Here is a 1,153,433-nt window from a genome sequence, read left to right as displayed (position 1 = left end):
ACACGGATTACTGGGTGTACACCCTTCTTGACCCATTGTATAAGGAGAACCTTTCCATTCTCATTCCCGAAGAGGAAAGGGGTGGAAGAGTGATGCAATACCACAGGGCCCTGGTGGAAAAACTGATGCTAAAATTCCCATCTAACAGCGCTAGTGGTAGAAGACGTAGTTCAGAAGGCCAACTAGCAGGGGAGGTGCCTGGATCAGGCAGCATGTGCAGCGCAGGCAGGGGAACACTCTCCAAGGGCTTTGCCAGTTTTATGGCTCCCCAGCCAAACTGTGTCACCACTCCCCAGTCAAGGCTGAGTCGGAGTAAAAGAGATGAAAAAGGAGGGTGAAGCAAGACCCAGTGAGGGTAATGGAATATTTCTGGAGTACAAAGTGTTTCCAATGATGGAGTATTTCAAATGATGGAGGTGCTGCAAACCAGATGACGCTTCACCAGGGTCGGTGTGAGTGTAGCGAAAAGAATGTGGAAAAATACTGGTATGGGGGAGCAACCCTCTAAGCTACTAGAAGATAAAAGGTCCAATATGTGATAGTGAAAGCACTTCTTTTTTATTATTTCACAAAATAAAAAACAGAAATTGAAAACGCATTTCGGGGACGAGCCCCTTCGTCAGTTTGGCTGGATTGGACACAACAGGATGCATGGGGGTGACACAATTCCAAAGGCTGAGTCGGAGGGAGCACTGTAAAAAGATGGTGAGGAAGTACATAGCCGATCGTACCACCATCCTCCGTGATCCCTCTGCTCCATACAACTATTGGGTGTCAAAGCTGAACATGTGACACGAACTTGCGCTGTACGCCCTGGAGGTGCTGCCCTGCCCTGCCGCTAGCGTCTTATCAGAGAGGGTGTTTAGTGCTGCTGGGGGAATCATCACGGATAAGCATACCCACCTGTCAACTGACAGCGCCGACATGCTTACACTCATTAAGATGAACAAATGCTAGATTTCCCCAGACTTCTTTTCTCCACCGGTGGAAAGCAGCAGATCCTAAAGATTCTTTTAGCTGCAACAGGAGAAATATGCATCCCTCCCCCCCCCCCAAAAAAAAAGGGAGAAGTAGCTTGGTCTATCCCTCTCGGATCATACTCCTCCTCCTCCTAAAACAGCATGTCAAAAGGCTCTGTTAAAACCAATTTTATCAGAGGGCTGCCTCCAGGCTCTTTTAAAAATTAAGCAACAACAACCTTTGTTGTTGCTTAACAAATTAAGCAACAAACATCTTTAAAAATGTTTATGGGTGGGGGGCGGAGCCTGGCCGCTGAGGTGAATGGCTGTGTGAGAGTGTAGCTCCCGCGGCAGGACTCCGTTACAGGACCTTCTATAGCTTCCAGCAGCACGGAAATGAGGAGAGTCGGCAGGGAGAAGGGACCGGAGCCTTCAGGGACACCGCGGGTGAGCAGAGGACAGTCCGACATGCAGCGCTACTTGAAAGAGAAACCTTCCCGCTCTCCGCTGTTCCCTGTAAAGATGGCGCCGGCCCAGCTATCGGCTGCAGCTCACAGTAAGGAGGGGGAGGAGGGGGCTGCCTCAGACAGCGAGGACGATGAAACAGTGTCTAAAGGCTTCATGAAAGACCTTATAACGAAAGCCCTAAGCCCTGTCATGCTAGAGCTGGGGGAAATTAAAGAGGACATTAAGCTTCTGGGCAGACGAGTGGAAGACCTGGAGACTTCCTCCTCCGCCATTATCACACATGCCACGGAAGTAGAGCGCACCCTGCGTGAGCATCACAACCATATTAATAAAACACTCTTGATGCAGGAAGATCTGGAGAATCGCAACAGACGATCTAATGTACGCATCAGGGGGCTCCCAGAGTCATGGGCTGCAGAATCCCTCCAAAAGGTAACCAAAGAGATTTTTTCACTTCTTCTAGGGGCGGAGAGAGCAGCCCCCATCTTGATTGAAAGGGTACACAGAGCCCTCAAACCCCCCCCCAGCAAATTCAGAGCCCCCACGGGATGTTATTTGTAAAGTGCTTGCATTCCAGGACGCTTTCGCTGTCCTAAGGGCAGCCAGAAACCACAAGGACTTAAAATATGCGGAGGCTTCGATAAAGATCTATCAGGATTTGGCCCCGTCTACGTTGGCTAAACGCCGCCTTCTCCGTCCACTACTTGATGCGCTGAGAGAGAGGGGGATCAGGTACGCGTGGCTGTTCCCCTTCGGTCTGGGCGTATCTTACCAGGGTCGCAGGCTGAGCATCCGTGACCCGGAGGACCTTCAGGCCTGCTGGCAGTTCCTCGAGATGGAACCCCTAGATGTACCATGTTGGCTCCCTTTACCAGAGATGCCAAAATTCACAAATCTACCCTCTACAGCTGCCTGGAACCTGGCACCTCCGGCTAAATCACCGAAGAATAAAAAGAAAAAGAGCCGTGACCCCACTCCAGCAGGAGAATGAGGATTTAGCTTAGCCCGGGTGCTGCTCGGGTGAAATTTCACTTTTGTTTGACCTAGGTTTGCATGGATGAGACTCCTGCCTGACAGCCGGTCTGAATGGGCTGCGACTATCAAGAATTCGGGCAGGACTTTGGGATCATCCCCTGCGTCCATACCATTGCTGGGAAGAATTTCTACATCGCGATTGAGGCCCCAAAGGCCTCACACACATGTCAGCCGATGGTCACTTTGCCGTTACTTTACTATTTTACTGGTGTTACTTTCAATTGCTCTCTACCTCTCTTTTCTTTCCTTATCTGCATTCTTTGTCCTCCCTCCCACCCCCCCCTCCCCTCCCCCCCCCCCCCCGACATCCATTCCCTGCCCCCCCCCCCCCTCCTCCCTTCTCATTTCTCGTTCCACCACAAATATTTTTGCATTGCTGGTTTTAAGAGGTCTGCTACAAATGGTCCTAAGGAGTCGTCCAGGGCAGGCTTGGTACACTTCGGTCTTCGTCTGACCGGTTGGGAACCCTAATCCCTGCTGTTGTTGCGGACACCGTTCTGTACCCACCCCCCACTGACCGTCCTGGGACGAATCGGTCTTGTTCTTTCTAATTTTGTGTATTTCATTGCAGTACTACCCCTCCCTTCTGTGTCCTATACTTCCCTTTTGTGTGTGTCCCTTACCTCCCTCCACAGACACCTCCCCCTATTGATAATTTGCTTGAAGTCTCACTGTGTTTTGTGATCCTTCTCCTAACAACAGCATGTCTCCGGGCTCCACGTTGCCTCCTCCGTTGCCTGCTGCCGACGGCCGCTTCCGCCTCTCCTCGTTTAATGTGAGGGGGTTGAATTCGCCTTTCAAAAGACACAATGTAGCACAGCTTCTGCGAAAGTATGGTACTAAGATCGCCTTTCTACAAGAAACCCACTACAAGGAGGGTAAGTGCCTTTCATTGCCGGGTAGGCAGTTCCCACAGGGCTTTCACAACCCCCACCCAACATCCGCCTCCAAGGGAGTCTCTATCCTGTTTCACAGGTCCACCACATTTAAGTGCGAGGCACAACACACTGACGGAGAGGGCAGGACCATCTTCTTGAGAGGACGCCTTGATAATTTCCAGATTACCCTGGCCAATCTCTACACTCCAAATTCTAATCAAGTGGCGTGGTTGGTGGGACAACTGGAGACTCTCAAAGAATTTGCAGTAGGGCCTATCATCCTGGGCGGGGACTTGAACCTCACTTTGAACCCCCTGCTCGACTCGTCAGTCGGGCGTTCCCAAATATCCCACCCCAAGCTGAGACGCCTACAGAGATGCATCTCGGAATTGGGTTTAACTGATGCTTGGCGCCAATGCTCACCCTCTACTAAGGACTACACCTACTTTTCACACGTCCATGCCTCGTACCAGAGGCTGGATTATTTTCTCATAGCATCCTCCCTTCTCCCTATGCTGATAGACTCCTCTATCGCCGCCACCACTGTGTCCGACCATGCCCCGCTACACGTAGATCTGAGTCAGCTATGCAACTCCCCCCGGGAGTGGAGGTGGAGGCTGAACGCCTCCCTTCTTGACTCCGAGGAGGATAAAGCCGAAATTTCCACACAATTAAAAGAGTTCTTTGAGCTGAACGGTGGCGGGGACCAGTCGGTCCCGGTGGTGTGGGAAACGCATAAAGCGTTTGTCAGAGGGGTCCTGATAGCTCTTGGGGCCAAGAAAAAGAAAATCCAACAAAAAGAAATAGATGACCTCCTGAAGCGTATAGCCAAGTTGGAATATACCTCTAAACTCTCGGCCAGCAAAGAAAATCTTTCCAAACTATCTGACACCAGAAAAGAGTTAAACCTCTGCCTGGAAAGACGATTCAACAAAAAGTGTTTATATTTTAAACACATTGCCTTTTCCCAAGGCAACAGAGGCAGTAAATATACGACGACTATGATTAAGAAAGCCCGTACTAAGAACCAAATTGATTCAATAAAAACCCATTTAGGTTCCCAAGTTACATCATCTCAGGATATTGCAGCTGAGTTTCAGCACTTTTACTCCCAACTCTATAATTTACGTCCGCAACTAGATCAAAGCGAGTTGGACGTAACTGATAAACAAATAAAGGGCTATCTGAAACAGCTTTCTCTCCCTAAGCTTGACCCAGAAACAGCTGATCAACTCCTGGTCCCTGCTACGGAAACGGAGGTTGATAAAATCTTGAACTCTTCACCACCGGGCAAAAGCCCTGGCCCTGACGGCCTCCCCCTCACCTATTATAAGTCCTTCCGTACCACATTAGTACCACGTCTCACAGAACTATTCAATGCCCTGCTGGTAGGTGGATCCCTCCCGAGGCAAACTCAGGAGGCCCACATCACGTTGATTCTGAAGGAAGGCAAAGACTCGGAGATGTGCGGCAGCTACCGTCCCATCTCTCTCATTAACCTAGACGCTAAATTATGGGCCAAACTCCTAGCGAAGCGTATGGAGGCCCTTATACCTATCTTAGTGGACAGGGAGCAGGCCGGATTCGTGAAGGGGAGGGAGGGGAGGGACAACTGCTTCCGCATCCTTCATGCAATGCATTACGCCCACATAAATAAAATCCCACTCGCCTTAGTAAGCACCGATGCCGAAAAGGCATTCGACAGAGTCGACTGGCAGTACATGAGAACGGTTCTTCTGCACTTTAACTTCCCACCGGCCTTTGTCGCAGCCATTTTCTCTTTGTACGCTGAACCCTTCGCCAGACTGAAAATAAACAACATCCTCTCACCACCATTTGATATAAAAAATGGCACGCGCCAGGGCTGCCCCCTTTCCCCTTCCCTGTTCGTACTGGCATTGGAGCCCTTGCTCCAGTGTATCAGACTGGACCAGGAGATACGGGGACTCAAGGTGGGAGACCAATCTCTGTCTGCAGCCGCGTTTGCGGATGATATCATCTTCCTAGTAACCAACCCAGAAACGGGCCTCACCAAACTTACCTCACGTCTGGAGCAGTTTGGGAACCTCTCAAACTTTAAAATAAACTTTAATAAATCAACGGCCCTAAACGTCTCGATCCCAAGAGCGCGCTGTGCGAACTTGATGTCTGGCTCCCCGTTCTCCTGGTCCAATACTGAAATTGCCTTCCTGGGTGTAAGGTTAACAAGAAGGACAGAGGACCTCTTCGAGGCAAACTTCCCCCCACTGATTTCTAAAATTAAAGCTCTTTTGCATAACTATGACCTCCCTTACATTTCTTGGTTCGGGAGGAGAAATATAATAAAATCATACATATTTCCAATCATCTTGTATCAGATCCGGTCTCTCCCTGTCCACCTACCCGCACATTTTTTTAACAGCCTCCGCAAGATGTTCACTAAATACATTTGGAGGCAAAGAGGCTCCAGATTGCCCTATAGCCTCTTGACAAGGAGAAGGGAGGAGGGTGGGATGGAGCTGCCGAACATCTCTGACTTCTACGTCGCATCTCACATTAGCTATTGGCTGAGATTGACCAGGCCAACAGGGGACCCGCTCCTGTTCCGGATGATTACGGCCATGTACGGCCCCTCGCTGCTGGAGAACCTGTGGTTCCCTAAAAAAGCCATATATAGAAATAAGAACTATAACACGCTCCTGAGGGGCCCTAGTGAAGCGTGGGCTTCCCGAATCGATGTATTAGCGCCCACCCCCTCTCCAATCTCCCCACTTTGTTCTCTCCCCTCCCTGATGGGTCTCCCCCGTGACCCTTGCTCGGCCAGACTCTGGCAAAGATTCAATAACAAGTCCCTGGGAGAGCTCCAGTCCCTGAGACACTTGGACCCTGGGGAGATAGTGGGGTCATTGCTACCCGACCAGTCCCTACCTTTCCTTCAAAGAGCTCAATTTGAAGGTGTTATTAAGGACTTCAAGAAATCCTTCACTTCCACTAGACCCCTCACAGCCTTCGAGAGGGCAGTAGAAGCTGACAGCACGTCTGCCGGAAAGATTGCGCGCTTGCGCAGACTTTGTTTCCCGCCCCCTCCACCTGGCAAACCCGCGTTTATCTCCTCCTGGGAGAAGGAGCTAAATATCACCTTATCCTCATCAGACATACAATTAATTCTAAGGTTCGCCTACGGAGTCTCCGCTTGCATCATCAACCAAGAAGCCCACTACAAGTTACTAGTCCGTTGGTATAGGACCCCACAGTGGTTGGCCGACCACAAACTTACCTCTAACAGCAAATGCTGGAGGTGTGAGAAAGACTTGGGCTCATACCTCCATATTTGGTGGTCCTGTCCTCTCCTAGGGACCTTTTGGCATAAGATAGCTGATGCACTAAAAATAATACTACCCAACTTTACCTTGACCCCGGAGGCGATGTTTCTGTGGAGGCCCTCTGGTGACTTTAACCCTCTGAGGCATAGACTATTGGCGCACGCAATTGACGGTGCCAAGGCGCTTATCCCCCCCCTGTGGTTGCAGAAGACTCCACCTGTTTTCTCCCAGTGGAGGGACAGAATGGACCGGACTTACAATTTAGAGGAATTATCTAGTTGGTCCAACGGCTCTCATGAAAAATTCATTGAAATTTGGGGCCCATGGCAAAGAATACGCTCAGAGCTCTCGTGCTGACACCCTTTGGGTGGGGAGATGGCGGCGGTAGGCCTTGGTTTGCTGGCGCACGGGAGAGGCTCCCGTCAGGAGACGTGATTACCAGCACAGATCACACGTTAATGTCCCTCCCCCCCTTACCCCCCCTCCGACCTCCCTCCCCCCCCCCCCTCCCCTGTGTTGTAAGTCTTTGTCTGTCCACTCGTTTTGCCGAGATATGTTCTTGCATAAGTGGAATCGTCGGCCCAGGTCTGTGATGTTTGATGCAAACCCTCCCGCTGGATTTACCAGGGACCTTTGATTCCCGACATTTTCATTGTTACCGGTTTGTTGTACCTTTTATTAAAACTCAATAAAACTTGGATTTGAAAAAAAAAAAAAATGTTTATGGGTTTCACCTGCCCTCGGGGTAAACAAATTTTTCAGGAGTACACTTGTACTCTTCATACACCAATTTTTCAGGCCTTCGCCTATACTCTTAGCAAACTAATTTTTCTGGGCTTCGCCTATACACTTGGTAAACACATTTTTTCAGGTGTTCACCTATACTCTTGCTACAGAAATGGTTCAGGGGTCCGACTATACTCTTGCTACAGAAATGGTTAACGGGTCCGCCTATACTATTGCTACAGAAAGGTTTGAGGCGTTCGCCTATACTCTTGTTACAGAAATGTTTCTGGGATTCGTCTATACTCTTGCTACAGAAATGTTTTAGGGGTCTGCCTCTACTCTTGCTACAGAAATGTTTCAGGGGTTCGCCTATACTGTGGGTGCACAAATGCTTTCCCATTGCGGTGTTCAGCTATCTGACACATACACAAAATGAATTGGGCAGAAGTGTGAACAGATGCCGAGGTCGTGGGCGGCGTGAAACTCTGCCATGTTTGGGCACTCTCATTTCTTCATGAATAATACTGTCCTTGGGTTTTATGGGCGCGCCTATGCTGTGGGTGCACAAAGGTTTACCATAGCGGTGTTTAGCTATCTGGCACAAATACACTGAATGACTTGGGTACGGTGCAAAAGGCTTTCCCATTGCAGTGTTCAGCTATCTGACACATGCACAAAATGAAGTGTGTGGGTACCCATGGGTTTCCCATAGCTATGTAACTCACGGCACTTTGGGTCACACAAGGTGGAGGCTGGGACCGAGCCTGACCCTCGGCCCACTTACATGCTTCCAACACAGAGGATTGCGGGCCATACCTTGGTCACGGTTTCTTGGGCTTATGATGCCACCTTCTCCTCCTGCTTGGGGTCTGGGGATCAGCACTGGTCAACATGTATTTGCTCTCGTGTTACCACAGTTATATGAGACACTGGTTGGGACCAATCAAAAGAAGTGTAACTGAATTAATGAGATGTTCACAGCAGTACTTGCATCCGAGTCCGCTTTATGCCCACGATTGCTGAGGGTGTGGGCAGAGGCCGAGGTCCTGGGGGGATGCAACTGCGCCAGGTTTGGCCTGTCGAATTTCTTCGTGGTTCATCCAGTCTTTGGAGCGATGAAAGGAACTGTAACTGACAGCACATTGGGTCAACCAGGTGAAGGCTGGGACCGAGTCTGACCCTGTGCTCGCTCACTTGCTTCCCACACAGAGTATTGCAGGTCCTACCTCGGTCACAGTTTCTTATTATGCCACCTCCTCCTCCTTGGGGTCTGGGGATCAGCGCTGTATTATCTCTCATGTTACAACTTACCTCAGTTATTTGAGATGCTGGATTGGAGCGTTCACAGGATTGAATGAGCGTAACTGATTTAATGAGACTTTCACAGGGTCACTGTACACCTGTGGTGGCTGCTTTTGCGACACCTCCTGCTTCAAACCAATCTTTGGTGTTAGTATGCGCTGCTGCATTGTGGAGATGTGTAGAAGTACTGGCATCTGAGTCCCCTTTATGCCCACATTTGCGGCTCCTGACAATTTTGTGATGGAGTTGGCACAGGATTGGAATTATGTTCGTATGTCAATTTATCATCAATTCTCATCAGCATTGTGGGCTATCGCCCACACTTTCAAAGAGGATCGTTGCCAGGCCCTGCCAACCCTCTGCAGTGTGTGTCTCCGGTTCCTCCTCATCTAAGATGCACTTATAAATAGACATGAGGATAGTGTGGCTATCAAGCCAGCGTGTAGCGTGAAGCCAGCTGAACGCTGCGCAGGGAAAATTTTGTGTTCGCTGTGGACGCAGGCTCGTGCGGGGGGTTGGACAGCAATGCCAACATGTAACACAGGAGAAGAGGCAGTGGTGTCACCTACAGGCGGTGATGGGCCTTGGTTGCAGCTAGTGTGGTGCTTAGCTAAGATGTGCCAGCGCGTGTGCCTTGCTGCTTATGGTCTGTCCCAAGTAAATTGTTAGGGGGGTGACCACCAGGCTTTTGCGCCCAATTTGGCTTAATAGTGGGACCTGGGAGCCTCAGATGCACCCATGCATGCTGCCCCTGCCATTCCCTATCCGTTTCTGTGGTGTTTCCATGACTTTCTGATGTTTTCAGGTGTTACACAACCTCCCCTATGCAGAGCATCGATCAGCTTGAAAGATGCTTGAGTCTTCCATTGACTTCAATGGGGTTCGTTACTCGAAATGACTTCAACTCAAGTAACAAGCACCCGAGCATTTTGGTACTCGCTCATCTCTATTACTCCATAATTTCCATGTGTTAATACATACATAAGAATATTATACATAAGACATATCATTACTTCACCCAAACAATGCAATTAAACATATTCAAATTTAAATACATTATAACCACTCCCCATCCCCGATCACGGCTATTAACCTTTTAAATGCCCCTGTCAATTTCCCCTGAACGATGTTCAGGGGTCCTGTTCAGTCGCCTCGTGGTGAGATCGTGGGAGCCGTACAGGTGTCATGGCAGCCAGAGGCCTTCTGAAAGGCCCCAGGGCTGCCTTAGCAGACTGCCTATCGAGCCATCCCCAAGGTGGCTTGATACACTGCCTGTCAAATGGCAGTATGACGTAATGCTATAGCATTCCAAAGCATCCCATGTTGTAGTCCCCCAGGGGGGCTTAAAAGAAAAGTAAAAATAAGATCAATAAAGTTTTATTAATTGTAAAAAAAAAGTTTTAAAAGTTTAAATCACCCTTTTGCCATATCTATAAGTACAAAATCTAAATCACAAAATAAAAATACATATTTGGTATCGCTGCGTCCGTAAAAATCTGATCTATCAAAGTAGTGCATTATTTTTCACGCACGGTTAACGTCGTCCAAAAAAAAGAACGCCAGAAATGCACTTTTTCAGTTACCCTATCTCCCAGAAAAACTGCAATAAAAAGCAATTAAAAAGTTAGACGTATTCCAATGTAATGTAAACTACAGGACATCCCACAAAAAATGAGCCCTCACACAACTACGTTGACGGAAAAATAAAAAAGTTATTACGCGCAGAAGATGGCAGCAGAAAATAATTGAAAAAAATTAAATGTTTTTGAAAAAAAACAAACAGTAGTGCAATAAAAAAAAAACTATACAAGTTTGGTATCGTAGTAATTGTACTGACACATAGAATAAAGATATCATGTCATTTTTGTTGCAGTTTGTGTGCCATATAAACAAGACGTACTGAAAGATGGCGGAATGTCGTTTTTTTAAAAATTATTTTACTCCACTTACAAGTTTTTAAACGTTTTTCAGTACATTATATGGTACAGTAAATGGCATAATTTAAAAACACAACTCGTCCCGCAAAAAACAAGCCCTCAGGGCGCCTACCCACTTGCGTTGCCGATTTTCGCGCGTGAAAAACGCTGCATTTTCGCGCGTTTTTTGCAGCCCTTCATTGACAATCATGGGTGCATTAAGAGAAAAATAAGGAGACATATGCAACTGACAGTTCCTATGTGAAAAAACCCCACGAAACGGAACAAAAAAACCCCAGATGGACAAGAACACATTCTATACTAATTGCTCTTGAGAAAAAACGCAAAACATCATAGGAAAAAAAATCGCAAGTGGGTAGGCACCCTCATACAGCAACGTTGATGGATAAAGAAGTTACGATTTTTTTGAAGGGGGAGAAAAAACGAAAATGGAAAAAGAAAAAGGGTCCGCGTCATTAAAGGGTTAAATACATACATACAAAAAAAAAAAAAGACAGAGAAAAACAACATCAAAGACTAAGGCTATTTACACACGGATGAGAAAATCTCACGACACTTGTACGTTGTGAGACACACAAATCTCGCACAAATATGAGCCCCATTCTTTTGAATAGGGTCATACACATGAGCGATTATTTTTTCACCCCATCGCATTGCAGGTAAAAATCGTGGCATATCCTATCTTTGGGGCATGCTCCCGCATCACCCATTGCTTTCAACAGGGCTGGCGGCAGCATCACACCGCGTGCTGGATGCACGCGATTGCAATGTGAGGTCTCCCATTGAAAACAATGGCAGCTGCGGTAGAGGATCGTTACTTCACCGAAGTGATGCAAGGTGGTTTTGATACAAAAATACCTCATATCTGCGACAAAATTGCATGTTGTCGACCGAGATATTGGGCTGTGATTCACGACCGATATCGTACTCATTCATGTGAAATTAGCCTAACTCTTCTTCACATTATTACTTCTTCCACTCATCTATTTTAAATCCCATGAACTTTTCTACAATACCTCAATTAACTATCCATTATATATATCAGACCATTATCCCCAAATTTCCTCAAACTTAGTCAAACAACCTCTTTTGGTATATCCCTCTTTACAAAGATACAACTTCTTTCATCTTTGCAATAAAATGTCCCACTGTCAGGCAGACAGGCGGCATTCAGGTGGGAAGTAATCAGCTTCTGTGATTGATACTAAATTTTCTTATTTCCCAATCAGCAATGCCCAATATACAAAATCTGGGATTAATATCAATAACGACAAGATATATTTTCTTAATTATCGCTAATACTCCATTACAAAAATTCACATTATTTTACACAATCCCAGACCATTTGCATTAAATTTGCACTGTCCATATTGTATTGTGGGCAATCGGAGTTTAATCTAATACCAATATTAAACAACTTCAATGGAGTATGACAAACTCGGTGCACTAAATTTAATTGCCATACCTGTTGATGTTGAGATAAAGTTATCATTGGAATTATTCACAACACTGCGGCCCATTTGTCATCACTAATTTGGCTCATTTTTCTTTTATCTTTATTGGGAATTATTGTAAATAATAATGAAAGCATTTGTCTATATAAATAAGATGTTACATCCTTCGTATCTCCAGAACACACAAGAAAATTAGACAAAGTGTTGTACCGCAAGCACAGATACTGACCAGGCCAGCAAACTTATGTTGTAGTTGAAGGAACTGGAAAAAAGTAGCTATGGAAAACATCATAGAGCTCTCAAAGTTGTTCAAAACTATAAGAAAGACCTCCTGTTGCAGAAAGATTACCCCTCTCCTTTCCCATGGTGAAAACCACTCCAACTTGAAAGCTCTGGCAATATAGGGTTTTTCCAAAGAACAGTGCACATAGTAAATCTATCTAGTTGCACAATTTGCTTAAAGGAGATGTCTCGAGGAAGCAGTTAATTTTTTTTTTTGCCCAGTCCCCCTTATTCAGCATACAAAACTAAGCACCCGTTTAAATGACTTTTAAAGCCGGTTTCTACTCACTGTTCCAGCGTTTCAGCAACTTTTAAAAACTTTTCCAAAGATGGCCGCCGGTTCTTCTCCCAAAGTGTACAGCCCTTGCTTCAGCCCGACGTGCGCGCTCCCGAGACGCCGCCAGCTGTGTCTCCATGGCAACCGGACGCATCGCAGCCGCCGACCAGACGCCCACCGCCAGGCAGCAGGTAAGCGGCGCTAGCCCCCGGCTCCCCAGCGCTAGTTCCCCCGGCGCAGCGACAGCCCCCCCGGCCTAGCGACAGCCCCCCCGGCCTAGCGCTAGCTCCCCCGGCGCAGCGGCAGCTCCCCCGGCGCAGCGGCAGCCCCCCCGGCCTAGCGACAGCCCCCCCGGCCTAGCGCTAGCTCCCCCGGCGCAGCGGCAGCCCCCCCGGCCTAGCGACAGCCCCCCCGGCCTAGCGCTAGCTCCCCCGGCGCAGCGGCAGCCCCCCCGGCCTAGCGACAGCCCCCCCGGCCTAGCGCTAGCTCCCCCGGCCTAGCGACAGCCCCCCCGGCCTAGCGGCAGCCCCCCCCGGCGCAGCGGCAGCCCCCCCCCCGACCCATCACTTACCTGGGAGGCTTCTCGGGGCGGCTGGGCTGGGCTGGGCTGGTCTTCTCCGCTGGGCAGCTCCAGTTTCTGCACCTTCCTCTAACAGAGGATGGTGCAGAATGGCCGCTTCAGCGCGCTCCCGAGCAGTGACAGCTCGTCTGCGCATGCGCAGAAGAGCTGTAGCGGGGAGCACACTGAAGCGGCTCGTGCTGAATGGAGAAGACCGGACTGCGCAAGCGCGTCTAAAAAAGCAAGCTGCCAGCGAATTTAGACGGAACCATGGAGACGAGGACGCTAGCAACGGAGCAGGTAAGTGGAATAACTTCTGTATGGCTCATATTTAATGCACAATGTACATTACAAAGTGCATTAATATGGCCATACGGAAGTGTATAACCCCACTTGGTTTCGCGAGACCACCCCTTTAAGTTTATTCCAATATTTAATCATAAAGTGACCGTTTTTTTCTTCTTTTCATCCCTCTCTCCTATACCATTATAGGGGGAACTACAACCTGTCTGTTACAAACCAATCTGCCATTTAACTCACACCATTTTTTTCTTCCCAATCCTTCAACTGTTGTAGCTGAGGTGCCAAAAAATATACCCAAACCCTCCGGATTGCTTTTTCCTTTGAAGGGTCCCCAATCTAATTATAGCAAATTTCTGGTTCCTCAATAGGCTCCTAAAATTTGTATTAACTCTAAAAAAAAGTATTCTGATGGAATCCAAACCAGAGAGTTTTGAAGTATATTAGGGAGCTGTGGAATCAAAACATTTTAATAAGTTTCCCCCGCCATTTATCAACAAAGGGAGGCGAGTCCAAACCTTAAAGGGGTTGTCCCGCGCCGAAACGGGTTTTTTTTTTTCAATAGCCCCCCCGTTCGGCGCGAGACAAACCCGATGCAGGGGTTTAAAAAAAAAAAACGGATAGTACTTACCCGAATCCCCGCGCTCCGGTGACTTCTTACTTACCTTGCGAAGATGGCCGCCGGGATCTTCACCCACGGTGGACCGCAGGTCTTCTCCCATGGTGCACCGTGGGCTCTGTGCGTTCCATTGCCGATTCCAGCCTCCTGATTGGCTGGAATCGGCACACGTGACGGGGTGGAGCTACGAGGAGCAGCTCTCCGGCACGAGCGGCCCCATTCAGAAGGGAGAAGACCGGACTGCGCAAGCGCGTCTAATCGGGCGATTAGATGCTGAAATTAGACGGCTCCATGGAGACGAGGACGCTAGCAACGGAACAGGTAAGTGAATAACTTCTGTATGGCTCATAATTAATGCACGATGTACATTACAAAGTGCATTAATATGGCCATATAGAAGTGCTGAACCCCACTTGCTTTCGCGGGACAACCCCTTTAACCTTCTCTTCGAACTTTCGTATGTTTTATCGAAAAATCCATCAGCAAGGGATCTAAGGGAAGAATTACAGATTTCTCCCAATTAATAGTAAGACCTGACATCTTACCAAATATATCAAAAATGGACATAATGGTATTCATAGATTTACTCATCCCTACCGTCCCCTGTATTCAGGAACAAATCATCTGCATATAGGGAGACACATTACTCAATTTCTCTAAATTGCAATCTGGTTATATCGGGCAATTGCTTTATCAAACTAGCCAGGGTCTCGATTGCCAAGGAAAAGAGAAGAGAGAACACACCTGCATTGTTCCTCTCTCTAACACCATCCGTCCAGAAATACAACCATTTAACATCACTCTTTTTCACAATAAAGCAGTTGAACCCATGTCCGATTCTTCTTCCACTAGTGACATAGCGTACATTGCCCTGCAGGAAGGAGACTGCAGAGAATGGACGCTTTGTCACCAGAAGAAGAATCGGTCGGCTGGAGGTGAGGTCATCTGGGGGAATACAGGAGATAGGAGAAAATCGGCGGAGAGAAGATGTGGTAAGAAGACTGACGGGGGAGGAATAGGTAAGTTTAGAATTTTTGTTTTCTAATGACAGAACCCCTTTAAGTTTATAGTGGTTGATTTGTTCGGCATAAAGCCTCATGTATCAAATGAGTCATTACTGAAATAATGTATTGGCAAGTACCTTTGACAAAATTTTTACATCAATGCTCAACATAGATATTGGATGATAAGAATCAGGAAAAGGCAAGCCTTTTTCTGGTTTAAAAATTAAAACAATTATAGCATCTCTCATTGAATATGAGTGATTCATTAAAAACCATTAATAAATGTGTCAAAAGCATGTTTTGATAGAATTTTAAAAATTTAATTTAGAAGACATGAAACCCAAGTGTTCTTTCATTAGGGAGTGTTGCTACTTCATCCTTTAATTCATTCAATGCCAAAGGAGCCTCTAACATTACTCTTTGATCATCAGACAAAATTAGTAATTCCACCTGTACTAAATATTTATAAAAATCTTCACGATCCACACTTAACCTAGCGGTATACAGATTTTTAAAATAGGAAAAAAATCTCCAAAATTTCATCCTTCCTTATAACCAATAATCATCAGACCTTCTCAATGCTGCCACAAAAGATGATTTGATTTGGTTTATTAATTATACTTTAATTATAGAGGCCAAAAACAACCATCAGCTTCTTCCTCAAAAATTTTCTACTTCATAGAAAGACTTCTGCTTTTTGCAACACCTCTCACATATTTTTAAACATATTTTCAAAGATTTCTTGTTTTTTTTTTGTTTTACTTTTAAATTTCCAAGTTACTATCTGCAAAAAAAAAAAATATACTTGGGGCTGTAGCTAGAGATGAGCGAACACGAAAATGCTCGGGTGCTTGTTGCTTCAGTCAAGCTTTTTTGAATGCTCGAGAGCTCATTTTGAGTGACGAACCCCATTGAGGTCAATGGGAGACTCCAGCATTTTTCAATCTGACCCATGCTTCGCATAGGAGAGAGTGTGTGAATCACCTAAAAACATCAGAAAGTGATGGAAACACCACAGAATGGATAGGGAACAGCAGGGGCATCATGCATGAATGCATCTGAGGCTACTAGGTCGCACTATTAAGCCAAATTGTGGGCAAGAGCCTGGTGGTCACCCCCCTAACAATTTGCTTGGGACAGACCATAATCAGCAAGGCACACGCGCTGGCACATCTTAGCTAAGCACCACATTAGGTGCAACAAAGGCCAATCACCGCCTGCGGGTGACACATCTGCCTCTTCTCCTGTGTTACATGCTGGCATTGCTGCTCAATCCCCCCCAGGACACAGGCACGAGCCTGCGTCCACAGCGTACTCAAATTTTTCCCTGCGCAGGGTTCAGCCATCCTCATGCCACACGGTAGCTTGATAGCCACACCACCCTTATGTCTATTTATAAGTGCACCTGCGATGAGGAGGAACAGAAGACACACACTGCAGAGGGTTGGCAGGGCCTGGCAGCGACACCCTTTGAAATTGTGGGCGATATCCCACAATGCTGATGAGAATTGATGATAAATTAATGTATGATCAAAAGTCCAATGCCCATGCCACCTCTGTCACAAAATTGCCAGGAGCCACAAACGTGGCCCAAAAGGGGACTGAGACACCAGTACTTCTACCCATCTCCACAATTCAGTAACGCATTCTAAAACCAAAGATTGGTTTGAAGCAGGAGGTGTCGCAAAAGTACCTACCACAGATATACAGTGACCCTGTGAAATCGGTTACACTTCCTGTGAATGCTCCAATCCAGTATATGAGATAACTGTGGTAAAACGAGAGCTAATACGTGCTGACCAGCGCTGACCCCCAGGGATGCGTGCGTTTATCAAACCCAAACCAAACCGTCTGCTTACCACTCAGGGTATTTTATGTCTGCTTAAATCCAAAAATAGACAGTGTACAATGAGTTCTGTCTTGCTATACAGTGCTGATCAGAATTCCAATGCCCATGCCACCTCCATCACAAAAATGTCAGGAGCCACAAACGTGGCCATAAAGGGGAGTCAGATGCCAGTACTTCTAACCATCTACACAATTCAACAACGCATTCTAAAACAAAACATTTGTTGTAAACAGGAGGTGTCACAAAAGTAGCCACCACAAGTATACAGTGAAACTGTCAATGTCTCATGAAATCAGTTATGCTTCCTTTGATCGCTACAAGGACAGTGGGACACATGAAGAAATTTGAGTGGCCAAAGCAGGACAATTCATTCTGTCTAGGTTTCAGATAGCTGAATACTGCGCTGGGATACATTTGTGGACTCTGTGGGTGTATGATACTGAAACCAGCCCGTTGTTGAACTCTAGTGGTGAACCTCTTCAAAATTGGTGACAAGAACCTGGAGGAGGCCCTCCGAAAAAAATTGTTTTGACAGAGGCTCGAGGCAGCCCTGGTAAAAAATTGTTTTTAAAGAGCCTATGGGGCCCTCTGAAGTACTGGCTGTTCAGCATGCTGACATGCTGGTTTAGGATGAGGAGGAAGATGAAGATCAGAGAAGGATAGACCAAGCTACTTCTATCAACGGTACACACACTTGGGCCTATTATGAAGATGCTTTTAGCAAAAAACAAATAAAAGAATGAAAAATGAGAGGTGTTTTGTTAGTTCCTATATAGTCTGTGTACACCAGTAGCAGTATACTGTATAGAACAGATAATAGTATGCAGTATACAGCCGGGATACTTGTAAATGCTTTGTGCGCAGTACTGGTCCCAGCCAGCCAAACTGATGGTGCACAAAAGTTGAGTTGTAGTCCTAAAAAGGACTGTTGGGTTCCAATAATTCCAATCCCATGCCACCTCCATCACAAAATTTCATGAGCCACAAACGTGGGCATAAAGAGGACTCAGATGCCAGTACTTCTACACATCTGCACAATTCAACAATACATTCTACAACCAAAGATTTTTATACCCAGAGTGCAGGTCAACCCTTGAAACATTTGTTTACCAAGAGTATAGGTGAACCCTTGAAAGATTTGTGTACCAAGACTATATAGGCAAACCCCTGAAACATTTGTGTACCAAGACTATATAGGCGAACCCCTGAAAAATTTGTTGGCCAAGAGGATAGGCGAACCCATGAAACATTTGTTGACCAATAGTATAGGCTAACCCCTGATAGATTTGTTGACCAAGAGTATAGGCGTACCCCTGAAAAATTGGTTGACCAAGAGTATAGGCGAACCCCTGAAAAATTTGATTACCAAGAGTATAGGCGAACCCATTAAAAATTTGTAAAACCAATCACAGACAATGTCCATATACTTACTGACTTATCAGAGGGTCTGCCACTTTTGTATCCACTCTGTGTGGGATTATACACCAAGCAGCTACCCCCTCTATATGAAGAGGCTGTGTGAGTGACTGTCTCATCGGTGTTCCTTACAGGTGCAATTAGTTCCCTCAATTGGTAGTCTGCTGCCTGCATGGTGAGAGGATGCAGCTACATGCACTACTTAGTCTGTAAGTATATGGCTGTTTTCTGTGATTGTTTTTATGTTTTTATATTTCCTCTTCTGTGATGTGCTTAAAAACTTGTGTACCAAGAGTATAGGTGAACCCCTTAAAAATTTGTTGACCAAGAGTATAGGTGAACCCCTTAAAAATTTGTGTACCAAGAGTATAGGCGAACCCCATGAAAAGTTTGTGTTCCAAGAGTATAGGCGAACCCAAGAAATTTGTTGCCCAAGAGTATAGGCGCACCCCAGAAACAATTGCTTTACCAAGAGTATAGGCGAGCCCCTGAAAAATTTGTATACCAAGAGTATAGGCGAACCCCTTAAAAATTTGTGTACCAAGAGTATAGGCGAACCCCGGAAACATTTGTGTTCCAAGAGTATAGGCGAACCCTTTAAAAATTTGTATACCAAGCGTATAGGCGAACGCCATGAAAAGTTTGTGTACCAAGAGTATAGGTGAACCCCTGACAAATTTGTGTACCAAGAGTATAGTAGCACCCCAGAAACAATTGCTTTACCAAGAGTATAGGCGAGCCCCTGAAAAATTTGTATACCAAGAGTATAGGCGAACCCCTTAAAAATGTATGTACCAAGAGTATAGGCGAACCCCTGAAAAATTGGTTTACTAAGAGTATATGCGAACCCCTGAAAAATTTGTTTACTAAGAGTATATGTGAACACCGGAAAAATTTGTGTACCAAGAGTATAGGTGTACCACTGAAAAATTTGTTTACCCAGAGTGCAGGTGAAACCCAGCAAATTTTTTTAACAGAGCTCGTACTTGCTTAATTTGCTAACAGAGCCTGGAGGCAGCCCTCTGAAAAAATTATTTTTTACAGAGCCTTTTGGTCCTCTGAAGAATTGGCTGTTCCGCTTGCTGACATGCTGGTTTAGGAGGAGGAGGAGGAAGATCAGAGAAGGATAGACCAAGCTACTTCTCCCCTTTTTTGGTGCATGGTTCTCCTGTTCCAGCTTATACAAATACAAAAATACAAATTTAAACTGTGCATACTGTTGTTAGATAGCGTAGATTGGGTTTTGAGGGGGGGGGGAGTGGCCTAGGGCATGAGGAGATAGGCCGCACAGGCTGAAGGCTCCCGCTAAACCCCGGCTAAACAGCGCTACAACCGGCATCCACGGACAACAAATACCTTTAATGGGCCATCTGAAGAGGTCAGGAGACAAGGGGGCGCCCGCAGGAGAAGATACATGGCCTCTGGACGCTTTTTTAGACCATATCCCACGGCGGCCGGTGGCTCAGGAGGCATCCAAGATAGCGCCGCCACTCCGGAAAGGGGGAAGAGCTTCATCCCCGCTCGGTGCCGGAACTACAGGAGCGACCGCTCGGCAGTCCAGCTCACCTCAGGCCACCCACAGCAGCACGGAAGACACCAGGGACTGGAGGTACTCAGCCCCACAGCCACAAAGGCAGCCTAAACCAGGCCAGAAGCCAGCCGAGGCAGGCCCCACCCACTGTTGCAGGAGCCATATCAAAGAATAAGCTCCCCACCAGGAGCATTAGAGGCAACTGCAAAGACCCAACAGGACAGAAAGCGGCCCGCAGCATGGCTGACAAAGGGACAGGGATGGCTACCAGGCTACAGGGGGCACTCCAGCAGCCAGCAAGTGTAGACACAGAGAGGGGAGACAAGTGCACGATCTCAAAGGTGGGGGAGGGGAAAGAGCATACACCTCACGAAATGCAGGACCCAGAAGATGATGTTCACCCCCGATCCCCATCACAAGCGGGCCGTCAAGGGGAGACCCCAAAAGAACCCCTACCCAGCGACGGCCGAAGAGTTACCCCGCGCGGGAGCCCTAGAAACTCCTTGAGCTAGGTCGCAACAAAAACTGCAAAGGGGCATAACTAGAGATGAGCGAACGTACTCGTCCGAGCTTGATACTCGTTCGAGTATTAGCATGTTCGAGATGCTCGTTACTCGTGACGAGTTACTTTCACTTTCATCTCTGAGACGTTAGCGCGCTTTTCTGGCCAATAGAAAGACAGGGAAGGCATTACAACTTCCCCCTGCGACGTTCAAGCCCTATACCACCCCCCTGCAGTGAGTGGCTGGCGAGATCAGGTGTCACCCGAGTATAAAAATCGGCCCCTCCCGCGGCTCGCCACAGATTTGTTCTGACATAGTTTAGGGAGAGTGCTGTTGGTGCCGGAGCTGCTATAGGGAGAGCGTTAGGAGTATTTTAGGCTTCAAGAACCCCAACGGTCCTTCTTAGGGCCACATCTAACAGTGTGCAGTACTGTGGAGGCTGCTTTTTGCAGTGTTGCACATTTTTTTTTGTATATCGGCCGTGCAGAGCATTGCGCCCTGCAGTAATTAGACATAGTGCAGGGCCAGTAGTGGTGAGGCAGGGACAGAAGACATATATTGTGAGGCAGGGACAGAACACATATATTGTGAGGCAGGGACAGAAGACATATTAATTGAATATAGGCAGTGGGCCTTTGGGGAAAAAAATCTATTTGGGCTGCCTGTGACTGTCCTCAGTGTTCTGGGTCTGTGCTGGGTGTAGTAGTCCTCCTAATTCATACGCAGCCAGCTAAGTGTTACAGCAGGCTTGCACAAAATTATTTGCTGGCTCTGTGTTGGCTGTTAAATCACCGCTGTATTCCAGTCCACAGTGCAACACTCTGCAGTTATTTGACATACTCCAGGGCCAGTAGCGGTGACGCAGAGAGAGAAGACATATATTGATTGAATATAGGCAGTGGGCCTTTGCAAAAACATTTGGGGAAAAAAATCTATTTGGGCTGCCTGTGACTGTCCTCAGTGTACTGGGTCTGTGCTGGGTGCAGTTGTCCTCCTAATTCATACGCAGCCAGCTAAGTGTTACAGAAGGCTTGCGCAAAATTATTTCCTGGCGTTCCGTAAGTGAAGTCAGCCTCCAACCACAGGCCAATAAGCGGCACATTTAATTACAGCATTCTGTTTCTGCACTACTGGTAATACACCATGCTGAGGGGTAGGGGTAGGCCTATAGGACGTGGACGCGGGCGAGGACGCGGAGGCCCAAGTCAGGGTGTGGGCACAGGCCGAGCCAGTGCGGTGGCCAGGGGTAGAGGCTGGGCCAGACCGAATAATCTGCCAACTGTTTCCCAAAGCGCCCCCTCGCGCCATGCCACCCTGCAGAGGTCAAGGTGCTCTACGGTGTGGCAGTTTTTCACAGAGACGCCTGACGACCGACGAACAGTGGTGTGCAACCTTTGTCGCGCCAAGATCAGCTGGGGAGCCACCACCACCAGCATGCGCAGGCATATGATGGCCAAGCACCCCACAAGGTGGGACGAAGGCCGTTCACCGCCTCCGGTTTGCACCACTGCCTCTCCCCCTGTGCCCCAACCTGCCACTGAGATCCAACCCCCCTCTGAGGACACAGGCACTACCGTCTCCTGGCCTGCACCCACACCCTCACCTCCGCTGTCCTCGGCCCCATCCAGCAATGTCTCTCAGCGCAGCGTCCAGACGTCGCTAGCGCCACTGTTTGAGCGCAAGCGCAAGTATGCCGCTACGCACCCGCACGCTCAAGCGTTAAACGTGCACATTGCCAAATTGATCAGCCTGGAGATGCTGCCGTATAGGCTTGTGGAAACGGAGGCTTTCAAAAGCATGATGGCGGCAGCGGCCCCGCGCTACTCGGTTCCCAGTTGCCACTACTTTTCCCGATGTGCCGTCCCAGGCCTGCACGACCACGTCTCCCGCAACATTTTACGCGCCCTCACCAACGCGGTTACTGCCAAGGTCCACTTAACAACAGACACGTGGACAAGCACAGGCGGGCAGAGCCACTATATCTCCCTGACGGCACATTGGGTGAATTTAGTGGAGGCTGGGACAGAGTCAGAGCCTGGGACCGCTCACGTCCTACCCACCCCCCGAATTGCGTGCCCCAGCTCGGTGGTGATATCTGCGGCAGTGTATGCTTCCTCCACTAAACCACCCTCCTCCTCCTCCTCCTACGCAACCTCTGTCTCGCAATCAAGATGTGTCAGCAGCAGCAGCACGTCGCCAGCAGTCGGTGTCGCGCGGCGTGGCAGCACAGCGGTGGGCAAGCGTCAGCAGGCCGTGCTGAAACTACTCAGCTTAGGAGAGAAGAGGCACATGGCCCACGAACTGCTGCAGGGTCTGACAGAGCAGACCGACCGCTGGCTTGCGCCGCTGAGCCTCCAACCGGGCATGGTCGTGTGTGACAATGGCCGTAACCTGGTGGAGGCTCTGCAGCTCGGCAGCCTCACGCACGTGCCATGCCTGGCCCATGTGTTTAATTTGGTGGTTCAGCACTTTCTGAAAAGCTACCCACACTTGTCAGACCTGCTCGGAAAGGTGTGCCGGGTCAACGCACATTTCCGCAACTCCAACACGGACACTGCCACCCTGCGGACCCTGCAACATCGGTTTCATCTGCCAGTGCACCGATTGCTGTGCGACGTGCCCACACAGTGGATTTCTACGCTCCACATGTTGGCCAGGCTCTATGAGCAGCGTAGAGCTATTGCGGAATACCAACTCCAACATGGGCGGCGTAGTGGGAGTCAGCCTCCTCAATTATTTACAGAAGAGTGGGCCTGGTTGGCAGACATCTGCCAGGTCCTTCGAAACTTTGAGGAGTCTACCCAGATACTGAGCGGGAATGCTGCAATCATTAGCGTCACCATTCCTCTGCTATGCCTCTTGAGAAGTTCCCTGCAAAGCATAAAGGCAGACGCTTTGCACTCGGAAACGGAGGCGGGGGAAGACAGTATGTCGCTGGATAGTCAGAGCACCCTCATGTCTATATCTCAGCGCGTTGAGGAGGAGGAGCATGAGGAGGATGAGGAGGAGGGGGAAGAGACAGCTTGGCCCACTGCTGAGGGTACACATGCTGCTTGCCTGTCATCCTTTCAGCGTGTATGGCCAGAGGAGGAGGAGGAGGGGGGGGGAGCATGAGGAGGAGGGGGAAGAGACAGCTTGGCCCACTGCTGAGGGTACACATGCTGATTGCCTGTCATCCTTTCAGCGTCTATGGCCAGAGGAGGAGGAGGAGGAGGAGGAGGAGGAGGATCCTGAAAGTAATCTTCCTAGTGAGGACAGCCATGTTTTGCGTACAGGTACCCTGGCACACATGGCTGACTTCATGTTAGGATGCCTTTCTCGTGACCCTCGCGTTACACGCATTCTGGCCACTACGGATTACTGGATGTACACACTGCTCGACCCACGGTATAAGGAGAACCTTTCCACTCTCATTTCCGAAGAGGAAAGGGGTTCCAGAATGATGCTATACCACAGGGCGCTGGTGGACAAACTGATGGTAAACTTCCCATCCGACAGCGCTAGTGGCAGAAGGCGCAGTTCCGAGGGCCAGGTAGCAGGGGAGGCGCAGAGATCAGGCAGCATGTACAGCGCAGGCAGGGGACCATTATCCAAGGCCTTTGCCAGCTTTCTGGCTCCCCAGCAAGACTGTGTCACTGCTCCCCAGTCAAGGCTGAGTTGGCGGGAGCACTGTAAAAGGATGGTGAGGGGTACGTAGCCGATCACACGACCGTCCTCGGTGACGCCTCTGCCCCCTACAACTACTGGGTGTCGAAGCTGGACACGTGGCCTGAACTCGCGCTGTATGCCCTGGAGGTGCTTGCTTGTCCTGCGGCTAGCGTCTTGTCAGAGAGTGTGTTAAGTGCGGCTGGGGGAATCATCACGGATAAGCGTACCCACCTGTCAACCGACAGTGCCGACAGGCTTACACTCATCAAGATGAACAAAGCCTGGATTTCCCCAGACTTCTCTTCTCTATCACCATCAAAAACGGGGACATTTTTGCTTCATCAATCTGTGTATAATATTTCTCCTCCTCCTCCTCCTCCTCCTCCTGCTCCTCCTCCTGAAACCTCACGCCGAACAGGCAATTTTTCTTAGGCCCACAAGGCTCAGTCATATAATTTTTCTAAACAATTTTTATACGTTTTAATGCTCATTAAAGCGTTGAAACTTTCACCTCAACCAATTTTTATTTTAACTGGGCTGCCTCCAGGCCTAGTTACCAATTAAGCCACATTAACCAAAGCGATTAATGGGTTTCACCTGCCCTCTTGGTTGGGCATGGGCAATTTTTCTGAGGTACATTAGTACTGTTGGTACAACAATTTTTGGGGCCCCTCGCCTACAGTGTAATCAAATTAATTTTTAGCCCACCTGCATTATAGCTGACGTTACATCAGCTGTGCTGGGCACACTGCAATGGGATATATTTATGTACCGCCGGTGGCTTCCTGGCACCCACCCATGCTGTCGGTCCACACGGAGTTGTAACTGCACGTGTCCACTTCTAAAGAACCCCAGTCTGACTGGGGCATGCAGTGTGGGCCGAAGCCCACCTGCATTAAGCACGACATTACTTCAGCTGTGATGGGCACTGCAATGGGATATATTTATGTACCGCCGGTGGGTTCCAGGGAGCCACCCATGCTGTCGGTCCACACGGTGTTGTAACTGCATGTGTCCACTTCTAAAGAACCCCAGTCTGACTGGGGCATGCAGTGTGGGCCGAAGCCCACCTGCATTAAGCACGACATTACCTCAGCTGTGATGGGCAATGCAATGGGATATATTTATGTACCGCTGGTGGGTTCCAGGGAGCCACCCATGCTGTGGGTGCACACGGAATTCCCATTGCGGAGTTGTACCTGCCTGTGACTATTTATAAAAAACCGCGGTCTGACTGGGGCATGCAGACACCTTGACAGAATGAATAGTGTGTGGCACATAGGTTCCCCATTGCTATGCCCACGTGTGCAGCTCCAGATGGAGGTGGCACAGGATTGGATTTCTCATTGCTTCTGTACAGCATTGTGGGCTATCGCCCCGCCCCTTTTAAAGAGCGTCGCTGCCTAGCCGTGCCAACCCTCTACAGTGTGTGCCTGCGGTTCCTCCTCATGGCAGACACACTTATAAATAGACATGAGTGTGGCGTGGCATGAGGGCAGCTGAAGGCTGGGCAGGGACAGTTTTGTGCGTGCTGGGGACACTGGGTCGTGCGGGGGGGGGGGGGGGTTGGTCAGCATGTAACCCAGGAGAAGTGGCAGCGGAGTGTCATGCAGGCAGTGATTGTGCTTTGTTGGAGGTAGTGTGGTGCTTAGCTAAGGTATGCATTGCTAATGAGGGCTTTTCAGAGGTAAAAATTGTTGGGAGGGGGGGCCCCTCTCTTGCCGCTATTGTGGCTTAATAGTGGGACCTGGGAACTTGAGATGCAGCCCAACATGTAGCCCCTCGCCTGCCCTATCCGCTGCTGTGTCGTTCCCATCACTTTCTTGAATTGCCCAGATTTTCACAAATGAAAACCTTAGCGAGCATCGGCGAAATACAAAAATGCTCGGGTCGCCCATTGACTTCAATGGGGTTCGTGACTCGAAACGAACCCTCGAGCATCGCGAAAAGTTCGTCTCGAGTAACGAGCACCCGAGCATTTTGGTGCTCGCTCATCTCTAGGCATAACCCACAAGCATATACATGTCCCACCCCCACATCGGGCACAGATGAGGACGACGAGGAAGATAATGATACTTGGGATTGGAAAGCCCACCTAAAAAGCATTCCCACTAGAAGTGAAATAGACGCCTTACTTACAAAAGCGACGAGTTCATAAATGCAAGCCATAGAAACACTACAAACTGAAATAAAGCATATTGGCCATAGGGTCGCTGACACAGAAGAAGCTCAGACCGAACTCCAGTCGCAGCTCACCGAACATCATAACATCCTGCTAGACCATTCCTCGCAGATTGCCAGCATACTTACTCATCTGGACGACATAGAAAATCGTAATAGAAGAAATAGCATCCGTGTTCGCGGCTTAAGTGAGGAAGTGGAACTGGCACGCCTAGAACAGTGGGCAACCAAAAGCTTCGGCGATAAAGTCAACAGACAAGAAGGTAACCCGGTTGAGTTAGATAGGATCCACAGAGCCCTAGGCCCTAAAATTGCAGACCCGGCTAGGCCACGGGACGTCATATGTAGGATCCACTTCTACAAAGAGAAGGAAGAACTCCTACGGAAAATCAGGGAGACGGGCTCAATTACTTACAAAGACAGCCCTCTCCTGGTACTTCAGGACTTGTCAAGAAGGACACTTCAACTAAGGAGAGCCCTGCGACCAGTGCTGATTGCCCTTAAAGAGAAAAACATCCCATACCGTTGGGGATATCCCTTTTAGCTGCAAGCAGGAAGGGACGGAAACACAGCTATCTTCAGGGGCCTCGGGAACCTTCCGAGGTTCCTAGCCAAATTTGAACTCCCTGATTGCTTTACCCAACTGGCCAAAAGTTTGGAGCTCCGGACCCGCTGCCCCCAAAAGAAGCCTGGCACCTGATTGGCCCCTCAGGGAAACATTGACTAGAGGATAGGGGATTCCTAATGAGAAGGATACATATATATCCTTGTAGGTAGAAAAGAAAACACTGGAATATATACATTTATATAGATATAGTTATGTGCCTTTCTTTTTATATGTATACTAACTTTATTCTCATATATACTAACTCTATGAAAAACTTAATACTTCGCCTTATACCAGATATTCCAAAGGCCTTGCAAGGCGAAGACAAAATGTATTTTAAACACAGCAAAGAAGAATCGGACGAAGGCCGCGTACTTGGCTGTTTTCCCAGAAGCGCCATATCTAGATAACGACTGTTCAACTACGTATATAACTTGCACTGTCTCAGGCCGGAAATCCGGACTTCCCAAATATGGTTATGTGGTGAATTTGAGCCAATGAGCCCATCACCCATTCCTAGTGATGAGACCAAAGGGTATAAGATCCCATGTAATCTGTAATAAAGTGCGCAGTTTTTTCCCGTGTGAGGAGCTATACCAGACTTCCATGTGTGGTGTTTTCTTCTTTACGGTCGACAGCGGGGCATTGGGGTGGGCCTGATTGGTGCTGTACGCAGAATTTTCTCTGACAATTGGCGCCCGAACAGGGACGGTAAAACCGGAGCCGTACAGCGCAGTCCACCCGGATCCACGCCACGGGGAAGCCGTCCTGCTGAAAACCGAGCCTGATCAACTCACAGAACTCCAGGTAAGACCAGCATATATTTATGTTGTGTTTTACACTGCGAGTCTTGCTGCGGGAGGGACTATCTGTGTTTTGTGACCAGACGGGTTGGGTTAAGAGTTCTACACAGTAACTCGTGTGGGCTTCGGGTTTGCCGTCACGGACCACTGACCGTGATATGCGCACCAATCGCTCACCCAGGAACTAGTCTGTAGTCTATTTGTACTTTGAAGTCCGTAGCGTTTTAACGATAGTGAAGGTCGTTTGTTGTATCTGCAGAATTTTTTTTCTCTTACTTTTCATTTTGTCTCATAGAAGAAGGGACCCTTGATTTTAGTTTAGTTAGTTAATGGTTTAGCTGAGGAGGAGATGCACTCTATGAGATAGGTCTCATAGAAGAAGGGACCCTCGATTTTAGTTTAGTTAGTTAAAGGAGATGTCTCGAGGAAGCAGTTAATTTTTTTTTTGCCCAGTCCCCCCCATTAAGTACACATTACTAAGCCCCCCTGTAAATGACATTTCTAGCTGGTTTGTACTTACCGTTCCAGCGTTTCAGCAAGTTATAAAAGTTTCCTCAAGATGGCCGCCGGCTCTTTCCCCGTCGCTCGCTGCAGCCCGACGTGCGCGCTCCCGAGACGCCGCCAGCTGTGTCTCCATGGCAACCGGACGCATCGCAGCCGCCGACCAGACGCCCCGCAGCCGCCGACCAGACAGCAGGTAACCGGCGCTAGCCCCCGGCTCCCCAGCGCTAGCTCCCCCGGCGCAGCGACAGCCCCCCCCATCGCAGCGACAGCCCCCCCGGCCTAGCGCTAGCTCCCCCGGCGCAGCGACAGCCCCCCCGGCCTAGCGCTAGCTCCCCCGGCCTAGCGACAGCCCCCCCGGCCTAGCGCTAGCTCCCCCGGCGCAGCGACAGCCCCCCCGGCCTAGCGACAGCCCCCCCCATCGCAGCGACAGCCCCCCCGGCCTAGCGCTAGCTCCCCCGGTGCAGCGACAGCCCCCCCGGCCTAGCGCTAGCTCCCCCGGCCTAGCGACAGCCCCCCCGGCCTAGCGCTAGCCCCCCCGGCCTAGCGACAGCCCCCCCCATCGCAGCGACAGCCCCCCCGGCCTAGCGCTAGCTCCCCCGGCGCAGCGACAGCCCCCCCGGCCTAGCGACAGCCCCCCCCATCGCAGCGACAGCCCCCCCGGCCTAGCGCTAGCTCCCCCGGCGCAGCGACAGCCCCCCCGGCCTAGCGCTAGCTCCCCCGGCCTAGCGACAGCCCCCCCGGCCTAGCGCTAGCTCCCCCGGCGCAGCGACAGCCCCCCCGGCCTAGCGACAGCCCCCCCCATCGCAGCGACAGCCCCCCCGGCCTAGCGCTAGCTCCCCCGGCGCAGCGACAGCCCCCCCGGCCCATCACTTACCTGGGAGGCTGCTGGGCTGGGCTGGTCTTCTCCGCTGGGCAGCTCCAGTTTCTGCACCTTCCTCTAACAGAGGATGGTGCAGAATGGCCGCTTCAGCGCGCTCCCGAGCAGTGACAGCTCGTCTGCGCATGCGCAGAAGAGCTGTAGCGGGGAGCACACTGAAGCGGCTCGTGCTGAATGGAGAAGACCGGACTGCGCAAGCGCGTCTAAAAAAGCAAGCTGCCAGCGAATTTAGACGGAACCATGGAGACGAGGACGCTAGCAACGGAGCAGGTAAGTGGAATAACTTCTGTATGGCTCATATTTAATGCACAATGTACATTACAAAGTGCATTAATATGGCCATACGGAAGTGTATAACCCCACTTGGTTTCGCGAGACCACCCCTTTAATAGTTTAGCTGAGGAGGAGACGCACTCTATGGGACTGGTTCCATAGAAGAAGATGCCTTCGGTTGTTTTGCCAGTATATAATGGGCTAGCAATTCGGGTCAGAAGGATGCACTCTATGGAGCGTGTTATTATTATTGTTGTTGTTGTTCTAATATACGTAAGACCTTATTAAAGAAGACAGAGCCCCTCAAGGGCTGCCGCCGTGCGGATCAATTGGTGGAGGAGAGACGAGTTCCAATCTGTAAAATGTAAGAAAACTCTTATGAAAATGTGTAACAAGGACCCGCATGGTAGATTACAATATGGTGTCTGGGAGGAGGTCTTTAGGACCAAGAAGGGCGCCTTGAAAGACCAAGGTTTGCTAGAAAGTGCTGAAGTAACAAGCAAAGTCGAGAGGAAAGTTACAAAGCATGTGATTTGTTGGCAAAGAGAGAGGAAAAGGTGTATAATGCTAGATAGATAATAGATATAGATGTATGTGTATGTGTGTATATATGTATATACTGTATGTGCAAATGGTTAACTGAGCTTGCTTTTAGAGGAGAAGGGTTGTTTACTTGAAGCTGCAGTGTCTTAGTCTAGCTTCTCAAGGCTTATTTTGCAAAGGTGGGGGCTTTCAGACTTGACTCTCAGCTCAGGGTCAAATACAGAGAAAGAAAGACAAGGGGGGCTGAAAGATACCCACGCATTCTAAAATACTTCAGCGTTTAATATAGCATATAATAGCTTCAGTAGATAAGAAAGATAGAATGTCTCAGCAAACTTTTTCCCATAATTTGTCAAAAATAGCGCTCATTCACAATCTCATCTCAATAGAATCATGTACTTTATAACATTATAGCACTTACCTCAATGTTTTTCAACTGATGTATGTTTGTTTGCCCCACTTTTTTTCTGTGTATCTGTATGTACTGGTACACCTTCAATGGGGGGTGACGGGGCAGACTTGAGCACATGGATGGATGAGAGTTAGTGCCCAGTGTTCAGGCTGTGGTGAATGTAACATGTGTGATGCAGGTATTGACTGGGGATAAAAGTCCCCCCAATGCATAAGACTTTACTTGGTTGTGATGTGGATGCTTAGACTGTTAAGCTTAAATGAAGGTGAAAAAAAGACGCAAGCGACCAGTATCGAGGGGGTGGAGCTAGATGATGTAAAGGATGTAATGTTTCATCCCTCTTGTCCACAAGGGAGGGGGTGAGGATCTTAAGCAGCTAGTAAACTTTTTTTTTTTGTTTTTTTTTCTCTCTCAAATTTGACATTGCAGGCAGGAATAGTTTAATAATGAATTTGCTTAAAGGATATCACATTTCCAATATTAATAGGTGTTTGTAGATTATTCTGCCCTGATGTAACTCATGTCTCTGTTATTGGTGCTAACATCTTACAGGCCTTATCTGCATCCATCAAATCTTTGTACAATGTTGTACTAACTTGAACCCGGCTACTATTCTTCCAATTGAGTACCCTGGTTCAAAGGGGGGGAGGAGAAGGCATAGGTGATCTAGGTATTGTAAATCAGCCATTTTTAAATTTATTTTTTTTGCAACAAGATTCTGATCTTTTTGAAATAGAATACCAGCCTGATTGTCTAGCAGTGATGCAACAAGAACATTTAAGTTTTAAAAAGTTACTGAAAGCCCTTGTTAACAATGCATATTTTGAGTGGTTTTTATAGATGGTACCAGGGGTGATTGACGACTCCACACTGGATATGCAGTGGTCACACAACAAGATGTCCTAAAAGCAGAATGCCTCCGCATGTCGCAGTACAAGAAGCGGAACTAAAAAGGCCATCGCTGAGGTGAGTAGAGTGGTAGAAGGTAAGACGGCAAACATTTACACTGACTCCCGGTATGCATTTGGCATAGCTCATGATTACGGCCCAACATGGAAGGCCAGACAGTTTTTTACCTCAGCAGGACAGCCAATTAAGAATGGTGCAGCGGTGCAGTCTCATGGAGACCCTGCTTCTACCTGACAAAGTGGACAGCTCACACCAATTCCTACACCGGAGAAACAAGAGGCAACGCCATCACAGACCACACAGCAAAGGCAGCGGCCCTGAAGCCGTGGAAGAAAGAAGAAAAGAAGAATTTGATAAAAATTTGGACTTTGACAAAAGTTTGGACTTTGATAAAAATTTGGACTTTGACAAAACTTTGGACTTTGATATACTAAGGACTTTACAGTTACAAGCCAGCAAGGAAGAAAAGGAAAAATGGACTAAAAAGGGACGGCATATGGTGAACAGTCAATAGCACTTGCCTACCACAGTTCCTGTGCCCCATGATGGCCCAGCTGACGCATGGAAAGACGCACCTCTCAAAGCAGCAATGATGTCGACGCTTGAACGAGGACATGTGGCTCCTGGGGTTTCTGTAGCTGCTGCATCATTTGTCCAATTTTGCATGATCTTTGCCGTAAGCAACAGGGCAGAAGTAAATTTGCCACATAGCACTTGCCGAGGCCACTCTACCCATTTCAGGGATTGCAAATTGGCTACACTCAGCTCCCACTTGTTGGGAAGCATGAATATGTGCTTGTTGTTGTTGATTTCTTTTCAGGTTGGAAAGACCTACTCTGTTACCAAAGTAAATAAGCAGGTAATCGCACAGAAGCTCATGACTGAGGTAATCCGCAGATACGGGGTACCGGAAGTGATTGAGTCAAACAAAGGTACACACTGCACAGGTGAAATAATGCAATACATCATGTCTGCTTTAGGTATATTCCAGGCTTTTCACACACCCTACCATCCGCGGAGTAGTGGGAAAATAGATACAAAAGACAATAGAGGAAATGGGCAAATCTTGAATTGAGTGTCTCCCATTCGTTTTTCTTTTTCTCCGGAGGGTACATGCCACAGTATCAGAGTTTGGGGAATGGTTCTCTTGTTAATTTTGTCATAGGCCTCTCCAAGGAATTGTCAGTAATGCATTTTGCAGTCTCTGCTTTTCTCCCAGGTCCTACAGATGAGTGTCACAATCTGAAACCAGGTGACGGGGTCTATGTGAAAAAGTTTGAGAGAGAAACCCTGTTTGAATGTCCCTACCAGATGTTGCTCACCACCCCAACTGCAGTCAAGCTCGAAGGAAAGCCCACTTGGATCCACACCTCACACTGCAAAACGGCCCTGTATATCCTTTACATGCTATGATGTGGTACAATTCCTCTAACACACACCTTTGACTACTGTACACTAGCCCCGTGTTTCAGGGATCAGAACAAATTAATACAATCAAATGTGCAATATGAAGCCTACACTGAGGGTGAGAATCCAACACCGCATCATGCTAAGAGAGAAGTTGACGCTCCAGGTGGTAATTTTGATCCACATGTATACATAGATGCAAGAGGAGTGCCAAGGGGGGTGCGAGATTAATTTAATTCTAGAGATCAGGTTAAAGCAGGTTTTGAGTCCTTATTTGCTATTGTCACTGTTAATAATAATGTAGATTGGATGAATTATATCTATTACAATCAGCAGAGGTTTGTAAACTACACCAGGGATGCTTTGCAAGGGTTAGCTGACCAGTTAGGGCCCACTGCATCCATGGCGTTCTAAAATAGAGTGGCCCTGGATATGATTTTAGCAGAAAGAGGTGGGGTATGTAACTTCCTGTACGTGTATTATCCCTTTGATCAAAAAGAGTATGAGTAAGGGACTGGACAATATGACACCAACATTTCCCTTGTTTGAAAAAGATGAAGAGCTAGTTCCGATAATGCCAACCACGTACGATACCAGAAGAATGGAGAAATGTACTAGTACTGCGCCTGCCTCGGTCTCATAAGATGAATTGTCAGTGGAATTCCCATTTGCCTAGGGATAGTGCAGAAGACCTTAGGTTCCGGCGAGGGCACACTCTGCGGGGTGTTAACTTGTACAGATAGAGGGTATGGATGCCCAGAAATGAGCCCAGGGAATCCATGGCCTCCTTCTGAGGTGAGGTAGGGATCCCCCCTCTTAGGAGTAGGGACTTACGGGCACTGGGGAAACCCTGACGCAAGGGAGAGGCGACCAAGGGAGAGTGCGAGGCATGGTGCTTGATCTCCGTATTAAGTTTTTAGGGGGGTTTGATAAGGATACATATATATCCTTGTAGGTAGAAAAGAAAACACTGGAATATATACATTTATATAGATATAGTTATGTGCCTTTCTTTTTATATGTATACTAACTGTATTCTCATATGTACTAACTCTATGAAAAACTTAATACTTCGCCTTATACCAGATATTCCAAAGACCTTGCAAGGCGAAGACAAAATGTATTTTAAACACAGCAAAGAAGAATCGGACGAAGGCCGCGTACTTGGCTGTTTTCCCAGAAGCGCCATATCTAGATAACGACTGTTCAACTACGTATATAACTTTCACTGTCTCAGGCCGGAAATCCGCACTTCCCATATATGGTTATGTGGTGAATTTGATCCAATGAGCCCATCACCCATTCCTAGTGATGAGACCAAAGGGTATAAGATCCCATGTAATCTGTAATAAAGTGCGCAGTTTTTTCCCGTGTGAGGAGCTATACCAGACTTCTGTGTGTGGTGTTTTCTTCTTTACGGTCGACAGCGGGGCATTGGGGTGGGCCTGATTGGTGCTGTACGCAGAATTTTCTCTGACACTAATATCGTGAGGGCCCTACCTTTTACACCCTCTGCCTGACTGCTTTTGACGGAATTATCTTCGTCGTTGTCCGTCGATGCCATATTGAAACAATACCCTAAGACAGGTTCAGACTTAGAAGTCGGGGTTTGGGGGGCGCTGTAAGCCAAGCCCTGGTACAGGCTCCCCCAACCTAGGCCAGCAGCACGAGTTGCTGCACTAAAAATAGCTATATCCGTAGCCCTACTTGCTACGTGAATTTACACAGGAGGCAGGGCCTTCTTGGCCTAAGACCTCGGCTCAACATGTTGCATTTGTTTTGCCTAACTTTTTTCTCTCTCACCCTCCATGTCTCCCCTCTCTTCCTCTCTCCCCCCCCCCCCTGTCCTCTATCCGCTCATGGTCTTCCTCCACCAACCTCAGGGGTCTACTACCTGTGGGTCCCAGCGATGTCCCCCCTAATCCCGCAAGATGGCGTCACTAACAGTGAGTTCCTACAACGCTAGAGGCCTAAACAGCCCTAGTAAGAGAAATCAAATTCTATATAGCCTCCATAAGAAAAGAGTAATGATAATTTTCTTTCAGGAAACCCACTTCACTACCGCAAATACCGCCAGTTGCCACAACCGATACTACCCATACTGGTACCATGCCCTTCACCCAGACCGCAAAGTAGGAGGGGTCTCCATAGCATTCCATAGATCATTAAAACCTCAAGCCCTAGAAATAGAAAAAGACGACGAAGGGAGATACATATTCCTGAAACTAAAACTGCTAAACGACATGTACACCTTAACAAATTTTTATTTTCCTAACCAGGGGCAGGTGTCCTTCGGCTCTAGAGGTCTTCGGAGACTGTCAGACTTTGCAGAGAACTCGATGATCGTGGCCGGTGGCGACTTCAATGGGCCCTTGGATCTACTCCTGGATACCTCCTCAGGACGTTCCTCGGTTTCCCACTTGGCTATCCGCAGACTTAAGAGGATGCGGGTGAGTCTACACCTAGTCGACCTGTGGAGATCTCTCCACCCGGCCGACAGGGATTATAGTTGTCACTCACAAGTACAGCAAAATCGACTATATCTTTGTATCGCATAAGCTCCTAGATGGGTCCCTTAAACGTTCTATAGGACATTTCATATGGTCAGATCACGCCCCTATACTACCCACTAGACAGGACTATAGAGGTTTTTAATTGGAAACTTAATGACAACCTTCTGAAGGATCCCTCATGCCTAGCTGACATAAAAAAGACAATAGAGGTTTTTCTGGAGACCCATGCAACCAACCTGACCCCAGCACCAATTAAGTGGGAGGCCCTAAAATGTACCCTGAGAGGGGTGTTCATGGCCCACGGAGCGAGGCTTAAAAAAGAAATATCTTACAATCTTAGGGTGCGTTCAGACGAGCGTGTTTTGGTGCGTACTTAGCTGCGTACATACGTCTGCACCTAGGTACGAGCAAAAGCACGCGTGAACACAGCTGCGTGCCACAGACCACTGTCTTCAATGGAGCCGCCGCCAGCAAAAGCGGCTCCATTGAAGAGAATGCCTGCATTTTTATTTTTTTTTACACTAAAATCTTTCTTTTTCAGGGAAGGGCTTATATGTAAAGTCCTTCCCTGAAAAGGAATGCAGGGAGCCAGCAGGTCATTGTTTTCAATGGAGCCCCAGGCAGCAGCCGCGGCTCCATTGAAAACAATGCGTGCATTCCCTATGGTGCACGCATGTCCTATCTTTGCAGGCACGCACCTGCAAAGATAGGACATGTGCACACACCATAGGGAATGCAGTGTTGTAAATACAAGTGTATTTTTGTGCGTGCGTATGCACGCACCAAAACACGCTCGTCTGAACGCACCCTTAGGGCGCCCACCCACTGGCGTTTTTTTTCCCTGCGAAATTCGCAGCATTTTTTTCTCTGCAGGGGTCTACGGGACTTGTAATGTTAAAATCGCGATCGCGCGAAATCGCGATTTTGCGCGATCGCGATTTTAACATTACAAGTCCCATAGACCCCTGCAGAGAAAAAAATGCTGCGAATTTCGCAGGGAAAAAAAAACGCCAGTGGGTGGGCGCCCTTAAGCAGTTGTTTCTGGAACTAGAGACTCGCGAGACGGCCAATAAAACCCAGAAGTCAGAGACACTGTTAGCAGAAATTATAGACATTAGACATAAAATCCTAGCCATACTAGACCAGAACACCCTTCACATCAGAGACAGATTCAGGGTGGGCTGCTATGAGTATGGTAACAAGAGCGGGAGGTGGCTTGCAAGGGCTCTACGCCCTCGAGTTCCCCAGACGAATGTCATGTCCATCTGGGACTCCTCCGGGAGTGAGGTCCACGCACCGAGCACGATATTGGAAGTTTTCAGGGCTTATTACTCAGATCTTTACAATATCCCTAGTCCGGAAGAATCGGAGGAGCCCACCCACAGGGAACAAACAGCTCAATATCTACTACAAAACATACACAGAACTATTTCACAAGCAGAGGCGGAATCCCTCGAGGCAGACCTCTCTCCAGGGGAACTATCCCAGGTCATACAAGACCTGAAACTGGGGAAAAGCCCTGGGCCTGACGGCTTCACGCCGAGATTCTATAAAACCTTCAGGGACCAGTTAGCAGAAAGCATGCTGGCCGTATTTAATGCAGTATCTCAGGGGTGCCCATTCCCTCCCCAGGCCTTGCAGGCCAATATTGCGGTAATTTTGAAGCCAGGGAAGGACCCTCGGTCATGCAAAAGCTACAGACCCATCTCCCTCATAAACAGTGACCTAAAAAACTTTTCAAAAATCTTGGCAAACAGATTAAATCCCTCATCCTGTCCCTTATATACGTAGACCAAGTAGGGTTTGTCCCTGGCTGGGAAGCCAGTGACAATACTATCAAAACTATCTCCTTAATCAATAAAGCACAGAACTCCGAAACCCCACTATGCCTTCTAGCGTTGGACGCGGAGAAGGCCTTTGATAGGGTGAAATGGACCTTCTTGGAATCAGTATTAGAGGGGGTGGGTCTGGGCCCGAGTGTCCTTTCCTGGATAGTGTCCCTTTACAGCTCTCCCTCAGCACGGATCAGGGTCAACGGCCTCCTGTTAGCACCCCTCGAGATACTGAACGGCACTAGGCAGGGCTGTCCCCTCTTCCCTCTCTTATACATGCTTGCGATGGAGCCTTTGGCGGAGGCCCTGAGGAAAAACCCAGATATCCGGGGGATAGTGGGGCAATCCCCAAAAATCAGAAATCCTAAACGTGTCTTAGTCAACTTCTGAGGCTAATCAGATGAGCTTGTCTCTCCCATACACTTGGAGGAACGACGCAATAAAATACCTGGGCATATACATTCTGGTTGACCCACAAAACATCTTTAATCCAAATTATAGACCGCTACTATCATTATTCGAGACAGAACTCGAAGGCTAGTCTAAATTGTACTTATCCTGGTTTGGAAGGATCAGCTCCCTTGTTGCCCAGGATCTTGTACGTCTTCCAAACTGTGCCATATGATATCCCCAGGAGCTTCTTTAACATACTACAAAAGGCGTTAGTAAAATTTGTATGGAAGAACCTAAAACCCAGAATTAGCTATAAGACCTTAACCCGCTCTAGGTCATCCGGGGGAGCGGGTCTATCGGATCTCGAACTCTATCATAAGGCAGCGATAGGAAAATGCATATTAGACATATTTCACCATTCAGAGAAAAAAACATGGGTGGCACTGGAACTAGAACAAAATAACCTGAACTTGGGGGGTTCCTTCTGGATCCCAGGGAAAGTAGATTGGAGGGCTTGGGGAGCGTCCTTCCTGGCATTACATCTAATTAGAGCGTGGAGGCGAGTCACCAGAAACAGTAAGATAGTGGGTGTATCCGGCCCCCTGACGCCTCTAACGGGAAATCCCCAACTCACGGTTACACTAACGGCAAAGACACTGTCCATTCTCCCGGACAATCCTAAACCTCTTACTCGAGAGGTGTGGGGACCGGGAGGCATGCGCCCACTGAACGATATCATAGGAAGTCATAGAGTTAAACCGGGAGCATGGATGCAATATTTACAAATCAGGAATTACTTGAGCTTGCCTGGGGATCCCAGGCAGCTAACCTCAAACCTATCCCCCCACGCGGTATCTCTGCTGTATGGATTGTTGCTCGATGGTTGGCAGAAGGAGTCACGCCCGCAGTGGGAGACGAGGTGGGAGGAGATGATCGGGAAGCAGTTCTCCGAAGAGCTCTGGAGCAAAGCATATAAGCTCTCCCACAAGATGTCCATATCATCCAAGGCCCAGGAACTTAACTGTAAGATTATCTTGCAATGGTACAGGACACCAGAGAGACTCCATAGAATCTTTCCTGATGTGCCGGAAGAATGCTGGAGATGCGGTCTGGAGGTGGGTTACATGTTACACATTTGATGGTCCTGTCCATTGATCGCCTCACTTTGGGGGGACATCGCTGGGTTGTACAATAAAATATGCAGGTCTAACCTTGTCTTGACCCCCAAAATAGCCCTTCTCTCCATGTTGCCAGGCACTATATCAAGAATCAAAAAAGGTCTCTTAAGACATTTTATTGTAGCTATGCGCCTCATCATCTCACAGCACTGGAGACAAAGGGGCGAGCTCTGCAGATCGACCTGGATAGAGGCAATGGAACATACTAAACACATGGAAGAACTTAAGAGTTCAGACTCAGAGCTTGGCATCACACAAGCGACCACAGGCGATATTTGGAGTGTCTGGATAGACTTTAAGGTATCTCCCTCCTTCCGTACATGGCTGATTAATGGCTCATTATGAACACTAATATACTGGGGGACCTGAGGTAGAAGCGAGAACCTAGCTCAGGCACCATCCGCCTATGGGCCTGAACCCCTGTTGCGCTTGCATGCAAAACATTGTAAAGAGGTGGTAGAAGACCATATCCACTCTATCCTCCACCCTACTCTCCCTTCCCCCCCTCTACTCCCCCCTTCATTTCTACACCCCCTTCTTGCTCTTCCCCTTACCATGCCCCTGTCTGTTCCCGTTCCCCCCCCCCCCCCCCGTTTTTCCTGGTATTTTTCCCAGGACTATAATCTCAGTTAATATTTGTATTTGATAGTACATACGTAAAGCCTGCATTGCTATTATCTTACAATTGGGAAATGTTTAAATAGTTTCACTGGAGACGGTGGGAGCGTGGGGGACACCGGAAATCCCAGCTACAACCAACCGTGATGGCAGAAAAGGGGATAATCCCCCAGAGTATTGGAAGGCGGGGAATTGGAGTTGTGTGGACCACACCCCGAGGTTAGTAGTTTTCACATGAATTATGTGCTCCATATCCCCTGATTAATATCTACAGCTGGGTTCCTTCCGGTGGCATTTCGCGCCTCCTGCCGGTTCCACGTTAGTCAAAGTATTCCACTTCCTTGGTTATAGTCAACAATGCAATGTTGTCTCAGTTTCTGAAAACTAATAAACATATTTTGAAAGATAGCGTAGATTAACAGCACCCACACACGGGTATATAGCGTACGCTTTGAACCCCAAAAATACAAACTTAATCCATGTATACTGTTAGATAGCGTAGATTTATGGACTGTATTAGAAAATACAAAAGTTGCTTTCAAATTATGTCCTTTGGAGCCAACAAATTGTATAAAATGGTTTATGCCCACTTTTAAAGTGCAAGGACAAATGTACCACTTAGTTGGTAGTCTGCTGCCTTTGCCGCAACAAAAACCTAGATTTTTACAGATTTATTTAGTTGGTAAAGATGAACGAGAAGCAAGCTTGAAATACAGTAATTTACCTGGCATGAAACACAATTTGGTTAAACAGTTGTAAGTGATGCTGCACAATAAAAATCTGTACATTAAGGACTTAAAAACTGCTCTAGAGAAGTAGTTATCAAGAAAATTGTGAAAAGTTTTAAAGTTGTTATCCATGCCGATAGAAAACCAGCCAATGTTCATAGAGGATGCTTTAATGCACCTACAGCAAAGCAAAGTGGCACTGGTCATTGTTGGACAGCAGTTCAAACACCGAGATATTGTGTTACAAAGCCATAATAATATATTGCAACATATCAGTAAGTTGCACCGTTTGTACAATGCCTTACAGATTCCACTGCTTTTCTGTTTTGTGAGGATGGTTGTTCTATTGATATTCCCCTGTGTCACCCTAAAACAAAGTTGCTCCTTAAAAAAACAGTATCTGCATTAAATTTTCATTCCTACCACATCATGACCAGAGAAACTGTTACTAACCGTTTGCTTTACTATCGATCTCTTTTCAGTCAATATTTAGTTTATATGTATACAAAAACAGAGACCAAGCGATTAAATTATATTAGAAACAACCAAGCACAACTCAGAGCAGACAGCTATATACATCATAAAGATACTATAGGAAGGCAGGATATCAATGCCGCTCAGCTTGGGCAAATGGTGGTGCTCCCGTCGTCATTCACTGATTCTCCTTGATATATGCATGAAAAAACTCAAGACTCCATGACGTATGTCTGTTATTATTGTCGTCCTGACTTTTTCATCACATTTACATGTAATCCTCGATGGAAGGAAATTGCAGAGGTATTTCTGCCTGGTAAAAAGCCCCACGTTCGTCATGACATCATAGCCAGAGTATTTTACTTAAAAGTTAAAGCATAAATAGTATTGTTAACAAAAGGGCATTTGTCTGGAAAAGTGCATTGTTTTATGTATTCTGTTGAATGGCAAAAGAGTGGTCTTCCTCATATTTACATTTTGTTGTGGCTAGAGCAACGCATTTCAAAATAGATGATGTTATCTGTGCAGAGATACCAAAGCCTGAAAAAGATCCTCTCCCACATGAAATTATCATGGCCAATATGATCCATGGGTCTTGCGGTAATTTAAACACCAATGCACCCTGTATGAAAGAAGGTCGCTGCAGCAAAAAGAATCCTCCACCCCCTTCTAAAAGAAACTCAAACAGGCGACAAAGATACTCCCAGTACCAGTAAAGACCCCTGAAGGACAGTGGTTTCACAATTGAAATCAATGGTGTAACCCTGGATATCCGCTGGTTGGTGCCTTATAATCTTGTTCTTTCACGTAATTTGGTGCCCATATTAACATAGAGTTTGCAGTTATGTATTTAATAGATTTTACAGATGGAAATATGTTAATAAAAGCAGCGACCAGGCTTCATTTGGTCCTGAAAATGATAGTGACAGTCCCGAGGCCGTCTGGAGAATTCTGGCGTTTCCCATACACAAGGTTTCCAGCAGTTGTTCATCTCGCTGTGCATTTGGAAAATGGCCAGCGTATCTATTTTAATCTAAATGACAACAATTATATTGCCATAGGTTAACGGCCCTCAGAAAACTACACTTTTAGCATTTTTGACCTATGCAAAACAGATGATTTTGCAAAACCTCTTCTTATGTGGAAGTTCCTTCCTACTATGTATGGAAAAGTAACAGATTTCAGTGGAGAAAACGTGGAAATGATGTTGATGGCTGGTCAGAAGTAAGAAGGGATAAAACTTTGGGCAAAGTGCACACCGTCCACCCTAATAACGCTGAGTGCCATTATCTTCGTCTTCTACGTCATGAAACTAGAGGTCCAACGTCATTCTTGCATTTGAAGACTGTTAATAGTACTGTTCACCCAACATATCAATCAGTCTGTAAGGCTCTAGGCTTGCCAGAGGATAAGAAGCACTGAAATGATACTATGGAAGAAGCTTCTCTTTGTGATTCTACATTCAGACTATGGGGATTTTTTTCTGTATTGTTGGTATTTTGTCAACTATCAGATGCTTTATGTCTTTGGTAAAAATACAAGCATAGTATGTCTGAGGACATAAAGCATCATATAGTGTCAGAATAGCAAGAAAATGTTCACCACATTATGGATGAAATTTATAATAAATGCCTGATTTGTACTGAAGAAGCAGTGTTGTCTTTGGGAGGATATTGTTTAGGACACCATGGCTTACCTCAACTTACAAGATGTGATACAGTCTTAGAAAAAAGAGATTACCTTAGAGAGATCAGTTGCAACACAATTTTCTTGGCACAAGTAGTGTCTAATAACAAAAGTTTGTTAACTGAAGAACAGTTTCAAGTTTACAACTAGAGATGAGCGAGCACCAAAATGCTCGGGTGCTTGTTGCTCGAGTCAAGCTTTCTGCGATGCTCGAGAGTTTGTTTCGAGTAACGAACCCTATTGAAGTCAATGGGCGACTCGAGCATTTTTGTATAAGACTGATGCTCCGCTAAGGTTTTCATTTGTGAAAATCGGGAAAACCTATGAAAGTGATGGAAATGACTCAGAAATGGATAGGGTAGGCGAGGGGCAACATGCAGGGCTGCATCTCAGGTTCCCAGGACTCACTATTAAGCCACAATAGTGCCAAGAGTGCCCCCCCCCCCTAACAATTTTTACTTTGGACAAACCCTCATTAGCAAGGCACACCTTAGCTAAGCACGACACTACCCCCAACCAAGCACAATCACTGCCTACGGGACACACCGCTGCCTCTTCTCCTGGGTTACATGCTGCCCAACCCCCCCGCACGACCCTGCGTCCGCAGCGCACACAAAAGTGTCCCTGCTCAGCCTTCAGCTGCCCTCATGCCACACGCTAGCTTCATAGCCACACCATCCTCATGTCTATTTATAAGTGCATCTGCCATGAGGAGGAACCGGAGGAACACACTGCAGAGGGTTGGCAGGGCCAGGCAGTGACCCTCTTTGAAAGTGTGGGCGATAGCCCACAATGCTGTACAGAAGCAATGAGACATCCAATCCTGTGCCACCTACGTCAGGAGCTGCAAACGTGGACATAAAGGGGACTCCGCTGCTAGCCCAGCACTTCTACACATCTCCACAATGCAGCAATACTCGGTGTGGGAAGTATGTGAGCGGGCCCTGGGTCAGCCTTTGTCCCAGCAAACACCTTGTGTGGCCCAAGGTGATGCGAGTGACTTAGCAATGGGGACTCCATGTGTCCACACACTACTCATTCTGTTTGGGTGTCAGATACCTCATCGACAATGCAAGGGGTAAACCATCTGCACTCTGCACCCTACCCAAGTCTGTCAGTGTTTTGGGGACAGACAGGTACAACTCCGCTATGGCAAGTCTGTGTGCACCCACAGCATGGGTGGCTCCCAGGAACCCACAGATGGTACATAAAAAAATCCCATTGCAGTGCCCCGGATAGCTGAGGTTACATGAGAGAAAATACATGTTGGCTTCCGCCCACACTCCATGCCCTAGTCAGTCTGGGTTTTTTTTAAAGTGCCAGGCAGGTACAATTCCGCTATGGGAAGTCTGTGTGCACCCACAGCATGGGTGGCAAGCAGGAACCCACAGACGGTACATAAAGAAATCCCATTGCAGTGCCCCGGATAGCTGTGGTAACGTGAGAGAAAATACATGTTGGCCTCGGCCCACATTCCATGCCCTAGTCAATCTGTTTTGTTTTTTTTAAAGTGCCAGGCAGGTACAACTCCGCTATGGCAAGTCTGTGTGCACCCACAGCATGGGTCCCTAGCAGGAACCCACAGACGGTACATAAAGAAATCCCATTGCAGTGCCCCGGATAGCTGTGGTAACGAGAGAAAAAATACATGTTGGCCTCAGCCCACAATCCATGCCCTAATCAGTCTGGGTTTTTTTTTTAAAGTGCCAGGCGGTTATGTAACGCTAACTCCAGGCAAAAACAAAGAATAAGGAAGGCTGAAAACAGGTCTAGCCATGCAATAGTGATTCGCTACAACTCCCAGCAACCAGGCAGTAAAATGCACACGGTCACAGGTAGCCCAACGAAGGAGCTTTTATTTAAATGTTTTTGAAAAAGAATACAGGCTATATAGCATGTATATTTCTTTCCCTCTAACAGTGGCTGTCGCTGCACGCTGTGTGTGAAGTTGACGGCAGACACAGAGCCGTGTAAAAATTTATGCAATTATTGGCATCCAGTTGGAGGCTGACAGCGGTTATGTAACGCAAACTGCAGTCCGAAAAAAATTATACGCAAGGCTGCAAAAAGGCCTAGCTGGGTAATAGTGATTCACTACAACTCCCAGCAGCCAGGCAGTAAAATGCACACGGTCACAGGTAGCCCTAAGAAGGAGCTTTTTTAAAAAATATTTTTTGAAAAAGAATACAGCCTATATAGCGTGTATATGACTTTCCCTCTATCAGGAGCTGTCGCCGCACGCTGTGCGTGAAGTTGACGGCACACACAGAGCGGAGTAAAAAATTATGCAATTATTGGCGTCCAGTTGGAGGCTGACAGCGGTTATGTAACGCAAACTGCAGTCTGAAAAAAATTATACGCAAGGCTGCAAAAAGACCTAGCTGGGTAATAGTGAGGCACTACAACTCCCAGCAGCCAGGCAGTAAAATGCACACAGTCACAGGTAGCCCTAAGAAGGACCGTTGAGGTTCATGTAGACAGGATTCTACACTACCACTGTCCCTGCCTCACCAGTACTGCCCCTATACTCTGTAAAATAGACTGCAGACTAAGAACGCTATAGCCTGCACAGCCCAAGATGAAAAAAAAAGAATTGAGCAAAACTGCTCCCAGCAGCCACAGCAGTAATGCACACAGTCAGATGTGGCCCTAAGAAGGACCATTGAGGTTCTTGAAGACTATTGCAGCAGTAGCACTCTCCCTGACCTCTCTCAGTGTGTGTCTGAGGCGAGCCGCAGGTGGGACCGCTTTAAATACTCGGCGGTCACTTGATCTCACCAGCCACTCACTGCAGGGGGGTGGGATAGGGCTGGAACATCACAGGAGGAAGTTGTAATGCCTTCCCTGTGTTTCTATTGGCCAGAAAATGGCGCTAAACATGCAGGGAAGGAAATGGAATTGACTTGAGTACCGCGTGGTGCTCATCTCGAGTAACGAGCATCTCAAGTACCCTTATACTCGAACGAGCATCAAGCTCGGACGAGTACATTCGCTCATCTCTATTTACAACCAAATTTTAGAAATTATTGAGAAGGGCACTGGTCAAATATTATTCCTGGATGCTTCTGGGGGAACCAGCAAAACATTTCTCCTAAATCTACTACTAGCTAGAATACCAAAAGATCGTGGGATAGCCTTGGTTGTCGCCTCTTCTGGCATTGCTGCCACATTACTAGATGGAGGTAATACAGCTGATTCCCGTTTTTAAACTGCCCTTAAATCTGATGCATGTAGAGACACCTCTGTGCAACATATCAAAGCAGAGTAATTGAAACAGGCGCTGAAAGAGACTAAGCTAATAGTATGGGATGAATGCACTATGGCTCATAAAGGTGGGGTTGAAGAGCTCAGTAGAACACTGAAAGACATAAGAACAAATGATGGCTTAATGGGGGTATTACGGCTCTCTTAGTTGGAGACTTTCAGCAAACTTTTGCAAGTCTTGCCCACTGGAACACAAGCTGATGAAGTAAAGTCATGTTTTTTTTTTCAAAGGAACGTTTATTGGGCATTTTATAAATTACCATACAAAAAGATAATAAAGGGAGATTTTTTTTTTTTTTTTTTAATCAATTTTTTGTTGAATTTTTATACATAAATTCCATGTTATATGAAAATGCGAGAATAAACCGAAACAAGATTATTTGTCTTTTCACATAAAGGTACTAATTTCAATTTGTTGGTTACATAACTGTAAGTTGCAAAACTGTAAGTTGCAGGCTATCAATCGCGACTCAAAAAGGACACTCTCCGTTGACCATAAAGGGAGATTTAGCAGTAATATTTCACAGTGATGGATCATCATATTTTCGTCAATCCCTTAAGATTTATGATACCCTCTTATTTTTATTAAAATAAAAGTACAAAAAAAGACATTTAAAAAACAAACATACTAGAACTCTAACGTTACCCACAACATGATTGCCAGAACAACGGACATTCAGTTTTGTACAAGTCTTAAAAGATCAAGGAGAAAAGGAAAAAACTTTTAACTTTCCCTAAAGGAATCAGTCAGATATGTTGGATGCAGTGGTAAGGCATTCAATTCCCGGGTCTCATATCTTAAGAAATTTGGCAGGGCAGCTCCTAGCCATGTGTGTTAGTTTATATAGAGGGTAACACTTATTTATTTCCTTCATCAAGCAGCCCTTGTGGGTTTTTTGGGTTCTTCCAGTTGAGCAATATTACTGTTTTAGCATAGAACAGCAATAATTTGTACAGTGTGCGTGTTCCCGCATCAACCAGGATGTCCTCCATAAGGCCAAAGAGGCAGATTTTAGGGTGTAGGATACATGGGGTTCCAAACTTTGTTTCTATAAATTCAAAAATATCTTGCCACTAAGTCTGTAAGACATCATACTCCCAGAATATGTGCATGATTGTGCCCGCATCTGTCAGGCATCTTGGACAGACCGCATCAGGGGAAATGCCCATAGCATGCAGCCACTTAGGGGTGTAATAGATTCTATGAATAAATTTAACCTGTATGAGTCTGTCTTTAGAACTAATCAGATCCAGAGGGGGCCAAGAGGCCTCTCCAGTCATCCATGTCCAGGTCTGGCATATCCGAGCACCATTTCTCAAGATTTCTATCCTTCAGTGGGGTAAGGCTACATGTCAAGTGCCTATAAAAAATGGAAAATGGCTTCAGAAGCTTGGCCATCTGCACCAGGTGTCCCAACCTGATCAAGGCAAGGGGGATGCTCAGGCCCCAAATTGGGCTCTAAGGGTAAGTCAGAGTTGGAAGTATCTAAAGAGGGAACTATTGGCAAGGCCAAAATGTATCTGCAGTTGTAGAAAGGTACAGAGATCGCCCCCCCCCCCTCCACTACATCTGAAAACGTAGTGATTCCATGCTGCCTCCAGAAGACGATGTCTGGAATGCACTGTAAGTGCGGGAGATTGGGATTGTTCCATAGCGTAGTGTAGGGGACCACTTGGCTGCTTCATCGGGTATCAGGTGGAGGGCAATATTCCAAACCTTGAGAGTCACCCACATAGGTGCAGGCAGAGTACTTATACCAGAGTACTTATACATGAGGTTGGGCCCCTTAGCAGTAAGCCTCTCAAGCTCTTTTCAGGACCTACTACCCTTTGTTCAAGTCTTTATCACTGGGTTATCGTCAGTAGATGACAGCCACCACCCCACACACACCAACTGACTAGCTAAGTAGTAACAGCGAAAGTGGACAAAGGCCAGCCCCCCCCTCCTCCTCAGTGGACAAGCAAAGGACCTCCAGCTTAATTCTCGGAGTGGAGCCACGCCACAATATGTGAAGGAGTATCTTGTATAGTGCTGTGAAAAAACCTTTAGAGATTAAGATGGTGTTTGGAATATACACAAGAATTTAGGCAGTAGCTTCATCTTAAATAGATTTATACAACCCACTAGTGTCAGTGGGAGTGAATCCCAACATGTTGCCATATCTCTCGCCCATCCCAAAAGTGGAGCAAGGTTGTCATAAAAATAGTCAGTGGACCTCTGTATCCTTATGCTAAAGTAGGTGACACTGTCTGTCTATCCCAGGGGAGCAGGGAGAGCTAGGGAGGCCACAGGGCTATCAACTGCCAGCAGTCCAGTCTTGTCCCAATTGACCTTCACTCTGGACTATATTCCAAAGCTGTCGAAAATACAAAGGACTGAGGTCACGGATGACTCCAGATCTTGTAGAAATAGCAGGGAATCATCTGAATATAATGCCACGTGTTCTTCATAGGTTCTCAATTGGAACCCTACAACCTTTGTAGATGCCCGAATTTGGATTGTGAGTTATTCAATTGCGATAGCAAAAAGTGCTGGGGACAGAGGGCAGCTCTGGCGCATCCCGTAGCAAGGAAAAACTGCTCAGATACATGGGTGTTTATCTGTATTTGGGCTACCAGAGAGTACTATAATGCTTGTACCCATTTAATAAAGTTGTCTCAATCACCTGCCATAAATATTTCCACTCCACTGAATGAAAGGCCTTAGTTTGATCAATAAAGACCAAAGTACATTTTCCCCAGTTGGAGTGTGACAATGCTAGGTTTGTAAAAAGTCGCCTGATATTCATGGCTGTAGTTTTACCCGGCATAAATCCCGACTGATCGGCATGTATGATGTGACTAAGGGCCTTATTAATACGTATTTCCAATACTTTGGCTAGGATTTTAATATCATTGTTAGGGAGAGAGGTAGGGTGATACAAGCCACAGTTCTCTATGTGTTCCCTGGGCTTGGGAATTAAGACTATCAGGGTCTCTTGCATAGTCCCTTACAGGATCCCCTCCTCAAAGATGCTATTGTATAGAACAAGGAGATTCAGGGCTATGAATTCCATATTTTTCTTGTACCATTTCATTGGAAGCCCGTCGCATCCCGGGGATTTTCTGTTTGGGAAGGACTGAGTAGCCTCCTCTATCTCCTCTTGCTCCAAATCTCCATCTAACATATTCACACTACATTGGGGCAACTTTGGGAAGATAATATTGACCAGATAGGCAGTTAGAACTTCCTCGGGACAGCTGGGTTTAGAAGTATATAGAATCATGTAAAAATTGGCAAACGCTTATTAATTAGCTTGGGCTCAGTAACTGTAGCTCCAGTTGTATCTCTAACTGATAAAATTGGGGGTATATCACTGTCTTCACTAGCAAGATAAGCCAGTAATCAACTGTTTTAATCTCCTTGGTCGGAAATTCTATGTTGGGAGTGCAGGAGCTTCTTCCTAGTATAATCGAGTAGTAATAGTTTATACTCCCTCCGTAAGCTGTTAAGAGCAGTGTGCTTAGCTTCAGTGGGATTTGTGGTATAGCAGACTTCCGCTTCAGAGAAGTAGCACTCTAGATCAAGTCTATCCTGTTGTAGGGACTTTCTATAGGTCGAAATGGCTACAGTATAAGAGCCTCTAGTGCAGGCTTTGAAAGCCTCCCAGACCATAGACTCAGATGCCGAAGCAGCATTGACCCCCCAGTAAATCTCTGCCTCCTGACCAGCATAGGCGCAGACCTGTTGTTGATAAAGTCTTAAAGGATTAAGTCTCCCCAGGTGTTGTGTACCACCTCTCAAATTGAGTCAGCTGCAGTGGTGAGTGATCAGAGATACCCCTAGGTAAATAATGGATGTCACAAACTAAGGGGAGACACTCCCAAAAGATAAATCTATTCTAGAGAAGGACCCATGCGATAATGAGTAGCAAGAGTATGCCGTATCATGTGGATGCATATCTCCTTCAGCAAATAGGAGGAGGCCCATGTAGGTAATTGGGAACTCATCGGGTTCGTCTAGCGAAAATGGTCCTGTATTGGGTCCATTAATATCAGAGGATTTGCATCTAGGAGAATCACTTTGGCCATAATATCGATATTAGCTGGAAGTGGTATATATACATTAACTATAGCATAACTAGAATAAATTGTGTGGTAGTCCGACCCAACAAACTGCCGTTTAAGTGTCATCACTTTGGAGCCATACAGATGTGTATCTTGCAGTAGAAGAATATTGGGTAAGTAGTTTTGAGGAAATTAAACACCAATGCTCTCTTAACTTTAGAGTTAAGGACTCTGACATTCCATGAAATCAATTTAGGTTTGTCAACCATTGGGAGTCAAGGGAATATTTGAAAAAATCACAGTGGCATATGGCACTTGCATAATCATATACAGACATTCACACCATAGGTTTAACCTGAGAAAGGTCACATTTAAAACCTTCCTATTTGTGGCCTTATATTCATATGTTTGCCGTAATAACAAATATGAGAGTTCTCTTAAGAGCTGATGCTTCCAATGGGCATTTTTCAGAGATGTTACTTAAAATAGGAAACAGAGAAAACTCAGAGATCATCATAACACCAAGCTTAGCCATAGTGGTGACATCTCTTACATAATTAAAGGGGTTGTCTCGCGCCGAAACGTTTTTTTTTTTTTTCCATAGGCCCCCCGTTCGGCACAGGACAACCACAAGGGATGTGTTAAAAAAAACCAAAACATATTACTTACCCGAATCCCCGCTCTGCAACGTCTTCCTTCTTCTTTCTTCTTCCTTAACCAAGATGGCTGCCGGGATCTTCACCCACGATGCACCGCGGGTCCTTTCCCATGGTGCACCGTGGGCTCTGTGCGGTCCATTGCCGATTCCAGCCTCCTGATTGGCTGGAATCGGCACACGTGATGGGGCGGAGCTACGCGATGACGCGTAGAAGGGGGCAGAGCCAGAACGCCGCTCGTGCCTGGACCTAGGAGAAGAGGAGAAGACCGCACAGCGCAAGCGCGTCTAAAAAAGCAAGAAGACATCAGAATTAGACGGATCCATGGAGACAGGGACGCTAGCAACGGAGCAGGTAAGTGAATAACTTCTGTATGGCTCATATTTAATGCACGATGTACATTACAAAGTGCATTAATATGGCCATACAGAAGTGTATAACCCCACTTGCTGCCGCGAGACAACCCCTTTAACTGCTAAGGTGTACCCCGACATCTCTGACATCAAAGCAAAGCCCATAAATTGCTTTTGCGAGAGTGCGATTATAATTTCCAAAAATAAAAAAGCAGATGCTATTAATGATCTTTTGTTGCAATCATTCGAAGGAGAATAAATGCAAAATAAGTCTATAGATTCAGTACTACAAACTAATGATGCAGTAAACTATCCCATGGAACTCCTAAACACCTTCAACCCAGCCGGTTCAACTCTGCTTGACTCACACATGTAGGTGTCGGAATCTGTTTTTCTTAATGCAAATGTTAAGTAACAGGTTTTGAATTTCAAATTGCATATTTTTGTAATCATGTCTTATTACCGTATTTATGTCAGTCATAATGATTTAGTATGACTTTCTTGCAGTCAATAGTTAAACTGCAATATACCAGTCCTCCACAGGATGGCAGCATAGGACCATTATTACAGTTTACAGCTTCCTTCCTACTATACGGTACATTGTCTAGTGAGACTAGTTGTCATGTTGGATAAAATGTTAGTCTGGGATCACAACAGCATCATGATTTCTGTTGTCCAACTCTGTCCTCAGTGCTGAAAAACATAAAATTGAAAGTGCTGGATCTGGCATATGCTATTCCCGAATATTACTGGATGGACCCTGACCGGCTTCCGGCATGTTAGCAGAAATGTTCCTAGACAAAATAGCAGAGCATTCTTGATTTCATGCTAGATCTGTGCCGGAGGCTCTGAAAGGAGCCTCTGACACAGATATGAACATAGCCCTAATGTTATGTAAGCAATAAAAGTATACCCTAATTAGATTTGATATGTACATTATGTGCTAGACTAGTAAAGCAGAAACACAGTTTTTTTTTTTAAATTGGGTTACTACTTTGTAAAAATAATAGTAAAAGATATTAGAATAGTATAGCAGAGTATAAAACAGATTTCCAAATAAATTCATTTGCATTGTACACCTCAAGGAAGATGTGTGACATATGTGGCAACTTGTGTGCAGCGCTATAGTGTTATTCACCAGTTTTAGATGTTCAGAAGAACTTCTGGTTTGAGCTAATTTGGACCGAACCAAATTCTTTGCAAAAAGTTTGCAAGCCTGCCGAACTGAACTAGTATTTGGGTTTGCTCTGTTATGGAGGTACAAATGCAGGTTTCCTTTAGTTATTTAAACTTTACTAAGGAAATGCCATTGAGATCATAAAGTGACCCAATTTAGTTAATATGGAGATCTCCTTGAGCAATGGTGTTTTTGCATAGAGGCAGAGCGAAAGGCAGTAATTGCATTTCTTCTAAACAAAAAATGAAACTAGAACAGGTTAGTCAATAGCACTTTAATGTTGCCATAGATGCATGGATTATCAGCACAGTACTTGATTTTTGTTTTTCATGGGAGCTTTTAAGCCATGTTTAGATGTAAAATACATTTTTCCCAAATTAGCTTTCTAACATTTAACAAGAACTTTAACACTATGGTTTCTCAACCTGCGAGGCACAACACAGGTCAAGGAGAACCTGTAGAGCCCAGAAGCCTTATTTCTGTTGTAGACTCATTTGCTCTCTTGCAGGCTGCCTCCGTTATCCTGACACTGTTATGGCTTTTACCCACTAGCGTTTTTTGTATCACTGTGATATCGCAGCATTTTTTTTCCATGGGACTTTCTAATGTTAAAATCGCATCGTACAAAAATCGCAACTGCACAAACTTGCGATTTTTGTGCGATGCGATTTTAACATTGGAAAGTCCCATTGAAAAAAATGCAGCGATATCGCAGCGATAAAAAAAACGCTAGTGGGTAGAAGCCCTTATAGGCTAGATCTGTTAAGGGAACAAGTTTATAGGTTGACTCTTTTATAGGAGTTATGTCAGTGGTATTGTAGGACTGCTGCTAACATTTTACTAGATGAAGTAGCAGAACGCTATTGGCCCCAGCACAGTATAATACCATGTCATTTACTAGTGACTTTGTTCACAATTATAATTGATTGTAGTCTCTGAGCTATCTGGAAAAAATCCCTTTCAGTTTAGGGTATTTGGACTTGACATTTTGGTAAATACTACTCCGAAGAAGAAATTGCTTCTTTCAATTTTAGAAATTGTTTTTAGAGTAGCTTGGAAGATCAAAACTTTCTTGTTACCTTGGTAAAGTATGCATGCATTAATCACTTGGAAATCCTTCATCCTTTCACTTAATAAGTAGAATTATTTGTCATTCTGTATCCTCCTCAGGTCCTGGAATGGCATATCTTGGTAAGTATTCTTGAGGGCCTATATACTGGCCAGGTTTGCCACTACATATATGTTTATAGATATCAAATAAGGATATTGCCAGTGTTGAGCAAACAAACCAATAGAATACTTGGGTCAAACTTTGCTAAAAGTTTAGTTCATTGAGAAAACAAACCTTATGCGGTTTGTTTTGGCTGAAGCGGAAGTTCCTAAAACCCCTAAAATTAGTATTAAACATTGTCTAAGAGCCCTGAAACAACGGCGGTCCTTCAATGGATGAAGCTCAGTGGTTAGCACTGGGGGCCCTAGATTAAAATCTAACCAAGGACAAGATCTGCATAAACTTTGTAATACTCTATGCAGATGTTTCCCTTGGTCATATTTGAATCTAGAAACCCAGGCAACAGTGCTAACCACTAAACTACCATGCTGCTTCTACCATCTTCATCGAAGGAGTACAAGGAACAGAAAATTAAATGCAAGGAGAATATACAAACTTCAGGCAGATGTTGTTCTTAGTCAAATTTGAACCTAGAATTCCAGAACTTCAAGGCAACAGTGCTAACCACTGAGCCACCATGCTTTTTCTTTTTTCTCTAGAGGAGGAGAAGAAGGAGAAGTAAGAAAAAACACAAAGAGGGCAAACACACTCAATGCAGATGTTGCCCTTGGTTAGCTTAGTACCTAGGTCTCCAGCACTACAAGGAAACAGTGATAACCACTCAGCCACCATGCTTCCTGCTCCTTCTTCCTCCTTCCACCATAGCAGGAGAAGGTGAAGCAGAAGAAAAAGAAGATGATGTAGAAGAATAGGGAGGATGAGGAGAAGAAGGAAAAAAGTAAAGAGAGAAGAAGGAAAAGAATAAAGAGAGGAGGGTCTAATAAATTGCATCTATGGAACTTCCTGTGTCCATTCCAAACCGAGGAGCGACGGTGTGCGAGGTCCCGCAGTCGGTTGCCAGGGGCGCGGGTGCCTGGCCGGCGTGGGCGGCATGGTGCTGGTGGCACGCGGCGCCGTGCGCACACGCACCTGTGAGTGCAGCTATCATGCACAAGCTTCCTTTTGTTGTATTCTGTTGGGAGTTGGCTCTCTCTCTCTCCGCCCCTGGGCGGAGGCTTTTGTATAAGGTCGGGCAGAGACTTGCAATCACTGCCAGTTATTGGTTTCCCTCAGTGTGCTAGCTAGTCTGCCTCTGTTGGTGTCCTGCTTCTGTCATTTTGTCTGCTATACTTTGCTATTATCCACCAGGTTTTTCCATCTGCCTCAGTTCTGCTTAGTATTGTTCATGTTGGTTATTTACATCTGCCTTTTCTTTTGGTATTCTACCCTTTTCTATGCAGGTACGCCAGCGTCCCTTTTTCGGTCCCTAATGAGAGTAGGGACCGCGGCCAAGTTACCAACCTGGGGTTAGGCAGGAGTGGAGGCAAGTAGGCAGGGACAGGGGTTGTAGGTGAGATCTAGGGCACCCAGGCTGGCGTATCAAGGGTAGTATACCCTAACATAATAACTGGCACTTAAAATTGCTCTCCAATGGAGGTCATGAGTACCCTCACAAGACAGTTGCAGGATTTTGTGGTCGTATTCCAAGACCTGTCCGATCGTATGGTGGCCCAGGAGCAGCAGGAGTTAGTGCATGTTTCTACCTCCCCTTCTATTCCTGAGCCCAAGTGTCTGCTTCCTGAGGTATTTTCAGGGGAGAAGAGCAAGTTTTTTGTTTTTCAGCATGAAGATTGTATTTTCGGATGTGGCCTCGTTCCTCTGGCTCAGAATCACAGAAAGCTGGATCGATTATGTCCTTATTTCGAGGGCCCTCCCAGACATGGGCCTACTCCTTACCCGAGAGTTCAGCTTGCCTGCAGTCAGTGGATTCGTTTTTTCGGGAACTTGGAGGTATTTTTGATAAGCCCGACCGTGCGGGGTTGGCGGTACCTCATCTCATGTCTCTACATCAGGGGCAGCAGTGGGTAGAGGACTATTGCTCTAAATTTAGACTGTATGCAGGTGAAAACTCTTGGAACGATAGCGCCCTTAAAGATGTGCTTTTGTTGGGTCTTTCTGACGCTGTCAAGGATCCACTCATTTCTCATCCCGCTCCCATGACACTCAATGATGCGATAGAATTGGTGGTTAAGGCTGACAGGAGGCTGAGATATAGAAAAAAGGAACGTCAGGCCAGTAAGGCTAGGGAATCCATCAGACCCGCTCCCACTTCTCCCATGCCAACTTCTGGTGCCGAGCCTAAGGAAGTGGACCAGTTAAGTCCCAAGGAACGGCGACGGTTCCGGATGATTTATCGTCTCTGCCTCTATTGTGGGAAAGCCAGACATCGTGTAGCGATCTGTCCTCAGAAGTGTCTACAACATCAGTCCGAACCGGCGGAAAACTTCAGATCTTAGGCAATTTTTGGAAGGATCGCCTAGGATCACAGGTACTCCCTACGTTGTTGGTGCCTTGTCAGATTGGCTTCCGGAATTTCACTCGGTCCGGTCAAGCTTTTATTGATTTGGGTGATGCCGCCAATTTTATTTGTTTAAGTTTTGTCAGACCTCTGATGACTGAATTCTTGGCGTTAAAGATTCCCATACGCTTCACTAGAATTGATTCTACCCCTCTGTCTGCAGGTATTGTACAATGGAGGACTCCCATTTTACAGTTCACTGTGGGTGTTCTCCATTCTGAGAATCTGTCGTGCTTGGTAATGGAAAGTATGTCCATTTATGTAGTGCTTAGTATGCCCTGGTTGGCACTGCACAATCCCCGATTTGATTGGTCCAGCTACTATATCCATGTGTTTAGCAGATACCATACTTATTCCTGAGTATTTGTCTGATTTTCATGACATATTTTCCAAGAAACTGTCTGAGACTTTGCCTCTCCATAGGGAGTGGAACTGTGGTATCGATTTGATCCCCAACAGTCCCATCCCTAAGGGAGCCATTTTCAATTTGTCTGGGCGTGAGCACGAAGCCCTTAACTCCTATATTTCAGAGTCTCTGGCCAAACGACATATCAGTCCGTCCAAGTCCCCTGCCGGGGCAGGTCTTTTCTTTGTAGAGAAGAAGGATGGCACATTGAGGCCTTGTGTGGATTATCAGGCTTTGAATAAAATTACAGTGAAGAACCAGTGCTCCTTGCCCCTGATTCCTGATTTATTGAATCAGGTGGTAGGGGCTCACTGGTTTTCCAAATTGGACTTGAGGGGAGCTTACAATTTAATTCGCATCCGAAAGGGAGATGAGTGGAAGACCTTGTTCAACACCTCATTTGGACATTTTGAATGTCTAGTCATGCCCTTTGGACTTTTTAATGCCCCCGCTGTGTTCCAGTGGTTTATGAACGCGGTCTTCCACGACTTCCTGGGGGTATTTTTGGTCATATAGCTCGATGACATTCTGGTGTATTCCCCAGAGTGGGATTTACATGTGCGGTACCTGAGGATGGTTCTGACCCGTTTGCGCGAGTACCAACTTTTTGTCAAGTTGGAGAAATGCATCTTTGGTACTAAACAAGTGTCTTTCCTTGGTTATCTGATTTCACCCATGGAGATTCAAATGGAGCCTGATAAAGTGACAGCAATCTTCCAATGGGTCAGACCAGATAACCTGAAAGCTCCCCAGAGGTTTTTAGGTTTCGCAAATTTTTACCGTAATTTCATTAAGAATTATTCTGTTATTGCTCAACCCCTGACCGATCTTACCAAGAAGGGTGCCGACTTGGTAAGATGGTCGCCAGAGGCCCTAAAGGCTTTAAGTCGTCACAAAAGGGCATTTATTGCTGCCCAGGTGCTAGTACAGCCTGACTGTTCTTTATTGAGGTCGATGCGTCTGAGGTGGGGGCGGGGGCTGTATTGTCTCAGGAAGTCAGTGGGAGATCTGGGTAAAATCCATGTGCGTTCTTCTTGTGGACGTTCAGTTCAGCGGAACATAACTACGACGTGGGTAATCATGAGTTATTGGCGATTAAGTGGTCTCTAGAAGAGTGGCATCACCATCCTGAGGGGGCAAGGCATCCCATTACCGTGTATACTGATCATAAAAACTTGGTGTATCTCACCAATGCTAAGAGTCTAAGAGACTCACAGCTTGTCTGGTCAGGTGGGCATTGTTTTCCGCCAGGTTTAACCTTGTCGTTACACATAATCCAGGGGAGAAGAACGTTAAGTCAGAGGCCCTCTCACGGAGTTTCGGTTCACGGGAAAGTGAGACAGTGGCTCCCTAGAATATCTTGGCACCTGGGATGGTGGTGGCAGCTGTAGAATCTGATCTTGTTCCTCATCTACAAAATTGTCAGCAGGACGCTCCCTTGGGGGTGCCGGAGGGCAGATGGTTTATTCCATAGACCTTGCGTCTTAGAGTCATTGAAGAGTCTCCTTCATCTGTTCTTGCAGGTCATCCAGGGGTTCAGGGGACTCTGGCCATCCGGGAGTTCAGGGAACGCGACTTTGTTAAGGGATGCTCTGTCTGTGCACACAGTAAAAATCATCATCGTCACCTGGAGGGGCCTCTGAGACCGTTACCGGTGCCTTCTCATCCATGGTCGCATTTATCGGTAGATTTTATCACCGATCTACCTGAGTCTCAGAAGTTCACCACTATCCTAGTTGTTGTAGACCGTTTCTCAAAAATGGCACATTTCGTGGCGTTAAAGAAGCAACCTTCTGCAATAGAATTTTCCAAGATTTTTGTAAAAGAAATCATTCGTCTACATGGGGTTCTCGAGAACATTGTATCTGATCGCAGTGTTCATTTTGTTGCACAATTTTGCTGAGCCTTCTGTAGAAACTTGGGAACCTCACTTTCCTTCTCGTTAGCATTCCACCCGCAAACTAATGGTCAGACTGAGCGGAAGAACCAGGATTTAGTGCAATATTTATGATTGTTTTCTAGCGAAAAGGCTCATCAGTGGGCAGAATTCCTGCCGTTGGCAGAGTTTGCGCAAAACAACCGTACTTGTTCTTCCACTGGGTATCTCCATTCCTTTGCATATATGGTCAGCATCCTCACTTCCTTACAGCTATTTCTGCGCCGTTTGCCTGTCCTGCAGCTGATATCGCCATAGATGTGCTGCTGGGGGTATGGAAAGAAGCACAGAAGAACCTGGAAGCAATTGGGGCTCGTATACAGTTGCGTAGTTTCATTGTCACTGGACACTCTGACAGCATTGTCACAGTGTCTAGTGAAAATGGGACTCCCCGCTGAGATGAAGAAATCATCTGCCACAGCTGTCACAGCTGTGGTAGAGGAGAGCGATGTTCTCCTATTGAATTCAATGGAACTGACAATACAGCAGGCTTCATTGAAAGCAATGGGCTGCCAGCTAGCGCTGCAGTGATTTTTGGTGAAAGGCTTTAAATATAAGCCCTTCCCTGAAAACCATCCTAAAAATCTGTAAAAAATAAAAAAAAATCTATACTCCCCTCTCTGCAGCTGCTGGGGCTCAGCCGCGCCCAGCCGACTCTTCTCCTGCACTGCTCTGAGGAGTATATCGCAGCATGCTCTATTTCTAGGTGAAATCCGTGTGGACGGCTTCTACTGAAGTAAAGGGAAGCTGTCCAACCCGTGGCCATTCTGCAATCATCATTTTGAAAAGATCGTGGGATCTGCGTCATCGCTTATCGATGGCATGCCAAAATCTGTACTTAGCACAAAAAATACTCTTGACAGGTATGCAGGGATCACCGACCAGGCACAGGGTCGGATTCCGCTGCGCGATCCCGCATTTGGATTCTGACTCATCCGTGTGCAGGCGGCCTTATTGGTTATATTATGAATTTCTCTTTATACTGTACATGTGTTTATTCTATTTATATATCTTTAGTATTGTATTTAAAATACAGCTTTGGTCAACACTGTTGGCACCCTTTATTCTTTTCTCTATAAAAGATAATATTCACATATTTGTAAGTTTGTATTCACATTTATGTTCAAGGTTTTGCTGCAAATACCGTCAGTTTTGACAGAAAGAATAGTCTGTTATGTGTCTGTTCAATACAACATATGCAACAATAATACTGCCAACAAGCAATGAGGAATACAACAAAGCTGCATTCATGATTGGCATATAACTTTATTATTTTCATTTAAAAATAAGAAAAATAAACTCTTTGCCACATGCAACAATTATAGCAGGACTGTGTGTGTGTGTGTGTCGGTGGGGGGGGGGGGCACATTATACACTGAACCCACTGAAGGATTTTCAGCAGACAACAGGAGCCTTCTGCAGTCGCAGAAAGAAGGCAACACATTGTTTGTCATTCGTAAGTTCATGTTAGTTGTGAGGGAGGCCTTCAAGTCCCCCCTAGTTTATGGGCCCAACAATTGCGACTCCTATCGCTATGCCACTGCTCAGGGAGAGTGCAGTATCTGTCCACTTGCACATTGGCAAGTCCAGTCAGTGGCTCAGATTGCCTGGGAACCCCTTGGTGCAAACATATCATTTTAAAGACAGTTTTTTTTTCTATAGTGCACATGAAAAGGATTTTGCGGCCCAAAATGGATACCCCTGTTTTTCCTGTGTTCAGAAACATACCCATTGTGGGTAATTCTGTATGCATAACGGAGCCCAAAACTAAAGGAGCAGCGAGTGGCTTTCAGCACAGAAATTTGATGAAGGTGTTTCTGGCCCCATTGCCCACTTGTAGAGCCTTTGAGCGACCAAAACAATGGAGTATTTCCACAAATGACACCATTTTGGAAACAAGACAAAATATCAAATTTATCTAGGGGTGCACTGAATATTTTGACCCCACAGCAGAGAAAAAAATACAATTTTAATTTGTTTGGCAATTGTGTCACATTTTAGCTTTTAGGGCACAACTGAATAAATTCCAGACCCCATTGTTCACTTGTAGAGCCTTCAAGCTGCCAAAATGACAGAACGCCACCTACAAGTGACCCCATTTTCAAATCTAGACCCCTTAGCCCACTTATCTAGGAGTGTACTAAACATTCCGACCCTACAGTATTTTGCAAAAATTATTATAAAGCAGGTGAAAAATTAATAAAATGTAATTGTTTTCATAAATGTCACTTTCATGACAGTTTTCTTTGTTACAAGCAGGAAAAACTGGGGAGACACTCCCCAAATTGTATATCACTAATTCTACTGTGTTCAGCAATACCCCCATTGTATATCTACTTATAGGACACATGGCTAGGCCTATAATGGAGAGAACACCCATTGGCTTTTAGGGCAAAACTGAATAAATTTGGAGGATCTGATCCGTAAGGGAAGATTAAACTTTTTTTCTAAACCTTTTTTAACTTTTACACGATCACCGTTATCTATTGGATAACGGTGATCATGTGACTGGGGACCGCATGCCTTTGGTAGCCGGGAGCATGCGTAGAAGCTGGTGATAGATCCTTGCAGGATGAGATTGTCGCGGAGGCCAGAGCTGAGTATTTCTATCTCTCCTCATGGATCGAATCGGTGAGGGAAGATGAGACTTTATCATTTTTAAAACTTTTATGTGATTCCAATGGATAACGGCTATCACATGACTGGGGACCACACACCGCAGCCCTTAATGACAGCTCCAGGCTTTCCGGTAGCCGATAGCAGGGAGCTGTCACACTCCCAGACCCTGGGACTTTTTTCTACAGGGCTAGCGTGTTTTTACAGCCCTGTAGAACAAAACGCAGACACCCAGGTCGTGAAAACACGTAGCGGTGCTCACTAAGGTATTAAGAAAGTACCAAAAAAATAACAATCATAAATGGTTTCAAATAATGTTGCTCATCTTGGCCAGACAATAAAATTGTCCCGATTTCGGCAAAATCGAATTGAGTTCGCCTGCACCGATTTTTGGCAAAAGTTGTAGGAATATCAAATTTCTCATAATGCCTACTGCAGAAATCAGCATGCAGCCAATAAGTAGCCAGGGTGCCTTGCTGATGTCACCAAATGTGTTCTCTATCTTGCATATGGGCAGCAGTTTCAGTTTCATTGCATGACCTAGCCATATATAGCATAGGCACAGTATAACTAGCAGCCATTTCACAGTTGAGCGCAGGACAGAGAAGCTGCATCACATTTATATGCCTATATAACATGTGGTCTGTTGTAAATAGTAATAGATATTTTACAGAGGATAAATTGCTGCTGGGAATGAAAGCTTGTATACTGGGGTTATATTGGAAGGAAGAGAAAAAGAAGCTGCATCATGTTTATATGCCTATATAACACGTGGTCTGTGGTTAATATGAAAAGATATTCTACAGAGGATATATTGCTGTTGGGTGTGAAAGCTTTCATACCAGCAAAGAACTTAAATGGCATCCTGTTGGAGGAAACAGAGAAAGCTGCTGCATCATGTTTATATCCCTAGAAGAATTGTGGTTTGTATTTTTGCTGCTGTCAACATATATAACAGCAAAGCAGACAGACAAAATATGCTTTGGCATGGGCAATATTGCAATTCTCTGTTTGTGGTCTCAGACATTGTTCAAAGTCACTAGTCTGGCCAGTCTAAATTATTTGCAGGCGTTACGTAGCTAGCAGTGGGATTTGAAGAATTGAATTACACTATGCCAAACAAGGACAGTTCATAAAGATACAAGCTATACTCTGGCCTTCTGTTCTCACAGAATGTGCTTCCCAAGGGACTGAGGCTTATTTAGTTGGTGGTGCTTTTTTCGTAAATCCAATAAAAAACTAGACAAGGAAACAGCAAATACACACAGTGCGTGTCAGTTTTGTGTAGAGACAATAGCATGCCTACTCCGGCCTCTTCTCCATAATTTAAGATCAGGCTGCAGCCTTTAGAACCAGGAGTGGGAAATGGAGAGCACAAAATGAGCCGCCACCATCACCACCCCCTTCAACAACATCTACCCAATATTCTAGCATGTCCCAGGTCAGCAGCCAGCGCTCCATCCCCCAGCATAAAATAGATACCACCCAACCATCCACGAGCACAAAGCCTGAATGCAAGCCCCGAACAGCTACTTTTAATGGAAATGCTGCCCTTTAGGCTAGTGGACAGAGACGCCTTGCACCCTTGCACAATGTGATGTTCCTTGCTAACCCACAGTATCAGAAGCCCATCTGCCATTTCTTTGCCTAAAAAAATGTCCCTGTCTTGTACCGAAATGGGATTAATAACATGTTCCTCCAACATCATTGAAAAACGCTGTGCAGTGGCAGGGTGCACCTGACTGCGGACACGTGGTCAATGAAGCATGGCCGGGGCATGGTTTGTCCTTAACAGCACACTGGCTCAATTTCCTGCAGGTGGGGCATGAAGCTGAAAGTTGTGGTCTACGTTTCATGGTACTCCCAAGAGTTGCAGGACATTCATCCTTGCCTGTCCTCTCCACACTCCACTCCTCCTTCTCATCCTCTACCTCTTCATACCACCTTTAGGCATGCTAGGATGTGATAACTGACAGATGCATCCATAAAATCAAGATCACCTGATGCTTATAAAAATGAACCAGGCATGGATTTCACTTGACATCTGCACCCTTATGACAGATTCTACTCATTAGTTAGCACACTGGCAACTCACATATGACTGAGCATAGATTTATATCAAACACCACACTTTTCCCTCAAGGTGCTGTTACTGCTGATGGTGGCAGTGGTGGTGCTGCTCTACTTCACCCGCTTCTGCTATGTTTTCTTCTCCTACTTCCCCTAAAATGAAAAACATTAATATAAAAATATGTAGTTCCAGCTCTCATTTTTCCATGAGGAGCACACTGTTGCTGCAGGTGGTGGTAGAACTGTTGCTGCTCTCCTTCTCCCGCTTCCACCATGTTTCCTCCTCCTGCTTCCCCCCCCCCCCCAAATTAAAAATTTGGAAATATGGAGCTACGGCTTCCATATTTCCCTGAGGAGTACTCTCTGCCCTCAAACTGCTGTTAATGGTGCTGCTGTTCTCCTTCTCCTGCTTCCGCCATGTTTCCTCCTCCTCCTTTTCACAAAGCAAAAATTGTTTACGCACAAGGAACAGCTGAAGCTCTACAGCTTTTCCTTGGAGGAGGCCAGAGCTTGGCTGTTCTGTTCAACTGGTAGAACTTTTCCCTTGCAAACTTTATGACATTGCTTTTAAAATAAGCAGCACATCTGTTGTTTTCCTTGATGCAATTTTTATTTAGGAGACCCTATGTGGGCCTTTTGTTTTCAGTGACACCCTTATGCTACGATTGACGCCTACACCCCTGTACATGATTTTGACCAATTTGTGGGAGGACCACAGTGTTCACCAGATGTGTGGCTGTGTTCCCATACAATTTCGAGGGCTCTGGCTGCATTTTGGACCTTCTGGAGGGTAAAAATTAGTGAACCTAACTGTTACTTCGTTTGACTTTAATAGGAGTCAGACTCGACAGTCCCAATTCATGATGATTTTTTTAAAATCAGTCTGATACCGACACAAATCGATTATTCCATTAACTGCTCATCACTCTTTTCAAATATACCTGTTTCTGGAAAGCCAAGCTCTCAAGAAATGAAAGTGTTAAAACAAGTTTCTATTCAAACTACGTTTTGTATTGTTATATTGATCATGTCATTCCCACAGCAGCCGGAGGCATTCTCCAGAGCATGCAAAATCTGTGCCAGTAAAATCTATTTTATATCATTCTAACTAAAAGCGTAGAATAAAAAAAAACAGGAAAAACAGGCACCTGCATATAACCTCCAACTCACTTCAGAGCATGCCATCAATACCATTCTATTTGTAAATCAAATGCTATGGAAAGACATCTGATCAGTGTTACTTAAACAAATATAATTATATTCTAGATGCATCATTAATGTTTGTAATGAAGAACATATTTTTCAAGATAGAAGCTATGCAGGTATTTGAAAGTCCATGAAAATTCTGGCATAACTGGTGATGATCAATGACCCAATCAAAACAGTTGCTCTGTGCTCAATCTGTGTTGGCAACATCTAATATTGTGCAAATAGCAATACAAAAATGTCTTAAATGGCTATATGAACCCAACAATGCAATGAAAGGACTTTTATGTTTTACAACTTAATAGCAGCCATGTGTTGCATGGATGAGTGGGCAATAATGTGTCCAAAAAGGGTAAGAGATAAAAGAGTTGTAGACGAGTAATGGGATAATGTCCTGTAGTATTAATGCTAGCAAATTTAGACATTGTTCTGTCTATAGCCTGTGTGAAGCCAAGTGGCTAGGGCTGATGTGAAAAGGTTCCGGATTGGTCTGTGGTAAGTCTAGTGGGGCTGCATAATGGCTCAGGAACAGGGGCCTACTTTACATATTCGGCTTGTCCCTTGGTCTAGTCGCTCTTCGACTGGTGTTCATTTGGCAGCACCAGTGCGGTGCGAAGGATCAGTAAGCAAGTCCTCGGTATAACCCTTCAAAAAAAATCCAGGCTCTCCATGATGCTTGCAACATGTCGAACTTTATTTGAACAAAAGCACAGCTTCTGGTTCTCCTGGTGTTCTGGGTAATTACATGTCTGCACAGCCTGTGCAATTTCCCTGGTCTCTGTCATGCTTGAGGAATGAATCAACTTTTCTAAAGCATACCTGTGCTCCAGTAGCACACTCTTATTTCATCTCCTAGCTTTACGGCTTTCCTGCTGTTTCTGGAGCTTAGCTTATGTGCCCTCATGTTTCCTTTCACTTTCCCTACTGCTCTATTAGCAGGGAAAACTGCCCTCCATTTATCTACCCTGCTTTCTAGGCAACCAGGGACCAGCGCATAGCACATGGCAGCAAACACTTCCCCAGGAACCAACGGCAAATAGCTTGAACAGTGTACAATACAATGAATGCAACATTTGTGTAGAAACAGTATACATTCCTATGAGACTTATATTGTCCATGCTCCTCTGGGAAATATGCAAATATAAAGATGGAACAATGCCTCTACAGCACCACCCATTGGAAGGCAGCATTCCTACAAGTCAATGTCACATGTAATGAGCTAAATCCAGCATTTTCTCCACAAAGAAAAGATAACCAAACAGACAACCTGTTTCAGGGCGATTGTCCTTCATCAGCAGTAAGTTTCTGGCTTGGTTAGTGAGAGGCCTATAGACGTGAGCCAGGAAGGGTATTGTTTCTCTTTAGAGAGAGCACCTTAGAAGGTGTGAAGAGACTTATAAAAGGCCCATTTAGACACAACGAGTGTCGCTCAAAATTCGCTCAAAAGCCATCTTTTGAGCAATAATCATTGTGTTTAAACGTGTGCTCAACGTGCACTTTCCGTGCACTATTCGTTCATCGCTGACTTCCAGCCAGCCTGAAGTCAGCGATGTATCTTATCGGGACCGCACACTGACTTCTCAGCGAGATAGTGCTGATAGTATTCTTTCAGCTGCAGTCCCGCTCGAGAACAAAGCAGCTGAATGCTGATAACAGACCTCCAGCTGTTATCTGCATTCAGCAAAAGGCTTCATTTGCACGCTAATAAACTCTTAAGTAGCTGAGTAGCCACTTAAGAGTTTATGCAAAATGATCGCTCAAAACTGTTACTCAAACTGATGTTTTAGCGAATTTTGAGCGATCATTATTGCATCTAAATAGGCTTTAAGGCTAAAGGTCTGATAATGACTTAGATAAGAATGCTGCCTTCTAATAGATGGTGCAGGAGCGGCATTGTTCCATCTGGCACTTAAATATTTTTCAGAGGAGCATGGATAGCCTTATACATTTCCTCACACCTTCTAGGTGCTCTCCATAAGAAGAAATGATACCCTTCCCAACCCACATCTATTAGCCTTTCACTAGCCAAGCCAGAAACCTATTGTACATTGAGGAGGGGCAATCACCCCAAAACAGATTGTGTAGGCATTGTTCCATCAAAGCTATTAGGCATGTTTTTTGCCCTGCTACTGTGTTTCAGATGTTTAGTCAAGTGGAGAAGAGGAGCAAAAAGGTAGACATAAATTGTCCTAAGTGCAAGTACCTTTGCCTGATAATTTTGTGCTGTCTGTACATCTGTCATAAATGATTCATCTATGCAATCTGAAGCTAAGCATTTGTTTTCATGGTTTAAAACATGGCTAGCTGAAGCATTTTAGCAAGTTTCACAATCACATAAAACAAAATACAGAAAGCTGGATCAGCCTTGCTCGAAGTCCTGCTCAGCCTTTTCCCTTAATATACATAATGTAGCTGAAGGAAAAGTTTTCTTCAGAGAATTTCTCTACAAATGAAATTGATGATTAACAGGGGAAAATTAAACTGGCTAAAGCTGTTAAAGAAACAGTAACATAGTGCGTTAGGCTGAAAAAAAGACATATGCCAATCTAGATCAGATTATAATTAGAGATGAGCGAACGCGTTCGTCCGAGCTTGATATTCGTGCGAATATTAGGGTGTTCGGGATGTTCGTTATTCGTAACGAACACCATGCGGTGTTCTGGTTACTTTCACTTCCTTCCCTGAGACGTTAGCGCGCTTTTCTGGCCAATTGAAAGACAGGGAAGGCATTACAACTTCCCCCTGCAACGTTTAAGCCCTATACCACCCCCCTGCTGTGAGTGGCTGGCGAGATCAGGTGTTCGCCTAATATAAAAGTCGGCCCCTCCCGCGGCTCGCCTCAGATGCCTGGTGAGTTAGATGAGGGACAGTGCTGTTTATACCGGAGCTGCTGTAGGGAAAGAATTGGTAGTTAGTGTAGGCTTCAAGACCCCCCAAAGGTCCTTATTAGGGCCACTGATAGCTGTGTGTTGGCTGCTGTTAGCAGTGGCATTTTTTTTTCCTCAAAATCGGCTCTGCAGAGCGTTGCACCTGGCATTAGGGACAGAAGTGCTGCATAGGCAGGGAGAGTGTTAGGAGTGAGTGTAGCCTTCAAGAACCTCAACGGTCCTTTCTAGGGCCATATTTATCCGTGTGCAGTACTGTCCAGGCTGCTGTTAGCTGTGCTGCATTTTTTTTGGGCTTCTCAAAATCGCCTCTACAGAGCATTCCACCCTCCATTGATACTGCAGGGAAAGAATTGTATAGGCAGGGCCACAACACAGTTATTATTCATTGAATATACGCAGTGCTGCCTTTTGGTGGAAAAACAAGTGAAAACAAATCTATTTGTCCAGCCTCTGTCCGTCCTTACGGGCGGTGGACACGTGTGAGCTGCGTGAAAAACATTGCTAAATCATACGCACCCAGCTACGCTTTACTGCTGGCTTCGCCATTTGCTTTCCTTAATTGGGAAAAAAAATACCTGCTCTGCCAGAGTTATAATAACTCTGCTACCCTCACGTTCTGTGACACATTAGCAGGGACACAGCACAGTTATTAAACTTCTCATGTTCATTGAATATACGCAGTGCTGCCTTTTGGTGGAAAAACAAGTGAAAACAAATCTATTTGTCCAGCCTCTGTCCGTCCTTACGGGCGGTGGACACGTGTGAGCTGCGTGAAAAACATTGCTAAATCATACGCACCCAGCTACGCTTTACTGCTGGCTTCGCCATTTGCTTTCCTTAATTGGGAAAAAAAATACCTGCTCTGCCAGAGTTATAATAACTCTGCTACCCTCACGTTCTGTGACACATTAGCAGGGACACAGCACAGTTATTAAACTTCTCATGTTCATTGAATATACGCAGTGCTGCCTTTTGGTGGAAAAACAAGTGAAAACAAATCTATTTGTCCAGCCTCTGTCCGTCCTTACGGGCGGTGGACACGTGTGAGCTGCGTGAAAAACATTGCTAAATCATACGCACCCAGCTACGCTTTACTGCTGGCTTCGCCATTTGCTTTCCTTAATTGGGAAAAAAAATACCTGCTCTGCCAGAGTTATAATAACTCTGCTACCCTCACGTTCTGTGACACATTAGCAGGGACACAGCACAGTTATTAAACTTCTCATGTTCATTGAATATACGCAGTGCTGCCTTTTGGTGGAAAAACAAGTGAAAACAAATCTATTTGTCCAGCCTCTGTCCGTCCTTACGGGCGGTGGACACGTGTGAGCTGCGTGAAAAACATTGCTAAATCATACGCACCCAGCTACGCTTTACTGCTGGCTTCGCCATTTGCTTTCCTTAATTGGGAAAAAAAATACCTGCTCTGCCAGAGTTATAATAACTCTGCTACCCTCACGTTCTGTGACACATTAGCAGGGACACAGCACAGTTATTAAACTTAGATTATTCATTCACTAGAGGCAGTGGGGCCTTTCGTTTTCCAAAAAGGGAAAAAATTATATTTGGCCTGCAGTCTTGCGCCAATTTATTTCCTGCCTGTGAAATCAAATCACTGGTAATACAGCATGCTGAGGGGTAGGGGTAGGCCTAGAGGACGTGGACGCGGCCGAGGACGCGGAGGGCCAAGTCAGGGTGTGGGCACAGGCCGAGCTCCTGATCCCGGTGTGTCGCAGCCGACTGCTGCGCGATTAGGAGAGAGGCACGTTTCTGGCGTCCCCACATTCATCGCCCAATTAATGGGTCCACGCGGGAGACGGTTATTAGAAAATGAGCAGTGTGAGCAGGTCCTGTCCTGGATGGCAGAAAGTGCTTCGAGCAACCTATCGTCAACACGCAGTTCTGCGCCGTCCACTGCTGCAAATCCGAATCCTCTGTCTGCTGCTCCTCCTTCCTCCCAGCCTCCTCACTCCACTACAATGACACCTGCTCAGGAGCGGGAACACTCCCAGGAACTGTTCTCGGGCCCCTGCTTAGATTGGGCAGCAGCGGTTCCTCTCCCACCAGAGGAGTTTATCGTCACTGATGCCCAACCATTCGAAAGTTCCCGGGGTCCGAGGGAAGAGGCTGGGGACTTCCGCCAACTGTCTCAACAATTTTCTGTGGGTGAGGAGGACGATGACGATCAGACACAGTTGTCTTGCAGTGAGGTAGTAGTAAGGGCAGTAAGTCCAAGGGAGCAGCGCACAGAGGATTCGGAGGAAGAGCAGCAGGACGATGAGGTGACTGACCCCACCTGGTGTGCAACGCTTACTCAGGAGGACAGGTCTTCAGAGGGGGAGTCAAGGGCATCAGCAGGGCAGGTTGCAAGAGGCAGTGCGGTGGCCAGGGCCAGGGGTAGAGGCAGGGCCAGACCGAATAATCCACCAAGTGTTTCCCAAAGCGCCCCCTCGCGCCATGCCACCCTGCAGAGGCCGAGGTGCTCTAAGGTCTGGCAGTTTTTCACAGAGACGCCTGACGACCGACGAACAGTGGTGTGCAACCTTTGTTGCGCAAAGCTCAGCCGGGGAGCCAACACCAACAGCCTCACCACCACCACCATGCGCAGACATATGATGGCCAAGCACCCCACAAGGTGGGACGAAGGCCGTTCACCGCCTCCGGTTTGCACCCCTGCCTCTCCCCCTGTGCCCCAACCTGCCACTGAGATGCAACCCCCCTCTCAGGACACAGGCACTACCGCCTCATGGCCTGCACCCACACCCTCATCTCCGCTGTCCTCGGCCCCATCCAGCAGTGTAGTTCAGCGCACCGTTCAGCCGTCGCTTGCGCAAGTGTTCGAGCGCAAGCGCAAGTACGCCGCCACGCACCCGCACGCTCAAACGTTAACCGTCCGCATAGCAAAATTCATCAGCCTTGAGATGCTGCCGTATAGGGTTGTGGAAACTGAGTCCTTCAAAAGTATCATGGAGGCGGCGGCCCCGTGCTACTCAGTTCCCAGTCGCCACTACTTTTCCCGATGTGCCGTCCCAGCCCTGCACGACCACGTCTCCCGCAACATTGTGCGCGCCCTCACCAACGCGGTTACTGCCACGGTCCACTTAACTACGGACACGTGGACAAGCACAGGCGGGCAGGGCCACTACATCTCCCTGACGGCACATTGGGTGAATTTAGTGGAGGCTGGGACAGAGTCAGAGCCTGGGACCGCTCACGTCCTACCCACCCCCAGAATTGCGGGCCCCAGCTCGGTGCTGGTATCTGCGGAGGTGTATGCTTCCTCCACTAAAGCACCCTCCTCCTCCTCCTCCTCCTCTGTCTCGCAATCAAGATGTGTTAGCAGCAGCATGTCGCCAGCAGTCGGTGTCGCGCGGTGTGGCAGCACAGCGGTGGGCAAGCGTCAGCAGGCCGTGCTGAAACTACTCAGCTTAGGCGATAAGAGGCACACGGCCCACGAACTGCTGCAGGGTCTGACAGAGCAGACCGACCGCTGGCTTGCGCCGCTGAGCCTCCAACCGGGCATGGTCGTGTGTGACAACGGCCGTAACCTGGTGGCGGCTCTGCAGCTTGGCAGCCTCACGCACGTGCCATGCCTGGCCCACGTCTTTAATTTGGTGGTTCAGCGCTTTCTGAAAAGCTACCCACGCTTGTCAGACCTGCTCGTAAAGGCGCGCCGGCTCTGCGCACATTTCCGCAAGTCCCACACGGACGCTGCCACCCTGCGCACCCTGCAACATCACTTTAAGCTGCCAGTGCACCGACTGCTGTGCGATGTGCCCACACGGTGGAACTCTACGCTCCACATGTTGGCCAGGCTCTATGAACAACGTAGAGCTATAGTCGAATACCAACTCCAACATGGGCGGCGCAGTGGGAGTCAGCCTCCTCAATTCCTTTCAGAAGAGTGGGCCTGGTTGGCAGACATCTGCCATGTCCTTGGTAATTTTGAGGAGTCTACCCAGGTGGTGAGCGGCGATGCTACAATCATTAGCGTCACCATTCCTCTGCTATGCATCTTGAGAAATTCCCTGCAAACCATAAAGGCAGCTGCTTTGCGCTCGGAAACGGGGGCGGGGGAAGACAGTATGCCGCTGGATAGTCAGGGCACCCTCCTGTCTATTTCTCAGCGCGTACAGGAGGAGGAGGAGGAGCATGAGGAGGATGAGGAGGAGGGGGAAGAGACAGCTTGGGTCGCTGCTGACGGTACACCGGCTGATTGCCTGTCATCCTTTCAGCGTGTATGGCCTGAGGAGGAGGAGGAGGAGGAGGAGGAGGATCCTGAAAGTGATCTTCCTAGTGAAGACAGCCATGTGTTGCGTACAGGTACCCTGGCACACATGGCTGACTTCATGTTAGGATGCCTTTCTCGTGACCCTCGCGTTGCACGCATTCTGGCCACTACGGATTACTGGGTGTACACACTGCTCGATCCACGGTATAAGGAGAACCTGCCCACTCTGATTCCCGAAGAGGAAAGGGGTTCGAGAGTGTTGCTATACCACAGGACCCTTGCGGACAAGCTGATGGTAAAATTCCCAGCCGACAGCGCTAGTGGCAGAAGGCGCAGTACCGAGGGCAAGGTAGCAGGGGATGTGCGTAGATCGAGCAGCATGTACATCCCAGGCAGTGCAACAGTCTTTAAGGGCCTGGCCAGCTTTATGGCTCCCCACCAAGACTGTGTCACCGCTCCCCAGTCACGGCTAAGTCGGCGGGAGCAGTGTAAAAGGATGGTGAGGGAGTACGTAGCGGATCGCACGACCATCCTTGGTGACGCCTCTGCCCCCTACAACTACTGGGTGTCGAAGCTGGACATGTGGCCTGAACTAGCGCTGTATGCCCTGGAGGTGCTTGCTTGTCCTGCGGCTAGCGTGTTGTCGGAGAGGGTGTTTAGTGCGGCTGGGGGAATCATCACAGATAAGCGTAGCCGCTTGTCAACCGACAGTGCCGACAGGCTAACACTCATCAAGATGAACAAAGGCTGGATTTCCCCAGACTTCTGTTCTCCACCAGCGGACAGCAGCGATACGTAAGCAATACGTAGGCTGCACCCGCGGATGGAAGCTACGTTCTCTCTCACCATCCAAAACGGGGACATTTCTGCTTCATCAATCTGTGTCTAATATTCCTCCTCCTCCTCCTCCTGCTCCTCCTCCTGAAACCTCACGTAATCACGCTGAACGGGCAATTTTTCTTAGGGCCACAAGGCTCACTCAAATAATTTTTCAGAACAATTTTTATAAGTTTCAATGTGCTTAAAAGCATTGGAACTTTAACTTGAACCAATTTTTCGTTAAACTGGGCTGCCTCCAGGCCTAGTTACCACTTAAGCCACATTAACCAAAGCGATTAATGGGTTTCACCTGCCCTCTTGGCTGGCCATGGCCAATTTTTGGGATGTACATTAGTACTGTTGATACAGCAATTTTTGTGGGCCCTCGCCTACAGTGTAATCAAATTAATTTTTAGGCCACCTGCATTACAGCTGACGTTACCTCAGCTGTGTTGGGCAATGCAATGGGATATTTTTATGTACCGCCGGTGGGTTCCAGGGAGCCACCCATGCTGTAGGTGCACACTGAGTTTTTAATACATCTGTACACTTCTAAAGAACCCGTCTGACTGGGGCATGCAGTGTGGGCCGAAGCCCACCTGTATTACGCACGACATTACTACCTCAGCTGTGTTGGGCAATGCAATGGGATATTTCTATGTACCGCCGGTGGCTTCCTGGCACCCACCCAGGCAGTGGGTCCACAGGGAGTTTAACCTACATGTGTCCACTTGTAAAGAACCCCAGTCTGACTGGGGCATGCAGTGTGGGCCGAAGCCCACCTGCATTAAGCACGACATTACTACCTCAGCTGTGTTGGGCAATGCAATGGGATATTTTTGTGTACCGCCGGTGGGTTCCAGGGAACCACCCATGCTGTAGGTGCACACTGAGTTTTTAATACATCTGTACACTTCTAAAGAACCCGTCTGACTGGGGCATGCAGTGTGGGCCGAAGCCCACCTGTATTACGCACGACATTACTACCTCAGCTGTGTTGGGCAATGCAATGGGATATTTCTATGTACCGCCGGTGGCTTCCTGGCACCCACCCAGGCAGTGGGTCCACAGGGAGTTTAACCTACATGTGTCCACTTGTAAAGAACCCCAGTCTGACTGGGGCATGCAGTGTGGGCCGAAACCCACCTGCATTAACCCTTTCCAGTCCACTGTGTGACCTGTGAAGACATTAGGGTTTAAGGCTGTACAGCTCCGTTGTTGGTAGACGTCCGTCGGGGTTCTCTTACTGTATATTGCCAGCCTCTCTGCTGTCGGAGCCTATCCTACGTGTCAGCTCATGCAGTACTGGCTTTAGCCAGCATATAGCGCCGTTGTATAACAGCAGAAAAAGAGTAAGCCCCCTAGGAAAACCATATACAAATTGGATTGGAAAGGGTTAAGCACAACATTACTACCTCAGCTGTGTTGGGCAATGCAATGGGATATTTCTGTGTACCGCCGGTGGGTTCCAGGGAGCCACCCATGCTGTGGGTCGACAGGGACTTCACAATAGGGAGTTGTACCTGCCTGTGTCTATGAATTAAAAAGCCCGGTCTGACTGGGGCATGCAGACACCTTGACAGAATGAATAGTGTGTGGCACATAGGTTCCCCATTGCTATGCCCACGTGTGCAGCTCCTGATGGCGGTGGCACAGGATTCTATTTCTCATTGCTTCTGTACAGCATTGTGGGCTATCGCTCCGCCACTTTTAAAGAGGGTCGCTGCCTAGCCGTGCCAACCTCTGCAGTGTGTGCCTGCGGTCCCTCGTCATGGCAGACGCAATTCTAAATAGACATGAGCGTGGTGTGGCATGAGGGCAGCTGAAGGCTGCCCAGGGACACTTTGGTGTGCGCTGTGGGGGGGGAGGGGGGGGGGGCGGTTGGGCAGCATGTAACCCAGGAGAAGTGTCAGTGGAGTGTCATGCAGGCAGTGATTGTGCTTTGTTGGAGGTAGTGTGGTGCTTAGCAAAGGTATGCCATGCTAATGAGGGCTTTTCAGAAGTAAAAGTTGTTGGGAGGGGGGGGGGGGGCCACTCTTGCCGGTATTGTGGCTTAATAGTGGGACCTGTGAACTTGAGATGCAGCCCAACACGTAGCCCCTCGCCTGCCCTATCCGTCACTGTGTCATTCCCATCACATTCCTGAATTGCCCAGATTTTCACACATGAAAACCTTAGCGAGCATCGGCGAAATACAAAAATGTTCTGGTCGCCCATTGACTTCAATGGGGTTCGTTGTTCGAAACGAACCCTCGATCATCACGGCAAGTTCGTTCCGAATAACGAACACCCGAACATTTTGGTGTTCGCTCATTTCTAATTATAATCCCACCCCCCCACCCCCCCATCACCAAATGTTGAATAGAAACTAGTAAGCATAGAGAAGCAGTTTAGAGACTAGGTAGCCCAACAGTTAACCTATTAGTGACCACCCCATTGCCTTTTTATGCCCTGGCTTGCTGGGTTTGAATCCCCAGGCATGTAAAAACATGCTCCCTGCGGTGACGCTGGATGCCCCGGTCACATGATTGCTGGCATTTACCAAATGACGGCGATCATATGAAAGTCAATGGAAAGTAAATAACAGTTAAATATTCAGCTGCTCTGATGAATTTCATGCAGCTTAAGATCCTGAACGATGATGGTTCAGTGTAAACAGCAGCTTTTCAGTACTGAATGGCCGCTGTGTTAAGTGAATGAAGAGGGGAGAGCAAGGAGTGAAATCTCTTCAAGCCATCCTGGCCCTCCTGCTGAGCGATACTAGCTCTTGTGCCGTAGCATGGGGGTGAGTATGTGCGGGGACGAGTGTCAGGCATCGTTTGCCCGACATTCTTCCCGTGTAAATGGGTCTTTAAGGGCTACCTAGCTACATATTCCAATCCCTCAAGCTCACATAAAATTTCTTTTCCTAGTCTTCTTTCAGACAATATTTCACCCTTTTAATTTAATCTGTATTCCTCTTGGGTTAATTTCAGCTCCAAGGGTCTTCACGAAAATAGCAGTTCTAAAAGCAGCTTTCAGATTTTGGGGGATATACATCTGTCTCTATTTAGTCGACTGGCTAGTCAGGTAGACTTGGTGGTTGTCTGCTATTCTTACCTAGAAATAACTTTTTAGATCCTGAAAGACCATGAGCATTCTTGATAAACAGAGAGAAATTCTACCTGGCTCTATCTACAGAATGTAAATTCCTGGGAATCATCATTAACATGTCTCAGATGATCCTTGGTCTCTCTCAAGACAGAATTATCAATCTCAGGACAGTTGTCTAATATCACCGGAAGGAACCACTAATTATAAAATATAACCTTTATTGATTTTTCATTAAAAATAGTGCATCCACGTATATTTTTCCAAATTTGTATGTAACTGGAAATCGCCACAAATTAATATAAACAAATTGGTTGAATGACAGTATAATAGTCAACAGCAAGACACTTGGTCCACTCTATACCATCCCTACATGGATAAGTATCTATATCGTCATATTGGGTAGATTCCAATTCTCACTAGACCTCTAATACTTTGGGAGATTTTATTCATTCAACCAAGAAATAGTGCATCAATTATCATTCCCTGATAGATAGATTTATTCACTTAGATCTGTCCTAGGTAGCTCAGACTATCCTATCTTAGAAACACATCACCATCATTGATAACGTATCTATTCTTTTACATTTTCAAAATTATATGTTTTTGTAAACTTTCTTTTTTATATATAGAGCTTTATATCTCCATTCATTTAAACAATACATCACACATGTATATGTAGACCCACAACTTCATAAGATCTAAAACTGATAACAATTCAGTTCACCTGCACAGAGTTCTTCACTATATCCTGACCTTGCTTGGTAGTTCTTATTGATAACTATTTAAACCACCAGCACAGGATCTAATAGTTATTTCTGACTGTGCTCATTGCCCCTCTCAAAGAACAACAACTTCACAGATCTCTCTCTCTCTCTCTTTACCCCCCACTAACACCCGCCCCCCCCCCCCCCCCCCCCCGCCGCCCCCCCAAGCCTGCTCGGACCAGTAAGCAGTTACTTGAGAAGAGCGATGCTCGCTGGAGTAACTGCTTTATCCGAGTGTGCTTGCTCATCTCTACACAATGGAGAAAACGGGTGATTCATTTTTTACCCTTTTGATAGGACAATACTAGTATCAACCTCTCTGAAAGAATTTGATGCCATAGACCAGGTTCCTTCATGCAGATCCATTCCATCTACATCTTATGACCTGTAAGCTGAAAGGAAAGGTGCATTTAGACTGAAAGATGATCTCTCAAAAATTGCTCAAACTACAGTTTGAGTGACAGTTTTGAGCGATCATCTTTGCATAACTCTTTGGTAGCTAATTAGCTACTTAAAGAGCTATGCAGGTGGAGCAGGACACCGCTATTAACGCGGAGAACAATGCAGCTGTATTGTATATACAAACAGCTGCTTTGTTCTCGCGGTGTCCCGCTGAGTTGCCAGCTCCGATAAACAGTAGGAGCATTGACAGTTCCCTTGTTTTTAGAGCTTTCAGCTGGTATCCCACTGGACAGTCCCAGCGGGATACCAGCTGAAAAAATGCTATCAGTGCTGCCTGCTGAGAAAATCAGCATGCGGCACTGATAACAGTTATCGCTGATTTCTAGCTTGCTAGAAATGAGTGATGAATGAATAGTGCATGAACAGTACACAATGTCAGTGCATTTAGACAGAACGATTATCGCTCAAAAGATGGCTTTTGATCGAATTTTGAGCGATTATCATTATGTCTAAATAGGCCTTAAGAAGGGGTTTTATTACAGATTAAGTCATTATCACTTTGTGAAGTGCAAGAACACCCAACACCATTAGCACCTAAAGTTGTCTCTGGAAGATATGAGCCAAGTTGTGTTTAGCTAAGAATTTTCTTCCTGTTTCAGTTCCACTTCTCTTGCATTTTAAGTAGGTCTTCAAAAAGTTTAAAGTTTAACACCCTCAAATATGGTTTACTGCCATGAACTCTTAGAAAGCAGGTTGTCCAATAATTTTCTCAACAAGTTTTTTTTAAGAACATCAGACCTCTGATCTATTTTCCTTTTCCAACTTTGGACTTGTCAGTTATGCCTAACTATTTTTGAGCCACTTCAGGACATCTGTCTACAGTACCTTTCTTGAAGGCACTCTTCTTGGTTACAAATGCTCTTGCTCATAGTGAGATCCAAACCTTGTATCGCAGAGAGTCATACCTTAGATCTGTCTGACTGTATAGCACTCAGGACAATGCCTAGGTACCTTTTTAAAAGCAGCTTGTTAGTCATAAACTAAGAAATATTTTTCCTTGTTCTTTGCTAAAACCCTGAAAATGAAGAACAAGAGAAACATCACTTCCTGGATGATGTGAAGTCTGTGCTCTGTTATTCTAACAGAGTCAAGGATATCTGGAAACCCAAAGCCTTATTTCTACAATTTCAGAGATGCATCAATATGGGAATAAACCAAATAAGTCTATTCTAGCTAGTTGAATCAGATACAGTATCTTGTAAACTTATCAACTTGAAGGCCTAGCTTCTTCAGTGAGAAGCAAAATGCACTGGATTAGATACACCTCTGCATGGCCCAGTTTGCTAATATATTCTTAGATCAGATTTCCAGACCAGATATCTTCATGAAGCACTATTATCCTGATGTTAATTCTGCAACAGACTTGGCCTTTGGCAAAGTGTTTAAAAGACAAACTTTCCTACCCTTGGGTGTTGCTTATCAAATCCCATTTGTTTTCTGCTGTCTAAGGAATCCAGGAAAGTGAAAATTTGCTTACAAAATTTTTTGTTTCCTGTAGTCCGAATACATCACAACTTATTCCCCTTGAATAAATCTACTAGCCATTTGGGGGGGTGTGGCCTGGCCGAGAGAGAAGATGGCGGCGTAATCTGAAAGCTCCGCTAAGTTCAACCACCAATCACTACTACACAGCTTCCCCGGGGACCCTTTCTGCTCCGAAACAGCTCCTCTACCTTCCCTGCATGTCACGCCGCAGACCGTCCCGCTCGCAGCCGCGGCGCCTGGAGGAGTTCTTCTCGGCGTCCGAAATCCCGTGCGCCCATAGCCCGACCGACTCTGCTACAACCGCGGAGGAAGAAGATCTCGCCAACGCTCTTCCAGAGCTGGCTGCTGGCTCACCTCCGGAGAAGGGAGAAGAGGAAGGGGTGAGTGTACAATTTAACACCCATATACACAGCCCCACAGAAGGACTTTCCCGCAGCATACACTCACCTAGTGTAAGCCCCAAGATGGCGACTCCTGCAGACCCTCGTGGCGAGAAAATCAGCTCCCCATCTAAAAATAGAGCAGAGGAGAGGGCTGATGGTCACTCTGATGTCCCATCACAGGGTTTCATAGGAGGGAAACGCTATAATACACGCTCACCCTCAGCAATTCCCAAACTGGCTCCCTCCTGCAATAGGAGTGCTCCCTCTCCATCAGACAGCCCTCTCAAACAAAAATCCAGAAAGGGAGAGACAAATTACTCACCCCCTCATACTCCATTTATGAAGGACTATATCAAAACACTACCTTCTTCAACCCAGCCGGCTTCTGAAGCCTTCATAAAGGAAATGATGGTGGCTCTAAGCGAATAAATCTACACTAGCTTTACCACACTGAACTCCTCTCTCACAGCCTCAATAGAGTCTATTGGAAAAAGAGTGGCTCATACAGAAAATAAAATGGGCGAACTCACTCATTCTCATAACTCCCTCATAGATGCCCACTATGATTTGGCAGATGAAGTCACCCAACTTAAATCTAAACTGGCAGACCTAGAAGATAGAAGCAGGTGTAACAACATAAAGTTTCGTGGTATCCCAGAATCTATCACAACACCTGAAATCCCCAAATACTTAAACCAACTAATGTGCACACTTCTGCCAGAAGCTCCTTTACAAGATCTTATCACCGACAGGGCACACAGACTTCCGAGACCTAAATTTATTGCCGAGACGACTCCAAGGGATATAATAGTCCGAATCCATTTCTACCATACCAAAGAAGCGCTCATGACCGCTGCCAGAAAATTAAAACAACTTCCATCTCCCTATTCAGACATATGTCTATATGCAGACTTATCCCAAGCTACCATGTCTGAAAGAAGAAAATTTTCAGAAATTACTTCTGCATTGAGACAAGCCAATATCCCATATAGATGGGGATTTCCTATCAAACTCCTGATTCATAAAGATGGTTCTACCCATGCTTTACTTAAACCAGAAGACACAACTCATCTACTAAAAACATGGGGTATCGGTATGCCTCCTGTTCCCCGCACTCAGAGGACCTCCAAAACTCCAAGAAAACAACCCAAAGATTGAAGGCAGAAAGGAACTGTATCCCCGGAATCACTCTCAAATGATAAAGTATATGGGTGATTGAGAGGACTTCCTCACAGGCGAACTTTTCGTTTCCCCCCCTTTGTTTAGAAAAAACAGGTCTGACAATCCGTCACTCCTTTTGTTTCTATACCTCATGGTTCTATCAATAACCACATTACAGTTTCTAAGTATTAACTGTTTATACCCCCCCCCCCTCGCTCCAAGACTGAGATCCAAGAAAAATTTAAGTCTACTGCAAGAGATAAACCTCAGTCCGCCTCTTGTCTTGGAGCAAAACCTCCTGAAATCCAACCAAATTATTTCTTGTTAACCCGGCATTCTCCACATATCCGTATTTCTAAGAACAAATACCAGAATGACGACCAAGATACTGTCTTTGAACACCAACGGACTAAACTCACCTTATAAGAGAGCCTCTTTATGGAAGGAAGCCATGAGATCCAGAGCGGACATTGTATGTGTTCAGGAGACCCACTTCGCATCTTCAGCCACCCCAAAACTTACCCACAAAAATTTTCCAAAAATCTTTCTAGCTTCTTCAACAAAAAAACAAGCAGGAGTACTAATCGCTATTAAAGATTCAGTACAATTTGATATCAAATACCAAGAGACAGACCCGAAAGGCAGATACCTGATATTGACTGGCCTTTTGAATCAAAAACCAATTACACTAGTAAACCTCTACACCCCTAATAGGGGCCAAATACGGTTCCTGAACAAAATTATCAAAAAGATTAGAAGATGCGAGGTGGGTAACCTTATTGTATGTGGGGACTTCAATAGTACTCCTGACAACTTGCTAGACTCCACAAGAGGTTCCCTGAGATCGACCCCTCCCCTAGCGCCATGGCTACACAGAGAGGCACTACTAGACTCTTTCAGATGTCTTAACGCCTCCTCTAAAGAATTCTCTTTTTACTCACACAGATATAGGTCATTCTCCAGAATATACTTAATTCTGGTCAATAAACCCACAATTCCCTTGGTCAGATCAGCCCAGATTGGCAAAATCACATGGTCTGACCATGCACCAGTTGAGATCACCATTTCACTAACTAAAACGCCACAACAACCCAAAAAATGGAAAAACAACGTTTTTCTCCTGAAAACCCCTAAATATTCCAACATTATATCAGTAGCTTTGGAAGACTACTTTAAAAACAACTGCACTACTGATGTCTCTCCTTTAACCATTTGGAATGCCCATAAGGCATTATTATAAGGTTATTAGAGGAACCCTAATCAAAATAAGTGTCCAACAAAAAAGAAAAAACTCAACTCACCAACGAACTGATAAATAAAATAGCCACCACAGAAGCTCAGATCATGGCAAACCCCTCTGACTCCTTACACAAACAACTATTTAACCTTAGACAATTTCTAAGACACACCCTAATAGATAACTACGACAACGAGTTGAGTTCCTCTCGAGCTACATTCTACGCCTCCAATAACAAACCATCCCGCATGTTGGCCAAAATGACAAAAAAAGAGTGCAAAAATCCAAAATTCCTTACATCCTAGACCCTCAAAACCCCTCAATTAAAATATCTCACCCCACGCAGATCGTAGACTCTTTTCGACAATATTATGAAAAACTATACAATCTGAAAAATGATGAGTCAACCCCCCAACCTTCCACCGCCTCTATTGAAAACTTCTTAAAAGATATAGAACTCCCAACTCTTTCCCAAACCCACTTGAATTCCTTAAACTCCCCAATACTTCACTCTGAAGTCATAAAAACCATCAAAACCCTAAAGCCACAAAAAGCCCCTGGACCTGATGGTTTTTCGAATGACTATTATAAAATATTTTCTACCTTACTTGCCCCCCATATGGCCCACACATTTAATCAAGGAATTACAGGAGGCTTCTTCCCTAAAGAAACACTGGAAGCAACAATTGTAACAATACCCAAACCAGGGAAAGAACCCACTACCCCATTCAATTTTAGACCCATTTCTCTTTTAAATTGCGACATAAAAATTTACGCCAAAACCCTAGCACAAAGGCTTTTAGAAATCTTACCAGAAATAATTCATTCTGACCAAGTCGGATTTACGAGGGGTAGGCAAGCCTCTGACGCAACCAGAAGAATTTTAAATCTTCTATATAAACTCGAGCACGATAGAAACCCAGCAGTTTTGGTCACACTTGATGCTGAAAAAGCATTTGACCGCTTGCACTGGGAGTATGGATTTGCCACCCTCCGTAAATTTGGATTCTCAGGTAACATTCTTAATGCAATCAAAGCGCTCTACACCAATCCAACGGCAAGGGTCTTAGTGGATGGCATGCTCTCTAACCCCTTTCCAATAACGAACGGAACTTGGCAAGGGAGTCCACTTACCCCCCTATTATTTACATTAATAATGGAACCTCTAGCAGAAAAGATAAGAACTGAATCAAACATATATGGCATCCCAGCAGCATATAGACAACACAAGATCAGTCTATTTGCTGATGATGTTCTACTCATACTAACTAAACCACTCCACTCACTAAGATCTGCCCACAGGATTCTGACCAAATTTATGCAAATCTCATATTATAAACTAAACACAAGCAAATCCCAAATTCTTGGAATACATTTGAACGAAAACTTAAAAAAAGACATACAAACTGAATTCCCATTCCAATGGCAAACAAAAACCATTCCCTACCTAGGAATTAACCTCTCCTTTCCAACCTCAGAATTGATACAAGCTAACGTCCCCCAACTCCTTGCCGATATCCAAAAAGACCTAGATCAATACCAGTCCTACCCGCTATCCTGGCTAGGTAGAGTCGCATTATATAAGAAGATAATTTTACCAAAGATTCTCCACTACTTTCGCACACTCCCTATACCCATACCAAAACAAACTCTATATAACTTCCAGTAGCAATTGTCAAAATACATTTGGCAAGACAAAAGACCTAGATTAGCTCTATCTATATTGACTTTAAACAGACATCAAGGAGGCCTGGGACTCCCCAATAAAGAATCTAACTATAAATCCACTATACTAAGCCATCTGCTCCCATGGACAAGCCAAAATTCAAAACTCAGTTGGCTATCAATAGAAACGGAATTGAATAAACAAAAACCACTGAGGTCCCTTCTGGTGGCAGCTACTATTGGTACCTTTATACCTTCTTTATCAAGATCTCTGAAGACCTTATCTATCTCACCGCCAATGAAGGCCTCGATAGAGGCATGGACAGACTTAATACGAAACGCGAATCAAGACCCACAAAATACCTCTTTAAACATCCCTCTGGAGACTTTGGAATATTTTATTCCTAATTTGAACCTAAATTCATGGTTAAAAAACAACATAAATTACATTTCTGACCTGTACTCAAAAAAAGAACTTCATACCTTTAATTCACTTGCGACACAATTCCAAATACCAAAAAACGAACTCTACAGATTCACCCAAGTGTCCTCTTTTCTACGCACTCAAAATTTCTTAAACTTTAAACTTCCTGGAATGATTCATTCATTCTTAAATCCCTCCAACAAAAAATTCCCAACTAGATTGTTTTACGACAACTTCTCGGGCAACTTAAAAACTCCGGGAAAATGTCACCTTATCAGCTGGGAGAAAGACTTAAAACAAAAAAATCCCTATTGTAAACTGGCTACAAGCTTTCAGGTGGGTGGGACGTGCATCACAGGGAGTCTCACTGATAGAAACGCATATAAAAACTCTGACATGTTGGTACTACACCCCAACGACCCTAGCTAGAAGAGGCCTATCAACTAACGACCTTTGCTGGAGGGGATGTGGAATGACAGGTTCCATACTTCACATATTCTGGTCATGCTCAATGATCCACCCATTCTGGACAGATACATACAATCTCATCCACAAATTATCAGGAGTTAAACTACCGTTCACACCAAAACTAGCCCTTCTGCTATTGGATCCAGGGGAAATATACCCACCTCTTAAAAAGCTTGTAGGACACATATTACTAGGAGCTAAAAATCTAATCGCCAGAAGGTGGAAATCAACCACAATCCCGACTCTAACAGAACTGACCCAATTAATATCTGAACACAGTATGTTTGAAAAGATTCTGGCGCTTCGAAATAATGATATCCAACATTACTATGATGTGTGGAGCCCGTGGTTAAACAGTTTTCCATGTTAATACTTACTCGGCAAATATATAAAGTTGATGGACCTCGTTAGGGTCCTATAGTTTAGACTTTCCTTTGTAGAATTTGCACCCCCCCCCCCTTCTCTCTTACCCTATCCTCTTCCAAAACTTTACCCCCCCCAATCCCTACCAACCCCTTCCTTCCCTTCATAACTTTCCCTATCCCAATATTCCTTACGTTCTGCTCAGCTTAAAGCAAAAAACAATGATATGTGCTTTAAGTTATAGTGTACTTCCTTCAACCAAATCTCAGTTTATAAACCAGAATGTTAAAAATCTACTTTCTTTGGAAATGTACCTTGTTGTTGATATTGTATGTACCTCAGCACATTTTCAATAAAAAAATCTGATGATTAAAAAAAAAAAAAATCTACTAGCCTTTTAACTAGTTGGGAGTTGAGTGCACCATGTCTTCCTGCTTGTTTTCCTTCTCTGGAACATCACAATCACAGGGCCTGAGATTGATTACCGAGTTCTGTTATTGGCTGTAGCCCTTGTGCTGCTCGTAAACTGGGCAGTAATGCAGCTGTAAACATAGACCAGATCGGGGGGAGAAACCGCCAAAGCATAACAAAGTGGCAGCAGGGAGAGGTGAGTACATCACTATTTGTTATGTTACTCAATGTAGAAAGGGTTGTACTGAGATGCTACAATTCAGACAATGCCTTTAAAACTCTTAACTTAAGCTAAGATTACCTTTCTGAGGTGGTCTTACTTCCTGGTCCTAAAGTTACTGGAAAGCGCATTACTCTCATCTCTATTATTAGCTGCTGCTAGGTTATTTATATACTTCCACTAAAAAAGGGATGCTCTTTTAATTGACCATTGGATTACTACTAGAGATGAGCGAGCACCAAAATGCTCGGGTGCTCGTTACTCGGGACGAAATTTTCGCGATGCTCGAGGGTTCATTTCGAGTAACGAACCCCATTGAAGTCAATGGGCGACCCGAGCATTTTTGTATTTCGCCGATGCTCGCTAAGGTTTTCATGTGTGAAAATCTGGGCAATTCAAGAAAGTGATGGGAACGACACAGCAACGGATAGGGCAGGCGAGGGGCTACATGTTGGGCTGCATCTCAAGTTCACAGGTCCCACTATTAAGCCACAATACCGGCAAGAGTGCCCCCCCCCCAACAACTTTTACCTCTGAAAAGCCCTCATTAGCAATGCATACCTTAGCTAAGCACCACACTACCTCCAACAAAGCACAATCACTGCCTGCATGACACTCCGCTGCCACTTCTCCTGGTTTACATGCTGACCAACCACCCCCCCCCCCCACGACCCAGTGTCCATAGCGCACACCAAACTGCCCCTGCCCAGCCTTCAGCTGCCCTCATGCCACGCCACACTCATGTCTATTTATAAGTGCGTCTGCCAGAGGAAAAGCAGGCACACACTGCAGAGGGTTGGCACGGCTAGGCAGCGACCCTCTTTAAAAGGGGCGGGGCGATAGCCCACAATGCTGTACAGAAGCAATGAGAAATATAATCCTGTGCCACCGCCATCAGGAGCTGCACACGTGGGCATAGCAATGGGGAACCTATGTGCCACACACTATTCATTCTGTCAAGGTGTCTGCATGCCCCAGTCAGACCACGGTTTTTAATTCATAGACACAGGCAGGTACAACTCCCTATTGTGAAGTCCCTGTGGACCGACAGCATGGGTGGCTCCCTGGAACCCACCGGCGGTACATAAAAATATCCCATTGCATTGCCCAACACAGCTGAGGTAGTAATGTCGTGCTTAATGCAGGTGGGCTTCGGCCCACACTGCATGCCCCAGTCTGACTGGGGTTCTTTAGAAGTGGAAACAGATGCATTTATAATTCTCTGTGGACCCACAGCATGGGTGGGTGCCAGGAAGCCACCGGCGGTACATAAATATATCCCATTGCATTGCCCAACACAGCGGATGTAACGTCAGCTGTAATGCAGGTGGGCTAAAAATTCATTTGATTACACTGTAGGCGAGGGCCCACAAAAATTGCTGTATCAACAGTACTAATGTACATCCAAAAAATTGGCCATGGCCAACCAAGAGGGCAGGTGAAACCCATTAATCGCTTTGGTTAATGTGGCTTAAGTGATAACTAGGCCTGGAGGCAGCCCAGTTTAACGAAAAATTGGTTCAAGTTAAAGTTTCAACGCTTTTAAGAGCATTGAAACGTATAAAAATTGTTTAGAAAAATTATATGAGTGAGCCTTGTGGGCCTAAGAAAAATTGCCCGTTCGGCGTGATTACGTGAGGTTTCAGGAGGAGGAGCAGGAGGAGGAGGAGGAGGAATATTATACACAGATTGATGAAGCAGAAATGTCCCCGTTTTGGATGGTGAGAGAGAACGATGCTTCCATCCGCGGGTGCAGCCTACGTATTGCTTAGGTATCGCTGCTGTCCGCTGGTGGAGAAGAGAAGTCTGGGGAAATCCAGGCTTTGTTCATCTTGATGAGTGTAAGCCTGTCGGCACTGTCGGTTGACAGGTGGGTACGCTTATCCGTGATGATTCCCCCAGCCACACTAAACACCCTCTCTGACAAGACGCTAGCCGCAGGACAAGCAAGCACCTCCAGGGCATACAGCGCGAGTTCAGGCCACGTGTCCAGCTTCGACACCCAGTAGTTGTAGGTGGCAGAGGCGTCACGGAGGACGGTCGTGCGATCGGCTACGTACTCCCTCACCATCCTTTTACAGTGCTCCCGCCGACTCAGCCTTGACTGGGGAGCGGTGACACAGTCTTGCTGGGGAGCCATAAAGTTGGCAAAGGCCTTGGAGAATGTTCCCCTGCCTGCGCTGTACATGCTGCCTGATCTCTGCGCCTCCCCTGCTACCTGGCCCTCGGAACTGCGCCTTCTGCCACTAGCGCTGTCGGATGGGAAGTTTACCATCATTTTGTCCACCAGCGCCCTGTGGTATAGCATCATTCTCGAACCCCTTTCCTCTTCGGGAATGAGAGTGCAAAGGCTCTCCTTATACCGTGGATCGAGCAGTGTGTACACCCAGTAATCCGTAGTGGCCATAATGCGTGTAACGCGAGGGTCACGAGAAAGGCATCCTAACATGAAGTCAGCCATGTGTGCCAGGGTACCTGTACGCAACACATGGCTGTCTTCACTAGGAAGATCACTTTCAGGATCCTCCTCCTCCTCCTCTTCCTCCTCCTCAGGCCATACACGCTGAAAGGATGACAGGCAAGCAGCATGGGTACCGTCAGCAGTGGGCCAAGCTGTCTCTTCCCCCTCCTCCTCATCCTCCTCATGCTCCTCCTCCTCCTCCTGAACGCGCTGAGATATAGACAGGAGGGTGCTCTGACTATCCAGCGACATACTGTCTTCCCCCGGCTCTGTTTCCGAGCGCAAAGCGTCTGCCTTTATGCTTTGCAGGGAACTTCTCAAGATGCATAGCAGAGGAATGGTGACGCTAATGATTGCAGCATCGCCGCTCACCACCTGGGTAGACTCCTCAAATTTTCCAAGGACCTGGCAGATGGCTGTCAACCAGGCCCACTCTTCTGTAAATAATTGAGGAGGCTGACTCCCACTGCGCCGCGCAAGTTGGAGTTGGTATTTCACTATAGCTCTACGCTGCTCATAGAGTCTGGCCAACATGTGGAGCGTAGAGTTCCACTGTGTGGGCACGTCGCACAGCAGTCGGTGCACTGGCAGATTAAACCGATGTTGCAGGGTCCACAGGGTGGCAGCGTGCGTGTGTGATTTGCGGAAATGTGAGCAGAGTCGGCGCACCTTTCCGAGCAGGTATGACAAGTGGGGGTAGCTTTTCAGAAAGCGCTGAACCACCAAATTAAACACATGGGCCAGGCATGGCACGTGCGTGAGGCTGCCGAGCTGCAGAGCCGCCACCAGCTTACGGCCGTTGTCACACAACCATGCCCGGTTGGAGGCTCAGCGGCGCAAGCCAGCGGTCGGTCTGCTCTGTCAGACCCTGCAGCAGTTCGTGGGCCGTGTGCCTCTTCTCTCCTAAGCTGAGTAGTTTCAGCACGGCCTGCTGACGCTTGCCCACCGCTGTGCTGCCACGCCGCGTGACACCGACTGCTGGCGACGTGCTGCTGCTGACGCATCTTGATTGCGAGACAGAGGTTGCGTAGGAGGAGGAGGAGGGTGTTTTAGTGGAGGAAGCATACACCCCCGCAGATACCACCACCGAGCTGGGGCACGCAATTCGGGGGGTGGGTAGGACGTGAGCGGTCCCAGGCTCTGACTCGGTCCCAGCCTCCACTAAATTCACCCAATGTGCCGTCAGGGAGATATAGTGGCCCTGCCCGCCTGTGCTTGTCCACGAGTCTGTTGGTAAGTGGACCTTGGCAGTAACCGCGTTGGTGAGGGCGCGTACAACGTTGCGGGAGACGTGGTCGTGCAGGCCTGGGACGGCACATCGGGAAAAGTAGTGGCGACTGGGAACCGAGTAGCGCGGGGCCGCCGCTGCCATCATGCTTTTGAAAGCCTCCGTTTCCACAAGCGTATACGGCAGCATCTCTAGGCTGATCAATTTTGCAATGTGCACGTTTAACGCTTGAGCGTGCGGGTGCGTGGCGTTGTACTTGCGCTTGCGCTCAAACTGTGGCGCTAGCGACGTCTGGACGCTACGCTGAGAGACATTGCTGGATGGGGCCGAGGACAGCGGAGGTGAGGGTGTGGGTGCAGGCCAGGAGACGGTAGTGCCTGTGTCCTCAGAGGGGGGTTGGATCTCAGTGGCAGGTTGGGGCACAGGGGGAGAGGCAGTGGTGCAAACCGGAGGCGGTGAACGGGCATCGTCCCACCTTGTGGGGTGCTTGGCCATCATATGCCTGCGCATGCTGTTGGTGGTGCCTCCCCAGCTGATCTTGGCGCGACAAAGGTTGCACACCACTGTTCGTCGGTCGTCAGGCGTCTCTGTGAAAAACTGCCACACCGTAGAGCACCTTGACCTGTGCAGGGTGGCATGGCGCGAGGGGGCGCTTTGGGAAACAGTTGGTGGATTATTCGGTCTGGCCCTGCCTCTACCCCTGGCCACCGCACTGGCTCGGCCTGTGCCCACACCCTGACTTGGGCCTCCGCGTCCTCGCCCGCGTCCACGTCCTATAGGCCTACCCCTACCCCTCAGCATGGTGTATTAGCAGTGATTTGATTTCCCAGGCAGGAAATAAATTGGCGCAAGCCTGCTGTTAAACGTAGCTGGCTGCGTATGATTTGTTTACTATCTCCATCCACCACACACGTACACAGAACGCTGAGGACTGACAGAGGCAGGGCACATAGAATGTTTCCCTTTTTTTAAAAAGAAAAGGCCCACTGACTATATTCAATCAGATAAGATATGTGTTGCACAGAAATGCAGTTATATGAAGTGCAGCACAGCGGTTACTTTTCACAGGCAGCAAATAAATTGGCGCAAGCCTGCAGAACAAATTGAATGTTTCCCTTTTTGGGAAACGGAGGGCCCACTGACTATATTCAATCAGATAAGATATGTGTTGCACAGAAATGCAGTTATATGAAGTGCAGCACAGCGGTTACTTTTCCCAGGCAGTAAATAAATTGGCGCAAGCCTGCAGGACAAATTGAATGTTTCCCTTTTTGGGAAACGGAGGGCCCACTGACTATATTCAATCAGATAAGATATGTGTTGCACAGAAATGCAGTTATATGAAGTGCAGCACAGCGGTTACTTTTCCCAGGCAGCAAATAAATTGGCGCAAGCCTGCAGGACAAATAGAATGTTTCCCTTTTTGGGAAACGGAGGGCCCACTGACTATATTCAATCAGATAAGATATGTGTTGCACAGAAATGCAGTTATATGAAGTGCAGCACAGCGGTTACTTTTCCAGGCAGCAAATAAATTGGCGCAAGCCTGCAGGACAAATACAATTTTTCCTTTTTTTGGAAACGGAGGGCCCACTGACTATATTCAATCAATAATATATGTCTTCTGGCCCTGCCTACACAATTCTCTCCCTGTAGTATTACTGCAAGGCGCAATGCTCTGCAGACAGCCGATTTTGAAAAGAAAAAAATATGCAACACTGCTAACAGCAGCCTGCACAGTACTGCACACGGATAGATGTGGCCCTAAGAAGGACCGTTGGGGTTCTTGAAGCCTACACTCACTAACACTCTCCCTGCCTAACCACCACTTCTATCCCTGGACTATTACTGCAAGGTGCAATGCTCTGCAGACTGCCGATTTTGAAAAAAAAAAATTTGTGCAACACTGCTAACAGCACCCTCCACAGTACTGCACATGGATAGATGTGGCCCTGAGAAGGACCGTTGGGGTTCTTGAAGCCTACACTAACTCCTAACACTCTCCCTATAGCAGCTCCGGCACCAACAGCACTTTCCCTCAGCTAACTCACAAGACATCTGAGGCGAGCCGCGGGAGGGCCTGACTTTTATACTCGGGTGACATCTGATCGCCCCAGCCACTCACAGCAGGGGGGTGGTATAGGGCTTGAACGTCACAGGGGGAAGTTGTAATGCCTTCCCTGTCTTTCAATTGGCCAGAAAAGCGCGCTAACGTCTCAGAGAGGAAACTGAAAGTAACCGGAACACCTTGTGGTACTCGTTACGAGTAACGAGCATCCCGAACACCCTAATATTCGCACGAATATCAAGCTCGGACGAGTACGTTCGCTCATCTCTAATTACTACATGTGATCAAACCTATACTATAGAATTGAAGAACTGACCCTCTGGGAGATACATACAAGCAACTCTTGTCCATAACTGGAAATCCTGACAATTTTATTTCAAGTTTTTGATTCTTTAGTCATCCACTTCTTTTGACCTGAACTGTACTTTTCTGATTTAACTTTGATATTTTCCGTTTTTGTTACTTTCAGTGTTAGAATTTTTATTTGCCATAAACATATAGGCAGTGCAACTATACCAATGGAAATGTTAACCTAATCCCTAATAAACCCCTCACTTTCCTTACTGCTCCTGTTTCTCTTCCCATATCTGTTTCTATGACAATTTGGACTGCAGTAACACTTTTGTATATATCATTCATTTGTACAGATTTTTTGTACTGCTTTTGTTATGTAGAACATGATGTTCTTTCATTATATGTTATTTATACCTTTTAAAAAAATAATAAACATTTTCTGCAGTATATACACAGCAGGAATGTCAGGCTGCAATATCTCTTAAAAAAAATGAAGAACTGACTAATGAAGTAAATTGAGGTCTCAACTATTAGGTGTTATTCCATTACAAACAGAACATACAATTTAAATAAAAGATCCTTGAACTGATAATTATGATGCCTATGCTTATTCTCTTTAAGACAATGGATCTGAGCTTGCTGAAGAACCGAGCTTGGCATTACTGGACATAACACTGGAAAATAAGATGTTATAGAGAAGATCAAAAATATGTGGTTTATGAAATCAGATTATACTTCAAAAATGGGTTAATCCTCAAAGATTACATCACAAATGCCTAAGTAATCTCCGGTAGAGTTAAGAATGAAGTTCTATAGTTCAGACGTCATTCAAAATTCTCATTCTCAGCCTATTTTAATGCATCTGTCATTGTTACATAACAAAAGGAAGGAATAATTTACTTGCAGTCTGATGACTCAAACTTTACCATTTGTTACTGTAAGAATGTAGCATCTACAGACAAATCTGCAATATCAATTATGTATGACCACTGAAACTAACTTAAACCTACCTGCTAACTACTAAACCTAATTGCCCTTTCTTTATATTAGCATGTCTGGATGTTACATTAGTTTCCCCAGTTCTGAATGTGGGTATAGCAATCTCCACTACCTCAGAATCTCTTTTCAATGCTCTACTCTTGGTGTGGTCACAAAGGGTTAACCATTAGTCCCCTCATTTACGTACTGTGTGTACGCCTATCACCAACTCATCATTTGATTTAGCATACATTGTCATTTATATGATAGCTAGAGATGTGCATTAGGTAAAGGGGTTTTTCAGGTCATAAAAAAAGGTTATATGGCCTTAAAATAAGGTGGTGACAAGATCTCTGCAGCATCCTGTGGCGTGCTCTTCCAGAGATGCCAGGACATCATCGACAAACACAATCTGCTGCAAGACCTGCACTTTTGGGACACTGCCGGGAAGCAGAGCTCTGTCAGTGAGTTCCTGGGAAGAGATCCTCTCCTCCCTTCCCCAGAGATTAGCTTTTTGCCACTTGGCAGTCCTGCTCTGGAAGTGCCAAGAAAGCCAAGATGGTAGTCTGTACAGTTTTCCTATACCATCAAAAGGCACTTGGAAACTGGAGGAAACTTTGATAGTAAGAGGTCTGGCAAAACAGAGGCCATTGTAAAAGTTTGTGTGATTGGGGCCTCACAAAACAAAATGTTTAAGCACAGGTTAATGTAGCAAAAAATGAACAAGTTTCCATTTCAACTATGAAAAGAAGACTTCCATCTTCAGGTTTGAGAGGGGGAGTATCAGTAAGAAAGCGACCGCTAATTTGCAAAATAAAAAAAGACCTGCTTGAGCCAAGCAGCACCTCCAGTGGACTATTGAAGAGTGGAAGAAAGTCTTACGGACTGATGAATGAAAATTTGACATCTTTGGTACATCATTCAGGGTTTTTGTGTATCTTCAAGTTGGTGAAAGGATGATTTATGAGTGTGTGACTCAACTGTCAAACATGGAGGAAGAAGCATGATGGTTTGGGGCTCCTATGCTGGATCCAGAGTTGGCACTTGTACTGGGTGACTGGCACACTGGACAAAAAGTGCTACAACAGCCATGCAATACCTTCTGGTGTACGCCTCGTTAGTCAGAGGTTTATATTACAGCAAGACAATGATGCAAAACATACTTCTAGATTATATCAGAGCTACTTAAGATGACAATAATAAGCTGGGAGGCTTCAAAGAATATAATGGAATACACAGTCTCCAGATTTATCCCAAGCAAGGTCAATGAGGTTTGAACTGGACAGAAGGGTGAAGGCAAAGCATCCTACAAGTGCAGCACATTTGTGGGAACTTCTGCAATAAGGTTGGGAGGGAATTTCTGAATAATATCTGAATGACATTGTAGAAGGAATGCCTTGATCGTGTAAGGACTTTGACAAACAAACGTATGCACAAATACGCTTCTAGATTGAAATATGGGTCTAAAGACTTTTTCTCCTGATCATAACAACTTCTTTCAACATGAAAAAATGGATGTGAGCAAAAACATTTATAGGAGCAGATTCAGCAATGTAATTTGGTTTAGGCAGCCTATGTACTCTATCTATAAGGTCTTGAGTCGAGCTCTCTGGAAGTATAGCTTTAATCGGTTTTTGTAGGTGTTCCTCCAATTCTTTGTTAGAGATACTTTCTGAAATTCCTCTAATTTTGACATTATTTCTTTTAGTTTGGTCTTTCAAAACTACTGTTTTGACTACAAGTTGTTTCACTCTATTGTCTAAATCACACAAGGCCATCAAGCCTTATCTGGCCTGCCACTTCATTTTATGTGGCCCTCCGACTGTACAGCAACTCAACAGGCATTCAAATCACCCAGGCTGCAGCAGCAGTCTGGCCGTGGCCACTATAGGAATGCTATAACTACTGGGGTCACTATTACTATTAGGGCCACTATAGGGGACCCTATTACTACTGGAGCCACTATGGTGGCACCATTAGAATTGGGGCCAATATGGGAGCACTATTACTACTTGGGCAACTAAGGGGGTCCCTATAACTGCTGGTGCCACTATGGGGGATACTATTACTACTGCAGCCAATATAAGGGTCACTATTGCTATACAGTCTTAGGGCTCACACTCACTTGTGATAACGTTTTTGCGAGAAAAAAATATCGAGGCAATATTGCAGGTGCAAACTTGCATTTTTGTGCGATTGCAATGCGTTTTTGTTCTCTGAAAACTCGCATCGCATGGTAGGAGTATTTAATGCCTCTCTTTTTCATTTTTTTAATGGTCTTATGGCCATGCGCTTGCGATGCGATATTACAGCACTCCATTGACTTTGAGCAAGAAGAAAATAGCACATCGCAAAGAAATAGGACCATAGCACCCGAGAAAAAAACGCAACTGCGCAGATGTGAAAACATCGCAAATGAGCACAGCTACAGACTCAATGCATTTCAATGTCATACAAAAAAACGCAGACTCGCAACATTGCAAAAACGCAAAAACGCTATCGCAAGTGAGTGTGAGCCCTTACAATTACAATTGGCCCTTTGAAGGCAACCATAAGGCTGATGTGGCTTTCGGTGAAAAGAAGTTTGACACCCATTGTCTAAATCATTGTTTGCATCCAATACTTTATTGTCAACTGTAGAAAAATTGCCTATTTTGTTTTCAATATGTGACACTCTCTCCCCTATGCCTTGCACCTCTTTTCGATAAGGTAGCAGTAACATTGTGAAGTCATACCCTGAACGCTTCTAGCATATTTTTAAAAAGTATCAGAAACTGCTTTTTTTAGAGGTTTGAAAGGTTGCAAATGAGGCAGCATGATTAGAGTTATCTGAAGGAGAAATAATAAAAGGTACATCTGGTTGTATAGCTTGCTTCATTTTTGTTTTTGCTTTACTGGACTAATAGAAGGTAAGGCTTCTGGTGAGAAGTTAGATGCCACTGAAATTTCAGGTGACACTGAATCTCCAACTCGTGAGAGATGTAACTGGGGTTTAGTAGTTGGTTGGAGCAGTGTTCCAAGGACATTGTCTGCTATATCAGGGTCTACCAAAGATTAGGGAGACTAATTGCCTTTTGAACTGGAGGATTTGTTAATATCACCTGGGGCCTTCTCCAGACATAGAGTGGACTGTTAGGAGAGCTGTCCATCAAGTTTTAGCTTTCTCTGCTGTTTTCAATGTCTACAGCAAAAAAGTGATCTAAAATTGTGCTTGGTTTAATAGATTTTTTTATGCTTTCTGGTTGTATTTATAGTATCAATGGCTTCTTAAGACTGCCAAACTCTACGTTGAGCTCCAGGAACTTTGGGATCTTGCTTTAAACCTTGCTTACTTTTATTTTATTTGCTTTACAATATTATGTCATGGTGTTAAAATTCTATAATTAGCTTTATCTAGCCATGCCTTATAAATAAGCAAGGATCAAGCATTTAGCTTCAAGTGGACATAGCATGCATCATACTTTGGTGTGTTGTGCAAGAAATATCCACTAGATGTCAGTAAGGGGTAGTTTCACAAGATGCCTTGCAGTTATAAAATGTCAAATATTTAAGCACTCTTAAGAAAAAGTGTAGAAACAAATGACAAAGTCCAATTATCTATAAAACATTTTACTGTTTGAGATTTAAGAAAGGTGTTTTAACACTTTATTTGGATCCAAAATAAAGGTACTTGGCTGGTGCAGAGAGGAACACAGCACTGGTCCCCCAGACTAACAACCAACTCCAAAGCCACCACTTTTCTCCAAGATCGGCTTTCAGGATTACCCTGCATCTCAAGACCTCTGTAGTCCTGGACTTAGGGTGTGCAGTTTGCAGGGCACTCCTGACCACCATCCCAGGATCATCCATGGGTGGAAAGGCTCAGCGGAATCCGCACACTTCAAGCTAAATGCATGCCAGACCAGGTGCACAGGAAAATCCAAGGATGCAGGTGCTGAAACCCTGCTCCAGGCCTCAAGGTATAGTCAGAGAAAAGGGCAACCAATCCATACTGGAAGCCTCTCAAAATGCTCCAATCTTACTTGCCTCCCTTTGCAGTGGAACCTTCGATTCCTGCAAGATCGGAGTAGATTTCAGTGATTTCTACAGAGCTCCTTTACTGAACATTTATCCACATTGCAGGCTAAGCCAAGCTCCCTGTAAAGTCATTTAGTAACTATTTTGTGTGTTAGGAGTATCTGTCTTGCAAGCAGGAAAAATCAAAGTTTGAAAATTGCAAATTTTTCTTCATTTTCTATAAATTTTGGATTTTTTTCGTAAACAGCACAAGACATTTTGTACAAAATGTACCACTAAAATAAAACGAAACATGTCATAAATAACAATCTCAGATAAGTAAAAGCACTCCAAAGGTATTACCAGATAAAATAACACATATCAGATTTGAAAAATGGGCTCGGTCAAGAAGGTTAAAAGTGACTGCGGTGGGAAAGAGTTAACTTTACAAGCAAAATTGTTTCTTAGTATTATAACTAGAGATGAGCGAGCACCAAAATGCTCGGGTGCTCGTTACTCGAGACAAACTTTTCGCGATGCTCGAGGGTTCGTTTTGAGTAACGAACCCCATTGAAGTCAATGGGCGACCCGAGCATTTTTGTATATCGCTGATGCTCGCTAAGGTTTTCATTTGTGAAAATCGGGGCAATTCAAGAAAGTGATGGGAACGACACAGCAACGGATAGGGCAGGCGAGGGGCTACATGTTGGGCTGCATCTCAAGTTCCCAGGTCCCACTATTAAGCCACAATAGCGGCAAGAGTGCCCCCCCTCCTAACAACTTTTACTTCTGAAAAGCCCTCATTAGCAATGCATACCTTAGCTAAGCACCACACTACCTCCAACAAAGCACAATCACTGCCTGCATGACACTCCGCTGCCACTTCTCCTGGGTTACATGCTGACCAACCACCCCCCCCCCCCCCGCACGACCCAGTGTCCACAGCGCACACCAAACTGTCCCTGCCCAGCCTTCAGCTGCCCTCATGCCACGCCACACTCATGTCTATCTATAAGTGCGTCTGCCATGAGGAGGAACCGCAGGCACACACTGCAGAGGGTTGGCACGGCTAGGCAGCGACCCTCTTTAAAAGGGGCGGGGCGATAGTCCACAATGCTGTACAGAAGCAATGAGAAATCCAATCCTGTGCCACCTCCATCTGGAGCTGCACACATGGGCATAGCAATGGGGAACCTATGTGCCACACACTATTCATTCTGTCAAGGTGTCTGCATGCCCCAGTCAGACCGCGGTTTTTTGTAAATAGTCACAGGCAGGTACAACTCCGCAATGGGAATTCCGTGTGCACCCACAGCATGGGTGGATCCCTGGAACCCACCGGCGGTACATAAATGTATCCCATTGCATTGCCCATCACAGCTGAGGTAATGTCGTGCTTAATGCAGGTGGGCTTCGGCCCACACTGCATGCCCCAGTCAGACTGGGGTTCTTTAGAAGTGGACACATGCAGTTACAACTCCGTGTGGACCGACAGCATGGGTGGGTGCCAGGAAGCCACCGGCGGTACATAAATATATCCCATTGCAGTGCCCAACCCAGCTGATGTAACGTCAGCTGTAATGCAGGTGGGCTAAAAATTAATTTGATTACACTGTAGCCGAGGGCCCCCAAAAATTGGTGTACCAACAGTACTAATGTACCTCAGAAAAATTGCCCATGCCCAACCAAGAGGGCAGGTGAAACCCATTAATCGCTTTGGTTAATGTGGCTTAATTTGTAACTAGGCCTGGAGGCAGCCTAGTTAAAATAAAAATTGGTTCAGGCGCAAGTTTCAACGATTTAATGAGCATAAATGTACATAAATGTATCCCATTGCAGTGCCCTGGACAGCAGAGCTAACGTCAGATTAAATGCAGGTGGGCTTCGGCCCACACTGCATGCCCCAGTCAGACTGGGGTTTTTAATTCATAGACACAGGCAGGTACAACTCCCTATTGTGAAGTCAGTGTGGACCGACAGCATGGGTGGGTGCCAGGAAGCCACCGGCGGTACATAAATATATCCCATTGCATTGCCCATCACAGCTGAGGTAATGTCATGTTTAATGCAGGTGGGCTTCGGCCCACACTGCATGCCCCAGTCAGACTGGGGTTCTTTAGAAGTGAACACATGCAGTTACAACTCCGTGTGGACCGACAGCATGGGTGGGTGCCAGGAAGCCACCGGCGGTACATAAATATATCCCATTGCAGTGCCCAGCACAGCTGAGGTAATGTCATGTTTAATGCAGGTGGGCTTCGGCCCACACTGCATGCCCCAGTCAGAATGGGGTTCTTTAGAAGTGGACACTTGCAGTTACAACTCCGTGTGGACCGACAGCATGGGTGGCTCCCTGGAACCCACCGGCGGTACATAAATATATCCCATTGCATTGCCCATCACAGCTGAGGTAATGTCATGTTTAATGCAGGTGGGCAAAAAATTAATTGGATTACACTGTAGGCGAGGGCCCCAAAAAATTGGTGTACCAAAAGTACTAATGTACCTCAGAAAAATTGCCCATGCCCAACCAAGAGGGCAGGTGAAAGCCATTAATCGCTTTGGTTAATGTGGCTTAATTTGTAACTAGGTCTGGAGGCAGCCCAGTTAAAATAAAAATTGGTTCAGGCGCAAGTTTCAATGCTTTAATGAGTATTGAAACATATAAAAATTGTTTACAAAAATTATATGACTGAGCCTTGTGGGCCTAAGAAAAATTGCCCGTTCGGCGTAATTACGTGAGGTTTCAGGAGGAGGAGCAGGAGGAGGAGGATGAATATAATACACAGATTGATGAAGCTAAAAGGTCCCCGTTTTTGATGGTGATAGAGAACGATGCTTCCATCCGTGGGTGCAGCCTACGTATTGTTTAGGTACCGCTGCTGTCCGCTGGTGGAGAAGAAAAGTCTGGGGAAATCCAGGCTTTGTTCATCTTTATGAGTGTAAGCCTGTCTGCACTGTCGGTTGACAGGCGGGTACGCTTATCAGTGATGATTCCCCCAGCCGCACTAAACACCCTCTCTGACAAGACGCTAGCCGCAGGACAAGCAAGCACCTCCAGGGCATAGAGCGTGAGTTCAGGCCACGTGTCCAGCTTCGACACCCAGTAGTTGTAGGGGGCAGAGGCGTCACGGAGGACGGTCGTGCGATCGGCTACGTACTCCCTCACCATCCTTTTACAGTGCTCCCGCCGACTCAGCCTTGACTGGGGAGTGGTGACACAGTCTTGCTGGGGAGCCAGAAAGCTGTCAAAGGCCTTAGAGAGTGTTCCCCTGCCTGTGCTGTACATGCTGCGTGATCTCTGCGCCTCCCCTGCTACCTGGCCCTCGGAACTGCGCCTTCGGCCACTAGCGCTGTCGGATGGGAATTTTACCATCAGCTTGCCCGCCAGGGTCCTGTGGTATAGCATCACTCTCGAACCCCTTTCCTCTTCGGGTATCAGAGTGGAAAGGTTCTCCTTATTCCGTGGGTCGAGCAGTGTGTACACCCAGTAATCCGTAGTGGCCAGAATGCGTGTAACGCGAGGGTCATGAGAAAGGCATCCTAACATGAAGTCAGCCATGTGTGCCAGGATACCTGTACGCAACACATGGCTGTCCGCACTAGGAAGATCACTTTCAGGATCCTCCTCCTCCTCAGGCCATACACGCTGAAAGGATGACAGGCAAGCAGCATGGGTACCCTCAGCATTGGGCCAAGCTGTCTCTTCCCCCTCCTCCTCATCCTCCTCATGCTCCTCCTCCTCCTCAACGCGCTGAGATATAGACAGGAGGTTGCTCTGACTATCCAGCAACATACTGTCTTCCCCCGCCTCTGTTTCCGAGCGCAGAGCGTCTGCCTTTATGGTTTGCAGGGAACTTCTCAAGAGGCATAGCAGAGGAATGGTGATGGTAATGATTGCAGCATCGCCGCTCACCATCTAGGTAGACTCCTCAAAGTTTCCAAGGACCTGGCAGATGTCTGCCAACCAGGCCCACTCTTCTGTAAAGAATTGAGGAGGCTGACTCCCACTGCGCCGCCCATGTTGGAGTTGGTATTCCACTATAGCTCAACGCTGCTCATAGAGCCTGGCCAACATGTGGAGCGTAGAGTTCCACCGTGTGGGCACGTCGCACAGCAGTCGGTGCACTGGCAGATGAAACCGATGTTGCAGGGTGTGCAGGGTGGCAGCGTCCGTGTGGGACTTGCGGAAAAGTGCGCAGAGCCGGCGCACCTTTCCGAGCAGGTCTGACAAGCGTGGGTAGCTTTTCAGAAAGCGCTGAACCACCAAATTAAAGACGTGGGCCAGGCATGGCACGTGCGTGAGGCTGCCGAGCTGCAGAGCCACCACCAGGTTACGGCCGTTGTCACACACGACCATGCCCGGTTGGAGGCTCAGCGGCGCAAGCCAGCGGTCGGTCTGCTCTGTCAGACCCTGCAGCAGTACGTGGGCCGTGTGCCTCTTCTCTCCTAAGCTGAGTAGTTTCAGCACGGCCTGCTGACGCTTGACCACCGCTGTGCTGCCACGCCGCGCGACACCGACGGCTGGCGACGTGCTGCTGCTGACACATCTTGATTGCGAGACAGAGGTTGCGTAGGAGGAGGAGGAGGAGGGTGGTTTAGTGGAGGAAGCATACACCGCTGCAGATACCACCACCGAGCTGGGGCCCGCAATTCTGGGGGTGGGTAGGACGTGAGCGGTCCCAGGCTCTGACTCGGTCCCAGCCTCCACTAAATTCACCCAATATGCCGCCAGGGAGATATAGTGGCCCTGCCCGCCTGTGCTTGTCCACGTGTCCGTTGCTAAGTGGACCTTGGCAGTAACCGCGTTGGTGAGGGCGCGTACAATGTTGCGGGAGACGTGGTCATGCAGGGCTGGGACGGCACATCGGGAAAAGTAGTGGCGACTGGGAACTGAGCAGTGCGGGGCCGCCGCCGCCATCATACCTTTGAAAGCCTCCGTTTCCACAAGCCTATACGGCAGCATCTCCAGGCTGATAAATTTGGCTATGTGCACGTTTAACGCTTGAGCATGCGAGTTCGTGGCGGCGTACTTGCGCTCCAACACTTGCGCTAGCGACGGCTAGATGGTGCGCTGAGAGACATTGGTGGATGGGGCCGAGCACAGCGGAGGTGAGGGTGTGGGTGCAGGCCAGGAGACGGTAGTGCCTGTGTCCTGAGAGGGGGGTTGGATCTCAGTGGCAGGTTGGGGCACAGGGGGAGAGGCAGCGGTGCAAACCGGAGGCGGTGAACGGCCTTCGTCCCACCTTGTGGGGTGCTTGGCCATCATATGCCTGCGCATGCTGGTGGTGGTGAGGCTGGTGGTGGTGGCTCCCCGGCTGATCTTGGTGCGACAAAGGTTGCACACCACTGTTCGTTGGTCGTCTGCACTCTCAGTGAAAAACTGCCACACCTTTGAGCACCTCGGCCTCTGCAGGGTGGCATGGTGCGAGGGGGCGCTTTGGGAAACAGTTGGTGAATTATTCGGTCTGGCCCTGCCTCTACCCCTGGCCACCGCACTGCCCCTTCCAACCTGCCCTGCTGCTGCACTTGCCTCCCCCTCTGAAGACCTGTCCTCAGTAGGCGTAGCAAACCAGGTGGGGTCAGTCACCTCATCGTCCTGCTGCTCTTCCTCCGAATCCTCTGTGCGCTCCTCCCTCGGACTTACTCCAATTACTACTACCTGAGTGATAGACAACTGTGTCTCATCGTCATCGTCCTCCTCACCCACTGAAAGCTCTTGAGACAGTTGCTGGAAGTCCTCAGCCTCATCCCCCGGACCCCGGGAACTTTCCAAAGGTTGGGCTTCGGTCATGACAAACTCCTCCGGTGGGAGAGGAACCATTGCTGGCCATTCAGGGCAGCGGCCCGGGAACAGTTCCTGGCAGTCTGCCTGCTCCTCAGAATGTGTCATTGTAATGGAGTGAGGAGGCTGGGAGGAAGGAGGAGCAGCAGCCAGAGGATTCAGAGTTGCAGCAGTGGACGGCGCAGAACTCTGGGTGGTCGATAGATTGCTGGATGCACTTTCTGCCATCCACGACAGGACCTGCTCACACTGCTCATTTTCTAATAAAGGTCTACCGCGTGGACCCATTAATTGTGAGATGAATGTGGGGACGCCAGAAACGTGCCTCTCTCCTAATCCCGCAGCAGTCGGCTGCGATACACCTGGATCAGGAGCTCGGCCTGTACCCACACCCTGACTTGGGCTTCCGCGTCCTCGCCCGCGTCCACGTCCTCTAGGCCTACTCCTATCCCTCAGCATGGTGTATTACCAGTAGTGCAGAAACAGAACGCTGTAATTAAATGTGCCGCTTATTGGCCTGTGGTTGGAGGCTGACTTCGCTTACGGAACGCACAGCAGAGACAGGAAAGAATTTTGCGCAAGCCTGCTGTAACACTTAGCTGGCTGCGTATGAATTAGGACAACTACCCCCAGCAGACACCCAGTACACTTGTGGACAGGAATACAGCGGTGATGTAAGAGGCAATACAGAGGCAGGAAAGAATTTTGCGCAAGCCTGCTGTAACACTTAGCTGGCTGTGTATGAATTAGGACAACTACCCCCAGCAGAGACCCAGTACACAGAGGACGGTCACAGGCAGCCCAAATAGAATTTTTTTCCCAAATGTTTTTGGAAAGGCCCACTGCCTATATACGCTAAATATGTCTTCTGTCCCTGCCTCACCACTACTGGCCCTGGACAATGTAAAATTACTGCAGACTGTTTTACTGTGGACAGGAATACAGCCGTGATGTAAGAGGCAACACAGAGGCAGGAAAGAATTTTGCGCAAGCCTGCTGTAACACTTAGCTGGCTGCGTATGAATTAGGACAACTACCCCCAGCAGAGACCCAGTACACTTGTGGACAGGAATACAGCGGTGATGTAAGAGGCAACACAGAGGCAGGAAAGAATTTTGCGCAAGCCTGCTGTAACACTTAGCTGGCTGCGTATGAATTAGGACAACTACCCCCAGCAGAGACCCAGTACACTTGTGGACAGGAATACAGCGGTGATGTAAGAGGCAACACAGAGGCAGGAAAGAATTTTGCGCAAGCCTGCTGTAACACTTAGCTGGCTGCGTATGAATTAGGACAACTACCCCCAGCAGACACCCAGTACACTTGTGGACAGGAATACAGCGGTGATGCAAGAGGCAACACAGAGGCAGGAAAGAATTTTGCGCAAGTCTGCTGTAACACTTAGCTGGCTGCGTATGAATTAGGACAACTACCCCCAGCAGACACCCAGTACACTTGTGGACAGGAATACAGCGGTGATGTAAGAGGCAACACAGAGGCAGGAAAGAATTTTGTCGCAAGCCTGCTGTAACACTTAGCTGGCTGCGTATGAATTAGGACAACTACCCCCAGCAGAGACCCAGTACACAGAGGACGGTCACAGGCAGCCCAAATAGATTTTTTTTCCCAAATGTTTTTGGAAAGGCCCACTGCCTATATACACTAAATATGTCTTCTGTCCCTGCCTCACCACTACTGGCCCTGGACAATGTAAAATTACTGCAGGACGCAATGCTCTGCACGGCCGATATACAAAAAAAAACAAAAAGTGCAGCACTGCAAAAAGCAGCCTCCACACTACTGCACACGGTTAGATGTGGCCCTAAGAAGGACCGTTTGTGTTCTTGAAGCCTAAAATAACTCCTAACGCTCTCCCTATAGCAGCTCCAGCACCAGCAGCACTGTCCCTGAACTATGTCAGAATGCATCTGTGGCGAGCCGTGGAAGGGGGCGATTTACCTACTCGGGTGACACCTGATCTCGCCAGCCACTCACTGCAGGGGGGTGGTATAGGGCTTGAACGTCGCAGGGGGGAGTTGTAATGCCTTCCCTGTCTTTCTGTTGGCCAGAAAAGCGCCCTAACGTCTCAGAGATGAAAGTGAAAGTAACTCAAACATCGTGTGGTACTCGTCTCGAGTAACGAGCATCTCGAACACGCTAATACTCGAATGAGCAACAAGCTCGGACGAGTACGTTCGCTCATCTCTATTCGTTTCGAGTAACGAACCCCATTGACGTCAATGGGCGACTCGAGCATTTTTGTACATCGCCGATGCTCACTAAGGTTTTCATATGTGAAAATCTGGGAAATTCAAGAAAGTGATGGGAACGACACAGAAACGGATAGGGCAGGCGAGGGGCTACATGTTGGACTGCATCTCAAGTTCCCAGGTCCCACTATTAAGCCACAATAGGGGCAAGAGTGCCCCCCCCCCAACAATTTTTACTTCTGAAAAACCCTCATTAGCAAGGCATACCTTAGCTAAGCACCACACTACCTCCAACAAAGCACAATCACTGCCTGCATGACACTCCGCTGCCACTTCTCCTGGGTAACATGCTGCCCAACCCCCCCCCCCCCCCCCCCCCCCGCACGACCCAGTGTCCACAGCGCGAACCAAAGTGTCCCTGCGCAGCCTTCAGCTGCCCTCATGCCACACGCTGGCCTCATAGCCACACCACCCTCATGTCTATTAATAAGTGTGTCTGCCATGAGGAGGAACCGGATACACCTGGATCAGGAGCTCGGCCTGTACCCACACCCTGACTTGGGCTTCCGCGTCCTCGCCCGCGTCCACGTCCTCTAGGCCTACTCCTATCCCTCAGCATGGTGTATTACCAGTAGTGCAGAAACAGAACGCTGTAATTAAATGTGCCGCTTATTGGCCTGTGGTTGGAGGCTGACTTCGCTTACGGAACGCACAGCAGAGACAGGAAAGAATTTTGCGCAAGCCTGCTGTAACACTTAGCTGGCTGCGTATGAATTAGGACAACTACCCCCAGCAGACACCCAGTACACTTGTGGACAGGAATACAGCGGTGATGTAAGAGGCAATACAGAGGCAGGAAAGAATTTTGCGCAAGCCTGCTGTAACACTTAGCTGGCTGTGTATGAATTAGGACAACTACCCCCAGCAGAGACCCAGTACACAGAGGACGGTCACAGGCAGCCCAAATAGAATTTTTTTCCCAAATGTTTTTGGAAAGGCCCACTGCCTATATACGCTAAATATGTCTTCTGTCCCTGCCTCACCACTACTGGCCCTGGACAATGTAAAATTACTGCAGACTGTTTTACTGTGGACAGGAATACAGCCGTGATGTAAGAGGCAACACAGAGGCAGGAAAGAATTTTGCGCAAGCCTGCTGTAACACTTAGCTGGCTGCGTATGAATTAGGACAACTACCCCCAGCAGAGACCCAGTACACTTGTGGACAGGAATACAGCGGTGATGTAAGAGGCAACACAGAGGCAGGAAAGAATTTTGCGCAAGCCTGCTGTAACACTTAGCTGGCTGCGTATGAATTAGGACAACTACCCCCAGCAGAGACCCAGTACACTTGTGGACAGGAATACAGCGGTGATGTAAGAGGCAACACAGAGGCAGGAAAGAATTTTGCGCAAGCCTGCTGTAACACTTAGCTGGCTGCGTATGAATTAGGACAACTACCCCCAGCAGACACCCAGTACACTTGTGGACAGGAATACAGCGGTGATGCAAGAGGCAACACAGAGGCAGGAAAGAATTTTGCGCAAGTCTGCTGTAACACTTAGCTGGCTGCGTATGAATTAGGACAACTACCCCCAGCAGACACCCAGTACACTTGTGGACAGGAATACAGCGGTGATGTAAGAGGCAACACAGAGGCAGGAAAGAATTTTGTCGCAAGCCTGCTGTAACACTTAGCTGGCTGCGTATGAATTAGGACAACTACCCCCAGCAGAGACCCAGTACACAGAGGACGGTCACAGGCAGCCCAAATAGATTTTTTTTCCCAAATGTTTTTGGAAAGGCCCACTGCCTATATACACTAAATATGTCTTCTGTCCCTGCCTCACCACTACTGGCCCTGGACAATGTAAAATTACTGCAGGACGCAATGCTCTGCACGGCCGATATACAAAAAAAAACAAAAAGTGCAGCACTGCAAAAAGCAGCCTCCACACTACTGCACACGGTTAGATGTGGCCCTAAGAAGGACCGTTTGTGTTCTTGAAGCCTAAAATAACTCCTAACGCTCTCCCTATAGCAGCTCCAGCACCAGCAGCACTGTCCCTGAACTATGTCAGAATGCATCTGTGGCGAGCCGTGGAAGGGGGCGATTTACCTACTCGGGTGACACCTGATCTCGCCAGCCACTCACTGCAGGGGGGTGGTATAGGGCTTGAACGTCGCAGGGGGGAGTTGTAATGCCTTCCCTGTCTTTCTGTTGGCCAGAAAAGCGCCCTAACGTCTCAGAGATGAAAGTGAAAGTAACTCAAACATCGTGTGGTACTCGTCTCGAGTAACGAGCATCTCGAACACGCTAATACTCGAATGAGCAACAAGCTCGGACGAGTACGTTCGCTCATCTCTATTCGTTTCGAGTAACGAACCCCATTGACGTCAATGGGCGACTCGAGCATTTTTGTACATCGCCGATGCTCACTAAGGTTTTCATATGTGAAAATCTGGGAAATTCAAGAAAGTGATGGGAACGACACAGAAACGGATAGGGCAGGCGAGGGGCTACATGTTGGACTGCATCTCAAGTTCCCAGGTCCCACTATTAAGCCACAATAGGGGCAAGAGTGCCCCCCCCCCAACAATTTTTACTTCTGAAAAACCCTCATTAGCAAGGCATACCTTAGCTAAGCACCACACTACCTCCAACAAAGCACAATCACTGCCTGCATGACACTCCGCTGCCACTTCTCCTGGGTAACATGCTGCCCAACCCCCCCCCCCCCCCCCGCACGACCCAGTGTCCACAGCGCGAACCAAAGTGTCCCTGCGCAGCCTTCAGCTGCCCTCATGCCACACGCTGGCCTCATAGCCACACCACCCTCATGTCTATTAATAAGTGTGTCTGCCATGAGGAGGAACCGGAGGCACACACTGCAGAGGGTTGGCAGGGCCAGGCAGCGACCCTCTTTAAAAGGGGCGGGGCGATAGCCCACAATGCTGTACAGAAGCAATGAGAACTCCAATCCTGTGCCACCTCCGTCAGGAGCTGCAAACTTGGGCACAGCAATGGGCAATCCATGTGCCACACAGTATTCATTCTGTCAAGGTGTCGCATAGCTCAATCCACACTGCAAGGGGAAAGCCGTCAGCGCTCTGCCCTCTACCCAAGTCAGTCAGTGTCTTTGTGCCAGACAGGTCAAACACCGCGATGGGAACTAAGTTTGCACCAACAGCATAGGTGGGTGCTAGGAAGCCCAAGACATGAACAAAAAATTGATCTGAGCAGCCAAACATGGCAGACTTGCACCGCGCCCACGACATAGGCCTCGGCCCACAACTTCAGCAATCCTAGGCAGGAAGCGGACTTTCACTGCACCCAAGACATAGGCCTCTGCACAAACCCTCAGCAATCGCATGCCTACAGCGGACTCCAATTCTAGCGTAGCTGTGCACGTCTCATTAGCGCTGTATTGCTCCTGTAGTTTGTCCCAATGCAGTGCCCCGGATAGTAGAGCTAACGTCAGATTAAATACAGGTGGGCTTTGGCCCACACTGCATGCCCCAGTCAGACTGGGGTTCTTTATAAGTAGACACAGGCAGGTACAACTCCGTGTGGACCGACCGACTACATAAATAAATCCCATTGCATTGCCCAGCACAGCTGAGGTAACGTCAGATTAAACGCAGGTGGGCTTCAGCCCACACTGCATGCCCCAGTCAGACTGGGGTTTTTTTATAAGTAGACACAGGCAGGTACAACTCCCTAATGTGAAGTCCGTGTGGACCCAAAGCATGGGTGGCTCCCTGGAACCCACCGGCGGTACATAAACAAATCCCATTGCAGTGCCCAGCACAGCTGAGGTGACGTCAGATTAAATGCAGGTGGGCTTCGGCCCACACTGCATGCCCCAGTCTGACTGGGGTTTTTAATACATAGACACTGGCAGGTACAAATCCGTAAAGTGAAGTCCCTGTGGACCCACAGCATGGGTGGCTCCCTGGAACCCATCGGCGGTACATAAATGTATCCCATTGCAGTGCCCTGCTCAGCAGAGCTAACGTCAGATACAATACAGGTGGGCTTTGGCCCACAGTGCATGCCCCAGTCAGACTGGTAATATGTACCTTAACAGTAACCGTGTTGGTGTGAATGTGGTCGCGACTGCGGACCTAGTAGCGCGGTTTTATTTAGTTGGTTTTCGGAATGTGGCCAGGATTAAGTTGGCCGTGGCGGGGGGATGGTGGGGGGGCTCTCTTGTTGTGTCGTTAAAGGTGAAATTCTTGGACTGCCACCAGGCGGACCGATGCAAAGGTATTTGCCAAGAATGTTTTCATTGTTGGAGGCGGGGGATGTTTTTGAGGCACTACGTGTCCTCTCCACGTGTCCGTGGTTATATGCACCTTAACAGTAACCGTGTTGGTGGGAAATGGTCTCGCCGCCATCATGTCTTTGGGAAGCCTCCGTTTCCACACCCCAGTGACATAGCATTAGCAGCGGTATAGGCAGAGCCCAGAATTAGTAACATTTCAGCGGTAGCATTAGGGACAGGCCCCAGTAACATATCACTAGCAGCATTATAGGGGGAGCACAGTATTAGTTCCATTTCAGTAGTAGTAGCACTCAAGACAGATCCCAGTAACAATTCCAAAGCAGCAGTATAGGGGGAGCACAGTATTAGTTCCATTTCAGTAGTAGTAGCACTCAAGACAGGCCCCAGTAACAATTCCAAAGCAGCAGTATAGGGGGAGCACAGTATTAGTTCCATTTCAGTAGTAGTAGCGGTCAAGACAGGCCACAGTAACATTCCCGTTGCAGCAGTTTAGGGAGATAACAGTCTCTTGCACATTTCAGTAGTTGCAGTATAGACAAGGCCACAGTTACATTTATGTAGCAAAAGTGCAGGCCAAGCCCACACACCTTGCTGTACCATGAGTGCAGGCGAAGCCCTTAAAAATGACTAGGATTACACTGTAGGCGAGGGCCCCCAAAAATTGGTGTACCAACAGTACTAATGTACCTCAGAAGAATTGCCCATGCCCAACCAAGAGGGCAGGTGAAACCCAATAATCGCTTTGCTTGCTGTGGCTTAAAGGGGTTGTCCCGCGGCAGCAAGTGGGTCTATACACTTCTGTATGGCCATATTAATGCACTTTGTACTGTACATTGTGCATTAATTATGAGCCATACAGAAGTTATAAAAAGTTTTTTACTTACCTGCTCCGTTGCTAGCGTCCTCGTTTCCATGGAGCCGACTAATTTTCGCCGTCTTAGGGCGCCCACCCACTGGCGTTTTTTTACCTGCGTTTTGCGTTTTTCCTGCACAGGCATAGAGATAACATGTGTTCCTGTCCACTGGCGTTTTTTTTGCGTTGCGTTTGCGTTTTTAACATAGGAACTGTCAGTTGCATATGTGTCCTTATTTTTCTCCTAATGCACCCATGAATGTCAATGGAAATTAACGGAAAAGCCGCGAAAACGCCGCGAAAACGCCGCGAAAAACGCGCGGAAAAATCACGGAAAACGCTGCGTTTTTTCCCGCGGAAAACGTAAACGCCAGTGGGTGGGCGCCCTAATGGCCAAATTAGCCGCGCTTGCGCAGTCCCGGTCTTCTTCTTTTTTCAATGGGGCTGCTCGTGCTGGATGCCGGCTCCGTGTAGCTCCGCCCCGTCACGTGCCGATTCCAGCCAATCAGGAGGCTGGAATCGGCAATGGACCGCACAGAAGCCCTGCGGTCCACCGAGTGAGAAGATCCCCGCGGCCATCTTCATCAGGTAAGTAAGAAGTCACCGGAGCGCGGGGATTCAGGTAAGCACTCTCCGGTGTTCTTTTTTAACCCCTGCATCGGGGTTGTCTCGCGGCGAACGGGGGGGAGGGGTTGAAAAAAAAAAAACCGTTTCGGCGCGGGACAACCCCTTTAATTTGTAACTAGGCCTGGAGGCAGCACAGTTAAAATAAAAATTGGTTCAGGCGCAAGTTTCAATGCTTTAATGAGTATTGAAACATATAAAAATTGTTTACAAAAATTATATGACTGAGCCTTGTGGGCCTAAGAAAAATTGCCCGTTCGGCGTGATTACGTGAGGTTTCAGGAGGAGGAGCAGGAGGAGGAGGATGAATATAATACACAGATTGATGAAGCTAAAAGGTCCCCGTTTTTGATGGTGATAGAGAACAATGCTTCCATCCGCGGGTGCAGCCTACATATTGTTTAGGTACCGCTGCTGTCCGCTGGTGGAGAAGAGAAGTCTGGGGAAATCCAGGCTTTGTTCATCTTTATGAGTGTAAGCCTGTCGACACTGTCAGTTGACAGGCGGGTATGCTTATCCGTGATGATTCCCCTAGTCGCACTAAACATCCGCTCTGACAAGACGCTAGCCGCAGGACAAGCAAGCACCTCCAGTGCATACAGCGCGAGTTCAGGCCACGTGTCCAGCTTCGACACCCAGTAGTTGTAGGGAGCAGAGGCGTCACGGAGGACGGTCGTGCGATCGGCTACGTTCTCCCTCACCATCCTTATACAGTACTCCCGCCGACTTAGCCTTGACTGGGGAGCGGTGACACAGTCTTGCTGGGGAGCCATAAAGCTGGCAAAGGCCTTGGAGAGTGTTCCCCTGCCTGCGCTGTACATGCTGCCTGATCTCCGCGCCTCCCCTGCTACCTGGCCCTCGGAACTGCGCCTTCTGCCACTAGCGCTGTCGGATGGGAATTTTACCATCAGTTTGTCCGCCAGGGTCCTGTGGTATAGCATCACTCTCGAAACCCCTTTCCTCTTTGGGTATGAGAGTGGAAAGGTTCTCCTTATACCGTGGGTCGAGCAGTGTGTACACCCAGTAATCTGTAGTGGGCAGAATGCATGTAACGCAAGGGACATCAAGAAAGGCATCCTAACATGAAGTCAGCCATGTGTGCCAAGGTACCTGTACACAACACATGGCTGTCCTCACTAGGAAGATCACATTCAGGATCCTCCTCCTCCTCCTCCTCAGGCCATACACGCTGAAAGGATGACAGGCAAGCAGCATGGGAACCCTCAGAAGTGGGCCAAGCTGTCTCTTCCCCCTCCTCCTCATGCTCCTCCCCCCCCTCCTCCTAAACGCGCTGAGATATAGACATGAGTGTGCTCTGACTATTCAGCGACATACTGTCTTCCCCCGCCTCCGTTTCCGAGTGCAAAGCATCTGCCTTTATGCTTTGCAGGGAACTTCTCAAGAGGCATAGCAGAGGAATGGTGACGCTAATGATTGCAGCATCGCCGCTCACCATCTGGGTTGACTCCTCAAAGTTTCCAAGGACCTGGTAGATGTCTGCCGACCAGGCCCACTCTTCTGTAAAGCATTGAGGAGGCTGACTCCCACTACGCCGCCCATGTTGGAGTTGGTATTCCACTATAGCTCTACGCTGCTCATAGAGCCTGGCCAACATGTGGAGTGTAGAGTTCCCCCATGTGGGCATGTCGCACAGCAGTCAGTGCACTGGCAGATAAAACCAATGTTGCAGGGTCCGCAGGGTGGCAGCGTTCGTGTTGGACTTGCGGAAATGTGCGCTGAGCTGGCGCACCTTTCCGAGCAGGTTTGACAAGCGTGGGTAGCTTTTCAGAAAGCGCTGAACCACCAAATTAAAGACGTGGGCCAGGCATGGCACGTGCGTGAGGCTGCCGAGCTGCAGAGCCGCCACCAGGTTACGGCCGTTGTCACACACGACCATGCCCGGTTGTAGGCTCAGCGGCGAAAGCCAGCGGTCGGTCTGCTCTGTCAGACCCTGCAGCAGTTTGTGGGCCGTGTGCCTCTTCTCTCCTAAGCTGAGTAGTTTCAGCACGGCCTGCTGACGCTTGCCCACCGCTGTGCTGCCACGCCGCGTGACACCGACTGCTGGCGACGTGCTGCTGCTGACACATCTTGATTGTGAGACAGAGGTTGCGTAGGAGGAGGAGGACGAGGGTGGTTTAGTGGAGGAAGCATACACCGCCGCAGATACCACCACCGAGCTGGGGCCCACAATTCTGGGGGTGGGTAGGACGTGAGCGGTTCCAGGCTCTGACTCGGTCCCAGCCTCCACTAAATTCACCCAATGTGCCGTCAGGGAGATATAGTGGCCCTGCCCGCCTGTGCTTGTCCACGTGTTTGTTGCTAAGTGGACCTTGGCAGTAACCGCGTTGGTGAGGGAGCGTGCAATGTTGCGGGAGACGTGGTCGTGCAGGGCTGGGACGTCACATCGGGAAAAGTAGTGGCGACTGGGAACCGAGTAGCGCGGGGCCGCCGCCGCCATCATGTTTTTGAAAGCCTCCGTTTCCACAAGCCTATACGGCAGCATCTCCAGGCTGATCAATTTGGCTGTGTGCACGTTTAATGCTTGAGCGTGCGGGTGCGTGGCGGTGTACTTGCACTTGCGCTCTAACAGTTGCGCTAGCGACGGCTGGACGCTGCGCTGAGAGACATTGCTGGATGGGGCCGAGGACAGCGGAGGTGAGTGTGTGGGTGCAGGCCGGGAGACGGTCGTGCCTGTGTCCTGAGAGGGGGGTTGTATCTCAGTGGCAGGTTGGGGCACAGAGGGAGAGGCAGTGGTGCAAACCGGAGGCGGTGAACGGCCTTCATCCCACCTTGTGGGGTGCTTGGCCATCATATGCCTGCGCATGCTGGTGGTGGTGAGGCTGGTGGTGGCTCCCCGGCTGATCTTGGCGCGACAAACCTTGCACACCACAGTGCGTCGGTCGTCTGCACTCTCAGTGAAAAACTGCCACACCTTTGAGAACCCCGGCCTCTGCAGGGTGGCATGGCGCGATGGGGCGCTTTGGGAAACAGTTGGTGGATTATTGGGTCTGGTCCCACCTCTACCCCTGGCCACCGCACTGCCTCTTCCAACCTGCCCTGCTGCTGCCCTTGCCTCCCCCTCTGAAGACCTGTCCTCAGTAGGCTTAGCAAACCAGGTGGGGTCAGTCACCTCATCCTCCAGCTGCTCTTCCTCCGAATTCTCTGTGCGCTCCTCCCTCGGACTTACTGCCCTTACTACTACCTCACTGATAGACAACTGTGTCTCATCGTCATCGTCCTCCTCACCCACTGAAAGCTCTTGAGACAGTTGCCGCAAGTCCCCAGCCTCATCCCCCGGACCCCGGGAACTTTCCAAAGTTTGGGCATCGGTCACGACAAACTCCTCCGGTGGGAGAGGAACCATTGCTGCCCAATCTGGGCAGGGGCCCGAGAACAGTTCCTGGGAGTCTGCCTGCTCCTCAGAATGTGTCATTGTAATGGAGTGAGGAGGCTGGGAGGAAGGAGGAGCAGCAGCCAGAGGATTCAGAGTTGCAGCTGTGGACGGCGTAGAAGGCTGGGTGGTCGATAGATTGCTGGATGCACTTTCTACCATACACGACAGGACCTGCTCACACTGCTCATTTTCTAATAAAGGTCTACCGCGTGGACCCATTAATTGTGAGATGAATCTGGACACCCCAGAAACTTGCCTCTCTCCTAATCTCGCAGCAGTCGGCTGCGATACACCTGGACCAGGAGCTCGGCCTGTGCCCACACCCTGACTTGGGCCTCCGCGTCCTCGCCCCCGTCCATGTCCTCTAGGCCTACCCCTACCCCTCAGTATGGTGTATTACGAGTATAGCAGAAACAGAATGCTGTAATTAAATGTGCCGCTTATTGGCCTGTGGTTGGAGGCTGACTTCGCTTACGGAACGCACAGCAGAGCCAGGAAACAATAATGCGCAAGCCTGTAGTGAGCCCTAGGTGCATATGACTGAGCTACTGGAATTCACAGCGCAGAACCAGTCAAGTGGCCAAAGGCCAGTGGTAGGCCTTAAAGGGGTTGTCTCGCGAAAGCAAGTGGGGTTAAGTACTTCTGTATGACCATATTAATGCACTTTGTAATATACATCGTGCATTAAATATGAGCCATACAGAAGTTGTTCACTTACCTGCTCCGTTGCTGGCGTCCCCGTCTCCATGGCTCCGTCTAATTTCGGTGTCTTCTCGCTTTTTTAGACGTGCTTGCGCAGATGGGTCTTCTCCCTTGGGCTGGGCAGCAGTGGTGTTTTGGCTCCGCCCCTTGAACGCATCATCGCGTAGCTCCGCCCCCGTCACATGTGCCGATTCCAGCCAATCAGGAGGCTGGAATCGGCACATGTTACGGGGGCGGAGCTACGTGATGACGCGTACAAGGGGGCAGAGCCAAAACACTGCCGCTTCCGAGCCGAAGGGAGAAGACCCATCTGCGCAAGCGCGTCTAAAAAAGCGAGAAGACACCGAAATTAGACGGAGCCATGGAGACGGGGACGCCAGCAACGGAGCAGGTAAGTGAATAACTTCTGTATGGCTCATATTTAATGCACGATGTATATTACAATGTGCATTAATATGGCCATACAGAAGTACTTAACCCCACTTGCTTTCGCGAGACAACCCCTTTAAGTATTTTGCTTCTTTTTTTTTTAAATGGTGAGGTGAAAAACCAGACAGACACTGTATGCAGCGTATATTATGTATACTGTTTCCCTCTGGCGGGATGACGGCGGTCATGTAACGGGCACAGCAGAGCCAGGAAACAATTATGCGCAAGCCTGTAGTGAGACCTAGGTGCGTATGACTGAGCTAGTGGAATTCACAGCGCAGAAGCAGTCAAGTGGCCAAAGGCCAGTGGTAGGACTTAAGTATTTTGCTTCTATTTTTTTAAATGGTGAGGTGAAAAACCAGACAGACACTGTATGCAGCGTATATTATGTATACTGTTTCCCTCTGGCGGGATGACGGCGGTCATGTAATGAGCACAGCAGAGCCAGGAAACAATTATGCGCAAGCCTGCTGTAATGCTTAGCTGGGTATTAATTAGCGACTACTACCCCCAGCAGACACGCAGTAAACTGAAGACGGTCACAGGCAGCCCAAATATAATATTTTTCCCCAAATTTTTTGAAAAAGCCCACTGCCTATATAGCCAGTATACCTCTTTCCCTGCCTCACCAGTATTGCCCCTATACTCTGTAAAATGACTGCAGACTAAGGACGCTATGGTCTGCACGCCCGATATACAAAAAAAAAAAATTGTGCAATACTGCTAAAAGCAGCCTCAACAGTACTGCACACGGTCAGATGTGGCCCAAAGAAGGACCGTTGGGGTTCTTGAAGACGAATATAACACCTAACACTCTCCCTATAGCAGCTACAGCAAGGCAGCACTTTCCCTGATCTCTCTCAGCATGCATCTGTGACGAACCGCAGGCGGGACAGATTTAAATACTCGGGGGTCACTTGATCTCGCCAGCCACTCACTGCAGGGGGGTGGAATAGGGCTGGCACATTACAGGAGGAAGTTGTAATGCCTTCCCTGTGCTTCTATTGGCCAGAAAAGCGCGCACATTTCTCAGGGAAGGAAATGTAATGGAGTCGAGCACCACGTGGTGCTCGTCTCGAGTAACAAGCATCTCGAACACCCTAATACTCGAACGAGCATCAAGCTCGGACAAATATGCTCGCTCATCTCTATTTATGAACCATACAAATCCAAGTACACACCACAATTCCCAGTTACAGAAAAATATATCACAATACTTTTAACTATATACATTTTTTTTCAGCAAACAGAGATTCAGGTAAAATTGTGTGTCAGCAGAAGGGTTGCTTGAAGCTCCTGGGTCATGATGTACCCCCACACCGTCACGTGTATTTTGTTGCCTTCCCATCTTATCTTACTCCTACCCAACATTCAGGGTCTAATTTCACCCATATATATAGTGTGCGCATTTGCACAAGGATTGCTAGTTCACATGGACAGGGGAATCACCCCACCTTGATTTAAATAGCTATTAAGCCAAAATAGGTGCTGGTGCGCATGGCATTTTGCACATACCTATGCATATATATACGTGCACATTTGCGCACCTCCCACAGAACTCTATGGAGCTCTTTGGTGCCCAAATGCGCACAACATAGGGTGGGTCCTATCTTCTTGTGCTCGTAGGAACTGCGCACGCAAAAATAAAGAAATGAAAATACACCCATTCTAATCAATGGGTTCTATTCTCTGCGTATTGCGCATAGCATTTTTCCCCGTGCAAAAACGCACACAAATGTGTACGATTGTGTAAAGAAGCGCTTAAACTGATTTTATCCTTTATACTTCAATAAAAGAAAAACTTTTAGCCAGTGCTGCTAGACTTCTTCTCTATTTGTATGTAGGTAACGTAGTACTTGGAAAAAAACAAGAATTGCTAATTTTAATACTAATGACATGCATTGGAAGAAACGAAAGAACATAAACCTGTCATTACTCATTGCTGATTATTCGCAGACACTTTGGTGATAAGCGGTGATAATGTTATAATCTCTGGGGGAAAAGTTTTCAATCGGCAACAATTTTCATAGTTAGGGCTGCTTCACAAGGACGTATTTCTGCACATTTTTGAAATATGCAGTGAATAGAATCCATTGATTTCTCTTGTGCGCAAAAAATATGACCTGCTCTATCGTTCTGTGCATTTGCACATCAAAGGTCCCCATAGGAGTCTACAGGAGGTGTGCAAATGTGCGTGCAATTGCCAACAGGATGTGCAATACGCTGCGTAATTTTGTGAAAAAAAATACACAAACGGAACTCATAGGTTAAATAGCCATTTAAATTGGGATGTGTCTGTGTACATGAAGTTTCCATTTTTCTCTAAGGTCTAAACAGACGGGCGTGTTTAAGTCCCATTATGCGCCGTAAAAATCACGACCACATAACAGGACGAAACTAAACAATTGATTTCGCTTACACTATCGTGGATCTCGCATGGTAATACTACACACGAGAAAAGATAGTACTTGCACTAGGTTTCGGACGTAGTTTTTCTACATATGAGAAAGATCAGGGAGGGACTATCTTCACGCTTTTTTTTTCTTTTAAACTCATGCACTATAGCACAGAGTTTAAATAGTCCAAATCCCCACCCCCCAGTTCATGCGCTAAAACACTCCGTAGCAGCGAGCATATTAGCGCATGTTCACATGGGCGTATTTGCAATGCAAAATCTGTGCGCGCAGTGTGCAGAGGATAGAGACCATTGTTTTCAATTGGTTCATTCTCATTTCAGCTTTTGTGCGCACGCAAAAAATATAACGTAGCATGCTCTATTTAAGGGCGGCTGCAAGGGGTGTGCTTTCTCACTTGTTTGTGTGCGCAATACGCAGCCAATAGAGCCCATTTATTTCAATGGCTTCATTCTCACAGTTCTTTTTTGCACCCGCGAAAAATAATGCAACATACTTTAGTTTTGTGTGCATTTGGCACCAAAGGTCCTCATAGGAGTCTATGTGGGTGTGCAAATGTACATGCGGATATGCACAAAACACTGAGCATACCTGCGAGCGCCTTTTAAATCAGGGTGGAGGTCATTCCCCTGCCTGTGTGAATAAGCAGTTCCTGCGCAAATATGCTCAGTATTTACGCAGGCACTAGCGCAAGAAACACTTTCACTGCGGACATATGTTGAGCAGGAGCAAGCGTTTTTGCGCTTATGCTTGTCTGTGGCCGCCCTTACTGCACATTTGCGCACCAAAGCCCTATGGAAGCCTATGGAGGGTGCGCACCTGAGTCCTGTGTGATTGCTCAATACACTGTGCAATTTTGCAGGGAAAGTAATACACTGGGAATACATGGGGTGTGGCTGTGTTCCGTATGCTGGTCAGTGTGAAAAGTGCAGTAAAACGCGTAGATATGTGCGCATTGTTCATGGTGCAAAAATATCACACTATCACATGTGTTTTGCGCATATGCTTGTGGGAAGCTGCCCTAGGACCTCTTTCATATGTCCACGTTTTTGCGCATGTAAATTTAGCACTCGCTAAACACAGAGAATAGAACCCATTGGTTTAAATAAGAATTTCTTTTTTCCTGTGTTTTTCGCAGTGAGACTGACATAGAATTCTATGGCAGGTGTGAAATGATGCAAGAGGTAGGGTGTTTCACTGCGCAAAAATAAGGCAGCAGGACCTTATTAGGGCAGCTTCACGTGAACGCACTTGCACACGTTTTTACGTAAGTATTGCACAGATAATAGAACTCAAAAGCAAAATGCTCTATTTGTGTGCGCATTTTCGCACCTAATGCACCATAACCATCTATGGGGGTGCGCATCCGATCCACGCGCAATATCACAGGGAAATAGCACAGGGGACTGTCTTTTAAATCATGGCGCATGTGTCCCATGCTGATCAGTCCCTGGTAGCACAGAAGGAACAATAAAATGCACTAAATCATGCGCAGTAGTGCGACCTTCACAGTGCAAAAAGTCATGCTATCGTTGCTGTTTATACGCTTATGCCTGTGTGAAGCCGTCCTTACACTTTAAATAGCCATTAAATTCCACAGAAAGGGGGTGTTTTGCGTGTCTGTCAACTGGCCCTGAGCACGAAAAGATGACAGTAATATGCGCAGACACGTGTGCAACAGGCTGAACACATTGCTCTTCAAACCTTGTTCATCCGTAAATACGCTGCAGCGAACGTATTTGCGCTAACGCTTGTGTGTCTCTGCCCTAGTAGTCATCTTAAAGGGGTTGTCCCGCGCCGAAACTGTTTTTTTTTTCAATAGGCCCCCCGTTCGGCGCGAGACAAACCCAATGCATGTGTTAAAAAAAAAAAACCGTTTAGTACTTACCCGAATCCCCACGCTGCGGCGACTTCTTCCTTACCTTAGCAAGAGGGCCGCCGGGATCTTCACCCACGAAGCACCGCGGGTCTTCTCCCATGGTGCACCGTGGGCTCTGTGCGGTCCATTGCCGATTCCAGCCTCCTGATTGGCTGGAATCGGCACACGTGATGGGGCGGAGCTACGAGGACCAGCTCTCCGGCACGAGCGGCCCCATTCACCAGGGAGAAGACCGGACTGCGCAAGCGCGACTAATCGGGCGATTAGACGCTGAAATTAGACGGCACCATGGAGACGAGGACGCTAGCAACGGAACAGGTAAGTGAATAACTTCTGTATGGCTCATAATTAATGCACGATGTACATTACAAAGTGCATTAATATGGCCATACAGAAGTGTATAACCCCACTTGCTGCCGCGGGACAACCCCTTTAAGCCAAGGGCTCATTCAGAAGAGTGTATGGTGCCTGCGTATTACATGCCTATTTTTTATGGGCGTTATACGCCGTGCTAAACTCCCATTGATTTCTATTGGGCCACTCACATCTGTGTTTTTTTCATGCGCGTAATACCTGCGTGAAAACAAATACCACATATGCTATTTTGGTGTAAATTACGCCCCAATATAGTTTATGGGGATTTAACATACGCAGCAAATACGCCTGTACATGTGTATTTTATATATGAAAAAATGCGCAGGACACATATTCCTGCGTGAGTGTGCCCTTACGGCTCCTTCAGATGACCGTACTTGCGCACATTTTTGCGTTTGTAATAGATATGTGCGCAATAAGCAGGGAATAGAGCCCGTTAATATCAATGGCTTTGTTCCCATTAACGTGTTTTGCAAGAAAAAAATAGGATTGGCTCTACTTTTGTGCACATTTGCATACCGAGGTTCCGATAGAAGCCTCAAATGTGTAATACGCTGCGCAATTCTGTAAAAAAAGAACACATTTGGATCTCATTAGGCTAAATAGCCTTTTATATCACAGTGCGGGGGGAGGGGTCGTGCTTGTATGTTAACAGATCCTACGTGCGCAAAAAGAATACTACTATGTGCCGATACACGTGCAAATCTACTTCATCAACCCTCATTTATGGTGGAAATATGTTGCGCTGAAGTGTGCGCTATTTCTGCATATAGTTGTCTGGAAGAGCCCTTGGAGCCAATGTTTTCGGCTCAATTTAATAGAAAAAAGTTGTGCGTTTTCTTCCAGTTTATATAGAACATGTAAAGTTCATTCTGTAGAAAGGAGGAAACTTGTCTTCAGCAGCAATGGTTTTCTCTCCGCAGTAAATATATAGTTTCACCAAACTCGCAGTTGTTCCCAGGAACGGAGGACTGATGTGCACATCCTCTTTATGGCCCATCAGTGCTACATGAGTTGTGGAATTATAGAATCGGGCATTAATTTTGCTAAAGCAATTCATGTTCAATCTCTGAGAAATGTTGGCCATATTATTTCTTTCTTTCTTATGAGAAACTATATGGGATTTCGATCTTGTAGCTGTCAGTCTCAGCTGCTGAACGCTTCCAGAACACAGGCTGCATTTCAAATCCCAGGCTGATATTCTTGGGATCGCATCATATGGAGATACATACCCGCCTGGGGTTTGAATGCAGAATATATAGAAGATTTAGAGAGCAATATTCATTTGAATTTATGAAGGTTGCCCATTAGAATATAATACTTTAGTTAATACAGACCAACATTTTCCACAGATCTGTACAGTAAGTTACAACTCAGTAGAATGCTTCAGTACAAACATAAGGAGAAAAGACACCATCACGGCCAAAAATCGCATGCACGACAGAGTGCCATGGCCAAGTCACGGCTGCATTTCCCGTTTTAGTGCCCATTCAGTATACACGCAGCAGCATGGAATACCATCTGTCGGGTAGAGAGTTTAGCTCTGCTAAACTGCCTCCCCCTCTCTGCCCCTTACCGGCTGCTGACAAAGGGAGGGGATGGGCCGGGAGCTAGTGTGTTAAACTACCGCCCCTCTCCGGCTGCCGGCAAGGGTAGGGGGGGTGGGAGCTTAGCAGAGTTAGTGTGCTAATCTCCTGCCTCATCCTGCCCCCTCCCTTTAGCCGCTGCTAAACATCCCCCACCTCCCTTTTCCAACAGTTCTCATAGGCTCCCATAGGAGTCTATGGGACCAGTTGGCATATTCCGGCAAAAGATAGATCCAGACCTATCTTTTTCCAGTCAGCGTAACAGCGTCCAACCAGAATGCGCACTCTGTGCGCTATCTTTTTCGGCTGGCCAATTTTATGCATAAAAAAATCGCCCATGTGAGCAAATGCATTGGAATCCAATACTTCAGATGGTCGCAATTTTTGGCCGAGGTTTTATCGCAACAAAATAGCCAAGATAAAACTGTGTGAAGGAGCCCCAGCAATGTTTTCCTGCATGGCACCACGATGCTATGCAGGAGACAAATTGCAGCATGTCCTATCTTTTTGAGAAATTGGTCATTGTTGTCAATGGGGCCAGTGGCAAAAGCAATCAGAGAACTCTGCGATGCCGTGCCATGGCTGTCAATTTAAACAAAACATTAATTTATACACTGAGTGCTGACACGTTTCTATGGAACAATACGATATTTAGATATTGACTGTACAACGAGAGAGAGAGAGAGAGAGAGAGAGAGAGAGAGAGAGAGAACTCCTTTATCCACTTTTAGGTCCAATTAGTCCCCCCAATATATAGCAATCACTTCATAAACTATATGGCAATCTTGATCTACAGATTTTCTAAGTGTTGCTTGTGCTCACCTGAGCATGCTCCTGGTCTTGGCCATTTTTCACTATACTGATACTTTTCTAAGCCATGCAGTATTTTCTAAGTGTCCTTTTTGCTTCACTGAGCATGCTCATGGTGTTTTTTTACTGATGGAGATTGGTTCTGTTCTGTGATGTCAATCATATACACAACCTATTGGATGTTGGTTCGTGGAATGTTTTATTGGCTGACTGAGTCCCACCCCTATCCCATAAAAGAGTTTCAGTCCTGCACTGCCTTACTATAGCCCCACATTCCCCCTGATGAAGCCAGTCATGGCAAAACATGCTGGAGAAGGCAATATGTTCATGTTTTTAGTTCAGGAGTTTTGTTTGGTCCATTAGATTCTACTCTACTGGGATAGAATGCTTGATATGGAGGTGGATTAATTTACCACTCTCCTATTACTTAGCCAGACAGGCTTGCTTAGCTTTAGCCAGTTTGGTCTGACTACGGTACCACCTGCAATACACGTCTTAAAGGAACACATTGCCCTAGTGTATTTAAACCACTTGCTCCTGTATTTTTAATTGTCTTTGAGCACTTTTGCATGGATGTAGTAAAAATTTATTATTTTATTTTCATTTTGCGAAGTTATGACAAATAGGACATGTTCAATTCTCCTTAAATATTAAATTGTCAGAGGCAAAATAAATGACCTTTTTTTGTGCATGTGCAAAAAGGAGAAAATTGTAAGAACCCACTTATATTCTCTGCCTATTGTGCGCACAAATTTTGCATACGCAAACAGGCTCATGTTACGAAGCCCGCAGGGAGGCTGCACACGGGTGTGTTTCTGCAGACAAAAGCAACATGCTCCTTTTCTCTTTCTGCCTGCGCATTTGCGCACCAAAGGTCCCCACAGGAGCTTATAGGGTATGCAAATTTACGCTCTGGTATTTGCAAGACACTGTGGATACCTGTGAACACTGGCACCTCATTAGGCTAATTAGCCTATACATGACTGGTGCCTGTGCAAATACACAGGTGCAAAAAACACTCCACTGTGCAAATACGCTTTTGTGCAGCCAATTGTAATTGTATAGTAATTGCATAGTAAGGTCTCATTCGCATTAGCATATTTGCGCAAGTAAAATGCAGTGAATAGAAGCCATTGATTTCAATTGGCTCTTTCACATGACTGTATTTTTTCACGCGATGTGCGATCATGTGAAAAAATGTGGCATAAAAAATGCTGCATATTATGCAATGCAATAGGCCATTGAAGTGAATGGGCGTATTCACTGAGTATATGCACACCATTTCAATGACCCAGTCTGCATTTTTTTTGCATGCACAAATATGCAGTGTATTTGCACGCACAAAAACACATTGGAGCCTCTGAAAAATGAGGGCGTAAACGATTTGCATGACCAAAATGCACTTAGGCTTATGTAAACAAGCTCTAACAGTGACCCCATAGCGGCCCCAGTAGTAAGTAACCCTCTATAGTGGCCCCAGTAATAAGTGACCCCCATAGCGGCCCCAGTAGTAATATTGTCCCCCATAGTGGCCGCAATAGTAATAGTGACCCTCATAGTGGTCACAGCAGTAACCGTGACCACCATAGTAGCACCAGTAGTAAATAATGGTATCCCCTATATTGGCTCCAGTAGTAATAGTGACCCACATAGTAGTTTCAGTAGTAATAGTGACCACCCTATTGGCCTGTGGCCGGATAGCATTCCATAGGTTTTTGACTTACCCAGACATTAGATCTGGTCCTGGGGGGGGTGGGGGTGGTAGAGGTCAGTGATCACAGACTGCACTGCTGCTGTAAGCTAGTTGAGCAGTATTCCTGTTAAGTTTGATGCACGGGCCACATAAAATGAGACAGTGGGCGGGATTTGGCATGTATGCCATAGACAATGTGCCTAGCCCACTTTACTAATAGCCTTATATTGTATTATATACTAATTTATATTGATATTTGTGCTTAAAGTTAAACGTCAAGGAAAAAAGAAAAAATAGCTTCTGCCAACAAGTGAGATGCCTTACGTGTAATCCCAAAGTCTTTACTGATGACTTGTTTTGCCTTGTTGGCAGTTGCCTTGCATCACCGGAGAAGGGAATCTGTATAGAGTACTTTTATATTTTATAAATGTTTAATTTATTTACATAATATACATTTGTTTCTCATTTTTGAAATCAGAGCTCATGGGTGTGATAGAGTGCTGCAGATTTATTAATTTTTTTGCCATTTTTTTTGCATAGATATAGTACTCTGATGAAATATATCCCTGTATATAGTGATATGGAGCATGCTGGTGTAACCTTTGTATCTTCTGTATATAATTATATATGTACTACTGGTATAAGTTATATATCTCCTGTATATAGTGACTAGCTGATATACCTGGCTTCACCCGAGTTAATTTAATACAGGAAAATTTAATGAAGTCAAGGTTACTTTAGAGGAACTGAGGAATAAAATATGTATACACATGGAGGAGCGTTAGATTCTCCTCAGACTGCATGTACCGATGTCCCTCTGCACAATGTGCCGCACCTCCTACTCTCCTCATTTAGGACCTAAAAATGCTTGCGCCAAATTTCACACTTGTATGATACCAAAAAGTTACATTACATAGGGGTGTACTTACTTTCACAATTAGCATTGAATAATCGAATTGTGACCCCTTTATTTTTTCTATTTAGGACCTAAAGAGTGCTGGTGCCAAATTTCATGCTTGTATGATACTGAAAACTTACATTACATAGGGGTGCACTTACTTTTGCAATTAGCATTGAATAATCGAGTTGCGACCCCTTTACCTTTCCTATTTAGGATGTAAATAATGGTCGTGCCAAGTTTCATGTTTGTACGACATCGAGAAGTTAGGGAACTAGTAGTGAGTCAGTCAGTGAGGGCTTTCTCCTATAGATAGATAGATAGATAGATAGATAGATAGATAGATAGATAGATAGATAGATAGATAGATAGATAGATATAGACCATGCTGGTATAACTTGTGTATCTCCTATATAATTATATATGTACAGCTGGTATAAGTTATACATCTCCTGTATATCTGTTATATGGTGACTCCATTATTTTGAGGTATCTTAGATCTTAGAGCTGAGCCGGTGGATCTAAATAAGCTGTTATAAAAGTTATCTTGTAAAAATAGTGATAGATGAATGGATAGATAGACTTTAGCAACATCCCTGGTTGCTAGTGTCCCATGCTTAGGCTTCCTAAGAGACCCAGTGATGTTGCAGAAAGCTCTGAGCAGACCACGCTAGCAGTCATGAAGTGCAGTAAAGGTGGAAGCCTGACCTGAACCTGAACTTGAGTCTTAAGCTACGCCTTATTAAGAGCAGTTATGTTTTATTGTGTAATTACTCAATAAATGCAGTTATAGCTGTTGCTGTGGCCAATATAAGTAACTAAATGTACCTATACTTCCTCATTGCTCTTTTAGTATATACAAAATATCAACAAATCATGTTAAGAATAATTTATAGTCGATGCCACTCTCCTCTAATCATGTCTTGTGTTTGCCATATGATTAATTATCAACACAATACAAAACAAGGGTTTCTGACAAAGAGCACAGTGAGAGGTCAGCTTTAATGGGTAAACCAGACGATTGGCATGGGATTTGCAAGAACAATTCATTTTTCTATTCTGTAGACATGACACATTCATCACAAACACAGCATTTATTAAGCTATTTGTTTCTGAATACCTTACTTACAAGTACAAACAAAAGGATTTTCTATTACAAGAGAAACACAGCAATGGACTGAATCAACTCTTTCACCACTTGGTCCCTGGAGATTTTTCAGAGTTCTTAAATCTATTCAATAATTGTCTTTTTTCCGAAGCTAAAGCAAGCAGTAAAGACCTGGCTCAATAAGATAATACGAAGAACCAAAATGAAATAACCACAGGTTTTTTTTTTCTGATGAGCTTACATTAAATGGAACCTGTCACCTCCGAACAGCATCACAAACTTTATAGTTCCGTTTGGGGAGGTGACAGGGAGCAGGGAGATGTATTTTTTTTATACTTACCCACTCCCCTGTTCCTGCACTGACCTCTGGTAAGGTCTGCACCTGGTCTGAAAATTTTAATTATTTCAGACCGCCGTGCACACACACCCCTCCTATAGAAGTCTTAGTTCATGGTGCTGTTTGGAGGTGACAGGCTCCTTTTACGATTTTGCTTGAATATACAGGATATATGAAATATGACAGATGTAAAATTTGAGGAAATGGAATTTAAGTATTACAATTAGAGATGAGCGAGCACCAAAATGCTCGGGTGCTCGTTACTCGGGACGAAATTTTCGCGATGCTCGAGGGTTCGTTTCGAGTAACGAACCCCATTGAAGTCAATGGGCGACCCGAGCATTTTTGTATATCGCCGATGCTCGCTAAGGTTTTCATTTGTGAAAATCGGGGCAATTCAAGAAAGTGATGGGAACGACACAGCAACGGATAGGGCAGGCGAGGGGCTACATGTTGGGCTGCATCTCAAGTTCCCAGGTCCCACTATTAAGCCACAATAGCGGCAAGAGTGCCCCCCCCCCCCCGCACTGTCAGCATAAAGATCCTTCTCCTCTGCCACAGCAGTAACAGCTGTGGCAGAGAAGAACGATGTTAGCCCATTGAATTCAATGGAGCCGGCAATACAGCAGGTTCCACTGAAAGCAATGGGCTGCCGGCGTGCGCTGGATGAATTGTCGGGAAGGGCTTAAATATAGAAGCCCTTCCCTGCAATTCATCCAGAAATGTGTAAAAATAAAAAATATATACCGTATATACCGGCGTATAAGGCGACGGGGGGTGTAAGACGACCCCCCAACTGTCACCTTATACGCCGGGAATACAGCGGAGCAAAAAATAAAAATCATTACTCACTTCCCCCGGCGTTCTGCGGCGCTGCTGCAGGATGTCGCTCCCTCCTGGTCCCCGGCAGAGCATTGCTTTCTGGACGCAGGGCTTGAAATCCCCGCCTCCAGAAAACACACGTGCCTTCAGCCAATCACAGCCAATGACAATGATGTCATTGAATGGCTGTGATTGGCTGACGGCGTGTGTTAGCTAATCACAGTAGCTTTCTGGAGGCGGGGATTTCAAGCCCTGCGTCCAGAAAGCAATGCTCTGCCAGGGACCAGGAGGGAGCGACAGCCTGCAGCAGCGCCGCAGAACGCCGGGGGAAGTGAGTAATGAATTTTTTTTTTGACACTTTCTTTTTTTTTGTATTACCGGCATATAAGACGACCCCCGACTTCAGAGCAGATTTTTCGGGGTTCAAAAGTCGTCTTATACGCCAGTATATACGGTATATACTTACCTTGTCCCGGCAGACGGAGTTCAGCGCGGCCGGCCTACAGTGGGTGTGAAGGGGGTGTGAGTCAGACCTGCCCCCTGATTGGCTCAGCGCTGAGTCTGACTCACACCCCCTTCACACCCACTGCCGGCCGCCGCGGCTGAACTCCGTCTGCTGGGACAAGGTAAGTAATAGTATATATATATATGTATATTTTTATTTTAACACATTTCTGGATGAATTGCAGGGAAGGGTTTATATATTTAAGCCCTTCCCGACAATTCATCCCACGCACTCCGGCAGCCCATTGCTTTCAGTGGAACCTGCTGTATTGCCGGCTCCATTGAATTCAATGGGCAAACATTGTTCTTCTCTGCCACAGCTGTTACAGCTGTGGCAGAGAAGAATGATTTGTCTTCTATATGTTCTCAATGGGGTCGGCGCTGCTGCCGCCGGCCCCATTGAGCGCATGTAGAGAAGAGAACAGGAATCGCAGATAGGTGCGATCTGCGATTTCTATGGCCTAAGAAGGACCGTTGGGGTTCTTGAAGCCTAAAATCACTCCTAACGCTCTCCCTATAGCAGCTCCGGCATCAACAGCACTTTCCCTGAACTATGTCAGAATGCATCTGTGGCGAGCCGCGGGCGGGCAGATTTTAATACTCGGGTGACACCTGATCTCGCCAGCCACTCACTGCAGGGGGGTGGTATAGGGCTTGAACGTCGCAGGGGGAAGTTGTAATGCCTTCCCTGTCTTTCTATTGGCCAGAAAAGCGCGCTAACGTCTCAGAGATGAAAGTGGAAGTAACTCGAACATCGCGTGGTGCTCGTCACGAGTAACGAGCATCTCGAACACGCTAATACTCGGACGAGTACGCTCGCTCATCTCTAGTTACAATGTTGATTAAATAACTTCATTTCTTGAGCCTGGTTAAAGGGCTTTTCCCATGATTCATTCTGATAAAGTAGTTTGCTGAGATTTTAGAATAAAATACAATTTTCATCATTTTCTTGCTTCTACAACACTTAAATTTTTTTCCATAATACAGAATGCCTGTAGCAAAAAAGAAATCTGACAAGAACAGCTTATTCTAACCAAATCTAATGACAACTGAGATGTAAGGTTTACAACCCTCTCCTCACAGTAAGGAACCACAGTGGATGAGTATTTTCTAGAAAACAGTCGGAAATGAGATTGTCACAGAAATTGAGAACCGAACAGCAGTTCAATATGGAGATAACCAGAAGCAAATAAATTAGGAACCTCAAAAAGGGTAAGAGGAGTTCGGAAAAAGGAGCAGAAAGAAAAGTAAAGTAGTAAGAAGGGTAAAGATAGATGCCAAAAAAAAGGAGGGGGGGTGAGTGAGGAAGGGAACAAACTAATTAGAGCAACCCAGAATAGCCCTGGATGCTGACAAGCCATGAAACATAATTCAAAGTGTCCAGGAGGAAATGAAAGAGCATTGTATCCACTTTAGGGGTGTGTTGAGTTCCTCATGGTCATTGTCTCATCTACTTTGCGTATCCAGAGAGAAATCAAAGGGACTGTACTTGACTTACAGAGAATGGTTATACATGCCTTGGTGACATCTAATATTAATAAGCCTACATGCTTTTTCTTGCTCCACACTTTGACCCCTTTGCTTTAACTTTGGTGTATGATATTGGTGACATTAGATGACACACATGCTCACCGGTGCCGTAAAATCATCAAACGTGAGTTTAATACATTCAGGGACGTGTCAGGCGGGTTGAAAATTACAATGTTAACTCTATGGGCAGCGCTGTTGTGCTTCAGGCATGCGCTGGAATGAGTGAAGCATTGCTAAGCAACACAGCATACACTGCTAAGCTGCACCATACACTGCTCAACCAAGAGCGACAGAGAGACAGCAATAGAGAGCCAGTGAGAGAGAGAGAGAGCCAGTGAGAGAGAGAGAGAGAGAGCGATAGAGAGAGACAGTGAGAGATAGAGCGATAGTGATAGACATATGATAGAGAGACAGACACAGAAAGAGAGAGATAGAGAGCCATAGACAGAGACAATCAGAGAGACAGACAAACAGAGAGAAAGACAAAGAGACCGGTAGACTTTTTTATATTAGATATCTGCTCCAAATACCAAGTGACACTCTAAATAATAACTAGAGATGAGCGAACGTACTCGTCCGAGCTTGATGCTCGGGCGAATATTAGGGTGTTCGGGATGTTCGTTATTCGTAACGAACACCACACGATGTTCGGATGTTCGGGTTACTTTAACTTTCTTCCCTGAGAAATCTTTTCTATATGCGCTCAATGGGGCCGGCGGCAGCGCCAACCCCATTGAGAACATATAGAAGACAAATCCTTCTTCTCTGCCACAGCTGTAACAGCTGTGACAGAGAAGAACGATGTTTGCCCATTGAATTCAATGGAACCGGCAATACAGCCGACTCCACTGAATGCAATGGGCTGCCGGCGATCGCGGGATGAATTGTCGGAAAGGGGTTAAATATATAAGCCCTTCCCTGCAATTCATCCAGAAATGTGTAAAAATAAAAAATATATATATACTCACCTGGTGCCGGCAGACGGAGTTCAGCGCGGCAGGCTGCAGTTCTCCTGAACTGCTCTGAACAGCTGTGAGTAGTATTCAGCAGCCGGGGATTTAAAATCCCCGCCTGCTGAATAAGATGCCTCTGAATGGTCACAGCCTGACCAATTAGAGGCCAGCCCTCACTCACACCCATTCATGAAATCAGAGGCAGCCCTCACTCACCCATTCATGAATTCATGATTGGGTGTGAGTGAGGGCTGGCCTCTGATTGGTCAGGCTGTGACCAATCAGAGGCATCTTATTCAGCAGGCGGGGATTTTAAATCCCCGGCTGCTGAATACTACTCACAGCTGTTCAGAGCAGTTCAGGAGAACTGCAGCCTGCCGCGCTGAACTCCGTCTGCCGGCACCAGGTGAGTATATATATATTTTTTATTTTTACACATTTCTGGATGAATTGCAGGGAAGGGCTTATATATTTAACCCCTTTCCGACAATTCATCCCGCGATCGCCGGCAGCCCATTGCATTCAGTGGAGTCGGCTGTATTGACGGCTCCATTGAATTCAATGGGCTAACATCGTTCTTCTCTGCCACAGCTGTCACAGCTGTGGCAGAGGAGAACGATCGTTATGCTGACAGTGCGGGGGGGGGGGGGTCTCACTCTTGCCGCTATTGTGGCTTAATAGTGGGACCTGTGAACTTGAGATGCAGCCCAACATGTAGCCCCTCGCCTGCCCTATCCGTTGCTGTGTCGTTCCCATCATTTTCTTGAATTGCCAAGATTTTCACACATGAAAACCTTAGCGAGCATCGGCGAAATACAAAAATGTTCCGGTCGCCCATTGACTTCAATGGGGTTCGTTATTCGAAACGAACACCCGAACATCGCGGGAAGTTCGTTTCGAATAACGCGAACCCGAACATTTTGGTGTTCGCTCATCTTTAATAATAACCTAACCAAGCAGATTTAGAAGTTCACAACCACCACTTTTGAAACATTTTATGTTCACTTAGTGAATTTTGGGTCAATCTAATTAATTAAATGCTTTAGGATGGATTTCCGATAAATCTTTAGAGGCAAGTTCGAGAGGTTCAAAAGGCAAACAAAGGAGATTTGGAAGGATGGAGGTAAAGAACTTCACAGACCTCAAAGACCCTCTTCCAGAAATCATCTAGCTTCGGGTTATCCCAGAAGACATGGAGTAAGGAATCTCTTGCACCCTGACACCATCAGCAGTTATTGAAGATAGAAGAGAACATTTTGTAAAGCCAGGAGGACACGTGATACCACCTGGTGAGCAGTTTATAGCCGGCTTCCTGGAACTTATTCACGATAAAGGATTTACAGGTAAATTCTAAATTTCTTCTAATCTGAGGGACAAAGAACGTATAACCAAAATCATCTTGCCATTTTACAAAACTACAAGCAGTTATTTTTTAGGACCTCAATAATGAATATAATATTTAAGTTGGGACAGCCCCTTTAACACGAAGGCATGACATGCAGTGTAATTGAGAATGACTTCATATCTTAATGATATTTTCTGATGAAAGCAACAAGATTTCTTCATTGTATGTGCTATGTCACCAATAGAACTTCTAAAATGGTAAATGCCCACTGATTTGCTCTTCAAGTGTAGACAAATCATTCATCTTCCAAAATGCAGTCTTTAATTTCACTTCTTTTCAGTATTGTTAATGTAGTATATTATCATTGAGCCCTTCATATTAAATACGAAACCTAAAGTTGATTGTGTTACTGATTTTATAGCTATTTGCTTGACTATGCCTTACTTGAAAATAAATCGAAGACCTAAAACGATGAGTTTGCATTTCTAGCTCCCAGTGCATACATAATTGCTGTCATTTTTGCATTCTCTGTGCAGTGTAGAAGGCAATAATTCAGTTAAGCACAGATGAGAGACTATGAGAGTAATCTACATTACACAAGAGTAGCAGGCATAGAGACAAGAAAGGGGGAGGGAGAAAGGAAGAGACTGTAACTGGGTGAGCAGAAGAATCAACTCCAAAATTGGTAATATCAGTTATTTTAGGAACTACAGAAAATTTGTATGATCTATCTACTCAAAAAAGGTGAATTAGAAAAAATAGAGGCAGATTGAATAAAAATGATGAAACTAATGCAAGAGAAAAATAGAGTTGTCTTTAACAACGAATCAGATTGATTCTTATAGTTATGGCTGCTGTGGATAACGCCTCAACTTTTCTTCTACATTAATTTTCATAACTCTGCTGCCCAATATCTCTTAAAGGGCCACTCCAGCAAAAACACATTTTTCTATGCCTGCCTCCTGTACCTGATTACCTTGCACACTCTGGAGGTCTCCCTTGTGCATACCAGCCACTTTCATACTTGCTTTATGCTTATCAGACTCTATCTTGATGGTGAGATCTTTTGCTTTCACTTTCAATCAATCCCATGATGCATCAGCCCAGCTTAAGTTAAGGCTATACCAGTTTGCCTGCAGGAATGGACAATTTAATTATCATTACTTTCTATATACACCTAAATAAGCTACAGCTCAAAGTATACAGTCAGAAGGATGAGCTGGGATCTCCTCTGTTATAATTGTGTGACAGGAGCTGTGTGATCATAATCGGTAACTTTGTAAGCTGTTTTAGTGGTAAATCCCATGTAACAATATCACAGACTGAGAATTCAACTAATGAATACATAACCCCAAATCTGAGCTGGTCAGAATTGAGATCGCATGATCATTTGAGCGAAAAGAGCCTGGGAGATTCAGACAGAAAGAAATAACTAACACTAACTGACATATATATTGTGGGGGAATAGCTACATAAGGAATCAATTAAAAAAATCACTGGAGTGGCCCTTTAATTATGTAGGCATATACGATATTAAAGGGGTTGTCCCGCGCCGAAACGGGTTTTTTTTTTTTTTTAAACCCCCCCCCCCCCCCCCGTTCGGCGCGAGACAACCCCGATGCAGGGGTTAAAAAAACAACCCCCACAGCGCTTACCTGAATCCCGGCGGTCCGGCGTCTTCATACTCACCTGCTGAAGATGGCCGCCGGGATCCTCTGTCTTCATGGACCGCAGGGCTTCTGTGCGGTCCATTGCCGATTCCAGCCTCCTGATTGGCTGGAATCGGCACGTGACGGGGCGGAGCTACACGGAGCCCCATAGAGAAGAGGAGAAGACCCGGACTGCGCAAGCGCGGCTAATTTGGCCATCGGAGGGCGAAAATTAGTCGGCACCATGGAGACGAGGACGCCAGCAACGGAGCAGGTAAGTATAAAACTTTTTATAACTTCTGCATGGCTCATAATTAATGCACAATGTACATTACAAAGTGCATTATTATGGCCATGCAGAAGTGTATAGACCCACTTGCTGCCTCGGGACAACCCCTTTAAGACTTTCTTTTACATTTGTATAAGTTTATGTAGTCATTTGCAGCATGAATTGTTGGCTCAGAGTCTGCAGTTGTCTTAATTCCCATAAAATAGAAATGTAAATGACTATGACTTTTTGTGTAACGGGGATTGTTCCAGGATTTATAGGGCAGCCAGTTCCTCATTCATAAATGACTGTACTGCTAAAAGCACTCTTGAGACTTCTACCAGTACTCGGTGACTATTACAAGTTCATAGGAGTAAGTGCGGTTTTTTCCATCCATGTGGTTAAATGTGTCCCAAGGGTGCAGAGAAAATTGCAAGAACATTTTTTGCCAAGAACAGCAGCGAGCATCTTTAATATCTTGCTCTATTTAAAATGTAATATTACTAACAATAAGACTCTTCACTTTTTCATCTTATCACACTAAGGATATTCAGAACGTATTTCTGCACTTTCAAGCTCCTTCACTGGGGTTTAGTTCACATTTTATTCTTTTTGCATACAGTTGCAGTAAAAAGTATACACTGAAGAAGTTTTACAAAAAAAAGTATGCGTTTTTAACATCGGTTTTTGGTTGTTTAACGTATATATCACATCTGTTTCTCCATGTTTGAGTCCGTTTTTAAAATAAAGAGAATGTATACTCTTTATTACATTAATTAATGATCAAAAAAGTTAGAACTGTTTAAGCAAATGACACAGATGATTTCTCAAATAAGACATGAATGTATAGTTTTTTATTGTACATTAATATTTTATTGAAATCAAAGCACAGTGCATGCCATCGGTAGTTATCATATATTGCTGACGACAAACACTAGTACATAAGTAAAGGTCCGTTTACTTGAGACGACTAAACGGACGCTGTTTAAACTGAACCATGAGTGATGAGCTGATTGTCTATCATTTATGCTGCATAAACAATCGACAATCAGCTGATCGCTCATCGTTCAGTTAGTGAACGGCCGCTGTGTTATCTCAATGGAGAGGGATGGGGGAGCGAGAGGAGAGAAATCTCCTGCACTGCCTCGCCCCCCTTCTGGCCACTCTGTGAGCGAGCCAGCACCAGTAGCTCCCGTGTGACAGCACAGGAGTGTGGACACACAGGGATGAGTGTCGGACATTGTTTGGCTGACAGTCGTCCCGTGTAAATGGACCTTAACTTGCTTGTTCTTCTCCACAAACATTTATCACTGTAAAACGTCTGTCTAGATCTTTGTGTACCATTATGCCTAATCAACAAGTTTTCTTACTTCAATTAATTAGCATATTGCCGTTTGTTACTTTCTTTATACTTGCATGAATAGTACTTGAGTATACTCTATTAGATTGAAGGCAAATTAAAAGAACAATAACTATATAACTTTGGCATCAATTAGAGATGAGCGAGCACCAAAATGCTCGAGTGCTCGTTACTCGAGTCGAACTTTCAGTGATGCTCAAGAGTTCGTTTCGAGTAACGAACCCCATTGAAGTCAATGGGCGACTCGAGCATTTTTGTATATGTCTGGTGCTCCGCTAAGGTTTTCATTTGTGAAAATCTTAGCAAATCACCAAAGTCATGTACAAAACACAGAAATGGATGGGGCAGGCGAGGAGCAACATGCAGGGCTGCATTTCGGGCTCCGAGGTCTCACTATTAAGCCACAATAGTGGCAAGAGTGAGACCCCCCCCCCCCCCACTGTCAGCATAACGATCGTTCTCCTCTTCCACAGCTGTAACAGCTATGGCAGAGAAGAACGATGTTAGCCCATTGAATTCAATGGAGCCGGCAATACAGCCGGCTCCATTGAAAGCAATAGGCTGCCAGCGAGCGTGGGATGAATTTTCGGGAAGGGCTTAAAAATATAAGCCCTTACCTGAAAAAGAAAGATTTTAGTGTAAAAAAGAATAAAAATGCAGGCATTCTCTTCAATAGAGCCGCTGCTGCTGCCGGCGACTCCATTGAAGACAATGGTCCACTGGCACACCTGAATTATTTTTCAGGGAAGGGCTTTACATATAAGCCATTCCCTGGAAATGAATTAAAAGTGATTTAAAAAACAAAAAAAATAGATACTCACCTCCCTTCAGCTGCCGGGGCACAGCCGCGTGTTCTCCTGCTGTCCCCAGCACTGTGGTGCTGAACTGCTGTCATTCAGCTGAGAGCTGCGCTGAGCCAATGAGAGGCAGCAGTCACTCACCCATTCATGAATTCATGAATGGGTGTGAGTGAGACCTGCCTCTGATTGGTCAGGCTGTGACCAATCAGAGGGAGCTCATTCAGCAGGTGGGGATTTTAAATCCCCGGCTGCTGAATACTACAGAGAGCAGTTCAGGAGAACTGCCAGCTGGCCGCAGCTGAACTCCGTCTGCCGGGACCAGGTGAGTATATATATATATTTTTATTTTTACACATTTCTGGATGAATTGCAGGGAAGGGCTTATATATTTAAGCCCTTCCCGAAAATTCATTGTGCGATCGCCGGCAGCCCATTGCTTTCAATGGAGCCGGCTGTATTGCCGGCTCCATTGAATTCAATGAGCTAACATCGTTCTGCCGGGACAAGGTGAGTATATATTTTTTTTTACTTTTTACACATTTTAGGATGATTTTCAGGTAAGGGCTTATATTTTTAAGCCCTTCCTGAAAATTCATCCCGCGCTAGCCGGCAGCCCATTGCTTTCAATGGAGCCGGCTGTATTGCCGGCTCCATTGAATTCAATGGTCAGTGCTCGTTTAATCGAGACGAGCACCGCGTGGTGCTCATCTCGAGTAACGAGCATCTCGAGCACCCTAATACTCGAACGAGCATCAAGCTCGGACGAGTATGCTCGCTCATCTCTAGCATCAATACATTGTGCACTAATATCAAGTATTATTGAAATTCACCCATATGTCCCATGTCTCTATATATTTTTGCATAGAATTGTTACGATAAGGGCTCCCACACACTTGTGTTTTTTAACGCTGCGTTTTTCGTTAATGCGATTGTCAATGGGACTTTCTAATGTTAAAAACGCAACACACCAAAAACGCAAGTTGCGTTGTGTTTTTAACATTAGAAAGTCCCATTGACAATCGCGTTAACAAAAAATGCAGCGTTAAATAAACGCAAGTGTGTGGGAATATGCAATGTTGGCTATTCGGTTTTTGAACTCTTCCATATCCAGGGGAGCGGACGATTTCCAGTGTTTTGCAATAATTGTTTTAGCTGTCATTAGCGAATGTCCTATCAAATATCAACAGCATAGTGGAAACTTGTCTAAGTTTATCAATAGTAATACCAGTTTAGCATCTTTGGGGATGTAGGTCTGTGTCATACAGTGTTGGAGGCTAAGTACTCCTTCCCAGAAGTCTTTTAATTTAAGACATGACCAAAATATGTGTGATAGAGATCCCTTCTGACCGCAAAAGGCCATCTCCACTATAGAGTCGGCTGGCGAGCAGAGGGGAATAGTACTATCTCATTTGAAGTTTAATTTCTAATATGGCCAAGCCTCTAGTGGATTTAACTGCTGCTCTATATGAATTTTGCGAGTTTTCTATAGATATCTTCTCTCCCAGTTCTTTTTCCCAACTAAGCATGTGAGATTTTTTCGACAAGTTTCAACAGATTCTGATAAGATCATCTTAATAATTCCACTAGAAAGTTATATTTTATAAATAGACTTCTGTAAGAAAGATCTGATCCGGAGATAGTTGAATATTTCCCCATGTGGAAGCTCGAATTTAGACCTAATTTCTTCAAAGGATTTAATTAGAGATGAGCGAACGTAGTCGTCCGAGCTTGATACTCGTTCGAGTATTAGCGTGTTCGAGATGCTCGTTACTCGAGACGAGTACCACGCGATGTTCGAGTTACTTTCACTTTCATCTCTGAGACGTTAGCGCGCTTTTCTGGCCAATAGAAAGACTGGGAAGGCATTACAACTTCCCCCTGCGACGTTCAAGCCCTATACCACCCCCCTGCAGTGAGTGGCTGGGGAGATCAGGTGTCACCCGAGTATATAAATCGCCCCCTCCCGCGGCTCGCCACAGATGCATTCTGACATAGTTCAGGGAAAGTGCTGTCTTGCTGGAGTTGCTATAGGGAGAATGTTAGGAGTTCTTTAAGGCTTCAAGAACCCCAACGGTCCTTCTTAGGGCCACATCTGACCGTGTGCAGTACTGTTGAGGCTGCTTTTTGCAGTGTTGCACTTTTTTTTTTTTTTTTGTATATCGGCCGTGCAGAGCAGTGCGTCCTCAGTCTGCAGTAATTTTACATAGTATAGGGCCAGTAGTGCTGAGGCAGGGACAGTGAAAAAGGTGAAAGACGTATACTGTCTATATAGGCAGTGGGCTTTTCCAAAAAAATTTGGGAAAAAACATTCTATTTGGGCTGCCTGTGACCGTCCTGAGTGTACTGCGTCTCTGCTGGGGGTAGTAGTCCTAATTAATACGCAGCCAGCTAAGTGTTACAGCAGGCTTGCGCAAAATTCTTTCCTGGCTCTGCGTTGGCCGTTACATCACCGCTGTCATCCTGTCCAGAGGAAAACAGTCTGCAGTAATTTTACATAGTCCAGGGCCAGTAGTGGTGAGGCAGGGACAGTAAAAGAGATATACTGTCTATATAGGCAGTGGGCTTTTCAAAAAAAATGTGGGAAAAAAACATTCTATTTGGGCTGCCTGTGACCGTCCTGAGTGTACTGCGTCTCTGCTGGGGGTAGTAGTCCTAATTAATACGCAGCCAGCTAAGTGTTACAGCAGGCTTGCACAAAATTCTTTCCTGGCTCTGCGTTGGCCATTACATCACTGCTGTCATCCTGTTCAGAGGGAAACAGTCTGCAGTAATTTTACATAGTCCAAGGCCAGTAGTGGTGAGGCAGGGACAGTGAAAAAGATATACTGTCTATATAGGCAGTGGGCTTTTCCAAAAAAATTTGGGACAAAAAAATATATTTGGGCTGTCTGTGACCGTCCTGACTGTACTGCGTCTCTGCTGGGGGTAGTAGTCCTAATTAATACGCAGCCAGCTAAGTGTTACAGCAGGCTTGCGCAAAATTCTTTCCTGGCTCTGCTGTGCGTTCCGTAAGCGAAGTCAGCCTGCAACCACAGGCCAATAAGCGGTACATTTAATTACAGCGTTCTGTTTCTGCACTACTGGTAATGCACAATGCTGAGGGGTAGGGGTAGGCCTAGAGGACGTGGACGCGGACGAGGAGGCCCAAATCAGGGTGTGGGCACAGGCCGAGCTCCTGATCCAGGTGTATCGCAGCCGACTGCTGCGGGATTAGGAGAGAGGCACGTTTCTGGCGTCCCCAGATTAATCTCACAATTAATGGGTCTACGCGGTAGACCTTTATTAGAAAATGAGCAGTGTGAGCAGGTCCTGTCGTGGATGGCAGAAAGTGCATCCAGCAATCTATCGACCAAGCAGAGTTCAGCGCCGTCCACTGCTGCAACTCTGAATCCTCTGGCTGCTGCTCCTCCTTCCTCCCAGCCTCCTCACTCCATTACAATTACACATTCTGAGGAGCAGGCAGACTCCCAGGAACTGTTCTCGGGCCCCTGCCCAGAATGGGCAGCAATGGTACCGAATCCTCTCCCACTGGAGGAGTTTGTCATGACCGATGCCCAACCTTTGGAAAGTTCCCGGGGTCCGGGGGATGAGGCTGGGGACTTCAGGCAACTGTCTCAAGAGCTTTCAGTGGGTGAGGAGGACGATGACGATGAGACACAGTTGTCTATCACTCAGGTAGTAGTAATTGGAGTAAGTCCGAGGGAGGAGCGCACAGAGGATTCGGAGGAAGAGCAGCAGGACGATGAGGTGACTGACCCCACCTGGTTTGCTACGCCTACTGAGGACAGGTCTTCAGAGTGGGAGGCAAATGCAGCAGCAGGGCAGGTTGGAAGAGCCAGTGCGGTGGCCAGGGGTAGAGGCAGGGCCAGACCGAATAATCCACCAACTGTTTCCCAAAGCGCCCCCTCGCGCCATGCCACCCTGCAGAGGCCGAGGTGCTCAAAGGTCTGGCAGTTTTTCACTGAGAGTGCAGACGACCGACGAATAGTGGTGTGCAACCTTTGTCGCGCCAAGATCAGCCGGGGAGCCACCACCACTAGCCTCACCACCACCAGCATGCGCAGACATATGATGGCCAAGCACCCCACAAGGTGGGATGAAGGCCGTTCACCGCCTCCGGTTAGCATCACTGCCTCTTTCCCTGTGCCCCAACCTGCCACTGAGATCCAACCCCCCTCTCAGGACACAGGCACTACCGTATCCTGGCCTGCACCCACACCCTCACCTCCGCTGTCCTCGGCCCCATCCACCAATGTCTGTCAGCGCACCGTCCAGCCGTCGCTAGCGTAAGTGTTGGAGCGCAAGCGCAAGTACGCCGCCACGCACCCGCATGCTCAAGCGTTAAACGTGCACATAGCCAAATTTATCAGCCTGGAGATGCTGCCGTATAGGCTTGTGGAAACGGAGGCTTTCAAAAGCATGATGGCGGCGGCCCCGCGCTTCTTGGTTCCCAGTCGCCACTACTTTTCCCGATGTGCCGTCCCAGCCCTGCACGGCCACGTCTCCCGCAACATTGTATGCGCCCTCACCAACGCGGTTACTGCCAAGGTCCACTTAACAACGGACACGTGGACAAGCACAGGCGGGCAGGGCCACTATATCTCCCTGACGGCACATTGGGTGAATTTAGTGGAGGCTGGGACAGAGTCAGACCCTGGGACCGCTCACATCCTACCCACCCCAGAATTGCGGGCCCCAGCTCGGTGGTGGTATCTGTGGCGGTGTATGCTTCCTCCACTAAACCACCCTCCTCCTCCTCCTCCTCCTACGCAACCTCTGTCTCGCAATCAAGATGTGTCAGCAGCAGCACGTCGCTAGCAGTCCCTGTCACGCAGCGTGGCAGCACAGCGGTGGGCAAGCGTCAGCAGGCCGTGCTGAAACTACTCAGCTTAGGAGAGAAGAGGCACATGGCCCACAAACTGCTCCAGCGTCTGACAGAGCAGACCGACTGCTGGCTTGCGCCGCTGAGCCAACCGGGCATGGTCGGGTGTGACAACGGCCGTAACCTGCTGGCGGCTCTGCAGCTTGGCAGCCTCATGCACGTGCCATGCCTGGCCCACGTCTTTAATTTGATGGTTCAGCGGTTTCTGAAAAGCTACCCACGCTTGTCAGACCTGCTCGGATAGGTGCGCCAGCTCTGCGCACATTTACGCAAGTCCCACACGGACGCTGCCACCCTGCGCACCCTGCAACATCGGTTTAATCTGCCAGTGCACTGACTGCTGTGCGACGTGCCCACACAGTGGAACTCTACGCTCCACATGTTGGCCAGGCTCTATGAGCAGCGTAGAGCTATAGTGGAATACCAACTCCAACATGGGCGGCGTAGTGGGAGTCAGCCTCCTCAATTCTTTACAGAAGAGTGGGCTTGGTTGGCAGACATCTGCCAGGTCCTTAGAAACTTTGAGGAGTCTACCCAGATGGTGAGCAGCGATGCTGCAATCATTAGCGTCACCATTCCTCTGCTATGCCTCTTGAGAAGTTCCCTGCAAAGCATAAAGGCAGACGCTTTGCGCTCGGAAACGGAAGCGGGGGAAGACAGTATGACACTGTATAGTCAGAGCACCCTCCTGTCTATATCTCAGCGCATTGAGGAGGAGGAGGAGGTGGAGGAGCATGAGGAGGAGGGGGAAGAGAAAGCTTGGCCCACTGCTGAGGGTACCCATGCTGCTTGCCTGTCATCCTTTCAGCGTGTATGGCCTGAGGAGGAGGAGGAGGATCCTGAAAGTGATCTTCCTAGTGAGGACAGCCATGTGTTGCGTACAGGTACCCTGGCACATATGGCTGACTTCATGTTAGGATGCCTTTCTCGTGACCCTCGCGTTACACGCATTCTGGCCACTATGGATTACTGGGTGTACACACTGCTCGACCCACAGAATAAGGAGAAGCTTTCCACTCTCATACCCGAAGAGGAAAGGGGTTCGAGAGTGATGCTATACCACAGGACCCTGGTGGACAAGCTGATGGTAAAATTCCCATCCGACAGCACTAGTGGCAGAAGGCGCAGTTCCGAGGGCCAGGTAGCAGGGGAGGCGCGGAGATCAGGCAGCATGTACAGCACAGGCAGGGGAACACTCTCTAAGGCCTTTGACAGCTTTCTGTCTCCCCAGCAAGACTGTGTCACCGCTCCCCAGTCAAGGCTGAGTCGGCGGGAGCACTGTAAAAGGATGGTGAGGGAGCACGTAGCCGATCGCACGACCGTTCTCCGTGACGCCTCTGCCCCCTACAACTACTGGGTGTCGAAGCTGGACACGTGGCCTGAACTCGCGCTCTATGCCCTGGAGGTGCTTGCTTGTCCTGCGGCTAGCGTCTTGTCAGAGAGGATGTTTAGTGCGGCTGGGGGAATCATCACGGATAAGCGTACCCGCCTGTCAACCGACAGTGCCGACAGGCTTACACTCATAAAGATGAACAAAGCCTGGATTTCCCCAGACTTTTCTTTTCCACCAGCGGACAGCAGCGATACCTAAACAATAAGTAGGCTGCACCCGCGGATGGAAGTATCGTTCTCTATCACCATCAAAAACGGGGACCTTTTAGCTTCATCAATCTGTGTATAATATTCCTCCTCCTGCTCCTCCTCCTGAAACCTCACATAATCACGCCGAACGGGCAATTTTTCTTAGGCCCACAAGGCTCAGTCATATAATTTTTCTAAACAATTTTTATACGTTTCAATGCTCATTAAAGCGTTGAAACTTGCACCTGAACCAATTTTTATTTTAACTGGGCTGCCTCCAGGCCTAGTTACCAATTAAGCCACATAAACCAAAGCGATTAATGGGTTTCACCTGCCCTCTTGGTTGGGCATGGGCAATTTTTCTGAGGTACATTAGTACTGTTGGTACACCAATTTTTTGGGGCCCTCGCCTACAGTGTAATCCAATTAATTTTTTGCCCACCTGCATTAAAGCTGACGTTACATTAGCTGTACTGGGCACTGCAATGGGATATATTTATGTACCGCCGGTGGGTTCCAGGGAGCCACCCATGCTGTCGGGCCACACGGAGTTGTAACTGCATGTGTCCACTTCTAAAGAACCCCAGTCTGACTGGGGCATGCAGTGTGGGCCGAAGCCCACCTGCATTAAACATGACATTACCTCAGCTGTGCTGGGCACTGCAATGGGATAACCTGCCAAGCTGCTCACGAATCTGTTGGGCACTCCTCAAGGATTCTTAAGAACACTTCATAGTTAAAATTATATCGTCTGCAAACAAACCTATTTTTATCCACCAGACACAAGTCAATATGGGAGAAAGTCTTGTGAAGAGGGAAATAGTATGAATAATCTTTCACAGACACCTTAAGGCAGCGGAATGTATCGTATTATGCTACCGTACTCTACGAATCCAATCTCCAAAAGTAGCTCCTCTTCTCACCCTCTGGTTAGTGGTATCTGCGAACCTATACGGTACCAGATTGAAATCCCCACTTATTATCACAGGACCTCTTGCTGCACGATTTTTTTTTTTTTACAGTTTAAAAAGCCAATTTGCTTTGAGTTAGGGACATATACATTAACCAGTGTCACTGGTGTAGTTCTCAAGCAACCCACTAATATTTTGAAGCTGCCCTTAGGGTCACAGATTTTTATATCTGTGATAAATGTTGCATTATCCCTAAATGCGACGATCACTCCTGCATGTTTCAGTGAATTTATAGCAATAATCGTTGTCTAAACGGGCCTAAAGTTGGGCAGACACTACTTCTTATAACATCTGTGGGACAATGGAGATAATTTGGTGAAAAGTTCATCTACTTATTTCAGGGTACTTGTTTTACTGTGACCTTGATCTTGTTGTTTCTTAGATTTGGAGCTTGTTTGAGATGGCCATTGCTCTTGCAAGGGTATATTCCAAGATTTCAGTGCATCCACTGCTACCTCTGGTTTGTGGAAAAAGTAAGACTTAGTCTTTAGATACAATGATTTTAGTGGGGAAGCCCCATCTTTATCGAATACCTGCCTTTCTCAAGGCCAGTGTAACTCCTGCAAAGCCTCTTCTCGCCGCCATTGTGTCCTGTGAAAGATCAGTAAAGAGGCGAATATCTGCATAAGGGCTAGGGAGTACTTGCATTCTCTTTGCCATGATCATTAGAGCTTCTTTAGTTTGATAAAAATGAATATGTACGATAATGTCCCTAGGACTGCTTTCACTCAGAAATTTAGAACGGGGAAATCTATACCCCCTGTCTATCTTCAAATCTTGTTCAGGGATATTTGGAAGGAATTTTCAAATAAAGCGCAATATATAATCAGGAATATTTGTAATTTTTTCAGGAACGCCACGCAGCTTAACCTTATTTTGTCTGCTCCTATCTTCCAAATCTGTAAGCTTCCTTTGTAACTTGGCTACTATGCCTTCCAATTAATAGTGTGCGTCTATTAGTTTGTTATGGGATTTGACTATCTCTTTCATTTTGCTTTCTGTTTTTTCCACTCTGCAATTAACCTCAAAGACAGACTTGTTAACCTTTGAGGACAAATCTTTAAGGTCTACATGGATAGTAAATCGATAATGAATCTTAGGGAAATTATAGCTTCCTTAATGTAGGATTCAGATGCCGGCCTGTCTGATTAGGAGAGATTGTCTATACCTCCTTCCTCTTCCCTCACAGAGATGACAGCCTGTCGTGTGTCTAATGCACTGGATAGCCTAGGCCTCTGTTTCTCTGGGCTACTAGTGGGTGAGGTGCTGCCCTGTGACAACGTGGTTGGCGTCATTTTGTATTTCATGTACCTTGTAAAGATAGCAACAGATGCTGCCAACCTCTCTCCTTCTGATGTTTCCTCAGTCTGCTGATCACTGTCACTTGTTACTCTGGGTCTGCTGGAGTCACTCATTCCTCTCCCCTCCTTAGGAGATGAGTCCATGCTGCCGCAATTTCTCTCTGCTGGGGAGCCAGAAGTGGGCATGTCTCCTGTGGCCATTACTGGAGGAGATTCACGCTCCCCACAGAAAGCCTCCTGTCTTTTAGGTTTGTCTTTGGAAACCTTCCTTCATGTCATTTCTGCTGCCCTGGATGATTCTTGAAGCCCATGGGCTAATTTTCTCTCCTGTTCAGTGCTGTGAGTAGCTGCTGAGTGTCTTTGTCAAGCAGAGCTCACACTGCAGTTGCCGTCTCTGTGACTCCCCAAGCCACGCCCCAAGAATGTATAGGTTTGATGTAAAATATAGGGACAATGTTTGCATACATCATGCATTGACTTTAGTATAAAAAAGTATACATTTGGGATACAACTTTGCAGAGTTCAGAAAAGCATAGTAGCATATGCACTTCTCAACTTTGAAAAAGAAAAGTAAGTACACTATTTGTGCATCCGTCTTGTCTATAGAAATCAATGTATGCATTGTTGTGCATGTTTGGATATTTTTTCCTGTAAAAACATGCAATGCTAAATGTTCATTGCATATGAGAGCCTTATATGGCTTCTTGTACATGGTGTTATATATTCTTTTAATATTTTTTAAATAATATAATGATATTAGTTATGTTTAAGCAAAAAGAGCAGAATTTTAAAACCATTTTACCTAAATTACTAAACTTTTTCAGATAAGCCTTAGAGTCAGCATTCATTCAGCCATATGTGAGTTGTGCGAGAGAAACTTGGACCAGACAGAACACCAACACTCATCCGTGTGTTATCTGATATATATAGGACATTGTATGTGTTATTCCCATTCATGAAAACGTCTGTAAAAAGTTAACCATTGAATAGTCTCATAGGCTATTGTAGGGCCGTGTGCTGTCCATGGAATACACAGACAGCTCAGGGCCCCAACATAAAGCCAAGTGAATAGTCCTTAATTCATACCTTACTGTTGAAATAGAGAGTTTAATACTGACATCATGAAAGTGAATCGTTTTGGAAAACACAGCAATATTTTGGTCAATAGTTGTAAGCCAGATGTGGATCCCATCCACAGAAGAGGTGCAAATCTTTCAATTACTTTTTCTATATAGGTTTAATTCTTACTTTTGGCTGACAAATACTGACCAAAATACTGTCTTGTGAAAGTGGCTTAAGGGTCCTTTAAGACACAGCTGCAGTTTTTGATGAAGTTTATTAAGCCAAAGCCAGAAGTGGATCCCGCAGGAAAGAGAAGTATAAAACCTCCTTTTATATTTCTAATAGCTTTTGAATTTGGCCTTGGTTCAAAAACCTGCTGCAATAATCACTACAAAAACTCTGTCCTTTAAAAATAAACTACATGTGAAGCTACTCTAAGTCAGTTCAGCATTTTCTCACTTTTGTACTTCGTTCCCCATGTTTCTTTACACAAGAGCGTAGCTACAGGGGATTCAGAGGTAGCTGAAGACCCCTTTGCTACATTAAAGCAGATGCAGAATTTTTATTTTTACAGACACTGGAAAAAGTGTCCTATTTGTATATAATGGAAAGACATTTGGTAACAAATAGGAAATACAGGAAAGGTTGACAAATATAGAAAATGTCAAATTTAACTTTGAACCTAAGATGCTTTTAAAGCATTTTTTTGTGTACACTTCATAGGTTGTACACAAGCTGTAAATACAAACTCAATACTAAATATAATTACATTCCACCAGACTCTAAAATATATTACTGAATCATCCAAGTATGTAGAGTCTGTGACTAAGAGCTGGAACAATGAACAAAGCAATCAGAATAAGAGCAAACATAAACAGTTTGCTTCAGATTCAGTTTGTGACTTTGAAAAACATATGGATGGGTATGGAAATGTGATGGGCTTATTGACAAGCATTTAATTTTGTTTAACCTTTACTACATATGTGAAAACCAATGTTGATGGAAATGTCCAACTTTTTAATATAAGTTGAAATATACATGGTTATATATATACAGGGTGGAGCGCGGTAAATTGCTTTTTTGAGTTGCAGGTTGTGGCAGCGCTGTTGGTCGAAGAGAGGGGAGAGTGGGCGTTGCTTATAGTGGCTGACGGGAAGTTTGTCTGCAGCTGCTTTTCAGTTGCCATCATGCAGTGGACACGTGAGGAGCGTTCATTTTGTGTTGAAGCGTATTTTTCAAATAACCACTCGATCATTGCAATGCAACGTGCTTTTCGTTTGCGATTCGCTGTTCCCCCACGCGGACGTGTTCCTGGACGGCTATCAGTTGTAAATTGGGTAAATGCATTCAGAACAGCAGGGAATGTGTCATCTGTACGAAGAGGCCCTTTGAGAAGTGTTACAACACCACAAAACATCGAACGAGTTAGAGCAGCAGTATTGCAATCTCCGAAACGCTCTGCTCGGAAGCAAGCACTTGCTCTTGGCATTTCAAGACGTTCTCTCCACCGGATTCTTCATAGTGAGCTGAATTTTCACCCGTATAAAATGTGCGTGGTCCAACAATTGTCAGCACGGGATTATGTTACACGACGAACATCTTGTGAAGACATGCTTGCAACCATACCTCGTGACGCAATTGTGTTCTTTTCTGATGAGGCACATTTTCACCTCAGTGGGTGTGTAAACAAACAAAACATGCGGTACTGGAGCGATACAAACCCCAGAGAAGTTCACCAGAGACCTCTGCATTCTATTCACAGAGAGGGCAGCACAAGTCAAACTGAAAAATTGAAAAAGCCCTATTCACAGACGTGACTTGGTTAAAAATAATAAATTTTATTAAATTTTATCTAAAAAAAACCACACAATTGGGCACAACAAAAGACACAACACAAATTCCAAGTTGTAATGAGAAACGTTAGCCCACCCAATGGTTAATTGGGGATGGGTTGGTGAGTTTCAATAATACAACTTGGTGTTTCTTCTGATACTCCGTATTTTTTGATGTCGCACATCTGTTAGGAATACAAACTACAAAGGAGCTGTTCATGGAATTTTCAAAAAACAAGCCCCCAATTGGATATCTGTAGTTTTATTAAAGGGGTTGTCCCGAGGCAGCAAGTGGGTCTATACACTTCTGCATGGCCATAATAATGCACTTTGTAATGTACATTGTGCATTAATTATGAGCCATACAGAAGTTATAAAAAGTTTTATACTTACCTGCTCCGTTGCTGGCGTCCTCGTTCCCATGGTGCCGACTAATTTTCGCCCTCCGATGGCCAAATTAGCCGCGCTTGCGCAGTCCGGGTCTTCTCCTCTTCTCTATGGGGCTCCGTGTAGCTCCGTGTAGCTCCGCCCCGTCACGTGCCGATTCCAGCCAATCAGGAGGCTGGAATCGGCAATGGACCGCACAGAAGCCCTGCGGTCCATGGAGACAGAGGATCCCGGCGGCCATCTTCAGCAGGTGAGTATGAAGACGCCGGACCGCCGGGATTCAGGTAAGCGCTGTGGGGGTTGTTTTTTTAACCCCTGCATCGGGGTTGTCTCGCGCCGAACGGGGGGGGGGGTTTAAAAAAAAAAAAAACCCGTTTCGGCGCGGGACAACCCCTTTAATGTAATGACAATATTTGAACAGAAATTCTCAGGTTACGGAGAAGTTGATATTCAACCTGAAGAAGTGAATATCTTTGTCAAAATTTCTGCCTAGTGGGATGAAAAGTTTTTAACAGCTCAAAGACGCAGTGTGTCAAAGATTTTGATTTTAGTCAATATTTTTACTCTTTATGAACAGTACTCCTACTCATAGCGACAATGTTTGAGCAGAGACTCTCAGGTTGCAAGAAAGTAATATTCAACCTGGGAAAATGATTATCTCTGTCAAAACTTACTGCCTAGTGAGCTGAGAAGTGTAAACGGCTCAAATAGGCAGAGTGTCAGAGATTTTGATTGTCGATGTTTTTACTCATTATGGACAGTACTCCTACTCTACGCGTTTCACCACTGAGTATACGTGGATCCTCAGGAGACTTAGTACTTCGAGAGTAATAATAATAATAGTGTTTCCAGAATTATGATGGTAAATAGTTAGAGTATCACTAAATAATTAGAGTATCACTAAAGTGTTTAATCCTCAATCAGGGAGTGAGCTCTTAGTGTTCAATTAGAGCTAGTAGGGTTTGACCTCGATAAAGAGATAGATAAAGGTTGTAGGTACGAGGTTATTTATTTCAGATATTAAACCCTTCTTCTCTATCGATCTCACTTTCAATTATCCTATGCCAGATGTTATGGTCAAAAGGATTTCTTTCCAGTGAGAGTAGGGATAGAGAGTACTTCGTACATGAGATTCCTGGGTTTGGAGTTTTGTCTGGAGGTGATAATACCTCTAACAGATCCAAATTCATATAGTTAGGTGAAGGAGGTTTAAAGTCCTAAAGTCCCTGACCACTCATGCAAATACATGCAATGAAAAAATTAGCGTGGCAGGACAAGGAGTCAATCCTCCCTAGACTTAGAAGAATATTTTTCCCCTACACCCTCCTTTCTTTTTTTCTCCCCCAGTAAGCTCAAGAATAGTGCATAGACTGCAATCCCTACAGAGAGATAGAGAGCTCAAGAGGTCAGAGCATGACATAAGGTAGTTCCCATCGCCTTGATGGTAGGCTAGGGAGTGAGGGCCGCCAGGTAAAGTGGTGCTTAAATAGCTCATAGCCACACCTCATAGTGGGTTGGCCCATTCTCGGTAGCCAATCATATTCTACCAGGAAGTAAATAAAGACCATGTGGAATGGTCTCATGTTGATCTCAGTTTATTCAAAAAGCGTGGAAGGCCGAGCAATAACAACCTTGCATCTAGACGGATATATATTACGCTGACATACCTGTCGATCAGTATATATGCATGTGAATGAGATGTTACATACACTATGCGATCGTGGAGGCGCGCCGAAGAGGCGTTATCATTGCGCTGACGTCACGTCGTTATACGTGCGCCGACGTGATGAGGTATAAACGTCTGACGTCATGGCGCACCTGGTCTCGGGAAAACCCGAGGGAATAGTATTGAGTTGCGCGACGTCACGACGCTAGGCGTCCTACGTCAGCACGTTACTTGTCTCCAGGACAACTGAGTAAGCAACATACTTCCTTGCATCGCGCGCCATGGTGACGTATAAGGGGGCGGTAATCTGCGATGCCGGGGTGTGACCCGGGTCTGTGACCCTCCGCCTTGGAGCCAATGAAGAAGGTGGTTTAGGCTAAACCGAGGGCGTATATTGATCCCACATTGATAGTGGAATATAGTCATGTCTGAAAGCATCAAAACCGCTGTTCAGGTCAACATGGATATGGGACAGCCTATTGATGCTATATTAACAATTCTAAGAGAATCTCAATTATGTTTTAGGTCGTTTGTTGTAAATGATAGTCTCTCATACGGAATCTAGTTTATTGGTCACATTTATATCACATAGATTAAAAGGAAATTTGGCCATGTTATTGGATTAAGTCAGATGATAATAAAGCTGATAGTATAGATGCGTTTACAGGTTATTTCATCGCCAGGACCATGGGTCCTAGGTAGAGATGAGCGAGCATACTCGTCCGAGCTTGATGCTCGTTCGAGTATTAGGGTGCTCGAGATGCTCGTTACTCGAGACGAGCACCACGCGGTACTTGGCTCGATTAAACGAGCACTGACCATTGAATTCAATGGAGCCGGCAATACAGCCGGCTCTATTGAAAGCAATGGGCTGCCGGCGTACGCGGGATGAATTGTCGGGAAGGGCTTAAATATATAAGCCCTTTCCTACAATTCATCCAGAAATGTGTAAAAATAAAATATATATATATACTTACCTGGTCCCGGCAGAACGATGTTAGCCCATTGAATTCAATGGAGCCGGCAATACAGCCGACTCCATTGAAAGCAATGGGCTGCCGGCGATCGCGGGATGAATTGTGGGGAAGGGGTTAAATATATAAGCCCTTCCCTGCAATTCATCCAGAAATGTGTAAAAATAAAAAATATATATATACTTACCGGGTCCCGGCAGACGGAGTTCAGCGCGGCAGGCTGCAGTTCTCCTGAACTGCTCTGAACAGCTGTGAGTAGTATTCAGCAGCCGGGGATTTAAAATCCCCGCCTGCTGAATGAGATGCCTCTGATTGGTCAAAGCCTGACCAATCAGAGGCATCCCTCACTCACACCCATTCATGAATTCATGAATAGGTGAGTGAGGGCTGCCTCTGATTGGCTATGGGGCAGCTCTCAGCTGTCCCTGCGCTAAGCCATTTAGAGGCAGCCCTCACTCACCCATTCATGAATTCATGAATGGGTGTGAGTGAGGGATGCCTCTGATTGGTCAGGCTGTGACCAATCAGAGGCATCTCATTCAGCAGGCGGGGATTTTAAATCCCCGGCTGCTGAATACTACTCACAGCTGTTCAGAGCAGTTCAGGAGAACTGCAGCCTGCCGCGCTGAACTCCGTCTGCCGGGACCAGGTAAGTATATATATATTTTTTATTTTTACACATTTCTGGATGAATTGCAGGGAAGGGCTTATATATTTAACCCCTTCCCCACAATTCATCCCGCGATCGCCGGCAGCCCATTGCTTTCAATGGAGTCGGCTGTATTGCCGGCTCCATTGAATTCAATGGGCTACCATCGTTCTGCCGGGACCAGGTAAGTATATATATATTTTTTATTTTTACACATTTCTGGATGAATTGTAGGGAAGGGCTTATATATTTAAGCCCTTCCCGACAATTCATCCCACGTACGCCGGCAGCCCATTGCTTTCAATAGAGCCGGCTGTATTGCCGGCTCCATTGAATTCAATGGGCTAACATCGTTCTTCTCTGCCACAGCTGTTACAGCTGTGGCAGAGGAGAACGATCTTTACGCTGACAGTGGGGGGGGGGGTCTCACTCTTGCCGCTATTGTGGCTTAATAGTGGGACCTGGGAACTTGAGATACAGCCCAAAATGTAGCTCCTCGCCTGCCCTATTCGTTTCTATGTCGTTTCCATCACTTTCTTGTGTTTTGCAGATTTTCACAAATGAAAACCTTAGCGAGCATCGGCGATATACAAAAATGCTCGAGTCACCCATTGACTTCAATGGGATTCGTTACTCGAAACGAACTCTCGAGCATCACTGAAAGTTCGACTCGAGTAACGAGCACCCGAGCATTTTGGTGCTCGCTCATCTCTAGTCCTAGGGGATAATGGCCAAGAAAAGGTAAGTAAATCTTTATAAGCTAGGTGACCCTAGCTATCAGAGGGTAGAGGCGGTTGACAAATACCTGATGTTTCCCTATAAAAAGCATGATTGGCTACCGAGAATGGGCCAACCCACTATGAGGTGTGGCTATGAGCTATTTAAGCACCACTTTACCTGGCGGCCCTCACTCCCTAGCCTACCATCAAGGCGATAGGAACTACCTTATGTCATGCTCTGACCTCTTGAGCTCTCTATCTCTCTGTAGGGATTGCAGTCTATGCACTATTCTTGAGCTTACTGGGGGAGAAAAAAAGAAAGGAGGGTGTAGGGGAAAAATATTCTTCTAAGTCTACGGAGGATTGACTCCTTGTCCTGCCACGCTAATTTTTTCATTGCATGTATTTGCATGAGTGGTCAGGGACTTTAGGACTTTAAACCTGCTTCACCTAACTATATGAATTTGGATCTGTTAAGGTATGATGATAGTCAAACCTTATCTCCTCCACATATACTGTACAGTATACACCTTATGAAATGTACAGGCCCAGGTTAAAGATTATTAGATAGATCTGAATGACTAATACATTTGGTCACACACCTTCTTTGGCTGTCAGCTATTTCTTCTGACTCCACCATAAATATGAAAGCTCAGCCAGGCATACATGTAAAAGATGATTTGTCAGTTCTCCTGATATGTGTTTTTTAGTCAATCTTTGCATTTTCCATGGTCTGGTAGTGGCTAGTTCCCTTTCCATTTAATAACAATGAAACTTTTTTTTCTGTGTTGGGCAGTTTGTTAATGTTTATGAATGAATTGGAAACTGGGTGTTACCATTCCTTTACTATTAGGGAGGATCTGTACACAGCCTGATACTGCCCAATCAGTACTGAAAAACTGTTTAGAGACAACCAATTCACAAGGAGAATGATAACAGCTAGAGCTGAGCGAGCGTACTTGGTAAGGACAAATACTCGAGCGAGTATCGTTCTTACCGAGTACCTGCCTGCTCGCCCGCAAACATTCGGGGGCGGCGGGGGAGAGCGGAGAGGAACAGGGGGGGGGGGGAGATCTCTCTCTCTCTCTCTCCCCCTGCTCCCTCCTGCTAACTCCTGCAACACAGCGCTCACCCCCGCCGGAACCCGAATCTTTGCGGGCGAGCAGGCAGGTACTTGGTAAGAATGATACGCTCAAGTATCTGTCCTTACCGAGTACGCTCGCTCATCTCTAATAACAGCCAATGTATTCATACATTCCCTGGACAAAGAGTACCACACAGAGTTTTAAGAAAGGATACTCCAAAATTGTTGTTTAATGGAGACTATACGTATTTACTAAAACTGAAATGCCAGAGCTGGTGTGAAGGATTCTCTCTAAGAAAATGAGAGAGAGTTATACCAATGCCAGACTGCTTTGGCAGTAACTTATGACTTAGCAGAACTAAACACTGAGCATGTTGAAATGCAGCATGCCCATTCCTTGTTTCCCCTGTTAGAGAATATATTTCTCAAAGTATCTTTATAATTGCAATAGAATAGATAAATCAATAATTAATATTATAGTTGATTTAAGTATTCACATTATGTTGGTATAACATATTAGAGTAAAGAAAATATGTTTATGCCAAATGATTATTGAGGCGTAATTAGATAACAGCACAGAAGCTTGTCTATACTAGAGATAAACCTAAGCAAGTTGACGTCCTAGAGTGTTATCAAGCTCTTGAAGAGTGGGACATGGGACACGATAAGAAGACCACCCTTGTTTTTTTGCATCTGATTGGAAGATAAGAAGAACATGTTTGGATAGATACGACACACCCGGCAAATCTTCTATTTTTCTATTGGTTGATATGAAGCCGTACCTGGCAAACCCATGCTTAATGTTATGTATAAATGCCCGCTATTTGATGTAATAAAACAGGAATCATCAGATTACATCAATTAGATTGTGATTTGTCTTGATTTCCAGGGCGGCTCCTGAATACATATTCTCGCTAATTTCCAACAAGCAAGATGTACCAGTTTTCACAGCTTTATTATTGCAATAGTACCACCAAAATATGCTATCAGGGAACATTTTGGAGACTTCATACATATTAGATCTTCAGCGGGTTCAGTCATCCATAAGCTGTCCTTCCAAGCTAATTAAGCCCCATTTTGATAATTTTTGAATACTACTGTCCACCCATTCTTTGTATTACTTTGCTTGAAATCCCATTGGATCTGAATAGAATATATTAAATATCTCCCAATGTTTTTAATACATTTTGTAGATGTATTTGTTGTCTTGATGCAACTAATCCAATACTCAATCTGAGGACTTCTTTTCCCTAAGTGCATTATTTTACATTTGGAAACATTATACAACAGTTTCCATTGTTTTGACCATTCATCCAATAATTGTTGATTTTTAAGTGGTCAAATATCCTCTTCTTCAGGAGAGTTTTCATTAGTTTAACTACTACAGATGTCAAACTAACTGGTCTGTAGTTCCTGGCTTCTTCACTACTACCCTTCTCATGGATGGGTATAACTTTGACTATTCTCCAGTTAAAGGAACTGCTTAAAAGAAACCAGTTAAAGGTGCGGCAATCACAGATTTGAGTTCTTTAAGAACCCTGAGGTGGACGCCATCTGGACCCATAGTGTTATTCAACTTTAAGGCTGCCTGTCCACGGGCGATTCTTCACTGCATTTCCCACAGTGATAATCTGTCCGCAGGAAATGCAATAAACGCTTTCCATAGACTACTATGGCAAGCACAGCCTTGCTGTCCACGAGTGGAGAATCATAGTGATTCTCCGCTCATGGGTTTTAAATCGCAGCATGCTGCGATTAGCTGTGATTCTCCGTGGTGAGCCTGTCTGTCAGATAGGCTCAGCACGGAGAACCGACAGCTCTCCCCTGTGGCGGAGATCCGCCGCGGGATATCGCTATGCCCGTGGACAGAAGCCCTTAATGTGTAAGTTCACCTACAACATCAGCCTCTAAAAAAATAGATCTGAGCTTTTACAACTAGAAATACAAAGAGGCCCAAATATATTATCATTCTGAAAACTAGCTTCTGAAAATACTGAACAAAGGTAGCTATTCAAATCCTGAAAAGTATGAAGGTTTGATCCAGCACCAGTGGGTTTTTTTAAATACAAAAATCACTTCTTTATTGGGTACATATTTTAAAAATTCCCATGCGCACAGGGATTAAAAGACAAGCTGACGCGTTTCGGCTATTATACAACCTTAATCATAACATGCTTTGATTATCTCTCTGTCACTGATATACCTGAAAAATGTCTTATCTCCCTCCTTAATGGATTTAGACATTCGCGTATTTGCGCTCGCATGAGCATAGCATTTTTGTGGAACAAACATTGCTTTCTGCATCGGCATATTTTTCTGTACTTTTTGTGTGCGTAATTCGTGCACAATTGCATGTGCAAAAAAATACATGCACTAGAGATGAGCGAGCATACTCGCTAAGGACAGTTGCTCGAGCGAGCATTGTCCTTAGCGAGTACCTGCCCGCTCGGAAGAAAAGGTTCGGGTGCCGGCGCGGGTGAGCGGTGAGTTGCGGGAGTGAGCAGGGGAGAGTGGGGGGGGGGGGGGGAGAGAGAGAGATCTCCCCTCCATTTCCCCCTGCTCTCCCCCGCCGCTCTCCGCCCCCCACCGCCACTCGAACCTTTTCTTCTGAGCGGGCAGGTACTCGCTAAGGACAATGCTCGCTCGAGCAATTGTCCTTAGCAAGTATGCTCGCTCATCTCTAATATGCACTGATGCTCCTAGCCATAATTTGTTTGAAGAGTTCAAGATGTCTTCTTCTTTCTGTGTAATTACTAGGGTGGTCACAAGACATGGGGTGGGAGGTGTTTTATTATTATTATTAATAATAATAATTGTGTTTTTACTATTTTTAAAATACTTTTTGACTTTTTATATTTGTTCCACTAAGGGACATAAACATCTGCATCTTTTGTATTCTTCTAATACACTGCTATACATTGGTATAGCAGTGCATTAGAAAGCCTATGAGGTCAGCCAGAGACTGAGACTCACAGGCCACCATATCTGGCAGACCCGGAGGCTATAGTCAAGCCTCCGAGTGCCACGGCAAATCCATTGGAAGTGATCGTGGAGGACCGATGGGTGAAAGAGGGAGCCCTCTACCTCTGTCTGCCTTTTTAATGCAGCGAGACAGAAGTACAGTTTCAAAAACTGCAATAGTTTAAAAACAACAGAAGTTTTTTGTTGTGAGTACATACAGGTTTTTACTGATTATAGATGTCTGGGCTTGTACAGTGCAATACTTTGTATTGTCTGCTGTCTTCTGCAGTACCCTTTGGAGTTTGGGATGTTGTCCAATGTGTATGAAGTTGTCTGGTTTATAAGGTGATCTTTCTAGGCAGTTGGCTTTAGGTTTCTTCAGTCTAAGGTTATAAGTCTATCCCAGACAGGGAGGACTGTGAAACAGCCATATAATCAGCCACCTCTCCCTCAAAGACCTCAGAGGAGAAGGGGTACACTAGAAGATATAAAGGCATATTCTTTGGAGATTTTGGAAAGCCGTTTTAAAGCTATCATTAGTCTCATCAAAGCACTGCATTCAGACTAAAATCTGTTTTATTGAACATGACTGCTGCAGTTAATCCTTCTCCCAATGCAACCTTTATTCGCAAATATTTTAGCCTTTTTACTTTGTATGGCATTGAAAATACATTTTGATAATGTTTATGCAATTGTATACACAAACATGGGGTGAAGGTTGAAGTAAACGCTGAAGTACTACAAAAATGTTTTTTTAAAAGTTTCAAACAAAGCTGTTTCTTTTTATCAGGTTGAAACAGGTTGCTAGGGACGGCGTGGACCCAGAAGCTATCAAAAGGTGATGCTAGTAGGGAGGAGCAAGGTGTAATGTTGGTATGCCGTGTCACAATACCTAGAGGAGTTGTGACAGTGGATATAAATTTGAGTTCTTGGCATCATTGGGTGTGTGTGTGGTGACTAAAGAGTCTGTATTTGGGTAGGCAAGACCTGACCGCAATATGGAAGATATGTGGGACTGGAGTTGCTGCTTGTAGTGGAACACCTGTAGGCAGTAAGATGGAGAGAGTAAAGCTAGGTCTGTATCAAAGCTTCAGTAGGGTCAACCGTGTATTTTGGGGATCCAGTGTCAAGAAGTCTACCTAGCAAGTACTGTAGTGTCTCATGATAGATGAAGATGAGCTGACCTGCTTGGTCCACTTTTTGGTTAGGAGTGAAAGGTCTAAGCAGCAAAAGTGGATAGTTTGTAGGATATGATGCTGCTGTAGACAAGATGCTGGAGGATGAGCTGAGGTGAGTGTTAATGGGGTCTAAACAGGCAGTGATGGCTAGCTAGTCATGGAGGTAGATGTCCCGTGATGTGAGTACTGCAAGCGGGTTGACCGTGTAAGTGTGGATCAAAACTAAGTTGATGTGGAGGGGGCTGTATGCAGTAGAGTATAGAGGGTACACTTTTGTTTGGTAACGGCCCTATCACTGTTTTACTTCATCTGGATATGGGAGTCAGTTAGGTGGAGTTCACTTAGTTGTAGGTTATGAATTTGGGACACAGTGAAGCTGTCATTACTTTGAAGGTATGATCTTACTGACTTGGTGTAATTGATAACTATTAGAGATGAGCGAGCACCAAAATGCTCAGGTGCTCGTTACTCGGGACAAAATTTCCGCGATGCTCGAGGGTTCATTTCGAGTAACGAACCCCATTGAAGTCAATGGGCGACCCGAGCATTTTTGTATATCGCCGATGCTCGCTAAGGTTTTCATTTGTGAAAATCGGGGCAATTCAAGAAAGTGATGGGAACGACACAGCAACGGATAGGGCAGGCGAGGGGCTACATGTTGGGCTGCATCTCAAGTTCACAGGTCCCACTATTAAGCCACAATAGCGGCAAGAGTGGGCCCCCCCCCGCACTGTCAGCATAAAGATCGTTCTTCTCTGCCGCAGCAGTAACAGCTGTGGCAGAGAAGAACGATGTTAGCCCATTGAATTCAATGGAGCCAGCAATACAGCCGACTCCATTGAAAGCAATGGGCTGCTGATGATCGCGGGATGAATTGCAGGGAAGGGCTTATATATTTAAGCCCTTCCGGACAATTCATCCCGCGATCGTCGGCAGCCCATTGCTTTCAATGGAGTCGGCTGTATTGCTGGCTCCATTGAATTCAATGGGCTAACATCGTTCTTCTCTGCCACAGCTGTTACAGCTGTGGCAGAGAAGAATGATTTCTCTTCTATATGTTCTCAATGGGGTCGGCGCTGCTGCCGCCGGCCCCATTGAGCGCATATAGAGAAGAGAACAGGAATCGCAGATCGCAGATAGGTGCAATCTGCGATCTCTGTTCTATAATTTATCGGACGAGCGCATAAAAAGCGCTCATGTGTCCGATAAAAATTCGCCGGACGCATGCGCAAATCGCGCGAAAAACGCCCGTCTGACTAAGGCCTTAGTCAGACGAGCGTTTTTTCGCGCGATTTGCGGATCGCATGACGGATGCGCATCCGCAAATCGCGTGACCGGTGCCCGAAAATCGGGCGGAGCTGTCCAGCGCATTGCATTCAATGGAGCCAGCAATACAGCCCGCTCCATTGAAAGCAATGCGCTGCGGGTGAGTGTGGGATGAATTGTCGGGAAGGGCTTAAATATATAAGCCCTTCCCTGCAATTCATCCAGAAAAGTGTTAAACTAAAAAATATATATATACTGACCTGCTCCCGGCAGCCGGAGTTCCACGTGGCCGACCTGCAGTGGGTGTGAAGGGGGTGTGAGTCAGACCTATATTTTTTAGTTTAACACTTTTCTGGATGAATTGCAGGGAAGGGCTTATATACTTAAGCCCTTCCCGACAATTCATCCCGCGATCGTCGGCAGCCCATTGATTTCAATGGAGTCGGCTGTATTGCCGGCTCCATTGAATTCAATGGGCAAACATGGTTCTTCTCTGCCACAGCTGTAACAGCTGTGGCAGAGAAGAATGATTTGTCTTCTATATGTTCTCAATGGGGTCGGCGCTGCTGCCGCCGGCCCCATTGAGCGCATATAGAGAAGAAGGACCGTTGGGGTTCTTGAAGCCTAAAATCACTCCTAACACTCTCCCTATAGCAGCCCCAGCATCAACAGCACTTTCCCTCAGCTAAGTGAGAACGCATCTGTGGCGAGCCGCGGGCCGGCAGATTTTAATACTCGGGTGACACCTAATCTCGTCAGCCACTCACTGCAGGGGGGTGGTATAGGGCTTGAACGTTGCAGGGGGAAGTTGTAATGCCTTCCCTGTCTTTCTATTGGCCAGAAAAGTGCGCAAATTTCTCAGGGAAGAAAATGAAAGTGACTCGAACATCGCGTGGTACTCGTTACGAGTAACGAGCATCTCGAACACCCTAATACTCGAACGAGTATCAAGCTCGGACGAGTATGCTCGCTCATCTCTAATAACTGTTAATTATTGCTCTAGATGTTGAAACCATAATGCCACCTAGTGCGTTGTAAGAAATCATGAAAAAGTTTTGGACATGGAAGTGCAATTCTTATGAAATGGTATTTAAGTAGGGATTTTGACCTGGTTCTTCTTTATTAAGTGTTTAAAAAAAATAAACAGCCAATATTTAATGCATTTAGGGGAAATTATTGTAATGGGTACTATATGTGCATAACAGATGGTGTTAGGATCAGAAAAAATAGAGAAATAAAAAAGATGAATACAAAAAAGAAATAAATGTATTTTCACCAGAATTAGAGCGAATGCTTGAATTCAACATTGTGCATAATATAGCTTATATTCCAAAAACTTTGTAGAAAATTAATGAAACTATTGCCCATCAAAATGAATTGCTAGTTGAATATTTGAATAAATAATTAGATAGTTAATATAAATTATATAGAATGTCATGAAATATTTTAAATATATAGCACCCATTACAGTCATTTCTGAGAAAGGGTCTACGTCCGTAATAAGCGTAAAATATTGTTTTTTAAACCTTTAATAAAGAATAACTGAGTAAAACAACCTACTTGAATACCATTTCATGAGCGTTATACCTCCATGTTCACAAATTTTCAATCTAATTGTTAATCTCTGTTACAAACGGTTTGGCGTTAGTGGACTGGCAGCACCTTAGCTTATTTCACTTATTTTTTTCCTATAAAGAAAGCTATCTTTCCTGCACAAGAGCAGCAAAAGGTACTCCGCCCCTCTCTTTTTATTTACTCCCTTTGGATTACCTAGTGTGTTATAGTTGTCCATTGCATGTATTTAAATGGGCAAATGTAGCATGCTGGGTCAGCCCTTTGGCCAGGGAGACAACGGGGAAATAAACGGCTGTTATATCATGGGTGGCTTTACCGTCTCTACCCAGTGCATCCAAAGTGGCGGCTTGTCCAACCGCGTACAGGACCCAAGATTTGTAGCCTTCTTAAATGAGTTCTTTACCTGTATGTCATGTGACACCAGTGCCTCTTACCAAATGAACAACTGCTGGCACAGAATAAGAGTCCACAGTCAAAGGTTAGGTTTCAAAACTGGAGGCATATGGTTTACTTTTACTCACGTTTTCAACTTTGACTTTCCAAGAACAAAACATGGTGACAATCTTAGGCATAATACTTCTTGCAAATTTCCCACAGATGCACTACTCCAACCCACATGTTTCTAGGAGTTACTTTTCTCTCCCAACACTCTAGGCATCCTCAGTCTCAGTTATCCTCAGTCCCTAGGGATACACCCCTGGTATAGAGGGGAAAACACACCACTTGTTCTTCTTTCTTACTTGTTATTGTCCTTTGTTTTGATAACTCCAACCACACTCTGTGAAGTCCCTGGTTATGCTCAAACTTGTCCATTGGCACAGTAGTTAAGTAGAGAAATGTGCAATCATAACCACCAACTCCTCCAGATGGCTCAGCACTCCTAGCTCCAGCCCCCCGAGGGGACACATCCCATCGCAAATGGGATCGTCAGAGGCTCTGCTCAGGCAGAATCACCAGAGCTTTGGTCTCCTGCTCACACATCCTCCACTGACTACATCTTTCTTCTCCTTCCTTTAACTCTGCCCCTAACTTAGTTAAAGGAGACAGACTTGCCACCACAAAGATTGGTAACACCAACACGGAGCACAAACCAACACCGATACACACACAGATATACACAAAGCAAGATCACACACTACAAAGGTACCCCCAGCTCCGGGCCACTACACAAACTTACTGCACCAGTTCTGATAAAGTACAGGAATATCCACATATGCTTATAGTTGTGTTTTCATTTAAAGAGGGAGCACTTGGAACTTTCCTACAAGTTATACTGCTGCTTCCATTAGTATAGTTCAATTTTCAGTCAAGGTGGGCACCAATTCCTGACTTTGCAATTGGACTCCAGGAATTATATTTATATAATTCTAAACATAAGTATTACAAGTAAAATTATTATATGCAATCGGATTCCTCATGTGATAAGGATTAAATTAATGCCCAGTGTAGAGCATGTGTTGTATGTGAAAACTTAGTTCTGAGCTAGAAATGTGCAATAGTATTAATGGGTGCCATGAGACACTCATGAACTTGGAAGAACTGTTTTTTAGGCTGTGCTGACTTTTCAATTGATTCCAGCAAGATATGGAAGCAAAGGCGTTATCAATCAGCCATTATTTATTTTGCCTTCATAAATATTTACATGCATTTGGGCAACCAAATATACTCATTAGTTCAAACATGCTGGGACATTTGTATCATTCTTCTTGCTACAGAATTGTGGCCCCAAAAAGTCGCAATATTGGTGCATGTACCAAAATTTTGATTTCATGAATGTGCAGCTGGCCCTTTCACTTTTTAAAAAAGTGAAAGGGGCCTAGTGCTAAGGGGTGTGGCTGCAAGAGGCCCACCAAATTTTCTATACTTTACACCAGAAACTTGCATAAAGTGTAGCTGAAACCTACACCAACTTGTAATGCATGTAAATTTCAGTCTGGCACACAGAGGTGCTGTGAGATGCGACAAATATATTTAAAGGCTTATGTGCCTTAATATATTTATCCCACTGATGTTGACACATAGCTTACTTAGAATGGCATGAAATGCCAGTTTAAATCAATATGCTCCACTCTATTTAATGTCAATGGTTACCTTTGAGGGTGCAAAATTCTTTGAAAATATTGCATTGCTGTTGTCTATCTATGTAATGTGTGCATTCACCCTTTAATCTATTTAAGGGTGAATGCACACAGGCGGGTTAGAATTTCCCACCCATTCCGGATTTCGCAGCAAATACCGCCTATAGCATGCAATGCAAAGTAATTCTTCATGCACACGAGTGGAAACCAATTACGGTTTCCGCTCGCGGATGAAAAATTGTAGCATGCTCCATTTTCCTGTGGATTCCGCATGGACATCTTCCATTTAAGCCAATTGAAGCCATACGACACGCGGCCTGTCCACAATGGACATTGCAAACGGGCTGCGGATTCCGCGGGAAAATTGGGAGTTAAAAACAAATCTGTGCAGCGCATATCCGATGGCGAGCCATGCGGACCATCCACAGTACACAAAAGAAGAAGAAAATACAGGTACTTGCGTATGCCGGGTGGGTACAGGGTCGGATTCTGCTGTGGGCTACCGTATGCAAAATCCGACCCGCCCGTGTGCATGCGGCCAAAAGGACTGTGTGATTTTTTTTTATAATGACCCACAGGTCATCAACAGATGATTGGCAGGGCCCCACTGCCCAGATCTCCACCAATCAGCTGATTCCCCAGGGTCACAATCAACGTGGTTGGTGTAGGAAGCAGAAAGCGCTGAGCATAGGACAGTGGTAAATTGCAGTAATTTGAGAATGGGTACAGCATTAAAGTTTTTGTTATATATTTTATAGAACAAGGCAATATAGATGTTCCAATATTTCACATGCATAAGGGAGGGATGAATATTGAGGATAACAAAAGTGACGGAACAGTGCAAGGGAAGTATTTAATATTGATTCCTATCTCTTTCCCAGGGGTAAATTTAGCGAAGCAGAACAATGAACCAGAGGCAGCAGCATATGAATGGGCTGCAGGACATTGGTCTAATTTTCCCTTCATATTGATTATTATCTGTGTATCTATAATGTGATAGAATTTCACTGCTTCTTCCCAGGAACATAAAGGAGAAAACAAAACACAAAGCACATAAATTATACAGACGGTTTACTTAATGCATTTTCCTTTTTTTTAAATGACTTCAGAGTAGAAATGCAATGTTACATCTATAAAGAGCACAGAAAATACATAATGTATTTATGGATATGTTGTCTTTCACTATGGGCAGAAAAACAGCAATACACAGATTGACTGGTTGATGTTTCTTTCTCTCATTTATTTGTATTGCTTTTAAGAAAGTTGGCAGATTGTACACTGCTATTACTAAATGAATATTTATTGGTGCTTCATTTATAGATCCAGTACCACAATTTATTTCTGTCCAACCTATTAGGAAAATATATTTAACCTACCTTTACAGTAAAATGCTTACATTAAAGTCAGGAATTCTAGCCTCTCACTGTCCTGCCAACATTGAACAAAATCTATACGCTGTCTGAATTAAGGGGTACCACTAGGAATCTAACGCAATGTGGGATCATAATACACAGGGTTTGTTTGTAGTCTATAGTCACCTTGAAAGGAGTTGTTCCGCAATGGACTTTAACCATCTATTCGCAGGATAATAAAAAAGTGTCTCACCTTCTTAGTTGCTTGTTAGTGTGTCTGTTTGCAGGCGCAATGAAACTATACTCACGTCCATTATACCATCCGGTCCAATGGTCTTCATAAATTACTGATAGTAGATATGTGGGAATATGGACACAAAGAGTATTTTTCCTTGCTTTATTAGACATTCATACTTGTACAGCCGAAACGCGTTCTTCTTTTCATGTACCTGACTGTACAAGTATGAATGTCTAATAAAGCAAAGAAAAATACTCTGTGTCCATATTCCCACGTATCTACTATCAGTATTCACAGGATAGGTACTAAAAGTCTGAGTGGTGGCAGTCTTGATATTGGGACCTCCACCAATCCTGAAAATGGGGTCCCGCATTAGTCTTTTTTCCTTGTAGCACCCCCACTTAAATAGAGAGGGGACCGTGCATGAGCACTAAGGCTGTAGAACAACTCTTTAGCAGGCCTGTATTTAGCACTAGGCATTGGATGCCCAGTGCTTAAGTCATCCTGGTGGGGTGTGGGTGGGGGCAGCCTCAGGAGAGGACAGTTTTTTTTCAGTCCCCCGACCTAATCCAGAACTTTGTCTCTAGTCGCAGATGTGTACATGTCTTATCTGCCTGCCTCACCTCTGTCATTGCTCACACCAACTACACTGCCCAGCACTCATTCAGAAGAGGGGGGGCAGAGACCATTCTCAGGATCACAACTACATTTATCCAATCTCCTCCCTTCTCTGTTCTACTCTGGCTAGAATTTTTTTTTTCCTTAATCAGATCATTTTATTAAAGTTATATTTGTGAATAAAATTACCCCTTAATTTCTACACATTTATACATGCATAAACATGATATACAAAATACATATACACTATATTTAAACAAATCATAATCTCCCTCATCTCCAACAAAAAAAAAAGAAAAACCTAACTCTAATCCACCTTCTTACCTCTTTCCCTCACCTTTTCTAAATATCATCCACTTTTCTACAATACCTCACTGCAACCAGCACTCAATATGAGCTCAAGGATATGGTCCTTTTACACAGGATGAGCTGTCAGGCAAACAAGGCCTGACAGCTCATCCCAGTGATACTCGCTCCTGTGCTTTTACATGGTATTGAGTATCATTGACATTGCTCACATTGCTGCTAGAATGGAGGTGGAGCGCATCGGGGAGCATTGACCACCTACATTCACAGTATACAGACAGTCATTTAAAAGTGAATTACCGCTGTTTACACTGAACAGCATGTCGTTCATTTTTCTACATATGTTTATGCAGGAGCATGGGAATCTGAATGATTCTGAACAATAATCATCCCGTGTAAAAGGGTCAAAACTAGTCAAACAGCTTCTTTTTTTATATATACCCCTTTCTAAACACATAACATCTGTTATCTTTGCAATAAAATCCCCTACTGTCAGGTGGGCAGGTTGCATCCAACAGCAGTAATCAGCTTCCACGCTTGATACAAAGTTCTCTGAATTTCCAAAAGAGCATGCTTATTAAGCCCATCAACAATGCCCTATAAAGAAATTTTGGGATTGCGACCAATTCCGAAAAGATATACATTTTTAATTATTTCTGGAACCAGCTTCCAAAATTCATTCATATTACACAATCCCAAACCATCTGCATTAAATCTGCACCATCCATATAACATTTCGGGAAGTCTGAGTTTAATCTAATACCTATGTTAAACAATAACAATATGATATTACACCCTTCATAGCTTCAGAACATCCAAGAAAATGCACCAAAGTGTGTTGAACTGTAAGCACAGATAATGACTGGGCCTAAGCAGCAAACAAATGTTATAACTGAAATAACTGGAAAAACAACTATCTCGTTGCAAAATCTGCTTAAATTTATTCCATAATTTTATCAGTAAAATAACTGTCAGATACAGTTCCTGTTCCCCTCCTTTTGTCGTTCTCTCATAGGCCGTTATGAAGGGACTACAACCTGCCTTTAGAAACTAATCAGCCATTCAACCCACACCATTTCTTTCTCTCCACCCCTTCAACTGTTGCAAATGAGATGCCAAAAGATATAGCCAACATTTGGAATTGCAAACCCTCCAGACTGTTTATCCCTTTGAAGGGTCTACAATTTTATTCTAGACGATTTCTTATTCCATAATAGACTCCTAAATATCGTATGAAGTTTAAAAGAATATTGTCATGGAATCCAAACCAGAAAGTTTTGGAGTATATGAAGGAGTTGTGGCATCAAAACCAATTCAATAAGATTTTCCCTCCAATTATCGACAATGTGAGGCAATTCCAGACCTTGACCATATCTTTACACTTTCATACCAATTTAACCAAATTGGCAGAAATAGTCTTGAGGCTTAAGGCCGCCTGCACACAGGCGGAAATCCCGCGGCGGGATTTCCACCACTGAAAGCCTGCATAGGAGTGCATTACAATACGCACTCCTATGCAGACGGCCACGGTTTGGCCACGCGAAATCTCGCGCCGTAAACAAACCGCGGCATGTCCTATTTCTGTGCGGGGCTCGCAGAGCCTCGCATAGAAACGTCACTCACCCGGCCGCCGGCTCCGGTCTGCGCATGCGCCGGCTGCCCGGCAGCCGGCACATGAAAGAGCCGGGGCCGCCGGGCACGGGTGAGTACGCGCTCGTCTCTGCAGGCACTCGGGTCGGGTCCTGCGGCGAGAATTCTCGCCGCCAGATCCGACCCGCTCGTCTGCAGGCAGCCTAAAAGATACTACAACTCACAAATGTTTGAATTATTTCCCTATTTGTAATTGCATATGTTCCAATGAATAGTAGACTGGCAAAGGATCTAAAAAAAGAATTACAGATTTTCCCCAATACTTTACCAAATATATATAAAAATGTACTTAATAGGACTCATTGATCTACTTACTTCCCCCCCCCCCCCCCCCACAGCAACAGATCATGCTGCAATTAAACTAGATCAGGTGCTTGTCCTATCAAACAAGCCAGGGGGTTTATTGCCAAGGCAAAGAGAAGAAAGGACAGGGGACACATCTACCTTGTTTCCTTCTCTAACACCATCCATACCAAGATATGATCATTTATGACCTCTCGACCCAAAAATTCTCACTGAAACTCATCCTATGAAGTACAGTCCAGGAATAATTCCACTTGATACTATCAAAAGCTTTGGCAGCATCAAGTGAAAAAACAGCTCTGCTCCCACAAACTCGATGATCCGCCTGAAGATTCAGACATAACCTCCTTAAATTAATAGCATTTGATTTATTCAACATAAAGCCAAACTGATCCTCATGTATAAAATGAGTTATTAATACAAGCTATCTGTTCGCAAGTACCTTTGCCAAGATTTTAACACCAGTGGTCAATAGACATATTGGACTGTAATAATCAGAAAGAGATAAATCCTTTCCCAATTTAGGAATCAAACAAATTATAGCATTTCTCATTGATGGTAGAGGTATGTTTTCATACAATAATTCAGTAAACACCATTAATAAAATGTGGCAAAATAATATCCTGGTAGTGCCTAAAAAATTCATTTGGAAGGCCATGGAATCCAGGCATCTTTTCATTGAGGAGTGTTTCTACTGCATCCCTTAACTCATTCAGTGTTAAAGGTGCCTCTGACATTACTCTCTATTTATCAGACAAAATTGGCAATTGTACTTCAGCTAAATATTCATGAATATCTTCATAATCTACACTTACCTTAAAACACACAGGTTTTTACAATAGGAAAAAAAATGTTGCCAAAATGTTATCCTCCTTTTATAACTGAAGAATCAGGCCTTTTCAATGCTTCCACATAAAATTATAATCCCTGTGCCTTAATTGTAGAGGCCAAAAAATAACTGCCTGTTTTTCCTACCCCAAAGATCTTCTGCTTCATAAAAAGCCACCCACCATTTATACATGAGCAAAATGGAGAATGATTAGACAGTTTGTGGCAGATATTCCACTCTACGAACATAAGGAAGGATAGATTTAGTAACAATCAGATTATCTATTCTAGAAAGTGTATTATGTGAACTGGAATAACAAATGTATTAAACTTCTGGATTTCTCAATCTCCATACATCAAATGAACCAAATTCAATTAAAAAGTTGTGCAAAAGCAGTTGGGGAAGGAAAAGGCACTGTAGGGCTTATAGTTAATCTATTCAAACAAGGATCCAAACAATTGTTGAAATTAGCTAAAATTAATGTAGAAACAGCAAAGGCTATAGCCACAAATTCTATCACCTTCTTAATACATTCGCTGAAATGTAGCGAATGGGGGACATATTGTTACGGTGTACTACCCTGGACACGCCAGCCCGGGTTGCCCTGGATCTTATCTGCAACCCCTGTCCCTGTCTACTTGCCTCCACTCCTGGCTAACCCCAGATGGGCAACTGGGCGGCGGTCCCTACTCTATCTAGGGGCTGAGGAAGGGATGCTGGCGTACCTGGTTGGAATGGGTAGAATACCCACAGGAAAGCCAGATGATAATACCAACACGAAACAACACTGATAAAACTGAGGCATATGGAAAAAAACTGGCAGATAGTAACAAGAAAGCAGACAAGCTGACAAAGGCAGGAGACCTACAGAAGCAGATTAACTCACTCTCTGAAGGAAACCAATAACTGCCAGTGATTGCAGTCACTGCCAGACTTTAAAAACAAAGCCTCCACCCAAAGGTGGAGAGAGGGAGGCAGCTAACTCCCAACTGCACATAAAAGGGAGCTTATGCACGACAGCTGCACTCACCGGTGCGCGCGCAAGATGCCGCGAGCCACCAGCACACTGCCAGCCAGGCACCTGCGCCCCCGTCAGCTGGACCACAAGCCAGGGGGATGCGCCCCGCCGGCCCAGGAGGAGCCACAACCTCTGCATAGTAGCACATATATTGTGATTAAAAAATATTTATTTTGTGCAATAACACATCTAATACAAGCAAACCTCCCCATGGAATCCATAAAAGTTGCATTCTCTTTTATATAGGGACATCAGACATTTGGAAGTCTTCAGCATGTCATCTAGCACGGCTCTCATAGCACTATTTTTTTTTTATATATATAATTCCCTGCTAAACCTGTTTTATTAGGATGGGGAAAGCGCATCAGGATTGAATGTTTTCTTCGACCACTCTGCATGAACACTAGTAGCACTTTTACACATGGTAGGGTAAAATTAGGACATTTGTATTGATCTGTTTCCAGGACACTGTGGATGCTCATTTCAGGATGACCACCCCGCTGTGAGGGGCATTGCAAGGGCATATGTTACTCTTGCTACCTGTTCTTGAATGTCCCTCTGTGAACCCATCTAAACACAATAGAAGAAAGTCTCGGAGCATGTTTATTCCTTTGGTGATCTGTACGTACCATATAGTGGGGCACGTTTGTTCTCTAAAATTGTATCTACGAACATCATTTCATGTGTGAGGTATGATATGCTATGAGGCTCTGAGATTTAATCTATGTGGTCCAACTATCTATTTATCCACATGTGTTACTATGGTGGGTTAGAGATTTTAATTAGATATTAATAAAAGTATTTTAAAGGTGGGTTTGTTATCAGAATTGGTTTTAATTTGTGTGATCCCAATAAAACCATTGATTAGTGGCTTGTATTTTCCATATCCACACCACTAGCTAGTGCTGAAATGGCCCACATAATAGTGTTCGCAGAGGCAGATGAAGCATATAAAAGAGGGCCATGTTTACCCTTCCCAATTGAAGAGTGAGAGAACAAGGAAGCAAATAGAACTGTAAATGTTTCTCGAGCATTTCCTAATGGGGTTGCAGGAGTTAAACAAGCAAATTCTGACAACCTGTTTGCCGTATCATGGCATTAAAGGGGTTGTCCCGCGCCGAAACGGGTTTTTTTTTTTTCAACCCCCCCCCCCCCCCCCCCCGCGCTCGGCGCGAGACAACCCCGATGCAGGGACTGAAAAAAAGAACAGCACAGCGCTTACCTGAATCCCGGCGCTCCGGTGACTTCTATACTTACCGGTGAAGATGGCCGCCGGGATCCTCTACCTCCGTGGACCGCAGCTCTTCTGTGCGGTCCATTGCCGATTCCAGCCTCCTGATTGGCTGGAATCGGCACGTGACGGGGCGGAGCTACACGGAGCTACACGGAGCCCCATAGAGAACAGCAGAAGACCCGGACTGCGCAAGCGCGGCTAATTTGGCCATCGGAGGGCGAAAATTAGTCGGCTCCATGGGAACGAGGACGCCAGCAACGGAGCAGGTAAGTAAAAAACTTTTTATAACTTCTGTATGGCTCATAATTAATGCACAATGTATATTACAAAGTGCATTAATATGGCCATACAGAAGTGTATAGACCCACTTGCTGCCGCGGGACAACCCCTTTAATGTCAATGTAGGCATATGACCCGCCGCCCATACGCAATTAACATTGCGTATGGGCTGCGGGTACCCATGTCATCACTAAGCGACAGCACGGGAAATATAAAACAAACAAAATAAATTGTACTGTGCATGACTGCCTGCGAGCTTCTGCTGTCATATGCAATACAGTAAAGTGCCATACACAGGGTCATCAACAGGGCTCACAGCTGGAATCTGCTACAGGCCTCCCGCATGCAGATTCCAACCCCCCATGTGAACCCAGCATAAAAAATGTCATGGGTCTCCTAAAAAACAAGGCCTTATATAGCTATGTTAATGAAAAAAATTGAAATATTATTTTTCTTGGAGCGCAATGATGTAAAATTTGAAAAAAAAAACAACCTGGTCATTAGGATGCAAAGTAGGCTGCTAACTGAAAGGTTAATCTTGAAGTACAGTCCATTCATTGATACATGTTGACCAGTTGCCCAATGCATTGCAGCACTTATCTCCGAATTTAACAAGAGAACATGCATATTAAAGTCCACAAGACAAACCCTCTTCCGTCAACCCAGAAACTGGAGAACAGTGTGGCTTCACTACACATTAGACTGTCATCAGATCCTGTTGACTTGAGGAAAACTAGCAGATATCATGTCATCTGCTCCAGGATGTACATTTACGTCCTGCAGTGTCGGGGTATGTATGAAGAGAGATTGCGGGGCGACCTCTCTTCATGCAGCACGGGTGTCAGCTGTTTATTACAGCAGACACCCATGGGCAATAGCTGCAATCGAGTGTGCGGCCGTTTGCGGCTATTAACCCATTAAATGCCACTGTCAATTCTGACAGCAGCATTTTAATCCCCCAAATGATGTTCGGGGGTCGTGTATGGCTCCCCTGCATGACTTCACAGGGAGCTGTACAGGTGTCAAGGCAGCCAGGGTCCTTTTGAATGGCCCCAGGGCTGCCTTAGCAGACTGCCTATCAAGCCATCCCCGTGGGGTGGCGTGAAAGACTGCCTGTCAAATCGCAGTATGACATAATGCTATAGCATTACGTCATACTGCAGGAGCAAACAAAGCATCGCTAGTTGTGGTCCCACAAAGGGGCTTAAAAGTGAAAATAAGATCAATAAAGTTTTATTAATTATAAAAAAAAAGCAATAAAAGTTTAAATCACCTCCCTTTTGCCAGATCTATAATTAAAAAAATGTAAATCATAAAAGAAAAATACATGTTTGGTATTGTTGTGTCCATAAAAGTCCGATCTATTAAAGTAGTGCATTATTTACTCCACACGGTAAACGTTGTCCAGAAAAAAAAAAGAATGCCAGGAGTGCACTTTTTCAGTCACCCTGTCTCCCAGAAAAAAATGCAATAAAAAGAGATCAAAAAGTCTTACATATTCCGAATTAGTACCAACGGAAACTATAGGACATTCTGCAAAAAAATGAGCTCATGCATAACTACGTCAACAGAAAAATAAAGTTATTGCATGCAGAAGATGGCGTCAAGTAGCGTAAATTTAAAAAAATTAAATGTTTGAAAAAAAGTAGTACAGCAAAAAAACTATACAAATTTGGTATCGTAGTAAGCATACTGACTAGAGATGAGCGAATGTACTCGGTAAGGGCGATTTCGCAATCGAGCACCGCGATTTTCGAGTACTTCACTACTCGGGTGAAAAGTACTCGGGTGCGCTGTGGGGCGGGGGGTTGCAGAGGGGAGTGGGGGGTAGCAGCGCGGAACAGGGGGGAGCACTCTCTCTCTCCCTCTCCCCCCACTCCCCTCTGCAACCCCCCGCTCACCCACAGCGCCCCCCGAGTACTTTTCACCCGAGTAGTGAAGTACTCGAAAATCGCGGTGCTCGATTGCGAAATTGCCCTTACCGAGTACGTTCGCTCATCTCTAGTACTGACCAATAGAATAAGGTTATGTTATTTTTGTTGCAGTTTGTGCGCTGTAGAAACAAAACGCACTGAAAGATGGCAGAATGTCGTTTTTTTTTTATTTTACTCCACTTGGGATTTTTTAAAAGTTTTTCAGTACATTATATGGTACATTAAATAGCAGCAATGAGAATACAACTTGGCCCACAAAAAAACAAGTCCCCATACAGCGACGTCGATGTATAAATAAAGGAGTTACAATTTTTTAAAAAGGGGGGAGGAAAAAACGAAAATGGAAAAAAAGGGGGGCCGCATCATTCAGGGGCTAAATATGTATTATTGACAACTATAAATGAAAATCTCCACGGCTTTTTAGTTTTGACCTGCAAATGCGAGGATTTCAAGGACTTGTGCTACTGATCTCCAACACAAATACTGATGTGTTATTTAGATCTGGTAATGCAGTGATTGAACATAGCTAATACTGCATTTTCAAAAAGTATCACTGATTCCCCTGCTAATACATGCCAAATATGGCCTTTCATCTACTAGCAAAGTATTTTTTTCCATAAACTTGCATATTAAATGCTAAATAAATAATAAAATTACATTTTCTATGTCGCTAACTGCAGATCTGGTGTTGAAAATAAAGTGAATTCAACGTAATAATTTTATTATAACTGCTCTCACGCTGCAGCCCTCTCTATATTATACTATGTGTTTCTCCTATCCCAAATTCACAAATAAATTGCAAGAGCTTTAACAAAGCTACTATGTGTCTGATGAAACCATCATTAACTATGCTATGCCATTCCATAGCTACAGAATCATACATCACCTCTACAGCCTGTTATAATTAGTGCTTAACATCTGGCACATTAATATTTCATTGCTTAGTTAGTTACAAGTTATTATCCTTTACGTTTTATGCAATTTACAGCACAGTCATCTGTAATTGTAACACACGTAATGAATGACCATGGAAGCTGGAATCTGGGAAATGATACATATGTGTGGAAGCCCAGACTTTTCATTTACAGTAAATTATATACCTATCATTTCTTTCAGCTTCTTACAAAACACGTATTATCAGACTGTAGGCATTAGTGGCTGGCATAGAAACAAAAGAGCAAAAGTCATCTGACAAACATTTCATCCATTAAAAAGATGCATTGCAGCTATTATTGTATTACAAGAAGCTCAAATATCACACATTACAATATATGGTATGTATTTGACTTAGTAAAGGACTAATGACAGTGAGTCAGTGACCAGCATTACAGACTTTATAACACTGGAGTCTTGTACTCGGTGGCACACTATCAATAGAAGCAGACCAACTAACTTTTATAGGAGCCATGGTGCTTAGAGGCCACCCACCAACAGTATCCTCAACACAATCAATTATATCCATACTCTCAAGAAGTGGATACAATTGAATAATAAAAGCTAAGATGCTTGCTGCTAGGATGGAGGAAAAAAATGACATGTGAATACCTGCACAAAGTCATCTTTTCCTGGATTTGGGTACAGCAAATACCATGCTACGCAAGGGCAGTAACAATAGGGCAGCAGCCAAAATACATGGGGCACATCAAGCAAAGTACAAGAGGACACAAAAGGTGCAATATTAGAGGGCACGTGGAATAGCACAGTAAGAGTATGTTAGAGTCAACTGGGGCAGAAAATTGGGGCAGACATAATATTGGGAGTAGCAGACGAGTTTTAGCAAGAAGTCGTCTTGATGAAGATCTGCCAGGGTTGCAGAGGAAAGATAAAGCAACCAGAAATATAAACAGAGATTCTCTGACTGAGGCAAATCTTGCTATGTTATGGTACCTCGTGATTTCTATGTATGCCTTGTCTGTATTCAAATGATTATTTATTCTAAAGAGCCGTTAATTCCAGGGTGTTGTACAAATAAGAGCAGGGGATTAAATACTACTAACAAACTGATGCAGAAGGAGAGAGGGCCCTGCCCATGAGGGGATGGAAGCAGTAGATATGGGTAAAAGGTGATCATGGTATGGTAGCAGCAGGAAAACATTCTGCTTGAGATAATGCCATCAATTACATCGCCTGTACAGAAGAGAAATCACTGTTTTAACATAAAAATGAATAAAGTTACAGCAACATGGTTTCTCTACCAGTTTGATGGGTCACACATCTACCTTCTCATTTGAAAAAACAAAGTTTATTCCAAGAGGCCACATTGTTGGTGACATGGCTCAACAGGTTTCTCCCTTCTATCACAGCATGTCTAAAATTGGCTCCATCCTCCAAACTATTTTATTTTACATGGATGTTTCCTTACTTTAAGACAGCCTTGTATAGTGAGTTCATTATAAGTTTGTAGAATGATTTTGTTATATAATCACTTTTCCTGTTCAAAATTTCTCATGCCAAAGCTGAACATTTACATTTTTTCCCTTAGAAGACATTGAAAAAAGACCAAGATGGGTCAAACAATGGCACTGCCCTGCAAATGCAGAGTGTAGATTTGTTTTGCATATTGGATCTATGAAACTACCCCAGCACCTGCTACTTTAAACTGAGTTCTATGACCTTTTACTTTGTATATCAATAACAGTTATAGACTATTATAGCAATGCTTTTTTGAAGTATAATTTATCAATGAAGGCAGCACTAAACTGACTGCTGCCATCTGTTTTACTAGTCTTGGAATATTTTTTGTTTATTGTTTTGCACCTAGACACAACATTTACCATGATCATGTGTGTGTTAGGCCCAACGTCCATGGGCGGGTTTGATTTCCGGGGCACCCACGCGGAAGATCCTCAAATCAAGCCACCAGTAGGTAAACATGGGCATCCGCAAATGAAATAAAGCATGCAGATTTGATTTGTGGACCTTTTGGTTCAAAAAACAAATTGCAGCATGCTCCATTTCAGTGCGGATCCCACATGGATAGCTTCAGTTGAACTGCAGCTTGTCCGCAATTGAATTGCGGATGGGCTGCGGATTCCACAGGAAAGCAGGAGTTTTTAAAAAAAACACTGTGCATGTGCGGCGCTTCCGCACACATCCGCAGTGAAGAAGATAGAAGACCCGGATGGGTTAGCAAAAGACCTGCAGTGCCCTCGGCTGTGGGCAGGGTCAGATTCCGCTGCGGCCTCCCACATGTGGAATCTGATCTGACGTGGACATGAAGCCTTGGGGTGGTTTCACATCTGCGGCATGGTTTCCCTCTTTCCTGCTCCATTTTGGATGGAAGAAAAAGCGCTGCATGTAGTGCTCTTTGTTTTGGTATTTTCAGCCTAATCTGCGACAGAATCTTCAGACGGAGGTTCTGACACAGATGTCAAACCAGCCTTATTCATTATCTAGTTTTAGTGCTAATAATACTATGTGAAAATTGCGTAGAAAATATTTAGATTAAAAAATATTGACTATTATTTGATTGGATTTTTTCCAATCTTTGAAAATCTAGTTCAACTGGGATAAAAAGGTAAAAATGATACACATCTTTCAAATTTCTGCATCACTGGTCTGGGAGGTCCTCTGGTGCTCTCACATGTCATCGCAGAGCGATGATGTGTTGTCCTTATACACTTGACCACAGGCAGCCAAGCTTTACAATAAAATGTGTTGAATAGTTACTTTATTGCAGTAATTGTCTGCTGTAGTCATGCAAGGAAGGATGACATGTCATTACTCTGCAGTGACAAAAAGTAGTGGCTGGGGATCCAGGTGACCATAGAGGTAGAAACGAAGCCAAATTTGGTATGCATATTAATTTTTTTACTTATCTTGCATTGAATTTTGTAGGACTAGAAAAACTACTGTATGCATTCAAAATAAAATTGCAAGGCTTACTAGGTGACACACAATGCAGTGTTTCAGTTTGATTTCTAACAAAAAAAAAACATTACTTTAAAGTGCAAACCAAATTCAGTGGTACCTCGGGATGCGAGTGCCTCAGCTTGCGAGTTTTTTTACTTGCGAGTAGGCTCTCTCCTGACTTTTTGCTCTGATTTACGAGTATTTAAGCCCCACATCCAAAAGCAATGCTATGTCGGTGTGGAGGAGGGAGCGACAGACACCAGCAGCACCGCAGATCATTAGGGAATGCTGGGGGTAGGTGAGTATTGATTTTTTTTTTTTTACTTGTAGTTAGTTTCCTCATTGAAATGCATTAATGGCGTATCAATGCATTTCAATGCGGAAAAGTGCTTTGATATACGAGTTTTTCAGCTTAAGGGTGCCCACCCACTGGCGTTTGCGATTTTTGTGCGGGAAAAACGCAGCATTTTCCGCGCGTTTTTGGCGCGTTTTTCGCGGCTTTTTCGCGCCTTTTCCGTTAATTTCCATTGACATTCATGGGTGCATTAAGAGAAAAATAAGGACACATATGCAACTGACAGTTCCTATGTTAAAAATTGCAACGGACTGAAAAAAAAAACGCAAGTGGACAGGAACACATTCAATTCTAATTGCTCTTGAGAAAAAACGCATAACGCAAAGGAAAAAAATCGCCAGTGGGTGGGCGCCCTTAGAGCTCCATCTCGGAACGGATTAAACTCTTATGTCAAGGCACAACTGTACTACGGTATGTCGTAAACTGGGTACCAATAGAATACATACCATAGGGATAGCCATTGGGGCTGTTATGGTGACCCTGGAGTGCAAGTGAGTCAGCTGCAACCTAGTTTCACAATAAGTAATGAGAAACTGTGCAGTACTCCCAATTCCATAAATCAAGTTTCACATAGAAAATAATAGTAATAAATGCGAACATGGAGGCAGTCCAAAAGTAACGAATGCTGGATTTTTAAAACAGGGCAGTGAAAAATACAACCATGTAAATAGATACATACATTTAATTTAGCTTCAGATTATAATCTGCAGAACATGGACCAAATACAGAGAAACTACACTTATCTGAAAGCATCGTAAGCATGGAAGCATTAGCAAACAAAGAATGAAGGATTCAGTGCAAGGGTCATGGCAATAGGGATGCCGAGGTAGTAGATGCACCTGTGCCTGAGAACAACAAAAGGTCCCTCTTCTACATAAGAAGTCACCAGTATTCTAAATATTTCATAGTTGATGGAGGGCTCTATTACAGATTTTGCATTAGAACCCAGGTGTTTCAAGATACCCCTCTGGGTCATAGAAAAAGTGAGGTAGCAAATAAGTACTGTCTGGTTTTGAAAGGTAAAGGGTAGTGGGGAGTTGAAGAAGCACCAGAAGTCTCTACACACATTGAACCTTGTCAAGCTATAAAAATAACCTTAAAGTATAATTTTACTTTTTATTAGCATCCATGAGTTTCATTTCTGCATTATTATTTTAATGAGCAGTCTTTATGGATAAGGAAAAATCCACACTTTTGTGTCAATAGTCCTCTAACATTCACACTGATGTAGCGTGCTGCCACTGTGTTATTCATTTTTGCTCCATCACCTATTGTAATTTGCAAGTTATGATCAGAGTTTTTTTTCTGTATCAGTGCAGATTCTACAACTCATTGTGTGGTCATCAGAAGTAAGGATCTGTTATTCATAGCAGTCATGCATAATACATAACTATTCAGCTCGCACAGTACACTAAAGTCTTTTCCATCAAGCCTGTCTTCATTGTTCTTATCTGAAAAGAAATCAAAGCAGATCAGACTGAAAATGACATGTTTTTTTGTTATCTCTGGTATCCCATTACGGACATTTACTTTATAGTAAAATATCTAGTACAAAAACAACTCTTCTTACTAAATGTCTTTCATAAGTAATTTTGAGAACCATTACCACATCTATGCTGCTTGCTGCATTCAACTCTTAAATGAACCATTTCAGAACCAAACATCCATAGTAAAATTTTTGATTTTGAAGTGCATATTATAAATGTTAAGTTTTATGTTGGGGAAATGGGCAAAATTGGAAGAACATTCTTTTTTATTCTTTTTGAATTCACTAACTTATATAACTATATATATATATATATATATATATATATATATATATATACTGTATATATATATATATATATATATATATATATATATATATATTATAATCCTCTATACCTTATAAAACAATAAGAAATTCATTTTTTATGTACAGATTCACTATAACCTCCAAGAAGAAAGGTTCTCATTTTACATTCTTCTTTTTCCTATTAGTAAGTACGATTTGAAAACCGGTATAGAGCAGAAAATTGTGGTGTAGACATTAGAGCAGACTGGCTTGGGGCTGGTTAGGCAAAAGCTAGTAATAACAATAATTTTTGGTGGATTTAGGTAAGTTCTTGGAAACTTTCTTATTATTCATGGTTAAATGACAACCACATGAAAGGTACCTGACAACACAAAAACTGAAGAGTTCTTACTTTGCTCAAAGTGTGGCATTAAAAGGTTAACATTTAGAGATGAGCGAGCACAGTCGTCCGAGCTTGATGCTCGTTACTTGAGTCGAACATCACATGGTACTCGAGTCAATTGCATTTCCTTCCCTGCATGTTTAGCACCATTTTCTAGCCAATAAACATGCGGGGAAGGCATTACCACTTCCTGCTGTGACGTGCCAGCCCTCTCCCCTTCCTTCCCCCCCCCCAAAGTAGAGAGTGGCTGGGCCGATCAGGTCACCGCCGAGTACTTAAACTGGTCCCGCCCACGGTTCGCCTCAGACGCATGCTGGCAGAGGTTAGGGATAGTGCTGCTGCTGATATAGGGACAGTGTTAGAGTAGGATCCTGTCGTCAAGAACCCCAACAGTGCTTCTTAGGGCTACTCCACATTGTGTGCATTACTGTTGTGGCTGGCTGGGAGCAGTAGTGCAGCAATTTTTTTTTGAAGCATCTAGGGCTGTGCAGGCCATTTCAGCTATACTGTTCTGTGTGTGCAGTGCATAAGGCAGAGTGTAGGGACACAGCTACTTATATAGGGAAAGTTATACAGTCCTCCTAATCCTCTGTACAAGAACCCCAACGGTCCTTCTTAGGGCTACATCTCACCGTGTTCATTATAGTTGTGGCTGGCTGGGAGCAGTAGTGCATGAAATTTTGTATTACGCATCTAGGGCTGTTCCCAGCCTTTCAGTAAAAGCATTCTTAGCCAGCAGTGCCATACAAACAGCTCTCACCGTGAAACTGCACTCTAACATTTCCTAACCTACTGCAAACTACTTCAGTTATAACGTTCTGTGTCTGCAGTGCATTAGAGAGAGGTCTCACTGCTAAACAGATCTGTAATATTTCCTGGGCCACTGCAAAGTATTTCAGCTATGCCGCTGTGCAGAGCGTCTCACAATACCCTTTCCTTGGCGGGGTTGAGATAGCCGCAGTTACCAGCACTATCCAGTGGCTTTAGAGTCTTCTCCCACTCCATACAGCCTCTCTTATCTACAAGTCTCTGCGAGCGGTAAATTACCCCTAGGTATCAGCACAAGACAGCGGGTTAATTTTTTCAAGTCACAGCATAGAGCCTCCACTATCTACAAGTCTCTGTGCGGTGAATTAAGCCACAGTTGTCAGTGCTATACAGTGGGGTAATTTATTTAGGCCCTGCTCTATTCTTAATCCGCCATGATGAGGAGTCGGGGTATAGGTCGAGGACGCGGATGCGGACGTCCAAGTGAGGGTGTGGGCACAGGCCGAGTTCCTGGTCCAGGTGAATCACAGCCGGCTGCTGCGGGATTAGGAGGGAGGCAAGTTTCTGGGCTCCCCAGCTTCATATCACAATTTATGGGTCTGCGTGGTAGACCTTTATTACAAACAGAGCAGTGCGAGCAGGTCCTGTCGTGGATGGCAGAAAACATGTCCAGCAATGTATCGACCACCCAGTCTTCTACGCAGTCCACTACTCCCGGCCTACGGACTGCAACTCTGAATCCACTGGCTGCCCCTCCTTCCTCCCAGCCTCCTCACTCCATGAAAATGACATATTCTGAGCAGACAGACTCCCATGAACTGTTCTCGGGTCCCTGCCATGAGTGGGAAAAAACGGTTCCTCTCTCACCTGAGGAGTTTGTTGTGACCAATGCCCAACCGTTGGAAAGTTCCCGGAGTCCAGGTGATGAGGCTGAGTAACTTCCGGCAACTGTCTCAAGAGCTTTTTGTGGATGAGGATGATGAGACACAGTTGTCTGTCAGTGAGGTAGTAGTAAGGGCAGTAAGTCCGAGGGAGGAGCGCACAGAGGATTCAGAGGAGGAGCAGCTGGACGATGAGTTGACTGACCCCACCTGGTTTGCTAAGCCTACTGAGGACAGGGCTTCAGAGGGGGAGGCAAGTGCAGCAGCAGGACAGGTTGGAAGAGGCAGTGGAGTGGCCAGGGGTAGAGGCAGGGCCAGAGCAAAGAATCCCCCAGCTGTTTCCCAAAGCACCTCCTCACGGCAAGCCTCCGTGCAGAGGGCTAGTTGTTCAAAGGTGTGAATGTGTTTCAGTGAGAGCGCGGATGACCGACAAACAGTGGTGTGCAATCTGTGTCACACCAAGATCAGCCGGGGAGCCACCACTACCAGCCTCACCAACACCAGCATGCGCAGGCATAAGATGGCCAAGCACCCCACAAGGTGGGACGAAGGCCACTCACCGCCTCCAGGTCACACCACTGCCTCTTCCCTTGTGCCCCAACCTGCCACTCAGATCCAATCCCCCTCCCAGGACACAGGCACGAGCGCCTCCTGGCCAGCACCCACACCCTCACCTCCACCGTCCTCCACTCCATCCAGCAATGTCTCTCAGTGCAGCATTCAGCATTCAAATGTGCACATCCCAAATTAATCAGATGCTGCTGTACAGGCTTGTGGAAATGGAGGCTTTCAAAAACATAATGGCGGCGGCGGTCCCATGCTACTCGGTCCCCAGTTACCACTATTTTTCCTGGTGTGCCGTTCCAGCCCTACACCAGCACGTTTCCCGCAACATAAATTGTGCCCTCACCAATGCGGTTACTGGGAAGATCCACTTAACCACGGACACGTGAACAAGTACTGGCGGGCAGGGCCACTATATCTCCCTGAAGGCACATTGGGTGAACTTGGTGGAGGCTGGGAACGAGTCAGAGCCTGGGACCGCTCATGTCCTACGCACACCCAGAATAGCGGGTCCTACCTTGGTGCTGGTATCTGCAGCATTTTATGCTACCTGCTCCAAACCCTCCCCCTCCTCCGCCACCTCTACCTCTCAATTAAGAAGTGTGAGCACGTCGCCAGCAGTCGGTATCGCGCGGCGGGCAGCACAGCGGTGGGCAAGCATCAGCAAGCCATGCTGAAACTAATCAGCTTAGGTGACAAGAGGCACATGGCCCCCGAGCTGCTACAGGGTCTGATAGAGCAGAACGACCTCTGGCTTTCACCTCTGAGCCTCCAACCGGGAATGTTTGTGTGTGACAATGGCCATGACCTGGTGGCAGCTCTGCAGCTCGGCAGCCTCACACACGTGCTATGCCTGGCCCACGTCTTCAATCTCGTGGTTCAGCAGTTTCTGAAAAACTGCCCCTACTTGTCTGACCTGCTCGGCAAGGTGCGCTGCGTCTGCGCACATTTCCGCAAGTCCACCACGGACGCTGCCACCCTGAGAACCCTGCAACGTCGGTTTCAGCTGCCAGAGCACTGACTGCTGTGCGACGTGCCCACACGCTGGAATTCTACCCTGCACATGTTTGCCAGGCTGTACGAGCAGCGTAGACCAATAGTGGAATACCAGCCTCAACATGGGTGGCAGAGTGGTAGTCAACCTCCCCAATTATTTACTGAGGAGTGGGCATCGATGGCAGATATCTGCCATGTCCTCGGAAACTTTGAGGAGTCTACCCAGATGGTGAGCGGTGATGCAGCAATCATTAACGTTACCATCCCGCTACTTTGCCTGCTGAGAAGTTCACTGCTAAGCATAAAGGCCGGCGCTTTGTGGTTGGAACAGGAGACGGGGGATGACAGTATGTCGCTTGATAGTCAGACCACCCTCATGTCTATATCTCAGCATGTTTTGGAGGAGGAGGAGGAGGGGGAGGAGCAGGAGGAGGAGGGGGAAGAGACAGCTGGGCACACTGCAGAGGGTACCCATGCTGCTTGCCTGTCATCTGTTCAGTGTGTATGGGCTGAAGAGGAAGAGGATATTGAAAGTCATCTTCCTAGTGAGGACAGCGATGTATTGCGTACTGGGACCCTGGCACACATGGCTGACTTCATGTTAGGCTCCCCTTCGCGTGACCCTCGTGTTAGACGCATTCTGGCCAACATGGATTGCTGGGTCTACACCCCTCTAGACAAACGGTATAAGGAGAACCTTTCCACTCTCATTCTGGAAGAGGAAAGGGGTATGAGAGTGATGCAATACCACTGGGCCCTGGTGGAAAAAGGGATGCTAAAGTTCCCATCTGACAGCGCTAGTGGCAGAAGACGCAGTTCCGAGGGCCAAGTAGCAGGGGAGGCGTGGGGATCAGGCAGCATGAGGAACCAAGGCCTTTGCCAGCTTTATGACTCCCCAGTCAAGGCTGAGTCGGAGGGAGCACTGTAAAAAGATGATGAAGGAGTACATAGCCAATCGTACCACCGTCCTCTTTGTGATGCCTCTGCTCCATACAACTATTGGGTGTCAAAGCTGGACACGTGGCACGAACTTGCGCTGTACGCCCTGGAGGTGCTGGCCTGCCCTGCCGCTAGCATCTTGTTAGAGAGGGTGTTTAGTGCAGCTGGGGGAATCATCATGGATAAGCGTACCGGCCTGTCAACTGACAGCGCCGACATGCTTACCCTCATTAAGTTGAACAAAGGCTCGATTTCCCCAGACTTCTCTTCTCCACCGGTGGAAAGCAGCGGATCCTAAAGAATCTTTTCGCTGCAACAGGAGAAAAATCATCGTCTATCACCCCAAAAAAGGGGAGAATTAGCTTTGTGTATCCCTCTCGGATATTATTACTTCTGCTCCTCCTCCTAAAACAGCATGTCATCACGCTGAACTACCAATTTCTTTGCGGCCCAAAATGCTCTGTTTAAAATTTTTTAAAGTTTTATCAGTTTTTAAAGTTTTAATAGTTAAACTTAAAACAAGTTTTGTGGAGGGCTGCCTCCAGGATCTGTTACAAATTAACCAAAAAATGTTCCGGGTTTCACCTGCCCTCGCGGTTGAGCAATTTTTTAGGGGTACATTTGTACTCTTGGTACACCAATTTTTCAGGCCATTGCCAATACTGTTAGCAAACTAATTTTTCCTGGCTTCGCCTATACTCTTGGTAACCAATGTTACTGGGGTTCGCCCATACTATAGCTTCAAAAATGTTACAGGGGTTTGCCTATACTTTTGCTATAAAAATGTTGCTGGGGTCCCCCTTTACTCTTGCTACAGAAATGTTACTGGGGTCTGCCTATACCCTTTCTACTAAATGGTTTGAGGGGTTCGCCTAAACTCTTGCTACAGAAATGTTACAGGGGATTGACTATATTTTTGCTACAGAAATGTTACTGGAGTCTGCCTATACCTTGGCTACAGAAATGTTATTGGGGTCTGCCTATACTTTTGCTACAGAAATGTTACTGGGGTCCACCTATACTCTTGCTACAGAAATGTTACTGTGGTCGGCCTTTACTTTGGCTACAGAAATGTTACTGGGGTCTGCCTGTACCTTTTCTACTGAATGGTTTGATGGGTTCGCCTATACTTTTGCTACAGAAATGTTACTCGGGTCCACCTATACTCCTGCTACAGAAATGTTACAGGGGTTCGCCTCTACTTTTGCCACAGAAATGTTACTGGGGTCTGCCTATACTCTTTCTACAGAAATGTTACTGGTGTCCGCCTATACTCTTGCTACAGAAATGTTACAGGGGTCTGCCTATACTTTGGCTACAGAAATGTTACTGGGGTCTGCCTATACTTTTGCTACAGAAATGTTACTGGGGTCCGCCTATACACTTGCTAAAGAAATGTTACAGGGGTCTGCCTATACTTTTGCTACAGAAATGTTACTGGGGTCCACCTATACTCTTGCTACTGAAATGTTACTGGGGTCCACCTATACTCCTGCTGCAGAAGTGTTACTGGGGTCCGCCTATATCTTGCTACAGAAATGTTACAGGGGTCCGCCTATACTCTAGCTACAGAAATGTTACAGGGGTCTGCCTATACTTTTGCTACAGAAATGTTACTGGGATCTGCCTATACTTTTGCTAAAGAAATGTTACTGGGGTCTGCCTATACTGTTGCTACAGAAATGTTACTGGGGTCTGCTTATACCTTTTCTATTGAATGGTTTGAGGGGTTCGCCTATACTTTTGCAACAGAAATGTTACTGGGGTCCGCCTATACTTTTGCTACAGAAATGTTACTGGGGTCCGCCTATACTCTTGCTGCAGAAATGTTACAGGGGTTCGCTTATACTTTTGCTACAGAACTGTTACTGAGGTCCGCCTATACTCTTGCTACTGAAATGTTAGTGGTCTGCCTATACTTTTGCTACATAAAATGTTACTGGGGTCCGCCTATACTCTTGCTACTGAAATGTTACTGGGGTCCACCTATACTCTAGCTACAGAAATGTTAGAAGGGTTCGCCTATACTCTTGCTACAGAAATGTTAGAGGGGTTCGCCTATCGTCTTGCTACAGAAATGTTACAGGGGTCTGCTTATGCTGTGGGTGCACAAAGTCTTCCCATTGCATTGTTTTACCCGTCTGGCACAAATACACTGACTGACTAGGGCAGAAATGTGGGCTGAGGTCGAGGCCCTTAGCAGGGTGAAACTCTGCCATGTTTGCGCCCTCTGATTTCCTCATGTGTAATACCATGTTTGAGTTCCTTGTGCTCGCCTGTACTGTGGGTGCATAAAGGCTTCCCCATTGCATTGTTTAGCTATCTGAAATATACAAAGAATGAATTGGGCAGAAGGCGGAGGTCCTTGGCGGGGTTAAACTCTGCCATTTTTGGGCACTCTGATTTCTTCCTGTATAATACCATCTTTGTGCACCGACAGCATAGATGAGCCCAAGGAACTCAAAGACTTCCCATTCCGGTGTTGAGCTATCTAACACCTACACAGAATGAATTGTGTGGGGACACATGGCTATGTAACTCTTGGCACCTTGGGTCACACAAGGTGGATGCTGGGACCAAGCCTGACCCTGGGCCCGCTCACGTGCTTCCCACACAGAGTATTGCTCCATTGTGGAGATGTGTAGAAGTGCTGGCACCTGAGCCTGCTTTATGCCCACGTTTACGGTTCCTGACAATTTTGTGACGGAGGTGGCACAGGATTGGAATTCTGATTGTATGTCAATTTATCATTAATTCTCGAAAGCATTGTGGGCTATCGCCCACACTTTCAAAGAGGGTCGCTGCCTGACCCTGCCAACCATCTGCAGCGTGTGCCTCCGGTTCCTCCTCATCCAGTACGCGCTTATAAATAGACATGAGGGTGGTGTGGCTATGAAGCTAGTGTGCGCAATGAGGGCAGCTGAACGCTGTGCAGGGAAACTTTTGTGTGCGCTGTGGATGCGGGGTCGTGTGGGGAAAGGGGGGGGGGGGTTGGACCGCAATGCCAGCATGTAACCCAGGAGAAGAGGCAGCGGTGTCACCCGCGGGCAGTGATTGTCCTTGGTTGCAGGTAGTGTAGTTCTTAGTTAAGATGTGCCAGCGTGTGTGCCTTGCTAATGTGGGTTTGTCCAAAGTAAATTGTTATGGGGGGGTGACGCCAGACTCTTGCCCCCATTTTGGCTTAAAGGGGTTGTCCCGCGCCGAAACGGGTTTTTTTTTTTCAACCCCCCCCCGTTCGGCGCGAGACAACCCCGATGCAGGGACTTAAAAAAAAAACAGCACAGCGCTTACCTGAATCCCCGCGCTCCGGTGACTTCTATACTTACCGGTGAAGATGGCCGCCGGGATCTTCTTCCTCCGTGGACCGCAGCTCTTCTGATTGGCTGGAATCGGCACGTGACGGGGCGGAGCTACACAGAGCCGGCATCCTGCACGAGAGGCTCCATTGAAGAAAGCAGAAGACCCGGACTGCGCAAGCGCGGCTAATTTGGCCATCGGAGGCCGAAAATTAGTCGGCACCATGGAGACGAGGACACCAGCAACGGAGCAGGTAAGTATAAAACTTTTGATAACTTCTGTATGGCTCATAATTAATGCACAATGTACATTACAAAGTGCATTAATATGGCCATACAGAAGTGTATAGACCCACTTGCTGCCGCGGGACAACCCCTTTAATAATTAATAGTGGGACCTGGAAGCCTCAGATGCAGCCATGCATGCTGCCCCTGCCCTTCCCTATCCATTTCTGTGGTGTTTCCATGACTTTCTGATGTTTTCTGGTGTTTGACAAGTCATCACCTATGCAGAGCATCAGTCCCATACAAAAATGCTTGAGTTGCCCATTGACTTCAATGGGGTTTGTTACTCGAAACGAGCTCTCAAGCATTACGAAAAGTTTGACTCGAGCAACGAGCACCTGAACATGTTAGTGCTCGCTCATCTCTACTGCACACAAACATCAGCAGTCAGGCAACATGCCATGATTATACACAGAGACATCAACAATATACAAAGTTCCATTCTGGATCCAGGCAAACACAGATTGAACACTTAGTCTAGACTCAAACACCAACAGTCAGGCTATATCCATCTGATTCATCACTGAGTCTATTCTGTATAATGAAAAAGTTTGGTACCATGTTAGCCAGTAAAGCAAAATGTGATTGTTCCCAGCAAGAGTAACCATGTAATCTTAAGCCTGAAGAAGAACCCTGTGTAGGTTCGGAAGCTCACATTAATATCATGTATTTTTGTTAGCCATTAAAAGGTATCATATCTACAAGGTTATGTGGTTTCTCTTACTAGGAACAATCACAATTTGAGTTTATTCTCACACATCAATAATACTCCAAGTTTCAAACGGGATCCAGACAAAAAGGCAGAGCTGCACTGTATCCATTCATTCTCAAACCAACAAGTAGACAGCCAAATAACCAGCACCCTTATATGGTCATGATTAGATTAAATACATTCATGCCATGGCTGATTGGCCAGACAGGGGACACACCTCCCTATCGATCAATCAGTTCATAGGTGATGCAACAGCAGTGGGGAAAGAGAGCCCCCATTGAGGAATTTCCAACATATGTCACCAAAGGGACATTGCAGCAGGGACAGTAAACCTAAAGGGATTTCCGATATATGATCTGCAATAACAAGTAAGAGGCAAACAGCCGTGCTCAAATGTGTGGCCATGTGGACCTGGATAGTGCCCTGATTCCATCTCCTATTGTGGAAGGCACAGCACAACAGCTGGACCTCGTGGATTTTGCTGTATTGAGGGCTCTGTGGTTGTCACTGTACTGGAGACCCTGCCATTGTCACTATATAAGGGGTCCTTGTGGTATTGTTTGCTGTTGACACTGTATTAGATTATCACTACTAGCCTCGACAAGATGGATATCAGAATATACAGAGTATACTTCCGAACAAAAGTGTTTACATGTGCCCTGTCGAGTTGATACAAAAGGTGGAAAATAATTGTATAATTTTAGTGTAGGAATATATAAAAGTATCTGCATTGTCAGAATTACTTGATTCTATTTCCAACTTCTAAAGCTAGTGCTGCATTTCCACAAATTTATCATTCTTTGCCATATCTAATAGTTGTATATTTCCCATGCATACACTTTTTTGCCAATTTTATGCTCTAATTGTAAGTATTGTAGGCTACATTTATATGCAGTCTTTGAGATAAATGTTGTGCCTATTTAATTTTTAATTGGCTCTTGCAGCCTTGAGAATTTGATATACAGACAGGAGACTGGACTGAAAAAGACTTGAATGTTCAATGCCCAAGCCAGCACATCAACAATAGTGTAGTTTTCTATTGCATTCCTATATTGTGCAATGACTGCAGGTTACAGGGGAAAAGCAGTTGTGTACAGTGAAGATTTGTTTCACCTTTGACAATATCTTGTGATTAAGTGTTTTCCATTAATTGGCTATGCAGCAATTTAATCATGTAAATATTTAATTTCCTAGCTCTGTCACCATTCTGCTTTGAGCAAAGACATATATCTTATTGTTTTGTACTTATTTAATTTTCCCTCCTTCTTATATTCCAATCTTTCACTAAAGTCATTCTACTGAAAAGTAGAAATCCTATAGTCCAGAGAACTACTTCTACAAATGCTTTGCAGTATATAACATTCACAGCTTTGAACTTCAGATCCCCGAGAGCAGTATAAACTAATCTTGGTGAACAGCAGAGTTGCACTCCTTGGACAGATGTTCACACTATTGTAAACTTCTTTAAAAGATATGATTTTTAGATTTTCCCCTATTTTTAACCCCTTCCCTCCATATGACGTAAGGGTACGTTATGGCAGCAGGGTGCTTCCCGCAACTGAACGTACCCTTACGTCATGTGGATAGCGTGAGATCTCTTATAATCTTGCGCTATCCGGTAGTGGCAGCTGGCTGTCACTGATAGCAGGCCTCCTGCTGCAGCAGCGGGGGTGCATCGGAGATGCGCACTACACTGTTAACCCCTTCCCTGCCCCGATCTATGTAGATCACGGCATGGAAAGGGTTTACACAGGGAGCGTGCTCCCTCTGATGTTATTGGGCTCTCGTGATATAATCGCAGAGAGCCCGGTTGGTTGCCATGGTAACAGTACGCCACCTACAGGCATCCTGTATTACGATTGCCTATGATTGCTGTAATAAGTGATAAGACATTGCAGGAGAGAAGACCTGCAATGCCTTATCATAGCGAGCTTTGGTGCTATGCTGTAAATCCCCCAGAGGGACACAAATGGTGTAAAAATAAATAAATTTTAAAAAATGTACAAAACAATGTACTAAAAAACCTTTTTTTGGGCTTTATCTCATATTAGCATAAAAACCCTCAAAACAAACACATATTTAATATCGTTGTGTCCATAACGACACGTACAATAAGTTGGAGAGAGAGAGAGAGAAAGAAAGAAAAAAAAAAACTTGACGCACGGCAGGTCCATTGAAAAATGCTTGAGTCTCCCATTGACTTCAATGAGGTTCGTTACTCGAACAGAGCTCTCGAACATGTACCCAAAAATGGCACCAATAAAAACTACAGTTAGCCACGCAAAAAAACTAGCTCTTATTCGGCTGTGTTGACGGAAAAATAAAAAAGTTATGGCTTTTGAAAAATGGAGATTGAAATCTGCCAAAAATTGTTACCTCCTTAAAGGGGTTCTGTCAGGAAAAAAAAACAAAAAACATATCCACCTGTGCTGTACGGGGCCGGTCACCAGGAGTCTGCTGCTCCTCTTCTTTCCCTCCTGTAGCTGTCCAATTGCAGGGCAGAAGCTGGCAAACTTCCAGCTTCCGCCCCTGCTCCGACCATGCCGGGCGGCAAGTACTGCCTGGGGTCCGTGGTCGGCACGTCTCAAGTGGCGCGTCGCCCACTGACTGGCCTGGCCGCATCTAACCTCTGCCGTCCTCGGAGAATCAACGGCGAGTGCGCATGCGTCCCCCTTCGCCGTCAACTCTCCGTGAACGACAGAGGCTAGATGCGGCCAGGATGACGGGAGCGAGCATGCGCGCGCAGGAGCAGCTAGGAGATGACCCCTCACACGATACGTAAACAACGGAGGGAAGAACAACAACGGGATTAGGTGAGTTCGTTTTTTTTTTTCTTCACTCTTTTCTTTTTACAGGTTAGACTCTACAGGGATGAACGGCAGGATCCAGGTGAGTATACATTTTTTTATTTTACTGACAGAACCCCTTTAAGCCCAAAGTAGGCCATGTCCTTAAGGGGTTAAATGGTTCCTAATATCAACATGAGAACGTGAGATGTTAAACAAATATGTCAAAAGAAAAACATGCGTCAGACTAATGCCTCGACAGATGCTACCTGTCAGCCATCCATCACCCAAACGCTCTCACGTTAAAAAATGTACACATTTAATTTATACGGTTTCTAATTGATGGCTGTGATGGACACCTCTGACAGATGCCATCTGTTGGACATCCCTCACCCAGAGGCTTCCATATAGAACAGTATACATTTTTATTAGATGGCATGAACTTGTATTGAATTGGTGTCATGACACCAGTTGTATAATTTACTGAAATTCAAACTAAGTTGAGAGTAAACACATCTGTACATAACAAAGTCCTTAACTGAGATGGGAAATGTGGGAGGGGTAATCAGGGGATGGAGACTGGAGTTAAAAGGTTGAAGATGCTCTTAAAAATCTTCCATTTAGGGTCTGTATCTCTTATCTTTCAGGACATTTCTTCAGTTAATGCGGTTAAGGGTATCTCTAAGACCTATGTCACACAAGCGTATGCGTATTTGTGTGTGCATTTGCTCATAGGACGTTGCGTATTTGTGCACGCAGAAGTCTTGTTTACTGTGCTTTCTGGACGCACAAGTCCTGCGCAATTGCAAGCACAAAAAAAACACAACAATGATTTCAGCCTTTGAAATAGCCAATTAGTTTAATGAGTTCAAGATGTGTTCTTTACTTTCCCAAATGGACAGGAAAATAGAGCATGCTGCACATTTTTTGGCAACCAAATTACACACACAAAATACATGTATATGAACTAACCCATTGTAATCAATTGGTTCTATTCTCTGCACATTGTGTTCACAAATAGTTGTGTGACATAGGCCTAAGGGTGGCTTTACATGGACTAACTATCAACCAGAATATTGCTTAAATGAACCATTTTTAAAAAACATACTTTATTTATTGAAGAAAATAAAACAGAACATATATAAGAAGATAAAGCAGAATAAGTGGCAAAGTCAACATGGCATATGTTTTGGACTCACAGGTCCTATAATGAATATGTAATACTGAAGAGAACCATAATGATTTATGTCATCAAGTAAATTAATATCAGGCCTTACAAATATAGCTTCAACTAGTCCTAGATGAAGTGGTAACTGTGATTATATAATCTTACCCGGTGTAGCGTGATGCTCTTTAATTATACTTAAAGGGGTTGTCCCGCGCCGAAACGGTTTTTTTTTTTTTTCAAACCCCGACCCCCCCCCCCCCCCCCCGTTCGGCGCAAGACAACCCCGATGCAGGGGTTAAAAAAGAACACCGCACAGCGCTTACCTGAATCCCCACGCTCCGGTGACTTCTCACTTACCGGCTGAAGATGGCCGCCGGCATCTTCTCCCTCGGTGGACCGCAGGGCTTCTGTGCGGTCCATTGCCGATTCCAGCCTCCTGATTGGCTGGAATCGGCATGTGACGGGGCGGAGCTACACGGAGCCGGCATCCTGCACGAGCGGCCCCATTGAGAAAAGAAGAAGACCCGGACTGCGCAAGCGTGTCTAATTTGGCCATTAGACGCCGAAAATTAGACGGGCTCCATGGAAACGAGGACGCTAGCAACGGAGCAGGTAAGTGAAAAACTTCTTATAACTTCTGTATGGCTCATAATTAATGCACAATGTACATTACAAAGTGCATTAATATGGCCATACAGAAGTGTATAGACCCACTTGCTGCCGCGGGAAAACCCCTTTAAATGAGCAATTTTTAATGTTCCATGTAAACACGGGACCCGGCAGGGTACTGAGCAGGAAATCGCTTATTAGTTGTAAGTACTTTGTTTCAGCTCACTGAAACAAAACAACTAATGGGTGATTTTTTGCTCAGTGTAAACAGGCAGTTGCTCATCTTTCAATGATTGCCTTTTCACTGTGATTGGAGCTGAGCAGCTGAAAGATCTCGGTGCACTCCACCTCCATTCACTGAATGACTGTAGCTCTTGTGTGAAAGCACAGGAGAGATAGTCATTGGCATGACTGTTAAGTGCTTATGTGCCCAACTGTCACCCTGTGTAAAGCCAGCCTAGGGGTATATTCACACATAGAGAAATTAGTGATGATTTTCTGCAATGAAAAATCTGTACCAAAATTGGCTTCAATTTCTGCACCAGGAACGATGTCAAAATCTGTACCACTGGTGCAGATTTTGGTGTGGATCGCCAGCATAATTAATCTCTTCACTTGAAAGAGTAAAATCTGCTGCAGACCTGCAACTGAAATTACATAAAAATCCACACCAAACAATTCAGATTTTAACTTAGATATTGGTGAGAATCCAAGCATGTCGCCACTGGCAGTTGACAGGCGGGTACGCTTATCAGTGATGATTCCTCCAGCTGCACTAAACACCCTCTCTGACAAGACGGTAGCGACAGAGCAGGCCAGCACCTCCAGGGTGTACACCGCAAGTTCGTGCCACGTGTCCAGCTTTGATACCCAATAGTTGTATGGAGGCATCACAGAGGATGGTGGTACAATTGGCTATGTACTCCCTCACCAACTTTTTACAGTGCTCCCTCTGACTCAGTCTTGCTGGGGAGCCATAAAACTGGCAAAGGCCTTGAACAGTGTTCCCCTGCCTGCGCTGGACATACTGCCTGATCCCCGTGCCTCCCCTGCTACTTAGCCCTCTGAACTGCGTCTTTTGTCACTAGCACTGTCAGATGGGAACTTTAGCATCACTTTTTCCTCCAGGGCCCTGGGGTATTACATCACTCTTGTACCCCTTTCCTCTTCGGGAATGAGAGTGGAAAGGTTCTCCTTATACCGTGGGTCTAGAAGGGTCTAGAAGGGTTTACACCCAGTAATCCGTGTTGGCCAAAATGCGTCTAACGTAAGGGTCACGGGAAAGGCAGCCTAACATGAAGTCAGCCATGTGTGCCAGGGTCCCCGTACGCAACACATCGCTGTCCTCACTAGAAAGATGACTTTCAGGATCCTCTTCCTCTTCAGCCTATACAGCCTATTCACACTGAACAGATGAGAGGCAAGCAGCATGGGTACCCTCTACAGTGTGGCCAGCTCTCTTCCCTCTCCTCCTCCTCCTTCTCTTCCCCCTCCCCCTCCTCCTCCAAAACGCGCACCAGTGCTGACAAGTTTCGGGAGGAATGACAGACCCAATATGACATCACAATGTCTACACTGGACCATGTGATGTGCCTGCCAGCACATGTACAATGACATTCGACACTGGATGCAGAGGAAGAAACGTCTCCCATCTTTCTGTTGGTTGATTGGCTGGCTGGGCTGTCTTTCATCGCAAACAGCCTATCAGTAACTTGTTTAAAGTGTTTATTGATCTGAGAGGATGCCAGTTATAGTTTTGTTTTCGCTGATATACTGGGTCCTGTGTGAGTTGGTGTGACTTAGCCCTGGATCTCTGTTATACTTCTTTGTGCATTCTGTATTGTACTTTGAATTCTGAATTATCACGTCTTTATTTACTTTTGATTAGTTTTGTCTACCATGCTATTTATTTCTTTGTATCTGTCTTTTCTTCTCATTACATCTAGGGGCAGTTTGGTATTCTAGTCACATTTCAGCCATGGGGTCACCCTTTTCAGAGAGGGTGCTCTGCTGTTTTGGCTGATACAGGGGAAGAACTTAGGTTTTGTTTCTGTTTGTCTATTGTCAAATAAACGGTCCTGCACCCCTGCCATCTCTGTTCTCTCTTCACATGCCATTTTCTGCCTATCCCTGCACTTAGTCTTAGTGTGTTTAGCGGTATTGCCGATAGGACTGCATGGACGTGACAACAATATTGTAACTTGAACAATTGTGCTATTGTTAAAAATAAGAAGTGAAAAATATTGCAACAAAATCAAGAAGCAAAGAAAAACACTTTGTTTTCATGTTAGTTTTTTGCTTCATGATTAGGTATTTATGATGTGGACATCTGTGACTTCCTGCACTTTCCTTCTGGCCAGGGCCTGTCACTGCTGTCATGGGCTATTACATTACTTAGAACAATTTAGGGAACACAAAAATCAAATTGCCCCAAAAGAGCAGCTCCATTATCTTGAAAGCAGCAAGTTCTTGGACATGCTCCAGTTCACAGGAGTGATGATGACTTTGAGCCATTCCATCTGCAGAAAGGTAGATCATGCTGTATTATAAATCAGTCTAAAATCTAATCAATTGAAATAGCTTCTGAGACAGCAAGTTAACCAGCAGAAGAAATGAGTTAGGAAAACACAAACTAAACTCCAAAATAGGCCTAGACAACAATGATGTTATATGCATGCATGATAGTATTTGCAGGGAACATAAAGTTGTCAGAATGAAAGAAGCGGCACATTAAATGTGTCTCACTAAAACAGCATAAAGTGACCAGTAGAAACATACTGTATAATGCTGCTTCATAAAGTTCAATAGAAAAAATTTATAGAATTAGAATCCACTGGTAGAAGAGTGTAGGATTTATTTCTTGCTTATGCTACAGTAAAATAGAATAGTATTCTCTTTAAAGCTAGGACCACATTCAGGTGACAATGGCAGAGCAATACTGTCACCTGGCATCTGCTGTGTTAGCCTCAGCTGAGCTACATGGCAGACCTTGGCCTAGCTAACAGATGGGGACACAGCTTGTTTCATCTTCATCTGACAGTCACATCCTGGACAATCTAATAGGAGGTAGTTCTCATGCTCTGATCTAGTCTGTATTCCTTTATACTTTATTCTTTATACTGTGGTCTCAGATTTTTGTTTTTACCATTTTTTTTACTGGAACAGAAATAGACAATATCATGTGAACAAATCTAAAACGATAAGTAAGAAATATTTTCTTTAATTCCTTTGTTTTTGGTAGCAAAAAAACTTAATGAGGGGTAATGCAGGTCATTGTACTAAAACTATAAAAACAATCTATGGCTTATTCATAATAACATATTAAAAAAACAGGTTGCATTAATATATTCTAACATTTTTACAACATAAAAGCACTCTCATGTAGCTCTTTGCCTGTATATAATAAAATAGTGGGAAAATTAGATGCTGGCTATAAGCATTCATCAATACTTTGGAACAGTGTTGTATACGGATGGTGGTGTTATAGGGTTTAAACTTTCCCCCTTGATTATTTAGACAGTCTATATGGTCTGTAATTTATTCTGCCATCTGCTTGTAGAGGAGAAACTTTAAGGCACTTTTACACGTAACAATTATCATTCTAAAAGTCGTTTAAATGAATGAAAATAAACGATAATCATTCAGTGCAAATGCAGTCAAAGATCTAATGATAAATAGTTCGTTTTTCGTTCATGGTTCATTTTATGCAGTCATAAAAGTCATCGTTGGCTCGTTCACCAATTGTTCTGTTTAAATACCGATTGTTCAGTCATTCTTATTCACTTATATTTTGTGTGAATGACTGCAGACCATTCCATAGGAGTCATTGACCTTTCACCAGCAAATGACAGTCAGCATTACAAGCAGCAGTCCATTCTGAAAGGAGAGGGAAAAATTTATGGCACCAGCATGTATGAATCTCTGCTGGTTGGTGTATCCTGTTCTGCTGTGCCCAAGAGTAAAATAATTAATTAGTACATAAACAACCCCGATAGCACAGCACCCCGTGATATCATGTCGCATTGAGTCAAGCTAAAGTAAATCCCATATCTATCTGCCTGCAGCGGGCTAAACCAAGTGCAGATCCACGACATAGGGTTGAGCAGGGGGGGAATAAGATGGTAATCACGGTGGCGCTGCTGCTACCCTAAGACATAGAAATCGTGATCTGGTGTGGTACACCGCATGCATTGGTAAATTTGGCAGTTCTTATTGCAAGCTGCTCGCAGGGATGGGCAAGGTGAGATGATGGAACCCTAGTGGGATGCTACCCATACAGTCAGGTAGGGAAAGATGATGTTTGGTGTGACGCCAGTCCGTATATGGGTAGGGACCCATTCAAAACAAAAATAATAAATACAAAAAGTGGAGAAATAAACAAAAATGGTGGTAGTAGTCCTTGCCTTTGGAGTGTGGTTCCTCAGTGCAGATATTGTAGATGGTGGTAATGTACTCCAGGAAGTAGGATTAGCTGGTAAAACACATTAACACTTCATTGGCAGGGAGAGCAAGAATTATTTACTTGGCTGCAGTTACACAACTTGAATTACATTTACTTGATGTAGATGAAGACAACTTGACATTTTAAAAACACTTTGATTAGACTTTAGAGGTGAGGGTTGAATTTCTCCTTCTTGTCCTCCTGACTTTACACTCCAGCTTTACTTCTCTGGCTGGGACTATGAAGAGCAGACTTGTTTCTGGCTTGATTGTTTGTACTAGCTTGCTGCTGTTCCCTCCTGGCCAAACTCCTTTTATTATTTCTCTCTCCTCTGCTAACTCTCCAGAATAACGTCTTTGGTTACTCACACTTTTGATGTTCTCCTTCCTACCACACTAGCTTTCATCTTCTTCCCGATCTCCTTCAGTCTCCACTGATCTGGCTAGAATAAAAAGACTGACTATACTTCACCCACTCCCTTCCTTTATACTGTCACTAACCCAGCCTATTTGGGGAACTCTACCAATCACAGGCCCTCTTCACCTGGCTTACTTCTCCCCTGACTGTTGCTAGGTGACATGTACACACCAGGGCCTGGAGAATGTTACCAGAACACTTAAATTAGTGTCAAATCTGAACACATAACATCATAACTTTCCACACTTTTCATTCATCACATTAAACCTGATTTAACACCATAAACATCTCATAAAGTGCTGGAGTACCCAACTATGGGGTACTACAGTTCCCCTTTACTTAAAAGGAAGCTGACCTCTGTGCTCATTAGACCTGAGGGGTGAAACTTGCGTAAAGATATTTTACAGTATTTTTATCCCATTGTGCACCTCATTACCAGGTTTCCTTATTGTGTAGTGCCCAATATTTTATGGTTGTTAGAGGCAGATTTTCTTATATCCATTAAACAAGTTTTAAATATAACTTAAAATTTTTTTATGCAAAAAAAGGGAAGAGCGATGGTGACCTGGTTTGCTCCAAGCCACGTAAATCTGTACATGGGAGCATTTTAAGAAGTGTACATGCAAGACTCCCATATTACATTTAATGGTACATTTATTGATGGCTTGTTTATAATCTGGGATGTGTTACGATCGTTTGGGCAAATTAAGCATGGGGCCCACACGATCGTGACAAAGAGACGGGACGGATACACACGCAAGGGTTTCAGGCAAACTGGCCTTGTGCTACAGGGAGGGATGACGTGGCCCTACCTGAGCGGGGACATCGCCCCAATAAAGGGCAGCCCAATGGTCTTCAAATCTGGGCCCTAGTTGACCACTAGCAACCACTAGTAACATATAATAAGCTATATTTAAATACCAGGTATTAGTTGACATTTTGATCAAAACATGGAAGCTAGCGGGCCACTACACGGCTCCTGGCTATACCACTAGTCCCTACACTAACCAGGAGTCCAGCAGCACAAACTGACACAAAACTGAAAGAAAATAAACATACAAATGGACATGAACCAGCAAGACACCAAACACACAGCAAGCTGCAAAAGACAAGGCTTCATGACTGCTCACCCTGAACACCAAACACACAGCAAGCTGTAATGGACATGGATACATGACTGCTCACTCTCGACACTAGCCAGACACTGGCAGGAGCAGGGTTTATATGTGAGCAAAGACCCAGGAGATTGGCTAGCAGGAAGTCACCTCACCCAGCCAGCTCAATCATTCACCACCTGTGGAGATATGCTGCTAGAAACCATAGTACTATATGTCTCAGCAGTACACGTAACAGGGTGTTTCAGAAGAGGATATGGGTAAATGTAGAAACCATTAACAACAATGACTGGAGACTAGATTTTACTAGCCATATCCATAAGTAGGATGTTACCTTTTTTAAATTTGTGTGTTTTTATTCAAGATAACAATAAACACACTTGGACTTTTTGAATTGTCATTTAAAAGCCTGGAAAACAAATATACCATGCAGTCAGTTTAAGAGAATACATAAAAACTGTATATCAGCTAAGATTTACATTAAACAATCTGGGGATTTGAAATGTAGGTTCTTGAAAAAAAGGCTACCCTAGAGAATTAATCCAGTTGACCTTTGATAAAACTAACATGTTAAACCAGGAGTCACTTCCTAATAAAGGTAATAAAAAAGACAGAAAAGATTAGGACTGGAAATCTGAGATTTCCTTCACAACCTGGTGCAATATGCAACACTGTGATATCAAAAATGTCTTACCGAGACATTGCAGTGTCCTACAAGTTGATGCTATCTTGCGAGATTTGATCCTGACTAAACCAGTAATTGTTTTTTGAAAAGGGAGATCCTTAAAAAAAACTTGGCTGTATCTTGCTCAGAAAAAAAAGGAAAGAGTATTGTTCAAGACATCATTAGGAGATAAACTGATATTACCTAACGGCTCTTTCAAATGTTGTGTCCTCATGTGTAAATGTTCACATTTTGTCCATAATAGACAAAAATATCTATTGAAGGTGAGGATGAACTATATCATCAAGAATTATTTGAACTGTTCTTCTAATTATATTATTTTTTTTATATGAGTGCCCATTCGAGAGGAGCGAGCACCAAAATGCTCGAGTGCTCGTTACTCGAGTCGAACTTCCCGCGATGCTCGAGGGTTCGTTTCGAGTAAAGAACCCCATTAAAGTCAATGGGCGACTCGAGCATTTTTGTATATTGCCGATGCTCGCTAAGGTTTTCATTTGTGAAAATCTGGGAAATTCACAAAAGTGATGGGAACGACACAGAAACGGATAGGGCAGGCGAGGGGCTACATGTTGGGCTGCATCTGAAGTTCCCAGGTCCCTCTATTAAGCCACAATAGCGGCAAGAGCCCCCCCCCCCCCCCCGCACTGTGAGCATAAAGATCGTTCTCCTCTGCCACAGCTGTAACAGCTGTGGCAGAGAAGAACGATGTTAGCCCATTGAATTCAATGGAGCCGGCAATATATATATATTTTTTTTACACATTTCAGGATGAATTGCAGGGAAGGGCTTATATATTTAACCCCTTCCCGACAATTCATCCCGCGCTCGCCGGCAGCCCATTGCTTTCAATGGAGCCGGCTGTATTGCCGGCTCCATTGAATTCAATGGGCTAACATCGTTCTTCTCTGCCACAGCTGTCACAGCTGTGGCAGAGGAGAACGATCTTTATGCTGACATATTTTTATTTCTTAATTTTACACATTTAAGGATGAATTGCAGGGAAGGGCTTATATTTTTAAGCCCTTCCCGAAAATTCATCCTGAGATTGCCGGCAGCCCATTGCTTTCAATGGAGCCGGCTGTATTGCCGGCTCCATTGAATTCAATGGTCAGTGCTCGTTTAATCGAGATGAGTACCGCGTGGTGCTCGTCTCGAGTAACGAGCATCTCGAGCACCCTAATACGCGAACGAGCATCAAGCTCGGATGAGTATGCTTGCTCATCTCTAGTGCCCATGTAAATTAAGATATGTTTGAAGAACAAATATCAGTCCAATATAAGTAATGGGTACTCCAAACATACACTGTATGGACAAAAGAATTTGAAAACTGCATGTGTTTCAGAAAAAGTGCTTTATTCTTCTATTTAGTAATGCGTTGGCTCCCCTTTTGCTTGTATTACAGCGGCAACACGTCGAGACATGCTTTCCACAAGTTCTCTAAGTCTGAGCAGGAATAGCTCCCAATTTCTCATACAAGGCTGTAAGAAGAGATTGTTGTGGAGGATGGGCGTGGGTGGCGGTGTCGTACCCGTTGCTCTAGTTCGTCCTATAAGTGCTTGATTGGATGAATAAATAGTTATTACAAAATGAGTAGCTTTTTTATTTTACCCATGCCCTTCGCAGCATACTGTTTGGCAACCTTAGTATTTGCATATTTGCTCATAAAGACCACACTTTTGATGGTTTTAACTCCTATTAAAAAATCTCTGCAGGGCAAGTTCCAGAAATTACGGACCAAAGAAATGCATGGGATTTTTAGCACTTTGATTCACTATGGCCTTAATGAAATGTTGGGACATATTTACATTTTTTTCATATTTAATATGCATTATCTCACTAGAACCTCATATTTTTTAATGCATTTCTGCCAATATTTTTCCTGATATCATACATTTACTTTTTTACTATTGGAAATGTCAACATTGCACTCTTATTTTTTTTTGTCATGGGATTCAATGTGTTTTAAGATTTGAATCTTGATAGCCCATATCTTTCCCTGCTTTTAAGATTGAAGTGTATTTTATCTATTGTCAATTTAATTATATTTACAAAACTATTTTACTTATTTTTAAATGTTTTTTTATATTAGTTTAAACATGATCAATAGATGACTTGCGACCAATTCCACTAATATGGTAATTTATGCAACACAATCCTTGGACCATATTTTTTCTTTTTTGTTTATTGCCGAAAGGTAGAGATGAGCGAGCACCAAAATGCTCGGGTGCTCGTTACTCGGGACGAAATTATTGCGATGCTCGAGGGTTCGTTTCGAGTAACGAACCCCATTGAAGTCAATGGGCGACTCGAGCATTTTTGTATATCGCCGATGCTCGCTAAGGTTTCCATTTATGAAAATCTGGGCAATTCAAGAAAGTGATGGGAACGACACAGCAACGGATAGGGCAGGCGAGGGGCTACATGTTGGGCTGCATCTCAAGTTCCCAGGTCCCGCTATTAAGCCACAATAGCGGCAAGAGTCGGCCCACCACCCCCCAACAACTTTTACTTCTGAAAAGCTCTCATTAGCAATGCATACCTTATCTAAGCACCACACTACCTCCAACAAAGCACAATCACTGCCTGCATGACACTCTGCTGCCACTTCTCCTGGGTTACATGCTGCCCAACCCCCCCCCCCCCGCCCCCTCGCGCACGACCCAGTGTCCACAGCGCACACCAAACTGTCCCTGCGCAGCCTTCAGCTGCCCTCATGCCACGCCACACTCATGTCTATTTATAAGTGCGTCTGCCATGAGGAGGAACCGCAGGCACACACTGCAGAGGGTTGGCATGGCTAGGCAGCGACCCTCTTTAAAAGGGGCGGGGCGATAGCCCACAATGCTGTACAGAAGCAATGAGAAATATAATCCTGTGCCACCGCCATCAGGAGCTGCACACATGGGCATAGCAATGGGGAACCTATGTGCCACACACTATTCATTCTGTCAAGGTGTCTGCATGCCCCAGACCATGTTTTTTTATAAATAGTCACAGGCAGGTGACTCCGCAATGGGAATTCCGTGTGCACCGACAGCATGGGTGGCTCCCTGGAACCCACCGGCTGTACATAAATGTATCCCATTGCAGTGCCAATCACAGCTGAGGTAACGTCCGATTAAATGCAGGTGGGCTTCGGCCCACACTGCATGCCCCAGTCAGACTGGGGTTCTTTAGAAGTGGACACATGCAGTTACAACTCCGTGTGGACCCACAGCATGGCTGGGTGCCAGGAAGCCACCGGCGGTACATAAATATATCCCATTGCATTGCCCAGCACAGCTGAGGTAATGTTATGTTTAATGCAAGTGGGCTTCGGCCCACACTGCATGCCCCAGTCAGACTGGGGCTCTTTAGAAGTGGACACATGTAGTTACAACTCCTTGTGGACCCACGGCATGGGTGGCTCCCTGGAACCCACCGGCGGTACATAAATATATCCCATTGCAGTGCCCAACACAGCTGATGTAACGTCAGCTTTTATGCAGGTGGGCAAAAAATTAATTGGATTACACTGTAGGCGAGGGTCCCAAATAATTGGTGTACCAACAGTACTAGTGTACGTCAGAAAAATTGCCCATGCCCAACCAAGAGGGCAGGTGAAACCCATTAATCGCTTTGGTTAATGTGGCTTAATTTGTAACTAGGCCTGGAGGCAGCCCAGTTAAAATAAAAATTGGTTCAGGTGAAAGTTTCAACGCTTTAATGAGCATTGAAACGTATAAAAATTGTTTACAAAAATTATATGACTGAGCCTTGTGGGCCTAAGAAAAATTGCCCGTTCGGGATTACGTCAGGTTTCAGGAGGAGGAGCAGGAGGAGGAGGATGAATATTATACACAGATTGATGAAGCTAAAAGGTCCACGTTTTTGATGGTGATAGAGAACAATGCTTCCTTCCGCAGGTGCAGCCTACGTATTGTTTAGGTATCGCTGCTGTCCGCCTTGACTGGGGAGCCGTGACACAGTCTTGCTGGGGAGCCAGAAAGCTGTCAAAGGCCTTAGAGAGTGTTCCCCTGCCTGTGCTGTACATGCTGCCTGATCTCTGCGCCTCCCCTGCTACCTGGCCCTCGGAACTGCGCCTTCGGCCACTAGCGCTGTCGGATGGGAATTTTACCATCAGTTTGTCCGCCAGGGTCCTGTGGTATAGCATCACTCTCGAACCCCTTTCCTCTTCAGGTATGAGAGTGGAAAGGTTCTTCTTATACCGTGGGTCGAGCAGTGTGTACACCCAGTAATCCGCAGTGGCCAGAATGCGTGTAACGCGAGGGTCACGAGAAAGGCATCCTAACATGAAGTCAGCCATGTGTGCCAGGGTACCTGTACGCAACACATGGCTGTCCTCACTAGGAAGATCACTTTCAGGATCCTCCTCCTCCTCCTCAGGCCATACACGCTGAAAGGATGACAGGCAAGCAGCATGGGTACCCTCAGCAGTGGGCCAAGCTGTCTTTCCCCCTCCTCCTCATCCTCCTCATGCTCCTCCTCCTCCTCCTGAACGCGCTGAGATATAGACAGGAGGGTGCTCTGACTATCCAGCGACATACTGTCTTCCCCCGCCTCTGTTTCCGAGCGCAAAGCGTCTGCCTTTATGCTTTGCAGGGAACTTCTCAAGATGCATAGCAGAGGAATGGTGACGCTAATGATTGCAGCATCGCCGCTCACCATCTGGGTAGACTCCTCAAAGTTTCCAAGGACCTGGCAGATGTCTGCCAACCAGGCCCACTCTTCTGTAAAGAATTGAGGAGGCTGACTCCCACTGCACCGCCCATGTTGGAGTTGGTATTCCACTATAGCTCTACGCTGCTCATAGAGCCTGGCCAACATGTGGAGCGTAGAGATCCACCGTGTGGGCACGTGGCACAGCAGTCGGTGCACTGGCAGATGAAACCGATGTTGCAGGGTGCGCAGGGTGGCAGCGTCCGTGTGGGACTTGCGGAAATGTGCGCAGAGCCGGCGCACCTTTCCGAGCAGGTCTGACAAGCGTGGGTAGCTTTTCAGAAAGCGCTGAACCACCAAATTAAAGACGTGGGCCAGGCATGGCACGTGCGTGAGGCTGCCGAGCTGCAGAGCCGCCACCAGGTTACGTCCGTTGTCACACACGACCATGCCCGGTTGGAGGCTCAGCGGCGCAAGCCAGCGGTCGGTCTGCTCTGTCAGACCCTGCAGCAGTTCGTGGGCCGTGTGCCTCTTATCTCCTAAGCTGAGTAGTTTCAGCACGGCCTGCTGCCACGCCGCGCGACACCGACTGCTGCCGACGTGCTGCTGCTGACACATCTTGATTGCGAGACAGAGGTTGCGGAGGAGGAGGGTGGTTTAGTGGAGGAAGCATACACCACCGCAGATACCACCACTGAGCTGGGGTCCGCAATTCTGGGGGTGGGTAGGACGTGAGCGGTCCCAGGCTCTGACTCTGTCCCAGCCTCCACTAAATTCACCGAATGTGCAGTCAGGGAGATATAGTGGCCCTGCCCGCCTGTGCTTGTCCACGTGTCTGGTGTTAAGTGGACCTTGGCAGTAACCGCGTTGGAGAGGGCGCGTACAATGTTGCGGGAGACGTGGTCGTGCAGGGCTGGGACGGCACATCGGGAAAAGTAGTGGCGACTGTGAACTGAGCAGCGTTGGGCCGCCGCCGCCATCATACTTTTGAAAGCCTCCGTTTCCACAACCCTATACAGCAGCATCTCCAGGCTGATAAATTTGGCTATGTGCACGTTTAACGCTTGAGCGTGTGGGTGCGTGGCGGCGTACTTACGCTTGCGCTCCAACACTTGCGCTAGCAACAGCTGGACGGTGCGCTGACAGACATTGGTGGATGGGGCCAAGGACAGCGGAGGTGAGGGTGTGGGTGCAGGCCAGGAGACGGTAGTGCATGTGTCCTGAGAGGGGGGTTGGATCTCAGTGGCAGGTTGGGGCACAGGGGGAGAGGCAGCGGTGCAAACCGGAGGCGGTGAACGGCCTTCGTCCCACCTTGTGGGGTGCTTGGCCATCATATGTCTGCGCATGCTGGTGGTGGTGAGGCTGGTGGTGGTGGCTCCCCGGCTGATCTTGGCGCGACACAGGTTGCACACCACTGTCCGTCGGTCGTCTGCACTCTCAGTGAAAAACTGCCAGACCTTTGAGCACCTCGGCCTCTGCAGGGTGGCATGGCGCGAGGGGGCGCTTTGGGAAACAAATGGTGGATTATTCGGTCTGGCTCTGCCTCTACCCCTGGACGCCGCACTGCCTCTTGCAACCTGCCCTGCTGCTGCCCTTGCCTCCCCCTCTGAAGACCTGTCCTGAGTAGGCGTAGCAAACCAGGTGGGGTCAGTCACCTCATCGTCCTGCTGCTCTTCCTCCGAATCCTCTGTGCGCTCCTCCCTCGTTCTTACTGCCCTTACTACTACCTCACTGATAGACAACTGTGTCTCATCGTCATCGTCCTCCTCACCCACTGAAAGGTCTTGAGACAGTTGCCGGAAGTCCCCAGCCTCATCCCCCGGACCCCGGGAACTTTCCAAAGGTTGGGCATCGGTCACAACAAACTCCTCGAGTGGGAGAGGATTCGGAACCCTTGCTGCCCATTCTGGGCGGGGCCTGGGAACAGTTCCTGGGAGTCTGCCTGCTCCTCAGAATGTGTCATTGTAATGGAGTGAGGAGGCTAGGAGGAAGGAGGAGCAGCAGCCAGAGGATTCAGAGTTGCAGCAGTGGACGGCGCAGAACTCTGGGTGTTCGATAGATTGCTGGATGCACTTTCTGCCATCCACGACAGGACCTGCTCACACTGCTCATTTTCTAATAAAGGTCTACCGCGTGGACCCATTAATTGTGAGATGAATGTGGGGACGCCAGAAACGTGCCTCTCTCCTAATCCCGCAGCAGTCGGCTGCGATACACCTGGATCAGGAGCTCGGCCTGTGCCCACACCCTGATTTGGGCCTCCGCGTCCTCGCCCGCGTCCACGTCCTCTAGGCCTACCCCTACCCCTCAGCATGGTGTATTACCAGTAGTGCAGAAACAGAACGCTGTAATTAAATGTGCCGCTGATTGGCCTGTGGTTGGAGGCTGACTTCGCTTACGGAACGCCAGGAAATAATTTTGCGCAAGCCTGCTGTAACACTTAGCTGACTGCGTATGAATTAGGAGGACAACTACACCCAGCACAGACCCAGAACACTGAGGACAGTCACAGGCAGCCCAAATAGATTTTTTTTCCCAAATGTTTTTGGAAAGGCCCACTGCCTATATTCAATAAATATATGTCTTCTGTCCCTGCCTCACCACTACTGGCCCTGGAGTATGTAAAATAACTGCAGACTGTTGCACTGTGGACAGGAATACAGCGGTGATGTAACAGCCAACACAGAGCCAGGAAATAATTTTGCGCAAGCCTGCTGTAACACTTAGCTGGCTGCGTATGAATTAGGAGGACAACTACACCCAGCACAGACCCAGTACATTGAGGACAGTCACAGGCAGCCCAAATAGATTTTTTTTCCCAAATGTTTTTGGAAAGGCCCACTGCCTATATTCAATAAATATATGTCTTCTGTCCCTGCCTCACCACCACTACTGGCCCTGGAGTATGTATAATTACTGCAGGGCGCAATGCTCTGCACGGCCGATATACAAAAAAAAAAAAAGTGCAACACTGCAAAAAGCAGCCTCCACACTACTGCACACGGTTAGATGTGGCCCTAAGAATGACCGTTGGGGTTCTTGAAGCCTAAAATACTCCTAACACTCTCCCTATAGCAGCTCCCGCACCAACAGCACTTTCCCTCCTCTATGTCAGAATAAATCTGTGGCGAGCCGCGGGAGGGGCCGATTTTTATACTCGGGTGACACCTGATCTCGCCAGCCACTCACTGCAGGGGGGTGGTATAGGGCTTGAACGTCGCAGGGGGAAGTTGTAATGCCTTCCCTGTCTTTCTATTGGCCAGAAAAGCGCGCTAATGTCTCAGAGATGAAAGTGAAAGTAACTCGAACATCGCGTGGTACTCGTCACGAGTAACGAGCATCTCGAACACGCTAATACTCGAACGAGTATCAAGCTCGGACGAGTACGTTCGCTCATCTCTACCGAAAGGTAGATCACTTCTGGCCTTTGGACTGCATGTTCCTTCTGGCTTACCATTATTTTTGGAATCTGGAACTCACACTAACCAGCATCCGGAGACCTGTGTGTACTGCGCACTGTCATAAATGCGAATGGGTAGATATATGTGGACTGTGTACACGTTTCTTTCTTATTTTTCTCTGAAACGCATTGCATCCTTTACATCATGATCACCAATAAACAGGCTGTTTGAAGCTTTCTACATATGGTTGCTGGCTTGGAAGATCCTAAGTGGTCCTGGAAAAAGTTTTCATCTGAATTTATCTTTTTTACTTTGGCCTTCTGAACATTTTCTAGAGCCCTGGGATTTTCTTGTCTATTTATTGCCACAAAACCAGACCCACTGTCCATTCGGGACATCTACAGGGTTCTCTTGTTGGATGCCCTAGTTGGACTGTGGATATTTGAGGAGTACAAAGTGTTGTAGATTATTTGAACTCACATTTCCCTGATAAGAGTAGCAGTGTGTCTTTCATAACACTACTGACACACCAGGATGAGTCATTGTTACTTTAATATTCTTTATAATACAGCATTGTCTCTTTTTTGATTGTTTTTTTATATGTCTAATCAGATGGATTTGAACAGTGTTCCAAAGGTAAAATTAACATTTTATAAGGAAGAGGGGGTGGTGAGAAAGCAGCCTGATAAGTGGAGGAAGACACATTTTCTGTGATTAAGATTTACTGTGTTACAAAGTTTCTTAATTTAGCCTATACTATTGATTTATGCAGTGTTTGTTGAAAGCTCAGTGACTTGCCTGTAGTCACATAAACTTATAGATGTTGGTATGATGGTTCATGGAGGTATTCAGTGAGTTTTAGGATTGTAAATCACACAAGCGAAATTTAATTGAATATTACACAGGGACTGTAGGTAAAGGTAAAGTCCCCTGCTGCAAGCACTGAGTCACGACTGACTCCTTGGCAGTGGTGTAGCAAGGTCAGGTGGTACAGGTGCGGAAAAATTTTGTAATTTACACCCTCCCTTTCATTTTGAAATTATTAAAAATCGGAAAAACAACATACTTATAGTTGCAAGTGTAATTTGGTTAAGTAAATATCTGGTTTAATTACTTAACATTGTGGGCATAAACACTTAAAACCTTCGTCTCCTAACTTTGTTTTTTAAAAATTTTGAAATCGCATCATCAAAATCAAGTCCTTTCGCTGCTTTGTTTTCAATTGACAAGATGGCTAAGCCAGAGAGCCGAGCCTGATTCCTAGTGGACCTAAGAGCTCTTGACTAATTTTAGTTTTGAAAAACTCCTCTCACACGATGCTACTGAACACATAACGTTAACAAGAATCTTAAGGCTAAAGTGATAGTCACAGCTCACCTGCTCCCCCTCCCTGCACAGTTCACAGTGCTGCTGGAATAGTCTCCTGTTGAAATTATTATGTCAGCTTCTGCCCACTGTGTGAAAGGCCCATGAGTTCTGCAGTAAAGCATCTCTCTAAATGCTGTGAACTGCAGTGAACTGGTGATTATTTGTTTACTTATGTTTAGCCGTCTAAGCAAAAACCGCAAAAAAAGCGCCAAAAAATTGACACTGATCTAAAAATCGCAAGTGAAAAATGTGCTATTTGTATCGTTTACGGTTTCTCTGCTGACTTGCAGCTAAGCTTTCGATCCTCTGCTGCAGCTGTGACAGCTGTGGTGGGGATTCCCTCCATCCCTGCAGTGATGCGAGGCTGTTTTCACATGAAAACTGCTCACACCCATGGGGATGTCACATGGTGGGGAGCGCGATATCGGGCCGTGATTCACATATCACGCTTGTCCTTGTGAAGGAGCCCTAACCTGGGTATCTCCGGTATATTATTATGGCATGGTCCACATCACTATATACAGGAAATGTCGTCTAGCTCATACCAGTAGTACATATATAATTATATACAGGTTAATAGACTGAGTAAAATGTTTATTTTACTATATACGCTTTGTTATAAAACACACTAGCTAAAATGGCCACGAACTTGCTACCCACTCCCCCTCCCATCATGCTTGAAGCAATGTGTTCAAGATGGTGCCTCTAGGACTACACCCAAGATGATGACATCGAGGCATATAAGGCAACGGCTGATCAGCAATGGCTCATGTTATGCCCCATGACATATGAGCTATGCAACGGCTCTGCACACGGCACAAACACAGTGTATATAAACTCGCATGACTGGTTAATAAACAGGAAGTATCATTCAGCTGAACAGTGTGTCAGAGTGGTTCTTCTCGTTCATGCACCGCTCTTGAGCTTTCAATCTGGAAGGGGGGCAGATTTTCATTTGGTACTCTTCAGTTCCAATCCATAACACAGGAGATACCCAGGTTACCCCAGCATGCTCCATATTAGGAGATATACATCCACTGTATATCTGATGCTGATGTAACCTGGTAACATAATTATATAACGTATGCCACTTAAACATACAAGATTACTAGTTGTACTGCTCCCATCCTCCAAACACTGTCACTGCAGAGCTGGCTGGACATTAATCCTGACCCCCACACTACAGGAGCTTCACTACACATCTACAGCTCCGCTACATCCATCCTGACCCCACATATCACACACACAGCTCCACTTACTCCATCCTGACACCACACATCACGCACACAGCTCCACTTACTCCTGACCCCCACAGCACCCTCATTTTACTGATGTCGCCCTCATGTGATCCCACACAGGGCATCACATGAGGGTGACATCATCGCAGGTCCTCATGCCAGTGCCAGGGGCTTCTGCCACAGCGAGTCAGTCACACATGGCCCTGTAGAGCGCAGCCAGAGCAGCCAGCAGGCACTTGGTCTCCTGCAGCAATAGTAGCTCCTCCTCCCGCCGCGTCCAAGTTGTTGTCCGTCACCCAGAGACGGCCGCACCTTGCTGTCACTGTCCTCGGGTGGTTTGCTGTTGCTTTCTCCAGCAAGCTGGGTACTCCTCTTACTGACCTCGGAAGGTTAAAGGGGTTGTCTCGCGGCAGCAAGTGTGGTTATACACTTCTGTATGGCCATATTAATGCACTTTGTAATATACATCGTGCATTAAATGTGAGCCATATAGAAGTTATTCACTTACCTGCTCCGTTGCTAGCGTCCCCGTCGCCATGGCTCCGTCTAATTTCGCTGTCTTCTGGCGTTTTTAGACGCGCTTGCGCTGTGCGGTCTTCTGCCTGGTGAATGGGGCCGCTCATGCTGCAGAGCTGGTCACCGTGTCGTCATCGTAGCTCCGCCTCCATCACGTGGTGCCGATCAACCAATGAGGTGGCTGTATCGGCAGTGGAACGCGGAAGACAGAAGAAGAAACTCCACGGTGCACCATGGGAAGACCCGCGGTGCACCGTGGGAGAAGACCAGCGGCGCCATCTTTAAAAGAAGAAATGAAGAAGCTGCAGAACGCTGATGCAGGTAAGTGCAATGTGCTTGTTAAAAACTAACACATGCTTTCTTTTTCACAGGGCATAATGCAGGGGTCCATTTTAAAAAAAAAATCGCTTTCGCTGTGAGACAACCCCTTTAAGTTAACCTTGAGTCTGCTATCTGAAGCAAGCAGGTATTGAACCTGCAACCTTCAGATTGTGATCGAGAACTTAGGACTGCATTTCTGCTGCCTTAACACTCTGCGCCACACGAAGCTATGTATGTGAGCATAATACGTGATGAATGAAGTCAATGAAAGGACATCGATTTTCATTGATCTATTCATGCTTGCCTATATTCATTGCATATAATAGGTGCATAAAAAATGAACACAGCGCGTTCTATATTACCGTGTATTGCTCTCAATAGAGCCCTATTGTTCTCTATAGGTGTGTACAAAAACACTATACATACGCATTTACATGGCGTATGTATGGCAATTTTATGCAATGCTGCTAAGAGACAATTGAAGGAAAGATTTTAAAAAAAGGAGGCACCAGGAAGCCAGTGCATGACAGCATGCTTGAGGCACACGGTCATGCACAGGCATACGCGATCACAAGCGCAGTGATACACAGCTTTACACACTAGTAAAATGCTGCCATCTAGTTTGAGCCCAGCCTTAGTAGTAGCAGTGGCAGTCACATCCCTTAAAATGTGTTCCTGAAAATAAAATGTCTATACATTTTTAAAACTTTTTAAATTCTGCCATGCAGAATGATGCTGCTACAGCTCTTTCTCAGTTAAAAATATAATCACAGCAAAAGATTTTCTCTTTCATTTTTTTTCACTTTGATAATTCAAATGAACACAAATGCAAATTTAGACAGATATTCAGCGAGGGATATGAAATTTGTCAGATGTGTGATGTTTGGTAATTGTATTAGTTGGCTCCCCTGTAGCTTGTGCATTCTAAAATGTTTCAAAGCACTCGCCAGTCAATCCAAAAAATATACATTAAATTGTAAAGTGTTTCCCAGAATATCCTGGCATTTTTTCTACTTTGTGACATGTGAAATATAAAATAACATGTTATGTCTCTAGATGTCATTAAGAGCCACTTGAGGCATTCAGAGTTACAGCAAATAGGTTGCATGGAGGTGTCTCTTGCCATTAAGCCAAGGCTGACTTGTTGGATCATATAGTAAAAGGATTGATGGGAGATTAATTTGCATTTTAAAAGTTCTTACAAAAAAATGGTAACCATTATATAAGAGCATTATAACATCAATTTGAATATGGCATACTGAAACTGCATAGCAAGCTGTGAAAAGTTGAAACTCTTCAAAGACAAACAGATAAATTGGCCAACATGACCAATAATGAAAGCTTATACTTGGCTCCCCAGGTGTCACAGTCTACATGATCTATTTTAGTGCTGCTGACTGGCTGAGAGGGATCATGTGGTGCACCATGTGAACTAGTTGCCGTGTTTGTCATTTTTAGGAATATTGGGTTTTATTGTACCCACTAGTATAACTCAAGCTGGATAGCAACCAAAAGTAGATATGAAAAGCAGCTTCTATATTGCGTTTAAATTTGAATCCTACTTGAAATGCTTGAAAAAAGCTTTGACAAGCCGTAATGTTGCATCTGTGGATTCAAATTTAACCACAAAATAGAAGCTGCTTCTCGTTTCTGGTTCTGGTTAAGTTTCATATTATGGGATTACTTCCACTTAATAAGCAGAGACTTTTTAAACTGGGACCTGGGAGTGGTGGTCATCATTTTTCTGTTGGCCAGTAAAGATGCATTTACACACACAGATGATCGCCCAAAATTTGTCAGAAGCTAACAGTTTTGAGCGATCATTTTGCATAGGTACTAATGGTCTAAATCAGCCCTTTAGTACTTTATTGCATGTATTTAGAGAACAGCGTGTGGTCTGTTCTCTAAATACATTGCTATTGTTCTCCAGGAGGACAGCGGGTGTTAACAGCTGTTAAAGAATATTATCAGCTGTCCCTGAAGAACACAGCGTACGGTTCATCTTAACTTATTGTCCTGAGGGTCGAGGATTTCATACGGACCTGAAGTCAACAATGGACGAAAAGTCAACGCTAAGTGCACAATGGGCGCACATTAACACACAACGATTATCACTCAAAAGATGGCTTTTGAGCGAATTTTGAGCAATAATCGTTGTGTTTAAAAGGGCCTTTACTCAAGTCATCAGGAGTGTCCTTATATCAGTATGTTAATTGTATTGTATTGAATAAAATGAAACTACTGTAGAATATATTTTTAGGATAATGTCATCAATTAATCAATAGATTACATGACAAACTGAAAAATATAAGAAAGATAAATAATGAATCCCATCGAGGTATTATATTACATTTTCACATACCTAATTATTTAGCCAAATGAACAGTATGCAATTTCAAAATGTAAGAGACTGATGTGTGCTAATTGCCCACCTGATGATTACATTGATGGATTTAATTACACACAGTTATTTACCTGGGCCCATGATTTAATTTCTAATAAACGTAAAATCTAGTAATGTAATTAACACAGAATTGAGAATTCCTTGCTGACACTAAATACAAACAATTCTAATATTGCATTCTGTGATCTTTTTCTTCATTTTGGCACACACCGCCCATTTAAATTGGATTCCATTCTCATTTCTCCTAGAAACCTATTATCTCTTGTGTGAATAAATCTAAAAATGAATCATGACACATTAAGTAAACACGGGAAGTACAACAGTATTCCAAAACACTCATTACAACTCACTAAAGGATGCCTCCTCTTGCCAACACAGAATTATTTGACAAACTCGTGGTATACTTAAAACAGAAATTGGATCTCTTGTATTAAAGGATATGCTATAACATTTAATGCCTATCAATCAACCAAAAGGTATTTGTCTAACAGCACTAGCTAATTTGTCTTTTTTAATGCCTTCCGATTTCACTCTTAGCAATGGGGAATATACATAAGTTTAACAGACTGTAATACCAGTGTGTGTAAATAAATTAAAATCTAGAAATGTACTTTTTCTAAGTACTAGTCCACATTGACCCTGTATTTTTCTATATAGTATTTTGTCTGTCTGTAATAAGAAAAATTGCTGAGCTGTATATAACCATGAAAAATCTTCTAAAGACTGAAAGGAAAAATCTTCCTGTGATGACCATAATTTTCCTTATGGAACAGGTGAGTTATAATCTCTGATGCCACTGCTGTCATTTGGAAGCTTTTGAATAATAAGATATCTGACGAGTGTGCCTGGTCCAATGTATAGCAAAAATACACTGTTTTTCAACTTCAAATACTCTAAACTTACGTTGTGTATTCTGCTATGGTCATTGAATCTTGTTCACGCTGTTTCCTATAGATGATGTAAGCCTATAGTGTTACTGTCTTGATTTATTGATATAACTGCATTAATATATCATCAAACGTATTATGTGTTGTTCTACATGTAATGTCATTTATTGTAGCAAACATTATTGCTCTTTCTAACTAGGGAGAGTCAGGGTTGCCCCACATTTCTGACATGGGGTTACCCTTATCAAGGCGAGTGCTCTGCTTTTAGGTGGGGTCTCATTGCATTAGTAGGTTAGGGTCAGATTTCCCTGTTGCCCTACTTTTTATTTCATTATATATATTTTATATTCTCTGCATTAATATATTGTGCATATAGGACATTAAATAACATTTGAGCTGGACAAGGTGTATTGCATCCATCTTGGATATAACATACAGTAAATCAGGTTTGTTTCTACTTTTAACTCTGTAGTTTACTAGAATTGGCACACTGCCAATGAAATAAATGTTGCTACACAGACACAGTCTGCAGCCTCTCCTGTACAGTATTCTAGATAGAACTAGCTCTCATAATTTCGGATACTTTAGTAGACATCATTTTACATTAGCTGCTGTCTGCAGGCAATGATTTCTACAAAAAACAAAATAAAGGCTGTACAATGTAACATTGGGGACTAGTGTAGGGTGCATAATCATGCAAGTCTGCTGCACATCTTTGAGTATCTTAAAGAGGACCATTATAAAGTCAGCAGTGTGACTGCATAGCTCTACAGTCATGGTCCTGCCGACGCTATCACCATTTGTTTTCATACACTCCTCCATTCACCTGTATGTGCTTTTCTTGGATCTATCTCCAATCCTAGTCATATAAACCGCCCACTTTACATACTTAAACTGCTAGGAGCCAGATTCAAGAAGAGCCCACACAGTCAAATGGAGGTGAATATGAAAAAAAAAGAGTGCCTGTAGAGTCAACAGGGCAATGGGTACAGGACTATGTAGCCAGTCTGCTGATTTTACAACAGGACAAGTTCTCTTTAACTACAAAGAAAAACATAGATTCTCAATAGAGAACTTATTATTAGTACTCATAACAGAAGTAATTTTGATAGGACAGTTTGGTTATGTAAAATCTAACTCACCAAATCTGCTTAGACAGTGAAACCTGTTAACATGAATGAAAGGCAGACACGATTCCATCGTAGTAAGAGACGTTATGGCAAAATATTGTATTATATCTCTGAGAAAAGTTATTCAACATATTGACAAAATATACTCTAAGAGTAAAAAGGACAATTACAAATAGATGTTTCAGAAAACCATAAATGTATTGCAGTGTTAATAACACACCATCACATACAATCTGCTAAAACCACGAGTAACTAGCAAAATTCCAGAATACTTTCTTATTATGGCTATGACTGAAAATGACATCAACTTTTGACATATATATATATATAGAAATGAAAAAAATGTGTCATGTTTTAATTGCCCAATGTTTGATGACAAGTGTGATAAATTAGGCTATACTTGAGGTAAACTATTGTGTCCATGTCTGTAAGTGGACATAGGCATAATCTAGTTTGACAAAGCATGTCATTTCAATCCATATTCTTTCAATCTAAAAAACAGTTTAATACCTTATGAGTGTCAAATGATGACATGTGATGTTTTTCTGGGTGCCATTAAATGCATTAGGATTTTAAAGAGCTCTGACACTGAGGTGAGCTCATGCTGATCCGTCTACTGATCTAATGTAAAATTTTCTAATCAATGTCTTCCACAAATACCACTTTCTGCATAGCTGGTGTTCATTTTTGTTCATTGTTCTCAATGCTTGGCATTTAATCACAGCTGCCATCAAAGTTATTTAGTTTAAAAATAGATTTTTTTTCTCTCACAGACCTATTCTCCGCTACTTGCGGAAACTTTCTGAAGAGAATATTTTACAATGTTATTGTTCAAGAGTACTTACTGAAATGTTTTCAGAATGTATTCAGACTTTACTGACCCTCTTAAAGGGGTGCTATTCTACTTAATGACCATAGAGACTTTAATACCAGCTTGTCAGATACCCTAACAAATAAAAGAAGCTTATCAAAAAGACACAATATTTCCCTTTTTCATGACAGATATGACTTACCCCCTTCAGTGGCAGGTTTATTATTATATAATAGAGCCTCAAAGGAGATTTTTCAGGCATGCCACTAAAGGGGTTAAAGGTGTTTTTCCACGAAAATACTATTGGTGACCTATGGTCAGGATAGGTCACCAACAGTTGATTGGCCATGGCCGGCCACTCGGAACCTGCGCTATGAATAGGAACACGATCAGCTGATTGGTCATGGTCCTGAGCAATGGACCCTGACCGATTAACTAAGGTTAGGTCATCAATAGTATTTTTGTAGAAAACCCCTTTAAATTATGTACCAATCTATATAATAAGCCTTTGAGTTTTGGATTTAGGGCTAAAACATGAAAGAAACATATATAAAAAAATACAAATCAGATTTTAGTCATTTTAAAAATGTCAATGTATTAGCTCTGTCAAGGATGTATGTAACTACACCAGTCTTCGTATTTCGTTAGATTGTTGTTACTTTGTACAAATTGTTGTTTAGAGATGAGCGAGCACCAAAATGCTCGGGTGCTCGTTATTCGAGTCAAACTTTTCATAATGCTCGAGAGCTTGTTTCGAGTAATGAATCCCATTGAAGTCAATGGGAGACTCAAGCATTTTTCAGGCTGACCCATGCTCTGCATAGGGGGGGGGGGGGGGGTGTGATTCACCTGAAAACATCAGAAAGTCATGAAAACACCACGGAAACGGATAGGGAACAGCAGGGACAGTATCTGAGGCTCCCAGGTCACACTATTAAGCCAAATTGTGGGCAAGAGCCTGGTGGTCACCCCCCTTAAAATTTACTTGGGACAGACCATAAGCAGCAAGGCACACACACTGGCACATGCTAGCTAAGCATCACACTAGGTGCAACCAAGGACAATCACGGCCTGTGGGTGACACCACTTACTCTTCTCCTGTGTTACACGCTGGCATTGCTGTCCAAACCCCCACACGAGCCTGCGTCCACAGCGCACACAATTTTCCCTGCGCAACGTTCAGCTGTCCTCATGCCACACTCAGGCTCAGGGTCAGACTCGGTCCCAGCCTCCACCTGGTCGGCCCAATGTGCCATCAGTTACGGTTGCTTTTATCGCTCCAAAGACTGGATAAACTACGAAGACGTTTCACAGGCAAACCTGGCACAGTTGCACCCCCCCCCCACCCCTTAGAAACTCGGCCTTTGCCCACACCCTCAGCAATCGTGGGCATAAAGCGGACTCGAATGATAGTTCTGCTGTGAACATCTCATTAAATCAGTTGCGGTTGCTTTCATGGCTCCAAAGACTGGATGACCCATTAAGAAGTTCCACAGGCCAAACCTGGTGCAGTTGCATCCCCCCCCCAAGACCTCGGCCTCTGCCTACACCCTCAGCAATCATGGGCATAAAGCGGACTCGGATGCTAGTACTGCTGTGAACATCTCAGTATAGGCGAAGCCCAGAAAAATTAGTTTGCTAACAGTATAGACAAATCCCAGAAAAATTAGTTTGCTAACAGTATAAGCTAGGGCCTGAAAAATTGGTGCACCAATAGTACAAGTGTACTCCTGAAAAATTGCTTTACCCCGATGGTAGTTGAATCCCATAAACATTTTTTAAAGATACAGCTCGCTGTTGCTTAATTTGTAACAGAGCCTGGAGGCAGCCCTCTGAAAAAAATTGGTTTTAACAGAGCCTTTTGGCCAGCAGAAAAATTGGCAGTTCAGCGTGATGACATGCTGTTTTAGGAGGAGGAGGAGGAGTAAGATCCGAGAGGGATAGACCAAGCTACTTCTCCTCTTTTTGGGGTGAGAGAGGATGCATATTTCTCCTGTTGCAGCGAAAAGAATCTTTATGATTTGCTGCTTTCCACAGGTGGAGAAGAGAAGTCTGGGGAAATCCAGCCTTTGTTCATCTTAATGAGTGTAAGCATGTTGGCGCTGTCAGTTGACAGGTGAGTATGCTTATCTGTGATGATCCCCCCAGCAGCACTAAACACCCTCTCTGACAAGATTCTAGCGGCAGGGCAGGCCAGCACCTCCAGGGCGTACAGCACAAGTTCATGCCACGTGTCCAGCTTTGACACCCAATAGTTGTATGGAGCAGTGGGATCATGGAGGATGGTGGTATGATTGGCTATGTACTCCCTCACCATCTTTTTACAGTGCTCCCTCCGAGTTAGCCTTGACTGGCGAGTGGTGACACAGTCTTGCTGGAGAGCCATAAAACTAGCAAAGGCATTGGAGAGTGTTCCCCTGCCTGCACTGAACATGCTGCCTGATCCCTGCGCCTCCCATGCTAGTTGGCCCTCTGAACTGCGTCTTCTAGAGCTGTCAGATGGGAACTTTAGCATCACTTTTTCCACCAGGGCCCTGTGGTATTGCATCATGCTGGTACCCCTTTCCTCTTCGGGAATAAGAGTGGAAAGGTTCTCCTTATACCGTGGGTTGAGAAGGGTGTACACCCAGTAATCTGTGTTGGCCAGAATTCATCTAACGCGAGGGTCATGGGAAAGACAGCCTAACATGAAGTCAGCCATGTGTGCCAGAGTCCCAGTATGCAACACATCGCTGTCCTCACTAGGAGGATGCTCCTCCTCTTCAGCCCATACACGCTGAACAGATGAGAAGGAAACAGCATGGGTACCCTCTGCAGTGTGGGCAGCAGTCTCTTCCCCCTCCTCCCCCTCCTCCAAAACGCGCTTAGATACAGACGTGAGGGTGGTCTAGCTATCAAGCAACATATTGTCATCGCCCATCTTCTGTTCTAACTGCAAAGTTTCGGCCTTTATGCTTAGCAACGAACTTCTCAGCAGGCAAAGCAGCGAGATGGTAACACTAATTATGGCCACATCGCCACTCACCATTTGGGTAGACTCCTCAAAGTTTTCAAGGACCTGACAGATGTCTGCCATCCATGCCCACTCCTCTGCAAAGAACTGAGGAGGCTGACTACCACTCCGCCGGCCATGTTGCAGCTGGTATTCCACAATTTCTCTACGCTTCTGGTAAAGCCTGGCCAACATGTGCAGCATAGAATTCCACCACGTGGGCACGTAGCACAGCAGTCGGTGCTCTGGCAGCTGGAACCGATGTTGCAGTGTCCTGAGGGTGGCAGCATCCATTGTGGACTTGCGGAAATGTGCGCACACGCGGCGCACCTTGCCGAGTAGGTCAGACAAGTGGGTGTAGTTTTTCAGAAACCGCTGAACCACCATATTGAACACGTGGGTCAGGCATGGCACGTGTGTGAGGCTGCAAAGCTGCAGAGCCGCCACCAGGTTACGTCCGTTGTCACACACGACCATGCCCGGTTGGAGGCTCAGCAGCGAAAGCCAGAGGTTGGTCTGCTCCGTCAGACCCTGTAACAGCTCGGGGGCCATGTGCCTCTTGTGACCTAAGCTGATTAGTTTTAGCACAGCTTGCTAACACTTCCCCACCGCTGTGCTGCTGCACCGCGTGCTACCGACTGCTGGAGACATGCTCACACTTCTTAATTGAGAGGTGGAGGTGGCGGAGGAAGAGTGGGTTTTGAGGAGGTGGCATAGTACGCCGCAGAAACCATCACCAAGGTAGGCCCCCTATCCTCGGTGTGGGTAGGACGTGAGCGGTCCCAGGCTCTGACTCAGTCCCAGCCTCCACCAAGTTCACCCAATGTGCCGACAGGGAAATATAGTGTTCCTGCCCGCTAGTACTTGTCCACGTGTCCGTCGTTATGTGGACCTTCCCAGTAACCGCCTTGGTAAGGGCATGGTTTATGCTGCGGGAGACGTGCTGGTGTAGAGCGGGGACGGCGCATTGGGAAAAATAGTGGCGACTGGGGACCAAGTAGCGCGGACCGCTGACACCATCATGTTTTTGAAAGTCTCCGTTTTGACAAGCTTGTATGGCAGCATCTCCAGGCTGATTAATTTGGCAATGTGCACGTTTAAAGCTTGTGCATGCGGGTGGGTTGCGGTGCATTTCCGCTTTCACTCCAACACTTGTGTTAGCAACACCTGAACGCTACGCTGGGAGACATTGCTAGAGGCCATGGAGGGCCATGGAGGCGTGGGTGTGGGTGCAGGCCGGGAGGCATCCTGAGAGGGGGATTGGATCTGTGAGGCAGGTTTTGGCACAGGGGAAGAGGCAGTGGTGTGACCCGGAGGCGGTGAATGGCCTTCGTCCCACCTTGTGGGGTGCTTGGCTATCATATGCCTGCGCATGCTGGTGGTGGTGAGGCTGGTAGTGGTGGCTCCCCAGCTGATCTTGGTGCAACACAGGTTGCACACCACTGTTCATCAGTCGTCCGCGCTCTCACTAAAAAAATCTCCACACCTTTGAACACCTAGCCCTCTGCATGTAGGCTTGCAGCGAGGGGGTGCTGTGGGAAACAGTTGGGGGATTATTGCCTCTGGCCCTGCCCATACCCCTGGCCACCCCACTGCCTCTTCCAACCTGTCCTGCTGCTGCAATTACCTCCCCCTCTGAAGCCCTGTCTTCAGAAGGCTTAGCAAGCCAGGTGGGGTCAGTCACCTCATCATCCAGCAGCTCTTCCTCTGAATCCTCTGTGCACTCCTCCCTCGGACTTACTGCCCCTACTACTACCTCACTGAGAGACAACTGTGTATCATCATCCTCATCCACAAAAAGCTCTTGAGACAGTTGCCGGAAGTCCCCAGCCTCATTAACCGGACTCAGGGAACTTTCCAAAGTTGGGCATCAGTCACGACAAACTCCTCAGGTGGTTGTGGAACCGTTTTTTCCCACTCAGGGCTGGGACCCAAGACAGTTCCTGGGAGTCCGCCTGATCAGAATATGTCATTTTCCTGGAGTGATGAGGCTGGGAGGAGGAAGGAAGAGCAGCCAGAGGATTCAGAGGTGCAGTCCCTAGCCCGGTAGTGGTGGACTGCGTGGAAGACTGGGGGTTCGATACATTGCTGGATGCGTTATCCGCGATCCACGACAGGACCTGCTCACACTGCTGTGCTTGTAATAAAGGTCTGCCAGGCGGACCCGCAAATTGTGATATGAAGCTGGGGAGCAGAGAGATGCAGCGTTCTCCTAATCCCTCAGCAGCCGGCTGTGATTCACCCCGCCCAGGACCTCGGCCTGTGCCAACACCCTCACTTGGACGCTCGCATCCGCATCCTCCACCCTTACCCCTACTCCTCATCATGTTGGATAAAGGATGGAGCAGGGCCCAAATATATTAACCCACTATATAGCGCTGAGAACTGGGGCAAATTCACCGCACACAGAGACTTGTAGATACTGCTGGCTCTATGCTGTGACTGAAAAAATTAAACCGCTGTCTTGCGCTGATACCTAGGGATAATTTACTGCTCACAGAGACTTGTAGATAAGAGAGGCTATATGGAGTGGCAGAAAAAAGTAACCCAGTGGATAGTACTAATAACTGCGGCTACTTCACCGCACACAAGGAAAGGGTATTGTGAGATGCTCTGCATAGGGGCAGAAAACTATTAACCCAGTGGATAGTGCTGATAACTGCGGCTACTTCACCGCACACAAGGAAAGGATATTGTGAGATGCTCTGCACAGGGGCAGAAAACAATTAACCCAGTGGATAGTGCTGATAACTGCAGCTACTTCACCCAACACAGTGAATGGTAGATGTCAGATACTCTGCACTGCCCCAGGAAAAATTAGCGGACTCTTTAGCGATGAGAACTCTGGCTAATTGACCGCACACAGCAAATGCGAGATGTGAGATGCTTTGCACAGCCCCAGAAAAAATTAGCGGACTGTTTAGCAATGAGAACTCCAGCTACTTCACCGCACACAGGGAATGGGATATGTGAGATACTCTGCACAGGGGCAGAAAAATTAACCAAGTGGATAGTGCTGATAACTGTGGCTAATTCACCCCACACAGAGAATGGTAGATGTGAGATACTCTGCACAGGCCTATATGCTTGAAAAAAAGAATGGTGCACTACTGCTCCCAGCCAGCCAAAAAAGTAATGCACACGATTAGGAGTAGCCCTAAGAAGGACCGTTGGGTTCTGGAAGAGAGGATCCCTACTCTAATACTTTCCCTATGTCAGCTGCAGCTCTTTCCCTAACCTCTGCCAGTATGCATCTTAGGCGAGCCGCAGGCGGCACCAGTTTAAGTACTCAGCGATCACCTGATCCCCTCAGCCACTCACTGCTGTAGACGTGCGGAGGGCTGGCACATCTCTGCAGGAAGTGGTAATGCTTTCCCTGCATGTTTATTGGCTAATAAATGTGGCTAAACATGCGGGGAAAGGAAATGAAATTGACTCGAGTACAGCGTGGTGTTCGACTCGAGTACCAAGCATCTCGAGTAGCCTAATACTCAAACGAGCATCAAGCTCGGACGAGTGTGCTCGCTCATCTCTATTGTTGATCTTTTTGGATTACATATTGGTGTATTACTCATGCTGGTATATTTCACTTATATTCTGCTATAATATTTAAAACTGGAACCTGATAAATGCTATTTTATTTATTAGTCTATTATCAAGCTTAGTGGCCAGAGTGAAAACTACAAATTTTCACATTCTTTTTTAAGATATAACATACAGATGGTAATATGAAAAATAATAGAAAACATCACCAAAAATTATTTTTTACCATACAAAATGTATTTACATAGAGTAGATTATTTTCTGATGACACAGTTCTTTTAATTACTTGTGGAAGTGGTTTATTCCTAAAGAGACAGAGCATCATTCCCCAGTTGACTGCATCATTGTGGAACAAACCACTTTACACAGGTAAAAGGGGTGCGTATGCGTTTGGAGAGTTAATTTTGGAAATTGTCTTGGGAAGTTACAATAAATGATTGTTTAGATTAGAAAAGTTCAGAATCATGCTCTTCAATTCATGTTATGACCTTACATGCACTGTAGACTATTACAGTGTTAGGCCTCGGTCACACGGGCGTTTTTTTCCCGCGATTTGCGGATTGCATGACGGATGCGCATCCGCAAATCGCGTGACCGGGGCCGAAAAATCTGCTCCTAGCCACGTTTCATTAGAAACAGGCCGGAGCAGTGCAGCGCTGTCCATCGCATTGAATTCAATGGAGCCGGCAATATAGCCGGCTCCATTGAAAGCAATGGGCTGTGGGCGATCTCACGATGAATTTTCGGGAAGGGCTTAAAAATATAAGCCCTTCCCTGAAATTCATCCAGAAATGTGTAAAAAGTAAAAAAATATATATACTCACCTTGTCCTGACAGACGGAGTTCAGCCACGGCCGGCCGGCAGTTCTCCTCAACTGCTATGAGTAGTATTCAGCAGCTGGGGATTTAAAATCCCCGCCTGCTGAATGAGCTGCCTCTGATTGGTCACAGCCCTCACCAATCAGAGGCAGCTCTCACTCACCCATTCATGAATTCATGAATAGGTGAGTGAGTGCTGCCTCTGATTGGCTCAGCGCAGGGACCAATCAGGGGCAGCTCTCAGCTGTCATTTGCCTTTAACTTTTGAACATTGATGCTACGTCTTAGATGGATATAATAAAGGAATAAAGACCATTACGACTACTACAATTATTGAAGCAAACCTGGAATGGGGGGAAATGGTGTTGTTCAGCTCTCCCCAGTGAAGTAAGTTTATTTCATCTTACTTCTATGCAATATCTGTAGGTGTTTCTATTAGCGAAAGGGGGTAAAGTTTTTTTCCTCTTGTTTTTTCATGTTCTATCTTTGACCATTTTTAACCCTGCATTGCCCAATGAAAAATGGATGGGAAGCGGTTTCAGCGCTGCTGAAAACGTGGCACAACTTGGTACCATGCTCTTGGCAGCACTAAATGCACTACGTAAAAAAAATAATAATACTCACCCAGCTGCCACCGTCCGGGACTCTCTGGAGCTACGTGCAGGCTCCTTGCCACTTGGCAAGCCAACAGAGGATCTTCTGCTAGTGACAGGGATTGAATTACCTGCCTTCAGCAAGAGATTGCTCTGATTGGCTCAGGCCAGCTGGCTCCGCTAATCACAGCCAGCGCGGGATGCATAAATCACAGCCATTCATTCAGCACTGGCTGTGATTAGCAGAGCCAGCTGACACTCAGGGGCCTCAGCCAATCAGAGCAATCTCTTGCTGGAGGCAGGGATTTCATTCCCTGTCACTGGCAGAAGATCCTCTGTTGGCTTGACAATTGCCTAGCAGCCTGCACGGAGCTCCAGAGAACAGTTGGAAAGCCCCAGATGGTGGCCGCTAGGTGAGTATTGATTTTTTTCCAGCATCCTTGACTGCGTTGTCAAAAACGCATGACAGCGCTGCTGAAACCGCAGTAAACGCAGCTTTGAAAAACACTGCGTTTCTGCAAACGCCTGTGTGAGGGAGACATGACAAGAGTATTGATGTATTTTGCAGTTAATGCCTTGGGATTCCTAAGCAAACAGAACCATGTATAATATTGATTTTGAAATTTTAGGAATTTGACTATGTAAGTGATTTAATTTTATTCTAATTCCAGCCTTTCAGTAATACCTCCTTTATTAACACCTAATGACTTTTATATGAAATGGTAGTAGAAATGACATATTAGAACGGCATTGCTTTTTATTAACATGATGCAAGAAATTCTGGGGGTATCCCCAATAGCTGTCTGAAATATTTTTGGTTTCTGTTTTGTCCTTTGCCTATTTTATGTTTAGTTTGTAAAAAAAAAAAAAAACATTTGTGTTTTGAAGAGCACTTATTGAAAATGGTAATAACTGCAGCCAGCATGCTAAAGGCCTTAGAAGAAGCGGTATTATCAAACTATATAATTCCCCAAAGCATTAAATGAAGGAGAGAAACCTCTACAGATGGCAGCAAGGTTTTCCGCTGATTGCACTCTTTGTGCTAATATGCTCTAAACTAATGGTGTCTAATGATATATTCCTCTAAATGCAACATCTGGACAAAGTTACAGTTCAGTTTTTATAGTTTCATAACCTTAACATGCGACTTATGTGGCTTTTTTTTGCAGGGATAATTAACATGTTTTCATAAGAAGCAGTGGAGCTGTAATTCCCCATTAAATAAAACCCAATCACCCATTATCTGATTTTTTTAAAATGTAACACTTATCTTAATTATTAATATACTGAAGAACAATCATAGGAGCTGAAGGATAAACATGGTTTCCAGTGTCAGAAGAAACAAGGTAGCCACGAAGTATCAGTTAACCACTATGCTTTACTGTAGTCAGGATGCTCTTTTCAGTATATGCTTCATTCTTTCTCCTCCAGACATATTGCTGATCCTTAGGCCTAAAAAGTTCCAGTTTTGTTTCATTACTCCACAGAACAGAACCCCAAAATATTTATGACTTATTTGTATGGTTTGGAGCTTATCGGAGCCAATTCGTCTTGTGCTTTTGGGTCAGTAGATGTTTACATCTTGGAGTTTGTGCATGGCGATCTTCAGCATTTAGTATGTATCTAAGGGTGCATTCAGACGACCATATATCGGCTGGGTTTTCACGCCCAGCCGATATACGGCATTTCTCTCTGCAGGGGGAGGAGGCTGGAAGAGCCGGGAGCAGTGCTCTGAGCTCCCGCCCCTTCTCTGTCTCCTCTCCACCCCCTCTCCGCCCCTCTGCACTATTTGCAATGAGAGGAGGCGGAACAGGGGTGGGGCTAAGTTCTGGGAATAAGCTCCACCCCCGACCCGGCTCCTCTCATTGCAAATAGTGCAGAGAGGCGGAGACGGGTGGAGAGGAGGCAGAGAGGGGGCAGGAGCTCAGAGCTCTGCTCCCGGCTATTCCAACCTCCTCCCTCTGCAGAGAGACGCCGTATTTCAGCTAGGCGTGAAAACCTAGCCGATATACGGTCGTCTGAATGAACCCTTATTTGCAAACAGAAACCTCAGTGCCTGCTGCCACCAAATCTTGCTGCAGGTCTTTTGCCGTCACTGGAGAGTTTTTGACCTCATGCATACTCTGCAATCTTGAGGCACCTAGTGATAGCTTCCTCCTTCTGCCATGTCTAGGTAGGGAAGCCAGTGTTTCTTTAACTTTTAACTTGCAAACTATGCTTCCAACTGTATCTCTAGGCACATTCAGTGCCTTTGATATATTTTTGTATCCTTTTTCTTGTTTGTGCAAGGCAGTGATCTCTTCTTTTAACTTTTTTTGAACACTCTCTTGACTTAGTTATATTTCTTACATGCAATCAAATTTCACAGTTAACAAATCCCTAGCTGCTTTAGGTGTTTGATATATTTTATCTCAAGCACGCCTGATGCAAGTAATGAACCCCTTGATTAGTTTATCAGGTTTGCTTAAAACACCTGATTTGCAAAAGTGTGTTCTTATAAGGGATTCTGAGACTGCATCAGTCATTAAAAGTGGCATCTTGTGTTAAATTTGGAGAAACCATTTGTTACATTAGTTGTATTGACATATTTAAATTGTTTTTGTTTGATTGGTTTGCTGTGAACAGCTGAAAGTTTGTAAATTTGGCAAATAATTCAGACTCTATCTAGATATAAGTATACTGTGTGTGTGTGTGTGTGTGTGTATATATGTGTGTGTGTATATATATATATATATATATATATATATATTTATTTATATATATATTTTAAAAAATGGCACAGCAATCAATAAATGTAAAGAAAAGTGACGAAATGGTGTGCCAGAATAATATGTATACTCCTGATTCAAGATTCAATGTATACAGCCCAAGAGAGATATGGAACACTTGCAGTAGAAATAAAATGCATCAATTGTTCTTACAGAAAAGCTTGAAGAAAGTCCTAGTAAGACAACTGAAATGGTGCACTGGGTAAATAAAATCTGATGCAAGTATATTTGCTGGGAGTGTTACATATCTTTTTTGAACTGTGTGTGTGTGTGCATATTGTGATGAAATGTGTGTTGGGGATTTAAGGTTTATGAATTATCACAGCCCAATATTTATTCCTATACAATGACCATATAATGGTAGATGCCGGTTTTACACAGGCCCTTTGCAGACCTTATAAGTGACTACAGTGCAGTTATGTCCACTGATCACAGGTTACATCTCCTCTGATTGAAGTTGTTTAGTTTCCCTTTTCTTCATCTGGTCCAGACCACCATGACTTCTCCTGGCAACAATTTCTCTCTGAGGAATCTGACACACAGACATCTTGGGTTCCTCAATTTTCTAGCAACACACCCATATAGTAATAATGGCACCTTTGGTGCTCTATGAGTAATAGTATCTGCTGTTTTATGCCCCATACAGGAAGTGTTGATATTAGTAACCCCACAAAGTACAATTGTCTCCTTTAAGTATTCATTCCATAAAAATCCACCCTTTTATGTCTCCACAAGCCTTCCCTCAGTAATAATACTCTCTTAATGCCCCTACTTAGTATTAATGCCTCAAATTAGCAGTAATCCCCAATTCATGTCCCTGCAGAGTAATAATGACTTCTTTAGAGATGAGCGAGCACCAAAATGCTCGGGTGCTCGTTGCTCGAGTCAAACTTTTTGTAATGCTTGAGAGCTCATTTCAAGTAACGAACCCCATTGAAGTCAATGGGCAACTCGAGCATTTTTGTATGGGACCGATGCTCCGTATAGGTGATGACTTGTCAAACACCAGAAAAAATCAGAAAGTCATGGAAACCCCACAGAAACGGATAGAGAAAGGCAGGGGCAGCATTCATGGCTGCATATGAGGCTCCCAGGTCCCACTACTAAGCCAAAATGGGGGCAAGAGCCTGTCGGACACCCCTCTAACAATTTACTTCAGACAAACCTTCATTACCAAGGCACAAGCGCTAGTACATCTTAGCTAAGCACCACACTACCTGCAACCAAGGACAATCACTGCCTGCGGGTGACACAGCTGCCTCTTTTCCTGGGTTACATGCTGGCATTGCTGTCCAACCCTACGCACGACCCTGCGTCCACAGCGCACACAAAATTACCCCTCCGCAGTGTTCAGCTGGACTTATGCCACATGCTCGCTTCATAGCCACAGCACCCTCATGTCTATTTATAAGTGCGTACTGGATGAGGAGGAACTGGAGGCACACACTGCAGAGGGTTGGCAGGGCCAGGCAGCGACCCTCTTTGAAAGTGTGGGTGATAGCCCACAATGTTGTTGAGAATTGATGATAAATTGACGCACGATCATAATTCCAATCCCGTGCCACCTCCGTCACAAAATTGTCAGGAGCCGCAAACATGGGCATAAAGCTGACTCAGGTGCCAGCACTTCTACACATATCCCCAATGCAGCAATACTCTGTGTGGGAAGCTAGTGAGTGGGCCCAGGGTCAGGCTCAGTCCCAGCCTCCACCTTGTGTGACCCAAGGTGCCGCGAGTTACATAACAATGGGAAATTCATGTGTCCCCACACAATTCATTCTGTATGGGTGTCTGATAGCTCAACACTGCAATGGGAAATTTTTGAGTTCCTTGGGCTCACCTATGCTGTCGGTGCACAAAGATGGTATTACACAGGAGGAAATCACAGTGCCCAAACATGGCAGAGCTTCACCCCGCCAAGGACCTCGGCCCACATTTCTACTCTAGTCAGTCAGTGTATTTGTGCCAGACAGGTAAAACATGGCAATGGGAAGTCTTTGTGCACCCACAGCATAGGCAAGCCCCTAGAACCCAAGGAAAGTATTACACATAAAGAAATCAGAGTACCCAAACAAGGCAGTTTCACCCCACCACCAACGACCTCGGCCTTGGCTCACACCCTTAGTAATCGTGGGCATAAAGCAGACCCGGATGCTAGTACAGCTGTGAAGGTCTCATTAATGCAGTAACGCTCCTTTTGTTTGGCCCAAACCACTGTCTCTCGGTCACAGCCTCCACCTTGTGTGACTCAAGGTGCCGTGAGTTAAATAGCTATGGGAAATCCATGTGTCTCCACACACTTCATTCTGTGTATGTATCAGGCAGCTAAACACCTCAATGGGAAACCTTTGTGAACTCACAGTATAGGCGGACCCCAGTAACATTTCTGTAGCAAGAGTATAGGTGAAGCCCTCAAACCTTTCAGTAGCAAGTGTATAGGTGAATTGCAGTAACATTTCTGTAGCAAGGGTGTAGGCGGACCCCAGTAACATTTATGTAGCAAGATTATAGGCGGACTCCTGTAACATTTCTGTAGCAAGAGTATAGGCGGACCCCAGTAACATTTCTTTAGCAAGAGTATAGGCGGACCTCAGTAACATTTCTTTAGCAAGAGTATAGGTGAACCCCTTAAACCTTTCAGTAACAAGTGTATAGGCGGACCCCAGTAATATTTTTGTAGCAAGAGTATAGGCGGACCCCAATATCATTTATGTAGCGAGAGTATAGGCGGACCCCTGTAACATTTTTGTAGCAAGAGTATAGGCGGACCCCAATATCATTTCTGTAGCAAGAGTATAGGCGGACCCTAGTAACATTTCTGTAGCAAGAGTATAGGCGGACCCTAGTAACATTTCTGTAGCAAGAGTATTGGCGGACCCCAGTAACATTTCTGTAGCAAGAGTATAGGCTGACCCCAGTAACAATTCTGTAGCAAGAGTATAGGCGGACCACAGTAACATTTCTGTAGCGAGAGTCTAGGCGGACCCCTGTAACATTTTTGTAGTAAGAGTCTAGGCGGACCCCAATATCATTTATGTAGCAAGAGTATAGGCGGACCCCTGTAACATTTTTGTAGCAAGAGTATAGGTGGAACCCAGTAACATTTCTGTAGCAAGAGTATAGGTGAACCCCTCAAACCTTTCAGTACCCAGTGTATAGGCGGACCCCAGTAACATTTTTGTAGTAAGAGTCTAGGCGGACCCCAATATCATTTATGTAGCAAGAGTATAGGCGGACCCCTGTAACATTTTTGTAGCAAGTGTATAGGCGGACCCCTATAACATTTTGTAGGTGCATTCCCGACCTGCACCTACACCCTCACCTCCACCGCCCTCCACTCCATCCAGTAATGTCTCTCAGCGCAGCGTTCAGCTGTTGCTAACACAAGTGTTGGAGCAAAAGCGAAAATACTCCACCACCCACCCGCATACACAAGCTTTAAACGTGCACATTGCCAAATTAATCAGCCTGGAGATGCTGCCATACAGGCTTGTGCAAACGGAGACTTTCAAAAACGAGATGGCGGTGACGGTCCGCGCTACTTGGTCCCCAGTCGCCACTATTTTTTTCGGTGTGCCATCCCCGCCCTACACCAGCATGTCTCCCGCAACATAAATCGTGCCCTCACCAACACGGTTACTAGGAAGGTCCACTTAACCGTGGACAAGTACTGGCGGGCAGGGCCACTATATCTCCCTGACGGCACATTGGGTGAACTTGGTGGAGGCTGGGACAGAGTCAGAACCTGGGACCGCTCATGTCCTACCCACACCCAGAATAGCAGGTCTTACCTCGATGCTGGTATTTGCGGCGTTTTATGCCACCTCCACAAAACCCTCCCCCTCCTCCTCCTCAGCCACCTCCACCTCTCAATTGAGAAGTGTGAGCACGTCGCCAGCAGTCTATAGCGCGCGGCAGCACAGCGGTTGGCAAGCCGTGCTGAAACTACTCAGCCTAGGTGACAAGAGGCACGCGGCCCCCGAGCTGTTGCAGGGTCTGACTGAGCAGACCGACCACTGGCTTTCGCCGCTGAGCCTCCAACCGGGCATGGTCTTGTGTGACAATGGCTGTAACCTGGTGGCGGCTCTGCAGCTCGGAAGCCTCACACACATGCCATGCCTGCCCCACGTCTTCAATCTGGTGGTTCAGCGGTTTCTGAAAAACTATCCGCACTTGTCAGACCTGCTCAGCAAGGTGCGCCACGTCTGCGCACATTTCCGCAAGTCCACCACGGACGCTGCCAACCTGCGGACTCTGCAACATCGGTTTAATCTGCCAGAGCACCAGCTGCTGTGCAACGTGCCCACACGGTGGATTTCTACGCTCCACATGTTGGCCAGGCTGTATGAGCAGTGTAGAGCAATAGTGGAATACAAACTCCAACATGGGCGGCGTAGTGGGAGTCAGCCTCCCCAATTCTTTACCAAGGAGTGGGCCTGGATGGCAGACATCTGCCAGGTCCTCGGAAACTTTGAGGAGTCTACCCAGATGGTGAGCAGCGATGCTGCAATCATTAGCGTCACCATTCTTCTGCTATGCCTGCTGAGCAGTTCGCTGCAAAGCATAAAGGCTGACTCTTTGCGGTCGGAACAGGAGACGGGGGAAGAGAGTATGATGCTTGATAGTCAGAGCACCCTCATGTCTATATCTCAGCGCATTTTGGAGGAGGAGGGGGAGGAACAGGAGGAGGAGGGGGAAGAGACAGCTGGGCCCACTGCAGAGGGTACCCATGCTGCTTGTCTCCCATCTATTCAGCGTGTATGGCCTGTGGACGAGGAGGAGGATCCTGAAAGTGATCTTCCTAGTGAGGACAGCCATGTCTTGCGTACTGGCACCCTGGCACACATGGCTGACTGCATGTTAGGCTGCCTTTCTCGTGACCCTCGCATTAGATGCATTCTGGTCACTACGGATTATTGGGTGTACACCCTTCTCGACCCCCGGTATAAGGAGAACCTTTCCACTTTCATTCCCGAAGAGGAAAGGGGTTCGAGAGTGATGCAATACCACAGGGCCCTGGTGGAAAAACTGATGGTAAACTATCCATCTTACAGTGCTAGCGGCAGAAGGCGCAGTTCCGAGGGCCAAGTAGCAGGGGAGGCGCGGAGATCAGGCAGCATGTTCAGCGCAGGCAGGGGAACACTCTCCAAGGCGTTTGCCAGCTTTATGGCTCCCCAGCAAGACTGTGTCACCACTCCCCAGTCAAGGCTAAGTCGGATGGAGCACTGTAAAAAGATGGTGAGGGAGAAGGTAGCCAATCGTACCACTGTCCTACATGATGCCTCAGCTTCATACAACTATTGGGTGTCAAAGCTGGACACGTGGCACGAACTTGCGCTGTATGCCCTGGAGTTGCTGGCTTGCCCTGCCGCTAGCATCTTGTCAGAGAGGGTGTATAGTGCAGCTGGGTGAATCATCATGGACAAGCGTACCCGCCTGTCAACTGCTAGTGCCGACATGCTTACACTCATAAAGATGAACAAAGCCCGGGTTTCCGGGTCTGTGTATACTATGGGTGCACTGAGTCTTCCCATCACGGTGTTCTACCTATCTGGCCCGAAAAACAACCCAGACTGACTAGGGCATGGCGTGTGGGCCAAAGCCAACATGTATTTCCTTTCACGTAACCGCAGCTATCCGGGGCACTGCAATGGGATTTCTTTATGTACCGTCTGTGTGTTCCTGCTAGCCACCCATGCTGCGGGTGCACACAGACTTGCCATAGCGGAGTTGTACCTGCCTGGCACTTTAAAAAAAAACCAGAATGTCTAGGGCAGGGCGTGTGGGCCGCAGCCAACATGTATTTCCTCTCATGCAACCGCAGCTATCCGGGGCATTGCAATGGGATTTCTTTATGTACCGTCTGTGTGTTCCTGCTAGCCACCCATGCTGCGAGTGCACACAGACTTGCCATAGCGGAGTTGTACCTGCCTGGCACTTTTAAAGAAACCATGAATGTCTAGGGCATGTCATGTGGGCCAAAGCCAACATGTATTTTCTATCACGTAACCTCAGCTATCCGGGGCACTGCAATGGGATTTCTTTCTGTACTGTCTGTGTGTTCCTGCTAGCCACCCATGCTGCGGGTGCACACAGACTTGCCATAGCGGAGTTGTACCAGTCTGTCCCCAAAACACTTGCAGACTTGGGTAGGGTGCAGAGTGCGGATGGTTTACCCCTTGCATTGTCGATGAGTTATCCGACACCCAAACAGAATGAGTAGTATGTGGACACATGGAGTCCCCATTGGACGCAGGGTCATGTGGGGGGGTTGGACAGCATGTAACCCAGGAGAAGAAGCAGCGGTGTGTCCCGCAGGCAGGGATTGTACGTAGTGTGAGGTAGTGTGATGCTTAGCTAAGGTGTGCCTTGCTAATGAGGGTTTGTCCGAAGTAAAAATTGTTGGGGGGGGAGGGCACTCTTGCCGCTATTGTGGCTTAATAGTGAGACTAGTCGCCCCTTGACTTCAATGGGGTTCGTTACTCGAAACGAACCCTCGAGCATCGCGGAAAGCTCGACTCGAGCAACGAGCACCCGAGCATTTTGGTGCTCGCTCATCTCTAACAGTGACCTTTTTTTATATTCTCCAATTTTTTTTAAAAAAACAAGTGTTGGACTGGATCTATGAAGCCCTTGGAGATGGGATTCCTGGGCAATTGTACATTTTGACACACCCAACACTTGTCCTGCATATTATGGATGTGTTCCCACTCTTAGAGGCACTGTGAAGCTACAGCATAGGCCCATAGCCTTCTATGAATGTTTATTCAAACTCTGTACAGCAATATTGTTGGTTTCTTTATCTTTCCTTTTAACTAGGTAATCGTAGTCATGGCTTTTTTGCAAGGCTTCAATTATTTTGTGTACCAAAAAGTGTTTAATGTCAATACATCCAAAAGAAATTAGCCCCAACAACCAATCATGAATTTAGTAGCTAGGAAAAGGGTTAGATTTGTATACTCCTACATTTAGCACTGTACTGAGTTTAACAGATTATGTAGATGAAATAGATAAACAAGCAATCATTATCTTCGCTTTTGTCAACTCAAGACATTGTAGAATACTGTATGTTCCAAAATGCTTTCGCTTTTTGTGTTTCATTCAGTTGATACATTTTGGTAAAAAATAGAGCTTTATTCGTCATATGCTATTTTGTGGTTTTAGAAATAATGCTATGTATTTGCTGACTGATACTGTGCAAACATACAGTAACTAATTTGCTTAATTAAGATTATTGTTAGTTATACAGGAAAATCATAGCTTCCAAAATCCCTTTTACCTAAGCCCATTATGAAATTTACAGCCTTGTGTTTATATCAATTTGCTAATTGCGTAAATAAGTCAACTTATCCCTAATTCAGAAATGTTGGCATTAGCAAAAGGATTTATAGAATTGAATACCAAGCTAAAAATCACAATATTCACAGGTACCATTCAAAATCAGATTACATTATCAAAACATTTCAGAAAAATGAAATGCTAATGGATTTTTCCAGCTAAAATTTAAAAAAAATGGTTCACCTATTGTTGGATTGGTATAATAAAACCAACACTTAGTTGACTGTTGTGTTTGTCTCAATTCATCTAAAGGAGCCTTCAAAACTGTGCAAATGTTTTGGATGGAATTGGCATATTATTATTGCAGGCCAGAACTGTAAGATTATATTTATAAAAATATACCTCCAGTTTGCTCTGTAGAATCGTGGCTTGGGATTTGTTAACATTATCACTGGGTGACGACAACGGCGTAATCAGCTCCACTATTGTTTTTTTGTAAAAAAAACACACACATAGGAAACGTTAATGAACCTATCATAGGTCACAATTCATTTCCTACGTTAGGACTAGAGATGAGCGAACGTACTTGTCCGAGCTTGATACTCGTTCGAGTATTAGCGTGTTCGAGATGCTCGTTACTCGAGACGAGTACCACGCGATGTTCGAGTTACTTTCACTTTCATCTCTGAGACGTTAGCGCGCTTTTCTGGCCAATAGAAAGACAGGGAAGGCATTACAACTTCCCCCTGCAACGTTCAAGCCCTATACCAACCCCCTGCAGTGAGTGGCTGGCGAGATCAGGTGTCACCCGAGTATAAAAATCGGCCCCTCCCGCGGCTCGCCACAGATGCATTCTGACATAGTTCAGGGAAAGTGCTGCTGGTGCCGGAGCTGCTATAGGGAGAGCGTTAGGAGTTATTTTAGGCTTCAAGAACCCCAACGGTCCTTCTTAGGGCCACATCTAACCGTGTGCAGTAGTGTGGAGGCTGCTTTTTGCAGTGTTGCACATTTTTTTTTTTTTTGTATATCGGCCGTGCAGAGCATTGCGTCCTGCAGTGATTTTACATTGTCCAGGGCCAGTAGTGGTGAGGCAGGGACAGAAGACATATTTAGTGTATATAGGCAGTGGGCCTTTCCAAAAACATTTGGGGAAAAAAAATCTATTTGGGCTGCCTGTGACCGTCCTCTGTGTACTGGGTCTCTGCTGGGGGTAGTTGTCCTAATTCATACGCAGCCAGCTAAGTGTTACAGCAGGCTTGCGCAAAATTCTTTCCTGCCTCTGTGTTGCCTGTAACATCACCGCTGTATTCCTGTCCACAGTGAAACAGTCTGCAGTAATTTTACATTGTCCAGGGCCAAGAGTGGTGAGGCAGGGACAGAAGACATATTTAGTGTATATAGGCAGTGGACCTTTCCAAAAACATTTGGGAAAAAAAATCTATTTGGGCTGCCTGTGACCGTCCTCTGTGTACTGGGTCTCTGCTGGGGGTAGTTGTCCTAATTCATACGCAGCCAGCTAAGTGTTACAGCAGGCTTGCGCAAAATTCTTTCCTGCCTCTGTGTTGCCTCTTACATTACCGCTGTATTCCTGTCCACAGTGAAACAGTCTGCAGTAATTTTACATTGTCCAGGGCCAGTAGTGGTGAGGCAGGGACAGAAGACATATTTAGTGTATATAGGCAGTGGGCCTTTCCAAAAACATTTGGGAAAAAAAAATCTATTTGGGCTGCCTGTGACCGTCCTCTGTGTACTGGGTCTCTGCTGGGGGTAGTTGTCCTAATTCATACGCAGCCAGCTAAGTGTTACAGCAGGCTTGCGCAAAATTCTTTCCTGCCTCTGCTGTGCGTTCCGTAAGCGAAGTCAGCCTCCAACCACAGGCCAATAAGCGGCACATTTAATTACAGCGTTCTGTTTCTGCACTACTGGTAATACACCATGCTGAGGGGTAGGGGTAGGCCTAGAGGACGTGGACGCGGCCGAGGATGCGGAGGCCCAAGTCAGGGTGTGGGCACAGGCCGAGCTCCTGATCCAGGTGTATCGCAGCTGACTGCTGCTGGATTAGGAGAGAGGCACGTTTCTGGCGTCCCCACATTCATCTCACAATTAATGGGTCCACGCGGTAGACCTTTATTAGAAAATGAGCAGTGTGAGCAGGTCCTGTCGTGGATGGCAGAAAGTGCATCCAGCAATCTATCGACCACCCAGAGTTCTGCGCTGTCCACTGCTGCAACTCTGAATCCTCTGGCTGCTGCTCCTCCTTCCTCCCAGCCTCCTCACTCCATTACAATGACACATTCTGAGGAGCAGGCAGACTCCCAGGAACTGTTCCCGGGCCCCTGCCCAGAATGGCCAGCAATGGTTCCTCTCCCACCGGAGGAGTTTGTCGTGACCGATGCCTAACCTTTGGAAAGTTCCCGGGGTCCGGAGGATGAGGCTGGGGACTTCCGGCAACTGTCTCAAGAGCTTTCAGTGGGTGAGGAGGACGATGATGAGATGATGAGACACAGTTATCTATCACTCAGGTAGTAGTAATTGGAGTAAGTCCGAGGGAGGAGCGCACAGAGGATTCGGAGGAAGAGCAGCAGGACGATGAGGTGACTGACCCCACCTGGTTTGCTACGCCTACTGAGGACAGGTCTTCAGAGGGGGAGGCAAGTGCAGCAGCAGGGCAGGTTAGAAGAGGCAGTGCGGTGGCCAGGGGTAGAGGCAGGGCCAGACCGAATAATCCACCAACTGTTTCCCAAAGCGCCCCCTCGCGCCATGCCACCCTGCAGAGGCCGAGGTGCTCAAAGGTCTGGCAGTTTTTCACTGAGAGTGCAGACGACCGACGAACAGTGGTGTGCAACCTTTGTCGCGCCAAGATCAGCCGGGGAGCCACCACCACCAGCCTCACCACCACCAGCATGCGCAGACATATGATGGCCAAGCACCCCACAAGGTGGGACGAAGGCCGTTCACCGCCTCCGGTTAGCACCGCTGCCTCTCCCCCTGTGCCCCAACATGCCACTGAGATCCAACCCCCCTCTCAGGAGACAGGCACTACCGTCTCCTGGCCTGCACCCACACCCTCACCTCCGCTGTGCTCGGCCCCATCCACCAATGTCTCTCAGCGCACCGTCCAGCCGTCGCTAGCGCAAGTGTTGGAGCGCAAGCGCAACTACACCGCCACGCACCCGCACGCTCAAGCGTTAAACGTCCACATAGCCAAATTTATCAGCCTGGAGATGCTGCCGTATAGGGTTGTGGAAACGGAGGCTTTCAAAGGTATGATGGCGGCGGCGGCCCCGCGCTTATCAGTTCCCAGTCGCCACTACTTTTCCCGATGTGCCGTCCCAGCCCTGCATGACCACGTCTCCCGCAACATTGTACGCGCCCTCACCAACGCGGTTACTGCCAAGGTCCACTTAACAATGGACACGTGGACAAGCACAGGCGGGCAGGGCCACTATATCTCCCTGACGGCACATTGGGTGAATTTAGTGGAGGCTGGGACAGAGTCAGAGCCTGGGACCGCTCACGTCCTACCCACCCCCAGAATTGCGGGCCCCAGCTCGGTGGTGGTATCTGCAGTGGTGTATGCTTCCTCCACTAAAACACCCTCCTCCTCCTCCTCCTATGCAACCTCTGTCTCGCAATCAAGATGTGTCAGCAGCAGCACGTTGCCAGCAGTCGGTGTCGCGCGGCGTGGCAGCACAACGGTGGGCAAGCATCAGCAGGCCGTGCTGAAACTACTCAGCTTAGGAGAGAAGAAGTACACGGCCCACGAACTGCTGCAGGGTCTGACAGAGCAGACCGACCGCTGTCTTGCGCCGCCGAGCCTCCAACCGGGCATGGTCGTGTGTGACAACGGCCGTAACCTGGTGGCGGCTCTGCAGCTCGGCAGCCTCACGCACGTGCCATGCCTGGCCCACGTCTTTAATTTGGTGGTTCAGCGCTTTCTGAAAAGCTACCCACACTTGTCAGACGTGCACGGAAAGGTGCGCCGGCTCTGCGCACATTTCCACAAGTCCCACACGGACGCTGCCACCCTGCGCACCCTGCAACATCGGTTTCATCTGCCAGTGCACCGCCTGCTGTGCGACGTGCCCACACGGTGGAACTCTACGCTCCACATGTTGGCCAGGCTCTTTGAGCAGCGTAGAGCTATAGTGGAATACCAACTCCAACATGGGTGGCGCAGTGGGAGTCAGCCTCCTCAATTCTTTACAGAAGAGTGGGCCTGGTTGGCAGACATCTGCCAGGTCCTTGGAAACTTTGAGGAGTCTACCCAGATGGTGAGCAGCGATGCTGCAATCATTAGCGTCACCATTCCTCTGCTATGCCTCTTGAGAAGTTCCCTGCAAAGCATAAAGGCAGAGGCTTTGCGCTCAGAAACAGAGCCGGGGGAAGACAGTATGTCACTGGATAGTCAGAGCACCCTCCTGTCTATATCTCAGCGCATTGAGGAGGAGGAGGAGGAGCATGAGGAGGATGAGGAGGAGGGGGAAGAGACAGCTTGGCCCAATGCTGAGGGTACCCATGCTGCTTGCCTGTCATCCTTTCAGCGTGTATGGCCTGAGGAGGAGGAGGATCCTGAAAGTGATCTTCCTAGTGTGGACAGCCATGTGTTGCGTATAGGTACCCTGGCACACATGACTGACTTCATGTTAGGATGCCTTTCTCGTGACCCTCGCGTTACACGCATTCTGGCCACTACAGATTACTGGGTGTACACACTGCTCGACCCACGGTATAAGGAGAACCTTTCCACTCTCATACCCGAAGAGGAAAGGGGTTCGAGAGTGATGCTATACCACAGGACCCTGGCGGACAAGCTGATGGTAAAATTCCCATCCGACAGCGCTAGTGGCCGAAGGCGCAGTTCCGAGGGCCAGGTAGCAGGGGAGGCGCGGAGATCAGGCAGCATGTACAGCATAGGCAGGGGAACACTCTCTAGGGCCTTGACAGCTTTCTGGCTCCCCAGCAAGACTGTGTCACCGCTCCCCAGTCGAAGCTGAGTCGGCGGGAGCACTGTAAAAGGATGGTGAGGGAGTACGTAGCTGATCGCACGACCGTCTACCGTGACGCCTCTGCCCCCTACAACTACTGGGTGTCGAAGCTGGACACGTGGCCTGAACTCGCGCTGTATGCCCTGGAGGTGCTTGCTTGTCCTGCGGCTAGCATCTTGTCAGAGAGGGTGTTTAGTGCGGCTGGGGGAATCATCACGGATAAGCGTACCCGCCTGTCAACCGACAGTGCCGACAGGCTTACACTCATCAAGATGAACAAAGCCTGGATTTCCCCAGACTTCTCTTCTCCACCAGCGGACAGCAGCGATACCTAAGCAATACGTAGGCTGCACCCGCGGATGGAAGCATTGTTCTCTATCACCATCAAAAACGTGGACCTTTTAGCTTCATCAATCTGTGTATAATATTCATCCTCCTCCTCCTGCTCCTCCTCCTGAAACCTGACGTAATCACGCCGAACGGGCAATTTTTCTTAGGCCCACAAGGCTCAGTCATATAATTTTTGTAAACAATTTTTATACGTTTCAATGCTCATTAAAGCGTTGAAACTTTCACCTCAACCAATTTTTATTTTAACTGGGCTGCCTCCAGGCCTAGTTACAAATTAAGCCACATTAACCAAAGCGATTAATGGGTTTCACCTGCCCTCTTGGTTGGGCATGGGCAATTTTTCTGAGTTACATTAGTACCGTTGGTACACCAATTTTTTGGAGCCCTCGCCTACAGTGTAATCCAATTAATTTTTTGCCCACCTGCATTAAAGCTGACGTTACATCAGCTGTGCTGGGCACTGCAATGGGATATATTTATGTACCGCCGGTGGGTTCCAGGGAGCCACCCATGCTGTGGGTTCACAGGGAGTTGTAACTGCATGTGTCTACTTCTAAAGAACCCCAGTCTGACTGGGGCATGCAGTGTGGGCCAAAGCCCACCTGCATTAAACATGACATTACCTCAGCTGTGATGGGCATTGCAATGGGATATATTTATGTACCGCTGGTGGCTTCCTGGCACCCACCCATGCTGTGGGTCCGCAGGGAGTTGTGACTGCATGTGTCCACTTCTCAAGAACCCCACCTGCATTTAATCGGACGTTATCTCAGCTGTGATGGGCACTGCAATGGGATACATTTATGTACAGCCGGTGGGTTCCAGGGAGCCACCCATGCTGTGGGTGCACACGGAATCCCATTGCAGAGTTGTACCTGCCTGTGACTATTTATAAAAAACCGCGGTCTGACTGGGGCATGCAGACACCTTGACAGAATGAATAGTGTGTGGCACATAGGTTCCCCATTGCTATGCCCACGTGTGCAGCTCCTGATGGCGGTGGCACAGGATTCTATTTCTCATTGCTTCTGTACAGCATTGTGGGCTATCGCCCCGCCCCTTTTAAAGAGGGTCGCTGCCTAGCCATGCCAACCCTCTGCAGTGTGTGCCTGCAGTTCCTCCTCATGGCAGACGCACTTATAAATAGACATGAGGGTGGTGTGGCATGAGTGCAGCTGAAGGCTGCGCAGGGACACTTTGGTGTGCGCTGTGGACACTGGGTCGTGCGGGGGGGTTAGGTAGCATGTAACCCAGGAGAAGTGGCAGCGGAGTGTCATGCAGGCAGTGATTGTGCTTTGTTGGAGGTAGTGTGGTGCTTAGCTAAGGTATGCATTGCTAATGAGGGCTTTTCAGAAGTAAAAGTTGTTGGGAGGGGGGGGGGCACTCTTGCCGCTACTGTGGCTTAATAGTGGGACCTGGGAACTTGAGATGCAGCCCAACATGTAGCCCCTCGCCTGCCCTATCCGTTGCTGTGTCGTTCCCATCACTTTCTTGAATTGCCCAGATTTTCACTAATGAACACCTTAGCGAGCATCGGCGATATACAAAAATGCTCGGGTCGCCCATTGACTTCAATGGGGTTCGTTACTCGAAACGAACCCTCGAGCATCGCGATAATTTTGTCCCGAGTAACGAGCACCCGAGCATTTTGGTGCTCGCTCATCTCTAGTTAGGACCTTAGTGTCAACAGAGACTAACCTATTCTTTTCCAAATGTGTCCTGTAAATAGTTGGCAAAATATTCACTTTTAATCCAATATTTTGGAAAATCTCTGTGTGTAATAAGTAAAAGTCTCTGATTATCCTCAGTGGATGTAGTATGTTTCAGAGTTGACAGCAGTTCAAAAAGATTTCTATGTCTATCTTTTGTACAGCCATTTGGGACATGTGTTCCTCATATCTAGGGATAGCGCCACCCACTATCTATCTTGCTCTTTCTCCACTCTGTAGCCCATGATGGAGAACCTGGCCTCACTGCTAAATCTCCAACTGCAGGGAGAGCAAGAGGTTAAATTCCTTAGTACAGACCTACACCTACAGCCTTCCCTTCCAACTCTGCATGGGAGCTCACAGGCATACATCATTACTACTCTCCCTCGCACTCACTACACTTCAAGTAGTGGAGCCGTGAGGTGGTAGGAATCATGGTGATGATGTGCTACCATGCGCCTGTGAGCTCTTGTGCAGAGACAGAAGGACAAACGGTGAGTGTAGGTGTCTTGTAAGGGATTAAACCCCTTCCTCTCGCTGTGACCAGAGGTTTAACAGTGCAGGTTATAATAGGAGGGTCTGGGACAGCTGCCATTATATTTAGCTTAACCTTTCTTTAGCTTGTCTCTCCTAACTACTCACTAGGAAAAACCTGTCCAGAAATTCTTGTATATATTACAGACAATGTGTAAAAAAACAGGCATTGCATAGAATGTCTAGGCAATCTATAGAATGTGTGAGGTTTTTTAGGTAAAATACGAAATGTGTGTTTCATTTAAATATGCTATATACTGTATTTTTGGGACTATAAGACGCATTTTTAGCAAGAAGAAATCTTGCAAAAAATCTCCTGTGTCTTGCACACCAGAGACAGTAGTGTGGGGAACTACTAGACCCACCCTCCATGACTGCCTCCCTAATGATCTGACAAAGCAATGATAAAGGACTCTGCTAGCTCATTGAGAGAACTATGCAGCCACACATATTGCAGCTGCACAGTTCTGCTCCGACACTGATCTGGGCAGGAGAGAGAGAAACATTGAGCAGAAGCTTTAGTGAAAAAGTGGAGGAAAGAAATACTATTAAAAACACAAGGACCTCCATGTTTTGCAGTTCCTTTCTTCAGAATTCAGTAGGCACGGAGCCCAAATCAGCAATAGAAAACATGAAAGGTCTTACAGTAGTACTGATATAACTGAAAAGCATTTTTAATAGCATTGCTTAGTGTCCATATTGGCTGCACTCCTTTCATTTTTGGTGATAAAGATTCCTCTTTAATTTGATTATATACACTGAGCAATTATTTTTTTTCTACCATATAGTGACTAATGTCAAGACAAGTTGACGTATGGCCCGGGACCAGTACTAGCATGAAATTGGCTCCCAACTAGAGACTTCACTAAAAGGCCGAATAGATATACTCGACTGTTGCAGTTTCTCAAAAAGGTGGAGAAATTGTCCTGTTAGTTTTTAACATATTTATTTTCATTTTCTGGGTTTTAATTGTAAATTTTAAAGTTTACTTTATTGATTGATCACTATGTGCCATAATTTGTCATAGAAAAACGCAACATTTGCCCATTACTTATATTGTCTCACTAGTGAAATCTCCCATTGGTATAGTTTGCCTTTTGCTGTAGAAAAATTATGAATATTATGTGAAGCAAGTGACATTAGGCTGGTCCATGTGTTCCATAAATTACCACAGAAACATGATGTAACTGCCCTCCAGACTTTGGAAAATTGCATGGAGTAGTTGAGCTTTATATCCACCAGGTTTGCTACATAAAGAGCAGACTGATACTTACCTGTGTTTCATAACTGTATAGAATTATATCTGTGACTAGTGTAGAACTTTGCTAATGCAACAAACACTCTAAAAACCTGTTTGATTACAGTTTGTTTTTCTTCTATTAGATCTTCAGATACGTTCCTGAATGATAACATTGAGGAAGGTGAGGAACCTAACCTTTTGGCCTCTCCTGTCTGAGGGCTCTAACTTGTGAAACCCAGAAAGCAGCCGAGGATCTGGACCAGCCCTTGACCTCTGCTGCAATGCCCTGCCTTGAAGCACCAAAGCAGCAAGGACGAGCTGCAACTTTGAGTCCTGGATTGTAAGTAGGCCAAAATTTCCTGGCCTACTTGCAATCCCAAAGAAAGAAATGTGCCGACCTGTACTGCCACAGTTTGACCCCTGACTTCAGAGAGTTGCCTTGACACAAGATGCAACCCACAAAGGCCATAATAACAATATTATTTTAGACCTGTCAACCAACAAATGAAAGTGATGATTGTTTTGTTGTCCTAGAGAGTTGTAAGCACAAACACACAAGACATTTCCAAGCTCTAGCTGAATTCTTCCCTGGACCTCTACCACCTCCCAACCCCAGTACCATCACTACATGTCCTATGAAACTGACTATGGTTCTCAGACTTCCTCAGATGGAACCTATGGTCAGTTTCATAGGCATGAATCCTAGTATGCCCCCCACTGGGACCCTCCTTTCCTGAATCTCACTCCAAGCCTAGCCCTAGCACAATGGCCGGAACCCAACGGCCTGAGCCTTTGGAGCCACAGGCCACAGAACAGTGTTTTAGGGAGCAGTAAAAGGGTTATTTAATTTATACCTTTCTGTTTCCTTTTTGTGCACTTTTAATTTAAAAACATGCAAAGTAATGTACAATTTATTTTTATTTCTCATAAAAAATATTTTGGTTGAGCAATCTGTGTTGTGGTACTTTATTCATCTTATGTGGTTAGCAGGTACATGTTAACAGTTCAGTAATTGTCAAATGTCAATCTTTGTGGTAGTTATGCAGTAGCATTGTTATGAGCCTCTGTATGCTTACTGACCATTTAGACACACCAATGCATGGATGATAGAGGCTATTACGTTGCTCTTATACAGTGTGTTACCACTTAGTGTCCTGCAATGTATAAAAGCAAGAGTGCACATGCAAACAGTAAGATGGAGCATTTTTACTCCAACTCATTTTGGCACAAAGCGCATGGTTTTCTTCAAAAGAAAAAACAGCCTTGTTTCAAGTTTTTTTATTGTAATTTTTTTGGGAGGTGGACAAATTCATAACGAGGTATTGGGTAATAATTTGGCAAAGTTCTACGCAGTGAAATATAAATATAATGTGTATTCATTTTGCAAAATAATTTTCAGCCCACAATTCACATCAAGGGCCCTCGTCCTGTGCGTCCCTCAGTAAACATGTGCCAAAAAGTAACTAGCTAAACAAAAAAATGAAAGCATGGCTGGCTTAAAAAATATGCCATTTGAAGAGATCAGTTCATCCGGTAGCTCGAACATAATTGATCTTCCACAGAACTGCTCTTTGCAGACTCAGAAAGCAGTCTGTAACGATGTCCCTGGCACAGCGATTTTATGTATAGCAGTCCTGGAATATACAAAGTGGGCTACAACAATGAGCCGAGCACTGCACTATTATGAAAGCTGTTGCCCATAGCAAGCAATCACAGCGCAGCTTTTATTTTACCTCAGAAGTATAAGAAATGAAAACTGCGCTGTGATTGGTTGCTGTTGGCAATAAAAATTACAGGGGAAGTCTGTCAGTTTTTGATTTTTAGTTGCACCAGTATTTGTCATCTGGTGCCGAAGAACGCTCATGCAGAATGTCACTCAAATTGGACCAGAAATGTGGATTTGTATATGACACAAACATACTGTGCGGGTGGATGGATGGATAGATAGCCTGGGTACCTTATATAGAACGTGTGCAGTAAAAAACGGGACATTTTAAATAAGAAAAAAGGATATCAGAATGTCTGTATAAATACACGGAAGCACACCGATGCTGATTAATGCTATGTGAATGTATTAGCCATATATTATACTGCTGAGGTAAAATGAAAGCTGCGCTGTGATTGGTTGCTATGGCCAACAGTTTGCAATCATCGGTTGCTCCGTGTATTCCTGTCTGGGGACATATCATTTACTCAAACACAAATTGTCAACGCCCAATATGGCTCTTCTGGAGATTTCGTGATATTTTCCGCTTGCAAGACGTTCCTTGTCAGGCTGTTTGGCGAAGGCATGGAGGAAAGGCACAGCTTGGAAGGATTTCAGGTCTTGAAGACAAGCACAGGCTTTACTCAACAACCATGGATGATTGATCAGCTGCACAAAGGGCTCTTGAAGTTGTAAGAAAGTTTCTCTAATTACAGGACAGGGGGAAAGCCCTTCCTCTCTGCCTCATTCTCCTCACTGACCTGTTTCCCCGCTACTCAACACTTTTATAATTATCTAGTGTGACACAGATCTGGGGAGAGGAGAAAACTCCACTTTACTCCACTCAGGGCTTTTGTTTCCGTTCAACTGTGGTTATCCTCACCCCTCGACCAATCAATGAGCTTCTTTCTTCTGCTAGGTCACATGATCTATGACAGTGGAAGGTCTTCACAGGTTCTTCATCAATTGTAGTGAAGTAAAAATGACTAAGCTAACTTATCTATTTAGTTCTCTATCCTGACTCTATCTTCTTATTAAATTAATTCCAACATTACTACCCTTTGCTAAACGATCTGTAGTTAGGACAGTTGCTCTTGACTTGCAGTTAAGTACTTTTATACTACAGTGCCACACTCCAGATCACTACAGCATCATCACATTAATAGAAAGCCAGACCTGTCCAGCCATACATGCAGCCTGTAAGTGCTATGATATCTGGAATCTGAACTGTCAATGTGAGTGCAGTGGAGGTGCAGAACAGCAAGGGCCCAGGCTGGGTCTGTCAGTGGTGACTGACTGCAACACTGTAGTAGTGCACTTTGAAGAAGGATGAGGGTTGATTGGGGACATTGGAAGAAGATGATGGGGGTTGATATTGTGAAGGGCGGAATCATATCATTTAGTGCAGGGAAAAAATGGTGTGCCTAGGTAAAGAGTGAGCCCATTCGATATAATGACTCGTTTCCTGTAATATAAACTCATTGTCAAAAAAAAAATCAAGCACCTAGAAGGAGTTGTCGGAATCAAATGAAACTTTATATGTGTGATTGTAATGTTGATATAAGTAAGTGATTACAATTATCAGAGCAAAAGAATACTTTATTGTGGAAAACTAAACACTTGAAGGGAGGCTCTAGTACCTTGCTAGGCTACCTCTAGTGTAGATGAAGATATGATATGGGAGGGTATGGAGGCATACGGGTTCTGTATTGTATCTTGCAACATAATTGTCCACATTTCCTGTAACTGAGCCTCTAAATCATGCAAACTCATAGGCTTTCAAAGTTGGAATTCTGGTAATCAGGCAAGCCACAGACGTTTGGCAATGTTATGGAAGCATTCCTGTGACACCCTTGCTTTGTACGGCTGAACAATTATTCTGCAGGAAAATGCCTCTTGGAAGCCCTCCCATGAGAGGCAACACATGTGGATGCAGGATGTCTTGAATATATTGCTGACCTGCCATATGTGATGACCCCCCAGACCATCATATCAGCAGTGGGGGCAGTGTGCAACTCCATAGCAAAGGCAGGATTGAGGAATTCACCTCTAGGTCTCCAGACACAAACACAGCTGTCATTTGTGCCCAAACTAAACCTAGATTCATTGCTGAACAGAACTGGACACCAATGCAAACAGAGGTGACTGTGGGTGTCAAAGACAGTACATGTAATTGCTGCTGTGAGACCAAATGTCCTTCAGCAAGTGCTTGGAAATGGTTCTGACAGACACAGGAGCCTGTAATGATAGTGCAATCTTTCTCTGGTTGGCAACAACAAAACAGTTGGAGCTGCTCATGCTTGTCAAATGATCAGACAATCTTCTCTACTTGTGGTCTGTCGAGGGTGTCCTGAGCTTGGTTACCTTGTATGTGTAACCTTAATCATCCAACAGTCCCAGTACCTCCTAACAGTCTGGTCAGAACAGCCCAAAGGGCAGGCGATTCATCAATACAACCATCCAGGTTCTGGCATTCAAATAATGCACCCCCTCTCAAACTCAAATTAGATGCATACCTACTTGTCAACAAGCTCTACACAAGTGTAACACCCCAATACACTTCCTGTGCGTATGGCTTGAGGCCTAGTCCTTGTCACAGTGACGCCACACTCTAATTGGACTCTCCAGATGATATGCCACAGAAATAACATAAATTAGTAATCCGAGAGTGAGCAGATTTAATAATTGGAGTAATTTGCAATGAACACATTGGATTACAGTACTTGGTGAAAATACAGTTGTAATGATACTTGAACTTCAATGCTCTCTCTATAGTATTTACTGTAGATAGACGACTTAGACAATTTCCGCACTAATAGATTTGACTGAAAAATTGGTTTAGATAACTGAAGGATTGTTTTAGATAAGCTGATGAATAACTGAAGCAGAAGGATAAGTAGCTAGAAGACTGATCACGCCTTTGACTTCACCAAAAAGCTATGACTCATTATTTTCGTAGAAGTGGATCTCGGAGAGATGCTTCTCTTCCTCTGCTGTGGGATGCCAAGGGAATGGGTGTTAACCGCATTCAACCTTGGGGCAAAATGTGCTGCACTCCTTGCTCTCACTGTCTCACATCCTCCTCCTTCCTGACTCTGATGATGACAGACTAACTGCGCTGACTCTCTTCTATTTATCACCTTCCTCTTTCCTTCCCGCACTTTCTCAACTCCTCCCCCTGCATAGGGACCAATAAAGCTGATTGCTTGTCCTTGTGCTCTGCACTAGTAAGATTAAACCTGACTGTCAGCCAATTAGGAACCAGCGACATGAGGGATGGGCTCATTGCTCGAGAAGAAGGGGGAGACACAGGGTCTTTTCCACAGACGCCACCTTCTGTATCCAAGGATGGCATACAGACAGGTAAGACAGGACAGTGTGCTGTGTGCATTTTTGTAGTGCTTGCTGAGACACTACACAAGCAGAAAAAGAGCTCCACTACACACAAGTAGCCTCTGAGGGCCTTTTTATAGGCCATGGGTGAAACCATCTTTAGGTACTCAGGTGGCAAGATCTTTTATCTAATCACAACACAACTCTAATCACTTTCATATCTGCCTGAGGTGTAACTACGTGGTGAGTTTTGCAGGAAAACAAACTCTTTTTCAAAAAGAAGAAAAAAATAGTGTATATACTACACTATAAACTTATCACCAACGTGGTACAGCTGGCTTTCATTAATTCTTTTCCAGCATGTAAGCATACTTGCAATGCATCCACAACTTGTTTGTTCATAGATGGGTCAGCAAGCTAGCGTGTTTGTCTGCTAATATAGAAATTCCATGACAAGCAAAGGCGAATAGTTTATTGATAGATTTGTGCTTGAAAAAACAACTATTGTCCAATGCTACTATGCCATTGAAACATGCCTACTCACCTGCAGTGTGATTTTAACCAATCGAATACTGTTCACCCTACGGCAATGGATTGTGGAAAAAAATAAACTGAAATACCTACTGCAAACAGCATTCTTTTAAGGCTACTACTTAAATCCTTTCCCTCACTATTTAATAGTTTAAAGGGGTTGTCTCGAGGAAGCAGTGACATTTTTTTTTTGCCCAGTCCCCCTTATTAAGCATACATTACTAAGCACCCGTGTAAATGACTTTTCTAGCCGGTTTCTACTTACAGTTCCAGCGTTTCAGCAACTTATAAAAAGTTTCCCCAAGATGGCCGCCGGCTCTTTTCCCGTCGCTTGCTGTAGCCCGACGTGCGCGCTCCCGAGACTCTACCAGCTGTGTCTCCCTGACAACCAGACGCACCGCAGCCGCCGACCGGACCCACCGCGGCCGCCGACCTTGGCACACGCTCTTGGGCCACAGTCACCCACCGCCAGGCAGCAGGTAACCGGCGCTAGGCCCCGGCTTCCCCGCGCTAGGCCCCGGATCCCCAGCGCTAGGCCCCGGCTCCCCAGCGCTAGGCCCCGGCTCCCCCACGCTAGGCCCCGGCTCCCCCGTGCTAGGCCCCGGGGCCCAGCGGTAGGCTCCGGGGCCACAGCGGTAGGCCCCGGGGCCCAGCGGTAGGCTCCGGGGCCACAGTGGTAGGCCCCGGGGCCCAGCGGTAGGCTCCGGGGCCACAGCGGCAGTCCGTCACTCGTCACCCCCATCAGTCCGTCACCCATCACTTACCTGGGCGGCTGGGCGGCACGGCTGGGCGGCTCAAGTTTCTGCACCTTCCTCTAAGAGAGGATGGTAGCAGAATGGCCGCTCCAGCACGCTCCCGAGAAGTTACAGCTCGTCTGCGCATGCGCAGGTGAGCTGTAGTGGCGAGCACACTGAAGCGGCTCGTGCTCAGAGCAGAAGACCGGACTGCGCAAGCGCGTCTAAAAAAGCAAGCCGCCAGCGAAATTAGACGGAACCATGGAGACGAGGACGCTAGCAACGGAGCAGGTAAGTGAATAACTTCTGTATGGCTCATATTTAATGCACGATGTATATTACAAAGTGCATTAATATGGCCATACAGAAGTGTATAACCCCACTTGATTTCACGAGACAACCCCTTTAAGTGTTGCCCTGCCAGTTTTGCTGCTAAATTGTTTTACGTTAAACAATACTTCAAAATGGTTTACTGGAGAGTAGAGGGTTTTGTAATTCACTGTAGCTTTTACTTTATTACTGTAAATTGTAGTTTCCTCAATTTTTATTAAAGTGAAATTCAATTTTGATTTTGAGATTTTCTGTTGCTTTTAAAATTCTTCTGGTTGCTTCTTATAAACAAACCATAAAAGTAACTTTTTGCATGAAAACTGTATTGCCCATGCTAACATTTCATTTTTTCAATGCAATTTAAAATATTCAAGGAATATGAGCACACAAAGGTATAGCTGAACTGAAACAGGTGCAAAGAAGAGCAACAAAAGTATTAGAAACAGTATATTAGGCTGAAGAAAGACATATGTACATATAGTTCAGCCTATTACCACCCCTTCCCCTAATGTTGATCCAGAGGTAGACAAAAAACCCCATGAGGTAGAAGCCAATTTTCCTCATTTAAGGGGGAAAGATTCCTTACCGACTCCAAGTCTGGCAATCGGAATAATTGATCCCTGGATCAAGAACTCTACTGAAGCATTTAGTGACTATAACACGTAATATTGTAATGCTCAAGAAAGGCATCCAGGCCCCTCAAACACATCAAACTTGTCATTATCACGTCCTCAAACAGAGAGTTCCATAGTCTCACTGCACTTACAGAAAAGAGCCCCCTTCTATGTTGGTGTAGAAACCTTCTTTCTTTTAGATGTAGAGGATGCCCCCTTGTTACAGTCACAGTCCTGGCTATAAATAGATGATAGGAGAGATCTCTGTATTGACCCCTGATATATGTATACATGGTTATTAGGTCGGCCCTTAGCTGTCTTTTTTCTAAACTAAGTGCCCTTAATTTTAATAACCTCTCTGGGTATTGTAGTCTTTGCATTCTATTTATTACTTTGGTTGCCTGCCTTTAAATCCCCTCAAACTCTGATATAATCTTCTTGAGCACCGGTGCCCAAACCTATACACAATGTTGCATGTCTTGTGTGACCAGTGACTTGTAAAGAGGAAAAACAATGTTCTAGTCATGTGCCCTAGACCTCTTTTGATGCACCCATGATCCTATTTTTCTTGGCCGCAGCTGCCTGACACTGGTTACTCCAGTTAAGCTTAAAGGGGTTGTCCCGCGCCGAAAGAGGTTTTTTTTTTTTTCAACAGCCCCCCCGTTCGGCGCGAGACAAACCCGATGCAGGGACCTAAAAAAAATCTGCACAGCGCTTACCTGAATCCCCGCGCTCCGGTGACTTCTTACTTACCGGTTGAAGATGGCCGCCGGGATCTTCTCCCTCGGTGGACCGCAGCTCTTCTGTGCGGTCCATTGCCGATTCCAGCCTCCTGATTGGCTGGAATCGGCACGTGACGGGGCGGAGCTACACGGAGCCGGCATCCAGCACGAGCGGCCCCATTGAGAAAAGAAGAAGACCCGGACTGCGCAAGCGCGTCTAATTTGGCCATTAGACGCTGAAAATTAGGCGGCTCCATGGAAACGAGGGAGCTAGCAACGGAGCAGGTAAGTGAATAACTTCTTATAACTTCTGTATGGCTCATAATTAATGCACAATGTACATTACAAAGTGCATTAATATGGCCATACAGAAGTGTATAGACCCACTTGCTTTCGCGGGACAACCCCTTTAATTAAAAACCCCAAGTCATTTTCCTATTTTTGCCCAAGCCTCCAACTTATTCAGATCCATTTGCAACCACATTCTGTCCTCTCTTGTGTTAATTGCTTTACGTAGTTTTGTATCATCTGAAAATATATTTGATATTTTGATTTGCAATCCTTCTACCAGGTCATTAATTAATATATTAAAAATAATAGGGCCTAGTACTGACCCCTGTGGTACCCCACCAGTAATAGTGACTCAAGCAGAGTATTACCATAAATAACCACTCACTACTTTTAATCATTAAGCCAGTTACTTACCCATTTACACACATTCTCACCCAGATCAAGCATTCTCATTTTATATACCAACCTTTTATATGGCAGAGTATCAAACGCTTTGGAAAAGTCAAGATCTACAAGATCCAATAACACTCCTCTAGAACTTACCCCCTCGTAGAGGCTGATCAGATTGCCTTGACAGGAGCAACCTCTCATAAACCAATAGTGATATAGAGTTGTACAGCTATTTTCATTGAAGCACTCCAGTAAAGGATATCTTAGAAAACGTTCATACATTTTACTCACAATAGGAGTAAAACTTACCAGCCTCTATTTCCAGGTTGACTTTTTGACCCCTTTTTGAATATTGGTGCCATATTGGCAATGTACCAATCCAGTGGAACAGACCACATGACTATTGAGTCTTTAAATATAAGAATTACGGCCTACATATCACATCACTTAATTCCCTTAGAACTGGGGGTGTATGCCTTCGGTACCTGGCGATTTGCGTATTTTAATCTTTTCAGGGCAGGTCTGCACTTTTTCCTGGGCTAAACTGGTGACATTTAGTGTTGAGTTTACTTTATCTCTCTGACATTTCCTTTTTATTTAGTTAATACACTGGAGAAAAAAAAAATTAATATATTTTCTTTTTCCTCATCACCCTCTACAATTTTTCCAACATTATTTATTAAAGAGCCAACACTTTTAGTATTAATCTTTTTACTATTTATTTAATTGAAGAACATTTTAGTTAGTTTTACTCTCTTTGGCAATGCGTATCTCCGCCTTTGCTGCTTTTCTTTTATCTGCTTTTACATAGTTCATTTTCTTCCTTATAGGTTTTAGATGCTTCTTCGCTGTCTTCCTATTTTAGTAGTTTGAATGCTTTATTTTTATTGTTTATTGCCCCCTAAACATCCTTATTGAGCCACATTGTAAATAAAAATTAGAACGACATCCCTGGACTTTGCACCCCAGCTCCTATGAACTTATAACTTATCTTATGAGGCTTATATCATTTGACAGAGTCCTTTTAAATGTGCTGTATGCTTATATTGTCTGGGATTTCCCTGATGTGTGTCCATTTCTACTGAAATTACATTTATTGCTAATAGCAAAACGTGGCTAAAATTTGGAGGTAGATAATAATTTAATAATGCTGATGTTTAGTTTGAAGGAAATACATTACTTACAGTATGTGGTTACTTATATTTAAAAAAAAAAAACATCTCCATCCCTGTTGACTATGTCACTAGTTTTTCTTTTGTTTCTCCCCACATTTGCCTTGAGCTCCTTTTAAGCCTATTGCTAGTATTTAGTCAAGTGGGCAGTTTCCACCAAGTAAGAGTGAGCATCACCACTATAGACTGAGTGTTGTGTATGATATTGCAGCCAGATAACACTGAGTGCCAGATGAGTGAACATTCCTCTGTGCCACAGGCCTATGAGGGTATTGTAGGCCACTCAAGCCCTTAGTACTGAAGCCTGTTTGCACCTTAATGACCAACTAATTATTATTATTTTTTTATTTCTTGCATTTCTAGAGCCATAACTTTTTCATTTTTTAATTGACATAGCCATATGAGGGCTTGTTTTTATCAGGACAAGTTGTATTTTTAATTACATCATGTTTGGTACATATAATATCCTTTACAACTATTGTTTTATAGGGAATTGCAAAAAAAAAAAAATTCCCCATTGTTCTTTGGATTTGTATGGTGTTCAGCATGAAGAATAAATTATGGGATAAAATTATTCTCCGTGTCGGCAGAATTCCAGCAATAATAAGTTTATATAGTTTTTTTAACGTTTTACTATTTTTGTACAGAAAAAACACTTTTTAAAGATTTGCTTTTGCGTTGCCACAGTTCGCGAACCATAAGATTTTTATTTTTCCTTAGAAAGAGCTCTATAAGGGTTTCCTTTTTGCAGTATGAACTCTAGTTTTTATTTATCCAGTATTTGGGAACGCAACATTTTATTCACCCTTTATTCCATTTTTTTTTCCAGAAGAAAGATTAACAAAATCCATAGCTTTAGCATGTTTTTTTAATTTTATGAGAGTTCACCATGCACTATAAATAATATGTTGAATTTAACCTATGGGTCAGTATGATTATATCAATACCAAATTTATATAGTTTTTTTTTTTTTTTTAATTCTTCACACTTTAAAAAAAATGTAGAAAAATATTGGTTATGTGTATAGCGTTGAGTTCCAACATTTACAACCATGCCTGCTGTCAGGTTATTTGTGGTGCACTCAAATTTTTACCAGGGCCATACTACCTTTTTCTTAAGCAATTATAAGTCGTATAATTAAACACTTACTTTCAGTGCACTATTGTGGAGTTTTTATGCCACTACATCTCCTGCTCATCCTGCTACACACTGTGTAAATCTTCATAGAACATCTTCTCTGACTGTTGCACACAGCAGTATTTTGGTCAGTATTTTGCATCAGTGTTGGCTAGCCAAAACTAGGAGGGGATTTAAAGAAAATATGATGTCCAAATCTTTCCAGCATAGTTTTTTTTAGTTGATGTTCCCCTTCTGGTTCTGGGCTATAAATAATGATGCAATAAACCAACCAAAAATTGCCTTAGTGCAAGATCTGCCTGATTTTAGATTTTATTTGAAGAGGAGGCATAAAGGACCCTATTTTGGCCTTTTATTTATACATCCTTTAGGTCTTGTCCACATACTGCATTAGTTCTTTAAATAGTATTCAAATATTGTAGACATGAAAATGTTTTATTGGTTTGCAGGCTGCCAAACAGTTAATATGGCCAGATGGATTGTTTCTCATTTGGCATAAGCAAAAGAGATTAATACTGCTGACACATGGATAAATGATGAATGACTGATAAGAACAGAGGCCTGAATAAATCGAATCCAAATAACATGAAGCAGTGTAGAATTTAATATGACTTTGTTTTTAGGTTAGTAGGCTGAGACAATGCATTATGCAAACTTACATCAGATGTTCCCGGAAGTACGTCTTTTGATGACACTTCCCAGTTTATGTAATCTTGCCCTTACCACAAATCTGGATATTTATTTTAAGAGCACATCAAAGAAGATTATTTAACAAATACAACATGACAGTAACTTTGTTTCTAGAGCTTAGAGACTATAACATCTGACATTTCTATTGCTATCAAAATAAAATAAATGTTTCCGAAGATCTCTGTATAGAATTAAACTTGAACTATTCACAACTCATGTAGAAAAACTGGGAAACACTTTGAAATATGCAAAGTCGGTCAACAGTTTTCCTAAAGCGGTTTGTTCTTTAGGCATAGGACATTTGAGGCTACATTTTTTATTATATTATTTCGTTCAAGACATGAAGGAATAAAATTGTAATGGGTGTTTTTAGGCATAAATGAAAGTTTTGGGTATCAGTAACTTTCAGCAATTTCTTAACAGCCACCTTAAAATGGGAAATAAAACTAAAATGTAAATTTTATTTTAGATTTTATATTTGTCTCAAGAAAATATAGTTGGTATGTGCATGTTAAGTCCTCAGTGATTTAACTAGTTTTAGCCTTCAAGGACCAGTAAAATGTTTTGCAGAAGTCAGAGTTTTGTTTTTTAACAGAGTTGTATTAGATGGGGTACATATAATGCATTGAATAACTTTATTTTTGACATTCATCAGGTTTATTCTATGGGTACCATTACATGAATACCACGTTTATAATGTTTTTAATGTTTTACTTTACTATGAACAATAAAACACTTCTTTTTACTAAATAAATTGCTTTGTGTGGCCATATTCCAAGACCCGCAGCAGTACCTGTGGCTTATCTGTTACCACTTTTCTAATTAATTTCACAAATGTTTCACCAATACATGTGTAAAAAAACACTATTTATATCATAAACTCTTTCTTTCTTCAAAACATAAATATTTATATTATTATTCAGGTGGTGTAAACTCAGCAATAGCCTGCAAGATAGCATTGGATGGTAAATATTAAAAAAGTGGGGAAAGAGAACCAACAGGTACCGACACAGCATTTTTTGTGTGTGTGTGAGTATTGCTATCAGTTTTCATTTGTAACATTTTGGGGTACATGTGACTCTTTGATTACCTTTCATTCCTCTTTTTATGTAATATGTTTATTCTCTTTTTATTTATCAGCAATTCTCAACAGCATTGTGGGCTATCACCCACAATCTCAAAGAGGGTCGCTGCCAGGCCCTGCCAACCCTCTGCAATGTGTGTGTCTTCTATGCCTCCTCATCCAATACACACTTATAAATAGACATGAGGGTAGTGTGGCTATCAAGCGGCCGTGTGGCATGAGGACAGCTGAATGCTGCACTGGGAAAAAATTCAGTACGCTGTGGATGCAGGCTCCAGCCTGCGCCCTGGGGGGGATTGGACAGCAATGCCAGCATGTAACACAGGAGAAGAGGCAGTGGTGTCACCCGCAGGCAGTAATTGGCCTTTGTTGCTCCTAGTGTGGTGCTTAGCTAAGATGTGCCAGCGCGTGTGCCTTGCTGATAATGGTCTGTCCCAAGTAAATTGTTAGGGGGGGTGACAACCAGGCTCTTGCCCACAATTTAGCCTAATAGTGCAACCTGGGAGCCTCAGATGCATCCATGCATGCTGCCCCTGCTGTTCCCTATCCATTTCTGTGGTGTTTCAATCACTTTCAGATGTTTTCAGGTGAATCACACACCCTCCCCTATGCAGAGCATGGGTCACCTTGAAAAATGCTAAAGTCTCCCATTGACTTCAATTGGGTTTGTTACTCAAAACGAGCTCTCGAGCATTACAAAAAGTTTGGCTCGAGTAACGAGCACCCGAGCATTTTGGTGCTCGCTCATCTTTAATAATGAACAGAAAACAGCTACTCTGGCTTTGTTTTTTATAGTGTTTGCTGTGCAGGATAACTAATGTATTACTTTTATTATATATTTGCATAGAACTAGAGAATGCTTTCAAGTATTCCTAACATTTCATGCTTTCTGAAGTTTTTCAGTATTATGTCATGATTAGAGATGAGCGAACGCGTTCGTCCGAGCTTGATATTCGTGCGAATATTAGGGTGTTCGGGATGTTCGTTATTCGTAACGAACACCATGCGGTGTTCTGGTTACTTTCACTTCCTTCCCTGAGACGTTAGCGCGCTTTTCTGGCCAATTGAAAGACAGGGAAGGCATTACAACTTCCCCCTGCAACGTTTAAGCCCTATACCACCCCCCTGCTGTGAGTGGCTGGCGAGATCAGGTGTTCGCCTAATATAAAAGTCGGCCCCTCCCGCGGCTCGCCTCAGATGCGGTGTGAGTTAGATGAGGGACAGTGCTGTTTATACCGGAGCTGCTGTAGGGAAAGAATTGGTAGTTAGTGTAGGCTTCAAGACCCCCCAAAGGTCCTTATTAGGGCCACTGATAGCTGTGTGTTGGCTGCTGTTAGCAGTGGGATTTTTTTTTTTCTCAAAATCGCCTCTGCAGACCGTTGCACCTGGCATTAGGGACAGAAGTGCTGCATAGGCAGGGAGAGTGTTAGGAGTGAGTGTAGCCTTCAAGAACCTCAACGGTCCTTTCTAGGGCCATATTTATCCGTGTGCAGTACTGTCCAGGCTGCTGTTAGCTGTGCTGCATTTTTTTTGGGCTTCTCAAAATCGCCTCTGCAGAGCATTCCACCCTCCATTGATACTGCAGGGAAAGAATTGTATAGGCAGGGCCACAACACAGTTATTATTCATAGAATATACGCAGTGCTGCCTGTTGGTGGGAAAAAACTGAAAACAAATCTATTTGTCCAGCCTCTGTCCGTCCTAACGCCTGTGGACACGTGTGAGCTGCGTGAAAAACATTGCTAAATCATACGCACCCAGCTACGCTTTACTGCTGGCTTCGCCATTTGCTTTCCTTAATTGGGAAAAAAATACCTGCTCTGCCAGAGTTATAATAACTCTGCTACCCTCACGTTCTGTGACACATAAGCAGGGACACAGCACAGTTATTAAACTTCTCATGTTCATTGAATATACGCAGTGCTGCCTGTTGGTGGGAAAAAACTGAAAACAAATCTATTTGTCCAGCCTCTGTCCGTCCTTACGGGCGGTGGAGACGTGTGAGCTGCGTGAAGAACAGTGCTAAATCATACGCACCCAGCTACGCTTTACTGCTGGCTTCGCCATTTGCTTTCCTTAATTGGGAAAAAAATACCTGCTCTGCCAGAGTTATAATAACTCTGCTACCCTCACGTTCTGTGACACATAAGCAGGGACACAGCACAGTTATTAAACTTCTCATGTTCATTGAATATACGCAGTGCTGCCTGTTGGTGGGAAAAAACTGAAAACAAATCTATTTGTCCAGCCTCTGTCCGTCCTTACGGGCGGTGGAAACGTGTGAGCTGCGTGAAGAACAGTGCTAAATCATACGCACCCAGCTACGCTTTACTGCTGGCTTCGCCATTTGCTTTCCTTAATTGGGAAAAAAATACCTGCTCTCCAAGAGTTATAATAACTCTGCTACCCTCACGTTCTGTGACACATAAGCAGGGACACAGCACAGTTATTAAACTTAGATAATTCATTCACTAGAGGCAGTGGGGCCTTTCGTTTTCCAAAAAGGGCAAAAATTATATTTGGCCTGCAGTCTTGCGCCAATTTATTTCCTGCCTGTGAAATCAAATCACTGGTAATACAGCATGCTGAGGGGTAGGGGTAGGCCTAGAGGACGTGGACGCGGCCGAGGACGCGGAGGGCCAAGTCAGGGTGTGGGCACAGGCCAAGCTCCTGATCCAGGTGTGTCGCAGCCGACTACTGCGCGATTAGGAGAGAGGCACGTTTCTGGCGTCCCCACATTCATCGCCCAATTAATGGGTCCACGCGGGAGACGGTTATTAGAAAATGAGCAGTGTGAGCAGGTCCTGTCCTGGATGGCAGAAAGTGCTTCGAGCAACCTATCGTCTACCCGCAGTTCTGCGCCGTCCACTGCTGCCAATCCGAATCCTCTGTCTGCTGCTCCTCCTTCCTCCCAGCCTCCTCACTCCACTACAATAACACCTGCTCAGGAGCGGGAGCACTCCCAGGAACTGTTCTCGGGCCCCTGCTTAGATTGGGCAGCAGCGGTTCCTCTCCCACCAGAGGAGTTTATCGTCACTGATGCCCAACCATTCGAAAGTTCCCGGGGTCCGGGGGAAGAGGCTGGGGACTTCCGCCAACTGTCTCAACAACTTTCTGTGGGTCAGGAGGACGATGACGATCAGACACAGTTGTCTTGCAGTGAGGTAGTAGTAAGGGCAGTAAGTCCCAGGGAGCAGCGCACAGAGGATTCGGAGGAAGAGCAGCAGGACGATGAGGTGACTGACCCCACCTGGTGTGCAACGCTTACTCAGGAGGACAGGTCTTCAGAGGGGGAGTCAAGGGCATCAGCAGGGCAGGTTGCAAGAGGCAGTGCGGTGTCCAGGGCCAGGGGTAGAGGCAGGGCCAGACCGAATAATCCACCAAGTGTTTCCCAAAGCGCCCCCTCGCGCCATGCCACCCTGCGGAGGCCGAGGTGCTCTAAGGTCTGGCAGTTTTTCACAGAGACGCCTGACGACCGACGAACAGTGGTGTGCAACCTTTGTCGCGCAAAGCTCAGCCGGGGAGCCAACACCAACAGCCTCACCACCACCACCATGCGCAGACATATGATGGCCAAGCACCCCGCAAGGTGGGACAAAGGCCGTTCACCGCCTCCGGTTTGCACCCCTGCCTCTCCCCCTGTGCCCCAACCTGCCACTGAGATGCAACCCCCCTCTCAGGACACAGGCACTACCGCCTCATGGCCTGCACCCACACCCTCATCTCCGCTGTCCTCGGCCCCATCCAGCAGTGTAGTTCAGCGCACCGTTCAGCCGTCGCTTGCGCAAGTGTTCGAGCGCAAGCGCAAGTACGCCGCCACGCACCCGCACGCTCAAACGTTAACCGTCCGCATAGCAAAATTCATCAGCCTTGAGATGCTGCCGTATAGGGTTGTGGAAACTGAGTCCTTCAAAAGTATCATGGAGGCGGCGGCCCCGCGCTACTCAGTTCCCAGTCGCCACTACTTTTCCCGATGTGCCGTCCCAGCCCTGCACGACCACGTCTCCCGCAACATTGTGCGCGCCCTCACCAACGCGGTTACTGCCACGGTCCACTTAACTACGGACACGTGGACAAGCACAGGCGGGCAGGGCCACTACATCTCCCTGACGGCACATTGGGTGAATTTAGTGGAGGCTGGGACAGAGTCAGAGCCTGGGACCGCTCACGTCCTACCCACCCCCAGAATTGCGGGCCCCAGCTCGGTGCTGGTATCTGCGGAGGTGTATGCTTCCTCCACTAAAGCACCCTCCTCCTCCTCCTCCTCCTCTGTCTCACAATCAAGATGTGTTAGCAGCAGCATGTCGCCAGCAGTCGGTGTCGCGCGGTGTGGCAGCACAGCGGTGGGCAAGCGTCAGCAGGCCGTGCTGAAACTACTCAGCTTAGGCGATAAGAGGCACACGGCCCACGAACTGCTGCAGGGTCTGACACAGCAGACCGACCGCTGGCTTGCGCCGCTGAGCCTCCAACCGGGCATGGTCGTGTGTGACAACGGGCGTAACCTGGTGGCGGCTCTGCAGCTCGGCAGCCTCACGCACGTGCCATGCCTGGCCCACGTCTTTAATTTGGTGGTTCAGCGCTTTCTGAAAAGCTACCCACGCTTGTCAGACCTGCTCGTAAAGGCGCGCCGGCTCTGCGCACATTTCCGCAAGTCCCACACGGACGCTGCCACCCTGCGCACCCTGCAACATCACTTTAAGCTGCCAGTGCACCGACTGCTGTGCGACGTGCCCACACGGTGGAACTCTACGCTCCACATGTTGGCCAGGCTCTATGAACAACGTAGAGCTATAGTCGAATACCAACTCCAACATGGGCGGCGCAGTGGGAGTCAGCCTCCTCAATTCCTTTCAGAAGAGTGGGCCTGGTTGGCAGACATCTGCCATGTCCTTGGTAATTTTGAGGAGTCTACCCAGGTGGTGAGCGGCGATGCTACAATCATTAGCGTCACCATTCCTCTGCTATGCATCTTGAGAAATTCCCTGCAAACCATAAAGGCAGCTGCTTTGCGCTCGGAAACGGGGGCGGGGGAAGACAGTATGCCGCTGGATAGTCAGGGCACCCTCCTGTCTATTTCTCAGCGCGTACAGGAGGAGGAGGAGGAGCATGAGGAGGATGAGGAGGAGGGGGAAGAGACAGCTTGGGCCGCTGCTGACGGTACACCGGCTGATTGCCTGTCATCCTTTCAGCGTGTATGGCCTGAGGAGGAGGAGGAGGAGGAGGAGGATCCTGATAGTGATCTTCCTAGTGAAGACAGCCATGTGTTGCGTACAGGTACCCTGGCACACATGGCTGACTTCATGTTAGGATGCCTTTCTCGTGACCCTCGCGTTGCACGCATTCTGGCCACGACGGATTACTGGGTGTACACACTGCTCGATCCACGGTATAAGGAGAACCTGCCCACTCTGATTCCCGAAGAGGAAAGGGGTTCGAGAGTGTTGCTATACCACAGGACCCTTGCGGACAAGCTGATGGTAAAATTCCCAGCCGACAGCGCTAGTGGCAGAAGGCGCAGTTCCGAGGGCCATGTTGCAGGGGATGTGCGTAGATCGAGCAGCATGTACATCCCAGGCAGTGCAACAGTCTTTAAGGGCCTGGCCAGCTTTATGGCTCCCCACCAAGACTGTGTCACCGCTCCCCAGTCACGGCTGAGTCGGCGGGAGCACTGCAAAAGGATGGTGAGGGAGTACGTAGCGGATCGCACGACCATCCTTGGTGACGCCTCTGCCCCCTACAACTACTGGGTGTCGAAGCTGGACACGTGGCCTGAACTAGCCCTGTATGCCCTTGAGGTGCTTGCTTGTCCTGCGGCTAGCGTCTTGTCGGAAAGGGTGTTTAGTGCGGCTGGGGGAATCATCACAGATAAGCGTAGCCGCTTGTCAACCGACAGTGCCGACAGGCTAACACTCATCAAGATGAACAAAGGCTGGATTTCCCCAGACTTCTGTTCTCCACCAGCGGACAGCAGCGATACGTAAGCAATACGTAGGCTGCACCCGCGGATGGAAGCTACGTTCTCTCTCACCATCCAAAACGGGGACATTTCTGCTTCATCAATCTGTGTCTAATATTCCTCCTCCTCCTCCTCCTGCTCCTCCTCCTGAAACCTCACGTAATCACGCTGAACGGGCAATTTTTCTTAGGGCCACAAGGCTCACTCAAATAATTTTTCAGAACAATTTTTATAAGTTTCAATTAGCTTAAAAGCGTTGGAACTTTAACTTGAACCAATTTTTCGTTACACTGGGCTGCCTCCAAGCCTAGTTACCACTTAAGCCACATTAACCAAAGCGATTCACCTGCCATCTTGGTTGGGCATGGCCAATTTTTACTGAGGTACATTTGTACTGTTGGTACACCAATTTTTTGGGGCCCTCACCTACAGTGTAATCATAGTAATTTCTATGTTCTTCGCCTGCACTCATGGTACAGAAAGGTGTGTGGGGTTGGCCTACACTTTAGCTACATAAATGTCACTTGTGCCTTGGCTATACTAAGGCTACTGAAATGGAACTAAGACTGCGCTCCCGCTATACTGCTGCTTCAGAATTGTTACTGGGGCCTGTCTTGAGTGCTACTATTGCTTACATGGAACGAAGACTGCGCTCCCGCTATACTGCTGCTTCAGAATTGTTACTGGGGCCTGTCTTGAGTGCTACTATTGCTTACATGGAACGAAGACTGCGCTCCCGCTATACTGCTGCTTCAGAATTGTTACTGGGGCCTGTCTTGAGTGCTACTATTGCTTACATGGAACGAAGACTGCGCTCCCGCTATACTGCTGCTTCAGAATTGTTACTGGGGCCTGTCTTGAGTGCTACTATTGCTTACATGGAACGGACACGTGGAGAGGACACGTAGTGCCTCAAAAACATCCCCCTCCTCCTCCAACAGGGAAAACATTGTTGGCAAATGCCTTTGCATTGGTTCGTCTGGTGGCAGTCCAAGAATTTCACCTTTACCGACACTACAAGACAGCCCCCCCACCATCCCCCCGCCACGGCCCACTTAATCCTGGCCACATTCCGAAAACCAACAAAATACAACCGTGGTACTAGGTCCGCAGTCACCACCACATTACCACCAACGCGGTTACTGTTAAGGTGCATATAACCACGGACACGTGGAGAGGACACGTAGTGCCTCAAAAACATCCCCCTCCTCCTCCAACAGGGAAAACATTGTTGGCAAATGCCTTTGCATTGGTTCGTCTGGTGGCAGTCCAAGAATTTCACCTTTACCGACACTACAAGACAGCCCCCCCACCATCCCCCCGCCACGGCCCACTTAATCCTGGCCACATTCCGAAAACCAACAAAATACAACCGTGGTACTAGGTCCGCAGTCACCACCACATTACCACCAACGCGGTTACTGTTAAGGTGCATATAACCACGGACACGTGGAGAGGACACGTAGTGCCTCAAAAACATCCCCCTCCTCCTCCAACAGGGAAAACATTGTTGGCAAATGCCTTTGCATTGGTTCGTCTGGTGGCAGTCCAAGAATTTCACCTTTACCGACACTACAAGAGAGCCCCCCCACCATCCCCCCCGCCACGGCCCACTTAATCCTGGCCACATTCTGAAAACCAACAAAATACAACCGTGGTACTAGGTCCGCAGTCACCACCACATTACCACCAACGCGGTTACTGTTAAGGTGCATATAACCACGGACACGTGGAGAGGACACGTAGTGCCTCAAAAACATCCCCCTCCTCCTCCAACAGGGAAAACATTGTTGGCAAATGCCTTTGCATTGGTTCGTCTGGTGGCAGTCCAAGAATTTCACCTTTACCGACACTACAAGAGAGCCCCCCCACCATCCCCCCGCCACGGCCCACTTAATCCTGGCCACATTCCGAAAACCAACAAAATACAACCGTGGTACTAGGTCCGCAGTCACCACCACATTACCACCAACGCGGTTACTGTTAAGGTGCATATAACCAGTCTGACTGGGGCATGCAGACACCTTGACAGAATGAATAGTGTGTGGCACATAGGTTCCCCATTGCTATGCCCACGTGTGCAGCTCCTGATGGCGGTGGCACAGGATTGTATTTCTCATTGCTTCTGTACAGCATTGTGGGCTATCGCCCCGCCCCTATTAAAGAGGGTCGCTACCTAGCCGTGCCAACCCTGTGCAGTGTGTGCCTGCGGTCCCTCGTCGTGGCAGACGCACTTCTAAATAGACATGAGGGTGGTGTGGCATAAGGGCAGCTGAAGGCTGCGCAGGGACAGTTTGGTGTGCGCTGTGGGGGGGAGGGGGTGCGGTTGGGCAGCATGTAACTCAGGAGAAGTGTCAGTGGAGTGTCATGCAGGCAGTGATTGTGCTTTGTTGGAGGTAGTGTGGTGCTTAGCAAAGGTATGCCATGCTAATGAGCGCTTTTCAGAAGTAAAAGTTGTTGGGAGGGGGGGGGGGGCCCACTCTTGCCGCTATTGTGGCTTAATAGTGGGACCTGTGAACTTAGGATGCAGCCCAACATGTAGCCCCTCGCCTGCCCTATCCGTCACTGTGTCATTCCCATCACTTTCCTGAATTGCCCAGATTTTCACACATGAAAACCTTAGCGAGCATCGGCGAAATACAAAAATGTTCTGGTCGCCCATTGACTTCAATGGGGTTCGTTGTTCGAAACGAACCCTCGAGCATCACGGGAAGTTCGTTACGAATAACGAACACCCGAACATTTTGGTGTTCGCTCATCTCTAGTCATGATATAAAAAAAATAGTGCATCTGGAATCACCACAGCTGCTTTCTCTATGGGGTATCCTCAAATTAAATGTTGCAGAATTTCCACTAGCTGGATTAGGGCTCAGTCAGACGGGAGCTTATTGCCGCGATTTGAGCATGCGCATGCGTCCGGCGATTTTATAAAACCATTGCTTTGCAATGGTATCGGACACATGAGCGCTTTTTATGCGCTCGTCCGATAAATTAGAGAACAAAAAATCGCAGATCGCACCTATCTGCGATCTGCGATTCCTGTTCTCTTCTGTATATGCGCTCAATGGGGCCGGCGGCAGCAGCGCTGACCCCATTGAGAACATATAGAAGACAAATCATTCTTCTCTGCCACAGCTGTAACAGCTGTGGCAGAGAAGAACGATGTTTGCCCATTGAATTCAATGGAGCGGCAATACAGCCGCTCCATTAAAAGCAATGGGCTGCCGGCGTGCGCGGGGTGAATTGTCGGGAAGGGGTTAAATATATAAACCCTTCCCTGCAATTCATCCTAAAATGTGTTAAAATAAAAAAAATTTGTATACTCACCTTTCCACTGCAGCCGGAGTCCAGCCGCGGCCGCTGTCAGTTCTCCTGAACTGCTTCTCGGCACTATTCAGCCGGCGGGGCTTTAAAATCCCTGCCTGCTGAATGATCTGCCTCTGATTGGTCACAGCCTGACCAATCAGAGGCTGAAAACACTCACACACCCATTCATGAATTCATGAATGGGTGAGTGACTGCTGCCTCTCAGCGCTGAGCCAATCAGGGGCAGGTCTGACTCACATCCATTCATAAATTCATGAATGGGTGTGAGTGAGGCATGCCTCTGATTGGCTCAGCGCTGAGCCAATCAGGGGGCAGGTCTGACTCACACCCCCTTCACACCCACTGCAGGACGGCCGCTCGGAGCTCCGGCTGCAGGCAGGTGAGCATACAATTTTTTTTTATTTTTACACATTTTAGGATGAATTGCAGGGAAGGGCTTATATATTTAAGCCCTTACCGACAATTCATCCCGGGCTCGCCCGCAGCGCATTGCTTTCAATGGAGACGGCTGTATTGCCGTCTCCATTGAATGCAATGCGCTGGACAGCTCCGGCCCGTTTCTAATGAAACGCGGCTAGGAGCACATTTTCGGGCGATTTGCGGGCGACTTGCGCGCACCGGTCATGCGATTTGCGGATGCGCATCCGTCATGCGATCCGCAAATCGCGCGAAAAAACGCCCGTCTGACTAAGGCCTTACTGAGGAAATTCCACAGTGTTTACAACACAAGCATGTGAAGGAGGTTTCAGAATTCTCCTTCATATGGTGCAGACATTTTTGTGCAATGAATTCGCAGCATTTTTAAAAAATGCTGAGGATTCTAAATCTGCAGCATGTCTATTTATGCTGCAAGTCACTGTTGTGGAATTCAACCCTTGAAATACAGGATTGACTTCCATATCTGTTTATCTTGGTATTCGTGGAGGGAATATAGGTAAGACATTGGCACAATTAGAATGCAATGGTTTGAGTGATGTCTTGGTTATTTAGTCAATTTCTGTGATTGCTTCATGCAAGGGATTGTAATTGATTTTTAATTTATTTAATTGATCTAATTTTTATTTTTTTATCAGTTTTTCATAGAAATGACATTTGTTTGTAGGATTGGATGCAAATCAATGGATGTTTTGTCATATTACATGGGTTAATGGACTTTCTATATCTTACACAGCAGTAAAATATTATTGTTTGTATATAATTGTGGTATTTATATTGTTTCTTTTTTTATTAATAAATTGATTCCTTGGACATATAAGCTTTATTAATAGTTTATATTTTTGTTTAAATATTAAGTGACTTTGTTGGCATTTTACTTGTCTTTTTTGTTTAGCACTTCCATGGTATTTCATATGTATCAATATTTTAATTTAAACCTTTTTCTTATATAATGAGCTCAGATTTTTACCTACTTTTTGATATGTTACTCACTTTTTAAGTACTTTATTTTCATTATGAATTCCGTGCAATATTTGACTGCTTAGTGCGATTCATGTGTTAGCATGTGCTTAAAAAGGAAAACGTTTGGTACCGTGTCAGCCAGTAGAGCAAAATATGATTGTTCTCAGTAAGATGGTGGATGGTTGTATGGGATAGCAGATGAACAGGCAGCTAGCTGGGTGACAGAACAATTAAAAGGAATAGAGGGAAGGGATCCAGGGAGGTTAGTCCTAAACTGGCCCAACAACTTTACAAAGTTGGTAGATGAGGAGGATGCCATTATAGGATTAGCACTGCAGTGTTCTGACCACCAGCGAGATGTCTGCTCCAGCAAGAAGGGGAATAGGATCACAGGGCAAACTAGACAGGTCCTATAGTGGGAGACTGAATTATCGGGGGAATAGACAGGGCAATCTGCCGCAAAGACGGATCAACGAACAGTGTGTTGTGTTCCTGGCATTCAAGTTCGACACATTGCGAAACAGGTTGACAGATTACTGGGAGGGACTGGTAAGGAATAGAGATGAGCGAGCATACTCGTCCGAGCTTGATGCTAGTTCGAGTATTAGGGTGCTCGAGATGCTCGTTACTCGAGACGAGCACCACGCGGTACTCGTCTCGATTAAACGAGCACTGACCATTGAATTCAATGGAGCCGGCAATACAGCTGGCTCCATTGAAAGCAATGGCCTGCCGGCGAGCGTGGGATGAATTGTCGGGAAGGGGTTAAATATATAAGCCCTTCCCTGCAATTCATCCAGAAATGTGTAAAAAAAAAAATATATATACTCACCTTGTCCCGGCAGAACGATGATAGCTCATTGAATTCAATGGAGCCGGCAATACAGCCGGCTCCATTAAAAGCAATGGGCTGCCGGCGATCACAGGATGAATTGTTGGGAAGGGGTTAAATATATAAGCCCTTCCCTGCAATTCATCAAGAAATGTGTAAAAAAAATTTATATATATACTCACCTGGTCCCGGCAGACGGAGTTCAGCGCGGCCAGCGGCAGTCCTCCTGAACTGCTCTGAACAGCTGTGAGTAGTATTCAGCAGCCTGGGATTTAAAATCCCCACCTGCTGAATGAGCTGCCTCTAATTGGTCACAGCCTGACCAATCAGAGGCAGATTCCACTCACACACCCATTCATGAATTTATGAATGGGTGTGTGACTGCTGCCTCTGATTGGCTCAGCGGGACCACCAAAGGACCTCCAAAGTAGTATTTTCTGAAATACTACCTGTGCAACATACCACACAAAGGCAGTGAGAGATTAGGAAGGTGAGTAAGTGGCTTGAGGGTTGATGTAGGAACGAGGGATTTGGGTTCCTGGAAAACTGGATTTCTTTTGGCTACAGGTTTTACCGTAGGGATGTATCTCAATGGGGAGGGTGCAGCTATGCTAGAGGAGAATATGGCTAGAAGGTTGGAAGTGTGTTTAAATTAGGGACTGGAAGGGAGAGCACTCAGAGAAATAAAGGGGAAGATAGTGTAGACTGTGACCTGGGACTAAGTAATAGAAATGGGGGTGTAGCGGGAAAAGGGGTTAGTACAGCAGAAAAGTTTACTGGGATACACTTAAAATAAAAAAATAACCAAAACCTTCTAAAATGTAGGGTGACTGATGCTAGAACACTTACCAATAAAGTAGACAAGCTAAGAGTAATAATGTCTGAAAAAAATTACAACATAGTGCGAATAACAGAGACCTAGTTGTGAATTACAGAGACCTAGTTTTATTAATGACCTGGTAGAAGGATTGCATGGTAAAATATCAATATTTACAGATGATGCAAAACTATGTAAAGAAATTAACACAGATGAGTACAGAATGCTGTTGCAAGAGTATCTGGATAAGTTGACTACATGGGCAGAAAAGTGGCAAATGAGGTGTAACACTGATAAATGTAAGGTTATGCACATGGGCAGGGATATATATTTCACAATTACATGCTAAATGGGAAAAAACTGGGTAACACTGACATGGAAAAGGACTTGGGGATTTTAGTTAACTGTACACTTAACTGGAACAACCAGTGTCAGGCAGCTGCTGACAAGGCAAATAGGATCATGGGTGCATCAAAAGAGAGATAGGGGCACATTACGAGAGCATTGTTCTTCCTATTTACAAGTCACTGGTGACACCAACCATAGAATACTGTGTAAAGTTTTGGGCACTGGTGCTCAAGGAGCTTGAGCAGGTTCAAAGGTGGGTAACCAAAGTAATAAATGGAATGGGTGAACTACAATACCTAGAGAGGTTTTCAAAATTGGGGTTATTTAGTTTAGAAAAAAGACAGCTGAGGGGTGACCTAATAACTATGTATAAATATATTGGGGGGGGACACAGAAAGAGTTCAAGAGAGTCCTGGATGCCTTTCTTGAGCAATACAATAATATGTTATAAATAGAGATGAGCGAGCATACTCGTCCAAGCTTGATGCTCGTTCGAGTATTAGGGTGCTCGAGATGCTCGTTACTCGAGATGAGCACCACGCGGTACTCGTCTCGATTAAACGAGCACTGACCATTGAATTCAATGGAGCCGGCAATACAGCCGGCTCCATTGAAAGCAATGGGCTGCCGATGATCGCGGGATGAATTGTCGGGAAGGGCTTAAACATATAAGCCCTTCCCTGCAATTCATCCAGAAATGTGTAAAAATAAAAAAATATATATATATACTCACCTGGTCCCGGCAGACGGATGAATTGCAGGGAAGGGCTTATATATTTAGGCCCTTCCCAACAATTCATCCCGCGATCGCCAGCAGCCCATTGCTTTCAATGCAGCCGGCTGTATTGCCGGCTCCATTGAATTCAATGGACTAACATCGTTCTGCCGGGACAAGGTGAGTATATTTTTTTTTATTTTTACACATTTCTGGATGAATTGCAGGGAAGGGCTTATATATTTAAGCCCTTCCCGACAATTCATCCCGCGATCGCCGGCAGCCCATTGCTTTCAATGGAGCCAGCTGTATTGCCGACTCCATTGAATTCAATGGGCTAACATCGTTCTGCCGGGACAAGGTGAGTATATATTTTTTTTATTTTTACACATTTCTGGATGAATTGCAGGGAAGGGCTTCTATATTTAAGCCCTTCCCGACAATTCATCCCGCGATCGCCGGCAGCCCATTGCTTTCAATGGAGCCAGCTGTATTGCCGGCTCCATTGAATTCAATGGGCTAACATCGTTCTTCTCTGCCACAGCTGTTACAGCTGTGGCAGAGGAGAATGATCTTTACGCTGACAGTGCTGGGGGGGGGGGTCTCACTCTTGCCACTATTGTGGTTTAATAGTGGGACCTGGGAACTTGAGATGCAGCCCAACATGTAGCCCCTCGCCTGCCGTATCCGTTTCTGTGTCACTCCCATCACTTTCTTGAATTTCCCAGGTTTTCACAAATGAAAACCTTAGCGAGCATCGGCAATATACAAAAATGCTCGAGTCGCCCATTGACTTCAATGGGGTTCGTTACTCGAAACGAACTCTCGAGCATCACTGAAAGTTCGACTCGAGTAACGAGCACTCGAGCATTTTGGTGCTCGCTCATCTCTAGTTATAAACACTTATGACTTCAGAAGGGTTGTTGATCCAGGGATTATTCCAATTGCCAGATTGGAGTCAGGAAGTATTTTTTTAGGTCGGGGGAGGTAATAGGCTGAACTGTATGGATTTATGTCTTTTCCTGGCCTTACATAATATGTTACTATGAGAAACAAAATAATCTTGTAGATATGCCATTTAATGGCTAACTAAAAGAGATGATGTTATAGCAAGCAATCAAACCTACTTATCCTACCTAGTCTGAGGAAGAACCCTAAGCTGATTTGAAAACTTGCTGTAACATCATCTCTTTTTGTTAGCCATTAAAAGGTATTATATCTACAAGATTACTTTGTTTCTCTTACTGGGAACAATCACATTTAGCATGTGCTTCTGCTGCAGTTTTCTGGCATCCCTTATAAGGTGAGTTTCCTTACGTATTTTGGACGTTTGTTTATACTAATTGTCAAAATATATTCTATGAATATGAAAAGAATGTACTGGCATGTACTCATATTCAGCTTTAATAATGTGCCAATGAGCGTGATGACTAAATTCAAAGTTAGGGCTTATTCAGATGGACGCTTTTTTGAAAAAAGTCACAAAATGAAACCATTGATTTCAATGGTTTCGTTTTGACTAGTGGGATTCTAGCACAATATTACTACGTGTAAGAAAAGAAAGGACCCGCCTTATCTTTTTTCACACGCAGAAAAACTACGTGCGAGAAAAGATAGGGCAGGTCCTATCTTCCTGCTTTTTTTAAATCTAGTGCGCAATAGCACAGAGTTTGATTAGTCAAAAAAAAACAAATATGCTCCATAGAGGTGAGTGCATAGTGTGAGTCCTGTAAAATGCCAGCTGGTTAGCAACTGCATATATAACATCAGAGTCAATGAGATGCATTCCATGTCATTCGCTTCTATCAAAAGACAGATCTGCTCAGCCAGGGGTTGCTGAATGCAGCAGGAAAATAGAAATGCCTAGCTCTGATGTGAACAAGTCCTAAAACATCTGATTTCAAAATCTGGATTTAGATGTTTATATGGCAGGTTTTTTTTATCTCTCTCTTAGGTGTGTATATGCTTCCTGACTCTCATTTTTCAAATTCTGCTCTTGGAGACCATGAGTGGCATTGTTTCTGGAGTTAAAAAAGACACCTTCTCTAATTCCCGTCAACCCTAGTCAACTTCAGATTAAATGGGCCCTGGTTTTTAAAAGTGAATGTTACCTTTAAAATTAAGTTTTAATGAAAATAAAAATGAACTTAAAGCTAGAATAATAAAAGGTGCATTTTGCGCATAGGCTAGAAACATTGTATCATTGTAAATTATAGATCTTCCTTTATGGAATATTGAATTTCCGATAACTTGATCACTTTCTATTCTTACCACTGTATAGTGGAAGGGAAGTGACAGCTACCCTGAGAACATATACCTCACAAGGCTGCAGTTGCCATTATTTTATTTTTTTCCATTTGTTACTAAGGAGAAAAGGTCTGATCCTTTCTGCAGGCAAAGTTTCAGTAAAATCTTCACCAGCACATACTGTACTTTAAACAGCTGCAATTGCTTAAATTATACCCATTAGGTGATTCCAAAAGCAAAGGAAGTCGACAGCATAGAGGATTACTAATATTTTTTTACTTAAATGATCTCTTTGCTTAGAAATTTTAAAAATTTTGATTAAATGCTCGCCTGTGTGCTTATTCTTTGGCTTTCGCAAGGCTCTCTATCACAAAATCAATTTAAAGTTTTGTGCAATTTTTTACAGGAATTTATTGGAAGAAGTGTTTCAGATTTAAGATTAAAATATACTTAGAAAGTGAGCATATCCATACAATTGATGAACAATGGAACTGCAGTGGGTCAGTGTTCATGCACTAATGGGAAGAGTGCTTTATTTATTTAAAAGTTCAACAATTATACAAAACTTATAAACGCAACTAATATATAAGCAGTGGTTGTCAACTTTTTTACCATGATGAAATGCATAAAAAAAACTTCACCACCCAGGTGAACCTTTTCACTATTACTTCTAATTTAAAAAAGCTCATTTTTGGGAATAGCAAATCATTCTATAATTATTGGTTTATTACTACATTCTAGCCAGCTGAGTTTAGTTGACTTCTTTGCCTGGCACCACACATGTAAAAATAGGCAGAAATCAATTTGTCACATCTACTTTAAGGCTTCTTTCACATAGAATGCTTTTTACTGTGATTATACAGTGAGGGTGATCAATGAGTGGAACAGGTTGCCACGGGAGGTGGTGAGTTCTCCTTCAATGGAAATGTTCAAACAAAGGCTGGACAAATATCTGTCTGGGATGATTTAGTAAATCCTGCACTAAGCAGGGGGTTGGACACGATGACCCTGGAGGTCCTTTCCAACTCTACGATTCTATGATACATAAACTCCATGCGGCCCCTTGCACTGTCTGCCTCCATTTAACCAGTCTCTGCAGAGACTCTTTAAGCAATGCTTTCTGACCTGTGTGCTATGTTACAAAAGGACATTAAATCTGCCTTTAAAAGTTGAATTTGCTGCTTTAGGGGATCATACCTCACATATTGAAACAAAAATGCCAGAGTTCTTACCAGCCTATCACGATTTGATGGAATCATATACTACATTGAAGAAAGACATTAATAAGTTAACACTGAAAATCGTGGACCTAGAGGATTTGTCTAGCTGCAACAATGCCCACTTTCATGGTATTCCCAAACCTGTTAAGATAAATCAGTTGCTGATATCAACAGAGCCCATAGTATACCCAAACCTAAATTACTACCATCGACCACTCCACAAGATTTTATTGCACGTCTGAATTTTTACCATTTCATTTATAAACCTATGTGGGTAGCCAGAAATGTTTGAAATATTGCAGAGGGATTCAGGGACATATCTTTGTATGCTTATTGGTTTGCTGCAACTTTAGCAAGACGCTGTGAATTTACAAATGTTATAAAGATTCTCTGTACCAATAATATCCCCAATGAATGGGGATTTTCAGTTAAGTTGGTGGTAATGAGGCAGGAAACGGACCATGCACTTTGATGCCAAACTACTGTGCCTCATCCAGTAATAAAGGATTGACATGGCAACCCCTTCACCTGGAAACCGCTCTTTGCGCCTGGCAGAGGAGTGGCCTACAAATCTTCTAACTGTGTCCCATTGCATGTGACTTAAGTGTAGCTTTCTATAGCTTTATAGTTGTTGGGTTTGTGTAATATTTGTAACTATAATCTATACTGCATAATTACTTTACAGAGTTATACTCATGGCTTTTTCTTTGGTAGTAAGCCCTGCATCGGTTTATGTGTATTTTCAACTTAGAGTTTTATTTCTAACTCCCCCATCATCAAAATACAGCTTTACAAATTTTTTCCTATATGTTCCTCATACTTGAAGCCTTGTGGGTGCTATTTGATGTACTCTCTGTATTACTAAGTTTTTTAATTGTGTTTATTTTTATTGTGGCTCTGCGATAGGTTTACTATTAACCATTGGTCTTACTCACAAGATGCTGTACTCTCACAATTTGGATGTGGTATTTCAAATAACCTTGATTAATGTTAAGGGACTTACGAGCCCCATTTCACGACTCATAGGTTTGAAAAGAAGCTAAATCTTCCCATGCAGACATCTTGTGTATCCAAGCAATTCATCTTAACCAGGCAGATATTTTTAAGACATAAACACAGGCAAATTACATATAACTTTGTTGCTCCAAACTTTAAGAAAAAAGGAAGAGTGGCTATTGCAATTAAAAATTCTTCAGCCTTCTCTCCTCTTCAAATCTTTACTGGTCCACTAGGCAGATATGTTGTTCTTACTTGCCTGATAAATAATATTGAATATACTATGGGATTCATCTATGCTCCTAACAGGACACCACACAAATTCCATCAGAATTTTTTTAAACAAATATTTCAGGTTAAAAAAGGATCACTCCAGATTGTTTGTGATTTCAATAATGTTATGTGGCCGTCATTAGTTTCCATTACCTCTACCACTTTTGATAAACCCTCAGAATTATATCATATAACTCAAAAAGAAAATCTTTTAGATATTTGTAGATTACAAGACTTCCTAAAAAGGACCTCACCTATTTTGCACACCCACACAATATGTGCTCTTGCATAGACATGTTGTTTTACAGACAGCTTGTTATATCAAAGAGTTCTATGATCTTCCGTGAAATCACATGGTCAGACCATGCCCCAATCTCCTTAATTGTTTCCGAAGCATATAATAACCCTCCTACATTCCATTGGAAATTAAATAATTATCTACTTTGATCCACTGCAAATCTCACAAAAATTTCTTCTGTGCTCGGTGAATATTTTAAAGATAACTATAAACCTTATATCAACATTTCTATTATATGGTGTGCTAATAAAGCATACATTAAAGGTTACTCTATCAGTTTGGCAGTGGCTATCAAAAGCAAAAAAGGCAAAATTGAGACTGCACCTTGCTAAAATTATGCATTTGAGCTAATGGAACAAAATAAAATATTGCCCTGCTAGAGCTACTATGCAAAACCGATTGCACCAACTAGAATTATGCAAGTACAACCATGCTCTTTGAAAGCTAAAAGCTCAATATTATGGCTTTGGCAATAAAGCAAGCACATTACTCGCCTCCTCTTTCAAATCTCATTCAACTCATTCAAAAGTGGGCTGTATCTATAATGTTTAAAATGAGAAAGTTTTTAACCCACAAGGCATTGCGGGTACCATAGCTGTTATGCTAATCTATAAAATCTTTGTGACGACTCAACTTCTTCACAACTATTTTAGGGATTTGGGATTTTTTGAGCTTGGTGTCTCTGCCTCAAGTGTCTGCTCAACAAATAGAACTTCTATGTGCCCCTATAGTACCCTATGAAATCCCTTGTGCCATTAAATCATTCAAACCGAACAAGGCTCCTGACCCTGATGGCCTTATTTATGACTATTATAAAACTTTCTGTACTGATATAGCAGACACTCTCTTCATTTTATTTAACAATATTCAATAAACAGGCTAAATTGCAAAAGAGATGTTAAAATTAGAGATGAGCGAGCATACTCGATAAGGCAAACTACTCGAGCGAGTAGTGCCTTATTCGAGTACCTGCTCGCTCGTCTCTAAAGATTCGGTTGCCGGCGCGGGTGAGGGGTGAGTTGCAGGGGTGAGCGGAGGGGGGGGGGGAGAGAGAGAGAGATCTGACCTCCGTTCCCCCCCTCTCTCCCCCGCCCCCTGCCGACACTCGAGTCTTTAGAGACGAGCGGGAAGGTACTCAAATAAGGCACTACTCGCTCGAGTAGTTTGCCTTATCGAGTATGCTCGCTCATCTCTAGTTAAAATCCATTATTCCAGAAAAACCCCAAATAGACCAACGAATTGTCACCCCATTTTAGTATTAAATACAGATCTAAAACTCTACTCAAAAATCTTAGCAACAAGAGTAGTGGCTATTTTAACATTTCTGTTAATGCGAATCAGATATGATTTGTGTAAGGTACTTACAGAATTGTAAACATTATAAACTATGTTAAGAAAACTTGGACGCTTCTCTACTTTTCTCCTTTGATGTGAAGAAGGTGTTTGGACCACGGGGGTTACATAGGTGTGGTATTTCCTCAATTTGGCTTATCAGGAGGTGCTTATGATTCCATAATGGCACTTTATTCCTCTCTATCATCCACAGTTTTAATATCAGGATACACTTCCCGAACCTTCAACATATCCAATGGCACCCGCCGAGGATGTCCATTATCACCTCTAATTTTTACTTTGGTTATGGAGTCTTTAGGGAATGGATGAGGTTGACAAAAGCATGAACATAGAATTGGCCTATTTGCTGACGATGTCATTAATACGGTACTGCATTATCCAGCCCAGAACTCTCATTACCAGAAGTTGTAAATACAAGGCATGTATCTATCAGAGCAGGTTATAGATAATTTGAGAAATACATTTTCCATCACATGGGTTGAAGATTATCTCCAATATTTAGATATCAAATTATACTTGCCTCCTCCCACCTTTTTCACTAACAATTACAATTCTCTTCTTCATGACCTAGAATATGAATTGTCCTTATCCCTTAAATTTGAAGTTTCTTGGATTAGCAGAATTTCATCAATTAAGATCATAATAACCCCTAAACCATTTACTTATTTTGTCATCTCCCCAATCCAATACCTGCTGGGTATCTTCATTCACTAAGAAGATTATTAACAGGAACATTTGGAAAGGTAAATGCCCCCATTTAACAGCTAACATTTTGTGTCTTCCTACTCACATAGTAGGCTTTGGCCTTTTGCAGATTTCATATTATTATGCCACTATAATAGATTTAGCTAGGCAGTGGAAAAATATAAGTTCTTTAAAACACTGGGTAGTTATGGAGATATCAATTCCCAATATGTTACCCATTAATGCTATTTTATGGCTGTATTCCATAGGTTACCTTCTAGTTGCAATTTCCTACTTGACTGTTCAAGCAGGTTTAACAGCTTGGAGATGTACAATTGTTTCTAATAATTTCAATCCTCTAAGGATCTCTGAATTGCCTATCCAAGTGATACCACTGTCAGGGAAATTCTGCATACACCACCAATCAGGCCCACCTCATAGCCCCATTCCTGGCGGTAAAAAAAAAAACACCACACACGGAGGTCTGGTATAGTTCCTCACACGGGGAGTAACTGTGCACTTTATTGCAGATTACATGGGGCTTTATACTCCTTATCGCATCACTGTGTAACTGTTCTTATTGGCCCAAATCCACTGCATAACCATATATGTGATGTTCACAGTTCCGCCTGAGGCAGTGTTAGTCATATAAGCAGTCGTTATCTAGATAAGCTAATTCTGGGAAAACAGCCAAGCATGCGGCCTTCGTATCCGGTTCTGTATCACCTCTGGATTTCTGGACATATCTCTCTCAGCCTTGCAAAGCCTTGGCATATCTGATATAATTTTTAAGGCTACATATTAAGTTTTTTTCATTTTAGCATTGCATAGAACCTGCATACAGGTATAAAAGCATAAAAAACATATGGCAATATATACATATACCCTCACACAATATTTAATTCCCGACATTGTGATTAGCAATTGGATAAATGCAGACATAACTTGGATTTCCTATATATGAGAAAACAGCCACTTAATGGCTTTTAGCGATATCACTAGAAAATATCATATCTCTTCAAAAGACTTTTTGCAGCCCTTGAACCCTTCCTACGGAGAGTCAGGCAGGACCCGGCGATAACTGGCTTAAAGGTCGGGAATAAACGTCTTGATACGGCAGCATATGCCGATGATATAGTGTTCCTGGTCACAAACCCAGAAGAGGGCTTGACAAGGCTCGCGGAACAATTAGAGGAGTTTGGTCACATATCTAATTTTAAGGTCAATTTCTCGAAATCGGTAATTCTGAACGTCTCCATTCCCTCGGCCCGTTATGACACCTTGAGAGCAAATTCCCCCTTTTCATGGTCCAATACCTCAATTGACTATTTGGGTGTGAAGCTCACTAAAAAAGCAGAGGACCTTTACAGAGCTAACTTCGCTCCCCTGTTAGTTCAGGTGAAGAATCTGCTAGGATCTTATGACGTTCCACTGACCTCATGGTTTGGTAGGAAGAATATAATAAAATCGTACATCTTGCCAATAATATTATATAAGATACGTATGTTACCTATCTTCCTACCGAGATCCTTTTTTAAGTGCCTTAATTCTGCCTTCTCGGGATTTGTGTGGAGGGGGAGGAGACCACGGCTGGCCGGCAGTTTACTGATGAGGAGAGGCGCGGAAGGAGGGATCGGTCTTCCTAACCTTCATGATTTTTATCAGGCGTCTCAACTGGGATACTGGGTAACTCTGGCCCACCCTCATAAAGATGATCTACCCCAGATCCTTGCCGGGGGCTGTGCGGACGAACCCCTGATGGGGGATCTCTGGTTGCCAGCGAGGTCACGCATCGGTAGTCGCAGCTTTAACCCCCTCCTGAGGGGCCCATGTGCAATGTGGGACAAACTGAGACACTCGCTGGCGCCGGACCCATCTCCCAGCCTGCCACTCCGATTGATCGGCAGACTAATGAGATACCCGTCAGACTCTTGCTCCGAGTCGATATGGAGGAGATCAGGTTCATTGACAATCGCCAATCTATATTCCCTAGCTCACCTCTCCCCTGAATCTAGGGTTCAATCATTGGGTTTCACCGAAAACCTCTCCTTCTTACACAGAGCTCAGATCAAAAATACCATAGAAGAGTTCCTCAAGTTACACCAGACACTCAGACCGACTTTGCTTTTTGAACAAACGTTGGCCGGAAACGGAGTCGGACTGAAAAAGATCGCCTTTCTCCGCAGGGCCTTCATCACCCCGCCGGTTGAATATAAGCCGGCCTTCCTTTCCTCATGGGAGAGGGAGTTGAACATTACTCTCACATCTGAGGAGTCTAATTTGATTCTTAAAACCTCCTTTGGCCTATCGCCTTGTATTCTAGCTCAAGAATCTCATTACAAATTGCTAGCCAGGTGGTATAGGACGCCTCAGTGGCTATTCGACCACCATCTGACCCCGCAGAACCTATGCTGGAGATGCGGGGGGGACGTTGGCTCCTACCTCCACATTTGGTGGACATGCCCGATCCTGGCGCCCTTCTGGAGGGGGGTGGAGGAGACCCTGCGGAGACTTTCCCCCACATTCATTCTTACCCCGGACATTATCTTTTTGTGGAGACCCTCTGGCTCTTTTCACCCACTAAAGAACAAACTCCTAGCGGCACTAATAGACTCAGCCAAGGCCCTAATTCCCCCCTTATGGCAACAAAACACACCGCCTTCACTGAGACAGTGGAAGGAGAGGGTGGACCTCCTCTACAATCTGGAGGAAATGCACAGCTGGTCCAGAAACACATATGACAAATTCTTACAGATATGGTTCCCATGGAGGGCCATTAGCGACTCTGACATATGGACCCGGTGAGCGGAGGCCCCCCCCCCACCATCCTGGCACCCGGCCGGTAAGTGACTTCTACATATGCTACTTCCTTTGGTTTTTCTGTTCCTCGTTTATCTCTCTGTTTGGCGCCTTCGGTGCCTGACAACGATTAACTATGCGACTTTTGTGACACTCACAAACTCCCCCCCCCCCCCCCACCACTGCTTCCCTCACCCACTTTCCTCAATTGTTCCCACCTATCCCTTACCCCCCCCCCCTTTTGTACTTGCTCTTTGGCATATCTTGCCGTTGCAATGAGCTATGGATTAAGACCTAGGTCTTCTTGAGGTGTAGTTATTAGCACAATTTTGAGATATTGTGTGCACTCTCAGCGAAATAACTAGGTTCTCTCAGCACTATTGTTAGCGATCCTGGCTATATTCTATATTCTAACAAGTTGTTGATACAGACTCAGAGGCTAACGATTGTTAGACATTTTTCTCGATGTAATCATATGGCTTCTACTGTATGTTTATGTTCATTTATTGTTAAAAACCTGAATAAAATTTGATTTATAAAAAAAAAAAAAAAAAAAAAAAAAAAAGACTTTTTGCAAATATCTTAGGATATGTCATTTTTTTTTTACCTGAATCCCTAACACTAACTTTATACCTAAAGCTTCTTTCAAGTTATCAATCTCAAATTTGAATAAATTAGCCAAAGGTACTTCAAGAGCACTAACTATTATCTATACTGCTTTCTTGAAACCTTCGAGTCTCTCTCATTAGGAGAAAGACTTAGGCCGCCTGCATACGAGCGGGTCGGATCCAGCAGCGAGGATTCTCACCGCGGGACCCGACCCGAGAGCCTGCAGGGATGAGCGCGTACTCACCCGCGCCTGGCGGCCCCGGCTCTTTCATGTGCCGGCTGCGGCGCAGCCGGCGCATGCGCAGACCGGAGCCGGCGGCCGGGTGAGTGCGTGCCCCGCACAAAAATAGGACATGCCGCGGTTTGTTTGCCGCGCGAGATTTCGCGCGGCCAAACCGCGGCCGTCTGCATAGGAGTGCGTTTTGTAATACACTCCTATGCAAACTTTCAGTGGCGGAAATTCCGCGGGAAATACCGCCGCGGGATTTCCGCCCGTGTGCAGGCGGCCTTAGAGATCATTATTACTGAAGAACAGTGGAATGAAACATTTGTGCTAGTACAATTGCTTTTTTTGCTGTACCTCACATCTAGAAATATCAAGGAAACATTTATACTGCTGGTATCCAACCCCTAGCCGTTCAGCTTTGTTGTACCCTACATCCTCTGCAATATGCTGGAGATGTTCCATGGGTAAGGGAATTTTGAAACATATTTTGGGAATGTCGCTTTACTGGAGAATTCTGGAATCAAATTGTTATCTTACTTGAAGAGATCTTACACATTAAGGTAGAATGGACCTATGCATTAGTTCCCCTACAAATTAATGTTGCAGCTCTCCCATTGGAATATAAAAGATTCGTGTTCCATATCCTTGTAACTGCCAAATTCCTAATTGCAAAGCATTGGAAGTCTACAAAGGTACCTAGTCTTTTGGAGCTCATTTCTTGTGTCAACAATAACTGTATGATGGAAGGCTCCCTGGCAAGCATAACAGGTTGTTATACGAAATTTACGCACGACTGGGAAAAAAGTGGATTAATTTGCCTTTATATTGAAGAGGTCACTATGAAATCTGCAGTCATATATGAACTTCAACATATTTTTGTCTTTTAAAACATCTTGTATAAAAGTATATTCCCATTATTCTATATCATTTTCATTATCTCTGTTTCATTATTAGTTCTTAGATTTGCTTATATAGCATTGACTAAGTAGCAGGTACTGTACCAGCATTTTGGAAGCATCAAATTTCTCAAAGACGGTCAGTAACTGAAATAGAAATGTTCAATCAGTCTTTGTATTAGCCATAAACATATTGAAGAGTATAAATAAGGTCACAATTTGAATGCCCTAATGATTTACTTCTCCTGATTAAAATATAATTAGCATGAATCAATAGTACACAATTTATGCAGTTGCAAACATCCTACCAATTAAGGTAAAACATCTTGAATATGTCAAAAAAGCCTATGATAGATTTACCCATCAAATAACCTTAAGGTTACTTTGGGAATAGCTGGCAGGGAACTGCATGGGACTTTCTTATTGATTTATTTAATAGAATGAACAGCATGAAAAACAATGGTGAATGAATGAGCTGAAGAACTGGTGTGACTAATATAGTTGAACTCAGCTATTGTTCTAAAATCATTTATCGGAGAGAAAGTAGTTTATTGCAGGTTTCAGGGAGTTTTTCTTGTAATCACTTGTGATCCATGTTGAGCCAATAGCTTTTTAAATGCTTTTGCTACTTTAAAAAGTATCATTCTGTTATACAGCTCCTCACACCGTATGGTGAAGTCTACAATTTCACACAACATATTATTAGCTATTTGTTTCCTGTAAAGCGTTCTCAAAAGAAACTCAATACTAATAGATACATGTAGCGCTGTATAAAAACATGAACTTGCAAGAAATTGCACACCACTCACACGGCTCTGATCTCCTGCTGACTTCTGGGTGTTTTGAGTATCATGAACATGTATCAAACACACATATAACTGCAGCCAATCATCGGCCTCAGTGGTGGTGAGGCTAGGGATGGCCCACAGTGATCACTGGTGCTGTGTGGCTTGACCTTCTCTAGTCATCTATCTATCTATCTTGGTATAAATATTTTTAGAATTTGCAATGTCTTATTGCTTACACTTGTAACAAGTAGTCCCATATAGCAGATGTAAACACAATCTTTCCTGCACATACAATTTTTGCCTACACTTCAGTAATTACATAACCGAGATTTCAAGAAGCGGTGTGTTTTAACATATGCTTGCCCATTTAACATATGCCTGCCTATCGGATTTTGCTGACTTTTCTGTTATGTGTATGAGTCCCTTAATTAGTTGTCATTTCCAAACAACATGCAGGCAAACTGGAATTTAAATTGTTAATTCAATATAATTTAGCATAACAACAAGTACAGATGTATATAAGCAAATTAGCTGTAAATAATGACAATGTTTTCAATATAAATGATATTCATTCATAATACTTCCTTACATTCACTTTTCACTGTTTGGTTTTCATAGGATTGGTGCATGTGAGAATTTCACAAAGACTGTATTGCACATATGACGGTAAAAAACTGACCTCTGTCAAAAAGAATAATAAACTGCAAACTTACATAGTAGAAAACAATCCAATAACGGGTAGTGAGCACAGATGAAGTATTTGTTGTATCTAAATAGCATACTGCATTTTAGTGAGGATGCAAAAAGTAACTTGCAATTTGCTGGTAATGTGATACATTTGGATTTTGCAAAATTGAACATTGTAATACAGATGCTCAAGATGCAGAGAGTAGAGGAATATATACAGTATGTTTAGAGATAAAACACTGGAAAAGTGAAAGAATGCAAAAAAGCTGTTGTTAATGGTATAGCCTGAAATCTCAAGTTGGGGAAATAAGTCGGACTTGGGTATGCTTGTTTCCAGTAAGCTAATCAGCACTCAATACCAAAGAGCAGACATGAAAGCAAATCAAATATTAGTGTCCATAGAAACTGGAATTAAAAGGCTTAATCTTAACCCCTTAGGGGTGCTTTCACACTTGCGAGAAAATTGCACGAAAATGTAGAATTATGAAACCAATGATTTTCAATGGATTGTTTTCCGCCCTGCAATGTTAAAGGAGATGTCCCGCGCCGAAACGGGTTTTTTTTTTTTTAACCCCCCCCCCCGTTCGGCGCGAGACAACCCCGATGCAGGGGTTAAAAAAACCACCCGCACAGCGCTTACCTGAATCCCGGCGGTCCGGCGTCTTCATACTCACCTGCTGAAGATGGCCGCCGGGATCTTCTACCTTCGTGGACCGCAGCTCTTCTGTGCGGTCCACTGCCGATTCCAGCCTCCTGATTGGCTGGAATCGGCACGTGACGGGGCGGAGCTACACGGAGCCGCTCTCTGGCACGAGCGGCTCCATAGAAGACTGCTGAAGACCCGGACTGCGCAAGCGCGGCTAATTTGGCCATCGGAGGCCAAAAATTAGTCGGCTCCATGGAGACGAGGACGCTAGCAACGGAGCAGGTAAGTATAAAACTTTTTATAACTTCTGTATGGCTCATAATTAATGCACAATGTACATTACAAAGTGCATTATTATGGCCATGCAGAAGTGTATAGACCCACTTGCTGCCTCGGGACATCTCCTTTAAGGGATTTGAAAATCTATGTCCTATCTTTCTTCGTTTTGCTTTTTTTTTTACTTAACCATGTTTTCCTATTGAGTCTCCATTTAATCGCATCACAACCCACAAACGCGATATGAGCTTATTGTCATGAAAAAGCATCGCTGACGCTTAAAAATTACCTGAACATAGATGCAATTTTGCCGCAATTTTCCTGCAGCGATAATGCGATCGCTAGTGTAAAGGAGCTCTGTGTACTTGTCCATTTTTTTTAAGGCTCTTTAGACACTTGTTTTAACCCCTTAGTGACCAGGCCTGTTTGCACCTTAATGACCAGGCCAAATTTTAGAAATCTGACGGGCCAATTTAACATAGAATAACTCCACGGAAGTGTTGTATATCCAAGTAATTCTGACGTTGTTTTTTCATCATGTATTGAACTTCATTTAGGTGGTATAAAAAGACCAATAAAAGTTGTATATTTTTATTAAAAATGCCAAAATTGGGAGAAATTTTTTTTTTATGTCATTTTTTTCATATTTTCAACTGCAATATGTCAAATATGGGCAAACATACTGTACAAATTTTGGATGACATATATTTCCATCTGTTTACTTTATTCTTGAAGCACAATTGAAAAACTTTGGGGTTTTTTAAAGCAATTTAGGTGATGTACTAATATAACAAAACTTTTGAGCAACATTTTGTTTTCCTACACTAAGCCAAGATTGCAAAGGCACATAGTGTCAGAATGATAGATACCCCCCCAAATTACCCAATTTTGAAAACTGGACTCCTTAATTAATTTATCTATGGGTGTTCTGCCTACTTTGACCCCACAGTTTTTGAATGTATGGACGGAAATGCAGTGGACCCTCCACATGGAGATTCTGTGGTGTGTGCAGTGCCCTGCAGAGTGGACATAATCTATACAGATCCCATCCACATCCTGTGGACATTCCGTGGCACCTGAAATGCCTTGACATGTGGATGGGATTTCTGCAAATCCTGTCCACAGGGAGCGAAAAGCTGCCACTGAATTTCTGCCTTGACTCATTGCTGTGGCACAGATTTCTGAGCCACAGCATGTCAATTTGTATGACAACTCCACTACAGAATTCCCTCCTATCAATGCTCTGGCATTGAGGGGGAGGTAATTCCACCACAGTCTTCCATGCCTCTACTTCTGAACCACATGGTGCAGACTCAGAGGCAGGGACAACGCTGCAGATTTTTGACAGAATGTCCGCGGCGTATATTCTGACGAAAATTTGCCCAGTGTGGCTCTACCCTTACTGCACCTGCGCCTGCCATTTTACCAGTACAGTGGTGGAGGGAGGTACACATCAGCAGTGAGGGAGATGAAGCTTTTCACTTTTGAAACTTTTTTTACATTTTGCATGAGATTGCTATTATCGCTGATAATAGCGATCTCGTGCCTGGGGACTGCAAACCAAAGCTCTCAGTGTCTTCTCCCTGCTACTGTGTAAGTGAATGCACCCACCATTTTGCCTGGGGGTGGGGAAGTCAGCAAGGGATCTGGGGGAGATACGGTAGGAGAGGTCAGGGGGGGACATCAAGGAATGTTCCATCTCCCATCACCATTCTTTTCAGTGAGGGGAGATGGAACTGTACACTTTTTAAACATTTATTTAACTTTTTTTTTTTAACTTTGCATAAGGTCGCCATTATTGTAGACAAGCAAAGCAGACGAGAGAAAATAGTCTTCCTCATTGATTTCCTCAGCCGGGTTCATCTTCAAACGATAAGAAACTGACCGCCGGTACAATCTTAGGTTCTCCATTGTGGCAAAAACAAAAAGACGGTCCTTGTCCTGTACATCAGAATCATAAAAAAGAAATCTCTCATCATTTAACGTTATTTGATATTATTCTGGTATCTCAACGCCACCCAAACTTGTGAAAATACGAAGCCAGGCAGTGTTCTGCCATTTATTGACTTGCCTCCGTAAACTATTCCTCTTCGGCTATATAAGTAATACTTCATCTTGCTGAACTTGTCCTATAACCGTACGCATAACGTGTGAGGGTTGACCATGCATATTATCTTTTGCCCTTCTCTTTAGGTTATTTCTAACTTTCCTAACCTCCCCATCCACGCCTGATTCACGTTGGTGATCATCCTTGCCGTCTTTATACACCACAATCTTGTCTAAACTAGCAGCTGTAATGTACCTAGCGTTGCAACTGTCATGGTCTTCGCATCACCAATGCCATCTAGACTTATTCTAGATAATTTTGTAGATAAAGCATTGGTTTACCCCTGTCACTCATCACAATTTCTGCCATATTCAACACTGCCAAATTTTAAGGATAAGATTGCTGTCAGATGTGGTCACAAACACCAGGCCGTAAAGATGTTTCTTGCTATCTCCACATTCATAGTGAAAACTACTCTGTCTGCTCTCTGGCCCCTCCCACATTCCGGGGACCATGCTAGGCTCTGCTTTGCAAACTGAAATAATTCTGCAAGATCTGCGGAAGGCAGGTCTGTTAAACAAAATCACACCTCATCTGTACAATTTAACTCTTATATCTCTGCATAGATTTAGCTTATGTATGGTATTGCTAGTATAAGGCAGGGCAATGCAAAGTATAAATAATATATATTATTATGCAAATGAAAAATATGTTTTATGCAATTAAATGACAACTTTGCACTGGCTTGTGACAGGAACTCTAGTTCTGGCATACTACTGGTGTTCATGAGAATCGAATATCACAGATGTACAGTACATCAGTTACTCAGTGAACTTTGTTGTGGCTGGGCCTCTTTATTTTTGCTTATTTCTTTATTTAAAATGTCTATTGATCTGTGTATATTTGACATCATCCCAGGCCCTTTAGCGCTTGCACTACAGGACCTATCATGAGGTCACCATCACGTGATCATATCTATATGTTAGAGAGGAGAACACACGTCTCTTTTCTTAAGTATGGCATAAAGTATCAATGTTGAAATCTCCCACTGGACGAGAAAAGCAATTTTAAGAAATCTGAATTGGACGAAATTTGTTACTGGACGAGGAAATCAATTGGACAAAATGTGGATTGGATAAAAGAAATTGGACAAAATGTCCTAGTGGATGAGGAAAGCAATGGACAAAATCTGTGGATTGGATAAAATGTCCTGAAACCGTGTTGCGTTTTTTTTGTGTGTGATTAGCTATAGTTTTTACTGTTCCTATTTTGCGGTGCATATGACTGTTTTATCACTTTTATTGCATTTTTTTAGGATGCAAAATAGGAGTTTGGCTCAGTTTTTTGCTTTTTTGCAGCATTTGCTGTGCAGTATAAATAGTGTGTTCAATTTATTGTATAGGTTGTTACAGATGCAGTAACAGCAACATCTTTTTTTAATTCATTTTTTCTTAACAAAAGAAAAAGTATGCGAAAATTTTTTCTTATTTTGTTAATTTTTTTTATATTCATTTGTTTTTAATGATTTTTTAAAAAGTTTTTTTATGTCTCTATAGGGGACTTGAACCTCTACTCTTAGGAGCGTTTAGTGCATTATTTGTATATTTATTATTGGAATCCATGGCAGACCTGTATGCCATTGACTGGCATTTGGTTGCTTAGGTAACCCATCAGCACTTCACAACTTCCCTTGTGGCGGGCTGATGGTATCACAGAGGATCAACATTGGTTGCGGCATGCAAAGAATTAATGGACAGGGAAGTCATTGTTCTCACTGATCTGGTCCAGGATGCCGGCTGTCAGTTTCAGCCAACTTCCCCTGCTAATGCACTAGCCTAAGGCTGCTTTCTCACAGGCTACAAAAGTGCGCGATTTTTTCACGATGTGACAGTGCTACAAGTCGCATGTATGTGAAGCTCATGCTTTCCTTTTGGTTCCTTCATATTCACAATGCGATGATGCAAGCTTAAAAAAAAGCAGGATGCTCTTTATACTGTCACGATTTGCAATGTTTTGCAGCCCATGTTTCCCTATGGAACCACCTTGTTTATCGCATATCATAAACTAGCGATTTTCATGACATGTGATGCCCTTACCTACCCCTAAAATAAGCCTAGCTGCATTCCCAGAAAAAAAAGAAATGCTTACCTAGCAGCCTCGGTCCGGGTCCTCCTGCTACTGTCTGGAGCCCCGCCATGTGTCCTGCAGTCTTTGTTCGCCCACAGAAGATCACTTCCTGGTTGCAGGATTCAAAAATGCTGCCTCCAAGAAGCAATAGCTCTGATTGGTTGAGTAGTGCTGAATGAACCAATCAATGCAGCGCTTGATGAAACAATGTGAGGGCTGTGATTGGTTCATCCAGCTCTGCATTGATTGGCTGAACAAAGTTTGAAGGACAAATCACGTTGTAGAGGCAGGATTTATGAATTAGCCAATCAATGCCATGGCTCAGCCAATTCATAAATCCCGCCTCCACAACATGATTGGTGCTTCAAACTCTGCTCAGCCCATAAATGCAAAGCTGGATGAGCCAATCACAGCCCTCACATCGGTTTATCGAGCGCTGCATTGATTAGTCCCTATTCCTTTATTGCACCTGCTCAGGAACTGCAGCCCACCATCACTCAAGCTGTAGGCCACGAGAAGAGCGCAAATAATCGCCCCCAAAAAGCTCTATATTCCTTGCTTTTCTTTTTGTCTCCCAAGCTATCAAATTTCTCCCTGGCTCTTATGGCGGAGCTGTCACCGAGTCAGACTATCAGTGTCCCCACATATAGTATTCCCTTTTTTCAAATTTCATATGGTGTTTATAGTATAGTACTCGACATGTGGTCCTAGCTTCACATTGCTACATAGAGTCAAACCCAAATACTATTCAGCTGAAGGAAAGAGAATCTGCAAGTTATTGTAAACAGTGTAAGCACACCACTACACAGTCGCATTAATCTGAGCAACCATAGTTAGCCTTCATCTATATCAAAGATCCTATTAAAGGGAAGATATTATGCTTATTGTTATTAATGTCATTGATGATTTTACGTGCCCTGCTTCTGATCCGAAACACCCACACATACAAGTAACTCATAACCAAAGCTGTAATGTTTACACTCTCCCTTCTTTTGTTATCTTCCCCTTCTATTGTTCGAAGGGGAGCACCCCTTATTATTATTTATTATAGAAGTGGTTATTTCTAACCCTAAAAAAAGGAAAATAAAGACCAACCAAATCAATCGACTAAGCTGTTCATATACATAATTTAAAGATAAATCTCCATTTGTCAAGTCAGTTCTAATGACAATGAAGGCATAATCCTTCTTTAAAGAGTTTGACCAAAGCTCAACCTCTATAAGACCACTTACTTAATACAGTCCTGTATATCAGTCTCAATGGTGTGGATTGTCCCCAGTAAGCGAGCGCCCCACAAGTTCCAATTGCAAGATGGTAACCCAGGTTTTTCTGTTCCCTTGTAGGCTACACAATTTCCCAAAGTGCAATCCCTATAAAAGACAAAAAAAAGGGAACAATTTATTTAGAATTAGGGAAAATTATTTAAATATATTAGTATGATGAATCGGTAAAGAAGATGGAGTATAATCTCGATAGTTTCTTTTTCTGATGTGCTCTACATTCCAGGGACAATGTACATGCTGAAATGCATTATTGTCTTTAAAAACCTGTGAAGAACAGATCTTCATTAAGTCCTTTGGAAGCCTACGAATCAAGCTGCTATAAATCCATTTGGATTCTTCCTGAAGAAAGAGGGAGGGAGAGATTGCTCCCCATATATTCGTGCGCACTACCTCCAATCCTACCACTCAAAAATGGTCCACCTTACCTTCATTTGTATTCAGGAAATGGATAGCCACCGTAGTGAGGGTTTTGCCTTTGAGTAGGTCCCTTCTTGCCCGTACTATGGAAGATACATGCTGTTGCACTCATCGGTTTAGCTCTTGGGCTGTCTGTTCCGTATAAACCTGTGGGCAAGAGAAAACAAGGGCATAGATAACCCCTTGGTATGACAGTTCACATAATATCGAAGGGTGATTTTTTTTTCTGGTCCAGGTGATTCGTAAACTACTTGATGGAATACATATATTGGCATACTGAACAGCAGCCACAAGAGTAAGTTCCAAACAATATAATGCCCTTCCACAGTGTATGTACTTTACACATGGGCATATTTGTGAATATATTTGCAAATGCAAAATTTGCGCACGCAATACGCAGACAATAGAGCCCATTAATTTAAAGGTTTCATTTACTTGCAGGTATTTTTCCTGCATTTGTTAGTCACAGCAGGCTTTATTTTCACGCACATTTGTGCACCCAAAGTCACCATAGAAGTCAATGGTGATGTGCAAAAAAATGTTGAATGTGAAGCACTGAGCGTCAAGTCAGTGACGATCTGCCTATCTAAACACTCTGCGTGAGAGCTAGCAGCCTAGCTGTGACGTCAGTGCTTATGCAGATATTTAGCTAGCAGTCGTCCCGTGTAAATAAAGCATTACTGTATGGTCACTATCTTTTTATCTCTTGTTGAGTGGCTGTTATCTTTAGCTCCCCTATCTCCACTTTTGTATTATGATATTTTATCCACGTGCTTGTATATTAAATTGGCTATTTAAAAAGATTGACACTTATTTTTATATACCTTGTGAGTGTTACACATATTTCACTCCAGGTACCTGAATGTTATCTCTGCCTAGTGTTGTCTTCTAAAAATGTCCTGTTTATACAGTGTTTAAACATATAGTTGCATGATAGTGACTAAGTGCTGACATAATGTTTATAAATGGTTCATTTAAATGTTGTCAGCTTACTACGTTTCTTCTTATCAAGTTTATTGTTTGAATATTAGCATTGCATTATTATTGCAGCACAGGTAGTGTGACATTCATTTATATGAGTTATGAACTGCATCACTAGAGGTCAGTAAAACACTGTGATCAGAATGCATTAAATGGCGTGACATGCCTTACAATAACCTATGCAAGGTTGTTGAGAACACAGATGAGTTGATTTTCATTGTATGTTAAGTAGTTGTGTATACATACATATTGATGAGTCCTAACATTAAAACCACTGACAGGTGATGGGGGCAACAATGATTATCTTGTTACAATGGGAACTGTCAAGAAAAGGGATATAATGTTGCATGAAGTGGGATAGATAAGTGAACAGTTAGTTCTTGAAGATGATGTCTTGGAAGCAAAAAAAAAAAAAAACAAGTGTAAGGATCTGAGTGATTCTGACAAGGGCTAAAGCGTGATGGCTAGATGACTGGATCAGAGCATCTAGTAAACCACAGATCTTTTGGGGTACTGCCAGGATGCAGTGGTTAGTAGTCAAGGAAGGACAATCGGCGACAGGGTTATGGGCACTTATACACATAGGGAGCAAAGGTACAAGTTACATAGGGAGAAGAGCTATTATAGCACGGATTGATAAAAAACTGCTAGCTATGATAGAAGGGCATCAGAATACACAGCGCATGGAGTGTCCATCCTGACCTCAGTCCACTGCTAAAATTGTCTACAATACATTGGTGAGTATCCGTACTAGACCATAAAGCAATGGAAGAATGTGGTCTAGTCTCATGAATTATGTTTTCTTTTATATCATGTAGATTCATGTGCCTTCTTAACCTAAGGAAGAGGTGGCACCATGATGCATTATGGCAAATGTTCTGCTGGGAAGCCTTAGATCCTAGCATTCATATGGATATTACTATGACACCTATCACTTACCTAAACTTTCTTGCAGAACAAGTACACCCTTTCATGGAACAATACTTCCTATTGGCAGGGGTCTCTTTCAGCAGGATAATGTGCCCTGCTATATTACAAAACATATTCAGGAATGGTGAGAGGAAGATGACAATGCAATACAACAGTGACTACTTCATTTACAATAAAAATCAACTCATCTGCATTCTCCTGTGTTCTCTGTAACATTGCACTGCTTAGTCTAAGGCATGTCACTCCATTAAATGCATTCTGATCACAGTGTCTTACTGAATTTTAGTGATACATTTCATAAGGAATATAAATGAATGCCACACCACTTGTGATGCTATAATACTGCAATGTTAACATTCAAATAAAAAATTGATGTGCAGAAATGCAGTTTAGTGACAAAAAAAACATCCATTTTATACATATACACATATATATATGACAGATTTATTAATGAGAATGCGCCAAGACCTTCTCCTGAAATGCACCAAAACTTGGCACATAATGTTGCACAAAGTTTCAGACCTATTTATGAAGCAAACGCATAAAAAAGAATAATCCACTGGGCCTCACTTGACAAAGGGGTGTGGCTTAACAGGAAGGGGAACATGCCTAAATACTACAACATGCACCAAAATTTACCTGGTATAAAGTTAGACAGAAGTTTCTAAAAATGCTGTTAATTTATCTTCCAACATTAGCCACTATTTTTGCACGGGTAAAAAAGCTCAGTGTGAGTGCTTCCATAACAACCCATTGGTTGCTATGAAAGCGTGGTTTACATGCTGCTGTAGTAGCGTGTAACCCATGCTCATCTGAACAAGGCCTAATATTGCTTCTGATTTTCCACTAATTTCATATGGTGTGCCCTTGACCTTGTGTTTACTTTCTTATTGGTATAAGAACATTTTAATGTCTTCGAATGTTTTTTTTTCTTTCTAAAAAAAGACAATCCAAAAAAAGCTGAAAGTATTGTCACTTCGCAACAGAATTTCTCTCTTGACATTCACATTTTTCACAATGTCAACACCATAATTGCATAGCCTGGAAATGCTTCTGTCGGCCGAGGTCAAACGAGCGTTTTTTTGCGTGCGTCTATGCACACAACAAAAAACACATCTATTAGAACCATTGGTTTCCTATGATGTGTTCATGTCTGTTTTTTACAGGCGCAAAATATTTGCACCTACAAAAGATCTGACATGCATGCACCACTAAGATCCGTGCTGCGTGCAAAGAATCCCCTCTAGGAGTCCCTTTATCACTGAACACAGGGATGAAAGAATCCAATGAATGGCTGAGCGCTGCCTCTGATGGCTGAGCACTGTTACCAATCAGAGGAAGCACTCAGCTGTCATTTAATGAATGGCTGAGGGCTGCCTGTGATTGGTCACAGCACCCAGCCAATCAGACTTTCAGGGGGCAGAAATTTTTAAATCCTCAGCGAGGAAAAAATGCTTTAGAAGGATGCCAGGGAGCCAGGAAGAAGATGCACTAGAGCTGGACAGTACAGTGATGTATATATTTTTTTTCAAGCAGCTAGGGCTTATTTTTAGGGATGGGATTATATTTTAAGCCCTTCCCCGAAAATCCATGCAGGGCCTGCCTTCATTTCATTGCCTTCAATGGGGCGGCCCTAATATGGCTATGTCGAAGGAAAAGTTAAAAAGTTATGGCTCTAGGAATGCAATGGGCTCTAGGAATGCAATGATGAAAATGGGAAAAAATCAGTTGGCCATTAAGGCAACAGGCTTCGAGACTAAGGGGTTAAGTATTTAAAACAATTCCAAGTTCAGCCACTGACACGTCGGTTCTGTGCACTGGACAAGGCTACTATCTGTCTCATTCATCCCAGAAGAATGCCCACATCTTCTAAAATGTGTTCCATGTTTCTACATACTCCTATTCTCAAGAAAAGAATTAGGAAGCCTTAGAACTTGAATGCAACATATACTGTATATAATTTTTAGTGGGGAAGCAACAGATATAAGGATTTTACAAAACCTGATAAATCTCCTTATCCAAACTGCAGAGTCATGTGTTAGTCCAGCATTATCAAAGCTGTCACAAAGGAGCTATTCCTTCAGCAGTACCTGCAACTCAACAGCATAACAATGTCCATGAAAGTGTCATGCAAGTTAAGGAAACTGAATATGAATGTGTTCTACTGGTCATTGCTTTAGAGGCCAAGGGTAATAAATAAAGATGAGCGAACACCAAAATGTTCGGGTTCGCGTTATTCGAAAAGAACTTCCCGCGATGTTCGGGTGTTCGTTTCGAATAACGAACCCCATTGAAGTCAATGGGCGACCGGAACATTTTTGTATTTCGCCGATGCTCGCTAAGGTTTTCATGTGTGAAAATCTTGGCAATTCAAGAAAATGATGGGAACGACACAGCAAGTTCTCCTCTGCCACAGCTATAACAGCTGTGACAGAGAAGAACGATGTTAGCCCATTGAATTCAATGGAGCCGTCAATACAGCCGACTCCACTGAATGCAATGGGCTGCCGGCGATCGCGGGATGAATTGTCGGAAAGGGGTTAAATATATAAGCCCTTTCCTGCAATTCATCCAGAAATGTGTAAAAATAAAAAATATATATATACTCACCTGGTGCCGGCAGACTGAGTTCAGCGCGGCTGGCTGCAGTTCTCCTGAACTGCTCTGAACAGCTGTGAGTAGTATTCAGCAGCCGGGGATTTAAAATCCCCGCCTGCTGAATAAGATGCCTCTGAATGGTCACAGCCTGACCAATCAGAGGCCAGCCCTCACTCACACCCATTCATGAATTCATGAATGGGTGAGTGAGGGCTGCCTCTGATTGGCTCAGGGGCAGGAGAGCCAATCAGAGGCAGCCCTCACTCACCCATTCATGAATTCATGAATGGGTGTGAGTGAGGGCTGGCCTCTGATTGGTCAGGCTGTGACCATTCAGAGGCATCTTATTCAGCAGGCGGGGATTTTAAATCCCCGGCTGCTGAATACTACTCACAGCTGTTCAGAGCAGTTCAGGAGAACTGCAGCCTGCCGCGCTGAACTCAGTCTGCCGGCACCAGGTGAGTATATATATATTTTTTATTTTTACACATTTCTGGATGAATTGCAGGAAAGGGCTTATATATTTAACCCCTTTCCGACAATTCATCCCGCGATCGCCGGCAGCCCATTGCATTCAGTGGAGTCGGCTGTATTGCCGGTTCCATTGAATTCAATGGGCAAACATCGTTCTTCTCTGTCACAGCTGTTACAGCTGTGGCAGAGAAGAAGGATTTGTCTTCTATATGTTCTCAATGGGGTTGGCGCTGCTGCCGCCGGCCCCATTGAGCGCATATAGAAAAGATTTCTCAGGGAAGAAAGTTAAAGTAACCCGAACATCGTGTGGTGTTCGTTACGAATAACGAACATCCCGAACACCCTAATATTCGCCCGAGCATCAAGCTCGGACGAGTACGTTCGCTCATCTCTAGTAATAAACTATTTCTTCTTTCATGTGAGACCTTGACTGCTGACTGTATGAATCACAATATAAAGGCATAAACATTTACAATTCTAAGCAAACAATTACATTATAGGCTCATTTGGGCTGGTTTCTTCTTATTCTATTTGTTATTATAATTTCTGTATGACTTGTGTGTAAAACTCACATTCTACATTGCAGAGAAAGATGTCAGTGCTATAATTTATTTATAATCTCCTTTCTCTTCACTCTGAAAGAGATGAAGTTGAGCAGTTAAGAGGTTACACAGATATAGGTAATGTCAACATTATTCTTCGGAATTAATTGGGTTGCAAGCACTCTTAAAATGATTGGTGGCTTCCAATTACTAAATAAAAAACAAGGAGCATTTTAGACTGATGTACACAGCTTATTTGAGAGCACACACAGACTAGCTGCCATCAGTGTCCAATTAACAAAAGCAACAAGCCATCATATATAGACTTTTTGTGATATGATTATTAATGGCTTTGATGCATAAGATCCAATAGCATACTTCTCATAGATAATTAACTCTTGTAAAGAATAAAGAATGACTTTTGTTCCTACCCCTGGTAGGACAACTAGCAACCCTTCAATGTGTTGTTATCCATTGAAAATGAGAAATACGAAGATTCAGTCCAGCACCAGCATTCTTAAAAAAAGTCATTCCTTTAGTGAAAATATATTAAAAATTACCATGTGCACAGGAATAAAAAACAATCTTATGTATTTTGGCTGTCATGCACCATGGCATCCCATTGTTAATCAAGGCTTTAAATAATTCAAAAGGATATGACATGGTATGATTGTCAACCCCTCCCCCACACCCACCAATCATAGACACTGAAGCTGGTTCCCAGACTATACCAATAAATGAGTATCAGCTGGTAAACACATTCCACAAAAGGTGGTAGCTAGAGATGAGTGAGTATACTCGCTAAGGCACTACTCGCTCGAGTAATGTGCCTTAGCCGAGTATCTCCCCGCTCGTCCATAAAGATTCGGGGGCCGCCGCAGCTGACAGGTGAGTTGCGGCGGGGAGCGGGGCAGAGCGGGCGGGAGAGAGAAAGAGAAAGATCTCCCCTCCGTTCCTCCCTGTTCTCCCCCGCAGCTCCCCGCCCCGCGGCGGCACCCGAATCTTTCGGGACGAGCGGGGAGATACTCGGCTAAGGCACATTACTCGAGCGAGTAGTGCCTTAGTGAGTATACTCGCTCATCCCTAGTGGTAGCTAAAGAGCACACACTTGTGGTATAAAGCACATACTAATAAAGAAGTTAGCATATATCATGAAAAATGCTCATGGCGATGTGTCTAGCAATGCCAGCAACCCAAATAACAAAAAAAAAACGGTTTGCAAGAACATTTGGTTTCCATGTGTGAACATCTAACGGTGAGCTGTATCTTTTTTGCTTCTTTTTCATCCATTGAAGATGCCCAGAAGTGCTGTAATTATATGTTAACATACAGTAGTTACCTAGTATGGATAAAAATAAATGGGAAAGAAGTAGCTGAAGGATAGGGGTATATTTTTTAGAATACATGAATCTCAAAAAACAGAATTATAAAAAATTATCCACTGTGTGTGCTTATTTAGATGAACAGTTGTTTTTCACTTAGCTAACAAGCCAAAAATATTTATCAGATCTATGCACAGTCATCATGAACAGTCATTTGAGCCCACAAATTCACCCAACCTCGTACCATTTTAATCTAAATTGTTCCTTGCATGGGTATCTAATAACATTTTAAATGCACAAAAATGTTGTCATAGAGTTGGCTGGCTTTTATTTTTTGAATAACCCTAAAGTGATGCCGTTGGAGAAGCTCAACTCCAGTTGGATCCTGTATGTTTAGTATTAGAGATGAGCGAGTATACTCGTTTCGAGTAATTACTCAATTGAGCACCACGATTTTCGAGTACTTCTGTACTCGGGTGAAAAGATTCGGGGGGCGCTGGGGGGCGGGGGGAGGCGTGGCGGAGCGGGGGGTAGCAGCGGGGAACAGGGGGGAGCCCTCTCTCTCTCCCTCTCCCCCCCCCACTCCCCGCTGCAACCCCCCCACTCACCCACGGCGCCCCCCGAATCTTTTCAACCGAGTACGGAAGTACTCGAAAATCGCGGCGCTCGGGCAAAAAAGGGGCGTGGCCGAGTAGGCTCGCTCATCTCTATTTAGTATGTAAAATCACCATATATACCAGGATGTCACCGGAATTTCTTGGCAGTATTTCCTAAGTAGACAGATTTTACTGGACATTTAAAAATTATCTGAGCATACAATCTAGTAGAGAACCCATATATGTAAACGTTCATGTACTGAGTTAGTTAAATCTGAAAGAACAGGTTTGATTTATTACAAATTTTCTCACATTGACTTATTATCTATCATTAGGATACTTTATTTAATGACAGTAGTGGTTAATTATACATTATGTGTTAACTGTGAAATTAAACAATAGCGTAAGCTTCATAGGCTAGACTCCTTTAATCAGAACATTAATTTCCCAATGATCCTTTAACTTATCATGTATACATGCTCAAGTTTCAATTACATACAGTAAATGAAGCATATCTAATAAAAAATGTATACTTAAGTTATTAAAATATTTTAATATAACAGCTTTGAAATTACCAACAGAAGATTACCATAGATGCACATGACTGTATTATGAATTCCAGTTGTACAGTTTCATAATATGGCACTGCAGAGATCTGTGGGTCCATAGTAAACCTCGGCATGCCTCAAAAACTGGGAGAAACAAAATTGTGTTATAGAGGTAAAAGAGTATGCAGTCTCAAGTAAGCACTCTGAAGTACAAAATTGTAGACTGTGTACACTCTATATTAACCCAATAGAAATAATCTGGTGTACCTCTTCAAAAGGTGTTCAATAGCAAAACAAGTAAAGTAGTTGCATCACTTCACTGCCAAAACGAATCTGCAGGATGCTCAAGATTCAAGTGGAATGCGCAGAGATAATGAAGCACTGCGCCAGATTCCAGGTAACGCACAGGACATGTAGAAAAGGTTACTCCAGCATCTACTTTATTAAAAAGTTTTAAAATTTATTCATGTTTCAAAAGAATTTATTGAAGGTAATTATAAACTGTTGGCAACATTCCTGTCGCATAGACCCCATGCAAGGGGGAAAAAAAATTGGCATCACAACAGGGATTCTTGGCATATTTAGAATCAATTGGTTCCAAGAAACAGTTATCAACTTGTATAAACTTGTACAGCTATATAACCAACAATGTATAGGGATGGGGGGCAGGATATAACAGTACAACACAATACAGGCACTTTGGTATTTCACAGTAAGTCGTGATGGTGGAATTTATAAAAACATATATACACATATATATTTTTCCCCCATTTTCTTAAATTATGCAATCATTTATCTCTCTCATTGATGATACACTTTAGGTTCAAATAGTCGATGAAGAAAGAAGCTAGAGTTGAAGGTGATAATGTAGATTAGGGATATTGACAAAAGTGATCCATGGTTCCCATACTGACTCAAATTGTGCTATCTGGTCCTGGCGTATGGCAATCAACCTCTCATTCACAAGAGTCCTGTTAATTCGGGTGATAAGGGGATTAAAGGGTAGATGAGATTGTCTCCAATTATAAGCAATGTGTGTACGAGCTGCCATAGTTATAAATTGCATAAGCTTAAAGGAGGCATTACGTATCTTTTTGGGTTTATTACCCAATAGCAATATGTACGGATCTAATGCAAGAAAACATCCTGTGACTGAGGAAATAAGATGAGTAACATTTTTCCAGAAGGCCTGCGCTATGGGGCATGTCCACCAGATGTGTAGATGCGATCCAATGACCTCGGGATAAATAGCATGTATGCAAGATGGCACCAAATAAGCTCTGTGCAACACCTTTAAAGATGTTTCAGTACGACTAACTTGCCAACTGTTTTTGCTTAGGCTTTCACTGCAGTGTGGCAATTTTGCTATGATAAGGAAGCATTTAAGTCTGATTCCCATTGGGTCATGTAAGGCAATTTATCTTGTTGCATTTTATTTAATGCACCATAGAGATGTGACAACGTGCCTGGATAAATTGGACAATAGTTGCAGAGTGCTTCTAGCGGATTCATTTCTACCTTAGACTCTGGAGAGACCAGGGAGGACCAGAAGTGGAATACCTGAATTATTCTCCACCATTCTGTTTGGGGTGGCTGGAAATGGTTTCTGAAAGAGGATAGTGAGGTTAGCCTACCATGAAGCAGAAAGTCATTTAGGGTATTAAAAATTTATTTAATAAAGAAGTTAAAATCTTCAGTGTGTTTAACCTGATAAAATGTACCCTGATTGGACATTTTGAACTTAAAATAAGCATTTGCAGCATAATAGCAAATGTCACAGGATTTCATTATATAGTGCCAACAGAAAAGAATAACATTTTCAACATTATAACCAAGAGTAGCATATCATGAGATCAGTAAAATACATAAAATCTGTTTTGAAGTTCACATGGAAAAAACGTATTGCCTCCATGTTTTCAAGCAAATGTCTAGATCCGTTAGACAAGTGATGATTCGACATAGACTGCTCCAGCAACATGCTCTACTATCCTGACTTTTAGTTCCCTTGCCTGTGCAACCAATATACTGAATACAGCAGGTATTAAACTCAGACGGATGTTCTATTACAATTAATGTATGACTTAATCCAATAAGTTGTGTAACAAGTAAAAGTAGCAGTGTTGTTGATACATCTAAAAACCACTAATTTACAGCCCCCCCCCCAATTGTAGGTACAATTATGACGTAACCATTGCCTAGTAAGTTTAAAATAAAGACTGATCAGTATAATGTTACCAACTGATAATGTACACATAGCTATACACTAATGGCCATTTTCAAGAATATTTTGCAAGATATTTTCCTAGTATAATATAGCCATTAACAATATCCAATATATCTATACAATTTGTACTATACAGCATGGAAAAGATAACCCCGTTTCTCTGCTTGCATTTACTTAGTCATAATGATGAAAGATAATAATCTCTACTCTACTAGAATCCTCACTATTATATCTCAATTTTTAGATGCCATTAGGATAACCCTGGTGATGTAATCATTTGTCAGTACTGGCACACATCTAATAGTAGAAGAATAAGTTCTTTTAGCTTGAACATATAGGTAAGTTTTAAATAGTATGGGGAGAGTGGCAACTGGTTGCAAGTACATTTTTTATTAACCGCAAAAGGTTTTCTGAAAAGCAATGTAACAATTTTACTTGTATTAGTATCCCCAACTAGGTAAATATTCAAGAAGGAAATACTAGTTTTATCATGTGACCTGTAAAGGCTAAATTACAATCATTATAATTGATGTAAATTTAAAAAGCTCTTCCAATCCCCAGGAATCAGACCTCCATATTAGGAGTAGGTCATCTATACAATGATGATAGCAGACAATAAAGATAGAAAATGGATTGATGGCCACATATAGATGTGTCTACTCCCATCAAACCATGTATAAAATTAGCCAATGAGGGGGAAAATTTCTCTCCATTAGACAACCAGAGACCTACAAATATGCACAGCAATGATCAAAATGGTTATCACTAAGCAAAAAATTCCAAAACCATTATAAAGAGTTGGAGAGTGTCAAAATAAGTACTGCATGTTCAAAAGTGATAAGGCAAAGCAATTACAGCTTTGTCACGAGGAATGCTCATTTATAAAGACTAAATGTCACATGTCATCTATCACAAAGAATCAATCCAAGTAGTATTTTTCATACATCTTAGAAGTTCATTGGAGTCTTTAATAAACCGCAGTACGCTCGGTACAAGTGGCTACAAGATATCATCCAGCCAGGATCCCAATTATACAAGTAAACAACCAATATATGAAAAGATAGGTTTAAATTTTAGAGGAAACACATTTTTATGTGTCTTGGGTAGTGCCTGAAGTATGGGACGTACTATATATTGCGCTAAATAAATATTCTATCTGATTAGGATCTACAACATTCAAAGACATACCCTCATTTAGAAAAGATATTTTGGCCTAAAGAATTAGTACTTCATGGAGGATCCAAATGATCAGAGAAGATACCTACTACATTGGTTGTTTAATAAAAGTGTTATTTAACAGAGAGTATTCTGACAATGTTATTAACATCCCTGAGAGCGTGGTAAAAGTCAGTCAGTGGACAGCACATAATATAGATAAGAAGGCAATCTGATCATTATTTATAATAATTTTACAGATTGAATCAAAAATGTTTGCAAGTGCTGAATAGTGCTGTTTCGTGCAATTTTCAGAAGACGTAAGTATGTCTAAATTATGTCTATATTTAGAGTATTCAGCAGACAGATGGCAGTGAGCTGATGATTCTTGATTGACAGAATTACAGGGGACATCACCTTCAGGGCCTTTTCACACAAGTACATAAACAGCGCGTTTTTACGGGCGACCAATATATGCAACCATCTGTTGCATTGGTTTCCAATGAACTTGTACACACGGGCGAATATACGATGCGTAAAAAGGCAAACCGTGAAAAATGGAACATACGCAACCGAAATACGCCCCAACACATATACATTGGGCAAAAAGATAGTTCTGGAACTATGCTTTGGCCATTATACGCCGGTGGGTCCCATAGAGCAGGGGGAAAAAAAGAGAGGGAGGCTGCGAAAAGCTTACAGGTGCCCCTATGTAAGCATTAGAAATCATTCAGAGGACTAAAGCCGAACGAGGGTTTTCTGAGGTGCACCGTATATTTTTTTTTGCTAAAAACCACACTCAACACTCATATGAACGGGTGAGAAAATGCTAATAACCCTGGTGGAAAAACGTCCTTTCACATGATTTTACGGCGCTGGCGAGAAAATGTAAAAATGCATACGCTCGTGTGAAAGAGTCCTCAGAATGATCAGTGTAATTGCCAGATGACCTGGGCTCAGAAGAACTAAAGCTAACATGTGTAGACAACTTCTTGCCATTCTTCTTAGATTTTAAAATAGGTTTAGGTGAAGTCCGCTCCTTTTTATGGGCATGCCACATATAGATCAAGTTTGAATTGTAGTCCCTTAGGTCTATAATTAAGAAACAACTAAGTAGGTTGTTTTGTATCAGATCGTAGACCCTGAATATTTTAACTTTTTACTAAATAACGTTTTGCAGTTTTTAATTAAATGGATGCTGGAGTAACATTTCCTGTATGTCTTCAACAATGGGAGTTTTATATTCTGTTATGTATAGCATTTTTTTAAATTGCCAACTTCATTATCTAAATAATGTGCAGCATCTGTATCCTGGCAATTGTGTTAAGCTGTGAGCTCTACAAGTTCTAAAATCTTTGTCTTCTGGAGAATTAACAGAAAATATTTTTAAAAGCTCCGCTCATCTCCAAACACTGTCTACTACCATCATCTATGGCCAGATTAATTACATCTATATATTGGCGTTACACATGTCCGAAAACCTTTTTAGAAAGATGTTATGAAAAACATAGCTTATAAAAATGTAAATTCTATTAGACACCTCTATTTTTGTTTCTCTATTATAGTAATATTAGATACATAAAATACAGTACATGAGTGATGATGTTCTCCCTTGCCATATATTCTCATAGCATCATAGCATGATATGACAATAAATCTGACAACAGATGGGAATACTTGTTATCTGGATCATGTACAATGCTAGGCTAGACTGTGACCTTCATAAATACATTTGTCATTGAACTTGGTAATCCTCCCATTCACTCTAATAGCAACTTTAACATTTTGCCATTGTTTTTGTTTACTGAAACAACTCCTATTTGATAAATGTGTTTGGTAGTTGCAATGATACACCGAGGCTCATGCAGGAAAATAATGCAAATTAATTCTATTGGTTTTCTTCATAACAACCAGTCATGAACTGAATTTTCAAACTGACCAATTGCATATATCTATAGTTTAGTTTCAGTACTAAATGTAGTTCTTCTTTCTACAGGCTCCTTCTGTGCATGCACCATACATAAGCCTCCTTAGTAACAAAATGACATCTACGGCAATAGTTAACAGAAAATATGGGGGAAAGGAAGTAGTGTGCAGTTCCTTCCTCTCTTCCTTTGCTTGCTGTCAGAGAGAGGGGATTAGCAGGAGGAGACATCTGATTGGCTCAGAGCACCTGGCATGGTTTTTAAATCAAATTAGAGGAATATGGCTCAGGAAAACCAGCAGGGAAGTAGAAAATACCCACAATATGCAAGTTAGAGAACGCACTACATCTAATCTACATCTACACATAGTTTTTTTTTCATTATAAAAAGTATGTTTTACGATATAGATGCTTTTTCATTATATTTAATGCACTTATGTGTATACAATGTACTGACATTAATTTAAGATGACTGCCACTTTATTGTCAGTGAATAGCGTTTTGCATTTCTATTTTACTCAAAGTAAACTCCAATATGATAATGTGCCTATGCCACAGCAACCCATATGTGCATGCTAATGGATAATGAATGCTAATAAATTATAAGTGCACTAGGAGTTTTTTTGTTTTTTTCTGTCCTCTGTTTCAACGTGGAAGCTAGAAGCATAAATAGTTTTTACAAACTGCTTAACTATGAGTTAAGTCAGATAATCTTATTGTTAATTGTATAACTTTATATGAAAAATTACGATTAGAGAACTCATATTTTCCATTTATACCTCATTACCCTCTTTGATGTACAGTCTATGTCATTGCTCCATTTCATAAGGAGCACATGCTACTATATAATAAATAAAACATGCATTCATAGATACAACATTAATTTCTTTCTTCCCCCTCCCACAATTGTTTAAGTGGGTTGAAGTAATAAAAAGGTAAATAAATGTGATTGCAACTTTTTTTTGCGGGTGGGAGGGTAAGGGGGTTGAGTGTTTACAGCAATTACAATGTGATGACACTTAAATAGTAATTAAATATTCATTTTGCTCTGCAGGTCAGTATAATTATGGCAAATGCCAGATTTATATAGCTTTTTAAGTTTTAATACTTTAAAGAAAAATAGAAAACCTTTTTTCCTACATAACAATTACTTTTGTTGCCATATTCTGATAACCATTTTATTTTTGCATTGATTGAGCAGGGTGGGGGCCTGTTTTTTCATGGGTAGAGCTCTAGTTTTTACTGGTAGGATTTGGACTTCATAAATCATTTTGATTACTTTTTATTCCTCCTTTTAGTAGATGTGGTGACAAAAAAAAAAAATTCTGAAATTCTGTCATTGTGTGTGTTTTTTTTTTCATTTTTGATGGCATTCACTATGCAGGATAAATATTTCAATATCTTAACAGTTCGGACTTTTGCAAACATAGTGATACAAAGTCTGCTATTCCATAGCTTAGATTTTTTAGGGGGAAAATAGGAAATGTTTTTTTAATGTTGAATTTTTTAAATAATTTTGTAACATTCTTTTTTTTTCACACTTTTTTTTGTCCCATTAAGGCCCGGTGTCCAAGGGCGCATTTAATTTGTGGAATCCGCCCTTGGACACTGGGCCTTAACACCTGCAGATTTGTTTTTATTTGATTTGTGGATGCCACACACAGATAATAAATTGCAGCATTTTTCATTTTACGGCGGATCACGCACAGATGTGCTCCATTCATCTCTATGGGAGCTTTTGATCCGCAGTGCATCCGCAAATACATTTGCAGATGCACTGCGGATTTGAAGGTTAAAATCAATTAGGGAGGTGAGGTTGTGGTTTTTTTCTGCATGGATGATCCACAGTACAACCGCTCAGAAAAAAATGCAATCCGCAATCTCCCGCAAGCAATGAAAAATCAATTTAATGATGACTCACAGTGCATCAGCTCAGGAAATCCACATGAAAAATCCGCACATGCCATGGACTTGAGGCCTAAGGCACTTCAACTTGCAATCATTTGCTTGACAGATTCCCTGCATATTCTACAGTACTGCTGTATTGTAAAATGTACATTGTTGCTATAAAATAAAATGGACACTTTCAATGTTTTATAGAAATTAAAGTATTAATGATATAACCAAAATACTTACTGTATATACTCGAGTATAAGCCTAGTTTTTCAGCACATTTTTTTGTGCTGAAAAAGCACCCCCTCGGCTTATACTCGAGTCAGGGAAAGGTTAAGAAAAACCCTCCATGCTCACCTCCCAGCCGGCATCTGTGTCTCCGGCGGTGGTGTGGCAGGCTGCTTGAATTCTCTCCGCTGTCATCCCCTGCCATCCTTTCTGCTCGGCTCTGTCATCCCCCGCCGTGAGCGCTGTGTAAGTAAGAGCTGTGATTGGATCGAGCGCCAGCCAATCACAGCCGCCACTCAATCATTCACAGCCAATCAAGCTGTTTTAGAATTCTCCCCACTGTCATCTCCCTCCTCAGCTTTCAAATTCCCTGCTGTCAGCGTTGTAAGTAAGCGCTGTGATTGGATCGAGTGCCAGCTGTGATTGGCTGGCGCTCAATCCAATCACAGCGCTTACTCACACAGCGCTGACAGAGCCAAGCAGAGAGGACGGTGGGGAATGACAGCGGGGAGAATTAAAGCAGCTTGTTGCACAGACAGGGAGGTGAGTATTTTTTTACCCAGTATATACTCGAGTATAGCTCAGCTTATACTCGAGTCAATAAGTTTTCCCAGTTTTTTGTGGTGAAACTTATTGTCTCGGGCTATATTCGGGTCAGCTAATACTCGAGTATATACGGTACTTTTTTTTAGTATGTCTTTAAGTTTATATGACTAATTTTTATGTGTGAAACTTTTCACAAACGTTATCCACTTGTTCTTATGCTACAGGTGTAATATGTGTTTTTTCAGTAGCTTCACTTTCTTACTAATAGTCAACTGTCAGCAAAATAACATTTATTTACAAGTGTCCCAACATATTTTGAGTGGATTGACAAAGCTGATGAGAAATATATGTAAGTACAAAAAATTAGAGCAATTTCTGCAACTATGTTCACCTATTCTTCCTGAATATGAATACAGTAAAATAAAGTGTATTTGTATACATTTCTACTGCGGAAATTACACCGCATGAAACAGTGCCATATATAAGGCAAATACTTCAGTTTTAGCTAAACATTAAATGAGTGTGATTAGCTTTAACTCTTTTAGGACCAGGCACTGTAAATATATGGTGCCTAGTACCGGGCTTTAAGCCCAGCTGTATGTACAATTATGGCGGGGATTAAAGCCTCCTGCTTCTGTAATCAAGCAAAAGCAGGATGCGTTGTCAACTATTAGTGACAGCTGATAACCCGGAGGAGAAGGCAGGAGGGATTTTTAAGCCTTTCTGCCTTCTCTTTTCCTGAGTACACAGTGCTCAATAATCACTGTGTACTAAAAAGTGAAACTGGAAGTATAACTTCCATTATGGTAGCCGGGGGTCATGTGACTGCCAGGGTTCCCTGCTATAGCAGAGCTGTAGGGTCCCAGAAGACCCTGATCACCTCTGCCAGTGACTAATGTCACTACAAGGAATGTTTTTCCCTGTAACTGAGGCTCCTATGGATGCCTCAGCTACAATGGGAAAGTGTCAAATAAAAAAAAAAACATATGAATGTCCCCCAGAGGTCTTATATGACGTCATAGGGGACATAGATAGTAAAAAGAATAGTTACATAAATAAAACAAAATAGAACAAAACAACAATATATATAGCTGAAAAAGAAAATATCTCAAAGCCGACGCCAACCAAAACAGTCGCTATATGCGCCCTGTAATCCCAAACCATACATATTATATATCAAAACATCCAAAACGAGGAACCCGTTCCCATACTTTATTTTAGTGTAAATATACAAATTAAAAAACCAACAACTAGAAATGTTAAAAAAAACTTTTTTTTTTTTTAGCTTTTTACCCCCAATAAAACTAAGAAACAGAAAAAAAAGTCAGTGAAAAAGATATTAAAAAAATAACCCTCTATGTCACGGGAAAAAAATGATGGCAACAATAATTTTGGTAACTAAAGGAACAAAAATAGGACAGTTAAACCACCACATGGGTAAAATCCCTAAAAGTGTCTGGTCCTTAAGTTACAAAACAGCCTGGTCATTAAGGGGTTAATGTAAGTTGTCTTCAGAAAATGTTACAAATTAGCACAATTTAGGAATCTAAAATATCTCTCAAGAATATTGAAAATGCGCGTTTGCACTCATGCAATACCCATTGCGCAGATATTTTTTTGCGCAGCCATGGGTGAGGATTGTATAGTGTACTTGATTGTAATTGTACTCATCTTTTGCAGCACTTGGATTGCTTGAGCTGAGGAGCACAGAAAATGGAAAACACAACTACAGTATAACATCTTAGAAGAACAGTAAACTGTATCTATCTAGTCATTCATTTATCTTAACTATTTTGTTATGGGTAAATACAGTTTAGCGAATACTTACATCACTTTCATAGTGAAGTCAGAGTTGGCATGCATGTTTTTTTCTAATATATAGAAATACAAAATGTAAAACATTTTAATTTAAGCAAATTATTCTGTCTGCTTATGTCAAGTAGTTTGAGTTCTATTTTGGGAGCCACCAAACACTTATTGTAAATACTGCAAACAACTTAAAATGGCATTCAAATGGCAAAGTAAAAGCATTGTATGAGGGCAACATGATGAACCATTTCAGATACACAAAGCAATAAATTATATGCACTATGAATTATTCCAAGCAAAATAATATATATTTTTTTATATTTTGTCCTATATATGAAATAACTGTGACATATACTACAAAATGTTTTGAAAGAGCATGGTATAAAATTATAGTCCAAGGTTTTGAGAATTATCCTTGGATGTTTGAAAGGTTTTGTTAAATATATCTCTTGTTAGATAAGGCTAATGAGCAATTCTTCAATTCCTTCAGATTTTTATGAAATGCCTAATGAAGTCATCTTGCAAGTTTACATACTAAGAAATTCAACTTGAAAGCAATGGATAAATCATTACAGCTTCTTATTCGCATTTCAACACAGTGAAAAGTAACACTTTGTGATAATATCACTATTATATACTTGTCCCTTGTCAGAACTTAGATTAAAATTAAGAAGAAACTCACTACTTACTCCCACATTCAGAAATGTGGGTATGATTCATACGTAATAAAAATCAAAAAACGGGAGAATGCTTATGTGAACTAAAATCTCTATTATTTATAATGTGTGTGTGTATATATATATATATATATATATATATATATATATATATATATATACACACATTATATACACACACACATATATATATATATATAGTTGGAAGGGACCTCCTGGGTTATCTGGTTCAACCCCCTTCTCAGTGCAGGATTTACTAAATCATCCCAGACAGATGTCTGTCCAGTAGAGATGAGGGAACATACTCGGTAAGGGCAATTTCGCAATCGAGCACCGCGATTTTCGAGTACTTCACTACTCGGGTGAAAAGTACTCGGGGTCGCTGGTGGGCGGGGGGAGGCGCGGCGGAGCGGGGGGTAGCAGTGGGGAACAGGGGGGAGCCCTCTCTCTCTCCCTCTCCCCCCCCACTCCCCTCTGCAACCCCCCGCTCACCCAAAGCGCACCCGAGTAGTGAAGTACTCGAAAATCGCGGTGCTCGATTGCGAAATCGCCCTTACCGAGTACGTTCGCTCATCTCTACTGTCCAGCCTTTGTTTGAAGTCTTCCACTGAGGGAAAGCTCACCACCTCCCATGGCAACCTGTTATACTCATTGATTACCCTCACTGTCAGAAAGTTTTTTCTAATGTCTAATTTGTGTCTCCTCCCTTTCAGTTTCATCCCATTGTTTCTAATTTTTCCTTGTGTAAATGAGAATAGGGCAGATCCCTCTGCAATGGGACAGCCCTTCAGATATTTGTAGACAGCTATTAAAGGGGTTCTGACATGAAAAAAAAAAATTGTACTCACCTTGCCTGGCCTGGCCCGATCGCCAGGCATGTCCCCTCCAGCCGGCATCTTCTTCTGTGCCTTTAAAGCAGAGCAGGAGCGGTCAAAAAGACCGCTTCCTGTTCTGGTCCGTCCGTCAGGCACTTCCGAGGTCAACGGACGGACCGCCACAGCAAGCACGTCACAAGCAGTGCTTGCTGTGGGCGGCCCGTCCGTCCGGCTGAACTCCGGAGTGCTGCGCATGCGCAGTGGAGACGCAGCCCGTCCTGACTCCTGTCAGAGGGCACCTCTCCACTGCGCATGCGCGCGATCCCGGAGCGGCGCGGCTGCTGGAGGAAGAAGACTGCCTGCCGGGAGCCATACTAGCACTTTCTGCTTAGGTTAAGCAGCGCTGCTGATTAGAGCCACCTGATTGGCTCTTCGGCACCACGTGACTGCACAGCGTGCACCAATCAGGTGGCTCTAGTCAGGCTGCTTAACCTAAGCAGAAAGTGCTAATATGCTGCCGGGAGATGACCCCCCGATGTCAACAACAACAGGAGACAAGGTAAATATAAGATTTTTATGCTTTAGCAGCCATTAACCCATGGGTTCCCTGGGTCCATTAGGCAGACCAGGGAACAATGCCTGCTAAAGCATAAAAAAATTATTCATGTCAGAACCCCTTTAAGGCTCCTTTCAGTCTTCTATTTTGCAAGCTAAACATTCCCAGATCCTTTAACCGTTCTTCATAGGACCTGGTTTGCAGACTGCTCACCATCTTGGTAACTCTTCTCTGAACTCGCTCCAGTCTGTCTCTCTTCTCTTAATTGGGGTGGACACAATATTCCAGATGAGGTCTGACTAAGGAAAAGTAGAGGGGGGTAATTACCCCAAGTGATCTTGACTCTATGCTTCTATTAATACAGAATTGTGTTTGCCTTTTTGGCTGCTGCATCACAGTGTTGACTCATGTTCAGTCTATGATCTATTAATATACCCAAGTCTTTTTCACATGTGCTGCTGCTTAGCCCAATTCCTCCCATTCTGTATGTGCTTTTTTCATTTTTTCCCCCAGATGTAGGACTTTGCGTTTCTCCTTGTTAAATACCATTCTGTTAGTTGCCGCCCACGTTCAAGCTTTTCTAGATCTTTATGAATAATCTCTCTCTCTTCCTTAGCGTTAACTATCCGTCCTAGCTTTGTGTTGTCAGCAAAGTTGATCAGTTTCCCACCAATTCTCACCTCCAGATCACTTATAAAAATGTTGAACAACACTGGGTCCAGGAGAGAACATTGTGTTACCCCACTTGACACATTCTTTCAATTGGATGTGCCATTTATGACCACTCTTTGAGTATGATCACTCAGCCAGCTGTGAATCCACCTAACAGCTGCCTTTTCAATCCCATATTTGGTCAATTATTCAATAAGTATAGTATGAGATACTTTGTCAAATGCTTTACTAAAGTCAAGATATACTATATCTACTCCATTTTCCTGATCAAACCAGTTGGTGATTCTGTCATAGATGGAAATTAGATTCATTTGGCATGACTTGTTGGTTACAAAACCATGCTCGCTCTCGTTAATTACTCCATTCTCACCCAAGTACTTGTATATATGCTGTTAATTAGTTTGTTCAAAGATCATTCCTGGTATAGAAGTCAGGCTCACATGCCTGTAGTTTCCTGGATCCACCTTCTTCCCTTTTTTTGAAGATAGGGACAACATTTGCACTTCTCCAATCTTCTGGGACTTCTCCTGTTCTCCATGAATTTTCAAAGATTGTGGCGAGAGGTTCAACAATTACCTCTACTGCTTCCTTTAGTACCGTAGGATGTAATTCATCTGGACCTTGACACTGGAATTCATTTAAATTAGCCAAGTGTTCTCCTTATCATTTCTCTGCTTATAGATAGCCTGCATTCTTTAATTCTCGCAGTAGCACAGGGAAGATCAGTTGATGTTCCATCTACTTTTTGAGAGAAAACAGATACAAAATAGGAATACAACAGTTCGGTCTTCTCAACGTCATTCTTAACCCATTCATCATTTTCATTCTGCAAACATCTGATTGCATCTTTGACTTTCCTTTTGCTTTTGACATACCCACAAAGCTGTCAACCCAGGGAGGTATGGGAACTTCATTTAAAGAATCTCAGGATGAGTAGAAGGTGTCTTCAAACCACTGGTGAGAAATACAACCAGCTACTTGCAGAACACCACTGACCTACTGAACAAACTGTCAACCATAAGTCTCTTCCCCAATGGCACCAACCTAGCCACCATGGATTTGGAATCATTATATTTCAACATCCCACATAAAGATGGACTGATCGCCTGCCAAGGTACACCTTGGGGCCAATGGGGTTGCCTTTGAATCAGTGTTACAACTCATTAGATTCATCCTCACACACAACTATTTCACCTTTGGCATAGAGAGATACCTGCAACTTGCAGAAACTGCCATGGGCAGTAAAATGGCACCACAATATGCCAAGCTTTTACTGGTGAAACTGGAGAGTAACTTTCTGGCATCTGGCTCCATCAAATTAGTGGCCTATTTCCACTATATTGATGACATCATAATCATCTGGAAGTATATCACCGAGGCAGCCAAGTTCCCGTTGAAGAAATATATTTCACCGTAGGGAACCACAAGAAATTTAAAATATAACTTTTATTAGTTAGATAAAAAGAAAAAGAAAATATTGTGCGATATAAAATGATAGAATAGATCTATGCTGATATAATGATAAGACTAGGAGGTCTCATATGTATACTGATTGCTTTCTTAAAGTCCAGATATTCCCTTTAAGAAAGAAATCTTATATGACCCATTGGGAACTCTATGTGATACATAAACTCTCTCTCCCCTCTAAGTTGGTGGGAATTGGTTTAAATCAATTCTCCTATTATCCAGTGTATCAGATAATATAGTCGAAGGGGAGATGTGTAGATGTTGACAGGGATTACTAAGTGCCCCAATCACAGATGGAAGTGTCAACTGGGATCCTATATCCCCAAATTCAATGGAGTATGTATTCACTTTGAGATATATAGAATCCTAGGGTCATATATCAGGCTGGAACAAATGAATAAGTCACCACAATAGATGATTTGTAAATCCTGGGTTCCTATTTTATGGTAACCCACATATACCTACAATCATCAAGGGATGGATACACATCCCAAAGTCCAATGGTGCATATTCAAAAGGATGGCTTATGAATTTATAGAGCGATGCGCGGTATGCCCTAGATGACAGGAATAGCCAAAAGGCAAAGTTCTGGCCATCCAAAGTCTATGTAACAAAGATCAAAGAATGAGCATTCTTTCCACAGCCACCGTGCTGTGCAGATCTTTCATCAGCCACGATGCTGTGTGGCTTTAATATCCTGTCTCTAGCATAAAATCCATCCTGATGATGCTGCCAGATAGTCTCTGACAGCAGAAACGCGTAGATGGAGAAAGAGCTTTCTGCCTAAAGTGATTATTATCAGTGGTTGGCTTTGTGCCAAACTAATCACTTAGGGACTCTGCTGCTGTGCACATATAAAAATCTTAAAGTGCACCCCAGCAGTGATTTGATGCAAAAGGTTTTTGCCTAATGTGATTAATATCAGTAGTTGGCTTTTTGCCACAATAATCACATAGGTATTTTACTGCTTGGTACACATAAAAAACTTAAAGTGTACCCCTGCAGTAATATGACAGAAGTCACTTATACTAACAGCAAATTGATCTGAAGTTATATCTCAGAGTAATATATATGATCTGTAGTTATATCTCAGATCAGTATATATTTTTCCTCTGGAAGGAGTTCTCTATATGAATCAAAGAAAAAACCTTTGATCTTTGTTACATAGACTTTGGATGGCCAGAACTTTGCCTTTTGGCTATTCCTGTCATCTAGGGCATACCGCGCATCGCTCTATAAATTCATAAGCCATCCTTTTGAATATGCACCATTGGACTTTGGGATGTGTATCCATCCCTTGATGATTGTAGGTATATGTGGGTTACCATAAAATAGGAACCCAGGATTTACAAATCATCTATTGTGGTGACTTATTCATTTGTTCCAGCCTGATATATGACCCTAGGATTCTATATATCTCAAAGTGAATACATACTCCATTGAATTTGGGGATATAGGATCCCAGCTGACACTTCCATCTGTGATTGGGGCACTTAGTAATCCCTGTCAACATCTACACATCTCCCCTTCGACTATATTATCTGATACACTGGATAATAGGAGAATTGATTTAAACCAATTCCCACCAACTTAGAGGGGAGAGAGAGTTTATGTATCACATAGAGTTCCCAATGGGTCATATAAGATTTCTTTCTTAAAGGGAATATCTGGACTTTAAGAAAGCAATCAGTATACATATGAGACCTCCTAGTCTTATCATTATATCAGCATAGATCTATTCTATCATTTTATATTGCACAATATTTTCTTTTTCTTTTTATCTAACTAATAAAAGTTATATTTTATATTTCTTGTGGTTCCCTACGGTGAAATATAATCATCTGGAACAATTACAAACAAGAACTAATTAAATTCCATGAGAGATTCAATGCATTTCACGCCACCCTAAACTTGAATTAAGCTACGCGTATATAGAAATCAACTTTTTGGACACCACCATAAAGATTTTCAAACAATTCAATACAGACATCTCTGTACCAAAAACCGTTTGATCATCCCACATACGTCAGATGGGACAGCTTCGATCCCAAACACATCAAAAATCCCATCGTTTACAGCCAGGTCATCTGAAATAACCAGATCTGCTCTAACCCAACAGGCAGAAATGAACATTTATAGCATCTGAAAAGGACATTTTTAAATCAGGGCTACCATCCCACCTTGATTGATAACCAAATCACCAAAGCCACCAGGATACCCAGAAATCAACTATTCCAACACACAGAGGAGGAAGGAAACGATTGTGTACCTCTAGTTGTGACCTACAATTCACAGCTAGAGGTACTACGGAAAACCGCTAAGAAACTCTATTACACCCTACACAAAGATTATATAATAATTAATTTTTTTTGCAGAATTCCTGACAATGTTATTGACCGAGTCGTGCAGCATGTGGTGTCGCGATATCTGTGCAGCGCTCCCATTTAAAAGTTATTCCATTCCACATTATGGGCGATATGGCTAGTAACTCTTTACCTGTTTTGGCATATCACCAATAAATTTAAGATTTGCATCAAAAAATCTTCTGATTCATCAATATAGTTTATTTTATAATAAAATGACCCTTGATTTAGTACCTCTAGGAAGGTGGTGACCGCTCCCCAGGGTAGGTGTTATACCACCATTGTGGGTGATAGTGGGACAGTTTGAGCTGATGCGGAAGTGTTTATGTGCCAGTATATGCATGTTATTGCAATCAGACCTAGCCAAAATTGTGGCGCCCTATGTGTGGTTTTGGCTATCGAGCTACTCTTGTGTGATGCTGGAAGATCCCGCACATGTGCAGTAGCATGCCTGGGATGCGGGGATTAAGGTGGGTTCCATGGCTACTGAGAGACACTGCATGCTGACACTATGGAGTCTGCATTGGTCCAAGGATCCTTGCTAAGTAGATACACCCAGGTGAGATTTTAAATGGCATTAATTAATAAAGTTTATTGGTGGGGGTTGTATATAAAAGTGTCCATATGCACAGTGTTAAGCATTTTGATAAAGGCTAAGGAATCAGCTGAAACGTAACTCATGTTATGTGGAAATTGGATTGAAAATAAAGCCATCCACTGCTTTATGAAGATATGAAGCTCTTTTATGCACCACAGTTTGCGGCTTCTGTTTATATATTTGGACCCTACACAAAGATGATCGTCTGAAAAACATATTCTCGGAAAACCCCTTCCCCCTTCCCTCCTATGTTACTGGCAAGCTCCAAACTTAAGGAACTTTATAGTGATTGCCCTCTGACACACAAAAAGGAACTTATTCCTGTAATGTAAGGAGCTGCAAGACCTGCTTGCATGTACTGACCACGGACGGGATAAAAATCCCCAATACACAACAGGACTATAAGATCATTGGGACATTCACATGTCCACATCCAATGTTGTGTACCTGATTCTGTGCAGTAAATGTCCTTTTGGGGGTCTTTATGTTTGACGAACAGGACAAAAACTAAAAGCTAGGATGAGGTCCCATCGCCACACAATTAAAGAAAGAAAGATCAAATTACCTACAGCTGAGCAGTTTTCTAGTGATGGACACAACATAGAACATATGAAAGCTACTATATTAAAAGGCAACTTCAAATCTTAATGTCATAGAAGAATTTGGGAGTACAAATTTATAACCATCTTTGGCACTCAAGATCGGAATGAATATTGAATGTGGATTCATGCATCAGTGGAGAATATGATAAGTCTATAGCACCGATAACACACAGACCTGGTGACCCCCTAACACCAATTTAGAGGCCATAAAACTTTCACATCCCTTACCATTGGACTAATTAAGTATTTACCCCTCTAGGCATCCTGTTCTAGTATTGTTTTAAGTGCAAATTAATCACACCATGTCTGTGCCTTTTCATATATAATGTATGCATATATAAATATGTATGCATCTTTGGATCGATTCCATTAAGCCTGAAGAAAAACCCTAACTAGGTTCAAAAGCTCACTATAACATCATGTCTTTCTGTTGGCCATTAAAAAGTATCATATCTACAAGACCACTTGGCTTCTCTTGCTGAGAACATTCATGTTTTACCTAAATGAGATGACTGCTGCACATTTTTCTCTATAGCACAGGAACTGTTAGAATATTATTAGGCTCTGTGATCACAGTGAAAAATGTAGGATTTTAGGACTTTTCTAAATATGTATTATGACCCAAAATAAAAAGAAAATCACCAAATATTGTTAAAAAATATGTTTAACACACAAATGTGATTTATCTGACAAGTCTTTTTCTGATGACACACTCCCTGTAATGCTAATGTGCACATTTGCTAGAATGCAGAGAGTTTAAACTCCATGACAATATGAAATTTAAGATAGGAATACAAGAAGTTTAAGTCCATGGAAGCAGAAGCTGAAGGTTAATTCATAAAGTCAGAGATGTTTCATGAAGCCATTTACATGAATAGAAATTCCTTCTAAAAATAAGATATAACAGCTTGGACTACCCACCAAAAACCAGAAGATACTCAAGTTACCCAAATAAGGGAGATGGAATAAATCCTCCACAGTGCCACCTATGGAAAGGCAGCATTCCTTCAAGCCAAAGTCAGACTTTTTATACAAGCCTTGTTACGATGACCTGGAATTAAAAGCAAAGCCAGACCCCATGTACATACAGGTGTTTCAGGGTTTTTGCCCTTCATCAGTGTACAGTAGGAGTCTGGTTTTGCTAGTGAGAGGCCTGGGACGGGGGTCAGAAACTCTATCTTTTCTCCTTAGGAGAGGAGCTATATACGGTGAGTGAGGAGACTCAAATGGCCCTGCACGCTCCTCTGAGTAATATGCAAATAAGGGAGATGGAATAAATCCTCCACAGTGCCACCTATTGAAAGGCAGCGTTCCTTCAAGTTCCTACTGTACACTAATGAAGGGCAAAAACAATGAAACAGCTGTATGTACATGGAGTCTGGCTTTGCTTTTAATTCCTGGTCATTGTAACAAGGCTTGTATAAAAAGTCTGACTTTGGCTTATAATAGGTGGCACTTTGGAGGATTTATTACATCTCCATTATTTGCATATTATCCACAGGAGCATGCAGGGCCATTTGAGTCTCCTCGCTCACTGTATATAGTTCCTCTCCCTAAGGAAAAAATATAGCGTTTCTGACTCAAGTTACCCAGACATGCAGTAGGACTCAGTCTGTGATTCTCAGGCACACGTAGTCCATACCTTTCTTCATGATTTTAGATATTTTACAAATAAGTAGAGATGAGCGAGCACCAAAATGCTCGGGTGCTCGTTACTCGGGACGAAATTATCGCGATGCTCGAGGGTTCGTTTCGAGTAACGAACCCCATTGAAGTCAATGGGCGACCCGAGCATTTTTGTATATCGCCGATGCTCGCTAAGGTTTTCATTTGTGAAAATCGGGGCAATTCAAGAAAGTGATGGGAACGACACAGCAACGGATAGGGCAGGCGAGGGGCTACATGTTGGGCTGCATCTCAAGTTCCAAGGTCCCACTATTAAGCCACAATAGCGGCAAGAGTGGGCCCCCCCCCCCAACAATTTTTACTTCTGAAAAGCCCTCATTAGCAATGCATACCTTAGCTAAGCACCACACTACCTCCAACAAAGCACAATCACTGCCTGCATGACACTCCACTGCCACTTCTCCTGGGTTACATGCTGACCAACCCCCCCCCCCCCCCCGCACGACCCAGTGTCCACAGCGCACACCAAACTGTCCTTGCCCAGCCTTCAGCTGCCCTCATGCCACGCCACACTCATGTCTATTTATAAGTGTGTCTGCCATGAGGAGGAACCGCAGGTACACACTGCAGAGGGTTGGCACGGCTAGGCAGCGACCCTCTTTAAAAGGGGCGGGGCGATAGTCCACAATGCTGTACAGAAGCAATGAGAAATCCAATCCTGTGCCACCTCCATGTGGAGCTGCACACGTGGGCATAGCAATGGGGAACCTATGTGCCACACACTATTCATTCTGTCAAGGTGTCTGCATGCCCCAGTCAGAGCGCGGTTTTTTATAAATAGTCACAGGCAGGTACAACTCCGCAATGGGGATTCCGTGTGCACCCACAGCATGGGTGGCTCCCTGGAACCCACCGGCGGTACATAAATATATCCCATTGCAGTGCCCATCACAGCTGAGGTAATGTCGTGCTTAATGCAGGTGGGCTTCGGCCCACACTGCATGCCCCAGTCAGACTGGGGTTCTTTAGAAGTGGACACATGCAGTTACAACTCCGTGTGGACCGACAGCATGGGTGGGTGCCAGGAAGCCACCGGTGGTACATAAATATATCCCATTGCAGTGCCCAGCACAGCTGATGTAACGTCAGCTGTAATGCAGGTGGGCTAAAAATTAATTTGATTACACTGTAGCCGAGGGCCCCCAAAAATTGGTGTACCAACAGTACTAATGTACCTCAGAAAAATTGCCCATGCCCAACCAAGAGGGCAGGTGAAACCCATTAATCGCTTTGGTTAATGTGGCTTAATTGGTAACTAGGCCTGGAGGCAGCCCAGTTAAAATAAAAATTGGTTCAGGCGCAAGTTTCAACGCTTTAATGAGCATTGAAACGTATAAAAATTGTTTACAAAAATTATATGACTGAGCCTTGTGGGCCTAAGAAAAATTGCCTGTTCGGCGTGATTACGTCAGGTTTCAGGAGGAGGAGCAGGAGGAGGAGGATGAATATTATACACAGATTGATGAGGCTAAAAGGTCCACGTTTTTGATGGTGATAGAGAACAATGCTTCCATCCGCGGGTGCAGCCTACATATTGTTTAGGTATCGCTGCTGTCCGCTGGTGGAGAAGAGAAGTCTGGTGAAATCCAGGCTTTGTTCATCTTGATGAGTGTAAGCCTGTCGGTACTGTCGGTTGACAGGCGGGTACGCTTATCTGTGATGATTCCCCCAGCCGCACTAAACACCCTCTCTGACAAGACGCTAGCCGCAGGACAAACAAGCACCTCCAGGGCATACAGCGCGAGTTCAGGCCACATGTCCAGCTTCGACACCCAGTAGTTGTAGGGGGCAGAGGCGTCACGGAGGACGGTCGTGCGATCGGCTACGTACTCCCTCACCATCCTTTTACAGTGCTCCCGCCGACTCAGCCTTGACTGGGGAGCGGTGACACAGTCTTGCTGGGGAGCCATAAAGCTGTCAAGGGCCTTAGAGAGTGTTCCCCTGCCTGTGCTGTACATGCTGCCTGATCTCCGCGCCTCCCCTGCTACCTGGCCCTCGGAACTTCGCCTTCTGCCACTAGCGCTGTCGGATGGGAATTTTACCATCAGTTTGTCCGCCAGGGTCCTGTGGTATAGCATCACTCTCGAACCCCTTTCCTCTTCGGGTATGAGAGTGGAAAGGTTCTCCTTATACCGTGGGTCGAGCAGTGTGTACACCCAGTAATCCGTATTGGCCAGAATGCGTGTAACGCGAGGGTCACGAGAAAGGCATCCTAACATGAAGTCCACCATGTGTGCCAGGGTACCTGTACGCAACACATGGCTGTCCTCACTAGGAAGATCACTTTTAGGATCCTCCTCCTCCTCAGGCCATACACGCTGAAAGGATGACAGGCAAGCAGCATGTGTACCCTCAGCAGTGGGCCAAGCTGTCTCTTCCCCCTCCTCCTCATCCTCCTCATGCTCCTCCTCCTCCTCCTCAACGCGCTGAGATATAGACAGGAGGGTGCTCTGACTATCCAGCGACATACTGTCTTCCCCCGGCTCTGTTTCCGAGCGCAAAGCGTCTGCCTTTATGCTTTGCAGGGAACTTCTCAAGAGGCATAGCAGAGGAATGGTGACACTAATGGTTGCAGCATCGCCGCTCACCATCTGGGTAGACTCCTCAAAGTTTCCAAGGACCTGGCAGATGTCTGCCAACCAGGCCCACTCTTCTGTAAAGAATTGAGGAGGCTGACTCCCACTGCGCCGCCCATGTTGGAGTTGGTATTCCACAATAGCTCTACGCTGCTCATAGAGCCTGGCCAACATGTGGAGTGTAGAGTTCCACCGTGTGGGCACGTCGCACAGCAGTCGGTGCACTGGCAGATGAAACCGATGTTGCAGGGTGCGCAGGGTGGCAGCGTCTGTGTGGGACTTGCGGAAATGTGCACAGAGCCGGCGCACCTTTCCGAGCAGGTCTGACAAGCATGGGTAGCTTTTCAGAAACCGCTGAACCACCAAATTAAAGACGTGGGCCAGGCATGGCACGTGCGTGAGGCTGCCGAGCTGCAGAGCCGCCACCATGTTACGGCCGTTGTCACACACGACCATGCCCGGTTGGAGGCTCAGCGGCGCAAGCCAGCGGTCGGTCTGCTCTGTCAGACCCTGCAGCAGTTCGTGGGCCGTGTGCCTCTTATCTCCTAAGCTGAGTAGTTTCAGCACGGCCTGCTGACGCTTGCCCACCGCTGTGCTGCCACGCCGCGCGACACCGACTGCTGGCGACGTGCTGCTGCTGCTGACACATCTTGATTGCGAGACAGAGGTTGCGTTGGAGGAGGAGGAGGGTGCTTTAGTGGAGGAAGCATCCACCGCCGCAGATACCACCACCGAGCTGTGGCCCGCAATTCTGGGGGTGGGTAGGACGTGAGCAGTCCCAGGCTCTGACTCTGTCCCAGCCTCCACTAAATTCACCCAATGTGCCGTCAGGGAGATATAGTGGCCCTGCCCGCCTGTGCTTGTCCACGTGTCCGTTGTTAAGTGGACCTTGGCAGTAACCGCGTTGGTGAGGGCGCGTACAATGTTGCGGGAGACGTGGTCGTGCAGGGCTGGGATAGTACATCGGGAAAAGTAGTGGCGACTGGGAACTGAGTAGCGCGGGGCCGCCGCCATCATACTTTTGAAAGACTCCGTTTCCACAACCCTATACGGCAGCATCTCCAGGCTGATAAATTTGGCTATGTGCACGTTTAACGCTTGAGCGTGCGGGTGCGTGGCGGCGTACTTGCGCTTGCGCTCTAACACTTGCGCTAGAGACGGCTGGACGGTGCGCTGACAGACATTGGTGGATGGGGCCGAGGACAGCGGAGGTGAGGGTGTGGGTGCAGGCCAGGAGACGGTAGTGCCTGTGCCCTGAGAGGGGGGTTGGATCTCAGTGGCAGGTTGGGGCACAGGGGGAGAGGCAGCGGTGCAAACCGGAGGTGGTGAACGGCCTTCGTCCCACCTTGTGGGGTGCTTGGCCATCATATGTCTGCGCATGCTGGTGGTGGTGAGGCTGGTGGTGGTGGCTCCCCGGCTGATCTTGGTGCGACAAAGGTTGCACACCACTGTTCGTCGGTCGTCTGCACTCTCAGTGAAAAACTGCCAGACCTTTGAGCACCTCGGCCTCTGCAGGGTGGCATGGCACGAGGGGGTGCTTTGGGAAACAGTTGGTGGATTATTCGGTCTGGCCCTGCCTCTACCCCTGGACACCGCACTGCCTCTTGCAACCTGCCCTGCTGCTGCCCTTGCCTCCCCCTCTGAAGACCTGTCCTCAGTAGGCGTAGCAAACCAGGTGGGGTCAGTCACCTCATTGTCCTGCTGCTCTTCCTCCGAATCCTCTATGCGCTCCTCCCTCGGACTTACTGCCCTTACTACTACCTCACTGATAGACAACTGTGTCTCATCGTCATCGGCCTCCTCACCCACTGAAAGGTCTTGAGACAGTTGCCGGAAGTCCCCAGCCTCATCCCCCGGACCCCGGAAACTTTCCAAAGGTTGGGCATCAGTCACGATAAACTCCTCTGGTGGGAGAGGAACCACTGCTGCCCAATCTGAGCAGGGGCCCGAGAACAGTTCCTGGGAGTCTGCCCGCTCCTCAGAATGTGTCATTGTAATGGAGTGAGGAGGCTGGGAGGAAGGAGGAGCAGCAGCCAGAGGATTCAGAGTTGCAGCAGTGGACGGCGCAGAACTCTGGGTGGACAATAGATTGCTGGATGCACTTTCTGCCATCCACGACAGGACCTGCTCACACTGCTCATTTTCTAATAAAGGTCTACCGCGTGGACCCATTAATTGTGAGATGAATGTGGGGATGCCAGAAACGTGCCTCTCTCCTAATCCTGCAGAAGTCGGCTGCGATACACCTGGATCAGGAGCTCGGCCTGTGCCCACACCCTGACTTGGGCCTCCGCGCCCTCACCCGCGTCCATGTCCTCTAGGCCTACCCCTACCCCTCAGCATGGTGTATTACCAGTAGTGCAGAAACAGAACACTGTAATTAAATGTGCCGCTTATTGGCCTGTGGTTGGAGGCTGACTTCGCTTACGGAACGCCAGGAAATAATTTTGCGCAAGCCTGCTGTAACACTTATCTGGCTGTTTATGAATGAGGAGGACTACTACACCCAGCAGAGACCCAGAACACTGAGGACAGTCACAGGCAGCCCAAATAGATTTTTTTCCCCAAATGTTTTTGCAAAGGCCCACTGCCTATATTCAATAAATATATCTCTTCTCCCTCTGCGTCACCGCTACTGGCCCTGGAGTATGTCAAATAACTGCAGAGTGTTGCACTGTGGACTGGAATACAGCGGTGATTTAACAGCCAACACAGAGCCAGGAAATAAGTTTGCGCAAGCCTGCTGTAACACTTAGCTGGCTGCGTATGAATTAGGAAGACTACTACACCCAGCAGAGACCCAGAATACTGAGGACAGTCACAGGCAGCCCAAATAGATTTTTTTCCCCAAATGTTTTTGCAAAGGCCCACTGCCTATATTCAATAAATATATCTCTTCTCTCTCTGCGTCACCGCTACTGGCCCTGGAGTATGTCAAATACCTGCAGAGTGTTGCACTGTGGACTGGAATACAGCGGTGATTTAACAGCCAACACAGAGCCAGGAAATAATTTTGCGCAAGCCTGCTGTAGCACTTAGCTGGCTGCGTATTAATTAGGAGAACTACTACACCCAGCAGAGACCCAGAACACTGAGGACAGTCACAGGCAGCCCAAATAGATTTTTTTCCCCAAATGTTTTTGCAAAGGCCCACTGCCTATATTCAATAAATATATCTCTTCTCTCTCTGCGTCACTGCTACTGGCCCTGGAGTATGTCAAATAACTGCAGAGTGTTGCACTGTGGACTGGAATACAGCGGTGATTTAACAGCCAACACAGAGCCAGGAAATAATTCTGCGCAAGCCTGCTGTAACACTTAGCTGGCTGCGTATGAATTAGGAGGACTACTACACCCAGCAGAGACCCAGAACACTGAGGACAGTCACAGGCAGCCCAAATAGATTTTTTTCCCCAAATGTTTTGGCAAAGGCCCACTGCCTATATTCAATAAATATATCTCTTCTCTCTCTGCGTCACCGCTACTGGCCCTGGAGTATGTCAAATAACTGCAGAGTGTTGCACTGTGGACTGGAATACAGCGGTGATTTAACAGCCAACACACAGCCAGGAAATAATTCTGAGCAAGCCTGCTGTAACACTTAGCTGGCTGCGTATGAATTAGGAGGACTACTACACCCAGCAGAGACCCAGAACACTGAGGACAGTCACAGGCAGCCCAAATAGATTTTTTTCCCCAAATGTTTTTGCAAAGGCCCACTGCCTATATTCAATAAATATATCTCTTCTCTCTCTGCGTCACCGCTACTGGCCCTGGAGTATGTCAAATAACTGCAGAGTGTTGCACTGTGGACTGGAATACAGCGGTGATTTAACAGCCAACACAGAGCCAGGAAATAATTTTGCGCAAGCCTGCTGTAGCACTTAGCTGGCTGCGTATGAATTAGGAGGACTACTACACCCAGCAGAGACCCAGAACACTGAGGACAGTCACAGGCAGTCCAAATAGATTTTTTTCCCCAAATGTTTTTGCAAAGGCCCACTGCCTATATTCAATAAATATATCTCTTCTCTCTCTGCGTCACCGCTACTGGCCCTGGAGTATGTCAAATAACTGCAGAGTGTTGCACTGTGGACTGGAATACAGCGGTGATTTAACAGCCAACACAGAGCCAGGAAATAATTCTGCGCAAGCCTGCTGTAACACTTAGCTGGCTGCGTATGAATTAGGAGGACTACTACACCCAGCAGAGACCCAGAACACTGAGGACAGTCACAGGCAGCCCAAATAGATTTTTTTCCCCAAATGTTTTTGCAAAGGCCCACTGCCTATATTCAATCAATATGTCTTCTGTCCCTTCCTCACAATATATGTGTTCTGTCCCTGCCTCACAATATATGTCTTCTGTACCTGCCTCACCACTACTGGCCCTGCACTATGTCTAATTACTGCAGGGCGCAATGCTCTGCATGGCCGATATACAACAAAAAAAAAGTGCAACACTGCAAAAAGCAGCCTCCATATTACTGCACACGATTAGATGTGGCCCTAAGAAGGACCGTTGGGGTTCTTGAAGCCTAAAATACTCCTAACGCTCTCCCTATAGCAGCTCCGGCACCAACAGCACTTTCCCTCCTCTATGTCAGAACGCATCTGTGGCGAGCCGCGGGAGGGGCCGATTTTTATACTCGGGTGACACCTGATCTCGCCAGCCACTCACTGCAGGGGCGTGGTATAGGGCTTGAACATCGCAGGGGGAAGTTGTAATGCCTTCCCTGTCTTTCTATTGGCCAGAAAAGCGCGCTAACGTCTCAGAGATGAAAATGAAAGTAACCCGAACATCGCGTGGTACTCGTCACGAGTAACGAGCATCTCGAACACGCTAATACTCGAACGAGTATCAAGCTCGGACGAGTACGTTCGCTCATCTCTACAAATAAGCTATTCAATGTCATTATTGGTAAAAAATAGCCTCACTGTGTAATTATAACATTATAGTTTATAATACAACTAAAGAGAGCATTGACATGCCCTGTATCACTGGAGTGTAGGCGCTCAGAAATATTTTCTCTGGCAAGCTAAAGGTACCCTAGTCAAATTATTTTATCAAACCTAATAAAAAATAATAGTTATTAGAATAACTAACTTTATTAGTCTTGAGATGTCAGAAAATATATTACAATGCAGCGGCTTTTTATTAAAAATAAGAACAAAACAGGTTGTTCCTAAATGCCAACATAGATATTGTAAAGGGGAATAAGTTGTAGTGATTGGTAAGGGCTAATTCCATTCCATTCTCATATAAACTTTAACGAAACTGATAAGGTCTGTCTCTTCAGGAAAGTAATTACTTAGAACCTGGCCAAAATGGCAGCAATTACACTGTATGTATATAATTTTCCCCAAAGCTGCACAAAAGGTTACTGTGTTCTGCAAATTTCATCTGCAAATGAACATGTATTTTAAGAGTTGCAACTGTAAAAAATACCTATGCTACTGTTTGCAGCTGACAACCCATACACAGTACTGGCATTTAAAAATGCCAATGTGTGTATTGTAATTCTAAATGCCTCAGAATGGGAAAGTGTGTTGTGCAATTTATGGTATCATTACAGTGTCACTAAACAGAAGGGAGTCTTATCTGAAAACACACTAGCAACGGAATACATCTCCTCTTTATTAAATTCTCATCAACAAGAACTCGGCATTCCAAACAAGATATTCTGAGCTCCGAATATCTCACAGAGTATGTATAAACAGTTTTAAAATGTTCACATAGAATACATTTACAATACATAGAGATACAATCCTCATCTTTTTATTAAAAAATATGGTAGTGTAGTGATAGTAAAAGTCTATACCTAATGCTTTCTCATGGTCCTAGATTACAACCTGGTTGAATACCACCATGCATATTATAGATAAGTCCCTAAATCAGAGTGAGAGGGGATGAACAAACAGGGCCCCGGTACCCCCGGCAGCAGCGGACAGGTGAGCATATATATATATATTATTTTTTTTTACACCAGATTGGAATCATTTTCAGGGAAGGGCTTATATTTAAACTCTTCACTGAAAATTACTACAGGGGTTGCTGGCAGACAATTGCTTTCAATGAGGCCACCAGCAGCACATACACAGTGCAGTGGAGAAAACATAAGAATCTCTGTTAAAGGGGTTGTCCCGCGCCGAAACGTTTTTTTTTTTTAACCCCCCTCCCCCCCCCGTTCGGCGCGAGACAACCCCGATGCAGGGGTTAAAAAAACAAACCGGGTAGTACTTACCCGAATCCCGGCGGTCCGGCGTCTTCATACTCACCTGCTGAAGATGGCCGCCGGGATCCTCTCTCTCTGTGGACCGCAGGGCTTCTGTGCGGTCCATTGCCGATTCCAGCCTCCTGATTGGCTGGAATTGGCACGTGACGGGGCGGAGCTACACGGAGCCGCCATTCTGCACGAGCGGCCCCATTGAAGACAGCAGAAGACCCGGACTGCGCAAGCGCGGCTAATTTGGCCATTAGAGGCCGAAAATTAGTCGGCTCCATGGGAACGAGGACGCCAGCAACGGAGCAGGTAAGTATAAAACTTTTGATAACTTCTGTATGGCTCATAATTAATGCACAATGTACATTACAAAGTGCATTAATATGGCCATACAGAAGTGTATAGACCCACTTGCTGCCGCGGGACAACCCCTTTAATGACCTCTCCAAAAGCTGATCAGCAAAAAGTGTTTAATTAAGGAGATTAGATTGTAAGCGTGGGTTTCATAGTGCTTTACCCATTAAATGAAGACATGCTCAGCTTGGTTACTGACAAATCTGTTCCACCCAAGAAAGATTGGTTGATGTGGCAATGTCCAATGGCTGCACTCACCTTTTGGATGGTAAAAGCTTGTCTTTCTGCTTGAGAGTTCAGGACTCCACTGCCCAAGGACCTTCAGTAATGTCAAATATAGAAAAAAATAAACAAATTCAGGACTTTTTTTGGATATACACAGTCAACTTTTATTTGTCATCAGGGTTTCATGGAGAATTTTTATGTAGCAACATTTCAGACAGACTTCTTCTCCAGGCTTGTTACAAGATTACAGTGACATGATAAGAAAAGCAATGAATGGCTGCACTGCGTATGAATAGCTAAGTCCATGCTACGACGGAATCCAGGAATGAAGAGGGTGAATATCCAGAAATGACTGATTGTATAACCTTAAAATTCTTTAAAAAACTCAGCATATTACTCCATAAGTAAGAGACTTTGGAAACCCTCATAGCTATATCAATATTGTTAGCGCAAAGGAGCCCTATAGGTATATTCTTACTTTCCGAATTCAAAGAGAGTTGAGTTATGAGCTATTGACTGGCCACACAGAACTTGTGTAATCAAGATGAGTTCTCCTTTATTTTGAGAACAGGAAGTAATATTTATAGGTTTTAGACAAATAAATGGCTAAGATACACCTTGATTATGAATAAATATATAGCATATTACAATTCATTTGTTATCATTGGTCCTTAAAACTCAGTATTTGCAGTGATGTTGGCCTGAAGGCAGAACTTTCCTCCAGGTTGTTGTTTGATTAGTATATAAGCTCTCCAAAGTTAAGTCTTCTCTGGCCATACTTGCATGTTACCTATTTCATTAACCCTTTCCCGCTGCAGGATGTACATTTACATCCTGGAATGTCGGGGTATGTATGAAGAGAGGTCGCGGGGCGACCTCTCTTCATACAGTGCAGGTGTCAGCTGTTTATTACAGTTGACACCCGCGGGCAATAGCCGCGATCGGCCGAATGGTCGATCGCGGCTAACAACCCTTTAAATGCCGCTGTCAGTTTTGACAGCGGCATTTAAATCCCCCGAATGATGTTCGGGGTGAGATTGGGGGAGCCATGCAGGTGTCATGGCAGCCAGGGGCCTTCTGAAAGACCCCAGGCCTGCCTTGAGAGACTGCCTATCAAGCCATCCCCGTGGGGTGGCTTGATAGGCTGCTGTCAAATTGCAGTATGACGTAATGCTGTAGCATTACATCATGCTGCAGGAGTGATCAAAGCATCACATATTGTAGTCCCCTAGGGGGACTTGAATGTAAAGTTTAAAAAAATCAATTAAGTTTTTTTAGTTGTAAAAAAAAAAACTGATAAAAGTTTAAATCACCCCCCTTTTGCCATATCTATAATTTAAAAAATTAAATATTAAAATAAAAATATATATCTGGTATCGCCATATCCGTAAAAGTCCGATCTATCAAAGTAGCACATTATTTACTCCGCACGGTGAACATCGTCCGAAAAAAAAAATAAAGAACGCCAGAAATGCACTTTTTCAGTCACCCTGTCTCTCAGAAAAAACGCAATAAACAGCGATCAAAAAGTTGTATGTATTCCAAATAAGTACTTTCTGAAACTACAGGACATCCCGCAAAAAATGAGCCCTTGCTTAACTATGTCGACTGAAAAATTAAGAAGTTATTGCGCGCACAAGATGACCGCAGAAAATAATTGAAAAAAATTAAATGTCTTCGAAAAAAAAAAGAGTAGTATAGTAGAAAACAAACTATACAAGTTTCGTATCGTAGTAATCATACCGACCCATAAAATAAAGTTATCATGTCATTTTTGTTGCAATTTGTGTGCCATAGAAACAAGATGCACTGAAAGATAGCGGAATGTTGTTTTGTTTTTTTCATTTTACTCCACTTAGAATTTTTTAAAAGTTTTGTAGTACATTATATGGCACATTAAATAGCACTATTGAAAACTACAACTCGTCCTGCAAAAAACAAGCCCTAAAACAGCTACGTCGATGGATAAATAAAGAAGTTACGATTTTTTTAAAGGGGGGAGGAGAAAACGAAAATGGAAAAAAAAAAGGGCAGCGTCATGAAGGAGTTAATTAGTTATCACATATACCAGAGGAGCAACTGAAGTGCTAAAGCTAAGTGCTATTTCAATCCATCTTTAAGTGACCATGCGAGCTGAGTAAGTATACAAGTGTACTGTGTCACAAGTGTGACTTAGGATTAGTGAGTTTGGAGACAGGGACTTCAAAAACGTCACTTGCACTTAATTACTGCTTATTTATTAGAACATTTGCATACACTATTTTCATTTAATGCATCCATATAGTCACCATTTAGAATGTGCTCCATGATTGACAATGCTGTCCAGTGTACATTTTCTGCCATGTATGAAGTCCTTGAACAGCCATTCAAGGGTGTATACTGCTGTATAAGATGGGAGCATGTTGCACATTTGGAAGCCCAGATCCTGGATCTAAATGTGCATCTTGCAACACTGAGATCCATTGGTGCTATGGAAAGGAGTTTACTACTCACTAAGGAGGCACTTGCTAGGGTAAATGTGGGGGTGGATGGTAGTTTGGGAGAGCAGTATGAGCAGGCAGTTAGTTTGGTGACAGTTAGAACGAGGGGTAGAGGGAGGAGATGCAGGGAGGGTAGTCCTCAACTAGCACACCCTAAGGCTGGGTTCACATGGGGCGGATTCCCAATGGAAATTTAGCGGTTTGGCCGCAGCGAAAAACCGCGAGATTTCCACCGGGAGAACCGCTGCTTCAAAACCCGTGGCGGGTTTTAGTCAGAGTCAGAGATATTCCCAAGTATGGTATGCTTTTTTTCCTCCACCCGAAAGGGAACTCCCTCTGAATTGCGGCTTTTAAGGACTGTGAAACATTTATCCCCAAGATAAGTGACTTATCGACGTTTAGCTTGTACAGAGAAACTGAGCTAAAATACTTCAAAATCTCATAAGCAGATCTCAGGGATTCCAATGGGCGAGACATTGGCAAAATTATATAGTCGGCGAAGAGGCCTATTTCATATTGTCTAGAATTCATTGGAATGCCACTCAGATCCAAAGAAGATCGAATCCTCTCTGCCAATGGTTCAACAGTTAATATATATAAAATCAGAGAGAGGACAGCCTTGTCTAGTGCCATTTGTTATCGCCAATGGATCTGATAGAACCCCATCCACCAACACACTAGCAGTAGGAAGTGAGTACAGGGCCCGGATGGCACGGATCATCCCTTCCCCTAGCCCAAATTTGTTTAATGTTGCAAATGCATATTCCCAGTGGACTCTATCAAATGCTTTTTCAGCATCTAGGGCTAACATAATTGTTGGCATCTGAGAGGTCTCTACCAAATGTAATAGGTTTAGGATTTTCCGTGTACCATCCGAGGCCTACCTGCCTCTAACGAATCCAATTTGGTCAGAATGGATTATTTCCGGGAGTATTTTCAACAATCTATGGGCAAGAATTTTGGCATATATTTTCACGTCTGTATTGAGTAGTGAAATCCGTCTAAAGTTAGCAGGAGTGTTCGGGTCTTTACCGGGTTTGGGCAAGACTACTATTGTTGCCTGAAGCATCTCCTCAGGAAACTTTCCCCTTTGCATAGCCTTGTTAAATGTGTTAGTTATATATTGGGAAAGTACTGTCAGAAAGGATTTATAATATTCTGCAGAATAGCTGTCAGGGCTGGGTGCTTTGTAATTTTTTTTAGGGAAGCTATTGTTTCCGCCAATTCGGGGGTTGTTATTGGTGTGTCTAGTGATGCAACTTGTGAGGGATCTACTAATGGTAGATTTACCTTATGTAGGAATTCCTGTATCGATGCACTGTTTGGTTGTTCTATTTGGTTGTCATTTTTTAAATTGTAAAGATTACTATAATAGGATCTGAATGCATCCGCTATTTGCTTTGGGTGTGTTAATTTGTATTCTTTTTTTTTGTGAGTTCCATATGTACGGTATATTGGCTTTAATAGTTTTCTTTTTTAATAGAGTGGCTATCCACTTTGAAGGTTTATTTAGGGATGAATAAAGATTAGCGCATTGGGCATTCACCTCTCTATCAAAATCTGCCAACAATAATTTCCGTAGTTCTAATCTCAGTTTATATAATTCCTCATGAAGCCTTGAAGACGGGGAGTTGTGTAGTTCCAATTCTTTAAGATGAATTTGAGATAAAATGACATCTGTTTTTTTTACATTTTTCTTTTTTATAATTAGCACCCATTTTTATGAGAATACCCCTCATATAAGCTTTGTGTGCATTCCAAAGACTCATGGGATCTATGTCTGGGGTGTTGTTGAATTTAAAATATTCTGTCAAGGCTTTCTGGATTTCTTTTTTATAACCGGGGAGGCTCATCAAATAAGTGTTATTCCTCCAGGTTTTGTTTGAATGACAAATTCCTTCAAGATTTATTGATGTTACGACCGGGGCGTGGTCAGACCATGTAACAGTGCCTACTTCTGCCCCTGTTAACATGGCAAGGAGGTTTTTTTCCACCAAGCACAAATCTATATGGGAAAATGTCTTATGTCTAGGGGAGTAGAAGGAGTATTCTTTTGCTGAGGCATTGAGGCAGCAAAATGTATCATGTAATGCTGCGTTGTGCATCCAAGCCACCAATGTAGTCCCCCTTTTTATTTTCTGGTTAGTGGCGTCTATTGTTCTATCAGGGACTACGTTGAAGTCTCCGCATATTAACACTGGGCCCTGTGCTAAGCGGATTACTTTTTTTTGTAACCTATTCAAGAAATTAATTTGTTTTTTGTTTGGAACGTACAGTATGTGTTAACTAGTGTTAGTTTTTTGTTTTTTAGGGAGCCAATTAAAATTATGTAGCGCCCCTTGGGGTTGCATATTTGTTTGTCTATGGTAAACAAGGCATTTCCCTAAACGCGATCATTACCCCTGCATGTTTTTTCTCTGCACAAGCAAATATCATTTGTGGGAATTTTTTGTGAAACATCCTTTTACTATCTGCATCTAATAAGTGAGTTTCTTGGATACATACAACATCGACGTTTTGGGTTATTGCTTCCTTCCAGGTGGAGCGCCTCTTAAATGGAGAGTTCAAGCCGTTGACATTCAAAGAGAGAATTTTCGTAGCCATCTCAGTAACAGTTGTAGATATTTCAGAAGACACAGGAAGCCCCGGGAAATAATGATGCCTGTAAAAACATAAAAACATTGAAACACAACAAAAGCCTCCTTCAATGCTACCTTCTAAGGTGGGAAGGAGCCAGCTGAAGAAACTATATTAAGAAGGAGGAAGTCAATATTGAACATGTGAAGAACATAGCAAGCTTCTGCTTGCATAATCGGCGGGGGTAAAGGTCCGACTTTGACAGGCGGGCACTCCGTCAAATAATGTTCTTAAACAGCAGATGTGAGGTTTGTAGATTCAATTCATTTCACAGCAGAAGTATTGCGCGATTCCTTTTGTTGCCGACTCTTAGGACCAGTGTTCACGTGGGGATAGGTGGTCTCTTGGGTTGGTATACCCCATAGGTCCAGAGTATTTGTTGTGTCGGCAGGATTAAGGAACATATGTTGTTTGCTGTTTTTTGTGTAGATTATCTTGGTGGGGAATCCCCATCTATATGGGATATTTGCTTGTCTCAGAGCTGCAGTTACCCCTGCAAAGCCTCTTATTGCCTTTAGAGTTGCTTGCGAGAGATCCACGAAAAGGCGAATATCGCTGTATGGACTTGGTAGGGGTTGTGATTTTCTGGCCATATTCATTAGAGCCTCTTTGGTACGGTAATAATGAATGCGTACGATTATGTCTCTCGGGCTGTCTTCTTTGAGAAACTTTGGTCGTGGCAGCCTGTGTGCTCTGTCGATTTTTAGCTCTGATTCAGGGATATTAGGAAGAAGTTTTTTCAAAAAACATGTTACATAGTTATAGATTTCAGTGTTAGAGATTTTTTCGGGAACCCCGCGTATTTTAACGTTATTACACCTGTTTCGATCCTCCAAATCTGTGAGCTTGTTTTGTAGTTTGGGGACTTTTTCTTCCAAGTCATAATGCGCATCAATTAGAGAATTATGTGATTTGACTACCTCTTCCATCTTATTTTCTGTTTTATCCATTCTGTTGCTGACTGCAAGGATAGAGGAGTTTACTTTTGATGTTACTACGGTAATATCGGCTTGTATGGTGTCTCTCAGAGCCATAACCGCTTATTTTATATACAGTTCAGTAACTGGCTTATTGGAAGCAGCTAGGTTGTCTAAGCCTCCTTTAACAACTCTCTCGGGTGCAGAATTAGAATATCTTGTGAAGAAGACCTCTTCTGCCTTTGTTTTTCTGGGCTACAGGTTGGGGACATGCTGTCTTTAGAAAATGTGACTGGCGCCATTTTGAGTGACAGGAGCCCCGTATCAGCGTCTCCCTTCTACACTAACCTTTTATTACATAAACACAGCATCCTGCTCTGTTCTTTCGCTGGCTTTGAGGGCTCCGGTGGTATCTCTTTTCTCCTTCACTACCCCATGTGCAGGATGAGCGCTGTCACTGAGGACTTTATCCGGGGTGTCGTAGGTATGCACATCTCCCACGGCCATTTCAGAGGGGGACCCTCGCGCCGTGAAGAATGTCCCCAGCCTCGTCGGAGCGGGTCTAGAAGCTCTTCTCCTTGACATGTTCGCACTCCTGAAAGTCTCCCAGAGCCTTAGGTACGCTTTAACCTCTCTGGTGAGTAATTTGTCGGCTACAGAGTGCCCTTACCGAGCGGAGCTTAGGATTCTGCTACCGCCTCGGCGTCTCTCCAAGTACACCCCAGTGTTTGTTTCTTAATAAAGAGATCACTACACTTGAAATCTTTAGGCCCTTTAACACTCAACGATTATCACTCAAAATTCACTTAAGGCCATCTTTTGAGCTTTAATCATTGTGTGTAAATGTGTGCCTATTGCACACTTACTGTGCACTTAGGGTGGCTTCACACAAACGTGTTTCTGTGTGTGCATGTGCGCACACAAAAACATGCATCTATTAGAACCACTGCATTCCCTATGGTGTGTTCACATGTCCATGCCTTACAGGCATGCACCTGCAAAGATAGGACATGCGTGCACCATAGGGAATGCACACATTGTCTTCAATGGAGCCGTGGCTGCTGCCGGCAGCTCCATTGAAGACAATGGTCTGCCGGCGCCCCTGAATTGTTTTTCAGGGAAGAGCTTTAAATATAAGCCCTTCCCTGAAAAACAACAATTTAGTGTAAAAAAAATAAAAATAAATGAAAATATACTTACCTGTCCACCGCTGCCGTGTCCCCCATGGGGATGAAGAACCCAGCCGGGAAAAAGAATTCCCTGCTGCACCTGCCGCAGATGCGGCAAAGGAATTCTTGATCCCTGCGGGGAATAAAGAATTCCCTACCACAGCTGTCACAGATGACAGCTGCCGTAAAGGATCCAGCTGCCGGCATCCTGTAATTGTTTTTCAGGGAAGGGCTTTAAATATAGACCTTCCCTGAAAAACAAGGCAAAGTATTGATAAAAATAAAAAAAATAAATACTCACATTCCTTCAGCTGCCGGGGCTCAGCGGGGTCCTCTCTGCACTGTCCCCGACTTTGCTATGCAGTTCTTTGAGCCTGCTGAAAGAGCTGCTTCTGATTGGCTGAGGCACTCAGCCAATCACAGGCAGCTCTCGCTTGTCATTCATTCAGCGAGAGCTACCTGTGATTGGCTGAGGTGCTCTCAACGTCCGAAACAACATGAGGAACCCATTTCCATACTTTATTTTAGCGTAAATGTACTAATTTAAAAAAAAACAAACTGTAAATTTAAAAAAATAATCATTTTTTTAAGCTTTTTACTAGGGATGAGCGAGTATACTCGCTAAGGCACTACTCGCTCGAATAATGTGCCTTAGCCGAGTATCTCCCTGCTCGTCCCTAAAGATTCGGAGGCCGCCACAGCTGACAGGTGAGTTGCGGTGGGGAGCGGGGCAGAGTGGGCGGGAGAGAGGGAGAAAGAGATCTCCGTTCCTCCCTGCTCTCCCCCGCAGCTCCCCGCCCCGCGACGGCACCCGAATCTTTCGGGACGAGCGGGGAGATACTCGGCTAAGGCACATTACTCGAGCGAGTAGTGCCTTAGCGAGTATACAGTGAAGAAGAAATTTTAAAAATAGCCTTATACGTCACAGAAAAAAAACGCTGCAAAAATAATTTTGGTAGCTGAAGGAAAAAAAATAGGGCAGTTAAAACACCAGATAGGTAAAATCCCTAAAAAGTGTCCGGTCCTTAAGGTACAAAACAGTTTGGTCCTTAAGGGGTTAAATCAGTCAGCAATAATTGTTGGTATGAAGGCATGCATTTAAGTGCTTTCAGCAGAAAAGAGAAGTTCAGTCATGAATGGCCGATGTGACTCCAGAGCTCTTATTGCTAATACTCTAACAATAACCAATTTACCGTTGCCTCACTATCCCAGTTGCTCTACCTTATTACATTTGACAGTAAAAACTACAACTTGACCAGTTGACTTCTTCATATTTTTTATTTAAAAAATGCTTGATTTGCTACAAGTCTAAGCAATGAATCTCATGACTTTCCTAGCCTATTTGTCCACATGAACATTGTGCTTTGATTTTATGTTATTATTATAACATAAAGTCTCACCATCTGGGTAGACTCCTCAAAGTTTCCAAGGACCTGGCAGATGTCTGCCAACCAGGCCCACTCTTCTGTAAAGAATTGAGGAGGCTGACTCCCGCTACGCCGCCCATGTTGGAGTTGGTATTCCACTATAGCTCTACGCTGCTCATAGAGCCTGGCCAACATGTGGAGCGTAGAGTTCCACCGTGTGGGCACGTCGCACAGCAGTCGGTGCACTGGCAGATTAAACCGATGTTGCAGGGTCCGCAGGGTGGCAGCGTCCGTCTTGGACTTGCGGAAATGTGTGCAGAGCCGGCGCACCTTTCCGAGCAGGTCTGACAAGCGTGGGTAGCTTTTCAGAAACCGCTGAACCACCAAATGAAAGACGTGGGCCAGGCATGGCACATGCGCGAGGCTGCCGAGCTGCAGAGCCGGCACCAGGTTACGGCCGTTGTCACACACGACCATGCCCGGTTGGAGGTCTGCTCTATCAGACCCCGCAGCAGTTCATGGGCCGTGTGCCTCTTCTCTCCTAAGCTGAGTAGTTTCAGCACGGCCTGCTGACGCTTGCCCACCGCTGTGCTGCCACGCCGCGCGACACCGACTGCTGGCGACGTGCTGCTGCTGACACATCTTGATTGCGATACAGAGGTTGCGTAGGAGGAGGAGGAGGAGGAGGAGGAGGGTGGTTTAGTGGAGGAAGCATACACCACCGCAGATACCAGCACCGAGCTGGGGCCCGCAATTCTGGGGGTGGGTAGGACGTGAGCGGTCTCAGGCTCTGACTCTGTCCCAGCCTCCACTAAATTCACCCAATGTGCCGTCAGGGAGATATAGTGGCCCTGCCCGCCTGTGCTTGTCCACATGTCCGTTGTTAAGTGGACCTTGGCAGTAACCGCGTTGGTGAGGGCGCGTACAATGTTGCGGGAGACGTGGTCGTGCAGGGCTGGGACTGCACATCGGGAAAAGTAGTGGCGACTGGGAACCGAGTAGCGCGGGGCCGCCGCCGCCATCATGTTTTTGAAAGCCTCCGTTTCCACAAGCCTATACGGCAGCATCTCCAGGCTAATCAATTTGGCTATGTGCACGTTTAACGCTTGTGCGTGGCGGCGTACTAGCGCTTGCGCTCAAACAGTTGGATGCTGCGCTGAGAGACATTGCTGGATGGGGTGAGGGTGTGGGTGCAGGCCGGGAGACGGTCGTGCCTGTGACCTGAGAGGGGGGTTGGATCTCAGTGGCAGGTTGGGGCACAGGGGGAGAGGCAGTGGTGCAAACCGGAGGCGGTGAACGGCCTTCGTCCCACCTTGTGGGGTGCTTGGCCATCATATGCCTGCGCATGCTGGTGGTGGTGAGGCTGGTGGTGGTGGCTCCCCGGCTGATCTTGGCGCGACAAACCTTGCACACCACATTTCGCCGGTCGTCTGCACTCTCAGTGAAAAACTGCCACACCTTTGAGCACCTCGGCCTCTGCAGGGTGGCATGGCGCGAGGGGGCGCTTTGGGAAACAGTTGGTGGATTATTCGGTCTGGCCCTGCCTCTACCCCTGGCCACTGCACTGCCTCTTCCAACCTGCCCTGCTGCTGCACTTGCCTCCCCCTCTGAAAACCTGTCCTCAGTAGGCTTAGCAAACCAGGTGGGGTCAGTCACCTCATCGTCCTGCTGCTCTTCCTCCAAATCCTCTGTGCGCTCCTCCCTCGGACTTACTGCCCTTACTACTACCTCACTGATATACAACTGTGTCACATCGTCATCGTCCTCCTCACCCACTGAAAGCTCTTGAGACAGTTGCCGGAAGTCCCCAGCCTCATCCCCCGGACCCCGGGAACTTTCCAAAGGTTGGGCATCGGTCATGACAAACTCCTCCGGTGGGAGAGGAACCATTGCTGCCCAATCTAGGCAGGGGCCCGAGAACAGTTCCTGGGAGTCTGCCTGCTCCTCAGAATGTGTCATTTTAATGGAGTGAGGAGGCTGGGAGGAAAGAGGAGCAGCAGCCAGAAGATTCAGAGTTACAGCTGTGGATGGCGTAGAAGACTATGTGGTCGATAGATTGCTGGATGCACTTTCTGCCATCCACGACAGGACCTGCTCACACTGCTCATTTTCTAATAAAGGTCTACCGCGTGGACCCATTAATTGCGAGATGAATCTGGGGACCCCAGAAAGTTGCCTCTCTCCTAATCCCGCAGCAGTCGGCTGCGATACACCTGGATCAGGAGCTCGGCCTGTGCCCACACCCTGACTTGGGCCTCCGCGTCCTTGCCCCCGTCCACGTCCTCTAGGCCTACCCCTACCCCTCAGCATGGTGTATTACGAGATTAGCAGAAACAGAACGCTGTAATTAAATGTGCCGCTTATTGGCCTGTGGTGGGAGGCTGACTTCACGTACGTAACGCACAGCAGAGGTAGGAAACAATTATGCGCCAGGCTGGGTATTAATTCACCAACTACTACCCCCAGCAGAGACGCAGTAAATTGAAGGCATTGACAGGCAGGCCAAATATTGTATATTTTTGAACTTTTTGGGAACAACCACACTGCCTGTGATATACACTGTATTTCGATTTCCCTGTTGGAGGCTGACTTCGCCTACGTAACGCACTGCAGAGGCAGGAAACAATTATGCGCAAGGCTGGGTATTAATTCCCCAACTACTACCCCAAGCTGAGACGCAGTAAACTGAAGGCCGTGACAGGCAGGCCAAATATTGTATATTTTTGACATTTTTGGGAACAACCACACTGCCTGTGATATACACTGTATTTCAATTTCCCTGTTGGAGGCTGACTTCGCGTACGTAACGCACAGCAGAGGCAGGAAACAATTATGCGCAAGGCTGGGTATTAATTCACCAACTACTACCCCCAGCAGAGACACAGTAAACTGAAGGTAGTGACAGGCAGGCCAAATATTGTATATTTTTAACTTTTTGGGAACAACCACACTGCCTATATAGCCAGTATATCTCTTTCACCTTTCCCACCGTCCCTGCCTCACCAGTACTGCCCCTATACTCTGTAAAATGACTGCAGACTGAGGATGCTATGGTCTGCACGCCCGATATACAAAAAAAAAAAATTGTGCAACACTGCAAAAAGCAGCCTCCACACTACTGCACACGGTCAGATGTGGCCCTAAGAAGGACCGTTGGGGTTCTTGAAGACTAAAATAACACCTAACACTCTCCCTATAGCAGCTACAGCAAGACAGCCCTTTCCCTGATCTCTGTCAGCGTGCATCTGTGGCGAGCCACGGGCGGGGCAGATTTTAATACTCGGGTGTCACCTGATCTCCCCAGCCACTCACTGCAGGGGGGTGGTATAGGGCTGGAACGTCACAGGAGGAAGTTGTAATGCCTTCCCTGTCTTTCTATTGGCCAGAAAAGCGCGCTAATTTCTCAGGGAAGAAAGTGAAAGTAACTCGAACATCGCGTGGTGCTCGTCTCGAGTAACGAGCATCTCGAACACCCTAATACTTGAACGAGCATCAAGTTCGGACGAGTATGCTCGCTCATTTCTAATAATAATCAATACTGTCAAAATCAATAAAAATTGTTTACAGAAAGCCCTACACTACAAACAAGAATATCCCCATGCAGAAAATATGAATACCTTCATATAGTATACTGTATAATAACAGAGTAAATAATTTTGCTCTACAGTGGCCATATTCTATTAAAGAGGCACCTTATTATGCAGGGGAAAGACTACATTTGCATGAAAATATAAGCTGGCTGTCAGATCCCGAGCAGCGGGTATAAAATCTGGAACATGTGCCTTGCACCTTGGATTCTTTTATAAATATAGCAAGATTGGATATGTTTTCTGTATGTTACTGTTCAGGAAATAAATCCAATTCAGCATTAATGGCACATATTTTACAAATATAACACTCACCATTTTTAAATGTTTCAATTTGTCAATTGATGAATAAATTATATTGAGCATGGATGACATAGATGAAAAACCTTTCCAACTGCAGTTTAAAGGGGTTGTCTCGCGCCGAAACATTTTTTTTTTTGCATAGGCCCCCCGTTCGGCACAGGACAAACCCAAGGGATGTGTTAAAAAAAAAATATATATATTACTTACCCGAATCCTCGCTCTGCGACTTCTTTCTTCTTCCTACTTCTTCCTTCTCCAAGATGGCCGCCGGGATCTTCACCCACGATGCACCGCGCGTCTTCTCCCATGGTGCACCGTGGGCTCTGTGCGGTCCATTGCCAATTCCAGCCTCCTGATTGGCTGGAATCGGCACACGTGACGGGGCGGAGCTACGCGATGACGCGTAGAAGGGGGCGGAGCCAGAACACCGCTTGTGGCCGGACCGAGCAGATGAGAAAAGACCCTTCTGCGCAAGCGCGTCTCAAAACGCCAGAAGACATCAGAATTAGATGGATCCATGGCGACGGGGACGCTAGCAACGGAGCAGGTAAGTGAATAACTTCTGTATGGCTCATATTTAATGCACGATGTATATTACAAAGTGCATTAATATGGCCATACAGAAGTGCTTAACCCCCTTGCTGCCGCGAGACAACCCCTTTAATGTTGTCCTTGTACATACTTTCTTCTTATCTATGCTATATATTTATTTTTCATTTTTATTTTTTATGTGTCAAAATTAAAACATATATATATTTTTTTTTTTCACTGATGAGTGGATTTTCTTGTGCATTATTATGGGCTACCTTTTTGCTTTGCACTACTTACTAAACCAAACTTACCCTAATAAGCACATTTATGAGATAATGACAGTCACATTTTTCTGCCTTTGGAACATGCTGTAAATAAATACATTATATTTAGATTTATCAGCAATTTTTTAAGGAGACTTAGACTTTAATGTTATGCAGGCTTTGGGATCATTAATTCTGGTGTTGGCATGGCTCTGCTCTTCAGATGAAGGAAGCCTGAGGTCTACTGAAATGTCAGATTATTTTGCTCACTCTTTATTCTGATCTTTGGGATTGATTGTACATTTTTGATTGAAGAATATAAAATAAGGCTAAAGTAATTGACATATTGAATGCTGTAAACTTGATTGTTTCAGCATTTTACAAAAAGTCCTAAGAAGTTTTCACTAAATATTTTTTGTGTATCTCACTTGATTTTACTTATGTTTAGTAAAATGCAAATTAGAATGTGTGTTCTAATATATTCTGATCCTCATGTAGAAATGTAACACTTTGCCTCGTGAGCTAAACATAACAATGACAAATATCTCACTCGGGACAAATCTCACTATGAGTGAATGGTACAGGGCTATGGATTTACGTAATGCAGTAAATGTGAGTTGCAGTGGGCATTTATCTTCTTAAATAAAATAATAAAATGTGTCATCAGAAAATGAATCAGGGTTTTTTGTTAACTTTTTCTATAATTTTTAGTTATTTTTTTAATTGTTCCCATGTCACTATCTATATATCAACATTCTGAAATCATGCAGTTTTCAGTCTGGCCACGAAAGGTGAACAGACACATGAGTTAGAAGTAGGTTGACGACTAAACAACCACTGAACACATGATCATTTGCTGACACAGTCATGCATATTTTAGTACATTTTGGTGATTACAGTGTTTCAAATTGTTCATATATTTTCAATGGCAACAGGTAAATGAGGAACAATTCATGGATAAAAGATTATCAGGCAGAAATGTCAAAGTTTTTTCGCAGATGATGGTGTGTTATTAACAGATGAAAGTGACTGTTTGTTGAAAAATGTCAGCCGACAACCAATCATTTTGGTGGAAATCGTCCATTTTTATCAACTTTTTTATTAACTTGTTCTATTTTTATTAAACAAACCACAAGGTACAAGATTATCACAAAGAAGTACAGAAACAATACTGAGGCATTTCTCCCACACTCCCCTGCCGGTCAGATAGTAAAAAAAAAGAAACATACACTAGTTTAGTCTAAAGGAGTGGTTCCCAAACTGTGCTTCGCAGAGCCCTTGGGGTTCTGCAAGTGACAGTCAGGGGCTCTGACAGAGGGTCTAGGTCCGTGGTGGCGAATGTAAGGAGAATTTATGTGTTTATCAAAGAGAAGACGATCCCAGATCCCGTGCAGAAGTCTGGGCCCAGGAGAAACACATCACACTGGCCTGAGCTATATCAGATGATTTCTAATTTATTCTAAGGTGGTCAGAGCATATATAGCATAAATGACATCACAGCAAAAGTGTATACCTCCAATACATAATAGGCTGAAATAAAAATGATTAACATAAGTTACACCTCTTAAGGCGCTACTATAACATACAATGAGACCGTTATGAATTCAGTGAAAAGGAATGCAAGGGAGGCAGTCTGGAGATTCTTATCTTGTCTGTCTACCCCGTAATGGTATAGAAAAGTTTTCGTTTAACCCTTTAACTACTCATACTAGCAACAGGCTATATCTTTCTTAGTTTACAATCCAATAAAAGAACAATTAACTGATACATTGATCTACAATTTTCTTAACATTCCCCACTTTAGATCAATACATCAGCACAGTATAATAGTAAATACACATATAAAATGACTCTACCACAGACCCCCTGGCTACGGCCCGAAGCTTTATTACCAGGACGCCTGGGTTCACACTTCAAGACTAAGTATGTAATTATTTCATATAAAAATATTTCATTGATGCAAATATATCTTTATAAAGTTCTTCCCCCAATTGTACCCACAATTAGGCCCGCCCCCAAGAGAAGCTTGGCCTTGATTTATTATGAGATTGATGCTTCTTTCTTCATATATAAATCATTGTCCATCATGATATAAAGTCTTACTTATCGAAGTGTCCATCAGTTATTTAGAGCGATCCTCCGGTACAATCAGAACGCACTGGAATCAGAATGTCACACTTCAAAATCATCAAAGTAAAATGGCGCTTCCTTCGTAGAACTTTTAACCATCACTTGTCATACAGAGGTGGTCACCTGACCCAGTAAGTGATCTTGTTCTTCGTCATCTTGTATATTTTGAAACATAGTTTTGGTGATGGAAGTATTAATAATAATAAGGTTTTGTAACAGTCCTCGGATACAGCAGCAACCGCAGAGTACTAGAATGGAGGCAAATACTGACATAGAGACTAGTGTGGAGTATATGACTTGTGACCAGTGTCCGAACAAGTTTTCCAACCAGTCTGTGAATGGATCGTCTATGCCAGAGTTATCAGCTAGTTCATTTGATAATGCATTTAACCCTTCCAGTGCTCGAGTAACACTACCATCAGGTGCTGTGTTATTAGGAATGAAAGTACAGCAATATCCTCCAATCATTTTACAAACTCCTCCTTTTTCTGCTAGTAACATAACAAGAGCCATTCTATTTTGCCATGCAATAAGTGTAAGGTGTGTCCTAGTTGTTCCTCTAGGCCCTTGATTGCATCTCTTGTATAATTAACAAATCTCTGTTGGTTATAATATATATATATCCAGTCTACATTTTTATTCACTGTTACCCACCATGCAAGAAGAGACTCAAACCCCCCTGCAGCCATCCGATTTCTCGTCCCATACTCGTCCGGTACCCCCCTTGGGACCCCGATGGGTCAGAGGAACCTTTGGGAGAGGTGTCCCTAGTTCTCCAGATACGGCCCTTGCTGTTGCCCTCGGAGGTCATGAGGTACATAGGCATTATCAGTTGTACCAAGCACAATCCCGTTAGGGGCTGTACCTGGCACCTGTTCTAGGCCCGGTCACCACACAACCATCACACGTCTGTGCGTGCCCTCTGTAGCTCAGGCCATATCCCAGAGACAGCGTGCCCTTACGGTTCTCCTCTCCGCACAGCATCCCTCAGGCAGTCTCCCGTAGTCTGCCTCAGTCCCATTACCAGGTAGCGCGAAGCAAGTATAACCCCAGGATCAGAGGCAACAGCAGGTATTTGGTCCCTGCTCACAGGTGGAAACAGCAAACTCAATGTATAACATGGATCACTTATCTGTGGGGTGTAGGTACAGTGAAGAAGCTTAATCACACATTTTACGTTCATCACAGCGTGAGGACTTGTCATTAACTTTTATCTATCGTGGGATCAAGTCTTTCTATCTCCTATAATTATTAACATTCTCTATACACAATATTTACTGCATAACATTAAGATTCACACAAGTACTACTACTCCAATCATCTGCAGTCGCTTGATCCTCCAACGTTAACAACCCCCCCCTCAGGAATTTCTCTTATCAGGGAGAGGTGATGGAGTAAGATAAACAGAGCTTTAACTGTGGCTGGACTCCTACAGATAACTGCAGCATCCTTGTGCTATCCTTCCCGTAATAGGGACACTCAGCTCTCACATTATCAACAACTTCATTATTATTATATCTTACATGACATTATCACATTGAGAACACCATTTAACAATCAAAATCACTGCAAACCAATCACAGAACTGACATGTACACAAATAACAGCAAGAATGGACGTTCCCTATTCACACAGGTTTATACTAAACTTCATTCCTGATCATCTTCATTACAGGTCTATTCATATCAAGCAAGCAGAGCATGGCTAGAGTCAGTCACATACCCCCTCCCTCCCTCACTGAACTCTAAAGCTGAAAGGTGGGGGCGAGGGTGAAAGAAGCATTCCCATGTAACAGATGATTTAACCATTTGTGAGCTGACCCCATCTTATAGCACACACTTAATAAGATAGACAACATATCATCAACACACAGAGGACAGTGATGGAGGCTTCTGACTATTCCTATGCAGTTCAGAGAAGGCACTAATCACTGGTGTTGTGTACTACAAGTGCAAGCATTGGGATGCCAGGTAGAAGGTACAGCTATGGGATGTAAGGAGCCAAGATGGCGTCTGGGCGGCGGCCGAAGGTATGACAGCAGGTACTAAAATGGCCGCAGGCCATGACTAGCACTAAGATGGCCACCAGGGACGTGGCCTGACTAGGAGTACTATCAAGCCAGGCAAGCATCTAGCCACGCCTTACCCCTTTGTGTGCAATGCCAACAAGTCCCTCATCTGACACACATCTATAATAATCTTTGTGTATAGCGCCAACATATTCCGCAGCGCTTACATAGACAAGGGATACAGAAAGACAGAAGTACAAACATTACAGAACCACGGTTACATAGTAATCAGCTGATGGAAACAATAGGGGTGCGGGTCCTGCTCCAACCAGCTTACATACTACAGGTAATGGGGTGATACAGAAGGTAAAGGGCTGGAGATGTGCACAGTATGGCGAGGTGGAGATGTGCCCGGTATGGCGGGGTGGAGATGTGCACGGTATGGTGGGGTGGAGATGTGCACGGTATGGCGGGGTGGAGAGTGAGGGATGCTATACACATAGACAATGGTCAGACATTTAGCCGTGTGACGGCAGAAACGGTGTGACTGCAGGGCTGGTTTATGACGGCTAGCAGGGATTGCAGTCAGTAGGTCAGGGAGCAGATCTACCAGTATGGCGCTCGTCACTCCTTCTATAGAAGTTACACTCAGAGCTCTCCCAGCATCCCCCATGTGTCGGACGGCGCCCCCTCCTGGTCTTATACTCCCTTCTGCATTGTTTAGCACAAATAATACAAGACAAAAAAAATTTTTTTTAGAGTAGTTTGTAAACCCCTAGGCTGTGAACACTGTCCATATGAGTGCTACCATCCCCCCTGTTGAGACATGACACAGGCCATGGCTCAAAACTGCTGCACATCTGAAGAACAATTTAGGTAAGATAGCTTTTTTTTTTTTTTTTTTAACGGAGATGTACAGCCCATCTACAAAGAGTGTATTCAGCATCTACAAGAGATACATCCTGCAGATCTGGTCTGAGTAACACCTCATGTGCCATCTCTCCTAGACAGTTGTATGGGGGACCGTCTGAAGAAATAGGCAGTAAGGTGGATGGATGGAGCGTAGTACATCCCTAGGTTGTCAGGTGTGGCTGTGAGCAGTAGTGTCATGCAGGAGGGATATCTAGAAGGACTAAGATATGAGTATAACTAACTGCGTGCAGTACTCAGTGTGTGGGGGGACAGCACTATAGTGGCAGAAGGTCTGACTACCACTTGTACACAGGGTGGGAGCGCTCGGCCACTGGATCTAGTCTGCAAGAGTAGTATGCCAGCAGTCTGTTTTCCACCGTGTTCCTGAGTTAACACAGAGGTGATATATCCTTCTCCTGAGTCAACAGTTAGCACAAAGGGCTTGCTGTAGTTCAGCAGCCCCCCAGACTGATGTGCCCACCAGAGTCTGTTTTAACCTGACAAAGGCTTCCTCAGAGGCCCATCTCACTGGATCCTGCCGGCTGCAGCCAGAGGGTCATCATAGATGATTCTGGTAAGAAGCGCTGTCAGAGATGCAGAATTTGAGATCCAGGAGCTATAGAAGTTTGTCTGTTACGATCGTGTGGGCAAGCAAAGCACGGAACCCACATGATCATGACCAAAGGGGACGCACACGGGTATCACCAGGGTCACACGGGACTCACACCGGTTTCAGGCAACTGACCCTGTGCTACAAGGGAGGATGACAGTGGCCCTACCTAAGCGGGGACATTGCCCTAATAAGGGCAGCCCAGCGGTCTTCGGATCTGGGCCCTAGCTGATCCTAGGAGCCACACACCAGAACAGGATGCATTCACATGCCACATGACAGACCCAGAATACACTGCATACAACATACAACCACTAGTAACAGATTGGAAGCTGAATATAAATACCAGGTATTAGTTGACATGTTGTACAAGATGTTGAAAGCTAGCAGGCCACTTCACGGCTCCTGGTTATACTGCTAGTCCCTACACTAACCAGGAGTCCAGCAGAACCGGACACCGTTCACACCGTACGCAGCAACAGGACAGGACACCGATAGCAGGACACACAGCAAGCTAACACAAAACTGACAGAATATAAACGTACAAACGGACATGAACCAAGTCACACTGCAAACCTCACCGGACAAGCATTCATGACTGCTCGCCTGAGGGGTCATGCAGTGACTGACCAGGGGATTGGCTAGCAGACAGTACCACACCCAGCCAGCTCAATCATTAACCCTGTGAGTGCTGTGCTGCTGGAAGCACAATAGAACAACAAATCCCAGCAGCACACGTAACATTCTCATTCCCAAAAAGGAGATCATTTGCTCATAGTTTTGGGACCTCCAGAATTGCTTGCCTACCTTCATCTGACAGGTTATACCCCAAATATTTAACCGTTTGCTGACCGTATTGGAGTTTCTACATGTTTACTTTATGGCCTTGCTCATAAAGAAACCTCAAGAGTACGACTGTGTCCCCCCACAATTCTCTCCACTGTCTGCTGCTGACTACCAACATGCAGTAGTCGCTGACTACCTCTAAGAGGCTGGAACTGGGCTAAGTGTACTGACATAGCCTGGGAGACAATTGTTGGAGATTCACAGCAGCCCTGAGGTACTCTGGTGAAGGTATACCTAATTTTATCATAATATCTCATTACAACACATTTACTGGACATATTCGGGACTATATAATCTGACATTTCACAGGCTTATTTGTCTCTAGGTCTGTTATAACTGGTTCAGAGAGGGATTCCCTGTGGGTCCGGCCATTAACCCCTCTTACCAGGATATGACTATTACTACATTTAACATTGGCTACATATTGGGATGTATTAATGTCCTGGTCGCTCCTTAGCCCACCAGGAAAGTAATCATCCGCCCATTCACCTGGAGATCTATCTCAGGCAGTGGAGATTGCCATGAGATCCTCCAAGTGTTGTACATCGACCCCTCCTAGTCATTTTTCCCCAAGGTCGCTGAGAACATTGTTTCTCAGGGCACTCTCAGGCAAAATCACTAGACTTCCATTATTCAAACACACATTTAAATCCCCGAGCTGCATCCCACCTCTGCTTCTTCCTCTGTCTCTACTTTCACATCCTCTCGCTGTCCAATGACCTCTCTTACTTTCTTGAACCATCATATCACATTCCTCTCCCTGTATAAAAAAAACCACTTTCTGACCCTTTTCTTTGTAACACTTTTCTGCATGTTTTGCATATTGCAAAACATCCTGCAACGATCCCGTTCTCAGGGTAACTATGTATCTCATTATATAACCTCCTATTTCCTTCTTTACTGCACTTACTAACGTGTTCCTTAATGGCTGATTATATGCAGCATTAGGATCATCTCTCATGCCCCCTGATTATACTATGGAAGGGGTCTACCATCTCCTCCCTTCCCATTCTAATTTCCTTCTACAGAACTCCAATCTGGCCATAGAATTATTCTATCTGCTCTCTCTATTTTTCATTCAATTGGAACTCCCCATTAACCCTTTGAATTGTTCATCAGACTGTCGGGCGTCTATTTTTATATGGGCGTGACAGTTTGGGGCTTCTTTTAACCAGACTTCAGCAGCGGATAATCCGTATTTCTGCTGATCTTTTAGCTGATTTTGTCCGTATTTTATCACATAATTCTTTACAACTAGGAACTCTTAATTTATTTATTTATTCCACTCATCTCAATCACTCACACATTCGCTTCATGCAATATAAGACAGCAATACAAATAGTACATTATGTTAGTAGGCGGCCGCCCTCTTCATATTCTTAGTTACTCTATAACACAATATCAAAGAGAAAGTAATAGAAAGATAAGAAGTAAAGTTCCTGGACACCCCTGTGTCCCATGACGTCATCTAACCACTTTTTACGTGTCGCACGGAGTTAATTCTTTCCTGTAGCCTTCTCACAATGGCTATGGTCTCACATAGACTACTGCTATTGCCCCTTTGGCAACCCATTCGTCTATACTTCTCATTTACCTTACACATTTCACATAGACTACTGCTATTGTCCCTTCGTCTATGATTGCCTCTCATTTACAATACACATTGTAAATTCTACTAACACTAAAGTATACAGAAGAAGAAGAAGAGAGAAGAAAAGTTTAACCATTGTTATACTTACTACACGTTATCTGGGAGGCTTCCAAATTCTCCGGCTAGTTCGGAAAAACGTCACTGTTTCAGACAGGATGCCCGACTGGCCTCTAATTACGTCTAAGCAAGACGGAGGTCTTTTAATGATCGGAGAGTACTTCAGACCCACCTTTTCACAGCCAGGCTGTCCTCTCCCTCTGCAGTGAGTGATTCCGGCTCGAAGGACCAAAAATGTAAGGAGAATTTATGTGTTTATCAAAGAGAAGACGATCCCAGATCCCGTGCAGAAGTCTGGGCCCAGGAGAAACACATCACACTGGCCTGAGCTATATCAGATGATTTCTAATTTATTCTAAGGTGGTCAGAGCATATATAGCATAAATGACATCACAGCAAAAGTGTATACCTCCAATACATAATAGGCTGAAATAAAAATGATTAACATAAGTTACACCTCTTAAGGCGCTACTATAACATACAATGAGACCGTTATGAATTCAGTGAAAAGGAATGCAAGGGAGGCAGTCTGGAGATTCTTATCTTGTCTGTCTACCCCGTAATGGTATAGAAAAGTTTTCGTTTAACCCTTTAACTACTCATACTAGCAACAGGCTATATCTTTCTTAGTTTACAATCCAATAAAAGAACAATTAACTGATACATTGATCTACAATTTTCTTAACAGCGAACCTATGGCACACGTGTGGAAGAGGGCACACAGAGCCCTCTCTGCTGGCACATGCGCTGACAGCTGTTCACCCCTGTAGTGATTACCGGCCAGGGTGTCACTCAGCGCTACTGATCCTGGAGCACACTCTGATGGCAGGAAAGGCAGGAAATTTACCCGGCTTACACACTGCCGTCAGTATGCACCCAGGATCAGCGCCAAGAAGGGGAGGAGTGGCTCAGACTTTAAAGAGAAGGTAATTATATGGGTTGCGGAAACTATTATTAGTGGGTCTACAGAGCGGTTAATATTACTACTGGAGCTACTGAAGGGGTTAACCCCACAGTAGCCCCAGTAATAATATTAACCTCTCAGTAGCCCCTGTAGTAATATTAACCCCACATTAGCCCCAGTAGTAATATTAACCCCACAGTAGCCCCAGTAATATTACTACTGGGGATAATGTAGGGTTAATATTATTACAGGGGCTACTGTGACGGTGATATTAATACTGGTGCCACTATAGGGGTCAATATTACTACTAGGTCTACTCTGGGGTTGCTATTACTACTGGAGCCAATGTAGGGGACACTATTACTACTGGAGCCACTGTTGGGGTCACCATTACAACCGAGGCCACTGTGGAGGACATTAGTACTACTGGGGCTGCAATAGGGGTCACTATTACTACACAAGGCCAATATAGGGGATGCTACTACTACTGGGGCCACCAATATAGGGGTTACTTTTACTACTGGGTCTGCAATAGGGGGCACTATTACTAGTGGGGCCACAATAATGGTCGCTAATGTTACACGGCGCCAATATAGGGGATGCTACTACTACTCGGGCCACAAATATATGGGATGCTATTATTACACGGGGTAGATTTACCCCAGAATTCACTATAGCTGTAGCAGCAAAGTGGATAAGATTTTGAAAATCTTATCGACATGCTGTGGAGAAAATCTGCACAAAAATCTTGTGGATTTTGACAATAAGTGTGGGATTGAATTCCACAGCATGGTAATTTTAAATATAATGTATATCAATAGCCCATCCAGTGCTCCAGCGTTCCTCCCTGTTTTTTTTTTTTTTTTAAACGGCCCTGTCGATTTTATAATGACAGCAAAAATCATATGCCGTGATAAGTCATGCCCCTGATCCCTCCACTGACCACACCCTCTGTCCCGCTTTGGGGCTCCACAAGAAACTTTTGCTTCAAAAAGGACTCCAAGGCTGAGAAAATTTGGGAACCACTGGTCTAAAGGATATGGGAACCTTACGCCTAATAATCAGTGGACTCTCAGTAGTCAGCTCATTATCATCACATACAAGTTTACAAGAAAGGTAAGAACTACAGTATATATAGATGACACAGGAGGCATCATTCACAGTAGGTGATGGTCATTGCTCACCTCTTTCTCTCCCTGTAAAATGACCTCTACATATGCCAAGAAGCATTCAATCTGGCATTAGGAATTCCATCAAAGGTCTATGTTCCTGATCTGTTTCCAGTATCTTTTTTCTGTTGTATCCCGATTCAAATTCTTATATAACCACTATTAGTTTTGTTTTATACTCTGTTTTGTCCTGTAACTATTTATTTTGAGGCTTTGTTATCCAGTTGATATTTAGTCAACACTACTTTGGGGTTTCCTCCTCACAAATGTGGACCAAAATTGTTTTTGGCAAGTTTTGTAAAACTTTCTGCTCCTAAACAGAGCTTTTCAAATTCATCCAGTTAACTTCTTGGTTTGCTTGCATGTATTTGTCACATCAATGGGGCACTAGAACACCACACCTCAGCATGGACTCAGGGCAGTATGCTCAAAGAACCACAAACGTACTCACAGTATTATACTGGGAAAGACTACACCACAGCAGACCATAGGAGATGGACATAATTTGCCCTTACTGCTCAGGAACATGGGTGGAAACCCCTGCCTAAATGTGGAATTAGCATCCTAAAATTAGTGTATCACTATGAAAACACCAGGAGGGATACACTAAATGCAGCAATGCAACTGTGCAAACACCAACACAGCAAGAGGAAAGTAAGCTAGCACTTAACTGTAAGTAGATGGCTTTCACCCAAAATAGCGGCTCCAACCAGTTCCAATCACCACCACCAATTGAACTGAATAAACAGCAATGGACTAGGGGAGAGGTAGGAATACAAAGTCTCTCCACCTGTTGATAGGTAGCACAGAGAAGGAACCACACCCTAAACCCTCTCTCAAAGGTAGGATTCTATGAGAGAATACTAGCATGCAGCATACAGATACTGATAGAAGCCCCAAACCCCCACACTATGTGTGTCAATCTGTGACTTGCATAGTGGCAGAGCGACTGGTCTATCCCCACATGGTGGCCAACATGCCACAACAATCTGCAACAGTACCTTCCCTCCAAGGAGGAGCCTCTGGACCCTTAGAACCTGGTCTATAGGATTTTATCTATGATAGTTTCTAACTAACCAATCTGAGTTGACATGAGCAGCTGGAACTCATGTCCTCTCTTCAGGACCATACCCCCACCAATGTACCAGATACTGTAATGAGTTCCTGACTCAACGAGAGTCAACGATATGGCTGATTTCGAATTGAAGATTCCCATCCACCTACACTGGAGTAGGAGGCGACGATCCAAATACTGGATTAACAATCTTCTTAACTAAAGATTTTTGGAATACATCAGTAATTTTTAATGATCTAGGAATCCCCAATCTGAAAGACACAAGGTTAATGCTTTCTTTGATCTGAAAAGGACTAATAAAACACGGACCCAGTTTTAAAGATGGTTGTTTAAGCTTGAAGTTTTTAGTAAACAACCAGACCAAAGTTTTCCATCTGGCAGGCCTGACGGAGCCAAATCCTGTTCCTTATTAATCTGCTCCTCCAGATCCAGTGGCACTGCTGACACCACCAACGCTTTGAACAGTATGGATGCAGGGGGTTTATCAGAGACCACCAGAACAAAAATCCCAGAGAGTGCATCTGCATTGACATTCTGATTACGAGGATGGTATGTGACCACAAAATCAAGGTGAGAGACAAAAAACGACCACCATTCCTGTCTCGGGTTAAGTCTCTTCGCCAATTCTAAATATATCAGATTTTTGTCTTCTGTAATAACCATCACATTGTGTTGAGCCCCTTCACGGAGATTACGCCACTCCAAGGCCTATTTATTGGCCAACAACTCTTTGTCATCAATGTCATAATTTTTTTTGGTCAAGATAAATGTCCATAAAAAGAAGGTACATGGACAAAGATTCTTTATTTTATCAGTGCCTTGAGACAGAACTGCCCCCATCCTGACCTCCGAGGAATCCACCTCAACAACAAATGACCTGGATGAATCTGGCTGTACAAGAATAGAAGCAGTTGCAAAACACCTCTTCAAAGTCTAAAATGCATGTAATGCTTTTGGAAACTATTTAGAAGGAAATATAGGAGAATTAGGAGAGCGTCCTGTCTGCGAGCCAAAACTTCTGTTATGATTAATAAAGATGAGGACACCCACCTGTCATGGTGGTCATCCAAACCACCACGTCACATGTAAGAACGCCTTGATACCACACTGTAATTCCTGAAATCCACGTGGAACCAGGAAGAGCACATTCGAGGAAGCCGACAGCCAAGACAGGTATCAGAAATGAATAGAAAAATAATGTGTGAAATAACCCCGATGCTCCTTTGCGTTTACTCAGTACAAATGATAATTGATGGAGAGTCACCTATTTTCACAGAGGGGCCTGTATGGGTGACAAGCCTCCTCTGTAGAAATCCGTGAAGACACGTCTCCACCTTGTGTTTAGTAGTCCAGAGACCAGAGAACAGCACCAAGATTGATGGCAGTGGGATTGTGGCACACAATTTTAACCACCAAAAACATGGGTGTCAGCTTAAAATATCCTTAATTTAATATAAAGGCAATATGCCACACATTGAAAATGAATGTACAATTGACAAGCACAAAAAATAGAATAAAAAATGCAACATATAAAAAAGCCTGTGGGGCTAATATGGCTACGCGTTTCAGGAGATATGTAATGTGTACTCCTTTTATCAAGCCTCAAAAAGGCTCGATAAGGTTTGATTAAGGGAGTACACATTATATATTTGGCGGTTAAAATTGTGTGCCACAATCCCACTGCCATCAATCTTGGTGCTGTTCTCTTGACTCTGGACTACTGAACACAAGGTGAAGATGTGTCTTCCTAGGTTTCTACAGAGGAGGCTCGTAACCCATACGGGCCCCTCTGTGCAAGAAAGTGCCTCCCCATCCATTATCATTCGTACTGAGTAAACGCATAGGAGCATCAGGGTTATTTCACACATTATTTTTGTACTTAGAAGTAAAGGCATCTTTCTTCGTCAAATCTGTCAAATTTTTAACCATCTCCAAAAATACACATAGAAAACTTTCGATAATAATTAATGAACTCCAAGAATCTTTGAAGTGCCTTCAAATTCTCTGGCTGAACCCAATGCAAAACAGCTTGGATTTTCTCTGGATCCATTTTAAAACCATCTGGGGTTATAACATGTCCCAGGAAAGTAATCACCTGTATGGAAAAAATATACTTCTCCCTTTTGGCAAAAAGGTAATTTACACGAAGAGTTTGCAGCACCTGTTGAATGTGGGAAATATGACAATTATAATCGAGAGAAAAAATAAAAATATAATCCAGATAAACTAACACAAAATGCCAAATGAACTGCCAAATCACTAGATTTTCAAAATGTCCTTTGACAGTGTTGAAAGCTGTTTTACATTTGGCGCTCTCTCTGATCTGTATTAAGTAGTATGCCCCACGCAAGTCCAACTTAGAGAACCAGCTGGCACCAATTAACTGGTTAAATAAATTAGGAATGAGTGGTAATGGATAAAGGTTGCGCTTAGTGATTTTATTAAGTTTTTAATCCAAGCATAGTCGAAGACCCCTATCCTTCTTCTTTACAAAGAAGGAGCTACCTGTGAATTGGATGGACGTATATGTCCCTTCCTTAGACTGTTGGCAATGTAATCCTTGAGGGGCTGTCTCTCCGGACCAGACAAGTTATACATGAGACTCTTTGGTAACTTGAAATCCGGAATGAGATCTCTACGAGATGGTAACTTATCAGCTCCTTCTTTTGAAAAGAAATCAGCAAACTCCTTGATAAATTCAGAAAATTCTTTAGTTTGTACAGCGGAAATATCTACTGCCATGCAATTATGTCTACAGGAATGGCTCCACTTAACATCTTCCATTCCCCAATCCACTACCAGGTTGTGCAACCTCAACCACGGCAATCCCAGCAGCACCTGTGTAAGGAAAAGCTCCATGGCAAACAAAACTATTTTCTCAGTATGAAATAATCCAATTCTTAAATATACATCAGAAAACAAAGAATTTTAAGAACTTTTGGGACAAGGAGTCCCCACATTGTGGCAAACATGCCCCAACGCCACCGCACCGACAAACTGTGACACAATTGTTCATAAATACTGTGTTTTCTTTCTACTTAAAACCAAATATCAAGTTGAAAAATAAACTATAGGTTGAGTGTAATACAATATCATTTGTATCAATGCCTGGAATCGTCTATTCTGATAAAAATATTGCAAAAGGCCTTGAAAACAGAGCAGCAGTTAGAAAAACTATTGTAGGAGGCATTATTCTTCAAATATTCCTTTTTTGTTATTGAACAAGACATTGAACAAGATCATATGACTATTCAGTAATGCCGACACTGTCTTTATTCATGGAGGAGAGTGACTATAACACTTCCAATACATAGAAAAGTCTGACTATTGTGTAAGCATTGTCTATCTCCTGATATTGGTATTATCAGCAGAATATCAAGAAAAATGCATATAGGTGTGTTATTTACCATGCCTCATAATGTATAAGATGCAGCAAATATTTAGGGCATATGGCATTAGACAAAATTAACATTTTGAGAAATCTACCATAGAGTTCTAACTTTGTTGTATGATACAATCCAAGAAGCAAAGGCTGTTTAGTGATTGTCTATAATACTCACTGTTGTTACCATATATCAGAATCCAATAAAGCCGTTGTCCTCATAGCATTCAAATTGTTTAAAGGGAATGTATCGGCAATATTTTTTACTAATCAAAACCAGAAACTGATAAATATTTTTTGTTGACCTGTTATTGTTTTCTGATTGCAGTTTTTTAAATTGTGTTTTCTGTATATGGGAGAAGCCTACTTGTCTGAGTTTTTAACAGCAATCAGATGTACTTTACAGCAGCCACAAGGAACCATGTTGATTTCTATGGCAACATCGTCCAGAAAAAAAAAAACAGCAAAAAGCACTTTTTTGCTCACCCTGTTTCCAATAAAAAAATTAACAAAAAGCAATTGAAAAGTCATATTTACTCCAAAATGGTACCAATATAAACTACAGGACATCCTGTAAAAAACAAGCCATCACACAAATAAAAAAGTTATAGCTGTCAGAAGATGGCAGCAGAAAATAATTCTAGATTTTTCCAAATTTATTTTCTTTAAAAGCAGTATAGCAAAAAAGTATGTATATATAATTTTCGTATAATCATAATTGTACTGACCCACAGTATAACGTTTTCATGTCATTTTTGCTGCAGTGTGCATGCCATACATTATTTTTCCCTCTCAGTCCACTTAGAAATTTTTAAAGGTTTTTCACTGCATCATATGGTACATTAAATTGTTCCGCTGAAAAATACAACTTGTCCTGCAAAATCAAGCCCTCACACAGCTATGTTGATGGATAAATAAAATAATTATGATTTTCTTGACAGTAGGGAGGAAAAAACAAAAAGAAAAAAGGGCCTCAGCATTAAGGGGTTGAAAGTGGCATTTTGTGTTAAATTTGAAGAAAAAATTGTTATTTTTAGCTATTTAAAGGGGTTGTCCCGCGCCGAAACGGGTTTTTTTTTTTTCAACCCCCCCCCCGTTCGGCGCGAGACAACCCCGATGCAGGGACCTAAAGAAAGCTTACCGGAGCGCTTACCTTAATCCCCGCGCTTCGGTGACTTCTATACTTACCGGTGAAGATGGCCACCGGGATCCTCTTCCTCCGTGGACCGCAGCTCTTCTGTGCGGTCCATTGCCGATTCCAGCCTCCTGATTGGCTGGAATCGGCACGTGACGGGGCGGAGCTACACGGAGCTACACGGAGCCCCATAGAGAACAGGAGAAGACCTGGACTGCGCAAGCGCGGCTAATTTGGCCATCGGAGGGCGAAAATTAGTCGGCTCCATGGGAACGAGGACGCTAGCAACGGAGCAGGTAAGTATAAAACTTTTTATAACTTCTGTATGGCTCATAATTAATGCACAATGTACATTACAAAGTGCATTATTATGGCCATACAGAAGTGTATAGACCCACTTGCTGCCGCGGGACAACCCCTTTAAGTTCTTAAGTTCTTGTTTGTTTTTTCAAACAGTTAAAAGTTTGTAAATTTGGTAAATAAACTAAATTTGCAATGTGGGTTGAATGATTTTCAATTGCAACTGTATGTATAATAAAAATATATAATATCCATATTATATGCCATAAATTTATGATAGATGCGGATCCCACCCTTGGGACCTACACGTTTGTCTAGAAAGGGGTCCCCTGATCTTGCCTTGTATAAATCTGTCCCTCTGACTGATGTATTCAAGTTGTGAGAGGTGGCAAGCATTTACAGAAACACCCAAGCTACCTGTAAGTTTTATACAAATGAGTGGAAGACACTTAAACAGGGTAGCCCAATGAGCTAGACTGTTTTCTCATCTCATGAGTTACTTGCTGTGCTAGGATGTTTATGTCAATGATGTAGCTAAAGCAAAGATTGGTGCAGCAGGAGTAAGTCCTGTTCAGCATATGATGATTTCTGTCAAAATTACTAAGGCAACTCATTGATATGGCAAGAGTGAAGCCTACTTCATATTTGTTTTTCTGGTAACATTTGTACTTCAACAAAAAAATGGATGAATTAATGTCAAGACAGTGCATGTGGACCTGTTGTGCCACAAATCAATTTGGCTTTGGGCTAATTCTGGGAATATCACCTAGAGTTCTTTGATATCCACACTTTAGCACCACCAATTGGGATATGGTCTTCATTATGGGGTCCTCCAGGCTATTACCCCAGAATTACTCTGAGAACTGATGTATACAGGTCACGATAACCATATCGTGGTACCAGAGGAGCATGCAAAGATGTGGTCATAGAAGAGAGTCAAGATCAGGGCAAGTGGAATTCTTTTGTACCAATTTAAGAGGTTGGCCAACCCCTTAAATGGCCAGTTCACACCCTTTGGGGACCAGGAAAGTGATAACAGATGCAGTGTATGCACAGAGAACATGACAAACATGGCCCTGGTCATAACTGATAGCAGGAGAAGGTAGGGAACACCATTGGGCATGACCAATGGCCATTACAGTATCTTTCGTACACCCCCTCTTCTTTGATCTAGACTGCAAATGGAACTGGCTAAGGGTCAGGGCATTGATGTTCTCATAATATATCTTTGGGACCATAACTATTCCAGTCCACCAAGTAGAAACATTTCCCTCTAATTATCTTTCTATCCAAGATTCCTCTCACATCAAATTCCTCAACACAATCTGCAGACTTAAGAGTCGAAACTAAGGATTAAGGCCATTTTTACAAAAGCGATAAAATTGTGCGATGTGAGAGTGAGTGAAAAAGCAGAATTATGAAACCCATGCTTTTCAACTATTTCATTCACATCAGCAATGTTTTCCCTTGCAGCACGTGCTATCTTGAAGCAATAAGCCATTTTTTATTGCCCATGTTTCCCTATGTCGCCTCCAAAATATCGCATTGCACTGCACAAACTTGCGGTGTTCGTGTGATGCATTTTTAACATTAGCAGCATTTGCCACATAGGTACATCAAGAACTTTGGAAGGTTTTAAACTGGGTTTCAGCTAGGACCTACCATTGCAACATATTCGTAAAAATTGGAATGTGGGAAAACGACCCTGAATCTGCAATTTTTAGAAATATACCACATATGATCCTAATGTGCAACAAGATTCAAAATCAGCCTTCATGAATGAAGGAGCACCTTGTAGATTTTGGAGCCGCTCCATTATTGGGCCATTTTTCAAACACTATTTTAGGTTTGCAGAAGTCTTGATGTGCAAAGAAATAAGAAACGCCCCTCAAAAAAACATTTTGAAGACTACACTCCTCAACTTCAAGAAGGGGAAGATTGAAGGTTTTGACCCCACAGGTGTCTAGAATATCCAAAAAATGGTGGTTGTGCCATACATTTTTTCACTTTCACAAGGACCAATAGAATAAATATCACCCGCACAATTTGTTACCCAATTTCTCCCAAGTATGGAGAGGTCCCATATGTGGCAGGACTCATAAGGAAACAAGCACAATTTTGCTTTTTAAGTGCAAATTTTGCTGGAATAATTTTTGGAATTCATGTTGCATTTGTAACCCCTGAAGTACTAAAACATTGGAACACCCAAAAGTGACTTCTATTTTGGAGACTAGAGCACTCCAAGAATTCAGCAAGTGGTGAAGTGGGTATTTTTAGCTCAACAGGTGTTTGGTAACAGTTTTAACATTGGGCAATAGAAATAAAAGATTGTAGATTTTTGGAAAAACATGTAGATTTAGCCCCAATGTTATTATTTTTATGAGGGGTTGCATGTGAAAAAGCACCAAAAAATTTGCTACCCAAATTCTCTGGGGTACAGAAATGGCCCCACATTTGGATATAAACATCTGTTTGGACACATGACAGGGCTCAGAAGGAACAGAGCAGATATTTTGCTGAAGTAATTTTTGGACTTCATGTTGCATTTTCAGAGCCCCTTGTACCCAGTACAGTGGAACCCGCCCCAAAGTGATCCCATTTTGGAACTTACACCCTTAAATGTATTCATCTAGGAATATAAAGAGTAGTCATTTTGGGGGGGAATGAGGGTCTTACTGGTATGTCTATAATATGAGGGCTTACACAAGTATATCAGGGTTTATTATTTTTTGGGGGAAATGTGGTGAAGGAATGGCAGAAGCAGTAATTCCATCATTGTACTGTTTTTTTTTGTTTTTTTTTAATTCAATTTTTATTGATTTTGATTATCTTACAAACAAATAATAAACAGACAAAACTGAAATGTCTCCGGAGCTAGAGTAGGTGGTTACATAGGCAATCCGGAAGCGAACCGAGAATGAGCAATGGAAAATGCAACCATATGAAAAACAGAGACATTTAATAACAACAGTGTGGGCAAGCCACCTAGGGAGGGTGATCCTGCTTCTGGGGCGGCAGACCCTTCGAGGATTCACCCTTAAACATTTAAAACAAACCTAAATGTTGGGGGGGGTAAGAACAGAAGGGGAATGACTAACAGAAGAAAAGGGGGGGGGGAAGTGAGGGGGGGGATAGGGGGGGCTTAATCTCGTACCTAGACTTCTTCTTTGTGTGGGCAAATACCCAGCCAGCAGAGAGCGGGTCCGTCGAGGGCGAGGGCCCAGAGATGGAAGATCTGTAAAGAGATATACCAAACATGTGGAGGGGAAAATCTCCCCCCCCACCGGACCAGGCAAGGGCCTCACTCCACCATCCAAGACAGAGGAGAGATGGCGAGGTGCTCAGCTCTCCCCCCGCCCCTCCGGGCGACCGCCCGACCCCTCCGACAGAGTTTCCCTTATAGAGCGCCATGGGCTCCAGGTTTTTAGGAATTCCTCATGGGATCCCCTGGAGTAGCTGGATAGTTCCTCCAGGTTTGAGAGGAGGTCTATCTTCACTCTCCACATGTCAAGGGAGGGAGGGTCCCCGCGGCGCCAGAGGAGAGGGACGAGAGATTTTGCTACATCCAATAACAGTGCTATAAGTTTGTGCTTCTGCGGGTGGAAGGTGGATGACGGCTTCCACAGGATGACCACCTCAGGGGAAAGTACCAGCCCCGGGGCAAGTCTACTCAACACGCCCCCGACATCCCTCCAGAAGGGCGTCAGTACCGGGCACTCCCACCATAGGTGAAGGTACGAACCGGTTGCGGCTTCACATCTCCAGCAGGAGTCCTGAGGAGATAATTTGTGATCTGAGAGCCACTGAGGAGTCCTATACCAGCGGGATAACAGTTTGTAATGTGACTCTTGTGCAGTGACACAGGGCGAGGCGCCAAAAGAATTCTTCAGTATGACTCTAATATCCCTCTCTGAAAGAGAGATCTTAAGCTCCTTCTCCCAGGAGGTGACGAACGCCGGTTTGATGTTATGTGGAGGGGAAATAAACTGTTTCCGAATGACAGACAATTTCCTCTTGGAGGCTGTATCGTTAGTCATGAATTTCTCGAAACTAGTTAGTGGTCTAGACGACTTGTGATGGGTCAGGAACTTTTTAATGACTTCTGTCATATGTGCTGACGTTAGAAAGGATAGATTATGGCAGGGCAGTAGGTCTTGAAGTATATTTGGAGGAGGCATGTGAGCCCTCGTCTGAATGTCACTTATTTTTTTGTCCGAGAGGAGCTGCCAACAGTCGGCGGAGCAGGGGTCTAAATGTAGCCCGACTATCTTATGAAGGGTATTTAGGGGGGTGAGAGGAGATGGAGGTGGTGCCAACCTGTTTCCTAGCTTCTGCCAGGTCTCCATGGCTCCCCTAAGGAGAGGGCAGACCTTCCTATGTTTCTTTATAATCTGCGCAGGGAACCATAAGTCTTGAAGGAGTGCGGGTCCGTATGAGGCTAGAGCAAGCTCCCGAACCAAATGGTCCTTAGAAGGAAGCGCCAGCTCCATCCAGTGCCCTAATTGGGTGGACAGATATAAATCTCTTGGATTAGGTAAGTCGATCCCCCCATCCATCCTCCCCCTTACTAGCAGACTGTGGGCTAATCTGGGTCTCCTACCTCTCCAAATATAGTTCAGTATGATCGAGTGCAGGGACTTAAAGAAAGAGTTGGGGATATGTATCGGGAGGAGTCGCAGTTTATACAAGACTAATGGGATCACATAAGACTGCAAAATGTTTTTTCTCCCCAACCACGAAAGGAAGGGGAGGTCATAAGATCTTAAGATATTCTTCAGCTTAGACAGGAGAGGGGAAAAATTGGCCGCGAACAGGCCTTCTACTCTTTTTGTGAGCTGTATGCCCAGAAAGTCAATATCTGTGTTAGTCCACGAAAAGGGGGAGTTTGTTTTCAGAGCTCGAAACCTATTAGTTGGAATCGACACGTTCAAAACTTTTGACTTAGAGTAATTTATTTTAAAGTTCGAGATGACCCCGAAATCTTCTAAGAGGGTGATAAGGCGAGGCAGTCCCTCCTCGGGGTTCGTGACTAGAAAGACAATATCGTCTGCATAGGCAGCCAACGAGAGGGTTTCCCGCCCTACCCTTAGACCCTGTATACTGGGATCAAGTCGGATCCTCTGGAGGAACGGCTCTAGGGCAAGAATAAATAACGAAGGGGACAGGGGACAACCCTGTTGGGTTCCATTGCTAATATTAAAGGGCGGTGAGAGGGTGTCATTTATCTTGTCTAGCGTATGGTGCGGTGTATAAAGAGAAGATGGCGGTGACAAAGGCCAAGGGTATTTTAAAATGGGAGTGAACCGAGCGCATGTATAGCCAATTCACTCGGTCAAAGGCTTTTTCGGCGTCTGAGCCTACTAGAGCCAGTGGAGTGTTTAGCGCTTGGGCATGCCATATTGCATGGAGAAGCCGGAAGCAGCTGTCTTTACCCTCTCTGCCCCTGACAAAGCCAGTCTGCTCCATGTTAATAAGTGATGGGATATATTTTTCTAGCCTTTTTGCGAGGAGTTTTGCCCATAGCTTAACGTCGAAATTGATAAGGGATATAGGCCTGTAACTTCCGCAGGCCTCTGGATCTTTATTTTCTTTGTGGACCAGCGTAATATGCGCTTCCTGCGCTTGTTTGGGTAGAGATTCTCCGCTAAGGAGGGAATTGAATAATTCTGTTAGCTGGGGGATCAGGCAAGATTTGAAAGCTTTATAATACGTGGCCGGAAGACCGTCTGGGCCTGGACTTTTGCCCGACGGGGAAGAGGTCAAGAGGTCCTCTATCTCCTGAGAGGAGACGGTTCCCGTTAGGGCCGCACCCGCCTCCTCGTCCAAACTAGGAAGATTTAACCCGGTCAGGAAATTTTGTATTTTTGTATGGGCAGCTTGTCCCTCGTCAGGGGAGAGGGGTTGATGGATATTATATAATTGGGAGTAAAAACTTTGGAACTCTGCAGCTATATCCGCGGACGATGTTACCTGGGAGCCATTGCTGGTTTTTATTGAGCTGATGAGGTTTCTTTTATGAGCTTTTTTGATGAGGGAGGAGGTCCATTTGCTGCCCCTATTGCCTTGGACATAGACAGTTTTTTGTAGGTGAAGATGTTTCTTGTTAAACCTCAAATCCAGGTCCCCTTTCAAGTCTTTCCTAAGGGAGGTTAGTTTGTCCAATGAGGCCTTGCAGTGTGAGCTCTTAACCGCTTGTTCTAGCTTAGTTATTTGCTGAAGTTTGTCGTCTATGCTTTTTTGTAATCTTTTTTTAACCCTGGAGCTCAGGGCGATTAAAAGGCCCCTTGCATAGGCCTTATGGGCTTCCCAAATCGTTGGGGTCGAGACCTCCTGTGACTTGTTAAAATGGAAAAATTCGTCTAGAAGGGAATTTAGCTGTTGTTTATCCTCTTCTGAGTCTAAAAGTGAGGGATTTAGCTTCCAACACCATTCCCGGGGAGGGGGAGGGGAAAGATCCAAATTAACGTGTAGTGGGGCATGGTCTGAGACCAGAATTGGGTCGATTTTGGTGCCGGTGCAGGATTTTAATAGGGACGATGAAATGAAAATATAATCAAGGCGCTGAAAGGAAAAGTGAACGTGGGAGTAGAAGGTGAAATCCTTCGTAGTCGGGTTGGAGAGTCTCCAGACGTCGACCAATTCCAATTCCGAAAGGGCCCGATGAAGCCTTCTAAGTTTGGTTTGGGATATATGGGACCTCCCGGTAGAGGAATCCAAGATGGGGTTAAGGGTTAGATTTAGGTCACCTCCCAGGAGAATTGGCCCCTCGGCAAATTGCCTAAGAGTTTCTAGCTGACTTATCAGCCATGGTACCTGCCCTATGTTAGGGGAATATAGGTTTGCAATAGTCACTTTCTGATTAAGGAGTTTGCCTCTCAGAAAGAGGGCCCTCCCCTCCAAGTCTGAGTGTTGAGCTTCGCATGTGAAGACTAAGGAGTGATGGAAGAGTATAGAGACTCCTCTGGTGGCGGATGTCGGGTGCGTGCTATGAAATGCCTGCGCATATTGCCTTCCCGGTAGGGATAAGCATCTATATCCCCTAAAGTGGGTCTCCTGCAAAAAAGCAATTTTCGTTCCATACCTTCTCAGCAGCAGTGCGATGTGATGTCTTTTGGATGGGGAGTTCAGCCCTTTGACGTTAAAAGTGGACCATCTCAAAGAGTCACCCATCTCGATAACAACTCGTTGCTTCTTAATTCTAGAGAACGTGAGGAGAGAAAAAAGAGTTACTCAAATGCAAATGAAAGCGCTGGTGAAAGGCCCCTACTTCTCCTGTATCCGGGTTTGCTTGGCTAGTGTACGAGATCAGCTGATGGGTAGGGAGAGTTAGGGAGGGGTAGGTCTCAGGATGGGCGAGAGAAAAGGGGGGGATCGACTACACAGGAACAGAAGGGAAGAAGGGGACACTATCTGCGTGTAGAAGAGGGAGCGCGGGACCGCTCTCTCCTTAAGGATAGAACTTCGGAGACCCGCGAAGACTAAGTCGTCTACCCACAGGGGACCGAAGTATAGAGAGGAGGAGGAGGGGGAAAAAACAAACAGACAAAAGGAAGGGGGTGTGAGGCGGATTGGTCGAACCTTATAAGGATAAGGGCCGAACAAATGAGGACAGCCTGAACCGCCAGGGGTCCCGCAGGGTCCCCTCCAGAAGGACGATCATAGGTGAGGTTTAGAGAGTTGAGTCCCAGCGAAGCTGGGTCCTGGAGGAGCAAGAACAATACGAAAGCTTTGACATTATAACAAGATAAAACATATCTTAGAGACAACAATCCACGGGGGTAACTATTATACACCCTTTCGGTGCATAAAGGACAGAGCAAAGTTCGCAACACGAATAAAACCTTTAGTGTCCTTATTTCAGAATACTTGAAAACGTAATTCCAGGCCTTACGCGAAGCCGCCTGGAGAAGAATAAACATAATCAGCGTCGTTCGGACACCTCAAGTGTCGCCACTATTGGGGGTCTCCTTTGCCTTCTTCTTCTTCCCCTTAGGCGATTTTGAGTTGGAGATCCGTTGCCAGGCGTCTGGCGGCGGGAGTTTAGGCAGATTAGGAAAACCCGGGAGTGGGAGCCAGCACGGCAGATCCAGAGGGGGGATATCCAGCAGGGGCCAAGCTTTATGTAGATCCTCTGGGGTTCTGATTGTGAGCCTGCGACCTCCCACTGAGACCCCCAGTCCAAAAGGGAACAGCCAGGAGTAACGCAGGTTCTTGGCCCTCAGAGCCTCCAGAAGTGGCCGCAAGAGTCTCCTTTTATAGAGTGTAGAGGGCGCTAGGTCTTGGTAAAATTGCAGGGCATGGTCTTTATATTTCCACCCGTTATGCACTCTTGCAGCGTTTAAAATGGCGATTGTGTCTTGATGTGAAAACATTTTACAAATAATGTCCCTGGGTGGGTCGTTTGTAGTGGGGGGGGGCCTGAGAGCCCTGTGGATGCGTTCAATGCCCATATGCAGAGTCCCCTCCGTTCCCAGCAACAGATCAAAAATTTCAGCTCCTACCTTATGGAGGGACTCTCCATCAAACGATTCGGGGAGCCCTTTTATACGGACGTTGCAGCGCCTGTTTCTGTTCTCCAAGTCCTCTTGAGAGATCAGGGCGCGATTAAGGTGCTCATGTTGTTCTTTGAGTATTTGGGCTACTGCACTGGCATGTGCTGTAATGGAGGAGGAGGACACCTCCAGTTCTTCAACTCTGCGCCCCAAGTGTCTGACATCCTCCTTAATCTCTGCAAGGTCTGAGATCAGGGGCCGCAGGGCATCCGCTGGCAGTTGCTTCATGAAGCCCTTAGAAATAACAGCGCTGTCCTCTTCTTCGTCCGATGAGGACTCCCCTCCCCTCTCCTTACTTTGAGCAGAGTCTGCAGCCTCGTGGATCGGCGCCATCTTGGACAGGGAGCGCGGGGACCGGGAGTCCCGTTCTTTTAGAAAGCGCTGCATCCCTACTTGATTTTTCAGCGCCCGGGGGGTGCCCAGCTGTTCTCCGCTCCTCTCCTTTCTGTCTTCGGCATGATCGCTGTAAATAGCTGAGATAGGACCCTGCAGGGACGTCTCACTGACGGAGCGCTGGTCTTAGGCAGCCATCGCGCTCGGAGGTCAGGCTCCGCCCCCCATTGTACTGGTTTTGTTGCATTAATTGCGTGGTATAACTGACAAGTTAACTTTATTCTGCAGGTCAGTATTTCATTGATACCCAATTTATACTGTTTTTTTGTGTTTTACTATTTTAGGTAAATAATAGAGATGAGCGAACGCGTTCGTCCGAGCTTGATATTCGTGTGAATATTAGGGTGTTCGAGATGTTCGTTATTCGTAACGAACACCATGCGGTGTTCTGGTTACTTTCACTTCCTTCCCTGAGACGTTAGCGCGCTTTTCTGGCCAATTGAAAGACAGGGAAGGCATTACAACTTCCCCCTGCAACGTTTAAGCCCTATACCACCCCCCTGCTGTGAGTGGCTGGCGAGATCAGGTGTTCGCCTAATATAAAAGTCGGCCCCTCCCGCGGCTCGCCTCAGATGCCTGGTGAGTTAGATGAGGGACAGTGCTGTTTATACCGGAGCTGCTGTAGGGAAAGAATTGGTAGTTAGTGTAGGCTTCAAGACCCCCCAAAGGTCCTTATTAGGGCCACTGATAGCTGTGTGTTGGCTGCTGTTAGCAGTGGCATTTTTTTTTCCTCAAAATCGGCTCTGCAGAGCGTTGCACCTGGCATTAGGGACAGAAGTGCTGCATAGGCAGGGAGAGTGTTAGGAGTGAGTGTAGCCTTCAAGAACCTCAACGGTCCTTTCTAGGGCCATATTTATCCGTGTGCAGTACTGTCCAGGCTGCTGTTAGCTGTGCTGCATTTTTTTTGGGCTTCTCAAAATCGCCTCTGCAGAGCATTCCACCCTCCATTGATACTGCAGGGAAAGAATTGTATAGGCAGGGCCACAACACAGTTATTATTCATAGAATATACGCAGTGCTGCCTTTTGGTGGAAAAACAAGTGAAAACAAATCTATTTGTCCAGCCTCTGTCCGTCCTTACGGGCGGTGGACATGTGTGAGCTGCGTGAAAAACATTGCTAAATCATACGCACCCAGCTACGCTTTACTGCTGGCTTCGCCATTTGCTTTCCTTAATTGGGAAAAAAAATACCTGCTCTGCCAGAGTTATAATAACTCTGCTACCCTCACGTTCTGTGACACATTAGCAGGGACACAGCACAGTTATTAAACTTCTCATGTTCATTGAATATACGCAGTGCTGCCTTTTGGTGGAAAAACAAGTGAAAACAAATCTATTTGTCCAGCCTCTGTCCGTCCTTACGGGCGGTGGACACGTGTGAGCTGCGTGAAAAACATTGCTAAATCATACGCACCCAGCTACGCTTTACTGCTGGCTTCGCCATTTGCTTTCCTTAATTGGGAAAAAAAATACCTGCTCTGCCAGAGTTATAATAACTCTGCTACCCTCACGTTCTGTGACACATTAGCAGGGACACAGCACAGTTATTAAACTTCTCATGTTCATTGAATATACGCAGTGCTGCCTTTTGGTGGAAAAACAAGTGAAAACAAATCTATTTGTCCAGCCTCTGTCCGTCCTTACGGGCGGTGGACACGTGTGAGCTGCGTGAAAAACATTGCTAAATCATACGCACCCAGCTACGCTTTACTGCTGGCTTCGCCATTTGCTTTCCTTAATTGGGAAAAAAAATACCTGCTCTGCCAGAGTTATAATAACTCTGCTACCCTCACGTTCTGTGACACATTAGCAGGGACACAGCACAGTTATTAAACTTCTCATGTTCATTGAATATACGCAGTGCTGCCTTTTGGTGGAAAAACAAGTGGAAACAAATCTATTTGTCCAGCCTCTGTCCGTCCTTACGGGCGGTGGACACGTGTGAGCTGCGTGAAAAACATTGCTAAATCATACGCACCCATCTACGCTTTACTGCTGGCTTCGCCATTTGCTTTCCTTAATTGGGAAAAAAAATACCTGCTCTGCCAGAGTTATAATAACTCTGCTACCCTCACGTTCTGTGACACATTAGCAGGGACACAGCACAGTTATTAAACTTCTCATGTTCATTGAATATACGCAGTGCTGCCTTTTGGTGGAAAAACAAGTGGAAACAAATCTATTTGTCCAGCCTCTGTCCGTCCTTACGGGCGGTGGACACGTGTGAGCTGCGTGAAAAACATTGCTAAATCATACGCACCCAGCTACGCTTTACTGCTGGATTCGCCATTTGCTTTCCTTAATTGGGAAAAAAAATACCTGCTCTGCCAGAGTTATAATAACTCTGCTACCCTCACGTTCTGTGACACATTAGCAGGGACACAGCACAGTTATTAAACTTAGATTATTCATTCACTAGAGGCAGTGGGGCCTTTCGTTTTCAAAAAAGGGAAAAAATTATATTTGGCCTGCAGTCTTGCGCCAATTTATTTCCTGCCTGTGAAATCAAATCACTGGTAATACAGCATGCTGAGGGGTAGGGGTAGGCCTAGAGGACGTGGACGCGGCCGAGGACGCGGAGGGCCAAGTCAGGGTGTGGGCACAGGCCGAGCTCCTGATCCCGGTGTGTCGCAGCCGACTGCTGCGCGATTAGGAGAGAGGCACGTTTCTGGCGTCCCCACATTCATCGCCCAATTAATGGGTCCACGCGGGAGACGGTTATTAGAAAATGAGCAGTGTGAGCAGGTCCTGTCCTGGATGGCAGAAAGTGCTTTGAGCAACCTATTGTCAACACGCAGTTCTGCGCCGTCCACTGCTGCAAATCCGAATCCTCTGTCTGCTGCTCCTCCTTCCTCCCAGCCTCCTCACTCCACTACAATGACACCTGCTCAGGAGCGGGAACACTCCCAGGAACTGTTCTCGGGCCCCTGCTTAGATTGGGCAGCAGCGGTTCCTCTCCCACCAGAGGAGTTTATCGTCACTGATGCCCAACCATTCGAAAGTTCCCGGGGTCCGAGGGAAGAGGCTGGGGACTTCCGCCAACTGTCTCAACAACTTTCTGTGGGTGAGGAGGACGATGACGATCAGACACAGTTGTCTTGCAGTGAGGTAGTAGTAAGGGCAGTAAGTCCAAGGGAGCAGCGCACAGAGGATTCGGAGGAAGAGCAGCAGGACGATGAGGTGACTGACCCCACCTGGTGTGCAACGCTTACTCAGGAGGACAGGTCTTCAGAGGGGGAGTCAAGGGCATCAGCAGGGCAGGTTGCAAGAGGCAGTGCGGTGGCCAGGGCCAGGGGTAGAGGCAGGGCCAGACCGAATAATCCACCAAGTGTTTCCCAAAGCGCCCCCTCGCGCCATGCCACCCTGCAGAGGCCGAGGTACTCTAAGGTCTGGCAGTTTTTCACAGAGACGCCTGACGACCGACGAACAGTGGTGTGCAAAGCTCAGCCGGGGAGCCAACACCAACAGCCTCACCACCACCACCATGCGCAGACATATGATGGCCAAGCACCCCACAAGGTGGGACGAAGGCCGTTCACCGCCTCCGGTTTGCACCCCTGCCTCTCCCCCTGTGCCCCAACCTGCCACTGAGATGCAACCCCCCTCTCAGGACACAGGCACTACCGCCTCATGGCCTGCACCCACACCCTCATCTCCGCTGTCCTCGGCCCCATCCAGCAGTGTAGTTCAGCGCACCGTTCAGCCGTCGCTTGCGCAAGTGTTCGAGCGCAAGCGCAAGTACGCCGCCACGCACCCGCACGCTCAAACGTTAACCGTCCGCATAGCAAAATTCATCAGCCTTGAGATGCTGCCGTATAGGGTTGTGGAAACTGAGTCCTTCAAAAGTATCATGGAGGCGGCGGCCCCGCGCTACTCAGTTCCCAGTCGCCACTACTTTTCCCGATGTGCCGTCCCAGCCCTGCACGACCACGTCTCCCGCAACATTGTGCGCGCCCTCACCAACGCGGTTACTGCCACGGTCCACTTAACTACGGACACGTGGACAAGCACAGGCGGGCAGGGCCACTACATCTCCCTGACGGCACATTGGGTGAATTTAGTGGAGGCTGGGACAGAGTCAGAGCCTGGGACCGCTCACGTCCTACCCACCCCCAGAATTGCGGGCCCCAGCTCGGTGCTGGTATCTGCGGAGGTGTATGCTTCCTCCACTAAAGCACCCTCCTCCTCCTCCTCCTCCTCCTCTGTCTCGCAATCAAGATGTGTTAGCAGCAGCATGTCGCCAGCAGTCGGTGTCGCGCGGTGTGGCAGCACAGCGGTGGGCAAGCGTCAGCAGGCCGTGCTGAAACTACTCAGCTTAGGCGATAAGAGGCACACGGCCCACGAACTGCTGCAGGGTCTGACAGAGCAGACCGACCGCTGGCTTGCGCCGCTGAGCCTCCAACCGGGCATGGTCGTGTGTGACAACGGGCGTAACCTGGTGGCGGCTCTGCAGCTTGGCAGCCTCACGCACGTGCCATGCCTGGCCCACGTCTTTAATTTGGTGGTTCAGCGCTTTCTGAAAAGCTACCCACGCTTGTCAGACCTGCTCGTAAAGGCGCGCCGGCTCTGCGCACATTTCCGCAAGTCCCACACGGACGCTGCCACCCTGCGCACCCTGCAACATCACTTTAAGCTGCCAGTGCACCGACTGCTGTGCGACGTGCCCACACGGTGGAACTCTACGCTCCACATGTTGGCCAGACTCTATGAACAACGTAGAGCTATAGTCGAATACCAACTCCAACATGGGCGGTGCAGTGGGAGTCAGCCTCCTCAATTCTTTTCAGAAGAGTGGGCCTGGTTGGCAGACATCTGCCATGTCCTTGGTAATTTTGAGGAGTCTACCCAGGTGGTGAGCGGCGATGCTACAATCATTAGCGTCACCATTCCTCTGCTATGCATCTTGAGAAATTCCCTGCAAACCATAAAGGCAGCTGCTTTGCGCTCGGAAACGGGGGCGGGGGAAGACAGTATGCCGCTGGATAGTCAGGGCACCCTCCTGTCTATTTCTCAGCGCGTACAGGAGGAGGAGGAGGAGCATGAGGAGGATGAGGAGGAGGGGGAAGAGACAGCTTGGGCCGCTGCTGACGGTACACCGGCTGATTGCCTGTCATCCTTTCAGCGTGTATGGCCTGAGGAGGAGGAGGAGGAGGAGGATCCTGAAAGTGATCTTCCTAGTGAAGACAGCCATGTGTTGCGTACAGGTACCCTGGCACACATGGCTGACTTCATGTTAGGATGCCTTTCTCGTGACCCTCGCGTTGCACGCATTCTGGCCACTACGGATTACTGGGTGTACACACTGCTCGATCCACGGTATAAGGAGAACCTGCCCACTCTGATTCCCGAAGAGGAAAGGGGTTCGAGAGTGTTGCTATACCACAGGACCCTTGCGGACAAGCTGATGGTAAAATTCCCAGCCGACAGCGCTAGTGGCAGAAGGCGCAGTACCGAGGGCAAGGTAGCAGGGGAGGTGCGTAGATCGAGCAGCATGTACATCCCAGGCAGTGCAACAGTCTTTAAGGGCCTGGCCAGCTTTATGGCTCCCCACCAAGACTGTGTCACCGCTCCCCAGTCACGGCTGAGTCGGCGGGAGCACTGTAAAAGGATGGTGAGGGAGTACGTAGCGGATCGCACGACCATCCTTGGTGACGCCTCTGCCCCCTACAACTACTGGGTGTCGAAGCTGGACATGTGGCCTGAACTAGCGCTGTATGCCCTGGAGGTGCTTGCTTGTCCTGCGGCTAGCGTGTTGTCGGAGAGGGTGTTTAGTGCGGCTGGGGGAATCATCACAGATAAGCGTAGCCGCTTGTCAACCGACAGTGCCGACAGGCTAACACTCATCAAGATGAACAAAGGCTGGATTTCCCCAGACTTCTGTTCTCCACCAGCGGACAGCAGCGATACGTAAGCAATACGTAGGCTGCACCCGCGGATGGAAGCTACGTTCTCTCTCACCATCCAAAACGGGGACATTTCTGCTTCATCAATCTGTGTCTAATATTCCTCCTCCTCCTCCTCCTGCTCCTCCTCCTGAAACCTCACGTAATCACGCTGAACGGGCAATTTTTCTTAGGGCCACAAGGCTCACTCAAATAATTTTTCAGAACAATTTTTATAAGTTTCAATGCGCTTAAAAGCATTGGAACTTTAACTTGAACCAATTTTTCGTTACACTGGGCTGCCTCCAGGCCTAGTTACCACTTAAGCCACATTAACCAAAGCGATTAATGGGTTTCACCTGCCCTCTTGGCTGGCCATGGCCAATTTTTGGGATGTACATTAGTACTGTTGATACAGCAATTTTTGTGGGCCCTCGCCTACAGTGTAATCAAATTAATTTTTAGCCCACCTGCATTACAGCTGACGTTACCTCAGCTGTGTTGGGCAATGCAATGGGATATTTTTATGTACAGCCGGTGGGTTCCAGGGAGCCACCCATGCTGTAGGTGAACACTGAGTTTTTAATACATCTGTACACTTCTAAAGAACCCGTCTGACTGGGGCATGCAGTGTGGGCCGAAGCCCACCTGTATTACGCACGACATTACTACCTCAGCTGTGTTGGGCAATGCAATGGGATATTTCTATGTACCGCCGGTGGCTTCCTGGCACCCACCCAGGCAGTGGGTCCACAGGGAGTTTAACCTACATGTGTCCACTTGTAAAGAACCCCAGTCTGACTGGGGCATGCAGTGTGGGCCGAAGCCCACCTGCATTAAGCACGACATTACTACCTCAGCTGTGTTGGGCAATGCAATGGGATATTTTTGTGTACCGCCGGTGGGTTCCAGGGAGCCACCCATGCTGTAGGTGCACACTGAGTTTTTAATACATCTGTACACTTCTAAAGAACCCGTCTGACTGGGGCATGCAGTGTGGGCCGAAGCCCACCTGTATTACGCACGACATTACTACCTCAGCTGTGTTGGGCAATGCAATGGGATATTTCTATGTACCGCCGGTGGCTTCCTGGCACCCACCCAGGCAGTGGGTCCACAGGGAGTTTAACCTACATGTGTCCACTTGTAAAGAACCCCAGTCTGACTGGGGCATGCAGTGTGGGCCGAAGCCCACCTGCATTAAGCACGACATTACTACCTCAGCTGTGTTGGGCAATGCAATGGGATATTTTTGTGTACCGCCGGTGGGTTCCAGGGAGCCACCCATGCTGTAGGTGCACACTGAGTTTTTAATACATCTGTACACTTCTAAAGAACCCGTCTGACTGGGGCATGCAGTGTGGGCCGAAGCCCACCTGTATTACGCACGACATTACTACCTCAGCTGTGTTGGGCAATGCAATGGGATATTTCTATGTACCGCCGGTGGCTTCCTGGCACCCACCCAGGCAGTGGGTCCACAGGGAGTTTAACCTACATGTGTCCACTTGTAAAGAACCCCAGTCTGACTGGGGCATGCAGTGTGGGCCGAAGCCCACCTGCATTAACCCTTTCCAGTCCACTGTGTGACCTGTGAAGACATTAGGGTTTAAGGCTGTACAGCTCCGTTGTTGGTAGACGTCCGTCGGGGTTCTCTTACTGTATATTGCCAGCCTCTCTGCTGTCGGAGCCTATCCTACGTGTCAGCTCATGCAGTACTGGCTTTAGCCAGCATATAGCGCCGTTGTATAACAGCAGAAAAAGAGTAAGCCCCCTAGGAAAACCATATACAAATTGGATTGGAAAGGGTTAAGCACAACATTACTACCTCAGCTGTGTTGGGCAATGCAATGGGATATTTCTATGTACCGCCGGTGGCTTCCTGGCACCCACCCATGCTGTAGGTGCATACGGAGTTTTTACTACATCTGTACACTTATAAAGAACCCCAGTCAGACTGGGGCATGCAGTGTGGGCCGAAGCCCACCTGCATTAAGCACGACATTACTACCTCAGCTGTGTTGGGCAATGCAATGGGATATTTCTGTGTACCGCCGGTGGGTTCCAGGGAGCCACCCATGCTGTGGGTTGACAGGGACTTCACAATAGGGAGTTGTACCTGCCTGTGTCTATGAATTAAAAAGCCCGGTCTGACTGGGGCATGCAGACACCTTGACAGAATGAATAGTGTGTGGCACATAGGTTCCCCATTGCTATGCCCACGTGTGCAGCTCCTGATGGCGGTGGCACAGGATTCTATTTCTCATTGCTTCTGTACAGCATTGTGGGCTATCGCTCCGCCACTTTTAAAGAGGGTCGCTGCCTAGCCGTGCCAACCTCTGCAGTGTGTGCCTGCGGTCCCTCGTCATGGCAGACGCAATTCTAAATAGACATGAGCGTGGTGTGGCATGAGGGCAGCTGAAGGCTGCCCAGGGACACTTTGGTGTGCGCTGTGGGGGGGGAGGGGGGGCGGTTGGGCAGCATGTAACCCAGGAGAAGTGTCAGTGGAGTGTCATGCAGGCAGTGATTGTGCTTTGTTGGAGGTAGTGTGGTGCTTAGCAAAGGTATGCCATGCTAATGAGGGCTTTTCAGAAGTAAAAGTTGTTGGGAGGGGGGGGGGCCCACTCTTGCCGGTATTGTGGCTTAATAGTGGGACCTGTGAACTTGAGATGCAGCCCAACACGTAGCCCCTCGCCTGCCCTATCCGTCACTGTGTCATTCCCATCACTTTCCTGAATTGCCCAGATTTTCACACATGAAAACCTTAGCGAGCATCGGCGAAATACAAAAATGTTCTGGTCGCCCATTGACTTCAATGGGGTTCGTTGTTCGAAACGAACCCTCGAGCATCACGGGAAGTTCGTTCCGAATAACGAACACCCGAACATTTTGGTGTTCGCTCATCTCTAGTAAATAACTTTTCATTGCCATATTCAAGGAACCACAATTTTTATAATTTTCCATCTGCAATGTTATGTAAAGGCTTGTTTTCTTAGCAGGATAATTTGATGTTTTCATTGGTACCTTTTTGGGGTGCAAACAAAGCTTGTGATGCCTTTTTATTTCAATTTTAGAAGATTTTTATTTTTGGAAGCCATTAACTGTACATTATACCTGATACATGACCCTTATTCTGCAGTTTCACGCAATTGCAGCAATACCAAATGTGTGTGTATATATATATATTAATGTTTTACTAGTTTAGCACAATAAAAGCATTTTTCATAGACCTTTTTTTTTCTTGTATCACCATATTTACAAACAACCTTTTTTATTTTTTTCCTCTACAGACCTGTGTGGGATGAGTTGAGATTTTCTTTAATACTGTTTTGGAGTGCATTTGACTTTTTGATATGTATTTATGTTGTTGTAGAGATCAAGAACAGCAATTCTAGAAATGCTTTTTCTAAATTTTGCAGTATTTATTATGTTATATAAATGACATGTTATTCTTTTTCTGTGTGTTGATACAATTCCAATAATACCTAATTTATATAGTTTTTGTATGTTTTATTACTTTTGCAGAAGAACAGATTTTTTTTCTCTAAAAGCCATAACTTTATTTTTCCATCTATGGAGATATTTCAGAGCTTGTTTTTTCGCATGTTTTGGGTGCCTTGGTGTACAAAAAAACTCCATAAATCTAATGTTTTTTTATTTTTTATTCGTGCAGAGGCAGAGGGAGATGAGGTTTGGGACTGTGTGCATATGAAGTTGAACCTGGCTGAGGAATGTGTGCAACTTGTGTTGAAGCTTGGATTGCAGCTTAAACTACTGCTTGGACTGCAACTTTGGAAATTGCAGCAGAATCCAGGCTATCCAAATGACCGGAAATGCCTTGCATGAACTAGAACATGCATTCATAACATGCATGTTGTGCTATTTCGTTGGGCAATTCCTCTTGCTCAGCCAGTGGAACATTAGTGGGGTCAGTGACCTAAGCAAACTCAATATAATGGACGTGACCCAGCTGTGCCACAAACTAATTTGGCTTTGGGCTAATTGTGGAGACAGTACCTTAGGTTTCCCGGTGAATCATAGAATGGTAAAGTTGGAAAGGACCTCCAGGATCATTGGGTCCAACCCCCTGCTCAGTGCAGGATTCAATATTCAATTAAATATACTATTCAATATTTGTCTAGCCTTTGTTTGAACACTTCCTGTTGAACACAACCTGTTTCACTCATTGATCACCCTCACTGTCAGAAAGTTTTTTTCTAATATCTTATTTGTGTCTCCTTCTTTTCATTTTCATCCCATTGCTTCTAGTCTTTCCTTGTGCAAATGAGAATAGGGCTGATCCCTCTGCAGTGTGACAACCCTTCAGATATTTGTAGAGAGCTATTAAGTCTCCACTCAGCCTTCTTTTTTGCAAGCTAAACATTCCAAGATCCTATAACCGTTCCTCGTAGGACTTGGCTTGCAGACTGCTCACATCATGGTAATAGAGATAAGCAAGCACCAAAATACTCAGGTGCTCGTTACTCGAGCCAAACTTTTTGTAATGCTCGAGAGCTCTTTTTGAGTAACAAACCCCATTGAAGTCAATGGGAGACTTGAGCATTTTTCAAGGTGACCCATGCTCTGCATAGAGTAGGGTGTGAAATTCACCTGAAAACATCAGAAAGTGATGGAAACACCACAGAAATGGATAGGGAACAGCAGGGGCAGCATGCATGGATGCATCTGAAGCTCCCAGGTTGCACTATTAAGCCAAATTGTGGGCAAGAGCCTAGTGGTCACCCCCCTAACAATTTAGTTGGGCCAGACCATAATCAGCAAGGCATACTTGCTGGCACATCTTAGCTAAGCACCACACTAGGTGAAATGAAGGCCAATCACTGCCTGCGGGTGACACCACTGCCTCTTCTCCCATGTTACATGCTAGCATTGCTGTCCAATCCGCTTCAGGATGCAGGCACGAGCCTGCGTTCACAGGGTACTGAAATTTTTCCCAGCGCAGCGGCCAGCTGTCACCATCCCAGATGGGGTAAGGCGCACCCCTTTGCCTACTCAGTAGTCCACAGCATACTGAAATTTTTCCCAACGCAGCGTCCAGCTGTCCGCATCCCAGACGGGGTAAGGCGCAGCCCTTCGCCTACTCAGTAGTCCACAGTGTACTGAAATTTTTCCCAGTACAGCGTTCAGCTGTCCTCATGCCACACGGTCGCTTGATAGCCACACCACCCTCATGTCTATTTGTAAGTGCGTATTGGATGAGGAGCAACAAGAAACACACACTGCAGAGGGTTGGCAGGGCCTGGCAGTGACCTTCTTTGAAATTGTGGGTGATAGCCCACAATACTGATGAGAATTGCTGATAAATTGATGTATGATCATAATTCCAATCCCATGCCAACTCCGTCACAAACTTTCATGAGCAACAAACGTGGGCATAAAGGGGACTCAGATGCCAGTACTTCTACACATCTCCACAATTCAACAACCCATTCTAAAACAAAAGATTTTTTTACCCAGAGTGCAGGTGAACCTCTCAAAGATTTGTTTACCAAGAGTATAGCTGAACCCTTGAAAGATTTGTTTATTAAGAGTGTAGTTGAACCCCTGAAAGATTTGTTTACCAAGAGTATAGGTGAACCCCTAAAAGGATTTGTTTACCAAGAGTATAGGTGCACCCTTGAAAGATTTGTTTACCAACAGTGCAGGTAAAAACCTGAAAATTTTTTTGAGCAACATCTCATACTTGCTGAATGGGATTCAGGTGGCGGTCCACCGACAGGCAAGCTACCGCCTGTCCCAGCCCCTGCCTCTCCCCGAGGGGCTTGTTAACCAGTGCCTCAGGGAAAGACAGCATGAACTGTAAAGAAATTAGTGGCCAAAGATGGACACCGCGCTGGTATACGTTTCCGTATGCCATGTGACCCATTTAAAATTGTGCTTTATAGCTGACAAATAGCAGACAAAATAATTGTATGATTGTGCCATTCCATGCCACCTCCGTTGCAGCATTTCATTAGCCACAAACGCAGCATAGGGGGGACTCAGAGGCCAGTACTTCTACATTTTTAATGAAGAAATCAACCCATTTTAAAAAGAATTTTTTTTTACCAAGATTGCAGGTGAGAACCTGAAAAATATTTTGAGAGAGAGTGCAGGGTATTTGTTTGCCACACTGTTCCCTGCTACTCAGCCTAGACTGGGGAGTGGTGACACAGTCTGGCTGGGGTGCCATAAAACTGGCAAAGGCCTTAGAAAGTGTTCCCCTGTCTGCGCTGGACATGCTGCCTGTTCCCCTCATCTCCCCTGCTAGTTGGCCCACTGAACTACGTCCTCTACCGCTAGCGTTGTCAGATGTGAAGTTTAGTATCAGCTTTTCCATCAGGGCCCTGTGGTATTGCATCACTCTCGTACTCCTTTCCTCTTCGGGAATGAGAGTGGAAAGGTTCTCCATATACCATGGGTTGAGAAGGGTGAACACCCAGTAATCCGTGTTGGCCAGAATGTGTCTAATGTGAGGGTCACGGGAAAGGCAGCTTAACATAAAGTTAGCTATGTGTGCCAGAGTCCTAGTACGCAACACATCGTTGTCCTCACTAGAACGATGACCCTCAGTCTCCTCCTCCTCTTCAGCCCATACACGCCAAACAGATGTGAAGGAAGAAGCATGGGTACCCACTGCAGTGTGGGCATCAGTCTCTTCCCCCTCCTTCTCCTCCAATACACGCTGAGAAACAGAGGGTGGTCTGGCTATCAAGCGACATATTGTCATCCCCCATCTCCTGTTCTTCCTGCAAAGCGTTGGCCTTAATGCTTGGCAGCGGTCTTCTCAGCAGGCAAAGCAGTGGGATGGTCACGCTGATAATGGCGGCATCTCCGCTCATCATTTGTGTTGACTCCTCAAAGTTTCCTAACACCTGGCAGATGTCAGACATCTATGCCCACTCCTCTGTGAAGAACTGCGGAGGCTGACTACTACTTGGGCGGGCATGTTGCAGCTGGTATTCAACAATGGCTCTACACTGCTCGTAAACCCTGGCCAACGTGTGCAAAGTTTAATTCCAGCATGTGGGCACGTTGCACAACAGTCGGTGAACTGTCTGCCGACACCGCTGTTGCAGTGTCCTGAGGGTGGCAGCATCTGTGGTGGACTTTCTGAAATGTGCGCACATGCGACGCACCTTGCTGAGCAGCTCAGACAAATTGGGGTAGTTTTTAAGAAAGCACTGAACCACCAGATTGAACAAGTGGGCCAGGCATGGCACGTGTGTTAGTCTGCCAAGCTGCAGAGCCGCCACCAGGTTACACCAATTAGCACACACGACCATGCCTGGTGGAGGTTCAGCTGAGAAAGCCACAGATCTGTCTGCTCCGTCAAACCCTGTAACAGCTCTTGGGCGGTGTGCCTCTTGTCACCCAAGCTCAGAAGTTTCAGCACGGCTTGTTGACGCTTCCCCATGGCAGTGCTGCAGCGCCTCGAGCTACCGACTGAAGGCGACGTGCTCACAGATGTTAATTGAGAGGTGGAGGAGGGAGGGGGGGTTAGAGGAAGTGGCATAATAAGCCGGAGAAACCATGACCGAGGTAGGACCCACAATCCTCAGTCTGTGTAGCACGTGAGGGGACCCAGGGTCAGATTCAGTCCCAGTCTCCACCAGGTTAACCCAATGTGCCAATGAGATATGGTGTCCCTGCCCGCGAGCACTTTTCCACGTGTCGGTGGACAAGTGCTGGCGGGCAGCACTTGTCCACTGACAAGTAACCGCGTTGGTGAGGGCATGGTTAATATTCTGTGACACAATCACAGAAAATGGCCGTTACTTACTGAATGAGGAGTGCATATAGATGCATCCTCTCACCATGCAGGTAGCTGACTACCCAGGGTGGCAGTACCAATGTGGTTCCCTGATGGAAATGCAGGGCAACCCGCCGAATTATCATGGCGTCATTAATAGGTTGCTGGTCTGCATGGTGAACTACATATATCAGAATGGTCTGGCACCCTGTATCCACTATGTATGGGAGTGTACGCCAAGCAGCCACCCCCCTCATTATCAAGAGGCAGTGTGAGTGGTTGTCTTATCGGTGTCCTGCACAGGTGCTTTTTGCTCCTCCATTTGGTAGTCAGCTACCTGCATGGTGAGAGGATGCATCTATATGCACTCCTCATTCAGTAAGTAACGGCCATTTTCTGTGATTTGTTTTTAATTTTTATTTTCCCTTCTGTGATGCATATTCTGTGACATGTGCTAGTGTAGGGTGGGGACAGCACAGTGGGAAAAATAGTGGCGACTGGGGACCGAGTAGCGAGGGACGGCTGCTGCCATGAGGTTGCGGAAAGCCTCAGTTTCTACCAGCCTATATGGCAGCATCTCCAGGCTCAGCAGTTTGGAGATATGCATGTTTAGTGATTGTGCATGCGGGTGGGAGGCTGCATATTTGCGCTTGCGCTCTAATGTTTGTGTTATGGACAGCTGAACGCTGCGCTGGGACATATTGGTGGAGGCAGTGGAGGACTGTGCAGGTGAAGGGGTGGGTGCAGGGCGGGAGACACTGATGCCTGCGTCCTGGGAGGGGGATTGCATCTCAGTGCCAGCATGTGACACTGGGGAAGAGGCAGTGGTGTGACCCGCCCGCGGTGAATGGCCTTCGTTCCACCTCATCGGGTGCTTAGCTATCATATGCCTGCGCATGCTGGTAGTGGTGGCTCCACTGCTGATCTTGGTTGCACACCACTGTTCGTCGGTCGTCCGCACTCTCAATAAAAAACCTCCAGACTTTCGAACACCTAGCCCTCTGCACAGGAGCTTGTCGCGAGGAGGTGCTGTGGGGAACAGTTGGGGTATAAATTGCTCTGGCCCTGCTTCTCCCTTTGGCCACCCCACTGCCTCTTCCAACCTGTTCTGGTGCTGCACTTGTCCTCCTCTTCTGAAGCGCTGTCTTCAGTAGGCTTACCAACCCAGGTTGGGTCAGTCACCTCATCATTCACCAGCTCTTTCTCTGAATCCTCGGTTTTCTCCTCCCTCAGACTTACTGCCCTAACAACAATCTCACTGACAGACAACTGTGTCTCATCATCATTATCACCAAATACCTCTTGAGACACTATTTGGAAGTCCCCACCCTCATCACCCTGAGACTGTGACAGGTCCAAATTTTGGGCATCGGTCACGACAAATTCCTCAGGTGGCCCATGAACCGTTGTTTGCGACTCAGGGAAGGGACCTGGGAACAGTTCCTGTGAGTGTGCCTGTTCTGAATCTCTCTTTTTCCTGGAATGAGCAGCACTTTTACTGGATTTTCAGGGAAGGGCTTATATTTAAAGCCCTTCCCTGAAATCAACTGACGGGGTGCCGGCAGCAGGAAATTCTTTTTACTAGCGGGGATGAAGGAAACATCTGCTGAATGTGGTAGATGTGTTCTTCATCCCCGTGGGGGACACAGCAGCGGCGGAGAGGTACGTTTATTTTTTAGTTTTGTTTTTTTTTTACACTAAATTGTTTGTTTTTCAGGGAAGGGCTTATATGTAAAGCCCTTCCCTAAAAAACAATGCAGGGGTGCTGGCAGATCATTGTTCTTAATGGAGCTGCCGGCAGCAGATGCGGCTCCATGGAAAACAATGCACAGACCTGCATTTACACGTGTTTAGCATGTACGTGGGTGCACACTTATATACACACCTATGTACGCACAGAGAACGCTCATGTGAAGCCACCCATAGGGTATTTTAAGTACGCTTTAAACAAAAAATAGACAGTGTAAATGTGTACAGTCTTGTTATAAAGTGTGGATCGACAGGACACGCACTAAGGGTATTTTACGTATGCTTTAGCTAAAAATAGACAGTGTAAAATGAGTACAGCCTTGTTATATAGCGCGGATTGACAGGACACAGACTAAGGGTATTTTGCGTACGCTTTAAGTCAAAAATAGACAGTGTAAAATGTGTACAGTCTTTTTATATAGTGCAGATCGAGAGGACACACACTAAGGGTATTTTATGTATGCTTTAAGCCAAAAATAGACAGTGTAAAATGAGTACAGTCTTGTTATATAGTGCGGATCGAGAGGACACAGACTAAGGGTATTTTACGTATGCTTTAAGCCAAAAATAGACAGTGTAAAATGAGTACAGTCTTGTTATATAGTGTGGGTCAACAGGACACACACTGGGGTATTTTGCGTACACTATAGCAAAAAATAGACAGTGAAAAATGAGTACAGTCTTGTTATATAAAATCACAGAGGTGAGGGAAAAAACAAAGACATTATTCACAGAAAAAGCCAAAAATACAATACCTGAAGGTCTGCAAAGCAGACACGGTTGCCATAGGCACGATCGCCATAAGCCAGGCACAATCGCCATTGGCACAATCACCGTAGGGCAGGCGCAATGGCCATAAGCCCTGGAGATATGCAGTCAGCCAGACAATAAAGACACCTTTAGCAAAAAATAGACAGTGTAAAATGTGTACAGTCTTGTTATATAGTTTGGATCAACAGGACACACACTTGGGCCTATTATGCAAATGCTTTCAGCCAAAAACAAATAAAAAAAATGAAAAATGAGTTTTGTTAGTTCCTATATAGTCTGTGTACACCAGTAGCAGTATACTGTATAGAACTAGTAACAGTTTGCAGTTTACAGCCGGGATGCTTGTGAATGCTTTGTGCGCACTACTGGTCCCAGGCAGCCAAACTGATGATGCACAAAAGTGAAGTTGTAGTCCTAAAAAGGACTGTTGGATTCTTTGAAGATGGATCCTTGCCTAAATGCTCCTTCTAACCTACACTAACGCTCTCCCTCATTCACAGCAGCTCTGTGCCTCAGCTAATCCAGCCACCGTGTGAGGCGAGCATCAGGTGACCTGAGTTTTTATGATCCTAGTTCACATGATCCAGCCAGCCAATCACTGCTATAGACATGCACAGGGTTGGCACATCATAGCAGGAGGTGCCAAAGCCTTCCCTGCATGTTCATTGGCTAAAAAAGCTGCTAAACATGTGGGGAGAGGAGGGTGAAATTTTCTCGAACACCGCGTGGTGCTCGCTCGGTTAACAAGTACTTTCAAGCATGCTAAGGCTTGAACAAGCATCACGCTCGGACAAGCATGCCCGCTCATCTCTACTTGGTAACTCTTCTCTGAACTTGCTCCAGTTTGTCTATGTCTTTTTTTAATTGGGGTGCCCAGAACTGGACACAATATTCCAGATGAGGCCTGACTAAGAAAAAGTAGAGGGGGGATAATTACCCCAAGTGATCTTGACTCTATGCTTCTATTAATACGGAATTGTGTTTGCCTTTTGGCTGCTGCATCACATTGTTGACTCATGTTCAGTTTATGATCTATTAGTATACTCAAGTCTTTTTCACATGTGCTGCTTAGCCTAATTCCTCCTATTCTGTGTGTGATTTTTTTATTTTTCTTGCCTAGATGTAGGACTTGCCATTTCTCCTTGTAAAATACCATTCTGTTGGTCGCCGCCTACTGTTCAAGCTTTTCTAGATCTTTTTGAATAATCTCTCTCTCTTCCTTAGTGTTAGCTATCCCTCCTAGCTTTGTGTCATCAGCAAATTTGATCAGTTTCCCATCAATTCCCTCCTCCAGATCATTTATAAAAATGTTGAATAACACTGGGCCGTGGACAGAGCCTTGTGGTACCCCACTTGATACATTCTTCCACTTGGATGTGCAGCCATTTATAACCACTCTTTGAGTATGATCACTCAACCAGTTGTGAATCCACCTAACAGTTGCCTTGTCAATACCATATTTGGTCATTTTTTTCAAAAAGTATGGTATGAGATACTTTGTCAAATGCTTTATTAAAGTCAAGATATACTATGTCCACCGCATTTTCCTGATCAACGCAGTCAGTGATTCTGTCATAGAAGAAAATTAGATGTGTCTAGCATGACTTGGCTCTGGTTAATTACTCTATTTTTATTCAAGTACTGGCATACATTATTTGCCAAAATTTGCCACTTTGCAATATTCTGGGACTTCTGCTGTTCTCCAGGAATTTTCAAAGTATGGCGAGTGATTCAGCAATTACCTCTGTTGCTTCCCTTAGTGTCCTAGGATGTAATTCATCTGGACCTTGAAACTTGAATTCATTTAAGTTAGTTAAGCGTTCCCCCACCATCTCTCTGCTTATAGATAGCTTGCATTCTTTTATTTCCCCAATAGCACAGGGAAGATCAGCTTGTGTTCCATCTACTTTCTGAGAAAAAACAGATGCAGAGTAGGAATTTGAACGTTCAGCCTTCTTAACATCGTTCTTAACCAATTCACCATTTTCATCTTGTAAGCATCCAGTAGTATCTTTGACTTTTCTTTTGCTTTTGACATACCCCCAAAATCCTTTTTTTTTTTTTTGCTTTTGGCCTCTGTTGCAAGCCTCAATTCATTATTAGTTTTAGCTTTTCTGACACTTGCCCTACAGTTTTCGCAGACCGCATTATATTCTTCTTTAGATATTCCCCCTCTTTCCATTTGATAAGCATATTTTTCTTCCTTTTTAACATGTGTGCAAGTTCTGTGTTCATCCATCCTGGTCTCTTTAAATGCTTCCCATTCTACCTTCTTTTAGGGATTGTTAACGACTGTGCTTTGAGAATCTCATTTTGCAATATTTCCCAAGCTTCTTGTAGATTTCTGTCCTTAAGAACATCCAGCTATTGGATTCTTCCTACCTTCTTTCTGAGTTCATTCAAATCTGCCTTTCTGAAATCCAACCTTGAGGTCTGAGTTTTCTTAGGTCTTCCTTCTATTTTTATCCAAAATTCAAGGATAGCATGATCACTGTCTCCTAAGGTCCCTGCCACTCTTACTTCCTCAACCATTTCCTCCCTGTTGGTAAGAATTAAGTCCAAGATAACAGATCCCTTTGTTTTCTCTTCTACCTTTTGTCAGCAAGAGCGAATAAGAATTTGTTGGATGCATTACTTTTACCTGAGAGAGATTCCCAACCAATGTCTGGATAGTTAAAATCTCCCATAATCACTATGTCTTGCTTTTTTGAGAGCTTGGTCATCTGATGTAGAAAAAGTTCATCAATATCTACCATATAATGTCCAGGTGGCCTATAGTAAATGCCTACAATGGTGTCCTTTCTGTTGTTTTTTCCTTGTATTCTTACCCAAACTGTTCTACAGAACTACCATGCTCTGAAGCTTGAATCTCAGTGGAGATTAATGTTTTCTTAAACTAACACACAACGCAATACCTCCTCCCCTTTTTTTAGGTCTCTTTCTTATAAATAATTTGTATCCTTTAAGCCTTGTATTTCAATCGTGTGTATCAATCCACTAAGTTTCTGTGATGCCTATGACATTATATTTCTCTTCCTGTGTTAGGAGCTCCAATTCTTCTTGTTTTTTTCCCATGCTCTGAACATTTGTGTAGAAACATTTTAGTTTGTGATCGATGTCTCTTGCTCCTCTACTTTCCTTCTGAATTTGTTGTCCTTGTTCTTTCTTTCCACTTCTAATAGCAAGGTTACTAAATGCATTAATTAGCAGTATATTTTACATGGCCTTTCACTTCCCTTCCCATAATGTTCACTTTTTAACCCTCCCAATTGGTCTTCACTGCAGAGTTCCCCAGGCCATTATCCCAGAACTAGTTTCAATATTGGGGAAGCCAATGTAAACTGGTTAGAGTAACTGTAGCATAATACTGGAAAAGCAGGCAGAGATGTAGTTGTAGAACAGAGCTCAGATCAGGACAGATGGAATTCTTGTCTAGTGATTTATCAGGCCAAGGGTCAAGGAACGTAGCATACGGAGATAGCATTGTCAAAAACAAGCCAAGATCAGGAAAGAACAAGACAGGAAAGCTGGATTGAATAAGCATAGGTCAAACCAGGAATCAGTCGGAACAAAAATATTGTAAACAAATATATTTAATTTTTTCATCTTTTTTATCATTTCAGTTAATGGACTGATGGATGGAAAAGTTCATACTGAACTCATAACACAGATGACAAACTGTTGACGCACACTGTTCTGTTGACTGGAATAAAATAAAATAAGGATAGCCTAGAGCAACTTGCTATATTATTCTGCATGGTAAAGTACAAACATATTTGCTGTCTGGAATCAACTCACTGCCTTTTGGGCATGCAGATATAGTTCCAGAAGTATCTCGTTGCAAGGAAATGAGCACAGAGCTGGTCATCAGGTAAACAAGAGAAGTGAAGAAAGTAAATGCAGTTTTTCCAGTCTGCAATAAGTTTATAGGGGTTTTCTTGTGACAATCCTTTTTAAAAGGCAGGTGGCCCCACGGTGATCAGCTGACCTGTGGAAAACAGCTTTTTTGACTGGGAAGCCATAGCCAGTCAAGCTCGTGTGGCTGTTACAGAGGAAATGTAGAATTACATGATAACCCTTAAAAGTAATGGCCATCCACATAATACAAAGATGACTCAAGTCTGTCAGAAAAACAGCTGCTAACGCAGAGCGTCTGTCTGTTCAGATTCATAGAGCGGATGATCCAAGCAAGAAATCCCCCTACATAATGTTCATTTGCTCTAAGAACAACACCTAAAATAATATCAAGTTATTTCAACATCTAATAAACACAATGTGCACATCTAAAAGAAGGCTCTACTTACACATTTCAAACCCAGTAAAGGTTATTCACAGCTGTCTAAAAGCTGTGTCAACTGAAGCTTTAAAATATGTAAGCAGAGCTATCCATTGGATGGTGAAGATCATGTTTTTATCAAATGTTGGGAAATACTTGATAGATTTTTGAACTTATTGGATGCTGAAGAACTACAAATACTTTCTTCACGTCTCATATTCTATTTGTACAATTTATAAAATAAAACTTTAGATGGAACAGATGGAATAGCAAAATTAGTACTTTGTCGTGTTAATTAAAATGATGGTACCCTTAATTTGCTCTCTTCAAAAAATGCAATTTTCTTCCATTATATAATTAATAGGATGGATTCTCTCAGTAACAATTGCACAACTTTATCAAACAATGTAAAGGTGTCCTGAGGAATATATAAATGTCTATGTGTGTGTGAGTTTGTCAATGTACAAGACCTGAGTTAAGGTGCCTTTACAGATAGAGTTTACACAGAGCAATTATGGTTCAGATAGTTGCTCAATAAAAGTTGTTGAAGTGTACAAACTACAGTCATTCGTTTGTTTTTACACAGAGCAATGATTGTTTACTACTTATTTGCCAAGATCTCTTTCCTAGAGGGAATTTCTATGAAAATTCAATTGCAAGTTGTCAAATATGAACGACTGTGACTTTACACCAAACAAATTTTGATCAACCAGTGACTATTTTTTTGGTAGTAACAATTAAATCCAGCAGCACTCCTTCCAATATCCCTCTATAGGGAGAGGTAATCCGTCATGCACAGCCACAGCCCAGGAATCATTGACCTCCAATTCCCAATGTAAACCAATTGGAGACAAATTTGTGGCAGCATCAAGGGTGTATACCAAAAAGTAAAAAAGACTTTTAGTGTTCCACGTTTAAAAAAGTCAACATTTCGACCGTAAGGAAAGCTGAAATGAAAAGAGTAGCGACGTATTACTTATCTCCCTGACGGTGGCCATGTTTACACTGCACTACTATCGTTTGAATTTGCTCTTTTAAGCTTTTATTTGACTGATGGTTGTCCCATGTAAAGTTACCTTTAGTCATCAGGCATTACTATCTTCGTATCATTATGGGTCAGTAGAGTAGTATAGTTAGTCAGAGAACTGCAAGCAGACAGAAGGGAAAACCGATGCAGAATTCTTCTCATCCAAGAATAATTTAGGGCTCATTCAGACGGGCATTTTTTGTTGCGCCTGTTTTTGCGTTTGCGATTCGCATCTATTAGAAGTAATGCTTTTCAAAGGTAGCGGTCACATGTCCAATTTTTACATGCGCAAAAAATTCGCAATGGTAAAAAATAGGACACTGAATCGCCAAACGCAAAACACAAGAAAAATTTGCACATAAAGTGCGGTGCCATCGCTATCCCCTGCTGCTGCTTTGACAGCTGCAGCAGGAGATTCATTGGATGTGCAACCCCTGGATGCTGTCACATGCAGGGGTTTCACCTTGTGGATAATGGGGCCGGCGGCAGCAGCGCCAACCCCATTGAGAACACACAGAGAAGATCGCGGTGACAGCTGTGGCAGAGGATTTCTTCATCTCCATAGCGAGTCCCCTCCTCACTGAACACTGTGACAGCACTGTCACAGTGTTCAGTGACAAGGGGACTTCCTGCGGAGATAAAGAATTCCCCTGCCACAGCTGTCACAGCTGTGGTACAGGAGCGCAATGTTTTCCTATTGCTTTCAATGGGGCCATCTGCTGAAAGGGCTGTGTCTGATTGGCTGAGCGCTCAGCCAATGATGGGCAGCGCTCTTCCATTCATTGAATGACAGCTGAGTGCTGCCTGTGATTGGTCACAGCCCTCAGCCAATAACAGGCAGCGCTCAGCCATTAATAATTCAATGTGGCAGACTATGCAAAAGAGTATGGTGCAACAAGCACCTGAAGAAAAGCATAAAGATCAATTGTATTGCCAACTCTTTTAGATGGCTCCGAGTTATGGGTCATCTATTATCTCCATCTACGAATCCTTGAGCACTTACGTTAGCTGCAGCTCAGCACCATTCTTACATTAATTGATACGACTTCATTACCAACATTTAAAGGGTTGTCCCGAGAAAGCAAGTGGGGGTAAGCACTTCTGTATGGCCATATTAATGCACTTTGTAATATACATCGTGCATTAAATATGAGCCATACAGAAGTTATTCACTTACCTGCTCCGTTGCTGGCGTCCCCGTCTCCATGGTGCCGTCTAATTTCAGCGTCTAATCTCCCGATTAGACGCGCTTGCGCAGAAGGGTCTTCTCCTTTCTCTTGGGTCTCGGCACGAGCGGCATTCTGGCTCCGCCCCCTTCTACGCATCATCACGTAGCTCCGCCCCGTTACGTGTGCCAATTCCAGCCAATCAGGAGGCTGGAATCGTCAATGGACCGCACAGAGCCCACGGTGCACCATGGGAGAAGACCCGCGGTGCATCATGGGTGAAGATCCCGGTGGCCATCTTGGTAAGGTAAGTAAGAAGTCGCCGCAGAGCGGGGATTCGGGTAAGTACTAAACTTTGTTTTTTTTTAACCCATCCCTTGTGTTTGTCTCGCGCTGAACGGGGGCCTATTGAAAAAAAAAAAAGCCGTTTCGGCGCGGGACAACCCCTTTAAGTTCTCAAACAGTGGAAATCACCAGTATTAAAGCCATGCTGTTGAAGGTGCATTTACACTGGATAGGACATATTTCCAGGATGGAAAATCACCGTTTGCCTAAGATAGCACTGTATATAGAGCTCAGAATCAGTCACTGAAACAGAGGGGCACCAAAGAAGAGGTATAAATGTTATCTGAAGAAGTCCTTTGAAGCCAGTCATATTGATCATAATGATTGGTTTACTTTAGCCTCCAATTGCAGTGCTTGAAGACACATCACATACCAAGTTGCTTCCTTTTTTGAGCTGTCCATGACAAAATGAGACTGAGAAAGGACCACAAAACCGAATTCAGGGCAAACTTTTCCATGCAGTCATTGTGGCCAGATCTGCCTCTCCAAAGTTGGACATATCAGCTATCAGCAAGCCTGTAGTGGACATGTGCAGCCCCTAACTTAAATTTTCATCTGTGAAGCCTAGCCATACATGCATGCATTACTAGATAACTGTATTACTAATAAATTTTTACTGCACCATGAACACCCTAAAAATACCCCCCAAATTTTGCAATTGTGCTTTTTTCCTATTTTGCCACACTCAGAAATCTTTAAAAGTCTTCAAATACATTATATGGTACATTATTTGGTACCATTGAAAAATCCAACTTATCCCACAAAAGAAAAGCCCTCATGCAGGACCTGGATGCAGACTCATCAATGACCCATGGTCATGCAAGGGAAAGAAAATAATATCTTACCACAGTTGCAAACCATACATAAATTTACATAGTTCACAAAAACGGAGTGTTTTTTCCCTGGTGTCCAAATGTTCCCTGTATGAGAGCTGAAAGCATGTGGTTCTGTCTGAATACCATTTTGGATACTCCATATGGAAATCAAGGGCATAAACCAGTGATGAAAGTTATAATGTTATGTAAATGCAGCTTTAGTGAGCTGAGTAGTTGGTGAGCAAGAGAAGCAAAGACGAGAACTTCTGGCTGGATAAACACAGTGCCATAGGCTGATAATTGAGGAGTTGTAACAAGCGCCAATCAACCAAGCTCACACACAGCAATCATTGGTCAGCTTCTCATCTCCTTATTCACATATGCAGTTAACCAGCAAACATTTTTATGCTTGCTACAAAGCCACAATCGGTCGACAAATGAGCACTTGCTCATTTATCATCTGATCATTGTCCCTTTCACGCGGCCTGATGATTGGGTGATCAAATATTCATGTCTGATAATTGGGCCGCATAAAAGGACCTTTAGTAGCGCACTCCAATGGTGTTCCTATGTACTTACAAAGTTGGTACTGGAGTGGCAGAAGATGTAACAGGAAATTTTTTTCATATCCCGTTTCCAGATTACGGTACTATTGGACAGCTACTTTAATTTTACATGCCTTCATGTACCTTCTTTGATCCCTGCCTATGCCCATCTATGTTGATTATTTGGCTCTCGATATTAATTTCTTGTTTTTCAGGCTTTCATAGAGAACCTTCACTCTACCTGTTATGTGCATCAGTAGTGGCCCCTTTGGTTACTATTTCTATTTATTCTCGGATAATGGGGGTACTTCTACCTCTATATTTGTTAATACATACATCAGATAGTACATTAAATTACGTAAGCTCTTCTGCCACATTTTTTGGACTGTGATTTTGTATCTGATGACTTTATGGTTACTTGGGTAGCATGTTAATGACAAAAAGCTTGTTGCTTTTTGAAAAAAAGAATAAATATGTATTGTCAGTAAAAAAAATGAGTCTCATTTACTTCTGAGTCTCTCAATTGCATTTTTGCCTAGTATGTACAGCTTGTATTTTTTTGTAATCTGTTTTCCTTGTTGTTAACACTGCCTAAAAACATCCCTGCTATTTTCTTTGCTGGAATCTAATGAATCTGTTGTGCGTCTGATGATGCGTGTGTATCTTCCATGGCTTTTAAGGGGTATTCTTGTTTGTATGGTGTACATAGTGTAAAAAACGACATGATAACTTCATTATGTGGCTCTATGGGTCACTACTAGAGATGAGCGAGCACCAAAATGCTCGGGTGCTCGTTACTCGAGTAGAACTTCCCGCAATGCTCGAGGGTTTGTTTCGAGTAACGAACCCCATTGAAGTCAATGGGCGACTCGAGCATTTTTGTATATCGCCGATGCTCGCTAAGGTTTTCATTTGTGGAAATCTGGGAAATTCCAGAAAGTGATGGGAACGACACAGAAACGGATAGGGCAGGTGAGGGGCTACATGTTGGGCTGCATCTCAAGTTCCCAAGTCCCACTATTAAGCCACAATAGCGGCAAGAGTGGGCCCCCCCCCCAACAATTTTTACTTCAGAAAAACCCTCATTAGCAAGGCATACCTTAGCTAAGCACCACACTACCTCCAACAAAGCACAATCACTGCCTGCATGACACTCCGCTGCCACTTCTCCTGGATTACATGCTGCCCAACCCCCCCCCCGCACGACCCAGTGTCCGCAGCGCACACCAAAGTGTCCCTGCGCAGCCTTCAGCTGCCCTCATGCCACACGCTGGCCTCATAGCCACACCACCCTCATGTCTATTTATAAGTGCGTCTGCCATGAGGAGGAACTAGAGGCACACACTGCAGAGGGTTGGCAGGGCCAGGCAGCGACCCTCTTTAAAAGGGGCGGGGAGATAGCCCATAATGCTGTACAGAAGCAATGAGAACTCCAATCCTGTGCCACCTCCATCTGGAGCTGCACACGTGGGCATAGCAATGGGGAATCCATGTGCCACACAGTATTCATTCTGTTAAGGTGTCGCATAGCTCAATCCACACTGCAAGGGGAAAGCCGTCAACGCTCTGCCCCCTACCCAAGTCAGTCAGTGCCTTTGTGCCAGACAGGTCAAACACCGCAATGGGAACTAAGTTTGCACCAACAGCATAGGTGGGTCCTGGGAAACCCAAGACATGAACAAAAAATTGATCTGAGCAGCCAAACATGGCAGACTTGCACCGCGTCCATGGCATAGGCCTCAGCCCACAGATTCAGCAATACTAGGCTGGAAGCGGACTTTCACTGCACCCAGGACATAGGCCTCTGCACAAACCCTCAGCAATCGAGTGCCTACAGCGGACTCCAATGCTAGCGTAGCTGTGCACGTCTCATTAGCGCTGTATTGATCCTGTAGTTTGTCCCAATGCAGTGCCCCGGATAGTAGAGCTAATGTCTGATGAAATACAGCTGGGCCTTGGCCCACACTGCATGCCCCAGTCAGATTGGGGTTCTTTATAAGTAGACACAGGCAGGTACAACTCCGTGTGGACCGACAACTCCCTATTGTGAAGTCCGTGTGGACCGACAGCATGGGTGGGTCCCAGGAAGCCAGCGGCGTTACATAAATAAATCCCATTGCATTGCCCAGCACAGCTGAGGTAAGGTCAGATTAAATGCTGGTGGGCTTCGGCCCACACTGCATGCCCCAGTCTGACCGGGGTTTTTAATACATAGACTCAGGCAGGTACAAATCCCTAATGTGAAGTCCGTGTGGACCCAAAGCATGGGTGGCTCCCTGGAACCCACCAGCGGTACATAACCAAATCCCATTGCAGTGCCCTGGACAGCAGAGCTAACGTCAGATACAATACAAGTGGGCTTCGGCCCACAGTGCATGCCCCAGTCAGACTGGTAATATGTACCTTAACAGTAACCGCGTTGGTGGGAATGTGGTGGCGACTGCGGACCTAGTAGCACGGTTTTATTTAGTTGGTTTTCGAAATGTGGCCAGGATTAAATGGGCCATGAGGGGGGGATGGTGGGGGGGCTCTCTTGTTGTGTCGTTAAAGGTGAAATTCTTGGACTGCCACCAGACGGACCAATGCAAAGGTATTTGCCAAGAATGTTTTCATTGTTGGAGGAGGAGGGGGATGTTTTTGAGGCTCCACGTGTCCGTGGTTATATGCACCTTAACAGTAACCGCGTTGGTGGGAAATGGCCTCGCCGCCATCATGTCTTTGGGAAGCCTCCGTTTCCACACCCCAGTGACATAGCATTAGCAGCGGTATAGGCAGAGCCCAGAATTAGTAACATTTCAGCGGTAGCATTAGGGACAGGCCCCACTAAGATATCACTAGCAGCATTATAGGGGGAGCACAGTATTAGTTCCATTTCAGTAGTAGTAGCAGTCCAGACAGGCCCCAGTAACAATTCTGAAGCAGCAGTATAGGGGGAGCACAGTCTTAGTTCCATTTCAGTAATAGTAGCAGTCTAGACAGGCCCCATTAACAATTCCGAAGCAGCAGTATAGGGGGAGCACAGTCTTAGTTCCATTTCAGTAATAGTAGCAGTCTAGACAGGCCCCAGTAACAATTCCGAAGCAGCAGTATAGGGGGAGCACAGTCTTAGTTCCATTTTAGCAATAGTAGCACTCAAGACAGGCCCCAGTAACAATTCCGAAGCAGCAGTATAGGGGGAGCACAGTCTTAGTTCCATTTCAGTAATAGTAGCAGTCTAGACAGGCCCCAGTAACAATTCCGAAGCAGCAGTATAGGGGGAGCAAAGTCTTAGTTCCATTTCAGTAGTAGTAGCAGTCAAGACAGGCCACAGTAACATTCCTGTTGCAGCAGTTTAGGGAGATAACAATCTCTTTCACATTTCAGTAGTTGCAGTACAGACAAGGCCCCAGTTACATTTATGTAGCAAAAGTGTAGGCCAACCCCACACACCTTGCTGTACCATGAGTGCAGGCGAAGCCCATAAAAATTAGGAGGATTACACTGTAGTCGAGGGCCAAAAAAAATTGGTGTACCAACAGTACTAATGTACCTCAGAAAAATTGCCCATGCCCAACCAAGAGGGCAGGTGAAACCCATTAATCGCTTAGCTTACTGTGGCTTAATTTGTAACTAGGCCTGGAGGCAGCCCAGTTAAAATAAAAATTGGTTCAGGTGCAAGTTTCAACGCTTTAATGAGAATTGAAACGTATAAACATTGTTTATAAAAGTAATATGACTGAGCCTTGTGGGCCTAAGAAAAATTGCCCATTCGGCGTGATTACATGAGGTTTCAGGAGGAGGAGCAGGAGGGGGAGGATGAATATAATACACAGATTGATGAAGCTAAAAGGTCCCAGTTTTTTATGGTGATAGAGAACGATGCTTCCATCCGCGGGTGCAGCCTACTTATTGTTTAGGTACCGCTGCTGTCCGCTGGTGGAGAAGAGAAGTCTGGGGAAATCCAGGCTTTGTTCATCTTTATGAGTGTAAGCCTGTCGGCACTGTCAGTTGACAGGCGGCTACGCTTATCCGTGATGATTTCCCCAGCCGCACTGACAAGACGCTAGCTGCAGGGCAAGCAAGCACCTCCAGGGCATACAGTGCGAGTTCAGGCCACGGACACCAAAAATCACCCTTTAGACAAAATATTCTTGCAATCACCATGACTTAACCATGTCTAGCTGTCCTTCACCTTACTTATTAAGGCATTAATGAAGCAAAAACTTTGAGGGTAGTTTCACACATCGCTTTATTAGGAAAAACACTACTTTTTGGAGTAAAAATGGTACAAACACATATAAGCTGTACACCAATAGGAAGTTATGAAATTCACTGCAAATAATATATTTGCGTGGATTTTTCCATTATTTTTGGTTTATGAAGTTTTTTAAAAAAGCAGCATGCTCTGGGGTTGGCGATTTTTTTTAGGTGTATTCCCATAGACTTCTCATTAGATAAAAAAACGCCTTAAAAATTCTTGTATGTATAAAAAATGCTACTAAAAACATTGCGGCATTTTGTACAAGATAAAGAAATAATGTATGAAAGAAGCCTATGTCACACAGGCTAGAAAATCTTGCTGCAAAATCATTGCTATAAATCGCATGTATGTGAAGCCCATGGTTTCCAAAGGGTTCTTTCACATGAGAGATGTTTTGTAGCCTGAAAGAATGCCATTGGAAACCATGGGGTTCACATACATGCGTTTTGTAGCAATGACTTTGTAGCAAGATTTTTTAGACCACGTGAAAGAGGCCTAAATGAGGTTACTTTATGTCAGTTCAGAAGACACAGTGTTGTTAATGTGAAAAAAAATTAACTAATAGCATATAATTGCATTGGCCTAAGTCAATGCACAATTAATATGCATCCTAAGTTATAACTGGAGTAATGCCTTAATGACTGGACAGGCTTGCTTCCTCACTTATGTTAAAACATGCTTCTATAGAACAAAATCGCCCAAACTGACCATAATTAGCCTTCCAATGGTATTGAATAATTGTGAATGTAAAGTCATGGTAAGAACAATCGATATAGTAATGCCGTCGATTATCATCCAATGATTAATGTTATGAACAGGCTATATCATTTATAAGCACATCTCAGTCATAGTTCACCCTGTCCAGCTTATTTTCCTGCAATGTTGATTCAGAAGAAGGAAAAAAAAACCCAATGAGGTAGAAGTCAATTTTCCTGATTTCAGGGGAAAAAAATTCCTTCCAAATTCCAAGTCATGCAATCAGAATAATTCCCTGGATCAACAACCCTTCTGAAGTAATTAGTGATTATAACTAGAGATGAGCGAGCACCAAAATGCTCGGGTGCTCGTTACTCGGGACGAAATTTTCGCAATGCTCGAGGGTTCGTTTCGAGTATCGAACCCCATTGAAGTCAATGGGCGACCCGAGCATTTTTGTATATCGCCGATGCTCGCTAAGGTTTTCGTTTGTGAAAATCTGGGCAATTCAAGAAAGTGATGGGAACGACACAGCAACGGATAGGGCAGGCGAGGGGCTACATGTTGGGCTGCATCTCAAGTTCCCAGGTCCCACTATTAAGCCACAATAGCAGCAAGAGTGCCCCCCCCCCCCGCACTGTCAGCGTAAAGATCGTTCTCCTCTGCCGTAGCTGTAACAGCTGTGGCAGAGAAGAACGATGTTTGCCCATTGAATTCAATGGAGCCAGCAATACAGCAGGTTCCACTGAAAGCAATGGGCTGCCGGCGATCGCAGGATGAATTGTTGGGAAGGGGTTAAATATATAAGCCCTTCCCTGCAATTCATCCAGAAATGTGTTACAATAAAAATATATACCGGCGTATAAGGCGACGGGGCGTATAAGACGACCCCCCAACTGTCACCTTATACGCCGGCAATACAGTGGAGCAAAGAATATTGCTTTCTGGACCCAGGGCTTGAAATCCCCGCCTCCAGAAACACAGCCAATCACAGCCATTCAATGACATCATTGTCATTGGCTGTGATTGGCTGAAGGCACGTGTGTTTCTGGAGGCGGGGATTTAAAGCCCTTCGTAGAGAAATCAATGCTCTGCCGGGAACCAGGAGGGAGCGACAGCCTGCAGCAGCGCCGCAGAACGTCAGAAGAAGTAAGTAATGATTTTTATTCTTTGCTCCACTGTATTGCCGGCGTATAAGGTGACAGTTGGGGGGTCGTCTTATACGCCCCGTCGCCTTATACGCCGGTATATATTTTTATTGTAACACATTTACAATATATTTAACCCCTTCCCGACAATTCATCCCGCGCTCGCCGGCAGCCCATTGCTTTCAGTAGAACCTGCTGTATTGCTGGCTCCATTGAATTCAATGGGCAAACATCGTTCTTCTCTGCCACAGCTGTTACAGCTGTGGCATAGAAGAAGGATTTGTCTTCTATATGTTCTCAATGGGGTCGGCGCTGCTGCCGCCGGCCCCATTGAGCGCATATAGAGATGATTTATGGCCTTAAGAAGGACCGTTGGGGTTCTTGAAACCTAAAATACTTCTAACACTCTCCCTATAGCAGCTCCACCAAGATACCACTTTCCCTGAACTAATGTCAGAATGCATCTGTGGCGAGCCGCGGGAGGGGCAGATTTTAATACTCGGGTGACACCTAATCTCGCCAGCCACTCACTGCAGGGGGGTGGTATAGGGCTTGAACGTTGCAGGGGGAAGTTGTAATGCCTTCCCTGTCTTTCTATTGGCCAGAAAAGCGCACAAATTTCTCAGGGAAGAAAATGAAAGTAACCCGAACACCGCGCGGTACTCGTTACGAGTAACGAGCATCTCAAACACCCTAATACTCGAACGAGTATCAAGCTCAGACGAGTATGCTCGCTCATCTCTAATTATAACATGTAACATTGACTATAACATGTAATATTGTTATGCTCAAAAAAGGAGTTCAGGCCCCTCTAACTCTTTTAGTGAGTTTGCCATCACCACATCCTTAGGCAAAGAGTTTCATAGTCTAACTGCTCTTACAGTAAAGAACCCCCTTCTATGTTGATGTAGAAACATTCTTTCCTCTAAATGCAGAGGATGCTCCCTTGTTACAGTCATAGTCTTTGGCATAAATAGATCATGGAACACATCTCTGTATTGACCCGTGTTATATTTAAACATAGTTATTATGTTGCCCCTTAGCTGTCTCTTTTCTAAATTAAATAACTCCAATTTTGATGACCTCTCTGGGCATTGTAATCCGCCCATTCTATTTATTACTTTAGTTGCCTGCCTTTGGAACCGCTTAAGCTCTAATAAGTCCTTCTTGAGAACCAGTGTCCAAAACTGTCCACAATATTTCATGTGTGGTCTAACCAGTGACTATTACATAGGCCCAGATCTTTGTGCCAGATTGCCATGTCTTTGCCCATAATAACTGAGTCCCCCACTACCAGGACCAGTCAGATGACATGTCATGCTGCAGCAGTTTTAATCCTGTAATGACATTCCCCTTATCTTCCAAATTTGCAAACTTGTTGGGGTGTGCCGGTTCAGGACAAGCCTCCTTGGCACTCTTCTCTCTACCCCTCTTTTTAATAGTCACCTAGCTAGCTGCCTGATCATCCTGCACTCCCATGCTATCATCCACCACCACATCTGCCCTAGCAAGTGCCTACTCAGTGAGCAGCAAACTTCTTTTCAAGTTGTCAATGGATCTCAGTTTTGCAAGCTGCACATTTAGATCCGGGGTTACTGTCCCCTAATCAGTTACTGTCCCCTAAAACGTATTAGCGACATACCTTTGGATGTACAGTGATGAAGTCAAAACAGTCCATTTTACTTGTAAAGAGCCTGGGTGATGGTACTCACAAATACACCCCCCTGAAATTTCAGATACTGGCTGCCGGTCTTTTTGCTCTTGCTGATGATCTCTCTCCCTGTGGTGGCTCAGCTCTTGCAGTAGGCAATTGAAGCTGATAGCACCATTTGCAATAGCTGGATAGCACCACTTCAGGAATCTGCGTTGTTCTCTCACTGCTGCAGGAAAACCCAGCTCTTCGGTAGGACTGAGGCAGCTCACTCCTCACAAGATTCTCTGCTCTCTGCAAAACTGCTGAGTCACAGCACAGGACTTGGCTTTTATACTCAGCTCATCAGCAGGCAGCTCAGGTCCTGTTGGTCCACAGCAGGAAATTTAGACAAAAAACCAGTCATCTGACCTCTATGAAGGTCATTAAGCTCACATACCAGTTCAATCATATAAAGGTATATTAAATGGGACTAACCCCTTACACTGATATTGAACAAAATGGGGACAAAGTTGGGGGAAGGTGCAAAATAAAATAAGCTCACTTGCCAGTTGAATTCCCTAAAGCTCCAGCACTGCCTCTTCAATACTCCCTGTTAGTTTTTTGCTTACAGGAATGCAATGCTGTTATCATGTTAATAACATGTGAGCACTGCAGCCAATCACTAACTTCAGTTGTGTCCCCCTTCTTTGCAATGTAAGCACATAAGGAATAAGACTATATTTGGCCATTATATGTCTTGTATACTGTATTTTTCCAGTTTTTTCTGTCTGCAGGGTATACATCTGATTACCACTCCTCTCAACTGGTGGGAGGAGCCTGGGTGTGCTGTGTATGCTATATCTTATATACTGAAGCACAGAGAACTATAGAGCCCTGTCTCTGTCTGTAAACCAAAAAATGTTTGGTACTGTGTTAGCCAGTAGAGCAAAATGTGATCTTTAGTAAGAGAAACAAAGTAATCTTGTAGATATTATACCTTTTAATGGCTAACAAAAACACGTGATGTTAAAGCGAGCTTTTGAACCTACGCAGGGTCTTCCTTAGGCTTAAATGGAATAGATCAGAAGATATATATATATATTGTGGGAGATATCCTATATGTATTTTCTGTATTTTTGTCAACTGTGAATATACTGTATTTTGTCTATAATGGTTTAAACCTCTGGGGGAAGAAACATCGCCCCCCCCCCCACCTCCACAAGAATTTAAGGAGCAGTGCCTATTGTCCCAAATACTGGTTAAACCAGTTCTGACTGGCCAAACCTATCTAGGAGTGCTTTGTCTTGGACAGCAGAGAGGAGAAACAGGATGCTCTCCTCATGAGACCAAATTCAAGAATGAACTGAGCGTGCTCACTGAAGTTCCTCCCAGATGGATGACATCACAAGCTACCTCACAAATACCTCCCTCTGAGAACGACCAATAGGCTTGCTAACTACTGTAACTGTATTCCTAAATTACTTCACTTCCTGTGTTGAAACTTATTTAAGTTTTACGCGCGCTTAATAAAGGGAGATTCTTTTGGGAACGCATGATGTAGGCCGTGTGGTCTTTGAAAGGCTCTCCAGGCCTGTACACATATTATCTTAATTTGGAAACGCACAGTATATCGAAATAGCGAATTTTGCGCTAACAAATTTGGAGGCACCGCTGGGATAATGAAGATACAGAGATATGAAGATATTTCATCGTTATCCGGACACAAGGGGACTTCGAAGCAGAGACGGACAGATAATGAGCTCAAACAAGGTAATAAGTTATTCTTGTACCTGTATCATCTCTCCCTCTCTGCTATGATCCGCCCCAGGCCGGGTGAGTTGAAATATGATAAGTCTGTATCAAAATAACAATCAAGTAGATATACTGTGTGGTTTTAATGTTGTCTGTGAAGTAATGTTCTGAGTGTAAGAAGGTGTGAGCTATGGGGGGGGGGGGTTTGTATTGTCTCTGTAGTAGTGAATGGTGTGAACAGACTGTTCAGGTTAATAAGGAACAAAGAAAGTAGAATAACTTGTTAAAAAGAAAGTAAAAAGGAAAGTTGATATAAGCAATTTTAGCTGAAGGTTATAGTAGTGATTAAAGTTGCTGGTGAAAAAAAAACAGTAGAGTGTCCATGCGGTCAGAGAGTTTTCCATTGTGCAACATGTGGCTGAAGAGGTCTCCCTTTGTTATGTGGGGGGAGGGGTGCACATGGAATGCTTGCATTTGCCATGTCTGCATACATCAACTCAAGGGAATTTGGGCTTGGAGTAAAGATGTGGGCTAGCCAGAGATTCTGCTCCGATTATGGCTTGGCCAAGCAGGCTGTTGAGGTTCCACAATGTGGTGCCAAAAGTACAGATCTGTGCCATGAGGTGCAGGAGTAGAGAATCTCAATTAATTAAGGATTTTTCCAATTACGACAAGATGGGCAGGGGTGAAATTGTAAGTGCTTATTAGTGGTAAGCCAGACCTGTGTCGTGAGGTGTGGGAAAAATTAAGTATGACTCGCAAGCAAATTCAATGAGATGATGTTTGTAAAAACAACTGGACACACAAAAATGGGTGAAGGAAAAAGCAAGTCAATGAGTTAAGGAAAGGGAGAAGGTTTAACAATGAACGGTGATAATGGTTGCTATCTGGAGTGGTGAATATAAGTATGTGGGTGGAAATGGGCATAAGTTGTATTGTGTTTGTCATTGGATAGCCTATTCTGAGCAAAATATGTAAAAACCGCGGTACATAAGAGTTTTCTTATATATATACTTTGTTCAATATGGGAAGTCCTATGTACAGTAAATACAATCCCAGTTTCTACTTCACATGAGATACTTATCAGTCTGTATATGAGTGAGTGAAAACCCCAGTGTGTGTGAATTTGTGGGTATAAATGAAGGGCCCATATGAGAGTTAGATTGTGTTATATGGTGTGTACTATCTGTAACCAGAAATGAAATGAGGCAAGAAAGACCAAACGCTGAGCCAGACCACAGGGGGTGGAGCTAGGTGATGTAAGGAGATGGGAGGGAAGAACAATAGGAAGAGGTCCTGCTCCACCCTCAACACAGACCAGCCTAGGAGAGAAGTGTGTCTCCATTTAAGTGGATGTTGGTATATAGATATGTATATTGTGGTAATGTATAGAGGGAAGGTCACTCTTAGACTCCATGTTAAGTCTCTCACTTGAACAAATGTAGGTGACCAAAGGAGGGGCATCTAATTTATTTCTGAGGGTTGTTGTGTGAGATAATAGTCCAGGATTACCACAGTATATTTATATATATATATATATATATATATATATATATATATATATATATATATATATATATATATATATATATATATATATATATATACATATAGGTTCTTGGAGTATGTGGAGAATTTAAAAATATTGAGTTGTATTTATTTTGAATATCATTGAATTAAGATACGAAAATGAGATAGTTGTGTACTTGAGACACCTGATAAGTACTTTAGTCAAATTAATAACAAAAGTTCTATTTTAGAGTGTATCTCATTTTCCATTAACAACAGTATTTTACATGAAAATCGTTACATTTGAAAAATAAGTAAATTTTTAATGACAGAATTTGAGTATATCCCGAATGGTATCAGGGATACTAGTCCCTTAGTAAACCAGTAGTTAACCATCATTGGTGCAGTTGTCATGGTTGCAGATTGTAATAACAATATTTCCTATCCTGTTTGCAGTACGTTTTTGTGCAGGTACTGGAGGTAGTGTGGGGCCCCGTAACATCATGCTCCCTCAAGGGGTCATAAAATACTGTATAGAGTGCAAACTAAACATCTTTCAGCTTCCAGACTAACCAAGTATGAGACTGCCCTGCTAGCACCCTCACATATCGCAATCAAGAGGGGTATAGTTCCAAATGCCGTTTCATGTCTTTTACTGAATTCAGAAGGTTGAGAGGAGGGGCAACAGGCGCAGACCATGACATTAAATAGCAAGCACATGATTGTATGATTGTTGGAAGATTAATGCAGAAGAAAGAGAAACTTGGGGTCCTAACAATAATGTTGTAACTGCCATGATTAATGTAAATCTTGAGTTTTACCCATAGATAGTTCCAAATATCGACGAAATGGACAAGTAAAACAGGCTATGCAGTGGTAACCGACAGAAAGAGGTAATTGTACAAAAACCACTCTTTCCCTCCTGAGACACTCAGTTACTCAGGAAATAGAGGTGATGGCGCTCACTGAAATATGTAAGCTGGCTGCAGGTAAGACTGTTTGTGTCTGCACCGACTTAAGGTACACATTGGGAATCGTACATGATTTCACATCTTATGGGGCACAGTGGCAGCTTCATGGGGTCCTTGAGCAAGCCAATCCAGAATGCAGAAGCAGTGTCTTTGTTCTACAAGTTTTTAGCTCTTTCCGCACAGGTGACTTATCATCAAGTCCAGGCTTATGCCACAGAGACAACCACTGAGGCTGGAAGGAACCAGAGAGTAGGCACCGCAGTAGCCTGACTTCCCTTGAATGAGGTAACGGCTGGTAACCTGCTTGCACCTGAAACAGGTGTAGATATTTCTCTGTTGCTTGAATTACAGGAACAGGCCTCAAAAGAAGAAAAAGGAGCAGTGGAAAAGCGAGCGGAATGCTACTGGGGTCTGGCAGAAAGGTAAAAGCCTTTGCCTCCCCTGCATGCTGTACTCCATGATGTCACACCTGATCCCTGAGCTAACCCATTCATCCAAGGAGGTAATGTGTGGTATGGTGTCTTCTGCTTGGCTTACCCCAGGGTTCAACACTGCTGCAATAGGGTTTGTACAGGGATGCACGATATGCGCCCGTTACAATCCAGGCCAATTGGTCAAGGTACCTTCTCGATGCGAGCCAGACTATCTGTATCAGTGACTGTAGGATGATAGCATACATCTACCAAAGGTAGGTGTTTGGAGTTGTTGGTTTGCATAGACCTCTTTTCATGTTATTTGGAGGCGTGGCTTGAGAAATAAAAAAAATAAATAAAAAAAATGAAAATAATTTTTAACACGCCAAAAATATGACCTAAGAATATGTTTTATGAAAGTAATTTTGAATATTTAGGTACACCAGAAGTAATAATAAATAATAAAGGTAAACATTTTATTAGTCATCTACTTGGTTAGAACCACGCCTAAATATAAGACTAAGTTGAGGCCCTATGAAGGTTTTGTTTGGTAATGCTGCTGTAATAGGCCTATGCTTATTCCAGGCCAAAAAGGAGGGCCTTACCTCCCAAGTGAGTGCCTTACATCAGGAGTTATATCATCTGTCACTCATAAATGTGTATTCTCCGTGTTTCCAGATCAAAATGCAAAGAATCCTTTCAAGTGCTGTTAACCACTACGGTCTCAGTGAAACTTCAAGAAAAGCTAATTTGGGTTCATGTCAGACATTGAATAAAGATAATCAAGGAAGGAGACAAATGTGGCCCATATCCTTCGTTATATGTAGGACCCTTGTGGTCATTGGGCTGTCATTTCTCTTCTTCCTCATAAGAGTAATAGAAGACGTACATCCTATGAAGAGGGTTATACTGTTTCATATGTAATGTGTAGAGGCGTAACTTGAAGCTCCCGGGCCCCCGATGAAAAACTTGGAACCGGACCCTGAACTATAATGCTTTACTCATAGTACTGGGTTCCCTATATGAAGAAGAGAGGCCTTATGGGCCCCTAAAAGGCTCCTGAGCCCGGGTGCAACCGCATCCCCTGCATCCTCTATAGTTATGCCCCTGGTAATGGGTCAAAGATCAGAAAAATGTCAACAGATGCAATAAGGTAGCAGTAAGTGTACCAATGTTTCAGCCATATTGTGTAATCAGACCAATGTTAACATGTAACAAACAATATAACCTGAGATCACACTTGGAAAGCCAGTCACTTTCAACATGTTGTATCATCTAAACTATGAACAAGATGGCTTATGAAGAAAACGTGGAATAAAGATCAATCTTTCAGGAGCCATCTACCTAGAATACCGTTGGGAAACTGTAACGTGTTGTGAGGTATTTTCCTTATCCTGGATATCACCCAGCAGTAGGAAGGGATAAGGCAGGAGGCATTTCCCATGGCGGAGGTGACAGCTAGGGTCCCCTGTAGGCGGTAGGGAAAGGCCCGAGAACACAAATAGGAAGGAAAAACCATCCAGGAGAATGAAAATACGCACAACAAAGGAGGGAATTGTGGGAGATATCCTATATGTATTTTCTGTATTTTTGTCAACTGTGAATATACTGTATTTTGTCTATAATGGTTTAAACCTCTGGGGGAAGAAACATCGCCCCCCCCCACCTCCACAAGAATTTAAGGAGCAGTGCCTATTGTCCCAAAAACTGGTTAAACCAGTTCTAACTGGCCAAACCTATCTAGGAGTGCTTTGTCTTGGACAGCAGAGAGGAGAAACAGGATGCTCTCCTCATGAGACCAAATTCAAGAATGAACTGCGCGTGCTCACTGAAGTTCCTCCCAGATGGATGACATCACAAGCTACCTCACAAATACCTCCCTCTGAGAACGACCAATAGGCTCGCTAACTACTGTAACTGTATTCCTAAATTACTTCACTTCCTGTGTTGAAACTTATTTAAGTTTTACGCGCGCTTAATAACAGGAGATTCTTTTGGGAACACATGATGTAGGCCGTGTGGTCTTTGAAAGGCTCTCCAGGCCTGTACACATATTATCTTAATTTGGAAACGCACAGTATATCGAAATAGCAAATTTTGCGCTAACAATATATATATATATATATATATATATATATAGAAAGACGAAAGCCCTCACTGACTCACTGACTGACTCGCCAAAAGTTCTCCAACTTCCCGATGTCGTAGAAACATGAATTTTGGCACAAGCATAGATTATTTCTAAAATAGGAAAAGTAATTGGGTCCCAACTCGATTATTTTATTCTAGCGCAAAAGAATTGGCGTCAAAATTTGACGTACATAATCTAAATCTCTCACTTCCCAATGTCATAGAAACTTAAAATTTGGCACGCGCATTGAATATGTCATAAATGGGAAAAGCTAATGGGTCCCAACTCGATTTTTAAATTCTATGCGCAAAAGAATTAGCGTCCAAATTTTACGTACGGAATCTAATTCTCTCACTTCCCGGTGTCATAGAATTCGAAATTTGGCACGAGCATTGATTATGTCATAAATAGGAAAAGCTAATGGGTCCCAACTCGATTATTCAATTCTATGCGTAAAAGAATTAGCGTACAAATTTTACATACGGAATCTAATTTTCTCACTTCAAATTTGGTACGGGCATTGATTATTATGTCATAAATAGGAAAAGCTAATGGGTCCCAACTCTATTATTCAGTTCTAAGCGCAAACAATTTAGCGTCCAAATTTTACGTACGGAATCTAATTCTCTCACTTCCCGGTGTCATAGAACTTGAAATTTGGCATGAGCATTGATTTCGTCATAAATATGAAAAGTTAATGGGTCCCAACTTGATTATTCAATTCTAAGCGCAAAAGAATTAGCATCCAAATTTTATGTACGGAATCTAATTCTCTCACTTCCTGATGTCATTTTATATAAAGGAAACGTCGCATGGTTGTCTCCATGTGGTGTTTCCTGGGTAACGCAAAGAACCATGCAAAACGGTGAACATATTTTTTTCCTCGGTATCTCTAAAGTAACCACGACTTCATAAGATTTTCCATGTGAACACCAGATAAACACCAGTACCAAATTAACTCGGGCGGAGCCGGGTATATCAGCTAGTATATATATATATATATATATATATATATATATATATATATATATATACACATAGATAGATATACATATGTATGAAAAAGCATAGACATGATGTGATTAATTTGCACTTAAAATAATACTGGAACGGGATGAGCAGAGTAATAAATACTTAATTAGTTTACTGATAAGGCATGTGCAAGTTTTATGGTCTCTAAATTGGTGTTAGGGGATCACCAGGCCAGCGTGTTATCTCTGCTCCAGATTTCTCATATTCTCCACTGATGCAAGAAGCTACCTCCGAGGTTCATTCCATTCTTAAGTGTATCAAATATGGTTATAAACATGTATTTCTAAATTCTTCTGTGACTTTGAGATTTGAAATTGCCTTTTAATATAGTAACCTTCATATGTTCTATGTTGTATCTGTAACACACACACACATATACTCAACATCGTTATATAGTAGTATACAGTATTACTGAGCAATACACATGTTAATAAAAAGCAGCAGATAACTCACCATTAGCTCCTGCTCCACAACTGTATGCGAGTTTCTCTCTCTCCTCCATCCCCTTCCTCTTTGCTGTCTATACAATTCAATGAGCAGATAATAATAATAATAATCTTTATTTGTATAGTGCCAACATATTCCGCAGCGCTTACATAGAGAGGGGGAATGGAGAAAGACAAAATATACAAAAATTATAGAACCACGGTTACATAGTAATCAGTTGATGAAAACAATAGGGGTGAGGGTCCTGCTCCACAGAGCTTACATTCTACAAGTAATATGGTGATACAGAAGCTAAAGGGCTGGAGATGTGCACGGTATGGCAAGGTGGAGAGTGAGGGATGCTATACACAGACAATGGTCAGACATTTAGCCGTGTGATGGCAGAATCGGTATGACTGCAGGGGCGGTGTATTATGGCTAGCAGGGATTGCAGTCAGTAGGTCAGGGAGCATGTTATCAGGTGGCATACAAGTTTGGAGTTTGTGTAGGGTATGCGGTATGCCTCCCTGAAGAGGTGCGTTTTTAGAGCACGCCTGAAGTTTTGCGAGTCCTGGATTGCCCGGGTAGCCTTTGGTAATGCATTCCAGAGGACCGGTGCTGCTGTGGAGAAGTCTTGGAGGCAGGAATGAAAAGTTTGAATTAGAGGGGTGTGCAGTCTAGTTTCATTAGCAAAGCGGAGAGCCTGGGCTGGGTGATGGATTGAGATGAGGGAGGCAATATAGGTGGGACGCTGCGCTGTGGAGGGCTTTGTGGATGAAGGTAGTGAGCTTGAATTGAATTTTGTATTTAACGGGCAGCCAGTGCAGTGACTGGCACAGGACAGAGGCGTCCGAGTAGTGGCTGGACATAAGGATGAGCCTGGCTGCTGCATTCAGGATGGATTGGGGGGGGGGTAGAGTCTTGAGCAGGGAAGGCCGATCAGCAACGAGTTGCAATAATCGAGCCATAAGTGGATAAGGGCAATAATAAGCGTTTTTATTGTGTCTACAGTGAGAAAAGAGCGGGTTATTGCGATGTTCTTAAGGTGCAGCTGACATGTTCGGGGGAGAGATTGAATGTAGAGGGTAAATGATAGATCACAGTCGAATATGACCCCAAGGCAGCTGGCATGCTGTGTGGGAGTTATGGTGCCACACACTGAGATGGAGATGTCAGGATGAGGTCGGTTAGTGGAGGGTGGAAATACAAATAAGTCAGTTTTAGAGAGGTTTAGTTTTAGGTAGAGAGAGGACATAGTGTTAGAGACAGCAGACAGACAGTCGGTGATGTTTTGGAGGAAAGGTGCAGAGATGTCACGGGAAGAGGTGTATAGCTGGGTGTTGTCAGCATAGAGGTGGTATTGGAGGGCAAATCTCCTGATGGTTTGTCCAACAGGGGCTGTGTAGATAGAGAAAAGGAGGGGGCCAAGCCCTGGGGGGCCCCAACAGCAAGGGGAAGAGTAGGGGAGGTAGAGCCAGCAAAGGAGACGCTGAAAGAGCCGTCAGATAGGTAGAAGGGGAACCAGGAGAGAGCAGTGTCCTTTAGGCCGATGGAGCAAAGCATACTGAGAAGGAGTTTGTGGTCAACAGTGTCAAATGCTGCAGAGAGTTTGAGAACGTTCAGTAGGGAGTAATCGCCCCTCGATTTGGCTGTCAGTTGGTCATTGGATACCCTTGTAAGGGCAGTTTCTGTCGAGTGTTGGCGTCGGAAGCCAGACTGTAGGGGGTCGAGGAGAGAGTTCTCTGATAGATAGCTTACAAGGTGGGAGTAAACTAGGTGTTCTAGTAGTTTGGAGATGAAGGGGAGATTAGAGATGGATCGGTAGTTGGCAGCATCAGTCGCGTCAAGAGTCGGCTTCTTTAGCAGTGGGGATATGATGGCATGTTGGAAAGAAGATGGAAAGATGCCAGAGGTCAGAGAGAGGTTGAATATAGTGGTGAGATGGGAGATGAACACTGGGGAGAGGGATAGGAGGAGGTGTGAGGGGAGAGGGTCGCTAGCGCAGGTTTTGGGGGGGCGAGCAGAGAAGAGCAATTTGGAGACTTCTTCCTCTGTCGTTGGTCTGAGTACAGGCAGTGAGCAAGAGCTAGATGCAGTGCTGACAAGACTAGGGTCAGGGATAGTCTGGGGTTGGAAAGTTATTTCCTGACGGATGTCGTCAATTTTCTTTTTGACGTAAGCAGTCAACTCTACAGCACTGAGATCCGTCACAGGGGGCTGCGGTTTAGGGCTGGGAAGGGAGTGAAAAGTATCAAAGAGCCGTTTAGGGTTGTGCGATAGTGAGGAGACGAGAGAGGTGAACTAGACTTGTTTAGCGTGGTGGAGGGTGAGGTTGTAGGTTCTGAGCATGAATTTGTAGTGGAGAAAGTCCGCAAACGTTTGTGACTTCCTCCACAGTTGTTCAGCACTTCTTGAGCACCGTCGAATGAAGCACGTTTGAGGCGTGAGCCAAGGTTGCCGCAGTCTGCATCCGATGGCTTGGGTCATGGGGGTGCTGCTTTATCCAGGGCATGTTTGAGAGCGGTGTTGTAGTGAGCGGCAGCCAGGTTGGGGCAGATGACTTATCCTCCTCCACTTTTTGTTCTCACCTGGTTGTTTCTCATTGTCAATTTTTTGATCGGAGGCAGTGAACAGCATGGTAAGAGTAAGGGACACCCCTAGTAGCCAGCATTTGAGGGTGTTTTTTATCAGTTCAAAAGCATTGTTAGGTAAATAAAATAAATAGCGTTTTTGCTAGCTATCATACTGACTATCATATAAACACAAGCTGTTTGAAAAGTTAGTGACCATTTATTTTGTATAGCCTGGAGGAAAGAAGGGAAAGGGAGGTCATGATTGCCCCTTTAAACATGTTAAGGGTATAAATAACATTTAAGAGAGATGTGTATTTATTAGGAAAGAGCCTCATTAGGCGCAGAGTGCTAGGGCAGCAGAAAGGCGGTCCTAAGCTCTCACTCATGACTTGAAGGTTGAAGCTTAAATCCCTGTTTGGTTCAGGGAGTCAGCTCAAGGTTGACTCAGCCTTCCATCCTTCCATGGTCGGTAAAATGAGTACCCAGCTAGTTGGGTGTTAAAAAGATAACTGGTGAAGGCAATGGCAAACTACCCCGCAAAAACAGTCTGCCTAGAAAATGTCACAATGTGACATTACCCAAGAAGTCAGTCATGACTCAATGCTTGCACCAGGGGACTTTACCTTACCTTTTTCACCAAACACCAGAACAAGGGGTCACAGTCTGGGATTAGTTGGGGGTGAATGGTGTGTGTGTGTGTGGGGTGGGGGGGGGGGACAATGCAAGAAAATATTTTACTGAAGAGTAGTAGATGCTTGGAACCAACTTGTAGTCATGGTTGGAAAATCAACAATAAGTGAAATTAAACATGTCTGGGATAAATATGCATATCCTAATAAAAAAAGGAAATAGTATACAGACTACATGGACCATGTGAAATTTTTCTGCTGGCTGTCTAATATGTCTCTATCACTTCTTCTTCTGCTTTTACTGTTGCTGGCTCACTTCACTTTACTTCTGGCTTTGGCTCAAAAACTACATCAAAAACTGCACCTGAAACTACATCAAAAACTGCATGTGTGTTTCCAGCCAGAAGGCTGCAGGACACTAATATAATAACAAGTCTTCCTGCTCTCTGATATCCTAAACCTTCATCCTCTCTGATCAGTGACAGGGCTTTGAGGGGCAGAAGCTGAGGATTGTCTAGTGAGTGGTGAAAAGACTGGGGTTTGCGGAGGCTCCTGTTTCTGCTGTTAGAATGCATTCTCCTCTTCTCCTCCTCCTCCTCATCATTTAACCCTTATAATAGGAGCAGATGGGGATGTGTGCTAGCCACTCTCCCTGCTAAATCAGAGCTGTGTTACAGTGCTATCTGGGGTTTAGTCTGGAGTAATAGCTAAGTATTGTAAGGCAAGATAACACACACTACAGTTGCTGTCATTATGGCCATATTTACACAGGTGAGAGCAATATCACACTCAGAAAACAGCGCCTTTTCCTGTAATTGCCATGCATGTTACTAGAAAAACACGCTGTATCGCTGCACGTGCGATTTTTACACATGAAAATCGCATGTTGTTTCCGTATTAAAAACATAAAAATCACATCCCATATACGAGTATGATGCAATTTTCTTCCTTCCCATAGGAACTTATTGGCGATTCCTGAACAGAATCGCCCCAAAATAGGACATTTTGCGATTTATCTATCTCAGACCATCGGTCCAGGAAAAAAGCAGCTCATGTAAATAAACACATTGAAATTAATGTCTTCTTTTCACGTGCAACTTCTGTCCATATCACTATCGGACAGAACGCGCGCATGAAACTTGCCTCTGTAAATACAGCCTATAGCTGCTGTAAATGTATCATTAGCAGTCAATAAGGGGTTAATGATTGCCACATGGTATAAAAGATGGATTTCAGTAACCAATTCGTTTTTTTCTTCATCTGTATGACTAAACAGTGGCCCTGGAAATTAGATTGTAAGCTCCTCTGGAGACAAGGGCTGATCTGGGGGCAAGTATGGGCAGTAGCTGAATATGTGTAACATTCTACTATGGCAAGAGTCTCCAGCGCAGCACGGGTTAATAAAGGGATTAAGGGGCCAGGCTAGACGATAATGATGGATTATAGTGTGTTTTATATAAACGTAACCAACGGAATCTAAGAAGAGTAATAAGAGCAGCAGCCAGATGAGTGCTGAGCTCACAGAGAAGGCACAGCGGCTCCACCGCCAGTAGGTTAGGACAGTAATCCCAGCGACATCGCCAGGCCAGCTGGCCAGGGGGACCGCCCCGGTGCCACCGTCCAAGTGACGCCCCTGCAGTGGGCAGATCCGGCTGCCCTGTCTTATGATGGGCTGCGCTCCAGAAGAGGAAACTTTCAGCGTGTGGCAGCGATTCCTGCACTCCTGGTGAGGATGGTGAGCGGGCACCCAGCGCTGTAGTCGGTGGCATCAAGACCCCAGCTGCTCCCTGTGCCTCCCGGATCTATCCTACCATCTCTTACCAATCAGCTCCAATGTGCAGCTTGTTGCGGAGTTGAGTTCTCCAGCCTGAGTCCAGGAGATGACAGAGCTCCGGCACAGCACACACAACACCTAATGGGACTTTGATGACTGCACTGGTGACATGGCTTTTAATGATTTCTTTGGCTGATTTCCTTAAAGTGTCAGGGGCAGCAAGAACTTGAGACAGAATCCAAGGATGCAGAGATCTGCTGGAGGGAATATGTTGCAGGTTTCATCTGTCCTCCTCATCAGTCTGGCAGCAGCAGCTTTATCTGGAGGTAAGGACTGAGGGAACTGTGCCTTCTGAGCAATTACTTGGTGATTACTGCAAACAGCCAGACAGATCCTCATTTAATTAACAAATACAATAGAGGGACTTAGGGAAATTAGACCGGCAAAATATTGTTAGATCCCATGGAAAGAACAAGTTGCAGAACATCCTCTCTTACTAGAAGTCAGCAGTTACTGCTAATACAGGAAGCATTGCTTATCTATCATATCTTGATCTATGTAATATCTATCTATTTATCTATCCTATATCTATCCATCCATCTTATATCTATCTATCTATCTATCTATCTATCTATCTATCTATCCGTCTTATATCTATCTATATCTATCATCTATCTATTTATCTATCTTATATCTATCCATCTATATCTATCTATCTATCTATCTATCTATCTATCTATCTATCTATCCATCTTATATCTATCTATCTATCCGTCTTATATCTATCTATCTATCCGTCTCTGTCTGTCTATATCTATCTATCCGTCTGTCTATATCTACAGTATCTATCTATAGATCTGTCTCTCTAGCAAACTGTGTATCTATTATCTATCTCTGCTGTATCTGTTTCTCTAGCAAACTATCTATCCATCTATCTAGTCTCTATTCATCAAAATGATCTATCTATCTATCTATCTATCTATCTATCTATCTATCTATCTATCTATCTATCTATCTATCTATCATCTTGTATCATTTATAGCATGCAATTCATTGTACTGTAAATAAGTTTTCTATAATCATAGCATTATTTCCACTCAGATCCCCTTGTATCATTCTTTTATGCTGTATAAGAGTTTAATTTTCTTTCAGAACTTTGCACATAGAATATTAGTTGCAGACACTACTAGCATTGATGGCATTCATAGGGATGCTGTATTACTGTGTAGGAAAATGTAGCACATGGCTTTACAATCAGGGCAGGATTATTATTTAGAATTGTTATAAACAAGGGGATTTGGCAGCTTTGCATTTCTAATGGTGACTTTGCAACAGAAAGTGTAGGATTTATGTGCAGGAATTCAGGTAATAAAGCAATGTATTACTAGACAGCAGACAGTGTGTCATGTGCAGGGAGAGTGGTGCATGCAGTGACCTGATCACTGATCTGCTATGTGAGATGCATTGCTAGGCTGCTGTCATTTATGTGACTATTTTACTGGGTGTCAGGATTTCAGGTGTGCTTTTTGCTCCATTCAGCTTGAATTTCCTATCTCCATCAGTACCCTCTCCACTCTTGTGCTGATTGTCAGTCTGTAGAACGTCACTACAGCTATACACAGGATTTGAAAGAGATTGATTTGTACTTGTGTCTGTGAAAAAATAACCTATACAAGGAATCAGGTCATTTATCATCAAATTATCTGATGAAACCTAATTTACGGTATATGTTCTTAAAGTGTGCAATGTCATCAGTCTTAGTGACCATAAAATAGATTATTGCAAAGTCCCAAACTGACCACAGACACACAATCCTGGCACTGATTAGCTGAATGTTTCCAGATTTGTTACTATTCGTCCTTTCCTAAATATATGCACAGTTATTTTCCTCTGATTGAATAATTCTCATAGGAAAAGAACTCTGCCCATAGCAACAATCAACACAGGTAATATTTGCATTACACCACATGGGAAATTCACAGCAGATTATTGTTAAACATTAAGCGCTTCATATTTTCTATGTTCATTATCAGTCATGTTGGCTGATTTACTGATAGGATGTACATTGTATTTTGTATAATAATGGTATTTCATAGCATATTCTCATCACTGTCATTATAAAATAGCTGCATTTGGCTCATACCATTACATACTTTACTTAGTCAGTTTTGAATAAAATATCGTGTACCTTCATTTTTAGCTTTTTTGCCTCAGGGTTGACTTGAGTAGATCTCAAACAATATTAATCTTGCTGTGATAGTTTCCTTTTCTTTTACATCTGCTGGAAGTTCCTTGCCAAAATCTGTTCCGCTTTCCCAAAGGTACAATTTTACAACATTTAATAAGTACTGTAGTGGATTGTGGCATCATAAAGTAGTTAAAAAATATAAGAGATCAACTCTTAAAGAGATACTAAGCCTAAAGTCTGAAGTTTGCCAAAGTGTAATATTTTAAAATGAGCTGCTAATATAATTCACACCTATGCATGTCATTGTTCTGGGGCATCTCAGAACTTGAGATATTTGAGACTAGCACTGATCATGGTGGCAGAGGTTTTATCGGAGCTCTTATTAGTAATCCCTTTGGTGAACACTATAGTCCAGTGTTGCCTAAACTCCAATCTTCGTTACCCCCCAACAGGTCAGGCTTTCAGGATTTCCATACTATTGCACTAGTGATACAACTATTGTCAGTGCCGTAGACATTGACACAGGTGTTTACTCTATAGGGTATCCCCAAATCATGATCTGTTGGGGGTTTTGAGGACTGAAGTTTGGGAAACACGACTATAGCCAAAGGCAAAGCAGTTACCAATGGCAAAAAATAAGACCGTCTTTCATTTTTTCAGAGGCTCTTTGGGTCATGAAAGCAACAACCTGATTGGTTACCATGAACAACTACTCCATGTTTCCTTTGTACCAGTGTTGATAAATCAAAACAAGTTTTACAGTTTAGGCCCTTGTAGACAGCCTGATTATAGAGTATGAGTGCTTGTAGGGATTTTAGTTTATCCGATCATTGGCCATGTGAATTTCTCCCACAAACAGCCGATGAATGGGCTCATCTCTCATCTGATTGGCTCATTTGTGCTGCAGTTAAAATCATCATTGGGGGTAGCGCATCTCCCTGTGTGAACAGCCGATTTGATGTCAGGTGCAATGAAACTATATGGGGGGCAAACGATCACATGAACAATTGTTCATTCTCCATGCAGTATGAATCGACTTGTGCGAGAGCTAACCAAACAAACTTTGATTTAGTTGACTGGCACTCATAAATTGGCTGGCATTGGCCTACTTGTGGATCACTTCAATGAAGACAACTGTATCAGTACTTTGAATAAACAACCATAATCTATTCATGTGTTTGAAATACTGTACTGAGACATGCTTGGTAAATGATAAGAAATTATTTCCAAGCACTGTTCATTTTTCTTCAAACAAAAGATTGATGATTCACATTTAATCATCTGTTCAGAAGAAGTGAAGGTAAATGTTGTGCTCAGTTAAAATGCAATAAAAGGTAAAAAATATAACATCTAACACTGGTGCCTGGATTTTTCATAGGGGAACTGCAAATGGATTGGTGTTTGTTATCTGAAATGAGAACTTTGAGAATATTCATTGACCCGGCGTGATCATGCATTACACAGACAGCCTGTTGAGTTAAATGAGAAATGTGTCATTTTTAATTACCCCTTTTGTGGGGCCATTAGGAAATTGTGCACTTGCAGACAGGATCTCTGCAGATTACAGCTGATCTCCAAGGGTCCCAGCAAGAACACTTTGTGCTAAATTTATTGTCAAAAGACATATGAAAATGGTATTGACCTAAGGCTACAATTGTATTAATACACAATTACATGAAAACTTCAGGAAAATCTGTATTTTTAAAATGAAATAATTCATTAGAACCCAAACAATCTTTTATCTATCATTTCCAAAGCAATTGCCACTAATATACTTGATCCACATTACTATGGAAATCCAAATACATGGCTAGCTATATCAGCCAAGGGCTAATAGTGTGCATTATTATTCACAACCGACACTTTTGGCTGCTGCTGGCCAGGAAATGAAATTGTCTCCAAACAGATGTAGCAAACGTAAATTTGACATTTTAGACGATATGATAACTCAACTACAATGTACTACTAATGCTGAAAATTAAGTTATCACAATGCACGAGTCAATTTAATGATCGCTACATCTGTAGATAGATGAATAAATAGATAATCCATAGGAATGCAACACTCCAAAGATATCCAAATTCAAAGTGTTTATTTACCCATCAACAATGTTTCAACTCCCACAATGGAGCCATTTTCAGGCAATGTGAAAGTGTCAGTGCATAACATATATAGGTGTTTTCATTAACTTCATGTCAACAGTCAGCAAAGACCAAAGTATAAAAATACAAAAATCATACAAAGTGCTCAAACATTTCTCAAGCATTTCATGCACGTGATTTAAAAATATTGATGCTAAAAAAAAGTGAAAATACTCAATAAATTAGTGGTAAGAGGAATGACGTAATAATTTATGTGGACGAGCAGAAAAGAGAGGGGGGGAGCAAAACCCGTACAGTTATGTTTGTTGTGAACAATGATACTCCATATACGTGGTGAAGAGAGTGGAAATTTCAGTAGTGGAGGTGCTGCCTGACCAGATGACGCACCACCTGGGTGGGCGTGATAGAGCAAGAGAATAGGACTAAAAACTGGCAGTGGAGAACGCGCAACACTCCAGGTAAAGCAAGTAGGAAGTGACCAGAGGTGTGGAAAACTTCTTGTATTTAATAAAGTACGTGATCAGCCTATGAAAACGCGTTTCGGGGATAACACCATCATCAGTTCAGCTGGTGTTTAAAATATACAAGCAATTGTTGGGTCCCAAAAAGGGTTAATAATGAGATCCTGTTTGCCTGTGTAGTGAGGGTCAGCCAGGGCAGGAGCAGGAGAAGTAATATAATTTAGGGACTATTTCACTTTTTTAGTATTAATCTTTTAATACTAATCCATCTGACTGATCCATCAAATCAGTTAAATGATGTTATTTTTCTAGAAATGTAGCATAAATGTGGTATATCTTGTTATCTGATTTGCAGCATGCATTGTGTTTGTCTAAAATTGTACTGCCGCAACAAAGATTGTACAACCAAGTATGCTATACATTTTGGAAGGGATGTTTCAAGTGGTAGTCATCCTAAGAAAGGTGTGTGTATACAGGATCCTTTTTCATGGCATATTTACAGAAGGTAAAGAGGTTGTATGTGTACCTTGCCTGATTAGATTCAGTACTAGAGACGAGCGAGCGTACTCGGATAAGCACTACTCGCTCGAGTAATTTGCTTTATCCGAGTATCGCTGTGCTCGTCCCTGAAGATTCGGGTGCCGCTGCGGCTGACAGGAGAGTCGCAGCGGGGAGCAGGGGAGAGCGGGCGGGAGAGAGGGAGAGAAAGATCTCCCCTCCGTTCCTCCCCGCTCTCCCCTGCAGCTCCCCGCTCCGTGCCGGCACCCGAATCTTCAGGGACGAGCACAGCGATACTCGGATAAAGCAAATTACTCGAGCGAGTAGTGCTTTTCCGAGTACGCTCGCTCATCCCTATTCAGTACCCTAAATCTTGGCAGTTTTGGCTTTTCTTTCTGCGGCCCCTATTTAAGTTATTGCACCAATTGTATCTGTTAGGAAACTGCACTCCATAGTTTCAGAAAGTGATGCAGCTTGATTGACAGGTAGGAACAGGAAGACAGTATTTATACCTGAAGGGGGCCTGCAAATGACAGCTTTAAGAGCAATAGACTATATCTGATACCAACATCACATGGCGATATACTTAAATATCTCACAAAATAACATTTCCTAAATTCCAACAAGGCAATGTGCTGACATGAAAATTTAAATGATTGTGGTTTAATGTTGTTCTGTTACCCTCAAAACTGAACACAAGAGTGAAGGTAGGTGAGTCATAAAACGTGTACACAATCACTTGTGTACATAGCAAAGTAAATACTGTATATTATAAATTATACAATAACAATTGAACTAAAACTAATTTTAAGGAGGTTTCACATCTTTATTTTCTGTTTATTAAAAAAAAACTGAAGCAAACTGGAACCATAGAGAGCAATACATTTTTTGGCTCTCAATTTGGGTTAAGTTTGACTCCGTTCCATTTGCTTTCAGTTGGAGGGGGAGGGGATGTTAAGAGAAGCAAAAGCATTAGAATAGGAGAGGGAGGGAGAAGCCCAAGAAGCTAGAGTAAGAGTAGTGGGAGGGAGAAGCCCAGCCACCACCCACCAGCCAGTAGTGTGTATTGTGTGAATTGCACTGGTTTGGAGGAAGAGCTTTGGTAGACCTCCCAGAGTGAAACTTGTAGGGTGTGCAATGACCTGCATATCCAGTAATCAGCTACTCTAACCCCCAAAAGGTGTTTCCATGCATGTATCAGTTCTGCTTCAGTTCGTAATCAGTCCACATTCAGTTAAAAACTGATCAGTTTTAACCCTTTCCAATCCACTGTCTGATGTCTAAAGACATTTTAATTGAAGGCTGTACACATCCAATGTCGGAAGATGTCCAGCTGGGTATTCTTACTGTAGATTACTGGCTGTTCTGTTGTTGGGGGGCCTCTCTTCAGCATGTCTCATACCGCAGTACTGGCTCTAGCCAGCAGATGGCGCCATTGTATAATGGCAGAAATAGAAAGCCCCTTAGGAAACCTTGAATCTAAAATTGGATTGCAAAGGGTTAAAACACAGTTTTTCAAACGCAGATGTGAAAACATCCTTACTTTAATGGAGTTGTTTTCAGTTTATAACTGCTGCAGTCATTCAAATTACAGTGAGTTTGTGTGTTGTACGTTCAACCTTTTTTTTTTTTTTTAAAGGAATAGTTATCTGTTTTTCTCTCTGTTTCTATGAGAGCTATTTTTACATACAACAACATTCACTATGATCTAACCATAAATGTTTCATAGAGATAATCACTACATATCATTATGATCTGATCCAATGGATCCATTTATACGGAGCGATGACAGTTTTGAGCGATCATCTTTGCATAATTCTAAGTAGCTAATTAGCTACTTAAGAGTTATGCAGGCGGAGCCGGATACCGCCACAAAAGCATAAGCAAACAGCTGCTTTGTTCTCACAGTGTCCTGCTGAGCTGTTATCTCCAAGAAACAGCAGGAGCACTGACAACTCCTTTTGTTTTACAGAGCTTTCAGCTGGAAGGATGTTATCAGTGGCGCCTGCTGATAAAATAAGAGTGCGGTACTGATAAGGCTCATCGCTCATTTCTAGCTGGCTAGAAATGAGCGATGAACGAAACGTACACAATGGCAGAGCATTTAGACAGAACGATTATCACTCAAAAGATGGCCTTTGAGCGAATTTTGAGTGATAATCGTTGTCTAAATAGGCCTCAATTGTTATCTGACCTGCATGAAATTTTGCATGATCCAAGCATGATTGTTGTGATAGTATTAGCAATCATATCAAAATATCTTTGGGTGGAAATAGAGAAATCCAAGCAAATTTTTGACACTTATCTGGCCATTCATTTGCTTCAAACAAGAAACATAGGTGAACCAGCTCACCAATCCATTCCAAGCTTTAATGAGAGAACAGACATGTTTAACATCCACATATACAAAATATTTGTAGAAAACTCCAGCTCATCTGGAAATTCAGAAAAATGTTAAAATACGATTTCATTTCATAAATATAAAAAAAAGTTGTGACTACCTCTTTAAAACTGACACGCTTGTGGCAAGTAACTGAAATTTTGAGTTTAACATTTTTCTGAGTTTCCGAATGAGCTGGAGTTTTCTACATTAATTTACTAAAGCTTTACTAAACTTCCAATATGAAAAAAGAACTTAAGTTGATTGTCAGCTACAAATGCCACAGGAGGTTTAAGAAACCGGCAAGTTCATAGCAAGTCTGTTACTTGATCTCCAGCCATTCAAACTGAGCTAGCTCTTCCTTTCTGAAATTCTGTTTAATAATTTATGGCATTTTTAATTGTAATACAAAATATATTAATTGTTGTTCGATCTTTAATATTTCCCAATCCCATGTTTAGGTGAAGATTTAGTACAGAAAGACCAGTCAAGGGTCAGTAATCACTTTTGTAATGTCACAGCTTTAATTAAATCTGACAAGCGAGGAAAAGAAAATTGTATTACCCTCTACATCCAAAAGTTCAACTCTATTTTAAAAAGCAGACACTGCTAGGCAGATGTAAGTGGTAACGTATAGTGTACAGTGGTACTGTGTTCTGCCATTTTTCTAAATTATACAGATGTAGGATCACATGTATAGTGGGAAAAAAAACGATGTCTGAATGCTGGGACATAGCTACAGGGGAGCAGAAATAGCAGTTACACCTGAGATCTGGAGCTTGAGGGATGCCAAAGGCCCTCTGCCACAGAATTATACAGCAAATCTTCTTGTTTTTATTTAACTATGTTTTTTATTGCAGATTGTTCACATATTAATAAAATGCAATGAAAGATAATACAAGAAGTGAAAAAAGTCAAGAATCTTCAAGTTAACAATGTAAATTATGGGCATTTCTTAAATAATAAAAAGGGGTGCAACCAGATGGGTACATCCAATAAAACTACATATCAACTAGAAACAACCCACCAATAAAGGGCACACACACAAATATATAAACACTGGTATAAGCTTTATTACAATAAGGCAAAAAGGGTCACAACTAGTGATGAGCGAGCATACTCACTAAGGCACTTTACTCAAGCGAGTAGTGCCTTAGCCGAGTATCTCCCCGCTCACCTCTAAAGATTCAGGGGTCAGCAGGGGAGAGCGGGGAGGAATGGAGGGGAGATCTCTCTCTCCCTCTCTCCCTCCCCCCCCCCACTCCTCCGTGCTCCCCGCCGCAACTCACCTGTCACCCGCGGCGGCCCCCGAATCTTTAGAGACGAGCGGGGAGATACTCGGCTAAGGCACTACTCGCTCGAGTAAAGTGCCTTAGCGAGTATACTCGCTCATCTCTAGTCACAACACATAGTTAAAACAATTAAAATACACGAAAACCTAGATCAGCTGGTGGTTAACCTATAGGTTACTCTAGTGTATAAATTAAAATTATACATTACAAGTGTATATGAATCTAAAACAATGTTTAATACTAGCATAATTCAATCCATTAAAGGTACCAGCCCTGTTATAATTCATACATGGAAAGTGCAAGTGCATTGAAAGGCAGGAGTAGCAATAATGCCAGTATCATAGCATGATCTCTCAAGTTCATAAAAGAGCAAAAGATGGCTTTGATACTAGGCTTCCTTAAATGATGTGGCATCAAGTAGCAAACACATCATGCATGTAAAAAATACATGAAAAGAATGGCGCTTTAATATCCTATATGCACAGGAGCGGAGGTAGTTAGAAAAACCCTACATGTACCACTGTTACAGTTGCACCTTTATCTGGAATGGTGTCCAACATTGACCCTGATGAAGCTGCAATTGTAGAGGTGATAAGCACGGGGTTTTATTTACTACCTAAGGTCCTTAATTGACCTGACAAATTTAAGTAGAAAAGGATCACTAATGTAAAGGTTTCAGCTGGGTTTTCTCTTTTATAGGCCTATAGGGCTATAACCTTCACCCTTCTGTTACCGCACAGCCCAGCCTGGGAACTCAAGATGTAGCTAACTGGATCAAACAATATGGAACAATGAAAATAACAGATCTTTAATTTTCAATAGCAAAACAATTTAGAACAATGAACAAGCATATGACTTTGAAGTGCATCAGGGTTAGTACAACAGGGACAGCCAAAGTTTTTGAGATTCCACATATACAATAGCTTACATGAATAATGCACCATATAGATAAAAATTTAGTTGATTTTTTAGAGGAATTTACTATGACTTTTGGAAAAGTTTGTAAAACTGATGACCATACTTTTTCATTACAAAACTACAAGTGATAGATTCTGAGAATGAATTAGTAATTGATACATTTTCCCAATAGCCCTTTAATGGTGCATTGGTAATATAGTCAATACATTCAGGGTGTTGGTGTACAAATGTAATTGCTTTATAATCATGAAGAAGCAACATAGTTGTCAGTAACCAAACAATAGTGTTGGTCCTTTGGCACACTAGCTTTTTTTCAATCTGTGTTCTGTGTGATTAAAAAAAGAGAACTAGGCTTGGACAACAAATGGATCTGTATTAGTCAATGCTTCAAGACAGACATCAGTTATTTTTACAAGGGACACATGTTTTGTTGGAAAAAACTCATGGTATGCACAATTCTGATGCAATTTGTGGACGAGACTCGCCCATTTAAGTCAATGGGGATAGGCGCCATCTATGTGTAATCCGAAAGCTGTCCGTGTACTGTTCATTTTATGAAGAGGTGTTGAACAATAGAATTGGGTCTGTCTCAGCATTTTTGGCAGACCACATAGAAATAGAAAAACTACTGTTTTTTACAGACACAATTAGAGATGAGCGAGCACCCAAATGCTCGAGTCTGCGTTATTCGAGTCGAGCTTTTCGTAAAATTCGAGAGCTCTACTCGAGTAAAGAACCCCACTGACTACAATGGGAGACTCGAGCATTTTTGGTATGTGGGACACCGGGTGCCGAGCTTTTTTTTTCCCCCTAGGTTCCTTTCTCTCTCTCTTTCTTTCTCTCTCTCTCTCTCCTGCCTGCCAGACAAAAAATTTGCCAATGACGCGCGCTGCGGCGGGAAGGGGCCAAAACAGGCACGTCACAGCAGGGAGGAGACAAAAACTGGGGCGGGGTTGAACACGGCTTAAGGCTCGTTCGAGTACCGAGCACCATCGAGTACGCTAATATTCAAACGAGCATCAAGCTCGGCAGAGTATGTTCGCTCAACTCTAGACACTATACATAAGAGTTCTTTATACTTGTGTGCACCTTAGACAAGCAAAATTAATTTTGCAATTATTCAAAAGATTTGCGAGTAGCATTTTTTAAATAACTGAGTTGTACAGAAGATATGATTTCACCACAAATGTTTATAATCTCCCAACTGATATGAGTAAAGATTTAATTGCCAGATAGGTAAGAACAAAAGTCAATGACCCCCCCCCCCCCAATAAATTTAACTTTATCCTAAATTACTTCTGCTATGTGTCCAATAATTGTATTATTTTTATTCTTATCAAAAGACCTGGCTCTAATACCGAATAGAATATGCAAGAATTGTGATAATGAATTTCTGCTTGCAGAAAGTGTGTCTCACAGTATCATACCCCCACCCAATTAATTGTTGTAATTGTTATGCATAATTATAATATTTAAAATTAGAAAGTACTCAACCACCTCAATCAGTAGGGAGCGTCAAAAGTAAACAGTAATAGTTGCGTTCCACAGATATAAGTAATACAGTCACGTAAAAGGGACATTTCTTTTCTCTCTCCTTGGTTGCTTAGAAATTCTTGATCTGTCGCAACTTTTCACCATAAAACTTTTTCTTATATGTGCATGCACTGTTTAAAAATAACAGGATAACACACTGCAATATTGCCAAAGAAAAAACGGAGGTATAGAATCGTTTCTTTATGATATTCACAAAACTACTATGACTACACAGGCATTTAAACAAAAGATGTAGAATAAAGCTCTTTGTGGCAAATTGGATCAAGCCCTACTCGAGGTTTGCCATTATGGGTACTTCTGGGGCATCTAACTTTATTCTGTGTTTTTCTCACCATAAAACATTTGTAATAATAGAATGAAAAGTGGAAAAGATTGAATTTGGAATAACTATAAGGGCAGTTTGAAAATAATAGAGAATTAAAGAAAGACATACCATTTTCAGTATGACAGACCTTGCCACTAGAGATAAAGGAAGTGATCTTCAATATGTCGCTCTAAGTTTTTTAATAAGTACCATGATTGTCGACCTGATGTAATCTGCGGGTTGTTTTAAGATAACTATTCAAACATAGTCAAATGTATCGAGTCAATTAGTGACATCTGATCACCTATTTCATTACCTACAGAGAATACTGCAGATTATGTTTCAAGATTTATTTTATTGGCAAAGTGTTTGCCGAATAGTTTTAGCAATTTCATGGCTTTTCAAAAACATAATTTGTTTTGTTTTAAAGCAACAAAATGCCATCAATATATAGAATAATATTAGATTTGATTGTCCCAAGTCTAAAAAGTATATTCAGTGATTATGAATGGCTGAAGCTACTGGCTCCATCATAACGGTAAATTGTAATAGAACTGCCCTGCCTTGCGCCCCTTTGTAGTTTACAAATTACAGACACAACACCATTTACTGGGTGTCAGATGTCTAACAAAAACATTACGAAGAAAGAAACCTGGGGTCAAATTTTTTTAACACATAAGGGATGTAGTTTCACTCAACAGAGTCAAATGCTTTCACTGTATCGGGTAAAACCATTCTCCGACCAGTCACTCCTGATTGGCATTGAAGACCACAGAATAATTTTTGTGTATTATCTTTTGTGTATTAAGTTGATTTTTCTGCTAGGACAACAGTTTGGGTCTGGGTAGCTGAAACTTTGGCAGACCTTTTGAAAGCCTCCCGTTGAACATTTTGGCTAATATGTTATGGTTAGAATTTAATAAAGAGATAATGTATGAGATGAGATCTACAGAATTATTTTTTAGGTTTTAAAAGTAGCTTAATTAGAGCTTTATTCAGAACGTGGCCCTTTAGAAGGAAGAAGTAAATACCCCCAAGAACTTTGATAACAATTGGGCCTCATACTTTGCATTTTTCTCTAATAGACAGTCATTGATTAGGGCCAAGGGATTTATTTTTTGGCATGTCCTGTACTGCAACACAAAATTCCTCTATAATTGCTCTATATATGGGGCACCCAAGGTTTCCCTTTGGGTATCTGTAGGTCTGGAAAGATGAACCTCGTCAAGCAAGGATTCAGTGTCTTTTTAGAAGCATTTTACCTCTTATCATCTTAAATTTAATAAAATAAAAGCATTCTTTTTGTGTATCGTTCAACATGTCTACCTATGCGTTTTTAATTGAAGTGATTAACTTTTCTTCCTTTTGTTTAAGAATCAAGAGTAATTGATCCATCTGACACTAAAGACAGCTAAGTCATTATTCACAAAGAGACAGTAGTGGTGTCATTCATAACTGAATCACAGTAGCAGAAAAGAAATCCTACTGATGAAAGTCCAAATGTCAAATCTTTTTTTAATTTCATAGATTATCTTTTTTTCATAAGAAACAGTAATTTATTGGAATTGGGCAGCCTTGGCATATGCACGAGACTATAGGCCTGGAAGGGAGCAATCTACTATATTCATTATATGCCAGATTAATTTCTAGTTCTCCTTCTGTGTAAATGTAAATGTATATACATACCTTTATATCATATATATAGACAGCATAAATGCAAATTAAAGTGTAGTCTGCTTTTAATTATCTTTGCAGAAAAAAACCTTTGTAATAATCTTCATTAACTGTTTTATTTATTTTACTAATTTATATAGCACATACAATACATATTCCATTACATTGGACTCAGTCCCCATGAGGTTTCACAATCTTTATTTGCCTATTAATATGTTTTTGGAGTCTTATAGGAGCATGTAAGGGGGTTTGAAGAGAACTATGCACCAATCAGATGTGTGTTTACTGGCTGAATCAACAGCCAGTCAAGTGATAAGGCTGAGGTAGGAGGGTGGAGATGGTTGGACACAACGATGACAGTTGGGAGCAGAGAGGATAAAGCTAATCAGGGGTGTAACTATAGAGGATGCAGGGCATGCGGGGGCACCCAGGCCCAGGAGCCTTAGAGGGCCCATAAGGCATCTCTTCTCCATATAGGGAACCCAGTACTATAAGTAAAGCATTATCGTTGGGGGCCATGTTACAGGTTTTGCATCGGGGCCCGGGAGCTTTAAGTTACGCCTCTGAAGCTAATAATACTGTGACTCTGACATGGGAGCCTGTTACAACTGATACAATCATTTAAAAGTAAGACGGCGCTCATAGATAAAAACTGAAAGATAAACCAGATAAAAGGAATGAACTCACATGATGTAGACAACCACACCTGTTAAAGCACTTCATTATGGGGCATCCAGAAAAGCGAGGTCTTAAATTGTAAACTTCTGCAACAATTAGAGGGAACTTACTGCAGCTTAATGTGTAAACACTATGCAGCAAGTGCCTAAGCTTCCTCTACTGATGACATTTTGGAACGATGAAGGCTAGGTTTTGCTGTGTGGGATCCATTGTAATATCACTGACCTCTGCTGTGAAGAATCCAGTTCCGTAGCTTGTCCCCTCCAGACTGTGGAATCTGCACCTTTCTATCAGCCTCCAGGTCACTTGACCAGCATTCTGACAACATGCTGTGCCATGCAGTTTATGGGCAGATTTATGATAACCATCTAAAGGGAAAACTGTCTTTCTTCTCCTTAGCATGTAACCAGCACATCTTTCCTTTTGCAGTCTGGTCTTGAAAAATGAAAACTGCATTGTGATTGGTTATCATGGGCAAGAAAGATAGTTTTTCTTTAAGATTTTTGTCATAAATCTGCTTCATGAACTTCAGAACACATAGCATTGTCAGAGTGCTGATCATGTGACCTAGAGGCTGGGAGAAAAGTGCAGAATACATGGACTAGAGAGATCAAGCTACAGAACTGGATTCTTCACTGCAGAGCTCATTGACATTTGGTGGAATCTCCTACCCGACTCAAACCACTCTCCTTCACCAGAGTGCTTTTTGACTCCATATCTATGAAAAGACATTGCCTTGTAACAGAAAAACATAGTTCCAACCACTTTTAAAATACACGCATAGTAAAAAAAAAAAAATCAAGTACCCATAAGGAGTTGTCGTTTTGCTTCAAAACTCAGCTTGCGGTTACATCTCAGGCAGATATGCAAATGATTAAAGTTGGGGCATGATTAGATGAACGGTCTTACCACCAGAAGTTATAAAAGTGGTTCTCCCCATGGCCTATAAAAAGGCTATCAGAGTCTACTTGTATGAAGAGAAACCTCTTCAAATTGCCTGCCACCTGGGCCATTCTAACCAGACTGTTAGGAGGGGTTAGGACCAGTAGATGTTTTTTGGGCATACACACATGGCGACCAGGCTCAGTATGTCCTTGACAAATGACCAGTAGAGAGGATCATCTGATCGTCTGACAAGCATGAACAGCTCCAACTGTTTCCTTATCCACCATGCAGAGACAGGTGGCACCATCATTGCAGGCCGATTTGTCTGTCAGAATCATTTGTAGATGCTTGGCTAAAGGACATTTGGTCTCACGGTGCCTATTACATGAATTGCCTTTGACCCCCACCCATCATTTCCCCCATTTGCAATGGTGGTGTGAATGAGTGGAACTAGGTTGAATTCAGTGACGAATCCAGGTATAGTTTAGGCGCTGACGACATTCATATCTGGAGACCTCTATGTGACAACTCCTTCTAGGTGCTTGATTTTTTTTTTACAATGAGTGTATATAGAAATTAATCAGCACAGAAATATCAGCCCTTTAATACATTCTTTCAGCACAAATCATTAATTCATGAATACTCAATGCAAATATTAGATATTGATAAGTTGAGCAGACCTTTTGGATGTTCACTAGAGATGAACGAGCATACTCACCCGAGCTTGCTGCTCGTTCGAGTATTAGGGTGCTCGAGATGCTCGTTACTGGAGACGAGCACCACGCGGTACTCGTCTCGATTAAACGAGCACTGACCATTGAATTCAATGGAGCCAGCAATACAGCCGGCTCCATTGAAAGCAATGGGCTGCCGGCGAGCGCGGGATGAATTTTCGGGAAGGGCTTAAAAATATAAGCCCTTACCTGAAAATCATCCTAAAATGTGTAAAAATAAAAAAAAAATTTATACTCACCTTTCCGCTGCAGCCGGAGTTCAGCCGCATCTGGCCGGCAGTTCTCCTGAACTGCTGTGAGTAGTATTCAGCAGCCGGTGAGTGAGTGCTGCCTCTGATTGGCTCAGCGCAGGGACCAATCAGAGGCAGCACTCACCCATTCATGAATTCATGAATGGGTGTGAGTGAGAGCTGCCTCTGATTGGTGAGGCTGTGACCAATCAGAGGCAGCTCATTCAGCAGGCGGGGATTTTAAATCCCCCGCTGCTGAATAATACTCACAGCAGTTCAGGAGAACTGCCGGACAGACGCGGCTGAACTCCGGCTGCAGCGGAAAGGTGAGTATAATTTTTTTTTCTTTTTTACACATTTTAGGATGATTTTCAGGTAAGGGCTTATATTTTTAAGCCCTTCCCGAAAATTCATCCCGCGCTCGCCGGCAGCCCATTGCTTTCAATGGAGCCGGCTGTATTGCCGGCTCCATTGAATTCAATGGGCTAACATCGTTCTTCTCTGCCACAGCTGTTACAGCTGTGGCAGAGGAGAACGATCATTATGCTGACAGTGGGGGGGGGGGGGGTCCTCACTCTTGCCACTATTGTGGCTTAATAGTTAGACCTTGGAGCCCGAAATGCAGCCCTGCATGTTGCTCCTCGCCTGCCCTATCCATTTCTGTGTTTTTTACATGACTTTGGTGATTTGCTAAGATTTTCACAAATGAAAACCTTAGCGGAGCACCAGTCATAAACAAAAATGCTCGAGTCGCCCATTGACTTCAATGGGGTTCGTTACTCGAAACGAACTCTCGAGCATCACTGAAAGTTCGACTCGAGTAACGAGCACTCGAGCATTTTGGTGCTCGCTCATCTCTAATGTTCACGTGTCAAGGTGTTACAGTGCAGGGTGAAAATAAAGCCACAATGAGACCAGTGATAAGAAGTACCAAGCCTTCTATTTCCGGCTCCAACAAAGTAGAATTTTTTTGCGATTCTAGATTTTCCATTTGTTGACAAAGTGGATCTTTTCTTTCTAATTGCACTGTATGTATTTACAGCTTTGTAAACCTGTAAAGAGCAGTGTGAAGGTAATAATTCTTTATGGATTTTAATGAGACAGAAATGAGAGTATTACAGAGGTTGAGACTGAACTTACAGCATTACCTTCTCTAGGGTTCTTTTAAGTCATTATCTCTCTCTGGTTGTATCATTTTCCAATATACATTTTGCTCCTTGAAAGTGTAAATGAGCAGATGAAAAAAACATTAAAGGCACCAGAGGAATCATGGCAATAGTGAGCCATGTATCTGGGATTTATCCGTATTTTGATTTTTGATAAATATGTTATTGTTCATACCATCAGTGCAGACCTAGAGCTGTGTTGATACTATATAAAAAAAATTAATAAAGAGATAAATAACACTTGGGACTCAGTAGGTGTACTTCCAAATCCATAGCCATTACCAAGCACTTTAAAGAGAGCCTCCAGTTAAGAACTCAACATTAATATATAAGTCAGTACCTGCAGTGGATGATTACCTAATATTTATTTTTCCTCCCATCTTGCTTCTAGGCTACTTTCTAGTTCAGTTCTATTATGATAGAGATGTGATCTGTGACTATAGTTTAGCTACAGTGTCTAGTTTGACATTGTCTGAGACACACCACCTGTCTATCAATGGTTCAGGCTGCATAGGAGCTAGATTCTGAGGGCAGTTTTAAAGGATTTGTTTAATGATGGAAAGGGTTGCTACCTACAGGAAACACTGCCACTCTTGTTTATGGGCTGTGTGTGGTATTGCAGCTCAGCTGAAACTTCTCTGCTGGAACGTAGCTGAAATACGAAATACATAGACACACCTCACCAACAAGGGTGGCACTATTTTTTGCAAGACATGTTTTTTAATGTTATACAGCCACTTTAATGAACTATTTGCGTTTAATTGTGTATGAGCGTGCATATATGTGTATCCATAGAGAACAATGGGATTTCTGCTGCGTTTTTTTTTGCGCTTACTTATTATGCAATTCCGGCACACTAATGTGATTGGGACTGGGTAAGCAAATGTAATTGATTGCCTGCGAGTTACCGCATATCACACGGGCGTACAGTGCACGCTTAATACATGGTGATCATATGCCCAGGTGAGCCTGGCCTTAGAGTAACTGTACAGGCATATACAGCTTCATTATCATCAGTAACATTTGCTTGTTTGTTGGTTGATCATCAGGACCTTCACTTGGGTCATTGTCCTAATCATCTACCTGTTTAAAAGTGCCTTAATTGTCAGTCAACCCATTGTTCAGAATATAGTTATCATCCCCTGCCAGCATTAAAATGCATATTGGGTTTGGCTTTGAAAGCCACATGCTCAGAGTCGTAAAATCGCAGGTAACCTTAAGGCCCTTTTACACACTCAAAATTAGCTTAAAAGCCATCTTTTGAGTGATTATCATTGTGTGTAAATACGTGCCCATTGTGCACTTACCATGCACGTTTTGTCCATCGCTGAGTTCAGCTCTGCTTAAAATCTGTAGTCCCTCATAAGAGGGACCACACGCTGAGTTCTCCTCAGACAGCTCTGATAACATTCTTTCAGCAGCTGTTCCACTGGAGAACAATAGTGATGTATTTAGAGAACAGACCCCCCCTGGTCTCTAAATACATGCAAATGAAGCTAGTTAGCTACTAATGGGCTGATTAGCCCATTAGTAGCTAATGCAAAATGATCAATCAAAAATGTCAGTTTTTAAAGAATTTTGAGTGATTATCTGTGTGTGTAAATGCACCTTAACAAGTCCAAGTCATGCATGTTTAACTGCTAATAATTGGTTATATCCCAGAGTGATAAGGGGAATGTGTAACATTTTGTGGGTATTGCTTTTTTATCTGGCAACAGGAATTATACCCATCAGCATATGTTAGCAACAAGTTATTATATAGACACATCTTGTCCCTGCATGAAGCAATGCTACTACACTTCAGGGTAGAATATTCCATCATGACTGTCTGAAGCCCCCTTGATGCACAATAATCAATCATTTTCCATGTACGTTTATACCAGCATGTTAGCTCACTGTACCAGTGACTACCAAGTCAGAAGTGGACCTGGGCTATTAATTAATGTATCATTATTGAATAAAGAAGGGATTGACTAAAGTTAATCGAATTTTATCAGAAACAATTAGCTTAAAATCAGTCACCAAAAACGGCCATGTACATCTAATATGATTACACTGGGAGATAGATATTTGCTGTCTGCTTGACACACCTGCTATATAGAGGTTTATACAGAAATGGAAAAATGATTTACTCGACTCTTAATAAAGAAACATATAGTAGGTAATACCAGAGATCACTGCATTCCTAATGAGCTATTTATGATGCTAAAATAAATTCACTTTTAGGTACTTTACGTTGGTTCTTTTCACATGCATTGTTTTAAATGGTAATAACTATAGAAACCATTATCATATGTGGATGAGTGGAAATATATGATTTTGTGATGGGTTAACAATAGATCTATGCTTAATTTTTTTGCTGCCATAAAAGTGAGATTTGCTGGCTGTACTTGAAGTACTTCTTTAGCCGGTGACTCACATTCTGGCTGCAAAAATCCAAAAGGATGCAAAAATATAATATTGTGGCTTCTGCATTCTCATGGGAATCGGTGTGTTAACTTGCACTTATATCAGTGAGTACAGACATTTTTCAGTTATATTTTGCAAAGCTGATCCCATTTTCAATTATTTGCTTTTGGTTTAACTGTTGGGACTTTCTGAACTTTTGCGAGATGTTCTGAACTTGAATATTTTGGCCAAAATATTATCTAATACCTCACGTCTGTCAGTTTTTTTTATTATGCAGTTTGGTATTTTGATATTGGGGTTAATGGGATGTCAGTACTTAGGGAGGGAGAGTACTCAACAGTCCTCCTAGTCTTATAGTATGAGTGTGACCAATAGGCTGCTGCACCCTATTTGTGTGCATTTGAAGTACTAGGCATAAACCCTCATAAATGATAGTTGTGTGAGTGGCTGTTCATCAGTATTTTCCACTTTGTGACCTTACTAATATAATTTTGTGGATTGTCTGCATGCTGCCGGGAGCTGATTATATAACCTGTCTTTAAATCAGTGATATTTTGTAAATTTGATCACATTATCGGTGGCTGGCAAAACTCCAAAGGAGTTTGAAGAAAATCTGTCACCAGGTTTATGCTGCCTGCACCACAGGTAGTATGCCCTTGGGATAGACATGGACATTGCAGGCACATTTAATTAATAATAGGGCTACATAACAACTTTGGTGATGGGAGTCGCATGACCAACAATCACTGTGTAGCACCATGACTTGCAACTTGCAACAACTTGCAACTAGCACTAAGACTCCATTGACTTCAATGGCAATGCGAGGACAGTGTGCTACACAGTGATCTTTGGTTGTGTGACTCCTGTCAGAACAGGAACTATGAGGTATCAGATGAGTTTTGTAATGATTTTTCAATTTTCTTTACAGCCTGATGAAAAGCTTGAAAAAAAAAATCTGTTTTCTGTTCTCAGATCCTTTAAGTTAATCTTAGTGGCTAATTGCCCCTTTTTTCAAACCCCATATCAAAAAAATGTTGTTTGACCCCAGAGCAGCCAACACAATTCTACCTTTATACATATCTACAAATTCAGTAGCAGAAGGTCAGTGACTATCGCTTCTTCCTTTTGGTCCCTGCACCACTGGTGCTGAAAAGAGGCTCTTGACCTGAGGTCTACCTTGTATGAAACCTGACAGTGGGAGCAGAGCCATTGGAAAGAATCACACCATTGAGTGGCATGGACCCAGTCCCAGTAAATCAGTTCACTTTCCTCCTTCACCACTTCATAGCTGACTCTGGTTGTGCTTTTTTAGCTGTGGCATTGACAAGGACAGGCAGTGCACCACCTTAACAGCCGTAGTGGCACTGAATGGAGGGGCGCCCTTTGCAGTTTGGGGTCCTGAGAAATTGCCCAGTTTGCCGCCCCCTTAAAGCTGGCCCTAAGTTTTAGATAATATGCAGAGGCAGAACCATATACATGGAGCCTGTATGCTTGCACATGGAAACCCTACGAGTCTGTATTAAGGAGTCATGGGCACTCTGTGCACATGTGTATTGTGTCTCCTCAAGGCAGTAGGTTTGGGGAGGACAGCTTTGCAGTACAGGATCAAAAGGACCATGCTGAAATCTTTATTCTGTTGAATGTTCTATGACAGTTTTTGTCCTGCTAATAAAAGTGAAGAATTTGAAACCTAGAATTAAAACTTTTGAATTCCAAGTTTGAACCGGATGGATTTTAAAAGTCTTCCACAAGTAATGTGGGATAATTAATTAACCTAACAAAATGTTCAACATAAACTAATTAGACATATAACCACAAAAAGTATTTTTAATTGATGTTAGCTTAGTAAGGCTAGGCCTACACTGAGGTATGAACATGAGTGGGATTTGTGTTAAATTGTAGTCGTGAATTAATTCTCATTGTTCCAGATGGTTAAAATATTTGCAAATGGGGGGCGTGGCCTAGATGCAGACCCAGGCAGACATGTTTCCTTGAGCTCTGCTCGTACCTGGCCTTAAAGCAACGTTAAAAGCATCCCCAGCGAAGCCAACCTGCTCAAATCTACTGCTGAAGTTCCCTACAGCGGTGGGGACATAGTTTGAACACTGAGTAGCGTGGAGGAGAGGAACAGTGACCTCCGTTACCCAGCGTATCCCAGAGAGGTAAAGTCATCTAAAGACATCTGGAGACATATCAAAGGTCTTACCCGTCGTCGAGGGCAATCCCCACAACGGAGGAGAAAGATCGGAGCCCCAGCACTGACAGCACGATACCAGCCGGTGAGTTGCTGCAGGAGGAAGCTAGGTGAAGAGCGGGAACGGGCGCCATCTTGGACTCCGGTGGCCTCGGCTGAGTGTGTAGTGCAGAGTATAGCAGCTGTCACAGCATCAGACAGCGTGCCGTAGCCCCAAGCCCTCCGAGATAACAAAGCTCACAGCTGCTGCTCAGATAAGCTGGAGGGCTGAGTACAGAGGAACTCTCTGCCCGAGCAGCGCTTTGCACTGATAACAGGGAGAATAGCTCTGTAGTGTCAGAGCGCTGGAGATAAGACCCTCAGGGACTGTGACTCCCCTGCACTGGGGCTTAAAAGAGTGAGATCTCCCAACAGTGAAAGCACTATAACTGACCATAAACTGGGTCAAATATAAGCACAAACACACCATAATCAAATCTAACAGAGAGCTCCCTTGGAGGGGGAGTGGTCTGAACGCAGGCAGGCACAACTTCACAACACAGAGATCTGACTGCCTCCGGTCCACACAAAGATTGAAAGGGATACTGCTCTCCTTTGAAACTTCTAAAAACAGACCAAAAGACCCTCTATAGTAAAAAAAAAAAAAAAATGCCCAAAAGAAGAAGCACCAGAACACTATTAAATAAAGTCTCGGACTTTTTTACCACTCGTGGCCCAAAAACACAGGGACCATTAAACAAAGATGGCTCCCCCCCCACCTGCGAGCCCCCAAAAAAGAACGTATCTCTCTCCTTCTCAATCACTCGGCGCCAGAAGCCAAAACTCCGACCAAGAATTACAAGGAGAGGAGACACTGAGGAGCACATCCAGACGTGGGGTGAGTGTTTCCCCTGAGGTAAAAGATGGTACCACCCCGCATGGCCAAAAAATGGCGCCGATGGGCTCCCGACCACTATCTACCCCCTCCACCCCTTTATCAAGCCCTGAAAAGCAACGTCCACGACTATCCCCATCCACCAATCAACTCCAGGGGGACCCCGCATTTGAGCCTGATCCCATCACAAGCGTTCCATCATCCAATATGCCTGCCACAGAGGATTTTATAAAACAAATGATCCTAGCTTTAAGAGGATCCTTACAAAAGGACATTAAGTCTCTGTCAAATTCTCTAAATACCTCTATACAAGAACTGGAAGAAAGGACTGATCATATTGAAACCAAAATGGGAGAAGTAACTGCATCCCACAATAAGCTAATTGATGCACACTACTCCCTGGAGGAGGAAGTAGAAGACATAAAGAAAAAACTCACAGATCTGGAGGATAGGAGCAGGAGATGCAACGTTAAATTCAGAGGCATCCCAGAGAGTGTTTCGCAGCATGAGCTAAAAAGTTTTCTCACCAAGCTAATCAAAAGCATCCTTCCAGAAGTCTCGGAACTGGATTGTACAATTGATAGAGCGCACAGATTGTTAAAGCCGAACTTTATCCCAGATTCTGTCCCAAGAGATGTAATCGCCAAATTCCATTTTTTCCATATAAAAGACGCCCTTATGACAGCTGTAAGAAAACAGTGCACCTTACCATCTCCGTTTACAAACATCAGCCTTTTCACCGATTTATCACAGAATACAATTCAAGCAAGAAAGGCTTTTTCTTTAATCACCTCTTCCCTAAGAGCTGCAAAAATCCCCTACAAATGGGGTTTCCCTGCTAAAATAATAATTCACAAGGATAATACAGTGCACGCTCTAAACTCTCCAGAAGATGGCACCAACATCCTCTCAAAGTGGAATATTCTACTCCCGGAAGAACCACAAACAAGCAAGTTCCAAAGGTCTTCCAAATCCTCCTACCGCTGCACGCTCCCCACCACCCCTCCGTGAGAACATCATGAATACCCTCAAGTGTTCTTCTTCATATGTCGCTGGTTACATCCTTTGTCGACCTTCAAAACCAGGCTGATGGTCTGCAAGCTGAACCCCCCCCCCCCCCCCCCCCCACAACAGGATTCAGGTTTTTATACCTGTTATTATCCAAAGTTTTATCTGTTTTGTTTTACAGGTCCGTTGCTTATTGCATAGAGGACTCATCCTAATGCTTTATTCAAATAATGCATTTCACATATCTTTAAATGTTAACAGGCATATTACTGTTTCCGCCTGTATTTCTGGATTAAGTTTGTATGTTTACTATGCTGCCAAAGTACCCCAAACACATACGCTCATAATTTACCTTTATAATGCATATAAAAATCTGCTCCCATAACCCTAGGGGATTAAACTCCCCATTTAAGCGCTCAATGGTCTAGAAGGACGCTAAAGCGTCCAATATAGACATTCTATGTTTACAGGAAACGCATTTTGCTCAGCAGTCTTGCCCTAAATTTTCAAATAAACAATACCCTCATGTTTTCTTTTCGAATGCCCACAAAAAGCACGCAGGAGTACTGATTGCTTTAAGGGATAACCTTCACTTCTCTCTCCACAAACAAATGTCAGATGACAAAGGCAGATATCTGATATTACAAGGTACTATTAATAATTCACCGATTACTCTAGTAAATATTTCCGCACCTAACAAATCCCAGGTCTCCTTCTTGAACAAAGTAATCAAGAAGATCAAAAAAACCCTCTCGGGAAAATTGATAATCTGTGGAGATTTTAATATAATAGTAGACAAAGAAATGGACTCCACAGTGCCCACCAGAAATATGTCGGTTCTCCCCTTTGGTTACATAAAGAGGGGCTATATGACACGTTTAGATGTCTCAATTCCTCCTCAAAGGAATACACTTTTTTCTCCCCAAGACACAAAACATATTCGAGGATAGACATGTTTTTGGTGGACAGAGAGACCTTCACATCAATTACCAACTCCACAATTGGAGTCTCTACTTGGTCAGACCATGAGCCGATACATATGGAATTGAATGTGGGCGCACCATGCACTCTAACAAAAATCTGGCGTAATGACACAAACCTATACAATATTCCCGAGAATCAAAAAATTATAAACAAAGCCCTAGAGGAATATTTCTCCTTCAACTCCACCCCGGATATAAGTAACGCCACACTCTGGAACGCCCACAAGGCAGTTATAAGAGGAGTGCTGATAAAACTCAAAATACAACAGAATAAAAACAAGCGAGAAAAGTTAGATCTCTTACTAGAAAAAATAAAAAAGCTGGAATCACTGCATCAAAAATCTTCACAAAGCATACATCTACTGGAACTGTCTTCCTTGAGAAGAGATTTAAAGAAAACGCTTCTAGATAATTTTAACAGAGGTCTAATGTATTCCAAAGCAAACTTTTATTCTTACATGGATAAGCCCTCAAAACTGATGGCCAACCTTGTAAAGAAAAAACAATTAAAAACAAAAATTCCATATATCACTAATATCAGTACCCCCCAAATAGAAATTTCCTACCCCAAGCAAATAGCTGAACAATTTAAAGACTATTACATGAATTTTTATAATCTCAAGGATAGCTCTAATACCTTGCAACCCACTCCGGAGATAATAAACAAATTCTTGGATGGAATAGCTCTCCCCACGCTAGACGACCAAGAAGATATCTTAAGCAAACCAATCTTGGATGCAGAAATCCACAAAGCCATACATGACCTGAAAAGTCACAAATCCCCTGGACCTGACGGTCTTTCAAACGAATACTACAAAAATTTCGCTCACATGCTGACTCCCCACCTAAACTCGCTATTTAATGAGACGATGGAACAAGGCATTATGCATGAAGAAATACTCCAAGCCACCATCGTCACTATACCCAAGCCAGGCAAATCCCCCACAACACCAGCAAATTTTAGGCCTATCTCCCTTCTAAATTCTGATTTAAAAATATATGCCAAAATATTGGCCTATAGGCTCCTAGAGGTCCTGCCCAAGGTCATACACAATGACCAAGTAGGTTTTACGAAAGGAAGAAGTGCCACGGACGGCACACGCAAAATCCAGAACTTGCTTTAACAGATAAACTCGAGTCAGACGCCTTCTCTCCTCCTTTCCCTGGATGCAGAGAAGGCGTTCGATAGAGTGCACTGGGGCTTTGCTTTTGAAGTGCTACGGAGATTTGGAGTGGGCAAGGGCTTTATACGGGCGGTCCAAGCTCTCTACACGAAACCCTCGGCCAGAGTACTAGCTGACGGGGTGTTGTCTTCATCCTTTTCAATATCAAATGGTACCCGACAGGGCTGCCCTCTGTCCCCATTATTATTTGTTATGACGATAGAGCCCCTTGCGGAAATGATTAGATCCTCCCCAGAAATAAGAGGCGTTTCTGTGGGATTAAGACAACACAAAATTGGTCTTTTTGCCGATGACATTATTGTCACCATGACAGACCCCCTAAACTCCCTAAGAGAAGTAAACAACTGTATCACCCAATATAGCAGAGCCTCATTATACAAGCTAAACTCTGACAAATTCCAGATATTGGGGATTAATATCGATTCTGATTTAAAATTAGATATGCAAAGGGAGTTTCCTTTCCAATGGAAAACCGAGATACCATACTTAGGCACCAACATATGCCAAAACCCATTGGAAACAATCTCTGCAAACTTTGACCCCCTATATGTTTCCCTCCAAACAGAGATGGAAGAGATGGGCAAAAAATAATTATCTTGGTTTGGCAGAATGGCACTTTCTAAAATGATATTACTCCCGAAAATCCTATATCTGTTCCGCACACTGGCATATCCAATTCCCCTATCCATGATTCAAAAATTCCAGAGACAACTACTCAACTTCATTTGGAGCGGCAAGAAACCGAGACTGGCAGCGTCCATACTATACTAACAAGGAGGCCTCGGTTTACCCAACCTCCAATCCTACTATAAAGCTTCCCTATTAAGCCAATCTAGTATATGGCTGAAGCCCCAACCATCTCCATCCTGGTGCCACATAGAGAAAAATAGAAATGGAGATAAACAGCTAAGCTGTTTAATTAAAGCCTCAATTCTGGGGGCTCTGATTCAGAAGATCCAACCATTAATAGATCTTCAAAATATCTCCTTATTAATGTCAAACACCCTACAGTATTGGAACCAATTGGCCCTTGGATATAAGATTGATTCAAAGGACTTACCAGCGGAGCTTTCATTTGAAATCCTCTCGTATTTTATACGAGACCTAAATCTAAACAGATGGCTGGCGAAGGGAGTAAAATCTATCTCTGACATACTAAATAATGGTAAACCTATACCTTTTCAAATAATCCAAAACAAATTCAATATACCCGACTCAGAAGCTTTCTCATATATAAAGATTATCTCCTTTCTCAAACACGCCGATATATAGCTTCTCCTTCCCAAAAGAACTGGAGATCATATTTCTCAGATGCAGAAAATCCCAAACTTCCCAAATTAAAATTTTTTACAACGCACTCACTCAAAATTTTAACAGATCAAAAAAGATTCACTTATTGAACTGGTAACACACAATAAAAGAAAACATACCACTCTCCAAATGGTTGAAAGCCTTTGAATGGGCAAACAAAGCTACTTTGTCGGCCAACATTCTCCAAACCCACTACAAGGTGTTAACCAACTGGTACTACACACCCTCAAAAATGGCAAGATTCTTTCCAGCTCACTCTAATTCATGCTGGAGAGGCTGCGGACAAGAGGGTACCCTATATCAGTTGTTCTGGGAGTGCCCCCAAATTCATGGTTACTGGAAAGAAGTATTCAATACCATTCAACTTATAACTGGCACACGTCTACAATGCCTACCCTAACTAGCACTTCTTCTCATCGATTGCCAAACAATACCAAAAAAGAAAAGAAAGTGGATATGCCATTTTCTACTAACGGCCAAAAACATCATAGCAAAAAAATGGAGACGTTTCCCCACCCTCAATGAGGGACCTCCTAGGCGCAGTTTCAGATCACTATTGCTATGAAAAAATATATGCAAAATTTAATAGCACTTGGAATAAATGGCAGCAATTTGAGTTAAAAAATAAGTTTTGACATGGTTAAAAACTGTTTTGTTGATCCTTTCAACTACTGATTAAACTTAAAGAGTATTTCATCATATTTAGAATTTATAACGCTGCATAAAATGTAGAATTTGAAACACTCAGTAACAAGAACTTTGTAACGATGTATACAATGTCTACTGCATATGTAATGTTTGTATATGTACTCTTGATCTATTATAAAACCCAATAAAAATTATTTGAGAAAAAAAAAAAATTGCAAATGACATGGTTGCAATTTTTTGGTGAGCAGCATGGTTACTTGTGATTTCCTTTCCAGTATAGAAAAATTGACAACTCTAATGAGTTTGGCTAAAAATGAAAGATACTGTATATTTGTGAGTGTTATACAGTATAAGGGCTTAGTCACACGGGCGTTTATTGCCGCGATTTGCGCATGCGCATGCGTCCGGCGACTTTTTAAAACCATTGCTTTGCAATGGTATCGGACACATGAGCGCTTTTTATGCGCTCGTCCGATAAATTAGAGAACAGAAATCGCAGATCGCACCTATCTGCGATCTGCGATTCCTGTTCTCTTCTCTATATGCGCTCAACGGGGCCGGCGGCAGCAGCGCCGACCCCATTGAGAACATATAGAAGACAAATCATTCTTCTCTGCCACAGCTGGAACAGCTGTGGCAGAGAAGAACGATGTTTGCCCATTGAATTCAATGGAGCGGCAATACAGCCGCTCCATTGAAAGCAATGGGCTGCCGGCGTGCGCGGGGTTAATTGTCGGGAAGGGGTTAAATATATAACCCCTTACCTGCAATGCATCCTTAAATGTGAAAAAATTAAAAAAAAGGATGTTCTCACCTGCTCCCGGCAGCTGGAGATCCCGGCGGTCGGCCTGCAGTGGGTGTGAAGGAGGTGTGACTCAGGCTTGCCCCTGATTGGCTCAGCCTGAGCCAATCAGAGGCTGAGCTCAGTCACACCCATTCATGAATTCATGAATGGGTGTGACTGAGACTTGCTTCTGATTGGCTCAGCGCTGAGCCAATCAGGGGCAAGCCTGAGTCACACCTCCACACCCACTGCAGGCCGACCGCCGGGATCTCCAGCTGCCGGGAGCAGGTGAGTACATCCTTTTTTTTTATTTTTTCACATTTAAGGATGCATTGCAGGTAAGGGGTTATATATTTAACCCCTTCCCGACAATTAACCCCGCGCACGCCCGCAGCGCTTGCATTCAATGGAGCCGCTGTATTGCCGTCTCCATTGAATGCAATGCGCTGGACAGCTCCGGCCCGTTTCTAATGAAACGCGGCTAGGAGCAGATTTTCGGGCGATTTTTGGGCCGATTTTTCGGCGCCGGTCACGCGATTTGCGCATGCGCATCCGTCATGCGATGCGCAAATCGCGTGAAAAAACGCCCGTGTGACTAAGGCCTAAGATTGTACATTGCTGGGTCTTTCAGAACAAATATATGTGTGTGTGTGTGTATATATATATATATATATATATATATATATATATATATATATATATATATATATAATATACAGTACATACACATGACAAAATAACAGCATTTTCATAATGATAGTAGTTGTTGTGATTTATTAAAATATTTCCACTTTGAAAAATATTTATACAAAGCTATAATTGAATTCCATGCAACAGAAGGCGTGATTGAAACAGCCCCTAAATACCTCATTCATTGTCCCTGTGATTAGCATCCATATTTCTTTTAATCTACGTATTATGGCCTTGTGGAAGTGACATGAACATGCAGCTTTTATTCATGTAAAGAGCTTTGAAATAGCTTTGAACTTTAAAAGTTGTGTCAGACGACAAACTGCTTTCTTGCATTGAGAAAACCTTGTTATAAATGTGTCTAAAAATTGATTCTTCTAATGTAGGCACTATAAGACTTCATTGTACTGTGCTTGATTGCGCAACTTATGCCGCCATACCCTGCTTTTATTTAAAAAAATGATTTGAGAGCATGAGAGGGCTTTGGCTGGAAAAGGTGATTAGGGACTTAGTAAATCTAGAGCATGGGTTTTAATATTTACATTTCCCATGGATTGTTTGGTCATCTGATGTAGCTGATGGATGCCTTCCCAGAATAATGTTTTTGACTTTGAAGAAATTTTTCATAATATATTATATTTTAAGAAACCTGCAAAAACTGTAATATAATATCCATGTTTGATGATAATGTCAAATTTCATTTAGATATTAGTAGAAGTATAATATTTTTAAAACCCATTATGTAGCTCTTGAAATTTACTGAAGGAGCTGTGGAAGACCCAAATGGCTTTAGCTAGAGAACTTCTTATTTATACACATGCTGCGACACGCTGGTTGTAGTCTGGGAGCTGGTTCAGGGTGGTACCACAGAGTCAGCCCAGGCCTGGGCAACAGCAGTGCCGACACATAGACCTGCTCATTCGGTGCTGAACACCAATGCATACACTTCTCCGTACTGTGTGTGTGGGCTTATTGGTTGGTGAGCTTGGTGGTGTGCCCAGCCAGACAATTACTCATCACTGTGATGCATTTATTCAGGCCCCTCCTTTCTCTGGTTGATGGTTATTACCCTGCCTGAGATGCTGGTGTGTCAGTGGCCACCTGTCAGCTACGGTAAGTACCAGTGTTATTTTTTCTTGTTGCTTATTATTATTCACCTGCACCTGTTGTATTGCTTTTTTCATCTGCTTAACTTTTATTTCCTATCCTCCATCTAGGAACAAACTAGGTGCCCTACATTCCTGATGTTGGGCCATCCCTATTGGGGTAATCACTAGAGATGAGCGAGCACCAAAATGCTCGAGTGCTCGTTACTCGAGTCGAACTTTCAGTGATGCTTGAGAGTTCGTTTCGAGTAACGAACTCCATTGAAGTCAATGGGCGACTCGAGCATTTTTGTATATGACTGGTGCTCCGCTAAGGTTTTCATTTGTGAAAATCTTAACAAATCACCAAAGTCATGTAAAAACCACAGAAATGGATAGGGCAGGCGAGGAGCAACATGCAGGGCTGCATTTTGGGCTCTGAGGTCTCACTATTAAGCCACAATAGTGGCAAGAGTGAGACCCCCCACTGTCAGCATAACGATCGTTCTCCTCTGCCACAGCTGTAACACGGTATCAGTGCCCTGTACGAACATAACAAGAAAATCTTTTCTTCTTTAATGAAGAGGTCAATCTTTGAAACGATTGAAAGATTGAAAGTTTTAGTGATTATTTTGCATAAAGTGTTAATGTCCATTAACACTTTACTATCTTCATTTGTGTGTAAAAGGACCTCCAGGAGTTGGTTGCAGAGCCCGGCATGTGGACTGGGCTCTGCACACAGCTGCATTATTCTTGTCAGTGCTGCAGGCAAAATACAATGTAATCTCCTGACTCCCACGAAGAACACGGCATGCGGTCTGATGAGAGATACTTTATCTCTCTGCGGCTGAACGATGGATTTTAAGCTCAGACAAAAAGTGCATGATGTGCACGTTTGCACGCAACGATTATCGCTCATCTGCGGTCGTTTGAACGAATTTTGAGTGATAATCGTTACATGTAACTGGGCTATAAAATACTGATGACCTATCCCCAGGATTAGTGGGGGCCCACTGCTCTGGACCCCGCTGATAAACTGAGTGCTGCAACCAATTTACTGTATACCAGGCACAGCGCCATACATTTTGCTTAGCGGTTGCACCTAGTATAGCAACTCAGTGCTATTCACTTGAATAAGACTGGAATGCTTTTAGGTCACATGATCAAGGAAAGTGATCTCACTCACCTGAGAAGTAGCTGTGGCGCTTGTGAGTGCTATAATGTCTTCAAGCAGCTAATAGGTAATCAATAGTGCCAGAAAGCCCCTTTAAATAATTCTTAAGCCGGTCACAAATCTACTAAATTTCTTTCTTTTGGCTCACCAGTCTCAGTGTTGATGGTCTTCTTCCTCTTCTTTAAAAACACTTGAGTATGTACTTTCCATTATTATGTAGATAGGGATCAATATTCCCTATTACAAACTCTATTAATTCTGTATTCAACAATCTTTGAACAAATCGCTATTCAATGAAGTAGTAAGTGGTGGGCTTCCTAAACACCAGAAAATAAATGGTAATTGTTTTATCCATCTCTGTTTCTTGGCTGAATACTGCAAAGTGTTTGTGCTAATTTCGATATATTGTTCTATGTATTCATCTCTGCTTATTGATTTCTTTTTCTGTAGAAAAAGCTTCTGCAGTATCTTATAGATTATCATTTGACTACTTTTATTGTCTGGAGTTGTGATTTACAACCTACTTGTCCTTCTAGGTGAACCCTTTGTCCGTTCACACATGGGCCTTTGTTTAACAGTGTTTCTTTCCTTCCCATGAGTCTTGTATCATTTCATTCCATTATTTATTTTTTTGACAAATGCACTAAAACAGTGCATATATCATTTTTACTTAAGATCCTATCACATCACCCTGTGTGTTTGATTCATTAACCAGTGAGATATTCTGGGCACTTCAATGGATTTCCCAGTTAGAATTACACCACACAATGTAACCATTTTTTGAAAATGTAATGTAGACCAGGGCATTTATCACACATTATCTGATACATTTATCTGTGCTCAGAAGAAGCTATATTTATCTACTTGTCAAGAAAAAAAGACTCTTTGCAAGAAAAAGTCTATCTTGTTCCTTGTCCTCCTGTATCCTTTATTTATAGACACTGCTTCAGATATTCACTGCCTTTATGAGAAAGAATGAGTTCAGAAATGAAATTATAAGCTTAAAGGAACACTTTGGCTAATAAATGAACTATTGGCACTTTCCTCAACCCTACACTTTTACAAGTTTTAAAAGCTCCATTCTTTTGTTCTAGCAGCACTGTTGGACTTCATGCTGCTTGATCTAACACCTTCTCTAGCAGGACTCAGGGCAGGCCTTAAGGAGGGTGAATTATGTGTTACCACCCTCATGCTTAATATTGTGCGTAATGTCCATGGATAAATCTACTTAGCAGGCCTCGGCACTTCACTTTATTTTATTGCCCTTTCATATATGGATTTATTTTTCTATTCTTATTTATTATTAGATCTACCTATATTTATACTCGTTAGTAGCTTCATTTCACAAAGGTAGGCTGATGGGACACGAACAGATTTGCATTGCAAATACCATTCTTTACATGCTATGTAAAAGCGTTTTTTTCTACACACTCGTGGAAACAAACCGCGATTTCCGCGTGTGGAGTCAAAATGTCAGCGTGCTCTATTTTTGTGTGGATTCGGCACGAATGGCTTCCATTCAAGCCAATGGAAGCTGTCCAACCCACAGCCCATCTGCAATTGACATTATGGATAGGTTGCGGGTACCCGCGTCATCACCAAGCGTCAGTGTGAAAAGAAAGATCTGTACTGTGCATGTCCGATGTGGTCTGGACCATCCGCAATGCAGAAAATACCAGATATATTCGGGGAGGCCAACCGGGCACAGGACTGGACTCCCGCATGCGGAATCTGACCCATTCCTGCGTTCGTTCGTGTGGTGGTAGAGTGCAATTCTTAGGCCATATGGGCATTTTTGTTTTTATTGATTACAGTTCATTTTTGATATTGTATCTGATTTTACATGTCTCCATCATAACTCTTTTTGATTTGTTTGATTTATTTTATTGACCTGTCACAGTCAAAATATATTTTTCTTACTAGCTGCCTACATATATTTTTACTTATTTTATTGTTGATGTAAATAGGCAATTTGTTTTTAATTTAATAAATGTGTTATCACACCACTTTTACATTTGTATTATGGTGGCGTGACACGAGCGTGTATTTTGTGCGTGCATATGCGCGCACAAAAACACGCTTCTTTTGAAACCAATGCATTCCCTATGGTGTGTTCACATGTCCGTGTTTTACAGGTGCGTGCCTGTAAAGATAGGACATGCCTGCACCATAGGGAATGCATGCATTGTCTTCAGTTGAGCCGCGGCTGCTGAATTCATGAATGGGTGAGTGCTGCCTCTGATTGGTTGAGCACTGTGACCAATCAGAGGCAGCTCTCAGCTGTCATTTAATAGCTGAGAGCTGCCTCTGATTGGACACAGTGCTCAGCCAATCAGAGGCAGCCTGCCAAATACTCCTCAGAGCAGTGCAGGAGAAGAGCCGGCTGGTCACGGGTGAGCCCTGGCAGGTGAAGAAAGGTGAGCGTTTACTTTTTTTTTTTTAATCACCATTTTTCTTGTTTTTCAGGGAAGGGCTTATATTTAAAGCCCTTCCCTGAAAAACAATTAGGGGATGCCGGCAGCAGGATCCCCTACCTCATCTGTGACAGCTGTGGTATGGAATTCTTTATTCCTCACAGGGAGGAAGAATTCCTTTGCTGCATCTGTCACAGATGTGGCAGGTGCTGCAGAGAATTCTTTTTCTTTGCGGGGATAAAGGAAACATCTGCCGCATGCGGCAGATGTGTTCTTCATCCCCACGGGGACACAGCAGCGGCGGGAAAGGTAATTTTTTTTTTTACACCAAAATTTTTGTTTTTCAGGGAAGAGCTTTGAAGGCATTGCATACACGCATGATTTTGCGCGTACATAGGTGCACCCCTATGTACGCACAAAAACCCGTTCGTGTGAAGCCACTCTCATGCACATGGCCGGGTCTGATTCCGCATGTGGGATCCCGCAGAGGAAACCGACCCTGTGCCCAGCCGGTGACCCCTGCGTACCTGTCCGCAGTCGTCTTTTCTGTATCGCAGATGTGCCAGCTAGCACACATGTGCAGTTCATAAAATGATGTGCTATCCCTAGATGATGACACAGAATCCATGACCCTTCTGCAATGTAATTGCAGAAGTGCCATGGATCGGATGTATTTCATTGATTTCAGTGGAAGCCGTCCACACGGAATCCATGCTGAAATAGGAAATGCTGCAATTTTTCCTCCGCTCACGAAAAATCGCACTTCAATTCCTCAAGTGTGCATGAAGAAGCGATTTTCCATAGCATGTAACAAACAGTATTTACTGTGAATCCACGATGCGGATGCCGACCGCGTATCCCGCAATGCAAATCCGTTCGTGTGCAGGCAGCCTTAGGCCGTTAGGGCTTCTGTCTCAGGTCTGTTTTTGCAGGAGAGAAACTGAAATAAAATAGAAAAAAAAGGATGTTTGAAATCAATGGGGTTTCAAAAAATAAGAAAGCAAATGGAAAGGCTTCAGTGGGCTTCCGTTCTTTTTCGGATTGAAAAATAACACTGTAGAAGTTTTTTTCCATTTTATTTCAGTTTCTCTCCTCAAAAATTGGAACAGGGAGACGGAAACCCTGGACTGAACCCTAAAGCTTTTGTGAAAGCAGCCTTAGGAACATGATCAAAGCTTTTAAATATGTTATAGGTATAAATAAGGTTCAGGAAGGCAAGTGTTTTTATTAGAAAGCTTAACACTATAACTGGGGGCATAGTCTGAGATAAGTTAGGGGCAAATGAGAAGCAATGTCAGGAAATAATATTAATGAAAAAGTAGTAGATGCTTGGAACAAATTCAAGCAGATGTGGCTGGAAAATTAACAAATGAATTCAGGCTGCCTGGGATAAGAGAAACATAAAAAGGAAAAAAATAATAGGCCAGACTAGATAGACCATGTGGTCTTATTCTGTTGTCAATTTTCAGTGTTTTTCCATGTGTCTATGTTTCTTAATTTTGTACTATTTTGAAGATAAATTTTGTACAATCAGAGGCACATTTAGCTGAATATGCTAGCTTTGTGAAAATTGGTGAACTTAAAAGAATTTTGTAGGATTTTATATCGAGGATCTATCTTAAGGGTAGGCCATTAATGCTTTATCTGTGAGGATTTGACCTCTGAGACTACGTCTGATCAACACCATGAATGGGAGAAGCTGCACTACCAGGCACATGTATAGATGAAATGTTGTATCTGTGTAGAAAATAACAGGCTCTCTTCATTGTGCTGATTGGCAGGGGTTCCAGAGGTTGAACTGCCACTGATTAAAAGTTGAGTCTGCTCTAAAGATAGGTCATCAATGTTAAAAGGGTCTTCTAGTTTAGAAAATCCAGTATCAGTTACCTCATTAGTGGCTGCAAAGATTTGAATGCCTGCTGTGTACTGCTTAAATGGTCCCTAACTTTTCAAAAAACTTGTTCTTATATTTTAGTTAGTGTGATAACTTGCAAAAGTGTGATATACTTTATCTAAAATGACATTTTTGTGTTGAAAAATCCCCCTAAAATGCTGACCACTAGGGGTTTCCTTTACTCCTAACTTGCTGTTTACTGTCTGTTGTCAAGTGATATTATCTTTGTTACTGGAGATGCCATGACCACAGAACAGAAAGCGAAGGGGAATGAGTCCTCCTGCTCATTGACGTCTACGAGAGCAGATGACAAGTACTATATAGGTATAGGACAGTAATTTATTAATTACAACAATTTTTTTAAAGTTATTTACTTAATTTTACTGCCTTTGAGGGCTGTTACAAAACTTGTATATAGAACGCTATTAGTGTTGGGTGAATCAATAGAACCCTATTTCAGGTCAACCTTTGATAAAAGTTTGGTTCGGTGAGAACCCAAATCTCAGATGGTTCATTTCAGGTGAACCAGAAGTTAATAAAAACCCCTAAAACTAGTATTGAACACTGTATATGAGTATTGAACCACCACCCTAAAATGATGGTGGTTCAATGGTTGTGGCTCATTGGTTAGCACTTTTACTTTACAACAGTATCTTTGAAAAAAACTCTATACAGATGTTCTTCTTGGTCAAATTTGAACCTATGACACCAGCAATGCAAGATAACAATGCTACCCACTGAGCCACCATGTTTCTTCCTGAGAAAGAAAAGAAAACCTGACCAAGGAAAACATCTGCATAGAGTTTGTTGTTCTCCTTCTGCAGAAAAGTAAGAGGCATCATGGTGGTTAGAACTGTTGCCTTGCAGCCAGGGGCGTAACTATAGGGGATGCAGAGGATGTGGTTGCACCTGGGCCCACGAGCCTTAGGGGGGGCCATTTGGCTTCTCTTTTCCAGTACTATGACTAAAGCATTATAGTTGGGGGCTCAGTTACATATTTTGCATTGGGGCCCAGGAGCCCCAATTTACGCCTCTGCTTGCAGCAATAAAGTGTTAAGTTCAAATAGCCTGGCAATTATTGGTAAAATAATGAGCGCTAGCTGTGGCTGCTGGCACTCCTGTACTAGCATTCTAAGTCCATTAATTTACTTTGCATTGGTGATTTTTTTTTTAAACCAAACATTTACACCTGCAACATGGTACAAAAATCTAGACATTTGATTCTCAGTTGTGAATTCTTTGAGAAAAATTGAATGAAAGGATCCCAATACACAGCATGAAAAGTGGTTAATACACATCTCTCTAATACAGAGCCTTTGGTAAAGATCTCACAGAATTTCCACTGATCTTTTTATCAACACTGTTTACTGCATCATCAAACAAGTATCCTTTTTTTCCTGAATATACAACTTGTCAGCTGTATCTGTATATAGGGTATGTAATTACTAGGCATATTATATTAGTCACTTGTGAAGAAAATGCTGAAACTGCACTTCTCTAAAATTAGGACATCCAAGTTATAATATTACACAAAAATGGAAGGTTTTATGAATTGCAAACCCATAACCACTTTCTTCTGTAAAGACCATAGTTGTTAATTGTCTTTAGACTCCTTGGATACATTCAGAGTTTATTCCCATACTATAAATTTGCTTATATCGCAATGCTGGCTGCATCTGCAAAATCTTTTTTCTATGTTTTATTTTTGTTTATTGCATATTATTATTTACATTATTAAAACACAGTTTTATTATAATTTCTGTGTACCTCAAGCAGTTTCTTAAGAGTTATCTTTGGCTCTTGACCTCTGCAAATACTTGTGTATACTTGTTACAAGCACTGAACTCATTAAAGTTGAGGCTTATTGCCTTACTATAGACTAAAGCTGCTTGCACACAAACAGGTCAGATTCCATATGTGGAAGCCCACAGCAGAATCCGACCCTGACACGCCGGTGTCCGTGCATACCTGACTTTTTTTCTTCTTTTCTCTGCACTGCGAATGGCTGCGGCGAGCTGCCATCAGACATGCGCAGTACAGATTTTTTTTAAAATGTTCATCTTCCCTGCTTTGTCACTAGGGAATGACACAGAATCTCCAACCTGTCTGCAGTGTCAATTGCAGATAGGCCGTGGTCGGACGTTTTCCATTGACTTCAATGGAAGCCGTCCGTGCGGAATCTGCACGAAAGTAGAGCATGCTGTGATTTTTCCTTCGCACATAGAAACTGCAATTGGTTTCCGCAAATGTGCAGGAAGAATCGATTTTGCATAACATGCAAGTATGCTATGAATGGCATTTTCTGCGGATCCATGATGCGGGCGCTGACCGCAGAATTCTGCAATGCAAATCCGTTCGTGTGCAGGCGGCCTTGGGGAAGAAATGTAAAAGTCTACGCACAATGACGATCATCGACACGGTCCTTGTAGATGTAATAAAATCTGTTACTAGGTGTTGTATTTTGAGGAAACTTAATTTACCCCATCCCACATACTAGTAAATGCATGTGTATGGTTTTCTGGCTTGTGGTCAATTCCCAATCATCGTTATAAAGACTTGTTTAAAGAGTCTGATATTGATTTGCAGGAATGCTGCCATTCAATAGGTGGCGCTGCAGAGGTATTGTTCCATCTTCCTTATTTGCATATATTTTCTAGAAGAGCTTGCATGGCCTTATAGAAAATGGGACCATGGGCAACAGCAAAGGATGCTCCTTGCCATTGTTAAACAGGTTGTATTCTTGTACTGTTAACCATCATATTATCACCATATAGTGTCAAGAAAATACTCATATACAGGGTGTCAAAAATTGTATACACACTTTAATAGCTTAAAACTTACTAACTCGCTGAGGCAGATAAAGAAAAATTGGTTGCTATGGGCAACTAAGCCAATCAGATTTCACCTCTGGAAAATGAACGCAGAGACTTCTTGGTTGCTATGGACAAATAAAGGCCCATTTACACAGAGCGATGATCGCTCAAAAATCGCTAAAAAGCGATCGTTTGAGTGATCATCGTTGCGTCTAAACTTTTCGTGCACTGCTAGCTGATCGTTAAATTCAGGCAAACCTAAAAATCATTTATCGGTCTTATCAGGAGTCCTCCACGGGGAGTGCTGATAGCATTGTTTCCTGTCGGAGAACAAAGGAACTGAGAGCAGATAAGAGCCCTTTGTCTATTAACTGCTTTCAGCTAAGGCTTCATTTGCACACTTATTTGCTATTAAGTAGCTGAGTAGCTACTTAATAGCTTATGCAAAATGATCGCTCAAAGCTGTCACTCAAACTGTCTTTTGAGCGATCTTTGAGCGATCATCGCTCTGTGTAAATGGGCCTTAAGTCAGTTTTCCTTTGCACAAGTTTTGATTTATCTCCCCCAGTGAATTAGTGAGTTTTATGCTGTTTTCGATTTATCTCCCCCACTTATTTTCCCTGCCTTTTCAGGTTTAACTGATTAGAAATTATAGGTGAAGGCAGACTTCACAGAAGATTTGAACAAAGGAAATGTATTCTAAAGATCTACTGGAAGTTTAAAAACACAGATGAAGTGCAAAGACAGTTTTGGACAAAATGTCAAATAAATCCACCTATGTGACTTACAATCACGCAAATTAGAGATAACTTTGAAGAAGTTGGAACTGTTTAGAATGTCCACAAGAAATGTTCCCAAAGACCGCAGACATCGAAGAACCTCACAAGGCGAGAAAGGTTGATGGAAAAGTATCCCCAGAGTCCTAGAAAATCAGTGCAGCAAGCGGGCTGTGAGACAGGAATTTCAAAATCAAGTGTCCATCACATTTTAAAGCGCTGTCATTTGGAAAAGTTACACTCCAAGTATAGTCCATGCTCTCAATGACGTTGATCCAGACTGGAGAGGGCAGTTTGCGAGTGGTACTTGTCAAAATGTGCAGAGGGCACAGTTTTCAAGAATGATTCTTTGGAGCTACAAGGTTACATTTAAATGAAATGACTCAATTAACTACCACAATTGCAGCTACTGTGGACTTGAGGATTCGCATATTATGGAAGGATATCATGTTAATCTACCAGGAGTTACAGTGTGATGCGGTTTATCAACAAAATGATTAATTGGACTATTCATTTTTGATGCTACCATGACTGTTGCCTTTTACCTGAACTTACTGCAACAATCTGCTGTACCATGTATTCAAGCACTTCAAGAATGAGCTTTATTTCCAACAAGATGGTCCCCCCCCCCCCCCCCCAGACTACCATCATGATGTAAGGGCCCACCTTAATGACAATTTGCTAAACAGATGGATTGGACGAAGAAGTTCACTAAAATACCCTACGTGTTCACTAAAAAAGGTAAAGTTACCAGCAAAAAAAAACAGCAACAGTCACCGAATTGAGGGCACACATTGAACATGAATGCACACAAATGCCAAGTGAAATTATTCTTGCTGTTTGCGATTCTATTGCTTCATGTTATCTGCAGTACCTGGACCAGAATGGTCATCAGTTTGAAAACAGGCTTTGACAAACAAGTCAAAAATAATAATAATAAAAAAATATATATATATTAATTTCTCTATGAATGAATGAATGAATTGTATATGTTAATAAACACTGACTTTATAATCATTCAAAGTGTGTATGCATTTTTGGGATACCCTGTATACATCACATATAGTATCACCAAATGGTGCGCATATAATATTGCAACTTAATTTTCAAATAATACCGTGGCCATAGTTTTTTCCTGGAGTTCCCATTCTTGAGTATCCCTTATCCAGCTCATCCCACTCCCCCTAAAACTGGCACTGATAAGTCTAGAGTTGCTTCTGAAGAAAGCCGCCATGTTTTGCTAATCTCTTGCAATCTTTTCTAGTCTTTTGAATAATGTCAGAGGACACTTTTACCCTGAAAGCAGTTTCTTTCAGATTACTCAAGTCTACAGTACACGGCAGAATTATCAGTTAACTGTAGACAAAGACGAGTCAATGAGGCTTGGCAGTCCATCAACCATGCCTTTTTTATATTTCTTACTGCTGTGTAGACCATATTTTAGTAAAATAAATTTGTCTGCCATGCTGTTATGGAATCACAGCTTGTATGAAAAAGTAACTTCCCTCGATATGGCTCGGAGAAGAGTAATATTGCTCAAATGAATAAGTAATTCTAAAGTATGATTTATGATCACAACACTGTTTAGTCTTTCGTAGATATATTGTATTGCTCAAATTATTGAGACACATCCTACCCAGATAACCCATGATCTTAATTCTTCGGGACATGCCTAATAGCTGTGTATGGTTTAGGATAAACAAAAAGACATAAAAGGGAAAGTAATAGATGTCAAATTTAGCATTTGTGAAAATGAATATTATTTAAAGGGATTACTGTCTTGATTTATTTAGTTATAAAATAGGAAAGCATTGACTTTTCTAATATACATGTATTTACAATTATTCTCACATATTTTTCTTATACCAGTGCAGTGTCTTCTATTTTCTTAGTAGAATGGTATAGTAAAGGACAGTAAGTCATATGACCCCTGGTATTCAGCTGACACTGATCAGAAATCTAATAGGTAAATTAGTTTATTGAGAAGCAGAACTCATATAGTATTACTACTTGCAGTCAGAGGCATAAGTTGAAGCTTTTGGGCCCCAATGCGAAATCTGGGCCCCCACCTATGCTTTATTCATAGTACTTGACTCCCTATATGGAGAAGAGAGGCCTTATGGCACCCTAAGGCTCCTAGGCGAGGGTGAAATGGCATTCTCTGCATCCCCTATAGTTACGCGCCTGTCTGCTGTGCCGTCATATCTGTCAGTGGACGAGGAGGAAAAAAGAGAGAGTGGTGGAGCAAAACTTGTATGGCCGTGTTAATTGTGAAGGATGGATCTACATATGAGGTGAAAAGAGTAGAATGGTAATTTCAATGGTGGAGGTGCTGCCTGACCAGATGACGCACCACCTGGGTGGGTGTAATAGAACAAGAGAATAGGACTAAAGGCTGGCAGTGGAGAAAGCGCAACACTCCAGGTTAAAGCATGTAGGAAGTGACTAAAGGTGTGGAAAACCTCTCCTTTTATTTAATTTTGAAGATGTGTTTCAGGGATAACTCCTTCATCAGTTAGGCTCATGTTTAAAACATACAAGCAATTTATAAGTCCCAAAAGGGTTAATAATGAGATCCTCTTTGCCTCTGTGGTGAGGGTCAGCCATGACAGGAGAAGTGAACTTTTGGGATCCACAAATTGCTTGTATGTTTTAAACACCAGTCGAACTGATGAAGGGGTTATCCCCGAAACACGTTTTCTTATACTGATCATGTATTTTATTAAATAAAAGGAGACGTTTTCCACACCTCTGGTCACTTCCTACCTGCTTTAACCTGGAGTGTTGCGCCTCCTCCAGTGCCAGCCTTTAGTCCTATTCTCTTTATTATATATGTCAGTGTCTGTGTAGTAGCGACACGTCTTCTCCCTTTCTTCTATGTGCTATCAGTCTACTTTTACCTCCTAGATAAAGCACAATATGTGAGATAAAAGCATGTCAGTACCTTTTATAGAGTTATTCTTTGGTAAAGTGACACATACCATATTTATTAAAAATTTGGCTTCATCATTAAGGTACAAATAGGTCATTAAGTGGTTAATAAACTTAACCTGAAAAAAACACACAGGGGAGGCAGAAAGAAGAATATAAGAGCTGCTACTACAGGGACACTGACAGACATGATGACGGTAGTAATACGGTATAATGTCTGTTCCTCAACAAACTACTCTTTAACTATTAAATGCCTGATCAGTGTCAGTGGAATACCAAGAATCACATGACATATTTACTGGGTCACCTGATGTCCATTACTATGGACAGATCAGTCCATGACCTATACCATTCTATTGTGCAAATAGTGATCAGTGCACTGGTATAAGAAAGGAGTGTAAGCAGAATTTTAAATTCATGCATATCAGAAAACAGAATAATTTCCTATTTTATAACCAGATAAATAAAACTGTAAATAGTGGACTACCCCTTTAATGCCTGACATACACTTCCACAATACTGTAACAGTGCTTTGAGGCTGCTTAGACTTTAGCATGTTGATTTAGATTTTCAAGCTGTGAATACCAATTTGCTGGGAATAGGAATTCACGGTAGGGTTTCTGTGTGTGGGGTGCTGACAGGCAACCCACGTTCAGTGCTTTCTGCAGTATTGGATAGTTTCCCCTAGAAACCAAATGGATATTTTCTTAATCATAAGCTGTTACAGTTATTGAGGTTGCAGGGAATGAGTAGTGAGCTATATGTATATATTATGGGAAATATACTGTATCTGAAGAAATAAAAGATTTGGGTGGAAATCTCTAGTTAGCTTTAAAAATGCCTCTCTCCTTGTCTTTATTATTAAATATCTCTACTAGCTGCTCTGGGATTGTGTAAGCTGAATTTCCCTGAAGTCTTTGAGAAACAGGCATTTAATCATTGTGTCTAATAGTGGGACCAGAGAGCAAGAGACATAAGTGAAGGAGCGAGAGAGTACTCTAAAGGAGAGAAAAAGTTACACTGTCACTTTAAAGCTAAATAATAGTAATGCATGTCATTCTTTTATGCTATTGTCCCTCAGCATCGGTAGCATGGTGTTGGTTAACAATGGTACATAGAAGATGTTTGCTAATGAGTGATTAAATGTATTTTGACTGATAAAAGATAACATCTGAATTACACATATCTATTAGTATGATGTATTTTGAATTTTAGGGAGAATGTGTGAAATTTTGACACACTAGTGAAGAGAGAATATTGTATAGTGAAAATAAGAAATGTTTCTTTAGCTCTAAACTAGTTTTTTTTACGATGATATCTAATGAATATAAATAGCTGGATAGTTAACGGAGGCATAACTCATAACACATATAGCCTACCATTGGTCAGAAACAATTGGTACTTTGACTCATCGGACCACACCACATGTTGCCAGTTCTTTAGGGTCCAGCTAGCAACTTCAGGAGCCCAGGTGAGGCGTTGTGTCTGATGTCATGTTGTTAGCAGAGGCACTTTGGTGGGTCTTCTGCTCCCATGGAAGCTAAAGAACGCTGCACTGACCTGCAGGATATACGTGTGGCGCCTCCTGCATTGAATATAGATATGATTTCTGCCACTTGTCTGTTCATATGAACAATTTTAGCCAGATGCTGCAGGTTGTGATCGTTAATCACACATGGGTGGCTGCTGCTGTACCGCTGTGAGTGGTAATGTTTTCTATGGCATCTTCCTAGTACATTGCAAATAAGAACAAATATGTTCTGCACTCATAGGAACCAATTCAGTATGCAAAGAGAGATTTATTTTTGTGGGAGGTGTCTGTCCTTGAGACCTCCCTAAGTGTAATAAGGCAGAGAAAGGTGAAGAGTATCCAAATTCTTCTAGCGAAAAGATTTAATTCTCCAAATACAAATAAACAAACTGACGTGCAGGGAACACAAGTGGATATAGAGACGCAACATGTTTCGGGGGTGTACCGTGGCCGTTTTATCAAACATACCTACTTTTGACCCTAAAACTACTTATATAATGAATGTCCATGGGCTTAGCGTTCTTCCTGGAACACCCACACCGTGACATCATCAGCAAGGACTACAATTCAATCAACAGGTTAAAATAATCGCTACATAAATAATATAGTTAGAAGTTCATGATATGTAGCAGAACGGGAGTGGATTACTAGGAAAATCCATATATATTTTATAGAAAATGGCCCGAGAATCCAGAGGGAGGTAAGACTGGAGTGAAGATGCTCTGACATCATGCTATGTGATGCTGCATTCCACAGAGCATTCCATGATGCGGAAAAGAGGAATTTTCATTGAACCCACAGATCGCAAAAGGTATTAGTAACGTGATGACTAATCTGTTTGTTTATGTGTATTTGGAAAATTAAATCTTTTTGCTGAAAGAATTTGGATACTCTTCTCCTTTCTTTGCCGTATTACACATAGGGAGCTCTCAAGGACAGAGACCTCCCACGAAAGTAAGTCTCTCACTTACTGCATTGGTTCCTATGGGCACAGGATGTAGTTTTTCTTATTTGCATTGTTTCTTCCCTGCATTACTGCTGTGGTCTGGAGTTATTTCCTGGCGGCTCTACACTCCTCATGGATGTATTTAGTATATAGGATTCTAAGACACTCTTTGGGCTTCTGGGACATTTCGTTGACTTTCAGTTCACTCTCCTTCTTGGGCGAGACCGCAAGCCTCTGGTGAGTCCATATAATTTGTGCTCACATTCTAGTATTTTGTATTCACCCAGAGCGCTGCTCCTAAACATTGTTCTACTTTCCTAGTACACATGTGACTTTGTGGATTGAGGAAAGTTTAACGAACACAACTTTGGAAATGGAACGTCCCATGCATCTGACACCAACTCTCATGCCTCATTCAAACTCTGATAATTTACATCACCTTGCCATGAATCCGCGGGCCAGTGTTCAACATTGCTCACAAGATGATGATTTATCCGTTGAGTCATTGCCGACTTTTCATAACTTTGTCAATCAGCATACGCCATGCTTCCCTGTCTTTGGCCACTTCCTTCAGATTTTCCACAGTCATGTTCGTGTCAACCTTGATTGTGTCTAGCCAGCGTGTTCACTGGCATCCTCTTCTTGGGGACTGTGCTGAGCATTAAAGGGGTTGTCCCGCGAAAGCAAGTGGGGTTCAGCACTTCTGTATGGCCATATTAATGCACTTTGTAATGTACATCGTGCATTAATTATGAGCCATACAGAAGTTATTCATTTACCTGTTCCGTTGCTAGCGTCCTCGTCTCCATGGTGCCGTCTAATTTCAGCGTCTAATCGCCCGATTAGACGCGCTTGCGCAGTCCGGTCTTCTCCCTTCTGAATGGGGCCGCTCGTGCCGGAGAGCTGCTCCTCGTAGCTCCGCCCCATCACGTGTGACGATTCCAGCCAATCAGGAGGCTGGAATCGGCAATGGAACGCACAGAGCCCACGGTGCACCATGGGAGAAGACCTGCGGTCCACCGTGGGTGAAGATCCCGGCGGCCATCTTCGCAAGGTAAGTAAGAAGTCACCGGAGCGCGGGGATTCGGGTAAGTACTATCCGTTTTTTTTTTAAACCCCTGCATCGGGTTTGTCTCGCGCCGAACGGGGGGGGCTATTGAAAAAAAAAAACCCAGTTTCGGCGCGGGACAACCCCTTTAATGTTGTTTCAAGAGAATTGTCTCGTATGACATGACCAAAGTATAAAAGCTGTTGTTTGGTGATTTTGCTTTCTAGTGACGCTTTTAGTCTGACACGGTCTAGGATCACCTTACTTGTGACCATCTCTGCCCATGGTATGCGCAGCATACGCCGCCAGCACCACAGCTCAAATGCCTCCATCCTTCTTTTGTCTACTTTCTTGAGTGTCCAGCTTTTGCATGCATATGTAGTTATTGGGAAAATGATTGCATTGATTATTTGGATCTTTGTTGTAATGCTGATGTCTTTGCTCTTCCATAACTTTGCCACTCCTTGCATTGCACTATGGCCAAGGTTGATTCTTCATTTGATTTCAGGCCCTGATTCACTACTGCAGTCGATCTTGGATCCAAGAAAACTAAAATCTTGGACTGATTCAATTTCTTCATTGTCGATGGTTATGCATGGTACAACACTGCTTGCTGTTGTCAGCAGCTTTGTTTTCTTAATATTGAGATACAGTACCATGTGTTTGCTTTCTTCTTTGACTCTTCTAATTAGGTATTCACGGTCATTTTTATTTTCAGCAAGTAGAGTTGTGTCGTCAGCATATCGAAGATTATTTGTTTCTTCCACCAGTTTTCACTCCAATTGGGGATTCATCCAGATTGCATCGCCTCATGATCATTTCGGCATACAAGTTGAACAGGGCTGGAGATAGAATGCAGCCATGTCGGACGCCTTTCCTGATTTCAAACCAGTCAGTGTTACTAAAGGCAGTCTTGACTGTGGCTTATTGGTTCTCATAAAGTGATTTTACCAATTCTTCCAGATTCTCTGATATTCCCATTTGCTTTTGGCATTTTTACAGAATGTCATGTTTGACACAGTCAAAAGCTTTGCTGTAGTCGATGAAGCTCGGGTATATGTCATTTTGGTGTTCACGCATCTTTGCCATGACCCAGCACAAGTTTGTGATTTGGTCTCTAGTTCCACACCCTCTGCAGTTCTGCTTCAATGAAGGCCATACGATTTTAAATGATCTTTGGCAGAATTTTGCTTGCATGTGTTATAAGATTGATGGTCCAAAAATTGCCACTCGTAAGCGTCACCTTTTTGTGAATTAGGAAAAAGATTGATCTTGTGCAGTCCTTCGGCTATTGCTTGGATTCGCAGATCTGTCTACAAAGGGTTGCTAGCATTCGAGTCAGTATTGGTTTGAGTAACTTGGCTTGTATGCAGTTGGTACCTGGGACTTTCTGTAATTATTTCAGCTCCCAGTCAACCTCCTCCTCAAGAATATCAATTTACATACTGTTATCCCATGACTTTGGCATGTCCATATATAACCCTACTTATATCAGCATGCACAAATTAAATAGGTGTTCCAAATTAATTCCAAAACAGCGAGTGACAGCATAGCAGTTTATAGAGTTTCATTTAATTTCTCATCTTTTAGAAATAGGGTTTTGTGGCCAAAAATATTACAATAAATGTTTTAAAGATACTGACCTTACCAAGTGTTAATGACACTAGTTTCTAGTTTCCTCTTCCTGCTGACAGGACTATAGGATTATATGTAATTCATATTGCAAAATGTTGTCACTGGTGTGAATTTAATCTAATTGAAAAGTTTAAAGCCTCACGCACAAGGTCGTTTTAAGCTCTGTTTTGTACCGATGGGTAAAAGGACTCCTATAGAGTTACACAGAGGCTGTAGTGTACCTCTGTACTTCTTTTTATACAGAACATACTGAAGTTTTCTTCTATCTGATTTTGCATGAATGCACTCACATCCTGGGCACCATGTTGTCAGGAGTTCCAAATATTGACACTGTGACCTTGGGCTGTCAGGCAGTGGTCATCTGACCTCTGCTGCCAACAGAGAGTGGGAGACCACTGGGGGTGCAGTGCTGAATCACCTTGAGCGAGGATGGGTGAGTAATGCTATTTTACCACATCTGCATCTGATATTTAAATTTGAAAAAGTAACCGGACAACCCCTTTGATGCACTGTCCTATAGGTGCTCTGGTGCTTGCACGAGCCTGTTATTTTACTAAGTTTGATCAACACAGTCTATGTGAAAATATAAATCAGTATTCTGACAAAAACAAATGACATTATAGTCTTGCCATGCATATACATAATTACTATGTATGATTTAACCAGTGCTCTTCACACCAGCCGTTAAACAACTTTATGTTGGAGCAAACGAATGTGACCGCATAGCTTAAGCTAAGGTACTGCAGATGACTTATGTCTGCTGACAACAGCAAGTGTTTTATTACAGTAAGGGCGGTTGGTCCTTGCATGAGGGCTAGCAGTTTTTAAAATGCTATTAGGCCTCGTGCTCTGTGTTTGACTGCGTATGCCCTCTTCTGATGGAATTCAGATAAATAATTTTGTTGTCTGAAAGGAGCATCATGCAGTCTCATTCTGAATTCTTATCAGTCTGTCAATGTGGAGCCAAAGGATGTTAGAGAAAGGTGCGTCTTCCAGGCAGCAGCCGTTCCTGTGAATTAGTCTTAACCTATCGGAAATGGAAAGGTTAAAGGATCAAAGATGGAACAGATTGAAGCAGCAGTTTTAGGTGAATTGAAAGGCCAGACTTAGAGGATAAATGGAATGGCAAGCAGCTTTGTGCATTCCATTAATCATCATTCTTTGTCCTAAAATATGTCATTTCTCCTCATCCACTTTACTATTAATTACTGTAGTAAATTTCCCAATATTCAGTGCCCTGTAGAAAATAATGAGCAACAATTGTTTCTGACAGAAGTTGTTAAATTATTCTTAGAACAGTATTTTCCGGTAAACATGTATAAACAAGTTCAAGAAAAAAAAAATGAGAAGAAAACAATTTTGAATGTGTGTTGGATAAAAGCTGAATACCCATATAGCCAGGATGACACAGGGCATTTTGTGGGTATGTTTAGTTTGTATTTTATTTGTTTTTTAAAACTGTGGTGGAAATGATTACTTGGTTTTAAGGCCGCCTGCAGACGAGCGGGTCGGATCCGGCGGCGAGAATTCTCGCCGCGGGACCCGACCCGAGCGCCTGCAGAGAGCAGCGCGTACTCACCCGTGCCTGGCGGCCCCGGCTCTTTCATGTGCCGGCTGCCGGGCAGCTGGCGCATGCGCAGACCGGAGCCGGCGGCCGGGTGAGTGACGTATCTGTGCGAGGCTCTGCGAGCCCCGCACAAAAATAGGACATGCCGCGGTTTGTTTGGCCGCGCAACATTTCGCGCGGCCAAACCGCGGCCGTCTGCATAGGAGTGCGTATTGTAATGCACTCCTATGCAGGCTTTGAGCGGCGGAAATCCCGCTGCGGGATTTCCGCCCGTGTGCAGGCGGCCTAAATGAAAGATACTGAATTTCTGTTTCATTACTGACTTTTTTGAAAAAAATGATTTTGCTTTCTTACTTAAGAATAATAAATGGCTGCAAGGATATCTTTTTTAATAGTTCAACAAAGATAGCTGAGAATTTCTATATAAACAATTATTAGAACATTTACAAAAATGTTTTTTTTAATTATAAATATCCTTGAATTTGCAGCAAATTGTATGTTATGAAATATTTCCTTTATGCATGGAGTAATCTTACTATAATAGACAGACAAAGATGCTGCTGAAAAAAGGCAACAAGTCAATAAATAGCTGCATACTGGATAGATGTTGAAGCTAACTGAAAGTGTATAGCGTAGCCGACGTTACGCAACCATTTTCATTAGCATATATGGGACACATTTGTCAAATATGTAACTTGGAGAGTAGGAGAATCCTCCTAGGCCATATAGAATGAAAACATGATGAGCTGCACTAGTAAAATGGAACTTCAAAGAGCAAGATACAAACCAGACATGCACAACATTTTCTGCCTTGATGGTCACATTGTCAAATTTCACCACTCCCAAGCACCACAAAATAAAACTTTTGTCACAATCACTTCTGTCTTGGAGGCTTTTTTCAGGCATTCTGTACAGATCTGGCATGAAATCTCAGAGGAAATAATGCAGCATGCTGCACTATGTTGTTTGGGAAGATTTCAGGAAGCATGCCAGAAGCCATTTGGGTATGGCATGTTCCAGATCCTGTACTTCTAGTATTTTCACTGCTCAACTCTGATGTTAAAGCTCAACAATAGTAATGAAAGTCCAAAGGTGAAAGGGGTGTCTTTGGAGTGTTTCTATCTGGAAAGAAATGACAAAAAGGAAGATTACAAGCTACTCCACAAACAATTGATCCGTTAGGCACTTATGTGGACTTTGAGAGTGTGGAGATGGTGGCTTCCTGAAACAGAGTGGTTTATTAATGGTGCAAAAATTACAAATCTTCTAACAGTCAAGGCATATCTATAACGAGTTAGAGTAGTTTTCAGAGGGCAAGAAGGCTTAAAGTTTCATGAAGGCTATGAGACAGACACACTTCTTTTTGGATTTTTTTTGTTCTTTATATATGTCATCCAACATGCAACTAACTAGTCTTAATTTTTAGACAAAATGTTGTGCAGCATAATAAAAAATAGTAATAAGTCAATAGGGTGAATGTTTTCTAATATGGAAGCTTTTGCGAAGTATGCTATACATCATAAATTACACAGTTATTGTTATACTATTGTTTATAGATTGAAATGGCCAATCAATAGGGACTATTACACACATGTCTAGGTCTATGTGATGAGTAAATCTTAGGAAAAACTTCTTAGGTGGAGTTTTCTGAGTGGCAAATTTCCTACTACCATATAAGGAGGCTGAAATACAATTGGAAATGTCAATATCTATTGACTTATTGGTGAAAAATAACAGAAAACGTGTCTGTCAGTGAATCACCAGCAAGTACAACTTTGCAAATTTGCTTAACTCTACCTATAACTGATTACATAGTTTCAGTGTAATTGCAGAGCCAGTTAAGTACAATATAAATGTTCTGCTTTTCAAACCCTCCACTTGTTTCTATCATTCCATTTTCACCAGTAACACATATAATATCTAGACATATCTCAATGTACTGGATATTGTGCTCTTTTTAAAATGTTTATAGGTTCAGTATTTACTAATGAGTAGTTCTGATGTACTTGCTGTGACTATGTATTGCTAGTATTTAGTAGGAAATTATACTACCAGCGTTTCTGGTGGCACAGCTGTGTTATATGGTACATCCATTATGATTCACAGACATCACACACACAGGTCTACTACATCCATCTTGATTCACACACATCACACAAACAGCTGTACTACATCCATCCTGATTCCCACACATGATACACACAGTTCCTGGATACAGTGATCAGCTCCTGGTCATGTGATCCCTGACTCCTCCCACACAGGTGATCACATGACTGTGATATCATCACAGGTCCTGGTGGCTACTTATTCAGTATACAGTACTTTCTGCCAAACTCAAGAATGGTTCCTCCTACAGTAGTAACATCACCGCAGGTCCTACAGCCTGCCAGATCTCTGTGGTGGCGGTAGGTCGGTGTCTCCTGTCAGGTCTGCTGAGTTGTGTCTGAGATAACAACAGCTTAGTTGTATTCTCATTTTGTTATTTTTGTTCTCCACTTCCAAGAACCCTAACTTTGTTCTTCTTCTGTCGGTCAGGCTCTGTGTTTTATATCTACTGTATCTACTGTACTGGAGCATGAGAAGCATCCACACACACACATACATACTCACAGACAAGTGGTCGTTACTAGTTTGATATGCTCACCCACTGATTTAAATGAGGTATATGCAATACTGCTTTTATGTTGCATATGAAATGTATAGTAGTCCACAATTTCCTTACCATACCATAACAACTGTTATGTTGGGTTTTAACATCTGATCACTAGTGAGTTTTTTGTTTTTTTTAAGAAAATTACAAAAAAAATTGTACAACCTTGGCACACTATGACTGTACTGTAAACTGCAGTGACTGGATTGTCAGGAATCACCCATTTAAACAGAGATTCTGGGGTGCAGAATGTACACAGTTTATGAATGTACGCAGCTTCCAGTAAACTAAATTATACATTTTTCAGAATTTCCCTTATTGATGGCTACAGTCAGAAATGTATCTATGGCTATGTTAAGAAAAGCAAGAAATCCAGAGCTTAAAAAGCATAAAAGCAAAGCTGTTATCCATACTAACATATGATAAGACACTATATACAACATCAGCAGTCATTTTTTTTTATCTACAGCCATGGCTGGTGGCAGACATATTCTGGCTATGTTTATCTGTCCACAGTAAGGTTTGGTGTCCTGGCTTGACCGCGGGTATCCTGAGCTGAACCATGAGCATTATAGATTCCTGTAATGGTCAGGCTTATGGTCAGGAGATCTATCCCTATTTCAGACACATAATTGTGGCTAACATACACTTGTCTGTCACCAGCCTACGTGTTGTAATAACCTTTTTATATTATGAAAACTGTTAGGTTGAAATAACTTTTTTCTTCTTATATTAAATTGTAGCCACTTTACATTAAAACATTCAAGCTTTTACCATAGACCATCATGAGTTATATGATACTCTTACAATATATCTATACAGTGTATAGAATTTTCTTTTGATGGTTACATTAATATAATTTTTCTATCCTTCAAGTATAATGCAATTTATTAAGAACTTCTTTCCAAAGCTTTATGGAGTCTATAATTCTTTACTGTTTTAACCTTGAACTTATTTATTCAGAATTTGATTTACATTCCATCAATGTTATTAACAACATGTAACAAAAAGAATAGAACTAAATAGTTAAATTGTTTAAAAAGACCTGTTACATTTATATAAACATTTTTTATAGTACCGTCTGTATAAACAGTTATACATAAGTAAATAGAAATTCCAAAGTAAATATCCTCTTAATATTGCTAGATATTTGCTTGCAAGCCTCTTTAGTCACTTAGATTATCAAAACACTAGACTAGACTTCTGAATCCATATAGGCGGTAAGTGGCAGTAGACTTTCTGCAAACATGGCTTTTGTACCTGAGATATCTGCTTTCCATTGTTGGGTCAGATACTAACTGTCTGGCCAGTTCTTCACCATATTGGCTTCCATGGGCTTGCTTTCTTATGACCCAATCATCCATAAGTTACTTCCTTCTCTTTCCCTCAGCTCTGTCAAACAATTAAACATCAGTAAAAGCACCTTTAAACTGGGAAAATATGTTTGCGAGTGGTTCAAATACAAATGGCTATGACTTTACACTAGACGACTTTTGATCAACCGTTATCTATTTTTTGGTAAGCTGAAATGTAAGTTAACATTTGTCAGTGGTCATGTTTATACAATGATTATTGTTTGAATTCGCTCTTTCGAGCGATTATTATCTAGCAATTATTCAGCCGATATACTTGTTCCTCATAAAGGTACCTGAAGAGACTCTTGTCCTCTATTCACTCATTCTTGCAAGTTTGGAAAGCAAAGAATACTGAAAAGTCTACAGAAGTTTAGTGGTGACATGAATAAAGTAGCTGGCAAGCTGGGATATACTATCATAAGACAGTTAATACAGCGGATGTTTAGTAAAGAAATGTAGCAGTTTAACTATACCTAGAAAATAGGGTTGTTCATGTCTATGGAACTGTGCTTTCATGTTCATTTGAACATATATAACATACACTGCCATGTGTACATAAATCATTAAAATTTATTTTTTCCTAAATAAACATGAAACGGCCAGGGTATATAATATAACTAAGCTTTTTACTGCATTTAGTATACAGTGATATAAAGAGAGAGTATGCAGAGAAATTTATTTCAGATCTGCAGAAACCATACTACCAAAAATCTAGTCTAGGTGATGCACTATTTGCAATTCAAATTCCTACAGCTGGAAGCAAATCTGTATTAGAATCCAACGTGCAAAGAAAAGGTTCCTTGATTTCAAGTGTAAGACAGATTTGCCATTTTAACAAATGGTTCTAGACTTAATCAGGTCAGAAAGTCTGATATGAGGCAACTTCTGAATCAATTATATTAATAGTAATTCCTTACCTATAAAGACATATGCAAATCAGTTATGTTCCAGACATTTGGCTTCCTTTTGTGTGTTAGCTATCTGAATGTGAGTAGAAGAGGGACAGCTTGAAGCTCTTTGTCTTGATCTAAAAGCTTTACATGGGCCAAAATGTTAACACAGGACAATTTGGGATTTTACTTTATACAATTATATCACACTGTTTAGGATCCATTTTAAGTATAAATATCACACCTACATGTATATCGGTATATACCGCTATGCAGTATGATTTTAGCACTATACTACTAGCATAAAATGCCTCTGTGCCAATTTAGCTCCGTCAATCCTTTTGGATCCTTATGTACACTGGTGGCAGAGTGATTCCTGCTATTGCGTAGGACAGCCAGTAAAAATGGGTGCACTGAAAGTCGATTCTCTTATCAGTTCCAAATACTTTTGGTGGGCATTGTGAAAAGGAAAGAAAAAGAACCAGGCGACATCATATCACGTACAGTACCTCATTGCTTTGTGGGATCTAACAGAGTAAAGTAATACTTCATCATTGGACAATCCTTTTGAATCTTTTCTTTACTCTTAGCTCATTAATAATGGGCATGACTATGAACAGGTTTTCACAGTGGTCTTTTAAACTTACTGTTCCACAAATAGTTCTTACTTGGACTTCAAGGGTCCTTTCACATGGGTGGAATTTTCTGCATTCCCAACTGCCAGTCTGTGTGGATTTTGATTCGGAAAGAAAATGGATTAAATTAGCCTGCAATTCCACACCAAAATCCACAGTTAGCCCTGCGGATGTTGATGTGGTATTCCGCCGCCGCAAATTCTGCTGCATCCTGGCAGAAATATTCTGCCCGTGTGAAAGGGTCCTAAAGAACAACTGCACCTGCGCTTAATTTTGCCACTTATGACCATTTTATCGATAACGGTATTTCTCTTAAAAATCGGAAGTTAAAATATCAACAATTCAACATGCATATCCAGTATTTCCTCACAATTAGCCTTCGGCCATTCTCTTCCTTTGAGAAAAATACGATGACAGATGCTTCATCTATGACAAATTACCTTGGTTTTTCAAAGTGACGCTGCTGGAATTCAGGGTTAGACTGTCCATGTAGCAATTTTGGCAAATGCCAGATGGCATGGTGTCTGCAGTTGGCCACTCTGGTGGTTATCCAAGACCCTTCTTTCCCCTCAGTTTTTCCTCAACATTCCATGCCCCAGCATGACCTCCCTTCCCTGAACCACATGCCATGTGTCAGTATGTATATCACCAAAAGTATCCCCTACTTTTTCCTTTGCTCCAGTTCCTCTTACTCTGTGGCACTAGAGCAGAGGAGAGAGGGGAGTATGATTGATTGATACACACAGCTGCACATCACATGGAGCAAGGAAAAAAGGATGGAAGATCATTAGTAAAAGCAAAACCGTAAATTTAGCATTACTTTAGCAAAGAAAATGTTAGGGGGCACTATTAACTTGAGGAAGCGCTAAGGGGGCACTATTTATTTGTGGGGATACAACTTGAAAAGCACTAAGGGAATACTATATACATGTAGGGGTACTATTAACTTGTGGATAAACTAAGGGGTCTATATTAACTTGAGTGGCACTAAGGTGACATGGTTTACTTGTGGGGGCACTGAGGTGACAGTACTAACTTGTAAGGACACTAAGGAGGCATTATTAACTTGTGGGATCACTAAGGAGGTTGTATTAATTGTGGAGCACTATTAGTTTATGCCACTGATCATTTAAGACTGTAGAAATGTTTCTGGCTGCTAGTATTGTATTGATGAGTCACTTGAGAGATCCAGCAATGCAGCACTCCAATCAACCATAATTTACAAGCACACTATTATGCTTCACATTGACTACGCAGCAAATTGGCCAGTGTACTTTCAAATGCCCGGACTGAATTTCAGTCCCAGTCTGGTCCTAATGGGATTGGACCAATGTGCCCTTTCAGACTTACACAGAAATATTGGGTAATGTAAAAATGTAAGTCTACATTCTCAAATAAAAACAATTGCTTTTAGACAGATATTCGGTCTGTCTAAATATATAAATCTAATATTTTCTATTTTCAAGCTAAAAATCACGAGTACCGAAGTATGTCAAAACTGTAATCTAAAAGAATAGAAATAAGGAAGGATTATATATGTGTATTGGAACATCCATATATACCGGTATATGAGGGTTTTTTTCATCAAGTTGTCCACCAGTATTACAATTCCAAAAAGGGCATAAAATAACACAGTTGTGGGCTAGATGAAACATATTGTGTATTCAAATAGATCTATATGGAAGAGTGAGTGTCAGAAGGCAGCCACATGTATAGAATATATTATTGGATATCTATTAAAATTGTACAAACTATAAGAATTGCACATCACCATAAGAGCCAGGACAGCATAAAAATCCAATTCTACACTGATGTGCAAAAAGTCATAGGATATCAGTCTGTAAATTAATCATGGAGTGGCATTACCTTAGGTGATAGCTTGGGAATGTCGATACATGTATAAGTCGTAAGGTATAATTTTTTGAGTGAGATAGAACACTGTCCAGCACACTCATGGCAAAGCCATATGAATTATCAGAGTTTAAATGAGACATGATAATTGGCGCCAGACAAGTGGGACATACCATTTCCGAAGTTGTGCAGTAATTTAGCATTTCTCAATCCACAGTGTCACTTGTGTATCAAGAATATATTATTGAAGACATTACCACCCACAGCGGACAGTGCAATGGCCACCCATGGGTGTTTTATGATCTCAATCAACGTATTCTGGCTAGAATTGCTTGTGCAAACATATAAGTGATTCTGTCAGAAATCACATCCACATTCAATGCAGGTGGTCACACACGCAGGTTAGTGTTGCATTCTTTAGGATATGGGAGCAGAAGACCCACTAGAGTCCTATGTGAACACCACAACCACGGACGCAGCACGTCACCTCGGCTCCTGAGGTTGCTAACTGGAGCCTAGAGGACTGGCAACATGTGACATGATCTGATGAGCCATAGTAACAATTGCTTTGGAATAATGGTAGAGTTCATGGGTGGCACAGACCCTGTGATGCCATGAACCACCGTTGTCAACAAGGCACCTTGCAGGTTGGTGGCGATTCCATACTGGTGTGGGATGTGTTTTCATGCCATGAGTTGGGTTCACTGGTGTACCTAAATGCACCATTGACCAAGCCTGCTCCTATGTTCCACTGCTTGCTGACCATTTGCAACCCTTCATGGACTTCAAGTACCTCCACAATTATGGGATTTTCCAGCAAGATAATGCACAATGCTACTGGGTCCAACCTATCCAGATTTTGTTCAAGGAACATTCTGGAAAGTTCCTATTAGTGGTATGACCTTACATTAATGGGATGTGATGGAGAGGTACTGAAGATACTGAACCTACAAATAACAGAAAACTGTGGGTGGTTATCCAAACGGCATGACTCAAAATCCCTCCAGACATTTTCAGTCCAATTGTGGAATCGATACCACATCAATTTGCTACACTTTGCCTGGCTAGAGGGGGTCCTGCACAATATTAGTTGATATTAGTGCTGTCTTATGACTTGGAGGCAATGGTGGGTGAGTGTCAAAGGCAGTACACATAATGGGTGCCATGAGACCAAATGTACTTCAGCCAAGCGCTTGGAAGTGGTTCTGACAGACACAGAGGCCTGTAACAATGGTGCCACCTGTCTCTGGTATCTCTATGGGACTTAAATTCCTTGCTTGTTGAAATTTGCACATTTTCAAAATTTCTGCGATGGAAAAGCCTTCTGCTGAGGAATTAACAATGTCTTGCACACTTTTTGTTGCATATTTCTAATATACAGGAGATATAATTCCACAACTAAAAGTCTGCGGAAAAAAACGCAAGAAATTCTGTAAGACATTCCACAGAATGCATTCTGAAGTTAAAAACAAAATCCACACTAATTGATAAAATCCGCATCTACGCTGCATCCTGTGGACAATTTCGCCCCGTGTGTAAAGCCCCTTGGCCATGTTAAGTGCAACAAACACTTACAGCTCCTAACACAGCCTCAAGCCTGTGCAATTGAAATACATTATGGAATTCGTAGTGTTTTTTTCTTCATTATTGTGGTGAAGTCTGATAGATTTGTCTCATGTCCTTTTAATCAGAGATGTTTGTTTATACAGTGACCAGCGCAGTCATCATGCCTTCTTTTGTAATCAATAATCTGTTAAAAAATAGACAATCATTTGAAAAGTGGTAAATTAAAGGAACATTAAGAACTCTGATTTTGCATTGCTTTGATTAAAAGCGAAATGCTGTGCCAAATGAGGCTAATCAGCCATTTCTGCTCTAGGACTTACAGCATTTCTGCCAGCTGTTGGCAATAATTGTGTTCAATAGACAAGACAACGAATCATATTTTGTCTTGCTGCTTCTATTGATAAATTCTGAATTAAGATCTTAATACAAGACAATTAAATTATAAAGACATTTTTATTTAGAGGCAAATAAAACGTTCAGCAGTGCTGAAAAATGGCCTTTGGGAGTTATGAATTACAAAGTAAAATGGCTACAAAGGTTTTTCATTGAATCACATGTTGACTGCAGATTGCTAAGAATCTCCGAAGACTGTAGGGAAACGTAAAAGAAGTGAGCCTTGGACCAGGTATACTACTGTCAAGCTACTTAATAGGATTGGCTAAAGGGCCAAGTGACCAATATAATTGAGCGGATGTGGATCCACCGTGTCACAGACTGGTTTGGTTTGGGCCAAATCCTGAGGCAACAGCTGAGGTGCCCCGGTCTTGATCCTTTAACCTCACTAATCGGCACGTGGGTTTTGCTGCGGGGTCCCCAGGCCATTAATCAGGAAGTGTTCTCAGTACTGTGGCAGTACTGCAGAAACACAGTCAGACAATCCGGCTCAAGGCCGGCAACATACTTCAGCATGAAACAAGAAACAAGTTAGAGGTCAGTAGCTGGAGAGCAGGTTCAGCATGATAAAGCAAGCCATACTTACGGCAAGCAGTGGACATTTGTAATACTTATCTTGTGCTGGTCCTGAGTGTGAGCATGTGTTGTACATTTTTGCTGGTTGTTTCAGGTACTCTTGCACAACTTATGTCATTTTATATTTCCCTGAAAATAAGACATACCCTGAAAATAAGACATAGCATGATTTTCCAGAATTTTTGAGGATGCAAAATTATTTTTCAGGCTTTTGGAGGATGAAATATAAGCCCTACTCCAAAATTAAGCCCTGCTAACAGTTAATTAACACGTCTATTTAAATAGTGTCCAGGCAGCTACACATGTAAAAAAGTGAAACCTTTTTGAACAAAAATTAATATAAGACACTGTCTTATTTTCGGGGAAACACGGCAGTATAAAAGAATGTTCAAAGGTCAATAAAATTTTCTTGAAGGCAGTGGTCTTCATCCTGTGACTCTCTAACCTCAAGCATTTTTGAAACCACCGTAAGTTCCCCACAGTCCTTAGTAACCAAAGCTTCTCATATTTGTTTTATGACTAAACTGTCTAAAGTTATGGTCACACTGCATTTCTACCTTTTCACAAGATGGTTCCATCAAGATTTTTATTACTTTTGAAAGTAAGAAGAGTATGCAGTGCTTTTTACACATACAATATTGGATTGCCTATGGGGAGGGTTTCACTTTTCATGGACTCAGACTTCTGTGTGTGCCTAAATGTTTTTAATAAAGATTATTTTTGATTATGTAATTTAATAGAAGTTGGATGCCTTCTTTTGCAGTGCCCTCCTTTTCACTTTTATTTCTTACTGTTGCATGCTTTTTGGGCTTGCCATCTTCTACCCCTCACAATGCTAATGGTATCATTCATTAAGTGGTGTCCACCAGCTCTTTTGCATATACACTGATGTCCAACTGGTAAAAACTTCAATGGAACTCCAACAGGCTGCATTATAGGTCAATACCATCTGTCTAGCGCTGTTTGAATTCATCATACAATGATTTAGCAAAATGATATGGCCAGTATGAACAGAACTTAAGTCTTTCCTTTGTACTTCCTATGTCCAATGCCAATATTTTTAATAAGTTGGTTTTCACAGAAATTCCATTTAAAATCAAAATCTATGCTGATGGCCAAAGACGCAGAACATTAACTAGAAACATGCTTTTGTTTTTCTACCATTTTCAGTCAAAGTATCGGAAAATAACTTTGTAAATATATGGTTTATCTGAAGGTAAAAAAAATGAACAATGGCGGTGAGTCATTCAAGTACTTTACATTAGCAAGGTTGGTTAGTTTGTACATCGTTACTTGTTAACATCTGATTTATCAAACTCACCTTGACCTTATCTTCAAAAAGAATATTGAAAGTTTAATATCCATTAATGTAGTGTAATATAGCAAACATATATCATAGTCAGTGCAGTTCACAAGATGTCCTTAAGGGGCCATGAAAACAGGCAGACTGATGATAATTAGCTGTATGGGTGTGGTTGGAGTAGTTAAAACCTCCATCCACATTGCTGCTGGGAGAGCTGAGTAAGGCTGCTGAGCCAGCCGCAGGAGATGCAAGCCCGTGGTCCGGTGAGGACCAAACACTGTTTCTCATGAGTCTGACAGGGGAGGATGCCCACTAGACATCCTGGTTGGTTATGGTGACAAGGACAGTGCGGGTTGTAAACCCAGAAGGTGAGTGAAGAAGCTTTCAGGACCTCAAACCCAGAGGGGTAAATGAACTGTGTTGAAATGAGAATGCTAATGCTATGGCACTAGGCCAATGTAGTGAGGAACGTACAATGCCTAGTCAGTCGTCAGCCAACCAGGTATTATTTTGTGTTCCGGTGTATGTGCTTTTTGGAAACACTGTGAACCATTGCTGTGTGTAATAAAGCTGTCAGATGCCAGAGATTTAAATAAATCCCCTTGTCCAGTGTCTCTGTGAGAGTGTCACAATCCATCTTGGCTGAAGAAGATGGCAATCCTATTTGATGACTAATCTCCAAGTTGCCACAGTACTTAAATAGGCACCATAAAGAAAACCTTGCACATTGCTATGTGTTTTTAACTAAAAATGCCATTTTGAAATGGAGCATTAAAAGATCACCGTGTCTTCCAATAATTACATTAATATTGTTAACGCTAAAGGAAAAAAAAGGGGAGACAAAGGCGCTCCTTATGTAATAATGGCTTAGAATGTCAGCTAAATGTACTGCACTCTCCTGCTTGGCATGATTCGCCCAAACACATTAAATAAGAATTTACCTAGGCACTGTAAACCTGATCTGGCACAGGTGACCTGCAATCCAATGTAGCTGAGAAGTAGAAAAGCAGGATCTATCTGCTACTGCGCTACTGGGAGTGAACCAGCAATCGACTTGCAGGAATTAAACACTAAGCTTTTATTTCCTCACTTCCGTAGATGCTTATTTATGACCTGATTAGTTTTAATGATACTATGTCTGTTATTTAATATTTTTAATATTTCTATTGTTTTTAGTCTATTTTCAAGGTCCATGTCTATGAATTCAATACCAGATATAGAAGCAATGTTACAATTATGTGCAGTATAATAAATACATAAGTAAAACATTTTCTGCCTAACTAATAGGATTGCATCTTAAAAATCAAAATTTAATAATGGAGGTCTCTCATGGTTTTAAAGATTGTTTCTTAACCTGTCATTAATGTCGCCCTTTGAATAGCAAATTACTGCCTGTGCCATCTGCTTTAGAGGGCCAATACCTCCTATGGACTTGACAAAGTGCTCTATCCTATCATGAAATGCGTTGTTCACTTGCACTGTGCTGTTACTACCTTCACCTTTGTTGCTTTATAGTAACATGAAAAAAAACTGTATTGTTTAATCTGTGCCAGTTGATCGCTGGTTCACCCCCAGTAGCTCAACACCAGGGGGATCCTGATTTTCTACTTCTCAGTTCCATTAATTAGCATTGAGAGAAATTCAAGATATTTACACAATTATATAGTTACAAAGAAAATATGCAGGTTTAAAAAGAAGAAAACATAATCCCTTCATCACTAAGGCCTTTGATTCCTAAATGTCCACATCAACATTTCATATTTTTAAAACAATACATTCTGAAGGTTAATATTTTTTTTATATTTGATGTAGTTTTTTTTGTGGTATAGATTCTGCTTTCTTATGGTACCAGAACAAGGTCCGTATCTTTTAATTTTACATTTTATATAGAGAAAAATTGGCGAAAATAGTATAAAATTCAAAATGTATTCATTTTTATCTGTTTCTAATTCTGTAGTGGCCCAGAACCAGTGGAGCCCCTCCATAATGTTAAATGAATGGCTGAGTGCTGCCTCTGATTGGCTGAGCTCTGAGACCAATCACAGGCAGTGCTCAGCTGTCATTCAATGAATGGCTGATCGCTGCCTGTGATTGGCTGAGAGCTCAGCCAACCAGACCAGCACTTTCTGGAGGCATGGATTTTTAAAACCTCGGCCACCAGAACGTGCTTCAGACCAGTGTCAGCATGAAAGAGAGAAGATGCGCTGAGCCCCGACAGCGGCAGAAGATGATGTATATATATTTTTAATGTTTTACACCAGCTAGGGATGATTTTCAGGGAAGGGCTTATACTTCAAGCCCTACCCCGAACATTACTGCGGAGGTTGCCTGCATCCCATTGCTTTCAATGGGGCTGGCTGCAGCATACTTTTTTTTCGCTTATAGGTGGGCACAAAAAAAAACGCTCGTCTGACTTCGCCCTAAGAGAAAAACACCAGAAGCGTGAGTCTTGACCGGTAGAAAGAGAAAGATAGTCGCCAGGAGTAGGATTAAGCATCTAATTAGGACTGTGGATTGTCTGGGTTACCCCAAGAAGTCCTCCCTGTCACACCACCTTCTAGAAGTGTACTTTGTGCCTGACAATTGTTGTACGTTAAAACTTTACTGAAGTTACAGTAAACAGACATTACCGACCATTCCTGGTTTGTTCAGAAAGTATCCCTGTGTGTGGACTAAGTTATAAATAACTGAAATTCCCCGCAGAAGATAAAACGATGGTGTCACGAGTGACATGAAGATTTCAGGTAACCTCCGGTTACACTTTCCCTGTGACCTTCCATAGCAGTAACTTGGATGGGTCCCGAGCTTCCCCAGGGGAGGAGATGGTAGCACCACCATGACAAGGCCCTTATCTACCCTGCCATCTCCTTGGCTGTGGGTCCGCTCCTCAGATGCTGCAATTCAATCTAATAAAATTGAAAAACAGATTTATTTTTAAAAATCTCACGTTCCTGTATACAACAATACCAAATTTGTGTACTCTGACTAGCCTATCACTGGAATAATGGGGATAAAGGTCCAGATTTTTATTTTTTGGTATCTCTTGTCAAAAGCTGGTAATTTGGCTCGCTTGGCCACTATGTTTATCACTTTTTGTTGCCAAGGACTCATCATTACAACTCTGTGTCACTTAATTAGAGCTGAACTGATAAAGTGTCTTTACCAGCAGAGTACTATACAGTGAGATTTGACATGTTTTTGCCATGTTAAAATAATCCAACAGGCAGCGCTCAGCCATTCATTGTATGACAGCTGAGCACTGCCTGTGATTGGTCGGAGTGTTCAGCCAATCACAGGTAGTGCTCAGCTGCTGTAGCATCGGCCCCATTGAAAGAATGGGCACGGAGCTTCGGTCACGCATATTTTGCACATCCGTGCAGTGTATTTTTTTGTGCAACACAGATGCGTCAAAATACATGAAAGACCAAGGCCTGAATGTTAGAAAAATCATTTTTTTGCTTTTTACCCCCAATAAAACTAAAAAATAGGAAAAAAAGGTAAGTGAAAAAGATATTAAAAAATTAGCCCTATATATTACAAAAAAAATGCAGCAAAAATAATTTTGGTAGCTTTTTAAACTCATGCTAAATAGTAGTCAGTACACAGCTTCCATTATTTAAATTAATTCATATATATATATATATATATATATATATATATATATGCTCTACCTACACAGTGCATCAACAATTAGGACAAAGTTATACAGATAGTGCATGCGAAGGGATTAAATAATGGTTTGGTATTAGTGTATCTTGACACCACTGGAAGCTAGGGTTTTGACAGGGGGAATGCCCCTTTCACACCCCCAGCTCCTGATAGGATCAAGCTTAGAAGGTCCTCTCAGCACAGTGTGCATTACAATTTTCTTTACCACTTAGTGTTACTATGTGAGCACTTAAAGGGGTTGTCCCGCGGCAGCAAGTGGGTCTATACACTTCTGCATGGCCATATTAATGCACTTTGTAATGTACATTGTGCATTAATTATGAGCCATACAGAAGTTATAAAAAGTTTTTCACTTACCTGCTCCGCTGCTGGCGTCCTCGTCTCCATGGAGCCCGCCTAATTTTCGCCGTCGAATAGCCAAATTAGACGCGCTTGCGCAGTCCGGGTCTTCTGCTTTCTTCAATGGGGCTCCGTGTAGCTCCGTGTAGCTCCGCCCCGTCACGTGCCGATTCCAGCCAATCAGGAGGCTGGAATCGGCAATGGACCGCACAGAAGAGCTGCGGTCCACGGAGGAAGAGGATCCCGGTGGCCATCTTCACCGGTAAGTATAGAAGTCACCGGAGCGCGGGGATTAAGGTAAGCGCTGAGCGGTTTTTTTTTTACGTCCCTGCATTGGGGTTGTCTCGCGCCGAACGGGGGGGGGGGGGGGGGGTTGAAAAAAAAAAAAACCCGTTTCGGCGCGGGACAACCCCTTTAAGAAAGTAAGGCTAAGAAGAAAATTAAGCCTGACGCCAAGGCAGCATGGGCGGAAAAAAGGCAATGAAGACGCTTCAGCATGGAGTCTCTGCGCTGGTTGCCGCAGCGCTTGTGAGGAATGCGTTCTGACGCCTCCGGCAGATGAGCCCTCCTTCCCTGCCACACAGTTTGTGTATCGTCTCGGCTGCGTGCTGTCTCCACAGCGGCACCTGTGACAGCGGCGCCGCATCACCCGTCCGTCCCAGACACAGGCTGTATCTTTCCTGCAGCCTGCCTCTTCATTGCACAGCGTCGGCTGTGGGCCCCGTATTGCTGGTGTGGTGCTGCACACAGTAGTGGCCACCTGTCACAGTCTCCCCCGATCTCTGTGCCCTTCATGCTGCCGGACAACATGGATAACTTACATGGGTGCGAGGGGGCGCGCCTTGTGTGCCTGCGCTGTGGAAGAGCGTTGCACAGGTGGAGGTATGTTTATTTCCCCCTGTATTTCGATTGCTGCCTTGCTTCCATGTGCACTTGTAGCTTAGTGTGCTGCCAGGACCTGCAGCCCACACCACTGTACAGTCAATCAGGTACAGGGTCGTGACCCCTGTCAATCTTGGCACCACCAGGACTTCCTGGTGGTGTCAAGATACACTAATACCTAATGGTTCTCCCAATCTATAGTAGACAGAGTAGCAGCATGATAAAAAAATATGGGGTATGTGTGGACATACATTTTCCTTAAAACTTGGAAGTCTGAATGTATTGAAGTGTTTGTTGCCGTTCTGGATTATACTGCCTTTCTTGCTTGAAATCCTCATGTAAAAAAGCATTAATTTCATTTAAACCACACTGTGAGGTAGGCAGATTTGACAGAAGGGATTACATGCTACAGAGGTCTTTTTATATTTGACTCGCTTAGTGTTTATTTCAGTGTTCTAATGTGTTTAGGAGACAAAGGTTAAGACAAATTAAGGCAATTTTTAATAATTTTGGCCACAGCAGAAAAAAAGATCGAGAAGTCATGGCTTAGGCCTTAGTCACACGGGCGTTTTTTCACGCGATTTGCGCATCGCATGACGGATGCGCATGCGCAAATCGCGTGACCGGCGCCGAAAAATCGGCCCAAAAATCGCCCGAAAATCTGCTCCTAGCCGCGTTTCATTAGAAACGGGCCAGAGCTGTCCAGCGCATTGCATTCAATGGAGCCGGCAATACAGCGGCTCCATTGAATGCAAGCGCTGCGGGCGTGCGCGGGGTTAATTGTCGGGAAGGGGTTAAATATATAACCCCTTACCTGCAATGCATCCTTAAATGTGAAAAAATAAAAAAAAAGGATGTACTCACCTGCTCCCGGCAGCTGGAGATCCCGGCGGTCGGCCTGCAGTGGGTGTGAAGGAGGTGTGACTCAGGCTTGCCCCTGATTGGCTCAGCGCTGAGCCAATCAGAAGCAAGTCTCAGTCACACCCATTCATGAATTCATGAATGGGTGTGACTGAGCTCAGCCTCTGATTGGCTCAGGCTGAGCCAATCAGGGGCAAGCCTGAGTCACACCTCCTTCACACCCACTGCAGGCCGACCGCCGGGATCTCCAGCTGCCGGGAGCAGGTGAGAACATCCTTTTTTTTTATTTTTTCACATTTAAGGATGCATTGCAGGTAAGGGGTTATATATTTAACCCCTTCCCGACAATTAACCCCGCGCACGCCGGCAGCCCATTGCTTTCAATGGAGCGGCTGTATTGCCGCTCCATTGAATTCAATGGGCAAACATCGTTCTTCTCTGCCACAGCTGTTCCAGCTGTTCCAGCTGTGGCAGAGAAGAATGATTTGTCTTCTATATGTTCTCAATGGGGTCGGCGCTGCTGCCGCCGGCCCCGTTGAGCGCATATAGAGAAGAGAACAGGAATCGCAGATCGCAGATAGGTGCGATCTGCGATTTCTGTTCTCTAATTTATCGGACGAGCGCATAAAAAGCGCTCATGTGTCCGATACCATTGCAAAGCAATGGTTTTAAAAAGTCGCCGGACGCATGCGCATGCGCAAATCGCGGCAATAAACGCCCGTGTGACTAAGCCCTTAAACTGATCTAATTACTAAATGTTTAGAATTTAATAAAGAGTTGTCTTGTTTAAAAAAAAAATCCTTTCAAATACACTATTAATGGTCAAGTAAATATAGGGAAATCTGCTACCAGGGAAACCTATCTATTAGCCTGACCAGAGAGTGACTAGAGTGTTTCCTACTGTGGGAGACCCAACTGATTTCAATAGACATCATGTAATGCTTTGTGTTAGCCTTATTTGCACTGCTTTGACTTGTGATGCTGATATGTATGAAAAAATACAAAAATGTTCTACTTGATACATTCAAACCTGTCAGAAAAAATGGCAGAACCATGAAGAACCTGAAAACAAGGAACGAAGAAAATTAATCACTTCATATAAAAATGTGTGAATGTCATGTCATGAAAAAATAGTAGTGATGACACAGAGTTTCAAGCTCATTATAAGACATCACAGGAAAATTGCAAAATGGCAAATTATTAGCTATTTTTACAGAAAATGAAGAAAAAAGTTTTCGGAAGAAGAAAAGAAGAACACATGACTCACTTTTGCTCTTTTAATCTATTCTTTTTTGGGATCTCTTGTAAGAGAAATTTCAATACAAAACTAGCGTTCAGAGAAATTCTTTTAATTTATAAATGTTCATTATATGCATCCATATTACTACAGTGATTTTCACCATTAAAAGATGACTTAGGGCTCATTTACATGGGCGCATATATGGGTGTAATATGCAATACTGAATCCATATTGATTTGCATTGGGGTATTCAAATCTGTGTTTTTCAAATATCACATTTTGGTCTATCCTTGGTCAATGGCAGCATGTGAATACACATGATACATGCATATTTACATCTAAAATCAATGGACCTGCTTGCATTTTTTTTTGCTTTTGTGAAAAACGCTGTTAATATGCACGCAAATATATGCAAGCAGGGCTATATATACGCAGGGAATATAAATCGTATAGGTCCTTGAAAGCATTGCCCCTTTACAGACCGAAAAGTGCATACGCTCGTGTGAATGAGCCCAAAATGATCTAATAGTCCACTAAATTATAAATGTGAATCTTCCAAATGTCTTACCTGGTTGTCGGAAAAACAATACTACAGGCATTACGATACACGATAGGAATCAGCTCACGTAGACTGCTCACATACTTCAAATCTCCCAGTCCAAAGTTGGATTGTGCTGGATGCCACAATCTATCACTACAATAGCACAAACATGAACACAGGAATGTGATGCGGAAGGAATTACCTTTTAAAGAGGTTTCCCGGTTTGTTAGGATAGGCTATCAATATTAGATCGGTAGTAGACCAACTCTCGTCCCACCAGCCGATCAAATATTGAAAGGCCTGTAATGCCCTGGTAAGCTGTGTCCCCTTCATTATTTTCAGCTCTCTGTAGACCACAGTTCCGTACTTTTAATAGCATCCTAGCTAGGTATTACATCAAAGTCCCAATCATGTGAGTGGGACAAAGCTGTAGCAAATTGTAATAACAGGCAAAGCCACTACCAAAATGATGGAACTGTACCCAATGAACAATGAAGAGGACTATGGGTGCTATGAAACCTTCAAACATTTGATCGGTGAGGGTATCAAGAGTTGGGCCGCCACACTCTAATATTGATGAACTATATGAAGGATACACTGTCAATTTTAAAGAATGAGAAAATGCTTTTAAGCCTGACCTGGAAATATTTGTGTTTTACTGGAGCATATAAGGTCCTAGGCAGGTGGAGAAAATAATGAATTCACAATATGTCTTGATATTTCTTACTGCTGTACCTTGGCTTTGGCTACATTATTATTAAATAGGAAAAGCAGCTCAGTTGTACTAAATTATTAGTGGCTTTGCAGAGTTATACTAATTTTGCAAAGGTCAAATCATGTTCACAAGACTGAACGCAGGTTGTACTGAATTTTTATCTACATCTATAATTTTATATAAAAGACTCGGGCTGATACCTTTTTGAGAACAATGAGTAGTTGTGCAGGCAACAAAATCCCATAGACTGTGACAAGGGTTTCCTTAATGTACATTATGACTGACAGCCAACTGCAGCACACAGACTGCCCATGGGTCCATAATGCAAATTCGTAACGCGAGAAAAGTAGTTCCCTTTTTGAAGTTATAGAGTAAATTTGTTATGTTGCAAGGCTACGGTTGCTAACTCTCCTCATCTCCATCTCCTAAAGAATGAGGCTCTTCATCTGCTCCTGCCATCTGTCGCATCTTGATGCTATCACAACAGCCCAAAGGGACTGTAAAGTTGGGTGCATGTGCTGATCGTTTAAAAGGTGAACCGAGTGTGTGCACCCAGCTTTCCAGTCCCAGGCCAATCCAGTCACCTGTCACAGTGACATCAATCATGAGACTGACTGATGGATAGTCCGATCAACCTATGGACTCTTTTTGGCGACACAAAGCAGTCTCGCACATGTGCATTAGCCTGAATGAGCACCATATTGATACACCTCTACATAGGATATACTATCCTTAATCAAAGTAGATTTTTTGATAGGGTGTATGGGTGGTTGCAAGGAGCTTGCTTTACTGATGTGTGTAATTACATGGGCACTATTTAAGGGGTGGAATGGTAGCACCCCTCTGAAGAAGGTTGGTAGGAAATGCGCGTTAGGGGCTATTCCCTAAACTATGGTGGGACTCGGAGGAGCTTTATACTCTGTACAGGTATTTTAAACCTCTTGTATTATGTATGACATGCACTTTGCCTTTTCCTCTTAGATAGTGGTTATATTATAAATGCATGGATGTCTATTGCCCTAAACTCACAACTAATGATGTACATTTACATGGACTTGAGTTATGCTCTCAGGGATTCCTACCATTATGTGGGGATTTTTTGATTTAATTCTTTTTATATGTGTATATTTTTGTGTCCATGTTTTCTGGATATATAACTTCCACATATTTAATAAATATATGTATTTTTACAAGTCCTGCACTCCAGTTTGTTTATATTGTTTGATACTGAGACTAGTTTGCCTCTCTAGTTTGCATTCCATATATGTATGTAAAACTAAACACAAGAACAATACAATCTTAACAGTAATAAACAAATTAAACTCGGCCAAGATAGATTTGTAAATATTAATCTAAATTATAAATATTCTCTAACTTCTCTAAGTACATCCGTTTTTTGAAACTACACACTTTGTTCTCGCACCACTTATGTCACAATGCACTTACAAGAAGTAAACTCACTGAATTCATTCTAAGATTGTTTTCTTTTCTAAAAGAAAACCACTCGAGCACTACATTACAAGCTTCTCTTACGTATTTTATTTTATTTTTCTATTCTTTACAGATAAGTAGCTGCAAATCCAAGGATGATTCTTATTGATTCAAATAAAATACAATATGTGATTCATTTTAATAATAAAAAAAGGATTGAGTTGTACAGACCTCATCAGGGGATTAGCTACGGAAGGAGAGGCGGGGCATGTGCCCTGGGTGCAGTTAAGACTGAGGAGGAGAGGGGTGACTAGCTTAACAATTTAACCCTCCTACAGTTAACCTGGAACAGAGCTGATTCTGCAGGAAAAGAACATTACAGTTTTGGACAAACTGAGCTTCTTCTAATTTAACGCCGGTTCTCTCATGGCTATCAAGATGTCTTTGGTATCATTTTAAAGGCAAGTTTCTTGGCTTTAAAATGCCAAGTAAAGAATGTCCATAGCATATAGATTTAGTGCTACAGCTGTTTGAATGTGGTCTGGAATATTCAGTTTACAGCTATCATGTCTGCTGCTGAACAGGGATGTGGGGGGAGCACCCTTTACCTGGAAGTGTAGACTGAAGTTTCTGGGAGGAGTAGGACAGCAAACTGATTATTTGCTCCAGGTAATGGAAAGCCTAGTTGCATCTCTGTCAACAAATATATTGAGATATTACAAAGAAGTATGCTATGCTTTGTTTTAAATATTTCAGTCATCTATCAGGAAACTTCAAACTACCTCTTCCCAAATTGTTATTTAGAAAGAACACTTTAGGCTATGCTTTTACCACATTCAGTGTCCATAGATTCCTATAGACTGAGCAGATTCCAAAAAGGTGTCTTCTTGGCATTCTCCCAGCAGGCTTATATTAGCATGCCTTTTCTTTTTACTGTATAGAACAGCTCTTCTATATAACTCGCCAATGCAAAAATTGTATGATGTGGTATACAGTGGCATAATTATGGAAGCTTCGTGTAGAAATAATACATTTTAATGTACAAAATACAAGGTCCAAAGAAACTATACATTTCAGGGAAACTTAGTCTCCTTTTCAAGTTATACAGACAGTAAATCTGTCATGTTGCAAGGCAATAGTTGCTGACTCTCCTTATCCCCCTCTCCTTGGTTGAGGCTCTTCTTGTACTCCTGTCAGCTGTTGTATTCTGACCTGGCTCAGTTCTGCTGTCACAACAGCCAAAAAGGACTGGAAAGTTAGGTGCATGTGATGATCCTTTAAAAGGTGAACCAAGTGTGTGCACCAAACTTTCCAGTCCCAGGCCAATCCAGATAGGCTGAAGTCTTTTTAAGGCACCCTCCCCCACTAGAAGGTGCCTCAGGAATTAGTTTACTAGTGTGCAGAGATGTTAGGGTGTTTCTTGTCTTCTCTTCTCCTGACCTTTGCAATTTTTTTTGCCAAGATTATTTTGTTTGCTCTGACCATTGGCCTGATTCTTTGCTTTGAAAGTTTTCTGCCTTCCCTAACCTTAGCTCTATTTCACAGCCTTCTCTCCATCTACACCCTCTGGTACTCCATCATGGTAACCTGATAAACTTATATAAGCTGCCTCTTAACCAAAACTTTTTCTGGAGTAATGGTCTGGGGTCCCCCATAGTAAAGGCCACATCCTGATTGGTGGGGTTAAAGGGTGAAAACTGGATAATCCAATTTGAGGCCCCTGAATCTGGCTCTAAGCCCTATTGGATTAGAGGCACAGCAGATCCACTTCACTTGTCGTGACAGAATCATTGAATGGGGCATCAGCCCATTTATAATGGTTATAAGTGTATTTTAAATCTGTATTTGATCTGTGTTTTGTGTACCAAAACATAGATCTAGTGAAAATCTATAAATCTATTTACATGGGTGTATAAAATATGCAGCATGCACAACTTCAGTCTGGTTTACTAATGTAATGTGTCCTTTGAAGTCTGTGGAAAGTGATTAAAATACAGATGTATCTGACGTATCTTTATTGCCTATTGTTATTATTCTCATTTTCATTATTACCTCCATTACTATTTTTGCTCTTATTCTTTTTGTATGGTTCTAAGCATATCTCTTGAGATAAATTTTGGCCCTTTCATAAGCCGCCTTTATTACCCACCTCTGAAAACTCTTAGCCCAGCATCTCTGCTTTAAAAATTTGCTTTGGGTAATGTAGATGTTGATCTTAGTACAATGCTTTTAAAAAAATCTAAATTGACTGAAATGAATATTATTAGAGATGAGCGAGCACCAAAATGCTCGGGTGCTCGTTACTCGAGTTGAACTTTCAGTGATGCTCAAGAGTTCGTTTCGAGTAACGAACCCCATTGAAGTCAATGGGCGGCTCGAGCATTTTTGTATATGACTGGTGCTCCGCTAAGGTTTTCATTTGTGAAAATCTTAGCAAATCACCAAAGTCATGTGAAAAACACAGAAATGGATAGGGCAGGCGAGGAGCAACATGCAGGGCTGCATTTCGGGCTCCGAGACCCCCCCCCCCCCCAGCTGTGGCAGAGAAGAACGATGTTAGCCCATTGAATTCAATGGAGCCGGCAATACAGCCAGCTCCATTGAAAGCAATGGGCTGCCGGTGAGCGCGGGATGAATTTTCGGGAAGGGCTTAAAAATATAAGATTTTAGTGTAAAAAAGAATAAAAATGCAGGCATTCTCTTCAATGGAGCCGCTGCTGCTGCCGGCGACTCCATTGAAGACAATGGTCCGCTGGCACACCTGAATTCTTTTTCAGGGAAGGGCTTTACATATAAGCCATTCCCTGGAAATGAATTAAAAGTGATTCAAAAAACAAAAAAAATAGATACTCACCTCCCTTCAGCTGGCGGGGTACAGCCGCATCTTCTCCTGCTGTCCCCTGCCCTGTGGTGCTGAACTGCTGTCATTCAGCTGAGAGCTGCGCTGAGCCAATCAGAGGCAACACTCACTCACCTATTCATGAATTCATGAATGGGTGTGAGTGAGATTTGCCTCTGATTGGCTCAGCGCTGAGCCAATCAGGGGCATGTCTGACTCACACCCCCTTCACACCCACTGCAGGCCGGCCATGCTGAACTCCGTCTGCCGGGACAAGGTGAGTATATATATATTTTTTATTTTTACACATTTCTGGATGAATTGCAGGGAAGGGCTTATATATTTAAGCCCTTCCTGACAATTCATCCCGCGATCGCCGGCAGCCCATTGCTTTCAATGGAGCCGGCTGTATTGCTGGCTCCATTGAATTCAATGGGCTAACATCGTTCTGCCGGGACAAGGTGAGTATATATATATTTTTTATTTTTACACATTTCTGGATGAATTGCAGGGAAGGGCTTATATATTTAAGCCCTTCCCGACAATTCATCCCGCGCTCGCCGGCAGCCCATTGCTTTCAATGGAGCCGGCTGTATTGCCGATTCCATTGAATTCAATGGTCAGTGCTCGTTTAATCGAGACGAGTACCGCGCGGTGCTCGTCTCGAGTAACGAGCATCTCGAGCACCCTAATACTCGAACGAGCATCAAGCTCGGACGAGTATGCTCGCTCATCTCTAAATATTATCCTTCCATGCTCCAAATAACTATTATTACCTACTTTTTTGAAAATTATTTTTGTTAAATTATTGCTTTATTCATGAGATATCAGATAGCAATAATCTAAATGACAGTCCCCAATCATTGTTCAGATATGTGACAGAATCCTGAAAACTGAGTACATAAAATAATTAGAATCCATATTAGACTAGTATACAAACAAACAGAAGTAGAATATCTGGGTTGGGAAGCCAGTGATGCCAATCTTCCACCGCTTTCTGAAGGTGCATAAGTGTCTTTTCAATCCTTCGTGGTGGCCAATTATAATCTGATCCCACATCTGTAATGTATAACTTATCCCATTATGTTGATGAATTGCTATAAAGATATGTTTTACAGTTTGAATCATATTTAAGAGATGCTACAGATCTCATAAGCTTGTTAAAAACATGTCATGGAGAGGGCTACCATTGGGTGACGAAAGACATGGCATCTTTATTTTCTAATATTAAGCATAAAAAGGATTGGAAACTGCAGCTCATTTCTTGTATTGTTCTACTTAGATGCCTTCAAGAAAAAAAGAATAATAATTCTCGTTACCATCAGTTACATTCTCACTTATATCTTTTTATTTGAGAGACAGTCGTACAGGCAAACTTGGGGCACAGTGATAGGCATGTGGATTACCTCGAGTTTTGCAAATTTAAATATGAGTCTCTAAGGATTTTTATATCTTCAAAGCTTCCAGTTGGTGTTCTTTTATAGACAATATATAAACAATTTGATTTGTATATGGTAGGGGTGACGCTCCACAAAAGTGTTCTGGATTTTTTTATATATCTGAGCAACAGTGATTGGGGACTGTTATTTACATGGTCTTCACAGTCACACATTGATTACCAAGACCTTGTGTTATTTTACAAAGAAAACAAAATTTTAACAAAAATGTTTTTCAAAAAGGTAGACGATAATAGTTACCTGGAGTATCATAATAGCCACAATAAGAAATGGAAAAATAATATTACTTTCAGTCAATTTAGTTACTTAAAAAGGAATTGTACTGAGATTGATGGCTACATTACACAAAGCAAACTTTTAAAGGAGAGCCTAAAATTTACCATGACAGCTTTGTTTAGAACCACACAAAGAGAATAAGAACTAAAATAGAAGTGAAGGTAGTGATGAAAATGAGAATACATAGAACATGAATTTCATAACATCTTTCAGTAGCAATCATAGCATGATTACTGACATTTTCACAAAATATTTGCCTATTCTTATGAATGATCCTTTCTTTTGTTAGCACTAGAGATGAGCGAGCATGTTCATCAGAGCTTGATGCTTGTTCGAGCATTAGCATACTCAAAAGTACTCATTACTTGAGCGAGCACCATGCGGTGCTCAGGTGCTCGAGAAAATTTCACACGCTCCTCTCCACATGTTTATTTTTAGCAAAAATAGACAGTGTAAAATGAGTACAGTCTTGTTATATAGTGCGGGTGGACAGGATACACACTAAATTGTTTTCAATGGAGCCGCGGCTGCTGCCGGCAGCTCCATTGAAAATAATGGTCTGCCGGCACCCCTGAATTGTTTTTCATGGAAGGGCTTTACATATAAGCCCTTCCTTGAAAAATAATAATTTTAGTGTAAAAAAAAAAAAACGTTCCTCTCCGCCGCTGCCGTGTCCCTGGTGCGGATGCAGAACACATCTGCCGCATGCGGCAGCTATTCCCTTTATCCCCGCTAATAAAAAAAGAATTTCCTGCTGCTACACCTGCCACATCTTTGACAGATGCAGCAGAGGAATTCTTCAATTCCCTACCGCAGCTGTCACACATGACAGCTGCGGCAGAGGATCATGCTGCTGGCTCCCTGTCATTGGATTTCAGGGAAGGGCTTTAAATATAAGCCCTTCCCTGAAAAAACAGTAAAAGTAGTGTAAAAAACAAAAAAATTACATACTCACCTCCCTTCAGCTGCCGGGGCTCAGCCGCATACTCTCTCCGCTGTCCCCGACTCTGTAGTGCTGATCAATCAGCAGGTGGGGATCTAAAATCTCCGTCTGCTGAAAGAGCTGACTGTGATTGGCTGAGGCGCTCACCCAATTACAGGCAGCTCTCGCCCGTCATTTATTCGGCATACCACTTGCACTCTAAGAGAACACATTAACAGAGCTGTATTTTCCACTAGGCATTGGAAGGCCAGTGCCCGGAGCATCCAGCTGCTGGGAGATGGCCCCAGAAGCAACAAAAAAATGCTTTAGGTTTTTTTAATCTTCTCAAGCTTACCATCCTAAGCCCCTGCCTCCCACTGAATGGTGGGAAAAAGGTGGGTGGAGGGGTTACGTGCAATGCTCGGCTCTGTAGGCTGTGATCAGATGACTGCTTCTAACAGGTCAGCTATCTGCAAGTGGGCCTATAGGGGCCAGAGGCTGCAGTAAGAGTATGAACCTCATTAGCCTAAATAGTCTTATAAATCACAGAGGGGGGGGGGGGTGTCTCGCACCCATGTGAATATGGCCTGTGTATACAAAAGGTACAGAAAAATACACCAATACGCATGCAAAAGAGCCTCGTTCATGATGCAAAAGCTTTGCGCTGAAGTGTGCACAGTTGCGCTTATGTCCATCTGAAGGAGCCCTAAATGTATGTCTATCTATGCCAGTGTGTATGTGTATGTTTGTATGTTTCAGTGTAAAAGCGTCTTTATGTGTGTCTTTGTATACTGGTATATTTACATGTCTGATATTCCTGCGTGAGTTCTGTCCAATTAGATATGGGGAGAATTTGCAAGGGAAAAGAACCCATTTATTTGAATAGGTTCATGTACAAAAGTAATTTTTTACTCAGACAGATGGTCCAAGTCTAAAAAATGGCTTGTATGTCCTAATTCTCTGCAAGTCTAGCATGAGAATAGGACATGTAATGTCCGGTGTCCCACACCACACCAACAGGGTTTCTGTGTGATGCACATTGCACTTGACATTCTCGGAAACAACTTACATCGCTCATGTAAATACAGCATACTACTGCCTATGTATGTATATATGGCTGTAAAAGACTTTGTTCACATTACCACGGCAGGAATCTGAACGATAATTGTTCCATGTAAAGGCTGCCAGCTACTGAACAATGAATAATTTGTTCACTTTTTGTTTACTTTGAGCAGGTATACAAGTCAAGTTATGATCGGTCTGTGTAAACAGGGAGTCGTTACCGTTTTCTCTGAATCTCCAGAACACTCCACCTCCATTCACGGAGCGATCATCGCTCCTGCGTAAAAGCACTGAATTAATTAGCAATGGGATGACTGTCACGTAATTTAGCACCCAAGAATCATTGGTGGAAAAGGACCTTTACTGTATGTCAATATGGACACATTGTTTTCATCGTAATATCTGCCGCAGATTTTTCAGCAATTCCACAGCACAGCCATCAAAAAATTGGTATTGAAATACATATGTCATAGGGACCTTTCACACTGGCAGAACTGATCTACTGGATACAGTGGAATTTGCTCTCCTGCAGAAAATTCCACGCCAAAATCCACATGGCAAATGGGAATTTTCATTCTGAGATGAAAATGGATTAATCCATGGATTTTGGTGTGCATTTGTGTAATGGCAAGTTCCGCTGTATCCTGCATTGCTATTTTTTTTTATAATAGTGGTGAATAGAGATGAGCGAACGTACTCGTCCGAGCTTGATGCTCGGGCGAATATTAGGGTGTTCGGGATGTTCGTTATTCGTAACGAACACCACACGATGTTCGGATGTTCGGGTTACTTTAACTTTCTTCCCTGAGAAATCTTTTCTATATGCGCTCAATGGGGCCGGCGGCAGCAGCGCCAACCCCATTGAGAACATATAGAAGACAAATCCTTCTTCTCTGCCACAGCTGTAACAGCTGTGGCAGAGAAGAACGATGTTAGCCCATTGAATTCAATGGAGCCGTCAATACAGCCGACTCCACTGAATGCAATGGGCTGCCGGCGATCGCGGGATGAATTGTCGGAAAGGGGTTAAATATATAAGCCCTTCCCTGCAATTCATCCAGAAATGTGTAAAAATAAAAAATATATATATACTCACCTTGTCCCGGCAGAAGGAGTTCAGCGCGGCAGGCTGCAGTTCTCCTGAACTGCTCTAAACAGCAGGAGAGCTGCCCCTGAGCCAATCAGAGGCAGCCCTCACTCACCCATTCATGAATTCATGAATGGGTGTGAGTGAGGGCTGGCCTCTGATTGGTCAGGCTGTGACCAATCAGAGGCATCTTATTCAGCAGGCGGGGATTTTAAATCCCCGGCTGCTGAATACTACTCACAGCTGTTCAGAGCAGTTCAGGAGAACTGCAGCCTGCCGCGCTGAACTCCTTCTGCCGGCACCAGGTGAGTATATATATATTTTTTATTTTTACACATTTCTGGATGAATTGCAGGAAAGGGCTTATATATTTAACCCCTTTCCGACAATTCATCCCGCGATCGCCGGCAGCCCATTGCATTCAGTGGAGTCGGCTGTATTGACGGCTCCATTGAATTCAATGGGCTAACATCGTTCTTCTCTGCCACAGCTGTTACAGCTGTGGCAGAGGAGAACTTGCTGTGTCGTTCCCATCATTTTCTTGAATTGCCAAGATTTTCACACATGAAAACCTTAGCGAGCATCGGCGAAATACAAAAATGTTCCGGTCGCCCATTGACTTCAATGGGGTTCGTTATTCGAAACGAACACCCGAACATCGCGGGAAGTTCGTTTCGAATAACGCGAACCCGAACATTTTGGTGTTCGCTCATCTTTAGTGGTGAATCCATGTTTTTGTTTTTTTATCTAGCAAGTTTGGTTTTGTTATTGTAGCTAGATAGTACGCTTGGTTCAGGTAACATAACTATGTATTAAGTTCAGTTCTGGTATTGCATCTACTTAGTAAGCTTGTGTCTCTTACCATATTTATACAGTAATCTCGGCTATGTGTTCATGTGTATGGTAGAATTAAGGTCGATAGCTGTCGTCCCAACAATTGTTTTGTCAACAGCTACCTAAACTGTGTGAGCAGCAGCTTTAACCTGACTTAGGGGGTTGTACCAGAATCACAAGTTATTCACTATCCACAGTATAGAGGATATCTTGCTGATTGGTGGGGGTCTCACTGCTGAGAACAGGGAGGGGTTCCATGTTCCCCTCCTGCTCACTGTGGGCTTACTGCACCCCCTGCACTGAGGAGGAGACTGTTACCATGCGGCAGCTGCGGGTCCTCCCAGGGCGAGGGGGTGCTGGGTCCCGGGGTCGGGGCACGTCCCTCCAGTTGGTTGTCCGGCTGCCGGGGGTGTGGGTGGCTGGTCGGCACGGTGCACGCACTCGTGGGTCCGGGCGGTGACGTGCACAAGTCCCTGTTTATGGGATTCTGCTGGGAGGTAGTCGCCTCCCTCTCTCCAACCCTGGGTGGAGGCTTCTGTTTATAAGGCTGGTAGTGAGGTCCATCCACTGCCAGTTATTGGTTTCTGTTCAGTGTGCTTGCATCTTGCCTCTGTCAGTCTCCTGTTCTTCAGCTTTTGCTATTTCTGCCAAGTTATCCCATTTGCCTCGGTCTGCGTTTATTTCCTGTTGGTTTTCTTCATCTGCCCTTCCTGTCGGTATTCTACCCTGTTCCATCTTGGTACGCCAGTCCCCCCTCTCGGTCCCTAGTGAGAGCAGAGACCGCCTCCCAGTTGTTCACCTAGGGTTAGCCAGGAGTGAGGCAAGTAGGCAGGGACAGAGGTTGCGGGTAAGTGCTAGGGCAACCCAGGCTGGTGTATCATTGGGTAGGATACCATAACAGAGACTGAATGGAGTAATGGTCACTTAAGCGCAGTGCCGATGCATTTATTTTCATTGAGACTGCTGTAGCCAGCTAATCGTCAACAAGTCACGCACCATACTTGTATTAAAGTACAGTCTATAATATAAAATAAAGAGCCAACAGAGCTGCAATTCCTCCAGCGAGTGGGATGTACTAAGTAGTTTGGTTGATGTGAAATATCATTTTAAGAGTGTATTGGTCATGGTTTCTGGATGTTTGAGCATCAAAAAATACTATGTAGTCCTAACACGGTATTTATGAAAGAGTATTAGCTCTTAGAAACAATGCCATACATAATATAACTCAATGTGGAATCCTATCTATCCGTCGTGTTGTCTTCATTCACGTTTTTCACCTGGTTAATTCCTCCCTGAATGTTTCCCACCCCTCCCCCTCCCCTCGGATTGCCAGGATAATTCAAAATCTCCCTTCTCCTGGCTACCATAAGTTGCCAAGATCCTGGAGATTTTATTGGGGGCCACAGTACGCAGTCCCTGGTCACGTGATCACCATTTTCCAATAGAAAACGTCAATCACATAAAAGTAAAAAAGTTAGTTTCACCTCCTATCACGGATCTGATCCATGAGGAGAGGTGAAATTACTTACCTTAGACCTCCGGCGATGTCCCCCTGATGGGATCTTTATCCACAGACCTTTTCCCAACTTCGGAGCATGCGCCCATTGGCAAAATGGCGGGCGGAAGCGCAGAAGCTGGGGAGGTCCCGGGAAATTTAAAGTCTCCTTGCTCCTGGCTACTAAAGGCCGCGGTCCCCAGTCACATCATTGCCGTTATGCAAAGGATAATGGCGATCACGTAAAAATTTTCGGTTTGAGCCCCGTTGTGCATACGGATGTAATATTAGGGCCACATTGGGTATGTTTCTGAACCCGAGACAAACAGGGGGATCCATTTTGGGGTTAAAGTCTTCATTCATGTGTGTGATGTACAAAAAAAAACAGTTTTTAAAATGAAACAATTGCCAAAAGAATGAAAATCTTAATTTTTTCCTTCTGCTTTGCTCAGATTCATTCAAAAACTGTGGAGTAAAAATATGCAGTACACCCCTAGATGAATTTGTTAGGGGGTCTAGTTTTCAAAATTGGGTCATTTGTGGGGGTTCTCCATCGTTTTGGCCACTCAAGGGCTCTACAAGTGTGCAATGGGGCCTAAAACACCTTCAGGGCTCAGTAGGTCGAGCAAATTTTTTCTTGCGCATGGATGTGCAAAATGAGCCTGACCGTAGTTCCGTGCCCATTGAATTCAATAAATGGCTACGCGCTGCCTGTGATTGGCTAAGCGCTCAGCCAATCAGACCCAGCACTTTTTGAAGGCGGGGATTTTTAAATCCCCAGCCAGCAGAAAGTGCTTCAGAGCAGTGGCGGAAGTGGTGTGTGTGTAAAGACGAAAGCCCTCACTGATTCACTGACTGACTCGCCACTAATTCTCCAACTTCCCGATGTCGTAGAAACATGAAATTTGGCACGGGCATTGATTATGTCTAGAGATGAGCGAACGTGTTCTTAACGAGCACTTACGCACCCGGACACCGGCTTTTCCGAGGACTTCAGTGTCCGCGCGTAAAGATTCGGGGGGCGCCGGCGGGCGGGGAGAGGCGCGGGCGGCAGCAGCGGGGAACAGGAGGGAGCCCTCTCTCTCTCCCTCTCCCCCCCACTCCCCGCCGCACCCCCCCACGCTGCCACGGCGACCCCCGAACTTTTTTCGCCCGAGCACGGAATTCCTCGCAAAGTTCGGTGTTCGGGCGAAAAGGGGCGGGGCCGAACACGTTCGCTCATCTCTAATTATGTCATAAATAGGAAAAGTTAATAGGTCCCAACTCGATTATTCAATTCTAAGCACAAAAGAATAAGCGTCCAAATTTTATGTACGGAATCTAATTTTCTCACTTCCCGATGTCATAGAAATGTGAAATTTGGCATGAGTATTGATTATGTCATGAATAGGAAAAGCTAATAGGTCCCAACAGGATTATTCAATTCTAAATGCAAAAGAATTAGCGTCAAAATTTTACGTACGGAATCTAATTCTCTCACTTCCGATGTCATAGAAACATGAAATTTGGCCTGAGCCTTGATTATGTCATAAATAGAAAAAAATTAATGGGTCCCAACTCAATTATTCAATTCTAAGCGCAAAAGAACTAGCGTCCAAATTTTATGTACGGAATCTAATTTTCTCACTTCCCGATGTCATAGAAATTTGAAATTTGGCATGAGTATTGATTATGTCATATATAGGAAAAGTTAATGGGTCCCAACTCGATTATTCAAGTCTAGCGCAAAACAATTAGCGTTCAAATTTTAGGTACGGAATCTAATTCTCTCACTTCCCGATTTCATAGAAACTTGAAATTTTGCACGAGCATTCATTATGTCATAAATAGGAAAAGTTCATAGTTCCCAACTCGAATATATAATTCTAAGCACAAAAGAATTAGCGTCCTAATTTTACGTACATAATCTAATTCTCTCACTTCCCGATGTTATAAAAACTTGAAATTTGGCACGAGCATTGATTATGTCATAAATAGGAAAAGCTAATGGGTCCCAACTCGATTATTCAATTCTAAGCGCAAAAGAATGAGCGTTCAAATTTTACATACGGAATCTAATTTTCTCACTTCCCGATGTCATAGAAATTTGGCACGAGTATTGATTATGTCATAAATAGGAAAAGTTGATGGGTCCCAACTTGATTATTCAATTCTAAGCGCAAAACAATTAATGTTCAAATTTTATGTACGTAATCTAATTCTCTCACTTCCCGAAGCAACAAATAATTACTCAAATTTTTATCGCACAAATGTGAAATTTGTCATGACCATTCTTGGCATACTAAATATTGGAAATTTAAAGGGTTGCAACTACTGTAATGTAACTAATAACACACATCTGTACTGCACAAACTTGAAATTTGGCATGACCATTCCTATGCTATGTAACTAATAACATATCTGTACCCCGCAATATTTGAGACAGTTATCTTCTCAGCAAAACAAAACGCATTTAGAAATATGAGTATATACTGACAGGAATAAAACTGACTGTCGTATGTATTGAAAGGCTGTGAAGTACAAAAGGAAGTGTATATCGACTGCTGGGATGGAGTATGCCTTTAAGTATAACAAGGGGCTGCAACCTTCAGTCTGGGTAGGAAATTTGAATAAAAAGGGGCGTTACCTTTCAGGGTAAAAATGAGGAGAGTGTGTGAGGGGGCACATTCTGTGGGGTGACATTTTCACATACAGTCTGAGATAAATCTCTCTCCTATCTGCCTATTCACTGAGAGGAATCTATCTGATCTGTGTGTTATGAGCAGCGTGTGTGAGGTGGCACATTCTGTGTAGTTTTCCGTGTGAACACCAGATAAACCCCAGCACCAAACTAACTCGGGCGAAGCCGGGAATATCAGCTAGTATATCTATATATATAAAGACGAAAGCCCTCACTGACTGACTGACTGACTGACTGACTCACCACTAATTCTCCAACTTCCCAATGTCATAGAAACATGAAATTTGGCACAAGCATAGATTAAGTAAATCCCAACTCGATTATTCAATTCTAGCACAAAATATTCAGCGTCCAAATTTTGCATACATAATCTAATTCTCTCACTTCCCGATGTCATAGAAACTTGAAATTTGGCACAAGTATTGATTATGTCATAAATAGGAAAAATGTATAAGTCCCAACTCGATTATTCAATTCTAGCACAAAAGAACTAGTGTCCAAATTTTACGTACTTAATCTAATTCTCTCACTTCCCGATGTCATAGAAACTTGAAATTTGGCACAAGCCTTGATTATGTCATAAATAGGAAAAGTTAATGGGTCCCAACTCGATTATTCAATTCTAAGTGCAAAAGAATTAGCATCCAAATTTTACATACGTAATTTAATTCTCTCACTTCCCGATGTCATAGAAATGTGAAATTTGGCACGAGCATTGATTATGTCCTAAATAGGAAAAGTTAATGGGTCCCAACTCAATTATTCAATTCTAAGCACAAAAGAATGAGCTTCCAAATTTTACGTATGTAATCTAATTCTCTCACTTCCCGATCTCATAGAAACTTGAAATTTGGTACGAACATTGATTATGTCATATATAGGAAAAGTTGATGGGTCCCAACTCGATTATTCAATTCTAAGCACAAAAGAATTAGCGTCCAAATTTTACGTATGTAATCTAATTCTCTCACTTCTCGATGTCATAGAAATTTGAAATTTGGACAAGCATTAATTATGTCATAAATAGGAAACGTTAATGGGTCCCAACCCTATTATTCAATTCTAAGCGCAAAAGAATTAGCGTCCAATATTTGCATACATATTCTAATTCTCTCACTTCCTGGTGTCATAGAAACTTGAAATTTGGCACGCGCATTGATTGTGTCATAAATAGGAAAAGCTACGTAATCTAATTCTCTCACTTCCTAATGTCATTTTATTTAAAGGAATTGTCACATGGTTACCTCCACGTGGTGTTTCCTGGGTAACGCAAAGAACTATGCAAAATGGTGAACATATTTTTTTCCTCGATATCTCCAAAGTAACCACGACTTCATAAGATTTTCCGTGTGAACACCAGGTAAACACCAGTACCAAATTAATACAGGTGAAGCCGGGTATATCAGCTAGTATATATATATATATATATATATATATATATATATTTTTTTTATTTTTTTTATTTTTTTTTTACAGCAGCTATAGGTGATTTTCAGGGAATGGCTTATATTTCAAGCCCTTCCCTGTAAATCACTGCAGGGGTTGCCTGCATCCCATTGCTTTTAATGGGGCATTTGCAGTGCTGGCCCTAGCAATGGGAGAAGTTCGCTGTGGCAAGGGATTCTTTCGTCTTCGCGGGGAGTCCCTTCATCACTGAACACTGTGATAGTACTGTCACAGTGTTCAGTGATGAGGGGACTCCCTGTGGGAAAACATTATGTGCAGCATGGACCTTCCCGGTGCATGGATGTCCTATCTTTTGCAGGTGTGAGTATTTTGCGCCTGCAAAAGACGGACATGTGAACACTTCATAGGTAACCAATGGTTCTATCAGATGTGCTTTTTTTTGCTCACATAGGTGCACGCAAAAAACGCTTGTCTGACTTCGCTCTCAAGCAAACTTTCTGTTCTGAAAACCACCGTCTGCTCCTTTTGGTTTGGGCTCCGTTGTGCATATGGACAGAAGATTCGGGCCACAACGGGTATGTTTCTGAACACAGAACAAACAGGGGTATCCATTTTGGGTGCAAATCCTCATTATCATGTGCACTACAGAAAAAAATCTTGTCTTTTAAATGACATATTTGCAAAAATATGAAATTTTATTTTTTCTTTTTTAAAGTACATTAATTCCTGAAAAGAAACTGTGGGATCAAAATACTCATGACCCCCCTCATTCAAAAATGTATATTTTTTAAAATGGAGTAATTTGTGGGGGTATCATTCTGATACCTATGAGCCTTTGCAAATGTTCCTCAATATTTTAATATGTTAAATTTGTACTTCTTCTAAATGGTTAAAAAAAAAAACGGAAGTTTTTCCAATGTGCATCCAGAATAGAGTAAACAGATGGAAATATATATCTCAGCAAAAATGTGTTCTGTATGTTTGCACATATTTGAGATATTGCAGTTAAAAATGTGAAAAAATGACAATTTTTTTTAAATTTTCCCAATTTTGTTGCTTTTCATACACAATTTCTGTTTTTACCACCTAAATGAAGTACAACATGTGCCAAAAAACAATGACAGAATCACTTGCATATGTAAAACCTTCATGGAGTTATTTGATGTTAAAATGACACGTCAGATTTCCAAAATTTGGCCAGCTCATTAAGGCACAAATAGGATTGGTCACAAAGGGGTTAACAATGCAAAAATTCCCCCAAAATGAATTCTTTCATCTATCCTGTTTAGCATACTTACCTTCTCCAGTTTATTATTTTTGTAATGCTATTTTAGTACGTGTAGCACCCATTAAAAACCTTTTGCTGAGGTTGCATAATGTTTGGGCACATTGCTGGGCTCTCTGACTAGCATCTTTTGTTGCCTAGTAAAGCCCAGGGCCAGACACACATGTGCAATTACTATCTGGACTGTTAGTGCTTGATGCCAAATCCCAGTGTAATACACATGCGTTTTGAGGTTAGTATACTGATTTGCTCCTTTATCCATTAGCTGGGTGACACGGTTTCACTTCCTGTGCCGGATATTAAAGTTGCTGGAATTTTTTTAACACTGTTTTTTTGCCTCAGCAACTGATTTTAAATCTGACTCAGGGATTCATCTCATTGGTAAACTTGCATGTATGACTTAGATAACATGTTATAACATGCCTATTAGGAGGGATCATCCAAATTGTTTGCTGCTGCCTTCATTAAAAGTGGGCTGATGTGCCATTTCTTGATTCACTATCTGTATAACTTGAAAAAGTGGACAATTCCCTGAAACGTGTTTTTATGAACTGTAAATATTCAACATTAAAACATATCAATTATACACGAAGTTTGCACCCAGTGCTATTGTTCGTTTTATACATCTTGGTTCTAGACTCTTGGATGAGGTTGGCACAAGCATTACAATGGGTCAGCTTGGTTTGCAGCCGGTTCTATTGCCCTGCTATCCAGTAACTATGTTAGGCCTTAGTCAGACGGGCGTTTTTAGCCGCGATTTGCGCATGCGCATGCGTCCGGCGATTTTATAAAACCATTGCTTTGCAATGGTATCGGACACATGAGCACTTTTTATGCGCTCGTCCGATAAATTATAGAACAGAAATTGCAGATCGCACCTATCTGCGATCTGCGATTCCTGTTCTCTTCTCTATATGCGCTCAATGGGGCCGGCGGCAGCGGCGCCGATCCCATTGAGAACATATAGAAGACAAATCATTCTTCTCTGCCACAGCTGTAACAGCAGTGACAGAGAAGAACGATGTTTGCCCATTCAATTCAATGGAGCCGGCAATACAGCCGCTCCATTGAAAGCAATGGGCTGCCGGCGTGCGTGGGGTGAATTGTCGGGAAGGGCTTAAATATATAAGCCCTTCCCTGCAATTCATCCTAAAATGTGTTAAAATAAAAAAAAATTGTATACTCACCTTTCCGCTGCAGCCGGAGTCCAGCCGCGGCCGCTGTCAGTTCTCCTGAACTGCTTCTCTGCACTATTCAGCCGGCGGGGCTTTAAAATCCCCGCCTGCTGAATGATCTGCCTCTGATTGGTCACAGCCCTGACCAATCAGAAGCAGGTTTCACTCACACACCCATTCATGAATTCATGAATGGGTGAGTGACTGCTGCCTCTCAGCGCTGAGCCAATCAGGGGCAGGTCTGACTCACATCCATTCATGAATTCATGAATGGGTGTGAGTGAGACATGCCTCTGATTGGCTCAGCGCTGAGCCAATCAGGGGGCTGGTCTGACTCACACCCCCTTCACACCCACTGCAGGACGGCCGCGCGGAGCTCCGGCTGCCGAGAGAAGGTGAGTATATATATATTTTTTATTTTTACACATTTTAGGATTCATCCCGGGCTCGCCCGCAGCGCATTGCTTTAAGTGGAGCCGGCTCTATTGCCGTCTCCATTGAATGCAATGCGCTGGACAGCTCCGGCCCGTTTCTAATGAAACGCGGCTAGGAGCAGATTTTCGGGCGATTTGCAGGCAACTTGCGCGCACCGGTCACGCGATTTGCGGATGCGCATCCGTCATGCGATCCGCAAATCGCGTGAAAAAACGCCCGTGTGACTAAGGCCTAAGGCAGTGGTGATATGTGCCTTTTCCTCTTCCTTTTTAGTTGGTTTGAGCCATTTTTCTACCTAACAGCCAGACTTAAAATGCACGAAATGTACACAGTGATTCATGCTGGAAAATAAATCTGCTCAATCTTTAGAAACTTCTGTCTAACTTTATACCAACTATTGGTTCGCTTACTTTATGATAATTTTGGTGACATTTTTGGTTAGAGAACACCCCCTTTTCCAGAAAGCCATGCCCCCTATTGGACACAGCAAAAAATGTGCAAATGTGTTTAAAATCTCAAACGTGGCTCAAAGCGTGTAAGATTTTGGAGCAATTTCAATAATATGTCTGCCCCAAAATGTTTTATTAAAAACATGTTAAAGCTACTGTACATTATCTTAGTGAAGAATCAAGAAAGGCTTTTATATGTTGAATTTAGTGCTATTAAATTATGTTTCAGGCAATGAGTGACATGCACACTCTACACCTCTACATCTATGTCTGTCACTGTGGTCCACCAGTTATCTTGATAGGCAAATTCAAAGTGTTGTGGTTTTTAAAGGAACTTAATGACACATTTATAGTCTTACAGCCTTCTAGCAGATGCACCCCTCTCCTTAAAGTAGTTACTTATACTACATAAGAGCCATTTTACATTTGACAGGCCACTTAGGAAAACTGTTAGCTGCAGAGTGATCCAGATACTATATGTCACTCTGACAGATTCTCTATGTTGATCATTTGTATTCTGTCATTTTCACTATGGAATTAGGCATTTTTCATACTCAGAAATCATATAAGTACAAGTCTTTACCTAAGAAGCTGTCAGTGTGTTCATTTTATTTCTCTGAATACATTAACATATATTTATCATTAGATAATTGTTATTTAAAGCAAAGAAAGTCACATTGTGCACCTAAAAATGATCATTTTAATTGGTTAATTAATACAATGGTAATGTATACATAATTTAATGTTTGAGGCAGCATACTGGGGAGGGGTCTTGCCAAAGGTTAATGATTTGTTTCCAAGGAAGGTTACTTAACCACTGATGTGGCATCCAGAAAAAATTATGCCTGCTCATCAAACTTATTTTCAGCACTGGAAAGAACTAGCTAATTATCTGAAATTGGACGCTAGCCAGGAAGAATTAGCATATGTATTTTGACATTATTAAAATATCACAACCTAGGTTAAAATGTGTTATTGTATGTAATGTAACTTAGAAAATTATCCTATTTAGCAAAGTTCGCAATGGGGAACCATTGGATTATGATCATATTAGCACATAACAAATGTATCTTAAAGGGGTTGTTTGCTTCTAGATGTGTTGCTGCAGGAAGCAGATGGCTTCGTACATTGTGCAGTAGCAAGGTTGGTTTTGCAAGAGTTGTCCCATTAACTGCAATAGGACTCAGTCTGCAGTTACAACCCGATTACTGTGCAAACGTACAGAGCTGTCTATTTCCTGCAACAAAAGGGCTAGAAGTGGGACAATCCCTTTAAAGGGATTATACAGCCTTTAAAAAATCAATAGCGGAAACACTGTTCGGAATCTACACGGATCAGCTGATTGAAGGTGCTATGCAACTCTCTTGCAAGAGTTTAAGCCTGTTCAGTGTTTACATCTGAACATAATTGCGTTCATACTTAGAACATCATATTCAGTGGTCAAGGTTACAGTCACTATATCTGTATACAGTGTATACTTTAAAATCTTTACATTTCAGTGCATAAGGTAACAAAACAAGCCAAGCCTGCTAATACCATAAATATTACTTAATAATAAAGAAAACTGTTTGATGCAATTATAATTGATCTAGTTGCCCATACCAACCAATTGTAGCTCCGTTTTCATTTTTCTAGAATGGTTAAGAAATTAAAAGGGCTTTCTGAATTATTTTTTAAATAATAAAGCAACTGGTACCTCTGCTGTGTCCCCACATATCTAGCACTGCATCTCAGTTCGGCACACCAGGACTGTGCTTACATGTTGCAGTCAACCTGTTCATAGGATGTCTCAAGCTGCTGCAGTGTAGGACGGGTTTTGGTGAGAAATTTGTGGCATGGGTTAAACTGCTCTATTCAATGCCAGGGAAAAGAGTGAGCGCAAATGGTCATACTTCAGGATGGATGTTGGAGTAGGTACCAAGGCTGGTGTGTCCCCTGTCCCCTCTTCTCTTTGCCTTAGCAATCGAGCCCCTGGTTGGTTTGATAAGACAATCACCCAATATAGTTGGATTGAGGTATGGGGAAATTGAGGAATGTGTCTCATTATACACAAGTGATCTTATAAAATTGGTTTTGATTCAAAGTCAGGTGCAGAAGCACCTGAAGTGGAGGACAGAGATTGGGGCCACAAGGAGCAGAACAGCAGGAAGTTTGGAGGAGCAGGGGTAGAGGCTGCTCAGCGCTCGCAGGAGGAATCATCAGAGCAGGAGCGCAGCCCCTGGTATGTGAAGCTTCAGACTAACAGGCAGCCCACTCCTCTGCTCACAGAAGCAGATGCAGCAGAGGGCCCAGATCTCAGTACCACTAGGCGGATGGAGGTTAGTGGTGAATCCCACAGCCTCCATATAAAAGCTTCCAGTCAGGTCCATATTGCAAGTCGTAGAGGCCATGTCCAGGCCAGCAATTCTCAGCCTCCAGATAATGGTGATCAGTGCTCACCAGAGGGGGAGACAGTGGAGGGATGCAGCCCCTGATATGAAAGGCACCAGGCAGACAGACAGTTTGTGCCACTGCACTCAATAATAGCCATAGCAGAGGACTCAGACCTTAATACCATCAGACAAAGAGGGGGGGAGACCCTCAGCCCCTCTAACACATCACCCAGTCGGGCCCATGCAGCAGGATATGAAGGCCATTATCAGGCTGGTGCAGCAAGACTCCCTGACAGTGAAGAGTAGGATTGGAGGACTCACTTGCATTCCCTGCCTACAAAGAAACATCTTGATAGTTCTCTGCATAAGCTGGAGGTGTCCCATAGGAGAGATATCTCAGCCCTACAAAAGCACATTGTACATGTGGGTCAGCATCTGTCGAAGGTAGAGGAAACTCAGGAAAAGCTATTAGTGACTGTCGAATTGCACAGAAAATTTATTCAAATACAGTCTTCAAAATCTCTAGACGAATTGGGAAACCATCATAGGAGGAACAATCTACGTATCAGAGGTTTGGGGGAAAATGTTGAGCACGCCCAGTGGGAAAATTGGGCTAAAAAATTTTTCAATGGCATCTTGCAGAGGCCTCCTGACAAACCAATTGAAATCGACAGGATTCATCGTACTCTGGGCCCAAGATCCAAGAGGTCTCGCAATATTGTTTGTAGGATTCACTTTCACCAGGAAAAATAACTGATCATGCATAAAGCCAAAGAGTCTGGGAACTTGTCTAACCAGGGCTCCCCTATCCTTATTCTTCAAGATCTGTCGCGTCCCATGCTGCAACTTAGAAGAGCCTTGAAACCTCTATTGGCGGCGTTAAGAGAAAGAGACATCCAGTATCAATGGGTGTATCCCCTCCAATTGCAGGCCTGCAAAGGCAACAAAAAGGCCATGCTCCGATCTCTTGGAGACTTGCCAGAATTCTTGGGAGCCTTTGAGATTTCAGTGATAACTCTTCCAGATTGGCCTCGTCGGAATGGTGCGCTGGCTCCAGCTACGGGTCCATCGTGGCGGAGAGTTGATGATAGAGCAAAGCGCTAAGTCTGGGTTCTTCACAGCGCTCTTACAATGTTTCCTCAATTGACTGGTTAGTCTCTGTGTAAGTCCTATACCACTTACACAAAAAAAATTATGGTGGCCATGCTGCAAGAGACCCATTTCAAGGTTGATAACATTCCTCGACTAACATCCAGGTTTTATACCTCCTGGTTTCATACTCCTTATTTTACTAAAAAAGCTGGAAGGGTCTCAGTAGCATTACATAAATCTTTTCAGCATGTAGTTATCGACCCTTTTGCTGACCAGCAGGGCCGATATATCTTCTTAAAACTGGAGGTACTTGGTTCTGTATTGACATTTGCTATAGTCTACTTCCCCAATCAGGACCAGATTACCTTGGTAATGGATCCCAAGGTAGACTCGTTGGCGGGGAAATTTTGTTCTAAACCTACTCAGGCGTCATGAGTCCAAGCTATGGGTCAAAATGAAGTATGAATTGGAGCCAAGATTTTGGATCCCGGGTAGTCAGCTCAGCAATTCTTCTGGAATATCTTCCCTAATGAACCGATTGATGGATGCCTGGTCCGGCTTTGCGAAGAGACACACTTTGGTGTCAATTCCAGGCCCCCTCACTCTATTTCTAGCCAATCCCCAATTTTAAGCCTTCGAGCAGAGTATGCAGTAAATCTCTGCAGCTCACTCCTACGAACCCCCTCCCGCATTTGAGAGATGTGATGGGCCAGTCGGGACTGAGATCTATGGCAGAATTCTTTGTGGAGTACCGGGTCCTGCTGGGAGCATGGATGACTTATCTACAGTTGAGAGGATCGCTGGACTCCCTGACACCCGGGTCTGATATAGCTAAGGCTCTCACTCCTTTCGAGAAAATCTGTGTGTCTTCCGATTCCACCAGGTACCTAATCTTGCTTTTGTATCAGATATTGCTGGAGGGGGAGATGGGGTACGAGACTCAAGGGTATGTGGGGGTGTGGAAGGAAGAGCTGGGGAGACGCTTTCCTCTGGGGATGTGGCAGAAGGTTTTTACCCTGGTTCATAAGGGGTTGGTGTACTTTAGATTACAGGAACTCCGTTTTAAAATATTGTCTCAGTGGTACAGAACCCCGGAACGGCTGAGTAGAATGTTTCGCCAGTCCTCCTCCTTGTGCTGGAGGTGCGCAGGCGGAAGGGGCAATATGTCTTACATACGGTGCGATTGCCCCCCTGTGGCAGCATTGTGGAAGGGAGTAATGGGGATATACAACAGCCTAGGTTAATTATTTGCTTAGTTAGATTTATATATAGGTACAAAAAATGGCCAGAGATATACTTGGTTTAGGCAACAAAGATAGTAGCCAGGAGTACCAGTTAGGTATTATCTTATATGATACACACAAGTTCTTGTGTCAACCAAATGTGATTGTTTCATGTGTCATGGTTATTGTGTCCTAATAAACACTTTTTGAACCAAAATGATTTTGATTCCATAACTTCTTTATATACTTCAAAACTTTTCTTTTTGGATCCCATTATGATATTTTTTGGACTCCATATAATATTTAGGAGTTTATTATGGAACAAGAAATTTACTAGATTTAATTTGGGAACACTTCAAAGGGATAAACAGTCTGGAGGGTTGGCAATTCCGAATGTTTGGATATATTTTTGGCGTCTTAATTGCAGTAGTTGAAGTGTTGGAGAGGAAGAAATGAGGTGGGGTTGAATGGTAGATTTGTTTCTAAAATGACAAGTTGCACCCCCCCTATAACGGTATGTGAGAAAGGTATGAAAGGAAGAAAAAATGATTATATCTGATAATTATTTCAGATATTGCAACTAGATGCATTTATTATATGTACCCCTCTCTGCAGGATCCCAAAATTGCCAGAGTTTATTAAAGTTGGAGGGATTTTCATCATGGGAGAGTAGAGGGGTTATCTTTTTGAAACAGGTACATTCTGTGAATTTTGGAATGGGGTACTAGAGACACTGAAAAAATATATCTTGTCGATATTAGTCTTAACTGCTGATGGAATTTGGAGGGTGTGAGGGACAGAGGTGAGAAGTTTTAAGTTGTTTTGTTTTTTCTTCCCTTTTTGTTTGTCTCTAAATATATTTTTTTGTTGGGGATGGGGGAGATTATGACTTGCTAAAATATAGTTATGATTAATTGTATTGTTTGGGAGGGGTAATGCTGTGCTCTATGTATATTTCGTTTATGCATGTATAAATGTGTAGAAATTAAGGGGTAATTGGATTCAAAAATATAACTGTAATAAAAATCATCTGATTTAAAAAAAATAAGTTGAAAGCTCCTTTAAATCTGAGCTCTGATTGGTTGCTAAGTTACACACTTTTAATGAATGATGCCCAATGTGATGAATTGTGTCCCTAGTTCTAGAAGGGGGGGGGGGAACAATGCTTTCATCATCTTAACCCCTTAGAGACAGGGCTATAGTAAAACTACGTCCTGCTGTTGCAGGACGTGTATGGAGGGAGGTAGCGGCGCTATCTCCCTCCATATAGCGCGGGCGTCAGCTGTTTATTACAGCTGACACCCGCGGCTATCAATCCTTTAAATGCCGCTGTCAGTTCTGACAGCGGCATTTAAATCCCCCGAACGCTGTTCGGGGGTCCCACACGGCCCCCCCCCCGCGGTGAGATCGGGGGAGCCATGCAGGTGTCAAGGCAGCCGGGGGCCTAATGAATGGCCCCAGGGCTGCCTTAACAGACTGCCTATCAAGCCATCCACACAGGGTGGCTTGATAGACTGACTGTCAAAAAGGAGCGATCAAAGCATCGTATGTTAAAGTCCCTTAGGGGACTTCAAAGTAAAGTTTAAAAAAAATCAATAAAGTTTTTTAATTGTTAAAAAAAAAAGTTATAAAAGTTTAAATCACCCGCCTTTTGCCATATCTATTATTAAAAAATCTAAATCATAAAATAAAAATATGCATTTGATATCACCGCGTCCATAAATGTCTGATCTATCAAAGTAGGGCATTATTTTTCCTGCACGGTGAACGTCGTCCGAAAAAAAAAAAAGAACGCCAGAAATACACTTTTTTATTTACCCTGTCTCCTAGAAAAAACACAATAAAAAGCGATCAAAAAGTTGTATGTATTTCAAATTGATACTTTCAGAAACTACAGGACATCCTGCAAAAAATGAGCCCTTGCTCAACTATGTTGACGAAAAAATAAAAAAGGTATTGCGCGCACAAAATGATCGCAGAAAATAATTGAAAAAAATTAAATATCTTAAAAAAAATACAAGTACTACAGCAAAAAAATACTATATAAGTTTGCTATCGTAGTAATTGTACTGACCCACAGAATAAAAATATCAGGTTGTTTTTGTTGCAGTTTGTGTGCCGTAGAAACAGGACGCACCGAAAGATGGTGGAATGTCGTTTTTTTTCCATTTCTCTCCGCTTAGAATTTTTAAAAAGTTTTTCAGTAAATTATATGGTACAATAAATAGTGCCATTGAAAAATACAACTCATCCCGCAAAAAACAAGCCCACATACAGCGACGTCGATGGATAAATTAAGGAGCTACGATTTTTTAAAAGGGAGTAGGAAAAAACAAAAATGGAAAAAAGCAAAAAAGCTCCGTCACTAAGGGGTTAAGTAGCTCTGCAATAGAGCTGCCTAGAAACTTCCCTACACATTGGATCTTAAATGAGGTGTGGTTGTATTTACTTGTATATAAAAAGTGCAATTTTTTATGTCATTTTTGGCATTTATGTGTTGAATCGGAGTGGATCTTACAATAGCTCTTGATATGGATTCCAGTGTTGAGAGGCATCTATATTGGCTGATCTTTACGTTAAATACTTTTAAAGAAAATCTTTATCGTTTTTATCCCACCAAGGGCATGTAGGTTTTATTGTATTTGCATTCTTGACAGTCTGATCTACTCAGTTCCTTTACCTATTTGTGCATTGCTTGAACGAGGTGCATAACTTCAAGAAAGAGCACAGACTCTGTGCTAATGTATTTTGTTGCAATTATAGATAATTTTAGCAATCTCATGTGTACAGAGGAGTCTGTGCATGTTTCAAATTCTACTAAATATTCTTAAAATGTTCGTGAAATGTGGATAGATTACAAATAACAAATTCCACAGAATGTACACCACACAGGTTAATGTTCAAGTGTCAAACAAACCTGGAAATTTGGAAATGATAAAACATGAAGTGGAGGCTGGTGACTGACTGAATGAACAAGAAAAGAGTCGGCTAGTGCAAGTTTGCACAGACTTGTCCTTCTGACACAGATATTTGCTTTTCTTGCACATAGTTTATAATTAGAGATGAGCGAGCATACTCGTCCGAGCTTGATACTCGTTCGAGTATTAGCGTGTTCGAGATGCTCGTTACTCGTAACGAGTACCACGTGATGTTCGAGTTACTTTCACTTTCTTCCCTGAGAAATTTGCGCGCTTTTCTGGCCAATAGAAAGACAAGGAAGGCATTACAACTTCCCCCTGCAACGTTCAAGCCCTATACCACCCCCCTGCAGTGAGTGGCTGGCGAGATTAGGTGTCACCCGAGTATTAAAATCTGCCGAGGAACCTTCCTTTGCGGAACCACGGCTTACTCAATTTGGAATGTTTACACCCTTCCATATTAATTCTGAATTGATAATGCGCATAAGAAGTTTTCACACTGACACAAGGTTCAGCATGCATAGCTTCCTCAATTCTAACTTTAATGATCGGCGTGTAGCCTATTTTAAGAGTTTAACACATCCGCCCATCTGGGCAGGTCAAAGATTACATAGATACAACGTATTGTTTAATTATTGGATAAGCATCTTGCAATTCTTCCATCCTCCGGTCCTCTGTGATTGGCCATCAGGTGGTGGATGAAATGAGTGGGTTGTCTTGGAGCCACGTGTGGTTCCGTCGATATGATTGGATGTTACATCATGAGTTAATAATAGCATAGACCTCCCATGTTATTCGCGTCTGTTTCCAGTAAAGTCGCTGGGGAAATTTTCGCGGTAACTTGAAAGCGGAAGCTTGTCTCAGATTCGGTTCATTGTCTACTTCCTAGTTCCTTTAATCACCCATGCAACCGGACAAACAGATATATTTATATCTTGGTTGCGTGCTAAATTCCATCCAGCAGAGTTTATAAAACAGATATTTCATATAAGCGGAAGTACCTATTGCATAACTGCAAGAACATTATATTTGTAGCAAGACAGAAAGCAAATATGTATACAGAATGTTAAATTGACAACTGTCTACTGCCAAGGCCCACCGATCCATATAGATATATACTGGGCTTCCACCACACCTACCGCGGCTCGCCACAGATGCATTCTGACATTAGTTCAGGGAAAGTGGTATCTTGGTGGAGCTGCTATAGGGAGAGTGTTAGGAGTATTTTAGGTTTCAAGAACCCCAACGGTCCTTCTTAAGGCCATAAATCTTCTCTATATGCGCTCAATGGGGCCGGCGGCAGCAGCGCCGACCCCATTGAGAACATATAGAAGACAAATCCTTCTTCTCTGCCACAGCTGTAACAGCTGTGGCAGAGAAGAACGATGTTTGCCCATTGAATTCAATGGAAAAAGCAATACAGCAGGTTCCACTGAAAGCAATGGGCTGCCGGCGAGCGCGGGGATGAATTGTCGGGAAGGGCTTAAATATATAAGCCCTTCCCTGCAATTCATCCAGAAATGTGTTACAATAAAAATATATACCGGCGTATAAGGCGACGGGGTGAATAAGACGACCCCCCAACTGTCACCTTATATGCCGGCAATACAGTGGAGCAAAGAATAAAAATCATTACTTACTTCTTCTGACGTTCTGCGGCGCTGCTGCAGGCTGTCGCTCCCTCCTGGTTCCCGGCAGAGCATTGATTTCTCTACGAAGGGCTTTAAATACCCGCCTCCAGAAACACACGTGCCTTCAGCCAATCACAGCCAATGACAATGATGTCATTGAATGGCTGTGATTGGCTGTGTTTCTGGAGGCGGGGATTTCAAGCCCTGCGTCCAGAAAGCAATACTCTGCCGTGGACCAGGAGGGAGCGACAGCCTGCAGGAGCGGCGCAGAACGTCAGAAGAAGTGAGTAATGATTTTTATTCTTTGCTCCACTGTATTGCCGACGTATAAGGTGACAGTTGGGAGGTCGTCTTATACGCCCCGTCGCCTTATACGCCGGTATATATTTTTATTGTAACACATTTCTGGATGAATTGCAGGGAAGGGCTTATATATTTAACCCCTTCCCAACAATTCATCCTGCGATCGCCGGCAGCCCATTACTTTCAGTGGAACCTGCTGTATTGCTGGCTCCATTGAATTCAATGGGCAAACATCGTTCTTTTCTGCCACAGCTGTTACAGCTATGGCAGAGGAGAACGATCTTTACGCTGACAGTGCGGGGGGGGGGGGGCCCACTCTTGCCGCTATTGTGGCTTAATAGTGGGACCTGGGAACTTGAGATGCAGCCCAACATGTAGCCCCTCGCCTGCCCTATCCGTTGCTGTGTCGTTCCCATCACTTTGTTGAATTGCCCAGATTTTCACAAACGAAAACCTTAGCGAGCATCGGCGATATACAAAAATGCTCGGGTCGCCCATTGACTTCAATGGGGTTCGTTACTCGAAACGAACCCTCGAGCATTGCGAAAATTTCGTCCCGAGTAACGAGCACCCGAGCATTTTGGTGCTCGCTCATCTCAATTTATAATCTGTAAGATTCTCAATGTGTGCATTAAATTATTATATTAACTTAAGAATTTATTAAGATTCTAAAATGATTTCAGTCATTTTATATCCACATGGAACTAATATAACAGTCTCTAAGGCCCTGTTCAGAGAGAGAAAACAGCGCTGCTATAGTCCGGAAAAGATTGCGTGAGCGGGCTGCTTCAATCAGCCCGTTCACAGTATCTGAGGCGCGTGCTGTGTGCTTCCAAGGCTCCTGTAGGAGCCTATGGAAAACACGCAGCAAAGATAGGACATGTTCTATCTTTGCGCAACCCTCGGAGCTGACATTCGAGTTTGCACTCATATGTCCTATCTTTGTTAGATGCGTTGATTCAGAAAAAGTAAAGAAATGACAGGTACGTGGGGTGACCGGCCAGGAATCGGAATCTAACCTGTTCGTGTGCAGCCGGCCTAAATCTATTACATAGTATGCACTGCCCTGATAAATGTAGCACATCTACTGACAGACACAACTAAGTTTAGCTGTCTAAAAATTGCATAGCATTAGTAAATCTGTCACATCAGACTGTTTCACATGAACGTATTTCTAAATGTCAATAATATGCCCATAATATAGACATATGATGTAACAGGACATATTATTATTGCTTCTGTATTTTCATTAATTTGTGATGTTCTGTGGGGTAAAAACTGATATGTTTCTGCCCAATACAAAATAAGTTCAATAAACACAAATACGACAGCAGTGCTGATACCGTATGGATGCATCTGTATTTTAAGCATTCTCCATAACTTCAATGGGTGTTTTCCAATTGCAAAATTAATGGAAGTAGCATATGCTGCATTTTTAAAATCTATAAGTATTGTAAACGCTTATGTAAATAATCCCATAGATTTACATCAGCTCCATATTACAGATGGAATATTGATGATGAAAAATATTCATGCTAAAGCAGCCTTTGTTTGTAAAGTGCATTTGCTGCTGTCAGATGACATTTACGAGGCCCTTATGATCCTTTCAGGCAGGAAATATTTACATTAAAAGTTTCATGTTTTGGCTTTTTCATATAATTTTGCTCAATGTTATTTTTTTTCTTCATTGCTTTTACAGAAAAACATATTTGAATGCAATTTTTGTGATGGCAAATGTATTCAGGTGACATAAACTTCAGTTCTGTCAGGATGTTTATTTCTGGTGGACAGAATAATGTACAGCTCTGTTCAAACTGGTAAAAAAATAGAAACTTGACATTTCTTAACATTTACTATTTAAGGGATTATTCAGACGTCTGTATATCAGCCGTGTTTTCACACCCGGCCGATATACGCTGTCCCCCTCTGCAGGGGGAGGAGGCGGGATGGGAGCAGTGCACTGAGCTCCTGCTCCCTCTCCGCCGCTCGCCACTGTGTGCAATGGAAGGGGTGGGACATGGGCGGAGATAAGTTCCACTCCCGCTCTGCCCCTTCCCATTGCAAATAGTTGCGAGGGGGGGAGAGAGGGCAGTTGCTCGGTGCATTATCTCCGTGAGTGTCCCGCCTCCTTCCTCTGCAAAGAGCGACAGCGTATATCAGCCGGGCATGAAAACCCGACTAATATACGGACGCCTGAATAAGCCCTAAAAACTAAGGACAAATATTGAGATTCAAAGCTCATCTTATTCATTCCTTTCTGATCCTTTAAATATAAAAACAAGATGGTAGTGTGAACACAGCCTATCTTGGTACATTAAATACATGGTTGTAATGTGAATATAGCCTTATTGAACTGTCTAAATAAGACACTTTTTTAGCACCTGCTTATTGTTTGCTAAAGTAAGTAAACATAGAAAAACAATACATATTTTTCTGACTACAATTAAATAATTGCGGTTCATAAATGTTACACATTGTTTTAAAATCTTGGTTGGCTAGTAGGCAATTAAAACTTTTGATACCTTTAGAAATCCTTTGAAGATTACAATATATGCTTTGCAATTTCCGCTCATAAATGTATCAAAACTTTTCAAATTGCATTCTGAATATAATAGAGCACATTAGCGAAACGGGAAAGTATTTAGGCAGCCTTTCTTTTATTACTTCCTGCAGTACTGATGTGAATTCTTCTTTGTTGCTATGGTCACTCTTTTTATTTCTATATCTGCGCAGGATGATATTTACTGGTATTGTCAATCATTAGGAAATAAAAGAACAGCGGGAAGAACAATTCTGCTTACATAGACTTCTTGAATTTATGAAAAATAAACATTGCTAACGTTCATATATCAGAAATAATTTTGTCACATCAACATAATCATCCCAGAATCCATGGTGCAGAGTAGAAGTACTGAGTAAATACGTGTAAATACACCTAGGATGTTTATCGCCTGTTCGCAGGCGCCAATATTGTGGCATTATCAAAAAAGAAACTTCAATTACAGTGTTTTTTCTTCAGTGCAGGTTTTGTCTATGTGTCACTCTATGCTTGTTAGGCCATCAACTACCCCTCCTGACTCAGCTGAGAGTGCATGGTGTCCAGGGAAGAAGGAAGGAAGATACTGCAAGGCAACTCCAGCAGAGGCGTCTCTCCACGGTTACATGAATATAGCAACAGAAGCAGGCTTACTACAGAAATATGGTTACAGAACTGAGCTTACTGCATAGATGCAATACCAGAACCGAGCCTATTGCATTGAAATGGTACAAGAAGGAAGCATACTACATACATATGATAACTGAACCAAGCTTACTACATATACGTGTTACGGAAACAATCTTACTTTGTAGACACAGTCCTGAAACCAAGTTTATTATATAGATATGATACCAGAATCAAGCTTACTATAAAGATGCAATTCAAGAAATAATCTTACTTTTGCCACCGTCAGAAAAAAATATTTACCTGCCACGGTTATAAAAAAGCAAAAAAAAAAGAATAAAAATGGTTTCACAGTATATGAGCTTATTTACATGAGCATATTGGCCAGTGTTTTCACGGCCGGCTGATATACGCTTCCATCTGAGCAGTCCCCCCCCATTCCCTTCCCCTCACTGGCTCTTTGCTTTTGTACTGTGAACGTTGCGCTATCATGTGTGTCTTGCGCATATGCTCATTTAAAGCTGGCTTAAGAACAGTGTATGTGCAAATACAGTCGCCTCAGTGTAACTTATTTGCGCAGTGAACGAGGTTGATTTGCGTGCTAATCAGTGGATTGTGCTGTACATTTTGCGCATGCAGCGCCTGTTCACATGCACGCGCTACATTCCTCCGCCCTGATTTAAAAGGCTATTTAACTTAAAGTTCCAGATGTGTTCTGTTTTTCACGGAATTGTGCAGTGTATTATGCATTTGTGCACCTCCCATACACTTATATGGCTCTCCTGGTGCGCAAATGCATCGGAAAATAGAAGAGGTCCTATTTTTGCGAGCGTGACAAACAGATTCAAAAATGAAAATGAGAATGCGTGCAAATACCTCAAATCTGTACAAAAATAGGACATGATGCATTTTTTAATTCAACCAATTGGTCCACAAAAACTGCCTATCTGAATACACCGATGCAAATCAATAGTGTTGTATGCTGTCCATATTACATCCATGAAAAATACGGACAGAAAATACGCCGTGTGAAGTGTCCCTTAGTGGTCCAATAGGGAACAAGTTTTTTAAGTTACTTTTTAATTTGATGTAGCCGTAGTATGAAGATTTGTGTGGTTTATACTGTATAGAAAAAGTCTGTCCACCGCTTTTAAAGATGGATGATTGAGCACATATTTTCTATAGCTGTGCCATCATCATTCATGTGTGGGAGGTCACTAGGAAACGCTGCTGCATGCATGAGTGGTGGCGGAAAATATTGCTGTGGTTGGGAGCCTGTCTGATTGATGAAGGGCTTGCTTGTTTCCTTTTTCCTAATGTGTAAAGCTAGGTTGTTTTTACTGTCCCATGAAAACCCTGTGAGAGGGATAAATGAAGAATCAATGTGAGTCCTTGGACACATTTTACTAAAGGTTAGACCTTCCCTGTAACCAAAGCAGCCTGCCAGAGAATAACATTGCTGTAGGAGCACAATGTAACAGTGTCTAAATCTTCTGCCATTTAACATTGGATCAAACGGAGAGCAGATAAAAAAAAGGAAAGCATCACCACGATGTGTCGCCGTTTATATGCTGCACATATTTGTCGACCTGCTGCTATCAGTGAACCATAATGTCTTTTCTCATTGTGTTCTAAAGAAAGCGGTGGCAATGAATCTGAGCTTTTGTCGTTTGCACTCAATCAGGCTCACTTTGAGGTCTATAGGAAACAGCTGAAAGTAAAAAAATGTAAATTACGGATCGAAAATACCATTAAATGTGTGGAATATTAATGCGGTATTAGGTGTAAAGAGTGTTGTGAGCAATCCAAATGATTTTATGACTATTAATGATACTTATTAACTTTGCATTTTATATATGAAGCAGTTCAACCCATTAAAGGGTTCTGTCAGTAAAAGAAAAAAAAAATTCTATACTTACCTATTTCTCCCCAGACAATCTACTTACCAGATCTTCCCATCGCTGATCTTCTCCTGTCTGCTGCAGTCCAGGGAGAGTCACCTCAGCTCCAGCTGGCTGATTCTTCTGCTTCCTGTGAGGTTACGTACATTCACAGGCAGCTTCCTTCCTGCCAGCCAATGTACGTTACGTCACAGTTCACAGGGGAAGTGTCAATCTACTGCAGAGACTGCTCATGCAAGCTGTCTCGGCAATAGATCAACATTCCTTACTAGCCAGTGAATGCTACAGCACAGGGACGTGACCTTCATTGACCCACTGGAAGAGAATGCAAGGAATGCAGCCTTTATAACAAGCTGGCCAGCATGAAGTGAGGTGGCCCGGGCACTGCAGAAGCTCAGCTATGAGAAGATGTAGTAAGGAGACTGACGGGGAAGAAATAGGTGAGTATTGAATTTGTTTTTTTATGACAAAACCCCTTTGGGAACATCATCCTGTTTTTTACCATTTTTGTTTTTTCTTCCCCTCTTTTGAAAAATTGTAACTCCTTTATTTATCCGCCGACATGTATGAGGCCTTGTTTTTTGCGGGACGAGTTGTATTTTTCAATGGTACTATTTAATGTACCATATAATGCACAGAAAAACTTTAAAAAATTCTAAGTGGAGTAAAATGAAAAAAAAAACTGCAACAAAATGACATGATATTCTATGGGTCGGTATGATTACTATGATACCAAACTTATATAGTTTTTTTTGCTGTACTTTTATTTTTTTTCAAAGATATTTAATTTTTTTAAATTATTTTCTGCTGCCATCTTCTGAGAGCAATAACTTTTTTATTTTTCCGTCAATATAGTTGCGTGAGTGCTCATTTTTTGTGGGATGTCTTTCGATGTAGTTTTCGCTGGTACAATTCTGGAGCACATACGATTTTGTGATCGCTTTTTATTGCATTTTTTTCTTGGAAACCAGGTGACCAAAAAAGCACTTTTCTGGTGTTCTTAATTTTTTTTTACAACTTTTTTTTGATAGATCGGACTTTTACGGACGCAGCGATAACAAATATGTATTTTTGTCTTAGATTATTTAGATTTTCTTATTATAGATATGGCAAAAGTTTTTTTTTTACTTTTATTACTTTGGGTTTTTTTTAGAATTAGTAAAACTTTATTGTTCTTATTTTTCTTTTTTTCTTAGTCTCTACTGGGTACAACAACATGCAATGCTTTGATCGCTCCTGCAGTATAATGTAATGCCATAGCATTACATCATACTGCGATCTGACAGGCAATCAATAAAGCCACCCCACGGGGATGGCTTGATAGGCATTCTGCCAAGACAGCCCTGGGGCCTTTCAGAAGGCCCCCGGCTGTCATGACACCTGCATGGCTTTGTTTTTTGGGAGATGAGTTGCATTTTTCAATAGTACAATTTAATGTACCACATAATGTTCTAGAAAACCCTTACAACTGGAATGAAATGGGAAAAAAAATCAATTATGCCATTTTTAATATACAGCCAAAATGACAAGTTAAATTTATTCTGTGGGCCAATACAATTATGGTGATACAAAATGTCTATAGTTTGTTTTTTTAATGTAAAAATTTGTTAAAAAACATCGCTTTCTGTTGCCATCTTCTGACCACCATTGCTTTTTTTCTGTAAATTATTTTTTATTAACATTTTTAAAAGTTACAAATGAAATAAACCAAAAATAGTGGGTTGGAAAAACAACAAAGAACAAATGCACTGTATTATTTAGTCTTATATCACCTGACACAGCATGCAAGTGCAAAAGATGCACCGTACAGTCACGAACGAAAAGGAAATGCCACATGAGATGCAGGGGAACAAAATGAACCCCTAACAAAATATTACATACCTAACGCAGGAGGAAGTGCAGAACCGGTTAAAGAAGATTTAAATCGATAAATCGCCAGGCCCAGATGGAATACACCCAAGGGTTCTAAGGGAACTAAGTGATGTGATAGCTAGGCCGCTATTTCTAATATTTATGGATACTATCAAGACCAGGGTTGTACCACTGGATTGGTGCATTGCCAATGTAGTTCCAGTATACAAAAAGGGGTCCAAAAGAGAGCCTGGTAACTACAGGCCGGTAAGTCTCACTTCATTAACTGGAAAAATATTCGAGGGGTTTCTGAGGGACGCCATCCTGGAATACCTCAAGAAGAACAATGGAATAACTCCTCACCAGCATGGATTTATGAAGGGTCGATTATGTCAGACCATTCTGATCAGCTTCTATGATGAAGTAAGTTCTAGGCTGGACCTGGGAGAGTCTATTGATCTCGTATATCTGGATCTCTCTAAAGCATTTGACACCGTGCCACATAGTAGGCTGATATATAAAATGAGACAGCTCAGATTGGGTGAAAACGTGTGTATCTGGGTAAAGAATTGGCTCAGAGATAGAAAGCAGAGGGTGGTAATAAATGGTTCGTACTCTGATTGGGCCACCGTCGCTAGTGGGGTGCCAAAGGGTTCAGTATTGGGCCCCATTCTGTTCAATATATTTATCAATGACCTGGAAGAGGGGCTGCAAAGTAAAATATCAATATTTGCAGATGACACAAAATTATATAAGATAATAAATGCAACGGAGGACAATTTACGGCTACAAACGGACTTAGACAAGCTAGGGGCATGGGCAGAAAAATGGCAAATGAAGTTCAATGTTGATAAATGTAGGGTTATGCACATGGGCAGGAAAAATGGATGTCACCAATATACACTAAATGGGGTACTGCTAGGGAAAAGTGATATGGAAAAAGACCTGAGGGTACTAGTAAATTGTAAATTAAATTGGTGTGAACAATGACAGTCAGCTGCTGCAAAAGCTAATAAAGTCTTGGGGTGCATTAAAAAAGGTAAAGGGGCGAAGGAGGAGAACATTATTCTACCGCTATATAAGGCACTTGTTAGGCCCCACATGCAATACTGTGTACAGTTCTGGTCACCGGAGCTCAGGAAAGATGTTACAGTGCTTGAGGGGGTTCAAAGAAGGGCAACTGAACTAATACGTGGAATGAAGGGACTAGAATACCCAGAGAAGCTATCCAAGTTGGGATTATTTACCCTGGAAAAAAGACGGCTAAGGGGTGATCAAATAACCATGTATAAATACATGAGGGGACAATACAAGGATCTCTCCCACGATATATTCATACCCAGGACTGCAACGGGAACAAGAGGGCATCCGCTACGTCTAGAAGAAAGCAGGTTTAATTGCCAACACAGAAAAGGGTTCTTTACTGTAAGAGCAGTGAGACTGTGGAACTCTCTGCCTGAGGATGTGGTGATGGAAAAATCTATAGAGACGTTTAAGAGGGGACTAGATGTCTTTCTAGAGTGGAAGGATTATACAGGATATAAATTTTAGGTGACCAGCGGGCTGTTGATCCGGGTATACAGACAGGTAGGAACTATTACAGGCTGAACTAGATGGACATTGTCTTCATTTGGCCTTACATACTATGTTACTATGTTAGTACGCACAGTTATCAGGAATCAGATATAGCAAATATTCTCGGGTCTAAGTATGCCCTTGTTCTGTTTCCCGTGTATACGTCTTGTCAGGCAAGGGAGCTCAGAGTGGAAAGCGTGTTGGGTCAAATTAAAGTCCAAGAACAGTTTAGACTGCTACAGGTATATAATGGCAAGCCAGAGAAGAAAGAAAACCCTTTTTACTGTATGAGATACTAAAGCTCATTTGCTTAGGTAGCGGGTGTATTCACGCAGAGGAGGCTTGTTCGCCCAAATAAAAGAAGAGAATAAAGCAGACTATTTAATGAAAAATGATCTAGGATGCACGATAAGGAAAGTTTGAAAAAGATATATCAGACACAGGAGGATGTTCATTTTAAAGGTACTGATTCTGCTAAGCCATGAGAAGTCTTTACGTTCCTGCTTAGTAAGGTCCGATTTAGTTGACCTTAGCAATGGTAGATAGTTCAAATTATACATGTCCAGATGGTCTAAAGGAATATGTATTTCCAACTACTGAAAGGATTTGGGCCGCCAAAGGGGAAGTTACAACATACCAGATTATCAGTTTGAGCAACGCTTTTAGAGAGATTAATTTTATAGTTGTTGAAATTACTTAAGTCATTTACTACTGTTATTAGAGATGGGAAGGAAGTATGTGGATTGGATAGGTAAACCAATAGGTCATCTGCAAATGCAGAACTTTATGCTGTAGGTCCTGAGTTTGAAGACCCTGTATATGCACGTTTTTGAGAATAGCCACTAACAGGTGTTCCACGACTATAGCACAGAGCAGGGGGGGACAGAGAGCAGTCCTGCCTGGTAAGATTACATATTGTTAAGGTAGGGAACAAAGAGCCATTAATACGTATTCAAGGTTGTAGGTTGTGATATAGAACAAAAAATACTATCTGTAAGAGCTCCCACACACATTGCGTTTTTTTAACGCTGCGTTAACACTGCATTTTTTTTACCGCAAATGTCAATGGGACTTTCTAATGTTAAAATTCCATCGCAAAAAAATCACAAAACAAATACTTGTGATGCGTTTTTAACATTAGAAAGTCCCACTGACATTCGCATTCAAAAAACTTAGCTTTAATGTAGTGTTAAAATAACGCAAATGTGTGGTAGGGCCACAGCCATGAAGCCCCAGTCCTTTGGATTGAAAGCCTTTTCTGTATCTATTGAAAACAACATTAAAGGAATGTGTCAAAATCGAGCATGGTGGATGATGGAAAAGGTCTTCAGTCACTTCTGTTCTTATTCTTGCTCCCAGTTTCAGAACTTCTTTCAAGTGCCAACCTCTGGGGCACTCTATTCACATCAGCCCCTCTCTCCTGTCCTCACCTATGCACAGCTCGCATGCACTCTTTACCTTCTTGCTTAGCCTCAAACCCCCTAATGCCACTAACAAACATAACAGTCCTCCTCACAAATCTCCTAACCATCTGCTAACCCTCACTATCCTGCTGTTACTAGCTGCTGGGGATATCTCTCCCAATCCTGGCCCACCCTCCACTGCTCCTAGCTATTACCCCCTACCGGGCTCACTAATAAAATCCCCAAGCCCAACTGCTAGCCCATGCATACCCTCCCCTGACTCCTTTAAATGTGCGCTCTGGAACTGCCAGTCAGCATGTAATAAACTCCCCACCATCCACGACTTTTTTACTGCTAAATCTTTAAATCTGCTAGCTCTCACAGAAACGTGGATACAGCAGTCTGACACGGCCTCTCCTGCTGCACTGTCTTACAATGGCCTGCAGTTCTCTCATACCCCGAGACCAGATGACAGGCATGGCGGAGGAGTAGGTGCTCTTCTCTCCCCGAAATGCACCTACCAGGTCATCCCCCCTGTACCCTCACTCACTTTTCCATCCTTTGAAGTACATATGCTACGACTTTTCTGCCCGCTGTCCATGCGAGTAGCAGTTATCTACCGCCCCCCAGGTGCTGCGCGCCTGTTTTTGGACCACTTTGCTGCCTGGCTCCCCCACTTCCTATCCTGTGAAATTCCAACCCTCATCTTAGGTGATTTTAACATCCCCACTAATGACCCCAACTCCCCATCTGCCTCTCAGCTTCTTTCACTCACCTCCTCCCTTGGTCTCTCTCAACTCACAGCCTCTCCCACTCACAGGGATGGCAATACTCTTGATCTGGTCTTCCTCCGGCTCTGCTCTGCTTCCAACTTCACTAACTCCCCTCTCCTGCTCTCGGATCATAACCTCCTCTCTTTCTCTGTCACGCTCCCTAACATCTCTCCAGACCCACCTACCTACAGTACCTACAGGAACCTTAAGGCCATTCACACCCAGAACTTTGCTGAATCCCTACAGTCCTCTCTGTCCCCCATCTCTCTCCTCACCTGCCCCAACCTGGCTGCCGCTCACTACAACACCACTCTCAAACATGCCGTGGATGAAGCGGCGCCCCCCAGGACCCGAGCCATCCGATGTAGACCTCGGCAACCCTGGCTCCCACCTCAAGCGCGCTTCATCCGGCGGTGCTCTAGAAGTGCTGAACGGCTGTGGAGGAAATCGCAAACGTCCGCAGACTTCCTCCACTACAAATTCATGCTTAGAACCTACAACCTTGCCCTCCACCACGCCAAACAAGTCTATTTCACCTTTCTAGTCTCCTCACTATCCCACAACCCTAAAAGGCTCTTTGATACTTTTCACTCCCTTCTCAGCCCTAAACCACAGCCCCCGGTGACGGATCTCAGTGCCGAAGAGCTGGCTGCTTACTTCAAAAAGAAAATTGATGACATCCGTCAGGAAATAACTTCCCAACCCCAGATTAGCCCTGACCCTAGTCTTGTCAGCACTGCATCTAGCTCCTGCTCACTGTCTGTACTCAGACCAGTGACAGAGGAAGAAGTCTCCAAATTGCTCTTCTCTGCTCGCCCCACCACCTGCGCTAGCGACCCCCTCCCCTCACACCTCCTCCGTTCCTTCTCCCCAGTGGTCATCTCCCATCTCACCACTATATTCAACCTCTCTCTGACCTCTGGCATCTTTCCCTCTTCTTTCAAACACGCCATCATATCCCCACTGCTAAAGAAGCCGACTCTGGACGCGACTGATGCTGCCAACTACCGACCCATCTTAAACCTCCCCTTCATCTCCAAACTACTAGAAGGGCTGGTTTACTCCCGCCTTGTAAGCTACCTATCAGAGCACTCTCTCCTAGACCCCCTACAGTCTGGCTTTCCACCTCAACACTCGACAGAAACTGCCCTTACAAGGGTATCCAATGACCTACTGACAGCCAAATCGAGGGGCGATTACTCCCTACTGATCCTCCTCGACCTCTCCGCAGCATTTGACACTGTTGACCACAAACTCCTCCTCAGTTTGCTACGCTCCATTGACCTAAAGGACACTGCCCTCTCCTGGTTCTCTTCCTACCTATCTGACCGCTCTTTCAGTGTCTCCTTTGCTGGCTCTACCTCCCCTCCTCTTCCCCTTGCTGTTGGGGTCCCCCAGGGCTCTGTCCTCGGCCCCCTTCTTTTCTCTATCTACACAGCCCCTATTGGACAAACCATCAGGAGATTTGGCCTCCAATACCACCTGTATGCTGATGACACCCAGCTATACACCTCTTCCCGTGACATCTCTGCAGCTTTACTCCAAAATATCACTAACTGTCTGTCCGCTGTCTCTAACACCATGTCCTCTCTCTACCTAAAACTAAACCTCTCTAAAACTGACCTGCTGGTATTTCCACCCTCCACTAACCGACCTCCTCCTGACATCTCCATCTCAGTGTGTGATGCCACCATAACTCCTAGACAACATGCCCGCTGCCTTGGGGTCATATTTGACTCTGATCTCTCTTTTACCCCCTACATCCAATCTCTGGCCCGAACATGTCAGCTGCACCTCAAGAACATCGCAAGAGTCCACTCTTTTCTCACTATGGACACGCTAAAAACGCTTACTGTTGCCCTCATCCACTCCTGGCTCGATTATTGCAACTCGTTGCTGATCGGCCTCTCCTTCACCAGACTCTACCCTCTCCAATCCATCCTAAATGCGGCAGCCAGGCTCATCTTCCTGTCCAGCCGCTACTCGGATGCCTCTGCCCTGTGCCAGTCACTGCACTGGCTGCCCGTTAAATACAGAATTCAATTTAAACTCGCCACCTTCATCCATAAAGCCCTCCACAGTGCAGCGCCCCCCTATATCGCCTCCCTCATCTCAATCCATCAACCAGCCCGGGCTCTCCGCTCTGCTAACGAAACCAGACTGAGCGCCCCTTTAATTCAAACTTCTCATTCCCGCCTCCAAGACTTCTCCAGAGCAGCATCGGTCCTCTGGAATGCACTATCAAAGGCTACCCGAGCAATCCAGGACTCGCAGAACTTCAGGCGTGCTCTAAAAACGCACCTCTTCAGGGAGGCATACCGAATTCCCTAAACAAACCCCTCTGTACTCCGCCTGATAACATGCTCCCTGACCTACTGACTGCAATCCCTGCTAGCCATCATAAACCACTCCTGCAGTCATACTGTTTCTGCCGTCACACGGCTAAATGTCTGACCATTGTCTATGTGTATAACATCGCTCACTCTCCACCTCGCCATACCGTGCACATCTCCAGCCCCTTTACCTTCTGTATCACCCCATTACTTGTAGTATGTAAGCTCGTTGGAGCAGGACCCGCACCCCTATTGTTTCCATCAATTGATTACTATGTAACCATGGTTCTGTAATGTTTGTACTTTTGTCTTTCTGTATCCCCCGTCTATGTAAGCGCTGCGGAATATGATGGCGCTATAGAAATAAAGATTATTATTATTGTTGCATGCCTCTTTAGATGGGATAAATCCCACCTGATCTGGACTAACAAGGGCTCCTAAAAAAATTAGCCAATAGCTTTGCATAGAGTTTTGCATCGGTGTTGATCAGTGAGATGGGTCTATAACTGGAGCACAGGGATGGGGCTTTACCCTCTTTTAGAATCCTTGTAGTGTGTACCATCAAAAATGCCTGAGTGAATGGAGAGGTTTTAGTGATGCTGTTGAAAGGGTGTAAAAGGGAGAACAACAGTTCAGTCTGAAAGGCTTTATAAAATTTGGCAGAATACCCATCAGGACCTGGACTCTTCTAAACAAGGACAGACATAACAGTCTGATAGAAATCCTCTGAGGTGAGAGGCAACTCCAAAGATGTAATGCCTGCTGCAGGTAACTGCAGAAGAGCTGTATTCCATATATAGTATGTCAATATACATTCCGAGGAGACATCATGTAGGAGAGATATTGTATAATGAAGAATAGTAATCATGGAAAGTGGTTACTATTAGAGATGAGTGAGCACCAAAATGCTCGGGTGCTCGTTACTCGAGTCGAACTTCCCGCGATGCTCGAGGGTTCGTTTCGAGTAACGAACCCCATTGAAGTCAATGGGCGACTCGAGCATTTTTGTATATCGCCGATGCTCGCTAAGGTTCTAGAGAGTATAGCATGGCCAGTAAGTGTTAAAACTTAAGTGCTGATGCTTTAATCATGTACCTGGCTTTATGAACACACCTCTCAGTTCACAATTTAACACCTCCCATTGCAATGGCATGGCGTGTTTGATCATTAGCATAGTCATCCATAAAGTGTTACATCGTTTGGCAAAGGTGGGATGGGAGTGCCAAAGAGCAGTATACAAGGAGTGTGGTGAAAGTAAAGGATAAAGCCTATGGAGGTGGATAGGAGAGATGGAAGGAAGATGTAGTCTATTCTGCCATAAGAGTTATGCACACCAGAAAAAAAAAACCGCATAATCTCAGTCATCTTGGTGATCCTGGAATCACAAAGCTGCATGATAGCCAAGCTTTTGCTGAGTTTACTAAGTTTGTTATAGGCAATAAAGGTATGGCCAGAGGATGTATCTAAGAGAGATTGGAGTGCCAAGTGAAAATCTCTGCAGATAATAATGGGGCCATTTTGCAAAATGAGTTAGCTCGTCTCAGACTGCTCTGATGAAAGAAAGCTGATGTTAATTTGATGTATATATATTTGTGATAGTAAAGATCTGCCCAGAGATTTCACAATTCACAAACAAGTACCAAGCAAAGGGATCTGGCTGCCATCCAATACTTTGTGAGGAAAGTATCTTTAGTTTTATTCTGAGGATTGTTTGCATGATATGCCACAGGGTAGAAGAGATTATTAAGTTTAGGCATGTGTCTACACTTGAAGTGCGTTTCCTGCAAGCACATAATTTGATATCTATACTTATAAAACGAATATAAGATCTGAGATCTCTTCTCTGAGATATTAAAACTAGAGATGAGTGAGCATGCTCGGATAAGTCAGTTACTCGAGAGAGTCTCGTTCTTCTCGAGTAACTGCATTATTGTCCGAGCGTGCTCGGGGGCGGTGGTGTGTCGCGGGGGGTGGTGGAGTGAGAGAGATCTCTCACTCTCTCCCTTGCTACTCCCCGCTATCCCCCGCCGCCCCCGAGCACGCTCGGACAAGAATGCAGTTACTCGAGAAGAACGAGGCGCGAGTAACTGACTTAACTGAGCGTGCTCGCTCATCTGTAATTAAAACCCTTAACATTAAGGGATGCAAGTGAAAGCTCAGCTATTGTCGTTCCACAGATGGTGGATCTGTGAACTAAGATAACCAGGTATGTCGGGGTGTCTGACATACAAGAAATCTAGTTAGTGAAAAATATGTAGGAGAAATACAGAAAGGCAGACAAAACAGAACCTGAACAGCAAAACAGCATAAGGGTAAGGGTGGCTGGGACCTTAGGAGGCAGTGATCATGCTATCCTTGAATTTTCGATAACAAGAAGAGGAACACTTGGGATTACACAAATTTCAAGGTTGGATTTCAGAAAGATAGGTTATAAAGGACTTAGAACAAGGGGTTAGAAAAATCCTATGAATTGGTTGTTCTTAAGGAAAGAAATGTCCAAGAAGGATGTGAAATTTAGCAAAATGAGATTCTCAAAGCGCAATCATTAACAATCCCTAAATAGGAGTAATGGGAAGAATTTAAAGAGAATGGGATGGATGAACACATAACTTAAACACATGCTAAAAAGAAAGAAAAAAATGTTTATCAAATGGAAAAGGGGGGGGGGAGCATATCTAAAGAAGAATGCAGTCAGCAGAAACTGTAGGGCAGTGTCAGAATATCTAAAGCTAATAATGAATTGAGGCTTGCAAGAAAGGCCAAAATTAATAAAGAGGATATGTCAAAAGCTAAAAAAAATGGCAAAGATGATATAGGATGTTTACAGGATGAAAATGGTAAAATGTTGAGAAGGCTGCACTTTTACATTCCTAATGTAACTTTTACAGTTGTAAATGCAACATCAAATGGTCTTCCCTGTGCTATTGAAAGCAAAAAAGAATAAACGCTATGTATAAACAGAGAGGTGGGGAGGGAACACTTAGCTAACGTAAATGAATTCAAGTCTCCAGGTCCAGATAAATTACATTCTAGGGTACTAAAGGAAGCAGCGGAGGTAATTGCTGAACCTCTCACCATAATTTTTGAAATTTTCTGGATAATAGGAGTAATCCTATAAGATTGGAGAAGGGCAAATGTTGTCCCTATCTTCAAAAAAGAGAGTAAGATAGATCCAGGAAACTACAGGCCTGTGAGCCTGACTTCTATACCAGGAAAGACCTTTGAACAAATTATTTAACAGCATGTATGCAAACCAGAGCCAGCATAGGATTGTAACAAAACAGTCATGCCAGACAAATCTAATTTCCTTCTATGACAGAATTATGGACTGGGTTGATCAGGAAAATGGAGTAGATATAGTATATCTTGACTGTAATAATGAATTTGACAAAGAATTTCATACCATCCTTATTGAAAACATGACTAAATATGGAATTGACAAGGCAACTGTTAGGTGGATTCACAACTGAGTGACTGATTGAACTGAAAGAGTGGTCACAAATGCCTGTACATCCAAATGAAAGAATGTATCAATTGGGGTACCACAAGGCTCTGTCCTAGGCCCAGTGTTCAACATTTTTATAAATGATCTAGATGAGGAAATTGAGGGGAAACTGGTCAAATTTGCCAACAACACAAATCAAGGAGGGATAGCTAACACTAGACAAAAGAAAGGATTCAAAAATCTGTGACTAACAAAATGGTATTTAACAGGGAGGAATGCAAAGTCCTACATCTGGGCAAGAAAAATGAAAAAAACACTTACAGAATGGGAGGAATTGGGCTAAGCAGCAGCACATGGGAAAAAGACTTGGGTATACTAATAGATCACAGACTGAACATGAGTCACAGTATAATGCAGCAGCCAAAAAAGGCAAATGTAATTCTGGGATGTATTAAGAGAAGCATAGAATCTAGATCCCCCTATACTCTTCCTTAGTCAGACCTCATCTGGAATACTGTGTCCAGTTCTGGGCACCCCAATTTAAAAAAAGACACAAACTGGAGCAAGTTCAGAGAAGAGCTACCAGGACAATAAGTGGTCTGCAGACTGTGTCATATGAGGAACGGTTATAGGATCTGGGAATATTTATCTTGCAAAAAAGAAGGCTGAGAGGAGACTTAATAGCAGTCTACAAATATCTGAAGGACTGCCACAGTGCCCTTCAGTATTCTCATTTGCACAAGGAAATATTAAAAGCAATGGCACAAAACTAAAAGGGAGGAAACACAAACTAGATATTAGAAAAAACTTGCGATTTTTTTTAACGCTGCGATATCGCTGTGTTTTAAAACTTGATTTTCAATGGGTCTTTCTAATGTTAAAAACGCATCACAAGTTGGCGCTTTGCAATTTTTGTGCGATGCATTTTTAACATTAGAAAGTCCCATTGACAATCGCGTGAAAAAAAACGCTGCGATATCGTGTGAAAAAAACACACAAGAAAATCGCAAGTGTGCAGGAGACTGTTTCAGAGTCTGTGGCGTGTCACATAGCAGGTTGGGGCTAGCAGCTGGATAGCAGCTATGCATTGGTGTAGGATTAGTAAGCAGTCTCCCCCCATCCAGCACAACAAAGCTGAGCTGGGAGAGGCAGATGTCTGCAGCTACGATTGCTCCCGCAGATGAGTAGAAGAAGCATCCGATCCTCCATTACCGGGACCTCGGGTGGAAAGCTCTCCTGGGGAGATACTTTTGGGCATGCCTTCCACTCACTTCGTAGGGCTATCTACACACCGTCCATGGTGTTGGCTTCTTCACCCAGCACTGCATCTGACCTGGAATGTTGGCAGGGAGGACTCTCCTCAAGCACAGATAGCACACTGGTGACCCATGGTGCATCCGTGCTTGGCTACTGAATATTGAGAAGAGTGGAAGAAGGCTGATATCGGCTGGGCCAGTGCCTGGGAGGCGATAGGGCTTCTGTAAAGCCTTTTTTTCACAGGATTTGCCCATATAAGAGGTAGAATTTACCTTTGTAAACAATGGCTCAGACGAAGCTCACTGATCTAGCGTCTGTACTCATTTTGTCAATGGGGTTGTGAGAAGGCCTGTTTGTTGTGGGACAAACTGTTTCTATTGACTCCATTTTAGGGTACCTTTGACTTTTTGCTCACTTTTTATAACGTTTTTTCTTAGAAGTAAGGTGACCAAAAAAAAGCACAATTTTGGCTTTTTTTTTTTTCTTTTTCTGATGGTGTTCATTGTGTAGAATTAATGATGTATTATTATAATAGATAGGACTTTTTATGGATAGATTGATACCACATATATTTTTTATGTTAAAAATGGTGAAAGGATATTTTTTATTTTATAATTTTACTTTTTTTTGTAAAATTTGAAGAAAAAAAAAAACTTTATTCAACTTATAGTTGATACAATATACTGCAATACTTCAGTAAGGCAGAAATGCATGACAGCCCTGCGGGCCTTCAAAAAGCTCCTTCAAAAGGCCGTGAGCTGCCATGATGCTCCATGAAACTAGTAACTCATGATTACGTTGTGCGGGAGACAGAGGAAACTCACTCTCTCTGTTGGGAGCTTTCAATGCTGCTGTCCAATTTGGCAGTGGCATCTAAATGGTTAATAGCTGCGATTGAAGTTATGTCGTTGTTAGCTGTTTAGTCAATCATGGCCCTCGGCGACCATAAAAGGCGAGCTCCCTCCATGTTTTCAATGGGAGCTTTCAATGCTGCTGTCCAATTTGGCAGTGGCATCTAAATGGTTAATAGCTGCGATTGAAGTTATGTCGTTGTTAGCTGTTTAGTCAATCATGGCCCTCGGCGACCATAAAAGGCGAGCTCCCTCCATGTTTTTCGGTTTTGCACTACTTCTTTCAGTTTTGTTATATCCATGCCAGTATCAGCTCTGACAGTATCAGCCATCGTGTTCTTTGGCAGTCAGGTCTTCTTTTACCACTGATCCGTCGAAGTATTATAGATCTTTCTAGCGACTCTGCTCACATTACATGGCCAAAACACGTGAGTCTGAGTCTGAACATCTTGCCCTTCAGTGATATATCGGGTCTTATACGATTCAGGACTTGGATTGGAGTTATAAATGATCACAACTGTTGCAGGCAAGTGTCAGCTGTCAAGGACAGCTTTCACCTATGTGAGAGGAGTGGGTTCGGCTTCTATTCACACTCCTTTCACGGCCTGCTGTGGGAGGGCATACATCTACGCCTTTTAGCATTAATGAGCTGAATACTACTATAAGAGAATACCTCCATTATATGTTGCATGTCAACATTTTTCTAACATAATCTGTGTGTATCCATATAGAATTGAAGGCACATGAAGGTGCAGTACAGCTCTAGAGCTGGCCATAGGCACCATATCACAGCTTCGTACAGTACAGACTGTAATACATCAATGTGCACAGAGTGTAACTGCATCTGTTCTATAGGCATTCCTTTTGTATAAAGGAGTTATAGATGAGATACATCTGTGAATGAAATGTTCTTGTTCAGATATGAGCATGTTGAGAATTGTTGCAAACTCTAAATCTTCAAACTTACTTTTAAAATGTTGAGATATAGTAGGTATTTGTGTTCAATAACAAAAACACATTTCCATATAGTATGTAATGTTAATTAATTTTACAAAAACATATACATTTCCTATTTTCTCTCGATAGAAATTTGCTTATGCAAGCACAGCTGTCTGCAAACAGCTTCCCACCATTATGTTAAGATACAGTCCCCTTGCAGCCAGTATGGATGCTTGTATTTAATGGCACATCTGTGCAATAGTTCTATTAGATTAAGTGGAATAAAAAGATTTTAAGCTATAAATAGTGTTAACTTAGAGTTGTTGGGCAGTGTAAAGTCCTTTTATGAGGATTTCCAAAGACATAAGTCCTTGAGAAGTGTGATCTCCAGGTTTGGTCATTAGTCTTTCTAGCAAATTAATGCGTGAAATGTTTATTTTGCTGCAAAATGTGTCTGAGACTCACCGATGTCAGATAAACAGTAGTTTTGCTTTCTAAACTATGTTCTAGAGCTAGCAGGAATATGGCCTAAACAAACAAGGATGGTAATTAGAATGGCAATGTAAGGAACGTGTTATTTATTTTGCATAAACCCTTCATATGAATTTATCATTAGCAGACGGTCTATGTATAGACAGCAGGTGGATGTAATAAAGTTTGTTCCAAAGTGCTTGAAACAGAAGCTGAATTTGTAGATACAAAAGCAATGATCCTAGAAATAAGTCAGACTAATAAAACATTACTGCACAATTTTACGGCAAGCTATTTCTTTGTTATTCATTATGATACAATAATGCTATGCCAAAAGTCTTGTACCCAATTGCTGAAAACTGTGCTTGGTTCCTGCTGACTGGAGATGACCAACTTATAGAGATGAGCGAGTATACTCGCTAAAGGCAACTGGTCAAGCGGCATTGCCTTTAGCGAGTACCTGCCCGCTCGAGACTGAAGGTTCGGGTGCCGGCGGAGGGCAGGGAGCTGCGAGGAAGAGCGGGGAGGAATGGAGGGGAGATCTCTCTCTCCCTCTCTCTCCCCGGCTCCCTCCTGCTGACTGCCGCTACTCACTGCTTCCCCTCGCCGCCACCCGAACCTTCAGTCTCGAGCGGGCAGGTACTCGCTAAAGGCAATGCTCGCTCGAGCAATTGTCTTTAGCGAGTATACTCGCTCATCTCTACCAACTTATTGAATGATTGCTTTGTTGGCAATTATAGATTAGTTTCTCATTATGGATCTCAAGTTGGACCACACTAGTCACAGTGGTCTGAATTTCAATCTATTATTTTTTACTCCTGCAATAATCTGAACCTACTTTTGTGTTTAGCAAGAGGTTAAATTATAACTACATTGGTTTTGATTTTGAGATATCATACATATTTGATTAGACAGTTAGCCAAACATATTTTACAGCACCTGTAGTCCAAATAACATGAAGTTAAATATGGGATGTTTTCTTTCACCAAAGATGTTCACAATCTAAATTCCCTATCTCAAACAAACATATACACTAGTGTCAAAATCATAGGAAGTCGGATAACCTATCAGTGTTGTTTTTAGAGTAAGAGGGGAAGCCCACACAAATCTATGGAGAAGATACATGCAGATGTTGAAATTCAAACCAGGACCTCAATGCTGCTCGAATACATAAAGGCTGCTTTACACAGGCCGATGATCGCTCAAAGATCTCTCAAACAACAGTTTGAGTGACAGCTTTGAGCAATCATTTTGCGTACATTATTAAGTAGCTTCTCAGCTACTTAAGAACAATTAAGTGTGCAAATGAAGCCTTTCCTGAACATAGTTAATAGCCCAAGGCTATTATTTGTACTCAGATCCTTTGTTCTCCATGGGGAAACAATGCTATCAGCACTCCCCGTGAAGAACTACTGATAAAAGTGAAGGACAATTTTTAGGTTAGCTTGAATTTAACGATCAGCTAACAGTGCCTGAAAAGCAGACAATGGGTGCATGTTTACACGCATCGATAATCACTAAAACGATTGCCGATCAGCGTTTTTTTAGCGATCATCAACTAGTGTAAATGGGCCTTTAGTAATCACTGAGTCATTGTGCTGCCCATAAATTTTTTCTAATGTTAGAGTGCACATTAAAACATATTACATTTACCTTTGCCCGATGTACCCAAAATGAAGCAAAACATTTATCTGAAACCATTGTGGGCAGTGCATCTGTGTCTTGTTTAAATATACATACCATATTCCCTAAACCAAACCCCTTTGTACTACACCTGATACCATGCTCATACTGACTGCAATCCCTGCTAGCCACCATCAACCACCCCTGGCAGTCACACCGATTCAGCCACCACATGGCTTAAGTCTGTCCATTGTCTATAAGTATAGCATCCCACACTCTGTACCTTGCGATGCCATGCACATGTCCAGACCCTTTCTCTTCTGGATCACCCCATTACTTGTAGTATGTAAGCTCATTGGAGCAGGGCACTCACCCCTACTGTTTCAATCAATTGATTTCTACATGTAACCATGGTTTTTGTGTTTTTGTACTTTTATTAATATGTATCCCCTGTTTTTGTAAGCGCTGCGGAATATGTTGGCGCTATATAAATAAAGATTATTATATACATCAAATGGACACTTTATTAGAGACCTATGTAATAGCTCATTGAACCTCCTTTAGCTTTATCTAGTTGCAGAATGTTTTTGAAAAAAAGTGTGAAACAAATCCCCGGAAACTACACCAAATGTGAAATCATCTGTACAGTATTTTTGTGAGGGTTAGATACAATTTTTTTCCTTCCAATTACAGTGGGGAAAATGCACACTCACAGAATGCCTTCTCTCAAAATATACAATTAAAATTGGTGCAAAGGATTATTTGGAGTTCCAACTTTCAAATTCTTTCTAATTAGTTGCGTAACTACAGTAGTTGCAGCAAAAAATGTATCAGAAATCAGTGTAAAAGTTTTTGTTTCAGTATACATTGAATGATCATTTGACTGTGTTGGACCTTCTTTGGCCTTCAAAACCACAACGGTTCATCATAGTGTCTATCTACAGATACCAGAGGAGCCATTGTATGCCAAAAAACACTTCCTACACAACTCTTCATGAAATTACTCTACCTTCACCATCCTGAACTGTTGACACCTGACAGGAAGGGTTCTGGATTCATCTGATCAGGCATTGTTTGTCCACTGCTCAGTAGTCCAAATTTTCATTCTCAGTTTCCCACTGGAGCCTTGACTTTTTGTCTTAGACATCAATGACACTCAAACTGATAGTCTACTGTTATAGTCCATCCACGCTAAGGAAAGAAGAGATATGCATTCGGACTTGTTAATTGGAACACCAGCATTGTATCCAGCTTAAATTTGCTTGACTGAGTACCATCTATTCATAAGGGTAATTCTTGACGTTCTTCTCTGACCCCTGTGACTGACAAGTTGTTTCTCTCCATAGGATCCCCTTTCGATGGATCTTTTTCTTTGATCACACAATTTTCTGTGTACTATCAATACTGTTGCATGATAAAACTCCACAAGGTTGGCAGTTTTTGAAATACTGGCCCTGGGTATCCTGGTAACTGAAGTTACTCAAATCACTCCATTTTCCCATGCTAGTGTAGATTAACAGTGAAACTGTTCCATGGAGAATTTTTTCATTTGATTTCATTCTGTACTATGGGGCCGAATCTCGAATTTCGATACTGGGAAGCTCCAGTCTGGAAAAGGCCAGTGTCGCTAGCAAAGCAGCCATTCAGTGTAATATTTTATATTGTGGTTTTCCAAGCTGTCTTAGACCTATAGTTATTTTTATTTATGTGCCATATTTGGGGAATAAAGCACATATTTGATATTACTAAATACAAGGAGGTTTTGCATGTACTGTTCTAGGTTTTGTTGCTACTGCTAACAAAGTATTTGAAAATTGAATTTCTCAGTACTTTTTCTCACTTCTGAAAATGCGATGTGAAGTTACTATAACACACAAGCTGTACCATCTAAATGAACTGTTGCAAAATTGCAATAATTGTCCAATCAGAAGTATGGCATAGTACATCATAGCATCAGGATTTTCCGGCAGTGAAAGAAGCACAGTTTACAATTTAATGTTAAAATTCTGGCATGTTACCCAGTTGCTGAACAAAAAGGAATTGAAGAAGAGTCAGAAATGATCTCTGGAAGCCAGCCCCATCATCTTCTCTCTGGAATCTGGAACTGGAAGTGGTGTTAATGCACAACCAACCCTTTTACTACATACAAATGACATCTCCAGACTTCTAATGTGTAAGATGCTAATTAAACCAGTTTTTGCGTAGTTACTACAGGGAACTGTTTTACCCAAATTTACATATAAAATCATTATTTATCTAAATACTAGTACATTTTTTTAGCAAAATTCGATTTGTAACTCATAATAGAAGCACTCAAAATATTTTTAGAATTACCTCTCTCGCCCACCAAGCTGGGAGATGGCAGAAGCTCCTGTGGCCCTCAAGGTCTGTACGGACAGTGGAAGTCAGGTCACTGCTGTAATCAATCAGAGGCTGCAGAATCACCATTCCAAACTCTTGGCATCATGGCTCCCAGGATGAGAGCACTGATGCCAGGAGAATCGGTGATAACACTGCAGCTTCTTATTGGTTCTGGTGGTTACCTGATTTCCATCGACTGTACAGACCAGGATGGCTGCAGGAACTGCTGCGCTGGGCAGGGGAGAGAGGCGAGTATTGCTTTGTTTGTAATTTTATAGCATGGACAGCTGTTAAACATTTTTTAGAGTCAGATAAACCCTTCAAATTATGACTCACGGTCTGTACTTTCCCAGTTCTCTACTTTTCAGTGTTGCTGTGATGTATTTCCAGGTATGGGGGGGGGGGGGGGGGGGAATCAACCCAACCCCAAATTTAATGCCTTGCTGAGCAGAGCTGAGGTACCACATTGACTAGTCCAGCTTTACAGATGCTGAGCAGAGACAGCAGTTGAAAAGCAATCTCCCTATGCAGATTTATAAATCTATGCTAGATCTATAAAATTAAAGTAAATGTTATGACACTTCATTACATGCCACACAAATTAAAGAAGTATTAACTGAAGATTATTTAGGTGATATTTCATTTACAAACATAAATTTTGTGTGTGTGTAAAGACTCATATAATGGGAAAATTACTAGACAGAGCACTACAGGAACTATAGTAGAAACCAACAGATGTTAGGTAACCAGCAGCAAATCTCCACTCTCATTGCTACCGTGCTCCTCAGATTTGTCCAGCTTTATGTATGGCTGAATGCCCATGGCCGGGTTGGATTCTGACTACGAGACCTCGCAGTTGAATGGGACCCTGTGCCCCAGCATTGACCCACGCGTACCTGTTGCTGTCTTCTTCATTCTGTTCTGCGGAAGTGCAGGCTGGCGCACCACTGCACATGCGCATTGTATGGAGTCGAGCTGGCGATGATGTGGATCCGCCGCTACTCACCGCCGGACAGGCTGCTCCCATCGACTGCAATGGAAGCCGTCCGTGCAAGCCTGTGCGAGGCTCACACTAGAATAGGACATGCTGCGATTTTCCCCCCACGAGTGGAAAATCGCAGTTAATTTATACTGATGGGCATAGAAAAGCGTTTTGCTTAGCATGTCCTAGTGGGCAGTATTCGCTGCGGGATCCAGAGGCGAATGCTTGCTCCGGATCGCGCAGTGAAAGTACACCAGTGTGCACTGGGCCTACACAACCATGTTATTTATGACACTAAACAATTTAACTAAACTTTTCTTACCATATGGTAAAACTGGTACCTAATTCATAAATGTTTTGTCTGGATCAACGCAGAGAAACTAGTCTGGATTGGGTAAATATGTAAAGTCTTTTCTCTATGCTTTCTAAGTTTGCAATTATATAGCTACCGGTATGTTATGATGATACATTGTCAATATCTCTGAATTAAAAATAATTCATAGTATGTAGGTAAGTGTTGGTTCATGGCCACAAACAGTTCTCTTACCCTGAGTATCTACAGTGATTTTTTTTTTTATTTTTCTCTCTGTTTGGTGTCCTAATATGAGATAATTAGACTTTCAGCTAGGATTTCAAGTTTGTAAAATATTAAACTTGAGAAATTTATGAAAACTATTTCAAAATAGTCCTGATTCCCCTTGCAACTGTTCAGATATTTATTTTGCTTTATAACATTAATGCTTCCTTCAAATATACTTTATTGATGCCATTTTCGGGAGGCTTGTGCAAAACACTTAATTTCATGTGTTCTTTTACAAGTGTTCATTTTTGAAATGTGTTGTTTTTTTGCCTGGCATCTTTCTTCTATGGACAAAACAATAAAAAAAAACCACCTGAAACAAATGCCATACCTAGACTATGCCATGTGTTGACATAACAGTCAGTGACTCAACAAACACACTGAAAGTGAAGAAACATGACACAAAAATGTGTGTAAATATTTCCCAAATGGACAAAATCCAACTTGAACTGCAGAATTCGTCTTTATAAAATGCACTCTATAAAACATCTCTCTACACATTTCAAACCATTACAAGTTTTTAATCACAGCTTGTATCACTGCACAAAATGAATCTCTTATATATTCAGGCGTCATTAATTCTTTATGTGCCAGAGAATAATTGACAATGGTATTTTTATACATCAAAAACACATATCAAGCGATACCTCAATATAGATTAGACAAATCATACTTGTAGTCCAATCCTCTTGGGAAGCAAGTGTCCGTTGTTAAAATCCCAAAGGATTCTCATTTCAGCAGGGTTCATTCCAAATCTCCATAATGGCCAGTGACCAATGATGAGGAGAGATTTGAGAACTGAATAGAGGTTTCTATATAAGAGTTTAATTTTGTACAGCAATACAAGCATATGCATTTTTTTAAATATTCTAAATGAAGAGGTGGTTTTTTTGAAGATGAGTGCTGGAGTTCGACTTGGGCTTGGTCCGTTCATAAGATTGCCTATGACTGTTGTGGCAGGCCTCTCCCTTGCACCGTCACTCTAAATGTGGAGATCCAAGAAGATATTGTTGGTTAGATAACACAATAGTGCAAATTCTTAAATTGGACCCTACTGCAAAAGTGATTGTCAGTCCAAAATTAAATGACAAAATAATGTACCCTCCAAAGGTGTCCCAAGGCTTTATGTGTTTAGCTAAAGCTTGCTATATTATATGTATATATAGACAATTACCTGTTAAATTCCTTAAAATTGAATACTGATGCTGGAGTTGCTGCCCACCACCACTGCGATGGCATAACACATCATCAGCACATAAAGAAGGGTAGCAATAAGTGGTACAAAAAACAGCCATCCAACAGATGTGGAGTCTTTGTTAAGCATTTGTATGCCAATGAGGGAATAAAGGCGGATCCTGCTGGATGACTGGTTTTTGCACCATTTATTGCTGCCCTTCTTCTAAATTTACTATGCTGTATTGGATTTGGATCTGATCCATTTTATGGCATGCATGAAGGATCTCCTCTCCATAATTGGAATTGTGGTGAGTGTTGCTGACTTAGACAAATCTTTGACTACATCATCAGCACATGCCCCTCCAGTTTATCACTGGCCACTGCAGACACATGCCATTCTTACTGGCATCACTATTTCTGCTAGAATTAAAATAGCTGCTAGGGACAATGGAGCATCAGCGCTGGACTGTAGATTGCTTAACAGTGGACTTTTGTTTATTTGTGTAATTTCAACATGTATTCCACAACCAGATTAAAAGGTAATATTTGGCCTTGACATAATGGTAATGATGCTGGGGCCAAAAATGAACTATTGCATGAGGGCCCATAAGTATTCAGCTATGCGCCTGTCACTGATCAATGTTTGATGACTTATTATTGTATTAGTATGTTCAATCTGGTGAGAAATCCTTTAAGAAATAAGTTCTGAAATAATTTTTAACTTACCTTATGTAATTCTTATTTGTGGTGTAGATATTACCAAGAGTATCGTTCTAATATATAAATTTATATTCTACAAGCATTCTAATGTGCTGTTTATTTGTTTTTGTCATTACCATAATTATTCTTCAGGCAATTTTGCCTTTACTTACCAAGAAGTGGATTAAATCTTATATTCAAAGCTAGACATAATTTCCTTTCTTGAACTCACTCATTGGATTGTATATGTATATGCTTCTTACTTAGAAAAATTGATTATTGATAATAGCGTCATAATTCATCAGTATCAATAGCCCATCAATTTTGCACATTTATATTATTCATTTTCTTTTTATTTACAACATGATATATCTCATATAAGCAGAAAGCACAGATTTTTTAAAATAAATTTTAACTATAGAGTTAAAGAGTATATTTTAAAGTTTAAATTATTTATTTAACCTAAGGTACTTTATACAGGATGAGCAAAAAGGGACGCAACTGGATACCAACTGTAACTAAACCTGTTAGGCCGCCTGCAGACGAGTGTGTCGGATCCGGCGGTGAGGATTCTCGCCGTGGGACCCGACCCGAGCGCCTGCAGGGACCAGCGCGCACTCACCCGCTGGCTGTTTGATGCGCAGACCGGAGTCAGTGGCGGGCGAATGACGTGCCGCGGCCAAACCCCGTCCGTGTGCATAGGATTGCGTCTGTTAACGCAATCCTATGCAGGCTTCCAGTGGCGGAAATCCCGCCGCAGAATTTCCGCTTGTGTGCAGGCGCCCTTAAATGGATCCATCAAAAAAATTATACTGTTGGTATACAATTGCATACCGTTGGCATTTTTTTCATCAAACAGCTTCAAATGTATAAACATACGCCAACATGTACCAGTACTTCTGAATTCATCTACTATTGACTTCCTTCTTAAAAAAAACATACTTTTTGTGTTGTTTTGAAAATCAACATAGCAACCTACACTTTTCTATGTAGCCAGAAAAAGGAATCCAGATGTAAATCTGCCAGAATTTAACACTTTGGACATATGTCTGTCCCATAGTATTCTATGGGTATAATACAGTATATGTCTGGATACTGTACTCTTTTCTCTATCATATGGCACAAACTATTATGGCCAAACATGGTATAAATAGAGCATTAAACTGTCTATGATTTTATACTGAATGTATAACCATTGTTGTAACTTTTATGTCTGAGCCAAACACCAAAAACACCTCATCTGGATCGGACATAATAGTTCTCCAAAAGACTTGATATACACACTAGTTATAACTTCGAGAACAAAACGATTAATAACAAAACTAAACAATGGGGAAAAGAGAAACTCACTTTGTCATACTAATTTGGGAAAACCCTGCCTAAAACTGGGATGATAGTTCTGACAAGAGTGGCCCCATATCCAGAAACAGGGGGTTACCTGGACTATCCCTTACTGGTAAAGGGGGTTTGCAACTGACAGATGTAAATATCAATATTAACAACAGCACTAAACATATATAAAATACCAGATATTAAGTATTAACACCAGGGTTTTATCTTAGTCAGAGATGGCATCCAGAGGACGTAGACCAGACCGAAACTCCACTATGAAGAGGAATAAGCGGTGGTCTCTCAGAGGAGGGCTCAGAATATATATGCTACTATCATGGTTGATTGCCTGACCAAGGGAAACCACCTCCATGCTGACTAATCAAACTCAGTACCAGCAGATGTATGTTTACATGTTGACGTCTGGTGCCGAATAACAGGGCGCATGCGCCAAAGCCACATAGGCCAGGCTGACATCATGATGTCAGCCCGCACATGCTTCTGTACCACGGCTGTTGCACTGCAACACTGTAACAAGCTTATAATGCTAATATATTTAGACATTACAAGAAATGTTTATACAAACTAGACTTGCAGACTATTTACATACTCTTCCAATATTCTTAGAAGATAAAATAATAAAATCCAAATTATTATTTTTATGCATGTGTGAATTACATTGCAAATACATGATATATTTTTATTTGTTGATTGATGTCAAAGGGGATATTTGAATTCTTTTGACATCGTAGTGTTTAATATCCATACACCTGCTGCTCATTGGATTCCACTGGTACCATATGCGTATTTTGTTTCATCTTACTGACCTTAACCCATTCACTGTTAGAACGCCGCTTCAATAAACCAACTAGACCATCTGTCAGGATATTACATAAGTCAAGCGACCGACAAATAAATAAAGCAAATTAGATTTAGCATAATTATATCTCTCTTTCAATAATAAACCATTATCCTCCTAAACATAGCCAAAAAGGAAGTCACCTGAAATCATCATTAAATGTAGGACATGCTTTTATAGGCTTTATTGTTTCACTGGTGCCCATTAGGCAAATATTATCAACAAGAATTACATTAACAGAATGGATTGCTTGAAGTAATAGTAATGAGACACAACAGCAGCCCGGTGTAATTCATTCTTTACTTTGTTTTTGCTCACTTCATTTAGTCTTGGTTGCTGAGGCGTAAAATGCTAGAAGTGTTTTGATTCTATGATTTTAATGAGATTGGGGCTGACGATTAAAGCCTATGGTGAAAGTCATACTACTGAGAAATATAATATGAGTTTGGTTTTGATGTCCTGCGAGGATACATTAAGGGCTTATTCAGACAAATGTATTTTCCATCCACGTACTGTCCACATATTTGACAGACAGCACATGGACACATTATAGATTATGAGGCTATACACATGAGCTCTTTTTCATACACACCATCTTTCCACGTGACAAAAATCGCTACATGTCCTATTCTCTATCATTTCTTGGATGATAAAACGGCAACAGATCAGGCAGCACGCAGACAGGTATCTGTGTGCTCTCTGATGCGAGTTGCGCCTGAGACTCTGGAGTGCAACTTGCACCCATCTATTTGAATAAGCTCTAAGAATAAGTGAATTTACACACATCACACCCATTAGACCCTTTATAGAAATTTGTAACTTCATGCCAAAATATCTGTTGGCACTGTTTACTGTTTATTTAGTTTTAAATGTTGAAGAGTTTATTAAAACTTCATTGAAACTTTGAAGTAATCTTCTAAAATAATAAAAATGAAGTAAAAAAGGCAAATACGTTTTTCTTGTAAGTATTTTGTTATGTACATTTGTTGGCAGATTTAGAATAAGCCCTGTTGATATACTTAGGATATATTGTCATGTATGATCTAACTAGTTGATATTACTGAAGACGAGTAATTTTCTGAACTAAGTATGGGGTAAAACTGGAGGACAGATAACTGAGATATCTATGATCAAACATAGGTGACTGGAATGGATGAATACTTGGGAATGTGATTTTGACTGGCCATTCAAGCTAAGCATTTGACTTGAAAAGTGCAAACCTATTATAGGAGAGAAGTCAGGAATCTGTCTGAGATGAAAAAAGCATGTACAGAATGGGAGGAATTGGGCTAAACAGCAGCACATGTGAAAAAGACTTGGGCATACTAATAATTCACAGACTGAACATGAGTCAACAGTGTGATGCAGTAGCAAAAAAGGCAAACACAATTCTGGGATGTATTAAGAGAAGCATAGAGTCTAGATCACGTGAGATTATTATCATCCTCTACTCTTCGTTAGTCAGACCTTATCTGGAATACTGTGTCCAGTTTTGGGCACCCCAATTAAAAAAAGACATAGACAAACTGGAGCAAGTTCAGAGAAGAGCGGTCTGCAAATCATGCTCTATAAGGAATGGTTAAAAGGTCTGAGAATGTTTAGCTTGCAAAAAGAAGGTTGAGAGGAGACTTAATAGCTATCTACAAATATCTGAAGGGCTGTTACAGTGCAGAGGGATCAATCCTATTCTCATTTGCACAAGGAAAGACTAGAAGCAATGGGATGAAACTGAAAGGGAGGAGATACGGATTAGATATAAAAGAAAACTTTTTAATAGTGAAGGTGATCAATGAGTGGAACCAAGAACAGAACCACTAAGTACACATCCACTACAGAGCTCAGAGCTACAGGACACCAGCCAGTACATAGAGATTATAATTTCACCCAAATGAGCCGGTTTAAATAACCTTTCAAAGAAACTGATAGCAGACTGGACTGAAAGATAGCCCAATAAGCCTATCAGCGCTGGAACTGAAGAGAGATATTAATCTCTCACTGTCCAGCGCAGAATAAGCATGCACCATCCCATGCATCACATGGTCCACAAAATACAAGGTCACATACTGCTAGGGTGTATTTACATGGGTGAATTTCACTCAAGAGTTCCAATAGCGATATGGACAGAACTCGCACGTGTTAATAGCACATTAATTTCAATGTGTTTATTCACATGACTGATTTTTCTCTCGCAGAAATTCTATATGTCCTATATTTAGGTGATATCTCATAAGGAATCGCCCATTATTTCCTATGAGCTCTTTAAAAAAAAATAATGCAATTTCTAATCAAGTGTGATTTTTTACCATTGAACACTATTAGAAGCACTTGTGATTTGTTTACACGTGTGAAATATGCATCTTGCTTGCACCCAAAATCGTAATTTTATAAGCGTGATATCGGTCCAAGTTTTACTGAAGAAAAAATAAAAAGTTAGGACCTGTGGAACAGAGAAGGGGAAAAGAATTTACTAGTACTTAAGGCTAAAAATAGTTAAGGGTTTCTAATGTGTCTATGTTTTGTGATCATACTGGACAGCTACAATGTTCCTGTCAGGGTAAAAGTATTTTGAAGCGTTGAATATAAATCACTAAGATTACATTCAGTTGTTCAGAGTGCTGGGAATTACTAATAGCTTTGAATTACAGATAGAAATATATTTAAAATACACCCGAACACTTGAAGTAACACAGCAAGCTTTGTATGTTGCCTGGATTTGACATCCAGATTTTAAAGTGCCATTTGCACACACAGCCTTGTCAAGGTGGAGCTTAGATTGGGCTATGTAAAAACTCAAAAAGATTAAAGGGGTTGGCTGCTTTCTAGAATATACCTGAAACTTTCCTAAAAATAAAAAACTACGATATTTATTTATACCACATTTTCTTAAGTCCTGCTTCCCCATTGTAGAATGGGAGTGCATATAAGCAATCTGAGCAACACTAATGGAGGTTACAGTCATGCATTATATCACGTGAGTGTTCTACCTGCACTGTCTACTGCTTGCGTATGTGCAGACTTATACAAGCTAATATATTCAAATTCTACACTAGTCGTGAAAGAACTATCAATTAGGCTCAATGCAGACAGCCGGATTTGTGTTACGGAATCCAGAGCGGGCGTCTGCCTCTGGATTCTGCTGCAAATACCTGCCATAAGTATACAATGTAAAAGCCTGTTTTCATGCCAATGAGCGGAAATCAATTGTGATTTCCATTGATGAAGTCAATGGAAGCTGTCCCATCTGTGGCCCATCTGCAAATGAATTGCGGACGGGCCATAGATTCCGCAGGAAAGCAGGAGTTTAAAAATAACTTAACAGCGCATGTGTGGTGGCACGCCAGCCGTGGCTTCCGCACACGTCCACAATAAAGAAAAGAGAAGACTCGGACAGGTAAGCAGAAGACCCAGATGGGTAAGCAGGGGTCCCTGGTTGGATTCCGCTGCGGGATCCCGCATATGGAATGGGACCTGGCTGTGTGCATTCAGCCTTAATTTGAGCCAGACAGGGAGAAGCAGGAGCAACCCAGTAGAAACTACTCTTGATCTTTGTCTTTTTAAAACCATGTTTTCTCTGAAATGGCACAATGTTTCAGAGTAAATCAATGGGGTAGATTTACTATTGAAAATGTGCCAGTTTTCTGGAGTAAATTGCACCAGAAGACAGTTTTACATGCTTTGCGCGACGTTTATGATGTGTTTTAGATTATTTCAGACACCTTTTTAGTTGCGTCCAAAGAGGAGGTGTGAATTTACGAGAAGGGGCATGGCTTCATAGAAAAGGTGTGTGGCTTAAATATGGCTTAAATTAAGTGAATTAATGGGTGGTTTAAAGTTAGACAAAGGTGTTTAAAGATGCACAAGATTTATCATTCAGTATAAGCCACTGTGATAAATCTGGCACATTTTAAGACTATCAGGCTAGTCTAAGTTTGCGTTGTCTAATTATTAGACAGGTTTAGTGACTATGCTTTTTTGTTCTTTGTAATGAAAGAACTTGCCGCAACCCTATAGACTACAGGTACTGAATACACTAAAATTATACTGTGTTCCACATTTCCATATAGAGTCAAGTGGCTAAAAGAATTTCTTACTATGTGTGAGCTCGTATTTTTTATGTGCACACCTTGTTACCCCCATATCACAAGTAAGCATGGCATGAACTGAAGTTGCACCTGACTTTTTAGGTTTTCAGTTCGGTCAGATTACAAAAATTCCTACGCTTTACATAAAAAGCACATTATGATAATTTATTAAAACACTGATAGTCACACCCCCTTCTTAATTCGTATTGAATTAATACTGAAATAATTGGGTTAGGACTGCCCAATCTAATCTTTGAAAAATTATCATGAATCAGAACAGCTGATTCTAACTCCCATTACGAGGTAGAAGTGCCAGCAAGTGAGCTATCACACTTGGTCTTCCTTCAATGCAGGAGGGGGAGAAGACAGAGAATCACAAAGAGAACATAACATATCCATGCTGATATTCTTCTTGAACAGATTTGAATCTAAGAAGCCAGCAGTGCAAGGAAACTGTGCTAGTGAACCACCATGCTTGTTCTTCCTTCTTTCTTCTTCATCAGGTGGAGAAGTAGAAGCAGAAAATTAAGGACAAGAAAAGGGAGAAGGAGAAGACATATAGAAGGAGAAGGGGAGGAGATAGGGAAGAAAGTTGAAAAGATTGTCTTTCTTCTCCTTCTTTTTCTCATTCTCCTCCTCCAGAGAAGAATAAACAGGAGGAGTAGGAAGGTAGAAGCTTGGTGGCTAGCACAGTTGCCTCTTAGTGCTGGGGTTCTAGGTACATATTTGATTATGGACAACATCTGAATGGAGTTTATATGTTCGCCTTGCATTTATTATTATTGTTGTTCTCCATCTTCTCCTCCTCTGGAGATGGGAGAAGAAATGAGATGTGTGCTCACTCAGTTGTTAGCACTGCTGCCTTGCGTTGCTTGAGTTGTAGGTTCAAAAAAGTTCAAGGACAACATCTGGATGTTATTTTTACATTGTGTGTATTCTTCCTGTCCTTCCCTTTCTCTGGATAAAGAAAGAAGGGTATGGCGGCTCAGTTGTTAGCACTGCTACCATGCAATACTGGAGTTCTGAGCTTAAATCTCACCAAGGACAACATGTAGATAGATTTTTTACATTCTCTTTGTGTTTATTCTTGTTGTTCTTACCAGCAAGCAGAGTGGCTTAATTGTTTTTTGCATTGCTGGAGAAGTGGGTTCCAATCTGACCAAGAGCAACATCTGAATGGGTTTTTTCATGTTCTCTTTTTGTTTATTCATGTTGTTCTTCCCCTTTTCTGGAGCAGAACTGAGAAGTGTGGTTACTTATTTGCTAGTACTGAAGCTTTACAGCACTAGACTTGTGGGTTCAAATCTAAGCAAAGGCAACATCCAGATTTTCAAAGCCAAGCAGATGTTATTCTTGATGACATTTGAACCTAAGACTCCAGCATGAAAAGGCAACAGTACTAACAACTCAGCCACATTACCTGAGAACAAACAAGCACACACATGTTCGTAAAAAAATAGGCTTTGGTTGACCCGATTAAATTATTACGATTTTATTGTCCATCCGAATACAGTGAGCAATAATATTCCTAATGACTGGGGAAGAATAAGGAGCCAACATAAGAAAATAGTAATGCTACAAATGCACCTTATAGTGATGTCTTATCATATTTTATAATCAAGCGAGTCAGAGTTACGTTATTAAACAAATCAACAGTTGGAGCCACACAACTTCTAGTTCCGTGAATAGATCACGTGTATAGTAGCATTTTCACCCAAAATTAACACCACTGAACCACATTGCCCATCATGCAAGTGTCTATATGTAAACTATGAACATCATATAACCCAGAGCACTTCACAAACATTTCTGCTCCAGATATAGACTCAGTTATGGTATATGTGACCACTAGATAAGGGGTGGGGGAAGGGAAGTCTCAAAATAATTGTTAATAAGGAAAAAGCTGAGAGAAGTGAATGAACATAGGGGCATAGCTAAAGGGAGGTTCATAAGAGCTACTCAGCCAACAGTACTATAAATGGTACATGGTAAATGGTAGGTATTCGGGAGCCCTTTTACAGTTTTTAGGTTTGGATCAAGAACTTTTCATTATTTCTCTGCATACAGCTAATACATATAAGAATTCTTAGGTACCGTCAACTCTTAATTTTCAGCTTTCAGAATAAGTATAGGCCTGTAATACTATGATTGAACATTATATTTGACAAAGCTCATTTCTCAATTACTTTCATGCACATTGCAGTTCTTTTGTATCAGCAAAATACTATATCTAAAGTAATATACACTCTTTCTTATGAACATTGAATGAATAAATGAATGAATGCAACCCGTCTCTTGACTTTTCCAAATTCATTATTTTATTCAGAGTGTACAAGATAATATTAAACTCATCAAAAGTCAATTATAAGGCTCATTACCCCAGCACTGGATTCTTCAAGCTTCCCAACACCATGTACTCCCTTAATATGCTGAATACTGGATTATCATGCCTAGTCCTCTGTGAACCTCTCTGCATTATAGCCTTAGTAAAATGCAGAACATGTGCACATGCTCAGACATTTACACACATTGCTTTATATGAATGAAATGTATTAGTTTTTGTTGTCAGATCCCTTAAATAGATAAACCATGATGAGTTTTTATACCTTATTCTTATGCAATTCTATCTATGGCAGCTAAAATTGCATATAGTATAACAGATTTGCAAAAGTTATTCTGTGATCTGCCTTGGAATGTATTTCCATCTGTCACTTTTACTGTAATGCTTTACATTTATGGACCACACCTTACCCCTGTACCACAATTTGGTTATTTGCAGTAAGTGATAAGAACTGTACAGAAAAGAAAAAAAGATAGGATATGTAAAAAAGACTGCCGACTTTGTGTCCTAACGTAAAGAGAGTATTTATTTATGCTAAGCTTATTTTCTGTACTATTTAGAAAGTTGCCTAATTTTGAATTTAGGATGCAAATAAAGTATTTACAGTGCAAAGGCATCCATAGAATTTAAAACTGCTTGCCCAAGATCCTCTTCATAGCTAACCATGATGCTCAACTTATTGTGTCTAGTAAGTATATTGGGAAGCTTCCATGATAACGCCTTGTATATCAGGTTCAATGAGAGCACGACTATTTTTGCCCTGGATTCTGACATCCCTAAGAGCCAGTAACCTTGCAAATCTTCAGGAATTGAAATTCCTCCTAAATTCTAGCAATGCAGAATTGTTCCCATATTACTAAAGTGTTTGTCAGAATTTAATATCCTATCTGGGGCCCATGAAAATTATTAATCCCCTAGACAAAACAAGTAGTTGGAAATGTCTGAAGGTTTTTAGGGATAAACTTATAGTACTGTATATACTGTGCCTCTTTTTTATTTCTAAGACAGCCCCGTTAATGAAATTTTAAAAAGTTACGGTTGGACAAATCTGTACCACTCCACCTCTTCCTCCATGCTTCACGGTAGAACACACACATTACTTTTCCTGTAATATGTGTATCTTATGAAAGTATATTGGTAAGAACCAATAATCTCATGCTTGAACTCACCAAGAACAATATTTTCACTGGTCTAATGTACACTGCTTGTGTTCATTTGGCCAAAAGCAAGTCTCTTATTTATCTCCTTCAGTTGTGGTTTCCTTACACCAAGAAGGTCTGATTCACACAGATTCCTCTGAATATTTGATATTGGTGTGTAAGCTGCTTGAATTTAGCAAAGCATTTATTTGGCCTCTAAACTGGGTTGCTGATAATAGACAATTTATGAGGTAGGCAGCTTTAACCCCTTCCAATCCACTGTCTGACGTCTGAAGACATTATAATTTAAGGCTGTACAGCTCCGATGTTGGAAGATGTCCGTCGAAGATCTCTTACTGTATATTGCCAGCCTGTCTGCTGTCGGAGCCTATCCAATGTGTCACCTCATGCAATACTGGCTTTAACCAGCTGATAGCGCCGTTGTATAATGTCAGAAAAAAAATAAGCCCCCTAGGAAAACCGGGATACAAATTGGATTGGAAAGGGTTAATAAACATATCCTGTGCAGCATAGGTGACTCTTACATTGCCTGTTATGTGACAATCCTTCTGTTTCATTGTTGCACTTTTTTTCTGATTAACTGACCTTCATTTTCTAACGTATCTATGCACATATGCATTTATCTGACTGATTTGACATTGAACTGATGGTTGTGCTAAGAGGACTCCTAATTTTTTACTTTTTAACCCTTTTTTGAGGTTCTAGTCTTAGTTGTAAGGAAGCCCTGGGTTGCTTCCTGAAGTCTCAGTACAATGACAGCTGATCTGGGCAGGCCAAAAGGCACTATGGCTTGGTACCAGTGGAATGGACAAGGACATGATCAAGTATCAGCCAGAGGTCAGGAAAGGCATAGTTCATGCAATACTGTAAATCAAGCTGGAGGTCAGAGCAGGTGAAAACCAGCCAATACATCAGAAAACAGGCTGATGTTGGGACAGTCAGAGTTTGATAAAACTGGTTATACAGACTGAGGGTTACAACTGCCAGGCAGACATAAATGAGAACACCTTTTGCTTGGAACCATAGGAACCTTATTGCTCAAGCACCTTTTAGTGGAGGAATGTGCATTAATATTGGGAGGGGTTGGGATAGATTGGGGATGGGAAAGTTGGGGGTATTTGCTGGCCCTTTAATAGATGGACTGAGTTTGCAGGCTGGCAGAGGCAGCGGCTGGATAAATAGATAGAAGATGGAAAGCAGGAGTATGATGATAGCTGCAGCTGGAGAGAGGAGAAGATGAGAAAAGGTGCCTCTGACATAGTCTGGCGGCCATAGCAATGTACTTTTTGCCACTTTAAAAGATGGCTTTTTAGTAAATAAGGCTATTAAGGATTAAACCAAGCATACCATAGGAAACTCATTGCCATTTTGAAAGAAAAGTAACTTATTTTGTTACATTAGAATACTTGCAATTTTTTTAAAACGCTTGAAAAACCCCCTTAGCTTTGTGACCTTTATGTTGCATGTACATTGTTTTCTGTGTGCACAGACCCTGAAAGACGTCACACAGTGCTTCCACCATATGAGGCTTTCATATTGCACTGCATTTTCCTATAGCAGTAATACTTCTAGGAGAGACTACCTCTGTGATCCTGCATGTAATGAAGGATGCTGGGATTTTTCAAACTCAAATTGTCATATAATTCTTAAGAATAGGAACCTCTGCCTAAATCAGAGGCACGCAGGAGTATGTTACAGGCACATAGGCTTCTATGTTTACCTTATTGTGAATCCATACTAGACTGATCCATACTATTGCCACCTGCGTGAGTCCTTAAAATAATGTTTTAATATTTTTTGTTCCTTCTCCTTCACCTCTAGGTGAAACTACTAATTGAGAGGATGTTGGAAGATGAAATGTTCATTTTGTTAAGAAGTTCATATTCAGGCCTTAGTCAGACGGGCGTTTTTTTGCGCGATTTGCGCATGCGTCCGGCGATTTTATAAAACCATTCCTTTGCAATGGTATCGGACACATGAGCGCTTTTTATGCGCTCGTCCGATAAATTATAGAACAGAAATCGCAGATCGCACCTATCTGCGATCTGCGATTCCTGTTCTCTTCTCTATATGCGCTCAATGGGGCCGGCGGCAGCAGCGCCAACCCCATTGAGAACATATAGGAGACAAATCATTCTTCTCTGCCACAGCTGTAACAGCTGTGGCAGATAAGAACGATGTTTGCCCATTGAATTCAATGGAGCCGGCAATACATCCGGCTCCATTGAAAGCAATGGGCTGCCGGCGATCGCGGGATGAATTGTCGGGAAGGGCTTAAATATAGAAGCCCTTCCCTGCAATTCATCCAGAAATGTGTAAAAATTAAAAAAATATATATACTCACCTTGTCCCGGCAGACGGAGTTTAGCCACGGCCGGCCGGCAGTGGGTGTGAGTGAGAGCTGCCCCTGATTGGTCCCTGCGCTGAGTCAATCAGAGGCAGCTCTCACTCACACCCATTCATGAATTCATGAATGGGTGTGAGTGAGTGCTGCCTCTGATTGGCTCAGTGCAAGGACCAATCAGGGCCAGCTCTCACTCACACCCACTCACACCCACTGCCGGCCGGCCGCACTGAACTCCGTCTGCTGGGACAAGGTGAGTATATATATATTTTTTTATTTTTACACATTTCTGGATGAATTGCAGGGAAGGGCTTATATATTTAAGCCCTTCCCGACAATTCATTGTGAGATCCCCCGCAGCGCATTGCTTTCAATGTAGCCGGCTGTATTGCCGGCTCCATTGAATTCAATGCGCTGGACAGCTCCGGCCCGTTTCTATTGAAACGCGGCTAGGAGCAGTTTTTTCGGGCGATTTTTCGGCCCCGGTCACGCGATTTGCGGATGCGCATCCGTCATGCGATCTGCAAATAGCAGCGAAAAACGCCCGTGTGACTAAGGCCTCAGACAAAGCAAATAGTGATGTTGATGCTTAAAAACTAATTTTAACCGCTTAATAACGTGGCCCTTTTGATCCCATTTTCATTTTTTCTCCCCCCCTTAAAAAAAAATCGTAACTCTTTTATTTATCTATCGACGTCGTTGTATGAGGACTAGTTTTTTGCGGGACAAGTTGTATTCTTCAATGGTGCTATTTAATGTGCAATATAATGCACAGAAAAACTTTAAAAAAAAAAACCTAAGTGGAGTAAAATAAAAAATAAAAAATCTGCCATCTTTTGGTGCATCTTATTTCTACGGTGCACAAACTGTAACAAAAATTACATGAAAACTTTATTGTATGGGTTGATTACGATTACTATAATACCAAACTTATTTAGCTTTTTTTTTGCTGTACTACTTTTATTTTTTGTCAAAGACATTTAATTTTTTTGAATTATTTTCTGACGCCATCTTCTGCGCGCAATAACTTTATTTTTCCATCAACATAGTTGTGTGAGGGCTCATTTTTTGCAGGATGTCCTGTAGTTGGTGTTGATACCATTTTGGAATACATATGACTTTTTGATTAATTTTTATTACATTTTTTCCTGGAGACAGGGTGACCAAAAAAGTGCATTTATGGTGCTTTTTTTTTTCTGACAACGTTCAAAGTGTGGGGTAAATAATGCATTACTTTGATAAATCAGACTTTTACAGATCCGGCAATACCGAATATGTGTTTTTGTTTTATGATTTAGATTCTTTTTTTTATAAAAATGGCCAATGGGGGGTGATTTAAACTTTTATTACTTTTCTTTATAATTAGTAAAACTTCTTATTTTTAAGTTTTTTTAATCTCCATGGGGGACAACTTGCGATACTTTGATCGTTCCTGCAATATGATGTAGTACCATAGCATTGGGGATGGCTTGATAGGCATTCTGTCAAGACAGCCCTGGGGTCTTTCGAAGCCCCCCAGGTTCCCATGACACTCGCGAGATCTCCCTTCATACATACTCCGGCGCTGTAGGACGTAAATGTACGCCCAGCAGTGTTAAGGGGGTAAGCATTTAAAGGGTTTTGTCATTAAGACAAACTCTTTTTTAAAATAGAAGCAGGCTAGAAGACCAGCTGATTGCCACAGGTCTGGTTTCTCTAATTCCAGTGATCAGCGGGCATGCCTTTACTTATATTAATAGTTTTCAATAAAAAAGCATTATAAGTGCTGCCTCATTTTAATGATTCAGTAGACCAAGATTTGTCTAATGGATTTTATGATGTTTGGGCAGTTATATTAATATTTTGCTAAATAGTTGTATTTACTTTAATTGATCAGTGGTAATCATTGTTCCTCCAATAAATGTGCTTTCAGCAAGAAAAAGCAAACAGATTTTATTGAATCATTTCTAGAGATGAGCGAACGTACTCGTCCGAGCTTGATGCTCGGGCGAATATTAGGGTGTTCGGGATGCTCGTTACTCTTAACGAGCACCACGCGGTGTTCGGGTTACTTTCACTTCCTTCCCTGAGACGTTAGCGCGCTTTTCTGGCCAATTGAAAGACAGGGAAGGCATTACAACTTCCCCCTGTGACGTTCAAGCCCTATACCACCCCCCTGCTGTGAGTGGCTGGGGAGATCAGATGTCACCCGAGTATAAAAGTCGGCCCCTCCCGCGGCTCACCTCAGATGCCTTGTGAGTTAGCTGAGGGAAAGTGCTGCTGGTGCCGGAGCTGCTGTAGGGAGAGTGTTAGGAGTGAGTGTAGGCTTCAAGAACCCCAACGGTCCTTTCTAGGGCCACATCTATTCGTGTGCAGTAGTGTGGAGGCTGCTGTTAGCAGTGTTGCCCTTTTTTTTTTTTTTTCAAAATCGGCTGTCTGCAGAGCATTGCGCCCTGCAGTAATAGTCCAGGGACAGAAGTGGTTGTTAGGCAGGGAGAGTGTTAGGAGTGAGTGTAGGCTTCAAGAATCCCAACGGTCCTTCTTAGGGCCACATTTAACCGTGAGCAGTACTGTGCAGGCTGCTGTTAGCAGTGTTGCATTTTTATTTTTTTTTTAAATCGGCTGTGCAGAGCATTGCGCCCTGCAGTAATACTACAGGGACAGAATTGTGTAGGCAGGGCCAGAAGACATATATTATTGATTGAATATAGTCAGTGGGCCTTTTCTTTAAAAAAAAAAAAGGGAAACATTCTATTTGGCCTGCCTCTGACAGTCCTCAGCGTTCTGGGTACGTGTGTGGTGGGTGGAGAACGTAAAGAAATCATATGCAGCCAGCTACGTTTAACAGCAGGCTTGCGCCAATTTATTTCCTGCCTGGGAAAAATCACCGCTCTGCTGTAGTTAATAACTCTGCAACCCTGCAGTTCTGTGACACATTTGCAGGGCCAGAAGACATATTTATTATTGATTGAACATACGCAGTGGGCCTTTCCTTTAAAAAAAAGGAAAAACATTCTATTTGGCATGCAGGCTTGCGCCAATTTATTTCCTGCCTGGGAAATCACCGCTCTGCTGTAGTTAATAACTCTGCAACCCTGCAGTTCTGTGACACATTTGCAGGGCCACAACACATTTATTATTGATTGAATATACGCAGTGGGCCTTTCCTTTAAAAAAAAGGGAAAACATTCTATTTGGCCTGCCTCTGACAGTCCTCAGCGTTCTGGGTACGTGTGTGGTGGGTGGAGAACGTAAAGAAATCATACGCAGCCAGCTACGTTTAACAGCAGACTTGCACCAATTTATTTCCTGCCTGGGAAAAATCACCGCTCTGCTGTAGTTAATAACTCTGCAACCCTGCAGTTCTGTGACACATTTGCAGGGCCAGAAGACATATTTATTATTGATTGAAAATACGCAGTGGGCCTTTCCTTTAAAAAAAAGGGAAAACATTCTATTTGGCATGCAGGCTTGCGCCAATTTATTTCCTGCTTGGGAAATCACCGCTCTGTTGTAGTTAATAACTCTGCAACCCTGCAGTTCTGTGACACATTTGCAGGGCCAGAAGACATATATTATTGATTGAATATAGTCAGTGGGCCTTTTCTTTAAAAAAAAAGGGAAACATTCTATTTGGCCTGCCTCTGACAGTCCTCAGCGTTCTGGGTACGTGTGTGGTGGGTGGAGAACGTAAAGAAAAATCATACGCAGCCAGCTACGTTTAACAGCAGGCTTGCGCTAATTTATTTCCTGACTGGGAAATCAAATCACTGGTAATACACCATGCTGAGGGGTAGGGGTAGGCCTATAGGACGTGGACGCGGGCGAGGACGCGGAGGCCCAAGTCAGGGTGTGGGCACAGGCCGAGCCAGTGCGGTGGCCAGGGGTAGAGGCAGGGCCAGACCGAATAATCCACCAACTGGTTCCCAAAGCACCCCCTCGCGCCATGCCACCCTGCAGAGGTCAAGGTGCTCTACGGTGCGGCAGTTTTTCACAGAGACGCCTGACGACCGACGAACAGTAGTGTGCAACCTTTGTCGCGCCAAGATCAGCTGGGGAGGCACCACCAACAGCATGCGCAGGCATATGATGGCCAAGCACCCCACAAGGTGGGACGAAGGCCGTTCACCGCCTCCGGTTTGCACCACTGCCTCTCCCCCTGTGCCCCAACCTGCCACTGAGATCCAACCCCCCTCTGAGGACACAGGCACTACCGTCTCCTGGCCTGCACCCACACCCTCACCTCCGCTGTCCTTGGCCCCATCCAGCAATGTCTCTCAGCGTAGCGTCCAGACGTCGCTAGCGCCACAGTTTGAGCGCAAACGCAAGTACGACGCCACGCACCCGCACGTTCAAGCGTTAAACGTGCACATTGCAAAATTGATCAGCCTAGAGATGCTGCCATATAGGCTTGTGGAAACGGAGGCTTTCAAAAGCATGATGGCAGCGGCGGCCCCGCGCTACTCGGTTCCCAGTCGCCACTACTTTTCCCGATGTGCCGTCCCAGGCCTGCACGACCACGTCTCCCGCAACATTGTACGCGCCCTCACCAACGCGGTTACTGCCAAGGTCCACTTAACAACAGACACATGGACAAGCACAGACGGGCAGGGCCACTATATCTCCCTGACGGCACATTGGGTGAATTTAGTGGAGGCTGGGACAGAGTCAGAGCCTGGGACCGCTCACGTCCTACCGACCCCCCGAATTGCGTGCCCCAGCTCGGTGGTAGTATCTGCGGGGGTGTATGCTTCCTCCACTAAACCACCCTCCTCCTCCTCCTACGCAACCTCTGTCTCGCAATCAAGATGTGTCAGCAGCGCGTCGCCAGCAGTCGGTGTCACGCGGCGTGGCAGCACAGCGGTGGGCAAGCGTCAGCAGGCCGTGCTGAAACTACTCAGCTTAGGAGATAAGAGGCACACGGCACACAAACTGCTGCAGGGTCTGACAGAGCAGACCGACCGCTAGCTTGCGCCGCTGAGCCTCCAACTGGGCATGGTCATGTGTGACAACGGCCGTAACCTGGTGGCGGCTCTGCAGCTCGGCAGCCTCACGCACGTGCCATGCCTGGCCCATGTCTTTAATTTGGTGGTTCAGTGCTTTCTGAAAAGCTACCCCCACTTGTCATACCTGCTCGGAAAGGTGCGCCAGCTCTGCGCACATTTCCGCAAATCCCACACGCACGCTGCCACCCTGCGGACCCTGCGGACCCTGCAACATCGGTTTAATCTGCCAGTGCACCGACTGCTGTGCGACGTGCCCACACAGTGGAACTCTACGCTCCACATGTTGGCCAGACTCTATGAGCAGCGTAGAGCTATAGTGGAATACCAACTCCAACTTGCGCGGCGCAGTGGGAGTCAGCCTCCTCAATTATTTACAGAAGAGTGGGCCTGGTTGGCAGCCATCTGCCAGGTCCTTGGAAAATTTGAGGAGTCTACCCAGATGGTGAGCGGGGATGCTGCAATCATTAGCATCACCATTCCTCTGCTATGCCTCTTGAGAAGTTCCCTGCGAAGCATAAAGGCAGACGCTTTGGAATCAGAAACGGAGGCGGGGGAAGACAGTATGTCGCTGGATAGTCAGAGCAACCTCATGTCTATATCTCAGCGTGTTGAGGAGGAGGGGGAGGAGCATGAGGAGGAGGGGGAAGAGACAGCTTGGCCCACTGCTGAGGGGACAGATGTTGCTTGCCTGTCATCCTTTCAGCGTGTATGGCCAGAGGAGGAGGAGGAGGAGGAGGAGGATCCTGAAAGTGATCTTCCGAGTGAGGACAGCCATGTGTTGCGTACAGGTACCCTGGCACACATGGCTGACTTCATGTTAGGATGCCTTTCTCGTGACCCTCGCATTCAACGCATTCTGGCCACTACGGATTACTGGGTGTACACACTGCTCGATCCACGGTATAAGGAGAGCCTTTGCACTCTCATTCCCGAAGAGGAAAGGGGTTCGAGAATGATGCTATACCACAGGGCGCTGGTGGACAAACTGATGGTAAATGTCCCATCCGACAGCGCTAGTGGCAGAAGGCGCAGTTCCGAGGGCCAGGTAGCAGGGGAGGCGCAGAGATCAGGCAGCATGTACAGCGCAGGCAGGGGAACATTCTCCAAGGCCTTTGCCAGCTTTATGGCTCCCCAGCAAGACTGTGTCACCGGTCCCCAGTCAAGACAGAGTTGGCGGGAGCACTGTAAAAGGATGGTGAGGGAGTACGTAGCCGATTGCAGCACCGTCCTCGGTGACGCCTCTGCCCCCTACAACTACTGGGTGTTGAAGCTGGACACGTGGCCTGAACTCGCGCTGTATGCCCTGGAGGTGCTTGCTTGTCCTGCGGCTAGCGTCTTGTCAGAGAGTGTATTTAGTGTGGCTGGGGGAATCATCACGGATAAGCGTACCCACCTTTCAACCGACAGTGCCGACAGGCTTACACTCATCAAGATGAACAAAGCCTGGATTTCCCCAGACTTCTCTTTTCCACCAGCGGACAGCAGCGATACCTAAGCAATACGTGGGCTGCACCCGCGGATGGAAGCATCGTTCTCTCTCACCATCCAAAACGGGGACATTTCTGCTTCATCAATCTGTGTATAATATTCCTCCTCCTCCTCCTGCTCCTCCTCCTGAAACCTCACGTAATCACGCCGAACGGGCAATTTTTCTTAGGGCCACAAGGCTCACTCATATAATTTTTCTAAACAATTTTTATACGTTTCAATGCTCTTAAAAGCGTTGAAACTTTAACTTGAACCAATTTTTCATTAAACTGGGCTGCCTCCAGGCCTAGTTTTACCACTTAAGCCACATTAACCAAAGCGATTAATGGGTTTCACCTGCCATCTTGGTTGGGCATGGGCAATTTTTTCTGAGGTACATTATTACTGTTGGTACACCAATTTTTTTGGGCCCTCACCTACAGTGTAATCATAGTAATTTCTATGTTCTTCGCCTGCACTCATGGTACAGAAAGGTGTGTGGGGTTGGCCTACACTTTAGCTACATAAATGTAACTGTGGCCTTGTCTATACTGCAGCTACTGAAATGTGAAAGAGACTGTTATCTCCCTAAACTGCTGCAATGGGAATGTTACTGGGGCCTGTCTTGAGTGCTACTATTACTGAAATGGAACTAAGACTGCGCTCCCCCTATACTGCTGCTAGTGATATGTTAGTGGGGCCTGTCCCTAATGCTACCGCTGAAATGTTAATAATTCTGGGCTCTGCCTATACCGCTGCTAATGGTATGTCACTGGGGTGTGGAAACAGAGGCTTCACAAAGACATGATGGCGGCGAGGCCATTTCCCACCAACGCTGTTAATGTTAAGGTGCATATAACCACGGACACGTGTAGAGGACACATAGTGCCTCCAAAACATCCCCCTCCTCCTCCAACAATGAAAACATTCTTGGCAAATACCTTTGCATTGGTCCGTCTGGTGGCAGTCCAAGAATTTCACCTTTAACGACACAACAAGAGAGCACCACCACCATCCCCGCACCACGGCCCACTTAATCCTGGCCACATTCCGAAAACCAACTACATAAAACCGCGCTACCAGGTCCGCAGTCACCACCACATTACCACCAACGAGGTTACTGTTAAGGTATATATTACCAGTCAGACTGGGGCATGCAGTGTGGGCCGAAGCCCACCTGCATTAAGCACGACATTACTACCTCAGCTGTGTTGGGCAATGCAATGGGATATTTTTATGTACCGCCGGTGGCTTCCTGGCACCCACCCATGCTGTGGGTCCACAGAGAATTATAAATGCATCTGTTTCCACTTCTAAAGAACCCCAGTCTGACTGGGGCATGCAGTGTGGGCCGAAGCCCACCTGCATTAAGCACAACATTACTACCTCAGCTGTGTTGGGCAATGCAATGGGATATTTTTATGTACCGCCGGTGGCTTCCTGGCACCCACCCATGCTGTGGGTCCACAGGGAGTTGTAAATGCATCTGTTTCCACTTCTAAAGAACCCCAGTCAGACTGGGGCATGCAGTGTGGGCCGAAACCCACCTGCATTAAGCACAACATTACTACCTCAGCTGTGTTGGGCAATGCAATGGGATATTTTTATGTACCGCCGGTGGGTTCCAGGGAGCCACCCATGCTGTCGGTCCACAGGGACTTCACAATAGGGAGTTGTACCTGCCTGTGTCTATGAATTAAAAACCGCGGTCTGACTGGGGCATGCAGACACCTTGACAGAATGAATAGTGTGTGGCACATAGGTTCCCCATTGCTATGCCCACGTGTGCAGCTCCTGATGGCGGTGGCACAGGATTATATTTCTCATTGCTTCTGTACAGCATTGTGGGCTATCGTTCCGCCCCTTTTAAAGAGGGTCGCTGCCTAGCCGTGCCAACCCTCTGCAGTGTGTGCCTGCTTTTCCTGTGGCAGACGCACTTATAAATAGACATGAGTGTGGCGTGGCATGAGGGCAGCTGAAGGCTGGGCAGGGACAGTTTGGTGTGCGCTGTGGACACTGGGTCGTGGGGGGGGTGGTTGGTCAGCATGTAACCCAGGAGAAGTGGCAGCGGAGTGTCATGCAGGCAGTGATTGTGCTTTGTTGGAGGTAGTGTGGTGCTTAGCTAAGGTATGCATTGCTAATGAGGGCTTTTCAGAAGTAAAAGTTGTTGGGAGGGGGGGGCACTCTTGCCGGTATTGTGGCTTAATAGTGGGACCTGTGAACTTGAGATGCAGCCCAACATGTAGCCCCTCGCCTGCCCTATCCGTTGCTGTGTCGTTCCCATCACTTTCTTGAATTGCCCAGATTTTCACACATGAAAACCTTAGCGAGCATCGGCGAAATACAAAAATGCTCGGGTCGCCCATTGACTTCAATGGGGTTCGTTATTCGAAACGAACCCTCGAGCATCGCGATAATTTCGTCCCGAGTAACGAGCACCCGAGCATTTTGGTGCTCGCTCATCTCTAATCATTTCAGTTTTTCTTTCTACAAGCTCTTGTGATAATACAGAAAGAGTTATCTCAAGAGCAGAAGCATTCAGTACACAAATAAATGTTTCATGAACAGTATGTGACCTTGCCTTAGTCATTCCATAGATGTATATTTAAAACCTTTTGAATACCTGTCTTTTAGGGACCTTTCACACAGGATGGAATTGTAACGCAGGATGCAGCCAAATCCACCGCTGCAGAATTCCGCACCAAAATCCCAAGGTCTAACTGTGGCTTTAGATGCAGAATTGCAGGCAGGTTCTAAACCATTTTCAATTCCACGTCAAAATCCGTAGGTCGTCTGCAGATTTTGGTACAGAGTCTTCTGTGGCTTGCTGTGTGTCGTTAGGCCTATACTGTTCCATGTAAAAGGCCCCTGCCAGTAATAGAACTCCTGCAAAAAAAAGCCAATTAACAAGAAGTTGAACAAATGTTATTAAGAAAGGAATCAGTGCTAGACTGCTTTGATAAGTTGCAACACAAACTTGTAATATGTTTGAAGGCAAAAATGAATGATGAGTAGTACTGAGGTGATAAAATACAAAGAAAATCAGATCTTTCACTGTATATTGAATGTCTAACAGTTGGAAATGTATGAAAACTCCAAATATATAAAATTTTAGCTTTAATAATTTCTCAACATTTTCTGGCAGTTTCAAAAACGATGCCTTTTAAAAACTTTGAATAGGTAATTGATGTTTATTCAATAGTATCCTCATAATCTGTTGAAGCATAGGCTTACAGCATACTTAACTTTTTAGATGACTTTTAGGAATTAGCTGCCATGTGTGTGTATATACTGAATAGCACTATTTCTGGTCATTATATGACTTGTATCCTGCATTTTCCCCATTTCCCCCCCTGTGAAGTCTCTCTCTCTTTCTCTCTCTCTTTCTCTCTCTGTTTCTCTCTCTCTCTCTCCCCAGCCAGCCCAAAAAAATTGCCAATGACGTACGCTGCATCGCAGCGGGCAGAGGCCAAAACAGGCACATCACAGCAGGGAGGAGCCAAAGACTGGGGCGGGGTCGAACACGGCTTGATGCTCGTTCGAGTAACGAGCGCCATCGAGTACGCTAATGCTCGAACGAGCATCCAGCTCAGCAGAGTATGTTCGCTCAACTCTAATCATCATGCATGACAGTGCACAACACTACTGAGTAGTGGAGATGTGAATGAGCATCAGTAAATAATATCAGTAGCTCTAAGCATGTCTGTTTCAGTCACCGCTTCTTTCCCTCCTACTTCTCCCCTGTCCTCTGCTCTCATAGACTTCAATGAGCATGATGACTCATCCCTTTCTTTACTTCCTGTTCTGTCATTGTTTCGTCTCCAGTTTTTCAGCACAGAAAAGTCAGTTTAGGTAAAGTAAATTACAATTTTGCTAGTTATCATGCTGGCTATCATATTAGCACAAGTTGTTTAAATAGTTGGTGGCCATTTAAACTTTGAGCACTATGAACATTGGCCAGTCATATTTAATTTACTCATTTTATAGCATATACATTATCCACTGTGGTGTACATCACTGATATAGGGTTTTGTCTCCACTATGGCTCACAGTCTAAATTCATCAATTAATGTGTTTTTGGAGTGTGGGAGGATAGCCACACAAACAAGGTGAAATATACAAATTCCATGCAGATGTTGTCCTTGGTCAGACTTGAATCTTGTGCTACAAGGTAACAGCGCTAATTACTGACCCACTGTGGTTCTCAAAAAAAAACTCTTAGACGCCCATTTAGCTAATGGTAGTCCATGGGCATGTTAGACATGTTACATCAGAACAGATTCCAGGCTTTTACACTAAAAGTGGTGCCTAAACTCTGCATCAACAGCTCCCTCTACTCCACAGATAATGCCATTATGGACCAATAGTTCAATTTGGGAAGTAGACAGAGTTATGTAAATATAGGAATAAAGCGACAGAAACAAAAAATACATATAAGTGCCAATAAATGGTTAAAATGAGCATGCCTTACATTTAACCCATCACCTTGTCCTGCACTTTTTAAAGTATCTGCTGATTTAAAATCCATTAGTAATCTCAACCATGTCTTTCACAATTGAAACTTAACATAAAGCAGCAGGCTTTCAACTACCAGAAATGTAATTACAGATTATCCAAGACTCTTAAATGTGACATATACATAATGCTAACACAACAATAGTGAAACAACCCTAAACCACAAATTGGTTTTATTATTTCAAGCTACAGCAATCATACTGTGAAAATTACAGTGTATTACACAGATTTAACTGAACAACAACACGACACACTAGAGATGAGGTTCTTCAGAGAGAATGCTGGAGGACCTGTAATAAATTAATATATTTCTTTCATAGACATAATCTTTTCAAGCTTCTAATTACAGTCACTTATGAAACATTCTGTTGTGTAGATTTGCAGTCTGACATTGGATTCCCACGTTCAGCACAATAGGAGTAAATGGCACTATACAATGTTATGTACAAATGGAGTTTTAATTTCTTTAATGTGGTGGCACAGATCCACTAGAGATGGAAAATCAAGAACTCTTGTTTAACGATTTGAACGCTCAATGTAAATCAAAGATTGTCAATTCCCTTTAAAATTGAAATGTAAAAAAATATTTACAGCTTATTTGACCTGATGTAAAAAAACGAATACACTTTTGAAAATGTGCAGTATGGGTATTTGAAGAATTTAAGGGAAGTTAAGATTTAGAACAACCCAATTCTAGCTGTAGTTTTTAGACTTCCACCTGGGATGTTTGTTACAACACATTAGAAGCTCTACAGTTCACTTCTGATTAGCACAGCTTGCTGCAAATAGCATAAAATTGTAGCGTACGTTGAATTGCACAAATAAACCATTGAGCATTTGAAGGATGGCACTTTTCCAATTCTTCAAAAAATAATCAATCTGGTTAAAAGATACAAAGTGTTAAGAATGTAAATGGAATATTGTAGTCGGCTATTGTTTTAAGTTGCTAATGTTATACAGTGTGCGTATATTACTAAACCAATCTAATCAAGGAATTAAATATTCTGCCAGTGTACTCCATTATTTATGCTTATGCCTTCACCTATTATATGTCATCCTCTATATTAAAAAATATAGATTAATCAGTCATCATGGTATAATCCAAAAATATCCCAAATTTAAGTACTAAAAAGTACAATTTTATGGGAAGGCTTAAATGCAAAGGGTTTTATAAGTGTTAACACCTGCAAATGTGAACTCCGTCTGCCGGGACAAGGTGAGTATATATATTTTTTTATTTTTACACATTTCTGGATGAATTGCAGGGAAGGCAATATATATTTAAGCCCTTCCCGACAATTCATCCCGCGATCGCCGGCAGCCCATTGCTTTCAATGGAGCCGGCTGTATTGCCGGCTCCATTGAATTAAATGGGCAAACATCGTTCTTCTCTGCCACAGCTGTTATAGCTGTGGCAGAGAAGAATGATTTGTCTTCTATATGTTCTCAATGGGGTCGGCGCTGATGCCGCCGGCCCCATTGAGCGCATATAGAGAAGAGAACAGGAATCGCAGATCGCAGATAGGTGCGATCTGCGATTTCTGTTGTATAATTTATCGGACGAGCGCATAAAAAGCGCTCATGTGTCCGATACCATTGCAAAGCAATGGTTTTAAAAAATCGCCGGACGCATGCGCAAATCACGCGAAAAAACGCCCGTCTGACTAAGGCCTAAGGGTGAATTCAGATGAGTGTTGTTTTGCACGTACCTATGTGCACCAAAAAAAAAAAAAGCATGCATGATAGAACCATTGGTTCCCTATGTAGTGTTTAGATGTCTGTCTTTGAATTCAGTGAATGGCTGAGCACTCCCTGTCATTGGCTGAGTGCTCAGCCAATCAGACCCAGCCCTTTCAGGAGGCAGGGATTTTTTAAAGATCTTCAGAACACTGCCAGGGACCAAGCGACAAGACGCCCTGGAGCCCTGACAGCGGCGGACAGGTGATGTATATATATTTTTTATTTTTTTTCACCAGCTAGAGATGATTTTCAGAGAAGGGCTTATATTTCAAACACTTTCCCAAAAATCACTGTGGCGGTTGCCTGTATCCCATTGCTTTCAATGGGTCGGTGGCTGTAGCACTGGCCTCATTGAAAGCAATGGGCACGGAGCTTCGGTCACGTGTATTTTGCACATCTGCAGCGCATTTGGTTGCACAGCACAGATGTGCCAAAATACATGCTCATCTGACTGAGCCCTAAGAAACGGAGATCAATGCTGCATGATGATATGTACGGGGGGGGGGGGGGTTGATTGCTATTATTGGTTTCATGAACATATTAAATTATTTATCATTGTTACAGTAATTATATTTATATAGTACTGAACATATATTCTGTGCATGTTGAGCTATATAGTTTTCATAAATTTGTAATTTTTTTTATTGTTTCGCTATTGAAATATTAAACATAAACGTACTGGCAATCTTCAAATATCAGGATGCTTGAAACATTTGGAACAGGGTACAAACACGTAAAAGAGGCAACTTTCAGAGGCTTATCGAAATTGAATGAGTATTGCTGTAAAAGTCTGTCAACTGCATCACTGAGGAATTACCGACATATATAATCTATAAATTGTTATACTGTACGAATAAGAGGAATACAATAAAAACAGAGATATGTTCTAGGCAATGCATATTGTAACATAGTAGTACAATTACATCCCACTGACTCCCGTAACCATCGAACCCGGCGCAGGCATGCAAACCAATTTCCCACAGGGGAACGCTTTATTTTTAGTGTCCTATAAGGGGTTTATGACAGCGTATTCCACCCAAACAGCCCAGGAGGGAAACAAGTTAGTTTTGGTGGGATTTCTGTATGAAAATAGCTCTTCCAACTTTTTCATTTTTCATGTTTATCTTTCTATTGATTACATGTGATTTGTGTTGTATATAAATACCTGCACTGTGATTGAAGTATTATGACCCATGTCCAAGGTGCAATATTTGTTTAGCATTTTTTGGCAGTGCTTTCCTTGCATCTAGTGGATTTGTCTTGATTGTGGTGATATGACCACTATCAGAGGCGTAGCTTAAAGCTTCCGGGCCTCGATGCAAAACTTGTTACAGGCCCCCCAACTATAATGCTTTACTTATAGTACTGGGTTCCCTATATGGAGAAGAGACGCCTTATGGGCCCCCCAAGGCTCCTGGGCCCGGGTGCAACCGCATCCCCTGCACCCCCTATAGTTACGCCTCTGACCACAGTTGTGTTTCCTTGATTAATTTATTGCAATTGAAACACTTCTCTATCATATTACTGTAATTGCAAACAGGGTAAATTTATATTTTGATCACAATTCATACATGCCATACATATGCTTCTGATTCCACCCTGTGAGATAAATATCATCAGAGCAGTAATACATTGGGGAATTGCATATATTTTTATAATTACATTTTCCCTAAGTGTGGATGGCCGAATAGCTGGGAAAGTGTCCACCCGAAAAACATTTGTGGCTTGAGAAAAAAATGGCTTAAGGCTTAGGCTGTCTTCACACAAGCGTATATATGCAGCTATTTAGCTGCGTAAATACGCCGTGCCAGCTGAATGAATGAATTATATCCGATGCATTCTTTTTGATGGCCAGCGTATGTATGCGGGTAAATAGCTGCGTATATACGCTCGTATGAAGACAGCCTTAGCTTTACACACTTATTCTAGCTGCTTTTTGGGTTAAAAGGAAGCTGTGCATCACATAATTGATGGCATATATTTTCTTATTATATTAGTGTAGTTTGGTGGATTTACACTGTAAACACTACTCCATTTATAGTTAGCAAACTACTCTGGAATTAGTATGCTACACTAGAACATTAGCTTTTTATACTAATTGGGGAAGCCTTACAGTAAAGTAGTAATAAGTAAGACCAACTTTCCAGCCATATTACAACTCTGTGGCTTGATAAAAGCTTGGGCTGCTCTTTTCCCTTATTTGTATAATTTTTCCTTTTTACGCTAAAAAATAAAATGCTTTAAAACAACTTGCTGAGAGACACTTTTATGTTTAAACTTTCTTTTTTTTTTTGCAAAAAGCCAAACAAGCTTTTATTTCCTTTGTGAATAGCTTGATTTTCATGGGCATATTTTATGATGAAGGAAGCACGGCATGCAGAGCCTTTCTGGCCATAATACTTAAGTAAAACTGTGTGTTATACATTAATGTGTGCAGATAAAAATGTTTCGGGTTAGGAAGCTAAGCTTTAAGGTAATGGTAAAGTGCTGCAAGTGAAAAAAATGAGCCTCTACCTGAGTTTAAAGACAAAAATTATGACAATTGCAGAAAATGTCCAAATCCAAATGAAAATTGACAATGAGGCCATTGAATGCTTCCTTGGTTCGAGAATTGACCAGGATGGAGATAAAATGTAGGATAGCATTGGGGCGAAGTGCAATGCTAAACATGGAAAAAATCTGGAAAAGTAGGGTTATCTGTATAGCAACTAAATGCAGGATACTGCAAACCATCCTGTTTCCCATAGCCATGTATGAATGTGAAAGCTGGACTGCGAAGAAAGCTGGTAGAAGGAGGATTGATGCGTTTGAGTTGTGGTGCTGGCGAAAGCTGCTGCATATGCCCTGGATGGCGAGAGTAACAAACAGAGAAGTCCTGAATTGTATAAGACCTGATATATCACTGGAGGGCAAGATGACCGGACTCAGACTCACGGATTGTGGCCATGTAATGCAAGCAGAGTCACTAGAAAAATCTATAATGCTTGGACAGATCAGTTACAAAGAAGACTTGGCCATCAAAGTTATCAACCGAATGAAAGAAGCAGTGTAAAATTGAAAAACATGGAGGGAGCTCGCCTTTAGGCTCACCGAGGGTCGTGACCGACTAAACAGCTAACAGCAACAAAATGCTGAAATGCGGATAATTTTTGATGAGGTTCCCTGATGCTATTGTAGCAGGCACTTGGTCAGAATGGGAAGCCAGTGCATCCCGTTTGTGTAATTAGATGTAAAGTAGTTATTTTGAAATATTACTTTTTCAGATATGACATACAAGAAATTGTAATATTACTTAATATTAATAATCTTACCAAACTGTTAATTTTTATATGTTTTACTCATTCGCCATTTTTGATTTAATATCAATGTCTTTAATTAGAATGCATAACAGAATCAGTGATCAGAAAAAAAAACAACAAATCAGCTTGGGGAAATTGGCATGTTCTATAGCTATCCTGTCTGAATCCTGGCATTGTGTTCTGTGACCCATTTGCAGACTGTAGAACAGGGTGGGCAGTAACCTGGTGCCACAATAGTAGCTGTCTACTTTTTAAATCAAAATTGAAGTACATGTTACTGCAACTTTTAGCACATATAACTCTCACACTATGAAAACCAGTCATGACTATAAATCCAGTAAGGCCAGATTCACATGCCTGTAAGCGAGTTGCACCCAAAATTCTTTAGAGCACACAGACACACGTTCATGTGCTGTCTGATACCGATGGGCAATGGACATTGCATGTCCAATTCTCATCTGTGATATAGACAAAAGAAAGACATGTTGCAATCTTTTCACACTGACCATCGGTCCATGTGAAACATTGCCTGCATTATTAACCTAATTAGCTATAATGGGTCTGTGGCTGTCTACAATACAGGGACAACACAAGGACCAAATATACGACAGTCCAAATGGGTTCTAAACTTAGGTGTCACCTAGTGATACAACACACTGTTCACAAATGCGGGAAAACCTGCAGTTATTCTATTAGTAGTGTCAGCAGTCATAACATTAATTTTGAAAAGCCTATACGATTGTGCTTAGCATATAGAATTATCCATAAAATGATGCCTTCAGATAGCAGAAACCATAAACTAATCACATGCAAGTGCATACACAGTAGTGACTGCTTCAGCAATGCCTATATAAATGTGCCAGGCACAGTGCCCCTATAAAGCTAAAACATTTATCTCTTCCTAAGTAAACTTATATTTCAGTAGCAAGTCAGCAGTCTCTCAAAAGCACAATTGCTCTTTCTTCCTGCACGAAGCTTTCAGAGATAAGAGAAGTGATCTATGATGTCTTTCATCAAGGCATAAAGCACAGTTCCAAAAATCCTCTATTGTTGTGGACCATATTTTTTAAATACTGTAGCATGCCATAAATTCTTGGGATAGATTCAGTCCTCTGTTCAAAGTATGAATGGTGGTCATAAACATGTATTCCCAGACTCTCCTTTCCCTTTTAGATTTAAAGTTGCCTTTTAATACAACAAATCTCATATGTTGTATGTTGTGTCCTTGGCTACAGCAATGTTCAACCACAAGTACATGAGTCTTTTTGTCTTTAATTGTGTAGCCATGAACATTGGCATAACTATAGGGGATGCAGAGGATGCGATTGCACCCAGGCCCTGGAGCCTTAGGGGGCTCATAAGGCCTCTCTTCTATAGGGAGCCCAGTACTATGAATAAAGCATTATAGTTGGGGCCCTGTTACAAGTTTTACATTGTGGCCCAGAAGCTTCAAGTTACGCCTCTGGCCATGAGACATCATCCTTCCTTTATATGTCGTGTTTCTCCATGTTTCACAGATCCAGCTAAAAAGTAAGGCAATGCAGAGAGTCAATGGCTCCTGCATTTCCCTGATCAACCCATATGTATTTTTGTGGTTCCTCATGCTTCCATGTAAATATTTTTAATTGAATTTTGGATAACAAGGGGAGGAAGACCAGAAAAGACTCAGACCTCAAGGTTGGATTTCAGAAAGGCAAACTTTAATGAACTTAGAAAGAGGATAGGAAGAATCCAATGCCTGGATGTTCTTAAGGAAGAAATGTCCAAGAAGGTTGGAAAATATTGTGAAACGAGATTCTCAAAGCACAATCGTTAACAAACCCTAAAAGAATAATAAGCATTTAAAGAGACTAGGATGGGTGAACACAGAACTTAAACACATGCTAAAAAGGAAAAATAAATATGTTTATCAATTGGAAAGATGGGGGCATATCTAAAGAAGAATATAATGCGGTCTGCAAAAACTGTAGGGCAAGTGTCAGAAAAGCTAAGATATGCAAGGTTTTGTTGTTTTGAAATGAAGAGGTGTATGATAATGGATTTTTTCCACAGATTCTGAAAATGACTTTCAAAATTCCATATCACCTTAGGTTTTTTCACAAATCGCAAAAATGTAAAAAGGACAAAAACTTAATTTTTTAATGACATTTATATATGACAACATTTGTAATGTGTGAAAATTGCTCCTGTTGAAATTACCTCTTTTTGGCTTTTCTTCGGTGTTCGTCAGTACAGTATCTTTTCAGCATCCAACAATAGTCGGCCATCATATGTGCAGTCCACTTTCCCTGATATCTCCTCTCCACCAATCTAATATCCTGATGAAAGCGCTCGGCATGTTCTTCTGTAAAATCACCAAGATTGTCAGGAAAGTAATTTAGATGAGCATGAAGAAAGTGAACTTTGACGCTCATGTTGCAACCAAGCAGTTTATGGGATTCTAACATTTCGTCGACTAAAATGGTTTAATTTGCAGCCTTCGTGCTCCCCAAAAAGTTTTAATGAAAAAAGTTTGGTACCGTAGATAGAGATGAGCGAGCATACTCGTCCGAGCTTGATGCTCGTTCGAGTATTAGGGTGCTCGAGATGCTCGTTATTCGAGACGAGCACCATGCGGTGCTCGTCTCGATTAAACGAGCACTACTGACCATTGAATTCAATGGAGCCGGCAATACAGCCGGCTCCATTGAAAGCAATGGGCTGCCAACTAGCGCGGGATGAATTTTCGGGAAGGGCTTAAAAATATAAGCCCTTACCTGAAAATCATCCTAAAATGTGTAAAAAGTAAAAAAAAAAATATACTCACCTTGTCCCGGCAGAACGATGTTAGCCCATTGAATTCAATGGAGCCGGCAATACAGCCGGCTCCATTGAAAGCAATAGGCTGCCGGCGATCGCGCAATGAATTTTCGGGAAGGGCTTAAATATATAAGCCCTTCCCTGCAATTCATCCAGAAATGTGTAAAAATAAAAAAAAAGTATATACTCACCTGGTCCCGGCAGACGGAGCTTGAGCTGCGGCCAGCGGCAGTCCTCCTGAACTGCTCTGAACAGCTGTGAGTAGTATTCAGCAGCCGGGGATTTAAAATCCCCGCCTGCTGAATGAGCTGCCTCTGATTGGTCACAGCCTGACCAATCAGAGGCAGATCTCACTCACACCCATTCATGAATTCATGAATGGGTGAGTGAATGCTGCCTCTGATTGGCTCAGCGCAGCTCTCAGCTGAATGACAGCAGTTCAGCACCACAGTGCAGGGGACAGCAGGAGAAGACACGGCTGTGCCCCGGCAGTTGAAGGGAGGTGAGTATCTATTTTTTTTGTTTTTTAAATCACTTTTAATTCATTTCCAGGGAATGGCTTATATGTAAAGCCCTTCCCTGAAAAAGAATTCAGGTGTGCCAGCGGACCATTGTCTTCAATGGAGTTGCCGGCAGCAGCAGCGGCTCCATTGAAGAAGAGAATGCCTGCATTTTTATTATTTTTTACACTAAAATCTTTCTTTTTCAGGTAAGGGCTTATATTTTTAAGCCCTTCCCGAAAATTCATCCCGCGCTCGCCGGCAGCGCATTGCTTTCAATGGAGTCGGCTGTATTGCCGGCTCCATTCAATTCAATGGGCTAACATCGTTCTTCTCTGCCACAGCTGTTACAGCTGTGGCAGAGGAGAACGATCTTTATGCTGACAGTGTGGAGGGGGGGGGGGGTCTCACTCTTGCCACTATTGTGGCTTAATAGTGAGACCTCGGAGCCCGAAATGCAGCCCTGCATGTTGCTCCTCGCCTGCCCTATCCATTTCTGTGTTTTTTATATGACTTTGGTGATTTGCTAAGATTCTCACAAATGAAAACCTTAGCGGAGCACCAGTCATATACAAAAATGCTCGAGTCGCCCATTGACTTCAATGGGGTTCGTTACTCGAAACGAACTCTCGAGCATCACTGAAAGTTCGACTCGAGTAACGAGCACCCGAGCATTTTGGTGCTCGCTCATCTCTACCAGTAGATTAAAATGTGGTTGTTCCCAGCAAGAGAAACCAAGCAAACTTATTGATATGATACCTTTCATGGCTAACAAAAATACATTATGTTAATGCGAGCTTCCGGACTTACTCTTTGATAAATGACTCAGAGTAAGTCTGAAAGTTTGCATTAACATCATGAATTTTTGTTAGCCATGAAAAGGTATCATAATCAAAAGGTTTTTTTTAGCACATTTCTGAATGCAGTCTATGCTCACAATTCGTATTCACTCATGGTGTTCTTGAATATGTTGTCTGCCATTAATTTTTCGTATTTGTGGGCCTATAAAAATGTTGGCTTTGTTTATTTTCAGAAGTGATTGATGGAAACTTAACACCAAGGTACTGAAACCATTTACTGTCTCGGCTTAAGGGCGCCTACCCACTTGCGATTTTTTTTCCTTTGCGTTTTGCGTTTTTTCTGAAGAGCAATTAGGATAAAATGTGTTCCTGTCCACTTGCGTTTTTTTTTCAGTCCGTTGCAATTTTTAACATAGGAACTGTCAGTTGCATATGTGTCTTTATTTTTCTCTTAATGCACCCATGAATGTCAATCGAAATTAACGGAAAAGGCGCGGAAAAGGCACGAAAAAGGCGAGGAAAACGACGTGGAAAACGCTGCGTTTTTCACGCACGAAAATCGCAAACGCCAGTGGGTAGGCGCCCTAAAGCTGTCACAAATTACTTCATTATGCCTAGCTTTATGTGTAACGGTGGCAACAGTATTTTTGAAAGATCAACCAGTGGAAGAAAAAAAGCAATGTTTTTTCTGCCACGTGAAGGTATTTCTGGCTGACCACTGCTCCCAAACTCAATATTCAGTTCTTGCTCTGCATTTCCATTCACACAAAAACAAAGGAAATTTGGTGTAGTCTGCAATATTGCAATCACCTTGAAATTCCAGCACACAGATGATTCATGAAGCTTGTCCTACACACTTTCCAGCAGAAATTGCAAGGTTTTCATGTGTTTCTTTCATAGTCACAGAATGTGCTGCTGGAATGGATAGATGTTAGTATTGTTGGATTTGCTTGCATCTATGAACAACCTCCACCTCCTGAATTGTAATTGATGTTGAAGTATTTCATGACTCCAGGAACGTCTCAACAATATATCAAACCACCTTCCTCAGCAAAAAACGGAAGCAATTCTGCTTCTCGGTGTCTGTAACTGGAGAATCTTGTATTGGGACAAATTAAATTATTTTCATGAATTCATGATGCTAACAACTCTGATGCATCGTTAGGTAAATTTAGATCGCACACCAAATCATTCAGTTGATGCTGAGGAAATGGCACTGGGGTTTCATCCTCCATAATATCTGGTTGGTACATCTCATCACTTGCATCACCATCTGAATTGGTGTCTGTTGGGGGCTTGACATTGGACAGGGATGGCACAGGGATGGATTTACTATGGGGCACTGGTCTCATAACAGATGGCATATTGGGATACACAATGTTACACCTACTGGTACTGGTAGGGCCCACGATCTTCACGGTGCAAAAGTAGTAGTCATCATTGTGATTTCTTGGCTCACGCCACACCATAGGTACACCAACCGGCATTGATTCCCTTTTTCCACTATTCCACTTTTCCAGCTCCTCAACCTCTCCACACATGCATGGCTCACTTTATGAGGAGCCCCCGCTTGTTTCTGATCTGCTAGTTTAATCCCAAAATATTGAAAATAAGCATTTTTCATAAAAGGCATAATATTTTGCCTCTGATTTTTCCTCGTTTAATAGCAACATAGGTAGCAAAATATATCTGAATATTTGACACAACCATGTGAAGCCATTGTACACGACACAAATGGTCACTATAAAGAAAAAAGGGAGAGATGGTGTGAGGTAGGAGTCATACTGGCGTGCAAAGATTACTTTCTTTCATGTTTAGGCTTTGTTAGTGTGGCAAATCTTGACTCGATACAGATAAAGCAATTTCATTTTCATAATCAGCATTGTATTCATGTTTATCTATTTTTCGCACATTCATTCCATCCCTCCAGAGAATATCATCACACATTACAAACTTATATCAATGTCAAAAAATTATGTTTTTTTTTAAAATTTCCACATGTTGTGTGTAAAAAAACAAAAAAAACTGATGTGATACGAAATTTTGAAGGTCCTTTTTGAAATCTGTGGAAAAAAATCAAATTTGATATACCTCTTTATTTAAAAACAACAGACAAAAGTTGCAAAATTGCAGATCAGTGAATTAATTGAGGCTTGCAAGAGAGGCCAAAAGCAATAAAAAGAATTTGGGGGTATGTCAAAAGCAAAAGAAAAGTCAAAAATGCTATACGATGTTTACAGGATGAAAATAGTAAATTGGTTAAAAATGATGCTAAGAAGGCCAAACTTTTAAATTCATATTTTCTATCTGTTTTCTCTCAGAAAGTAAATTAACTGTGCTATTTAAGGAATGAAGGAATGCAGGCTATCTATAAGGAAATAAATGGTGAGGGAAAAATTAGCTAACTTAAATGAATTCAAGTCTCTAGGTCTAGATGAATTACATCCTAGGATACTGAAGGAAGCAGTTGATGTATTTGCTAAAAACACTCGCCGTAATCCTTGAAAATTCCTGGAGAACAGGAGAAGTCCAAGAAGATTGGAGAAAAATTGTTCCTATCTTCAAAAAAGGGAATAAGATGAACCCAGGAAACTACAGACCTGTGAGCCTGACTTCTATATTGAGAAAGATCTTTGAATAATTTATTTAACAGCATGTATGCAAGTACTTGGATGAGAATGGAGTAATTAACCAAAGCTAGCATGGGTTTGTAACAAACAAGTCCTGACAGACAAATATAATTTTCTTGTATAACAAAATCACCAACTGGTTGATTAGGGAAATGCAGTAGATATAGTATATCTTGACTTTAGTAAAGCAATTAACAATGTATCAACCTTATTGAAAAAATGACCAAATATGAGAGCGACAAGGCAACCTTGTTAGGTGTACTCACAACTGGCTGAGTGATCGTACTCAAAGAGTGGTCATAAATGGCTACACATGCAAGTGGAAGAATGTCTCAATTGGGGTACCACAAGGCTCTGTCTTGGGCCCAGTGTTGTTCAACCTTTGTATAAAGGATCTAGAGGAGAGAATTGAGGGGACACTGATCAAGTTTGCCAACGACAAGCTAGGTGAGATGGCTAACACTAGGGAAGAGAACGAGAGAGGTTTTTGGACAAGCTTGAAAAGTGGGCAGCGACTAACAAAATTGTTGTTTAAGAAGAAGAAATGGAAAGTACTACATCTGGGATAAGAAAAATGAAAAAAAAAACACATATAGAATGGGAGGAATTGAATTAAGCAACAGCACATGTAAAAAGACTTGGGTATACTAACAGATTACGGACTGAACATGGGTCAACAGGGTGATGCAGTAGCAAAAAATGCAAACACATTTTTGGGATGTATTAAAAGATGTATAGAGTTTAGATCACAGGGGGTAATTATCCACCCCTACTCTTCATTGGTCAGACCTCATCTGGAATACTGTGTCCAGTTCTGTACACCCCAATTTAAAAAGAAAAGACATCTTCAAAATTGAGCAAGTTCAGAGATGGTGTGCGGTCTGCAAACCATGTCCTTTGAGGAATGGTTCAAGGATCTTGGAGTGTTTAGCTTGCAAAAAAGAATGAGAGGAGACTTAATAACTGCCTACAAATATCTGAAGGGCTGTCACAGTGCAGAGGGATCAGCGCTATTCTAATTTACACAGGGAAAGTTTAGAAGCAATGGGATGAAACTGAAATGGAGGAGACATAGATTAGATATTAGAAAATCTTTCTGACAGTGAGGGTGATCAATGAGTGGAACAGATTGCCACAGGCGGTGGTGAGTTCTTCTTCAATTGAAGTCTTCCAACAGAGACTTGACAGACATTTGTCTGGGATGATTTAGTGAATCCTGCATTGAGCAGGGGGTTGGACTAGATGATCCTGCATGTCCCTTCGAACTCTTTGATTCTATGATTCTACTACAACTTATAATAAATTGAAATGAACAAAACTAGTCAAAGCCTGGCAAATTGATTCTTCTGTTTTTTTATATGGGAAAATTGAATATCTAAATCCATTATTCTGAGGAAGGAGCTTCATTCACTGTAAATTTTGAAAATACTGGACATGGTACATCTATTGGTTTTTCTTATATAAATTAGTGGTTGTTATAAAAATCCATTTATTCTCTGGAGTTCCAATGACTATAGTATTTGCCTTTTTGACATAATTTGCATGTGTCGAAAAACAAAAGGAGAAATATGGAGAAACTCGGCGACCCTGAATTATGTTTGAGTCCTCTACAGAGTTCACCTGCCTGTTTCAATAGACCCACCCACGAGCCTTGAGGAGGACACAGGTCCGCCAGAAAAAAGGACTGATAGGAATGCGCTCAAGGGGCCCCCCACTCCCTTTTTTCCTCTCTCTCTCTTCTCCGGTTTTTGTATACATGTGCTATGTGTGGTATTGTTGAAGTGCCTTACTACTCTGTAATACTTGTTTTCTAATCTCAGATTTTTTCTATACTTTTTTTTCTTTCTTTCTTCTCTTCTCTTTTGCCTTTTCAAACAAAAGGGATTTTTTATTTTCCAAACTATAATATTCTGTTGTGATATGGGGCCCCTCCCCTATTTCTCAGTCAGTTTTGCACCAATATAGTAAAAAAATAGATGACTGAGAGGAGGCGGTTTAGGGGTCTACTTTTGGGCCAGACAAAGTATTTGTTTTATTTGTTGTTAATATGAAAATTTGTCTTATTTTTGCACAATGTGAATTGAAGGTCCTGCGAGACCTGCCTTTATTTTTATTGCTATTCTTTAATGTCTGTGAAATATTAGAAAATTTAATAAAAAGAGATTAAACATAATTTGCATCTGTCACTTCAAAAAGTAATAAGCCATGTTTACTAATGATTTACAGATCCAATTGTTGCATAGTCTAAGGACGTTAAAGGGGCTGGTCGAGTTGTAGGAACTCTGGAAACCCCTTTCTCATGTGTTAAAATAACAATTGGTCATATACTCATCCTTTCCCATTCTCTCTGTGTCCACAACAGAGCTCGGGCAATGATTGATCTCTGAGCTTTGTTATTTGCTGCAGCCTCTATGACATCCTGTAAATTTGGCGGAACTGTTACTGTAAACAGAAACTGGTGTGGGGGACTGAGCACAGTTGCAGGACACAGTGGGAAAAGGGACAGGTGAATATATCACCATTTACTTGCATTGGAAAGGAGTTGTTCAGAGTTCTTACAACTTGGACAACCCCTTTAAGCCCACCATTCTTGGAGATGTATAGTGTTAGGACTTCTTCAAGCACAAAATTCTTTCAGAATTTGTAAGTGCATGTAAAAAGCACCATGAGTTTTAAACGTTTTAGATAGACTTTGTCAAGAGCTTCTGATTGTCATCTACAGATAACAAGATGCCAATCATACCAACATGATATGAAAATCTTAAACATAGTTATAAACAAAAGTGATTTCCTATGTAAGTGTTATATTCTGAATTATAGGCATGTAAGTGTTGGCCAATTATGTGAAACACTTGAATTGGAAAGAAAAGAGCATTTCTACACACACAGATTACAGATGTCATTAGTTTTATGAATTAGAAATTGGATTGATAATAGAAATAAATTACATTGTGCTTTCAGATGTTCCTCTGTTTCGTTGCAGTGACAGTTTTTTTTTACACAACTGTCAACAGGAAGTGGAGTTATAATGGTTATCTTTTAATTTGTAGCTCAGAAAACTGATGGTAAAAATGTCACTGTGCCTATATATTAACAAAGTGGCAATTTTACTATTAGCTGATGAGAAGTTAATTCAGAGGTGATATCTAATATAGATGCATGTACTGTTATAAGGCAATGGCAACAAAGCAGAAAGATTGCAGTATTTCTGGAAGTGGATAAACAACCTTAATTAGTTGACTTCTTGTAATTACCAACATATGGTCATATTTGTATAAGAGAAGTGCTCTGTGAATTAAAGTAAAGGTGTTATTACAGCTACCAGATGTGTGATTTTGTACTACCCTCCCCACATATACACTGAACAGCCGTAACATAGTAGCACTAGTATATTTTGTAGGTCCCTGTTGTGTCACCAAAAGCAGCTTTGGCCGGTCAAGTCATGGATTCCACAACAGCTCGGAAGGCATGCTTGATATCTGCTACCAAGATGTCAGAAGTAGTTCCATTAAGTATTGTACAGTAAATTACGAGGGAAAACCTCCATAGATTGGACTTTTTATTACAGTACATCACACAGTTGCTCAAGTGGATTGAGATCGGAGTAAGTTGGAGGCCAAATGAACACCGGGAACTCTTTATCTTGTTCATTAAATCATTCCCAAACAATTTTTTTGCACTGTCAAAGGCCACTGCATAAGGAAATACCGTTGCCATGAAGGGTGTACTTAATCTGCAACAATGTTTAGGATAATGGTACAAAGTAACATTCACATGAATGCTGGGACTCAAGGATTCCCAGCAGAACATGGCCCAGAGTATCACAGTCTCCATTGGCTTGCCTACAGATGTAGCAATTGTTAGCAGGACTGGCACATCATGATAACTTGATTTGAAGCATTATAGTACATTGCAGTTAAGTTATCATAACGTGTTAAATGTCAAGTTAACATGAGCTGCATCTGTACCTCACAAAGGAAAGCAATATTGTTGTGATATGTTGCCTACCCACCCAGTTCAAATGGTAGACAGGAGCAATGTTCAGACTCCTCCCAAAGTTGCTTACATTTTCTTTTCAATGGAACTGATTTGCATATTTTCTTTAACAATTGTGCCAAAAGACAGAGGGAACAGTTAATTTTCTAAATTACTCTACAAGCTGTTAAAATCCATATCTGGAAGCCTTGTAAAAACGACTGCAATTTTTCCTTTTGCACTTCACTGAACTTTCTTATTTAATTGCATATGTGATCGATAAAAACATATTAAATGAAAATGATTTGCTCATATCATCTGTGAAAGATTCTGTTATTTTGGCAGTTTTTAAAACCATGCCGTGAATGTTTGTTTATTAATTAACTTGTCAGACGTCTCCACTTCATAGATATCATTTAATGTTTTGCATTCGCATGCATGAAAGTGTAAATTAATTTAACGGTGTAAGAACAGACAGAGAGGATGTATTCAATTACTAAATGGTCTGGACAAGTGAATAAGCATTCAAACAGTAGTGTTTTCGATAAACTGAGACGAAAAATGTTATAAAATAGATTTAAAAATACACTTTCTTATTAAAGAAAAAAGTATTTGACTTCTGCAGCTTATCTAATTGAGGCACAGTTTAAAAATAATGAGAACAATTGAGAATAATGAATTATTTGGGCCCAACCTGTACATATTAATTAGTGTTTAATATGCTTTTATAAGGCTATTTTCATAAAATGTTCACAGTATTAACCACAGGGCGGACAGATAGATGAAAGACGCACATTGGACTTTATTTATGAGAACTAAGGAAAGCAATTACATTTTATCTGCCAATTTTCTATTGAATGTTGGGGCTCTTTTACACATAACAATGTTAGGGAAAGATTTTATGTCCCAGAACTGATATACCCCACGTGAACATTCCTTGATCTAATTTGAGAGTTTCTTAAAGGGCCACTCTGGTAAAATGTTTTTATTCATTCATTATGTAACAAGTCCTCCACTATATTTAAATTGGTTAGTATTACCTTGGTTATTGTTTTTTAGCTGAAGCTTCCTAGTGTCCTTCACCTCAGGGGGGTCATGTGATCTCATTCTGACCACCTGAGATTTACGTGGGTTTATGTTCTCTTAAGAAGTCAGTTTTTCAGTCAGCATGATTTCTGTGTGATAAATACTTCTAAGAATACTTAGAATGTTTTTATTCTTTTGTTCTTTCTTGCTATTCTATAGGATGTATTAGGACACTTTTTCTAAAAATCAGTCCTCGAATAAGGCCAACAGGTCATGTATTCAGGATACTTAAAAGGGCTTATCCCCCCAGCCAAAAAAATTTAAAGCAGCTCACCAGGCAACAAAGATAGTAGCCTGGTTCCACTACTCTGTACTTTGTGTTGCTGCAATGATGTCATCAACAACAAGGACATGTGACCGCTGCAGCTAATCGAACTGGCTCATTTCAGCAGATAATTAGCTGTAGTGGTCACATGACCCCATTTCAGGATGTCATTGCTACTATAGCAGGAAGTGGGGAGCAGCAGGGGACTAGGCATCTTGGAACAGGAGCGGGAGATGGTCAGGTGATGTATGTCTAATGTTTTTACAGTAGGCTGAGCAGGTTTCAGTATTTTTTGCTTGGCTTGATAACTCCTTTAATGTTGTTACTAAATCAGTCTGTTGGGGTTCTATGAGGATATATTTATGAAAGTATTAGGGATTTATATAGATAGTAATCTTCTAATATACACATATCAGAATTGCTCCTATTAGCAGTAAAAACATTGACATAGAATCTTGCAACTTCTCTTTCAGGCTGGGTTTATACTTTGCATTGTGACAAGACAGAAAGCTGGATAATAGCGTAATTGAAAAGAAAAGCTAAATCACAGGTTAATAGAGCAGCATAGGAAAATGTGAGATTTCTTATACTTTTACAATTTTAATAATATGATCGTTACCGGATCACCATTTTTACAGTAATTTATTTTTCGTACATGCTAACCCAAGCTGACCTAACTCTTTAAAATTACATTATACGTATTAAATGTAATTCTATATAAAATATAAGTACAGTATGCAACTTTAAAAAATACTTCAAATTGATGTTTATAGTTTAGAGAATTCTAGAGTAATGGCAAGCTTCGCTTCTCTCCAGTGCTGCAGTGTGGATTGGGAGGGCAAATGCTGATGAATTACATTAGCAGTCCCTTTCCGTCTGTTCTATAAGAAAACTTTAATAGGAGCAGTGCTAATATCTAATGTTAGTTGTCAGCTAGTTCCAGACTACCACTTTCCCATGTGTCCTATGGGGAAAATCGGTAGACTGAGTTTACCGTGACATTCATCACTGTGACCACCAACCGGTCTCAGTTTAATTTCCCTGTCTAGGAAGTACATACTTGGGTACTTTAATAGGAAGCTAATTAAGATGTAAGTATGTTTTTTTGAAATTTGGAAGGAAAACCCAGAGTACTTGGATTAAATGAACACAGACATGTGCATAGACTACAATCTTCCTACAAATGTTGCCATTGTTTGGATTTGAATTCAGGATTCCAGGGCTGAAAGTCAACAGCACTAAAGTTCTATAGCTTTATAAAAGAAATTCCTTATCAATCCTGAACTAATTTTGAGCTATGGTACTTTTACTCAGGCCAACTATAGGCTAGAAAATTACTGAAATGAGTGATGTTGACTAAAAGTTTTCCTGTGTAAATGTGGGACCCAATAGTGAATGGAGATGGGTGGCCAGAAGAGATCTCCAGAGCGCTCTATCTCCAGTCACTGAGTCACTATTACTCCTGTGTAAAGACACAGAAGTGATAGCTGTTGGGACAGCTGTCAGGTGATTTAGTACTCGATAGTCACCCTATCTAAAAGTACTCTTACAGCCTATATTGTAAGTGAGAGCTGCATTTAGAAATAGGCAACATTTAGAACTGAAATCTCCCAGCATTCCTTGCTGATTTAGTGCACAAAAATGTTCAGGTGCATTAGGTGACCAGTGGCTTGTAAGAGGACAGTTTTCTTGTCATGTACTCCTTTACCTTTTTTGATGCACCCCATGATCCTAGTTACCTTGACAGCAGCTGCCTGACACTGGTTGCTTCAGTTACGTTTAAAGATAACTAACATCTCCAAGTCCTTTTCCATGTCAGTTTTGCCGAGTTGTTTCCAATTTAGTGTGTAAATGTGACATATATTTTCCCTGTCCATGAGCAGAACTTTGCATTAACCAGTGGTAAACCTCGTTTGCCACTTTTCTGCCCAAACCCCAACTTATACACGTCCATTTGCAACTGCGTTAACGTAGTTTTGCAAATATTGCTATTTTACTGTGAAATCTTTCTTCCAGGTCATTAATAAATACATTATAAAGAATAGAGCCCAATACTGACCCCTGTGGTACCCCAGTAGTAATGGTTACCCAATCAGAGTATGTACCATTAATAACAACCTTCTGCTTTCTATCACTGAGCCAGTTACTTACCCACTTATACACATTCTCAAAAGACCAAACATTCTCATTTTATATACCAACCTTTTATGTGGCACAGCATCAAGCGCTTTAGAAAAATCCAGATACACAATATCCAAAGACTCCCCCTGGTCCACTCTAAAGCTTACCTCCTTGTAGAAGTTGATCAGATTGGTTCAACAGAAGCAACCCCCAATAAACCCATGCTGATATGGAGTTATGCAGCTAATTTCCTTGAGGTACTCCAGGATGGCTTCTCTTAGAAACTCTTCAAACATTTTACTCACAATAGAAGTAAGACTTCTCAACCTGTAGTTGCCAGGTTCACTTTCGATCCCTTTTTGAATATGGGCACCACATTGGTGATTTGAACAAACCAGTGGAACAGACTCCATCATTTACAGTGGAACAGACTCCATCACTATACAGTCCTTAAATATAACAATAGTCTGTCTATCACACTTATTCCCATAAAACCTGGGGATGTATACCATCAGGACCCGGCAAGCTGTCTATTTTAATCTTTCTAAGGCAGGGCTGCACTTTTTCCTAGATTTAACTGGTGAAATTTAGTGGAGAGTTTACTTTATCACTCTGCATCTCATCTAACATGTAATTTCCTCTCTGAATACACTGGAGAAAGAATATTTTATAGATTTGCTTTCTCCTGATCACCCACTAGAATTTTTCTTTCATATGGTTTATTAAAGGGCCACTCTTAGCTTTAATCTATGTTTTTACAATTTATACAATTGTAGAACAGTTTAGTTAGTTTTACCTTTTTGGCATTTAGTCTCTCTGTTTCCATCTTTGTTGATTTTATTTACTTTTTACATCATTTATTTTTTTCCTTATAGGTTTTTAGTGTATCTTTGCTGCCTTCCTGTTTTAGTAGTTTAAATGCTTTCTTTGTGTTCTTTATTGACCCCATTACATCTTTATTGAGCCACATTGGTTTTTTCGTATTCCTAGCCCGTTTATTCCTGTAAGGTATGAACTGCTCATAGTGAGTGTTAAAGATATTTTTAAGCCTTTTCCATTTATTGTCTGTACTCTTATTTCTGAGGACATTGTCCCAGTCATTAAGGTTCCATGCATCTTTTAGCTGATTGAATTCTGCCTTCCTAAAGTTTAGTATTCCCATACCTCCCCAATTAAACTCCCTCTTGAAAGCCAAGTGTAAATTTTTTATATTATGGTCACTATTTCCAATGTACCCCTCAACTTACATCCCTGTTATTCTATCAGGTCTGCTTGTTAATAAGTCCAAAATGGGCATTCCTTTAGTAGGGTCCTGCACAACTTGGGTAAGGTAATTATTAATTAATATTAATTAATTATCTTTAGTTATTGACAGAATCATATTAGCTTCATTATATCTGGATAGTTAAAGTCCCTCATTATAATTACCTCATTGTGATTTGATGCTTTATCTATTTGCCTCAGTAATAGATTTTCTGTGGCTTCTGTTATGTTTGATGGCCTATAGAAAACCCCTATAAGGGTTTTAATGTTGTTTTTCCCTTCATGTATTTCTACCCCATAGAGACTCCACTTGTTCATCTTCCTCACATATATTCTTGAAGTGTGGGCTTTGGACAGGATTTTACATAAAGACAAAACCCCTCCCCCTTTCCAGTTTTTATGATCCCTTCTGAACAGACTGTAACGTTGTAAGTTCACTGCCCAGTCACAGCTTTCATCTATCCAAGTCTAAGTTATTCCTAATATGTCAGTTTTCCTCAGATATTATTGCTTCCAGTTCATCAACACTTCTAGCATTAGTCACCATACAGTTTAGAAAGTTTTTGTTTTTTTAAATGTATCCCTATTAACTGTTCTGTCAGTTCTAACTCTATTAACCCCTCCCACTGCTTCACACCCATTATCATTATTTAGTCCCAAGTCATTATCTATACTGTCTTCTCCTCTATCTCTGTGATTTCATGATGCCAATGGATCTCAGTGTTGAAAGCTGTGCCTTCAGATCCAGGATCTGGATTTCCAAATGTGCAACATGCTCACATTTTGTACAGAAGTATGCATCCTCAAAGGACTATATGCCTGGCACAAAATGTACACTGGAGGGCATTATCAATTATGGAACACATTCTAAATGGAGAACATACAGATAGATTAGATAAAAGTAATATATGCACAAATTCAGATAGAGAAGCATTAAAAACTACAAGTGACTCTTCCAAGGTCACTAGTCCCAAGTCCCACATATAAGAATAATTACACTTTAGAAGACAGAATGTACACTCATTCAGCTCACACGCTCACTTGTGTTTGCTTTATATAACACTTATCTGTAATACTTCCGCTTCTCCTTTGTTTCGATGCCATGTTCCCCTGCTATGCTCTACCATTTTTGAAGAGCAGCATAAAAAAGTATGGTGTGCAACAAATTTTGTGACTTTTTTTTACGCTACGACATGTTTATTCATGCTAAGATACATTTTCCCTGTTTTAACATAATAACTACAATCTGTGTCTAATTACTTTTCTGTTTTAATTACATTCCTTGATAGTTCACTACTGATCAAAAATGATTCCGCATGGTATCTGTTAATTCCAAACATTATTTTATTGCTATACCAGCAAGTTAGACATCCAGACCTTATCCGCACGCTAAAAGTTCACAGGACGGTATTTAAGTAAAATGTGGTCTTAAGACCACCACATAACCACCATTGACCTCAATAAATAATTTCTGCACGTTTTTGGTAATGAATTCCACTTCTTATGTATCCAAGACAACAGAACCTCTAAGGAATTCTTACAGTTTGTTATGTAATCAGCTATTGTATATGTGGATTGTCCACGTAGACTGACAACTATGAGGTTTGTATCTTTCAAGATGAAAGATTATTTCTACTTTATGAATATATAACAAATAACCTATCCTGGAGGACGATATAAAATACAAAGTGTTTGCTACTATCTTAAACATGTAAATCATATACCAGGAAAAGTAGAGTGAAAGCATGTAAGTCATTACTGTTTGAAGCTACCTGTCAGAATTCTACATTGATTATTCAGTATGTAATGTCACAATAATTCAAAACAGGCTGATGGAATGCAGGACTCGGTGTTGCTATTATCTTTTCTGCAGTGAACAACATCACTGGCTTGAAAGCAGTATTGAGTAATCATAATATTGTTTACTTAGAAAGTGTAGCTAGTAGAATCTGATGAATCCTTCCTTCCTTCTTAAGAAAAACATCTAATAAGAGAGTATCCCTTGAATGTGATCAATTCATTAATGAAAGGGGTTAGAGAAAAATGTCAAGAATTGTCCTGACAAAAGGCAAAGTGCAGTCAAGTACATTGCAGCCAAATATAAAGCTGATGCTCTAAGTAACGTATCTAAATGTGCAACTTGTTGTTTCTTAGCATGGATGGGCTATAACAGCAAATTACCAGTTTAAGTGCCATTGTTGTCTAAGAGAAACAAGGAGACTCGCGGTTGCCGGAGGGGGCGCGCATCGCGGGCGTGGCGGCATGCCCAGGACCATCGGGGGTCATAGTGGTGTTGTTGTGGTGTCGCCCGGGGTTCGCCTGGTCGGGTTGGCATCCAGTCTGGTGTCAGGCGTGGGGTCCGTGGCGCTGCTGGGCGGGGCCTCTGCGGCCGGGCTCGGAGTTCCCCTGGGTCACGGACGGAAGAGGGACGGTCTATATGCATTACCGGCCAGCGTGTCATCAAGTCCCGTCCTGACCTAGATGGGGCTTTTGGTATTTAGCTCCATAGACACTGTCAGTCCCTGCCAGTGTTTGCTTGCTCTCCAGCTAACACCCGCTCAGGTTTCTCTCCCAGTCTGCTGACCCGGTTTTGCTCTGACTTGGATTTAGTCTGTTCCTTGTTTGTTCTTTGTTGGTTACTTGATGCTCTAGTCCTCTTTTATTGGTACATTTTGTCTCTCTGGTTAGTTGGTCTCTCCTGTCCTTGTCCTGGGGTCCCCATTAGTGCAGAGTAGAGACCGCCGCCCAGTTGTCGCCCTGGGGTTTAGCCCAGGGGGGCAAGTAGGTAGGGACAGGGGAGAGGGTTGGTTGTAGGGACTTCCAGTCTTCTGTTCCTAACCAACCCTGACACAAGAATGCAGAACTTCAGTGAACAAAGGAACAAAAAAAATGTGAGCACTGAGCAGTGGGAAAACATCGTCTGTTGGATGAATCCAGATTTTTGTTACATCATATTGTTGGGAGAGTCAAAATTTGGCAAAAGCAGTAATAATACAGCAAAAATCGAATGGAAGAGATCCAATGCACTACTACATATGTGTCTTTAATAAAGTAGTCATTCAGTGTATACCTCTAATGCTAAAGGATGTACAGCAGGATTTAATAGACTATATTGCTAATAGTAACAGCCAAAAGCTTTGCTTCCATGATCACTTCAGAGCCTAGGTCTTTCACCCCTTAGATTTTGCACTTTATAGTGACTGCAACTTTTATGGCGTTTGATATACTGTGTTCTTCTCCCAGCATAACAAATGCAAAATTCCAATAGGAAGCTATTTGGCCTAATAATGGCCCCCAACGTGTGTCATAGGTATGATACAGTATATTGATGTGATTGATGTGATATACTGTTTGGGAATAATAAGTATTCCAGAGGATGAAAAACTATTACGCTTTCCACAAAAAAAACTTTTTTCTTGAAAAAACATTTCATAGTTTAAAAACGGCTTACCATAAAAATACATATATAGTATCCCTGCAATCGTAACGACCGACAGCACGAGGATAACTTGTTATTTAAACTTTACTGCACATATTGTAGAAGAAATTCTCCAAAAGCAATGACAGAATTGCAATTTGTTTTCCATTCTATCTACTCTCCCTTTCCCACCAACTTCTTTGGGTGTTGCAGAAACAATATAGCAAAGTCTTGATCTCCCCTGGCCATGGCATTCAGCCAGGCTAGGGGATCAGAACTACATATACATATGGGTCCCTAGGTGGGACAGCATCAATTAAACTTTCATGGCGTATCCTGTGGATATACCATGAAAGTCTCAGATTGGAATACCCCTTTAATAAAAAGTAGCAACAAAATTACATTTTTTTCTTCTACCCATCACCGAAAAGGAATTTCTTGGTACGGAAAATACATCTCTTCCGCTTGTTTAATTGCCCATTAATATTGTGTGCTGTTTCTGTTTGTTGCCTGCAGAATGATCCTGTTGACTCCAGTGGACAAATTAGAATCTTTCTTGTGGATGCGACTTTCTTCTTTTTCCTTTACCTTAATGCTACTAAACTAAACAGCATCTCAGGATGTCATACACATACTCAATCATCCTAACTGTTGTGTGCAGATCAAAGTGGTATTTTTAAGGAAAAATATAATTGCTGTCAGCTGAGATTTTGCTGCATGCTTCGAGTTCTGAAAGCGCTTAAAAGTACTGATGGCTGAAGGATGGATATAGTTTTAAAAGTCTGCAAACATTATTCTACAGTTACAGGTTGCGGTGAGTCTGAAAACAAGGGTCGACATTTGGATGTTGCTGTTTGTTTATACGGTAGAGCTGTAGGAAAATCATTACATCTTACAGCACGAGAAAATATAAATAAACCATGTTACTGTACCCAAGAGCATAATGTAAAAGATATATGCAAAGAGGTTTCTCCTTATCATTGCTGCTAGTATTCACAGCTTGTATAATATCCAAAGTAGGCCACGAAGGAAAATAAACATAATTCCACACCGCTAACTGTTGGTAAGACCGACTCTAGATTATACATCAGAGGATGATGACATTGTGCTAGCAGAAAATGTTAGAATATAGTACTGCTGAGATTATTGAAGGCTTGAAGTAACTGATATTTACGTTTTTGTGGTTGTGGTAAGTTTATTTGAAGCATAAGCTCACCATGAGTAATCTGGAATTGTACACGTTGTGGCCAGTTGATTATAAGAACTTAATATATTGTTAGGCAACAGAACCAGTGTCGTGGGGGATAAACTAGGCAATTCTCCAGGGCCCTCATGCGTAAAGGGACCCCCTCTTTCCAGGTTATATTTATAACCCCCTTGATTAAAACATAATGTCACTGTTGTTTTATTAATTGTTAACATAGAGTTATAAGTTACCTGATTGCTGGAAGGAAGGTGTATAAGGCAGCTAGTGGAGAAGTGCTGTGGAGGGAGAGAAGCCTTCCCATAGCGCTGCCAGATAGTCTTACTGACAGGCTGAGCTATGACCTAGCGGTGGGGAGGGAGAGTGAGAGCGCTACTGCGGTGCTGATTACACTACCTGGATCATTTTTATAATACAATGAATAAAAGTTAATTTTTAACAGGAGTGCTGGGTTTTTATAAAGAAAAGTTGGATATAATTATATATCTGCAAAGGTCCATTGGAGCATCTACATGCACTCGCCAGCATTGGAAACTGGTTGAAATCATGAACTGCAGGATTGGGTGAGCTGACTTCTTTTAAGTTTTTTTTGAAGGTCCTGCTCACTCTGATTAATGTCGCGTTGATGTAGGCGTATGTTTACCGCGAATTACGTGGGCTCTGGTTCCCCCATGTGATACACAGTAACTCACAGGCAATCAATTACATTGCCTTATACAGTTCTGATCACATTAGTGTCCCGAAATTCCGTAATACACGGGCGCAAAAATAACACAGCATGTTCTATTTATGCTGCATAATAACAAAGCCTAGACTTAATGACTGTCACGTCACACTGGAAGACTATTAACAACATTTATTCTGCCGCTCTCTGAGGTGAAAAGCGAAACTGTTTATGTGAGAAAGAGAATGTTCACCCCGTTGTATTTACCTATACTGAATTATCTATACCTATATACTATACCTATACTAAGAATGTTCGTCCCATTGTATGTACATATATTGAATTATATATACCTATATACTATACCTATACTGAGGCTGTTCACCCCTTCATATGATATGAGAGACTGATAAAGTCTTTCAGAAAATTATTAGTTCAAGTTATTGTTGCTAGAGAGGGTTCTACAAGCTATTGATTCATTGGGGTATTTAATTTTTCACACACTGCTTCTGTATTTTGGTCTAGTTTTTGTTCAATAAATAATAACATTGTGTCATTTGTCATGTATGGTTGTTCATCTGTGGTTGTATTAACTTAATTTTAAGATCTTCTAAGGACCAGATGTTCAGTTTAATTATGTCCTGACATGTAAAACCATAACTCAGAAAGGGTGAACTTAGTTATACTCATGCCCGTATGCTAGCTTTTTTTTAATGCAAATTGATACAGAGTTCTGGCTCCCCCTTTCTGTTCACTCTTATGCTCTACTCTGAAAACCTTAATACCTGCTGCTCTAGAACTACTGTATTCATCTGTGCAACATGATCTTGCTTTCAAAGTTTGTGAGATCATGTATTTTATCTATTATGTCTTGTACTAAACGGTGATAAATGTTTTTACCTTCCCATTATTCACAGTGATTTGATGTCACCAATCAAAATACTAACGACCACCTGTCTGTACATGAGTGAGTTATATGCTCTGCCCCTGATCACTTGATGGTGACGTCATCACAGGTCCTTTATCCCGAGTGAGTTACATGCTCCGCCCCTGATCACATGATGGTGATGTCATCACAGGTCCTGTAATCACATGGCTGCTGTCCAGATAGGTGGTTATTAGTATTCTATAGCACCTGAGGCTGCAGGGGTTTTGTTTGAGATGTAGTCTGCGTGTAATCTTACCCAGGAGCAAGGGCCTGTGATGAGGTCACTGTCATGTGATCAGGGGCGGAGCATGTAACTCACTCGGGATGAAGGGCTTGTGATGACGTCACTGTCATGTGATCAGGGCCGGAGCATGACAGTGATGTCTTCACAGGTCCTTTATCCCAAGTGCTGTGCTGTTTGTGACCCCTGTTGTATGGGATGAAGAATGTATGTAGCAGAGCTGTATGTGATGTACATGTAGCAGTGCTGTGTGTGTGTGAGATGCGCATGTAGCAGACCTGTGTGGCATATTGCGCCACCAGGAACACTGGTACTATCATTTCCTAATAATTACTAGTATCTATATAATAAGCAGTGTGTATAAAATGCCCTATTGGTCGTAATAATTGAAAAGTATATAAAGGAAAAATGTATATTTTCTGAATATACTTCTGTTATTAGATTATCTTCATAAACATGATCATTGAGAGCAATCAGATTCCCCACCAATAACCATGAGACCAATGAGAGAATAGAGTAGCCTATATTTAGCCGAATGTGCAGCAAGTACGAGCAATCATAAAACAGCATAGAAACATCAGTAAGACTGCGGGATATATGAATTTACACTAACTTTCTTGATCTATTGTCAACATGCTTTCACTTTAGATGGGAGCAGTTTGAACAATATAAGTATGTTGTAGAGTTCTAGTGAATGCTATTTAACACCCAAGTAGAGTAGTAGTGGGTTTGATCAGCTTTCAATCTGAAGTTATTAGGGGTCTATTTTATCTGTCACACTGAAGAACGAATATCACAAATAAATGTCTGGTAGTTAGGCCAGTCATACGTATTGTTGGAACCTTCGGTCGAAGTTTCTGTTGCAGATCTGGCTCAGAATACCAAAAGAAAAAGTGCTGCATCCAGCGTATTTTCTTCCATCCAAAAGCCGGAGAGATTAGCAGAAACCAAACTACCCCATTATGGTTAATGGAATCTGTTAGACGCTGTTCTGTTCCATCCAGAGACGGAGCCGTTTGGCCGCAGAAATTCCCCTTTCCTTCTCCCCAAAGGGAGCAGGAAAGTGGAACCCCGAGCGCAGATGTAAAACCACCCTTACTATAATTTTGTGAACTTATTTGATGCCTACTTCGATTCAATTACTATGAAGATAGAATCATGCGCGAGTTAGCACTTGGCAATCTCAAATTGGTTATAGTATAAGAAAATAAGTGAAAACGTTGATAACAGTACATTTCCCCATAAAGAAACACAATTCTTAAAACTGCCCATATGTTAATCTTTTTTTCCCAATGACATACTATATAAATCTTGTTAATGATATCACTTCTGTATAAAATGTCACATGTGCTGTAAAAATTGAAGTGCTGCATATTATAAGGATAGTTCGTAAAACAGGGATATATCCTCATGACAAAGCCACTTTATATAAGACTAGCTTACCCGTCGCGCGTTGCTGCGAAGACAGACAGACATACATTCATTCGTTTTTATATATCTAGATAACAACCAATCACAGCGCAGCTTTCATGTTGCCTCAGTGGTATAATATATAACAACCAATCACAGCGCAGCTTTCATGTTACCTTAGCAGTATAAAATATAACAACCAATCACAGCGCAGCTTTCATGTTACCTCAGCAGTAAGAGAAATAACAACCAATCACAGCGCAACTTTTATTCTGCCTCAGCAATATAAAAAATAGCAACCAATCACAGCGCAGCTTTCATGTTACCTCTGCGGTATTATATATAGCAACCAATCACAGCACAGCTTTCATGTTACCTCAGTGGTATAATATATAACAACGAATCGCAGCACAGCTTTCATGCAACCTCAGTAGTATAAGAAGTAGCCACCAATCACAGCCCAGCTTTCATGTTACCTCAGCAGTATAAGAAATAGCAACCAATCACAGCACAGCTTTCATTTTACCTCAGCATTCTCAATATCCAGCAATTGTCTTGTGAAACGTTCGGCGGATGCATCATTTTCTGGTTGAACACTCATCCCGTTGCTCGTAATGCCTTTTGCTTTTGTGCTTGACATGGAAATCAAACGATCTTTGTCTGGGGGGCATAACTGTCGACGATGCTCGCACGCGTACCACCTATCATAGGATAGTTGTACTATGCCTATAATCTTCCCAGGAGTGTACTCAGCAACTTCCCAAAGTCTCATGGCAATTGGATGAATGGTGTAGTAATGCATAAAGGACAGACAGACAGACATACATTCATTTATATATATCAGGAAGTGAGAGAATTAGATTCCGTACATAAAATTTGGACGCTAATTGTTTTGCGCTTAGAATTAAATAATCAAGTTGAGACCCATTAACTTTTCCTATTTATGGCATAATCAATGCCTATGCCAAATTTAATGTTTCTATGTGAGAAAATTACGTTCCGTACGTAAAATTTGGACGCTAATTCTTTTGCGCATAGAATTGAATAATGGAGTTGGGACCCATTAGCTTTTCCTATTTATGACATATTCAATGCCCGTGCCAAATTTCAAGTTTCTATGTGAGAAAATTACATTCCGTACGTAAAATCTGGACGCTAATTCTTTGGCACTTTGAATTGAATAATCGAGTTGGGACCCATTAGCTTTTCCTATTTATGACATAATCAATGCTCGTGCCAAATTTCAAGTTTCTATGACATTGGGAAGCGAGAAAATTAGATTCCGTACGTAAAATTTGGACGCTAATTCTTTGGCGCTTACAATTGAATAATCGAGTTGGGACCCATTAGCTTTTCCTATTTATGACATAATCAATGCTCGTGCCAAATTTCATGTTTGTACGCTATCGGGAAGTGAGAGAATTATTGGCAATGATGGAAATCGAACGATCTACGTGGGGGGCGTAACTGTCGACGACGCTCGCACGCGCGCCATTTATCATAGGATAGTTGTACTATGCCTATAATCTTCCCAGGCGTGTACTCAACAACTTCCCAAAGTTTCATGGCGATCGGATGAATGGTGTAGTAGCGCATAAAGGACAAACAGACAGAGAGACACACAGACACACACACAGACACACACGCGTACATTCAATTTTATATATATAGATTTCCATCTAAAATGTAAAGATGGCAATATATTACTAAGACCATATTTACACGAGTGAGTTGGATATCAGTTCAAGAAAATAGGAGTGATATCGCTCTCACTAACTTGCAATTATATTCTGCGATTGCAGTGAGTTTTATGTGAAAAACATTGTGTTGCTGAACATGCAATTTTCACATATTATTAATGCGCGTGAAAGAAAACGTATGTTGTTCCAATAGTAAACATTAAAAAAAAACATATCACTCTCACATGTAAATCGTATGCCATGTGAGTGTGATGCGATTTTTTTTCACACACCCATAGAAAATAATGGACACCTTTTAAACAGAATTGCCCAAAAATAGGACGTGCTGCGATTTCTCAATCTTGATACGGTGTGAGCGAAAAATCACTCGTGGAAATTAACCCATTAAAATCAATGGATTATTTTCCTACTAAAGTACTGTCTATATCACAATGGGATGGGAAATTGTTTGTGTAAATACATGCTAAATCAATAACTACATTTTTTTTAATGTTCAGAGAGTTTATCTTTGCTAAATTTTTGCAAATGTAACAACAGGAAGTGAAGGCATTTTGGCTGTCACTTTTGATTGAATTTTCTGTAATTCATACTCCCAGTTTGTGACTAGGAAGTATGACCGTTGCAGATACTAATTTCTATTTGTCATAATCTTCACCAGGGTGCTATAAAGTTACATAAATCCCTTCCAGGTGCAAACTGATTGAGCCAGCCAACCCAATATTTAGCATCAAATTTGAGGAGATGAAGAGATGGATGTCCAAAGTTTCCAATACATCTGAAGCCAATGCTGAGTTTTGATTTTCAGACTTGAAAATTCTTCCACATGACAACAGCGTTGTAAGTTTGATGGAAGTAGATTTTCAGTTAGATAAATCCTGTCACTCAATTTATTGAAGTGTAACATTGTCCAAACAGAATCAAAATATTCCAGAAGTTTTAGGTTTTGTTGAGCAATGAATTATTATTTTTCAGTCCGCAATATACGCATTTCTGTCACTATCAATAATTTTTATTTTATGACCTCAATGTCTTTTTATTTACCCACCTGCATGTAATGCAACATTGTCTTTTTATCTTACCATATCTTGGTAAGAAATGATATCTAACAATAACATATTAACCCCTTAGTGACCAAGCCGGTTTGCGCCTTAATGACCAGGCCAAATTTTGCAAATCTGACATGTGTCACTTTAACATGGAAAAACACCAGAAAGGTTTTGCATATCCAAGCAATTCTGACATTGTTTTTTCGCCACATGTTGTACTTCATTTACGCGGAAAAAATAGACCGATAGAATTTGTGTTTATTTATTAAAATCGCCAAAATTGGGAAAATTTTTAAAATATCGTCATTTTTTCACATTTCCAACTGCAATATCTTAAATATGTGCAGACATAATATAGAAATTTTTGCTAAGATTTATATTTCCACCCGTTTACTTTATTTTGGGTGCACATTGGAAAAACTTTCGTTTTTTTTAACCATTTAGGAGACGTACAAATTTAACATTACTTTTTAGCATTTTGAGGAACACTTTGTTTTCCTATACCAAGCCAAGATTGGAAAGGCTCATAAGTGTCAGAATAATAGATACCCCCTCAAATGACCCCATTTTAAAAACTACACCCCTTAGTGTATTCACTGAGGGGTGTCATGAGTATTTTGACCCCACAGTTTTTTTCAGGAATTAATTCAATTTAGAGGAGAAAAAGTAAAATTTCATATTTTTGCAAATATGTCATTTTAAAGACATATTTTTTTCCTATAGTTTACATGAAAATCAGGATTTACACCCCAAAATGGATACCCCTATTTCTCCCGTGTTCAAAAATATACCCATTGTGGCCCTATTGTTATATCTGAGTCCACAACGGGGCCCAAAATGAAAGGAGTAGTCAGTGTCTTTCAAAACAGAAATTTTGCTTGAAGTCCTTTTTGGCCCCATGGCACACATGTAGAGTTCTTGAGCGCCCAAAACCATAGAAAACCCCCACAAATGACCCCATTTTGAAAACTAGACCCCTTAAGGAATTTATCTAGGGGTGTACTGCGGATTTTGACCCCACAGTTTTTGAATGAATTCAAACCAAACAAAAGGAAAAAATTGTGATTTTTGTTTTTTCAGCAATTCTGTCATTTTAAAAACAGCTTTTTTTGTACAGCACAGATATGAATGAAGACTTGCACCCAAAAATGGATACCCCTGTTTGTCTCGTGTTCAGAGACATACCCATTGTGGCCCTAATCTTATGTCTGGATACACAACGGAGCCCAAAATGAAAGGAGCGACCGGTGGCTTTCGGAACACAAATTTTGCTTGAAGTCCTTTTAGGCCCCATTGCCCACTTGTAGAGTTCTTGAGCGCCCAAAACTATAGAGAACCCCCACAAGTGACCCTATTTTAAAAACTAGACTCCTTAACGAATTTATCTAGGGGTGCACTGCGTATTTTGACCACACAGTTTTTGAATAAATTCAAGCAAAGCAAAAGGAAAAAATTTGGATTTTTGTTTTTTTGGCAATTCTGTCATTTTAAAAACAGCTTTTTTTGTACAGCACACATATGAAGGAAGACTTGCACCCCAAAATGGATACCCCTGTTTGTGCTGTTTTCAGAAATATACCCATTGTGGCCCTAATCTTATGTCCGCATGCACAACGGGGCCCAAAATGAAAGGAGTAATCGGTGGCTTTCAGAACATAGATTTTGCTTGAAGTCCTTTTAGGCCCCATTGCCCACTTGTAGAGTTCTTGAGCGCCCAAAACCATATAGAACCCCCACAAATGACCCATTTTGAAAACTAGACTCCTTAACGAATTTATCTAGGGGTGTACTGCATATTTTGCCCCCACAGTTTTTGAATAAATTCAAGCAAAGTAAAAGGAAAAAATTAGGATTTTTGTTTTTTTGGCAATTCTGTCATTTTAAAAACAGTTTTCTTTTGTACAGCATACACATGAATGAAGACTTACACCCCAAAATGGATACCCCTGTTTGTACTGTGTTCAGAAACATACCCATTGTGGCCCTAATATTATGTCCGCATGCACAACGGGGCCCAAAATGAAAGGAGTAATCGGTGGCTTTCAGAACATAGATTTTGCTTGAAGTCCTTTTAGGCGCCATTGCCCACTTGTAGAGTTCTTGAGCGGCCAAAACCATAGAGAACCCCCACAAATGACCCCATTTTGAAAACTAGACCCCTTATCGAATTTATTTAGCGGTGTACTGTGTATTTTAACCCTACAATTTTTGAATAGATCTAAGCAAAGCAGTAGGAAAAAATTACGATTTTCATTTTTTGGGCTATTGTGTCAATTTAAAAACAGGTTTTTTTGTACAGCACACATATAAATGAAGGCTTTCACCCCAAAATGGATACCCCTGTTTGTCCCGTGTTCAGAAACATACCCATTGTGGTCCTAATAGACTTACAGGACCCATGTCAAGGCCTATAAAGGAGGGAACACCCGTTGGATTTCAGGGTACCACTGAATAAATTTCAGGCCCCATTGCCGACTTATAGAGCCATTGAGCGGCCAAAACTATAAAGAACCCCCTCAAATAACCCCATTTTGAAAACTAGACCCCTTAACGAATTCATCTAGGGGTGTACTGCGTATTTTGACCCTACAGTATTTGAATGAATCTAAGCAAAGCAGAAGAAAAAAGTTACGATTTTCAATTTTTTGGCAATTTTTTCAATTTAAAAAAAGTTTTTTTGTACAGTGTACATAGGAATGAAGACATTCACCCCCAAATGGATACCCCCGTTTGTCCCGAGTTCAGAAACACACCCATTGTGGCCCTAATCTACTTACAGGACGCATGGCAAGGCCTATAAAGGACGGAACACCTGTTGGATTTTAGGGCACAACTGAATAAATTCCAGGCCCCATTGCTTATTTGTACGGAATAAAAATTGACTCCCTAAAAATTCCCCCCACCCACACACACACTCCGCGCCCTTTTTGGTGTTCGCAAATCTTAGATAAAAGTAATAATGTGAACTGTGTAGTATTTCCGAAGACAGGGGTAATTACGGAGGCTGGTTGGAATGGGCCCATGGGGCAATAAAACCGGTATCCCCCCTCCTCTTATGTATTTTGAGGGGCTTTTCTTGACCTCAGTGGCGGGTATGGGGTGTAAAAAGTGGCGTTCCGTGAGTCTTCGTAAGCTTGCCGAGGTGCGGCGGTCTCACACAGAAGGCGCTCAACAAGGTGCTCCTGGAACTGCAGGAAGGCGAGCGTTCCCGGGGCTTCTTGTAAATTACGTATTACAGGTAGCGGTCTGAATAACGCCGGGCTCACGCGGGTGCAGGCGGAATCCGCTTGCGGAGGCTCGCAGCAGATCCCATCTGTGAGCCCGGCTGTGACCCTGCATACGGCCGCTTAATGAACTGCACATAACTGCCTACTCACACAGGCGGTCATGCGCAGTACACCTTTTTTTTTATTTGTATTTCCCGCACCATCGTTTAGCGATGACGCGGGTACCCGCACCCTATACAAGGTAGTTGCGTATGGGCTGCGGGTATATCCGCGACCATGGAGCACAATGGGCTCCATGCTACGGATAGCCGCGGTAAAATAGAACCTGCTGCATTCTCTTTTCTGTGAGTGGATTACACAATTCCAACCCGCTAATGTGAGCGGAATTGTGTAATCCAATGCGATTGATCCACGTAATACCGCGGATCAGACGCATGCGGAATCCGTAATTCCTATCCGGTCATGTGAGACCGGCCAAAGGTAGATCGCTACCTTTTTATCACGTGACTGGGGAACGCTCAACGAGGCCACCTGTTACTGCTCCAGGCTCTCGGCGACTGTTGGTTGCTGGGAGTAAGGAGATTTTAAATTTCCTGTGCTCCTCGACTCCTGCGCATGTGTCCGGCTTTTTGCCGGCAATCGCATGTGCAGAATTCGGGAAGGTCCACGGAGGAGGATCGCGTCGGAGTTCAAATATGCAGGCCTCCGGTAAAAAGTTTCATCTCCTCTCACCGATCGCATCAGTGAGGGGAGATGAAGCTTCAAATTTTTTTTTTACTTTTACGTGATCGCCATTATTGGATAATGGCGAACACGTGACCAGGAACTGCTCACTGTGGCCCCCCTGTGAAATCTCAATGCTCTTGGCTACGTTTTGTAGCCAGGAGCAGGGAGAATTTAAATTATCCTGGCAATCCACAGCTTTTGCGCATGCGTCCGCCATTTTGGCGATGGGCGCGTGCGCAGAAGCTGTAGTAAGGTCCGCGGATAAATCTGGGGGCCTTAGGTACGTACTTTCATCCTCCCTTACGGATATGATCCGTGAGGGGAGATGAAACGTACGCTTTTTAAACTTTTTTAAACTTTTTAAAACTTTTTTTAACTTTTTTTTTAACTTTTTTACACTTTTTTTTTACTTTACATGATCACTGTCATCCATTGGACAGTGATCATGTCCCCGGTATAATCTCTCTGCTCCTAGCTACACATGGCAGCCAGGAGCAGAGGGATTTTAAATTTCCTGGGGCTCGAGCCCCTCTGTGCACGCGCCCGATGTCAATCATCGGGCGCGCATGCGCAGACGGGGATTCGCGTCCCGGGACATCGGGACACCGCTGAGGACTGGGGGTGAGTATTTTCACCTCCCCTCATGGATCCGATCCATGAGGGGAGGTAAAACTGACTTTTAAAAAAAAAATTTTAAACTTTTTCGCGATCACCGCTATCCATTGGATAACGACGATGGCGGTACGGGGGACCGCTCACCGCGGTCCCCGCTGACATCTCCTGCCTCCCGGCTACCTACAGGAGCCAGGAGCCAAGAGATTTTAAATCTCCCGCGCCGCCGGGCCTTCTGCGCATCGGCTGACGTAATGCTGCCTGGCGCGCATGCGCAGAAGACCGGCTTCGGGGCCCGGAGCGGCAGGAGAGCGGGGAGCAGCGTGCCGGACCTGGGTGAGTATTTTCAGCTGCTGCGATGGATCGGATCCATCAGGGCAGCTGAATCTTTAACTTTTTTTGTACTTTTATTTACTCTTTTGCGATCGGCGTTATCCATTGGATAGCGCCGATCGCAATGCCCGGGGGGGGGGGGTCCCCGCAGCCCGGGATGACAGCTCTATGCTGTCGGCTACCTGCGGGCACCGACAGCATGGAGCTGTCACGTCCACAGCCCGAGGGGCTTTATTCTCTGCAGGACACGTGTTTTTATGTCCTCAGAGAATAAAGCCCACTTTGGGAGGACGTAAAAAGGCTATGGCCCGATCGTTAACGGGTTAACAGTAGATTCTGTGCAAGTGAAAAACGCAATAAAGTGGCAGATAGTAGCACATAATGCGCTGGTACTCAAAACTGCTCTGTTTGCTATGATATAGTATATTGTATGTATTGTTCTCTAGTGCTGAAAAAGGTTTTACTTCTATGTTAATGTTTTCACAATGTAAAACAAGTAAATGTCTGTTTCTTCTTGCTTTAGCACAGTGAATAAAAAAAGAGAAGTTAATGCTTTAAACTATCAAGGTGGCACTTGTTAGGCATTTCAAAAGCTGAACTGGGGACAGTTTATCTTTGTATCTCTCTCTATTCATCCAGCAGGGAAATAATGCAGCGTATTGATTACTCTTTTAGTACAGAATACAAATAGTCTCTGTAGCACAATAAAAGAATACCAGTTTCTCTACACTTTAGAAAGCTCCATGTAGTCTGTGATAATCCACTGACGTATGGTGTAAACCATGGTGTTAGTGAATTCAGTCGTATCAACTAATATCTCCTTTCTTTAGAACATATTAATGCACTAATATTGTCTATCACAATGGCAGCAGAAGTACTCAAAGAAACTAATGTGTCCAACATGCTTTAAAAAAAAAAAAAAAAATATATATATATATATATATATATATATATATATATATATATATTTACACACATATATATATATATATACACACACTATATGGACAAAAGTATTTGGATACTGCAAGGAATCAGCAAATATGCAAATACTGAGTTTGCTGAACGGTATGCTGGGAAGGGCATGGGTAAAATAAAAAGCTGCTCATTTTGTAATAACTATTCATTCATCCGATTGAGCAATTGTGGGACGAACTGGAGTGATGGGTACGACACCGCCACCCACGCCCATCTTCACAATAAGGCCGCCTGCACACGAGCGTTCCGGATTCCGCTAGCGGATTTTCACGAGCGTATGGTACCTAAATGTGCTTGCGGATAGGTGCGGATGCGTGAAAAATCACGCGCGGATATACGCGGATGTGTTGCGGAAAAAAACGCGCAGAAAAACCAGCAGACACCCCTTATTGTAAACCCAACCCCTAGAGAACTGCCCATTCCTTGGAAAACAGCTTAAAAACCAACACCCAGACTCCGTTTTGTCCCTCTTGCTTGTGCGAGCACCGTTAAATTATTCTGGCAACATGCTTTCACCCGGTGAGCAGATGTCTTTGTGGGCATGGTTGATCCATGTAACTTTTTTCAGGCGCTTCTCCAGCGTGACTTTATTTCAGTCACTGCAAAAAAATTCACAAGAGGAATTCATTACTACAGATTTTGCATTCTTACATCCTGCATTGGCAATAAATACTACCTATCTCCCTCTACAAATTTGCCTGTGAAGCTCTGTGCTGTGTGTTGGGACGCCTCCTACCATGCCTACTTCCTGTAGTCATAGCAACCAGTGACTCCATCTGCAGCTGCACTGCGGATGTACTGCGTGAAAAAAAGCACCCATTCACTTGTATTGGAGGCTTCACGCGCAGAATCCGACCCAAATTAGAACAGGTCGCAGATTTTTTCACGCGCGTGAAAAAACGCGATACAAATCCGTACGTCTGGGGACAACTGCGGATCCTCATAGGAGTATATTGGCTGCGGTCTGGGGCAGATAATGTGCCTAAAATAACGCGCTGGAAATTCCGTTCGTGTGCAGGCACCCTTACAAAGAACTTGTGGAAAGTATGCCCCGACATGCTGCCACTGTAATACAAGCAAAAGGAGACATGTTACTAAGTAGAAGAATAAAGCACTTTTTCTGAAAAACATGCAGTGTCCAAATACTTTTGTCCATATAGTGTATATACACTGTATTTTTTGCTATATAAGAGCCACCAGATGATAAGATGCACTTAGATTTTAGAGAAGGGAAATAATTAGAGATGAGCGAACGCGTTCGTCCGAGCTTGATATTCGTGCGAATATTAGGGTGTTCGGGATGTTCGTTATTCGTGACGAACACCATGCGGTGTTCTGGTTACTTTCACTTCCTTCCCTGAGACGTTAGCGCGCTTTTCTGGCCAATTGAAAGACAGGGAAGGCATTACAACTTCCCCCTGCAACGTTTAAGCCCTATACCACCCCCCTGCTGTGAGTGGCTGGCGAGATCAGGTGTTCGCCTAATATAAAAGTCGGCCCCTCCCGCGGCTCGCCTCAGATGCGGTGTGAGTTAGATGAGGGACAGTGCTGTTTATACCGGAGCTGCTGTAGGGAAAGAATTGGTAGTTAGTGTAGGCTTCAAGACCCCCCAAAGGTCCTTATTAGGGCCACTGATAGCTGTGTGTTGGCTGCTGTTAGCAGTGGGATTTTTTTTTCTCTCAAAATCGCCTCTGCAGACCGTTGCACCTGGCATTAGGGACAGAAGTGCTGCATAGGCAGGGAGAGTGTTAGGAGTGAGTGTAGCCTTCAAGAACCTCAACGGTCCTTTCTAGGGCCATATTTATCCGTGTGCAGTACTGTCCAGGCTGCTGTTGGCTGTGCTGCATTTTTTTTGGGCTTCTCAAAATCGCCTCTGCAGAGCATTCCACCCTCCATTGATACTGCAGGGAAAGAATTGTATAGGCAGGGCCACAACACAGTTATTATTCATAGAATATACGCAGTGCTGCCTGTTGGTGGGAAAAAACTGAAAACAAATCTATTTGTCCAGCCTCTGTCCGTCCTAACGCCTGTGGACACGTGTGAGCTGCGTGAAAAACATTGCTAAATCATACGCACCCAGCTACGCTTTACTGCTGGGTTCGCCATTTGCTTTCCTTAATTGGGAAAAAAAATACCTGCTCTCCAAGAGTTATAATAACTCTGCTACCCTCACGTTCTGTGACACATAAGCAGGGACACAGCACAGTTATTAAACTTCTCAGGTTCATTGAATATACGCAGTGCTGCCTGTTGGTGGGAAAAAACTGAAAACAAATCTATTTGTCCAGCCTCTGTCCGTCCTTACGCCTGTGGAGACGTGTGAGCTGCGTGAAAAACATTGCTAAATCATACGCAGCCAGCTACGCTTTACTGCTGGGTTCGCCATTTGCTTTCCTTAATTGGGAAAAAAAATACCTGCTCTCCAAGAGTTATAATAACTCTGCTACCCTCACGTTCTGTGACACATAAGCAGGGACACAGCACAGTTATTAAACTTCTCAGGTTCATTGAATATACGCAGTGCTGCCTGTTGGTGGGAAAAAACTGAAAACAAATCTATTTGTCCAGCCTCTGTCCGTCCTTACGCCTGTGGAGACGTGTGAGCTGCGTGAAAAACATTGCTAAATCATACGCAGCCAGCTACGCTTTACTGCTGGGTTCGCCATTTGCTTTCCTTAATTGGGAAAAAAAATACCTGCTCTCCAAGAGTTATAATAACTCTGCTACCCTCACGTTCTGTGACACATAAGCAGGGACACAGCACAGTTATTAAACTTCTCAGGTTCATTGAATATACGCAGTGCTGCCTGTTGGTGGGAAAAAACTGAAAACAAATCTATTTGTCCAGCCTCTGTCCGTCCTTACGGGCGGTGGAGATGTGTGAGCTGCGTGAAGAACAGTGCTAAATCATACGCACCCAGCTACGCTTTACTGCTGGCTTCGCCATTTGCTTTCCTTAATTGGGAAAAAAAATACCTGCTCTGCCAGAGTTATAATAACTCTGCTACCCTCACGTTCTGTGACACATAAGCAGGGACACAGCACAGTTATTAAACTTCTCAGGTTCATTGAATATACGCAGTGCTGCCTGTTGGTGGGAAAAAACTGAAAACAAATCTATTTGTCCAGCCTCTGTCCGTCCTTACGCCTGTGGAGACGTGTGAGCTGCGTGAAAAACATTGCTAAATCATACGCAGCCAGCTACGCTTTACTGCTGGGTTCGCCATTTGCTTTCCTTAATTGGGAAAAAAAATACCTGCTCTCCAAGAGTTATAATAACTCTGCTACCCTCACGTTCTGTGACACATAAGCAGGGACACAGCACAGTTATTAAACTTAGATAATTCATTCACTAGAGGCAGTGGGGCCTTTCGTTTTCCAAAAAGGGCAAAAATTATATTTGGCCTGCAGTCTTGCGCCAATTTATTTCCTGCCTGTGAAATCAAATCACTGGTAATACAGCATGCTGAGGGGTAGGGGTAGGCCTAGAGGACGTGGACGCGGCCGAGGACGCGGAGGGCCAAGTCAGGGTGTGGGCACAGGCCAAGCTCCTGATCCAGGTGTGTCGCAGCCGACTGCTGCGCGATTAGGAGAGAGGCACGTTTCTGGCGTCCCCACATTCATCGCCCAATTAATGGGTCCACGCGGGAGACGGTTATTAGAAAATGAGCAGTGTGAGCAGGTCCTGTCCTGGATGGCAGAAAGTGCTTCGAGCAACCTATCGTCTACCCGCAGTTCTGCGCCGTCCACTGCTGCCAATCCGAATCCTCTGTCTGCTGCTCCTCCTTCCTCCCAGCCTCCTCACTCCACTACAATGACACCTGCTCAGGAGCGGGAACACTCCCAGGAACTGTTCTCGGGCCCCTGCTTAGATTGGGCAGCAGCGGTTCCTCTCCCACCAGAGGAGTTTATCGTCACTGATGCCCAACCATTCGAAAGTTCCCGGGGTCCGGGGGAAGAGGCTGGGGACTTCCGCCAACTGTCTCAACAACTTTCTGTGGGTGAGGAGGACGATGACGATCAGACACAGTTGTCTTGCAGTGAGGTAGTAGTAAGGGCAGTAAGTCCCAGGGAGCAGCGCACAGAGGATTCGGAGGAAGAGCAGCAGGACGATGAGGTGACTGACCCCACCTGGTGTGCAACGCTTACTCAGGAGGACAGGTCTTCAGAGGGGGAGTCAAGGGCATCAGCAGGGCAGGTTGCAAGAGGCAGTGCAGTGGCCAGGGGTAGAGGCAGGGCCAGACCGAATAATCCACCAAGTGTTTCCCAAAGCGCCCCCTCGCGCCATGCCACCCTGCGGAGGCCGAGGTGCTCTAAGGTCTGGCAGTTTTTCACAGAGACGCCTGACGACCGACGAACAGTGGTGTGCAACCTTTGTCGCGCAAAGCTCAGCCGGGGAGCCAACACCAACAGCCTCACCACCACCACCATGCGCAGACATATGATGGCCAAGCACCCCGCAAGGTGGGACAAAGGCCGTTCACCGCCTCCGGTTTGCACCCCTGCCTCTCCCCCTGTGCCCCAACCTGCCACTGAGATGCAACCCCCCTCTCAGGACACAGGCACTACCGCCTCATGGCCTGCACCCACACCCTCATCTCCGCTGTCCTCGGCCCCATCCAGCAGTGTAGTTCAGCGCACCGTTCAGCCGTCGCTTGCGCAAGTGTTCGAGCGCAAGCGCAAGTACGCCGCCACGCACCCGCACGCTCAAACGTTAACCGTCCGCATCGCAAAATTCATCAGCCTTGAGATGCTGCCGTATAGGGTTGTGGAAACGGAGTCCTTCAAAAGTATCATGGAGGCGGCGGCCCCGCGCTACTCAGTTCCCAGTCGCCACTACTTTTCCCGATGTGCCGTCCCAGCCCTGCACGACCACGTCTCCCGCAACATTGTGCGCGCCCTCACCAACGCGGTTACTGCCACGGTCCACTTAACTACGGACACGTGGACAAGCACAGGCGGGCAGGGCCACTACATCTCCCTGACGGCACATTGGGTGAATTTAGTGGAGGCTGGGACAGAGTCAGAGCCTGGGACCGCTCACGTCCTACCCACCCCCAGAATTGCGGGCCCCAGCTCGGTGCTGGTATCTGCGGAGGTGTATGCTTCCTCCACTAAAGCACCCTCCTCCTCCTCCTCCTCCTCCTCTGTCTCACAATCAAGATGTGTTAGCAGCAGCATGTCGCCAGCAGTCGGTGTCGCGCGGTGTGGCAGCACAGCGGTGGGCAAGCGTCAGCAGGCCGTGCTGAAACTACTCAGCTTAGGCGATAAGAGGCACACGGCCCACGAACTGCTGCAGGGTCTGACACAGCAGACCGACCGCTGGCTTGCGCCGCTGAGCCTCCAACCGGGCATGGTCGTGTGTGACAACGGCCGTAACCTGGTGGCGGCTCTGCAGCTCGGCAGCCTCACGCACGTGCCATGCCTGGCCCACGTCTTTAATTTGGTGGTTCAGCGCTTTCTGAAAAGCTACCCACGCTTGTCAGACCTGCTCGTAAAGGCGCGCCGGCTCTGCGCACATTTCCGCAAGTCCCACACGGACGCTGCCACCCTGCGCACCCTGCAACATCACTTTAAGCTGCCAGTGCACCGACTGCTGTGCGACGTGCCCACACGGTGGAACTCTACGCTCCACATGTTGGCCAGGCTCTATGAACAGCGTAGAGCTATAGTCGAATACCAACTCCAACATGGGCGGCGCAGTGGGAGTCAGCCTCCTCAATTCCTTTCAGAAGAGTGGGCCTGGTTGGCAGACATCTGCCATGTCCTTGGTAATTTTGAGGAGTCTACCCAGGTGGTGAGCGGCGATGCTACAATCATTAGCGTCACCATTCCTCTGCTATGCATCTTGAGAAATTCCCTGCAAACCATAAAGGCAGCTGCTTTGCGCTCGGAAACGGGGGCGGGGGAAGACAGTATGCCGCTGGATAGTCAGGGCACCCTCCTGTCTATTTCTCAGCGCGTACAGGAGGAGGAGGAGGAGCATGAGGAGGATGAGGAGGAGGGGGAAGAGACAGCTTGGCCCGCTGCTGACGGTACACCGGCTGATTGCCTGTCATCCTTTCAGCGTGTATGGCCTGAGGAGGAGGAGGAGGAGGAGGAGGAGGATCCTGATAGTGATCTTCCTAGTGAAGACAGCCATGTGTTGCGTACAGGTACCCTGGCACACATGGCTGACTTCATGTTAGGATGCCTTTCTCGTGACCCTCGCGTTGCACGCATTCTGGCCACGACGGATTACTGGGTGTACACACTGCTCGATCCACGGTATAAGGAGAACCTGCCCACTCTGATTCCCGAAGAGGAAAGGGGTTCGAGAGTGTTGCTATACCACAGGACCCTTGCGGACAAGCTGATGGTAAAATTCACAGCCGACAGCGCTAGTGGCAGAAGGCGCAGTTCCGAGGGCCATGTTGCAGGGGATGTGCGTAGATCGAGCAGCATGTACATCCCAGGCAGTGCAACAGTCTTTAAGGGCCTGGCCAGCTTTATGGCTCCCCACCAAGACTGTGTCACCGCTCCCCAGTCACGGCTGAGTCGGCGGGAGCACTGCAAAAGGATGGTGAGGGAGTACGTAGCGGATCGCACGACCATCCTTGGTGACGCCTCTGCCCCCTACAACTACTGGGTGTCGAAGCTGGACACGTGGCCTGAACTAGCCCTGTATGCCCTTGAGGTGCTTGCTTGTCCTGCGGCTAGCGTGTTGTCGGAGAGGGTGTTTAGTGCGGCTGGGGGAATCATCACAGATAAGCGTAGCCGCTTGTCAACCGACAGTGCCGACAGGCTAACACTCATCAAGATGAACAAAGGCTGGATTTCGCCAGACTTCTGTTCTCCACCAGCGGACAGCAGCGATACGTAAGCAATACGTAGGCTGCACCCGCGGATGGAAGCTACGTTCTCTCTCACCATCCAAAACGGGGACATTTCTGCTTCATCAATCTGTGTCTAATATTCCTCCTCCTCCTCCTCCTGCTCCTCCTCCTGAAACCTCACGTAATCACGCTGAACGGGCAATTTTTCTTAGGGCCACAAGGCTCACTCAAATAATTTTTCTGAACAATTTTTATAAGTTTCAATGCGCTTAAAAGCATTGGAACTTTAACTTGAACCAATTTTTCGTTACACTGGGCTGCCTCCAGGCCTAGTTACCACTTAAGCCACATTAACCAAAGCGATTAATGGGTTTCACCTGCCCTCTTGGCTGGCCATGGCCAATTTTTGGGATGTACATTAGTACTGTTGATACAGCAATTTTTGTGGGCCCTCGCCTACAGTGTAATCAAATTAATTTTTAGCCCACCTGCATTACAGCTGACGTTACCTCAGCTGTGTTGGGCAATGCAATGGGATATTTTTGTGTACCGCCGGTGGGTTCCAGGGAGCCACCCATGCTGTAGGTGCACACTGAGTTTTTAATACTTCTGTACACTTCTAAAGAACCCGTCTGACTGGGGCATGCAGTGTGGGCCGAAGCCCACCTGCATTAACCCTTTCCAGTCCACTGTGTGACCTGTGAAGACATTAGGGTTTAAGGCTGTACAGCTCCGTTGTTGGTAGACGTCCGTCGGGGTTCTCTTACTGTATATTGCCAGCCTCTCTGCTGTCGGAGGCTATCCTACGTGTCAGCTCATGCAGTACTGGCTTTAGCCAGCATATAGCGCCGTTGTATAACAGCAGAAAAAGAGTAAGCCCCCTAGGAAAACCATATACAAATTGGATTGGAAAGGGTTAAGCACAACATTACTACCTCAGCTGTGTTGGGCAATGCAATGGGATATTTCTATGTACCGCCGGTGGCTTCCTGGCACCCACCCATGCTGTAGGTGCACACGGAGTTTTTACTACATCTGTACACTTATAAAGAACCCCAGTCAGACTGGGGCATGCAGTGTGGGCCGAAGCCCACCTGCATTAAGCACGACATTACTACCTCAGCTGTGTTGGGCAATGCAATGGGATATTTCTGTGTACCGCCAGTGGGTTCCAGGGAGCCACCCATGCTGTGGGTCGACAGGGACTTCACAATAGGGAGTTGTACCTGCCTGTGTCTATGAATTAAAAAGCCCGGTCTGACTGGGGCATGCAGACACCTTGACAGAATGAATAGTGTGTGGCACATAGGTTCCCCATTGCTATGCCCACGTGTGCAGCTCCTGATGGCGGTGGCACAGGATTCTATTTCTCATTGCTTCTGTACAGCATTGTGGGCTATCGCTCCGCCACTTTTAAAGAGGGTCGCTGCCTAGCCGTGCCAACCTCTGCAGTGTGTGCCTGCGGTCCCTCGTCATGGCAGACGCAATTCTAAATAGACATGAGCGTGGTGTGGCATGAGGGCAGCTGAAGGCTGCGCAGGGACACTTTGGTGTGCGCTGTGGGGGGGAGGGGGGGCGGTTGGGCAGCATGTAACCCAGGAGAAGTGTCAGTGGAGTGTCATGCAGGCAGTGATTGTGCTTTGTTGGAGGTAGTGTGGTGCTTAGCAAAGGTATGCCATGCTAATGAGGGCTTTTCAGAAGTAAAAGTTGTTGGGAGGGGGGGGGGCCCACTCTTGCCGGTATTGTGGCTTAATAGTGGGACCTGGGAACTTGAGATGCAGCCCAACACGTAGCCCCTCGCCTGCCCTATCCGTCACTGTGTCATTCCCATCACTTTCCTGAATTGCCCAGATTTTCACACATGAAAACCTTAGCGAGCATCGGCGAAATACAAAAATGTTCTGGTCGCCCATTGACTTCAATGGGGTTCGTTGTTCGAAACGAACCCTCGAGCATCACGGGAAGTTCGTTACGAATAACGAACACCCGAACATTTTGGTGTTCGCTCATCTCTAGAAATAATATATTTTGAACTCATCAACAGATCATTGATTCCAATTGGAACTGTATAATGCGGACAATCATGAGGGTTCCCAAAAGTGAACACCGCAGCTTGTGTTGGAGAACATTAGTTAGACAATCGATAGCAAATGTATAGGCACATAGGTTACTGGTTAGAGCAAAAATACCAAAACTTGGACCCGCCCTTTAGCTGTGTAATAAGGATCACACGTCTTTATCACACAGCTCCGTCCCTTTCCGTTCCATAGCAGAGGAGGACAGCAGTTCATACATACAGCTGATTGGTGGTAAGTGCCGGCGGGAACTGCTGCTGCTTCCCCACCTACACCAATCAGCTTTATGTACGGGTGGGAGTGCAGAGGAGAAAGAGAGCAGCCCTTTTCCCCTGCCATGGAGCGGACCTTGCCGGAATCTGTGTGATAAGGACGTGTGATCCTAATTAGAAATGAGCGAATATACTCGTTTCGAGTAATTACTCGATCGAGCACCGCGATTTTCGAGTACTCCCATACTCGGGTGAAAAGATTCGGGGGGCGCCGGGGGGTGGGGGGAGGCGTGGCTGAGTGGGGGGTAGCAGCGGGGAGCAGGGGGGAGCCCTCTCTCTCTCCCTCTCCCCCCACTTCCCGCTGCAACCCCCCACTCACCTACGGCGCCCCCCGAATCTTTTCGCCCAAGTACGGAAGTACTCGAAAATCGCGGTGCTCGGGCGAAAAAGGGGCGTGGCTGAGTAGGTTCGCTCATCTCTAATCCTTATCATGTAACTGCCATTCAGGTCCAAATTGTGCCACTTTCACTCTAATCTAGGAGACTGGTAACCTATGTGCCTGGTCATTTGCTATCGATTGTTTAACTTGTGTTTTTTAACATAAGCTGGTATGTTCACTTTTGGGAATCCTCATGATTGTCTGCATTGCTCCCCCCCCCCCACCACCAATATTATATAAAAATCATACATTAAGAAAGATTATAATATTGTATTCTGGGAATACCTCTTTTAAATGTGACATGTTTTTCTTTCATTTAATTTTTTTATTCATAAAAGTACCTTTACAAGGGACAATTATTGGCTGAAAAAGGCAAATTCAAACAAGCTGACAGGTAGTAAATTGTTAGTCATTTTGTTTCAGCTCACTTAAAAAATTGTCCTTAGTTGATCAAAAGTCATCTGGTGTAATGTAGCAGTTTGTATTTGAAGGACTTGCAAATGAATTTGCATGGAGATTCCCTATATGAACAATATCTCAGCAAACGACTAATAAACAATCATCACTCCGTGTAAATGCAAATGAACGACTGTCATTTCTACAATTCAGCCACTCTTCTGAGCAATGATCTAAATGATAGTTGCTTGGTGTAAATGGTGTAAATTGGTGTAATAAGTCAGAAAACGGAATGGCCCCATAGGCTGTCACTTATGACTTCAATAAATTTCAACTGTCCAATTCTGCATCAGATATTTTTAACCCATTAAGCTACTGTTACTAAATAAAGACTAGTACAAAAGTCACTCTGCAAGCTGTATACGTTATTACAGTATCATTATATCCAGTGATCACAGGTGACATCCTTTCTGACTGGAGTCATTCACGTTCTCTTTTCTTCTCAATTCTGCTCCGACCACCATGACAATTTCTCCTGGCCACTACTTTTCTCTGAAGGTTCCTACCTGCTTCTAACAGGCATTTCAATTTGTTATTGTATCTTAGCCAACTAGTTGCCTGATAAAAGTATTAGTCCAACTCAGGAATGCATAGCCCATTAAAGGAATTCTTTTCTTGCTATCCTTCCCCTTGTTACTCCCAAAACTTCTGAATCATATCTGATGCCTCTACTTTGCTGTGTTCTTCTGACTCTATCCAAGGTGAGAGTTTTACCAATTCTTTTTGAATTATGCCCTTTGTCCTCGGAATTCTGCACTATGTAAGCACTGTTTTTGCTTTTCTTCTAAACATGGCATTTTTTACCTATGCTTATCAGCACTGGCTTTCTGCTTTTCTGCACCCAGTTGGGTGTAATAGCAAGAGTGGGTGAGTTGACAATTTATCCAGTTATTTAACTCCTCATGCTACAACAGAAGACACACTTGTTTACTTGCTCTATACAGGGTGATACAAAAAGTATGGTGCAAAAGTAAAGTTGATTTAATCATACATGAACTGACATACAACAGTTAGAATGACATGAAAAGATAGAAGAACTCTAAGTTTTTAACGCACCTTGCAGATGTTTAAGAGTGGCACCGTTGTTGAAATGAAAGATGCCAAGTCAGTAGTCCAGTTCTGTCCAGATGCATCCCAGCATGTTCTATGTTATCAGTTCCACTGTAGCATAGATGCATGTTTTAGGTTGTCTAGTGTAACCTGCCCACATTGAACATCTGTAAGGTGCATTAAAAAGCTGAAGGGTTTTTCTATCTTTTCATGTCATGGCCGTTGCATGTCATTTCATGTATGAATAAATCAGCTTTACTTTTGTACAATTCTTTTTGAATCACTTTGGACTTTATGCCTACTAATTTCTAGCTTATACTAATGTTAGACATGGATCATCTTGTGTAGCGCAAGAATTAAATCGCACTATAAAATAACTATTAAAAAATCCATTCAACATATTATTCTAAAATGGGAAAAATGAATCAAAATATATTGTTCTAAAATGGAAGGAGATAATTACCGATCCATAAAGTCACTTATAGGAAATGTTTTAATTACCTAAAAAGGGTTTAGTCTCAACAGCAATGTTAAGGTGGCCTTGAGTCAGTGAACCTTCATTATACATCCACTCCATCTCCTTTCTACCTATTAACATTTTCCTATGTACCCCTCTGCATAGCAAAAGGACCCTTTCAACTACCCAAAACTTGATTTCTCTAGGGGAACACCCGTAGGCCTGTTTAAAATTAAGCAAAACACTATAGGTTTCAAATCCTTGCCCTATATTGCCCAAGTTTTCTTCTACTCTCACCTTTAACTTCAGCATGTAGATAACTCCTTCAGTCTCTCAAGACAATTTACTTCTAATCTTAGTTCTCCGACAAGCAATTTTATTGTAAAAACACATTTCCCATTCTGGAAAATAATAAAAGAGTTAAAACCTCTCCCGACTCCCTCTGTGTTCCCCACCAACAGCTCCGGATCTCCACTGTGACATATTGTTTACAGGGTACAGCAGCGTGTACGGGACGTCAAGGCTGCTGCAGCTAGTAACAGCCCAACACTTGCTTGCTTAGCTCTGTGATTGGCTACAGAAGCCTCTGATATTCCGTACACAAGCTGCTGCAGCCTGTAAACAATACATCACAGTGGAAACCCGGAGCTGTTGGCAGGTGACACGAGCGAAGTCGGGAGAGGTGAGTATTAGCACGCATGTTATTTTCCAGCACGGGGAACCTGTTTTTACAATGCAAATTTATATCCAACAACCCCTTTAAGTTCCTTGGAGGTCGTCTGTGATACAAAGTTAATCACTGTCTGTTTTTTACAGTTGAACGCTAGCTTTTCTCTCTTTCTGGTTTAGCGCAAACCGCATCATGTGAATATGATCTTTTGAGAATTGGGACATTCTGGCGTTGCTACACCTGGTAAAAAACAATCTGTGGTGGAGTTCTATTACTTGTATTTCTATGTAATATATTTAAATTCCCTATAAATGGATGTGTCTTACTGCTCCTAGATGTTCTGCCTTCATTATTTATTACATGTCAGCATGTTGCCACCTCATCAGTGTAAAAATAAAATTGCTGATTTATTTGCTGAGCACAATAATCTCTTTGTCTCTTCTGCGTGCAAATCAAATCAAACACTGGATTAAGGGATGTAAAACATAAAGGTGTTACTGATGAAGAATGTTATGTTTATTTAAGTAAAATGCTAAACTCGTGGGGGAATTTTTCAATTTTGGATGTCACTGTTCTGGCATGCTTTTTTTCCCTTCTTCATACAACACATTTATCAACATTGTTCAACATTTTAACAAATTTCTATATTTAAAAAAATATGTCTAGAGAAATTTCTTCCGTTTTTTTGCCATCATCTACTGGAATAATATTGGACAAAAATTTTGTGACATTTTAAAAAGTCGCACTTCATAAATCTGTCTCAAAACCTCACTCCAATCAAACCTTGCGCCCTTTTTAAGACACTCTTAAAGAGCATTCAATGAGGCTTAACCTCTGGAATTTATTTTGTACATAAAGCAATAGTAAATTTGCCTAAATTGATTTTCACAATAAAGAAATTGCGCTTTACACCAAAATTCTAGGGCAACACCAAGTGTAAATGTGCTCCATTTTGCATTTACTCTAAAAAGAAAACAATTCAGTGAAAAGTTATATTTACTTACATAGTATGGTGCACATAGTGTTCAACATGTATAGCAATGTGCCAGTCTACCTAATTAGCTGAGTAACAGTGAAATGGAAAGAAAGAAAATTTCCTGCGCTCAGGGTAACCTCAGTAAAGAAAACCTTGTCAAAAGGCCATACGTGGGCATGGTCAAGTGCAATAACTCATGAAATGAAGTGAAGAGACTTGTCGGTGATGACTTGAAAAAGTGGAGTTTTATTGAACAGGACAAAGTAGTGCAACGCGTTTCGGAGCTCTCATGGCTCCTTTCTCAAGCACAATACGACTAAATGTGAACATATAATAACAGGTATGAAAAATTGTGAACATAGAAATTAGAAATACACACGATAATATAAGGGTAAAGGGAGGGAAGAAAAAGAGGGAGGAGAAGATTAAAAAATGAAAAGTTAAAAATAGAAAGTTCATCGGGGCATGTACATCAATATTACAGTTGTATGCATTAAAAAATGTTACAATAACCAAGAGGTTCTCTAATAAATTTTATAAATATTAAAATCATCAGTTAATCAAATTATGCATTTTATGACAAAATATGTATATAGGCTCCCCAGCATTTATTCCATGCATGCTCTCATCTGATGTCCCTGCTTAGAGACGGGGTTTCCTCTTTCTACACCACTCTGACTACTTCAACTATCACCATCTGTGAAGCATTACAGGTCCATCAGGTCAAGACCTATAGAGGTGCTGTCCAGGCCACCACATTTTCGTCTAATTAGCTGAGTGCTGGAGGACACATGCTCAGTCTCTCTCCCCACAATCAGATCTCTTCATAGTCCACTGTCCGCTGCAGAGCAGCCAATGCAAATAGCTTTCTTGTTGTCAGGGAAGCAGCAGAGAATCTGCAGTAGCATGGCAGTGTATCTGAGAAGATGACTTCTGCAGGGGAGGTAAGAAGGGACTATGTTGTCAGATTCCCGAGAAGGAAATAAAAATAAATAAATCTTGTTATTTATATAGCACCAACTTATTCCACAGTGCTTTTTAGGTCATTTCAAATTTGTTTATTAATTACCCCCCACCAAGCTGCGTACTTAGAAGGATAGAAAGCTGAGTCAACCTTGAGCTGTCTACCTGTACCATGCGGGAATTGAACTCGCAACCTTTCTGTCGTGAGCAAGAGCTTAGGACGATATTTCTGCTCCCCTAACACTCTGCATCACACGAGGCTCTGATGAGGAGACCGACTCTGTCCAAAGCTCCCCCAGCAGCATAGATGCACAAATTAGCAGCATTACTAAGGGACCTTTCAAATGGGATGGAATATTCTGCAACAGTAATGCGGAATATGCTGTCCCCCAATTCCACACCAAAATCTTCACTGCTAACTGGATTTTGATGCTGAATTGTTGGCAGGATTCTGCTATTTTCAGTTTCATTCATCCATCCCGTGTGAAAGGTCCCCCAGGGTGACATGTGGAATCAAAAGATGATGAAAAAGGTAACAACAGCACTTAGCAAACTTTCAGGACTTTTGTTATGGAAATGATTGATGGCATAATCCCTTTAATAGAAATAACTATCATATGAAATGAAAGATTACTTCTAAAATATTTTGTGTCAAAAGTCATTATAACTATTATTCCGTGTGCTGCTCTGCTCAAATATACATAAGAAGTTATTTAGCAATGTTTAACAACCAAACTTGACATTTAGGAAATATTTTAGGCTACATTTACAGATATAACAAGCAATAACTTGAAATGTAATGTATTACTATATGGTAAATTAAGATGCACCATTCATGTTACCAATTGCTAAATCTCTCTGTATAAATATGGCACCATACAAAAAGAATTCACACGCAGAATGACATATACCGTGTTTCCCCCCAAAATAAGACACTGTCTTATATTAAATTTTGCCCCAAAAGAGGCACACTGTCTTATTTTCGGGGAGCGCATAGTCACCTCGCAGCCAGCGTCTCTGTGTCCCCCGCTATGGTCTGCCCGGCAGTGCAGCAGTCTGCTCTGTAATCCTCCCTGCTGTCAACTTTTCTGGTAAACAGGGCTTTGAATCCCCCTGCTTCCAGTAAGTAAGTGCTGTGATTGGATCGAGCGCCAGCCAATCAGAGCCGGCCATCGATCCAATCACAGTGCTTACTTGCTGTAGGTGGGGAAAATCAAAGCCCCGTTTACCAGAGAGAGACGACAGCAGGGAAGATTACAGAGCAGCCTGCCGCATGGCTGGGGTGACCATAGCGGGGGACACAGATGCTGGCTGCTCGATCTACTCACAGCGCTTACTTTCTGGATGCTGGGGGAATTCAAAGGTGCATTTACCAGAGAGAGATGACAGCAGGGAGAATTACAGAGCAGCCTGCTGTACCACTGGGGAGACCATAGTGGGGGACACAGACGCCGGTTGCGAGGTGAGTATTGCATTTTGTTTTTTTTTACCTAGTGTAGCTAGGGCTTATTTTTAGGGGATGGCTTATATTTCAAGCCCCCCTGAAAATCAGGGTAGGGCTTATAATTGGGGTAGGTCTTATTTTTGGGGAAATACAGTATGTATGAAGCTAAATTTGACTCATCTATCTCCTGTACAGTGAGGCTATGTTTGATCCTAAGCCAGACTCATTAACAGGGTATGATTCCTGTTTGGTGCACTGATACTCACCCAAAGATACTGGCATACCACTTGCACGGTATACCAGTGCTAAGACTCCCAGAGGGTTTTCCTCAATAAACATTGACGCAGTCATGTGTGGTGCCCACCGGTTTCAAAACAGAGTCCCTTTTCTATCTTTTTCTAGAAACTCCCATGATTATTAGTATAAAATAGGAATTTACAAATGTGATGGATGTGAAATTCTAATTTTGAAGCCCATCTCCACTTGCATTGTGACATTTGTCTCTAAATCTCTCTGCAGAGATACTTCTGCAGCATATAGAATGTGTCATGTTGTCAAAGTGGAAGGCCACACTGTGTAAATCAATTCTCCGGCTATAGACCACCATAGACGACAAATATTTCTGCAAGACATTATTACATTTTCCTATATGGCAAGATAATGCTTCAGTCATGCAAATTATATACATTAATACATTGTTCAAGTATCATTGTAATAGCTGAGCACACTTTCATTTTAGCAGTTATTTTATCTAAAGCCGTTCTTGTAACATCTTATAATAACACCCTATAATGGAAAAATTAGCAGATATGTTAAATGGAATCTGCCATTTATATCTCTCACAGTTATAGCACATATAATTTAAGGCTACAGAATACAATGCATTCAACATCCTTTATATTTGAGCTGCTTTTGTCGTAGGAACCTTTTACACGGGGTGGAATAGGCTGCACAATGCACTGCAGGCTGCGGTAAGTTCTACACCAAAATCTGCAGGCTACTTGCGAAGTTTCATGTGAAATTGAAAATTGCTTAAAACCTTTCTCCAATCCGCCACAAAATCTGCAGATAGACTGCAGTTTTGGTGTGGAATTCCACAGTTGCGTATTTGGCTGCATCCTGTTTTGTAAATCCTTCCCGTGCTAAAAGGTCCCTTAACCCCTTTGTGACGAAGCCTGTTTGCGGCTTAGTGACGGAGCCAAATTTTGGAAATCTGACATGTGTCACTTAACATATCATAACTCCGTAAAGGTTTTGCATATCCAAGTGATTCTGACATTGCTTTTTCGCCACATGTTGTACTTCATTTAGGTGGTAAAATATAGACCCATAGAATTTGTGTATATTTATTAAAAGTGCCAATATTAGGAAACTTTTGAAAAAATTGTCATTTTTTCACATTTTCAACTGTAATATCTCAAATATGTGCAAACATACTGTACAAATTTTTGCTAAGATATATATTTCCATCTATTTACTTTATTCTGGACATACGTTTGAAAAACTTTCGATTTTTATTAACCATTTAGGAGACGTACAAATTTAACATTAATTACCAACATTTTGAGGAACACTTTATTTTCTGGCACCAAGCCAAGATTGCACAGGCTCATAGGTATCAGAATTATAGATAACCCCCACAAAAGACCCAATTTTAAAAACTACACCCCTTAGTGTATTCACTGAGGGGGGTCAGGAGTATTTTGACCCCACAGTTTCTTTTCAGGAATTAATGTAATTTAGTGTAGAAAAAATAAAATGTCATATTTTTGCAAATATATAATTTTTAACACAGGATTTCTTTCCATAGTGCACATAAAAATGAGGATTTACACCTCAAAATGCATACCCCCGTTTGTCCTGTGTTCAGAAACATACCCATTGTGGCCCTAATCTTCTGTCCGTACAACGGGGCCAAAACCGAAAGGAGCAGCCGCTGGCTTTCAGGTCAGACATTTTGCTTGAAGGCGTTTTAGGCCCCATTGCTCACTTGTAGAGCCCTTGAGTGGCGAAAACGCGGAGGACCGCCACAAATTACCTCATTTTGGAAACTAGACCTCTTAGCGCATTAATCTAGGGATGTACTGCATATTTTGACCCAACAGTTTTTGAATGAATCAAAGCAAAGCAGAAGTAAAAAATTACAATTTTTGTTTTTTTATCAATTATGTGATTTTAAAAACAGTTTTTTTTGGACAGCAGACATATGAATGGAGGCTTTCACCCAAAAATGGATACCCCCGTTTGTCCCGTGTTCAGAAACATATCCATTGTGGCCCTAATCTTCTGTCTGTATGCACAACGGGGCCCTAACCGAAAGGAACAGCGGGTGGTTTTCAGAGCAGACATTTTGGTTGAAGGTGTTTCAGGCCCCATTGTCCACTTGTAGACCCCTTGATCGGCCAAAACGATACAGAACCGCCACAAATGACCGCATAATAAAAACTAGACCCCTTAACGCATTCATCTAGCGGTGTACTGCGTATTTTGACTCCACCCTTTTTAAATGAATCAAAGCAAAGCAGAAGGAAACAAATTACGATTTTTGTTTTTTTGGCAATTATGTCATTTTAAAAATAGGTTTTTTTGTACAGCATACATAGGAATGAAGATGTTCACCCCAAAATGTATACCCCCATTTGTCCCGTGTTCAGAAACATACCCATTGTGGCCCTAATCTTCTGTCTGGATGCATAATGGGGCCCAAACTGAATGAAGCGTCAAACTTTAACTGTCTTTTAACTTTTACGTGATCGCCATTATCCAAATAAACGAAGACCGCTTACCGCGGCCCCCCATGGCATCTCCAAGCTCTTGGCTACCTTTAGTAGCCAGCAGCAAGGAGATTTTAAATTTCCTCTTGGCCTCCCCAGCTTCTGTGCTTGTGTCCGCCATTTTGACGACAGGCGCATGCGCCAAAACTGGGGAAAGGTCCGTGGATAAGGATCCCGTCAGGGGACCTCGTCGGGGGCCTTATTTAACTAATTTTACCTCCCCTCACAGATCTGATCCATGACAGGAGGTGAAAATTGAGCTTTTTTTTACTTTTACGTGATCGCCGTTATCCATTAGGTAACGGCGATCACGTGACTGGGAAAAGCGTACCATGGCACCCCATGAAATCTCCAGGCTCTTGGCTACATTTAGTAGCCAGGTGCGGGAAGATTTTAAATTACCCAGCCAATCTGCGGCTTTTGCACCTGTGTTCGCCATTTTGGCAACAGACGCATGCGCAGAAGCCGTGCAAGGTCCACCGATAAATCTGGGGGCTTTGGGTACCTAATTTCATCTCCCCTCATGGATATGATCCATGAGTGGAGATGAAACAATCTTTTTTTCCTTTTTTTTTACACTTTTTAAAACTTTTTTCAACTTTTACATGATCACTGCTATTCATTGGATAGCAGCGATCATGTGACCAGGAACCGGCGATCGGATGACTGGGGGTGGGGTCCCGTGGCCCTGGATGACAGCTCCATGCTGTCGGCTACCTCTGGTAACCGGCCGCATGGAGCTATCATGTCCTGAGCCTGCAGGGCTTTCATTCCTAGAGGATGCATGTTTCTACGTCCTCTAGGAATTAGGCCCAGCCGGCCAGGACGTAGAAAGGCAATGGGGTCGTCACTAAGAGGTTAAATGCCTTCAGAATAAATATTTAGCTGTTTTCACATTCAGCAAAGCTATTTTCAATGCAACAAACATGTCTGACACTCTGATCTTACCTTTTGTGTTAGTATTAAATTGCTTAGGTTCCAGCTTGTATTGTTGGTTGGAGATCAATGGAACACTTTCTATTTTTTTTTTTTACTGTAGAACATGAAGTACTGACTTTCTTAAGAAGAAGCATACAATATGAAATTTAGCGTATAAAACAGTTACATACAATGAAATGTGGTTGCAATCAAAATACTAAACGAATTAACAGTCTCATCTGGAAATTTCAATTGTGCAATGATAAATTCAGATTAACCAGAAAACAATAAGAGGCTGGTTGCTGCTGTTACGCATGTTGTTCTTAAATGGAAGAATTTATGACATAACATGTAACAATAACTATAGGTTAAATCCATTTTAATGTTAAATACTTTCTTATTATTCTTGGTGCTTTTTTCTTACAACGTTTGTATGAAATAATACAGTTATTCACTTCTCAGCATCTCGTAATCATCACAGTAAGATTATAATAAAAGCAAACACCTCTATTATAAAGCTGGAGGCACAGAACACAAAATCGACTATTGAAGCATAGGCCTAGTTTACATTGGTCAAGTAATTGGGCCCACATTTTCATGCTTGTGTTCAGGCTAGTCAAGTAACTGCCCCTAGGAAACTGGACCCAGAAAAAGCAATCCCTTCTTCTATTGCTATTCTACTTGCCTATGCACTGTACTGTCTGTTTACATAGGGAGACTGTAAGGCAAGTGCACAGTAGTGTGGGGAAGCAGCTATGCTGTCTGCTCTACCCCTTGACTCTTCCCAATGCTCACCAGTTTACTCTACTGTCCATTTGACCATTTACTTTACCAATGTAAACTAGACCTAAGTGATGGAGATAACTCAGTTCCCCCACTTCCCTGCCTCTCCTTGAATGCTCACAACACTTTCCTATAGAGCTCAATAAGACATTTTCTAATGCAAGTGAACATCAAATGTATGCTTGTTTTTGATGGACGTATTAAACAGATCAATTAAAAAAGGTATACAGCTGTATACAGTAAGCATCCATTTTTTAAAAATGAAGTATATAATTATTACTCTTTCATTTAGATTAATCCAAACATATACTATGACAACCACACATATATATCAGAGTCTTCCTCACTGGACAAAAATTATCTTGGTCATGTGATAAACATACATGTGCAAAATTATTAGTTAGGGCTCAGTCACACGGACGTCTCTCTGCAGCGCCGGGAAGAAGAACATGTGACCGTCTTCATTGCTGGTCATGTGTTCTTTCATCAGCGCTGGAGAGAGACGGCCGTCTTCAGATACGGCCGTCTTCTAACTGTCAGTCACACGGGCGCATCGGCGCCGATGTATGGGTGCCCATGCGCCCGTGTGACTGAGTCCTTACAGTAGATGCTGTATATCAGAGCAGTGCCTTCTATTTTTAACTGTGCACTCGTGTGTCCGTCAAATTGTGAGGAATCAGTCAATGGGGCAAATTTTTCACGCATGTATAGAAGCGGGGGGAAAAAAAAAATCGCACATCACATGTAGAAATAAAATCACGTGACCGGGTGCATTTGCACTTGCATGTCCTGTCTTTTGCAAGTGCAAATTTTAAGCGCTTGTAAAAAACAGACGTGTGACCGCTTTCATTGGAAAGCATTGGTTCTAATAGATCCGTTTTGAAAACACGCCTATGCGTGCGTGAAAAATGTGCTCGTCTGACTGAGTCCTGAGTGTATACTTTATGTATATGTTGTGTAGGGTTTGCTTGTGTTATTTGCTGCATGTATGTGTTTCCTGTAGTTGATGGGATGTGTTGCTCACCGGTGGTGCTTTCCTTTATGTTCATCGTCACGCTCCTTTTTTTTAACAATGCGGCAACTGAGATAACTGTCAATATTGCAATGTTGCTGGGGGCTACTGACATGGTGTTAGTTAGCGCTTTGACATGGAATCTTATGCTCTATATAAATATCTTTACATATACCTTAAATAAAAACACACAGACGCCAGCATGGATTTGAAAGGCTGCGGCATTTATTTTAAACGGGGTTACCTTATAAATAACTCAAAAACCCAACATATATAACAACATACAGAGCCCTACATACTCAAGTCTACACCAATGACCAGAGACACAGGGAAGGCTGGTTAATTTAACATTTACTTGTAGGATAAATGTAGCCATACGACATCCAGAAATGAAGGCATAGTCCTTGAACATCGGCGGTTAGAAGAGACTTTTTAGCTAGTGGTGGCTGTGTTTCCTCTCTAAGCTGCTGCTTCACCTTCTCTCTGTGAGACTGTTTCTGTAGCCTGTACCTGTAGGTGGGTGTAATTACCCTTTATGTCCTCTAGATTCACACTGCAGAAAATTGTTCTTACTTCTCAACTTTTATATACTTTCCATGGACTCAATAATTTCTTCCCTCCCAAGACGTGTTTGCTGATACAGCATCTTCAATTAGCCTCTGGGGAATAACCTCAGCTTCTCCTGTGAAGTCCACTTCCAATCTACTTTCTGCAAGGTAACTGCTTTGCAACTCTCTTGAGGGAACTGCTTAGTTCCCTGTGAACTAAGTGTTACTCCAGCTGTCCTTTTCTCACCTTGGCTCCTCCCACTTAATTAGAATAAATATCTTGTACTGCTAACCCACTTACTGCTGTGGAATGTGTGAAGGGAGCCATCCACCTCCTGTAGCATACTGTGGGCACCACACATTATATTCTTGTTGATCTTTACTGTGAGGTACCAAATACCTATTTCTGGGTACCATAATAGTCCTTGCTGGTGAAGAGTGGAGTCTCCCTTCACCCTACATTTGGGGCCAGTGGGTCGAGGCTGGAGCTTCCTTCAAAGCGATAAAAAAAGACAGGATGACATATTTACTCCCTAAGGTCTAGTCTTATGAAAAATAGTTACACCTAACTGCTATTAAGAGGAAAATTATCACTACCATCACAGTTACTGCCTCTTCCAAGTTGTATCTCTTTATGAGAATCAGAAGGTTTATGCAGCTCTCAGTAGCTATGACCACTTTGTGTCTGTGCCTCCTCAGAGTATATGTAAAGGCTGTTTGAGTTCAACACTGCCTCTTGGACTTTTGTTCTCAGTTGATCACTTCACCAAAAGAATTGCAAGTGAACACCCTGATAGGCGACATCATAGAAAAGTAGAGCTGGAAGGGACCTCCATGGTCATAGGGTCCAACCCCATGTCCTATGCAGGATTCACTAAATCATCCCAGACAGATATTTGTCCAGGCTTTGTTTGAAGACTTCCATTGAAGGAGAACTCACCATCTCCTGTGGCAACCTGTTCCACTCATTGATCACCTTCACTGCTATATAGTTGTTTTTTTTTTATATCTAGTCTGAGTCTCCTCCCTTTTAGTTTTATGCCATTGCCTTTAGTATTTCCTTGTGCAAATGAGCATACTGAAAGGCACGGTGACAGTCCTTCAGATATTTTGTAGTCAGCTATTAAGTCTCCTCTCAGCCTTCTTTATTGCAAGATAAATATTCCCAGATCTTTTAACCGTTTCTCATATGACACAGTCTGCAGACCGCTCACTGTTCTGGTGGCTCTACTCTGAACTTGCTCCAGTTGGTCATTGTCTTTTTTAAAGTGGGGTATCCATTAAAGGAGAACTCATCACCTCCCGTGGCAACCTGTTCCACTAATTAATCAGTTTCACACCTTCCTGTGCTTCTGTAACACCAGCCTCTACCCTGCAGAATAGGTATCCTACTTCCTCATGAACAGTGCATTATAACATAACCATAGAAAGATTTCTATATAATTAAAGGGGTTGTCCCGCGCCGAAACGGGTTTTTTTTTTTAACCCCCCCCCCCCCCGTTCGGCGCGAGACAACCCCGATGCAGGGGTTAAAAAAACAACCCGCACAGCGCTTACCTGAATCCCGGCGGTCCGGCGTCTTCATACTCACCTGCTGAAGATGGCCGCCGGGATCCTCTGTCTCCATGGACCGCAGGGCTTCTGTGCGGTCCATTGCCGATTCCAGCCTCCTGATTGGCTGGAATCGGCACGTGACGGGGCGGAGCTACACGGAGCCCCATTCAGAAAAGAAGAAGACCCGGACTGCGCAAGCGCGGCTAATTTGGCCATCGGAGGGCGAAAATTAGTCGGCTCCATGGGAACGAGGACGCCAGCAACGGAGCAGGTAAGTATAAAACTTTTTATAACTTCTGTATGGCTCATAATTAATGCACAATGTACATTACAAAGTGCATTAATATGGCCATACAGAAGTGTATAGACCCACTTGCTGCCGCGGGACAACCCCTTTAATGAATGTTCCTATAAAATGACAGCAAACAGAGATTTAGAAAACTGTAAGTAATCAATATGGGAGGTATATTGGAAAATTGCAGGACGGATGGCTTCCATTGACTGCAATATGAGCTGTTTGTGTGAGCCTCTGCGAGGCTTGCACTAGAATAGGACATGCTGTGATTCCCCCCCGCCCCCGCGAGTGGAAAATCGCAGTTGATTTCCACTCATGGGCATGGAAAAGCGTTTTGCTTAGCATGTCCTATGGGCAGTATTTGCCGTATTTGCTGTGGGATCCAGAGGCGAACGCTCGCTCCGGATTCAGCAGTGCAAATATGCCCAAAATACAATTTTTGCTACTGTATGAAATTATATATTTGTAGGAATAAAGTTGCATTGTATCTGTAACAAATTTCATTGTGTCTGTTAGATTTTGGTACAGCTGTGTGGACAATAACTGCAGATACCTAAATAATGCAATAGCGTGAACATATGTATCAAAATCATTTCATGGCAGATAGTCGTTTTGCAATATGAAACCATGACAGATATCAGTAAACAGTCATAAATCATAAAGTTTTCAGCTGTAGAAATTGAATTTCAGAAGGCTGTAAACTAGATTTTGACACCGATTTTATAATCGGTTGCAGTTTGCTGACTTAATAAAGAATGCCAAAGCCTCTGCGTTGTACGTAACTATAGACTCAAATTTTGAGACTGGATGTATAAAACATGTCTAGAATCAGCCGCAGTGCAGAACAGTAAAGATGACACATATCCAGCATATTGCTATGTAAAATATACTATAGCAACTATCACCTTATTAGCTCAGGATTCAATGATGGACTTAAACATGCGTACGTTCTGAGTAAAGAGGCTGCATAAAATTATTAATCTTGGAGCTTGAAAAAAACGGAACCAGTTCGGAAGTTGCTTACAATTTTAGCATGAGAGTAAAAGATCTACCATGAAAGAATCTTTTTCAATATGCAGGACTGCAGGAGTGATGCAGAATGCCCTTTGTAGCCAGTTGCATTAAAGCCAGATACAGACTTGTGAGAGACAGAGGGATGGAAATAGTTGATCTTCTTGGATACATGTAATATCGAAGAATTTCTCTAAGGAGAGAAAGATATTAACCACTTTGTGACCAGCCTATTTTGGGTCCTATTCTAGAAGTTTTTAAGTTTTCCCTAATTTTTCATTGTCTCCTTTCTTTTCTTTAAAAAACCTTTTCTGTTGATATAGTTGTATTTGTGTCTTGTAAAATAAGTTTTTTTAATGGAACCATTTCAGGTTGCATAAAATGTATTGTAAAACACTTTTAATTAGGTTTTGGGAAATGGATTTAAAAAAAGCAATTCCACCACATTTTTTTAGTTTTCTTTCTGCAGTGTTCACTGTACAGTATAAATCACATAAGTCTCTTCTCTGCATGAATGGGATTATGGCAGTACCAAAGTTCTATCATTTTTTGTTTTAGTACTTTTGATCACTTATCTAATACACTGCAGTACTTCTGTATAGCACTGTATGTGCCAGTCAGTGTTAGGCTGACAAGACTGTCTTAGGGAGAACCAAGTAGGCTCATGTCCCTAGCAGACCTAGGTGCATTTGTTAGGTCTGTGGTCACCTTGGCAATCAAGTTGTGTCTTCAGAATTCAAGAGGGTAAACAGCATCACAGGTTCCTCTGATTCTGGTGGTTACAGCAGAAACATGGCTGCCATTCTACAGTTCATCACCCTTTCCATCCAGCATGGGACACCATTATTCCACAGCAACTTAAATGCATGGTGCTGTTGAAGAGGCCCTTAATAGGTGTAACAGGCTATATACTCAATGATCCCTGCATCTCCTGCACTAGCAGCTCTGGTCTTGCCTGTGACATCATGTTCACAGAGAGCAGCAGCCAATCACAGATTTCATTTCCTGGGAACTGAGATATGTGATTGGCTGTAGCACCATGTGACATCCCATACACAGGTTGACTACAGCCTGTAAACACAAACTAGGTGCTGAGGATGGAGCTACATTGTGGGAGATATGGGAAACTGGAAGACCTGGAAGAGGGGAGTATATGACTTTATTTTTTTATGACAAAGGAAACATATTTTTAATTTTAAAAAATTGTTAGACAACCCCTTTAAGCAGTTAAGGGAGGAAGTATTGACTTTTTTGTGTGTTTTTAGCTTTGGTGTTCCCTAGTGAAAGGACTTGTGATATATGTATATATGTGTTACTTTCTCTACACAGTTCTCCCGATGAGTGGAGACAATGTAATAGATGAACTAGAAACATTACTACTGCCCCAGTTTATGTGCCCATGAAGTACACTAGCCTGATATTACCCCACTGAAACGTAACCTTTATTGTTAAACCAAAACAATTTCATTAATTGTATTAAAACTTGCAATCAGTGCTTACAATATATTCCAGGCCCCCAAGGACTGCAGTAGCTTGCACATGCTCCTACTGTAAAATTCTGAATCACAGTTAAAAATGGTTGTGCAGATAATATAACAAAATCCTTTGGGAATTTTGGCAGTACATCAATCTATGGTTAGAGAAATGAACTCCAGCATTGTTGCTACTGTCCCTAGGACTGGGCACCCTGTTACCCCCTTAGGGACAAAGCCTGTTTGCGCCTTAATGACCCACTAATTTTTCAATTTTTTTTCCTTGAGCCCTAACTTTTTATTTTTTAGCCGTCGACATAGCCATATGAGAGATAGTGTTTTGTGGGACAAGTTTGTATTTTTAATTGCATCATTTTTGAGTATATATAATTTGCTGTATAACTTTTCCAGGAAAAATACTACCGCCTAATCAGCTGATTGTGCGCCTGCTGACAGCACCGCAATTACACAGGTGTCAAAGTCTCTGCTCAGATCTCTGTCTAGTGGCCTATGCATGTAACTGCAATCTCGGCACTCACTGAAATCAATGCGAGCCAAACCTGCAGTTCCAATATGAGGTTTCTCCAGCCCCTGATGCCAGAGAAAGTGCTTGGCTGTCTTCCGACAGCTGAGAGCCTGCTCTCCCCAGTATGGGAGGTCCGCAACGGGCTTCTAATGCAGTGCCATCAAAAGATGTGCTGCAGATTAAAGAGGTTCAGTCAGAAAAAAAAGAAAAACATACTCACCTGTGCCATACGGGGCCGGTCTCCGGGAGGCTGCTGCTCCTTTTATTTCTCTCTGGCAGCTTTCCGCTCTCAGAGCAGAAGGTGGCAAACTTCCAGCTTCCGCCCCTGCTCCCACCATGCCGGGTGGCAAGTACTCCTCAGAGAGTCGACGGCGACTACGCATGCGTCCCCCTTCCCGGCACGCATGCACACTCCTGTCACCTCTCCGTGGATGGCAGAGGTGTGCAGGAGCCGCTAGAAGAAGTCCCCTCATGTGGCACCTAAACAACGGAGGAAAGGACAACAACAGGATTGGGTAAGTTAGGTTTTTTTTCACTCTTTTTTTTTTTACAGGTTACACTCTACAGGGATGCAGGGCAGGATGCAGGTGAGTATTCATTTTTTTTTATTTTACTGACAGAACCCCTCTAAAGCCCTTTAACAGCCACTGTCAAATTTATTGTTATTTATTATGGGCAGTCGTTAAGGGGTTAAGATTACTTCAAGAGTACAACAGACAAATGTGAAAGAGGTGGAAAATGGGTAACAGCAAAAGACCTATAGAAGACTACACAAACTAAAAAAATGTATATTCATGACCTCAAACTGTAGTGGTATTGGGTAATGCAACTAGACAATGACCAAAAATCGACTGAAGAATGGTTGTGTTCTGAAATGGGCAAGCCGGAGTCTTTAATCCTATTGACATGAAATGGCATGACCTGAAGAGGGCTGTGAGCACAAAGCATCCTAGAAATATTAATGAACTAAAACATATTTAGAAAAATAAATGTACAAAATTGCTCCTCAACGTTGTATAAATTATATTTATACTTAGAGAAAACGTTTGATGGAGGTGATTGCTGCTAATTGGTGATCTATAGATTATTAAGTCTAGGGCTCACTTACCTCTTCTCCCTGTAGAAGTTCACTTAATGTGCTGAATAAGAGACATGAACAGTACAAATGTGTGTGCGTTAGAGAGCAATCAAACCACATTCCTAAGGATTCACCTACTTTTTCTTGCAACTATAATGTCTCTCTCCATTTACACAAATAGGGATTCTGTATGGAAGACCTCCCCATGTAACCCCCATATGCTTTATTAGGACATGTGGATAGGGGTCTTCTTGTGAGCCTAACATTGTTATTTTTAATATTATTAGTAGCATTTCTGGTAGTTATTTTTATTTCTTTCAATTATTTTTCTAAAACAAGGTTATAGGGAAAATAAGTTTGAGAAAAGCTAAGCTAGTCTAAAAGAAAATGTATTCCAAGCAATAGAAGGCAAATGTAATTGACAATTTAAAGAGAGATATACAATATTTTGTAATAAGCTGCACATTTTCTTTTTCTTCTTTTATCCAAGGACTGAGTTTGATATGATTATCTTGTGAAGTCCTTTCAAAGCTAGAATTTGAATTCATGTTTTAATATACAGAGAATTACCCAGAGTTCTCTAGTCAGACTTCACAAATTGCTCAGTGAATTTGTTTCATCGAAAGGCAACAGAAATCAAAGTACGGCAAATATTTCCAGAATTTAGTTATATAATTGTTTCGATTTCCTATTTGATTATGTCATTAATTTTATATAATACTTTTTTCTAGAGCACACTCAGAAAATGTGAAGTTCAAATTCCGGAGATTTACTCATTGGTTCTTTTTATTGTTTTGGCACATTGCAGAGGAAATGAAAGGCAAACAATTATTATAGATTGATTGTTTTATTATCTAAAATTGACCTTGCAGGCCTACTTTCTTTTATCAGTAGATGATAATTGGAGGGCAGGTTAAAGGGCATTTTAAAGGTCATATTCAATGTAGCTGATGGCCATAGAATTAACCTTTTGTGGTATAGCAAGATGTATAGTTAACTGTTAGAAACATTGAAACTGTTTCATGCAGGTAATGTACTTTGGTGCAGAATATGGAATTTCGAAAAAGTACACAAAGGCATTACTAGATGTACTGGGTATACTTAATAGAAAAAGGGAAAACAGCTCACCCACACTGGACACTATCCTGGAATCTATGTAGCATGGTGCAGGGAAGGAAGATACCTCATCTATGGATGGATCCAACTCCAAAACACAAGATTTCTTTCAGCACTGATATGAAGATCAAAACCGAACTTTTATTATAGCATCCTTACAAACATCCTCATAATGTGGCTCAGTAAAGTGTGTCGGTTCCTACAAAGGAAATTGAAGATATTGCAAAGAAGGGCAACAGAATTAATAAAAGGCTAAACACTATCAGTTATAAGAAAAGATGTATAGTGTAAGGGCGGCTTCACATGGGCATATTCACGCATTTTTGCTTGTGTAAAATTTGTGTGCACCATACACAGAGAATAAAACCCAATATTTTCAATGGGATCATTATCATTTAACAGCTTTGCTTGCACATTTCTCCCACATGCAAAAAAAAGTAGGACCTGCTCTGCCTTTCTGTGTTTTTGCGCACCAGAGGTCCCCATAGAAGACTTTGGGGGGTATGCAAATGCACATGCAATGTACAACGGGATGCACAATAAGCTGTGCAATTCTGTGAAAAAAAGAACACATTTGGAACTCACTAGGTTAAATAGCCATATAATTAAGGAGTTTTCATTGGCCGTGTGCAAATGAATGACCTGCTTGCGCAAAATATACAGTAAAATATGCCGATACACGTGCAAAAAAGCCTCATACACAGTGTTATGTACCAGTTTTATGGGTTCTAGTGAACTTCCGGTTTGGCCTAAAAAACTTCAGACAGAATTGCAATTTTCGCAAAATTTTGGCAAACTGGCTGAACCAATTGAAAGTTCATCCTTAGGCCTTAGTCACACGGGCGCTTTTTCGCGCAATTTGCGCATCACATGACGGATCATGCCGAAAAAACGCCCGAAAATCTGCTCCTAGCCGCGTTTCATTACAAACAGGCCGGAGCTGTCCAGCGCATTGCATTCAATGGAGCCGGCAATACAACCGTTTCCATTGAAAGCAATGCGCTGCGGGCGAGCCCGGGATGAATTGTCGGGAAGGGCTTAAATATATAAGCCCTTCCCTGCAATTCATCCTAAAATGTGTTAAAATAAAAAAAAAATTGTATACTCACCTTTCCGCTGCAGCCGGAGTTCTGCCGCGACCGCTGTCAGTTCTCCTGAACTGCTTCTCGGCACTATTCAGCCGGCGGGGCTTTAAAATCCCCGCCTGCTGAATGAGTTGCCTCTGATTGGTCCCAGCCTGACCAATCAGAGGCAGGTTTCACTCACACACCCATTCATGAATTCATGGATTTTAAAGCCCCGCCGGCTGAATAGTGCCGAGAAGCAATTCAGGAGAACTGACAGCGGCCGCGGCAGAACTCCGGCTGCAGCGGAAAGGTGAGTATACAATTTTTTTTTATTTTAACACATTTTAGGATGAATTGCAGGGAAGGGCGTATATATTTAAGCCCTTCCCGACAATTCATCCAGCGCTCGCCGGCAGCCCATTGCTTTCAATGGAGACGGTTGTATTGCCGGCTCCATTGAATTCAATGGGCAAACATCGTTCTTCTCTGCCACAGCTGTAACAGCTGTGGCAGAGAAGAATGATTTGTATTCTATATGTTCTCAATGGGGTCGGCGCTGCTGCCGCCGGCCCCACTGAGCGCATATAGAGAAGAGAACAGGAATCGCAGATCGCACATAGGTGCGATCTGCGATTTCTGTTCTATAATTTATCGGACGAGCGCATAAAAAGCGCTCATGTGTCCGATACCATTGCAAAGCAATGGTTTTATAAAATCGCCGGACGCATGCGCATGCGCAAATCGCGGCTAAAAACGCCCGTCTGACTAAGCCCTTAGTAAGAAATTTTTTTCAATATGGTGGGAATGATAAAAAGCATCTTTAGGGACCTTTCACTCAGAACAGAATTGCCCTGCAGAAACTTCTTCACCAAAATCTGATTGAGACGTGGATTTTGGTGCAGATTTCCATGACTTCTAATTCCTCAGCATCTTGTGGAACAATTTGCATCTGTGTGAAAAGTCCCTTACTGTAACTTCTGGAAAGCTGTGGGATAGTTTACAGAAGTTATTCTAGCAGAAGCAGCTGATAATTTCAAGAGTGGCTTACATGTTTTCCTGAAACAAAAACCAACCAACCATAGTAGCAAATTAGACTCACACATACTGCATGCATGGAACATACAGCAACACATGGCTGCCCATATTTAACACTCATTTTTGTATATATTTTTCTATATTCTCTATACACTAACCAACTTATTTTATGCTTTATTTTTTTACTTTATTATATCTTTTATTTCAAGTACATTATAATACATATTTGTTTTTGTATGGTCCCTGTGTAGAGTACTAGAAAGAACACAAGAGTAATCCACTTCGTATTGCTGTGCCAATCTGCTTCCTATTGCTGTGCCATTGTTCTGTCACTATCAAGTAGGTATGCAGAGACACTCCGCTCACACAGCATTGCCTCATATACAGTAGTTGTGTCTATGCTACAATGATGTTGGTGCTCACACAGTGCTGTTCTATATTGGTCTGTGCACATTCTTGGACACTCTGCTCACTCGATGCAACTTTATATCATTGTGTCTCTGGTTTAGGCCAGTCTCACACAGGCGCACTGTCATTGTGCAACATGTGCACAATTTTCCTACTCGCAACATGCAATGCCATTAGCCCATTGATTTGTATTGGACCACTCACACCTGTGATTTTTTGTGCACATGTTGCTCGCGTACAAAAAAATCCCAGCATGTTCTATGTTGGCGTGCATTACGCGCACATACATGCCAAGATTCTGCATGTCCTTGCATAATTGCTGCATGCTCGTGCACGACATGCCAGCGCACACGTGTGAGCTTGGCCTTACTGATAACAAGTAGAGTGGCTCGGCCAATATGCTATCCCACTATTACTTAATATCATATCTTTCTCATTCATTACCAAGGAAAGCTCTTTGGACACTATGCACACATATTGCTGCTTCATATTTCTTTGTTATGATGATAAGCTGCTACAATGCTATACTCATATAGTGCTGCTGCATATCTTGGGGTCTATGCTCTGTGGTATCACAGTACTTCACTGGATGGATGCTTCCTTTCTAAAATATATAACTTTTAATGTAGTTATTAAAAATAGCCCTAGGCCTGAACAAACAGACACAAACGACGCCCACTAAGTCTTCCATTGTTGGTTAAATAACCGTCCCTTGCCCAGAATGGTGACACAAAGCGATATTAAATCGATGTCTGTTTGTTCAGGCCTAGGGCTATTAGTAATAAATACATTAAAATTTACATTTTAGGAAGGAAGTATCCATCCAGTGAAGTATTTTTAGAGCTTAGTGTGGTATTTCTGCTACAGTGAATAGCTATGGGCATCACAATAGGCCCTTACCATTCTGCTTCATATCTTCTCTTTGCTAATCCTTCTTATGGCCTTATTTCAAAATTCCAGCCTGTATTGTCATGATTGCTGGACACATTGCTCCATAAGAGGAAACTCACCAAACAAAACTCTTTTTATATAGGAGGCACAGAAAACAGCTCAATTTAAACTCCTCACCTTAACCAACAATGCTTTCCATGGCGCCACACCACTATACATCGCCTCCCTTCTGTCCGTACACCACCCAGCCTGCAAACTCCGCTCTGCTAACATATTCAGACTAGATGCCCCTTTAGTTTGAACCTCACATGCTCGCCTTCAGGACTTCACCAGAGCAGCACTGATCCTATGGAATGCTCTACCCCAAGACATCACTGATGCACGGCATTTCAGACACGCCCTAAAGACTTACCTCTTCAAAGATGCATACCAAGTCTCCTGATCTAGTCTCCCGCCCCATAATACACCTATATTGTACATTTTTTTGCTCCGTACCACCTGCACTATCCACACCCTATCTGCTTTGTTAGAAAAAACAAAACACATTTCCGTCACATTGCTGTGTTCCCCTCTTGCTCCATCCCCTGCCCTGTACCTTATATGTCACCTCCACCCTCCCTTTGTTTCCATAACATTTGAATAGTATTTGTAACCTTTGTACTGTTTGAGCTCCCCTGTGCTCCAAAAGCGCTGCAGAATAAGTTGGTGGTATACAAATAAAGATGATTATTATTAAAACAGCTGATTTTATATATAACCCCCAAAAAACAGCTGATTTCATATACACCCCCAGAAAACAGCTGATTTTCCACGAGGAAATCACAGCCAGCTAGACATTTTCCCTGCAGTTTTTATATGAATGACTCAAGTCCACCAGAAGGGGTACCATTCTTATGTGTTCTGGCTCTTATAATTGAGTTTCTGAACAGTGAAACCTCATCTAGGGCCGCCTGCAGACAGTTGGAAATTCCGCGGCGGGATTTCCAGCGGATTTCCACCCTTGGAAGCTGCCATAGGATTGCGTCAGCAAACGAAATCTCGCGCGGCAAACAAACCGCAGCAAGTCCTAATTCGAGCCCCGCACAGAAACATCACCACCGGCCGCCGGCTCTGCTCTGCGCAAGCGCCGGCTGCCAGCACATGAAAGAGCCGGAGCTGCGGGGAGCGTGTGAGTACGCGCTGCTCTCTGCAGGGGCTCGGGTCGGGTCCCGCGGCGAGAATTCTCGCAGCCGGATCCGACCCGGCCGTCTGCAGGCGGCCTAAGACATCCATATTTACAGTGATTAATTCTAATAACGAATGAATGGGGATCAAGCAATATTTGCAATGCAGTCTAACACTGCAAACATCCCGCCTTCCGTATTCAGGATCTTAAAAAGTACAAAAGCAGCTATTCTCTTTGCCATGTATCTTACAAGTTTTCAATATATAGGCCTAAGCCAAGTGTCTTATTTCTTGTGTTACATGTATTATGATGACAGGCAGAGTGTGAAATTGTTCACCTTACATCATTAGTACTCGCCTCACATTGACTACCATTCTCAGCTTGGTAGTAGAATGAAATGGTGGTAGCATTGTCACATATATGTTTGATCTATGCATGATACATGTTTGATGTATGTATGATACATTAATGATATATTTATGTTCCTTGGTTTATGCGCAGTTGTTGCATCGTTTATAATAGTGGTTAGCTTTCTGGATTTCTTTAGAATGCACCAAAAAACATCAAAAACTCAATTACTCATTATAGATCCAAGTCAAAAAATACCCCCGCACTCCGGAATTCAGGAAGCAATAGTCAACTTGTAACTTACTAGTCTTTTCAGTTTTAGTGCAATAAAACTGAAAAGACTAGTAAGTTACAAGTTGACTATTGCTTCCTGAATTCCGGAGCGCGGGGGTATTTTTTGCCTTGGATCTATTTTGGATATACACAGCCTGATGAGGGCTGCAACCCCGGGACGTCTCTCCTATTTTTGGATTTTGGATTTAGGTTTATTTGAGGCTATCGTGGATTTTGGGTGCCGGTGGCTTCTCCTTCCAGAGATGTCCACTGGGCACCAGGTGAGTCACTACTCACTTGTTTGAAATGATTCATTATTTCTGTATGAGGCACTGAATGATTGATTCATAATTACTCATTATAGTATTCATGTTTGAAAATCCATACTCAGGTCAGGTGGTGAAGCACAGACCTCAGCTGTGTGAAAAAGATAGCAACCTGAAACACTATAGAACTTGGTTCCCATTTCAATTAGGATATTATGAAGACAGATCTGAAAACTAAAATGAGAAGTGAAATAAATGGTTACATGTACTAATTTTATCTTCATTGCATGCTTCACCTTAGTCTCAGTGAAGAGTTCTTTAATAATGATTAATTTGGAGAATCACAAAAAGGGCAGGGTTAAAACATGGATTGTTCTATCATATTTTAGTGTAGTGATACAGAAAACAATACAGTAATTAAAGGATTTGTCTGCCCTCTTTTCCACAGCTGATCATTTCACCCACTGTCCAGTGCAGTAGGCCAGAAGTTGTTATCAGCGGTCAGCACAGGAAGTGTGGAGGCCAGCTTCACTCCCATTGAAATCAGTGGGAGAGAAGCGCTGCAACTCCACTCCCTGCTTCTCTCCTGATTAGGATGCATATTAGCCTTTTATTCCCCACTTCTACACGAGCCAACCTAAACAACCAATCACTGTGAATCAGCCAAACCAAATAACCAATCACCACGAATCAGCCAACTCAAATAACCAATCACCGTGAATCAGCCAACCCAAATAACCAATCACAGGGAATGAGTAAATCCAAACAACCAATCAGGTTGTGAATGGTGCAGATTTGGGGAGTAATATAGATATATGCGATTAAGACATCATACCCAGTCCGTACCAGGAGAGAAGCAGGAAGTGGAGTAACAGCAAAACTCTCACGTTAATTTAAATTAGAGTAAAGCCGGTATCTACACTTTCTTTCCTGTCCGCTGATGACAATGCCCAGCCCGCTGCACTGGTCAGTGGGCTGGATGATCAGCTGATAACCACCACAATGCGATATGAGCATGTTCTATCCTCACCTACTGTCTCTTTCTCTATTACTGTGCACATGGAAGGACCTGCTAATCAGCATCTGTGTAAAAAAAATCAAGTACCTAGAAGGAGTTTTTGTTTTGCTACAAAACCTGGCATACAGTTACATGCATAGATGCAAATTATTAGAGTTGTGGTATGCCACCTGAGGCCCTAAAAGTGGTTCCACCCTTGGCCTATAAAAAGGCTCAGAGTCAACTTATGTATAGTGGACCCCTTTTCCACTTGTGTAGAGCTTATTGACCACTAGACGCCTCTACAACACAATAGAAGAGATTTTGCACAGTTAACAAAATTTGAGAAGGGGCGCATTATTGGAATGCAACAAGCTGGATGGTTGCATTGACAATTTTCCCACCTCCTGGGTCATTCTGACTACACTGTTAGGAGGTATTGAGACCAGTGGATGCATGAGGGCACACACACAAGGTGACCAGACTCGTGATGCACTCAACATACTACCAGTAGAGAGGATTGTTTAATCGTCCACTAAGCATGATCAATTCCAAACTTTTTGAGGTCTGCCATGCAAAGACAGGTGGCATTGTCATTACAGGCCCCTGTATCTGTCTGAACCATTTCCTTAGCTAAAGGACATTTGGTTTCACGGTACCCATTACGTGTTCTGCCTTTGACACCTACCATCATCTTCATTTGCAGTGGTGTAGTGAATGAGGAAACTGGACTGCTACATTGTGGAACCAGGTTGTCTTCAGCAACAAATCCAGGTTTAGTTTGGACACTGAGGACAGCCTTGTTCATGTCTAGAGAAATCTTGGTGGGTGCCTCAATCCTGCCTATGCTGTGTAGCAGCACTCTGCCCCTACTGGTAGTGTAAGGGTCTGTGGGACCATTTCAATTGACAGTTGGTCACCCGTAGTGGTGGTATGAGGGACAATGACAGCTCAGCGATATGTTGAGGACATCCTGCAGCCACATGTGTTGCCTCCCATGGCGGTTTCCAAGAGGCATTTTCCAGCAGAATAATGCTTGGCTGCAAACAAAAGTTGGCACCACATTGCACACTTCCGTGGCTTGTCTGGTCACAATATTTATCACCAAGAGAACATGTATGGGACCACGCGGATGTCAACTTTGACAGCCTACGAGTTTGCACGATCTAAAGTCTCAGTTACAGCAAATGTGGACTGTACAGCCAATATGGTGCAAGTTATGGGACAGTTACAGCAAATATGGTGCAAGATGCCATATGGCACCTGTATGCTTCCATGCCGGCCCGTATCACATCTTGCATCCAAGTTAGAGACGGTACAACAGGGTACGAGAGCCTCCATTCAAGTGTTCAGTTTCCGCAATAAATTACCCTTTGCTCTAATATTGTAATCACTTACTTATACCAACGTTACAATCATATATATAAAGTTTCATTTCATTCTGACAACTCCTTTTAGGTGCTTGTTTTTTGACAATGAGTGTAGGAATATGTATCAGCTTTACTGGACTGATCTCCAGTCCAACCCTGCATAGCTTCAAAAGTAAAATTTGCAAAACCACTAAACCGATGGGTATAAATGACAGATTGCTGAAATCAGAGTGTCTGTAACTATACCCTGCTGTCCGCAGACCAGACAGCTTAGGGGACCTGACAGATTCCTTTTAGAGGCTTAAAATGACAGCCTTTAGATATTTTCATTTTTGCACATAAATGTGATTGCTGCCTGTCTCCCAAGTAGAAACTGATTGCTGGGAGACCAAGCAGCAGGACACCCTGGGATTGCTTTTTTTCAGGGATCCCTTCCAATACCTAAGAATTACCTAGAGCAGACAACTCCGGTAATATACTTGTATAGATTTTTCTTCACTTTTATTGAAAGTAATTCATTTCTGAGTATGTATATGTTCCTTCCTGCTTTATTTCCTGCATTTTGCTAGTGTCTCAGAACACATTACTGAAATGCATTGCTGAATAAGGATTAAATGTACTTTTTCATTTTAGTTTTAAGATTATAAATAAATGCCATCACAGAGTAAATTCTGCAAGTCATAAATTACAGATTTAATATAGCAAATGCTATTCTCATATTGGATTTCAGGCATAGTAGACCTTCAGAGGAATTGTATCAAACATCTAATTGTTTAGCATTCATCAAAATAAAGTTTCTCAATATCTTGAGCAATGATAATCACTGGAAGGATGATGTCTCTTTATTTGTATTTGTAAGTTAATCGTTCCTGAATATTCACAGCCAATTATACATTTCACTGGTGTTTAAAATGATACTTTGTCTAAAGTCTAATTTCTTGGCTTCCTTGTCATTCGGCTGTAGTTTCCAAGCACAGTGACCCAAGGAAACACATATTTCTCCAGCTGTGACAGGTTCTTTTCTCTGCATTGTCAGTCTTTGGAAGATGTTGCCCAAATAGAGACTATTAACATGGCACTTCATCCCTGGTGGTCAGATTTTGAAGACCTTGTCATGATATAAAATACATTAATATCTCTGAGACTGGGAAGTATTGTAATGCATTAAGACCCTTAGAGAACCAAGTTAGACAAGTTTTAGGATGTTTTAAAGTACAACCTCACACTGTATCTTCTTTTTTGTTTTACCTGGAACAAAGATTGAGTCTTCCAGGCTACATTTTATTATACCAGGCAGTGAAAGAAAGGTAGTTCCCAGTACTACAAATATACATTGAAAAGCTTTCTTCTGCTCAGTAAATGCACACAGAGGTGACTTAGATTCTTTTTAGTATATACGCATAGAGGAGTGTTAAATTGTCCTCAGTAAATGCACGTAAAGGGGAGGTAGATTCTTCTCCGTATATAATCATTTCCCAAGGCTTTAAGGTTTCCGAGAAAAGAACTATCTCATGCTTAGAATTGATTATTGGAGTTGCGACCCCTTTACTTTTCCTATGTAGAACCTAAAGAATGCTCGTGCCAAATATCACGCTTGTACGACACCGGGAAGTTACATAACATAGGGGGGTCACTTACTTTTGCACATAGAATTAAATAATCAAGTTGCAACACCTTTAATTTTCCTATTTAGGACCTAAAGAAAGGTTGTGCCAAATTTCACCTTTGTATTATACGGGGAAGTTACATTACTTTCCGGTTAAGGTGATTATGTAAACTTAAAAAATTGTAAAAATAAAGTTTAAAAAGTTAAAGTTTTATCTCCCCTTACAGATTGTATCCATAAGGGAAGATTAAATTTCATACCTAAGGCCCCCAGATTTGTCCGCCAATGGGATCTTTATCCGCGGACCTTTCCCAGCTTCGGCGCATGCACCCGTCAGCAAAATGGTAGACGCATGCACAAAAGTCAAGGATTGCCCTGGAAATTTTAAATCTCCCTGCTCCTGGCTTCCAAAGGTACCTGAGGGCCTGAAGATAGCACAGGTGGCCACGGTATGAGGTTCCTGGTCATGTGATCACCGTTATCCAATGGATAATTGCAATAACATAAAAGTTTTTTAAAAAGCTGACGTTTCATCTCCCCTCACCGATGCGATTGGTGAGAGGAGTTGAAACTTCTTACTGGAGGCCTCTGCATTTGAACCCTGACGCAATCCTCCTCCACGGACCTTCCCCGGCTTCTGCGCATGTGCCCTTAGGCAATCTGTCAGACACATATGCAGCAGCTGGGGAGCCTGGGAAATTTTAAAATCTCGTTCCTCCTGGTGACCAAAGGTCGCTGAGAGCCTGGAACAGTGACCGGTGGCCTCGTTGAGCGGTTCCCGGTCACGTGATTAAAACGTAGCGATCTACCTTAAGCCAGTCTCAGAAGACCGGATAGAAATTGCGGATTCTTCATGCGTTTGTTTCTCGGTAATATGCGGCTCAATCAAATGCACTGGATTATGCAATTCCACTCACATTAGCGGGTTGGAATTTCGTAAATTGCTTAGAGAAAACAGAACGCAGCATGTTCTATTTTACCGCTGATATCCGCAATGTAGAGCCCATTGCGCTCTATGATCACTGATATACCCGCAGCCCATACGCAACTACATTGTGTATGGGCTGCGGGTACCCGCGTCATCACTAAGCCATGGCACAGGAAATGCAAACCAAAGAGGTGTGCTGCACATGACCACCTGTGTAAATACGCAGTTATGCGCAGTACATTATGCGACCATACACAGGGTCACAGCCGGGCTGACAGCTGGGATCCGCAGCGGGCCTCCGCAAGCGGATTCCACATATGGCCAAGTGAGCCCGGCATTATTCACAGCACTACCTACAATACGTAATTTACAAGAAGTCCCCGCAAGCGGATTCCACATATGGCCGTGTAAGTCCGGCATTATTCAGACGGCTACCTATAATACGTAAGAAGCTTGTTGAAGCCTTCTATGTGAGACCCCTGCAACTCAGCAAGATTACAAAGCCTCACCGAGCACCACTTTTTACACCTCATCCCTGCTGCTGAGGTCACATACACCCCCCAAAAAAAGTGTCACATTTGCAGCAAGCATGGGAGGAGGAGGAATACCCAGTTTTATTGCCCCATGTGCCAATTCCAACTGGTCCTCTGTAAGTACCCCTGTTTTCAGACTTACCGCACAGTTTACATTATTACTTTTATCTAAGATTTAGGGAATGCCAAAAAGGGCGGGGGGAGGGATTATTTTTAGGGAGTCAATTTTCTTTTTGCACAAGTAAATGATTGAGCCTGGAATTTATTTAGTTGTCCCCTGAAATCTATTGGGTGTTCCCTCCATTACAGGCCTAGCCATGTGTCCAGTAAGTAGATTGGGGCCACAACGGACATGTTTCTGAACACAGAACAAATGGGGTATCTATTTTGGGGCACAAGTCCTCAGTCGTATGTGTGCTGTACAAAAAAAACTGTTTTTAAATTGACACAATAGCCAGGTCAAAATACACAGTACACCCCTAGATGAATTCGTTAAGGGGTCTAGTTTTCAAAATGGAGTAATTTGTGGGGGTTCTCGATCGTTTTGGCCGCTCAAGGGCTCTACAAGTGTAAAATGGGGTCTAAAACACCTTCAAGCAAAATGTCTATTCTGAAAGCCACCGGCTATTACTTTCGGTTTGGGCCCCCTTGTGCATGCGGACATACAATTAGGGCCACAATGGGTATGTTTCTGAGCACAGGACAAACAGGGGTATCCATTTTAGGGTGAAAGTCTCCATTAATATGTGTGCTGTACAAAAAAACTTTTTAAAATGACACAGTTGCCAAAAAATGAAAATTGTAATCTTTTACTTCTGTTTTTCTTAGATTCATTTAATAACTGTAAGGGCAAAATACATAGTACACCCCTAGATAAATTCATTAAGGGGTCTAGTTTTCAAAATGGGGTCATTTGTGGTGGTTTTCTGTAGTTTTGGTGGCTCAAGGGCTCTACAAGTGTGCTTTGGGGCCTAAAACGCCTCCAAGCAAAATTTCTGTTCTGAAAGCCACAGGCTGCTCCTTTCAGTTTGGTCCCCGTTGTGCATGCAGACATAAAATTAGGGCCACAATGGGTATGTTTCTGAACATAGGACAACTGGGTATTTATTTGGGGGTGTAAATCCTCATTTTGACGTGTACTATAGAAAAAAAACGTCCATCTGAATATTCTGGTGATCAGTTGATGAATGAGTAAACACTAGAGATGAGCGAGCACCAAAATGCTCGAGTGCTCATTACTCGAGTCGAACTTTCAGTGATGCTTGAGAGTTCGTTTCGAGTAAAGAACCCCATTGAAGTCAATGGGCGACTCGAGCATTTTTGTATATGACTGGTGCTCCGCTAAGGTTTTCATTTGTGAAAATCTTAGCAAATCACCAAAGTCATGTAAAAAACACAAAAATGGGTAGGGCAGGCGAGGAGCAACATGCAGGGCTGCATTTCGGGCTCCGATGTCTCACTATTAAGCCACAATAGTGGCAAGAGTGAGGACCCCCCCCCCCCCTGCACTGTCAGCATAAAGATCGTTCTCCTCTGCCACAGCTGTAACAGCTGTGGCAGAGAAGAACGATGTTAGCCCATTGAATTCAATGGAGCCGGCAATACAGCCGGCTCCATTGAAAGCAATGCGCTGCGGGCGATCTCACGATGCATTTTCGGGAAGGGCTTACATATATAAGCCCTTCCCTGCAATTCATCCAGAATTGTGTAAAAATAAAAAATATATATATACTCACCTGGTCCCGGCAGATGGAGTTCAGCCGCGGCCGGCTTCAGTTCTCCTGAACTGCTCTCTGTAGTATTCAGCAGCTGGAGATTTAAAATCCCCGTCTGCTGAATGAACTGCCTCTGATTGGTCACAGCCTGACCAATCAGAGGCAGCTCTCACTCACACCCATTCATGAATTCATGAATGGGTGAGTGAGTGCTGCCTCTGATTGGCTCAGCGCTAAGCCAATCAGGGGCAGCTCTCAGCTGTCATTCATGAATTCATGAATGGGTGTGTCAGGACAGTGTCCGGGATATGGGGGTCCCTGAGATATCCCGCAACCCCTGTCCCTGCCTACTTGCCCCCCTGGGCTAACCCCCAGGGCGACAACTGGGCGGCGGTCCCTACCCTCACTAGGGAAGCGGGACACGGGAAGACAAACAGACACTGAAGACAAACAACGGTAGAATGGTCAGACAATCCGGGTCGGCAACAGGAGGGTACGCAGTACAGGGGGGTCAGGCAAAAACGTAGTCAAGGTCCAAAAGCAGAGGTCAGGAAAGCCGGGGTCACAAACAGGAGTCAAAGAATACGCGGGTGCAGCTGGAAGACCAAACTAACACTGGCAAGGCCTGAGAGGAAAACACACCTATTTAAATGCTGTCAGCGCTCCCGCCCCAGAAGCTGATTGGGGCGGGGAGCCTGACAGCAGCAGGGCTAATCAGGGCGGTGCTGGGGGCACGCCCCCAGTCTCACTGCACAGACAGTTACCAGGGAAGCCAGCCTGGTAGTCAAGCGACTAGAAGCACCAGCTGGCTCCCTAGCAACCCGGCGGCGACCAGTCTTACAGCGGCCCGGGGAGATCACAAGAACCGGGGTACCTCTGCGCCGTGCTCCTGTACCCCGGGTGGCCGGACCGGTGGTGCGGGCACGGCGGCCCCGAGAGTTGCCGGTTCTGACAGTACCCCCCCTTCTACGGGGGGACACCGGACCCCCATGGCCAGGTGCGGGCTTAAGCGGGAAAGCCCTGTGGAATGCCTGGACTAGGCGTGGCGCATGAACGTCCCTGGCAGGGACCCACGTCCTATCCTCAGGGCCAAATCCTCTCCAGTGGACCAGGTACTGCAGCACACCTCTAACCCGTCGGGCATCCACCAGCCTTTCTACTTCATACTCCAGTTCCCCCTGTACCAGAGAAGGAGGAGGCGGGTTCTGGGTGGGTAGAACTGGAGTCACATACTTCTTAAGTAAGCTTTTGTGAAACACCTTGTGGACCTTCCAGGGGTCAGGAAGTGCCAACTTATATGACACCGGGTTGATGACCTGAGAAACAGTAAATGGGCCAATGAACCGAGGAGCAAGTTTCAGGGAGGGAACCTTGAGTCTCAGATTCTTGGAGGACAACAAAACTTGCTCCCCGACTACAAAAGGTGCAGAGATGGTACATCTTTTATTTGCGTATTTACGCAGTTTCTCTTGGGAACCCTGAAGGTTCTTACGAACCTGGGCCCAAACTGTGCACAGTTCCTCAGAGGATATGTCGGCGGCCGGATTGTTCGAGACCACAGGAGTGGAAAGCGAGAACCGGGGATGAAACCCATAGTTACAAAAAAAAGGTGACAATTGGGTCGACGAGTTAACATGGTTGTTGATAGCAAATTCGGCGAGAGGTAAGTAGTTGGCCCACTGATACTGGTTATCAGAGACAAACAGTCGCAGATACTGGATAAGTTCTTGGTTCATTCGTTCCGTTTGTCCGTTACTCTCGGGATGGAAAGCGGAGGAGAAGGACAAATTTACGTTTAGATTTTTACAGAAGGCTCGCCAGAAGCGAGCGACGAACTGAACCCCTCTATCTGACACAATGTCCTCGGGGATCCCATGTAACCGAACAATCTCCTTGATGAACATTTCAGACAGAAGTTTGGCGTTAGGCAACTTGCAAAGCGGAACAAAATGTGACATTTTAGAGAAACGGTCTACTATTACCCAGATGACCGTATTCCCCAGCGAGGATGGCAGATCAGTAATAAAATCCATGGACAAATGGGACCATGGCCTGGACGGAATGGGCAAGGGAAGAAGAGGACCCTCAGGACGTCTCCTGAGATTCTTCCCCCTTGCGCAAACCGGGCACGCGGACACAAATACCCGTACCTCCTTGGCCATGTGCGGCCACCAATAGAGTCTGGATACTAACTCCAGCGTACCCCTGATGCCGGGGTGTCCAGCTAGGACAGAAGCGTGTGTCTCCTCTAACACTTTCAATCTCAGTGACGATGGGACAAATAATTTGCCTTCCGGAAGGGCTTCAGGAGCAGATTGTTGAGCGGCGTGAATGAGAGGTGAAAGGTCGGAGGAGACAGCAGCGAGGACCACCCCAGGGGAGAGAATGCTCTCAGGCTCCGGCTCGGCAGGTTCCGGAGAACCAAAGCTCCTAGACAGGGCATCAGCCTTGACATTCTTAGAACCGGGTCTATAGGTAACCACAAAATTGAACCGAGAGAAGAACAAGGCCCAGCGGGCTTGCCGAGCATTTAACCTCTTAGCGGAATCTAGATAGGTGAGGTTTTTATGGTCTGTGAGTACCGTGATCTGGTGATGGGCTCCTTCCAAAAAATGCCTCCACTCTTCGAAAGCCCACTTAATCGCCAGCAATTCCCGGTTGCCTATATCATAGTTCCGTTCGGTGGAAGAAAACTTCCTAGAAAAATAGGCACACGGTCTAAGGTTGGTGAGAGTGGAGGGACCTTGGGACAGTACCGCTCCCACACCAAACTCAGAGGCATCTACTTCCACCAAAAAAGGGCTGGACAGATCTGGTTGTACTAGGACAGGTGCAGAAGAGAACGCCGCCTTTAAGGTATCGAAGGCCCTCAGAGCCTCAGAAGACCAGGTCCTCACATCTGCCCCCTTTCTGGTGAGGTCCGTTAGAGGTTTAGCCACCACGGAGAAGTCTTTGATGAATTTGCGATAGTAGTTGGCGAAGCCGAGGAAGCGTTGAAGGGCTTTCAACGACCCTGGCTGGGCCCACTCCGTGATGGCTTTCACCTTTTCAGGATCCATCTGGAAGTCGCATGGCGTGATGATATACCCCAAAAATGATATCTTTTGTACCCCGAACACACATTTCTCGAGTTTAGCAAACAGCTTGTTATGTCTGAGTCGAGCTAGTACAGTCTGAACGTGAGTATGGTGACTTGGCAAGTCGGAGGAAAAAATCAAAATGTCGTCTAGATATACAACCACGAACACCCCCATGATATCCTGAAACACTGAGTTCATGTACCCCTGAAAAATGGCGGGGGCGTTACACAATCCAAAAGGCATAACTAGGTATTCAAAATGCCCGAGGGGCGTATTGAAGGCGGTTTTCCACTCATCCCCCTCCCGAATGCGGATGAGGTTGTATGCTCCCCTGAGATCAAGTTTAGAAAACCATCGGGCACCAGCGACCTGGTTGAGGAGGTCAGGAATGAGTGGAAGGGCATACTGGTTTCGTACTGTGATTTTGTTTAGCTCTCTATAGTCAATACAGGGCCGGAGGCCCCCATCCTTCTTCTCAACGAAGAAAAACCCGGCACCCACCGGGGATTCTGAGGGCCGGATGTGCCCCTTGGCCAGGCTGTCCTGGATATAGTCCCTCATGGATTCTCTCTCAGGAACCGTAACGTTATAAATGCGGCCCTTAGGAAGTCTGGCCCCAGGAATCAAGTCTATTTTACAGTCCCATTCCCTATGAGGGGGCAGAGCTTCAGATAATTGTTTGGAGAACACGTCAGAAAACTCGGAGAGGTAATCTGGTAGGGGGGTCCCCTCGCAGGTGGAGATTCCCACCTTCACCGCACAAAGGTGGTTGGCACAGCGGGGACCCCACTTTACCAGTTCCAACGTGTCCCAATTTACTACCGGGTTGTGCTCCCGGAGCCAGGGGAGGCCTAGGACGACGTCCACAGACAAATCTCTCATCACTAGAAAGGTGCAGGTTTCCACGTGTAAGGCTCCTATCGTAAACCTTACTTCAGGGGTAACCAGATTAACTACCCCTGCTTGCAGTGGAGTGGAGTCCACTCCTGAAACAAGAATCGGAGTCTCTAAACGTAACAGAACCCCGGACAGTTGAGCAACGAAATTAAAGTTAACGAAATTAGCAGCAGCCCCAGAATCAACGAAGGCTTGCCCAGTACGGTGGAAAGCATGGAATTCTAGGGTGCAAGGCAATAACATTTTGGACAACACAGGGAGTACCTTGGCTCCTAGACAGTCCTCCGGACAACTGCCTAGGAGCGGACGTTTTCCCTGCCATGGCTTCTTGGCGCAGGTTGCAATGCGGTGACCCGGCTCCCCACAGTAGAAGCAGAGGTTCTTCTTCAGGCGATTTTCCCGTCGCTGCTTGGGGTTCATGGCTCCCAGCTCCATGGCCTCGGTGGTGGGAGGTGGAAAAGTCGGGTCAGTAGAAGAAGTGGGCGTGGGGAGTGGAGTGGTCCGAGCGGCGTGTCGGCCCCTCAAACGTCGGTCGGCCCGAATAGCAAGCGTCATGGCTTGCTCCAGGGTTCTAGGCTCTGGGTGGGCCACAAGTAGGTCCTTGAGACCCTCAGACAGACCGGTCAAAAATAAGTCTTTTAGGGCGGCATCGTTCCACCCGGATTCCGTACAATGTTGACGGAATTGGGAACAGTAGTCCTCCGCCATTTTACAACCCTGGCGCAGGGCCAGAAGTTTGGAGACTGCGTAGCCCGCCCGGTCGGGTTCGTCATAAATTTGACCCAGGGCGGAAAAAAAAACGTCAAGGGATAGTCGGGCGGGAGAGCCTGCTGGTAGCGAGAAAGCCCAATTTTGGGGGTCCCCCCTCAGGCGGGTAATTACAATTCCCACTTTCTGGTATTCAGTACCAGAGGAGTGGGGTCGGAGATCAAAGTAGAGCTTGCAGCTCTCTCTAAATGCAAAGAACTGACCTCTCTCTCCAGAGAAGCAGTCCGGCAGCGTGGCTCGGGGTTCTGACATAGTCCCGGGAGCGGAAGGGGGCTGCATGGGACCTGCAGCCGCCACTTGTTCCTGTAGCTGCGTGCGGGCGGTTAGGTCCTGGACCAGGTTAGTAAGGACCTGGACCTGGTTCGCTAACGCAGCCACGGCCTCCATCGAGGGATTCAAAGTAGCCGGGCGGATGCACGAGTCTGACCTACCTTCGGCCAGTGTTACTGTCAGGACAGTGTCCGGGATATGGGGGTCCCTGAGATATCCCGCAACCCCTGTCCCTGCCTACTTGCCCCCCTGGGCTAACCCCCAGGGCGACAACTGGGCGGCGGTCCCTACCCTCACTAGGGAAGCGGGACACGGGAAGACAAACAGACACTGAAGACAAACAACGGTAGAATGGTCAGACAATCCGGGTCGGCAACAGGAGGGTACGCAGTACAGGGGGGTCAGGCAAAAACGTAGTCAAGGTCCAAAAGCAGAGGTCAGGAAAGCCGGGGTCACAAACAGGAGTCAAAGAATACGCGGGTGCAGCTGGAAGACCAAACTAACACTGGCAAGGCCTGAGAGGAAAACACACCTATTTAAATGCTGTCAGCGCTCCCGCCCCAGAAGCTGATTGGGGCGGGGAGCCTGACAGCAGCAGGGCTAATCAGGGCGGTGCTGGGGGCACGCCCCCAGTCTCACTGCACAGACAGTTACCAGGGAAGCCAGCCTGGTAGTCAAGCGACTAGAAGCACCAGCTGGCTCCCTAGCAACCCGGCGGCGACCAGTCTTACAGCGGCCCGGGGAGATCACAAGAACCGGGGTACCTCTGCGCCGTGCTCCTGTACCCCGGGTGGCCGGACCGGTGGTGCGGGCACGGCGGCCCCGAGAGTTGCCGGTTCTGACAGGGTGTGAGTGAGAGCTGCTGAGTGAGAGCGGCCGCTGCTGAACTCTGTCTGCCGGGACCAGGTGAGTATATATATATATTTTTATTTTTACACAATTCTGGATGAATTGCAGGGAAGGGCTTATATATTTAAGCTCTTCCCGAAAATTCATCGTGAGATCGCTCGCAGTGCATTGCTTTCAATGGAGCCTGCTGTATTGCTGGCTCCATTGAATTCAATGCGCTGGACAGCTCCGGCCCGTTTCTATTTTTTTTATTTTACAAATTTTAGGATGATTTTCAGGTAAGGGCTTATATTTTTAAGCCGTTCCCGAAAATTCATCCCGCGCTCGCCGGCAGCCCATTGCTTTCAATGGAGCCGGCTGTATTGCCGGCTCCATTGAATTCAATGGTCAGTGCTCGTTTAATCGAGACGAGTACCGCGTGGTGCTCGTCTCGAGTAACGAGCATCTCGAGCAGCCTAATACTCGAATGAGCATTAAGCTTGAATGAGTATGCTCGCTCATCTCTAGTAAACACTCAATTAACAGCCGATTCAATATTTTATGCCCACATAAAAATAGTAATTCATAGGCAGTACATTCCCCATGTGTACAGGGGGCTGTGCTGCAAAGGAATGTACATTGTGTGGGGGTGAACAATCATAGTAATAATCACTTGTCTCCATACTGCTAATCCGATACTGATGTGAACAGTAGAAGCCATACCAAGTGACATGTTATTACAGTATGTTGATTGGTGCTCACTCAGAATGGCAGTGGTTTGGGCTTTGTAACAGGGGCCTTAATTTGCTAGTTACCACGGTACACAGTATTAGGGGAAGTACCTTTCTATATATGCTACAAAACATTGTGCAGTGCTAAATTATTGATTTTTTCTGGTAGAAGCACTGAATATAGGATGCATGTCATAATATCTGATGGAGTATGCAGTGAGATACAGAACACACCTCTTTATAGCATTGCATGGAATTAGAGGCATACAGAGGTCTGACTCCATAGATTTTTATATATCCTGCTTTATAGCTCCATTCATCCTCAAAGCTATATGAAATCATAATATAGTAGCTGTCAGCCAAAACAGTAAATCTTTGTCTGTTGGATGAAATAGTGTAAAAGAGCATTATAAATGGCCTTATGAAAACTACAGTATACATTAAGACAGAGCTCTCTATTTTCTAACTTTTTTAAAACTTATAGATTTGTGTTTCATTTTACTTTTCCATGTTATTTTTTGTTAAAGGGTTTGTACAAGTTATCCCCTATGCACAGGTGCTCCCTATCCTCCTCAATGCTGGATTACTGCATCCCTTGGAGTAAGAAGGAGACTAAATGGAACGCTGGTCATGCAAATGCACTGGCACTCCATTTACTTTTCAGTGGGACTGCCAAGATACCTGACAAGCACTCGGGTATTTCCATCAGCCCCATTGAAATTAATGGAATGCTGACCACACATGCTCTATTCATTGTTATGTCACTGCAGGGAAGAAGTGACCCCCACTGTGACAGGCAGAAGGGTTCCCATTCTTGAGATTGGTGGGGGTCTCAGCAGTTATCCCCTATCATGTGGATAATCTTGGTATAACACCTTTATTTAATCCCAGAATAACACAGCAAAAAAATGTTTGCAGCTGAAACTTTATCCATTTGCAGTAGCTAATGATTGCATGATCCTGCTGACTGTGCCAGCAGCAGTTGGCTGCCTCAGCTGGGTTTCATATGCCAGAAAAAAACTATGTTGCTGACATCCTATGAACACTAGTGGATGTATGAATAGGAAGTGGCTGCTACTGTGCACTCTGGAAATTATAGAGTTAAAAAATAGTATTCCCTGCAGACAGGTGTACTGCTGTTCCTTCACACAGCAAAAAATGCATGCGACTGAAACTCTGCCCAACTGTGGCAGCCAATGGTTGCATATTCTTGCCAATAATGCCGGCTGTAGTCAGTTGCCACAGCTTGGTGACATTTCAGATGCCTGTGCCTGATGCTCTATGGAAACACAACCTACATGTAATTGGGCTTGTTAATATTATTAGTATGTTGTTTTAACTTTTTCTTTTCTAGATTATTCAGATTAGTGAGAAAACTGTTACTTATCTCTTTGGTGAATATGGAGTACTTGTGAGTAGTGTTGAGCGATTAATGAAATTTTCAGGTCGGGAGTACCCCACCCAATTTTATAAACCTTATAATGAATTGGATAGGCTGACTGAAATCAATGGGAGTAAAAATAAGCATGCGTATGTATTCCTTCTATGAATGTGGCTCAGTTGCTAGCACTCTTGCCTATAAGTGCTGGGGCCCTAGAATCAAATCTAGGGATGAGCGAGTATACTCGCTAAGGCACTACTCGCTCGAGTAATGTGCCTTAGCCGAGTATCTCCCTGCTCATCCTTAAAGATTCGGGGGCCGCCGCAGCTGACAGGTGAGTTGCGGCGGGGAGCAGGGGAGAGCGGGCAGGAGAGAGGGAGAGATCTCCCCTCTGTTCCTGCCCGCTCTCCCCCGCCAGCCTCCAAATCTTTAGGGACGAGCGGGGAGATACTCGGCTAAGGCACATTACTCGAGCGAGTAGTGCCTTAGCGAGTATACTCGCTCATCCCTAATCAAATCCCATCAGGGATAACATCTGCATGGACTTGGAAAAACTCTATCTAGATGTTGCCCTTGGTCAGATTTGAACCTACAACTCCATCACTGGAAACCTTGATGGGATTTATATCTAGAACCCCAGCACTGAAAAGAATGCTAGCAACTGGAACACACATACACACCTTTTTGTAAAACAATTTTCTGTCAGTTTTTGCTAAAAATTGGGTCCGGATGATCTGATACGATTTTGCAAAAATTGGGTCAATTTTATCGCCTGGCTGATCATGACAAGCAACGCTACTCGTGAGTACTTTGCTAAAAGTTGCATTAATATTAATCACACTTCTTTTTGCAAACTGGTTTACTTTTTTAAGTCTTGAAACACTTAACATTCTTTGTTCATTCCATATTGTGATTGCAGCTTATCTGATAAATTGGATTCTTAAAGTAAACATTGGATTTCTAGAAAGCAAACCTAATGAACAATTCAAAATATAGGGAATTAATGGTGGGATGATTAAAGTCTATAATTTGTTTCATTTGTTATAAAATAAAGAAAAAATATTTTGACCACAATAATATGAATCAGTATCTTAAGCTAAAAAGTAAGTCATTTAAAGAAGTAAAGTAGGGTAACAGGACATACAACAGCCTCAAATAATAACATATAAGGTATTGTAGACAAGAGTTCATTCAGCTTTCGGCTAGTTGCAACTGAAATCAGTCAACAGTCAGACAGGAGATGCTTCCCCTACAGTTTACATGAACTCCTGTAATGGAATGCTGGACACTGCTCTATATAATGGGAGATTCAACTTCTCTTTATATCAGGTCACTGCACTGTGCCTGGTTTAAAGACTATACTTCCCAGAATACAAATAACAAGAGCAATCTGTGTGGGTACGAATAGAGAATGCTGATAACTGTGAAAGTTAGCCATTAGTCAGCCCTAGTCAGAATTCTAAGTTAAATATTCAGTATTCTGCCCAGAATTGTGTGTTTGTCATGATTTGTAAAGGCATTTAATGAAGCACCGTGCAGGAGAAACCTATGGTGGCTGCTACACTTTACTGTCACTGTGGCTTCTTGATTCTAGTGATTGTAATGGTTGAACCATAATCCATAATCAATAAGTAGGGCATGTCCTATTGATATGATATTAGCATTGTTTCATAAGAAAATACATTTCAAAATTACATGTGATTCAAATTTACAGTTATGTGCAACTATCATTACTCCATAAGAGTTAAAAAGTAGAATTAAATGTTAGGTTTGTCTTTTGGGTGAAGCATCAACAAGGCTTCAGTTGAGTGTCTCACAGGATCTTCGAATTCAGGCCATCAGCATTGGCCAAGAGAGAACACACAGAGTAAACCACACAGATGATGAGTATGTGTGTGTATGTGTGTATTATGCTGTATTGGGAGTAAAAAATACAAGAGTTAATTAAAATCATTAACACATAAAGTCCCTTTCACAACTGCACTTGTATTTGGGTTGTTTAGTTCTATACTTGGAGCCAAACTATGAATATACCAAAATTATTGGATCTAGTACATGATGAACACAAGCAGTGCTAGGCAGACCCCATTGACTATAATAGGGTCCATTCAGCTTCTGGCGAGCCAGTGATATTTTCTCATGTTGTGTGCTATTACATTTGGGATTTGGTGCCGAATCAGTGCCGTAAGCTTCGAACAAAGTTTCCAACATGCAATGTAGATAAAGGGTTCTACAGCAGCACCTAATTTCAGGCAGGGTATGCCAATATTGGCAAAAATGTGTGCAGGTTCAAAAAATGGGGTTGAATCCAGTCCCCCAAACAACAGTCCAAACAAGAAGAAGTATGAACAGCACAATTAGGTGCAATAATAAAAGTTTACATCCGGATGGATGTCACTTTATTTTTCATTGGCATAAAAAACAGACAACGTTTCGACTCCACAGCCGCAGTCGAAACGTCGCCAGTCTTGACAAAGACTGTGGCTGTGGAGTCGAAACGTCGCCTGTTTTTTTATGCCAATGAAAAATAAAATGACATCCATCCGGATGTAAACTTTTATTATTGCACCTAATTGTGCTGTTCATACTTCTTGTTTGGAAAGTTTCCAACATAGATGTGAATAAAATCTAAAGGAAATAGAATAAAGTCGGACAAGCAGACACTACAGAGCAATATGGAGGGATCACATCCTAGGAGAAACATTTACATGGATAGCTAAATGTAATGAGGTATCTACATGTGCCACTAAAATTTGCCTCAGTGGTCATAAAACAAGGACACACTAAGTTTAACAGGAGTGGACTGTTGGCTATTAATCCCCTCACCTACCCTAGAATACCAAGAAAGAAAGCACTACCCTAGATCCCCAAAGTTAGTGACATTGACCCATCCACTTCCTTAGACAACCTGTAAAGTTTTTAAAGGTAGTAAAAAAAAGAATTGTACAAATTTGATATTGCCACAATTATCCTGACCCACAAAATAAAGTTAACATGTCCTTTTTACCATACATACTGTGAATGTGAAACCCTTAAAACAATGGTGGAATTGTGTTTCCACCCTATTTAAACATTTTTTTAATGTTTTTCAATACATTATATGGTGTACTAAATAGTACTAATAAAAAAATACAACTCATCCTACAACAATGAAGCCCTTATACAGCTATGGTGATGAAAAAAAAATAACGAAAAGCAAAAATTAGCTAAGTTAGGAAGGAGATAAAAAAATCTTTCCATTGTTATGTGGATATAATTCCATTATCATAAAACCACCTTTCTTTACTTTTAATTACAATATTAGATACTCATTTTTTAAAAGTGATGTATACATTTTAGAAAATAATCGTCCACAATTATCAAGGTATTGGAGCTTTTTCTGTCAATTTTTCCCCCCAAAACATGTCTAATCTAATAATGTCTAATGTGTAGAACACATTTATTAAACATTTGTACCAGAAATTTGAGCCATTCACACCATCCACTACCGTTTTTAAAAGGTGATTGAAAAGTGGGTGTGGTTTGCTGCTTGGCCCAGATGTAGAGACATTTATCATCTGTGACTTTTTAAAAAGTTGTAAAAGTTATCACAGTCTCACTCCAGTATGTGGGTGGCATAAAAAAGTGACTTCACATCTGCAGACATATTTAAAGATGTGACATATGTATCAACATCTTGTAGCATTTTAAGAAAGTTGTCACATATAACGGCAATATTGCTTTCAGCAAAACAGACTTTAAACATCCTCATAATATACTCCCCGGTTGCCTTTTATTTCCTTGTGATCACACAAAATATTAAAGATATGAAAATGTGTTTCTTCCCTTCATGGAAATTTCTTTGTGTCTGTAAATTGCAAATTAAAAAGCCATATCTGGATTTTAAAAAAATGAAGTCATGCAACTGCTCATGGGCAATTTTACTTGCTCCAATGCATCTAAAGTGGGAGTTTAAGGAACTTTGAAAATAGTCTTTATTAAAACTCTACTATTTTGTGTCCTCAGCCGCTGTGTAGAGATATGTTTCATCATAGTAACAGACTGCAAACAAACCTGGTGTAGATTGATCCTGCACTAATGGGCCATTCTATCTATTCTCCACTTCTTCCTAAAATATCCAAGTAGTAAAGCGAGTTTTATAAAATACTATTTTTCAAGTTGTTTTATATCTTATGCCTTCAGAAGAATTGGAGCTAAATAAATAAAAAAGGAATGGCCATGTAGATGAACATAGCCTTAAATAAAAATGTAGCTCATCATATAACCCTAAAGTGTCACAAAATTTGTTGCCTACATTCACTGCTCTACTTATAACTACCATGTGGAGAATCTGCTTATTTTCCTTACAGCTGCAGATTCTCTTGGCAGAATGTTACAATGATGAGTTTCAAAGGAAAGGAATTGCTTCTTGTATTCTTTCCTGCAAGATGGCAGGTTTAATGTTCTCTTCATAGTGTAGGAGTAAACTGTATGGAGAGATTCAAATTATTATAGTGCAAATATTCATGGAGAAATTCTTAAAATGTAGTCTGATCTTCTGGCATATCTGCTTTCCTCCAGTATACCAACATGAATATAATATTCTGACTGTAAGAAATAAAATATCCTTGTGAAATGGTTTGTGTATCAACCCCAGGCTCTGAAATGGAAAATTAGTTTTTTTTTTCCGTCTAAGCATGACTTGTTGTCAGTATACATAAAGTAATTAGTTAGAGTGATTATCTGAGATGTCCCTAACTAATATTTGTAACATACTGGTAAAGTCTTATAGCATAATAGATAAATTCTAGAAGAAAATTATACTTTGAACTGTTAATTCACTTTATTTTAATTTCCATTGGCACTTCATAAATGAGATCATTGACTAGTAAACACGCCATAACTTTTTTACTTTTCCATCAACATTTTTCTTGCTACTAATATACAGTTGACATTCACTGCTGATGGCATAGACTCAAGATCACAGTGCCATACATATATAGTGGATTGTGCAAAACCCTTATACTGTACAGATTACGTATGTCAGCAGTCACCCCTTCCCTACCATGGGTTGAGTTGAGTGACTGCTTATTAGCACATGAAAACTTTTTCTCCTCTATATTGCAATCTGGCTTGCCACATGCTATTAGGGTATATGGCGATTGAGCCTTCAGTGTAGTATATATCTTGTATCTGGCTTCTTTTTCTGTGAGTTGTCTCTACATTTTTTCTCACTTCTGTGATTTTACATATATAAGCAACACTTAAACTTTGAAATCTTAGAAATAGTAATGGTATTTTGAACATAAAATGTTAGAAAATGTGGTTATTTTCATGAATCAATAATGACAGAGCCCCTCCCGGCTCTTTGTTTTCTGTTTATGTACATTGCGAAAACTCTACTGATTGTCAGGGGTCAAAGTGGTCCAACTACATTAGGTTTTAGGCAGGTAAGATGGAATAAAGAGTCCATCACTTTTGTCCATGCAACTCTTTCACATGAAGAGTAAAGCCAGTAAGCCCATGTATTTGGTAACACAGATACCAGGTCTAATATCTCTTGACTATGGACATTGCTTCAGAAAATCCTCAACTGTCACCAAATTCTACAGTCTAACCTGCGGTCTGCTAATTAATTTACTACAGATCAGCTTCCTTTTTTTAATCTTAATCCTCTCCAACCCACTGTCTGACATCTAAAGACATTATGACTTAAGGGTGTACAGCTCCAATGTTGGAAGACATCTGTTGGGGTTCTCTTACTGTATATTGCCAGCCTCTCTGATGTCGGAGCCTATCCAATGTGTCACCTCATGCAGTACTGGCTTTAGTCAGCATATAGCGCCATTGTATAACGGCAGAAAAAGAGTAAGCCCCCTAGGAAAACCAGGATACAAATTGGATTGGATAGGGGTAAAATATACGTCAAGTCAGATATTCCAAACTAAGGAAAAAGGTTAGCCAGAAAAGTAATGGACAGAATGTGGCTAAATGAGTAAAGTATATAGCTAGTGCTGTATATTATAAACATAATTATAGGAAATAACTGGGAATCTGAAGTCACAGTTTTACTTATGTGCTAAAGTTTAATAACATCTCCTTTCAGATGGTTAAAGGGTGGGCTTCTCGAAGGAAATGATTACTTTGCTGCTAGTGCTACTGCCAAAGTGATATTCCTAAAGGAAAGATCAAAAGAATGAGGACTTTATTTTTGCTGCAGATCATGTTGAGGAAGACTGTCATAAATATTTTTCAGGATTTATATTTTCTAAGGTATTTTGGAGGTATTTTACTATCTTTAATAAATGATGAGAAATACTTATGAAGAAACAGCTATACTGAACATAAATTAATTGGGAAAAGTAAAATTTAAAGGGGTTGTCCAAATGTAAACCATTGATGGCCTATCCAGTATGTTGGCGGAGGTCCATTACCCAGGATGCATGATGATTAATGTTTCTCCAGGCCGATATATATTGGTGCACTGCAGGAAGCAGACAGCTCTTTCCCCACTAAAGTAGCCAGCAATGGTATTGCAGCCAAAGTTCCCATTCACTTCAGTGTTAACACTGCCTGCCATACCAAATGGAAATTAGGCTGTCTGTTTCCTATGAAAATCAGCTCAGTGCCCCAGCCCACAAAACAGCAGATCAATGGGCTGACAAGCGACAGATGCCCACCAATCTACTATAAGATTTTTTTTCCCCCATGACAAGTTGTACTTGTCATTGGCAACATCGTAGGGTGGATACCACTTATTGATTAAATCTTAACTATTTCTGGAGGATTAAAAAAAATACAATTACAGCATTTTTTACATTTTTGAGCCATTCACAATATCAATATAATGTGAAAATTATTGTGCATGTTAGTATGATTACAGTGACACTAAATTTATAATTTTTTTTATGATTTGCTACTTTTTCACTAGAAAAATATTTATTTTTCCTCCGATACAGCTGTGTGAGTGGCTCTAGTTTTTATTGGTAATATTTTTTGGCACATATGACTTTTTGTTAACTTTACTAAAAAATACAGCAATTGTGGCATATCTTTTACGTATTTTGTTGTTGTTTTTTATTATGCTGTGCACCTTGCGGGAGTAATGTTTTATACCATGTATATTTGCAAGCTGAAGATCAGTGTATTGAGAAGCTGCATGCACACACACCAGCAGAAGCAACATTTTGAGAGCATCTCCCCTTTCCTCCTTTGGAGTATCTATGTGGTTGTATGGATATTAAGTCAAGTCCCACTCACACATTATGTATATGTATAGTGATAAGATATAGATAAAATTGTTATAATTGATTATTATATATTAACACATTATGTTTATCCAGACTGTCATGCCTGCTTTTTGATCTGTAAATGTTCTGCACCTCGGAATGCTGTCAGTAAATGATCTTTTTCTTATTTTAGAAATACAGTATTGCATTTTTGCTGTTTAATTAATTATTTATATTTTCTCAACAGTGACAGAAAGCCGTGGAATATTAGACAGCATACAAAGGTTTTCGTTGCTTCCGACTTATCTACCAGTGAGCTACACCATTCACCAGAGCGAGCTTTCCTTTTTCCTTAAAGAAGCAAACCAGGATATTATGAGGAATTCCAGCCTACAATCTCGAGTCGAATCCTTTCTCATTTATAAAGCCAAGAAACAACCGCTTATGAATGCCACCTATGGACCATTTTTTATTGAGCAAGAAGTGCCACAGGATTTGCTGTTAATTTCTAGCCATTTTGGATCTACAGATAAATTTACATTTAACTGGAAGATTAAAGCACATATTCTCAAGGATAAAATTTATCGCTCTAAACCTAAAGTTCAAGTCTTATTTTATATTGTGGGTAGAGATTGGGATGATTATAGCAGTACAGAAAGACTTCCTTGTGTCAAAGTATTTGCATTCCGTGAAACAAGAGAAGTTAAGGCCACATGCAAGTTGACCGGTGACTTGGGATTGTGTGTTGCTGAGCTTGAGCTACTCTTAAGCTGGTTTGATCCACCAACAGTGATCGCAGGACATAAAAAGATGTTGGAGCAACCTAATGGTAGTCCAGTGGAATTATATTACTCCATTCTGCAAAGCAATGAGAAAGGTGATTGTGTCAAGGAGGACACAAGGAAAATCCAGACATCTCATAATTTTTTCGATGATGCTGGTCCACCACTGCAGAGAATTGGAAGTGTTTACCTTTACCAAGCCCCCAGCAGCAACTCATCCATTGAAGTGGTTATCAATGGAAACATTGCTATTCGTTCCTTCTCTCGGAGTGTAAGAACAGGGGATATTCTATCATATTTTGTGTTTATTGCTAAAAATTTTACACAGGCTAAATTCAAATTAAGGTAAGAAACTTGTATTTCTATTCTTTAAGACATAAGTATAAATGTATGTAAGTGATATAAAGTTCATAAACAGGTAACTAGGTTATTAGGTAACTCAAAACAGCAATACATGTAAGATGACAAGAAATTCCAATATATTAATATTGTATATCAATGCATAAAATGAATAACTCAGTATTGCTATATTTTCCTGTATAATTTACATTAAGGAAATATAATTCTGCATCAACTGATTTTAATTTTAATGTGACAAATATCACTAACATAGGTTTAGATGATTTTTGCATACAAGGACTTGAAACCCAACCAAAATGATTATTGCCATCTCAGTCAAGGGAAAGCCTCTTTATATGAAGTGGTTGGAAGGACAGAAAAAGACAAATTAAATGTGGATGAGTATTATGGCAACAGTGTAGCATGGTGCGCTATTGTTGTAACTTCTGACTAGAGTTGAGTTAACTGCAACAGTAGAAACCTGTTTTGGGTTCAATTTTGCTAAAAGTTTGGTTTAGTTAGAACCCAAACCTCGGGTACAATTTAACCAAACCCACTAAAGAATGAAAAAGAAGAAGGAAAAATAAGAAAGGAGAAGAAGGAAAAACAAGGAGGAAAAATAAGGTAGAAGAAGGGAAAAGGAAAAGGAGGAGGAAGGGAAGAAGAAATAATCTTTTTCCTTCTTCCTTTTCCTCTTCCTTTTTTTCTTTTTAAATGTACTTATATACACTCTTAGGTGACCTAAAAGTGTTTAACAAGACTTTTATGGTTTTTAGACAGTATTAGGGGTTTTAGGGGTATCGGTGAAGTTCTGTTCAGATCAAACTAACTTGGACTAAAATGAACTTTTGGCAAGAACGAAAGTTTTCAAAGTTTTGCTCGTCACATCTCCTGACCATTCCTGGCCACTGCATATAGCTGGATCAAGAGCAGTAGGGACAGAACTAGAAATAAGTGTGGGTCCTATAAGCGGGTGCATGGGTTTTTACAAACCCTTTAGAAAAGAAAGGAGCAGTCATGGACATTTCTGAAACATGTGTTATGCTCCTAAACCGATCCTTAGGGTACCTTCACACACAATGTAATTGCTATGGACATTCTGTAACAGAAAACCTCCAGCAATTATGTTGGAATACCACAGTGGCCCAATCTGCACCTAGGTAGTGTGGTTTTGTCTACAGTTTTTGAAGTAGATCTGCTGGGTATTTTGTCCTTGTATTTAAAGGGTTAAATTCCACAGCATAAATTCTCAGAATAAATAGACATGCTGTGGATTTATAATCCACGGTGTTTTTCAAAAATTTTCACTGAGGGGGGATTAAATTTACTGCAAATCCACATCAAAACCCACACAATTTGATGCAGATTTGCCTCTGCGGTTTATTGCAGATTTTCTGCAGCAGAAAATTAACAGCGAATCTGCAACATATGAACAAACTCAGAGGAAGCTTAAAAGGCACTTTATGTCCTTAGGAAATGGTAGATAAAGCACAAGATTCAGTGACATTTTGTCCTTTATGAAATTTATTTGTAGATTACCATGTCTTTTTCTAACACAGATACCTTAATTCATATCCTCACACTAATCCTACTTACCAAGCACATGAAAGACAATCATCTGGTTTGAAAATTGATATCCTTGTTATTTTACCACTTACTGTGTGACCAATTTGACATATGCAGAGCATTTTGTTTCAGTAACAGTCTCTAATGTGGTGCCTCACTAGCTAAATTAACCCTTTCCAATCCAATGTCACCCGCATCCTCCTCAGCTCTTATTTATTTTGTGTTGGAAAGAACATTGTGGATTACTTGGAATAATTGAGCATAAACACATAAAAATGAACTCAAATGATGTTTTTATTAGCAATTATTTGAAAAATAAAGTGTTTCCATTTATTGTGGTTTATAATTTTTGAGAATGTGGTACTTTTTGAAACACTCTCCAGGATTAAGTCCAGGCTTCCTGCATGTCTCAAAGTAGAAACTGGTTTCTGTTCTTCCTCCTTTCTCCTGCTGCAAATGCGATAGCCAGGGTGGAAGGTGTGGGGAGCCGTGGGAAGGGGCAGGGGGACTAGGTCAGCAGATTTAGTATGCCTCCCTGAAGAGGAGCATCTGAATTTTGTGCATTGGGGGTGTGGGAGAACTGCAGGCCATCAAAGGCTAATGCAGCGGGGGAGGTGGAATTGGACTGCTATATCCAAGTTTTGGTGAGGACCAGCAGGTTGAGGTGTTTAGTGGTGAAGAGGTTGTGGATAGTTTGGAGTTTGTTGCACATAGATTGGGAGTTCTTAGGGTGCATTTGAACGAGACGGAGGGTGGCGCGTGGGCTAGTGGATGGGCTAGTTGGGTGGTTTGGTATGATTGGGGTGGGATTTTGGTAGAGAGCAGCACGGGGTGGGCCAGGGTGGGGGATATGTCCCCTGTGGTATGAGTAGTAGGGTAGCGAGGGTAAGCAGGTGATTGGCGAAATTGTTAGGGTGTCTAAGGTGTTTTTTTGGAGGTGTGAGGGGGATGGAGGGATCTGAGGAAGGTGAAAAGTGCATGGGAGTTGTGCATGGGTAAGGAGAGCAGGGAAGGGCTGATATGGATGGAGTGTGTTTGGGCTGGTGTAGGAAGAAAGTGTTAAGGCTTGCAGTGAGAATAGCGGTGGAGGTTAGTGTGAAGATGAGGCTATTAATGTGTAGGGTGTGAGTTGGCATGGAGTTTACCTGTCTCCTGCTCTGTCAATCTGCGCTGCTCAGCTGCATCATTTGACTGTATAAGGCACTTGTTCCTGGACACTTAGTGCTGGACACCCATGTGTGGCAAGCCATATGCGTGGCAGTAAGGCTAACACTGGATTTACAGTTCAAACTACAAGACTACAGCTGGAAGTGACTAGTTACATTATCCTAGTCAACCAGCTGGCCCCATCCTCACAAGGCTAATGAACGGGGGGGGGGGGGGAGGTCTATTGCCCTCTTTGGGTAAACAAAATGTGCCCAGCAATACTAAGATGAGACTGAGGTGCGGGAAAATTCTGGGGAGGTGATAGGGAAAAATGCACATGGTAACAAATGGAGTCAATTCAGTTGGAATGGAGCAATGGAACATACCATTCACACACACACAGATTATGACATTCAATGAATATGACTCGGCAATCCAGCAGAGGGGAGTCAATTGCGTTTTTTTGGAGCAATACAACCTAAACTTTGAAGTCCAAATTAATGGTGTTTTTTTTTAATTTGAACTGGCTGTTTCTTTGAATAACCAGTGACCAATTGTGTTTGCGGGCCATAGAATGTATTCAGCATTGTTATTATCCTCTTGTCTTGGAATGAGGGGCAAATCATTTTCTTGTTACATTCGTAGGCACATACTTGAAATTCCTGTAGATTTTTTTTATTTTTTAGTTAACTAGGAAAATCCTTCCAAGAAGCCATAACTGTTTCGGTAATATGCATTTTCATGTCATGCAATTCACGAGCAAGTTGAGGGCTTGTGTAGACCCTGTTTGTGAAGATGTGATAACCTGTACCACTTGTTTGGCCTTGTAAGCCTTGCGCCAAATTAATCACAATGTGAATGTCAAATGGGGAATAAGTCTTACTGTGGTTGTATTGCCATAATAGGGAATGTGCAAATATATATATCCATTTTCTGAATTGCACAGGCAAAAAATTTGTAGGCCCCACTTTGTAGGCTTTTTTGGATTGTAGCACTTGAATTCAACCCTTTCTTTGAAGCCTACGGTGCTCTCATCTATAGTCACATTTTTTCAAGGAAGATACAACTCTTTATATTTCATGTTGATGTAATCACTGACATTCTTCACCTTGCCCTTTTGGGTACACACACTCCTTGCGCAGCATCAGGAGGAATGAAATGCAGAATCCAAAATATTTGTAGAAAATGGAGGCGGGTGAAAACATCCTTGAAGAATGGGATTCAGTCTAGCTCTTTGGTAAAGTAGTCTACTAATTGTGGCTTCATATTCAGAACCATGTTCAATATGACTCCAAAGAACGCCTTCATTTCTTCTGGCAAAGCACCCATGCAGGCGTGCCACTTGAATATTTTGATAGTGGAGTCACTTTTTTAATTTTTTCTACTGCATGAACATTGGTTGCAGCCATAGTTTAACCAAAAATTTAATTGGTGAAAAACAACTGGACCTATCTCTGCTTTTGGGCTAACATTTTGTTGAAGAATGAATCCCTGTTGCATTACTGTGTCAGGAACTGTATAAGATCCGGATCACTATCAGGACATTCCTTTCAGCTACCTGAAGCAGGTAGCAAATTATCACCACTTTCTTCTTCATCACTACTTTCAGCATCACTGGAAGTATTATCACTGAAAGCAGCAACACCTTCATCATGGTCACTTTCATTACTGAAATCTCCTTCACCATCACTCTCCTCTATAATCCACCTTTGAATATCCTCATGACTGAATGCTCTCCATCTTTCTCAAAATTTTGAATCAGCAGCGCAAGAATTTACATCACTGCGCAAAAAGAATACGCCACAATAACATAATACATTGCCATCACATCTGGAAGCCTCCGGCATAACAGCATGTGGACTGCTAACAGTACATGTGACGGAGAGCATCCAACAGTGGAGTGCATCCTGGCACAATGTATATAGATGTGTCAGACCTAGTCTCACAGTGGACCTATGCAGGAAATTTTTTATGTTGGACGAGGTCCAACACGGTACCATAATTGCAAATTATTCCCTATACATAAATGTCCATCTTGAGATTAGGGGTCTCATGTCCCTCAGCCTTCTCACTAAGGGGTTACTGCAACTCTGCCATTGAGGAGGAAACTAAATGGTGTGCTAGTCAGCCCCATTAAAATGAATAGATTGCTGACTGCACATGCTTAGCCAGCACTTCCTTCTGTGCTAAGACCCCCTCTGATCAGCAAGTTATTCCCTATCCTATGAATAATCAATCTTGGTACAACCCCTGATGCTTTGATATTTCAAAAAAAGGTAAATGAGTAAAATATAATCAAATACATGTGATAATTTAAATGATAGCATACCAGTAACATGGTCTGACTTAAAAGATGTACTATGCACATACATATTTATGAGGAACTGGAGTATGTACGGTGTTAACAGGTAGCAGATATTAAAATGTATGAGCAGCAAACTTGGCTAGGCGGAAGACTCCGATATGTCAGGGAACACCAGACAGGGTCAGAGCAGCTTCAGACATGGTAAACTACAAACAGATAGCCACAAATCAGACCTGGACACCTTCAGACTAGTATCTTCACAGACTATACCAAAAGTATAAGCGACCCCTCCCTTTAGGAGGCACCTCCAAAAATGTGCTAAGCCCAACAGAGATTGGTTTTGGAGGGAAAACATAAAACACTTTAGGGATTTACAACATATGGCACCCAGGGAGCCCTCTGAAATGACAGGGGACCCTGAGAATATCAGATATACAACGCCAAAGGTAATCACTGCAGCAACAGGAAGCCTGTCCCGAAAATGGAAGTAAATGGCTTGGCCCAACGTCATGACACTCTGCTTATCCTTTCACATCCAACCCACTTCTCTACTTTGTTCCCTCTCTTTCTTTAAGTCTCTCTGTGCCATTAACACTTTTCTTAATTACCCACCAGTGACATACATTGCATGAGGGTGGAGACTGGGTACTTAAATTCATATGATGGATGCTTTTTGCACTGATTTCTCGACTGTCCTTTGCAAAATAAAAGACAAAGGGGAGAGACTATTACAACTTTATCTTGATGTTACATTTAATAACAACAATATTTATAAGCCTTAAGGCCTCACTTTCCCATGCAGAATCATGCAGCGGATTACACACGGCCCGCAGACATGAGGCCAAAAAATACAGTATACTCACCTGTACGGACGCTGCGGGGCTCTCCTCCGTTGTGTCCAGGTCTTCTTTTTTCTGTCCGGCGGATGTGCTCGTGACGCCAGAGGTGTGCTGGGCACATGCGCCGTTCCGTCTTTTTTTCTTTTTTAAACTCCTGCACTCCCACGGTCCCATGGCATGGACGCAGTGTCAGCTGCATCTGTGTCGTGCAGCAGATGGCTTCCATTGACTTTAATAGAAGCTGTAGAATCCATCCGTGAGGGAAAACCGCACAAAATGGAGCATGCTGCGGGTGTTTTTTCTGCGCGTGCGATCTGTGCTCTGGGGAAAAATGACATCCGCAGGTATTTAATTACCTGTCGGTGCTCAATGATTCCCTATGGGCGTGGATCACGCGTCCAGGAGACTCGCGTGGATTTAATAATAATAATAATAATAATAATAATCTTTATTTGTATAGCGCCAACTTATTCCGCAGCGCTTTCAGGCATGGATAAATGCAAAACAATACAACAATTACAATATCAGGTACATTGGGTTAGACACAAATGGGTTGAGGGTGGTACAGGAGGTGCAGGGGGTGGGGAACACAGGCAATAGGAAATTTTATGTACAGATCATTTATCAGAAGGCAAACAGGGTGGGGCACCATAGGGAGGGGCGAGGGACTAGGTCAAGAGATTTGGTATGCTTCCCTAAAGAGGTGCGTTTTTAAGGCACATCTGAAATTGCGTGCATCGGGAATTGTCCGGATGCCTTGGGGTAGAGCGTTCCAGAGGATGGGTGCTGCTCTGGTGAAGTCCTGTAGGCGAGCATGTGAGGTTCGTATTACAGGGGTGTTTAGTCTGAGGGTGTTAGCCGATCGGAGTGAGCGCGCTGGGTGGTATACTGACAGTAGGGAGGCGATGTATGGTGGCGCAGCGCCATGCAGAGCTTTGTGAGTGAGGTAGAGGAGTTTAAATTTAGTTCTGCAGTGGATGGGCAGCCAATGCAGCGACTGGCATAATGCAGAGGTGTCTGAATAACGACTGGATAGAAAAATGGATAGATTAATAAATCTATTTTCTCCGTGGACATTGGGCCTTAGGGTTTATTCACACAAGCGTATATGGGTCACGTATTAATGGCCTATGGGAGCTGAAATAAAAGGGATGGGGAGGCAGTTTAGCAGCATCCGACGCTGCAAAAAGCTTACAGGTGCCGCTATTTAGGTTTTTGAAGTCATTCTGAGGATTTAAGTCGATCGAGGGTTTTCCAGACGAGAAAACGTAAAAACGCATACGCTTGTGTGAAGGACCCTTTAGGCTGCTATTTATTACATTGCAGTGTTTCTTCCCAGAAAACTGCAGGTGAAAAACTCCACTAATTGCGGCTATAAACTCAGACCTGGACTCATCATAGTGATTGAACTGACAAGTCCAGGTACCAGCAGCTATCAGCATTTCCCCACCTGCATTTTGAAGCAGTATGACAATTTGTGTAATAGCGGCCTAAAACATCATTTAAATGAGCCATAAACGGCATCTGAGGCATTGGTTTCCAATGCATTGCTTCACACGAGTGAATATATGGCACGTAAATATATCGGACCATCAAAAATGGACCAAACGCGACCGAAATACAGCCGGCGTATATACATTGGCTAAAAAGATAGTTCTGGAACTACCCTTTGCACGATATACGATAGTGGCTCCCCTACACTCCTATGGGAGCTGGAGAAAAAAGGGAGGGGGGGGGACATTTTAGCAGAGTCCAACGCTGTGAAAAGCGTACAGGTGCCTCTATATAGGCATTGGGATCTACACAATGTTAGGCGGGTAATTTTAATGTTATGGCTGATGTGAGTGCTGTACACAATGACTAAACCATTTTTTAAGTATTATGAGGAACAATTACAGGCTATAAATCAGTGGGATCAGATTACTTCATACCCCTGAAAATGCCAATATAAGGGCAGGTTAAAATATCATTTCCCAGCAGGAAGAAGACAAGCCACAGCATTACATGAGGAAAAGTGCAAAATATTGAAAAGCAACTACTCACTCAGGCTGGCTGCTTGGCATTATGAAGGCACACAGATAGTGTGCCAGTCACACAGTTGCATGTAATGTACCAGGCTGCCTGGCATCCTATTAGTCATGTTCATAGTATTAGATGCCAGGCACCTTCTACGTAACCTCACAATGTACTGCAACCCCCAACAGCCCACCACCACACACACACAAAATTCACAAAACCAGACCACAACCTGTAATAATAAACATGAGGCAATACGTGATACTTTGGCCAAAATTTGCAAGCTTGCAGTCCTTATATAGCGTAATTATTGTCATGTATGTCTTTACGATACAAGCAACAGCAAATTACTTAAAGTTATTTCCCATCTCTCAGGCTACCTACACAAGGGAGAGCGTGATATTGGGCTGAGAAATGTGTGTTTTCATGGTGTTTTCATGGTGATGCGATGTGTTTTTTGGGCAAAACATCTCCTGTCACTTCTGTGAAGTAGCGATCCTCTGGCACGGCTTTCAGTCACATTGGAGGATCGGCAAGTGTTTCCCATTGATTTCAATCGGAAACCTCTCATTGCACTCGCGAGTACATTGCACAATGTGTGATATGTTTTACTGTCACATTGAAATCCATGGGCAATGCATTCTGAGGAACGCAAAAAAGATATACAGGTGCATGTTCCATGACTCCATGCACAAGAATGGGGTTCATATTTGTACGAGATTTGTGTATCTAGCAACGCACAAATCATGCACAAGTTTCTCGGCCGTGTGAAACCAGCCTCATTAAGTGTCCCGTGTTTTATTGTGATTGTCTATGTTTTTCCCTATGTAAGGGAAGAAGGCAATGATAGTTAACCGAAATACTAGAAGTCCGCAGCACTCACTGATAAGAAAAAAACTCCCATCAGGGAGGAACCTCCTCAGTACAAGGAATGCAATAGCCACAAAAGGTTGTGAACTAGCAACCTAGATGTCATCCAGAAGGCAATGATAGTGTGAGGAAGCAATGAGGGAGCTGAAAGCTCCCAAGCCAAAGGAGCATCACTGTTATGGTGATGGCGCTTAGCAACGTTGTACATTATGACAGGGGTGCGATGTCGCATAACTCAGCAGAGGCAAGCCTTTGCTATCTATAAAAGGAAGGCTGGATGATGCAGCCCTCCATGGCACCACAAAGATCAGTGAAAGGGACAACAGCAGACAGGGGAGAGTAAATAAGGGAGAGCAAGCAGTGTGATATATTTCATGTGGTATATGGCAGTGTGGTATATGCCCCAACTATAATGCTTTATTGATAGTACTATCCTACCTATATGGAAAAGAGAGGTCTTATGGCCCCTCTGGGGCTCCTGGGTCCGGGTGCAACCGCATCCTCTGCATCCCCTAAAGTTACGCCCCTGGGACCAGACTTGTACCTGTCAATCATATCCTGAAGAAATGATGTAGGCTGGGTTTTCTTCCCCTCTGAGGCATGAAGTCATTCTGTCTGGAGTGTCCTTCATATAATACCTGCCACAGTCTACTTTTCCTAAAATGAGGAAGATAAAAGTATTTAGAAGCATTTCCTATTCTAACGTTGCTATTAATGCTGTTGCCAAGAGGTTATGCATTGTTTGCCAAGTGAACTCCGTCATCCAACTAATGTACTGGCAGGCAGCCCTATAGGGACAGGTTGATTGACTGCTTGGAACTGAACTATTGCCATTTACAGACAGTGCCCCTAAAACTCAGTTCATTCCCAGCTTTGACTGTGTTTGCTGGTATGCTGTCAATGTTAAAGGCCAGAGACTGAAGAACAGAAAGATATTGCAATGAATGTTACCCATTAAAACCATAATGACCCATGACAGTGCTGAACCTATAGGTTGTTTCAACTGTTGCCATGACTGCCAAAGTCACAGTATTCTTCCACCAGCCAGGGTAATGTGAACCTTTTTCAGGTAAGAACTCTCATGGGGGTGATATCCCCTGATGTCAGAAAGATTGCCTGCTAAAATGTGAAACATATGTATATGCTGCCAATGGGGAACAGTAAAGTTTGTGTTAAAGGTCTAAGTGCCATCTTATGACCTTATGGAATCCAGCTAACAATCTTACATGCATTGCAACAAGTACAAAAAAAAGTTAAATAAGCGGCCAAAAAAATACAATGGAAAAATTACCTGATGCCAGAGGCATAATTTAAAGCTCCTCGGTCCCAATGCAAAATCTGTAAAATGTCCCTCATTTACCATGAGCCATTTATAATCCTGTTGTCCTCTTAAGTGACAGTGGGGCCACTGGGCCCCCTCAGGCACAGGGATTGACTACTACCTCTTCAACTCCTGTATCCTATAGCTATGTGTACTTCTGCCAGATCTAAAGAGGACACTGGCTAGGAAAACTAGGAAACTACCCTGGAAAGGACAGTCTCTAATTGGTCTTTTCTTTAAATATCCCTAGAAGGACCAATTGGTCCTTATCTGTTTGCAAATGTGTAGTTAACTTCACTTCAGTGAAGTTTTCTGTAGTTCCCAGCACAGCAGGTGACTGAAATGAAAATCTAAAGAGAAAAACTATATAGCGAATGCAACACTGAAGGAGCATTTAGTCTCAGGCAGTCAAACACACCACAGATCACAAAGTTCTGATATATTTTACGAATATGCCATCACTTTCTGTGAGGGCACAAACCTTTAGGTAGATGCCAAACACTTTTAGTTGTAGAGAGCTGAGGAATTCCTTCACAGTTCTCATTTATAGATTGTTAGAATATCCTGTGAGAATAAGATAATCAACTGGACAAAAGCAAGTGGAAAAGATATGTGGAAGATTTAAAACAGAATAGTTCCCCTTACATATATGCAGCCAATATACTATAAGATATTATCTTCTAAAAGTTATGGAAGGCTATAAAATGACATTGGAAAAATAAATGACATTTCAATTATAGAGTTAAATAGGGTGTCTCAGCATACATTTTGGTTACATATCATGCCACCAGAGTTTGCTTGGTGTGGGTTCAACTTCAGGGACCTCACTGATCACTAGAATGAAGTAGCAGTAGCCCTTGGAAAGTACTGTTCCAATTTTTCTCCAGCCCTCTTGGCGTGTCTCTATTAAATGGCTCCATGTTGGCTACTCAGTAAAGAACCTGAACATAAAAAGTTAGGGATGAAGTGGTACTATACTTTTAAAAGCTGATTCCGCTTCATTCCAGCGATAGAGGAGGGTAATAATGGTCGGCCCCCTAAAGATCTTAGTGATTTGCCGCCAGAGTGAGTCAACCCCTTTAAGAAGAAAATAGCCAGGCTTTCAATTAAATAAAAGTATATTTAAAAAGCGTGTGAAAACTAATGCCATGAGTGCAATATACAGAAAGGTTCAAATGTTTCTGGGACAGTAAGAATGCAGTGGAGAGAGCTTTATAACCCGGGCCTACAAAATTAGGGTACTACTCTACCTCTAATGTCTAAAAAGCGTTTGTCAAACTATTACCAACTATGGATTCATGAGATTACAGAAAACACTGTAATCTCATGAACACACTTCCTATGATTCTTTAGAAGATTTCTTGCCCCTTCTGTGTACGCAGTATACATACTATTCCTGATTGAATGGTATGGAGCTGTTACCATGGAAATCACTTTACCTCCTTTAAACACTGTAACTATACACTGGTTTTATATTATGATACAAGCTATAAATCATCTCAGGATTCTTAATGTTTACTCATCTTTAGAATTCCTTAACTATTGCATGTTCTGTAGTTAACCAGAAAACACTCTAAAAGTTAGGGAATAAAATCACAAATTGAACAAAGCTCTGAACCCTCATATATATGTAGTCAGCAAAATTAAATACCAGACCCTAATATTCTAAAATACGTACTCATAAACTGCAGTGCAGTGTGTTCATTGCTCTCTTTTGTTTAGGAATAAAGTGTATTCTTTTTCAGGCATGCATGAAACAGTAAATCATGAGAAAATTGGAACTGCAGGGTGCTGTCTTTACGTTTGCTGTGATTATATGTTTTTCTTCTTCTATGGATGGAGTCAGTGGATTTGTTTATATGTACTGTTAGTTCTAGAACAAAATCTTGATTAGGTCAACGCCATAAACGGAACTGAGAGTAAAGGAAAATATTTTATATACTTAGACATGAAAATACATTCTGTATTCTGAGGGCCCACATCTTTTTTTGTGCTTTGTGACCCAAAGTAATGTTTCACCTTCACACCTATAGTGATGCTTCCTCTTGTATATTGTGGAAAGCTGCTCGATTACATCATACATTGAAGAAAGGGAAAGCCAATCTTGTGCCTTTTGGTTGGATTTGCCTCCAGGTCTGTGCACATGGAGTGTCCCATCCTACTCATTATTTCTGGTCAACCAGCTAGGTTTTACGTTAAGGGGTTGGTATTCAGAGAAAATCATCGAATACTTTGGGCTCTGTGAAATGTTTTTAATCATAATTCTTCCAATAAAAGTCTTCATTTGTATAGTGCCCTCATATTCTGCAGTGCTTTAAAAATAAGAGGAAACTTACACAAAATCAATCGTGATATTCAAAATTAAACTGTCGTGAACTTTGAACAATTGAGGTTAGGGTCCTGCTCTCAAGAGATCGCAGACTATAAGGAAGTATACACATAGGGAGCTACACATATATACATACATAAAGCTGTGTAAATCTATCACCAGCCGTGTTTGTGAACAAACAGATAAAAGGTGCAGTGGGGTGTTTGTGTGTGTGTGTGTGTGGGGGGGGGGGGTGAAAAGAAGTGGGTCAGATTTCCAAGGGGAAGTGTAAAAGCAGGGTAGATGGAGAATAGTTTAGATTAGGGAATATCATAGGCCTCCCTAAAATATATGCTTTTAGGGCATGCTTAAAGCTGTGGGAATTGGAAATGTAGCGAGTGAAAGCTAGACTTTAAGGTATCAAGAAGAAAGTTATCTGAGAGCTTATTAGGCAAGAGTAGACCAAACATTCCAAGAGTTTAGAGATGAAGGGGAAATCAGAGATGGGTCGGTAGCTGGCAGCACAGAATGAGTCCAGAGATGGCTTCTTTAATAATGGGGATAGAACAGCATTATTGAAGGAGGAGGGAAGGTTGCGGTGGTCTGCACTGGGAGAATTGGATCATGGGAGGGCGCCACTTGATCCATTAAAATTTTAAGAGTTTTATTGTACTGCTCAGCAGCCATTTTGAGACAACAGAGGGAAGAGATTGCAGACAGCAATGACCATAAGAAGTCTGAAAATTGCTGGGTGTAAACAGCCTAAGGATTTCTGCATGTGTGATAGGTAGGAGTAAATTTAAGAAGACAAAAATACTTAACAGTAAATGAAGTTATTATCAGAGAGTGGAAGAGAGGAGCTTCCGTATTCACTGGTCATGCTTCTTTACATTGTTTGTACTGTTCTTGATCTCAGACATACACTATATTGTAATAAAGACTCATAGTTATTGTGCATTGACGCTTATTCGAAATTTAATATAAATTTCAAAATAGAAACTGCATGCATTGATTCCAATTTTCCAATCTAGCGAATTGAATTTGTCACTTAATTTCTTTATTCATACCATGTGTTAACTCTAACTTAGAAAGTGGTTTGTGGATGCTATTCAATAATGTTCTTAACATATATGACTTATAATTAAACATAGGGTAATTTCGATCCCTAGAGTTTTTTTTTCATACAATTTGTAATGTCCACTGGTGCATTCTGATCCCAGTAACACCAGCTAGTCTAATCGGTTACTTACAGATCTCTCATTAGTAGCTAGTACATAGTGTTTGGAATATTGTCTTGGCTACTGTGATGTTGTATGTATGGATTACACAAAAATGACAACTTTGTACAAAGTTCCTGACTATCGCAAATGAATGGGAGTTAGATGTTGGGGTAAACAAGGCTTGAGGCAGCTTATTCTGATTTCCCCACTGAAAGAAAACATGCATTCTTGGCCAAGTGTACATGTTTATGGTTCGGCTTATATGTAGACATTCTACATAAACTTTTCAAGTGGTAGCTGATTTTCCAAAAGTAACAAACTAGTAAAGCTCACCAAATAATTCTCTCACTATAACCAAGAAGAGATTTAGTACTGACAATGTGTTCACCCATGGTAGGAAAATGATCATTACCAACCAATGTGATCTTATCAGTCTGTTGATCATGCTCCAAAATAATAAGGTTTTCTTGTATTATAACTATGTCACTTTACATTATTCACTGGCACTTTGCCATATATGGTGATGTTGGCTAATGCAGAATTATATGAGTGATTATCCATGGAAAAATGTTATTCTTTTTGTTATGTCTTGTATATGGGGCTTGCGGACAAATGCTCATTGCAAATACTCAATGTCTTCTGAGTGTGCATGCTTGCTGGTCTTTAACAAGAAAAAGATAAATCTTTGCTAGATGTCTTTTGCCATCTCTGCATCGATCAGTAGAGCAATTGAGTAGGCATGTTGAAATTCAACATGGCTGCTCCATGTTTTTTTCTGAAAGTAGACATCAGGGAGTAGTCAGGTAGCGCCCACTAACATTACATGAACAAACTGTAGTCTTGCTTTGCTGTTCCCATCCCATTCAAGTATTAATGGTCAGCCATTCATTTGCCTGTAGTTAGCTTTATAAGGGTTTTCTGAACCCAGATCTACAGTGGTCAGATTCAAAGTTGGTTATCAAAATGAGACGATTCCATTAAAAATGTATAGAAATTAGATATAGTTATAGACAGTGAAAAATATGGGTGTACAGTTAAAAGTGCTAAGTGATGGCACCATTCTCACAGAGGAGGACTGGGATAAAGTATGGGCCCTCACACATAAACTCTCCTCAGCGGGCAGGATCCAAGACCTCAATTATAAGTTAGTTACAAGGTGGTATAGGACGCCTGACCTGCTGCAGAAGATCTTCCCTCAATCCTCACCCATGTGCTGGAGGTGTGGTGAGAACAGAGGCACAATGATACACATCTGGTGGGACTGCCGACCAGTGGCCTCTCTCTGGAACGAGGTGACAACCCTCTATAACCACATCAACCACACAGGGCTGTTGATAAACCCAAAACTAGCCCTACTCTCGCTTTTCCCAGGGTCGGTGAAAGATGCCAAAACAGGCCTATTAAGGTACTTTATAATAGCAGTCAGAAGGCTAATACCGAGGTTCTGGCATTCTCCAACCACCCCCACTAGAGGCATGTGGGTGGAGGAACTCCACACCCTTATGAGATATGACGAAATGGGGGCCGACAATCCCAAGATTTGGGAAACCACCTTTAAGACTTGGCAGCCATGGGTGGCGTTCAGAGGCTCAGATAATTTCAAAAAGTGGGTAGCCCAAGGCTCACTGGACTAGACAACAGGCCAAGGAACAAGCAGACGTGACCATAAAGCAGAATCTCAAGGGGCCCCATACAGCAGTTCTTCTCGTTTCTCCCCCCCCCCAACCCCCCCCTCCTCTAGCCCCCCCCTCCCCCTTTAGTGTGTTAAGAGAGTTAAGTTTCACATAGTCGAAGGGAGAACTATTCGCTATACTCAAGGTGGGGGCCGTAACAAGCCTCGCCACCATGAATCCCAAAGGTAGCCGAGGTAGAGGGAACGCGAAAGAAGTAGCTAGCACGAGACATAACTGTCTCGCCAAGCCCCACCAGGGATAAACGCTCCTCCCCCAGACCTACCTTACTTCTCCCTTTGATCTTTATATTTTTCCAAAAGTTTACGAAAGTTATATCTGATTTTTTATGATTAACGCAGAAAATTAACTTTGTTTGACTGATATATGTAATAAAATCTATTTGAATCAAAGTGCTAAGTGATTGCTTTAACATAGCATTCTTCTGAAGGTATAAACTGTGCGTATTTGAACATTAAGGTCTATTTTAACCATTCTTCACTTAACAAAATAGCATATTCAGCTGTTTTGCCTAGCATGTGCCATTGAACTTTGGAAGCCCTGAGTCCAGCAGGACTTGGCATTAGACATTTTAATCCATAGCCAACGGCTGCTAGTAAAAATTCTTCCACCACTGTATCTGCTCCATTGGGCTGGAAAAAAGAACTTGAACAGATGGAATCCATACCATCAGATGTAGTGAACTTGACATGCCACAGCTATGCACAATGCTTACTTTTGGGGAGATAAAAGCGTCTGGCCTATTATGGTGTGATTACAAAATAATTTTGTCATTTCTGTGTTGAGTTGTTAAGTTTTTGTTATTTTACTGCTAGTTACTGCTTGATAATTATAGCACAGCCTAGTATTAATTAGTTTACACTTATTTAACAGTAAGTACGTTCTCATATAAATTCAATGACATAAATGAGAACGTAGAATAAATAAGGTCAATAGAACATTTGTAATGCTAACAAGTCATAGACTTTAACATAATGCTACGTTATTAAAGAAAACAGCACACGATATTGACGTTCTGGCAATCACAATGTGAAAAAAGCCCTTTGAATTAAGCTTTGCTAACAGCAACCTACTTTGCTAATAGCGGAATAAACTCTGATTAGCCATTGGATTTTAAGGTCAAGTGTAATTATTTTATGGACACGTTTTCTCCTCAAACATTGCAAGCGAGATTTTAGGAAGCTTTTTATGACTAAACATAGGATAAGAGAAAAAGCTAATCTATGTGCTATGAAAAAATTCCAGGAGTGTCCCTTAGGTACTATAGTAATAACTTATTTTAATTTCTCTGTATAGTTTGTAGTCTTTGGGAAAAATAATAACTCGTAGATTTGCGTTGCTTGGATTCGTCAAGTGTAATTTTTTTTAATTGCTTCTTACTAGGTAATACACACATAAGAGTTCTTACTTTCTCCTGAAGTAGAATTGTAGCGTGTGATGCAAATGCCTCTGCCCTGCATAAATAGGGTAATGTGATTTGTCTGTAAACACAGGCAGTGAATGTATCGGTAATGACAGCTTTGTAAGTTAAATGAGTCAACCGGGAGACTCATCCACGTATTGCTATATCATTTTTACATGCAACATTACAACATGGAATTTTATTTTCATTGGGGGACAGGGAAGCTAGTTTATGCAGCTACTAATTTGTCCATTGAGATACACTAACAAAGAAGTTTGTCCCAGAAGAATTTTTTAGCATTCTTAATAGATCAGTACAGAGGAATGTATCTGGTCTTTCAAAGATGTGAGATGTAAATTTCCCAATGCAGCAGGCATTTAATTTATATGTTTCCCTCAATACTAAGCAACTATGATCTTAGCTTTTTCTACTGCTGTGAAACAGATTACTGTCACACGGAAAAGGAGTTTTTTTGCTAACTTTTTGGATTGTTATAAAGCCAGACATTTCATGCTCTTGCCTTCAAATAATGTTCTAACCCATTGCATTTGTTCCTTTTTGTGATACATTAAAAAAACGTAATTAATTGTCCAGTACTAGGTTTTAATCTTAATTTAAAATATTTCTGTACAGTACAGTGAGTAAATGTCTTCAAGCCACAATCTCACCACTTGCTATTACACAATTAGATGATGACCATAGAATAAATTGTAGATTGCATTAAGTAAGGGCTCCTACAGACGAGCATAGGTGTATATATGCTTGTGATAACGTGACATAATAGCGCTGTGAAGGAAGTGCTATTGCCGGCTATCATACGTGTATACACGCATTCTACTGTACTTTTCTGTGCTCATCGCTCATCGTTCAGTTAAAACAGTGGCTGTTCAGTAGCGAACGTTCGCTGTGTTATCTCAATGGAGAGGGGCGGGGGAGCGAGAGGAGAGAAATCTCCTGCACTGCCCCGCCCCCTGCTGGCCGCTCCATGAGCGAGACAGCTCTGCTAGCTCCCGTGTAGGAGCATGGGAGGGAGGAAACACAGTGACGAGTGTCGGGGAACGTTTGCCATGTGTAAATCATTCATCCAGTGTAAATGGACCTTAAGATGTCTCTAAGACGGCCATTGATTATACTAGAGCTAAGAAATACAGAGAGGTTTTATTTTGTTAAGCTTAAGGCCTATTTCAGATGAGTGTATAACATCCCGATTTCTGCATTTGCAATATGGACATGTTTTCCGGTCTGACCACAGGATTTACTGACCAAAACTTGGAGTATCATAGGTCCCTGTGATAAAACTTTAAAGGTATTCTCTCATCAGATATACCCCTCTCAAAATTTGGCTACCCCTGGCAAACAACTGATCTTGCTGGGCCAGCAAGGTATTTTCCCTGCAGCTGAAATATTGTGTTACATGATAGCCTTTTAGTTGAACAGCTATCCATGTAATATGAGGTTGGCTTTAGTGCTCCAGAATGAAGAGTCATTCAAACAGATTGGTTCTCCATTGTGGCTTATTGAGTGGGTTCCTAATCACAAAACATAAGAAAGTTCCCCATACCAGACATATGGACAGGGATTGTCTTCATGAGATAACCCCTTTATTAAGTAATGTAAATAGATGTCATGCCATCCAGGAGGGGAGGTTAAGGCCAACTCCATAGGCCTACTCCATATTTGGCTGGTGCCATCTGTGTTCAATAGCTGATACCTGCTGGCAATGGCCATGATTGGAGTGAACTGTTTAACCGCTTAGATGTTCTGATCATTGCTGACCATAGCTATTTGTTGGGCAGAGCTCCACTATTGCCCTGTTGCCCCCATACAGTGCAGTTAAGGGCTGCCAATGGGTTGACATTTATTTGTAGTACAGGTTCTACCTGTAGTTTTCACTGGAACATTTTTTTGTTGCTTCTTATTCAATTTTTTGTGAAGGAATGAATGCAATAGTAGCAATTTTGGCATTTTTTCATATGGCATTTACCATGTGGGTTCAATAACATGATAGCTTGATTGTTTGAGCTGTTTTGAAGGCAGTGTTACCCTTTTGTGGTGGGATTTTTTCTTTACATAATAAAGGGGCCAAAGATCTTTTGAGATTATTTCTTTATATTTTTAATGTCTTTTAAACACATTTTCACAGTCTTTGCCAGGCCTCTTGAACTTTTGGTTATTGTTCCTTTCGGTATGCCTTGCTTTTCTACCCATTGATGCATGCTACTTTTGTCAAAGAATGACATTTCTCTTATTTATTCGAATCTACACCAGTATTGATGACTAAAACATAAACACTTTTCCATACAGTATGCAAGGACACGCTCTTTTACAACCCAACTTAAAGCAGAGATGTCATGACTTCCCAGGGTTTAGCAAGATACAGTATGAGGAATAAAAAACTTTTTCACTATTGTTTGTAGGTTCAGCAGCCACAGCATGTTATCATGGATACAATATTTATACAGCTTCTAAATAGCCAGAGAAAAGTTGTTTAGTGAAATATAATGTGCCATGAAACAGCACCATTGTTAAAGCTATTATTCAATAACATGCTGAAAAACAGTTTTGTGATTATGAATAAGCCCCAGGTCAGTCAATTATAATCAGTACTACTCTTGGTGCAGAAAGAAGTTATATCAACAGCCACAGTATTTAAGTGCTATAATAATCTGAGCACTGTAGTCAAATATTTGTTCTAGAAAAATCAACCAAAACAGTGTCAAATTCTACAAGAAAGGGACAGATTTAACCCTTTAGTGATCACCCCATAGTGTTTTTACATCCTGGCTTTCTGGAATTGCTTCCTGTGGAGATTAAAACTCTGCAAACTGTGGATGTGGCAGCTCCATGCTGCCGGATCCCAAAAGGAAGCCGACAGCCTGGAGCTGTCATCCTGGGCCACGGGACCCCCCCTATCCCCCGTCACATGATCGCAGGCATTTACCGAATGCCGGCGATCATATGAAACTTAAAGAAAAGTAAATAAAGGTTAAAAATTCAGCAGCCCTGATGGATTGGGTCCATCAGGCCAGCTGAAAGTACTAACCCCCGTCCGTGATGTCCCGTGGCGTTCTGGCCTCCCAATCCCGACGGCGCCTTCTGCGCATGCACGCCAGATGTCATACGTCAGGATTGCGCACAGAAGGGCGCGAGGGCCGGGAAATTTAAAATCTCTCCAATGGATAACAGTGATCATGTAAAGTTAAAAAAAAAGTTTAGGTTTCATCTCCTCTCACGGATCATATCCTTGAGGGAAGATGAAATTATGTACCTAAGGCTTTCAGATTTATCCGCAGACCTCACCACAGCTTTTGCGCATGTGCCTGCTGCCAAAATGGTGGGCGCATCTGCAAAAGCCACGGATTGCCAGGGTAATTTAAAATGTTCCTGCTCCTGGTTACCAAACGTAGCCAAGACCCTGGAGACTTCACGGGGGGCTGCGGAACACGGTCCCCGGTCACATGATCGCCGTTTTCCAAAAGAAAATGGTGATCACGTAAAAGTAAAAAAAAGTTAAAGGAAAAACAGGGGGATTCATTTTGGGTGTAAATCCTCATTATCATGTGCACTACAAAAAAAATCCTGTCTTTTAAATGACGTATTTGCAAAAATATGAAATTTTATTATTTTTGTCCTGTAAATTGTATTAATTCCTGAAAAGAAACTGTGGGGTAAAAATGCTCATGACCCCCCTCAGTAAATACATTCAAATGTGTATTTTTTTTAAATGGGATCATTTGTGGGGCTATCTATCATCTTGACACCTATGAACCTTCGCAATCTTGGCTTGGTGTAGGAAAAGAAAAATGTTCCTCAAAATGTTAATAATTAATGTTATATTTGTACATCTTCTAAATGGTTAAAAAAAAGTTTTTCGAATGTGCATCCAGAATAGAGTAAACAGATGGAAATATATATCTCCTCAAAAATTTCTACAGTATGTTTGCACATATTTGAGTATTTGCAGTTGAACATTTTGAAAAAATAATTTTTTCAAAATGTTCCTAAATTTGGTGCTTTTAATAAATATACATAAATTCCATCGGTCTATTTTTACCACCTAAATAAAGTACAATATGTGGCGAAAAAACAATCTCTCTCTCCCTCGCTGCCCCCTGCATGGTGCTCGGTCGAGTAATCAGTTACTCGACAAGACCGATGCTCGATTGAGCATCGGCCTTAAACGAGCGTGCTCGCTCATCTCGACTTCTTTTGTTACAAAGGGACCTTTAGCCCCCCTCAGGCATCATAAGAAAGGCACAACTGCTACCTCTGCACTTCCTATTATTGCACCCCTCGTTGTACATACAAATAGGCTTTTGCAAGTCAAAGCTTTTAACCCCTTGAGTGGCGGGTTTCCTACCACCCTGTCGTGCCCACCAGGGCAGGTTTTTTAAAATGGTCTAATCATTGAATTTCAACTAATTTTGCAGTTGCGTCTCAAGAGCCATAACTTTTTCATTTTTCCATTGACATGGCCATATAAGGGCTTGTTTTTTGCGGTACAAGTTGTGATTTTTTTAAACAGGGGGGAGGAAAAAAAGAAATGGGGAAAAAAGAAAAAAAGGGGCCATGTCATTAAGGGGTTAAATAATGTATTAACTTCCTTCTCTGGGTCATTACGACGCATGGATACCACATGTGTGATTGTATTTTTGATTTTTTACAAAGTAAAGGGAGACAAGTGTTTTTATTATTTTTTGTAATAATTTTTTACCTTTTTTTTTTAATTTTTTTTTGGTCCCTTTAGGGGACTTCCACAGGGACCCTTCAGGACCCCTGATCACATTCCAGAGGTCCGATGGTGACAGCCCTTTACATGCTGCAGTGACAGCCCTTTATATGCTGCAGTCACATAGACTGCAGCATGTAAAGGGTTAACACAGCAGAGATCGGAGGTTTTCTCTGATCTCTGCTGTAAGAGCAGGTACCTACCTAACTGTCCTCTGACAGCCAAGCACCAAGCTCTCCCTGCCACAGAGACCATCGGCTTGCTTCTGACAAGCCGATGGTCTCTATGGCAACCTGTAAACAAAGCAGGAGGTTGCCGAGTCCGACATATCGGCAATATCTTCTGCTGGTTTTTCAAAGCCCTTGCTTTGTTCTCTGTGGGTCTGTGCAGGCAGAGCACACTGTCAGAGCTTGTGGCATTGTGCTCTGCAGCTCCCATAGTGATACATAGCCCGGAAATCTTCCGGGCTATGTCACTATGAGCAGTGGAGCTCGTCCCGGAAAATTTCCGGGTGTGCCACTCAAGGGGTTAAAAGGCATCCTTAGCATGATTTTGGTATGACATTGTAAATATTTGTAATCAGAATGAGATTAAGTTAGTCTATAGGCATATAATTCACTTTAGGCAAGGGCAGAGTTAGCGGTGTTTAAGGTATTTATAATTGGAAAATTGTGTTCCCTTTATTTTCTCACCATACTTCTCCACTCATCTATTCAAGCCTAAGGCCCTGTTTAACATTATATTAGTGAACTACATTTGACGTATGCGCCATGAAATCGTCCTAACATATGCCTCACATGGAAAGTTTAGGCTTAATCTGAAAGTCGAAGAAATTTACAGTTTTTTTCTTTTTTTATGTTATTCCTTAGCAGAGTTTCAAATGATTATATATTAATACCATGCATACAGTACATTCTGCCATTGATGTTATGATAAACTAGAGATTTTATTATCTCGCAATTGAAAAAATGTGAATAAAATGTTAAATGAGTTATCTAATTTAGAGAATGCATTTCCTTAAACTTTGTCACCGATGGGTTAACAGAGGAGGTCTCCTGTTCAAGATCCTCATCTTCGAAGATAGCAACCCCTTTGAAATAATGTTTTTATGTCTGAGGTGCATGAAAGAACAAAAACAGTGCTTTCATAGTGCAGGTATCATAGGATAATGGGGGGGGGGGGTGTTGGCAGCACTCAGCTGGAAGCGCTGATAAGATAGCACAACAAGCATGGTCAATTTGATGCTTTACAAAGCTGAACTGGCTTCTTCATCAGGTCAATTCCTTTATTAGGCTACAGATTAGGGCTCATTCAGACGAGCGCTGTTTTCACGTCGTTAGCAGCGAGAAAAGAGTGCTGCTATAGTGGTGAAAAGATCGCGTGAACGGTCTACTTCACACTACTTGAAGCAGCCCATTCACATGATCCGAGGTGCATGCTGCATGCTTTTAAGGCTCCTATGGGAGCCTATAGAAAGCATGCAGTAAGGATAAGCTAGGTCCTATCTTTGTGCACACCACGGAGCCGACAGGCGAGTTTGCACTTGCATGTCCTATCTTTATTAGATGCGCCAATTCAATGCGTCTAACAAGCGCTCAAGTGAACACTTCTATAGGAACTCATTGTTTCCTATAGAAGTGCTCTTTTCACGTGCCTTTTAAGAGCTAAAATAGCGTTCATCTGAGCGAGGCCTTACAGAACTGAACCAGCTCCTTCTTCATCAGGTCTGACATAGGAGCCAATTCTGCTCTGTAATGTGTAGCCCAATAAAGGTGTTCCACTATTCCAGCTCTCCTTCTGCAGAGTAGTGCCAATTGTCTTCTTTTGTATCCTCTCATGCTCACTTTGTCTACAGATGAGGACATTGAAAAATTCTATGCTGATCTCCAGCAAGCATTCAATCAGACCCCTGGCAGGGATATCACTTTTATAACAGGGAATTTCAATGCCAAAAATCGCTCTGAAGAAGATTACCAGTTGCTGGCAAATTCAGATTGGGTAAGCGGAATAATGCAGGTGATCATATGGTCCAATGTTGAACGGAAAACTGCCTATCAATCATGAACACATGGTTTGAGCAGCCAAAATGCCGTTTGTACACATGGACAGTTCCAAATGGTATGTACCGAAACCAAATCGACTACTTCCTATGTTAACTGCGTTGGAAAAGGTCAATTCTGGCTATGAAAACACTCCCAGGTGCAGCTCCAATCATCAGCTCTTAGTTGCAAAAATCAAGCTCAGATTCAGCAACATCAAAAGTTCACCAGCAATACGCTGGTTCAATGTAGACAACATTCCTTCACGATACGCAGTCTAAGTAAATAACCGATTTGAAGCGCTCAGCACCATCGGAAAAGACCCTGATGAATTATGGGAGGAAATCAAATCCATCATGTGCAATACAGCTGAACAAATCACCCCTTTCAAAAAATCAGCAAAACGACCGCAATGGCTATCGGATGAATCCGTCAAAATCGCCAACAAGTGCAGAGCAGCTAAAGCAGCAGGCACCATTGTTAAATTCAGACAGCTAAATGCGGAATTTCAAAGAAAAGTCAGGCGAGACAAGGAGCGCTACTGGAATGACCAAAGCGCGAAACTGGAAGAAGCAAACCACACCCAAGCTCACTTCACCCATGTGAAGCAGAATAGGGCACCATTCGTACCACACAAGGCAGCAACTACCCTGTTTCCCCGAAAATAAGACGCGTCTTATATTAATTTTTGCTCCCAAATATGCTCTACATCTTATTTTCAGGGGGTGTCTTATTTCGCTGTGGCAAATCTGTCTGTGGCCGCTAATCCCTCAATTGGCCAGCTTTGTGGACGAAATTTCTCAGAAATCTCGTCCACATGGGACAGCAAACCTGTCATGGCAAAGCTGGGAGAAGCCGGTGTTGTGGTGCGGATTCACTGGCCACAGAAACGGAAAAGCGTGCAGCCAGGTCGCTTCAAAACAAGTGGCTGAGTGCCGTGGGTTTTGAAGCAGCGCTTTCCTGGCGGAAATCTCGCTGCTTATCGCTGTGGCCAAACTGCGAGATTTCCGCTGGAAATACGCTCTGTGAGAACCCAGCCTTAAGAATCACACACAGGTTGCCTGACTCACACACAGAGCCATAAAAAAATAAGGGCTGTAAAGTAACGTACCTGTCTGCAGACAGAAGCTCCTGTACCACTTGTAAGCAGGGATGGTATTGCAGCTTCCGGCCACCAGGGGGAGCTCATCACAGCAGACATGTACAGCAGGAACAGAACGTACAGTATGGACTTTTCCAGCGAGCAAGGGGAGCTCACAACAGCACACTCGTACAGCACAGCAGGGACAGGATAACAGCAGACTGTCTGCAGATCTACCTATACATCTGGAGGTAGGAGACAACGGGGATGGCAGCAGGAGACAGGCCTCTTGACTTGCATGCACACTTTACTATGCCTTACTATCGGGGGGTGCCTTATATTCGAGACTTTTGCAAATTTCAGAGGGTGCCTTAGTTTCAGGAGGTGCCTTATTTTCGGGGAAACACGGTATCAAAGACTGGGATGGCAAATTATTACAAGAAGAAGATCAAATCAAGTGTAGGTAATGAGAATATACTGCAAAGCTGTACGCAGGCAATCAAAAAGACAACTCATTCGATCACGTACATCAAGTAGAACAAGAACCAGGCATTCTGCGAAAGAAGTCACATGGGCCCTGAAAAAACTGCCAAACAGGAAAGCTCTAGGCATTGAACACATACCAGCTGAACTGCTCAAACCAGTGTCAGTCAAGATTCTAACCAAGCTATGTCAAAAAAATCTGGAGCTCCAAATCGTGGCCCAAAGACTGGACAAGATCTGTCTTTGTCAGACTCCCAAAAAAGGTAATTCTCAAGAATGTGCCAATTACTGCACCATCACCCTCATACCTCACATGAGCAAAATTCTTTTAAAGATCATACAAAAACGCATTGCAACAATTGTTGAACGGGAACTGCCAGACGTTCAAGCTGGCTTCTGCAAAGGACATGGCACCAGAGACCAAATCCCAAACCTGCGCTGGATCATGGAGAAGACCAGATAGTGTCAAAAGGATGTGTACAAGTGTTTCATTGACTACAGTAAGGCATTTGATTGTGTCAAATATGACAAGCTTTGGTAGTGTCTGAAGCCAATTGGCATCCCAGAACATATTGAACAGCTTATAAGGTCGCTTTACAAAAACCAAGAAGCAACAGTCAGGACAGCTTATGGAAACACGGATTGCTTTGGAATCGAGAAAGACGTTGGACAAAGCTGCATTCTATCCCCAGTCCTTTTCAATCTGTACGCAAAAATGATCATGAGGCGATGCAATTTGGATAAATCAGAAATTAGAGTCAAAACCGATGGCAGAAATGTCAACAATTTTTGATATGCAGATGTCATCCTGCTTGCAGAAAGTGAAAGTAACCTGAAATACCTTATCCAACGAGTGCAAAAGGAAAGCAAATGTATGGGACTGTACCTCAACAGTAAGAAAACAAAAGTTATAATCACGATAAGCAACGGTACAGTGAACATAAAAATTAACAACGAAGAAGTCGAGTCGGTCCAAGATCTCATCTTCCTTGGATCCAAAAATCGATTGCAATGGGCAATCTGGACCCGAGATCAATAGTCGGATTACACTTGGTAAGAATGCAATGCAAGGAATGGAAAAGATCTGGAAAAGCAAGGATAGTAGCATTGCAACAAAAATCAGACTGGTCAATGCAATCATCTTTCCCATAATGATGTATGGTTGCGAAAGTCGGACGCTCAGGAAAACAGACAGAAGGAAAAGTGATGTGTTTGAACTATGGAGCTGGAGGGCAATGTAGCAGATACCTTAGACTGCCATGACACTGAACAAGGTAGTGTTAGATTGCGTCAAACCAAAAATATCTCTAAAATCATCAAACAGCAACTCTCTTTTTTTGGCCACATGATGCGTGCTACTTCACTGGAAACAGTATCGATACTTTGGCACAGTCAGTGGAAAGAGAAGATAAGGACGACAAAGAAAAAGATAGCTAGATACAATCAAGGCCACCGCAAAAAACATGTCAATTGCCGAACTCAAAGAAACAGTGAAAGATAGAAACGCGTGGAGAACATTGATCCATAGAGTGACCGAAGGTCGGATGCGACTGAATGGATAATCATCATCACTGAACACTTGCATAATAGTTTCTATATCCTTCAGTCATAATTTGTTACAAATATATTCAAAATTAAAGTTGACCATACAGGTAAAGATTTGGTTTTTATACAAAGAACATTTCAACTCTTTTTTTATTTGATCCCTTGTTGAAAACGGTACACATACAGAGATATTTCCCATGATACAATTTTTCCCATGAAATGGCTAATGTTAAGGGAAAGGTTTACATTTGTGTTGAGGGAAATGTTGTATATTTTCATTGTCATGTATTTTTTTTGGATGATAGTTAACTAACTATAATTGTAGCATTTGCTTCTAACTACAGAAAAATGTCCAGACAGTAATGATTATTTTTCTACTCAGTCGAGCAGATTTCCATCAGTTAGAACTGCTCAGTGTATGTCCACCAGTACCATAGATAATGGAATTATAATTAGTGATCATGCAATCAGTTTTTGTTAATATTATCATTTATCATTACCTTATTTTTGTTACTCCAGTTGTTTGTGTAGTCACCTATTTATAGTTTGCAATTTTGTTGTATCTTGAAGGTATTTTCTTATTAGACATTTTTCATATCTGTTAAATCCTTTGTTGACAGGAATACAGTGAACCAATTAAACTTGAAAACAGGTATAACACAAAATTACATCTATAATCATTGTTACTGTTGTTTTTTGCTCTCTGTGCATCTAATTCGTAACATGCCCAACTACGCCTAATATTTGTAGACGTTCAAAAGAGATTAAATATATAACTAGCCTCACTCAGTTGTGCCCTGGAGTTATTAATATTTCTTTAATATGAATTCTTCCATTTGTACAAATTCTATACAATACTATTATAGAACACGATATTAAACAAGGAAACAGTCTATGGAGCAAACCTTGTAATGCAATTTTTATTTGAGAGAAAAAGGCTTACTGATTGAAATGATATAGAGACTTTAAAGTTCAGCATGCTGCAGACATTAACAAATTGCCAAGAAGGGGTTTTTCTTCTTTATTGACAGAAAATATTGTAAGCATTATTTTATCATAATAGGATCTACTATAGTTAACCCTATCACCCCACACCCGCTTCACTTTCCAAATTAGACTCACAAAGACTCACAAGGAGCACATTTAATAATAATAATAATAACAGTGGTCATCAATGATTTTCCATTCCCACCATTTTCTTGGTTGCTTGAACCAAGGTATGAAATAGTGGTGGGAGATTGGATAATGAGGTCATCAACTACAGATTTTTAGGTTTTAATTGGAGTAAGGCTTAAAGCTGTACAGGGAATAAAAAATATGTGCAGTTGTTAACAATATCCTATTCGATTCTCGATCTATTTTTCAGATGTTTTTAGAAATTGAAAGCAACTAACAATTTATTTTACCCGACTATCAATTCTTAAGAGTAAATATATAAAAAGCTCTGTTTACATTAGCATTTGTTATGTTCCATCATATTTTGTTACATTTGACAGACAGTCTATTGCAGTATTCTACTGCCTTCTTCTACAAAAAAAATTCAAAACTAACAGATCTAATTTTAAGTCAATTATAACTCAATGGGATTCACATTAAAATTGAAAAAGCCTTCCTGAAAATGTCTCTTTTTTAATTTGACTTTTGAATTCATGTATATAAAATGGGTGTAGGACTCAGGTTGCTTAAGTATTTATTAATCAGTTAATGACCCAGATATTTCCACCCGGAGGACCAGAAAAATGGTTTCTAGGGTAATGGGGGATGTAAAACATTAGTTTGATGGCTGTAAGTGGGCTATACTTTAAAAAGTTTTGGGTTATGATGTCTGCTTGGGTCAAAAGACTCATTGTCAGCAAATTGCATGTATCTCTTGATAAGTACAAAATGATTGTATGACATTATGTGCATTCTCTGACCAATACATATACAAGGTTCTTTGACCAATACATCTGCAGGACTGGTTTCTGAACAATTCCATGCAGTGTTTTAATGGCCAAAAAATATATATATTTCCTCATGGTCAGGGGTTTGCCATTTTTTGCGCTCGGAATGAGCAGAAAAGTTAGAAGCTGCAATAAACTGGTTGGCTAAAAGATTTATTTCAGGTATTATTAGATCTACCAAGTCTTTTGTCAAAAAATTTTCAGAATATGTGATGCAACGGTTTTCCTCAGGCTGAAAAATAACTGTTGGCTTCTCAGTAAATGAAAACCGTAATGGAGATGGCATCGTATTATTCAAATTTATTTTGCAAATTTGTCTCCCACTTGTAAAATCACTATCTTTCTTGTCTGAACTTGAAGAGAAGATTTCCTTATCAGAACATCCTGAACTACTGATAGAAGCGTCAAATTCAAACTCATTAGTGCTACTTTCAGAACCTGCCATTCTCTCCAATTTTATGTTGTGTAAATAATATACTTTTTTTTTTTTACCAGACAGCTATTGTATTTGTTCTTTTTTGGCAGTTGTTTTGGAGGTTTTTTGTAATGGTAATGAAGTAATAGCTGCTCAGTAGTTGCATAAAAAAAGGTGTCGATAACAGGATATGAAGTGTATTTTCTTACCTTTGTTTTTATTCCTGACAGGCTTTGCCTTGTGCAGCTCTCCTGTTTTCTTGTCAGAAACTATACAATATAAAAAAATGTTGAGTTACAGACTCTATATTGTTTGGCAAGCAGTGGGGAAATTGAAGGGCGAGTTAAAATTCACAATATGCACAGAAGAAGAGGGGCCAGAATATACCTTAGTGAATGGCGCATGGAGGAGAGGTGAGGGAGTCACTTCAATGTTGGGCAAAGTGTATCTCATAAACACTTTGCCCAAGCTTTATTTTACTTTATCTTATCTCTTGTCAGAAAGCTGCAAGTAATTAGCAGCTTTTCTGACACTTAAACTGAGCAATGACCTCTGTTTCTTCAAAACTGTATTGACCTTTTCCACAAGAGCCAACAGAGCTTGTCATAATCTGCTAGGGGGTTAAGCAATTAAAATAGACGTGTTAAACCAATAACCAGCTATGGTCCTTAAAATAGCAGCGATCATACCAGTATTAACAGAACCGTATTCTCAAAATCAAATGGAAAAAGACATGGGGCGTAGTCTGACTGCAGACGACAATGGGTGCACTTTGTAGAGCTCCATTTTTAGGCCTCCAACTTTTTACCCACTTAATCAATTCACATGTGAATCTCTTGTAAGGATTAGCAAGAGAAATGGCTCCAAAGCGCTAAACTGAATTTTTCCATGGCCTGTAACACAGTACAACCACATTGTGCCTCAGCAATTTTTCCCAGAGTGGCTCCTCCAGAAGTTGATAAAGCTCACACCATCTTTTTCAAGACACATATGGTGAAGCCTTCTTACCTCCTTCTTCAGTGGAGTATGACTATCTAGTGCCTGGAAGCAACAATTGCCACTATCCTCTTCCAAATCTCTTCAATACTACCCATGAGCTCTAGAAACAAGCACTCAGCTCATGGCTCAACTCTTCTGTCTCCCTCTGCAAGCCTTGAAAGAGCCAACAAAGTCGTGATGCTCTAATAAGCTCAGAGTTAAGATTCACAGATCTCACTTCATCCTCTGAACTTCTAACAGCCTTTTTCCAAAGGCAAGCAGCATCAGACACTTTTATTAAAGAGAGAGTGCCGATAAAAAGAGGTTTATTATAGCAAAATCCTGCATATTTTACTGACGGCTGAAATCTGGCATAGATGACATAGGGAGTAGAGTTGACTGCATAGAAAGCAAGAACTGATTAAAATGTTGTTACTTTCATGTCAATATCAAGTTCTACTAACTGATAGAGCAGACAGGCTACCAAAACCATAATCACTAGCTGAAAATATCTCATAAGATGTGTTTTCACATAAAGGTATTCTTTATATTTGTGGTTAAAAAAAGCCACAGAAACTTCACGAACCACAGGAAAGAGTGCACTCTTTTATTGATCTTCTGCCTCATTCAAGCAAAAAGAAAATTTGCTACTTTGGAACTTCAAAATCATCTACAAGTGAGAAAAACAGTCTGTCTGAAAGAGAACACATTGTCTATTGCTAAGGTAGTTTTTAAACAGTATCTTAGCAAGCTGTTGCCTTAGATGACTACTCCAGTGAAGGTCCTCTTGATCCATATTGTTGACACTGGTTTAGTGAATCAAGGCCCCATTACTGGAAGATTCTATAGCCATCTTCTGATTTGTTGGGAACATGGGCAGCATTGCTTTTGTGGGTGAGCCTTGTAGGGAATTTGAGGGACAGTTATTGTCATATGTTCCTCCATCTGTGCCATATTGTTGATGGAGTGGTTGACTATCTATAAGAGAGAAGGAGATTCAAACAATGGGGCTTGGCTTAAGAGATAGCAAAAACTCCACAGAACTTCTAAAAATTTTATAATAAGTTGCATATTTTAATCTTTAACACACACTTGGAAATAACATACCAAAAGAGGCCAACCCCTTTAAGAAGCATCTCCCATCTTCTCTCAGAGTTTGGACAAGTTTTGCACTATGAGGTTAATGTCAATAAATCTAAGTTTTTAGGCTAATACATCCATTCTAACCTCAAACACAGTACATCAGTTTCCCTTCCTGAGGGAATCACAATCAATCCCTTACCTAGGGTTCAAACTCAGCTCTTCACTCTCTAAAATTGCAACTATAAATATCCTTCCCCTTCTCTCCTATTTACAAGGAGACCTGAACAACCTCTATAAAACAGCATATTTCTTGCTACGCTGCATAGTACTGCAACCCAAAATCCAAAAAAGTTGGAATGCTGGGAAAAATGTAAATGTTAAAAAAAAAGAATGTAATGATTTTGAAATCTTATATAACCATATTTTATTCACAATAGAAATCACATATCAGAAGTTGAAAGTGAGACATTTTTCCGTTTCATTTTAAAAAATTAACTAATTTAGAAATTGTTGGCAGCAACACATATCAATAAAGTTTGGACACGGTTAACAAAAGGCTGGAAAAGTAGGTGGTACTAATGAAAGACATGTGTTGAATGTGTTGATGCCCAACTATTTTTTCCTCCAATGTCTTGGTCTTTTCCCTCTGGTTGTTTAGGCTGCCCCACTGACATCCATAACAATGAACAAGCTTCTCATACATGGCATGTGAGGTTGGAGGGATGCTCATGATTGACTGGTGCAGTCTTACTGCTATGTGCCTGGGACTGTGAGATAGAGGAGGTGGTAGTACTTCAAGCATGCTGTGTCATCCACTCTAAGACCTGCTTTGCATGCTGTGAATGTAACTAGAGATGAGCGAGCATACTCGCTAAGGGTATACACTGTGTGTATTTTCTGTTACCCTGTTTGTTTTTTTGTGTTTTATATTAACAAAAAAATCACTGCCAAATAAATAAGCCATAATTCCCAAGAGGCACGATATGTGAGAACAAAAGACACCAAAGTATAGCTTGTATCTTTGTGAGCTGCCACTGTGTGGTGCAGCACAATTGAATTTGCCAAACGCCACTGCTAGTGCATTAAGTCTGCAAATAATTTGTGGTGGCATGACTGGCGACTTTGAACAATGTGTGAGGTCCATACAGAGAACTGCAATATTCCCCTTTGTAGAATATCTGCTTCTATTAACAACAGACCACATGTTATATAGGCATATAAATGTGATGCAGCTTCTCGGTCCTGTGCTCAACTGTGAAAATGGTTCCTGGTTACACTGTGCCTATGTTAGATATGTATGGCTAGGTCATGTGATGCAGGTATCCAATGAAACTGCTGCCCATATACAAGATGAAGGACACATTTAGTGACATTAGCAAGGTTCCGTGACTGATGATTGACTGCACGCTGACTCCTGCAGCAGGCATTATGGGAAATTCAATTTTCCCTCTATTTTCATCAAAAATCTATTCCAACTAGACAGATTCAATTTTATGAAAAGTGGGATAATTTTAATCGCGCTCTCAGGGAAATTCTTCGTACAGCACCAATCAGGCCCACCCCAATGCCCCGCTGCCGGCGGTAAAGAAGAGACACCACACACGGAGGTCTGGTATAGTTCCTCACATGGGGACATAACTGCACGCTTTATTGCAGATTACATGGGGTCTTATACCCTTTGGTCACGTCACTAGGAATGGGTAATGGTCTCGTTGGCTCAAATTCACCGCATAACCATATATGTGAAGTCCGGATTTCCGGCTGAGGCACTGATAGTTATATACGTAGTTGAACAGTCGTTATCTAGATACGGCGCTTCTGGGAAAACAGCCAAGCATGCGGCCTTCGTGTCCTGTTCTTCCTTGCGGTGTTCAAGATACATTTTGTCTTCGCCTTGCAAGGCCTTTGGAATATCTGATGTAAGGCGACAGATTAAGTTTTTCTCATTTTAGAATTGAATAGAACTTGCATACAGGTATAAAAGCATAAAAAAACATATGGCAACATATACATATACCCTCTCAGCGCGGCCAAACAAGATGAGCAAAACTACTCTTTATAGCTTATGCCAAAAATCCCAGATGTTTTTTACCCCTTTATCTAAAGTAGGGCTAAATGTATCGGTATAGACTTAGCTCCTTACTGAAATAGACTAATTATTATGAAATGCAACAAAAACAGTGGTACCTTGTAAACTAGAAAAAGCTTTGTGATATTAACTAATCTTGTATAAAAAAGCCAAAAGTATTATTGAAGTGATAACTTTATTGGCTAACCATAAAAATTACATTTGCAAGCTCTAATAGCATATAGGTACTTTCATCAGGCAGTTAACAAATGAAGTACTGATGTCTTGATGTAATATTTAAAACTTGTGCTTTTCTCTCTGTGCTTCATTTTAACTATCTTATGAAGGAGTTTCTGTGCTTTCAAAGCATGAAAATATATTTTTTTCCTTTTGGCCAATATATTACTTTTATCTTTTTTATACAAGAGTATTTTACATCACATGTGATAGACCAAGAACTCTTTACCCACAAAGAACATTCCCATACCTATAGACTCTTCAAAATCCTTTATCCGTATTGTCACAAGCATTTATATGTGCAGAATTTGAAGCGCAAAACAGCGCGCACCTAAAAAAAGATAGGGCATGGTGCGCGCTGTTGGAGCGTGTTTTGCGGGAGTTTCAATTGACTCCAATGGGAGCAGGAGTAATTGGAAACTCCTGCACTGCCAATAACTTCCCCACTGCTTACAGCAGGACATTTAAAAGGTGTTTCTGGCTAGAAGCACCTTTTAAATGTCCCGCTGTTAACTCCTTTGTTCCCACGGGGATGAGGGGACTCTCGGGAGGGTTTTGTTAATTCCTGTGTGGAGTCCCCTCAACATTGAACTTGATATATAAGCCCCACCCTGAGAATCATCCCTAGCTGTAGAAAAAAAAAAACTTAACTCACCCAACGCTATCTGGCTCTTCTCCTCTGTCCCCAGCAGTCTTCTTCTGTCTTTCTGGTGGCCGGGGATTGAAAAATCCCTGCCTCCTGAAAGCGCTGTCTCTGGTTGGCTGAGCACTGTGACCAATCAGAGGCAGCGCTCAGCCATTAGCCTGCAGCAGCGTCGGCCCTAATTAAAAGCAATGGGATAGCATTGCTGTCCTCTGCCACAGCTATGACTATGATTCTTTCATCCCCGCAGGGAGTCCCATCATCACTGAACACTGTAACACTGCTATCAAAGTGTTCAGTAATGAGGGGACCTTCATGGAGCAGCTGCTCTAGTGAACGGGCAAAATTTCATGCACTGCACATATGAAACTTTGCCCATTCATGCGTTTTCTGCTTAGGCGAGGAGCGCAGTTTTTTCGTGCACAGAAGCACCAAAAAATATGCTCGTCTGACCGAGGCCTAACAGAATAAACATTTTGTTCTTGAATATTAAATCACGAGTATTCAAGTTCCAAAATAATTATCTCATTTCATAACACACTACAGCAAAAAATAGTGTTGTATAGTGTTCGCCAGAAAAATAGCTAGTTGAATTTGATTGTGATGTTGTAATTTTAAACATTTTTGTGTTAAAAAGACAAAAGCATTACAGGAGTAATACCTTTACTAGCTCACCAATAACTCCTATTACGAGGGCACCTTTAGAATGTCGTGATTTTGTCCTGTTTTGCTTCTGTGATAGGAAACCGAAAAACAATGATTTTAATGGTTTTGTTTTCACTAGTGGGATTCTCGCATGTTATTACTAGCTGAAAGAAAAGATAGGACTTGCCTTATTTTTATCGCACACAGTTTTTCTATGCACGAGAAAGATAAAGCAGAAAATAGGTCCTGCCCTTTTTTTTCAATCTTGCGCACAATAGCGTGGAGTTTGAATAGCCAAAGAAAACACTGGTGCATGTGCCGATACGCTCTGTAGCAGCAAGTGTATTTGTGCATGCGCCAGTCTGTTTTAGCCCTAAATATGTCTTTTTTTAACACAAAATTATTTAAAGAAGCTCATCCGTATTTACTTCAATAGGGCTGAGCTGCAATGTCGCAAACAAACTGTAAACAGACCAGGCTTATTTTAGGAAAAAAGCAGCCATGGTTTTCTTATCCAGGTCAACCCTTTTAACCTCACAACCATAGTATTCCTAAACGTAAAGGGAAGGAAACAAGAAATATATATGTCTTGAATTGAGACTTAGGCTGCCTTCACACGGGTTAGAAAATCGCGCAAGATTTGTGCATTGCGAGACGCACAAATCTCACACAAATAAGAACCTCATTCTTTTGAATGGGGTCATGCACATGAGCGAATTTGTCCTGCATGGCCGCGATGTGAAGTGATGCTATGCAGGAAACAAATTGCAGCATGTTCTATCTTCCTTTGTGATATTGCATCGCAGCGCTCATTGTTTTCAATGGGGCCAGTGGAGGCATTGAGAGATTTACCATGGAGAGCAATGGGAGAAACTCTGTGATCCTCCTGTCGTGGCTGAAAGCCATGGCGGAGGATTGCTTCTTCGCTGAAGTGATGCAAGGCTGTTTTGACATGAAAACGCCTTGCATCCTTGGGGAATTTACACAGTGGGGAGTGCGATACGGGGCCATGTTTAACGGCCCCATATCATGCTCACCAGTGTGAAGTTAGCCTTAAAGTTTTCTCCAAGAAATGTATATGCTTAACTCGAAAAACTCGGAAAAAAATCTTTAATGGTTACTCATCTTTTCCCAGGGGCAAATCTATTGAAAGCCTATCACATATTATTAGGCCTCTTTCACATAAGCGTTTTTACATGGCTAATTTAGCCACCATAAAAAAATTGCAACCATCGGTAATATTGAGTTTTATGTAATCATTCAGATGGCCAATTTGTAGCTGCGTAAAAACATTGTGGCCGTGATAATGAGTCCTCGGCGGCCAAATACACCAGCCAATGTTTTGACACGGCCGGAAAAAATCTTGCCCTATCTTTCGGCTGCGATCAGCTGATGGCTCCCATGGGCTTCTATGGGAACTGCTGGCAAAGAGAGGGGGGAGGGAATTTAGTAGAGGCTAATGCTGCTAAAATATGTCAGCTTGCTCTATTTAAATAATAGAAGCCATAATGAGCATTTATGCCAGGTGAAGAAATTCCGGGCTGCGACGTCTATACGCCACACCCGGCCATGTGAATGCACGAGAAAACGCAAATTATAGCGGCAACTTGGTCATGGATTTTTCTTGTTCATGCGTTTTTCAGCCGGCCAGGTGAAAGAACGCATCGCCTGTGTGAAAGAGGCCTTAATGAGATGGTACAATGGACCTTCAAAACTAGTTTCTTCAAGGCCATGCTGATAGTTTAGTGGACATATTGGCTCACTTTTCCCATATATTCTGGGAATACCCAATCATTACCTCATTATAGTCAGCAGTTTTTAAATTGATCTCCACTACTCTTGTTACAAATTTATCTTTGCGCCTTGACCCAGCTTTAGTCCTCCATTTGTTGGACATAGCAAATACTCCACCTGAAGTAATGACTGATTTTCCATACACTACTATTGTTAAACCCTTTAACAGCTAGAAACAGGAAAATCTCTACCGCGTCTTCCTCGTCAGCATTAATTAAGATAGCCCTATTCTTATGAAAGATTATTTTCTCACACACAAAATAGACTCCAAGCGTATAATTTTCATTGCAAAAAAACAAATTCATAGAAAGCAGCAAGTGTGAAGCTGTTTAGGTAATAAATCCTATATCTGTAAATGCATTGGCTTTGTTGTAGACAGCACTGTTAAAATAATAGCAGCAAGCAGTTAAATGGGTTTTCTAAGCACAAAATGGAAATTCTAAAAATGCTGAAATCTAGCAGGTAAAGCTAAGTAGCATGCAACTTGTACCTTTTATCTGCCACTCTGGTCTCTGGACCCTCTTCTTCGTCCAGTGCAGCTGCCAATCTGCAGAGGGTATGATCTATTAAGCTCTGAAATAGATGGCAGCCCTGATAGCCTTCACAAGGCTCTGGACTGTCATAAGAACCCATCAGCACCATTCTATCACATGATTTGGGGGCCAATGCAGTGCTGGAGGTGACCTGCTCTGCAGCCAGCTATGTAATGCCACAGTCTGCCTTCACCACAGCATTTACACAGTGTAGCAGCCATGCTTGGAGCTAACTTTGATTGCAGACAGTGCCAGCAGTTGCCAGCTATAAGAAACAGCTGATAGCCACCAGGTATGAAGTGAGCTCTGCTCCTGAGCCTGCTTCATACAATCCTTTATGACTTATGGTGGGTATATGTGTCACAGATCATTGAGGGGTTAGAAATATTTCCTCAGATACTTTAATTTCTTAAATGCTCAGACAACACCTTTAAACCTTAATAGCATGTAATATTCTTAGAGCATTGGTAAAGATAGGACATGTTTGTAACCTAAACTATTGGGACAGTTCTCCAGACTTGTTATACCACTATCTGAGATAGAGCTATGATAGTTAGGGACACCATGCTTAAGCTTGCGGCATGCAGACTTGTAGCTTGAGAGTAGCATGGTAAAGTTATGCTACTGTTAACATCATGTAACCTGGGCTGTCAATCGTTTGCCAGATCGATGGTGTCACTATGAATGACATGTCTCCGAAGTGGGTTGCGATCAGGGGCGTAACTATGGAGGATGCAGGGGATGTGGCTGCTCCCGGGCCCAGGAGCCTTAGGGGGCCCATAAGGCCTTTCTTCTCCATATCGTAAGTTTAGTAGTGTGAATAAAGCATTATATTTGGAGCCCTATTACAAATTTTGCATTGGGGCCCAGAAGCTTCAAGTTACGCCCCTGGTTGCGATCATCTGTTATGGTTAAACAATGTCACACTAGATGACACATAATCATGCAGCAATGACAACAGGAAACAGTAGAGCATCCCAGAGACTGAATTTGAAAGTTAAGTATATTAGAATTTACTTTCATTAATTGTGCCCTTATGAAACAATTTTTAGGGATCATAACATCCCTTTAATAGTTCACCAGCAAATATATTTTTGACCTTATAGGCGTTGTCTGGTTACAAAACAACATCCCTTCCATAGGAATGACTCTAGTAAAATATAAATCTGAACATTATTTACCCCTCCAGCGCTGCCAGAATCCAGCGCTCGTCCCAGGCTTTGTTTTTACAGCTGATGTTACCGGAAGTCAGGTGACTTCTGCAGCCAATCAGAGGCTGCAGCATCACCGCTTGTTCTACTGGCATTGGCGCTCACATCCTAAGGAATTCTGGAATGTGACTCTGAAGTTGGAACCACAGTGGGGAGGAGTGAGGAGTAAGTAATGCTCAGTTTCTTATTTTACTAAAGTTAGCCCTATTAAAGGAATGTTGTCCAGTAACTGGACAACCCCTTTAAAGTCATATAGTGCCATTTAGCAATACCACTATTTTCAGTAATCAGAGGTTAACAAATTAGGTAGTGAGAGATTACGATTCAGCTTTCATATCAAACAAGTCCTTTTTAGGCTTCAGACAAAATAGTTCCCTTACTTTCCTCTGAAAGCCTCTGAAAGCCAGCAAATAACATCACAGGGAAATGTATGCTGCAACTGCCTGTGTAAAGCAGATTATAAAACTAGTGTTTGAAGTGAGTCCAGATCATTCAGACCTTCAGTGAGTGACATGGAGCATTACTGCAGACAATGTATGAATCATAAGAAAGCATATCATTTTCATTTTATACTAATTTATGGATTAAAGCCCTAGCAAACACATGAATATGAAATTAGAAAGTGATCAAAACAACAGCAGATTGCTATACTTTTATATTTTTTTCTTAATTTCAATTCTATAATTCTATTAAGCGGATTAACACATAGTATTCATATGAAAATGCAAAAGCTTGGAAATGATATATAATAGACTAATATTGTTCCAAACCAATAACATATGGCAAAATATAACTAAACTAATTCTATCTCTTTGCCAAAGTCAAAGATCCTCCTTGCTTCTATCTAACTTTATTTGTAGCTGTCATGTTAAAAAGAAAACATGAAAGTCTCAGTAGTGGACTGTTTTCTGATCGAACCAACTATTCAAGGCTTTTTTTTCTCCCTAATTATCTAAATAATATGGTTCCTGCTTTTTTGTGATACTGAGAAATGAATATATTTTAAAGCAAGATAGTTGTCAGACTTTTGCACAGTAAGGGCTCCTTCGCATGTGCATATTTGCGTGCGTTTTTGAGAAGAGAACCCATTGATATCATTGGATTCGTACACATCTTCTGTTTTTGCGCACGTAAATAGGACATATTTTCCTGAGCACTTGAACAGCAAAGGTCCTCATAGAAGTCTATGGAAGGTGCGCATATGCTCTCAATGCGCAATATACTGTGCAATTCCATGAAAAAAGAACACTTCTGGATCTTATTAGGCTAAATCGCCATTTAAATCGGGCCGTGTACAAAGGAACATACTCTGCGTGCGCAAAATGTACAGTACAATGTGCCAATATGCATACAAATCGCATCATAGCGCAAAAGCGTTGTGAAGGACTTCTGATATCTAGATAGACAGCACTGGGAGTGCAAGCGCGATATAAGGCTGAGAAACTCTGTCAGATATTGCACTTGTCAACATGCATTTTACTCTCGGATGTGAGGTGTTTTTTATGCAAAAATGTCTCACATGACTTCTGTGAAATTGACGAAGAGTGCACGGTAAGTGCACGAGGAGCAGACATTTACACGCAATGGCTATCGCTCAAAAGCCATCGTTTGGACAAATTTTGAGCAATAATCGTTGCGTGTAAATTAGCCTTTAGATTCTTCCCAGACTGCATGTACTGATGTCCCTCTGCAGAATGTGCCAGCCCTCCCACTTTCCTCACTTTATACCATTAAAGGTAACTCCTCTTTTAATTCAAATTTACCCCCAGACTAGAGGTTGCAGCCCCTTCTTAGCCTTAAAGGCATGCTCCATCCCTGTAGTCCATGGTTGCTTCCTTATGTACTTTGATCTCTGTGTGTATATACTGAAGGGCTTCAGTTATATTCTCCTCAGTATATACACACAGAGGTCAGATTCTCCTCAGTATATACACATAGAGGAGCATTAGATTCTTTTTAGTATATACACATAGTGGAGCATTAGATACTTCTCAGTATATACACATAAAGGTGAGGTAGATTCTCCTCAGTATACAAATCATTTACCTAGCTTAATAGTTTCTGAGAATGGAACTATCTCATGTATCATGGATTTTCGCACAGTTTTCATGCTCATAATTGAATATTGAAGTTGCAACCCCTTTACTTTTCCTATTTACGACCTAAAGAATAGTCGTGCCTAATTGCACATTTATCACACATGCTGGCGGTTCATGCAGGGATCTAATCTCTTGCCATATGTTTAACACATAGCAGTATACTGCTGCATGGTAGCATGCACCATTTGCAGCAAGTGTTAGTCTTGATCCTGATATTTGTGCATAATCAGTAAGGCAGGATATTGCTTCTCTTAGACCGGTTTTGTCCATTTTATTACATTCACTCACACTACATTGAGACTCTGACCTTTTTAATTCATTGCTGCTCTAATATATTTTATTATATATCAATAAAAGTTACTTTTTAAGTGGACCCAACTGAGGGTTTCAGCTTATGGCAAAGACTGTGGTGGGATTAGTTACAATTTAACCTTAGTGGGCCCTTAAGATGGGGTATTAAGTATGGGGTCTTTGAGGGGGTGCCGAGACGGACTCCGCTGCGGTATTACATTTGTGGAGCCCGTCACGGCCGTGTGCATTAGACTTCCGTGTAGGAAATTAAATTTAATTTCTAACACGTTTTGATATAGGAAAACAATATGTCATAGACATAGCATCCACTAGTTGTACAGTTTTAATACAGAGTCAATACAGTACAGTATATGATTAGATAAGACATGTTGAAGATAAGCTCATTAATCTCAGTAAGGACCTGTTCAGATTTGCATTAGGGCTCCATTAGGGCTTTCTGTCTCTCTGTCTTGTCTTTGGAGCAGAGTAACATAATTAACCCTTTCCAATCCAATTTTGGATTCAGGGCTTCCTAAAAGACTTTCTCTTTTTGCTGTTATACAATGATGCTATCTGCTGGCTAAAGCCAGTGTGTGTGCGCCAGAGAGGCTCCGACAGAGTGGCTAGCAATAGACGGCAAGAATACCCTGTCTGACCTCTTCTGACATTGGAGCTGTACAAGCTTCAATCAGAATGAAGGAAGACGTCAGACAGTGGATTGGAAAGGGTTAAAACAGAATTAAATATTTCTTTTTCCCCCATTGATTGCAGCACTATTTGTTCTGTTAGTTTTCTATTTTTAAAAACCCTATTGAACTCAATGGTGGCAAAAACATATCTGTTTACATTTTGTTCAAATATTTGTGTGGCGCAGAGGGCAAAGGCAGCAGAAATGCAGTCCTAAGCTCTCACTCATGACCTGAAGGTTGCGAGTTGAATCCCCTCATGGTTAAAGTAGCTGGCTCAGCCTTCCGAGGTTGCCAAAATGAATACCCAGCTTGATGGAGGGTAATAAATAAATTACCTGAAAGCGCTGCCAAATAAGTTGGCGCTATACAAATAACAAGAACGAACAACAAGAAAAATATTCCAGTTTTGTCTCTGAATTCCGAAATAAACTGAAACTGTAGCTTAATCCATCCCATTTAAGGCAGTCTGTCACAAAAATATGCCTAATAAACCACTGGTAACAGTAACCAAGTGCTATGCAGGCATATATTACAGCATAACTAAAGTATGCGCAATAAGATGTTTGTCCAGGTGTTGTTAACTTTGAATCCTACACCCTCAGGCATCTATGAGTCAAAGGTCACTAGACCATTCAGATAATTGATGGCTCAGTGGCAGATAATTACAAGGCTCCATTTATTTACAGAATAACAATCTACACAATGGGCATAACTAAACAAGTTTTACAGGCTCAGGTCAATTACAGTTAACATTAATTTTATCCTGACAAAACTGAGGATATAAGATATCATTTATACAACTATCTATACAATCCATTCTCGATTACTTATATCCATTATAACTTAAAGGAATAAATTCAAGATTTCTTTTGCATATTTTCTATTATTATACAATAATTCCATGCTATAAGTACAATACATAACAATAATATAATTAGCATGAGATGCAGCAACCAATTAAGCATTTGAGAAGCAGTTGAAGAACATCCAGTAAATATATCATACCAATGAAAACCTGTATCCGCTTTAATTTTTGCCCCTATGCTAACTAATTTATTACACACTAAAATTGTTTGTTTCTCTGCAACTCTTAAAGATTGGTTAGTAACTTCTAAATGTCTTTTTAAATATTTAGTGTCCTTTATTAGTGTAATAATCATTTCTAAGGGTGCATTTACACGAGCGCGTGCTGGTGCGTACGTAGGTGCACATAAAACGGGCGCACCCACGTATGTGCACAAACACGCGTGAATGCAGGTCTGTGCAGCATTTCTTTCAATGGGGCCGCGACTGCTGCCGGTGGCCCCATTGAAAGCAAAGGTCTGTCGGCACACCCTGCAGCGCTTTTCAGGGAAGAGCTTTAAATATAAGCCTTTCCCTTTCCTATCTGGTGTAAAAAATAAAAAATATATATATGTATATTTACCTCTCTGTCGCTGCCGTTTGGGTCCCATCACTGTAATGAAGTTTTTTCAGCAGGCAGGGATTTAAAAGGGCAGCTGAGTGCTGCCTATGATTGGTCACAGAGCTGAGCCAATCACAGGCAGCGCTCGGCCATTCAATGAATGGAATTTTTTAGTCCCCGCGGAGACTCTCCTTGTCACTGAAGACTGTGACAGTGCTGTCACAGTGTTCAGTGATGGCAGGACTCCCAACGGGGAATATTGACACCCACCACGGACCTATGCTGTGCACGCATGTCCTATCTTTTACAGGTGTACATGTTTGCACGCCTGTAAAACACGGGCATGTGAACATGCACAATAGGGAACCAATGGTTCTAAGAGATGCGTGGTTCTGTGTGTACGTATGTACACACATGAATACGCTCGTCCCTGCGCTGAGCCAATCAGAGGCAGCACTCACTCACCCATTCATGAATTCATGAATGGGTGAGTGAGTGCTGCCTCTGATTGGTGAGGGCTGTGACCAATCAGAGGCAGCTCATTCAGCAGGTGGGGATTTTAAATCTCCGGCTGCTGAATACTACTCACAGCAGTTCAGGAGAACTGCCGGCCGGCCGGCCGCGGCTGAACTCCGTCTGCCGGGACAAGGTGAGTATATATTATTTTTACTTTTTACACAGTTTTGGAGGATTTTCAGGGAAGGGCTTATATTTTTAAGCCCTTCCCGAAAATTCATCCTGAGATCGCCCGCAGCCCATTGCTTTCAATGGAGCCGGCTGTATTGCCGGCTCTATTGAATTCAATGCGCTGGACAGCGTTGCACTGCTCCGGCCCAGGAGCAGATTTTTCGGGCGATTTTTCGGCCCCGGTCACGCGATTTGTGGATGCGCATCCGTCATGCGATCCGCAAATCGCGGCAAAAAACGCCCGTGTGACCGAGGCCATAAGGAGGAATCTGTCCCTGCATTTACAATGCTGTCAGTCAATCTCCTCTTTTCTCCATGTCAATGGATGTGAGAAGTGCAGGTATCCAAGGTATAGAGCCCCTTTTCTCTATACAAATTCCACTGTTGGAGTTGCCCTTTGTACACCATTGGTTGCCTCAGGTCTTTAGGGATGCCTAGCCCTTCTTTGACTTGTCATCAACTTGTTGGTGTTCTGCAGAACGTCTGCGGTTCACTTCAGTGACATTTTAGCAGCATTTGGGCTCTGTTAGAAACACTTTTCTCAGCATGTCAATTCTTCCTCAGTTAGATAGACACAGCCTATTGACAGATGCAGCCTGCACTTAGAGAAGATGCAATTTAAAATCACACTTGCAAAGTTCCAATATCCTGCCAGAAATAACTCAGTCCAAAATAAACTTGATTGGAAATAATTCAGTCCATAACAGATCAAAGAAAAACAAAATCGCTGTCTTGTGGTATTTTTTTTACACCCTTCTATAAAAATGGATGAAACATGATTCTGTATGTCAATTTTATCAATCCAACAAACTCTGCCCAGAGTGACCTTATGAGTTTTCTGCTGTAGGAAACAAATATTTCTAATATTCCTTATCAATTTATCCATCAATTTATCTATATACCGTATACATATAACTCATGAATTAGTCATTTAAACAAACAGTAATAATTCCTTGATATTATGTTATCAAACATTGCAAATCAAGTTTACAACAAAATAATCTTAGAATTATCATCATCATTATAAGCACAGTTGTTTATCACATCCCATTCCTAGATCTGTCATAACACGTTTTCACAAGCAAATCATTATGCAATATATTCACATAAATTTCCCATTCTTATATTTGTACCAAGTTGCTTATTATGCAATGTACATTCATATAATTTTCATCGGTTCCCACCAAAACAAAACGTAAATAGATATACTATTAATCCAATTCATGCATAGGACTTTACAGTTAAGGCTGTAAGGGAACTGGGGTCCGGGCAAGTGGAAGTCCCTGATAACTACCCGCAACTCCTGTCCCTACCTACTTGCCCCCCTGGGCTAGGCCTCAGGACGACAACTGGGCGACAGTCCCTAGTCTCACTAGGGATGCCAGGCAGGGAGTCAGACTAACAGAGAGATACAAGACGCAAACAAACACAAAAGCAGGTCAGGCAATCCAGGTCAGCAACAGGAGGGTACGCAGTACAAGGGATGAGGCGAAGGCGAAGTCAGGGTCCAAGCAGTAGTCAAAACAGAAGTCAGTTAAAACCAAGGCATGCAAGTGTAGCAGAAGACCTAACATACACTGGCAAGGTCTTCAGCAAAGTGAGCAGTTTAAATGCTGTCAGAACTCCCGCCCCAGCAGCTGATTGGGGCGGAGAGTCTGACAGCAGCAGGACCTAATCAGAGGGCACTCAGAAAACCAGCACCCAGAGCCTGCTACAGACAATCAGGGATGAAACAGCGTGGCCGGGTGTCATAACAATGGGGACGCGATGCGGAACGGCATCTGCCACTTCCCTAACAACCAAGCTACCTAGGCTCCCGCCGCCTGGGCACAGGAGCATGTGGCCGGAGCCGGCGGCCAGGGGAAGTCACCAAGACTGGGGTTCTCCTGCGCCACACCCCCACAGCCTGAGTGACAGTAACGGCGGTGCGGGTACAGAGACCTTGAGAGCTGCCAGTCCTGACAGTACCCCTCTTCTACGGGGGGAACATCGGGAGCCCCACAACCAGGAGCGGGCTGGAGAGGGAAGGCCCTTTGGAAACGCTGAACCAGATGTGCTGCATGCGCATCTCTGGCAGGGACTCACGTTCTCTCCTCAGGGCCAAACCCTCTCCAATTATAAGCTGCCCTCAGGTCGAGCTTAGAGAACCACTGGGCCCCGGAAACCTGATTAAGGAGGTCAGGGATGAGAGGAAGAGCGTATTGGTTCCTGACGGTTATCTTGTTGAGCTCTCTGTAATCAATACAGGGTCTGAGGCCCCCATTTTTCTTCTCGACAAAGAAAAACCCGGCACCAATAGGAGACTCCAAGAGTCGGATGTGCCCCTTGGTTAAGCGATCCTGAATATAGTCCTTCACGGACTCCCTCTCAGGGACAGTTACATTGTAGATCCGACCCTTAGAAAGTTTGGCACTGGGAACCAGATGAATCTTACTGTAGAACTCTCTATGGGGAGGCAAAACTTCCGATAGCTGCTTGGAGAAAACGTCCAAAAACTCAGGTATATAGTCTGGTAACTCAACACCCTCACAAACAGAGGTATCTAAGTTTACAGGACACAGCAGCAGGACCTAATCAGAGGGCGCTGGGAGAACCAGCCCCGGAGCCTGCTACAGATAATCAGGGATGGAGCAGCATGGCCAGGCATCATGGTAACGGGGACACGATGCGGAACAGCACCCGCTGTGTTCCTAACAACTAGGCTACCTAGGCGCCCGCCGCCTGGGCACAGGAGCGTGTGGCTGGAGCCGGCGGCCAGGGGAAGTCACCAAGACCGGGGTTTCCCTGCACCGCACCCCCACAGCCTGAGTGACAGGACTGGCGATGCGGGCATGGAGACCTCGAGAGCCACCAGTCCTGACATAGGCCCATTTACACGCAAAGATAATCTTTCAAATGATTGAAAGATTGAAAGCTTTAGCCATCTTTTTGCATAAAGAAGTTACTGGACACTAATGTCCATTAACACTTTATCATCTTCATTTGAATGTAAATGGGCCTCCATGAGCTGTTTGCAGAGCCCAGCGTGTGACTAATCACACATCCAGCTGTGCAAACAGCTGCACTGTTCTTCATGCAGCTTCAACCAGAATACCATGTAATCTCCCAACTCCCGCGGAGAACACAGCATGCGGTCTATCAAGAGATACTTTATCTCTCTGCAGCTGAATGATGGATTTTAAGTTCACCTTAAAATCATCATTCAGACGAAAAGTGCAGGATGCCTGCATTTACATATAATGAATGTCGCTCATTGTCAGTCGATTGAACAAATTTAGAGCGATAATCATTACATGTAAATAGGCCTTTATCATTCGTGTGTATCTCATACTTACACTTTTCCTGTCTTCACTAATCCATTTATTCAATATGCAAGAACGTTTCTTAATTATGTACCAAGAACCATAAATTTGATAAACCACAAACTAGCATTGCCTACAAACAGTTAACATATGCACAAACATGTATACAGACAAAACATTAGACAAAGTACTTTCCTACAGCTAATATGCATAAGAAAGACATTGTCTGTTTTTTTCAAAACATATAAGTTCATCATCATCAGAACTCAATATGCACTGGAGCTCCAAAAAATATAAATACAAAAAAAAAACCTTATCTGAATGTGACACTATCTATTGTATGGGGATATTACATGCCAATGAATGACCAAGGTTCGGCTCTTGTATTCCTACAAACAAACAAAAAGGTTATTAGCATTCGCCTTCCCTCAAACAGTGTTGACACCTGCTCTGTAAAGGAAAAACTCATTAGAAGAAGGTAAAAACATTTATTTGTCAAGAGTCAAGACCAAAGCTCTCAGCCAGAACATCCTTGCTGGAATATTTCTCATCACATGTTACCTTGAAGAGGAAAGTAAAACAAACAAGACAACAATAGCAAACTAGTTCTATCAAGTTTTTTTTTAATTGCTACTTTTTCCTTTTCTGATTCTCCCCAGGGTCATATAACCCCCTTTTCTTATACGTTCTCCACATCTCATATGTGCTGATGCCATCTATTTTTTTCCCTGGGACCCCATCTTTCAATAATGCAAGAAACATTTCTTTCATCCAAGTTAACCCCTGACACTCCCTGATCATATAGGCATACTGTCCAATGTATTAAACTTTCCCCTAACTTCTGCTGAAATTTACTAGTAAGATCAGTTATTTCTTGTTGAGAAAAATCTTCTATTGTATTAGAAAAGAGCAGGTAGATGCTCATGATAATGGTCACATAGCTACTAAAGTTACTAACATCTGGTTTAGCTTCAACAAATAAGAAATCTACTTTGTTCATTACAACATTCATCAGTCTCTTCTCCTCTCCTCTTCACTGCTGCTAGAATCCCAGACATCTCCACCCCACTTATCAGGATTGCATTTGCCCCTTGCTTAGCTATGGCCAAAGCAATTTTTCTTTTATTTTCTCTTCCTTGCCTTATCTTAAAGCACTCATGGTGAGCCACTCATACTGCTGCCTTCTCAGCCACATTCTGATACCCATTATATTTATCCATAAACAACTTATCTGAACGCTGCGCAACTGACAAAGCACTCCTTGCCTTAAAAAACAGCTTTTCCAATTCCTGCACTTGCTACATTTGCTCTTTTTATTCTTGTGATAGGCTGCTAACAAAATCCAACGGCATCTGTATACATTCATACATTTTTTTTCTTTCCTCAATTTCACTTTTAGCAAACAAGCCACCACATTCACTGGTTTCGCTTCCTTCAAACACTTTCCCCATGATTTACTTGAACCCACACATTGTGACCACTCAGTAGTCAAAATATTATAGGGAGCCTGCTCCCAACCTGGAATCTCAACAGATTCATTCAATACATACTTAAGTCACACACTGCTATACCATAGTACTGCTATGAACTGAATCCTATTGCGGTTTCTGTGGTCACCAGAGGACATTTATTGCAGAAAAAAAAAATATATTCATCTATCTATCTCATATCTATCCATCTATCTATCTAACAGTATTGAAGCTTTAATATCTGTTTTAGGATGAGAAAACGTTAGACCGAGGCATTTTTTTCTGTTTGTCTGGCAAATTGAAAGAAAGGGAAGATATAGAATCAGCCCACTTGCATCCATGAATTAGTTTTTCCATAACCCAGTGTCCTCCATGGAGAAAACATTAGATGCTCCTCTGTGATAAGAGAATGAAACAATGAGGGAGAGGACTGTCAGGTTTATGCTAGGTAAATGGAAGACAGATGGTAGGTGTGATTGGCACTGACAACCAGTGAGGAGTCTTGTTTGCAGGTGTAACGTATACCATCCATCACCCTTTCATGTAATAGTGGGAGATGTCACAGATTTATACCAGAATCCTCAACCAAGTGATAAAGTGAAAGCAACTGGACAAAAAGATCAAGTCAGGGCACACAGAAACTGTATTTCCAGCCAAAAGAGAGCTACAAGTTGGCTTTAAATTACAATACTCTGTTAAATTAAAATACAAAAACCTGTCACAGATATGCTTAATAAAATGGCCTCAGGGCACAATAAATCCAGTTTATTTTAAGAGTGTTCTAAAATATTAAAATATCTCCAAAGTTTAATTCTGTTTAAATAAAGTATGTGAAATATAATCTATCCAGATTCTTTTAAATATTTACATGAAGGGCATATATAAGAACTAGAAAATAGATTAGAAAGGACAAAATTGAATAAGGTAAAACAAAAAATAACAGTGTTGATAAATATTTTAATTGGAATGATAGTGATGACATTTTGATAAGCGAGATCTATGAATAAATGGATAAGAGATAAAGGCATTTGTCATTATATTGCAACTTTCTTTGCAAACTAAGAAACTGTAAATTGAATGTGCAGCCTTGAACGCCATATTTTTTATCTAGACAGGTTCAGATTATCTGCCGTTTTCATACAGAGATCCAGATTATGGCTGCTTTTGTTTTTCCCATTGCTGGTATGTGACATATGTATACGTCATACGTTGCTGGTGAAGGTACGAAGCAGGCTTATGAGCTGAGTCAGCTACATACACAACAGTGTGGAGTGTGTTATAGAGCTGACAGCTACCTGCACAATGTTATAGGTGTTGGAATTTGGGCACATAAAACTAATTTGAAAAACAAAGGTAGTGGAACAAAAACTAGATAAATTTGTATTGCACTGAGCCCCAGAATTCTATTTTTTCCTACAAAAATAGTTTAAAAATGTATTAATTGTGCATTTAGAAGTTCCATTTGTGCCCAGCTTAACCTTCATGACTGACGTCTTAAGTTGCTACTTCAATATCTCCACATTATTTTCCTTCCGCGTAATGCCATTTATTTTGTGAAGTGCACAATTCCTGCCTGCAACAATACACCCCTCACAATATCATGCTGCCCATCACCATGCTTCACTGTTGGGATGCTGCACTTTGGCTTGCGGGTCACCCCTTTTTGCTCTATAATAGGTTTGTCATTGCTGGGATGATAAGTTAGCTGATAAAAAAGTGCAGGAGAGGAGAGATAAGATCTGAAAACTAAGCCATCAGTCCAGCACACTGATGAATCTCCTATTGAGACTTACCGTAAGGCCTATTTCACATGGGCTACAAAATCCCGCTAAAAAATCATTGCTACAAAACACATGTATGGTTTCCAATGGGTTCTTTCACATGAGTGATGTTTTGTAGCCTGAAAGAACCCATTGGAAACCACGGGCTTCACATGCATGCATTTTATAGCAATGATTTTGTAGCGAGATTTTGTAGCCCGTGTAAAAACAGGCCTAAACTGCAGTTTCTATACACAGGGATATGTAGAAGATGCAGAAAACAGACTGTGCAAAATGTTTAAGTAAATCTGATTGCAAGGATATTGTCAGCTCATAATACATGCTTCTAAGTGAAATAAAAAAATAACCCCCAAAGGTGTGCATAGCCTTTAAAACCCCCAACCTCAAATCCAGGTATGAAATCTGGATTTTCCACAAAGTCTACAGCAACGTTGGCCCATGTATTACTTCTCTCACTGTTCGCCATAATTTGAGAGAATGAAACAAAGTTGAATCCACATTTCTAATATTATCTGGAACATCTCCAAACTCTGTCGCTGAATGTGTAGATTAAATTGTTTTCTCTTTTGTCATTTCTCCTCAAGTAAATTAAAACAATTTAGCATTCTGATCAGCTTCATAATATTGCCATAGATTTGAAACTGACATGCCTTTTTATTTCCTTTTATCTCATAATACATTTTTTTATAAATCTTTACTCTGCCATTTATACAAATATTGCATTTTAAGTGAACCAATATCCTTTTTTTAATCCTTAAATTGGTAAACACTAGAGATGAGCGAACACCAAAATGTTCGGGTGTTCGTTATTCGCCTTGAAATCCCCGCCTCCAGAAACACAGCCAATCACAGCCATTCAATGACATCATTGTCATTGGCTGTGATTGGCTGAAGGCACATGTGCTTCTGGAGGCAGGGATTTAAAGTCTTTCGTGGAGAAAGCTTGTCTGCCGTGGACCAGGAGGGAGTGACAGCCTGCAGGAGCGCCGCAGATCATCTAAAAACGTAAGTAATGCTTTTTATTCTTTGCTCCACTGTATTACCGGCGTATAAGGTGACAGTTGGGGGGTCGTCTTATACGCCCCGTCGCCTTATACGCCGGTATATATTTTTAGTGTAACACATTTCTGGATGAATTGCAGGAAAGGGGTTATATATTTAACCCCTTTCCGACCATTCATCCTGCGATCGCCGGCAGCCCATTGCATTCAGTGGAGTCGGCTGTATTGCCGGTTCCATTGAATTCAATGGGCAAACATCGTTCTTCTCTGCTACAGCTGTTACAGCTGTGCCAGAGAAGAAGGATTTGTCTTCTATATGTTCTCAATGGGGTCAGCGCTGCTGCCGCTGGCCCCATTGAGCGCATATAGAATGCATCCATAGCGAGCAGCGGGAGGGGCAGATTTCAATACTCGGGTGACACCTTATCTCCCCAGCCACTCACAGCAGGGGGGTGGTATAGGGCTTAAACGTTGCAGGGGGAAGTTGTAATGCCTTCCCTGTCTTTATATTGGCCAAAAAAAAGCGCTAACGTCTCAGGGAAGAAAGTTTAATTTACCAGAACACCGCATGGTGTTCGTTACGAATAACGAACATCCCGAACACCCTAATATTCGCACGAATAGCAAGCTCGGACGAACGCGTTCGCTCATCTCTAGTAAACACCTAAAAAGATACATTGTCAAATAAAATTAAGCCACCTAGAAAGAGTTGTTGAAATCGAATGAAACTTTCTATGTGTGATTATAACATTGATATAACTGGGAGTTATTATAATATCGCATCAAAAGGATAATTTACTGCACAAATCTGAACACTTGAAGGGAGGCTCTAGTTTCCGGTTGGGCCACCTCTAGCTTAGATACAAGATGGGATACGAGTCGGCATGGAGGCATATCATTGAACTGTCACCAACTGTCATATAGCTCCCCCAGACCCTCACACCAGCAATGGGGGAAGTGTGCCACTCCACAGCAAAGGCAGGATTGAGATACTCACTCATATGTCTTTAGACACAAACACGGCCATCACCACTGGCCAAACTAAACCTGGATTTGTTGCTAAAGACAACGCGGTAATTATGGTGCCATCTGTCTTTGGATTGCGGACAGCGAAAAAGTTGGAGCTGCTCATGCTTGTCAGACGATCAGACAGTGCTCTTTACTAGTGGTCTGTTGACGGTGTCTTGAGCCTGGTCGTCTTGTCCTCAGGCATTCACTGGTTCCAACACCTCCTATCAGTCTGGTCAGAACGGCCCAGGTGGCAGGCAGTTTGTTGATATGACCATCCAGCTTCTCACATATCAATAATGCACCAGTTCTCAAACCCTGTTAACTGGGCAAAATCTCTTAGACTGCATAGTAGAGGCACCTTGTAGTTAATAAGCTCTACACAAGTCCACTGCACACAAGTAGCCTCTGAGATCCATTTTTTTGGCCAAGGATAGAACCACTTTTAGAGGTTCAGGTGGCAAGATTGTTCATCTAATCACGCCATAGCTCTAATCATTTGCATCTCTGCATGAGATGTGACTGTATGCAAAATGACATCTCCTAGGTGCTTAATTTTTTTACATAGCGTTTATAATGTATTGTAGATTGTAACAGCATCATAATGTAGTTGATTCTACCAAGCAATGATATTCGATTATTTCAATTAGTCAAACCCATTTTAATCCTTTTATAATCTTAAATTCCATTTATGTGTTTTTTACAAATATCTTGATATTTTACTCCTAAATAAGGAGTAAAATGCAAACTTTTGATAAACCCAAAGTTACTATCTATAAACTTATAAAGACTCTTGGACATGTTGCAATGCATAGTTTCAGATTTAGGCCGCCTGCACACGGGCGGAAATCCCGCGGCAGGATTTCCCGCGGGATTTCCGCCACTGAAAGCCTGCATAGGAGTGCATTACAATACGCACTCCTATGCAGACGGCCGCGGTTTGGCTACGCGAAATGTCACGTGGAAAACAAAAAGCGGCATGTCCTATTTCTGTGCGGGACTCGCAGAGCCCTGTGCAGAAATGTCACTCACCCGGCCGCCAGCTCCGGTCTGCGCATGCACATGAAAGAGCCGGGGCCGCCGGGTGTGGGTAAGTACGCGCTGCTCCCTGCAGGCGCTGGGGTCAGGTCCCGCGGCGAGAATCCTCGCCGCTGGATCCGACCCACTCGTCTGCAGGCGGCCTTATGGTAACTAATTTTAAGCCTGTGGTCAAGACAGCTCTTCAGCCAGTGAGTCACAGAATGAGTGGCTAGAAAAAGAGCCTATCTGGTGCTAATGGCATAAACAGTAACGTCTGTGGTAAATACAGGTATCAACTGTGGCTGGAGTGACCTTGTCAGAAGGACATCCCGAGGAGAGCTGTAGCAAGGAGTAATCTGGGGAGACAGGGTTTCCCAGAGCAGAAAATAGGGTTAAAAAAAAGAAGACAAAATCTCCTGTGCCCATGGTACAGAAAAATCATATAGGGAGTGGTAGTGAATCACTTTGAAAGTGTAATGAATTTGGGAACAAATATCACATGAATTGTATAAGGAATAAGAACCAAATTTATGGATCAAACAAAACCTCCACCAGACTTGTGCTTAAAAAAGGAACATCCTAAGCTCCAAAACGCGTTGTACTACACTTCCATATCCTTTCATTAGATTTTTGGTTTGTTTGTTAGTTAAATAAATTTGCTTCTTATTCCTTATACAATTTACTTGATATTTATTCCAAAATTCATAACACTTCCAAAGTGATTCACTAGCACTCCCTGTAGGGCGTGTCTGTACCCTGAGCGCTGGAAATTTTTTCTTCTTTTTCTTTGACTCTAATTTTAAGCCTGATATTCCCCTAATATTTTGATAAAATTTAGATTAGTAGTTAAGAATTTTGTAACAGTAAGCAAAATATCATCAAATATATTGATTTTATATTCCTTCCTCTTATCTAATAAGTCTTTACAGATTTAGTTAATAAAAAATTTTTTGTGCTTAAAAAAGTTTTTATCATACTCACAGGAATTTACGTAGGGCAGAGCTGGTTTTCTTTCTTGCAATAGTTACAGGAAGTAATCTACTATAAATTAATACATAGACTCTTTTACAAGCTAACCTCAGGACAGAAATTGGAACCCCCTGACTGTGTCAGATTTGATTGAGGGCTGCACTGGGTGGCCAGAGATCAAGGGACTTTATGTTTTCACCTAAAACACCCTTCAGACTTTTTGTAAGGCCCAATGTCCACGGGCAGATCTGACTTGCAGAATCCGGGTGGGTCACCCACACAGAAGACCTGCAAATCAAGCCACGCATAGGGATATATGAGCGTTCCCAAGTGAAATAAAGCATGTGGAGCTGATTTGTGGACCTTTTGGTCCGGAAAAAAAATTGCAGCATGGTCCATTTCACTGCGGTTCCCACACGGACAGCTTCCATTGGAGTCAATGGAAGTCATCCGATTTGCGTCCCATCTGCAATTCAATTGCAGATGGGTCACACATTCCATGGGAAAACTGGAGTTTTAAAATAAAAAACTTCACAGCGCATGTGTGGCGATGCAGCGGCCGGCGCTTCCGCACACATCCGCAGTAAAGAAGAGAGAAGTCCCCAAGTGTCCTCTGCCTCGGGCAGGGTCAGATTCCGTTGGGGGCTTCTTCCTGCAGATTCTGATCCGCCCGTGGACATGAAGCCTATGACTTGCAAATAGTGTATGAATGCAAGGTACAGGACTGGAAGGTACAAGCATAGTTATTCAAATCTGAAGTCAGAGCAGACAGCGAGTATGGAAGACCATAATAGGAAAATAAAATGAATTAACAGTCTGAGGGCTCTTTCACATGAGCGTAGGCATTTTTAAGTTTTCTCGTCCACAACATTTATTGACATGAATGTACATTTTTCTGTGCTCATGGCCAGCATTTTCTCGCCTATTCACACGACCATGAGCATTGTTTTTAGCAAAAAAATACATTGCACTCCGGAAAACCCTCACTCTGCAAAAATCCTCAGGATGCCTTCCAATGCCTATATAGAGGCACCCGTAAGCTTTGGACGCAACTAAAATGCCTCCCCCTCCCTTTCTTTGTCCAGCTCCTATGGGAGTCTATGGGAGCTGCCAATGTATATCGGGCAAAAGATAGTTCCAGAGCTATCTTTTTGCCCAGCGTATATGCGTTGGCGTGTATTTCGGTTGCACATGTTCCATTTTCACGGTTCAACGTTTTTACGCACTGTATATTTGCCTGTGCGAACTGATAGATTGGAAACCAATGCCTCAGATGGTCGCGTATTTATGGTCATTTATGCGCGCATGTGAAAGAAGCCTGAATCAAATCCAAACAGCAGACAATAATCAAACCTTCATGCAAAAATAGCTTTGTTAATCAGGCAAGGCGGAGGTTGAGTAGCCAGGTTTAAACAATTAAACATGCTTTGCCGATTGACTGAGAAGAAACATTTTAGAACATGCTGCTCCCTAAAAAAGCAGGCACAATCACCCAAATCCCTGTAGCAGTCACAACAGAGCATAGGTAACCACAGTATAGCTATGGATGTTCGTAATGTCTGCCAAGTGAGCAGCAAGTGTCTTGTTTCAGGACTCTAGCCTGTTTCCTTTTTCTTCTCTAGTGTCTTCCATTTTCTTAGGCTGCCTTCACACTGGCGATAAAGTCGCGCAATGCAAGAGTGTGTGAAAACACGGAATTATGAAACAATTGATTTTCAATGGTTTCTTTCACATTTGCGATATTTGCACTTATGCGATGTTGTGTGAAAAGAAAATCGCAGCATTTTCTATTTTTTTTTTTTGCAATTTTTGTGCAAAGCATTTTCAACATTAGAAAGTGCAATAAAAACGCGCGAGAAAATCGTGAGCGGCAGCGATGTTTTTTTGCAAAAAAAACTGCACTGATGCTCAAAAATCGCTGGAGAAAAGACACAATTTTGCCACGACTTTCTTTTTTCCCTGCGATTTTTGAGCATCAGGGCTGCTTTTTCTCGCAAAAGCATCGCTGCAACTTGTGATTTTCTTGTGCAATTTTTTAACGCGAAGGAGTATAGGACTTACTAATGTTAAAAACGCATCGTACGAAAATCGCATGTCGTGCTTTGGGAAGCGATAAAAAGAAGGCTCCATAGGGTAATATAGGAGATAAAAAAGGCAAACTGCAGAAACATAGGATAAGTCACCGATTTTTTTGTTACGTAAGAAATAGAGATGAGCGAGTATACTCGCTAAAGGCAATTGCTCGAGCGAGCATTGCCTTTAGAGAGTACCTGCCCGCTCGAGACTGCAGGTTCGGGTGCCGGCGGCGGGCAGGGAGCTGCGGGGGAGAGCGGGAAGGAACGGAGGGGGGATCTCTCTCTCCCTCTCTCCCCCTCGCTCCCTCCTGCTGACTGCCGCTACTCACCCCTCCCCTGCGCCGGCACCCGAACCTTCAGTGTCGAGCGGGCAGGTACTCGCTAAAGGCAATGCTCGCTCGAGCAATTGCCTTTAGCGAGTATACTCGCTCATCTCTAGTAAGAAACCATTGAAAAGCATGGGTTTTATAATTCTGTATTTTCACTCACTCTCGGATGGCGCAATTTTATTGCAAGTCGTTGTCTTTTGATATTCACTTATATGTTGTGTCAGTAATAGTGTGCTTCACTTGTAAGGTATAGGACAGCCTACAGGGTTTTATAGTATGGGCATCATTAATGGACCGTAAGCCTGCCTAGTGCAGCACATTTGTTACGGACTGGCACCCTTTGTATCCCTTATCTAGGTGCAAGTATAGCACTAAGCAGCCAATCCCCCCAATACATGGTAGGTGAGCAAGTGGTTGTTGATCAGTATTCTGTACCCTTGCTATCTCTCCTATATAGAAATGTTCTTATCTACATGCTGCTGGGAAGTTGTATCTTTTACCTGTCCTTGTATCTTTGTATCAGTATACCAGTAAGCACGGTTGCTGACAGTGATTCTTTTGAATTGATGTCCTTTTTCTGTGATTCACTTACATATAATTTTAAAAGAACACCCTGGAAAAGTTGATGCACTATGTTATGCCTAGTACAGAGCCGTAGGAAATCAAAGAAAATCAAAAAGAGAAACCTTGTGTCATACACCATCTCCTCTGGTGCTGTACTAGGCATGATATATACAATTTTATTGTATGTAGAATAATACAAGGTTGGTTCTATATGGATTCATGTTATTATTTATCGGAGCTGAGAATATAAACCACTTAAAACAATTATAGAGCAGACATTTTTTGTTTCCTGTAAAGTAATATCCCGCTGTCTTTAATATTTTAGTTTTGACAGTCTTAGCACAATTCCATATGTTAACCGGTCCAATAGCACTAAGTGACATGTATTGAAAGTGTAGTAATGAAGACCAATTAAGGAGATTTCTAAATTTTGCCCTTTTTAAGAAAATAGCACCTAAGTGCCACAAAGCGTACAATATAGGTGGAAAATTAAACACTGGGTATAACATGGCAGACAGAAACACAAAGGCATTTAGCGGCACATTTTTCCACCTTTAATTATTTTCTCAGTTGTTGTTCAAGTACTTTTTCCCATTTGGAGTACAAAGAAAAGCAACAGTTGTCAATACTCCCCCATGATTCATGTTAGAGAGTTTTTACACTAGATAACCAGTTCCCCATAAACACATGTCTCTCCTTTCTTAGAGTCTGAAAATTATGTGTCATGCTGACAAAACACTCAAGCTTGTCTGATGCCGAGGAAACAAAGTGAATTCTCTGTGCCAGAAATGTCTCTCCTGATTTAGATGTTTGTACCATAACTTTTTCGTGTCTAATAAAATAACACATAATTCTTGGCATATTCACCGGTTACCAAACACACTATTAAACATGTAACATAAAATCACAGTAAAGAAAGGATGAATTGGTGTTTTTCTTCAATAGGCACAGTTTGAAGCAGTACAATGCAATAGATGCTACTAATCAATAACCTGTTCAGTGTGAGGAGAAAGAATAATAGGCCAAAAAGCCCTATACAAAGTTAAGTTTAGTAACAGAGAGGCCATGTTCTTCTTAAAATCATATTGCACGCCGGTCTAGATCAATCTTTATGAAAGCTCTTGAGCGAGAAAATGGTTTAGATCAATAAAAACAAGCTAGTAAGTGCCATATATTGCCCAAATAACAGTTCTATACAGTGCCTAAATAACAGTGCTGATCATTGTCCATATAATAGTACCATACAAAAAGTGTTAAGGAAGTTAAATTACATATATTCCTGTATTCACAACCTTTCATTACGTTTCACTCTGACAAAGGAAGTAATGAAATATGACATATGACAAGTATGGGTCTTTCTGCTTCACACTTGGTAGGGTGTATGAGATAGAGTGAACCACTAAACTAGTCATCTTTGTTACTTATACATAGAATACTCATTCTTCTGGTTGCAAACCATGCAGGATACTGTGATTTATGATGAAATAGCCTTTTGTAGAGGCAACAAAGGTGTCCATCTCTTAAGGACAGATAGGAAGAGGACATCATAGGATAGTGGAGGCCTTTAGATGGGGAATAATTCAAGATAGATTTTTTCTTTGTCCTTCTTGTAACCCAATAATCACAACACAACCAAGTGTTTTAAATTGAACAAGTGTAAGGCTGATCATAAGCATTAGATACATGTTGGCTGAACCCACTGACTAAGAGGGAAATAATGATCAGGCATGATAATGCAGTAGAGATATAGTATATCTTGACTTCAATAAAGCATTTGACAAAATATCTAAAGCCATTCTTATTGAAAAAATAACCAAATATGGGATTGACAAGGCAACTGTTAGGTGGATTCAGAATTGGCTGAATGATCATATTCAAAGACTGATCATAAATCACTGCATATCCAAGTGGAAGAATGTCTCAATCAGAGTACCACAAGGCTCTGTCCTAGGCCCAGTATTGTTCAACATTTTTATAAATGATCTAGAGAAGAGAATTAATGAGAAATTGATCAAGTTTGCCAATGACACAAAGCTAGGAGGTATGGCTAACACTGGAGAAGAGAGAGAGAAGATTCAAAAAGATCTTGATAAACTTCATCAGAGAAATGCAAAGTAATACATATGCACAAGAAAATTGAAAAAAAAAAACACATACAGAATGGGAGGAATTAGGCTAAGCAACAGCACATGTGAAAAAGACTTAGGTATACTAATGGATCACAGACTGAACATGAGCCAACAATGTGATGCAGCAGCCAAAAAGCCAAACACAATTCTGGAATGTAATAAGAGAAGCATAAAGTCTAGATCACGTGAGGTCATTATCCCCCTCTACTCTTCCTTACTCAGACCTCATCTGGAATACTGTGTCCAGTTCTGGGCACCCCACTTTAAAAAAAGACATCAACAAACTGGAGCAAGTTCAGAGAAGATTTACCAAGATGGTGAGCGATATGCAAACCTTGTCCTATGAAGAAGAGTTAAAGGATCTAGAAATGTTTCGTTTGCAAAAAAGAAGGCCTGAGAGGAGACTTAATAGCATTCTAGAAACATCTGAAGGGCTGTCACAGTGCAAAGGGATCTGCCCTATTTTCATTTGCACAAGGAAAGACTTGAAGCAATAGGATGAAACTGAAATGGCAGAGTCACAGGTTAGACATTAGAAAAAACTTTCTGGCAGTGAGGGTGATCAATGAGTGGAACAGGTTGCTACAAGGAGGTGGTGGGTTCTTGCATTGTTGAAGAAAAGGGCAGTTTTACAATATACTGTATGCAGTAGTGTGCCCCTGTTCCCATAGCTCCTCCAACAATCAACCTTACAGTTAGAGCCTATTTGGGCTAAATGAGCTGGTGTCTAATACCATCACAGTGTGATTTTCATAATTGTTTCTACATGTAGGCTAGGTTTTAACCCTCTGGTCTTACTTAAAAATGTAGTACTTGTAAATATCTAAAACAGTCCCCTTTAATCTTAGGATATTGAGATGTTAACTGCTCAAATGGTATGAGATTCTTTCTGCAGTAGTTGTGCGAGAGTGGAAATACCTAAAGAAATCCATTTATAGATATTCAAATGATGACGGGTTGAAGCAAGCCCATGGGGATATATTCCTTTGGGAGCGCACCATATGTTTTACATGGTCATTAGAGATGAGCGAGCGTACTCGGAAAAGCACTACTCGCTCGAGTAATTTGCTTTATCCGAGTATCGCTGTGCTCGTCCCTGAAGATTTGGGTGCCGCTGCGGCTGACAGGTGAGTCGCAGCGGGGAGCAGGGGAGAGCGGGCGGGAGAGAGGGAAAGAAAGATCTTACCTCCGTTCCTCCCCGCTCTCCCCTGCAGCTCCCCGCTCCGTGCCGGCACCCGAATCTTCAGGGACGAGCACAGCGATACTCGGATAAAGCAAATTACTCGAGCGAGTAGTGCTTTTCCGAGTACGCTCGCTCATCCCTAATGGTCATGAAAGATTTTCAGGACATTTCAGATACATAGGTCAGCGGAAAGAGGCAGGGAGTAAAGGTAAGCTCCACAGAAGAATTATAAGTAAAGATTTGTCTGAGCAAGGAAATGCTAGATAATTCTGTATGTGGACACAATGTTTCTGTATCTCAGACCCCCACCATGAAGTTAAATGGGAGACGTGTAGTCAGGTTGTACTCAGGAATGTCCAGGAGACCAGATCTGCCGCCCACCTATCCTTTGTAAGTATTATGTTAGCCATGGTTAGCCAAGGTTTATGTTGAGCTAAGGCAATCTAAAATAATACCTGATTTATGGCTTTAAAGAAGTGTTTTGATAGTTCTATAGGAAGAGTATGAAATAAATATAATACATTTGGCAGCAATAGCATTTTAAAGGTAGCTACTCTTTACAACTATGAAATCTCAAATTTAGGCCTCTTTCACACGGGCGCGTGTTTCGATTTTCATCCACTCGCATCATGGCTGAAAACTGCATGAGCAAGAAAAAACCATGACCAAGTCGAAGATAAATCTCCCATTTTCTCGCCCGTTCACACGACGAGGCTCTCCCCCCGGAATTCCATTAGCTGGGGGGAGAGACCTTAGCAGGTCCTCCCCTTCCCTTTGCCAGCTGATAGCAGCAATAGAAGCTCCCATAGAAGCCTATGGGAGCTGCCAGCAAGGGGAGGGACTTTAGCAGTGCTTGCCATGCTAAATTCCCTCCCCCTCCCTCCCCAGCCTATAGGATTTTTTTTTCTATAAGTGAATGGGGTTTGCTGCAGAATTTCAGCATGAAATATGCAGCTTCAATTCTGCAGCAAATCCGCAATGTGTGAATTCCTTACATAGTATTTGTTTTTAGAATTATTGGGTTTTCAGAGTGTGACTAGGTTAAAAATACTTTTTCAAGTGTAATTCGATTTAAATCAAATGCAGGAACCTTAAAATTGAATTTGTAGTTGCATGCACTATTGTCTAAAGTTTATTTTGACCTAGTAAGTTAGAATTGTGTCCAACCTAGGGTTTGGGCACATTCATGGGGTATAATTGAGGTTTTATTACTTTATTATTGCTTTTAATATAATTTTTTTTACATTATTTGTCTTATTTTTATCTCTTTTTTTGTGGTTTAACTTGTTCCCCAGAAGGTCAGAGAAAGCCTTTGGATGTGGCATGATTTATTCATTTATTTTAAACCATATATCTCTCTTATAACTGGCCTGATTCAAACCAGGTCTCTCACTTACCATTGTTCGGATTCAACCAAGGAGCCAAACAATGTGAAAAAAAATAAGGATTCACTATAGCAGTGTTCCCCAACTCTAGTCCTCAGGGACCGCCAACAGGTCATGTTTTCAGGATTTCCTCAGTATTGCACAGGTGATGTAATTATTGTCAGTGCCTCAGACATTGCCACAGGTGCTCTTACTATAGGAGATCCTGAAAACATGACCTGTTGGTGGTCCCTAAGAACTGGAGTTGGGGACCCCTGCACTATAGCATATGCCGGACCCAAATTGCACCAAATGGAAATTATTGACTACAATGGGGAGCGTCTGGCTTCAGACATGCGCTCCAATATTTTACTGAACAAAATTGCGCAACATTTTGTCCGGCATTTCAAAAAAGTGCCCAACACAAGATGTGAACATAGCCGTAAGCCCCATTCAGATGGCAGTATTTGGCTTGTATTTTGCATCACTATTAATAAGCCAAAACCAGGAATGCATCCAAAATATGGAAAAGAAGCAAATCTTCTATATTCAAATCTATACTTTTTCTATATAGGCTCCTGGTTTAAAAACGGTCGTCTGAATTGCACTTTACTGTGGAAAACGACTCTGATGCTATAACAGTTGTTACAATCTAAAGTATGCTAGGTCTAGTTAGCCCCTGCAGCTATCATTTGAGCCACTGCTGCTTTCTCAGTTGTATACACAGCAGTGATGTGTATATAGAGATCAAGAGTGAAGAAACCATAAAAAATTAAATACAGTTTTGCTTTCCCTACTGTCTCTAACTGGTGGGCTCTGAACCTGCGGCTGCAGACTTCTCTGTGCTACCAATACTCTGCAGCACTGTGTTTTTATCATGCTGAAGAATAAAGCCCCTTAGTAGAGAAAAGTTTATTTAAGACTTCCATTATAAGCACTGCTTTTGTGTCTTTACTTACCCAAAATAAGATGTAAAAAAACTGGGTTTTTTTAGGTGCAATTTTATATATCCTTTAGGGCTCCTTTCCACTGGCGATAGTGATATTGCTGCGAGAAAATCGCAATGTTAAAATCGCATCGCAACGCTGCAAAATCGCAAGCTTTTGCGTTGCGATGCAAGAATCTGTTTTGCCATTGCACTGTATGAGCGACAGAAAAATGCTGAAACAATCCTCCGGCTGCGATTGTTAATCCTCGCATCACAGCTTGCCCTTAAACATCACTAGTGGAAAGGCTGTCATAGAACATCATGTGTGGGACTTTCTTGTGAGAGCTCGCACCCTCGCATCGCACGTGCGATTACCTCGCCAGTGGAAAGGAGCCCTTAGGGCTCACACCCACTTGCGTTTTTTTAACATGACTGTCAATGGGACTTTCTAATGTTAAAAACGCATCGCAAGTTGGTACTTTGCAATTTTTGTGCGATGCGTTTTTAACATTAGAAAGTCCCATTGACAATCACCTGGGGAGTTAACATACGTTAATCTCTTAGCATCATTACATACTAAGCCAATCATGAGTTGATATGATGTTGGGGGCGCCCGTGTATTGATGCGTCAGGTTCAACTATACCTGTACCGTTATCATATGAATAAACCAGAAGTGTATTAGAGAATGACCAACAATGGGCTGAGACTCAAATACACCTGCATGCATGCAACTTGGAGCAGACAGTGAACTCATGTGGAATATGATATTCCCATAACAACGTCTGTGCCTCCATACAAGCACTATGCCCTCAGTTTTCCCATATGCGTGATATCTAACTGTGAGTCTCCGAGGATCTTGGCTGTGGTTTTGTACTGTAGTTCAGTTCACTTTCTGACATCCTTATTATTATCTATTTTAAGATACTAGTTACTATTTATCAAATAGAACATTTCCAAGTTCCACAATAGAAGATCAACCAATTTGCAAGACTATAGCCTTAGGCTGCCTGTTTATGGACGATGATCTGTGGACGACAAATCGCCCACGAATCACGCTCTGTAAAGCTTTCCATAGGGTTGCTATAGAAAGCGCAGCGCTGGCGTCCATGGGTGGAGAATCATAGTGATTCTCCGCTTGCGAGATTTAAATTGCAGCATGCTGCAATTCTTCGTGGTGAGCCTATCTATCAGATAGGCTCACCTCGGAGACCTGTTAGCGCTTCCCTGCGGTACAATTTCGCTAGCGATATTCCGCCTCGGCCGTGGACAGGGGGCCTTAATCACTGACCCTTCCTCTATCTTCTGTTACTTCTTTTTCTGTTTAGTACACTAAAAATATCCAAATATTAGAGATAATGATATTATTACTAATTAGTTTAATTGTAAGGAAATGCTGTAAGAGCAATAGATGAACAAGATAGGGCAGTCCTTAAGATGTGTTCAGACACAATAGGTACTGCTTACCGTCTAGATATGAGCTCAGATCCAGTGAATATGATGATACTAGGATTACTGTGAGTCAGTAATGTTAGAAAATCCAGCACTCCAACTGAACTGTAATAAAACCACAAGCTTTTATTTAATACAATTTAAAACCCATAAAATCAGGACATCCTGGGCTTACGTGTTCGAAACCTGGTTAGGTTCCTACTCATAACATTAAGTAATACCTTAACCAGGTTTGAAATGTGTAAGTGGCCCAAAATATCCTGATTTTATAGATTCAACCTCCAGAGCTGACATTTGTTTCACACAATCGTATTTTAGCATGTCTGTAAGAGGGACTTGTTACAGATAATATTGCAACAGTATTTGATTTGTATTTTCCACCGTATTTTCTGTCATTGGTTTTATTTTCTACCGGGCAAATATTGATCCTCACTTGCCCAATAGAAAACATTATCAATGAATGCAAATACGGAGGAAAATATAGATTAAATACTTATGACAATTTTGATGACTTACGGATACCAACGTTTTGATCATTTTTCATGTAATATGGACAAAAGTAGGAGATGCTGCATTTTTAAAACATAACCTTGAAAAAATATCCCAATGTGAATACATAGAATTTCATTAGCTAAGTATTATGGTCCTCAAAACACAGACCAAATATGGACTAAAAATATGGTCATCTGAAAGTGACCTAATACTGTGTAAGGGTGCCCGCACACGGGCGGAATTTCTGCCGCGGTATTTTAGGCACATTGTCCGCCCCTGACCGCAGCCAATATACTTCTATGGGGATCCGCAGTTGTCCCCAGACGGACGGATTTGCAGCGCAGAGTTTCACGCGCTAGAAAAAAAAGCTGCATGTCCTAATTTGGGTCGGATTCTGTGCGTGGAGACTCCAATACAAGTGAATGGATGCGTTTTTCACACAGTACATCCGCGGTGCAGCTGCGGATGAAGGCACTGGTTGCTATGACATTAGAGGAAGTGATTTTTCACGCATCTTCACCTATCCGCAAGCACATTTAGGTGCCATATGCAGGTCTCCTGCGCGTGAAAATCTGCTGGCGTAATCCGGAACGCTCGTGTGCAGGCGGCCTAAAGCATGGGTAGATTAATTACATATTGTGCAGACTGTTAGATGAAGATACCTGAAACTCCAATGGTTCTCAATATGATTCCAAGGAAAGTAGCATTGGGACAAGGCTAGAGCCACTCTATAGTGTTGCCTTACAGAAAGGTGCAATTCAAAGCTTGTTCCCAAAGATTCAGCTGTTTGGATACATTTTAATTTTTCCACACCTATAATCTATAGAAATTAATAGAAAACTAGAGAAGGGTTCTCTATTCTCTAGGAATAGTATACTTAAAAGTATAAGTGATAAATGTATGATTGCTCTGGGTCCGACTACTATTGCCCTAGGAGATAATGAGAACAGTGCACTTTAAGTCCTCGTAGTGAATTCACATGAGCGACTACTGCTCCATTCACTTCTTTAGGACTAACGGAGATATCCAAGTATAGTGCTCTGCTATCTAGAGAGTAAATGGAGTGATGGGCACTGCAGCTTCATTCACTAGGAAGAACTCAGGGTATACTATTCTCGTGATCCCTAGAGGTCCCAGCAGTCAGACCCCCAGCATTAATAAATGTGCAACTTATGTTGTGGATAACTGATTAATGCATTCAACAGGGCTCTGTTGAAAACTACAATTATGTTTATATACATCAAACTATGTATATAAAAGTTATTGTTATATTAAATGTAGTATACAACAAAACTCTAAGGATGTGAATAATAAATGGATATACTAGTAGCTTGTGGCTGCTGAATCTAATCGGATCAGACTTTGAAGTGTCTTCTTCTTGATTGTGACATTATACCAACCCAACAGGATCATTTACCCTTGCCCTAATAAGCAAAAACCTTTTAGAGGACAGTAAAGAATGATGCTTATCTTCAAGCTGCAGAAGTAAAGATATATTAAAGCTACTGTTGATGTTGTCCGATGTTCTTTAACAGCGATTACAGTTAAAAAGCCAGGTTGTGAGTGATTGCTCTGCCACTCTCTTTTTCATCCCTGGTAATCGATAATTCACAGAGAGAAATGGAAACAAGCTGTTTCTCTGTTGGACTCCTCCTATGACTTTGCCAGCACATGAACTAAGGGCCGGGCGTAGTTATCTAGCACAACACTCCTGGGAAGCAATGATTTAATCTTTGAAGAGCATGTTATAAGCTTGATTGTTGGAATTAAAACCTGGCTTCCTGCCATGCAAATCTCATCAAGCCATCTCAGAAGCGTTTAGGTACTGTCTGGCATGAATTCACAAAATAATTATAAACAGTGTGAAGAAATGGACATACCATAATGCAAGTTAATGCATACATTTATCATCATTCTAACAAGGCCATGTTTAGGATTGATAGGATTTTTTTTTTTTTTTGATCTTTGAAAATTAAAGAATATCAATGATAAAAATACTGTTTTAATCTCATAACCTAAGGAAAAAGTCTAGAATGGGAAAAGTATAATCTCTAGCTGTTCCCCCATGCCTAACCTTCTCTGATACAGCAATAGTGAATGAATGCTTCGTGAATAACTCACAATCAAATGCTGGGTTATGGCAGCCATGTTTCTCTACCAAGCAGCCTTGGCTGAATGTACTTTCTATATATATATATATATATATATATATATATACATACATACACACACACACTGTATATATATAGTGGCAAGTTGGATCACTTCTTGGATCACCAAGAATCCGGAATGAGCACCACATATGTAGAAACACTCCAGAAAACTCAGACCTCAAGGTTGGATTTCAGAAAGGCAGGTTTTACTGAACTAAGAGGATAGGAAGAATCCAATGGCTGGATGTTCTTAAGGACAGAAATGTCCAAGAAGGTTGGGAAATATTGTGAAATCAGATACTCAAAGCACAATTGTTAACAATCCCTAAAGGAAGGAAGAATGGGAAGCATTTAAAGTATTGAGACCAGGATGGATGAACACAGAACTTGCACACATGTTAAAAAGGAAGAAAAATATGTTCATCAAATGGAAAGAGTGGGGGGAATCTAAAGAAGTATATAATCCGGTCTGCAGAAACTGTAGGGCAAATGTCAGTAAAGCTAAAGCTAATAATGAGACTTGCAACAGAGGCCAAAAGCAAAAAAAGGATTTGGGGGGTGTGTCAAAAGCAAAGGAAAAGTCAAAAATGCTATTGGATGCATACAAGATGAAAATGGTGAATTGGTTAAGAATGATGTTGAGAGGGCTAAACTTTTAAATTCCTATTTTGTATGTGTTTTCTCTAAGAAAGTAGATGTAACATCAACTGATCTTCCAATTGCTATTGGGGTAATAAAAGAATGCAGGCTATCTATAAGCAGAGAGATGGTGAGGGAACACATAACTAACTTAAAAGAATTCAAGTCTCAAGGTCCAGAGGAATTACATCCTAAGATACTAAACGAAGGAGCAGAGGTTATTGCTGAGCCACTCGCCATAATCTTTGAAAATTCCTGGAGTACAGGAGAAGTCTCAGAAGATTGGAAAATGTTGTCCCTATCTTCAAAAACGAGAAGAAGCTGGACCCAGGAAACTACAGGCCTGTGAGCCTGACTTCTAAACCAGAAAAGATTAATAAACAGCATTTATGCAAGTACTTAGATAAAAATGGAATAATTAACCAGAGCCAGCATAGGTTTGTAACAAACAAGTCATGCCAGACTAATCTAATTACCTTCTATGACAGAATAACTGACTGGGTTGATCAGAGAAATGCGGTGGATATAGTATATCTTGACTTTAATAAAGCATTTGACAAAGTATCGCATACCATTCTTATTGAAAAAATAACTAAATATGGGATTGACAAGGCAACTGTTAGGTAGATTCACAAGTGGCTGAGTGATCGTACTCAAAGAGTGGTCATAAATGGCTGCACATCAACATGGAAGAATGTATCAAGTGGGGCACCACAAGGATCTGTCCTAGGCCTAATGTTGTTCAACATTTTTATGAATGATCAGGAGAAGGGAATTCATGGGAAACTGATCAAATTTGCCAACGGCGCAAAGCTAGGAGGGATAGCTAACACTAGGAAAGAGAGGGAGTGTATTCATAAAAATATAGAAAAGCTTGAACAGTGGGCGGTGACATGTAGGCTTATTTATATTAGATTGAATTAGTTTCTGCCATAAATATGATTTTTTACTAAATGTGAATTATCTAATTAAATGCATTAAACGTATAATGGAATAATAAAAGACAGCTTTTGGGTATTATTTTAACCTTTGTTCTCATTGTTCTGTTAATCCTAATGTATCATACATTTTTTGTGTTATTTTCCCTTCACTGTGTATTCTAACCACAGCATGTCTACCTAATCTTATGGCTTCTAAATGAGCCATTAAAATCAATGTTAATAAGTATTTAATAGTTCCTGGAATCCTATGAGATTAACTTGATGCATTATTTTACAAATTATTGAGCTCTTGTTTTGATCTGCTCTTCTACCCTTCAAGTCATTTTCCTTTTTTGCTCAGTATTGTTGGTTTTTGTTTATTCATTATACAGGTCTGTCATCTGTACTTCTCAGATTTCATGTACACTGCCTCCAGCAGCTAGACCACATTGACATGATTAGCTGGTTTGAGGGAGATTAGTATTGAAAGCATAAATCCTCGCTATTGACTGCAAGAAAAAAATAGCAACAAACCAGTAGAGGTATCTTACCTCCTGTTTACTCTATAAGGCCGCGGTCAGGCGAGCGATTTTTTTATTTGAACGCCCATGAGCGCAAAAAAAAATGCGCTCCACGGGTATGCAAAATGCACGTGGCTGAAGCTCAATACATTTTTTTTACATGTGCACAAAAAAGTGAGTGGAGCAGCTGTGCTTCTAAAAGAGCAGCTGCTTCATGAAGATCCCCTCATCACTGAACACTGTGCTAGTACTGTCACAGTGTTCAGTGATGAGGGGACTGCAGCGGAGATGAAAGAATCCCCTGCCCCAGCTGACACAGCTGTGGCAGAAGACCACGATGCTATCCCATTGCTTTCAATGCGGCAGGCACTGCTGCTTCCCTATTGAAAGCAATAGGATGAAGGCAGCCCCTGCAGCGATGATTTTCATGGGGGGGAGGAGAGGTGGCTTGAAATATAAGCCCTACCCAAAAAAGCATCCTTAGCTTTTTTTTTTTTTAATTTGCTCACCTAGAACCACAGTCAGGCTCTTCTCATCCCCATCATTCTTCATTTTTATTCTGGTAGCCGGGGATTGAAAAATCCCCACCTCCAGAAAGTGCTACCTTTGATTGGCTGAGCATTGTGACCAATCAGAAGCAGCGCTCAGCCATTCATTGAATGACAGCTGAGTGCTGCCTCTGATTGCTCACAATACTCAGCCAATCAGAGGCAGCGCTCAGTCATTCAATGAATGGCTGAGCGCTGCCTCTGATTTGTCATAGCCTTACATTTCAAGTCCTTCCCAGAAAATCCTTGCGGGGGTAGTCTTCATCCTATTGCTCTCAATGGGGCAGCAGCAGCGTCGGCCCAATTGAAAGCAATGGAATAGTATCGCGGTCCTCTGCCACAGCTTGGACAGCTGTGGCAGGGGATTCTTTCATCTCGTTGCAGTCCCCTCATCACTGAACACTGTGACACTGCTGTCAAAGTGTTCAGTGATGAGGAGACTCTCCACAGGAATAACGGAACCCTCGGGGAGTCCCCTCCTCCCTGCAGTGGACATAAACAGTGGGACATTTAAAAGGGGCTTCTGGTCAGAAGCCCCTTTTAAATGCCCTGCTGTAAGCAGCGGGGAAGCTATTCCCTGCGCATGAGTTTCCATTAATGCCTGCTCCCATAGGAGTCAATGGAAACTCCTGAAAAACATGCACCTATGTTTTATCCTTAGGTGTGCGATGTTTTGCGCTTCAAATACCGCACATATGTATGCTTCTATAGGAATCCATCGGTTCTTTTAGAGGTATGCATTATGCGCTCTCAAAGCACAAGCTCGTCTAACTGAGATTATATATATATATATATATATATATATATATATATACACACACACACACACACACAACGTGAGTGGTACATTAAATATTATATATAAATATTTATTTTTAAACAACAAAGCTTTTAGTCCTTGTAGCAGTCTCAACAGGTAATAATTACTTATAAATGTCAATACATAAAGGAAACTCGTAGTCTTAAAAGATCACAATTGACCTCCTGTAGACTGTGTGATTGAAGACTAATGTATGAATGATTTTAACTTACAATACTCATTCTGAAGTTGTGCATCAGAAGACTAATCCATTGCCATGGTTAATTAACGGATTTTAGCTTACTTACTGAATCAAATGTAATGGATTTATTGAGCATTCATTCAATGCTCTTGACTAATGTCAAACACAGTTGAAATGAATTAATTAAAATATTTGTTTCAGTCTTTCACTACTCAATATTCAGTCTCAGAAGAGTAATCCTGCATGCTGTATTTGAGTGCAGGGTATATATTGAACAGGGGTACATTGTGAAGTTGCAGTAAAATTGCAGTGTACCTGAGGAGAAAAGTTCCTCTGACGAGCATCTACTGTATATGCATCATTTAATGAAGAAATGGACTAACAAATCATTGTTCAATCATTTAAATAATATCAATGAAGTGATAAAGAGTAACAATAAAAATTGCTTCAGGCTTGTTGAATAACATGTGATCACCAAAAGCAAATTAAACACCTAATTTAGATTACCCTAAAATTAATTTTGTATTATTGATTTCAGTAAACCACAAAGTCTCTGTGTAGATTAAGACTAGCCCTGACAATAAGAAGTGTACCTATTAGAGATGAGCGAGCGTACTCGGTAAGGCAAATTACTCGAGCGAGTATTGCCATTTTTGAGTACATGCCCGCTTGTGCCAAAAGACTCGGGGGCCGGCGGGGGTGAGCGGTGAGTTGTGGGAGTGAGCATGGGGGAGAGAGATCTCCTCCCCCCCCCGTTTCTCCCCTGCCGCCCTCCACTCCCTGACGGCCCCCGAATCTTTTGGCACAATCGGGAATGAACTCGAAAATGGCAATACTCGCTCGAGTAATTTGCCTTAGCGAGTACGCTCGCTCATCTCTAGTATCTACCTATCATTCTGGGTAAATTTTCAAAATAAGCTGTTCTATATGTGAATCAAAGGATATATATTAGAGATGAATGAGCGTACTCGGAAAAGCACTACTCGCTCGAGTAATTTGCTTTATCCGAGTATCGCTGTGCTCGTCCCTGAAGATTCGGGTGCCGGCACGGAGCGGGGAGCTGCAGGGGAGAGCGGGGAGGAACGGAGGTAAGATCTTTCTCTCCCTCTCTCCCGCCCGCTCTCCCCTGCTCCCCGCTGCAACTCACCTGTCAGCCGCAGCGGCACCCGAATCTTCAGACCCGAGCACAGCGATACTCGGATAAAGCAAATTACTCGAGCGAGTAGTGCTTTTCCGAGTACGCTCGCTCATCTCTAATATATATGTATATTTGTTTCTAGGGGAACACATATTTATGCACATTGTACTTGTATTTAATTCCACTATTGATATTCTGTATTTTCCAAATAGATGTAACCAGGAGGTAGTTCTCCCTTTATTAGAGATAGGACTGGGATAGTGGTTAGTTGGTGAGCACCCAGCTTTGTGGCGCAGAATGACAGTGGGCAGCTGTAGCTCCATTGCACCATTTTGCCGGAAGCTACATCCAGCAAAGGCATCGCTCTATGTGAGAACCTTATGGTGATGTCATCAAGAACACAGAGGCAATGAGATAATGCACTGCAGCATACAAAGGGGGTGCAGCTGGAGTTTATATAGAAGGGTAAGTTGGCATCAAGTGTAGTCATTTGCCCTAAATTGTGCCACTCTATCAGTGGGGTCTGTTGAGGTGTGGATCGATGACACAGCTGGAGTGTATGCTGGAAAGAAGTGTGAGAGGCTACAGCCCAGTGGTCTGGAGCCTAGAGAAGGAGCCTACATGTGAGAGCCGCATCTGTATAGTTCATGGAAAAGTGAGTGGATCTTCTAAGTAAAGAAGACTCATCCTGAAGTACAGGAAATGGGTTTTGGAAGGGTGAAGTTGTATATGAAGTTAAATAAGATGGACAACTGCCACCACAGTGCAGTTTAAGTGTTGAGTTGAAGGGAAATGCCCAGTAGTTAGTTGGTTATATTTGCCAGAAGATGAATTGCATCAGAGATTGACAGATCAGAGAGGTTTCCACTGCTACAGCTGAGAATTAAGTAAGGTGCCCTGTGTAATCCAGGAGTGAGAGAATGTTCAGAGTTGTAAGTTGCGAGTCATCATCTTCCTGAAGAGCCCAACTTTCTATACTGGCCAGTACCAGCCTAAAAGTGTGAACTGTGCAGATCGCCTGGCAAGATAAATTGTATGGCTGTGGTTTCTCCTTGTATTAGTAGAAGAGTATCATAAATAGACCATGAATTGGAGTGCCATTTAAAGACTTGACTCATTCTGCGTGTTATTGTACCGTACTAAAGACTTGTACCTGTGTGGGATAACCACTGAATTTATTTTGTCTCTTGTTAAAGACATTATTTTTGAAACTGACATCTGTGTTGGAGCAGCCACCATCTGGCAACTATTCCATGTGCCTTGCCATACCACCTCAGCAAAAATACATGTACATGAGAAGTAACAGCTTTAATGATAAAATACCTACCTTATATATTCACCATACAAATATATCCTACATTTTTCTCCATTTGCAGCTCAATTGTCAGTTTCCTGTTCATTTTCCTAAGCATAGCTAGCTGTTAGATGTCTCCCATACAGAGCACACAAAGGGAAGAGGAGATCATACTTCCGTAACACTCTGACCCAGATGTTACCGCTCTGCTATCCAGAATCCCATAGTGTCTATCGGCTATATATCATTCTTCTCTTCCCACTTTCTAAAACTCAACATGGGAAATGTTGAACTCATCATCTTTCCTCCAACTCACTCACTACCGCTACCAGATTTATCAATCACAATTAATGGCTCTGTACTTCCATCACTCCTATAAGTCTTCTATTTCAGTTTAACAATTGACTCCACCCTATCTTTCAAGCTGCACATACAAGCAGCCAGCTGTCCCTTCCAGCTCAGAAACGTCTCTCGGATACAATCAGGGGTGGATTGACCATTGAACCCACTGAGAAGGGGCAGACATTTTTTTATTTATTTGGTTAAATACACTACAAAAAAATAAAAAAAACTTAAACTCACTCCTGTTGCTCCTCCCACTCTCGGCCTATCCGGACTCCGGAGGTAAGTATAGGTGATTTTTGTTATAGTAAGGGATTTTATTAGTGAGCCTGGCCAATGAGAGGTCAATTGAGGTGGGGGTTGGGGCCTGTGAGGGACAGTATTGCTAAGTGGGGGCCTATATAGAGTATTAATACTGAATGAGGGCCCATGTAGGTGATATTGCTGAGTGGGGGCTCTTATACTGTGTTTTGAGTACTACCAGAGGCATAAACTGTGTGGGGCCTCCAGGGAGCACTGAAGTGGGGGATATTACTACTATGTGGGCCACCACAACTTTCATTATTTATATCCAGGGCACTATAAATGCAGATATTATGTAGAGCTTGGGTAAATAAAGCTAGATGGATGGGAAATTGTGGAGTCAAAGAAGCCAATGTCAAATTCTGTAGAGGCATAACTGGGAAAAGTTGTCATGATAGTCTGGGCCAGATGCAAAAGAAAAGGGAAAGTCAACAATTCCAGTCAGAGATGATTTCACTCATGATCACTGGATATAATGGTATCAAAATCTTATACGGTCTGCATCGCACCTTTGTAGAGCTCAAATTATCATGATATGGTCACTGTATGGGGAAGTAATAATGGTCTTTGTATTGTGTTTTTTTTAAGCAACACTATGATAATGTTATGTAGTCACAGTCTAGGGGGGTTATCTGGCCCTCATATAGTGTTAGTGATATTTGCAGTGGTGTTTTGCATATTGGTATTAATCTCCCAAATAGTGAGTTGTCCTCATATAGTGTTGTTGGTAATACTGATCTTTATTTAGTGACAGTGTGTTAGTACTAATCACTTTGTGGTGGTTATATATGATCAAGGTCTGGTGGTATTATATGGTCCTTATTCAGTGTTATTATTGGTAATGTCAGTATCAAATGCGTCTAATACTGCAAAGCAGTATTCTATTAAGTTGTTCTTAAGTTGTTAAGTTATTAGTAATCTGTTAAGTTGTTCTGAAGGTGCAGAAAAATAACAGCTGCACCTGCAATTAGCAATACTGGCTACAATATAGGGGTCGAAGCTATCTGCTTCCATTCCGTACGCTGTGTTCTGGTGCTGCCAGCAGACAGCCAAACAGCTGATTGGCCAGGATCCCAAGTGGAGGACCCCAGCCGATCAACTATTGATGACTTATTATGAGAATAGGTTATCAATAGTATTTACCCATAAAACACATACATCCAGCCCTAGCATGTTTTGTGCTTCATAGAAAATTTACTGCAGCAAGCTATGCTTGCCATGTAGACTTCTCCACTTCTATCACTTTTGTGGCTGCAGCTGGCAGTTTGCTGACCCCTGCCTACTTGAACTCACCCAATTTGGGCCCACTTATAACATGGGGCCCAAATGGGGCTACTTTAAGTTCCCAATCTGTTCCTGAATACAACATTTCTTCAACCCAGAGTTAACAAAAATGCTGCAGATAGGGGATAACATGGAATTCTAGTACAACTTATGTATTAGTGATATGGGCTAATATAGTGGGCTTAGATTTAAGTGATTTCAGAAGATTACTCTGCCATCAACATTATTATTTTACTTCTGTACCATATTTTGTTATGACAGGGTCATGAAGGTGGAAATTAAATTCATGGTAATTTTTGAAGCTACACTTTTGTGTTCTTTTGTAACTCTCTTTTTCTATCCTTCCCTGTTGTGAGCTTTGACATTCTGAACACCATTCTTCTTGCTGAGACACTTTGTCCATAGTTGATACTTTGTTTTATTTCATACCCTTCCGAATTCTTCTACCATTAACAAGAAAAAAAGTAGCTTTTTTAATAGTTCACCTGCAGTTCTGGCAATAGCTCTCACGCTATGGATCTTTTCTTTCTTTGAAAACTAAACTATCAGTATTTGCTGCCTGTCATACCAATTTTACAACTGCTGAGTACTGCTAATTGTCTTTTGGGATACAAGGATGCAACTTGCATTTATTATATATTTGTTATTAAGGTACATTTATGTAAAAGCATAACATTAAAGTTTATTGTGGTATTATCGTCCTACAGATGCAGCAAATGTTTGATTGATACTTAAAAGGTTTTTCTGAGTATATCAAACATTGGTGGCAGTGGGAGCATGAGGCATATATAAAAAACCAATAATACTCACTTCCCACTGTGTGCTGCTCCCTCGCCACCATTTACCGCTGCTCCAGTCTATGTTTACTTTGGGCTGCATTGATCACCTGAATTGTTTACCCAGATGAGCGCTGCAGCTAATAGGAGGCTGGGCAGGAACGTCATTACTGATATACCGTAAACCTGACTCAAGTCTACTACATTAGAAGCCCACATGTCAAATTTATAGGATGTTGCCATGCCTGGCCCGATGACATCACCTGTCAGATGCAGTGTCGAGAGACTGCTGATACAGTGGTCTGGCAACATGGTCAGTATATTTCTTTTATATAGTTTTAGGCATGGGGAGCCCAAAACTATATTAAAGAAATAACTGGGACAACTCCTTTATTACATCAAAATATGCAGTGACAGCAAACTTTGTAGACACTTAACACTAGAAAAGCATTGAAAAATTCAAGTGAACGTTTGCTGCATCTATGAATTCAACATGTTAAGGACTTCTTTATACAACCGTGTTTGCGCAGGTATTTGCACATGTAAAACACATACTAAAATCCATTGATTTCAATGGGTTCACTGTCATAAGCACGTTATGGGAAAAAAGAAGAACCTGCTCAATTTTCCTGTGTTTTGTTCAGCAAAAGTCCCAGAGGTGCAGCAATCCACAAGGGAAAGGGTGTGACACTGCGCAAAATACAGTGAAAAAAAATTGGAGTTAATTTAAATAGCCATTAAAACCACAGAAAGGCGCGTCACTCGCCCATGTAAACTGGCCCTGTGTGTGCAAAAAGTACAGTACTATGGGCTGACGCGTGCAACACACAGATTATGCCCCTCTTCAAATCTCGTTCATGTGCAGATACGCTGCGCTGTGGCGAGGCGATTTTGCAAAAGGCTCATGTGAAGCTGCACTTAGTGTCAAATTAAAGTGACCCTCTTGTCCTGAAGAAACAAAGATAGCCACACCAGTACACACTGTGCATTAATGTGCACCAACAGTATAAGACACTACACCTTTGAGCGACCAGTACAGCTCTTGTGAGCAGGGATGACCAGTCAGAGCAGCATGTAGTGTCTTAACCCAATGTTTTTCAACTCCAGTAAGAGCACCTGTGGCAATGTCTGAGGACTGCCGATAATTAAATCACCTGCGCAATACTGAGGAAATCCTGAAAACATGACCTGTTGGAGGTCCCTGAGGACTGGAGTTGGGGAACACTGTCTTAGCCTACTCATGCATACTAGGCACAGCGTGCATCAGGTAGTCAGAGAAGCTGTTTAGCCATCTTTGCTTCTCCAGGACCAGAGGGTAACTAAGATGCATTACTTCTATAGGTTGTGCACATCTACGTATATATGAAAAGCACATCCCCTTTATGACTTTGGATGTCTTAGGCCTTGATGCCGATCACAAAATTTCACATTGTGGAGGGCAAATAGGAAGTATTTGCAATTTATGTATTAGCATTCCCCTAATTCTGTTGCGCTTAGTCAAATATGGGAACGTTATATAAAGTATGAAATTGTTATAACAAAGCAAGAACAAACCCCATTTTAGTTTTAGATGTACACTCTGTTCAGGTGTTTTAAAGAAAAGGACCTGATATTTCAGTTCGATGTCAAAGTACAGGGTTGGACGGTAATTGTGACAGCTCAATCTAGCAATACGCCCAGTGTAATCAAACAAGGGACAGAGCAATGATGAGGATGAAGGTGGTGGTGGGGGGTAATTTTAATGATATTAATACTAGTAATAATAACTCCATCCAAATCTCTGTCTGCACTCCAATCTCACTCTGATGAGAGATGGAAAGGGACAAAAGATTTTATTCACCGCAAATCCAAAGAAAAATTGTTTCTGCAACAGGCTTTTCCTGTTGGAGCCATGACAGGACATCACATTAGTAAACCTCACATGATTAAACCAATGTTAACCAATCAACCAAACCAACCAAACCAATTAACCAATGTTAACCAATCAGGTCCTGATACTGTTATTGGGACAACAGTTCGATAGTTACAGCCCATCCAATACCCAAACCAAGTGTGAGGAAGAATTTTTTTTTAATGAAAAACACATACTTAGGATTAACCAGAGATTGTGGTGGCTGAATCTTGGCCAACGTATGAGGCAGATGAGTTACAACAGCAACAGTATGACCAATTAGATGCAGATTATAATACTGCAACATGACCAGACAGCCAGTGCCTTCCCACCATAGTACATGAAGACAATGGCTACAGGTGAATGCACTCAAGCATGGAGAATTGTGGCCATCTTTTTGCAGTGTAGTTACAATCTAGCTACAGCCATACTATTATGTACAAACTGGGTAGGTAAGAGCAGAAAATGATAATCATTCTCTCAATGATGATCAGGCTGAGGAGGCTGAGAACTATGCCCAATCATTAAGGAAGTGGCCAAGGGAGTCAAGCACTGTCGGAGCCCCCTGACTCTGGACTATAAATTACATGGACGTTTTAGCACAACATTCCTCCTCCTTGTCCAAAAGATATTGTAATTTAAAATATTTGTGCATTTTAAGTTGTAGACCAGCTGACATTTTGAAGTATTACAGCGCAAATATTTAGAGCTTTTTCCAATAACTAATTAGAAATTTTAGATATATATGTAGATTTCTTCAAAGGCAATTCTTTAATGTCCAATTATGGATCTCACGTAGTACCTAAACATGTAGTCTGGGTGTGATATTCTTAACAAACTATAAATAAAGAGAATGTTCTTGTTAGCAACAATTTACTGTGTACCAACAAGATAGATAAAAGTTCTGTCACAGTAATCCATAATTGATTTCCTATAGAAGTGGAATTGGAACTAGAAGAATAGAAACACATGATTTATTGAACAACAAGTACACTTTTGTCTCTGGCAGCAGGAGGACGTAAACAATGATTATTTATAGTATGAGATACTAAATGCTCAAAACAACTTTTATTAAAATAAGTCTCAAGAAAATAGATGGTGTGTTTCGTCAATGTGTCAATAAAACCGTATTAAATAATAAATATGAATATTGCTGAAGCATCCTCACATTGTCTTGTTACAAGGGGAAAAGACAGCTGCTTATTATGATAGAAGGAGAGGACCTCCAACTACTGTGCTCCAACAGGAGGTGCAACGCCCTAGTATCCAATAATGCCAAGAGCGACCAATGCTGAGATAATACCAATATGGCAAAGTACCTCTACACTCACTCTAAACAGATATTACAAGACACTACACGTTCCTAATCAGTCATCAATTGACAAATAGATGGTGGCTAATAGAGATGAGCGAGCATTGTCCTTAGCTAGTATCTCCCCGCTCGGCAGAGAAGGTTCGGCTGCCCACGTGGGTGACAGGTGAGTTGCGGCCATGAGCAGAAGGGGGGGGGGGAGAGGGAGAGAGAGATCTCCCCTACGTTCCTCCCCGCTCTCCCCCGCCGCTCCCCACCCGCTGCCAGCAGCTGAATCTTTGCTCCCGAGCGGGCGGGTACTCGCTAAGGGCAATGCTCGATCTGGCAATTGCCCTTAGCGAGTATGCTCGCTCATCACTAGTGGCTAACACTCCATGGTCCAACCGTACAACACTCTCATATACTCTGCACTGATATTGGGCTGCAGAGAGTGTAATATAGTACTAATGATACCTTAGAGAAACACACATCTATGTGGATACACTATTTTATTGAGATTTAATGTATTAATGAAAATCATGTTTTAGTAATTCCCTTATTATGTCAGTAAACCTGTTGAGCCCCCGAGGGCACACGCCATATTTATAAACAGTGATTTGATACTAATAGATGCTTACATGAACTGGCCATATTCACACTTGTGTTAGTAAATAAAAAGTTAAAGAAATGTACCATACGATTATTCTCTTCTGCACAACATTGTACATGTACATACAACAGTGCTGGAGCATATGAGGACACAGCAGCAGAAATTACACTTAATACATGAAGGTCATAACTGACCCATTTAAAACTTGCAGAGAGTAGTATTTATGTACGAATATTGATTATGATGCTTGATTGCTCAGGGGTTAGCTTGAACATCTGCCACCAGAAGATCTTTTCTAAATGCATATCAAAGCTACTTTAGATGCAGAAATACTGTATATATTAACTTCTAGAATCTACATCATTACTTTGAAAGTGTATGCTGTTTATTGCTGTGCCTAAGAAATAAGACAGAATCCCTAATTCTATTCTTAATTCTATTTCTATAATATATGACACAATTATAGGGGGCATTTGCTAGGGTTTCATTTTTAGGAAAATTAAGATAACCTATGAAGTGGCTTTTTTTATAATTCTCTTTCAAACAGGCTGAGATTGGCTGACATATAGAAGAAGACTCCAAGACTGTCTCCAGAGTATATTTTTTTCTTATGATAAACAACTATGATAAACAGCGGGGCTAGATATATACTAGGGCCCTTTTGTGCAGGACGACATATAGGGCACAGATGCCTGACAAGTCATCCTAGTGTTATTCGTTCCTGTGCTTTTACTAGTAAATGGATACAGAGCGGGCCGGGGATTGTTACAGCACGCTTGCCTCCATTCACAGAAAGCAGGCAGTTATTCATAAGTGAGCAGCTGCCTGTTTACATGGAGCGATATCACGTTCAGTTTTCTGCATGCAGAAACTGAACGATTAACGAAAAGCAAATTAATTCTCATTCATTGTTCAGTCGGGGCATGCATTTACACTGATCAATAATAATTCAGTTTTTTCATCAGTATAGTATTTTGTGAGATGTTTTTACACCCGGACGATATACGGTGTCCCTTTCTGTGGGGGGAGGAGGCGAACCGGGCTGGTCCGGGCACAGTGCACTGAACTGCCGCCCCCCTCCACCCTCTGTCTGCCCCCTTTCAATCCTCTCTCTGCCCCTGGCCACGGTTTGCAATGGGAGGGATGGGGCAAAGCTAAGTTCCACCCTGTCCCGCTCCCTACCATTGCAAATAGTGACAAAGAGCGGATAGGAGATGGGAGCTTAGTGCACTGCTCCCGACCCAGCCCGCCTCTCCCCCTGCAGAAAAGGACAGCATATATCGGCCGATATACGCATGTCGGAATAAGCCCTTACACTTTCTCTCTGTATTCTTGGTTTTGGCTTACAAACTTTTGATGAAAAATGCTGACATATGAATAAGCCCTAAGTGTATATATATATATATATCTCTGAAGGGCTTATTCACACAGGTGCGCATTGTGCAGAGAATACAACCCATTGTTTTCAATCAGCTCATTAACACTATCGCTTTTGCGCACATTTCACATTTGCAAAACAAAAACCAACATGCTCTATTTTTGTATGCATTTGCGCACTTAAGGCACCATAGAAGTCTATGGGGGTGCATAAATGCAATAAACTGCGCAATTTTGCAGGGACATTGTTAACACTGGGAACTAATTAGGCTGCACTGCCTTTTAAATTATGTGATGTGAACGTCCCCCGGCACCACAAAAAGTACAGTTAAAAGCACTGAGATGCGGCTGATAGCACGACCAAGCGTATCTGCGCCTACACTCGTCTGCAGAAGCCCTAAGTGAAAGCTTTATTAATACATGGATTTCTGCAGAGATTGCTAATAAAATGTGGGGCCATTGTTTCCGAAGTTACAATTTCAGACAAAGACAATATAACTATGCTAATGGAACACACAAACAGTTGTTTGGATGAGTTGAGCTAAAATGCAGGTGTTTCCATGACTACAGAAGTAAATCACCGTTGCATTCTATATGTATACGCAGTCCTTAGTTATTTATTTACTGCTTGAGTAATGGCCATCAAGTGCAGTAATTCACTTATATACATCACTTAGGGTAAACAAACATTCAGTACAATGGTCCCGCTCTGCCTTATTAACCCTATTTTGGAAAGTCAATTTTTATTCAGACTGTAGCAGAGCAGTTACACAGTTTGCAGCATACCTGCTGGAGTGGCATATTCCTGCCCCTAAAATGCCATGAAGTGTCAGTTCAGGCAACCTGGGCATGTACAGTTAGGGCCAGAAATATTTGGACAGTGACACAAGTTTTGTTATTTTAGCTGTTTACAAAAACATGTTCAGAAATACAATTATATATATAATATGGGCTGAAAGTGCACACTCCCAGCTGCAATATGAGAGTTTCCACATCCAAATCGGAGAAAGGGTTTAGGAATCATAGCTCTGTAATGCATAGCCTCCTCTTTTTCAAGGGACCAAAAGTAATTGGACAATGGACTCTAAGGGCTGCAATTAACTCAGAAGGCGTCTCCCTCGTTAACCTGTAATCAATTAAGTAGTTAAAAGGTCTGGGGTTGATTCCAGGTGTGTGGTTTTGGATTTGGAAGCTGTTGCTGTGACCAGACAACATGCGGTCAAAGGAACTCTCAATTGAGGTGAAGCAGAACATCCTGAGGCTGAAAAAAAAGAAAAAATCCATCAGAGAGATAGCAGACATGCTTGGAGTAGCAAAATCAACAGTCGGGTACATTCTGAGAAAAAAGGAATTCACTGGTGAGCTTGGGAACTCAAAAAGGCCTGGGCGTCCACGGAAGACAACGGTGGTGGATGATCGCCGCATACTTTCTTTGGTGAAGAAGAACCCGTTCACAACATCAACTGAAGTCCAGAACACTCTCAGGGAAGTAGGTGTATCTGTCTCTAAGTCAACAGTAAAGAGAAGACTCCATGAAAGTAAATACAAAGGGTTCACATCTAGATGCAAACCATTCATCAATTCCAAAAATAGACAGGCCAGAGTTAAATTTGCCGAAAAACACCTCAAGAAGCCAGTCCAGTTCTGGAAAAGTATTCTATGGATAGATGAGACAAAGATCAACCTGTACCAGAATGATGGGAAGAAAAAAGTTTGGAGAAGAAAGGGAACGGCACATGATCCAAGGCACACCACATCCTCTGTAAAACATGGTGGAGGCAACGTGATGGCATGGGCATGCATGGCTTTCAATGGCACTGGGTCACTTGTGTTTATTGATGACATAACAGCAGACAAGAGTAGCCGGATGAATTCTGAAGTGTACCGGGATATACTTTCAGCCCAGATTCAGCCAAATGCTGCAAAGTTGATCAGGCGGCGCTTCACAGTACAGATGGACAATGACCCCAAACATACAGCCAAAGCTACCCAGGAGTTCATGAGTGCAAAAAAGTGGAACATTCTGCAATGGCCAAGTCAATCACCAGATCTTAACCCAATTGAGCATGCATTTCACTTGCTCAAATCCAGACTTCAGACGGAAAGACCCACAAACAAGCAAGACCTGAAGGCTGCGGCTGTAAAGGCCTGGCAAAGCATTAAGAAGGAGGAAACCCAGCGTTTGGTGATGTCCATGGGTTCCAGACTTAAGGCAGTGATTGCCTCCAAAGGATTCGCAACAAAATATTGAAAAAAAAATATTTTGTTTGGGTTATGTTTATTTGTCCAGTTACTTTTGAGCTCCTAAAATGTGGAGTGTTTGTAAAGAAATGTGTACAATTCCTACATTTTCTATCAGATATTTTTGTTCAACCCTTTAAATTAAACGTTACAATCTGCACTTGAATTCTGTTGTAGAGGCTTCATTTCAAATCCAATGCGGTGGCATGCAGAGCCCAACTCGCGAAAATTGTGTTACTGTCCAAATATTTCTGGCCCTAACTGTATACAGCAGGAGTTTTTTTGGGATTATGTGTCTGTCTCTTCATCCAGGGAAAGCAGGAAGAAAAGTTAAGAAAAGCAGAACTGCTTAATGAGCTAATTAGCCACCACCTGGGGGGTTCATTGAAGTAAGGTTGGAGCTGCTTTCACATTGCACCCAGTCTGATAAAGAACAGGCTATACTGAGGGCCTGTAGGAACCACAAGTCTGATATGAAATGTTTGGGGCATCAGGCAGAAGGCCTGCACCTCATGAGTAAGGCACGTTGAGTATGGCCAGGTTTTCATTTATTTCTGCATTGTTTTATGTATAGCGCATGCGGAATAAAGGTCCCTTTACCTGGGATGACTGTCAGGTGCATAAGCTGCTTTACACAGGAGCGATAGTTGTTGAAGTGCATGGAGGCGGAGGGCTGGGGATCATCCTGGCTGCCCACCTACAGTCACAGTAAATAAGACTGCATAGCTCCTATTTATACGGTCTGTTTAGTGCTGATAAAAACCAAGCCCCTCAGACAGGTGATAATCGCTCCCTGGAAGGTACCTTACAGCTGCAGCTCATTCCCACAAGCGTATCTGCATGCTGTATTGCATAGGTATTTCTTTAGTACATAATACGTAGTGCTGAGACCCTATTGGTTTGCACTGGGGTGTTTAGTCATGCTTCATCACGTGTGACAGAACAGCAGTCAGTCCTTTTCTATCCCGTCGCTGTAAGAATTCTTTAAAACATTACCTTTAATATTATTTAAAAGAAAGGCAAAAGATAAACGTATACATGCAACGCAAAATCTATCTGTTGTATACAGACCGACAGTTCAGGTCTGATTTGAGTGTAGTTTTGCATGAGCGTTCTTCAGCACCAGGCGACAAATACTGGCAGAATTAAAAATCAAAAACTCACCGACTTCCCCTGTAATTTTTGTTGCCAATAGCAGCCAATCACAGCGCAGCTTTCATTTGTCATATTGTTGAGGTAAAAAAAAAGCTGCGCTGTCATTGGTTGCTATTTCTTATACTGCTGAGGTAAAATGAAAGCTGCGCTGTGATTGGTTGCTATTTGTTATACTGCTGAGGTTAAATGAAAGCTGCGCTGTGATTGGTTGCTATTTCTTATACTGCTGAGGTAAAATGAAAGCTGCGCTGTGATTGGTTGCTATTTCTTACACTGTTGAGGTATAATGAAAGCGGCTCTGTGGTAACTAGAGCTCAGTTTTCATTTCTTATACTACTGAGGTAAAATGAAAGCTGTGCTGTGATTGGTTGCTATGGGCAACACAGATTTTCTTTTGGACAGCTTCCATAACTGTGTGGGGCGGGGCTCATTTTTGTGGCCCACTTTATATATTCCATGACTGCTATTCATAAAATCGCCGTGCAACGCAGGGGTATATCACCTAGTACTGGATATGAAAATAGAACCTAATGTACCATGATGGAACCATTTATTGCTTGTCCCATACATGTAAAGAGTCATAGTCAAGTATCAAGGAGGGGGATATCTAAGGGTATACTAGCAATAAGCAACCGGCTGATGTGCCCAATATAAATGATGGTCTACCCCAAACTAGACCACATAGGAATCAGGTAGCACAGAATATGGCTATTCATATAGAGAAACCTGAAAGAACAGAACAATTTTCTACCTAAAATACTGGTTGGCTGTATATAAATCAATTACTAGAAAAAAAACTGTCTAAAGTGCTAAATCCATGCCAGGATTAGAATCCTGAGCAAAATGAACCCCTATTAAAAGCTTTCTGTATTCATATGAAGGTCTAAATGTTACAGCGCCCTCCCCAGGATGGATATTTGACTATATCCCTGAGTAATAGTGAGCTACAATTGCCAAAAACTGTCTGTTTAAATAGCCAGAGCTTCCGCTCACCAACGCTATCGCTCTGTTTAATACTATAAGGCCTCGTTCACACGGGCGACAAAGTTGCGCGATTTTGTCGTGTTGCTACAATGCTACAAATCGCATGTATGAGAAGCCTATGGTTACCTATGGTTACCTATGGGTTCCTTTACACATGCGATATTGTGTAGCATGCGACAATCAGACACAAAAACCTTGTGGGTCAGGCTATATGCACGCGACTTGTGAGGTTTTGTAGTACGTTTCCCTATTGAGTTTTTCTCCCTATTGCATCGCATGGAAGCGTGAGTTTCGTGCAATGCAAATTTGACAGTAGGAAATCCTACTGCCAAAGCTAAAATTTAAGCCGTGGCTGCAGAAAAAAAACCACAACACACATACATCACCTGTGCCGCGCTGACAGCCCTGCCGCATCTTCTTCCCGGGTCCCTGGCAGTGATCATCTTCTTGTCTTCTGGCCGGGGATTAAAAAATCCCCGCCTTTGGGAAGCGTTGGCTGTGATTGGCTGATGTTTAGCCAATTACAGCCATTCATCAAGTGCTGGCTGTGATTGGCTAAGAGTCAGCCAGTCACAGCCAGCACTCGATGAATTGCTGTGATCGGTTCAAATCACTGCCATTCATCAAGTGCTGGCTGTGATTGGCTGACACTTACCCAATCACAGCCAGCATTCGCTGAATGGCTGTGATTGGTTCAATCACTGCCATTCAACAAGCGCTGGCTGTGATTGGCTGACGCCTAGCCAATCACAGCCAGTGTTTCCAGGAGGTGGGTATTTTTGAATCCCCGGGCAGATTACAAGAAGATGATCACTGATGGGGACCTGGGGGGAAGATACGGCCGGGCTGACAGCGCGGGACAGGTTATGTATGTGTGGTTTTTTTTTTCTTTTCCGACTTATTTTCATGAAGGGGCTTATATTTCAAGCCCAGCCCTGAAAAACCTTGCATGTGGTGCTACAAAGTTGCGCGACTTTGTAATACCACATGCTACATTGTAGCACTACAAAATTGCGGCAATGTCGCACGGACCAGCGATGAGATATCGCTGTGATTTTATTGCAGTGATGTCGTGTCGCCCATGTGAACGAGGCCTAATATCCTATTGATAACTCACTCTCAGTGTTTCACCAATCCCTATACCAAGATTGTCTCATCAGGAGCATAGAAAGCTTAAGTGGATAGAAAAACCCATAAACAATCGCTCAGCCTTGATGATGGGCTGGCGCTAAATAGAGGATACCACGTGCCAGCTACAGATGCTGAGCTTAAATGTTCAGATGCCCACCCACTACTGGGGGTCCAGCCGGCCTAAGGGTGCTTTTACACAGGACAATCTTTTTTTTTGCCCAGCAGGTCGTCCCAGCGATAACTGTGCCTGAAACAAGCATTGCTGATTTAATGGAGGCATGGTAGTGAATGAAAGAGGAGTAGGCCGGGGAACGTACCAGGCCGCCTGCCTCCATTCACAGTAAGCAAGCAGTCGTTCATAAGTGAATGACTGCTATTTACACGGAATGATACATTGTTCAGTTTTCTGCACGCAGAAACTGAATGATGAACAAAAAGTGAAAGACTTCTCATTCGTTGTTCAGTCGGTATATGCATTTATACTGAATAATAATCATCTTACTGGATCGCGGGAATCAGAACATAATTATTCCATGTAAAAGCACCCTAAGCCCATTAAAGTCAGTGGCATCATGTAAAAACACATTGAATATACATGATACAAGTGTATTCACTGTGTATTTATGCATGAAATCAATAAGACCTTTTTTTCTTTGTGCATGAAATACTCAATGAATATACATGCAAATAAAAAAAAATGGCTAAAAACAGGGAATACGCTCAGTTTTGGTCTGTGAAAACGCTGTGTATTTCACAGACCAAAACTGGACACGCCTGTGTGAATGAGCCCTAAATCGGGTACATTTTGAAAAACCTTCCTCTCTGACAAAGATCCCTGCAAGGATCGAAGCGTTGCTGCTGTCTGCTTTATGTATGGACCATGATGGAATAAAGTGCCTTTTTAACTTTTAAACTCATGCCATGGATGCTGTGTCCTTCTACACTTCTTGCTGGATATATTGTGGGTTTGGATCCGACCCAAGGTGAGGCGTGGCATCCTTGAATTTGTATACGAGTTGCTCGGCTTTCTTATAGCCTATTAATTGAGTGCTGCTGTGGGCGTTTTTGTGTGGATGAACATAAACCGTCATTAAAATTCTCTAAGGATGGCCATACACATTAGATGTCTGCTGAAAGTGCATTCAGTCAATAGCCATTCCGGCCAATACCCTCTGCATTCACAGCACATGCTTACTCCGATAAGCATGCTTGGCTTATCAGAGTAAGCATGTGCTGTGAATGCAGAAAGGTGGGAAAGCCATTACAAAAGCCTCTGGCAGTTTCTTACCCCATGAGAACAAAAGAATCAAACTGTTGAACTGTCCCTTAATATCTACTGTGGGGGAGAGTCAGGAGACCCTAGTACACATTAGATTATCAGCTGGACCCATCAAAATCAACAGTTTTGACCTATATATATCTAATGTGAGTGGCTACCTTTAAGCAAGCATGCTGTGATTTATTTGATCTTAGTCCATAAACTCATCTATTCTTGTCCAGTACTGTATCAAATATGTTCAGAAAAAAAATAACTAAGAATTTTTGGAACTGATGAGCCGGAATGTATGCTACTGTTTAATCCCATGATAGATCCTTAGGACTTGTAGGCATAAGAAAGAAATGGATTTCCTCCTAAACGGAAACCACACTTTAAGACAACTTGTGTTAATATTGCAGCCAATGTTATAGCTAATGATCACTTGATTTACCTAAAACAATGTTTTGTGCTGAAAAATCCCTCCAAAGTGCTGGCTGCTAGGGGTCCTCAAAATTAGCTGTCCACTGTTTGCTGTCAAGTAACATTAACGCTAGTTAATTAGAGACAAGAATATGGAACACAAGAACTGTGGAGGGTGATGATTAATGTTGTCCATAGAAGTCTATGGAGAGATGAGGGGAGAGAAGCTGCTGCAAATTAAAAGACCCATGCACAGACATTGCTGGAGCTAATAATGAATGATTTACTGTGTTACAGCTACTGAAACCACATCTATAGTGCTCAGTACTTCTCTTGTGTCCTCCATGATGATGCTGCTCCCCTCTGTGTGCTACAGGGAGTTAAGATATAGAACCCGCTAGTTTTCCATTTGCTGTGCAGTGTCTTCACAACCCCTTTCACAGCCTCCTGAGGGCTTTAGAAATATGCTGCCTTGTGCCCTGTCTGAACCTCCATGCTGCCCTTTCAGTGCAGCGACAGGGACCTCCAGCACTCATCCTCTTCTCCTCTCCAGCCATAGCACTGGGCAAGTAGAGAGGCCTCTCACTGACACTAGCAAGTGCCATTCTCTGCTCCCTGTCCTTTTTTCTCCTGGCCACATCTCAGACCAGGAGAAGGCGGGGTTTCTCGCAGCTGCCATCGACTGCATATTGCTCTATTGTAAGATGGGGAGCCGTCAGTGCTATCCACTTACACTGTGGTCAATGAGAAGAAGAGCCAAGTAATGTGTCTGTTGCGGATCTGTGTACTGTGGGAAGACTAGGAGTAATTATGTCATGTGTTTGAGTGGGGAGAGGAATCGTAGAACTGTAGTCCTTCACATTTAGGCCTTGTTCACACGGGTGACTCAGCATAGCCGCGAGAAAATCGCAGCGATATCGCATTACTGCACCGTGCGATATCGCTGCGTTTTCTCACGGCAATACTGCGATTTTGTTGCGCTACAAAGTCGCATGACTCTGTAGCATCACATGTGAGGTGTGTCTGTGTGTGTGATTGAATTATAAGCCCTACCCCCAAAATAAGCTGTAACTGAAGAGAGAAAATAAAGTATACATCACCTCTCCAGTACTGTCTCGGGCGCGCGCCCGCCAACGACACAGGGTAAGGGAGAGGCAAGTGGCATGGAGGGAGGAAGAGGCAAGTGGCACGGAGGGAGGGAGACGCAAGTGGCACGGAGGGAGAGGCAAGAGGCACGGAGGTAGAGGCAAGAGGCATGGAGGTAGAGGCAAAAGGCAAGTGACACGGAGGGAGGGAGAGACAAGCAGCATGAAGAGAGGGAGGGGGGAGAGGGAGGAGATGCACAACAACCTTTTTTTTCAAACATTTTATGTTTGCGTAGCGAACATTGGGTCAACCTAGTAACTTTAAATTACTGGAATATACTTTTCTCAAAATCACTGAAACCATTATAAGTAGGCATAGTAATAGAGACCTAATACTGGATCTGAACTTATTCAGCTGCTAGCTATCAGTATAAGTGTCTGTATCCAAAATATCGTGTGTTTTTTTTCAGCATGATGCACTGATTTGGCTGTCTGCAATTTATACAGCCACTAGTAATTATTAGGTAATTATAGTAAGTGTTTCAATGCGCCACCCAGCTGTGCTACATGGTACATCTATTATAATCCTCACACACTGCTCTACTACATCCATCCTGTCCCTAGAAATTACACACACAACGCATCACACACACAACTCTGCTACATCCATCCTGGGCCCACACATCACACAGCTCTACTACATTTATCCTAACAGCACACGTACACACACACACCACATGACATACACAGCTCTGTTACATGGTACATTCATTATGATTCCCACACATCACACACACAGCTCTACTACATCCATCTTGATCCCCACACAAGACCAATACAGCTTGTCTCCTCCTTCTATAGGGAGTGAATTCACCGCAGGTCCTTTAGCTCACCGGATGTCGGTGGTAGTGGTTGGTCGGTGTCTTATGTCAGGACCTCTGAGTTATGTCTGAGATAATAATGGATTAGTTGTATTCTTACTTTGTGATTTTTCTCCTCCCCTTTTCAAGAGCCCTAACTGTGTTGTTCTTCTGTCGGTCAGGCTCTGTGTTTTATATATCCTATAGGACCTGCAATGATGTCACCAGGTGGTAGGGCATGAGAAGAATCCACATACAGTACTTTATACCAAACTGCAGAATGGCTTCTCTCACAGCTGTGATGTCACCACGGGTCCTTTAGCCCACCAGATCTCTGTGGTGACATATTTGGGTGCATATAATATATTGTAAAACTTTTAATTTTTTTGAGAGCAGGGAGAGAAAACACGTAAATTCTGACATAGTTTTAATTTTTTTTTTACAGCGTCAATAAAACAGCATAAATGACACAATACATTTTTTTCTGCTGGTCGGTACGATTACAGCGAAACCAAAAGCATGATAATTTTTTTAGGTTTTTCCAACTATGCACAATACAAAAAAACCTTTTTTTTGGAAATTAAAATTATTTTTGCATCGTTGCATTCAAAGTCGCATAACTTTTTTTATTTTTCCATGGGCGGAGCTCTGTGAGGGCTTTTTGCGTTATGAGTTGTAATTTTTATGTGTAGTATTTTGGTGTACATATGGCTTTTTTTATTGCTTTTATTGTGCTTTTTTTTAGGTAAAATGAGCATTTAGCCTTAGTTTTTTTACGGTTTTTACTGCGCAGGATAATTAGTGTGCTCAAATTATAGTACAGGTTGTTACATACATGATGATATCACATATGTGGAGTTTTTCATGCAAATAGGGGGAAATGAGCAAAAAAGGTATTTCTAATTTTTTAAAATTTATTTATTTTTTAACACAATATTATTTTATTTTTCTACACTGTTTATGTACCTGAAGGGAACCTGATCCATAGCAGTTACGATCGCTATAGTAAGGCATTGCAGGAATTCTGTCCTGCAATGCTTTATCGCTTGTAACAGCAATCATAGGCAATGGCAAAGCAGGACGCCTGTGTCTGTATACTTTATAACATTTCCCTATTGCTTCCACAAACATTTTTAGTCTTTTGAAGTGTGTTGTTATATTCAATATAGTAATGGACTTGAGATTTTCTAACTCTATTGATGCATTTAATCATTTTATTTATCAACTAGTATGCTGGCGTCAAGCATCCTTTATTCATATACTTCGAGGACATGTGCATTTATTTTAAAGGAAGCAGGAAAAGGATGAAATGATGCTACCTAAAAGCTTTTGACTCATATACACATGTATTCAATTACAAATACTTCAAGCTTTTAATATTTGAAACATGATGACCGTGTTCAAAATAGCTTTTCAATATATATATAGTAGTACAGGGTCACATTCCGCCATCTCTTTATGGAGAAATACTTTTCTTGTGGTAAACAACATGTTCAACATGTCCTGCGTGCATGTAAAGAGCATTTTTAAAGATTTTGCGTGTTATGATACAGTACAAATCTTTTTGCTTCTATTTACCTGTCTACAAGACAATATTTAAGCAAACTGAGTTATTTCCCATTGTTTAACCTTTTTTTGAACATTTTGTTTTTATTGAATTTTATTCAGAGGTTTATAAACTATGGAAATATACATTTGCTAAACATTGATGTGGGAAACATCAGGAAATTTTATATAAAACATATAAAGTGCAAAACTTGAACATAATATAAGTAAAAGAAAAAAAAAATATTTATAAACTTGTGGATCAAGTCATCAAACCAAAATCCGTACTTGCATACTTAGAATAATTAAAATAAGTAAGAAGCTGGCAGAAGCTGAAGTTGCTTAGAATCCAAATTTTCCAATCTTTCATATATTTCCCCTTTTCATTGGAAGCACAAGAATAACAATTTTATTTACTGTTGTCAGAGCAAAAAGATTCATGTCATTGGCAGAGCTCACTCATTTAGCGCTTCTTCAAATGAACATATTTGCGTGTTTTTTTGCGCACTCAAAATATACGCATGCAATATCCAGAGAATAGAACCTATTGATGTCAATGGGTTCCTTCATATGAATGATTATTTTATGTGCATTTTGGTCACACGCAAAAAATAATAGGATCTGCTCTATCTTTCAGCCAATTTGCGCAAAGGTCCCTATAGAAGTATATGGGTAGTGCGCAAATCTGCAATATGCTGCTCAATTCTTTGAACAGTAGAACACATCTGGACCATCAATACACTAAATAGCCTTTTAAATCAGGGCGGGGGGGGGTTGCATTTTTGGATATGTTTCAAAACAGACCAGAGATTGGAGATTGGAGCTGCAAGAAGATAATTTGCATATTCCTTGTGCATTCTGGGAAGAGCAAAGAATCACTGCAAGTGAGAAGATTGCTGGGATTAGCTGGGTCTAGCTGCTTGGAGGACATCCCCAGACCAGAGATTGGAGCTGCAAGAAGATAATTTGCATATTACCTGTGCATTCTGGAAAGAACAAAAAATCACTGCAAGTGGGAAGATTTCTCAGATTAGCTGGGTCTTGCTGCTCGGAGGACATTGCCAGACCAGAGATTGGAGCTGAAAGAAGATAATTTGCATAAGTTGTACACTTAGTAGTATCTTATAGGTTATATATCTCCACTACAATTTTTGACTTTTAGAAGTTTGGAAGTGGACATCAACTAACAACATGGAAAAGGAGAGGAGCCATTTGTTGGGCTGCAATGTTCACTGTATGTTTACAGACGTACCAGAGGAAAAGCCAAACTGCACCTGCCGGAAATGTAAGCTTGTGTCTCTACTGGAGGAAAACGTGCAGATTCTTCAGGAGAGAAACGTATTAGGAAGGTGAGGATTTCCTTGAGAGTAGAAGGAAGTCTTCAAAATGTTGAAGGAAAAGAAATGTCCAGTGTACCTGCAGAAGCAAAGGAATGGAAGCATGCGATCCAAAGAAGCAGGAGGATCAGGATTCAGCCAGCACCCATAGTGCTGAGGAACCGGTATGAGGTTCTCACACAGGGGGGCCTGGTACTGGTTTCTGGGCAGAAGGAAAAAGAGGTACAGCAAGAAATGACTATACCCACAGAGAACAGAGTAGAGGAGGAAGAGGTACAGCAAGGTATGACTCTACTCACAAAGAGCAGAGGAGAAAGGTACAGCAAGAAATGGCTCTACCCACAAAGAACTGTGTAGTAAGCACACAGAGTCCTCTTGAATGGAGAAAAAGAAGTGTTGTTGTGAAGAAGAAAATGAGAGCAGTGGTTGTGGGGGATTCCCTATTGATAGGAACAGAGGCCACTGTCTGCAGACCAGACAGCTCACGAGAGGTGTGGTATCTTCCAGGTGCACAAATCAAAGATGTGTCTGATAGGCTGTCAAGACTCTTCAGTCCTACAAAATACCACCCATTTCTATGAATACATGTAGGGACAAATGACACTGCAAAAAAGGACTATCTGCAGAGACTTTGAAGACCTCGAAAAGAAGGGGAAGGAAGTCGGAGCACAGGTGGTCTTCTCATCCATCCTCCCAGTGGATGGCCATGGAATAAGAAGATGGAACAGTATTCTAGAGGTAAACAACTGGCTATGTCGATGGTGCCATCAGCAAAGATTTGGATTTCTAGATCAATGGAGTGAATTACCTATATGATGAACTGCTCACTAGAGATTGGTTGCACCCTACAAAAACAGGTAAGCATATATTTGGTGGGCTCCTTGCTTCATTCATTAGGAGAGCTTTAAACTAGTACAATATGGGAAAGGAAGTGAAACGCCAGATAAATATATACAGCTAATTAATACATTTGAGAACCTTGCTATTAGAAGTGGAAAGAAAGAAAACCAAGACAAAAAAAAATCTGAAGGAAAGAGGAGTAAGAGACACCGATCACAGACTAAAATGTTTTTACAAAAATGCACAGAGCATGGGAAACAAACAAGGAGAATTGGAGCTCCTAACACAGGAAGAGAAATATGTCAGGCATCACGGAAACTTGGTGTAACGATACACATGATGGGAATACAAGGCTTGAAGGATACAACTTATTTATAAGAAATGGACCTAAAAAAGGGGAGGAGGTATTGTGTTGTATGTTAGGAAAACATTCATCTCCACGGAGATTCAAGCTTCAGAACATAGTAGTTCTGTAGAAATTGTTTGGGTAAGAATACAAGGTAAAAACAACAGAAAGGACACCATTGTAGGCATTTACTATAGGCTGCATGGAGAAGCAGAAAATATGGATGAACTCTTTCTACATCAGATGGCCAAGTTCTCAAAAAAAAGCATGTCATAGTAATTATGGGAGATTTTAACTATCCAGATATTTATAGGTAAACGTAATGGATCCAACAAATTCTTATCCACTCTTGCTGGCAACTTTATCTTTCAAAAGGTAGAAGAGAAAACAAGGGGATCTGCTATCTTGGACCTAATCTTTACCAACAGGGATGAAATGATTGAGGAAGTAAAAGTGGCTGGGACCTTGGGAGGCATTGATCATGCTATCCTTGAATTTAGCATAAAAAGGGGAGTAAGACCTGAAAAAACTCAGACTTCAATGTTTGATTTCAGAAAGGCAGATTGTAATGAATTTAGAAAGAGGATAGGAAGAATCCAATGGCTGGATGTTCTTAAGGACAGAAATGTCCAAGAAGGTTGGGAAAAAATTGCGAAATGAGATTCTCAAAGCACAATTGTTAACAGTCCCTAAAAGAAGGAAGAATGTGAAGCATTTAAAGAGACCAGGATGGATAAACACAGAACTTGCACACATGTTAAAAAGGAAGAAAACTATGTTTATCAAATGGGAAAAGGGTGAAATATCTAAAGAAGAATATAATGTGGTCTGCAGAAACTGTAGGGCAAGTGTCAGAAAAGCAAAAGAAAAGTCAAAGATGCTTTTGGATGCCTACAAGATGAAGATAGGGAATTGGTTAAGAATAATGTTGAGAAGGCCGAACTTTTAAATTCCTATATTGTATCTATTTTCTCTCAGAAAGTAGATGGAACATCAACTGATCTTTCCTGTGCTATTGGGGGAATAAAAGAATGCAGGCTATCTATAAGCCAAGAGATGGTGAGGGAGCACTTGGCTAACTTAAATGAATTCAAGTCCCAAGGTCCACATGAATTACATAAATTAGGATACTAAGGGAAGCAGCAGAGGTAATTGCTGAGCCACTCGCCATAATCTTTGAAAATTCCTGGAGAACAGGAGAAGTCCCAGAAGATTGGAAAAGGGCAAATGTTGTCCCTATCTTCAAAAAAGAGAAGAAGATGGATCAAGGAAACTACAGGCCTGTGAGCCTGACATCTATACTGGGAAAGATCGTTGAACAAATTAATAAACAGCATGTATGCAAGTACTTGGATAAAATTGGAATAATTAACCAGAGCCAGCATAGGTTTGTAACAAACAAGTCATGCCAGACTATTCTAATTTCCTTCTATGACAGAATCCCTGACTGGGTTGATCAGGGAACTGTGGTGGATATAGTATATCTTGACTTTATTAAAGCATTTGATAAAGTATCTCATACTATACTTAAAATGATCAAATATGGGATTAATAAGGCAACTGTTAGTTGGATTCACAACTGGCTGAGTGATCGTACTCAAAGAGTGGTCATAAATGACTGCGCATCCAAGTGAAGGAATATATCAAGTGAGATACTACAAGGCTCTGTCCTAAGCCCAGTGTTGTTCAGCATTTTTATAAATGATCTGGAGAAGGGAATTGATGGGAAACATCAAATTTTCCTGACAACACAAAGCTAGGAGGGATAGCTAACACTAGGGAAGAGAGAGTGTATTCAAAAAGATCTAGCAAAGCTTGAACAGTGGTCAGTGACTAACAGAATGGTATTTAATAAGGACAAATGCAAAGTCTTACATCTGGGCAAGAAAAATGGAAAAGGCACATACAGAATGGGAGGAATCGGGATAAGCAGCAGCACATGTAAAAAAAAAACTTGGGTATGCTAATAAATCATAGACTGAACATGAGTCAACAATGTGATACAGCAGCCAAAAAGGCAAACCCAATTCTGGGATGTATTAAAAGAAGCATAGAGTCTAGATCACTTGAGGTAATTATCCCCCTCTACTCTTCCTTAGTCAGACCTCAACTGGAATACTGTGTCCAGTTCTGGGCACCCCACTTTAAAAAAGACATAGATAACTGGAGCAAGTTCAGAGAAGAGTTACCAAGATGATGAGCAGTCTGCAAATCATGTCCTATGAGGAACAGTTAAAGGATCTGGGAATGTTTAGCTTGCAAAAAAGAAGGCTGAGAGGAGACTTAATAGTTGTCTACAAATATTTGAAGGGCTGTCACAGTGCAGAGAGATCAGCCCTATTCTCATTTGCACAAATAAAGATTAGAAGCAATGGGATGTAACTGAATGGGAGGAGACACAAATTAGATATTAGAAAAAACTTTCTGACCAGTGAGGGTGATCAATGAGTGGAACAGGTTACCATGGGAGGTGGTGAGTTATCCTTCAATGGAAGTGTTCAAATAAAGACTGGACAAATATCTGTCTGGGATGATTTAGTGAATCCTGCACTAAGCAGGGGGTTGGACCAGATGGCCCTGGAGGTCCCTTCCAACTCTACCATTCTATGATTCTATGCTTTTTACTGACATTTTTGAAATCTTATTGAGAAGCTTATGAAAGAGCACCAGAAAATTGGCATATCCCAAGGACAATTTGTTAAAAAACAATAGCACTACATACACTGAAAATGTCAGAAAACCTACAAAAATGCTGTTTGACTTTTCAATAATTTGCTATAGACTCTAAAGTAACATCTGGTTGCAGCATTTAGGACCAAAAAAGAAGTCAATGGAAGCAATGCAAAATCCCTTCGAAACACTATAGATAAGTACAACTTTAAATGAGTTTACCCATTTAAATTACTTTTTTTTTTTTGCATAGCACTGAGAAAAACCAGCACTATCGGCCATTGCTTTCAATGGGGCCGGTGGCACCAGTGCCAGCCCCATTGAAATAATAGGGAGTACATTGCACTCTCCTGACAGTTATGACAGCTGTGACAGCTATGACAGGGGATTCCTTCTTTCCCCTGGGAATTCAATGAATGGCTGACGGCTGCTGGTGATTGGCTGAGCGCTGTGACCAATCCCAGACAGAACTCAACTGTCATTCAATAACGAATGGGTGCTGCCTCTGATTGGTCACAGCGCTGAGCCAATCAGAGGCAGCGCCTTCTGGAGGCGGGGCCTTTTCAATCCCAGGCCTCCAGAAGATAGAAGATGACTGCCGGGGCTGGAGAGAAAAGCCGGACGGCTCTTCTAGTTGAGTACATTATTATTATTATTATTATTTTTTATTTTTTTTACAGCTAGGCATGATTTTCAGGGAAGGGCTTATATATCAAGCCCTTCTCCAAAAATCATTGCTGCGCGGTTGCCTGCAACATATTGCTTTCAATGGGGTAGTAGCAGCGCTGGCTCTATTGAAAGCAATGGGAAAGCATCACGGACCTCTGCCACAGCTGTGACAGGATTCCTTCATCCATACGCTCCTCGCATGGATGGAGGATTTCTCTGCCATAGCTGTCACAACTGTGTCAGGGGAGCACGATGTACTCCCTATGTTTTCAATGCGGCTGGCGCTGCTGCCGCCGGCCCTATTGAAAGCAATAGGCGATACCGTAGGTTCTTCTTAACGCTGCGAGGCTTGAGCGCACACAACGCAAATGAGTATGAAACCATTGAAAATCATTGGTTTCATGATCATGCGTTTTCACTTTCGCATCGCAAGAAAACCTATCGGTAGTGGGTTGAAGCCATAAGGAAACTTCTGATAGCTTTTTCTTTTCATAGCCAGATATGTTAAATAGCACCCATTCCCTCAAATAGTGAATGTGTAAAACATGACCTTGCCTAGTCATCAAAAGCAAGCATTGCTCATTGCAGAAGCTCTCCACCCATACAATAAGAGGCAGGAAAGCAACTTTCATGTCATTAATATGCCCTAATATATCATATGGACAATTCTCTTAGACATGTGGCTGACAGACTATTCTACCTTAGAAACTTCCCATTACTCATCTTCAGAGTCTGATTTGTGTCTGTATATGTATGTATTCCAGACAACCATGGTAATATTGTGTTATGGACCCTACCTTTTGAAAACTTATTTTGGAAAAAAAAAGTATTTAGCTATGTGCTTTGTATTTGGAAGTATTTTTCTCTTGTAGAATGGAGTTGATAGGAAAAGTTCCTTAAAGGGGTTTTCCAGGGAGAATACTATTGATGACCTATCCTCATTAAGGGTCATCAGTAGTTGATTGGCTGCGGCCTGTTGCTCGGGACTCTGACTGATCAGCTGATTGTGTGCCCGTTGACAGTGTCGCAACTACACAGAGGCTGGTGCAGAAGCAACAGAAGTCTCTGCTGTGACCCCTGTGAAGTGGGCAGCACCTGTAATTGCACCTGTGCATTTGTGTAGAAACATTTTCATTTTGGATTGGTGTCTCTTACGCCTACTTTCTTCCTGAATTTTTTTTGTCTTTTGTTCTTTCTTTCCACTTCTATTAGCAAGGTTCAAAATTTTATTCATTACTTGTATATTATTGCCCTCACTTGCTTGTACTTTTTTCTCAGTGCTTTCTGGTCAGGAGTTCAAATTTCCCACCTCCAGGAAGCACTAGCTGGCTGAGCCGCGGTGCTCAAGAACCAATCACGGCCATCACACCGCATCGAATAGCTGTAATTGTTTTTCGAGCTCTGGCTCTGATTGGCTGAGCCGCTGCACTCGAGAACCAATCACAGCCAGCACTCCCTGGAGGCGGGGAATTTGAACCCCAGATCAGAAAGCACTGAGAAAAAACTACAAGCAAGTGTGCCAGGCAGCTGCAGAGAAGAAGTGTGGGGGAATGAACAGCGGCTGTAAGGTGATGTATTATTTATTTATTTTTTAAATGCAGTTAGGGCTTATTTTCAAGGTAGGACTTGTATTTCAATATCCCCCCCCCCAAAAAAAAAAAAAAATCCGGGGCAAAAGAGTGCTACAAAGATGCAAGACTTTGCAGCGATATTGCTCAGTCCACCAATACGATATCTCTGCGATTTTTCTCAGGCGATATCACTTTTGCCCATGTGAAACAGGCCTAAAGCTCTCCTGAGTGTAGCAAGGCACCTGCCAAATGTATGCTTTCATGTTTTTGCAAGGTGCAACCCATCATAAAGGTAATTCACTCCATGGTCTAGAATTCCAAATCTCTGCTGATGGCACCATCGATGTAACCACTTGTTCACCTCTAGAATCCTATTCCATCTCCTTATTTTAAAGGGTTGCACATAAGTGCAAAAAAATATATCAGCGCTTCTTACAGAGACTATGGTAGCCAAAGGAATCCAAAAGGTAGTAATAACAAAAATGATTCTTTATTCGGACACAAGGTCCTAAGTGCAACGCGTTTCGTCTTTACAAAGACTTTGTCAAGCACAGCAGTGGGCCAAGCTGTCTCTTCCCCCTCCTCCTCATCCTCCTCATGCTCCTCCTCCTCAACGCGCTGAGATATAGACAGGAGGGTGCTCTGACTACCCAGCGACATACTGTCTTCCCCCAGCTCTGTTGCCGAGCGCAAAGCGTCTGCCTTTATGCTTTGCAGGGAACTTCTCAAGAGGCATAGCAGAGGAATGGTAACGCTAATGATTGCAGCATCGCCGCTCACCATCTGGGTAGACTCCTCAAAGTTTCCAAAGACCTGGCAGATGTCTGCCAACCAGGCCCACTCTTCTGTAAAGAATTGAGGAGGCTGACTCCCACTGCGCCGCCCATGTTGGAGTTGGTATTCCACTATAGCTCTACGCTGCTCATAGAACCTGGCCAACATGTGGAGCGTAGAGTTCCACCATGTGGGCACGTCGCACAGCAGTCGGTGCACTGGCAGATGAAACCGATGTTGCAGGGTGCGCAGGGTGGCAGCGTCCGTGTGGGACTTGCGGAAATGTGCGCAGAGCCGGCGCACCTTTCCGAGCAGGTCTGACAAGCGTGGGTAGCTTTTCAGAAAGCACTGAACCACCAAATTAAAGACGTGGGCCAGGCATGGCACGTGCGTGAGGCTGCCGAGCTGCAGAGCCGCCACCAGGTTACGGCCGTTGTCACACACGACCATGCCCGGTTGGAGGCTCAGCGGCGCAAGCCAACGGTCGGTCTGCTCTGTCAGACCCTGCAGCAGTTCGTGGGCCGTGTGCCTCTTCTCTCCTAAGCTGAGTAGTTTCAGCACGGCCTGCTGACGCTTGCCCACCGCTGTGCTGCCGTGCCGCGCGACACTGACTGCTAGCGACGTGCTGCTGCTGACACATCTTGATTGCGAGACAGAGGTTGCGTAGGAGGAGGAGGAGGGTGGTTTAGTGGAGGAAGCATACACCGCCGCAGATACCACCACCGAGCTGTGGCCCGCAATTCTGGGGGTGGGTAGGACGTGAGCGGTCCCAGGCTCTGACTCTGTCCCAGCCTCCACTAAATTCACTCAATGTGCCGTCAGGGAGATATAGTGGCCCTGCCCGCCTGTGCTTGTCCACGTGTCCGTTGTTAAGTGGACCTTCGCAGTAACCGCGTTGGTGAGGGCGCGTACAATGTTGTGGGAGACGTGGTCGTGCAGGGCTGGGACGGCACATAGGGAAAAGTAGTGGCGACTGGGAACCGAGTAGCGCGGGGCCGCCGCCGCCATCATACCTTTGAAAGCCTCCGTTTCCACAACCCTATACGGCAGCATCTCCAGGCTGATAAATTTGGCTATGTGCATGTTTAACGCTTGAGCGTGCGGCGTACTTGCGCTTGCGCTCCAACACTTGCGCTAGCGACGGCTGGACGGTGCGCTGAGAGACATTGGTCGATGGGGTCAGCGGAGTTGAGGGTGTGGGTGCAGGCCAGGAGACGGTAGTGCCTGTGTCCTGAGAGGGGGGTTGGATCTCAGTGGCAGGTTGGGGCACAGGGGGAGAGGCAGCGGTGCAAACCGGAGGCGGTGAACGGCCTTCGTCCCACCTTGTGGGGTGCTTCGCCATCATATGTCTGCGCATGCTGCTGGTGGTGAGGCTGGTGGTGGTGGCTCCCCGGCTGATCTTGGCGCGACGCAGGTTGCACACCACTGTTCGTCGGTCGTCTGCACTCTCAGTGCAAAACTGCCAGACCTTTGAGCACCTCGGCCTCTGCAGGGTGGCATGGCGCGAGGGGGCGCTTTGGGAAACAGTTGGTGGATTATTCGGTCTGGCCCTCCCTCTACCCCTGGCCACCGCACTGCCTCTTCCAACCTGCCCTGCTGCTGCACTTGCCTCCCCCTCTGAAGACCTGTCCTCAGTAGGCGTAGCAAACCAGGTGGGGTCAGTCACCTCATCGTCCTGCTGCTCTTCCTCCGAATCCTCTGTGCGCTCCTCCCTCGGACTTACTCCAATTACTACTACCTGAGTGATAGACAACTGTGTCTCATCGTCATCGTCCTCCTCACCCACTGAAAGCTCTTGATACAGTTGCCGGAAGTCCCCAGCCTCATCCCCCGGACCCCGGGAACTTTCCAAAGGTTGGGCATCAGTCACGACAAACTCCTCCAGTGGGAGAGGATTCGGAACTATTGCTGCCCATTCTGGGCAGGGGCCCGAGAACAGTTCCTGGGAGTCTGCCTGCTCCTCAGAATGTGTCATTGTAATGGAGTGAGGAGGCTGGGTGGAAGGAGGAGCAGCAGCCAGAGGATTCAGAGTTGCAGCAGTGGACGGCGCAGAATTCTGGGTGGCCGATAGATTGCTGGATGCACTTTCTGCCATCCACAACAGGACCTGCTCACACTGCTCATTTTCTAATAAAGGTCTACCGCGTGGACCCATTAATTGTGAGATGAATGTGGGGACACCAGAAACGTGCCTCTCTCCTAATCCCGCAGAAGTCGGCTGTGATACACCTGGATCAGGAGCTCGGCCTGTGCCCACACCCTGACTTGGGCCTCCACGTCCTCGCCCGCGTCCACGTCCTCTAGGCCTACCCCTACCCCTCAGCATGGTGTATTACGAGTAGAGCAGAAACAGAACGCTGTAATTAAATGTGCCGCTTATTGGCCTGTGGTTGAAGGCTGACTTCGCTTACAGAACGCACAGCAGAGGCAGGAAAGTATTTTGCGCAAGCCTGCTGTAACACTTAGCTGGCTGCGTATGAATTAGGACAACTACCCCCAGCAGAGACACAGTACAGTCAGGACGGTCACAGGCAGCCCAAATAGATTTTTTTTCCCAAATTTTTTTGGAAAAGCCCACTGCCTATATAGACTGGATATGTCTTTCACTGTCCCTGCCTCACCACCACTACTGGCCGTGGAGTATGTAAAATTACTGCAGGACGCAATGCTCTGGACGCAATGCTCTGCACGGCCAATATACAAAAAAAAAATGTGCAACACTGCAAAAAGCAGCCTCAAGAGTACAGCACACGGTCAGATGTGGCCCTAAGAAGGACCGTTGGGGTTCTTGAAGCCTAAAATCAATCCTAACACTCTCCCTATAGCAGCTCCGGCATCAGCTGCACTTTCCCTGAACTATGTCAGAATGCATCTGTGGCGAGCCGCTGGAGCGGCCGATTTATATACTCGGTTGACACCTGATCTCGCCAGCCACTCACTGCAGAGGGGTGGTATAGGGCTTGAACGTCGCAGGGGGAAGTTGTAATGCCTTCTATGTCTTTCTATTGGCCAGAAAAGCGCGCTAACGTCTCAGAGATGAAAGTGAAAGTAACTCGAACATCGCGTGGTGCTCGCCTCTAGTAACGAGCATCTCGAACACGCTAATACTCGAACGAGTATCAAGCTCGGACGAGTACGTTCGCTCATCTCTATTTATTTTACATTTCGGCATCCACATTGTGCATTGGATTCCGTCTGGAGCGCCCTCCTAATACTTCATTCTTCCATCTCCTTATTTAATGGCCATCCACTAGGAGGATGGATGAGAATACCACCTGTGCTCCTAGTTCCTTCACTTTGCTGCCTAGGTCTTCAAAGAGTCTGCAGATAGTTGCAAGGTCCTTTTTTTGCTGTGTCATTTGTCCCTACATGTATTAGTAGGAATGAGTAGTAGTCTGTAGAACTGAGGAGTCTTGATAGCCTATCAGATTTGTGCACACCTCTCATGAGGTTATGTCAGGTCTGCAGACAGCGGCCTCTATTCCTTTCAGCAGGGAATCCCTCACAACTACCACTCTCCTTTTCTTCACAACAACACTTCTTTTTCTCTATCCAAGATGATTCTGAGTGCTTACTAGACTGTTCTTTGTAGGCAAAGTGATTTCCTGATGTACCTCTTTGTTCTTCTGCGTGAGACCTAGAACCAGTTTCTTGGCAGTATGGGTGCTGGCTTACTCCTGCTTCTTTGGTTCACAGGACCATTTCTGGCAGGTGAATTTTGGTTTTTCGTCTGGTAGATCAGTAAACATATAGCATACTTTGCAGCACACCATATGGCTACTTTTCCCTGCCATGTTGAATGTAGTCAGTTGATGTCCAGCAATTGTCCCACTCACAGCGACTCTTCCAGAATGCATCAAAAATATGCAAATTATCTTCCCGGAACTCCAATCCCTGTCTGTATGCACTGATATATTGCACTCACCAACAATGAGTAATAACAGTAATAACAATAACACTGCAGTTGATAATGGATTGCCTGGATTTAGTAAAAACATGGCTGCTTTTTTTTCCAGAAACGGCATCACTTATGCCATTTGGAATTATCTGGTATTGCAGCTCAGCCTCATTTTTTTTCAGTGGAGATGAGGTGCAATACCAGGTGCACTCCATGTACAAGAGACATTACTGAAATCAACAATGGCTAGTAATTCGGTGGAAACAAGGTATTGAATTACTTTCACTAGTGTAGACCACTTTGAAAGCCTAACATCAAGATTTTTACCATTAATCACCTCATTACCATAAACTAGCTGAGTTAAAATGTATTAAATCCTAAGCCATCTGATACCACGAGCAATATTAGTTATTAACCCTTAAAATGCAATCAGCTGCTGGAAGACAAAAGATAGTAACCCCTAAGTTACTGTAAGTCGGTTTGGTGGTCATCATTACATTTTTGGGTGATATAGCAATGGCGATGCTGGAAGCAATGTAATTCTTCAAGTTACAATGGCTTTAGGATACAATCTTTTCAACAAATAATGATCTTTCGTGAGTAGACAGCACAGATATTTACTGGAAAATCCAGCTAATCAACATTTACATTTCACTGGTAAAGCTCCTTCATGCATTGATTGATGATCTAGTAGTGCCTCTCTACAGTACAGTGTGGTACTACATGCTCTGTACTCCCCTTTATCTCTATGGGTGTACCAGTATAAACTGCTCCTTTGGACAGCGGGTGAGGGCAGCTCCATTTTATTTTTCTAGTACACTGTGTACTATACAGGACAGCGAAGAAGCTCTTGTTGTCAACTTAAAATTGTGATTTACATCTTCCAGCAGTTATTTCTGACTTTATATGTAAATACTTACTTTATCTGTATTAGTTATCTGCTTCATTTCTTTAATCTTCATTTTGCATAACGTTTGGTTGACAGCCTTCAGAATAAATTACCAGTTTTCCATAGAGTTGTGGTTTCAACATATAACTTACAATGGTTGTCCCAGTACCAATTAATATAAATTGTATGTTGAGGGACCACTGTTCATTAATGAAATGTGTCCTGTTATAAATTATGAAAACTGTAAAATCTAATGATTTGAAAAGAATTTCACGCAAATCAGCTAAGCTCCACTGAATATGGTTGATATTTAGAGAGGATCATGTAGAGATGTTTATACACAAGGGATAAAACTATGCTCCAATAATGGTGAATTTTAAAAAAAACACAAATCCTGCTAAGAAATATAAGGCCATGCTCAGATTTGTATAGAAATATAGATACTTATCTCTTAATATTCTCTGAACATCTCCTTTGTAGTGTCTGTTCTGGTGATGCTGCTGTAGATAGTCGTTGATACATGAGCCTTTTCTCTTTTCATCAGTGCAGTCATAGCAAGTTCTTTATGATTGTGCTGATGAAAAGAGAAATTCCTTGTGGATCGATGATTGTGGATCAATAAATGTATAACTTACCGTACAAATCAAATATATCTAGAAAAAGAGATTTAAAGTTCAGCCATCTGTTATAATTTTTGTGCTCTGATTTTTCCCAATAGATAACCTTAGCACAGAGGTTAAAATTGTAACAACTGTGTAAGAGAAACATACAAACAAAGGTAAATAGGTCCAAACTATAATACAATTACGGTAGTAGTGTGTGTGTGGTTCAAAGCTTTTATTCTTTATTTTAAATGCTACCCTTATATCTAAAGGCCATTTTTGTCATTTAGAAACCAGTTTATAAAGCAGTTGGTATTCCCAATCTGATATGAAAGCATGCACTAACTGCTCAAAGGCATTTATTTCTTCTAAGTCCTTGAGGCACTTTATATCCTAAACCTCAAAGTGGAGCATAAAATGGATAGTCCACTTACAGGTTCTTCACTCAGCCAAATCAAAATTGAAAAACAATGTAATCAGAACTGTAACTGCTAAGAGATTGAAATAGGTTTTCTATGGATGTTTCTAACAACCTTTTGTGCTTCACTTTTTCACTGATTTCAATATCTCTGTCTGTTAGTAAATATGGACATGATTGTTTAACTACTTTGGCTAACAAATGCTACAAACTTAATACTTAGCACAATTGGAAGTTTGCTACTTATTTAAATAGTCCAGACAATCTCCTGTAGGATCAACACCTCAGCAACACAAATCTTCATCTTATCTGGAGACTTTGTTACAATCTATTGGTTGGTACTGTTATATTTTGTCTCCACCAGCAGCTATGAGCGGGCCGGCCTTAGCTGCCGATTAGGTTCTGCTGTTCCCAGTGTTAATTGCTGGCCATCCATCCAGTGGAGGCAAGCAGGGAGGAGATTGACAGCAGATTTGGGAATACAGAGCAGAGGCCGGTGCAGACTCATGCTAGTGGAGATGGGAGGTGCTGCTGTGCTGAGGACTGGACTGTAAGCCGGACTTTAACAGCTGTAAACCGCTCGGGCACTGCAGTCTGCTGCTTTGCTGGGCACCTGAGACCAGCAGCGCAGTGAACCCTAACCCACAGCGCTCCTGCATTGACAGTTCCCCTTCCCCCATCCTCCTGTGTCAGCTGTAATGGAGCTGTCATCGCTGAAGACGGCTGCACTGCTACCTTGCTGGCCCCGATGTCTGTCTCTCTGTCCCCCGTCCCATAGTGGCTGTTATCCTTTCTTCACCATCCGTCCCACATTTACCTTGCCACCCCCACTGTCTCAGTCCCCGTCCCATGATGGCTGTCAAATCTCCCCGTCCCCTGCCAGCTGTCAGGCACTTTCTTCACCTTCCATCATGGTAGCCAATCGGCACATGTGGGCATTGACTATAACTCCACCCCCACAATCCCAGGTCTCCACCCATAGTTCCAGTGGAGACAAGATATATCAGTACCTATTGGTTTTAATAAAATGTATCCGGTTGGAGAAAAAAGACTTTTAGCTTCCAGGAAATCGTCAAACTTTGATTAAGTCATAGCAGACTCTGAGCTATTAGGGTATAGAAGGTAAGGTAAAGTCCCCTGGTGCAAGCACAGAGTCATGACTGACCCTTTAGGGTGACCTCACACTATGACGTTTTCTTAGCAGACTGTCTTTGGGGGGTGGTTTGCCATTGCCTTCCCCAGAAGGTATAGATGCCAAATAGCAAAAGAATAGCCAATGTGCTATGACCAAGGGATATTCCCATCTTAGCCAAACATTGGAACATAACTGAACAAGAGTTGGCCGGACTATTGGAAAACGCCAAGCACAGCTGAACTATGCTGTTTCTGTAACTCCCATAGATGTTTTTCACCAAGCTCATGCATTGTATTGATGGAAAGAAATACCAGGAGAAAGGTGATCTCATTTTGATTTGACTACACGTCCGCTGTTTTATCTACACACCTGTTCAGCATTTCTTTACTGTCTGTAATAAAGCATCAACCTTGTTACTGTATGGCTTTGGCTGGTCTAATGAATTTGAAACATCTTAAACTGTGTAAAAAATCTGACACAATCGAGCTCTTTATAGCTTTGCTGATAACAACCAGGTAATACTGGGAGACAAAATTCAGAAGTTAATGAAACTGAACAAATTCTAGATGTAATGCTTTGCTACACTAACACTTTAGCACTATTTTTTTGCCCTACAACCATAAATGTGCAAGATTAAAGTAGCTTACACTAAAACCTGTTAAACATATTTTTCAGTAGTTGAAAATATGGAAGCGATTGGTATATGCACATAGAGCAGAAATCATTTCACGTATCTATTCATCATTATTTATTAGAGGTTCTTCCATTGTTATAATGTGCAATTCTTCATGTAGGTTTGTATAAAACTGTGAGTCTGAAACATTTCTCTCGGTGTTCAATGTTAAAGCTATAAAATGTTAGTACTCCTGAATAGGAGCCAGATTGGGTTAAAATGAATGTTGGGTAATTAAGATTCCCATTAGCGCTGACTCATGGCACTTTCTATGTTTTACAATTGCACTAAATAACCTAAAAGCTTTATTTGTTCTTTCTATGTTTTATTACATTGACTGTGATTGTCTATATGTCTCCTGACTCACATTCACAAATGTAAAGAATAGCAGACCTCTAGTGCTATTTTATGTTAAAGATATATAAACATATGAATATTTTGACTACAGCCCATGCATTTCAAGAAGATTATAAAACGGGAGCTAGACAGAAATTAAAATTATTTAGCCCTCCAAAAACAAAACAAGGAAAGTAATTTATTAAAAGTGTCTAACATAAAAAAACCTGCCCTTATTGCCCAGTGCAACCAATTGCATATCGTTCACTTCATCTGACTGTCGTTCGTAAATGCTACCCAATGTACTGATTTATCACAGAAGGCCTGAAGGTCCAATAACGATTTAGACAAAGGATTAGAATTGGACCAAAAAAAGGAAAAATGTTTTTCCCTAAAATATAACTTTTATTAATATTATTAAAATTCAAGCACTCAAAACTAAAAAATAGCTGGGATGTGAGGCTACACAGTTGTGCAGTATCTCACAATATGAGCCAGCTGCTATGACAATAAAGACTAATGTGTGGTGATTGATATCATTATCTACGCCCCATCACGTCAAATTTGGCTTAGTGAAAAAAATCACAGAGATCAACAATCAGTTGATCATATTTCAATCGAGATAACAAAAAGATGTTGTGTCCAGAGCAGAAAGAACAGAAAGGAGCTTGTTTCCCGAACTCAGATGTTCTGACTAGGACTCGAATATTTATAGACTCCACATGTTTCTGCGTCGATGTAGTGACATGTCATCGGGAGTCATTTAAATAACCTGTCACCTAGTAGATACGGTAGACAGTAAAAAAAATATCTAAAATTAAAAAATAATTTGGAGCTGATCTATTGAAGTTCTGTTCGTTGTGTGTTACTTTCCAGGGGGATCAGCCCATGTACTAGAAACCAACAGGGAAGTATGATATAGTCAAACACTACCTAGACACTCACATTGGGTCCACCTGGAAGTGTACTCCAATAAATAATACCAGTGCTCAAAAAGGGCTTGTGTGGCATCAAAAAAGAGTTGTGGTCAGTTAGCCAGTGACTAAGGTGAGGTTTAAATGCCTTTATGCCTTACAGTGTGAAGACACACCCCATCCACGGCTGTCGTGTCTGGAATAGGGGGTTAATTCACATTGTTAAATGACCAAAAAGGTCCTCTTACTACACAGCCTCCAAGATGCTGACTGATAGTCAAAAATCCTAAGGTTTCTGATATTAATGAGACCTCAGCCAAGTGGTTATCTGTAGTCATAGCGACTGACACGATAATATAGATGGTTATACGCGGCTTAGTATTATATAAAATTATGGGAGAGATATTCCTAATAAAATTAGAGGATGAATCAAATAGATGCTGTTAATAGAGAATCTCAAGTGCTTATATAGCTGCAATTAGTAATTCAGAGGTCAAGAATTTACCACGCACAAATGTGTAAACAGAATCGTCCATACACATAAAGAGTTGGATCTAACACAGATCAAACAGATTTTTCATTAGTCTATCCATGCATAATAAATGGGTCTGTATCAAGAATAAATGGACATCCATTTTCAGAGCTACAGGGTGAGATACAGGGACTAATGATTCTATAGATGTATATATCCATCAATCTGCCGAATGGTTAGTTGGACTTAGTACACCGTCTATTCAATAAAGAGGATAAAGGATAGGACTTCATTGAAACCTGCAGGTTGGCAGGATTTAAGCCTATATATCAATTGGGTTTCTTTTTGCATTAATTGCCTATCTTCCATTCATTTGAATTGTTTCTATTCTTTGGAAGAAGACTGTGTGTGGATTGTTCTGATGGTATTCCCTAATATGTATGGCTAGTGGGTATCTCCCTTTCTGGAAATATTGTCTATATGGGACAGAATTCAACAGAAAAGCTTCACAGTTTTCCCAACAAAGTTTTTAGGACATCCACACATAGCCATATAAATGACAAACTGCGTTCTGCAGTTAATGTGTTCCATGTTCTTGAAGCTCTGACCTATGCTCACACTTGTAAATATGTTGCTTTTATTAAAAAATGGGCATGCCTTGCAGCCCGAACACTTGTACGTGCCTGGCACTGGTGCCATTGTTAGCCAGTTTGTGATTGGAGTGGGTTGCAAGTGGCTGTGGACTAAACGTTTTTTGATCCTATGACCTCTCTGTATGTAATAAGAGGTCATTGCGACAGTCTAAAGGCCCATTTACATGGGAAAAATGTTAGGCACATGTCCCTGCATGTACTTGCTGCTGCACAGGAGCCCAGTATTGCTGGCTCTCTGACAGAGCGGCAAACAAGGGGGTGGGGTGGCTGGAAGAGATTTCACTACTTGCTCTCCCCTGATCCTTTCCATTCACTTAACACAGCGGCCATTCAGTACTGATGAGCAATCATCATTCAGCTCATCTTTCATCGATTAGGATGCATAAACAATGAAAGATGAGCTGATCGCTGATCATTCAGTATAAACAGCAGCCGTTCAGTACTGAACGGCTGCTGTGTTAAGTGAATGGAGAGAGGTGGGGGAGCGCGAGGAGAGAAATCTCCTCCAGCCGTTCTGCTGTGAGCCAATGATACTCGCTCCTGTGTGACAGCATGGGAGCAAGTACATGCAGGGACACTGTTGGGCATCATTGGCCCGACATTCATCCCATGCAAATGGGGCTTAACAGAGTGTGCTATCAGATTGTAAGATACACCAGTACTGAGATAAGATTTTACAAACATTGTCAGCCTCCTTGTTTTATGTGCTTACAATGCAGACAAGATTTTCATTGCCTTTATTCTTTTTTACTTGACAAAAACATTTCTCTATCCTGTGCCTTATTTACTACGTCATCGGGACAGCCTCTGGCTTTGCTGAATCTTGCTGACATATCATCAACCCGATGGCTATATTCCTCTAATTCAGAGCAGTTCCTTCGAAGATGTAGGAATTGTCCTTTAGGAATACCCTGCTGGAGGGGTTGTGGGTGGTAGCTATTTCAGCGCAACAGGGTATTGGTAGAGGTGGGTTTTCTAAATACTGTTGTACATAACTGACCATCATTTTTCTGAATTTCAAGATCAAGAAAGGTCATCCTGTCTTTTTGGACATCTACTGTCAGTATCAATCCTAGGCTACTGTTATTCAGGTAGGTCACAAACTGGACAAAAACGGAAAGCCAGGTTGATATTGCATCGCCACACAATTAAAGAAAGAAACACAGAATTACTTGTGCCAAAAAGCATTTTTCTACTCAGACACAACATATGAAAGTTATTATACTTAACGGCAATTTTAAGTCCCAAAGATACAGAAGAATTTGAGAATATAAGTTTATAACCATCTTTGATACTATCAGAAACAGAAGAAATCTAGGAGGGGGTTTACATCTGTGGAGATATGGGAAACCTAGAACAGAGGTGACACGCGGACCTGTTGACCCTCTAACATCTATTTAGAGACCATAAAACTTTCACATTCCTTCTCACTGGACTAATTATGTACTTATTGTTATGCTCGTCTTTTTCTGGCATTTATCTAAGTGCTATTAATAACATGTCTGTGCCGTCTTATCCTGTTCTGGAATTCATTTCAAGTGCAAATTAAGCACACCATGTTTGTGCCCTCTCATGTGTATATGTTTTTATGTAAATACGTCTTTAGATGTGTTCCGTTATGCCTGAAGAACCCTGAGTAGGTTCGAAAGCTCGCTATAACATCATGTATTTTTGTTAGCCATTAAAAGGTATCATATCTACAAGATTACTTGGTTTCTCTTACTGAGAACAATCACACTTTGCTCTACTGGCTAACATGGTACTAAACTTTTTTCATTTAACCTAAGCAGAGATGTAAAATGGTAATCTCGTAAATGGTTAACGTGTACTTTGTGTTTCAAAGTTTTATAAGCAAAAGGTTCATTGCTGATAGCTAAACTATATTATATAAAAAAATATATCAGTTGTACATCATTAACATTACTAAAGGGTGAATTACATCTTAGTGTGCATGTGGCTGTTTTATATAGAAAAAAAACTAGCCTAAAAATAAGAGTAAAAATATGTAAGTATCTCAATGACATGAAGAGTCAATAAGCCATTTGAGTATTCACCAGTTGTGAACTATTTTAAACTGTAAGTGTACAAATGTACAAGTCAAACCTTAAAGGGCCACTCCAGTGATTTTTATTGTTCATGCAGTTTTCCCCCACCTCTTCTTCTCCCCAGTATATATAAGCAAACTAATATTACCTTGGTTATTGCTTTCTGGCTGAAAGTCCCAGCCTCTTTTTCCTCAGGTGGTCATGTGGTCTCAGTTCTGACCAGCTCCGATTTACTTGGGGGTTATGGATTAATTTTCTAGTCAGATTCTAAGTTTGTGCAATGCTATTACTATATTATAATCAGCATGTTCTGGTTTAGAACGTAACATCTACATGGAACATTTAGTGACTTTTATAATATTGTATTCCAATAAAAATCCACTGTTGCTTTGGAGACACAAAACACTTAATACGTAAGCCAGAAAAAACTAAAATAATTAAAATAACAAAGATCAGAGATGAGACCTTGATCCTTTCATAAAACTTCATGAGGCTGTGAATCCAACAAAAATGAAGGAAAAGATTAATAAAAATAAGATAAATTGAAAAGGTATTGGTATACCCTACGCATATAAACATGGCACAATTGATTCAGATAAAGCATGAATTAGTCCAGAGCTAATGTATAATATAATAAAAAGTACTTTATTCACATACCTGTAGCAATCAGAAAATAAATCAGCTGAAACGCACATTAAAATAATGGAGACAAACAGTCATTTCTCTCTGAACTAAAATGATCCAACACTGAGAAATAGACAATAATAATTTCAGACTAACTCATTCATTATTATGAATGAATGAATGAATGAATAATCCACATGGGAATAATATAAGGCGATGTTCATCATTACATACTCTTAATAATAAAACAGAATGAATTCAATAATTTCAGCTGATTCCATGTTATATAAAAGGTCTCTTATGCAATAATGGCATTCACTTAACACAAACTTGTAGTTTTAGCCAAAATTAAAAAGAAAATTGGCACAAATTTCAGTGCAAGTCTTCTAATATCTGGTGTGTATCTAATTATCTGACTGTAGAAAGGTTTAAATGCACCAAACGTATTATGAGGGGCAGACTTTTTAGTAAATTTAGGGCAAAAAGCTTTAACTTCCTGATATACTTACACTGGTATAAAATACACTAGCCTTAGTAAACCTGAGCCTATGTTGTAATATGAAGATGAAAGAAAACAGTTGTGCTTATTGACATAGCCAATAGACAAATGCAGTATTTGACACATGCATGGATCTTGGCCCGCATGCTTCATAATAGCCCCTGTACGGGATAAAAAGTTGCATTTCCTTTATGCAGTATGTTGTCTGTGTGAATAAACACAACTATTTTTACCCCTCCAAGAAGGATGTCACTTACTTTGTGATAAAAGCTGAAATACCATATATGAAAAGAAAAACAATCTGTAGACTTAGGTTTACTAAATAATATCCCTGTACATGATGGAAAGCGACCTCTGTCACTGCAATATACTGCTATGGAGACCTGAGGGGAGGCTTGCATTCTCCGTGATAGGATAAAAGTAAAAACAGCCCCATAAGAGATACTTTAGATGACAATAATAGCTGTCAAATAGCTAATTCTAGTCCTAGAAACTGAAATCAGGAAAAGTCTGGAGGACAAACAGCTGAGTTTATGGAAGTAAGAACACCTTTAGGGACCTTTCACACAGGAGGAAATATTCCACAACAGTATTGCAGAATATACCCCCCTAAGGAATATTCAGCTCCAAAATCCGCACTGCTAATGCGCAGAACTGAAAATGGCAGAATCCCACTGGTAAGGCCTCAGTCACACGGGCGCATCGGCATCCGTACACCGGTGCCGATGCGCCCGTGAGACTGACAGTTAGAAGACGGCCATACCTGAAGATGGCAGTCTATCTTCAGCGCTGCTGAAAGAACACATGACTGGCAATGAAGACGGTCACATGTTCTTTCCTCCGGCGCTGCAGAAAGACAGCCGTCTTCACGTCCGTCCGTCTTCTTCCTGCAGTAACGTGGGCGCCGATGCGCCCGTGTGACTGAGGCCTAATTGTGCATCAAAATCTGCAGTTGTTAGTGCGGAATTTGGGGCCGGCATATTGCACAACACTGTGGCAACATTTTCTGCCCCATGTGAATTGTCCCTTACTGCTTGTAATGGTTCAGGTGCACATTAGGTATTAAAGGGGTTTGGTCATTAAAAATTCTATACTTACCTATTTCTCCCCAGGCAGTCTATGTACCGCACTTTCTCCCTGCCGATCTTCTCCTGGCTCCTGCAGTCCACTGGGTCACCTCACTGCAAGCCAGCCAGATCCTCTTCTTTCTGTTATGCAGCCGATTTCTTCTTTCTGCAGGTCAGTGTAGGCTACATCTTTAGTGACGTAGCATTCACTGTATAGCGAGGAGTGCCGAATGCTATACGGGGGTAATGCTGAGACTGTGCATGCGGTCTGAGACTAGTGTACATTGCCCTGCAGGAAGGAGACTACCAGCAATGAATGTCAAGAAGAATCCGGACGGCTTGTGGTGAGGTGACCCACGGGGACTGCAGGAGCCAGGAGAAGATTGGTGAGCAGAAGATGCGGTAAGAAGACTACCAGCGGAGGAATAGGTAAGTATTGAGGGTTTTTTTTTTTTTTATGACAAACCTGCTTGAAGTATTTCTGTTTGGCCACAAGCACGCTTTATACTTTGTAATCTACTCTCCTTGTCAATTTCTGAGCCAAATTGATGGTAAATTGAATGCATAGAAAGTTGGCGAAAGATTTTCTCTATTAATTAAATTTGTATCAATTGTAAACAATTTGCAAAAATAAAACCTCTCTTTACTAAACTTTGTAGAAATAGTCATTTTATCATACATGGCTCTTTTCTTGAATATTATGGAGATCACTAATATGCTCCTTTCAGACAAGCCGTTTCCTGTTTGAATGAGTGAGTGATGTCCCCACTAACTCGCACAGCCTGTTTAGACAGATATTGCACACACATCTTGCACGATTTTCTCACCAGTGTGAAGGAGTCCTGAAGGTGGAATTACTATCATTATCTGCTTGCTTATTTTTCTCCGTACTGCGCAGCAAAGGCCCCCATAGAAGTCTATGCAAGGTGCACAAATGCGCACTTAGTTTGTTCGCAAAATTTGTATATTTTGGTGTGGATTTTGATTTCAGCTCCTTATTTGAAAGGCTGAAATCTGTGCTGAAAAGTGACATTTAGACTTCATTTTAATTTTTTCTAAACTTTTTTTTTCCAGCATAGCTACATGAATACTTGTTTTTGGAATACTTGTTTGTGATTACGTTTTTTAGGGATTGCTCCATTTTTTTTTTTTTGGAAGGGAGCTTGTTTTTAGAGTGTTCATGGTGCTGTAAAATTGACATGATATTGTTAATGTAATGCAATATTTTAAGAAATTGGACTTTTATGGATGCAGCTATACACATTTTTAATTTTTATCTTTTTTTAATGCAATGTCTGGGGAAAGGTTTTTTTTTTGAAACATCTTTAATTTCACTTTTTTTGCTTTTTTCCAATCCCAATAAGAGATTTGAACTTGTGATTATCTCATGGCTTCTACAGGAAAGTGCAATACCATAGTATTGCATTATACTGTGTTTGGACAGGCATTCTATTGAGACATAGAAAGACAACACTTGCTGTATGTGGTGCAGACCCGCTTAATAGTGTGACACCCAAGCTAGCTTCATACTGTGTACAGTAAATATATGGTGCATGTCAGGAAGGGGTTAAAATAAGCGTTAGGCCCAATGTCCACGCACAGAATATCGGTGCGTCTTGCTGCCCATTGGGGTGTATTAGCATTCGTAGGGCAGCTAAAATCATGTAGATGGGACTTCTTCCCGGCGTGCGGGTCGCACAAACGAGAAGAAATCACAGCATGCTCCATTTTCCTGCGGGTCTGCCGCACCGACGGCTCCTGCGGCTTCTATTGAAGCCTATGGAAGCCGTCCGTATATGTGGGAAAACAGGCATTTAAAAAAAATGTGCGTATGTGTGCAGCACGTTGCCGGCGTGCCGGGTACATCCACCAGGCCGAAGAAAGAAGATCTGTCTGCGACGTAGGGGAGATTCGCAGCGTCCGGACAGGTAAGTATTAAGAATGTTCTGGCCTCATATCTGCGGGAAAGGAGGGATCCGCAGCGGGATTCTGCATGGCCCGAATTTTCCTGTGGACATTAGGCCTAAAAGATACCAGAAGAGAGAGGCTACAAATTGTAGCGAGATGACTAATGACAGCTGCGGAGAGAGACTAGATGAAGTGTGAACAAATAGGATTACTAAGGTCTTAATCACACAAGCAGGTTTGCGAGTGCAAAATATGTGCGTGCGTTACACAGAGAATAAAACCCATTTTTTCTCACTGGGTTCAGTGTCACTTTTGCATGTGCATTTTGCGCACGCCAAAAAAAACCGTGACTTGCTCCATTTTTGTGCACATTCGCACACCTAAAGCACCACAGGAGTCTCTGAAGGTACATAAATGTGTCCACCCAAACCGCGCGGTATTGAGAACATTGCGGACTAATTGGGCTGTACAGTCTTTTCAATTACATGTGAGCAGAAAGTACAATAAATAGCTATCATTAGTGTTTCAGCACCTAAGCTCATGTGAAGGAGCCCTAAGGGCTTATTCACATGTCCGTACGTATATTGGCCGGCTTTCCACGCCCGGCCGATATACGATGTACCCCTCTGCAGGGGGAGGAGGCGGGCCAGGCCGGGAGCAGTGTGCTGAGCTTCCGCCTCCTCTCCGCCAAGTTCCGCCTACTCCCATTGCAAATAGTGTCGAAGGGCGGAGAGGGGGCGAGAGCTCAGTGCGCTGCTCCCGGCCGGCCTCCTCCCTCTGCAAAAAGGGACACACTATGTGAAAACCCAGCCGATATACGGATGGGGTAAATAAGCTCTAAGGCTGTATTTATATGGGCAAGCACAATATTGGCTAGATAAACTAATTTTTATCGCAAGTCAAAATTGAATTTCAATAGGAAAATTAAAACATCACATTGCACTCACATGAAACTTACATGTACATATGCCTGTGATGTAAGTGCAATGCAATTTTTATTCACCCATAAGGAATAAAGTGCTAGTTTCTACCAAATTTGCATAAAGATAGAACATATTGTGACTTTTCCGTCTCTCAGCAGCGCTGCAAGAAAAAAAATCACAAATGTAAAAAGACTAGAGATGAGCGAGCACGCTCGATTAAGGCAGTTAGTAAGGGATAATCATTGTGTGTAAATGTCTACCCATCCTACACTTATCATGCACTTTTCGTCCATCGCTGATAAGGTAAGATGGACCAAACACTGTGTTCTCTTGGTTCGGCGCTGATAACAGCTGATAACATTCTTTAACAGCTGTTAACAGCCTCTGTCCCACTGGAGAACAATAGCAATGTATTTAGTGAACAGACCACCCGCTGTTCTCTAAATACATGCAATGAAGTACTAAAGGACTGATTTAGCCCATTAGTACCTATGCAAAATAATCACTCAAAACTCAGTTTCTGATTAATTTTGAGTGATCTGTGTGTATGCACCTTTACTTTTTATTGCTCTGTAAATTCTCTGAGTTGTATAGAATCAGAACACAACACATATAGACTTTTATGGGGGACTTCCAGAATGCAGAATATTTTTTTTGTCTTTTGATTATATACAAGAGCATATATACAAGAGGCAAACCATTTGGCTGCTATAGGGCTCATGGAGAAAGGGGGCTCAACAATGTTTGGTTCTACCACCTTTTCTACTGGGTGGTTGGAACCAGTCGTGAAACTCATAAACCTATATCCAGCCTCAGGGCTTAAACAGACAAACGTTTTGGGGCACGTGAAACTCACAACCGCAAAATGTGATGAAGCAAGTCCATTGATTTCAATGTGTTCACTCTCATGAGTGTGTTTTTTGCTTGCACTTCCTGAGTTTATAAGCAGACAAGCAACATGGCATGAACAATACTACACTTTTCAGACCTCCATAATGGGGGACTTGTTATTTGTATAGCACCAACTTATTCTGCAGCACTTTCAGGTAATATAGTTATTATCCCCCAGCAAGCTGGGTACTCATTTTAACAACCTCGGAAGGATGGAAGGCTGAGTCAACCTTGAGCCAGCTACCTAAACCATGATTGAACCTGCAACCTTCAGGTCGTGAAAGCTTATGACTGCGTACTGCTGCCTTAACACTCTGTGCCACACAAGGCCCATAGTGGGAGCCTTCTTCATGGTGTGTTGTTCCTTAATAAGCTAACATTTAAAAAATGCTCTTCACATGCTCTAATGATCACATAACGCTCACACTTATGTATGCTCCATAATCGTCTATTGCAGGGGTCTCAAAGGGTAGGCTAGAACACTAATCCCATGATACATTAAAGCAAGTTATATAGTTAAATTAATACACATACATCAAATCATCTTTTGGGACTCTGGCACCTAAAGTAAAAATCAAGAATGCTTGCCTGGCATGAACTTTACAGCCCTAATCTCCTGCTGCCAATGATTTATTGAGCTGTTCTTTCCCATTCACAAGTAAATATTCAGTATTGCCTTAATGTTCCACAAGGAAATGACAGGAGGGGGCTAATAGTTTATGTTTGACTAGTTTTAATATCTAATGAATCTAAGGGTGGGTTGGGAACTTGGCAAAATGGCCCCATGTTGTACAACTGACAGCTGGTGAGCAATGCTAATTGAATAGACATGCTGTGCTATTTGTGTAGCCCAGCCCCTGCCATTCGGTTTGAATGGCCAGTTGTGCTATGCAAATAAAGTAGCCTCAGTGCACTAACGTGATTAGCGGTAGTGTTGCTGGAGCCGTAGATAGGTTTAAATTGGCAGAAGTCAAAGTGAACAAATATTATGTCTGTTACCCACATGACAAACGGGATGAAGTAAACCACGCCAGAATTGCTGTTTCTTATGATTTATTTTAATTCAATTGTGCACTTATCACCTGATATAGTGGTTCCACTGTGTGCAACAGTGAGCATTGTCTCCATTGTGAGCCTTTTTATCCTCAGGGCGAAATCAGACGAACGTATATTTGTGCGCACCTATGTGCACACAAAACTGTGCATCTATTAGAACCATTGGTTTCTCATGATGTGTTCACATGTCTGTGTTTTACAGGTGTGAAAATACCCGCACCTGTAAAGATAGGACCTGTGCGCACCGCATAGGTCAGTGCACTGCAAAAATCCCCGCGGGGAATTCCCTCATTACTGAACACTGTGACAGCACTGTCAGTGTTCAGTGATGAGGGGACTCCCTGTGGGGAAAAAGGAATCTCCTGCCACAGCTGTAGCAGAGGACCACGATGATCTTCCATTGCTTTCAATGGGGCCGGTGCTGCAGCCGCCCCATTAAGAAAAATGGTATGCAGGCAACCCCCGCAGTAATTTTCAGGGAAGGGCTTGAAATGTAAGCCCTCTCCTGAAAATCATCCCAGCTTGTGTAAAAAATAAAAAATATATATACTCACCTCTCCGGGGCTGACGGGGCTCAGCGCATCTTGACGCTTGGCTCCCTGGCACTGTATTGAAGTTCTTTGAGCAGGCAGGGATTGAAAGCAATGGACACAGAGCTTTAGTTACGTGTATTTTGCACATCCGTGCAGCACCTTTTTTTGCGCAGCATGGATGCATCAAAATACACGCTCGTCTGACTGAGGCCTAAGAGTTTCTGCCCTTATCACGAATAGCTCTTGGGATTGTAGTTTTGTCTGGCACACCAGTTGATGGCTAAAGTGTTAACTGCTGGTGTGAGGCCCTAGTGTTTTTAAAGTGCTTTGGGTTGGACAGCAACAACTTCCTCCTTAGTTTCCTTCATGATCATCAGTCTCTTCCTAATTAAAGTTGAGAGAGGTAACATCTCTCCTTAGGGAGAGCACCAAGAAGGTGAGTGAGGAGACCTCTATGCCATCCATGCTCCTCTGGGTAATCATCTTATTTGCCTAGTAAAAGTCACATGAACAGAGTTTTTTTACGGCTTTCCGAGCCCTTTGTAGGTTCTTTCCTGTAACGTTTGGGTTCTTTCTCTCTCCTTTCAGGGTTGTTCTCTTTGAGTGATTTTAATCGAATAACCAGTCCTGAATTTTCTTCATTTCTAGATAATTTGTCTAACAATGGATTGTTTTACAGCTGTTTCTTTAAGAATGCTTTTGTAGCCTTTTTCCAGCGTAGTGCATCTATATAACATGTCTTTTGAGGTTTTTTGAAAGTTGTTTGGAGTGAGAAGTGGTTCACACAAACCAATCTTCCTTAAGAAGTAGAGATGTGATTGTCTGGTTTATATGGTGACCTTTCTAGGCTGCAGTCTTTAGTTTGTACTCTTCAATCTGAGGTTATAAGTCTATTCCAGACAGTGAGTGCTGTCAAGCAGCCATGTAATCGACCACCTCTCCCTCAAAGACCTCAGAAGAAAAGGGCACAATGGATAACAGTTGGTCCTGTGAAATATAAGCATGCTAATTTTAGCTGTCTGTATATAATTCCTGTAATGTACTTTGTGAACTAGGTGGTGATGTGATTGTTGATACAAGTATGTGCAGGATAATGTGCCAAACTAGGGAAAAGTTGTTCTGCATGAGGCATCAAGTGCTACTAACCAGCCCAATGCAGTTGATAAAATAACTGAGAAGATAAAACATGTTCTGGTTGGTAATTCAACAATTAGAGGTGTTGATTTAAGACAGAATTTGGATGTGTTGAAGGAAGTGAGGTGTATTTAAGGTGCCACAGTCAATAAAGATAAGAGATATTGTGAATATTGTCAAGATTGCAAGTAGGGATAATAAAGCTGATCTTGTGATGCATCTTGGAATCAGTGATTTGTCTCAAAGAATTCCAACATTTTCATCAGAAACTTTTGTAAGATAAAAGGTTCAATCATATCTTCAGAAGTTTTGCCAGTTTGAAATCAGATGAACAAGGCACTTTGTTACTGTGAGTTTGATGCATGGCTATGACAGAGGTGTAAGGGCTCTTTCACACGAGGGACCTAAGCGTGCAAAAATTCTTCTTTTTCCAGCATTGGACGCAGCTAAACACCCTCCCCTCCCTTTTTTTTCAGCTCCCATAGGAGTCTATGGAAGCTTCCAGCATATCTCAGCAAAAGATAGGGCAAGACCTATCTTTTCATGCGCCATATAAAATCGGTCATAGTTTTCGGTGGCTGATGTGCTTTTTTTACGTGCCCAAAATTGCCTATCTGAATGAATACATTGGAAACCAATGCTTCGAATGGTCGCAATTTTTTCAACGCAGTTACAATAGCTGCATATATATGGTTGTGTGAATAATGCACAAGTCTCAATAGCAGATCTGTCGGTGAGGCTGGACTGATGGCTAAAGGCCCATTTACACGTAATGATTAACGCTCAAAATTTGTCCAATCAACCAAAAATGAGCAATAATCATTAATTGTAAATGCAAGCATCGTGCACTTTTCGATTAAATGATTTTAAGGTGCTTAAAATTCACCATTCAGACAATGAAAGATGAAGTGTCTCTCAATAGACTGCATGCTGTTATCTCCACAGGAGTCAGCAGATAACATTATAATTTGCTGGCAACCTCAAGCAGAGCAATGCAGCTGTGTACAGAGCTGGGTGTGCGATTAATCACATGCTGGGCTCTGCAAACAGCTCCTGGAGGCCCTTTAACAAGCAAATGAAGATGATAAAGTATTAATGGCTATTAACAATTTATGCAAATAGATTGCAAAATCTTTCAGTCGTTTAAAAGATTATTTGCGTGTAAATGGGCCTTTAGTTTTCCCCTGCCCTTTCCTCTACTGCATGTTCTTATCAGCTAATGTTTGAAAACAACAAATTTTATCTTTGTTGTGGTCCTAAATTAGCAATAAAAACATGAAAGAGGAGAGCTAAAGGCCGAAAACAAAGTCATAATCCTGTTCGGGGCTCAAGCCTCGGATACATTTAATTGTAACTTGGATAACAGCCAACCACATTTTACTAATAGTCAATGCAGAAATCTAGGCACAGATGTGTCCTCGCTTGCCTTACCTTAATTTTGTTCAAAACTCCAATTTCTATTTAAACAGATTTATTACAATATTGCAATATGCTAGCAAAACCTTAGACAGGCTGCAGCTCACAACACAACCACTGGGTGGCCATGCATAGAAGCATATAGGATACACCTATCATGACAGATTATTATAATATCATGAAGTAGAATTCCGACACATTTGGCCTGTTAATGGTGTTTATCATAAATTCATATCCACCTGAAATTATCCACTGACTGTTTGTTTGGTTTCCATGGAATTTGTTCTTTTTAATGAAGACTAAGTTGTCCAATAAATGTTTGAGATTATGAATACACAAATCATGTATTTTACACATTTATCCCATAGAAAGTACCCATTATCAGACTTTGAATATTCAGTTTCCACTTTTCCATCCACTTGACTAAGTTGATTATGATACATTATAGTAACTTACCTATAGCATTATAATAAAACGCCAGAGAGCAAGGCTTGGATATCACTTTTCCTTTTATTAAATCGTCAACTTAAAGGGAACCTATCGCCATGAAAATGCTGCCCAGATTATCAACATCTAGATAAAGAGCAGTAGGAGTTGAGCAGATTGATATACGGTTTTGAGTAAAAGCATTCAATTTAACATATTCTTTGAAATTTTGGTTCATTCCATGCCTAGAGTGATGTGACTGAATGATTGACAGCCTTCCCTGTATGAGCATGCATACATAGATAGCTCCTAAGCATCGAACAAACAGATATAAATTAATAGAACACAAGTTATACAGAATCTTTTCCCACAGCTCTATACATGAACCTACTCATCCCTTCCTGCTCTTTAACATATTGCTGGCAGATCACATTGCATTTTTAATGTGACAAGTAGCTTTTGAAAGTAATAATATGAAACAGTTGAATAGCTCAATACCATTAATACAGAAAGAGGAATGAGAGGGGTAGTAATCTGACGGCACTATTTTACCCTCTCTCAGCTGCAAGAGCACCATTCTATTCCCCTGTTTCCACATAGCCATCATTATATTGCTCCTAATAATGATCCAACTTTTATGAATGACCACCGTCGACCTCCCCGGATGACCTCCATCTCTTTCTTCAAAGTTGTTATTAGTGTTGAGCAAAGTGATCAGTCGAACCGTGTTTCAGGTTGGACTTTTCTAAAATGTTTGGTTAGACGCAAACCTACTAAAATCACCTCAAATGTGATTCGGTGGTTAGCTCTGTTACCGTGCAGCTCTGGGATCTTAGGTTAACATCTTGCCAAGGACAACATTTGCGTGGGTTTCTGCAAACATTTATACAAACTCCATGCAGTTGTTGCCGTTGGCCAAATTTTATTCTAGGAACCCAGGGCTAACTACTACCCACCGTGCATCTTCATCTTTCAGAGATCATCATCAGAAGCCCGGTGGCTTTGCAGTATTGTCTGGAGGTTCTAGGATCAAATCTGAGTGGATGTTTGTATGGGTTTCTACAAACATTCATACAAACTCCATGTTCTTATTGGTCAGATTTGAACCAATGAAGGAAGTGAATTTGAAGTTCTATAGGTGTAGTTCTGCCCCCAAGAACAGCTGTTTGCACAAATTTAGCAAACTCTCCCAACCATTCTGCTTTTGTCGAATTTTAATCAATGTCCTAGTGAACACTGACATCACACTAGTCATACTACTGTGTTACAAAATATAAATTAATACGTTGACAGCTGTTCTGCTTTCTCAGACAGCCAACGTATGCACAACATTAAATTCTTGTGGGTGCACTTCAAATCATTTCCTTCTCCGTACTTTAAAGGAGATGTCCCGAGGCAGCAAGTGGGGTTATACACTTCTGTATGGCCATAATAATGCACTTTGTAATATACATTGTGCATTAATTATGAGCCATACAGAAGTTATAAAAAGTTTTTTACTTACCTGCTCCGTTGCTAGCGTCCTGGTCTCCATGGTGCCGACTAATTTTTGGCCTCCGATGGCCAAATTAGCCGCGCTTGCGCAGTCCGGGTCTTCTGCTGTTCTCTATGGGGCTCCGTGTAGCTCCGTGTAGCTCCGCCCCGTCACGTGCCGATTCCAGCCAATCAGGAGGCTGGAATCGGCAGTGGACCGCACAGAAGAGCTGCGGTCCACGAAGATAGAGGATCCCGGCGGCCATCTTCAGCGGTAAGTATTGAAGTCACCGGACCGCCGGGATTCAGGTAAGCGCTGTGCGGGTGGTTTTTTTAACCCCTGCATCGGGGTTGTCTCGCGCCGAACGGGGGGGGGGGTTTAAAAAAAAAAAACCCGTTTCGGCGCGGGACATCTCCTTTAAATAAATTTTCTCTCAGGACGTAGAATGTTCTTTCTCTAACAAACAGAAAAGCAACATAATCTTCTAGTGCCGTACTGCTACTGCCAGGCTGAGACTAAAAAGTAACCAGCGCACACATTCAGAATTTGATATATTCCCCTATTACACCTTTGACCTACTTTGAGGATCTTCCAAGGAGTTCAACTTTTGCAAACCTCAAAGAGTGAAAAAAGAAAAACACATGATTTTGAAGTACTGGTTATGTTGCCCTACTGGTGGTGACAGCATGACAACAAAGCAGTACAATGTAACACTGTTGTGCTTTATGGATTTTGTGAATTGGTAAGCATATGACGGAGGTATGAACACTTGGTAAAAAAAAAGCATATAAAAACATAAAATACTTTAAGTTAAAGGGGTTTTCTCATCAGAAAAAAACTTTTTCAAAATGAGGCCCACGGGGCAATCAGCTAATCTCTCTGTCTGCCACTCCCAGCAAACAACTAATTTTGGCAGGGGAATCTATAACAATCCAGTCATTTGTAGTATTACATGACTGTTATTCAGATGCATGGCCTTCCTTCTAATACAAGGATGTCTCAATTTTGCCACAATAGAGCTGCTCTCATAGAGCTTTTATCCTTTCTCTCAAATAAAGGGAGGTCATATATAGAACTCCCTTTATGATGTCCATATGCACTAATAGGGAATATAGACAGGGTTTGCTATTGTGGTCAAAGACCTTTAATCAGAAATACTAAAACATGTAAACTAATGCAATTTAAATGGTCCATAATGTTTCAAGCAACATGTGCTTATATGATTACTAGCACAAATGCTATGTATTTCATTTACCGAAAATCATCTTTTTGTACTGAAAAATCCCTCAAGTGCTGGATATTATGGTTTCCTTTCCTCCTAACTTGCTGTCTAATGAGTAAAAGGAGATGTGGAGATGTGGTGGAGGAGGGGGATGAGTCAACGTGCTCATTGAAATGTATAGACAGCAGAGGAGATGGGGGGGGGGGGGGGGAATTCATACAGATACTACCTGCAGCTAATGTAAGTGATTACTGTGTTTTAGCTACAGAAATCACATCTCCACTACAGAACTCACTGTTGCTGTATGCTGCTGATTTTACGTATTTGCGTGTGTGTGTGTTATAGACATGTAAAGGGGTTTTACCAAAAGTGATTTTTATCAGCTACCCATAGGATAGGTCATAAGTCTGATTCATGGGGGTCTGACTACTGAGACACCCACCAATTTAGAGAACAGGGATGCCATGTCTAATTCTTTTCATGACTGCGGTCTTCCTGAACCCCCCCACAGTGATCTGAAGATTGAATGTAGCTGCGGTCGCACATGTGTAGTATAGCTCCATTGCTTTTAATAGGGATGACAGAAATGGACGAGTAGAAGCGCCCTGATATCTCTGGCAGTTCTATTAAAGATGAATGGAGTGGCACCTCGCATTCGTGACCACCAAGCTATTCAATCTCCTCTTCACAGCGAGGCTGGAGGAGGGATTGAGCTGTGTGCAGTATGAAATGTGAGCCGGACACAGGACTTACATTCCTACGAATAGGTATTAAAGGGGTTGTCCCGCGGCAGCAAGTGGGTCTATACACTTCTGTATGGCCATATTAATGCACTTTGTAATGTACATTGTGCATTAATTATGAGCCATACAGAAGTTATCAAAAGTTATTCACTTACCTGTTCCGTTGCTGGCGTCCTCGTCTCCATGGTTGCCATCTAATTTTCGCCGTCTAATGGCCAAATTAGACGCGCTTGCGCAGTCTGGGTCTTCTGCTTTTCTCAATGGGGCTCCGTGTAGCTCCGCCCCGTCACGTGCCGATTCCAGCCAATCAGGAGGCTGGAATCGGCAATGGACCGCACAGAAGCCCTGCGGTCCACCGAGGGAGAAGATGCTGGCGGCCATCTTCACCGGGTAAGTAAGAAGTCACCGGAGCGCGGGGATTCAGGTAAGCGCTGTCCGGTGTTCTTTTTTAACCCCTGCATCGGGGTTGTCTCGCGCCGAACGGGGGGGGGGGGGGGGGTTGAAAAAAAAAAAAAAAAAACGCTTCGGCGCGGGACAACCCCTTTAAGTCAATTTTGGTATAATCCCTAAAAAGATCAGAATCTCTGCAGTGCTCTGTGCAGTCTATAAAGCACAGCAGCAGGTTCCTTCCACCAGTTATTAAAGGAATAACATGAATGGCTGGATTTTGGGGTGTGCAACCTAAACAAAACACAGAGCATATCACACTTTTCTCTATGAGACAATGCACTTTTAAAGTAGATAGACATTTGTATAAGACATCTGCTATCAATGATGACTTCTTATGCAGCATCCAGTCTTGTGGTCTGGAGTCTCCTTCAGCAGTTGCTCCTACAGTATCTCTCAAAGCCGGGGAGCTCAGTACCAATGTGGTTCACTTTTTGAGGTGCAGGGCAGCCCGCCGAAATATTATGGCATCATTAATGGTTTGCTAGCCTGCATGGTGCACTACATGTATCAGAATGGTCTGACACTTTGTATCTACTCTGTGCAGGAGTATACACCAAGCAGCCACCCCCCCCCTCTATATTAAGAGGCTGTGTGAGGGGCTGTTTCATTGGTGTCCTCCACAGGTGTAACTGGCTCCCTCATTTTGCAGTATAGCTGCCTGCATGCTGAGGTGGTGCACATATCTGCCCTCCTGTGTCAGTAAGTACATGGCCGTTTTCAGTGATTGTAAATAAAATTGTGAGGTGCTTGAGTTAACACTGATTAATTGAATTACATGTGATTGTTCTCAGTAAGAGAAACCAAGTAATCTTGTAGATATGATACCTTTTAAAAACTAACAAAAATACATGATATAGTGAGCTTTCAGGCATAATGGAACAAATCTAGAGACGTACTTATATTAAAACATATACACATGGTCACATGGGAGGGCACAACCATGATGAACTTCATGTATTTTTGTTAGCCATTAAAGGGTATTGTATCTACAAGATTACTTGGTTTCTCTAACTGGGAAAAATCACACCTTGCTCTACTGGCTATCACAGTACTACACTTTTTTTTTTGTTTTACCTAATTGAATTAATTTATGGGTGCCCCATGATTTTATTTAAACTAATACATAACCATCAAAATTATGGTACAAGAAAAACCTTTTTTTTTAAACTTCTTTTAGTATATTAATGATAGAGGTAAATAAAATAGTTTCACTTAAAAAAAATATTTTATTATATTTTAATCCATCAGCATGCAGAAATGCTCAGCACTGCATTCTGCAGTTCGCAATACATTTAGGATAACCATGAAAGTCTTTGTCACCCTGCTGCCGCATGTTTTCAGTAAGCTTGCACAATGTGAACAGCCGACATAGAAGTGTTGCTAGTTAAAGATGTTCAGGTTGTCTGTAAACTAGAGTTTCTAATCTCTTAATTGGTGAACGTTGCATCAGATCACCAAAGAACAGCAGATTCATACCACCAAAGAACTCGCTGCGTTTGTTCTTTAGCTGTCTAAGTGGCAAATGAATTGTGTATAACATCTGGTAAGAGAGCATAGATATTTCATTGACTACTATGAACTCTGTGTCTATTACCATTGTTGTTGCATGGCTTGTGAGTAGTTTCTGGTTAGTGATGACATACCAGGAATTCATCCATCCTTCTGGACAGGTAATTTCATGGTGGTATGAATTGTTGAGGCATTTATTAGACATGCTGCAATTTCAGTCAATGCACATACTTTAATTGCATCATTTACATAACATCCATTGATTTGATTTCATAGCAGATTCAACAGTAATGTCTTGCCGACATCAGCTTCACCAATGAAGAATATCTTTAGCCTTTTGTCTACACCGGTTATGATTTTATATACTTTTGCATGACCATTGTGAACATTTTCTCCCTGTCTTGCATTCATGGCTGTCTGCGCCATCTGGAATTTTCTTGATCCATTGCCTGATGTAGAGGTTCTTCTTCTTCCTCCAACTCCAATTGGCTCTGCTTGTTCAAGAATCTGAAATGCATGCACTTTATTGAATGCATTTTCAAGCTGTTTCTCATTTGCAGTACAATTCCATGTGTACACTCATTTCCTTGAGGTGCTCTTCACATGCTAGAAATGCCCCTTGTGTGCTATTGAACTCTCCCAACAGCTCATGTTCACTCTAGTAAGGCATATACTGCAGCAGTAAGCTGTAATAGTAACCTTCCAGATCAGTTGCTGTAGTAAAAGATTGGAACATGTATCACTGCAGCTGTGTTTCTTGTGATTAACTTTGTTTTGTCTGCAATGCTTTCTTCATTTTCTTCAGTCTCTTCAGTCTTCCTTGCATAATATGGTTCAAACAACATTGCAAAATCAATCAAGCTCATATCGTTGAAGACATAATGAGGATGTTCTGTTGGGCGCTTTTCATATCTCTCAATCATGTTTGCACCGTATCCAGCAGCTTGACCAGCTACATTTTAGCACTTTGTAGCATAGCTTAGACTTATGGATGTTGAGGAATACTATTTTTCTTGAGCTGTAGGGTAAGTTGAGATGACATGGCACCTCAATCACGTTTTCAGTATTTTTAGTATTATAGTCATAAATACTGAATTTGTATGTAAAATTTAAGGGGGGTATGTTTGGCAAAACTGGGCACAACATCAGTTGCAAGATTTGACCCAACAAACACAGGGGAGAGGTTAAATAAAAATAATATAATAATAATAAATAATCTACCTCAACTATTTGTTCCAATCCCTATGAGAACAGAGCTAATATATTGTTAAGAACTTTTTAAACTCAGGAAGGAAAAGGGGAGACACTAAAAAAAAAATCCAGCGTAGGGCATCATCCAACCTAAGGGTGCATTCACACGAACGTATATCGGGTTGGTTTTCACGCCGAGCCGATATACGTCGTCCTCATCTGCAAGGGGGGGGGGGGATGGAAGAGCCAGGAGCAGGAACTGAGCTCCCGACCCCTCTCTGCCTCCTCTCCGCCCCTCTGCACTATTTGCAATGAAAGGGGCAGGGGCGGGGCTAAGTTCCGAGAATTAGCCTCTCCCCATTGCAAATAGTGCAGAGGGGTGGAGAGGAGGCAGAGAGGGGGTGGGAGCTCAGTTCCTGCTCCTGGCTCTTTCATCCTCCCCCCCCCCCCCTGCAGAGAGAGACAACGTATATCGGCTCGGCGTGAAAACCGAGCCGATAAACAATCGTGTGAATCCAGCCTAAAGCTGCCTTAAAGGGATTTTCTCAATAAAGCAAAAAAAATTCTATACTTTCCTTTTCTTCCACAGGCAGTCTTCTTAAAGGGGTTGTCCCGCGAAACAAAGTTGGGGTATACACTTCTGTATGGCCATATTAATGCACTTTGTAATGTACATTGTGCATTAATTATGAGCCATACAGAAGTTATTCACTTACTTGTTCCATTGCTAGCGTCCCCGTCTCCATGGTGCCGTCTAATTTTCAGCGTCTAATCGCCCGATTAGACGCGCTTGTGCAGTCCGGTCTTCTCCCTTCTGAATGGGGCCGCTCGTGCCAGAGAGCTGCTCCTCGTAGCTCCGCCCCGTCACGTGTGCCGATTCCAGCCAATCAGGAGGTTGGAATCGGCAATGGACCGCACAGAAGACCTGCGGTCCACCGAGGGTGAAGATCCCGGCGGCCATCTTCGCAAGGTAAGTAAGAAGTCACCGGAGCGCGGGGATTCGGGTAAGTACTATCCGTTTTTGTTTTTTTTTAAACCCCTGCATCGGGTTTGTCTCGCGCCGAACGGGGGGGCTATTGAAAAAAAAAAAAGACCCGTTTCGGTGCGGGACAACCCCTTTAAGGCATCTTCTCCTCCCTGAGCTTCTGCAGTGCCCCGGGTCATATCACCTCCAGCTGGCTGGCTTGTTATAAAACCAGCATTCCTCACATTCCTTCCGGCAGCTCAGTGAAGGTCACTTCCCTGTCACGTTGAGTTCACTGGCTAGAAAGAAATGCTGATCTATTGCAGAGACAGCGGGCATGCGCAGTCTCTGCAGTAGCTTGCAACTCTCCCTTCTAGGTCGTGAACTGTGACGTAATGTACATTGCTGGACAGGAAAGAGACTACCTGTGAGTGTATGTAACATTACAGGAAGCAAAGGAATCGGCCAGCTGGAGATGAGGTGACCCCCTCGACCCTCCAACCCCTATGGACTGCAGGAAACAGAAGAAGGAAGATGAGGTGAATATCGAGTAAGTAGATTGATGGAAGAGGAATAGGTAAGTATAGCATTTTTCTTTTTTAATGACAGAACTCCTTTAATCAGAAGAATAGCTTTCTTCAATGTTAGTTGACTTCCTTTATATTTGTTCGGCAGACCTCCACTATTTATTGATGTGTCTATAGTCTAGGGTTCGGAGACCATCTGAACCAATTTGCTGAGTATATGCCCAAATGTATGCAACTGTGTTGACTCCCATTGACTCTGACCATTTGATAAGGAACGCCTCATAATCTGACACTTTTTTGGGATTACATCACTTCGTATGTTCTTGAATATGTGTGTATTTCTGTGTTACAGGGCGAAAGTCACAGAAGGCGTTAATTTATTTGGCATGAGAGGGAGTTCACATTTATGGGATGTGAAAGAAAACATGGATTTTCCAGGCAAATTATCACCTGTTATCATTGACTGTCAGAGGAAATATTCAATTGCTGAAACAAGGTAAGATATTTTTAAAATGTTAAGAGTATTACTGGAAAGGATGCTGTGTATCATTTAATTTTACTGCTGAATTTTAAATGTAAAACAAAGGAAATTACAATTTATGGAAATGTCTATTCATAAAATGTAGTGGCATGACCTTGGCATCACTCACATCACTTCTTTCATTTTGTAATCTGCATTAGAAAATTACAACTGAAACCTACCTGGCTGCTAGGAAACACACATTAACTGTTTTAATGTTATTTTTCATGAATAACCTCCAGTCAAATTACTGTACAAAATGTATTCCTGTTTTTATAGAGATCCGGTCTGCTTTTTTGCATCTACTTCTCAGTTCTGAATTTCGGAATGGGATTTCCGGCAAATTAAAGGAGTTGTCCGGTTATTGGACTGCATTGCCTCTATAGCTCCAACTGCGTTAAAATAACAAAAAATCAGAGACTGCAGCATCACCGCCCATTCTCCTGGCATCAGTGTTCATACCCACCAGGAGTTCAAAATGGTGACACTGCAGCCTCTGATTGGCTGATGGGTCAGGTGACATCATCTTTCACAACAAACACCAGGAGAACAATAGGGCTACAGCACTGGATCCCTGCAGCAGAGGAGGGGCAAGTACTGCTCTCCGTTTTGTTTTAGCACAGTTGGAGCTATAGGGGCAATGTTGTCTGATAACCAGGCAAGCCCTTTAATGGCCTATACTAAGAAAGCCAGATTGTTGTGGTCAGTACAAATCCTTCCATATCCATGTGTCTATACAGCTATTATATATGTAGATGTTCACTAAAAATGCTTGAAACATGGCGACTTTTCAATGTACAGTATTTTATACTTCAACAAAAAAGTGTATATAATAAAAAAATTATTCCACATGATGAAAAGCATATATCTTATTAAAATGTTTCTGGCACATTAAAATGCCTTATATCTGAAGAAAATTAGCACTATGAGACTCTGCTTATAATAAACATAGCCACAGAGCTCTCTGATTATTTTTTTTTTTCTGCTATAGAATATTTCTTTTTGTGCTGGGTGTCTTTATGGTACTCAAATGTGACCACAAAAGATCTATAGCAGATGTATGTAATGTAACAGAGTTTTATGACACTTAACCCTTTCCCCCATACAGCATTGTACTGTGCATGTATGACAGGCAGGAAGAACTTCCTGCACAGGGCCATGAATGGATTGTAGTCAGAGCACAGGAAATGATCAATAAATAGATATTGCAATGCATTATGAGAAATGTAAATAATGATGAATGAAAGTTCCCTAGAAGCAGGCCTGGAATGGCCCAGAGAGGAACAGGGGAATTCCCTGATGGGCCTTGGCCATAAGTGGGCCCACAGCTCCCCACAAGTGATGTATAACACAGCACTGTTGCAGCGATTCTGGGATTGCTGCCTTGCTGATAGTCTGATGCTGGTTTTGGAAATGTTTTACATCTTCTGGCTGGATTCACACGAACGTATATCGGCTCGGTTTTCACGCCGAGCCAATGTACGTCACCTCATCTGCGGGGGGGGGGGGTGATGGAAGAGCCAGGAGCAGGAACTGAGCTCCCGCCCCCTCTCCACCCCCTCTCCACTCCCTCTCCGCCCCTCTGCATTATTTGCAATGAAAGCCGATATACGTTCGTGTGAATCCAGCCTCTGGCTCAGTGGGTGTGGTATTAGGTATGACATGCTTAGTTACACCTGTGAGTAATTACTGGGGCTATTTAGCCTGGCCTGATACTGAGCTGAACTGCTGTTAATTTTCAGTCTCTGTCTGGCTGGGCTAGCAGTCAGAGCTTAGTCCTGAATTTTTTGGTTATCTGCTGCATCTCAAGCTAAGTACTGCACTTGTTTTTATTTCTAGTTTTAGTTTCCTTGTGTTATTCTCCTTTCCAATGTAGGGTCTACTAGGGGCTGAGGCATGCCATCAGGACTGTCCTTATCATGATGATCACCCTGTTTTTAAGCAGGGCCCTTCCCTGTGTTTGGTTATATAGAAACAGTGTTTCCTATATTTTGGTTTTATTTTTGTTTTGTCATTTGTTCAGTTGCATTTGTGGGAGATCTGCATGTGATAAATCCAGCGCGTCCTGGTTGGACAGAACAAGCACATTCACTGCCCTATGAACTGAATGCATGCAGTATCTCAGATAACCTATATGTCCATGTAATAAACTGGGTAGGTTATATAGGCATATATTCTGGCTGAAATGACATCTAGGAGCAGTTACATTTTGGAGTGTATCCTCCATCCCAGGGTCCTGCCTTTCAGACAATGCTGTTGGGACCCTCCATCATTATAATGAACTATAATTCCTAGCATAGAAATGGATGAAGATAAAACTCCAGCACTAGCTTGGATTTTATTAAAACTTCCTTCTTTTTTCATATATCCTTAAGGACATGATACTTTTTTTGCCATTTTTGTTTTTCTCCCCGCTTTTAAAAAACCATAACTCTTGTAATTATCTATTGACCTTGATGTCTGAAGGCATGTTTTTTGAGGGATAAATTGTATTTTTCTATAGTACTATTTAATATACTGAAAAACTTTATAAAAATTTGAGTGGAGTATAATGAAAAAAAAAAAATGAAATTCCGCCATCTTTGGGAGGGTCTTGTTTTTATGGCTTAAACACTGCAACATAAATGGCATAACTTTTTTTCCTTTGTGTCACTACTTCAGTGAGGCAGAGAAAAGTCTATTATCAGTAATTAGCCCTTCACAATATAGAGAATTTATTAAAACTAAAGTGTATTAATACAATTAAAAATTGGGCTCTGACGGACATGTAAGAGTGACACGCTAATTCCCAATCCCTAGAGGAGACTTTGTATGCTGGTGGTTTGTGGGGATGATGTGATCACAGGGACAAACGAACAAGATAAAGTAAGGAACTCAATAATTCCTGAACCAGTAGATAGACCCACCCACAATAAAGGAGAAACACCAGGGGCTAGGGAATATTGCCAGAACACATATTACAGTTAAGAAATGTGAACAATAACAGCATAACTTTTCACACCTGTTATACATCCCATTAGGACCTGATTGTAAGACTATAGTCGGCACAGAAAGTGCTGGAGTACCCAACTTTGGGGTACTACACTACGATACCAAAGATATTTATTTTTTTAAATCTATTTTCTGCCGCCATAACTTTTTTTTATTTTTTCATCGACCATAGTTGTGCAAGGGCTTGGTTTTTTTGCAGGATGTCCTATAGTTTCTATTTGTGCCATTTTGGAGTACATACGACTTTTTGATCGCTTTTAATTCCTTTTTTTCTTTTAGACGGGTTTAACTAAAAAAACACAATTCTGGCATTTGTTTTTTTTTCCTTACAGGGTAAATAATGTGTTACTTTAATCAGACTTTTATAGGCACAGTGGTAACACATATTTTTCTTTTATTAAATAATATATGCCAAAAAGTTTTTTAAACCTTTGTATTACCTTTTTATTATTTTTAATAAAACTTTTTTTGAACTAATATATTAGTCCCTACAGGGAACAAAAACTTGCCTTACATTATACTATCCTCTGACAGGCAATCAGGCATAGCTTAATAGGCAACCTGGAATGGCAGCCCTGGGGCCTTTCAGAAGGCCCCTGGTTGTCATGGCAACCTGCGATCTCATCACAGGGGGCAATGTGTAGGATCCCGCTGTCAGAATTGATGGGGGCATTTAAAGGGTTAACAGCTCAGATGAGCGGCGCTATTTATCAGAGCTGATGTGGCCGGGTGTTTGCTGTAAGAAACAGCTGGCATCCTCATTGTATGTAGCCGGATCGACCCTCGATTTCCCCCTCCATGCAAATCCCTAACCTCCAGGACGTAACTGTACATCCTGTAGTGTGCTAAGGGATTAAAATCCAGGGCATCGTACACTTCTCAACATGGGGAGTTACTACGCAGTTTGGAAATTACTTTTGTTCATCGTGGCATATCTTCCATTAAACCCACACTCCTCTTAAACCTACTACAAACATCACATGTTAAAAACATCCAAACACAGATTAGCAAAAGGAAAAGCACAATCTTTAACCCTTACTGCATTATTTTGCAATCCACATATGACCTCAAATCCTGCATAAAATTCAATCCATTTGGAGCCCTAATTTTTAATTCCAAAATCCATCTTGCTTCTCCATTAGGACAGCTTTTGCGATGATTACCTCCTCTAATTGATCTCCTGACTTTTTCTATTCCATGAAGAAAACAATCCAACAGTACAGCTTACATTCTGTTCTGGAAAGTGTTTGGAAACCACTAACCTCCGTACCACCATTGTGATTAACAGCATTACATAGATGCCTCCAAATGCAAACATTTAACGTTCCAGCTGTACAACCAACACACTGCAAATTGCAATATTTACATGTGCACCAATATATCACAAAAGTGGAATTGTAATTTGTGTGTTCTACTATTCTATTTCTTACCAATAACTGTAGAACAAACTATTTGATTTATGTGCACTTGTGTGGTATATTTGATCACATGTAAATATTGCAATTTACAGTATGTTGTACAACTGGAGCATCAAAAGTTTGCATTCGGAGACCTTTATCTGATACTATTCTTCGCGAGGTGGTATGGAGGTCAGCCGTTTCCAAATAGTTTGCAAAACAACATGCGAGCTGCACTGAAAGATTGTAGTTTCAGGGAATAGGAAGTCAGAGGACCAATAAGAGGAGGTAATCATTGCAAAAAGACAAGCAAGATGGATTTTGGAATTAAAACAAAGGGCTCCAAATAGATTGAATATTATTCCAGATTTGAGCGTATATGTGGATGGAGAAATAATGCTGTAAGGGTTAAAGATTGTGCCTTTCCTTTGCTAATCTTTGATTGGACGTTTTTAGCATGTGATGTTTGTAGTAGATTTAAATGGAGTGTGGGTTTAATGAAGGATATACCATGATGAAGAAAAGTAATTTCCAAAATGCGTAGTACCTCACCATGTTGAGAAGTGTGCGATGCTCTGGATTTTAAAGATGTGTGAATAAAGAAGGAAGTTTTAATGAAGTCCGGGCTGATGCTGGAGTTTTTTTATTCTTCATTTCTTTGCATTGGTTTTGTGTTCTGAATCCTCTCTAAGCCGGCTGTGGATGGGGCGCGCCTGCTCAGGTGAGCTGGTTAAACAGTTTTCACTGTGAACCATAACTTCCAGCATGGCCAAAAACTGCAAACCTTCAGGTACTTGGAGTGTATTGGAGTTTTCTCTACAGATTGCATTCTACAAGGAACCTTGTAAAGGGTGAGGTACACAAAAAGCAAGCTAATGTGAAGTTTTACTGCAAATTGGAACAGCATCCAAATTGAGTGTTGATGGAGACACGGTTTTGCAGGTAAAACTTCTGTTAACATGGAAATCCACACAACCGTTACAAATCCATTTGAAAACTTCTGCTTTGTGATAAACTGCATGTCAGTACATTTTCTTCCATGCTGTGGCTGTTCCGTGTTAACTCTCCCTTTTACAGGATGCCACCTCTAGGGTCTACACCCGTTCATGCGGACACTGCCTCCCGCCCAATGCATTCTCCATATAGTTCGGTAAAGATAGGCCTGTGAATCAGATAATATTTGCATTTAGCTGTACTTCAGGCCACCAGAAGGAATTTTACTGGTGGGACCTAGGCATCCCAGCCTGATACTGCCTGGAAGGATTAAAAATGTCCAACATTTTGGAAAAACAATCAGAAGCAGGATTAAAATAAAAATATACATATTTGCTATTGTCTTAATTAATACAGCCCCAAGTATAAGGTCAACAAAATATTTTTACTATGTTGTGAATGGAAATGAGCAAACCTACTCGGCCACGCCCCTTTTTCGCCCGAGCGCCGCGATTTTCGAGTACTTCCGTACTCGGGTGAAAAGATTCGGGGGCGCCGTGGGTGTGTGGGGGGTTGCAGCGGGGAGTCGGGGGGAGAGGGAGAGAGAGAGGGCTCCCCCCCTGTCCCCCGCTGCTACCCCCCGCTCCGCCACGCCTCCCCCCGCCCCTGGCACCCCTGAATCTTTTCACCCGAGTATGGAAGTACTCGAAAATCGCGGTGCTCGATCGAGTAATTACTCGAAACGAGTATATTCGCTCATCTCTAGTTGTGAACAATATAGAAAAAAACTCACAAAGTCATGGCAAATTAACTTCTTATTTAGTAGCCCCTCAACACTTTTAATAAAAAAAAAGATGTGTCCTTAATAACAACACTGGCTGCATTCTGATTAACCCATTAAGGACCAAGCACTGTAAATTTATTGCGCTTAGTCCTGGGCTTTAACCCCAGCCAATTGTAAAAATACAGCGGGGGATTAAAGCTCCTGCTTCTGCAATCAGGCAGAAGCAGGACTGGTTGTCAGCTGTTAGTATCAGCTGATAACCCAGAGGAGGAGGCAGGAGCGGTTTTTAACCCCTTCTGCCTTCTCTTTTCCTGAATACACACCACTTAATGAGTGCTGTCTACTAAAAAGTAAAAATGGAAGTGTTTCTTCCACTACGCGACCCAGCCGTCACGTGACTGCTGGGATTCCCTGCTACAGCAGAGATGCAAGGTCGTAGCAGACCCTGATCAGCTCTGCAGTGACTATTGTCATTGCAGGGGATGTTTTCCGCTTTAACTGGGGCTCCTATGGATCCTAAAGGCTTCTTCAGATGATCGTATTTGTGCATGTTTTCATGTGTGTTAAATATAAGTACACAATGCACAGAGAATAGAACTTATTGATGTCAATGGGTTAGTTCTCATGTGTGTTTTTTGCATGCATTTTGTGTGTGCACAAAAAAATGGTTCCTGTTCTATTTTCCTGAGTATTTGCACCCCAAGGGCCCTATAGAAGTCTATAGGAGGGGCAATTATTCACTCAATATGCGCACAAATGTGTAATACACTGTGCAATTTCATGAAAATAACCCATCTGGACCTTATTAGGCTAAATAGCCTTTCAAAACATGGAAGGGGTGTGTTGTACGCACATGGGACCTAGCCCTGTGTGTGCAACAAAGTGCAGTACTATGCGCAGAGGCGCGCACAAGTCTATCTCAGCAACCTTGTTCATTGCGCTGAGGAGAGCGTATTTGTGTATGCACTTGTCTGAGGCCGCCATAAAGGCAACCTTTTAAGATATTGTATTTATTAAAATGGACTGTAAAATTGTGGCTTTCCTTACAGTTTATTTTAACAAAAGAAAAAACCTATTAAACAAAAAAAGTCTAATTACAGATAAATATGATGGAATCTGCTATTTTAATTTCTGTCTATTACAGATTTATTCATTGCCATCTGTTTAAACTTAGGCATTTAGCTGTTGAAGCGGATTGCCCACCAGCTAAATGTCACTGGCAATGACTTACACTTATGTGCACTGTGCTCCAAGTCTGATTAATCTATGATATTCATTAGTATGTGTCAGCCAAATCATTAGCATTATTGACTTTATATTTTACTAGTTATAAATAAGTCTGTCTAGCTATAATTGTTCAGAAATGCTATATTGTTCCATTAAAAATTGGAAGTGAACCTGCTTAAATGGTACAAAACATTAGGTGCTATATATTGATGGGGAATCAGCATTTCCCTGCTGGAAAACAATAATAAATAAGATCCATTACCAAGCAAGAAGGTTTCGCAGCAACCAGTCTATTACTTTCCATGCTACAAGTAATGTGCACAATTTTGACTTATGTTTAAATTAGAAAGACAAATTTGGAACCATTGCATGAGCGTCCGTAGCTTACAACGTTCCTTTATATGCATTCAGGGTCTGAGAAATTAAGTTGGATGGCAACACCTGTGGGCAGTGTAATGGCTTATATTAGTTGTTGCAACTTTGGATATCAGTAGGTGGCTAGGATAACTGAGAGACTAGGCATATTACAATATTTCATGTATGGGGACAGTTCTTGGATACAGATATTTCAATGGAAATGCATGTTGGCTACACTATCCTACCAAAAGTACCTGTGTTTCCCCGAAAATAAGGCACCCCCTGAAAGTAAGACATAGTAAGACATTTGAAGTCCCAAATATAAGGCACCCCCGATAGTAAGGCATAGTAAAGTGTGTTTGTATGAAAGCATGCCCGCCGAACAGAACACCAGAGCATGCAGCTGTGATGCATTTTAGCCCGCCGCCGCTGTCCCCTACCTTCACCGTCAGTTGCAGAGCAGCATAATGAAAACAAAGATCTGGTACCGTGTTAGCCAGTAGAGCAAAATGTGATTGTTCTCAGCAAGAGAAACGACGTAATCTTGTAGATATGATACCTTTTAATGGCTAACAAAAATACATGATGTAATAATAGCGAGCTTCCGAACCAACGCAGGGTTCTTCTTCAGGCTTATGGATTGGTTCTGAAGAGGCATGCATATTTATACATACTTATAACATACATACTTATGACAAGGCACAGATATGGTTGTGATTGGTTCGCACTTAAAAGGAATTTTGCAACAGCAAACAAACTTTTTTTGTCTAGGCACTGCCAGAGCCACCAGGATACCCAGAAATCAACTACTCCAATACAAGGAGAAGGAAAGAAACAATCATGTGCCTCTAGTAGTGACCTACAATCCGCAACTAGAGGTACTAAGGAAAACCGCAAGAAAACTCCACCATACCCTACACAAGGATGACCGTCTGAAAACCATATTCCCGGACCCTCCGCTTCTGTGTTACAGGCAACCTCCTAACTTGAGCAACTTTATAATCAGGAGTGCATTACCCTCTGACACACAAAAAGGAACTTATCCCTGTAATGTAAGGAGCTGTAAGACCTGCTCACATATACTGACTACGGACAGGATATGGATCCCCAACACACAGCAGGACTATAAGATCCCAGGGACATTTACATGTTCCTCGTCCAATGTTGTGTACCTGATCATGTGCAGTAAATGTCCTGTGGGGGGTCTTTATGTTGGAGAAACAGGACAGAAACTGAAAGCCAGGATGAGATCCCATCGCCACACGATTGAACACAGAAAAAGAGAATTACCTGTGGCCGAGCACTTCTCTAACCATGGACAAAACCTAGGAGATATGAGAGTTTTGATATTGAAGGGTGGTTTCAAGTCACAAAACCACAGAAGAATTTGGGAATATAAATTGATAACAACCTTTGACACGCTGAATACTGGGTTAAATTATTCCCCAGGATTTATGCGTGAATGGGAAGTGTGAGACATTTATTATACAGATAAGACCCCCATCAACAGTAATTCAGGGACCATTAACTTTTACTCCCTTATCAGTGTTTAGCTAAAAATGTTTGTGTATCTCTTGTAGCAATTCAAGCCTGCTGACTTTCCCCCCTCCAACAGTAATTTAGGGACCATAAAACTTTCACTCCGCTATCAGTGCCTAGACAAAAAAAGTTTGTTTACTGTTGCAGAATTCCTTTTAAGTGCGACCCAATCACAACCATATCTGTGCCTTGTCATAAGTATGTATGTTATAAGTATGTATAAATATGCATGCCTCTTCAGATCCAATCCATAAGCCTGAAGAAGAACCCTGCGTTGGTTCGGAAGCTCGCTATTATTACATCATGTATTTTTGTTAGCCATTAAAAGGTATCATATCTACAAGATTACGTCGTTTCTCTTGCTGAGAACAATCACATTTTGCAGAGCAGCTGCATGCAGGACATGAAGACAGTCACCTGCCGCTGATCCCAATGTTCCCTTCCGCGGCCATCGCTTGTAAATGTGCAAGCATGTCAAGAGGCCCGTCCCCTGCTGCCATCCCCATTGTCTCCTACTGCCAGATGTATCTGTAGATCTGCAGACAGTCTGCCGTTACCCCTTCTTCTGCCGCCGTTACCCTGTCCCTGCTGTGCTGTACGAGTGTGCTGTCGTGAGCTCCCCCTGCTGGCCGGAAAATGCCATACTGTACATTCTGTTCCTGCTGTACACGTCTGCTATGATGAGCTCCCCTTGGTGGCCGGAAGCTGCAATACCATCCCTGATTACAAGTGGTACAGAACCTTCTGTCGGTGATATGGTACCAGGTCTGCAGACAGGTACATTACTTTACAGCCCTTATTTGTTTATGGCTCTGTGTGTGAGTCAGGCAACCTGTGTGTGATTCTTAAGGCTGGGTTCTCACAGAGCGTATTTCCAGCGGAAATCTCGCGGTTTGGCCACAGCGATAAACACCGAGATTTCCACCAGGAAAGAGCTGCTTCAAAACCCACGGCATTTGGCCGCGGGTTTTGAAGCGACCTGGCCGCACGCTTTTCCGTTTCTGTGGCCGGTGAATCCGCACCACAACACCGGCTTCTCCCAGCTTTGCCATGACAGATTCGCCGTCCCATGTGGACGAGATTTCTATGAAATTTCATTCACAAAGCTGGCCAATTGAGGGATTAGCGGCCACAGACGGAATTGCCGCGGCGTAATAAGACACCCCCTGAAAATAAGACGTAGCGCATATTTGTGAGCAAAAATTAATATAAGACACGTCTTAATTTCGGGGAAACAGGGTATTTAGACACCCCTATCAGTATAATGGATCTTGTCTTATTAGTATGTCACATATCCTAAACCATGCTACATAAGATGCAACTTAGGAGTCATAGTTTGTGACAGGATCTGCATGCTATTGAATACATAGGTTATGTCGCTGCACAGAAACCATTCGTCATGAAGTGCAATGCATCAGCTCATCTACAATGATGCAAGGAGTGTCATTAGTGAACAGTTGAGCAATGGAAAAGGTTCTATGGAGTGATTAATCACACTACTTCATCTTCAAAGGATATGGATGTATGGAGTATGTCTGGGGATCGCCTTTTGTGTTGTATTGTGCCAACAGTTAAGTGCGGCGGAGGTTATGGTTTGGGAATGTTTTATGTGGCATGTTCTTGGTCCATTGGTTGTAGTAAAAACCGTGAACACGGCGATATACCTTAATTTTCTAGATCATGATTTGCCAGCAATGTGACAATACTCTGGAAATGGTGAGTAATACTTACAACAAGACAACTCGCCTTGTCACAAATCTAATAGTGTTTTACATTAGTTTGAGCATATGGATGTTCCACGACTGGACTGGCCTGTACAGAGTCCCAACTTCAATCCTACTGAACATGTTTGGGACAATCTGGAAAGTTGTGTCAGGAAATATGAACAGCATCCATCTTCTTTGAGAGAACTCGCCAGATGGTTGCAGAATTAATAGACGGAAATACCAGCTGAAGTGTATCAGACATTAGTAGAAAGTATGTCACGGAGTATCCAATGTCATTAGGGACAAAGGAGGCCCCACTAAGTATTAACATATGTAAATAAATACTACTCTTGATTCTTGCTCAGGAGTCCAATTTCTTTTGGTAGGATAGTGTGTTCCTCATATAATTCTTTCAGGAATCAGGAATCAACGTTCACAATACAGATAGTCCCCTACTTGCGAACATTCGACTTACGAATTTCGCTAGATACGAACTATCTGTCCTGCACAGTATGATGTAATGCTATGGCATTACATCATACTGTGCAGGGAGCGGACAGGCTTCTATCAAGCCTGATAGAAGCCTGTCCGGTCAGATCGCGGGACACTGTGCGGTTGCTAGGCAGCCGGGGGCCTTCTGAAAGGCCCTAGGGCTATCTATGCAGAGCGCCTATCAAGCCGTGCGCTTGATGGGCACTCTGCATAGGCAGCCCTGGGGCGTTTCAGGAGGTCCCAGGCTGCCTAGCAACCGCACAGCGTCCCGCGATCTCATCGTGGGACACTGTACGGGCCCCGTGAATGTCGGGTGCAGGCTGTTCTTACAGCAGGCACCCGGCGGCAGCAGTTCCGACTAGGCGCGCCTGCTCGTCAGAACTGTTAACACTTTAAATACCGCTGTCAGAGCGGTATTTAAAGTGTTAACAGTACCGACAAGCGGCGCGGCTTGTCGGAACTGCTGCCGCCGGGTGCCCGCTGTAAGAACAGCCTGCACCCGACGTTGTATGGAGCGGGATCCACCGGCGATCCCTCTCCATACCACCATTTGTTCGGACTTGCGAACAAATGGACTTGCGAGCAGGCTCCTGGAACGGAACCTGTTCGCAAGTAGGGGAGTAACTGTAGGTTTCTTTCAGCAATTAGATTGCACTGATTTGAAATGTAATGGAAAGTGGGAGGCAGAAAAAACGATTCATTGAAGGAATTCAAAGTATAGCATAATTCACAATATCTTATATCATTTAATGAGGTCTAAACACTGTAATTTCCACTATTTATGTTCATGGTAAGACATGACACATCGAGAATTATCTATCTTTATATTTCTGGTATTTGTAAGAATTAAAGCTTACTAGTGATTATTTGTTAAGCAGAAATCTGTCAAGTGACAAACACCAGGCAAACCTGGCATATTACAGTCCACCACTCAACAGTATTTCTAGATGAATATAGCCCAGAATGCTAAACATTTCTTGTATTTACACTTATTAAAATGGTTTTTCTATCCACAGATCTTCCAGGACTAATGCTACCTGATGTTTCTATTCTGGGTCCACTTCAGTAGTTGCTCCATGGTGGTCACACATGCTCGCTCTTGCTTCTCACTCTGCTCCACTTAGTCACTAACAGGTTTTATGTGGAGGTATCCTTGGTGTTGTGAGCAGCTGCTTCTAAAGTTACTGTGTCTTCTCTAATGTCAGAACTGACACTGAGCATGTGTGACCACCTTGGGACAATTACAAATGTAGACACAGAATCGTGCCACCTGCTTTTTCAATTCTAACATTAGTTCTGGAATATCTGGGGATATGCAAAAGTAAAGTACATGCAAAAGTATTTATAATTGCAGGATAGATAGGCACAACCCCCTTAACCTTTAGACTAGCATCTGTTTTTTTTAATTTTCCATTTTTTTTTTATCGGCACCACATGAGAGTTTGTTTTGTATGGAATGAGTTGAATTTTTTTTGATGGCATAATTGAATATTAAATACCATATATTAAGAAAGTTGTAGTAATTTTTAAGCAAGGGGAAATGGAAATAAAAGCAATTTTGACATTATCTTTTTATTTTTAGAGCATTAATGGTGCAGCAAGAATTACATGTTCACTTTATTCTGTGGTTCTCTATAATTATGGCAGTGCTATATTTCATTTTATTATGTTAAAATAAAATCACAGCAAGATAAAAAAAAAGACCCCCAATGCCCATAGGAGACCAATGTAGGGATAATAATATCTATTTAGCCCATAGCTGGACATCAGCTCTTGATTTCTGTTTCTACTATGTATCTCTTTATAAGCTCCTGATGATCTAATCAGTAATAGATTAAGGAAACACGTAGATCTTAGATGGGGTGGCAAGTCCCTTTTTGAGTGTATAGCTCCCCCCTTTTTATACCACTTTTAGGAATACTTGCATGTGTTTTCTATGAATTAGATTCATTGACATCTCTTTCAATATAGGGGAGTTACCCTTGACATTATCATCTCTGTATTGTTCTCCTGTGGTTATTGGGGGTCTGTTTCATCTTGCTGCGATTTATCTATTTTTGTTTAATCAAAAGGGATCCAGGAGGTCACTCAGCAAAGAGTGGTTTTCTGTATTTTATGTCCTGCATAGGGAGCTAATATGTCTGTATTGTAGATTTTCTCTTGAAGACATAACTTTGATGTATTTATGTATCCAATTTAATAATATATGCTTTTAATCTATTTAATTAAGGTTATGCTTTAATAGTTTCTTTTTCAGTAAGTGGGAAATGCAACAATAGTCTGAATTTATGATTTTAAGCAAAGGATTTTCTTCAGGGAATACACATCAATAACAGCTGTTCTATAGCATAGAAAGCAAATTATGGTTTGAAATTTGATGCAAACTATTCCAACAGGTGTCTCAACGTTTGTAGATTACTTTCAAATCCTATATAACCAGTGTTGGAACAGAATGCGTTACAATACTCTCTAGGGCAGGGTATGGACAGTTTTGCTCTTCAAAAGTAGATTGCAATCATAATGGCAAGAAAAAGGTAATTAACCAAATAAGACAGACCAACCATTATAACCTTTAAAAGTGTAGGTCTGTCCTACAGAGAAATTGCCAAGAAACGTAAGGTATTCAGTACAGTTTCCTATACCATCAAAATGCACATGGAAATTCTGACAGGAAGAGGTCTGGCAGACCAAGGCCACTACAAAATCAGATGACAACTTTTTTAGAGTCAACGGTTTGTGTGATCAGCACCTCACAGCAAAAAGTCTTCAAGCACAGCTTAATGCAACAAACAATAAACAAGTTTCAATTTCAACTGTGAGGAGAAGACTTCTATCTGCAGGTTTGGCAGGTCGAATATCAGTAAGAAAGCCACTGAGCCAAGCAGCACCTCCAGTGCACTACTGAAGAGTGGAAGAAAGTCTTACGGACTGATGAATCAAAATTTGACACTTTTGGTATATGACGCAGGGATTTTGTACACCATCGAGTAGGTGAAATGATGGCTTCTGAGTGTGTAACACCAGCTGTCAAATATGGAGGAGGAAGCATGATGTACTGGGGCTCTTTCGCTGGATTCAGAGTTGACAACTTGCAAGGTAACTGGCACACTGGACAAAAATGGCTACCCCAGTATTTTGAAATGTCATGCAATACCCTCTGGTGTAAGTCTAGTTGGTCAGAGGTTCATATTACAGCAAGACAATGATGCAAAACATACTTTGTAGGTTATTTTTTAGAACTACTTAAGAAGACAAGAAGAAGCTGGTAGGCTTCAAATTATGAACTAGCCTGCACAGTCTCCAGACTTAAACCCTATTGAGCTTCCTTGGGATGAACTGTACAGAAGAGTGAAAATAAAGCAACCTACAAGAGCAGCACATTTGTGGGAAATTCTGCAACAATCTTGGCAAGAAATATCTAAACAATATCTAAATGCAATTGCAAAAAGAATGCCCTGATTGTGTGAAGCTGTTATATCATTTAGAGATGGCTACTTTAATCCATTATTTTATTCTTCTTAACTTGTTTATCTGTTCTATGCTTTCATTTCAAAGTACTTTTGAGACATTAAACTCTGTAAATATCAGTGAAAAACAGAAAACTTTTGTTTTCTAAAACTTTTTACCAGTGGTATATGTACTAGTGTTAAAAATAAACACAGAGAACATAAAAACCCCATCCAGATGTCGCCATTGGTCACATAGAACTTCAGCGCTGCAAGGCAGCACTGCTAACAATGCTTGACTTTCCTTTTCTGAAGAAGGAGATGGAGAAACGCAAAGAGAAATCCATGCAGATATTATTGTTGGACAGATTTGAAACTATGACCCTAGCACTGCAATACAAGAGTGCTAATTTCTGAGCCACCATGTTTGTTCTTCTGTCTTCTCATTCTTCCTTCTCCTTCCTCTTTCTTCATTTTCCCCTTCCTCCTCCTTCAAAGGAGAGGGAGAAGAAGAAAGTGAAAGAAAATAAATATGGGAGGGAGGAAAAGAAGGAGAAAGATAAAGAGGAGAAGACTGAGCATAAGATCTTCTTTTTTCTTATTTTTCTGCTTCTCCAGAGAAAAATAAGTAGGAGAAAGAAGGAAGAAGCTTGGTGGCTCAGTGGCACTGTTGCCTTGTAGCATGGGGTTCTAAGTTTACGGCTGCTAATGGACAACATCTGTATAAAGATTGTATGTTCTTTGTCTTGTTCTTCTCCATATTCCCCTCTGAAGAAGGGCAAAGAAAAGTGTGGTGGCTCAGTTGTTAATACTGTTACCTCAAAGTCGCTGATGTGTTTCAGCAGCACATCTGTTTTAGTCATGCTATGACTAAAGCCCTATTTACACGCAAAGATGATCCCTCAACATTTGCTCAAAAGACAGTTTGAGTGACAGTTTAGGTGATCATTTTGCATAGCTACTAATGGGCACTAATGCCTATTAGTAGCTTATTAGCTTCATTTGCATTTAAATGAAGCTCCCTTTGCTGTATGCAGATAACAGTGATGGTCTGTTATCTGTATACAGCTCCATTATTCTCCTGCGGGACAGCAGCTAAAAACAATGTTATCAGTGCTCCTGCGGAGAATCACAGCGTGCGGTCCCTGCTTTTAGCTGGCCTGCCAAACAATGGTTTTTATTCTGAACTAAAAATCATTGTTCATCCGAAAAGCTAACTATGAATGAATATTGAGCAATAACCATGTGTAAATGGCCTTTAGGCAGACGTTCTGCCGAAACACATCAGGAACTTTTAAATACCTGTGTGCACATGGCTGTGGTTCTAACATGATGCCATAAATTTAAAGTTTTATTTTACCTGTGGATGCTAGATACAATTTTTTTCATCCATACTAGCAAAGTCCAGGGCTTCAAGTTTCTCTGTGCATCATTTTGGATCATACCCATCCATTTTCAAACATATACATGAGGTGAGCTGAACCCTTTTCTGTGTTTCATGTTAACACTGTTGCCTTTCAGTACTGAGTACTGAGTACTGGAGTTCTAGGTTGAAATCTGTCCAACAGCAATATCTGGATTTTGTTTTATCTTCTCTTTTTGTTTATTCCTCCTGTTCTCCTCCTCCTCATGGACAGAATCAAGTATGACAACTCGGTTGTCAGTGCTGCTACTTTGCAGTGCTGGAGTTGTAGGTTCAAATCTGACCAAAGGCAACATCTAGCTGGGATTTTTCAGAGTCATTGTAGATGTTAGCCCTGATGAGATTTGAACCTAGGACCCTAGTACTGAAAGGCAACAGTGCTAATGACTGCAACATTCATATAAACAGGCATACATTGTTTTTGATTTACCTTTAAAGGCCTTAGTCACACGGGTGTTTTTTCCCGCGATTTGCGGATTGCATGACGGATGCGCATCCGCAAATCGCGTGACCGGGGCTGAAAAATCGCCCGAAAAAACTGCTCCGGGCCGGAGCTGTCCAGCGCATTGAATTCAATACAATACAGCCGGCTCCATTGAAAGCAATGGGCTGCAGCGATCTCACAATGAATTTTCGGGAAGGGCTTAAAAATATAAGCCCTTCCCTGAAATTCATCCAGAAATGTGTAAAAACAAAAAAAATATATACTCACCTGGTCCCGGCAGACGGAGTTCAGCGCGGCCGGCCGGCAGTTCTCCTGAACTGCTCTGAGTAGTATTCAGCAGTTGAGGATTTAAAATCCCCGCCTGCTGAATGAGCTGCCTCTGATTGGTCACAGCCTCAACAATCAGAGGCAGCTCTCACTTACCCATTCATGAATTCATGAATGGATGAGTGAGTGCTGCCTCTGATTGGTCCCTGCGCTGAGCCAATCAGGGGCAGCTCTCAGCTGAATGACAGCTGAGAGCTGCCCCTGATTGGTCCCTGCGCTGAGCCAATCAGAGGCAGCACTCACTCACCCATTCATGAATTCATGAATGGGTAAGTGAGAGCTGCCTCTGATTGGTGAGGCTGTGACCAATCAGAGGCAGCTCATTCAGCATGCGGGGATTTTAAATCCCCGGCTGCTGAATACTACTCAGAGCAGTTCAGCAGAACTGCCGGCCGCCCGCGGCTGAACTCCGTCTGCCGGGACCAGGTGAGTATATATATTTTTTTTGTTTTTACACATTTCTGGATGAATTTCCGGGAAGGGCTTATATTTTTAAGTCCTTCCCGAAAATTCATCGTGCGATCGCCGGCAGCCCATTGCTTTCAATGGAGCCTGCTGTATTGCCGGCTGCATTGAATTCAATGGGCAAACATCATTCTTCTCTGCCACAGCTGTTACAGCTGTGGCAGAGGAGAATGATTTGTCTACTATATGTTCTCAATGCGGTCGGCGCTGCTGCCGCCTCCCCCATTGAACGCATATAGAGAAGAGAACAGGAATCGCAGATCGCAGATAGGTGTGATCTGCGATTTCTGTTCTATAATTTATCGGACGAGCGCATAAAAAGCGATCATGTGTCAGATACCATTGCAAAGCAATGGTTTTATAAAATTGCTGGACGCATGCGCAAATCGTGCGAAAAAACGCCTGTCTGACTGAGCCCTAACAGTGTATCTACCGTGCAGTATAAATATTACAATATTTTAATAGTTCAGATCTTTTCATATGCTGCAATACTGACATATATATTTTTTAATTTTGATTAGATTTAGCGTAGGTGTGACCACTGTAAAACATTTATTGAGGTAGATTTGACACAGAAAGGCTCTTCAATAGAAATAGCTGGTGGTTCTAACATTTAGTCCAGGAATATCTGGGCATATAATCTTTTTTTTAAAAGTGTAGATGTTAAAAAATGCTCCGAGTGACACCCACTGTATTCACTTCTGCTTTCCATACCTGTGCTACTCACATCATTGGTAGGCAGATGGCCCATATACCGTATATACCGGCGTATAAGACGACTTTTGAACCCCGAAAAATCTGCTCTGCAGTCGGGGGTCGTCTTATACGCCGGTAATACAAAAAAAAAAAAGTGTAAAAAAAAAAAATTTTATTACTCACCTCCCACGGCGTCCTGTCGCGCTCCGGCAGGATGTCGCTCGCTCCGGCAGGCTGTCGCTCGCTCCTCGTCCCCGCCGCAGCATAGCTTTCTGAATGTGGGGCTTGAAATCCCCGCTTCCAGAAAGCTAATACACACGCCGGCAGCCATGACAGCATTGAATGGCTGTGATTGGCTAAAGCACACATCATTGAATGGCTGTGATTGGCTGAAGGCGCACGTGTTAGCAATCACACCCATTCAATGATGTCATTGAATAGTGTGATTGGCTGAAGCCACGTGTGCTTTAGCCAATCACAGCCATTCAATGATGTCATGGCTGCCGGCGTGTGTATTAGCTTTCTGGAAGCGGGGATTTCAAGCCCCACATTCAGAAAGCTATGCTGCGGCGGGGACGAGGAGCGAGTGACAGCCTGCCGGAGCGAGCGACATCCTGCCGGAGCGCGACAGGACGCCGGGGGAGGTGAGTAATAAAATTTTTTTTTTTTTCTCCACTGAATACCGGCATATAAGGTGACAGTTGGGGGGTCGTCTTATACGCCCCGTCGCCTTATACGCCGGTATATACGGTAAGTAGCCAGAGGCCACTTACATGTAATATCCTGCACTTGCACAGCTCTCTAAAAATAATGCAGGGACTGCTATCAAGTGTGGCACTCTATTCTTTGTATCAGAAGGACTTGTATGTTATTTAGCTCTAAGATCAACAGTAATACTTCATACCCTTTAGTAAACTGGCAGAGCACTGCACCTAATTGGCTACTTTATTACTAAACAATCCTTTAAGTTCAAGATTGTTTGCATATTTTACCTATTACCCAGTTCAACACATTGTGCATAAAAATCTGAAAAAGTACTGTAGGGAGAGGAGTAAAAATGTCCCTTCAGTCATCAAATACCATGCAAATCAGTAGTGCCTGAAAAATAGATGCATCCCGTCTTTCATTAGCTCTGTTTTATCATCCAATAGCAATATGCACCTAATACTGGTACCAAATATGCTATATAATGGCATATTTTAAAAAGTGGTACTTCTTTATTTGTGAATTGTGGTGAAATGTATCCAACAGGAAAGTCGAATGGCAGTGAGATGTTATTCATTCATCATAAGATAGGTCATATCATTTTCCTCTTATATCTTCTATCACCAGTTTTGAAAGTGGAAAAATATGAGCAAACCTGAGATCTCATGAGCTCTAGGAAATATCAGTTTTCTACATCAGGTTTACTCTTGGAGATTTGTACGATTATTTATCTCCTCTCTTAAAATATAGACGTAAAATCTATATACAGTATATTGTAAAATCCATATATTCTAAAACTTATACTGCCTGGTTTTGACAATCCCTGCTTCTATGATCTGGCTCTGGGACATGCTAAGCTAAAAGAAGATTTACCATGCCAAGCTTTGGATAACTGCAGTTGTCCATTGAAAATGATGGATGCCCATTGACGTTATTAGATGTTTTGCAGTTGTGCTACTGTGGGGGATGTAAATATTTAGATTGCAGTTGTGACTGCAGTGCCTCAAAGCAGGGATCTTTCTACCTTTACCTGGTCTGGAGGGCACCTCTAATCTCAGATGGCACTAAAATGTGACATGATCAGTCCCCATCCCCAGTACAATCAGGTTACAGTAGAACATGAAAATAATTGTTCCTTGCATTAGTGTTGAGTGAAACGAAGCAATAGAACCCTGTTTCATGTCAAACTTTGCTAAAAGTTCGTGTTGATCCAAACCTCAATTGATTCGTTTCAGTTGAACCCATCTCACAAAAAGGTCATCTGCAGAAAAGAGAAGGAAGGATCGCATGACCTCAGGTTAGCCCATAATGCTTTGCAAACAGCTCTCTTAGCCAAGCAGAAGGCATTATATGTGTGAGGTCAGGGCCACTATAAAGAATATACACCATAGCTTCAGCAGCCGTTTCAGGCAGGTAGAGATGTGTAGGACTATCTCTGTGAGGGACACAGTGAATAGTAGTACTGATAGAGCACACAAAATAGGTAGGAGTGACACTCAACAACACCAAAGGGATATTCACAATGACCACCTGAATTACAAGGTTCAGTCATAATTACACTGTGCTCAGCTATCGACTCGCTACAACCACCAGTCATTATTACCAGGCCTACAGAACCACAGATCTCCTGTCCATTGTCTCATACTGTGCTGCTGCTGATGCAGCTACTTCTACCACCACCCTGCTACTACCAGATCTATACAGCCACCGATCAACCAGATGATCCCAATAAAGGATGCTTTTTTGGTTTTTTTGGCTTTTAATTTGTAAAAAAAAAGGCATTTATTTTTTATTTTCCAGGATGCCAATCCTGTTGCTACTTCCCAAAATGGGATAATTTTTTTGACTGCTTATAAAAGCCATTGATTCATTCTTACTTGCCAAGTGCAAAGCATGTTGCCACTCCCAAAAAGGGATAATGTTTGGACCGCTTGGAAAAAGCCAATGCTTCTTCTATTACCAACATGTATGTATAAACACTGACAGGCATCGAGGTTCATTTTTGGACTAGAGTTGAGCAAACATACTCTGCCAAGCTTGATGCTCGTTCGAGTATTAGCGTACTCGATGGTGCTCGTTACTCGAACGAGCATCAAGCCGTGTTCGACCCCACCCCAGTTTTTGGCTCCTCCCCGCTGTGACATGCCTGTTTTGGCCCCTCCCCGCCGTGATGCAGCACGTGTAGAGATGAGCGAACGTACTCGTCTGAGCTTGATACTCGTTCGAGTATTAGCGCGTTCGAGATGCTCGTTACTCGAGACGAGTACCACGCGATGTTCGAGTTACTTTCACGTTCATCTCTGAGACGTTAGAGCGCTTTTCTGGCCAATAGAAAGACAGGGAAGGCATTACAACTTCCCCCTGCGACGTTCAAGCCCTATACCACCCCCCTGCAGTGAGTGGCTGGCGAGATCAGGTGTCACCCGAGTATATAAATCGGCCCCTCCCGCGGCTCGCCACAGATGCATTCTGACATAGTTCAGGGAAAGTGCTGCTGGTGCTGGAGCTGCTATAGGGAGAGCGTTAGGAGTATTTTAGGCTTCAAGAACCCCAACGGTCCTTCTTAGGGCCACATCTAACCGTGTGCAGTAGTGTGGAGGCTGCTTTTTGCAGTGTTGCACATTTTTTATTTTTTGTATATCGGGCGTGCAGAGCATTGCGTCCTGCAGTAATTTTACATTGTCCAGGGCCAGTAGTGGTGAGGCAGGGACAGAAGACATATTTAGTGTATATAGGCAGTGGGCCTTTCCAAAAACATTTGGGAGAAAAAATCTATTTGGGCTGCCTGTGACCGTCCTCAGTGTACAGGGTCTCTGCTGGGGGTAGTTGTCCTAATTCATACGCAGCCAGCTAAGTGTTAGAGCAGGCTTGCGCAAAATTCTTTCCTGCCTCTGTGTTGCCTGTTACATCACCGCTGTATTCCCGTCCACAGTGAAACAGTCTGCAGTAATTTTACATTGTCCAGGGCCAATAGTGGTGAGGCAGGGACAGAAGACATATTTAGTGTATATAGGCAGTGGGCCTTTCCAAAAACATTTGGGGAAAAAAATCTATTTGGGCTGCCTGTGACCGTCCTCAGTGTACAGGGTCTCTGCTGGGGGTAGTTGTCCTAATTCATACGCAGCCAGCTAAGTGTTACAGCAGGCTTGCGCAGAATTCTTTCCTGCCTCTGTGTTGCCTGTTACATCACCGCTGTATTCCTGTCCACAGTGAAACAGTCTGCAGTTATTTTACATTGTCCAGGGCCAGTAGTGGTGAGGCAGGGACAGAAGACATATTTAGTGTATATAGGCAGTGGGCCTTTCCAAAAACATTTGGGAAAAAAATCTATTTGGGCTGCCTGTGACCGTCCTCAGTGTACAGGGTCTCTGCTGGGGGTAGTTGTCCTAATTCATACGCAGCCAGCTAAGTGTTACAGCAGGTGTTACACAAGGTGGGACGAAGGCCGTTCACCGCCTCCGGTTTGCACCACTGCCTCTCCCCCTGTGCCCCAACCTGCCACTGAGATCCAACCCCGCTCTGAGGATACAGGCACGAGTGCCTACCGGCCTGCACCCACACCCTCACCTCCGCTGTCCTCGGCCCCATCCAGCAATGTCTCTCAGCGCAGCGTCCAGACGTTGCTAGCGCAACTGTTTGAGCGCAAGCGCAAGTACGCCGCCACGCACCCGTACGCTCAAGCGTTAAACGTGCACATAGCCAAATTGATCAGCCTGGAGATGCTGTCGTATAGGCTTGTGGAAACGGAGGCTTTCAAAAGCATGATGGCGGCGGCCCCGCGCTACTCGGTTCCCAGTCGCCACTACTTTTCCCGATGTGCCGTCCCAGCCCTGCACGACCACGTCTCCCGCAACATTGTACGTGCCCTCACCAACGCGGTTACTACCAAGGTCCACTTAACAACGGACACGTGGACAAGCACAGGCGGGCAGGGCCACTATATCTCCCACATTGGGTGAATTTAGTGGAGGCTGGGACAGAGTCAGAGCCTGGGACCGCTCACGTCCTACCCACCCCCAGAATTGCGGGCCCCAGCTCGGTGCTGGTATCTGCGGCAGTGTATGCTTCCTCCACTAAACCACCCTCCTCCTCCTCCTCCTCCTCCTCCTCCTCCTCCAACGCAACCTCTGTCTCGCAATCAAGATGTGTCAGCAGCAGCACGTCGCCAGCAGTCGGTGTCGCGCGGCAGCACAGCGGTGGGCAAGCGTCAGCAGGCCGTGCTGAAACTACTCAGCTTAGGAGATAAGAGGGACACGGCCCACGAACTGCTGCAGGGTCTGACAGAGCAGACCGACCGCTGGCTTGCGCCGCTGAGCCTCCAACCGGGCATGGTCGTGTGTGACAACGGCCGTAACCTGGTGGCGGCTCTGCAGCTCGGCAGCCTCACGCACGTGCCATGCCTGGCCCATGTCTTTAATTTGGTGGTTCAGCGCTTTCTGAAAAGCTACCCACACTTGTCATACCTGCTCGGAAAGGTGCGCTGGGTCAGCGCACATTTCCGCAACTACAAGACGGACGCTGCCACCATGCGGACCCTGCAACATCGGTTTAATCTGCCAGTGCACCGACTGCTGTGCAACGTGCCCACACGGTGGACCTCTATGCTCCACATGTTGGCCAGACTCTATGAGCAGCGTAGAGCTATAGTGGAATATCAACTCCAACATGGGCGGCGTAGTGGGAGTCAGCCTCCTCAATTCATTACAGAAGAGTGGGCCTGGTTGGCAGCCATCTGCCAGGTCCTTGGAAACTTTGAGGAGTCTACCCAGATGGTGAGCGGCGATGCTGCAATCATTAGCGTCACCATTCCTCTGCTATGCCCCTTGAGAAGTTCCCTGCAAAGCATAAAAGCAGACGCTTTGCGCTTGGAAACGGAGGCGGGGGAAGACAGTATGTCGCTGGATAGTCAGAGCACCCTCCTGTCTATATCTCAGCGCGTTGAGGAGGAGGGGGAGGAGCATGAGGAGGAGGGGGAAGAGACAGCTTGGCCCACTGCTGAGGGTACCCATGCTGCTTGCCTGTCATCCTTTCATCGTGTATGGCCGGAGGAGGAGGAGGATCCTGAAAGTGATCTTCCTAGTGAGGACAGCCATGTGTTGCGTACAGGTACCCTGGAACACATGGCTGACTTCATGTTAGGATGCCTTTCTCGAGACCCTCGCGTTACACGCATTCTGGCCACTACGGATTACTGGGTGTACACACTGCTCGACCCACGGTATAAGGAGAACCTTTCCACTCTCATACCCGAAGAGGAAAGGGGTTCGAGAGTGATGCTATACCACAGGACTCTGGCGGTCAAACTGATGGTAACATTCCCATCCGACAGCGCTAGTGGCAGAAGGCGCAGTTCCGAGGGCCAGGTAGCAGGGGAGGCGCAGAGATCAGGCAGCATGTACAGCACAGGCAGGGGAACATTCTCCAAGGCCTTTGCCAGCTTTATGGATCCCCAGCAAGACTGTGTCACCGCTCCCCAGTCAAGGCTGAGTTGGCGGGAGCACTGTAAAAGGATGGTGAGGGAGTACGTAGCCGATCGCATGACCGTCCTCGGTGACGCCTCTGCCCCCTACAACTACTGGGTGTCGAAGCTGGACACGTGGCCTGAACTCGCGCTGTATGCCCTGGAGGTGCTTGCTTGTCCTGCGGCTAGCGTCTTGTCGGAGAGGGTGTTTAGTGCGGCTGGGGGAATCATCATGGATAAGCGTACCCGCCTGTCAACCGACAGTGCCGACAGGCTTACACTCATCAAGATGAACAAAGCCTGGATTTCCCCAGACTTCTCTTCTCCACCAGCGGACAGCAGTGATACCTAAGCAATATGTAGGCTGCACCCGCGGATGGAAGCATCGTTCTCTATCACTATCAAAAACGGGGACCTTTTTGCTTCATCAATTTGTGTATTCTATTCATCCTCCTCCTCCTGCTCCTCCTCCTGAAACCTCACGTAATCACGCCGAACGGGCAATTTTTCCTAGGCCCACAAGGCTCAGTCATATAATTTTTGTAAACAATTTTTATACGTTTCAATGCTCATGAATTCATGAATGGGTGTGAGTGAGGGATGCCTCTGATTGGTCAGGCTGTGACCAATCAGAGGCCTCTCATTCAGCAGGTGGGGATTTTAAATCCCCGGCTGCTGAATACTACTCACAGCTGTTCAGAGCAGTTCAGGAGAACTGCAGCCTGCCGCGCTGAACTCCGTCTGCCAGGACCAGGTAAGTATATATAAATTTTTTATTTTTACACATTTCCTGATGAATTGCAGGGAAGGGCTTATATATTTAACCCCTTCCCGACAATTCATCCCGCGATCGCCGGCAGCCCATTGCTTTCAATGGAGTCGGCTGTATTGCCGACTCCATTGAATTCAATGGGCTAACATCGTTCTGCCGGGACCAGGTAAGTATATATATATTTTTTTTATTTTTACACATTTCTAGATGAATTGCAGGGAAGGGCCTATATATTTAAGCTCTTCCCGACAATTCATCCCGCGTACGCCGGCAGCCCATTGCTTTCAATAGAGCCGGCTGTATTGCCGGCTCCATTGAATTCAATGGTCAGTGCTCGTTTAATCGAGACGAGTACCGCGTGGTGCTCGTCTCGAGTAACGAGCATCTCGAGCACCCTAATACTCGAACGAGCATCAAGCTCGGACGAGTATGCTCGCTCATCTCTACTAATTACTACTCTGCATGTAATCAATATATGATGTGCTGATTTTTTATCACTAATTCCTCATTATAGGTTTCTCTATAGAGGCTGTATGTAGCTCATTAAAGATTGTTTTGAGGCTTCAGTCCCTTTTGAAGAGATACAGGTCCTACCCTCGTATACCCTTCTAACATACTTTAATAGAGTTGAGCGAACATACTCTGCCGAGCTTGATGCTCGTTTGAGCATTAGTGTACTCGATGGTGCCCGTTACTCAAACAAGCATCAAGCCGTGTTCGACTCCGCCCAGTTTTTGGCTCCTCCCCACTGTGACGTGCCTGTTTTGGCCCCTCCCCACCGCGACGCAGCGCGCATCATTGGCAAATTTTTTTGGCTGGCTAGAAAGAGAAAGAGAGAGAGAGAGAATGAACCTAGGAAAACATTAAAGGGGTTGTCCCGCGAAACAAAGTTGGGGTATACACTTCTGTATGGCCATATTAATGCACTTTGTAATGTACATTGTGCATTAATTATGCGCCATACAGAAGTTATTCACTTACCTGTTCCGTTGCTGGCGTCCCCGTCTCCATGGTGCCGTCTAATTTTCAGCGTCTAATCGCCCGATTAGACGCGCTTGCGCAGTCCGGTCTTCTCCGTGTTTAATGGGGCTGCTCGTGCTGGAGAGCTGCTCCTCGTAGCTCCGCCCCGTCACGTGTGCCGATTCCAGCCAATCAGGAGGCTGGAATCGGCAATGGACCGCACAGAAGACCTGCGGTCCACCGAGGGTGAAGATCCCGGCGGCCATCTTCGCAAGGTAAGTAAGAAGTCACCAGAGCGCGGGCATTCGGGTAAGTACTATCCGGGTTTTTTTTCAACACATGCATCGGGTTTGTCTCGCGCCGAACGGGGGGGCTATTGAAAAAAAAAAAAACGTTTCGGCGCGAGACAACCCCTTTAAAGCTCTGCTCCCGGCATCCCACATACAAAAATGCTCGAGTCTCCCATTGTAGTCAATGGGGTTCGTTACTTGAGTAGAGCTCTCAAATTTTACGAAAAGCTCAACTCGAATAACGCGGACTTTTGGTGCTCGCTCATCTCTATACGTTAACCCTTTCAGTGGTGGGCTTCTTAACACCCTGTCAGACCTGCCAGGGCAGATTTTTTAAATGGGTCATTTCATATCAACTAATTTTCCAGTTGCGTTCCAAGAGCCATAATTTTTTTTATATTTTCATTGGCACAGCCATATGAGGGCTTGTTTTTTTGTGGGACAAGTTGTATTTTTTTAATGGCATAATTTTGGGGTATATATAATGTTTTGCATAACTCTTGTAAAAAAGATTTGTAGGGAGTTTGGGGGGGGGGGATTAGTTTTTTGGATTTCATTTTTACGGCATTCAGTTTACAGAATAAATAATGTGATAACATTATTCTCTGAGTCAACACTATTTCGGCGATACCAAGTTTATACAGTTTGTTTTGCTATTTTGTACATTTAAAACCTTTTTTTTTTCTTAAAGGTTTGCTTTTGTTTTGCCAAATTCCAAGAGCCGTATTAACTTTTTTTTCCATTGCCAAAGCTCTAGGCCTTGTTTTTTTGCGGGATGAACTGTAGTCTTAATTTATCTAGTTTTGTAAAATTTTGATCACTTTTTATTCTATTTTTTTCTAGAGGCAAGATTAACAAAATCTGTAATTCTGGCATGTTTTTTATTTTTATTTTTTACTGCATTCTTTGAGCAGTATAAATATTAAAGTAATTCTACAGGCCACTACGATTATGCCAATACCAAATTGTAATAGTTTTTTCTTTTTCGCTATTTTTCCACAGTTTATATATATATATATATACATATATATATATATATATATATATATATATATATATATATATATATATATATGCTTTTATTTATTGCTGCATTCAAAGACCCCTAGCATTTAAATTTTTTAATCAACGGATCTGTGTAAAGGTTTTTATTTTGCAGCGTACGTTGTACTTTTTATTAGTACCATTTGTTGATCTGTGCAGCATTTTGATCACTTTCTGTTCCGTTTTTTTGTATGGTGAGATAGGCTAAATTAGCTATTTTTGCTACGCTTTCAATTTTTTTTTTTTTCATGCCTTGCACCCTGCAGATTAACCCCTTCCCACTCCAGGACGTACATATACTGCAGCATCAGGGTATGTATGAAGAGAGATTGCGGTGTGACCTCTCTTCATACAGCGCGGGCGTCAGCTGTTTATAACAGCTGACACCCGCGGGCAATAACTCTAATCGTACAGCATTAGTCATACTGCAGGAGTTGTGGTCCACCAGGAGGGCTAAAAGAAAAAAATAGTAAAAATAAAATCAATAAAGTTTTTTTTTTGTTTGTTTGTTTTTTTTACAATTAATAAGTTTAAAGTACTCCCCTCTTGACATAGATTTAATTAAAAAAAAGTTAAAATGACTTATAAAAGAAAAATGCATATTTGGTATCCCCACGTCCGTAAAAGTCTGATCTATCAAAGTAGGGCATTATTTACTCCACACAGTGAACGTCGTCCAAAAAAAAAAAAGAGCCAGAAACGCACTTTTTTAGTCACCCTGTCTCCCAGAAAAAATGCAATAAGAAGCGATCAAAAAGTCGTATGTATTCCAAATTGGTACTAATGTAAACTACAGGACACCTCGCAAAAAATAAGCCCTTGCACAACCGTGTCAACAGTTATTGTGCACAGAAGATGGCGGCAGAAAAGAATTTACAAAAATGAAATTTCTTTGAAAAAAAAAATACAAGTACTGCAGCAAAAAAAAAAAGCTATAAAAGTTTCGGTATTGTAGTAATTGTACTGACCCATAGAATAAAGTTATCATGTTATTTTTGTTGCAGTTTGTGCGCCGTAGAAACAAGACACATTGAAAGATGGTGGAATGTTGTTTTTTTTTTTCATTTTACTCCACTTAGAATTTTTTTAAGTTTTTCAGTACATTATATGGTACTTTAAATATCACCATTGAAAAATACAACTCGTCCCGTAAAAAACAAGCCCTCATGCAGCAACGTCGACAAATAAATAAAGGAGTTACGATTTTTTTAAAAGGGGGGAGGAAAAAACAAAAGGGGGGGGGCGCATCATTAAGCGGTTTAAGGCCTTAGTCACACGGGCGTTTTTTCACGCGATTTGCGCATCGCATGACGGATGCGCATGCGCAAATCACGTGACCGGCGCCGAAAAATCGGCCGAAAATCTGCTCCTAGCCGCGTTTCATTAGAAACGGGCTGGAGCTGTCCAGCGCATTGCATTCAATGGAGACGGCAATACAGCCGGCTCCATTGAAAGCAATGCGCTGCGGGCGAGCCCGGGATGAATTGTCGGGAAGGGCTTAAATATATAAGCCCTTCCCTGCAATTCATCCTAAAATGTGTTAAAATAAAAAAAAATTGTATACTCACCTTTCCGCTGCAGCCGGAGTTCTGCCGCGGCCGCTGTCAGTTCTCCTGAACTGCTTCTCGGCACTATTCAGCCGGCGGGGCTTTAGAATCCCAGCCTGCTGAATGAGTTGCCTCTGATTGGTCACAGCCTGACCAATCAGAGGCAGGTTTCACTCACACACCCATTCATGAATTCATGAATTGGTTAGTGACTGCTGCCTCTCATTGGCTCAGCGGGACCAATCAGGGGCAGCTCCCGCTGAGCCAATGAGAGGCAGCAGTCACTCACCCATTCATGAATTCATGAATGGGTGTGTGAGTGAAACCTGCCTCTGATTGGTCAGGCTGTGACCAATCAGAGGCAGATCATTCAGCAGGTGGGGATTTTAAAGCCCCGCCAGCTGAATAGTGCCGAGAAGCAGTTCAGTAGAACTGACAGCGGCCGCAGCAAAACTCCGGCTGCAGCGGAAAGGTGAGTATACAATTTTTTTTTATTTTAACACATTTTAGGATGAATTGCAGGGAAGGGCTTATATATTTAAGCCCTTCCAGACAATTCATCCAGCGCTCGCCGGCAGCCCATTGCTTTCAATGGAGACGGTTGTATTGCCGGCTCCATTGAATTCAATGGGCAAACATCGTTCTTCTCTGTCACAGCATGATTTGTATTCTATGTGTTCTGAATGGGGTCGGCGCTGCTGCCGCCGGCCCCATTGAGCGCATATAGAGAAGAGAACAGGAATCGCAGATCGCACATAGGTGCGATCTGCGATTTCTGTTCTATAATTTATCGGACGAGCGCATAAAAAGCACTCATGTGTCCGATACCATTGCAAAGCAATAGTTTTATAAAATCGCCGGACGCATGCGCATGCGCAAATCGCGGCTAAAAACGCCCGTCTGACTAAGGCCTAATAGTGTACTAACTTCCTTCTCTGGGTCATTACAAATGCAGGGATACCACATGTGTGATTTTGTTTTAAATTTTTTACAAGGTGAAGGGAGAAAGGTGGGGTTTTGGTGTTTTTTATTTTTTTATAAATGTTTTTTACTTTTTTCTTTAATTTTTGTTCCTTTCAGGTGACTTGCATAATATTTTTTTTTATTATTATTCTAATACTCTGCTATGCAGAGTCTGAGTGTCATAGCCTAGGTTAGCAGACCCGGAGGCTATATCCAAGCCTCCGGGTTCCACAGAGACCCATCGGGACCCCTTGATCACATTGCTGGGGTCCGATAGTAACAACCATTTACATTCTGCAGTCTCATAGACCACGGCATGTAATGGGTTAAACAACAGAGATCTGAGGTTTTCTCCATTCTCTGCTTTAAGAGCTGGTGCCCGGCTATCCTCTGACAGCCGATCACCAGCTCTCCCTGCCACAGGAACCATCGGTTGGCTTCTGACAAGCCGATGGTCTCCGTGGCAACCTGTAAATAGTGCAGGAGTTTTAAAAAAGAAGCAGGAAGTTGCCGGCAGATCAGTTATATGTTCCCACTTTTTTTTTTTCAAAGTCCTGCACTGTTCTGTGGGACTGTGCAGGTGGAACACAATGCTCTGCAGGTCCCATAGTGAAACTTAGCCCGGAAATCTTCCAGGCTATATCATTATGGGCAGTGGAGCTTGTCCCAGAAAATTTCCGGGCGTGCAACTAAAGGGATTAATATGTGATATTTGTAATTATTACGCCACTGTCAAATTATGACACTGCTGTCATATTTTGATCCCAATGCGGTCCATCATCATTTGAAAGCTATGTTCTCTAATAGAATAAATATGCAGAAAGAATATTTATTTATGTATGATTAATTCCCGGAATCATGTGCTTCCAGTTTATTATTTTTCAAGTTATTTATGGGCCATTTGCATATTGTTTAATTACTCTTAAAACTAAAATTCATCACTTGAATGCTGAAGGTATATTTGTTGAGCAATTTGAGATTCTCTTCTTGATGGTTTAACATGGATCAGAAAATATTATTAATAAAACTAACTTAGTGTGAAAAGTGTAATTTTCTGCAGTGAGGAAACACTCACGGGACTCAAACATTGAAAATAAGACACATAAACAGTCATCTAAATGCATTTTTTCGCTTGAAAAACTCATTGTAATACAATTAACATGCCTTTAATTTTGAAGTTTTTTTCCCGACTCAGTTTATCTTTCCCTTGAAAATTTGTTTGCTAGGCTTGTGTACATTTTATTCTTCAAATAGCCACTCATTGTGACTGACTTCAAATCTTCTCACTTCAGTTTTGCTTGCTATCTAGCTCATCTGAATTGATTTCATTCTCATCCAGCTTTTCATTGTGTTTAACTACTCCTGGGCTGACCAGTGACTTTAAATCTCTCAGTGGGCGCTAAGCTATAGTAAATACCAAAGCCCCTTCCTGTATTAGGGTAAAAGCAAATGAGAAGGCTTTGCTCTGATTTGTGTGCAGATTACTGTACAGAATTCCTCAATAGTATATATTCTGATTTATTATTTATTTACAAAAAAGCAGTACAGCACGATTCACAGATTGGTAATTCATCTTCACAATGCACGGAAGGAACGCAGGATGACTTTATGTATCGGCATAAAATGGGTGCAGAGTCCAGCAGTGGGTCATTTAGTAACTGCCAGATGTGAATTATGTTGATATTAAGTTGTTTCAAATGGCAGTGAAGGTGTTTAGGCATGGCACCCACTGTGCTGATTACCTTTGAGACCACCACTGCCAACTTGTGCCAGAGACACTATTTCTACCTTCAAATATTATTATACCATATTTTTTATTACAGTTCCCCTTTAAGATCAGTTATAAAGAGGGTCTATCCCTCCTTCGTGGACATGCCCTATCTTGCATTACACAGACAGGCCCTTGATTTGAATAGTCACTGTGTAAAGTCTTTTTTTATCCTGTGTTGGCACTGCATGGAAATTGAACACTTAATGCCAGTTACATCACAGATTACACCTGATCGCTTAAGGTCACTTTTTGATCAGCTTTTCGAAAATGAACCTTTTTAATAAGTAGGGTTTATTCCAAGTGAAGAACTACTTTTAAGGCGCCATTGTTGGTTGTCTGTTGTATTGCCATCATCAAATATCTAAATTTTATTTCACTGTGGATTTCCTAAAACACGGGTGCACATTTACTGAGAATGGTATATGCTGTGCCAATCTATGTTTGGGTGTGACTGGGCTTCATTTGCACCAAATCTATTAAAAGGGGCTATCTTAAAGTCAGAAAGCCAAATCTACACCTGTTATGAGCAGAAGTAGATTTTTTACAATAATAGTGCCATGTTCTGGCTTTATACTTATCTCTGGACAAACTTTTATGTCTCATTAGAGACCACATCCTCTTTTCTCATCAATTTTCAATTTTGACAAGTGATGGAAAAAGTTGCAATTTTGAATATAAGGCTGGAAACATGAGCTGGTACGAGTGCTTACATACAGCCATACCACATCTGGCTGCAGCAACCAATGGCTGTATGATTTTGCCAGTAAATCGAGAATAGGGGTTCCATGTTCCCCATCCTCCTCACTGCAGGGTTACCAAACCTGCTAGTTAGGAGGAGGCTGATGGAATGCTGCTCACAAAAGTGAACTAGTGCTCCATTCACTTGCAATGCGACTGCAGAAATACGCAAGGGGCCAGCGCTCCATTCACAGTAACATCACTTCAAGGGACAAGTGACCCCTGTAGTGACAGGCAAAGCTAAATGGGAGTCCCATTCGACAGAGGTCTCAGTGTTGAGACCCCCACCAATCAGCAAGTTATTCCCTGTTCTGTGGATAGGGGATAACTTGCAACTGTGATATAACTCATTTGACTGCATAGTAAATGTGGAGCATGGAGTCTAATATCCTTTTTCTGCTAATTTTCTGATTTGATTATTACAAGTTTCCATTCTCTTGAAGCAGAAAGTCTCATGTACATGAGATTTATAGCACGCTATCATCACGTATTGTACCACCAAACCGTCCATGTGGAACATTGACAAAAAATATGGGGCATACTCCAACACCACATTGCCATAGAGTGCCGTATTAGTACTTCAGAAGATCTAATGACAAATCCCAGAGTCAGAAAACTATATGTAACAAATAATCAAGAATGCCAATAACCTTTTGATTAATGCAAAATTCAGGTTAGGGCTGACGCTACGTTTTCCACATGTGATTTTTATTGATGAGCTTTTGTGGGTTTGAAACCTTGTGAGTACTGTATAAGAAGATTGTCTCTTTTCTGAAATAGCACTCTATGTAGGCAGGGTTGCTTTAATCATAGCGCAAACTATGGATCTGCACCAGTTCCCTTAACAGAAGCGCTAGTACCTTCAACTGTATTCATGTTTTTTGGTTCAAAAAGTTTTTATTAAGTTTTTAGCATACAGAAATAATAAACGTTTGTAAAGAAAATTGGGGTGGGGGTGGGGGGGACCAGGTAGTTTAAGCATTACTTATCGCTTTAATTTGTGAAGAAATAGGCACATCGAGAGCATACCTCGCGGAGAGTTGACTAAAGTGTGTTATCAGACATTGACATAGATGCAGACCAGGGAGGATCACATCCAGGGAGGAACACACGAGGAAGGGCAAAGGGAAGCGAGAGCGGGATCCCGCTTCCAAGCTTGCTTATCATCCAGAACATCCCCCGCTTCTCTGCTGTCACGGCTCAGAGGACTCCCCATTCCAGTCATCTCGCGAGACTGTCTGAGGACCTGAAAGCGACCCAAGCCTCCCATGTGTGGTGGTGTTTTGCCCAATCCTCAGGGCCGCCTGCCCCCAACTCCTCGAAGTGCATAAGTGTGTGGAGATCCTCTACCTACATTATCCGTGTCGGGGCCTGAGTCGAGCGCCACAGTCTTGGGATGATCCTCCTGGTTGCTATTTTGAAGAACCTGAGGAGGCCCCTCTTCGCGTCTCTCATCGAGCCGGGAGACATGGATAGAAGGCCTAATTCTGTGGTCGGTGTCACTCTTGTATGGCAAACATGGTTGTATAGCTCTACAATTTCCCTCCAGAGGTTCAACACCTCAGGACAATCCCACCATATGTGTGACATAGTACCTCTGCTGTCATTGCATCTCCAGCATGTATCGGGGACCTGGGGGAACATCTTCTGGAGCCGGTCCGGGGTCCTATACCACCTAGATAGAATTCTGAAGTTTAGGTCTTGGACTCTGCCTGCCGATGAGTGCTTATGAGCTAGAAACCAAGCTCTGTGCCATTCCTCTGGGGTGAAGCTCCTACCTAGCTCCCTCTCCAAGGCCCACATATAAGTAAAGTCTTTGCCCTCCGTTTCCCGAGACAGCAGAAGATTATAGAGTCTAGAGATCATGTGTGTAGGAAGTGAAGAGGCAAGTCACAGCTGCTCAAATTCCATGGGGGGGCGCCAGCTTTGTGCGGTTCTGGCGACAGTGATTGGATGAAACCTCGTAGTTGAAAGTATTATAGCCACATTCCCGGCTGAGCCTCTCTTCCCCAGGATCTCCTGCATCAACTTCAAGCCCCTCTGAGACATCACGTCACCTAGTCTAGGGATCAGGGCATCCAGAGGTGCCAGTAGAGAAGAGCCTCCAAGGATAGGCTCGAACTGAGGGTTAGAGGCCAAAGGTGTGAGTGGACCAGGTACCTTCACTAAGCCTTTGTGAGCTGTGAGACCTGTTCAATTCTTAATTAGTTGAGCACAAAATGGGGACTCGATGGGTAATGTTTTAATCTGTTTAGGATAGATCTAGGATAGATCCAAAAGGCAGCCTGAAAGTACCACATCACCCCCTCAAGTTCCGCCTCCACCCAAAGTTTTGAGGAGCTGTGTTTTAGTAGGTCCAATACGCAATTGGGTATGCTGGCCCTGTAGTATAGGGAGAAGTCAAGGAGGCCCAGCCCGCCCCTAACCTTTCTCCTCGTGAAGAGTGAGAAGCGCATCCGTGGTCTGTGTCCTCTCCACACGAACGCCGAAACCAGGGATCTTAGCCTTTTCAGGTATGGTCTTGGTAGCCTAATCAGGATGGTTTGACAAAGATAAAGGAGTATTCAGGTTTTTGACCTCTATAGCCTCAGTAACGTTGAAGTCAGTGATTTTGCTAGACCGAGAAATGAGGGGAGACTGGAGGAGGCTGCACTTGAAAGTATAGCCTGCTGAGTTAAGTGAGTGAGAACGGAAGGGGGTGGAGAAAAACATGTGGGGTGTCCTCTGTCAGTCTAAGGCACATACAGACTGGTGGTACTAGGTCAGTTTGAGCCATAATATGACACTTTTGTGGTTGTACGTTTGTTAACCCCTTGGGTTACCCCGTCCATTGATAAACATATGACTCACAATGACCCTTTAAAATCCCCCTAGGTGGTTTGTGTTTTCCTGGGCTGACCAATCTCTTCGAGAGGAGATTTATATATTTCAGCCCCTGCTCTTACTACCATAGTTGCTGATTATTCATCTCTCTTGGGTGAAGTTGGTCTAGTCATTTTTCCTTGGTGCTGCTATCTGGTACAAGCTAAGTAGCTGGTATATTATCTGTATGTTTGAGTTGCTTCTGTCACTGCTCCTAATACCATTAGTTGTTAGTTGACATTTCCTGTATTTACCCATGGTTAGTATAGTTGGCCCAGGTTCAGGACATGGGATCATCCTTATTGGGATCCTTATTGGGATCGTCCCACTTTAGGTAGGGCTATTTTCCACCCTTTGGCTGGTAGAGATAGATTCCTCAGCCTTTCCCCTTTTTATATTGGTTGGTGGTTTTAGTGTTTTATATGGGATTTTCTGGAGTTTTTGCCCGGGGTTAACACTATCTTGCATCGGTGCTGAACGGGGTGCATAAATGCTCAGCACAGACCTAACACCCTCATGACACCTGTGCAGTGGGTTCACTAGGGTCCTAAAAGGGCAATATATGTTGGGCCTGTTCTACTCTCCATAAAATTCCAATTGTGTGAGAAATTGCAAGAACTCTGCATTTTTAGCAAGTACTTTTTAAGGAACCATCCTTCTGTGGTCTGCTTTTTCTTGATTTTAGAATGTGAGTTTTTAGAAGGAGGTTTCTTTTATAAACAGAATCATCAGGGTGGTGAGGATGACTACATACCCTACAGCAGTAGTTGGCACTTGTCTCATCAGTTTTTTTTCTTATTGGCTTAATAGTAAAAAAATGGTTTAAAAAAAGTGTATATCATGCCATAGTAATAACTTATGACATCCATTGTGTCAGTTATCATCAATTGACAGCTGCAGGCAAGCAAAAAATGAAGTATATAACAACATGTAGTATTTTGTCTTCTTTACACTTTTATTATCTCTTCTTTCTCTGTCTGATCCTTTATTCCTCAGTCTCTTTGGGAGATGCTAGCTCCTCACTAGTTTCTTCCTTTGCCAAGGTTCATCATTGGTTCCTTTATGTTCCTTTACTACACAGTTATTATTAAAAGAGCTATCTGCAGGTATTGTGTCTGTATGCGGTCTCCTTTATTACAGTAGTTCCTCACAATTACTGAAACCTAGCATTTTATAGAAGTCCATCTTGCCCTTTACTAATTTTTCTAAACTTTCCCTCATCTTTTTATGTGTAAAATCTTATAATCGACTCACAATTTAGGATCTGCATTTGTGTATATAGCATTTACCAGTGAGAGTACCCATCATTTTTGTTCTATATGGTTTTGGTCATAATATGACATAAATATAGATGAGCGAGTATACTCGCTAAAGGCAATTGCTCGAGCGAGCATTGCCTTTAGCAAGTATCTCCCCCGCTCAAGACTGCCGGCAGCGGGCACGGAGCTGTGGGGGAGAGCGGGGCGGAACAGAGGGGAGATCTCTCTCTCCCTCTCCCCCCCCCCCCCCCCCGCTCCCTCCTGCTGACAGCCGCTACTCACCGCTCCCCCGCGCCGGCACCCGAACCTGCAGTCTCGAGCGGGGAGATACTCGCTAAAGGCAATGCTCCCTCGAGCAATTGCCTTTAGCGAGTATACTCGCTCACCTCTAGACATAAACAATGAATATTTCATATACTGACCATTTTATGTTGATCCTAACCTCCCAGATCTTGCTTCCAAACCATGCATAATAAGAGCAATAGTCCAATACCATCTAAACACTATAAGAGTGACCTCCGTGTCAATAACTTTGCTGGAAACAGCTGATATGTTCACTGACTGTAAATGCTCTTAACTTTAATGACTGGCAATAACCATAGGTTGATCCAGAGATGTTTCTAAGGTGACGTGAATTGTCCCATTAGTACAGGAAAAAAATCTTTCAAACAGGTACAGCCTACACATGTAGAAATTGCTGCAATTTAGATGTCTAAGGCACAAAAATCCTGTATATTTTTCTGTGAGCTGACATAAGAAAGATAACGACTTTTAATATATGCCTTTCTTGACTTTTCATAGAAAAGTAATTTAATATGTCACAGCAACAATGTTTGAATATATGAAAAGCTGTTTAGCATTTTTGGATATACACTTTATTTAACTATTAGAGATGAGCGAACGTGTTCTTCCGAGCTTGATATTCGTGCGAATATTAGGGTGTTCGGTATGTTCGTTATCCGTAACGAACACCATGCGGTGTCCGGGTTACTTAAACTTTCTTCCCTGAGACGTTAGCGCTTTTTTTTGGCCAATATAAAGACAGGGAAGGCATTACAACTTCCCCCTGCAACATTTAAGCCCTATACCACCCCCCTGCTGTGAGTGGCTGGGGAGATCAGGTGTCCGCCTGATATGAAAGTCTGCCCCTCCCGCGGTTCGCTATGGATGCATTCTATATGCGCTCAATGGGGCCAGCGGCAGCAGCGCTGACCCCATTGAGAACATATAGAAGACAAATCCTTCTTCTCTGGCACAGCTGTAACAGCTGTAGCAGAGAAGAACGATGTTTGCCCATTGAATTCAATGGAGCGGCAATACAGCATGTTCCACTGAATGCAATGGGCTGCCGGCGATCGCAGGATGAATGGTCGGAAAGGGGTTAAATATATAACCCCTTTCCTGCAATTCATCCAGAAATGTGTTACACTAAAAATATATACCGGCGTATAAGGCGACGGGGCGTATAAGACGACCCCCCAACTGTCACCTTATACGCCGGTAATACAGTGGAGCAAAGAATAAAAAGCATTACTCACTTTTTCAGATGATCTGCGGCGCTCCTGCAGGCTGTCGCTCCCTCCTAATCCACGGCAGAGTATTCCTTTCTGCACGAAAGGCTTGAAATCCCCGCCTCCAGAAACACAGCCAATCACAGCCATTCAATGACATCATTGTCATTGGCTGTGATTGGCTGAAGGCACGTGTCTTTCTGGAGGCAGGGATTTAAAGCCTTTCATAGAGAAAGCAATACTCTGCCGTGGACCAGGAGGGAGTGACAGCCTGCAGGAGCGCCGCAGATCATCTAAAAACGTAAGTAATGCTTTTTATTCTTTGCTCCACTGTATTACCGGCGTATAAGGTGACAGTTGGGGGGTCGTCTTATACGCCCCGTCGCCTTATACGCCGGTATATATTTTTAGTGTAACACATTTCTGGATGAATTGCAGGAAAGGGGTTATATATTTAACCCCTTTCCGACCATTCATCCTGCGATCGCGGGCAGCCCATTGCATTCAGTGGAACATGCTGTATTGCCGCTCCATTGAATTCAATGGGCAAACATCGTTCTTCTCTGCTACAGCTGTTACAGCTGTGCCAGAGGAGGACGATCTTTATGCTGACAGTGGGGGGGGGGGGGGGCACTCTTGCCGCTATTGTGGCTTAATAGTGGGACCTGTGAACTTGAGATGCAGCCCACCATGTAGCCCCTCGCCTGCCCTATCCGTCACTGTGTCATTCCCATCACTTTCTTGAATTGCCCAGATTTTCACACATGAAAACCTTAGCGAGCATCGGCGAAATACAAAAATGCTCTGGTCGCCCATTGACTTCAATGGGGTTCGTTGTTCGAAACGAACCCTCGAGCATCGCGGGAAGTTCGTTCCGAATAACGAACACCCGAACATTTTGGTGTTCGCTCATCTCTATTAACTATCTCTTAATTAAAAAAAAAAAAGCCAGTATTTCTACCACAGTACAGATCTCTGAACCATTTGAGGCACGCATTAGCAGCAGATTTATAGCACTTAATGTTCACTGCTTACAATATACCATTGTCATATAAATAACATTGCTATACACTGCAGGTGCCCTTGTTTCAATTAATATTAATAAATTGAAGCAAAGGTGTTGTCTTATTCAGCAACATGATGCTTACGGTTACTTTTTCATCATCCACTTCTTCACAGCTCCACACCTACAGTGCAGGGAGCCACTGCTTTATGCAAGAAAGAATAACCTTTTTCAAGCCAGTTCACTACATATCAGATTAGGAATATTGCTAAAAAATGTTAGTTTAGAAATCATATCATTGCTAATACATCATAAACATATGCAGTATTCACTTCAGGTTCCTGGGGCTGCAACTGAGGCTGCTGCAGGCATGCCTGTAAGACTACCATTTGCGAGGGGGGGGGGGGGGGGGAAGTAAGGTTATAAAGCAAAAAAAAACCACCCCAGTATAATCACCTTCTTTGCTTATCCCCAATCCGGTCCTGCCTGACTTCCAGCTTGGCGGTCATGTGGTATGCGCCCACTGTGGCCAATTGTATGCCTGTGCAACCTGGAAGTCAGGAAGGACTGAAGTAGAAAGAAGGACTGCTAGAGTGGAAAATCTTAGACAACAAAGGAGGTGAGTGTGTGTGTGTGTATGTGTATATATATATATATATATATATATATATATATATATATATATATATATATATATATATATATATATATATTAGAGATGCGCGAGCATACTCGTCCGAGCTTGATACTCGTTCGAGTATTAGGGTGTTCGAGATGCTCGTTACTCGTGACGAGTACCACGCGGTGTTCGAGTCACTTTAATTTTCTTCCCTGAGAAATTTGCGCGCTTTTCTGGCCAATAGAAAGAAAGGGAAGGCATTACAACTTCCCCCTGCGACATTCAAGCCCTATACCACCCCCCTGCAGTGAGTGGCTGGCGAGATTAGGTGTCACCGGAGTATTGAAATCTGCCCCTCCCGCGGCTCGCCACAGATACATTCTGACATAGTTCAGGGAAAGTGCTGCTGATGCCGGAGCTGCTATAGGGAGAGCGTTAAGAGTGATTTTAGGCTTCAAGAACCCCAACGGTCCTTCTTAGGCCATAGAAATCGCAGATCGCACCTATGTGATCGCACCAGATTCCTGTTCTCTTCTCTATATGCGCTCAATGGGGCCGGCGGCAGCAGCACCGACCCCATTGAGAACATATAGAAGACAAATCATTCTTCTCTGCCACAGCTGTTACAGCTGTGGCAGAGAAGAACGATGTTTGCCCATTGAATTCAATGGAGCCGGCAATACAGCCGGTTCCACTGAAAGCAATGGGCTGCCGGCGATCGCGGGATGAATTGTCGGGAAGGGCTTAAATATATAAGCCCTTCCCTGCAATTCATCCAGAAATGTGTTACAATAAAAATATATACCGTATATACCGGCGTATAAGGCGACGGGGTGTATAAGACGACCCCCCAACTGTCACCTTATACGCCGGGAATACAGCGGAGCAAAGAATAAAAATCATTACTCACTTCCCCCGGCGTTCTGCGGTGCTGCTGCAGGCGGTCGCTCCCTCCTGGTTCCCGGCAGAGCATTGCTTTCTGGATGCAGGGCTTGAAATCCCCGCCTCCAGAAAACACACGTGCCTTCAGCCAATCACAGCCATTCAATGACATCATTGAATGGCTGTGGAGCGACAGCCTGCAGCAGCGCCGCAGAACGCCGGGGGAAGTGAGTAATGATTTTTATTCTTTGCTCCGCTGTATTCCCGGCGTATAAAGTGACAGTTGGGGGGTTGTCTTATACGCCCCGTCGCCTTATACGCCGGTATATACGGTATATATTTTTATTTTTACACATTTCTGGATGAATTGCAGGGAAGGGCTTATATATTTAACCCCTTCCCGACAATTCATCCAGCACTGTCCGGCAGCCCATTGCTTTCAGTGGAACCTGCTGTATTGCCGGCTCCATTGAATTCAATGGGCTAACATCGTTCTTCTCCGCCACAGCTGTTACAGCTGTAGCAGAGGAGAACGATCTTTATGCTGACAGTGGGGGGGGGGGTCTCACTCTTGCCACTATTGTGGCTTAATAGTGGGACCTGGGAACTTGAGATGCAGCCCAACATGTAGCCCCTCGCCTGCCCTATCCGTTTCTGTGTCGTTTCCATCACTTTCTTGAATTGCCCAGATTTTCACAAATGAAAACCTTAGCGAGCATCGGCGATATACAAAAATGCTCGGGTCGCCCATTGACTTCAATGGGGTTCGTTACTCGGAACGAACCCTCGAGCATCGCGAAAAGTTCGTCCCGAGTAACGAGCACCCGAGCATTTTGGTGCTCGCTCATCTCTAATATATATATTTTAAATTATACAGCATAAGAGGAACTAGGAAGCACTATTACTGATGGAGACAACAAGGGGCAGCATCATTACTAACAGGGATCATTATTACTGATGGAGGCAACAACGGAGTGCTTTTACTGGAGGACCTCACGGGGCAGCTTTATGGCTGACGAAGGCAACAAGTGGGAGCACTATTGATGACAAGGCAACAAGGCGGATCATCATCACTGACAGGGGGAACAAAGAGCTGAATTTTTTAATCACAGGGAACAAGAGGGCATTATTAATACGGCAACAAGGGGCAGCATTATTGATGACTGGGCCAAAAAGGGACAATCTTTAATGATTGGAACAATATCACAAAGCATTTTTAATGATTGGGCAATGAGGGGGAGTATTATTCCTGATGAGGGCATTATTGCTACTAGGACCACTGAGAGGGGCACTATTACTATTGGGCCCACCGAGAGGGTGTACTATTACTATAACAGAGGTAAACTCATATGTGTTGAAAAGCTACGCACCTAGTCACACTCCCTAACCACACTCACTTTTTAGTCGGGGTCCCCCACAATAAAAAAATTTTCACCGGTGTACCTCTTAGAAAAATACTGAATGTATGATTACAATTCTTCACCACTATGCTGGATTACCACTTAATTAGAATAAATTCTTATTAAACCTTCCATATTGTAGTACTCTCTTTAAAGCGTTATCTGAACTTTAAGTGTTGCTCTTTGCAGCGATACAGTGCCCCAAGGCTGAGAAGGTTGGGAAACACTGCACTATAGCTTAGCAAGCAACTAAAGCTGTATATCTATGTGTTCTATATACATTGGCCCTTGGAAAAGTTTCCTCTGGTGTGTCCAAGATTCCTTAGCATGACAATGGCAGTATCCAATGCTAACGAACTAAACTATCAGTATAATTCTGTTGCTTTAACTAAATTCTAAAATACAGCTGAAAATGATTTCTAGAGACCTCTAATCACTTTTACATTTACTTTTATTAATACTAAAGAGAAGATATGTTGGAAGCACCAGGAGAAAACAATTGTTAGTATGGTTTAACCTAAGGCCTAATTTAAAAAAAATATTACAAAATGTGTTCTTCACTTCATTATTAATCATTGCTAGCTGTATCAATTCCTGCAGTTAGCTGTACGCTATGTGCAGTTCTGAGTTCATTACTGATAAGAGAGCACGCAACAGGCTTAGACACAGCCGAATAGGTTAACTTGCTGGTAACAGCTTTAACCTTTTGGACCCTCATTTCTTAGTGACCTTTTGTTGGTTTTACAAACCTAAATGATTTGGACTTTATATCCCTGGATTCCATCAGACTAGACGGGGCTCATAACATGAAGCGACTTCGATTTCTTTCACTGTTAGATCTCCAAAGAATAGATCGGAGCACAGGCTTTTATTGCAAAATGCCTTTTCTACTAGCGGGAAAGGTTCAGAGTGGGCTATACATTCAGCCATGTGGAAATAAGATGTCGTGTTTGTCATTTGTCTGTGTGCTCACACCATTATTCGCTGCCATAGGCATCACATTTATAACTGACTGTGGCTATAGCAATTAACTCACATTAGACTTTATCAAGCCATTCATAAGTGCATTGATTTTGAAATTGCTTTATCGCCCACAGATCTGTTTATGACAGTGAGGCATATGCAATAAATGTCCGCAGGCTGAATGCACTACAGAAGCCATCATCAGTTACATTATAGTTTTCAAAGTTTGCTAATGAATAGTCTGTCCCCCAAGTAACTTTAACCAATATCGACAATGGTTATTATTACACTTTCTTACAACTTTTAGTGCTCATTTTATCGAAAAACTACTATGTCCACATATAAAGACCTTTTCCACTGCAACTAATATGAAGAGTATAATACTCTGGGCTAGTGGAACTTTTATATTAATTTGTGGTGTCTGTGTTCATTTTGTGGCATATGGAGCAATATATCTTAATGCAGATGTTGCACCAAAATATTTGTGACATTATTTTCTTCTTTCACCCTGAGGATGTGATGTTTTTGCCATTGAGTCCAGAGCTCTAATTACCTGCAGTGTCTCCATATGTTCAATGTTGTGTTGTCACCGCATATGATCTTTGCCTACAGTTCTGACAACACAACTTCACGTTTCTGTACATAAGCAAAGTGAGATCACATCCATTCTAAAGCAGAGATGTCAAACGTTGCTTGTTTCTACAGATAGAAGCAAATGTTTGAATGCATCACAGGTCAATACTGAGATCTGATGATCATTTACAATGAGTAATACAGACTCTGAATATAAAGGAATACCTTATCCTCCACTAAATATACAGTTCGTTAATATATACAATGCATTTGCTTTAAAGATTTATGCATATATTCTACTCTACAGTCATTTTTTTTTTTAAGTGCTCATAGTTGATTTATTTGCACGAAACCATAGGTATAATAGAGGTTAGTAAGTAGATATAGATAGACAAAGTTCAAAAAGTTGAACTGAGACTTAAAGGGGTTTTGTCATTACAACAAACCCTGTTCACCTGCTCAGCTCTGCCCGGCCTAAAGTAAAAAAAAAAAGAGGGCATACTTGCCTGTCCTGGACCCCCCCGAACACAGCTGAGAGCCGCCACCATTATCAGAGGCGACTTTCAGGTTGACAGCCTGGTGGAAGTAAGGTGTCATCTGCGGCCAACCAGACCACAGCATAACTATACATACATCACCATACATGCTCCTGATAAACATGCATGGTGACGCTGCAGCCTTTGATTGGTCGCAGACGACACCTGACTTGTGCTGGGCTTTTTACCTGGAAGTCACCGCTGATACCGGCGGCAGCTCTTAGCTGCTTCCCGGGGCTCCAGAACAGGCAGGCATGCCTTCTTCTTTTTTTTTTCTTTTTTTTTTTTTTAATTTTAGGCCAGGTTGAGTGGGTGGATGGGATTTTGTTGTAATGACAAAACCCCTTTTAATTGTGTTTCTTGAAAGTAATAATAGAGTTTATAGGTACTAGATTACTGGAGATGGGTTGAGTATGGATGATCCACAGATTTACTCTAAGTGCCATATCTGGAGGCTGGAATTAATATTTTACACTAAGATAGAGAAAAGTGGCTTCTGCATAATAGTAGTTTTCCTTTCTCTGGATCAACCCTGTAGAGTAGTAGGGTGAGCTCAGTGGCCTTATATCTTTTTAACAGTTTGATTATCATAGGAAAATGTTTTCTAAGTGTCAAACTATGTTTTCTTGTATTTATTTGGGGAAATAATTTTGAAGGTACACCCTGTAGGACAGACTATATGCACTGAAAACTTTTAATTGTCCCATAAACTATGTATCATCATCGATATCTATTAGTAACATGCAGTGCAGCTTTCAATGCTGGTGGAGCTAAGAGTGCCAGTGCGGTTTACCTGTGGGTTGCAGGGCAATCCGTTGCTTTTTAAATATGGTGTCATTAATAGGTTGTAAGCCTGCATTGTGCACTACACGTACCATGTGGCCTGACACTCTATATTTACTTTTTTGAGTAGGAATAAGCACTAAGCAGCCACCTCAATTTAAGGAGGGTGTATGAGAGGCTGTTCATCAGAATACTTCACAAGTGTTAAGGCCCATTTACACGCAACTATTATTGCTTACAATGCGTTAAACCGATGTCATATGAGTGATAATCATTGTGTGTTAATGTTACCATTGTACATTTTTCATGAACGATGATTTTTAGGAGAGCTTAAAATACATTTTTCAGACTGTGTTCTCCACGGGAGAGGGAGATTACATTGTATTCTCTTAGCAGCGTGTGCCAGAGCAATGGAGCTAATTGCAGAGCTCAGACCACCTGCTGATCTCTGCAAGCAGCTCCTGGAGACTCATTTGCATTCAAATGAAGCTGATATAGTACTAATGGACATTATTTCCCATTAATACTTTATGCAAAATGATTGATACAACTCTCAATCTTTCAATCTTTTGAAAGATTACCTTTGCATGTAAATGGGCCTTGCTGGCTCCTCCGTTTAGCAGTCTGACTGTCTGCATGTTGGAGGATAAGTAATGTATACGCCTGCCCTCTTGTATCAGTATATCATTAAGTTACGTCCACTTTCTGTGATTTTTATGTATCATCTAGATGGTGTATTATGGTTATGGGGTTGTTTTCTCCTGGACTATTGAGGGCCCATTACTACTGGATGTTACAGCCTGCACCCATAAGAATACTCTGATATTATAGTAGCCCAACTGGACCCTACATTGTTTTATACATTTCATAGTATATATTCAACTGGAATTTTCCAGTTTGTACTTTGTTTTGGATTATATAAAACTTTTTAAACTGTTACATACATTTCACACTTGGTAAGATTGGTTTGAAGTGGCATTGGTAAGCAAACTGTGCTGCTGAGCACTAAAATGAAAATGAAGAACTAAAACTCATTAGCTTTTTTTTTTCTTCTTCTTTTTCCATGCTGATTTCACCATCTCTGCCCTCACTCGCGCAGCATCATTATTTGTGGCACCTATGCACAGCACTCTTCATGAGATTGCAACCAGGTGGAAAATTTATTTTCTTAACCTTTCATGATGGTTAACCTGGGGATTTGGTAGCAAACCATTAGTGTATTTCAAGGGAATTCTGTCTGTTTCCTGATCTAATGCATTGTCTAATCACCCATCATCTGGCGTGAAAAGACTTAGCAAGCCAATACAGACTGGGCAGATTAGACTCGCATCGGTTCACATCTGTGTCGTGGCCTTCATTTCGGGGAGGGAAAGGGGGATTACTGGTTCTCTTTGGAGAGACTCAGCGGGTGTATGGAGAATTATTTTAATGCATAAAACAAGACTCTAAGTCTCTTCAGTGAACACCAGTGCCCAATTTAAGATATTTCCTTCAACCAACCAGTACCCTGGTCTGTACAAACAAGGGGCAAAAATCCTGAAATGGCTGTCTACTGATAGGTCACTCTTCTTTATAGTGGAGTCCCTGGTTTGTCTGACATGAGCTAATTAGCATGCCTTTAATTTAAAATGGAAACCACAATGTTCTGCTAGATCCATTGCACGCAGGACACCAGCAGTGTCTAAGGGTCCTTCTAATTGGAACCTTACATTCAGTTTATTGCTGAATCGGGTAAAACTAAACAGTAAGTACTGCCAGCGACTGAATGATGAATGATACTGTTCGTCATTCAGATAATGCAAGAAATAAAAGTCAAATGACAATCTGCCTATGCAAAAAGGCAATTTTTCATCTATATATCAATCTGTATTTCTTTCTTTTATTCTTTCAGAGGCTTTGCTGTATTTTGTTATGCGGTACTAAATTAATATTCCACCAATTAAACCATAGGTATGATCTGCTTAAATTCTATTTTGCAGGTTAATTTGAATGTACTTTAAATAGAATGTTTCAGATCTTATGGGGTTAGAATTTTGTGGATTGTCTTTCTCTGGTGATTACATTCTTGTTAATATTGCCTTTTTATTACAATGTTTTCTTTGTTGTGTTCAAACCAGGACATTTTAAATTTTGAATGTCCTGTTGGCCTAATCACAATACTTGTGAGGTGTCTTGTGGGAAACAGACTCTAAGGAACAAAAGACTCAAACAAGAAACAAGCCTCTTATGTTTGAAGTGTGATAAATCATAATGAGATTTTCAAACAGGAGCGTGCCCCAGTTTAAAAACAGGAATGTTGATTGCATATAGCTTAATCCGAAATACAAAGATTGCTATGCATCCAATTTTTAGGAGTCAAAAAATATCAATATGTATGTCTAATGCTAAGAAAAAATAATTATTTATACATTAAATAATTAATGTCATATTTTGGGAACTTATTAATCTACGTAAGGGGAATTAACAATCATTTAGAATGGTTTAGGCGCATTACTCATCGAAAATAGAAGTCATTTTTTTTTTAAATCCTAAAACATCCCAGAATAGCAGTTCTCAAAATACAGTTGTTCCCATAATTAAAAATTAAAATTCAAGTCAAAAATGAAAACTTTAAAATAGGTTATCTAAATCACTAACAGAAAATTGCTGTAATTGTCTGCCATTTTACAAACAAAAGAAAAGCTGTAGCTTAGTGTATTTTCTTCACTGCCTTAGCAGGGAGGAAGTAAAGGGATAGACTAATTCAGATCTCCTCCTACTTTGCCTCATATTGTTATTTAAAGGGGCTGTGCCAAGATTTACTTTCAACACCTATTCAGGGGATAGGTGATAAAAGTCTGATTGGTTGGATTTTCAAGGCTGAGGGCTCCACTGATCCCAAGAACAGGTGTCCCATTTTCCCTGTCCTCCCTACTGTGGATGGGAGTAGAGACCTCACAGTGATGAGAAGAGGCGAAATAGTAAATTTTTCTTGGGATCGGTGGGCATCTCAGCAGTGGGATACCCACCAATCAAACTGTTAGCACTAGAGATGAGCGAGCACTAGAGATGAGCGAACACCAAAATGTTCGGGTGTTCGTTATTCGGAACGAACTTCCCGCGATGCTCGAGGGTTCGTTTCGAACAACGAACCCCATTGAAGTCAATGGGCGACCAGAGCATTTTTGTATTTCGCCGATGCTCGCTAAGGTTTTCATGTGTGAAAATCTGGGCAATTCAAGAAAGTGATGGGAATGACACAGTGACGGATAGGGCAGGCGAGGGGCTACATGGTGGGCTGCATCTCAAGTTCACAGGTCCCACTATTAAGCCACAATAGCGGCAAGAGTGCCCCCCCCCCCACTGTCAGCATAAAGATCGTTCTCCTCTGCCACAGCTGTAACAGCTGTAGCAGAGAAGAACGATGTTTGCCCATTGAATTCAATGGAGCGGCAATACAGCAGGTTCCACTGAATGCAATGGGCTGCCCGCGATCGCAGGATGAATGGTCGGAAAGGGGTTAAATATATAACCCCTTTCCTGCAATTCATCCAGAAATGTGTTACAATAAAAATATATACCGGCGTATAAGGCGACCGGGCGTATAAGACGACCCCCCAACTGTCACCTTATACGCCAGTAATACAGTGGAGCAAAGAATAAAAAGCATTACTTACGTTTTTAGATGATCTGCGGCGCTCCTGCAGGCTGTCACTCCCTCCTAATCCACGGCAGACAAGCTTTCTCTATGAAAGGCTTTAAATCCCTGCCTCCAGAAAGACACGTGCCTTCAGCCAATCACAGCCAATGACAATGATGTCATTGAATGGCTGTGATTGGCTGTGTTTCTGGAGGCGGGGATTTCAAGCCTTTCGTGGAGAAAGGAATACTTTGCCGTGGATTAGGAGGGAGCGACAGCCTGCAGGAGCGCCGCAGATCATCTAAAAACGTAAGTAATGCTTTTTATTCTTTGCTCCACTGTATTACCGGCGTATAAGGTGACAGTTGGGGGGTCGTCTTATACGCCCGGTCGCCTTATACGCCGGTATATATTTTTAGTGTAACACATTTCTGGATGAATTGCAGGAAAGGGGTTATATATTTAACCCCTTTCCGACCATTCATCCTGCGATCGCCGGCAGCCCATTGCATTCAGTGGAACATGCTGTATTGCCGCTCCATTGAATTCAATGGGCAAACATCGTTCTTCTCTGCTACAGCTGTTACAGCTGTGCCAGAGAAGAAGGATTTGTCTTCTATATGTTCTCAATGGGGTCAGCTCTGCTGCCGCTGGCCCCATTGAGCGCATATAGAATGCATCCATAGCGAACCGCGGGAGGGGCAGACTTTTATATCAGGCGGACACCTTATCTCCCCAGCCACTCACAGCAGGGGGGTGGTATAGGGCTTAAACGTTGCAGGGGGAAGTTGTAATGCCTTCCCTGTCTTTATATTGGCCAAAAAAAAGCGCTAACGTCTCAGGGAAGAAAGTTAAAGTAACCCGGACACCGCATGGTGTTCGTTACGGATAACGAACATACTGAACACCCTAATATTCGCACGAATATCAAGCTCGGAAGAACATGTTCGCTCATCTCTAGCGAGCACGCTCGAATAAGTCAGTTACTCAAGCGAGCCTCGCTCTTCTCGAGTAACTGCATTCTTGTCTGAGTCATACGCAGTGTTACATTTCTTTTTTTTTAAATTTCCCCCTCTCTTATCAGCATTGCATATAAACGCTGCACATAAATGTAAATGCATATGTAAAGCATTTCTTACACGCTCATAAAGAACAATAGGGCTATAGCGTGGAACAATAGAACATACTGTGTTATTTTCTACACACGTATTATTATGAGTGGGTCAACAAAAATCAATATACTTTCATTGACTCCAATCACTGCGTATTACTTGGTGAATTTACGCTCGTGTGAGCCTGCCCTTACTGGAAGAGCTTTGCATTAAAAGTTGGTTGGACATACTTATTCTTGATCCAAAATAGGGCATTCAATTTGCTAGAGTGCAAAATTAGTATACACTGATTACTAGATAAAGTTCCTAGCAGAGGAAAACATCTATGTCAACATCTTTATATACAAGCCAGATGCAGTAGACAAAAACCATTACACACCCGTCATTTACTAACACAACGTGTCTAAAACCATTGGGTTGAAAAGTCACTACCGGCAGCTGTACTCAACATAAATTCAGACAGACATTCTGTGGCTTCCATTAATGAATATAAGATGACTGTGCCTTTGCAAGTAGTGGTAGAAGAAACCCAGTGAGCTAGGGCTGTTAAGCCTGCCTTGGATTTATTTCCCCATTAACGTTTTTATACTGATAAACAAAATGTAGTTTTCATCATGATCTAGTAATGAACTGTAAAATAAAAATAATGGCATATTTGCACAGTTAATGTCCCTAATTTCTCATCCGCATTTTTATATACACCCTGTATTGTCATTGGAATAACTTACAATCTTCCTATGCAAACGTACAATATGTTAAATTATTCTAAATGCTTCGTCCCTTCTCCTTTGCTATATTTCTACAGCTGTAGGTTTTGTTCAGGAGCAGAATGTAATTAATGATTCAATCTTCCTAACCACAGTGGCTGTAAGCAAAGCAATTGCTGGTTGTGTTTTGTGGCTGACCTTTTCTGTGCAACATGCTTGAAGAGATTGCCTTGGTGAGATAGTGAATGAAATGACACCTAGTAAATAACCTTCCATCTGCTATACATTATTGCTTGCAACATTGTTTCGTGGAGCTGAACTATCCGCGTTAATATCCTGATTTCCACATGCTAATAGTTTAGGGGAATAGTGTCTGACCACTTTAACTGCCTGAAATTCTGAGATAAACAGCACAGAAAAAGAAGGTTTGGGACTTGCTGAAATCCTGCCAATAGCAGTTCAAATTTGTGTTAATCCAAAATATGCTCCAGAGATCTAGACGTCATTGTATTAGTGTTTTATTCCATTTATAATTTATTGCTCGGATTTTGTGATGCATTTCTCCTTTTCCGATGAGTTATAGAGACCGGTTTTATTCTGTTCATACTCTTCATTGTAGCCGTATGTAGGAAATGAGAAGGCTATCCAGTAAGCTGGCTATTAGTGGAGATTACAATTATTTTTATAATGATGTTTTGGTATCAATAAGCAAGTTATTAAAATAAAAAATAATTTCAGTTCCTTATATGCCGAGTTTTTGCTCCACTAATTTATTATAAACACATACTTATATGGCAATTGTTAACGCATTATCATACTGATAAAACATAGGTAAATAATTAGAGAAAGAACTGTAGGTCTGAGTTTACCCCTTAAGGGTTCATTCAGGAGAGTGATTATTTTTTAATATTTTTTTTTTCACAGATTGCGGCTATAGTGTTGTAAAGATTGCGTGAATGGGATACTTCAAGCTACTACGAAGCAAAGATTGGACATGTCCTATCTTTGCCAGCATCTCGGAGCCTACATGCGAGTTTGCACTCAAATGTCCTATATTTTGTTAGGTGCGCTGATTCAGTGCGCCTAACATTCTCTCATGTGAAAGATTCCTATTAGAAGTGCGCTAACAGCACGAAAACAGCGCTTGTCTGAATGAGGCCTAAGGCACGAATGACACATGCAGTTTTTGTGGCTTTTTTTTTGGACATTTTTTGAACCCAAAAATACTGGAGTTTCTAATCGCAATGAAGCCGGTCACATGTTCTTTCCTCCGGCGCTGCAGAGAGTCGTCAGTCTTCAGGTACGGCCGTCTGCTACCTGCAGTAACACGGGCGCCGATGCGCTCGTGTGACCGAGCCCTAAAGCAGCCATAATGGACCAAGATAGGACACTCTGCAATTTTTTTCACACGCGTGAATACACATGTGTAAGGGCCTCTGCACACTAGCGTTTTTCTTGCCCATTTTGTTTCATGTGATAGCGCTGCGTTTTTTTTTTTAACCTGACTGTCAATGGGACTTTCTAATGTTAAAATCTAGAGATGAGCGAACACCAAAATGCTCGGGTGCTCGCTGCTCGAGTCGAACTTTCCGCGATGCTCGAGGGTTCGTTTCGAGTAACTAACCCCATTGAAGTCAATGGGCGACTTGAGCATTTTTGTATATCGCCGATGCTCTCTAAGGTTTTCATTGGTGAAAATCTGCAAAACCCAAGAAAGTGATGGAAACAACACAGAAACGGACAGGGCAGGCGAGGGGCAACATGCTGGGCTGCATTTCAGGTTCCCAGGTCCGACTATTAAGCCACAATAGCGGCAAGAGTGCCCCCCCCCCTAACAAGTTTTACTTTGGACAAACCCTCATTAGTAAGCCACACCTTAGCTAAGCACCACACTACCTCCAACTAAGCACAAGCACTGCCTGCGGGACATACCGCTGCCTCTTCTCCTGGGTTACATGCTGCCCAACCCCCCCCCCCCGTACGACCCAGTGTCCACAGTGCACACCAAAGTGTCCCTGCGCAGCCTTCAGCTGCCCTCATGCCACACGCTGGCCTCATAGCCACACCACTCATGTCTATTTATACGTGCGTCTGCCATGAGGAGGAACCAGAGGCACACACTGCAGAGGGTTGGCAGGGCCAGGCAGCGACCCTCTTTAAAAGGAGTGGGGCGATAGCCCACAATGCAGTACAGAAGCAATGAGAAATCCAATCCTGTGCCACCTCCGTCAGGAGCTGCAAACGTGGGCATAGCAATGGGGAATCCATGTGCCACACAGTATTCATTCTGTCAAGGTGTCGCATAGCTCAATCGACAATGCAGGGGGAAAGCCGTCTGCGCTCTGCCCCCTACCCAAGTTAGTCAGTGTCTTTGTGCCAGACAGGTCAAACACCGCGATGGGAACTAAGATTGCACCAACAGCATAGGTGGGTCCTAGGAAACCCAAGACATGAACAAAAAATTGATCTGAGCGGCCAAACATGGCAGACTTGCACCACGCCCACGACATAGGCCTCGGCCCACAGCTTCAGCAATCCTAGGTAGGAAGCGGACTGTCACTGCACCCAGGACATAGGCCTCTGCACAAACCCTCAGCAATCGCGGGCCTACAGCAGACTCCAATGCTAGCGTAGCTGTGCACGTCTCATTAGCGCTGTATTGCTCCTCTAGTTTGTCCCAATGCAGTGCCCCGGATAGTAGAGCTAACATCAGATTAAATACAGGTGGGCTTCGGCCCACACTGCATGCCCCAGTCTGACCGGGGATTTTTATAAATAGTCACAGGCAGGTACAACTCCGCAATGGGAATTCCGTGTGCACCCACAGCATGGGTGGCTCCCTGGAACCCACCGACGGTACATAAATATATCCCATTGCAGTGCCCAGCACAGCTGAGGTAACGTCAGATTAAATGCAGGTGGGCTTTGGCCCACACTGCATGCCCCAGTCAGACTTGGGTTCTTTATAAGTAGACACATGCAGTTACAACTCCGTGTGGACCGACAGCATAGGTGGGTCCCAGGAAGCCACCGGCGGTACATAAATATATCCCATTGCATTGCCCAGCAGAGCTGAGGTAATGTCAGATTAAATGCAGGTGGGCTTCGGCCCACACTGCATGTCCCAACCTGACCGGGGTTTTTAATACATAGACACAGGCAGGTACAAATCCCCTATGTGAAGTCCCTGTGGACCGACAGCATGAGTGGCTCCCTGGAACCCACCGGCGGTACATAAATAGATCCCATTGCAGTGCCCTGGACAGCAGAGCTAACATCAGATTAAATACAGGTGGGCTTCGGCCAAGAATGTTTTCATTGTTGGAGGAGGAGGACGGGGATGTTTTTGAGGCAGTACGTGTCCTGTCCCCGTGTCCGTGGTTATATGCACCTTACCAGTAACCGCATTGGTGGGACTGTGGACCTATTAGCGTGGTTTTATTCCGTTGGTTTTCGGAATGTGGCCAGGATTAAGTGGGCCTTGGTGGGGGGCTTTCTTATTGTGTCGTTTAAGGTGAAATTCTTGGACTGCCGCCAGATGGAGCACTGCGAAAGCATTTGCCAAGAATGTTTTCATTGTTGGAGGAGGAGGACGGGGAAGTTTTTGAGGCAGTACGTGTCCTGTCCCCGTGTCCGTGGTTATATGCACCTTCCCAGTGACCGCGTCGCTGAATAGTTGTCGCACCTGGGGAACCTAGTAGCTCGGCGTCGCCACCATCATGTCTTTGGGAAGCCTCCGTTTCCACTACCCTGTAACATTGCATTAGCAGCAGTATAGGCAGAGCCGAGAATTAGCAACATTTCAGCAGTAAGAGTATGCGCAAACCCCTGTAACATTCCATTGGCAGCAGTGACGACAGACCCCACTAGCATTTCATTTGCAGCAGTGTACACAGACCCCAGTAACATTTCAGTAGTATCTGTGTAGACAGACCCCAGTAACAGTTCAGTAGTATAAGTCTAGACAGACCCCAGTAACATTTCAGTTCCAGCAGTATTGACAGACCCCAGTAACATTTCAGTAGTATCAGTTGCGACATGCCCCAGTCACATTTCAGTTCCAGCAGTGCAGACAGACCCCAGTAACAGTAATGTTGAAGCAGTATGGGCAAAGCAGCAGATAAACATCTCCCTTGCAGCAGTGTAGGGAGAGCAAAATATTTGTAACATTTCAGTAGTAGCAGTATAGTCAGACCCCAGTAACATTAACGTAGAAGAAGTATGGGCAGAGCCCACTATTAGTTACATTTCTGTTATAGCAGTATAGACCTGCCCCAGTAACATTTCTGTTGAAGCATTATGGGCAGAGCCCAGAATTAGTAAAATTACAGTAGTAACAGTATACACCAACCAAAGTAACATTTCAGGAGCAGAAGTATCGGCAGACCAAAGTAACATTTCTGTTGCTGAAGTATAGTCAGACCCCTGTAGCATTACTGTGGCAGACGTATAGGCAGGCAGAACAGAGTTACATTTCTGTAGCACAAGTGTAGGCCAACCCCAGACACAGTGGTGTACCATGAGTGCAGGCGAAGCCCATAAAAATTACTTTGATAACATTGTAGGCGAGGGCCCTAAAAATTGTTGTACTGACAGTACAAATGTACCCCAGAAAAATTGCCCATGCCCAACCCAGAGGGCAGGTGAAACCCATTAATCGCTTAGCGTACTGTGGCTTAATTTTTAACTAGGCCTGGAGGCAGCCCAGTCTAAAAAACAATTGGTTCAGGTGGAAGTTTCAATGCTTTAATGAGAATTGAAACAGATAAATATTATTTAGAAAAGTTATATGAGCCATTTGGCCCACAGAAAATTGCCTATTCGCGGTGATTACGAGAGGTTTCAGGAGGAGGAGCCGGAGGAGGAGGACAAATACCATACACAGATTGACAAAGGTCATTAGGTAGCGGTGCTGTCCGCTGGTGGAGAAGAGAAGTCTGGGGAAATCCAGGCTTTGTTCATCTTTATGAGTGTAAGCCTGTCGGTGCTGTCAGTTGACAGGCGGGTACGCTTGTCCGTGATGATTCCCCCAGCTGCACTAAACACCTTCTCTGACAAGACGCTAGCCACAGGGCAAGCCAACACCTCCAGGGCATACAGCGCGAGTTCGGGCCACCTGTCCAGCTTTGACACCCAGTAGTTGTACGGAGCAGAGGCGTCACGGAGGACGGTGGTACGATCAGCTGCGTACTCCCTCACCATCTTCTCACAGTGCTCCCTCTGACTCAGCCTGGACTAGGGAGGTGTGAGACAGTCTTGCTGGGGAGCCATAAAGCTGGCAAAGGCCTGGGAGAGTGTTCCCCTGCCTGCGCTGAACATGCTGCCTGCTCTCCGTGCCTCCCCTTCTACTTTGCCCTCGGAACTGCGCCTTCTGCCACTAGTGCTGTCAGATGGAAAGTTTACTATCAGTTTGTCCACCAGGGCCCTGTGGCATTGCATCACTCTCAAACCCCTTACCTCTTCGGGAATGAAAGTGGATAGGTTTTCCTTATACCGTGGGTCAAGCAGTGTGTACACCCAGTAATCCGTAGTGGCCAGAATGCGTGTAATGCGAGGGTCACGAGAAAGGCATGCTTACATGAAGTCAGCCATGTGTGCCAGGGTACCTGTACGCAACATATGGCTGTCCTCACTAGGAAGATCACTTTGAGTATCCTCCTACTCCTCCTCCTCAGGCCATACATGCTGAATGGATAAGAGGCAAGCAGCATGGGTACCCTCTGCAGTCGGCCCAGCTGTCTCTTCATCCTCAAGCTCCTCCCCCTCCTCCTCCTCCACGCGCTGAGATATAGACATGAGGGTGCTCTGACTATCCAGCGACATACTGTCTTCCCCCGCCTCCGTTTCCGCCCACAGAGCATCAGCCTTTATGCTTTGCAGGGAACTTCTCAACAGGCATAGCAGGGGAATGGTGACGCTAATGATTGCAGCATTGCCGCTCACCATCAGGGTAGACTCCTCAAAGTTTCCAAGGACCTAGCAGATATCTGCCATCCAGGCCCACTCCTCTGTAAAGAACAGAGGAGGCTGACTCCCACTTCGCCGCCCATGTTGCAGTTGGTATTCCACTATAGCTCTACACTGCTCATACAACATGTAAAGCATAGAGTTCCACGGTGTCGGCACGTCGCAAAGCAGTCGGTGCACTGGCAGATTAAACCGATGTTGCAGGGTGCGCACGGTGGCAGCGTCCGTGTTGGACTTGCGGAAATGTGCGCTGACCCGATGCACCTTGCTGAGGAGGTCTGACAAGTGTGGGTAGCCTTTCAGAAACCGCTGAACCACCAAATTAAAGACGTGGGCCAGGTATGGCACGTGCGTGAGGCTGCCGAGCTGCAGAGCCGCCACCAGGTTACGGCTGTTGTCACACACGACCATGCCCGGTTGGAGGCTCAGTGGCGAAAGCCAGCGGTCGGTCTGCTCTGTCAGATCGTGCAACAGTTCGTGGGCCATGTGCCTCTTCTCTCCTAAGCTGAGTAGTTTTAGCACGGCCTGCTGACGCTTGCCCACCACTGTGCTGCCACGCGACACCGACTGCTGGCGACTTGCTGCTGCTGACAAGTCTTGATTGCGAGGTAGAGGTTGCGTTGGAGGAGGAGGAGAAGGAGGAGGAAGGTTTAGTGGAGGTGGCATACACCGCCACAGATACCAGCACCGATTTGGGGCCCGCAATTCTGGGGGTGGGTAGTACATGAGCGGTCCCAGGCTCTGACTCGGTCCCAGCCTCCACTAAATTCACCCAATGTGCCGTCAGGGAGATATAGTGGCCCTGCCCGCCTGTGCTTGTCCACGTGTCCGTTGTTAAGTGGACCTTGCCAGTAACTGAGTTGGTGAGGGCACGTACGATGTTGCGTGAGACGTGGTCGTGTAGGGCTGGGACGGCACACCATGAAAAATAGTGGCGACTGGGGACAGAGTAGCGCGGGGCTTCCACTGCCATCATGTTTTTGAACGCCTCATTTTCCACCAGCCTGTAGGGGAGCATCTCCTGGCTGATCAATTTGGCTATGTGGACATTTAAAGCTTGAGCGTGCGGGTGCGTGGCGGTCTATTTGCGCTTTCGCTCCAACGATTCTCTTAGCAACAGCTGGACGCTGCGCTGAGAGACATTGCTGGATGGGGCCGAGGACAGCGGAGGTAAGTATGTGGGTCCAGGCTAGGAGACAGTCGTGCCTGTGTCGTGAGAGATTGGTTGGATCTCAGTGGCAGGTTGGGGCCCAGGGGAAGAGGCGGTGAACGGCCTTCGTCCCACCTTGTGGAGTGCTTGGCCCTCATATGCCTGCGCATACTGGTGGTGGTGAGGCTGCTGGTGGTGGCTCCCCGGCTGATCTTGGCACGACAAAGGTTGCACACCACTGTTCATCGGTCATCCGCCGTCTCAGTGAAAAACTACCACACCCCAGAGCGCCTTGGCCTCTGCACGGTGGCTTGGCGCGAGGGGGTGCTTTGGGAAACAGCTGGTGGATTATTCGCTCTTGCCCTGCCTCTACCCCTGGCCACCCCACTGCCTCTTCCAACCTGTCCTGCGGCTGCAATTGCCTCCCCCTCTGAAGACCTGTGATAAGCCAACTGAGGACACCAGGTGGGGTCAGTCACCTCATCGTCCAGCGGCCCTTCCTCCGAATCCTCTGTGCGCTCCTCCCTCGGACTTACTCCAATTACTACTACCTCACTGATAGACAACTGTGTCTCATCGTCATCGTCCTCCTCACCCACTGAAAGCTCTTGAGACAGTTGCCGGAAGTCCCCAGCCTCATCCCCCGGACCCCGGGAACTTTCCAAAAGTTGGGCATCGGTCACGACAAACTCCTCCGATGGGAGAGGAACCATTGTTGCCCAATCTGGGCAGGGGCCTGAGAACAGTTCCTGGGAGTCTGCCTGCTCCTCAGAATGTGTCATTTTCATGGAGTGAGGAGGCTGGGAGGAAGGAGGAGCAGCAGCCAGAGGATTCAGAGTTGCAGCAGTGGACAGCGTAGAAGACTGGGTGGTCGATAGATTGCTGGATGCACTTTCTGCCATCCACGACAGGACCTGCTCACACTGCTCATTTTTTAATAAAGGTCTACGACGTGGACCCAAAAATTGCGATCTGAATCTGGGGACCGCAGAAACTGTCCTCTCTCCTACTCCCGCAGCAGCCGGCTGCAATTCACCTGGACCAGGAACTCGTCCTATGCCCACACCCTCACTTGGGACTCCGCGTCTCCTCGACCGCGTCCACGTCCTCTGCCCCTACCCCTACGCCTCAGCATGCTGGATTAAGAATCGAGCAGAGACAGAATGGTGTAAAAATGTTTGTGAATTATTGCCGTGTAGTTGATGGGTGCCAGCGGTAATATAGCGCTAAATGAAGCCAGAGATAAATTATAAGGAAGGCTGCACTTAGGCCTTGCTGTGAACTATGCAGTTTGGATGGACGTGAAGTCCCACAGGCCACGCAGGCAAATGCACTGGGTCTCCGGTAGCCGTAAAAAGGATTTAAAAAAAAAAAATATCCTTATTTTACTATTCAACGCAGGCTGAGGCTATGCAGTGTGTATTGCACTTTCAATCTATGGGCGTCGGGCAGACCGTGAACTTCTGAGACAGCACACGTATAACACAGAGCGTTGTAGAAAATGTGTGGTTCCTTGGCGTACACTTAGAGGCAGACTGCAGTGAGGCAACGCAAAGTGCGGACAGAAATATGTTTAAATGAAGGCTGCACGCAGGCTCTGCTGTGCAATACAGAGGTACTACAACTCCCAGCAACCACGGAGTTAAAGGCACACGGTCACAGGTTGCCCTAAGAAGAACCGTTGGGGTTCTTGTAGACAGGATTCTACACTACCACTGTCCTTGCCTGACCAATACTGCCCCTATACTCAAGTACAGACTGCAGCCTGAGAACGCTACAGCCTGCATGCCCAATATACATAGAAAAAAAAAAATTGGTCAAAACTGCTCACAGCAGCCATAACAGTAATGCACTAGGTGAGCTGTGGCCCTAAGAAGGACCGTTGTGGTTCTTGAAGATGCTAACACTGTCCCTATAGCAGCAGCAGCATCAGCAGCACTGTCCCTGATCTCTCTTAGCATGTGTCTGTGGCGAGCCACGGGCGGGGCAGATTTAAATACTCGAGGGTCACTTGATCTCGCCAGCCACTCACTGCAGGGGGGTGGGATAGGGCTGGAACGTCACAGGAGGAAGTTGTAATGCCTTCCCTGTGTTTCTATTGGCCAGGAAAGCGCACAAATTTCTCAGGGAAGGAAATGTAATGGAGTCGAGTGTCGCGTGGTACTCATCTCGAGTAACGAGCATCTCGAACACCCTAATGCTCGAACGAGTATCAAGCTCGGACGAGTGCGCTCGCTCATCTCTATTAAAATCGCATTGCGAGTTTGTGCCTTGTGATTTTTGTGCGATGAGTTTTCAACATTAAAAAGTTCCATTGACTGTCGCATTAAAAAAACACAGCGATATAACGGCATCAAATAAACGCAAGTGGGTATGAGCCCTAAAACGCATGTCTGGATACCCAAATGCAATTCAATGGGGTTTCAGCTCTCTGTATTACATCCATAAAAAATACACACATAATACGGAGAGCAAGTATCCCCACATGATGACTTCTTTAAAGAGAAATGTGTACAGAACATTTTGACATCCATGTATTGTAATAGCTGTAATATGTGCAAATACGCTCACGTCAGTGCAACCCATTAGGCTACTTAGCCATTTAACTCAGGGCGAGGGGATTCCCCGTCCATGTGTTTACTGATCTGTTTAAGGACTTCTTCACACTAGTATATATGCAACTACGCTCACCACTACGGAGAGTAGCTGCATGAACAAGGTATAAATCTTTACTTTAAAAAAAATAAAAAAAATTAACTACATGCGAGAAAGATAAGGCAAGCCCTTTTTTTTCTTGGCTTGGAATTACCACCCTAGAATATAGCTAGTGAAAAGGAAAAAATGAAATCAGGCAAAAATGCCTTGCATCAGATCTGTTAAGTCCCAATCGTCTTACACAAGTTTCACGTGCGATAGTGGATCGGAAGTGTTTCCCATTGAGTTCAATGGGAAACCTCCCAATGCTCTCACATGTACATCACACAGCATGCAAGAGCCATGTGATGCATTAACCGTCTCATTGAAATCAATGGGCAATGGTCCTGTTTGTGCCAAATGTACAGTTCAATGCACAGACGCGCTCAAATCTACCTTGTTCACTGCACAAATGCATTACGCTAAGTTGAGCACATTTGCACATATGCTTATCTAAAGCCACCCTTAAAGAAATTATACAGAATAAGTAAAACATGGCTACTTTTTTTTACACAAAACAGCATCATGTTTGTCTATGGGTTGTGCCTGGAGTTGCAGATCTGCTCCACTGAAGTGAATGAGACTGAACTGCAATACCATTGATAACCCATGGACAGGTGTAGTACTGTTTCTGAAGGAAAGCAGTCATGTTTTCCTAATGCTGTACAGTGCCGTTAATCTTCTAAAATGAATTCTAAAACCCTGTCTACAATATTTTTTCCTATTTTATAAAGCATAAATTGAAACACTAAAAACTTCACAGTACACTCTCTAATTTACTAACAGAAAATTGTTGTTACAGAAACAGAAAAATTGAAGACTGTATTCTCTATATAACTTATTCTCTTAGCAGGGAGGAAGTAAAGGACTGCCATAATTCAAGTCTCCTTAAAGGGGTTGACAAATTTAAATTAAATTATTTATCCTCAGGATAGGTCATCAATAGCTGATTGGTGGTGGTCCACCGTCTGGAACCCCTACCAATCTGATATTCGCCATAGAACTTTATCAGTGTATAGAACTGAAAACCCACAGCTTCCTACACACTGTTGTGTCCTGCATGGTATTGCAGGCAGAGTCTGCATTTACTACAAATCCACAAATATATTCTCATCACAAATATGATAAGTTCTATATAATATTCGTTGCTAGATATTATGTTCACAGTTACAGGTTTGCAATACAAAGATGTGGATTATCTGAATCTTCATAGGGTGCTTTTACACGGAACGGTTATTCAAAAAACTGACGGATTGTTCAAATTTGAATGATAATGGTTCAGTGTAAACGCAGCCAATGCTCCACGATAGTTCATTCACTTATCGTTCATTCCATGCAATATGTAAATTATCATCGGTTTGTTCGCTAATATCTTGGTTTAAACACCTTGTTCTCCCTGACTGATACAGCGAACCAAACAACTTAACAATCCTGTAAAAAAAACAAAAACACTCAGATAAATTGCTTAATGGAACGCCCAAGCAAAGGAGCCGACTGTGACGTTGTTTGCTAGTTCACTCAGGTGAAGGATTTCTCTAAAAGCATTGGATTCTTCTTATCACAGTTGTGTAGACTGCTTGGTAGCAAAACATAATTGTACATATGCAATGTGGTTTCCTGAAGGCCACATCTGTTTTCCTAATTTATGAAGAGCATTTCAATAACATTAGTCATGTTTTTTTGATAAATATTACTTATTAAGACCCATGGTCAACATCCTGTCACTCCAGAATGCAGTTCACAAGGCGTGGGCTATTATATTCCAATATATGATTAATTCCTGGCATATGCTGTAGTTTCTATCTATTTCCAAGGACATACAATATAAGCAGCGCTATGACACTGCATAAAGGTGAGCCCCGGAGAATAGAGGATGAGGATAGAAGCGCTGTCTACACACAACCGTCTCATTGGGTACAGCTGAAACTTGCACATGAACATAACACATTGATTTCAGTAGGTTTACTCACATGAGCGATATTTATTTATTTATTTTCCTCGCAATGATGCTGCGAGATTGAAAAATCACTGCATGTTCTACTTCTGGGCGATTCCACGCAAGGAATCACCCATTATTACCCAAGGGATCTATAATAAAAATCGCATTGCACTTGCATGTCATGTGATTTGCATGCTAGTTTGATGCGATTTTTACCATTGAAACTGTTGTAAGCATTTGAAAATCCTAAGCGTTTTTAGATCAAAAAGGCAGAATTGCAAGTTTAAGGGCACCTTCACACGGATGTACTTGTGCATGAAATACGCAGAGAATAGAACCCATTGATTTCAATTGGTTTATTCTCATTTCCTATCTTTGCGCGCACAAAAAAATAGGACCTGCTATGGGAATGTTTAGCTTGCAAGAAAAGGCTGAGAAGAGACTTAATAGCGGTCTACAAATATCTGAAGGGCTGTCACAGTGCAGAGGGATCAGCTCTATTCTCATTTGCACTAGGAAAGACTACAAGCAATGGGATGAAACTGAAAGGGAGGAGACACAAACTAGATATTAGAAAAACTTTCTGACAGTGAGGGTGATCAGTGAGAGGAACAGGTTACCACGGGAGGTGGTGAGTTCTCCTTCAGCGGAAGTCTTGAAACAAAGGCTCGGCAAATATCTGTCTAGGGTGAGTTAGTGAATCCTGCACTGAGCAGGGGGGTTGGACCCGATGACCCTTCCAACTCTACCATTCTATGATTCTTTTTTTGTGTGCATTGGTGCACCAAAGATCCCTATAGAAGTCTGTGGCAGATGTGCAATACGAAAGGGGATGCATTAAATAATGGACAATTTTGTGAAGAAAATAACCTCTGGATCTCATTAGGCTAATTACCCATTTAAATTGGGGCATCATAATGTCCCATGCACAAAAAACACACCCAGCGTGAGCTAAAAGTACAGTGAAATATACTGATACATGCCTACAAAGCCTCACCCAAGCGCAAATATGCTGCATTGAGGCATGTGCATTTGCGCATATGCTCCCGTGAAGCCACCCTAAGGGCTCCTTCACATGAATGTATTTGTAGAAGAAAGATCGAAGTCAAGGAGAGCGCCAAGCACCTTTAATAGGTGATTAGTGTAATAAAATGTGATCATTCACCTGGTGCCAGACATGTCACCCTAGGGTGATTATGTCAGCATCTGATGTCCAAGTAGGCTTATAGCAATTACTTTATCCAACAAACAGCAAATAAATAAAGTGACATAATCCAGAGCACTGGAGAGCTGCGGGTCACAACAATACTCCGTTCCTCATAAGAGGTCGGATAATACAAATATGCAGTATAAAAAAAAAAGGTATAGACCTGCGCTACTTTGCTTATAAGAGACCAATTAAGGATCCCAAAAAAGTCAGTCTCAGATTAGAGACAAAGGAATTTATTATACAATAAGAGGTCACAGCCTCATAAAGTTACAACAACACCTGCAAAATCCTTGCAACGCGTTTCGGCGTATTGTACGCCTTTCTCAAGCATAGGGATACACAAACAAGTGACGATATATATAGGATAGAAATAAATCACATACCCATAGTAGGAGATAATTGAACATGTGCTTGTTCCGATGTACAGTGCCATTTTGGCAACGAAAGATGACGTATCCCTCTGGGTAACGCGCCGATGGGCGCTCTGGATCCGACGTCAGAAGCCGACGTCACGAGCCATAACACGTGACTCTTCTTCCCAGAGGGATACGTCATCTTTCGTTGCCAAAATGGCGCTGTAGATCGGAACAAGCACATGTTCAATTATCTCCTACTATGGGTATGTGGTTTATTTCTATTTTATATATATCGTCACTTGTTTGTGTATCCCTATGCTTGAGAAAGGCGTACAATACGCCGAAACGCGTCACAAGGATTTTGCAGGTGTTGTTGTAATTTTATGAGGCTGTGACCTCTTATTGTATAATAAATTCCTTTGTCTCTAATCTGAGACTGACTTTTTTGGGATCCTTAATCAATCTCTTATAAGCAAAGTAGCGCAGATCTATACCTTTTTTTCTTATACTGCATGAATGTATTTGTGCAAACTTGAAATTAGTGCACATAATATGCAGAGAATAGAACCAATTAATGTCAAAATGGGAGCTGCTATTCCATGTATATTTGCACACTGAGGGGCCCCACAGAAGCATAAAGGAGGTGTGCAATACACAACTGGATTTGCAATATGCATATGCCAAAAAAAGCACACTCAGAACCTCATTAGGCTTTATAGCTATTTAAATCTGGGCGGAGGGGTGTCCCTCATCCATGTGAACATGCTATGCCTATGCAAATTTGTATAGTAAAGTACGTGGGCACGCAAACAGGCCTCATTGCGCTGAAGCGAGAGCATTTGTGCATACCCCCATCTGAAGCTACCCTATGGCCTTAGTCACACGAGCATTTTTACGTGGCTAATTTAGCCATGATAAAAAATCGCAGCCATCTGAAGCATTAGTTTCCAATACATTCATTAAGATGGACAATTTTTTAGTCGTGTAAAAATGTTGTACCGGGAAAAATAGAACATTGGCGACCAAAAACGGCTACTGATTTTACACGCAGCCCTATATATGATGGTGGCTCCTATAAACTCCTATGGGAGCTGCAAAAAAGGGAGGGTGAGGGAGTTTAGCAGTGGCCAATGCTGGTAAGACATGACAGCTTGCTCTAGTTAACTATTAGAAGTCATTCCAAGGAATTATGCAAACCGAGGGTTTTCCATGCTGCAGTTTTTATCCGCCAGAGCTGCTCATAAGAATGGCTGAAAAAAGGCAAATTTTGGTGGTGACTTGATTGCGAATATTTTTCATCCATGCTATTTTCGACTGCGATGAGGTCAGCGTAAAAATGCATCAGTCGTGTGAAAGAGTCCTAAGAGTGATAGTCATACCAATAAGATATTACCTGTGTAAATTCACTCTAAGGGCTTATTTACATAAGCGTATATCGGCCGGTATTTTCACAGCCGGCTGACATACGCTTCCATCTAAGCAGTACCCCCTCCCCTCCCTTCCCTCCCTCTCACGACTCTCTGCCTCTCTCCTCCACTTCCGCGTTTGCAATGGGAGGGGGTGGAGCTAAGCTCCACTCTGCCCTGCCCTCTCCCATTGCTGGCTATGGACAAGGGACGGGGAGGGGTGGGAGCTTGGCTCTGCCCCGTCCCGCCTACTCCCATTGCAAACCACTCAGAGAGCAGGTGAGGGAAGGGGGCTGCTCAGATGGAAGCGTATATCGTCCGGCCGTAAAAACACTGGCCGATATAAGCTTGTTTTAATAAGCCCTAATAGTAATGAGAACAAGCGACAAGCCTGTCATCAGAACTTGGTAAAAGGATGGGTTTTTTGGATCACTTGCATGGGGAAATCTGTTTGCAAATGATGTCCATAATGACACTACCCCTTTAAAGTGGCCAAGCTTTTAATCTTTTTAGGTTCTTTGTATTATTTTAAAGTATAATTCTAAGGACTCTAGTGACATTGGAAAATCACAGTTTATTTCTCCATTAGCAAGGCTCTTTTTACGAAAATGAATGTTTTCCTGATTGTACTGCTGATTTTAAAGCAATTAAAGTAAACATTCATTCCAAAGAATAAATTAACATTTTTTGAGCCTTAGTGTTTTAAGTGGTTTTTCATCTTTCTGACAGTTTTAAAAGCCAAACCTATAATTTAATTTAAAGATCAAGTATTGTTTTAGTACCAGGCAAATATGACATTCCTTTAGGATGACATAAATTCCAGAACAAATGAAGAAAATGACTATTTTTCTGTTTATACTTTAACAAAATTATTTAATTCAATCAAAATAATTTGTCTTGAAATGAATAACACATTAAAGTAAACAGCAGGTGAAGGATATTACAGAGGAAAAGGTAGATGATGGTTAAAATCCAGCTAGTGTGGTCTAGGGGAAAAGTTACTGAATGAGGCACTTTTTTGTTACACCTTCTGGAAGGGCTATGAATATGTTGGAAGGTCCTAAGCATAAAACTTATCAGGAAAGGCTTAAAAAATTAAATTTGGAAAACCTGGAAGAAAGGAAAAGAAGAGACATGAAAACCTTTATATATGTTAAAAGGATTGTGCCAAGAGCACAACCCCTGTTTGTATGCCATGTTATGAATATTTTAAACTGCTTGGGATTCCCATCTACGATCCACAGCAGAGAGCACTTAGTAAGAGCAGCTCCTGTTCTTGCCGATCTTCTGCTGTCCTAGTAGTACAGGCCAGTCTTTCATGTAAATACCCTTCTGCAATGTCGCAATTTTCCTGCAGCGACCATTGCTGGAGAAATGTATAGCTGGCTATGGCTTCCCTTGGAAAAATCACCTGATTGCTAGGAGTGGCAAGAGCAAGACCTGCGATAGTCAGCTGTGCACCCCAGGCCTCACACTCTCTACGAGGGTTTGTGCAGAGCTAGACACCTGAAGTGACTTTGTGAACTACAAATATATCCTTCCTATTATTTCCTTTGGTACTGGTGCATCTTGTCTCCACCATAAAAATGTCTGGAGACCTAGGATTGTCCGGAGGAAGGTATAGGGTATGCCAACAGCTGCTGATTAGCTGGGCTCCTGTCTTGGCTAGCCGCTTTTTTCAATGTCGTCCTTCTGGTATGTAAGCTCCCCGTGGGGCTCATTCGGATGCTGCTAACCTTGTTTCTAGCATCGCGGTCATTGTGGCCACATGCTGGGCTGCCATCTCAGCTCCATTACAAAACCTCTTTGCACAGAGGAGGCAGCGCAACAGGGTCCTGACCAGCAGCGTTATGAGTGATGAGGCAGCAGCAGAGCGCTGCACGGAGGAGTAACAGTGGCCGGCGCCTCAATCCATGCAGCCGTGTGATGGGGGCCAGCTTCAGCAGGAACAGAGGATGGCATTAGAGATTGCAGCACACATAGGAGGCCACCGAGGAGAGTCACAGTGCCGGAGGCAACAGGGGAGAAGGGAGACCTCCGAGGAGAGTTGCAGCCAGCAAGGGAATAATGGGAGACCAGCAGGAGAAGTCACGGGGGGGGGGGGAAATGAGCAGAGATGGCACCCCAGCGTAGGGAAGAGTGAGAGGCTTGCTAGGAGCGGAGATGGGATGCCGCAGCCAGGAACTGTAAAACAGCAGGCACTAGGAGCAGAGATTGTAGTCCAGTGGAGAGCGTACATGCCAGAGGGGTGTGTACAGCTGTCGGCCTGGAGCTTTCCTACTACTGTACCCGACTGACCCATGTCTCCACCCCTAGTTCCGATACCATCTCCTTGGTCTTCGCTCTGTAGATTCTAACCCTTGCAGGCGGGGTCTTTTCTCTCTCTCTCTTTATCCATTTGTCATTCAGGTTTTTTTTGTGCTAATTGTTATTCTGGATAATGTACTAAAACCTCTTTTTGATGTTTATAGCACCCTGGAATTAATGACACTTTAAAATAATAACAAACACAGTTAAAAAAACAACATATGAATAAATATAACAGCTAAATGAATGAACACTAATGGCTAAAGCTAGATAAATTATTAGTACTATTCATTATCCTTGAATTATTTGGTAAAAACCATAATCGACTTTCTATAGAAATAACTTTTCTTTTAAATGCTTCTACTATAATTTTTTCAAACAGGTATACTCAACAGTATAACACTGAGGTGATTATGATGATTAGCCGTTCGGTTGCATCCGACCTTCGTTCATTCTATGGATCAATGTTCTTCACGCATTCCTGTCTTTCACTGCTTCTTTCAGTTTGGCGATTGACATGTTTGTGACAGCCTTGATTGTAGCTCGCCATCTTGTTTGTCGTCCTGATCTTCAGTGAGTTAGCACACATCAAGTGGTCAAAAAAAGAGAGTCGCTGTTTGATGATTTTGCCCTCTAGTGATATTTTTGGTTTGATGCGATCTAACTCTACCTTTTTCGTTGTCATTGCAGTCCAAGGTAGCCGTAACATTCTCCTCCAGCACCATAGTTCAAACGCATCACTTTTCCTTCTGTCTGTTTTCCTAAATGTACAACTTTCGCAATCATACGTCGTTGTGGGAAAGACGATTGCATTGACCTGTCTGGTTTTTGTTGCAATGCTAATGTCCTTGTTTTTCCATATCTTTTCCATTCCTTGCATTGCATTCCTACCAAGTGTAATCCGTCTATTGATCTCGGGTCCAGATTGCCTGTTGCAATCAATTTTGGATCCAAGAAAGAGATGAAATCTTGGACCGACTCGACTTCTTCTTGGTTAATTTTTATGTTCATTGTACCGTTGCTTATCGTGGTCTTGACTTTCATTTTCATGCTGTTGAGGTACAGTCCCATGTGTTCGCTTTCCCTTTACACTTGTTGGATAAGGGTAAGCATGAAAAGTGTGAATAGTAGCTCAGCACTTTTGCCCCGGAGGTGGCTGCAGCTTCATGCAATATTTATGGTGTTGTCTTTGAACTAAAGCAAGTACTTTTCAAATTGCCTGTTAGTACCCTCTGTACTGGCTGGAATTGAGATGCTGTGTTATCACAGTCATTGAGTGGCCAAAAACTAACATTGCTATCCCAGCAGCAGTGTAATGCTGTATTGTCCCAGTGAGTGAGATGCAGACTGAGATCATGACTGCACAGATCCTAGCAAATAAGGCATGCTCCCCAGATTTTAGATATACACAGTTTACTATTGTAGCATTACTGACACTACTGTTGATCTAATACATTTTGCTGGAACCCATTTTACTGACAGTGAACAGGCAGAATTTCATCTCTATGCCTTATACTGTAGTAGCTGTCACTTTGAGTGCTATATTTAATCATGTAGAAAGCAGTGGGAGGTGTTTCTAGCACTACAGAGCTCCTCTGACTACTGACTACAAGATGCAGGGACTTTTTAGCAAGATTTTTGACTGCTAAAAAGTGCATCTTATAGTTAAAAAAAAATAGGATATTTGCTTATGTTGATTCTTCTGCAGTTGCAGTGTGTTTTATGCAGTGCTGTGCCAGAGCTACTGCACAGCACTATGTACTCTAACAAAATATCTTCTTAAAGGGGTTCTGACATGAATAATGTTTTTATGCTTTAGCAGCCATTGTTCCCTGGTCTGCCTAATGGACCCAGGGAACCCATGGTTTAATGGCTGCTAAAGCATAAAAAGATAATACTTACCTTGTCTTCTGTTGTTGTTGACATCGGGGGGGTCATCTCCCAGCAGGCGCTGTTCCTCCTCTTCTGTCTGCACGAGCCGCGCCGCTCCGGGATCGTGCGCATGCGCAGTGGAGAGGTGCCCTCTGACAGGAGTCAGGACGGGCTGCGTCTCCACTGCGCATGCGCAGCACTCCGGAGTTCAGCCGGACGGACGGGCCGCCCACAGCAAGCACTGCTTGTGACGTGCTTGCTGTGGCGGTCCGTCCGTTGACCTCGGAAGTGCCTGACGGACGGACCAGAGCAGGAAGCGGTCTTTTTGACCGCTCCTGCTCTGCTTTAAAGGCACAGAAGAAGATGCCGGCTGGAGGGGACATGCCTGGCGATCGGGCCAGGCAAGGTGAGTACAATTTTTTTTTTTTGATGTCAGAACTCCTTTAACCCTTACATAATCCCACCAACCGCATAATGTAAATATGCTGAGCTGATATTGGAGCTAGCTTTAATTGTGGCCGTTATCTAGATGCCACGGTTAATGTTGACTGCAGCCCAAGGCCAAGTGAAAGCTCCTAGGGATACCGTGCATAGATGCCTATTAGGCCGTGCCATGACAAGGTTTAGTAGGCAACATATAAAAGCACTATATGGTAATACATACAGATGTATTATACTGTATGGTATAAGTGATCAAGTTCTAGTCCCCTAGTGGGACTAAATATAAACATAAATTTTAAAAAAGTATTTACAAAAGTATTAAAAATTACAAAAAAAAATCTGTTCTTGAAAGGGTTGAATGCTAGTCAATCAATAATAGACATGAATCTTTCAAAAGAGGTTCTGCAGTATTTGAAATGCAATATCAGTAAGGATATTAGTCATAATTAGAGATCAGCGAGTACCAAAATGCTCGGGTGCTCGTTACTCGAGCCAAGCTTTTTGTAATGCTCGAGAGCTCATTTCGAGTAACGAACCCCATGGAAGTCAATGGGAGACCCGAGCATTTTTCATGCTCACCCTTACTCGGTAGCTGCCTGAATTGTTTTCAATGGTCTGCTGGCACCCCTGAATTGTTTTTCATGGAAGGGCTTTACATATAAGCCCTTCCCTGAAAAACAATAATTTTACACTATTTTTCAGGGTTTTTCAGGGAAGGGCTTATATTTAAAGCCCTCCCCTGAAAAACCATCAGCTGCTGTGGCTCAGCCGCATCTTAGCCGCACTGTCCCCGGCTCGGTAGCGTCACTGATCTTTCAGCAGGCGGGGATTTAAAATCCCCGCCTGCTGATAGATCACTAGTGCAGAGCCGGGGACAGCGCGGTGAAGTCGCGACTTAGCCCCGGCAGCTAAAGGTGGGTGAGTATTGTTTTTTTTTTTGTTTTTGTTTTTTACAGTACTTTTTGGGGTTTTCCAGGGAAGGGCTTATATTTAAAGCCCTTCCCTAAAAAACCATCAGCTGCCGGGGCTCAGCCGCATCTTATCCGCGCTGTACCTGGCTCTATAGCGCTGCTGATCTATCAGCAGGTGGGGATTTAAAATACCCACCTGCTGAAAGACCGGATTGTGATTGGCTGAGGCGCTCAGCCAATCACAATCGGCTCCTTTAGCAGCAGGGATTTCAAATTCCTGCCTGCTGATAGATCAGGACTACAGAGTAGAGAGAAGGCACGGCTGAGCGCTGGCAGCTAAAGGGAGGTGAGTATCACTTAATTTAAAAAAAATTCTGGTTTTTCAGGGAAGGGCTTACATTAAATCCCTACCCTGATATCCATTGATGGGTGCCGGCAGCAGGATCCTCTACGGCAGCTGTCATGTGACAGCTGCCATAGGGACTTGAAGAATTCCTCTGCTGCATGTGTCACAGATGTGGGAGATGCAGCAGCAGGAAATTCTTTTTACTAGCGGGGATGAAGGAAACATCTGCCGCATGCGGCAGATGTGTTCTTTTTTCCTGCGGGGGACACGGCAGCAGCCGAGGGTAAGTTGTTTTTTGGGTTTTTTTTACACTAAAATTATTGTTTTTGAGGGAAGGACTTATATGTAAAGCTCTTCCATGAAAAACAATCCAGGGGTGCTGGCAGACCATTGTTTTCAATGGAGCCGCTGGCAGCAGCCGCGGCTCCATTGAAAACATGTGGGGAGGAGAGGTACAAAATTTTCTTGAGCACCACTGTGGTGCTCGGCTTGAGTAACGAGTACTACGAGTATGCTAATACTCGAACGAGCATACTCGCTCATCTCAAGTCATAATATAAGTCACTTCAGAGTTCCATGACCTGGATAAATGCCTGCTTCCCTTTGGAATCCTCTGCACTGTGTTTGTCTATAATTTGTCATTTAGATAACAATTTTATTAGTAATCAAAGCCGAAATCCAGGTGATTCCAAATGGGTCACTGCCTTTTTTTGCAACTGCATGTATACAGCATTTAGATAAGATGGGTAGATAGATTGCTTTATATTCCTTAACAGTTTACAACAGCCTCAAAGATTCAGCTTGATTAATTCATTGTGCTTACAGTACATCATTGAAAATTTCATCTGCCAAGTCTTTGTCATCCTCTACGGTGAAATAACAGCAGATAGCATTTTTGTTTCCAAAGGGACCTTCAGAATGTGGCATCACAATGCACAGTCTACACCTCTAGCAAATAAAGGATGCCTAGAAGACAAAGAGCCCTTGGACTTCTGTTAGGATACTAGAGGCTATTATATTTGTTAAATAATTAGTGGGATACTTTAAAAGATTCTTATGACCTAGACAAGCCTCTGGCAATTCTATTATTAATACATCCATAACTTTCACACAATCCAATTTTCTACAGCAGGAAAACATTACTATGGCTGCCTTTTAGTATAAGAACTTGAATGAATTCTTGACTAAGTCTATGCTTTCTAAAACAGCTGCCTTAATTAATTTTAAGACTGTAGCTAGGCAGAGATGTTGATTACATTACATGCCATTACTAAAAGAAATTGCAAAATCTAATCGCTGCAGTGTACTACACAAGCAGGAAACAGTTTAGTAATAGAGAAATATTGTTGTCTGCATAAAATTATGTTTATTGTTAATACGTTGTAAGGTTTTTCCTTACGGAGAAAATAAAGAAAAGTTCTCCAGATAAACGGTAATGATATAGTATCTTGGATTGGATGGGAACATGCATTCATGGATTTTCTGGATTTTCCTATACAGCAGAGTATAAACAACTATTAACATTCAACAGTATCGTTACAGGTAAATGACATATATGCCCTGCAAAAAGGCAAATCTTATGCAAATGTATCCGAAGGGCTTATTCACATGAGCGTATATCGGCCGACTGTGAATACAGCCGGACAATATATGCTATTGTGTGACGCACATAGGGGCGTATATGCCATTGGGCTGTCTTCCTCTTCCCCTCACCCTCGCCGACTCTCTACAAGGTGAGGAGGGGGGGGAAGCTAGTGTGCTGAGCACCCGCCTCTTGCCACTGTTTGCAATAAGAGGGGCTAAGCCCTTCCCCTACCATTGCAAACAGCGGCAAGGGGCGGAGAAGAGAAGGGGTGGAGTTTAGCAGTCATGCAGCTAAACTCCCTCCCACCTCCTTTCTCCTGCAGCTGTCATTGGCTCCCATAAGAGTCAATGCAGCTGCCGTCACCAACGTAAAGGCACCAAACTGGGCACTTTTATGATGTGGACATGTGCCCCTGTGCATTGATGCATTGTAAACCAATGCATCAGAGGAGCATTGTATATTGGCCGGGGTGTGAAAACCCCACCGATATATGCTGGCATGAATAAGCCCTTAATCATACATTTATGGAATGTTTTGTAAGTGGTTCTTGGCAGATCAGGTGCAGTGATCCTCGTCTTGATCAGTCGGCCAAAAAAATTGCCCTGATTTTCACCAAAGTGAATAAGGAAAGTCCAAACCAAATTTTGACGAAAATTGTGGGAAAATTGAATTTCACAAAATGCCTGCTACAGAGGTCAGAGTACAGTCAATTAACAGCTAGGGCACCTTAATGATGTCACTAAATATTTCCTCCACATTGCATATCGGCAGCAGTTTTATTGGACGCTTGCATCACATGACCTAGCCATGTATAACATAGGCACAGTATAACCAGCAGGCATTTTATTGCTGAGCACAGAACAGAGAAGCTGTATCACATTGATATGGCAATACGAAACATGGTCTGTACATTCGGAGAGGGAATATTCCTGCTGTTATCTCCATATATACAGTGGATATAAAAAGCCCACACACCCCTATTAAAATGACATATTTTTGTTATGTTAAAAAATCCGACAAAGATGAATCATTTCAGATTTATTTCCGCCTCAATGTGACTCTGTGATTATCTGTAGAATAACATTGAAAAACAAACTGAAATCATTTTGGGTGAAAAAATAGAAATAACTAAACTAAAATGAAGTGGTTGCATGAGTGTGAACACCCTCTTATATTTGGGGATGTGGTTGACTTCAGAATTAGCCAATCACATTTAAACTCATGTTAAATCATAGGCAGAACATGGCTGCCATAATTTAAAGTAATTCTAATTTATCCAATGTAAAGCTCGGCTGTTCTAGTAGGATTTTCCTGATATTTTGTTAGCTGCAAATGCTATGGTTCGTAAAGAGAAATATCAATCAGGAGAAGGGTACTATAACATATTTCATCGTATCCTAGGTCAGCAGTCAGACCTTCATTTCCCAGCTTTAGAATCATAAAAAAAAATTCACCTCAACCTTCCATGAGCACAAAGCCGAAACACAAGCATTGCACAGCTGCATGCAATGGAAATTTTTCTCATCAGGCTAGTAGACAAACACGTTCTGCTATGTGATGCTCTATACTAACCCATTCAGCAAACATGGCCAGGGGCATTACATATCCTTAACTGCAAAATGGGTCAGTGTCCTGCAGGTGGAGGAAGAAACAAAGAGTGATGGTCTACATTTCATGGTATCCCCAAGACTTACAGGACATACTACATCAGCACAGATATCCATATGTGACAAAACCCAGCTTCTATTCAGCAAAGCACATGGTAAAAGCCGGTAACATGCGGTCCTAAAACTCATATGACCAGGGGAGCGCAGCCATACGGCTGAAGAGCTATTGATGGCTTTGCAGGCCCAGAGTGATACAGGGCTGACCTCGCACAATCTAAAGCCAAGCATAGTCATGTGTGATAATGGGGCCAACCTCCTGGTAGCCCTTCTTCTTGGAAATCTCACACACGTACCTTGCCTGGCTGATGTGATGAACCTGGTAGTGTGGCACTTCCTAAACAATTACACAGGTATACATCCACTGCTGAAAAAGGTCAGGAAACTATGCTCGCAAGTATGGTGCTCACACCCAGCCACCTCTCGTCTGGTGGTGGTGCAGCAAGAGTTTGGCCTACCACCCAATTGCCTAATCTGTCACATGCCTACATGGTGGAATTCAACATTGTATATGTTGCAGAGGCTAAGCCAGCATCAGAGAGCGATCACTGAGTACCAGATGGGGTATGCCATTAGCAGGCGCTGTATGCAGGTCGGTCACTTGACACCTGTGGAATGACTGCAGATCAAAGATATTTGTGGTGTTTTAGCCGACTTTGAGGAACTTACCAAAATTGTCAGTTGTGATGATGCACTAATCAGTATGACTATCACTGTTATCTGCCTGTTATACCAGACGCTATAAGGCCTCAGGGACAAGGAAGTGTTGTTGGCACAGGAGGTGGAAAAAGGAATACCAATCTTCCAACTGTCTGGCCAGTTCATCATTACTCAGTACCACAGAGAGGGTGGCTTTGGGCAAGAAAAGGGGCACATCTTCTCCAACATATTTCTCCACAAATGGCAAAAATATGCCGGAGAGTGAGCTGGAGAAGGAAAAGGAGGGGATGATATAGGTCCAGAGGCAGAGAAGGGAGCTATGCAATGTTCCCTCCATCCATCACTAACCCCAGCTCTTCTACGTGGAAGGCAGGACTAGCCGGAGGACACTCTTAGGCCTGACCCTGAGGCATGTGGGCCATCACACTTAGGCACTTTGTGGCATATCAGTGCTTTTATGCTGCAGTAATTGCAAAAGGACCATCACATAGCCCACATCAACACATCAGATCATTACTGGGAGGCTACTCTCCTTGATCTCCTGATAAATCTTATTCAGACAGCAGAGAGGGACCTCAAAATACAGCAGTATCAGGACAGATTGTTAAGCAGATTAAGAAGAACATTTCCCCATGGCCGTAGGGATGCATTCACAATGGGTAACAGCTCTGTGGCTTATGGCGGATGAGCAGGAGGCAGCAAGACTGGTAGCAGGGTAAGCCTAAAAGAGGTGTGGCTTATTTTTCTTATTCAGCCTGTTGCAGCAGCACGTGCTGGGATTTACAGTCACAGGCTGTACTTTTCCATGATGGTTTAAGAGTATGTCAGATATTGCATGGATGTACATAGACATGGAGTTGGCCCCTTTGACTTCTGGTTGTCTAAGCTGGACAAGTGGCCAGAGCTTGCACAACATGCTTTTAGAAGTGCTTGCCTGCCCTTCTGCCAGTGTGCTATCAGAAAGGGTGTTCAGCACAGCTGTGGGTGTGATAATTGACATATGCATCTGCCTGTACTCAGGCTATGTAGATCATTTATAAAAATGAACTGGGAGTGTATTTCATCTGACTTTTGCACCACCCTATAGCAGATTCTACTGATGCTTTAGCATTCTTGCAATTTTTAATCACACATGACTGAGCATAGATTATATCAAAAACCACATTGTGCCTTCAAGGTTCTATTGTGGGTACTGGTGACATGTTTACCCTCCTCCCACCAAATTAAAAATATGTCAATATGGAAATACAGAGCTACAGCTTTTATGTTTCCACAAGGAACACATTCTGCCCTTCAGTTGCTATTGCTGGTGGTGGTATTGCAGCTGCAACTCTCCATCTTCTGTTCCCGACATTTTTCCTTCTTTTTCTACTTATTTTCCCAAAACGTTTTCTAGAGCACAAGATACAGCTGTAGATCCACAGTTTTTCCTTGGAGAAGGTACGTGCCTGTTTACCTGGTAGAGTTTTCCCTTTGGAAATTTGACATTGCTTTTAAAACAAGCAGCCCATTTTCTGTCTTGCATAGCATAACGTTTGGTAGTTCCACAGCTCTTACTTGGAGAAGGCCCGTGATTGATTGTTCTGCTCACATTGTAGAGTTTGTCATTTTGAAATTTTATGACATTACCTTTAAAACAAGCACCACTCCTGCTGTCTTCCTTGGTGCAATTGTTGATATAGAAGACTCTTTGTGAGGCTTCTTTTCTTTTCAGTGACACTCCTGTACACTATTTTTACCAATATTTTTGGAGGAGCAGTGTTCCCCAGATGTGTGGTTGTATTTCCATATGCAATTTGGGGGGGTGGGGGGGGGGGGTCTTTGGGTGCTTTGGGGACCTTTTGAAGGGCAAATTAGTGAACCCAATTTTTACTTTAATGGGCCTGAATCGGCCAACCTATTTCACCATGATTTGGGTGAAATCGGACCAATCCCAACATTATTCGATTTTTTTCAATTATTCACTTATCAGTAGTTAGGAGTGATACTTAAAATGTCCCGTGTATTCAAACATTGGGAGATATGGGAGCAGAATCTGCTGTTTACTTCCTTCATAGAAACCTCCATGTCAAACAGGGAAATCTATAGAGGCAGGGTATATCCTAGACTACCAAGGCAATTGTTTTAATAATTTGGTGAGTACCAGCTAATGGGCCACCACAAACAATATGACATGAAAGAAAATGACAAAGTATATGAAGGTAGTGTTTGAAAAAGTTTGTGAATATGTTTTACAAAGCTATTTTAATTTTTTCATTAATCCGTAAAGTGCCTACTGCTGAAAACAATTATCTTAAAGACGAATTGCAGACCATGGTTATTCAGGGATGACCCAGTTTCCTCTCAAGCTGAAGTGAAAGTTGGATCTTTGCTTTGAGTGCACTGTATGGTCCTAGACAGGACAAGATTATTTGGGTTTTTAGGTTGGGCCCTGCTGTGGCCTATAGATTTTGGTAGAGAAGTTCTTCTTGTTGTTCAGTTATGTGCTATGACTTTTAAAGCTCAACCCACTAGAAATGCCTGCTACTTTTTGGTGATCACTGCTGCCTGCACCTTCACAGCTTTGCTCTGTATTAGTACTCCAGGAGAACAGAAATAAATGCTTGTGAGACACTTCAGACTGCAGTCGACACAGTTAGCTGATGGTAATTTTGTTTGTTTTTGTTTCTTTCGCAGGGACAATTCTGACTTTTGCTATAGGTCCCATGATTTTTATGAGCACCCATGCTCTGAGAAATGCAGATTTGGTGCATAAAACCCTTTTTAATGTTAAAAGTAATAATTTATGACATTGTCAACTAATTGGCCATACATTTTGATCAACTTATGTGTCCTTTAAAGCAAAGAATTTCAAACTATTGTGTGACTATTAGAGAATTCCTTTCCTAATTTTAGTAGATTGTACAAAACATATACTATGTCCCTTTTTTAGTGTAGGCAGAGAACCATATACTGTACTATATATTTTTAAGAAGGAGGGATGAGTGACATTTGATGAATTCATTTAGCATACAACAGCTGAATTGTCATTGCACTTCATAATTAAATTTTGATATTGGCCTCTTTTCCCCCATGCAGAGACATCTCTTAGAGCCATCACATTATAAATAGAGCATTGATTACTTAGTACAAGACATACTAATAGATTTGTTTTGTACCGTGTAGGTGACAGCTGAGTATTAAGCTGTTCAGATGCATCACAATAACAAGTTGGCATGAGTGGCCTGCTTTGCATTTCAGTCTCCATTAAATTGGAATATGAGGTGAAACTTTCAATAATGTACATGTAATAAAAGATAATGAACAATATTGGTCTATTAGCTAACTTTAGCAGAACACATTGTGAATTTAATTTTTGTACCTAGGGCTATAGCATCACTCCATCCTGCATTGCCAGCAATATAGACATGAGCCAAAACTAAAAGGGATCATAAGGAAGGATTTTTTTTTGTCATCTTTTAATTTGCATTTATTGTGGTGTTTTTGTGCAGTCAGCTTTCTTCTTACAGGGTTATTAAAAGAGCTGGGTTTCAAGTAACATCCCAATAATGTACATGTAATGGATTATTTTTTACAAATACAAGCAATCCAACTTTTCACTTTTGCGTGTTTTTGAGCTTTATTTTGTATTATGTTTGTTATATAAACACAGCATTGATAAGGTACAAAATGTCATAAAAAACAAACTTCCCCTTTTATTTTTCACATTGAGGTTCTAAAGACTCCCTAGTATATATGTTACCTCCTTTCTATTTACTATTCTTACCTTTTAACCCTTTCCAGTCCACTGTCTGACGTCTTAAGACATTATGATTTAAGGCTGTACAGCTCCGATGTTGGAAGACGCCCATCGGGGTTCTCTTACTGTATATTGCCAGCCTCTCTGCTGTTGGAGCCTACTCAACGTGTCACCTCATGCAGTACTGGCTTTAGCCAGCATATAGCGCCATTGTATTACGGCAGAAAAAGAGTAAGCCCTCAGGAAAATCAGAATACAAATTGGATTGGAAAGGGTTAAGACCTTGAACAAATCTTTTTGGGACGTGTTGTACCCTTATCAGCAGTAAGATAATATTGCTGGATCACTTTAAATCCGTCTGGCAGGTTTTAGCCTGGGGTGCAAGAATACCTCATAGGCCAATGAGGCCCACCAGAGAAAATCAGCTGCGTATCTGTGTCAAAATCCACACCATATAGTATGGATTATCATGCAGATTTTGGTATTGATCCATACCAAAATCCACAGCACAAATGCTGCAGATTTTGGTGTGGATCTGCACCCAAATTCGTCATGTGTGAGCACATCGTGGGGGTGGAAACTCCATGTAAAATACTGCCATAATTGCACTGCGCAGTAGCCTGGTTGTGTGTGACCAGCCACAATCTGTGCCTTTTATCCTTAACTTGTTTATCTATTTAATGGGAAATACAGCCCTAGAACCAACCTTAGTACATAAATACAAAGATGCAATAACAGAACTAAGCTCCTAACATAAATACAGTACCAGAACCAAGCCCTGTATATAAATACACCACCAGAACCAAGCTCATGACATAAGTACAGCACTGGAATCAATCTCAGTACATAACTACAGCACCAGAACTGCCCGCTTCCCTGCAGGCCACTCTGTGAGCAAGCCAAGTCAATGGACCTTTACTAACAAAGGGAGATATTATTGTCTGAATTGAATGGCTGATTTCATATCTATAATCAGATCCTTATCCTCTTCTACAAATTAATGTATAGGATCGGATCTGAATACTATTTGGGGCTTCCACTGTTTGTATCTCCTCATAGTTGTGGTTGTTTGAGTCCTAATTTGTTTGTTTAAGGCCTTAGATGGGCGTTTTTCCGCGCGATTTGCACATGCGTCCAGCGATTTTTTTAAAACCATTGCTTTGCAATGGTATCGGACACATGAGCGCTTTTTATGCGCTCGTCCGATAAATTATAGAACAGAAATCGCAGATCGCACCTATCTGCAATCTGCGATTCCTGTTCTCTTCTCCATATGCGCTCAGAGAGGCTGGAATTCATGAATGGGTGTGAGTGAGAGCTGCCTCTGATTGGCTCAGCGCTGAGCCAATCAGGGGCAGCTCTTACTCACACCCATTGCAGGCCAGCCGCGCTGAACTCCGTCTGCCGGGACCAGGTGAGTGTATATATATTTTTTTTATTTTTACACATTTCTGGATGAATTGCAGGGAAGGGCTTATATATTTAAGCCCTTTCCGACAATTCATCCCGCGATCGCCCGCAGCGCATTGCTTTCAATGGAGCCGGCTGTATTGCCGGCTCCATTGAATTCAATGCGCTGGACAGCTCCGGCCCGTTTCTAATAAAAAACGCAGCTAGGAGCAGATTTTTCGGGCGATTTTTATTTTTATTTTTTTGGCCCCGGTCACGCGATTTGCGGATACGCATCCGTCATGCGATCCGCAAATCACGTGAAAAAACGCCCGTGTGACTAAGGCCTAATAAACTATGTTCCTACACTCGTGACATATTTTATGAATGAGGCTAGTGTAGTTTATATGTGTGTCTTAAGACCTAGTTTTTAATAGCCTCAATAAACTTTAATCATTTTAACTATGTCTACACGGTGAAGGGCTTCTAATTTAGTTTATAGACTTCTCTGCCCCAGTGAAGCGTTTGTTGCATTAAGAAACAAAAAATTCAGTAAAGACCCAGGACTGTTGAGCTAATAGAATCCTATGTCAGACAAGAATGGGACAACATTCCTCTTCTAGAACTCCAGAAATTGGTCTCCTCACTTCCCAGATGTTTACAGACTGTTGTAAAAAGAAGAGGGGATGCTACACAATGGTAGACATGGCTCTGGCCCAATGCCTGTGAGATGTGTTGCTTCCATCAATTTCTAAATGAGTGATTTCTTTTCTTATGAGATGAAAAAATGTCTCACTTTCAGCTTCTGATATATGTTCTATTGAGAATATGGTTATATGAGATTTCCAAAACATTGTCTCCTTTTTTTTCTTTATATTTATTTACATTTTACACCGCCTTGGGACAACTGATTTGGAATTAGGGTTGTAATCTGGTAAAAATATTTCCCTCCGACATCATGACAGCATACACCTGGAGGTTGCTCACCTGCTGACCTGATGGGACAGGAAGAGGCAGAACATAAAAGGCACCTCCCCTCCACCAAACACCAGTGCTTTTCCTGTCCCTCCAGGACAGCAGCGACAGAGCTCCAGCGATGCTGTCCCATGCCGGAGGTTCCAGGACTTACCGGTGAGCGGCGGCATTTCTTCTGGCAGCCCCGGTTGCTCCAGTGGGAAGTACCTCATCTGGGAGCTAACCGGGGACTGCATGGGCCTGGGTCCAAGGACGGGCTTTCCGGCACCACTGCGGCCGTCATTCAGGCGGCGGCCGCCATCTCTAAGATATCATCTTCTGGCAGCCCTGCTTGCCCCAGTGGGAAGTACCTCATCTGGGTGCGAACCGGGGACTGCGTGGGCCTGGGTCCAAGGACGGACTTTCCGGCACCACCGCAGCCATCAACCAGGCGGCGACCGCCATCTCTGGGTCCCGGCTGTAGCGGGCGAAACACAAGGAGTGTGACGCCAGACGCTCCGCAAGAGGGCGTGGCCTCGATGGAGCACACAAAGGGGCGTGGCCTGGCGCGGCTTGGCGCCAGATTCAAAATTTAAAGCCCCTGCACCAGGCGGCTGGTGTTTTTTCTTTTCACGCTAGGAATCGATTCTAAGGACAGGAATGGATCCGACAAGTGCAGGATGTCGGCCAAGAGAGGACCCAGAGAATCTTCAAACTGTAAGTGGTCCTGTGGGCCAACCTACAGACACCTGCACTACACTTCCCTTACTAACAGAGCTCTCCCTTGTCATGTACGACAGGGATACTCAAAAACCTAGGGGGGCTAGGAGGAGAAGTAAAAAGCTTCCAGTATGCTTACAAAACTTGACGACTCCTATTCTAAAACATTATGTGCTCCCTGCTCAGCGAAAATTCTGCAGAAAAAAAAATCTTCCCCCATGTCTGAAATCCAGTCAGTTGTCCGGGAAGAAACAGTCCTACCTCTCGGACCTCCAACCAGGGCCCTTAGGGGCCACAAGAAGGTCTGCTCCGGCAGTGTTAGAGTCCGACTCAGACATGGCAGAAGAATTCGATCTTGAAGATCTTGGGGAAGTGTTGCAGGGGGAGAAAAAATACCTCGTTTTCGAAAAAACGCTAACAGAGAAACCTTGCACTGTGCAGGACGTCATGTTGCGAGTCTGCTTCCACAACGTAAATCTACATTCCCTGTAAAGCACTTAAACCATTGATCCTAAATGATTGGAATTGTATGGATCAAGCTCCGTTTATTTCTAAAAGAATTTTAGGAGTGTCCTTTATTTGCAGACAATAAAGTGACTATCCTTGAGGAGACGCCAAATGTTGACACAGCTATCTCTATGGTGTCTAAAAGAACTGGACTACCATCTGAGGATACGTCCCACTTAAAGACTCCATGGACAACAAAGTAGACATAACCATGCGTAAGGCTTGGTCCACGTCCAGTTTCATTATAAAGCCAATACTGCGGTCACCTTGGTGGCTCGCTCTATGGCGGTTTGACTAGGACAGCTTCTATGGTCCGCTTCGAAGTCTGCGTGGCAGCCCTATCCAACACGGCCAGGGGTAAAGTAGTGGTCAGGAGACATAACCTCCAAAAATAGGTTGTGTACCCTACCCTTTCGGGGCAGCTAGTCATCAGACCCCGCAAAAAGCGCCTTCATTCCATGTCCCTCGTCTACAACATATGTGGGGAAAGGAAAGACCGGAGGAAGCAGTAAGGCTGTTACTGTTGTCCCTCAACCTGCATCTTCATGCCCGGTGAGCAGAAGATTAGTTCATTTGTGCACTAGTTGGAGAAACATAGCTACTGACGGTGCCTATCACACGCTGGGAAACTATCCTAATGACAGGAATCGATCGCACAAGCGCAGGCCTGGTGGCGGAGGGGTACAAGATTTGAGCTAGAACCCCGCCCTCCAAATAGATTCATTTTAACCTTGGGGGACTGTGTGGGCCTGGGTCCAAGTACGGGCTTCCGGTCCCACCACGACCGTCATCCAGGCACCAACCCTAGAGCAGGCTCTACTTAAGGGTGAACAAATCGTGCTGGATATCGGTGCAGTTATCCCCATCCCCAAGACGGAATGGGGGAAAGGGTTTTACTCCCCTCTCTTTCTGGTTCCCAACCAGATGGCTCCCACAGATGGAGACTATCAGAACCGCAACCCCCCTGATTGGTAGGGATAACATTATGGCTAAGATTGACATAAAGGATGAGTATTATCACATCCCCAATTATGTCAACTCGCAAAAAGTTCCTAAATTTGCACTGAGAATGGTGCCTTCCCTTTGGAATCTCCTCTGCTTCACGGATCTTTTCCAAAGGGGTGATTAAAATGGTAACCTTTCTGCACAATCGCGGGATTATCATCATCCCCCATCTGAAAGGGGGCATAGCTCAGTAGATGGTTTCCTGCTGGTGGCAGATCCCCTCACTATTCTGAGGTCACACTGGGGGTCCACGCTTCAGCTATCTAAGGCTCTGAGCTGGATCATTAATGATTTGAAATCCAACATGGATCCGGACACCAGGAAAAAATTCCTAGCAGTCATTTTGGATTTTCGTCTCCAATGTTCATCCCTTCCTCCTCTAAGGAAACAGCTCATTCTAGAGAATGTTCTGCTCTATATAAAAAATCTAGTTTCAATAAGAGGCGATGCGGATCCTGGGGCTAATGACTTCATGCATTGGAGTGGTTCCCTGGGCCCAGTTCCACAGCTGTGATCTCCAGACACTTATCCTCCAGAATGGGGACAAGTCAGTCCTCACTTGACAGGACAATCCCTATTTCCACTAGGGCTAGATCCTCACTCTGCTGGTGGTTGTCCTCAGACAACCTTTTTAATGGGGAACCCGCGATAACTGATGCCAGCGCAAAAGGGTGAGGGTCACCTTTGAAGGTGGCCACATACAGGGTACATAGGACCCTCATGAGAGATCCAGGTTATCTAACGTTAGAGAACGTAATGAGGTTTGGGAAACCTGACGTAGCCTGCAAACCGTTTAGGGATGAAGCATGTGAGGATTTTTTCCGATAACATGATGGCAGTGCCACTCATTCGCCACCAGGGTACCACCAGGAATCCTCTACTTCAGCATTTGGCGGGAAGGTTCCTTCAATGGGCGGAACTCACAACTAAGTAACTGTCGGCCTTCCGTATAAAAGGAGCCGAGAATTCAGTCGCGGGCTTTCTAAGCAGGAAGAAAGCGGACGCAGGAGAGTGGGGACTCCATCCCGAAGTGTTTAGCTTACTCGGGACAAATAGGGGGTACCCGAAATAGTTTTGTTTGCGTGAAGCACAAATACCAATTGCCGTCTTCTCTTTTCCCGAGACTCAGAGAAACAAGCCTTAGGCACGGGCGCCCCCTCTCACCCCTGGGTTTTGGACTTAGCTTACGCTTTTTTCCCTTTACCCCTGATTCCGCTACTCCTAAGAAAAGTACTGCGGCCAAGGCTGTCAGTAACGTTAGTAGCGCCTTATTGGCCCAAAAGACCTTGGTTTCCTCTCCTGAGATTTGTCAGTGGGAGAGCCTCCATCTTCCGTCAAGACTGGACCTATTGCTGCAGGGTCCTCTCCTCTACCCGGAGGTTCACAAGTTCAGGCTTACAGTCTGGATCTTGAACGGGTAAAATTCTTAGAAAAGGGTCTATCATCTAATGGGGTTTCCACTATGTGCGAGAGCCTTATGTCCTCGACGGAAAAGATTTATTCCAAAGTCGGGAAAAAATTCTCAGAATGGATGGGTCAGGACATCCAATCAGACATTCGTAAAAATTTTAAATTTCGTCCAGGCAGGCCCGGATAAAGGGTTGAGTCCAGATTCCCTCAAAGCCCAAGTAGTGGCTTTGAGGGCATTCTTTGATCTCACGCTTGCTGAGCACAAGGGGATCAGGAAATTTCCTAGAAGGGCGAGTAGACTGCATCCATTCATAAGGCTGATGGTGCCCCCCCCTGGGATCTGACTATAGTCATTCAGGCCTTCTGCGATTTTCCTCTGTTTGAACCTATTAGAAACCTATCCATCGCCTTGCTGACGTACAAGGTAGCCCACCTTGTGGCAGTTATGTTGGCTATGTGCATGGGTGAAATTCAGGCCCTTTCGCAAAGGGCCCCATATATATGACTATGCACCCTGATGAGATCGTATTCTCCTTAAGACCCTTCCCTCCAACCCAAAGTCTTGTCAGAATTCCACGGAGGCCAGCCAATAGTCATTCCAGCCTTTTGTCTAAATTTTAAAAACGAAAAGGAGCAGAGGCTCCATAATCTTGACGTTAAAAGAGCTGCATTAGCGTACCTTGAGGCAACGGAAAGTTGCAGAAAGACTGACAAACTTTCGTTCAGCTTCAGGGGCAGGCCAAAGGGAAGGCCACTTCTAGAGATTCAATAGCCAGGTGGCTCAGAAGAGCCATCCAGGAGGCTTACAAGGCCAAGGGCATTCCTCCCCCAGAAGGTTTGAAAGCCCACTTCACTCGGGCGGTGGCATTTTCCTGGGCAAAAAGAGCGCACGCCTCAATCGAACAGATTTGTAACGCAGCCACGTGGACTTCTAGTCATACGTTTATTAAACCTTATAGACTGGACATTAAAATCTAGTGAGGATGCAACCTTCGGGAGGAAGGTGCTTCAAGCAGTAATCCCTCCCTAAAAAAGCCCATGCCAGTTATTTGGTATTCCTCCAGGTGTATGCTGTCATGATGTCGGAGGGAAAACGGGAATTTTTCTTACCGATAATTCCCTTTCTTGAAGGCATCATGACAGCATACGGGCTTCCCCCCCTACCGACATGGTTACCCTTGTTTGTTTAACACATGAGGTAATGTGTATGCTTATGATTTCTTTGTCTAAGGTGTGTGGTGCCAATAAAACACACCTTCTGGTTAAGTATACTGTCACTGTGGTTATTTGGAACGCACTGGTGTTTGGTGGAGGGGAGGTGCCTTTTATGTTCTGCCTCTTCCTGTCCCATCAGGTCAGCAGGTGAGCAACCTCCAGGTGTATGCTGTCATGATGCCTTCAAGAAAGGGAATTATCGGTAAGAAAAATTCCCGTTTTCCATTGACTGCAATTAGGTCTATGTCTGTGATTCCCCCCCCCCCCCCCCCTCTACTCTTCCTTAGTCAGACCTCATCTGGAATACTGTGTCCAGTTCTGGGCACCCCACTTTTAAAAAAAGACAGACAAACTGGAGCAAATTCAGAGAAGGGTTACCAAGATGGTGAGCAGTCTTCAAATCACGTCCATGGACTTTCATTGATGCTATTCGCTGCGTATCATGTGGCTGTGCATCCGCTGTGTAATATATGTGCCAAAATCAGAGTCATGTGAATGAGCCCTAAGGGTTAAAATACATGATAATTCCATGTAGCTCTTTCTACGAAAATGAAGCAACCCCACTGTTATCATGATGTTGAAGACTAGACTGATTTGTAAAATAATAGTGAATTGTTCCTTTTCATTGAACTCTACTGACAAATGATTGATTCCAACTCTTCAATGAATATTTTTAGACCCTAGTCTGTCCTAACCGGTATCAATAATAGTTCACAGTTACTTTTAAAGCCCCGATAGGGTTTCCTTGGGCATTAGAATGGTTACTGAACTACCAGCTGCTCATACAAGAAATATATATTACTTAAAGTCCCTGGCAGTTTCAAGAGTGGCTAAGCTGTAGAAGACTCTGTTCTGGGCCTTTGTCCAGTGTAACATTTAAGGTGTCAAAGCCACTAGATGAAAGTTCCAAATTTAAAAGAATTTATATATAAATATATATTTTAAATGTATTTTGTCAGGTTTTAACCTTCTTTTAAATGTTGAAGAATCCAATTTTTAATTATATATTGCAAAATGGAAATGTTACATTTTATTGCTCGGTGGCCTCCAGTTCTAGCCCTTCTGATAGTAAGGTTAATAACATTCTAAGTAGACAGATAGCTGGAATCAATTAATGCAGATTTCATTGCAGATGTATTTATGTTACAGATCCAGGAAAGTTTCTGCAGAAATAATTGCTGCTTTTCATGTACAGTATCTCAAGGAGAAGGACCATGTATTCATCATCATAGGCTTTTGCCAAGTATGTAGAAAGCTGGCATATTCATTTAAGAAAAAATCTGAGTAAGATACAAAGTAATGGACCTGTTTTCTTTACTACATATATTTCCTTCCTGCTATTACTGCATTATGAGAGGGCAAACCCTCAACTACTAATCCTGTATTAAATTTACTTTTATTAATGTAATTTTTTCTAAAGATATATTCAACAGTATGCTTTACAGTCATACAAATATATGCCAGGTTGTGAAATTACTTTTAATGACACCTAGACCTAATCCTTTAATAGCGTTTACAGAATAGGATACAACTGATGTATGAAGCTCAATATTCGACATGAATAGATATTGACTGATCTACATAACCTGCCTTACCCTTAAATTAGTAATATTTGTTACAACCCCAGTTACAGAAATGTTGGAACACGCTATAAAAAGTAAAGAAAAAAACATGCAATGATTTGAAAATCTCATATAATTAGATTTAAATTATATTCACAGCAGAACACGGAACACATATAAGAAGCAGAAAGTGAGACATTTTCCATTTCATTAAAAAAGAACTCTAGAAATTGATGGAAGCAACACCTCAAAGTTGGGACAGGGTTAATAAAAGCCTGGAAAAGTAAGTGGTACTAATGAAACACAGCTGGAGGGTCGATTTTCTACTATTTCAAATGAATGTCTACAAAAAGAGCATATTAGAAAGTCAGAGTCTCTCAGAAGCACAGATGGTCAGAGGTTCATTAATCCTGTGAAAAACTGTGTCTAAAAATTGTTGCACAATTTCAGAAAAATGTTCCTAAATGTAAAATTGTGAAGACTTTGAATTTCCGATGATCTGTACTACGCAATATCAAAAGACTCAGAGAGTCAGAAGAAAATTCAAGGAACAAGGCCGAGAGGAGTTATTGGATGCTCAAAATCTACGGGCCATCAAACATCACTGCATTGAAAATGGGCAAGATTCTGGAATACAAATCACTGCCTGGATACAGGAATACTTCCAGAAATCATTGTCTGTAAACACAGTTCACCCTGTAATCCATAAATGCAAACCAAAGCCGTATCATGCAAAGACAAATCCATACAACACAATCCAGTAACACCAGCATCTTCTCTGGGTCAAAGCTCATTTAAAGTGGACTGAGGCAAAATGGAAAACTGTTTTTTTGGTCAATGAATTAAAATTTTAAATTCTTTTTGGAAACCATGGATGTTCTGTCCTGCAGACCCAAGAGAAGAGGAACCATCCAGCTTGTTGTCAGCGCACAATTCAAAAGCCTGCATCTCTGATGGTATGGGGGTTGCATTAGTGCTTATGGCATGAGCAGCTTACACATATTGAAAGGCACTAACAATTCTGAGCAGTATATAGAAGTTTTTTAACAACATATGCTCCCATCCAGATAATGTCTTTTTCAGGGAAGGCCTTACATATTTCAGCAAGACTCGTGCTAAACCATATACTACATCCATCACAACAGCATGGCATTTCAGAAGAAGAATCCAGGTATTGAACTGGCCTGGCTGCAGTCTATACCTTTCATAAATATATAAAGCACTTGGTGCATTATGAAATGAAAAACGATAAAGACCCAGGACTGTTGAGCAGCTAGAATCCTATATCAGACAAGAAAGGGACAACATTCCACTCCCAAAACTCCAGAAATTGGTTTCCTCATTTCCAAGATATTTACAGACTGTTGTAAAAAGAGGGGATGCTACACAATGGTAAACAAACCCCTGTCCCAAATTTTTTGAGATGTGTTGCTGCCATCAATTTCTAAATTAGTTATTTTTTTAAATGAAAGGGAAAAATGTCTCATATTCACCCTTTATTTGTTCTATGTTCTATTGTGAATAAAATATGGCTGTATAGATTTTCAAATCACTTCATTTGTTTTTTTTTCTTTACATTTATTTACATTTTGCACAGCTTCTCAACTTTTTTGGAATTGAGCTTGTAGTTGTCAGTTATAATTAATAATTTTTGCTCTCTAGAAATTTAACATGTACTTAAATAGTGAGCATTAGGCTGCATTCAGACAAATGTATATCGACTCGGTGTTCACGCCAAGCCGATATACGTTGTCCTCGTGTGCGGGGGGGGGGGGAGGATGGAAGAGCCAGGAGCAGGAACTGAGCTCCCGCCCCCTCTCTGCCTCCTCTCCACCCCTCTGCACTATTTGCAATGAAAGGAGGTGGGACGGGGCGAGGCTAAGTTCTGAGAATTAGCCCCGCCCCCGTTCCACTTCTCCCCATTGCAAATAGTGCAGAGGGGGCGGAGAGGAGGCAGAGAGGGGGCGGGAGCTCAGTTCCTGCTCCTGGCTCTTCCATCCTCCCTCCCCCTGCACATGAGGACGACGTATATCGGCTCGGCGTGAAAACTGAGCTGATATACGTTCGTGGGAATGCAGCCTTAAATCTTATAATATGTTTTTAGTAGGTTGATTTGTACTTTTTATTCCGATAATTGCCTGTGATGGCATATACACTTTATGGACAATAGTATTTGGACACTGCAGAAAATCATCAAATATACAGTTAGTGAGTTTGCCGAACGGTATGCTGGGAAGGGCATGGGTAAAATAAAAAACTGCTCATTTTGCAATAACTATTCATTCATCCGATCGAGCACTTGTGGAGCAAACTGGAACGACAAGTACGACTCCGCCACCCACGCCCATCTTCACAACAATCTCTTCTCACAGCCTTGCATAAGGAATGGCGGGCTATTGCTGCCCAGACTTAGAGAACTTGTGGAAAGTATGCCTCGACGTGCTGCCGTGGTAATACAAGCAAAAGGAGGGCCGACACCTTAGTAAATAGAAGAATAAAGCACTTTTTCTGCAAAACATACAGTGTCCAAATACTTATGTCCATATAGTGTAGATCACATATGCTGCAAATATTCCAATTAGTGTTGAGTGAAGATGTGGTGGAAGCCCAGTATATATCTATATGGATCGGTGGGCCTTGGCAGTAGACAGTTGTCAATTTAACATTCTGTATACATATTTGCTTTCTGTCTTGCTACAAATATAATGTTCTTACAGTTATGCAATAGGTACTTCCGCTCATATGAAAATATCTGTTTTATAACTCTGCTGACACGGGGAAGCCAACATGAAACCAACCTATAAATATATCTATTTTTCCGACTGTTTGTGCCTTTAGGAGAAGTATAACTCAGACATAGATAACCGCAGTCTGAAACAGCTACCGCAGTAATTTCCCCAGCAATTTTACTGGAAACGTATGCAAATAACATGGGAGGTCTATGCTATTATTAACTCATGATGTAACATCCAATCCTATCGAAGGAACCACACGTGGGGCCAAGACAACCCACTCATGGAGGATGGAAGAATTGCAAGATGCTTATCCAATAATTAAACAATACGTTGTATCTATGTAATCTTTGACCTGCCCAGATGGGCGGATATGTTAAACTGTTTTAAAACAGGCTACGCACCCAACAATAAAGTAGAATTGAGGAAGCTATACATGCTGAACCTCGTGTCAGTGTAAAAACTTCTTATGCGCATTATCAATTCAGAATTAATATGGAAGGGTGTAAACATTCCAAATTGAGTAAGCCGTGGTTCCGCAAAGGAAGGTTCCACGACAAAGAATATCAATCAAGCTCTATTTTGGGTTAAACTTTGCAAAAAGTTTAGTTCGCAGTGAACCCAAACCTCAAGTGGTTCATCCTGGCTGAACTCAGGTTCGTCCTGCTTGTGGATGTTTCTCCTCCAAAAATATGCTCTTAGGTAAATATAGGTTGTGAGACAGAAAATATCAAGTAATGTTAAGTGCTGCCTTATATGTAAAGTTGATTATGAAACACAAAGAGAATATACAAACACCATGCAGATGTTACCAGATTTGAACCTAACACCTGAGCACTACACAGCAACAATGCGAATTACTGAGCCACAGAGCTACCATCCTGTGTGTGGGTGTTTCAGAGTTCAGACTTAATTAGATGTTAAAGAGGTTATATGATGGACAATGCCTTCCTATATACCCTATCATGGCATATGGACATAATAGTGGGCAAGGCCCCCTTTCTGAACCAGAGGGAAGAATCAAAATGTAAGAGCAGCTTGGCAGTAGATAAATGTACGGCCAGCCTGAGCTCCCTCAGCTGATTGTCCAGTGCTCCAGGAACCAAACATGCAGGGATCAGCTGATCCCCAAGCTGCTATCTTTAAAAAAAAAGGGGTTGCTTTCATAATTACCCAATATACTTTGGAGCACCCAATAACTACAATTGTATGCTACTTGTATGAAAAATTGACTTACATACATTGCTATTTATATATCCTTTATGTAAATCATCAGCAAGGGTTAACACTTCCTAAAATAATTTCTATGCAACTGACAATTTTTTTCCAGCACTGCCATAAAAATGTATGCTCTGATGTAATAAAAGTTAATATTTTAAAGATACTTTGTATAGGCTTATTATCAAAATGAATTGAATGTCTGTAGCTTATTGTTGATGTACAGCACTGTAATTGCTATTTTACACAGCAGATGCGACTATTACTCCATCTAATACAAGGTTGAAATTAATCAAGGTTACTCCAAAGCCTTGCATGGCTGCTGACCTAGGTACTGAAACTTGAAAGTAATTCCCAGTCTGCATTATTTTCAGGTAAAAGTCAATAGGGCCTTTTAGGTATTCAGTAAAGTTTGCTAGATAGATAGTACAGAAGCACAATCCATCATGATTTCTGCTTAGTGTCTCAGAGGAAATGAGCTCCCAGGAAAAAACACCAATATCAACATGAAATTTCATTTTTTTTAATTCCACAGCACATAGACTGTGCTGATTATTAGTGCTTGTTTTGCTCACATTCATCATTTGTCATGTTGTTTATTAATTGAGCACTTTCCACTTACTGTGAGTTAACTTAATGCAACTGTGTTGACTGCAGAATGTAACACTATACCATAAACAGAATTCTTCTGGAACACATTCTATTATACCGCTGTATCTTCTGTTTGCTGGGCATAGCTGAAGTTTGTTCTGAGATGTTATAATGCTATTTATGTGTAGTTAGTGGCCAGATAGGTCTAAGCTTTGTTTTAGTTTTATGTCCTGTATTTTATGGTGAAGAGGCCATATTTAAAACAGAATCTACAGTGTTGGAGAAAGATTCCTTCATGTCATTCAATGAACATTGGTGAGTTACATCTGTTTATATAGAGTGCCAAACATTTGCTGCATTACACTATTTTTATGGCCTATTGTAGTGTATGGATTGCCAGAGTATAGAAATAGCAGAGGTGAGCTACAAAAACATAGCACTCTGCTATAGTCAAAGTATATATTTCTCTTCTTTGGAACTAGCCAATGAGGTAACGAACAGCCAAGTAGGAGCTCCTTAAGAAAACTGTTCTGATAATGCACCATGTCTGGAAAACCAGAATGTCTACGGGAACTGTGGGGCAGTGGCTGTGGCCTGACAAGGGTGAGAGTTACCTTGTAATTGGTTTTAGGATGTTGAGCAGAAGACCTGCACCTACTACACCTAGGGAAGCTACAGAAATGTTGATGTCCAGACAGGCCTAAGATGTTGTTTATGCTTTCTATTGGTTTTGCATGCCACGGCTGTGAAGGCTGAATAAAAGCTATCCAATAGAAATTCACCAGCAGCACATTGGATATAGCACACTTCTCAGGGGAGGCTAAAATGCCTGCAAAGCCGTTCCAGAAAATGGACTCCAATTTTCCAACGGAGATCTCTAACCAAAAGTATGCAGATGGCAGCAGAAGACACGTGGTGCATAAATACAGGTTTATTCCATTTGCAATGTAAAAGTACATGGGACATTTCGACCATATACCGGTCTTTTTCAAGCATGCAACATAATACAACCCACCTCCCTAAATACTAAAACATACAGCATTGTGGCCAATCATCATGATCATTCTACTACTCCTCCCCCTCACACAAACAGCCCTACAGCTGCATATAATACATACTTATCAGGTGTCATTCTGGAGTTAGACCCACTCGTCCACCTGGATTCCAGGTGCCAATGACGCAGGTATTCAGAGCCTCTCATGCTGCCGGCATCTCCACAGATCATTGCGCATACGCCAGCCTCCGTACATCGCGCAGTTGCGTCATCATCTCGCAAGATCCTGCTACTCTCCCACCACAGTGTTTGCTTTATGTGACCAACTCATGAGACTTACTGTGCTTGCGTAGGCGTCCCTAACAACCTACAAATTTTTATTATCCTAGAGTGCATGATAAACGCATACATCTTACCTGTAATAACCCTATCACAGGCATTATAAAAGCCCACCAGGAATCTGATTGACATTAATAACCCTCAGATAAACGGACAACATATCATGAAAGTGAGTATTGTGACATCAACATTACCATAGAGGCTTTCAATGTACCACATCATATACTAGTGTACAGTGTAAGATTTATCTATCAAATGTCATCTCAAAACATTTTTAAACCATATGAGTTTGCATCCAACTCAAAGTTGCTAATACACACCATAGTCTGTTGATAGTATCTCAGAACACTGAGATAAGTAATTCTATCTATCTTCATTGTATAAATGGGACAATCCTGTACTACTCAGAATGGCCACTAAAAATAATACCGCATTCTGTGCAAGTTCTACGGTCCTTGCAATCAGTTCATCAGTAGGGTTCCCGAGCGGTGGATCCCCACCGGTCAGGATAACCCCCTTTAAATGGTGGCAAATTCTTTTGTATATTCAGTCTTATTTTTCTCTTAATTTAATTTTCTTAGAATTATTCTCTTATTTTACAATATGGTATCTCCTAACGGCAAGTATGCGTTTATAGACGACACCATCTTGTGCTAGGCTCGCTATTTGGCCTTTGTATATGTACATATTTCTGGCACAGTACCTGCGAGATATTGTATTGCTTCATAATATACTGTAGTTGTATCTCTTATTCTAGGTTTATTGTACTTGAGGAGGACAATATTTGGAGATTTAATGATGCTGTTTGATGATTAGTTTTACATGTTGGTGAAAATAATGCAATTTCAGTCAAATTTGTCATGGGGCATATTAGGTTATATTGTATACTTTTCTACACAAATAAGAAAGATGGAACAATACTTCCTGCAGCGCCATCTTCAAATCAATGTTCAACTTTTCAAGAAGTCTGTAAAACAATGATTGGGAATAGAAAACCAAGCAAGAATCCATACACAGACAGCTATTTCGAGGTGTTTGCCCCTCATCAGTGTGCAGTAGGTTTCTGGCTTGGCTGATTAGAGGCTTGTTGCGTGGGTCAAGAGGGGTGTATCCTTTTCTAGGCATGTTAGACATACTTTTTCTTTTTTATTCCATCTCATGGCTGAATAAAAATTTTCAAGCCGTTCTATCCTGAGCTATGGACTCTTTTGGATATTGATGATGGATTCTGAATAGAGATGAGTGAGCATACTCATTAAGGGACAAGACTCGAGCGAGTATCGTCCTTTTCGAGTACCTGTCTGCTCATCAGAAAAGATTCAGGTGCCGGCGGGGTGGGGAACGGGGGTAGATCTTTCTCCCCTGCCCCCCCCCCCCCCCCTCTCACTGCCACAACCCACTGCTCACTCCCACCGTCACCTGAATCTTTTCTGACGAGCAGGCAGGTACTCGAAGAGGACAATACTCGCTCGAGTATTGTCCCTTAACGAGTATGCTCGCTCATCTCTAATCCTGAAGTAGATCATAAATATTTTAATCCTAAAAAACCCATTTAAGCCTTTTATTTTACATATTTAACTTTTATTTTAAATTGAGTAATATCATTTATCAGACAAGAGTCTGAAGAACTCAAGCTGAAATTTTTGAATTCATGAAAAACATACACGTTTTGTTTATCCGATGATATAGCGAGTCTTTATTATTATTTGTTAAAGAAAAATCTGACAGTTTATGTTCCTCTCAGCATTTTAAATTGACCTTCATTTCTAGTTGTGTGTTTAGCTTAAAAATCAAACCCTGAACCCGATGTGTACGTTTACCTGAAAAATACTGTATCTCACCATCTGTTCCAGCTGTTTCTGATGTTTACAAGTGTTGAAACAGAAGTCTAGTCTATTCAAGATTAAAAAGTATGGCATTGGCAACATGCTTGCAATGTCTTAAAAAAAATACTCCTTTAGTACGTGATGGCATTTTAGTAATTAAAATAACTGCAACCCTTCTGTATATGCTTTTAATTTACTTTAACATTTTTTTCAGAACTTTAAAACTTTCCGCGAATAATTGGCTACATTAATTATTCAGTTTATGCTTTTTCTTATATAGAAATGTGCCAAATTAGCAACATTTGTTGTTTTAAAAATAAAAAATCTGTATAAAAAAATTGGAGTGGCCAAGCTGTAAATGTACTTGTAGATAGTGATGAGCGATTAGTGGAATAATGTTGGTATTGGGCCGATGTCACCAAAATCATTGTCAGGACGGTCAGTTTCACTAATCTTTCCTCCAGAAGGTCTTAATGCAGCTAAAGCCCCCCATATTGCATGGGAATACGGCCACACAGTTGGGGAATGCTGTGCTGCTCTCAAAAATTGGTCAAATTGGTGTAAAGTAGGGGTCAATCGTAGCACAGGGTTCTCACTGAAAACAAAAGAAGGCCCATATAGGATTTCCTAGATCAAAAAATTGTGCCAAGGAAGGTAGCAAGGAAAATAGAATCTAGATTCCAAAGGTTGGCTACAAAATAGGAAAAGGTCTTAAACATAAAACTTGTTATCAAAAACTTAAAGAACCTAATTTGCATATCTGTAAGGGAAAATGGAAAGGGGAGATATGATCAAAACGCTTAAATATGCAGAAAGATGTCTTTGGGACCCACATCTATCTTGAGATCTGTTCATCACGGCCCCCAGCTTGGCTATATGTGGTGGCCAGGAGCTTTGGAAACAGCCAAGCGGATTGTCTTACAGTGTCTACATCATTCCCATAGAGATAAAAGGGAGTTAAGGAAATAGCATAGCAGAGCAAGCTATCCTACTTCCATAAATCTTGAGTTTCCTGAGATTCACTTGTATAGGAGTTATGGCTGTTTCTGTGCTCCCTGCCACATCAGCCGTGCCGTACAAAGAGGTATTTAGCCAAGGTGAGAATACTCCTTTAAAGGTATAAATGAGGTTCAGGAGTAAAATATTTTTTTTATCAGGAAACTAAATACTAGAGTAAGGGCAAACAACCTGATATTAGTTGGGGGGGAAATCAGAAACAATGTGCAAAAATATTATTTTACTATAAGACTAATGGAGCAAACCTTCAACATATGTGGTTGTAAAATACACAGTAAAAGGCCCATTGAGCTAAAATACATTTTTCCATCCCTGCAGTTTTCACCTCCTTGTCTGTCATTCCCTGGACGTCTCCTATGTATATTGCAGTCACTTCTATGCAGTGCAGCCTTCTATCTAATACTTATCAAGCATAATCTTGATGTTGAGATTGTTGGCTGCCAGCAATGGGATGGGGCAGGACAGGGTAGGAGCTTAGCAACTAGCTCCTGCCCCATTCCACCCCCTCTCATTGTAAACATTGGGTAAGGGGCGGAGAGAAGGAGGGAAGGGGTGGGAGTTTAGCAGACACACTGCTAAACTCCCTTCCACCTCCTTTCTCCTGCAGCTACCGTTGGCTTCCATAGGAGTTTATGGGAGCAGCAGCCATATTCCTTCCAGGGAGATAGTTCCTGCTGATGTAAAAGCGCCTTTTTGAAATGTGCTATCTTGGCCATCTGGGCACCTTTACACCACGAGATTATGCCCATGTGAACTGATGCATTGTAAACCAATACATCAGATGGGCAGTGTATATCGGGCGAGTGTGAAAGTGCTACCGATATACGCTCATGTACCTAAAACCTCAGGGCTTCTCTAGACAACTGTATTTATGCAAGCTATATGCGCAATCTGCAGAGAATAGAACCTATTGATGTCAATGGGCTCGTTCTCATGAGCGTGTTTTCTACACGCATTTCGTGCACATGCAAGGATAGGTGCTGATTTACTTTCCTAGATATTTGAGTGTCAAGGGCCCCATAGAAGTCTATGGGAGGTGGTATATATGCACTCAATATGTGCACAAATGCACAATATGCTGTGCAATTTTGCTGGACCTCATTGGGCTAAATAGTCTTAAATCATGGAAGGGTGTGTCGCACATACGTGAACTAGCATGGTAGGTACAATACTATGTGCCAATATGCACGCAAATCTACTGCATCATACTACGTTCACTGCGCAAATATGTTGCGCTGAACAATGCCTAATACGGTTGTCTAAAGCCGTCCTAAAGGTAGATAAATAGGTAGATGGATAGGTAGGTTGGTTGGTTGATATTAAGGTGCATTCATTCACCCTTTTTAAAAGTAAATCTCATAAAAGATGCAGTTTGAGAATTAAAGCTCATCTTGTATCATTCTGTCTATAACCTTTTTTGAATTACTTTTCTTTTAGAAAAATGAATGTAAATATATAACATATATATTTTATCCTCTGAAGTAGCTCTTTTTCCATATTTTGCACATGGTTCTGTTGGACGATCATTACCAGAGGCAGATTGCAGCTCCCACTGACTTGATTATTTTCATGTTTTTGCTATTTCATTCAAACCTTTGAAGCTTTAAAAACGCAACCTGTTTGATCCTGGGTGTAAGTCACACAAAATCCATGAAAATTATTTGTGTTATCTAATCAAAACTTGTGGTTACCTTCAAAATGACTTTGCTCTGCAAATTAATCTCATAATGAAGTTGTAATGAAATAATCTCCTGTCTAAAATACAGTATATGCCAACTGTAATCGTGCCGCTTATTTTGGCTACAGTTTTAATACAGAACATTTTCTTGTATGCTAAATAGGTATCTGTTAATTTAATTGATCAAAAGAAACTGCAGCTACCAGATATTCAATACTTTACTTGCCTGGAAGTTTGTTTTTCTGCACATTTTTTTGAAGTACGTCACCGGTGGATACTGTTAATATATCACTGGCTGACAGAAATCAGGTACTCTGTCTTCTTTAATAACCACATGAAGCTTCATTTATACTGCTGTGTAAGATGACATTGCCTGTTACTTGTTTTTTGTGCCAAAAAATAGGGTGCATGCATCTGTTCTTGATACATTTTGACTTTCTTTGCTAATTATTTTTAAGAAGCTCTTTTATGTAGAAAGTTGATGACAATTCACAGTAAGGCCTTAGTCAGACAGGTGTTTTTAGCCGCGATTTGCGCATGCGCATGCGTCCGGCGATTTTTTAAAACCATTGCTTTGCAATGGTATAGGACACATGAGCGCTTTTTATGCGCTCGTCCGATAAATTATAGAACAAAAAATCGCAGATCGCACCTATCTGCGATCTGCGATTCCTGTTCTCTTCTGTATATGCGCTCAATGGGGCCGGCGGCAGCAGCGCCGACCCCATTGAGAACATATAGAAGACAAATCATTCTTCTCTGCTACAGCTGTAACAGCTGTGGCAGAGAAGAACGATGTTTGCCCATTGAATTCAATGGAGCGGCAATACAGCAATGGGCTGCCGGCGTGCGCGGGGTGAATTGTCGGGAAGGGGTTAAATATATAACCCCTTCCCGGCAATTCATCCTAAAATGTGTTAAAATAAAAAAAATTGTATACTCACCTTTCAGCTGCAGCCGGAGTCCAGCCGCGGCCGCTGTCAGTTCACCTGAACTGCTTCTTGGCACTATTCAGCCAGCGGGGCTTTAAAATCCCCGCCTGCTGAATGATCTGCCTCTGATTGGTCACAGCCCTGACCAATCAGAGGCTGAAAACACTCACACACCCATTCATGAATTCATGAATGGGTGAGTGACTGCTGCCTCTCAGCGCTGAGCCAATCAGGGGCAGGTCTGACTCACATCCATTCATGAATTCATGAATGGGTGTGAGTGAGGCATGCCTCCGATTGGCTCAGCGCTGAGCCCATCAGGGGGCAGGTCTGACTCACACCCCCTTCACACCCACTGCAGGACGGCCGCGCGGAGCTCCGGCTGCCGGCAGAAGGTGAGTATACAATTTTTTTTTATTTTTACACATTTTAGGATGAATTGCAGGTAAGGGCTTATATATTTAAGCCCTTACCGACAATTCATCCTGGGCTCGCCCGCAGCGCATTGCTTTCAATGGAGACGGCTGTATTGCCGTCTCCATTGAATGCAATGCGCTGGACAGCTCCGGCCCGTTTCTAATGAAACGCGGCTAGGAGCAGATTTTCGGGCGATTTTTGCGGGCGACTTGCGCGCACCGGTCACGCGATTTGCGGGTGTGCATCCGTCATGCGATCCGCAAATCGCGCGAAAAAACGCCCGTCTGACTAAGGCCTAATAGACATGCACATATTTTAGAATTAAGAAAAAAAATATGGCAGCACACCAAATGACATCTTTTCCTTAGCAGCCAATTCTATTTTTAATTTTAGTTTATTATATCTTACCTATTTTGTTAGTGTTTTATCCAATTTGACACTTTGTGTTTTACTTTTTAAACTTTTTATTGTTCCGCCTGTCTGTTTATACACCTTCTTCTTTATAATAACTATTCCTAAATATTCAGTTGCACAGCAGAAAAAAATGACCCATGCATTTAGTTATATGCATGGATGTACTTAATTCTTTGACCAAAAATTTTTAGGTCATCACTTAATTTATACATTTTTATGTTTGATCTATGTACCATTCACTAGCTTGTTATCTAAAGTACAGTGAAAATAGTTGACCCTATTCCTATTTTTACACACTCCCATTCATTTGTCTGTGATCAGGAGTTCAAGAGCGAGACACTTACCCAGAGCATGAGAGAAATGACTTAAAATGACACAATTAAGGTCTTAAAGTTGTCTAGTCAATGTTTTGCTCTAAATGCTGTGACAGTAATTTCTGCCATTATGGCTTGATATATGGTAAAGACATTCTGCAAAGAAGAGTAAGCTAAAAGTCCTGACAAATTTACTTCGCTATCAAGAGTGTCTATTTTCAGTTTTTTTTGCTACCAAAAGTAATTTTTCTATATCTAAAATAATAAAGTCTGACAAATATGGAAAAATAAAATAAATTCGAAAGTGGCATTTATTTTTTAATTAGAGTAATCTAATGAAAGGTGCATAAAATTGAGGATAGATTCACAGAGTGAATTCCAGACAAATAGTCGGATGAACAGATGTAACATACTCTTACCTCTCCCCGCCCCTCCCTTTTCCCACCCCAATTTCATTCTATGGTCTTTTTCCTACTGTTAAATAAGCCTCACACATATCAGGTTTTATTGTGCTTGAAAAAGAAGGTTCCATTGGAGATGAGCGAGCATACTCGCTAAGGACAATTACTTGATCGAGCATTGTCCTTAGCGAGTATCTCCCCGCTCGGCAGAGAGGGTTCGGGTGCCGGTGTGGGTGACAGGTGAATTGCAGCAGTGAGCAGGAGGGAGCGGGCGGAGAGAGGGAGAGAGAGATCTCCCCTCCATTCCTCCCCGCTGCTCCCTGCCCGCTGCTGGCAGCTGAATCTCTGCTCCCGAGCGGGCAGGTACTCGCTAAGGGCAATGCTCAATCGAGCAATTGCCCTTAGCGAATATGCTCACTCATCTCTAGGCTCTATCCTTCGAAACTCGTTGCCAGGACTCTGCATCCGAGTCATATCTTGCATTTGTTCATCCGACTATTTGTCTGGAATTAAAGTGTTGTAACCAAGACCTACAGCACCTGAGATTATAATTTGATTGCTGACAGGCAATGGGGGGGGGGGGGGGCATTGGATCATGAGGTCCACCTGGTGAAGTAAGTCCATATGTACATATGCTTTTCCACCTAGCATATAGTAGTGCTGGAGTTTTTTTTCTCACTCTGTGAATCTAACGTGCATTTTATTCACCTTGTGATTACTCTACTGTCCACAACTGAGGCAATCCACCCTGGGTTCTCCACTGATACTCTCCCCCCTTCACCTCTCTGGATGGGATCATATGCTTGTGTTGTGAAAGCCTACCTGGACCATAGGTGTGGGGTCCTGTCATCCGACAGGACCCCACACCAGGTACGTCCGTCTTCTCCCTTTTATATACTGCTTATTACAGCATCTTCCTCCTTGGAGTGCACACACTATCTTAATTCATTATTTATTTGTTCATGACGTTGTATCCCAGCACATTGGGTTATAAAGTGGACCCATGTTATATGTGGAAAAGTGAAAAACATGAAATTTCATTATTAAATGAAATGTGACAAAACAGTGGTGTAATTTGCATTTGAAAAAATATTTTAGTGGCTATATTTTTCCATAAATTGTGAGTGCAGAACTCCAGATCCGTATATAGGTGAGCCTTGGATAAACATTGTGTTGGCCCCCCTTATACATTTCAAAGTAAGGACAAAATATTTGTTGGTAACCCCCATTGTAAACAACAAAGTAGAAGGACAATATATGATGGAGAGTATAGGGCATTCACTCGGTATTTATAAGCAGCACCTAATCTATTCTGTAGTGTGAGCTATTTGCACCAAATCAAATGACTTTTTCTTCTTTTGCAAAGTATTGTAGTATTGACGTCACAAAGTTTTATCTTTCAAACAAAGATGGTATTGTCTTGTGGCATCATATAGTAACACATATCAACTTTATGATGTGTTAACAGAAGTGTCTGCTGTCCAATAATCAGTCAAAACACCTGTCTGCAGTAGTTTGAGAGATAAAATATAGTCTGCAAAGTGCATTGCTGTTTATTTATTCTTTTCTTTCTTTTTTTGTTTTTTAAAGGTTATCTGAATTTATATCTTAATTTTACCTTTGCAGTGGTTGCGGCCATTGAAGTGATGCAATGGGTATTTTAATGTGCAGCTTTAAAATGTAAAGTAGAATAGACTAAAAATATACAGGCTAAATCTGATCTTTATGATGTTTGATGTTGTAGAAAAAAGAATGCTGCATGCTCTTCAGAAACTGTACTTTGTAAAATTAAAGTCATTCAGTGTAAACAACAACCTTTGCAACTTCATTACATTTTAGATATAATGGTTTTGCAAATATAACGCATGAGAATGTTAAAATAAAAGCTTAGAACCAGTTTCAGCATACTTGGAAAATAATACATTTATTAACTTAATTCTTTCAAATCTGTTCTGATAACATATACACATGAATACAAAAAAAGTGTCTAAATTATGCGTAGATTTTTTTTCTGGTTCCAGTCTTATCAAACAAATTCTAAATTTCAAACCATCCATGTCAGTAGTCTTTATAGGGGAGTTACAAAATAACGGTTCTTCCAGGGTAAAGGCAAAATCCAAGGAGACTAATTTATACATGAAAGTACAAACAGTGGGGTGATGAATATATGAAGCAAGTGCTATGTTCTAGGTTTTTTTTACTTATATAAAAGGCAATTTGTGCCAAAAAAGAAACAGAAAAGTTATATAAATGCCTGCAGTGAAGCCAGCCCACAATGCAGACATGAAATTTCATTTCCACAAATTGAATTGTTGACCAGAGACCATCAGAGTGGTGCCTGACTGATTTCAGTTCATGCTAATGTTTTCTACAATGTACGTAAAAAACTCTTGATAATTTTCTTGGGATATGCCCGATACATTGGCGCACAAGTGAAGCATTTCTTCAAGATTGAAGTGAACCATGTAATATCCTAACAGACTTATATCTGAGAATAAAGACAAACTAATGCCAAATCATCACACTAGAACACTGCTTATAAAGAAAGATGTAGACTATTGTGACATCACAATAAAACAAAGCCCAGGAAAAAAAAATCAAACTTTAATGTCACAACATCACAATACAATATATGCCAGTAATAAGGACAAACATTACTATGACATTACCATAATAGAACACCGTATAAATGACATCATACTATGGAGCATAATCTATGAATAAAAACAAACTATGTCATCCTCACATTAGAATACAGCTTCTTAATGAAGACCTCGTTTATTGTGGCATCAACAAAATAGAACTAAGCCTATGAATAAAGGTAAACCTTAGGGCTTCTTCAGATGACCACATTTACACAGGTTTCGATGAGCGGAGAGCAGAACCCATTAATTAGACAATATTTATAAACTAGTCACTCATAGACAAAAGAATGAGAAATATTAAATTGCTCTCAACATGCACCATTGGTCCATATAAAAAAGCATTTGTGTTAAGGGGGGTCTCCGGTTATAACATTTTAAAAATTAAATCCAAATGACTCAAAACAATAAAACAGTATTTAGTTGTCCTCCGTCCCAGCGATTCAGCGATGCAACCCTATGACCCTTCTGGTTGTGTTGACAGTGGAAGTCAGATGACCATTGCAGCCAATCAGAGGCTTCAGCGTCACCACCCATTCTCTTAGCATCAATGCTCACATCCTAGGTGCTATGATGCCAGAAATTCGGAACAGTGAGGCTGTGGCCTCTGATTGGCAGGCAGTGGTCACTTGATTTCCACTGTGAACACAGCCTGGGAGGACCACCGCATCAGGCTGCAACGCTGGATCACTGAGAACGAGTAAGGACTATTTGTGTTACGTCATTTGGATCTAATCTAAGTAATTTTGTAATACAAAATAGGCTATTATAGGGCCATGCGCTGTCTGTGGAATACATTGATAGCACTTTAGCAGTCATGAGATGTGGAAGGAGAATACTAGACTGCCAGAGGGATTATTATAGGAAATGTAGTAGAAGCAGCAGACAGGAAGTCTATGAAGACTTCTATGTACCCAAACAGTGCACAGTGGATTCCTCAGAATGAAGATGAGAAAATCAAAAGAAAAGGTAGACTTGCTGTAGCATTGTGTGATAAAATATGACTACATGGAAATTTGATTTTAGACTCGTACAACCTCTTTAAGGTTGCATTGCATTGGCTTAGATTAATTCTTAAATTTGCAGCTAGGTCTGTGTGCTACTTGGCCACTATGACTTATATTTGTATTGTTTTAACTTATTTTGGAAATAGTAAAAGAAAGGGGTCAGGCTGCAATCCTATGCTTGTGAACTAAGTTATGGGGCTTATATTTTAGTTGACAAGGCATCCAGGGATCTGTGTGTCACACTCACCCATTTCCCCATTCCTGCTGTGGCCACCGGAAAAGTTAACAAGTGCCAGTAGCTTGGCTCTTTCTGCTCGCACATCACCCATTCATCTTTATGGGAGGTGCACCTGCAGAAAGAATTACACTGCTAATGTGTGTGACTTTACCGGGAGATACCATAGCAGCTGAGAAGCAGGTGAGTATGACACTCAGCTCCCTGGACACCCATCACCTAAACTATAAGCATCATAGCTTAGTTTATGTTGCTCATAGTTGCTGTCAGGTCCCCTTTAACATGGCCACGTCATCTATAGAAGCCTTAGGTGAAATAAGTCATCTTATGGGACCATAAGGATACAAGAATTTTAGTGAACCTGCTCTGTGAATGCATTTTGATCTTTCAATGAAAAACACACTTAGATCCTTTTCAAGGGAAGCTGTCAAACTCTGTCATTTTGACAGATAGTTACCTATACTGAAATAGTTCTTTGTGCATGTTTCTTCAGGGAATGAAAGCTTCCCACTGCTAAGCTGTTAAGGAATAATGAAGTGCAGTTAATTAGTGAGGTGAAAATAGGCTGTAGTACATATTTCTTAATGGAATCAATTGCAAAAAAAAAATTAACAAACAAGTCTAAATTATGGAATCCTTTAAGTTTATATCAATTAGGCCTCGTGCACACGGGCAGATTTGCATAGCAAAATCTGGAGCAAATTTCACAGCAAATCCAGCCCATAGCATGCTATTGAAAAACTCTATTTCCTGCCCACGAATGGAAATCGATTGCGACTTTCTGCTCACGGGAAAGGAATCACAGCATGCTGTGATTTGCTATGGGATACGCACGGCCGGCTTTCATTGAAGTCCATGGAAGCCGCCCGTGCTGCGGCCATTCTGCAATCATCATTGCTGAATGGCCCCAAGAGCCGCGTCATCGCTATGATGAGGGTGGGGTGTCCTCTCAACTGTGCATGCACCAGCTGGCACATTTGCAGCACAGGAGGCTCCGTCATCACCATAGCAATGGAACGGCGTTCCCTGTACTGCACATGTGCAGCCCAGCACATTGGCAGCTCAGGAGAAGACGCCAGACAGGTAAGCAGGCCTGGCACCAGGTCGAACTCCGCTGCGGGAATCCCGCATACGGTATCCGACCTGCCCATGTGCAGGAGGCCTAAATGTTATTAAATGGAATGTGATTTATTGCAAGTAACAGTGAATAATAATTGAATCATTAATTAAAATGCTGAAAAAGTAAATTTCATTGAAGGAGTTGGCATTTTTGAACAACTTCCTTACATGTGCCATATTAGGCTGAAGACACACAGGCCTATTAATGCATTACATTTTTTGCACGCAAAAACCACCGAAAAAAGAGCCAATTACGTTGCACAAAAAAAACATTGCGTTCTGTATTTTCCTGTGCATTACCCATCGGCACCCCACAGTCGCTTAGTGGAAGGGCCACTGGGGAGCCGGAGAGGGTGGTGATCATGAAGGAGTTCATTTTCCCCAGGGATACTAAAACCATCAATGCCTACTACCTCCCTGCATTGAACACGTCCCCATTGATTTCAGTGGGTGCCATATGATCCTTTGTTTCAGATGAAGTACAAAAACGACAAAGGAAAGAAAAAAATATCTTCACACTGATTGATGCAAGTAACACTGCCAGGACACTGTGGAATCTAATACTGTCTGCAACAACTGGACAATTCAAAAGTAATCTTTTAGGTGAAATTGTACAGAGCCACAAACTTTTGAAAACTGGGTCGAAAACTCTCAATTGTGAATTCCTTCATAAATCTCCAGGAGAAATAACAGAGAAACATTCTGAGACAAGATACTGCCATATTGATATTTTATGGGGATTACAAGTATTTACTAAAAGAGGCATGTTGGGGGAGCTCATAGGTCCTTGATAAAATAAATTCGATATTTCTAAAAAAAAAAATAATTAAATGGAACCTGTCATCACATTTGAGCCCCAAAATGTATGTTATGGGACTCAAAGGTAAGGGAAGGGGGAGCCTGGGGTGCTGTGTTTCATATTCACCGGTCACCCTGTTTCCAGCACTGTGTCCACTTGAAGTTGACATGCACCAGCCGCTTGACTCTGTCTCCATGCACATCTACCATAGATTCACGCACAAAGAGTCAAGCTGTGTGCGCCTGCCAACGTTGTGGGGAACAAGGCACCCAGTGAGTATTAAACACAGCTCCTTGGACTCCCCATTCACTTACTTTTGAGCTGAATAACTTAATTTATAGGGCACAAACGTGATGACAGGTTCCCTTTAAGTAATCAAGAATACAACATTGTGTTCTACTGCCTTTTCCCATTCTCTGAAATGAATAAGAGAATACCACTGGAAAGGGGGAGGGTCTTCGTGAAACTAAAGAAAAAAATATACAATCGCCTGATGACGTTGCTCTGGGTGCACAACAACCAGATGTGCTCGGAATACAGCTGCAGCCAGTTCCTTGTAAGTAAGGTTGGACAAGACTTGTGAAGAAATATCTAAGAAAGCCCCCCCCCCCCCTGCCTCAAGCTCGGCAGAGTATGTTCGCTCAACTCTAATAATGATTATTAACTCAGTAAATTATTGACAGCAATCTGATTTGTTTAATCTTTTCTTCATATCATAAGGATTCCACCCAATTGATTTGTAAACTTAATCCATTCGGGTCTAATCATCCCAAATTTTCATTTTTAACAACTGATATTCTTGCATTATACACCAATAAAACCCACAATGAGGGTTTAAAGGCTGTAGAATTTTTTTCTGTCCCCAGATGGATCCATGCCCAACATACAAAGAGTATTTCTTGTGGAATGCTTATCCTTTATCCTTCATAATAATGTGTTTAAATTTCAGGGTAAACTTTTAAGCAGATTTGTGGCTGTACTATGGGCACTTGTGCTGCGCCATTGTACACCAGCTTATGTATGGGCATGTTCGAACATACATCCTTGAACCCTATACATCCCTTTAATAAAATATCTTGCACTATCATCGTTACATTGATGATGTCTTCTTTTTGTCGGTGAGAGACGTACACCAAGCCTCCGAATGTATATGGTGGATTAATAATAATGCATGTGGGTTATAATTTACTAGTCAATTTTCTACTGAGGCGATTGATTTTTCAGATCTTCACATTTATTTCAACAATGAAGGAGTTCTACAAACAAGCACAGACTTCAAACAGGTGGATGATAATAGTTATCTGGACTATAGAAGTGCACATCATTCTCACTGGCTTAGAAACATTCCCTACGGACAGTTCCAATGAATTAGAAAGAACTGCTCCGGGGATGCAATGTTTATGAAACAGGCTGAGATACTATGTACCGGATTTCAACAAAAAGGTTATCCTAGGAAGCTAATTAAAGATGCTCTTAATAGAACAAAGGCCACAATGCAAACCGAGTGTTTGGAGAAAAAAACTAAGACTTAAAACAATTAGGCATATAAATACAACTTTTTTTTCAACTTGTTTTATTAGTTAATAAAATCTCATTTTCACTGTACTGATTAGAGGATTGTATATAAAACTTAACTTTCAATATTTAAAAAACTTAAAATCCCTGGACACACACTGACACATACACTAGTGTCACTCAATGTAATATCTAATCCACCACAAAATTTCCAGAAAAAGATTAGATCCGGATCTGAATGGTGACTTCCACCCACAATGTAGCATTCAGGAAAGGTGCTTATAGACGCACATTACTACAATGTCCAAGAAAGTTTAGGGTGATTAATTTTTCGCAATAAGACTGACATGATTTCTATTCAATCTTTGGTTCTTTTTATATTACGGTCAACGCGTTTCTGTGATGATTATTTCTCAAATGGAAAAACACCCCAATAGATTTAACCCCCATTGTTTGTCAACTGGAATGACACCCTCAAATAGCAGAAGAGCACTCTATGTAGGCTGTGTTCGTTTATCGCCTACTATGGAAGGTGTAAGATCCAGTAGCACCCCAATATTCTGGGTGCATATATCTGTGGACATACACCTCAGTAGCACTAGCTCAAATCGATAGATGCCAGCATTAGCCTTCATTAACTACAGGAGTCCCAGGATGGCATATAGGACCCAGGAGACAAACCCAGTGCCACAGCTGAGTGTAACATGGTACAAGTATACTAATCTGTTACAATTACTTAAAACAGTGTACACTGTATAACATAGCATATGTGAGGAGGTAGTTCGTTGAGTTCAGGATACTATCATCATACCTGTGAAAGACTAAATGGTACCTGAAAGAGTCGAAGACCTCATTTGGTCCACCAATAGCTGAAATACGTTTTGCGTGTGGATTGTGCTTGATGAGCTTCACCAAATTCCCCAGATTTTATAGAATTTATCTGGGCACTTTCTATTTTTATATACTATTTTTTCATATGGGAGAATAGAATTGACTAGATTACGCCATTGACGGAGCATCAGGGGTCTCCTATCCATCCAGTGCAATTCTACAGCCTTATGGGCCAGAAACAGCACCTCACCAAAGACAAATGTGGCTATGGAATTGCCACTGCTCTTTGTCCAGTATACCTAGCAGACATTCATTGGGGTTTGGTGAGAGTTGCACCCCAATAGTTGTCCCGGGAAGTCTGCAACCTCTGTTCAGAAGGAGTATACCATCGGGCAAGTCCACATCAAATGGTCAAAGTTAGCATTGGGTGTCTGACAGCAATGTCATTCCGTGTTAGAGATTCTTTTCATCTTAAAGGGTCTGCTTGGTGTCAAATAACATTGATGTATATGTACGTAATTAAATGAGTTTGTTAGCTGCTGGTGAGACTGAAGTGTAAGAGGACATTGTTGTACTCAACTCCTCTTCGGAGAGTGAGGGGATTATTCTTCGCCATTTGTCAGAAATCCAGCTCTACTTATGAAATTTTAGCTTGCATGTGGTGTGTATATATCTGCAAAATTAACCCCCTAGGTCCCTGTGTGCATAAAACTCTTATCAAGGAAGGGGTAGAAAGGGATTAATTTGGCTTTGGGAAAGGAAGCATAGAGTGCATGTCTTAGTTGGAAGTATCTGTAAAAGCTGGTTCTAGGAATCTGGCAAAGCTGCTGCAACAGCTCAAAGAAGGCCAAAACACCATTAATATATACATGTTCCAAGGAGGTGATTCCAAGATATATCCAGAATTGCATGTCTGTGAGATTCAGCAAGTGTGGGAGTGCTCATTTACCCCATAGGGTGGGTAATGGTATGCCCTCATATCTAGTGATCTATTTACACATCTGCCAGACTCTGGCGGCCAATCTGTGTATAGGGAATAGCAGTCTGGTATGCAGGTCTGTTTTTTCCAGTACAATACAGAGGGAGGTCTCGGATAGGAAGTACATCAAATGATGATCCAAGTTTGGGAGGTCTGAATCAGACAGCCAGTGGCGAATGTATCTAATTTGGCCTGACTGGTAGGACAGTTTAAAGTCTGGTAGAATCGTGCCTGTAATATCTTTTGGGCACTGAAAGGTTTCCAAAAGGAGTTTCGCCCTGGCCTTACCTCTGATGAAGAAGGTTGATGGAGAGTTGGTTTTATTACAAAACTTTTGTGGTACTATTGTATCTGTATGTTCCAAACATTACAGAAATTTTGGGAGGATTATGATTTTGATCAGATTAATTTGGCCTGCTACAGATAGAGGCAATGAATTCCAAATCTTAAATGTATTCTGAAGAAAGGGGAGGAGAGGGGTCACGTTCATATTAAAGCTGTAAGCAAAGTTTTTAGATATATAATTTACCAGGTATTTGAAACTTGGAGGTTACATATCTTGTCTCCCATGGTTCGGTCTTTTGTTATATAAATATAACTTTATCACCACTTATAATAAAATATTTAGATCTATCAATTCATAAAATATCATGGCGCCTAGTTGCATACATAAAAGAAATAGAAACCAAATACACCAGTTTCCCTTTCGCTAAGGCCTCATCTCCACAGGTGGATTTTTGCTGCAGAATCTGGAGCAGGCCTCCGCCTCTGGATTCTGCAGCAATAACCCTCGATAGCATGCTATTGAAAAACAATTCTTCATGCACATGAGTGGAAACCAATTGCGGTTTCCACTCGCAGATGAAAAATCACAGCATGCTCCATTTTACTGTGGTTCCTGCATGAACGGCTTCCATTTAAGTCAATGGAAGCCTTCCAACCTGCAGCTCGGCCGCAATTGACATTGCAGATGGTCTGCGGATTCTGCAGGAAGAGCAGGAGATTTTTTTTAAAAATCCGTACTTCACATGTGCGCTGGCGCAATGGCCGGCACATCCGCACACATCCACAGTACAGAAGAAAGAATATACAGACTTGTATGCAGGGTCACCGGCCGTGGGCACGGCGGATTCTGTGCGGCATTCCCCATGCGGTATTCGCGTGTGCCATGGACATGAGGCCTAAAGGCCCATTTACATGCAGCGATGATCGCTCAAACATCGCTCAAACGACAGTTTGAGTGACAGCTTTGAGCGATCATTTTCATAAACTAATAAGTAGCTACTCAGATATTTAATAGCTTATTAGAGTGCAAATGAAGCCTTTAGCTGAATGCAGTTAATAGCCGGAGGGCTCTAATCTCCATTCAGCTCCTTTGTTTTCCGACGGGTTAAATAGCTGAAACAATGCTATCAGCACTACCCACGGAGAACATGGTTTGCAGTCCTGATAAGACTATTTTTAGGCTGCCTTGAGTTGAACGATCAGCTAGCAGTGCACGAAAAGTGCTCGATGGCCACGCATTTAGACGCAATGATTAACTCTCAAACAATTGCTTTTTAGCGATTTTTGAGCGATCATTGCTTTGTGTAAATGGGCCTTAAGGCTCTTTCAAATGTGGCGGAAAACTGAGTCTCTGCTGTAATACCATCATGCATGGAAAAAAAGTTTTAAATTTCTTCAATATTGGTGAATCTTTTCTTATTAAAATATGTTTAAACTGTGGATCTGAATATATTCTGTACATTATTCAATGTTCTTGTAATTTTTTGTAGGTGAGGAGAACAAACCATCCACTTAGAAATAGAAGTAATAAGCATCAATCTACTATTTCGAACAAATTATTGCTTGAACGTGTCACCAGCCATTTTTCTACTACGCATAATTCTGATGATATCCTGTTGTTGGTAACCCTCATCAAACAGATACCTGCACACATTCCAAATGGATTGCAGAAATTGCGAGAACATGAATCTTTTTGGATATATAAGCTTAACACACTATTCTCAGTGGGATTAAATGAAACAGTAGAAATAGCATTTTGATCGATCTCTGCGGTTATTCTATCCTATCTGTTATTAATCAAACAATGCCCCCCCCCCTTTCCTTTATTTCTTACTCTTCTTGCCTCACACTAATATATATATATATATATATATATATATATATATATATATATATATATATATATATATATATATATATATATATATATATATATATATAATGTGTGTGTGCGCGTATGTATCTATCACTGCCTACTTACCAATGTAGCTGAGGGATTATTCTTTAGAAAGTATGGATGTAACATTGTAACTCTGTATTATGAATTCTAAAGGACTAAGTGTAAAAGCACCATGCCTAGCATGGACACAAGTTCGTGTTTGCACAGGATAAATAAACTCCAGAAAATCCCACGTAAAACAATAAAACCACCACCAAACATGAACAAGGGGAAAAGATGGTGACCTGCCTAAAATGGAGTGAACATCCTGACAAGGACGACCCCAAGCCCAGAACCTAGGCCACCTGTACTGACCCTGGATAGATGCAGAAAATGTCAATAATAAGGTGATAACAACTAATGGGAGCGGGAGCAGGAGCAATGACACTAACAATACTAAGGTATAAATCAATACACCAACGACTTAGCTTGAGCTGAATGGCAGCACCAAGGGGAAAAGGACTAAACCCACTTCATCCATAAGAAATGAATAATCAGCAACTATTGAGAGCAGGGGTTAAAATATATACATTCTCTCTCAACTAGATTGGTCATCCAAGGAAAACACAAGCCACCTAGGGGAATTTCATCATATGACTCCAAATGACCCTTTAGCAATGACTGGTGAACCCAAAGGGATAACAAACGTTCAACCTCAAAAGTGTCATAACTGATCTAGTACGGCTAGTCCGTTTCCACCTCGCAGACGGTATACTACAGCTGTAGAGCCGTGACATACAATTGTAAAATTCCAATTTTTCCTTGAAGTGTGCTAAAACACTGATCCAGAGTTTGAATTTCTAACTTAAAGAAATCCAAGTTCACATACTAATGTAATATCAATAGCATCATGAATTCAATTAACAGTAACTAGTTCATGGTGGAAAAAAGGAAGGCAAACCATAGAAAATGTTGAAATCATAAGGCTGTGTTCACACTGGGCAGATTCCCGTCGGAAATCTCGCGGTTTGGCTTAAGCCACAGCGGCTTTGAAGCAGCCCGGCCGCTCGCTCTTTCGCTGCGGCCGGCACTCCCATAGAGGAGAGCGCGGCCGCAGCGGAATGAAAAAAAGAATGAACATGCTGCATATTCTGAAACCGGACTTACCGCAGCGGATTGGCCGTCCCATGTGGACGAGATTTCTGAGAAATCTCGTCCACATGGCTGGCTAATCCCGAGATTAGCGGCCGCGGGCGGATTTGCCGCGGCAAAACCGCCCTGTGTGAACCCAGGCTAAATGTTCTCTGTATTAGTTTATCCACAAAAAGTTACATTTTTCTGCATTCTGTACATAATAAGTGCAAAATTGTAGCCATGCAACATAGTGCACGAGATAGGGAGTAGGATTTTATCACTCTCACTAATAACCTCTTAGTAATGTATTTACTATGCATATTTAGATGAATGGAGGAAAAGCAATATGAAGCTGAATCTCAGTCAGAAAATCTCCCTTTGAGCAGCTTATGTTACTTGCTGTATGGCAGCATCTCGCGCAGATATTGGAGGAGTAGTGCGTGGATTTCAGGATTGAGATTCATGACGGTGACATAAGCTTCTAATTAGAATTTAAATCAGCAGGTGATCATTTGCAACAGTTTTCTCCATTATTTTATATTCTGTAGCAACAGAAATCATACTAAAGTCATTTTCTGCTGTCAGAGTAAGGAAACATTAATCTAGAATACCTAATTATCTGTATAGATTGCCTGGGCAAATATAAGATTTTCAGGCATCCTAGAATACCCATACTACATAAACACAAGCATACAGACACTGTCAGGAAAAAGGGAGGCAATAAAAGTGCTTGTTCTGTTCAATGATCCAGCCATATTTAACTAAATGGGGTATTATACCGAAGCTTTATGAGACAGCTATAGCGATTTGATGTTTCCATATCCCCCATTCATTTCAACAGAGAGTTACTGTGTAAGCATTGTTGCTCCATTTAACTCCATAGGACTGCCAAAGATTGACAAGCTCTTATACTTGCCTATCTCCAGTAGTCCCATTGAAATGAGTGAAACGCTAGCATGCGTGCTCATCCGCTGCTTCATACAAGCATCTTCTTACTGCAGAGGTTGTAGTGAGGAGTAGAGTTGGAATGGGAACAACCGCTCTCGTAATTGGTGTGATCCTCACCAATCAGACTTTTATCACCTATTTGTTGGATAGGTGACATAGGCCAATTGCAGGTTAACCCCTTTTACATGGTGTAAATGAAAAATTTCTTTCAAAAGCAAATTTAATTCTGGCAAATTTAAAAACTCCTGAGTTACTGAAGGAATTAACCCTTTCCAATCCACTGTCTGACGTCTGAAGACATTCTGATTGAAGGCTGTACAGCTCCGATTTTGGAAGACGTCCGCCAGGGTATTCTTACTGTATATTACTGGCTGCTCTGTTGTCAGGGGCCTCTTCTGCATGTTCCATACCACAGTACTGGCTCTAGCCAGCAGATGGCGCTATTGTATAATGGCAGAAAGAGAAAGCCCCCTAGGAATCACTGGATCCAAAATTTGATTGCAAAGGATTAACATGCAGTTATGCACGGTGTCTCAAACGTGTGGAAATAGCCATATAGAATGAAAGTGGTTCCGCAGATGGTGATCCAGTTTTGCATACAAGCTGTGAGGGAAGGAGGAAACCTGTTAGGCCATATCACTAAAATTACAGCCCTTTTGAATGCTGCCATCTTGAGAGGTTGTAGTGAGGAGTAGAGTTGGAATGGGAACAACCGCTCTCGTAATTGGTGTGATCCTCACCAATCAGACTTTTATCACCTATTTGTTGGATAGGTGACATAGGCCAATTGCAGGTTAACCCCTTTTACATGGTGTAAATGAAAAATTTCTTTCAAAAGCAAATTTAATTCTGGCAAATTTAAAAACTCCTGAGTTACTGAAGGAATTAACCCTTTCCAATCCACTGTCTGACGTCTGAAGACATTCTGATTGAAGGCTGTACAGCTCCGATTTTGGAAGACGTCCGCCAGGGTATTCTTACTGTATATTACTGGCTGCTCTGTTGTCAGGGGCCTCTTCTGCATGTTCCATACCACAGTACTGGCTCTAGCCAGCAGATGGCGCTATTGTATAATGGCAGAAAGAGAAAGCCCCCTAGGAATCACTGGATCCAAAATTTGATTGCAAAGGATTAACATGCAGTTATGCACGGTGTCTCAAACGTGTGGAAATAGCCATATAGAATGAAAGTGGTTCCGCAGATGGTGATCCAGTTTTGCATACAAGCTGTGAGGGAAGGAGGAAACCTGTTAGGCCATATCACTAAAATTACAGCCCTTTTGAATGCTGCCATCTTGGATTTAATTCTAATTTATTCTATGAGAAAATAGCTGTGTGATATATCAAGCTGGCAGAGAATTTCACCAGAAAAATAATGGGGTGCTTTATATTAACATAACGTTATATATTCTCATGTTAACACAGTGGTTTTCTTAGTACAGGGAATGGGAATGATAATGTTATCTGAAGCACAATGTGTTGAATAGTTCCCCATTGGGTGTTGTAGCATCTGGTATTTGAAAATGTTATGTCTGCTCGGCGCACTAACATGCCACGCCTCCGTGCGTACGCAGATTTGTGTCTATTTTAAAACCGCAATCACACACACAGTATTGCAAGGATCAATTGCACCTCTCCGGGCAATGATGGAAGGACCCCTGTCCCTTACTACTCAGGGAAAGTGGGGAACCCCTGCCTAAAATCAGGGTGCTCATCCCGATGAGTTCGGCCCCACTGTCTTCATCACACACCCGAACACCGAACAGGACTGCACATAGAGCACATGTCTGGACACTTGCACAGACCTAACATACCAGGTTATTCATAAAACATAATGGGAACCCCACTTAGAGCTCACATACATCCAGATGGTCAGCCATAGCCAGTCCAAGTGTGCTCACACCAGGGGAATAGAGAGTCAGCCACCATGCTGACATACATGGAACACTGTTAGGCATTACCCATCTGACATACACATAGGACATCAGACGTCTGGGGGCCACACTTGCCCAGGGATAGGGAGAAACCTGCGGGCCACCTGCACCTGTGTGGTTACTGTACCACACACTACACAATGGATGCACCCCAGAATGCAAGGAGGGGAGGGACAACAGGTGCCCAGGCAGTCTTCAGGGAGGAGAGAGAGAGACTACAGACAAGCATGCACACATCAGCTCTGAGTGGGATTAACCCTTTGCAATCCAATTTTGGATTCAGGGTTTTTTAGATGGCTTTCTCTTTCTGCCATTATACAATGGTGCAATCTGCTGGCTAGAGCCAGTACTGTGGTATTGGACATGCTGGAGAGGCCCCCAACAACACAGCGGCCAGTAATATACAGTAAGAATACCCTGCTGGGTGTCTTCTGACATCAGAGTTGTATAGCCTTCAATCAGAAAGTCTTCAGACGTCAGACAGTGGGTTGGAAAGGGTTAACAGTGAAGAACTAAAATGACCAGCAATTTCTGACAAGAGTTGGCTGGTATTTATCCGCTGCAGACCAGGGAGATTGGCTAGTGGAGAATACCACATCCAGCCAGCTCAATTAACCCCTTACCTGTGAAGGTATGCATCGGGAAACCTGTAGAACCACAGGTCCAGATACACAACCTTAACAGTAAGGATGTCGTTTATGTATAGACAAAATTTGCTAAATGGGGGCATGGCTAATCCCACATTCTTGAGACAGACAACAAGTGATATGTTGCAGAGTATACCAGAACAGTGCTTGCTTATGCTTTATTGGTAATGTTTTTTCATTTGTACAGACTTTGGTTTATCAGAGACAGAACCTATTTCTTGGGAATTGGAAAGGAGTTTGGCAACTGCACTGTGGATAATGGGAGGTCCGGTTGGGTGGTGTTGATTGAAACCTGCTGTAGTGACACAGGTGCTTCATTTACCCGACATAACGATAATCTCAACACTTTCTATTTGAGAGAATGCCATCATTGACTTTCACTGTAAGGAAGCGAAATCACTGTGTTAACATGGGAAAGAATAAAGTTAGGTTACACTTCACTGTTTTTCTGGTGAAATTCTCTGCCAGTTTGATATATCACATACCTATCTTCCCTTTGGAAAAATTAGACTTGAATCCAAGACAGCAGCATTAACAATGGCCATTATTTAGTGACAAAGCCTAATAGGTTTTCGTCTTCCCTTGCAGCTTGTATGCAAAATTGGATCACTGTCTGCCAAACCATTTTCATTCTGTATGGGCGTTCCTATACTTTTAAGACACGCTATAACCAAAATCAGTATATTGATTGGCTGCAATTAATTGAGCTTGAAGTAAAACCCTATTGTAAATTCTCTGCATTTGATTTTCTGTAACTTAATTTAGAATTGAGGTTTTTTTCTTCAATTATGAGAATATTCTGATGATTTGGAAACTGGCAGACCGGGGTGATTGACTCCATGCCCCATGAATCTTATAATTCACTTAATAATCAAAAATTCTTACCTCACTGCAGCTATCTGTAGGTCCTCTCATGCTACTACTTCTACAAAGGAGGTGCAAAGGCTTTTCTATTTTAACCCTTTCAAATCCAATTTCTTTTTTCCTTCATTTTACCCAGCTCCATTCTCTCTTCACCCTCCTGATCTCTAACAAAGTTCAGGAGGGTGTCAGCGGTCACATGATCATCAAGGGAATGTGAAAGTAATACTTCCGCATTCTCTCTTCAAACCCCTGATTCCGGGTGTGACTGATAGCCGAGATCAGGAGCGTTCTGGTGGTCACATGATTGCCAGGCGGAATGCGGAAGTAACAGTTCCGCATTCTCTTTTTAGCCTACCGACCTCGGCTGTGAGTGACAACTGAGGTCAGGAGGCACCCGGCGGTCACATGATCGCTGGGCGAAATGCGGAAGTGTTACTTCCGCATTCTCTCTGCATTACATAGCGCTAATTAAGCCCTATGTAATGTGTAAAGGAGAAGGCAGAAAAGGTTAAAAACCCTTTCTGCCTTCTCCTCGGGGGTCCTCGATGAGGACCAGTGCAGGAGTGCATCTGCATCTGATGTGTCTGACGAGTGGGTGCAGATCCACTCCTGCACTGCAGTAGGCTGACCTGTTTCAACATCAGAGCTGTGGAGGAATTTCATGATGTTGGAAGAGGTTAGTCATTGTAGTGGAAGGGGTTAAGGATTTTCACTCATTTGGTAGAAACTACAGGGATAATCATATAACACAATGTTTTGTATCCTCTTACTAAATAAGACAATGCACGGTTCACTAAAACAATATAAGATCTATACAATATATAAAGTATGTATATGTAAATAGCCTTGAAAATAAGTTAGGTTTAATTACTTTTGGAAAAAAAAATAATCCTCAGTATTATCTGTGGAAACAACTGATATTGCGAAGTGCAACATAATTACAAGTGCTTTTAAATTCCGAAATACAATGCCTTGAGACTGGAGTTTTACAACTACTGGAAATACCTGGAAACAGTTGATAATTATGGCTTGTAATTGTTTTTTTTTTTTCCTATTATGTTGTGTCATAAAACAATATAACATAAGTAAATATTCTGTTTATAAGATTCATAAGTATTATGGGCATTTGGTAGGAAAGTATACAAGCCTGTAATTTTTCATTAATGTGTTTGAAACTATCATTTTTGTAAGGGGGTAATTCAAATTACAGCTGAATATGCTTGATGCCTTTTGGCCATGAGTTTTTTTTATCACTTGCTAGGAGTAGTCTTGGACTCTGCTTCCAATAACCAATCACACTGCACAATAGTGCCAATATAAGCACAATAGCACTCCTAACTGCTGATTACTTTCAATTTAATGAACAATATAAGATAAGAGCTAGACAGTACTCAAGAAGAGATCCAATTGACGATTGTGAACTAAGGAATATTGTTTCATTTGTTTTGTAAGGGAGAAAACACATTGTATTTCTCTTCTCAGTGTAGGAGCAGACATATCCTATATGCAACAAGTCCAGCTGCACTGGCCCTGCAGTCAAGGAACACCTAGTTATAGTAAAAATAAAAATCATAGCACTGCTTACTGAATCTATTATATTACATGTAAGAGGCTCATCTATGTTTCACAATTAAAGGGGTTGTCCCACGAAACAAAGTGGGTCTATACACTTCTGTATGGCCATATTAATGCACTTTGTAATGTTCATTGTGCATTAATTATGAGCCATACAGAAGTTATCAGAAATTTTTCACTTACCTGTTCCGTTGCTAGCGTCCTCGTTTCCATGGAGCCGTCTAATTTTCAGCGTCTAATCGCCAAATTAGACGCGCTTGCGCAGTCCGGGTCTTCTTCTTTTCTCAATGGGGCTCCGTGTAGCTCCGTGTAGCTCCGCCCCGTCACGTGCCGATTCCAGCCAATCAGGAGGCTGGAATCGGCAATGGACCGCACAGAAGCCCTGCGGTCCACGGAGGAAGAAGATCCCGGCGGCCATCTTCAGCAGGTAAGTAAGAAGTCACCGGAGCGCGGGGATTCAGGTAAGCGCTGTCCGGTGTTCTTGTTTAACCCCTGCATCGGGGTTGTCTCGCGCCGAACGGGGGGGCTGTTGAAAAAAAAAAAAACCCGTTTCGGCGCGGGACAACCCCTTTAATGTTGGATTGGTAAACTGGTGAGTTAGTTTTTGGAGATCCATGGATGAGGTTGTCTATGACTAGCATAAAGTTGTTACCAAGTGAACACTTGGAAAACAGCGGCCCATCTACTATTCTTGCACGGAGGCCCTATGTCAATGTCCTCCCTTGTCCAAATAGAATACAATTAGAGGACCGATTGGCCTATGGAATAACTCGTATTCAGTGATCTCTTATCCACTTTGACCTTAGATAATATCCATGATTGAGTCATTACTAACTTGATGCATTTTTCTGTCCCCTTTTTCTGGGCATAAAGCCGTTTGTTCTGCTTTATGATACTTTTGAAAATTACTACAGCAATTTAACTGTCATTAAGTTCCACAAAAACACAATTTTTCCTCATTCATGATATGTGCCATGTGTCTTTGCTATGGCCCTTAGTACATTGATTGCATATTCTTAGCATTTATAACAACCATTAGAAACACACATGCACACAGAGTCTTGGTTTGTGTTTTGCTTTCTTTATGTACATGCTCTCTTAAAAGTTCAAACCTTCTATATGATCATAGATTCCAGATGTCTGATGTTTGCTATAGTATATCTGAATACTACTTTTCTTGGCCTTAATATGATGCCAATAGATTGTCCATAACACAGATGGAACCAGAGCTACAGAGATCTGAAGTGTAAGCAGGTTACTGTCATATGTCAGTCTGTGTGCAGAGAGGGGAAACATAAGGCCGCTGTTCCATTGATTCTGTAGTTTTTTAACCCCTTCCCACTCCAGGACGTACATTTACGTCTTGGAGCGTCGGGGTATGCATGAAGAGAGGTCGCAGGGCGACCTGTGTTTATCACAGCTGACACCCGTGAGCAATAGCCGCGATCAGCCGATCGCAGCTATTAACCCTTTTAATGCTGCTGTCAGTTATGACAGTGGCATTTAAATCCTCCGAACTGTAATATCCCCCACGGTGAGATCGGGGGAGCCGTGCAGGTGTCATGGCAGCCAAGGGCCTTCTGAAAGGCCCCAGGGCTGCCTTTTCAGACTGCCTATCAAACCATCCCCGTGGGGTGGGTTGATAGGCTGCCTGTGAAATTGCAGCATGACGTAATGCTGTAGCATTACGTCATACTGCAAGAGCGATCAAAGCAGCGCATATTGTAGTCCCCCAGGGAGGCTTAAAAGAAAAGTAAAAATAAGATCAATAAAGTTTTATGAATTGTAAGAAAAAAAAAAGTTATAAAAGTTTAAATCACCCCCTTTTGCCATATCTATAATTAAAAAATCTAAATACATATCTGGTATCGTCGCATCCGTAAAAGTCCGCTCTATCAAAGTAGCACATTATTTACCTCGCACGGTGAACGTCGTCCGGAAAAAAAATACAGAACGACAGAAATGCCCTTTTTCAGTCACCCTGTCTCCCAGAAAAACCGCAATAAAAAGTGATCAAAAAGTCGTATGTATTCCAAACTAGTACTAACGGAAACTTCAGGACATCCCGCAAAAAAATGATCCATCGCACAACTACATCGACGGAAAAATTAAAAAGTTATTGCGCGTACAAGATGATGGCAGAAAATAATTGAAAAAAATTAAATGTCTTTGAAAAAAAAAAATAGTATAGTAAAAAACTATACAAGTTTGGTATCGTAGTAATCATACCGACCCATAGAATAAAGTTGTCATGTCGCTTTTGTTGCAGTTTGTGCGCCGTAGAAACAAGATGCACTGAAAAATGGCAGAATGTCGGGGTTTTTTTTCATTTTACTCCACTTAGAATTTTTTTTACGTTTTTCAGTACATTATATGGTACTTTAAATAGCACCATTGAACAATACAACTCGTCCCGCAAAAAACAAGCCCCCATACAGCAACGTAGGGGGAGGAAAAAACGAAAATGGAAAAAAAAAAGTGGCCGCGTCATGAAGGGGTTAAATTGTCTTTTCTAGCCCCCTATTTAATTTCTGAGTGGTCTGGGCTGTTATTTTTGGCAACTAATATGCAAATAAAGCCATATATACTCCATGGTCACCAGCATGAATTTTTAGTAATAGCTTCACTCCTTGGAAACCCTTGCGGAGACTACCCCCTAGACCACGGTTCCCCAACTCCAGTCCTCAGGGACCCCCAACAGGTCTTGTTTTCAGGATTTCCTCAGTGTTGTACAGGTGATGTAATTATTGTCAGTGCCTCAGACATTGCCACAGGTGTTCTTACCATAGGATATCCTGAAAACATGACCTGTTGGTGGTTCCTGAGGACTGGAGTTGGGGACCTCTGCCCTAGACAGTACATGGCCTAATTTGCCACATATCTAAACTAATTGCTCAGAAAAAGGTAGAAACTAGAAAAAAAAACAGAAGGCCCAATGAATTTGTTGCACAGATGCTGTAAACTGATAGAGAGGACTGCCGTTATTGGATCCTCTTCAAGTGAACTACTTTTTTGCACTTTTCTAAGAACCATATTAAGCTGTTTACTCATTTAAATGTATATATAAAGAAAATGCCATCATTGTGGGCATTTCCCAGCGTTACTCATCCACTACTGCTCAAGTGCAGTAAGTAATTACCTCTCCTGTAATATCCAAATCTTCCATTCTCTTTGTCAGTAGTTTTAAAACACCTGTGTGGCTGAACCACTGAGGTGACCACTACCGATGCAGATGAAAAGGTAACTGCACTGGTTAACCTAATGTGACCTGCTTGAGCAGCACTAGGGCCCCCTGAAGAGTAGCTATGCATATTTATGAATGTTTATATATCTTTACTGTATTAAAGTTTCAAATTAATGGAAGAGGAACTTCAATGTGTCCAAATATTTTAAACTAGTTTGAATATTGATCATTAATGGTTTGCATGCTACCTAACGATTGAGGTGTGCTAGGGCATCTTTTATTACAATCAGTGTATGCTGTTACTTATATACTATTGTTACCATTAGGCCTCATGTCCACGGGGAAAATCAGGCCCGCTACGGATTCTACATGGAGAATCTGCAGCGGGTCCCTCCTGCCCCGCGGACATGAGCGCTGAAAATAGGAATTTAAAAGAATTTACCCATCCGTAGCGGGCGGGGAAAGTGTTCTCTTCCTCACGGCCGGATCTTCTTTTTCGGCCGGCGGATGAACTCATCACGGCTGCGGCACGTCGCCGACGTGCCGCGCGCATGCGCCGGGCACATCCGCCGAGCCGAAGCAAGAAAGATGCGGCCGTGAGGAAGAGAAGACCTTCCCGGTCCGCTCCGGATGGGTAAATTCTTTTAAATTCCTATTTTAGGTCTCCCGCGGATCCGGACGGCTTCCATAGGCTTCAATAGAAGCCCACGGGAGCCGTCTCCGCGGGAGACCCGCATGAAAATGGAGCATGGTCCAGATTTTTTCATGCTCCATTTTTTTTTAAATCCCTTTTATTGCCCATCCGCGGGTATTTATCTACCCGCGGGTGGTCAATGCATCCCTATGGGATGCGGATCCGCGGGCAGGAGAAGAGTTAAAATCTGCTGCGGATTTTAATTCTTATTTTGCCCGTGGACATGAGCCCTAAATCTTTTGTAAACCAGTAGGAACTTAAGTAAAAAAGCGTATCCTGCTGATGATACAATACTGACATGTTTTTATACATAATGGTATTTGTCATTTCTAAAAACAACAAGTATTTGCATGTGTATTAAAACCCATTTAACCTCTTAAAATCAGAATTAATTTTAGTCTTTACAATATAACCAAACTACCTCTACCTTTCATTTACGCTATGTGTAAGGTAGTGATAATAATAATCTTTACTTGTATAGTGTCAACTTATTCCGCAGCGCTTTCGAGGCACATGGGGAACACATCCAATATGAACATTACAGAAATTGCAAAATTTACATGTGGTATTAAATTATTTAGAAACAGAGGGAGTGGGGGTGATAAAGGGGGGCAGGCGGCAGAGCAAGGGGGAACACAGCAATGGGATGATAACGTGATATACAGTTTTTTGGACACAAATGGGGTGGGGGCAGTACAGGAGGTATGGGGCAGGAAGGGTACATGGTGGGCAAAAGTGGAAAGCCATAGGGAGGGACAGGGGGCATATTGTTGGGGTGGGGTACTAGATCAGGAGGTTCGGTAAAGTAATGCTTTCCCCTCGCAGTAAAGTGTTTTAAAGGTCTCATGGACATAGCAGGGCCATGCATGGCACCTGTATTATGGCACATAGAGTCCCTGTACCAATGTAGTTTGTTACCTTAGTGTGACACTTTGTTATGGAGCTACTACATTGGCTACATTCAGAAAGGGTACTTTTGCTCTGGACAACTGTTAAGCACCCAACAGCCATCCCAGCAATTATTGGTCACTGAATGGAAAAGGAATGTGCCTAAGATCTCTTCTGGCCGCCTGCCTCCATTCCAGTAAATAGGGAGTCACTGATAGGTAAACTAAAAACCAAGTGACTCCGACAAGCAAGCAATTCTTTGCCCTGTCAGTTTCTGTGTTTACATGGGGCAACGGTCACCTGTAATCATTCTTTTGAGCGATTACTCAGGCAACTATCAGCCCATGCCAACGTACCCTCTGATAGACATTAGAAAACACATTTGGTCAACATGAAGATTATCTTTTCCATCTGTGTAAAAGCTAAACAGTCAGTCATTGGCTGCCTTTTGTATGTCAGTATTTATTTCCAAAAGCAGTTATCTACCTTTAAAAGCTTTGAACTATTATAAAAAAAATAGTGTGCTTTTTTCAAAAAGGCTCCCCTGTGTTTTACCTAATAATAATGAATCACTTTAGGCTTTAGCTTTTATAATGATTGTAAGATTGTAACATATGATTTTCAGCTTACGACATAAAGGTAGATAATTTTACTTCCTTCGGTGCCCACGCTATTGCTGTGATCAAATTTCAAAGACTAGGGCTCAGATTTTATCATTTTCCATTGTTATTTCTAAAACACATCAGGAGTTTTGTAGAATTTGTATGAATGAATGATTAAAAATAATTTGCATATTGTGGGCACCCATTTGTTGCTAGGTTTCTGTAAATCCACAAAATGTAAATTATAATATCACAGCTCTACACTTCAGCTCAAAAAAACTGCATACATTCCAAGTGATACCCGTCCTAACGGCGTCAGTTATTATTGTTGTTTTCTTTACATTATTTTGTAAATGAATCAAGTGACGGGTCTCAATAGAATTTTGTGTATGTTTGAAAATTTTGAATAAAAGGAAAAGTTTTATTAGAAAAAACTCAAATTGGGGTTTCTGGGATTTTAAAACACATTTGCATTTTTTTGCTCAAAATGTATGAATGACAGACTGTGAAATGAAACACTTTGTATGTGAAAAAGACATTTTAGCCTTTTTTTTAAACTTGGATTTACATTTCATCCAGTGAGTCCCGAAGGATGGAGCAGTGGTAACCATGCATAAACTCTTCTACTACATTGGGACCACTAAAGATAACTGACTCTGCTACACAAACCTCATTACTTACTTAATGATTGTTTCCAATTCCAGAACAAGGGAGCTGGAGATGTCAATCATTAGGCAAGGAGCTATGGAGAGGGAACCCAAATTAGTCACAGCTAGCAAGCCACCCATCAAATGGTTTACTAGTAATTTAAATACAATGCATGCTGCATTAAAATTGTAATGTGGAAATTCAGGATTCTGTGCAGTGAAGGACAGGTATGCTGACCCTTGTCTACACAACGCCCACCTATACATAGGATTGGTTTAGACTCTGTAATCAATCTTACCGATTAAATGATCATTTAAACAACTTGTGTTAATTTAATATACAATGTGTAAGATTAGCTAGTTATCACATTGGCTATCACATAAACAAAAGTTGTTTATAAGTCAGCCTAATGATAGATGTACTGCTGTTTTCACCTTCATAATCTTAAAGACATACTTAAAGATGTGTTCTTCAAGTGTGACATATGCAGTAAATAGGCGAGATAACCTTGAATAACCCTGTATATGTGTTATTGTCATAGTGCTCTGTATGACCAATTGGTGCTTTTGTCACAGGATAAAACATAAACAAAATGTTGTGGCGGTTTTGGGATCACTTCCTTTCTAGATAGTCTAGCACAGGTCTTCTGTGTGTTTCTCTGTCTTCTGGCTCTGGTGGGAGTGGTATTAGGTAAGACATGCTTGGCCTTACCTGTGGGGTAATTTGTTAGGACTATTTAGCCTGGTCTGGTGCTTGGCTTGAGTGCAATTTATTCTCAATCTTCCTCTGGCTGTGGAGGAAGCCAGACCTTGAAACTGGTTTCCCTTGTTTACCTGAGTCTATGCAAAAAGTTCAGCGGTTTAGATCTGTTACATATTGTTTGCTGTGGTATTCTCCTATCCCATGTAGGGTCAGCAAGTGGCCTAGGTATGCGGGCAGGTTCCCCCTCAGGGCGGATTACCTGCATATAGGCAGGTCCTTTCCCTGAGTAGCCTCTTTAGAGACAGCATTCCCTTAGTTGCTGTTGTCTTTATTGTTTACCACTGTTGAGTATGCATTTAGGGTGGTTACGGATCCAGCACGTCCCGTTTAGACACGACGCAAAAACTATTCATAAAGAGTGTAACTGCCTATATATATTACAGAATGTTAAAGCTGGACCACTATTTTACTTAAAGGGGTTGTCTCGCGAAATCAAGTGGGGTTATACACTTCTGTATGGCCATAATAATGCACTTTGTAATATACATCGTGCATTAAATATGAGCCATACAGAAGTTATTCACTTACCTGCTCCGTTGCTAGCGTCCTCGTCTCTATGGTTCCGTCTAAATTCGCTGGCGGCTTGCTTTTTTAGACGCGCTTGCGCAGTCCGTTCTTCTGCTCTGAGCACGAGCCGCTTCAGCCTGCTAGCCGCTACTGCTCTTCTGTGCATGCACAGACGAGCTGTAACTTCTCGGGAGCGCGCCTGCCCGCCGTGCCCCCGATCCTGCCGCTGTGCCCCCGAGCCTGCCGCTGTGCCCCTGAGCCTGCCGCCGTGCCCCTGAGCCTGCCGCCGTGCCCCCGATGCTGCCGCTGTGCCCCCCGATCCTGCCGCTGTGCCCCCCGAGCCTGCCGCCGTGCCCCCGATGCTGCTCGCCGTGCCTCCGGAGTCTCCCGCTGTGCCCCCGATGCTGCCGCTGTGCCCCCCGAGCATGCCGCCATGCCCCCGATGCCGCTGCTGTGGCCCCCGAGCCTCCCGCTGTGCTCCTGAGCCTGCCGCCATGCCCCCGATGCTGCTACTGTGCCCCCTGAGCCTGCTGCCGTGCCTACGGAGTCTCCCGCTGTGCCCCCGATGCTGCCGCCGTGCCCCCGATGCTGCCGCTGTGCCCCCCGAGCCTGCCGCCATGCCCCCGATGCTGCCGCTGTGCCCCCCGAGCCTGCCGCCGTGCCCCCGATGCTGCCCGCCGTGCCTCTGGAGTCTCCCGCTGTGCCCCCGATGCTGCCGCCGTGCCCCCGATGCTGCCGCTGTGCCCCCCGAGCCTGCCGCCATGCCCCCGATGCTGCCGCTGTGCCCCCCGAGCCTCCCGCCGTGCCCCCGATGCTGCCGCTGTGCCGCCCGAGCCTGCCGCCGTGCCCCCGATGCTGCCCGCCGTGCCTCCGGAGCCTGCCTCCGGAGCCTACCGCCGGGGCCTATACATACATACATACATACATACATACACGCATACATGCATACACATGCATACATGCATACACACACATACATATATACACATGCACACACACACACATATATACACATGCACACACACACACATACACATATATACACATGCACACACACACATACACATATATACACACACATACATATATATACATGCATACACACACATACATATATACACATGCACACACATATACACATGCACACACACACACATATATATATATACATATATATATATATATATATATATATATATATATATATATATATATATATATATATATATATACATATATACACACACATGTGTGTATGTATGTACAGTTAGGGCCAGAAATATTTGGACAGTGACACAAGTTTTGTTATTTTAGCTGTTTACAAAAACATGTTCAGAAATACAATTATATATATAATATGGGCTGAAAGTGCACACTCCCAGCTGCAATATGAGAGTTTCCACATCCAAATCGGAGAAAGGGTTTAGGAATCATAGCTCTGTAATGCATAGCCTCCTCTTTTTCAAGGGACCAAAAGTAATTGGACAATGGACTCTAAGGGATGCAATTAACTCAGAAGGCGTCTCCCTCGTTAACCTGTAATCAATTAAGTAGTTAAAAGGTCTGGGGTTGATTCCAGGTGTGTGGTTTTGGATTTGGAAGCTGTTGCTGTGACCAGACAGCATGCGGTCAAAGGAACTCTCAATTGAGGTGAAGCAGAACATCCTGAGGCTGAAAAAAAGAAAAAATCCATCAGAGAGATAGCAGACATGCTTGGAGTAGCAAAATCAACAGTCGGGTACATTCTGAGAAAAAAGGAATTCACTGGTGAGCTTGGGAACTCAAAAAGGCCTGGGCGTCCACGGAAGACAACGGTGGTGGATGATGGCCGCATACTTTCTTTGGTGAAGAAGAACCCGTTCACAACATCAACTGAAGTCCAGAACACTCTCAGGGAAGTAGGTGTATCTGTCTCTAAGTCAACAGTAAAGAGAAGACTCCATGAAAGTAAATACAAAGGGTTCACATCTAGATGCAAACCATTCATCAATTCCAAAAATAGACAGGCCAGAGTTAAATTTGCCGAAAAACACCTCAAGAAGCCAGCCCAGTTCTGGAAAAGTATTCTATGGACAGATGAGACAAAGATCAACCTGTACCAGAATGATGGGAAGAAAAAAGTTTGGAGAAGAAAGGGAACGGCACATGATCCAAGGCACACCACATCCTCTGTAAAACATGGTGGAGGCAACGTGATGGCATGGGCATGCATGGCTTTCAATGGCACTGGGTCACTTGTGTTTATTGATGACATAACAGCAGACAAGAGTAGCCGGATGAATTCTGAAGTGTACCGGGATATACTTTCAGCCCAGATTCAGCCAAATGCTGCAAAGTTGATCGGACGGCGCTTCACAGTACAGATGGACAATGACCCCAAGCATACAGCCAAAGCTACCCAGGAGTTCATGAGTGCAAAAAAGTGGAACATTCTGCAATGGCCAAGTCAATCACCAGATCTTAACCCAATTGAACATGCATTTCACTTGCTCAAATCCAGACTTCAGACGGAAAGACCCACAAACAAGCAAGACCTGAAGGCTGCGGCTGTAAAGGCCTGGCAAAGCATTAAGAAGGAGGAAACCCAGCGTTTGGTGATGTCCATGGGTTCCAGACTTAAGGCAGTGATTGCCTCCAAAGGATTCGCAACAAAATATTGAAAAAAAAATATTTTGTTTGGGTTATGTTTATTTGTCCAATTACTTTTGAGCTCCTAAAATGTGGAGTGTTTGTAAAGAAATGTGTACAATTCCTACATTTTCTATCAGATATTTTTGTTCAACCCTTTAAATTAAACGTTACAATCTGCACTTGAATTCTGTTGTAGAGGCTTCATTTCAAATCCAATGCGGTGGCATGCAGAGCCCAACTCGCGAAAATTGTGTTACTGTCCAAATATTTCTGGCCCTAACTGTATGTATGTATGTATGTGTGTATATATATATATACATACACAGACACACGTGGGTGTATATATGTATATATATATGTGTATATATACACACACACATATACAAACACGTGTGGGTATATTATATATATTTGTGTATATATATATATATATATATATATATATATATATATATATATACACATATATACAAACAAGTGTGGGTATATATATATATATATATATATATATATATATATATAATGTGTGTATATATACACTCACGAATACGCGTATGCGTATACTCGTACACACGTATACTATATATATATATCTATATATATATATATATATCTATATAAATATAGATATATATATATATAGATATAAAATGTGTACACGCATATATACACACACATATATATTTAGGTGAAAAAACTATTTCATCTAAAACAGTGGAAAGTGAATTGCAGGCAGGCATTACAGTACCTTCTGCTGAGAATTCAGCACTGGACAGCTCCCTGCTATAATGAAGCCTGGATTCCTTGTGCAGGGGAAAGGATCAGCACTGGACAGCTCCCTGCTAAAACGAAGCGTGACCGGCGTCTCGGGAGCGAGCACGTCGGGCTGAAGCAAGCGCAGGGAGAAGAAGCGGCGGCCATCTTTGGGAAACTTTTTATAAGTTCATGAAACGCCAGAACTGTAAGTAGGAGCCAGCTTTAAAAGCCATTTACATTGGTACTTAGTAATGTTTGCTGAAGAAGGGGGACTGGGCAAAAAAAAATTTCACTGCTGCCTCGAGACAACCCCTTTAATTTTAAAGGGACTAGATCACCATTTTTTAATTAATTAGAACCCAAATGAGTAACATATTCTATTTTTCTAATCTGTTTTTGTGTTCTTATTCTAGAATTTTTTAATTCTTTTCCCTATTCAGGACTATGGGGGCTGCCAACTTTCCTGAGCTACATTTAACAGCATGTAAAGCATTTACAAATGTGCTTTACAGCAGCTTCATGGGCCATTCATATAATAGACAGGAGCTTACCTATTGACTTGTATAGGAGACTATACTAGGCATGCTCTGTGATCTGTGCAGAGGTCATTTTACAAGCAGGGTAATAGATAGTCACAGCTTATCACCTATTGTGAATGGTGGATCATGTGTTATCTACATATGATTGTTTACGCTTCAGTGTAACCCTGCCTGTGATGTTAGTGAGATTGCTACTGCAAAGCTTTCCCGACAGATCAGAAAGTGACAGACTATTATTAAGCACAGTGGTCAATGTGAAAAACGCAGGATTTTAGAAATTTTTTTAACATATAGGTTTTGACAGAAAATTTTTTAAAAGTACCAAAAATAGGTAAAAAAAATATATATTTTACACAAAAATGTGATTTATATGATAGACCATTTTATGATGACACATTTCCTTTAACAATATACAAAACTGAAAGTTGACTTGTATATATTTAAGATTTAATACAGTTTATCATTTATATTTTGTTACCTTATGTAAAATGTGCCAAGTGTTATGCTAGCTAATGATTTGAGCCACCACCAACAATATTGTGTACCAAGCTACCAGTGTTGCAACAAATGGTGATCTTTGAGTGATTTTTAACAATTTGCAAGGCATTTTATTGCTAGTAGGTTGAAAGGTCCTTCTGTTACATTGACAAACCTAATCTACTACAGAAGGGGACAAAAACTGTCAACTGGTGTACCACAAGAAACATACTGCCAATCAGACACATCCTCAGATTAACCCATTAATGACACAGGACATGCAGTTACATCCTGTGCATTCAAGGTATGTATGCAGAGAGATCGGAGGTCAATCCCACTTCATACAATGTGGATGCTGACTGTTTCTTACAGGCAATACCCACCCAATCATCAGTCTGAAAGTTTGTATGTGGTTGTGAGACTGCTGCACACCTGTGTGGAGACTCCAATAAATGGCACCTCACAAACTGACACATACATAGTTCGTGTGCTGACAGGACATGTGATGTCACCATCATGGGATCAGTCACATGCTCTCTGAGCTGAATGAAGGATTATTGGTGGACTACATTCCCCACAAATCCTTGTGGTACTCGGTTTGGCAGTTTGTAGCTGGTTGTGAGACAGTTGGACACCTGTTTGGAGACTCCAATAAATGACACCTCACAAATGTGCACATACATAGCTGGCAGTGCATATTGACCAACAAGATTGAAGCATAGTCCTTTACCACTATTTTCACAGTCTCCTGAGCATGATATCACGTCATCTCAAGTGCTAATGCCGCCAACACCAGTCCAGCCTTCATCTAATCGTCAACCGTTGTCCAGTGTTGAAATAAACTGTCGCTGTCGTGCAGAGGGTTCAACAGCGCCGTGAAGCTAATGCAGCTATTATGACACAGCAGCAAGCCACAATTTCACCTCAGCCACCAGCTGAAGTTTGTAAATCTTGTGCAGCAGATATGCAAAAGTTACAAGCGAACATGTCTGCTCACGAGTAAATCAAGTGCAGCTCTTATGCGAAAGCAACGTAGAAGTGCTGTGGGTGTGATGTGCATGTAGCAGGGCTGTGTGTGACGTGCATGTAGCAGAGCTGTGGGGTGCATTGTGCCCCCAGAAACACTGGTACTATAATTTCCTAATAATTACTAGTCCTTTTAAAGATATTATCCAGCCCAAAATTCTAAACACAATTGCTTTCTCCTGACTTTACCTGCAAAATAAAGAACTACACAAAACAAAATATAGCATGACATACATAAAATACAAACTCTAGTCTTTAAATCCACGGGGGTTCCTCCACTTCTCACATTAGTACTTGGTACACAATAAACTGCTACAATTGTTTGCAACACTAGCAGCTGTCTAAAAATTGATGTGAACAGCAGCAATTAACTGTCATGTTCCATCTATTGAAATAGAAGTTCAGTTTGGTTATTTGAAGCACTTATTGTTCAGTATGTCTAAAAAAAATCTGTACAGAAAACCCCCAAAAATAGAACAGTAAGGAAATTTTGTACATCTGCATCATCAACTTGAATTAAGTAAACTTAATTGGTTTCCTAGTTTAAAACATACCTGTCAGGCATATTGTGTATTGTGGGAGTAAGGGCTCCTTCCCATGGGCCTATATGCACGTCTTTTTGCATGTGTAAAATGTACGTGCGCAATACACAGAGAATCAAACCCATTGATGTCAATGGGTTCGCACACATTTCCTGATTTTGCGTGCTCAAAAAAATAGGACACTATTTTCCTGTGTATTAGCGCACCAAAGGTCCCCATAGAGGCCTATGGGGTGTGCGCAAATGTGCACCCAATACACAAAAAAGGAGCAGATCTGGAACATTAGGCTAAATTGCCATTTAAATTGGGGCATCTTCATCTGCTGCACGTGGATGAGCATTCCCCATGTGCGAAAAGGACAGTAAAATACGCTAATATGTGTGCAAAACAACCTTGTTCAAAACGCAAATACTAGAGATGAGCGAACATACTCGTTTCGAGTAATTACTCGATCGAGCACCACGATTTCAAGTACTTCACTTCTCGGGTGAAAAGATTCGGGGGTCGCCGGGGGGGCGGGGCGTGGCGTGGTGCGGGGGGTAGCAGCGCAGAACAGGGGGGAGCTCTCTCTCTCTCCCTCTCCCCCCCCCCACTCCCCTCTGCAACCCCCCGCTTACCCACGGCACCCCCCGAATCTTTTCACCCGAGTAGTGAAGTACTCGAAAAATCGCAGTGCTCGATTGCGAAATCTGCCTTACCGAGTACGTTCGCTCATCTCTAGCAAATACGTTGCACTGAGGCATGCACAAAAACGCATACGCCTGTGTGAAGGAGCTCTAATTGTTGTGTTTACAGCATTTGATTACATTTCATGAAATTCACAAATCAAACTGATTAAAACATAATATATGAAAGGAGCTTATATTTTATTATTCTCTCTCCATGGAGGATCCGGACTCATAAACAGTAATGCCATTTCTTTCTTTCAGTGTTGTAGAAAACTTCTATGAAATTTTCCAGATAGACTTTAAAATTGGCAGCGCAACCGACCCATCAGGAGTACAGATAATAACCTGGCAAGTTGAATACCTTGGACAAGTTGTATCAGATTTTGGTGTTTCCAAAATATATGTCAATGAAAGGGATATTGTCTCTTTAATACCGTTGGCAATGGTAAGTGGAATTTTCATTAAACTTGACAATTTCTTTTTTTATTTGTAGTATAAGTTTGTGGTCAATTACAAATTAGTAGCAACATAAAAGTAATGTGTAGTTCTCCTCTCATTTATATTTTTATCATTTGAATCTCAGCAGTATATGGAATGTTTAATGATTTGGGTAGTAGCTGCTGGTACTGTCCCAAGGAAGTCAGACTGCATTTGAGATGTAATTGGTTAAGCACTTAGATCAATAGGACAGAACAAGGGCACAATGTGTTGTAAATGTCAGCACAAGTACCTCAAATTTTATTTTGTTGGCAATGGACTGCAAAAGGAATTACTCTTTTAATGGCCTAATGTGTAATTTTCAACCAAAATTATAGATCAATTTAATGGGTTCATGTTTGGATAAGTGTACAATATAAGCTTGGGAAAGAACGGCGATAATGAATAAGGAGGTGGGCAGATGTTTACAAAACAATCATCACCTGCAAAGTAAACCATAAAGAACATGATGGGTCTATTTATCTGTTTATAGCTAAAGGCAGATTTAGACACAACAAAATTCGCTCTAAACGCTGTTGCATCTAAACGAGCAATCATTGTGCACTGTTCGTTCATCGCTCATTTCTAGCTAGAAATCAGTGATGAGCCTCATCAGCGCTGCCTGCTGATATAATTCTTTCAGCCACTGATATCTCAGCGGGTGGTGCTGATATATGTCTTTCAGCTGGTATCCTGCTGGCAGTTCTCAGCGGGACACCAGCTGAAAGAGCCGAGAACAAAGCAGCTGTTTGCATATACAAAACAGCTGCTTTGTTCTCTGATCTATTATAGTGGTATCCCACTCCGCCTGCATAACTCTTAAGTAGCTAATTAGCTACTTAGAGTTATGCAAAGATGATTGCTCAAAACTGTCATTTGAAATGACAGTTTAAAATGACCCATAATTCCTCAAAGGCTTTACCTGTTATTGTTTCTCTGCTCCTTTCTGTGACATCAGCTTTCCCAGTAACTGGAACCTGCTGTTTGACTTGTCGTTTCTATTGATACTCCATGGGGATAAGAAAGTAAACCAGAGTACATGACATTCTCTGTAATGCACTTGACATTAAAGTCAAATGGGAAATTTCTGTAGCTTAGCTATGCTTGTCTACATGTAGTGAGGAATGTAAAGAGGAATGAAAAATTATTCCATTAAAGGAGAATGAATATTGCTTTATCATACCTATTGCAATCTTGGAATCTATGGGGATAAACAAGTAGTGGGACATTTTAAAGCAAAAATGTTATAAGAACTAAGTGAAAGAAAGTTAAGCTTGGTATGGATCACCTATACATAAACAGTGTTTTACAAGAATATGTTGTATCTTAGCTCTTGTTGTATTGAGAGCAATAACATTGTGTTCTAATGGCTAACATAGTAGCAAATGTTTTTCCTTTTTAGCTCAACCGATAACACTTAAATTCAGTTTAACCTACTATTTTCAAAAAGTTTTGATGATCAGTCCTCTGGATGCTACAATAAAATATTAAGTAATAAAAGTATCAAAGTGATTAAAGAGATGCCTTAGACATTTAGTAGGATTTGGCTACTGTATCAGACATTTTAGGCCTGTGTTTGATCGAACCTTTAATTCTTATTTGACTAGCAACATTTTAATGGTGACAATTAGAGATGAGTGAGCATACTCGCTAAGGACAATTACTCAATCGAGCATTGTCCTTAGTGAGTACCTGCCCACTCGGAAGAAAAGGTTCGGCTGCCGGCGCGGGTGAGAGGTGAGTTGCGGCAGTGAGCAGGGGGGAGCGGTGGGGAGAGAGGGAGAGAGAGATCTCCCCTCCATTCCCACCTGCTCTCCCCCGCCACTCCCTGCCCGCAGCCGGCAGCCGAACCCTTTCTTCAGAGCGGGCAGGTATTCGCTAAGGGCAATGCTCGATCGAGTAATTGCCCTTAGTGAGTATGCTCGCTCATCTCTAGTGACAATCTGAAATTATTCCAACCAGATGTCCAGCAGCAAAGACATAACCTATGTGTTTGCTATTTGTGAAGGAGAACTAAATGCATGAACTGGCATGCAGCTACTGTATATCTCAGGCAGATATACAAATGATTAGATTTTGTGTCGTGATTAGATGAGCTGTCTGCCACATGAGGCCTTAAAGTAGTAGCCTATAAAAAGGGCTTTTAGAGGCTACTTGTGTGTAGTGGGCCTCTTTTTCAGCTTGTGTAGAGCTTGTTGACCATTAGACATGCCATTATGATGCAATCAAAGAGATTATGCCCAGTTAACAGAGTTTGAGAAGGGGCACATTATTGAAATGTGAGAAGCTGGATGGTTATATTAACGAATTGCCCTCCACCTGGGCCATTCTGACCAAACTATTAGGAGGTGTTGGGGCCAGTGGATGTGTGAGAGCAAGTACATATGACAACTGGGCTCAGGACATCCTAGACAAACCATCAGTAGCTTGTCTGATTGTCCAAGAAGCATGAGCATCTCTAACTGTTTTGTTATCTGCCATCTAGAAACAGGTGGCACCTGTTATAGGCCCCTGTGTCTTTTTGAACCATTTCCAGGTGCTTGGCTGAAGGGCATTTGGTCTTATGGTGCCCATTACATGTATTGCCTTGGACAACCACTGACTGTCACCTCTATTTGCAGTGGTGTCATGACCAATGAAGCTGGACTGCTATGGAGTGGGATCAGGTTGTCTTCAGTAATGAAACCAGGTTTTGTTTGGGCACTGATGACTACCATGTTTGTGTCTGGAGACCTAGTGGTGAGAGCTTCAATCCTGCCTTTGCTGTGGAGTGAGACACACTGCCCCTATTGCTGGTGTGATGGTCTGTGAATAGACTATTTGGTTACATCTAGTGGTGGTATGAGGGACAATGATGGCTCAGTGATATATTCAGAACATCCTGCAGCTACATGTGTTGTCTGATGGCAGGGCTTCCAAGAGGCATTTTCCAGCAGGATAATGCTTGGCTGCATACAACAACATAGCAAGGGTGTCACAGGAATGTCTCTACAACATTGTCACACTTCCATGGCTGCCCCGTTGCCAGATTTATCACCAATAGAACATGTATGGCATCTGTCAGAACCGGCGGCTCTCGGGGTCTCCTTACCCGCACTGCTGGTCCTGCCACCCAAGCTGCAGGGATGCGGCACAGGGGAGCCTCGGTGTTTGTGACATCACCTGGCCACCTTAATCCTGGACGCCGGCTCTGGGCTCGTGCTCCCGTGCTCAGGGAGTGGACGCCTAGGCATCCGGGTTGCTGAGGATGCAGCAGGTGCCTTCCCGCGCTGTGTTCCCGTTGCCATGACACCCAGGCATGCTTGCTCTGCACTCACTGCTTGATGTCTGGGTCTCTGCTCTGTACTCACTGCTTGATGTCTGGGTCTCTGCTCTGCACTCGCTGCTTAATCTCTGGGTCTCTGCCTGTCTTTAGCAGGTGCTGGGGCCTGTTTCTCCCTGTGTCCTGTGATTGGGTTCTGCTGCTATCAGCTGCTGCCTGCCCCAATCAGCTGCTGGAGCAGGAGTTCTGACAGCATTTAAACTGCTTACTTTCCTGCAGACCTTGCCAGTAAATGTTTGGTCTCCAGCTACACCCGTGTTACCTGCATTTGACTCCCGGTTTTGACTCGCTTACTTCAGACCTGACTTTGCCTTTGCCTAACCCCTTGTACCACGTTCTCTCCTGTTTCCCACCTGGATTGCCTGACCTTCCTTCGTGTTTGTGTGTTTATCTGTATTTGTCTGTGAGTCTGACTCCTGCCCCGCATCCCTCGCGAGCCTAGGGACTGTCGCCCAGTTGTTGCCCTAGGGCCTAGCGTAGGGGGGCAAGTAGGTAGGGATAGGGGTTGCGGGTAGGACTAGGGACTTCCCTGCCCAGACTCCAGTCGTGACAGGAACATCTGGGATGCCAAGTTCGACAGCCTATGAGTTTGCACAATCTAGAGGCTCAGTTGCAGCAAATGTGCACTGATATGCTGAAGGATACCAGATGAAACATTTAAGCTTCGAAGCCCACCCGTATCATATCTAGCATCCAAGCTAAATTCAAGTATTCAGTTTTCTGCAATAAATTATCCTTTTGTTCTGATATTGTAATATCTTAGATCAGCATTACAATTACATATGTAAAGTTTGATATCTCCTTCTAGGTGCTTGATTTTGTTTTGACAATGAGTAAGTGTAATTTGAATAACATGCTACATTCACTGTAGCTTAATGTTTCACATTCATTATCAGTAAACAGAAATCATATCACACTTCTGGAACAACTTTCTTATCCAGTGGTAAGGCTGCATTCAATGGAAGTGAACCAAAATATTACCCTTTTACCAAATACACAATATGGAAAAGGATAAAACAAAAATATATTAATGATTCATGAATAACAGAAATGATAACAAATGATACTTAAAATACAGTACAGAAAGTTTCCAAATGTTAATCAGATGGAATAATCAAATAATATTAGCCGAGTGTAAATCTAAGCATAACTTTGAATTCACTATAATTAGTATTTATTACATTTGTACGTGTAGATTACGTTTGGATAATTTTAATGTTGGTGATGCAGATATTTTTAATTTTATTTATTCTAAACTTAATAATTATAGACTATAATTAACATTGTTAATAACAGGTTCTTAGTGTCATAACTGATTACTGTGAATTTCAGGTTCTAAGTCACACCTTTTAAGATTCTGCAAGTAGACATGGAAGATATTATTTAAAAAATGCATTACTGCATAAAATGCCCCACTTGCAATCTGTTCATTAATGGGATATATTATACTTTGTCATTCCAGATCACAATTGCCTATACAAACTGTCTCGCAGAACTATTACATTTTCTCACACATTTTTATATCAAAATAGGTACAACATGATATCTCACTGTAGCTGGTCCTAAACATTGAAAGCAAATTTTTAACATACCCTCTTTTTGAATCAACCAAAAAGCAATAATAATAATCTTTATTTATATAGTGCAAGCATATTCCATAGCAATTAAGTCATAATAACCACACATGCCTCTCCATGATAGCGCCATAGGAGTGTAACAGACTCGTTGCATTAAAAACAAAACGTCAATGACCAGTGCTCACATATTAGTATGCCAGCCACAGATGCCCCCAGATTACCAGTCATAGCATGACCGTGCCAGTGACAGTAAAATATTGATTGTTATCAGTCAGAGAAACCAAGTAATCTTGTAGATATACCTTTTTATGGCTAACAAAAATACATGATGTTATTGCGAGCTTTCAGACCACTCAGGATCGATCCTTCCTCAGGCATAATGATCATTATCCGAGAGCTAGAAACGAGTTGGGAGGTTTGAAGTGGTGGGTCAACAAGTAGATGAAAATGAAAACTGAATAGAGAAAACAAACTACTGGACATGACCACCACAGGTGAAAAATATTCCTTGAAGGCTGCGGACCCTGAGGCAGGTTTCAGGGAGAGACTTGTTCATTTTGGCAAGTCTTGCAGGGGTCAGACACCAATAGAAGAATACAGTAATTTTTGAGAGGACTCCCAAGAGTGACCCTTTTAGTCCATGTAACACCATTCACTCTTGTTGATTAATGTCTTGTTCCCACATCAGCATTTGAGATGATTTAGTTTGAGAAGCTGAGGAGAGAGAGTTGTCATAACATATTGAAATGTCTTTAGATGTCTAGGAAGATGGAGAAATGTGCATAAAGGCTGACTTAGGAAAAACTAGTTTGCTAATATCCCCTGAGAGCAGAACTTGGGGAAGCCTAAAAAATGCATAACATAGACTACTGAGTTAATTAAATGGACATTTAATTGCAGTAAAGTCTATTAGGCAGTTACCATAATGTGTTACTGATTTTTTTTTTTTTTTGGGGGGGTGGTACCTTAAGATTCTCTTGTTCTGAACTTAAATTCAGAGAGAATAGAAAATAGGACATTCAGGGGAAGGACCAAGATCAGAACATAAAAAACTGAAGAGGAAATAAAATATTGTCATGCAGAAACTGAAACCTGAATACTGGAGAGGTTAAGGTTGGAAAAATGGGGATTTGAAAGGGACCTAAGAGGAATTAACTGGACTTTTGAAAAAGGCAACGTTTGTAGAGTCTTAGATTTTACTAAAAGAAGACCACCAATGTTTGTCTTTATCTAAAATGGCATCATAAAAATAGAGTTTGCCTTTAGGGGCCTTCATACCACCCAATTTGTAGGGCTTGGCAAGAAATATAAATTTAATTTTGGCATGCGAACCACCCCAAGTAAAATGCAAATTAAATAAGGATAGCCTGCATTTTAGATAAAAAAGGATGTCTTAACAGGAATTGCTAGGTTTCTAATTATTCAAAGAATACAAGAAAGGACCATAATCTTAACCACCAGTATCCTTTCAGCCCAACATATAAATGGTTTGCGGAAACTGTTTAAGAGTTGCGGAATATAGGTAAGCAAGGAAAAGTAGTTCTTATGGAAAGTCTAAGAACTAGCTAAATGAATACCTAAATATGGAATGATTGTCCCAAATAAAAGAAAATTAATTGATTTTATATTGTTTTGTAAGACTGTGCCAATATTCAATAATGTTTAGTATTGCTAACTTTGTAGCATGATACCCTCCCGTAGTCAGAAAGCAAAGCTTGCCTTTGACGCAAAGCATAAAGCCCTATTTTATGTTCCTGTTGCCCTACTTTTTAACCCTTAATACCTTTGTTGGTTTGAACTTTCTCAGCCAGAGGCACTTCTTTGCTTCCAAAACTCAGAGAAGGGAAGACATCCATCCAAATTTAGCAGCCCTAACTAGGATTAAGAATCTCCCATTTCCATGAGGAGTCTGCTTCTGGGGCACAATGCCTGTTTGATCCAGTGCAATTAAATCAGAAAGGGTGGAAAAGACACAATTAATGAAAATCAGCTTAAATTTTGATATCCGTGTTCCACAAAGAAATGGCTGGAAAAGTCTGTTCCTTACCTGGTTTAGGCAAGGTGAGAATTAAAGCTTCCAGGAGCCTTGAGCTATTGCTGAGTTGAGCATGTATGTCAAATGTGGAGTCAGGAGTATAGTATATTTTTTAATAACAACCATTGGAGAAGCTCTTGGGGCTTTGTAATTTAAATGGTTTCTAGAGATTTGATAGGCTAAGTAACTTCAGATACAGAAATTGGGGAATAAATGGAGGCCAACCGTTTAGCAGATAATTAGGGAAGCTGAACGCTTTGGAAGAAATTAAGTTTCCTCTGCCTAAGATTGATGGGTATGAATGTCATCTTTTAAATGTGAAGTCGTTAATGATGTCTTCTTTATCTGAGATTTTGTGACCTTGTGAGTCTAAAAGAAAGTTTATTTTCTCTTTTACATCTATGACTTTTCAAGATGGCCAATAATGCCCCTGTACAGTTGTCATGCGGGAAAATGTTCATGCTGTGCTTTTTAGAAGCTAGGTCATGTTTTTGTGCCAGTAGACTACGAAACTTAAATATTAATTTGGACAGCTCATTAGTTCTCTGTGGCGAGGGGTTAATTTAATTTTAAAATGCCATAGAGTTAATTTGAGGAAATCAAGAGAGTATATTCCTGCTGCCTTTTTTTCTTCACCATAGAGCAGTATTTTAGTAATACACCGCTTATAAATGCTTTGTGAGCATTTCTAGTTCAGTCTCTAGTGTGAAGTTGTATTCAGGATGAGAAAGAAAATATACATTAAGTTTCCACAGAGAGCAAGAAGAATGAGAGAACTTTTTTGTTTAGCGATAAATGTTTTGGAACATGGTCTCACTAGGTGTTAGTTCTGATTTTGATCCATAAAACCTTGCACAAACCCTTGCTATCCAGGAAAAAGAGATCAATTCTTGAATAAAAGGAATTGGATAAGGAAAAGTATAGTCCCTCTCGGGGTCATAAAAGCAGCCCCGTGCATCATATAGTTCAGAATTACATAAACGGGGGATAATAGAAGTGTGGGCCCTGCAGTTAAAGAATTATTGAGTTAAAGTCACCTCCAATTTCCAGGGTGCCCTTTCTTATGTTTCGGTTTCTTTTAAAATACATGTAACACAAACTTAAAGGGGTTGTCCCGAGAAAGCAAGTGGGGGTAAGCACTTCTGTATGGCCATATTAATGCACTTTGTAATATACATCAACCATTAAATATGAGCCATACAGAAGCTATTCACTTACCTGTTCCGTTGCTGGCGTCCCCGTCTCCATGGTGCCGTCTAATTTCAGCGTCTAATCTCCCGATTAGACGCGCTTGCGCAGAAGGGTCTTCTCCCTTCTCTTGGGTCTCGGCACGAGCGTAGTTCTGGCTCCGCCCCTTCTACGCGTCATCGCGTAGCTCCGCCCCGTCACGTGTGCCGATTCCAGCCAATCAGGAGGCTGGAATCGGCAATGGACCGCACAGAGCCATGGGTCTTCATGGGAGAAGACCCTCGGTGCATCGTGGGTGAAGATCCCGGCGGCCATCTTGCTAAGGTAAGGAAGAAGCGCGGGGATTCGGGTAAGTACTAAACGTTTTTTTTTTTTAACACATGTATTGGGTTTGTCTCGCGCCGAGCGGGGGGCCTATTGAATAAAAAAAAAACCCGTTTCGGCGCGGGACAACCCCTTTAACCTACTTTTTAGGAGGGAAGTCTATATAAAAATGTAAAGGAGCATTATGGATCTCCCATGTGGGGAAAATAGAACAACCCAGATGATCTGAAAAACAGGTGCCACAACGAGGAAGACACCAATTGGTTAACTGCGGTCAATACTTCTCTTTTTGGTTTCTTTCTTGATCTGAGACCAGAAATATTGTGGTAACTTTGGATAAGATCACTTTGAATATTTATTTTTAGTAAAATGCATTTACTGAGCAGAAAAATACTTTCGAATTCATCCTAAAGGCTTTACGGCAGAGCAATCTATACTTGAAGAGATTGTTCAAGCCCTTAACATTCAGAGAGCCAATAATGATGGCATGATCGTGTAGGCTGTGCTGTCTTCATGGTTGTCCACATATTAGAAAAAAAACAAAAGTATAGGTGTTAGATGCTAAATATCTAAACAAAATACCCTGTATGGAACACAAACAAAAGTTAATAGCTAGAGATGAGCAAGCCGCCGGCGGGCGGGGAGAGCGGGGAGGAACAGAGGGGAGATCTCTCTCTCTCTCTCTCCCCCCCCGCTCCCTCCTGCTGACAGCCGCTACTCACCGCTCCCCCGCGCCGGCACCCGAACCTTCAGTCTCGAGCGGGCAGGTACTCGCTAAAGGCAATGCTCGCTCGAGCAATTGCCTTTAGCGAGTATACTTGCTCATCTCTATTAATAGCGCTTTAAAACAAAATAATGTTCACAAGGTGTGCAAAGTGGGGAAGTATTAACATTTGTGAAAATATATCAAATCCCTTTTTATTGCATTTTTTGGGAGGCGGATGAATAGCATTTCTGTTTTGTTTTTTTTTGCTACACAATTCACCATGCGGTACAACAGAAATATTTTTATAGTGCAGGTGTTTATGAACACAGCAATACTTAATATGTGTGTGTGTGTATTTTTTTTAAATAAAAACAGGGGTTTTATAGGGAAGAATATATATATTTTTTTAATTTAAACTTTCTTTACTTTTTTCTGGTGCCTCTAGTGACTTGAAGATACAATAATTCAATTGCTAGTTTACAACACTGCATTACTTATGCATGTGTCCCAACCATCCTAGATTTGGTGGGGCAATCCCAGATTCAGTCACTATTACTGTGAGGGAGTCACTGAAGGGCAGTATTATGTGATATAGAGGGTGAGGCTTCACATAAAGGGGCATGGCCTGTCCTAAAATTTTGCTGTGGTGCGCTACACATGCTGCTATAGTTGTCCCTCTTTTCATTGCTCAAAAGGTATGAGCAAACAGCCTGCAGTACCAACCTGGGCCACCGTGCAATGTTTGTAGCTGAGAGCCATTTACTTCAATAAAACTCAGTAGCAACCTGGCTCCTGCGCAATGTAAGATGCTGTCTGTTCCCTGCAGTAAAACACATAGAAGTGGGACAACTCATTTAAGAACGTATTGGGGAAGTTCAGGTGTAGATACTTCCTCAGATATGCCTCTGAATTTAATGCTCTTTTATTTTAAGAATTTGAGATTAAATACTTTGTCATGCAGGTGGGAAACTTCCTCAAGTCCAGCATGTGCATCAACCAGCTCATAGTGGGAAATGGAAAATTCTCCCATCTTTTGTTCAATATGTGTTGTGCAGGATTCAAGACTATTAATATTAGATTGCAGCTGATGAGATATTTTATCAATGTCTCTGGACAGTTCTTTTAGAAGAGACAGTAACAACATTTTCAGCATACTGATAGTGAGGGGGCTACCTATGCTCTGGTAAGGAGGCAGACCATAGGAGGAATTATCCACTGTGTTGGTATCTTGAGGAATTGCACATGACCCTTTTTTAGAAAATGGCCCATTTGAGATAGGGGAGGATTGCAGGGAGTCAGGAGCACCTCTTTTAGTGGCATCTCTGTTGGTGGAATCTGCTTCTGATATTCTATGGGAGGAAGCTGGGTGGAGCTGACAGAAGATTGTTGTGAGGAAGAAAGATGTTCTTGGGAACAAGTGCAATATGCCATGGCTCAAAACTGTGGTCATGAAATTTGATGCTGTCAAGAGCCAGAAGGGAAAAGGTCTGTAAGTTTTCTTGGAGATGCAGACTTGTTCTGCTTTTAGTCCATTATATTGATTAGGGCTGCCATCAGGACCAATAAAGTGGAAAGACCACCTCCTTTGTAAGGCTGGGGCAGGAGGATCTGTGCCAAGGGCAATAGAGCACTTGCCTCAGAAAGTGGAGCTGCCTTGTAACTCACCGTGAGAAGGCATGTTAATGGCCCACAGCCATCGGTAACACAGCAATGTCCAGAGAGCCACTGGCCGGTCTGTAGGCTTACACAGCAGGAGCAGGAGCCACAAGTGTGTAGGAGGAGGATCCAGGGTTGGGGAAACCTGCACTTATACTCCATAAATAAGCTGGCAAGACATCAAAAAGTAGTTGAGGGTCTCTTTTGAGGGTGTAGAGGAGAACTGGAAAGAGTGGTCAAGCTGTAAGTCGCTATGAAGCTGTATATTAGCAGGAGCACATGTTCTAGATGGCCATACTCTTCAGCAGCCAAGGTCTGCCCTTGCCCCTTTTATAAAGAACGGGCTAGGATTAGCGGAAGGGAGTAGGCCACAAGCAGCCCAAAAATGTACTATCATTTATACCAGAAGCTGGCATAAACTACAGTGCAAATCTATGCCAACTGTTAATTAATTTGTTACATCTGACACCAGTGGCACTGCGCTAAGATCAGTGAATGAAATGCCAGTGTTAGGTAAATGTGCCCCTATGGCTCCACTTCATCTTAATGCTGTAGATGTTATACATACTTGGCTCTACTTTCTTTTGGTATATTAGTAATGCCATTACCCCTGGCCAGTGTTTCTCAATAGTCTTCCCATGCTCTCCAACAGTTTATGATTTGAGAACATTAGATCTACCTGCAGAAGTGTCTGTTGTACTAATTTCACTAGTGAAGTACTATAGCTGTCCATACATCTGAGCCTATGTTTGCTCCTGCATTGTGGCTTTTATGTATAACAGAAGCCACAACGCTCTGTTAAATCCTTCATATGACTGATACAACTGACACTGCCTATATTTAACATGGCAGCAATGAATTGCAATGTTAAAATGTTTATATTCAATTTCAGGGAAAGATGGCAGCCTTAACTCTACCAACGATTATCATGACGTTACTACAAATGGAAGGTTTATATAAAAGAACACAGCGCAGTGTAAAATAAATAGGTAATTTTATAAAGCTGATATGATTACTGCAGTTTAATCTTTCATTTTTCACTTCCTGGCTAAGATAATTCTCATCTGATTCAATAGATGAGTCCAAAATTGCCATCCAAAACTGCTCACACAGCAGCAGAAGAGCACTGCTGGAACAAATGAAATGGCCTCCAGCTTTACTGTTACTTTCTTGTCATTGTGTAAATGGAAATTTGTTTTCTATCAGAAATAAAGTACAGTTCATAATTAGTGTATCCCAGATGTGTTCGCACTTGGGAAGTTGATCACAGCAATACTGCTTGGTTCATCTAGAAATGTTCTCTTTTGCCAACGGCACCAGGATCATAAATATTGTGCTTCTACTTCTCTTTTTCTCCAATCAAGCCTATTAAAATGCACACAAGTACTGGAGTAGGAGATTGTTTTTTCTGTGGCAGCTGCTTTTTACATCTTCTTGATTTTTCATTTGCTGACTATGTAAAATGACTTCTGCTTTAATTATGTTTCCTTTGTTATGGGATTTTTAGAGGGAAATTATAACCATACGGTATGTGATCCCTTACCTCCTCTTGTCATCAGGTGTGGCCAGTTCATCCTCCATGTGATCTATAGCAAAAGCCTCATCTCTTGTTAGTTTTCTGGTCATCATAGGGTATGCGCTAGTGCTCCTGGTTTGTCTATTAAAGGACCAATTCACACCCACCTTTCTAGTCCCCAACCAATCCTAGCTGGGCCTTGGCTCTTTAAGGCAACTCTGTCTATCAGCGGGTGCTTGAACAATCAATCCCTATACCATGGGCATAACTATAGGGGATGCAGGAGATGCGGTTGCACCCGGGCCCAGGAGCCTTAGGGGGGTCCATAAGGCCTATCTTCTCCATATAGGGAGCCTAGTACTATGAATAAAATGTTATAGTTGGGGGCTCATTACAGATTTTGCATTGGTGCCCAGGAGCTTCACGTTACGCCTCTGCCCTATACTGTGTAAAGGTGCAAGTGTGTTTGTCTGATCTCCTAGTATTTGATCCACATCTGAAGCATTCCGGTTTCCTGACCTCTCAAATCCTTACCGTGGCTCATTATTTGACTACGCTTTCCCTTGTCTGCTCCCTGCCCTGACCTTTGGCCTGATCTACATTGTGACTGTATTCCACCTGCCCTGTCTCTGACTCTGTTCTATGTCTGGTATGGTATTACAGAAACCTGATCAAGTGTGTCAGCTGTCTCTTATCCTAGACTATATCTAGGGTAATACTCTTTGGGTCCCTGCAGGAAAGTCTAGATCTCATTTGTTGGGGTGAAAAGGTGACTCCTGGGGAATCCCAGGAGTTTCCCCTAGATCTAACCCCAAGTAAAATCATTGCTGTGGCACAGTAGATCCATATCCACTGCCAGGATAATATGACATTCACATTCGGCAAAAAAAGACGCTTTGAACTCCTAAACAGGTGCTGCACTTTCGGCACACGTGTGATTGCCAATTCTATCAGCTCAGAGATGCCCTTAACCTTAATAACTAGGATAATGTCCTCAGAAATAAGGATACAGACAATTCATGAGCAATTTTTAAAACCATCTTTAATACTCACTTTGAGCGGTTCATACCTTACAGGAACAAAAGGGTTAGGAATAGGAGAATACTAATGTGGCTAAATAAAGTTGTAAAGGGTGCAATAAACAAGTGAAAAAGCAGTTAAACTACTAAAACAAAAAGGCAGTAAAGAAGCACTAAAAGCTAGAAGGAAAAAAATAAATTATGTAAAAAGCAGATAAAAGCAGCAAAGATGGAGACAAAGAGACTCCTTGCCAAAAAAGTAAGACTAAGCCAAAACTGCTTCAACTAAAAATAGTAAGAAGATTAAAATGGAAAGTGTTGGCCCTTAAAAAAGTAATTAGGGAAGACTTGTGGAGGGTGATGAGGAGAAATCAAATCTGTTATAGTATTTTTAATCAGTGTATTTACTCAGAAGAATGAAATGTCAGATGAGATGCAGAGGGATAAAGTAATCTCGCCATTAAATCTTACCAGTCTACCTCAGGGAGAAGTGCAGTGCTGACTTAAAAAGACTTAAATAGACAAATCACTGGGTCTCGATAGCATGCACCACTGGGTTCCAAGGGAATCAAGTAATGTGATAGACAGACTGTTGTTATATTTAAGGACTTCATGATGAGGTCTGTTTCGCTGGATTGGCACATAGCAAATGTGATACCAATATTTGAAAGGGGTCAAAAAGAGAACTTGTAAACTATATATTGGTATGTCAATCTTCTATTGTGGGTAAAATGCTTGAAGGGTTTCGAGGAGATGCTATTCTAGAATACCTCAATGAAAATAGCTGTATAACGCCAAATCAGCATGGGTTTATGAGGGATCGCTCCTGTCATACTAAACTCATCAGCTTCTACCAGGAGGGAAGTTCCAGACTGCATCAGGGAGAATCATTGGATTTAGTATATCTTGATTTTTCCAAAGCAGCTGATACTGTGCTGCGTAAATATTTGGTACAGATGGGACAAACTTTACTTTGATTGTGGTAGAACCCAGCAAACATTTGTCCTATCTTAATCCATTAAAAAGCTATTCTTCTCTTCTTTTAACACAGCAAAATTCATTGTAAATTAATTCAAAAAGTGTAAATAAAGGACCCTGTTAGCACAGCACACATTGCTTTAGAGTCAAGCTAAAGAGTAACCCAACTGTACATAAAATGAGAATGCTTGGTCTGGACGAGAATGTGTGTAAGTGCATAAGTAACTGGCTCAGTGATAGAAAGAAGAGGGTGGTTATTAATGATACATATTCTGATTGGGTCACCTTTACTAGTGGGGTACCAGAGGGGTCAGTATTGGACCCTATTTGTTTGAATATATTTATTGACCTTCTATGATTGTACAGTAATATATCAATATTTGTAGATTTTATATAACTATGTTTTCTGATTGCTTTCTACAATACATTTGATTTAATTCATCAACAATCCGCATCACTTGTTCTCACAAAATTTACTAAACATTAAGCAACAAATATATTTTAATATGACATATATCATAAAATATAAGAGCAAGTAACTTTTTCATTTTCCTACTCTACCCTACTACTACAGTACACTATGGGGCAGATTCACCAAACTGTCTTTGTTGCCCTTAACAACTAATCCCAGCTATGCTTTCATTCCTTATATTGCTTCTGGGAAATTAAACTGGTTATCCAGCAATTTAAGTTTTTTATCCAAATACAGAGTCAAACCCGACAGTTTTATAAATCTTTTCTATATGTACTGAAGTTCTAACATAGGCTTTAAAGGGGTTTTCCAGGGAGAATACTATTGATGACCTATCTTCAGGATAGGTCATCAATAAAGATGAGCGAGCACCCAAATGCTCGGACCCGCGTTATTCGAGTCGAGCATTTCGTAAAATTCGAGAGCTCTACTCGAGTAACGAACCCCATTGACTACAATGGGAGTCTTAAGCAATTTTGTATGTGGAACGCAGGGTCCCGAGCTTTTTTCCCCCCCTTGAATTGTCTCCCACTCTCCCACTCTCCCCCTCTCCCACTCTCCCCCTCTACCCCTCTCTCCCTCTCTCCCTCTCCCCCTCTCTACCCCTCTCTCTCCCCCTCTCCCTCCCTCAATTATCAAATGACGCGCACTGCGTCATGGCAGTGAGGGGCCAAAACTGGGGTGGGGTCGAACGTGATTTGCTGCTCGTTCGAGTAAGGAGCAACATGGAGTACGCTAATACTCGAACGAGCATCAAGCTCGCCAGAGTATGTTCGCTCAACTCTAGTCATCAATAGTCGATCAGCTGGTGTCCATATTTGGTCTCTTACCAAAATTCTGAGCTTGGAATACAATAAAATGTCATCAAGATTGTGAAACTTGCATTTACACATAGCTGATTTGCTATGGATTTTGTCTTAGATTTTGATGTGGATCTGTAGTAATTTTACCCCTTCAATTTGAATTCCGTTGAAGGGTGACATCAGCTGAGGATATGCAACAAAAAATCGGCTACATTTGAACGCAACATTCAAATCCGTTTTCCGATTGATACCACTATGTACCTCATGACCTCAGTAAACTGATTGTGCTGGAGGAAATGGCTATTAGCTAATGTAGGGGAAGTGTAGCATTTTATTCTGTCCATTTAAATTGTTGGGCATCCGTCTTAAGACGGATTGGTTCTGCTAGCGTGAGAGCTGATATTTGTCAGCAGCTCCTTTGCTTGGCCTCTTATAGCAGGGTCCCCAACTACAATTTACAGGTACCTTAATATGACATGTAGATAATGGTTGTCCTTGTGAGATAACCCCTTTAAAAGAAATGTACAAAGTTTGCTTAAGTCCACTGTCACTGTACATACATATAATAATTGCTGGTGAATGATATGTGAAATTGTGATATTTTGGAATGTAATAATATCTGCCATGTATAAGATCAATGTAATTCTATAGTATGTTAACTCTAAAATTCAAGGTCTTTGGAAAAGAATGATCAAAGTCTGCCTTTACTGAAAATTGATAATTTTAATTTGAAAGCTTCCCAACTTGTCAACCCTAAAGTATACAATGAAATGCAATTTTGAACACTGAAATACATGCAAGGAAGATTTCTAAACTTGAAAACATGGCTGAAAGTTATATAATAAAAGAAGAGCATTTCTATCTTTCCCTTTTAATCATCATCTGGAACATTGCCCGATTGTGGCAAATTGCCCTAGCAATCATTGTGTTTGTCCACATGTACCGAGTTTCCCCAATAATAAGATTTACCCTCATTTTTTTTTTCGTGGTGTGGGTGGGGCTTGAACTATAAACCCTCCCCCAAAATAAGCCCTAGCTACACTGCATGAATGAAAAAAAGATCAATACTCGCCTAGAAGATGGTGCTCGGCTTCCTTTTGCTGGGCTGCGGTGCTATTGCAGGCTTCCGTCTAGTCCTATACATTGACAGAGCATTTCTTCCTGGTAGCGGGGTATGAATACCCCGCCTCCGGCAAACAATTGCTCTGATTGGTTTATCGAGTGCTGCCTCAGCCAATCACAGCCATTCAATGATGTCAAGTTTAAGGTTCACTGCACACATTGTGTTGCTGCTAAGTATGAGGTGCTACAGACATTATTTCCATCCCTTTGTTTTTTGAGTGCAAAAAGCTATAGCACAGATAGAACGGACATAAAAGTGCATCATCATTTTTTAACATGCCCTGCATGCTTCATTCTTCCAGCAGCTGTATTTTTTGCACAGCTCTGTAATGGGCCATGATTACTTTTTCATTTATCTGCCTTCACCAATGCATTGTACAACATTAATATGCAAAATGGCAGCTTCTGTTTAAATGCACAAAAAAGCAGACTTTGATCATTCTTTCTCCGAGCCCTTCAATTATTTTCCATGACAACATTGTTTAAATGCAAATTGCAGTTTCAATCGAAGAAGACATTTGGTATTGGAAGATCTAGGCAGGTTTGTGTGGGAACTCAATGCTTTTCATTCTTATATAGGTCAGTCATTTCAATAGCTATGTGCTTGTTTTCATTGCAGTTTTGTAATAATATTTATTTGATCTGAGAATAAGCAGAACGCCAGCCAAATATAGATTTTACATTCTGCTGCAGTTTACATTATTACATTGGAATACACTTTTAATTTTTTTTTTTTAGAATCTAAAACAATAACAATGAATTTTCGGGCCGTGTAGGTGACACGTAATTACTTAATTTTACATTCAGGAGACATTGAGAACTTTCCTTTTTGCTGATGACAATTTACATAGTATGATACGGTTTTCTTCACACTTCTTTAAATAACAAAATAGTACAATATATGTGTTAAAACACAGACTTTAGTAGTCTCTAGAGATGAGCGAGCATACTCGCTAAGGACAATTACTCGAGCGAGCATTGTCCTTAGCGAGTATCTCCCAACTTGGGAGAAAAGGTTCAGCTGCCGGCGCGGATGACAGGCGAGTTGCGGCAGTGAGCTGGGTGGAGCGGGGGGCAGAGAGGGAGAGAGAGATCTCCCCTCCGTTCCTCGCCCGCTCTCCCCCGCAGCTTCCCGCCTGCCGCCGGCAGCCTAATCTTTTCTACCGAGTGGGCAGGTACTTGCTAAGGGCAATGCTCGCTCGAGTAATTGCCCTTAGCGAGTATGCTCGCTCATCTCTAGTAGTCTCCCTTCTTTTTGCATAAAATGAGGTTTTCCCTAACCCCAGATATTTAAGACATAATGACTCTGAAGCAGATTATTGTATTACGTACAGATGGATTACTCTTTAGCTTGACTATTAGGGCTCTTTTATACAGAACAATTATTAAAAAAATAGTTGGATCATGCACATTTGAATGAGAGTTGTTCAGTGTAAACATGGCCAATGATTGAACGATGAATGATAATTCGTTCGCTTATTGTCCGTTATTCATTTTAAAGAGGTATAAAAATAATTATTCATTTGTTACGTGTAAATTATGATCATTCAGTCAATCAAATTCATGTGTTATAGTGAATGACTGAACAAATGAGGCAAACTAAATTTAAGCGATTCATCTGCATGTATAAACTGCTTGCTTGAGTGAATGAGTGGACTCTGTCATTTGCTAATTCGCTCATGTGAACAATTTTTCGTTGGGTCTAACTGCACAGACATTGTGCAGTTTTTGTTAAGAGCAAGCTTAACCCTTTGCAATCCAATTTTAGATTCAGGGTTTCCTAGGGGGACTTTCTCTTTCTGCCAATATACAATGGCACCATCTGCTTGCTAGAACGAGTACCGCGGTATGAGACATGCAGGAGAGGCCTCAACAACAGAGCGGCTAGTGATATACAGTTAGAATACCCTGCCAGATGTCTTCTAACATCAGAGTTGTACAGCCTTCAATCAGAATGTCTGAAGATGTCAGACAGTGGATTGGAAAGGGTTAAACACAATGATGAGCCTGATCAGTGTTGCAGGCTGAGGTCTCAATGCGATACTATTGTTTCAGCTGGTATCCTGCTCGGAGAACACAGTCGGAGTATAAAGAAGACAGCACTCCAGCTGTGTTCGGCATACCCCACTCGGAGAGCTCAGCTGTATACCAACTGTGCACTCCGTGAACACAGCAGAAGTGTGCAGAAGACAGCACTCCAATGATGTCATTGAATGGCTGTGATTGGTTAACCCAGCACTGGCTTTCATTGGTTAACCAGCGCTGTGTCAGCCAATCAGAACTTAGCTTACTGGAGGCGGGGCATTAAAGCACTGCATCCGGAAAGCAATGCTCTGTGTCGGCGTGGAGGAGAGAGTGACAGCTTGCAGCAGTGCCGCAGACCATCATGAGCATGAAACACCAGCAAGAGGTGAGTATAGACCCCCCCCCCACCCCACCTGAGCCTCAACTTGTGGGTTTTTTGACTTGCAAGCAAGCTCGTACCCCAAGTTATAGAATATATATGTGTGTGTGTATATATATATAATCTAAACATTTCTGCTTATGAAGGACCAATAGAGTGGTTACATATGAAAAAGACTGTCAGTTACCTAAGGCCTCATGTCCACGGGGAAAATCAGGCCCGCTACGGATTCTCCATGGAGAATCTGCAGCGGGTCCCTCCTGCCCCGCGGACATGAGCGCTTAAAATAGGAATTTAAAAGAATTAACTCGCCCGCAGCGGTCCGGGAAGGTCTTCTCTTCCTCACGGCCGGATCTGCTTTTTCGGCCGGCGGATGAACTCGTCACGCCGTCGGCACGTCGCCGATGTGCCGCGCGCATGCGCCGGGCACATCCGCCGAGCCGAAGCAAGAAAGATCCGGCCGTGAGGAAGAGAAGACCTTCCCGGACTGCTGCGGGTGAATTAATTCTTTTAAATTCCTATTTTAGGTCTCCCGCGGATCCGGACGGCTTCCATAGGCTTCAATAGAAGCCCGCTGGAGCCGTCTCCGCGGGAGACCCGCACGAAAATGGAGCATAGTCCAGATTTTTTCATGCTCCATTTTTTAAAAAATCCCTTTTATTGACCATCCGCGGGTATTTATCTACCCGCGGGTGGTCAATGCATCCCTATGGGGTGCGGATCCACGTGCGGGAGAAGAGATAAAATCCGCTTCGGATTTTAATTCTTCTTTTGCCCGTGGACATGAGGCCTTAGTAAGGATGGTCATTGTTAACATGGTAACATTGTATACATAAGTAGCTAGCCAAGAAGTGTATAGGACAGTAACATTGAAAAGCATCCAATCAGAGTGTGTCATGATGCTGTGCGTCATCACATCTTAATCCTGCCCTGTTCCTCAGCAATAAAAGTCCACACACAGATCAGAGTGACAGTTAGTCTGACAGCAGAGCCATCTAGAGAAAGCCTAGCATAGAAAAGGAGAGAGAAGCATTCAGCAACTGTAGAAGGGGGACAGCAACCTGGGGGTTGAGAGAGAGATGAATAGATAACAGCACGTCCAAAAATCTTCAGGCACAATCCGGCCACCAGTGCACGATCAAAATAAGGGATCTGGACCCAAGGATCCAAATAAGCAATTCCACAAATATAGGGAACGTAAAGTCAGAAAAAGAATCTGCGCTCAAAGATGGAGTGAGCTGAGGGCGAATTCACATAAAAGTAATAGTGAGGTGTGGCACTTACTTGAAAGGAGGGGGGTATGATGCACAGATGCCCCCTCCTCAGAGTGTCCTCAACACAGTGCAGAGCTATGCTCCAAGATGCATAGTAGTAGTCCAGGAGTTTAAAGTCAGACGAAACTTTTAATAAGGCGACGCGTTTCAGTGCACAACAAAGCACCTTTCTCAAGCCATACAGATAAAACAAAAGTACAGTGTATACAAGTATTTATACATATTAAAAAGACTTACCCTTCCCATGCTTGTTAGTGCCGTGTGTTCGGCGTCCCTGGGAGTGGGCGTGTGTTAATGATGTCAGCAACATCATGTGATGTGCTAACGGTGCTATCTAGCATTTATATTATTGTAATCCCTAGAGCTGGGACTTTATTGAGACAGAATTAGACTGGTCGTGGAGGGTCTAATCAAAATACCATTGTTAGAAACGAGACCTTTCATTATGCCGGCATTTTCTGGCCCTCGGGCAATAGAAAAGGACCTGAATGACGCTTTCAGCGTCATTCTATCACCTGACTTGTTTCTCATGATGCCGCCGGCGTTGCACGGTAACTGGGCAACGGGGGTGGAGCCTAGTGACGCGTTACGCGTCATAATCACACGTGACAGGTCTCTAAGCTTAGTGCCGATATTGCATGGTTCCTAAGGACCTGTCACGTGTGCAACGTTTTATCCTACTCAGATCTACTCGGATCTTGCTTGATAAAGATCCGAGTAGGATCGAAACGTCGCATTTAATACTGAGGAATAAAGATGTTTCTATTTAAAAAAAAACCCAGAAGTGCTGATCTACCTCTCTATATTTGAGCAACCCGGGAGGTACCAGTGACAGAAGAGGGCATTTAGGTCTAGCGCACACTTGCACGCATAGAATTGCACAAAAATAGCATATGCTGCGAGCTTCCCGTCTCACAGCATCACTGCGAGAGAAAAACTGCCCATGTAAATAGACTCTTTGCAAACAATGTGGTCTTGTGAGTTTTGTACATATCACAATGCACAAAACTCATGCGGGAATACCGGTCGTGGAAATACGGCTTTCGAGGGGGCTTCCCTGCTCTGACTCCAGAGAGCAGTAACAAGTGACTCCACACACCAACAATTACTGACCAATAGGGAGTCTATAACTGCCCAGTAATGTCCAACTCATCAAGGCAGAAAAGTGACATGCCAACTTAATCTTTGTAATAATTAACAGTCACCAGGGAGACTAGCTAGACAAGAACAGGCTCAGTCTGATTTAAGGACACTCAAAGGAAATTTTCCTCACTATGTAACTGGGGTGTTTAACATTACCTATTATCACTGTATTGATGACTAATGGAAAGCAGATATGCTTAATGCTAATGCATTTCCAGTGAAAATCTTTCTCTCTATTTATGGATTGTAACTGCTGTCATTAAGAGAAAGGTTGGCTCACCTAATATTACACCTGTAAGATTGCATTTATAATCAAAGAACAACTGAACTGGCTGATACTAACCCACATGAGTCATTGATATGTTATTCCTGGAAAAAACACCTTTACTATTACACTTTAGACTTAAAGCTAGTCTATTGGGTTACAGGTTTCTAATTACTGATTTAAGAAAGAACTATCTCATCTAACAAAACACTTGTGGTTAAACTGACCTGCATAACATTATATTATACTAGCTGATATACCCGGCTTCGCCCGTGTTAATTTAGTACTGGTGTTTATCTGGTGTTCACACGGAAAATCTTCTGAAGTAGTGGTTACTTTAGAGATACCGGAAAAACATATGTTCACCATTTTGCAGGGTTCTGTGCGTTACCCAGGAAACACCACGTGGAGGTAACCATGCGACGTTTCCTTTATATAAAATGACATTAGGAAGTGAGAGAATTAGATTCCATACATAAAATTTGGACGCTAATTCTTTTGCGCTAGAATTCAATAATCAAGTTGGGACCCATTAACTTTTCCTATTTATGACATAATAATCAATGTTCATGCCAAATTTCAAGTGAGAGAATTAATTACGTATGTAAAATTTGGATGCCAGTTCTTTTGCGCTAGAATTGATTAATCGAGTTGGGACCGATTAACTTTTCCTATTTATGACATAATGCCCGTGCCAAATTTCAAGTTTCTATGACATCAGGAAGTGAGAGAATTAGACTCCGTATGTAAAATTTGGACGCTAATTCTTTTGCGCTTAGAATTGAATAATCGTGTTGGGACCCATTAACTTCTACTATTTATGACATAATCAATGCTTGTGCCAAATTTCATGTTTCTATGACATCGGAAAGTGAGAGAATTAGATTACGTACGTAAAATTTGGACACATTCTTTTGCACTAGAATTGAATAATTGAGTTGGGACCTCTTTACTTTTCCTATATTGGATATAATCTATGCTTAAGCCAAATTTCATGTTTCTACGACATCGGGAAGTTGGAGAATTAGTGATGAGTCAGTGAGTCAGTGAGTGAGTGAGTCAGTGAGGGCTTTCATCTTTATATATATATATATATATATATATATATATATATATATATATATATATAGATTATTACTAGAAATGAGCGAGCACCCAAATGCTCGAGTCCGCGTTATTCGAGTCGAGCTTTTCGTAAAATTCGAGAGCTCTGCTCGAGTAATGAACGGCATTGACTACAATGGGAGACTCGAGCATTTTTGTATGTGGGACGCCAGGTGCCTAGCTTTTTTCCTAGGTTCGTTCTCTCCCTCTCCCTCACTCCCAAAAACTGGGGCGGGGTTGAACACGGCTTGATGCTCGATCAAGTACACTAATACTCAAACGAGCATCAAGCTCGGCAGAGTATGTTCGCTCAACTCTAATTATTACTAGAGCATATATTCCGCTTATAAGCATAGTTTTGCTTGTTAAAAAGAAAAAAAAAGAAAAGGGTTAATTATTACTATTACACTATTCCCCAAAGGGCATTGCTTCTAATTAAATACAAGTCTCTCCATAATACTTAATCTCCTTTGGACTTCCACACGGGCAAATTTTCTCATGAGATTTTGTAGCAATACGACAGTGCTACAGATCGCATGTATGTAGAGCCAATGCTTCCCTCTGAGTTCTTCCACACGAGCAATGTTTTGTTGCCTGCTACATTGCGAGACTACAAAATTGCGGCATGCTCTATGCAGCCACGATTTGCAATTTTATTCTAGCCCATGTTTCCCTATGGAGCCTCCTTGTTTATCGCATTGCATAGCGTGAACTTGTGATTTTTGTGCGATGCAATTTTTTTTTATTTTTTTTTTTAACATTAGAAAATCCTATTAACATTCTCACTACAAAATTTGTGATTTTATTGCGGGTAGCAGCCATGCGATGCTACATTTTTCCCAAGAAAAAAGCATCACTGATGCTACAAAATCGTGCGCCCATAGCAATGATATCGTAGCTACTTTGTAGCAGCGATATCGCTGTCACCCATGTGAAAGCGGCCTGATACTGTATTGTTATAAGGTATAATAAGTTTATGTATTCTCTTATTAAACCTATGTAGGTGTGTTGAGTATTTAACTGAGGGCATTGTACTTGTATTTTTTTAAACTTATTTATAGCTTCTACATGGTCATAGCTTACTTCCTAATAGCCACCCAACAAGAGTTGTTCAGATTTACTAAAGAGTATTCGTTTTAAACAAGATATTGTTATTGTGATCTGAGAATTCATCTTGGCTCTGTACATTGGACTCTGCTTTTGTTTGCTACCTGCCATGACCTAAAAACCTGGACCTTATTTAGGCACCTGTACTGCAGCCATGACTCATCTGCTTCTTCACCACACACCTTTTCAAAACTACAGGTACCAAAACTTGGCCCAGTGCAGCGTCAGCAGCTACATAACTGAGACTATTTGTGCAGCAAAGCTAGTATCCCACTTGGAGGGTTGGGCCGGCTTCACACTGGCAATAGGCATTCTTGTGATGCGAGTAAAAACGCATGATAATGAAAACAATGATTTTCAATGGTTTCATTCTCATTTGTCATGTCTTCACTCAAGAAAAATCTGTGCTATCATCCATGGGTGCTATTTTCGTCAGATTTTGGAGTGATTTTTTAATCCAAAAAAGGAAGGGAAAAAAACTCTTGTGCATGTCCCCTGAGAAAAGATATGCAAATAGTAACATGGAACAATGCCTCTGCAGTGCCATCTATTGGAAGCTAGGATATTGCCATTTAGATACATTTTCCAGGGAGCATGGATGGCCTTATAAGTCTCCTCACTAGGTGCTCTTCATAAGGTGAAACTACACCTTTCTTGACCCATATCCAAAGGCCTCTCACCCAGCCAAGCCAGGAAACCTACTGTACACCGATGAGGGGCAAATACAGTGAAACAGCTGTTCGTGTATGGTTTATCTTGTCGTTATATGTCCCTTTTTAATACAGTGATTAAGATATATGCTAAAATCCTTGCAATTTGACTAGTTGATCATTTTTGTAGATTGATAAATGAGAATCAGGTGGGCTTCAGAAGATGGAACTAGATGATTGTGTTTTGGTTGCAATAAACCTAACCCAACTTGCTCTGTATATTTTAGCTAACCATCCTGCTTTTGTTTTTTGTTTATTTTGAAATGTTATTTAGAAAAAACTTTTTGATACTTCTCTTTTGCCTGGATTTGTATGGAATTGGATGTGCAATTGTATTTTCTGCCCTGTGAGGCCATGTATGTAATGACTCTGCCATCTCCTTTTTCTTTTCTGCTGAGAAGGTCATCAGTAAAGGTTTATCATGAAAAAAAACAGGAAGGGGAAAACAATAATAAAATATTGATAGGGTTTGCTCTAGGCCACCAAATATAGCAGAATCCACAGAAAATCCACTACTAAGGCAAATAGACAAGATAGCGAATCACAGTGTGGTATTTATTCTGAGAGAAAATCCATATAAAAATTCAAGATATATAAAGATATAAACTGAGAAACTAAAATCAAATCTGCACATCGTAGAATAACTTTTTATCCTTCATTATTTATTTGAGAGCTGGATATGTTGCAGTTGAGTCTGGAGTCCATCAACATACTTGAGTGAGAGGTATGCACAAAGAGGTAACTTTTATCAACACATTTTTTTTCTAGAAAAAATTCTTATTTCTTTGATAGACAAATAACAGCAGGTAATCTTTAATAATATCAAAAAATGTAAATTTTTTTGGTCCATCATTAAAGGAGTATTCCACAGGATTCTGGGACTCACATCGGTCCTCTGGGTCCACTGCCACAGTTCCAGCTGTATTTGGTGGGTAGGGGTAGTTGGGAAATACAGAAACAGCTAAGCATGCAGCACTCAGCTGCTTCTATAATGCCCAGGAGTTACGAAAACCGTATAGCTCAGGAAATATGCTGTAACCGTATAGCTTGATAGGTACTGCTGTAGCCATAATTCACATTTACTTTACTGGGAGTTACGGAAGCAGAGTAGACGAGCTCTACTTGTCTGTTTCCGTCCATCCAGCTAACTCTTAGTCAGCCCTGGATGGGAACACCCCTTTAATTCCACTTATATTCCATACCTTAGTCTTCATGTTTATCTAGAAACAATAGGGAAATTATAAACCCACCCCAAAAAAGCATCTGCATCATTTTCTGAAGGCTGCTCTCACACAGACCACTTTTTACCTTGATTAGCATGGCATTTCAAACGCCAAGCTAACCATGGTACAAAGTCTCAGTTCCCAGACCAGTGCTCGAATGCAGTGTTTCTAAGACCACAATTGTCTACCGCTGTCTGCTCTATTTTCATGCATTTTAGCACTCGTTCACATACCTCATCACCCATCACAATGATGAAGAGCGTTAAAAAATGCTGCCAAATGCTGTAACATGCGTTTGAAAATGCTGCGCAGAACTACAGTAACACACAGCGGTTTCGAACGCCGAAATTTGTGAACGCATGTGTGAGAGTGGCCTAGTGTAGCATTTATCTGCTCACTCGTAACACCCTCCACCTCTTAATACTGCTCGCAGCATCTTAGCTGTTAGGCAGTGTGGGGGCCCTTTGCATCTCCCCATCCCTAACCACCACACCACAGCAACATAGTTTTCCTGCTTGTCAATTTTTTGTTCTTTTTTTACAGAGTGGCATAATAGCCCTTTCACTAAAAGCATGATTACACTTATCCAAACTATTTACTTTTCAAATGTGGTTGAACTTTTGGAATCGGGAAGGCTTAGTGACGCTCCATCCTACTTATTCACAACTATTTTACTGTTTAAAATATCGAAGTACATATGGTTAATGAAAATAGAGGACATCTCATCAGTCTAAACCTCCATTTAGCAGAATTAAGACCCCCCTTCTCAAGTTGTGAATTTTGAGAACTCCAAATTCTGGCGATATAGAGGAATTTGACTTAATTTGACTGTTAGTTCAAAATGACTCAATCATGCTAAATGAAGAAACATCTTGATTAAAATCAATTTGATCCAATTACGGCATATTGGCGATGCCCTAAATTCTACAGATTGGCATACCTTTAGACCTGGAGTTCTGCATTTTAGGAAATACAAGTAAACTGAAGGGTTCAATTTTATTTCTTTGTTACCTATAACCAAGATATTAATATGCGTGAGAATCATCTTCTTTTTCATTGGACGCTTTCAAGACTTCAAACACTGGATTGGTGGAAAAACTCTGTTATGGAGAATATATTTTTTGATATATTCTCATTTTCTTTTTGCAGTGAGGGTGGATGGAAGGGAAATTATATAGATTGCATATATAATTACTCTGAGCTCTGATTTGCTCATAATCTTGTCTATGCACATAAAGTAGTAAATCATATTTTACGCATTTTTCCCTTTTGTGGTATAATTTAGCTTTTATGTTGCTTATGGTTGATTCTGCAAAGCCACTTAAGACTTTATACACAAGAGGGCCTGTTCACAAGAGGGGATGTTTGTTCCAGATGATATCAAGAACATAATGTTCCTTATTGATAATAATGTACAATTGCTTCTGTTGCTGAAATGAGATCTTTTTAATGTTTATTATAAGGGGTTTCTTTTCTGAAATACAAGTGTTTTTCATGCTGCTTAAAGGGCTTTAACATCACCTTGGCGTTTGGCTTAACAACCATTTTTATGTAGGAAATTCTAGGTGACAAGATACACTTATGTTTACACGCAATTCCAGGTAACATTACATCTGAAAATTGCTAAGTATGGCACTTTTAACGATGGTAGCTAAACACCACATTACTTCTCCCAATCCAGTAACAGCTATAAGATTGCTAATGATTATGATGGCAAATTATAATGAAAAAAATTAAGGAAATTAAAAACGGAATATGAATTTGTCAATTTTATGTTAGCAGAGAGAACATGGGTGTAAATACCAGGGTAGAAGCTGCTATGAGGCTCAATATATATACACTATACAATATTAAAGGATCCCCAGTAATAAAGGGCAGGAAAAATAAATGGAGGGAAAGCATTAGATAGCTCAATGCAAGCACTCAAAGGCCAAGATGGGGAAGAAAGACACAGAACAGTGGAAATTGTTGTTTAACATTGCCTTCAGAGTTTTTCAGTGGGACCTCATGGTTACTTGTGATGTCCTTGAGATAAGTCCTTTATATGTGAGGGCATTTCTAAGAAACCTAGGTGGATAAGTATATTTTTACTCAATAAATAGTCGCATGAGCTCATTGTACTTGCATAGAATTTTCTAAAATTAATGAGCCTTCTCAGGCAGAAGCAGCTGTCGTATGAGTTCTCTCTACTCATAAGAGTAGTCAAGAGGGTTGTTTATAGGATGTAGATACAATTATTAATGTATGCCCACATTTTTTAAGTGTTACAACTTTCTTTCCCTCTGGAGTTGTACAGACACTCCTCAGGGAAACTGATGCCAGAACTGATCCCAAGCTTTCCTATGGGAACCGTGCTGTAGAAGTAAAATCCACAACAAACAAAATGTTCTTGATGCAATTAATGAAATTGTTTATTGACACGGATGGATTAGTCCAAGGCATTAGTTGAATTCACTGAAGCAGGTAGTACATAACAGCCAAGTGTTATTATGTGGCCGTTTAGCCAAAGGACCTTTTTGAATAAAATGTCTGTAGTCTCATAAGTCAGAACATAGAAAACACTTGGACTTAGGATTTAGCACCAGTTAATGGGACAATCCAGGTGGGATTGTTTGATGTAGAAATCGTGTCAAGAAGTGACAGGTCAATGCTTCTTTTTCTGTGCTGTGTGACAGGTTAAAAATTATGAGTTATAATACATAGACATTAATTCAGCAATTCTCAACTGGCATGCCATGGCACCCCAGGGTGCTGTGCCACTGCAGCCGAAGGAATTAATAAGGAATCAACTGACAACCATAAATAGTTACTCAATGCAGCCATCCAATAAGAGCCTAGACAAGAGAAGGCGCAACATTACCTCAAGAATGTTACAAAAATAACTGTCCATATTGTATGAGCCTAAAAGCGTTTAGGCATCATGAGTGTGTATACAACATGGCTAATACCAGGCAAAGGAGACAAATAACAAAAAATAACAGCAGGGGGAGTACATTACACTAAAAGCACCTGAGTGACAGCCTGATAGGGACGGAGAGAGGGCCATACAATCTGTAAGGGAATGTGGAAGAAGACAGTAAGTAAGAATATAATCTGTTTATATGGTACTTTGATGGCAGTCAAGTTTATTGTAGCTTGTAGGCTTTTCTGAATAGGTAAGTTTTCAGGTTGCTTTTAAAAGGTTTGAAGGTAGGGGAGAGTCTGATTGTTTAGGGTAGTAAATACCGGGGTATGGAGGACACATCTGAGAACCTTTTGGAGATGCTTGTGTAAGGAGTAGACAAGAGGAGAGCAAGGAAGAAGGGCTTGTGAGGGCTAGAGATTATGTGTGGAGTAGTATCAAGAGATTGGGTCAGGGGTGTAGATGTATGGAAGGGGCAAGTTTTGGACAACCTTGTATGCCATTATTAATATTTTGAACTGAATTTTCTAGACAATGTTCAGCCAATTAAGAGCTTGGCAGCGGGATGGGGCAGAGGATTAACAAGGGTTTTGTGAATTAGCCAGTGAGCAGAGTTGAGGTTGGTGTGTAGTGACATAAGAGTGTTAAATGGGAGAACACAGAGGTGTTACAGATGACATTACAACAGTATTTCGTGGGTATTTGATCTGAATTTGCCTCTGTATGTTATTTTCTACTGAGGAGATACTGACCTGTGTTTACCTAATGGGAAATAGAAGCAATACAGAGGCAAATACGGAAAAATAAGGTCTAGTTGCATTTTAAAAAAACCCACAGATTTACATTTATTCTGTATTACCAGCCACAAAACATGGACTAACTATGGAGCTAATATACGTTCGTCTGAAAGCAGCCTAAGGGTGGAAGCATATGGTACAGCTAGACACGCACAGCCACACCATGTCCACATGAGACAGTCAGTGGCTGGAAAAATACCATCAATATTGTGTAGCCATTGCCGGCCATTCGCACTGTGTGTTTCTACCCTTAGAGTATGTTCACACATAGATGAAATGATGCAGTTTTTCTGGTGGTGCAGATTTTCCAGGTCAAAAAAAGATTTCAAAATCGACCCCATTGGTGCCGATTTTGACATGGACTTTGTTGTGAAGCAGAAGCACACTTCACCCCTTTGATTCGGAGTGTAAAATTAACAGTGGATCTGCACTAAAATTAACATCAATATCTACACCAATGGTGCAAAATTTGACACGTTTTTTGACTTGGAAGTTATACTTATTTTGGGGTGCATTTTCGGCAGCGGAAAACTTGTGACATTTCCACTACGTGTGAATGTTCCCCTAATCTGTTTATCTATTTAACATTAATATGCCACGAGAACTAACCTTAGTGTATATAGAGCACCAGCATAAAGCTCAGAACATAAATATGGCCCCAGATCAAAGCTCAGGACATAAATAAATGACCCCTCCTCTGTGACCCCTACAGATATTAGTGACCCCTTTTTTGTGGCATCTAATGGTAACTCCCCTTCTCTGTGGCTCCCTATAGTTAATAGTGACCCCACCTCTGTGGCCCCTATAGATAAAATTACCACCTTCCTTTTTGACCCTCTATAGCTAATAGTGACCTGTTGTCTGTTTCCTCTATAGATAATATTAACCTCATACCTTCAGACATGTCAACATCTCCATCTTTTTAATTCACTCAATGTGATGGATACAGTGCAGTCTATTGAGGGCACCTGACTCCTCCCCCATTTCCTGCACCACACTGTAAAAATGCTATTAGACTAGCCCTAGCCACTACTGCTCAAGTTTTCTTGACCTTTGTTGCCCAGCAATTATTGCCATTAACAAGAGCCACCCGACAATTATCAGGAAAACGTGAGATCTAGTGGCTAACACTAGCACGTGTAATCGCACCCTAAAAGAGGAGATGGGCAATGAGTCAGGTGCTCTTGATAGAGCATGCTATGTCGCAAAAACTGAGTGAGATGACTGACTCGTGCTGCGGACACTGCTACTGCCCTCTGCCTGTGACTGTCATTCCTGGGATGCTGTGCAACACTTGTAATGAGTATATCTTTGCATAGCACAGTCAGAGGAAAGCGGCGGCAGCAGCCGCAGTGAAAGTTGCTTAGCTCATTGAGGGAACGGGACGGGGGGCTCGTGCCATCCTGACTTTAATGGAGTGAATGACACTACAAAATGAGAGTCCTATTTATTGGAACATACATAGAAGGCTATTTGGAAATAGGACATCCATGAAAAAGCAGTTTCAGAGTAGGCTGGTTTGAGGTCCATGAAGGATGGTAAAAGGGAGATTTGTAGAACATGGCATAAATTGGTATCTTCTGATGCTTTCCACAAAGGAAGCTACCTTAGATAAGTCCTTGGAAAAGACAAGGTTGTGGAAAAGAGGATATAGAGGGCTGCTTAATTTGGGGAAGATGCTCTTGGCAACAATTTTATGCCAGATATCCAAATGCAGGAGGAAAAAAAGGTAATGCTTCAGTCTATTATGTCCAGCATTAGAAGGGAGGCATAGTGAAGAATAAAGCAACCGGTATGCTTTCAATTTCACCCCACTGCTTTACAGGTGTGTTGCCAAGATTACAAGTTATCCTGTATGAGATGACTTACCGATTGTGGAGACCCCCACTAATCATCAGAATGGGACTTCCATGTCCTGTTTGGCCTATCACTGTGGGGCTCAATTCCCCCCCTCCCTCTTCCCCAAAGTGACATCAGCATAAGGGCTCCCACCCACTAGCGTTTTTTTTCACTGCGAAATTCGCACGTTTTTTGCGCAATCGCGATTTTAGCTTTACAACTCTCATAGCCCAAAGACCCCTGCAGAAAAAAAAAACGCTGCGAATTTCGCAGTAAAAAAATGCTAGTGGGTGGGAGCCCTAAAGGCCGAGCATGTAAAGTCAATGATCCATTCATTTCAATGGGGCTGACAGAAATACCTGAACGAGTGCCACTTAGGTATCTGGCAGTCTATTTGAGAGTTAATGGAGTTCTAATGTACTTGCTTGACCGGCACTCCATTCATCCAAGAAAATAGCAGTTTTCAACAGCACAGCCTATTGACCATCCGTGAGGAAGCAAGGTTGGTGCACGCTCCAGAAGTGAGTTTTGACTTGTAAACCCTCTGTAGTCCAGCAAGAAGCAGATATAGAGCAGCACTCAGGAACTCATTAAATCTTCATTTGTATAAAAGAAGTATCTTTATTGTCTCCAGAAGTAGAGCATGTTGCAACATTTTGACCAGAATCTGGTCTTTGTCCAGCAAGTACAACAGTGCAATCAACACATATAAACAAACTAAACATCAATCACTGACATATAACAATACACATCCACTTCTCTCACCTAGCCATAGGATAAGCGGATCTGTCACCAGGTGAAAGGCCCACCAGGCGTTAGACTTAATCAACAAATTAGTGCTCCATTCAGTCTCTTCCTCACTACGGCAGGAATGCAGTAGCCCTGTAATGAACAGGATGGGGGACACCATCCTCTATGGATAGAAGATAAATTACTATCTTGGCACGACCCCTTTAATGAAATGACTCTGTGAAATGCAAGTGAAGAGCTAAAGTTGAATCGTAGCTTTATGATATATTTTGACATTTGGAAGACCTGATTCTCCAGACTTCTTTAGGTGGATAAAGTAAAAAAAGAAAACAACTAGAGATGAGCGAGCACCAAAATGCTCGGGTGCTCGTTACTCGGGACGAAATTTTCGCAATGGTCGAGGGTTCGTTTCGAGTAACGAACCCCATTGAAGTCAATGGGCGACCCGAGCATTTTTGTATATCGCCAATGCTCGCTAAGGTTTTTGTTTGTGAAAATCTGGGCAATTCAAGAAAGTGATGGGAACGACACAGCAACGGATAGGGCAGGCGAGGGGCTACATGTTGGGCTGCATCTCAAGTTCCCAGGTCCCACTATTAAGCCACAATAGCGGCAAGAGTGGGCCCCCCCCCGCACTGTCAGCGTAAAGATCGTTCTCCTCTGCCATAGCTGTAACAGCTGTGGCAGAGAAGAACGATGGTTGCCCATTGAATTCAATGGAGCCAGCAATACAGCAGGTTCCACTGAAAGCAATGGGCTGCCGGCGATCGCAGGATGAATTGTCGGGAAGGGCTTAAATATATAAGCCCTTCCCTGCAATTCATCCAGAAATGTGTTACAATAAAAATATATACCGGCGTATAAGGCGACGGGGCGTATAAGACGACCCCCCAACTGTCACCTTATACGCCGGCAATACAGTGGAGCAAAGAATAAAAATCATTACTCACTTCTTCTGACGTTCTGCGGTGCTCCTGCAGGCTGTCGCTCCCTCCTGGTCCACGGCAGAGCATTGCTTTCTGGACGCAGGGCTTGAAATCCCCGCCTCCAGAAACACAGCCAATCACAGCCATTCAATGACATCATTGTCATTGGCTGTGATTGGCTGAAGGCACGCGTGTTTCTGGAGGCGGGGATTTAAAGCCCTTCGTAGAGAAAGCAATGCTCTGCCGGGAACCAGGAGGGAGCGACAGCCTGCAGCAGCGGCGCAGAAAACCAGAAGAAGTGAGTAATGATTTTTATTCTTTGCTCCACTGTATTGCCGGCGTATAAGGTGACAGTTGGGGGGTCGTCTTATACGCCCCATCACCTTATACGCCGGTATATGTTTTTATTGTAACACATTTCTGGATGAATTGCAGGGAAGGGCTTATATATTTAAGCCCTTCCCGACAATTCATCCCCGCGCATGCCCGCAGCCCATTGCTTTCAGTGGAACCTGCTGTATTGCTGGCTCCATTGAATTCAATGGGCAAACATCGTTCTTCTCTGCCACAGCTGTTACAGCTGTGGCAGAGAAGAATGATTTGTCTTCTATATGTTCTCAATGGGGTCGGCGCTGCTGCCGCCGGCCCCATTGAGCGCATATAGAGAAGAGAACAGAAATCGCAGATCGCACATAGGTGCGATCTGCGATTTCTATGGCCTAAGAAGGACCGTTGGGGTTCTTGAAACCTAAAATACTCCTAACGCTCTCCCTATAGCAGCTCCGGCATCAACAACACTTTCCCTGAACTATGTCAGAATGCATCTGTGGCGAGCCGCGGGAGGGGCAGATTTTAATACTCGGGTGACACCTGATCTCGCCAGCCACTCACTGCAGGGGGGTGGTATAGGGCTTGAACGTTGCAGGGGGAAGTTGTAATGCCTTCCCTGTCTTTCTATTGGCCAGAAAAGCGCGCAAATTTCTCAGGGAAGAAAATGAAAGTAACCCGAACACCGCGTGGTGCTCGTTACAAGTAACGAGCATCTCGAACACCCTAATACTCGAACGAGTATCAAGCTCGGACGAGTATGCTCGCTCATCTCTAAAAACAACCTATAGAGACTTACTAAAAGCTGATTGTAGATGCTTGAAGAAAGCTATCAGGGACTGATTATAAGAGCTTGAAAATGTATTTAAAAACATAGTTTGGTACCCATTTTTAAGATATTTTGGGGATTGAATCATGATTAAAACTTCCTATGGTATTTTTTCAGGTTCCCTAGGTCTATCTCCAACAAGATAATGATTAATGCTGTAAAAAAAACGGCAGCAGAACTCCCCCCTGCCCCAAAAAAGAGGTAATAAAGGTTTTACAATACATTATATGCACCCAAAAATTATGGCAATAAAAACTATAGTTTGCCTTGCAAAAAGGCCATGCCGACAGAAAAATAAAAAAGTTACGGCTCTTGAAAAAAGTGGAGATGAAAATCCCCTATTAATCTTTGTGTTCTTATGGCCAAAATAGGCCATGTCCTTAAGGGGTTAACCAATAATGTAATCAGAAGGGAGCTATGGTTGCCACTCAGCTATATCCAGACAAGTGTCAAGAGGGAACATCACCCACTGTGATAACTAACCGCTTAGGATAGCAGCCTTCTTGCTATTTAAATATGCTTAGTTCTGTGTATTTTATAGTTACCTGGCGAAATGCCCGATCTGGGCATGAAATGCATTGTCCATGGTTGGCAGGGTCCTGTTGAAATAAATGTAGTTTTTATACTTGGCACATCCAACATCTCTACATGAGTCAGCACCTGCCCTTCCACTAGTGCTAGAATTGGTATAGTGACTTGCTTCAGCATCCAGGGATACTTTTGCATTAGTTTCGTGAGGCAATTTAAGCAAAGTGGCTGCATCATGATTTGATCTGTTTATGTATAGACAGTATAAAACTGCTTATTACTCCATTGGGTGACATTTAGAAACTTTTGTCCATTCTTTTACTATTTCCTTATCTTTTCTATTTTTTTTGCTTGCTGTCTGTTATATTTTAATTAGGACTTTAGCTAAAATACTGTCCTTTATGAATCCAGCAGGGGTTTCCTTACATTTAAAATGAGTTGTTCAATTACCCTCCTACTAATGGATATAGAGTAATTAACGTTGTCTAGAGACTAATTTTCATTTATATCGCCATTCTTCATAAACTGAGCAGCATCTCCTGCAAAAAGTCAATGTGTCATATTTATTGGCCCAATTTGCACTCTAGCACCCAGCAAATTAATTCAAGCTCCATTAATGCATTTGCAATCCTATGAAATGATCTAATGATATGTTTTCCTTAACGTGTACTTCATGAAGTCATTCCAGTTTGCACTATATCTTTATTAATTGCTTGATAATTATTCCCATAAATAGAAGGGAATGTGTGAGAAGAGCCATTGCTGACAGAGAGATGACAAGTCAGGAGATGAAATGCTGGAGTATTTTACCATAATTGTCCAAAGTAATCACTCCTTTTGGTTACTTGTCTCTGTTCTGCTGATGTAGGGCAGCCCTACAAAGGCCATATTTTAGAAGAGTTTATATTTAAATCAACAAAAAAAAGATTGACTCATATGTTTGCTGGAAAATTTTCATCAAGCATTTTAATAGGTGTTTATCACAAGGCAGACTAAAATTGTGAATTGAGGCATACAATGCTTAGAATGGATGATACATCAGTGTTACTATGTGAACATTTTAAAACCTTTTCAAACATTTTGTATAGCTATATCTAACCAGACAATGTTTTTTTTAACAGATTTTGAAAAAGTTTTGAGAAGGTTGTGCAACCATAAAAATGCCTGCGTTGGGATTAACAATTAGTGCATTCTACTAAAATATACATTATATCAAAAAATTGGATGTTTAAGGCCAAAATCTTTATCAACATACGAAAAATATTGTGGAAATGTACAAAAAATGGTTATGATAAATAACATAAGTTCAAATATACTAGTTGCATGGTTACTATACCGCTAAAAACCACCATTTCACATAACTGCACACAGACAGATTTGCATTGCGCAATCCGGAACGGGCATCCGCCTCTGGATTCCGCAGCACATACCTGCCATAACCTGCTATGGAAAAGCGATTATTTTATTTTTATTTTTTCCTGCCCGTGAGTGGAAATCAATGGAAGCCTTCTGCAATCATCATTGCGGAAAGGTTGTGGGATCCGCGTCATCGCCTAGTGACGGCGTGGTATAATCTGTACTGTGCATGTGCGCCAGCGCAACAAACGACACATCCGCAGCACAGAATATGAAGACTGCGGACAGGTACGTGGGGGTCACCGGCCGGGCACAGGGTATGATTCCACTGTGGGAACCGACATGTGGAATCTGACCTGGCCATGTGCAGGCGGCCTAAGGCATACTATATTTATTACAAATTTAAGACTCGCCTAAAATCTGTTCCCGTTAGTAGAACCCATTGATACACCATAAAAATGACCTCTTTATTAGATTGTCATACATTACTACACATTTAATTATATGTGATCCTACAACTAAATTCTCTTACAACCAATATCACAAAAAGTTGCAGTACTTCCAAACCGCAGGGAAAAAAAGTTCTACTGTATCTAGTATCTCTACTCATGGGTGTACATATAGGGGGTGCAGAGAATGCGGTCGCACATGGGCCCAGGAGCCCTAGAGGGCCCATAAAGTCTTTCTTCCCCATATTGCAAACCAATACAATCCATGAAACCTTATAGTTGGTGGTCCAGTTCCAGATTTTGCACTGGAGCCCCATAGCCTCAAGTTACTCCTCTGTCTCTACTATATATGTCAGATAAAGCTGAGAAAACAAGATATGAAGCTTGTTGTGGAGAGCATAGATGTCTGTATGACCTCAGTTATAACAACCCAAACGTCACCCAGCCACTAATTCCCACCAAATCCCAATTATGTTCCCTCTGACCAAAGTTATCACTCTTGTTTTGAGATATAAATTCAAGCTTTGACTATTCAATAAAGAAGCCAAGTACAATATAACACTGCTTTCAGATTTGATTATAAAGTTTGTGAAAACTTTAAGACCTGTGTTGCTACAGGTTGCTGACATTTTAGCCAGCATGTATGGTATACCTCTATTGCACATAGTGACCTGCCATATCCTCTGTCTAAGGCTGCATTCCCACGAACGTATATCGGCTCGGTTTTCACGCCGAGCCGATATACGTCGTCCTCATGTGCAGGGGGAGGGAGGATGGAAGAGCCAGGAGCAGGAACTGCGCTCCCGCCCCCTCTCTGCCTTCTTTCCACCCCTCTGCACTATTTGCAATGATACTATGTCCTTGTGTGCATTTTATACTATGTTTCTTTGTGCTTGATAAAGTCTGCTTAGACGAAACGCGTTGCACTAGGAGGACCCGTGTGTCCTAATAAAGAATCCTTTTTTCTGTTATCACTACCTGGGGGATTCTTTGTGCTATTACAGACCTCTGTAAGTAGCGCTGGTGTACTTTTTTGCACTTATGTGCAATCTTTCTCGCTCATTCATAGTGGGTTCTATTTGCCAATAGCACCCACCATCATCAGCAGCTCTCCGGACCTAGCCCCCCTGGATTGGCACAACGAATTCCCACCGCCCACCTATATATATACTGGAGTATATATATAATCTCTATAGGCTCGCTTGGATTTGGAGGTGATAGTGAGGCCATTGTAAGTCCTCACTCATCACCGGGTAAGTAACATACATTTACCGGTTTACTTACCCTTCTCATTTTACTTTATTGGTTTCCGGCTGAAGCGCCCTCCTAATCCCCTTTATCTTCTATTTGCAATGAAAGGAGGCGGGACGGGGTGGGGCTAAGTTCCGAGAATTAGCCCCGTCCCATTGCAAATAGTGCAGAGGGGTGGAGAGGAGGCAGAGAGGGGGCGGGAGCTCAGTTCCTGCTCCTGGCTCTTCCATCCTCCCCCCCCCCCCCCCCGCAGATGAGGATGATGTATATCGGCTCGGCGTGAAAACTGAGCCGATATACGTTCGTGGGAATGCAGCCTGAAGAAGTAAAGCCTATTTCATGATCTGAGGCAATTAAAAACTGAGAACATTACTTTCTTGACTTGTCTTAATATGAGCATTTTTAGAATAGGCCCAAGCAGGAGTGTAAAATATTCTTCTGACCCTTTCTTTTGTGCTGACAGTCAGAGTCACAAGTACTATGGTATATGTACATACCAGACACTGCAGTTGCTGTTTCTGACATACTGCATACACGAGGTTAGCAGGGTAACCATATAGCATTTATTACTGTTTACTCTTATTACTACAGACCTTCGAATGTTGAGCACAGAGCATACATCAGGAATGGGCATGATGCATAACAATAGGGCACTGTAATTGTAATGGGCTATAACACACTCAATTAGCACGTGGTTATTTTTTTTTCTTGATGCTACTGGCTGTTTTACGTAAAGAATCCAAAATGCAATTTGATGTCAATACTTAGACTGCCTGGAGGTTCTTTGCACTAAACAGAAGTTCTAGATTGTATGTTACCAGATGAATCGATAGTAGTTAATGCATTTGTTTCATTGCTTTTAGAGGTGTAAATACAAATTCTAAGCTGTGATCTATAAACTCTCTTTCCTAGTAGCAATGTCATTGTATCCTATTTGTATTTGATTGCTGTGTTTATCAAACCGCATAGGGAAGATAGACAGACTCCTTTATTTGCACGGCTTCCCTATTTATAAAGTGTAATTATATCTACAGCCTGTTCTTACATTTCATTTGGACTGAATTCATGAATTTGCCACTGGAAATTCTTCTTAAAAGGAAACTTGAGTCAAAATCCAAATTCTCATTACAGTATTTATTTTTCATCTGTTGGCTATAATAGTAACCTCTTTTTTTGATCAGGAAAAAATGATAGGCTTTGCCTCTAATTTGACCTACACTGTTATGCTTAATAGTCATTGGAGGTCTATGTCCATAAAATGGAGAATGCATCTTACTGACTGGTCTGGAGGGCAAACATAGGGAATTTGCCGTTTCTGATGTAATTTTCTTAGCCAAGCAAAAAGTATAAAATTAGATGGATTGAAATGTATATTATTTAGTTATTTCATCATAATCCCTATTTTATATTCAAATTATGTTAGTCACCCAAAGAAGAAAGGTCCCAAAACACATTTTTTGTTACTGTTAAATAATGCTAGGGATGAGTGATGAGCGATTATGGAATAATCATGGTCCGGATTGGGCCAATTTCACCCAAATCATAGAGATTTAGGATAGCCGCTTCCGACTCCCATTATAGTCAGTGGAAGTAAAAATGCACTTTCACTAATTTGCACTCCAGAAGGTCCCTAGTGCAGCCAAAGTCTCTCAGATTGCATGGAAATACAGCAAAACATCTGGGGAACACTGTATTCCTGCCAAATTTGGTTAAAATAGTGTACAGTGGTGTGGGGTCCATTGTAGCACAGGGGTGTCACTGAAAAAAAAAAAGGCCAGTTAAATAGGCCTCCTGCACACGGGCGTTAATTCCGTGGAAGGATTCTCCGCAGAATTTCCGCCCGTACACGCCTGCATAGGATTGCATTACAATACGCAATCCTATGCAGGCGGCCGCAATTTGTCTGCGCGAAATCACGCGCAGAAAACAAATCGTGGCATGAGCCCCGCACAGAAATGTCACTCCCCAGCCGCCAGCTTCGGTTGCGTATGCGCCGGCAACTGGCACATGAAAGATCCAGGGCTGCAGGAGCAGGGGAGTGCCGCGCTGTTCTCTGCAGGGGCATGGGTCTGGTCCCTCTGCGAGAATTCTCGCAGTGGGATCGGACCCGGCCGTCTGCAGGCGGCCATAGGGTCTCATAGATCAAAAATTACACCAAGAAAGTCTTCAGGTGAGGTGCTTGTTTTAAAATCAATGTAATAAATATTGCAAAATACAAATTCTACCAGGTGAACAGAATACCCAAGCACCGGCCTCCTCCTCAAAAATGTATAAGTTATACCAGCAGTACATATATAATTGTATACGGGGGATACCCAGGTTATAACAGCATAGTCCAGATTACTATATACAGGGAGATGTATAATTTAGAACAGCTATACATGACCAATCACAACTGCAGTCTCTCAATGGAAAGGAAGACTGCACGCCAGGGGAGTCTGCAGCCTGTAATTGGCTGTTGGCTCCCCGTGTAATGGCCTACACCTCCCTGAGCAGCACTCAAAGCCAGCTTGTGGGCCATTACGTTACTGAAGACTTCTTTGTCTGCTATCCTGAACAGCAGCATTTCCCTCGCCATCAGCTGGGCATTGTTTTCATTCAGGCTCTATGCTTAAGGATGGTTAGGGTGGTATTTTTTTCTTACATTCTCATAGTTGGAGGATGGATAGCCGACTGCTGACCTGGGACACACTGCAATATGGGGTAGATGTAAATGTTGGTGAAGGGAGTGGTGATGGTAGTGGCTCAACTACTGCTCTTCGTTTCCCACTCCTGGCTCTGACAGCTGCAGCTTAATTGTCCATTGCAGGGGGAAGGCCTGAAGAAGAATGAGCGGTACTAAAAGTTTTTCCTCACTAAGTGCAATTCTTAAGAAGAAACCATACCTTTCCTGACCTACGTCATAGGCCTCCCATCTGGCCAAGCAAACAACCTACTGCACATTGATGAGGGGAAGAAAAATCCGAAACAGCTGTCTGTGCACGGTTTTTCTTTTCCTTCTGGAGAAGACTCCGGCTTTGGCTAATAATACCAGTCATTGTTACAAGGCTTGTTAAAAGAGCTGATATTGACTTCCAGGAATGTTTCCTTCCAATAGGTGGCGCTGTAAAGGCATTGTTCCATCTTAATGATGTGTATGTGAAATGTTCTTGTACGTTAAAGCACATCAATCAATCATAGACTCGCTCTTGTTAATTTACTGTATTTTTCTATGAATATGTATTTAATAACTTAATTAAGATTAGATGTATTCAACATTAGCCGGAGAATAATATATGTGTATTAACTTACCACTTCATACTTCACAATGACAAGAATGGAATGCAATGGCTATATATAATGTATATAGGAAGAATAATATCCAAAAGGTGGCAAACAACATCTGAACTTTGTAAGAACCCCACAGAAATACAACAAGTGCTTTGTGCTAGTAACAAGAATGCAAAGATAATTCTGAAAGCTGCAGCTTCCATCTAAACGTACTTTTCTTACCATTGTCCTTTATTGACACGGGCTTTATGCTCATTAAGGCGAACATTTACACACAAATTTGCAGCTTTGCTACCATTTGTACATATATCCAGATCTCTAACCATTTGAACTTTGTCTCATTACATTGTAATATAACAGTAAATTTCGTTTTACGATTCTGTTGGCATACATATCTCTCTCCAGTGGAACATAACAGCGCTCTATTCCGCCATATTGAATTCAAACACAAAAGCACAAGTAGCTTCAAGTTGCCATCATTGTTCTGCGCTTTTTTGTATTTGAATGACTTTACACAAGCATAATGTCATGGCCATTTGTAAACCCCAGTGGGATTTTAGTGCCATAGAAAAAGGTTACATATTAGCATTCGAGAAGTACATACTGAAAAATTAACCTTCTGATATAATTGAGATACAGCAAGGATTCACCTTGTACCAAGACCAGTATTTTGATTCATAACCTAATTGTAACACTTTGTCATTTCAGACATTGCACAGTGTATTTCTCTGCAGATATAATGACAAATCTTGCTGCCAAGGGATCTGCCAGAGTTCATTTGCAGCTTTTTTGTGTACACATCTTATTACTGTATTACACAGCGCAGTGTATCTAACCAAGCAATTTGTAGTATGTAAAATGCATAAATCATTTTGGCTGATCCGGATCATTCTCACTACTTTTGATTAACTAAATAAATCATGTGCCAGTGTATTTGATTGCTTGGAGGGTAAGCAGGAGGCAAGAAATGTGTTATTATGTTTGCAAACAATAAGCGGCCCGTAATTAGCTTTAACTGGCAGTGTAAATGAATTGTAATTCATTTGTACATCACATTTCCTGGATGCTGGAAGAAGACTTGAAATATTTTGTTTGTAAACAGAGTGGAGTGTGTTGGGCACTGATAAATGTATCGAGCATACCCTGAGTTTATCTCGGAGACAGATTTTGATGGCTGGGATTTAGGTCATCGGATAATTCACTACAAACTGCAATTTTTAAACCTGTTGTTAAAGGAAACGGTAGAAGAATGCACATGGGATACTGTGTGAAAATGGTTTGAACTGAAATCAAGCACTAAAGTGTCAATGCATTTTATTTAGGGCAACGTGAACTAACCTTAAAAAGGCACCATATCCATGGCAACAAGCGCAGCTTAATTACCTTTTCCAGTATCTGTTATTTTTCTGTGTGTTATAGAAATCATCTGGCTCTTCATCTCAAAGTTTGCAAAATAAAAGTACATCGTAAATGATTATGCTAGAAAAAAATGACAACGTGCTAAAAAGCATAGACCACAAACACTAAATTCTTCAGATAGTGTCATTTTATTTGTTTGTGATCACTCAACTGAGGTGCTGCTGAAACTATTTCAACTTTTTGACCTTGTATTTGCTTATGTCTCACTATGCTATGTTAGTTTGCTGTCTACTTCCATTGGGCCTAATTCTAGGGTTGTGCGTCTGTGAAGTGTTGACCTACTATAAGTAGCTGACTGCATTCCATTGCTACTAAAATCGAACGCTCCTTTACATGCTTTCTTTCCTGTTTTTTTTATACATTATTCTGAGAATTTACTAGTAGGCAACCAACACACACTTAAGTTCTGATGCCATAAATTTCATAAATCACTATTATTTTATAGAGTTCATAGTTGACCTTTCAAAACTTTTTCAAGTGATTTAAATAGATCTGTTTTAACCTTGGCAAATGCTCTTCAAAAAGTGAGCCAACAATAGACCAAGAAGGTAAGTCTATGGGCAGTCATAATATTAGAGGATATGTTGCAAATTCTATCCCCAAGTACAGTTTGGAAGGGATGCATAGACTACACCATGTTATATATCCATCTGTGTATAAGTATAATTCATATGGTAGAAAACTTTAGTTAGACAAGAGCATTTGTTAAGGTAGGTGTCCTCTACATCAGTGCCAAATGTATGTCTAATACGTCTCTACTCTGGTAGTATTTTCCCATGAGACAATACATTCTCTCTACAGGTACATATTATTGCGGATTAAGCAGGCAAGAGAGTTATTTTCAGTACTGTCAATGACACAATTCTTCCAATCTTGAAGACTCCAGCTGGAGGAATTAAATGCCAATTTGGGATTAGAGTTGCTATAATCTGATCTTCAAATTTAAAATATTTATCATCTTGCAGTTTGATAGTTTAAAAATGGTCAAATGTTAAAAAATAACCTCTTGGTTAGGATTTGTATGTATTACACAACTTTAATAATATGCCTCAGGCAATTATTTTCTAAATAAGAGTTTTTTACATGTAAATGAATGTATATTTTTATCTACTGCCATACACAATAGTTTGGGCATGTGTCCATTATGCAGAATTATGTATATAAGCAGGAGAGACATGCAGGAATTATTAGAAGAAAATGTTACCTACTGTATGACCTATTCACAAATGTCAGTGTCTGAACTGTTCCACACAACACTCAGGAATGCCTTGGAGAAGAGCATTAAGGGAAAAAAGGACCTCATGTTAAGCATTGGTATGATTCAGGTATGCTTTGGATTTATCTGGCAGTCGGCGGCTGTGGAAAAACACTGTGCACATTGATGAAAGAATGTACGCACAAATAAAGAAGCCAATGTCATACAGAGGTTAGGTCAAAAAGAGGTTAGATATAACAAGACAAAGAAATACATACTAAAAATCTTGAAGAATGCTTAACAGATTGAAACACATTAACAAAGTTACTTGAAGGATTCTTACAGTTTCCTTCCCAAACTTAGTTTGAATATTCTACATCTACGTATAGATCTCCAAAAGACTTAGGCATTCACCTAAGCAGAGCAAGGCTGCAATACCCGATATTGCCTATGGACCAGTGTGGAGTGGTTTCTGGAGAAAATGTAATCTAACAAGCAGCGCCTGTGAATACCTGCTGTAAAAAGTTAGCCTGTTAAAGGAAACCTGTTACATCTCCACAGCACCATAAACTAAGTTATGGTAGTTATGAGAGGGGACAGGGAGCCGGTGATGAATTTTTTATACTCGCCCACTCCCGCCATCCAGTGCTGTCAACCAGTGAAATCCGTACACAGAACGAAAATCTGGCTCTTTTCAGAGTTCTGTGTGTGCACTCTCCTAAACAAGCCTATGGAAGAGCATGGGCACTGGACTCTGAAAAGAGTCAGATTTTCACTTTGTGTACTGACTTCACTGGGTCACAGCACTTGATAGCAGAAGTGGGTGAGTATATGGGCATACCTAAAGGCTCAAAGGCCTGGGTGCAAAGGTTATGCTCGGGGCCCCCCAGACCTCCACCCCTTACTCATGCCTGAATCCTGCACTACAGGAAAACTTGTTTGTAGCCGCATAGGCCACTCTCACACACCACTTTTTGCATACACTTTACACACAATTATAAAACACATCAAAAACATGCAGTTTTTAAAGTGTGCAATTATATACAGTATATACAGAGAAATGTATAACTTATATCAGCCATAGATTGATACATACTCCGGACCACTTCTCTGTGTGAAAAGACAAGCAGGCACAGAGATGCTGTACACTGTGCAGGAGCACAGGGGGATTAAGACAGCAGCAGCATCCTCTGTTCTGTGCCGTGTCATGTGTGTGTCTGCCTGCCACTCTCTCCTCCTTCTCCTCTTCTTCTCTGCTGCTCTCTGGCTCACACTGTCTGCCGCAGCACAGCAATCATGCAGCTGGCAGTGCGACAAGCCGGTAATGCACTGTATGTGCATTTTTATATGGCGGAGAGCGGCCTCTGGGCCCCCTCAACGCAGGGGTCGGGTCACCATTGCGACCCCTGCGACCACGGATGGTACACCAATGGGTGAGTATAAAAGAACATCACTCGGCTCCCTGTCACTTCCCCTAACAACAGCATAACATAGTTTATGGTGCTGTGGGGACGTAATAGGTTTCCTTTACACTAAATTATTGACCAGCACTCGAAAAAACTGAAAACATTCCCTAAGACAATCTTAGGAATTGTTTCCCTTCTACCCCAAACTTACCTAAAAATGAAGTGCAAAATACAAAAACATGTTTATTTTATCTAAAACCTAACTTGACTATAAATGCCGCCTTTTGTCCTGTGAAGTGCATTGTAGGCAATAGCATGTGCCATTGTCATTGCTGGCAAAGATATATCCTCATCATAGCAAATGGATGCTATTTGATGCTTGCAGCCTGTTTGGATAAACAAGGTCACTCTGGCCACTTTTTGAGTGCCAGCACAACACAGTTTAGTTAATCGGTTGTTTGATCTGTTTTATACAACTACACCCTGCTGCAGCACCAAAGTACAAACTCAAGCCACTTTGTTCCTCTTTCTGGTTCCTTGTTTTGTATTTTTGACTAAACTTCTGTGTTTAACCTTGAATACTAGGGTTGAAACCTGTGGCACTACTCCTGGTCTAGACTCCTGGCAATTCATAACTGTTTTGAGTCTTGAATACTTCGGTACTTATGTTACTATTTCTAGTGACTCTTGATACCTTGGTACACCCATTTTTTTCCGAAACTCTTGGATAGAACTGTTGGTATCTGTACAGAATTGGTTGTGAATTTGCCTGCTCTTGGTTTATACTTTGCCTTTTTCTCTTGATGTACATAAATCCTTATGTGGTGGTAATATCTGATCATGGTGTGGTGAGATTATTTGACCCTTATGCAGTGCTATTTTTGGTAGTGTTGGTCTTAGTATAATGGGTTTTGTACAGTGATGTATGAAGGAAATTACACAGGTTATGATGATTACAATGATATTGCATGTTTGTCACTTTTACAAACTAAAACTTTTTTTAACTGTAATTTTTATAAAATTATTAGAAACTTATCTATTTAGACACACTGAAAACATCACAATGTGATCTTTAGTATCCTCAGTATAGCAAAGACTTTTTCCCTGTGAGTCTAGAAACTGCAAAAAAAAACTATTAAAGGAGATGTCCCGAGGCAGCAAGTGGGTCTATACACTTCTGCATGGCCATAATAATGCACTTTGTAATGTACATTGTGCATTAATTATGAGCCATACAGAAGTTATAAAAAGTTTTATACTTACCTGCTCCGTTGCTGGCGTCCTCGTCTCCATGGAGCCGACTAATTTTTGGCCTCCGATGGCCAAATTAGCCGCGCTTGCGCAGTCCGGGTCTTCAGCTTTCTTCTATGGAGCCGCTCGTGCCAGAGAGGGGCTCCGTGTAGCTCCGCCCCGTCACGTGCCGATTCCAGCCAATCAGGAGGCTGGAATCGGCAGTGGACCGCACAGAAGAGCTGCGGTCCACGAAGGTAGAAGATCCCGGCGGCCATCTTCAGCGGTAAGTATTGAAGTCACCGGACCGCCGGGATTCAGGTAAGCGCTGTGCGGGTGGTTTTTTTAACCCCTGCATCGGGGTTGTCTCGCGCCGAACGGGGGGGGGGGTTAAAAAAAAAAAAACCCGTTTCGGCGCGGGACATCTCCTTTAAGCTGTGCTGAAGAATCAGCCTAATAGTCAAACAGCTGTGGCATACCTGGAAGCCTTTCCTAGACCTCTAGCTGCCATGGATATCAACCAGCATCCTGCTATTGCATTTGTATTGGCTCGATGTGGATAGAAAGAACTACCTCCCTCTGTTTAACCACCTAGATGCCATGGTCACTACTGACTGCCCATTACAGAAAGAGCCCGGCTGACAATCAACACAGGGATCTTGCGGTCATTATGGGACCACTTTGTAATTTTTGGGGGGTTTCCAATCTGCCCCTGGCCCAAAAAACCAATCCAAGATGCGGGAGGTGTTTTAGAATGCATAGGGTAAAATTTCTTTAAGATTACCTTAACTTGACACTTACAATGCCAATGTCTTGTGAGGTTGTAATAGTAATTGCCATGTCAGCACAGCTTAAGTTGTGCAGAATTTTTTTTTAATATTCCCTAGACTCTTGGCAACCGTGTTGCTTCCACGGTTTCTCCATTTGTGCACACCTTTATTAGTCTCTTCAGAGTTTATTGCTTTAAAGGCTTACCATTTCTAAATAGAAGCTCTAATTTGGCCTGTGGCTCCCTGGAGCATTTTAAACTTCCTTGTCCAGATTCCAGTAATACTGTCTGATCAGCTTAAGGACCTAATTAAATTGCTGTCATTTACTGTAGATGAACTATTTGAAAATTTGATGCAGTACTCAAGTACATTTCAGGTAAGTATACAAGAAATTGGAACTATGTATTAAGAGTTGCACTAAGAGACATGTTTGAGAGCAAGAAAAACAGAATGATGAGAGAAAAGATGGAAATTTGTCATTATTATTGTAGAATTAATTTAGGTTAAGTGTATGATTTGCAACATATTCAGAAGCCTTTTGTAGTGTATATAGAATAGTAATAATCTATATGTATAAAGATTAAAGATGAGCGAACACCAAAATGTTCGGGTTCGCGTTATTCGAAACGAACTTCCCGCGATGTTCGGGTGTTCGTTTCGAATAACGAACCCCATTGAAGTCAATGGGCGACCGGAACATTTTTGTATTTCGCCGATGCTCGCTAAGGTTTTCATGTGTGAAAATCTTGGCAATTCAAGAAAATGATGGGAACGACACAGCAAGTTCTCCTCTGCCACAGCTGTAACAGCTGTGGCAGAGAAGAACGATGTTAGCCCATTGAATTCAATGGAGCCGTCAATACAGCCGACTCCACTGAATGCAATGGGCTGCCGGCGATCGCGGGATGAATTGTCGGAAAGGGGTTAAATATATAAGCCCTTTCCTGCAATTCATCCAGAAATGTGTAAAAATAAAAAATATATATATACTCACCTGGTGCCCGCAGACGGAGTTCAGCGCGGCAGGCTGCAGTTCTCCTGAACTGCTCTGAACAGCTGTGAGTAGTATTCAGCAGGCGGGGATTTAAAATCCCCGCCTGCTGAATGAGAGGCCTCTGATTGGTCACAGCCTAACCAATCAGAGGCCAGCCCTCACTCACACCCATTCATGAATTCATGAATGGGTGAGTGAGGGCTGCCTCTGATTGGCTCAGGGGCAGGAGAGCTGCTCCTGAGCCAATCAGAGGCAGCCCTCACTCACCCATTCATGAATTCATGAATGGGTGTGAGTGAGGGCTGGCCTCTGATTGGTCAGGCTGTGACCAATCAGAGGCCTCTCATTCAGCAGGCGGGGATTTTAAATCCCCGGCTGCTGAATACTACTCACAGCTGTTCAGAGCAGTTCAGGAGAACTGCAGCCTGCCGCGCTGAACTCCGTCTGCGGGCACCAGGTGAGTATATATATATTTTTTATTTTTACACATTTCTGGATGAATTGCAGGAAAGGGCTTATATATTTAACCCCTTTCCGACAATTCATACCGCGATCGCCGGCAGCCCATTGCATTCAGTGGAGTCGGCTGTATTGCCGGTTCCATTGAATTCAATGGGCAAACATCGTTCTTCTCTGCCACAGCTGTTACAGCTGTGGCAGAGAAGAAGGATTTGTCTTCTATATGTTCTCAATGGGGTTGGCGCTGCTGCCGCCGGCCCCATTGAGCGCATATAGAAAAGATTTCTCAGGGAAGAAAGTTAAAGTAACCCGAACATCCGAACATCGTGTGGTGTTCGTTACGAATAACGAACATCCCGAACACCCTAATATTCGCCCGAGCATCAAGCTCGGACGAGTACGTTCGCTCATCTCTAATAAAGATGTTTGTACAGAAGAGTTGTGGTCATGATTAGTGACGAAAGATTAGTGGAATAATTGGTTGATGTCTGGATCGGGACGATTTCAAAATCATTGTGAATCAATAGGAGTAAAAATCTGTTTACCTAATTAGCCATCCAGAAGGACCCCAATACATCTGGAAAACACTGTGCTTCTCCCAAAAATTGGCCAAAATAGTGTACAGTGGTGTAGGGTGTCGCTGAAAACAAAAGAAGGCCCACATAGGGTCTCCCAAATCAAAAGTTGTGCCAAGGAAGACAGCAGATATGGTGCTTGTTTCAAAAGCAATATCATCAATTTTGAAAAGGACATATTATGCCAGGTGAACACAACACTCAAACATGGGCATCCTACTTCTCCTCATCCAAGAAAAAGCAGTAGAGTTACCAAAACCTATGCCAAGGAAGTCCGCAAGTGTGGTACTTATTTAAAAAGCAGTGTCATGAAGTTTACAAAGAACAAATTCTGCTAGGTGAACAGAACAGCTAAGCACGGGCCTTCTCCAAGAAAAGGCTGTAAAGCTACAACGGTTTCTTCTGCTTTAGCAAACTTTTGTTTTGGTATACAAGCGGGACAAACCTAACAGAAGCAGTAGAAGCTGAGCATTAGCAGTTCCACCACCACTACCAAGTACAACAGCACCTTGAGTGCAGAATGTGCACCTTGTGCTGCAGCTCTGTATTGCCACATTGAAATGTTTTTTATTTGTGGCAAAGTAGCAGGAGGAAACATGGCGGAAGCAGGAGAAGTAGAGGAGCAGCAGAACCTCCACCACCGCTGACACTTCCCCTATCCCTTTCTTTCTTTGCTTCCTTTTTATTTATTTATTGTTTTTTAACTTAATCCTTTTTTTGTTTACTTATTAGTGTAGTTTTATATAACTTTTCAGCTAACTTTGTAGTTTGCAGTAAACCACTGCTCGCTGTGTATGGCTTGCAAATAATTCGTAGTGGCCGGACAGGGGACTTTGAACAACATCTGAGGCCGCTGACATGCATTGTGTGTATTTGATGTTTCCCTGATTGGGTCTCTCTTTGTTTTATATGAGCAAAAAAACATTGCCAACTAAATAAGCCACAATCCCTGGGTGGCACAATATGTGAGAACAGAAGGCCACATGGACAGCTTGTATATTTGTCAACTTGTTTGGCGCAATGTAGTTGAATTCTCCTCACCCCACTGCTACCTGTGTAAAGCCTGTCAATATTTTATAATGGCTGGACAGGCAGCTTTAGACGACATCTGAAGCCACAAACTGTGAACTGCAATATTCACCACCCTAAAGCATATTTTGTCTGTATGCTTTGCAGCAGAAGAAATATACCCTCTCCCAATGTACAGACATTTGTATAGGCATATAAATGTGATGCAGCTTCTTTCTCTGGTCCCTCCAAAAAAATCCTATTTAAGTTCTCTGTTGGTGGTATAAAAGCTTTCACACTAGCAGCAATATATCCTCTGTAAAATATCTGTTCCTAACAGACCATATTTATATTTGCATATAAATGTGATGCAGCTTTTTACTTTGGTCCCTACAATATAACCCCAGTATACAAGGTTTTATACCAGCAGCAATATATCCCCTGTAGAATATCTGTCCCTAACAACAGATCACGCTTTATTTAGGCATGTAAACATGATGCAGCTTTGCTGTCCTGTGCTCAACTGTAAAATGGCCACTGGTTACATTGTACTTATGTTATGCATTGCTAAGTCATGTGATGTAGGCATCCAATCAAACTGCTGGCCATGCGCAAGATGAAGGACACATTTTGTGACATCATCAATATGCCCTGGCTGCTAACTCACTGCATGCTGACCTCTGTACAAATATTATGGGAAATTTGATTTTCCCGTAAATTTTGCCAAAAAATAGGTTGAACTAATGTGATTCGATTTAGCTAAAATCAGGATGATTTTATCACCCGGCCAATGAAGATGAGTAATACTAGCTATGATGCATATCATAAACTTGTAAAAAACAGTCTAGTAAAAAAAACTTGTTCACACAGAGCTATGTTAATTCTACACAAAGGCTATACATTTAATGTATATATCAAGAAAATAGCTAAGGTGCCCATAGTAACTTCTGCTGTCCAGACCAATGCCAAGAGGGCTTAATCTATGCATTATTGTTTACAGTATCCTTTTTTAACTGGCTTGAAAAGATTAGTCGACTTATTTTTAATTTAACTATATGCCACAAAAAGTGTATATTTTATTATACAGGATGTCTCATTAACATAAAAACACCAATTTAGAATTAAAACTAACAGATGGTAAGCCAATTCTGCATACAAGCTGCATGGGAAGGTGGAAACATGTTAGGTCATGTCACTAAAATGATGGCCATTTTGAATGCTGCCATCTTGGATTCAACTCAAACTTTTTCAGTAGGAAGGTACGTGTGTGACATATCAAACTGCCAGAGAATTTCACCAGAAAAACAATGGTGTGTTTCATTTTAGCATAGCTTAATTGCTCTAATGTTAAAACATATTTTCTTCATTATAGGCTATGTGAATGATGGTGTTCTTTTAAACAGAATGTGTTGAGATTATCCTTATGTCAGGGGAATAAAGCACATGCTACATTGTCCTCTTTTGCTAAATGAGGCCAGGTTGCTGATGCTTCATCACTTATGGTTTTTGGTTTTACAGATTTTGGTTTAGCAATCACAGAACCCGTTTCTCAGAATTTGAAAAGAAGCTTGGTAAAGGCACTGTGGGTAATGGGGGGTCTGGTTGGGTAGCATTGCTTGAAGTCTTTGGAGATGACATGTGTGCTTCATTCATCTGACATAAAGATGATCTCAACACATTCTGTAATGTAATGTAATTACTGATAAAATTCTCCACCAGTTGGATATATCACACACCTACCTACCATTAGAAAATTTAGTGTTGAATCCAAGATAGTGGCATTCAAAATGGCTGTCATTATGGTGACATAGGCCAACAGGTTTTCCCCTCCTCTGCTGCTAATCTGCAAAATTGGATCACTATCTGCCAAACCATTTTCACTCTCTATGGTGTTTTCACAAGTTGAAGACAGTCTGTGAAATCAGCGTCAAATGACAGATGTGTGTAATTGTAAATGTTGCATATATCTGGGGCATTTATTTGGTGGCACTGTTTGAATGTGCATACCAAACGTACCGCTCAGAACAGGAACATTATTTTTAAAATGGAAAGGGGTGCCAAAATAGGTAGAGAAATATGAAATATAATGCAGCTGTATTTTGTGTATTTTCGTATATTGCTATAAGCTCAACATACTGTATCCTGCGGTGTAGTGCACAGGGTGCATTCACTCACATTGGCTCTTGTAATCACCCACCCTCATCTTCTACACTGGTACTCATAATTTAATACAATACAAAACAGTTGACTTTCAAGTAAAAGATTTACCTTCGGACAAAATTGGTTGAAAATGTAGAAAATATTACAGTGTACTCTCTGACCTAACCTGCCGAGTCCATAGATATCTTCTGATAGGAAATCTACTTTTATGTTTCATTGTGGAATTTCAAAAAATGTTTATAGCTTTTGTCTCTAGCACTAATCCCTGCATGCTATTCACTCAAAATAAAGCAAGACGATAATCAAAGACAGAATAAGTCATAGAGTGCAAACTGTAAAGTTTGCAGGTGGCTTCTCAATCAAAAAGTTGAAAAACGGTGTGTGTGTGTGTATGTGTGTGTGTGTATATGTGTGTGTATAGGTATGTATGTGCGTGTGTGTATATATATGTATGATATATATATATATATATATATATATATATATATATATATATATATATATATATATATATATATATTATGAAAATGATGGGTAACATGCATGAAATGAGAAGTTAAATCCGAAGGTTTTGTGCAGCCTTCCTGAAGATGAACCTATGCTGTAGATCAAAGCCTTTCTTCGGCAGCTAGAACAGGTTCTATTTTCATAGCTCTGTTGATCCATAGAGACATCCTGTAGGCCATCTGTGCAGGGTATCATTTGCTTTATGTCATTTATCATTTTAATATATCTAAAGACCATTTTTTTACTTAACAATGACAGAGGTTTAGACAGCATTGGAAAAAAATGTCCTTTTTGAATCTGTTAAATGCATTTTAAATGCGACTGTGGAATAAAAAAAAAAGCTCTGAAGATTGCTGTCAAAAGTCAGGTTTTCTATTCCTCACCAAACAGTGTGCTACTTTGATTGTTTGAAAAAAGGATTGCTTCTTTTAATAGAACAAAGTGTGCTCTTTGATCCAGGGGTTCTGAATGATTGCACGTTCGGCAGTTTTAGAAAGACAGAGCAATAAGGGGAGACATTTCCAGAATTCTTTCTTTGGCTAGTATTTTGAACCTACGTTCTAGATGAGCATGTGGACACCTTGCATTCTTCTTGGAGAAATTTGTTTCCTCCATACATCTAAAGGAGTCTAAAGATAAAGTGTATTCACAGTGTGCAAATTGCACTGCTTTATAGTTCACAGTATTGATGCATAGATAGAACTTTCTGAAAAGTGTATTGTTCCCATATATGTTTTTTTATTAAATAGAGTTCAACGAGGATACAGTCAGCATTGAAATATATTGAAATAATTGGACATATTTATTTGTACTCAATAATACAAAACCGCAGGACTCGTTGTGCAGCACTTCATGTTTTGCTTTAAAATGCTGTAGAACAGCTCATCTAGTAGAATTGAGTTTTGTATGAAAAACCTTGCATTGTACCATACAGCTCATGTTTTTATTTGTTATGTAAATTCAAAAAAATAAAATTTCTGTTTTACTTAAGCTAAAGTTTTGTAATTGCTATTTTTATAGAATGATTTGACTTTACCATATTTTCATTAAAAAGGACCTGTCAGTTCTCCTGACATGTTTATTTTGGCAAATATTTAAATTGCCCATAAAACAACAATTATGGAGCATATTTTCCTAGGGTCCATTTACACACAGCTATCTTTCAAAAGATTGAAAAATCATTGATCTTGCTATTAGTACTTATCAGCTTCATTTGCATGAAAATGAGCTTCTGGGAGCTGTTACAGAACTCAGCTGGAGGTCTGAGTGCTGTAATTAGCTGTATTGTTCAGCCACAGGCTTCCCTTAGAGAATTCAGCACCATGGACAGCAGCCGCAGCCTGCGGTCCTGTTAATCAGCTGTTCTGCTGAACAAGGGTTTTCAAGCAGAGCTGAAAACCGTTGTTTGGCAGAAAACTGAAAGATGGGCATATTAAGACACAAAGATTATTGCTCAAAAGACGACATTTGAGTGAATTTTGATCGATAATCATTGTGTCTAAATGGGGCTTTAGAACTCAGAATTGTGTGATTCCTCTGTTATTCTTCCTGGAAGTGTAATTATTTGACAACTGGGCGTAACCATTACCCTAGTCAATTGTGTACTCCTACACTGCCTGGCACTGATTAGACATGGTATATAGAGACATGCAAGTGGAATACTAACACCTAGTTGTTGATTTATTACTAAATTTCCAAAAGTAATAAGGGGCTGTTCATATTTCATCTACATTGCATTTCTAAAATATATAGATTAAGCAAATAGCCAAATGATTCCCTGTTTGTGTCCGCTCTTACCTACAAAAAACTGCAAACTGTAAAATCGTTTTTCTTAAGACCAGATCCACATGATTATAAGCGTATTTGCTCGTGTTTTTGCAGCGTAGAATGGGTATTGTGTACTTCCAAATATAAGAAATAAGTTCTTCCAGTAGCACCAATAATCGCCCAAAACAGGTCAGGTCATCAAAAAATGCACAGCCAGTCTGGCGTCTCAAACCTTCCACTCCAAATGCGTCCAACGGATAAATAGTCGAGGACCGGCAGCATAAGCAGGATGCAATCAAATATGGAGTTTTATTCACCCATCACATAAAGTAACAGCGATGTTTCAGCCATATGGCCTTCCTCATGCTTGAGCATGAGCATGAGGAAGGCCATATGGCCGAAACGTCGCTATTACTTTATATGATGGGTGAATAAAACTCCATATTTGATTGCATCCTGCTTATGCTGCCGGTCCTCGACTATTTATCTGTTGGGTATTGTGTACTTAAGAGTACATCAGCATATTTTACTGATATTTGGGCTTGCAGTAACTTCTTCCATAATAAGGAGAAATTACTAGTTGCTGCTAGAAAAGTAAATCCTCTACCTGCACCACAACAACCTCTGTCCTTGTACACAGACTTGTCTGCAGCAACATAGACTGTAAAAAAAATATATATACTTACCGCTTGGCACCCCGGCACTGCTCTGAAGCAGGGCTGTGTCTGATTGGCTGAGCGCTGCCTTGATTGGCTGGGTGCTGTGACCAATCACAGGCAGTGCTCAGCTGTGATTTAATGAATGGCTGAGCGCTGCCTGTGATTGGCTGAGTGCTCAGCCAATCAGACAAAGCCCTTTCAGGGATTTAAAAATCAGCAGCGACGACCCCCGTGAAAGCAGCGGGAGAAGATTGCAATCCTCTGCCACAGCTATGACAGCTGTGGCAGAGGATTCTTTTGTCCCCGCTGCAGTCCCCTCATCACTGAGCACTGTGACAGTGTTGGCACAGTGTTCAGTGATGAGGGAACCCTCGCGGAGCAGCTACTCCAGTGAAAGGGCAAAGTTTCATGCGCAAACTTTGCCCGTTCACACGTGTTCCGAGGAGCACATTTTTTGGCGCGCGCAAAAAAGCATGCTCATGTGAATGAGGCCTTAGTCTGTTCCATAAATAACACAGTTTCCACAATAGTTTCTATCTATGGTCCAAATAAAAAAACATACATAAGATCCTCTGTAGCCTTTGAAAACGTAAGGCAAACTACTTATTTGTGGAGATTTTAATGTAATTTCAGATGTTAGCATAGGCACTTCCAATCCTTGAGTGAGCTGTGGTGGAGACAGGAGTTCATTGAATCTCGGCAAGCTATGCATAGTTTGGGAGGATTATTCCTTCCATTCACAAGTCCACAATAGCTACTCACGGATCAGCATTTTTATAATTGATAGGAATTTATTACTGTTATCCCAAGATTCAACCATTGAACTATTACATCGTCTGATGATGCTGAAATATCCTTAACTATAGAAGAACAATATAACCATCCACTAACATACTTATGGCATAGCAACGTCTTTTTACTATCTCAATCGAAACACAAGGACGCTCTTGAAAATGACATAAAAGCTTACATGAGAGGTTAATTCATAATATTAGGCCATTATTTAAAAAAAAAAAAGGAAAATAGGTTTCTGGAAGAAACACTTGATAAAATTAAAGCCCTTGAAATACAAAATAAATCAATACTAACAGCACAGCCATTGGAAGAACTATTTCAACATAGATAGACACTCCGTAATATATTCCAAAATTATGAGAGAAAACTAAAAAGAATTAAAACTCAACATTATTCTCAAAACAAGAAGACCAGCAGATATACCGAATAGATTTCAAGAACACTCTTCAACATTATGTAACTTAAAAGTTGCCCCTTTCACATTTTTGAGCGCAGCCCTCCTTATTCCAATATTATCATAAAAGCTATATCTTCCCACTCTCTCCGTAGCACAGAAAGAATCCCTCTACTCCCTGATTACAATAAAAGAAGTACTTGAACACATTAACTCTTTACCAGTGGGTAAATCACCAAGTCCAGATGGCCTTACAAATACTACAAAAGCTTCCCAGCAATCATATCTCCATTTAAGTGCAAAACTTTTCAATTAGCAGTTACAGTAGACTCTTGGAAAATCAACAAGCCTTAATAGTCACCCTTTCAAAACTGGGGAAAAACCCAGATACCCCTCAAGACATTCAGTTAATTTCACTCTTATAAACTGGACATATGCATTTGTAGTTTTAAACAAAATGGATTTTGAGGGATCGTTTTTCCAAGCTATATATGCAGTATACTCAAACCCTTAAAGGGGTTGTCTCGCAAAAGCAAGTGGGGTTAAGCACTTCTGTATGGCCATATTAATGCACTTTGTAATATACATTGTGCATTAAATATGAGCCATACAGAAGTTATTCACTTACCCACTCCATTGCTGGCGTCCCCGTCTCCATGGCTCCGTCTAATTTCAGTGTCTAATCGCCCGATTAGACGCGCTTGCGCAGAAGGGTCTTCTCCCTTCTGGTCGGTCCGGGCACGAGCTGCGTTTTGGCTCCGCCCCCTTCTACGCATCATAGCGTGGCTCCGCCCCATCACGTGTGCCAATTCCAGCCAATCAGGAGGCTGGAATCGGCAATGGACCGCACAGAGCCCACGGTGCACCATGGGAGAAGACCCACGGTGCATCGTGGGTGAAGATCCCGGCAGCCATCTTGGAGGAAAAGAAGGAAGAAGTTGCAGAGAGGGGATTCGGGTAAGTAATTTTTTTTTTTTTAAATTTCAACACATCCCTTCGGTTTGTCCTGCGCTGAACAGGGGGCCTATGCAAAAAAAAAACAAACAAAAAAATGTTTCGGCGCGGGACAACCCCTTTAAGTTTGTGTTTTTACTTATGGGGCCTTATCAACAGAATTTAAAATCAGTATCCCCATTGATTTTCATATTATCATTAGGACTTCTAACTCAAGCCCTTAGAGAAAATCCCTTACTTACAGAGTTCCAAATTGCAGCACCCATACATCGAATATCTTTATATGCAGATGATATCATACTAACTGTAACAGATCCTGTACACTCTCTAGATACTGCATTGGAGACTATAAAAGATTTTGCCAAGATCTCTTGCTAAAAAATAAACACGCAAAAATCTCAACTTTTACCCCTAAACCTATCTGAAGATATATCACACGGTCTCCAAGGCAAACACTCATTTAGCTGGCAATACGAGTGTATCAAATATTTTTTCACCACAATAACCGCTTTACACAAAAGCCTGTACCAATGTAATCGTGAACCCATACTAAAGGTTATACAAGAAGAATCCCTAACACTTTCTATATTTGAAATATTATGGCTAGGGAGGATAACGGCCTTTAAAGTGCTTTTATTACCTAAACTACTATATTTGTTCTGTTATCTTCCCATAGCGCTGCCAAAAAGCTTTTTCATAGCTATAAACAGAATATTGTCACAATTTATTTGGGCACAACGGAAATCTCGCCTAGCCAAAAAAGTGCTGACAAAGGATAGATGGATTGGAGGACTAGGTCTCCCAGATATTTATGATTATTATCTACCTACACATATCTCACAATTAGCTTCTTGGTGGAGGTCTGAATACAAGAAACATTGGGTCCATATAGAAAATCATTTAGCAAAACCTGTCTTTGCTTATACTATTTTGTGGCAATTACATACACCTTATCTTTCTCCACTTTCTCAAATTTCCTTAACAATGTGGAAAATATTTCACAACCATGTGAAACTCCAAGGAACTATCCCAAATGGATATATGCCCTTTGAAGTTTTCAAATATACGACCCCCAACATAAATATCTGGATTTCATTGCGTATCACTACTCTGGCGCAACTATGGCAGGGAGAGTCAATTAAATCATTTGATCAGCTGGTATCTCAGTATCATCTGGCACTTAGACATCACTATAAATACGTACAAATTAAAGATGAGCGAACACCAAAATGTTCGGGTTCGCGTTATTCGAAACGAACTTCCCGCGATGTTCGGGTGTTCGTTTCGAATAACGAACCCCATTGAAGTCAATGGGCGACCGGAACATTTTTGTATTTCGCCGATGCTCGCTAAGGTTTTCATGTGTGAAAATCTTGGCAATTCAAGAAAATGATGGGAACGACACAGCAAGTTCTCCTCTGCCACAGCTGTAACAGCTGTGGCAGAGAAGAACGATGTTAGCCCATTGAATTCAATGGAGCCGTCAATACAGCCGACTCCACTGAATGCAATGGGCTGCCGGCGATCGCGGGATGAATTGTCGGAAAGGGGTTAAATATATAAGCCCTTCCCTGCAATTCATCCAGAAATGTGTAAAAATAAAAAATATATATATACTCACCTGGTGCCGACAGACGGAGTTCAGCGCGGCAGGCTGCAGTTCTCCTGAACTGCTCTGAACAGCTGTTAGTAGTATTCAGCAGCCGGGGATTTAAAATCCCCGCCTGCTGAATAAGATGCCTCTGAATGGTCACAGCCTGACCAATCAGAGGCCAGCCCTCACTCACACCCATTCATGAATTCATGAATGGGTGAGTGAGGGCTGCCTCTGATTGGCTCAGCACAGGGACAGCTGAGAGCTGCCCCATAGCCAATCAGAGGCAGCCCTCACTCACCCATTCATGAATTCATGAATGGGTGTGAGTGAGGGCTGGCCTCTGATTGGTCAGGCTGTGACCATTCAGAGGCATCTTATTCAGCAGGCGGGGATTTTAAATCCCCGGCTGCTGAATACTACTCACAGCTGTTCAGAGCAGTTCAGGAGAACTGCAGCCTGCCGCGCTGAACTCCGTCTGTCGGCACCAGGTGAGTATATATATATTTTTTATTTTTACACATTTCTGGATGAATTGCAGGAAAGGGCTTATATATTTAACCCCTTTCCGACAATTCATCCCGCAATCGCCGGCAGCCCATTGCATTCAGTGGAGTCGGCTGTATTGCCGGTTCCATTGAATTCAATGGGCAAACATCGTTCTTCTCTGTCACAGCTGTTACAGCTGTGGCAGAGAAGAAGGATTTGTCTTCTATATGTTCTCAATGGGGTTGGCGCTGCTGCCGCCGGCCCCATTGAGCGCATATAGAAATGATTTCTCAGGGAAGAAAGTTAAAGTAACCCGAACATCCGAACATCGTGTGGTGTTCGTTACGAATAACGAACATCCCGAACACCCTAATATTCGCCCGAGCATCAAGCTCGGACGAGTACGTTCGCTCATCTCTAGTACAAATCCATCAATTTCTTTTTTTTATACACTACTAAATGACCAAGAAACTTTCCAAAGGATATCCCTAATTAACAAATGGGAAACGTTTGCCCAGACACTTAGTGATAGAGAATAGAAAAAACTTTTTACCTATTCCGCAAAGCGCTTAACCATAGTTCCCATGTGGAAACACTAATGAAAATCATTTTATGTTTGTAGTATACCCCAGTTTACTGAGCCCAAATGTGTGCTAACTGCTCAACAAATTGTTGGAGAAAATGTGGCAATAGAGGTACACTATTACATATTTTGGGGAGCTGTCCACTTCTCCAGCAGTTATGGGACTCAGTTTGTTGGGTGATTTCCTCCATGGTGGGTTGTGTAGTATTGAGGACTCCTTCTCTAGCCTTATTGTATTTGGAATCTCGCACAATTCTGCCAAGGTTTTGGCTATTAAGTCGTAAAGTATTAGCTTTGTCTAACGTTACTGAGACTATACCGAAACACTGTAAAAGAGTGGACAATCTTAGCATAGGAGAAAATCTCACCTTAATTAACCAAATGTTTACCTATGAGAACATGTTGGCAGCTAATAGTTTCACTCTTTCAAAGTTCTATCATATTTGGAGAATATGGTCAACTAGCAGCTACTAAGAGATGGAACATGACCCTCACTTTTGAGATAATCAATATACGATTAAAGTAAGATGGCAAATATGTGGCAAAGACTGAGGTTACTAAACCTGGTGTTAACTATATATCTATGTGTTTTCCTTTCTATCCTATTTTTAAGTCTTAAGCTTCTTAGTTATTGGTACAATAATATGAATTTGAATTAGAACTAACTTGCTATTAAGCCTTGATTATTCGTGTACAAAGATAGTTTTATCATTACTGCATTCTGCATTAAAAATGTAAAGCTTTAATTAAAAATTATTGAAACAAAGAAAAGTTCAACTTAGTTCCAAGATGGTGGCTTTCACCACCGTTCACAGATTTCGGAGCTTTCCCATTAGCAACATACCATGGCATTCCCAACCACAGATTTCCATTTATTCAGGTGTCTCTATACCTTTAGACCACCCTATATATTCCATCTGGGTATAGAATAGAGCCCCTAGGTATGTGACATAGGGCTGTCCTTGTCAGGAAGATTGCTCTGCTTTCAGGCAGGGACTGCCGACCCCATGTTTACAAGGATAGTGATCCCGTTCCCTTATGGACATTTTAATTTGCTTTGTGTTTGTGTTCATGTTGGTCTATTAAGGACTAGAGATGAGCGAGCATTTCCCTTAGCGAGTACCTGCCTGCTTGGAAGAAAAGATTCGGCTGCTAGTGGTGGGCGGGGAGCTACTGGGGAGAGCGGGGAGGAATGGAGGGGAGATTTCTCTCTCCCTTTCTTCCCCCCCCGCTCCCCCCTGCCCCTGCTCACTGCCGCAACTCACCGCTCACCCGCGCCGGCAGTCGAACCTTTTCTTCCGAACGGGGAGATACTCGCTGAGGACAATGCTCGAACGAGTAATTGTCCTTAGCGAGTATGCTCGCTCATCTCTATTAAGGACCATTATCATGTCTCGGTGTAACATGTTGGTAACGTTTGTGCAAGCCAGGGGAATAAGCCCTGCAGAAAAGTGACACAGCATTTATCTACCTTGTTTCTGTCTTGTTATGTACCAAAACCCATTTTGATATGTACAGTGATGTCGAATTGATGGTGCTTAAGAAACAATATGTATTGCAGTAGATTGGTTATTAAAATGTATACTGAAGGGCACAACTGTAATGCCTTTTCTTTGGTATGATAGTTGGTATTTTTTAACAGATCTCAACATCCATGATAGAACCAGGTGTACTTAATGGATTAGTCTTTTTTAACGCAGGGGCAATACACATGTAATCCCAGTTGTATGGATCAGTAGAAGTTTACAAAAACTATGACATCTTAAATCTGTATCTGAGCATGCCCTGTATGTCTGCTTCTCAGATTTAAATAGCTGTTGCAAACAGCAATAAGAGCAATTATGCTCGCAGCAGAAAGAATCATATCTTCAACAGAGCTTTAGTATTAGCCCTCAGTAACTACTCCAGTATCTGCTTAAAAATAGAACAGTTGCCTCTGCGAACAATGGATGTTAATGCATGAAGGCAGTTGTAGAGAAACCTACTGTAGATGCCACATTGCTTGGTGTGCAGGTCAACAAACACAAAAAGCTTGACAAGTTCTCGTGTTAGTTCAATTGTGTTCCTTGCAGCTACAAATGTCAGAAGTGTCTGATTCTTGAGAGCTGAGGTGAAGGTAATACTGTCACCTATTCTCTTCTGGCAACCTCTAGTCAGAAAGCTTAAAATGAGCTTAGCATTGCCAGATTGTGCAGTGCTTCTGAATGGCACAATGTTACTGCCCATATGTTCTAAAAAGCAAACGTGTATCTTAAAATAATTATGCATAAACAAAACAAATGTCTGCAACAAACGGAGCGCTGTTTATAAATAAAACCAGGCAACTTTTACAATTGCACTAAAATTTATAATGGCATTTGGCACATTACACACATTCTATGCCAAGACCGCTCAGCTCTAAAAGCTCCAAGTGCTCTTTTCAAACACACAGCAAGCATGATCTCTTCAATTTTAAAGTGAAACAGATGCTAAAAAATGCATTTTTGGGGAAGTACTCTGGGCTGCATCTGCTTGGTAATTATGAATGCTATTAACTAGGGAAAGCACTTATTACTTTTACTTTCTACTGTACATCTAAAGGGATTCTTCCTGCAAAACTGTTGTTTACATTTTTACAACTGCATAATGTATGTGCATACATAACCCTTAAAGGTGTATTGCTATCTTAGTCAATCATGGGTGAGATTAGAATACCCAATGTGAATAGCACAGCAGCACTCCAGAAATATAGCACTGCTAGTGCGAGGTGTAAATGGCATGCAGAGCTTGCAAGCAGGAACTGACTCCCTGGATCCAAGAGAAACTTCATGAGATACAGAGAACAAGCGGCATAGCCGCGTCTCGATAAAAACTTCAATGCATCTAAATGGATGCTCCTTTATTGCTTCCAAGGATACACAGATAACGCACAATGTTTCAACCCCGCTGGGGTCTTTGTCAAACTTGATTCAGACATGCACATGTCTGAGTCGAATTCTGCATGTTGGGAGCCCGCAGTGGAATCTGGCCCTGTGCCCGGTCGGCATCTGCGGGTACCTGCTCCTCTTCTTTTTCTGTACTGCAGATGGTCCACATGGCGTGCTGTCGGACATGTGCAGCACAGATTTTTTTTAAACTCCTGCTTTTCCTGTAGAATACGCGGGCCATCTGCAATGTCAATAGCAGATGGGTTGCAGGGCGGACAGCTTTACATTGACTTCAGTGGAATTTGTTCATGCAGGAACCGCAGGAAAATGGAGCATGCTGGGATTTTACATCCGCAAGCGGAAACCACAATTGGTTTCCGTTCCTGTGCATAAAGAATCATTTTTCCATAGCATGCTGCGGAGGGTTATTGCTGCAGAATCTGGAGGTGGACGCCTGCTCCGGAATCCACAGTACAAATCCGGTGTGCATGAGACCTAAGAGTAAGGGAGAATTGGTGGGTGTATTTTTTTCAATGCATTTTTACTATTCAGCCTTCCTTTAAATCCTTACTTCATGTCATATAAAACCGTTCAGGCCTTGCATTAGAGATGAAAAGAGTAACAGTTTTGCCTGGGTGTTCCTTTAAAGGTGGACATTATGTCCTAACCTTGATGAGCCTCTTTTATTTTATACACTGAGAGTCTATATTCAGTGGTACTTGCACTTTAATAAATAGTACTGTACATTTAATAAAGAGAATAGCATTACAACTTCAATTTAAACTGAGATATCTAATGAAAGGAAAATACCTTATAACCGGTTATACATGATGCATCATGGTGTTGTCATGTTCGCCCTGACTGTAAAATGCACTACGTCCATGGCAAACACATAGAAAGCTGGTCTTTATGTTACGTCAGTGAAGGCCATGGGAAACAATGACGTTCACAGATGCAACCCAAGCAAAGGCTGGAGGGAAAGTAAGAAGAGAGAAATGGGACGTGCATACATGCAGGACAGTACACACCTAATGTCTGGTCACCTACAACAGACACTGAACAAGCATGCGCACAACAATAACAGAACTGTAACGCTACGACCAATAAACGGACGTGTGAGCTGACCTCTAACAACGACTGACAAACTCAAAAACCTTTACCAAGAACATCAACACATCAGCAGATGGAATAACTAATACAAGGTATTAGTTAGTGCTTCGGCCAAAGTATAGAAGCTCACAAGCCCGCGTCAAGGGGCCTCGTTGCCTTGTGAGTCCTTACTCACCCAAACTAACAACCAACTGAAGGGAGTCCTATGTAAAAGCAGGGCAATTGTCCCAATAGGGACGGCTCCATGCTGGAACCTAGGAGTCTGTCTCACCCTAGATGGAAACTGGCAGAAACACACAACAAGGGAATTACAACATACCAACAGAACACATCACTGTTCACATCAACAAACAGACAAGGGAATCCCACAGAGAACCTCATGCATGCAAGCAACACCAAAACAGAACATGCATGACTCCAAGCATTAGAGCTCTGAGAGGAAATAAGATAAATGCCAACTGAATAAATGACCAGCAGCGTAGACTTCTATAGCAAAGGGAGCAGGTAAATAAAAAAGCTTAATCACTAGGGATGAGCGAGCATACTCGGAAAAGCACTACTCGCTCGAGTAATGTGCTTTATCCGAGTATCGCAGTGCTCGTCCCTGAAGATTCGGGTGCCGCTGCGGCTGACAGGTGAGTTGCAGCGGGGAGCAGGGGAGAGCGGGCGGGAGAGAGGGAGAGAAAGATCTCCCCTCCGTTCCTCCCCGCTCTCCCCTGCAGCTCCCCGCTCCGTGCCGGCACCCGAATCTTCAGGGACGAGCCCTGCGATACTCGGATAAAGCACATTACTCGAGCAAGTAGTGCTTTTCCGAGTATGCTCGCTCATCCTTATTAATCACCCAGCTCACTGACACGTCCCCTAATATTACCATTATTTAATTTATGGTGCTGTGTAGAGATGAGCGAGCGTACTCGGAAAAGCACTACTCGCTCGAGTAATTTGCTTTATCCGAGTATCGCTGTGCTCGTCCCTGAAGATTCGGGTGCTGGCACGGAGCGGGGAGCTGCAGGGGAGAGCGGGGAGGAACGGAGGGGAGATCTTTCTCTCCCTCTCTCCCGCCCGCTCTCCCCTGCTCCCCGCTGCGACTCACCTGTCAGCCGCAGCGGCACCCGAATCTTCAGACCCGAGCACAGCGATACTCGGATAAAGCAAATTACTCGAGCGAGTAGTGCTTTTCCGAGTATGCTCGCTCATCTCTAGTGCTGTGGGAACATGACAGGTTCCCTTTAAAAGAGTTTACAGAATTACAATATTAATGGGCTATCTTTAAGAATTGCATCTATATCTAATTGGTGGGATTCCAATTCCTGACAAGCTTACTGACTGAAGGAGCCTTTGCATCCCCTTCATTGTTTACCACCCTCCATTGTTAGATAGACCATATTTTATTACCAATCCTGGCATTTCCAAAGGGTTCACTTTTTTTTCTTGCAACTGTACTTTCCCCGTCCTATGAGCATCATGATTTTATGGTGCTTATGGGACATGACAGGTCATTTTCTGATGACATATTTCTTTTAAAGAGAACCTATTATATAAATCACATTTTTGTGCTAAACATATATTTTTTTAAATTTTCTGTAATTTTTTTTCACACTCTATATATTTTTTTCTTAAATCCTAAAAATCCTGCATTTTTCACACTGAATACAGAGCCTAATACTAACCTATCCCTTCCTAATCTGTAGAGAAAGCTTTGCAGCAGTCATCTCCGTAACATCACAGACAGGATTACACTGAAAGGTAAACTATATGTAGATGACACAGGATCCACCATTAATAACAGGCTATATGTTGTAACTATCTACTCCCCTCCATGCAAAATGAGCTCTGCACAAGTCACTGAACATGTCTAGAACAGTCTCCCATACAATGTTAGCTTCTGTGCATTGTGTGAATAGCCTGGGAGGCTGCTGTAAAGCATACTGTCTAAATGCTCTAAATGTTTCTAAATGCAGCTCAAAAAGATGGCAGCCCCTATAGTCATGTATAGACAACAAATTACAAAATTCTACAATCATAAAATATAAACAGAGTAGAAACATATAATATGTCTCTGCTTTGAATTAGTAAAACAATGATATAGTCCCTTTAATTCCTAGGTAGCACATTCACTGTATCAGGGTTATAGTCAACTCTGTCCTTGACTCTATATATCAAGCATGCCCATTGCCTCGAGGGTATAATTGACTCTTATCTTTCCTTCACTCCCTATATTCAGTCAATTGCATGCTTCTGTCACTTGTACCTCAAAAATGCCTCCAGAATCTGCCATTTCCTTACTGTCTAAACAGCCAAAACTCTCAGGCCACTTTCCTGAGGCCAAGAAAATCACGTGAGAATAGTGTGTTGCGAGGCGCACAAATCTCGCAAAAATATGAACCCCATTCTTGTGAATCGGGTCATACATGTGAGCCATTCTTTTTCCTGCATCACATTGCGGTGTAGAAAACAATGGCGGCAAGCCCTATCTTTTGGCGTTCCCTCGGAACACAGCGCCTATTGTTTTCAATGGGGCTAGCAAAGCATCACATGGCGTGCAAGGTGCACACGAGTGTGATGCGAGGTTTCCCACTGTAAACACTGAGAAAAAGTTTGTGGTACCCCACTGTGGCTAAAAGTCGCAGCAGAGGATCGCTACTTCCCCGGAAGTGATGCAAGGTGTTTTTGACACGAAAACACCTTGCATCTGCAGGGAAATGGCCCATTGCTGAGTGCGATATCGGGCTCAGTTTCACGGACCATTATCGCACACACCCATGTGAAATTAGCCTTATTGTTACTCTGAAAAAGAGTAACAGTTTTGCCTGGGTGTTCCTTTAAAGGTGAACATTATGTCCTAACTAGAGATGAGCGAACGTACTCGTCCAAGCTTGATACTCGTTCGAGTATTAGCGTGTTCGAGATGCTCGTTATTCGAAATGAGCACCACGCGATGTTCGAGTTACTTTCACTTTCATCTCTGAGACGTTAGCGCGCTTTTCTGGCCAATAGAAAGACAGGGAAGGCATTACAACTTCCCCCTGCGACGTTCAAGCCCTATACCACCCCCATGCAGTAAGTGGCTGGCGAGATCAGGTGTCACCCGAGTATATAAATCGGCCCCTCCCGCGGCTCGCCACAGACGCGTTCTGACAGAGATCAGGGAAAGTGCTGTCTTGCTGGAGTTGCTATAGGGAGAGTGTTAGGAGTATTTTAGACTTCAAGAACTCCAACGGTCCTTCTTAGGGCCACATCTAACCATGTGCAGTAGTGTGGAGGCTGCTTTTTGCAGTGTTGCACATTTTTTTTTTTTTTGTATATCGGCCGTGCAGAGCATTGCGCCCTGCAGTAATTATACATAGTCCAGGGCAAGGCCAGGCTCTATGAGCAGCGTAGAGCTATAGTGGAATACCAACTCCAACATGGGCGGCGCAGTGGGAGTCAGCCTCCTCAATTCTTTACAGAAGAGTGGGCCTGGTTGGCAGACATCTGCCAGGTCCTTGGAAACTTTGAGGAGTCTATCCAGATGGTGAGCGGCGATGCTGCAATCATTAGCGTCACCATTCCTCTGCTATGCCTCTTGAGAAGTTCCCTGCAAAGCATAAAGGCAGACACTTTGCGCTCGGAAACAGAGGCGGGGGAAGACAGTATGTCGCTGGATAGTCAGAGCACCCTCCTGTCTATATCTCAGCGCGTTGAGGAGGAGGAGGAGGAGCATGAGGAGGATGAGGAGGAGGGGGAAGAGACAGCTTGGCCCACTGCTGAGGGTACCCATGCTGCTTGCCTGTCATCCTTTCAGCGTGTATGGCCTGAGGAGAAGGAGGAGGAGGAGGATCCTGAAAGTGATCTTCCTAGTGAGGACAGCCATGTGTTGCGTACAGGTACTCTGGCACACATGGCGGACTTCATGTTAGGATGCCTTTCTTGTGACCCTCGCGTTACACGCATTCTGGCCACAACGGATTACTGGGTGTACACATTGCTCGACCCACGGTATAAGGAGAACTTTTCCACTCTGATACCCGAAGAGGAAAGGGGTTCGAGAGTGATGCTATACCACAGGACCCTGGCGGACAAGTTGATGGTAAAATTCCCATCCGACAGCGCTAGTGGCAGAAGGCGCAGTTCCGAGGGCCAGGTAGCAGGGGAGGCGCAGAGATCAGTGCGGCTGGGGGAATCATCACAGATAAGCGTACCCGCCTGTCAACCGACAGTGCCGACAGGCTTACACTCATCAAGATGAACAAAGCCTGGATTTCCCCAGACTTCCCTTCTCCACCAGCGGACAGCAGCGATACCTAAACAATACGTAGGCTGCACCCGCAGATGGAAGCATCGTTCTCTATCACCATCAAAAACGGGGACATTTTTGCTTCATTAATCTGTGTATAATATTCCTCCTCCTCCTCCTGCTCCTCCTCCTGAAACCTCACGTAATCACGCCGAACGGGCAATTTTTCTTAGGGCCACAAGGCTCAGTCATAAAATTTTTCTAAACAATATTTATACGTTTCAATGCTCATTAAAGCGTTGAAACTTGCACCTGAACCAATTTTTATTTTCACTGGGCTGCCTCCAGGCCTAGTTACCAATTAAGCCACATTAACCAAAGCGATTAATGGGTTTCACCTGCCCTCTTGGTTGGGCATGGGCAATTTTTCTGAGGTACATTAGTACTGTGGGTACACCAATTTTTTGGGGCCCTCGCCTACAGTGTAATCCAATTAATTTTTTGCCCACCTGCATTACAGCTGACGTTACATCAGCTGTGCTGGGCACTGCAATGGGATATATTTATGTACCACCGGTGGGTTCCAGGGAGCCACCCATGCTGTGGGTGCACACGGAATTCCCATTACGGAGTTGGGGATTCCCAGTTGTACCTGCCTGTGACTATTTATAAAAAACCGTGGTCTGACTGGGGCATGCAGACACCTTGACAGAATGAATAGTGTGTGGCACATAGGTTCCCCATTGCTATGCCCATGTGTGCAGCTCCTGGTGGCGGTGGCACAGGATTATATTTCTCATTGCTTCTGTACAGCATTGTGGGCTATCGCCCTGCCCCTTTTAAAGAGGGTCGCTGCCTTGCCATGCCAACCCTCTGCAGTGTGTGCCTGCGGTTCCTCCTCATGGCAGACGCACTTATAAATAGACATGAGGGTGGTGTGGCATGAGGCCAGCGTGTGGCATGAGGGCAGCTGAAGGCTGCACAGGGACAATTAGGTGTGCGCTGTGGACACTGGGTCGTGCGGGGGGGGGGGGGGTTGGGCAGCATGTAACCCAGGAGAAGTGGCAGCGGAGTGTCATGCAGGCAGTGATTGTGCTTTGTTGGAGGTAGTGTGGTGCTTAGCTAAGGTTTGCATTGCTGATGAGGGCCTTTCAGAAGTAAAAATTGTTGGGAGGGGGGGGGGCCCACTCTTGCCGCTATTGTGGCTTAATAGTGGGACCTGGGAACTTGAGATGCAGCCCAACATGTAGCCCCTTGCCTGCCCTATCCTTTGCTGTGTCGTTCCCATCACTTTCTTGAATTGCCCAGATTTTCACAAATGGAAACCTTAGCGAGCATCGGCGATATACAAAAATGCTCGGGTCGCCCATTGACTTCAATGGGGTTTGTTATTCGAAACGAACCCTTGAGCATCGCAAAATTTTCGTCCCGAGTAACGAGCACCCGAGCATTTTGGTGCTCGCTCATCTCTAGTCCTAACCTTGATGTGCCTCTTTTACTTTACACACTGGCAGTCTATATTCAGTGGTGCTTGCACTTTAATAACTAGTACTGTACATTTAATAAGGAGAATAGCGTTTAAAGGACACATGTAACTCCTATTGATCAATCTATCGTCAGTCACTAAAGAGATTTGTTTTTCTCCTATAACAACTTCAATTTAAATTGAGCTCTCTAATGAAAGGAAAATACATTCTAATCAGTTATACTGGATGCATCATGGTGTTGTCATGTTCGCCCTGACCGTAAAATGCACCATGTCCAGGGCAAACACAAATAGAAGGCTGGTCATTGTTACGTCCATGCAGGCAGTGGGAAACAATGACCCACTTCGCAATCCTCCGCCACGGCCAAAAGCCATGGCAGAGGATCGCTGCTTCCCGGAAGTGATGCAAGATGTTTTTGACACAAAAAGGCCTTGCATTCGCGGGAAAATAGCCCGTTTTTGTGCGCAATATCAAGCTGAGTTTTACGGCCCAATATCGCACGCACCCGTGTGAAATTAGCCTTATTGTTACTCTGATTCATTCTCATCTTGATTCCTGTAAATTACCACCAATCAGTCTTTTCCTCTTCAAACTTTCCCCTTTCCAATCCATCTGAATGCAATAGCCAGAATCATCCTTTTGCCCAACCACTGCACTGATACTTCTACCCTCTGCCAATTGTACATGCGATTTGTAGCACTGTCGCATCATGAGAAAATCATGCGATTATGTTGCTCGTGTGAAACCGGCCTATAAGTGTTATGACAGAACTCCTCTAATGTCAAAAAATCCACACTAATATTTGTAGAAAAAAAGCTAAAATTAGATACAGCATCAGGGTGTCTGATGATATCTGAACTGTGTCACACAGCTGGATTGTCATTTAGTTTATGCCAAATAGTCGTATCCGGTTTTTGATGCTGCTATATTTTTTATCCTATTTATGATACTACTATGGTAACCATAATTGCACAACCTGTCAGAAATAACATAAAGCTCCTGATTATAATAATTTTCTAATGAACATGTCCTTTTGTCAACCTCTTAATTCAATATGTTGTTTCACAAACAATAGTAGCTTCTTTAGGCAGTCCTGCATAGATTCCAGTTACCATGGATATTTAAATAATCTTCACTGTATGAAAAAAAGGCAGCAAATCCAGTTCAAAGGATACTATATTATTTCCAGAATGTATAAAAGAATATTAGTTCAGAAATAACACCACCTTCATTAAATATAGCTTACACTTACAAATACTCAAAAGTCATGAATAAAGAAATATTTTGACCTTCTCTTGCCTTGGTACTTAAGGCATAAAAGTCCAAACATTGCAAACATTTGATTATATCTCACAGCATTAGATTGCCTTCATGCACAAGGTTTTCACTGCAGACATTTCACTGCAAATATGCTGAAAATTCGCAATGCCCAAAGCAGCACATAAAGGGTGCAAATTTTGCAGCGGATTTTGTTGCCATGAATTTTAATCCTCTGTGTGAAGGTGATGTTATGACTGAGCTGGACTTGTATTACCCCAGAGTTGGCTATTTCAGCATTTTTATGGCCACCTCCTATAATTGGGTGTATGTACCTTTAAATTGTTTATTATGTGTTAAATTTGTGTGTTTCTGCAACCAAACCCCACTTGAGTTAGGTGAATCACCCTAACTTCCTATCATGCCTGTCAATAACCCCCCAAGCTAGCTCAGGTATTGGCTAGTTAGCTAACTAATTGCCTGGATCCCTGTGATTGGAGGAAAGTCCCTTCACACAGGTTGGGTGAGCGAGAGGGTATAAAAGGTAGAGGTGGAGGAGCTAAGTCAGTCTAAGTCAAGGAAAGTCAGAGAGAAGTCTGATCCAGGCAGAGTCGAGGAAAGTCAAGGAAGAAAAAACATCTAGGATCAGCCAATGCGGTGGGAAGGTGAAACATCATGTGTAAGTACCAAAGTCAAGTTATGTTGTTTGGACAGAGAGTCAGCAGAGGAGAGAGGTAAAGAAAGGGAGAAGTTCAGTTGAAGAAACAGCAGCAAGAAGTTAATGGGAATAAGCAAGAAAAAAGCAAGTAAATCTGAATAGTCAAGGCCAGAGAAGCGAAGCTGGTGTGTAAAGTCAGGAGGACAAGAAGGGGAAATTCAACCCTAAATTCTGAAATCTAAGAAAAGTGTTTCTCTATCTCAGTTGTCAACATCTGCTCAAGTAAATGTAATTCAAGTTGTGCACCTGCTGCAAAGTAAAGAACTCCCTCTATTCCTGCTTATAAAATGTTAAAGTGTTTTACCATTTAAGCCTGCTTCCTGGAGTCCCTTCCCACCACCTACAACATCTGCACTGAAGTACCACACTACACTCTCCAGGGACAAGGACTACTACCCCCATTTTTGTTTTGTTCTCTACTTTTTATAAATTATTATTTTTGTTTGGAATGGGTTCCTATCCATATATGGACTGGCGTCACAACAAATAACATCTTCCCCCACCCAACTCTAGTAGCACCCTATTGGGAATTACCAACTTTACCCTACCAAACTCCGCAGGTAGCACCTTAACTGAGAACAGCCATTTGCCACTGGGTTCCGCCAAATCAGGTCGCATTTTCGATCAGAGAGGAGCAGCCTTGCCATCATGACCACCATAATTTTTTGCTGCCCCCTTCTCAGTCTGCTCCACTGCAAATGCAAAAAACTTTGTCCTGATTGGACATAATCTATTGTCTTTAATAAGACAAATATACACACAAAATATGAATGTGGAGAACTCAACGTATTTATAATGGAACCAAAAAGTAGGGGAATAGGAAATCTGACCCTTATCTACGAATGTATGTGATAAGACCCTGCCTAAAGCAAAGCCTTGATGAGTGCGTCCCCTTGTCAGGAACTTGGGGTGTACCTGTCTTTCCATAGATGAAAAATAGGCATGCTAACGCTGCAGAGAAAAATAGGGAATAAGATTAGAATGGAAGCTAGCACACTATGTACAAGATAAAAGACAATAGCAGAACAGTCTGGAAAAGATGTTACAACATCCCAGAAAATCCTAATATACCAAACTGATTAATCTGATTATGGAGCAGGATGTCACCACTAATTTGACCAGTTACAACAGTTGACAAGAAATATAGCGTCCATAAGGAGGAGCCAGAATACATGTATACAGGCAGGTACTGAGTGGCCAGCTGGGACACACACCTCCCAACCAACCCATCACTTTACACATGCAGTGCAGTGTTCATGTCAGCACCCAAAATGACATTGGGCATGCTTGGCGTGTTCATCACATGTATTTTTGCTGACACTGTGACTTCACCCTGATTCTGATCTAACATGGCTGGTGAGAAGCGACAGTTGGCATTATACTTATGTCAATAAGAAACACACAGGTGCAAGAAAAGTAAATAACTCTTTGAAACTACCTGGATTATAAAATGTAGCCTGATTGTTATCTAAACTGCAACTATAGACAAACACAATGTAGCTAAACTAACCCAAACAATTGTACCATTCATGTCTTTTATTGTGCATACTGAGTGAACATTCCCATTGAAGTGAGAAAAAGTAAGTGAACACTTGAAATTAATAACCCGTAGATTCTGTTTTAGCAGCAATTACCTACTCCAAACATTTACTGTGGCTGCAAATAACATTTGCACAACAATCAGCATTTTGGACCATTCCTCCCTACAAATTTGTTTCAGTTAAGCAATAATTCTGGGATGCCTTGCACAGGCTTCTTTAGGTCATACATTGGGACAGTAGGGTTAAGGTCAGAGTAATTCCAACAGATCACTTACTTTTTCTTGCAACTTCAGGTAGTTTAAAAAGTTATTGTCTGGCCTATTGTAGAACTTACCATTAAAAGCAGATACCAGAACATTCTTTTTTTCTCATCTTATGTTATCTATTTCTCTTTTCTTTTTTTTCACTGTACATGATTATTGAAGCATTTATCTTGCCTGAGCTGCTGCTGCAGTCAGTGAATAACAGCTTAGAGATGTGCTTTTACAACAGTGACACATTCATATCAAAATAGTGGTCTGGAGATGACGCACTGACCTGTACAGGAGAGTGTTTAAGAAATGCTCTATACAGAGATCATTACACAGGGGGGAGGGAGGAAGCTGTGTCCATCACCTATTGTACGTACTACCTGTGATCTCCTGTCTCTAGCTTTATAACAGAGGGCATGGTTAATAATCTTTCCTGTAATGATGATAAGATGACTGCAGAGAAGTGATAGAAGAAAAAGTGTCCGTGAGGTTCTATGGGCAGTGTGAAAATCTCAAGATTTCAGGATAATTTCTTACCCCACCCCCCTCCCTTTCCCAACGGTTTAGGAGCAGCTCTGTAATGGCCCATTTACAAATAATGATTATCACTCAAAATTCATTCAAACAAATGAATTTGAGCGATAATCATTTAGCGTGAATACAAAAAAAATTGTCACTTGTCAATCAGTTTGTAAAACTGACTTTTTAGTCAGCCTTCTCATCGGGTGTAAACGATCCCTGCTCAGCGCTTCACGTAGGAGGTGACGCGCTGAGCGAGAAGCGGACGAGAAGCCCGCGATCCAGTGGCAAGTCTTTCTGTGTAAATACTCTGCACGAGCGCTGAAGACGTTAGCGGTGACATCAGCACTTGTGCAGTCATTTAAAAGACTGGCAGCCCATGTAAAAGGGCCTTTAGTTCTGCAGGAAAAGGACATTATAGTTTTGGATGAAAAGAGCTTGTTCTGCTTATGCAGTTCAGCATCGGTTCTCTCAGGGCTTTGGTGTCATTTAAAGATCATTGACTCTAAAATTACACCAAAAGCATGTAGGTAGCCCTTACAGAACCGGAGCTACAGCCATTTGAAGTGGGGTCAGGAATACTAAATTTTCAGCTAGCAGTTTTCAATCAGTGTGTGAAGAGGAGAGAAGGAAGGGGAGGGGGTGTGATAGCCTGCAGCAAAAAAGATCTGGGATTCTCCTTTATAGCTCCCTGTCTCAGTGAAGGAGTGACATTAATTCTTATTCATGTTATCACTACCCCATAAGTCAGAGAGGAAATTTGTTCCCTGATTGTCACATATGGGTTTTTTTCATAAAAGGAGATAAAGGATGGAGACTTGCACATCCAATCATTCCTCTACACTGTTTAACCCCACTGATGCTGCAGACATTGCTAACTGTGACATCTAAATGTTTTTACAGAAAAAATGGGAAAACTTTTTCCCCATTGGACAAGGCTTGAAAAAATAAAAACACACAAAAAACTCTACATGTAATTGGCATCGCCACGTCCATAATAACCCATACCATAAAATACTACATTATCCAGAATGGTAAATTCAGTAAAGAAAAAAAGAAACAACATAGCAATTTTTTGATCATAGCGTTTCCCCAAAGCAGCAATAAAAAACTTTAAAAAATCGTATACACCTAAAAGTAGTACCAAAAAAACAGGCCTGATACAGCTCTGTGGACTGAAAAATAAAAATGCTCTGGATCTGGAAAATGGCACTACACAAAAAATAGTTTTGTAAATAAAGTGTTTATATTGTGCAAAAGGGGTAAAACATAATAAAACCTCTATTGTCAATAATACCGAGCTGTAGAATAAGGCTGGCTTCACATGAACACATTTGCATGCATATTTGTGTGCACAATCAACATGACATTCAGCTGAGAGCTGCCCCTGAGCCAATCAGAGGCAGCACTCACTCACCCATTCATGAATTCATGAATGGGTGTGAGTGAGACCTGCCTCTGATTGGCTCAGCGCTGAGCCAATCAGGAGCAGGTCTGACTCACACCCCCTTCACACCCACTGCAGGCCGGCCGCGCTGAACTCCATCTGCTGGGACAAGGTGAGTATATATATTTTTTTTATTTTCACACATTTCTGGATGAATTGCAGGGAAGGGCTTATATATTTAAGCCCTTCCCAACAATTCATCCCGCAATCGCCAGCAGCCCATTGCTTTCTATGGAGCCGGCTGTATTGCTGGCTCCATTGAATTCAATGGTCAGTACTCGTTTAATCGAGACGAGTACCGCGTGGTGCTCGTCTCGAGTAACGAGCATCTCGAGCACCCTAATACTCGAACGAGCATCAAGCTCGGACAAGTATGCTCGCTCATCTCTAGTTTTAACATAAAAACTTGATATAAATAATGTTATTTTCAGATCAAACATTCCCTTTAAAAAAATATGTTATGCCATATCCATCAGTAATATAACATACTTGACTATATCATCTATAGGATCCTTATTTGTGTGGGTGCATGCATATAAATCTAGTAGAAAAGCCTCCAAGTCCTGTTCAGATGTGCATGCAGAGCTGTAGACCATGGATGAGGTGGTCACATAATATCATACGACTACTGGATGTGACATCATGTGTTTGAATATAGAACGACAGATGTTGCGCAGTGTGCGCCTGGGGTATTGGTAAATGGTTTAACTTTATAAGACATACTACAAGAAAAGCTCATCATCTGGCATAATGTAATGCTATGCTTAAACTCCATGGTTCCGGAATAGACATCAGAAGGAGGAGGATTGTAAGGGGCAGATTATTATTGATTTTTATGAGATTTTCAAAAGAACGAATACTGAAGCTTACGCCAAAAATCTGTCAAAAATGTAAGAAGTAAAAAAGGTCCTCTAGCAATCAAATATTATTCATGTCTGTTGTATCCTTAGCTAACAGAGTAATGAATGCGAACAGAGCACAAAGTTGTCTTATTACAGTTTACTGTCTTGGATAGCAGAGGCGATAACGTGTGAAGAATACATACCAACCATAAATTAGAGTGAATGAGCTGTCTGCAGCTACGAGACTCTATATTGTGTTGCTGCTATAGACTATATGATCTCATTGAAATACCCCATATCATAAAAACTTCACTCATATTTTACTTTGGTTTATACTTTTCTATTGATTCTTTTATCTTGTATCAGTTCTGACCTTCTAATCTGTTATGTGAAGAGTTTGGTGGATGCTCTGTAGTCAGTAATGGGATGTTAAAGGAATTTGATTTTAGACACTTTTTTACATATAAAATGTCATTGGCTCTAAGAGAATGTATTGATAAGCATCTAATAGGAGTTAACAAACTATGGTAAAAGTAAAAACTATGGCTTTGTATTTCAGGAAGCTGAGATTCTCAACACGGCTATTCTCACTGGGAAGACGGTAGCAGTTCCTGTTAAAACTGTTGCTATAGATAGTAGTGGCTCAGTGACTGATCTATCTGAACTTGTGGACTGCAAATCATCCGATGAAGATGTTCTTAAGGTATGTCCATAACGTGTATACTTAGATATTACCATTTATTCATCTATCTTATAAAGATGACATTTTTTTTTCAGTAAATATTTGAATTTCTCGAGAAATAATATAAAGCATCATTTCTTAGATCTCTGAGTTGAGCAGCTTCTCTGCTCTTCATCCACTACATGTATGAATAAATTGAGGACTGGGTGTTTCCCTTCCCCTTGTGAAGGATGTAATATATTCAGTATGCTTCCTTCTAACTCAGTAGATACAATTGTCATGAAAGGGAAATAATGTAGACAGGGCTGGAGATTGTACATGTGCTTAAAGTAGTAATTGTGTAGAAAAGGCTTGTAAAGGATGGATTCTTAGAGTTTTGTATATTCTGTACAATTGGGTTATGTACCAATTTTCAGTAAATCATTACAGTATGTGCAAAATCCCAATCAACTGCATATAAAGAATTACTGTCATTTAAACGAATTTAGCATAACTTAATAGTACAAGTGATGATAAGAAATCTTTGTAAGACAGGATGTTACAAATGATCTTTCTAATTTGAAACACTCATAACTCACGTTTAATGACACGCTGATACATAAATTGGATATCAATGGAAACAGAATCTCAGAATGCTTTGTTACATAACATCAAAAATGGTTTCCGCATCAGAGGAGTTTGATATGAGCCCCCTTTGTCACTCGACACATATTAAGCTTGTAGTCACGTTCCTGCTGTACCATATCACGAGTGACAGATGCAATGCCTTCTGTATTGCGTACTCACAGAGTTACTCATGCTTCACGCAGATCGTTTGTAGTAACCCTGTATATCTTATTAGAGAAAATGCCTCTTTCTCCACTAATCATCCACTTCTTTTCCATCCTCTGTCTGTTGCGTCGATCTTTCATTGCCGAAATACATACAAAAGAGTCCATTCATTAAGGGGTCAGGGTAGAGTTGCTGCCCACTGAGGTTTCAGGAGAGGGAAGGATAAGAGGAGTAGTGGGCAGCTCCGGAGAGTGAGAGAAGGAAGGGGTTCCATGAAAAATGCCACAGAAAACGTCCACAGGCATGAATGTCCACAGGGAAATTGCTTACATAGAAATATGCCCCTGGAAAAAGTTGTCCACCTGTAAAATTTCATTACACAGAAATTAGCCCACGTAGAAGAACTGCCCACACATGTTTTTGCATCATTGCAGCACCATAAAGTTATGGATCTGTGATATTTGAGGTACAAAGTGAGGATGTTCACATGATATGTGATCTGATTGTGATTTGGGGTTGAACTAGTGCAACAATTATGAGCATCAGTGCTTTGCAAACACATGTTTGTACCAGACTGTCATTGTCATCAGTAGATAGGTGCAGTCTGGTCTCATCACTCACTGCTCCTGCTTGTGCCTGACTCCTCAACCCCAGCCTAACACACAGCAGCACATGCTAAGCTCAGGTAAAAGCAGCAAGCAGTGTGATCCAGAGGGTATCGATGCTATCTGTACTCATAGAGTTACCACAATGTTATCTGTGGGGTTACATGGGACTGCAGGGAACATTTACTACATTATCTGTAGTCTAGAAGCTGTCACTGTGTTATCTGTGGGGTTAGGGTGCTTTTACACGGAAACAATTTCTTCTAGTGAAGAGATGCGGAGCACTCTGGGGATTGTTAACAGTAAGCAGGCAGTCATACATAGATAATTGATTGCCTGTTTACATGGGCCAATCTGTCGTGCAGTTTTATGCATACAGATTCTCGCCAATTGTCCTGTGTAAAAGGGCCCTACGTAGGACTGCTGGTATCATCTACTACATTATCTGTACTCAGAGAGTTATCACTGTGTTATCTGTGGTGTTACATGGGACTGCATTAAACGTCTGTCTATCTATCTATCTATCTATCTATCTCTCTATCTATCTATCTCTCTATCTCTATCTCTATATCCATATCTATTTAGTCTGGGCCAACTCTCGGACACTTTATGGATCATTCCTCTCCATGTGGTTCTGTTTTGTATGGTGTCTTTCAGTTTGATCATTTGCATGTTGGTATTGGCTTTGATAGTATTAATCCAGCTGGTTCTTTGGCCGGCCAGGTCTTCTTTAGCCGCTGACCACTCCAAGCATTATCGATGTTTCTAATCAATTAGCTTGCATTATGTGGCTGAAGTTGAGTCTCTGTTTTGTAATTTTGCCTTCCGATGAATACTTTGATTTGATGCGGTCTAGGACTATTTTGTTCGTGATCTTGGCGATCCACGTAATTAGTAGAAGTTTCCTCCAGCCCCAAAGTTCAAAAGCATCAATCTTCTTCCGGGTCACTTTCTTCAGTGTATAACGTTCCCAGCCATGATTGCGTTGACTATCCTGCATTTCATTGCAACACTAGTGTCTTTGTTTTTCCAGTTCCTCTTCATACTTAACATTGCGCTGTGATCTAGCGCGATTCATCATTGTATTTTGGGTCCTGATTCTCCATTGCGGTCATTTTTTGATCTGAGTAACTTGAAGTCTTGAATTGCTTCGATTTCTTCATAGTTGATTTTGGTTTTTCCTGTAACGTTACTGGCTGCTGTCATGATCTTAGCGTTTATCATGCAGTACATTCTCTACACTCAGATCCTGCCATTTATTTTAAATGAGTAGGTCAGAAAAATAAGACCTCCATGTGACCAGGGGTGTATTTATCACTAGACCATGGAGGACCAGTGCCTAAGGTGTCGTTAGAGGGCGGACCTAGGAGCAGGCAGAATTTTTTTCTACATTTTTTATTTCAAACTTTCTTCTCCCAACCTCTGTCTTTTGCTAAACAGGCACGTGGGAGAAGGGGTAAATGGGGTGAACAGCTCTGGAGGTTCAGTGGGCAGGAGCCCATCATAAATGCCCCGAGCAATATTGAGCCACCGGTTGGCAAATAATTGTATCAGCTGGGAGCAGAAAGGGCCTTCTACATATATTGAAGGTAAAGCTGGTAGAGATTCTCAGTTTCCTATAAGAATATGGAATCATCATGATGCTGCCCTGGAACAGTCACCAAAAACTGTTAACTGTTGTGAGAGATTTTACAATAAATTCCCTGTTCTACTAAGTCATGCCAGTGTGTGGTTTCTATTTGATGGATTGCAGAGGGACCTGTCTTGCCACAAATTAATACTGGCTAATGCACAGGCAGGTTGCCTTGAGATAAAAAAGAGGAAATATGAGACACTGTATCACATGGTTACCACTTCTGCACAGGGCTATTAGCAGGTTGAAGATAAACTTAAAATGTTGTCTGCATTATAGAAATCACTTTTACCAGGTCTCCCATGCCTTACAATAATAAATCAGCAGTCGCTCACCTTTCCCCCGTTTCCCCGTTCATCCGCCAGGTCCAGTCTGTTTACAGGCAGCTGTGATGTCCTGTAAACCAGCTGTAGCACTGTCATTGGCTGCTGCAGCTTGGTATTAGATGGGCTCAGCATCTAAAGTGATGTCACAGCAAAGACCAGAGCCAGCAGTGGAGGACGAATGGGGGAGCCGAAAGAGGTGAGTAACTCCATTTTTTTTTTAAGGCACGGAGGACCTAGTGACAGGAGTGTTGTTAACTCAGACAATCCCTTTAAGTACTTAAGAAGATTAGCTAATTTGCAGTAAAGAATTCTATTTATTCATGCTTGCAATGATTATTTAAAAAACTGTAGTTATTGTCATTGGACCTCTTTAATAAACTGTTATTTTGCCCATGTGAGAATGTTTCTGTGTGGGCAGATTTCTGTATGGGCAACTTTACATGTGGGCGATTTTCCTCCCGAGACAGGATACCCGAAGACAGCCAGGGCACGAAGAGGGGGCAAGAGCACATTGCGCTTTCGGAGATTTCCATAGATGGGCATTGTGGGTGTCTAGCAGTAATTATAACTGAGTAAAGGCACAGTCCTCTATTACACTATATTGCAAATTGGCTCCTATAAGTAAGTACCAACACAAATTAAAATGTAGCTCTCCAGTTTCGCCAGCAGGGAAAGACTTCTTCGTGACTATTTTAGGCCATTTTAGTACAGCACAGTATATGAGTTTCTGTTGTGGTCTTTTAATGTTGTGATTGTAGTAGCACAAGCTGCGATTTTGGTAAATTATGAAATACAGTTAAAACAGGATGTGATACAATAAAAATTGTGATTCTCTTTCTAAAAACACTTTGGTTCATCTTTATAAGTTGCAGGCTCATCTTCTAATTAAATGGTCTATGTCTCAAAATGCAATTTCCTCTTATATCACACTAGACATTGCTTTTTATGTGCATATATTTTAAGCAGAAGTACACTTTTACACTTGTATAGAATACAGCAATGTAATAAGTTTACTTGTCTAATTAGTGATACAACATATGGAAGCATATTTCAGAGTGCTAAAGTCTAATTACCAAAATCAATCAGACAGCTAAAACCATTGGTTAAAGTTCTCTCCAACATGACTTTATCTAGCAATTTCATCTCTTCAGACAAGAAGGAACAGGATATGGCTTTATTACTGAGATAACATACAAACCAGTAGAAACTATTTTTAATACTTTCTTTCACCTTCTAAACATATTGGCTTAGTTTTTCTCATGACTGTATATGAGCAAATTCTGTACTTAAGGCCCATTTACACCAGCCGATGATCGCTAAAAAATCGCTAAAAAGCGATCGTTTTAGCGATAATCCTTGCGTCTAAATGTGCGCCCATTGTGCGCTTTTCGTGCACTGCTAGCTGATCGTTAAATCCAGTCCAACCTAAAAATCGTCCTTCAGTCTTATCAGCAGTTCTCCACGGAGAGTGCTGATAGCATTGCTTCCCTTTGGAGAACAAAGGATCTGAATGCAGATAAGAGCACTCCAGCTATTAACTGAGTTCAGCTAAGGCTTCATTTGCACACTTAATTGCTCTTAAGTAGCTGAGTAGCTACCTAATAGTTTATGCAAAATGATCGCTAAAGCGGTCTCTCAAACTGTCATTTGAGCGATCTTTGAGCGATCATCGGCTCGTATAAACCAGTCTTTACAGTGATATCAGCCGCCATTTTCACACCTGGCGGATATACACTACGATCTGATGCATTGAATTCCAGTGGCGTAAAAGTACCCGGTCGAGCCAATATAGTGTCGGGCGATTTTGCGATGGGCCGAAAATATAGTCCTGGAACTATATTTCCAGCCGAATATGTCGGGCGCTGCATGGGCTCCTATAAGAGCCAAAGACAGTGGCGCGGAAAAGGTAAGTAGGAGGGAGTTTAGCAGTGTGACTGCTAAACTCCCTCCCTCTTCTTTCCTCTCTCCTCCCCTCCAGCTGTTTGCAATGGGAGGGGCAGGTTGTGGGCAGAGCTAAGCAGCTTAGCTCTGCCCCATCCCACCCCCTCCTCATGCAAACACCCGGAGGTGAGAAGAGAGGAGGTAAGCCAGCAAGGGGGAGGAAAGGATGACCGCATGGCGGCCTTTGGGGATAAGCTGGGCCCATGCCGTCTGAACGGACGCATAAGTGTTAGGTAGAGACGAGCGAGCATACTCGCTAAGGGCAATTACTGATGAAGCATTGTCCTTAGCGAGTACCTGCCCGCTTGGAAGGAAAAGTTCGGCTGCTCACCCACACCGGCAGCCGAACCTTTTCTTCCAAGCAGGCAGGTACTCGCTAAGGACAATGCTCGATCGAGTAATTGTCCTTAGCGAGTATGCTCGCTCATCTCTAGTGTTAGATTTGTGCGCCTGTTTGTGCATTTTTACAGCACAGTGGACGCACGTAAAAACGTCTATGACCATGTGAAAGAAGCCTTAGAAAGGCTTAAAATTGAAAAAAATGCAACCTCAGATGAACAAAAACATGTGACAAATTACTCAGTGTCATTAAAAAAAGATTTTACAATAGGAGGACTACTTACCAGCGCCGCCCAATGCATTAAGCAGCAGATTTTAGTGCTCACACTGAGAAAATGACTAGGGAGGTAGGTATAGCACTTACATTCCTGGATTCAGCGGGTTACCTACTTTCAGCTCATAAACTTAGCTTATAGGGCTCCTTCATATGGATGTATTTGCACACATTTTTGCGCATGCGACACTTGCATGCACAATATGCAGAGAATAGAACCCATTGATATCAATGGGTTTGTTCTTCTTGACCTTTTTTTTTTGCAACTGCAGAAAAAAAACGCAGAACGCTCTACTTTTGTGCGCTTTTGCACGCCAAAGGTCATAGTAGAGGCCTATGGGGGTGCGCAAATGTGAGTGCAATACGCTGCATAATTCCACCGGAAGAACAACAAATCTGGAACTCATTAGGCTAAACAGCCATTTAAATCTAGGTGTGTTCGTTTGCTGTTTGTAAATGAATGTTTCCTGCGGGCTCAAAAATTACAGTAAAATACACCAATACGAGCGCAAAGGAGACTCATTCACGGCGCAAATGTGTTGCTCTGAGTCGCGCACAATTGCACATATGTCCGTGTGCAGGAGCCCTAAGGTAAGTGGCAGAGTCTCTTTAACCCTACATCTGTTAATGTATTTGTCACAAAACTGCCTTAAATTCATTGGCAAATCTGCCCCTCTGTCCACCTGCCTACTTGTATTGTTCTAGCACAAATGTAATGCCTCATTTAAAATCTTTTTTTATATATTTAGTTTCTCAATACAACATTTTATATTATGTTGCTAAAACATGATTACATTTTTGAGAAATAGCAAAAATACTGTTCTAAATTATTTGGATCCAGCTGAATGGATAAATATAAGCCCTTCTTTTAGATTTCCATCCCTTTTGAATCTATTTGTGGCTTCATTGTGTATAAAAAAAACTGACTTAAGAACTGTCATTTTTTTTCCCAAGAAACACAGGGGAAAATTTCTTAAGACTGGCATCTCGTGTGATGCAGAGTGTTAAGGCAGCAGAAATGCAGTCCTAAACTCTTGTTCATGACCTGAAGGTTGCAGGTTCAATCCCGCATGGAGCAGGTAGCCAGCTCAAGGTTGACTCAGCCTTCCATCCTTTCAGAGTTGGTAAAACGAATACCCAGCTTGTTGGGGGATAATAAATAAATTACCTGACAGCTCTGCAAAATAGGCGCTATACAAATAACAAGATTTATTTATTTTATCTCAAACACCGGTCTTATTAATCTTTCCACTGGTGCATAATGCGCCTTATACATGAAGAGGCTCTCAACTCTTTATGTATTAGCCTCATCTCCGCACATCTGTCCGTCTTTATGGAAATGTACACCAGGTCCTACGAAGTATTCATTGCTAGCGTAATTTACACCAGCACCTGACATGAATTATACATAAATTTGTTGGAGCTGCCACGCCCCCATCTACAAAGCTCTCTCTCCTTCTCCCCCTCCCCCTCTCCCTCTCTCTCCCCCCGCCTCACTCTCCCCCCCTCTCTCTCCCTCTCTCCCTCCCTCTCTCCCCCTCTCTCTTTTTTTTTTTTTTTTACAAAAGTAGCATGGGTGGTGCAAAGGGCCCAAAAGTCACAAAATCATTGAGCATTTACAGTCTATGTACCTTTTATATAGTTCCAATATTTTTTTATCAGCATAGTTACTCTTTCTCCATATACTGAAGAATCTTTGTAAGGACTTGTGCACAACATCATCGCTGAATAAAATGGAGATCAAAATAATGCTGCCTATGGTGCTATTTTATCCTGTAAAATACCAAAAGGTCCAATAGAAAGCAAATGGACCCAATTCCAGTTAGTGGGGTCAATTTGGTGTCATTCTCATTTGATTCTGTTACAAGATGGATCCATGGCTGGCCATAATAGGATATGGGATAGCCATAATGAAGCAGGAAAAACAGAACTCCTAAAGCTGATGTGAACAAAGCTTAATTTTAGGATTAACTATAAGAGTAAATAAGCGCCATCAGAGTGTAGCATATCACCAAAAAGAAGTTGAGTATTATGATGCAAAAATGCTCACCTGGTTGAGTTGTGCAATCGAGGTACAACATTAGACAACAGCATATATCAGCTGTTACCACCATGAAATGGACAGGTAGGATAACCTCCATGAGACCAGCCAATAGTTGAAACAGTCAAAGATTCTTGGAGCTGCTGGTACAGAAGAATGGGACCAGTGCAGAGGTGAAGAAGAATTTATTTACGGAATTACGCATTTCAGCACCGAACAGGTGCCTTCATTAGATTTTCTGGTAATCTCATGACCAGGGAGTCTGATGAAGGAACCAATTTGGCACTGCAATGCATAATTCCCTGAATGAATTGGATTATTCTTCACCTTTGCACCGGTCACATTCCTCTGTACCAGCAATGCCAAGAATCCCTTGCTGTTTCAGCCCTTATGTACTGTAAGTTCAGAATTGCCTTCTTAACAGAAGCATGGAGGGAATTGTTATTTATGAGTAAATGTCTATTCATTGCTAGCGGCTATGCTTTTCTTGAAATATATTATTTATATAAGATACAACACTCACTGTATTCATTCTAGATTAGTAAAACCAAACTCCAATGGACACACAACTATGATAGGTATATAAAATGCACAGGAGAAAATGGAAGGCACCTTTATGTACAGAGCTGTGACATAACGTCTTGTGTTAAGTAACATAGTAACATAGTATGTTAGGTTGAATGAAGACAATGTCCATCTAGTTGAGCCTGTTTAATCCCCCCCCCCCCCCCCCCTCCCTTGTTGGTCCAGAGAAAGGGAAAGAAAAAAACAGCCAATTTAGTCAATTTGCAGTAAAACAAATTCCTTCCTGACTCCATAATGGCAGCCAGAGTAATCCCTGGGGATCAAAATTTGAGATGAATAACCTCGCTGTTCACCTAATGTCTATATATCCTGTAATATCATAGCACTCTAAAAAGATGTCTAGTCCCCTCTTAAACTCCTCTATCGATTTTGCCCTCACCATGTTCTCAGGCAGAGAGTTCCACAGTCTCACTGCTGCTTTCTTCTAGAGCGGATGCCCTCTCGTTATCGTCGCAGTCCTGGGTATAAACAGATCATTGGAGAGATCCTTCTATTGTCTCCTAATCTATTTATACATAGTTATTTGGTTGCCCCTTAGCCGTCTTTTTTCTAGGGTGAATAATCCCAATTTTGATAGCCTCTCTGGGTATTCCAGTCCTTTCATTCTGTTTATGAATTTAGTCGCCCTTCTTTGTGCCCACTCAAGCACTGCAACATCTTTTTTGAGCAGCGGTGTCCAGAACTGTATACAGTATTCCATGTGAGGCCTGAAAAGTGCCTTATGCAGTAGAAGAATAATGTTCTCGTCACTCGCCCCTATACCTCTTTTAATGCACCTCAAGACTTTTTTTGCTTTTGCAGCAGCTGATTGGTATTGATTGCTCAAGTTGAGTCTACAGTCCATTAGTACTCCTAGGTCTTTTTCCATATCCCTTTTCCCTAGTAGCACCCCATTTAGTGTATATTGGTGATATCCGTTTCTCCTGCCCATGTGCAATACCTTACATTTAGCAATATTGAACTTCATTTGCCCTTTTTCTACCCGAGCCCCCAGTTTACCTAGGTCTGTTTGTAGCCGCATATTATCCGCCGTTGTATTAATTATCTTGTATAATTTTGAATCATCTGCAAATATTGATATTTTACAGTGTAGCCCCTCTATCAGGTCATTGATAAATATATTGAACAGAATGGGGCCCAATACTGAACCCTGTGGCACCCCACTAGCAACGGTGACCGAGTCAGAGTATGAACCATTTACCACCCTCTGCTTTCTATCTCTGAGCCAGTTCTTTACCCAGATACACACATTTTCACCCAGTCCGAGATGTCTCATTTTATATATCAGCCTATTATGCGGCACAGTGTCAAATGCTTTAGAGAAATCCAGTTATACGAGATCAATAGACTTTCCCAGGTCCAGCCTAGAGCTTACTTCATTGTAGAAGCTGATCAAATTGGTCTGACATGATCGACCCCTCGTGAACCCATGCTGGTGAGATGTTCTACCATCAAAGTGCTCACCTGTGTATGTTATGCAACCACAACATCAAGATGGACAAATACAGTGAACTGAACTACTGCCAACTTTTTATCCTTTACTGCTAAACTATTCCTTCATATAGCAACACGAAATATAGAGTTGGATTAATATATTGATCTGTGCTGTATAATGGAGGCAATTTTGGGAGATACTGTACTGAAGGATGAAAATTAATTTTATTGCAATACAACAAGCAGCTTGTTTCAGACTGGGACTTAGTCCATCATCGGGTTACTATAGCATATACACTGGCTAACAAGAAGGGGGTTCTCAAAACTGTGGGTCACAGTACGCTCTAGGTATGATGTAATATGATCTCTTACCCACAAATTTGAGTGCCACTTTTTTTTTTAAACTGTGATTTTGATTTGCCATATTAACCTGATGAAAGAATGATTACCAGTCTGAAACAAGCGCATTGCATGTTGTATCTCAATAAAAGTAACTTTCATCCTATGTGTGAAGATTTCCTGTGTGACTCATCTGATCCTGAAATTCGTCCAACTCTATATATTTTTGTTTATGTGAGGAGTTTAAAGGGGGCTATCTAAAATTATAACAAAGGGTCTGTTTATTTTCAGAGATAGTACAACTCTTGTCCATGGACTGTATTTGGTCCTACAACTCAGTCCTATTTACAAACGGTAAATGAGCTGCAATGCCAGATATACAGTAGAGGCTCATTTACATGCAAAGACCATCTTTTAAACGATTGAAAGTTTTAGCAATCATTTTGCATAAAGTACTAATGGGCACTAATGCCCATTAGTACTTTATCAGCTTCATTTGCATGCAAATGAGCCTCCTGAAGCTGCTTGCAGAATTCAGCAGATGGTCATCGTCTGCCGGCATGAAGACAAAATAATCAGCCGCTCCCGTGCAGAACACAGCTTGCAGTCTGTTTTTCCACACAGGCTGCAGAGAGAATACAATGTTATCTCTAGCTCCCATGGAGGACACAGTGTGTTGTCAGAACAATGGTTTTTAAACTCACCTAAAAATCATCGTTCAGGCGAAAAGTGCACGATAGTAGCATTTACAAGCAATGATTATGGCTCATATGCCATCGTTTTAACGAACTTTGATAGTTGTGTGAAATTGGGCCTTAATCGATGGACACTGCTGCTGTCATTTCTGGACAACCACATTAAGCTAAATAGTCACATTGCACCTCAATGGAAAGTTAATTATTTATACATAGAACATACAACTGTAACGGGGGTTACGCCTCTCTAATTTTTTCATTGATATTGTCTTGTTCTGGCACTGTCTTTTATTATTAATGTGCTTAGTAAATTGGTCTTAAGGCTGAACTTGTTCCCCAATAGCTATGAAAAATTGCTCTATTACTTATTTATACTTTCTCTGTTATTGTTGTGATTGGTTAGTAATGGCCATGTGGAGGGGGATTTATACTCTGAAGACAGCAGCACACTATTGATATATACAGCATAGCAATGCCAACAGCGTCAGAATGTGTGGGAGAGCAGGGAGCAGAGAAGTGGCAGACAAGATCCTGATTCTGGTTGCATCAGAGGACTCTGCTGGCTCAACCCTGCTTAGTCCAAGTCAGGGAGGCTTCTTAATATAAGAATTTAAATCTGGAGTTTGTCTAAGGCCTCTACTGCCATATTTGCAGCTGCTGAAACACCCAAGTAATCAGTTGACTGACCACCTGCAAGTATTCGGGCCAAGAACTGTAAGAGTGTCAAAATACTGTCTTTCTGATAATACAAACACATCGAAAGACTGTTTTCTCTCCCAAGAGGGGACTGTTTTGAACCATTTTGTCAAACATAAACATTCTGCACAGCATGTTGACTTGTGTCTCCTGTAAACCATTGTCCACTATATTGCAGCCAACAGTGGCAGCCCCACCTCGATAAGTCCCCTATGCGAAGTCTTGCTTGTGGTGCTTCCAATACCAGTGAGCCCTTACACAAGTGTTCTGTTTCCATGTTTTTGGGCCCCACATATCTGAATTTCTTATGCCTAGGCTAAAGTCTGTATTTTGTACCCATGATATTGAAGCCTACGCACCTCTACCTGTTACAGTCTTGTAGTAACATGTGGCTGTTGTGTTCTTCTCTGCATGTATTCATCTTCATGCTATAGGCAGCGTAACACAGTGGGGGTTAAAGAGCACTCCAAACCGTCACTTTTCTTTTATTTTGGTTTATTTACACAGTCTTTAACAGGAACATAAATAACTGGGTCTCCAGATAAATGGTAAATGATAGCAACAAAAAGTCTCTGTTCAGATTTAACCCTCCTCAGTCCGGTGGTGACACAGACCTGTGGATGTCCAGAGCGCAGCTGGTCCTTCTGCCTTCACTCTCTCAGGCTCTAGTCCAAGGGCAGGCGTATCCCCTCCAGGGGTCCTGCTGCAACCAGGTAGCACCTCGTCCACAGCGCCTCTCTCTGTTCACAGTGGAAGTCACAGAGTACTTGCAGCCTGTATCTCCCAGGCGCACACACCTCTCTCTACCTTCCACCTGTCTCCTTAAATGGCATCCTGGACAGGTGGTAAGATCTGGCCTGGAGTGAAAGGGACCGGACTACCTCACAGAGGCTAATAACCTCTATGACACATACCTTCCACTCCAGACCATTCCTCTTACCCTATTACAGCAGCTAAACAGATTATTTGGGGGAATTTACCAAACCATTTATACAAGTGTTCGGATATTGAAAGGCACACATTTTGGTGTATGCTATGTTAGCAAAAAAATGTCCAACTTTTACTTTTTATCACTACTTTTGAAAAGTGGTAAGAAGAGTGGGCATGACTTAGCAGAGGGTGTGACCTCCACACACCATTAGATTTACTATAGCTTATACCAAAAACTGGCATAAGTTAGAGCTTCAGTATTGAATTTCCAATGCAAGTGCAGTCAAAGATGCACTTAATTATTAAGGGAAAATTTACAGAGCGGCAGGCATCTCTTCATAAAACTGATGCATGTGAATTTAGGTTTAAGACTGGTGTAAGAAATGCCATTTTAAGGGCTCCTTCACATGGGTGTATTTGCGCGCACGATACACAGAGAATAGAACCAATTTATTTCAATGGATTCATCTCAATGTCCTTTTTTGCGCACACACTTTGCGCAAATGCGTGATGCGCTGCACAATTCCACAGAAAAAAGATCACTTCTGAAACTCCTAAGGCTAAACAGCCATTTAAATCGGAGCGTTTTCATCTACCGCGAGAATGAACATGTCCTGCAGGTGCAAAAAGTACATTAAAATACGCTGATATATGCGCAAAAACACACATCTACGGCACAAATGCATCGTGTATACACTCTTGTGAATGAGCCTTAACTTAGTGCATTCCCCCTATTGTATTATCAGTCTGTTAAACTGAATTACCAAGCACAGTTTATTGTAGAAGTAGTATTTCTTGATACTTGCATTAGGCACTACAGCCAGTAATATGGGGAGACAGTCATATGTATTATAATCAAGCTGCAGTACATTTCACTGTATATTTCACAATTCTAACTATAGAATCTTCCCCATACATGCAGAACTTCAGTTTGGTGATATTGTTGGATTGAACAGTATAACTGAATTTATATTTTTGGACTTTATACAAGAAATAATTTGCAAATACTGTTTCTATTACAATTTTACAGTCTTTTTAAGATTTTATATTAAGTACTAAATAGAGAAAAACTTTTCCCTCTTAATGTAAGAGCTCCACACATTTGTTAGATTTAAGCCATGTTAATAGTTGCATTACTAAGTAATGCATTGCTTCTCAATGGTTTGGGACCTAGGTAATAAACCCTGATGTAGCCTCTTAAGAGCAATGTAGGTAACAGAATGTCTCTGTCACTGTTACAAACTGTCATGGCTTTAATTTTACAAGACTATTAAAATAGTGAGAAGAGTGGTGGCAGATGGTGCAGCTATGCTGGGCAATAAAGTTGGAGAGGTGATTCAGTATTCTTCTGCTTCTGCTCAATTAGCTGTGGAAATGTCTCTTGTCATGGAAATTTGAACTTCTCTTCCTCACAAGTAAAACTGCAACCTTTTTCTATACAAAAATAATGTTAAGATCAGTAATACGATTGGAAAATAAAGTTTATGCAGCAATCCTGATCAGCCCCCAGTGGTGTAATATCTAGATGTCTTCATGTATAAAGTCGCCTACGGTACTGAAAGTTCATTAGCGCATAAATTGACAGCACATATCAGAAATGTTGATGTTAAAGCTGGGGAAGCACAGGAACAGAAAGTTGTGCATGAACTCCACAGAAGTCTTGGTTGTCACGCAGTTTCAGCTATTCCTTATGGGTAAAAGAGTCACAAGCCACTTCATGAAGACTCAGATGGAGATTCTGAGATATTAACAGGGTCATTTAGTTTTATGCTATCCACAGGGAAAAAATTGAAGTCTCACCACCATCAGCATCATAAGCATCAGTAATTGTCAAAGCTATAGAATGCTGGGCCACCTATTTTCAGAATGGGGTGTTCACTGCTTCCCTGCCTATATTTGCTGGTCAGTTGTCAGCTTGTAGCAGTGTACTCCTGGCCAAATTACCCCAAAAAGCTGAGACGGGCAAAGTACTAGACGTCTCCAGCAGAGAGGTCTAAACTAGAACTGCAACTGCTTTATCAATATATCACATTTGCAACCATTGCTTCTTAAAGAGAAATATCAATTTCTCTAATCTGTTTTTATTTTTTGATTGCAAAGTAGAAAAATAACAATTCTGCCATTGGTTATTTTTTTCTTTGATTCCCCATACTGTCTAATTGACGTTAACTTTTTTCTGCAAGTTGTTACAATTACAGTGATACCAAATTTATATTGTTTTTCTACTGTTTTTGAAGAAATCTTTTTTGTATCACCATATTCTGAGAGCCATAACTTTCTAAATCTGTATTGTGTTACTTTTTTGTGGATTGAGCTTTTATTAGTACATGCAACATTTTTATCACTTAGGTCTCATGTCCACTTGCACGCACGGATTCTACTGCTGAATCCCAACTGTCCCCACAGACATGGACAAAAATAAATAAATTTTCTTACCTGTTAAACTCCGGCGTGGATCTCCGCCGTGCCGGACGGATCTTCTTTCTTCAGCATGACAGATGCGTCCGGGCGCCCTGGCAATGTGCCAGAAGCATGCGCAGTGCACAAAAACATGACAGATTTAGGCCTCATTCAGACGAGGCGCATAATGCATTCTTCTAAAAGAACTAATGGATTCCTATAGAAGCATTCATATGCGCTGAATTTGATGTGCAAAATAGCGCGCACCTAAAAAAGATAGGACATAGGTGCGTTTTGGAGGAGTATTCATTGACTCCTATGGGAGCAGGAGTTAATAGAAACTTCTGCACAGGGAACAGATTCCCCGCTGCTTACAGCAGGGCATTTAAAAGGTGCTTCTGGCGAGAAGCACCTTTTAAATGTCCCGCTGTTAACACCTTAGTCCTCGCAGGGTGCTGGCACAGTGTTCAGTGATGAGGGGACCTTCGTGGGGCAGCTGCTCCAGTGAACGGGCAAAGTTTCATGCACAAAGTTTGCCCGTTTATGTGTTTTCCGCATAAGTGAGGAGCGTATATTTTTACGTGCACATAGGCGCACAAAAAACACGCTCATCTGAATGAGGTCTTAGGGGTGTATAAAAAGAGAGAGATAAAACCTGTGATCCCAGTGTAATATTACCCCTCTATAAATACCTTGCAAGATAACATCTGGAGTATAGAATTCCGTTTTAGGCTCCACGTTCTTAAAAGAATATACAGCAGGAGAGCTGGAGAGTTTTAAAAGGCGTAAAACTAGATTATTAAATGGGATGGGAGCCTGTCTTATAAGGAAAAAGTAGAAAGATCAGGGTTATTCAGCTTGGAAAAACCATGACTTAGAGGCTATTTTATGTATATGTGTGTTTAATACAAAGAATTGGCATACCGCATGATTTATTCTTCCTCCACAAAGGAACTGAAACATTCATTGCACATGGAGGAAAGGTGATTTAGCCATCTATACAAGAAGGGGTTCTTTACAGTTAGAGTAGTCAAACTATGTAATGCCCTTCTTCAGGAGAAAACACAATGACAGAAATTAGAAAGGACTAGGGGGCGTGGCCTAACTGAGCACCAAGATGGCCGCTTAATCTTGGAGCTCCGAGAACCTTCTCCCACTAAAGCAACTAAAAGCTACAGCGGAGGCATTTCACCCACCCTACTATGATCCTCGGATCCCTCTCCACTAATTGAGCTACCGACGCAGATCTGCCCGACAGCTGACCAGTCATTTAGAGGACTTTTACCCTCCATGTGCTGCCGGGCTTCCCGCCGCGCCTGGGACCCTCCCTAGACCGCCCGCTCCGCCGGAGTAAACTGGAGCCTCCCGTAACCCTCCAAACACACTAAAGCGGACTGCAGCCGCTTGGAAGACTTACCGCTGGTGCCGACGAGTGGAGATAGCGGAGGTGAGAACGATACACCCACTCACTGCTTGCTGCGGTCCGCCGGCGCACCTGGCGTCCCCGGCGGTCTCTCTCCTCCGTCGGAAGCAGGCGGGGAGGCTGGCTCGGTGGTGTGTCCCGCGCTGCCACCCGGCGCTGCCCCGGAGAGTACAGCCGCATTTCCTGCTTTGCCGAAGGCAGGTGAGGAGTTTGCCTCATCTGTAGACCCTGCACCGCTGGCCGCTGGTGCTCCGAAGATCCCGCCGAGAGCCCTGCAGTGCCAGAGGTGGGCGAGGTGCCTACCTCATATATAAGTCCCGCACCACCGGCGACTGACGTCCCGAAGGCTCCTAACGAGCTCACTGCTGTGCCGGAGCTGGGCGAAGTGCCTGCCACTTGTGATTAACCCACGCCCGCACCGGAGATTCCTAGCCAGCACCCCGCTTTGCCAGAGACAGAAGGGAAGCTTGCCTCATCGGGTAAACCCCCACCGCTGACCAACACCATCTTGGAGAGCCAGTCTGACTTCCCCAACTCGGCAGAGAGCGGAGGTGAGAGAATAAAGACTGTTAACCCCTCGTTGCCCACAAGTGATAAAACTAGGACATTGGTCTGCCTACTCACTCCAGAACAGACTGGAGAGAAGTTCCTTTGATACCCAACTATTCTCCACAACTCCCGTGTGCAGAATTGGGCGACAGTTTAACTCTTTGCCAAACCCTCATGTGCAAGCTTCTCTGCAAAGAAGTACTCCCATCAAAAAACAGAAAAGCTGTGGACGTGGCTTGGCCGAACTCCAAGACGGCTGCTTAGTCCGGAGCTCCGAGACCCCAGACTCTCAAAGCGACAGAAAAGCAATTTAATCAGCTTATTACCGACCGCGATACCGGCGCTGTCACTCCAGCTGTGCACCGATGTCCCGACGTAAGTCTTCCAGAGCTCATGCCGGGCGATTGGAGGAGTTCTTTGCCGCGTGGGGCGGTGGCCCGTGGGACGCAGCAACTGTAGTCCCGGCGCTAATGTGCTCACTGCATGAAGAAGGAGAATCTCCAGCCTCCCGCTCTTCTTCACCTCGAGACCTATCACCCGACCGAGCGGGCGATCCCGAGGTAAGCAAGACACACAGGCACCCGGGAAACGAGGCCCCCCTGATATCACAGACATCAAAAGAGAGACCCCCCAACAGACAGGCACACGGAGCTCACAAAATGGCGCCGGCTCCACAGAGTAGGAGTCCACTCTATGTCTCCCCTTCTGCTAGCCCTCTTAAGCAGCACCCAAAACTAGCAGGAGACCAGGAAGAAAGAACAAATATGCCTCCTGTAAATGACTGTATCTCTACAATGCTTACAAAAGAACAGCCAGCAACAGAAGCCTTTATAAAAGAGATGGTAGTTGCCCTAAGGGACTCCTTACAGTCTAACTTTGATCTTCTATCCTCTACATTGAAAACAAACCTAACGGAGTTTGATGAAAGGGTCACTCACACAGAAAACAAAATGGGAGAGCTCACGCACTCACACAATGACCTCATCGACTCCCATTATGCCCTAGCAGAAGAGGTAGAAGTGCTCAAAACTAAATTGGCAGACGCGGAAGACAGAAACTGCCGCAATAGCATCAAATTTAGAGGAATACTGGAATCTGTACCTCCATCAGAAATCACCAAATATCTACAACAACTAATACAAGCTCTACTACCTGACGCTTCGCCTATGGATTTGATTATCGACAGAGCCCACAGACTGCCTAAGCCCAAATTTATTCCGGATACAGCACCAAGAGATATACTAGCACGTATCCATTTCTTCCATATCAAAGAAGCGATTATGCAAGCGGCCCGAAAACTTAATCAACTACCTGCTCCATACTCTAATATCCACCTATACATGGACTTATCGCAAGTCACTCTTCAAGCTAGAAAGAAATTCTCAGCTGTTACTACCACTCTTCAACAGGACAAAATTTAATACAAATGGGGCTTCCCCCTGAAATTGATAATCCAAAGAGAAGGCGTAAACCATACCCTTTTGAAACCAGGAGATGCGGCGGCTCTCCTAAATTCTTGGGACATTCAACTTCTTGAAAATGCAACTACACTTCCCTCCAGGAGAACCAGAGAAGTGGAGAGGAACCGACCTCCACACAACCTGAACTGCTGAAACGACGAAAGCACTTGCTGACAACGATAAGAATCTGGGAGAAGGTTTTACCTAAGTGAACTTTCCACCCCCCACAGATGAACAAGACCAAAATCTGTAAGGACTTGTTTCTTTATTTCTTTCTTGTAACACATATGCTAATGTTATTGCATAAGTTGATACATGTTATTTTTGTCCCCACTGTTTTGAGAAGACACGTACTGTATTCCATGCCGTATGCCAGCAAAACAAGTGTTCCGCATGGCGCTCAAACTCCTCTCCATTAATGCTAATGGGCTGAACTCCCCATTTAAACGTTCATCCTTATGGAGGGAGGCTCTGTCTAACCATGCGGACATACTTTGTGTCCAAGAGACCCATTTTGCTTCCTCGGCTTCCCCAAAAATCTTGCACAAAAAATATCCTAATATCTATATGGCCTGTGCACCCACTAAAAAAGCAGGTGTACTAATCGCCTTCAGAGACACTATGTCCTTTAGAAGTTTCACATTTAGAACTTGATCCTAAAGGGAGATATATAATCCTATCTGGAAAATTAAACTCCACTCCCTTCACAATTTTAAATGTTTACGCACCCAATAATGCACAGATTCGCTTCTTAAACAAAACCGTGAAGAGGCTGAGGAAGCAAGAAGTGGGCAGGCTGATTTTATGCGGTGATTTCAATATCACTCCAGATAGACTTATAGACACATCATCACACCCAATCAGGAATGCTCCTTCCCTGCAGCCCTGGATCCAAAAAGAGGCACTTTACGACATATTTCGGTGGCTGAACGCCTCCGCCAGGAAGTACACGTTCTATTCCCCCCGCCACAAAACTTTCTCGAGAATAGACTTGATTCTCGTGGACAGATGGTCTTTACCATATGTCACTGAGGCAAAAATCAACCAAGCAACCTGGTCAAATCACGCCTCAATCTCTGCCACGTTCCAATGGAATGGCTGCAGAGAGGGACCAAGAACCTGGAGAAATAATCTCTTTCTGATGAGAGACCCCCAAAACTCCAAAGACATAGCGAAAGCCTTAGAAGAATTTTTCCAAATTAACGCAACCCCAGAAATATCACCGCTATCGGTTTGGAATGCCCACAAGGCCTTTATTAGGGGAATACTTATTAAAATTAGTGCCAAACAAAAAAGAGAAAAAACAACTCAGATTAACGAAACCCTCTCACAAATCTCACTAGCTGAACAACAAATCCGCGACCACCCCACAAATGAGGCCCATGAAAAACTTTTTACACTTAGACAAAAACTGCGCAAACTTCTTATGGAAAACTACGATAAGGCAATAAGAACTTCCCGCATAAATTACTACGCCTCAATAAACCATCTAGAATAATGACAAACTTAGTTAAAAAGAAAATCCAAAAGGCTAAAATCCCATTTGTATATAGTTTGGATGACAAAATAGAGAAAATCTCCCATCCAAAACAGATAGCCGAAGTTTTTCGACTATACTATGCAAAACTCTACAACCTTAAAGATGACATATCCACCCCCCAACCGACCCCACAAAAAATTGCGTCCTTCCTCCGAGACCTCAACCTACCTTCTCTCTCAAAAGATCAAATAGACCAACTAAACAAACCTATAGCAATAACAGAAATATCTGAAGCAATCACAATGTTAAAGACTCAAAAATCCCCAGGCCCGGACGGATATTCAAATGAATATTACAAACAATTTTCAACCCACCTTGTGCCCCACATGGCTCCCGCTTTCAACTTAGCAATCTTACAAACTCCCAGAAGAAATGTTGGAAGCCACAGTTGTCACCATACCTAAACCGGGCAAAGATCCCACGTCACCCGCTAATTTTCGACCAATTTCACTTCTAAACTCTGACACAAAAATTTACGCAAAAATAATAGCCCATAGATTACTTAGGATCCTCCCCGAGCTAATACACACCGACCAAGTCGGATTCACCAAAGGAAGGCAAGCTCCTGACGGCACCCGAAGAGTATTAAATCTTCTTAATAAAATAGACTCCTCCCATTCCCCATCTCTACTGTTAGCCTTAGATGCCGAAAAGGCCTTTGATAGACTCCACTGGGGCTATCTTTTCTCAGTCCTCGAAAAATTCGGATTTACAGGTCATATAATACAAGCAATTAAAGCCTTATATTCGACTCCCAAAGCTAGAATTCTAATTGATGGTACACTATCTGCCCCCCTTGATATCACAAATGGTACCCGTCAAGGGTGTCCACTATCCCCACTAATTTTTACATTAATGATGGAACCCCTTGCAGAGCATATCAGAATAAACCCTCACATCCATGGCATACATACAAAAACCCGACAACATAAAATAAATTTATTTGCAGATGATGTCCTGCTAACATTAACAAAACCTACAACTTCTCTACGTGCAGCATACTCAATTCTATCTCAATTCTCAAAGGTCTCTTTCTATAAATTAAATATTGGCAAATCACAGATCCTAAGCATCCATGTAAATGAAAAATTAAAATCGGAATTACAGCGAGAGTTCCCATTCCAGTGGCAATCCAAAAGTATCCCTTACCTGGGGATACAACTATGCTTTCCCCTGAAGGAACTAGCATCTATAAACTACCTTTCCATTTTGAAATCCATACAAGACGACTTGGACAACTTTAAAAAACAACAGACCACCTGGCTGGGGCGTATCGTACTTTATAAGATGATGATTCTCCCAAAACTCATGTATTATTTTAGAACTCTGCCTATCCCTACCCCAAGAACGATAATCCAAAAACTTCAAAAACAACTGGCCAACTACATTTGGGATGGTAAACCGCCAAGAGTCTCCCTATCAACCCTAGCTCTCCACAACTTACAAGGAGGAACTGACCTCCCAAACCTCAGTGCATACAGAAATGCTATTATCTTAAACCAATCATTAGCATGGCTAGCGAGACCAACAACGATCAGCTGGCCCAGCTTAGAAGCAGAAGAGATTAGACCCCAAACCCTTAAACTCCTTGATATATGCAAAAATCCTCGTCACCTCCTCCCCCCAATTACGCTCTAGGGTAAATCTTCCTCCTTAACTCTAACCATGTTGGCAACACTACAAGCATGGAGTGAATTAATTAAATCTTCAGATAAAGCAAAATCCTTAAGCTTGAAAAAGATCCCTATTGACTGTTTAGGGTACTTTATCGCAGACCTCCAGATGCTCCCATGGATCAAAAATGGAATAAAACACATCTCAGATCTATTTATCAGGAGCGCTATAAAACCCTTTGGATCCTTAGTGAAAGAATTCAACATACCTAAGGAAGATGCACTCAGATACCTCCAAATTAGGTCATTCCTCCAAACGTACCAAGTACAAAATGTAGCCGTACCCTGGGTGACTTTCAGAGGCCTTGAGGGAATCTGGCAAGCAAATACTTTAAAAACCAGATTCTTTTACGACCACTTAGCGGGAAACTTAAAAACTGGAAAGAAGTGCCATCTCTTGAGTTGGTAGAAGGATCTGGGAACCGAAATATCAATCGAAGACTGGACAGACGCATTTAAATGGGCAAACAGAGCTACCAGGGGTGCAAACATGCTGGAAACACACATAAAACTAATAACAAGATGGTACTTCACACCACTTAAACTTAAGACCCTTCGCCTATCCAGAGAGGCATTATGCTGGAGGGACTGTGGGGAAGAGGGCTCTCTTCTCCACATATTCTGGCTATGCCCACGGATTTCCTCCTTCTGGAGAGATGTCTTTATTCTCCTCAAAAATACAACAAAGTCAAATATACCAAAACTCCCGGGTACGGCTCTCCTGCTCTTAAAATTAAAACACCTTAGTCCTCCAACCAGGCATTTGGTGGCCCATATAGTCTTAGCAGCAAAACTGCTTATAGCAAGACGATGGAGATCAAATGAAGTGCCAACAATCAAAGACCTAATCCACCTGGTTTCCGAGCACAGCATCTTTGAAAGAGTTCTAGCCCTTAGAAATAACACCATAGAAAAGTATGATTCGGTATGGAATATGTGGCTTAAAAACCACTCAGCATGATGTCTTCTCTTTGTTATGTTTGTCTCATTAAACTGTTAAACCCCCACATGTTTTACTTTCCACTCTAGTCTCTATGTAGTTTGGAGACTGTTGTTATGCTACATAGCTACCATCAAGTTACTATTTAAATAATTTACAAATAAAGCGAACATACAAGATTATAGCTGCAAATAAAAACCACCTATGTTATTGTAAGAATTGTATCAGATTTTACGGAAACCCTACTGTATTGTAAAATGTATGTCTCCTTTTCTTTTACGATGCTAATAAAAAATTGAATGGTTAAGAAAAAAAAAAAAAAAGAAATTAGAAAGGACTAGATATTTATCTAACTGACGATATGTTAGGCTACATTTAATCTAGCAAATCATCATCTTTAATAAAATTGACCATCAAAAAACAATAGCACGTCGGAAATATCCACAACTGTTTGTACAGCAAAAATAAAATATGGCTTTAAAAAGTACATAAATCTAAGACTCTACATTAAAAACAATGAAAAAATAAGTAGCATGGGCCATTGAAGATAAGAATGACTCGCCTGCATAATGGTCCATAATTGGGCGTACAAAAATGGATCAAAGAGTAACATTTGTTCACAAAAAAACCCTTAAAAATAATAATCAATTAAATTCTGTAAGGTCCCCATGAAATATCTGGATGATAACAAAAGAAGGGATGCAAAGCACCTTCAAAGAAGAAATACCTCTATAGTAAAAAGTTTAAATGAGATACAAAAATAAGCATAGAATCATATATATATATATATATATATAAAGTGCATATGCAGAGAAAAAAATCCTAGAAGGTAAATGGCATTAAAACTGTACCATTATATATAAAATGCAATACTAATATGATCTCAAAGTTGAAAACAAGCCAAAGAGAGAAAAAGGGATCCAGGTATGGTGGGATAAGGTTGATGAATGACCCACAAATATCAGCAGGTAATAGAAACCCCACACATACTGTATTACTCCTAGTGCTGCTTCAGGGGTATTCGTATAACAAGCTGCAGTATAAGGTAGTTGGTCCATTCTTACTACATAGAGCTCAGCACATTAAGCAGAAGATCACTGTCACCTCTTTCTGCAACCAGATATATTGTGCACCTCATTGTAATTAGTTATTCCCATACTAGTTTTGCTACAGCTGCTAAACTCCAGATATTGTACTATACTGTAGTGAACTAAGTACATGACTGGCACGTAAATTGAGCTGTAATACAAGTTATAGCTGCCTATTTTAAGTTATTGCTAAAGAACAGGATGTTACATTCTAGGCAAAATACCCAGAACATATTTAGGTTGTTCCCTGGAGGTCCACTTTAATTGATGGAAATAACCACCTCATAAGCTCTGCTGATGCTATATTCAGATATAGAATTTTAATATGTAAGACGAAGAGTTCTGGTAGATCTGCTCTTGAAACAATTGACTCTATAAATTTAGAATTGTAGTTAAATAGTTGTCAATTTGCCATATCTTAAAATCTGGAGTCCTATGCTCACGTCTTGGATAGATAACAGCTCCTTGAAGTTTAAAATATGAACTGTTGCCCTGTCAGCTTTTAAATTCTATATCTAGAGGATTTCATTGCTTGAAGCAATCACTGGCAAAAGTAACATTTCTTCCAACCAGACCTGAAACTGTGATTACTTTGAAAATCAATATTCAGCAAATCTGAAAGGTTTCCTGGCAGGCGAGTTATTTTTATTACTTACCACAGTTTTTAATCAACCCCAATTTAACATTAATGGATTGACCCAACTTCTGCCAAAAGGATCCTATATCTCAGTTTTCCATTTTATATTTCCAAAGGCTTTAGTTGAGTTACTTAAACATTTTCAATAAATGCATGTATGTCCCTTCAAATGTTTTAAAGAATACCTTAATCCATTCCTCTGACCTTAGCGCCAATTAACATACCAGAGATATATGTGGATTATTGCCCCACTGATACGAAGCTGTACTTACCCTTAGACACTGTATAGGAGCAACATTAGTCAATGCATTTGGAAATCCCAATGTCAGTAAATCCTATTTATAAAATACAATGCACCCTTAATACGGAAAGTGGTTTTGAGGAATTCAAGAAAAGAGCGGCTTGGATACAAAGATGCCTTTTAAGTTCATTGCTGCATCTTCTCTACATTTTCAAGTTTCTTTGTTAGTAGCATCATTGAAAAATTTTGAAGATTTAGTTTATAGCTGTGGATATACTAAGATTCAGCATATAAAATACTGTAACGAATGACAAATCTCCCCACAAACTGTAGTCTCCTGGACATTCCTAAATATTAGCACAGACTAATCAAAATTAAATGGAGTAAATATGTACTCACCACATCGAGTAAAAATACTAAAAGCTTTACTGCATCATGGCAAAAATCAAAAATATACGGATGTCATTCACAAATAACAGTACACAATTTAGTAGTAAATAAAGGAGACCTAAAACATTAGTAACAGCATCATAGTACTGTATGTTACCCCCAGAGTATAAATACATTGGTTAAAAATTTGAAACTTTTTTTTCATAACGTGGGTGACAGAAACCGCCCTTACAAAAGTCTCAAATGACCTCCAGACAGCCAAATCGAGCGTTGACTACTCCCTACTGATCCTCCTTGACCTCTCCGCAGCATTTGACACTCTTAAGTCTTAACCACAAACTCCTCCTCAACTTGCTATGCTCCATCGGCCTAAAGGACACTTCTCTTCCCTGGTCCTCCTCCTAACTTGCTGTTGGGGTCCCCAAGGGCTCAGTCCTCAGCCCCTTCCTCTCCTCCATCTACACAGCCCCTATTGCACAAACCATCAGGAGATTTGACCTAAATACCCTCTCTGTGCTGATGACACCCAGCAATACACCTCCTCCCATGACATCACAGCACCATTCCTCCAGAACACCACCAACTGTCCGCTGTCTCTAACACTATGTCTTCTCTCTACCTAAAACTGATACTCTCAAAAACTAACCTACTCGTGTTTCCGCCCTCTGCTAACCAACCTCACCTTGACACCTCCATCTCAGTGTGTGGCACCATCATAACTCCCAGACAGCATGCCCACTGTCTTGGGGTTATATTCAACTCTGATCTCTCCTTTACACCCTACATCTAATCTCTCGCCCGAACATATCACCTGCAACTCAAGAACATCACAAGAATCTGCCCCTTTCTCACCGGGGACACCCTAAAAACACTCACTGATGCCCTCATCTACTCACAGCTCGATTATTGCAACTCACTGCTGATCAGCCACCCCTGCAGCAGACTCTCCCCTCTACAATCCATCCTGAATGCAGCAACCAGGACCACCTTCCTGTCCATCCGCTACTCGGATGCCTCTGCCCTGTGCCAATCACTGCACTGACTGCCCGACAAGTATAGCATTCAATTCAAACTTACTATTCTCACCCATTAAGCTCTCTGTAGCACCGCACCACCCTACATTGCCTCCCTCGTCTCAATCCACATCCTGCGCTCCACTAACGAAATCCAATTAAGTGCCCCTTTAATTCAAACCTCTCATTCCTACTTCCAAGACTTCTCTAGAGCAGCACCAGTCCTCTGGAACATGCTACCCCAAACTATCCTGGCAATCACTGACACACAAAACTTCAGGTGTGCTCTAAAAACACACCTCTTCAGGGAGGCATATCAAATCTCCTAAACCAAACCCCTCTGTACTCCGCCTGATAACATACTCCCTGTCCTAGTGACTGCAATTCCTGCTAGCCATAACCAATCACCCCCTGCAGTCATACTGATTCAGCCACTATACAGGTTAAGTCTGATCATTGTCTGAGTATAGCATCCCACTCTCTCCAACTCGCAATACTGTGCACATCTCCTGCCCTTTTACCTTCTGTATCACCCTATTATTTGTAGTATGTAAGCTCGTTGGAGCAGGACCCTCACCACTAATGTTTCCAGCAATTAAATACTACATATAACAGTGATTATTGTATCTTTGTTTTTTGTATCTGTTCTCCCCACATTTCTAAGTACTGCAGAATATGTTGGCATTATATAAATAAATATTAATTTTGGGCTGCTGAATTCAAATATGTCTAACATATCTCCATGACATACAGATTTTTGTGTATTAAAGGGGTTGTCCCGCGGCAGCAAGTGGGTCTATACACTTCTGTATGGCCATATTAATGCACTTTGTAATGTACATTGTGCATTAATTATGAGCCATACAGAAGTTATAAAAAGTTTTATACTTACCTGCTCCGTTGCTGGCGTCCTCGTCTCCATGGTTTCGGACTAATTTTCGGCCTCTGATGGCCAAATTAGCCGCGCTTGCGCAGTCCGGGTCTTCTGCTTTCTTCAATGGAGCCTCTCGTGCAGGATGCCGGCTCCGTGCAGCTCCGCCCCGTCACGTGCCGATTCCAGCCAATCAGGAGGCTGGAATCGGCAATGGACCGCACAGAAGAGCTGCGGTCCACGGAGGAAGAGGATCCCGGCGGCCATCTTCACCGGTAAGTATAGAAGTCACCGGAGCGCGGGGATTCAGGTAAGCGCTCCGGTAAGCTTTCTTTAGGTCCCTGCATCGGGGTTGTCTCGCGCCGAACCGGGGGGGGGGGGGGGGCGCGGGACAACCCCTTTAACAATTGCTATATTTCAACATGTGTCCCCACACAATTCATTCTGTGTATGTGTCAGATAGCTGAACACCGCAATGGGAAAGCCGCTTGCACCCTACCCAAGTCATACAATGTATTTGTGCCAGACAGCTGGACACTGCGCTGGGAAACCTTTGTGCACCCACAGCATAGGTGAGCCCATGAAATCCAAGGACAGTATTAAACAGAAGAAAACAGAGTGCCCAAACATGGCAGAGATTCACCCTGCCCAGGACCTCAGCCTCTGCCCACACTTCTGCCCAATTCATTCTGTGTATGTGTCAGATAGCTGAACAACACAATGGAAAAGCTTTTGTGCGCACACAGTACAGGCGAACCCCTGAAACATTTCTGTAGCAAGAGGATAGGCGAACCCCTCAAACCTTTCTGTAGCAATAGTATAGGTGGACCTCTGAAACATTTGTGTGGCAAGAGTATAGGCAAACCCCTCAAATCTTTCAGTAGCAATAGTATAGGCAAACCCCTCAAACTTTTCTGTAGCAATAGTATAGGCGGACCCCTGAAACATTTCTGTGGCAAGAGTATAGGCGGACCCCGGAAAAACCTTTCTGTAGCAATAGTATAGGCGGACCCCTAAAACATTTCTGTAGCAAGAGAATAGGCGGACGCCTGAAACATTGATGTACCAAGAGTATAGGCGAACACCTGAAAAAATTTGTTCACCAAGAGTATAGGCGAAGCCTGGAAAAATTAGTTTGCTAAGAGTATAGACGAAGGCCTGAAAAATTGGTGTACCAAGAGTACAAGTGTACCCCTGAAAAATTGGCTTACCTCGAGGCCAGGTGAAACCCATAAACATTTTTAAAGATTGAGCTCGTTGTTGCTTAATTTGTAACAGAGCCTGGAGGTAGCCTTCTGAAAAAATTGATTTTAACAGAGCCTTTTGGCCCGCAGAAAAATTGGCAGTTCAGCGTGATGACATGCTGTTTTAGGAGGAGTAAGGTCAGAGAGGGATAGACCAAGCTACTTCTCCCATTTTTTGGGTTTAGAGAGAGGATGCATATTTCTTCTGTTGCAGCTAAAAGATACTTTATGATCCGCTGCTTTCCACCAGTGGAGAAGAGAAGTCTGGGGAAATCCAGCATTTGTTCATCTTAATGAGTGTAAGCATGTTGGCGCTGTCAGTTGACAGGCGGGTACGCTTATCCATGATGATTCCCCCCCCCCCCCCCCCCAGCAGCACTAAACACCCTCTCTGACAAGACGCTAGCAGCAGGGCAGGCCAGCACCTCCAGGGCATACAGCACAAGTTTGTGCCACATGTCCAGCTTTGACACCCAATAGTTGTATGGAGCAGAGGCATCATGGAGGATGGTGGTACGATCGGCTATGTACTCCCTCACCATCTTTTTACAGTGCTACCTCTGACTCAGCCTTGACTGGGGAGTGGTGACACAGTCTGGCTGGGGAGCCATAAAACTGGCAAGGCCTAAGAGAGTGTTCCCCTGCCTGTGCTAGACATGCTGCCTGATCCCCGCACCTCCCATGCTAGTTGGCTTTCTGAACTACGTCTTCTACCGCTAGCACTCTCAGATGGGAACTTTTACATCAGTTTTTCCACCAGGGCCCTGTAATATTGCATCACTCTCGTACCCCATTCCTCTTCGGGAATGAGTGGAAAGGTTTTCCTTATACTGTGGGTCAAGAAGGGTGTACACCCAGTAATCCATGTTGGCCAGAATGCGCCTAACGTGAGGGTCGCAGGAAAGGCAGCCTAACATGAAGTCAGCCATGTGTGCTAGAGTATGCAACACATCACTATCCTCACTAGGAGGATGAATTTCATGACCCTCCTCCTCCTCTTCAGCCAATACACGCTGAACAGATGAGAGGCAAGCAGCATGGGTATCCTCTGCGGTGTGAGCAGCAGTCTCTTCCCCCTCCTCCTCCTCCTCCTCCAAAATGCGCTAAGATACAGACATGAAGGTGGTCTGGCTATCAAGCAGCATACTGTCACCCCGCATCTGCTGTTCTAACCACAAAGCGTCAGCCTTTATGCTTAGCAGCGAACTTCTCAGCAGGCAAAGCAGAGGTATGGTAACGCTAATAATGGCCGCATCGCTGCTCACCATTTGGGTAGACTCCTCAAAGTTTTTGAGGACCTGACAGATGTCTGTCATCCATGCCCACTCCTCTGTGAAGAACTGCGGAGGCTGACTACCATTCCACTGGCCATGTTGCAGCTGGTATTCTACAATTGCTCTACGCTGCTTGTAAAGCCTGGCCAACATGTACAGGGTAGAATTCCACCTCATGGGCACATCCCACGTGCCTTCCTCTCTGAAGCCCTGTCTTCAGTAGGCTTAGCAAGCCAGGTGGGGTCAGTCACCTCATCGTCCAGCAGCTCTTCCTCTGAATCCTCTGTGCGCTCCTCCCTCGGACTTCCTGCCCTTACAACGACCTCACTGAGAGACAACTGTGTCTCATCATCCTCATCCACAAAAAGCTCTTGAGACAGTTGCCGGAACCCCCCCAGCCTCATCACCCGGACTCTGGGAAATTTCCAAATGTTGGGCATCGGTCATGACAAACTCCTTAGGTGGGTGAGGAACCATTTTTTCCCACTCAGGGCAGAAACCCAAGAACAGTTCGGCCTACTCAGAATCTGTGATTTTCCTGGATTGACGTGGCTGGGAGGAAGGAGGAGCAGCCAGAGGATTCAGAGGTGCAGTCCCTAGCCCGGTAGTAGTGAACTGCATGGAAGACTGGGGGTTCGATACATTGCTGGACGTGTTATTGGCGATCCATGACAGGACCTGCTCGCACTGCTGTGCTTGTAATAAAGGTCTACGATGTGGACCCGCAAATTGTGATATGAAGCTGTGAAGCGGAAAGACGCGTTGCTCTCCTAATCCCTCAGCAGTCGGCTCTGATTCACCCCGCCCAGAACTTCGGCCTCTGCCCACACCCTCAATTGGATGCCTGTGTTCACGTCCTCGACCCTTGCCCCTACTCTTCATCATGTCAGATAAAAGATAGAGGCGGGCCCAAATAAATTAACCCACTGTATAGTACTGAGAACTGAGGCTAATTCACCGCACACAGAGACTTGGAGATACCAGAGGTTCTATGTGATGACAGAAAAAAATAAACCTCTGTCTTGCACTGATATCTCTGTGTAATTTACCGCTCACAGAGACTTGTAGATAAGAGAGGCTGTATGGAGTGGCAGAAAAAAGTAACCCAGTGGATAGTGCTGAAACTGCGGCTACTTCACCACACATAGACAATGCTAGATGTGAGATGCTGTGCACAGGGACAGAAAAAATTAACGGACTGCTTAGCATGGACAATTTAGGCTAGTTCACCACACACAGCGATTGGCGGATGTGAGATACTCTGCAGTGCCCCAGGAAAAATTAATGGACTGTTTAGCATGGACAATTTAGCCTATTTCACCACACAAAGCGATTGGCAGATGTGAGATACTGTGCAGTGCCCCAGGAAAAATTAACCCACTGTTTAGCATGGAGAATTTAGGCTAGTTCACCACACACAGCAATTGGCGGATGTGAGATACTCTGCAGTGCCCAGAAAAAATAACGGTCTGTTTAGCGTGGAGAATTTAGCCTAGTTCACCACACACAGCGAAAAAGGGTGCACTACTGCTCCCAGCCAGCCAAAAAAGTAATGCACACAATGAGGAGTAGCCCTAAGGACGACTGTTGGGTTCTTGAAGACAGGATTCTCCCTACTCTAACACTTTCCCTATCTCAGCAGCAGCTCTTTCCTTAACCTCTGCCAGCATGCGTCTGAGGCGAGCCGCGGGCGGCACCAGTTTAACTATTCAGCGGTCACCTGATCCCGCCAGCCACTCACTGCTGTAGATGTGCACAGGGCTGGAACGTCACAGCAGGAAGTGGTAATGCCTTCCCCGCATGTTTAGTGGTTAAAAAATGGCGCTAAACATGCAGGGAGAGGAAATCAAATTGAGTCAAGTACCGCGTGGTGCTCGACTCGAGTACCAAGCATCTCAAGTAGCCTAATACTCGAACGAGCATCAAGCTCGGACGAGTGTGCTCGCTCATCTCTAGTCATAATTTATAAAAGTGAGAATTTTTTCCATGTTTTCAAAAGTCTCCTTCATTCCTGCTGCATGTGTTACTAGGATGGAAGGCTGCTGGTTTCCATTGTACAAAAGAACATCTTTTGAACTTTTTAAAATGTCAGACGACGAAATATGAAAATAAAAAGATCTAGTATCATTTTACACACCCAAAAGCATTTATTTTGAAAGAGAAGTATATACACATATATTAAATGCCCAATAACAAAAAGAACTTGACATGGTGGCCATTTTTAAGGTTAGATCTGAAATCAGCACTCAGAAATTTCATAAGAACAGCTACATTTGTTCATGTTATGAAAACTTTGTAAACTAGTGATATTAATATGATTATGATTACTAAAGATTTGTCATGGAATGAAAAAAACATTTTTGCATCCCTGCAGTCCGCAAATAACATATTTTCAGGACATGTTAAAAAAAAAAATTAAACATGATGTACTTTATATTGTCATTATGATTTTTTTTTTGTGCTCTGCATGACAACCGGCAATTGTATATAATATATAACTCTGAACATTAGTAGGCGGGAACATATTTAAATTGCTGGAGTTTTTGCTCTCTTGGGTCTAAAACTTGACACATTAATGCAGAGTCAAATCACAGTATAGATTAAATCACACACAGTAATCTTTTTGGGAATGTGTCCGTGGAATTGAACACAAACTATCTGGATGATTCCTTTGTAACTTTATGTAGATGTAATAAAAATATGTAAATGAACATCAACTTTATTTTCAATTTCCATTGCTATGAAATCCCAGGGTGCATTTCTATGAATATTTTGTGCTAAAAAAATGACTCACCATATGTCATTTTAATCTGATTTGATTTATCAGTCAAATCTTTCCACTTTCTCAGAGATGTGTTATTTCATATTAACATTAGTCCAAGACCCTTAAGTAAATGTTTGAAATTTATTTAGTAAGTGTGACCTCAGAATCCACTAAATACATAAGAAATAATCAGAAAGGCACATTGAAGAGATAAATCTCCTTTCACCTAAGTGTATTCAGCTCCCTCATCTGAGATTGCTTACTGCACTTTCTTTAGTCTGTATTGAGTCCGGTATGATAGTGGCCACCGTATCAAGTGCAGGTCCACTTTGTTCAACTTCTGATACTCCAATTCTTTGGCTCTTGCATGTCCTAAATTCTTGTTGAGTCCATATTTTTTGTAATTTGCAATCACCAATGCCACCTAAACACTGTAAGCACCAAGCTGTGTACCATTACTATAACCACCAAGCTTCATGCCCTATTTATAATTTGTAACCAACAAGCTTGTACCTATTGTAAGTTCTGCATTTTGTGCCTTTTGAGGAATCCTTTAAGTTTACCAGTGGTGCCCGCTTCAGCTATTGCATCATCCTCAAGTAGGGCCTTGTAAGTGGGCCAAGTGCCAGTCAAAAAGATTGACCTTTTGACGTGTATATTATTTTTTGGACACTTTGAATGGCATAATTCAAGTGTATTGTGTCACTAGGTACTGCGTAGAGAATTTTGCAGGTCAGGGGAAAGGAAGATATAGAACTGTTACATTTCTTCCTTTTATAATTGAGGCTACTTAATAAAAAACATTTAATATTCAGGCGTCCAAAAGGTGACACATTATACGTTAACCCTTTGAGGACACATCAATGTTTGATTTTTTTTCATCCTAATTTTCCAATATGCATAACTTCTATATTTTTCTGTTGGTTTAGACGTGATCTGAAAAAAAAATAAAGAATGCTACAAATGCACTTTTTCAGTCACCCTGTTTCCCAGAAAAAATGCAATAAAAAGCGATTAAAAAGTCGTATGTATTCCGGATTGGTACTACAGGACATCCCGCAAAAAATGAGCCCTTGCTCAAGTACATCGACGGAAAAGAAAAAAGTTATTGCGCGCAGAAGATGAAGCAGAAAATAATTTTAATAAATCAAATGTCTTTGAAAAAAATACAAGTACTACAGCAAAAAAAAAACCTATACAAGTTTGGTATCGTAGTAATCGCACTGACCCATAGAATAAAGTTATCAGGTCATTTTTGTTGCAGTTTGTGCGCCGTAGAAACAAAATGCACTGAAAGATGCCAGAATGTCATTTGTTTTTTTCATTTTACTCCACTTAGCATTTTGTAAAAGTTTTTCAGTACATTATATGGTACATTAAATAGCACCAATGAAAAATACAACTTGTCCCACAAAAAACAAGCCCTCATACAGCGACGTCGATGAATAAACAAAGGAGTTATGATTTTTTAAACTGGGGGGAGGAAAAAAAGAAATGGGGAAAAAGAAAAAAAGGGTCTGTGTCATTAAGCTGTTAAATAATGAACTAACTTCCTCCTCTGGGTCATTACGACGCATGGATACCACATGTGTGATTGTATTTTTAATTTTTTACAAAGTAAAGGGAGACAAGTGTTTTTATTTTTTTTATAATTTTTTACCTTTTTTTAACTTTTTTTTTTATTATTTTTGTCCCTTTAGGGGACTTCCACAGAGACTTATCAGGACCCCCTGATCACATTCCGAGGGTCTGATGGTGACAGCCCTTTACATGCTGCAGTCACATAGACTGCAGCATGTAAAGGGTTAACACAGCAGAGATCAGAGGTTTTCTCTGATCTCTGCTGTAAGAGCTGGTGCCTGGCTGTCCTCTGACAGCCAAGCACCAGCTCTCCCTGCCACAGAGACCATCGGCTTACTTCTGAAAAGCCGATGGTCTCTATGGCAACCTGTAAACAAAGCAGGACTTTGGAAACAGGACATTGTGCTGAAGGAGTCTATTCCAGACAACAAGTGGCATGTTTGTGGGCTGACAGCTCTGGAAAGGGGAAAGCAGTTCCGAATGACCCCACCACCTCTGGACTCAGTGACTCCAGTGCTATGAGCCCATACACATAGTTTATGGGGCTCATAGGACCCTACAGGTTCCCTTCAAGTTGTTTTCAGCCATTGACATTGAAAGTCATAGTGTGTGTGTATGTATGCAGTTACAAGCGCTGGTCACTATACAGAGGTTGGTGAGGAGACTTCCACTGCTTCTCCTCAGTGTATTTGTGGCACTGACAGCATGCGCCCACTCAGCTGAGTGGTCAGGGTCCCGAGCAACAGACCCCAGCCAATCAACTATTGATGACCTATCCTGAGTATTTTTCACGGAAAGCACCTTTAATATCATATATTCCGGGGCCACACATGCATTTCTACCTAGTCCCTTATTTGGCCCTTATAGTTTATTTAAGATAATATTGCTATAAGGGCTCACTCACATAAGTGTTTTTTCACTGCGTATTATGCACAAGTTTTTTTTCTTGCATAATATGCAGTACTAATCCGAGAATGTGCCGCTTACATGATGCTCGCAAACAAAGACTGGCATGTCCAATCTTGGTGCATTTTGCACAACACATACATGCCAAGATAGGCTATGGGGATTGGACATATGCAGCAGGTACACGTGTACATGCATACTTGCTGCATACTCCCGCGTAAAAAGAATGCATGTAATACACGATCCTGATAACGGAGATTGTTACAACAAGACTCATCACTAATCCTTATCTCTGGAACTATTGCTGACTTCAGTGTGCTGCGTTCAGTAGAGATGAGCGAGCATACTCGGAAAAGCACTACTCGCTCGAGTAATTTGCTTTATCGGAGTATCGCTGTGCTCTCCCCTCCGTTCCTCCCCGCTCTCCCCTGCAGCTCCCCACTCCGTGCCGGCACCCGAATCTTCAGGGACGAGCACAGCGATACTCGGATAAAGCAAATTACTCGAGCGAGTAGTGCTTTTCCGAGTACGCTCGCTCATCTCTAGCGTTCAGCGGATTGTTTTACATGCCAGGGGATACTGTATATAGTAATATATAACATAAGGCGATATGTAGTGAATTACCTTGATATGTAGTAACATAATTGGTTGTAAAATCCATGTGATCTTTCATTAATCTGATTAAAGATTGACTGATAATTCTAGCATTTCATATTCGTTACTGCAGACCTACTTAACCGGAGTCTTTCTGAACTGTAAGGGAATATCTGTGCTGTCGTGTAACTGCAGTTCCTTCACTGTGTACTTGGAGTTCAAGCTATTTATGCTGGCTTTGCTTTTAGTAAATTGATTTGATTAGTCTTAGCAGCCATCACAGAGATCTGACTTTTCCAGGACAAAGAATTTGCTAAGAGATTCTCAGCAGAAGTCAAAATCATCTGCACTGCATGGTGCAATGTCACAGTAAATATGGAAAACACATTTACCAGCTGCTGCCTTCAAAAAAGCACAATACAGAGAAGTCACAGCCTTAATATTTGCATCATAAAGTGTGGCAGAAACTGTAATAGATCCATTACAGCACTATGGAAGGAAAGGTGTAAAACATTTTTTTTCTCCCAAAATTGCTTCAGTTGTTGTATGTTGTATTTTACTCCTAATGTGCTGGTCCGGGTATCACAAAGGTGTAATTAAAAATTAGAGTGAGAAACAATATAGTTAGTGAATGGCTATCCTCATATTCCATAATTCATATCTAAGCGTGGAAATCTGTTAAAAAGGAATTCCCAGATGCTAAATGAAGAAAACTAATATGCTAGAAGAGCAGAGCTGGTAGGGTTAAAAATTCTAGGCTTAGTGCATTGGGAAATCTGGACTACTTATATTGTTTATCCATGTTATCATGGAATATAAATTCAGGATTCTGAGAAAATCAGGTGCTAAAGTAAAGTAATTCTTAAGCAGGCGCTGCTCTACTGATGGTCAGAAGTCGTTAAAGGAGTTGTACGAGGACCACAAGATATTCCCTATCCAAAGGAAAAGGGATAACTTGCTAATCGGTGGGAATCTCATTTCTTGGACCCTCACTGATTCTGAGAACGGGGGTCCTGTGCCCCTCGTTTTTCTCACTGTGGGCCTACTGCACCCCCTGCAGTGTGGAGGAGACTGAATGGAGTGACGGTCACATGCTGCCACTCCATTCACTTTCAAGTATTTCCGTCAGCTCCACTGAAATGAATGAAGAGCCAATCATAAATGCTTGGCCAGTTCTCTATTTATTCTGACATTACTGTGGGGGTGAAGTGACCATGACAGGCAAAGGGGGACACGAGGCCCCTGTTCTAGAGATCGTAGGCTTTGAGGATTTCACCAGTCAGCAAGTAATTCTCTATCCTGTGGAAAAGGGATAACTTCGGATCCTGGTACAACTCTCCCCTTATATAAAAGAGTCACATATCTTTAGCTGGAACGCACGTTTGCACACCATGCCTTCCTTCAGGATCCAGCGGCAGGCACGTCATCACGTGCACCACGGACGGTCATGTGACTTTCTCCCTCCTTCTTATGTCAGCACAATGGTGCTCATCATCGGAGGGCGTTTCATGCCTCTTTGTAGGTTCCGGCAGCAGGCATGTCACCACGTCCACTACGGCCGGTCATGTGACCTTCTCCCTTCCCCCTCCTACGTCAGCACAATGGCGCCTGCCATTGGAGCGCTATTGATTGGACTTTGCTATATGATATATGTATTTGGTTTTCTATTTAAACTCTGCTTGTATGTGTAAAATTTGTACTAGAAAAAGACTCCTTTGCCGAAACGTGTTGTATGTCTTGCTAACTCCCCAGTGGGAGAGTCTCTTGTTTGTGCAATAAATCTGTCTCTATACCATTTGGATTTCCTACGGACCTGATTTGATCCTGGTGGGCAAGGGATTCACAGCACAATTATTCAAGGCTATCCTGGATTTTGAGGGGGGAGTTTTGTTGCTCAGTTTTACTGGGTGCCTGCCCCCCTCTCCTAAGTGAGTACACTCCTATTCTATATGTTTGGAGCGCAGCTTGTTTTATATTTTCTTCTGAAAAGTTGGGTGACAACTAATAGAATCATCATTACATTGTCACTCAGCTCTCCCAAGATCCTGAATGCTAACTGCAGAGTTATGCAAGCATTTATACATCGCTATAACTAGTCAAACATAACATTTGCGGCTCCTGGAAAGCTGGGTGACAAGTAACAAGATCACCATTACATTTACACTGAGCTGTCCCTGGATCCTGAATGCCAGGATGACCTAGTGGTATATACTTCATTCTAAAGCGGTACTACTGCTCTTTATTTCTCCCTCACTGCCTGGTATGGGGAAGTTCAAAATATTCTTTCCTATTTTCCGCCTCTTAAACCTAGGTGCGTCTCATCATCAGGTGCGTCTTATAAAGCGAAAAATATGGTATTTCCAAGTTATCAATCCACTTACTCAAAATGCTCAGGGTACTGATACTTGAGCACCTTGTGGTGATGTCTTTCGCCAGTCGCTCTATATTTCACTCACTTGAATGGTAAGATGTTAGAGATGTATAGTTCTCCTGTTCTAGGCTGCAGCAGAAGGCTTCGCTCGCCTGATTGACATAATTACTATGTGAGCAACCTGAGAGTCCCTACACTTGGACTACAACCAGTGTACTGCAGCTGTGTTGCGACGAGTGTCTTTGATTCTGATAACTTCCTATTTGCTCCCTATGTCATCATGGCCATCACCGTTTTCAGCAGAGAAAGATTAAAGGCCACGGCTCACGGCTATTCACACAACTTGGGCCCTCCATGTCTGAAGCAAATCTGCCATGTGTGTGAAAATACTCTAATAGTCCCAATATGATTGACCCTAAGGCTACATCCACACGGGCGATCGCGATTTTGTATCGAGAGGATCGCATCTTTACTCACTGTAATTTGAGAGTGTCAGCAATGGGGTTTTTTTGGAAAATAATCTGGCCTTGCATCACTGCAGCCCACAACAAATTTACGTGATTTTTTTATCGCATAAGTCAATGGGACTTTGTAATGTTAAAATCGCATTGCAATGCGCATTTGTAGCGATGCGATAAAAAGAAGCCTCCATAGGAATGCATGGGAGCTAAAAAAAAAAAAAATCGCACATCACAAAAAGCTAGAGCAAGCCATGATTTTTTTATCCCCTCAACATCCCATCAGTAGAAACATTGCAGATGGGAAGGAAACCATTATAAATCATTGGTTTCATATTATGTTTTTTTACTGACTATTGCAGCAGGCGAAAATCATGCGATTTGCCAGCCTAAGGCCTCCATCACACAGACGTTTTTGTACAGCGTTTAGCTTTTTAACGCATTTAAGCCCCGCATCCAGAAAGCAATGCTCTGTTGGCATGGAAGAGGGAGCGACAGCCTGCAGCAGCGCCGCAGAACACCGCGGGAGGTGAGTATTATTTTTTTTTCTACAGCTTATTCTTGGCGTATAAGGCGACCCCCGACTTTGGACAAGATTTTCCAAGGTTAAAAAGTCTTCTTATACGCCGTAGATTTCTTCAGTCTGATTTGTTTAATGTCAAAAAAATACCCACTAAAACTAGAAGAAAAACTAGAGAAAACTGAGATGCAGTATCAGGGTGTCTAAACGGTGTCAAACAATTGGATTGTCGTTTAGATTGTGCCAAATAGTTGTATCTGTTTTTTAATGCTGCTATATCTTTGGCCTATTTATGACTTCACAGCAGTAACCATGGTGGTGCAACCTGTCAGAAGTTACATGATACTCTTGATTATAATCTTTTCCCAAAAAACATGCCCCTTTGGCTCTACAAGACTCTTCTACTGGGGGAGTTTTACCCACATGAGCGGATGGTACCTCTGTGGATGTAATAAGGAGTCACCAGAGGAGGGCTTCCTATACAATTTAGCATTAATTTTCTCTCAGAGTGTTAAGGCAGCAGAATGCAGTCCTAAGCTCTTGCTCACAACCTGAAGGTTGCGAGTTCAATCCCCACATGGATCAGGTAGCTAGCTCAAGGTTGATAGCCTTCCATCCTTCCAAGGTCAGTAAAATCAGTACCCAGCTTGGTGGGGGGGTTGGGTAATAAATTAACTGAGAGTGCTGTGGAATACGTTAGCACTACACAAATAAAAAGATCTATATATATTTTTATAGAGAGTTTCCAATAAGGAAGACATCATATAAAGAGAGAGAGTGAGACAGAATGATGCGTATTGATCCGCTTGAATAAAGTTTACAAATGCATAAACTTTAAAACTCAATCAAATTTGCAAATACTTTTGATTAAAAACATCCTTCTGTTGCTTCTTTGCAAACCTATATGCATCCCAAGCCCCATAGGAGCTGTGTGGTACCTGTGTTGCATATATATCAGCATAGCAGTGTATACAAATGGTGAGATTTTTAATCATTCAGCATTTGCAAAGTTGTTTCATTTTTAATTTTAGATGCAATGAGAAAATCTAAAAAAACAAATGTTAACACGTGCAATTTAAAGTAATACTGTGGTACTTCACCTCCAATATTTACTAACATTTTCTTATCAGCTCAGTGAAAAAACATCAGCTAGTAACTCTATGTCTAATGAGATATGCAAGACATAAAAATAAAAAATTGTACAATTCAGGACACTTCTGTTGAGGCAGCGCTTATTGAAAACATTGAATGCACCACAACAATTTTGCTGTTCTAGCATTAATGTAGAAGTTATAAATATTATATTCCTTATTACGTTACACACTGCACTAAATCTCACAAAAATCTGTGCAATAAATAATTTTAGGTAATCAGGAAAAATATCTTATTTTCTGTTGCTAAGGCTTTATAAAACTGAGTGCATATACTGTTCATTAAATATTGCATTAAGGAGACTATTACAGCTCTTCTATCCATTAGGAAAGACTCTGGTAGGAGGATATGCTCTTCTTGCTTTGATTCAATGAATTTGTTTCTGCCGGGTGAAGTGAAGCAGCATAGAATAATAACGTGACGCATCAGCTCAAATTTTCATAGACATGTAGCGTTAATGCCCGTTTTTTTAAATTTATAAAAGTGAACTGATACTATATGTCTATACCAAGACCCCCTTTACAGAATTGGAGCACGCAATATGCAGAGAATAGAACAAATTCATTTCAATGGGTTTGTTCACATGTGCGTATTTCACCTGCGCATTTCGGTCACCCCCAAAAAAGGCAGCATGTTCTATTTTTCTGCATATTTGCGCACCTAAGGTCCCCATAAAATGCACTGGGGGCGGCACAAAGACACGTGCAATACACAGAGAGGCATAATATACTGTGTAATTCAACTGGCAAAAGAATATATCTGGAACTCGTTAGACAAATTAGCCATTTCAATTGGTGTAACTTTGTTTGGCGCTCACAAATGAACATGCCCTGTGGGCAAAAAAGATACAGTACAATACGCCAAAAAGCATGCAAAACAATCCTTGTTCAATGCACATAAATGTTTGCACTGAGGCTCGCACTAGTACGCATATGCTCGTGTGAAGGGGGCGTAAGAAAACTATGTTTTGTACTGATTAAAATGGGAAGAAAAGATGATGCTTTGGGAAGTTATTCGTGAATAGGTAAGAAAAAATACTGATATGGTGGTGCAACCTTTTGGATGAATATGCACATCTTCAGGTTTCCAAAGGAATATATCTTTATTTGGTAAAAACCAGTGTAATGCTGTTTTTAGTCACATGCTGGGCTCTACAAACAGTTTGTGGAGGCCCATTTACATGCAAATCAAGATGATAAAGTAGAATTTTATTTTTCCATCGGCAGAGCTATATACTGGCTTGTTTTTGGTTAGATATACTCTTTATTTATATTTATATATATATATATATATATATATATATATATATATATATATTTGGGGGGTTTAGCTGCATTTAAAGACCCCTAACATTTTAGTCTATAGGGACACAGCCCTTTCAGAAGGTAAGTGATAACAGTCAGTTAATTTGTACTACTTATCCAAAATTAAACCTGCTAGCACAGAAAGTCGATGCAGACATTGTACAAGGCATTTGGATTGCAAAGGTAGGGAATAGCTAGGGGCCCGAAGATTGGGAAACAGCCTAGGTGCTATGGTCTACTACCAAGGGACCATGGCTAGTGTTCATATCCATGATCTGGAAAGGGATTTAAAAAGATTAGTAAGAAATCAGTGCACAATGCTGAAAGGTCTTTAAATTCCCCAAATTTTCCTCATAGCTTTCACTTTAGAGTAGTTGCACTGCATCAGGGCTTGTACAGATTATCATTAAATAATTCACTATGAATTCTTCATTGTGCAAGAGGGTCTTGGAGGATAATGTGAGACCATTTGTCAGAAGATTGATGACTTTTCAGAGCCTCATGCGTGTGCTCTCCCATAGTCTTGTATTTTCTAATTTTGACAGCACCATAAGTTAGTTTATAGTGCTTTAGGCAGGTGACCGATTACCTTTAAATTCCCTACATAATTCTACATTCACATCAGCACAGGATAATACATTCCGAGTCTCCAGTCCAGATTCGGCACAAAATCCCACTGTCCTGTCTCCTCTCAGAATTTTTCAGCTGACATGACGGAAACTTTGACGAACCCATTATAGTTCGGCATGTGCCAGATCCAGCAGTTCAAATGCTTTTGTTGTTCAGCTCTAAAGAAATAGACTGGAGACCTGAAAGCAAGTCTAAAAGTGGTCTATGCCACACAAAGGGGCCAATTTTAATTCAAGTCAATTAACCGATCAGTATGTTTTTTAGGCTGCATTCCCACGGACGTATATCGTCTCGGTTTTCACGCCGAGCTGATATACGTCGTCCTCCTCTGCAGGGGGGGGGGGGATGGAAGAGCCAGGAGCAGGAACTGAGCTCCCGCCCCCTCTCTGCCTCCTCTCCGCCCCTCTGCACTATTTGAAATGAAAGGAGGCAGGACGGGGCGGGGCTAAGTTCCGAGAATTAGCCTCGCCCACGTCCTGCCTCTCCCCATTGCAAATAGTGCAGAGAGGTGGAGAGGAGGCAGAGAGGGGGCGGGAGCTCTGTTCCTGCTCCTGGCTCTTTCATCCCCCCCCCCTGCAGATGAGGACAACGTATATCGGCTCGGCGTGAAAACCAAGCTGATATACCTTCGTGAGAATGCAGCCTTAGATTGCATGAGGGGGTCATGCAAATTCCATGCAGACATTGATGAAATTGTCTAAACAATAATATTTCACACAGGGTGTCTGTACTTTTTAGTAATACATTCATAGTGTTAACTAATTTTCACTACTATTTAATGAAGTGAAAAATAGAATTTACATTACTACATGTTTTAATCCTAGTGAAGTAGATGGAATACCCCTTTAAAAAACAGACATCAATTTTGACAATAATTAAATTTACATTAAACTGTTTTCCATATTGTAAAACCACTTAGATCAGGATTTAACAAAACAACATTGCGTTACTGGAAATGTTATCATTGTAATTGGTTAATTTATAGAAAGTGAGATGCATTTTTCTGTACACATTTGATTTTGTGTCAAGACTTTATAGCATCCCAGAGACACCACAGACATTTCTATAAAAATGGCCATATTGTGTTTGCAATATAATGATGCCTTTAATCTCGAGACCATATCATGATGTATATAGAATAGCATTATGCTTTATGCTACATTACTTTACAGTGTCATTATCTGCTATCAAATGCCTTATTTCAATATGAAACACCTGGTAAGTCTGGCTAATGGCAAATCTTATGATAAGTTCATTATGAAGCCTTATCATGATGATTGTAGAAAATACATCTCTGATCTTATATTTTGTAAATAAGTAGATTTTAAGGAGATATATTCTCATTTGTTGTCATGCGTCTTTCTATCTATGCTGTCTTCTGTAAGGTGACACTAACAGGGCCCTATAGTCACTATATGTTATAATATGTGGGCGACGACTCACCTAGCCTGCAGGGGCGCATTAACTCTATTCCTTCTTCTTGCATAGAGAAGTCCCTAGTGTCTACACCACTGTAGCTACAGTCCAAAGGACACGTGTGCTTAGTCGTGCTATTAAAGGGTCAGCGTACAACATTCAAAAATGTCCCCTGCCAATCCCCAGTGTTCCCTATGGGAACCTGAGTATTGAGGTCGCTTAGGTCTGATCAATGTGCTAGCAACGTTTGTCTCCTGGTTGCCTGATGTTGGCTTGCTATCCTGGCCACATTCCTGTCTCCAGTCTTCAGTTTGGCTTATTCTACTGAACACTATTCTGTTCACTCCTTTCCTTGACCCCTGGCCTGATTATTCATATTGAACCTGTTCTTCCTTAACCTGACCCCTGGTTTTGCTCCTCATGCTGAAGTGTGCCACCCGCCATGACCCGGACTGTTAGACTATGCACCTGTTCATATCTTTAGTTACTGCACTAAAGCCTTAAGTAGCATCAGCCACCACAATACTGGGACAGCTTCCTGAGTAATGGCCCACATCTCAGTAGGGTTAAAGGGGTACCTCAGATGTCAACTCAGGATTTGATCCAAAGCTAAACTGGTCTGCAGCTTGGTGAATTGACATCAACTGATTGACATTATGTTTGTTACTAAAAGGGACTGATTTGTGGCTGTCACTTTTGGAAGGTCTTGGCTGTCACTGTATGGAAATATAAAGCTGTCATCTATGTGTTTTGTGGGTGACATTGCTATAGGAGGTTGTTGATGTTGGTATTTTGTGGAGGCCTAATGCTGATATTTGTGGGGGGGGGGTCTGTAGCAGTCAATGTTACAGACATCTTAGACTTTCATATGTGTTGGGAGCTGCTGTTTGTTTTATGGTGAGATATGTTATAGATGAATCCAGTAGTAATTACAGCCTGAGAATTTACTGAGATGAGTAACACTGCATCAGCCAGAGAGTGTAATTACTAGCTAAGCTCAATACCATTATCTACCAGTCATTTGTATTTAACCAATCATAGGGCCACAATTTTGTAATTATTTTAAACCTAAGATTCATGACCATTGGCCCATTTACATGGGCCAAATGTCGGGCAACGATGCTCAACACTTGTCCCTGTGTGTCTATGCTCCCGTGCAACAGCAATGGAGCTGGTATCGCTGGCTCGCTCACAGAGCAGCCAATAGGGGGGCGGGGAGGGTGCAGGAGATTTCACTCATCATATGCAGTATAAATAATGGACAATGAGCTGATCGCTCAGTGTAAAGAGCAGCCGTTCAGTACTGAACAGCCACTATATTAAGTCAATTGAGAGGAGTGGGGGAGTGCAAGGAGAGAAATCTCCTTCAGCTGCCCCGCTGTGAGCCAGCGATACTAGCTCCTGTGTAGGTGCAAGGGACCTAGTATGTGCGGGGTTCGAGTGTCGGGCATCATTTGCCCGACATTCATCCCATTTAAATACGCCTTATGGCTATAACCCATAAATGATATGATAAAGTTTTGAAGTAGTGGCAAAAATATGACTTGTTTTAGCAGTGCTTAAAGGGCCACCCTGTTATTTCATTTTCATTCATTTTGGTACTGGCACTAGCTCATCATTTAATGCTGTGCAGATGCATAATGGGATTGCTAGCACAGCATAGAGTAAAGGAAAGCAGACAGAAATCTCAAAATCAAGATGGTGTCTGAGAAGTGTTAGACTGGAAGCTGAACTGCATGGAAGTAAGTGCAATATACAGGATGATCATAATTAAAGTATCCATATTCAGAAATGTCTACGGAGACATCTACTGGGCATAACTGAACCAAACTTGGCGGTAATTATTAATATCCAGGACAATCAGAAGTAAAAAAAAATAATAGTTACAAATTGAACCACCGGGGTCAGTGTGGCAATGTGAGACATGTAAAACGAATTCATGGAACTGTCCAGCTTGAAAAAGGCTCTGAGGAGCTGAAATGTTGCACTTTTTGTAAGTCTTCCATCCTTCTGAGATTGGTAAAATGAGTACCCAGCTAGGTGGGGGGTAATAAATAAATAAATTACCTGAAAGGGCTGCGGAATAAGTTGGCGCTATACAAATAATTTATTTTTAGATATAATACTGCACCAAAACAAGCTTACTGCATAGATATGATAACAGAGACAAATATACTATATAGATACAGTACCAAAAACAAACCTACTACACACTGTAGATATGATAATATAGCCAAGCCTACTACATAGATATGATAACAGAACCAAACATATCATATAGATTACTTGTGAAGATATTCTGCAGCCCATCCAGTTACTCAGGAAAATATTAGAAACTTGTTTTTATTTCATAAATATTATAAAGAGAGAGTGGCCACCACTACAAGGAGCTCGCTGACGCGTGACATCATAGCAGCTAGTATTCATCCACCATCTCAGGGAAAGCTAAAAAATTATAAATGCAGCCAGCTGAAGGGGGAAAACTGGTGAAAACTGCAGGATACAAGTCCTATAATGGCCAGTATGTTGTTACTCCTCACGCACATACAGCAGCTTATTTTGAAAAGTAAGGTAAACTTTAAATTTTGCAACTTTTAAAAGAGTCCTAGTGAATTTCTGAAAATATCTGCACCTCGACGTATGCCGCTCGTCCTTAAACTTATACTGTTCTATACTACCCAGTGTGAATAGAATTTTCTGAAATCACATACACAGCCATATACCATTTAGCCCCTGTTGTGCAATACGTCAGCAGCCAAACAGTCGAAGACTAACATCAAAGGGAAAATAAACCATTGGGCTGCTGACTCCGGTGCGCCATAAAATCTGTGCCATTTCATAGAATAACTGCTTAATGCATTTTGCGGGCTACACTTCCTAATGGGAGGGTGCCATACTTCTTCTTATATTCCCATGCGATTCTATGAAGATGAGTGGATTCATATGCTTAAAAATGATAATTAACCGAAATCTTTTACAAGACTTATATTTTCCATTTCTTTTCATAAGCCGGGCATTCAATATAATACACTGTGTTGCACAACCTGTACATTTTTCTACATGAAAAGCCCAATATAAAGCGCTTTCAGATCTTATAAATTGAATTTGTCATGCTTCCTATAGATGTAACATTCATACTGCTGAATAGTTGTTCCAGTTCCAGTAGCATACTTGTCACATGGCATAATACCAAGATATTCCTCTGGATACAGACTTTTGTTTTCACCTTGAACATCTCAGATCCATTGCCCTTGAACAGTATGCTATATTATTATGCTTCCTTCAGCACAATGGTTTCAAATGGAAAATTATATCCACTAATGAATAGTATCAAGAACTGAATCCAAAAGTGAACAATTGTGTATTCATATAAAGAGACATCACATTGATTATTTCCAAATTGTTTAATTCCCCACTAGTAAAACAATGGCAAAAGAAAGGAATATCCTTCAAATGCATAAGTCATAAAATACATTCCGACGTATGTGATAGTGCTGTGGGACATTTGTTGGCAGATAAAGAATAAAGTGCTTAATAATTTATAGTTACATTTCAATCTCAGATCATTCTTATAGGATAGTTGCTTTTTTTTGTTCTGTTTCTAAAGGTTTTGTTGTCAGGAGAGCCTGCAGCGAGCTCATTCCTGTTGTGCGCGGTTATTGTTTCATTCCTTTTTCTTGTTTTTTTTATGTTAAATAAAAAATCCTTTAAATAGCAATAACAAAGAGGACACATAGGCAAAAGATAACAACTCACAATATCTGCATTACTGTAAGTGCCCAAACACTCCATAAGTGTAGTTACAAAATCATGATGGCCGTTGTAGTTTATCGACAGCTAGGTAACAGAGATGACTTTGAAAATATACTTTTCAATAAAAAATATGTTTTTCATCAATCTAGCCATCTAATACATTAAACTGTATGCATAGAATATGACACTTTTTTTATTCTCCATAACACTGGATTACATACTAACTGGCACACAGTAGAATACTGCCAGACATCATTTTATATATTAAACAAGTGCAGGAGCCCATTTATACCATGAAAAACTTGGATAAAATTCATTGACCAGCCATGTCAGCTGGTGTCTGACAATATCAAAGCTGAATATTTAAGTAATACAATGATCCCTTAAGTCACAATAGCCTCAGGATATGATATTTCTAACATAACATGATCTTTCCCGGGTCATTGTAACATGAAAACAGATTCAGCTTACAAAGTCGCAGGCAGCCCCGTTCTGCAGCATGTGTGATTAGCTGGAAAACCAATCTAGTCGGCATGGATGTTTCACTGTAGACTAGAGATGAGCGAGCATACTCGCTAAGGCAAACTACTTGAGCGAGTAGTGCCTTATGCGAGTACCTGCCCCCTCGTCTCTAAAGATTCGGGTGCCGGCGGGGGCTGTGAGAGGCGGGGAGGGATGGGGGGGGGAGATCTCTCTCTCACGTTCTCGCCCCGCTCCTCCCTACTCACTCCCGCAACTCACCGCTCTCCCCCGCCGGCATCTGAATTTTTAGAGATGAGCAGGCAGGTACGCGCATAAGGCACTTGCCTCTCCCGCCGATCCGGCTCTTTGATGTGTCGGCTTCCAGCCGGCGCATGCGCAGAGCGGAGCCGGCAGCCGGGGAGTGACATTTCTGTGCAGGGCTCTGCGAGCCCCGCAAAGAAATAGAGCATGCCGCGATTTGTTTTCCGCGCGGACAAATCGCAGCCGTCTGCCTAGGATTGCATTTTCTAATGCAATCCTATGACAGCGGCCATGGGCAGAAATTCTGCAGAAATCCCGCCGCGGAAATTCCGCCTGTATGCAGGCGGACTTACTTAATTTCTCCTAATTATTTTCATTGCATACGCAGAATAATAAAATGCTGTATGTTTGTCATGACAATGCAACTATACAAAAACAATTTTAAAGACATTGCATGTTTTGTAATATGGCAAAAATGTCATCAAAACAATTTTGGATTCTTACACATTGGAATATGACAAATACTCAAAACTAGAGATCAGCGAGCATACTCGCTAAGGCAAACTACTCAAGCGAGTAGTGCCTTATGCGAGTACCTGCCCGCTCGTCTCTAAAGATTTGTGTGCCGGCGGGGAAGAGCAGGGAGGAACGGGGGGAGATCACTCTTTCACTCTATCCCCCCCCCCCCGCTCCTCCCTGCTCACTCCCGCAACTCACCACTCTCCCCCACTGGAACTCATATCTTTAGAGACGAGCGGGCAGGTACTTACATAAGGCACTACTCGTTCGAGTAGTTTGCCTTAGCAAGTATGCTCGCTGATCTCTAGTTTTGAGTATTTGTCATATTCCAATGTGTAAGAATCCAAAATTGTTTTGCCTTAGTGAGTACGCTCGCTCATCTCTACTCAAAACTAAACCAGTTTAATATAGGGAAAAAAAGTGCCTGATTTGAAATTAACCACATATGCCACATAAATCCTCTACTTAATATACATAAAGGGGTATACACATCTCAACCAATCACAGCCTTGTGGAAATACTTCTGTGTATAAGCTGGCTTAGATGATTTGGAGTTACAGGAACAACAAGAGCAGACTTTCCTGGAAGTGAATGGGAGTTACGGAAACAGCAGGATGCGCTATTTATGTAACTTGGGAACTGCAGAAACATCGTATCTTGCTGTGTTACACTGTCTCTGTAACTCCAATTCATTTCTATGGGAGCTATAGAAACAGCATAGCGCAGCCGGCTTGCCTATTTATGGAACTCCTGACAACCCCAGTCCACCCTTTATAGCCAGGATGGAGTCGTGGAGAGAAAATATCAAGGTATATTGCCTTACATAAAGATACGGCACATTTCATTGTCTTGGTCCTAGTGCAACAGTTGAGTTTTTTAATGCCACAAAGAACACAGTGACAGACGTTTATTGGTCAAACTACTGTGTAGACTTTCCTACAGCACCTAATTTTATGTATTTTCATGAATAAAAACCCTTTCAAACTACTATCTCTGGATTTTTCTCAGATCAATCTGTTTATATCACAGAGTAAAATAAAAAATAGATTGTTTTAGTAGATATGTTATAGAATTAACAGGTTCACAGGGTTACCCCTTCAGCAGCGGGTTCTCTATCAGTGTAAGAACAGCGCCCTGTAAGCAAAAGACAGAACCTATTCTGTCCTTGCAGTAAGTAATTGACCCACTGACCTCCTGTCACTTGAAATCACATTGATGTTCATGGCAATGGAAAATCTCAGCTGTTACAATTGAAACAAGGTAAAGTATGTACTGCCATGAGTTACCAACTTTTTATAGCATAAGCCTAGAGTTAGTTACAATTCCATGTACTTTTCTCATTACTTAGTTTCATTACATTCTTGTTTATATATTTAATGCAGGTTATGTTTTAATAATCTTTATTTACATGGTAAAGACTTATTCTTTGCCAATTACTGTATAGACTAAATCAGATAGGAGCTATAAAAGAGATTTAATATTGACTGCTTAACAACTATTGTAACAGCTGTACAGACTTCATAGTGAAGTGATGAGTTTGCAACCCATTTAATATTCTATTTCTCAATATTTTATAAAACCTTGGGAACAACTTTATCTTGAAAATGTGGGAAAAATCTCGCTCCTCCTCACATAGTCATTTTTCACAAGCCTGTAAAATTACTACTTTTTGTGAACAAGGGTTGAATAATGCATAAGGGAATTTTGTTTGTTGCAAAGTGCGAAACTAAACCGCATTGTTTGTCCCCGGGGCTGGTGGCTTGTACGTTTTTGATGTCTACTTACACCAGCAACGTTCAGCAATTCCCAGCTGGGAATCATACTTTGTCACACGCAATTCTCTAAACATTATTGTTAAAGCAGCTGTAAAATAATGGAGGCATTTGGAATTTAATTCATTCCATTGAACATTTCAAGGGATGGAAGAAAACAACACTCCAGTGGAACCCAACAAAGAAAACAGATTCTTGCTAAAATTCATCTCTCTGATGGCAAAATGTCGACCGTATATCACTTGATAATTAGAAACAAATGTAGCTTAGCAAAATACAATATTCATTTTATGGAGTGACCACTGCTTGCATTTCTTTTTATTTTCTGGCTGCTAAACTTTGATGTTCACATCTAAATGACTTTCACAATATAGTTTTTGCCAATCGATTGCTCAAGTTTCCAAAAACACTGAAAGCATAGAGGATGAGTGCATTAAGGGATTTTTATCAGCTAGATAAGAAATTCAATAGCTCTTACAATCATCTTACAAGCTGCACAGGGTAGCATTCACAGCACCTTCATAGTTAAACAGTACACTTTGGCACTCAGAAATCCTATTAAATGTTTAGATGTTTCATTGGAATGTACAGTATTTTTGCCTAGAAATAAGCACACACTGGAATGTTTAGCCAACATAAACAAAGGGAATATCGTATGTCCCTATAAAGCCCACAAAAACAAGTCTGCACTTCTATACTGCCATATTTGTACATTACTCATTTCCTCCCACAAAATCCTTTTTTCATCCAAAATACTATTTGTAACTATATGATAGTTCTTATGTATATGACTCCACTATTAATGCTAAGCTGGTACAATATCTGTACAGCGCTACCTATTAGAAGGCAGCATTCCTGCATGTCAATGTCAGACCTTTCAACAAGCCTTGTAACAATAACTGGGAATATAAACCAAAATCAAAATCTTCTCCAGAAGGAAAAGATCACCATGCACAGATAGACTCTACTGGGGTCTTTGCTCCTCATCGGTGTGCAATTGGTTTCTGCCTTGGTCGTGTGAGACTCGTATGACATGGGTCAGGAAGAGTGAGGTACTTATATTTCCAGTGTTAGATTCACTCGTAGGGCTTATTCAAATTGCCTTCATATAAGTACATAACCCCTAACTGAATAGTAAGTATCTGGACATAAGTAGGCAGCACTCAACTATACACAATACATAATTTCATAAGACTAGACAAGTATACAATATGCAAATACATTGTCATAATTGGAAAACAGCTGACCTTGTTTACAACTATAAGCAGAGCAATGGTCTTGATAAGGACGGCCTCACTCCAGGAACCTAGGGTCAAACTGGCTCTCCCTAAAAGGCAGCAGGGAGCAGTGGAACAGATGATACATATTATGAACTCCAGCAAATACCTCAACATGAACAACAAACACAGGCAAGAACCCCTAAGACCAAGGAACAGATCAGGCAAAATATAGTCCAGACTAAGCGTCCGCACACCTACAGACAGTGGGGAATTCAGGCATGATGCAAGCAGGGCGTAGTTCAAACTCAGGCATCCGCACACCTATGGATAGAAAGGGGATTCAGGCATGAGCCGTGTAGGACTTTGTTCAGGAGGAGAATTCAGGCGTCCTCACACCTAAAAACAGAGGGGATTCAGACATAACCAAATCTGACAAAGTTCAGACCAGGCATCAGCACAATAACTGACAGTGCAGACCAGGTATCTGCAAACCTATAAAAGGAATGGAATTCAGGCGTCCACACAGCTACACACAGAAAGGGATTCAGACTTTACCAAACAGGGCATTGTTCAGACCGGGCATCTGGACATCTACAGATGGAGGGGAATTCACACCTATGGATGGAAAAGGATTCAGGCAAAAACAAATGCATGCTATCACCAGTGTTCAGAAAGGAGATGATGAGGTATAATGACCAACACCCTATACCAAGATGGGCTGGTATTTATGTGCACAGATCCAAGGTGATTGTCTGGCTGAAGCAATCCACACAACGGCCAGCAGAATCAACCCACACCTGTAGAGATGTGCTCATGAAAGTGTATATCACCATAAGACCCATGGGGCACAAACATTACACCGAGTTATTGTTAAAAGGCTTATTAAAAGGTCTGGCATTCACTTGCAAGAATGCTACATCTAATAGGTGGCGCTGTAGAAGCATTGTTCCATCTTCCTTTTTGCATAAATTTCCCAGAGGAGCGTGCATGGCCTTATTATGGTGCCTTTACACAGGACAATTCTCTCATAAACACTCACTGGAATCTAATTTGGGCAATAATTGTCCCATGTACATGTGGCCACCAACAGGTCACTGAGCGAGAAATTGCTCAACTGTTGGAGTTCCTTGGTTTTTAGCTGAGCTAAATACCAAGCAACTTTCAGGCTGTGTAAACAGGAGCCACTCAATGTTTGAGTGATTCCTATTTACTGTGAATGGAGGTTTGTGGGCTGCAATGGTCTCAGTCCGCTCCATCTCCATTCACCTGAACACCTATAGTATTAGACCTGTGTCACACAAATATTTATGCAGCGTTATGCACATGCAAAATTTGTACGCGCAATATGCAGGTAATAGATTCCTTTATTTCAATGGGTTTATTCACATAAGCGTATTTCGCGCAAGCATTTTGTTTACGCAAAAAATACGTAGCATGATCTATTCTCCTATGCTTCTGCATACAAAAATAGCACATATTGAGCTAATTGGCTTAATTGCCAATTTTAATAAATGGGAGCATGATTGCAGGTTTTTTTGAGCATGCAAATGTGCATGATAAACACGCAGAAATATGCTATGTACATTGCGCAAATAAGTGGTACAAATTACACCCTTTAGCAAAAAGCTATTATGATATCCTCGTTCTTACAGCCATCTTGCTGTTTACCTGCTACACTGTCATCTGCCATTCATAGAAGAAAGGTAATGCTTTGTATAGGACACCTTAAGGACATTTGTGACTTACAGCAGTAAAGACAAAATGTGTTATAGAATATCTAATTAGTTATTGCTATTATACAATGTATCAAATACTTTAGCACACATGCATAAATCCTGTGGAGTAGCGGACAAGTATACTGTCCATATTTGGTACTGGAATCAAAAAAAAAAAAAGTGGAAATAGAATAGATGCACAGCATAATCTAAAGTCAATGGATAATTAGAAGTTATATAACCGTATTTCTTAAAATGCCGGCTGTTACTGTATGTCCCAGGCTGCCTGCTGTATTGATTCCAATTGAAACCTAATGAGAATTGAAAATCAGCCACTATCACACGCACTGATGAACCACTCCACCCAACAATTAATTACAATTTGTTAGAAAAAAACCTTAAGCCAGCCATGACAAGAGATTGGAAGTAAATAAAGGTGGATAACTGCATAACTGATCACGCTGTACCTTGGCTACAGTCTCCATAACTGCATGTAAAGTATCTTCAGACCTCTATAGTGAGCTTTATAAGTCATAAGCAACTTTGCGGATCTGGTGTGATTGGCACTTAAACATTAAAATACTCACTTAAGATCCCATTTCATACTGTACAGGCATAGCTTTAGTCAAGCATGTCTGCTCAGTCAGATTGACTGCCACGGAACGTTTAAAGGAGGAAGTGGGGGACTCTTGCTTACTGTCCCAAAAACCGAGCGCGTCCCTCCAGTCCTGGACAAACAAAGATGACCATGCTGCTTCTCTGACCACCTGATGCACACTTTGCATAGTATGCATCATTAATCTAAGCCACTACACCTGCTTTCATTGACTAGTACTGCCTATGTGAACAGTGCTGGCCAGTCAGATCAGCATGTAGTGTCTTAGGCTGGGTTCACACAGGGCGGAATTTCCGTGTGGACTTTCCACACGGAAATTCCGCCGGTAATCTTAAGCCCGAGCCAAAGCAGCAAAGTGGATGAGATTTGCAAAAATCTCATCCACATGCTGCGGAGAAGCCGTTGTGGCCAAGCCGTGCTGAAATTGATATGCCGCGCGGCTTGTCAATTGTATCACCCTTTCCATGGCAGCCTCTCTATAGAGAGAGATGAAAGCAGCGGAATACAGGCGGCGATGCTGCTTCAAAACCCGTGTCGAACTGCGCGGGTTTTGAGCTGCATTTCTGCCAGGGAAATCTCGCACTATTTTCGCACGGACCCGCTGAAATCTCGCGAGATTTACATGGGATTTCTGCCCCATGTAACTGCAGCCTTAGACTACTGATGAATAATATGCACAGTGTGCACAAGGTACTCAGAGAAGCAATGCGGCCTTCTTTGTTCAAGCACAGAGAATCACTTGAACGCATCATAAGTACAATCACAACCAACTGAGCCTTCAAAGATTGCACACAAAAAGTGCGCATTCAGGACTAATGCTGACGTCTAATTTTTGAAAGCTGAAACTTTCAAAGACTTGTTTAAATAATGCAAATTTTAATACAATTAATCGGTACAATAACTATATAAAGCAATTAATATAAAGGTTTCAATTGAGAAGACCTCTAAGAATAAGTACATGAGCTAAAGTGAAGTGCTGACATCATTCTGTACAACTATGCAGCTTACCCGGACTGTCATGTTCCACCTTTCAGGCCTATAATAAACTGACAGACTTGATGGAATTTGAAGAGCTGCCCTTTAGCAGGTGATTTGGTTTTGAGTACTCCCTCTTTCTTCTGTGATGATACTTTGATGATGACACTGTACGTTCTTAATGCTTATATTATTTTTACGTATACTATTTATTATTTCCATAAAATGTCAACCAATAATAATACGAAAAAACTTTACAAGAGAGAAAAACATTTTAGTGACGAGCGCGGGTGGTGGCATGTGGTGGGTACTAAATGTCTCAGTGCGCATCATTAATATGCACACCATATGTGACACAGACGTTCCTTTGTCTTTTCCGTTAGCAGAATAAAAATATTAACTTGATCCCGAAACATACTGTTTTTTACTGCATAATAAAGCTGCTCAGAACTCATCAAATGTTTACTCTTGATAATTGCGGAGCAAGAACTTTTTCACAAAAGCATTCATGTTTCACCTTGATAAACCCACCTTTTAGATCACAGACTTTGTGGAACAGCATTTTCACTCTGGTTTAGTTTGTAATTGTATACTTCTGCTGTTTCTAAATGATATGCATGATGATGCAGAAACCGTTGGTTTTCCATATTCAGAATAATAAATCAAAAGGAGGCCGCTTGTTATAACCTTGCTTCCAACAGCTGAGCGTACTTCACTGCTCACCCACTGACAGAGAATATGTACATTTCAAGCCTTTTTATGCTTCAGTAATGCTGGCCTTGGGAAGAGAGGAGACTGCCACACTCACTTGGTTTTGTCATAAATGTTCACAGACCCTTAGCTATAAAACTTCTGATAAATCACTGTTTGTTCCAAAGCTTTTCTGCTGTACTATTAACTCCTTATTTATAACAAATACTTGAAAAAAGTTGACTGTGTCCCAATCTAATCCTACTGAAAGTGCTTCAGATTCCTTTTGATTATTTGCTTTAAATAGTAGTAATGGGAATAGTGTAAACCAAACAGCTGTAAAGAAGAAATATAAAATAGATGTGTTTTTCCTATAATTCCTGGAGGGTTAATTTAGGCAGCAATGTAGAACAAAAGCTTGTGTTAAATTGCCACTAAGTTTTCAAACAATCTGTGCTTATATGATAGCCAGTGTGATAACTAGCAAAACTGCCGTGTACTTTATTTACCTTGAAATGATATATTTATACTGAAACATCGCTCTAAAGTGCTATCTCCCTATTCCTAACTTTTTGTCTGCTGTCTAATTAGATGAGGAGACCTTAGAAGAGGGGTGGGGGAGGGAAATGAATTATCCTGTTTATTGAATTGTAGAGAGAGCAGAGTAGCAGGGAGGGAGGAAGGAAGGAAAGAAAATATTCACACAAACACTCACACAAGCTAATAATAACTTTTTACTATAACTTACATCTCCAATGCTCTCTCTTGCTGTTCAGTAGAGTTGAGCGAACATACTCTGCCGAGCTGGATGCTCGTTTGAGCATTAGCGTACTCGATGGTGCTCATTACTCGAACGAGCATCAAGCCATGTTCGACCCCGCCCCAGTTTTTGGCTCCTCCCTGCTGTGACGTGCCTGTTTTGGCCCCTCCCCACTCGTCAATGGAAAAATTTTTGTCTGGCAGGCAGGGGAGAGAGAGAGAGAACCTAGGGGGGAAAAAAAAGCTTGGCACCCGGCGTCCCACAAACAAAAATGCTCGAGTCTCCCATTGTAGTCAATGGGGTTTGTTACTCGAGTAGAGCTCTCGAATTTCCTCAGTTCCTGCTCCTCGCTCTTCCAACCTCCCCCCCCCTGCACACAAGGAGATCGTATATCGGTCCCGGCTGCAGGGAGAAGAACTGCGCATGCGCGGATGAGAAGAGGCTCGTTCCCACGCCGACAAGAGCTGCTGCGGCCCGACAAGAAGATTCTTATCGTAACCAGGGACGACGGAGGAGCAACACAGAGGGGGCACCCCTTCAGGTAAGTCCAAAACTTCTGTTTGCTTCATTTTCCATGCGCAATGTATATTACAAAGTGCATGGAAATGGGCAAACAGAAGTAATGACATGCAATGTTTCTGGCCAGACAACCCCTTTAAGAATGCTTTAATATATAGCACAGCTGTCTTTAAACAGAAGGTATTCATGAAGCTTATTTTTGCTGAAAGGGCTGCGTCTGATTGGCTGAATGGCCAAGTGCTGCCTGTGATTGGCTGAACACCGTACTACTGTACTGTATAGTGTGTTGTTTTTTTTTTACTTCCTAGGCAGCCTAGAATCTGCAGGATTGTACAGATGTAGAAAAGGTTTACTTGACATTTAATGCATTAGGGTAACTTGACCACAATGTATGGTACTTAACTACAACTCATCTACAATGTACTAAAATGCTGTAAATTGAGTTATAATGATGCGCCATTCATGTTAAAGATTATTACATCTGAATATGTATATGCAGAACTATATAAGTCTGCAGATACTGTGAGCTGCCTTTGAAGTGAAAAACCACTTCCCATGTCATATGTGCAGCATGGTGTCTTAGTGGTTACAACAGTATCCTGGGTTCAAATCTGACCAGGACCAGCATCTGCATGGAGTTTGTATGTTCTGCCTGTGTTCGTATGGGTTACTCCAAAGTACAGTCCTGCCCCCCCCCCCCCCCCCCCCCCACACACACACACTCCAAAAACATACCACAGTCTATGCAGGATACAGAACTAAGCCACGTCACTCACATGTATGCTTCTGCCAGAAAAGTCAGCTGATTCAATCAAACTTTTTCCTTTCTCAGACTAGCTCGACAAAGCATATTATCCGCAGCTGTGATATTTTCCCTGTGTTTTCATTATTTATTGTTTAATTTGTAAATATTTCATTTCATTGTATTATTGGAAAACTGTTCAGTAGAAAATGATAGCAAGTATATTTGACATTCATTAAATGAACCTTTTCTTTGCACAGAGTGGGCCACAAAAAAGTAGCCCAGCACCACACTATCTAAAACTGTCTAAAAGAAAATCTGTCTTTGTTGCCCATAGCAACCCATCACAGCGCAGCTGTCATTTCTTATACTGCTGCTAACATTCATGCCAACAATTTAAGCTGTAGACACATATTACTATCTTTATGATTCATTCTGGTTTTCCAATTTGACCATAAAAACATTACCATGAGATTTTAGTCTGTATTTAAAAAGGACTAGTTTTCACTCAGGTGTATGCTATGATTAAGGCTGCTGTCTAAAATGCAAACTCCAGCTATCCTACATTTGATGTTACCATGGATTTCAATATTCAGGAAATAAAAGGAAGTTTCAACAGCACTAGCAAGCTCTAAAAGTTTAAGACAAGTCAGACATTACTGCTCCTGTGGTGAGTTGGCCATTCCCTACTGCTGATGCATATTGTGAAGTTCATAGCCATCGTGTAACTTTAAATATAATGGGGTACATTTATGACACTTTTTGCACCAGTTTCTGGTGTAGAAAGTCGCAAATGTTTTGTCCATGTGGGTTATTTGCGCAAAGATTTGCAACTTTTCTTCTTCTTGTGCCATGTCCACCACTTTTTTGAAAGTGAGTAGAGCTTTTCGAAAGGGGCATGGCCCCCCTGGACCAACTGATTTTTGTATAGTATGCCCCCAAAACTGGTGCAAATTCTGCGAGAAATGTACACCAGGTCAGACCTGGTGTACATTTTTGAAAAGGCTCCCGGAACAGCTAGAATGCACCTCTTCATGTATTCAGCTTTCTATGCACTAGAGGAAATCATACTCAGCCCGGCGACGGAGATGCAGAATCAATGCAGAATCTGTATCAAGAAGTGACCTATCACTGTTTTTTTCTGTACACAAAGTTGAAATTCTGTACAGAAAAGGTCCACACCGAATGGACTACAATGCAGATTGTCCACATGGATTCCACGTCAAATCCGTAATCAAAATCTGCCGTGTGAAATAACCCCAATACCAGATATAGCGAAAGCGATAAGATGTACAGTAAGAAAATGTCTCAACTTAGGGAGTTGTGCTTTACATAGGCACAACTCTGTCATTGAGTATAATGCGACCAGACATTTTAAATTGTTGGTTTCTGACAAGGTTTCCATTATTTTTGATTACAAGAATATCACCGCCTGTACCATCAATGGAATCTGTCATTCAAAAATGGTATAGCTGTCATGGTTTCAACACAAAACAAAAGCCATGACTCTAAAATGAGCACATTCTAAAAACCTCAATCATCTGTACAGATTGTGTTGTTTACTAATTCTTAAATAGACACCCTCATTCCAACATACTACACTAAAAGCAATTATATAAGCAAATATATCACGGAGCAATTAAAGGAGTTGCAGCATTCACAATTGTGATTCCCCATCTAAATCAAGGAGGCCCACAAGCCCCCATCACAACACTGTAGAATTGTATTAACCCTGCTGTATAGCTACAAGTAGTAAAGCATGATTTGCAGCGTTGCTGGCAGCAGTGAAGATATGGAGATGGATTAGTCCATCTGCTCACTGGGCCACCACTTAGGGAAATGGTTCCCTTGCCCTGCAACCTCTCATATCATGTGCAACGTAGCAGGAGCTCAGTTTGTGGTCTACAACACCCTAGTGGCCCGGACAAGTGGTAAACTCCAAAAGTTCATTTTACAGATATACTGTATTATATCTATGAACAGACTTAGTAAGGCCTCCTGCCCACAGGCGATATATCATTGCGTTATCTGCGGCGATAATCTGCACGCGAGTAACGCAACAAACGCTTTCCATAGGACAACTATGGAATGTAAATGACCAGAAAATCGCCGTGAATTTCCGCTCGCGTATAAAAATCATGGCATGCCGCGATTTTCCACGATGAACCAATCATTAATGATAGGTTCATCGTGGAAAATCGTGGTGACTTTAGCGTTCTCCCGCAGCGGAAATCTGCTGTGGGAAAACGCTATGCCCGTGGACAGGCGGCCTAACAGACCACAATAGTTTTTTCCATTAAAACAAAGGCTGACTGGCAGTTTGAAGTAAGTTGGTGACATAATTTTGGGAAACAGAAAAACCTAAATGGTACGAAGCAAAGCTCAGCAAAAATAAGCCTAGACTTCAAGAAGCTTTTTGCTGTCATTCCACTCTTTATCTATACTAGATTGTTTCTTCTCACACTTTTCTGCATCCAAATATAGAACCGATCTACACTTAACATATTGTTTTTCTTTTTTTAATCTCACAAGTCACTTTACTACCTAACTTTCCTTTTTTCACTTCATCTTAAATGTACAAGTATTCTTAACTTCCAAAAATATCTCAATATCCACTAAGGGTTTCTTTCTTTCACTTTTGTCTTCTTTTATTTAGTTTATTGGTTATTAAAACATCATTAGACTTGAAACAGAGAGTCCTCAGTCCAGTGGGTTAGGAGCCACATGTTGCTTTCAACCTCTTGCTGTGTGCCTTGCTACATTGCATTCATATTGACAATACAACATACATATCCTATCCCAGAAAAGTGCTAATACGTATTATTTAGAAACAGGGCATCAAATTTTAAACCAAAATATTTTTGTGCATATTGAATTTCAAGATTTTGTGTTCTCCATATATAGGGCTTATGTCCACAGGCGGGTCGGATTCCGCATCCAGAAGCCCGCAGTGGGAATCTGAGCCTACCAGCAGCCGGCGACCCTGCTTACCTGTCCGTGTCTGCACTGCGGATGTGTGCGGAAGCGCCGGTGCACATGCACAGTTCCTTTTTTGTTTTTTAAACTCCTGCTGTCCTGCGGAATCCACGGCCCGCCCGCAATGTCAATTCCGGAAGGGCCACGGATCAGATGGCTTCCATTGACTTCAATTGAAGCAGTCCATGCAGGAGCCACACTAAAATAGAGCATGCTGTGATTTGTTTTCAGCATGCCGAATCTGGAAAACAAATCCGCACATCAAAATTCAAGTGCGGACGCTCATGGTTCCCTATGGGCGGCTTGAACTGCGGATCTTCAGTGCAGGTGTCTCATGCGGATTCCGCAATTCAAATCCGCTGTGAGCATTGGGCCTTTAATGTGTTAACATTTTTGACTTGAAAGTGGCTCCCGACTGTGAATGTAACTTACAAAGTATAAAAGGTGGAAGATTTCTGTGTTAAATTAACAGATATACCTGGTGGGGTTGTATCACTTCCATTTCTGCACTAGAATATAGGTACTATCTGTAATATCTGTTTGATCTCCCCTCTGCGGATGTTAAAGTATCACTTGTCTTCTTACTGTGTGTCTGGACATTCCCTACAGTAGATCCTCCACTTCAAGCTCTCCATACCTTGTGCTGTCATTTTCCCGTTGTTTTTACCCCTCTACTTTCTTTTATTTTGCCTCCTGTTTACCTTGTTCTGATTTGTTATGGCTTTTGTTTTTTACTTCCCTATCCAGGATTGTTCTACTGCAGAGATCCCCAGGCTTTTACAGGCTGCAAGCTAGTTGCATATACAACATGTGGTACTAAACTACACTGAATATTAAAGGCAGAAAGTTGTAACCAAATGAAATAGTTGCTATCCTTGTATTAAGTACCCATGACATGGTTTTTAATATGGTACTTGGGTCAATGGATCGGAAACACTGTTTTCCTTAGTAGTCTGCTTCGGATTATATTTTTCCATTTGTTTCATGCATATGCAACTAATGTTTCTCTCTATTCTTGTTGAATCTTGTGTCTTTTTTGCACTATGCCAGATATACTCCTCTTTATTTAACCGTTTTCTTTTTAGTCTGCCTTAAAAATTATTTTTTAGTATAACAATAAGTAGAGATGAGCGAGCACCAAAATGCTTGGGTGCTCGTTGCTCGAGTCGAGCTTTCCGCGATGCTCTAGAGTTCGTTTCGATAACGAACCCCATAGAAGTCAATGGGCAACTCGAGCATTTTTGTATATGACCGATGCTCGCTAAGGTTTTCATTTGTGCAAATCTGCAAAACCTACGAAAGTGATGGAAACGACACAGATAAGGATAGGGCAGGCGAGGGGCAACATGCAGGGCTGCATCTCAGGTTCCCAGTTCTCCCTATTAAGCCACAATAGCATCAAGAGTGCCCCCCCCCCTAACCATTTTTACTTTGGACAAACCCTCATTAGCAAGGCACACCTTAGCTAAGCACCACACTACCTCCAACCAAGCACAATCACTGCCTGCGGGACACACCGCTGCCTCTTCTCCTGGGTTACATGCTGCCCAACCCCCCGCACGACCCTGCGTCTAATGGGGACTCCATGTGTCCACACACTACTCATTCTGTTTGGGTGTCGGATACCTCATCGACAACGCAAGGGGTAAACCATCTGCACTCTGCAACCTACCTAAGTCTGTCAGTGTTTTGGGGACAGACAGGTACAACTCTGCTATGGCAAGTCTGTGTGCACCCACAGCATGGGTGGCTAGCAGGAACACACGGACGGTACACAAAGAAATCCCATTGCAGTGCCCCGGATAGCTGAGGTAACATGAGAGGAAATACATGCTGCGGCCCACACGCCATGCGCTAGTCAGTCTGTTTTTTTTTTTCGGGCCAGATAGGTAGAACACCGCGATGGGAAGACTTAGTGCAACCATAGTATACACAGACCCCTGTAATATTCCAGTAGCAAAGGTATAAGCTGACCCCAGTAACAGTTATGTTGCAGAAGTCTAAGTAGACCCCAGTAACATTTCTGTAGTAACAGTATAGACAGACCCCAGTAACATTTCATTAGCAGACGTATAGGCAGACCCCTGTAACATTTCTGTTGTAACAGTATAGCCAGACCCCAGTAACGTTTCTGTAGCAGCAGTATAGGCAGACCCCTGTAACATTTCAGTAGCAGCAGTATTGGCACACCCCTGTAACATTTCAGTAGCAGCAGTATATGCAGACCCCTGTAGCATTTCAGTAGTGGCAGTATATACAGACCCCTGTAACATTTCAGTAGCAGCAGTACAGGCAGAGCCCAGTATTTGCAACATTTCAGTAGTAACAGTATAGACAGACCCAAGTACAATTTCTGTTGCACCAGCATAGACGAGCCGAGTAACATTTCTGTAATAACAGTATGGGCAGACCCCAGTAACGTTTCTGTAGCAGCAGTATAGGCAGACCCATGTAACATTTCTGTAGCAGCAGTATAAGCAGACGCCTGAAGCGTTAATGTAGCAGAAGCATAGGCAGACCCCTGTAACATTTTTGTAGCAGCAGTATAGGCAGACCCCAGTACCATTTCTGTAGAAGTAAAGGCAGACCCCAGTAACATGTCTGTTGCCGCAGTATAAGCAGACCCCTGTAACATTTCTGTAGCAGAAGCATAGGCAGACCCCAGTACCATTTTTGTAGCAGAGGTATACGCAGACTCCCTGTAACATTTACGTGGCAGAAGTATAGGCAGACCCCAGTAACATTCTTGTAGCAGAAGTATAGGCAGACTCCTGTGACATTTAAATGGCAGCAGTATAGGCAGGCCCCTGTAACATTTATGTGGCAGAAGTATAGGCAGACCCCAGTAACAGTTATGTAGCAGCAGCATAGACAGACCCCAGTAACAGTTATGTAGCAGCAGTATAGGCAGACCCCTGTAGCATTTATGTAGCAGCAGTATAAGCAGACCCCTGTAACATTTATGTAGCAGAAGCATAGGCAGACCGCTGAAACATGTCTGTAGTAGAAGTATAGACAGACCCCAGTCCAATTTTTTTTGCAGAAGTATACACAGACCCCCTGTAACATTTACGTGGCAGAAGTATAGGCAGACTCCTGTGACATTTAAGTGGCAGCAGTATAGGCAGACCCCTGTAACATTTTTGTGGAAGAAGTATAGGCAGACCCCAGTAACAGTTATGTAGCAGCAGTATAGGTAGACCCCAGTATCATTTATGTAGCAGCAGTATAGGCAGACCCTTGTAACATTTATGTGGCAGAAGTATAGGCAGACCCCAGTAACAGTTATGTCGCAGCAGTATAGGCAGACCCCAGTATCATTTCTGTAGCAGCAGTATAGGCAGACGCACCAACATTTCTGTTGTTGAAGTATAGGCAGACCCCAGTAACATTTTTGTAGCAGAAGTATAGGCACGCAGGCAGACCCCAGTAAAATTTCTGTAATAATAGTATAGGCCAACCTCTGAAACATTGGGATACCATGAGCGTAGGCAAAGGCCGGAAAAATTAGTTGGATAAGAGTGTAGGCATGGGCCTGAAAAATTAGTGTACCAAGAGTACAAGTGTACCTCTGAAAAGCTTATCAACGGAGAGGGCAGGTGAAACCCATAAACATTTTTTTAAAGATACAGCTCACTGTTGCTTAATTTGTAACTGAGCCTGGAGGCAGCCCTGTTGAAAAAATTGGTTCATGTAACAGTCTCAACACTTTTAAAACGTAGAAAAATTTTTCAAAGGAAGAAGGAGCAGCAGCGAGAGGATTCAGAGTTGCAGCAGTGGACGGCGTAGAAGACTGGGTGGTCGATACATTGCTGGATGCATTTTCTGCCATCCACGACAGGATCTGCTCACACTGCTCATTTTGTAATAAAGGTCTACCACGTAGACCCATTAATTGTGAGATGAATCTGGGGACCCCAGAAACTTGCCTCTCTCCTAATCCCGCATCAGCCGGCTGCGATTCACCTGGACCAGGAACTCGACCTCTGGCCACACCCTCACTTGGACCTCCCCGTCCTCGCCTGCGTCCACGGCCACGTCCTCTAGGCCTACCCCTACTCTTCAGCATGGTGTATTACCAATAGAGCAGACACAGAGCGGTCTGAATAATTATGCAATTAGTGGCATGGAGTTGGAGGCTGACAGCGGCTATGTTACGCACACTGCAGTCTGCAAAAAATGATACCCTAGGCTGGAAAAAGGCCTAGCTGGTTAATTGTGAGCCACTACAACTCCCAGCGGCCACGCAGCAAAATGCACACGGTCACAGGTAGCCCTAAGAAGGAGCTTTGTTCTTCAATTTTTTTTTGAAAAAGCAAACAGCCTAGATAGCGTGTATATGTCTTTCCCTCTATCAGTGGCTGTGGGCGAACGCTGCACGTGAAGTTGACGGGACGCACAGAGCAGTGTAAAAAATTAGGCAATTGTTGGCCTGCACTTGGAGGCCTTAGTCAGACGGGCGTTTTTTCGCGCGATTTGCACATGTGCATGCGTCTGGCGATTTTATAAAACCATTGCTTTGCAATGGTATCGGACACATGAGCGCTTTTTATGCGCTCGTCCGATAAATTATAGAACAGAAATCGCAGATCGCACCTATCTGCGATCTGCGATTCCTGTTCTCTTCTCTATATGCGCTCAATGGGGCCGGCGGTAGCAGCGCCGACCCCATTGAGAACATATACTAAACAAATCATTCTTCTCTGCCACAGCTGTAACGATGTTTGCCCATTGAATTCAATGGAGCTGGCAATACAGCCGGCTCCATTGAAAGCAATGGACTGCCGGCGAGCGCGGGATGAATTTTCAGGAAGGGCTTAAATATATAAGCCCTTCCCTGAAATTCATCCAGAAATGTGTTACAACAAAAATATATATATATACTCACCTTGTCCCGGCAGACGGAGTTCAGTAGTATTCAGCAGCCGGGGATTTAAAATCCCCGCCTGCTGAATGAGCTGCCTCTGATTGGTCACAGCCTGACCAACCAGAGGCAGCTCTCACTCACACCCATTCATGAATTCATGAATGGGTGAGTGAGTGCTGCCTCTGATTGGCTCAGCGCAGGGACCAATCAGGGGCAGCTCTCACTCACACCCATTCATGAATTCATGAATGGGTGTGAGTGAGAGCTGCCTCTGATTGGCTCAGCGCAGGGACCAATCAGGTTGGGCTGCAGAAAGGCCTAGCTGGCTAATAGTGAGCTACTACAACAGTAATGCACACGCTCATAGGTAGCCCTAATGAGGAGCTTTTTTGGGGTACTTGTTGACAGGATTCTACACTACCACTGTCCCTGCCTGACCAGTACTGCCCCTATACTCTGTATAATTGGCTGCAGAATGAGAGCGCAATAGTCTGCACAGCCCAAGATGAAAAAAAAAAAGTGCAAAACTGCTCCCAGCTGCCACAACAGTAATGCACACGGTCAGAGGTAGCCCTAAGAAGGACCGTTGGGGTACTTGTTGACAGGATTGTACACTACAACTGTCCTTGCCTCACCAGTACTGCCCCTATACTCTGTATAATAGACTGCAGACTGAGAACGCTATAGTCTGCATAGCCTAAGATGAAAACAAAAAAATTGTACAAAACTGCTCCCAGCAGCCACAACAGTAATGCACACGGTCAGATGTGGCCCTAAGAAGGACCGTTGGGGTTCTTGAAGACGCTAACACTCCCTATAGCAGCAGCAGCTCTCTCCCTAATCTCTGCCAGTGTGTGTCTGAGGCGAGCTGCGGGCGGAACTGCTTTATATACTTAGCGGTCACTTGAGCTCGCCAGCCACTCCCTGCAGGGGGGTGGGATAGGGCTGGCACGTCACAGGAGGAAGTTGTAAGGTCTTCCCTGCATGTCTATTGGCCAGAAAATGGCGCAAAACATGCAGGAAAGGAAATGGAATTGACTCGAGTACCACGTGGGGCTCGTCTCGAGTAACGAGCATCTCGAGTACCCTAATACTCGAGCGAGCATCAAGCTCGGACGAGTATGTTCGCTCATCTCTAACAATAAGCACTATTGTAAACATTTCCTTATATTATGCCTATATTAATATAAGAACCAATAATTTTTGATATGCACACAGAATTATTTATTCTATGTATTTATGGCACCTGCAGTACATTATATTTGTTGAATTTTTCTCTATTCAGCTTCTTTGTCACCATTCACCCAGCTGCTGATGTTGATATAATGTTATAGCAGGGATTTTCAGGATTTCTCATTTCTGCAAAATTTGTTAAAACCGGTTGTCCTTGGAGCTGAAGAGGTATGGATAATGCTAGAGACCATGTACTGCCAAAACTGGCTCTATTCTTAAGGGAGCAACTTGAGAAACATTTGAAACTCGCCAGCTTGGAGAGTTATATGATTTCTGCTGTTATATTGCTTGCAACTGTTCTATTATTCAGGCAATGGTTTTTAAAAGCAATTATGATTTGTGTAATTGTACTACTGTAAGCGTACTTCTGCAGATCTCAGGAGCTAAATGTTATCCTTGACTTAAATAACGTTAAAATCAGAATTAGAAGACAAATCTTATAGATTTGAGTCTGAAGTGTAAAATGTTATTAAATTATAGCACCTGCTGTATTGATATTGCAGTAGTAATCTATACCACTATCTAGTTATGCATTCAGTATGAAATGTCTGACTATATGAAGCATTACAGTTTTTGTCTACTTGATATATAGGGAGTAAATATTCTGAAATGGGCTTAAGAGCTACGACTATTTTTTTGTTCAGCTGTCAAAAAACGTGAATCTTTAAACAACATTTTTTTGCTTTTAGTGTTATAAGAGGTAAAATCCGAGCAAAATGTTTATTTTACACATTTTTACGTTTGAATACCAGAAAAGCACACTAAGATAGGGTATTTATATGGATTCCTCTCTTCTACCCATATAATTATTTGATAAGCAGGGTGTTCTTTGTCTAATGCATCTGTTTAGCACATTGTCATCAAGGTCGGTCCTTACATCATTATAGTAGTGTGGGGATGCTCCATCTTGTTGGAAATAAAGCTCATCCTTGAAGTGCTTGAATACATGGCATGACAGATTGCTGCAGCAACTTTAAGTAAATAGCAGAGTAGCATCAAAAAAACATGGTCCAATTAATCTCTTCATTGATAAGCCATACCACATGAAAGGCCCATTTACACATCAGGGTCGCTCAGGTTTCTGACTTGGGGTTGCCCTCATCAGGGCAAGAACTCTACTAGTAGTTGGAGTCTTTCCATCTCTTAGGGTTTAGAGTCAGATTCCCTGTCTTCTCTGTTTTGTTAAGTGATAGATGGCTCACCCACTTAGTATATCTCATCAATGTGTGTGAAACTATGACCAATAAGACATATTTTCTTTTGAGCAATACAGAAGCTAGAATTTATAGGCTAACGCCATATAGCATTCATATATTTATAGTTTGTATTTACAAAGCTAATTATACAGTTTGACGCAGGAGTAGAGTCATTTTTAGGCAACAAACTGCCTTGTGTTATTTCTGGAAGTGTAGAAGGAAAAGAATGGATTCCGTGCTGAGGGGTTGTAACTCCAAAAGCTGTGTTCAAGTCCATTCTTAGTACATCCAGAATTTCTCTAGTACTGAGATTACCCACAACAGTAGAGGGTATATTAACCTCAGCTATTGTCTGCATAAATGTGTCCCAGCTGTAGGAGGAGAATCTGTTTGGCCATACTGTGGCTTTGTGTTGTATTACATACCAAATCCAACATGTTAGATGCAGGAAAAGCAGCACCCTTGTAAGGCTGGTCCTATTCAAACGGGTCAGATTCCACATGTGGGAGCTCGCAGCTGAATTCCACCTTGTGCCCCGCCGGCGTCCGCATGTACCTGTAAAATCTGTACTGAACATGGTCCGCACAGCGCGCGGTTGGACATGCGCAGTGCATTTTTTAATTTTTTTTTTATTCCTGCATTTCCCACACCATTTCTAGACAATGACGTGAAATACACGACCTTTCCACAATGTGAATTGTGGAAGGGCTGCGGGTTAGATGGCTTTCATTGCCTCAACTGGGAGCTGTCAGTGCAAAAAAAAGCATGCTGAAATTTGTTTTCCATGAGCAGAAATCGAAGTCGCTGTCTGCTCATGTGAGCGGACATGTGAATGCTCTATTTGTTTGAATGTGTACGGAATACCATGGATCATCCATGCAGGAGCTGATCGCTGATTCCATGATTCAAACTCACTTGTGTGAGACCGGACTAAATAAACTCCCTTTCATCATTGCACGTTGTAGTATTTTGTTCTGCAATAGTCTATTTAGTAAAACTCAACTTTTTTTTTTTTGCAAAACACTGATTGACATGACTTACAATTTCACTGACATTATTACTCAGGTTCAGTATTTGACATTTCATGACCAGAAACACCCTGTTTAGCACAAATCAAGTATGTTTGTAGCACATCAGTGTATTATTTAATTTTCACCTCATCTGGTAGGTAGTTGCGCTGTAAAACCCCACTAGTTTCATCATCAAGATGCTGACTATGATGTATGTTCGGTGTAGTTACATTGGCCTGTTTTAAATTGTTAAGCTTGTGTTTTGGGACCAAGTACATTTTCTCTGTATGCTGCATTATCGACCAGCAAGCAGACTTGTTTCCATTGGAATCGCCAAGCTTAAGAGTGATCCTATAAAGCCATCTGCTTGAGTCAGTATCTGCTTCTTTTTTTATTGGCAGAGTTTTATTGGGGGGCTTAAAGCTTTTTGCCACTTCTTTAGTATATAATTTTTTTACGTTCTTTTAGAGGTATTTGCCTTTTTAAGATATTTAAAGCGGTTTCCCCTGTAGCTGTGATTTAAGTTATTGCTTGCATTGTGCAAAATAGACTTTTTGGCTGTAGGAGTTGCTTTCACCAGCTTTGAAAAGAGGCCCCAATTGTGGCATAATCTGTCAGACATCTTTTCAGCACTGTATACAGAGCTTAAAATAGTAAGTTTGGTGATAAATTCACTTTTTAGAGACAATTTTCTTGTGAATTTACACCACCGTTAAAGCTGGTGGAAACAACCCCATTGTTAAGCAGAGTTTCTCTGGTGTATTCCCTCTTAAATCTACTAACAAATACCCATGAGGCTCTCCTCTGGCATCCTCAAAGCTTCTAAGAAGAAGCATGTCTTCCCAGGGTACATTTGCCTCGCTAGCGTTACAATTTGCAATTTATTGCGGGGATTATTAAAAAGATCATGTACTTGGTATTTAAATATATTGTTCTAATTTTTGTCACACTGACAAAAGGATAAAAAATACTTAAATTTCCGTGATGTTCATTCTTGGTAAAAGCCTTTTCTATTTCGCAATTTTCACTAGCGCTTTCTATGAGATCATCAGCCACAGTCAAATTTACCTTGTCAAGAGAAAATAACTCATCATCTATAAATGTCTATGGCAGACCTTTGATAGACCCGATGTTAGGAAAAGAATGAGACAGCTCATCATATAGTTTTTGCCAACATGCATAAAACCAAACAATATTATTGGGTTTGTGTGATAAATGAGTGTCAGCATTATGTAGCAGTTGTTTTACAAAGTAGTTTTTTCCAGTTTGATGGACGTGCTAAAATACATAAGAAAGCATGCTGCAAACATGTCTCCATTATTTCAGTGCTGACATCTAGAAGGAAGTGTTGTAAAATCATCTAATAATTGTCTCTTCATAGATACACATTTTTGTGTTTTGCGCAGCAGGGTTGTATCGATGTCTTCAATACTTCTTATTTCTTACAATGCCTGGTTAGGAAAAGAAACAGACAGGGCATCTTAAAATGTTTTTGCCAACATACATAAAGCCAAACAATATTGGGTTTGTGTGTGTTCTAGAGATGAGCGAACGCGTTCGTCCGAGCTTGATATTCGTGCGAATATTAGGGTGTTCGGGATGTTCGTTATTCGTGACGAACACCATGCGGTGTTCTGGTTACTTTCACTTCCTTCCCTGAGACGTTAGCGCGCTTTTCTGGCCAATTGAAAGACAGGGAAGGCATTACAACTTCCCCCTGCAACGTTTAAGCCCTATACCACCCCCCTGCTGTGAGTGGCTGGCGAGATCAGGTGTTCGCCTAATATAAAAGTCGGCCCCTCCCGCGGCTCGCCTCAGATGCGGTGTGAGTTAGATGAGGGACAGTGCTGTTTATACCGGAGCTGCTGTAGGGAAAGAATTGGTAGTTAGTGTAGGCTTCAAGACCCCCCAAAGGTCCTTATTAGGGCCACTGATAGCTGTGTGTTGGCTGCTGTTAGCAGTGGGATTTTTTTTTCTTTCTCAAAATCGCCTCTGCAGACCGTTGCACCTGGCATTAGGGACAGAAGTGCTGCATAGGCAGGGAGAGTGTTAGGAGTGAGTGTAGCCTTCAAGAACCTCAACGGTCCTTTCTAGGGCCATATTTATCCGTGTGCAGTACTGTCCAGGCTGCTGTTGGCTGTGCTGCATTTTTTTTGGGCTTCTCAAAATCGCCTCTGCAGAGCATTGCACCCTCCATTGATACTGCAGGGAAAGAATTGTATAGGCAGGGCCACAACACAGTTATTATTCATAGAATATACGCAGTGCTGCCTGTTGGTGGGAAAAAACTGAAAAGAAATCTATTTGTCCAGCCTGTGTCCGTCCTTACGCCTGTGGAGACGTGTGAGCTGCGTGAAAAACATTGCTAAATCATACGCAGCCAGCTACGCTTTACTGCTGGGTTCGCCATTTGCTTTCCTTAATTGGGGAAAAAAATACCTGCTCTCCAAGAGTTATAATAACTCTGCTACCCTCACGTTCTGTGACACATAAGCAGGGACACAGCGCAGTTATTAAACTTCGCAGGTTCATTGAATATACGCAGTGCTGCCTGTTGGTGGGAAAAAACTGAAAACAAATCTATTTGTCCAGCCTGTGTCCGTCCTTACGCCTGTGGAGACGTGTGAGCTGCGTGAAAAACATTGCTAAATCATACGCAGCCAGCTACGCTTTACTGCTGGGTTCGCCATTTGCTTTCCTTAATTGGGAAAAAAAATACCTGCTCTCCAAGAGTTATAATAACTCTGCTACCCTCACGTTCTGTGACACATAAGCAGGGACACAGCGCAGTTATTAAACTTCGCAGGTTCATTGAATATACGCAGTGCTGCCTGTTGGTGGGAAAAAACTGAAAAGAAATCTATTTGTCCAGCCTGTGTCCGTCCTTACGCCTGTGTAGACGTGTGAGCTGCGTGAAAAACATTGCTAAATCATACGCAGCCAGCTACGCTTTACTGCTGGGTTCGCCATTTGCTTTCCTTAATTGGGGAAAAAAATACCTGCTCTCCAAGAGTTATAATAACTCTGCTACCCTCACGTTCTGTGACACATAAGCAGGGACACAGCGCAGTTATTAAACTTCGCAGGTTCATTGAATATACGCAGTGCTGCCTGTTGGTGGGAAAAAACTGAAAACAAATCTATTTGTCCAGCCTGTGTCCGTCCTTACGCCTGTGTAGACGTGTGAGCTGCGTGAAAAACATTGCTAAATCATACGCAGCCAGCTACGCTTTACTGCTGGGTTCGCCATTTGCTTTCCTTAATTGGGAAAAAAAATACCTGCTCTCCAAGAGTTATAATAACTCTGCTACCCTCACGTTCTGTGACACATAAGCAGGGACACAGCGCAGTTATTAAACTTCGCAGGTTCATTGAATATACGCAGTGCTGCCTGTTGGTGGGAAAAAACTGAAAAGAAATCTATTTGTCCAGCCTGTGTCCGTCCTTACGCCTGTGTAGACGTGTGAGCTGCGTGAAAAACATTGCTAAATCATACGCAGCCAGCTACGCTTTACTGCTGGGTTCGCCATTTGCTTTCCTTAATTGGGGAAAAAAATACCTGCTCTCCAAGAGTTATAATAACTCTGCTACCCTCACGTTCTGTGACACATAAGCAGGGACACAGCGCAGTTATTAAACTTCGCAGGTTCATTGAATATACGCAGTGCTGCCTGTTGGTGGGAAAAAACTGAAAACAAATCTATTTGTCCAGCCTGTGTCCGTCCTTACGCCTGTGGAGACGTGTGAGCTGCGTGAAAAACATTGCTAAATCATACGCAGCCAGCTACGCTTTACTGCTGGGTTCGCCATTTGCTTTCCTTAATTGGGAAAAAAAATACCTGCTCTCCAAGAGTTATAATAACTCTGCTACCCTCACGTTCTGTGACACATAAGCAGGGACACAGCGCAGTTATTAAACTTCGCAGGTTCATTGAATATACGCAGTGCTGCCTGTTGGTGGGAAAAAACTGAAAAGAAATCTATTTGTCCAGCCTGTGTCCGTCCTTACGCCTGTGTAGACGTGTGAGCTGCGTGAAAAACATTGCTAAATCATACGCAGCCAGCTACGCTTTACTGCTGGCTTCGCCATTTGCTTTCCTTAATTGGGAAAAAAATACCTGCTCTCCAAGAGTTATAATAACTCTGCTACCCTCACGTTCTGTGACACATAAGCAGGGACACAGCGCAGTTATTAAACTTCGCAGGTTCATTGAATATACGCAGTGCTGCCTGTTGGTGGGAAAAAACTGAAAACAAATCTATTTGTCCAGCCTGTGTCCGTCCTTACGCCTGTGGAGACGTGTGAGCTGCGTGAAAAACATTGCTAAATCATACGCAGCCAGCTACGCTTTACTGCTGGGTTCGCCATTTGCTTTCCTTAATTGGGAAAAAAAATACCTGCTCTCCAAGAGTTATAATAACTCTGCTACCCTCACGTTCTGTGACACATAAGCAGGGACACAGCGCAGTTATTAAACTTCGCAGGTTCATTGAATATACGCAGTGCTGCCTGTTGGTGGGAAAAAACTGAAAACAAATCTATTTGTCCAGCCTGTGTCCGTCCTTACGCCTGTGGAGACGTGTGAGCTGCGTGAAAAACATTGCTAAATCATACGCAGCCAGCTACGCTTTACTGCTGGGTTCGCCATTTGCTTTCCTTAATTGGGAAAAAAAATACCTGCTCTCCAAGAGTTATAATAACTCTGCTACCCTCACGTTCTGTGACACATAAGCAGGGACACAGCGCAGTTATTAAACTTCGCAGGTTCATTGAATATACGCAGTGCTGCCTGTTGGTGGGAAAAAACTGAAAAGAAATCTATTTGTCCAGCCTGTGTCCGTCCTTACGCCTGTGTAGACGTGTGAGCTGCGTGAAAAACATTGCTAAATCATACGCAGCCAGCTACGCTTTACTGCTGGGTTCGCCATTTGCTTTCCTTAATTGGGGAAAAAAATACCTGCTCTCCAAGAGTTATAATAACTCTGCTACCCTCACGTTCTGTGACACATAAGCAGGGACACAGCGCAGTTATTAAACTTCGCAGGTTCATTGAATATACGCAGTGCTGCCTGTTGGTGGGAAAAAACTGAAAACAAATCTATTTGTCCAGCCTGTGTCCGTCCTTACGCCTGTGGAGACGTGTGAGCTGCGTGAAAAACATTGCTAAATCATACGCAGCCAGCTACGCTTTACTGCTGGGTTCGCCATTTGCTTTCCTTAATTGGGAAAAAAAATACCTGCTCTCCAAGAGTTATAATAACTCTGCTACCCTCACGTTCTGTGACACATAAGCAGGGACACAGCGCAGTTATTAAACTTCGCAGGTTCATTGAATATACGCAGTGCTGCCTGTTGGTGGGAAAAAACTGAAAAGAAATCTATTTGTCCAGCCTGTGTCCGTCCTTACGCCTGTGTAGACGTGTGAGCTGCGTGAAAAACATTGCTAAATCATACGCAGCCAGCTACGCTTTACTGCTGGGTTCGCCATTTGCTTTCCTTAATTGGGGAAAAAAATACCTGCTCTCCAAGAGTTATAATAACTCTGCTACCCTCACGTTCTGTGACACATAAGCAGGGACACAGCGCAGTTATTAAACTTCGCAGGTTCATTGAATATACGCAGTGCTGCCTGTTGGTGGGAAAAAACTGAAAACAAATCTATTTGTCCAGCCTGTGTCCGTCCTTACGCCTGTGTAGACGTGTGAGCTGCGTGAAAAACATTGCTAAATCATACGCAGCCAGCTACGCTTTACTGCTGGGTTCGCCATTTGCTTTCCTTAATTGGGAAAAAAAATACCTGCTCTCCAAGAGTTATAATAACTCTGCTACCCTCACGTTCTGTGACACATAAGCAGGGACACAGCGCAGTTATTAAACTTCGCAGGTTCATTGAATATACGCAGTGCTGCCTGTTGGTGGGAAAAAACTGAAAAGAAATCTATTTGTCCAGCCTGTGTCCGTCCTTACGCCTGTGTAGACGTGTGAGCTGCGTGAAAAACATTGCTAAATCATACGCAGCCAGCTACGCTTTACTGCTGGGTTCGCCATTTGCTTTCCTTAATTGGGAAAAAAAAATACCTGCTCTCCAAGAGTTATAATAACTCTGCTACCCTCACGTTCTGTGACACATAAGCAGGGACACAGCACAGTTATTAAACTTAGATAATTCATTCACTAGAGGCAGTGGGGCCTTTCGTTTTCCAAAAAGGGCAAAAATTATATTTGGCCTGCAGTCTTGCGCCAATTTATTTCCTGCCTGGGAAATCTAATCACTGGTAATACAGCATGCTGAGGGGTAGGGGTAAGCCTAGAGGACGTGGACGTGGACGTGGCCGAGGACGCGGAGGGCCAAGTGAGGGTGTGGGCACAGGCCAAGCTCCTGATCCAGGTGTGTCGCAGCTGTCTGCTGCGCGATTAGGAGAGAGGCACGTTTCTGGCGTCCCCACATTCATCGCCCAATTAATGGGTCCACGCGGGAGACGGTTATTAGAAAATGAGCAGTGTGAGCAGGTCCTGTCCTGGATGGCAGAAAGTGCTTCGAGCAACCTATCGTCTACCCGCAGTTCTGCGCCGTCCACTGCTGCCAATCCGAATCCTCTGTCTGCTGCTCCTCCTTCCTCCCAGCCTCCTCAGTCCACTACAATGACACCTGCTCAGGAGCGGGAACACTCCCAGGAACTGTTCTCGGGCCCCTGCTTAGATTGGGCAGCAGCGGTTCCTCTCCCACCAGAGGAGTTTATCGTCACTGATGCCCAACCATTCGAAAGTTCCCGGGGTCCGGGGGAAGAGGCTGGGGACTTCCGCCAACTGTCTCAACAACTTTCTGTGGGTGAGGAGGACGATGACGATCAGACACAGTTGTCTTGCAGTGAGGTAGTAGTAAGGGCAGTAAGTCCCAGGGAGCAGCGCACAGAGGATTCGGAGGAAGAGCAGCAGGACGATGAGGTGACTGACCCCACCTGGTGTGCAACGCTTACTCAGGAGGACAGGTCTTCAGAGGGGGAGTCAAGGGCATCAGCAGGGCAGGTTGCAAGAGGCAGTGCGGTGGCCAGGGGTAGAGGCAGGGCCAGACCGAATAATCCACCAAGTGTTTCCCAAAGCGCCCCCTCGCGCCATGCCACCCTGCGTAGGCCGAGGTGCTCTAAGGTCTGGCAGTTTTTCACAGAGACGCCTGACGACCGACGAACAGTGGTGTGCAACCTTTGTCGCGCAAAGCTCAGCCGGGGAGCCAACACCAACAGCCTCACCACCACCACCATGCGCAGACATATGATGGCCAAGCACCCCGCAAGGTGGGACAAAGGCCGTTCACCGTCTCCGGTTTGCACCCCTGCCTCTCCCCCTGTGCCCCAACCTGCCACTGAGATGCAACCCCCCTCTCAGGACACAGGCACTACCGCCTCATGGCCTGCACCCACACCCTCATCTCCGCTGTCCTCGGCCCCATCCAGCAGTGTAGTTCAGCGCACCGTTCAGCCGTCGCTTGCGCAAGTGTTCGAGCGCAAGCGCAAGTACGCCGCCACGCACCCGCACGCTCAAACGTTAACCGTCCGCATCGCAAAATTCATCAGCCTTGAGATGCTGCCGTATAGGGTTGTGGAAACGGAGTCCTTCAAAAGTATCATGGAGGCGGCGGCCCCGCGCTACTCAGTTCCCAGTCGCCACTACTTTTCCCGATGTGCCGTCCCAGCCCTGCACGACCACGTCTCCCGCAACATTGTGCGCGCCCTCACCAACGCGGTTACTGCCACGGTCCACTTAACTACGGACACGTGGACAAGCACAGGCGGGCAGGGCCACTACATCTCCCTGACGGCACATTGGGTGAATTTAGTGGAGGCTGGGACAGAGTCAGAGCCTGGGACCGCTCACGTCCTACCCACCCCCAGAATTGCGGGCCCCAGCTCGGTGCTGGTATCTGCGGAGGTGTATGCTTCCTCCACTAAAGCACCCTCCTCCTCCTCCTCCTCCTCTGTCTCACAATCAAGATGTGTTAGCAGCAGCATGTCGCCAGCAGTCGGTGTCGCGCGGTGTGGCAGCACAGCGGTGGGCAAGCGTCAGCAGGCCGTGCTGAAACTACTCAGCTTAGGCGATAAGAGGCACACGGCCCACGAACTGCTGCAGGGTCTGACACAGCAGACCGACCGCTGGCTTGCGCCGCTGAGCCTCCAACCGGGCATGGTCGTGTGTGACAACGGCCGTAACCTGGTGGCGGCTCTGCAGCTTGGCAGCCTCACGCACGTGCCATGCCTGGCCCACGTCTTTAATTTGGTGGTTCAGCGGTTTCTGAAAAGCTACCCACGCTTGTCAGACCTGCTCGTAAAGGCGCGCCGGCTCTGCGCACATTTCCGCAAGTCCCACACGGACGCTGCCACCCTGCGCACCCTGCAACATCACTTTAAGCTGCCAGTGCACCGACTGCTGTGCGACGTGCCCACACGGTGGAACTCTACGCTCCACATGTTGGCCAGGCTCTATGAACAACGGAGAGCTATAGTCGAATACCAACTCCAACATGGGCGGCGCAGTGGGAGTCAGCCTCCTCAATTCCTTTCAGAAGAGTGGGCCTGGTTGGCAGACATCTGCCATGTCCTTGGTAATTTTGAGGAGTCTACCCAGGTGGTGAGCGGCGATGCTACAATCATTAGCGTCACCATTCCTCTGCTATGCATCTTGAGAAATTCCCTGCAAACCATAAAGGCAGCTGCTTTGCGCTCGGAAACGGGGGCGGGGGAAGACAGTATGCCGCTGGATAGTCAGGGCACCCTCCTGTCTATTTCTCAGCGCGTACAGGAGGAGGAGGAGGAGCATGAGGAGGAGGGGGAAGAGACAGCTTGGCCCGCTGCTGACGGTACACCGGCTGATTGCCTGTCATCCTTTCAGCGTGTATGGCCTGAGGAGGAGGAGGAGGAGGAGGATCCTGAAAGTGATCTTCCTAGTGAAGACAGCCATGTGTTGCGTACAGGTACCCTGGCACACATGGCTGACTTCATGTTAGGATGCCTTTCTCGTGACCCTCGCGTTGCACGCATTCTGGCCACTACGGATTACTGGGTGTACACACTGCTCGATCCACGGTATAAGGAGAACCTGCCCACTCTCATTCCCGAAGAGGAAAGGGGTTCGAGAGTGTTGCTATACCACAGGACCCTTGCGGACAAGCTGATGGTAAAATTCCCAGCCGACAGCGCTAGTGGCAGAAGGCGCAGTTCCGAGGGCCATGTTGCAGGGGATGTGCGTAGATCGAGCAGCATGTACATCCCAGGCAGTGCAACAGTCTTTAAGGGCCTGGCCAGCTTTATGGCTCCCCACCAAGACTGTGTCACCGCTCCCCAGTCACGGCTGAGTCGGCGGGAGCACTGCAAAAGGATGGTGAGGGAGTACGTAGCGGATCGCACGACCATCCTTGGTGACGCCTCTGCCCCCTACAACTACTGGGTGTCGAAGCTGGACACGTGGCCTGAACTAGCCCTGTATGCCCTTGAGGTGCTTGCTTGTCCTGCGGCTAGCGTGTTGTCGGAGAGGGTGTTTAGTGCGGCTGGGGGAATCATCACAGATAAGCGTAGCCGCTTGTCAACCGACAGTGCCGACAGGCTAACACTCATCAAGATGAACAAAGGCTGGATTTCGCCAGACTTCTGTTCTCCACCAGCGGACAGCAGCGATACGTAAGCAATACGTAGGCTGCACCCGCGGATGGAAGCTACGTTCTCTCTCACCATCCAAAACGGGGACATTTCTGCTTCATCAATCTGTGTCTAATATTCCTCCTCCTCCTCCTCCTGCTCCTCCTCCTGAAACCTCACGTAATCACGCTGAACGGGCAATTTTTCTTAGGGCCACAAGGCTCACTCAAATAATTTTTCTGAACAATTTTTATAAGTTTCAATGCGCTTAAAAGCATTGGAACTTTAACTTGAACCAATTTTTCGTTACACTGGGCTGCCTCCAGGCCTAGTTACCACTTAAGCCACATTAACCAAAGCGATTAATGGGTTTCACCTGCCCTCTTGGCTGGCCATGGCCAATTTTTGGGATGTACATTAGTACTGTTGATACAGCAATTTTTGTGGGCCCTCGCCTACAGTGTAATCAAATTAATTTTTAGCCCACCTGCATTACAGCTGACGTTACCTCAGCTGTGTTGGGCAATGCAATGGGATATTTTTGTGTACCGCCGGTGGGTTCCAGGGAGCCACCCATGCTGTAGGTGCACACTGAGTTTTTAATACTTCTGTACACTTCTAAAGAACCCGTCTGACTGGGGCATGCAGTGTGGGCCGAAGCCCACCTGTATTACGCACGACATTACTACCTCAGCTGTGTTGGGCAATGCAATGGGATATTTCTATGTACCGCCGGTGGCTTCCTGGCACCCACCCAGGCAGTGGGTCCACAGGGAGTTAAACCTACATGTGTCCACTTGTAAAGAACCCCAGTCTGACTGGGGCATGCAGTGTGGGCCGAAGCCCACCTGCATTACGCACGACATTACTACCTCAGCTGTGTTGGGCAATGCAATGGGATATTTTTGTGTACCGCCGGTGGGTTCCAGGGAGCCACCCATGCTGTAGGTGCACACTGAGTTTTTAATACTTCTGTACACTTCTAAAGAACCCGTCTGACTGGGGCATGCAGTGTGGGCCGAAGCCCACCTGTATTACGCACGACATTACTACCTCAGCTGTGTTGGGCAATGCAATGGGATATTTCTATGTACCGCCGGTGGCTTCCTGGCACCCACCCAGGCAGTGGGTCCACAGGGAGTTAAACCTACATGTGTCCACTTGTAAAGAACCCCAGTCTGACTGGGGCATGCAGTGTGGGCCGAAGCCCACCTGCATTACGCACGACATTACTACCTCAGCTGTGTTGGGCAATGCAATGGGATATTTTTGTGTACCGCCGGTGGGTTCCAGGGAGCCACCCATGCTGTAGGTGCACACTGAGTTTTTAATACTTCTGTACACTTCTAAAGAACCCGTCTGACTGGGGCATGCAGTGTGGGCCGAAGCCCACCTGTATTACGCACGACATTACTACCTCAGCTGTGTTGGGCAATGCAATGGGATATTTCTATGTACCGCCGGTGGCTTCCTGGCACCCACCCAGGCAGTGGGTCCACAGGGAGTTAAACCTACATGTGTCCACTTGTAAAGAACCCCAGTCTGACTGGGGCATGCAGTGTGGGCCGAAGCCCACCTGCATTACGCACGACATTACTACCTCAGCTGTGTTGGGCAATGCAATGGGATATTTTTGTGTACCGCCGGTGGGTTCCAGGGAGCCACCCATGCTGTAGGTGCACACTGAGTTTTTAATACTTCTGTACACTTCTAAAGAACCCGTCTGACTGGGGCATGCAGTGTGGGCCGAAGCCCACCTGTATTACGCACGACATTACTACCTCAGCTGTGTTGGGCAATGCAATGGGATATTTCTATGTACCGCCGGTGGCTTCCTGGCACCCACCCAGGCAGTGGGTCCACAGGGAGTTAAACCTACATGTGTCCACTTGTAAAGAACCCCAGTCTGACTGGGGCATGCAGTGTGGGCCGAAGCCCACCTGCATTACGCACGACATTACTACCTCAGCTGTGTTGGGCAATGCAATGGGATATTTTTGTGTACCGCCGGTGGGTTCCAGGGAGCCACCCATGCTGTAGGTGCACACTGAGTTTTTAATACTTCTGTACACTTCTAAAGAACCCGTCTGACTGGGGCATGCAGTGTGGGCCGAAGCCCACCTGTATTACGCACGACATTACTACCTCAGCTGTGTTGGGCAATGCAATGGGATATTTCTATGTACCGCCGGTGGCTTCCTGGCACCCACCCAGGCAGTGGGTCCACAGGGAGTTAAACCTACATGTGTCCACTTGTAAAGAACCCCAGTCTGACTGGGGCATGCAGTGTGGGCCGAAGCCCACCTGCATTAACCCTTTCCAGTCCACTGTGTGACCTGTGAAGACATTAGGGTTTAAGGCTGTACAGCTCCGTTGTTGGTAGACGTCCGTCGGGGTTCTCTTACTGTATATTGCCAGCCTCTCTGCTGTCGGAGCCTATCCTACGTGTCAGCTCATGCAGTACTGGCTTTAGCCAGCATATAGCGCCGTTGTATAACAGCAGAAAAAGAGTAAGCCCCCTAGGAAAACCATATACAAATTGGATTGGAAAGGGTTAAGCACAACATTACTACCTCAGCTGTGTTGGGCAATGCAATGGGATATTTCTATGTACCGCCGGTGGCTTCCTGGCACCCACCCATGCTGTAGGTGCACACGGAGTTTTTACTACATCTGTACACTTATAAAGAACCCCAGTCAGACTGGGGCATGCAGTGTGGGCCGAAGCCCACCTGCATTAAGCACGACATTACTACCTCAGCTGTGTTGGGCAATGCAATGGGATATTTCTGTGTACCGCCAGTGGGTTCCAGGGAGCCACCCATGCTGTGGGTCGACAGGGACTTCACAATAGGGAGTTGTACCTGCCTGTGTCTATGAATTAAAAAGCCCGGTCTGACTGGGGCATGCAGACACCTTGACAGAATGAATAGTGTGTGGCACATAGGTTCCCCATTGCTATGCCCACGTGTGCAGCTCCTGATGGCGGTGGCACAGGATTCTATTTCTCATTGCTTCTGTACAGCATTGTGGGCTATCGCTCCGCCACTTTTAAAGAGGGTCGCTGCCTAGCCGTGCCAACCTCTGCAGTGTGTGCCTGCGGTCCCTCGTCATGGCAGACGCAATTCTAAATAGACATGAGCGTGGTGTGGCATGAGGGCAGCTGAAGGCTGCGCAGGGACACTTTGGTGTGCGCTGTGGGGGGGAGGGGGGGCGGTTGGGCAGCATGTAACCCAGGAGAAGTGTCAGTGGAGTGTCATGCAGGCAGTGATTGTGCTTTGTTGGAGGTAGTGTGGTGCTTAGCAAAGGTATGCCATGCTAATGAGGGCTTTTCAGAAGTAAAAGTTGTTGGGAGGGGGGGGGCCCACTCTTGCCGGTATTGTGGCTTAATAGTGGGACCTGGGAACTTGAGATGCAGCCCAACATGTAGCCCCTCGCCTGCCCTATCCGTCACTGTGTCATTCCCATCACTTTCCTGAATTGCCCAGATTTTCACACATGAAAACCTTAGCGAGCATCGGCGAAATACAAAAATGTTCTGGTCGCCCATTGACTTCAATGGGGTTCGTTGTTCGAAACGAACCCTCGAGCATCACGGGAAGTTCGTTACGAATAACGAACACCCGAACATTTTGGTGTTCGCTCATCTCTAGTGTGTTCATATCAAACGTATTTATGATAGAAGTGTTAATATCCAAAAGGAAGTGTTGTAAAATGATGAAATAAGTGTCTTTGTTTCAATGACCCAGAACTTCTTATTTCTTATAATGCTACACTGCTCTAAGCTAATAGTTTTCTGAGTTTCAGAGGCAACATTGCGGGGGTGATTCAAAACTTGATCTTTTAGGCTGTCAAAATTAATTAGCTGTGCGCTAGCAATATTTAGAGTTTACCTCTAAACTTTAAAGACCATTTTACCCAGGTCCAATTTGTAACTGAAGGTTTTGGGGCCTGAAGATACAAACTCTGTGATGTATGTACCCTTGGATATTTCACTGGTTAATTCCACCAGATAAATCGCCTAATGGCGGATTCCACTCACATTTTCGATGCACAAAAATGACCTAATTTGTGTTGAGATAACACCTTTCCTACAGTCTGTCGAGAAAAGAGTACAGTTCTAGTCTATTATAAGTAGTAGTAAAACAAGCTATAAAGTTATTTGTGTTTTTGTTGATTGTGTGATGCCCTTTTGTGTATCTCCAGTTGACAGTCTGTCTCATCATCAATGAAAGTTAACTCTGAAAACTCAGAGTAAGATAAAAATGCATACCTAAAGAGCTCATCGGAATTACTCACAAACATTTGTATGTTATGACAAACCCGTATATTGTTTGGATTTACAAAATGCAGCTTAGCAGAGGTGATGAGACTAGCCCGGTTTTTGTCCACTTCAGAAATTGGTGATAATGTGGCATGTCTTATAGTTCCATTTTGTGGTCATAGTGGCCTCAATACTTGGTTGTTGTACGCATTATTTATATCTGCATCGGAAATTGGTGATAATTCGGCATGTCTGATAGATTCCCTTTGTGGTCTTAATACTGGATTGGCATTCCCTACTGAAGGGGTGTTGTATTCTTGAACTAGAGAAGGGAGTTTTGACGCAGATGCTAAAATTCTTCTTCTCAGGTTCCTGGTGTTTGTTTTAAAGAAAAATGTATTGATGTGAGTAAATTATACACAAACTAAGGCCTCGGTCACATGGGCGTTTTTTCGTGTGATTTGCGGATCGCATGACGAATGCGCGTCCGCAAATCGCGTGACCAGGGCCGACGATTCGCCGAAAAATCTGCAGCTAGCAGCGTTTTCGGCAAACGGCCCAGCGCTGCCCGCTCTCCTCTGCCACAGCTGTGGCAGAGGAGAACGATGTTCGCCCATTGAATTAAATGGAGCCGGCAATACAGCCGGCTCCATTGAAAGCAATGGGCTGCCGGCGAGTGCGGGATGAATTTTTGGGAAGGGCTTAAAAATATAATCCCTTCCCTGAAAACCATCCTAATATGTGTAAAAAAAAAAAAAAAAAAAGATACTCACCTTTTTCTTGCAGCCGTAGTTCAGCCGCGTCCGCCCGGCAATTCTCCTGAACTGCTCTGTGTAGTATTCAGCAGACGGGGATTTAAAATCCCTGCCTGCTGAATGGGCTGCCTCTGATTGGTTACAGCCCTCGCCAATCAGAGGCAGCTCTCACTCACCCATTCATGAATTCATGAATGGGTGAGTGAGTGCTGCCTCTGATTGGCTGAGCGCAGGGACCAATCAGAGGCAGCTCTCAGCTATTGAATGTAACATTAATACAACATTAAGCACTACGCACATAACTAGTGCTAATGACATTCAATAGCTTAGAGCTGCCTCTGATTGGTCCCTGCGCTCAGCCAATCAGCGCATATATAGAACACCCCATTGAGCGCATATATAGAACACAGCGATGCGCAGAACGCAGATAGGCGCGTTCTGCGAATCGCTGTGTCCTATACTTGATCGCACATCCGCATAAAAAGCGGACATGTGACCGATCCCATTGGGATGCATTGGGTCTATAGATCTGCAGATTGCAAGCGCGTCTGCAGATCGGACCAAAAAACAGTCGTGTGACCGAGCCCTAAGGCCGAATGCAGACAACCGGGTCAGATTCTGATTGCAGGATCACGCAATGGAATCCGACTCGGTGCCTGGCCGGTGAGCTCTGCATAACTGTCTGGATGCTTTCTTTTATCTGTGCTGTGGATGTCCCAGCCAGCGCTGCGGCGCACATGCGCAGTACAGTTGTGACTGTGCCATCACTAAGTGATGACGCGGATCCCATGGCCTTTCCGCAATGATGATTGCAGAAGGGCTGAACTTCAATGGAAGCCGTCCGCCAGGAATCCAGTTTAAAATAGAGCATGCTGTGATTTTCCCCCTGTGAGCAGAAAATCGCAATTGATTTCTTCTCATGGGCATGGAAAACCACTTTTCCATAGCATGCTATGGCAGGTATTTGCTGCAGAATCCGGAGGCGGATGCCTGCTCCGGGTTCTGCAATGCAAATCCGGATGTGTGCAGCCGGCCTGAAGATGAATATTGTAGAGCGTCTAGTTATGCAAACTTTCAAGAAATACAACATTAAGCACTACGCACATAACTAGCGCACAGTCTAAAGATACACAATCTAAAGATATGTATGGTAAGACATATAATTCTGCAAATTTTAAAGGCATTTAACGCTGTATACTACTTATGTGAATGGCTCATCCTGCTAGGTCCCAGTGTTGTTAATAGATTACATTCTTCTTATCAACAAATTTAGGTTCAATACTTTGCAAATATTCTACAAAGTTTTTGGTGAAATATTCTCTATCAATGTGTTTCCTGTGCTTACTAGATTTCTCTGCTGTTTTGTGTTTTCAACAGCTTTAGAACACTTTCTGTCAGTCACAAGTATATTCAACAACTTGGATTCTGCATGAGAAAGGATATTTAGTTTCATGCCTACACACAGTTGTATAAATGTTCACACTAACTTATATTAAACGTACTGTTGTCATCAGCAACAGTAGAGTCATCTGTTGTAGCATTACTATTCAAATTTGTGAAGAACGATTTGTGATTTCTATATCCTATCACCGAGGGAATCACTAAAATATAACTTTTATTAGGTAAAGATAAAAATAAAAATGTATAAAAGGCGTGGACTCTTATTCCAGTTACACTCCTACTGGACAAGTAGATATTCTAACAGTAGTAAGTCCATATAAGTATATACCAGATGATGCGCTAGGTTCTAACTCCACAACCACAATGACCCCATCTATATTGTTGGTGCATGGGTCGAGATATATATTATGGTTGTGTACAGCTCCACGTGTATAAATGGCCACAAGGGCTAACAAAGCACAATGTAGGTTATATTTTTTGTATTTATACGTTGGAGCCGATAAATGGGTAAAGGCCAGAATAATAAATGTAACCCCCGTCTGGCAGAGTATTGAGGCATATATTAATGCCCAGGAAATATAGCATCAATCAGGTATATACTATGTGGTATATCCCCTATTATGGTGGATTATACCCTGATGCGATAACCAGCTATAGTAAACACGGTCACTAATTTCATCTATATAGTGACTCGCTTGACTGACGTCATTTAGCGTGTTTATCTAGTTTATATAAAAGCTGGCAAATAGACTGCAGCGCTGAGTGGTCTGTAACTCGGAGTTAAATGGTGCAAGGACATATTACAGCACCAAACGTTCCTTTTATTTTACCACATTCCCATTAGGGACAGACACAGCGGACAGTCTTAGACCAGGGTCATTAACTCATAAGACCCTGTCACATGGACTAAACACTGCTGAGTGCAGCTAATAAAAACAGCTGATCACTGCTTCACTAAAGATGAATGCCGCTGTTTGTGAGATTTTATAATCACTAGCAGCTACGAGCAGCTGAACTGAAGAGGGTTCAATAAGATATATAATGAACCCTCTTTGTCAGTAACTGCTGCATTCACTATCACCATTTAAGCATAGATAGCCCGATATACAATGATGTGGACATCTGTGGCATGTCAAGCACAACAATAAGGCTATCTTAGGCTGGCTAACACCATCTACGCGTTTCCACGGTCCTTAATGCAGTGACCGCATCATCAGGATGGTGAATCTAGGTTATAGAACCGAACAGCCTGAACGGCTGTGTGAAAATGAGCAGCAATGGTATGTTGCCCAGAGCAGAGGCTTTTTAAAGTACAAGCCACGCCTCCCAGCAGGAGGGCTCGTCCCCAGTGCTCCAATGAGCATCAACCAACACTAAACTGTGCCTCAGCGAAAACCCGTGATGGAACGGGATTCCCGCACATGTGCAGTAGCCCCGACGGGTCCGGGACGCCAACCACTGCCAACCTTAGGAGGTATAGCAGAGTCGGCGCCCGGCACCCCGGAACCGCTGCGCGCGGCAGAGATAAGTGCTGCTGAGGATAAAGAAGCCTTTTTTGCTGCATTAGTATACAACGGTGCCCAGATGGAATTTAACGCTCAGTATGTTAATCCTTCAGTATCATGGCCCAAAAGAACGCATGGATAGAATACCCAAGTGCTTCTGTATAATAATATTTGATGGACCGAACCCGGTTATTGGGAACACTGTATGTATATAGAGAGAAGGGGTATATATACATAGTTTAAATGACAGTAAAAATAAAAATAAAAATATAAATATAACAGTAACGACAGGTGACTACCATTATTTGGCAACATATAGTATTATGCAAACAATAAACATTACATGATAATGCTCCAAGATGTCAAGCATAAATGTCCTATATACACTGACTCGCATATACAGCCAAGTTTATATAGTCTATGCATGGTGTGTCCGCACCAAAGATGGTGTAGTACAGCGGACGCGTAATTAAATGTAATAAATACTGTACATGGTATATTGTTGCATCAGTCACCTATGCTGTTGATCCTGTATTATATAAACGATGCATAAGAGAGACAGTCATTTAGTCCCTTGGGGCTACAACATTGCAGGCGGTGAATCCACCGTGTCTCCTTTTGTGTTAGTAACCTGTCTCGATTACCTCTCCTCCCATTCTCCCTAATAATCTCAATCCCTTGGAATTTAATGCATGTAGGATCATTGTCATGCATATCACGTATGTGTGTCGCTATGTTGGTATGTTCTCCACGGTTCACATTGCCAACATGTTCCAGGATACGTCGCCTAAATTGGCGGATGGTTTTCCCAACATAGTCCAACGGGCACGGGCATGTGGCTTTATAGACAACGCCGCTGGTGCGGCAGTTTATAAAGTCCCTTATGTGGAACACCTCTCTTGTAGTGGAACATGTGAAGGTGTTACCTCGAGCAATAAAGCCACATGCCTTACAGCCCGCACATCTGAACGTGCCCTTTGGTAAGTCCGATCCTAGCCATGTCTTGGTTGACAACTTGGGTGGAAGTAGGCTGTGGACCAATCGGTCTCTCAGGTTACGTCCGCGTCTATACGTGATTTGGGGATTGACCGGGAGATGTGACACCAGGTCCATGTCCTTCAAAAGAATATGCCAATATTTACTGATGATATGTCTCACTTCTTTTGATTGGTCATCAAATGTACCAATTATACGCATCTTATTGTTCTTGTCATCTCTTTTACGAGTTTGCAGAAATTGATCTCTGTTAGAATTTTTTGCATAGGTGTTTGCTCTCTCCACCACTGCTGTTGGGTAGCCTCTGTTACTGAATCTACGACTCATTTCTTGCGATTTTTCTGAAAAATCGCCTTCAACCGAACAATTTCGGCGGGCCCGGATGAACTGTCCTTTAGGGATCCCACACTTCAGGGGTAGAGGGTGGTGGCTATCCCAGTGGAGGAGAGTATTTGTGGCCGTTTCTTTCCGATATATTGATGTTTCCAAGGATCCACTGTCTGTTTTTGTTATCAGAAGATCCAAGAATGTAATCTTATGGATATCAATATCTGATGTTAAAAATAATCCAAGATCATTTCTGTTTAGTTGGTCCACGAACTTGTGAAAGTCCTCCACTTCCCCTGTCCACAAAATGAGGATGTCATCAATGAAACGCACCCACATATCAACGTGGGTGGTCCATCTCTCATTAGTCTCACCAAAAACGATGGTTTCCTCCCACCAGCCCAGGTACAGATTAGCATAACTGGGGGCACATGGGCTCCCCATAGCTGCGCCCCTGAGCTGGTGGAAGTACTTCCCTTCAAAAAGGAAATAGTTTTTGGTGAGAACAAAGGACAACAATTGGAGAAGTAAGATGTTATGTTTTTTAAGGTGCGTACCTCTCTGATTGAGGTAGAACTCTATAGCTTTAGTCCCCCCCCCATGTGGGATGGAACTATATAGAGCCTCTACGTCTAAACAAGCTAGCATGGTGTTGGGGGCCACCGTGATCCCCTCTAGCCGTTTAAGGACATCAGTAGTGTCCTTTACGTACGCAGGGAGGGCTTCAACAAAAGGTCTTAATAAGATGTCAAGGTATGTACTTATTCCCTGAGTGAGACTATCATTACCAGCAACTATGGGTCGACCTTTGAGAGGGCTTAGTCCTTTATGGACCTTCGGTAGTCCGTAAAATGTCGCTATTTGAGGCGTTAGGGGGTAGAGAAACTGAAATTCTCTCAGATCAATTAACTCATCATCCTTCGCTTGTGTGAGAATATATTTCAATTCAGCCAGGAAATTATCTGTTGGATCTGATGCAAGTACTTCGTAGTTATTTCTATCCGAGAGGATCCTGAGACACATATCTCTGTAGGTGTCTCGGTTCATCAAGACGATATTGCCCCCCTTATCGGAGGGCTTAATGATGATATTTTCGTCTCTCTCGATCGCCGCCAAGGCTGCCTTTTCGGCTGAAGTAAGGTTTTGATGTTTATATTTCTTCTCTCTTGACAATTTATCCAAATCATCAGTAACCATGGATTCAAAGATATCAATGTACGGGGAATCACCGGAGGGGGGCAGGCTGGTATTTTTGGATTTCAGATTGGTAAATGGGCCTTTACTAGGATCACGCATGGACTCCTGCTCCAGTGATTCCAATACTTTTATAGCATCAAGATCTTTGATATCCACCCCTAACTCAGTACATTTTTTCCTATCCAGAATGGCATGATGCTTCCTCCAGCGCAATTTGCGCAGAAAAAGGGCAATGTCTTTTGTCCATTCGAAGGAATTGAACTTATTGGTGGGGACAAACGAAAGTCCTTTTTTGATGACTGATTCTTCCTGCGCTGTCAACGTTCTTGAAGACAGGTTAATAATCTGTAATTCATCCTCACTAACAGATGTTGAGGCGACATTGGATCTACTCGGTGTTTCTATGGTTGGGAATGTCCTGGTTGAAATTGAGAGGTCTCGGTCATGGTCCGGTTCCTCGTCATGTAGTGGGTGATGGGTTGCCCTAAAAAATGACCCTCACCCATATTACCTCTACCTCTGCCTATGTTTTTCCCTTTATAGGCACCTCTACCTCTCCTTTTGTTCATATAGCCTCCCCTCCTAGAGTGTTCATTGCTAGAGTGTTCACTTTCAGATGAACTCATCTCAGTTTCTGTTTGGGGTCTAACTTCATAAGCACGGTTTTCCGTAAAGTCACGTAAATCCCGTTGGTACTGGTGGTGTTTACGTTCCTTTAGGTAACCTGTGTACCTTTCAATAGTTAACTTCAGAGAATTTTCTCTCTTTTCATAGTCTGCTTCTGCTGAAAATCTTTTCCCTTCTTTTATTAGATCCTCCAAATTCCTACTTGATTTTTCCAAGTTGATCTTTTCCTCTTCTAACAACAAATTCATGAGTCTCAGGGAATTTTCTGTCGACTCTCTTTCCCACTTGCTCATGAATTCAACACTTCTAAGCTTGAGGGGTGGTAATATGTGACTTCTGAGACCACGAGGTACAATTTTATTTTCTAGGTAATTAGTAAGTGCCTGCACTTCCCACCATGTTTTTACAAAGTCTTTATACGCTTTAGTTATATTTTTGAAGGCCTGATTAAGGGATGTAACTTGTGAGCGTGTGTCTAATACTTTATCTGAGAACACCGTTTTTGCCTCCATGAGCCAGGAGGCTGTATTAATGCTTCCGGAAAGGAAGCCTGCCATTTTTAAATCAGTATTTGTCACCGTGACAGAAAGGAAAACCCTGTGTGTCAACAAGCCTATCACCGAGGGAATCACTAAAATATAACTTTTATTAGGTAAAGATAAAAATAAAAATGTATAAAAGGCGTGGACTCTTATTCCAGTTACACTCCTACTGGACAAGTAGATATTCTAACAGTAGTAAGTCCATATAAGTATATACCAGATGATGCGCTAGGTTCTAACTCCACAACCACAATGACCCCATCTATATTGTTGGTGCATGGGTCGAGATATATATTATGGTTGTGTACAGCTCCACGTGTATAAATGGCCACAAGGGCTAACAAAGCACAATGTAGGTTATATTTTTTGTATTTATACGTTGGAGCCGATAAATGGGTAAAGGCCAGAATAATAAATGTAACCCCCGTCTGGCAGAGTATTGAGGCATATATTAATGCCCAGGAAATATAGCATCAATCAGGTATATACTATGTGGTATATCCCCTATTATGGTGGATTATACCCTGATGCGATAACCAGCTATAGTAAACACGGTCACTAATTTTATCTATATAGTGACTCGCTTGACTGACGTCATTTAGCGTGTTTATCTAGTTTATATAAAAGCTGGCAAATAGACTGCAGCGCTGAGTGGTCTGTAACTCGGAGTTAAATGGTGCAAGGACATATTACAGCACCAAACGTTCCTTTTATTTTACCACATTCCCATTAGGGACAGACACAGCGGACAGTCTTAGACCAGGGTCATTAACTCATAAGACCCTGTCACATGGACTAAACACTGCTGAGTGCAGCTAATAAAAACAGCTGATCACTGCTTCACTAAAGATGAATGCCGCTGTTTGTGAGATTTTATAATCACTAGCAGCTACGAGCAGCTGAACTGAAGAGGGTTCAATAAGATATATAATGAACCCTCTTTGTCAGTAACTGCTGCATTCACTATCACCATTTAAGCATAGATAGCCCGATATACAATGATGTGGACATCTGTGGCATGTCAAGCACAACAATAAGGCTATCTTAGGCTGGCTAACACCATCTACGCGTTTCCACGGTCCTTAATGCAGTGACCGCATCATCAGGATGGTGAATCTAGGTTATAGAACCGAACAGCCTGAACGGCTGTGTGAAAATGAGCAGCAATGGTATGTTGCCCAGAGCAGAAGGTTTTTAAAGTACAAGCCACGCCTCCCAGCAGGAGGGCTCGTCCCCAGTGCTCCAATGAGCATCAACCAACACTAAACTGTGCCTCAGCGAAAACCCGTGATGGAACGGGATTCCCGCACATGTGCAGTAGCCCCGACGGGTCCGGGACGCCAACCACTGCCAACCTTAGGAGGTATAGCAGAGTCGGCGCCCGGCACCCCGGAACCGCTGCGCGCGGCAGAGATAAGTGCTGCTGAGGATAAAGAAGCCTTTTTTGCTGCATTAGTATACAACGGTGCCCAGATGGAATTTAACGCTCAGTATGTTAATCCTTCAGTATCATGGCCCAAAAGAACGCATGGATAGAATACCCAAGTGCTTCTGTATAATAATATTTGATGGACCGAACCCGGTTATTGGGAACACTGTATGTATATAGAGAGAAGGGGTATATATACATAGTTTAAATGACAGTAAAAATAAAAATAAAAATATAAATATAACAGTAACGACAGGTGACTACCATTATTTGGCAACATATAGTATTATGCAAACAATAAACATTACATGATAATGCTCCAAGATGTCAAGCATAAATGTCCTATATACACTGACTCGCATATACAGCCAAGTTTATATAGTCTATGCATGGTGTGTCCGCACCAAAGATGGTGTAGTACAGCGGACGCGTAATTAAATGTAATAAATACTGTACATGGTATATTGTTGCATCAGTCACCTATGCTGTTGATCCTGTATTATATAAACGATGCATAAGAGAGACAGTCATTTAGTCCCTTGGGGCTACAACATTGCAGGCGGTGAATCCACCGTGTCTCCTTTTGTGTTAGTAACCTGTCTCGATTACCTCTCCTCCCATTCTCCCTAATAATCTCAATCCCTTGGAATTTAATGCATGTAGGATCATTGTCATGCATATCACGTATGTGTGTCGCTATGTTGGTATGTTCTCCACGGTTCACATTGCCAACATGTTCCAGGATACGTCGCCTAAATTGGCGGATGGTTTTCCCAACATAGTCCAACGGGCACGGGCATGTGGCTTTATAGACAACGCCGCTGGTGCGGCAGTTTATAAAGTCCCTTATGTGGAACACCTCTCTTGTAGTGGAACATGTGAAGGTGTTACCTCGAGCAATAAAGCCACATGCCTTACAGCCCGCACATCTGAACGTGCCCTTTGGTAAGTCCGATCCTAGCCATGTCTTGGTTGACAACTTGGGTGGAAGTAGGCTGTGGACCAATCGGTCTCTCAGGTTACGTCCGCGTCTATACGTGATTTGGGGATTGACCGGGAGATGTGACACCAGGTCCATGTCCTTCAAAAGAATATGCCAATATTTACTGATGATATGTCTCACTTCTTTTGATTGGTCATCAAATGTACCAATTATACGCATCTTATTGTTCTTGTCATCTCTTTTACGAGTTTGCAGAAATTGATCTCTGTTAGAATTTTTTGCATAGGTGTTTGCTCTCTCCACCACTGCTGTTGGGTAGCCTCTGTTACTGAATCTACTTTTTACAAAGTCTTTATACGCTTTAGTTATATTTTTGAAGGCCTGATTAAGGGATGTAACTTGTGAGCGTGTGTCTAATACTTTATCTGAGAACACCGTTTTTGCCTCCATGAGCCAGGAGGCTGTATTAATGCTTCCGGAAAGGAAGCCTGCCATTTTTAAATCAGTATTTGTCACCGTGACAGAAAGGAAAACCCTGTGTGTCAACAAGCCTATCACCGAGGGAATCACTAAAATATAACTTTTATTAGGTAAAGATAAAAATAAAAATGTATAAAAGGCGTGGACTCTTATTCCAGTTACACTCCTACTGGACAAGTAGATATTCTAACAGTAGTAAGTCCATATAAGTATATACCAGATGATGCGCTAGGTTCTAACTCCACAACCACAATGACCCCATCTATATTGTTGGTGCATGGGTCGAGATATATATTATGGTTGTGTACAGCTCCACGTGTATAAATGGCTACAAGGGCTAACAAAGCACAATGTAGGTTATATTTTTTGTATTTATACGTTGGAGCCGATAAATGGGTAAAGGCCAGAATAATAAATGTAACCCCCGTCTGGCAGAGTATTGAGGCATATATTAATGCCCAGGAAATATAGCATCAATCAGGTATATACTATGTGGTATATCCCCTATTATGGTTCTACCTCAATCAGAGAGGTACGCACCTTAAAAAACATAACATCTTACTTCTCCAATTGTTGTCCTTTGTTCTCACCAAAAACTATTTCCTTTTTGAAGGGAAGTACTTCCACCAGCTCAGGGGCGCAGCTATGGGGAGCCCATGTGCCCCCAGTTATGCTAATCTGTACCTGGGCTGGTGGGAGGAAACCATCGTTTTTGGTGAGACTAATGAGAGATGGACCACCCACGTTGATATGTGGGTGCGTTTCATTGATGACATCCTCATTTTGTGGACAGGGGAAGTGGAGGACTTTCACAAGTTCGTGGACCAACTAAACAGAAATGATCTTGGATTATTTTTAACATCAGATATTGATATCCATAAGATTACATTCTTGGATCTTCTGATAACAAAAACAGACAGTGGATCCTTGGAAACATCAATATATCGGAAAGAAACGGCCACAAATACTCTCCTCCACTGGGATAGCCACCACCCTCTACCCCTGAAGTGTGGGATCCCTAAAGGACAGTTCATCCGGGCCCGCCGAAATTGTTCGGTTGAAGGCGATTTTTCAGAAAAATCGCAAGAAATGAGTCGTAGATTCAGTAACAGAGGCTACCCAACAGCAGTGGTGGAGAGAGCAAACACCTATGCAAAAAATTCTAACAGAGATCAATTTCTGCAAACTCGTAAAAGAGATGACAAGAACAATAAGATGCGTATAATTGGTACATTTGATGACCAATCAAAAGAAGTGAGACATATCATCAGTAAATATTGGCATATTCTTTTGAAGGACATGGACCTGGTGTCACATCTCCCGGTCAATCCCCAAATCACGTATAGACGCGGACGTAACCTGAGAGACCGATTGGTCCACAGCCTACTTCCACCCAAGTTGTCAACCAAGACATGGCTAGGATCGGACTTACCAAAGGGCACGTTCAGATGTGCGGGCTGTAAGGCATGTGGCTTTATTGCTCGAGGTAACACCTTCACATGTTCCACTACAAGAGAGGTGTTCCACATAAGGGACTTTATAAACTGCCGCACCAGCGGCGTTGTCTATAAAGCCACATGCCCGTGCCCGTTGGACTATGTTGGGAAAACCATCCGCCAATTTAGGCGACGTATCCTGGAACATGTTGGCAATGTGAACCGTGGAGAACATACCAACATAGCGACACACATACGTGATATGCATGACAATGATCCTACATGCATTAAATTCCAAGGGATTGAGATTATTAGGGAGAATGGGAGGAGAGGTAATCGAGACAGGTTACTAACACAAAAGGAGACACGGTGGATTCACCGCCTGCAATGTTGTAGCCCCAAGGGACTAAATGACTGTCTCTCTTATGCATCGTTTATATAATACAGGATCAACAGCATAGGTGACTGATGCAACAATATACCATGTACAGTATTTATTACATTTAATTACGCGTCCGCTGTACTACACCATCTTTGGTGCGGACACACCATGCATAGACTATATAAACTTGGCTGTATATGCGAGTCAGTGTATATAGGACATTTATGCTTGACATCTTGGAGCATTATCATGTAATGTTTATTGTTTGCATAATACTATATGTTGCCAAATAATGGTAGTCACCTGTCGTTACTGTTATATTTATATTTTTATTTTTATTTTTACTGTCATTTAAACTATGTATATATACCCCTTCTCTCTATATACATACAGTGTTCCCAATAACCGGGTTCGGTCCATCAAATATTATTATACAGAAGCACTTGGGTATTCTATCCATGCGTTCTTTTGGGCCATGATACTGAAGGATTAACATACTGAGCGTTAAATTCCATCTGGGCACCGTTGTATACTAATGCAGCAAAAAAGGCTTCTTTATCCTCAGCAGCACTTATCTCTGCCGCGCGCAGCGGTTCCGGGGTGCCGGGCGCCGACTCTGCTATACCTCCTAAGGTTGGCAGTGGTTGGCGTCCCGGACCCGTCGGGGCTACTGCACATGTGCGGGAATCCCGTTCCATCACGGGTTTTCGCTGAGGCACAGTTTAGTGTTGGTTGATGCTCATTGGAGCACTGGGGACGAGCCCTCCTGCTGGGAGGCGTGGCTTGTACTTTAAAAAGCCTCTGCTCTGGGCAACATACCATTGCTGCTCATTTTCACACAGCCGTTCAGGCTGTTCGGTTCTATAACCTAGATTCACCATCCTGATGATGCGGTCACTGCATTAAGGACCGTGGAAACGCGTAGATGGTGTTAGCCAGCCTAAGATAGCCTTATTGTTGTGCTTGACATGCCACAGATGTCCACATCATTGTATATCGGGCTATCTATGCTTAAATGGTGATAGTGAATGCAGCAGTTACTGACAAAGAGGGTTCATTATATATCTTATTGAACCCTCTTCAGTTCAGCTGCTCGTAGCTGCTAGTGATTATAAAATCTCACAAACAGCGGCATTCATCTTTAGTGAAGCAGTGATCAGCTGTTTTTATTAGCTGCACTCAGCAGTGTTTAGTCCATGTGACAGGGTCTTATGAGTTAATGACCCTGGTCTAAGACTGTCCGCTGTGTCTGTCCCTAATGGGAATGTGGTAAAATAAAAGGAACGTTTGGTGCTGTAATATGTCCTTGCACCATTTAACTCCGAGTTACAGACCACTCAGCGCTGCAGTCTATTTGCCAGCTTTTATATAAACTAGATAAACACGCTAAATGACGTCAGTCAAGCGAGTCACTATATAGATAAAATTAGTGACCGTGTTTACTATAGCTGGTTATCGCATCAGGGTATAATCCACCATAATAGGGGATATACCACATAGTATATACCTGATTGATGCTATATTTCCTGGGCATTAATATATGCCTCAATACTCTGCCAGACGGGGGTTACATTTATTATTCTGGCCTTTACCCATTTATCGGCTCCAACGTATAAATACAAAAAATATAACCTACATTGTGCTTTGTTAGCCCTTGTGGCCATTTATACACGTGGAGCTGTACACAACCATAATATATATCTCGACCCATGCACCAACAATATAGATGGGGTCATTGTGGTTGTGGAGTTAGAACCTAGCGCATCATCTGGTATATACTTATATGGACTTACTACTGTTAGAATATCTACTTGTCCAGTAGGAGTGTAACTGGAATAAGAGTCCACGCCTTTTATACATTTTTATTTTTATCTTTACCTAATAAAAGTTATATTTTAGTGATTCCCTCGGTGATAGGCTTGTTGACACACAGGGTTTTCCTTTCTGTCACGGTGACAAATACTGATTTAAAAATGGCAGGCTTCCTTTCCGGAAGCATTAATACAGCCTCCTGGCTCATGGAGGCAAAAACGGTGTTCTCAGATAAAGTATTAGACACACGCTCACAAGTTACATCCCTTAATCAGGCCTTCAAAAATATAACTAAAGCGTATAAAGACTTTGTAAAAACATGGTGGGAAGTGCAGGCACTTACTAATTACCTAGAAAATAAAATTGTACCTCGTGGTCTCAGAAGTCACATATTACCACCCCTCAAGCTTAGAAGTGTTGAATTCATGAGCAAGTGGGAAAGAGAGTCGACAGAAAATTCCCTGAGACTCATGAATTTGTTGTTAGAAGAGGAAAAGATCAACTTGGAAAAATCAAGTAGGAATTTGGAGGATCTAATAAAAGAAGGGAAAAGATTTTCAGCAGAAGCAGACTATGAAAAGAGAGAAAATTCTCTGAAGTTAACTATTGAAAGGTACACAGGTTACCTAAAGGAACGTAAACACCACCAGTACCAACGGGATTTACGTGACTTTACGGAAAACCGTGCTTATGAAGTTAGACCCCAAACAGAAACTGAGATGAGTTCATCTGAAAGTGAACACTCTAGCAATGAACACTCTAGGAGGGGAGGCTATATGAACAAAAGGAGAGGTAGAGGTGCCTATAAAGGGAAAAACATAGGCAGAGGTAGAGGTAATATGGGTGAGGGTCATTTTTTAGGGCAACCCATCACCCACTACATGACGAGGAACCGGACCATGACCGAGACCTCTCAATTTCAACCAGGACATTCCCAACCATAGAAACACCGAGTAGATCCAATGTCGCCTCAACATCTGTTAGTGAGGATGAATTACAGATTATTAACCTGTCTTCAAGAACGTTGACAGCGCAGGAAGAATCAGTCATCAAAAAAGGACTTTCGTTTGTCCCCACCAATAAGTTCAATTCCTTCGAATGGACAAAAGACATTGCCCTTTTTCTGCGCAAATTGCGCTGGAGGAAGCATCATGCCATTCTGGATAGGAAAAAATGTACTGAGTTAGGGGTGGATATCAAAGATCTTGATGCTATAAAAGTATTGGAATCACTGGAGCAGGAGTCCATGCGTGATCCTAGTAAAGGCCCATTTACCAATCTGAAATCCAAAAATACCAGCCTGCCCCCCTCCGGTGATTCCCCGTACATTGATATCTTTGAATCCATGGTTACTGATGATTTGGATAAATTGTCAAGAGAGAAGAAATATAAACATCAAAACCTTACTTCAGCCGAAAAGGCAGCCTTGGCGGCGATCGAGAGAGACGAAAATATCATCATTAAGCCCTCCGATAAGGGGGGCAATATCGTCTTGATGAACCGAGACACCTACAGAGATATGTGTCTCAGGATCCTCTCGGATAGAAATAACTACGAAGTACTTGCATCAGATCCAACAGATAATTTCCTGGCTGAATTGAAATATATTCTCACACAAGCGAAGGATGATGAGTTAATTGATCTGAGAGAATTTCAGTTTCTCTACCCCCTAACGCCTCAAATAGCGACATTTTACGGACTACCGAAGGTCCATAAAGGACTAAGCCCTCTCAAAGGTCGACCCATAGTTGCTGGTAATGATAGTCTCACTCAGGGAATAAGTACATACCTTGACATCTTATTAAGACCTTTTGTTGAAGCCCTCCCTGCGTACGTAAAGGACACTACTGATGTCCTTAAACGGCTAGAGGGGATCACGGTGGCCCCCAACACCATGCTAGCTTGTTTAGACGTAGAGGCTCTATATAGTTCCATCCCACATGGGGGGGGGACTAAAGCTATAGAGTTCTACCTCAATCAGAGAGGTACGCACCTTAAAAAACATAACATCTTACTTCTCCAATTGTTGTCCTTTGTTCTCACCAAAAACTATTTCCTTTTTGAAGGGAAGTACTTCCACCAGCTCAGGGGCGCAGCTATGGGGAGCCCATGTGCCCCCAGTTATGCTAATCTGTACCTGGGCTGGTGGGAGGAAACCATCGTTTTTGGTGAGACTAATGAGAGATGGACCACCCACGTTGATATGTGGGTGCGTTTCATTGATGACATCCTCATTTTGTGGACAGGGGAAGTGGAGGACTTTCACAAGTTCGTGGACCAACTAAACAGAAATGATCTTGGATTATTTTTAACATCAGATATTGATATCCATAAGATTACATTCTTGGATCTTCTGATAACAAAAACAGACAGTGGATCCTTGGAAACATCAATATATCGGAAAGAAACGGCCACAAATACTCTCCTCCACTGGGATAGCCACCACCCTCTACCCCTGAAGTGTGGGATCCCTAAAGGACAGTTCATCCGGGCCCGCCGAAATTGTTCGGTTGAAGGCGATTTTTCAGAAAAATCGCAAGAAATGAGTCGTAGATTCAGTAACAGAGGCTACCCAACAGCAGTGGTGGAGAGAGCAAACACCTATGCAAAAAATTCTAACAGAGATCAATTTCTGCAAACTCGTAAAAGAGATGACAAGAACAATAAGATGCGTATAATTGGTACATTTGATGACCAATCAAAAGAAGTGAGACATATCATCAGTAAATATTGGCATATTCTTTTGAAGGACATGGACCTGGTGTCACATCTCCCGGTCAATCCCCAAATCACGTATAGACGCGGACGTAACCTGAGAGACCGATTGGTCCACAGCCTACTTCCACCCAAGTTGTCAACCAAGACATGGCTAGGATCGGACTTACCAAAGGGCACGTTCAGATGTGCGGGCTGTAAGGCATGTGGCTTTATTGCTCGAGGTAACACCTTCACATGTTCCACTACAAGAGAGGTGTTCCACATAAGGGACTTTATAAACTGCCGCACCAGCGGCGTTGTCTATAAAGCCACATGCCATTGCCCGTTGGACTATGTTGGGAAAACCATCCGCCAATTTAGGCGACGTATCCTGGAACATGTTGGCAATGTGAACCGTGGAGAACATACCAACATAGCGACACACATACGTGATATGCATGACAATGATCCTACATGCATTAAATTCCAAGGGATTGAGATTATTAGGGAGAATGGGAGGAGAGGTAATCGAGACAGGTTACTAACACAAAAGGAGACACGGTGGATTCACCGCCTGCAATGTTGTAGCCCCAAGGGACTAAATGACTGTCTCTCTTATGCATCGTTTATATAATACAGGATCAACAGCATAGGTGACTGATGCAACAATATACCATGTACAGTATTTATTACATTTAATTACGCGTCCGCTGTACTACACCATCTTTGGTGCGGACACACCATGCATAGACTATATAAACTTGGCTGTATATGCGAGTCAGTGTATATAGGACATTTATGCTTGACATCTTGGAGCATTATCATGTAATGTTTATTGTTTGCATAATACTATATGTTGCCAAATAATGGTAGTCACCTGTCGTTACTGTTATATTTATATTTTTATTTTTACTGTCATTTAAACTATGTATATATACCCCTTCTCTCTATATACATACAGTGTTCCCAATAACCGGGTTCGGTCCATCAAATATTATTATACAGAAGCACTTGGGTATTCTATCCATGCGTTCTTTTGGGCCATGATACTGAAGGATTAACATACTGAGCGTTAAATTCCATCTGGGCACCGTTGTATACTAATGCAGCAAAAAAGGCTTCTTTATCCTCAGCAGCACTTATCTCTGCCGCGCGCAGCGGTTCCGGGGTGCCGGGCGCCGACTCTGCTATACCTCCTAAGGTTGGCAGTGGTTGGCGTCCCGGACCCGTCGGGGCTACTGCACATGTGCGGGAATCCCGTTCCATCACGGGTTTTCGCTGAGGCACAGTTTAGTGTTGGTTGATGCTCATTGGAGCACTGGGGACGAGCCCTCCTGCTGGGAGGCGTGGCTTGTACTTTAAAAAGCCTCTGCTCTGGGCAACATACCATTGCTGCTCATTTTCACACAGCCGTTCAGGCTGTTCGGTTCTATAACCTAGATTCACCATCCTGATGATGCGGTCACTGCATTAAGGACCGTGGAAACGCGTAGATGGTGTTAGCCAGCCTAAGATAGCCTTATTGTTGTGCTTGACATGCCACAGATGTCCACATCATTGTATATCGGGCTATCTATGCTTAAATGGTGATAGTGAATGCAGCAGTTACTGACAAAGAGGGTTCATTATATATCTTATTGAACCCTCTTCAGTTCAGCTGCTCGTAGCTGCTAGTGATTATAAAATCTCACAAACAGCGGCATTCATCTTTAGTGAAGCAGTGATCAGCTGTTTTTATTAGCTGCACTCAGCAGTGTTTAGTCCATGTGACAGGGTCTTATGAGTTAATGACCCTGGTCTAAGACTGTCCGCTGTGTCTGTCCCTAATGGGAATGTGGTAAAATAAAAGGAACGTTTGGTGCTGTAATATGTCCTTGCACCATTTAACTCCGAGTTACAGACCACTCAGCGCTGCAGTCTATTTGCCAGCTTTTATATAAACTAGATAAACACGCTAAATGACGTCAGTCAAGCGAGTCACTATATAGATAAAATTAGTGACCGTGTTTACTATAGCTGGTTATCGCATCAGGGTATAATCCACCATAATAGGGGATATACCACATAGTATATACCTGATTGATGCTATATTTCCTGGGCATTAATATATGCCTCAATACTCTGCCAGACGGGGGTTACATTTATTATTCTGGCCTTTACCCATTTATCGGCTCCAACGTATAAATACAAAAAATATAACCTACATTGTGCTTTGTTAGCCCTTGTGGCCATTTATACACGTGGAGCTGTACACAACCATAATATATATCTCGACCCATGCACCAACAATATAGATGGGGTCATTGTGGTTGTGGAGTTAGAACCTAGCGCATCATCTGGTATATACTTATATGGACTTACTACTGTTAGAATATCTACTTGTCCAGTAGGAGTGTAACTGGAATAAGAGTCCACGCCTTTTATACATTTTTATTTTTATCTTTACCTAATAAAAGTTATATTTTAGTGATTCCCTCGGTGATAGGCTTGTTGACACACAGGGTTTTCCTTTCTGTCACGGTGACAAATACTGATTTAAAAATGGCAGGCTTCCTTTCCGGAAGCATTAATACAGCCTCCTGGCTCATGGAGGCAAAAACGGTGTTCTCAGATAAAGTATTAGACACACGCTCACAAGTTACATCCCTTAATCAGGCCTTCAAAAATATAACTAAAGCGTATAAAGACTTTGTAAAAACATGGTGGGAAGTGCAGGCACTTACTAATTACCTAGAAAATAAAATTGTACCTCGTGGTCTCAGAAGTCACATATTACCACCCCTCAAGCTTAGAAGTGTTGAATTCATGAGCAAGTGGGAAAGAGAGTCGACAGAAAATTCCCTGAGACTCATGAATTTGTTGTTAGAAGAGGAAAAGATCAACTTGGAAAAATCAAGTAGGAATTTGGAGGATCTAATAAAAGAAGGGAAAAGATTTTCAGCAGAAGCAGACTATGAAAAGAGAGAAAATTCTCTGAAGTTAACTATTGAAAGGTACACAGGTTACCTAAAGGAACGTAAACACCACCAGTACCAACGGGATTTACGTGACTTTACGGAAAACCGTGCTTATGAAGTTAGACCCCAAACAGAAACTGAGATGAGTTCATCTGAAAGTGAACACTCTAGCAATGAACACTCTAGGAGGGGAGGCTATATGAACAAAAGGAGAGGTAGAGGTGCCTATAAAGGGAAAAACATAGGCAGAGGTAGAGGTAATATGGGTGAGGGTCATTTTTTAGGGCAACCCATCACCCACTACATGACGAGGAACCGGACCATGACCGAGACCTCTCAATTTCAACCAGGACATTCCCAACCATAGAAACACCGAGTAGATCCAATGTCGCCTCAACATCTGTTAGTGAGGATGAATTACAGATTATTAACCTGTCTTCAAGAACGTTGACAGCGCAGGAAGAATCAGTCATCAAAAAAGGACTTTCGTTTGTCCCCACCAATAAGTTCAATTCCTTCGAATGGACAAAAGACATTGCCCTTTTTCTGCGCAAATTGCGCTGGAGGAAGCATCATGCCATTCTGGATAGGAAAAAATGTACTGAGTTAGGGGTGGATATCAAAGATCTTGATGCTATAAAAGTATTGGAATCACTGGAGCAGGAGTCCATGCGTGATCCTAGTAAAGGCCCATTTACCAATCTGAAATCCAAAAATACCAGCCTGCCCCCCTCCGGTGATTCCCCGTACATTGATATCTTTGAATCCATGGTTACTGATGATTTGGATAAATTGTCAAGAGAGAAGAAATATAAACATCAAAACCTTACTTCAGCCGAAAAGGCAGCCTTGGCGGCGATCGAGAGAGACGAAAATATCATCATTAAGCCCTCCGATAAGGGGGGCAATATCGTCTTGATGAACCGAGACACCTACAGAGATATGTGTCTCAGGATCCTCTCGGATAGAAATAACTACGAAGTACTTGCATCAGATCCAACAGATAATTTCCTGGCTGAATTGAAATATATTCTCACACAAGCGAAGGATGATGAGTTAATTGATCTGAGAGAATTTCAGTTTCTCTACCCCCTAACGCCTCAAATAGCGACATTTTACGGACTACCGAAGGTCCATAAAGGACTAAGCCCTCTCAAAGGTCGACCCATAGTTGCTGGTAATGATAGTCTCACTCAGGGAATAAGTACATACCTTGACATCTCATTAAGACCTTTTGTTGAAGCCCTCCCTGCGTACGTAAAGGACACTACTGATGTCCTTAAACGGCTAGAGGGGATCACGGTGGCCCCCAACACCATGCTAGCTTGTTTAGACGTAGAGGCTCTATATAGTTCCATCCCACATGGGGGGGGGACTAAAGCTATAGAGTTCTACCTCAATCAGAGAGGTACGCACCTTAAAAAACATAACATCTTACTTCTCCAATTGTTGTCCTTTGTTCTCACCAAAAACTATTTCCTTTTTGAAGGGAAGTACTTCCACCAGCTCAGGGGCGCAGCTATGGGGAGCCCATGTGCCCCCAGTTATGCTAATCTGTACCTGGGCTGGTGGGAGGAAACCATCGTTTTTGGTGAGACTAATGAGAGATGGACCACCCACGTTGATATGTGGGTGCGTTTCATTGATGACATCCTCATTTTGTGGACAGGGGAAGTGGAGGACTTTCACAAGTTCGTGGACCAACTAAACAGAAATGATCTTGGATTATTTTTAACATCAGATATTGATATCCATAAGATTACATTCTTGGATCTTCTGATAACAAAAACAGACAGTGGATCCTTGGAAACATCAATATATCGGAAAGAAACGGCCACAAATACTCTCCTCCACTGGGATAGCCACCACCCTCTACCCCTGAAGTGTGGGATCCCTAAAGGACAGTTCATCCGGGCCCGCCGAAATTGTTCGGTTGAAGGCGATTTTTCAGAAAAATCGCAAGAAATGAGTCGTAGATTCAGTAACAGAGGCTACCCAACAGCAGTGGTGGAGAGAGCAAACACCTATGCAAAAAATTCTAACAGAGATCAATTTCTGCAAACTCGTAAAAGAGATGACAAGAACAATAAGATGCGTATAATTGGTACATTTGATGACCAATCAAAAGAAGTGAGACATATCATCAGTAAATATTGGCATATTCTTTTGAAGGACATGGACCTGGTGTCACATCTCCCGGTCAATCCCCAAATCACGTATAGACGCGGACGTAACCTGAGAGACCGATTGGTCCACAGCCTACTTCCACCCAAGTTGTCAACCAAGACATGGCTAGGATCGGACTTACCAAAGGGCACGTTCAGATGTGCGGGCTGTAAGGCATGTGGCTTTATTGCTCGAGGTAACACCTTCACATGTTCCACTACAAGAGAGGTGTTCCACATAAGGGACTTTATAAACTGCCGCACCAGCGGCGTTGTCTATAAAGCCACATGCCATTGCCCGTTGGACTATGTTGGGAAAACCATCCGCCAATTTAGGCGACGTATCCTGGAACATGTTGGCAATGTGAACCGTGGAGAACATACCAACATAGCGACACACATACGTGATATGCATGACAATGATCCTACATGCATTAAATTCCAAGGGATTGAGATTATTAGGGAGAATGGGAGGAGAGGTAATCGAGACAGGTTACTAACACAAAAGGAGACACGGTGGATTCACCGCCTGCAATGTTGTAGCCCCAAGGGACTAAATGACTGTCTCTCTTATGCATCGTTTATATAATACAGGATCAACAGCATAGGTGACTGATGCAACAATATACCATGTACAGTATTTATTACATTTAATTACGCGTCCGCTGTACTACACCATCTTTGGTGCGGACACACCATGCATAGACTATATAAACTTGGCTGTATATGCGAGTCAGTGTATATAGGACATTTATGCTTGACATCTTGGAGCATTATCATGTAATGTTTATTGTTTGCATAATACTATATGTTGCCAAATAATGGTAGTCACCTGTCGTTACTGTTATATTTATATTTTTATTTTTACTGTCATTTAAACTATGTATATATACCCCTTCTCTCTATATACATACAGTGTTCCCAATAACCGGGTTCGGTCCATCAAATATTATTATACAGAAGCACTTGGGTATTCTATCCATGCGTTCTTTTGGGCCATGATACTGAAGGATTAACATACTGAGCGTTAAATTCCATCTGGGCACCGTTGTATACTAATGCAGCAAAAAAGGCTTCTTTATCCTCAGCAGCACTTATCTCTGCCGCGCGCAGCGGTTCCGGGGTGCCGGGCGCCGACTCTGCTATACCTCCTAAGGTTGGCAGTGGTTGGCGTCCCGGACCCGTCGGGGCTACTGCACATGTGCGGGAATCCCGTTCCATCACGGGTTTTCGCTGAGGCACAGTTTAGTGTTGGTTGATGCTCATTGGAGCACTGGGGACGAGCCCTCCTGCTGGGAGGCGTGGCTTGTACTTTAAAAAGCCTCTGCTCTGGGCAACATACCATTGCTGCTCATTTTCACACAGCCGTTCAGGCTGTTCGGTTCTATAACCTAGATTCACCATCCTGATGATGCGGTCACTGCATTAAGGACCGTGGAAACGCGTAGATGGTGTTAGCCAGCCTAAGATAGCCTTATTGTTGTGCTTGACATGCCACAGATGTCCACATCATTGTATATCGGGCTATCTATGCTTAAATGGTGATAGTGAATGCAGCAGTTACTGACAAAGAGGGTTCATTATATATCTTATTGAACCCTCTTCAGTTCAGCTGCTCGTAGCTGCTAGTGATTATAAAATCTCACAAACAGCGGCATTCATCTTTAGTGAAGCAGTGATCAGCTGTTTTTATTAGCTGCACTCAGCAGTGTTTAGTCCATGTGACAGGGTCTTATGAGTTAATGACCCTGGTCTAAGACTGTCCGCTGTGTCTGTCCCTAATGGGAATGTGGTAAAATAAAAGGAACGTTTGGTGCTGTAATATGTCCTTGCACCATTTAACTCCGAGTTACAGACCACTCAGCGCTGCAGTCTATTTGCCAGCTTTTATATAAACTAGATAAACACGCTAAATGACGTCAGTCAAGCGAGTCACTATATAGATAAAATTAGTGACCGTGTTTACTATAGCTGGTTATCGCATCAGGGTATAATCCACCATAATAGGGGATATACCACATAGTATATACCTGATTGATGCTATATTTCCTGGGCATTAATATATGCCTCAATACTCTGCCAGACGGGGGTTACATTTATTATTCTGGCCTTTACCCATTTATCGGCTCCAACGTATAAATACAAAAAATATAACCTACATTGTGCTTTGTTAGCCCTTGTGGCCATTTATACACGTGGAGCTGTACACAACCATAATATATATCTCGACCCATGCACCAACAATATAGATGGGGTCATTGTGGTTGTGGAGTTAGAACCTAGCGCATCATCTGGTATATACTTATATGGACTTACTACTGTTAGAATATCTACTTGTCCAGTAGGAGTGTAACTGGAATAAGAGTCCACGCCTTTTATACATTTTTATTTTTATCTTTACCTAATAAAAGTTATATTTTAGTGATTCCCTCGGTGATAGGCTTGTTGACACACAGGGTTTTCCTTTCTGTCACGGTGACAAATAGTGATTTCTATATCTACACGAAATATAACAAAATAAAACATATATTGAAAATCTTCGCAAAGAGGCAATTTCTATTTTAATCATTTAGTGACATTATTAAATAATGTTACTAAAAGAATAAATTATAACAGTATGTACGTTTAAATATATATGTGAGTAAAAAGACTGTTATAGTAATAATAAATGTGATTCTTATATCGGCCTAGGCAAACGTGCGTGTGTTTGTGTGTGTATATGTATGTATGTATGTATGTTTATATGTATATATATATATATATATATATATATATATATAAATATCTACCTTCATAGGAAATAGCTAGCAGTTAAATGGTTGACTGGTTCAATATTGTACACTGGTGCATGTGTTGGATTCCTGTTATCTATCTACAAAACACACGTCTATGCATCTTCCCAGCACTGTCTCTAGATGTGTTTCTCACAAGAAGACTCTGTGACGTTCATTCCTATGGGAATGAGCTACTTTTTATCTGCTTTCCTTTGGTCCAGGCAGGGATATTAATAAAGTTTATGCTACTTGGGTATATAGGCATTATGTGTTTGGTAGCGACATACACCTGGGGCGTTAACATTTGTTAATCATAGAGTCATTACCTATTAAGCCAATCATGATTTGTTATGATGTAGGGGGGGGGGGGGGGTGCCTGCATGTAATTGATGCATCATGTTTAGTTATATATGTACCGTTATGATATGAATAAACCAGAAGTGTACTGAGAATTACTAAGATGAAGCCAAACTCAAATACATTTGCATGCAAACTTCTCATTATAACCAATTTGGAACAGACTAGTGAACTCTTCTGGAATATATTAATTACAAGACCATGTAGTCTTGCTTATTTTGGAAGATGAGATTATGGGAAGAGTCCATCTGTCAAGTAGGAACAAGTCTACTGTATGTGTGAAAAGGATTTAACAAAAAAGGTTAAGTACCATGTTAGCCAGCAGAGCAAAGTGTGATTGTTCTCAGTGAGAGAAACCAAGTGATGATGTAGAGATGATACCTTTTGATTGCAATTTAGTTAGCCATTAAAAGGTATCATATCTACAAGATTGGTTTCTCTTACCGAGAACAATCACACAAAAGGATTTAAAATGTGGAGAGTTATAAGTATATTCTTTTGCCAAGTTGAGACATCTAAAAGTTTTGTATAGGGGCTGTTACCCACTTGCGTTTTTTTAATGCTGCAATATCGCTGCGTTTTTTTTTTACGCGATTGTCAATGGGACTTTCTAATGTTACAAATGCATTGCAAGTTTGTGCTTTACGATTTTTGTGCAATGCGTTTTTAACATTAGAAAGTCCCATTGACAATCGCATTAAAAAAACGCAGCAATATCGAAGCGTTAAAAAAACACTAGTGGGTAAGAGCCCTAAGGCTTCTTTATGAAGCCAAGGACATAATATAGGAGAGGTTCTATGCTTAGTTGTGAAGTCTGTTGTTTTATCTGGAATGATATTAAAGTCTACGCAAACAATCAGATATCCCTTTTGATTTTTATAAAAAAAAAGTAATGATTTTATTCAGAAAAGAAATCTAGTTGCTGTTTGGGCATAGATATTTGCTAGGCTGATGGGTTTTTCATTTAGGGGGCCTCTAAGGATAAGGAACCTACCTTTTGGCTCTATTATTTGCTTAGTTAATACAAAGTTTAGGTTTTCTCTAAATGCAATTAGAAGTCCTGCATGTTTTTTGGGGGCACAAGACATATATATCAGGGGAAATTTGTTAAAGAATTTCGGGCAAGCTTTTGCCAAGAAATTGGTCTCTTGCAGGCATAACACATCTGCTTTGGATAGATTGGCTCTTTTGAAAGCAGAGTTCAACCCTTTGGTATTTTGGGACAAAATCCTAACAGACATGATGTATGGAGATTGAGCGATTTATCATAGGAATCTGGTATTTGGCTGCTGCAAAAAACACAAAGCTTTATAACCATAACAGAAATACAAGAAAAAGAGGCAGGAGTCCCATTGTTTAGAACCGAAGCCAAGAACATGTTATGGCTGTATGGGAGGACCTGCATAAGATATATAAACCAAATTCAGGTTTTAATACCTGCCTATTATTTAGGGAAGAGCAGTATAAGGTTTGCCTGGCAGTAGGCAGCCTTCCTAACTGATTGCATTAGAATTAAACCAGCAGATGAAGTAGTTATTTCTGATATAGGGTCGTGGCTTAATGTTAGCTTTTAAAGGGGAGAGACAAGCGACCAGTCTTTGGGACTTTCTTGGATCATGGCATACTTGTGATTTGTTGACTTTCCCTTCCCTGAAAGACGTGATTATGTGGAGGGCGCTATCTTTATGTCTAAGTAATTTTGTGGGGAAACCCCATTTGTATAGGATGTTGGCACAGCGCAGGGCTAGTGTGATTGATGAGAAGGTTTTCCTAGCTTGGATGGTGGCTGAGGACAAGTCGGCATAAAGATGCATGTTGGTGTTCTGACTTGGTAGAGTGGGAAGTTTGCATGCTACAAACAGAGCTTCCTTTATATGGAAAAAATGAATTCTCCCTATCACGTCATGAGGTGTTGCTTCTGGGAGAAACTGTGGTTTAGGCAGTCTGTGCGTTCTATCAATTATAGATTCTTGCTTAGAGCTATTTGGTAGTAATGCAGACAACAATTTTGTTAGGAAGTCCTTTAATTTTGATTGTTATGGGAGGAAGTGACTTTGTCCGTTTTGGTTTCAATATGTTCAGTGCGCTCCCCAAATTCTTGCAGGGAGGAGTTAAACATGGATGAAATATGGTTTAAGTCACTTTGTATGGATCCTCTTAATGCCATTATCATATTCTTGATAAAATCTTCTGTTGCTAATTGGCTTGATGCAGGGACTTTTGCTATGAGGTCTTCTCCAAAAGAAGAGCTCCCCTGAGGGTTTGAATGTAAGGAGATACTAGGTTTCGGCTTTTCTAGGCTTGCAAAGGGGGTAGAGGGTGAGGGGGCACCATTTTGTTGTTTGTGCAATGTCTGGAGACTGCTTCTCCATTTATTTCACTCACCCCATGCTGAGACAGGAATCCTGGTCCACTGCTCTGTAGTGGTCCAACAATCACTGCTGTGTTGTCTGTGTTGATAGCTGAGTTGGAGGAACCCAGCAGTGAATCCTCACCCAAGGAGGATCCAATGGGAAAGGGGAGCCAGTGTGAGCCTCCTGCTTAGTCTTGGCCCACACCGCAGAGCTTTGTAGAACTTTTTTTAGTCATGTTCAGAGCAGAGGTGAAACACGGTCTTCTTTCCTTGAGATTGCTGCTGGTTTCATTCGTTTTTTGTAGCCTAGAAGGCTGATTCTGAGTGGAGCTCTCTGTAAGATGTCCGTCTCGGTCTGCAGTCAGGTCAAACCCCCAGTACTTACTTTTAGACACTGCTGTGTCAAAAGTCTCATGATGGCATGATGGCTCACTGAAGTTTTGACAGAGTGCACGTTTGTTCTACTTAAATACCATTTAACAAAGGCAAGCCAAGACATGTGCACATGATGGACCCTGGTATACTTTAAATTTCACAGTCTCACGTGTTAATTTTGCAGTCTGTTAAAATTATACCTTATTTCAGGCCATTGGGGTATTTGCTATGGCTCTTATAGGGTTTTAACTCAGTGGTCAGCTCTTACACCATCCTGAACACTGCATATTTCACATTTCACAGTCTCACCAATACTAAACACATTTTCATTTAGCCATCTGTTAAAACTATATCTCATGTTTTATGACCACTTATTCTATTCAGTAGTTGAAATACAGGTCTTTAAACTCGTGATTCTTTTAATTTAGTCTTATTCAAATTATGCTTTCAAAATGTGCTGAAAAAATATTACAGAACCGTTATTTTAGGGCACTGGGGGAAGCTCCTTTGGGGATTTGAAAAGCTATACAGAAGCATTGAGAAACACGGTATAGTAAAAAAGATCTGAAAACATTGCTAAATGAACAGGATGTTTATACGCTTCATAAACCTGTCAGGAAGAAATTTGCAAAAAAATAAAATAATTGATATTCAAGAGAAAATGATGGTTTAAAATACATTTTAACAGTAATAGATGCATTATCAAAATACGCTTGGTGCATCGGCTTGAGGGACAAAACAGTATCAAGCATTATGAAAACATTTGAACTGATATTTGAAAATAATCATGGAGTATCACAAAAATTACAGACAGACTAAGGCAGAGAATTTATGAATATTGCCATGAAGTGGCCTTGTATTAATACAATATACAAAATTTCTTACAAACACAGTGAAAGCAGCCTTAGTGGAACGATTTAACTATACTTTAAAAACAAAAATGTGGTGTCACCTTACAAAACCTAAAACTTTTAGGTATATTGATGTTTTACCAGACTTCGTATACAGTTACAATCATACTTATCACATAACAGTTCGCTGCGAACCTGCAGCTGACAAAACACAACTGTGAAATTTTGGACTCTAAGCCTGTTAAACTCTCTTTAAAAAAGTAAAGATCATGTAAGAATCTCACAGTATAAAGGAACATTAAAGGTTATGGACAAACTTACACAGATAAAATTTTTGTAATTTATGTTATCAATAGAAAAACTGGTCTATAAGTTAGTTGATTTGGGTGGAGAGACTATGGAAGGGTCGTTTTATAAAGCGAAGATACAAAGGGTACCTCTGGATGAGAACTATGTCTACAGGGTTGAAAAAATACTGAAAAAGACGCCGCCATGGTAAAATATTTTTTTCGTACAGTGGCTTGGATACCTTACAAAATTTAACAGTTGGATCAAAGCAATTGGCAGCCATATAAACCATGGAGCCCATGTCATTTTATACAACACTGCCTATCAAAAATGTGTCAAAACCTGTTCACCTCTCTGGACCATATGAGGTTGCACTAACCAAAATATAGTATCTGCATACATGGAATACAATTAAATTGAATGACTGCAATTTTCTCATTGATAAACAAAGCATATTTAAGGATATTTAAGGAATATAATGTGAAGGCCAGATTTTATTCTAGCGTTGCGAGCTGGTGAGAGCAATCAATGACCGAATTGATATTTTGAGGATGACAAACACGGTCTTTAAACTGTGATATGATTACATAAAAATACCAGTTATCAATTCTCCATCAATTCAGTTTGCACCAAGACACAAGCTGTTGCTTCTTTTAGGAGGGCCCAAGTACATTGAAGCTTCTGTGGGTAATATACCAGATAGGAAGAAGCATTATGCATATATGAAAGCAGGCTTTTACACATTATTTGTGTACACAGATTTAATATAATGCAACATCAACACATGGGTGATAGCTTTGTACAGCTTTTAAGAACACTTGACATTAGAGGTAAAAACTGTGAAATTTTCACCCCGCTGTACACACGTCCAAATTAAATACCTTTGTACAAACAGCATTTTAATTCCAATTTCAATTTTATAAGACCAGGGAGAGCCTGTTAAATTCAAGTATGGGAAAAGTATTGAGCAATTACATTTTAGACCCCACAAGGAATTGAAATGTTGTCCCAAAGAGTGTACGGTGATCCTACTGTTTATGCCCGCTACTATGTTGCTCAAACAGGGTATGGGATTGGAGGGCTACCTCAGCGATGAATGCATGTATGCAGCAGGACTTCCTGGCTTATGTAGGACACTTTTTAGAAAAGCCACTCCTCTTTTTAGAAAAGGTATAGAACTAGTAAAACTGCATGTAAAGAATGCTGCCAAAAACACTGCTAAAGATGCAGTCACAAATCTATCAAGGGCTGTTATGGACAGAATCAGCCGAATCCGCAAGAGCAGAAAGGCTCGGGCTTGTTCACATCACAAAAAATTCATGTAAAAGTAAAAGGCTTCTCAGCACACCATTTTCCCCACTCCTCATGGAAAGGAGTGCAGTGCAAAAAAGACATTGTCGCCAGAAACCAGTTAGATATACTGCCATGATATCTGATTAGAAAATGTCATCAGCATTCATACACGACAGCTCTGTAGAGTGCACCAAATCTGAACTGGATATTTTTGACATACTACCCACACAAAAAAGTATTGAAAAATCTCTATTTGTTGAAGTCCTGCTGTTGTGGCTCTGGCTGATAATGTCCCATTGGAATTCTTCATATCCGGAAGTGGGGATTTGCTGTATAGTAAAACAAGATAATATGGCTATCGCCGATGATTCTCGTGTTGGATTTATTAATTATCCTATAGCAACACTTTTCAATTAAGTGGATATCGCTCTGGTGGATCGACTTATTTCACAATTGGATAATCTTTATAGCTATAGAGCATAAACTATTGTAAATTACAGTTTGCAAACTCTGCATCGCAGTTTACAGCTGGCTTGTCCTTTAAAGATACAGCTGGGCAGCATCTTCAACAATTCAGGCTTCAGCAAAAGTGCCCAGCCCAATCTAAATCTATGAAACTTGCGTCCAATTTTTGCAGATATATTTAACCAACCAACGCTCATATTGAACGGCCTGCATCTTAAGATCAAACTGACCAGATATAAAGATGCCTTTTGCCTGATGGCTGCTGACTTGGAGTGTTCATATTTTGCTTATAGCTATCTATATAAGAAGAGTACAGGTGTCACTGGTTGTCAGAATAGGACACAGCCAAGCCATCTATCATCTTCAGCTAAATATGCTTTTGATAAGGTGTGCTTGAAAATATACCGCATACTGAAGGGTACAAAAATTACCAACCATGAGAATCTGTTCCTGGGGCAGATTCTTAAAACCTTTATATTAGGTTTTGTCGCTAATGAATCATTTAATGGAAATTACCAGAGAAACCAATTATGTTTACGCAACTACAACGTGTAACATGCAGCTCTGTATTTGGACAGACAGCAGATTTCTTTCTGCAAGACCTTTTCAACCTAATTTTGAGTCGGAATCAGCCATTAGATAGTTTATAGAGATGAGCGAGCACCAAAATGCTCGAGTGCTCGTTACTCGAGTCGAACTTTCAGTGATGCTCGAGAGTTCGTTTCGAGTAACGAAGCCCATTGAAGTCAATGGGCGACTCGAGCATTTTTGTATATGACTGGTGCTCCGCTAAGGTTTTCATTTGTGAAAATCTTAGCAAATCACCAAAGTCATGTAAAAAACACAGAAATGGATAGGGCAGGCGAGGAGCAACATGCAGGGCTGCATTTCGGGCTCTGAGCTCTCACTATTAAGCCACAATAGTGGCAAGAGTGAGACCCCCCCCCCCCCCACTGTCAGCATAACGATTGGTCTCCTCTGCCACAGCTGTAACAGCTGTGGCAGAGAAGAATGATGTTAGCCCATTGAATTCAATGGAGCCGGCAATACAGCCGGCTCCATTGTAAGCAATGGGCTGCCGGCGAGCGCGGGATGAATTTTCGGTAAGGGCTTAAAAATATAAGCCCTTACCTGAAAAAGAAAGATTTTAGTGTAAAAAAGAATAAAAATGCAGGCATTCTCTTCAATGGAGCAGCTGCTGCTGCCAGCGACTCCATTGAAGACAATGGTCCGCTGGCACACCTGAATTCTTTTTCAGGGAAGGGCTTTACATATAAGCCATTCCCTGGAAATGAATTAAAAGTGATTTAAAAAACAAAAAAAATAGATACTCACCTCCCTTCAGCTGCCGGGGCACAGCCGCGTCTTCTCCTGCTGTCCCCTGCACTATGGTGCTGAACTGCTGTCATTCAGCTGAGAGCTGCGCTGAGCCAATCAGAGGCAGCATTCACTCACCCATTCATGAATTCATGAATGGGTGTGAGTGAGACCTGCCTCTGATTGGTCAGGCTGTGACCAATCAGAGGCAGCTCATTCAGCAGGCGGGGATTTTAAATCCCCGGCTGCTGAATACTACAGAGAGCAGTTCAGGAGAACTGCCAGCTGGCCGCAGCTGAACTCCGTCTGCCGGGATCAGGTGAGTATATATATATATATTTTTATTTTTACACATTTCTGGATGAATTGCAGGGAAGGGCTTATATATTTAAGCCCTTCCCGAAAATTCATTGTGCGATCGCCGGCAGCCCATTGCTTTCAATGGAGCCGGCTGTATTGCCGGCTCCATTGGATTCAATGGTCAGTGCTCGTTTAATCAAGACGAGCACCGCGTGGTGCTCGTCTCGAGTAAAGAGCATCTCGAGCACCCTAATACTCGAACGAGCTTCAAGCTCGGACAAGTATGCTCGCTCATCTCTAACAATAAGCACTATTGTAAACATTTCCTTATATTATGCCTAATAGTATATGGTTCTTGATTTGTAATCTGATCAAGAACCAGATGCCCACTTATCACTCATTAAAACAGGAAACCTCCAGGCTAAGGGCTTAGTCAGACAGGCATTTTTTTAATGCATGTTAGGTGCGTTTGCTATACGCATTTATTATGAATTAATGCTTTTTAAATAAAGTGTTTATGTGTGTTTTTTACATGCGCATAAAATTTGCACCTGTAAAAAATATAGCAGTGAATTGCAGAATGCATCTAACTGTGCACAGCGTTTCAATCGCTATCCCCTGCTGCGGCTGTGACAGCTGCAGCAGGGGATTCCTTGGATATGAAACCTCTGGATGCTGTCACATCCAGGGGTTTCACCTTGTGGTCAATGGGGCCGGCGGCAGAAGTGCCGACCCCATTGAGAACATGCAGAGAAGATCGCGATCCTCTGCTACAGCTGTGACAGAGGATTCCTTCATCTCCTCGGGGAGTTTTATCATAACTGAACACTGTGACAGCATTGTCACGGTGTTCAGTGACAAGGGGACTCCTCACGGGGAGGAAGAATTCCCTTGTCACAGCTGTGGCACAGGAGCGTGATGTTCTCCCATTGCTGTCACAGTGTTCAGTGATGACATGACTCCCCACGGAGATGAAGAAATCCTCTGTCACAGCTGTGCCAGAGGATCGCGATCTTCACTGTATGTTCTCAATGGGGTCGGTGCTGCTGCTGCCGGCCCCATTGATCACAAGGTGAAACCCCTGGATGTGACAGCATCCAGGAGTTTTACATCCAAGGAATCCCCTGCTGCAGCTGTCACAGCCGCAGCAGCTGATAGCAATCGAAACGCTGTGCACAGTTAGGTGCGTTCTGCGATTCACTGCTATAGCACCACACTTTATGTGCTCATTTTAAATACACACAGGTGTGAATATTACAATGTGCTGGCCACTGTGGTCACCCACGATTTTTTTACCCACGCATTATGTGGTTTTTTTTAATGCGACTAAATGCGTTCAAAAAATACCCGTCTGACTGAGCCCTAAAATATGATTTGCCATGCCAACGCAAAATATAGTAAATATGGTAAATTCAGTCAGCTCATCTATTCTAGACATCAATCAAAGAAGAGAGTCTTGTAAAACTATAACTGATAATGGATACCCTGCAGTTTACAAATGTTTTGATATCAGATCCTTATACAAAATGTATATTTGCGGGTGTATTTCCATGTGATTTCTTACCATGCTACAAAGTGGCTCAAAATCCAGCTGCATACATTGTTAATATGAAGAATTCTTGACAGCGAGGACATCACTGGATATTAATTGTACTATACGATGATAAGGAAGCTACATTTTTGACAGTTATGGATTACCACCAACCAGCGAGAGATTTCCAAAAGAATTTAGAGGCTTTCTTTAAAAAGCAACTGTGAAACATTAAGTTATCAAAACAGTCAACTGTTTCTAAGCAAAAATGTACACCTCTTTGTAACAATTGATATATGTGAAAATCACAAGCATGTAGTCACATTTTTATACTGCAAGGAGTCTAATTTTTTATATTGTGGAGAACTATAATGGCATTGAGGGATGGGGAGAGATTGGGGAGGCATCTTAAGTTACAGGTGTGTCCAGACATATTTAGAACTATAGCTCATCTCCAAACCATGGAAACTCCCTGTGGGCATTGCACATCCACATTTCACCCACACAATACTTGACACTTCACTCCTATTCCGAACAGCATCACACACACTCCTCTATGCAATATCAGGCTTAACCAGCATTGAGCTTTGAAGTGGGAAAAGGGACAACAGCATCCAGGAATAAGAATAGCACATGTTATGATTGTGCTAGCTAGTATTGTTTTACAGCGTAGCAACTTACCAAACCGCCCGGGAGCAGGAGTCGCCCTATCTGATAGATAGACTGGCCGTGGAGAATCGGGGCAATTCGCAGCATGCTGCCAATTGCCCACCGCGAGTGGAGAATCACAATGATTCGCCGCTCGTGGACAGGTGCCAGCACTTTCCATAGCAATGCTATGAAAAGCGTCAGCCGGCGTGATTCGCCAGCGGTTTTCCGTGGGCGAAATCACGCCTGTGGACAGGCACCCTAAAGCGAAAGTATTTACGCTGGTGCTTTTATTCCCGAATTTAACATGCTGGACATGGTACATAATACAATACATTTCATTTGCTTACATACACAGGTTTTATACTCATGATTGATCAATAAAGCCTTTAAAAACCTAGTGTTTTGCGTGAATTTTTATACTGCAGCTACTGTAGTAGGAATTAGGGCTGGTGGAGAGAATGGGGAGGGCTCCAAAGTAGGAAATGAATAACTCATATGTCAGGAGAATCATGAAAAGTCATGGGTTGGTGCTATCACTACTCCATGGATAGAGGAAGATTGATGAGCTATACTTAAGGTTGGGACTACTACAGAGAGGGGGCAGGTTGATGAGATATGCTAAGTGGGTGGGCCATTTGTCACTCTACTGGAAGAGGCGGGTTGAGAAAATATGAGAAGAGTTGGGGCACCTGTCACTTTACTGGAAGTGGGCAGTTTGACAAGATATGAACACACTTTACTACTTACTTGAAATGGCAATAACATACTAAGCATGCTGTTATGAATTTCTCATACCTTTTTTTAGTGCTCCTTTATAATCTAGAGTTTTCGTTTCTCACAAATTTGTAGACATTATTAAAAATGAAAATAAAATACAATTTGATGGGTTTTTTGTCCTTAAATGAGTGCTTTACATAATTTTCAGTAATTTGGTATTCTCCCTTCTTCCTTCCTAGCAGCAGTATCCTCCCTCTTTCTCTCCTTTAACCCCTTCCAATCCAATTTTAGATTCAGGGTTTCCTAGCGGGCTTTCTCTTTCTGCTATTTTACAATAGCGCCATCTGCTGACCAGTACTACAGTATGTGACATGCTGGAGAGGCCCCCGACAACAGAGTGGCCAGTAATATACAGTAAGAATAGCCTTACTGGATGTCTTCCGACATCAGAGCTATACAGGCTTCAATCAGAATGTTGGAAGACGTCAGGCAGTGGATTGGAAAGAGTTAAGCTTCAGTATACCCTCGTTTTTCCTCCACTTTTCACCGGCAGCAGTTTTCTCCCTTCAATAACCCCTGATTCTTCTGCTGTCTTCACTTAAATGAAGCTGCAGTTAGGGAAGGAGAATTGTAGTGTCCTAGTAAGATTTTGGATACATAGTCTTTAGTTTAGGACTAGAGATGAGCGAACGTGTCCGTTACGGACACATCCGCACCCGGACACCGGCTTTAGCGAACACTGCAGTGTTCGCGCGTAAGTGTCCGGGTGCCGCCGGGGGGCGGGGAGATGCGCGGCGGCGCGGGCGGCAGTAGCGGGGAACAGGGGGGAGCCCTCTCTCTCTCCCTCTCCCCCCCACTCCCCGCCGCACCCCCCCCCCGCGCTGCCACGGCGGCCCCCGAACTTTTTCGCCCGAACACCGAGGTGTTCGCAAAGTTCGGTGTTCGGGCGAAAAAGGGGCGGGGCCGAACGTGTTCGCTCATCTCTATTTAGGACTGATTCATTTTGTTACATTATTAAGAATCTGAGCTGCTCAACTAAAGTTAGACCTATACTTCTTGAATAAAATCCCGACACAAAACCCATATAAATGCAGCCACAAAGCTCCCACTAGTACCACATTGTGACATTTCAGTGTAAACGTGTTCAACGGTAAACCGAAGTCACTATATGGAAGTCACCCCCAAAACAGATTTTGTTTATTCAAGTCACAATATGTGAACAAACATCCCAAAATGCATTAAAAAGAATCAGTGATGTCCTTGCATAACGAAAACTGGCCACATACCTTTACAGCTGGCACTCTTTTTGCTCATTTATATAGTGCATATGTATTCAGCAGCACTGTACAAAGATTGGCATCCTTAACATTGGGCCCTGTTCCCTTTGGGGTATACCTGCAGTTGCCACAAGAGGGATTAAAGGGTACTCTATCTGTAACTGAGAAGAGGCAGTCACTGTTGTGAACAAAAAAATCATTTTCCGGGGGAGCAGGAAGAGCAAGGTGTGTGCGTGCTGAGCATGCAATGCAATAGCTGGAAAGTGTTGATGTGCGGAGTGAGAAACTGCAGGGTACCAGGACAAGTGCTGGGACTGTGCACAGGGAGAGAATGAGCCACTGAATAGTGCAGCTACACTTGAGTGAAGACAGCCACATGCAAAGTTTAATTCTTTGGGCAGATTCAAATGAACTTGGTTTTCTCCCATTATGAAGCCATAATAATCACCAGCTCATAATGGGACAAAACCAAACCACTGATTTCACTAGGAGTTCAGTGGTTTTGTTTTCATTATCTCTTTTCTCGGCCGTTAATTGTATGGCCAAGAAAAGATAGTACCTGCCTTATCTTTCCTGTACATAGTGAATACTAGGTGCAGGAAAGATCGGGCAGCACCTACCATCTGGTGGCTTTTTTTAAGTTCCTGTGCTGTGGTGCGGAGTTTGGAAAGCCAGTGAATGTGAAGAAATTCCCCTTGTTCAGGTGCAACTACCCTCCATGCCGCTGAGCGTAGTTGTACCTACGCTTGTCTGAATCTACCCTTAGCCTTTTGAAAGTTGTGCATCTGATAGTTTAAGTGTGTGGTTCCTACTCCTGTATCAAGTGAATGAACTAGTTCACTACATGCTCTATACAGTAAATTAATTTACTGTATACCACATACACATCTGGGAAGACAGCTTTATGTGCACTTAGAAATAGGAAAGTCCCGCAGCACACCTAACACATGCACTTAAGTGCAGAGGTTCCAATTAGTGTATGCCAAGCCACCTGTGGGGTCATGAACCCAACCCCAAATAAATGCAATGGTGTCCAAGGAGGCGGCAGCATCAACGGTGTAGAAATTGTAGAAAAAGGTTTTATTGCTCCATAAAATGGCGATGTTTCGACTTAATCTAAGTCTTTTTCAAGCCTAAGGCTTGATGCTGCCGCCTCCTTGGACACCATAGCTTTATGTGTACTGACACAGAGTGATTGGTAGACTGAAGACACACACATCCAGCCAGCACAATACCCCACACCTGAGCAGGATAACTCCAGAGCACCTGTAGTACAACAGATCCCAGGAGACAGATGTGACACTGACAAGTGCTGGAGTTGTTGGCCACAATAACTAATCTGATCATTATTCTTATTTTCAGATCTGCTATGAAAAAGCTAAAAATCGGATTTTTTTCATGCATGGCATTCTATAAAAGACAAAAATTCTGAAAATGTTATTTACTCAAGTTGATTTGCCCAAATGAAAATCACTGATTCCAAATCATAAACCCAGTGAACGGAATCTCCTGTATCTAGTTATCTGTGATTACCATTGGCCTTGACCTGTTATGCCTTCTCACTACTGAAACTGGCTGCATACTTTCACAGCTAGCTCTTCACTGATTCCAGTGCTTTTTTTTTTCTTCCAGCCCCCACCATTTACCTGCAATCACTGCAACTAGTTTTGGCAGCCGATATTAGTAAATTGTCAGGTAGGCAGTCTCCACCACCCAGTGTCGATTGTGGAAATACCATTTTAATGACACTGACATAGTATGTTAGGCTGAAAAAAGACATATGTCCATCTAGTTCAGCCTATAACACCACCACCCCCAATGTTGATCCAGAGGAAGGCAAAAAACGCCAATGAGGTAGAAGCCAATTTTACTCATTTAAGGGAAAAAAATTCCTTTCTGAATCCAAGTCTGGTGATCTGAACAGTCCCTGGATCTCTATGCAGTAGACACTGCCCACGTGACAATTCATTAGTAGTCGCTCATTCATTTTTAGTCCTCCAAAACTAACAGCATCGGTTGTGGACAAACAGGGAACTAAAAGAAAAACAGGGCTGCAATCAGTTAAAAGCTGGCTGTAAAGGTATGCAGCCAGTTTCAGTTGTGCGAGGACTTGACGGGTCCTCTATAATGATTTTTTTAGCTAAATTACGATGACAAATTAATCTCTGTTACAACTATATACTGTAGCATCTTGGAATGATACATCTTCTGGAAAGTGGACAGGAAATTTGATGACTTACTATCCTACATGGATTCTACCTTCCTTAAATAACCTATAAAACTGGAAGTACAAATGTGATAGGAAAGAACATTGCATCCTATTTCTTTGTCTCAATACAAAGGCAAAACCACTACAGGAACTTTTGCAGACAAAGCATTTCGCTGTTATTGTTTCAAAATTGAAAACATCCTGTTCTGCCCTCTTGAGGTATACAAGCTAAAGTGTTCAAAGTATTCTGGCAGGGGATACTATTGCTACTATTAATCCAAATCATCGTTATTTGTCTGCATCTGTCTCTGTGAAAATAAGCTGCTTTATGGAACTGCTTTGTCTATTAAATGTAATCCAGCAATCCGTACAGACGAAGGCTCAAGGGCTTCAATCTATGTAAACCCCTGACCAAAGCAACAGTACATTGTGCAGTTGGATGTCTTACTCTAAGGGCAGTCAGCAAATCTGATCACTTATTCCAGTGACTGCAGAAAGCTTACATGGCCCCTTGATGCAAAGTGTAAGGTTAATGGCAATGGCTTTTTAGGTTGCTTGCCTTGATAGGGTTAAAGGGCAACAAGTAGCTGGTGCTGCAGTGGGGATTAATTATAAATTATTTTCCAGTTTCCGTCATTACGATGTTCTAAGCTGAGTTCACTGCTCTGATCTCTTACCAAACACATGAATCAAGATCATTAATCCACCAAGTGCCCATGATATAGGGAGGGGATGTCACAGAGCTTTCTATAGCAGACAGCTGATCAGTATGCAAAGGTTATTCTAGGACACCACACAGATGGGTCACAATATCTGCTGTCATTCAACTGCCTATGCGTTCCCATTTCAATATTTGTGGTGACATATGTGCCTCCTCTGCATTGTTATGCAGGGGGGCAAAAAAAACAAGCCATATGTCAAATAATAAAGTAGAAACTTCTTAGCAGTTAAATTCAATTGCATTAAGTTGAGTTCACTTAGTCACACCTAAAGTTACTGTGCTAGACACCTATTATTCACCCAGATGAAGCATTTAGCTTTCAGGGGCTGTGTGCCAAGTACCGGAAGTCCTCTTAGTACGATGTGTTTCATTTTTCATTTAGAGAGTAATGTATTGACATTGCCACTGGCTGCAAGTTAAAACTCCCTGTAAATTAATGGGAAGCAGTGTTTTCATAATCAATATATTCTCCCCAGGAAGCATAAGCAAAAGATTCATGACTCTTTTATTCATGTTAAAGTCAGAAAGCCGTAGAGACCCGTCTCCTTAGCACAGGTACAGAAGACACAGGTCACAGCTTTCATAACAAAAATAGCCTTTGCAGAAAATACGAGTAAAACCTGAAACAAATCTGATGATTGTGAGATGTGTAAGAAGAAATAACCGATGTCCTTCCTTTGGTTAGTTATTTTAAGTCTCGAAAGGATGGAAGGCTGAGTCAAACTTGAGCTGGCTATCTGAACCAAGCAGGGATTGAACTCACAACCTTCAGGTCATGAGCAAGAGCTTAGGACTGCATTTCTGATGCTTTAGTACTCTGCACCACACAAGGCTTGGAAGTGCATGTATCTTCATACATTAGGCATGGGTCTTGGATCATCTGTTCGCCTAAGGCTTTATGCAGATAGGTGAATACAAATTGCATCAGACAGCACATAGACACCCGTCCATGTGGTGTGTGATCTATGTTGATGGTGGACATTGTATGTCATATTCTCTTCCATAACACGGACAAGAATAGGACATGCAGCAATGGCCATGTCAAAAATCGCTCAGGAGTATAGCTTCATAGGCTATAAAGGGTGTGTGTGCTGTGTGTGAAATACACTGCCTGCACACGGACATAAAATACACCCATGTGAATAAGTCCTAAAAGGAAATTGACACCGACTAGAGTAGATTTCTAGGATAATTTCCAGCCATGCCCCCTGCCAAGTTTTAAAAAGAACAACACTTGCTTATTTTCTGCACAGGTAGGGCACCAAACAACATTCAGAGTTTGAATCTACAGAAAAGGTTGTTTAACTTTTGCAAATATTTTATATCAATGCTTTCCTGTTGCTTTTGAGGTATTTGATGCTCATTTCTCTATTCACATTCATAGCTGTTCTAAAAAATTCACTTAGTTTCCTTGGAAACAAACAATGGTTTATCTCTGCTCTGCTGCCAGACAGGTGACGTAACTTAGATCTAAGAGTGCAACTGTTATTTGAGCGCCCATGATGCACTACACTCTAGTCACAGGAAACTGATAGAGTTCTGAGTTCCACTTTAAAAATTGGAGAAGAAAGCATCATGCCACTTATTATGAGCACCAGACAAATAAATGAGTGTTTTTTAAAAAAAACATAGGTACCTAGATTTTTTAAATTGTTTAAAAACCTTTTTTTTAATTTAACCCTTTCCAATCCACTGTCTGACGTCTAAAGACATTCTGATTGAAGGCTGTACAGCTCCGATGTCGGACGACATCCAGCAGGGTATTTTTTCTGTAGATTACTGGCCGCTCTATTGACGGGGGCCTCTCCAGCATGTCCCATACCGCAGTACTGGCTCTAGCCAACAGATGGCGCCATTGTATAATGACAGAAAGAGAAAGCCCCCTAGGAACCCAGAATCCAAAATTGGATTGCAAAGGGTTAATAGTATCATTGTGATTTTTTTAAGAACAGAAAAGGTTAAACAAGTGAGCATGGATATCAATGGTGTGAAAATGTAAGGGATGAGTTATTTGGGGAAAAAAGTCATAGACAACAACAAACATTCGTAATGTGCTTTTCTGATACAAGGTGATCAAATCACAGCTTTGAAATTCCAGTTATGTAAGGAGTTGTGAGGCAGGGAAGTCCCTAGCTGTAGTAAAGGTGTTCATATTCCAACATCTACTATGGTCAATTTCGTAGGAAGCCATTTAAACTCTCAGCATATTTCTGGAGTGTGGAGGAAACTAGAGGAAAGCCAGACAATCACAGGAGAACGTATAGACTCCATGCAGATTATGTCCTTGGTCAGGTTTGAGCCCAGGACCCAGTGCTAAAAGGCAACATTACTAATGACTGAGCCATAAGACTACAAAGAGTTAACACATGAAGGGTGTTGGTGCATTAAGAGTTATAGTTAGTTTATGCTATGCAGATAATATTTCTTAGCATTTGGGATAACTATACAAAAGTGAAAGTGTATAATGGGAAGCTACAATTACATCAGAGCAGCAGGCAATCCTCTTAGCTACAGTTGTAAGTGTTACAGTCTCTGCCTTTCACCATACTTTCTACCATCATAAAATCTACGTCTACGTTTATGGTTTTTGATTTCTTCGCTTTTTCTTTGATCTTTTTCTTCAAGTTTTAATTTCCTTCTTTTCCTATAATTGTTCTTTTGTATATATTGCTGGTTTTGTTTCTTCAATTAGTGACAGATTGGCAAACTGATGTCAGCTTGCCATCTCTTTCTCAATCGGTTAAGACCAGTTACGGCTCGTTCACACCTATGTTAGGGCTTCGTTAGAGCTTTCCATCCCTCTGTTCCATTTCTGGAGCTGAGAAATAGAATTAAAACTGAAATAAATATTTCCGCTTCTTTCCCCATTGATTTCAATGTGTTTTCAAAACAACAGAAAGCTTTCAGCTTGTTTCCATTCTGTTAAGTTTCAGTTTTTTTCAAAGGGATGGAAGCAAATTTAAACATTTCCATTGTTTTGAAAACCGAATAAAATTAATGGGGAAAGAAGTGGAAATGTTTATTTCAGTGTTAATTCTGTTTCTCAGCTCTAGAAATGGAACAGAGAGTTGGTAGCCCTAATGGAGCCCTAACGTAGGTGTGAACAAGCCGTTTCATAGAGCAATAAGAACATCTGATCAAGGAAAGGGCTAAAGAGTGGTTGGCTGAAAGGACCTCATGAAACTTCTTCCATATTCACTTTCATTACTTACTCTGTTCATATCTCCATCTAAGGTTCTGTTTGGAGCTCTGGTGCAGATCCATGTGAAAATGCCAGATAAGTGTGACTACCCACTAGCGTTTTTTTTCTGCTGCGAATTTGCTGCTATTTTTTCTTCCAATTGTCAATGGGACTTCCTAATGTTAAAACCGCAAGGCAACGCAACTTTGCATTTTTAATAGTGATGAGCGAGCATACTCGCTAAGGGCAATTGCTCAAGCGAGCATTGCCCTTAGCGAGTACCTGCCCACTCGAGAGAAAAGATTCGGCTGCCGGTGGCGGGCAGGGAGCGGCGTGGGAGAGCGGGGAGGAACGGAGGGGAGATCTCTCTCTCCCTCTCTCCCCCCACCACTCCCGCTGCTCACTGCAGCAACTCACCTGTCACCCGCGCTGGCAGCCGACCCTTTTCTCTTGAGTGGGCAGGTACTCGCTAAGGGCAATGCTCGCTCGCGCAATTGCCCTTAGCCAGTATGTTCGCTCATCACTAGTTTTTAACATTAGAAAGTTCCATTGACAATTGGAAGAAAAAATAGCAGCAAATTCGAGCAGAAAATAACCGCTAGTGGGTAGTCACCCTAAGATGGAAGCCAGGCGGAACCCATTTTAGTAAATGGGGTCCGTCCTGCGCCATTTGTTTCCATTACAGGATAGATCTGGCTTTCTGTTTTCCTGATCCTATGATGGAACAGAAGAATGGAATGCAAAATGCTGATGTGCGTGTAGCCTTACACATATTTAAATATATGCGAAACCATTAGAGTATGTTCACATCAGTTGGAACAGAATTAGCTGCGGAAAATCTGCAATATATACAGATTTTAAACCCTCAGCATGTCAATTTATGTTGTGGCTTTTTACTATTGATTTTACTCCTGCAAATAAAGTGGTTCTATCCAGGAACCACTTTAAACATAATACTTTGGAATAAATGGAATATGTTCACTTTAGTCAAAGCAAAAAGGGAGGAAATGTCAATGCCTCACTATTAAGCTATGGCTATAGGGCAGCATGTGTCACAAGTGACATGACATCAGTTGCCTGTCAATGCTCTTGTGTTGCGACCTGCAAATGGACACGACGATCACAGATAATTCAACTCAATTGGATTTTCGTTGCAGGCCACAAATCACATGTGACTTTGGAGCATATATTATGAACACTAATCATCAACTAGAGGCTAATTCCAACTCTTTTAGAGCTTCACAGCTGTCAGTCTATGATGGTTTCGAATCACCGGCTTGCTTGCCAACCATTGTTACTAATAATTAACAATCTGAGCCTGCTATGTTAACTACTAGCTCGATGTTAGCTGTTTTGACTGATTCAATACCAACTAATAGTGTTCCTATTTCTAGATCAGATGAGGATTTAGAACTAAATGTAGGTTATCGCACAATCTCAGTAGCCTTTTCTTTTAACTCCCTTCATCAATCATCTCACAGACACTACAGAATTTAACACCAACAAATCAGACAACATTAGCCCTTCTTCCAATTATAAGCCCAAAAAGAAAAGCCATCACCAATTTTTTTTCTGTCTACACATTGACTATCATCAAAAAGGAAAAAAAATGCAGAGGGCGTAGAGTAGGATATGACCATAAAAGAAAGGGGCAGAAGATGCATAACAGCAGCAAAGAGAAACAAGATCAAGCTTTAAAGAAGACTTTAGGACTACGCCCTCAAGAAACATGAAATGTTTCTTCTAGTGAAAGGTCTTTCATTCTGTCTTACTACTAGTCCTAATAATTTTAGACTTTTTCTAGATTTAAATGGTTTTATTCATAAATTAACTCTAATTTTGCATTGGTTGAAAAAAAAATCAACCATAGATGTCTAGTTTTATCAAACCCTTATCTTATCAGATAGACAATATTGTTAGAGTTGACGTTAGACCAAAATCCAGTTTTAATCCAACTCACTGTGGAGCTTCTGTCGTAGACGCTTTCTTTTTCCTGGAGAGTGATGATTTTTGCTCTATTAATTTAGCCAATGATAGTTTAAATAATCTTACCTCCCAAGAAAGATCTGCCATCAAATCTTTATCTCATATTACTGATAAGGGAGGCAGGATTGTGATTCAAAATCGTAATTATTTATCTGAAGCTTACAATATTCTCTCAGATGAAAATTTTTATTGTGCGCTGACTTTTAGCCCTTTAGCCGGTCTCAGAACGGCTTATGGGAATTTGATTAATGAAGCATTTTCACAAAGCCTCCTTAACAAAAATGAATAACAGTTTCTTACCATCACCTACCATACCTGCAGAATTGGGTTTTTCAACTTTCAAATGCCATACAAACAAAAATTCGGGTGCCAGCGGGGTGAGCGGTGGCTTGCGGGAGTGAGCAGGGGGGGGGGGGGGAGAGAGAGACCCCCCCCCCTCTCCCCAGCTGCCTCCCGCCGGCACCAGAATCTTTGCGGACAAGCAGGTAGGTACTTGAAAAGGACAATACTCACTTGAGTATTTGTCCTTAACGAGTATGCTCACTCATCTCCACATACAACTCATTCATGAAATAAAAACCTTGGATTGTGCCCCTTCTCACTTCGGCTCCTAACAGCTGATGTGTCTGCTCTTTATACAAACATTTCCTATGATGAGGGTCTGATTTCCATTGATTATAATCATTTCTCATCCTCGGATCCACATATATCCACAAGGCAGAAGAAGTTCCTATTGAATAGGATCTTCCTCATTTTTGACAAGTAATATCTTTGGGTTCCAGGGGTCCTTATATCAACAAACATAGGGATGTGCCATGAGAACATGCTTTGCCCTGGTATGCCAATTAATATGCTGGTTATTTTGAATAAGATTTAACATTTTCAAACAGAAAAAAAAAACTTTTGCAAATTAGCTGATCGCTACAAAAAGTGATTACTTTAACTCAGGGCTCAGTCACACGGGCACCGATCCACCTGTGTTCCTGCACGATAAGACGGACGCACTGTAGGTGCGTCCGACACTCCGCACCGCAAGAAGAAAGAACACATGACCGGCAATGGAGCCGGTCATGTGTTCTTTCTTCCGACGGTGTGGAGAGTCGTCCGCACCTGCAGTGCGGCCATCTTATCGTGCAGGAACACGGCCGGATCGACGCCCGTGTTACTGAGCCCTCAGGAAGATTGTCTACAAAAAATTACTCACACTGTTAATGAACAAACATTTTCACAGCTTTGCCACTACCTTAAATTTGGTTTACAATTTTCTGTGCACCCCTTGAATATGTACCAGCTGGAGGGTGCTGGCAATTAGCCAGCTCACACTGCAAACTGGCTTATTATATGGCACATGTTCTTGAGTGATTTCAGTGATGTTTCCCCACTTTCCTGCCTGAACAAGTCAAACCTGTTCCTCACTTCAACTGCATATTGGCAGGGATCTCGCTGACATCAAATTTCTTCTGTATGTCAAGATGTTTGAGCTTGCATAGTCTGACCCTTACTTGGTTATAATAAGTTGGTGATCAGACCTACAGTCTGCACCTGGTAGTATTTTTGCTGAGCAAATTGAACCTTTCCATTTCTGCTGGCAGAGGATATAGTCGATTTGGTTGGGATGCTGTCTATTTGGGGATGTCCAGGTGTAGAGGCGTTATTTTGGCTGGGTAAAGAACGTGTTGGTGAATCTAAATTTGTTTTACTGGCAGAACTGCACAAAGCGGTCCCCAGCGTCATTTCTTTCCCGTAGACGATGTTTGCTGACCACTCCTGCATCATCTCCTTCTCTGACTTTGGCATTGAGGTCATCCATTATGTAGATAACGTCCTTTCTTGGCGTTCTATTGAATGCACTCTGGACCTGGGCATTGAAGTCCTCAATATCCTCCTCTGATGCATCTGCTGCTGGTGCATAGACTTGGACGATGGTCACAATCAGAGGTTTGAACATCTATGAGAGATGTATTTGGGGGACTCTATTCACCTTCCAATTTTTTTTGTTTATATATATATATATATATATACACACACACACAGCCAGCTTGTAACAGCACCTGAGTGGCTCAAACCCCTGACCAATGGAACCTTCATCTGATTTTTATATTCAGATTTATATTATTTACATGTATTTATTTGACTCTATATACACACCATTCACTTAACTCTTATCAATGTACTAGTATTACAGTACGCTGCTGTACTCCCATCCTGCTCGGATCTTTGGTAGTGCATAGTTTCACTATGCGTAATATCCAACTCATATGCATATGCAAATTGCTTGTGTTTTATGTATTTATTTTATTGGTGATCCTTGATTTTTCAAATTTTTTTTGGTGCAATAGTTTTATGTTTTCAAATGATAAGATTTTGTTCTTGCATTTTAATACTTACTGAAGATACACACTTGTAGGTTTCCCTCGGTCTTTTAATTATTGCCCTTCATGGGCACAGTGATTGTACATTTGTTGTGTATATGGCTTGTGGAAGGAGACAATCTGACTCTGAAACTTATTGCCTGAAAAAAGATTCCCTATCTGTCATCCTGCCTATCTGTGTCTCAGCTCTCTAGCACTCTGTGGTCCTGCTTATTCTTTTCTTGGCTGGCTTATACATGGAGATCCTTCTGCATCCATATGGAGGAGACTGATGCCCATAACGTTTTTTTGGGTGTTACATCGTCTGCACAACACTACAAAGTAAGAGTTTTTGCTGGCACATTCTCACATCATTTGTTGGTACTCTATACCGAAAAGCGATATTTTTTTATTCCATAATTTTTTCACCATAGACATCAATGTAAGTCCATGTAACTGCAGCTTTCTTGCAATTTAATCCTTTTTTTTAACAACAAAAATATAGCTCTGAACCAGTCGTGGGACAGCAAATCTTGTGACTTCTTTGTCTTATTTTTGTGTGACTTGCTGTTGCGTATAAGGGTGATGGGACAATACCTCTGCAGCGTCAGCTATGGGAAAGCAGCATTCCTGCAAGTCAATGTTAGATTCTTTATACAAGACTTGTAACAATGACTAGCCCAGTATAGGAAAAAGTAAAAGACTCCGTGCTCCAAGGATCGGTGTTAAATGTATCAATATTCCAATAGCTGAATGGTTTAGTTTACTAAAGGAAGGTTGCAACTCGTTTCAGCGCTGGCAAGCACCTTTTTCAAACAAAGTATAAAAACACATATAGTGGTAAATATATATTATATACACACACATACATATAAACCTCCTCACATTCTTTGTTCCATGTCACACACTGGTCTGTTGCTGTGAGTGGCTTAGGCATGGATCACATGTTCTTTAAAATGGAACGCAACATGTGTTCCAAATCAATAAAGTTTCATTGTTAGAGGAGCCATGCTCTTCAAGATTACGAAGTGATGTCACTGCAGACTCGAATTGGGCTGACTGCAGAAGATTTAAATATCATTATGACAGTAGAGACAATAGCGTTTTTTAGGCTTCATTCATACGAGCTGCTTCCATGCAGGAATTCTGCAGTGTTAAACAAGCTCTGTTTGAGTGCTTCCATAGCAACCTATTGGTTGCTATAGAAGCGTGGTTTGCACGCTGCTGTAGCAGCGTGTAAGCCACACTTGTCTGAACGAGGCTTAATAGTTATAAACAGAAAGCTGTTTATGAACTATAAAAATATCAATATACCTACTGTTATTAAAAAAGAAAAATTACATAATTCATCAAGTTTCAGTCTAATTTCGAGGCTATTAGTAAAAAGACCTAACATTATTCCCCTTATGGAGTGCATAACATATTAAAATCTATATTCCAAACAATACACCAAGTGTATCATATCATATATTTGTGTCTATATTCCAAATAATAGATTTTAGATGAATTATATCATAGTTGCATTATGCAATTCACAATGACTGGGAACTGTTGTGTGCTGCATCCACTTGCAGGAGGAGTGAAATTAGCACAGCGTACATACTGCAAGCCGCTGCAAATTCTGCAGCAAATTCTGCGGAACTAGAAAAGGGTTAAATCTGTATACAATTCCATATCAAAATCCACAGTTAGGCCCAATGTCCACAGGCTGGTTTGACATCCACATGGAAGATCTGCAAATCAAGCCAACCGTAGGGAAACATGGGCGTCCGCAAATTAAACAAAGCATGCGGATTTAATTTGCGGACCTTTTGATCTGGAAAAAAAATTGCAGCATGTTCCATTTCAGTGCGGATCCCGCATGGACAACTTCCATTGATGTCAATGGAAGCCGTCTGAACCATGGCCTGTCCACAATTGAATTGCGGATGGGCCGCAGATTCTGCTGGAAAACAGGAGTTAAAAAATAAACTCAACAGCAAATGCGCAGCGGCACACCAGTCGGTGCTTCCGCACACATCCGTAGTGAAGAAAATGAAGTCCGGAACGGGTAAGTAGAAGACCCACAGTGTCCTCAGCCATGGTCAGGGTTGGATTCCGCTGTGGGCTCCCGCATGCGGAATCCAGTCCACCATGACCATGAGGCCTTAGACCTGCAGACTTGGGTGCAGAATTCTGTAGCTCTGCATCTTGCAGAGCGTCATGGCGAAATAATTCCACTTGTGTGAAAGGTCCCTGACAGCTCTGCAAGGCAAGCACTGAATGTTACTGTCAGGAGGCTCTGCTGGATAAGGAGAGCATTTGTATGATACTACTGTATATTAAGGAATTATACGGTAAAATAAGAAATAACAAAAACGGATTATATTGTTTTATTACTTTAGTGTTCTATTCGTGCGCCTGCTTTCCAGATTATTCCATTTCCATTTGATCTTCTATAACACTTGAAAAATGCCAAAATAAGGAAAGCATATAAACAGTAAAATTCTTTTGCGGCATTATTAGAAGCCACCATGTCTTCCCCATCTCCGCTTCTGATCCTTTTATAAATACCTTAACAACATCCAGCTATGTTCTTTCAACTGTGTTACTTTTTAGCCTATAGAAGCTGGAATATATCAACCTATAAATCCACAGGCTGCTAAATACTTTTACAATTGCTGCAATTTTCTCACAGAGAGTTGACAAGTATGAATAACGTGATTTCTATATGAAAAGGAAAAGAATAAAATCCATCAACACGTCTGTTTGATGTACTGCGTAAATGGGTTGGATTTTATGCTGACAAATTTTGGAGAGCTGTGATCATGTAATTGCATCTTAAAAGGAACAATGCTCTGTTTCTGCTTTATTCTTTCATTCGCACAAGGGCTTTACTGATCTGAAGCATGCTAGCAAAAATTGTATTCCTGTGCTCTTCCGCACTAATGTGTTACAAGCAGCTCTATTAATGCAACTGTTATTCCGCTAAGTAACATGCTTATGTATAAAGCTAAGAGATGCATTTGCCCCAAAATGCTAAAACCTGCTGGCAAATATTTTGTAAGCCTGCCAGGACTGCAGGGCCCGTTTGAAATATACATTATAAATAAAGCTTGTATGGAAGCGGATTACTGTCCTACATACCATGCATTAAGATTAAAATGCCAGACATAAAATCTTCTAGAACACAAGCTATCAAGAGGAACAGTGTGAAGTTTTTTTTTTTTCATAATCAGACATCCCTGAAGGCCCAGTAAATCCTAAGTCCTCCCAGCAGATGAATGCACATTTTACTAGCAGACAATTATTAAGTATCTATCAGCGAGGCTGCCAGCAGATTTACCGAGTGATAAACATTTTCTTCCTGTAAAGATTGTTAATCAGCTCCAGAGCATGCTCTCGGTAATGAGAAGGCCGGGCATGTGCTTGGCCTGATTAATGATAAGGGGCAAGCCCCAGCGCTGGCTGCGACATGGAGAGCATCCTTAAATTTGAGACTAAATGTTGTATCGATACTAGCTACATCTGTTTATCACAGAGCACAAACACGAACCGCAGTGCTAATTACTGCAGACAATTGCAGCAACAGTTGATTATAACTGGAAACAAATGCACAGTTCTCTTGATTAATATGGGAAATTGTATGGCATGCTGAAGCTTCTTTTAATTGCGGTTATTTGCTAAGTTTCTATAGATGTGATTATACATACGTAATCTGAAAGTTAAACAAAAGAATTGTAGTGTGAAATGTAATTGGCAGTTTTGGCAGTTGTGATGTGCAAAGTAACAAAACACTGTATTAAAAAAATGGCAGCTACCTGGGAACTTCAGATTTTCCCCGCTCATGCTCATCTGCAGACCCTTGGTTTCACTAGCGGAAGACCGCAACAATGTTAATGCTACTTTGGTGGGCAAATCGTAGTATCATGTCTAAGGAACACAAGCCACAGATGCTTAGACAGCAAGGCTATTCGATAGTAGTTAAAGGGAACCTGCCGTTATCTTTGAACCCATAAAGTACATTATGGGGATTAAAGGTGAGGGGACAAAGTCCAGGGACTTGCTTTCTATACTTACAAAGCCGCTGTTCCAGCTTTGGGCACACAGGTCAACTCTTTCCACAAGGCGTGTGCGCTCTTCCATAAATAAATCTTATTTGTATAGCGCAAACTTATTCGGCAGCACTTTCAGGTAATTTTATTTATTACCCTCCACCAAGCTAGGAACTCATTTGACTGACCTCGGAAGGATGGAAGGCTGAGTCAACCCTGAGCCAGCTACCTGAACCAAGCGGAGATTGAATTTGCAACCTTCAGGTTGTGAGCGGGAGCTTAGGACTGCATTTCTGCTACCGTAACCTTCTAAAAAGAGTCATATTGTATGTGCGTGTGGATTTCTCAGGGGCACAGAGCTGGAACATGGCCATGGAGAGTATAAAAAGCAGCTCCTCTGACCCCTTGGCCCCTCACATTTTGAGCCCCATAATGTAGTTTATGGTACTCAGCAGTGATGACAGAGGCCCTTTAACAAGTAATATTTTAAAGTTATTCTACAGCTTGTGGGCATCACAGGGGGCACTACTGAATACAGAGGCACACAAAGGGATGTACCTAATAGCATTAGTAACACTCATAAGGGACATAAGGTTACTCATTCTGAAGCACCACCATATGTCAGTTTTACAGTTTGGGGGCTGCACAGCGAGATCAATGTGCCCCTTTTAAAATCATTTATGAGCATCAAACAGATACTACCTTTCGTGCGAACTTAGCTTGGGGATAGCTATGGAGATACAATATATATAAATGAACAATACAGTATTAAACTCAAATTAATCTAAAAGCAAGAAGTACAGAAAATTAAGTTTGCTATAACCAGAGCAACTTGTGGTTCACAGTTGGTCTGTGAATGTTGTTTTAGTTCTAGATGTCAGCTTGAAAAATGAAAAATTGATGATCAATGACCTGGTCTTGACTACCATTGAGGAGATAAACATCTATAGGTTTAGCATGAATGACTGTACAAGTATAGCCCACGTTTTTCACCTGACCCGACACAACAAATCATATTTTCCACAGATCGCTGGCTTCTTTCTGTGTTTTTCACAATCCTTTGTGTCATGAGACAATGGTAAATGGTCTAAATCAGCCTTTTTGGATGTTTAAAATCTCTAGTGTATGGCCAGCTTTAGGAATAAAATAGCCATATCCGTCGCCTTGAGTTAGGGATGAAACCTCTATGCAGCTATGGCATGTCTCTAATGCTGAAAACAACAAAGAGAACAAAAGCCTCAAATAAAAAGAAATAATGAAAGCAAAATCCATGAAAACAGAAGTTGCATTTTTTTTCCTCTGTACCTAATCTATTCTTTGAACTGAAATACTAAGTTGTATTTCTTATTTGAAAAGTAAATCAAGACCTTAATATGTCTGTGGAAGATCCACTTTATTTCTTGGTGGCTTAGTGGAAAGTCCTTTTAACATTAGTGGATTAGTGTGAGAAAGGGAGTTGGGTTATATTGCTGGACGCCCAGTGGATGGAGGGATGATGGAGACAGACATTTATGTACAATAAGCACTAAATAAGAAACAAATCCTTCTGATCGATTATTTTCTTTTGTTACTAAGGCCAGTATTAGACAGCAGTATGTTCGTCAGCATTTTGTAGCATTATTTGTAGGTCAAAACCAGGAATATAACATAACATACAGAAGAAGAATTATAATGGAAAAATGAGTCACTCTTCCATGTTCAGAACCAATAACTGATTGTGGTTGACAAAAACTGATGCAAAATATCGGTGAAAATACTGGCCATCGTGAAAATGGCCTTAATGTGAGTATGTTGGTTAATTAAAATGGTATCTAACTTTGGAAATAAAAAATAAAAACCACTGCCATTTGTGCAAAACCATAAAAATAAATTTGTTTTCAATGTTGCCTCCCACTCCTGCGCCCCCACCCCAGTCTCTATTTACAAGGGGGCAGCAGTGATATTTCATACTGCTGGTGACCGCTGCAGTCAACCAATGGCTACAGCTGTCGTGCTGTATTCTTGACATCATGGGTCCCATTACTGAGCAGTGATGCCGATAGTAGAGCATGTGACGGCTGTGGCCAGCAGTTATATGGAGACCACTCGTAACCAGGGGGGACCTTAGGAGAGCAAGTGTTATATCGCCAGCAGAAAGAGAGGTGATCGCTGTAATTTGTTTGTTTTGCATAAATAGCAGCTATTTCTATTTTTTCCCAGAAATGGATAAATCCTTTACTTGTCAGTATATTATTTTGTCAGCTGGATTACGGCTGCAACATAATTCAACCATCTATATATCCAAGGGCATAAGATAAATGAAGTTTTGATGTCTTAAAACTGATATTTCTTCCAATGTACTGAAGAAATGCTGGCACTGGTACAGTATATTGGCATGTTTGAAATTTGACCAAAAAAATATTTCCCATGATCAAAACGACTGGCTTTAAGATCCAGGGTTTGAATGTCTAATCAGAACCCAGCAAAATTGGCAGGAGAGCACAGTGGTGGCTCAATGAAAGAGAAAACTTCCCCTTTTCTTAAATCCTCCCTCCACCCACTTGCTTGTAAAGCTGATTAGCAGAATGACAACAGAACCTTTCTGAACTTCTTCCAAAGACCTCCAAATTCTCAGCTAATGCTTCTCACTGATGTCAATTCAAATATCACAAGAGCCAAGCCGAACTCTTTGTCAATGTCCTTAACCCAAAGACAATCTTTGACGCGCCAGGTTGCCTTGGAAGATCTTTGTGCTGGTACATGAATCATGTTTAAATATATTCCATTTTGTTATTTTTCTCTGCTTGCATATTTTTTATTTAATACTAATGACATGTATTAAATCTGTGTCTAATCCAAATTGTAACCGCAATTTAAATTTGTAATCTAAACGAAGGATGTCATGGACAGTTCTAGCTTAGGTCAGTGTAAGATGCTTTGGAAATGTTTAAATTGCATTTTAAAATATATTTAGTGTGTTTATATTAATATGCAGGCACATATCACTGCCAGTTAAACCAATGTTTGCTGAGAGACCAATGTAAAGTATTTTATAAGATTTATACCATATAATATAAAGAATATGTAGCACGTCAAGCATGTAATATACAGTCTATGTCATCTTTATTCAATACTAGTAATTATTAGGAAATTATAGTACCAGTGTTTCTGGTGGCGGAACGCGCCGTACAGCTGTGCTGCATGGTACATTCATTATGATCCCCACACATCCCACATTGCTCTACTACATGCATCCTGATTCACACACATCACACACACACACAGCTGTGGTACATCCATGCTCATTTCCAGACATCACCAGCTCAGCAGACTCCTGGATACAGTGATCAGCCCCTAGTCATGTGATCCCTGGCTTGACCCACACAGATTATCATATGACGGTGATGTTATCACAGGTCCTAGTGACTGCTGTCCGCTTATCCAGTATACAGTACTTTCTACCAAACTGCACAATGGTTCCTCCCACAGCAGTGATATCACCACAGGTCCTTCGGCCTCCCCGGATCTCTTTTTTCAAACTGCACAATGGCTCCTCCCATAGCAGTGACATCAACGAAGGGCCTTCAGCCCATCAGATCTCTGTGGTGGTGGTAGGTCAGTGTCTTCTGTCAGGATCGCTGAGTTGTGTCTGAGATAAGAATGGCTTAGTTGTATTCTCATTTTGTGTTTTATATATGTTGTAGGAACTGTGATGCACTTGGGATGTGATGCAAGCGCGTCCAGTACATAATGTATATAGTGTAGAAACATCAGTTATGATGCTGTCCAGTGGACCGTTTGGGACAGTAGTATATCAGCAAAAGTGCACAGGTTGCACATTGATGCAATGCCTCCTATCGCGCATCAGCTGTCCATCTCATCCAGAACTTCTGGATTAGCATCTGAGATCATTATAAACACTCACAATATCCACTATATGGACAAAAGTATTTGGACACTGTAGAAGATCAGAAAATATGCAAATACTGAGTTTGCCGAACAGTATGCTGGAAAGGGCATGGGTAAAATAAAAAGCTGCTCATTTTATAATAACTATTCCTTCATCCACAATCGAGCACTTGTGGGACGAACTGGAGTGATGGGTACGACACCGCCACCCACGCCCATCCTCACAACAATCTCTTTTCACAGCCTTGCATGAGGAATGGCGAGCTATTCCTGACCAGACTTAGAGAACTTATAGAAAGTATGCCTCTATGTGTTGCCGCTGTAATACAAGCAAAAAGATGGCCTACATGTTACTAAATAGAATAATAAAGAACTTTTTCTGAAAAACATGCAGTGTACAAATATTTGTGTCCTTATAGTGTGCATGCAAAAGATATGCACAGAATTTGCCCTGAGGTTCAGTGAAATCATTGACCGGAATGTGTGCACTAATGGAAATGTTTCCTAGTCATGAAAGTGCAGCGTCAACATAATCTTTTAAAAGGTTTATCTGTAAATGTCTTAAGTAAAACATGTGTCTTGGTCACAAGGGTCAGGAGGGGTAACATCTCTCCTTAGACTTATAAGGCCATCCATGCTCCTCTGGGTAATATGCAAATAAGGAAGATGGAACAATACCTCTGCAGCGCCACCCATTGGACTGCAGCATTCCTTCTAATCAATGCTTGACCCTTTATACAGATCTGCAGAGCAATGATTGGTAATTGAAAAAAACCAAGCCAGAATCCATACACAGACAGCTGTTTCGGGGTGTTTGCCCCTCCTCAGTGTGCGGTAGCATTCTGGCTTGTCTAGTAAGAGGCCTATAACGTGGGTTGAAAGGGGAAACAACTCTCCTTAGGAAGAGCACAAGTGTAGGGTAATAGTAAGTTACAATTATAATCATTGGAAAATAAAATCACTCCCTAACCCATGAAAACATTTTTTGCATCTTTCATCTCTAGCAGGAAACCACCTAAGAGCATGTGTATCATAGAGTAATATGCAGTGATGATTATAATCCATATTGAATCCTACCATGAAGATAATTAAATCCTGGAAAATGTTTAAACATTGAAGAGTTAGATCGTAAACAAAATGAAGCTAATAACTCTCCATGTCTTCCTTTCCTCCATTTTCTACAAGTGATTAGTAGCTCTTATTTAATTAGAATTGTTGTCCTATATGTTGATTTCTGCAGGGCTCTCGAAGAAGCAATTCATTGCTATGTAAAGTTTCCCTGGAGGTTTATAAGCCAATGAACTTGTTCTTTTACCCTTTAACAGGTTTCAGACCGCTGTGACTATGTCTTTGTAAATGGAAAGGAAATGAAAGGGAAGGTTAATGCCATTGTGAATTTCTCCTATCAACATTTCAAGCCCTCACTAGAAATGACAGTGTGGGTCCCACGGCTTCCTCTGCTGATAGATTTGTCTGACACTGAATTAAATCAGATCAAAGGTTGGAGGGTTCCCATAATGGCAAATAAGAGGTATGTGCAGCGTTACTGTGCTTAACATCAATTCGCACAAGTCATTAGGCTGTGAAATCAATGGTTTCCAGAGCACAAAATAAACATGAACAGAGGGCTGCTAAATGGCTTCTTAGTATTGATTGTGTTACCTAAGGACTAATAGTATCTCCTAACCTTTCACTGATCATAAGTAAGAGCAGCTTCTATTATACATGATTCTCAAATATTTCTGCTGAACATTTAATGTCAAATTCAATGCAAGTTTGAGAAGAGATGTAAGGAACGTCATTTGAATATCCACATGAAAAACAGCCGTGTAAACAGCAGAATGTTTATAACTACTTTCACTAAAATAGGTAAGAAAATGTCAATAGAATACTATATAAATCTTCATGTCAGGAATAATATACATATTTTTTGAAGAGTGATATATAAGGTTTTAAAAAAAACAAAACAATAAACTGATTCTTTCATTTTAGGAGTGGCTAATTATTCAGTGTAACGTGAAGCTCTTGAGTTATCTATAGACATGCTAGCTTGGGCATATCGCCATGCACATACTGAGGTCTGTGGATGCAAACCTGAACATACCAATGAATGTTCATTGCACACACTAGAGGTTTTTTTTCACCCATATGGAGCCCAATTAAAAAACAGATTTCACACAGAGCGCATACAGATCTATATTATTGAATGAACACACAACACAGAGCTTTTCATGCACACATGAACTGCATGAAATAACTCATGACATGCAAGTCTATGGGGATAGAAGAAAATGGACAGCACTCTGATGCCATCCATGTGCTATCAGTGTGCCATCCTTATTTCTTTAAGCAATGCAGAAAAGAAAGTGAACCTGTTTTGTGAACATGAAAAACAGACACACAGACCAAATACAGAGGCCACACAAAACTGCACACAAATGGGAAAATGTCCTTTTTTTCTATGCAGACTTAACATAGACCATTCTTTTAATGCAAATGTGCACCTAGCCATAGGCAATAACCGATTGATTGCAACCCACTACTAGCTGATCAATTGCTCCACATATTGCCTGTAGTCCATCTATTGAATGAATGCATGTGAATAAGCTAGCCAACAGTTTGTTGAAAAAAGACAGACTCCTGCTTTATACACTTATGTCCATGGTCAGCTTAAGACCCAACTTTAATATTGTAGATTTTTTAATAGCCATAGTTCCAAATTTCGAACAAATAAAATGTTGTTTCTCACTGGAGAAATGGATTTTCAAAACACAAATCAGTTTGGCATTGGCTAGACTGGGGTGTGGAGTTTAATGAATCTCTCTATTCTCCACAATAAACCTTTTTAAGGAGACATGAACTAAATTGGATTCCCTGGTGGCACTCCACAGAATGGTCGCCAATGATTGGTGACAATATCACAATAGAAGTAGTAGTATAGTCAAGAATAGACCCAAGAGTCATCACCAGGAGATTGTTTATAGACCTGGTCCAAGAAGAACATGAAGCAAGCTTGTAGAACAGATCTTTTAATTGGATATTTTTCTTGGATAACCAGACTGTACCTCCTGGTGCAATTTTGGGATTTGGGTCTTAGTGTTTGTCAACACTACTGTCAGCCTCAAAAAACATGTTCGACAATAGAAACCCAGGGGTGTGCTAAAATTTTGAGACAAAAACTTGGCCTTCTACTGTAGAGTATCTCAAATGGAGATTCATGATAAGAATTGGTGATGCAATTGCTGTGGGCAAACAAAAATTTATATTTTGGATCTATTATATTGATGGGCATTCAAATAAGTTTGAAAAATTTGCTTAAGGACCTGCTTAATCCATTCCAACTATTCATTTTCTGGGGGATAGTATTTAAAAGAAAAGCCCAGGTGATCTTCAAGACTTTACATAGTGCTCTCCAGGATTTGGAAGCAAACTGTTTTGTATGATCCGAGACAATGTGAGAGACTGTTGAGACAAACTATCTCCTTGAAGAATATTTGAGCCAACTGAGCTGCAGTGAGTAATCCAGACAATCGGGCAAAATGGGCCTTTTTGGAGAGCGATCTACCACTATCCAAATAGTGAATCCCTGAGCAGGCAAATAAATAATGTTAATGAGCAAAGGTTGAAGGAGACCTCATACTTAATGCCTAGATGGTTTGCACTGAACAGTGGTGGTGTAGGCAGCAACACACTGGTACAATTAATTCCAGAGTGTCTTGATAGTGACATAGAAAAAGTCCAAGAAAATACCTTCTGGAAGTTATTCAATGATGTAAAGGAATGTAGTGTCTGGCTGTGGTGCCCAGGACCCAGCATTAAAACTAAATCTGGGGATTCACCTTACATTTTCATGCATATATTACCTTTTAATTATTTGGACTTCAGAACTTGTCATTTTTTTTTTCCATTTTTCCAGCACATCGTTTCAAGAACCATAACATTTTTATTTTAACATTGATATAGCCATATGATTTCTTTGCCATTGCATAATTTAGGGTTACACATCATTATTGATTTACCTTTATACATTTTATATTTGCACATTTTTTGGGGAGTGTCAGTTAAATTCTCTATTATTTTTTGGCTTTATGCACCATGCAATATAAATAAATTATAACTTTAGTCTACAAGTCATTTCAATTACAGTGATACCAAATAGAGATGAGCGAGCACCAAAATGCTTGGGTGCTCGTTACTCGGGACGAAATTATCGCGATGCTCGAGGGTTCGTTTCGAGTAATGAACCCCATTGAAGTCAATGGGTGACCCGAGCATTTTTGTATATCGCCGATGCTCGCTAAGGTTTTCATTTGTGAAAATCTGGGCAATTCAAGAAAGTGATGGGAACGACACAGCAACGGATAGGGCAGGCGAGGGGCTACATGTTGGGCTGCATCTCAAGTTCCCAGGTCCCACTATTAAGCCACAATAGCGGCAAGAGTGCCCCCCCCCCTCCCAACAACTTTTACTTCTGAAAAGCCCTCATTAGCAATGCATACCTTAGCTAAGCACCACACTACCTCCAACAAAGCAAAATCACTGCCTGCATGACACTCCGCTGCCACTTCTTCTGGGTTACATGCTGCCCAACCCCCCCCCCCCCCCCCCCGCACGACCCAGTGTCCACAGCGCACACCAAAGTGTCCCTGCGCAGCCTTCAGCTGCACTCATGCCACACCACCCTCATGTCTATTTATAAGTGCATCTGCCATGAGGAGGAACCGCAGGCACACACTGCAGAGGGTTGGCACGGCTAGGCAGCGACCCTCTTTAAAAGGGGCGGGGCGATAGCCCACAATGCTGTACAGAAGCAATGAGAAATATAATCCTGTGCCACCGCCATCAGGAGCTGCACACGTGGGCATAGCAATGGGGAACCTATGTGCCACACACTATTCATTCTGTCAATGTGTCTGCATGCCCCAGTCAGACCGCGGTTTTTTCTAAATAGTCACAGGCAGGTACAACTCCGCAATGGGAATTCCGTGTGCACCCACAGCATGGGTGGCTCCCTGGAACCCACCGGCTGTACATAAATGTATCCCATTGCAGTGCCCATCACAGCTGAGGTAACGTCCGATTAAATGCAGGTGGGCTTCGGCCCACACTGCATGCCCCAGTCAGACTGGGGTTCTTTAGAAGTGAACACATGCAGTTACAACTCCCTGTGGACCCACAGCATGGGTGGGTGCCAGGAAGCCACCGGCGGTACATAAATATATCCAATTGCATTGCCCATCACAGCTGATGTAACATCAGCTTTAATGCAGGTGGGCAAAAAATTAATTGCATTACACTGTAGGCGAGGGCCCCAAAAAATTGGTGTACCAACAGTACTAATGTACCTCAGAAAAATTGCCCATGCCCAACCAAGAGGGCAGGTGAAACCCATTAATCGCTTTGGTTAATGTGGCTTAATTGGTAACTAGGCCTGGAGGCAGCCCAGTTAAAATAAAAATTGGTTCAGGTGAAAGTTTCAACGCTTTAATGAGCATTGAAACGTATAAAAATTGTTTACAAAAATTATATGACTGAGCCTTGTGGGCCTAAGAAAAATTGCCCGTTCGGCGTGATTACGTTAGGTTTCAGGAGGAGGAGGATGAATAGAATACACAGATTGATGAAGCAAAAAGGTCCCCGTTTTTGATGGTGATAGAGAACAATGCTTTCATCCGCCGGTGCAGCCTACGTATTGTTTAGGTATCGCTGCTGTCCGCTGGTGGAGAAGAGAAGTCTGGGGAAATCCAGGCTTTGTTCATCTTGATGAGTGTAAGCCTGTCGGCACTGTCGGTTGACAGGCGGGTACGCTTATCCGTGATGATTCCCCCAGCCGCACTAAACACCCTCTCTGACAAGACGCTAGCCGCAGGACAAGCAAGCACCTCCAGGGCATACAGCGCGAGTTCAGGCCACATGTCCAGCTTCGACACCCAGTAGTTGTAGGGGGCAGAGGCGTCACCGAGGACGGCCGTGCGATTGGCTACGTACTCCCTCACCATCCTTTTACAGTGCTCCCGCCAACTCAGCCTTGACTGGGGAGCAGTGACACAGTCTTGCTGGGGAGCCATAAAGCTGGTAAAGGCCTTGGAGAATGTTCCACTGCCTGCACTGTACATGCTGCCTGATCTCTGCGCCTCCTCTGCTACCTGGCCCTCGGAACTGCACCTTCGGCCACTAGCGCTGTCGGTTGGGAATTTTACCATCAGTTTGTCCGCCAGGGTCCTGTGGTATAGCATTACTCTCGAACCCCTTTCCTCTTCGGGTATGAGAGTGGAAAGGTTCTCCTTATACCGTGGGGCGAGCAGTGTGTACACCCAGTAATCCGTAGTGGCCAGAATGCGTGTAACGCGAGGGTCTCGAGAAAGGCATCCTAACATGAAGTCAGCCATGTGTGCCAGGGTACCTGTACGCAACACATGGCTGTCCTCACTAGGAAGATCACTTTCGGGATCCTCCTCCTCCTCCGGCCATACACGCTGAAAGGATGACAGGCAAGCAGCATGGGTACCCTCAGCAGTGGGCCAAGCTGTCTCTTCCCCCTCCTCCTCATGCTCCTCCCCCTCCTCCTCAACGCGCTGAGATATAGACATGAGGGTGCTCTGACTATCCAGCGACATACTGTCTTCCCCCGCCTCCGTTTCCAAGCGCAAAGCGTCTGCCTTTATGCTTTGCAGGGAACTTCTCAAGAGGCATAGCAGAGGAATGGTGACACTAATGATTCCAGCATCCCCGCTCACCATCTGGGTAGACTGCTCAAAGTTTCCAAGGACCTGGCAGATGGCTGCCAACCAGGCCCACTCTTCTGTAAAGAATTGAGGAGGCTGACTCCCACTACGCCACCCATGTTGGAGTTGGTATTCCACTATAGCTCTACGCTGCTCATAGAGTCTGGCCAACATGTGGAGTGTAGAGTTCCACCGTGTGGGCACGTCGCACAGCAGTCGGTGCACTGGCAGATTAAACCGATGTTGCAGGGTCCGCAGGGTGGCAGCGTCCGTCTTGGACTTGCGGAAATGTGCGCTGACCCGGCGCACCTTTCCGAGCAGGTATGACAAGTGTGGGTAGCTTTTCAGAAGGCGCTGCACCACCAAATTAAAGACATGGGCCAGGCGTGGCACGTGCGTGAGGCTGCCGAGCTGCAGAGCCGCCACCAGGTTACGGCCATTGTCACACACGACCATGCCCGGTTGGAGGCTCAGCAGTGAAAGCCAGCGGTCGGTCTGCTCTGTCAGACCCTGCAGCAGTTCGCGGGCCGTGTGCCTCTTCCCTCCTAAGCTGAGTAGTTTCAGCACGGCCTGTTGACGCTTGCCCACCGCTGTGCTGCCACGCCGCGCGACACCGACTGCTGGCGATGTGCTGTTGCTGCTGACACATCTTGATTGCGAGACAGAGGTTGCGTTGGAGGAGGAGGAGGAGGAGGAGGGTGCTTTAGTGGAGGAAGCATACACCGCCGCAGATACCAGCACCGAGCTGGGGCCCGCAATTCTGGGGGTGGGTAGGACGTGAGCGGTCCCAGGCTCTGACTCTGTCCCAGCCTTCGTCCCACCTTGTGGTGTGCTTGGCCATCATATGCCTGCGCATGCTGGTGGTGGTGGCTCCCCAGCTGATCTTGGCGTGACAAAGGTTGCACACCACTGTTCGTCGGTCGTCAGGCGTCTCTGTGAAATACTGCCACACCTTAGAGCACATTGGCCTCTGCAGGGTGGCATGGCGCGAGGGGGCGCTTTGGGAAAAAGTTGATGGATTATTCAGTCTGGCCCTGCCTCTACCCCTGGCCACCGCACTGGCTTGGCCTATGCCCACACCCTGACTTGGGCCTCCGCGTCCTCGCCCGCGTCCACGTCCTCTAGGCCTACCCCTACCCCTCAGCATGCTGTATTACCAGTAGTGCAGAAACAGAACGCTGTAATTAAATGTGCTGCTTATTGGCCTGTGGTTGGAGGCTGACTTCGCTTACGGAATGCACAGCAGAGGCAGGAAATAATTTTGCGCAAGCCTGCTGTAACACTTAGCTGGCTGCGTATGAATTAGGACAACTACCCCCAGCAGAGACCCAGTACACTTGTGGACAGGAATACAGCGGTGATGTAAGAGGCAACACAGAGGCAGGAAAGAATTTTGCGCAGGCCTGCTGTAACACTTAGCTGGCTGCGTATGAATTAGGACAACTACCCCCAGCAGAGACCCAGTACACTTGTGGACAGGAATACAGCGGTGATGTAAGAGGCAACACAGAGGCAGGAAAGAATTTTGCGCAAGCCTGCTGTAACACTTAGCTGGCTGCGTATGAATTAGGACAACTACCCCCAGCAGAGACCCAGTACACTTGTAGACAGGAATACAGCGGTGATGTAAGAGGCAACACAGAGGCAGGAAAGAATTTTGCGCAAGCCTGCTGTAACACTTAGCTGGCTGCGTATGAATTAGGACAACTACCCCCAGCAGTGACCCAGTACACTGAGGACGGTCACAGGCTGCCCAAATAGATTTTTTTTCCCAAATGTTTTTGAAAAGGCCCACTGCCTATATACACTAAATATGTCTTCTGTCCCTGCCTCACCACTACTGGCCCTGGACAACGTAAAATTAATGCAGGACGCAATGCTCTGCACGGCCGATATACAAAAAAAAGAAAATGTGCAACACTGCAAAAAGCAGCCTCCACACTACTGCACACGGTTAGATGTGGCCCTAAGAAGGACCGTTGGGGTTCTTGAAGCTTAAAATAACTCCTAACGCTCTCCCTATAGCAGCTCTGGCACCAGCAGCACTTTCCCTGAACTATGTCAGAATGCATCTGTGGCGAGCCGCGGGAGGGGCCGATTTATATACTCGGGTGACACCTGATCTCGCCAGCCACTCACTGCAGGGGGGTGGTATAGGGCTTGAACGTCGCAGGGGGAAGTTGTAATGCCTTCCCTGTCTTTCTATTGGCCAGAAAAGCGCGCTAACGTCTCAGAGATGAAAGTGAAAGTAACTCGAACATCGCGTGGTACTTGTCTCGAGTAACGAGCATCTTGAACACGCTAATACTCGAACGAGTATCAAGCTCGGACGAGTACGTTCGCTCATCTCTAATACCAAACATTCATAGTTTATTTCATGTTTTATACTTGATACAATAAAACATGTTTTATGTTAACAGAAAAATCATTTCTGTTTTGCTGTATTTTTATTTTTCTGTCAATGTAGCAAAATGTGAGGTCTTTGCAGGATGTGTTGTAGTTCTTATAACAACTATTTTAGGGTACATATAGTTTATTGAATGACTCATTATTAGAGATGAGCGAGCGTACTCGGAAAAGCACTACTCGCTCGAGTAATTTGCTTTATCCGAGTATCGCTGTGCTCGGGTCTGAAGATTCGGGTGCCGGCACGGAGCGGGGAGCTGCAGGGGAGAGCGGGGAGGAACGGAGGTAAGATCTTTCTCTCCCTCTCTCTCGCCCGCTCTCCCCCGCTCCCCGCTGCGACTCACCTGTCAGCCGCAGCGGCACCCGAATCTTCAGACCCGAGCACAGCGATACTCGGATAAAGCACATTACTCGAGCGAGTAGTGCTTTTCCGAGTACGCTCGCTCATCTCTACTCATTATTACTTTTTTTTGGAGGATAGGAAAAAAATCTGCATTAAATATTTTTTTCACTGACTCATGGTGGACCAGTCCTAGCTCACCAGGAAAAATAGCCAAAACAGCCAGAATACAGTTTGGATTGATGATATGTATTAGAACCTCAGCAAAGAAAGCAGTCATATCAAAGGACCTACAGTAGAAAGAGTATCTGCTCTATGATTGCTATCTGTAATACGTGAGAATCAAATCATGAGAATAAGAGAATCCAACATGGATCCAAGTAGTGTTGCTATTCTTCCAAGGACAGTTTCACTGCAGTGCGCATTCTCCAATAAAACAGTTCTTAGTGGGAGATCTTAGAGAAAGAAAGCCACACAAAACTTACATTTTCTTTCCTGAATGCTGAGAGATAAGCACACTAACTCCAATCAAAGAGACATTGACCTACAGAAAAAGAATGGACTACTGGGATCTGGATAAAGAACCAGAGAAGAAGAAAAGCAAGACTTGAGATGGTTAAAAGCCTGATTGCAGAAGGTGGCCAGTCTCACATATTCATTCCTTTCTGGGTTAGAGCAGTGAAGGGTGAAACAACCTGAGAGTTTCTGATAAATTGATGGTAATAATTTGTGAGGCTGAGAAAATCTCTGGAGAGCCTTCAGAACCCACTGACAAATTTATCAAATATTGCATGAGGTTGATAAATTTGTCACTTCTTTAAATGTCTAGAGGTGTGAAGTCACTTTGTATACTACCTAGCTATTGGAGTGAGATTAAAACAAATTTAGCGATTTAAAAAAAAAAAATGGCACGTGATAAATGTCTCTAAAAACCTCACTCTACTCAAGCCCAATCTCATTTTCTAGACACTTTTGAAAACTAGAATAAAAGGCATAGCATCTGCTGTTTTGGTGCAAATAAACAGTACATTTGTCTAAGCTGACGTGTACAAAAAAGAAAAATGTACAACTTGCGCCAGAATTCTAGCATGGCTCTGGTAATTAATGTGCCCCATAGTCTTGATAAAGTATCCCTACAGTATTTATAACACTGACATTTGGGTAGATTTACTAATCTTCTTTAATAGTTAGACAGTATAAGCTTAGGTCAAAAATGTGATAAATGTATATTCAGTGTAAACTTCTACACCAAAAGTGTTTCTCTACTTAACTTTGGCACTTCTTACCTCAGTGTATGCCAGTTTAAAGGATTGCCCCACTTCTAGCTGTTTTGGTCTAGGTTGATACTGCAGGGTTACACCCCATTCACCTCAATAGGACTCAACTTGCAGTAGGAATCTAGGCCAGTGTGCAATGTACCAAGCTATCTGCTTCCTGCAGCAAAACAGCAAGACATGGGACAACTCCTTTAAGACTGGTGCATGAACAGTCGTTGTAAACTCCTCTCTGATAAGAGGAGTGTGACTTTTTTTGATTGTGCACTTTTTCACAATTTTTAAAAATTATTTAAATCATAAATGTGTCTTAATCTTGTCCACGCATCAATTCACACCCCCTTTTCACTTCCGTTTTACAAATGGATGTCAATAACACAAATGGCTCTAAAGTCTGGCACAAATGGTTTAAGGGCCACTCATAATACACATTTTTCATCCCTGCACCTCTCACCTGATGGACTGTAACACTTTGGATGTATTCTATGTATATTGCAGTCACTTCCATGCAGTGCAGCCTTCTGACTGATGCTTATCAGACACTATCTTCATTTGTAAATGTCTCCATGCTTTCTCTTTCACTATTCTGTGCCAGCAATCCCATGATGCATCAGCACAGCATTACATGAGCAGCTAGAGCCTGTACCATCTCTGAAAGATAGGGAGAGAGAGAGGAGATATATATATATATATATATATATATATATATAGAGAGAGAGAGAGAGAGAGAGAGAGAGAGAGAGAGAGAGAGAGAGAGAGAGAGAGAGAGAGAGAGAGAGAGAGAGAAAGAGAGAGAGAGAGAGAGAGAGAGAAATAGATATGATAGATAGATGTCTGAAAGAGAGAGATAGATAGATAGATATGAGAGTGAAAGATAGAGATATGAGAGAGATTAATAGACATAAGAGATAGAGTGTGAGTGAGAGAGATAGATATGATAGAAAGATAGATATGAGAGAGATAGATAGATATGAGAGAGATAGATAGATAGATAGATAGATAGATAGATAGATAGATAGATAGATAGATAGATAGATAGATATGAGAGAGATAGACAGATATCAGAGAAAGATAGATATGAGGGTGAAAGATAGGAGAGATAGATTGATAGAAATAGATATGATAGATGGATAGGAGAGATAGATAGGAGAGAGAGAGATTTGAGAGAGATAGATAGACATTAAAAAGATAGACAAGCAGATAGATAGATACATACCCCGGGGCCCAGACCACTTCTCTGTGTGAGGAGAGCAGCTATACACAGTGTCAGCAGGAAGGGAGGAGCAGGGAGATGAAATCATCATCCCTACTCCACTTCATACCTTGCCGTGCCGTGCGCCTGTGTCTGCGTCCCTCCCCCTTACTCCATGTCACTGCTCCTCCTCCCCTCCCTCCGAGTCCTTCCTCATTCCTTCTCTCTCCTCGTGCTGTCACCGGACCTCACTAATCACAGGGCCACCTACAGCGTGGCCTGAACCTGTTTTTGTATATGGCAGAGGGCGGCCTCTGGGCCCCCCTTAAGCGCAGGGGCCGAGTTGCCATTGTACCCCCAGCGACCCCTGGTGGTACACCTATGCCCTTAATGCTACAGGACATAAGTTACGCCCTGCAGTTTTGGGGTATGCATGGAGGGGGATCACAGTCTTCATATCTTAATTCTATAGAGCATCTCTTGGACAAAGAAGGGCCAACGCACTACTAGATGGGCATCTCTAATAAAGTGGCCACTTAGTGTATATCTCAAACAAAATATTGCAGACATCTATCTATCTGCCTAATAAGAAATGCTAAGAAAAATATTTGATTAGATTATATTATTTTCCAGACCAGCTAGAGACAGTGAAGATGATGATGATGATGACAAAAAGGGAAAAGGCTGTACTCTTCAATATCAACATGCTATACTACGTGTTCTTACACAGTTTATAGCTGAGTCCTCTGAAACTCCGGGTCAACCCATGTATCTGCTTGGATCTGACTGGCAAGTGGACATTACAGATTTAATAAGTGAATTTATCAAAATGGATGAGTCCCAAGTTGTGAGTCTCAAAGGACAGATTCTGATTGGCCAAGAAGTTGGTATGACAACTTTACAGGTAAAAATAAACCACTTGCTTTATGCCTACAATCTCCTTGATAAGTAAGTCATTATACATGACTATTGAGAAATCCTTTTATTTATAGATATTGGGAGGAATTTGCCAGAATTCTTGTGCAAGTTCTACTTGTACAAAAACTTCTGATTTGTTTTTTGTTCCCTTCTTGCTAAAAAGGTGGTGGTGAGCAAAATGGATGGGCTTTTCAATGCCTGTCAGATTCATCATATTTTATGCTAGACACTGGCATAAATTATTGTTGAAATTTACGGCAGCTCATAGCTGGCATAGACTTCACATTCTGACACGAGGACCAACCAGACATGCACTAAATTTATTAAGAGGCATGCGTTTCTTAATACATTTGGCACAATTCACTGGCGGATACTGTTTACATTAACTATAATATCAAACATCAATTTAAGTTAATTGTCCCTGCTGAGTTTTGTATTTTACTATACATGTCTAATTCACAGGCTATATTTACAATTATTTACAATCCTGAGCATACTCTGCTGATATATTGTGTATGATTTTTACTTGTTTTTACCATGTTCTAGTTAAAGAAATCTACATTTTATAGTGGCAAGATAAAGTAAGTGAGCCCTTTTGTAATTACATGGATTTCTGCATTCATTTCTCATATAATGTGGCCTGACTGCGATCTAAATCAGAATTGCACAGAAACACAATCTAACTAAGTTAATAACACACAAATGGTTGTACCGTTCTTATATTTTATTGGGTACACTGTATAACATCCAAAGTGTAGTGAGAAAAAAAAAATAAGTGAACCTCTGTGTTAATGACTTCTCCAAAAACTAATTGGCAAAAGGTGTTTCAATTAAGGAGATTAGATGGGAAATGTGAGTTACCCATTAAATAGAATCACATAAAGTCTGGCTATTAACAAATCTATCCTTCTCAAGAAAGATTGCTTAGTGTGAACCATGCATCAATGCAAACAACTTTCAAAAGACATGTAATAGAGATGCATGAGGCTGGAAAATGCTACAAAAGCATTGCTAAGTACCTGAATGTACATAAATCCACAGTTAGACAAATTATGGAAAATGGAGTAAATTCGAAACTGTTGCCACTCTCCCAAGTAATGAGCATCCTGTTAAGATCACTCCAAGCGCAACAGCCAATCCTAAGGCTGGGTTCTCACATGCCGGATTCCCAACGGAAATCTTGCGGTTTGGCCACAGCGAAAAAACGTGAGATTTCCGCCCGGAAAAGTGCTGCTTCGAAACCCGCGGCACTTAGCTGCTGGTTTTGAAGCGGCCTGGCAGCTCGCTCTTCCACTGCAGCCAGCACTCCCATAGAGGAGAGCGCGGCCACAGCGGAGGAAGAAAAAAAATGAACATGCTGCGGCCGCCGAATCCGCGCTGCAGCACCGGCTTCTGCCGGCTTTGCCACGGTGGATTCGCCGTCCTGTGTGGACGAGATTTCTGAGAAATATAAACATAACGGCTGGCTAATCCTGGGATTAGCGGCCGCAAGCGGACTTGCCACGGCGAAATTCCAGACGAAATTTCTGCTGCAAATCCGCCCTGTGTGAACCCAGCCTAAAAAGTTACAAAAGAATGCAAGGGCAACAGAAAAAGATTTATAGAAGACTCTGCAAATTGCTAAAATCTGTGTTCATGTCTTCACTGTTAAAAAAACATTAAATAAGAATCATGTCCAGAAAAAAAACATTGCAGCCTATCCCAGGTTTGCCCTAGACCACTTGGATGTTCTACAATGTTACTAGGAAAATATTGTATAGACAGATGAGACGAAAATGGAACTTTATAGCACAAATGTACAATGCTAAGGAAAAAGAACACTGCGCAGCAACACCAAAACTTGTCTCCACTGTAAGGATGGTGGAAAGGAACATCATGGTTTCAGGGTGCTTTGCAGCTTCAGCTGCTCAACACCTTGCGATCATTGAATGAACAATGATTTCTAAGATTTATCAAAACATTTTTTCAGGAGAGTGTAAGGACAACAGTCTGTGACCTCAAGCTAAAGAGACTTTAAATGAAGCATCAAGACAATGAACCGAAGAACACAAGTAAATCAAAGAATGGTTGAAAAAGAAGATTTGTGTTATGGAATGATCAAATCAGATTTCTGTTGTTGTTGGTAGCCATTTAGTCTTTCACGACCGTTGGCGACCTAAAGGCGAGCTCCCTCCATGTTTTTTGGTTTTGCACTGCTTCTTTCAGTTGGTTGATATCCATGCTAGTATCAGCTTTGAAGGTATCAGCCATCGTGTCCTTTGATGGCCCAGTCTTCTTTTGCCACTGATCTGTTCAAGCATTAGTTCTGACCTTAATCCAATTAAGATGTGATGGCAGGACCAGAAGAAGGTTGTGCATACGAGGTATCCCATAAATATTGCTGAACTGAAACTCATTACCAGAAAGCGATGGTTCAAAATTCCTCCTCAACATCCTGCTAATCTTATTTGCAGCTAGAAGAAACATTTGGCTGAGGTGATTACTGGTGAAGGAGGATCTAGAGTTTATTAAATTCAAGATTGTGCCACTTTTTCTCCCTGCACTGTGGAGGTTTACTCAATCTGTTCAAAGGAACACATAAATGTTCGTGTTAGTCAAGTGTGTTTGTCTATATTTGTTAGGTAGTCACATTTCATTAGTGATAAATGCAGAAATCCAAGTAATTCCAGAGTGTTCACTTACTTTTTCTTGCAGCTGTAATTGTAGCTCTAATCTAAGAATGGATCTCAGTGGTATTTTGATATATTGTTATACTGAATTGGGTCTTATATCTAATTTAAAATGTTTACATTTATCTGTTGTTGTTTTTAGATACTTTCCCCCCTTTCTGATGCCATCCTGGCAGAGAGGACTGTGATGGTAGTAGATGAAAAAGTGACCATAACAGACCTTGGAATCCAGGTGGTGACAGGCCTGTCACTTACTCTTCAACTTAGCCCTGGAAGTAATAGGGCGATCTATGCAACCACAATAGCCCAAGAGCATTTTAGTTCCCCAAAACAGGTATCATATTGATGGTTTATAATGCTTTTCAGATTATACAAATTTCATGTTACGTTTATTTTAAAGTATTAGTTGGTATGCGAGTTGCATTTAAAATCATGCTAGTTTTGAGCTCAGGGCCTCATGTGTCAGACGATACAAAAAGTGTACACACCCCTAATAAAACGCCATGTGTTTGTCTGGTAAACAATCTGACAAAGATGAATCATTTTAGATTTATTTCCAGCTTCAAGGTGACCAATTATTTGTACAATTCAATTGAAAGACAAACTGAAATATTTCAGGGTTGAAAAAAACCCTAAAATAATGTGGTTGCATAAATATGCACACCCTGATACGAATACTTTGTTGATATACCCTTTGACTTTATAACCACATTCAGTCCTTTGGAGCTGGTGTCTATCAGCATGGTACATCTTGACTTGGCAATCTTTGCCTATTTTTCCTTGCAAAAGCACTCCAAATCTGTCAGATTGTAAGGGTATCTCATGTATAGCGCCTTCTTGAGGTCAACCCTCAGACCTTCAATACGATTGAGATATGGGGTTTGGCTGGGCCATTCCAAAACTTTGATCTTCTTCTGGCGAAGCCATTCTTTTGTATGCTTTGGGTTGTTGTCTTGCTGAAAGGAAAAATTCCGCTTCAGCTTTTTAGAAGAGGCCTTTAGGTTTTGTGCGAAAAAGGACATATATTTGGACCTGTTCACAATTCCTTTCACATAGACTAAAGCTGCCATTCTAGCAACAGAAGAACATGCTGCTTCTACCATGCTTCACTGCGGGTATGGTGTTCTTTTGGTGATGTGCACTGTTGGCTTTACACCAAACATACCTTTTGGAATTATGACCAAAAAGTTCAACCTTAGTCTCATCAGACCAAAACACATTCTCTCACTTTTGGCAGGCTAGATGAGGGTTTTGGCAAAATATATCTGGGCTTGGATATTTGTCTTTGTAAGAAAAGGCTTCTGTCTTGCAACCCTAGTAGACAACCCAGATATATAAGGAACACGGGAGATGGTTATCACATGAACTACACAACCAGTACTTGCCAGAAACCTCTGCAGCATCGTTAATGTTGCTGTAGGCCTCTTGGCACCTCCTGGACCAATTATCTTTTGGCATTTTTATCAATTTTTGAGAGATGTGCAGTTCTTTGTAATGTCATTACCACGTTGTTCCAAATGCAATCTACTTCTTTATGACCTTCTTCACTGTGTTCCATGGTATATGCAATGCCTTGGAAATTTTGGGGTGCCCTTCTTCTGACTGATACTTTTCAACAATTTACAGTTATGTAGCTACATTATTTTAGTTTTTTTATTTTAATTTTTCCACTCTAAATGATTTTCGGTTTGTTTTTTAATGGAATTGTACAGATAACGGGTCACATTGAGGTGGATATAAATCTGAAATGATTCATCTTTATCAGATTTTTTAACATAACAAAAATATGGCATATTATCCACTATAACTCACGCACAGAAAAGAACCTAAACTGCTATGTGACTTGTATTTAACTCTCACTGGTTTTGAGCCTGGGGCCTCATGAGTTATATATAACTCACACACAGAAAATAACAAAAAAATCACAAATGAAATTTTTCATTAAATTATTTTTTTGCTTTCAAAGTTTATATTTTATTTTGGTAATAAAACACTGTGGCCCCAGGAAAATGTTTTCTTTTTCTAGTGTGGCAATCAATGTGTTAAGTATAATATGGGCAGGGTTTTCTGTTCTCAAAGAGTCCTGTAGCTTACACTTCATATTATGTATAAGAAAAATATATTTTTTATTACGTTTAAATCTTTTTTCTTTACTTTAAAATGGATATTCTTCAAAGAAAACACCACCTCAGTGTACTTCAAAAACATTTGCTGTTGAGTGTAGCCTGAAAATCTCAAAGGGCACATTAAGCTGTACAGCACACAGTTGGAAGTAAACTAAAAGGGTTTTTTACTAGAGAAACGTACAAAAACTTTGAGAAGAAATTATTTTGAAAAGGCAAATCTTTTCTATGTGTTTAGCTTAAAACACATATTAAAAAAAAATTAAGCATTGAAATACTGAAAATGTAAATATTGAAGAAAATGCACTTACCATGTCATATCATTTAGTGAAGAAAAAAATGTTATGCGTATAGGCGTAGCTGACCGAAATATAAAATTCAGTACAATACAAGAAGTAAGCTCAACTTCTCCGTTTTGTTTTGAACCAGCATAAAAAGACGTGTTTCGAAGCAACGCCCCTTCCTCAGTTCTAGCTGGGGATACACTTTGTGTTAGCTGTTAGTATGCGCATGGTGTACCAAGCAGAGCTTACTTTTTGTATCGTACTGAATTTTATATTTCGGTCAGCTGCTCCTACGCACATCACAATTTTCTTCACTAATCCATCAGAATAGTCTCACCTGCCAGTGCGACTGTCATTGGGTTGGCTGCAGCCAAACAACTAGGTCTTCTTCCATGACCCACCATTCTAACGACAAACATTCTCTACCTATAATTTTTCCAAGTCACTCACCTTTTCAGGTAGCTGCATTCCTATTTTTGTTTTGTTTTTTACCTTTTTACGTGTCATATCATTGTATTTTTGTATTGCCAAGGAAATCTGTGAGAAGAATATGAGATATACAGTAAAGATTGGTATAACATCTAGCTGTCCATGGCTGGAGAAAGATAAGCTTGGCCCTATTGGCATCCAAACTCTCTACTTCTCATTGTGTGCATCTTCCACTGCTACAATGTGAGATTATTGCAAACAGTCTATATATTTACATGACAACTTGGGGAATGTTAGCTCAATGTATCACCATATTGTTGTGTAAGATACTAAAATGCACTCTGAGACACTCATTTCTGGTTTAAAACTGACCTTAAGCCAGCTTTATTGACTTTGCACACACAAAATAAAACTGCATGTGGATTCACAAAATAAATCCTAGGGCTCATTTGCCCACTAGCTAGCACAGAATGTGCCTGTTTTTTCTCCCCCATGTAAATATGAGATTTCTTCTTTCACTATTTTGTGTTATCAATCACATGATGTATCAGCACTGCATTAGTGAGAGGATGTACCATCTCTGCTTGCTGGAGGGACAGTTTAACTATCATCAGTTCTATATTCTTCTAAATAAGCTACAAAACAAAATTATACAATCAGGAGGATGAGCTGTGATTTCCTCTATTACACTTGTGTGACAGGAGCTGTATGATTATCGTCAGTAATAGGAGTGTCTGCATCTCCCTCTAAGCAATTTCCATGGTAGAGTTGATGTAAAAGCATCACAAAGATATTAGACTGACTGAGAATCTGACTAGTTTGAGAGCGCATAAATCTAAATTAATCTGAGCTGGTTAGAATGAGATCACATGACCATCTGAGAAGGAGGACAACATGTGTTTCAGATAGAAAGGAGTAACTAACCAAGCTAATAGCTGCTTTATATATATGGGAGAGGCTATAATTAAGGCCAAAAATCTTTTTTACCAAAGCAACCCTTTAAGTAGATGCTCATTTTACAGTACTGAGCGGCTGTTAAAGCTGTTATATGATATTAATATCGGTTGTTAAATGCCTGAATGTGAGCATATAATCAAAATGAATTAAATAGTCTAGATATGGAGCACTGAAAATTTACATTTTCAAAAAAAGTTCTGTTTAGAAGTCTAAACCTGACTGTATGGAGTAAAGATAAGGTTTTATGTGTCATAAATTGTGAAGAGTTTTCATTTGTTATTTTATGTACCTAAACATGAATCATTGATCAAGTATTTTGCGCAGCAATAAAGAGGACTTAGTTCCATATCTCCCAGGAATTAACCATTTTTGATCAAAATTTCGAAAATAGAATGTGAAATGGTTTGTGTAACAGAAAAGCACAGTTGTAATTGCTGTTTCCTGAAGGTTACTTACGGCACTTTATCATTTCGCACAAGTAATCAGAGAAAACTTTAAATTAATACATTTTTGAAATATGCAATTTGTTTTCATTTAAATACACAACCGCGATAATTTAAGTCAGCATATAATAATGTCTTCTGACAGTCACTTTATTACTCCGCTGTTAAAGTCGAATCCATATCGCCCCAGGGACTCATTGTCTTTTTAGAACCAGTGAGAAAAAAACACATTTTATTGCCAAGAAATTTAAACTAGTGTTTTTATGTCTTAGAAATGAATTTGTGTCTTTCACCTCCTAGTAGTTTACGATTTATTACAGTATAAAATGTTCTTTATGGAAATATTTTCCTCCTTTTATCTGTTTGCTGAAATCTCTATTTTTTTGGGTTTTGCATACAGGAAGTAGAAATCAGTTGTTGGATCCAGTTTAGTGATGGTACAGTGATTCCCCTGGACATCTACGACTCCAAAGACTTTTCAATGAGTGTGACATCTTTAGATGAGAAGGTTTTTTCTGTGTCTCAGGATTCTAAATCCAAATGGCCAATTTTTTCAGCCATCACAGAAGGACAGGGGGCTCTGGTCAAAGTAGAGCTTATGATAAGTGAGTTATGTCAAAAGTCTAAACGGAAGAGTATCCTGACTGTTGGCATTGGGCACATAAGTGTTAAATTTGGTAACAACAGTGGAAGTGACAGTAAAAATATGAATAGGGATCATTTTGAAAACCGTTCTACTGGTAGAAGACAGAAGATTCCCTTGGAACGAACAAGACCTGATATTACTTACTTTGGTACACCATCAATGGAGAGAGATATCCAGAACATGAACAGGGCTACCACTGATCGAGCCCAATTAAGTAAGAAAAGGGAGAGAGAAAGTCTTTTAGATGATGATAGTCATCTTCCAAACCTCCCCATGGATTTCACTAGTTTTCCTGCACAAGTTGATCTACCTGGTAATAATGGTGATGTAGAAGACAATGATCTTGTCCAAAATACAAGAGGATTAAGTGACCTGGAGATCGGAATGTACGCTTTATTAGGAGTCTTCTGTCTGGCCATACTTGTCTTTCTCATAAATTGCGTGACATTTGCACTGAAGTATAGACATAAACACGTCCCTGTGGATGAACAAGAGACAATGACACATTCACACGACTGGGTGGGACTTACAAATCGAACAGAAATATTGGAAAATAATATGAACTTCCCTTTGCAGCCGGAAGAATGCATAACAGCGGTAGACAGGGGAGTAAATATTGCAGAAAGTAAATATCTCATCACTTCAAATCCTTCTAAAACTCTAAATGGACAGACGTATAGATCTGCAGAGACTTCCTTTAATGAAGGGAAAGAACACAAGGGTGAGCCTGCCACCTCACCTACCTCCAAAAGGAAACGTGTAAAATTTACTACGTTTACCACCATCCCTTCTGAGGATGGTTCTCCTAATATTAACCCCATTTTAGTGAACAATGAAGACGATATAAAGTGGGTTTGCCAAGACATAGACATGGGGGAATGCAAAGAACTCAGAAACTATATGGAAAGGCTACATGAAAATGTGTGAAAGAAGACATTTTTTGCATCAAAGTGTTTAGCCATTCTCAGACAGGATAAAGTCCCAGTAAGGGCTAGTTGTATATCCAATATATTTCTCCACTGGATATCAACTACCATCAAAAATAAAATAATCAATAAATGCACAAACAAACTTTTTACACAAACTTTACAGGGTAGAACGTAACCAATGTATAGCAAAGTCTGGTTAAACTGCAAAGTTGTGTATTGTATGTAATGTGTCATGCAAAGCATATACTGGATACGTGTTATTTCATTATGACTCAAACAACCAAAGAAGAACACAATGGGGGAGATTTATCAGAATAACTGTGAAGAAAAGTTTTCCATAGCAATCAATCAGGTTCCAGCTCTCATTTTTCAGAAATCATATGGTAAATGAAAACAGGCACCTGATTGGTTGGTGTGGAAAATTCTCACTATTATTTTGCACTAGTCTTGCTAAATTTCCCCCAATGTTCTTTGTGCAGACATGATTTTTTTTTTAAAGGGGTTGTCCAGTTGTAAACTATTGATTGTCTATCCTTAGGAAAGGTCATTAATAATAGATCAGCAGAGATCCATTGCCAGTCACTCCTGTCAATCAGCTGTTCTCTGAGACGGAGTGCTTGGGCACTGAGCTGTTTCTGCAGGAAGCAGACTGCTCAGTTCCCACTGTAGTGGTCAGGCTTGGTATTGCAGGCATTGAAATGAATGTGAACTTGGCCTGAAATATAAAGCCAGACAACTGAAGTGGGAACAGAGCTGTCTGCTTCCTGCAAAGGTCAGCTCAATGCACAAGCACATCAGCCCAGATCAGACCCCACTGAGCTACTATTGATGACCTAACCTATGGATAGACCATCAATAGTTTACAATACCTTAAAGGTACAATATATAGACCTAATAGCAAAAAAGTTATTGTTTCAGCCAAAAAAATGTAATCTATGAAAACCTTATGGGGAAGCAAAGGCAAAAACAGTGCATGAACTGTCCATGATGCCGAGGAAGTCCACATTACTTAATAGCCCAAGTATACGTAGAAGTCTTAACAAACTTTACAGAGACCTAACCAATAAATCGCAGTTTTGCTATAAATGAAATTTATGACAGAATATTTATGTCTGTAGATGAACTAGTAATAACAACATGCGCTCAGGTAGTAAGAACTACTTATTAGCCAGTAGGAAAAAGGAAAGAAGGATCTGAGTGTCCCTGCTCCCCTGAAATCTATGACATATTTTCCTTTAACCCAAATTGCAGATGATAATTTCTGCATTCCTATTTTCTAATAGAAGTTACTACATTTCTGACAATTCTGTGACACCAAAACTATCTAGGTACCCAATGTTTAGTTCAGACACGCAGGCTAAACTTCTTTGCATTAGCATAACATATACTGTATGTTGTTCAAAATAACAGCATGAGCTTACAGCACAATAAAGGAATTGTACTTGCTATAAAAGGGGTTATCCCAGAATGTAAAGCTATCCCCTGTTCACAGAATAGGGCAAAACATAGGGGGGTCTCATTGCTGAGATTCCCACCAATCCTGAGAACAGGAGTCCCTTGCCCCCACCCCACCCCACCCTTCTCGCTGTGGGATTACTGCACTCCACACAGTTCAGCAAAGATTGAATGGAGCAATGGCTACATATGTGCAGTGTCACTTCATTCACTTTCAGTGGAACTGCCGGAGATACCCAAGGTACAAGCGCTTGGTAATTTCTGTCAGCTCCATTGAAATGAATGGAGTGGCAGCCCCATATGCTGTGCTATTGCTCTATTCAGAGGGACATAACTACATCTAGGAGAAGCATCCATGCCAGGGGCGTAACTAAAGGCTCAGGGGCCCTGATGCAAAAGGGGAGCAGGACCCCCCCCCCTCTATCTGTATCTGTACCTGTACCCATATCTAAACCATGCTGCACAGAGGCATAACTTAAAGCTTCTGGGCCCCAATGCAAAACCTGTAACAGGGTTCCCAACTATAATGCTTTATTCATAGTACTGGACTCCCTATATGGAGAAGAGAGGCCTTATGGGCCCCCTAAGGCTCCTGGGCCCGGGTGCAACCGCATTCTCTGCACCCTCTATAGTTACGCCCCTGATCCCCGCAGTTCCAGAAAAGAGGGACATGGGACCTTTGTTCTCAGGATTGGTGAGGGTCTCAGCTATGAGACCTCCACTGATAATAAATCCCTTTAAATTTTTGCTGGGTTGGATGCACTTGTGAAATGTCACCAAGCTAAACCAAATAAATCTGGCAACTCCTTCCTTCCATAAATAAGAAAATTGCCGTTTTCACCACTGTCAACCCTTAATTCTTAGAATCTAATTGAACCCCAAAAAAGTGGAAAATTGAGAGAGAGAGAACAAAGGGTGCAGCTGTAAGTGTAGTTTTGAAAGGCCGGTGAAAAGAAATAGATGGTGGTATAAGACTCTCATCTGATGTAGTTGAAGTGTATTGGGCACAACTCCAATGAACGCTAAATCACTCCCTGTGAACAGCAGTTTCCTGGTTCCATAAGCGTCAAGCTGTGATGGAAGTGGGGAGAAATTGCCCAGAACCTCAAATCCACTGCATGGTATAAGATAATGGCTAAAAAAACATCAGTTTACAGAACTACTTGCAGAACTTCCTGCCAGTAGATCCCAATGGCACAGTCTTGACACTGGAAGATATTTCCAAATATTTTTATTAAGCCATATGGTACTATTACAGTCCAATGCATTTCAACCCTCACTGGTGTCTTCATCAGGTACATCCCTGTGGCTTGAAAAGTGTTGTGCTGTACTATATTGCTATATGGTGAAATAAAAACTTTTGAACATATTTTCCAATGTCACAATAGGGCTGTTAGGATCTACTGGCAGATGGTTCTACAAGCAGTGCCTTAAACTTGATGTTTTTTTAGCCATTATCTTATACTATTCAGTGGGGTTGAGGTTTCGGGACAATGCCTCACCACGTCCATCACGTTTTGAAACTTATGGAACCAGGAAACTTCTGTTCACACTTTATCTCTTGGCTCTGAATTTTGTCCATTTGGTTTAGGCACAGAGTACAGAGCCAACTTTACTTTTTCATCCATTATCTTTAACCCCTAATTCTTAAAATGTTGCATTATTTTTAACATTAAATGTATTGTATGGCTAATACTATTGGAAGTATGCAATTTCTTAAAGTACAAAAAAAAAATCATTGTAGTAAAGAATAGACAATTCTTTTGTTCTGTACATGATTTGAAGATGTCTATACAAAGTGTTATATTTGGCATGAAACTATTTGGAAATATGACACATACTATCAAAAAGGCATTACATCATATAACAATGTAGGAAAAAGGTGATAAATCAGCTTTTCACAAAGCCATTTTTCCATTGCAAATATGCCATAATAGCATTGATATACATTCCCCATTGTATTAATAGTAGCATTAAAATACTGCAAGAAATGTAAGTACATAAGGCCATAGCATATTTTTAAACATTTTTACCTATTCTCTGAGTACATAGGCTATTACTGCACTCAGAATTATGCAATACCGCCATCTGTTTTTCTACTATTCATTGAATATTACTTTCTGGAGGTCAACGCTGATCTTAAGCCTCATTCACACTTTATCTCTTGGCTCTGAATTTTGTCCATATGGATTAGGCACAGAGTACAGAGCCAACTTTATTTTATGAAGGCTTTCACACCTCTGATGTTTTTCATGCACATTTTCCTGAACGCAATCCATATTTTTTCATACACAGAATGGACTTGCAGGTTACATATGACATGCCACTTTCCCTAATATAAGCACATTTTCCTGTGCTTTTAAGAAGGAAGAGATGCTGTAGATGGCTTCTGCACTATATTTTATGGGTTGCCAATTTATATTAGGTCTTAGAATTTACACTCAAGTGTGAATGAAGCCTTTGGTTAAATGTTTAAAGACTATACAATATTATATACAGTGTGCCATATTTACTATTCAAAATATGACAGGTTTCTGGAGAAAATTGTGCAAGAAAACTGTCCTACATACATTTTGCCACATTTAAGACACTGGCAATTTTTCTGACTTGGTGTAAATTGCACCAAACTTTTAGCACAATTTTTGGTGTAAATTAAGCCAACTATTTGGTGGTCTAAACTTAAACTGGACAGTCTTAAAATTTGACAGATTTATCATTTGGTAAAGCTACTGTGGTAAAGCGGGCAAATCTTAAGACGGTCTCTAGTCTAAATTTGCACAGTCTAACTTTTAGACAGTATTAGTAAATAACCCCACTATGTCTAATAAATGTTATTGTACAAAAGAGAATGCCCTTACTATATTCTTATGGTAAGCATAGTGCAGATGGATTGGCTCAACACTGCCACATTTCTTTATAAGTGACATATTTGCACTAGTTTTTGTGCTATTTGCACTCTATATGCAAGCAGTATGTAGCTAAATGAAATGGAGGAACCTACTGAAGAACAGAATTCAATCTTGGGGTAAAAAATAAAGCACTTACATAATATGGAAGAATAAATTCATTATCATAATTATGAAAACTAGCTGTTAGCACCTGTCATGAGCTTTATAAATATGTAAAGAGTGGAACAATAGGTTAAGTATTAGATTGGTCTTCTGATCCAATTATAGCACCTCTCATACACAGCCATATAATCTCATTGTAGAATAACAAATATAGATGTCTCATTCTAATAGTTCTTTATCGTCAGTCTGAGTTTGAGTCTCTGGTTGAAAACTGCACATTTACTCATTTCGGTATGGTCATCTAGCTGGGTAGATCACAAAATCTGCTGTCTCTTCAATGTATTTTCTTCCTAATACTGTCTACATATACAACCCTACTTTTAATATTAAAAATGATATACATGCTAATTTAATCATTTCCATTCTATAGATCCACAAAGTGTAAATAAAAAGTACAGCAAAAAAATCATAGTTAGCAAGATAAAGTTTTAGCAATATTGGAGCTGAGCTAGTAGCTCTGTACGTAATGCGGGTCATAAACATGCATAGCATTAAGTTGATCGTTTTCTCCCTCCACCAGTCAAAGTATGAGCATAGGTTCTTTGGCTGAAATCCAATGCTCTTTTTTCCGACATTTACCATTGTAAAGAAGTTAACAGAATCTACAGATTATTGTCGATTGACAGTATATTCCGTACTGTACTGTACTACATGAGCTTGATAATGACTAATGAGGAAACTTTTGAAAAGTTTAGTTTACCTGATCGCTGAACTTTTGCAAAGAGTTCAGTTCGGTTCGAATTAGTTCTGGAACCAAAAGTTCATTAAAACTCCTAAAAAGTGTATAAAACTGTTTAGGAGCCATAAAAGCCCCGTATAACAATCCAAGAGTGTGTTATACTGAACTTTTATGGCTCTTAAACAGTGTTCAGGACTAGTGTTCAGAGAACCGAAGCGGGTAAAATGGGCTTCTACTGGTGCAGTTCACTCAACACTATTTTGCTTCTACTTAGCACAACACACTCCCATTCTTATTTTATATCATTGGCAACTATATTAGACCTATATTTTTTTGTTTGACATGTGTAGAACAACTTCTCCAAACATTGCTAATAGAATATAGAGAAAACTTCAGATGTTAAGCAACATCCATGTTTCTATGAATACATGGGTTGCGCACTTCGACCAACTGGGTTTCAATCATACCCACTGTATCATTTACAGAAGGATAGGCTTCTTGTGCATAATCCAAGACAACGTGTGATATTGTGATACGTTAATCCATTGACGCAACGTTTTGTGACTGTGAACTTACAACCTGCAAATCACTGATATAGTTTAGATGAAATAGCTTGATCATGGAAAAACAGCACATAATATAAAGAATTCATAACAACCAATGGAGAGCTGTTTATCTACTGAACACAACTAGCAAGTTTAAGTGTCCATTAAAAATGCATTAAAATCAAATTCCCTTAATAATAACATACAAATCCCAATAATCCACTGTGATATGGTTGTTAGTATTACGTTATGCTTACAGATGTAGCAAACCTTAACGTCAGTCTGCTGAAAAGCTATTGAAAGGGCAAATAGACTGTGGCACAGAAATTTTTCTTAACCTGGCAGTAAACTTTATTACATCTGTATACTTTGTGCTGCTACAGAATCTGCTCCCATTTCAGATAGTGACATATGGCGAGGGGCTTCCAAACGCAGATCTGTGCTATTAGCAGACAGTCACTTACACCTCAGCTTGTATTTTGTAGTATGCCATCATTAATCACATAGTTAATTACATTTGCCATGTCTGCTTGCTTTACTCCAGTGCCAATAAACAACAGAATACACTTTTTACAGGTTTACTTATTTGTTGTATTTTCAGGTGCATTTTATATGGATGGCATGTTCATTATATAGAAATGTATCTGATCAAAAAAACTGCTATATTCTATATATGGCTGAATGGTTTGTCTATATTTAACACAGCTGCAGTACCTACGGTACATATTCATCTGTTATCCCCTGCTATAACCAACCTATTAGACACTCCAATTGATCAGATACTACTATACGCTTACTTTTTGATGTGTCACTTCCTGATGTTGTTGTAATCCAATGAGATTAGACAGGTTGCGTATATGGGGTTCACCTTTCCCTATATATGAATACCATTAAATTACCCTGTAAAACAAACATAGCACTGAAAACAGAAGTTTCAAGATTGCTTATTTTGCCCAAAATGTCACTTAACCTCATGTTTATCCTTTTTGCAGGATGCTGTCAATTATGATTTTGTAGGAGACTAATGTGTCGGCACTTTGTGGGGGAGGACATAGAAGTTTCTGACTGTTAGCCAGCATGGTGCACTGCATGTAACCTAGTGACTGGTCTCTTATAAAAGCCTTATCAATGTGCAATTGGATTACTAGCACCCTACTCGTAAATGGTAGGTGAAGGGGTAGGTGTATTCACCACCTATGTGGCCTCCCTCACTGTGGCTTGTCAGCATCCTGCTGGGAACTGGTGTTTTGTTCTACCCTTGTATTAGTAAGTACGGCCTTTTTTAGTGTTATGTTATACATTTGATTCATTCACAAGAATTTACTTTTAAATTATCCTGTATACTCCAAAAGCCAGTTTCTGAAAAAGAGTTTCACTGCCAGGGCCCATAGAAGTGGCATGGGTCTCTTCTAGAGATGAGCCAGCACCAAAATGCTCGAGTGCTCGTTACTCGAGTCGAACTTCCCGCGATGCTCGAGGGTTCGTTTCGAGTAACGAACCCCATTAAAGTCAATGGGCGACTCGAGCATTTTTGTATATCGCCAATGCTTGCTAAGGTTTTCATTTGTGAAAATCTGGGAAATTCACAAAAGTGATGGGAACGACACAGAAACGAATAGGGCAGGCGAGGGGCTACATGTTGGGCTGCATCTCAAGTTCCCAGGTCCCACTATTAAGCCACAAGAGCGGCAAGAGCGCCCCCCCCCCCCACACTGTGAGCATAAAGATCGTTCTCCTCTGCCACAGCTGTAACAGCTGTGGCAGAGAAGAATGATGTTAGCCCATTGAATTCAATGGAGCCGGCAATACAGCCGGCTCCATTGAAAGCAATGCGCTGCGGGCGATCGCGGGATGAATTGTCGGGAAGGGGTTAAATATATAAGCAAATGTGTAAAAATAAAAAAAATATATATATACTCACCCGGTCCCGGCAGACGGAGTTCAGCGGCGGCTGGCGGCAGTTCTCTGAACTGCTCTCTATAGTATTCAGCAGCCGGGGATTTAAAATCCCCGCCTGCTGAATGAGCTGCCTCTGATTGGTCACAACCTGACCAATCAGAGGCAGGTCTCACTCACACACCCATTCATGAATTCATGAATGGGTGAGTGACTGCTGCCTCTCATTGGCTCAGCGGGACCAATCAGATTGGTCCCTGCGCTGAGCCAATGAGAGGCAGCAGTCACTTACACCCATTCATGAATTCATGAATGGGTGTGTGAGTGAGACCTGCCTCTGATTGGTCAGGCTGTGACCAATTAGAGGCAGCTCATTCAGCAGGCGGGGATTTTAAATCCCCGGCTGCTGAATAGTATAGAGAAGCAGTTCAGGAGAACTGCCGGCGGCAGCAGCTGAACTCCGGCTGCAGCGGAAAGGTGAGTATATATATATATATTTTTTATTTTTACACATTTCAGGATGAATTGCAGGGAAGGGCTTATATATTTAACCCCTTCCTGACAATT

General features: G+C 42.8%; 1 protein-coding gene across 1 annotated transcript; it reads left to right on the top strand.

Annotated features, from left to right (window-relative positions):
• Positions 1-645,688: 645,688 nt before the first annotated feature.
• On the top strand, positions 645,689-1,145,218 carry LOC136627908 (transmembrane protein 132D-like; the record flags this gene model as incomplete). The annotated part of the gene is made up of 8 exons (XM_066603406.1): positions 645,689-646,575; positions 776,834-776,977; positions 909,769-909,952; positions 986,968-987,111; positions 1,125,211-1,125,416; positions 1,136,456-1,136,726; positions 1,139,552-1,139,743; positions 1,144,046-1,145,218. Coding segments are annotated over 8 exons (3,201 nt in total), but the record flags the coding sequence as incomplete, so codon positions are not given.
• Positions 1,145,219-1,153,433: the final 8,215 nt, after the last annotated feature.

This window comes from Eleutherodactylus coqui, chromosome 5 (genome assembly GCF_035609145.1).
Source record: "Eleutherodactylus coqui strain aEleCoq1 chromosome 5, aEleCoq1.hap1, whole genome shotgun sequence".
Lineage (NCBI taxonomy): Eukaryota > Metazoa > Chordata > Amphibia > Anura > Eleutherodactylidae > Eleutherodactylus > Eleutherodactylus coqui.
The sequence above is the reverse complement of the archived record's forward strand: the minus strand, read 5'-3'. Positions and strand labels throughout refer to the sequence as shown.